We start from the raw sequence: 1,153,433 nt of genomic DNA, 5'->3' as shown, positions 1-1,153,433 counted from the left end.
GGCAAGGGGAGAAGGCTGCAAAACTGAATCCATTCATCTTGGGTCACACATTCTAAGCAGAATGGTTTATTCTTATATTCAGATTACAGAAAGAACGGTGAACAGCGAATGGTTTCTTCATAGTAGTGTCTTATAGTAGTCTTAGGCAAAACACTTGAGGCTGCAGTATTAAATCATATGCAAGGGAGGTGAAGCAAGTCAAGACTACAAAAGTGTGAAAACTAAACCACTGTCCCATGCCTGCAGCTTGTCGGGTTGAATTGCTTTTATGCTTTTGATAAGAACAAGGCAAGGCTGAGCTGGAGCAAGAAGGTATTTTGCAAGCTGTGTCTTGAAGGCTAACCTGAGCTGCATCACTTAATGGCATAGGGCTTCTGTAAGCCACTTCCATGGGAATGTATTGCACATAAATACATGTGTATGTAAAACATTGGATACATGGAAAGCACAATGAAAGGTACTATTGACAAGTATGGCAAAGCCTGTGCAAGGGGTGTTTTGAGCAGACAAAATCTTTTGCCCGGACCCAAGTGGCCCATGATCACAGTTCTTCAAATTGGAGCAAGCTCTACAGGTCAGTGTGTATGTATAGACCCATCTGAACAAATTTCTCAGCTTGCACTTGCTATGTTACATTTCTTTCTCCGGGTTTCGAATGGCGGTGACTTGAACAGAGTTGACAGTACACAATATTACCCATTTACTCTGTAGATTATACTGCTCTGGAGAATTGGTGTCAGCTAATCTGCCACTTCTACGTTTTCAGAGACCTGCGAACTGCATCTCCAGTAATATCACAGGAGAGTGTCAAATCTAGGTTTCTGTAATTTTCTTATTTATTTCCCACAGAACTCTAGGCATGTATGTCCAGGTCTCCAGCCTTTGTCACTTTTTCCTGTGAATAGTTCCCTTTCTGTGCAGAAATTCTCTCTGTCAATACCCAATTTTGGCCACTCTTAGGACGGTAAGAAGTTTGGAGCAGATGGTTGTCAACAGATGATGACAAAATTCTGAAATACTGCTGCAGTACAAACTGTGAGGCTCAGTATTTAAAGCACACTCAAGCATGTAAAACCTGCTTATATTTCTAATGTCATTACTTTGCTGTGGGATATTCTTGGTACAATTCATACGTTTCCGTGATAACAAATGGTTTTTTTTACTGAAAACAGCAGAACTCCTCTAACCAATTAGCAGTCTTCAGTGATGAGTAAAACACCATGAACCATGTTATGATTTTGTCAGCTAGAATAGTTAAATGCTCCTCCACGAAACTGCACCGATTTACATTAATTGGTGGCTTGCCTTCTCACAATAGGTTAACTCTGTCAAAAAAAACCCAACCCAACACAACTCTGTAAAAAGTTGCAATACAACTAAACTCTCAGTGATTGTGATTACTGTTATGTTGTTGGCTGGTGCTGTGAAGGTGACCAGTAAAAGACTTCAAAATTCTGGAGAACTGAATATGTGGCTGTGAGTCTTAGGAGTATAACTAAAAGCATTAGCATAAAATGAGTGCTAAAGAGCTAGTAGGTATGACACAACTCGGGTTCTGCTTCTGCATAGCATTTGCTAATCCAGCAGCTCAAAGTAATTTAAGTGCATTATAAAAAGCTGTTTATGTGTCTGCGAAAAGCATGATGCAAATATGCAAATCTAAGAGAGTGTCTTCTACAAGTTTATATATCTTAATGAAAAATGTTAGACCATAATAGATCAACAGTCTGTTTAGCCCCCGGTAGCCTGTTCTTTTCTAAAGATGGCACAGCATGTCCTTGGTGGTCCTAGGAGTAAATAAAAACTGCAGAGTGCTTGCTTTTGAAGCCAGCTGATGACTTTGTTTTTTAGGGAGGAAATACCTGTATGTTGGGGATGGTCATCTTGAAGTGGTCACCACTGCCTGATCATGCATACGTATAAGTAACTTCCCCTGACTAGTTTTGTTTTATTCCATTTGCTGCCCTCTCCTTCACTGAGTGGAAAACTTGCCCCACCTAAGTGGAAATCTTTGAATGTTTGTATTTCACGTGACACCTGAGAAGTATATGCTGGTTGTGGGCTTTGTGTTCATACTGTGGGCAAGAAGAGTGGTAATTCTACTTGTTTGCATCTGATTTCCCAGAGGCACCTCAAGTAGGACTTTTTTTTTTAATAACAAATTTACAAAATTTCATGCCTGGGAAAATCTCTTAAAACTTCAGGTGACCAGGTGCTGCAGAGCTTATCAGAGAGTAACAGCTTTTAACAATACAGGTGCCTGTTGAATGCCGCTTTCATTTGGGATTGCAGCCTCAGGGAAACATAAAAAGTAGAAGTCGATAATGGAAACAGAGACATGGAGGGTTACTGGTTAAATTACAGGATTATTGTGGTGGTAGGAAGCAAGAAAGGCCGTGTCCAGTACAAAGAAACCGTAACAGCTTCCACAGTGCTTCTGAACCAAAAAGAGATTGTGTTTCTGAATAGGTGAAGAGATAAGCAGCAACATTTGGCATGTGCAAGTATTGTCTCTTATAAGCCATGGGGAAATCAACCTCCTTTCTTTCTTCCCTGAAAATACAAGAGTCGTCTTGAAGCACTTGCTTTTGGGAATGAATGTATTACTGAGGAATTCATGGGTGATCTGGATCTAATTTTTATAGAAATGAGTGCTAACACGCTGTGGGACTTCAGGTCTGCATGGATGTGTTTTACCTTCACCTGCCTTATTCTAGACTTAAAGATTATTTTTTTTCCCCACTGATAAATAGCTGAGGGTTTAAAGCAGTTCATAGCAATAGAAGTTGCTACCACTGTAAAGACAGGAGGGAAAGAAGTATCAGCCTTAGCGCAGTGATGCTTTAATAACGCAAAGCAATCCCCCTGTACTTCAGTAATAAAGTTGCATGGACTACAGTTAGCTTTCTTGTTGGCATCTTTCTATTGACACCTTTCTGTCAAAAAGATGAAGTGGAGAGTAAAACCTAACTCTGTTTTCTCTTATGTTAAATGTATTCTGCAAAGCTTTTGTGAAATACAAAGCATATGGACTTTGCAGATAGTGTTTGCATTTGGGACTTGTGGGGAAATTTATGTGAACTGTGCTGTGGAAGGTGTTGCCCTTTAAAGCTATTGGTTGTATTTAGCATAAGCATATCCCTCAAAACTGTATTTTGTGGAGTACTCTAATCTTTAGAGCCCCTTTGTTTTTAGGGGCAGAAGCATATACTGGTATAAATGCAATCAAACGGGCCAATTTTTAAAACTCCATAGATAGACCTACCATTTTTTCTGTGAAATGTTACTGTTTAAAACCAACAGACAGAAACAGAACCCTGGCAAACTAAGCCAAAATTCTTTGCAGTTGTGGGCTGAAACTGTCTAATAACATAGTCCAAAAGCTCATTAATATTGATCTTAATTCTTTCAATAACCTGAACATTGGTTCTAATTACAAGACTAATAAAAAGCAGACTAGTAATACATTCTTAGATGTCAAAATCTGTTGGACCACAAAACATACAAAAGGATATCCTTCAAAAGAAGTAAGTAGGAGGTATGTGTATGAATTTCATTAACGAGTAACAATATGCATACCCATACTTTGGGGAAAAACACCACTATCAATGTGTACTTTCTGCTAGACCAGCAGGGCTCATATACTTACCAAGGTTAGACCTTCTGCCTTCCCTTTGCAGGCATTTCTGTGGAAGTGGCTGGGGCAAGCCTTTCCAGAACCAGAGAATTAAATATAATTTTTAAAGGAAGATACCTGAACAGCTGGGACTAGGTGAAAGACTGCGGGAAAGACTGGAGTTGGGCTCCTGCTTCGCCTGTGCTGGTGTTGGAGCAGGGTGGCTTATGGGTGCGTTCAAGTTGATTGCATGAGTGAGGCAGGGATCAGTAATAGGGTTAGCTCTTTGAGCACAGTTAAATACATGTTTGAATGTGTTCTGCTTAAGAAAAATGGAAGCATTTATATTTTTCAGGGCAGTGATAAGGGTTACAGAGTAGGGAAGAAAGTCTGTCTCCTTTTTCCTTCCCTCTTGGCCCTTAGGAACCCTTTAATTGCCAGATAAATTGACGGGAGAGACAGAAATGCTTCCAGTGCTGGAGATGCTGTATCTGGAGTGCAGGGTCAGGGGTGCACCTCGCTGACCTGCCTGCCTGGGCTGTATCCCGGCTCTCACCCAGGGGAGGGTGTTCACTCCTCAGACCTCTTTTCCCTGTCAAGGCCAGGTGACAATGTTCAATTTGTGTTGGCTTTGACCCAAATAATGAGTGAAACAGGGAGGGGAGACCTGAGCGGACCCTGGGCATGGCAACATAGCTCTTGGGGCTGAGGTTGCTCTTCTCTGCATGCTCTCTTCAAGTGGGTTATGCTAAAGCTTGAGATTGCTCTTTATGTTCCAGTGGCACAGATTTGGAGAAGACTGAGTAATAATGGTCCAGGGAGGAGAAATGGTGTCCCAGGAAAGGCCAAGGTGCTGCTGAAGATGGAATAACCCAGTGATTTCTTTCTCTGAGCACTCACAGCTGGGCTGTGCCTGGTATGGAGGAGAAAACGAAAGCGCTCCATCAATCTCCCTCTTATTAAATTGTCACAGCTAATATATTGTGCTAAAATGTGTTCATCGTGCTATTTAAAACAACCAGGTTAGAAATCTGCGTACAGTAATTGAAGATTTATTGTTTTCAGTGTCATTGGGACACCTAATACAGGTTTGGAATACTAACTGGAATTTGTGAAAGGAGAAAAAAATGTCCCAGTGCCATTTAATTAACTATCTAGCCAATATTTCTCCCTTTTTATTGAAAAATCTGTAAGTTGCAACTGGCTTCAAGCACACTTGCACAATTATGCCAACAGTTAGCAAATAAACACGTTAAAATATAGAAAGCCTTGTACCAGGTAAAATCTTACCTTGAACTGTGCATTTGGTTTGTTGTAACAAACCAGAATATAATAATTGGATTTTTAATTAAAAACAAATGATTAGAGTAAAACTAGTATTTATTTTTGTAAGTATAGCAGGAATATCTCTTGGTAAGAGTGTGTCTGTGGTATAACTAGGAGATCAGTGCAAATATGGAGTGTTTTCGTTTTAACTTAAGACACAGTGGTAGCTGGATGTAAGTAATTCCCTGTGTTAAGCAAGTCATGCTGCACAGTCACTGTTACTACTTATTCTATTATATTGTTATTCTAAATTATACCATAAGCTGTGATCAAAATACAGGAGCTGCAAGTCTTAACATTTCTACAAGAGTCTGAATAAAGTTTGTGGATTAATGCCTTACACTCTACTATTTTTCCCAATTAAATTTTGTATTGTCTTTTTAGAGAGTTGATTATTTAAATTTTCGTATAATCTGTTCAAGCAATCTTGAGTGAAAAAGAACAGTATGAATTGTGAGCCCAAACTATTCCTGGGATACCCTAGAAGTTTTAACTGGAAGTTTCTGTCCTTTGCTGGTTGTAGGCCCTCTTCTGCCTTCTTTGGGAGCGCTACCCCATGGGCTCCTGGGCTGCTGCAGCTCCCTAACCCTTGCAGAGATTGCACCTGCTGTTTGGGGAATTGCTAGCATAAAAAAAAATCTAGATTTGTCACTCAAGGTCAAACCACTGGCATCAAACGAATAGTTTGTGTTTTAGCTTAAAGTGCTGCAGGCAGCGTTTTATGGGCACAGAATATGTAAAGCTCACCTTTTCCTGTAAGCTCTACCAAAGGGGGGGGGGGGAAAATCTAAACCTGCCTGGTGACACATTAATGCTGGGTCAAGTGACTATGTTTTGGAGAGATGGAGACCAGGTTTGGAAGAGTTTAAAAGACAACTCAAAGAAATCTAAAACTACTGAATTAACTTTATTGTATCTCTTATGGCTGCTGGACCTATTGCAGTCCCTCTGGTTGGGCTTCCAGCAGTAGCTCTCATGCAGAAAGGCTGATGACTCATTTACTAAGCAATGCAGTTTTTCTTTAATTTTTTCATTTACAGTTATCTCTACTGCTTTAAAAACTGAAAGGCCCTTCCAAAAAAATATTGTACTTATGCATTATTTTTGTCAAAGTTATTAAATTGTAGATCTTTAAGGGTGAAACGCAAATACGTGTGGATAGTCAGTTGCTGTACAGCCACTCCATTATAGAAGTGATGAGTATTGTGTTGAAGCAGCTCTGGACATCAGCAGATTTTTTTTGTAAGCATTAAAATGTGCATTTACGGGAAAGATGGGTGCCGAAGGAAGAGCCTTGAGGTTGGTGGAGTGGGGGAGCAGAACAGATCCAGCTGCATTATTGGCTGTGGGTTGTGACTAGCTTAGTGTAAGACCTGCAGAAAATTAGGGTGAATAGATGAGATGGTGATGCCTTCAGCCACGTCCTGAGCCCTGGTTAGAGGGGTGCAGAGGAGGAAAGAGGAATTGCCATAACTTGCAATTGCAAATTATAGACCTAAAAGACTGAAATACTGGTGGCAATCTCAGGGTATGGAAGGTGATGAGGGCAAAAGCCAATTTTTTTACAGCTGTTTGATATGGTGTTCGTGCTCCTTCGTGAATTCCTTAAATGAGCAATTTCACTTTTCTGCAGGTCTACTGTACTTTGACTCTTGACTGAATTAAGTCCCATTATAAATAACATCTTTCCAACAGTCAGAATACAGGTTAGCACTCCCAAGAGGGATGCTTTAATGAGGTTGTTGCTATGACAGCTCAGCTTCAGGCAGCACACGTGCCACTTCGAAATACCCTCTCTCCCCTCAAATGTTACAGCAACTTCTGTGAGCGCGTTTTAAAGCTTCCCTTTTAGTAGAATTTATGACCAGCACTTTGTATTTCTATTCTCGCAATAATGCAGCTGAGGTTTTGACAGTCCACACTACTTGTTTCTGCTTTTATTTCTGAAATGTTAAAAGCAATGCATGATTTGACAGGTTAAGGAAACAAGGTGTTAACTCTATGGTGATTTCAAAGGATGCTCTAAGGACGAAGTCAAAAGATTTACAGAAAGAACAGGTAAATACACCACAGTGTTTACAGTGGAAACGTATGGGCCTGTGATTCTTAAATTCACATCAGAACTTATTTATTATGTACTACAGCAGCTGGTAGGAATACAAGCATTCCCATTACGATGCAGCCATGTAGGTGGGCGCAATGATTAGCCTCTTCAGAAGAACTGGCTGTAGTCTAGAGCTGTGCTGTGTATAGTAGCTCTCAATATCTCAAAAATGTTAAATCATGCAGATAGATTGAAAGACTGTCTGAAAAAATATGAGTCTTAAGAGGTTACTAATACAGAGGCAAAAGCTGGTGTAGAAGCCAGCAGGCAGGGGCTCTTTCTGTTGCCTGCAATGCCTGGACAGGCAGTGAGGTTGTATTTGCTTTGCTGCTGCTGCCTGCCAGAGTGATGGAGGCTCCCTCAGTAGGAGAAAAGGAACCCTGTACCCACAAAGCCAATTTTTCCCATCCCTACTTTTTTCCACTGGCTCTGCTGTGGTTTAATACCAACTTTTGCACAGTTAAATGTGGGTGAGGTGGTGCCAAGGCTTTGAACCTCCGTAGGGTCCAGAATAATGTTGATGACAGTATCTTTAAAAACCCTCAAAGTAAGTAGCAAAAGACTGAACCACTAATCAACAGTGTTATTCCATGACAATGTTGGGCCAGCCTTTAGGAAGGATGGTGACAGAGTAAGTAGTCTGTATTGTGGATACTTCTCAGTTGTTGCTCACCTATGAAATGGCAAAATGTCATGTTTAAACTCAAACGAGCAGCTCTAAAATGTATTTCTGCTGCCTCAGTGTTTTCCAGTTGTTTTGTAGACATGGGTAGCTTCATTGTTCAGTCTCCTCTTCCTTCCAAGCTTTGAAAGTGATATTTTTTTTTTAAATGTGTGACTTTGACACATAGAGAAGAGTCATACTCGAATCTGACATGACCTATATAAATACTGCCTTTAACATTGGCCTGGATGAAAAAAGGCTTACTCTTTCCATAAGTGTTCTGTTTTCTTGTCTGCTTAGCTGTGATTTGTTGTAGTTGCTTATCTGACATATGCCTCTACCCACCAGTGGGTGCTCTGCCACTTTACTACCTGTTGGAAACAAACATCTTTATCATTACTCATCTCAGTGAAATTAAAACCAGGGAGATGCTCAGGAACTATGTATACAACTCCAGAAAGCTTTGCCTTTTTGAAGTTAATTGGGTTAAAGGTTTTTTTTGTTTGCTGCAGCTTTAGAATTGGTGTACTATAAAGATCTGAATTTATTTATTTATTTACAGTATTTTATTGTAAACTAAAATACCTTGGTACTAAAAGAGTAAAAAGGCTGGGTATATAAATCAGTGCTTCATTGTATTTATTATGCTATTTACTAGGCCTCCAAGTATACTACATTTTTATAAATGCAAAATCATTCAGCTGTGTCCAAATTGGCTCAAAAGATGCTGATGAGAACATTGAAGGTTTTTGCAGGTTCTGATAATGCTTTTTGCCGTAAGTGTGCTTGTCCCAGTTTCTATGACTGAACTGAAAGTGCAATTGCTGTATAATTTTAATGTACGGTAAATAGGTTCACATATTCCACACACTACATTCTTTTTGCTGTTCTGTGTTTGGCTTGTTTAGTCATTACGGCCACTTATTCCCTGATCATAATTTTGTCCTCTTTGGAAGGAAGGTGAGATGGAGGTTTGCAGGTGTTATCCCCCCAGTCCTGTCCCTGTCCCCCTGTCTGCCCCCCCCCGCCCCCCCCCCCCCAACCAAACCAAACCAAACAACCCACAACCCAAACCCAAACCAAAACAAGCCAGCAATACCCACCCCTCCCCCCAAACCCCCAAATAAACCAACCCAAACACAACAGGAAAAGCAAGCCCAGCACCCAGGATGCCTTGACAAAAGGAGACCAGATGCTGAGTGAAAGGCACGTGGTACGGATTCTAGCTTTTCCCTACAAAGATTGCTACAAGAACAGAAAACACGCTGTGATTTATTCTCGTTGCAAAAAAACTGCAAATGGAACAAGAAGTACAGAAATCTCAATATGTTGTTGCTAATACAATTTACATTTAGAACAGTGTGTCCTCCTTCGCCATTATGCTCTGTTTAAACATAACTACATTAAACTAGTCTATAGGCAGAGCTTATTGAACTGCAGTTAGAACTTTCACTAAATGAACATCTAACAATTTAATGGTAATTATAGAGCTTCTAAAATAATATTTCCCCCATGTATTATATTTGTTCACTAGTTATCTCCATGTATAATAATATCAAATGATTATGTTGTCTCTCAAAGTCGTAAATCATATCATTTTTACACAGACCAGAAAATTATTTGCATTTAAAGATATGTTTATCTATATATATGGTGGATTTAAAATTGAGCAGTTCCAGACATAATTTTCCTAATAATATTGGTTAATCCATCTTTAATTAAAATGTTAATTGCTAATCCCAATACTACACATAGAAAAAACAGCCCACAGTAAACTGTGCCTTATTTGCACAAGGACAAAAAATGTGCAATTACATGGCAATCTGCTCTTTGGAACTGCAGTCTAGTAATCTTTCATCTGCGATAACCAACTAAAAACATACTGCTGAGTTACTGTACTAATTGTTTACCCCCCAAAATGGAAGAGAAGGTGTTGAGAAGTTAATTTAGCACTAGTTAAAATTCCCACTTGGGTCAGAGTAGAGCCTGAAATGCTCTTTTAGGGGAATGGTTGCACAGAGTGGGTTATGCCAGTGCTGCTGCAGCTGAAGTTGCCCCTGACAGTTCCTCGGCTAAAAACCACTGCTGAAATCATGTCTCCTGCATAGTCCAAAACAAAACTCCCTCTGTGCCTGAGCAGTGTATTTCAGAAGTCAGACCCAGTCAATCTTGTTTTCCAGCCAAGGGTTGTGGAAGGTAAAGTTAGCTAGACGAAGGTTGTGCTGGTCATGTGAAAAGTGCATTAAGACTGCTAACTTGCTTCGGAGAGCTGCAGTGAGGAAGACTCGCTTTTGCTTTTTGTTGCTGAGAAAGGCTGCTGATTGTTGTTGTTGTGTGGTTTTTTTTTTTTGTTTAATACTCCATACAGAGCATTAAGCAAGTGGAGTTGCAGCATTTCACACTTAAGTAGTAATTCTGTGATTCCCTGTGCAAGCTTGCACATGTAACTGTGACCAGGAAGTCTTGGGAGGGGGGCTTGAATTAAACTATCTTTTTAACAGAAGATAATTACAGTCCTAGTGGCTGAAACCTTGTTGTTATTATTGTGAAATATTATGAAATACTTAATTACTGGATGGAATGGCATACAGTGCTGTCTACCTCTGAAATCAGTTCATTCGGATCTTTTGGCTTGTGCATTTCTTTCACCTGTCATTAGTGGCGTTGTAAGGGACAATACAATTTTAAGGTTTCACACAACTTTGAGTAGTCATTTTCAAATCAAACTCTTCAAATCACACAAGATTTTTCAGTTAAAGCCATATATTAAATGAAGAAAATAGAGACTTGCCCATAGAGTGCCATCTGTGGATTTCTATTTAATTAGAAAATAATTTTCATAAATCTCACTTATACAAAGTATATACTAATACAAGCTTTTTTAAAAAGAAATCCTTGGGTTTTTTTCCTAAAATCTGAAAGGAAAAACATTCCCCCAAAATGCATATTAACTATCACTAAACAAATCTTAACAAAAATAATGTCTCTTGATTCCAGAAATGTTAACAATCTGTTCCTGTTTGGGGTTTGTCTGAATACCGTTGGAAAGGCTTGAGCTTTTGGGTTCTGGATGTGCTTTTTCTTCGTATTTTTTTAACCTGTTCAGTTTTTTCATCAAAGAAGGTCACCTCTTCACCTTTCTTTTAATCTTTCCTCCCTTTCATTCCCCTTGTTCTAGTGTTCTTTCCAACTTGTGAAAGTCACTTAATCTCTGTTTGAAACTGTACCTGATTTGCTCCAGCAGCACGGCTTCTTTTAGCAAGTTCATACAAATGGATAAAGAGGAAGACGCCTTTGACATTTTTGCTGTACCAGGAGGATGCAGCCTCTCCTTGGCTAAGAGCTACAAAAAAGAGGTTATTTTAGGAATAGTATGGATATGTATGTATCACTGTGGCTTGGTTTACAGTCACTCTGTCTTTAAGACATGTTTGAATATCTGCTATTCATGCATGAATAATGCTATTTATAACTTGTTTTCAGGCAAGAAAACTGGCCAGTGCCACCAGGAGAGGCAGTCTGCCTGCATGGAAATTGTGTTTGTTTCGGTTCCTTACAAGGCCAGAATAAATCTAAAAAAAGTTCAAGTTCCACTGCTTTTGCAGGCTGAGGTGGTGTTTTTGAGCTCTGTTGCTTAACCGGGCAGAGCCCTTTCCAGAACATCCTGAACCAGCTGACCTGTCCAGGCAAGCCCAAAGCCAGGCTCCTGGGGGAGCTCTTGTCTTTCCCTTTGAGTCCTTCAACCATCTCTAGTAATAAATGTGAAGTTGTGTTATCTGGTGAAAACATGCCATCCTACCACCTGGTATCCTTATTTCTGCATGCAACCTGCTTGAAAACTGATCTTTCCTCTGGTCAGCTAATGTCTGCTCTGCTTAACACAGGTGGGTAGCTGGGGTTCTAGAACAAGTTCATTTGTGCCTCAGTTGTATTATTTCCTTTTGTGCTTAGCTAGGCAGAGCAGATTAAGAATTACCTCCTTTTCCTCTTGCGTTGCAGCCTAGGACTAACAAAAACTGAAGACGAGAGCTGTGATAGTAAATTTCTCTATGAGAGAATGTGGTGAGTGATAAGGTTCAGGATTGGCGACTAATGCACATGTAAAATTTATCTTCACAAGATATTCCCAAAGTCGTTATTCAGTGAATTTTATAAATGAGGGGGTTGTATAACAATTGCATTCTCAATAATAATACATTTTTCACTTAATTTGCCTTGGCAAGCTGACTTTTCTTCAACCTGCAAATCGATTTCCTTCTTCAGTAAAGGATCAGTTACCAAAAAGCTGTGAAACACATATTGGATGGGTGCTGAGTCAGGCGTTATCTGGTGTAGGAAAAAGGGTGTGTTTAGGAAGAGAGCATACATGTAAACCAAAGTTTCTCTTCAAAACAGATCAGGACACCCACTCCATGAATGTGAGGGTCCATCAGGCTTCAAATGCCACCTGTTAACTGATGATTAAGTGGAAAGTGGGATGCAAAGGTTAACCTGCTGGAAAACAGTTTGAATAGGTTGTTTTTCTCTTAAAAAAAGAGCTGTTGGCATGATAGAAGGGAAGGATGGGAGTTTTGACTCCGCTTTTAATAGGTAAAGTGGTCAGAAGAATCCTTAAGTTTTCAAACGGGCAAAACAAAAAGATAGGATGAGATACGTAGTTTCTGGGGAAGAACAGGGCAAATGAAAAGTGAGAGATGCTCTTAATTTCATGAGAATGTTTTTTCATTCCTTGTTCCACATAAGCAGACTCACTCTGGGTCTGTAAAGCTCTCAGATTTATCTTGGAATAACCATCCCCAGAGCTTCAGCCATTTTAGTAAGCTACTTTTAAAAATGCTAAGTGAAAGTTTAACAACCCCTCTCCTCCAATAAAGATTGTTCAATAAAATCATAACCGTGCATTTCTTGGCTGAAATCCGTGTATCTGATTCTGCATGGATGCAGGGCAAAACCTGCTGAAAGACAAGGAGGACATCCACCAGATCTATGCTATTTGTTTTTTCTTATCTCTGCCTGCTCCCTACCTGCCTCACACTTTTCCTTTGTATGCTTCTGATGCAGCAGTAGTTTGAGACAGTATTGGTGTCTGGTGTGAGAGTCCTATCTTCGTATCTTCTTGTTGTATGTATTTTAAACCAGTTTTAAAAAGGAACCCTTTTTTATATAACACCTGTAGTTATATGATTGGAAAGCTCTGTGTGAACAAATGCCTTTTACCTATTTACTGTGGCGCAGTGGCTCCTGGGCTGGTGTGGCATTGGTCTGGGCTGATGCACCCCCCCCGTCCCCTCTGGCTCTCTGTGGGTAGCCGTTTATTTCCCATTACAGTCTTTAAAATCCTACTAGCTTTGTATTTAATATGCTGTGCTTGTCATCAGCCTAGAATTTCCTTGCAGAGTAAGCACAACCCTTGTTTTGCTCAGGCAATACCTAAGACCGAAAACTGTGAGTTCAGTTGTAGAAAATAATACAGGAAAAAAATCTCCCTTTAAAAATTACATCTAATAACTGTGTTTGTATTTCTTCAGTGGTACGGCAATAACTTCTGAGTGCCTTCCCACTGTGGGGATTTCTAGTTCACTTTCAAAAATCCAGCTTATTGAAAATGTTGCTATTAATAGTCTTCTGGTGGTACAAGAAGAGATAATTCAACAGGATATCCCAGTTAAACAGGGTGCCTTGTTTATGTTGGGTTTCTGCCCAGCAGCTGCTTATGCTAAAGTTCGACAAATAACACAGGAATTAATCAAGGTGTAACCATGGGGACAATGCAAGTGTAGTCACCATAGTGTGACCTGTAAAGACAAATTATAGAATTCATCTACAGTTTGGTATGATCATAGGTAATAAGCTACTAATTCCTTGAATGTGTTGGTGATATGGTAAAGCTGTTGCTGATGCTTCCCAGAAGAGCTGAAGAAAATGTAAAACTAGTATGTATTGAACTTAAGCTCTTGTTTTTCTCAAAAGGTATGAAATTAGGTTCAGAAGATGTATATATATACAGCAGTATGAGCTTGTTTCTGGGTGCAAATTACAAGATAGCTTGTGCATGTTTTCTGACGAGAAGGTGCAAGGAAAAACAACTGGTCAGTATTGGTGAAAATAGTAATTTAATTGGAATTTTAATATTTATTTTTAGTTTGCAAGAATAGTTGTCTCATTATGGGTGGTAGACTCTGATTTTCATTATAGCGATGTTTATTGCAACTACATGCAGTTCCTGGAAAGGTGTAACTAGTCACAAAAGCTCTTTGGATGCTCAGAACTGGCTATTAAGAAAGGAATAGTTAAAATATATAAAGGTGGGATATCTAGTGAAACAGCCATTTGTTTTTTGGGGGTGGGGCGGGTGGGTGGGTGATGGCCAAGGATCATTATGTTGTTATGTTAAATTAATAGTACTATTTCAGTTAACTTGCTCCTATGTTTAGAGCTCATCAAGACACCCATGGGAATATATGAATTAGTTTAATTGCATTATTTAATTTGGTTGTTTAAATTGCCTTTCTCTTTTTATATGCAACCATTTTTTGGGCAAAAACACTTTCTGATTTGGATTTGCGTGTGTGCTTGTTGTGTATGTTCAATACTATTGTTCCACCCAAGATCTTTTCTTTTTCTTCAGAAAAATAGTGAGAATTAATGTGTTGGCAAAATCCAGCCATGACTTCAGAGAGAGCTGTGAATAATGAATGCAGAATCTTTCTCTTTCGCTGCAATGGCAGTAAAACATTAGCCAGCTTTTTATTAAAAATGCTGCATTTGTAATTATGCCCCAGAAAAGAACAATTCTAGTGTAGAAAAACCTCTTTACCTTGATCTGCCAACATATCCTGTGCAAGCATGCAGATGGGCCTGACTTGATGTGAACAGAGTTTTGCACTGCTTCAAGCAGCTCTGTGTACGTGCTGGATCCAGGTTTTAATGCTTCTGGAGAAGAAACAGCTTTCAATCAGGATTAGCTAAAAGGTAAATGTGGGGGACCACATGGAGAAAGCTTTCTGACTGGATGTTTCCTAGTCTCACAGCATGATGTTATGTAATTCTTGGTGCTCTTCTATGTCAGTCTATAAAACAAAACTTACCAGATGTGGCTAATTGTTCAAACATGATTCTGGCAAAACCAGGCAAGAGTTTGGTTTGTGCAGCCTAAGGGAGTTGTCCTAAACCATCCTCTTGAAGTTAATGGCAGCTTTGTCATTGACTTAAAGATTAAAGGGTTCAGTAAGGTGAATTGACTTAAATCAAAGTGGTTTAGCTCTGATTTAAACAAACAAGCAGAAAACTTTGATTTAAATAATTGATTTTAATCTTATTGTGAATTTATAGTGTTAGCCGTTTTCTTAGAGACAAACGACTTGAATGGTTTAAATGTGCTGATTTGTGACCAAAAAGAAGTTTAGCAGAAAGATTTTTGGCCAAACAGTGAAACACTCCTCTCTTCCCAATTACGTGGGTCTTTTCCTGACCAGGTCTGTATCCAGCCTTAACTCTTCATAAATTTTTAGCTTCTGTTTGAAATGTGAATGGCTGAGATTTAAGTCAGTGTCTATTAATTCTCAAGCCATGTATTAGGTTTTTATGTGCCTTTATTTTACAACTGTATATGACTTGGCTCTCATTCCATGCATTTTATTCACCATTTGGAGTGTATTTTTGCGGACACTAGAGGGAGTACATATTGTTTCAGGAACTTTAGAAATTTTAGTCCTGTCAAACCAGGATGATCTAATCGGGCAACAATATATAGCTCTCCCTCTATAGATATTAGTAGTCAAGTTTGTATATCTCAGATCACTTGTCAAGGGGAAAACATGCAAAAGATAATGGACTTTTTTTTTAGACACTCTCTTAAAGCCCCCTATTTCTCAGATTTTCTGGGATGTAGAAGTGGCACCTTGTATTTTAAAATATGCTGGAGAATGCAAATTGGGCACAAAGTGGCAAGGCAGTGTTGGCCGATTTCAGGTATATACTGCTTTGCAGTCTGAACTACATGGTTGGATGTGAGAGGCAGGTACCAGCAACATTTGCCTGCTCTTCTGCTGAGCTGTGTTTTCCCCACAGGGCTCAGTATTTTCCTTGCCTAGTCACAGAAACCTCACCAAAAAAAATAGCAGCCAGGTAATGCAGTTATGAATTGGAAACTTTTTATTAATGAAATTCCTAAAATACACAGGTTAATAAAAAGAAATAGAAAAAAAAGGAGGGGGGGGGGAAGAGAAGGTAGTAGTACAATACTTTCTATTCTTTATCCTTCTTTTTCTCTTAAGGAGAACTTGCTTGACTAAAATGAGATTGCTATGATCTAATATATTTTTGGGCAGGGATGTGGCATTTTTGATGCTGCATTAAATCGTACAAGATGAATGAGGTTAGACTGGTGATGAAGAAAAATAACATGTTTTCTGATACATAGTAAGGATTGGAGCACTGGCGGTGATTTTGTTGTGTGTCTTTTCCTTTCTTTAGCTTTTTCACCAGTTCTAAATTGGAGTTCCAGTGACTCCCAGGTTGGTTTCAGTTATGTTACATACTTTCCGGGGGAAATGTATTGGTTATAATAAAAATATTTTGTCTCGGATATAATTTTATTGGCTTGTGTTAAAATGCATTGATTTTTTTTTTTTGGCTGAAAATTTTGGGCTTCAGGGTAGATGCATTTGTTCTGGTTAGGAGTGCATTGGAATCAGTAGAGCTCTTGGGTTTCAGCAAATGGATTTCTATTTAAAAGAAAATTTAAAATTTGAAAAGATTAAATGGACGTTAATCAGCCAGGCATCATATTTCCAAACATGCCATTCTTTTAAACATTTAAAACATGATGCTTAAAAGAATGCTTTCTAATCTTACTCTATTAATCATTTTTAATGTATGTAATTGTAAGTCTATTGAGCAGTATGGTGTTTGCATTACTAAAATATGTGTTTATATTAGTGATTTCTGTGTTTCTTTCTTAACTCTGAGATAATAAGGTTGGCTGTGTAATGCCTATTTAATTTTTCTTACCTCTGCAATGTAATTGAAGTGAGATGTGAACGCAATGTCTTTAACCTATCATCAAACAAAGTCTTCAAGTTCCTGGTCTGAAGCAGTGCTGTCAACATCATCTGTGATAGCAGGTAATCAGTTGCACCTATTGATTTGACACTGATTTCCATCACTTCTGCCAAGTATGCTGTAACCCCTGCAAAGTCTCTGCTAGCCTACAGTTAGTTTTCTTTTCTCCTTTTGTGCATTTAAAATGGGAATAGTTTCCTGTCTTGCATGGTAAAGAATAAATAGTAATGTTTTAAAAGCATTATAAAGTTCTGGAGCCTTCTGGTACTGTTGGCATCCAAAGCTTTGTCATTAGCACAGACTGAAGTTCATTGGTGCCAGTAATGGAAATCAGTACCCCTTGCATAAGGAATGGCCACCTTTGAACCAGAATTGAGACCCAGCATTGAAGCTCACACCAATGACTGTGTGGCTTTCTTCCAACAAATTACTGTTCCGTGTGTACAGTTATTATGCAAACTCTTTGTGGTCCTTAGTTAATACATGTTAAATGCATACATAGACCCCTATTTTCCCTTCCTACATTGAAATCCATGGAAAAGGCCTTGATAGAGGAAATCCGCAATTGTTTTGCGGGGAGTACCACTCCACTCCATATTTTTTTTTTTTTGGGGGTGTGTGTATGTGTGTGTAATTCTCCACCAGTCATCTCCCATAAGGAAAAGTTGGTCTTACTCCCTTCTCTGTGACTAGTCACTAGCTCAGACTTTTGACAGGTCTCTGCCAAAGATGAAAGATCTATGGAAATTATGGATGTGATAATTCTGGATGGGCTTTGGCAGCATTTGTTGACCATGTCAGCAGATGGAGCTCCGATGGACTTCAGTTCCATTGCCAACACTGAAATTGCCTCACTGGCTGGGCAGCGCAGTTGTTGCTCGACGCCTGGCAGTCTGCTCCTGGGTTCATAAATAAAATGCTTTATTTGTGTTTTTTGTGGTGTTCTTGTCCACAGTGGACATGACCAGCTATAACACAGATGGAGCAAGCGGGGTATGGTGGAAGTGGCTTATAAAGCGATTACTTCTGTAACAGAAATATACCTGTGATGTGGCCGTAAACTGCTGTGGTCTCTGCTGTTTGGCCATATTAGGGAGGGTGGAGAAGTTGTCCTCTTGCTCTGTTCCTCCTGCCAAGTATGCTTCCCCTTGCTAAATCTGTGTCCAGGGTATGAGGAGAAGGGCATGAGTTTCAACAACTGCTTAATAACTGCCTCATTAAGCCAGGCATAACATTTTTAGGAAAGTATTTGTCTAATATTAAGGTTGAAGACTTGTGAATAAGATACGCAATACATACCTGATATGGAAATGTTGGTTTACATATGTATGTATGGCCTTTTGGGGAATGTAACTGTTCTTCCCACATTTGCCTGCTCAGTTGTCCCTAGATCTCATGCAAGTGGTAGGTTAATACTCAAATTCTGTTACAGCTGCCTTTAATTCATGTAAGTGTAGGAATATTTTTTTTTTTCGGTACTGAAAGAGTCTAGCTACATACGACCACTAGCATTAATAGGACTTCTGTTACTCCAGGTTAAACAAAGGCGAATAGACTTCTGTGTATTTAAATCCAACTAGTATGGTTATCAACAAATTAATGTCTTAGAAGACCAAAAGCAATTCTGCTGTATTTAATACTCGGCAACTGCAAGCCAGTGTATTATATGCATTAATCAATTTGTCATAAATGAACCCCTATTTTGTATACAAGCAAATAAAATAGACATGCCATGCCATATTTTATTCATAAAGCAATAGTAACAAACAAATGGACCTAGATTTAATGTCTCACTTTTCAAATAAGATATGCTTACATCAATCTGCTTGTTATACAAATTTATATAGCTGATACGAATCAGTTGTGATATATATAACCTACATCTAACTCTGACATGTTTGGTACTTAATAATTACCTCAATTTAATAAAAAGTTCCTAGTTTTAAGACAGTCCTAGAAGCAACTCAGATTTTAATTAAAAGTTTTACCTTGGTTTTAAAAAGGTCATTTTAGCCAAGGGGAGATAATGTCCTTTTATAGTAGCACATCTTGCTTCTCTTCCTAATTGATGTTATTTGCTGGCTGCTGAAATAAAATTCATGCTGCTGTTAAGAAGGAAGAAAAAAATATTGTAGTGGTGCTACAATTTTTTTTTTCAGAATGTTCGTGGGGTTTTTTTTTGCCCTAGTAAGTAAATAGTGTTTAAAAAAAGAAATGCATAACAATGTTCTTAATTGCTAGAAAAAATGTGATATTTTACTAACAAAGTCAGTGACTACTAGGATGTGTTTACTGATGAGACAGTGTGTGCTGTGGCCCGCTAGAAGACTGTATGTTGAAGTAGGTACCTGCCCTTTAGCTTCCAACCCAGTCCTGGCATTTATGTAGTTTCTTTTAATTTGGTTGGGAAGTGTACTGTCTGTGATGCTCACTGCAGAGTTTGCTGCAGCACTGTGAGTGTATGATGACAGAAAGAGTCCTAGGTATCTTTAAAAAAACCTTCCAGATTAAAACTAAAAAAAGAACAAAAGGAAAGAAGGAAACAATATATACAGTTCAAAGAGAATACATAAAGCAAGAGCTGAACATTACTCAAAAATCAAAATAGCCAGTCTTGAAATCCAACCAAATTTTTATGAAAAAATGTCCCCTCTGATGCAAGATACTTCCTTTAGAAGACTTAAAAACTAAAGGAGTATGTGATGGGAGGCGAATCAAACAAAGGGGAAGACAAATAATACGTTGACAAAAGCAATTGAGGGAACAGAGCGAAAAAATGAGAAAAATAAGGGTAGTACTTGAATATCTTGATCTTAAGAAAAGCTCTTCCCAGTCATCCTGGTGTCTGTACGAGTGGTCCTGCACCCCTTGGAATAACAAGAACTGGAAGAAAAAAGGTGATCCTGCTGATACACATCTCGACGAGCCGTATCAGAGCCAACAAGGACAAAGAGGAGCCCTTTTTGAGAGGTGGTTTTTCCTTTGCATGTGCGTGGCAATGTGATGCTCAGCCCAAAGGCACAGAAGAATATTTCAGTATCAGTCAAACTCATGTAGACAGCTGAATTTATTTATTTACTCAGTTGCTGCTTCATTACAAATAACCCTTGTGTTTAAGCTACTTCCTGGTCCTAAAATGATAAAAATAAAATTCTTTTCCTATTTATTGAAGAAATAGGGTGACTGTGTAGCTGTTATTTTCATAAAACTGCAGTCACAAGGATTGAGCACTACTGTGACAGATATACATGTAACTGTTAAATTTTGGAAAGATAAATTTACTAAGGAAGAGCTTAAACACCTTTTGTTAAGGCACTTACCATTTAAAAGACAGATTTACAAATACTTGCTGTTGGCTTGCTCCGAGATTCAAGGATTCTGCTGAACACTAAGAATTATTGAAAATCAATGAATTCTTAGTATGCAGAAGGTCAGATGTGTTTCTGAAATACAGAGATGTACAATTAAAGTATTACAGTGCATATGTGCCTCATTTAAAAGATCTCTTTATGACAGATTGTTATTCCCCTCAATCTATCAAGTTGTTAATTTTGGAATCTACGGAAACATATCTCTATATGTATGTTACTCTGGAAAGTTGTTATGTTGCTTTGAGCATAATAACATATCTTTAATGTCGTTTGTGCTTCTGTTTTCATGTCAAATAGCTTTCAGAGCCATTGTTGTCTTTTATGCTAGTTACAAAGTTATCCCCTTTGCTGTTTTATAGTATGTCTCAGGCAGTTTTACATTTCAGCCTTTTTTTCTTTCTTTTTCCCCCCCCTAGACAGCGCAGTACTGTCTCTACACCCCAAGCCAGCCTGACTGTTCCTGCATTAACCTAGATTACTCTATTTACTTCCTGATTCAGTTGACCTGGAGCCTGGATTTTCAGAAATCAATTCTAAAGCTTGGCATATGAATTCATGCTTAGGTACCAGAATATGTAATTTGAGCATCCAAATTGCAGAGTTCCCTGTACTTGCCACAAAGTGAGGCAAGAGCTGCTTGCTGTTCAGAGGGGCTGAAATCAGTGGGCTGGGGGCAGTTCTGGTTTTAAAATCTTGGTCCAGGCTCTCACTCTTTCTTGGCCAGTAGACTTAGGTTGTCTGCCTGTCTTGGAAAGGTACCTGCAATGTATTGGGTGATGTTGTAGTGTTTGATCATGGATTTTCAGTGTATTGAGGGACTGATGGCTGGCACTAGAAATCCTGCAGAGTCTGTTGTTTTATGCTGGCAGTATTAACAGTCATTCTACCACTGTGTGTCAACACTCCTCAGATTAAGATAAGTTCTGAATAATCAGTGTAATACTTAAAAGCTTTTTTTTTTTTTAAAAAAAATTGAGTTAGGGGCTTTCCCAGGCTCCCTCAAAGATAGCAACAGAGCAGAGATGGCTCATCCCAAAGTTGGTATCACCAGAGTGTGGTTGGTAACCTGTGCCTGATCTTATTGTAAAAAAAACCAAACCAAAACAAAAAAAAAACCAAAACAAAAACCCAACAATGAAAAAAACAAAAAACAAACAACCCAGCCCCAAAACCCCCTCAAGAAGGCAACAAGCATGTGGATCCCCTTATATGTAATGTGCATGTTCATCTGAATAATGAAGTTCAGTGGTTTGAATGAATGCAGGCTCTGAGCTGCTAGGGTCTGCATAGAGAGCAGTAGTGTTTCTACCCAGTGGGTGGGAGAAGGCTGTCTCTGCTTTTGGTGGCGCACAGTGAAATGACAGTTGGAAATGGTCGTGTATTGCAGCAAGGGGAGCTCCAGCTAGACTGAACAAAATAGTACTGTTGAGAGGTCATTTGGAGATGGTACTGATGCTTAGAGGGGCTGTGATATCGCCATCCTTAGAAAATAATTCACCAGTATGTTTGAGAAACTCCAGCGCAAGCTGATCTAACTCTGAATTTAATTCCCCTTTGAGCAGTGGAATTGGACAAGGACCTTTAGAGGTCAACTCCAAGTTACTGTAGTGTATGATTTCCAAAACAAGAGGGTCCAAACAGTGTTAGAATCTTCGAAGATTTTGAACTGCTTTCCCAGTTAAGTATTTAAAAAGTAAAAGGTACATTTGTCAGCCATTGAGAAACTCAGGGGCTGCAAAAGAAGCCTTCAAATCTTACCTGAAAATTGTACCGAAATAGTAGGCTCCTTGAAGAGGCAGTCCCATGGTTGAGGCCAGATTTACATGTATTTCCAGTTGGCTTAAATCATGGTTTACTTCAAAAAGATTTGTGAAAGCTATGGTATTTGAGCAAACCATTATTGTTAGATAATGTGAAATATCAAAAGTTCAGGAAGGAGCCACTATGTAAATTTGCAAAGGCAAATTCGGAATATAAAAAGCTTTTCTTTAGGGAAGCTGTTTTGTCTGTGAAAGTGCTTCTAACCAGTGCAATAACTACTACAGCAAATACACAGGGTAGCTGATAATGTAGTGATGGCATTGTAATATAATGTCAACCTCAGGGGTGGAACAGTAACAGTCCCAGAGACCTCTCCTGCACTAGCAGTCATTCTTTTATGTGTTTTTCTTGCTCTGTGAAGTGCAAACTTTTTTGGGAGAAACCTTTTGAAGTGGTAGTATGTGTTCATGAAGCTAGCTGGGACAACAGAACACATCACTGGTGATACTGCAGACCATATGTATCAACACAGTGGTAAAATATTGTTTCTAGAAGTTAGGCGTAAGCACAGCTGAGAGGTGTCACAACTCTACACTGATTCAGGACTGAAATTCATGCAGGATGTCGTGGTGAGAAGTAGAAATCGCTGTGCAGATGCACCAAAGGTGCTAGGATTGGCCAAGTTACTCATGGGTTACTTCCGACTTTAATTTTCAAAACTAGAAACACTGTGGGACAGAGGTAGTAGCCTGCGAGGAGGCAAGAGTCCTAGTGAAACCAAGACTGAAGTCACCACCGCAAAAGCTCAGTGTGAGAGACTTGACGAGTGAAGACTGAGAGGTGTGAATTACAGTGTTTCAACACAGCGATGAAGCCAGCGGCCATGGAGGGGTCTAATAGGTGCCCTGCCCAGTTCCAAATGACTCGTTGCAAAGGTTACTGACAAATCATGCCTGTTCAGGAGGAAATCTATTTTATGCGTGAAGGACAAAGCTGTTTTATTTACTCTAGGAATAATCAAGAAATTGGTCAAAAAATGCGTTGGAGCTGTACAACTACACCTAGGCTATATTGCTGGCAGAGCAAATTACAGGAGTAACATGGAAAAATACAGAAAAAATTAACTGTATATTGAGAAGGTAGGAGTGGAAGGAAAAATTAAAGGGTCTCCAACTTTCTAGTTGGACTAGTGGTATTAATTGAGGTTTAATGAGGGGAAAATAAAAACAGAAATTTGAGATTAAAACCAATCTATTCTGAAACAGTGCTTGGCAGGGTCAACGAATTGCTGTAAGCTACTGAAAAGCTGATAGATGACAATTCTGCTTAGTTGCAGGGGCTGCTTTAGGGACCATGAGGTTTGAGAGGAGGAAATGCTTGTCTGGGAATGGACAGCAATGTGGAAAAATGTATGTAAATGGTGACACTCCTCCCAGATAACACTCCCAGTGAGAGGGGCGAGTCTTAAAAAATGTTTCTCTGCAAGTCTGTAGAGGTTAAGAAATAATCAGCTTTATGTTCTTCTGGAGTAGTCTGGCTTTAGCAGCGACCTTGTTTTGACTTCTTGCTTCCTTTATGTTAAAAAGAAGTTGGAAATAATCTCATAATATGTCTAATGACAGAATTTATTTGTTTGAAAGTTGTGTTCTGTTGTTTAGACATCTCTATCATAGTTTATTATTATAATAGTCATGGAAAAATATTAAAATATAACTGGTAAAAATAAATCTTTGTAGTGTCTCTGATAATCCAAAATAATTGCAAAAAAATGTGCTGTTTAATGAGTGATGGCCTTACCCCACCCGTGCGGAAACTGCTGTTCCTCTGGCTCCCTCGTTTTGGACCTGTAATCTCCTATGAACATGTTTTATTTTCTTTTTGGTTGTGAATGCGATAGGGAAGTTCAGAGGAATGCCACTTTTCATTAGATTGGTATGTTCATCTGAAAGATCAAAGAAGTTCAGGTTTTAAGTTTGACAGCACTTTGGGTCAATTCCTGTTTTTAGCTAAATTGGTTCAGTCTTCCCAAACTACACTGATATGAATTCCTGCACATATAAAAAAACCTTGTGAAGCATAACATGTCTACGGACTTTGCTATAAATGTAGCAAGGAAAATCAGGCAAGATGGGTACATCAAGGGGAAAAATCCTGGCTGAGCAGTCATCTTGCAATAAAACGAAGAAATGGCTGTGTAAATTAATTGCTGAAGTAGCACAGTATCCTGTTGGAAGGTGTAGAGGAGAAGTGTGAAGGGCAAGAGTGACTCAGCTGAGATTTTAAAAATCATAAATTTTAGGCATTTGGTTTCTTTTTAGATTCTGATGTCTATAGTAATCCCAACCAAACCACTGTTCGTTCAATATTCATGAATGAAAAGACATTTTGTTCTTTAAGTGTGCTTCAAAGAAAGTGTTGCCAGTACCGAGATCAGCCTTTGGAACTTGAAAATTTTAGATAAACAGGTGACTTTTGAGAGTTGGTAAAATAATGGAAAAATGAATAAATGTCAACCTCAAATAGAACTGAAGTGGTTTCCATAGGAACACAGATGTGTGGCTCCTGTGTATGTCGTATTTAGCAATTTGATTGTATGTTTGTTCTGACCTTACAATTGAAAAAGACCATTTGAGAGTTCTGGCATTTGAGGATCCTAACAAGGGATCGTTAAGCTAATAGTTTCTGAAATACCCCTAAATTCCTATGTTAAAGTTCATAGCTGTAAATGGCGCACAAGGAATCTGAAGCATAAATCATTAAATGACTGAGTTCCACTTTACCATCAGCAAAGTACTCTACTGACTGTTAACACAAAGGAAATGTGCATGGAAATGTTCTTTAATGTATGTCATGGTGATCTTGAAAGCCTAGGCAGAAGTAACATTGAGCAGTAACCTTTATTCAGTAAGTACCCTAACGGCAACCTACGAACATATGGTAAATGTAGCCTAACGCTCGTTTTGTGGTAGCCCACCTGCAGTTGCACAGAGCCCTTCTTGGGGTCTGCAGCCCCTCCTGCCTCTGACACTCCTCTCCTTACCAAACTGTATATTAAAGAAAGAAAAAGTATCTCCAGGCAAAAGCTACATCTGCAGAGGTGTAACTCCGCAGAGCTCTTTGGAAAAATAATTGATTACATCTAACTTCTTGATTAATGTAAAACATTTCAGTATCTAATAACTTAGCTGTTTAGGCTAAGCTTTGTAGAGCTTGCAAAATAAGTTGAGTCTACGTAAAGCTTTCTAATCAGCATAAAGGTAGACCAGTCAGTAATTTTAGCTTCTACGGATTTGAACAAATTGGAATGTTCCTCTTGATGAAAAAGCTTTCATATGGCTTTACGCTTTTGTTATTTGATGTGCAGGTTCAAAGTCACAACCTGAGCAGTGGCCCCTCTGTTGCAACACTGTGCCTCAGCGGGTGCTGGTGGCTCTCAGTTGCCTTGAAGGCACCGCACCATCACTTCCTCGCTGTGAAACTGTCTTATTTCTGCTGTTGTTATAAGGGGTATCTAAATTGGAACATAAATTGTCTCTAGTTAATTATTCCATTAAATGAGCAATGGGGACTGCTCAGCATTATTATTCCCATTTTATAATTGAAGAAATGAAGTTAGTGATGTTTTAGTGATATGGATGTATTTAGTTACATATCTGGACTCTCATGAGTATCATAAATAAGACTAAAATCTGGCGTGTTTCGACTGTTCTAGTCACTGAAAACAGAGCGATAATGAAGATAAATTGGTGCATATGTTATACTTGTTCTGAATGCACAAGTTTCTGCAAGAATCAAAGGCGGGGTCTGAACTCTGGCTACTGAATGCTCCAGGATAATCAGCAAGCCCAAAAAATGATTCTCAAAATGGGATATGGTAATACCGCTGATCTCGTTGTTGTAGCAAACTCAGGTGCTCAAACAGAGGTCTCTACATACAGATCCTCTCTTTGATCTGGCATAGGAGTTTTCTGGAGATAAAGATACACATGACAACATTGTGGTATTTTTCAAGGATTTCTCTATATTTTTTTCTTTTTTTTTACTGAAACAATAGCTGCTTCTGTGGCAGATCACTTCTTTTAGCAAGATGCATGTTACGTTTCAAAACAGTGGGAGTACGTGGCCAGACTGAGTGCTTGTGAGGGTCTCCTTACATTCACAGACATTTTCTTATGAAGCCATGACAATATAAGGGTTTTAGCACTTCAGTTAATCACAGGTGTCTGAATGGAGCATCAAGGACACTTAGCTCTCAGGTGGGTCTGTGACTGCTCTTGGAATACTTGACTTGTGAAAGAAAGAAATGGATTTCACCGACATGAGAAAACTTTTAAAAATACTTTATTTTGGCTCATAAAACCACCTTGCAGTGCAAAACCAGAATGTAAATTACTGGTGCAAAATGAGACTGCTGTCAGCTTTTTTTTTTCCTTTCTGGTATGCAGTGTTTTTCTAAATCCAAATTTTCTTTTAGGCGTGCCAGGCTCAGGTGGAGTGGTATTGTCGAAATACCTACGTGGGTTGTGCTTGTCATTTCCTCCTCTGGTACGGATGTAGCAAACACAGGGTCTCATATAGATTCAGACGAAGATTTTCTATTAAGCGTCATTGTCCATATAATGTGATATTATTATTCATTGCACTAGATGATTATGTTGTTAAAATACTCAAGGAGTAGAGTATTCATGCAGAGCTTTTAGACACACATACGTTTTAGTGTTATAATTAGGTAGTTGAGGGTTTCTTCATGTGACCTACCACCAGTGCTGGGGCACTTGGAGGACCTTGTAGGCAAATGTAAATGGTGTCGATTTGTGGAGAGCAGAGTTCCTTGGCGAGATGTATTTGTGAGATGCTGCGGGGAGCCGAGGAAATCTCAGTTTCAAATACACTGTGCCCTGCAGAGAGAGCTTTCACGTTGGCACTTGCTGCAGATCTCGGAGAAAATGCTGAACTTCTAAGTGCTCACCAGTGTGTGTCTCATCCAGCCCAAGGGAAATAATTGGAAAGTGTTTATAAAATACAGCCTTGCCATCAGCATTCAGGAGGGGGTAGGAGAAAATGGGTTCCTGTGTTCCTGGCAACCGTACTCAATACTGTAATGAAACAACTAAAGAAAAAGTATTTCTGTGATACGTTGTAACTAGCAAGAAAAACAGGAGCTGCCACATCTGCAGGTTTATTGTGGCATGAACAAGGAAAATTTTTATTTCTTATTTTATCATTTTGCCAATCCTTAAAAAACATTCCTGAAGAAGAGTGGCTCAGCATTAGGAAGCCTTACAACTTTTCTGCAGTTAGTTTAGTGTGAATATGGATGTTTTTCATGTTACTGAAACATTTGTTGTTTTACCTTCAAATCAGACATACCATGTATATATTTCTGCCTGTTAACATACGACTTACAAAATGGCATATAAAATGTGGTGGTTATTTTTAATAGTGAGGGTCACATTTGGTTACAAAATTCTGTTAGTACTTTGTGACCAGCTTAAGATGTTTTTCCTTTACGGCTGTTGTGTTGCGTGGAGCTGATAGGAATGAAAGGTCTCATTTAACTTATTTCCAGGCACTGAATAAAGATTCAAGCTCAAACTTTCAGCCTGGAGAGTGGGAGCAGGTAGCTGGAGGGTACAGGCTTTGACCTGTGCCATGTTGTAGGGTGGGGTGTTAGTGCCAGGGGTAGTATGGATTTATGTTCTTCTATTTCACATGTGAGAGCCAGGACAGTTTCTACAGTGAATCCTGCTTCTTCGGTTTCCCATGTGTAAATCGGGGGTAGCTCAAGGAAATGGCAGGGTTTCACTGATGCAAAATGAATGCTTCTTTCCCTGAAATCTTCAGAGTTCACAACTTTGGTAAATTTTTTCATGTAGTATCACATTCCTGAAATAGAAATTGTCACAGTGTGGTGCCCTTAGACCAAGCCTGCTGACCATGCTGGGTGGTTATGTTAATCACCATGGGAAAGATGCATTTCATGGGAGAACAGGAGAAAAAAAGATCTTGCCATTTTTAGAAAGCCTTTCAAGAAAGGCTTCTTCCTTTCAAATGTCTGTACTATGTAATCTTGGATATTGTTCAATGTCAGATGGATCCAAGAAGGGGTGCGAGTGCTACCAAGAGTAGCTGCACCCTCTGAATATCTGGGAGGCTTCTGTATCTGAAATGTGCAGATCTCCACCCTGCCAGCCAGTCTGTGCTGTAGAAGCACAATTTCTGCTGCAAAGTAAAACAAACTCAGAGGAGAAAAGTTATACAGCTTTCTACTTTCATCCTTGCATCATGTTTTTAGCCTGAATAAGACAGCTATGATTAAGTATATGCAGATGAATGGTGGGGTTTTATTCTTCGGGTATTTGCTTCATCTACAGCATTTATGGCCCAAACAAAAAAATATTTGACAATAAAAACACCCAAATGTATTCATGCAGGCTCCCATGTATTGAGTTTAGAGGCCAGTTTGGTTAAATAGCATGACCGAAACAGCAGTGGCTTAAAGCAAAGGAAATTAGATGGGAAAAAGCAATTTCTAAATTATTTTCCACACCCTCATACATTTGGAGTTTGGTATAATGATCAAAATGGTCTTTCCAAGGAAGCTGAACTTGCCCCTGGGACAGTCGACAGAGAAAGGGGTTGTGGCTGGTGCAAATGACGTGAAGCATCTTTGGATTTGCCAGGGCCACAGAGACCCTCTTGCTTCTTCCTCAGTACTATGCTTGCTTCACTGTCAAGCTTTGTGTGAATAATGTTTGAAAGTATTGACATCTAATAGAGAGAGGACTATGATGTATGACAGGCAGCATTTTGCAAACTTGGGAAGATAAATTTTACTACTTAATCATTGCTTCAAAATCACAGATGGAAATGCGTCTATATTTTTCCCATCTTTGTATACAATTTTGATAAACCAGAATTTCTTCACAAGGTATTGTATGAGATTCTGGAAAAGGAGGCAAAAGGGATTGTTTTGCAGCTCCATCAAAGTGTTTAAAGAGTGTAGATTTGGCTTTTATTGATCCAGTCCTTATTTTGGAATTGTTACTATCACCCAGGTCTGGGTTTGAAGATGAAATCGGAAGGTCAGGGTTTCACAGACATTTCTCTCCATGGACCTCTTCTGTGCATGTGAGTTTTTTGATTCAAAGGTAGGTGGCTGGATTTTGAAAACTGTTTAGTGCATAGTAACTATGAATGATCTCAAGAAGAATATTTTTAAACTTCCAGACAGGCACAGAGCGGCAGTACCCTTTAGCAACTTTAGGAAAGTTCATAAAGCGAATGGGAATGAGTCCGCTCAGGTAACTGCTGCCCTGGGTAGATGCCTGGCGGTTGGCTAATGTGTTTTTAAATGTTGTGGCCAGAGTAATACTTTTGAAGTTAGTGAGACTCTGCTTTGAGTATATTTGGAATTGCAAGCATGTGATCATTGAGAACATTTGTTTGTGTCATAGAAAGAAAAACCCACCTTCTTCAGAGAGGACAGGGCACAGATTAAAAAAAAAACCCACTACCACTCTTTTCTGAGATCACTTATAGGTGCATCATCATGGTGCTGCTATTCTTTATCCAACTCTACATCCAATTAAAATAAAGCTATTTTAACTGTTTCATTGTATTTCATTATCAATTTTTGTAGAATAGGTTTTTTAGACTATTTACACTTCTGTTTTTTCTTCAATCTCTTGGTGAATGCAGTAGCAATAATTTTTATATTAATAGTGTGGCGTTAATTTGGCATAGCATAAACCAATGCTGATTTATTTATTACCCTCTTATGCAAAGTACTGCATGTTCTCGGAGGCTTGGTTTGTACATCTAAAAAAAGTACATGTTATGCTACAATATCAACTGATATTTGGCTTTAAAGGGTGCTCCTTTTGTCTCAAATAAAATACCGCTCCTTTTGCAGTACAAAATGATGATGATCTTTTCCTACAGTCCCTTCCCATAGCACGGGAATGTAAAACTCACTATCAGCTAATGTACAAAGCAGCTGGCACTGAACAGAAAAGACACAAAAGATTGACCAGAATTCAAGCTACCACAAAATGAAATGAAAATAATCTCCTATCTGAAGCATCTCAGAAGTATAGTTTCTTTTGAACAATCAAAACTAGCATTTCAATTACATAACAGAACTGAACAGAACCACGGAGCATAAGAGGGAAATATATAACACTTAGGTCAGCTGAGCTCCTCTGAGCTTTTCTTGTGTAAAAGGAAAGGCAATGGTGGATGAATGCACTCAAATGCTGTAAAAATAATAATGCTTTCTGGTATTAAATGCCTTTCACTGGAAGATCTCCAGATGTTTTTCTTTGAAGAAAATTACACATTGCAACTAATTTTAATATCCTATTAAGGGAGGTTTGATTATATCCCTTTATAAGTGCTAGGAACAGGGTTCTATCCTCATTTATCCCAGGTTAGAAGTGTAGTGAATGGTAAATCTAGGAAGAAAATCAAGTTACTGTAAGTAGAACAATTGAATGTTCTCACTCTGGTATGTGAACACAGGAGAAATTAATTTTCTTTCCCTTCAGTTTGAAACAGTACAAATATCGCAGGCTGTCTGATCTTGGACTACCTCGTCATTTCCCGGGAGGGCTGTTTCCCTGGCTGGTGGGTGAGTGCCTGCAGTGGGCTGTGCTTCTGCCCAATCCTGCCTGGGCTGGGGTCTTCATTTTGCCGAAGCCTGCATCTCCCAAAGGAAAGTTGTACGTAAATTCACCTGAATATATAAATGAGTTTAAAAAATGGCCACTCTCTGGGTACCTGGTACCCTTTTAAATCATTAAACCATCTAATAGGCAAAAGGAAATAAGAGCAGAATGAATTGGAAGTGAGGAAACTAGGTGGTTTTTTCACCTCCTGATTTTTAACAGGTGAATTTAATGGAAGATCAATAATGCTGGCTGGGGTCAGCTTTCCTTTAGAAAGGGAATATGCGCCGTTCTCAACATGGTCTTCTACAGCATCTCAACCATGACCATCAGTACCCTTTGATTCCAGTAGTGCATTCGTTTGAAGCAAAAATGCCAATCATGCCGTCTTGTGCATTGATGTATGAAAAAATCAATAATAATGGAATTTAGTCATCAAAGCATGTTACAAGGTAGTGTAGAAACATTAATTAACCTTTAAAAATATGTCTGAAAGAAGTAATATTGTTCCAGTTTCAGAGCTTGCGATAACTGGAATATAGGAAGATAAGCATGGCTGGTCTTTTTTAAAAATGCAAGGGTCTATTTGCAGATGAAGGGAGGGGAAGCCCTCCAATCCTGGGATGCAGTTTTGTGTGTGAGACGTTGCTAGAAAACCTCAAGTCACCTGTAAAGACATCTAGCTTTCCTTACGCGACGCAGCAGCTCCAGTGCAGCAGCGCAGGTCGCAGTGGGTGTAGGGACGGTGCTCTGGCTTCCCCGTGTCTGGTGCAAGAGCAGGTCGGAGCTAGCGGGCTGTACTCGTGGCGGTGCCTTGTCAAGGAGGTTTTGCTGGTCCTCGGACGGAGCTTTAGGTCATTTTTGCATATGTGTTAACAGTACGGATTTGTGCTGGTGCCCAGTGTGAAAACGTGGAGATACAAATCCTGGAAGAGAAGCCTTGCGTGCCCCATTACAGTGTATTTCTTTAAATTGTGGTTGCGGGTGCAACTCTGCATGCCTGTGGCAGCATCTCCTCTGGAACTGTGTGAACTCTTCTTTTTTCCTAGTGTATAATATAGTATGTCCTTGTGACTTATTACAGTTTATTTCATTAGATTTAATTTCTTTTCATGTTTATTTTATTGCACTGACTTAAGAAAAATAAGATACCATGCTTGTTATTGCCTTAGGGTTTTTTTCTATATAAATATTATCTTTTTGATGATTCTGAGAATTCTGAGAAAAAAAAATTGATTTCTCCATGTCAAAAGGCTCTTCTATAGCTCATAAATATTCCTTTTGTCAAAATTTAATAATTCGTTGTCCAAGCCGGTGCTTAAGTGGAATAGATTTATGTTAATACAAACTTTCTTTGGTATTAAGATGATCAATTTTTCAAGTGAGGAAAAAAGGGAAGGTGTCAGGAGCAACAAATGATCATATGTACTATGGTTTACTTGTAACCTCGGGTTCAAACCAGATGATTTTGAGGAAGAGTTCATTGGGTAGATGTTAAAATGCATGCAGGGAAAGAGGTACTTTTTGCGTAGTTACCTGTAGGGGAAATACTAATGCTCCTCCAAGTCAACAGCTGTTGAATCAAAAGGTTTGTAAGATGGTTTTCTACACTTGTCCTGGATAGTGTCCGGGAACGTGAGAATTGTTCAATATTCAGATTTCAATTAAGCCTGAAAAACCCAGTCCAGTGTGCTTAAAAAGCAGTGGGATGGTTTTTCACGTTTGCTGGGCTCTTAGCCAGGCTGCAGCCAGGCACCTGCAAGGCAGGGAGAGGCTTTCCGTGGGCTTCAAGTCCCCATAACAAGGCAAAAGCAGCCCATCTCCTTTCTAGAGGTAAGAGTAATTAGGTTTTAAAGTACTTCATGTATTAATGAAACCACCATGATTCCAGTTAGACTAGATGAAAATGAGACAAGATACTAAATTTTACTAAGTGTGATAAAAGCTGGTTTGGGACTGAGGGGATAAAGATGACTGGTATAGTATTAATCTTTCTAGGCTATTTGTATCTATTAAAGAAAAGTACTTGATAAACTGTGACAAAATGCATATGGTAGTTAAGATGAACCCTCCATCTTGTGTAAGGAAGTTGGAGAAAAAAAAAAAAGTGCAGTGCTGGGTCTATTACCTGCCTTAACTGGCCTGGTTTTCCTTACGTTTTTTTAGGCAGTCTCTCTACATGTAGGCTGAGTATTGTTACTGACAGTCTAACCATGAGGAATACAATTTAGAAATAAATCAGTTTCTAATTTAATTACCTGGGCTTTGTTTTTAATTATATGCTTCTACTCATCGAACAGCAAATTATGTAAAATTGGGAATGGAAGAATACATTTGCAGGATATTCTTCTTTGGGGTTCTGGTGAGTCATTATGTTATGAAATCCTACTTTATCTGCAAACTGAGTTCGGAAGGCAAACTGGAACACGTAGATATTTTGTTCCATGTGTATTGAAGTTTTGTATTTTAATATGGCTCAAAGTTTGACTTGCTACCTGCAGCAAAGTTTCAGACCAGTGAGCCTTCTGGCAGGGTGATCAAAGTTGAATTTCAGCAATGGCTGTACAGATTGCCATATTATATTGTATATAATTAGCATATGTTGCTCAGAATTCTTCTTGGTTATACCACTGAGAAGCCAGAAGTACTCTCCTGAGATCAATGCATTTCTTCTGTTATTTACACTGCTGAAATCACAGTTTAGCTCATTGTGTGTTTTTATAATAAGTTGTACACAACTGTGAATACATATTTGATTGTAATAGAAATGTGATTAAATTTCAGCTTTGTTCACTTCACCTGCTTTTGCTCACTATATCTCTACTGAGATTTATTCCATCGTTCAAAACTCTTCAACTGCTTCAGATAGCTGCCAGAAAAATGAAAACGGCAAACAACAAACAAACAAAATCCCTTCTGCCAAGACCTTGATTCCTTTTTTCTACTACAAACACAGGTTTCATCTCTGCCACTGTGGCAAATTTATACATTGGACATTTCCATTCTCTGTAACAACAGAAATGCAGGCTTGCAGCCAAACTGTAAGAAACAAACAGGTCTTCAAATACTAACTTTGAAATAGTGGTCTTTTTATGATATGTATATATCATATATATATATATAGGATGAATTGTGGTAAGTATAATTTCCTGTACTTTATGCACAGTGGCTTGTTTTCCAAGAGGTAAATTTGAAATCATTCTGATAATTTTAGTAACATCACAGTTTCTCGACATTCTGTAGCATGTGTGGTAGTATTGAGTGCCTTATCGACTGCACATGGGCTACCTGGCATGAATCTCAGCTTTGTCATCTTTGAGTACCTCCGCAATACCAAACAACAGGTATCTCTAAAATGATAAATAAAATCTTGCCAGCATTGTTGTCCTGTCTTTACACATGAGAGGCAACCTCTTAGGGTAAATCAGCACTGTTGCTTTAATGTCTGTCAATGTAAGCCAAGTTCTCTTGCCGCATTTTTTCCTTTACTATCACATCCAGTTTTATGAAGTAAGCCTGCATTTATTATCTTCTCACCTTGTATTTTTCTGCTTCAAACAGGGAATCTTTTCTGAAGAAGGGCAGATATGGTCATGGAACTTGCTCCTTTGTAGTGCCCTGTATTTGCATGACAGTTTTCCTTTTTGTTGGAAACAATGTGCCAGCCACTGACTGGATCAATAAAAATTGATTTCTGAATAGCGAGTAGAAGTAAACAATTGCATAAGAGGGGAAATAATCTTATGCTGAAAGCAATTGGATAATATACATTTTACCAGTAACTGATGGGTGTGCAGAGATAAAAAATAAAGAAGGGCATTTATGACCTGGGGGGGTGGAAAAAGTTAAATGAGGCTTTAAATCTGATTTGTGATATTTTTATGACTGATACAGAACAAAGTATCTAATTTTATTCTGAGCAGGGTGGTTCTGTGGTTTCATTTTGGTTTTTTGTTTGGTGGTTTTTGGGTTTTGCTTTTTTTTTTTTTTTTTACCTTTGCTGGCATATTTCTGTTTAATTGTGAGAAATGTGCTAAATAGACCCAGAAGGGCTTTCAAAGGATAGATTGCTCTTGCTTTTGGTTGTACAAAAGGGTTAATTATGGAGGTTGGTAAAATGTTGTTGCTTTAATGATAAGGGACTACTATACAGAAATGACTAACTGAGCTAGTTTTCAGGGTCATCTTAATTTTAAAATAAATGACAAAACATCAGGCTCCTTGATCATTCTGAGCATTAAAAATGAAAGGTCCGACATGCATGAGAAATACCTAATGACCACAAAATCTGGGATAGGTAACAGAAGAGGAGATCAACCAAAAAATAATTCATTAGAATTTCTATGTAACACAATCTTTCTAAAAGCTAATTAAAAAAATGTACAAAACTAATGTTGTGGAATTTTTGCCAGAGTTTATACACTGTTAAATAAAATAAAATTATAATAAACTAAACTAATTTAAACCCATATTTTTACACTTCTCTTCATGGGTCTTATCCTGCTGTTCAAGTCAATTAGGTGCTGCAGGTATTTGAGAGAGAGGAATTTGGATTTTATTGTTTGACATACTAAAGTTGATGTATTATCACCATTTTTGCTTTAGTGCTGGTCTTGTAATACAAGTTTTCAAACAAGATATGTATTTCCCCCTGTTTTTGCACTAAGCGACTGGAAAATGAAAAGGTCTGTTCAAGGTTTGTGCAACATTCCTTTGCCAGGAATATGAAGATCTGTAAATTACAGCATTTAATAGAAAATAAAAGAAAGGCCATACCTGTCAAACTAAAGCATGATTTCATGCTTGAAAAGTGTTGACCCATGGTGGCTAAACGGCTATAGGTACCAGAAAGTCACATTCTGCTTAAATAAGTGTTCTTACATGAATTCATCGAGTCCGATGAAAATTGCTCTAGGCTAGCGAACCTCTAAGAAATCTTGCAATAACCAGCTGTCTTCTGAGATTCTCAGCCAGGTGCCCTTGAGGATCACCTCTGTGAGCAACACTAAATACGGGTTGTTGGGATCCAGGGCTGTTCTGCATGTGGAATGGTTGGTGCTCTGCTGCCGAGCCAGTCCTGGCAGAATTTCACAGCAGACGGAAATCCTCCAGGGCTTAGATGCAATTTATTTTTTAATACCTTCTGTATCTATTACCTTACGGCTTTTGACTACTGTCATTATTTTAAGTCGTCTGTTAGACTGAGTTATGTTTGAGGACCAAGCTAGTGCAGGCCAAGCTACAAGGAGTTTGAGCTTTCATGTTCCAGTCTGCCTTTGGAGTTGCAAGAATTTGCATTGAATTTTGAAAATAAATGTGTTTTAGTCCTATTCCACCCTACACTTTACTGACTTGAATGAATTCAAAAGCATTCTCCATCTGCTTTCTATGCAAACAGAGTATCTGTAGGAAGTGACCAAGCAACAGTCTCATCAGTATGCCCAAGATACTTAATTTGGTTTTAATTCCTCAAAATCCAACTGTTGCTGTTGCAGTCAATGAAAAAATACATTTAAGTAATGCAGAACTGCTAATACAGTAGAAATTAGCAAAGGTGGATGTTTGGAAGTTATTGCATTAATTTATAATTCATAAAATTAATGTGTTTTTTATAAAAGTTAATATCATGAAATACTTAGAATGAAAACAGTTATTAAAAATGTTATTAACATTGAAATTAAGAAACACTTTGCTTTTCATATTAATTTTTTGAGCATGTCCTTTGCAATTTTGAAATAACTTACAAACTGCGATGATGCAGGAACAATATTTGTGGAAGTTTAGTGGTATCGGGGCAGTGGTGAAATATGGGATCTCAGCGAAGCATTACCTATGTGAATTAGTGATATTTGCATATTTGACTTCTCTTTGTGCCTTTATTGGTTCTTTAATATAAGTGAAAAAAGTAGTATTTTTCCAGTGTTTGAGAACAGGACTGGCCCTCACTTGGGGTGTGTTTGTGGTAGGTTTTAGTTCAGGTCAGCAGTGGCACTTGCGCCATGGCATCACACTGCAGTGCAAGCACAGACTGAGCTTTAAACTAGAGCAGATACCAGGAGGTTATAGCTATTCCTTAAAATTGCATCTGTATTAAATAAATATGTATGTGTGTGAGCTTTTCTGCTTCTGTGGTTTCATATCCTGTCTTCTTGGTAAGAGTTACAAGATGTCCTCCCAAAATTAGATAGAACATTGGCTACACGATCTACAATGGAAGAGCAAAACTGGTGGCAGAGAGAAAATTTTGGGTTGATGTGGAGTTACAGAAAATACTGGTGAAATGATGTAGGAAGGCTGGTCATAGAAGCTGATGCTCATATTAATGAGAGTAGGAGCTGTAGCTGCAGGAAGGGACTGGTTGACAGATAGAAGAGCCCATTGTGAAATAAAATAGGTGGCCTTGCAGACTAAGGTAGGTGACTGCAAGCAAGCCAGAGACCTGGAGAAGAAAGAAAAGCATTTCGTAGGAGAACGCTGTGCTAAGCAATGGGTTTGGTAACTTGTGAGTTTGTGGTTTGTCCAAGAGAATCTTGGATGCTGAGAGCATGGAAACTTAGAATTGTGCATACAGAGAGTCTAGAACATTATGGGGATGAAAAAGACTGAAAGGACGGTTTGAGAGGAATAGCAGTTTGGTGTGACTGTGTTTGCAGTGACTAGGTCAAGCTAACGCATTGACGAAGACTCACCAGTGCTTGAGGTTTACTTGGAGGAGTAAATGTAGAACACCTCTGTGCTCCAGAGGTCTCTTGGGTATTAAGGACCCCTGGTTTAGGCTGGCAATTAGCTCATTACTGGTAGACTACATGTCATGTAATTTGTAAATCTGACACATATAAAAAAAGGTAGTGTATAGTAGCATATATACAAATAGCGTGTCTTTTATTGAAATACCTCCCCCAGTGAGTCTGTAAGTGGTTGACTTTGTTTATTCTGAAACATGTAGTTTTGTGACAACAAATGGCTCCACTTGCTTTTGTTTCACATAAACACAGGGGAAAATTTTAATTTACTGTAGTTATTCCCGACTAGTCTATGTTAGTTTGCAGCATAAGCAGCATGTATAGATTTAAGAGTTAACCAGGACTTATGTGTAATTCCTTTTGAGCATTTAGCTGTTAACTTCATGCAAGTAAAACCATTGAGTTGCTTATTTAATGACTTACTTGTTTATGTGGAAAATCAATTAGCATGGCTTCTGGTGTTTTCTTACCTTTTCTCTTCAAGGATTCTCACCAGGAGATGTACTGGCACAGCATGCTTTTGGCACCCATGAAGTCCCGCTGCTCGTGGGGGCTCCTGCGGTGCAGGGACATGCCAAGTCAGTGCATCAGGGCAGGGTGGTAGCTGGGGAGTGAGGCTTCCGGGCCTTTAAACTTGCTCTTAAGGCTAGGATTAATAAATACCAGCCTTGGGTATTGATGGGGAAGATAATGCTAATGGGAATGTTAATTGTTTTATTCAAATAACTGGTGGCTCCAAAAGGCTCTGTTCCAGCCTGTGCTGTGTGAGCACTTGTAACTGCTTTTTATGTGGGTTGGGTTTTTTTTTTTGTTGTTGTTGTTCTGTTCCCCACCCCCCCTTAAGAGATGGATGTCCTTTAGGACACTTAAGTCGTGTATGTGCTGGAATAGCACTGTACATGTGCAGGGATGGAGGCGAGAGGCACTGGGCACATCTCTCTCATTTGCTGCCAATGCAGCTGGTTCTGGGCCATGGTGGTTCCAGGTCTGGGTCTCCTTGGAGCAGGAGCAGCCAAGTACCAGTGCTTCCAAACTGTTTCCTGGGCCTTTTTGTCCTTGCTTTGAAGCAGGCATATATCCTCTCAGGAGTCTATCTTGAAACCTCCGGCATTTTTTGTGGTGGTGACTATGCATAAATTGGCCCTCTTTTACAAAGCAGTCTGTATATGCTTGTTACACTGAGATAAATCAAGCCTTTTTTCAGTGGAAAGTCATTTGTATCCCATTTACCTGCCTGCATATGGTTATTGATAGCAACCCTTCCAGTCCAGGAAAGCACAAAGCAAAACGCAAGCGATGGGCAGTGAATCTCTCACCTTACTTCTGGCATTAAAATACTGACTTGGCACCAGCATGCACCAAGATAGCATCAGAGATTGGGGCTGGTGACAGCAACACGTGCTCGTAGCTACTGAATTCCAAACTGAAAACAAATGGCAGCGACAGCACGAGAGAAGTGTGCTATTAATAACATTATCTTGATACAGCATGCAAAGCAGTGACACAGGAGCTGGGTGAGTAACACACAGCCAAAGCACCCGCAGGGGCAGCCTTTGTCTGCTACAGCAAGCCCTCTTGGCCACCTCACTCTGTTTTCAGCAGACATTCACAAATAACTGATTTTTTAATTCCAGATTGCCCTAAACAGGCACTGCAAATAATAAAGGAAACTTTGTAAATAAAACAGCAATACCTGATCCTTTTTTTTAATTATTTATTTTTAATCATTGGTATCATGGAACTTCCTAAAGACCAGGAGATATTTTGATGGTTCTATTTAGCTTATCTGGAGTCTAAATCTTTTTTTTTCCCAATTGTAGAAATGGAGACAGAATATTTATTTTTTGAGGTGGCAGCTATTGAAACAGTGTGCTTTAGATAGTTTCTGATGAGTTTGATGTCTTAGAAGGGAACTGAAAATAAGAAATATTTAAACCTAGTTGGAAATACTGTGTCTCCAAATGAATATTGATTTATTTAAATAATTGTGCTCAAATTTGAAACTAAAAATTTTACAAGGCAAAGAGATTATTATTCACAGAAAGCATATCATGAATCATTTCACAGTTTATTAACCCATGGAGCTCAGCAGAGGAAAGGTGGAGGAAATGCTGGGTCCCCACTGAGTAGAGTTTGATCATTGTATTGGGTGTTGATGAACTGAAACAATGACATTCAGCAAACAGGTTTTAAGGCTTTTGTGGCAGGTATGAAATGGAAAGTAAATATTCTTAGTGGACTGTATGAGCTTTTACCATCAGCATCTCTGGCCTCAGTCAATCAATGCGCCCCACCCCCCAAGGTAGCACTAGAATTGGCCTTGTGTTACGCAGGCTCATTGACTTCTATTGTGTAATTTATTTAATCCACTGCAGGAAGAAGACAGTGGGGCAAACATAGTCTTTGCAGTCAACTTGTTCTTAATTGCAAGGAAGGGAGTTTGTTGGAAAGGAAATCAGGACAGCTGCTTGCTCTTGGTAGAGGAGATGCTCTGACTATTTTAGGAGGCATCACCAGTCTGATACCCAATGAATTATTTATATTTTTGCAATGCTGCACACATACTTTCAGGTGTTCTATCTGTGCCCAGGGTGTCAACAATGTCTTTTTTTCTACTTCTCTCAATTTTCACCTCTGCAGCTCCATGAGAACCTGACATACAAAGGGCAACCAGACCGAGGCTTTATTCTGTAGTCTGCCTCTGCTGGGAATATGTGCACAGTACCCATTAAAGCGAAGGGATTTCAGCATAGGAGCAGTGGTCTGCTTGAACACAGCTGTAAAAACTGGAGCTTAAATATATTATTTCAGGATAGCAACTGTGAAGCTGGTGACTCACTGCAAAGAGTGCTGACAATATTTTACTATGCATGTATTTGCAACATACACAGTAATGCATGTATAAAATATAGTTAAAAATACAGAGTATTGGATTACCATTAAAAGAAAGTTCCATAATTCTGGAGCACGAAATTTCTCTAGGAAAAATTCAGGTTCTTAGATGTCCCAGGAGACAAAGTAAGTAGGTTACATCACTAATTCTTGTTTAAGCTGTGGAGATTTTGGGGTTGGAAATGGCTGCAGAAAGGTGGAAAAAAATGAGAAATTTTGGATGTACTTGAAAGGGAGAGATTGGAATAAATGCTGCGATTCAGAATGAGTCATTTTGAGTACAAGACCAAGGGAAGCTGGTGAGCAGGGTTAGAGGAGAATCATTTGGGAGGAAGCTCTTTTCAAAGTGCTCTGTAAGAAGATACTTTCTTTGTGGTGTTTATAACAGAAAAGGGATGATATGTCCATAAATGATTATTTTTCACAATGAAAATACCTAATTCTGTGTTTTCAGCCTCTATACCAAACAGGAGATAGACCTGAGAGGCCTGCTGGCACAAGGGTAACACATTTCCATTTAATGGAAATCAAATGATGTCACATGTAAGCACTTGGGTGCGGTTGGCCAAAAAAAGTAGAAGTAAAAGATTATTTATCATTTAAGGCCATAAATCACTGTAGTCAGATCTCTTTAGAGGAGAACAGTGCCTCAGCTGGTTGGATGGCATCCCTGGTGAGCAGTAACTGTGGAGTGGCATTCCTGTTAGGGCAGATTGAACCCCAGGATAATGCTTTAAGTGTTCCCAGTTAATTAAGATATTACCAGTTCAGCAATAATAATAATAACAAAAAAAATTTAAAAATGGGATTAAGGTAGATACAATTAGCATGTTTTAATGGATTCATTCTTAGATCATTTATCTCCTGGTCAGCATTAGTTTAAAATACAATAAAAATGGAAGGGATGTAACTGGAAGCAGCATGGTTGTGAACTTCTCTAGGAGAGGTGTAGTGCTAACACTTTTGATGGCCACTCACACCTACACACTGACACTGCAGCTGGTAGGGCTTGCAATTAAACAATGCACCCAGGTGCCTGTTGGTGTCAAGGAAAAGAGAAAGAGATGTATTTTCAAAACATCTGTAAACAATATGACACCTCTGGCAGCAGGTGGAAAGACTTGCTACTTGACTTACAGGAAGACAATCTTATTTATATTAGCTCTCTTACCTTTCAGGTGCTTTTAGAAAGGCTGAAATGTATAGCTCAATGAAAAAATATTCTGCCTGAAGCTAGGAAGAAGTCATCAGGCCTGTTCCTCTTTTATCTTGCTACAATTAGAATACAACTGTAAACCATGTATTTCAAAAAATGTTTATGGAGTCACAGGTCTGAACTGAATAACCATAAAATTTTAAAAATTAAAATCCCTTTAGGAAATAGTGACCTTGCAGAGCTTATATTACTTACAAAATTCAGAAAGCTGAATTAGTTAGGAATAGTGATGAGCTAGATAAAAACTAAGTAAAAAAAAATAATAAATACAAGCTGTTCCTCCCCGTCTGTCTAAAGGGCTTGAAGAAAAACCTGACTTCTCACTGAACTGTGTATGCTGTTTCTTCCAGTTTGCTGCTTATCATATTTATGATCAGACCCCAGCAGTTACTCGCACAGTAGCTCAGCTTGGAGTGATGGACTAAGTGTCTCGTGCGACTGCAATCAATGCTGTCGGCGGGATGGACCTGCACGTGCAGGTGGGGAAGGATGAATGTAAAGCGCTGCTTACAGAACAGCAGCATTGCTTGCAGATCGTGGGTCAAAACCGGGCTACAGAAGTGGATCCATCCTGTTGAGCCCTGGAGAGGTGCTGGTGTTAGGGTTCATTGATATTTACTTGTTTTCTGTATAGAACTCAAGTCTAGATAAGAGGAGATGCTGGATGTTAAGTCTTGCAAACTTGCCTCTCCCCAGCAGAACTTGGGTAGTATTAAACCTACTCGTCTGCATGCTGTAGATCCTACACTGTTAGTAGTAATAGAGCTGTTGTCTTACCTCTGCTGCGGTGAGAAAGGTCTTGCCCTGTGTCTTCTCCTCTACCTGTGCATCAAAGGTGATGCCCCTGAGGAGCGTTTTGGTGGCAGTGGGAAAGTTCCCAGTGGCCTCTGATGGCTGAATATTGTAGACATTTTATTAAATGGTAAATAAGAGATGCTATGGAAAGAAAGCCATAAAGTGAGAGATCTTGGCCAAAATACCACGTTGCAAAATGGTCTATAAATTAACATGCTAGTTTAACTCGACCACCAGAAGAAGCAAAGAAGCTTATATCGGCCGTTATGGGGCACTTAGGGGTTTTCACAGCAGGCTGAACTTTCTGCCAGTTAATTTTTATGTTGTTTTTAAACTTGATCATTTTCACTACTGTTGTCCAAATGCCATTAATATAAAGAACTGTCAATCAAAGCAGATTATTAGTATGCAAGGGTTGTGGTAAGCTGCGTGTATAGCAGAATTCATTGAAAGCTGAAATGCTTTAGTCCATTTTGCTTGTGTACGGGAGGGAGATCAAGTATGACAGTGGCTATTAACAAAATGATGAAGAATCTTACAAAGTGCACAATGTATTTTAAACAGGACTTTGATGTTGGAGTTTTAAAATTCCATTATTTAAAGTTTAAACATAAAAAGAACCAACCCAAACCAACTACCTTTCTAAAGACTAGGTAGCAGTGTCATGATGTAGTCAAGCTTTTAAGAGTTTTTCTTTCAGATACAAACCAGAAGTTGCTGAATTAAGACCTTAAATCTGAAATGGACAGAATTGTTGTTCCAGTGCTGCAAAAACAAGATACCTGTAAGAATGAGCATTGCTGTAAATAAGGAGTAAAATGCTCTGTAGAAAACCCCAAGTATAAGAGTATTCTGCTAGTTGAAAACTTTTACTTGCTTTATCAGAGCTTGATCTGATAAATGGCTGAGGCATGCTGGTTACAAGTTAGGTCTGTTGACTTTCTGCTCTTCATTGTAGGTAGCGTCAGATTTGTACCTAAAACAGAGCAAGAAACAGTAATAAAACTCGGGTATAACCAGCACAAAATCTCAATAGTGTACAAAATGTCACTTAGGAAACTCTTTGATGTTTGTGGAAACACAGGGTATTAGCTTTATTTGTCAGTTATTTGCATTTGCATTTCTGTGCTCTTTGCTTTCTGAGGAGATCTTTTTCCGTTTAATTAGAAAGAAAAGCTAAGATACATACTTGTTAACAGGCTTAATTTGTAGTGCTATGGCAAAGGTTCTTAGCAAGTCTTTGTAGGAGTGTGGGAAGAAAAGAGAGTTTCATATTGTTCCTACTAAGCCCTTAACAGTGATGGTTATTGCTGCTTTCGTATTGCTCTCTCCATTTTATCTGCTGCTGACTTTTACACTTTCTGCTCTTAATCAAATTGTAAAAAGACCCTATCTCACTTGCCTCACCACCTCATGAACCCACAGATACGCATGTAACACGTCTAGGTGGTGTTAAACCCGTGGCTTTCAAAATCTGAAAAATTCAGCCTGGTACATACCAGACTTTTATGTTATATGATATTATCAGAATTCAGGACATAATCTCATAAAAGCCAAGTTTTTCAAAATTTTCTAAAATTTTAAGCACACTGAAGATTATGGTCATCTGTTGTGTTTGTTAATTTTTAGAGCCATGTAAAAAAAAAAGGGGGGGTGAAATATGATAAGGTATTAACTTTTTGTACACAAAAATACATATAATAGAAATGTTCTAATGTGCAATTTTACAAACTTTCCTTTGTGTGTGGATTTCGTATATCAAAACATACCATGTTTGCAGCATGATTTTCCATGCAGAGTAACTTTTTGACAGTTCACATGTCCAGTTACATACTTTCCTTTTTTATACAGATAGGTTGTTTACTGATATTTTGCAAATAATGGTAAAATCATTTGATACATCAAGGAGGATTAGGGAAGCTAGAGATTAACAGTGACACAGGCAAAATTACATTCTCCTTTGAAAAAGAATTTGTGAACCAAATTCAGTCTTGGACTTAAGTCAGCTTGTTGATTAGTTCTCCAGAAAATACCAAATCTTTGGCTGATGTAGTATGTTGATATCTATGGACAAATTCCATATTGCAATATAAGTGCAGAATGTCTCAGCCTGAGAATGCTGCCCCGTGTAATTCACAGTATTCCACCTAAGGAAGGACTAGCTCTGAAATTAAAACAAAAATCTCTGCTATGACAACCTTGATGGCCAGCACTCGTTATTCTTAATGCCAAACACATTTGTTACTTTAATTACTATTCTAAACCAACAGCAGTGTAATCCCAAAAGGTAAATTCCAAATCGTACAGATTTCTAAGTGCTAGCAAAACGCAGCTGGGAATTTACTCACTTCACGTGTTTTGTAATAGCTGAAAGTGACAGAATTGTCAGAATGGAAATGTTTAGCAGCAATAATTTGATTTCAACAAAATGGAGATGGAATTGAGGCAGAATTGATTGTTTTCTGCCGGTTTGCTCACAGATTTCGTTGCAGGTCAGCAGAAAAGCTGCTGGCTACTGGGGGCCTGGGCATCACCCTTGCTTCTCTGTCTGCCGTGTCCTCTGCAGAGGTGCTTAGGGGAGGGAATCATTCTTCCAATATGGACAACAGGCTAATTAAATACCATAGTGTGTCTTCCAGCAGAAATTAATGGCTTGGCAACCTGTCTGTGAGTTTTCCTAAGACTTCTTTGTAATTGCCACACTAAAGGTTTGCAGAATAGCCCCTTACAGGTGTGAGGACTGAGGCAGGCAGCCTGCGGGTGGCTTGCTGTAGCAGCATCTAGCCTGGCTCCTCCGGACAGCACTTCCAGGTAGAACTAGTGTGCAGATGTAAATAAAGATTAACGCCTTTATATTTTGTGTATTCCCTGGCATTTTCAACACAGTGGATACTTGGTGCTATTTAGATTATATGTAGACACTTGGAATCAATTTAACTCTTTAATTACACATTTTATGTAGCAGCAAGTTACTACAGTATACATAAGTAATTTAAACATTGAGCGGTATATTGTCCTCATCTTTTGTTCTTTTTAATTCCCTTCTTAAAAACATCTGCAAAAAACTTCTTTATAGGCAAAATCCTTCTGTTTTCCAGTATTTGTTGCAAAATAAAATTTAGCTATTTTACTGTATCCATTTAGTGTGTTGCCACCTTTTCATACTCTTAAAACAGTGATTTACATTGCAGTGCCTGAGAGATATTTCACAGTGATCCACTGTACCCCCATTACCACTGAAATTCCTTGCTTTTGGTGCGGGTAAGGGGGTCTCTGCCTCTGGAAACAGCTGCAAGACAGGAGGCTTGGATTTTCTAATCTTCAAAACATCAGGTAATGGTTTGTATTTTGAAGCACAATGTACTTTTATAGTACTGTTTGCATGGTAAAGAACTTAACATCCACACTGAATGCCCTGGAATATGTTAAAGGAGAAAAGTTAGTAAGGATAAGAACTGTAAAAAAAATAAACTAATTGTATCTCAAATAATTGGTATAATTAATTCCATTTAATTTCACTCCGCTGTTGAGAGCTACTCCAAAAGCAGGTTTTAGGGATACTAGGAGTGGAATAGTTGAACTTAACTTCTGTGAGGCCCCTTGCACCACGCACTGAAGCAGCTGAGGCTCATGTTTTGGAGATCTACGATTTGTGCTCGATCCTTGGTCCTCTGCCTGCACAGCAGCTCAGGTTCAGTATCTCTCTGTCTAAAACTGAACACCTGCAAACTTTTGCAATTTCTTCAGCAAAGACTTGGGAGTTCGGTTCCACCATTGGAGTATTTTTCCTCAGTCGATTTTGAATAAAAACCTGTTGGTAGGCACGATTGGCAGATGGCCATGCAAGGTGTTATTAGTTAGATTTGCAGAGACTTGTGGCACTCGATTCAGTCCTCTTGGGTAGCCTCAGGAAGACTTTAGGAAAGATGCTTGCACGTCGTTAACATGCTGGTTGCTACAGAAAGAGGTTTAGGAGGCTATTTCACAGCCTGAAGGGGTTGTCGTGTGTTCCACAGAAAAAGCTAATGTAGCCGCCTTTTAGAAATAAACAGCTGGAAATCACGCTGCAGCACATAGGGCAAGCTGTACTTGAACTGGTTTCACAGTGCCCAAAGAGAAATAAGCAGAGCAGCTATGCTGAGACCTGGGGCTCCAGCTCCAGGAGAGAGGAGCGCAGGGCTCGAGTCTGTGGGATGCCAGACTGTGCAGGGAGAAGCAGAAATGCGAAGGGGCCACCCATGTCCCAGCCCACCAGGGACTGTGCAGAGAAGCCACCAAATAACCTTTACCACATCCAGTTGCTGACATCCGTGCTGGCTCGGTTGACCTGTGTGAATTTATCCTGTGTTGGGATGCTGTTTCAGAGGGAGGTCCTGGAAAGTTTATCCTACAAGGCAGTGCTGAAATATCCCATTTGTTAATTTTTTCTGCTTTTTTCTGGATTTCAATTTGAATTTATACTTGTTAAGTCATTTATTTTGTATTTACAAGATTATATAAAACAAGGACAGCCCTTATTTAAGATAAATTATTTCGATCCAGTTAACATTTTTTCTTTTAGAATGTTCATTTATGCACATTTTGAAGATTTAGGGCTTGTCCAGAATTGGAACAAAAATAAGACTTCAAGGATCTATGTTATATAGGGAATTAGTTCTGCACTCCATATCTGATTCGACTAAAATTATACTATGCTGAATCTAAATGATACCATGCCTCCCCCAGCCAAGCAAGCTAATAGAACTATTTCAGCATTATATATTTGTAACATATTACTGAATACACTATGTAAATTGCGTTTTTTGGATTAAGAAGAGAAATTATTGGTCATGTCTGACTTGCATCTATGCTCATTGTAGTATTTAGAGTGAATTGCTACTTAATTGAAAAAGCAAAAGTATAATCAGAACCTTCCTATATTTGCAGAGAGAGTCAATTGTCTGCTTTATCAGGCAGTATAGGGTTGTAATTCCTACCATTCTTCCAACTCCTGTTGTCACAATTTAATCACGATTTATGTGTGGAACTACATGATGAGTCTTTACCAGTGGCATTCTATCCTGTTTTGTATAATATTTATACACTATAAAAAACCGTAACACAAAATGCATACATATATGTACAAATGCACAGTTTATAGCCCTATATACATAAGGGCATACCAACTCCACTCCATCTGGAAAAAGATGACCTTCTGCAGCGTCAGATGAATTACAGGATCTTTTCTAGCTACTACAAGTGCATAGATCATATTCTTAGAGCACCCATAAAAGTCATAGTTACTGTCAATTTGAGAAATTTTAGCTCAGTACTCCTGTTTCTCTTTTGCTGTCACGGGAGAGAAGAAATCCTTCTTATTAGAAGGACAAGATGTACTACTGGATTGTACCTAGACAAATGACCTTTTCTTGGCTTTAATAGCTCCAGGAAGGGTATCCTTGAAAACAAGCGGGTGTTTACATTTGCCATTTGAATGGTGGAGCATTGTGTGTGTTGGGTAACGTGGGTGAAAACTGCTTTTTGATGTATTTATTCTATGTATTTCTCTTGTGCTAAGGAGCAGCCTGAAATCTGCTGCTTTTGTTTTACTAAAATCTTGAGTTTCATAAAAATAGATACTGAGTATCTTGAGAAAAGATTCATGCAGTATTGCTTGCTGTAATATTGCATTGCTGCATTAAGTGGAAAAAAGGCATTATTGCAACTTTTCACTAAGGAAGGACAAAATACATCCTCCCTTATTCATTAGACCCTTTCAGGCTGTGAGCGTTCTGTCACAGCTGAGATGATAGGAGGCCATTCTTCACAGCGATGAACATGTCAGCCCATCCTCTTCTCAGCTGTCACCGTATCATTATGCATATGGCAGGGGGGGGGGGAAAAAAAGGGTGCAGTTTGATTTGTGCAGACATAAGAATCGTGGCTCAACAGATGTGATCCTTACATTTGAAATAAGAATGAAAATACAAATCAGCCTTTATTAAAGTTTGCACAGCTGCCTCATTACTGATGTTGGGTGAGAGGGCTTCTGTTTCTTCAGCTTTCCTGTGAAAAACGCTTGGTTTCTGATGCCATTCGCTATTTGGTCACCCATAAAACAGGCTTTTTCATTTTTGATAAGACTACAACTGTCTCTTAGAGTTTTTTTATAATAACATACAGCTCCTAGTCCTAACCTTCACAAATTCAAGAAGGAACACCTAGTAAAGACTTCACTGGGTAGCTTGTTGCCTGTCGGAACCTTTAGAAAGCAAAGCTTTAAGTCAGTGATGGTGGGAGGAAGAGTCGTGCTCCACGGGGAAGGCTGTGCTGGAGCAGAATGTATAGCTTGCAGCAGGACCTTGAGTAAACGGCTGAATCTTAAGAATCTTTTAATAAGCATAGCTCAGAAAATGCAAAATTATTTTTTTTGTGTAAATAGCACAAAGCAGCTATACAAATACCTTAAATTAGAATCACTATTGCAGTTTGAAATTCGTATTATTCTTACAATGCACTACATACTACTTTGACCCAGACTATTTATGTGGGTTTTAGCTTATTAGAGTATACAGCTGTCTAGAGAGAAGAAAATCCTATGCAGATTTCACAACTGCCTGGTGTCAGAAGTGACATTGAAAGCCATTATGTTTGAAGTCTCTTTTAGAAGGGTTTTTTTGTTGCAGCAACATCATACATTGAATATACTGTCATTAAGTTATTTGAAAACATGATGATAATGTGACTGAAAAAAATGAATGTAAAAATCTTGACCTGTGTAGAAAATAAACTGTTGAAGGAAAGTAAATCAGATGTGATGCCTGTGATGACCACATCAAAACATCTGACTGTGATATATGAAGAGGAAACAATATGTAGAGGAAAGACAGAGGAAAGGAGGATCAGGAATGATTTTAGAAAATATTTGTAACTCTGGATTTATGCCTCTAGATGAGGCTGGTTAAGGAAAAACAAAAGTAAACCCAGACTCATCGCTCCTGAAATTCACATAATGCATCTAGTCTGTTTTGAGATTCAAAGCTTGCTAGAAAATTCAAAGGCTACCTGAGAAGAAGAAAAACACGTGATTGAGTGTCCTGGCCTAAACTTGATCTCATTTACTGTAGTTACTCTAAATTAGCAGAAGCTAATTTAAGCCTGCCTTACTGCAGAGGTCTGCTCTGTCCTACAGAGTCAGGAGGCAAATGTGATCTCCAGTATCAGCCATCTGTACAGTGTGTTTTGTTGAGGCCCTGAAAAAAAACCCATACTCAGTACTTTTTTAACTTACATAACTTGTTTTGGTCCCAATTGCTCTATCTATCTATTAACCTATATACGTCTATACTGGGAAAAAGAGTACAAATCTAAGTTGCCATTTGCTATTTCAGTCTGTCCTTGAAACTTCACATAAATCAGACAGGATAAGACCACGCTGATTTCCACCAGCAGCACACGTAGTAGGGTTTCGCAGGGTGTGAGTAGTAGCAGGGCTCTCACTGCAGTAACCAGTGTGGCTGCAGTGTATTTACAGAGGGTTTTTTATTATTTTCAGGTTAAAACGTAGCATCAGTGGTAACACACGTCCTTCTAACCACACTCTAGAGAATAGCACATTTTTTTGGAAGTATGATCAGTATGGTATGCAAAGCTTCCTTTTTTTAGAAATAGAAATCCTGAATATTTTTAACTATGACATGCTTTTAAAATACCACCCTCCGCTGTCACTAGGCTTTAATAAGGGCAAACATCACACAATAAAATAAAAGGTCATTTATGACAAGAATGTAAATATATGGTAAATCCTTAGTAAAGATATGCCTTGAAGTTTGTTGGGGGAGTTTGTTCCAGTCTAGCTTTCATAAGGGTAGAGTACCTTCAATATTTGTTTGTCAACAAATATTGCTCTTCATAAATGTCACACTACACATAAGTCTTTCATACCTGTTTGATTTGCCTGCAAAAACACATTGAGTCTGTGGCTTCTCTAAGCTGATCCTGTGCAACCCCTAGCATAACGGGAGCTGGTCCAGATAGGTATCGTTTTTTTAGGGGGAGGTTGGGGGTTTTAAATTTTTAATTTTTTTTTTCCAGGAGCACTACTTAACTCGGTAAGCCAATATGAGGTGTATTGGGGAAAAAAAAGACAAAATTAAGAGAAAAAACAGTAGAACTTAACCTGATGCATAGAGGTTTTGCTAGCAGAGCTGCATGAGTGTAATTGCTGCTGACAGGACTCCGTGGTGTAGAGCTGGCCCAGTTCAGGAGCAAGGTGGGGAGCAGGAGCTGGCAGCGTCGCTGGGAAGCCCAGAAAACTTGCCTGTAGGTCCCTTCCACCCGCTAGTCTCAGGTACTTCGTGGTACCCTAGGGATTAATTACATGGATTGACAATTAATATGACAAAACTAGAGTCAGCTGCACTATTTCAGATTTAAGATTGCCTCTCATTACCTTGAAATGATGTATTTTCTCAAAGGCTTGGAAATTCATCTGAGTCTGAGCTAGAGGGGTCTGTAGTCTAAGAGATGGGACTAAGAAAAGCATAAAGCAGAAGAAAGAAAACCCTTGGCCTAAATCTCACCATTCAAAGGTTTACTTTGTGTTTGGTTTCATTGACTTCCTATGTCCCCTGACAGAGGACTTCGTTTTCTCTGTGCATATTAATAACATCATGCAGGGAGACCAGTAAGATGCAGTGAATGTTTGGGGGAGCAGGTAGAGTTAGTCTTGTAATTCATTTCCACAGCAAGTTCTGGTTCTATTTGCAGACATTTCTTTTAAAGGCACTTACATCCAGGTCTTATTTTTCAGTTTTCTGCCATTTTTTTTGAATAATAGAGGTGTTTATTTAAGGATGAGTAAGAGGTGCTGGGAGGGACAGGCATCATGATTGAACTGCAGGCTCCAAATTTAAGAGACTTTTAAAGTTGGGTATTATTAAGAACTCATTTAATCAGGGAAAGTGACAAACAATTTGTTGTAAGACGCATAAATACTAGTGGGAAACTAATTTCAGTGGCATAAAAAACAATCAACTCTTGCATATAAAGTAAATGGAAAAAGTGTACCCCTGCACATTATTGCTCCTGCTGCGTAGCACATCCATTTACAGCAATTACTTTTTTCTCTTTGACCAAAACAGCTTTTTTTTTTTTTTTTTATCCACAGAGTAAAGCAAGGGTAAAAAAAATAATATTCAGAAAGCACAGTAATACACAAAACCAGCTGTGGGATTTTCCTTTTTTGTTCTTATTTGGTCGTATTTAATAATCATCAACTGCCTTGTTGCTTAAGTTCCTGACCTTCTCTGTTAGCAAAGCTCGCACCTAAAAATCCTGCAAAGTTTCAATTTCTAAATGTCACAAAATATCAAATGGGTGCAGAAGATAAGAAGTGAGTCAATAAATGTTTGTATTCTTCTCTTGATGCTCTTTTGTATTTCATTTTATATGGAAAAAAAAATTAACCCAAAGTTTAATCTCTCCTTCAAATAAAAGAAGGAAAGAGACGAGAGCCTGGGGTAACAGTCAGTTAAAATATTGATTACAGTGCATAGCAATTTACTGAAAAATAAGTAAATAAACCCCAAATGCCTTCAAACTATTTAGGAGAAAGCATACTGTTTCCTATGGTGGGAAGAAGTATAATTAAAAAGCTATCAACAGTCTGGGATTGTCAAAAGTACTTTGTCACCTGAAGCACATTCCTTGTAATTATCTTTTGGGCTTTAAGCTAGATCACCATTAACCTCCAAAGAAGAAGGGTTACTATGCTTTCTGGTGTGAGAAATTGTATCATCATGTAAATTAAACCCTGTTAGGTAGTCAAATTGGATTTGGGAAACGATTGAGTATTAAACCTAGTCATGTATATTATCAAATGACACAAAGCATGAAAAGCTAAGAGGGAAAGAAACAGAAATATTTTTTTTCCCCCTTCCTTATAAATGTCAATATTCTTGTACAAAAAATACTTCATTTTGGGAAAGGTAAAAAGAAGACAAGGAAGTAATATGTATATACTTTTTAATTATTACTTTTTTCTTTAAAATTTCCAGAGAATAGAAAATGAGACAACCCAGTGCTAGCTGATAATAATGTAGCAGTATGTGAAGTGACACTTGGGTGTTACTCCTGATCTCTTGCCATGACGCATAATTACTAGGGTTGATCGGCAATGGCTCCTTCTACCCGTATGAGTCCAGTTTCCCAAATTTCCTGCAGTAATAGTGGCTGGATAGAGGTTGACTCTCTTCATCTCTGCAACTTAGTCTTCCTGGTGTTACGGAACACGTGGAAAAGTTCTAACCAAATACGAAAAAAATTAATACTATTATTTAGAACAGAGAAGATATTATTTAGGAAAAGAGAGTAAAAAAATGAATGAGTTTTCTTTTTACTGTAGTCAGTATATGCTTGAAGGATTTGTGTCTTGGATCCAAGGAGAATAAGTGCCTTTTAAGTATTTTTTTAATCTTGTTAGCTTTTCTGTCCATGTTTACAAAGGTGCAGTGTTTCAATGACCAGCATAAATTAGAGTGGTTTCACTCTGATAACAAGTTGGTACTTGGCAGTGCTAGAGGTGAGCCTGTAAAAACTCCAAGTCTGCGGATAGTTGTAACAATGGCATGTTCCTGCAGGTGTTTTATATGACTCGGGTTGAGGTGTATTACCAAAATTTCAGGATTTCTTGTATTGGCAGACTTGTTTGCTGTCCTGTTTCATGCCACCCCCGTGTTTGGTGGCTGCTCACTGAAGTACCATAAGCTCTTCCTGACATCTCAAGCTCGCAACAGCTGTCTCCGTATACCCAGCCCAAACGTGGCCATACGAGCTTGACGTGTCCATCGCATCTGCCGGGATTATCCGCACCCAACACAGCGTGCTCAGCAAAGCGCCGCTCAGCCATGCTTAACAAGGCTTGACATAGGCTGTGCGATGTGTAAAAGAAAATACTTTCCCCTTTGCAAAACGTGGTGCGCAGGAAGGAGAACACTGAACTTCTTAGTGACGAGGGAAGAGTGGTTAATACATTTTTTTCTCAGAACGGGTGAAAACCAGAGCTTTTCAATTTGTTAACATGCAGTTCCATCATCAAGGAGTACACGCTTCTTTGCAGTTTGTAAATATAAAAAATAATTTGTCAACAATCTTGAAAGCTTTCTGGGAGTTTCAATTTTTTTTTTTTTAATTTTGAAGACAACTTTTTTTTTAATTTTGCTGCCAAATTACCGCATGTTGACAATGGGCTGTATCCAGCATTTATAGTCTTTCTGCTTTCAACTTGTGGAAAGTGGGTAATTGAAGTGGTGTGCACAATAAATGAGAACATCCATTGGTTCCATATAAACCTTTTAAAAGCCTCGGAACGGAAAGTAAGGCAGGCTAATATGAATTGCAAAAGGACACAATTAATTTGTACATGAAAGAAGATTTTTAGTATGCCATTAGCCTCTGTAACAGCCAAAAATAAAAAGGCAATCGTGTATAACCTTGCCAAAAGTAAGACAAACTGCTTGTCATGGAAAAGTTTTGTATTTTAAGCAAATGCATAATGTTTTTATAAAAATTATTCCCTTAACTCTTACTTGCTGCCAATGAATTTAGGTTTTAAAAAAGATAATAAAAAGTACAATCATTTTGGAGTAGTGAAAAAAAAAAATCAAGAGCATCTGCTAAAGCAAGTGGAAGTGCTGTTGCTGTTTAAAAGACTTTTGAATTTTCAGCAAAGCAACTTTGTATCATTTCCTTTGTGTCCCTACTTCCATTAAGAAGGCATATGAAAAGGAGCATCAGTTAAAAAACAGGTCATGAAGAAGCTGTGAGTCTCTGTTCTATGTCCCATATCTTTAAGAAGCTAATTTTTCACCTTTTTTTTTTTTAAAAAAAAAAAAATTAAAGTATTTTTTATTCCCCTCTCTTCTCCCTAAGTTATCTCATCTTTTCCAGCACAGGTTATCTGCATATTATATAGCATATATCCTATTTTTAGAAAAAGTATGTAAATTCTAACAAATTATTAAGTGGTTTTATTTCTAGATATAGCTACTGAAGGTCATAGACTGCTCTTGAAGATTCCTGCTAACAATGAAAGTTAAATTACGCTACAGATATTAAAAAGACAAGATTATGCGACTGATATTTTCTGCATACCATGAAAAAAATGAATTATGGGGTTTCAGTAGCCTGATTTAATCAATAACTCTGTAATTCCCAGTCTGTCATAGCTTATTTTATCCATCGTTACAATGGTGCAATAATTATCAGTCCTCAATGAAAGTATCTGACATCATTAAATAATATGGGTAGAATAGGAGCACTCATGAAACAACAAGGAGCTGGTGTCTTGTCATTGATTGTGGACAACTGTCATTTGTGTTAATAACATTTAAAATATTACAGTTGCTGGAAGATAGACCCCTGAATCTTACAGAAATTATAGGGATTACAAATTGTATCTACTGGAAGTAAGGTGGGGGTTATTTGTTGGGAAAATGTATTTCTGAAATATTGCATGGTTTGCAATGTTTAGTATGTATTTATTTGAAAAAAAATCATTATGATAATTTATGGTACAATAAACTGCTGTATGAGTGAATTTTATAAGCCTTTCTCATGTGCCCGCTAAGGAAGAGTCTTATCGATTATCAGTCTCATTTTTTCATCAGTGCAGCTCATTTGTAAATCCATTCAGAATCATTTGGTAGAAGGAGAAGGGACAGCTTCTCAATGCCTATGGCAGTCAAGACAATTTATCTCTAGACAGAAATCTCTGAGTTGTAGTGCTGTGGTGGCAGCTCCGTAGCTTCTGTGCAAAGTCCTGGCCGATCTGAGTCTGGTTCCCTCCTTGCTAGTTACTGACCTTCATCATTTTCCTATGTAAAGGTTTTTATATTTCTTTTGATACCTGTTTGGTTGTGCACAAATGCTTTCTTAAAAAGGTCCAGTTGGGTCTCTTTGTGGCGGGTAGATTTATGATTGCCTGTGATATCACTTGTAGTCTGGCATATGTCGCCATATACAGATATATATTTAGAGTAATCATATTAATTATGTTCTGAGTTTCCTTTGTCTCTTTTCTTCTTTGATGTTGTAAATCTGTAGAAAACAGGACTGATGAGAAACTTGCACACTGTGTAGCAAAGAATCTGTTTCTCTGCATTACACACATGTTTTTCTTCTTCCTCTGTGATCCTTCTTTGCCATTTCTGACAAATTTCTCCACTCTGCTGTGTTTTATTTCTCTCATTTTTCCTTCCTTCACTGGATAAATGCTGCCTTCTTCAGCCTCTCATATTTTCTGCACTTGTGTACCACTCAAGGCTGTGCTCAGCCTCGGGCAGTATTTCTTTTATCCTGCTTTCCACTACGGTCCGTTCTCATTGCAGCCATAGCACAGATTTTGCGTTTCAGCGGTGCAATAACTCACATTTTCTGCAACATTTCCAGCTGTGGAAAATACCCTATTTGATCAGCTGGCTGTTGCAATTAATGAGAATTACAACCCCGTGAAGTATTCCTCCTATACGTTGGTTACCTGTAGTGCTAACCCCAGATTGGGATTGAATGGTGGGGACAAAGATCTACAACCTGATCTAACACTGAAGTCAGAGCTTGTATGGGCAGGGGGTTGGATCTTCTGATGTCCATACAGCCTGAATTATTGTATGGTTCCAAATACAGCCTTTTTTTTCAAAACAATTCTTTAAATACACACGTAAGACTTCCTATGGATGCTTGAAGCATCTCCTCTTCCCCATCTGGATTTCTGCACTTCATTTGTCTCCCAAAGAATCCACACTTGAAAGCACAGCCAGAGTATTAGGCTTCTTTCCAAAGGAGTTAAAGAAATCTCAAATTCCAATTAGTCTTAAACTTCTTCATTTCTTTTCTGCTTTACATTCTGAGATAGGGAAAATTATTAATGATTCTCCCATATAGAAAACTGGGAATGACTTACAAAAGGATAATTCCGGATTTTACTTGAATGATTCTTTCCAGGCCACTTAAATTTTCTTGGTTAATTTATGGTGAAAAAAACAATTAGGTGAAGGATTGCACCATTTGCACTATAACTTTTGGGAAGAAATGTGGAAAGGCAAAGAGTCAGGCTCACCCTGGCATAATTTGATCAGTTTCATTAAAGTTACATCAGGGACTAATTTGGCCCGAGAAGTTGGTAATCATGTACCACAGATGTTACAGTGTTTGAAGGCAATGGTCCATAATAGTAGAAGGAACAATATTATGCCCCAAAGGACCTATCAAGTGAATGAGATGTTAGAGAGGTTTTTTACACAAACACTGAATCAATACTGGTTGCAAGATTCAAGTGTGCCTAAGAAAATGAAAGACACTACTGGATCTTAACATTTTAGATTAAACCTACTGATGTCTCTTTTAGAGCAACCAGAGGGTGTTTTAATACCATCCCCTAACTGCCTATATAGAAATGGAAGTTCAGTATGTGAATGACTTCTGTTTCTTTGAAGGAATGTCTTCAGGTATAGCTCAAAATCTTGCAAAATTTCAGAAAATTCAGAAATGCTGAATGTAAATTCTGAAAATATATTCTACATCTAATGACATCTGTGTATTTTGAAAATCAGTTACATAGCTTATAATCTGGAGGATAGAGGTCAGAGACATATGAGAAATAGAACAATTATGGTTTGTACTCTGTGATTAAATATCAGAAGCATTAACAAGCCACAGCATTACAGTCATAATATTAGAATAAAAATGACAGTTGCTCTTGTAAAGGGCTAATGAGGTTGTATGTGTATAAAAGCTCTTCTGTAATTTAAGATGAGATATAGACCTGCAGAAACTGATTCATTCCTCTTGCTCAAAAAAAGAGGACATTTCCCAAATCTTTCATGTGCCCCCAGGTAAACATGGAGTGCTTTGCTATAATCTAGCCAAACTGGATCACTGTAGTTCATTCCCAGCAAACCAGCTAGTTAAGATAGTCAACTCAACAGCTCTGTCCCTTTTGGGTTTACTTCGCTGGGCAAGTTGCAAGGGATGAAGATGCTGGCCCTTAAAAGAAGCTTTGGTTTCCTTGCTACTTCTTTAAATGATAGTGGGAACAACTTTCTGGGCAGCTAGAGGTATCTGGTAGAGTCCATTTATTTCTGGTGCTCTATATTCTGAGAAAACGTCTTACTCGTGTTCTCATTTCTTGACAAGTTGTCGTTTGTTTTTTCTGGTGTTTTTGTTTTTTCAGCATTGTTCTTAAAAGGTCATGTGAGTCTCAAATTCTGCTCATCTTGGCATCAACTGCAGACTTCTCTGTTGTTGTTGGTTTGCTATGCAAGTGTTTTATTTAGATTAAAAGGCAAACTACATTCATTCAAGGCTTAGGCAATTTAGCATAATTAATTGTACAATACAAATAATATTAATTAAGTTTTAAAATCGCTAAATTAAAGTCCTCAGGAAGCACATGTACTGTTTTTATACTGCCAGACATGTACTCTCTGTCTTCACTGGAGAATATTTTTTTCAGCATACTCGGCACAAGAAAGTGCCAGGGAATAGGAATAGTCCAGAAAGAACCATAAGCCCCAGTGAGGGTCCTTTGCACTTGTAAGAAGGGAGTTGAGTGCTCTTACTGTAAGATGAGTGATTCCCCTTAGCTGTTGGATAGCCATCACATTGAAAAGGCTGAAATGATTCATGTCTGCCTGCCCCTTCAATCCCCCTCCTTGAAAGGCTGCCCTTGCCCCGTATAACAACGTATGTTGTAATATTGTGGTGCATTTCACACGTATGTCCTATAGAAAATGGATTTAATGTGTCTGCCAGCCCCATGCGGTCTCTCGACAACTATGATTTCTTCATTACTCTTTCCATGATTTGATGTCAATTAGTGACTTAAAAATGAAGTCTTCATCAAGTTAGCAATCCCTTGGGCTCATGAGTCTCCCAACACCTCAACCATTTTATCTAATTTATTATACAGATAGAAATGAAGTACTGCTGGCAGGTTGCACAGGGGAGAGGGAGCAGATGAGCTCCTGTGTGCTTTGAGGTCTTGGAGACCCGACTTCCATCCAGAGGGACCGCAGCGCATCCTCGAGAGGCTCGTCGTAAGGCCATCTCGCTCCTTTTGGCTCAGTGACTGTTCTCACCTCCATAATAAAAGCACTTCTAGGTAGGTCTAGCACTGTGTTATTTCTGCCTTTATCCTACTTGAGGAAAAGGTAGGTATGAAAATACCTGCCAGGAAAGGTCTTTTCAAGTGATTTCTCATGATAGGGTCCAGCTGAAAGATTCTGTATTGACAGCTGGTGAAACATTCATAGCAATGACATCTGCCCATTGAAAACATCCCTCTTACTTTTCCTTGTCCTTGGGGATATCCAGACTGCAAATCATTTTCATGAGAGATATAACCTTAGATCAAGTTATGTAAAAATATATCACTTCCATCAAGTGAAATAATCACGGTATGATACAGGAATCTTAAACAACTGCCTTCCCGCATGGTATGCACAGGAATTTTTTGAGTTTTCCTCTTAGTGTCTTCAATTGTTACTTCGTATTGTGACACCTGTAATTGTATATAGCAATCTAGATTTTAAAATCCTGACAAGGCTGCTGTGGGTTCCGCAGCATACATAAATCCATCACGGCATACGAGATAGATTTTAAATTGATGGTACCACACCAAGCACTGAAATAAAAGCACCAGCAGCACTTATCCTTGTAGACTAATAGCTGCAAATGATTTTATGAATCATTAGTTCAGATCCTATAGTCCTACCCATTTTAAACCATTTCTAGATTAATGCGTTTTAGTCTGTGATACGATATTAATAGCCTACTGAAAAGCAGGCAGTTTCTAGCGGTGTGTCAGAGCGATGCTTTAGTGATGGAAGGGAGTTTGTAGTATTGCAATAACTGATTAATTGCTCTGATTCAGGTAGCAGGCGCAATATACTGTCTTCCCAGAGCTTGTGTGCCATGAACAGATCTGACTCTGGAGCATGGATTACCTGCTACTGAGTAGTTACACTTGGATAACATGGGACAAAGCCCCCTCACATTTTATACCCCAGAAGTGCTTCCCTAAAGAGCAATCTGGCAGGAACCAGCAAAGGGTGTTTCAGTGTTCAGTTCAGTTATTGCATAGTCTGTTGTTGCTCCTCTCCCTCCTTATCTTCAAGGCAATCAAGACAGGTTACAGCAAACGCAGTGCCACTAGAGCTGTGCTTTGCTTGTCTGATAGGTGGGAGCTGGTGGAGCTGGCATGCGGGCAGGTGTTGCTGCAGCAGGTCCCTGCGTTTTGCTCCTCTCCAGAATGGAGTCATTCCCTTCTGACCACATTCAGGACTTTGTGTATGTGCCACAACAGAGAAGTGCTGAGAGATGTTTTCTTCTTCAGTAAGACCATGAATTCTTAGTGTGGTGGGCGAAGCATCATCTCAGGGCACTGCAATTAAGTCTGCAGAAAAGATGAAAGTGGATATTTTTTTCCTGTATGGTGGCTGTGCATTTAACCAGACATTTTCTTGTTCGATTCAATTAATTTTTTTTCAGTATTTGTCTAAACATCATGTGGTAAGTGGCATCTGTAGTTTGCAGGAGTTAGCTGTGTAGCTCTCGCTAACGTGAGTTGCATTGATAAATCCTGATACTGCTTTAAGTATTGAGCTGCTATTTTCTACTTACTTATCAATCAAAATGTGGTGGAATGTGCTTGCTCTGAGTAGGTTTTTTCATAACTGGTGCTTACTGTTGGTGACAAGGACATGCTCCCTATGTGATGCATAAGGATAAAGTCAGCACAAGGGGCTTTGCATTCAGATGCTGGAGGTTCATTGCCCAGCTTTGGAAACTGAGGGTGCGTTTGCTTCCGGGGGTTTAGTTGCAAAATAAAGGGTGACAATGTAGAAAATCAACGTTTATCACACTTGTACTGTACTTTTTCCTGCAGCTGAAGAGGATAGCTGGGCGTCTTCCAGTACTCCTTCTGCCCTCCATATGACGTCCTTTCCTTGCTGAGTGGCTGTGCCCTGGCAATGACTGTCCTGGCCAGAGCTGTACGGGCTTATCTGCCTCCCGTTATCAGGGACAACGACCACAGGCCTTTAACTTACAGACTGTGGAAAGGCCTTGCGTCCTACTGCGTGCCCAGGGCTTTGTGTAGGCTTCAGAATCACAACAGTTTCTAATACAGCTCCATAAGAGTAATTTATAATTGCATAGACTGTGGAAAACTATTTAAATGGTTATTTTAAGGTAAATGAGTCCCAACTCTTCCTTTTTGGCTTAATAGGTATTTAATATTAATGGTACTAAAAAGGTGAAATAGAATCGGGTGGAAAAATAAAACCCAGTGTGTCTGCTCCTACTCGGGCAGGCTGACCAACACTCGTATTTTCCATCTCCCTGGGGCAAGTGCCCTTTGGAGGAACCTGTCGGCTCTCTGTTAAGTATACAGAGCCAAGGAGATCTAGGCTTTTCATCTTACATATTTAGACAAGATAATATGATGTCACGTCTTTAACACGATGGCAGAAAAATATGGATCCATTGTTACTTAATTGGCTTGCTTTATTGTGCTGTTGAATCCAGAAGGATCAGAGGTTAGTAATAACAACGTGATATAAGGACCTGGAGTGCTGGAGGCCTGACGCTTGAAAGGGATGCACTTTCTGTAATGGTAAGTTCTTAGAAACTGTTGCAGTTTTAATGTTGTTACTGCTGCATTTAATTTGCTTCTGCTTCTACAGTGGGTAGTAAACGATGTTGAGTGTCTTTTCTTCTGTATCCCAGATGAGAGACTGACATCCATCTGTACCTCATTTGAAGTGAAAGTTGGAACCATAACTTTCTTTTTCCTTCTCTTCTACTCTATTCTAAATTCATAGGTTATAGTATCTGGTTTACAGTACTTAAAATAATAGAAGTCTGTGCATATTCCAGATGTCTGTAAATAAAATATGTACATGTGCCTACATTTTGAAATCACAGCATATAATGTTATCATATATTAATATGATAGTCAAAGCAAAAGTCAGATTCTGCTATCGACATGTTAACACTTAACTTTTTAGGTAGATAGATCACATTATTCAATCACTGCACCACAGACCTTGAACAGACACAGGCTGACATTGATAGCTGCTGAATGTGCTGTGGAGGTTACAGAGAGTTATCTCTATCATTATGCACCTCCGCGTTTTTTAAATAAGATGAAGGAATAAAAGAGGGAAGAAATGCAGAACAAGATTTCTAGAAGATGACTGTGTAAACCAGGGAAGATGGATGGGTGTTATGTCCAGCACTCATGCTCACGTAGGAGGCTCCTTCAGACCAATGTGACCCACGTTGTTGCTGGAGGAGAGGGAAACAGTACAAAGTCAATGCTGTTCCTCCTTTTACTAAGATTTTTTTTGTTCCCCATTCAGTGTTAGTCATGGAGGGATCTCATGTCACATATATTAGAATAACCCGTCAACTTCAGTTGTACTACCAGGATTTCCACCAGATGAGGACCAGTCCTCAAGCCCTTCCAGATGTTAGCAGGGTATTGCATACCTGAGTCAGCCTTCTCTGTCTAGTTGCCTTAATCAATTCCTGAATGCTGTGCTCAAACGTACCTTGATATTCATCAATTCCCCTCTCCAAATAAGCAAGAAAAATTCCAGGAAGGTTTTTCTGTCATTACTGATGTTTATAATGTAGCGAGATTGATGGATTGCACTAAAATCCTCACTGTGGCAACAGCCCATTTTGAAATGCGTTGGGAAAGAAAACAGCTTTAGTGCAGATGCATGCAAGAATATTTAAAGGTGTTTTGGTGAAATGTGCTGGATTTAGAAGGGATATGGGAATATTAGGAAGAAGCATTAAGTTTAAACAAATGTGTAAATCATGAGATGAAGACTTGTTACTGAGCTTCACAAAATGCATTTTTGCAAACACATCCCTTCTGTACTTTAATTGTTGTAATTTCTAATAAAAAATGTAGTGTGTTGTGGGCAGTCTTTGGGAAAACATTAGTGGTTCCCTAACACACAAAAGCCTTTACAGGAGGTAGTTAAAGAGCTTGTCAGTAAATCTAAAAAATGAGGTTGTTTAGAAGTACTTGTAGTGAACATCATACATGCAGACATTTTTTGTAGAAGGAAAATTAGTTTTCGTATATAATTTGTATGTAAAAGTGAGATGGGAGCAAAGCACAAGATCAAAGTAAATGAGCTTTTAGATCATGCAGGGTGTTGGTGGCAAATGTAACATTTGCCAGTATTATTCAGCTCCATATAGTAATTAACATGTTTGTGGAAAATGTGCATGTAACTGTAAAAAAAAAATCTCTACATTTGATCTGGAAATGACCACTACACGACTGTCTAGTTTGCCTTTATTTATCACTAAAAGCAGAATCCTTGTAGGGTAGTCTTGTCTTTACAAAGATAGAAGGCACAGATACTAAATCCCAGCAAACATCACGCCCAGAACTAACCTGTCACTTTCATCTGAGAAACAGCATTTCACCTTGAAAATTATTTCTTGATCTTGAGCATTTGACACTTAGTCCAGCTGTATGGTCAACAAGATCAGAGTATCGGGGACTTCTACGTAAAAGGTCACACATGGCTATCAAGTCTGTTTTAGCCAAATCTGAACAATCATAGCAAATCAAACTCCTGAAACCTGCATTGAAAACTTTAATTTCTGCCTCCAAGATCATATCTACTCTATCTTATTTTTTCCAGGAAAGTATCAAGCTTCCTTTCAAATCAATTTGCCTATACTGGCTTCTTTGGGAGGTCTGCAAATTGTCAGAAATCTCCTAAATTCCAGTCTAAATTTATTCATGAAGAATTTATAGCCCCTTGGACTTGTATGAGTATCAGCCTTTAAAGTTAAATAATTCTCCTTCCTCCCTGATGTTTGCTTCCAAATGTACCTATAAAGAATAATTGTATCCCCTCTCAGACTTCATTTTGCTAGGCTAAACAGACCAAGCTCTTTTTAATTTCCTCCTCCTTAATCATCCTACCAGGACTTAGCTGTACTTTTTCAAATCAAGGTCTGTAGAATGATTCACAGTATTCTGCACTGCATCCTGCTAATGCTTCATGTGGCATCTGGTCTGTGTTTAAAACTTACCTTTGTGAGTTACCTGTTGCTAAATTCTGCAAACAAGAGAATGTACTTGCAAGTTAATTTAAAAAAAAACTTACTTTTTATCAGCATCAGGAATTATCCATTTGATGGCAGTGCTTGCTACTGCCTTGTTGCTTGGATTTGACTCAGGCCTTTGCATTGAAACATGCAAAAGCTTCAGAGAACCCCAATTTCTCTAACTGGTTTTATTCATTGTTCAAGAAAGAGGCATCTTCATGGTAGAGGTTCAGTCTTTAGGTAGAAATGTAACTGCTCTAAAGGCATCCTAAGCAAGCTTCCACTTGCTGTAAACAGAAGAAAAACTCATGTGCTGTCCTCCCTAATTTCATCAACTGTGGCATAGCACAGGTTCTTCAGCATGTGCTAACATCCATAAACGCCCAGTTTCACCTCCGTGTTGCTCACTTTGCAGTTTAACCTTCTTTTGACACCTTGAATGCTTCATCAAATTAAACAAATTTTTTTGCTAATTGGGTGATTAGCCAACATTTGCTGTATTCCTTCGTTTGTCCTCTGGGATTTTCAACCAATGCAAGGAGACTCATCGTTTATGTTGTTCCAGAATATATAAGTATTTGTGAATGAGTGTTAAAATCTCGGCTGTCAAGTATGGTTATAATATCAGAAATTTTAAAAAAAAAACCCTCATAAATCTCCTTCTGTGATCTCATTTTGTGATCATTAGGTGACTCTCCAGCCAGCTATATGGCCATTCAGTGATCTTACAATTTTCTGTCTGCTTCTGAAAGACCAAACGCCTAAGAGGCAAGTCTGTCTTGCGGCAGCGTGGGCTCTATTCCCCCGGTCTGCCTGCCATGACTTCCCAGACTCTGGCACCGTAGCTACACATATGGTAAATTACAGTTATCTGTCCCCTGGCAGGGACTGAGGACCATGGGTATTCAGAATTACAAAGAGTAGAGAAATATTACAGGCGGTCAGTAGAGGAGTTGAGATGATAAGTCATGGTCTGTTTGCCTGGACCTCGGTGCTCTTTGTGCCAAAATCAGGGTGTTGTGGAGAGTGGCTCTTGGACCAAACACGTGGCATTTTATTAGTTTCTGCAGAAGCGTGTTGCAGAGCTACAGAATTCATGGCGCTCCCCCAAGCCATGTGGCAGGTCTATATATAAGTGTCTTCAGGCTTCCAGCCCTGTGCTTTCACCTCTGGCCGTGCATCTCCTTGGGGCTCCGTTCTGGCTAAGATGAGGGCTCAAACGAGTGACCTCTGGGATGAAAGGAGTGGGTCAGTGCCTCTGCTGCAGCAGGTCGGGCTCAGCGTTGGGGGGGAGGGGTATGCCTGCCTGCCCCTACGTGCCAGGCTGGGGAGATGTTGGAACACAGGGTGGGAGGGAACCTGGCTGTGGGCAGCCACAAGGTCACCTGAGAGCTGGTGATAGGAGGTGGCTGAGTAAAGAGGTGGTGCAGAAACACGCTGTTATCCTGCTGAGTGAGTAAGGTTCTTCTTTTTCTGTGTTAGAGGTGGGCACTATGTGAAGTGCTCCTTTGCATTTTCTAGATACAAAAGACTCATGAAATTGTATCTGTGTTCTCAAAAGCTAAATGCTGATTCATCAGAAATAAAGTCTAAACCCTTAGCATTTCATAATGGACCAATACATCCCAATTAATATCGATACAGTATTGTACCAGTGAGAGGCCACAGGAGATTTTTCTCCCAAAGTGTCTGCTTTTGGGAGCAGAGACATTCTAACATCAAACCAGGGTTCCCTCTGCCTGGCTCGGGCATCATCATTATGGTGAGTGGCCACTTCTGTGTCTTCTTCCCCCTTCTTTCTGCTGTGCCCAGCTTTGGTGGAAGGATGCTCACTGATTTCAGTAGGTTTCAACTCTTGTCATAAATGATCTGAAAGCAGCCACTTGACTGTAACTCTTTTGTAGATGTTGTAAAATAAATTAAACCACTCTCGATTACGAAATTTCCCCCTTAGTCACAATTCACTAGCTGAACAGAAGGTGGAAGTGAGGGTGCTTTCTAAACAGTGGGTTTCTATTTTGATGGAGTTAATTGTGCAGTACATGCCTCATAAATCCCCAGACCAGACATGTAGAAGTGTGAACTTTCTACAGGGTAATCAAACTGGTTTTGGGAGTGCACACCTCAGTGGAATCCCACCTGAAGAGAGCTGGTAGATTTTTAAGATTGGAAATAGTATTTCCTCTGCCATCATGCAGATATTGACAGAGCGGTTCTGCTGTTGGGACATTCCTTGTGCTTTTAATGATGTGGTGCTGGAGAGGCTGTGGGTGTCCGTGGAGATCAGTATGGTTTGTCCACCTCTCATCAAACTGCATGTTGAACTTCTTCCCCAAGGTCTGTGAGAAGTTACGTGTGCAGAGGTATCTGCTTTTCCATAACATGCAGAAAACGTGACATTTGAAGACATTAGGTGCCATCACATTTGCTATAAATGCATGTTAGAAGGGTGTAAGAGAAACGTGCAGAGGATTAGGTGTCTGTTGAACAAAGGCAATTAGAAAGCTCGCTCCCTGTAAGAGCACATATGTGGAGTGAGATATGTAAGAGATGGAAAGCGCCTTCTTCCAGACTAGCCCCAGGGGCTACCCAACTTGATTCACTTGGTGGGTGGTTCTGTTTTCTGCAGTGTATATGACAATTTTGTGTGTGCAGGGTAAAAGAATGGCTGTTCAGTAAAGATTATGTCATTTATTTAAAAACAGTAGAATGTGAATTTCCCCCCATCCAGATCATATTTGCAGTCCCTTCCAAAAGGCAAGCTGGAATCAACTCCCTACAGATGCATGTAGATGATTGTGTGATTTATACATCTGAAGGCTGCATTGTGGAACGACAATTGGAAAAAATCTACAGAAAAGTATATATGCGTTAAAAGCCTGAAGGCTGAAAGCAGCCTTTGGAAACACTTTTCTGAAAGATTGTATTGACAGCCTGAGTTCGGAGTACAGTTACACTGATTATACGGAAGTATAGTCTCCTTTGGACTGAAATGCTCTGCTGTTACATGGATTTTTAGTCAGGTGTTATGAGTCTCAAAGAATAACAACCAATATACTAGAGCAGTTAGTTTTTCTTTTCTATTATTAGTGGGAACGTCCTCCTAAATTATTGAAAAAAATGTGCATTTTCCATTGAAAACCTCATGGATAAAAGACATCAGATAGCAGGGGCTGGTGTGTCTGCCAGAAGACATCCTGGCAGCAGAGGAAAATGGGGTCACCAAATACCAACTATTCATCTTCAGGGGGTTTTCCTACCACCCCTGTGCGCTCATTGTCTCTCTGTTGCCACCACCTATGTCTTTGGTTATATATCATTGCCTGCAAGGCTTACTCAATTTTTCTTAAAGCAATTTTCTTAAAATTTTCTTTTTTCTTGGGTGCTCTGTATTGTTCCTGCCACATTAGACATTCACAGTCAGGTCCTTTCCTCACAGATGCTTCAGGTGTGGCATTTACAGCATCCTGAATAACAGCCGTGCATTTGCATTTGCGTGCAGTAGACGCTGAGTGTGGCAGTGATCATCAGCGTTTCACTGTTATGGTGTGCAGCTTTAACCGTTTGTTGTACCCATCATTTGTCTTTGCCTCACTTTATGCTTTGGTTATGACATTGTTGTGGGGATTGTCTGTCTGGGATTGCTGTTTGTACAACACGTAGCATACTCGTCTTAATCCCAAACCAGAGCTTTTAATTGTTGCTGCAATACAAATACATTGACAAGGTCAGGCCAGCTGTTAGAAAAATCAAAGCTGCCTTTTGACTGTTTTCCCTTGTGCCAGTGCCTTTCACTTACAGAAAGAAACACTATTTATGTGCCCTCAGTTGCCCTCCATGTATCTCCAGTGCTTCAGCTCTGTGAGCTTTTACTCACTTCTCTCTCCCATTTAGGTTTTCCCTGTAGTTTATTGCTGGTAGCATACATTGTGCAATGATGTGATGTCTCCAAGCCAGCGAGCGTGGCTGAGATGCGGGGTGGTTCCTGCACACCTCAAGAGACTCCTTGGGTACCGCTTCGGGGTCCTTGTCCTGACTCTTGCCCACCTTGGGCAAGCCCCATGGAGATGTTGTGGATAGGCATGGCTGTGATGATGGATAGACCTCATACCAGCAGTCAGAGTAAAGGATTCCTTTCTCTTTGTGCATCTGTGAGTGCCTAGCAACTGTTTTCCCCTGGGTTTTGAAGCATATTTCACAGGCTACCATAATTTAAAAGGTTAGGTGAAATGGCTGGTGAATTTAAAACTGATAGCGTTGTCTGATGTAATTTCTTTGTGCTTGTTAATGAGCCTTCATCTCCTTCTGTTCTGTACTGTAAAGTAGTAGTGGAAGTTGAGATACATAGAAAGGCTTTGACAAAAGCCGGTCTTCCATGAAATAGAATCTCAACTTTAAGGGAAAAATGACCCACTAATAAATTGCATTCCAAAATGTGTCTTCAAATAATGCATGAAGTCTGATTTACATAAAAACATGTCTGGGAGCCCTTAAGCTCTCGTTGTTCTGCAGCAAGCCAGGATCCCTTTCAGAAAGATAAATGAGAAGTGTCCCCACTTGCAATCTTAGCGTAGAAAAGTGATCGTTTTCCTGTGTCCCCTGTTCCGATGAAATTGTTTTTCTAACCTTAGTCTGTTCACAGACCAGTGCAGAGGATGCTGGGGAATACTGGAGACCAGATATACTCTATATACATCCCCCCAGTACTGTAGAAAATCCCATGCACCTTTTGACGTGTGTGGTCGCTGGCAGGGACCACACATGCATGTTTGAACCCTCAGAGAAAAGGACAGGAGCCTTTTTTCCCTGGAGGAATATCATAGACAGCAGAAGTAAGTAATGATGCCAGCTAATGCCAATTGTGATTAGGGTTTGTAGAAGAGCCCCTGTTAAAGGATTAATCACGCTTTTCCTCTGTGCTGTGAAGAGCTCTGCCTGCCTGAAACTCGATGGGTTTTCTCTCAGCATATGCCTGGGGTGTGAGAACTGCACCAGGGCTGTGCACGCAGGTTAGCTCTGGGGAGCTCCTAAGGCCTCCAACGGGCAGAATAGTCCATTTTTAGAAAGGTGTTGACTTCGAGGATCTACAAGCAATCCTGCTGAAGAGCAGCCGACTACACGCCATTGCAGGTGTGATGCAAGGTCGTTGTGTCCCACTTCCAGAGGGGCTGTTGTTGGGCTTGGTGCTCAGCAGGGTCTCTCCCCATGGGCTCTGTAATGTGCAAACGGCACCAGTTCCCTCACATCTTCCCTCCTAGCCAGGTTCCCATCAAGTCTGTATTTGTTGATTAGGCTCTTTCTCTAGAAAACAGCCATTACGGGAATACTGTAAACCTATAATGTATGTTAGTTATAGAGAGATCAAGAAATCAACCAAAAGAAATTATTGCCTTTATTTTTCTTCGTGATTGTGCTTTCTCTGGGTAAGATGCTTTCAGAAAGAGGAGGGATCACAGCTTAAGCAGAGAAATTCAGATGAAGCCTTAAATGAATTAGTATTCAGTCTTGGTATCAGGGATCTTTTAATCCTTCCTTAGCCTAACATCTCCCCAAAACAATCTTATGAGAAAAGCAGACCAGGAAAAAAGGAGCTTATAATAGCAACTTACAGGTTTTCTCGAAGGTTAATTAATTGCAATTAATCGTGAAGTACTGTAGCAGTGAACAGTAGCTTAGAATTTGATAATGAAAACCAAAAATAATAATAATAAAAAGAAAGAAACAAGGAAAAACCCATATGGAACAATCCTGAGCTTGCCAGATGTGGTTTTTTCCTCCCCTCTCAGTAGGTTCGGTTTGCAAACTTCAGTCAGACAATTTACAAATGTAATTACAATGGTGAATTAATTTAGGGCCTGTGCAGCGTGGTGGAAAGAACAAAATGTTTTCATTAGGAAAGTTGAGACCAGCAATTCTGTAAAGGACTCGGTGAGCAAGACCATACCCATATGCTTCACAAAAAAAAAGGGTAACTTTAAATGAGTGCGTCCCCTCATTTTGGGTCATTTCTATTTAGATGAAAATAGATATTGCATCGTTAGTAAAAAGAATGAAAAGCTATTTTGTTTGCCTTTGGTTGCTCTAGAAAAAGAGCGTCCTCAGCAGATGAGCTGCGGGTTTGGGTGGTTCCCCAAGTTTTGTGTTGTGGGGTACAGAATCAGGATGGGGGTGCTCACTGGGAGGGAATGGGGTCGCTTTTTCCATCTCCTCTTTCTCTTTCCAGTTCAATGCTCTGAAGGGACTGTTGTTTAATAGCATTAATGTGGCTCTGAAGGGACTGTTGTTTAATAGCATTAAAGTGAAGCTCCAGCCAGAACTGTTGTGGGCCGGTTTCTAACCCAGACAGCTCAGCCGTGTGCAAGGTAGGGGAGAGAGTCAGTAGAAGATGGATTTCTCCAAGGCCAAAGTCAGTGGCAGAATTAATACCAAACGCAGAACCCACTCCCTTCGTACTGGAGTGCCGTTCCCTCTCTCATCTCTCTCTCTGCCTCTTGCCTACCGTGATCACAGCGTTTAAACCAGCGGTTCCGCTGAAAGCTGCTGCCTTGTAGCCTGGAAGTATGTGGCCAGGAGTGCTGCGTTGCTGTCACACTCGGGGATGCCGCAGAGCCCGCGGTGCGCGCGCTCCGGCATTGATGAGCCAGAGGAATTCACGACATGGCCTCCCTGCTTACCTTGGCCTGAAACAAGAGTCTCACCGTGCAGGGGAATTAATTTTACTCGCTTTCTCGTCTTCTGAAGTAATAGGGTCAGATCAGTGGGGAAAGCAAAAATTACTTTCAAGTTTCCCGACTCCCTAAGAAGGCTGCTCTCTGTATATGATGTGGTTACAGCTCCCAAACTGAATGTATTTATTTTACAGCCCTAGCTCTGAGTGTGCAGAGCAGGGTTACACAACAAGAAAAGTTTAAAAAATGTGATATTTACCTAGAAAACCTAAAGCTAAAATAACGGGGTGCACGTACACTCGGACATACGTGACATATAGCTGGTAATGTTTGTTCATAACAGATTCATCCTGTCATAATAAAGGATCCCTTGAGCCATCTCAAAGTCTTATTTCAAAATTTATTATACTATTTAGCATATACAAGGTTAAGAAAATCAGCACCATAGACAGATGGCTGGGGAATTGTATCATCCTGTTGCTCTCTTCCCTACTGCCAATAAATTTGGTGGCCAAGGCAGGGCACCAGATGTGGGATGCTGCCAACTGGGCCAGCTGTGGGAGTGAGTGTCTGGAGCTCCTCTGGTCTGCTGCTGGTCCCTGGGGACTGCCTCAGGGGTCTGCCTGGGTGGGCTCAATCACCTACACAGTTACTGCTGCAGGAGGAGAGCGCGGCATGGATGGGGTGGGAGAAATCGCACTTTATCCACCCATTAAGGAGCAGAAATATTACCAGTGCCACAAGGTTGTTAGGAAATTAATTAGGTAACGAAGAAAAATCATATTCAATTAAATCATGCCCTTTTTCTCTTCTAGACAATGTGACACTGAGGCTATGCTTCATAGTTTATAGATTTGTGTAGGAATTGGTGCTAATAGTTCAATTTTGTGTAATTATTGTGCTAGTAACATTGAAAATGAAGAATCTGGGTAGAGAGAGGAGGAGACAATACTTCTATAAATAGTTAATATCCAGAGGAGGTAGATGGGGTAAAATTATATTTAGAGATTAAACTGGCAGCAGAGAACCTCTGCGAGCTAATTCTAGCTCTGACCTGGAGTTTCTGTCCATCATGACATGTCACTAATGCTCACCAGGTTTAGGTTATCTATATATATGTGTATATATACATTTTTTTTTATACTTTTACATGAAGATAATACCTTGCTATCTCACTGGGGCTTTGTGACAATTCATGTCTGTATAGTGCTTTGAAGCAGAGCTTGTAAAGTGCTAAGTATTATTAAGATGAGATGAGGAGAATCTCTTATCTCAAACATCAAGTTCTTCAGGGATGGGGAAGGCGGCAGTGATCTATTATCTATAATACTTCTCTTTAGGCTAAGTTTGATCAGCCTTAGTGTGATTCAACAAAACCCTGTTCAACTGTGGACAAATGGACATCTCTATTATAAGTGATGAAATGGAAAGCTGTGTAAAGGGAGAAATTGCCCGATGCTGTCTTTGATCATAATCTATCTGTGCCTCAAAGGAGAACATAATAATACAAACATATTTGCAGGACCAAGCCAAAAATAACTCCTACTGCTGTTCAGCCTGCATGAAGCCATCGGGAATGTGCACAGACAGTTGTTGTTGTTGTTGTCATTGTGTCAGCATTTTGTGGTGTTGCCGTGCGAGTTAAGAGGCTGCCACGTAGCTCACGATGGGGGCTGTATTCCAGCGATGCGATCCCTATTCACGAAATTTGTAAAGCACTTAAGCGTCTTTCAAAAAGGAGTGAAGAATTGTGATAAACTGTCACTCGGTAATGGTAAACACCCGCCAGACTACCTCTGGGTTAATTTAAAAAAAATAAAGCAAGCCATCTTTTCAGGCAAAAGCATATTGCAGAGGAAAAGGTGGGACAGAAGCGGCTGTGGGGGCAGATGATAGCAGGATGGATGTCGGTGAATTTTAAGCAGTAGCACAGATTCTCATCAAGTCTTTGAGGAAGAGCAGGAAGGAGTAATTTGGTATGTAAAAATGCTCTTATCTGTCAACAACCATGTTATGAAGCAGCCCAGAGACACACTCTAACATTCAGGGGCTATACTTTGATCTTTCAGCAGTTTGAGCTTTCTGGACATTATTTCAAGGTCATACATCAATGTCGCCTCTGTTGTCAATCAAGTAAGCAGCATCTTGCTCACTTCTCCTCACTTTTTCTGCCTGACGCTCTATTCATCATCCCCATGCGCAGGGTCAGCCTTTGCAGCCTTAGTGTCTTTTACTTAAAGGATACAGTGGTTCAAAAAATAAATAAGACTTTGAATTCTACCAATTTGCAAACCTCTGAGTATTATGCTTTCCTTTTAGAAAGAGTTTTCTTTAAGTGAAAGAGTGGGGAATAAATACAGATTGCTAAACTGGCTGTTACTCATTTGTTTTCTGTGTGGATCTACAGCACCTTTCCGTGAGATGTGACATTTGATGAATATTGACACAGAAATAATGACTGCCCAGTGCTACAGTGTCACTGCGTTATCTGTGGAACCCATGCCTTCATTACTTAACAAAAATAAACTAATAAAATGTATTATAGGCATTTGCAAGGTGACCTATAAATTATACCATAAATTCTTATCTTAAATAATCATGTACTTCAAAGAATGAGTGTGGTGATTGGAATAGAGTTTTTAGAGTATTTGTACTCCCTGAAGGACATATTTCAAGCAATTTTCATTAATGATTAATCATGACATACTGGTTTCACAAGGTTAACAAGAGCATAACAAGTGTAATACTCCCAGAATTACAAGCTTTGGGTGATGCTGGCATGATATGTTGACATCTTTTGATGTTTTTATCTGCTGTGGCCACTATTTGGGATGGGGATGAACACCGGGTAAGTGTTTGTTCTCTGTCCTTTTCTGCTGTGTCTCTTTCTTTCCAAAGATATTTTTTCATGTCACTAATGATGGACTCAGGGACATGTTCACTTGTGAATCTCTACTTTATATGTAGGGATATACATATAGGAAATACATATGTGAAAAACTACTAGAAGCATCTCTGTTTGAGGTTTTACCTTTAAAGGGTACATCTGCTCTCTTCAGAATCATCCATCTCTGGGAGACATGGCATTTCTGCTGTATTTCCTACCAGCATAGTAATCCAGGATTGTCCTAATTGCATGCATCAGGTTTTGCCATGCAGCCTGTGAGCTCCTCCATGCTCACTAAATAATCCTTTCAGGATAGCTAAGATGTTCCTTGTTATTGATGTATTGTTTTTTCAATATGCACTTTGGAAATTTCAACATACTAGAAGGTAAAATTGCATACCATGGAAGCTCTTAAAAGTCAGATTTTGCCAACCACAAACTTGTCAACGGCAAGTATATAAGGCTAATGAAGGAAGAGTAATGGTATCTCGAATCTCACAGTGCTTTATTTTAATTGCTCACAAATGCTGACTGCTGGCAGCTGTTCCACAGCGAAAGCATAATGGACTTGAGAGGCCAAACTTGCATTCCTGCCATGTAGCTATTTTTTATAATGCAGTCAAAATAATTGCAGAGGACATCTAAGTGTCTCTGCCTGCCCGGTGTGGTTTGGGAGGTCTGCAGGAAGAGCACTCTGCATCTGAGGGCAAGAGAGGAGCAGGAGAGGCATAGCAGTTCTTCTGCAGGTCTCCTTTGGTGGTCTTCAAAACCAGCACTGGGTTACTTTGTAGCTGGAGAAATGATGGGTTCCGCACTGGGGTCAAAGGCTTCGTTTTCTCCTAGTCCTCACCTTGTAGCGGGTATTTTATATGTGTAAGGGTGTAACCTGGCCACACCAGACATCTCTCATGTTTGGTGCTGGGCAGTCGTTAACACTTACACGTGCAGGTTTTAAAGATGTGAATTCCCATGATGGCACATGGTAGGGAGAAAAAGCATTAAATTCTTGTGACGGTTTTAGTGTTTGAAATGCCGAGCTGCCACAGTTCAGGTGAAGGAGAAGGTACACTGATGCTTTTTGCCTGACAGATAGACTAAGGAAAAACAGATCCAGCTGTTACAGTATTATCCTGCAATTTTGAGACTTAAAACTAAGCATTCATGCATATTGTCATACAACAACTGAAAGCAGTTCCAATAGGTAAAACAAATACAGTCCATGTTTTACATTTTTTGGAGGGTAAGAGGGTTCATATTAAGAACATTTTTATTCCATTAAAATTAAAGCCTGTGTAACTTTTATACAAACAAAAGATCATACAAGTGCTACTTTGTCAAATGTTAAAAAAAAAAACCAAACACAAGTGCTTTTGATTTAGTAGTAATAATAAAATAATTGTATAAAATATATATAAAACTTACCTAGCATGTTATGTACACTTAAATTAGCTTTTGCCACATTTTCAGATGAACTCTGCAGAGATGCAGGATATGGGAAAAGGTCCAATATCCCAGCCCTTCTGTTGGCTGTTACAGTAATTTGTCTCAATTTATCAGCATGTTCATAGATAATACAGAAAATATATTAGTTCAAAAACTAGAGCACATGAATGGAGTTAAAAATCTAGACTTTACCGACTCAAAATATATTGTCTGTCTTTTTCAGAAGAAAAAGTAAAAGATATATTAAAGACAGGGAAACATTGCTTATCTGGTCTGACACATTAAAAAAATGCTGGGAGGTGAGGCAGAGAAAGGCATGCCTAGCGCAGGGAGTCTGTGAGAACAACTGTTTGGCTTCATTTGCCTCCTTTTTATAAGATAGTTTCCAAGTTTTTGACAGTCTTCATTAAACTAAGGTGTCTTATCTTGCTTTGTACATCTCAGCCTATTTTTATTCTTTCTTGCGCTTTCCTTTTACCCTGAAATGTATGTTCTACCTATATGAATGAAGTGAATAAGCAGAAATTGAAAGGATAGGCTGGCACATGTGTCTCTTTTGCCTTCCTGAATTCTTCCCAGCTCAAAATGTTCTAACATTTTGTCTGGAGAGGCGTGTTTGCAGGGTTTTTGCATATAAAGCTTCAGGGTTTTTTAAGAGCTGCTAATGGACAGGTTAAAGCTAAACCAGCAACCGTTAAGACTTTGGGGAATATTCTGTTAATGAAATGTGTTTCCATCATTTCCCTTCATTCACGGCCAAGTGTTAGGACACTGCATGTATGCGTTCCAAAAAGCTGATACTTACTTGTAGCCCTCTGTTGTGGAAATAAGAATCAAAATTCCATTTTCCAGCATGTGTCATTAGCAATGGAAAATAAAGGAGGTATTCATAATCCCAATACATAGCATTAAAACCTTGCTTCTCCCTTAGTTATCAGCTTGCTGTAACTGGGTGAATTAGTTACTTGACTTAGTTACTAAAATGACTCGCCGTGTTTTTGGGGTGCCAGCAACGGGAGACTGAGCTGGTCACCGGAGAGCCACTGTGAATTGTTGGGGGTTTAGCTGTGGTGTCCCCAGCACAGCTCAGTGACAGTTTTTCCAGTTTGACCAGCGACGCATTTGTCTGAAGCTGATCCCTGTTTGACAGATGTCCTCTGCTGCCAGATTGCTCTTGTGCAATGTGAGCATTTAATAACGCTGCACCAAGACTTTGGGAAGACGTAAAGGCTTGGAGGTTGCTTGTGCAACATTGCTTGTGGCAGACCTTCAACCATAAAAATCACTCCATTGACATTGGAAGGGATGTCTGTGTTAATAAGCTCATGTTCATCGTTATGAACAAGCTTGACATAGTTGCAGGCTGAAGATTTGAGGCAAGACTTCAATCAGAGTATAGACCACAGTCATTTTTGTGGGTAGATCTGCACTCTGTGCTGTGACAGAGGAGCTGTCTCTACCTGTGGCATGGAGCATTCATTCATAAAAGACCCGAAAAGCATCTTGCAGGCCAAAGCAGACTGAGTTGTGGCACCTGCAGAACTAGCCAAAAGGCATATTGGGGTAGTCTTGTGCTTGTCACCATGCCCTGTGTACCCAGACCATTGCACTTAAGCAAGCTTGGTGAGCCCCAGGCTTACCTGAAATTTAGGTATCCCTGTAAATAACAGAAGCCTATTACAATAATTCTTTTTCTAAACGTTGGAGATTTGTTTTGTCTCCAAAAGCACTTAAAGGTTTTCTTATAAGTTACTAGGTGCATGTAGTTATTTTTGCTTATACTAACAGTAGGTAAGCTCATACGCAATTTAACTTCAACAGGATCTTGGCTTTCCTAGAATGGTTTATGTTATTTTACCTAAAATGCATATGTGAAAACAAGAGTAAATGTTCATTCCTTTTGTATGTAGACAGAAATCAGGTAGGTTTCCACATTAGGCAGCAAAAATTATAACCCTAGCAGAGCGACGGAGATAAGCTCATTCAACCCAACTAAAATCTTGTCATTTCCAATAACTTTTCATATTCTGCATGAAGAAAATTATGTTGAAGTCTCAAAAAATTAAGCAAAATTACAGTTGCATAATGAAGCTAAGCTCTTTATGGCTGGTAATAGAGTAGCAAGAATTTGGAGTTTAGTAAATTCATAGTGGTTTGGAAACGTTGTGACAGAAAGAGGGCAATGCAGATACAATAACAGAACTTTCCATCCTATGAATTCATGCTTCCTATGAGCAGATTTTAAGTTCTAGCACAATCTGTAGCAAAAAATCCATGTATTTTTCATTTTGTAATTATCAGAAAGATCAGTGGTTCCTATTTTTGTACATTTTGCTGGAGGAATTTGGCTGAGTTGTTAAGAATCTAATCCCTAAATGTTTTTATAAATTGTATGCACATACACACATGCTCATTGTGTCAGCCCTTTGCTCAGTGAGCAGCCTCATCCCGATTCCCAGTGACAGAAGGACCTTCTCCACCAAGCAGGGCCAGCAAAGCATAGCTCAAAGCATGTTCATGGCTCACCCCAAGTTTCTTTACAAGTCTTTGATTTCTCTCTGTCTCTGCCATCTAACTCACCTGCCTCCTACACGTGCTGCAGCCTCATCCAGCTGCAGCCTGCAATACTGTGCAGTGAGACTCATGCAGTCATTTCATCCCTTCAGGTTCAAAATTGGGCTGGAAGGCATAAATAAAGAGACTAACGTTAATGGAGCTTTTCTGAACAGCGGTATATATCTAAGTTTGATTCTGGCAGAGATTGTGGTCCGTGAGGTACAGTTTGCCACACTCATTTATTTGTTTTGATTTGCGTATGCATAGTCTTCTCAAAGTGGTTTCCTGCTCTCTATAAGGCTGCTGTATGAATGGGATCTTCAAAGTCAAGGGTACACAAAGTCAAACGTGACTTGGTGGATACCATCTATAAGCAATAGCTCTTTCACACACAAAGGAGAATATGACACACAAAGAATGAAAACATCCTTCAAAGATGGTTTCTTCTGCATAAAGATCACTGGCTGTGTGATGCAAGGGGGGATTTCTGAGGTACATTCACAGAGAACAGTGAGAGCTTTGATACAGAACGTGTGCAGGCTACGGAGACTTTAACACTGCAAGTGCGGAGGAAGCCATATACTTGGGTTGTTCTGTGGCTTTTTAAAAGTAAGACTTCGTTATACTAATAAGCAAAGCAAATGCACGGGAAAAGGTACCCTATAATGAATGTAGAAGGCTCTGTTACACATAACTTAACAGAGCATTTGAAATGCTCTTTGGCTTTCCCTTTGTGGATGCTCAGCTGCTTAATGTCAGGCTTTTTTGGGCTCGCAAAACGAAGCGAGCTCTTCTGTAGTGCCTATTGCCTTGGTGTTTAAGAGACATGCAACATGACAGCAGGTTTCAGATTTCTTAATTTGTCTTAGCCTGTTCCTAGATGAACCGTGGTCATCACGACTTGGGGACCGCTCTGATTTGCGTTGAGTATGATCAGTGCCCCCTGCATCTGCTGAGTGGGTACCAGCCACTCCATCTCTCTCCATCCTTTTTTCTACAAGCTCTACAGAGATCAGACAGCAGCTCCCGTATCCTCCCTCTGAGCAGACAGAACAATGGGTTGCCGTAAGCATAAAGAGCACAGATGGTTTAGTTCTTAACATCTTGTGAGCTTTTATTTTTCATTTCATTTGGGCTAATGACAGAAAAGACAATCAACCTTTCATCATGAAAAGAGTTTCCCTAAACAGCTGCGCTACCGATGAAGTTCAGGACAAGTAGGAAGAGGAAATCTGCTTCACCTCTTTTGGGCCAAAAAGCATATTTTGCTCAATTGCGGTATTTTTTGATGTGCCCAGGCCTCTAGGTGGACGTAAGTTGTGGGAAGGTGATGGAGTTTATATTGTTCAAAGGCACAGAGCATCTGCATGCAGCCTGTATTAAGGAGGCGATATCATCTTTAGTTACTTATCACCCCAGATTGATATCTGATATATCCCCAGACTGAAGTTCTGAAATAGAGTGTTGTTGATAGTCATTTCTCTTTTACTTTCTTAGTGCAGGTTCAAACAGTATTTCCTGCTTTTCTAAAACAAGGTGCTTGTAGGAAATAGAAACCTCTGCTATGTTTTCTGCAGAGCATGAAACAATATCTGCAACAAACTTCTTCAACGTTACCGGCCTGAAAGCCTGGAAACAAGTCAGCCCTGAGGTTAACAATACAATCTCTTGCTGTTCCTCCCGCCTGAACATTTCTGTGTCTCTCTTCCTTCGGACTGGGCTGTGGTAGAGCTGCTCCCAAGGATAGCTTTTCAGGTTAATTTTCAGCTCATGTTGGCTGGCGGCTTCCTAAGGAAGAGCACAGGTGTTCAGGGAGCAAAGACTTAACCCCAAACATGCAGGTAACCAGACAGAGCAAAATGGGAGACGATGGCACGAGGTGATCTTCCTCGTCCAAAGTATTCACCGTGCTATGTCTGACAGTCCTTTTCCTAAAGCAAAGCCAATGCTGCCTTGTGTCCTGGCTCGCAGGACCTGCGGGAGCCCTCTGCTGCTGCCCCTGCTGGAGGTTGGCTGTGGTACCAACCTCTCTTGTTGCCCATCAAAAGTGAATGATATTTAAGAGAGAAAAGTGGGAATGCTGTTATAAATATGAATGCTAAACACAACGAGATATTTAAGAAATACATTACTTGTGAGTGTGCAGCCCTGCATGATGCAGATTAGAGTTGGTACTAGCGCCAAGCTCAGCTCAGAGCTTGTGACTTGTGAAAAAGTTTTGTCTAATGGGGAAAAAAGCTGAAGCAATCAGTGCTGTAAAGTGCTGACTGGAAGAATAAACATTAAAGAGATAAAGCAGACCAGAAGGCAAAAGCAATCAGATTTGTAAAAGAGAGCAGATTCTGATTTTATCTTATGGAAATAAATGCAATAAAAGCTTTCTAACTGGAGTTGTATAGAGTTGCAAATTTTTTATGCAATAGGAAAAAAAATTGATGCCCGGTGGTTGTTTTAATATTTTATGGAAATGCTTCAGCAAATAAGTTGAAGTGTTTTTTATTTGCAAACAGAAGGTAAATGAGAGAACTGAAGCTTTTTGCTAAATATATTTTTTTCTATTAGATGACTTCACCCTATGGTTGGGTAGCTTTTGCAAATAGTTTTTAGGTACCATTGAAACATGATGAACTGAACGTCCAGGACTGAAAGTGTTAGGGGCTAGAAATGCATCCCTCCCGTTTACCATCAGCGCTGGACTAACCACGAAAACCCGTAGCAGGGGTTCAGAGGAAGAGCAGTGCCAGAGGGGTCAGGTGTTTTGCATGTTGGCATGAGCTGTCGCGCAGTCACATTGGCACCCCGCTGACTTCAGAGCCTGCCTGAGCACGCTGTGTGTGGACCATCAATCTGACCTAATGGCCAGCGTTCAGATCCTGTCTTCATGTTGCTAATGTAAAGCCTGTAGTGTCATAAAAGTGATGGCAAAACTGCAGCACATACTGACATATATGGCTTTTCCTTTGAAAAGTAAGAGAGCCAGCACGAGGCATTAAAGCAGTCATTTCCTTTTCTTTTAATCTGATGTGGGGTGTGTGTGTGTGTGTGAAATTAACCCAACTAAAAATAGTCAGGGCATTTTGCCCTATGGTCTCTCTTCATCCTGTGGATCAATATGTCCTGAGCTTGCATCCCACACATAAATAGCTTTCATGGGTGAGATGACCTTGCTATGGAATAGATGGATCTTTAATCAACAGACCCGTGGTACAGTAGTGTGATTGGGGTGGAGGCTAACAGAGTTTATAAATAACTGAATTCAATTAAATTCAAACCAAGATAAATCAGAAAATCCTTCCCCAAACCCACAAGACCTAATGGTCGTGGAGACATCTTAATGCCATGGGGAAGCCTTTTTGGTAGTAGCAGCACATTACCAAAGCCAGGCAGTTCTTCAGTTCAGTGACTATTGGGTTTCTAGAGGGGGGGCATAAAAATAGACCCTCCTTCCCTATTTTGCCTCTGACAGGTGAAAGTGTAGGGGCAGGAGGAGTGCACAGCATGCCAGGATCGTGATGAAATAAGATACTTGGGGTTGGTTGTGAAACGAGTCATCACACTAAATACCTTTGTTATTTTAATGAGGAAGGAAGGTTTGAATGGTTTTTATGCCTAAAATCAGCAGTAATTGAGAATATCTCTTTCTTTTTGGAAAGTTGTGGTTCTTTCATCAGTAGAGTGCTGGGCATAGTGTCCCAGACGAGTCATCAGAAGAACAATGAGACTGACCTGCATGATTTTGTACTTTGGTGATTTGGTCTTATGCTAGGAGATTTGGATTTATTTTTAAAGTTAAGAAAATCATATAGTCCGTGATTCTGTTACTAAGATGCAGACTAAGCCCTAAATTAACAGAAAGAATAACCGTTAATTTATTTAATTTCTGTTATTTCCTTGTGAGTTTTCTTCTATCATCATTCAGAAATAATTTTCTTCAGTAACATAATTCAAGAAGTTCATGGGAGCTGTAGAGTTCTCTGTTTAAGAAACACAGAGGGCAGGCAGGATCAGCATGCTTGTACATGTGTGCAACCTGTGAGGGTCTGTACGGGGTGCCTGCAGGAAAAAAACCCTTCCTGCATTTTTCCTTCCTCTCTGCAAGTTCGCACCAAGTTAACACAGCCAGCAGCGAGGCAAGCAAAAAGCATTTGAAGTGGGGAAAACCTGAGCGTAATAAATACAAAAACTCTGCAGCAAGTAATGTCAGACGTGTTCAGTTCTAAATTGCATCTAGAGTATGCCAGGGCTGCTTTGTGAAAAAATATAACTGGTTGAAAGATGATCATATACTTCACACACTGAGGCTGCACCAAAGTGTGCTCCGGAAATGGTCCAAGGGTCTGCAGTTGCGCTGATGCTACAGCATTCAGCGCCGTGTTGAATTTTTGTGATTTCTGTGCTGTTGGCGAGTCACAACTCTTTGAGATTCTCAGTGCATGCGCCAGCCTGCCTGGGGAAAGGGAGACCGATAATTAACCCCGGCCATTAGGGCAGCCAGATTCTCAGTCCAGTCTGAAGGGTGTTCTGTCACACTTGATTTATTTAATTTCTGCCTTGATTATGATCAACTTTTATTAAAACTTCAATTTACAATTTTCATACCAATTTTAAGCAATGTTCAAGTAAAAGATGTAAAGAATTAGAATTGGGTGAAGTGCTTTGTGTTTTGATTTGATTTCTGCCAACAGGAGAGTTGCAAAGGAGAAGAAACATCCATGGAAGTACAGAATGCAGGTTGCTCAGCACGCAGTGAGTCCTGAAACAAGCTGGGTGTTAATTTATTTAAAGCTCATGATATTGTAATGAAGTTAGAGTTTACTTGGCTTTGAGGGAGAAATTGTGCCTATGGCGGGTAGCAGTAGGATATAATGTTCTTCTGGTTAGTCTGGCCTCTGTTCTTGTTGATGAAGCCTGTGCTGCTTCCTCCTTCACCCTTTGAAAGCAGCAGCACAGCTCCTCAGGAGCAGGATCAAATCCTTGTAAAACTGATCCCTGCAAGGATGGGAAGTGGTCCGTTACGTAGGTGAAACAACATCGTTTCAGTGTCGAGCATACCATGTCTTTTTGTTCAGGTGAATCGCAAACTCGGAGGAGGAAAGGCTGAGCCGTTTAAATTTTATAGCCATATAAATTATAGATAGAAATCATTTCTGGAATACGGTGAATTACAATTGCCATGTTCAAACCAACCATTCAAATGGCAGCTGATTGTTAAGTTTTGCGAGATGGTGATAACTGGTAATAGTCACTAGTAATAATTTTATTTAAAATTCAGCAGTGTCCAGAGACTTCAATTGAACTCAGAGGCACCGTGGAAGTCTTTGCACAAACACCTGACAAGAGGCCTTCACAGCATTTTAGAGTAGGAGATAAGAATTGTTATTATTCTCATTTTAGAGATTTAGAGAGATCGAGCAATTTGGGAAATGGCTCCTGGGAAGTCTAAGCCAGAGCATTGCGCTGCTGTTAGTAAGCAAAGAAGAAATCCAGTTGATACTTTGTTGGCTGCAATTTAACTATTATGCTTTTTTAAGCCATGCCATTTCTGCCTTTGCTTTTCAGAAACATTTGGTGTTACAGTTCAAGAAAAACTTCAGTTTCAGTCCATTGACAATTTTTTTTCTCAGTGTTGCAAAATTCCATATATATTAGCCCATAACCAGTGTTCAAAGACAACCATCTCTTAACTTAATATGCCTGTATTATGGCTTTTGTTCTAGTGCTGTCTTTGAGTTCAGTACATAAATTTTGAAGTTTTCTACCCCAAGACCATATAAAGCAGAACAGGAGAATAATAAATATAACGTTAAATTATGCATGGCACAATAACGTGTTAACCGCTTTCATGTTCACCAAGTAAAATGGAGAAAACCAATTTGTGTATAAACAAGGGCAGCATTTTTACATTGTGGAGGTCACTGGAACACATTGTACTCATTAGATGCACAGCAACCTCGGTAAGAAGTTGAATCCTAGATAAGCACAAGCAAGCCTCTAATGGATAGTCTGCAAATATATCAGCTGATTTGTAAAATGTAAATGTTTTATGAGTAATAGGGTTTTAAAGCTGATTTTGATTAATGAAATGCAATCTACTTATTCCTTCAGCAGTCAGCCTACAAGCATCTAACCAACTAATTAGTCTGTTTAGGTAAAGTATTAAAGCTGCCTTTTGTTTAAAAATAGGAAAAACAAAACCAGACCTGTTCTGGAAGGTACATGCAGTAAGGAAAAAAGTTCACTGATGTGAGCGACCTAATTAGAAAAGTACAATGATTGTATAAAACCTTGCAAGGCTTTGTAATTTTAAACATAATGACTATTTCAATCTCAGAACTGAAATTACTAAGTGGAAAAAATGGGGGGAAACAAAAATTACATCTTCATGTTTTGCAGACTTTTGCAGACTAAGGCAATTTTGTGAAATTGAGTGAGGTCACGAACCTTACGGTGAGATTAGTGGTCATTAAGGTGGGCAAGTTCAGGAAGCCCAAGGAGTCTTTGCTCGTTTATTCTTTCAATTTGCCTCTGTTCCTCGGATACCTCAGTGTGGTCAGTTATGAGCACTGCACACCACGGCATTTGTGGATCGGATTCCTTCGATGCTGTGCTGGAGAAAACACTTCCAACTAGAACTTGCTGAAAGCCGTTGACACAGCTGTTATGCATGTGGTACCACTGGTTTTGATGTTCATGACATTCTACATGGGAGGCATTAAAACGGATTTGGCAGATTTTGTTTGTTGTAGTTTTACCATTCTGCCTATTTTTGTTTTATCCTGGCTGTCCCATTAAAGCAACATTAGGTCTGAACATGCTCAGTTCCAGCGTATTCCTCTCACAGGGATACGGTCAGAAAGACAGAAAACTGCAGGTGATTAGCACCGATGCCTGAATCAACCACCTACCCTGGGGTTATATTGTTTATATGCATTAAAAAACCTCAAACAACCAACAGAAACAGCCTGAGAAAGAAAGGTAACACCAGACCTTCATGCTATACCAGTGTCCATCAAATATGGCAACTGGAGAGCAAAGACATAGTAAAAGGCAGCAAGGTGATACCTGTGCAGGGTTAAGAGAAGGGAGAGTGGCAGTCGGGAGGAGGCAAATGGAGGCTCACCTCATTCCCAAGAACTCTTTAGTTTTCTGAAGTTGGGCTGTTCCTTGGCAATTCATAACGATGTCCTCTCAACCAGAGCTTGTAATGGGGCCTGAAGTCAGGTGAGGCCTGACACGTGTGTATTGGTGTTAATAGGATTGCTTCCCAACATCGTTGGAGCTATTAAAACACTTCAGAAAGATCGTATTTCATCTCATTCTTGTTTGGCCACTGATGATAAGTAATTGTTCTCCTACTTCACGGCACTCTTGGTCTTTGCATAATTACTCTGTTACATTTATGTTTCCTTACTGTACTGGCTACTGCTAGGGAGAGATGGTAATTTTCACAAGACACTGTCTGGCCTGATAGCAATATTTTACTAAACCTCAGTGAAATTGTGCCTTTGCAGTTAACTAAAGTCTTGTTTGGGCACAGCTTGAACAAATATAAAAGCTCTTGTTTGTCTTTAGTCTGTTAAGTTTTTCTGTCTGAGTGACAGCTCTGCTGCTGCAGAAGGAAGGTTCAGTCCTTCATCAGGCGTAGACTTTTCCTGTTGAGAAATTTCTCTGATTCCCTTTCACATCATGTCAAAAATAATGATATTTTTGTAATAGAATATCTATTTCTTTGTTAGTATTTCCTTTCTTTCATATATAATTCGGATACATCTCTTTTCCTCTGCCCTCCCATTTCCCATTAATTCTCACAATAATTTGCCTGGATTGTTCTTTACTGGCAGTGCAAAGATCACCCTGGCAGTGCCTCAGCCATTTCCCTTAGCACATGCATGCCTTCTTCCAGGAAGAGAGAAAAGTAGGAAAAAAAAATTATTTCCATTCTATTTCTAAAACAATATAAATTATCTGCTTCAGTACATGTGTAGACATTACAGCAGAACAGTTTCAGAATTTTTCCATTATTGCACGTCTCAATCATTTCTTTAAGTGAGGAATCTTCTGCGAAAAACACCACACAGAATCCCTGTATTTCTCCATTTTGTGTGATTGGAAAGATTTGATACCTAAACACCATTTCATCCTGAAACTGTACTAATCCACATATTATGAATTTAAGTGTTTCCTCAATCCTACTTAGGATGACTTTGGTAAAGATCCTCTGGCTGTTATTCAACACGCTTATTCTGCTAATATTTTCATGATTATCCCATTCTCTCTCTTTTGGATGAGAATTAGGATTTATTCTTCCACTACTCTGGAACCTTCTCACCCTTTCAAATATCCCAGGGGGATCTTTCATAATTCAGTTACTGTTCCTCTGCAGCTCTAGCTGTGAAAGCTCAAGCAAAGCTGCTTAGCAAGTAAGTGAGCTCACTTAAAAAAAAAAATAATTGCTGGATTCACCAGGCTTTTATGTTTGACATATCAGTGCCACATGTCTTTTTATTGGGGTTACCAATTCCATTGCTTCCTTGTAGTGACTGCGTCAGCAAAAATGGGTTGTCAACCAAAAAGTGACATAAGCTACGTATCTTGCCCTTTGCTTTCTATCGATATATTTGTAAAATCTTTTATCGCATTTCTGTTTTATTTCCTGCAAGATGGTTTTAGCACTTACCCTGTTTAATACCCTCTGAGCATTCAGAAGACAACAACTCTACATCAGAAAAGGTTTATAAGTAAGTCCAAGAAGTGAAATGTTGCCATCTTTCCACAGCAGAGCGGCAAATCCTCAGACCAGGACAATGCCTGGAAGTCGTTACTTGGGATGGAATTGGGAGAACTGCTGCTTTTATTCCAAGCTTTCTGCTACAATGATACTATAAAGCCTCTGACCATTGCCCCAACAACCTACAGCGTTTTGGCACACACTTTTTATCTTCAAACAGTGCAATTGATGCTGCCCATAGAAGCAGTCTTTTTCTCTGCAAATGCAGAAGTAAAGGAATCCCAGGAATATCCATGGAAACACAGAACAGTTAAGGTCCATATGAAAACTGAATTCTGTCCAGCTCACCTCGGTTGGTGAGAAGTCCATCTGGGATGTAGGGATGAAAAAGCACTAAAAAGCTTTAGTTACTTCATGTGGCTGGTTCATCACTAGAATTACTAAACACATTCGTCACTGGGATACACTTACTTTAAAAAATGGACAAATGCTTTTTGGTGTGATGCTGTTGGACCATTTACAAAAGTCAAAATGGTTGTACATTCTGTTAATGTGTTACTGGAATAAAATCATGCTGCGCATTTAGTGCTGGATTATGTGGAGAGCAGCCAATACTTGTAGCATTGATTACAAGGTCTATGCCTAAGTAGTTTTCTTTCTGATTTATGAGCAATGCATTATCATTCATTGAATGACAGAGCAAGCTACTAGATTTGTTAATTGGGCAGTAAACCACACTTTCATTCTCATGTTCCAGTGTTTTTCATTAAAAAGAGACATATCTAACATTTAATGAAATGCTTAAATAAATAAATGGATTCAGCGGTGTTGAATATAGACTCTGCTTGGTTCAGCAGAAAGGGGTAGTGTACAATGTATTTTATTAATTAGTCTGGCAAAACATAATTAGAGGGCTGTAAGCTGTGAGGAAGTTAACCAGCCTTGTAATAAATACCAATTTATAGGTACAGTAGGTCAGCTGGTATTAAGTAAAGAGGTAACCTGCATAGAAACTAATTTTTAGCACAGAGACAATATGAATGTTACCATCATGAAAAATACAGCTGACCTTGCAGATTCAGAGGCAGCAGATTGCAATGTTTTCACAAGTTCGTGTAGTTTTTTTATCTCCTAGCAACTGTATGCCATTTACATTTTTTACTACATTGAACATGTTAGAGATTTTCTGATGACCGTTGTCAGAAAAGAATTATTGTGGTGTAGTTCCTGGAAGGCTGTTGTTTTTTATAACTGTGCTTAGCGTCTTTATGGGAAGCTCTGAAGCTACGTATAAGGTTTTGGTGTAGGAATTTGACATTACAAGAACTTTTCAGTTATTTTGTGGCGTTGACGAAAACACTGGGGTCTGAGTTCAGGAGCTGGCACGGCTCCTGCTGACGTTAGTCTGACATGCACCAATACAAAGTATACGTACACATAGTATATATTAAAGTCTGTATATATATAAAATCATATATGCACTTTGTGTGTATATATATATATATATATATATTAAAATATATTTTCTTCATTTTCATCAGCAGCATTCTGCTCATTCATGGCGTTATGGCTTCTGCAGTTGTGGAGCTTGCCTTACCACGGCGGGCTCCCGGCAGGGGCAGGGGCTGTGGTCTGACGCGCGTAGCAGTATTTCTGTCTGAAAGGGTGGGCATGAATTAGACTGTACACTTTTATTTGTGTAGGAAAGCTTTTGTTCTTGTGGAACTAATGGTAATAGATGGTGAAAATTCAGAAGACCATGTAAAAAGCTTGTTCTTTTCCACACTGATGCCAGGAAAATACTGGATCTAGATGCAGCCTTCGTTCAAAATACATGAGAACTGAAAGTTTGTTGCTGCATCGTCCATCCAGTCTGCTCTCTCCTGTAGCTGAGAATCAGAAGGACTCCTTTTGGGACTTGACCTGCTGTGTTGAAACAAAGGCAGGATAGATCTTCTCTCACCGTGGTGTATGGAAAATCATTTGAGCTCATTTGAGCCTCATCACCTGAGTCCGTGAAATCACAAGCACCTGGCTCAGTCAGAGATAAATCTGATGAGAGCAGAACTCAGTGGCTAAAAATGTCATTCGCTTACAGAGAGAAATGTTAGGGAACTTCAAAGCAGACCTTGTGTTTGCAGAGGTTTGCCTGGTGACTGAGGGCTGTATCTCCTGGGTGAAGTGAACAGGGGAGTGAAGATTCCCATAGTGAAGTTGGTTTTGGGCTGGCATCACATGCAGAGAGCCAGGGAAACAACTCGGGATGCAGCTTCACGGAACGAAACACAGGTGCTTAAACACCCACTCTGGCTTTTCCTTGCGATATGCACTGGAAAGCTGTGCCATCCCACTGGAAGTTACCTCAGGCTGATCCGCTGCCAGAGTCTATCCAGAATACTACTTACGTGGTCTGTAACTTGACAATGAGCCTAAGATGTGAGTATTGTACCTGTCCCTGCCATTAGGAGTTTAGTTGTTGTTGCTATAAATCGCTTTTTGGTCCCAGCAATTTTCTATCTATGTAATTGATACTGTGCTCGTTTCTCTATCCTGGCAATTTTGAATAATCAATTATAGCACCCCAGTCAGAGCAGTTGCTTTGTGAAATTCCTGAGATGACACAGACTTCATGCAAGCTGTACAAAATTACCAATTATGGAACTACACAATCTTTTCTAGGATGCCATAAAGTGTCGTTATTTACCCTAGAAAGAGAATGTCTAAACAGATCGGTTTCTCATCAGATGCCATTGCTCAGGGATCGGAAAAATATGGAAATGCTTGAGTTTAAATCATCCGTATGCCCGAAACAGCAGAAGAAATTAGTTTCTTGAGCTATTTTTATGTTTTTGTAGCTTACAGCTAAATCATGTATTATGGTGAATCATTAACTGCTGACTTTTATAGCTAATCCTTGTATAGCCCATTTTTAGCTTCGATGGTATTTTTGAAATACAAGGTTTTATAGACTACAAATATGCATCAGACAATGCAATTAAAGTTTTCGACATGTCTTCAAGTTTAGTCTTTCTCAGGAGAAAATATATAGAGAGGCTGACCTTTATTTATATAGTGTGCTTTATACTGTACTTTGATTCCTTCTACAGCCTCACCTTCATGGGGAGTGATTTTCCCATCATTTGGGAGAGATGCACAATTCAATTCCTGCTGCACATAAAATCCCTGCCGATTTGCCGCACGGACTGAAATAGCCTGCGTCTGCAATACCAAGCGCTCTGCATTCTGTCCCTGTCACCAGGGAGGGGACAAATCAGTTCAAACTGATTCCTGTCAGGATAAGATTGGAAGGACCTATCTGTTTGCTTGTTACATTTCAATTGAGAACAAGTCAGGCCTTTAAACTGGAATGCAAGTTCTCCTGTAATTTCTTTGTACGGAAATGCGAATAATCAAATCTTTTTCTTGCCAGAGACAATGCAATTTTATGCTTTGATTTATTCTGAAGCATTCGATTTGTAGTTCTCCCTAGTCCCAAAGAGTCCGGTTGGAATTGAATAAAGCAGTGGATAACATCCCAATGAGAGTTTTCTGCAGGGAAATAAAATAAATAAAGGGAACGCTGCCAGAAAGAGATCCTCGATGAAACCTGGGGCTCGTAGGTGTTTTGGCACATGTAACTGTTGGTGACACTGACAAAATACAGATAAAACCGAGGATGTAAATAGACAAGTATGTGGGTTTAGCTCCATATGTGATTAAGCTCAAACTATGGAGAGATGCAGGAGCCTTGTTTGGGTCTGTATGAGGTCCGCGCGGTGTGGGGTCTCATGCTGCCAGCAGCAAAAGCCTGGCATGGCCACAGGTTGAAGACTGGGTCTCACTCCTGAGAGCTGTTCATTGCATAGCATACCGAAACAATTAGTGAAATAAAATAGGTCAGGAGTGTGGGAGAGCAGGAGTGAGAACGATGGTGCAGGTAGCGCCGTCACGCCTGGATGTGGGGAGGAAGGAGAGCAGGGGTGCAGACTGGTCTGGTACTCTCAGACCTCAGATTGCACTGGGAACTGCCAGAGCTGCAGGAGACTCTTCGTGTAACAAGAAAAATAGTAATAAGATGCTTTGGGGAAAAAGGTTCATACTAAAAAAGGACAACGTAGTGGCCCTGCAGCAGGGCACGGCAGCAGCGTGGCAGGGAGCGAAAGCTGGCAGGGCCATTGGTACTTTGCAAGATACAGACATCAGGGGGTCCAAGGGGACTTTAAAGAATTAATTCTGGTCTGGCACATGTCGGACAGGTATCCAGATCCTGCTGACATGTCTTTTTTGAATCTACCTGCCAGACAGAAAAGTAAAAGGACCAGTAAAAGTGTGCTGAAAAATACAGCTGTGTTCTTGATTGCTCCCTTCTCAAGAACCTCTCAGCATTACTCACAAATCAGTTCATTCTTTTTGTTACATTTAGAAATGCTTCACAATATTTTATTTGTTAATGGAAATGAGAAAAATCTGTGTCGGTTCAGACAGGTATACAGTAATATTGAATGATTTGATTTAGACTGCCAAATTGAGATGCTTTAGGTAAACTTCAGCTATCTAAACCTAAATTTTTTGTTTCCATTTTTTAAGGAAAAAATGGCAGAAATGAAACTCTTTGTAAACTTTGTTTACCTGGTAACTTTGCAAGTAGCTCTGCTTTCAGCTGAGTTTCTGGGGTTCATGTCTCGGGTTTGGTCAGGATTAACCTAAGTCTGTTCATAGGTGATGCCCTCGTACCTCCTTCTCTGTGCGAATACCACTGTAGGCTGCTGCATGGTAGCCAGGGAACTGAGGAATTCGTCTGTTTGAATCCATTTAAAAAAAAAATAATATAGAGAATGAATATTAAAAAAAAAAAAAAAAAATTCAGCTGGGACAGCTGCTGGATGTGGCTGGTTGCAGGGGATGGGATTCTGGAGCTGGAGGCGGGGGCAGGGCAGGGTCGCTGCAGCCGCTGCAGGGATCCAGGTTGGCCTGGGATGAAGGTTAAACTCTGTCCTCAGGCTGGGAATGGGATGGAGGACACAGGAGCTGGGCGAGAGGTGGTGGGTTCCTATCACTTGTGGTATGTGATGGTAAAGAGATGCCAACTCACCTGTGTGTCGGTGCCCGGGTCTTGTTCGGTCAGTTCTCAATAATGGAATAACGACCCAGGACAGTGAAAAAATGACTCATGCTGAAACAGAAGTTTTAATCTTTTGGAGATGGTGGATGTAGAACTAATAAAAAAGGAGAGTTCTGAGCTTAATTTAAAGATAAGCCTCATCATAAGCACTTGTCCTGCCTCATAAAGGTAAGGCAGGCAATTCATTCTCCTATGCGGATGCACCAGCAAGGCTGGGAGTATTATGCAGTAGATGGTGGGTAATGATGCTTTAAGGGAGAGAATATAACATTTCTGAATTTTTCACAGCTCTCCTTTTGTTCTTTGTGGCTAAGAAAACAATTAGACCTGTAAAGCTCTGTGATGAGGGACTAGGATGGGCAGCTACATACCGAATGCCTTTTCTCATGGGAAGGTTAAAGCATTGTGGGTAAACTTTTAAATACACAGAAGATTTATTCACAGAAGTGGTGTGCCTTCCTTCCAAACTGAAGGCATCCTTTTAATAAAAATTATCCAGTTCCCCCTTCCCTTGCGGCTTCTGAGGGTGTGCGTCCACGGGGCGAGCGTGGGGAGCGCATTCCTGCTGCCTTTGGATGCCTCACAAGTCTTTCTGTGTGTGCCTTAATAGCCTTCCGAGGGAACTGAAGTCTCATTTTGTGCGACTCTGAATTTAAATCCAGGTCACAGAGATGTTAAATAGCAAATGACACATTTACTGTGCCACCCAGCTGCCTTCTGTAATGCAGCAGGAATGCTTTCTGAGCAGGGACAGTATGCCAATATTAACTTACATACAGGTTGTTTTGTTGTGGATGCTAATGTTAAAAAATAAGGACAAAAAAACCCAGAAAGGGAAGCTGCTCTCATTTAAATAGCTACTTATTCCCCTTGCACCTTCTCTCCTGAAGTGCTAATGCTCTTTCCTGGCTGAAAAATTCCTAAAACATTAGTTGTTTTCGATTCAGACCTTTACTTTTATGTTTATGATACAACAAAACGATTCCGGTTTCCAGGTCACCAGAAATCTAGATGATACTGTCAATATGCTATTGTAACTCCTGTGCTTAGTTAAAAACCCAAATTCCCTCTTCAGTTTATGATACAGTCTGTAATAGTCTCCTTTTGTAAAGGCACACACTTTATTTCTCGGGGAGGAAAGCAGTTTGTCAGAGGCTGCTGCATTATTGCAGCCTTGCAAGCAAATAATGAAGTCGGACACCTGCATTCTGTACAAAAAGGCTTTTATCAGGCAGATGGAGAATGTGTTTCAGGGCATCAAAAAGGCTCATCACAAGATAGAAAAGATGGGGATATTGGGGTATTTGCTACACAGATGTCCTTTCTGGAATAGTGTTACAAAATACATACCCAAACAGCAGCAAAATTAACTTTTGACCAATAGATGGAGACAAAAAATGTTTTTCTTCATTAACCTGCCTGGTTCCTTCCTACTGAGCAGGTCAGTTCACCTGCAGTTCCTTCCCTGGTAGCAAGATTGTTCAAAGCATGTGGGTTTCTCCCTGCACCCACCCCCCCACCCACCCAATAAATCAGATGAGAAAATTTAGTGCCATTGAGGGCTTTCTCAAGGGCTGCAGTTTATTTTCTGTGGTTTCATGATGCTGTTGTGATGCTTTAGAAATTGGGTTTTTAACTTCATACAGATACTTACTGAACTTCATGTATGGCAGTTGCCATCTCGCTAAACATTAGGAATTTTATTTTGCAGGAGCCAGAGCATGTGTCTCCTCAACACAGGGGACCTTTCAGCCCCTGGGTCCTGCAGCTGGCTGGCAGCATGCTCTGGAGCCCACCAGGGTCACCATCACCCACCCCAGTGGCATGTCTAAAGCTCTTCACTGAGGGCTTAGGAGATGAATGGAAGGCCATAATGACCTGGTACAGGCTGCTGGAGCAAACAGCACCCAGCTTCAGCCTTCAGTTTCTTAAGCGCGTCTGGTTTATGGCACCATGTATTTGCTATGAATTTCACAGGTGCTTATTCCTAAATATGTAACAACTCGGCCACTGAATGCGAGAACATGCTTTACTTTATGGCTTAAAGTATTTCACAGATCCACAGAATCACAGAAGGTGGGGTTGGCAGGGCCTCTGGAGGTCAGCCAGCCCTTCCCCCGGCCGGAGCAGGTTCCCTGGAGCAGGCTGCACAGGGTCACGTCCAGGCGGGTCTGCAATGTCTCCGGAGAAGGAGACCCCGCAGGCTCCCTGGGCAGCCTGTGCCAGGGCTCCGGCACACTCCAGGTAAGGACGTTTTTCCTCCTGTTCAGGGGGAAGTTGCTGTGTTGCAGTTTGTGCCTGTCGCCCCTTGTCCTGTCGCTGGGCACCGTCCCCTGGACAGCTGCCCTTAAGGGGTTTGCAGCCATCGATGAGATCCCCTCTCCGTCGTCTTCTTCCCGTTGACTGCAGCGGTGTATTGTGTACGAGTAGCTGAACGCAGGGATGTGTATGTGTATAGGGGTGTGTGCATGTGTATGTGTGTGTAAGTGTGAGACTCCAGCTAACTGTGAAACAGGGATGAAGGTAGAAAATCTACTGGGTGCTAATCCAGCAGGATCACAGGCTAGACTGGAGATGTGCTCCCACGTACACCTGGAGCAGGACTAGTGTAGCCTTGGTGTAGAGAGTTTTCTCCTAGAGATCATTTCATTGTACGCTTCTGCTTTATTTCCCTGAGTTAGGGAACTGTGGCCAATAATTAGGCTTGGCTTCAGGTTTTTTCTCTGCTCATGTGCCAGTGTTTTTTAATTTGGAAGTCAATCTGATACTGCAATTTACCCTTTTCTGAATCTCTCTGCCTTCTAGGACTGAGTTACCCCAACACCTAAGATAGCAGTTTCTTCCAGTCACCAGGTGCATGGGTTAACCTCTTTCTTCTTTCTTACGTGTTCTGATTGCCACATTTTAAAAATGCACATTTATTCCTCCATCCTTGTTTAGCTTTGACATTGTTGTCTTATGAAGCTAATGTAGATAAATGTGTGCTAAGAAAAAAAAACAACACAGAAAACCCTCAAACCCCAGTAGTGTTCTGCCATCTGTCGATTATGTTTTGATATGCTGTAGTGAATCAGTACGTATTCCTGATCTGTGATTCTAAACATAATTTCAGTTTAGGTCTGATTTCCTCAAACCACAAACCACTGTGTTAATTTATAAATTGCTTCTTATATATTCTTCTCATGGCTGGTGAATATAATTAACATTTTCTTGCAAAAAACCTTGAACCTATAAATATCAAGGCTGTGACACACATTATTAATTAAAAAAAAAAGAAAGATGGGGGTTGTTGGTTTTACAAATATATAAATAGCTTTCAAAAAATGTGTAATAAATGATCACATCCCCTTTCTAATAAGTATAAATTTATTTTTTTTATGCTTATTCGGAAGGGGATGGGAAAATACTGTAGTCGCATTTAAGTACTGTAGCAGGATCACATTAATGAGACCTCATACATATATATATGAGCTTATATGTATCAGCATACAGCTGATTTCAGTCCTGAAGGAGGTGTGTAAGAAGTTTGCATTAAATTATGGTTTCTAACTTGGTATGAAGTCAATCTGACATCTCTGTCCTTTCACTATTGTTTACTTTCCCTTTCAAAAAGTAAAAATACAACAAAAAAAACCACCCACCACAAAAACCTCCATTGTCCTTGAAATAATGTTTATGTTTGGTGCCATTAGAAATATTATTTAACAGTTAATTGGTTTAAAATTTTGTTGGGAGTTTTGAATCTTTTGAATGACGGTCAAGTGAAAATCCTCAGCATTGGTCTGTCTTAGACCAACCATCAGAAGATGAACTTTGATTAAAACCATACAAACCAGAGTTTGAATTTCAGTGCAATATTCTGTCTGTTCACAGATTGGAAAGTAAACCAACTTACTTCAATAAATTTGAGAAAGGAAAGCCAGAAATAATCTCTGCGAAATGGGTTATAAGCTGGACCCTTTGAGTGAATTTGTGAAAAATTCTCCACAGCTGTGGTGCAGGTCAGCTGTTAGCGCTGCTCCTCTCTTCTGGCTGCTCCTGGTTCCTTGGATATTTTTTTTGTAGGATTGTCTTCTAGCCCTTTTTTCCAGGCTTTGGTCCCTGTATCTGTAGGAATTCCTTGAGCAGCTGATATGGGAAGTTCACCTCTTGCTGCTCGTATTTCCATAATTAAACACACGAGATTTGAACGCAAGAGCCCCAATTTTGAAAATTTATATGCAAACAAGTGGCAAAAGTCCCTTGAACACAACTGTGTTTTTAATTACCCACTTACTGTTGATCTTCTCAGGGTCTGGTGGTGCAGCAGCAGCAGCAGCATGCTCTTCTGCCCGGTGAGGATGTAAGTTTGGGAAGATGAAGCAGTTTCAAGTGTCTGACTCTTGCCGTTGGAGCTGCATTTTCCTCTCTTCTCCCTGGCACGGAGTTCAAATAGATTTTCTTCTTTTCTTAGCTGTGTGGCAGTTGCTTGAGAGCTTTATTTTCTGGCATGCACAAACAAGGCTTTTCTTCAGCATGAAATATTTATAGAATAAAACACTTACGAAGATGTTAAAGGACGTACAGCATTTAGTCCTGGTCCTAACCCTTCCACCAATTCATTTAACCCCATAAAGGTGAAATTCTGTTGGGAGTTCGCATAGAGCTATGCCTCAGAAATAAGGTAAAGAAAACATGCTAAGTAGGAAGTTGCTTATAATTTAGCCCTAAATACATAAGAGGGTTATTTAAAAATGACATTTTACTGCATGTAAACATGGTACTGGGCTGGAGCAATGCAAAGTTTTAGCTCGTTTTCTAATGTATCGTGCACCCAATTTTTTATGTGTTATTGTGCCAAACTAAATTTGTCCATCAACAAGCCCAGATCAACTGGGGGTTCAGTTAGGACAAGAAAATTAATCTTTATTGGGAATTAGGGTTTATTTGAACCCACTAAAGAGAGGGTAGCCCTATATTTCACTTTGATTAAAGAAAAAAAAAGAAAAAAGAAAAAAGAAGTCGGTATTCTACAATTACACCAAAAGTGACATTATGATTTATTGTGTCAAACCTTTCCTTCTTCTTACAGCACCACAAAGGTCAGTTAAAAAGCAAGTCTGCTGCGTAAAATCAAGAAAGAAACTGGTAGTGTGAATAAAAGCCAGGAATGATTTTTTTTTTTATTTTCAGTGTCCCTGCTTATGGTGGTGAGTCAGACCATAACATTTCACTTGCTTTTACAAAAAATTATATCCAGCAGTATTTTCAAAGGAATCCAGTTGAACTACCTGGAGAACTGGGGTCAGGGCTAGAGGTATGGTTAGGGGGATGTTAGAAAAAAATGCTGGCAAGCTGTTTTTTTTGTGACATAACCTGCTCTGATGGGATTCCAAGTGATTTATTTATTTATTATGCAGTTTTATGGCAATAAAGGGAAAGAGATTGCTTAGAAAACTTTGTAGTGGTACATGTTGGCATTGCCTTGTTAGGTCACGGAAATTGTTTCTAATTCTTCCAACTCGTCATGCAGTTATCGAGCAGAAAGAACACCAACCACCGGAGTCAATAAACTTTATAAATTAATATTATTTATAAATTAAGAGTATAAATAGTGGAGGAAATAAGTGGCAGTCATCCAGAAGTGTAAGATATTTGTGTGTGCAGTGTATGATGCTGAGTTTCTTCTGAACTGAATTGCTCAGTTCTTAAGACTATTAACATTATTTTAATACCATCGTAGTGACACTTTACAAAGTTCCTGAAGACTTTTGATCATTAAATAAGTGACTGACTGTGATTACTTTTGTCCACCTCTAATGGTAAATATGATTATCTCTAATGTGAGCATGCTGTCTTTGTGATGGAGAGCAGCTCAATTCTCATACCTCTCTTTTTAATCTTCCAAAGTGTTTTATAAAGTGTCATCTTTATGTGTCGGACACTGGAGTTCAGTAAGCACATATGCAAAAGATCACTGAGATTAATAGTGATTTTTCAGCTGACTGCAGTGATCTGTTATGTGGTTGGCAATATTTAACTAGGTTGTCAAATGCTGTTGTTCCTGCAGGTTAAGTTCAGAAGCCGCAATGCAGAAAGTCTGAGACTAGTCAAATAAACTGATTGTTCTATAAAAACAAGCAATCAGCAAAGTGCTAGAAAATCCCATTTTGGCAAGAAAACACTCCAGCTTTGTTCTTATGGTGTTATGATGTTATGAAGAGCCCTCAGTGGAACTATAAATTTGTGTTACATGATGTTTGTCTCCGGACCTCTGTGCGTGCAGCGTATTATTTGAAACGCTATCTGTGCTCTTTGCTTACGCATTGGTTGCTTTGCCTCTCCTGGTCTTGTTTTTTACAGGCGGTCTCCATTTCATACAGGCTTAGGTGATACAGATAAATTAAAACAAACGTCTCTACAGACAGCGTTATTTCACTTTATATGACATATTCCACTTCACTGCAGATCGCCTGTGGTGCAGAAATCTGTTACTCGTGGTAATGAGTTCCCGTGTCCAAGACTTTAATCTGTTTTTTTTTTTTTTTTTAAATTGATTTAAACCACGGTAAAAATGGTTTATGAGGTTTAGAAAGTCTTTTCACTAGTTTAGCTAGATTAATTTAAAATCATGCTAAGTCAAATAACAACTTGGGGTAGATAAGCCCTTACTCTTTTCCTATCTTTCTCTTTCACATGTCCCTTGTTCTTGTATATTACATGACACGCTTTGATATAATTTAACAACAAGAACTTTTGAGCTCTTTCCCTGGCAGCTGCGGGAGATGGCCAGGTTTTTGAAAGAAGATAGTTGCAGCTCGCTGTTGCAAAAACAGTACTTACGTAGTACCTAAAGTTCATGGAAACCACACGCCCCATCAGCTACATGGCTAGGAAATGTCTCAGTCTTTGAAATCCAAACCACAGTGCTCTAAACATTGTTCTGGTTTTGGTAGCTGGGTGAACTTGATTGGTTTCAGTAATACCACTTTTGGGAATGAAAATAGGTTGGCTCCATAATAGTATTGCTGCATGACTCCATGATCTGTGGACAGAAACTTGATATGCAAAATTCACATTTCTGGGGATATTTGCACATTATTTTATCAAGTAAATGCATGTGTGATGGGAGAAATGTGGCCGTTGTGCAGATAATTATTAAATTGCTTATATAGTAAAAATAAATGGAGGGATACAAAAACATTGGGAATTGATCCTAGCCGATTTCTAGTTAGACATATTAAAAAGAAGTAATTTTGGAAGAAATCTTAACTTCAGGCATTGCATATAGTGGTATCAGTGCTGAAGAGAGCTGATCACACCGTGCCGTCCTCAGAAAAGAGGCTTTCATTTCGCTCAGCCAGAGGTGCCAAGGACAGGGTCTGCCTCCCAGCAGCACGCAAGTCCAGCCGTGATACCCACCAGCGGGGGTTCACATTGCAGGGGGTACCTGAGAGGGGCTTCGTGGGTTTGAGATATGTGCTGTGTTGTATGTGGGAACGGTGGAGTGGAAGTAGGCAGTAGTATGGATTGTGAAGGGAAAGAGCGGGAAAATTGTCATAGAAGGCTGAATAGGTAAGTCTGGTGATCCTGCATTATATTAATTGTGTGGTACAGGTGAGTGGGATGGATTAGCATCGCTGTCTTTTTTTCAAGCTTCTAAATCCAGACACTGATGCCCCTAGCTAAAATGAGTACAGTGGTGGTACCCAAACACTCCTCCTGGATTCCAACTCTGTTCAAGTAAATACTGAGGAAAAAGAAGTGCAGAAAGTCTTAGTGAAAAGTGTAGACTCCTTTCCAGAAAAAAAACCAAACCAAACACCAACTTTTCAAAACTTCTTAAGTAGTGACTCAACTCCAGGCTCTATTGGTGGGATTCAATACGAGACTAACTTAAATGTCAGTATCTACATGCAGCCAACGTGTCTCATCTGCTGTGCCAGTGGAGACTGAATCGATAAAGCCGATGAACCCTGGGGAGTGGCTGGGCTCTGGCTTCCCATCACGTTGCTCTGCAAATTCCTCTGCTTGCACCCGCTGGATCTCCAGTGGTGACGGGGTTTTAGGTGTCTGGCTCATCTATAGGCATATGCAGACTGGGATGGCAATTTATTCTTGTGCTGTGGCTTTCTTGCCATGACCTCAGCCAGTCGTGCTATTTTTGAGCTTATAAACTTATAAATCCATCTTAATGAAGTTGAGCTAGTAGATGGTCCCATATAAATAATTTAATAATATGTCTGAGTGAAATGACTGCTATCTAACTAGTAGAAATAACAGAAGTGATTAAATTAAATTCAATATACACATTAGCCACTGAACTACATAGCCATAAAAGAAAGAAGAGTGTGGTCTGAAGAGTTGTCTCTTTTCCTCCCACAGCTTTATAATTATATCTTCAGGGAAATGCCACAGCTCAGCATTTAACGATCTGCCATCAGAGACATTTATGAGGAGATTTTCAGGGAAGGAGAGAGTTGACGGTCTCTTTTGTTCAAAAAAAGCAGTCATTGAGTAGTCTGGCAATTGTCTGCTGAGAGGAGCATTGATCTATATATTTACATATCATGTGAAGTTAATAATTCTGTTTTTCCCCCAAGAAAATCCACAACAAGGTTGTGATCTCTCAGGAAGTGTTTGGAAAATAGAGCATAAATCTTGGACAATGTCAATCTGTCACTGCCCTACAGCAGATTTTTATGGTTTGAAAGAGCACAGCTGGTCAATTCAGTGACTTTGAATGTTTTCCATGAGGGATGGCTCTGGCAAAACCCAGCCCCTTTGTAACACTAAACCACAGGGTATACTGCAAAAAGGGGAGACATTTACAATGTAGGGAACAGTGGAATGAAGTATTCACGCAGAATTAACAGATGGTACAGAGTAAACAAAATGGAAAAATTAGCAAAATACTTTTCCAAGTGCCAGACTGTAAATCAAATTGAAATACCCTTCGTAGCTGTAGCTGGTACGTATCTGCAGATATTACCCTTACTTTGGAGGTGAAGACTATTAAGGGCTCAGCATGCGTAACTTCCAACTTAAATGCATATGTCATTTCCAAAATGGACAAGAAAAGGAAGTCAGGCAACAAAATCTTACCTGTGCAGGCAAAAACGCCAGGAGACCTGCATGGATAATCGAGGAGCTCCTGGACAAACTCTAAAGACAAAAGGAAGCCTACAGAGGGTGGAAGCAAGGGCAGGCAGCCTGGGAGGAATGCAGAGAAATTGTCCGAGCAGCCAGGGATCAGGAAAGCTAAAGCCCTGATAGAATTAAATTTGGCCAAGGATGTCAAGGGCAACAAGAAAAGCTTCTGTAAATATGTTGGTGATAAAAGGAAAACTAGGGAAAATGTGGACCCGTTCCGGAAGGAAACAGGAGATGTGATTACCTGAGATATGGAGAAAGCTGAGGTACTGGGCAGCTTTTTTGCCTCGGTCTTCACCAGCAAGTGCTCCGGCTACACCGCCCATGTTGCGGAAGACAAAGGCAGGGACGGGGAGAATGAAGAATTAAGAGAAGATCAGGTTCGAGACCATCTAAGGAACATGAAGGTGCACAAGTCCATGAGATCTGATTAGATGCATCCACGGGTCATGAGGGAACTGGTAGATAAAGTGGCTAAGCCATTATCCATTGTATCTGAGAAGTTGTGGCACTCCAGTGAAGTTCCCACTGACTGGAGAAGGGGAACCATGACGCCCATTTTTAAAAAGGGGAAAAAGGAAGAGCTGGGGAACTACCAGCCAGTCAGCCTCACCCCTGTGCCCAGCGAGACCATGGAGCCAGTCCTCCTGGGGACTGTGCTTAGCCACATGGAGATCAAGAGAGGTGGCTGGTGACAGCCAGCACGGCTTCACTGAGGGCAAATCGTGCCTGACAAATTGGTGGCCTTCTACAGTGGGCTTACACTGGAGGTGGAACAGGGGAGAGCAACTGATATCATCTACCTGGACTTGTGCAAAGCATTTGACACTGAACCTCGTGACACCCTTTAAACTAGAGAGACATGGATTTGATGCAAGGATCACCTGGTGGATAAGGAATTGGCTGGACGGTCACACTCGAAGAGTTGTGGCCAACAGCTCAATGTCCAAGTGGAGACTAGTGACAACTGGCATTCCTCAGGGGTCAGTATTGGGACGGGCGTTGTTCAGGATCTTTTTTGGTGACGTGGACACTGGGATGGAGTGCACCCTCAACAAGTTTGCTGATGACAGCAAGCTGTGTGGTGCGGTCAACATGCTGGAGGAAGGGATGCCATCCACAGGGACCTTGACAGGCTTGAGAGGTGGGCCTGTGGGAACCTCATGAAGTTCAACAAGGCCAAGTGAAAGGCCCTGCACATGGGTCAGGGCAATCGCAAGAGAAATGCCGGCTGGGTGGAGGGCGGACTGAGAGCAGCCCTGAGGAGAAGGACCTGGGGGGTGTCAGTGAATAAGAAGCTCAGCATGACCCAGCAATGCGCACTTGCAGCCCAGAAAGCCAATTGTACCCTGGGCTGGATCAAAAGAAGTGAGGCCAGCAGGGTGAGGGAAGTGATCCTCCCTCTGTTCTGCTCTCATGAGAAACCAGCTGGAGTGCTGCGTTCACTTTGGAGCCCCCAACATAATAAGGACATGGACCTACTGGAGTGAGTCCAGAGGAGGCCACGAAGATGATCAGGGGGCTGGAGCAGCTCTCCTGGGAAGACAGGCTGAGAGAGCTTGGGTTTATTCCACCTGGAGAAGCAAAGGCTCCGGAGAGACTTGATAGTGGCCTTCCAGTACCTGAAGGGGACCTAGAAGAAAGCTGGAGAGGCACCTTTTGCAAGGGGTTTAGTGACAGGATAAAGGGAAGTGGTTTTAACTTAAAGAGGGCAGATTTAGATTAGATCCAAGGAAGAAATTCTTCACTATAAGGGCGGCGAGGCGGTGGGCCAGGCTGCCCAGAGCAGCTGTGGGTGCCCCATCCCTGGCAGTGCTCCAGGCCAGGCTGGATGGGGCTGGGAGCAGCCTGGGCTGGGGGGGGTCCCTGCCCGGGGCAGGGGGTGGAACTAGATGGTTTTTAAGGTCCCTGCCGACCCAAAGTGTTGCATGATTCTGTGGTTCTATGAAAAAAATCTGGGTTGTGGCTGTTAGTTGTTTCTTAGACATTTCAAAACGTGGTTTGCGTAACTGCACATCTCTCTGAGCAGATTAGATTGTGCACGTGGTTTCTGAGATGCATGAGAAGATCAAGTACTACTCCTCAAGAAGAAAAAGACAAACTTAAACAGATCTATGAGTGCATTTATTTGTCTGACTGAAACACTCAATAAAGTTGAAGAAGCCTCTTTAATTAAGTTACTTATGCTCCTAATCTAGTGAGAAGTGGATTTCCAAGATGATATTGTCAGATTCCAAGTGAGGTGGTAACATTTACTGCTTTTGTCATTCATAGTGACCATTTATCACTTGCATTTGTCCCACCATAGATGGTCAGATAAATCACAGCCACTTCTACTTACAGCAAAAATCAAAATATTGTATACTTTTATATTTTATCCATTTTTAAAATAATAGCTCCTGCCGACCTTATTCATGGGCTTGAACCTTGCAGAGTAGTTCAGCCATGTATGTGAGAGCGACGATAGTTTGCTTTTTTCTTTTGGACATCCTCTGCTGCAGCCAGTGAACAGGATTGCTCGTCATCACTGTTGGGATTTTGCAAAGCAGGAAGTAACCAAAAAAGCTGGTTTAATTTCAAGCTCCATTAGACACAGTGTTTGCCAAGTGGAAGATGACCAAATTGGTTCAAAATCTTGTCCTGAGACCTCTATGTTGGTATTAAAAATCATAAAGAGTAGGCAATAATAAACAGAAATCACATAATATATCATCTGAATCACTTACTTTGAAATCACTTTGAGTCATTTAATATTGCTTTTTTTTTTCCTAGTAGAAATGTAAAGTAATTACTCTGGGACTGTTGATTACAGAACTGTAGTATCAGCCTGGGTTTTCCAGTACTAGGTTGTTGAGATCAGTATTTGAATGACTTAAAGGTAATTAGAGTCTCTCTCTGTGTGTGTGTGTATATATATATACATCTACACACACACACAGAGAAACTTTCTTTTCTTTATCTTTTAAAAATGTTGCAAATGCATGCACAGCACTATAGGATATGAACACTGTAATTAGAGGAAGAAAGTAGTGTAATTAATAAAGAGTAAAGTGGATTTTAATCCAATCTATTATTTTTACCATGATGATTAGTTTGAGTGGCAAGATTTATTCCTTGCTCTGCATACTGAAGTGCTTGTTTTTACGTAGAACTTCTCCCCCAGGAAGCTATATGTTGAAGTCTCATCAGATGTAGCGCTGCGACACTGATGTTTCATTTTGGCTGCAAACGTTGTGTTATCAGAGGTGCTGGAGGTGGTGGGCTCCTGCCCGTGAATGGAGAGGCAGGTCCTGTTGAGTAGGTTGAATGATACGTTTTGGATTTTCACGCCTACGCTTAAATGGTGAAGTCATGCTCAAGTTTTTAAGGTCAGAAGTCACCGGAGTACCCCGAAATGACACGCAGGAAAACGTAAGCCACGGAAAGTCATTTGCTTGTTTGTACCCAGCTCAACCATTTGTAGGGGAAGTTCCATAATTAATGCAAGAAATAGCTCGCTGACCCTAGTAAGAAGTGGGTCAGGCCTCTGCTCTGATGTATCAGTTCAATCGATTCGGCAGCCAGAATGATCGATACGAAGGTGTTCCAGCCCAGTCCTGCCGTTCGGGCTGATGGTCCTGAGCTGCGCGCGGGGGCCCTGGCATGTCATTTGTAGGACTGCCAAGCCCCGGCGTAGCTGTCGGGCATGTTAGCTGTATGGCTCTATTCTCCATTTTTAAAATTCTCCCCTCGAGAGCTATTACCAGAGTTGCCAGCAAAAGGTATTGTGAAATATTACAACTATCCAAACTTTGGGAAATGAGGACCCCCGGAAGGCCGTGGCGATGCAGGGAGAGGGGGCTCAGGCTGGAGGTGTTGCCACAGGTGAGGCAGAAGGGACAAGCGGGACTGTTAAATTGATTCGAAGGAACTGATTTATGTGGAATCAAATGTAAAAGGGATATATATTTTTGTGCTTGTTTGTTAGGAGAGATGGAATCGGTTCTCAAAGCCTCCCTCGGGGGCTGCGCCTGCCGCCTGCGCGCGGTGTTGATATGCAGTGCCAGCAGCAGGCTTCTGCGTCCCAGAGTGCTGGAGAGTGAATGTCAGCTCATTTAATCTTTGTCAGCGTGGTCCTCCCTCACTTCATCCCTTGAAAAGAAAGTTTAAAAGGATGCATTTAAAGAAATGTTTTCAAGATTCGCTCTAGGAAGTGCACTCCTTGGTATTGCCTGGCGTTAGTTTAACCTGTTACTCTGCAGGCAAGTGATTTCCGAGTCGCCTCCAACGCCAGAGCTGGCGTATTTAGTTCTTGTTGAAGCTCGTAATGCAGTGATTGCTCTGTAATTCAGGAGGGAAATAGCTCGGTGTGTGATGGGCACTGTTTACAAAGCCAGTGTTTACCAGGAGGTGGGAAATCCTAGGGCTTGCTGTAGTTGGAGCCAGACCCATCCTTGTCTCTTACCCAAATTTTGTATATATGTTTGTGTGCATCTCTGTGTGTGTATATATATATATATACACACCAGTATATCTGTCTACTTATCTATCTGTGTATGTATCATAGAAAGATGTGTATCTATGTATGTATCACAGGTAGGCACGCATAGATATATGTACACTCTACATGTGTATCAGGGTTGGTAAGGCAAGAAATGGGTATGGTCCCATATAAAGAACTTTAAATGTTTACACATCCAAGTTTAGCATGAAGCAAGCAACTCTCAACACTTCAGTGCTTAAATGTTTTCAGATCTGATGGGTCGTTTTGAGAACGTGCTGAATGTATTGGCGCGTTTGCGTTTGTCAAAGCCTTTGGATGCTCTTTGTCGCTGTGGGAGGACAGGAGACTTTTACACCCGGGAAGAGCAGCTCGTATAGTCTTTCCTACAGAAGCCTCCTCTCCCATAGCAGAGATTTCTAGTTCCCAGGGAGCGGAAGACGGCACACACTGCTCGGCTTTATTGCAAGGCATTGCACCAGCTGAAGAAATGGATCCACTCATTCAGGACAAGTAAGCAAATTCAGCTGGCCGATGAAAGGAAGCCTAGACAACGGTGTTCAAACACTCGCTCCCATTTCCTCCCCCCTCCCCCCCCCCCCCCCCGCCCCCCCCTTGCCCCTCCCCCCAGATGTCTGGTTTCAGTTTTAAAAGATAATAACATTTCATTCAGGAGCCATAGCAACCCTTCACTAATTTGTGAAGAGTACATCGTGAGCTACATTCTGTACTTATCAACATTTGAGCACTTTAGATCTTGTTTCATCTCATTAGTGGATGTTTATGGGACCTGAGGGTTTCAGCAGTCTCTGACTCATTAGTCAGCTGGTGGTGGTGCAGGTTATAGACTACAGGAAATGAATTCCCCAGCCTTTAAATGCTCGGACAACCTTCAACAGAAGTTCAGTGGGAAATGTTTTCTCACATTAAACAGTCGGTCAGAAAGGAATGTGCAATAGAGTGTTGTTTGTCTTTAAAAAACACCACTTAGTGTAACACCGTGTATATCAAAGTCATATTGTGCTCTGTCGCAGACAGCTGCACCATCGAAGAGATGTAATTTCAAAGGGCTGGATATTTAAATCGCTGGCTCTGGAAATTTAGCCACAGGATGGCATTTATAGGAAACAGCAAATCAGAAAAATGTGTCGTGTTGGAAGTTGCTTGGTGTTAACATCAGAAAGAGTCAGGATCCTGTTTTCCCACTCATTTACTGGACCAAAGCCTTTTCCCCCCCTAGACGCTGCATTTAACATGGGTTCATGCATGATCTAATTTATATGAAAATAAATGTTCTTTTTCCTCTACTAAATGTATTAAGCAGTGCAACATTTAGTAAACTGTCAGTAGCATCTGTTGAAGAAAAGCAAACAAAATACTGATGCAGGAGGAGATAGTTTGTCCAGATTACCAGCATGTAGTTTCACATACTGTGAAAAAATTCCCCGGGTGCATAATTTAATAGGAAATAATCCACCAATCTGCTATTTGTGCCTTTGTTTCAAATATTGCTTTTCTTCCCCATCAGGATGTAGAGTTTTCTCGGAAATGCACTAACAAATAGGAAAAACAAACACAAGTCTGAATTAACAGTGTGATGTGAATGACGGAGCAGGAAATGGCATCTTAAATTTGTTTACAATATGCTGCAAGTCAAAGCATAGGAAACTGCTTTATTAATGAGCAGTTGATAGTCATGTTAATTAGGAAATCACAGAAAAAAATGTGCTGCTTGTGTGATAATTGCCTTATTAACACTGCATAGGCTGTATCCATTTTTTCAAGGATTAATGTGGAAGTCAGATTCACATGTTGTGCAAAGATAGTAGGGATTTGCTTCATTGTAGGTGGAGCTCTGGTACTGTAATTGGGAGAAGATAACTGGTAGGGTCCGTAAAAATCTCTGCCAAAATGGAAATGCGATGAAGATCAGTATCAGATCTTACCTGAAAAAAATATTTTTGAATTTTACAGTTGCTACATGGCAAACTGTGCCTATGGAATAATAACTTTACAAATTGGAAATCTCTAGCCTCATTCATCAAGTATACCTACACAAGTGTCGCATGAGTTTGCTACCGATCTTTTATGCATGAGTCACTGCACATCGTGGTTTTGATGGGAAATGAAAAACTGAGGGCCCATTGAGGGGACTTGAATTTGAAAGAAAAAGGCAATATTTTATTTCAAAAGGCTGAAATACAGATAGAAGCCACACCAATACTTTTCTTTTATGCCAATAACGTGGCTGAGCAGTTTGTAGAACAAGTTATTAAGTTCCAGCACGTTGTCCTCCAAGAGCCTGGTGCTGTTGAAGTTGTCAGAGGACACAGCAGCGGGGCCACAGGAGCCGTTTGTGTGAGGCAGAGACTCGGGGATGCTGCAGGAGGACGTGCTGCAGCTCCAGCATCAGGGCAGGGTGCTGGGGCAGCACTGGCGCTTGTGACCCTGCAGCTTTCCTGTCCCTTGTGGGAATCCAAACTCATCTGCAGGCGCCGGGTGGTTGGCAAGAGGGTGAGGACGCTGAATGTGTTATACCGTTATACGTGTTATGCTGTGTTATGCTGTTTTCAGCAATTAGTTCGAGATGATGCTGGTAGTTGTGACATGAGGACCTTGCGAACAGAAAAAAGCCCACCTCAGTACCTGTGCGCCGGCGGGAGTGGCTGTGCTTAGAACCAAGTGGCACTTGAGAACATCTTCAAGCTCTAGGGCTTATTCCATTTTATCCGTGTTCCTTGATGCATTTCTGCTGCTGCAGAGGTTCCTGCACTTACAGAAAAGGTAAAAGTTGTGTTCATAGAGCTGTCCGGCAGCACAGCTTTTTTTTTTTTTTTTTTTTTTTTAATGTTACTTGGAAGCAAAGTGCTTTTTTTTGGGATGTCTGTAGCAGGGTGGCAGCATCGGCAAACACCTGTGCATGTGCCTTTGCTCTGTCACCCTTGTAGCAGTAGCCAGGCAGTGGGCTTCAGAACAGTTTGAGATACCCATGAGGAGCTTTCTCAAATGGAAGCTGAAGGATGAAGTCCTCTGGCAGGATTTGGGATTCGTATGATTTTTTTCATGGTCAAGATGTAAGCTTGATGGGAACAATTGTAGCTCTGCCTGGAAGCAAAGTGTCCCCTCTTGGTGGGCTTGCAGCTCAGTGGAGGGTCATGCAGCAAATGAGGAAATAATGGGGGAAAGGGCTGACAGGTTAGGGAAGGTTTGGGCACTGCTTTATCTTTAAACCTTTGCCCTGGGTTGCCTCAGATTGTCATGCAGTGTTTTCTTCCAGAAGAGGACGATTCTGTTGCTCTGACTTCATGGCCTGATGTACATCTAGTTTAGGTGGTCAGCCCTGAAGCGCCAAGGGAGGGTGCGCTTCTCTGGAGTGCTTAGGGGCAAGAGCATTTGCTGCAAGAGCATGGAGGACTTCAGGGAACCAACATTAAATGCTGCCTTAAGCTTGGGCATCTCTTGTTAAGCTTCTTTCTTTGGGTCCTGGTGATATAGTCCTGGGTGGCTGTTGGGTATATCCAGTAATCGAGGACAAGTCACTAGTGTTACTTCAGCTCTTTGCTCTCTGTAACTTCTGGAGGAGAAGAGAGCATCAGGGCCCTGGAACTGCTGCTTTTAGCGGCTGTTCTAAGGAGTTATCTTTGCCCAGTTCACTGTGAGTGGAGTGTTTAGTCCTGAGCACCAGCCACTGATTTTTGCTCTTCATGTTTCTGTGACACCTGATGACTCAACAGGGATATTCTCTGTTTGTGCTGGTTTCCTTCTCTCCTCAAAATCATAATGTCCTCCCCACCATTCCTTTTCTGCATTATTTTCCTTCTCTGTCCTTGGTTTGTACGCTCTGGAGTCCAGGATGGGTCTGCAGTGCTCTCCAGCAAGGGCCGAGGAGATGATGCTGACAGATGCCTGGAGGACCATAGCAGGAATGTGCAAGACATGCTCCAGGTCTGGCATGCTGGTGGCTGTTGGGAGGACAAGGGTTAGTTAGGCCAAGGTGACATTGAGGTGAATCGGAGTGAAGGTGAAATTGAGAAGCCAATGGAATGTGCTGGGCCATGCTGGCAGTCAGCAATATATCCCCTCCACAGAGAATCCTGCTGCTGTGGCCTTCTGCTAGGAAGGATTCACAACTGCTTCAAAAACAAAACCCCCAAACCACCAAAACCTTATAAAAAATAACTTTGTAGGTAAATTTACCATGGATTTCCAGAATTAAAGCATAACTTCTTATCTAAAATCAAATTTCATTGTGCTTTTGCAAAGTCTACCTTCTTACGAAGCATTTGTCCTTGGCCTATGGTCCATCCAATGTAGCATCCTGGCTGTGGCCTCAGATTTGATTAAGTAGATTACGTGCATTTCCTTAACTATATAGTGATACATCTGGACCACAGCTTGGCAGACGCTGAATGGTTTTATTAAAGTCAGAGACATGTAAAAATGTATTGCTGAGCTGCTGTAGACAAAGTTCTTTGGTGAACTGGAAAATGAAGGAGTTGCCGCAGGGGTCTGATTCACCGCGCCACTATGATTCAGTTTAATTACTGGAGTCACAGAGATGTCAGACTGGGGTGGCACGGTGCTGAAACTGGTCCCTTGCTTTGCACTTAGAAACAGGCTCTGCATTTTCCAGTAGCTTTATGACTTTACCACGTCAGTGCTGAGCAAGGGGAGCGGGCGCAGATCTCATTTCCTGTTGTTATCAATAACGGTGGCAGTTCATAACTCCCCGGTGATCTAGATAATATTTTTGTTCATTTTTTACTTTTATATAAATGAACAAAGAGAACTAGCAATAAGCACACGGTAGTCAAGAGCATCCTGATGCTCACCATGTGCAAAATTTAGACAGTGATCACGGTAGTAAAAACAAGTGAATACTTCCAATTTAAATCCACTCTTTACTTTGATCTGGCTCACCTACATGGCAAAAAATACTTCTGCTAGCTGGGAGAGAAATGACACTTTTTGTAAAGACACAAGGAAAGCTAGTAATTGTTCCAGTCAGCGATGACATTTGTCATACCTTGTTTAGTGAACTCAGTGTCTTTGCTGGTCCACAGTGTTGTTTGTGAAATCCTTGATGTCTGACACATTGATTTGTCCGTGTAAAAAGCAGAAATACCTATCATTTACCAAAGAACAAAGTTTCCCTGCAGGTGTCCAAGCTGGAGGTCCTTCTGGGCTACACGATGAGAGTTTCTTTAGCTGCAGCCTTGAGGATGCGTAGCGGGGGATAGGGGGGGCTGCAGTTTAGCCTCATCCTGCCACGTTCATCCCAGGACCTCTGAGCTGCTACCAGGTTCCCACGTCTAAGCAAAGCTTCAGAGATTACATCTGCTGTTTGCAACATCAGCTCCCATGGTCCCTTACTTATGGAGCACATTGTTTATATAAAGCGCTGTCTCTCAGGTTAAAGAAAAAAAAAGCTAATATATAAATGTTGTGATTTTGATTTAATAACATAACTGGCACATTTGCTGTTTAATATCCTATTCAATGTTCAACAAAGTGCCCAGGCTTATCGTGTGCTGTTTATCTAAATTAATAGCAAAATACATTCTTTTCTGTTTTAAAGGTCTATAAAGCAGATATTAGCTGATTTTAAAAATACATGTACTTGATGCTCTTGTGTAAAGAAATCATAGTCTTCCCAGTTCTGTTCGATCGCAGTTCTATGGAACAATGTTTCTTTTGCTCAGATAATTTTTGTTCCTGTGAATGTTTCATCTGGGGATGTGATTTGACTTCTTTCACCGTTTAGGGCACTGGTACAAGTCATGCTGTGCAATGTACATTTTACATGGTATTCTGCTTTTACAAAAAGCTAATGAACTCGAGCATTTGGGATTCATTGGAAATGGTCTACTTAATGTGATGCTTCTGTAGCAGATACAGTACTTTCAGAAAGTTACTGCTTCTCCAGTCCTTGCAGCTATTCCGATCAGATACACAGGGGAGCACTGGGAAGGACATGTAGCGCACTAGCTTTTTTAGTGCCATAATGACTCTAATCGATCCTAATTCTTATTTATTCTTTGCACTAACATTCAGCAAGGAGATGAGCTCCAAACTCTTGACTTGTGGCATTGTCTTCATTAAGGTATGGATGAGGAATACAGAGAACTTCAGTGCTTGGGACACTTCTTAACAGACGTTCCTGAGTATTTCCACGTCAGCAGGAGTCTAACTCTGATCTTATTCTTTCTGGACCCCATGATGATTCTCCTATTAAATGCACTGACTCAGCATTGGATGGTAATAAAGACAGAGGGCAATTGTCCTTAGCACTAAACCTTTCAACCCAGATCACTGTAAAAGTGGTGTTAGTGTGATTAAGAAGGTCTGGGCCAAGACTATTTAACCGCTTCATCTTAGAAATGAGATAGCACAGATTGCAGTGCAAATGCCTGGGCTGCAAGATCAGCACAAGACATGCTTTTTAAAAAATATATATGTGAAATTGTCTTGTATGTCCATGAAAACACTGGATGAACATATTTGTCCCCCCTTTGCTGTGAAGGCAGCAAGAATGAGGGAGGCCCTGCCATCATGCTGTGCAGAGAGACCCAACCGTCCCCTGCCGGGAGGTTTTGTGGGCCCCTCTCAAAAGGGATGTGGGAGACCGAGGTGTAACTCAGCAGTTATGTAGCTGCTGTGCCATATGACGGGAGCAGACCACAGCCATTCCTCTGCCCTCTTGAACTAACCATTTGTGGAACCAGTTCAGTTTTAGTTTAGAGGCTCTGTTTACCCAGTCCCAGTTCAATCCACTTCAGATACCAGGGCTGCGTGCTGCCAGCTCCCTAGTGGATCCCTCACTCTTTAATGTATCAATCTTGATAATTCCTCTGTGAAGTTAGGAAAAGCACGGAAATTTTAATTGTGGCGTTAAAAGCCACCTAGATTCTTGTAATGAAATCCAAAGGAGCCTGTGAGATTTCTAAAAAATCTCGTCTCGGGAAATCTGACAGGGAACCGAGTCTGCATCCTTTCCATTACAGACTATGGCTGTAATGATTCAAGCATCTCTTCTTCATCAGGGACAGCATATTTACCGTGCTATCCATTAGGGAGATAATTGCTCCTGGAAGATATGCCAAAATACCACTTTTTTGATGTGTGAATGTTCACAGTCACCTGTATAAATAGCAGTGGGCTGCCAGAGAAAACTGTATTGATGCTTTTGCCTTTGCTTCTGGGATTTGTTTTGTTTGCCTTTCATGATCAGCGAGAATTCTGTAGAACTGCTTCCCCAGAACGATGCCTGTAAGGAACAGGGGTGCAGTGGGTGAGCGCTGTGGTCCTGGGGGGCTGAGCTGTCAGTCAGAGCTGGTATCTTTCCGCAACTGTGAGCTTAAGAAATATTTGGCATCTGCGAGAGGGTTTATTTCTAGACCCATGCTTTGGAGATGGAGGAGGGTGAGGGCTCTGGGAGGCGTTCTCTGTTGTTGCCCCATAGGCTGCTGCACTGAAGCAGCAATAGATGCCAATAGGTATACGGTAGATAATGCAACGGTAACTCTCTTCTAAGCACTGAAGCTTGGGAGCCTTTGAAAGAAAGAGGTTAAGAGACAAGTAAGTAGGACTGGAGTGCTATTATTACAGCTATTTTTCTTTACTTCTAATACATGTCATCCTCTTTTATTAGGAGCTGACTGTTGAACCACAAAAACCGACACCACAGTATAAAAATGATACATAGGCAAGGAAGTATCATTGATAAGTGATCTGAATGGTACTGACCTTTCAGAAAAATTGAATAAAAATATATATATGCCTTGAGACTTTCAAAAGTGAAAGATCACCTGCATCCTCTCGTTGTGCACAGATAGCATGAGTACTAGCGATGAGAAGGAAAACAAAAGCCACCGCGATCTCCACCTTAACCTCGCAGCTGCAGGAACTAGTGTATCAGGCATTGTATATCGCTAAAATCACAGCTCTCACCGCACCGGGGAGCTGGAAAGACAACTGAGAATACCAGAGATGTCAAATTTGAGTGAATGCTCCCCGAATCCCACTTGTACAACTGTTACACTCTCAGTATGCTATTCAAACATCAATTAATTAATGTTTGCTATTGTGTGTGATTTAACCATATATTCAGGGCTTCTTTGTTCACTTAGCAGCAGTAAGATGTCACTGCAAGATCTACAGAGAGACTGGGGAGGAAAGTCAATTTTTAAGTGTAGCCTTGTGAGCTTTCAGTGATTTCCTATAAAGTTGTACTGGCGCTCTCCCAAATTCACACCCTTGTCTTTCGAGGTTCCCCATACCCATCAGCACCCAGCCTTCATGTATGAGGCCACAGCGTTTGTCTTGCACATTAATTTTTCGGAGGTTAGATTTGGTAAATACGTCGTGTTATCTACCAGTCTGTTGATACGCGTTTGATGTGAAACTCGCCTGCTTTCCTCTTCATCTCTGTAAACGAGGTTTGTGCATCCTGCTCTGCAGAGGCTGTTACTCTCAGCCTTCCAGGGCTCTGAACGGGGAGTTTTTGGCCAACGTGGTTTTTGTGAGCTTCTGCTTGGCTGCAACAAGGAGGTCTGGGGAAAAGACATTAGGCAGCTAACAGCGGCTTCTTACATCTCAGCTTTCTGGTACCTTATGAAAGAATTCTGTTTAAAATTTACAGCCATGGAGGCATCCTACACCAGCTGAATATAGCTGGAACAGGGGAGGTTTCAGTCATGTCCTGTTCTCTTAAGATACCCTAAACGTGTATCTAGAGAAAGAAAATATAGACAATGAGGCTGGGGATGAGTAAAAGAAAGCTGCTTAAACTTCTTTGTGTGGCCATTATGTGAGTAGACACTGATATGTGTATCTATAGGCACTTAGTTAAGCTTTCCATTAAGGCATATATCTAGGGAGATTGGTCAAATATGGTCCTTCAAACCCCACCCCCCCCACTCCCCCCCCCCCTCCCATCTGAAGACAGCTGGTTGCTCTCTGCCTGTCTGTTGGCACAGGATTCCTGCCCGTACGTTGGCAGGAGGCTCGGGGGAGCCTGTGGGTAGCTGGATGCTGCTGGGGGGCTCCCTGCGGCGCGGGAGGTGGAGAAGAATGTTTTACACAGGAAATGGCATCCCTCAAGAGACATACAGAAAGAACAAAATCAAAATTAAAGAGCTATAAATCATCCCAACATGGATTTTCTTCCTCTCATGCTCAGTACCACCACAGGACTTCAGAAGTTCCAGAGGGCGTGCAGTGTAGTGTGCTGGCAGGTGACTTGGAGTTGCCTTAGTTCCCCTTGCCATTTTCTTAATTTTTACACACATCATCCAAACAAAGGCTGAGAAACTGGGAACGAGGAGAGAAAGAAATAGCCCCAATGTCACTTCTGAATTTGGCTATGCTATGGGCTTTGTGTTTCGCTGATAAAAAAAAAAAAAAAGAATCGACCAACAGAAGCATGAAAAGATGGATTTCCTTTTAAATTAATTAGGTTGGATTTAGCTTGATGTTCCACATCAAAGAACTGTCAGTCTTTCTTCTGGAACCTGGAAGCTGTTGGTCATACGGAAGTGAAGGTGATGTGCCTGCAAGGGCAGTGGAGTTTTTTTCCTTTTGACCTTCAGCAGTTGTCCTCCGGCTATCACAGACCAGAACTGCTGAGGGCTTGGCGGTGGCCGAGGGCTTTGTCTCTGCTGGGATCTCTCAAATGGGGACAGGAACCCTGGTTTAGGGGTGTGCCTTTCTCTGGGCAGGGGAAGAAAGCTAGCAAGGAGACTGGGAGGTTAAAGGGGGAGCAGGGAATGAAAGGAGAGCCAAGAGGGCTGCCATCACCTCAGGCTTGACTGTCGCGTTGACTTAGCTTGTTGGAGGCGGTGTGTGAGTGTTGGCCGAGGAACAGATGGAGATCGCATTGGAAATCGCTTGACGCTTTGGCCTGCTGTGTATAGGGCATGCTGTCATTTTCTTGGAAAAAGAATTCCTTCACTTCCAGACTGCTAGTGTGAGAAAAAATAAAATAAAATAACATAACATATATCTATATATCTATATATCTTTTCCTACCCAAACCTTTCTTATTGGGATACCGGGTTGGTGAAAATTACCTGGAAGCAAAGGTCTGGTGTAATGACATTTCGTAAGGCATTGGCTTTTTAATAAAGTGGGATTAAAAGCTGATTTTTAGGGATTGAATACCTACAGAGCAGCAGCAGAAGGTATTGACACCTACATGTGTGATCCCTTCCCAAGCTCCTCGTACAGAGGTCAGGGAGCACCCTCGCCGCTGCCTTACTCCAGGTGTGAATGCAGGTGTTTTAACGGCATGCTAAAACGTACGGAGAGGGAGAAATGGCCAAAAACCCAATTGTGTTTCTGGACACAGGTGGTATTCTCAGGAATGCAGAAGAAGTTAGTCAATATATATCAGTTCTGCTGCTCTAGAGGAGACCGTACGACAGGTGCTGCAAGGCAGCACAGGGTCTGGCCATTGAGGTTCTCACCTCTCCTCCTGAGGAGCACAAAAACTGGTAATTTACTTCAGAGATTGTAGCATAAAAGTAAGGGAGAAATCCAAGCCTTTAGGCCAAGTATTTTAATCTTCGGGTTCAGTTTAAATGGTTGCTTAAAGTATATGCTGAAATAATGTTGCAGGAGTAATTAGGAAATTAATAGCTCACCATGTTGTGCAGAAATGTCAGCCCCTAGAAATGTCGTTGCTATTTCTTTACTAGCTTAACTTCTCATTTTTAGACCAGTATTTCTGTTGGCATTGAGAATGTGCTGTCTTGCTGCTTGATAATGGAACAGTGTTTATAAGAAGGCTAGAATTTCAGCATTTTGAAGACGGCTTAATCGACATTGATTGACACTTAAATTGCCTGTAGACATACAGTTTTTTGGGAAGGTGATGTTCTTCAGCCTGCTGGAAGCAGGAGAGAGCTTTCGGTCCTGTCTCCTACTGCCACAGCTCCCAGATGAAACAGAAGATCCTGGAGGCTTTGATGCTTCAGTTGTCCTGCGGATCTGAAGCACCCAGAGACGTGACAGGCACGTTGTGGGGGGACCCGCTATCGGCCATCAGCCACGTCTGGGGCTGCAGCAAGAGCAGGCTGCTCGCAGCCGTGGCCTTTATTCAGAGAGCTCAAACGCGGCATGTTCCCTGAGGTGACAAGGGTCCACCCATTTATTACACACTGGCATTTTTTTCCCCCCTTTTTTTTTTTCCTTTAGCTATTCTCAGACAGCCCCTTTAAAACTAATGAGCGGGGTGCAGAAGCACAGATCTGGTGGCATCTGTGAGGGATGCAGCGCTTTGTGCTTTACGTGGCCCTGTGCTGCCAGCTAAGTGGCACTCATACAGCCCCGTGGATTGTGGCTTCTGTTTCGGCAGAAATCTACTTTAGTTCCCTTGCAAAAGGCATACCAGAATCTGGTAATTCAGCAAGGAATTCCACACTACTACAAAGTGCACAGCATTAAAAAAAAAAGCAAATGGATCAATGAAAATAGTATATTGCGTTGCATTATGCCTACCAGAAAAAAAAAAAAATGCAAAATGAGGCATGATTTTCTATCCTGGTACCTGCCATTTAAAAGTAGTTACCCGCCAGTTAGCATTCGTTTTTGTTTGGCTGGATATTTAGATAGCTATTTTGTCTTGTTAGAGCAAGTGCAACAAATGAATCACATTATTTTCAAAATGCTTTGTTTTCTTAAAAGCAGTTGAAAAGCTGGGACCAGAAAACCGCCATCAATACCCATATTTATCTAATTTAAAGTTTTATAGAAACTTTCAGGGGAGGAAATCTATATTAAGATGACTTTTTGATGGTGATGAAAGTAAAACTGGAGTTTTCTTTTCCGTGTTTTTTGAAAGCTAAACCTCTTTGTTACATGCTCTCCTGTAAGAAGTATTTACGCATTACTATGAGATAAACACAAATGGCTGGTTTTCAGTTGTTTTATCCTAATTAAAATCCAGAATGTTGTTTACTGCATAATATTTATTTAATTGAGGTTTGGAAACCCCAAGTAACAATTTACTTTTATTGTTTCAGCAGTTCAGCTTAGTTTCATTTTGATCGCAGAAGAGCTACCAAATAAACAGTTCATCAGCATACCATAGATTCTGTTTTTCCTCCTGGTGGGAATTTTTCCTAGCAGTTTAACTCTTTCAACAGTGACTTTGACATTACTGTAATTACACCTCATATATAACCTATCACATCAGTAGGAGGAAAAAATTAAGAAAAACAGCCGTTAATTTTGTTCATTCAAATTGTGTTTGCTCGCAAGAAGACAGGCTATTATTTCTTCTTACAAAAACCATAATGAGAAATTTTCTGAGCTGATTGTTCGGATCAAGCAAAGGGCAATGTGTATTTGATTAAAGTCCACCTGAAGCCTTGAGCCCAGGCGTATTGAATGGGGAAGCAAACTTGGATACTGAATCTTAGAATGGTTAGATAGACCCCAGGCCCATGTCAGCTGGGATTTTTTATGAGGAAAAAAAGTATGTGTAGAGCTAGATTGGGTGGAAAGGTTAAAGCTAAGTGAGGAAAAAACCAACAGAAAAAGAAACTCCAGAATATCTGTTGTGGGGACTTCATACTTTGAAATGCACTGTCGATAAGACCTAGATAAAATCTTTCCTTGCCTAGGGTAAATGCCACAATTTTTGCAAGCTGATTTTATATTCACTACTTAGAGATTATTTCCCTCCTGCGTTGTTGGTACCTCTGTTTCCCCACATGCAGCACCAGGAAAATAACAAGCAATATGAAATTTGTAAAAGCACCAGTCAGTCTGATGCCCCTCACTTGATTATATCCATAATCTCCCTGGGTAGACATGCCATTTCACAGGATCCGATCAATAAGGCGGCAGCAGCAGTCTCCGAGCTCCGGCAGTGTGTTAATAAATCCCACTTTTCCGGTGAGCTATATGTGAACTCGTGTTGAAGTCACTTGGAGTTTGGTGAGCTGATCAATGGCAGGATTGGCCTCAAAAGGCTGCTGAAAAGAGAGAAAAAATACTCTGCCCTTCCAGGTATCATTGCCACGAGGAATACGAGTCCTGTGTATCCCATGACTTGCTGCACAGAGGAAAGCTTTCAGGTGTCAACATCCACATTTTACCAGTGCTGAAGACTGTGATGTTTACAGAGAATAAATTAAGGTGTCATACATCAATCCCAAATATTTACTGCCGTTTCCATTTTCAGAGAAAAGGGGGAACGTATTTCATGTGGCAGCGCACTCAGAGGCACTGCTCACCCCTGCTGGGTGCCTGGCCTTTGCCCATCGGCACTACCCGCGTCCCCGTAAGAAATTTCTCCTGCATGATCAGTTAAAAGGAGCAGGTGGCAACCTTAGGTGTTCTCAAGTGTATTTTTCCATCATGTTGCATGGAAGGGTGAATTGAGACAGGATGGCTCTTCAAGCCTAGCTTAGCAAGCACTCGTGTGGGCTTGCCGTGGAGTACCCTCCCTGCCCATCAAGTAGGGCTGTTGGGTAACACGTGGGACCAAACCCTAACCCTAACCAAGAGGTAAACTGGTAACAGTGGGATCATAAGCACAATTAGTTTAGCAATGGACTTGGCAGTCCTGGGTTAATGGGTGGACTTGATGATCTCAAAGGTCTTTTTGAACTTACATGATTCTATGACTCTGATTCTGTGATTTGTCATCCCAGTACCCATCTATTTATTTTGCTATCTTTACTTTTTCTTATATACCTCAATTAAATCTACAAAGATTAACCGATGTCTTGGTGAAAAGCAGTGTTGAAACTTACAGTAAGTGTGCTGTATGTGCTTTCTAAAGGGAAAATAAAAAAAGAGAAAGAAAAACATTGCAAGCAAGCTACATTACGAGAGAGAGGAATGAAGAGATTGCTGCCTCTTGAGTGAGAAACTTTCCAGTCTATGAAAGGGCTCAGAGGGCAGCACACGGTTCAGGCTTTCTGGTTAAAAAGGACTTGTCATTGTACTTTCAGTATAGGAAAAGTGGATCAGCAGAAAAAGCAGCTGCTGTAGCATTCTACTTCACCAGAGAGTTCTTTGGGTGTATTTTGCACTGGTTACAGTACGTGCAGCCTGCACCGTGGATCTGCATCGGCACGCTGGTGGCAGGACAGAGTTTTGCAAGGATGCATGTGAGCCCTGTTGGAGGTAAACCAGGACCCCCACTGTATTTCCTACACTCCAGAGCACCGTCTCGGGTAGTTCACAACTCCACAGTCTCTGTTTAAAAGCTGATGCCTCATATTAGATGATGCAGTGGTGCCGAGGCTCAGGATGGAGATACTGTGTTTAAAAAGGAGCGATGGAAAGGCTTCCTCGGAGGGACTGTCCTTGCGAAAGGAGATGGGAGTGGAGAAGGGCTCATCCGAGAGGGCTTGCTTGGTGGCGGTAGTTACACAACGTGATCAACCTTGTTTTGGGGCTGTTCTGTATCCTGGTGCAAAAGTATATTCTTTTCAACTTGACCTGCCTGCCACCATGATATTTTGCTTTGCTGGTGTCTGGTTGTGGTTTCAGTGTACAGCTTTGTCTCAAAGCTGTTACAGCATTTGTCGCTGACCTGGGGATTACCTTGTACACTAACAGAAAAGATGAGAATATATATGTGTAAGTGCAACATCTTTAATTACTTCCCTATGAGTTTTCTCATTAGTATTCATTCCTCTATAGTCTTTTCCCAGGGGTTTCTTTCCCAAAGACAAAATAGTAAGTTGGTTTTGTAGGTTGATATTTGGAACACGAGCAGCTTTACTTGGATGCACCGGATCACGCAGTATCTTTTATTCTCCGGTTAGGTTTTCTGCTCTCGTGCCCAGTGAAGTCAAAGAAAGAACTTCTATTGATCTGTCAGGGTTTATTAATAGGATGAGATTATTATCAGGAGGTAGATGACTGAAAAGAATTAATAACAATTTTTGCATAAACATGCTTGTAATTTAAAATGCATGTCCTAATTATATTCTATTCATATTTGGTGATATTAATTTTAAATTCACCGCTTCAGTGATTAATCTTGCCTTAAACAAATTTGCTAGAATATTTAACCCAGGGAACACAAAAGGACAGGAACGGAGTCCCAAGAAATTCTTTTAATAGTCTGGATATGTGTAAAATGGTTACTGTTCTGGTATGTACCTAGCACTAGGTTTTTTTTCTTTCTAAGTTTTTGTTTTGCTTTGTTTTTAAACTTGCTGGTTGACTCGTAAGTGAAGGCAATGGGAGTTTTTCCATGAACTTCATTGAACTGTGAAACAGGCGCCTCCTGTCATTGCATACATCAACCCATCAGTTTAGTCTTAGTGTCTTACTTTGTTGAATGAAAAAAAAAAAAACCAACTCTGTGGGGCAGCTGATCACCTTATTATTTTCCATAAATCTACAATACTGTCACACACAAGAACTGCCTCTCTGCCAGAGAAGAGATTCGATTAAAAGGCTGCCAGAACAAATGTACCTGCCCTGCATCCCAAAGTCAGACGCATTTGGTTCCAGCAAAATACAAGAGCAGCTTTCTCAGATTAAGTCCCTCCCCTTGAAATGTCTTGCCACCATTTTTACCGAGTTTGCTTGAGGAATCAACAGCTGAAGTGTCTTTTTACTGCCCTGATGGATCATAGGTCACTTTTTCTCTATCTAGACAGGGAGTATATCATCATAGGATAGAGCTTTTCACTGCAGATGATAATGGAGTTTTTGCTTTGCGAACTTTTTACAAAAAAAGTATTTAAATGTCTCACCTCTTCTAGTGTAGGAGCTTTTTAGTCCTTCATTATAAAATACCTCATTGCTAGGTGGGATCATGGTAGAAGACTGTAGTAATCCAAAAAAATACAAAAAGTAAGTTTTTTTTTCCGGAGCCACCACTAGATAGAGAGGATTTCTTCAGGTGCCCTGTGCTTCCAGCAAGGATCCATTTCTAACCTTTTTCTGGTCTTGGAAATAAAAGCAAACAAACAGAACACCTGAATCCAAAATTTTGCTTAAGCGTTCCCCATATTCATGATCGGGGATTATACTTACAGAACATTGTGCATTGTAATTAGCTGCTGGCAGTAAAATAAAACTGTATTGAAGCCACATCTTTCAGAGCTTGTATAAAAATAATTTCAACTTTCTAATCATGTATATGAGAGTTAAGATATTGCACCTTAAATCAAAACTTAGAAGACTGATCCAGGATCTGATTTTTTTTTTTTTTTTTTTTTTGGTAGTGTTACTTATTACCTCTGCTTGTTACCCAGTTGGCTTTTCCAGGGTTACAGACATTGGTCTTTTAGTAGCCTTTTGTTTCCTGTGTGCAGTATCTAAAGGTCGCATAAATGTTCATTGGAATCTCACCTTTAGCTTATCACTTTGCTGGTTTTAGTAGGCTTTTCACACTTTGCTCTATTTTGTTGCCGTACAGCAACACAAAAGTCATCTGTCACCTACTTTTTCCACACTAAGAGCTCTCATATTTCTTGATTCTGTAGCTTCTTAGCTATGTGCATACACATTTTCGGCTGACATTTCTGTGATGCTGTTAGTGACCAGCTTCACCCAGGTGGAGCATTAGTATTCCCTCATGCTTTCTTCTGGTGTTAGTTTATTACTGATGTAGATTTGCTTGTTTTTAAAGTTGATGGTGGCATTGTAGAAGTAGTCTGCTTTCCTTCTGTTACAATTCCTTGTACTTCTCATACTTCCCTGACTTTTAGTGAATTTTTTGGGAGAAGGGCCCTCACCTTTCGCCAGTGTGCTAGAAGATGTGGTCAGTAAGGAAATCGCATGCTGCTGTACCCTCCAGGTCATCAAATAAAGCTGCTGTTTGGTAAGAAAATCTGTCTTTGCAGATTCATAACCAGTTCGTATCAGTGCAGAGCTCATTCTGCACCCATAATTGGTGCTGGTGTCTGAGTTAAAAAAATGCTGGGGGTTGGGGGCAGTTGTACAGCTGAAGTGGAAAGAGAAACTGCAGGGTTTTTTCGGGTTGTTTGCTTTTTTTTGTTTTTGTTTGTTTTTTTGGTTTTTTTTTTTAATAATAAGAATACTTGCATGAGATGCATCTAGAATCAGGGTATTTAATGGGAAAGTGTAGTGTTTTGCCATAAGGAAAACTTAAGAAAATCCTTCTGCTGCAATGAACGTCAGCATACAGCCGAGTTTAATGTCAAGAGATGCCGGTAATTGTAACATTACCTGCGAGGTGTGACACACGGGCCTGATCCCTGAAAGACTCTTCCTCCTAGGAGTAATTAAGCGCAGGGAGGGGTAGGGAGGTGTACAGACCTTTGTGTCCCCTTGGCCACCCCGATGCGCCTCCTGCACGAGCACCTCCCGTGCAGAGCGTGTGTGCGCAGCATGGGAACGATTCTGCGCTGATCAACATACGGTGCCGAAGGGAGCCTGGGGGCGGGGGGCTCTAGCGCTGAGGTTGGCATCAAGCCTTCCAGAAAGCCTGTGGACACAGCAGGTCTTTTATAACGTTTGCCAGCTATCTCATTTCCAAAGCTGCAGCAGAATTGGAGACACAGTTTAGGTAAAATCAGTTTGGTCCCAACAAGCCAATTTAAAATAATTTGAAGGGTAAAAAGCAGCAAAGAGCCTGTGTTGATTCTGTTGTAAAAGGCATATATGTCATACCTGCCACAAGCTCTGCTAAGTTTTCATTTCAACTTTTGGAAGGAAGTGTTATTACAGATACAATAAAAGAACAGAAAGGCTCTCATAAAGCAATGTGTACATATTTTTTATCCCAGCAACTTGCTAACAATACGAGGATTTATTTGATGACGTGAAAGATGTATTTAAAACTGCTCCATCCTTTGGTAGCCCATCTAATGAACACAATACTGGTAGAGTTAAAGTACATTTGAAGTATTTTATTTTTTTTTTTCCTCCTAAAGTGCCATTGCAGAGTGTGTGCATGAATTTGTAGTGCTGCAACAAGATGTATGTGCTGGACCTCAGCTACTTGTAAAGCAGAGGAGATGGTAGCAACTGGGATGTAGTCCGCGAGTAAGTACTCCAAGTTCTCGACTATTTTTTACGCCTTCCTAAAATAATACAAAAACCAGGACAGTATTATTTCAGAGCAACAGCACTTAGCAAACCTTCAAGAATGAATACGCTAGGGCCTCTTTAGAGGATGATCCCTTTTACCCCTCTCTCTGCAAGAAGACTGTGGCAAACAAGAGTTCTGCATGAGCTTTGCCTCCATCTGAAATCCCATCTTCTGCTCTGGGGTTTCTCTGCCAGCGAGCTGCGACTCTGCCAACTGTTACAGAAACAAAAGCTCTTTGCAGTTCACTTCACCCAGAAATAGCCTGCTGTCTGTCTTCTTTCCTAGCCCAGCTCTCTGCTCTCTATTTTAACATCCCGCCCCGCAATTCTCTGGGGAGGGTCCTAAACCTGCACGGTATTTTTTCCTGCAGGTCTGGCCTGGGGCACCCTGCGGGATGCTGGGCTGGGCTGCGGGATGCTGTGCCACGGCCGCCTTTCAAGGCAGAGGGCACAGAGGCTGCTGCAGAGAGAGGTCAGAGGACTTTGTGGCAAGAGATCCAAGGGAAATGCAGCTTCATACGCTCTCAAATACAAAAATCTTGCAGAAGCTATCAAGGCATCGGATATGTAATATCTCAATTCTATTTTAAAGCTGCCAGACAATAAAATAACACCGAATCCCTGGCCTGATAATCACATTCCAACCAGAAGGAGAGAAACGAAAAATACTTGTATTTCTGAGGAAAAAAGTCTGATTATGCTGGTGGTACGCTGACATCCAGAAATCCTCAAAGAGCAGGCAATAGACACTAGAGAACAAGATGTGAGAGCACCTCTTTAGTTTACAGATAGCTGGATTTAAAACAAATGGTTATATGAAATTTTACACAGTGGTGTATGCACCACACAGTGTACTGACAGGCTTCCTAAAGTCTGTTCTGCAACAAATCTTCGTGTGTATCATCTTGGTGCTGTAGACAGAACGGGGTGTCCAGATCGTCTGTCGCTCCTGGGTCTGGCTCAGTGAAGTAGATGCAAGAATTTTATGGGATCAGACCCAACCACATTGCTGGTGTAGTCACTATTAACTGCTTAAATAAGAATCCCCATAGCAGGTAACGTAACATAATGAGTTGATAGGAAAAATAGGTGAATCAGTGAAAACTACTTGAAAGTTTGAAACATTGGTTTTTTTCAGCCTCCTCTGACCAGAAACAGGGCTTTTAGGGGATTTTCCAATGCATTTTCAAATACACCTTTAGATCTTTCCCATTTAGTTTTAGCAGCTAAATACATCGGTTCCACCAGAACAGAATATATCTATCAGAACCCCTGAAGTCCCCTCCCTCCTACATCACTGGGAGACTTTGTGTTGGAAACTTGGAGATCACATATGACACTATTCCAGCTACCTACATAAAAATTCCTTGATTGCTTTACAGACTTGGCTTACTTTGCAAATCCTGCAAGTACATTTCAATCAAGCTTGAATTTGACTTAAAAATAAAAATATTTCATCCAAGAAATTGGATTTTGCAATTTATTATAACTTTAAAAAAGATTCAGGCTAGTGTGGATGACCCAATATAGAATGGCTATGATGTTTTAAAAATCATCAAAGCAATTCTTTCTTATCATGTGAATTTGCTTGCGAGTTTGACCTTACTTGCTACATTTTCTACATGTACCGCAGTGCTTTAACCATGTGATTCCCAGTAATCTTTTGTGGCTACGGCTCTGCTTAGAAAATCAGATGCCTAATAGCATTTCAGTGATGCCACTTTTCTTCAAATCCACTGAATCTGATAATTAAATATATTGAAATTACAGGGAAATTGAGGGTAAAGCAGAAGAACTTTTTTCTTATGGAAATTATTTAAGTTTATTATATACGTCTCACAAACCTTCTAAATGGTGCAGTAGACAGAATGGTGTTCCTTCTCTTCATCTGTGAAATTCAAGAAACTGTAAATGAGTTATTTGTGTAACCTCCGTATTTGAGCAAGACTCAGAAGAGAACTGAACTTTTTAAGACTGTGAATCAAGTTAGAAGGGCTTGTGATTCCACCAACATACGAAGTGGTTTCGGAGGTCTCTAGGAAATATTTATCTCTAGTTACTGATCAAAGCTCCAAAAAAAAAGTAGAAAAAATAATGTCCTCTTTTTTGCAAGTATTGTGATTCTTTATTTGTAAAATTATTCTTCGTATGCTCCAGGCATTGTGTAGGACCCCAGCACCGGTGGTGAAAGTCCTGCACTAATCAAGGATCTTGCTTTTCAAAGTGAGTGTGGCATCAGAAATTCACATGAACACAGCCTCGATCACCTCCTCAGATACTCTTCTGTCTTTTCCTGTGTGTTACTGGCATGATGGACTGAAAAATAACAGTCTTTTTATAAAAGTCATATGCAAAGTACTGTGATAAGTGCCGAATGTTAGGAATTGGGAAGCTTAAAACCATGAGCTCTAGCAAATAATCTGCTTTCCGTCCAGTATTTAATACTTGCTGGTTTTATTTAATGCATGGTTTTGGTCTTCTGAATAGTTTTAAGTGTTATAATTACACCTCTGCTGAGGGCATTGTGCTTAAGGCCACAGCCCTTGAGCCATGCTACCTATGAACCTGACGTTTGCAGAGGTTTTGACCCCATTAGTTGGGCAAACCTGAGTGCATTTGAGTCACAGTCATGCTTTGGGGAAATCGTCATCTTATTCCAGTATAATTACAGAAGTTCAGGCCACAGTGGTTCAGAATAGAGTGTTTTATGCTCACTCAAGTAGCATTACAGGGGACTGCTGAAGAGGTGTATTAAAATCTCCAGGATTGTAACCTGTGACTTCGGTTGCCAAGCACAACACTGAGAGTTGTTTATGTCGTGATTGTTGCATTTTTCCACTTGTAAAGACTATATTGTCAAACACAATGATTTACACTTATGTAAGAACAAGTTCTGTAAATACAGTTTGTGTATAATACACCACACCTGCCTCTACTGCATTGTCTTGTCAGTATGGCTGGTGCTGCAGGGACAGACCAGTGTGACCTGGGATGCGAACGGGCAGCCTGTGCATCGTGGCTGGGAGCACACACTGGGCGCTGGTCTCGCAGGATGGGGAGGCAATCCACACCACGAGCTGGAGTCTCTAGACTTTGGATCTTTGTGCAGCAAGAGAAAAGAGAAATTTTGCATCATTTGCCTGTCTCAAAGGACAGAATTGAAATTCCCACTAGAACGAGGTCAGAATGATAAAAGTGACATGAAAGGGCGTCTTTTTAGAAGGGTGTCATTGAAAAACTTGGGCTTTAGAAGGAAAAAAAAAAATATGTCCCAGGGACTTGGTAATGGGATACGGATTATATTCCCTATAGGTCACTGTCTCTGTTGCTTTACAGATCAGTAGTGGTGGCTGAACATCATAACTAAGCTAACAGCCGAGTTTGGCAGGCGATGTGAATGTACTGACTGTTTCAGTCTATTTTCTGGTGTGATTATTCACATCTCAAAAATGCCATCCTGACTCTGAGTAACTGCTGTCCCCATTAGCACTGTAAACAAGGAGGTCAAGGACCAAACTGGAACAAAGGCTGAGCTATTGCCTCCTTTCAGGCTAGATTGAGCCTGGAGGCTCACAGGGAGGATGCAGTCACTCTGTAGCGAGATTTCCATCTGCAAGAGACTCTTCTTAGAGGGCAAAAATGTCCAGCTATATTTATACCCTGACATAAGGACTGATTAGAAATTAAAATAATGTGATTAATAGCTTAAAAGAAAAAAGAGTAGTTCAAACTCACACTTCATACCTAAGACAGAAGAATTGCAGCATTGAGGTTGCTTTTCTGTCTTAGTCTTGTAAGTAGCCTTTAAAAATCACAATCATATGTACATTTCTAATTTTACACATATCTAAACCCATAGATTTCTACTCCCATGCATTTCAATGGACATTACGCACTGAAATATATTTAATCACATTCCCTGCTTCCCAAACAGCATCTAAGCTTCAGGGCCCCGTGATTCCCCGATGGAGAATTGACCAACACTTTAAAGTGAGAACCATCAGGAATTTTCCAGTCTCTAAAGCAGCGTTTCATTACCACAGAAATGTAACAATCAAGAGGTAAACTCTGATTTGCTGGGTGAGACAAATTAATGACATGTTAAAATTTTGAAAAAATAAAAATAAAAATTGGTGGGAACACCATCCCTTTCATTTCCACCCTAGTGATGTTATTAGCCCTCCAACAGCACATAGTGAGTAACAAGTAACGAGTAAGAAATAACAAGCGCCTCCTTTTTTCTACTTGCACCCTTTTACTGGAACAAGAACAAATGTTGCTTATCCACACAGCTCAGAGGAAGCAATTTAAATGCTTCTACCTCCTGTTCTCAACGGTAATATTATTTATCTCGCAGGGATGCCGATGAAGACATTGAACGCTGCTATGGACTAGCTCTTAGGTCTTTGGAAAGGACCTGAGTGCTGTACAGCTCAGCGCCGCGGTAGAAAAGCACCCCACCATCTTTTAGTGTCCACAGTCGCAGGGAAACTCTTGCTGTCCTTATTGATTGCCCAAGGAGAGTTAAGTGCTGGAAATGCAGTCGGCAGTGCTCCTGCCTGCAGCGAGGGGCTGCGTGGCTCCCCTGGCCACGCAATAAAGTGGTGTGTGAAGGCAAAGTTGTCAGCAGGACCCTGCCACTTTGCAGATGTTATACAGTTACACAGGGCTTGGGGATTGAGTGCGGGGATCCCCACCTTGCTCGGTAATGAACTCTGTGATCACAATTAGCTTCTTGTCTTCTTTATTGCAGATAGCGCTACTTTTCTCAGCTCTCTTCTCTGTAGGTTCCAGATGTGCGCTCAAAAGGCATGACAGGTCTACCTCTGGAGACAAGAATATAAATTCTTTTAATGCATGGAGCTATTTCTGATCGTTTCTCTACCTACATGGTTGTAGATATTTTGGGCCGTTTTATATGGGACATAAAACGTGGTTTTAGGATTTGTTTGGACCCGTTTGTGGCTCTCGTTCACAGCTTGTGTGGTGATGGATGAAGCCAAGGCGGGCTGTAGGGCAGGGGAGATCGTCCTGGATTGTGGCATGAGCACATAATCTCTTTTATTAATTAATCAAACTCCATTTTAAGCTGATTGAATTGATGATGTATTTTTGTCTCTTCTGTCCTTCCTGGGAGGCTGTCCAAGAAGATGGTGTGTTATAAGGAGCTGTCAACTTCTTAAGCTTTGCTGTTGCTATAAAAATATATATATATTAACTTATTCCTTGGTAATGTCATCCTTAAACTGGAATACTTCTTTCCTCCTGATGTCCACTTCTGTTTGTCCCCGTCCCATCCAGTCTTACCTTGGTGTTTCAAGACATATGACAGAAACCTGATTTCTTGGTTTCAGAATAATTAGTAATATATTTGGCCTAATTGTTTTTAAAGGAAACCTTAGGCAAGAAGTATAATATCAACATAAAGTCTAATTTTTATGTCACTGTTACTTTGGAGTGATTCAGTATATGAGTCTGCAATGTGACTAGAAGGTTGATAAAGTAATTACCGTTTATGAATCTTGGAGTTATTATTCCCTTAGTACAAGCCCTTGTAACTTGTCAGCTTCAGGGGGAACATTCATCACAATTTTTTTTATGGTGACATGATATGAAAATAGCTTATGCAAGAAAATTCAGCTTACATGTTCTAATAACTGCTTTCAATTTGTTCTTCCCATCAGCACCATTAATATGCAAATACGATACAAAATTATGATGTCACATTATAGATCTATTCACTGGATTCTACTTTGTATATGATACTTGCTGTTCTTCGGGAAAAATACAAAGTACATACAAAAAAATAATGATGGCCCTAATCATTGTTCACCATAACCGTGAGAAAAGAAAGGTAGAAAAGGGAAAATGAATGTTGGAAAAAAGAATTAGACCAGTGCATCGGCCACTGGAAGGAGTTCTTTTCAGACAACTGAAATGTATCAATGATGTCCCTGGAAAGCATTAATTTATTATATATTAGTTTTCTGTTACATGAGTCAGAAGATCATATTGACACTCAGATTTGTGATTTTGTCTGATTTGCTCCGTTGTACTATTTTACAATATATTTAAATGAAATTAATTTAAAAAATAATACTCCTATCTGGCTGCAGGAGTAATACATAAATAGGCTGTTATGATATTTGTCTTTATTTCTAAACTTGAACTTCTCAATAAGTATGGAGGTTTTGAAGTGTACAGAGCAATGTTATTTAGTATCCATCTTTAATCAATTAAAAGCAATTTCAAGAAAACTGTAGAGGGTGTGCACAGAATGAATGCAAGCACCACAGAACTAGCGTGAGTAAAAAACCAGAAAAATACAAAAAGATGAAAACAGTGTTTCCGACTGCTAATACGAGATGTCTGTCCCTCGCATCTGTCAATTCACAGGCTGTGGTGTGAAAAAAATAATTTGTTGGGAATATCAATAGCCAGTAAGAAAAAATGATGTCAGAACTAGTAGTGGAAAACCAACCTTTAACCATGGATTCTAGCAACCTGCTGCTTTTTAAATTTTCAGAACTACGATACCCCATCCTGATGATGTGTAACATTGACCTGTTACTTAAAAACATTTTTCTGGGGGTATGAAAAACGATGTAAGAAAGGCAGTGCATTAGCTAATACTACAGGAAAGTTGTGTGAACTTAGAATCAGTTTCATTTCAAACCCGTATATTAATATAATTTCCGGTTCTGTTTGTTTTGTTCTTTAATAGCCCCACTGGCAGGTGGGCCTGAACATATCTATCATTTTTGTCCAAGCTTCATCGGATGACAGTGATTATATCTTTATAAACTCCATCTCTGGATCCTCCCTGCAAGACCGAGACACTTACGTGAGATTTATGAAGTACTTAAGTACTCGGTCTAGAACTGAGATCCAGCAACCACTCCTCATCTGCTGAGTTTTTGGCTGAAGGTTACCCAGACATCTAATGATCTGCAGCAACCCCACCATTCTTGGAAGAGGTACCTGGCTCACAGGGGATGTAAGCCTCCCCCAGCGTTAATAAAAAAAGTGGGTTCTGGGATCACACCATTAAGAAACGGATATGTACTGGGATCATGCCAGTAACAGGTTTCTTTGCCCCTTCTCCTGCCAGAAAGCCCTAAGCACCTGGCTGGGGTGCTGGGGGGAAGGGAGCAGGGTGAGGAGACCCTGTGTATTCTGAGCAAAACTCTGAAAAGTAGGGGCTTCCTCTAACAGTCCCATCATCTAGAAACACATACCACTGCAATGGGGTGAGCTGGTTTGATTTTTTTTTTTTTTTATTTCAGTTGTATTTACATTCTATCATACAGTTTTTAGAAGACAGTGGATAAAGTTACATCCTGCAAGATTTCAACATTTTTAAAGAGGGTAATAGTTCATGTCAGGTGTGATTAAAGAGAAGATGAGTTCAGGTTAGCTGTTATTAATCAGTTGCCTCCTCGTTGGATTTGGTGGAAAACACCTGAACCTTGTAAGGGTTCAGGAGGCAAGGCTGGAGAGATAAAAGCAGCAGCTTTGGTGGTGTTGTAAGAGAGAGCAGTTCCTGGGATTTAATGTGGGAAGAATGAATAATTGGAGATCCTGAGCTGTGCAGAATGAACAGGGAGAGTGGTAGAAGCTTAATGATGTTTAGATAAATTTACAGGTTTGGGGGTGAAGGGACAGAGAGCTATCTTAACTGAAGAGTGGCTTAGGGTCTGGAAAATGTGTTGGTTTCTTATGTTTAGTGGGGGTGAGACTGGTAAGGCTCTGGAAAGTGAAATGGGAAAGGATGTTTCCTTACAGAACCTTTAGGGAGTCATTACACTGAATAGCAAATTTTGTGAAGATAAGAAAGACAACGTGTAGGGGATGCTGTTTCTAGGGTAGGTCTCCAACGTTCATGCCCCAGGACCAAAAACTGAGGGGGTTCCAGTGATCTCTGGTGTGAGAGCTGCTCTGCTGAGAGTGTAATGAGCTGATACTGCCTGTGTTACAAACTATTCTTGATAATAGGTCTCAGGTTGAGCTTGGGGGATGAGCAAAGGTTATTTTCAGTGTTCAGAAAAAGTAATTTGTTTAGTCTACTGGTAGGAGAAATTTGCTGCTTGCTTACTTTGGGTTGGAAGAGAGAAATTCTGGGGGATGAGATGGGGTGAGTATACAAGGGGATGGTTTATTTTTAGGGAATACTTACATGTGCAAACAAATTTAAATTCTAAACAGAAGAAGCATTCAAATTGTGTGTTATTGGCTGTAGTTGAACTGTGATTTTTTTTTTTAAGTGCTGTATGGAAGCAGCAGCACAACAGGGCTGTAACAACTGGAGACACCTGTGTTCAAAATGGCAAACACCCAAACCTGTCCAGGTGTCACTGGGGAAACTTGTGCTGGAGCTGGTGTTAACCCTGGCTTATGTCAGTGGCTTACAAAGCCTTGCAGAGCTGATTAGGTTTGCAACCTTAGAAATGCTTCTTGGTAGTTTCTTTGAAGTCGACTGTTAAAGCATGGTGTATTTTGCATGACATGGAACAGGCTCTGAAGTTTACTTGTGTATGGAAAAGGCTGCTTATTGGGGGAAAAAAACCCAACCACATAAATGATAGAAAGAAAGTATTTAGCATAAACAGGATCAAGCTGACATAACTTAGAGCAATTTGGTTTGAAAAAGACCTGTGTATGTTGCTCTGCTCTGTCAGAGTGCTTTTGCCAGGCCAGACTGTATCCCTGGTCAAAGTGGTGGTGAATCGTTTAGGTTCCTGGTTATAAATGGATACCGAAATGGGATTGACTTGTCTCCTTGAAAGCGATTTGTGTGCCTGGGTTGTATCAATTCTCCATTTCCTGAGGCTCCATGCAGCCGCTTTGAAAAGCAAAGATAGCTTGTTTCTTAGCCCCAGGCACAGTATGCGGTATCCATGCACCTAGATAATAACTATACATATTTCTAGCAAGGATCTTGCGTGTATTTCCTTTTATTTGGGGGGGGAAGAGGGGAAAGCGGAAGGCAAAGAGGATGCCGAAACTGCAAAATATAGTCCATCTGGAACATACTTGGGGCCTGGCCCGAAATGTGGTTAGATAAGGGCAAATCATGGTGACTCCCATAGCTGAATACTTTGGGTGGACAGGTGACCTGCTTTCGTTTCCCTGTACTTCAGTATATATCCCTGCATACCCAGCCTATCTGTTGCATAATTACTTCTTTTTTCAAGGTCAAACTTAAGTTTGCCTCACTGCTTAATCCATTATACTATAACAAATGTTACTGGCAATGTCAGCAAAATGTACCAATGTAATCAGCATCTCACAGTGGATCCCTTCTTAATGTGAATTGAGAAGTACTATCTGGTGTTTGAGGCTGACTGGCAGCCACAGTGCTACTGTGCAATTTAAAATCCCAGGGTTATGTCTCGGGATGTTGTAGTGTTCCCTTGAGTCCCAGAACAATGTAAATTGCTCCCCGCCCCCCCCCCCCCCCCCGCTATTCAGCACTGAGCTTTGTAGACTGGGGCTAATCAAAAATGTTTGTATCAAGTAGTTCTTTCTTTTAAAGTAGTTGAACTGATCTATGACACACACTTAAAAGTAGCGGGGGAATTCCTTCACCAAAATATCTGAGAATGTCGAAGAAGTTCCTGTTTAGCGCACTATTGTCAAAAGAGAATCCTTCAGATGCAGCCATATCTATAGTTACTTGAAAAATGGAAGTTTATCAAACTTTCAAAACCCAGTTTTCAGTAAACGGAAGGGTAAATATTATTTAAATGTGAAGAAAACCTTAACCTCTTCAATATACTTCAAATTGAAGTAACTTGCTCTTTTAGGCAGTTTCTGACCTTTGCGGTTTCAATTAATGCAAATAGTGTACTCGCAAAACCCAAGGTGGAGCATTGAAAGTGAAGAAGGATCACTCCAATTTGTGCAATCCAGTTCTTTTTTAAAAGATGTGATAACCACCTTAGACATCTAGAGATTATTGGGAGTCTCTGAGAGGAGGCCTTTGTCTCTAATTAGATGTTAATTAAAAACCTGATTATCTGGCCTGTATCCAGTGGTGTTTCCAAACAAGATGATAACATGATGCCTGTGTAGTTCTGTTCTGTCAGAAAACTTATAAGTAGATTTCCTACCAGCTGCTGTCAGATAGCTAAACTGCTAAAACTTGTTTTCATTTTCTAAAACATAAGTATGAAAATGCATGTACATTTTTTTTTTTTTTAAAAAAAACCAAACTGCATGGGTGAAATAGCCTCAGATCATCGTAGCAGTTTTTCATTGGTCTCATCTTGGAGTTTCGTCCTTGCATGTTGCTGTCATTTGAGTTTGTTAAGAGCCTGTTAGCAAGTGAGAAATGCCGAAGTTTCAAATGCTGAGGCTGCAGTGGCGGAGTTGATGTAACAAGAGGCTGGCAGTAGGGCATGGTCCAGACTCCCTGTGTATTGACTCGGTGATACCATTGTATCTTAAGATTCTGTTTACCACTTGAAAAACCTGGTTGCAGAGTTAATGTGAAAGCTGCTTTAATGCAGCTTGTGTAATTCACTGAGCTTTTCCCCTTTCAGCAGCTGCCAGCATCTTTCATCATCTGGTCCCTGGGGAACATAACATAGTGTGGGGGATGTTTCAGTTTGCTTGTTACAGCAGTCCTGATGTTACTGCGTAATCTGGACGTTGTTTGAAGTGTTAACATGTTGCATGTGGTTCTCAGTGATCCTGAACTGTAGGAGACAGCCGTGTGCTGCTGTAACATGTGGGAGATCATTTGCTTACACAATTTGTTTCCTTACTTAATTGGAAAGTGACTTTTAGTAATGAGCAGAATAACTTCATGGAACTGTGAACTTGGTGGTGACTTACCACCAGCTATTTTTAAGCCTCATAACTTGTTGGTGTTTTCATTGTAAGAACTACCATGAGTGAAATTTTTTTTAAAAAAACAAGCAAGCATGTGTGTACTGTACTTGTTGAGTTTTATTTCATTACCATTAGACACTGCTGTTGTTTTTAGTGATTTTTTTAATGTCTGAACGGACTACTCATGATTGTTTGTGGGTTTTTTTTTTTTTTTTGCAAAAAGTCCATAAATTCCATGCCCAAGTGGTTTGTTCCCTTCCATCTTTATACAGAAGATGACTTTCTTTGGCAATTAATACTTACTGATTTCTCAAGATAGATTTCACAGGTTTATTTAACTTTTCTCAGGGAGTTTTCAGCATCTTTCTGGAAAGATGAAAGAGGTTTAATTGGAAAACATGTTAGATTTTTCAGGATAATAGTTGAGTTGTCCTTATTGTTGTTCAGTAACTGTTCAATGCAAAATTGGCTGAGCCCTGCTAGAAATGGAGACTAGAGCCCAGTCCTGACACACTGATGGGCTTCTTGGTGCAAATGTTCTTCCATCTGGGGAAGCTTGCGTTACCAGCTGTGTGGTGACGTAGTTTCTGAGGACGAGTGTGGCAACGCTAGCCCAAAGACCCTAGTGTTCCATCTCCCAGGGGAGCAGCCAGCTGTGGGTGAGCTGTCCTCCTTAGCTGAGGAGTCTGAAGTTTCTGTCAACTGACTTGACTTGCACACACTAACTGTTTGACTACAACGGAAATGGCCCTCCAGTGCTGTTTGGAAGGAAATCAGTAAGACATTTGTTGTTATTTATCTAATGGGTGCTGATACCAGCCTTGAGGAGAAGGCTCCAGTCTGTGACTCTCCAGTGGATGGAGGTACGCTCCAATGTATTAAATGAGAAGTACCTGTTCCAGAAGGAGCCATACTTCAAGCCCATACATGTGCGTGGCGTTTTTCATAACTTTAATCCTAGCCTAGCCTTTCTACAGCGTGCATCCTGTGGAGCCCCCAGCATTGGGGTTGTTCGGGTGTCCCTGAACAGGGACCTGCTCCCTTAGCTGGGGTTTTCTGTCTTCACTGCTGTGGAGCCTTTTTGTGGCATCCCTGGTATCACTAGCAGAGACTGAGACTGTGTAATGAAGCATCTTCTGGCTCTGGGCACAGCATTGTTACTGCTTCAGCATGTTGTTGTTACTGTACGAGAGCGTGAGCAGCATTGGCAGCATGAATCAGACGCTACTACACTTGATTGAACAGGAGTGCATGTGCCCTGCTCACATCACTGGTTTCAAAAAGCTTGTAACAAATAGTCTGAATGGCCAGATCTCCTCCCCCACCCCCTTTTGGTGGCTGATTTCTTTAGCATACCGATACTGTTAATCCTGGATCTTAATTTAGAAAGCTTAAGATATTTACATTTCATCTCCCTCTTTTTAACGTATTTTGGTAAAGCTACTACAATGAAAGAGGAAAGTTGGTTTGCTTTTTCACGTATTGGTAATGATAAAGTGCCATTCTGTTAACGAGGTCGGTGGTGATGTGAGGGGCTCCGTAAGCATGCGCGGTGAGGGACAGATCGATCTGCTCTGTTCGCTGGTTTTCTCAGGCACATTCTAGTACACATTTATAAATAAACTGACCAGAAACAGGACTGCTGCTCCTGCACTGAAAGCTGGAAAGTGTTAATGTCAACTTGAGCAAAGCCCTTTGCTTATTTACAGTAATCTTAAGAAAGTTTTAGAGAAGTAACAACTCAGCAATTCTGAGAATTTTGTTATTAATTTTGCTTAGGGGAAGATCCCAACTCTCTTGAAGTTGGTGGCCAGATGCCGTTGACTCATTCAGCCTTTCAATCTTATATATATCAACAAGACTGTACAAGTAAATAAACTTTTTCTGTGACTTTGACTAAACCTCATTATGCACACACAAAGTTTTTCAGAATGTTAAAACCAGGGAAAATGCAGCACATGTACAATTTATACACTGAAGAATTCCAATTTTCTTCAAAGCCAGATCTTCTGCAGTATCATACAATTACTTTCACCTGCATATATGCTTTTACTTCCAGGACTTGCCTTAAATGTGTTTAAAAGATAGGAAGGAATTTCTACCAGCAGATAGCATGAAAGATCAAATGTTTTCTCTGCCTTCATTTTCTTTATCTCTTTAGAAGGCTTAGAGACAGCAGCAGGTAATTTGGGGTCTACATTTTTTAAGAACTTCAGCCCCTAGCTGTTCCCATTACCGAACTAAGCCTTCAGAAAAATGTGGTCACTTCATAAGGATGTTTAACAAGACCTGTCTACTCTGGAAAGGAAAAAAAAAAAAAAGCTGTTCATCCTTGGCTTCTATTGAAATTATAATTGAAATAACCTATAAATGAGGAAAAGCCAAAAAGGGAATAATATTCAGCAAACATGACATATATAAGGGATGTAGCCCCTCCGGTAGGATTATAAAAGAGAGGAAAACACGTTTTTGCCTGACTTTGTGTGTCCTTGAGTAATTAAAGAGAGGCAGCAGGCTCAGGTTTGGTAAATGGGATAAGCCTATTTTTAGAGTTCATAAAAGTCCTTTCCTGTGTCTAGTTTGAGAAAACATTACACGATCCCTTTAGTGGCTTGTGATGAATAGCTGCAATCGCAAGCAGGTCATCAAGTTTTTTAAAAACAAGGCATGAAGTTTGTGTGGGGCAAAAATAGCGAGTGTCTGCTGGGTTGTGAAAGTTGGGATTGGAGGGAAGTGAGGTTTTTCACTCTGAATGTGTTCTCACGCTGAATTTATCACATACCACATTTCTCCTCTTCATCCTCCCCTTCATCTCTTCTCTCAATGATGCTAAACAAAACACCATCAACAGTTCTTCGTACTAAAAATGTTTGCTACCACTCTGGCATTTTACTTAAGCAAGAAATGGGGTTTAGTTTTCCTTAGATGTTTCCTTGCGTGTGGCTCCTTCAATTTTCCTGTATTATCAAAAGGCTATTAAACCATAAGCAGGCCCTTCGCGAAGGCAAGTGAGATTTTTGTAGTTCTGTTCCCCAAATCCACCCTCTTTGCTCCACAGCTCCCAGCTTTGTGCTGATGGCATCCATCGCCGCTCAGCGCTGCTGACCCTGGCTGTCTTAGCAGCCGAGGGGCTGCTCGGATGGTTCTGCAGGTCCCAGCCTGGGTAACTGTCTAAATTCAGAGAGGCAGGGTGATAAACTGGCTTAATTCTATTTGTTTGAGCTTCATTTGTGTCTCTTTTTCCCACATTTCTTGGCATAATGTCTGCCCTGTAAAGTGCAGTCCAACAAAGCCGTTAAATTTGCTTGTATTCACTGTGGATACTAAATGTGTAAGTTTGAAGCTGGTGGGAGGAAGAGCGAGTGAGGTCCAATTTTTCTCCCATTTCCCTTCAGAGGTGGCACTGCTTAAAACTTCCAGAAGGCCTAAGGAAGAAGCTAATATTTTAATTCCCTTGTATTTTTCCTGCTGAGATTAATAGCATAGTCAGTACGTGAGATGACACGAAGCCGAAATACATGCAGGAAAATGCATGGCAAGAAATACAAAGCCTCAGTGATTCGCTCTGCAGGGCCAAATCCTGCTCCTTGAGCCCCTCGCTGGCTGTGCGTTACGGAGATTGGAGGCACCTGGTCATGGCTATGTCATGCTGCAGCTGGATTAGATGATGGCTGTAGGTCTCTTCCAAATGAACTATTCTGTTAACTGCCCTCAGCTGTAGTTCGTATGTGTGTACATACATCTATGTAAGAACCTACTCAGGAATTCCTATGGGGAAAATCCAGCCCTTCTGTCGAAGGGGAACAGATTTATAACTGGGTCCATGTGCCTAAGCCCTGGGGAAGGGCTGTTGGAGCTGAGTAGCTGGGGCTTTATGGTGGGTGGGGTGGGTCAGGAATGTCAGCTGGCGTTATTTGCAACACTACTTCTAATTCTGTTCCTTATACTGAATGGTCCCCCCTTCCAATTACTGTGTTGCCAGTGTGGATGTGCATTATTGCTTATGTTACAGACCTGAAGGACATCACAATTAAGTGGGAAGACATGCTGCTCTTGGCTTCTGGGGTTTTTACCACTCTAAAATGGGTAAAAATTCTTCATTTTGACCCTTTAGCATATATTGGGAATAAAATAAAATCCCAAACCCTCTCCCCTCTTATTGTAGGGAATATATAATATATAATAACAGAAAGAAACATCAGAATTTGCTATTTGGTGTTTGCTCCTGTGAGTGTTTTTAAGGTTGTCAGCTGGCAGGGGGTATTCAGCCCAAACAGATGTCCCCTTTTCTCAACTGGAGACCTAAAGCAGAGGGACAAACTGGATTTTTTTCATTGCTTATATTTCTCATGAGAGAGGGACTGATGTGAAACTTAGTTTCTACATTACCAGGGAGAAAACAGCTGTTTCTGTGAGCTTCAACTACAGCTTTCCAGTAATCTTCCTGCTTAGCACTGCTCTGAAATGCCTTGCTGCCAGCAAATGCTGGTGCTTCGTACAGCGCGTGGTACGTGCAGAAGGACACGGCAGAAGATGGGGAGAGCTGGCATTTGTGGATGCCTTGCATCCTCAGTACAGGGTATTCCATTTATCTGAGTAGCTAATGGATTCCGTAAATCGAACCTACACCTAGGTATGCACATCTTGAAGCCTTTAGCAAATATGTGTAAGAGGGTTGGGGGTTTTAATGATACATGCAACTGATTTGTCTCTCATTCAGAGGACTAAGCTGGTGTAAGGTATGGTACAAACATTTCCTATACTTGCTCTTGGAAATAATAAAACATAGCTCTTTTCCTTCTTTGTTCCAACAGATCTTTTGACAATTTCAAAGTAGCCTATGTTTGTATTTTCTTTGTCATTTTAAGAGATGAAAGGGTGAATCTGTAGAATAATGTACGCTATTGTGAAGTCCTAGTGAGTCTCCTGTTCTGCTGCAGAAGAATAGATGGATGTGAGCTTAGTCTCCTGGTTTTATTTACCCTGGTTGAATCATGACTGGAATCCTTCTCACTAATGAGATCAAAGCACAGGGTTCCCCTTGCACTAACATGCTACCTCGAAGACGTTAATTGCTTCTCCAAAATATATATGTTGGCAAACGCACAGAACTTCATTTTGTTTTTGCAGGTGCTTAACCAACCTTTGAGCTTGGAAAAAAAAATAATGTATTTTATTGCACTTTATGCCAAATGAATCGATGAGAAATTACTCTCCAGCTTAGCTGATGTGAAAGCAAACCCTGGCAGGTAGCAGGGCTCTGCAAGTGTAGCCAAAGGTCATTCCCAGGCTGGATGTGGGAGCTGATGTAGGACGTCTTGATAGAGGTAAGGGTGATGAACTTTTATTTTCTAGCTTGAGGAATTAATAGGGTAGTAGTGTAATGCATTTCTAAATGGGCTTAAAGAAGATTGGCACTGAAGAGGTGTTGGCAAATCATCCCATGTTCATTTCTACCTTTGAATTGTATTCCAGTTCACTTAAACAGGTTTTTTACTACTACCATGAATCCAAAATGTTGACCTGTCGGCAATTCTTTAACGTGAACAGTCCACATTGTGGACAATGTTGTGCTTAAAATACTAAAAAAAACCCAAACCAAAACAAACAAACCACCCACCCAAACAAAACTGGTCCAGTTGTTTCATAATACAAGTTAAATTCCAGCAGATGCGCACTGCAGGTGTAGATGATCGATGCTTTATGACAATCCTGTTTGTAATTTTCCTCTAATTTCCTTGATTGCTTATGAGTTAATTGTGTGTGTAGTGATAGAAAGACTTCAGAATGCTGCTTCATCAGTTAATTAAGAATAAATCAACACATTTTGAAAAGTAATAACATAGTTTGAGACTTTCATTTATATTTTGTGGAGTGGTAACTGCTTTTTTTGAATTTCTCTTTCTTCTGAACTCAGTGCTCTGCAAACCTGACATGTAATTGGTGATTGGCTACTGATTTGGAAGTTAACTGATATTTAAACAATGGTTAGCATGCTGATTAAGAGATGCCTTTATGTTTCTAAATCTCAGGAACACCTTTGTACTGCTTGTATAAAGAATACTGGGACTGAGTGGTGCTTTGGTTTTAGTTCACTAAGGAGTTTACATGAGTATAAATATAATTGCACCTCTTTTTGCCAATTGATTTTATTACAGTGCTTAATGGTTTGTTGAATAGTTTATAGGATAATGAATGTCATTTCCTTGTATTATACTATAAATAACTTGGCAAATTTTTAATTAGGATAATCATGGTAGCTTTCTCTACTGCTGTAATCAAGCTTTGCTTCTTGCATCCAAGGACTAATGTACAACTATATCAAGTTAGACCAATTATGTTTTTCTAGAATGTACAAGACTTTGCTGATTGTATGTTTGGGTTTTTTAATAGCACTTTCTTCTTGAATCTTGGCTCTGCTTCTGTTGAAAATGATAATCTGATCCATTGGATGAGTTTTAATTACTTTAATATTCCGATTAGGAGAATGCGCAGGACAGTTTTGTTCTACGTAAGATTTTGAAGTTTGGCTTTCTGTAGCATTTGAAGAGAATCAGATGTTTCCTAGCTTGGTGCATAAAGAAATTTTTTTTTTTTAAAACCTAACCACTAGTGAAGTAAAACACTTGCTTTGGTTTCAGTTCTAATCTTAAAGCCCATTAACAGTTTTTAAAATAAAAAAATACTGGAAAAGAGAAGCAATTCAAGCAAATTTTGCAAGTGCTCCAATACTGCATGAAATGATCTCCTGTATAGGAGAACCTGATGAGCAAGCCTGCATATCCAGCAAAACTCGGAGATGACAAAGGGTCCCCAGCTCCTAAGGACTGGCAGGATGCATGCTATGCCCACAGACCCACCCCATGCCATTGTCCTGACTTTGGAAAGCTTTTCCATGCCCACAGCACTGCCTGTTGTAAGGGAGTAGTTTCAATCTGCTTCTCTGGCCACCTCCACGTTGTTTATTGCCTGTATAGTGCTTACTCCTGATGTGGTTTAGAAGTGTAGGACTAGCCTTTACAAAAAGGTTTGGTACCACAGTAGTGCTGTGGATCTTACACTGATGAAAAGAGTCACCCCGATGGGAGTTGTGGCCAAGTAAATGCTACAGATTTATACAGGTGCTTCATTTTAATGTGAGATTGTGCACTGTTCAGTTCAGTGAGCTGATGCTGCTTTCAGGCCAGGGTACCACTGGTGCAGCACAGGGCAGATCTGAACCATGCTGCTATACAGGTGAGTGGGTGAAGCCTTGAAGAGGGTGAGAGGCAATGTGCAGCTGCAGTAGCGGGTGTCAGTCAGTCTCTATTTTGGTTACTTTCTTCTGCTTTCATAGTTGGGAGATAAACCTGAAAAGGGTGAAGTACTCGGGGCTTCTTCCATGCCCTGAATATATTGCAGTTACATGCTCGGCTAAGATTGCCAAGAGTAGAATGCCTTAAAAAGCTGTGTTGTGATTCAAGAGTGGAATATTTTCCTACATCTGATGACTTGTTATCTTCTGGAGCAATGATCTGAGTCACACATGAGACAGTAGGACAGATACTTGCAGTTATTATTAAGCCCCCCATGCCCGTCTCATGCTGCTGTGTCTTGAGTGTGTTCTCATTTGAGTGTTTTAGAAGTTGCTGGCTGGAAACTTTTTCAATTAAGTAGGCAATCAGAAAAAAGGCTGTTTTTCAAAATATGAAACAACTTGCGTGCCTGTGGAAAGCATACTGCTTCTAGTGGAACTTTTAATGAAGAAGGGGGTCCTTGGGTTTGTGAAGGGATTCTTGATGTGAAAAGGAATCTAACTATAATTTTACTCTTTTAAACAAGAAACTGTTTTCTACCACCTACAACTTCATAAAACATTCATGAAGTTTCTGTCATACCATATTGCTGTATTGTAAATGATGATAGATTTACAGAAAGGCCAACTCTTCTTCTCCACAGAAACCAGAAACTTGTACAGATTAAAATTTACAGTTTCCTCTATTACTCTAGTAAAATTAACAAGGGGACCTAGTTTATATTAAGGGCTGCTTGATTTCATACTGCTACTATAGCTGACAATATAAACACCCATTTCATTGCTAAGATTTGGAAGTTGTTAATGTGGCTTTCACTGCATTGCAGAAGGTTTCTTCAGCTCTGTGGCCACATCACAGCTAACGTGCAGAGCCCTAGCTGCTTGCTCGCTGCAGTTTTGCAATTATGTCATCAAATAAAAATCTAAACATATGGTCAGTTCTATAAAATACAGAGCTTGAGAAAACTGGGGAGAGCAATGATGAGTCGGAAAAAAATCCAGTGGAAATACAGAGTTAAATGTCAATGTCTGCATTGTGCCTAGTTAATATTTCACAGGAATGCCGTTGACTTGTTATAGAGCCCAAAGGATTTATACATTTTTCTGACAGATGATCATGATTCCCATCAGTACACTTAATGCCAACATCTGTAGGGTTCCACCCAATTTGGGAAACAAATATATTCTGTCCTCGTCAAAAAAAGAATACTTCATATGTTCCAGGAAATGCTTATTACTTTAGAGTTGTTGCAATTAAGTGGAGGACAGATTTTTTTAAAAGGGTACAGCATAGTAATATTATATTTTCCTTTTGGCAGCTGTTTTTAAAGGCAAGTTGGCTGATGCCAGCTTCTGATCTTTGTAACACAGTGGAAAAAATGCTATTGATAATAATGCTGAGTAAACACATTAAAGTATAAACGTGCCCATTAGGATGGACTATGAAAATGTTTGGTCATACTGTCTGTACTTTATGGAACAAGAATGCTGGGAATGCATTATATGAAACAGCTTTATATCCCACTTAAAACTTTCTTTAAGCTCTGCTGTAATTAATTTTTTTATTATTTTATGCCTTTATTGGTCATTAGGGAAAGTCTCTCAAAGTCTAGCTTAGCTAACCTTCTTTAGTATCTAGACCAGCCATGATTTAATGTAATATGCAAGGACACCTGTATAAATATTCCTTTCCTGTGTCTCTTCTAATATCTATATAGATGATGAAGATATTCCCTTCAGCCTTCATTTTGTTCTGCTAAATAAATAAATTTTACTTGATCTCTTCTCTTGGTGATCTGTATTCCCCAGATCATATTTCAGCAAGCTGGAGTTCTTAATAATTTATGTGAGTGTGCTAATACCCAAGGAAGAAGTCATACCTCGTGTTGTGCATGAATTAGTTTTGTATATACAAATATAGGTGGATGATAGCAAAGTAGCGTTACTGCAGGGAGGTTAGTGGTCTTACGTCCTTCTGTGGAAAATACACCAGAAAATTCAGGGAAGGTGTGTTTGTCTGGGTTAATGCTGCTAGTGTGTTCCTAGAGGAGGAAAAGCCTGGCCCAAAATTATAAGAAGTGGTAACAGAATTTTACTAGAACTATTTGAAAAATAATAAAAATGTAGAAAGTGGGAAATGTTGGCTTGTATCCAGTAAGGCGAGAAAGGGGAGTGCAACTTGAGTTTATCCAAAGAGGTCATTAGTTTGAGAACTCATAAAATGACTTTCCCATAGTCTGTGTAGTTCTGCATATTTTTGTTATTCATGGCTTACAAGTTATGTAAGGCACCTATCTAGGTTAGATTTTAATTTATGCACAGCTTAAAGCAGTTACCTTACGGGTTAAGGGGAAAAATAAGAATTTTTCATGAATTGGTGTCTTTTATATTGGTGGTGTTTGGTCAAACCATGATCAGAAAAACTTAGGAGGGCTTTTTACCTGCCACAGGATGCTATTCGGGTTATTTTTGAAATAAAATATTTGCTTTTGAATGATAAATGTACTATTATGAACTGAAATGTCAGCTTTGAGATTGTCTTGGTCCTGTGTTCTTTCAACAAGACGAGGAAGCACAAGGGTGTCTATCAGTGAATCTGATCAGAATAAAAATGAACTGGTAAGCCAATAAAGTGAGTCCAAACCCTTTATTAGAAGCAGCATTGAGTTAAACAGGAATCATACTGCATTTGGTTTTGAATGATGAATAGGACTTCAGTTTCAAAGGTTATTTTCTCTGTCTACTTGATGCAGACTTAGAGTAGCACTGAAAAGGTTCCTTCTGGCTCACCTGGTTCCTCTGTGGATTTCACATGCGCAGAGGTCCAGTGTCTAAGTGTCTAAAGTTGTCTTACATAAGCTAGTAATTCCTTAGGCTACTCTGTTCTGCCTTCATCCTGGTAATTTTTAATATTTTTTAGTTATCCCTATTTTCATCTTTTTTTGTCTGTCTTATCTCCAGCATGATTTTTTGTTGCTTTTGTTTCCTTAACAACAATCCCATGGTACTGCTGGCCTTTTCCCTCTTCAGATGAGAGAGACTACTTCCTTCCCGGCAACTCTTCTGGGGCATCATTAAGTAATGTTAGTGATGTTGGAAATAGGGAGATGGTGGCCAGTGACGTGTTTGGGCCAGGTCTGAAAACCATAAGGACCAAACAATGTCTTTGTTGTCCTTGCTGAGGTCAGGCACAGCAGGAGAGTGAAACCATAAAAAGCAGTTCTTGTGCAAGTGTTGGAACAAAAACCTTAAAGGCCTGATCTTTCTGGTTTAAAATCAGTGGAGTTCGGAACAGTTTGGAAACATGGATCTGTAATTTGTGCATCTTTGTAAAGCGTGAGACATACTTTTCCTCCCTTGTGCACAGAAATACACGACCTTCTGCTGCAGAAGGTAAAATTCATTTGGAACAGCCGATAAATCTCTGTGGGAGGTTAAACCAGTCACATGTCTGACAAAACAAGGAAACCGTGGACCCAGCTCCACATCCTTGCTCTTCAGACTGCATTGTGTCATGCCCCTTTTAGCTAAAATGGATTCACAGTGTGATATTTCTGATTGAACAAAGGCAAGTGTAAGTGCTGCCTGAGGTCTGGGCTGGGGTAAAATGCTGTTCTGACGTGGATCTTCATCAACGCAGCAGGAGGTGGAAAGAGGAAAAGTGATCCAACTGGCAAATGTAAGCCAGTGGCCAGGACTGTTTATGGATTGTTTCTTTTGTGAAGCGTAACATGGATAGTTTGCGTGTTTATGCCTCAGCCCGTGGGGATGACGGGAATGGTGTGCAGAGATCTCAACAGAGCCTTGAACCTCCAGCTACTCGGGACATGAGATACAGCTGACCCGGCATGTCCTCAGGAGGCCTCGCTCTGCCCCTTCCAGCGACTGCCTAAACAACATTGGTGTTCCTGGCTGGAGATCTTGGGAAAATCCTGACCGCCTGTTGTGGCTTGCCACCTTCTCAGTCTAATTCTAGTAAGAAGACAAAGTCCTTGGTCCATTCAGCAGAGCAATGAACAAAATATTGTTGGACTAGACCATCTTATCCTATTTTTATCCTGCACTTCAAAACTCTGAAAGTTTTGATCAACTGTTGGCAGTATTACAATGTCATGTTCTATTTCCTCAAAAGGCAGATTTCCAAAATACTCTCAAATATCCAGTCATTTTAATGCATGTCTCAAGGGGTCATCAAACTATCTTTATACAGGTGATGTGAGTTTAAAAAAAGTCTTCCCCTGTGTATTCAGCTGCATTCATCACCATAGGTCTTCCTCTATATTCATGTCTTCCACCTAGAATATTATTTTTGTCCTCAGTGGTAACATGTGTTTTTCTTCAAAATCAAACATAAGGATTATTTTTCTTGTGAAATTGCCCTTAAAATCTCTTGGAAGATACAAATACCCGTAAAAGTCTGGGATTTGAACAGTTGTTGATGCCTAAACTTTCTTTATATTTAAGAAATATAGGTATGAGTAGTACAGGGTAGCAAATAATGGAAAAATATTTTCTTTGTTTAGGTGCACAAAGTAAATTTCAAAACATCCTGTGCATGTTTCCGGAGCTTTGCCTAGTGTTTCTTCCTAACCCATTGTAAGTTACTGTAGTCCCACAATGCAGTCATTGGAAATATTTTGGGAACCATTGAGGTATTTTTTTTTTTTTTTTTAGTGCCACTGCAGAAAAGGAATCTAAGAAAAAGCTATTTCAAAATGTCTTTGAAACAGAGCAGGATTGGATGTGGGGGAAAAAAGTCCTGTATGTTATCATTTATGTGTAAGGTTAATGATGAAAAATTAGCTGAGGCTTAGGGATTACTAAATGAATAATCTGGTTCAATAGGTATCAGTCTTACGATGTCAACTTGCTTGTTTAGAGTTTAGAGAAACTTGTTGCAAGGTGAGAAGTGTTCTTTATACTAATCAGCTCACAATGTCTTAATGAGAAATATCTTTCATGTAACTTAAAACAGTCAACGGAACAAAAGTCAAAAGCTGTGTGAGGGGAAGCATGGACTTCTCTTAAGGTGAGAAGATTAATTTTGCTGCTGCTCTCATACCTTAGGTAACTGAGAGGCAAGGCAGGGATGGCGACGGAGGGGTTTCTCCCAGCCGTGATGTGCACTCAGCAGTGAAGTCGCACAATGTGCTTAATGCCAGTTTGACAGGACTTCACAGGCTGATTTAATTGCAGTCCATAGGTGACAGTGTAATAGTATCTCAATTCAATTAAGGAACAATGTTTTTACCATGCTGCTTAAGTGGAAGTAAATACACAGGTCTTTGGAGCTATCTTGGGAATTAGTGTGCCTTGGTTACCTGTGCTTGAACACATTTGAGCCATATCTGTATTTTTTTTAATTATACTTTTTTAGATAAAAAAAGAATAGGTGCTACCATTCTGCTACAGGTGTGCTTTCTGTGAGATGGCACTTTAAATCTACTTGAGCATCATTATTGAAGAGACTTGAACAGTTTAGATCTTAATTTATATTAATAGATATAACCCTCGATGACATGAACTTGGCAAGCCAGGAATTGCAGCTGTTCTCAGCAGTAGTGGCAATAACAAAGATAATTAATTGTTTTTCCCTGGGAGATATATTTAGATTGTACAATCTAAATATTCCATTCCCTGAGCCCTAATTCAGGCTTGTATTTGTTCTGCAAATATGTAAAGTGAAACTGAAATTAATATTTTTTTGACTGTCACACCATAATATAAGCTATTGCAAATATTTTTAAGAAATAAAATATTTTAAGTAGTTATACAAGTCTTCAAATGATGACTTCAGCACTTAATACTGTACATAATTTTGCTAGCATAAAATAAGTACTAATCAGATTATTTTCCTTTTAAAAAAAAGGCTTTGTAAGAGTTGGTTCATAAGAGCTGGTACTTGAACTGGCCCCAGTAACGTACAACAAAGGGTATCTTACTGAATATAGCAGAGCATATGTTCCTGGCCGAGTTTTAGACAAAAAGTATTCTTGAGTGAGCATAGCTTCATTTCCTAAGAATTTAGTCAGCAGTATAATCCTCCTAGATTATTAAAGAATGTATCAAAGTTCTGTGTTGAAGTGCACAAAGATGTGGTAATGGCACTGCATAATGTTAAGACACATCATGCAGGAGACCTCCGCCTGGGTTAGTAATTGCCACGTGCTAAATTCTTTACATTTTGCTTAAAACATTGTTCTGAGTGGTAAGGAATCTTCAGGGGTACTTCCCCTGAAGATAAGCCCAAATTGCAATGACCACTGAAGTGCTCAGGACTGCACGCCATGGCACCTGGGAGGGAGCGAGACACCTCCTGCATCCCCTCATTCCTGGGTGTTATATCATACATGGGCTGCACACGTGGAGAGTACTTACTTCTGGTCCTGATTCTTGAAGCTGTAATAGATACCCCCACAAGAGTCTATATTTGTATTCTTTAAGTGTGTGAGTTTTATTAACACTTATTTTAATGGGGGTTGTAAAACTCATGCATTTAAATGCTGTTCTATAAAGCGATGTCATTCTGAGCAAGGGTTTCTTTCACCGGCCATTTATTTCTACAATACCTAGTCTCTAGTGTAGATATAACTTTGTCTGTGCTGATAACATCCAGCCTGAAAACACAACACGCATGGGATGCTCTGTTGCTTGCTACAATAGTAATTTCCTATCACAGGCTTAAAATCTGTGGCACCTTAAAAACCAGAGGGCAGCCTTGGTTTTTATCTTAAAAAACAGGGGCTGCCTCTGCCTGTACTGGGCTGGTGATGGAGGCAGTGGTGGGGGCTCTTCCTGAGCAGAGCAGGTGCCCTACAGCATCTCCACAAATGCTCAGCGTAAGAGGCTTTACTTCCCCCTAAACTAATAAGGCACTAAACCACCAAACTAAACATTTACCTTTGTGATGTAAATATTTCCTAAGCTGAGCTTGTATCAAATCATGCAGTTATTAGCACTGCTTGGTGAGAGGTGTGGGCTTTGCAGGAGGAAAATCTGTCATTTATGGATGGGATGAAGCTCTTTTTTTTTTTTTTTTTTTTTTTTCTTTCTCCCCGCCCCCCCCCCCTTGCATCTTAAATCTAAATTATACATCATGCCTTGCATATAGCAGAAGTAACAGTTGTAATGAAAAAATGATGGCATGTAATCAGTAGTAGTAATTTGAATGTTTTGCCTTGTATTTTTCCTTCAGCCTACTGTACAGAAAAACTACTTTATTAATGTATTGAAATAAATTGAGTTCATAATCTGATTCATTTCAAAACCCGATTTCTCTGGATCTCCCCTTGTTATTTTGACCATTATGCAGCTAGAGTATCAGTTGCTTAGGATGCATATTAAAAAATAATCCACAATAGGCTGGCATTCAGGTCTGTATTTTTTCAACAACACTGGATTTAAGAGGTAAAACTACTTTTGCCTGTGTCCTAATGTGCAGCAGACTGCTCCTAATGAATCTCCAGCTGTGGGGAGGTTTAGAAATACAGTGCCATTAAAAAAAACAACAGAAAACCAACCAAAAAATCCCACAAAGTAAAAGGTATTATTGTTACTGTGATCACAGATCAGACCAAACGATCTTCATCTGACGTGTGCATACACATACGTATGGTTCCAAGGAATCATAAGGATTGCGTCTGCTTCAGTGATTTACCCACGTTGCTGAGATTCTGTAGAGCAGCTGCAAAGAATAACTAGCACAGCACTGAAGAAACAGTCTTCTCAGTAATTCCCTGACTTGAAATCACTCGCAAGTGAAATTGTTCTGCTGCAGAGCTCCAAAGCCATGTCTGTTTGCTGGGGAGAATTGCCTGGTTGTATGGCTCTGCATCTCTTTATTCCTGCTGCTAGAATATAATTAAAATTGCTAAATACATGCTTCCTAATATTGTTTTTTCTGTGTAGGAATCTAATATCAAGGGAGGAGATGGTATAAAGATGAATGCCACTTAACTCTATTAAGTGATCCATACTACATAGAGATACAAGCTCCTTAGTTATTGCCTCATCCAAAGTACCGTGAAGTCTTTATATTAAATGTTTTTCAGAAGAACCAATTGCCTCTGTTAATTTTACAAAAATATTTTTACCCGTCAGAGAGGAGAGTTCTATAACTGTGAACTACCAGTTACATGCTGTCCTGTGAGAATTTAAGTTTTAAGTGCGAAAGAAATTAGTAGAACAAATGGGGGCATAATTACTGTGTTTTTGCAATACTGACATCATACCTAATTGTGGCTTAATGTACAGAACATACTGTTTGTTTAATAAGTCCCAGCAGACACAGTTCAAGCGTATGTTTTCACATCACCTGGGGGTAGCTGGGAATGACTGTGGCAACGCTGTCTGGAAGGTGACAGTTTACAAAACTTTGTTTTTTACAGTATACAGTGTGGTTCACCTTCAATATGCATGAAATCACTTAAAAGTAAGCAGTAATAAGCATTTAGAGCCAAAGCAGCTCAATGGAAAGAGAATCTTTGTTCCCCTTTATGTGTGGTAAGCCAAGGCACAATTTTCTTAGCACAAGCTCAGCAGCTAGCAAAGCTGGCAATAAAATCCTCAGCACACTCCCTGCTGAAGTGAGGTCTGGTTATTGCTAACAAAGATTAAATATCAATCATCCTTTTGACCTGCTAAATTGATGATATCTGCAGGTTTTATCCTGAGCTTGCTACCGATGTCTTCAGCTTTTATTTAGAGCTGGCCAATTTTTCTGAATATGGAGCTCCTGATTTCCTCTCCTGCCTCCTCAGCCATCATTTGAATTTTAATTATGGTTCCTCACATGTGGAAAGTCTCAAATGTAACTTTAAGAGTTTTGGACTGAAGATAGTGAGGACAAAGAGGAGCCTGAGTTTGCGTTTGTGATTGTTTTGCTCCAGCCTGTTTTGTTGTGAGACTGTCCTCTGCAAAAGCAATGGTGTGTTGTAATTATTAAGATGTCCACCAGCTCCTTACTCAGCACATCAGGTTTATAAGGCTTATTTCTGTGTCTGCAGTGGAATTTCTTAAGATTGCCTTGGCTACCCTTCAATCCTCAGATACCAGGAAAGTTTGAAGAAAGCAGTTATGTTAGAAATTGAAATTAGTTCACCCTTGATTTTCATACAGCTAAAACCTTTAACATGTGTGGAGCTGTGCATACCATCACATCGATTCTTTTCTTGACTTTCTTTAGTTTTCCAATCAATTGTTTCCATCCTCTTGGCCATCCTGTGTGACACAAATAGCCCTAGGGACTGCAGGGATCTGGGAAAGCAACAGCAGATGCAAACCTTCCCCCAGGAATGCTGCCTTTGAATTAAATCTCCCCTCCTTAAGGATGTGGGGCTCTTCTTGTCTGTCAGGTGTCCATAGGTGTCAGAATAAACTTTTTAATTGTTTCTACAAAGCTGTCTGATACAATGTTACCAGAATTTTTCTTTTCCCTTATATCTGTTTTGATATGTCTCTCTACTGTATTTTTTAAAAAATACAAGTTAACATTTTTTGAGGGATAATACAGATTCACCTTAATAAGCCAAAGAAATAATAATTTAAACTGATAGTTCTTTGCATTTGAATATTTCAATACTTTAACATCTTTTTTTAAAAAACCCAAACATCATTGAATGTTTTGAAGCATTATATATAGACTTTCATTATTTTTCTTTTGGTGTAACATCAGATAATTGATAGTGATGGTACTTGGTTTTTGTTGCACGATGAACCGGCAATGATGCTAGAGTGCAACCTAAGATGATCTCCTTTCTGCAAGAAAGCTCTCATCAGAAATGGTTGATCCTTAGCTTTCTTTAAGAATTAATCCTGGGTGTCGTTACTCAAGGCTCACATAATTCACCCAGTGCTATTCCCACTGTCCTGTGTGGGATTATAAATCCAAGCAGGGGAAGTTTCAGAATTTGTTTGTAGGTAGCTGGGTGACACTGTGCTGTTCTAGGTAATGCAATATGCATATATGTGGCTATATTTTTACATAGCAGAAAGGTACTTCAGTTACGAAGTCCATCAATTATTTTGATATCTTTCTCCTTTGTAACATTTGCTGTTTTAGACAGAATAGAAGCTGCCTTTGTAAATACAGTTCAAGATATTCCAGTAGTAACTTTTTACTGAATATTACATCTTCCTACCTCTAAATAATATGTTTGGCTACTCAGATATTCACATTCAAGGCATACTGAGAGCAGCAGCTAAAATCACAATACAGCTTTCTCCTGTGGTGTGAAAGTTATTACTCAATGAATACATTTCTAAATTACACCTTAAATTATCAGTATTGGATCATGCTATCAAAAAAAAAAAGTCAGACTTGAGCTGCAGAAGATCACAATTTCAACTACTTTCCTGACTGTTAAATTTCAATCAAGCCTATATTAGGCAGCCCTTTGGTGTGCCATTGACTTAATTCTTACAGTTTAACTTAGAACTGTTGATTTGAATTACTTGAAGTAATGGGTATGACTTCAGTAAGGCCCAGTGTAAACATGGAGCCATTTGTAGGATTGGAGTCCATTTTAAAATGAACTATATGAAAACATTTTTTTTTCAAGATTCTAATGTTACTACACATTTTTAGTATTTGTTCTGAGCTTTTTTGATGTTAGTTATGCGGGACCTAATGTGAATTGAATACTTAACCCTGGTAGTAAGACTCTCCTAGCTGTTTATGTAGACTGTATTTAGAAAGGAGTTTTGGGTTGGTTTTTCCTAGTTTTTTCATGCTTCTGGTGGCTGAGTTTAGTATAAGGAAATCATACAGTCTTTAACCCCATTTCCCTGTAGATTAATTATTCCAATATAAAATGAACATGTATTCAACATATGTAGTTGCTTACGGTGGCAGATTTGGCTGTTTCATTTCATATAAATCTCTTGTTGCGCAGAACAGAACCTCTGTATTTAAGACTTCTCTGGTCATTAAAACTGAATTATGTAGTAGGCTTCCATCTGCTATCGAAACCTGTTCATCGCTATTTCATGTCATTGTAAGTGGGATCATTCTGAGATATGCTTAGTGACAGCCGGCTTGCCACCGCTGACTGTAAGACTGTGGTGGGACAGGGCATCCTTCCTAGCTGCAAAAATACCTATTTTCTATCGTCTGTTGTTAAGGTGTTCTCCAAAACTTTGGTTTTCTCTTCTTCTGCCTTGCCGTCTTGTGTGTCATTATGTATTATATTAACGTACTTAAACTGCGTGCAAGTCACAAGTTCTTCCATACATCTCCCCTAGCCTGTAACATTAATCGCTGTGGGATAAAACCCAGCTTTGCTATCCATCAAGCTCGGCCGCTATCTCTGTGACACTGATCATGGTTAGCAGAGCAGTTAGTATTAAATGATTGGCAATGGAATGACAAAAGAGCAGGTAGAAAAGATGGATAGCCCCGTGTTACTGCGCTGAAGTGTGGGCTGTAAGCGGCAGTTCGGAGCTGGGTAAATAGTGTCTGATGGCTGTAATGACAGCCAGGCTGCCCGTGATGGCAGATGCTCTCCGGGAGAGTAGCCGAGTACTGCAATAGATAATCTAAGGAGGGCAGAAATTTCACTCCAGGATTTAAGAACTGTACTCACAACTGTATGCTAGATAAGGCCTTAGAAAACTAGAGGTTTACCTTGAAGGAGCTGGACTGGGTAACCTCATGAGGTCACTGGTGGTCCCGTGTGTTTTGAGGTTTTCCTGAAGTCACTGATGACACCCTGTTGTTCCTGAAGCACATGGGGTGGGAGGGAAGGGAGAAGGGTCCACTGAATCAAAAAAAATAAAGCATATGAGCTCTTTGTTTTTTTTCTTGAACAAATCATTTAGTTGCTGGAAGTCTGTAAAACTTCAGGATTAAGCTATCAAGTACAATAGTGAAAAATGTAATTTTTTGCAAAAGGAACAAAATTTGTCCTTGAGCCCTAAAACAAAGCAAACAAGCAAATCAACCACCAATGATAACATATCCTCAACATCCACCTCCAGGGAAATAAAAGAGAAAGCAAAGAAGACAGTTCAATTCAGTCCGCATACTTTATAGTTTCTTCCACAATGCTTTGCATTTTTTTCTTGTCCTTTAACAGAACTTGCTAGTTTTAGAGTTGTTTTCTGTTTAAGTATAACTTTGTTTTCCTATTTCAGTCATCTGAATTGCCTGCATTTTACCTATCCTTCCTTCATGAAGTCATTTACACTTTAAATGTAAACTTGAAAATTTACTTTTGTTCAAAGTGATGATAAATGGAGCAGAATTATTTTATTCCCACAGTGTTCTTAGTACTGTCAAATATTGCAACAGTTTAGCATGTGCTTTTCTTTCCTTGCTTGGCCAGATGTCATTTTATTTGAAAAATTCAAAGGAAATAGTTTTGTTATGTTTTACATGGTAATAAAACTACTGAATTAAAACAATGACATCATTGATTACCCTTTGATAGGCAAAACTTATCTAAATGAATTATCTTTCAGTATTTGCTAAAAATGTTGGCATGTGAAAATTCACAATGATAGAACATCTGCTCAACAGAGGACTTATCAAAGGTATTGTAATAAGCTATGTAATGAATGTTTTCAGCTTTCAAAAGAGAAAATATTGTGTATGGCATTTATTTAAATAACTTGTCTCAAGTTCAGATTTCCATCCTCCTTAAGAAAAACAAATTTTGCCATGAAAACTTTACAATTAAATTTGGAAGCTTTACAACTAGTGAAGTTAGAAGTGTAACTTGGACATATCTGAGTTAAAACAGCTAACAGATAGTAGATGAAAAAGATTCATTTGAAGTCCTGCTTAGAGGCACAGTGAGTGGTAAACTGCATCAAATTGGGTTTGAAATTGGCTCAGGGTGACTTGTTCTCAGTCCCAGTCCTTCTGCTCGTTTCTCCTGCTTTTCAGGAGTTTCTTTGTCAGACCCTTTTGAGATTTGATACTGGGAATAACTAAAAGCCTTAGTCTTCCCCACGCCCCCTTAAGCTTCTTGAAGAAGCAGCAAGTATGTATGTATACAGAAATTGTATTACACATGTCATCTGTCCTAGAATTTTTTGCATGTGAAAATTTGTGTTGCTTATCAAGGTATGCATTTGGACAAGGAAGCACATAGCGTCCTCATGTGTGTCCTGTGAAGGATCCTGCCAAGATCCTCATAATTCCTTATAAAGACTAATTTTTAATGTGTGGGGGTTTTTTTTGTCTTCTGTGGCAACAGTTACCTCCTGATGAGGAAGCTTACACCACAGCAAATGTAATGATAATATCATGAACACACTATGGTAATACAGACTAAGGGGGAGAGGCTCTGAGGCTTTCACATTCTATATAAATAGTTTCTTCAAAGACATTTTGTTCTGTGACGTGGAAAATAGAGAGACTTGTTTCAGTTGAAACCTTTGAGGGCTTTCCACAAACCAGAACATTTTTGCTCATGTTCACCCTGGTACTGTCTAGCTGTCAGCAGCTGAAAGGGCACGTTGTCGACTCTGTTACGGGGCTTGTCATTCTCCTTACATAGAAGAATAAGTGATGGTCACTTTGACCCTCCATCCTACGCATTACCAGTCAGTCTAAGTCTGGCTGTTTGGAAAGAAGGACAGCTTCGCTCAGGGGAATGTGTTTGCATGTTTCCTCTGGTTTTCAAGAAGGTAAAAAATAATCATGAATAACTGGTTTGTAGTGAGCTTGTCGGGACTTCAACCGCCTTTCTATATAGAGATACTTACAGTAGGGATTGGCAAATGAACAAGATTATAGGTAATGTTTTTTTATTAGTATACCATTATTGTATTAAAGAAGGCGTCTGGCTGTTCTGTAGTATTTTTGTGTCATTAGAGAACATCACTCATGTCATTTCGTAGTTTGCTGAGATACGTGTTAGTGTGTGACCTTATCCTGATAAGGTAAAAATAGTCTTATGAATACTTGGGCCTTTCTAATCATCCGAATATGTCTTAGGTTTCTCTGTCCATATAGTATGCCAAATTAAGGCTGAATAACAACCTTCTCTGGTTCAAATCCACAAGAGGGGACTCATGGTCAGCCACCTTAATGGAGATAAGTTTTTGTCAAAGGAAGAGCAAAAATAAGAGGAGCAAGGCTGCCCCTAGACTTATCTGCCCACCTCCAAATATACTTTAGGATTTGCATGAAAAAGGGGATGTTTTTAGTCTTCTGGTTAATACTGATCTCTAACAGTGTTTGCTTAGCCTGATCCATAGTTTTAGTTACACTGAGCGGGTCTGAAAAATATGAGTAATTACTGTAGCTGTGGTTGTGTGATGTAAATAAGGAATTTGAGCTTCAGTATTCATGGACTAATGTATGGGTTGAGAATTAGGATGTCTGATGTCAATGAAAAGACTGACCAGACTCTAAAACAAGATGCCTGTGACCTTGTTGGGGGGAAGATGCGCAGGCTGAGAAAAGTTTATATGTGGCATAAACTGAAGATGTGGCGCTTTTAGTGGCTGGTACCTGTGCATGCATTTTGCCTATGGATAAAGCAATTGGTTGATTAGTGTATGAAAAGTAAGTGATAACTATTATGCCAGGAACTGCATAAATACATGTAAAACATGTATATATTCCTTTTTAGGAATGCTATATATATACACACACATATGTGATCATATTCAAAGGTGGTTAAGCCCTTTTGCATCACAGAAACACAAATTGTGTTCTAGTAGGTCTTGAGAGAGAGTTTTGGATCCTGGGCATAAAACTGTGCTCTCTGACTTGGAACGCAGCATTGTACCAAACTCTGTAGGACAGAAATAAATTGTAACATTTTTTTATACTTTGAATGTAAAACTGTTTATTGTTTTGCGAGAGTATTCCAAGGATTTTGTCTGAAGTTTAGTGTGGCTGAAACATAAACATTTTACTGTGTGTTTGGCTCTAAAAAAGTAGATTTAACTCGAAGTATAAAAGGTTCGAAAATTATTATATGAAAGTCTGAAAAGTCATAAGTAGGAAGTGCTGTGCATGCTCTTTCTTCCCATCTCCCTTTCAGTTACAGTAATTTAGGTTTTAGCATATGATGAATTCTATCATAAATTACTACTGGAATATACTTTTCAACTTTTGAGTAAATTTTGCAGAAATTAATCTGCAAACCCTTCCATGTTTTAGTGAGAGATCAAAGAAAATCCCAAATGGAAAACATGCTTTTAGGAAGGGGGGTAAAAAAAAAAAAAAAAAGAGGTTGGAGTTCTTAAGCTCTTGTAATGAAGATAACTTAATTAAAATCAAAGCAAAACTAATTAAGAACTTTAAAGTGCAAGTTTTTAGTTGCATAATATCCTTGAAATGTGGCAGAATGGGTTTATTATCATCAGTAGAAGTTCCTGGTCATGTGGACAGGTGATGCAGTCACCAGGGGATCTGAATGGAAATGCACAGCTGGATTACATTTTTCTGAACCACCCTTATTAGCCTTTCCATTCTTTCTTAGTCTTTCTGCTCTTTTGCCTCTGAAAAAAATTGCTATTTTGGCAGGCAATTTAATTAACTTCCTTATGAGTGTTTTCTGGGTGTGCAGTTGGGCACAAACTAGCTAAGCACTTGTGTTTATCTTTTTTATTCGTGATTTTCATGTTTCTTTCCTTGATCTTGCCATTCCAAAGCTGAAGAGGAAATAATGTTTACATGCTTCTACATGTTTATGTCCCCCTATTCTATGTGCACCTTTCTTGAAAAAGGAGAGGATATTGAAAGTGCCGAAGTTTTTCTCAATTCAGCCATGGAAAAAAATATGTATTTTTTGACTGTGAAATTTAATGAAATTTAATTAATATTCTTATTCAAGTTAATCTTAAGCTATTTCAATAAAAGCTTTTAAAAATTGCTATGGTGATCTTTTATCCCTAAACATTCATTCATATTGTGTTACAATCATATCATTCAAAATATTCTATTTGAGTGTATTTTTTGGATTAGATTGCATGTGTGCTTTTAGTGAATGTTTGGTGAAAGCCTAATGAGCAGAGTCTCTGGTATAACAGAACAAGACTTTATTAGGCTGAGTTTTCTTCACTTTGGAAAGTGTTAACATATGGGAGACTTGTTTTTTAGGGCTCTCAGGTGCTTTTAGCAGATGGAGATTGAAGTGTTCTGAAGACAACACACCGAGCAACTGCCATCTAAGCGGGGCGGTGGGGTCACCTAGGCCATAGCAGAAGCCTGGCAGATCTGTAGAGTGCCCAAGCAATGGACTTCCGGAAGTGAGGACAGTGCTGACACCTGCAGAGAAAAACAGTTCTAGAAATCAAAAGCTCCTCTGCACGTCTGGTTCCTTGATGAAGGCAGGTATTAATTAGATTCACAGCAAATCATTTGCATTCTCATGATAGAACCGAAGAAGCGTTCAACTGTACAAATGTTTTGTCCTGTATAGTTCTGCTCAAGAATGCTGTTGACCAGCTGTTCATAATTGCATTCCCTCAAATAAAAGGATCCAGATACCTTTGACCTCTAGCAGTGAGCATGATCCTGCAGTGATCTGTAGCCCTCAGCATTTAGGAGCTGCATGCCTATTCACAGAGGCAACCGCCCTAGTAAACTAGGGATAATCTTGGTGTATGCAGACATTGGTCACTGTCTTGTGCGCTGCGTTTTTTGTTTGTGTTTGACTTTTTTTTTTCCATCTCCTTTGTGTATTAACAGCATAATGGAATTTTGGTTTTCAAACTTTAGTGTAATTCCATAAATTATAATTGTAATTACTTTTCTAATGGAAGATTTTAGCTTTCTCCTCTTAGAAATATGCCTGTCTTTAAAAAACAAACAAAACCGAAACCAAAAACAACTGCAAACACATACACATATTTTTGGCTCTAGAAACATTGACTTTAAAACAAAGGCACCAGCTTTCTCTCTCTCTCTCTCTCTTTTTTTTTTTTTTTTTTTTTTTTTTTTTTTTTTTTTTTTGGAACTTTCATTCTATGAGGCATTGCCAGGTGTTTACAATATAGGATAGGAGTACTATCCTTAGGGAGGCAAAGCTTTCATTTACCCATAGAGAGACAATTTCTAACCATCTGCTCTGTATCTCAAAGATTTGGTATGATAAAAACGTGAATTTTCTCATCTGCTGGGAGCCTGCCTGTGCAGCTCACAGAATATAGAAGGAGACAGCGTGCGGAGAGGTGTCACTGGAAAGAACTTTCTTCTTAACTTACAAGGCCATCTTAAATGACCATTTTTCAGAAAGTGTTTCTTTTTTTTTTTTTTAAAAAAAAGCCCACTAATTAGTGCATGTTCATGATTAACTGGCCCAATTAATTTTGTAAAGATAACAGCTGAAAATAAAGATAATTCTATAGATATGCAAAAGAAAACAGTTTGAAACCGCACTTGCAGAGCCAATAAAACCTTAAGCTAATAATAAGCTGCTTCTAAACAAGAACTATTTTTCAAAGTGTTCTAAAGTTAGTGGTTTTTTTCACTCTGGTCTGTTTTTCTTGAGATGGAGAACATAAAAAGCTTAGATCTCCGTAATTACTGTACTGTTGCATAAAATACAAACCAAGAATTTAATTGATTGAAAAAGCTAAATTATTTCATTTTTTAAAAAAATTTGGAAACAAAGCATTTTTTCCAAGCACACATACTTGAAATCGAGCTATATAGGAAATGGCTTTTTAGAACTTATTTATGTCCAGGTAGTTAGGCTATTTTCTTTTGCCAAAATAAGAAGAAATGCAAGATTTATTTCTGCAGACATATGTGACCATCTGCAATATTTAAACAACTTGGTGCACTAACGGGTAAGAAATAATCACCTGCAACAGTTCTTACTGACTGCTGTATCCATGGTCCTCCAAACAAACAAAAATCTTAGTATCTTCTTTCCCTCCAGGTTTTCTGTCAGAGTTTCATTCCTCTTGAAGTGTGGTGATGGGATACTTCCCTGTACCATATCACTCCTAGTTTGGGTGCCTTTTACTCAAGTGTTTGTGGTGTCATTCAGAGGTTTCTGTTGGATTCCTGCTTGTTACAGCTGGGGGAAGCACTGTTTGGATGTGTTTTGACTGGCATTTGACACAAAGTAGCAAAAAGACATCTTATTATGCATTAAAGTATAAAACATGGGGGAGTGTTGCAGAGGAGAAAGCCTTTAAATTAACGGTAGTGTAGTTCTATTTGTTTTCTTTTGCTCTGCTTTAAATTTTGCATTTCCAAGGGAGCGATGGTAAGGACTATGCAGGACAGGGAACAGCTCCTTTCGTACCATTGTTGTTCCTTACTGCTGGCATTTCTTCAGTGACAGCCACAGGACTTATGCACAGGGTTTACAGTAGACATTGCACTGAAAAACTAGAAAAGTGCAGTTCTGCACACTTCACAGTGATTTCATTGGCATTGCTTGTACAGTTTGTTTACAAACTTGAATGACTAGACTGAAATTCCTCATCAGCTTTGATGTGGCTTTCTTAACACTGGGCTCTGCTTGCTGTGATCTATAATTAGACCTGGAATATTACTTTTTGGCATAAATGACAGCATTGGTTTCTCCAATTACCCAATTATTGTCAGGACTTCTTGGGATTTTTTTCCCCTACTGGTATTGTGCATGTTGGTAATTGAGTAGGTTCATGTAGAGCCAGTCACTTGTGTAAACTTTACTGTGCAAAACCTCTACATTTTATACACTTTTTTCATTTAGCTGTCAGTTCAGAAATCTATAACAAATAACATTTAGAAAAATATAATCCAAAACAATTTGATCTTGGGAATCTTATTTCATGAAGTTAGTACTCTCCACTATTTTTTGCTCTTAAAGAATTGTTCTTGAGTGGTATAAATAAGCCGACATGGTAGGTAACTGGTTTTGTGTTTTAATATTCCCAGGTCTGTTACAAACATGTAATACACAGAAAACGATTGTTCAGCGTAATACGAGGTTTCCATAAAGAAACAGAAATCTATTGTGGATTTCAAGGATGTTATAAACCCAAATAATAAACAGTTCTTCATGCAGGTTTTGCTCATACTACTGAATGTCTTTAAAATGCTGAAACTTGCCAAACTCCCTCCCCTCTTGCTGACTTCCAAGATGTTTTTTCAAGCAGGAACTTCAATCATCTCCCTCAAAGATTTAAGCAAAACCTCTTCCGTGTGTGAAGTTATGCATTTAATTATACAGTCACTCAATTTTTTCAGAGAAGATAAACAATTTAAATGACTGAGCAATGTTTGCTGTTGAGGTAAAGGCAAGGATAAAAATACAAGAAAAATGCTTTGATTTCTATGGAGTTATAGAAGCCACGATGTAGCTAGTTTAAGCAATATGAACCGCATCTAGGTAACAGTTGAAACTTTGACTTGTTTGAAACTGTAGCCATCAATAGTTTTAGAGATTGACCTTGCAAATGAGGTCTGCGCATACAAAACGCTAGGTTAATTTTAATGAAGTGTTCCCATTGTTATTCCCTAGCGTAATAATACATAAATGTCCCAAACACTGTGCTGTAAGAGTTTTCCTTTGAAGCTCAGTTAGCTTTACAAGCGTGTTTAGAAATACATCTTACAGTGTTTAGGTAAAAAGGATATATATAGTGTCTGCAAAATAGATATTTTGTTTAGAAGGCCAGTTGAGTTGTTCTGAGGAACAGTGGCTCGTTGTTATCATGCTAATTGCTAGTTGACATAGTAGAGTAGGGAATTAATATCATAAAGCTTCTTAAAAGTCGAAGCACTTTATCACAAGTTGCAGCAACAGAAGTCTGTCAAGAGAGCAGCTGGGTCCAGCAGGCATGAGCTGGCGGTGTACAGCACTGACTCACAGCGTGCTAAGGGTGTTAAGAAAAAAGGTAACTGTATATGTTGGCTTTTGGTATGAACTAAACCGATGAAAAGATGTATAGGTGAAGTTGAGGTTAATTGTCTCCTTATTTATACCTGGGTTTATATCCTTGTAATAATATCAACTCCAGTGAAGTTATTTCTAACTTATGTTGACGTAAGAATGATCAAGAAGCCTTTCCCCAGCAATCTGCAATGTAACCTTGTGAGAGACACTGCTGTAATTTGTATATTGGTAAAGTGAATATATGGCACAGAGGCTTTGTGAGCTTTAATGTTAAAATAGTTTTACATTAATGATGGAATAGTATTGAGTTAGCTAACTCTAGGTCTCGAGGACATCACACTTTGGTGGTTGAATCCACCAGATAGTTTGGGTGTGCCATGCTTCCAAAATCGCCCTCTTTCAAAGGCTGTTGTTTTCAAGTTGCCTCAGTGTTGACCTTAAATAACTAAATCCTTTGTTTGCAAATTATGTCACATGAAATTAGAATAGTTTTTATGCAAAACTGCAATAGGTTTCTGCAATTAAAATATGTACCTAAAGAAGCAGTAATATATATGTTTATTTTAAAAGATTTTTGATTGCTTTCAAAAATATATCCATGAAAATCTGATTACTTGAAACAATTTGAAAATATTTTCTGGGGCAGGAGAGGAGTATGGGGTACATCCCTGCTGATAATATGAAATATATTATCTAGTGAACGAATTTACTTCATTGTGAAATAGGTAGAGAAAACCAGGACTTCATAAAATTCTACATCATAGAGGCAGTTTATGCTAATGTTGGTTGGAACAGTTTATAGGATGCTCCTGCTGAAACATTACATCTGAATGTTAAGGTGAGTTATGGCATTAGATATCATTAAATTATGACTTCACATTGCTCCTGTTGTTTGTTTTGATGTCTGTTTTCAGAATCACTTTGGTTTTGGTTCTCATTTTCATTGTCACTTAATTTTCCTTTATTTTAATTGCTGCATTCTAAAACATTCTAATTTTCAGAAGAACATAGATAATGTGACATAAGAGAGTTTCTGTGTCGTGATTGTGTGACTTGTCTCTCAACACTGGCTGTGTGATGGAGAGCCTGATTGTCCTATTGATTCAGATGAGTCTTTAGACACATTTAAGTAACGAAGATGCTCTTATCTTCCTTTTAATGGTAACATTTATAGTTACTATAACTATACAATTGAATGGATAGATTCAGTTTTTTTTAATAAATCCTGAACAAATCTTCATATCAAAGGGAACAGGTTACACTTGCTATGTAGGTGAGACACAAAAGAAATGGAAGAGACGGAAGGTGTTTTTTCATGTACCACTTTGTAATGAGTGCTGTCACCAGAGCATATGTTCCCTGTGCTCTCACTGAGCTGTAGATGAGCTGTAGAGGGCAGAGTCAAAGTCAGACACGGGAAAAGTGTTTTCCTTTAAATACATTTAGGGGGAGCTGGGGTAGAAATGCATAGTGCAAATGATAGTGTTTTCAATAAAAGTATGAAACACATGCAGACATCAAAGGGAGGCATGAAAGAAGACGTAAAAACTAGGAAAGGAAAGTGAGGGAAAGTTTTAATAAACCGTGTTTAATTATAGTAAGAGACCTGTTTGGTTTTTGGGTTTTTTTTCAATGTGGCTAAGAGCTTCTGAAGACCAGAGTAGCAACCTTACAGACTTTTTTTCTTATCAGCCTTGTAGACTACTGATGAGGTAATATTAAATCTTTAAGTTCCCTTGTTTCCTTAATTCTGAGGAAAATGATGGAATTTCCTGATTTTATCCCAAGGATAATCAATGCAAGAGAAGAAACATGTATTTTGTATCAAAGCCTTCCTGATTGCAAGTATTGCTAGAAATGTGGTTTGCTGCTAAAAGAAAATATCAAACATCAGACAGTATTTAGGAGTCTGATCTTTAAAATGAGGGACATGAATTCAAGATGTCTGGAAACCATTTCTGTCTGGACAAATGTTGCACCAATGATTACAACCCTTCCTGCTCTGCCATTTGTTCTCTGGAACAGATAGGAAAATTGCCTACAGGGCTGTGGTGAGGGTGCTCTGATTAACCACCTTTTGAAACACTTTGGAATACTCAAAATCAAAATACTGTAGTCAGAAGCATTAGGTACAGTTAGATTTTTGACTGCACTGATGACTGATTACTGCCTTCTGTAATATAATATTTCCAAGCATAGGGTTAGTATCTGCAGTTAAAAGTGTTTCTGCTGACTAATGAGTATTGTGATAAGAGCACAAAAAGATGGTCACAGAGTTTTTAATTTGCCTCCTGATATTTTGCATGTATTCCCAAATCCCCAGCAGCATGCTGGATGCCTAGATATTTTTCTCTCAAGAACTCTGCATGTTTGTTGTACTGGACCATGTGATTTGTGTTTAGTAATGCTGTTCAAAGTCCAGGCATATTGAAAACATAAGCTTTGAAGTATATTGATGGCTTGAAGAAAGGGAGAAAGCAAGCCTATGCTCTTCCTGACATCAGTCATCCTGGTCCTTTTGGAAACACCTTCCCCTTTGCAAATGCTAATAGTTCCTGTAGGATGCATCACTTAGGCTGTCCTAGACACAGGCGGGAGTTAGCATCATTGCTTTTCTGATTGTAGAGCAGGAAAATGTTTGAATCCTTATGCATGCACAGCTTATGTAGCCCTTTGCTGACAAGCTGCTGGTTGTCGAGGTGCCTGGGCAACACTTGGCAGTGTGGGCAGCGGTGGTAATCCTGTCAGGTCTGGTGCCCTGTCTCACCCTTCCAGTTTAGCTCAGCCAACGACTCCGTGTGAGAACCGAGGGACGGCACTGGGATGCTGAGTGAAACTGTCCTACATATTTGCTCATAATTATGTTTTGGTCTGGATGGTTTGATATTTGTGTAGTCAGCGTAATTTGCTGTCAAATGTAGTATTTCTTGAAATATATGTATGTACTTTAGTTTCATAAGGTACGTTGTTTCTCATTAGAGATTAATATGATGTTCCTGAACTTTCCTGCTGATACTTCACAGTATCTGTAAGGATTTATAAATTAAATTTAAAATATTAGTATGAAATATTTGAGGACTCTGGTGTTAATGCCAGGGATGCAGCACCTTCCAGTTTTTGTGCACTGAGTCATGTGTCTGTTTATAGTTGAACGCAGCCTCTATTTGTCAGCTGTGACGTACGTGCGATGAATTATGTGGTGCAGCCTGACAGATTTGGCTAGTTGTTCCTCTAGCCATAAACAAATGGAGTTTGATTGATTTTCTGTGGATTTGTGCCTAGTAATAGGGGTTTCTGCTTTCTAATAATGTGCAAGCATTGATCAAAGCTTTTCCTGCAAGTGGAAGTTCTTAACTTCTCTCTTGAGGGGATTTCAAGGTGTATAGAAGGAGAGAAATTCTCATGAGGCAGCTTTTCCCATGGTGAGAATATGAAAAGTCTTATTAGTCTCATCATTAAACCATCTATTTACAGAAAAGTTCTAGGAACTAAATATCTTTGTGGCCTCTCTCCTAGTGGCATTTTAACCAGGTTTTGCAATAGAACCTGGAAGTTACCAGGCTGTACAAGCACCTATGCTATGGCTGTATAGATTTCGTCAGGGATTCACCTGAAATCATACTGTCTAGTCCCTTTATTAGCATTAGTAAAGAGACCTAGGATTGGACAAAAAAGAGAAGCAGGTGGCAATCTTACAACTTACTGGATTCAGCCACTGTGTTGGCAAAGGTTGGAGCAGGGCTTTATGCAGACACCGCTTCCATGGGCTTTCGGTGAGTGTGGAGGTGGTGTCCTGTCACTGCCTGTGTTCTTTTGAGTCAGTAGACAGCTGCTGCTGTTACCTACTCTGTTCCCCTTCTACTTCCCATCTTCCACTGAATGGTCTCAAAAATAGCTTTGTAAAACCAGAAGTGAATTCCTGTGGCACCTATACTTGTGGCCTCCGTTTCTTAGCAGCTGTAATTCTTTCTTAGTGAAACTGCTGCTTTTTATAGTGCCAAAGAACCTGGTTCAGTAATTCATAATGAGTAATTTAGTGAACTGGTTTTGTTGCTTTTCTGTTTGTGAGTTATTCATGATAAAACATTGTTTATTTGTTTTTTAAATTGTATTAATATAACTCTTGACCCGAGTAATTTATACCCTTTCTTGAGTGGTAAGGCTCTAAGTTGTTCATAAGGTTTTTGCAAATAGTCAGGACTGAATAATCAATTTACTTCACCTAATGGGATGATGCTAGGTTCTTCAGTAAGCTAAATCAGCAAGCTCACTTGAAATCAATGAGAGTCTATCAGATGCCCCAGAATCTGGCCAGACATGTTTGACTTTTACAGATAGCTGTTTGTCTGGAGGTTGATGCAAATGTTTAGAGGACTTCCTTACAGTAAAAAGTGAGGAAAAAAATTTAAAAATGCTATCTGTAGAGTCATATGCTGGAGTGTTTTGGTGGGAAAATTACAAAAGTCAGATATACTGTTGAAACACATAAAAAATGAAAAACAAATAGCGATAACCTTCTGTATCAGAGTGTCTTGTTCACTGTTGCCTGCTTTAGGCATTCAGTAGTTGGAAACTCCCATTTAATACTCTTATTCTTGGGGGGTATGGGGTGTGTGTGTGTTCTGCTTTGGGTTTTTTTGCTTATTTTACCATTCTTGCCGGTACTATTGGTCTTAGGCTGTGATCACTTGCATCTCAGCAACTTTTATAGGGGCTTAAGTAGCGAATTTCACTAACTGTATCTCAGAGATCCAATTTACAATATTGTCATTTTGGGGTACTGGTGTGTGTTGCTTTCTGCAGTTGTACCTCTGAATAACATAATCATCTTTAAGCAAGCTGTGCAGTTGCCCAAGGAATATCAGTGGCTTCTGAAATCCAGACTTGTGCTTTGATGGTTTTCTCCACAACCTCCTGCTAATAGCTTTGAGATCTGAAAGGTATGTTGGCAAATGACTCCATCCATTTAGTACTTCAGGATTTGTTTTTTGTTTGCAGCTTTAGAATTTTTCTGGCTTGCATATTGTTTTCTAATCTCTTCACAAACTCCTCTCTGTTGGAATGCTTTGTGCTATGGGAAGGTGAGACAAAGGCACAGGAAACTAAATTGCTTATTTTTTGTAGCTTCTCCCTGGAACTGTACACATGGCGTTTGGTTTTTGTAATGCTTTGTGCAGAAGCAGTTACAGCAAGTGCTGGTTTATTGTCTCTTAGCTACCAAGTAGAGGAAGTAGCTGTAACACAGCCTGATACCTGCCCTGTGAAGCGAGACTTGAGGTCTGGCACCAGTATACTCTGAGATCTTTTCATATTGTTCTGTGGCACGCTGCCGGCAGCTTTACTTTGGTACGGTGCAGTTGCCCATTAGAACCATCCATGACCTCAAGTACTGCATGAAGGTCATGAATATCTTGTGGGAGGGGAAAAAAACACAATACGAGGAGATCTAGTACTACCAAGACGTGGAAGTACTTGACACTCAGTTACTTTAGCAGTGTCAAAATTTGTGAAAACAATTTGCTTTGCACTGCCAGACTGCAGCTCAGTTTCTTGTATTGTCTGCAACTGCACTTTGTTATCCTGGCACTGTGCTGATATTTGAGCTTTTCTAAATGGCATTCAAATGACTGTTTGCATACAGACCACCCACACATTTTATTTGTAGCTGACTGGTCATGAATTGAAAGAACCCCAGTTTACATTATCAAATCCTCAAATCTGAATGGTCTCTGTCTCTAGATGTTTGACTAGATGTAGTCTTATCATAATATGTTGAAATTATTTTTGATAATAATATTTCTCTGTGACATTGAGAGAGTATAATCTTCTATAATCATGATTAAACTGAAGTTGGCGAAGCAAAAGAAAGGCAGCAACCAGAAACACCTTGTTTAAAACCTTGAGTCTCACTTTGTTTGCTAAAATAGCTTCTTTCATTCTCTGGATGCTAATTATGTGAGACTAGTTTCACAAGCTTAAAAATTGTTAATTGGGTACTTCAGTTGTAGTTCTTTTACCAGAAAAGGGTAAGATAATTGGATGCTATGTTGCTCCTGTAGCATGAAACAATAAAGATAAAATTTCCTAAAGCCACTAATTCTTTTTTGAGTAGAATCATTGAAATTCAATGAAAAGCTGAAAGCCAGGGTCCCAAACCACTCTTAAGTAGCTTTGGAAGATCCCAGATCAATAAATAACTTGCATACATTAAAGATGAGCTGCCATGAGGCTGTTGAATGTAAATGAAGAAAAAGCTGGACATGAGGGAAAAATGTGTTCTTGTGTTTCTACTTTTGACAGTTTTGCTGTATGTAGTTACTGTTGAACAAGGAATCTGCTACATAAATTAGCTGCTTACGACTGTTCTTTAGTAAGATACTCAATTGTGGAACTAGTCATATTTAAACTGCTTTGTGGTGATGAATGTGTACTCTCTTTTTCTCTCTGAATCAGTATCTTTCATATCAGTAGTGTGAAACATAACTTCTAAAGCCCTTGTAGGAAATGAACCTACATTTCCTTGTAGGAAATGGCAAATGTCAACAAATTTGATAAAACTGGTGCTAGTTTAGGTAAAATTCAGTTAAATGCTTAATGCAGCAATACAATGTTGCCATGCTTTTATGTTGGCTAGTGAAAAGAAGTGCTTCTGACAGAACAAGGTGAATGTTATGAAGTAAGATTAACTTCTCTGATACCATTTGAACAGACCTGAAAGAAAGCACGCTTCCCACTGAAGGTCTCCTTGCAGTTTACCTTGGCAAAGCTACCGTGGTTGGTAACCACTGTTAAAGAAAAGATGCATAAAGATTTTGGCATCCTACTTTCTGGCATATTGGCTCTCAGGTCTGCTGTGCTTGATCCTATTCAGACAGTTTGCTGTTGTCTGCCTACTTTCATTTTGATAGACACTTGTGTGATTGTTGCCTGGGCTTCAGCTGCTGACCTCTTCTTTCCCCTTACTCCATCATTTGGGAAAACTACTGTGCTTGGCCCCTCCAGGAAAGGTGATTTTGCTGGTGTGATAGGATGGCTGATATTCTGGTAGTTAACAGAATATGAGAGCAAACGGTCTGGAAAGGATGAATGTTGATGGTGCTCCTATCCTCCCAAGCCTTTTGGAAATGTTATAGAGAAGCACCCCAGTGAGATAAATCCTGCATGATACTTGGTCTGGAGGAGTTCAGGCTGTTCCACTGTGGTGGTTGGGACCGGCATTGATGAGACCCAGTTGTCTTCCTGAGGAGTTTTGTGCTTTGGCAGTGTTCCTGCGTTTCTCACCACTAATTCTGGTGCTTTTTCCCTCTGGGCCACTCTGCCTTTGGGTGCAGGGGAGCACCCATCTGAGGTTGGGAATAACCTTTATGGTTTTGCACTTATTTTGTCAGTCATAAGCAACGGTATTGAGGCCCTAGAGAACGTTTAGAGGCAGTTCCTTTTGATAATTTCCCAACAGGCTGTGATACTACTTCTGAGACAAGCACATTGTTGAATGACTTGAATATGTGTTACCCTTCTCTGAATAAAGCTAGTTTATTCATTTTGTGCGAGCAACTTAGTGTGATTAAATGAACGATTGTGGCCCTACTATGGAAGTTATTGTTTTTTTGGGGGCTTCTACTGGGTGTGTGTGGGTGTTGGCAGCCGGGGCTGGGGGAGCTGCTGAGGAGAGGCCGGTGCTGCCTGGTGCCGGGCACAGCTGGCTGCAGCCCCCATGGCGGGGCCTGTCAGCAGTGCTGGTGCCACTGTTGGGGAAAATGTATTTAAGAAAAGGCAAAATGCTGCCGGGTGCTGAGGAGTGAGGAAGGAGAGAGCCCTGTGAACACCCAGGTCAGAAGGGATGGAGGCTCTGCGGGTGCCAGAGCAGAGATGCCCCCACAGCCCCTGGGGAGACCATGGAGGAGCAGGCGGACATTTCCTGAGGAAAATGTGGCCTGTGGAGAGGGGCCCACGCTGTAGCAAGTTCTCCTGACAGGGACCGTAGTCGGGCTCTGAAGTAATTGTCCCAAACTAGAGTTTCGCCTGTGACAGTAACTGGTGAGTGATCTCCTTGTTATATCAACCGATGAGCTTTGCCATCTATATATTCTCCCGCATGCTATTAAGGAGGGGGAGTGACTGGGGGTCTGGGAGCTGGCAATAGTCAACCCACCACAGGGCTATCTCTATCTGATCCCAGTATTATATGGGCTGTATCTATACAGCCAATGTACAGATCTAAATGTGCAGCAAGTGTAAAGCTGAGGAAATGTGCTGGTGTGGTGCTGAACACAAGCTGATGAGCCCCGCAGAGGGGGGTTGTGTGACCTTTGCCTGCAGCTGTGTTGCATTCTGCCCTCTGAAGTATGGAATGACTAAGCTTGTGCCTGCCTCTAAATTTATTTTTCTTATACATATATATTTTTTAATAAAGGCTGGCTCTGTGTGTCTGTGATAACTATGGGTACTGGAATAAGGTAGGAAGATCAGATCCACAGGACTGAATGTCTGAAAAGATAGGTGATGGAATGCTCAAGGAATGTCATGGTAGGCTGAACACCTATTGTGTGTATAACACTGTGGAAACTGAAACTTAGGCCATAAGGAACACAAGGACCTTGCAAGAGCAAGGTATAAGTCTGTCCATCTGGTATCAGAGATATAGTGAGTCTTGCTCCTGGTGACTTGTCAGACGCTGCTGCTGTGAAGGTAAAGGGTTAGCACCAGGGGCTTTGTTTCCAGCAGTGTTCATTTTGTAGGAATGTTTTTGTGAGTAAAAAAAAAAATATTTTCTTAAATAGTAGTTTTAAAAGTGACATGCTATATTCGGGTAAAAGAACTTCATAGAAAGTAGAATTACTTGCTTCTGCTATTTCTTTCAAATTTTAAAGAATAAAAGCATTAAATAACTTTTTCTATATATATTATTTTCTATTCTGTGTATTCATTTCTACTCTGCTTTCCATTCTGAATGTTCTTCAGCATTGTCCTTTATACAGTCCATACACCTAATCCTGTTTCAGCCAAAGGTTGCCTTAAAAGGTAGTTAAGACACTGTAATAGATTTTGATTATCATTCTGACATTACTGTGTTATATATGCAGATATGTAAACAATTACAGCTTACCAATATAAATAATTACATTACCTTTTATTATAGACCAATAGTTTTTTGTAAGGCTGGGTTGTTTCTGGGTTGCTACTAATGATTTGTGCCTTGCAAATGTGTAGCATAAGATCTGTGTAGTGTACAAAAAGTTTAAGAAAGAATAATTCCTTTCTTAAATGCTTTGAACTCATAATATGAAATGACTTTTACACAAGGTTTTTCCTTATGCTCAGGAAAGTGCTAGAGTTTGTGACCATCTCAGTACATAAAATGCGGCAGTAGATGTAATTTTGCCTTTCCACATGGGGCAAGTTTTTCAAAATGTTTGTTTATGAATTTGGAGGTCTGGTCTGCGTGAAAGATAAGAACTACACAAGGGATCATTGTGTCAGTATTGCACGGAAACTCACCATCCCAATGAAGAGGTCCAGGTTAAAACAGGTGTAACTTCTGTGGCTGCATATTTTCTTTTGAATGAAGTATGCAACAAGAAGTTCAGTACTGAAGGACTTAAAGGTCATTGTATCTGTCAGTGACATAGTCATTAGAAACACTACCTTTTTTTTTCTTTACCCCCTCTATGGCTGATTACCTTGTGCATGATTTTCCAAAAGTGCTTCATGGGGAATTCAATTAAATGATTGCTGACAAGATGAGCCTTTTTTAAGGTCTGTGGAAACATGTAGGCATAATACAGTATCAGGATAGAGCCTTTGAAGGATGGTGCCCAATACCTAGAACTCTGAAACACCTCATTTATGGATTAATTGCTTGCTAAAATTGCACTTCCTACACAGAAGCAGATCTAATAGGATATATACTCATAAGACAAGAAAATGAAAAGATCAATCTTCTGAAAAACCTATAAAAGTAATTCATACTTTGACCAATACTTTGTTTTCAAGTTTTTAAAGCAAAGCAATTTTATTTTCATAGCTAAGCTGTAAACTGCACCCTAACAAAGTGCATATATGGCAAGAAGAGATGGTAAGACTTGGCACAGCTTCTATTTCATGAATTTGTGCTAGCTGTTAAACCTAGTTTAATGACTTTCCCTAGCCTCACACCCCTTCAGCATTGACCTTCTTGACAGTATTTGGCCACAAATAAGACACGTTGCAGTGTTAATCAGAGTGTGGGCTTGGGCTGTTCTTCAGGTACAGATGCAGTCCTCTGGTTTCACAGGAGGGATGAGTCTACTGCACTGTCAACAGGAGATCCCAGAGAGGAGCTAAGCAGTAGCACTGTGGTTGAAAGAAACTATGCCAGCAAGGCCCTAAAACATACTGGGGGAAAAAATGTTGTCGTTCTGAAAAAGTGAGGCAGTAACTGATTGTTAGGCATGTGGTGGAGAGAAGAGATGTAAGGTTGCGGCTTGGGGTTTTTGTTTGGATTTTTTAGGAATTCTGTATTTAGTTTGATATGTACTTTTGTACTTTTAGTTTGATGTGTACTGATTTGAGCTTTTTTCCATGATACTTTTGTCCTTATTTCCATGCACATTTATTTGTAATCCATTTAATTTTTGTTCTGTTTTACAAATTAACAATTTTATTGCTCATTTTCTTTTCTTCTCTTTCCTTTCATGCTTATGTCCTTGTAACTCTTCCAGGGTCCCCTGTGCTTCAGTTACCCTTCTCACTCCAGCTCTGCATTTTTGCACATTTTTTTTTTTTGTTTATCCCTAATCCTTGCTGTTGCTTCATTATTTTCCCACTTTTCTAGTTTATTTCTCAGTTCTGCTGAGAAAACTACTAAAAGTACTATGAAAACCATTTTTATCCTCCTCGTTCCTGTATTTTTCCTCTGTCATCTTCCTAAACAGTTTCCCTTACTGCTTTCATAGGTCTCATCCTTTTTTCTTCACTGATTTTGTAATTCATATTCCTTCATTTTCTCTTAGTTTTTATCTTCCCATTAACAGCCCTTTGTCTCTTGCTGTCTTGCTACACTACTGCTGTTCAATAGTCAGCATCAGGAAAATAGGATACTTTGGGAAATGGGGAATGCACCTTATGTACGATAATTCAGCCAAATATCTAGATGATTGTGAGTGTTGATTGTTAGGCTGTCATTGCACTCTGCCAGGAATAGCTTTGGTAAAAGTGAGGTAGAGAAATTGCTGTATCACAGCATTGTCTATTGATTAGGCATTGATAAAACTTTAAAACATTTAGAAAAAAAAAGTACATGGCATCATCAAAAGCCTTTTGGGTTTTGCTGGTATAAAAAGGTAATTTTTGATAATGCAGGGATTTATAAATTGCAGCAATCTTATGTATGAAACTTCTTGTTGAAAGATTTTTATCTGAGGTGATGCTACTTCACTGTGGGCCCCAATTGCACTGAGACTCATTACAAATGTTTATAATGATATATGTGGCCTGTAGATCCTGTACTGGGAGAAATGCGTATTTTAGTAGTGGGCTGCATGGTATTCTTTATTTGTCACAGAAAAAGTGTTAAAGTGTAATAACCATTTTTCTTCTCAAAATTACTGATGGAAACAACTCTCATTAGCAAGCAGATGACTTCCTAGAAGAAAAGTAAAATTGCTCTTTTTGAAAATGGGGCCGTGATTTAAAATAAGAAATTAGATGTGTTATTAACGATAAAATGCACAGTAGTTTTAGCCAGCAAAGAGGGCACTTTGCTATGGACAAAGAAATAATGCAGGACAAAAGCCTCTGCTCACAAAGAATAATGTATGACTATGACTGTGCTACCTGTTAGCCTTTTAATAAAGCAGAAACGATGGAAAAGATATTCTTCAGGATTTAGTTCTTTATATTAACAGATGTATAGATCTAATCCAGAAAATCCACATCTTAGCAGCTCTTACTCATGCCCTGGCAACTTAACAGTGCCAAATGAAACATTTTAATGTCTGCATTGCTTAACACCATCTTACGTTCTTCAAAGATGCATCAACATCCACGTGTGTGTACTTTGTAAGACTGTGAGCTTTCCCTCAGAAATAAGTCTTACATTGTATGTAAAATTTAGATATGCCCAATATGAAATAATTCAGGGTTCTACTCTGGAGAACAGACATTGATAGCATTGGATCCAAGTTTGTAAATGTATTTCTTCACGGAGAATGCTAAATTAATTTTTACCATCTGACATTTATAACCTCATTAAAGGCCCAGCTTCTTAGAAGGTATAGCTGTTAATGGTGTATTTGAAATAGCAGGAGTTACTTCAAAGTAAATATGTGGCTAAATTAATAATTAAGTAATTAATAAATTATTAATAAAAGTACCTCCAAAGTGTCTTCTCTTTACTTCACTTCTTAAGCATTCATAAGTATGCCAAGACTGCGAAGTGTCTCTTACTGCCTTTACGCTCATGCTGTTGAGAATATTGAGATAGCATTTTCCTAACTCATTCTGACTTTCTGCTCTACTTCTGTAATGGGCTATTTGATATTTTAGGCAATTTTTTTAAACTAATTAATCAAAAGCTGTTTAAGATAGATCTGTAATGTGCTGTCATCTTTGGTTGTCTAGCTTCTTGTTGCAAGAGATTATTTTAGGTTACAAGTGTGCTCTATAACCTGAAGACGGTGGTAAGTTCAAGTACAAAATCCAGGTACAAATAACAGATAGTATAAATAATAGATACCTGCTCTACTATTAAGGGAGAAGTTAATCAGTACAATAATAATAATCAGTACAAGAATAATAAAACCACATTATTCTTACTGAAATCTATCTTCTCTGACTGTATTTTCAGTAAAATAAATAGCACCTGTTGTTGTCTTGCCTTTCAATGGATTTGTCTCCGGTCTCTCCACCCTCTTCAATCCAGAGGGTTGCTGGTGACCATTACTCTGCTTTCAGTTCCTGGGAAGTCACATACAGGAGAACAGGCAGTGAGCTGGGATCGCAGGGGCAGCATGCACTTTGTCCGGCGTATAAAATTAGTAAGAGAACCTACTCAGATGTTTGCATTTCCATAATAAATGCTTTGTTTCATTGATTTGTAATTCGCTGTTCAAAATGAGAATTCAGTTTAATAGCGAACTTATTTTCACAGTTGTTTTTTTTATTTATTAATGTAGTATTTATCTCTCTGAGACGGAGAATATTCTTTTTTTCTCTTCATGTTACCCAAAACTGGATTTTTCATTTTTATTTATTTCTGTGCATGCATATGTAAGTCTACTGAAGGCTGACGGTTTTACTCATTAGGCTTTATAATGCCAAATCTCATTTCACTTCGGCTGTGCTGGAGATGTCTCTGAGGTCAGCCAGGTCAAAGCTACAGTCGCTGCAAGTAACTATATAATTTCTTTCCTGCTAACAATCCTGGGGATTTGAATGCATCTGATGAATAAGGTCAGTTGAACTGAACTATTTTTGTATTTACAAAATTATTTAATTTGCCTTGTTCTTATCTTGATCGCAGTGACTTTGGCCTGGCCTTCCACCCTAGTCACTTCTTGATATGTAATGGATTTAATGCATATCCTGACTATGTGACTTTGTAACAGGAGGAGGAAATTACAAGAAGATCATTACAGTGTGAAATTAAATTTTTAAAGATGAAACATCTAAAATAGCTAAAACATTACCCCCAAAACAAACAGTGCAATTGATCCTACTTAATTACATGCTTAATAATTTTATACCAATGTAAAGCACACTGACGATGTACTAATCCATTTCATATTCACTGCCACCACAGATTTTCTTCTTCTTATTTGCTTTGAATCTCATCATTATCATGCACATAAAAGTAGTATTCTTAGAATTTTTATAGTATTACTTCCATATAAAATGAGGAAAAGTCTAATATATGAATACTAAACAGCTCATTAACATCGTTTGTAATATATATTCATGATAAAAGCAGCTGAGAAATGCTGATACAAAATAGTACTTCAGTCCAGAGTATGTCTAAGATTAGAAGAATCATGCCTTGGATAATAAATACTTCTGGGAAAACAGGAAATCTTAAATACAAATAACATCAAATAAAGAACTTTGTATGCTTAATTAAACACATTAACAGATGCATTTATTTCAGTTAAATAATTAATATATTACTAGTACTGGCAGCAAGATTTTTTTGTGATTAAAAAAAAACAAACCTGGAAAGGTTTTAATTTCAGGAGAAAAAGTGCTGCCTTTAAAAGACACTAAGGATGTTTTTATCTGGAACTGGCACAAAGATGGTTAATGATGGAATTACACAGCAAGCAAAATGTGTGTAAGAGGAGCCTAATTCTACTATGTCAAGAACCCTGATCTTTAAATTTGCTCTATATAGGCAAGTCACAGTCTCCAGCCTAAGAAACAGGATTGCCTTTGAAACAGTTAAGGTGATGAACAGTTTCTTCTCTGTCCACGTGCATTAAGGTTTGGTCCTTGAAGTTAGTCTCAGGCATTTTAGTTGTGCTTTCTGTGTCCAGGCCACAGGAACAGGCTGTTGTGAATTGCCTGTCAAAAATTTCCATAGGTTGTGTGACAGAAAAATTCTGCATTCGTGGTAAGTGTTATTGGTTGGAGCAGAAATGTAGGGAGATTTAATGTAGGATTAAATGATGTACTTGGGATTTAAGTTATCATCAAATTATATTTTGGTATAAGTTTAGCTATGTGCTTTTGCCCTTTCTGTGGGAAAAAAAAAAAGGTTTCTTTTTGTACCAACCTAAACCATAGTCTTCCGTTCCTGTTTAGTTGCAGTAGTGCCATAACAATTCAGCTTAACTTTCATATTCAGCCACAAAATTCTAACCTATGAGGGAGCATTGCTAGTAGCTTTATAAAGCGTTCAGGTCTGGTCCTGAACCTGTTCTTAGCTACCAAACTATATAAAATGTAATTAAATCAAGGTAGAACAGTTGTTTGGTCATCTGAAATGTCAATAATACATCTCACAAAGTATTTCTACTAGAAATGCATCTGCTATTGTTGACAGAAAAGGTAATGTAATATGCTTTCTGCACTTCTGAGTATTGACCCCAAACTGGAAACCCTACACTGTTGGGGTTGTTTTGGGGGTTGGTTTTTTGGGTGGTGATGGTGGGTTTTTTTCAGATGAATGCGAATTTATCCCTCAGTTTTCAGGTTGATGTATCAGGGACAATTCCCAAAGCAGGAAAAATGCAGGAATTCTTAGAGGGAGAATGAATTCATGTGTAAGCAAGGTAGAATGCATACTTGTGCAGGAGTAAAAGTATGAGGACCTTTCATAATATCCCTTTTTTTCCCTCTTGTGAATTAGAACACAATCCTGGTGCTGAGTTTAGGTGTAGGGCTGCCCTCCAAGTGTCACTTTCGTTGTTTGTGAGCAGTGTTCACAACAATGGTACAGATGGCATGGATATAAAAAGAAACCATTTCATAGCACTGATCTTTGTTCTGCCACAGGAGAGGATGCTGGAAGGAGGAGGGACTTGGCTAATTTTCAGTTTTTATGAAGTATGGCAGTATTTAGTTAAAATATGTACATAGTTTTAAAACATTTCATTTATTATTTAACATTCTGTTGTATTTCCCTAGAAGTACTGGAAAAATCTGAAATAAATAAATGTTTCCTAACAAGGTAGAGCAAGGTTAACTTTGACTAAGGTAAAGCAAAGAAAAAGAGGTTTGGTGGTTGACTTTTTTTTGAGCTGATGATAGGTTGAAATGATGCATATAATATTCCTTGCCCTTTAAGACCTGGTCTCTTTGTTTTATGGCTTGATGCTGCCAGAAATAGTACTCAGAAAGATGAGAGTACACAGTAGCCATACAGCCAGCATCTATAATGCAGCCACAGCTCAGTTAATGCTGGTGTGATGATCTGCTGCAGCTGCCCATTTGAAAAGCCTTGGAAGGCTGTGTGGGACAAATGGCTGAGGAAGAGCCCTTGGCCTTGTGAGGGGAAAGCTGTAGATGGAGGAGCAACAGGATCTAATCAGTTCACAAGTCTTCTAACAGCCTACACAGGTCAATGCAAACCGTGTAACCCTTACACCTCAACTCAGATTACGAATGGCTGCTGTCAAAGAGAGACACCTGCAGTCTCAGAATAGTGAGTCACCTGCCCCTACCTGATCTGCCAGACACTTAGTCACAGAGTATTGTTGAGCGCTTTTCAGCTCCTTTTCTTATAGTTAAACAGCTTTATCTTGTGATCCTGTCTGCAGTGTATAATCTTTTTAAAAAAGGAATTGGTTTTCAAAGTAATTGAAATACTTTGCTCTAATTGGGAATGATCCAAGCCTAGCAAGACAGACAGAATTGCAGTGATCCAGGCAGCTCAATTGCTTTTCTGTGGTAAATCATAAAACCATAAATCATGGTATGCTTATTCTGTTTTTGCATGACTTGGCTGTATTTGTGGCCACATTTTAGCTGCCAGCAAGCTTACAGTTTTGAATGCATAAAAAAATACTGGGAGAATCCTTAAGAGAATTTTACTTTTTTCAATCGGATTTTTCTATGACATTAAATAGCTGAGAAACCTCATGCACAGTCAAGGGGAATGTTCCTTTACCGTTATGGTGAAGAATGCCAAGATGTATAAAATTGCAACTGAGGATTCAATTGTGTAGAAAAAGCAATGAAGCAGCACTCACTCAACATTACCCCAAACTTTTGGGTTTTGAATGTAGATTTGGACTCCTTGCATGTGTGACTCTCCTTGGAGATGGTGGTGGCTGGAAAAAAGGATTCCTAATGCTTGGAAAATGGATGTGAAAAAATACTGGAAGTAGAAGCAGGTGTTGGACTGAAGGTGCTTTTATATGGCTGTCTCTGCTGAGGAGCTCTGTTTTGCCACTGAGCTGTCTTTTCCATCTTTCTGACCGTGCAGGGGAGCACTACATCAGAAGCACTTTTATTTATGTTTGAATTTAAAGATTTTTTTCTATTCTGAGTGCTGCAGAAGAACCTTCTCATAAATATGTCTCTGTGTGGGTGTATGTTTCTATAACAATCCTTTTTTTAATTGTATAAAGCATGTAAGGAGCTCCATACTTGTAAATGCACGGGGAAGTGCACACATTCAGTTTAATCCTGAAAGCAGGTCTTGTGCTGCTCTGTTGCAATGCTGGACTGAGACAGAATCCCCTCTCTCAGGAAGTGCATTGTACTACCTTGATTAAAGCTATATATGTACGTGAACCATCTGTAGCACTGCAGGTCAGTAGAGTAGCACTAAGTTGGTATTACTCTGGTATGGTACTGTACTTGTAAAGGCTGAGATCAGAGAGTTTGCCTGGGGTAATGCTGTTTCAGTGCACAGGGGTAGGCAGGACTACTCAGGCATGGGCTTATTAGTGGTACAATTTAATGATACTGGGATGCTGAAGGGATTTTGTCTTACACCAAATATATATGCATAAAGTTGACAGTAAGATCTCTTTTAGTAACTGAAATTGGTGGAATAAAAAGTATATGCAAAACCCCCAACCGTTATCAGCACAGAAACATGGCAAGTACCAAAGCTAATTCCTACCACCATGTGATGGCCTTGGTAAATGTATTACACCGCGTGCCCACTTTACTGTCACTTATTTATAATGACAGATTCATTTTAGCAAGATGTTTTTAGCTTGTTAAAACTGCATTAGTTAGTCGGCAGCTAGCAGTAATATTTAGACAGTGATCCATGCCTGCCCTGTAAAACTGCTCACGAGGCAGTGATCTTTGGTGTAGACCTCTGCGCATGGTTGTGCTGAGCTCATTAAGATGTCTTATCCTCATAGAAGGTATCAGCTATATTAAGTACAGACTTCTGGCAATAAAAACAAATGCAGCATGGCATGGAAATACATTAACATCCCCTGGTTCACTGTAGCATCGTGTTTTCAGGGAAACAAAGGCGATACAATAAACTGAGCTGGCATCAGCCCAGTTACTCACGGCAAGTGGTAATGGCTTTCACAGGGTTCAGGATTGGGTCTTGTGTATCATTAATATTTCTCTAAAGGCATGCAGGATCTCTTGTTGAAATAAGGAGTGAATAAGATAAAAATCAGAAATCCTTGAGGGCTGTACTGGACTTTGCACTGGTGTATTACTACAATATATTGAACAAAATAAAAAGCTCAGAAGTAATGTAGGTTGTTTTTCCGGTAGCCGTGAGGGCCTCCTCCAGCCACCCATAGCACAGCCAGTCACTGATGCCACTGCCGTGCTGCCACTTCTTACTTTTAACTACTCCCACATTAGCTAAAAGCAGTCTCTTGCACATCGGCTTTGTTCAGTGCCTAAGCTCTGAGTGCTCGGTGTGACTTGCTAATAATCTGTATAACACCAGTTGTACATGGCCAAAACATCTCAAAATAAGTCCTGACTCATATTTGGCCAGAAAAATGTAATGGTGTATGGGCAAATCAGGGGGAGTGTGGCTTGTGCAAACTGATGATTTCTCACTAATGTATGTGGCACCCTCCATTGCTACCCTTGGTAGCAGCTTTCATCCTCTGCAGCAGCTCTGGCCATCGCTGGCTGCATTTTAGCTCGTGTTGTTTTGTGTTATGAAAAGGTTTTACATATATGCAGAGTCTGTTTCTAGTTTGGGCTTCATGAATCCTTTGTCTGCAGAGCTCAAGTACTCAATTCAGTGGTTTTGAAGTTCAGTTTGTAAATCCTCTACTGGTAACTGGAGTGTTTTTCTTGGGGTTTTTCCCCCCCCTTCTCTCCTCCTCCAGAGTGGGTTTTGCAAGGCTGTTTCAGCCAGAATGGATATGAGGCTGATTGTGAAGTGTAGCTAATTCTGGCATCTTGTAACTATCAAAACAACACATTTTGTTTTTACACTAATATGCTAAGGTCAAAATTGCCTTTCTATTTGAATAGATAAGCCTTTCATCTTTGTTAGTATCTACAACTCAAAAGCTGCAGGAAGAAAACATGAGTTTTTAATACTGACATGTTGACGTTTCAGCTTACTCTCTGAGGAAAACTTCTAAAGACAAAAATATAAAGTGATGGTATATCATTCTGGTGTATGTCAGCTCATTTTGAGCGCTGTGTATGGAGGTATGTATGCTGCTTTCTGGCCACGATACTGTATAAGGCCTCATCGGTGCTTTTCCTGGAAGTGTTCTTAGCTCTGTGCTTACTGTTGTTCCAGGATTGTTCCCTTTTAATCAAATCCCTTAACTGTCCAAACTGTCTTTTGAGATTGGAGTCTGATAACTGTTGGATGTTGCAAAACAGTAGCTTTTCCATATAGCTGACTTGGTTGGTGTACTTTCCCCAGTATCATTGTATCTTTCTTACTTTGTGTGCATCTATTTATATCTCATGCTCCCTCAGGGCATACAAGATCACTAATCTAAGTCCTCAGTTCTAGCTCACTATTTTCTTATTCTTGCAGTGTAAGTATCATTGTTGCTTGAGCACTAATGTACAATTTCAAAACAATAAATAGCCCATTTGCTGAAGGCTAACGGTCTTATTTTTGTGCTGTAATACCACCTGTTGCTTCTATGAAGAATTTGTCTTCTGAGGAAGTGATTCTGTGATCTTGGATGTACTATGCAAACTCTTGCAGAGTGATGGGATTTCATTTTTTCCTGGGTTTTTTTTTTTTTGGCAAATGCCAGACACAGCCTCAACTGTCTGCTGGATTTGGCCTGACTGCCATGGTGCCTCTGCATGCCAGGGCAACTGCTCACCCCAGGGTGATGCTTTGCATGGTAGAAACATGGTAAAACCTGACTGTGGCTCTAGAGGAATTGGCACTAGTGGTGCCTGCACCCCTGCTCAAGCAGAGGATGTTTTCTTGGGAATAAGGGTAACTGTATCCCTTGGTTATATCCTCAGTTACGAAGCTGGGGACGCACAGGCTTTGCCTTATACTCAGAATGGCTTGACTTACGTTACCTCCTCCAATACGTTAATCGATGCTGTCCATCCATGGGAAGGGTCTGAAGAAAGGATGATTAGGTGTGGCTATAAAAATGTGACCACTGTATTGTAATACTAGCTTTGGCATAAAGTAACAACCACTTCCAGCATATTCCCAGAGACTTTCAAATACACAGGTTCTTGCTGACAGAGGCCAGTCTGAGAAGTTCTAGAAGTTGAGAGAGAGTAAAAAAATGTTTTAGCCCTATCTTTTATAAGGATTTTCAGTTTCAGTCTTTGAAGGATGTTGTAATGTGAGTAGATAATAAAAAATGTAAATAGGTGCAATACAACGACCTTTGCTTGATCTGGAAATGTGAAGTGGAACGTAAAGAATATAGGTCTATCTAGAAGAGGAATTTTAAAGGGAAAAAACATTTTATCTCCAGTATTGTCTTTGTGCGATAGTAAGGAAAAAGTGGTTTTTTTTTTTACTTTTTGTTTTTTAAACAATAAGGTAAAATAATATCACCAGCTGTTGTGGTGAATAGTGGTATAATCACTTTATCAGCACTTGATAAATACCTACTGGAGAAGATCTACATATATCAAAAATCTCACATTAAATAAAAACATATCTGTGTAACCTCTGTACAGTTCTGTCAGTAGATGTCACAGATATCACATGGTAGATGTAGCTTAAAGGAAACTTAAATTAGGGCTGATAATTCAGGTAAAGATCAGTATATATCATATGTGTACAGCATCATACATGCATATAAAGTATCTTGTGGTGGTAGTTTTTTCTGAAGAAGGTTTATAATAGTACCAAAAGTGAAGTGCATAGTGAATATTGTGGGTACAGAAGCAAATGCTTTGAGTGGTGTGTTAGCATGGTTCTAATAGAACACAAACAAGAAGAACATGGTGTGAGACCAGTGATGTTGCTGTATAGGCGAGTTAGAGAGGCAGAGCTATCACTAAAGTTAAAACAGTTTCTGAGCTTGAATCAGGAGACTAATAGGTTTGAGAATGGCTGTATCTTTTGGTGACTAGTTATTTTTTAAGTCAGTCACAACACTTAATCTTTTTAAACAAAATATTAGGGGATTTAAAAAATGGTAATATTGGATTGTCCATACACATAGCCTGAGTCAGCAGTGTAAGTATCAAGAGTACTGAAGTCTATGAACCAAGACAAGGAAAAGCAGCAGTGAAAATGTGCGCTTAGCTGGATGAGTGGGAGCCGTTTCCATTCTTTGCTCAAGGTACTCATACAAATGTACCTTGCTCCTATATTGTTGCTGTAAGCTGTAGCACTCTTTAAGGCAGAGGGGTTTTTACCTGAGAATTTAATAAAACAGAATCAGTAAAACAGTTGACTAGTGTTTTTCCAGTAAGTATTTTTTTCACACTTAAAATTTAAGGGTTACAGTTACACTTACCTTATAAAATGGTCTATAAAACAGTATTCAGAATGTTCAGACACGTATAGGACAAGAACAAAGTATACTGAATGTCAGAAATAGTGGGCAGAAGTACAGCCTATGGTGACTTCATATTTGGCAGGTATCTATCCCATCTATATTTATTTATAGGTTTACATAAACATGTTTGGTTTCTGTCTTTGGATTTTAAATCTTTTTTGATTCTGGAACGGCAGTTTGTTGGATGATGGCTTTGTAACAACTGCCAGGCTTCTGTCATGTTGATGATAGAATGATATGATAATTAATCTGTTGATCATCCTTTCCTCTCTTGTAATCATTATATACTTCAAGATTCATGTGACCTTTTTTGGGATACAGGGTTGTTAAAACTGTCAGCTAAGAACCACTACTTTAATGAGACAGTTGGAAAACAGTTGCAGTTTGTAACTGGTAAGAAGTAAATTAATCGGCTAGCGAATTTGGTCAGCTCTTTGCTGTATGTATCAGGCAAAAGGTGCCTCACAACATGAGCTGCCCTATGTGGTATATTGTGCACAATATACAGACAGAGTTTAAAAAAAATATCATCATGATCATTGATTAACATGGTATAGAGGATGAGGATAAGGACCATTTAATGATAATAATTACTGATAATGATTTAATGATCATGGTTATTACAAGTGAACATAAATTGCTAATGAACCAGAAGGCACACTCTTAAGCTCTCCTAAGCTTTTTTAGAAAGTCTTCTATGTATAAGGTAGCAGATACAGGTACATGCATTTCTTTCACTGATCAGAGCAGCATAAAATTATTAAAAGAAGCTGTTGCCATGTGTGGTGGCTTGCAGGGAAACTGATTCAGAAAGATGCAAGACTCATGCCGTAGTGATTTGCCAAAAGAGGAAAATGTGAAGATGAGGTCCCAGTTTGATGCCTGTGTAAGGAAAGTATGTGATGAATTCGAGCTTAGGAAGGGAAAGGGAAGAGGAGAACAAAGCTTTAATCTGACTGCGGGAGTATTTGTGTTTGTCTGAGCGTTAGGAGTGCTGGAGCAGTGTTGTGCACAGCATATTGAATTGGCTTATTGGTACAGTTGTATATTTATCTTAATGTTTTCTTACATATGACAGTGGAGGACTTTTTTCCACGGTGTACCAAATTGAGAGAGTAGTGTATTTACACATGTGATTCTCAGGTAGACAGAATCTATACAAACATGTTTCAGGAAGAAAGCAAGGAGATTGCAGTTATTCATGGCATTGCTCAGTGATCATAACAACATTGAGCTTTCTTTAAAGACTTATCTAAAGCCTTAGATATTTTCAATGTAGAATGTAGTTTTGCTGTTTGTTTACCTTTTTAATTGTATTTTCCACACTTAAGTGCCCGTTTCAGCTTTCTACTGTAAAGTAGCACAAATAAAGTTGAAGACTTAATCAACATATCCCTTTGTCATTTCTGTAATAAGAAGGTGAGCAAAAGGTAGTCAAAGCTATTTATCACAGCATACTTGGCAAGTCTGGGATTTGTTAAGTTAGATAAATTGACAACTACTTGTTCTCTGTTCTTTATCCTATACAACAGAACTAAAACCAAATGAAGCATAGAGCCTTTAGGAAGATACTGGAGGTTGCTACTGTATTTTTTTATTTATTAAAATCAGAAACTGTTAAAGGGAACTTAGGACACTGTGGACACTGTGTCTTTGCTTCTGTGAAAAATTATCTGCTGTATAGTACCTCCTATGTAAGAAGCATAATTTGTCTTTCAGAGTGGTATTTTTTTTTTCATACGTCTGTCAGGAAATTATTACATGTACCTGGTTATTTCAACCACTTACAGTGCATGCTAAGTACATTCAATAAGCGTTTCATTTAGCATTAATGGGATAATTATTGTATGTGAAATACTGATTTATGATAAAAGACACATTTACTAGGAACTGACATTTGTTCAATTCATTACTCATGTTAGATAGCAATTAAACTTTACAAGGTTATTTTTAATTGATCGGTACAGAATTTTTGTAACAATAGTTACTACAGTACAGTGCACTGATACATCAGCTACAGCTACAGTGCTATGTTAACCAAACATTAATTTTAACTAGTGTCTGGACATTCAGCTGCTAATTATACCTACTCATTGTTTACAATATGTTGTAGCATAGAAGGCAGAACATTGTTAGTAGGTATAATGAATATTTTGTGCAAGAATGGTTTTGTACTAAATTGTATTGAAACCAGCGACATGGTGCTTTTGCATCTCTTAATTATGTAGCAAATTGCACGCAAAAGCTATGTAGTAGAATGGAAAATAAATCAGAATTTTTTTCTTTCCTCTGAACAACTGTTCAGAAAGACATAAAGCCTGCTTGTTTTCTTGAAAGGCACTTTTAGCTCTTACAGCTTTAGTCTCCTGTTTCCTTAATCTGTACGTTTTGGAAGGGCCTGGGGGAGTTACTGGTTCATTCTAAAATTCCTATTAAATAATGTATAAAATCCCTGCCCATCCCATGTAAAGTCAAAGTGAACACTAAGTTTCATTTCAAGAATAAAGGTGTGTTAGACAAGGAGCTGACCTTTGTGTTGATCACTGCCTTTGAACAGCGAAAGTTCTCAGCATTCCTGTAGAGAAGGGTAATACTGCACTAGGAGAGGGATATTGAGCTCAGACAAGGGAGGCAAATGAGTGATTGTGCAGCTTGTATGGGACTCTGAGCTGCCTTTATAGCTTCTGCCAAGATTTCTTGTTGGCGAGCTCCCTGTGGTTGGTGAACATCTCCAAGGGAATGGGCAGCTTCAGGCTCCCTGTAGCCACTGTCTGCCCCAGGAAATTCTTGCTTTTCCAGCCAACGTTGACAACAGTTGGTCCTGAGTAGCTGGGGAGCCAAATATGAAAACTCTTTCACTTCTGACTTGTTGCTTGCTATTTCTTTTCTTTCATGTGCTTAGTATCTGTAGAAATTCCACTGCTCTGTAGATACTTTTTCTTTTTTTTTCCTCTTCCAAAAAAATAAAAGTAAGGTATAAAAACAGGTTGCTGAAATGGGAGAATACTCCAGAGACTAGAAAAGAGAAAAAAGTAACCTGGCTTTGGAGGAAGTTGAAAAAAAAAAAAAAATAAAAAAAAATCAGTCCAGCATTGTTAGGGCTGTGAATTCAGGAAACTGGTATTTCCAACCCTTTTAAGTTTATTTCCTACCAAAGATCCCTTCGCTCTTCTCTAAGAACATTGCTCTATATTAGAGAGAAAAAGCACAAGAAGGATTCACAATATTTGGTTGAGGATCCAAAAATATATTTTTGTGGGAAATGGTGTGGATAATGTTGAGTTAGCTGACAGTGCTGGTATCTAAAGGAAATCACTTTTACATACAGATTTTTAAGTTGTTATTATGACTGATAAATAGCAATGGCATGAGGCTACAAATTGTTGAAGACTTATGGTAAATATTTAGGAAAATAATACCAGCTAGCTAACTGTAGTTGGCAGGTTTTTCTAATTTTTTTTTAAAATAAATGGTTTTTCTTAATTAAATAAAAAACCCACAAAAAACAAAAAAAAACCCCAAAACTTAAAGAGGGTGGAAAACCCCAAACTTTTTGGGGACAGTGAATTGGAGGAAGATGCTCACCCATTAGCCCTATGTATATAGAGAACAGCAGAGTGCAGCAAGTTTGCAGGAAGTGAGTCTGGTAGAGCCTTTTTATGTAAAGCACCAAAATTAATTCTGTATGTGAAAAGGGAGCACTGGGAGGGAGAGTGATTGCCATCAGAAAACTTGGATTTTGAGGTCAATTCCTTTGATTGTAATGCATTTTCAGTTTTCCTGTTAAAATAATTTACAAAATACATGGAACCAGATTGTTCAATATAGTACAAACTCTTGACAGTTACTGTGGCTGACCCTTCATATTGCTGTGGCTTTTTAGTAACATTTGCCATAACACTTGCTTGTAATGTTGTTGTAATCGTGATGGTATCTAATAGCTGATAGGAAAGCAAGCCACAAAAAAGATAAAGTGCGTTTAACTATGTACTATACTTGCAGTGAAACTTACAGTGCAAATATGTACAAATTCTAGGTGTTTGAAGCGTTTGGGTTTTTTAAGTGATTATTTTCTTGATGCTGTGGAAGACTGTATGCCCATGGTTTAGTGTGCGGTTGTATGCTGACTTTCTGATATTGTTAGAAGTTACTTTTCTTCTAAAACTTGCCAGGATAAAAAAAAAAAAAAAATAATTGTCAAAGTGAGATGGATTCTCAAAACTTTATGTATTAGAAAGTCTACCTTTTTAAGCCCTTGGAAACTGGAAAAGACTTTTGTAGAAAACTCTAATCTCTTGCTCTGATTTATGTAACACATGAAATGTATCCATTCTTTTTAAACTTCCAATTAAATACATTCTCACTCATTGTTACTCCTTTTCAAGGAGGGAGAAAAAATGAAATCATATGGAAAAAGAATAAAACCTCTTTTAAAAGAGAGATTTCTTACTGCTCTTAGAATTGGCAAATTGGATTCTATGTAACAGCCGGTGACTGAAACATCAGATCAGAAATTAAAACTCCTCTGTGGTTTTGAAATGTGTTAACTTCCCCATCACTGTTGACTTAATGTTCTTGTAATTCCAGAAATAAATTAATTTTTTTTTTCCACAATAAGATTATTGTAAATAATTTTATTCTTGTTTTTTTCTCTGATGAAAACAGAAAACCTAAATCACTTGTGTTGATTAAAAAAACCCTGATGTCAGCTCTTTTGGTCCTTTCTTTTTTTAATGGTTAATGCAGAAAAATGCTTAATGTGACTTAAAAGTATAAAGTCAACACTTTGCCTACAGCAAGATAAAACATCTCAGGTTTTTGGGGCCTGCCCACCTTCAACTTGTGCATCGGATTCTACCTGGTGTTAACTGCAGGCTGTGATTTTCCTGTGTTCTTTTCCAAATATTTTCCCTGAAACTACTTTCACTTATCGAAATATAACTTGTTCTTATCATTATTTTTATCCCAGCAGTATAGTCCTCATAAGAGCAAGTAAGTATTTGCAGGTTTGTCTGCTGTAAGATTGGAAATAATTCCCGGCCCTATGGCACAAAACCTAAAAATGAGTTATGTGGTCAGTATCCTGAGCCAACATGGTATTACAGGAGTAGATATCCTTAATATAAAACCAAAACTAATTATGAGTAGGTTTGATAAACTAAAATGAAAACACAGAACTGAAAAACCAAAGTAAAAAAGGACAGGTATGTGCTTTTGGGGTTTTTTTTGTCAGGTTTTCAGTACTTTGAGTAACTCTACGTATATAGCATGTTGCAGTAGAATTGTAAGCCACATTTCCTCCCTTATTTTCATATTTTTACCTTATAAATTGTAATTCATGTCTATAGAACTTTCTAATGTGGTATACTAGGATGAATTTCTGTTAGCAATAGCATATTTGATTGCATAGGTACTTCTTGAATAATTAGACTCTTCAAGCAATTGAAAAAATGAAGTATTAGTTAAATTAAAGAGACATAATTCTGATTTTCTATTAGTCAAATCATTTGTTTAACTAAGCAGAAGTAAAATGCCCTAAAGTATTATCTGTTACAGTGGATTACTCCCACAGTGTTATTTAATTTTGTCTGTTTGTATGTATCCTGCTGAAATTGCCTGTAATCTTTGTGTTTCTCTTTATTCCTGTTTCCACATAAATAATCTTATTAGCTCATCAGTAATTTGCAATCTAAATTCCCTTGAGGGACTGTGTTTATTCCAGCACTTTTTATGCAGATCTCCCAGGTGTCAGTGTTCAAAGTACAATGAAGAAACCTCAGGCTTGCAAAAGAAAGTCTCCTATATCATCAAGGAACTCATTCTTTCTGTACTGAAGAAATGCAAAGGCTAATGTAATTTAAAATAAAGTTATTGCAGAAATTGCTTTCTCTAACAAACTGGTGTCCTGGTTCCAGAAGTAATAGTAGGTTGAAATGGGGAAAGCTCAGTTTTGCTTGCATTACTAGAACATAGTGGGTCTAAGTGTCTTTACAGGTTTGCATCTGTAACTTTTCCTTCACATATTTAGCACCTCTCTCTTTCTTATGCTGTGTTAGTACGTTCCTTATGTCATTAGTTACAAATTGGGAGCAGTGCGGAGAGCATTACCTCCAGTGAATAGTTTGCTTTTTCTCCTACCGGAATTACTTGAGCTGTTCGTCTGCTTCTAGTAGAGACTGTCGTACATCCCAAGGCAAGGCACTTACCCAGGTGTCCAAGAGTCACTTTTTATGTTGTGTACAGGTTAACAACTCAAACCAGCAGTGCAATTCTTGCTCTCTCATGTTTGATGTGCTGTGCTTCGCAATATCATCTATAGCACAGACTCCTCCATGTATGGCTTGGTGTTCGGTGGGAATATGCTGTGGTTGAGCAGGACACTTACATAGCAGTTTTCTTGCTATACACCAGAACAGTTAAAGGCTACATCCACAGAGTTAAGACAGATGCCTGTCACTTAACAAGTGTAAGTCCAGGCTTTAGAACTTCAACAAGCAGCTCAGCTGCCACTCAAACTGGCAGTTTCCACCAGCCGGTGAAGCTTTCCAAGGAATTGTGCTCTGCGATGCAGAGTGTGTGGCTGGTTGGGTTATGTAGGAAATGCTTAATCTACAGCTTCCACCACTATTTGGCGTTCATTGGAGTGGGACTGCAAGTGAGGCAGTTGTCATTAGCTGAATGTCCTGATTGGTTCTTAAATTTGATTTTTGACTCGAAATGCTCTTTTGACACTGACCCAATGAATATTATATCTATGTAAAATGGAGCAGTGCCAGCAAGCAAAATGAGATTGCCTGCTGCACTTAGCTCAAAGATGCTGTGCAGGGCAGTGTGCGTAGTAGAAGTGGGGGATGCATGCTTAGACCCTTCTGATGCGGCCTCGGACAGTTTTGAAAGACAGGCTCTTGTGGAGATGTGGTGTTTGAGCACTGAATTGTGAATGAATGCAGTAACTTGCTTTCATCTTAATCCCACAAAGTGGAGGACTGTATCTCATATCTGGGTTTTTTGTGTTTTAATTGAAGTTATGGAAAGATTAAAAATACAAGATCTTATTAATCATAAATAGCCTTTCACCTGCTTTAGCATTTCAGTTCATTTACTGCTATTCATCTTTTAGGCTATGACAGACTTGGCATCTTTTAACTTAAACCAAGGTACCTCTTATCCTGCTTTCCCCTTCATCCTGCTCTGCCAGGGTAAGGGGATGGGAATGGACCGAAGGGAGGCTTGAAATTGTTTCCCAAGAACAGTTTGGGCAGCCAAGCCACTGCTTGGGCTGGTGAGGCAGCCCATGGAGGCTGCTGTGCCGCGCAGACCCAGATGGCATCTCTGCTAGGAGGAATTACTGATGGTCACCATTTCCCAGCAGCTGCCATGCCTGCAGCCTCTGAGACTGAAACCCCAAGTCCCAATCTTCTAATGACTGTGGGTGATACAGCTTGTGTGTGTGTGGGGGGGAAAAAGGACAATCCTTAGCTGTTTGAAAAAAACCTCACAGCTTTTCGTGCAACGAGGGAACAAAAAAGTTAGGTTGTAAAATGCAAGCTTAGCTGTAGTAATTTCAGCTTGTGGCTTTTCCCTTCCTGTATCTTTTCTGTGTATTTGTTTTCTGTATTACAGTAACTGTGTCAGAGATTAAATTTTTGAAAAGGAATTGGACCTACTAAAGTGAACGATATTAAGAATCATAGTACGCTTCTTAATACCATAGGGTCTCTGCAGTAAAATGTTTTTTAAAATTAAGAAGTTACGTATTTTTTGTAACTATATGAGGTTTAATGGAGTGGGAATGTGGCTGATGGATGAATTCCTTTTATGGAATAGCTTTAAAAATCCTTTAAAGCAGAATAGTACTCAAGTATGTATTTTGCAGTTTAGGAAATCTGTCTCAGTGGATATTGTGCTAGATTCAGAGAAAACTTAGTATTCCATCGCAACTTGTGTATTTCATTTTTAAAGTCATAGCTTGAATGCTTTATCTGTGGAATAACAATACCTTGAGTGGCTTTGTTATACTCCTATCACTTACAGCTATCGTGTAGTAAAAGGAAAAGGACATTGCTTTAAATAAAAGAAAAAACCTGTGTGGGAGTAGATCCGATGGTTTGTTCCAAAACAATGTCTGGTAGCTCTCCAAAACAAATTGGTCCAATTTATGTATTGCTGTTGCTTGAAGGTTGTGGAGAAGAAAACAAAAGTAGTTTCAGTTATCCGCAAGAACAGAAAGGGCACACAATTTCCGTTAACATATGGGACCTGAACATAGGCCTGAACACTGTTGTGCGTAAAAAAAAAAACCAACAAAAAAACACCCAACCCCCCCCCCCCCCCCCCCCCCAAATGAACTCCTGCAAAAATAAGTTTCAGCAGTCGATCTGGTGCATAAAACTGAAAAAGTATACCCTCAAATGAAGAACAGGATGGAGATAAAGTATAGCAGGTTCTGCTCCCTGTTCTTTCTTAGCTGCTGTCTGCAGAGCCTGGTAAAGCTTTAATGCTACTTGAAAATAGTGGCTGTTAAAAGGCAAAGTAAACCAAGGAAAACTGTGGAATAGCAGTAGGAAGGCTGAGGCAGCTTTCAAATACAGAGACTTGGTACACTGGGCATTAGGAACAGCCATGCTCATGTTGTAACGTACTCCGAATTTGTGGTTCAGTGGGTAGGAAGACCTTGGAGATGGTGGTGGAAATATGAAGAAGGGAGTGAAATCTTCAGTGTTTTTTTTCTGTTGTTGTTTCCAGAGAAACGTTTGCCCCTTTGCAGCAGGGGTGAGGAAGGCAGAATGGAGAGTGCTGCGTTGGTGAGGGTTAGCAATGTGCCAGTTTGGTCAAGAGCCTTCCCAGCCTCGTGCCAGTTGGCAAACTAAACTGGTGTTCAAGCATCAGTCAAGAGATTATGGGATGAAATTGTTTTGCAAACAGTGCCGCTCCATGTGATTTTAATGATAAATCTACGACATCTGGCTGTGGTTTTGGAACTGGATCTCATACGTTTGAATGCACTAGTCCTTTCGGAAATTATTTCCCTGTTGGAGGGTGAACAGTGGACTCTGTATAAACACTATATTCATGGTTTGTAATACCTCCTCTTTTGATTGTTTCTTAGTGGCCCAAAGTAGGTATTTTGAAATTGCTTAGGAACATGTTTATTTTAAAAGAATTTACTGAAAATTTCTCTATTTAATTATTCCTGAGGCTGGGTATTTTCTTCTTGTTTTCCAGTTCTCTTGTATGTTTTGTACTGCTGTTTCAGCCAATTCTGTTCCACCAGAACATGGGGCACTGCAGCCTTTTCTGTGCGAACCTGAGATGTCAAGGACCGTGCTATATAGAGCTTATAGAAACATGGACACAAAGTTTGCATCTTCTATATGCTAGCTCCAGAACTACTAATTCTGATGGAATTGAGATGTTTCTGTCTAAAAGACTTAGAATGTACATTCTCATTGTCAGGTTGAATTAGTAGTAAAATCTGAATATGCTTATTAATATATATTTTTTGTTGTAACTTTTTGGAGCTGATTTCAGTATCTCAGTGGCACCATTAAGGGTAGTAACTGGAAAGTGAGAGTAGAAGTAGTTGTAATTGCCCAAGAAACAACAGAGGCAGGAAAAAAAAGAAGCAAATAAAGAAATAGATTTTAAAACATTAAGGTATTTTAAGTAAAGAGCAGTAAAGCTAACTGATTCAGTGGAAGATCTGGCAAGTGCCAGTGTCTTGGAGGATGGGAGGGGGTAGAACCCTGAGGCCAGAGCAGCAGAGGGAGATGATGGGCAGCAAGGGGCTGGCATCCTCCTGGTAGCACTGAGCCGTGTCCACTGAAAAAGCAGGCTGTGACCTTACCCTCTTGAACTCAGTGTCCGTGCTATGGGAACAGAGCCCACAAACTGGCTTTGTTTCCTTTATCGTGAGAGCGAAAGAGATGGGAGTGTGAATGGAGAAGGATTTGTGATTTCTGTAGGGAGCCAGCTCCCACCAGTGTGCACAGACTGTCGTGGTGGGCATAGCACTGTGAATGCAGCTCTTCTGCTCCGTGCAGGATCTGAGGTGACAGGTCTCTGCGTGGTGATCTGCTTGGTGCGGCTATACCGGCAGAGTCTCTGGTAGCTTAGATCTCCTTGCGGAGGATTGCACTTTTGGAAAGAGGCAGGAGACTCCATACAGGTGGGAATAGGTCAGCTTGGGATGGCTCTTGTGCAGTGCTGGAGTTCTATTGTCTGTTTCTTTTTTATTGAAATTACACTTTTCCCTCTTCTGAGTTTGGATCTGAAATAGCCTTTATTGTAACTTCTTTTTGCAGTGACAGAAAATCAGAAACAGATAAACCACAATGAGACATTAAAAATAATCACCGTTGATAGATGAGGCACTAATAGATACAGAACACTTCTTTAACAACCAACCATTTCCAGTGTCACTGAATGCAATGTAAAATATGTTTATTGTCCAATACAGTGTTAACTTTATTGTCAGGGGGCAGTTCCTAAAAGTCTGTGCTCAGTTTTGTTTCCCTTGGGACATTGAAAGCTGGAGGTGTTCTTCTTTTGAAGTGTAGTGGCTGACAGTCCTGCTGTGACGGCTCAGTACACCTCCTGCTGCACCATAAATTGTCACCAGGAATGAAGTAAGAGAATAAAGTGGACTCACTGAGATGGACAACAAAAGTAACAAACTCATCCGTACAACGTCACTTCATTTCAGTGGCAACCATGTGCACAGGAAAGAACTGCCTTGGAGTCACAGTCAAATCAACACTTGTAAAAGGAGGAGCAAGAACTGAATTGTATTGTAATTATACAGGGGAAAAAAGTGATACGGTTCTGATAGTAGGGCTAGAAGTGACTAATGGTTTCTTTGGGCAATTCTAAACTAAGTCTTTGAAGAGCATGCTGATGTATGGGAGAATAAAAGTATATAATTGAAAAGGCATTTCTTGTAATGGCCCATCTTGCATCAAAGATAACTGATTTTTTTATTTTGTGTATCAGACCAATGATTTTTTCCTCATTTACTGTATCACCTCATTTTCTTTTTATTTATGTTAGCATATACAGATGTTATTTTTCTATTCTATAGGTTTTTAACTTAAAACTCCAACATAAATGTCATATCATAGGTTTGACAGGAAGTTTGCAGCTCGTAGTTCTGTGATTTTACAAAGTCAAAACTACCCAGTATAAAGGACTATTTAGTGTGATACACGATGAGCATGTTATTTATGGTTGTCTGTCTACCACTGCCATCAGTCATTGCTTCAGCTGCTTAAGACGCAGCTGTTGCAGGCCTGTGAGGTTTGGTGTGTGCCCTGAGAGCAGAAGCTACAGTGGATGCTTTTTGCAGTTTGCTGTCACTGAAGTCAATGGTAAATGGTTCGTTGATTCCAGTGGACCAGGATCAATTAGTCTTCAATTAGAACATGACCTTCATACGCTTTCTCTAATCAGCATTTCCCTATTACATGAGTACTGCTTGGCACTGTCCTAGCTCCAGTCTGTGTAATCTTTGCTTCTATGGATCTACATTACTGCTTTTAGTTTGAATTAAAGTAAATTGAAGTAAATTTCTTCTTTGCTTTATGCCTTGTACGAATACCAATCTTTTACTTAATGAAAACTGTTACTTGTCTCTGTCTCATCTATTATCTTCTTTTTTTTTTAATTTAGAAGCTCTACATTTTCTTCAGTAGTCTGTCTTCTGCTATAGATCTTTTATTAATTATTAAAAAAAGAAAAAAGTAACATAAAATGTACACAGGCAAATATACCAGTTGTTAATCACATTAAATTTATTTATTACTGCTGAAGAAACAGAACTGCACCTTTCCATAAACTCTTTAAATATGCTAGTTAATTGGGATGTGATCTTTCCTAAATGTGCCAGATTGCTTCAGCCTCAGTGCCATTCAGTGTTGTAAATTTTGTTTTCTGACTTCTAATCGTTAATGGTTATTCCCCTGATGATCTTATTAGCCTTGAGTACAAATACTTCATATATCCCACTGAATAACTAAGTCTGTGAAACTCCTTAAATATGCATGGATATCCAAAGATCTATTTAGTCTTTATTTTTTCTTCACAGCAAATAAAATCAAGTAGTGCTGTCACTATATAACATAACTTTCACTAATTTTACTATTGTAAGGCTGAAGATGGTCATATTTTGTAGGGGTAGGCAATGTCTATAGTTTGATGTAGATGGAAAATACAAGCAAGCACTGCACATACAAGCTGTCTGAAAAAGCTCTAGATCTTGATTGTTTGTTGGGGGTTTTCTTCCAAAAATTAACTAGTTCAATAAAAGATAGTGCATTTCTGTACAGATTTTATCTCTTGCAAATATTTAGACTGTAACATACTGTACTACTTTCAGTACTATTCTCGCAAGGGCTGACTGTGTGTGGTCCAAGAACACTTTTTCTTTATAAATCTGTGATGCCTGGTAATAATACATAGCTATGTATTATATAAAAATTATAAATTAGAATCTACAAGTATTACTTTGATGATGGTACTTCTATATAGAGACTGTCATTTGAAAACTGAGGTGAATAGCCAGAGTTTTGATAGCACATTTTATATTTTCCTGCTTACTCTCAAATCTTCATCACTTCTTTTTGTGTAGTCTGTGTGCGAGAATGGTTTCATCCTCTTAATGATGTTTCTTTGCAGATTTTTAATCCTGGTATCCTAGACTCTGCATTTACAGGGACACTGTGAGTTACTAGGATTGTGATGGTAATTACAGATGTTACCTCTCCGTAAAGTTTGAGAGAAAAGTTGACATTTATTTGGCATTTATTTCTTTGCTCTTTTTTTTTTTTTTTCCCCTTCTTCTTTTTTTTTTTTTTTTTTCCCCTCCTTTCTTTTCTGGATTAGAATTATATCACAAGGTGATTATAAACTCTGGAACAGCTGCTGGTTCTGATGGCTTGTGTCATCCTATACAGATTGAATGCTTTTCTGGCTTTGGTCTTGTGTTGTTGATGGTGGTGTGTTGCTTTGGGGTTTTTTTTTGGTTCTCTTTTTGTTTTTGTGGTGTGTGTTTTTTCATAGTTTTTTTGATCAGTTGGTTTGGTTTAGTGTTTTTTTCTGGGTTCCCCAGCAGTTAAAGACCCTGGTGGTGTAGTTCACAAGTAAGGGTAAGGTTGGCTTCAACATAACTAAGTATAGCTGCAAGTATTCTGGTCACAGGGAGGATAATTCTGAGTTTTCATTGTCAGGGTAAACATAGTTTTGTGTTTTATTGCTTTATAACAGAGCAGAAAAATTACTGAATCTATGACCAGTTTGAACCAGTCTGCTTCTAATGGGACATGGGACAGAATGGAAGAGCTGGGAGCTGAACCAAAAAAATAGCGTTAGGGTTTTTATTGAAAGATTTAAGTGTAAGGTCACATCAGGGAGGGTGCAGGTTCTTGAGCTGTTTGTTTTATCTGATCACCAGTTGCTTTTTCTCTAGGTTTCTGAGGATTTCTGGACACTGAAGTTTCCTAGCATACTTCAAAATTTATTAAACACTACCCATGCCTTTTCAGATGATACACTGAGGCACAAACAGGTTATGTGGTATCTCCAGTGAAAATGAGAATAATGGAGCATCAGAATCCTGTTTGTTAGTGCTAAATATATGTACAATGTGTGTGTGTCTGTAGTGCATGTATATATGCAGTGCTAGAAGGATATATGTTATATATATTGCTTTTCTTAAACTGTCTTTTTCTGTTGTTCATAGGTTTAAGTTGATTTTTTTTTAACTTAAAATGTAGTCTTTCTTGAAATATTGCCAAATACTGTGAAGCATGTGTAGCTGTCCCTAATTCTGGCTCATAAACCATGCTAGAAATTCCTCCTTCAATTGACAGCTTTCTTTGCCAGATTATAATATTCCCAGCTGATTATTTATCTTAACCACAGGGTTTTTTTTCTGAAAAGTACAATTAGCGGAATTTGTTTCAAGCTCTTACTAGCAGTTTGCTGTAGAATGTAATTTCTTTAATGTTTTCTGAGCAAAGAATGCTATTTATGTATTTTTGAAAAATTTCTTGCTAAGAGTACATTTTCATCCCTTTTCTTTTTTCCTTGCCCAATGCCAAGAAATAAAAATTAAAAGTTGTGATTAAATCTGGAACTAAGAACAGCAGTGGCATTTAAGTATGTGGGATTCTGAATATGCAGCAGTGTTTAGTTAAAATACGACTATATTTGAAAATAACACTGTGTGGAGAGGTAGCTGGGAGGAGAAGGGGGAAAGCAGGAGGATTAGGAGCTTTCAGGAGAGCAGAGTTGGGCATTTTCATACCTCTGAGCAGGATGTGCTCCACTGGACTGATTTGGAACGGATTTCACCTCAGCTGAAATTAGGGCGAGTCAAAATTAAGGTTGTGCCCTTTGCCAGCAGAGTAGTTTCATTTTCCCTCATTAGAAAGCACAGAAACTCTAAACTATAAAGTGGAAGGCAGTTGCTTTATATCTCTTTATTTATCAGCACTGTTTGAAAATGTAGACAGCAATCTTGTATGTAGCTTTTATAGAACTTTATAAAGACAAAACCCCCATAATATATCCTTCACTTCTAATACAGCGGCTGATGCTCGCTGAATGTCTGCTGAAGTGTGATTTAATTTTTTTGGGGGGGAAAAAAGTTACTGCAGGGAGCTGTTAAAAAGCATTAGAAATAAATGCTGAAGACTGGATGTGTCTTTGTTGTGGGCACAACACTGTGGTGAAAGGTAACACAGCAGATCTAAGTGGAAGAGGGAGGATGCAAGAAGAGAATAGAGCTAGTCCCAAATTTCACATTGTCATGGTCTGCCTGTTTTGCAAAGGTTTTTTTGGAAGTTGAACAAAAATTTGAAGTGCTATAAATAAAACGGTTTCTCAATGTGCATTAAATACATCCCATGTGCTTATAATGTAGAGCCATGGACTACTGTGTTAAAAGAGATGTGGATAGGCTTTCTGTTGCTTGAATTTAGGAAGTCATAAACTGTTTATACATAATTGTTCCAATTTCATATGTCATTCAAACAGTGAGGAGGCTGAAATGCTACACAGGCAATTTGGAAAATGGCGTAGATGCTCTTTTAGCTGCATCAAAAATCTAGATTGTTTCTAATTTTTTAAAAAATATCTGTTAATAAATTTAAAAGGTCTAAATGTACTCATTGCAAATTTTCCATTTTAAAAAAATCTTCCACAGATTAATTGACTTTAAAGGTATTGCAGTAGACATCAAATGAGAAGCTGGGTTGAGTATTTATAAGGCATAGGTAGAATTTTGATGGAATAGGGAAATGCCAGTTGTACACATTGAACCATTAATAATAGTTTTCACATTTACTAGTTAGTGGAAAACAGTATAGCTGTTTAAACTCGGGATAATATTTATTTTAAGTTGACTGTTTATTTTCAAACTGAAGTCATGGGAGATTGCAGCAAGCTTCTGTCTTTTTTTCTTTCTTGCCTTCCTTTTCGTTTGCTTTTAAAAAGAAATAAGACTGAAGAGATTTACATTGGCCAGAGTTTAATTTGTATTGACATTTATATCTTACCTCTGAGGTTTAGTAAAAAATGGAATCGAATTAGGTCAGACACATACAAATGAGAAGATATTGCTTAGAGCTGCGTGAGCAATGAAACACCTAAATCCAACTTAAACAAAAGTGAGCTGGAAACTCAACCCAGCATGTGAGACATGGACTGGAGAGCTGCAGAAATCTGTTTGTTTTACTGAGTATTTCTTGAAGACACAAAACTTTGGGTTGAAGGGAAGAAATCCAGAATACCAAATTTATTTAAATAATGATCTTAGCAAGAGTATTTGTATGGGAGGAAAATACCAGTTTATCTGACATCCTATAGATGATAACGTACGAACTGAACTAGCTTGCAATAGTAATACTGCAGGTCTTGGCAATCCCACAGAATTCAGCGCAGCATGTAATCACAGCGTTTTACATTACAAAATAAACTTGGCTTTAGGGGGGGTTATAACTTGTATATAGGAAAAACTTATCATATAAGGAAGTCATAAGGTCATACACTGAGTTGTTTTCCTGTTCTAAACTTTTCCTAAAATAGATACATAAATACTCCAAGGTTTCCTTCACTATCACCCTACTGTCTACCAAGCTGTGGTGCACATTCAGTGTTCTGAAAAGGGCTTTTTATGAACTTGCTTTATGATTTGTGTGTTGAGTACAGAAATGTCTTTTTCAGCAGTGTATGTGTAACGTGGACCAAAGGGAGTATCAGTTGAATTTAAAGCTCTAGAGAGACATTTAATAACTCTGCTTTCTGTTAACTATAAATTTCTACCTGGTCTTTTATTCCCAAAAACTTTGTGTTCATCTAAAGTGAGATCTGTGCTTTGCTCTTTACATGTTAATAGTTACGTGATACGTGGTGCTAAATAAAAAAAAAACACAAGAAACTTGTATTTTACATATTCTATTATAATGTTTCTGATCATGTAATTATTACTGTAACTTTTGACCAGCCAGCTATTGCATTGATGCTACATGGAGCAGGGAGGTCATTTCTAGCCAGGGAAGGGTAAGGCCTTAGTCAAAGGAGATACTGTTGAAATCATCAATGTCAATGAAATGGGTGCTCTGGACGTTATCTGGTGACTGATGGCTGATGATATTTTAAAATCACTAATAAAAAGCTCGTTGTGTTTATAGGAGTTCTAGGCCAACGGAGAGTTACCTGACCCTTTTAGGTAAGCTGTGTTGCCTCTGTATATGGGCATCTGTAAAATGCACTGCTGGAAAACTGTGAAGTTAGGCATGTTGTGGAGATTTTTGTGACATGAAAGTGATGCCTAAAGGAATCTATTTAAATGACTGAGGTTTCTTTAATAGGATGTAGCTTGAATAAAATTCCTTACGTTTCAGTATTAATGACCCTAAAAGTAAAATTACTTTTTTTATGAGCATTTATATCAATATAATTGAGAGTTTATCCAAAACCGTACAGCTTTGCAGTTTCCTGCACAACCAGGGAAACAACCTCAATGTAAAGTATTATAATGCGTGAGCATTTGTCCTTTCCTCTCACTGATGTTTGAGCATAATAAAATGTGGCAGTATGACAGATACCATTTGGGAGCACTTGGTGCTTAAAATGGACTCTCTGTATTGCAATACTAAATTGTAGAGTTACTAGCATAAACCACCCCAAATAGATTTACATGTAAATTGTAACAGAACAAGAGAGGAAATGTCACAAAGAGGCAACAAAATGGGAAAGCAAATCCCAATATAGATCAGCTTCTTATTTCAGTCTCCAGTTAGGAACTTAATTTTCAGTCACACCTTGCCAAGAAATAAATACATTAAACTGTTCCTTTGCTGTTCAGCCTCTTGGGTAAGTTCCCCCCAATGACAGCATGGACTAGGGTAGGAGGTTAGGGCAGATCATAGCTGGCTCAATGGAGTAACAGTCCCTGTGTCACAAAGCTCTTCCTTCCCTTGTCTGTTTTTATCTCCACATGGTATAGAGTCTTCAGGTTTTGTATTATTTGTTTAAGGATTTTTTTTTTATGCTATGGTGTTATTTTCCCCCCCTCTCTTTTACTTTTTAATCTGTGGCCTTTACACTTTCTCTCTTGGAATGTAATTTTTTTCAGATTTTATGAATAATCGAAGTGCAGCGTGGCTTCCTTGAGACTGTGAGGATATTAGTGTAAAAGTGGTGTGTAAACAACTGGCTCTTGAGAATATGAGGTAGAATATATCTAATTTGTCCTCTGATCCATAGAACCACAGAGGATTAATTAAACTTCTAATAGTGAATGGAATGATAGTGTTTTTTCTGCATCCTATTGTTGCAACATGGAATAAATATTTAGAAATATCAGTGGAGCCTGTTTTTTTGTTCTAGTTCTGCTTAGATAATTAACTTGATGGGGTTTGATGGGGGTTTGACTCAGAAGTTTGCTTTATGAGGGTGCGTCTTCTCTTGATTCTTGAACAACTTGTACATTAGTCAAACTTGTGCAGTTAAATTCTGATTTAGAAAAAGTGTGGCCTTTCTGCACTTGGAAAGTTGAGTTTTCCATTGCCTGAATCTCTGGGTTTTCCCAAAATCTAGTTAATTCCCTCAGAAAAAAATCCAGGTATCTTGTGATTTATGAATGGACTGAATTGTGCTTTTAATAGAAGGGCATTTTTAATAAGAAGAAACTAAAACACATTTAGGAGGGGACTAGCCGTAATAGTATTTTCTGACTTACATAAAACGTATTTGTCTTAATAATAACATTGATTTTTATAGCTCTTATAACTACAAAAATTATACAAGCATGTCACTGAGCTGAAGAGGGATGTTTCCTATTCACTCAAGAGTCAAGTTAAATTATAAATGCAATAAGGAAAAAAAATGCCCTAAAACCTGATGTGTACATATTTGTACCACAGTGAACAGATAGCAATTAGTGATAAGTGATTTGCCTCAAAGTTGCTTTGAATAGCACGTCACAAAGCTCAATACATATCAAATAAGCTTAGACTCGCTGGAGAGAAGACAGAGAAGTTAATCTTTCCTCCAGGGCAATAATGTTCCAGGTGATATATTTACAATGGATTTTGTCACATTGTGTTTTAATGCTCCTAAACAATGCATTTCCACTTTTTTTCCTTAGGAGATTTTCACAAATTATCTATTTAGCAAGGCTTAGACTTCTCTTGGAAGCTTTTGTCTTTCCAAAGGAGTCAATAGCATCAATTAGGTTTGATTAGTTAAGGTCAAACATGGTACTGCACCAGAAAGAAACATAACCAGAGGTGGTCATGGCATGAGCATACAGCATTTACTCATTACACTGTAGTAGTCCATGGAGCGTGTGTTGTATCAACAACAGCATGGCCAGCAGGACTAGGGAAGTGATCATCCCCCTTGGGCTTGGTGCTGGTGAGGTCACACCTCGACTCCTGTGTCAGGTGTGGGCCCCTCGCTTCAGGAGGGATGTGGAGGTGCTGGAGCATGTCCGGAGATTGGCAATGAAGCTAGCAAAGGGTCTGGAGCACAAGTCCTGTGAGGAGCAGCTGAGGGAACTGCGGGTATTTATCCTGGAGAAAATAAGACTTTGGGGGGACCTTTATCACTCCCTACAACTACCTGCAATGAAGTTGTAGCGAGGTGGAGGTTGGCCTCTACTACCAAGCAACAAGCAGTAGGATAAGATGGAATGACCTCACGTTGCACCAGGTGAGGTTTAGATTGGGTATTGGGAAATTTTTTTTCACCAAAACTATTTTAACAGGCCATTCAGGGAAGTGGTTGAGTCCCCGTCCCTGGAGGTATTTAAAAGATGTGTAGATGTGGCACTTCAGGACGTGGTTTAGTGGTGGACTTGGCAGTGGTAGGTTAACAGTTGGACGTGATGATCTTAAAGGTCTCTTCCATCCTAAATGATTCTATTATTCTGTGAGAAATAAAAGCAATTGCTGCATCTGGAGACAATGGAAATACACATTACACAGAAAATGTGTGAAAAAGCCAGTAACTGACCCAGAATTCAGCCAATCTGAATTGGAGACTCATAAGAAAGAGTGGTCTCTTGATAACTTTTGATGAAAAATACAGTTTTCTAATTAACAGTTGAAGAACATTACAACGGATGTAATGAAGTCTCAGGTATTTTGCTTCTACCAATGTGTACAAATAACTGAAGTTGTTTAATGATCATAGGTGGGTTTTTACATTGTTCTGTCAAATTTGCCACCATTAGTGATCACAGTTTTGAAATCTTTTAGGGATTCATATAGATGTTTAAAATATACTGTATTTTATTGAGCAACCTATCTCTGTTTTGTGGCAAGGAATTATTTCATGTTTATGGTTTTTTTCATTGATCATGTTTGAATCTATTGTGTTCTATTCTTCAGCTATGTGATTCTTGGTTTTGGTTTTGATTTTGACGACTTGGTTTGCTTCCTGAAAAATATGTACTAAATGAGCCAGCAGAAATACGTTTGAAGGCAGATAATTTTTTTCCCCTGCATTCTAGTTTGGCAGGACTACTGTATGTCTGTGTTGCCCTGAATGTGTTTATTTTCCTGATGAATATCTTTTCTGGCTGAGCTGGAACACTTCAGACCAGACATCCTGTAGTGTTGTCACAGCCAGTGCTTTGGTTAGACTGGAAAAATTCAAGTCTGCTCTTGAACCACAGCAGGTTAACAAATCAGAACTTGTGCTCCACAGTAAGCCCAAACAACTAGGATACACTGAATAGAAGGTATGCAGGTCTGTATGTCTTTCTGTCTAGGTAATCCAGGACAGGAATATCCAAGTCTTAATGCCATGGTAAAAATAATTATCTGGACAACCTAAAGGATAATTTCTGCCATGTCTCTCCTCAGAAGCAACTTTTATTCACCACATTATTTATATGATTGGTGGAGATTTTTGGCAAGGCACATAAAATGTGGGAAATATGGGTAATTCTGGTGTGTAACATTAAATTGCTGGGTGCCTCCCAGGGGGGCAGACGCTTCCCTCTTCCCACTGGCAGGTACTGGCTCTGCAGACAGTCCTGTCTTTTCTGATCAGCAGCCTGCTTTATCGATCCACCTGAAATCAATGGTGCAGTGTTGTGCATGAATAAAATTAATGGCAAGCTTAGGTCTTAACACTGAATGGTGAATGTCAAAGAAACTTTAAAAAAGGCAAAAAATCAAAGTATGGCTTTATTCCAGTATACATCTTATTACAGAAAGTCTTATAGGAAGCTGAAGTAGTCACTTATGCAGCCAGTGCCAGCTCATTTGCAAAATGCCATGGCAAGTTTGAGCAAATTGTAACCCCCCCACCCAACCCCTTTGGAGTCTACCAAGGGTATTTGCTGAATGCTAGATACAGACTGTTTCATTCAAACAGGAATTACTTGCATTGATTCTGATGATGTTGGGCTTCATTTCAAAAGCTTGAGATCTTGCTCCAGTGTGCAAGTTGAATATAAGGACTTCAAAATTAAAAAGTAAAATCCCAGTAAAATTCAGGAGTAAGCTGGCAATCAGAAAAGTACTGGCACCTTTCCATGATCTGTAGTCTTATTGAAATAAATGCAAATCATCTTTGGGCTGAAAGTTGCACATGTGAAAGCTTTTAATTTTGTTGAAATGAATTACCTATAATTATCTTGTTGTTAATACATAGCAGTAGACTACTAAAAGACATTGAATATTCGCAGTAATTTACCATTAATCAAGGAAAAAAAACCCTCGAAAGACAGGTTAAAATTGCATTACTGCAAAAACAGCTTACATCTTACGTTAGTAATTTGCTGTGTAAAATTCAAAACAGAAATAACAGCAGGGTGAGACTATTGATGAGGTTTGCATGCAGGTGTTTCCTACAGAAGTAAGAGGTCAGATAGATACTTTGCAAGCGAACAAAAGGCAAAAGAATTAGCTGTCCCCAAATGCCCATCATTCAAAAGGCATGTGTGAAAAATGGTTTTGCTGAGAGTTGTACCCACTCCTGGGGCTGCTTGTGTTTCCCAAGTCTGCTTTTCCAGCAAGTTGATATCAAGTATTTAGAGGTGCTGTGGCAACATGCATGGGGGGCATGCATCCATCTTCCCTCACTTTCTTGTGTCCCTTCCAAAGAAAGGGAGAGGAAAGAGCAATTACTGCTGTGCACATTAAGGGTGAACACAGATTGTACCTCTCTGCATGGTCATACAAAAGCAAAGGAGTGGTATATCTTTAGCATGCATTGCAGTATTGTGGCCATCCCAATCTTTCATTATAGGTTTAGTTCACACATTGCTTTTATTTACATTTCCTCCTTCCTTTACCAATGGATAGTCTAGGCTTGCTCCGTGCTTGTTCCGGAGCTGTCCACTAGGAGCAATGTGGTGATGATGCTTAAAATCTTATGTTTGCATATCATCATGCTAACCTTGTTTTTTGAGGTATAATTATTACACAAAAAGGTGAAATTTTGCAAGGAAAGGTGACTTCATTATAACGGGCACACTTCTGTAAATATTCTCATTCTGTTTAGTCTCATGTTTGTGATTTATTAACAAACAAGACAAAGAGCAACCTTGGTAACTCCTACACTTAAAATAAACAGCAAACAAGTTTCTTTGAAGAGCCAAAACTTCAGCTTTTCTATGTTTTCTAACTGTGGAAATCTTTCCAATGGATGTTTTGAAAAAACCTGTCATTGCCTGCCTCTTTACATCTGTTACTGCAAATGATGGTTGATACTTACCATAACAGTAATCCCTTGGAAGTTACTCAGCGAACACACGTACTTAAAGTTTGTCATATGGCAAAGTAGGTTTTTTCAATCCGGTTTTAAGTAGGTAAAAGGTGCAAATTCCTTAAAGTCTTGTAAGCAAAACAACATGATGATTGCTGCTGCAAGAACATGACTACATACCACTAAAGGGATAGTGTTCTGAAAGCACCTGAGTGCTGAAAACCTGAAGACTTGTGTTATTAAAAAGCAAAGGTGTAAGCTTCTATGTCATTCTGGTGCTCCTATAGGTATTGCTGTATAAGCTACTGGAGCTTCAGATAGCCCCCTATAATTTTCCTCAACTTTGTGTTGCTGTGAAGCTTTAATCTTTGTACAAAGCTGACAAGTGGTAAGGCTTCTGGAGTCATGGTCTTATTAATTTATAGTTTGTCTTGTCAAGTTAGCAGCAAAAGAACAAATACTCTGCTTGGTCAGATGTATTTTGCAGGTATGAATCAGTTACTGTAGCAAATAGTGTTCTGTGCTTTCAGCTATGCAGTTTCTCAAGTTATTCAATGTTTCTCATTGAAGTGTTTTAAAAAACATGTTTCTGCTTTTGTGTTTTTATCTGGTAATGTGCAGGAATGTTTCATAAATTATATATGAATGTCAGTGATATATGAATGTGCATGCTAAACTGATACAAGATCTTGAAATATGCTACATGTTAGCATATAACATTTTTCAGTTCTCGTTAGATTTTCAGATTTAGGTAATCACTTACAGTAGTACTTCACAACTTATTTTAAAGTATTGTCATTAAGATAACTTATTATTTCATATGCTGTCAGTATATGGGAGCTGCCAAGTACCTATACCCTAATATATATGGGATTTCAGAGGCTGGCCTACAGTTCTTTTATCTGAATTCTTTAATAAATTTTCGTGTCAAACTCCATTAGGTCAGTGCTGAGAGTTTATAAAAAATCTTTAGAATTTTCTGTGTAACTAAAGGTAGACCATTGAAATAATAGCTGATGGCATCTCTTTGGAACGTGTTTTATCACTGTTAACACGCCATTGAATCAGGGAGGGGCAGTATATATTAATTGACATACAGGCAAACATAGAGGTTATATCCTGAACACATTTATCGGAGTGGTAATGGAAAGCATCTTGTCAGCTCAATAACATGTTCAAGTTTCTTCTCTTGCACAGCTTTGTATTAGCTTTTCTGTCCATCAAAATGAAATATTTTGAGATTTGAGGATTTTATTAAGTAAGCTCATTCAAATAAGTTTAATTACTTGAAAATCTCTCTCAAGACATATGTATCCATATCATCTCACTGTTTTTAACCAGAAAGGAAGAACCTAGATGAAAACAAAAAGTGTAACTCCTAAGTCTTGCTAATCCTTCTCGTCAATGATAAGAATAGAAACCTAAGTTTCTGTCTCTGGTCACTGAAGGTTGTGCAGCCTAACAGGTAACATGCTTCACAGTCAAAGGAACAGAAGGGTTTTTTTAGTTATTTATGCTTATTTTCCTACTGCTTTCACCCTTCCAGTGGTTATTTTTCCCCTCAGCTTAACATATTTCTCCTTATAAAAATACACTAAAAACATACAGGTTACTTGTACCACAGCATGGCCTGGGAAGGTTCAAAAAGACATAATTAATTGGAATTCATGCAAACAGCATGTGGCCCAGCCACAGTAAAATTCAAAATAATAATTTTCTCCTATTTTCTTTGAACTGTTTTAAGAGATAAAGTTCATTTTTAGGGCAGCTGGACCTTGAACTTTTGCCCTTGAAGCATTTTTTAGGATTTATTGTGGAAAATGAAGGAATGAAAATACAAATCAGTTATGTAGTTTAGTCTCAGGGGAATACATCAAGACTAGAAAGCAGTCACTGGTATTGCACTTACATATTCTGACTATTTACTGGCAAGCATTGGCTTGTGTTGCTTATGCAGCTGACAGTTTTATACAAACCCACAGATCAAAAGTACTATAAACAACTTTATAAATATTTTATTATTTTTTGTGCCACATCGATGTTTCATTTAAAATTTGTTTCAATTAGGCTTTGTATTTAAACAGAGAAGAGTCCACACTCACATACTGAAATTTTGTTGTAGCTTTTAAAATGGATTAGTGTGGTGGTGTCCATTTTATGCTAGCATTAAATGTTTAGGAGTATCAGTACTGTGTATCAGTTGGAGTGGTTGTGAAGCATTTTCACTTTCTGTTCACAAATGCAATTAATATTAAACTACTTCCTCCTTTCTGTTGGACTCTTAAGATGTTTGTGTGAATTAATGAATCAGCTCTTCCATTTTTTGTAATGTTTACTAGACAGTCATTATTAGAATAATTCCTGAAATTTCGGTCCAAATTAGGTATATTGTAGTAACGTAGATTTCCCCTGCTTGCAAATACTGTTTCTTCTCTCTTTTACTGATCCATCTTTAGTGCTGCAATTATCTGATATAAGACATGGCTGTACGGGTGTTTTTCATTCTTTTCACCATTCTTTTTGGGTTTGTTCTTTACTGTTGATGTTGATAAAAATGTATCATTTTGTCCAAACTGGAAGAGTTACTCTCTTCAAAGCACTGCACCTGCAGGTTCGCTTCACTGAAAGGCATTTTTAGATGTAGACTGTAAAACTTAACGATTCTTTTGTTAGATTTTTATATGGAATACCGTTACAAAGAAAAGACAAACAACAACAGAGAGTAAGAAGAGGAACCCGGGAAGAGTATTTTTTCATAGGCTTTGTCCTGCTTTTAAAGACTGACCTGTATTGAAAGTAGAAAGACATTACTTTTTAGATCTTTTAGGCTGCTTATCACAACTATTTTGTTCACAGCACTTGATAGCTTGCAGGAAATAGAAAGGAAATCTTTTAACGTTTAAAAGGATGAGTATTCTAAGTATCTGGAGAGCATTCCCTGATCACCCAGAAATGTTTTCAGTATGGGAATGTTTTTGTGTGGTATAAATCCAATTCCTACACCATTCTCACCAAACCTAATGGGAATACGGTTGAATTTCACGTGGAGATATGGTGTTTTACGCCAATTCTTTACTTCATTGGGTCTGCAGCCTTCCCTAACATCTACACTGACTAAATAAAAGGGTGCAAGTAAGCTTGTACCAATCTTTTTTTTTTTTTTTTTTTAGTTGTAAGCAATGTCAGGAATTTTAAGTGATGCCATGATCCGTTTCTGCCATGCTAATGGTGACTCAGTGAGTACTTAAAATTAAGCTTGTAAAACTGGCCTTTAAATCAGGAGCCAGCCAGCTAGTATGAGAAAACGTGGCCCTAGGGTGACCTGCTACCAAGACTATGGAACTTCAGCTGTCATAACTGTATTTATAGTTATCAGTAACTTAATATAGGAAGTGATTCACCTATTAAATCTATTAAGTCATTTTTTGTGAGCTACTGGCTAGCAAAGTTGTTGGCAGTAAAAGGTGTCTGTTCCCTTTCCTTAGTAATGTAAGTAAAAAGGAGTCTGCCAAAACCCAATTTCTTTATCCTTTGTCAGCGTATTTCCCTGGAGTCTTTATTCCTTCTCAGAGTAGATGTTCCTGTACAACCCTGAGCCCTTCAAGGGGGAGGTCTCTCCCTGTCTCTGATCCTTAGAGGCTTGGGTATTTTAGGACTTGTACGTGCTGTAGCAAAGTGCACCAAAGAGTCTTTAGGACTTCGTAAGTTTTGTAGACCCTTTTTTCGTATGACTGGTTTCTTGACTTTGGCTGTAACTCTGCCAAATGGCTTTAGAAACAGTGTTTATTGTGTCAGCAACTTTCCTACCTCAGTTCACCACAAATGCTGCCTTTATTGCCTGGGAGAAAACCATGCTATTAATGAACACCCACCTGCTTACCTTTCAAAGCCAAAACAGGACACAGTCTTTACTCTTCAGTTCCGTGAGCTTCCACGTAAATCCACCAGACAGAAGCTTTTAGTTGCTCAGACCCCACTGTGATTCCTTTGGACTAAAATCTCCTTCTCAAAGCAAAGATTGGCCTACCCAGGACCATTCCAACCTTATCTGTTGTTCCTAAAGCTGAGTTTGTCCCTGCCTTCTCAGAAAAGCTCTGGGATGTAGTGACTCAAAGTAGCTGTGGAGGAGGCTGACTGCATCCTTTTACGGAACAGTAACTCTCATCCCTGTTCATTAAAGAAAAGGGTTTGCTGAAAAGAAGGATCATCAAATAGAATGCCTTATGCCTGGTGCTCTTTGCCAGTGTTCTTCCTGAGACAGCTAAGCATCAGCAAAGGAGACCTTGCAGGGAAAAAAAAAGAATTGATGGGTATCTCAATTATTTTAATCTGCACTTTGTCTTCTGGCTGTAGGTAGAAGGATGCCAGGTTGTTGGGTGTTTTGTGGCCTCTTGTGACGGACCCTCTTCCCCTACTGTTACCCCCATGAGGTGCTACACTTGTCCATGCAACCAGCCCTACTGCTGTGCGATTCTGGCTTCGTATGTTGGGTAGGGTTATCCTGCTGTCCTCAATTATAGTTGCTGAGGACCTGCCTCCAGCTGCTCGTTTGTGGGTGCTGCTTGTAATCAGCTACGATAGAAATTAGTATTTGGACAGTCACTCAAAAGGCAGCCGTGGCTGCTTGATAGTACTCCAGGTGGAAGGTACAGGACACATTACTGCTTTCCTTAATCTCCGTGGCTCCCCTAGAGGAAAATTTAATTAGAGGACTAAATGGACATTGTGCCTTCATCACCTGATCTGTGACAAGTTTGGGAGAGTTTTGGCATATGCTGTCAAATAAAAGTACCGCATAGTACCTGCATAACACTTTTCAAAGCAGCACAATTATAAGTAAATAGCAAAGCTTTCTGTACAGCTAAGTTATTTTTGGAAAGGTAAATGTTACGACCTGTTAAGTAGCAACTATTGTTAGTAGCTGAGAATTTAATTTATCAGCTAAGGCACAATAATGGGCTGTGGCAGAAATGATTGAACCTCCCACTTGAATTTCATTATACCCAGTTGAAATGACGAAAGGGTTTATAATTAGCATCCCAAATCCATGGTTAGGAAAATGTCTACCTTTCTGTTTATGCCTATGAAACAGGTTCTTGGAAACGCGAACTCCAGGTATGACTGGCAATTAATGAAAAGTCTCGGTTGGAGTGCACCCGTATGAGCTGTCTTGCTGACAAGTAGTAGGGGAGGGCTATGGGGTGAAGGAGGGATCTGTCCATTTAACTTTGTGCCAGGATGCTTAATCACTGGGTCAAAAGCTTACAGCTCAGGCCAGGCCCCTTGCAAGGCTAACTGATGTCACTTAGCTGTGCCTTTTCCTGCCAGCCGTCTCACAGAGCGCAGGATGCATAGAAGGTCTTCTGGTTTGCTACGTTATCCGTGGAGGCCTGTGGGTTAAGGGGGGCAGGGGAGCTCAGGTGTTGAGAGTTGGTGCTTGCTTGCTGCTCCTCTCTGCATTTTACTCTTGATGAGTGGGTATACAAGACTCCGTTAAATAGTTTGTATATGCATGTGAACCAACAAGTGAATTATCAAGAACAATCAGTAGGGGAGGAAAGAAGTCAAGTGTCTTATCTTTCTTGGAGCCATATGCTATGACCAGATAAGCTGTTCATCTTCCCCTTCCCAGGTATGTTCCATTAAGTATATTATCCAATCAGCTAGAATATATAAGACATATTGCAACTCTAATCTCCTCAGGCAAGTAGTATTCAATTATACTTACCATTTTGAAAAGAGAAATATCCTGCACATTTAGAGTGCTTGCGTTTTTGGCACTTAGTCTTGTTATGTGAAGGCTAATACAGAATATTCCAACTAAGAAGGCATAGGGCAGGCAGATGAAATATTGAAAAAATAATATTGTATAAGTCCTGAAGTGGATATGTTCACCATTCCTCAAAATGGTTTCCTGACATCTTATCTAATGTTTTGAAATTAAGGCAAGGATGGAGAACGAGGGAGAATTGCCATCCATTTCTATGCCTATAGTGCATGTTTGTATATATAGTTAAAATTAAAATAGACATGCTGCTGAATAATTTGTTTGTAAGTGCCCTTTCTGTTTTAAAAGTGCATTCAAGGATGTATTTTGTTTTTGTTATGTAAATAGCCTTTTGGATTGAATACTTTTCAGAGAGACCAATTTTCCTGTTACTCTTCTAAGCAAATATTAGAGATGTCAGTAGTCTGTCACAGCTCCTGCAAGCTCTCTTGAGATGTCTGCTCTACCACATAAGATGTAGCAAATCAGTAGATAAATTCAGTCACAGACAGGTTCATAGTTTGGTAGGAGACTACTACTTCTGTTTGCTTGACTTGAAAAGAATCTAACATAATATCTTTGGAGGGTTATAGGAAAAATTCTGCTTAGTATCTGTTACTGGAAGAACTTGCAGAAGAGGTTACTGTTGTGATTGTTTACCATTTTCCTGTATCTAGCCTCACTTTCAGTTGTTCCTCTTCTGCTAAGCTTTAAATATATTGTCAGAAATTTTAGTGTCAGTTATACGAACTAAGCTAAATGCTAGGGCATTTCAGTCTACGAAACTTGTCCAGTATTTAAGAGTAAAAGAGATCAAGGGAAAAGTGATTGTTTGGTTGAGTATTAAATCTAAAAGGTACAGCCTTTCATGGTGATGCCCTAAAGATTTAAAGAAGCAAGGAAGCATTTCCCAAATTCCTTTATCCCTCCATCCCTTTGCAAAGTAACCTATGACTTTCTTCATTCAAACCGCGATGAAAAAATGTTTTAGAAAGTATACATATTCTATTACTTCTTATGCCTGTGAAATTCACCAGTATCTTTATTCTTTATACCCATATTTGGCCATGTTGTATACATAAAAATACATGCAACTTTCCTAGGTGTATTCTTACATTTTAGCATCTACTTTATATTGAAGTTCCTATGCTTTTGGTACAGAGCATGTTCCATGCGCCCATGCAAATGATTAGACAAGCAATGTTATTTCCCCTCCTCGTTCCCTTTGGTTCTCCATTGTTCTACCAGCACGGAACAGATGTCATCTCTTGACTGAAAAGAATGAGTGAACCCTGTGCTTTTTCTTTCTCTGCTTGCATTGTAGATGCAGCCCAAAAGGTGAGGCTGCTTGCAGCCAAACAGATTGCCCCATACGTCCCCTCCTTTAAAGCCCTCCTTTTGCTCCTTTCTGGTGATCTGAGTCAAGGAAAGTAGTTTGTTTTCTGGTTCAGTAGCAGAGAGATGAGACCCAGTGCAGGAAAGGAATGTATAAGAGCATAGTCTTGCTTGTCATCCCAGGGAAGATTACCTGGTAGAACGGGATCCTGCATCAAAATTGATATGCATTAATCTGCTTATTAGATAGGTGGATTCTGCTGATGGATGTGTAGTCTTCACGTAGCTTTTCAATGTCACTACTCAGAGCTGAAACCTTGCAAAAGTAACAGACCTTTAATTAGCCCTGTGTGATCTTGAAGTGAGCAGTGCAGAGTATGCAAAACGTTAATCGCACAAGAATTTCAATGTTTGCAAGCCCAGAGAGAAACTGGGATCTGAGGATATGTTCCAGAGAAAGTTTGGCCGAATTTAGTCTTACATGCTCTTGAGAAACGTGGTATAACATTCATGACTAAACTAAACTTGTTAAGGGAAGTAAAAAAGTTAGTAAAAAGTTATGTAAGTATCTATAGGAAGAAATATGTGTACTTGAGCTGAAATTGGAAGCTGACAACAGAGGCATTATATTCCCATCCCTTTACCTTTCCATACCCCATATAATTGTTTTCTCTCCATTTATATTTCTCTCAGAGCAGTTCTAACAATCAAATAGGATTTTTTTGTTGTGTCACCCACCCTACCCCACAAACCCCACAGCTAAAGCACAAACTTACTTATAAACTAAGGTTTTTGGAGACTGGGTTTTTTCCCCCCTGGCTTCCAGTTTTTCAACACCAATCCAAAACGAAATAAAAACACTAATGTGGTAAATAGGGCTTATTACTTAGTGATGCCACCTTTGGTTTCTAAACTTGTGTTCCTGGTGGGTCCATACACTTACCTCGCCAATAACTTTCCGAATGAACAGTTCATCTTTCAAAGAAACGTTTTTTCAAAAGATAAGCAATGTAAGGCAGCATCAATAAAACCCTTTTTTGCAACACTTACCTTCTGGTGGCCACTTGGGAAATGCTGCCACCTTTTCACATGACTTTCCTGTATTACACGGGAAAGAAACTTATTTGTCTGGTTGTCCCTATAGCTCATCTAGTTGAAACTGGGCCAGTCACAGATACTTAGATCATGCTACAGGTTTCCTCCTGATTTCCAGTCTTTAGAAAAGTTCAAGACTCAAGTGGGTCAAAGTAATCGAGGAGTGAACTCTGATCAGTTTCTTGATCTTCCTAATTCCTTAGTCTTTATTTCTTTTGTTCTCTGTGAATAGTTTAAAGCAATTCAAATGTTTGGAATTTCAAATAGGCTATATTACTTATATTGGTATATATATAGGTGTATGTATATAGATAAATGCCCTATACTACCAAAACAATGCTATGCAAGAATTATTTCACTTTTTGTGAAATGTGTTAGACCCATAAAAATGGCATTCATGTTTAAATCTCTAATTCCTCTTTGAATTTTAGTGGAAGAGTCTGTTAAATTACTTGCAACGTGGCTGCTGTTATTCAAGCACAAGAACTAGTGAAGGAGCAGTGAGATTATTTGAAGTAAATGCATCTGAAGGGGTTCTGTCACAAAGCCAAAAACTTTCGTTAAGCTTTAAAAAGTAGATTTCATTCTTTACTCACAGAGTAATAGCTATAGATGGATCTGTAGGGGGGAAACATTATAGAAAAATGAAGGAAACTTTATCTTAGTTTTTTCTCCCTAGATGACTATTATATTTTCACCATAAGCATAGAATATATACTGTATTGCATTGTTTACCCTATGGCTTTACTGACCAGAAAACAGTTTCATATGACCTATGTATAGTGTCTCCTGTTTTAAGTAGCAGGTTTTACATTTGGTAAACAATTCCTGGTACAGAACTTAAAGTCCAGCTATTAATAAGATATTAGAATTTGACTGAATTCTCACTTTCTACTGAAATCCATGTATTCAACAGTTCTGTACGTTCTAGTGTGTGAGGAATACTACTGTCAGGAAGAATAAGCTAGAAATAGCTAATAATAGCCAACACAAGCTTGCAGCTGAAGGAAACCATACCCTCTGCTATGAGACTTGGTTTCTTTATGAGGAAGTACGTGCCTGTCACTATCTCAGCTAATTACCACGGTTGCAACTCAAGAAATTGGTATATTGCAAATAATAATATTCCTTGATCATCTGCAGCACAGGTCTGGGGTTGTCTTTTACTGCCTGTGTAAAACCTCAGTATAATTGGTTGTGACTAAATCTCCCATGACAAAATTTTGAGATTATTTTTCATCTTTCCGTTTCAGATGCATACAGTGCGTGCCAAATTTTCAAGCATTAGTCCAAAAATTGTCTGAGGATAACGTATAGGGTTACCAATGTACCTGAATGACATTATTAGAAATTTCATGAAAGATAAAAAATATCTGGGCCTAATGAATATTTAACTAGAACTATGTTAATACTTTTTATTGTTCATCAGAGTTCATTGTTCATCATTAAAGTAGTTTATAAAATTAAATTTTATGTGGAATGTACTATGCTGAACTACAGAGACTTTTTTATTCCATCATAGAATTTAGGAAATATTCACAGGTACCTCTGTAGGGGACTTACTGGGCTTTTTTATTATTTATTGCCACTTTTGACCTAAATCTCTAGACTTTGAGTCAAAGGTAAAGTGTGTATGATCTCGCATATTACTTTTGTTTGTTTCCATGTTGCCTTAGCTAAGTAGCATCAATGTATGCCCTCAGCCTACCATTCAGTATTTTAAGGTCATGGAAGAAAATCAGTGCTAAGTAGCAGTTCCTTCAAGTCTTGTCACTATTCATAATACAAGTATTTACTCATTAAAGGTAACGATAATGAGGATGTGCTATTGCTCAATATTTTAAGAATAAAGTGATAGTAGGGATAGTTTCAAGATGATCATCGCTACCAGCATTTCCCTCATCTTAATGAAATCACTTTTTAAGGACTGTTGTTCATTTTCAGTCATATCTTACAGACTCCTGAAAGGAAGGGAACAATATAGTACTTTCTTTCTCTAAAGAACTTCATACCAACAGCTTTCTCTTTCAGTTTCTATTGCATAAAACTCAGATGAATCTAATCCAGGATAAATATATTTAATAGAAAAGAAAGAAAAACCCCAGAGGAGTCAAAAGTAACATATGCAAAGGCATTTACTCGATATGGATTTTGCATAGGTGCTCAGCAAGTGGAGGCTCTTTAACTTTCTGATTATGTTTCTCAGGTTAATGAAATATATGCTGTTTTAAATAGTAACGAAGAATACTGAGAAACAAAATTTGTTCTTTTCTCCTTTCCTCTTTCAACAGCAGTTTTAATGATATATAAAATCAGTAAGCCTTTAGAAAACCTTTTTTTTTTTTTCCTTCTCTTCTGTTTTGAGAAATAGGAATTATTAACCTAAAGATTTCTGTGGAAATATTGCCTGGGGATATAAAATTTATTCTGAATTCTAATGAAATCACAAATGAGTCAATTTAAAACTACTATACCATAAACCATGTTTCCTTCCTGTGTCTGTTCATAAACATAGAAGGATGCATACCTAAGGGAAACTTCATTTCTCTTACATGCAAGGAGAAGAAATTCTAACTAGGAATACATTTTTTTTCCTCATTCCCTGTGGGTAAACATCACAGAAGAAAACCTAGTTAAGTTTCATCTCTTAAGAGACAAAGCTTCTTGTCAATCATCAGTGTTAATAAGGTTTGGTGGAGACAGAAGCGTGTCACTATGTATCTCTGTGTAGTCTTGCAGTTTGCATTGAGTCAGTCGAGCGTAACACTTGGCTAACAAACCAATCAACCTATAATATGAAAACGTAAGACTAAGAAAAGTCTTACTAACAGCTTGTTTTGCAGAAAGTTTCCTGGATTCTATAGCAAACAGCAACTCAGTCTTTAGAGAAACCTTGAAAAGACCAAAAGGAAACGTGCTTTGAAGGTGTATAGTAATCACATGTAATTGAAATAAATATGTATAATCTCTAGGTCTTCTAAATGGACATTTTTAGAAGTTAGAACTGACATGTGAAGGGAGATTATAAATGAACCCTTGTGTAGTTGTTTCTGGTTTTTTTTTTTCAAAACTGGATCCCCAAAGTCTGCTGAATTGCATTATGTATATAAGTATTTCTGAAATAGTATTAATGAAATTGACATAATCGGGCATCCATGGTTACAACTGAAATCTTGGCTGTCATCAAGTCACACAATGGCATGACATACTGTTTAGGTTGACTGTCTATTTTGTTTAAAGTGAGTGGGGACATTAACAGGGTAATTCTCATTTGCCAATACTTGGGTCCTAAATCCTTGTCTCTATTGACAGCAATGACTGATTATAGCCAAATTTAGTGAATGGAAAGTATATTTTGGCCGTTGTTAATATACTTCTTTTGTGACTCTGAGTATTATTATTCTTATTTTTCTCCTTAACCAAACATCCATATGGCTTCAGAGAATTAGAATTCACGGCAAGAAATGCAAGTTTTTCAGTCAGGTTAAGCAGTCACACTGGTGACTGTCAAGGTAAATGGAACTGTAGTTGTGCTTTATAGATATGTGTAGGATTACCTACACTCAAAATAGAAATGTTATTTGAAAATGTTACATTTATTCTCATTGATTCAAAACTGTTGGTTCATTGTAAAATTAGGGGATTTCCTGGCTTTTTGTACTGTGCAGGTCAGCATAGCGTGTCGTGTGTGGGCTTCATATACTCAAATTGTGTAAAGACTGTGCTTCATGAACCTAGCAGCAAAGAAAATACACAATGAAGTTTACATTGCAATAGAAATTACTCAGTTGGGTAATCAATCCTTGAATTATTTTTTCTTCCTGAAATGCTCAGCGGAGTATAATTGTCTGAAACTTGGAAGGAAGGTCCAGAGTTAAGTGTATGAAAGTGAACTTTAGTGATTACTGCATTAATTATGGAAGTATCTTGTCCCCAAAAGTATATATGGACTTAATTGCCCCATGAAGATACTAGTACATTTCTTGTTGCTGTAAGTAGCAGTAGGGAAACTAAGAGATCTGCCATCTGAAGTGCTGATCCACCATCATCACTGTGTGATCTCAAGAAGGTGTTTTATAAACATTACCATATAGTGGGAATGCTACAGTACTCTAATTCCTGTAAATTAATATTTTCTTAGCATCTCATAATTTCTTTACTGAGTCAGTTAGAAATGGTCACAATATTTTAACAGCTTTTCTTCTTCTGATATGACACTTCTGTTTAAGGTGAAAGTTGTGCTCTCCTCCATCTCTAATTAATTGTGCCAGCAGCCATAACATTTTATTATGTGATTCATACAGCTTTTATTTGGCATGAAATAGAAGAGAGCTAGCTTTGGGGTATGAGCTGTTCCAAGAGCAGAGCCTTATATTTAATTCTCCTTACCATCACCTTAGAAGATATTTAAAGATTCCTTTTAGTCTTACTTAGGTATTTTTAGGGACCTTGGTTGCTGTTCTTTTCAGAAGTTGTTAGCTGACAGTTAAAAAATCATCCATCCTGGTGATAGCCTTTTTCTTCTGCATATACTGTGCATCTCCAGCCTTGCAGTATGGTTTTGCCAGTTGGTATCTGATCTCTGCTCGCTGCTGTGTGATGACAATGCCTGTCAAAAGAGAGGATAAAACTAAGCTTAAGCCATAAACCAGCTAGTTGTCATTCACTGTTTGTCTTTTCTCAGCTCTAGGTATATTAATGTGTTGCAGTGACATCAGTTGTTTTCAAAATGCTTATCAAGGAAAATAAACAGTAGAAAAAGAATAGCAGAGCAGGATTTATAAATCAGGTCCTTTCTCTTTAGCTTTCATACAGGGTGTTGGCTCAGACCACAGTGTCATAGTGTGTATGCCTCTGTGGAGGCATCAAAGGGAAAGGTATGTTCCAATTACAGGGAGGTAAAGAACTTAGGGTTACAGTCTGTCTTCTCTCTACTGGTAGCAGCACTATCATTAGTCAGACATAGTTGCACAACGCCTTAAATACTGGTTTTAATTCCTATTGAGATCACTGTGGTTTGTAATAATCTCATTATCTAAGATATTTCTATCCAAGATCAGAATAAATCTAGTGTAATGTTTTCCATGGTAGCAGCCTTTAAATTATCGAGGCAGCTATATTAGATGAACATGGTGAAGACTTCTTGGTTCTAGTTGTTGATGGCTAAAGGCTGGAGCTATTTGGTTTAAACATACTATGAAGCCGAATGAAGGGGAGGAATAAATATAACGGAATCATTTCACATAAGCTTTCTTAACTCTGCACCTTTTAACTAACATAATGTTAGCTCAATATTAAAGAAACTAAAAGGTTTACAAAGGAGATGGTGTTTAGTTTATTGTAGTTGCTGAAACAAATGGACAAAAGTGGAATAGCGATGCAGCATTTTAACATCCAGTAAAGCTGAGATCTTATTTCTGGTTTGTGGCAGGACAACACAAACTCAAATCAGGGAGAACCTGGGAGTCTGGGTTGGCAGTTTTAAGAACTCATCTATCCTATCCATGTGCTTCTGTAGCAACCAAAGGGAAAGATTAATCTTTGGCTCCTGTGATATTGTCACATATATTAAAAAAAATAAAAAAAATATCATTGGAGAATACTTACTATTCACCCCTGTGGCCATTACATGAATATTTAGCATAAGATCAAAGTGCTATAACCATGTTCTTGCTTCTGACTCAAAACACACTATCAGGAGTGATTTGCTGTTAGTATCAGAGAGCCTTTAGGTGACAACTGTCTTTCAGAAACTGCATTCATAAAATGGCATTCTAATGCTGTCTGATTTGCAAATGGGCAATCCTCCAGTGCTTTCTATACAATAACCTCAGATACTAAAGTACAGTATTGTCTTCCCAGAAGTGGCTTTGGGAGGTTCTGTGCTTGAAGTTAGTTTTATTCATGTTTGGTGACTTACTGATATAATTCTTCAGAGCAAATTCCTTAGAACTCTTCCATTTTTAAGATATATCGATTTACCAAGAAATAACTTAAGAAAAAAAAGCCCGAACAAATGGTCTGAAGTATTAAAAACTGGGTGGAGATGGAAGAACAAGTCTGGTACATGTGCTTTGATTTACAGTATCGCTTACAAACTGAAGAGCTTTGAGCCAAGCATAATCTACCTTGTGTGTTTAGTTTCTGATTCTTGTCTCTCTAGAAAATTAAGTTTTAAAAAAACACAAAAAACAACCCAACAAAAAAACCCAAAAAACGAAGAAGCAACAAACAAAAATACAAACTTCTCAGAAATCTTTGTCCTTCAGCATATTCCAAAAAGTCAAAACTGTCATTCCGATATTTAGGGGCTAGCATTAATAACTGTAAGGTGGATCTTATGCTTGTTTTTCTCTCTTTTGTGTATTTTCTCTTAATGGTTGCTACTTATGGGAAGAATTTAGACTAATAGGATAACATCACTTCAACGTTCGTGTCTTTGGTGGAGGGCAGTAAATCTTTTTTTCTAGTCCAAACTATTTATATCTGTACCACTCACACAAACGAATGAAGCAGAGTGTGTCTTACAAGTTGCCTATATATTTTGCTTCAGGTTTTACAGAGCCAAGAGGGTGAGTGACAAATGCATTTAACCGTTAAATGTTTAACCATATTCCAGTGAGGATTGCGTAGTGGAATAGATTGTAAAAGAGGAAAACTGCAACATTCTCAGTCAGTAGAGAATACCTGATTCTTTCTTCTGCGCGCTTTCCTGTCGTGTAACTTTGAATATAGCAAAATTATTAATTCCTGAGAGAAGAGTTTATAACATTGAACAGGAAGAACATTATTTTACAGGCATGGCAATGATTTAAGGATTTTGTAAGCAATTTCCTTGCTTTTAAGCAAAACTGATGATAATACACATTGCGGTTTCTAAAACGTCTGTGTGCTTTCAGGTTTATGCTGAAATTTGTAAGTGCTTTGCTGGATGGGGGTCAATGGCCTATGCTGAGTAGAGGAGAACTTGAGCACATCCTTAAATGTAAGCGTACACAGTTATGTGCTTTGCTGATTTGCCCTAAATGCACGACATTGTTAAATATTACTTACAACTAAGGAAGAATTGCTAGGATAATGAACCATAAATGGTGCCTTTCCCAAGGACATAATGCCCTGTATAAGGTCTTTGAGTGCATCCGTGTTAAGACACACAGCTTTTTGCTTGTTAGAGTACACTTACCTTTGCCTCTGACTTGAATGGAACACGTACCTAAAGATGCAGTGTATTTACAGGGAAGTAAACTAAGGGAGAATATGTCAAGAATTCCTGTAGATCGTTAAACAAACATATAATGACTTCTAAAGTTTGTGGGCTGTATAGAGGAATGTGTAAACGCAAAAAAGAAAATCAGTTATTCACACAACAAAGTATGATTTGTTATTCCAAATGAGAAGTCCCACACTAACTATCAGTTTACAAGCTTTAACAGGAAAAGTAAGTTTGTTTGCTATATCTCCCAAATCAGAAAATTCATACGGTTGGATATTACTTTTAGAAGGAGGGTGATCTTTCTTTGTAAGCATCACTGACATATTTGCTGAGGGTTTGCCCTGTGCCTGTCACTGTTTAAGGGGCATTTGGACTATGCCCTTAATATGCTTTAACTTCCTATCCCTGAAGTGGTCATGCATTTGGACTTGATGATCGTTGTAGTCCCCTTCCAACTGAATTATACTAAACTTTATTATTTCTATTCTAAAAAATAAAAATCACCCCAGAAAGAAACAAGAAGATTCGAGATACATGATATAGCTATAGTGAAGTGTTGGAGAACATTTACAAAACCTTCAGTTCAAGCTGGAAATTGGATTTGGTCAAAGACTCACAATGAATTTTCTTGTCATACAAATATTTTCTTATTAATAAAAAGAAAGTTTCTAACCAGCATAGGAGTTAGGTTCTTGAAATGCCTTTGATAGGAACAAAGGTTAAAAATATTAACTGTAAGGTAGATCCATCTTCATAAACTTATTAATCTGATTATAAAACTTGGTCTCAATAGCAGAAACTGGCCATATGACAGAGCTTTCCCTTGAAGTGTTGAGTACCTATACTAGAGCTATTTGGGTATAAGTAACCATTTCAAGTATACTAAAACTTCTACATGTCCACCTGTGATGTACAGTCAGCATTATCAGGCTGACGTTGTAGCAGTAATATGAACAAAGCTTCTCCACTGTTACCCTGTGCCTCCTGGCACCATGAGCAGCAGAGATGCTCTCTATTCTCTTCCTGCAGCTGCTTTATGATCTATCTGAAATGCAGAAGTACCTTGGTATTAAAGGTTTCTGGTTTATGTCCACTTCTCTGTCCTGTCTGTGCCTTCAAAGTGAAGATACTTGATTAGTTCTTTTCTATCCCTTGTAGAAAGTCTCCTAACTATGGGGTTTCTCAGGAACAATATTCCAAAGGATTTATATCGGGTGAGGCCAGACTGTCTATTAAACCACTGTGCCACATCAGGTCTTGAGGTTTTCAATCCTCAGATGCAACTTTACCCTTTTAAGAACGAGTGGAGGAGAGGATGCTCTCTGGTGCATCCTCCCCTAACACCCTCCAGCTAGGAGGAACTGTAGAGACTGGGAGCGCCAGTATCAGTCTTGCATCTGGGTCCCGTGACAGTGAGCTGTGACCCTAAGGTCACATCTCACTTTACGTTCTTTTTTCTTAGTAAAAGTAGTTCACAGTTGAATTTAGTACTTCTCTCCAGAGTGCAATCTCCCGTAACTTTGGAATGCCATTATTTTTGTTATGAAATGGTTTTACAGCTAAATGTATTAAAATTTTAACTAGACCCTGACCTCCTTTTGTAAATAAAGGAAAAACAGATGACTGGAGTTAAAAATAATCCTTTTACTTAAAAAACAAACAACCAAACAACCTCCATTATCTTCACCCCTGTTTAGTTCTCTTGCTATCACAAATTATGCATACATGCATATAAATATAGATAAAATATATATGAATAAATTGTACTAACCTATGCATACAGAAGAAAAATAAAACCATATAGCTGTACTGTTTGCTGTTTCAATCTGGCCATTTGTCTTGGCATTTCCAGCCACAGGTGTGCAAAGGCAGGATCTAGTGTCTCATACCTTATGAGAAACAGGCAGGGTAGGCTGTTGCTACTACTAGCTTGCTTAATTTGTTTAAAAATAGTTTTATTCACTAATATTTGCACGCACATGTTTAGGGTCAGTCTGTTCACATAAAACCAAACATTTTAAAATACTTCCATAGTAAGAAAAAACAAGATGTGGGCTCCCATTTTTCTCTCTTCTATTCCTTGGTATGAAATATCTCTGTCTTTGCTTTTGCTGAGTATCAAGGCCTTTTTTGATTATATACATGGGCAGATGACCTGCAGTCCTTTGTCGTAAAAAAGCCCCGAAACGTATTAGTTTATTTAGCGGATTTTTTTTATTCTAAGTAATAATTTATTTGCAATTAATGTTTTAGTAAGAACACATTACATTTCTCACTGACAATTGGAAATAAGATTATTTTCTAGTTGTACCTAGTAAAATCATTTTGCTTTAATATCCTTTAGCTTCCAAAACAGAACTGGATTACTTCCTCTGGAGAAAACAAAAAAGAGGAAAAAGCATAATCTTTCCTGATTTATTGTGATTAGAAAAGGCAACCCATTTGCATTTACATTCATATACAACTCGGTCCCCCTCAAGTAGAAGAGCTTAAAATAGTCCTTCATGTTGCCTTCACAGGCACGCGGTGACCTGGTTCAGGAACGGCACGGCGGCCGACCCCTGGCCGCACGGTCTATTAGCTCACAGACACCAATGTGGTGGATGGCAAATGGCGTTTATTGCTGAACGACGTGACACTATATAGCCTAGGTTTACAATGTCACTTCCGTCTGCTTACATCATAAACTAAAAGCTGTTGCCTACCTGGAGGGGGGCCCTATGTTTCCGTACAGCGCGAGATCTTCCGGCCGCCAGGCCCTACCTAGCAACACCTTCATATGTATTAGGTTATTTTTAAATTACTATATTTGTTTCCAAATGTGCTTCAAATCTAGTGTGTTACTTGTTGAAGTACATACATGAAAATCTCAAAGTATATCATTAAAACAATTTGTGAAGGATGACTAAAAGATTCTGTCATGTGAAGTATGATCAGTATTCTTGACAGTCCCTGGATTATAAGTGAAGCCAGCAGAGCAGGAGCACTAGCACAGAGGGACATTTAGGGGTATGCAAGTCAAAATTATTTGTTGATACATTTTGCTAGTGAAAAAATACGGAACTAGAATTTCAGTGAAATATGAGCTTAAGAGATAAGGAATTCAGACATTAAGGAATTAATTTACTTATATACTGGATCCGTAAATAATTCGTAATAGAAAATTAAACTTTTTTTCTAGCTGGATTTGAAAGGACAAATGAGAGGACAATGGCTTGCAGTAGAGCACATCCAGAGGTGACCCTTGTCACTTCTGTTATGCCTACAATTACACTTACCTATTGCAGCTGCTTCTCCTACTTTTCAGTTATTCTTGACTGAACAGCGATTACCTTCAGGCAGGACAGCAAGGGGCGTACAATGAAAGAAAAAGCAGTTTATGCTTCTTGTGTAGTTTGCATATTTTTCCTTTTATTTCACTGGACAGGAAGAAGCACAGAAGATAAAACTGGCAGGTTTCTTTTTAACGTCCTGAGACACTAACATCGTTCAGGCTGCAATATTCAGATTTTGAACACTTCCATTTCAAGTGTCATTTCTTATCATTATGATAAAAAGACATTGCAACTGAGAGACAGAAGATAGGTATCTGTGTATATTTTCAGACCCTCTTTCCAGTGGATATTTTCAAACACAAGATCCTGTTGTATTTGAAGTGCACAGAGGTTGATTCATGCTGTAATTGATTTAAAGCTGATTTCTCTTAGAACTGTCCCTGGAAGCCCAGAGGTAATAGAGCTTTCATGATGAACAATGCATATGGTTTACTGGTAAGGAAGTTGGAGAGGAAATAATGGGTTTTTAAAAAATCAGGATGGATATAAGAGAAGACGTAAGGAAGGGAAAAGCTGTGACATTGTTAACGTTTCTCCTAGCTCCAAACCTTCACAAAGTCCTGCATCGGGGCCGAAAGGATGCATGCAAATCGAAGAACTGGAACACAGATCAAAGCATAATAAAAGAAGTTTTCAAACTAGCAGTGCTTATTTAAGAAAAAATGCATACAGAAACCCCCAAGGTGGTGATAAATTATTACAAGACTGGGTTAGTCTTTAAAATACTGTGACAAATTTCTCTAATATTACTGTCTAATTTATCTTCTGCAGTCATTTTAGCCTGGTTTACTTGAAACTCTGACATACAGATTTATAAATACTTGTATGTGATTATGCAATTTAAAAGGTATATTATTTTCAACTTTGCTTTCTATTTTTGATGGGTCTTCAGGTGCCTGAAAATGTCAGTTTTCTATGATTTTCTAATTCTCTTGGTTTAGGAAATTGTTCAAGTTCATTCACACCTTGAGAACAGCTTGAAAAATTCTTACCAGTCTGTTCCAGAAATGTTTCTGATACCCAAAATGGGAAAATGCAGTAAAACTTAAAGCTACGTTCAGAAATATCAAGCTGATACATCCTACTATGAGCTAAGTGCAAAAATCATAATATTAAACACTGTGTTCATACATTGTGTAAATTTAATTTTATGATCTTTATGTTGAAGGTGAATAGCCCTCCCGAGATTTATGCCTTGATTCACATACGTGTCCTAAAAACTGGGATTTTTAGTATGGAATCTCCTTCCGAAGTGCAGTTGCACATATGTAGTACCAGCAGGGGCTATTCTGCCTCCAAGGTTTTGATTCTTTTTAGGTTTGCCAACACTTTGGAACTCATATATACAAATACCTAAAGTAAGCAAATGTTATTTATAGCGTTTAATATGTGTGCTGGTTTTTTCTTACATTTTTCTGGTGGTGATATCTCCTTGTTCTTCTTTGGCTATAAAATGAAAGAACAGTGAGGATTAAGTGTATTTTATGCAAATTTAGGTGATGATATATTAACCCAGGGTATCAAAGCAATTTTCACATTCATCATTCAGTGACCTTCTAATATGGGGAATATAAATACAATTCCATTCTATTCTGTTGAACAACTTCATTTTCTAACAGGATAATAAGCTTTTAGTAAACCAATCAAATTTTGAAATCTAGATGAGGAATGAGGATTTAATGTTGGACATACACCACCTCCTTCCCCCCAAAAAACTCCCCAAACGAAAAGCCTATGACTTTAAAAGTGAAGTGTTTTACTTTTGGTTTTCTGTAACAGTAATAGAAAAGCTTTTGTTAGTGCATAGTATTAACAGATAATGAAATCAGACTCTTTTTTTTAACATTTTTGTACCCATATGCATATCTTTAGAGTACTTGTGACTGGAAAAGGTACCTGTATCTTCTGTTTTATCCATATGGCCCTATAGTAACAGATGCCTGAAATGGCTTAGGAAAGGTGTGACTCATACTATCTGCTGGATTTTTCCTGGCATTTTTTCCCTTGATTTGTCAAAATATTGCACAAAAGAATGTTCATTTATAGGATTACAGACTAAAGCCTGCATTTAGAAATGCTGTCATAAATGCCTGCATGCAGTCTGGCTGTCTTTCCTGCCAAGGACTGTTAATGCTTAAATTAGCCACCTGATGGTCTGGTGCCTTGTTGTTCACAAATGTCAACTGCTCATGAAAGAAATAACAGGTTTTTTTCCATCAATCCAAAGAATAAAATTCTGAGTAAGCTCATAAACCCCACTAATTGCAGGCTAAAATTTGCATGTACTCTGTTTTGCATTGTGTTCATCCTCCACTGTAGGTTAAATGGCAGCATGTACACTGCCATCGAGACTGCAAGTAGGACTCTTCAAACTTTGCCTCTTTGAAAGAAAAGTGGCTGAGACAAGAAGGCAGAAAACTTGATCGCAATCTTGTTTCTGGTTGTAATTATATATAATTATTAGGTAAAGAAATCAAATTACAGGTTTTTCCTCTATACAGGGCTTTTTCAGATAAAAGGCCTACTAATTTTAATTTTTTTTTTTCACTGAAATATACTTAGTGTTTAAAATGGTTCATTTCTTTTTTGTCTTCTCCATCTCCTCTTTGCCCTCTTCCTTCCAGCTCTGAATTGGCCAAATTACAGAACCTGTATCAAAGTCCAAATGATTATTTGAAACAATAATAAATAAATACAATCACTGATTCTGATTTGGGAAGCAGTAGGTAAGAAATTTCATCTTCTAAAAACTTTTTTCTTGAGTTGTCAAAAAAAGCCCAGAATCACACTGTGACATGTTTCCTATAATGCTATTTAATGTCTATAATCCCATTACCAAAATAACTACTTAATTTGTACTTTTCAGTAACTTTAAACTAGTCCTTTACTGTAAACATAGGAACTGTTCCTTAGAACGCATATTACTTCGGTTGTACAACTGCCCCTTGCAGCTCAGATGTCAGTCTGATTGAAAATGTGATTTTTGCAGCTCTCTACCAAACTATTCTGAGAACCAGTTAAATCAGTTTGGGGTAGCTACAAATACCTGGAATCCCCATAGCTTACCAGCAGTTTATTTGACAGTAAGCAGATGGAAATATTTTCAATGAAATAGAGGTTTTAGTGGATGGACTGAGAAAACAAGAGTGCCCAGACAGAATATTTAATGTGTTTGTAGCAAGCATGAAGGTTGCAGAGGTTTGTCTCTGTAGATGTCCAACAGCAGAGCCTTCAGAGATGTTCTTTAAAGCTCTGCCTCCTCTCTACCTGTTCCAAAAAGGCTAGTCAGCGTATTGAAATCAGAATATTCTGAACAGTAGTTTAACAGTTTCATGGATGCAAACTTACAAATAATCACAACATGGTGAGAATATATGCCTAAATATAGAGGCAGCTGGCTGAGATGGAAGTGCTGACAGGAGAGAGTCACCTTGGAGGTAGGAAATGACAGCAATCCTTTGAGCCCTGCCTTGTTTGCAGTGGGATTATGTTTCCCAGAGCACCCTCTCACATGGGAAGTAAAAGGGAAATTTTCCTTACATATCTACCTTCTTGAACATTTTTATATTTCCAAAATTCACAGCAAATTACACAAATCCCCTTTCTGGTTTTTCCTCTCAGAGCGCCATCCCTAGCTTTGGTTTTGTTCTGTTCTATTTCTTACAAGGACAGGTCACCTGAAAAGGGAAAACGACCAAGTGTGGCTATTCCCAAGGTGCGTAATGTACCTGGGACAATCTGTGAGGATTATTGCAATGCAGTGTGTTATTTGAGAAAGAAGGTTTTAGTTTGGTTTTTGTTTTCCTGACATTGAAGGAGCATTTAAAGCAGTTGTTACAGTGACACAAACTGAAGTTGACAATATTGGGACACACTTTTTTAAAACCAGTAGGGTTAGCCAAAGACAGCAATTAACTAGTCTGTTTTACTTTTTGCATGTTATCTCTGTGTGTGGGATGGTAAAGTATCTGGCTTTCAGAATCTGAGTGAATGTGAGCCAGCAGCATTTGAAAATGAAGATGGGGGCACAAAGATATCTGGTATTCACAGCAGGACCTTCAAACCTCATGTGTGGCATGCACTACTTACTTTCAATAGCTCGTTTTGAAAATCTGTTAAAAACTCATTATGCTAGTTAAAACCAGGCAATGATGAGTCCACAAGTAACTGTTTGCTTTGGACCATAATGGAATACGGCAGTTTTCTGACTAGGCTCAACCTGATGAAAATGTTCAAATATAAACGCTACGAACACAGTAGGGAACAGCTAAGGGTTGGCAATATAAACTATTCACCTGATATGAACAGTGTATAAAATGGTTGGATCGAAACATAACAGACTTGAGAGTTTTGCAGCGTATTGAATCAGCGTTCAAGCTTTTCTTCTTAAGCCATACAGATTCCCTAAGCTTGTTAAAAGTTGTAACTGATCAGAATTAGCAAGCTTTTAGGCTACTGTTGTAATAACAGAGTACTTTTTTTTTTTTTTTTTTTTTAAAGGCTACAGGACTTTGTATAGAAATTATACATAGGATTGGGTAGAGTAGGCCTGGGTAGCTTTGAGCTGCGCCAATGGAAAAAAGAAATGGTTTAGACCTTTTTTGGTCTTACATTGGTTGGCTAAGAGATTCCCAAGGCTTTCTGGAATAAATAGTTCTCTACTTTTTTCTCCCTCTTTCCTTGCCTGTACTTATTTCTTGCTAAAAATCAGTTTAAGAGAAGACTCCTTTTGGTTGTGTGTATGGGTTTTATTTGTGTGGTGTGTGTGTTTTGTGGGTTTTTTTTTGTTGTTGGGTTTTTTTTTGGGTTTTTTTGTGGTTTAGTTCCCCTTTCCACTCTTATTTTATAATATTTTTAAATTATGTACTCTTTTTTTTTATTGTTGGTTAGTTGTTGGGTTTTTTTTTGTCATTTGAGAAAGTAGTGTGACCTAGACATGACTTCAACTGCTATTTTGGTTTGGAGGAAAGATGGAGTTGCTCAAATTCAGTAACCATTTCTAGTTGTTTGGTATCACTCAAAAATAGCTAGTTAGCTCCATCATGACTTGTGAAAATCAGCCTGCTTCTGCTACAGGACATCACTTTCACTCTATATAGGTCAGCTGCTATGCCCCAGCAAAGTACTCAGTGAGAAACTAGCCATTTCACTGTGCATTAAGAATTAATAGAAAAAACTAGTTAACATAAGGTTTCCCTGGAGAATCTTGATATTGTGATCTTTTGGTATGCATTATTTATGTATATAAAATGGATAACCATTTGGTGTTTTAACACTGTATAGAGCACACTAGAAAAGAATTCACAGGTATTGAAATTTCCTCTATGACAGATACTCACTGAAATGCAAACAGTTCATTGTCATTGTTATATAGGGTGAATAAAAGGGTTGGAGACAATGCAAAAAATTCCTTTTTGGTAGGCTACAGAGCGTTTCTTAGAAAACAGAGTTCTGTTACTTTGAGAGACATGTCGGGGAGACTTTCACCTCACCTGGTTTCTCTGAGATTTTCTGTGGCAGAGCTGGAAAAAGAAGTACAAGTTTCAAAGATGCTGTGTACTTTGTGTCAATGCAGATCATTATTTGATGTAGTTGAGCATTATTATACACTTTTTATGCTGTTTTCAGTGAACTGTCAATAAAAGAAATAATAAAAAGTTTAGACATGGATTAGCAGTAACTAAGAATATGGTTTCACTTAGTGGAGGGGTTAGAAAGGCGGTGAACAGAAATTGCTCCTCTGGGTATTGTGTACTTTGGTTTACCAGTATTGCTGTTTCAAAAGCTTTGTAAAGAGAAAAAGGAAATCTGGTGGGCGCTATACTGTTGAATGTCATAAGGAAGTGATATGTTTTGAAAAAAACAGCTGATAAAAGAATGTTTGTAATAATGTAACTGATATTAACATTTTAGGGAAAACAGGTAAGTAATTTGCAGGGATTCAAAATACTATTTTTTTGTAGAAGACAGTTTACCTCCCAGAAGTACTTTTTTGGAAGAAAAAAAAGCAAAGAAAAAGGAAAAAAAACCACCCATGAGTAGTAAAGAATGGTTTTTACCAGAGTACAAACTTTTCTCAAGGTCTAAAAGTGGTACTAGCTCCCATCTGTATCACTGCTGTCTTCAGTTACAGTAGGTTTACATAAGCTCCTCATGTTGTTTTGACAGTGTCAAAACTTCTCATCTTAACATCTGCAACATTTAACTTTTGCTTCATAATTCTGATTAATTTATCTAAATATATAAACTGTGCTAAATCTATATTTAATTGCATCCTTATTGTTAATATGATACATGGGTGCTTAATCTGTTACGTAATGCAGTATAATATTCAAGAGTTGAAAAAAATGAAAGGACGTTTGATTTGTTTTAGAACCTCCAATACAGTTCATGTTTTATAGGGATATCTATTTTTATTTCTGAAGTCTTTATTTTAAAATAGAAATACATGTATATGGTTGTGTATGAATACATAGGGGGGTGGGGGTGTGTGTGTGTGTGAGAGAGAGAGACAGAGAGACAGAGAGACAGAATATAGCTATGCAAACACAGTTTAAGAAATTTCCTTCCTGATGTTTCTGTTAATAGCTTTCTCTTACGACCTACTCGGCAATAATTTTTGCTAATATCCAACACTGTGTTTTTCAATCAGTTGGCTACATTGCTCTTTAAAATCCTTTTCTCGACCACTAACCCTCTGGCCAGAGCATACCAGCAAAATACTGACTGGTGGTAGAAGCAGAGCCCGGAGATGTAGCTCTTCACCCGCAGATTCAGATTTACTTTTCCCTCTTTTTTAGCTCTGTGCCTACCTACATAATCCATATAAAATGTGATAGCAGAAACAGATGGAGTTGAATAATATCCGACAGCATAACAGTTGGGAACCCTCCAAGGAGGTGTGAAATAGGGATTAAAGTCTCCTCAGCTGGAGGAGGATATGGACCGGGATCTCCCCTGGTGAATGTTTTGTCAGCAGGATAGGCAGAAGGGCACTATTTTTCTCGTTTTTCTGAAATAATCAGAGCTCGTCTACGTGATGTGCCCGACAAATGAAAAAGCTGAATATAGTCTCGTCCTGATGGGTTCTGACCATAAACTTGAACATTTTCAGACCTCATTTTTGTGCTTGCTCTGTAAGGGGAGCTCTGTGTGCCTATAAGCACTAGAAAGTCAGGTGTAAGGTTTTAATGCATATGGATTTAGATGTCTACGTCTTCTTGAAAATATATTCTAGAGTTTTATATCAAAAATGTCAAATTAAAGTTACTTCAGCAATGGCATTTTTGTTGGTTCTATAGAACTATTCTTTGTAATAACTAAAATATTTCATCTTGGGGAGGTACAGATGCCAGACAGAAGGATAATGTTATGCCAATATTTAAAAAGAGTAAATGCAATGGTGCTGGTGATTGCTGGCCTGTTAGCCTGGTATTGATCCGGAGCAAAATAATGTAGTGGTTAATACAAGGCTTGCTTAATAAAAATGTAAGGAAGGTAATGTAATTAATGCCTAACATCATTGGCTGAGAGAAAATAGATCCTACCAAGCTACCTTGATATTGGTTTTGATGAGATTACAAGCTTGATTGATAAAACAAAGATGTTGACATTTGTCATATGCCTTGGAAAAATCATCTGTAGTACATGATACTTTAAAAAGAACAGCAAAACAACACAGTGCAGTAGATTAAAAATAAATGTCTGGTATATTTTAAAACAATTTTGTTTAAAACAGTTTTGGCATCAGAGTAGATAGACTTTGAGTTTTTTTTCTGTACTATTTAATCTGTTTTTTCACATGAAATATTAAACGAGTTTTCATTAAATTTTCAGATTATGTAGGGGTTGGGGATGCAGTTATTGGTGATAGTGATTGATCAGATTTAAGAGTGGCTGGAATTTCTTGTGTTTAAGCAAGCAGCATGCAAAAATGCCTGTTCCTTTAATCACGCTTTCAGAAGGGAAGATGATACCTTTGTTGGTTTTTTTTTTGTTGACCAAGAGCAAGTCATTACTCTTGCAGGCTGTTATTTTGATGGAAATGAATTAAATATGTATTTTTAGTGCTAGCCCCTCATACTTGTACAGAAGGTGTATTGGGTAGGAATGGAAAAATGGTCCCTCTGATTTGATCATTTATAAACAGTCAGAAAGTCACCTAGCTCTGTCCACAATTCAAGGCATGTGTTGACAATATTCCTAAAAGACTGCTTTCCATATATCTGATCCCTGTAATGGAAAACTGGAAGAAACTAAAACATCTTAATTTGTCCAAATGATACAAGTGAAAATTAAAGTCTGACTTTATTTTTGCATGGGGAAGAGTAATTTGGTGGAAAGTAGGATTGGGAAAGGGATACTTTCCTCACAAACACAAATAGTAGCTAAAGGCTGAAACCATAGGTATATGGTTTTGGCTGAATTTCTAAATAATGGAAAATTATTCTTTTTAGTCTTAGTTACAGGGCTGGATGAACTATCTCACTCCAGGGATCCTTTCCATTTTACAGTGAAGGATTATCATTGTTTTGGTGAAAGTGGTGTATTTGTGTGGCCAGCTGACCCATTCTCCAGCAAAACATGCTGAAGTCATGGAGCCTGGAGCTTTGCTCAGTGAGGGCATCAAAACATGTTCCAATAAAAAATTCAAAACATGGTAGTGTGAAGTAAATATGCAACTTTCTATTATAACATTTCTGTCCTAATAGTAACAAAATAGAAATTTCTGATAGCTAGTGACATATTACAAAATCTCATGCACAAACTGAAAAGTGGGTAAATTTTGCCTGTGCTAGTGCTGCTCTCTATAAGATCAGGAAAAATCCCCATCAAGCTAAGGAGTCGGCAATTATCTAGAAAAAGCAATACATACCTTTACTGGTGTATATTATTTTGAGAAGCTTCAAGACAGAAGTGACAGCAAATGGATTTTTAGAAGGTGAGAAAGAATAGAAGATAGACAGAACAAGCCCCATACCCAAGCTATGCAAGACAAATTCCCAATTGTATTTTTAGCAAGATAGAACAGTCGTAGAGAATAGAGCAATATTCTATAAATGAAGAGTGCTGACAAAGCGTATTTTGTTAAAAACTGAGGAAGGATAATGAAATAGGACAGAGAAGGCTGAAATTTTGTCAGCATTCCATAATGCAAATGGAAAGAAGCCATTACAGTTGATCTTCCTTAAGGCTGCGGTCTATGTATATTCATGTTTTAAATCAAAAAAGAGATTAAATGCTTCAATAAAATTCTGAATTTTCAACTTCAGTTTATTGTAATAATAAACTAGAACTAGTTTAAGAATTCTAAAACTAGAACAGATGAAATGAAGAATGTTTCTTTTTTTTTTTTGTTTAATTATTATTGTTATCTGGTATTAAATTTGGTGTAGAATTATAAGAGGTCCTTTTTGGGAAAGGGAAGAAGTAGCAGCTGGTCATGTAGGGAAAAGAGGAGAAACTGGCATTAGGAAAGTAAGTACTGATTTTGAATATAGAATTGACTTAGAATTTCTATGCCAAATTCATTTTTAAGGGTTTAATTTACTAATGTATGTCTTTGAAAGGATCCTAGACTGTTATTTGTCTAGTTTTTCAGCACACTTAGAATTTTTTTTCCCCTGCCATTACCTTTGTGAGCACATAAAAATGAACAGAGCTCACGTACTGTTCATATTCTTGAATACCTTTTATAATTCTGTGTTCATGAAAATGCCTTGTGTATAGTGTACATCCTGAAGATACTCATGCTTTTGATACCGATTTATTTAATTATCTTAATGTTCAGTGTGAATTACTGTATCAAGCTAGATAAATTCTGGTTGTCTTGAGAGTTGAAAGGATAATAGAATATTAGTAAACTCCAGACTACAATTTCAGGTAAGCAAATGTGATTAACTGTTCCTAAATACCCATATGCTTAAAATAGCAATAATGTATTTTGATGTTACAGACCTATGTACTTCTGGTGCATGACCTGGTTTTGAGATGAGGGGGAAATTACTGCAAATAACGTAAGGCAAGCTTTTCCTTCAACTGTGCTTAGAAGTATGAGGAATGCTATAAATCCTTCATTGTAGGCAGCCTTCTGAGTTTCCAAATCTTCTGTCTTAATAGGAGATTCTGTGGAACATCTGAAAAACGAAGGACCTCCTCATAACTGAGCCTCAGGCTTAATTAACTTGGTCTCTTACTGGTATTGAAGAAATATTTTGTTGAAAGTGCATGTATTTTTCAATTTATTGCCATTGTTACTAAAATAGATTAAAGAGTACAGAAAGTTCCTGATGATGTCATATGGCCCCTATATTAATCTGTGTTTTCCATCCTTGTGGTGTAATTTTTCATCCCTATGGTTTGAACATGAACACATACTCATCCAGCCTGGGCCTGGAATCCCTGTAAGCCCCAGATCCAGGCTGGCCAGCTGAACAAAAGGAAGCATTAATTAAATTGTTACATCAATTCCCTTTGGTGAAGATGAATAAAATTCACTAGAGGTAGAATATCCAGTTTTGAGTAGATGTGAAAAGAAATCTGGAAGCCTAGTTAACTGGCAAAGAAATCCCTAATCTAAGCTATTGAAATGTGATGCTTCGGGAAATGATTATTTTTGAAAGAATTGCACCCCCTTTTGAAGCATCTCAGCCTAGCTGAGCTAGTATCTGTGAGGTTTGTTTGGACTTGATTAAATACCCTATACTATAAACTGATGGTGCCAGAGAGGGGACCATCTAGGTTTGCTGCCACATTGCTGTGCAGTATACACACTTGTCAGAAGAGAAACTGAGGAGGACTTCCCAAATATGTGTTGGTAAGAACTGTGCTGAAAAACACCTAAAGTAAGTGTTTGAGTGCCCTGAGTGAGGTGTGGGAGAGATGGAGAGCAGAACCTGGAGCACGGGCTGTGGTGGGCTGCATGTTCCTCCCAAATACCATCTTACACCCATGTACAGTTTGTGAAACCAAAGGCTGCAAGTTTAAGAAAATATTTCAGCCTGTCAGTCCTGGGTAACAATTCAGGACTCTCTTTTTATTTTTCTCTATTTAGAACAACTATAGGTTTTGAAATATGAAAACAGCTGCAATAGAGTATTGCCACAGCCTTGCAAGGGTTTGAATGCCTTCCTGCGTTTGTGGCTTTCTGTCTAACAGTAACTGTTAAGTGAACAGATTTAGGACATTATTGTTAACTGTGGTATCTTATGGCTTGTCGTGAGTTTTGATGGAAGAGTCATCTCTTCCATTTCAGGATGGAGCTGTGTAACTCAAATTGCTGTTGGAGTCTGAATCATACCCCACAAAACCTTACCGAAGACAACATGCATGAGGACCAACAGTGTTACATCATATTTAGCTGTTGCTTTATATTCAGCTGCCTGACAGCTGGGATGTTCTTTAACAAGATGTAGCCTGGTAATAATAGTAACAGTACAAAATCTGACATGATACTTTAACAAGTGTATGTTCTTTTGGATCTTCTGTGCCCTCTTAATGCCACTGTTGCAAGGAGCAGAGGTAATTGCTCATTGACTAATCCCATTCTATGTATGTAGTTGGACATGTTGCTAATGCCGATCAGTTAGGATCTCCTTGTACTGTTGGGGTGTCTTTATCTATGGGACTGAAAGCATTTTAAATGCTTAGAAAAAAATATCTCTCAAGAGAGAAGTAAATAGTCATCTGAAAAGATGAGGAAAACTCCCTCTTTTTCCTCATTACTAAGGACTTTTTTTCATGCAACTAAGATGTTAGGGAAGTACAGGCGTGTGTTTGTACACTAATCAATAATGATGATAAAAGAAAGAGTGAATCAAGCTATTTGCATGTGGTTCCTATAGCAGCAGTGTTACTATTGTTTCCTCCTTCACTGTCACTTAAAATCTGTTCATCTGCAGAGTGAGCCGTGTTGGGAGCCACTCTGCCTGCAGACTGTTTTTGTATCATTAGGGTTAGGTTTTGCACATTCAAGCTTTTTAAGCATGCTTGGATTGTGCAAATGCTGGTGTTGGCATACAGGACAAGGACAGCCATGACTGGGTTACAGAGGAAAACAGATATTTTAAACTGCCATGGGACTGCAGTCCTGGTGTGTTGTCTGACTGATGTGTCTTGCATGGGAGGAGCATAGCAATTTGCTGGGTAAGTTGTGGGTTTAGAGAAAATTACTGGATAATGCTGTCCAATGGCTCAGGCAGAATCTTTTTCTGTTGATTTCAGTCCTTGACCTTTACCATTAAATTGTCTTTCAGTTTTTGCAGTGCAGCATATTTTCAACAGATTTTCAGCTTGCAGTTAGCTAATAGTTCTGCATGAGTACATTCACACTGGTTTAACTGTCTCTCACTGTTGACCTTGCACAGGGTGCACCCTCCCCCATCCCACCCCGGCCCTTTGCACAGATAAAATCTTTGAGGGTGGGGTGAATTGCACATTCCTTCTGTCACATCATGTAAAATTGAGTTTAAATAACATTTTCAGAAAGCTATGAGAATGCAAAATCAAAAAAAGGAAAAAGAAAGGGAACGAGAGACAATGTTTGATTTGAGAAATCACTCTTACCTTCTAATTGTTTCAACTAGATAAGATAACTCTTATCCAATAATTGATAAAATAGTTGCTAAACCAGTGTTCAGTCAGATTAGGTATACAGTCATAGTAAATAAGCTTAAGGATACAGAGGCATAAAAACAATAAGCTGGTGATAGCAATAGTCTAAAAAATTCAAAAAAGTGTTTTGGCAAGTGGCCACTAGGGAAATACAAAAGATCCAGGACAAATGGAGACCCACCCAGCCTTGGGATACCTCACAGGTATTATCTGATGACTTAAAGGAGAAAAGAGGACACTTCTTAGCTGGCATTTGTAACTGTGCCATCATAACTGATTGGCAATGACAGACTCTGCCCCTGACCTGTTTTGGAACCCATTGACGTCTTTCAAACCCTACAACCGTGGGTCACAAAACTGTTGTTTTAAATGATGGTTTTTATTAATATTTCTTTTTTAGTTTTTTTCTCCTGCTTTTGTATGAAACACATGAAATAATAATCTTGGGTTTTTTTCAGCTTCACCGTATGATTCATTATTTTATATACTCTGGTCTTGTTCCTGTTTCTTTATCAGACTGAAAAAATTTGCTCTAGTTGTGGGTTGTGTGGTTTTGTGGCTTTTTTCTTTATTATCTTTTTTCTATTTAGAAACTTCTATACAATGTATTTTATTTTTTTTATACTTTTCCATAATTGTGCTCTAAGTCATTCTGAGGTGAGATGTCTAGAATTGCATGGAAAATCCCAGATGTGGTACATCATGAACTTCCACAATGGCATAATGATGTTTTTGAGATATTCTGGATAGTTTTCGGTTTGCCTTTTTGAGGGCTACTGAGCATTAAGCTGACACTGTTAGAGAACTGTCTGACATGACACCAGATATCTTGTATGCATAGCAATGTATTATCTAGGGGCTATTATTGTGCTAGGAAGGGTGATTTTTAACTGTGCAGCTCGTTGCATTGAGCTGTATCTACCATTTTTTCACCAGACATTCAGTATTGTCTGTGCCTTTTCAGTCAAACGTATATACAAATGTCCAAACTTGCCACATGATTTACTTAAATTTTGAATATCACTGATCTAAGCACTGATCCTTGAAATAACCTACATCACCTGTTATGAAAAAAAAAAGTGATTCTATCCTATCCTTTTTATTTTTTATGGAATCTTTAATTCACAAGATGGCCCTCTCTTTTATTTCTTGATGATACAGCTATTTGAAGATATTTATGTAAGGGACATTAGTAAAAAAGGTTTTCATATAGGCTTAGCTTATATTAATTATTCTTTCCAGAAGTTTCTTGACTTTTCAATGAGCTTTTGTAGATATGAGAGTAATTTAAGCACTATTTTAACTATTTCTCTATGTATTCTATTAATACTCTTACCTTACATATGTTAGTTCTTGTTCTAATGCAATTTTCACCTGTTTTCTAAGATTGGAATTCTCATTTTGTATCTATACCAACTTCTGTATTATGTAGATATGAATAACATACTAATTGCTCTAATACTGTACCTACTAGTAATGCTTCAAGGGATGAGAGTATGATCTGTCACATGTAAGTTGTTCATTAGTCCTGGAACTGAGTGAAATACTGTCTTGTAGCACGTTGGTTTTGCTTTGCGGGATGTAATTTGCTAAGAGATGGAGGGCTATATATTTGTGTTTACCTAAGCACAGAGCTATGCATTTCCACTGGAGAGAGCCAGGGTCAACCAAAACCTTATACCTCGATGGTTAACAATGCTTCACTCTGCTGAAAGGGACACTGGAGACTACTCTTCCCTTGAATGCTCACCCAACAATTTCTGATCCGGGTTAGACTCAGTTCTGTTGTTGACACAAAATTCTCAAAATGGAAGCCACCCGAGATTTTGGAATACAGGCACACAAGCATATTAAATGATTGTTAAGGACAGATTAATAGTAGTATGGAATGGGAATAACTGAACAGTTTTACTTGCTTTTTTTAAATGATAATGACCAAGGTGATAATTCCTTTTAAGCAGAAAAATCAGACATTGATCTTGTCTGAGCAGATACTGCAGGAATCTATGTATAAACCTGAAATTTTTTTATGATTATGGTTATTTACATGAAGCAGGCGGGGAGAGAAAGGTTCCCTTAGCAATTTTTTTTAATCTGGGTTTTTGCTAAATTCACAATATGAAAATTACTTGCCTCTGAATAATTGTTCTATATAAATATAGCGTGCAAGATTAAATTTAGCAATATAGAGACACAGAATTTTAACTCATTTAGAAAACCTCAATCCATCTCTTAATGAAGTTTCCATAATCAACTTATATGAGGGGAAAGATAATTAAGAAAAATCGATATTTAACAGTTAAAATGTGACTCTGTGCAGACCCCAAGACACTAGGAAGAAGAAAATTCCGTAAAGCTTTCCTTTAAAGAAAACTTTCCACTGTTATCTAGAAGCTAGTATTCAAAGTTCATTGTCACCAGTGGAGTAGTATTGGTTTTAATAGCAAAATTTGATTTTTTTTAATTATTGCTAGAAAAAATTACTTGGTTTAAGCTAAAGAAAAGTGTTTTGATACATTTTTTTTTTCCTGAAATAAGTTCCCAGTGGTAAGAAATTACAGATCAGTGTGAAATGTTGATTCTCTGTCACTGAAATATGTTCCGATACAGCAGCTCTCTCGACACAGAGCTGTCTGGAATGGTACTATGAAGTGCCCCCAAGGCAGTGCATATTCTTGAGTTGTTCATGGGCAGATGTGAGGAGGGGTAATTAATAACCTGCATTGCACTTGAAAAGATGTGATTTCCCATCCCACCCCCCCCACCCCCCCCATACCCCCCGTCCCATTTTCCCCTGTATAAGTTCTGCAGTAAAGCCAAAAAAAAAATTAAAAAAGAGATTTGGTATTAATAATGTTTCTAACCTTCTGAATGATTAATATTTAGATGATCACTTAGTACGAATGAGATTATGCAGTTCTGCTGATTATAAGACTTAATGGTGATAATGAACTCAAGGTTAAATAATGCCTATATGGCACCCTTCAGTGAGGGAGTTCAGATGTTATATACACATAATTAATTATGTTTGACAAGGCTAGTATTATAAGCATGAAAGTAATATGAAGGAAAAGCAAAATTTAGCAAAACCAGCATTTTGTCCCGAATTCAAATTGTGAGGAAGGCAGAAATGGGAGCAGAACCAAGCAGTCCTGAACCTCAGGTGCTCTCTTAATCACTGGACAGAAATACTTTATTAAACCAAGACAAACCACATTAAAAATAGAGAAATAGCTAACTCTGTACTCAAATTGCTATTCTCTTAACTTCAATTAGCTAAATGTGGGGGCGGAGTGAGTAAACATGAGTAAAACTTTGGGGGAGGCAGATTTCTTTTTTTTACCTGAATGTCACTTCAGTGACAGTGTTGAGGTATGTGTGGTGGACATGAAGAGACTCAGCAGCAGAGCACGTTCATGCGCCTTACAGAACTGCCCCTCGGATGGCAAAGGGTGCCTGCTGGGGAGACACAGACCTTGCTCCAACGTTGCTGTTCCGCTGCGTGAACAGGTTTCTGGCTCATGTTTCTTTGCTGACTTTGTGGTCAGCCAGCCTTTAAATGTGAACAGAGAGAGGCAGGGATTGTGGTCTTCTCATTTTGTTTTGGTTTATTTTGTTTTTTATTTGATTTCCTCAGAGCTTTATTAATGAATAGGATTTTAATTAGTCAAACTAGAAATACATATAGAGGTACAGTTCACTGCATGGATGCTGATTCCCAAAAGCAAAAATAAATGTGAATCATAAAATATTTTTAATTCCTTCTCTTCTTGTAGTATATGTAAAACCTTTTGATTTGAATGTATACTTTTTTGCTATTGTTACAAGAAGTGGAGAAGTCAAGGGGCAGGCAAGGAAGATATTTGTAACATGGAAGTAGAGATATGGCACTGCCCAGAATAATGGAGAATGAGGTCCCACTAAAGGGTGTTTTTACAAGACTCAATGCTAAAAAATGTTGCCTTGCACCATTTCCCCCCAGAACAAGCTGTGAGGTGAGAAGTCAGCCATTGCCCACTCAGTCCTGTGATGGGGATCTGGAAATCCTTCAGGCTGAGGGTTTTACACCTCTGAGGTATGGGAATCCCTTGCTCATATTTTCATGAACGCTTGATCTGAAGTGTATTCCTGCCAGTGGAAAACTGGGGAGTACAGTTAATCTGGATTAACACAGTCATGTCACCGTGTATTTACTGCTGGAGTCCAGCAGCTTGTCTCCTCTGGCCCTCGTCCCCCATGGGTCCCCAGGGGAGGGAGGAGGGCTCTCTGCACTCCTTAGCTGAGAAGCAGAATACATTCAGCTCTGGCAGTTCAGAAAGAGTGCAAATTAAGGTAAATTAGAAAATCATGAACTATTTAATACTCCTATTTCCACATTATTTATTCAGAAGAAATTTCAATTAACAGTGCTTTGGACTCACAAAGCAATTAACACCATCCCTTTCACGGCTCCCTCTACAGATACAGTGACATGCTCTGCAGAACAAAGGATTTGATCTTATGGGACTGAGATGCTGGTTGTGGTTTTGGTTCCCCCACCGCATTTACTTATCATTGTGTTAACATGTGGGGGGAAAATAGTTATAGTGCTGCATTCTGGGAAGATGTAGAAGGTCACAAAAATATATATAGATCTACATCCACTTCTGAAATATTTTCCATTGCTAACATTCAAACCATCCAAAATGATTGTCTCTTCTTTCCTCAAGGCTGTTTTGCCCTTGTCTCCCAGAGAAATAACAGCTGAGTACGCAGCTTCTGATTTCTACGTTTAGTTTGGTGCCAAATGGATCTACAAAACACAGATAATGGTTCCTCTGAAAGAGGACAAGTGTTCTTAGATCAACTATCAAGTATTTCATTGACGGAAAGATGCATTCTTTCTCAGTTCCATGGGGTTCAGGAGTCAGTTCTGGGATGGTGGATGCCTTTGTGCAAGACGGTTTGTTTTCTACATAGCTCTAATAAATACTGTAATGCTGAAGTAAATGCACACTTTAATTCTTCTAAAATATAATTTATACATTAGTTTCCATAGTAACTTGTCACTGCTGTGGCATGGTTGGACCTAGTGACATTTGTGAATATAGACAGTCAATTTGCACAATGATTTACAATGTGGCATTTGATTTCTCACTTAAATACTGTTTTTGTTGGTTATGGCCAGCTACCTTTATATTGAAATTGTTATATATTCCATAGGTATAAACTAGATGGGAAAATTAGTCAATGAGGTCGCTATATTTTAAAGCAGTAAGAACTGTAATCAAAATCTGTTTCTGCAGAAGGCTATATTGTCAAAATATACTACTTCGTCACATGGGAATGTTGTTTCTTCAGGGCTTGCTCCACTATTAAATAAAGATTTAAGTGTTTAGTTCTGAAGGAATCATCGCTTTAAACCAGGGACAATTCTCTGTGCCAATAAAAAGGTTGTGTACAATTTAGAAAGAACAAGAAAACAATGTTCTTGGCTCTAATTAGTTTTCTTGATATATAAGGTAATGTATGTCTCAAAAGGATATAAATGATACTAAAACTTCTATTTTGACATAATAAACCTTCTAAAGAATTACTGAGTTTAAATGAGAAATACATACAGTACTTGCAACCCTGTTTTCCACTGTTACGCTTGCAACTATTGTTGCATGTATCAGTACATGGAAGAAACTCTCATGGATTAAACCATGGGGTATTGGTGCTGCAAAGGTAACTTTTTTAATAGGCATCTTTATTAGGTCATGGAAATCTGCAGCAGTAGAACACTTTGGAGAAGAGCTAGTTAATCCCAGCATGTGTTTGCTGTTGTGGAAGGGAACTAACATAAAACTTGTCTAGTTCATCGAATCTGATAGCTGCAAAGTCATGATTTACCCAAGAATGATTTGACAAAGACATCCCAGTCCATGCTAATAAGGTTAGAATGGCGATTACCCATGATTTGATGCAGATTTGTCTGTGATTAGTTGACATTATTGTGAATATAAATTAAGCTTCTGTATACTGATCTCAAAGTCAGGGTACCGAATGGTAGTAAGTTTCATTTTTCAAAGCTTCAAAACTTTCTTTTGCTCATAGGTTTACTAGATTATCTGCTGGTACATGGGATAAAACCTGGATATATTGGAACAGTAGCTTCATATATGATTTTTTATTATAATATCAGTTTTTAGAATGTAAGTGACTAGTTATTCAGTTTGAGGAAGAAGTACAGAACAAGGAATAAACACCAGTGTGACTTAAAAGGATTTAAATTAAGGCAATACAAACTAAGGAGGGTAGGGAATATTTGTGCTGTGCATGTGTCCTGGTGAAAAAGGCCTCTATGGAGTTACCAGGATTCTGACAGTAATACAGACGGCAATACCAGCGTGCTCAGGTAAAGGCTTTTGTGTGCCTTCACTGTCGTGTAGCTACAGGCCTTGCATTTGCAGTTTTCCAGCCTGCCTTTTGTTTTCGGCTGTGTAACCTCATGTGTAGCTGCTGCAGCTGTGTTTGCCACGGGGGCCCTGGAACTGATGCACCTTGCTGTTGTCACGCCATCATTTCACGCCATCATTCCTGTAGTGCAAACCCGTGTGGGTTCTCATGGGAAACAACTGCTGCTAGGGTGAGAATTGCTGCACTCCTCCCCCCTCCTTTCCTAACTGTTTCCTATGCCTTAGTTTCTGCTTTCTGTTTTTCATTAGTGGAAAACAAAACTTTGCATGTAATGAAGCAGACAGGACTCCTTTGAATAGCTGATAAGTAATACATGTCCACAAAGGTGTAGGCACTAATCCCAACACCACAGTTGCACCTGATCAAGCACTTTGCAGTCAGCAGTAACAGCATCAGAAGTGATAACTACTGCTAGGGAGTTTGAGCCAAATCTAGTGAAAAGTGTATCAAACTGGGAGGAAGCATAGAAAAAAGTTCCTGCTGGCATCGCTACCTGCTGCATTGCAGAAGCCTGTTTCAGCATCCTCTCTGCAATAGCTTAATACCAGCTTATCGTTAAATTGCTATCTGAATTACAGAGCTAAGTATTGCAATTGTAACTGTGCCCAAATCACAGATAGCTGTTGCATTGCAAAGGGATGGAGGGATGGATCAGAGCAGGTTAGCTGAAAATATATGTTCTCCCCTCCTGCCTGCCTGAAAACTGTTCATTGTCCGTTGCATCTATTGTTTTTGTTCTCCATTTCATTCTCATTTGATGATGGAAGAATAAGAAATAATTTGTTCTTATGAGGTCAGTTGGAACGCCGATGGAGAAATAGACTGGGATTTTGTTTTGGAGGAAATTTTCTAAGGCGTTCAAATGTGATCTTCCTCTTTCATTCTTCCCTCACCTCCACCTCCACCCCCCAGTTGTCAGAAATAACTGGCCAGTGGAAATTACAGTGAGATTGCTGGACTTCCAGCAGCTGTACATTCATTTGTATTTTTACTTTACCCATTCTGAATGTTTACAGCTCCTGATGTCTGAAGGTTTAGCATGCTGTTACAAAAATCTGCCCTGAAAAAGAATTTGGGTTGAGGGGGGTTAAAATGTTGAATAAAAATTGAAAACAATAAAAAGTCACATCAATGAAGCTTCCCCTAGTACCTGACATGCTCGATTTTACTAGAGTTTCTTCATAATTTTATTTCTTACAAAAGATCTGCATGTACCTATATTGCAACTGTTGTGGTACTAAAAAGATCTTAAAAATTAACTTGAAAAAGGCGAAGTATGGAAGACTACTGAAGACTGGCTGTATCTTTAAGGAAGTGTGGAAAAAACAAGGGCAGATTAGAAATGAAGAGTCAAATTTTTATCTGTCATCCTTTTGCTATTTTACTATAACATCTCAGTTATTTGTAAAAAGAGGATAATGGGATGTCTGTTGGGTGGACTGGTTAGAATACGGTCATGTACACAAATTGCAGTGGTTCAGGAAGCTACTGTTTGTCAAATGAGTAGCAAAAAATGTTATGACTATTCCATCTTGTTTCAAAGCAAAATTAGATTGCTTAACCCCCCACGTGTGTTATACTTGGAAAATGGAGTGTATTTTACATGGACACGCATATTCCCAAACACAGAGTTAATGACTGTGACTTGAGAGATAAACTATAATGTCATCATATGAACATGGCCAATGATTTGTATGCAGAACTGTAACGCTCCTGAGCAGCTCTGTAATTCCTGTTTTCTAAATATACAGGCATACACCATGTGAGGATGCTTCTATGTCATAGGAGAACGTTGAGGCTAGAGTACACATATGCCGTTGCTAGCTACTAGCTTTTATGCACATTTTTTATGCAATATTAGTAATGCTGCTGTTGGAATTGCAAGTATGTATCAAAGTGACTGTTTTCAGTGTGGCCAGTTGATCGAGAAATTTTACTCCTTTAGTTTGCTTTTGTTAACAGTGAACCTAAAGGAATCTAAAAATTTTTCTACTATTCTGTCAATAGTGCTAAAATATTCTGGTAAATTTGTGCAATGTATTTTTCCATATTTGACAGTAAATTCATGTTTAGGAGTCAGAAGTTTTGGTTGCAGGTATTTGAAGCACTAGGAGAAAAGTTGTCTTGTTTCTGAAGTAAAGCAAATGCCCTGAGTAGCTTGCTTCTGTGCGGGATTCCGTCCACCCTCGTTCAGGGCTAACTGATGCTTGGAGGTTCTGGAAACTTTCTGGACAGTTCTCTTTAACAGGAAGGTATACCAGGCTTTGTTCTAATGTGCATCCAAAACTCACTTTAGCTAGAGAAATTAGGAACAAACTCTCATTTAAGCTTGCCAGATGTAATCCACAAGAAAGAGATAATGATAACTAAGTAATCCATAAGAAAGAGATAATGATAACTAAAACTTCATGGACACTTATTAACTAGGTGCTTGAGGCACGAGAACTCATGGTGTTCCTGCTATCCCACTCAGCTATAATGGTTTAGCGGTCAGAGCACTCTGTTCCCATTTTTTTCTGAAGGATGCATACCCACGTCTACCTTCCAGTCAGTGGACTAGGGAATTCAGTTTTTTATCAGTCTTAGTTTTGAAGTGAAAATACCTAATAGGTAGCCAATGCTTCCCCGAGCCTCTTTGCTCTATGTACATGTGTTCAGAAGATACTTTGGGAGTATCACATTTTGTATGATGGAGAGGCTGCAGTGCCTAATTCTTGGTTGTGGATACTACACTGCTGTTAGATAGACCTAGGATTTGTTAGAAGTAAAAGGAAACTAAGGGAGGAAAAAATGCAGCAGTGGTTAAGCACAGCTTTAATGAGAGAGAAACAGCCAGCACGACCTGGCTCTTCGGGTATTGTCTCCTCTTCGTCTCACAATCAGCAGGGGAAACAGTCAATTTTATTAGTTTTTCATCATTTCTCATCCATGGTTGCAATATTCTTACTTGGGTCAGGGTTGGATTCTGAATTGTTTAGATTTGGACTACTTAAAGTCTGGGTTAGATTTTCATTTCTGTGAACTGCATTGATATGCGTTTCCGTTACTGTACATTTCTGCCGTGTACCTTGTCCCCACGTCTATATAAACAAGATGTTCTTCAGTGAATATCTGAAGCTGTTATCTAAAGGATCTATTTGGTGATTGAAAGACTTCTGTATTTTAGACCTATTTCAAGAGATTAATGAAATACAGCATGTGAAATGCTGCACTATATAATATTCATCGATCACTGGACACCATACAGAAATGTGTAAAATATCACAATTTCAGGTAATTAGTGTTGTGAGTTATCTGAAAAAAAAATAAAATAATGAAAGAGATTTAGTTTAGCAAAGTATTTATTGCACTGTGATCAATAAGATGAAAATAAGTTTAGTGTTCAGATTTCCATTGAAAAACTGATGCAGCTTTGAAATCCATGCACCACGAAAATTAGTAGGTCTTCATTCTTTTAAATGGTATGTATACACATTAAAAACATATGCATTAGTGAAAATATATCAGTTTTCACTACGTATGTTTTTATACTGCCATGCCTTGGTGGTTGCTGCATCATTTTTTTTTTTTTTTTACTACAGAATGTGGCATATGTAATTATAAGGGAAGGCACAATTACAAATTGCATGCAATTACATCCAAACAAGTAAACAAAATAAAACTACATTCAGCAAGCTAAGGAATAGCTGAAAGCCTTTTAATGGAGGTGCCAAAGATAAGCTTTTGCAGCTCTACAATTTGCCAGTCAAATTGTTGTCATTTAGAACTTCTCCACAGAAGCTCAGACTGGAGCAAATGATTGGCAAATGGTCTTTCTGAATTATTGTACGCTGTTCTGATTTGTTTTCCTGTTTTATTCTTTACAAGATCTTAATATTTTCAAAGTTGAGAACTTGTGTATTTTTCTTTAAACATCCTTATTCTGCACATTTCGTGAAGACAGACACATTCAGTGTGAGGGGGCACATCTTGGGAAATCAGTAATATTTTGAAGGTGTGATTGTAATAAAACAGCTTTATGAGTTTTTAAATAGATTGCATGAAAGAGGGTAAATACAGCATTTATATTGTTCAGAAGTTTATAACTGAAATAGTTCTATCTTTTGGATCTAAATCAATGGGAGAAGTAAACAAAGCTGCAGAGATAGTCATGTTCTCAGGTATGGACAGATCCTATTCTAAAGAAATGAAATTTTGGTTTTAACACTGTGGAGGATTTCTTTGCTGTCTCGTATGCAGTTAGTGTAGCTGCAGTGTAATGATCGCTGGCTAGCACTCCGGGACACGCAGATCAAACAGATGTGTTCTCTTACCTGTTCTACCGTGATATGCAGCTGTCTTTCCCATAGAGCTACAACTGCCCTAATCGAATTTCTGATGGTTTCTTGTGAAGAGGAACAGATTCCCACACAGGATGCTTTTTGGTTTATCGTTTTATAAAGGATTAAAAGTTACTGGGGGGTGGGGTGGTAAAAAGGGAGGGCTGGTGTAGGGATTCTTCCACATCCCTTTACCAAAAAAGAATAGTAAAGTTTTTCTAGCCTATCCAGACACAGTCAGAATATTTTATGATACCATGGAATGCATTCCACAGCTGCATCCTCTCGACAAATAATCCTCCCTCTCCACCAGCAGCATACTTCAAGATAATTGGCTGAAATTTTCTTAGCAAATAAGTATTTGACCAATTAAAGCTGTTAGACTGCATAGTAATGAACTGTGAATAGATTTTTAATTCCTGTGCCCTCCTGCATGTTTACACATGGAGGGAAGATAAAGAACATCTTAAACTTGTTGAACAAATAATTTCTTTAGAAAGCACTGAAAAGATGCAGAAGTTTTTCGTTCTGCAAACACTTATGGAAAGAAAATGCTATTTAGATTGATGCTTAAGGGAGAAAAGGAGTAAAATGAGGCGAATACTGACATAACAGATTTATAGATTTTCTTTTAGACAAGGAGGTTTTTGAATTTTTTTATTTTTTTATTATTTTTTTTTTTTTAGTTTATTTACTCAGTCATGTAGTAAAAGATTTTCTGTAGAAGTCAAGACCTACAAGTAAGCGCCTACCCTGTTCTGGGAAGAACTTCTATGTAGCTCTCACTATGTTCAAGCTACTGTAACATACTATTCAATTAAATTATACATAAAATAGTAAGTACATATGGCATATTTCTCCTGCACCTGTGTAGAAAATAATCACATAGTTTATATCAATATTAGATTAACAGTATTTTGTTCAAGCTGTGGAGCGTGTCACCAAGTCTCTGCTTTGTTAACTCTGAAGAAACCAGCAATGGAGTTCCTTCAAGTTAGAGCATCTTTAAAAGGACATACTAATTAGGCAGTAATAATCTCATACTTGAAATATTTTCGTTGATGACATTTAAGATGAGTGGGCAAGCTGCTGCAATGATTTATGAGTGCTGTTGGAATCTGGGGGGGGGGAAGAACCAACCAGGAACTATAGGGAGAAAACCTGCTTGCTTATACATTAAAGAAGTAAGTAGATAACTAATAATGGAGGTAGAAAAACACATCAAATCTAAGAATAGATGACCAATACAGGAATATCTGCAAAATAAACAAGATAGTGGGCAAAGAAGTATTAGCAAAAGCAGCAGAAGCTAAAGACAAATGCCAAAATATTTCTAGTGCAAGAGTGGAAAAAGTAGCTGAAAGCATAGGATTTATCAGACTGAAACAATTGCACTTTGCTGCATCATGCTCTGCAGTAATTTGCCTGTAGGACAGAAAAATATCTAGTTTTGAAATCAGATGGAAATTAAAATGTCGCACTGTCTCCTATGTTCTTGTTTTGGGTAAGTTTTTTGACAGCTGCCAATGTTAGGAAAAGCTTCCTATCATAGTGCCTGTAATTTGAGTTAAGAAAAATAAATGAGAAGTAAGACTTCAAATCTTGTTTCAGGTTATACATGGTTGTAGATTTATCTATTTTTTTCTGAATAGTTTGCAGAGAAGTTGCTTGGACTTCAGTAGTATGAACTTAAACTAAAGGTCATTAAAAATTTAAATACATGAGAGAGTACAGATTTAAGATCAATGCACTTTAAAATACTGTTAAGAATCTCATCGCTTTTCCTTAGTATCACATTAAAAAATTGTGCTTAAAATTAAAAAAAAAAAAAAAATAGGTCTACATTTGATTTCTGCATAACTCACTGATACCTCAAATTAGGTGTTCAGTAAAACGTCCCCAAAGGCCATCTAGCTGATTCCTAGTGTTGGTTCTCCCAGGCTTTGAATTTGCACACTTCTGAAGTATTCTGCAGTGTTTGCTCTGAATGCAAACTCTTCGGCCACTGATATGATGAACCACCATGTGACATGTCATATGGACAAGTTCAGTTAAGATTTTAGCTTATCCAATGTGGTACTGATTTCCCTTAAATACCCCATCGTCTCCATCCTTGCGCTGACATTAGCTCTCACTTGACCTCCCTGGGAGCTGACAGGTCTTGCTCTTGTTAGCAAGTGTTGATCTTTACTGATGTTATTTTCCCTGTATTAATTTTCTTCCCACTTTGCTCAGATTCTGCCTGCTACAAGGCTGTATCGATGTTCAGCCCATGGATGTGCCCTTAAGTGAATAAAGGGAGCTCTAGATCTCTGAACAAACTTCATAGAATAAATATTAGCAATTTTTCAAAACTAGCTTTTACTATTCTGTCAAATTGTTATCCGCCCCACATGCGTCTGTTTAAATACAGAGAGACTGTGTTGAAATGGTGCAAATTTTTTTAGTTCTGTAAGTTAATGATATTTTGTGATTATCATATATATTAGGTTTTACAAAATTTGGGAGGATGGAATGGAAGCAGGGGTGCGAGGAGGATGGGGGGCTGTTTTTTTTTTTTTTTGGGAATTTATTTCACCCCTTTTTCTTTCATCTCTTGTTACTCTGAATAGTAGAATCTTTCATCAGTCTCACACTCAATGTTTTGATCAAGTTTAATGCTGAAACTGATTAATCCTGTTGTGGAACTACAAAATTAAGAATAAACAAACAGCACAGAAGTTTTGAAAGCTGATTCACTCAGCAGTGCAATCTTTCTTTCACCTACTCAGTACTCGTGGGTTTTTTCCTGCTATAGAGGTAACTACTGTTCTTCATCCTTTCTGCTATTGCTGTTTCTCATCTTCTTAAAATGATTTCACATACGTAATTTTGTATGTTTTCACTGACATTTGCCTTTTTCTTTTTGAAGTCTCTCTCCGTTACTGTACAGTAGTGGCTTTGCATGCTTTCTCCATGCCTCATCTAATGCAGAAAGAGAAAATTCAATGATGGGCGGACTTCTCTATTCACTCTGTACTCTCCCTTTCATAATGTTGATTCTTCTGCCATAAAATCAGATAATGTAACCAATAAGCAAAATAACCCATCTGTATACCTACCTGCCTACCAATCTGCCCATCTATTTATTTTCCTACATACCAGAATGGACAAGATTCTTTCCATGTCCTGAAGACCAATGTGACATCTTGCCCTTCACTTATAACTTGTAGTTTGCAAGGATTAACATTTGCCTTGCTCATTTTCTAGGGGAGAGAGAGAGGTTTTGATAAAATTAGGATAATTAACCCAATAAGAATCAAATTATGTAGTGTAGTTCTAGAATTTGGGATGATTTTGACTTACTGGAATGTTTGATAAAATGCAGCTTATTTATAGAGGTTAATTTCGGGGTTGTTTTTCGGACAGGCTCGTGTCTACTGAGGGAGTAGATTTTATATTGGAGAGGGGTAGGTAATTTTTTTCCCCCTTTTTTTTTTTTAAGGTTTTTGTGTTAAGCACCAAAACAGGGTCAGTGCTCGACCGCTACACTGGCCTAAATAATAAATGTCAGGGAGCTCATGTGCACTGAGGGACTTGTTCTCCTGAGATTAGATCTCTGTTCAGCAGCTCACTGAAGCTATACAAAAGACCGATTACAGTCAGATCTGACAATCATTTGAATCTCTGTGCATGTCAACAACTGTCCTCAGATCAAGAGTGACAGATCTCTAGCTGTATGAAAGCAGATGTCAAGTCACTCAAGCAGTCTTGCCAGTTGTTGAACATAGATAAGTTGTAAACCACTTTAGGTCAAGGGGAAAAAAACCCCACTCTTGCGAGAAGGCACAGGGAGAGCTAGGTGAAAAAGTGAGATAACAGCTGGAAAAGCAGCTTGTAAAAAAATCTATTCTTTCAAAGCATCAATAAGTATAAAGGTGTTTTGATTTTCTACTTTAATTAATGCAGCTGCTTGTGATAATGCAGCCGTCAAACGAGCAGTCTGGCATAAAAATTGTCATCTAAGAGACTGAATTAGTGGCTACAGCATTGCTACCGGAAAAAAAGATACAGGTTTGAAGGATGGCATGCTTGGCTGAATAGAAGATGCTTGCAAGAATCAAACGTGATAATCCGTTTCTATGACATGCAGTGCACCGTTGCATTCCAGGATGAACATGCTCAAGGGATGTCTGAGATTACGCTGACTTCCCAGCATCACCACACTATTGGATTTTGCTCCTGTCTGGTTTGTGTAAAATGAAACAGAGCAGTAGTCATAGTGCCTGCAAAATTGCATAGAGGAGGCAGAAGAGGTTTAATTACCTACAGCTTTGTACTAGGAAGCTGTTAGAAGACATACCAAGAATTAAGGGTTTGCCAGCTCTGTGAGTGTATACATGTGACTGTGCCTCTGACTTTCAAACAGTCTTTGATAGGGAGATCTATACTTCCATAAAACCCGGAGGGAGGGAAAAAAAAAAAAAATTGTTTTATGTCATTTTCAAAACTTGGAAGAAAAAATGGGGGGGGGGGGGGGGGGGGGGGGGGAAGTACTCCTTTGTTTATGAGGCAGTTTTGCCAAGTTCAGTGAAGGCATAAAATCGATTTCTCTCCGTTGAAAACTGCTTTTCATTTCACTGAGTTGTAACATGTGCATGATGGGCTGGGGGGTGGAGTTGTCTGTCAAGGATGAAATAACTCTTGCTGCCTCACTTGTTCTTGCTTTAAAAGTTGCCTACCTGATGACACTATCACAGCTCATATGGGAAGCAATGGGAGGTAGCAGAAGGTTCCAAGCCCTTATGAAAATTGTTTTCTTCAGTTCACATGCATGCTGTATATAAAAAAAATGTATGTAGTCTGTTGAAATGGGATGATATCCTGCAAATTAAGGTAAATAGGGTTATAAACCAGGAAAGACTTGCAGTGTAAAAAAAAACAAACAACCACCCGAAAAACAACCAAACAAAAAACAGAGCCAAAGAATGAATGTGGCAACAACCAAGTCTCTTTCTGTAAGTATTTATCCTATGGCATGTGTCCAGCACAAAGCAGATGGTATCTGAAATGCTGAACAATTTAAGCTACAGGCTGAAGAAGTCTCGGTTTGCCCATTAAAACAAAGCAAAACAAAATTATTTTACTTATTAATCTTACTGATGTTGTCTAAGAGCCACACTAAGGGACAATGCAGATACTTAGGATGTAATCTCAAAAAGATGAGCTGGTGCAAGACAGAGTTACATTGCTATGTTAAGAATTGTGTGATTGTCTTGGAATATGTGGAGGTTGTTGGTGAATGGGAGATGCTGAATGTTGAAACAGACACATGGCATGGACAGTATCAGTTTTAATTAAATATTAGTGAGAAAAGTGCAACATCAAAGAGCACAGAATGATCCAGTGGCTAGAGTTTTCATCAAAGATGTGGAAAATTCAATTTCATGTGTTTCTTCTGCTCTAGCTGACAAATCTCACCTAGATTACAACATTCTGGTGACCATTTTCACAATTGATAAACTTTTTTATTCTTCCTACTTCATTTCTATTTGGAAATGAGAAAGTAAGCTTGTAGTATTACTAATGAAGATTAGCAACAGAAAATGGAAACATCTCAAAAAAAAAAAAAAGGCATAAACCTGTATAAATGAGAAAAAATAATTCAAAAGTCTGCCTGTATCTTGTTACAAAAATCTTATTTGTTTTTACTGACATCTGTTGGGAAATCTACTTCTCCAGAAGATGAAAGATGCTAAAATGCACAGTCTGCTGGAATTGCTGTGGCACAGGGACTAACTGAAGCTGATGCAAAGAAAGATGCAGGAGTGTTCAGAAAAATGAAATCTTGGTGGTAAATAGTTCTAGAAATGAGATAAAATAGGCAGTCTAAAGGAGAAAAAATTATAGCACGTGGTTGGTGCACTGATACACCATTGTGAATACACATCAAGAGGGAAAACCGGTATCTAATTAATATTTAGATTTCTTCCTTCAGCTATAAAAGGACAGTATTTGTATAATTTGCTGTTCATGTTCAGAAAGGAAGTGTTCTTCTGTGAACTGAAAGTCATCCTATGAAATACCTGTGCAGCAGCAAACCTGGCAGTTCTGCACAACAGACCAAGCATGAATTCCATTACCCCTACAACATGGCTGTGCTGAAAGCAAAGCTTGCTTATGCTGCCCAAAAACTGTGTAAAAGTCAAACTGTATAACATGAAAGAGGATGTTCAGTACAGCAATTAGTCATCAAATAATGTAACACCTCAATAAGAAGCTGAATGAATAACAAAATGCTGTGCTTGTCTTGAAATCCACTTGTTAAACCACTTAAGGTCCTGGTAGTGGAAGCAGGGTATTTCAGTAGTGTGATAAACAGACGTTGTGGTAACATGTGAGTCATGGAGAATATAGGGGTTTTGGAAACTCAAAATGTCTCAGATTGAAGTATCTAAAACATAGGTTTGTGCTTTTAGGCGCCTAAGTCTGTGGACTTGATTGTTTCAAAATCATGGCATGTTCTCCAAGAGCTTAATTGGGAGCTAAGGAAGGTAACTTAGATCTCTGATTGAAAATCTTTCAGGTGATCGTTGCACACGTCTGCACACCATTAAATATATCAGGGAAATAACGTGAGTACCAGTGAGGTTTTGGAACTTTTATGGAGCTCTACAAGTCTTCCTCTTGTTTGTCTTTCTGCATATAAAGGTGCCTCATGGCATCAAATAATGTACTGTATGTAAGACCTTTTCAACAGATTTAAGGAAGAAGCTGTTTCTTATTCATCAATCAAATCCTTTCAGCAAATGTAAGTCTTTAAGAAAAGTAGTGCACAAAAATGTTATGGCAAATGTAGATCTTGAGGTTTGGGTCGTGTCGTTTTTTTTCTTCCCCCATTAGCTGCTTGCGTCTGTTACCTACTCTACAGTCTGTCATGCTGGCTTATACTTCCAGTGTTACTTTGACTATGCAGATAAGTTTGTGCTAGTACCACTTTTTTTTAATTTTATTTTATCTTTGATATCTATACTTACTGATGGATCCTGTAGCTACTCTGTAGGCACTGTGATGGGGGGAAACTTTTTAAACTAATATTCATGTGACATGCTGCCTGGAGGAAAGAGCCTCACAACTGTTGTTTTATGAATGTAAATGGGAGAAGCACTTCTTTTTAACTGTAGAATAAAGTCCTTGTAATTTATTTGGATACTGGTTCATAGGCTGGGAGGTTTACTTGTTACTGTTCTGATAAAAGAGGATTACCTTTGAGTAAACCTGATACAAGCAAAGTTGAGGAATAATGAAATCTGAAAATGAGGGAATATATTTGCAAGTTAAAATGGGGCCAATATTTTTGTGCTGTGATTTCAGCTTTAATAACTTTCTTCTAATGTGTAAAGTAAATGCACCAGGGTAAAACCAGTGGAAGGCAAAGAGAGGAATGTGAACAGCAGAAAATGAGTCAGGACTAAAAAAGGACTTAAAAGTAACGGAGTTTTTGAAATAAAAACTCAAAAAACAAAGACCACCAGGAGGCAGAGATAACAAAAGATGGGAGGAAGGTCCCCCAAACAGCATACTGAACTTTTTTTTTTTTTTTTTTTTTCCATAAAAGCATCCACAGTACAATAGCAGAGAGAAACGGAAACATCACTCTTCAAGTATTTGTTGTAGTTAAGAGGTCCAGAGGCTGAGACCATTCTTCATGGTGTGGGCTTCTCTTTTTTAATAATCTCTAGCATAGGGAAAAAGCTAAAAGCTTCTGTGGGAAAGAACAAGAATAAAAGTTACATTTAAACCACTTCCTCCAACTCCATTGTTTACTTATACTCTTTATAATTGAGACATGTATGTCAAAGATCAGGAAAAAAGAAATTTCCAACATTCTTTTTAAACGGAAACAAATTTCAGTAGCACAAGAATGAAACATCATTTTTGAAACAGCCAAATGGGGATAAAAAGTCATCCCAGCTACTGATCTCCTTAACTGATCTTTCTGAATTTAGAAGGGCATAAAAACATTCACAGGCCAAATGGGGCAATCAACTGCCACAAATTGATAGTGAAACAAATACTGTCAGGTTTGAGGTCTGTTTTTAGTCAGAGAACAAATGCAGGTTTCACTAGGGAGAAGTTTGATGATTATTTTTTTTTTCTTTATGCAAGACTAACAAGGCAAAAATGGGTACTTTGCCACAACATTAAGATCCCTACAGGCTTTGTACTAAAATAATACGCACGTTCAAACAGCATACTGCTGTGGAGTATTTGCGCAGTGAATAGCTCTCAAAAAGGAGACTGTAGTCATGTACCTACCCCTGTCTTTTTCCAGTAAAAGTAAAAAAAAAAAAAAAAAAGACAATACAAATTCTTCACACTATTAGCAATTTCCATTCTTCTTCACGTGCAACTCAGTTAATTGTCTAGGAAATAAGAAAATATATTCAGTTTTCTCCTTGCCTTAGGGCTGTAAGAATCAGCATTTGTATAGCTGCAGCACTGAAAGCCCAGGTTGATCCCAGCTGGAGTTAATGATCAAAACCTAATTTTAATTAATATAAAGTTTGTTTGTGGCAGCTGAGCTATCATGTCTACCATGCTGCTTGTAGTGTCGTAAGCACACACCTCTGTTTTGAGCTCTCTCAGGTATTTCTACACAGTTCTGCTTGAAAGTGAAAATGAATGTCACGCTTATAGGACTTTTCCGGACTCAATATTGAATTTAGTTGTCTAAATTTCACCTACTTTCACTCCACATGCCTTATGTGCTCTGCATCAATACCCAGAACTTTTTAAGGTGTGGGAAGCTGTGAACAGACACAAAAATAAATGTTTGCAAAATGTCTGTAAAGCTAAATATCTGTTGATGCTATTGATTGGTTTACATAGGAAGGAAATAAGAGACATTGATGTGTCAGAAACTGACCATTAAAAAAATATGAGTATGCGATAACTAAAGTCACATCCTGCTCTTGTGGAAGTTGGTTAAGGTTAATAGGAGTTGAGCATGGATTAAAGCTAAGCAATGCTAAGAGAAGGAACACAATTATGTTACTTTTTAGGTCCTAACCCAGGAATATTTGGTACAAAGGCAAACTGTTGAGATTAATAGGATAATATTGTCAAAGCAGCAGCCTTTAAATGGAATCCTTTAAATATATATGTCCTAAAAGTCCTTAGGAATATATTCAGGTAAAATATAAATATTACAATCTTTTCATTCTGTGGTGTTTTCATCAGAATAAATTGACTTTTGTGCTTCACCAAATGCCAAGAGCAAAGCAGATAGGTTCAATAACCACAAAAAATGTCTTGAAATTATATTCAAATAAATGAACTACTTCTATAATCTGACTGTAAAAGAGTGTAAATAATTCTGACAGCTTTCAGCCTCATCTATTTATCTTCTGTAGTTATCAGATACATAATTTCTGTCATTATTTACTCAACCATTGTAGACGTTAAAAGAACCCATACAACCAACCAAACAAAAAAACAACCAACAACAAAAGCAACAGTGGTACCCTAACAGTGTCTGTTATGTACTGTCACTTTCCTGGAGAAGTTCTTTTTATTTAAAGTGAACAATAAATGTCCCTACTCAAAAGGTACTAAAATTGCAGCACTTATTCTGAGCTGCAGCAAACCTATCCATTTTATAGGTATTGCTCATTATCAGCAAGAATTAATGAACGTGGAATGACTAGTACTATTTAGGAACCACATCTTAAAGTTTTTGTTGGGTTTGGATTTTTTTAATAGAAAAATGGTCAGTTTGATGTTGCTAGTGTCAGCACTGTTATTGAAGGCCAGGTTTCTGTAACCATAAAGGCAAAACTCTGTATAGGAGTGGAAAGTACCAAGCTCATAACACAGAATTCATGCATACCAAAATGGCCTAGGTCTGTATTGCTACAGGTAAATTAATGGAAAGAATAATGTTTCTTTACTTAATGCTTGGTAAAGGTGTTGGTTTTGGTTTTTTTTCATATCATCATGAAATTAGAGGGACATTTGTATGATTTTCCTGTCTAAATCTTAAGAGATTTGGTTTTAGATCTCTACAAGAACTTGACATGTCCAGTGATAAATAATGGGGTTTTATGCTGAATTTTCCTGTAACTGTTGAGTCACAATATATTAGGACAAGACAGTAAGAAAGCTCTAGACAGAAATTCCATTTATATATTAAAGACAGAGTAGCATCTTATATAAGTAGTAGTCTATACAAATATATTATTTTAAAGAAATATTATATATAGAACCAGCATACTACAGATCTTGTTTATGAACGATTTTGACATTTTCTTGTCTCTGATGTTTGAAAGCATTACAGTTATTCACCTGAATGTATTTCTAAATTTTGATTCTCAACATTTAAAGCCTAATATTGGGGTAAATGGTCTTAACATCTATCATCAGTCTGGCTCAGCATGCTCTGTTTTAGTTAACTGGAAATCTCTTCACTACTAGTCCTACTGTGAAAGAGCTGCTGAAATGCTTTTAATAAACTGGTTTTACGACTGTTAAAAATACAAGCATATCTTCATTTCTGTCTTCAACACACTAATTTACCTAATTACCATAAACTTCTATTACACATACATAAAATCTTTCTAAAAATAGTATGACCAGATCTTAAGACAAACTGTGTTCTGTGTCCATTTTACTATGGTTTTTTTTTTTGCCATTTCATATAGATTTACATGGAACAGGTTTGAATCAGTTTCATAATTTCATAACAAGAAGCTAGTTTGAGGGCTGTTATGTTTTATTTTTTGGGGGGGTTGGGGGGTGTTTAATTCTGGGTAAGTTGTAAAGCTAGAATTTTAATAATGGTTTGGATCCATTGAAATATGATGTTATATAAAGCTTTTTTCCATCATTTTGGAGTATAATTTTTAAAGACATGAAACACACCTCTGCTAGAAGTTGACGACTACCAGTAAAGGTTGTATTATTTAGTAAGTACTGTTTCAAGCCCCCCCTTGATGGAAGTGATTTCCCTAGTCACAAATTATGAATTTTGTGGCTTAACAACACTACTTTATTGAAGAAAGAGAAGGATTGAAAAGATCATAGAATAGTTTGAGTTGAAAGGGAGTGATCTCTGCAGTGATACATCTTCAGCTAGGCCAGGTTGCTCAGAGCCCCGTCCAACGTTACCTTTAATGTTTCCAGGAACGGGGCATCAACCATTATGGTGTAGAAGGTGAAGTACAAAACCCAACTACTTACCTTTTTTCAGTTAAGCTCCTTCTTGAGAGTAGGTTGCTTTCTTCTCTCTCTACAATACCTCCTGACAGCATTCCTTGGCAGGTAGAAAAGCCTCGAGTAAGTCACACCTCAGACTTGCACAAGTTGCTTTTACTCACGTTGTAGTGATCCGTTGCATTCAGGCATAACGGGCTTTGGTCAGGCAGCTCAGGTTGCAACTGAATAATTTCCTTAGGTTTATGGTATTCTTGCTTTTAAAAGCAATGCTGCCAGCTACGGTGAAAGATGGAAAGCTGAACAAGTTTGGGGTGATTGTGTTCCTGTGCTCGGTAGGGATTAGCATTCGGGTGTTACCCTTGACTTCGCTGTGCCTCTTCCCAAGTCCCTCTGCTTCTGAACTCCCTTTCATCTTGAGCCCTCTGAAGTGTTTAGCTCTTCTAAGATGTGGTTCAAAGTTTAAAATACATTAGACACAATGAAAATTCAAGGTGTTCTGTTCTGGAAAACAGTGTTATTGGCTGATGAGGGAGAAAAAGTCTCTGTAGTCTCCTTGGAGGCAGAACTCAGCAGGCAACTGAACCCCAATCCCCCCACCCTGCCACTGTTTTTCCTCTATGTTTCTTATTGAATTGTTCTTGCGCTCCTTCGAACTGACCAGACTGTAATGCTGTCCCCTTCACTTTGTGAGTATTCTGTTACAAGCCAGGCATGCACTGTGTTTGGACTGGTTATTATAGTGGCAAACTACCAGTTTTGTTTCAAACAACATTATTATATGGAATTACTTCGAAACCCATGTTTTGAAGCATTACTTCTGATAAACCAGGGGCACCACCCCTTTGCAATTTTGTCTGTGTGCGAGCAGAAGCCTCCAGGAGTTGCTGAGCAGGTGGATAAGGATCTTGGCTCTAGGTGTTTTATTATTCAATCATATCTGAGGTGGCTTGGCCTTGAATACAGCAAGATCTTGCTTTACAAGGCATGGAGCTGAATGAGCTGCAACTTTCCCATGAATTTCATTAATACATAGCCAATAATGGGGGAAGATATGGCTTGAAAGGGCTAGAGACTGTTGACTTGTTCACTGAGATTTACTGTGTTTGCTTCTAACATGAGTTCTTTGTCTGCTTCCACTGTGCTGTTATCTAAAGGCACTTTGGGTTTTGTGTTCTAAAAAAGATTACATCCAAGGCTGAATCATGTTAAATAATGCCTCTATAGAATTATTCTAGGAGTACAAAATCGGGGAGGGAAGCTTATTTTATTTTGCAGCTGGTAAACATATGAAACTAATTTTCTCTCTTAATTGTAGTACCTATCACACTGCAAAGCCTTTTAGAAGTCTCTGAGAACTACTAATTTAACATTTCCTACAAGTAATACAGGATTTTTTTACCAGCTCTTCAAATTTTTTTGTCCATATGAGTTTTGGTTCACATATATTTGTGTCTAAGGAAGCAAGGATGTGGATATGTTGTGAGAGATGGAAACTTTACTCTGATATGCACTACAACATATATTACTTTTTGTTTGAAATTAAAATCATTCCAGGTTCCAGGTCAGTTTATAGTTATTAGCAAATACTGAATCAAAATAGGACCCTCAATATCTATACAGTATGAAGCCCTGTAATTTTTATCTTTTTGACACAGTGTATACTCCAACAAGCCTGATTAAATCTTTTATAGTGTTAAATTTTATACTTAGAACAATTAAAAGTGGTTCTCATCATTTCAGTGCATGACTGCAGAAGAAGAAACGAGTCACACAATTTATTTTAATTAGATGTAATTTACATTTATGTGTCTGTGTACAAAATAAAAATGAATAAATTTATGATTGCGAGCTACCTAGATAATTTTAAAAATGCATGAGATATATTTCTAAGTTACTGCAGTAAAGCTGAATTAAACATATAAAATAATCTTTAAAATGAATAAGTAATGGAAATTTAATAACTTTTTTTTGGGGAAAAAAAAGGCACCAAAAAACTCAAATACTTAGAAAATGTTGGCCCTCTAAGCTAAATTTCCATGTTGTTATAGAACAGTTATGCATTTTAATGGTAAATTTCTACCCCAAAATCATAAATAAAACATGCATGTCTATACTAACACCATCTATTAAAAAGTCTTAACATATTGCAAACTAGGTGGAAATTTTTTCATCTTTGAAAATAGAAGTTTAGGTATCGGTGTATGTTCTAGTCCTTGTTTTTAAAACACTTGTGTTTTATGGTCTACATCTCATCAAACCTATGAAATGTCATGTTATTTGGGAATTGAGAATTTCTGGGTTTGATTTCAAGTTCTAGTGATGCAAACACAAACTTAGTAAATTCTGTTTGAATCCATGTTAATTTCTGAGGTGTTGCGTGGGTGCATAAATGGTCATAGGATGTGAGACAAGGAAGGATTTCCATAAAAATTTTTAGAGATACGATCCAGTAAACAACTCCTCCTATTACCTTATTTTAATAGAATTTCTGCAGTCTAATGAAGAGCTGAGCTGGAACACGATAGAATGTAATGTATAGAGATGGAAGATATGTGTAAATATAGTCAAAGACAGTTTTTCTAATGTCTAATAGAGCTCGTATACTGCAGAGATTCAGATACTCTATTCGATGTTGTATCCATGTGTTCTATTACACCACTGTATTGTTCTATAAAGAACATCTACATGTGTATTTCCACGGACATTTATACACTTTGGATATGTAAATACAACGTAAGTGTTGTTGTGTTACAGTATTGCTGGTATTAGGTACTTTAGTTGTGTAATTAACACTTGTTTTGTTCAGCTCATTACCATTTTTATCAAACTGAGACTCTATTAGCAGCCCATTCTGTATTGCACATAGACATCGAGTCATTACAACAGTTGACACAAGACAGCCTTGAGATGTGTGACACTAATTAACTAAAAATCTCCTAAGTAAAAATAGGTTCCTTATAACTAATGAGGAATGACGGTGTACAGGAAACAATATTCAGTTTTTACTTCATTGATCATAAAGTATTACTGTAGTGTATTGTAGTAAATCACACACACACACACACAAAAATCTGTTAACAAAGCTTTTTAGAAGTACAAAGAATATGTTTTTTGCTTCCTGAAAACAGAACTTTTTTTCCCTCCTTTTCCTGAAATCTTCATAGACTAATGTTTGTGAATCCATTCTTCAAAAATAACCAGGGCATATAAAATTTCAGTGGTTTTGCTTATGTATAGGATGTACAAGGACCTTCCATTTAATCTGATACACCCTAGGCACAAGAGCTTAGTAAAAGTGTCTTTTAGCTTTTTAATTTTTAGTGACTGTAGCGAAGGCCATAAATTCTTTCTCATTTGTTGTCTGTATGGTAAGTTTTACTGCACAAGTTGAAGCTGCGGTCATTGAGCAAGTATATAAAAGTACTAAAATTCATTGATGCATAACTATATAATGCTGGGCAGTTGTGATGGAAGATTATAATAGTTAGAATTGTTTTATTGTTGTTTTTAATAAAATACCACTAAAACACTGAGGTTTGCAAGACAAGATAGAGACCTGATTCTTTTAATAATAGTTTATGCTACATGTGTCATCTTGTGGGTTCTTCATTTTCCTTGCTTCCAAACAGCAACCTGTTTTCTCTACAGCTAGATACTTTTATTAGTATTTTCTGACTGCAGAGAGGGCTTTTTATTGATAGTTCATGTGATATAATGCATTTTCTTCCATACTATGTAATTTTGCAAGGTTACTTTTTTCCATTTGTGACATTCAAATGATAATTTTAAGGGTGAAATTTAGGAATATTTATGAAAAATCAGAGGTTTAAAAACAGTGTGATACCAACTTATACTAATTATATTCACAACTCAAGGATATTAAACGTTGAGGAATGGGAAAGTGTGATATACCATATTAACATGGTAGTGGGTCATACATACTTTTTAAAGGAAGTATGTTTATCTATGTATGCATGTATTTATATAGTCAGTAAAATGTTGATAGCTCTTAAGTCTGGGACAATGAAAGGCTGATAAAATTTACAGAAAAAATGTGTTTACCAGCATCTTATGAAGCAGTAGGGAGAATAAAAGGTTTTGATCTAAGCGATAGGCAAAACTTAAGATATTTAGATTAATTTTAATAAAGGCCGGAATTTTATAATCTGTTGTATAGGGGTGGAAATGTTTTAGAAATGTGTGATATGCAAAGTACACTCAGTTGACTTATTGTGAAAAGATGCAGTCCTGCTGGCAATATCAATAAAGATACCTTTCCTGACACCTGAAAAAATGCAAGCACGGAGAAAAAAATCACATTAGAACATATTTCTCTTTTGGACTTTAAGTCCTTTTCAGTTTCTCTGTGAAGTATAGTTATGTGTCTGCCTGACTCTCTCCCCTTAACTAATTTTCATTCTGATACAGAGTGGCAGTCTTTAAGCGCTATATATTTAACTGATTTATTACATTAATCTTCTGGCACAGTGGGAAGGAATATTGGAACACTCCAGGCAACTATAGTCTTGTTTCCTCTCCCCTTCTCTTTGCCTCTGCCATTGTTTGTTCTTTGTTGGTTTTTTTTTCTTTTTTTCTGTAACTAGAGGGGCTGCAGAAAAGTTGGTGTGTAGGTAAGGTTTGGTCTTCCCTCTGTGGCAATTGATTTCTCTGACCACCCTTAACCTTGAGATATATATATATATATATATATATATATATGTATATATATATATATCTATCTATGTATATATATTTATATAGTTTTAAAAAAGTAATCACATTATCATGCTCTTAAATCCTGATTTTTTTTAATATAGAGCTGTTAATTGAAAAATCACTTGTCTTGTAGAACCTTTATATTGTATGGGTTTTGGCAGAGGAGGAGGTGGTCTTTTCTCCCTTTGGCCAGATGATTTTTTTATTTGAGGTAATATTTGGATCCAAAATATCCAACTGCATTTAGGAAACTAAGTGGATTTTGCTTGTTAGGAGCAGATTTTACTATTACCAGTCTAATTACCTTCGTGGCTTTAACACCCTTATGTTAGGTAAAAAACCATCTTTAAACATCTTGGGTCCCACTTCTGGTGGCTGCTGTGGGCTCAATCACCCAAAGAGCTGTATTCTGACTCCAGCCCTGTCCCAGCCCATGCATGCCCGGATGGATTTTTGAATAACGATCCAACGCTGAGCTGTTTTGGAAAGATTTCCTCTACCACTTTTTCCCTATTTGTCAGCCTTTGTGCAACCTTCAACAGTTTTTCTACTCTCCAGTGGCTATCAGCTACATTACGTTAGAGAAGATGAGTCCTGTGGCTCCATTAATTATTTACATCTGTGTAGCAAAGATGAGCTCAAGTGTCTGACTCACAGAAAGCAGCCATCAGGAAAAAGATAGCCAAAGGGAAAGTGTTTGCTGTAGAGCCATCTCTAACAGAGCTCCTGGCAGAGTTGTTACAATGGCAGTATGCAGACAGTGTTCGTGGTTTTAAACAAAAATAAGTATTTAAACAGTTAAAGCTATTACATAATATTAGATTTAGGCTGCTGTTTGCTTTTATCTAGTACTTTACAAAAGCACACAAAGAGGAGAAGGCAAGCAACTGTGGAGCATCATAAACACAGTATCCATTTGCTCTGTTTTGCACCTGCAAATTCATTTCTATATAATAGTAGTGCCAATGCTAAATGCCTCTCACAGGAGTGTAGAAATTGGAGTTTTGTGTGCTGCTGTGAGGCTTGTTAAGCGTTAGAACCTTTTGAACTATTTTATTTACAGTAAGACACAAATTTGTAAACCATCCTTTGGAAGTGAATTGCAGTGTTTTTAGGGATTATTTTTCTTTTTAATTATGAGTTTTTGACAGACTAAATTATATATCATAGAATCATTTAGGTTTGGAAAGACCTTTAAGACCATCAAATCCAAACATTAATCTAGCACTGCCAAATCCACCACTAAACCAGGTCTCCAAGCACCACATCTACAGGTCTTGTGAATACCTCCAGGGATGGTGACTCACCACTTCCCTGGGCAGCCTATTCCAATCCTTGACAGCCCTCTGGGGGAAGAACTTATTTCCTACCATCCAGTCTAAACCTCCCATAGCACACCTTGAAACCATTTCCTCTTGCCCTGTGGCTCATTCCCTGGGAGAAGAGCCCGACCCCCCCTGCCCACAGCCCCTGCCGGGCAGTCGAGGGGGCGATAAGGTCTCCCCTCAGCCTCCCCCTCTCCGGGCCAAACCCCCCCGGCTCCCCCAGCCGCTCCTCACCAGCCTCGTGCCCCAGCCCCTTCCCCAGCCCCCTGCCCGGCTCTGGGCACGCTCCAGCCCCCCACGTTCCCCCTGCGCTGAGGGGCCCGCACCTGGCACAGGGGCCGAGGGGCGGCCGCGCCGGGGGATGGTACCTGCCCCTGGCCCTGCTGGCCACACTGCTTCGGGTACCAGCCAGGGTGCTGCTGGCCTCCTTGGGCACACAGGCACACTGCCAGCTCATTTTCAGTGGCCATCAACCCCAGGTCCTTTTCTGCCAGACAGATTTTCAGCTGCTCTGCCCCATGCTTGTGGCATTGTGTAGGGCTGTTGTGACCCAGGTGCAGGACCTGGGACCGAGCCCTGTTGAACCTGAAACAACTGGCCTCAGCCCATTGATGCACCCTGCCCAGATAGCTCTGGACAGTCCCAAAGCCTTCCTACCCTCAAGCAGATCAATGCTCCCACCCAACTTGAAGTCGTTAGTAAGCACAGGCTAAGGTCAGTGAAAGTTCTTGATTGGATTTGGGAAGCTGTGGTTTTGATGGCTGTGGTGGTTCTTCCTGTAGAAAGCACAACGAGCATAAGCCTGTTCTTGAAATGGGAGGTAGATAGATACCAGAGGGCTGATTGCGTCAACACTTCTCCATTTATAAAGAGATAGGAGAGGTTAGATGCTTGGCACTAGATGCCTAAGTGCTGTGAATCAGAGCAGATGACTGATTGATTGCAAGACTGATGACCCAAAAGACATGATTTCTAAGGTCTTAATTTTCTCTTTTGATTCTGTTAATTTCACTATTGCTTTCTACAGTCTTTAGCTCATCTATTAAGTTTGGGTAGAAGTTGTCAGGGCATACTGCAACTGTATGCATTCATTTGTACACTCACAAACTTACTGGCTGCCGTTGGTTTTAGTTCTTCCGTTGGTTTTAGTCCTTCTTGTGAAGTTTTATATTGGAGACAAAATGCTGTGTCTGTGAGGTAGAGATTGTACCTATTTTTCTGCTGCAAACAGCACAATACTTTGCCTGCTTTCTTCTTGTTTCCAGTTGTCCACATACTACCATAAGTGTTTATTATTCTCCTTCTTTCGTGGACAGCTGAATACTTGATTTAATTGAAGGTGACTTCAAATTTATATTCATTATCAGTATATGTGGTTAAAAAAAAGCGTATGGATAAAAGTAGTACAGTTAGTTATGATATGTAAATCCTTATTAAATATGATATCATTTCTTTGCATATGTAAGATACCAAATAGTAAATATTTTAAGCAATTTCCATATATTTATCCCAGTGTTATGAAGTAATGATATTAAAAAATATGCATCTAATCTGAGTGGAAAATTACTACTTAGAGTAATTATGATACCATGGAATATCCTTTGTTTACACTTTATATATTGACATGTAACCACAGAAATTAGCATGTAGTATTCAACCTCTTGGAAGTTTTCGAACATTTAACATGAATAATCATGGAACTATAGTCTCTTTTTCCTCATTAATCTCTAATTTTCCAACAAAACAAACCTCTTCAAATGGTCATAATAAAGCCCTAAACCTTCACTATCTTCAAGTTACAGAGTGTGTTGCTGTGGCAGGGTCAGAAACGTTACTTTAACAAGTTGTGTTTTAAAACTTTTTGAAAGATAGACATTTTTAAAATCCCTGGTTATTGATGATGAACTGGATAAAAAATAAAAAGTGCCTCTGAGGATGACTTCACACAGTTTTAAAACTATATCAGATATTTTATGTTACTTAGGCTGCATGTGGCAAGTTGTTTCTTTTTTTCAATGAGCTATGCTAAAATAGCTTGTATTAATAACCAAGTATAAATATTAGGGTTTTTAATTATTTGTGCAATCTTAAATATCCTGAGTCCACAGTAGAAACGGGTTACCAGCAATGCTATGGAGGTGAGTTAACAGGGAAAAAGAGGTCTTTCAATCTCATATATGTGTTTGACAAGCCACATACTGTATTGTACCATAGTGGAGTATTTTAATTTATCCAGAACAATCCTAAAAGTTGTTAGATTACTCTTTCTTAAACTTTGGGCTATTTTGACTTAATCACAGTCATTAATCAATTTCATTTGATAATGCCACAGAGAAGACCTAGGTAGTTACTATACCAAAACTTCTCTGGAATAGTGTGTGCTGCAGTCGGAACAGTAAAAGATACTTTTTGACAGCTCAGTTATTTGCATCAAAAGTGTAAGTTTTGTGTTTGGGTCAGATTCCATCCACTGTGTGTTATTACTTTTGTACCTGAAGAGGTATAAAGTACCTTTTCCAGGGTTTCCATCTACTCATGGAATCAGAGCTGAATTCAAAGGCCGTTGAACCAGTGGAGTAAGGTTTTGTTCAGGATAACTACTCACTGTGGAGAAAGTTCACTCCATAAAGACGCTTAGGAGAGCAGGATGGATCTCTGAGTCACTGATGTACAGCACAAATGGGAATTTTGGACGCACCCCACAGTTTGGTATAATTGGTTCTTGTGGCTGAGGACAGTTTAAGATTAGAGCTGCTAGGAAGTTGCTGGCCCTCAAGTAATTTTGATGCAGTGATGTAAAAGAGATGCATCACATTTGGCTGCTTGGTCTCTTCTTTAAGAGTCTAACTACCTACAAGAGATGCTGAAAGAAAAAAAATAAAACACTTTGTCAAATCTTAGCTGAGAAAGAGAAAGGTGAAAAAATACACTCAGAAATAGAGTTTTGATGCTTTCTTAGTAATGGTTGTGAAATAAGAGCATCTTTAAATCAATATGCAAGAGGTGTGTGTGTGTTTTACTGTAGTTTGATAACTTTTTGTGGACCTTGAATTTAGCTGTGTACCCTAGCAAGTCTCCCTTTGTCTGAATCTACAATCTTTGTGATTATTTTTTATTCATACTTAGTGTAACTCCATAGAAAACTTGGCACACAAAGTTGTACTTTAAATTAGGGGGAATGTTTCTAGAAGAAGGAAACATATGGAATGAAATAATGTTCATCCATAATTTTTGCTAGTAAACATTTGTATATTGCTTATAATAACAAAAACTAGTGGAAATAATCAGCTTATATATTCTCAGTTGCCTCCTCTAGTTTGAAGTTTATTGTAGCCTGAGCCTGAAGTGAGGCAGGTTGCACCTCTGGTTAAGAACAAATTCAAGACAAGTACCATGTAAAAAGCACCTGTGAAATGTCTTTACTGAATCTAACAGCAGCCTTTAATACTTTCTCATGATGCTTCATTAGCAGAAAACGAGAGATTATGTTTGATCAATTCCATCATCTCCAGCTGGAGGACATCCCAAGGACTCTCTTATCTCTTTCTCTGCCCCCAGGGAAGTAAGAGCATTTTTGTTGGAAGGGACCTCAGGTAGATTCCGTCTATGCTGCCCAGGTATTGCCAAAATACAGTGCAGTTTTCTCCCATGCTTTCTCACGTGCTGGGAAAGTGCAGTGAGCCTTGGCACACTGTCACCAGATTATAAATGGCCAGTCACTTTAAGCCAAAGAAATCTGGATCTGAAATGAATCGCTGTCCTGTTTTCAGCCTGTCTGCTCCTGGGCACAGTCTGCCTTCTGGAGGATTCAGGGACAGCAGCAGTGATCTGTCCACCTGGCCATGCCTGGTCCTCCCATGACTGCGTCTAATCTTGGTACCCCCACCAGGCCTGATCCTGACCCCCCCCCATGGGCAGGCATCGGGGCTCATCCTTACAGAGGTGCCTGGTGCCCCTTCTGGTGGGGGCTGCCCCAGCCGCCTGCCAGTTGGGGTGTACAGCCCTGCCCGGGGGATCCCACATGGCCCTGGCTCAGTTTCTGCAGCTCAGCTTTTTTACCTTTTGTCCTTTAGCCATCTGTTAGGGGACACTTACATATTCTGCTTCCTGAGCCAGAGACTCTGGAGCTGCGCAGCACTGCACGAATGGCACTGCTTCCCTCCTCTGTGCCTCTAAGCACTGTCCGGGTGTGAATGTCTGAGCCATTGAGATGGTGTATTACCATAATTGCAGCCAGTAGTTTTGACTATTTTCCCACCAACTGGCAAGGGTAGGAATTATTGCATCTTTTAAAGAGAAGAAAAGACACCATCTGTCTTTTATATTCTTAGCATTCTTGCACTGATGTAAAATACACTTAGATTATTTTGAAGAAGAACACTTTTAAATTCCTTTTCCCAGAGTTCACTTGATAATGCTGCCAGAAGTGGCTGTCTGTTAAAGGAAGAAGGAAGAGGAATAAACAAGATAAAAAGCTACTCATCTTTATTTGCATTAGATATCTCAGAAAGTGCAGTAGCTGGGTAGGAGCAGTGGGGAAAGCCTGTGCTGCTTGAAAGGTATTGCAATAAGCAGCTTTGTTTAGCCTAATTTTTTGGGTTTTTTTTTTTGGATGAAGGTGGTAGGAGTTATGGGCAGGGAGGCTTTGGGAGATGCTGGCTTGTTCCGCCAGTGCTGTTGGATGATTGAGACCTGTTAACATTTCAGAGTCATTTTGTAGACAAAATAGGTCACAAGTCTTCTGTAAAACAGGGCTTTCTTGGACTGAAGTTCCTATTCATTTGTAAGTCAAGCTGACTTCCAAAGCATCAAGCTAGTAAGGAAACAGAAAGTACATGAATTAATCACATGAAGTTGTTAATCTCTTCTAATCTTAACCTTTCTGTTTTCACAAGTGGTGCACAAAATTTCTTTTGAAAACAAAACAATGTGAGTAATAATTCTTGGAGCATTTTTCAGTTTCCTCTCAAAGTAAACTAATTTAGGAAACTCCCCTAGTAGTATTTAAAAGTAGATAATATATTTAAATCTGTGGGAAGTTTCTGTCCTGAAAGAATCTTGGTATTTTTAAAGCAAAAGGCATCACATCAAAATTAAATCCCAAAATTTTTAGACAGGAACATATTGGACTAGTCCTATTGAGATTTTAAATGTTAATTAAGAGATTCATTCTTTTCACTCATTAAATATATAAGATAAATAGATAAGCTTATATATTTTTGGTCACAGATCTCAGTTTTTTGTTTGATAAGGTATGAATGTTGAAAGTCCTCTAGCTTTGCTGGGTTTATATGTAGATAATGTAAGTACCATGGCTTACATGCTTCACAGATCTAATTTCTTTTAATTAACATTCTCTATTTTAGAAGAAAAGATCTTTTCACTCCTCACACTCTATTCACAGTCAGTCTAATGCAATGAATAAACAAGCTATAAATGGCAAATCACAGAGTTAGTTTGGTTATGTTAGATGAGAGATGCCTTCAATTCCTGATGCAATGGAAATGAGAATCAAATTAAAACTTTGTTTTATATGACCGACCTGACACAGAGCACTTGGCTATCCTAAGCTTCTTTATTTACATTCTTTCAAAGTTCTTTGGTTACCATCCTGGAGGAACACTGAGTACTACCACAGGATGTAGGTACTGCAGTGAGCTTTATGCACAGCTATGATGGGATGAAGTATTCCACTTGCAAGTAAAAAAAACATATATATATATAAAGAGTAACCTGCCTGATGCCCAAGCAATAAACCCCCTCAACCCTCTAGCCAGTGGCTTTGCTGCCTGTGAAGGGTGTGGAGCCTCATTGCCCCCACCCCTTGTTTTCTTGCGTGGTGGCAAGGTCTCTGCCAGCACCAGGAGGTCACACTTCTCTGGCTCTTATTTGCAAGCTTGTGAAATCCTGACATCTTTGGTAAATTGTAATCACCTCTTAACTTCTTGTTGTTAATTACCTCCTATATTTTGCTGGAAAATGTAGGAAAAATATATTCTTTGTGAAGTGTTTTAATACCTCTACGTTTGTTTAGCACTTATTAACCTAGAGCATAATGAGAACAGTTCTTTTATTTGAGTTGAGAAGGTATTAAGACCCCTTATCATTAGCTTAGGAATGCAGTTTTCTTAAAATGAAATTAATGTTGCATATGACCATAATAAAAAATAAGGTGTTTTTTCATCCTGGAAGCACACAAATTGAGATGGAGTACATCCCCATATACGTTCCCTTTTTATCCCTTGTACCAGTTATTTCTGTTAATTGATGGTGCATCAAGGATGTAACTGACGTCACTCCATCGGTGCAAGGTGTGGAGCTGGTCTGAGGAGGGAAGCAGGATCCTCTGCATCATGCCTTCCTGCACCGTGGATATGTATTTTAGGGACACATGCTCAGCTTGGGGAAGGGGGGCACCTGACCCATGCTGGTGGGAGCTGTGTCAAAGAATAACAGCAAAAACATTGTAAACCACAGATAACTGGTATTTGTTGTGGCCACTCTAAATTGCAGACAGCTTCCTGAAGTGTAGCATTGCAGTGAGAATTTTTAGTTAAAGTTTTCTAATTGGGACAAGTTTTGTAAGTTAGGATTCTTATTAAAGGGGCCATGCTAAGAGCTACCTGGACTTGTTATAGAAATCGTAAATTGCCCCCAGAGCTCTCCTTTGCTTTGCCATGCTGACTTCAAGAGACACGATCTGCCAAGGCTGAGATTTTCCCACTTGTAAGGGAGCTTTCAGCCACTCGGTGTGATTTCTGCCCTTTGTCTCAGAGGTAGCGTCTGGGAGAAGGTGGAAGCCTGTTGCACTTGAGCATGGTGCATCCTGGGATGTACTTTCCTTGAGGGCTGTTACAAGCTCTCAGAGTTCAGCACAGACCCAAGGCTCTAACACAATCGATCCAGGAGCTTGAAGATGTTCCCTGAAAAATTTCCACACCTTCAGTCTCTCTGTAGCTAATCATGTACTGTGTATAAATGGTGATTCATTCTCTAAGTGAGCTAAACCCTTCAGACTTCTAAATGTCTCAGCAGAGTGTTAAAAATCTTGAAGTCTTTATCATGCGAAATTATGTTTGTGAGGTTTTTTATCAGTCAGAACCTTTTGTAAGAGATAAAAGCCATCCTCAAATCTCCCTGAACTTCCTCAAAAATCCCTTTACTTAACACTTCATAGATAAGGGGACATAGAGTGATTGCAGCTGGGGTGGGATCCCAAAGGGAGCAATCACAGCATCCTTATCCTCTCCCTACCATCGTGTACCCTGCAGTTTCCAGAGTCAGACTCTGGGGCTGAAGGAACAGTTTCTCTGATCTAATGCAGCAATAAATACGTAACATTTATGTAAAATTTCATAAATGTCTACAATTATCTATATAACACAATGATGAACATAAATACTGATACCTATTACTCTTGATATGGGTCTTGATATGATAATCTCATGGCAATTGAAATCTTATGATACTTTTTAATCTTTGCAAAGCCTAATTTTAGTATCTGTAAAACGTGTGTTTTGGGAAGTAATCCTCAGACCCATTGATTTCTTTTTGATTGCAGTAGTCATTTCCTGATTTTAATTATCCTAAATAGAGTGATAATAATGCACTATAATCTGCAAAATGGACTAATACATGGAGTGTTGCCCATAGCTTTGAAATGAAAATGCAATATTGAACTTTCTTTGCCTTGTTGTAGATATAAAAATATATATAAGAGATTTTCTCTTTGTTTTTTAGGTCCTGAGGAAGCAGATTTCAGGTGCACCCCAAATTATGTTAGATGCATCGGTACAAACAAATGCATTCACTTGTCTCAGCTCTGCAACGGTGTTTATGACTGTTCTGATGGGTATGACGAAGGAGTACATTGCCGGGGTAAGTAAATTTGCTGAGGAAAAACATGCTTTAACCCAAAATCTTCTACTGTATTTTCTTTTTGAGTTCAAGGAGAACCAGAACTTTCTTCTTCTTGGGAATATGTACGCATATATATACACACAGAAGTGAATGGATAGAGGCATATTTTGTTATATGTTTCAAGTTAATTTTGTGTGAAGAAAATGCAACTAAAACACACATACAGGTTTTCAGACTTTAATAATTACTAAGCCTGTATGATCAAAATGGTTATAGCAAAAGAAAGATGACAAAGCTCTTTTCTAGGGAGCAAAGGCTGGGCAGTGCAGTTAGCCAGATAGTTGGGTTTTTTTTTTTTCCTTATAACTTTTGTTTAAACAAAAAGAGCTAGGGAAAAACACTGGCAAATACATCAGATTTGGTATGAGCATTTTTCTGCATGGAAGGCTTGCTTTTGTAGAGATTTTATTCTAATAATCTATTGTTTAAAAGTGTAGTAACCAAATTTCTGACAATGAGAAATCTTAAATAGAAATTGGTGGAGGTCCACTTTTTTAATCTCAGCTCTACTCTGTGTGTGTGTGTCTCAGCTCTACTTAAGCTGTGCCTTGTGGATGGTTATAGGGCTGTCATACTGGGCTCAAATTGTGGATACCACGAGTCATTAACATGTCAGTTATTTTCACTCAGTAGTATTTTCACTTTACTGCTAGGCAAGTAATTGTTCGTGATCCTCAACAGATCTCATGTTCAAAACCAGAAGCTCAGGGACAGGTCCTTGGACTTCTGCTACAATCCGATGTGACAATATACAATAAAAGATACAGTTAATGGTATAGTTCAGAGAGTTCAGTTAGAATTTAGAAGTTCATCTGGACAGATTTTGAGAACTGTCATTGTAAAATCTAACCTTGCACCAAAAATAAGCCAGCTGGATAAAGAAAAAAGAAAAAAAGAAAAAAAAAAAATGCCAGCAGAAATTAATCAGTGTAATACTGCTGACTTCCCAAAACTACAAATAGTTATTTTTATATAATCAGGTGAGGATACAGCCTGTCATAAAGTATATGATAGATAGTTCTTATTCACAGTGATGGGAATAATTTCTTTTCTTGAAGGCTCTAATTTTGTGTAGTCCTTTTCAATGAGCATTACACAAAATCAAAATTTGTGTCAGCTTATTGATTTTAGCACTGGTCCCTGTATCCGAAAAACCCTAGAAGTTCAATTGGTCAAAGCAGTATTTGACCCATACTGAAGCTTTCTGATGTGTTGCAGGTGTTTATCAGAGAGCAGTATTGATCAGTTATGCACAACTTAAATATATATTCCTCGATAAGTCATATATTTTTATAAATTATTCTGGACTAAATGGCAGAGGATTAAAAACTTCCAGTGCTGAATAATAGCTGTTTTATAAGTCTCTTCCATTTTTATTGTATTTTAACTCTTCAAAGTAGGAGATAATTGGAATCAGAAAATACATAGGCTAAAAATAAAATCCTATTTTAGTGTAAATTAAATATGGGATATTTTTCATATGTAGCATTTTGTATATGTAGCCTGTACTTTGAAATGTCATAGCACTTAAAATACCTAATCTTTTATTCGTGCCCTTTCAATTTATGCTCAAATATACCTTGTAAGGTTCATGTTGATTCCCACAGCTTTCATTATTATCATATGTGTATATGAATACTTTCCAATGGTAAAATTAATGTCTGCTTTCATAAACTACCTTACAATTTAGTAAAATCTACTAAACAAATTTTTGGTCTGAACACCCCAAAACATGAAGTTGTATTATGTTGTATTTTATTAAGAATTTAAAGTTGCCTCCCAGTTTCTGACCTAGTAAATGGTTAACAGCTCGTTAATACTGCTTTTTTGTAGCCATTACATATTTTGACTTGCTTATTAGAGGGAGTTCTTCTTAATTATTTGTGGTCACATATCTATTAACAAAGCCAAAGCATATAGAAACTAAAAATTTTACATGATGATCATGGAGTTTGATACTAACAGGTACCACTAATGTGTCGTTAAGATACATTCCTATATATTTGATATCTGGTATGAATGCAGTATGGTTGTAATTAGTCTCTGTCTCTCTCTGTTTATGTATCAGAGCAATGCATGGGTAACCATTGAGTCATGCTGTTGTACTTTCTAAGTCCTGAATATTCAAGTCATAAGTTTAGATCATCTGCGTGGCCAAAAGCTTAAAGGTGCTTAAGAAACCTAGCCAAATAGTTAGCTTTTTCTTTATATTATTAACAAAAAAGGGCATTCTAAGTATGTTCCTCTTTAATTGATGTTACTCATATGTAATTGTTGATTGAGGAAAATAAAAGCAGTTTTAAATACTTCAGTGCAGGCAACTCAGCTGGTCACAGAGCTGAGTGTTAAAATAAATAATGTATTGCTAGTGACACTGGTAGTGTTGTGAAAAGAAGTCACGCTCTGCACCAGGAAGATAAGTTATGATATGGAATGGGGGGGTGGGGTGTGTGTGGGGGTTGGGGGTGGTGCGGTGACCATGTCAAAAACCATTTCAGTGTACAGGTCACAAGTCCACCACAGTGAAAACTTCTGTTAAGGCTGAAGTAGTAATGGAGTATAAGAATTCAGTAACTGGAACTATTCTAATTTCTTTCTCTAAATTTAACATTCTTATGTTAATTCATTATATTATGATCTATTGGAGATATAGTCAGGCCTGCACCTTTCCCTGGCAAGTAAAAATATGATCGTATCTGCAGTGTGAAATGGTAATGTGTGTGAAATTTCAAGGAAATAGGAGTAAACACAATGACATTCCTGCCTCATCATCTTTTATTTCAGGCACATATGCATTTTTGCTGGTGAATGTAATGCATAAATTCAGGAGGGGTTGTGGCAATATGAAATAAAACATGTTTTATTATGTATGGTTGTTTCACATTATGTGTTTCAATGTCCTTCAGAGGAGAAGGGGCACATAGTTAACTGGAACTCACATCCTATTATAGTGATGAGACTTTTGTATTTGGTCCTTTTGGATTCTTTGCTATTTTTTGACTAATTAAAGAATGTTTTAATGAGGCTGAATAAGCAAGGGATCGAAGTATATACCAACCCCTCCTATTCAGCAGATAGTTTCACCATGATCCAGTCCTGCTGAATGGGGGAATTTGAGCCCATCAGCTATTTGGAGTCTTGATAAGGCTCAGATAAAATTAACTGATGCCAAAACTAGACCCAAGCTTGAGTAGGCCTTGTAGAAGACTGATCCAGAGCTGGCTTTGACAATTAAGCTTCTTTAACACAGTTATTCAGGTTTCTTCTGGGAGCCAGGCCTTTGTTTCACTTGCATTTTTAACCACTTTTAAAGCTCAGCCACGCGATGAACTGAGAAGTCTTTTGCCACGAGGGAGGAACTGAACTATGCCAAGCTGAGCTGTGTAGCTCCAAGTCTTGCCTTCCCACAGCTCACCCCAGTACCATACCGGCGAGCCCTTGGTGGGCTGGTCGGTGGCATAGACAGTATTGAACTGGGACCGCCTGTGGTCAGTTTAAGCAGATGCCATGTAGCTACAGCTTGCACCAGCCTCTGATTTTGTGGTCTGTTGAAGGTTAAAATTCCTCCCCCCCCCTCCACCACCGTTTTTGTTTTTTTAATTAAGGCTTTAGGAACAGCTTTGATAAATATCTGTCACAGATTAGGTGGAGTAGCCTGGCCTTAAGTAGGTAGAGAATTAGATATATCCTGAAGATAATTTTGAAGGAATTACAATCAGATTCCCGTGAATCTTAGAAAAGTTTTTTTGTAGGGCTGCAGATAAGATCTGTACAGTTTTATAAATCAGTACTTTATATACAGCAAAAAATTTAAGGTGATAGGCCAAAATTAGTTTGTGGTCGGTCTTTTGAGTTAGAGCTATAGAAAAATAAAGCTTTTACGGAATACAGAGATGTCCTTTTTCACTTAACAAACTTAAGGAATATATTGTTATTAATAGATTCAGGAGTAGTTAGGCTAAAATTTGGATATTCCAGATATACTAGAGGAATACTGAAAAAAACCTAGAGCAAATATTCTGCATGTCTTGGCTTAAAATTGAAATTGTGACTGAACATAAAAGATCTCACAGAATCCTTCTAAAAGTTCAGATTGTTTGGGTCTTTGTTAGCTGTGATCTGAAAGATAACTTCTAGTCAATAAAATATACAAAGGCAAACTCTGGATCATTTAGTATTAAGCAACTGCAGAACACACATACAGAAGATTTGGCCAAATAATTGTTATGCTTGTAGAAGCCTATAATCAGAGTATTATTTTTCTGTTTAGGCTTTTTGAATGAGTTGTTATCATAAGACAAAGATAAATGCTGATATTATGGAATCATGCTTTTGGTTTGTACCTTTTACAGCTGGAACACTGGGAAATTTTAAGTAGTGTTTTCCATAGTGAATAAAGCAAACCTCAGAGTTTTTGGAATGCCCAGGCCTTTCAAGAGTGATGCAAAATTATAAAACTGAAAGATACGAAGCTACATTTAGATCCTAGTGTTAATTTTTTTTTCTTATTAAGTTGTTTAACAAGGTTATTAAGAAAACCATAGATAGTCTAGAATTACAAATTTTCCCACCATTTCCTCATGAGACCTTTTGTAGAAGTAGTGCACACCTGCAAAAGAAATCCTTGTAAACTCACTTGGTTTATTCTGAGAAGCTTTAAATCAGTCATCCATTAAGACTGTGATGTACAAAATGTCACATCAGGTTACTGAATCTTTGAAGCCCCAGGAAATCTCACAGTGCTCCTGACATACCAGTGGGGCTGCTGAAACCATCAGGTAACATTCAAAATTATTCCCTCTGCAACTGCTCTGCGTTTGCATCAAGCTTTTTACTTGTGGTTATAAGACAGAAAAGAGAAAAAGGTGTAGGCAGTAAAATAGGACAATCATAGGTATTTTTGCTTTGGAACAGAGCTGCTAGAAAGTAACTAAATTTGTACGGGCAAAAGCCTATTTTGGCTTGTTTGGTTTTATTGTATCTCCTCATTTCACCATCCAAATATCCCTTTTCTTGTATGTTATTCTCATTCTCATCTTTTTGGCTTAGTAGTGGGTGATGTGGCTTGCTGAAATTAGCCAAGGTCATTTAGTCCGTTCTGCTGTCAAGACAAAGAAGTCATGGCCTTGGTGATTTAATAAGTTTCTATCATCAAATCCTATTGCAGCAAAGAAGATTAAAGGTGGCTGGCAGGGGGATAGAGCAGGGAAAGACATTTGAGTGATGTGATTTCAACCCGTATTTTATGGGCTGTTGCTAAAGATATTTTTCAAGTCCAGAATACACAAATGAAGACCATTGCTACAGTATCAACATTGTCTATGTGGCAAATTAAGTGTAGAATTGAAATATTTGATCATATATTATAATAATATATGACAACAGGTCATTGCGTAGTACATGGTTTGTATAGAGTGTTGTAGTCCTGTCTATTGAAGGAGCTTATTTTCCTGAAAAAAAGGTGTTGGATCGTGTTCCTTACTTGCAAAATCAAGTGTTGGTCAGTTATGGTCTCCCTGAATACAAATACTGATTAGTTTTCCATTTTAGTACACATGGTAAATACATACGCTTTTTTAAAGATCATGGAAACCATCTTTCCAATAGGAAGTGCAGTGCTGAATGGTTGTACCATGGAGTTCTTTTAAATCTTCCTCATGAAAGTGTGTAGCTTATAACTGCAATATTTCAGTTTATCTATGATCGTGTTGGCTTTGAAATTCCACAAAGTGTAGTAGGCATGTTAATACGTCTTATTTTAAACAAGAACCTGGTAGGTAATTAGACATTATGGTAGTTAACTGGCTTCTGTTCAGGGCTGCACAAAGCTGATGAAAACAGCTACAGAGTCAGAGAGGGTGAGATGGAATGAGACGAGAAAACTTTGGTTTATTTTCCATGGATTTAAGTTAAATGGTATTTATTGCTGCTTGCTGTTGTTGTTGCCTGCTGTTGCTGTTTTGAGGCTGCGCTCTATCGAGAAAAGATAACAAACATTTGAACTCTTGCTACGAACATCCTCTTTTCAGTTTTATTAATCAGTTTTTATTATCTTTCTGTTGATTGGTGTGTATAGTTACCTGGTTATTCTTCCCTGTTACAGCTAATAAAACTCTTTAAGGAATCATCTTATGTAAGGAATGTTAGATGCTGTTTGTACAAAGAGTTTTCAAAACACTTAAATGAAGATAAATACTCCGGGCATAATCTCTGTGTCAGTAGTTGCAGATATATTCACATGGCAAAAAATGTGACACTCATAGATTCACCCTGCAAACAGGAGCTGAGCTGCTGCCTGGCTCCCATTAGTTCATCACAGAGGATATTTAAATGCATTTTCAATGTATAGGCATTGGAGACAGCTTTTCGGTGAGGAGAAACTCAGGCCTGACACCAAATGCTTATGATGTTTACTAGTAAACTTGACGTGTAATCGATAGTGCAATGTTTATCTTCAGTTATTGTCACCAATATTCAGGGTGCGAGGGATAGCTTAGACAGACTGAAATCCTATTTAGAAGTAAGGGTTTGTTTCAGTTCCTTCCAATATTTTTTTCTTTTGCAGAATATACAGGAACCTTTAAATTTATACCTATAACATAAGCATTAAATTATTATTTCTTACATTAACTAGTAGTACAACTATATCTGATCAGAAAAAAAAAAAAATACCTGAGGCACCTGTCCATCAATAAAAGACATGATTATTAAATTTCCTCTTATTCCAATGATATTATTTGCCTATTCATTGCTCATATCAAAAGTTTTAAAATGATCGGCCAACATGGTATTTGAAGTGAGGGAGAAAATTAAGTGAAAGGCACATGTTCTGAAAAATGTGTTTTTGGTCTTACTAAGGCTATTCATAAAGTCACCCTAAATTTACAGAATGGTATGAAATTGAAGTCAGAAAAGAAGAAGGAAAAGATCTAATTCTGGGCCTGGCATCACATAATTTGTCAGAAGTGTAGTTGTCAGTTTTCTGCCTCAGGAGTCCTCAACCAAGTCAAATTATGAGACTCTGTTTCAAGTTCTTTGACTCCCTGCTTGAGGGGATTTGACTTCCCAGCTCCTTATCTCTCCAAAGTGAATAAACAAATGAGCAAACTACAAGATGTTCTGTTCTGCGTGAGGGGTGCTTTTGCTCCTCATGGTGCTCTTCTCTGTGGAATAAACAGTTGAACATTTATTACAAAAATGACTTGAAGCTCCAGAAATGTTTAATTGAATTCTGATGGCAAAGAGTCAGTTCTGGTCTGCCACTTGTTCCCATGTCAGCCATCAGGTGTGTGCTGTTAACCAAAGTGGGTGAATTATGGGAGCTGGGGTAGGTGTACTCCCACTTGGAATACGTATGCCTCTGCACAACATCCACCTGTCTGGGGATGTATATGTGGTATACACCGTATTCTGCCTTTTCACACAGTACGATTTATAGCTGAAAAGAAGAGAACTCATAAATTTTTCTTTCATAGGACTTTAATTTCTCACCGAGTTCCACGTCTTGCATTTTGCTGTTGTAAGCTCGTGAAACTGTATAACAAAAAAGTCCAAATCATTTTCAAATTGTGTAATATAGTCTAAAAATTAAAAGTTACCATCATTTCTTAGACTATGATAAACAAGTCAAGGTGTCACCAGCAATTTTAAGTGAGATTGATAATATTCAGTGGTGTGAAGAAATTTGCTTTGACACTGAGAAATAACTCTTGGTCTTCCACTGAGAAGCAAGAACATGCACAGAGCATACAAAAACTGATGTTCAGAATTCATTATGTCCTCTCTGGAAGATTTCAGTCATCTTTTTTCCACCAAAATCTGTGTCAAGAAAGTGTAAGTTAATCTTTAACTCACAGGAGTAATGTCTATAATTTGAGTTATCTGTGAAATGTGCAGATGAAAATACTGTGGGATGAGATGGAAAGAGGTAAAAATTGTGGAAGAAAGAAAAGAAAAAGAAGTGGTACCACGAGAAAATAAAGACAGTAAATGGCAAGTAAAAGGAATCACTGGAAACAATCAAGTAAAGACTAAACATGGGAAAATACAGAGACCAGTCAATAACATGGTTCAGTATAATCCTTTATATGAGGGTTGGTAAAGCAGACCTTTTTCAGGCCAGTGCCCTCTGTTTGGTAATATGTGTGTCGAATAGTAGTAAGTGTTCCCACTGCACTGGTTAGTATAAGAAAACAAGAGTTTTCTGGGAGAGTCTGTAATCTAAAAATATTTAGTCTCTTGTGAAAACAGGTGTATTGAAAGCATCAATGGCGTGCATATGCAATAGTATCAGTCTGTACGGCTCATCAGCATTTTTTGTGGTAGTTACCTTTGTGTCTCTGGTTATCGGTACCGGTCCTTTAGAACATTGTAGGTCTTACCACAGTTGCTCCACTCATCACTTGTCTTACCAGTATGCAAGATAGTATGCAGCATGTATTTTAAATGGTCAGAAGTTATGATTTGTCATCACATTCTTACAGATTTTCAATTGAAAATACTGCCTACTTGCATACTATATACTACAAACTTCCATTCCCTGAAATTTGGAGAAAGCACCAAAATTCACCTGAAACTGTGAATTTCATAAAATTTTCTGGTCCTATAAAATGATACTGATATGTGCTTCTCACTGAATAAATGCAATAGATTTGTAATGCTTGTGAGTCTCTACTGTTAGCATATAGCAAAATAGATTACATCTATTAATATTGTTTTTTAAACCAAGCACATTATGCCAAGAAAGTATAGACCTAATTTACTGTTTTCCATGTAGGTAATGTTCTCTCAAGTTTTCATTAATGTGCTTAAGTGTGAAGACAAGTGTTAAAAAAAATTAAAATGTGCAGTGTGCAAGAAGGAAAAAAATAGCTAGCATGAGCAGGAATTAATGGCAGTATTTCCATGATTCTAGGCTTCTGGTCTGCGTATATCCAAATAAAAAAAATGTGCTGCTTAGTTTTTAATTACTTGTATTCGGATGCTATGTAAGCATTTACACATGCAAAAGGATTTGGTTTTGGTTTTGGTTTTGTTTTTTTGGGCGGGATGGTGTTTTGTTTTTAAGAAACTCTAGGAAATAGATAGATAAAGTCTATTTAAAGTTCAGGATGTGACCATGATCTACTCTGTACAAAACAATAACCTTTTCTGGTGTGTGGCTGTTGAAATAAGGCTGCTATAGTTTTATTGGCTGCTCTCTGAGTGTCTCCTTTTAACTGTGGGGTATCGTGGTGGAACATTTCCTGTGAGATCAAATTTTTCCATCAATATTTACCATCTTTCTAAAATAATTCTTGTCTATCCAATCATTTTTAAAATCCATTTACATATAGCAAAGTATTAAAAAAGCTGTTTGGAAGACTAGGTATCTTATACATGGCTTGGATTAATGGAACAGTGGAGCATTGTCAGCCTTCCCATTTTCTCAAAGGATGTGATGGCCATTAAGATTAAAAAAGAGGAGGAATTAGTAGCAGACCAGATTATGATCCCAAAAATAGCTTTATACAATGCACAGTGACATTTTTCTGACCCCTTCATGATGCAGCTTGGTTTCTACAGGCATGTGTGGTTCCAGAAAAGCTGATGTCATATTCCCAGAGCCAGATCAGCCAGAGAAAACATGTCTGTGTTTTACAATAAAAGACTCATTTATCGTAATTTAAGCCCCAAACACATCTCTTCACCCTGCTATAGAAGGTCAAAATCCTCACTCATTAAAAACTGTATCTGGTCTTTTAAACAAACGTATAAACATACTTTTTTAATTACCAGAAGGCAATTCAGCACAATTTGTTGCTATCTTTTTATTTTCTAATGCTCTAGCCTATTTGATTTCCTCTTTCAAAATTATGCATCAGATGTAGGACCTGCCAATTGTTTAACTGACTTCTTCCCTCTTTTAATTACATGCATCTCCTATAATTTCAGCACAAGTGAATCCAGCTACATATGGTAAAGGGACGTGTTTGTATCAGTTACGTACACTTGTCACACTACTGTAAAGTGTGGGGGGTGCCCCAGCCAAAGCCTGCTGACCCCCAGAGAATCTTTTTGGAGTAGAGACACTGGGGCTATGGCCTATGTCTTTCTCCAAGTGGCTATGTAAGAGAGGAAATGTCCTCTGCTGAAGGACACGAGCCGTTAGTTGCTGGGACTGTGGAACACATTCTGCCTATTCAGAAACTGTTCCTTGTGGGGCACTTTTTCATGTTTTTATGGTAAAGCTCTGGTAATTGAATGAACAATCTCATTCTGTTTATTAATTTCAAATGGGATAATAAGGTACCACCATGGCATGCTGCCTGAGTGATATTCTAAGATGATTTCAGCAATTAACCCAAAATAATAGCTTGTGGCCTGGAATGGTCGTGTCATCATCTTTGTAATCATTTTTCAGTTGCATTCTTTGTTGTTGACTGTTATAAATTTATTAAAAACCGGCAACTTCATTTAATGAGCGTTCAGATCTTGATTTACTTGCTAAACTAAATTCTTAAAGAAAAATTAAACCAAAGTGAAGTCATGTATTCTGCTCTATTTTAAAATGGTTATGGTAGAACAGTTCCATCTGGGATCAAGGCATTATTACAGAAAGTAACACAGAGTTATAGGTTGGAGAAAGGATAGTTCACAATTTTGAAGTAGCAAAACAATTGTCTTTTAGTGAATTTCATCCTTTTTACTTAATTGAAAAACAATGAAGTGATAGAAGAGTTGCATGGCACATTTATATACAGGGAATTTTTAGGTTTCTGCAGGAAAACCATGAATATAGTTTTAAAATCTCAAACTAATGGCTCTCTGTGGCATCAAGAGGATAAAACAGGACAGGAATAAGGTCTGTTGTGCAAATGGTTACATAAAATGTGCACAATTACAGAAAAACCAAACCTGTTCAGACATCCAGAGTGCTTGCATTTAAGGTACGTTGTAAATACTACTATTGTGAAGTGCAACTTGTTCTACTTTCTGCCATGAACTGACATTTATAATTTATGTTAAAAAACAGTGTGAGAATTGCTTACAAATGTAAGTGGTCACAGTGTGGGGCCCATGCTCCTGCTTTCTGGTAAACCTGAATGTCTTATGATGCATAAAAATGTAAAGGGCTGACCTAGGCCTTCAGGAGAACCTGGGCTTGCCTTCTGCCCTTAAAATGGGAGCTGTACGCTTTAATTTTTAGGGGAGAAAATCCAAACCCAAACCAAATCTCGTGTTGATCATAATGTCTGGTATTAGAGGAAAGGATAAAAACCAGTCATCTTCAAACTGTAATTTCCCTACTTGAGCTTCACAGAAAAATGCTTTAAATAGTAACACAGCCTTTAGTGACATGTTGTAGGTTACTGTTCAGGTGAATTAAAATGGGGATCATGGATGCTTCCTCTCCTGCTGAAAAGGTTACTCGTTTCTGCTTGTGTCCTATTTGGATTTACAAAGGAGAGCTAAATGAAAGATAAAAAATGCCCTTACATGATGCCCACAGAAAATCCAGGCTTTCTGCTATTCAGAAACTTTTTATTTTACAGTCCACCGGTATGTGCCAGGTTTCTTGGTGTTGTCTAGAAACTGTTGTAAAGACAGGGACAATTACTGTGCTAAACCCACTAAATTTAGTTTGTGGGATGTAAGAACTAACAAACATTTCCTGTTAAATGCCAAGATTTGCAATCTTATCATTTACATCCATGAAAAAGTCCATACGTTACATCTAATAAAAAATAATTCTGCCAGTCCAGGAAATTTTTCCCTCCTGAATAACAAAGGGTTCTACAGCGGAAGGACTCCAATTGCACAACGCCTCAGATTTTCTAACACTAGTCAGAAAGAACCCTTGCTGCATACTTAAGGATTTACATATGATATGTACCTAAGGATGTACATCCAACGTGCAAGTGCCTAGCATGCAGCAGGAGAGAGAAGCTGGGTCTAAAGTAAATTAAAATCGAGCTGCCCAGAAACTGGGCTGTTTTTTACCCCAGCTCTGTAGACCAACCTCTGTGTCCCCCCTAACATACTTTACAAGAGGAACCATAGTACTTTCCAAGTATGTAGCCCTCCAGTACTTGCATGAGGAAAGTCTGTACGCTGGTCTTAATAAAGCTGCTATCAGTGTTCACCGAAGGATCCAGGAAGCTCTTTTCAATATATGGTCTGTAAATAAGAGTAGAAATTGCTGTTGGCTGATGTTAGCATGACTTACAGTCATCTTCCAAGTAAAAAGTAATGTGAATGACAGACAGTTCTTGTTAACCGATACATCTGCAGGCCTTCACTGCTGACTTCAGCTGTGAAAGTGATTCTCGCATCGTTCTTTTTCCCTTAATGAAGGCTGTGCATTTAGGGACTTGACACAGTGTGAATAGGAATTCTAGACTTCCAAATTTATTTATCTGCCTTCAAAAAGAGTTGGTGTTAGCAACTAATTCTTGATGAAATTGGTTGTTGTCTCCTGTTGTGGACATTTTTGGTGTTAGAAGCATGGAAAAGCTGTAGCAGTTTAGTAAATCTTTGCATCTTCCAGAATTTCTGTGGTGTTTCAGTTGTGATTTTGAGGTCTGGATGAACAAGTCTCAGACTCTATAAAATCTGAAAACGCTTAGATCAAATAGAAATTACTGGGGATGTATCTGGTTTTGGTTAGTTGTTCTTTTGGGGGTTTTCTTTGTGGTTTTTTTTTTTCTCTCTTTCTTTTGTTTGTCATTTATTGTTCACTGCCACAAGTTTTACTGGTTTTGGATCGCCATTACTGCTTCCTGTGGGACACATTTTTGGGGCTAGCTGGATGACTGCTGGGAGTGAGAGATCTAAATAAGAAAACAAGAACAGCTTTTAACCATGCTTGTACACATACCCGCTGGAGTTTCCTCACAGTCGTACATTACTTTTGAATAGTAGAAAAGGTGAGTAGGCAGCCACAGACCTACTCACTCCCTTATCAGTTCTCATCCTTGGTAGGAGTGCTTGTCTAACGGAGAGGGGAACTCTGCTCAGACATCCCATGCCAATTACGTGCAGAGAAGTTACTGTGCTGTGATCTTTAGCTGTAATACACGTACTTTCCTGAATTTCTGTTGAAGAGCTTGCCTCCCTGTGTGAAAGGATTATTAATATAGATGAGAAGTCTGTTTGGGCTATGTCAGTTTTCCAAGCAGCTGGTAATGCTGATGCGCAGTACTGTGAGCTCTGCTGGCAAGTAGCTTGGAAATGTTGATTGTAGTGCTAAACATACATCAAGAATGTATTTCATGCTGTAGGTGTAACTAAAATAACCTGTGTTATAGAAAATGTAGTTTTAATTTTAAAAAAGCTACTAATCATTGCCTGTCCCTCTGGGAAGTCCTGCCATACCTGAAAGCGTGACCATAATTAAAGCTTGCATATTTGTAATTCCAGTATTTAGGAAACTATACTCAGAACAAACTTTAGAATTACTAGTATGCAAATAATTAGAATGTTATAGATTGTACTGCAGTTGTACTATATGTATTTATAAAGACCTGATAGTTTATGGACATTGTGCAAGCAGATGCTGGGATGCAGCTGTTGGCCCAAGGCACAGCCTCAGAACTTACTCCTTTTTTCCATAGATTTTTCTCAGGTGATGTGCCAGGGAGCGAGACTCTTACATAGGTAGTTGTGGCACAGTAAGTGGCTTTCTTGAGCATAGCCAATTTGGATTTTTTTTTATTTGTGGCATTTAATTGCTAACTTTGCAAGGGAAAGCACTTGCATCTGAATGGTAAAAATTACATTTTTGAGGAAGAAAAAGTGTGTGTTTCTGTGTGTGAAAGAATAAAATGATAATTGATTTTGTTTTTTCTTAATAGACATTAGTTGATGAACTTGGGAAAAGGTAACAGTTGATCAACTACATGCTGGCCATGGAGGGTATGAAAGTGGGGCTGAGATGCAGGAGACCTGTGGGTCCAGGCAGGCAGAAGATGCCCAAGGGAGGAGGAGAGAACTGTGCTTCCCGAAATCACGGTGTTCAAATCGGCAATTTTCTTCCTGATGCATCATTATTCTTCCTGGGGTGTCCTCCCCTCGTTGGGTCTGGACAGACAGTTCCACGGGCAGGAAATAACCACTGATGCTTATATATGATTGTGACTGGTAGCAGCCTTTGAAAGCACAGCTTAATGTTACCTGCAATAAATAGCTATGCCATTGTAACAAATATTACTATTTCTTTTTACACCAATCCATACGTGCTGTTTTCAAGGAGATGTGTCACGAGCTGCATTGTAATTTACTTTTAGAATATAGTGCTAAAACTTCTCTGTTCTCCTCAGAGAGTCATCTAAAGGTGGAAGTTTTCAGGGAAAAGAGATACATAATGCAAAACACTGCACAATAAAGCTTTTAATACTGTTTTGAAGTTAATTAGAATTCAGAATATTAATTCATCTTTCTTGTCAAAAAAATATTAAAAAAATCCTGTGTTAGAAATTGTGGGTACTTGATATCTTTAAGAAAATCGAGAGGTGTATTGATGTTCTGGAAAGACACGAAAGGGTCTAATTGGTCTGTATGAAATGGAGTCCGTGGCACTGTAGGCAACTGCCTGTCATACTGGGTATCATATTTGCTATCATTCCTTATTTGCCTTCCTATTTCTTTGCATAGCTGGTTTGTCAATGAAAGTTTTCTGTCACAGAAAACTCAGATTTGATACAGGGAGTCTGGTCTGTGGCTTGAACTTCTTGTACTAAGGTAATAATTATTACCTTATAATTATTGCACCTAGTCACTCTAGAGACAATTACCACATGCATAAGCATTCATATAAGGGAAAAACAGTAGGTTATTACATGGAGTCAGGATCAATGAGCCTGTAGGTGGTGTAATATAAAATACAAACAGTGTGACTGCTATGTTCAGAACACTCAACAGGCCCTCCTAATGAAAAAAATATACTAACAAGACTAGAGAAAATGTTTCCTGCTGTGCCTCAGTGAAAAAAACAAACAAGTGTCTATCAAATCAGATTGATTTGCAAACTGAAAGAAAGTTCAAGGGGGAAAACATAGTAGAGACTCTCCATAAAATTGCTAACGGTGCTCAGAGTTTAAGTAAGAAGAATCGCAAGTTTAGGAAGAGATTTTAAACAAATAGTGTAAATGTTTGCTTTTTCTCCTTCCCTTAACAGTTCATGTAGTAAAAATCAATGGCTATTTGCCTTTTAAGTTCCTGTAATCTCTCGATGGAATGGAAATTTCAGACTATGTTCCCTGGCACAGTCAAATGCTTTGTGGGTTTATATTGATGAAGATCTGTAGCCTATTTGTAGCAGCGATACGTGCTCCTTTTAATCCATCCATCTTTCAACAATGACAAAAGGTGGCTGTTCTCTTTATAGTCATAAAGTTAACTTCAAGAAAGAGATGTCAGTAAGTAAAAGAAAGTGATCTTCATCTTTTAATATCACCACAAACCCATTATTTATTGATAGATGCCAAGAAAGGTTGCAGTCATTTTGCATGGCTTTAAAGCAGTGATAGCTTTACTTTGAACATATTAAATCTGCACTGGTGACTTAAAGAAGGCAGCAATTACCACATGGCTGTTGTTACTCAGAGAGAGAAAATGAAGAAGTTCATAAGTACAAGAGTTAGATATTTTAATCATTGACAGGAATACTTAAATCTATTAATCATTTTGTTTGTGTTTGAGTGATGTTCTATTGTGGGGCTTGATTTGCCAATGCATTCATTTGTTGCTTGTTATTTTGTCACTGAATTATAATTTCATTATTCTCTGACCTTGTTTGTCCTTTGCTGATGCAGTTGCAATGGAAGGGTGGTTGAAACCATTTGGATAAAAGAAAAAAAAACAACAATCCAAACTTTTGTTTTGCAATGAAACTGCATTGAAGCATATATCCTAGCTGGGTTTGGCAGATTTTCTTCTGTGGTTGCAGCTGTGACTGCTGCAAAGGACCAAACCATGAGACTGTCCAACCTGGAGAGCTACCCATGTAGGTGATGAGTATGGTGAAATAGACATCTCCAAAATGTCGAATGGTCCGCCATAAACTCACATAAACTGCAGTTTAGGGACTGTTGAAATTGTGTTTTGATTTATTTTAAAACTGATAAGCCAGATATTTTTTATATATGTATATTTTTTAAATTTCTATTGTTGCTTCAGAAGTTATTTGCAGAAAAATGAATTGCTTTTGTTTAACTGCCAAATCTATGCAATACTCTTCCTCTTCTAATTTGGCACTGTAGACCAGAAGTACAAGATTACTTTTATTTTATAGTACTCCATGCACTAAAAACCTAATATAAAGTACTTACTTGTGGCAGAAGGGGAACATTTCTATGCCCTAGATTCCACTACGTAGGGAAAAGCTGGTGTAACATCTTGAAAACAAACATTTGGTGCACTCCAAAATATTTGAATTCTAACTGTCCCCAGAGTTCAAGGTTGCCCTTGTACATTGCTATAATTTTCAGCCACTATCCGTATTTTCAAGTAGCATGGAACCAGAAGTGCTGGAAAGCCTGTCTCAGAGGACATCATCTTAGGTCGCAATTTAGTTTTCCTAATCATTAATATATTAGCATGCCTATCTAAACCCAGACCAAACTAATCAGTCTTCCTACCTGTAACTAACATTACGGTAACAGTAATTATTAAGATAATGGATCTAACATTTTTGTGATAAACTTTTCTTTGGGATAATGAGACTGTGTAGAAAACAGAAATAACAAAGCTTTTAACTTCGAAGGGATTTTTGTAGAATTTAAATTGGAATCGCATGAGAGATTAGGAGATGAGAGAGTCTGTCCTTCCCTGCTCTGATAGCCTCTGAGATAACACATTTTTATGATTGCAGAATTCACCTGTTCATCAAGGTTAATAGCTGTGTGAAACAGTAGCTTCTCTTTGCTTTGTATCCTGTACTGTGGCAGGCGTGTTAATAAATGGTTCTGTCTGATAGCTGTATCTGGTCTTAAAGGATTAAAGAGAAGAGTCCATCCAGAGCCGAAACAGTGAGTTTGTGCCTTTCTCACGTTGTGTGCTGGTGTCTCACTATGGATCAGGGCACTGCCTCCATGCCTCAAAATCTCCCGCAGCTCCTCACCTTAGATTTGGATTCAGCTCTAAGCCTGTCATGGAGGGTGATTATTATTGTTGCTAGTTAACTGCCTTCTCCATCTGTGCATCAATTGAGGGGATATCCTCCCAAATGAAAACAAATCTGGCGGCTGCCTGGAAATTTCAAGCAGCTGTGTCCTATATAGGTACAGTTTTATGTGTGCTACTGCTGAGAGATCTGCAAAATACACCACCGCTGAGACTATTGCCTTGTTTAGGGTGGATTGGGAATGTGATCTGTTAAAGAGGAAATTAACAGCACAATGAAAGAAGAATGTTTGCTTTTAACAGCTCTTCTTTTATCTTCTTTTCAGAGCTTGTTTGTGCTTTATCTATTTCATGTTATGGCAGAAGTTATGAATGCTGATGAGCCAATGCAGATTGTTCAGTACTTAGTCTAGGAACCCCTCACCTATTCATACAATGAGAGCTTGAGTAGATTCAGTCCATTTTTACAAAATTTATTTCCTAAAAGCTGTATACAGTGTTTTGTGTAGCACAGAAGGCAATTTGTCTTGAACAGGGCACGCGTGTTCCAGTTGTAGTCTATGTGTAACTTGCATCGACATCCTTGGTTGTAGAAAGGGCACCATAACTCACGTGTTCCTGAATGCCAACGGGGTAAAGGTGAAAATGCAGGGCACTGGGTAGGTGGGTGAAAACAGAGAAGGATGGTTATGCTAATGGCCTCAGGAATGACCAAGTGTGATGGGGATGGGTCTGGCACTGGTCCCCCTGCCTCCCAAGTTCTCTGCTTGTGTCAAAACCAGAACTAGACCTCCATGTCACAGGTTAAGGAAGCACTTGGTATCTGTGGTATTTTATTCCAAAGTCCAGATGTGCGGCATTAATTGTCTCAAGTATATGTGTTCTGTGACATCCATATAGACTTAAGTTTCACTAGATGCTGTATTTTATTTTATCCTGAGTTACCAATATGAGAAGGACTAGGGCTGCAGTATCAAATTCCCTACTTTCCATCCCAGACATGGATACAATTCAGTTTGACGCTGACTGTTAGATGGCTTGCAATTACTTTCTGAGCCTTTTGCAGGGAAGATTATTACTGTTCATCGCTAACCTGAATATTTTTCTTATGTGTTAATTCAAGTGCTTGGCCCTTTGAAGAAAAATTGAGGAATAACTGCATAACCTCCCACAACAAAGAGCTGTGGTATGAAGTGGTTATAAGGACCAGTTATGAAATTCTAATGTCCTGCTCATACTTTCGATTTTTTGGGAGTCTGATGTACTGCTCTTGTGGCCAGCCATAGGGTTTGTGTGACATGGAAGCTGCTGTTCTCCTCCTGGCAGCCCTTGGCATGCTTAGGAGCAGGGAAGACTCAGCATGCAGCTCTGTGAGGTTGCTGCGCCTTTACTTCAATGGCTTCTTAACAACAGTGTTTGTTTGGTCCTTGTGCTTTTTTCCTAAACACCTTTAAATCTTCTGAATGGAAATCAAATAGAAAATAAATTACTTTCAATCTGTTGGTTTTATTTGTTTTCGGACTTAGTCTAATGCACAGTATTATTCTTGCTAAAATAAATTATGCATTAGAAGCAGTACAAAAAAAAGGTATGTACTGCTGCAATGGAAATAAGCTGGTATCGGCAGAAGTGCATAAATATGAGAGAAGTCCAACTGTGCATGTTAAGAAGACAATAAATGAATGTAGGCTATTTTTACACAATTTTTAAGCAAAACGTTGCTCATTACTGCATTGTCTATACTTTAGTCCCTTCTGTGTTTTCCACCTCCTCCATGGAATTGACTTCTGGGAGAAGAATAATATTATATGGGAGAGGAATTTGTAATTTGTGATTACAATTCACATGCTTCTCTTAAGAACACTGCACCCTGCTAGAGTTATGCCACCCTGGTCTAGAGCTGGAAGCAGACTTTCTTGATCTTGCACCCCATTGAGCTGAGTAATGAAAGTAGTGGAGAGCGGCCAAGGCATGAAAAGCAGTCACCATCCACTCTGCTGTCAGATTTCCTGATTTTTTTTTTTCTATTCCTTTTTAACACAATACTCAGAAATAATCAAATGTATTGTTGTAAATATCAGCATGTTATTGCTGTGGATAAGTTGTGCTGTGAAAGTCTATATTTCATGGAGTCTAAATTGTTCTGAATATCCAGAGGTATTCACTAGCTACTTCTACTGCTCCTGCTGGCTTATTATGTACTTCAGGGAAGTCATTTATGATGCTTGAGGCACCAAATTTGAAGGTGACGTGACAACCAATAAAAGCATTTCAGTCTCCCAGAGACATATGCCATAAGAGAAGCAGACAACTGAGAATCTGGATGTTAATTTTGCCAGTCTTCCTTACTGTATCCTTTCAAACGTGGAGTCCCGTTTCAGTATTTCACACTGCCCAACCCCTCCTTGGCCCTGAACGACCACCAGAATTGTGCCCTTTGCTCCGGCGCAGTGACACCAGCAGGCAGGCACCGTCTGTCCTGCGCAGGAGTGTTAACCTTGTGAGTGACCCCTCTGGAACGAAGGCAAGAACAAATGCAGAATGTGCTGGTCTAATATTCTATACTGCACAAAAATAGAATCTATTTTAATGATGTTCCGTTTTTCTCATGTCCACCCCAACACTTACTCATATCAGATGTACTTTCTTTAAGGACAAGCTGCATGGTCTTTTCTGTTACAAATTCTAACAGGTTTTTCTACAAAGCTGGAACTTTAGAAGGAAAATAAAAACTGTTCTGCTAGTGATTTTCCTCCTACATGGGAAGAATTGCAATCTGCTACTCACACAAAGGGAAACTCATGGGAGCAAGGGCACAGGATAAAAGTACACTATTGAGAGCACTCGTTGGAGTATGCCTGTCATCTTGAAGAGAGAACTATTATGTTACTAGGGTATATATGCTGGGTTTGTTTTCCAAAAAGAAGAGTTTTTTCCAGCCCAGGATCTCTAGTCTCAAACTGGATGTGATTCCAGGTGTTACTTCCAGGCAGTGCCTAGTGGGTGCTAACCAGCCAGCAGTTGTGATTGGAAGTTTCTTGCCATCCTTCCAAACCACGGTGAATAATACATTTCTTCATGGTCAAAAAACTTTGTAATACATAGTATTGTGAGTTTTCCATTTGGTTACAAAGCAAATTTGTGTACTTAAATCACAAGCAAATGCCCATCTCTCTTCTAGCTGTGAGTTTGATCTGTGCTTTCTTGCCATGCTCAGAAGTGACTTGCTTTAACCAGGTAGTGCATGTGCATGTGTGGAATTACATACAACAACCTGTAAGTGGAGCTGCTTTGAAGTGGGTGTTGTAGCAATTTCCACAGCACTACCTAGCACCACTTATGCATGTATACTACCCTGAAATATATGACTGCTTTCCTGCTAGCTTTAACACATAATTTGTATTTTCAGTTAAATTCGAGTCCACGTAACAGACTCTTGATATTCCCCTCAATCTCTGCAACCATTGAACTCCAAAGTGGATTTGACTAAACAGAGCCCGTCTACATAGATACTCTCATTTAATCCTGACTGCATTGTATATAAAGTCTGCCCAGTTCTCTTTATCTCTAACATCATCTTCATAGCACTTCAAGACATGTGAAGTATACTTCAGTGCTATAGTCACTGTGTTGTAGTCACCAGGACTGTATATGGTCACAGTTACCTCTTTTACTATTAATCCCTAGCCTATTACTACATTTCCTTTAATATCTGCTTTACCTCCTAGGAAAGTTCAAGTTTCTGATTTTTCTTTTTATTTTCTAACCCCTTACTGCAGTATCCTAACACCCTGAGTATTCTTTTTGACCTCTCCCAAATGCATACATAGTTCGGTTAGTTCCTTTATGCATTGTATCACCTATACAATTCCTGCTTCTGTAATCAGTCCTACCACAAGTACTTCACCTCTCCTTGTTGTTTCTAGTGGTACTCTTTGCTATTGATCTTACATAAACTATGTCCCTCACAATGTGTCCAGTCTAGGACTGAAAATGAATTATTTGTCATGTTTTCTAGAGAATGTCCCAATTTAAATATCTGCAAACCTGATTTGTTTACTTTCTTATCTTTGAAGTGGATCATCCTCTTACCACATTTCAAGTTGCCCTGTCTCTTTCCTGATGAGCTTCAGTGTTTCATAGTTCATTAGCTTTCATACTGTAATCTGCTAAAGGTTAATTTATATACATCTCTCTCCATGTCATCACCTTCAGAGTCTTCCTTCTTCTTAGATCATTCCTATTAGTGTGTCATTAACTATCAATGAAATGGCAAAATTCCTCCGATAAACAACCCTTTCACTTTAAGGTAATTTCTAAGTCTTTTGCCTTTGTCCGCTCTGCTCCATTCTCTAAAATTATCAGCGATTATAAGCAAACTTCCAGTCATACATGGGACTTGCTGAGTGATGGTGTAAAGGCAGGGTTGAGAATCTTCTTATATTTTTCTGTCGTATCTCCTGGCCCCATCCAACGGTCTGTATGCAAGTGGCTTTTATGGGTTGAGTGACTTAGGGGGATGGAGATAGATAAGCATGAGACAAGGTCTTTGCAGCAGTGCGTTTCTTCTGGTCTTGTCACACATGTGACAACAGGTCACTTCACATTAGTTTGTTGTGATAAACATAGAAGGATTCAAACACGTAGCGGCACACAGGTAAGTTTCTCCTTAGATCTTAAGCCTTGAGATGATCACAGTCAGTGGGATATCTGCTGGCTTACATGAGCACCAATTTTCTGTAGTTTCTCGTATCCTAGATCTGCTCCAATAACTTTTAGTCTTTCTGCTTGGTAGATCTGATGGACCTGGGAAAAAAAAAAAAAAAAAAAAAAAAAAAGGCTGTGGTTGTCTGCTGCGGAGGTGTTGTGTCACACCAAAATACTTGGTCTAAAAAAGCTGCTGAGTTACTGCTACACGATGCTCTCTTTAGTTGGGGGTAGGGGGGTGGATGTGCTGCTCACTTTCCTAGTTAGATTAAGTTACATTTTCAAATTCAGCACAAAATTTGAAAAGTAGAACTAATTTTTGCTGGTGATCTTGTGTGTGTGTGTGTATAAAGGTATGCGTAATGGTGGCTTGGTTAATAACCACCACTTCGGAGATTTTTTCCTACTGTTTTTCTAAATCAAGTCCATTAAGTGAGAAGGCAATTTATACGTTTTTTCTTGAAGATTTGCCGTTTCACTTTCATTCCAGTGCCATTTTGTTCTTCTGTCTTTCCTCCTGATATATTTAAAATTTTGTTTTGCTCAGCTTTGCTTCATGTTCCAGAATTTTTCTTGCCCATGCTAATTGATTTCAGACCCTGCAAGCTGATAAGAGCCAGCGATAGTGGTAAAGTCATTAAGGGGAGGACAGCAAATAGGTGTTTCATGCAAATGTTGATGTTAAAAATCAGGTTGAGTTTTGAAAGTTCAGTTGTGGACTAAGGACTGAGACATCTACAAAAATCTCCATTGAATTTATCTTTTCATTTCCGCTAGTGTGTAATGTATACTTACCACACAAGATAGTAAAGAGACTGATCAAACAAGGGGAGGGGGTGGAATCCTGCATAGAAATTTTTTATTTTAGCTTCTCAGTTTTGGGGCTTGGGGAGAGGGAGTTTTGGGGTGGGTGGTTACTTCCCCCTCCCCCAAATGCCATTTACAGGTATATAAACTAAATTTAGTTCGTTTCCATAGCTTTGAGAGATGTTGCCCTTTTGACAAGTATACTCCAGCCAAAAGTGTTTGCATTTATTTTAATGTCACTTAACTGTTTAAAGATGCAAAGGAAAACAATACAACATCTCCTTGGAATCAATAGATTAAAATAACATTTGGTCTTTTTTTTTTTTAGGTTTTATAGTTTAGCCACACACAGAGGGAGATTCTATGGGATAAAAATAAAATCTGTAGTGGTCTCAAAGATTCTTATATTTTGTCAGAATTTAAATTCAAATTCCTGGCAACTTTGTATCGCTGTGAATCTATTGATTTCAGTGAGATTATTTGAATTATAGTTGTCAGAACTGGTTTCTGTGCCTATCCGGGCAAGTCTGTCTTTCCTAGATGAGTTATCCAGTACAATGCAACCAAATTATACAAAGTTGGGTCCTAGTTCATGCCAAGCGAGATTAGACAGACGGCTTCTACCATGTGTTCAACAGTAAGAAATAGAGTAGTTCTAAGTACTTGGAAAATAAATGTAAATGAAAATAAATGTAAATATTTCAGACTGACAGCAGAGCCTCTGAACACCTGCAATTTTACTTAAAGGAAGTGGACTTACGTGCTGTTTTTTCTGAACTGATTTCTGGAGTTTTATTACATGATAAAATACACTGTAATATTCGGTTGATTCTATTTGCCATTTTTCTTTAAATTCTTGATTGAATTCCAGATGAAGGTAGACTAATTGTTGTAGCAAATTTAAGGTTACATTAAAGAAAATACTTTCTCCCCCCCCCCCCCCCCCCCCCCCCCCCCCGAGCATATCTCTATTTAATATAAAAGGAGACAATAAGTTATATAATATGGAAGCTATTAAGATAATATTATTTATTTACTGATTACATATTCAAGAGACATCTACAGTGCAAAAGGTCATGTTCACGTTCTGGTACTACTTTTTGAGATTTCTAAAAGGTTTCTGCTTTACATTAGGATAGTTTCAAGACTCAGTTTTTCCTTCACACAAAACACAGGAAAATAGTGAAAGCCTAAAATACCCAAATGCCTGAATTAATCATTGTCACTTGTATTGTCATTTGCTGGAATAAGATTATAGTCAGATAGCTTCCAAGACAGCTAAAAATGTGTCAGACAATATTGTTATTCCTGTTTAATAGATAAAGGGGAAAACCAAGAGTTTAAGTGACTTATCAGGAAGTCTGTTGCCTCACCAGGAAATAAAACAAAATTTCAGAGCACCTAAAACATGTGGTTATAGGTGCTCCCTGTATGTTTATGGTGCTGTAAAAGTAGTGTATTTGCTGACGTTCTTTCCAGTTGGTGCCAATGAAATTAATCACTTGGTTAATTCTAAATACAGTTTTGCTGACTGTCCCAAACTACGCTGTCATACATTAATATAAAAATTTATACATGCTGACAGTTTTATACTTTTGTGGATGACGTGTTAAAAATACAGTATTATTTATACTAACTTGTTAAGTGACAAGAAAATTCACTAAGTATAAAAGCATGGTCTGAAATTCTTCAGAGCTTTCCCTGCCTGAGTGACCAGCTAGTGAGATTTTATGTATAGTTTCAGGTCCAGTTAGACAACTTGTCTTCATAAATCTCTTCAGCATCTAGCCAGGTGATAAAATTCATGTCAAACATGACTATGCTGTTTATCATTTTAATGTGCAAGTTTGTACACATTCCCACTCCTTCCACTACTGTTAGATTTAAGTAGACAAATATAATATAGATATATATAACTCCCAGGGAAGGGTCCTGATCAATATATCTTCCAGTGCTGGAAAATAAAGAGTTCAGATTAACAAACTGATGGAACTCCACTGATCTTTGGGAAGAAGAAATCTTTGTTGTTATGTAGGTGGTGAATTTCCCATGACAATAGAGTAAAACTGAGAGAATATCAGTACGTTTTTTTCCTAGACCATAAACTATCAATTAGTAGAAAGCATTTCCAAGAAGTTTCTGTCAAAGTATGTTCTTCTGTTATTAGAAAAGCTTCCCTGAACACTCCAGAAGAAATATGGGTACTTGTAAATATGGAGAAAACTAGAAGGAAATATTTATTAAGGAATAGGGGCACCTTCCCCATCTCCCTTTTCCAATGTGAATAATAATTTCCCTCTTCTTGAGAAATGGTACTGTATATCCAAATTTTGTGGCTTGCTTCCATATGAAAAAAATGAGTACTACATAACCAGAGCTTTATGCTCTCTGTGTAATGAGTATATTTTGCACTACATATGTTGGTCTTTGAAACAAAGAAGCCAGAAGCAGCCCGCATGGGTAATTGCCTCTCATTGGAGAGCTTAAACCAGAGATCTCAGGAGATCACTCATCTGTTATTGATTCTAGTTAGAGAAATCAAGATAGCCAGAAAGCTTCGTAATTGTGAGAGACCTTCCTCAAAGATTCTCTGTCCAAAAAAGCAACTCAATAGTATTTTCTTTCAAGACTAAAATCTTGCTCATCTAAAAAAATAAATCTTTATCAGTTAAATCTTTAAATGTTTAACAGTGCCATCTGGTGACCTTTGCCATAACAACAGCAGTGTATTTCACAGCATCTTTCTTTTGAGGATCTGAAAGGACTGCACAAACTGTGCATTATCAATTGATAACCCTACGGAGCGAAAACCTGAGGCATTCTTTGTTTCCATTTGTCTTCCTTTACAGCTTCCAAAACTGAGATAAGCTGACTCATTCACGTTTTCTTCTTAGTAATAACACAAATAAAATACTGTCCATGTAATATTTTATGGTTATAAAGCTACCCGTATAAAGGCACACACAAATATGGCTGGGTAACCAGACATCAGCACAATTAATAGTCACTTATTGAAAGATTCCTATGGACTTTGGTAGGGCTGCAGCCAGTGTCTGACAACAAATCATGTCAGTCATTGATGAGGACCCCATATCCAGTGATGAACCTTGACTGTGACAGTTTCCCTTCTTTTCTCATCCAAATTGAAATTTGTAATATTATGTTGTATTGTAAATCTATTAAACTTCCAATGCCATTTTTTCTCTCAGTGGCATCTGTTCGGAATCCTTGCCTGTTTTGTGCATTGAGATTTGAAACGTTGCAGAACAGGGACTGTCTAATTGTGGGTTGTGGGAATCTCACTATAGAAGTCTGGAAACTACTAACAGTAAAACAAACTGTTAGAAATATATTTGTTTTATTTTAAAAATTGAATTTGCATTTGAATTTGAATTTTGAAAATAGTTTAGGAAAAGCAGTAATTAAAAATGCCATTGAATATTGTCCTTCCTTCATAATTATAAAATTAGTGCAAGAATATTTCTCCCTTCAGGAAAGGAAAGAAGATAATGAACTAGTTTAAGTGGTTTAGAGTTGTCCTTAAGCATCTTGCCTTGGTTTTGGCTGGCATAGGGTTCATTTTCTTCTTATTAGGTGGCACCATGCTGTGTTTTGGTATTAGCATGAGGATTATGTTGATAACATGCTGATGCATTAGTTGTGGCTAAGCAGTGCTTACCCTAAGGTAAGGGTAAGCACAAGTTTCCTGTGCTCTGCCAAAGGGGAGGGACACAAGAAGCCAGGAGGGAGCAGAGGCAGGACAGCTTAGCTGAACTAGCCAGGGGGGATGTTCCATATCACAGAATGTCATGCTCAGCATATAAACTGGGGGGGTTGGCCGGGGGCTGCCTGTCACTGCTTGGGGACTGGCTGGGCATCGGTCAGTGGGCGGTGAGCAATTCTGTTGTGCATCGCTTGGTTTTTTCCTTTGGCCTTTATTCCGTTCAATCCTTCTCCTCTTCATTATAGTAGTAGATGGTTTTGTTACAATTATTATGATGACGATGTTACTTTATTTAGAATATTACACTGTTCTTACCTTGATCCGCAAGTTTTACCTTTTTCCGACTCTCCTCTCCATCCTGCTGCGGGAGGAGGTGAGCAAGCAGCTGCATGGTACTTAGTTGCTGGCTGAAGTTAAACGATGACACCTCCACTAAACATGACATAAGGAAGCTGTGCATTGACTGATGAGATGGTGGGAATACCTTTCCCAGGCAAACATGGAACACCTGCTGAGCTCGGAGACTTCCAGCATTCATTTGCATGCAGCCTGCTTTGACATGTAGAATAGGCACAGGTGAATGAACAGAAATAGAAAACCTATACACAACTTAAAAGTTACATATATATATGTATATATGCCTTCTACCTCACAAAATTGCAGTTGTCAGTTTGCTATTAGCCTAATTAGAGGAAAAGGGGAAAAATGCAAACGAGACCTATGCAATGGGAGGTAGCGCAATGTGTGCTTGCCTCCATGCAAACCCATTCTTTCACATCTCTTCTAGTGATAATATTTCTTCATTTTCTTATTTCGATTGACTTGTCATTAAATAATTATTGCATATCCTGCTCACTTCATCCATCAGTTCTTTGTCATACATTAGTCAAAACTCGACTTTGACATTTTATTCCCTTTCTGAAATTCAGATTTAATGTGTTGTTCAGGTCTAGAGATTGTGGGAGTGTGTTTGTTTGCATACTACACTTGGCTGCTGCCTTGCAAAATACGTTGTGTGAAAACATTATGTTCCTGCGTGTGAAGAGAAATGCTGCATGTTACTGAGTTTTATAAAGTTCTAAAGCATTGAAGGGATTTCATCAACTGGGGTGATAAGAATTTTAAAAAATCATGCTTTTCCCTGAAAAACAAAGGTTGGTAATAGACTAGTGTTGGTGATGCTTTAATTGAAATTTCAGGTTTTGCTGAACAACATTAAAATGATGGTGAATTTTAATCTTATTTTCAGAACACATTATCCTGAGATATAGAGAATTTTTGGAGAAGAAGAGCCCTTGCTTTAGTTTAAATCTGTGCTTAAATAATTTTATCAGGAAGCAAGAGACAATTTCTGACTCTGTCTGCTTGGGTCGACGTGAACTTCTCCCTGCCTTGCTTAACATGGTTTGCCAGGTCATCATGCTGCAAGGTATTTTGAGTGGGCAGCACTTAACCTCTGTTGACACTGATTTCTCATTAAATTACGGAGGTATCTTCTAGTGAAAAAATGGAGCCTATATAGGCTTATATTTCTGGAGTCTGAGGACTGAGTTCTAGAGTAATTATCTTACAACTTTTTATTAAAATATATATTTAGCTTCTCAAATTGGAACATCCTAACCAAGATTTTTCATGGGAAGACATAATTTCAAGTCAGGTAAGTGGGATCTCTGTTTCAGTCTCCCACAAAGTGGGTATCAATGAGATCAGTTAAGGAATGAAAGACAGCTTCTTCCTGTATGTTTTGATAATAAATGTCTAAATTTGTCCTCAAATTTAGTGTTATTGGCTAACTTTATTAAAAATGGCTATGATGGAAATAAAATACTTTGTAGAACTGGGGAGAAATCAGTGACTGGCAACACGTTTTTTGAAGAAGGATGATGGAGTGAAGGGGTTTTTTAGGAATAATGGGGCAAGCTAAAACTCTTAGCTTAATCCTCAGAAATGGTTTTCCATGTTGGAATATTTTAGGGGTCTATAAAGGCATGAGCGATCTGGATAGGGATTGTAGTTCAGTATCTCTCCTATAAGAAAAATTACAGGGCATCAGACAAAAAGGATGGGTGGCAGGTTTCAGAATGATCAGTAGAATGTGTTTCTTCAAAATGTTGGGTAAGCAGCCTGTGAAATTCCTCACCAAACAATGTTGTAAATGTGTGAGTTTACATGGGTGCAAGGGCAAACCTGATGAGTGTATGGGAGAAAAAATTGCTGAAGGGTATTGAATACGTAGCAGATCCAGCTCCCTTAGAAAAATCATGGATGTGAATATTTAGAGTCTGAGAGACTACCAAGGGGGAGGTGTCACATACGTGCCCTGTTTTTACTTTTTTGGGGACAATAAATATGGTCCTTGTTAGAAACAGGGATGAATCCACCATTGTCCAAATGCCTTATTAATTCTGGTTTAGAAAACAGCTGGGGGAAAGGTGGTTCTGGCAAAATAATAATAATAATAATCAATCAAGTCTTTGAGCATATACATTTTTGACTGACCCAGACATGTTTTCCATTACTGGTTTTCAGTTTGCTCAAGGGATTTGGTGGACGAAGTAGAATTTACACGATATAGTCACAGTTGCCTCATTTATACTTATATACAATCTTACTGGTTCTACATGCAGATGTGTATTCATGAATAAATAAGACATTATTCACAAGAAAGATACATAATTTGATATGTATTTCCTTTTAAGAGTGGTCAGATCTAGACCTCATTCCATCTACTATGTTTCTGTTTTGTTTTGGTTTTTTTTTCTTTTTGCTATCATCCTGATTTTATCCTTGGATTAGTAATAAATCTCATTTCTACAAAGAAAATAGTTTATACTCTACCATATATCATTCCTAAACCTCAAAGTGAAAAGATCTCTCATCTTTGAAACTCATAAACTCATGCAGTGGAGAAAGAGTTTGATACATACCAGTAGGAGCAATTATCTGTGTCCCAGAGGATCCTTCAGTCTGTGCTAACACTGATACCTTATTTTGTACACAGGTCATGAATGCTCTAATGACCACAATTCATGTTGCCATTTAGAGACCAGGAGAGCACACTGTGGCCCCCCCTTGCTTTTACAAGGCTAACTGACACAAACAATTGGGCCAAAATCACAGGATGTATGAGGTTGCTTTTATCCTATCAGCACAACTAGCAATGCAACAATTAAATGTGTGTAAGCATTTTCTTTGTAAATGCAATGCTTGGCATTTAAGATCTCATCTGTTAAAAATCCCAGTAGATAAATCACAGCGGTTTTCAGCTTATTTAAAAAAAAAAAATGTATCAGCATATGTTAAAATAAAATAGTTTGTTTGTCAAACTGTATTTTAAAAGGCATAATGACAATTTTAAAATGTGCTAGGCCACCTGGTCAATGATTTTAAATGGTGACACCCCTTTATATTGTGTAGTAAGTTACCTTCAAACATAAAAGCAAACTTGAGGAATCAGTTCAGCTTATGCCAGGAAGGTTGTAGCAGTGTGCATTGCACGTTGTTTTGCCTGCAGAGTTGCTCAGCAAGTGTGTGCAGGACAGGAGCGTGCATAAGGGCAGGAGCCTCCCGCTGTACGTTTCAGGGGTCACTCTGCTGCCGTGTTGGGGACAGACTCACTTGTGCATAGCCATGTAATCTCCTTCCCAGGACTCCTCGGGAAATGTCGGTGGGTTCATGTCTGCGTGGGTATGTCCAGGCTCACCTGGGCAGCTGCGCGGGGCTTGCTGGTTGTCTCATCGTTCTGATTCCCATTAGAGAAGCTCTTAGACATATCAAACATCATACGTGGCAGTAGTTGTATGCGTCAATTTATGCCTTGCTCTCTTTTATCTTCTATATTTCCAGGAATTACAGTGGTGTTTACAAAATCAGTGCTGAACTTGATAGCTGTTTTAAATTTTCTCATTATAATATTGTGCTGTATTTTACCCCAAACTAGAGCTCTGGGAGCATAATTTTAGCAATATACATTCTTCCGTCTTGTCCAGTCAAGCAGGAGCCCATCTTTGCTGAGTGTGTCGTTGTGTTAATTACTGAGTGGATTAGATGCAACTTTTTCTAACAAGTTAGAAAGCAGCACATATGAAAGAGGTATGTGAGGCGGTCAGCATAAAATGTGTTTCCAGGCAGTACTATATATGTAAATGTACTTGCCTTATCTGAGCTTTGGAAAACTTTAATAATGTATAATGCCAAACACTAATTGGTAAATGTATCAAGAGTAGAACTGGGATGGACATCAGGGAATAAGGTTATTGATGATAGATGGGTCTTTTGAGGCAAGATAGTAACTGAAGGGGTGTCTTCAGGCAATGCAGTTTTCTTTCTTCTCTGCAGTTCATTTCTAAAGAGAACAATGGAAAGAGATGCTAAAGTTTGCTAATGGCATGAAGCAGTTGGGAGAAGTCAGTTCAAAGGAAATGGTGATGTTCCAACTTGCACAGCAAGATTAGGGCAATAAACAAGGAGGTAATCAAGATACTGAAGAAAATTAAATCTGAAAATAAAGCAATAGTCAAGCAATAGCAAGGGTGTAAAAGTCATCCCGTAAATATCTACATTCTATATCATCAGATTTGTGGGCCTGAACAATTACTTGGCTTCTTTCTTCTTTCCCACACTCCTTTTGAAATTTAATAATCTTAGGTATTTAAAATACCGAGACAGAGAGGTCCAGGACTGGGACCTTGCAACTGCTTCTGCAGATCTAAAAGTTTTGCTCTAAAAATGTTCCTTTGAGCCAGGAGTGTTGGTTCCTTTGCTCTTTTGAGCTACATCTGAAGTATATAATCAGCATCAGTTTGAGTATCAACCCAAACCCATCTTGGGTATCAGCTCCAGTGATGGAAATGACAGTGTAGGAACAGAGTCATCAGTGCTAGGGAACTGAATAAAAATAAAAGCTCTGTGTCAAGCCATGAGCTATGAAGGAATGTAAATCACAGGCAATTTTTTTCTGTTTAGCTATTTGTTTATCCCTGTGCAAGATTAGCATATTCTAGCTAGCATATTCTAGCATAGGATTTTTAAAGCATTAGAAAAAATGGTAAGAAATGCACAGTTTATAGTACACAGAGAGTTGATAAGACATCTACAAAATTAGTTTGTTTCCTTTTATTTACTTTGCTTTTGATCATGAAAGATCTTTACTATATCTTACATACTTATTAAATTTAATCAGATATATTTTTTTTATTTTATGAAAATTCAGATATCAGATTAAAACTAATTCCACTAAAATACTTTGCCTGTTGCTTTGTCTGAATTGCAATGAAAAAATAATTTCTATTTTTGCAGTGTAGATTTTCATCTATGACGTTGCCTTTTTATTAAAGTTATGCAAAATTGGAGTGCAAGACCACTTTATGAAATGCAAAACTCTGTATCATTTTACATGTACACACTGTATACATTCTGTAGGCTGTGAGAAAATCTGTACACCGATAAGAAAAAGGTTCAAGGACTAAACATAAGTGTCTGATACCTTTTGCATGCTGTAGGATACCCACTCTTGAGCTGTTACTCCACATAGGCAGAAGTCTTTCACAGATTCTTTGTCAGGTATGCTCACCCTATGCAAGGGGCTGTAAGTTGTTTTGGAGATATGTTTTTATTACACAAATCATTTACGGTAAGGACTTGAGAAGCTTTATCTCTGTTATCTGTAGCTAGTCTCCATGAGATACTGATGTCCCTTCATCCACAGATTAGTCTGTGTAGCTCATGTCTTTGACAGAATATTTTTATATTTGTAATATTACATGATTTATGAAAGATTAAACATCTCCAATTAAATATATACATGCTATTCCTGTTCTTAAAAAGGAATGAACCTAAAAAAATTAATACCTGGTGCTGGTGCAGGCTGTTTGAATGGCTTGAACATATATGCCTTGGCTGGCTTCTGATTTTGGCAGGTAAAGAATGAAAATTTCTTGTATTGGTAGTCCTCCTTGCTCCACCCTAAAAAATGCAAAACATTTAAAATAAAGGAAGCCACTCCTATATATGTCACATCAAGAAAGTTAAGTGGGAACAAGTTGTCCTGTATCTTTTCCCCCACATGTTCATTGTTTTTGTAAATACTAAAATAGGAGAAATGTTTTGCTCTGTGGTATTCTTTAAAACATTTAACAAAAGTTTTGGTCTGTTGTGACTGTACCTATTACACATTATTGTTGCATCAATTTTTTGTGACAGTGCATGACACACGTGCATCATAGATTACACAATTGATATATGCTCCCATTCATCTGTTGCACCACATAAATCACTTCAGATAGTGATATAATATTGTAAAGACTTTGACAGAAGCAGTTCAGCCGGATTTCTTTTTCTTTTCTCTTGCTGAGGTGATTCAGTGGAAATAAGAGTTTTAAGACTGTTGGTAGATCAAAAATTATGGCTCTAAAGAGAGGAGAAAGGTGCAAGTAAGCAGTGACCCTGCACGTAATTGACCTTGACGTTAAAATCATTGTACATAAATAATCTATCAATAAGAGCAATACAGATAGACATGTTCATCGTGCTGGAACAGAGAAACTATGCTTAACCTAAGACTTCTCTTGGCAAACAAAATTAAGAATCAAATATACTGCATTCTAGAGAGCATAGTATGACTAAGCTGAACAGTACATACTACCAGTCTGAGGATATCTGAGATATCCTATGAAATACCCCAAAAAACCTTTGAACAGACATTGAATAAGAATTCTTCAGAAAGCTTTTCTCTCTAACTCTGAATGCAGAAATTTTCCAGGCTAATGATTTGACCTTTATTTTGTAAGAGAAGCACATAATTTTTCAGGAGTGCACAATACAAATGAAATGTGATATCCTTTACAAAGTAATGTTTAGTCACCAGAACTTTCTGGAGAGCATTGCTGTATTAAATACATATTATAGACCAGATACAGCTATATTTTGGGAGTGGATGTGTATGTGGTTAAACATTTTGTTTCCTTTATGCCAAAGGAACATAGAACATCTGAGGTTAATGCTTTCAACAGTTAGGACTTGACTTGTTGAGTTAAATACACATTGCAAGTACTCACTGGCTTCCAGTCCTTACAGGCTCCATTGTGTTCTTGAAGGCACAAAAGTATTGTTTTTACCAGTAAGACATTTCCATCAGTACTGTTTTTTATTAAGTTTTCTTTTCTCCTTTTATTTGCCTTTCAAGTATACTACACCTTCACCTATTTTGTTTTAGTATCCCAGACTTTCTTAGTTGATCTTTCAAAAAACTCTCCCTGTGAGGGCGGCGAGGCGGTGGGCCAGGCTGCCCAGAGCAGCTGTGGGTGCCCCATCCCTGGCAGTGCTCCAGGCCAGGCTGGATGGGGCTGGGAGCAGCCTGGGCTGGGGGGGGTCCCTGCCCCCGGGGCAGGGGGGTGGAACTAGATGGTCCTGAAGGTGCCTTCCAACCCAAACTGTTCTATGATTCTATGACCTTTTCGTCATGTTTGGATTTGGAGGTGAGATGCTGCTCATCCTCCTAGTAGTGCCGACAATTTCTGTGCATTCAGTCGTTGCTATATGTTTCATACAATTATGGCCTTTTAGGAAGAAAAAGTTGGGAGTTTATAACCTTGATGAATAACTCATGAAAACAGTTGTAATAAACACTGTGTATTACTAAGCAGATGTGAAACACGTGAAGATGAGCTTTCCTGGCATTAGGGATCTGTACAAGTCTTACAGATCCTCTACCGATGGTCTCAGCTGGCCCATACAGAGCATTTTGATGGGGCCCAGGATCCCAGAAGAGTTTCCCAAGGTGCACAGGAGCTGTACTGCCCTGCCTGCAAGCCACACCTGAGAACAGCATTGATTCCCAATGCAGTTTTATAATAGATATTCAAAAGTTGAGATTATGAGGTGATAATCAGATTTTAGCTAAAAGCTGTAATTCAGATGACTTTATCTTTCACTTATGGAGGTCTTAACTGTGGGGTTTTAAAAATTCACAAATCACTTTGCAAACTTTAAAATGCAATTACTTCCAGCATACATAATATATATGTTATCTTAAGAAGTCAATAAATTAACATCTTCCTTTTTTAAAAAAAGGCAGAGTCAACACTCCACAGCTGAATGTCTGGCCATAGACAGTTCTACAGTGTCTATGTTTTCATTTAACGAGCAGAAATTCTTGCTCGTGGCTTATGTTCACACTGTAGTTTGTTTTTTTTTCAAAATTATTCACACATCTTTCATAAATTTCAAAGGTTTTAGCGTGAAACAGATAATAATCTCTGCGTAATATAACAAACAAACTCATGAAGCAGGTCAGGCACTGTCATCACCATTAGCCTCTTCAATACAGCTGGGATCAAAAGCCACGACTTTAAATTACAGCAGGCCTTGGCTTGCTCTGCAAGCAATCTCTCCCTGTCCTTTGGAGCCAATTCCAGTTGCCAATACCTTCCTGTTCTGTGGTGTGGAAAAACGATTGAACTTTCTGTGGCATCTTGGATGTTTATGGATAAGAACCTTTTAAAATGGTGGTGACCCTATAGAGATTTTTAACTGCAGAAGTTCAAGTACAGCACTTTAGATGCTCACGAGGCTTAGTTAATTAGACATTTCCCTGCCTGACCTAAGTGGATCGAACTGTGGGAATGCTGATATAAACAAGTTACTGTGTGATCCAGGAAAGTTACTTAAATTGGTTGGGAAATAAAACAAATGTATGAAAATATTTTGGTTAGTAAAACAGGAAGGATTGATACTGATTTGCATATATAACAATGAGTCACTCATATACCAAATAAAAATAAGACATCAGTAATTGCAGGTAAGAAGTATTTGGATACACGTAATACCTGCTTCCTTGGAGTGTACTCTGATTGTAGTTTGGAAGGTGTTTTTTTTTTAATTAGGTGAAAACTTACAAAATGGCCCAAGGCTCAGTTATACCTTTGATAAATGACCAAACAGCCTGGAAAGATTCTCCCTTCCTTACCCAACAGTCAAGTAGAGCCTCATAGAAATATTTCTTTACAACATTTTCCAAATTGTGTGTTTTTGCTGGACCAGTCAAGTCTGTCTTTATTGCATAGTGGAAGTGCTGTCCCGAACTGGAAAGTGTCTTAAAAACGGGTTTGCCCATTTGAAGGGAAGTGCCACCTTCTAGTGATTTTTTCTATCTCACTACTTACTAAGGCTCCTACTTCAGGTTTGTACCAGTGTTTCCTTCTTTACCATTTTCTGACAGTCGAAACGTTCAGCAGACAAGGATAGGTATGCCATTTCTCCTCCAGATCCACAAGAACTTTAGCAGCTAATATTCCTCCAGGCTGTCTCAGCATGTCTGATCTGATAACTATCAAGTTTCAGCAAATATCTACTATTTCTGTACATAATTGCATTAGTAACGTTATTATTACTTCACAGTAAGCAAAGAAAAACAGAGGTCCAGTGGTATACACCACCTACAGACTGGTGTCTCCAAATTGTGTGGCCTCTCTTTCTTGCAATAGGAACGTGACATTAAACTAATGTTTGTTTTATGTTTGATGCTTGGTCTACAGTATACTAGGACTTCTTAATAGCTTTGGTGCAGTGGGGTTTGTGGCCATTCTCATCACAACTTTTTTACTCTGCACATAGTTACATTATCCCTAAGATTAAACCCCCGCAAAAATCTAGAAAACAGATTAGTCACATTCCTGGTAGTAACATTGATCAGTAGTTGGTATATCTGATACAGCCATCAGTCTGAGATGTTCAGTGGCCACTGGCTGTCAGTACCTGGGAAGATAAACCAGAGGAAAGATGAGTCTGCACATATCTTTTTGGTAGTATATTTCCCTACGCATTTGCTTCTGGCAATTTTCAGAAACAGAACACTGAGCTGATGGATTTTGTGCCTGAGCCAATATGGTATTACATCTATCTCCCTGAGATACTTGCCTCAGTTTTTTCACTACTTTTTTTATTTCTTATTTTACAGTCTGTTCATATTTATTCAGGAATGTCATGGAGCAGATGAGAACCCTCTGTCCCATGGACATCTTAGACATCTGGATGTATTGGGGACTGTTGCAAACAGCTTGCTTTCCCTGCCCTGGTAGATGCTTCCTCTCCTGGAAGTGCCATGACAAATTTCATAGGAGCTATAAAATGGGTCATTTCTGGTTTATCCTAGAAACAATTAATCTATTATCCCAAAAAAGCAAGTCTCCCAAAGTCCTTTATCAGCTTAGATAGAGTTTCATCTTTGTATATCCTTATAGCTTTTAACTGTGCCTTACTCATCTCTGACAAATGGCTGGAACAAAGCCATGTGTAAAGACAGACACTAACCTGGGATAACCAAGTCACATTAAGGATAGAAGTTCTAAGTTCTTTAGAACCAGTGGTTGGTTCCTGGAAATAGTGTTGGGGTTTTTTCTGTCAATATTCCAGTTATTGCCAAATACCTCTCTTCAATCTTTCCAGTCCTCTCGCAGGTGCCTAAGTCCTTTATGTGGTTCTTTTCTGTAAGAAATTGCAAGTTTCCTTTAGCTTCTCTACCCTTTTACCATGAAAAATATTTTTGTCAGTAGTAATTGCATTACTAGTCACTTCATCCTGATTTGTCTTACCATTGCAAGACAAATGGACTTCATAATCTGTCTAGGCGGTCTGGTTGTTACTTTAACAGATGTTTGATCTCCAGAAGCAAGGCATCCCTCAGCTGTTTTCTAGAAACCTTTCAGACACTGTTTTAATTCATCTTTATGTGTTCAGCCCTTGTTTTAAATCATATTTTTCATTTTCTGAGACATCTATGAGCTATGAAAGTACCTACACTGTTTGTTCCAATGTGGATTATCAGGAGGACCAGTTCCTAGATACTTCCCTTGGGTACTGAAACCCGTATAGAACATGAACATTGCACCTTTTTCTGTTAAGCAGTAAACAAAAATCAGGCTCTTGGAGTTTGTTTCAGGTAGGAAAAAGATAATGATGCTGTCAGTAACGAGGTTTTCTGGTTTTTTTTACATGATCCTATTTAGTCACAAAAAACATCCAAAGCATTTTTCCCTGGGCCAGGAATTTGACACAGGTGATGTCTTCTGCTGTCCATCATTCAGGCCAGGAGCTTCCCTTCCTGTTTTTTTTTTCCTTTATTATTTATTTATTTTTTTATTTATTTTATTTTATTTAAGGACAGATTTTCCAGAACCTCTTTGGCTGTGCCCCAAGCTTATTTTCAGCTTTTTTCTCTGCTTCACTGGTCTTCCTACTTCTCTGGCATTAATAGAAAGCCAGTCCCAAAATAATATGCAGTGAAACTGCTGTTCCCAAATGTCCTGTGCATATCCTATCAAGCTGAATAGTGAGGATTGCCAAAGTTTTATAGAAGTCTCAAATTGATTTTAGCTACCTGGTTCCACAAAGGAGCTTACCAGCTTTTTACCAGTATCTTTAATGAATGCAAACAGGCAGCTAGATCTAAGACCTTTCATGCACTCAAGAAGCAGAACATATCAAGTTTATAATCAAAGCAGGTCACTTCTGGATTATTGAGTATTTAACTCCAGTACAAACAGGCTTCAGACAAAGAATTGTTCAAAGAAATTAGAGAATGATTTAAAACAAGAGATAGTTATTTTGGAATGTTGAGAAACCAGAAGAAATTTTGAGCTTCATGTATGTTTACCACAGATATATTTTTTTTTTTTTTCTGTCTCTAATTTTAGCTATGCAAATGGGGGTTGGGGGGAACTTGTCTTTAAGAAAGGAGTTTTTGCTGAGGCTTCTTTTCTTAACACTGTTTATTCTTCAGAAATATTCCACTGTTTTTTCTTTGATGTGTTAGTATGTCTTTATATTTCTTGGTATTTTTTCTCTATGAAAAAAATATATGCCTCTACATTTCATTAACACAAACTGTGTACGTGAATATTTTCCTAATTCTTTTACTAAGCGATTACTTTTACACAATTTCAGTTATCTAGCAATATTCATAACATGTTCTGTTAGTAGATAAATATTTTTTTAGTAGTATTTGTATAAGTTTGATATTTTGGAATTTGTAATTAGACAGTTTGGAAAGGATAGTCTCCAGACAGCTATTATTTATAATGCTATAGTTGTGGTGTTTTAATAATTAAATATAGAATTCATTAAGCATGGGTTAAATTCATTCATTGATAGTTCTTGCTTTCCAGGTTGAAAGTTCTCTGAGTGTATATATATGCATATTTTCTAAGATATACATGCCTGCATATCCAGATCTTTATTTCCTTTTTATTTTCCTTGGGTTTCAGGACAGGTAAAACTTACAAAATATATTAAACCCAGGAAGAATAATATCTGAAACAGAGAGGTGCATGTTTTATTCATGTAGAGAACTGTTTAGGTCCTGGAACTAAACTATTAAATATTCTATATGTTGTTATCAGAGGATACTTGCTTTCATTCCTTGTCAGTTCCATCTCTTTCTGTTCTTAACGTAGTTCCTTGTCACTCCCTACCGATCCCAGCTCTGGTTACTTGCCTATTGAGATTTTTCCCTTTTTACTTTCATTCAGACTCCAGATCTGAGACTGGTGTTTGACTCTCTTGCCCCTGAGGCTGGAAGAGTACCAGAACAGAAGCAACCCTCAGTGAATGCAATGATATATCTATTTCAGATCTTACTCTCCAATAATGTTGCAAAAAGATGGCAAACCACTGTTACATACGTAATTGTAGTAGTTCAAATGAACGTGCTTTTTGGTATATTCAAACCATCTAGTGGTTTTAGTGACAAGAATGCTTATCGAAATGTAGGTTTTAAACTAGTATTTCAGAAAATTTTGCTTTAGATACAGAAATTTAATATTCACATCAGAAAGTAATTATAGTTATTGCAGCCATCCAACTACATGACAGAAACATAATATGTGATCTGTGGTTTCAGACAATAATCTCAGGCTGTAAAGTGCTGAGTAACAAATGGCCCAGAGAAACCTTAACACAACTAGAAACTACAGACCAATAATTAATTACACAAAAAGTTCTCAGGGATTTTCCAAAGGCAATAATAAAAATATTTGCAAAAAAAATGGTAATCTTCTTAGAAGTAAAAATTGGATTTTAAGTTATCCAGTACATCACTAATTATTTTTCCATCTCTGCTTGGGAGTTCAAGTAAGTATAATTGGTTGGTCCCTAATGAGAAGTGGTGAAGATTCAAATTTTCCCTGTTGAGTTGATAAAAATCAAATTAGAAGAACCTCTGAATATGTCTGTCAATGTATATTGTGTATGCAGATAGGCTAATTTTAGCTGTGCTGGGGAAAGGTCTGTAAGAGCAGCAGGAGAGGAAAAGAAGGTTGGGAGGAGGAGGTGCTAAACTGCTGGTGGTGGTCTTGTCTTTTTCTATTCTGATAGAAATGCAAATTGGATTCTTACTATCTTAATTAATAGCTACTCTCCAAACACACAAACTGCCATTGATGTGTGCTATTCAGTTTTCCAAAGTATCTAGTAAGAAAACAAACATACATGAAACCCCAACAAAACAAGATTTAATAATCTCTGGAATTGGGAATACAAAAAAGCATTACTACAGAAAAATAAAATGCAGCATAAGATGGGAGCCGTAGTCTGAAGTAATGTGGAAGTATTCAGTATTATATTGGGACATAATTTTGCTGAGTTTGCTGTGCTTTAAGCCAGTGTAAATTATCTGCATGTCGTACTATGGGGGGAGGGGGGGGGGGGGAGACGACGGGGGACGGGACGGCGATAGACACCAAACCAAACAAATAACCAAGCAAACAACTACTAAGGTCTGAAGTGCCTCAAAAAAAAATTGGGGTTTTATTGCATTTGTGTGATTTTTGTTTTAACAAAATAGTGCTTTTTAATGAGTATTAAACCCAAAAACATTAAGGGTCTCATGTCCTTACTCTTTTGCACTGTATACCTCACAAGTGAAATTTGACAGGGGATTGTTACCTCTGTGCCACCTTTACATCCTTTCATTGCTTTCCTTGTCTTTAGCTGTTACAGCTCATATTCCAATGGCCATTGCAGCCACAGTGACTGTAGTATTTACTAATACTTTCCTATTTTAATTCTGTGCAATAAACATGTTTATTTCGAATGGGGATTATGATAAGATGTTCCTGCAACCCAACAAATGTCAGATACATCTTTCTAAAAAGGCGTTGCTGAAATGCACAGTATTCAGGTTGTGCTGTGTCAGTTTAATCCCCCAAACTGGACTGGGGAGGAATGGCTGGCCATGCCCTTCAAACATCTTGGAAAAAGACAGTTACAAAACCCAGCAGATGTGCTTAATGACTTCTGGTGAACCAAGAGGTGAAGTCTTTCTGTTGTTTGATCTACTTGCTGATTACACAGGGCTGTCCTCCACGTTCTGGCCATCTACTGATCACCTGGGCTTACCTTCCTACCAGCCTGCCCATCTGCTGCCGGTGTGCTGCTGCCCGCCTGCTGTTAGGTGTCCTCTGCACCTGATGGTGTATGGGGTTCAGTCACCTCATTGAAAGTCCTGGGTTTGGAACAGGGAGTAGTGCCTTCCTGCACCTTGAGCTGCATTGAAAGTAGAGTCCATAGGAGCAGTGTGTCTTTTCTTCTTTGCCCCAGCAATAGCAGTCTTCAGCAATTTTTCAAAAAACCTAATATAATAATAATAAAAACCGTTTCAACGTTTTTTAATATGATGACTTTAATTGTATGACGTTGTGTGAATTGTCTGGTCTAAACACCTAGACGTAGTATTTCAAGGGTGCATGCAAATCTTACCCCAGAGATTTCATTTGCGATGGGAACCGCCAGATGTAAGAAATTAAAAGACCTCTTATGACACAGTCAAGAGCCAGACTGTTGGCTATGGAAGACATGTGCACAAAGTGCTTCCTGCTTGGGTAGCTGACACACCTGGGAGCAGCTCCGGCGGAGGGCTGAGCAATACTGGGTTGTTACGAGCACATTCAGCTAAAAATCCGAGTGCTGCATACGGTTGCCTAAGCTATTTTTGTTACAGATCTATAAGCTGTACTTAACAATTCCGTTTTCAAAAGACATTTTGAAGCATTGAGCAACAAACAATGAGGACCTTGATTTCCTTATTGTTTCATGGAAATGTTTTGCTTTGGAGATGTATGTGGAAATGCTTAGTTTGGTGTTAAAAAATACAAATGACATGTAGAATATTTTGACATGTACAATGGAGTCCAAATTAACTCAATTCAAGAAACACAGTATCAAAATATAAAGCATAAAACCAATTAATTTTTTTTCTGTATTATGGTATAAATCCAAAGAATTAATCCTGATTTATATCAATGTAAATTAATACAATTTGACCCAAAGTCACTGTCTTAATACAGTATTTTTTATTTTCTCCTTGATAAAAGAATTAGAAGATATTTTTCATTATGAAAGCTCTACTATCATTAGTCTCAAATCCAAGTGAGTAAAAGATTATAGTTAACTGACAATAATGAGATTTGTTTAGTTTTCTGTGGCCTGAAATTAAAGCTTTATCAGCTACATGGCCTTGTAGAAACATAGCCATCAGGTCTGCTGCCTCTAAGGAACATCGCCGTCTACCTCACACATTTCTTTTGACAAATACATAAAAAACAGTTTTCAGAAAAAAAAAATATTGGATATACATATATGGAGCACTTACCACAAAATTTTATTCTTAACACAAATAGTTGTCTACTGAAGGTAAGAACAGAGAGAGCAAATGGTTATGTTCCCTACTACAGCTTCTCCTAAAACAAGCTCTTTTTCTGACATTATTGTTAAATGTCAAAATTACTGTCATTTGTTTCTGCTTTGTGCAGTTTAGTTAAGTACGTTTTAGGCTAGGAAAACAGGTTATATTTAGAAAGTTGTTAACATGTGCAATTAAATTCTGGATACCTATTCAATGGATCGAAGTCCCAATGCAAGTAAGGTTGGTGGGTTGGATTTTCTTTGCACTTCATGTTTCATAGCATCTTTTTGTGAAGTTGTCTGCTATTGTATTATTTATTGTAGCATCAAAACTGATGGAAAACTGAGGCTTCAAAAGCTTTTAGGGACAAATTTGTGGTAATTGCCTCAAGTATTGCAGATCAGAGTGGGTAAAATCCTGCACAATAGTGGTTGTAACTTCCACTGAAAGCAAATGGAAGGGGAAAGGGGAACTCTGGTGATTTTTAAGGGTGTGCTGCCAAGGCCTCTCAAATGAGCTCTGATAGAGTAAAGCCATCTGGATGAGGTGATCTTGAATAAGAAATAGTTAGAACATCACTTTCTCTTCTAAAGTCAGCGAAGTTCCACTTTTTCCCACCTGCATTCCAGAGAAATCCCCTCATTCTACCAACCAGTGTAAAGAAACATATCACTTTGGTCTTTCCCTCTTTTTAAGTGCTAGCAGTCTAATAAAAATCAGATGGAGGATCCCTCTTTTTCAGAATTTCCTTTAATTTTAGGAAAAAATCATTCTCAGTTTTACTTTTTTTTTTTCTGCAAGATGACTGTGCAGTTTTAGTGGTGTGTAAGATGCCAGTTTTTAAATTAGTAGTGAAAGCTATTGTCTGAATTTACCCTGTGACTGCAAGTGCCGCTGGCTATAACCTTTTCCTTCTTTGTTAAAGCCAATTGTATATTGGTATCTTTATTCCTTACTTTACTTTGGCAGTAAGGCATTTTCATCAGCTGCTTGAAAGGGTACTAATAGTAGAGTCAAACTCATTTTAATGAAATTATGGAATTTTGGAAATACTGCTCAATAGTTCATCCAATAATAGTTCATCCAAATGAAAAATGAATCTTGACCTTGCTCTGTATCAGAGATAGTAGATACTTAATGCTGCACTGTGTAACTGAGAGCTACAGATGGGAACATTATTTCCTCACTCCTGTAACCCCCAATTAGATGCTTGGCTACAATCCTTTCAGCTGCAAGAGACACCAGGCTACTGTCCGTCTGTCAAGGCAGAGACGTATTTAACTCAAAATGTGTAAGATCTGAGCAACCAAATCATAATTACTCAAATGACTTCTCTGTCTATTAGCCCTTTCTTTGATCAGCTGGCCACTGCAGACCCGGCTGAGCAGCGCTTCTCTCCCTGCAGCAGCCTTTCCACTGCAATGCAGAGAACCCAAAGACCCTGTGTTCCTCTTCCTCGTGTACAAACCTTCGTGCCTCATTGGATGCATGGGATGATCTCTTTCAGCTACTTGATTGCTAACTTTGTTTGCTAATTTTGCTAAATATATGCTCGTACATAAGCTGTAGCAGCTTGATTGCTAAACTCAAACAAAACAAAAAGCTTATTATCCCATTCCTTGATTAACATAGTAGAGGACGTAACACCTTAACAAGCCTATTTCTTCTCTATAAGCTTTTTCAGTTTCCATGGCTAAGATGTAAGCCTGTACATCAGGTAGACAAAGATCAGGCCTCTGTTTAATGTCTACAAAACATCTCTCTTGGACATAAAATTCACCCTTTTCTTGATTCAATTCAGCATGTTTCTGCCGATCTGCATTCTGATATCAACTAAGGAACAAGGCTGAAATCTGTAATTGTCCTGTGTGCATCAGATGGGCAAGTACACTGTTTTTTAGATGTTTATGGAATATCAGAGATGCATGTATATGGAGATGGGAGATTTGATTGGGTGGTGCCATTAGTATGTATCTAATGTCTTGTTACAGAGAGTTTGCTACTCTGCTGTTACATCTTTTTACTGTGGGTGTTTGAACCATCATGAAAAGACAATTAAATTGGCCAGAATGCTATATTGTGTAGGTTTACCTGACATGAGAGGAATACCTTAAGTTTAAGGCTCCGTGAAATAATTAAATATTAATTATCAAATGGGAAACCGCTGCAGAGACACAACACTACAACTATATATTCTTCATTGCTTAAGCCCCTGGAATGCCACCAACCTTAAAACCAGAACTGTTTAAATGAGAATTGGACTAACAATACACACGCCGTTTGAATGGATGGGGCAAGGGGATGATTCTGCTTAGTGATGAAAATACGAGATGTCTTTGCTTAATGTGGTTGTGGACACTCAGAACAGATCAGAAATTGTCAGCTCTGAGGGAAGGTGCTGTGTTATGAAAAGCTCCTCAGAGATGAGAGATACTGTTTCTTATGGATGGCGATGCTGAAGCTAGATGGCCACCAAGACAGGTTTTATATATTATCACATCTAAGTTTACGAGGTGATGGTACTTTGTCTTAATACATCAGCATTCTAACAAGACCTCACCATATGAAACAACAATGTTCATAGCACACTATAAATCATTCTTAGCAGTACAATAAATTTTTGTAAGGTGTCCTGATGGGTTTCAGATCTTAGCAGAATACTTCATACATCTGAAAGAGAAAGACTTGACTGCCAGATTTCTTGTTTTCTGTTTATGTGAAATGATAAACAAAATGTAATATCGTTTGTGACCAGCTTATGTCACACAGAATTCACAAACTAAGTTTCAGCTTAAAGGCCTAGAATTTGCATTTTAATTGTAAACAGTATTTTTACTTTGTAGTAGTTTCTAAGTATTTTTTTTTCTCCATGAAAGATATTGATATGATTCTGTCTACACATTTACTGGTTGTTTTTTTTCTTTTAATTAGGGTTTGGGTTTCTGCAATGCAACATAAGAGAGAGATAAGAATTAACAGTTGTAAATAGGGAAAACCAGAACCATATACTAACAAGATTCTGCTAAAAGGGAGCTGGTAAATGAGTAATAGGCTATCACAAACAAGAAGTGGTTGTAACTCTTTTATAAAAAGAGAAAAATATATTAAAAAATTGGAGAAGTATGAATAGCTAAAACCCAGGATTTTAGCAGAATTCCCACTGATTTCATTATAGCAACATTGATTCTTAGAGTTTAATTTTCAAACATTTTAAAAATATGAATTGAGCTTCACAACATCCTGTGTTTCTGCAAGTTAATAGCTTGCTTGAACAGATACTGCAGGACCACAGTTTAAACTCTGAGATTCCCGAGCTCATTTTGGACTAGGAGAACAGACTTTCCCCTTCAACGCTTGTATCTTCCCCTGAAGCACAGAGGCATTACCCTTCTACAAACTTTTCCTCACCTGTGTGGTTTGTTCAGTTTGATTTGTAGTTAATCTTTCCACTCTGCTTCTCATGCTCATCGTAGGCATGGCATGCTACTCGAGGCAACTGTGTAAGGTCTGTGCAGCTCTGCATCTTGACATTTGTAATGCAAACACAACAGTCACACTGTAATAGCACCCAGTCTGTGACTACAATTGCAGATGATCCTTTTCATAAACCAAGCTGATTTTCTTTATATACTCATAGTTAATACTGAGATGTATGTGCTGTCAGTTGAAATGTGACTAATAATTTTAATGCTTCTTAGGTCTTTATCATGCCACAACAGTCTATGACCAGGGACATATAGATCCCTAAACAAAGACAGCTATCGGAGACATCAAATACACATTTAACTTTTGGTATAGAAGAGAAATAAATTATTCCAAGCCATTTATACTGAAGGAATTTATATTTACTTTAACTCCTCAAGAAGTCTGTAAAAGCAGTTGAACAACTGCTGCCGGGTATTCAAGATGTTTGATGACTGGTAAAGTCCTAGAGGTGGCTGTAAACTGTTATTAGACGAAAAGACCAGGGGCACCGTGTTGGTCCTGTCTTTCCTTTCATGCTATCGAAAAGAAGGATAGAAAATTAGATGGAGGGGGGAAGGCAGGAAAACTGTTGCATGCACTTAGCAGTAGATAGCAAAACATCTGGGATGGGTATTGTAGGAGGATGTTGGACTAGGACTTTGAAAAAGAGAAAGAGGAATATAAGATGTGAAGCAAAGCACTGCAGGCAGATCGGAGGGATTACAGACAGGAGTAGGCAAGAAGAGCTGCTGCTGTTGAATTCTTAAAGTAAGGCAAGAATGCAGCAGTCTACTGGAAATAGTGCAAAGACCAAGAAAGCAGTGAGTCTGAAAGTGAAGAGATCCTTATTCACCAAGGACCAAGAGAAAGAGAAGTGTTGTACAAGCATAAATTATATAAAAAAATTGAATACTATTTTGCATCTTCATCCTTCCCCCCCAAGAAATGCCAGGTTGCTGTAATCTTTCCTGAAACCCCTTAGTGTACCTTTCCTCTTCTGTGCTAACCCAAGCCTTCCTTCCAGACCTGCATCTGTTGCCATCCCTCCCACCACAACCTGCGTTTCCCATACCTGCTCCTCTGCAGCGTCCTGCCTCCCTGCAGCGCTCCCCGAAGCCCTGCTTGTCCCCGGGCTGTCTGGGCGTGTGGGAGCCCTGCGGCCACTTCCTCCGGGCTGCCCCTCTGGCCATCACCAAGGCAGAGTACCTGATGATGGCCGAGCTCACAGGGACCAACCAGGAAAGTTTTTTTTCTCCCAGCTACCTTATTAGTGGAGGTAGGGAAATAAATTTCTCACCTGCTAAGCGATTGATCGTCATAAATCTTGTCAGAATTTAATACCTTTAAAATTCCCAACCTTCAGTTTGGTTGAAATAGGCCAACAGCTTAAAAAATTGTGAACTGACTGGTCAAGTGGAGAAACACTTAAAAGCTGTAGCTCTGTTTTGAAAAGGAATGCTATTCTTTTTTTAAACATTATTCCTAAATTCTTAATTATTGTGAGTGCGTAACTGCACATACAATGTGTTCCTTTCGGGTTGAATTCCCACTCTGATTTATGCGTGCAAAAAAATGTCTGATGGTTTTTCCATGAAAGATGTCATGTCAAGTCCCAGTATTTCTCTTGCATATATTTATATATGCCTTCTGATTTTGGAGATCATGAGACACACCATATTTGCTCTGGTATCTTTATTATTAGAGAAAACAAGACCATCTTTGCCAAACTCAGAGACAGGAGGTTGACCAGAACACGTGGATGCAGACAAAGCTGACTTTATATCCAATAGAGATCAGTGCAAAATATGTAACATACTCTTCTATATACACCTACGTATATTTATATGTGTATATGAATATATATTGGTTCAGTACCACATAAAAGCCTGCCCAGCTGAACAGCACAACTGGAGTTGATAAGCAAGTTGAAGTCTGCACAGACTTTCTGTCTATTGACAGATTATTTTTAAACCAACCCCCGTATTCCCACAGTGCAGTTCAGTTTCATGGATACTTACTGCACCTGCTAACAGACACAGAGGAGATGGATGCCAGTTGTTTTCCTGCTCCTCCTCTTAAGCACCACACATAATTATCTGTGTGGCTCCTGCATCCTTTATCAGTGCTGCTGCTGCTTTCTCCTACGTGTCAGTGCCACCTGGTCCCATGGTGAGGTGATAGACAGTAACAGCCTGCCTAAGAGGAAAGGCAGAAAAGGGAAGGTGAATGTGAAAAAATAATAATAATAATAAAAAAAGCATAGAGAAAGATAGTCATGCATATATTTACAGTGTTACTGAGCTTTTTTGCATTAAGCCCAAAGTAACTACCTCCTCTCTTCTGTTGCTACTTACTTCTCATGCAGTTTCCTCCATGTCTTTCAAACCTGCTAAGAAGGACAGGGAACAAGGTCGCTTTTTCCTTGGCCAAGGGAAAAGCTGATGCACAGAGCTTCTGTCTCTCTCTTGCCTGCAGACAGAATACTCTAAATCTGCAATGCATGCTGTTTCCCTAGGGAAGGGAAACTTAACAACTGTTTTGCATTTGCAATCTATAATACAAGGCTTTAGCGAGATACACTGAATGTGAGAATTCCAGAGCCCTGAATCAGACAAAGGAGTCTCATGTCTATGCTCAGATCTATGTGTAGATGGATTTATATACTGAGTTATTGCTGGCTACCTGTTTCCTAACAGAATCACGGGAGGGTGGGGGTGGGGAATTAAATAAGTGCTGGAGTACTGCTGCTTTATCTCAGAAAACATTTTAAAACCTATTACTTTAAGTAGTCATTCCCATTCAGCTGTTACAGAAAATGGATGGGCCTGGGGTTCCCTACTGAAGGCATTATTCCCTTGGGGGCAGATGTGGATAATATACTCTATTTTCTTTGTACTGGAAGAAAATAACCTCCAGCACCCAGATTGATTCTAAATTTTCAATATGCAGAATAAAAATATTAAAATCTGAGTAATTGTTGTACACAAAAATGTAAACCTTGTGCTGATAATGTCCTTGTGGCCCTTCTGATCACAAAGGCTCAGTGGTAATGGCTTCAGTCAAGGTTTTGGTCGATTCTTTGCTATTGAAGAGCATAATCTTTAGCATTCATACAGGACCAAAGCTAAGTGGGAAAATGGAGACTTAATAGTGACATTACTGCTCTGTGAAGTTTTAGGATGTTTGTGTATCAAGTGTCCCAGATAATCTTCTGTTGTTACCAAAATAAATAATGGAATTAAAAAAACGTACTGAAAGGCATGTTGTATTTCAATATAGGGAAATGGAGTTTAGCTTTCGTTGAGGACAGCATAGGTAGCGTTTGCTGCACTTGAGCATCCACGATTAATGAATGGAAGAGGCTTATTTCTCAACTCAGTGGTCCTGCAGTTCATATTGCTATAGTCTATTGCTACACAATAGGGTTTTGTTTATTAAGAATCAAGTGACATTACTGTTATGTTCCTTCTAATTGCAATCCACAGCTATTTATGTCTTTATGTTCTTTTTTGCTTGTATTCAGTCTAAGAACAAGCTTAATTATTCCTATAAGGACATACACATAAAAAAAGCAGTTTGCAAATATTAAACACGTACCTATGGTAATTGCTGTCATTCCATTTCAATCCTTTGGCACTGTGGATTTCCACCAGCACAATCTGTAGTGATATTGCTGTGAATTAGGTTTGTATTACTCACCAGATTATTAGCAAAAATAGTGTTAGATTAGGCCCTTTGAGCTCTATGTAGTATGATTCTATGGTAGAATTTGAGGATCCAAAGTCAGGATAATTTTGGCTGGCTGATAAGCTATTTTAAGGGATGGTGGCAACACAGGGATAGCATGTTTGTTAGAATACAAATTGCAGCTTGCTGAATGACTTTTCCAAATTATCAATAAAATATTGCACTTTCTCTCTGTTTCTCTGTCACACAAATATAAGTTATCTTGGTCTTTATAAGCCACCTGGGAGAATTGCTTTTAGATGATAGAATTAAAATATACCTAATTTGTTAAGGTTTATAAGCCACAGTGCTCTTGTTAGAAAATGTACTACTGTGCAACAGTAGTTGTGTAGCCCTGTGCAGAAAGAACTGTATTTTCAAATCAGGCTGTAGACTTGCACAGGGAGCAGGCGTAGTAACCATTTGTCAGTCATCTGTCAATCGGTTGTCTTCCCCATCATTTAAATTCTGCCCACATTCTTCTTCTACCTACACTGTAAGGACACATTAGGGAAGTGCATGCACCAACTTGGCCTACTAGTGCAAAGTATTTGGTGCGGGATGGCTGTCTTCAAATATCAACTGTGACAACTGAGGCACGTCAAATGAATATAAGAATCAGATTAGAAGACTAAGAGAAAGACATATTTATTGATAAAAAACAAAAAGCTTTCTATGTTCTTGATTCTCTGAAAAATCCTGCACAAAAGTTTCAGTGATTTTAGGTTGTTGGTTTGGGGGTTTTTTTCTAATAAATCAATTTGATTATGAATAAATTAATCTCTTAGGTTGAGAACTTCAGAAGCATTTTAGTACCATAATCACATATTGCAAGTATCCATTTTTGCTGAGTGAAGTATTACTTTTTTTTTTTTAAGCTGATATGGTTGGCTTTCTTTAATCTAGCTACATCTGTTACTTTTTATAAATAAGCCTTTTCTCCCCCTAAGAATCAAGCAGAACTTCTTCCAAGCCTTCTATTCTCTAGTGTACCTTCAGAAGTGCAGAAATAATAGCTGTAATACTTGGCCTTTATTGGCTCATTCAGTAGCTTTATGTACTGTAACGGAGAAAGGTAAATGTAAAGGGGATTATAAGGCAAAGGGAGAAACTTTTTCTTGTAATTCTGACCCCAGAAGAACTTCTCTGCAAAGGTCCATCTGGCCACAGATCTGGCCTCTGCCAGGAGCCAGCAGTTGGTGCTTGAGAAAAATATTAGAAATAGGGCTGGTGGAGAGACTAGGGGTGTGCGGCCTCTGTATTTGAAAGATTAGCATCTTGCAGAGTCACATTTGTGTGTCCGGATCACCATTTTCTGCCTAATGTTATGAATTTATTTCACCCATTTTGCATAATTTTATACTTTTTAGTCCATAACAGTATGGCCATGATCTTGACTATTAGCTAAGAGCTTTTAGAAAATACAATTAATGCCTATAACAAGAACAGGTATAGAGAGCTGTATTAAATGGCTTAAACTTCCTCACAGCTGAAGAATCTACAACCTCCATCAGGCCTCATGTGGTTAAGGTATGAAACCACTCAACCTGATAGATGGAGTTTGATGAGCAAGGGAGATGAAGCCTCGTGCTCTGCGCTGGTGTCATTCCCGAGGTCGGGAAGGATTTGTCGAAGGCCCCAGAGGAGCTGGCAGCAGCTCGCTCGGAGTCGGAGTGAAAATCCTCCTCCTCCTCCATTTGCCTTCTCTTGGTATCACTCGTGAAGGAGTGGATTTTAGCAACCCTCAGAAGGATTGTGATCATAACTTGTTACTGCTGTCTAATTCAGGGACTGATACAGCGTAGATCAGACTTTTTCCAATGAAGTAAGCAATAGCTGACAGCTGTTTTGACAAACAGTCATATATTTTGCTATATTCTTTGAGATTCTTAGCAATAAGCAAAGCCTTCCTATGATTAGCAATAGTTTCTTATATGGAAAAATACATAGCTTATGAGTTTTAATTTTCTACTTACTAATTACTTCAGAAGGCTGTGAATTTGGCTTATTTAGTGGCACACATCTGGAGTGTTTCTCCAGATACATCTGGAGTATCTAAGTGGATAGCAGCTTAAGTTCACTAAGGTAACGTTGTAATAAATCCTTCAGGAATTAATGGTGGTTATTAGCAGTGACCTGAATTCTATTATGATTTCAAAATAAAAGTGCAATCTCACAAAACAGTAATGTCCTAATAAATGCCAATGTATCCACATACGCTTCTTTCTTCAACAAGCACATTTACTCTTACTTAGTGCTGTTTATGACATCTCTGCAATGTAAAAGGTTTACAGTGAGGTCAGCAAAATCCATCCATCACATTCATGTCTTATTAACACAACATTCTGAAACATGCAAGTTTTATTAGTGGTTGTCAAAACCATTTTTCTCTGACTTCAGATAAAGTAGTTTATTGAATTAAATGGTATAAGTCAGTTTTGAAAAAATCTCTTAGGTTTATGGTGCTGTAATATATTTACAAGCTATTTTTGATTTCAAATTGCAAATATCTTTCTTTTGAAAAATAAGAATAAATCAATGAGAAAAACATTCTAAGGAGACGTAGTATCCCACTCACTTTCAACTGTTTTTTTTCCTCAGCTTCTGTCAAATGTGTCAGCTACTCATGTGAATAATGTAATCCCAGATTTCCTTCAAGGTGGTGTGAGGTGATGCTGATGTCGAATGAGCATGAGCTTTTGCAAGAGTGACTGTTTTCTTTTTACCCAATAGAAACTTATGTAATCAGAGCAATGAAGGTGGCTGCTAAACGAGAGTGATTGTGAAAAATATAGTTATACAGATAGATCTCTCTTCACTGAATGCTTGTGTGTGTAAGAAGTCTCATATCAATATGGAAAATGATAATTCTAACACCTGTGCATGCATTCTAAAGATAAATCCACAGAATGGGAGGCTTTTCCAAATCTCGTGATACACAAAGCTAGAGTAAAAATCACATAGGAATAGACTTTGGAGGGTAAATTCACAAAATGATTTGATTTTTATTACATCAGTCCAAAGAGCATCCATCATTAACTGCTAGTGAAAACTGTGTGTTATATTTTCTGGTGAATTATACAGGAGAAGGAAAATGTAAGTTGTTATTGTACATGAAAACAGATCTGTAAGGCTTTTAATTTATGATGATATGTATATTGAGCTAAGGAATTTCAAATAGCTATCTTCCCTAAGTAAACAACAACTTTGATCTTCATAGGTTCAGAAAAGTTGGGCTTTATTGAGCTTGTCTTTCATATTCAAAGTGAGTTCAAAAGGTTTCTTTTTATTAGAAGTAGTAGGTCCTGTGCTTTGAAACTACAAATGTATACTAAGCAAGAGAAATTGCTATACATTAATGTTTGCATGCTGTATTTGCTGTAGCTTGATGGAATTTCAGAGTGCCAAAATAAAAATGGAGAATTAATATGCATAGAAGTTGTAAATTTAATTACCCGGTACTATCAATTAGGCACATTCAGTGGAACTCCAGTGAGTTTCTATTTAGTGTATCTGCTGAAGAGTTGGACAAAATGCACTTTAAATTAAAAAATGAAATTGATCAAATATTGAGTTTTTTCATCCAGTAATCTACTAGAACCAGTAAAGAGGTAAATATTTATTCACTGGAACACTCAAAAGTTCTAAGGATAATTTTTGAACAAGTAGGGTGTGATCCTCGTTCTTCCTACTAAGTGCTAGTAAGTGTAAAACAGTTTATAAGTCTGATCTAAGGGTGCAGAATTTTGGACTACTATTATGAGCACAGTGCTACTGAGCATTCTATTTCTCATTTATAAAGCACTCTTTTAACAATTACTGTGGTCGACTCACAGAGTTATTTATCGATGAATCTGAGAAATTAAAGATGAAATATTTATATCTTCTGGACATTCCTGGTTTAGTTCAGGTTTGCTCCCTGTAGTATAATTATGATGAGCCTTCCACCATTTCCCTTTGAAAATGAAGTAACCAGTAATGGAAAATATATTAAGAAAACCAACCAAAGGGAAACAAAATAAACCCACTGCTTTTAATTTAGATTGTAAAATATGGGCAGGAATTTTAGTAGTTGGAAAATCAAACTTGCTGAAGTGGTTTCAATTTTGACTGCTTATTATGGGCCAAAGGAGAAAACAATATGATATAGACATTTCTTTAATCTTTAGCAAAGTGTTTTGTGGGGTTATTTTGGTTGTTGTTTTTTAAAATATAAGACCTTCCTAAAGAGTGCCATTAGACAGTCCTCTTCCAGTACAAGGAAATGAAATTGAAATGCAGTGCATTTGCTCATTTGTCCCAGCTTTAGATAGTCTCATTACTCAGAAATAGTAAGTACCCTTTTCTTTGTTGTTGTGGTTGCATTTTATGTTGCAATGGTTTTTTTGCCTGAATGGTGTGAAGGAAGAAAAGAGGCAAAATATGCACCTTGTCTCCTTTCTTGATAGGTTTTCTTCTGGTTGTTTTTCTACCTGTTGTACTCGTTAATCTTTAGCCCTAAGAATTTGGGGCTTTGGCCAAAGTTCTCAGTTTCCAGGGTCCAAATATCAAACTAGAAAGGAGCTTTTAATGTAAGAAAAGATGTTTTCTCACTGGATGTAAGCTACTAATTAAAGTCATATCAGATGTCTTGGCAAGAAGGGCAGTACTGAAGTGTAGCTCTATTCTATGTAACACTCTCAAGCATGATTCAAAGCCATTTGGGAAGTCATTTTCTTTATCACTAAGCCTCTAGAGTATTTATATTTCATTAACATCACCTTTGTTAATTAACACTTTATACTTCAATTAGTGGTAGATCCAATATGTATCATCAGATAGTGCCAATTTAAAAAGAGACTTGGTTCTGAATTGAAAGTCTGTAAATGTGCAATATGATTACATGTTAAATCTGCCCCCTACCTGCATTCAGTACAGTCAAGAAAAAATACCTGCTGGTTTGTTTTTTTTAAGAGGCATATCTACTATTTTTTTGTGTGTGTGAGACGGAAAATCTGAGCTATTCATGCATAACCAAGAATATGGATAAAATACAGCTGTAGCGAATTCTCTCCTGTGTTACTGGCACAAAATAATAATTTCTATAATAAGGTTATATTTATGTTGAGTAGCTGCAGGGTAGCACCCATTACATATTTAAAAATATTTACTCAACAGATTTAATTTTTGAAAGTGTCCATTGGTGTTCAAGCACAAACTTAAAATTTAGAGAAAGGTAGATAACAAAATAAAATATTATTTTGTAGGAAAGTATTTTTTGTACTGCTGAGGTTCCTACACTAAACACCTCAATACCTGAGAACTCAATGCAAGGATCTTAAACTATGTGACCAGCATATCTCACATTTTAATAAATACTGAATCTCAAACAAAAATACCATCTGATAACAAAATATAGTTTTTGTCTTAAAATTTAATTATTCTAGTGACACTAGCAGAGAAGATATTTTACCAAAAGAAAAAATATAAGCAAAGTATTTTATAGTAAAGAGTTCTAACTTGATATGGTAGTGTTTTAAAAGAACGTTTCTGAAGCTCAAATGCCAGTTTAACACATGGCATTTATAAAGCATGTATAAAGCATCTATCAAAATCAATTATCATTAAAAAAATATATTGGTAATAGCATTTAGTGATTTATCCGTCTTTGGAATCCATTAAGAAAAAGCAACCAGTATATGTAGCAGCTTTTTACAGTAAACCTTGGGTCTGAGCACGCATCTGTTTGCCTGTGCTTGAGTTGGTTCTACCTCATTTTAGCAATTGCACAAGCAAATATTACCTGACTTGGCTTCACATTAAATTACCCCATTATTGGTGAGGGTTTTCGGTGTTAATTACATGATTTGAACTAGTAGCCTTTTATTCTATAGACAAGATTTATACTAACAAAAAATTCTTGGCTCCATGTATATGGTGCGATCCCTTCTGCTCAGAACAAGACTTTGAGCGTGACCTTGCAAACCGTGATGTCTCATTCCTGTGGGCAAGTCCACAGCCCATCCTGATCCGCTGGCTCAAGGACAGCTGGTAGAAGTAATGTGCAAGCCTAATGTCAGCGATGTGCAGTAGACAACATTGTGATTTACTGCTCTTAAATCTTACAAACTCATTTCAAAATCCTTCAAATTGTAGAAACAGAAATAAATAATCTGGGAAGATATTTCCTAGTTTTGCTCTCCTCTAATTTACTATAGCGTTTCATAATGTGACTTGAAAGGAACTCACTGGATCAAAGCATAAATTCTGAGCAACTTGGAAATAGTTGATGTGGTCAACATGGGGCTACCTGCTGCTTCTTGCATAGAGTAAATACTTTCATTTGTTTCAGGATTTCATGTATGAAGTGTGAAACTTGAATCTTCATATTTAAAGAAATCTTATTTGCATAAAGGGCATCTAAGCAACACCAAGCAAGTTGTTAGAAAAACAAAGCATGAGGCTAGGCCAGAGCCAATTGGATAAATGAAGAAACAATGAAATGTGCAGAAAAAGACAGTTAGGATAAGATCCGTAGAAGAGAAGCTAGGCAGTAAAAGACTTGGCATTCAGCATGCCTGAAATACACAGGGAAAAAACAGTAACAGCTTGCAACGAGGAGCATAACAGTTCTCATCAAGATGAGTGACAATCATCAGCAAGTTACAGAGAAGAGCCACTGAAGAAATGGTGGGGTTTGGTTTAATTTGCACTATGCAACTTCTGTGGCTTTGCAGGTGGGCTCAGCACCAGCTCCTGTCCGTGCCAGTTGCTGCTCTCTCAAGGTTTTCCTTTTGCACAGCTCCCAGAGGATCAAAGCTGTCATACAGAGCACTTCTACTGCCCCACACCTGAAAAACCATAAGAATGGAGAGTCCTATTAGGATTCTTGATATTCTTTATGATATTCTTACATCATCAAGAGACACTCTGGCAAGTATCAGTATACCATAAGGTATACACACGTTCCATGTATATATAAAATGTGTCCTTTGCCGGTTGAATTTGTTTCTGACTATTTAAGTTGTACTTTCTATCCTCTAAATCTTTTTCCCTCCACGTCCTCATCCACCTCAGCCTCTTTATGTCCACGCATTTTCCATAGGCTTGTCCCCTTCTCATTTTTGGGGGATTTAACACTATTCCAGCGGCCACGTGCTGCTGGATGCCGTTTTTCCACTCTGGCCATGAAGGGTGGGGTATTCCAATAGAGAAAAAAAAGCATATTGCAATCTTATTCCTAATCTCATGGCATGATATTGACATCGCAGCTGTATTGAAAAATACACGAGCTGTCTGCCTTGGCTCATGAGACAGCTTACAATGCAGAACCTTCAACATCTCTGGTGGTACAGTAAAAGCTCAGGTGGCGGCAAACTTCCTAAAAGAGGGAGGGTGTTGGATATGAAATCATACTTATTATACTTCTGATTTAAAAACTCATTTGTAGAGGGAGTTGTAGAGTTTATATGTATAAATATATGTATTTATTTATAATATTTACATATATAGAGAGAAGTAGGTTTATATGAATAATAAGCACTGATTCAACAGAAAAGTTGGCTGAGGAGATGCTGAAACAGTAGCGTTCACACTAGAACTGAAATTGTGTACTAGCTATGCCCAGAGACCAATCCCTTTCTTTCTTCATTTCTCATCCAGTGCCAGGACCACTATTGTATCTTAAGCAGTAATTATTATTCTGTTGTGTTTGATAGCTCTCATAATGTGATCTTAGATTTCAATAAGTGACAATTAACCAAGCGAAGGGCAGTCGAAAGAAAAATGTGGAAGATCAAAACATGAAGGATGGTGAGCACACAATCCAGCATACGTGCACAGATTACTATATATGTGGGGCGTGATTTTAATTTTGACAGGACAGATTTTGAATACGTGGCTACGGGGAGAAACACAGAGGTGAAACAACTCTGATGGGGTAAGATGCTATCGCTGTCTACCAGCTGGCTTTGCTCTGGAGCAGATGAGCAGTGCTTACACATTTGATTGACTCCACAGAGAGCAATAACAAATAAGTGAAATAATGATGGCCATACATTATTTCTCTGGTAGCTATTTGCTGTGTGAATGTGCTTCCACACTCCAAAGAATCTGGAGGTCTCCTCCTGCAGAGTCTTACATGATTAAGTTGAGGGCAGTTGGTCATTATTGGACATATTTTGACTTTAATAAGTGAGCTGAACAAATATATTCAAATTACTTAGACATTTTCTCTGATTTAGAAGCTTTTTTTACCGGATGCAGACATAGTCTCCATCTTTAAAAAGTACAATGAAACCTAGATATCAGAACATACATTATTTCTGCAATTACTTTTGTCCTTAACATTGGTTTTCTGTATAATTTTTTTTCTGATTTTCTTTGCTACTCTCATGAAATTGTATTGTGTGGTTTGCAGCATGAATCAGATATAAGAAAGCAAACATTCTTATAAAGTTGAAATCTATGGTTATGTGAAGAGTTTCTTAGAGTTATCCACTAGTCTAAAATTTTTTACCTATTTATATCTTTTTTAGAAATGAGTTTTAAAAGTTGCAGCCTGCTAGTATATGATTTGAGGGGTTTTTTCCACCCCTCTAGTTAACTCTAAATAGTTTAGAGTTAGCAATTAAATATTAAAGCATAGTGTGGATGAGGTGAGGGGCTTTGGTTTTTTTTTCTTCAGGAATGAAATAAGATTTGTGGCAGTTCTGATATGCAAGTGTTGGATTGAGAAAAAGGTGGCTGCATCTTATCCATGCCTGGATGCTATAACCCCATTTTAAACTTTTAGCACCAGCCACTCAGGGATTCAATCTAATCATATAATTTTAATATAAAACATCACTTTTATCAAAAAGAATTATTTTACACTTACAGCTTGCATAATCATGTAGAAATATCCATAAAATAATATCCAACATTCCGTAGATGAAACAGTGACTATCACAGAACTGCGGGACTGTATCAGGTAGCCTGGTAAGTTGATGGTCTGAAGGCTCTGTTCAGTCAGATGCCCTGAAGACTTCACAGTACATTTTAGAAGTATCACCATTTACATAGAAGGCAAGACATTAAAATCGATGATAACTGGGTTGGAGCAGGAAAAAAGAATGCATAGATTATTACCCACAAAAAATTATCGTGAAAAAGCAGAGGATGTTAAAGGAAAGGGTGTGCACAGCAAACAGCAGAAAATAATTCATGATACTGAAAAGAATAGTAGAGCATAAAACCGGTTTTTACCACTTTTTTTCTGTCCTGAGTCCGTCATTCAGGAAGCCTCTAAACCTTTCAAGCTCTTTGTGTGCTTTCTGTCTCAGATCTTACTAAGTCTGATATCATTCACTCATGTTTGTTCTCTCCAATAGCTTTTCTTTTTATCCATGTTCAGTGGTGTTTTCCACTCAGTCTCATAGTTGTAATATCTAGTTTTAATATTGGGGTCTTACCTAAGTGGATTTTCTTCATATAACACTGTTGTGGAATTCTCTACATTAATTCTTCTTTCATTTATTTCCAATCAAAACTAAAAGCAGATTAAATCTGTAATTGTTACAGTTCCTATTTGCTTGATGTTGTTTTTTGGTAGCGTTTGGTCTGGGATGCACAGAACACTGAGTTGTAGATTTGACCAGTGCAGCATATTCAGTTAAAGGAATGATTTATCAAAAAGCCAATTAGAAATTCTTTAAAAACTCAGAAGATATGGTAGTCAAAATGACTCTACAATAAAATACTCATAGAAAGTCAAAATAACAAGAGGACCTAGAAGTTATATTAGTAAGTACAAATCACTGAAGGGTAAAAGGAAAATAAGGTCATTTACTGTAAGACAAAATTACAAAAGAAAGAAATACTGAATTACAAAAATGGAGAGAGAGGCTATATAAACTGTCCATATATATATATATATTTTTTTTTTTATTAAATTAGAGGTGAGGAAAAAAAAAAAGAAAAGAAATGTTGGTTTAATAATTAGAAAGTCAGAATTCTGGACATAATTTTTTCTTTTGTTTGGGTGTGTTTTCTCTTTCTTTTCTGATGGAGCAGCCTGAGTAGTAAATAACTCCTGGTGCCTCTCATGTTCAATGTGTGTAGGAATGGCGAGGAAACAACAGGGCAGATGAAACCTGAAGACGTTGTTCAGTTCAAGAAGAGCAGGATGTCAAAAGACATGGCAGAAGATGTTCAGAGATTGAAGAACGTGTCACAGAGGGAAGTGAGTGGGAGATGTATTGGCAAGAGATAAAGGCTCAGAGATTTGAGACAGAACTTTCCTTGGTGACATTGAAAACACTCTGTTAGGCATTTGGAATAAATTTGCTGTATTGATTCTGTGTTCAGTGTGGAAATGATTATTGTGTTTGTGGAGCAGCTAGTAAACATGCTAAGCTATTTTATCAGCATCTTCTGGTTTTAATATTCTGAACGATAGCCTTCAGCCACTGTGGTCCCATGCAGAGAAAGGAATTCTAATCCCTCCTTGTACCTGATTTGATTTTATTAACACATTTGCTCTCTCACTGACAGGCTCCATTCATTACAATATGAAATCCAAATTAACCCCAGTCTCTGTGTTGTGTTATTCCTTGTCAGGGTCAAGGAAAACTAGCCCAATTAATGTCATTGGCTCCCCGCCCTCCCCCCCCCCCCCTTTTTTTTTTTTTTTTGTTCCTTTGGAGATCATAGTATTTAAAATAATGATTGAACTGGATTGGATTAAATCTCTCATCTGTTCTGAAATACTTCAGTGGTTCATTACAAACAGCTTTAAGCAGATCAAAATTCAGAATTATTAATACTGTCTGTAGAATTAGGAATACTGGCCAGTTTGAGGTGAGCCCGTGGATATCCACATGTTTGTTTCCTGCAGAAGAGGTACTGAGTTCTCCTTTTATACAATAAAACCAATATGGCTACGAAGAACTTCTGCAGCATTAGTCAGACAGTTTTGCAGCCTTTTCATTTCATGAGGGGGGAAAAAAAAGCATCCCCCTTCTAAATTCTCTAAATGAGGTCTACCTCCCTTTCTTTAAAAGAAAATAGAAAGCTTGTTGCCTGGTAGAGCTCAGCTGGGACCTGTTACCTGAGAGTGATTAGGAGAACATGCTTTCTGCCCACTCTTTTCTCAGTCAGGGAGCACTTCTCTCTTTTGGAAAAAAAAGATGGGACAAAGCTATTGTTGCTGACCAGTATTTTTCAATCAGGTCATCTTCTCTCTTTTTTAAAAAATCTAAAGAAGAATATTGCAGCTGCTGCCAGTTGTTCTTCTTGAAGGGCTTTTTGAATGTCATTTCATTAAGGAAAAAAAAAAAGATTTTATCTAGGGATATAGTCACTCTTATAAGAGATTTGAGATCATGAAAATACATTAGCTTTTTATTTCTCAGCTGCAATTGTCATCTTACTGTGTCTCTTAACTTGGGATTTTTTTGTGTTCTACTAATAATTTTTTCCCCATTTCTCAACTGCTTTTCCACAGATTGTTATTGATAGCCGCCGTTTATATTTGCTGTCTCCATCTTTGAAGAATGAAATTATATAATTTAATCTGAATTTAAATTTATTTAAATCAGTTAAATATGGAAATAAATAGTCAATGTAGCTAATGAATACTTGCTTATCAGTGTACACAGCATGTGTGCAGGTAATTGTGGCAAACACAACCAAAGGTGAAGTGCTTGCCAGAACTCTGGGGGACATCAGTATGTTAAGAATGGACTTAATGCATTTCTAGATTAATTATTTTTTCTGATTTTATTCACATTTTGAGTATAAATAGCCACATTTTTATAGTCCATGTGGTCCACTAGGCCATTCTATGAGTGCGTTGACTTGCCTGACACAGCAATACTTGGGCTGTTGTGCCTCCTGTTTTACCCTTTCTGTGCAAATAGGAATATTGCGTTCAGCATAGCATTTCCCATATGATTATGCCTCCTTTGGTTAATTTACTTTGTTCATGCTGATTCTCAGTTCAGTCAGTTGTTTTTGCTTTCTGGGAGTCCTGCATTCCAACACTGAGCACTAATGTATTAGTGTCACTTGGAAGAAAGTCTTTATGTGATCTGTTTTATACAGAAAGTTGATAGTGAGTTCCTTGAAATTTTCAGAAATGTTTTCAAGAGTGACTATAATTTTTTCATATGTAGAAGATAAAATACACAGCAGACAACCTTTCTGTAACAAATGGTACCATCTGAAAGTGTGAAGTTATGCTTGTTGTATTTTAAACTGCATGAGTTGATGCTGAGATGGAAGCTGCACAAATCGTGTGGATACGAGTGCATGCCATAGCTCAGGTTACTCACGGAAAGCAGTGACACTTCGCTCTGAAAGTTCCTTTAAGTCATCTTCCTGTTACATTGCAGTGGCTGTGGGAAGTTGTAATATACTGCTGCTGCAGCTACCTGGGTGGAGCACATGAGCGTTCATTTTTTTGTTTTGTTTTTGTTTTGGTTTTTTTTTGTTTTAATAGCAGCAGTTCCTTATGCTGGAGCTCTGTTCTGCTAATGCGAAAGACAGGTCATTTGCATAGTCACGATTTTCAAAACAAACTTGCTACTGACTTTGCCAGTGTGCCTAGTGCTACATGGACTCTGTGACCTTTCTGCGCTGCGTTCTTGATGTTTGACAATGCAGATCTGAGTTCGTCAGTCTGCCTGAATTGTGGAGCAGCAGTAGCAAAAGAGCAACTTGACGCAGCGGTATCAGCCTCATTAGCAGCAATAATGGGCTCTTAGTGCAGTCTTGATTCTTGTATGATTTTAATGGCACAGCTTTCTCTGTAATTTTTTTGTATGGAGAAAGCATGAAGTCAGAGAACTTTTGTAGCCAATAAAATATGGAGGGTTGCAGATACACATTTATTATTCTCAAGGTGTAGCTCTTTGTTCTGAAGAGCAGACCATTGTCAATAAAAAAGTGTTTGATGGGAGATTTTCATTAGGAAACCCTGAATTTGAAATATTCAGGTCAGGAAGAGCACACTGTGATAGTCAGCATTTGGTTTGAACTTCTGAACATTGGAAGGGTTTTTGGAGGTACTGCTTAAAAGATAGTAAATCTCTGATCTGGGTTGGTCTCTCAATTTGTTAAAAGCCTAAACGCACTAATAAAGGCACTTCAGAGAGCATTATACATTGTAAAAAGTTACTAAAAATAATACTGGTGCCATGAAAGTTCTCCATACAACTTTCAGGAAATAGTTTTGGATCTAGTTGTATTTTTTCTGATAGTTAAGCCTGGTAGGCAGCTGGAGTCTGCAGAACAATGGGATTTCTTACTGGTTGACATGTTGCTAGATTTTGCTGGTATAATTTTAATTGGGAGTCTTGTTACTAGTCCTTACATCCATGTATAATCCCAGTTTTGTTCTCATTTGTATTGAAATAAAGATCTGGTTTTGCCTTTAAAACGTGAAGTCTGAATTTTGGCACAGCTCTGCTTGATAATTTGCCTCATTCTCACAAAGGAAATTAACTTTCCTTTCCAATGTATTCTTACTCCTGGAGACAATATTATTATAATGATTAGCAATTTGTTTAAATATATTAGACAGAACCCTAGAGGCCAACCAAGATCTCCTCCCTTATCAACCGAGCCAGAATAGCACAGTAACAAATGGTGGTAGGGACGTAATTCCTCACTATCCCAGTTTTTGTGCCTATGTAGTTATCATGCAACTTGCTGTGCTGATTAGAGACAGGAAGAGCTCTACCAAAAGAAAAGAACTGTAGGAATATGTGCCTTTTCCTAAGGATGGTGGAAGTCCAAACCTTACATGCCCCTTACCTGTCCTTCAGTAGAAGTGGTAGTCTGCTCCTGTATATATTTTGAGACAGACAGGAACTAACAACATCGCGTCCCCAGGTATATATAGCACATAAATTGTTGCAGTCTAACCTCAGAGTGAACAATTTAATACTTTAGCATATCAGCAGAGTATAATGATATATTAATTTAACAAGATGACCTTAATTTAGCATCACTTCTAGGTCCCACAACAACTTTTATGTCACCTGAATAATGAATATTATTATCTATGTAAATATTCGGTAAGATTTTACTTTATTACCAAGAGCCAGATATGATACCTCATAATGTGGAACAGGTCTGGAGCCTTGTTGTACTAAGAAATTTGCAAGTCAGTGCAGCGACATATGGTCTCTGTTCTGAAAAACCTGTTTTCAGGAGATACTGCAATAAAGCCTTGTGATGGGGTTGAGGCTTTTAAAGTGTGTCTAAGACACCTTCAGATTATCTCACTAATATTTTGATATCTATGTGCCTGGGCCATAAGAAGGTCTTTAGAAGCCGGGACCTGTCACTCCCATGTTTTTCTGGATAGGTTTTGGTGCTGTCATGAGCTGCCATGCTCTGCGCAGCCGTACAAGCCACATTAGAGATAGGTATTGCCTGCGATAACCAGCCCAGGCAGCCTCCAGGCAACCTTCTAAAGGATTTAATCTAGTCTGTGTTCACCATCTCCTCTGTTTCAGTCAGTGCATGGAAGGTTTGGGGGAAGGCAGGCAGCTGGTGAGAAATCATTTCTACAATGTCCACAGACATATGTGCATAAGGATATGTGTAAATATTTGTACATATTGGTGTCCTGTAAAAACATACACAGAGATGAAAGGCTGTGCGTGAGTGGATGTGCTAACATCTGTTTATTACCTGCTTCATATGAAGCTATATGGGAAATGGTTCTAGTTTTGCTTCTTTTATTAAATGATATTTTTTGTTGGAATACTTACTTTCTTTGACTTGTAATATTTTATCTTGTGTGGTAACAGTATGGTGTACAACACCAGTCTCTGGATTTTTGATTTCCAGATTCCTTTCTTTGAACAAAACCACTGTTTTGTAGATATATTTCACATTCCCATAATAATGAGATTTTTCAAACAAGCCTCATGCATAACTGCATGTACTTTAAAATATTCTCCAAAACAAAAAAATATTCATGTAAAATAGGAAAAGGAATATATGACGTAAATGTGCAATTTGTAGTAGCACTGTTAATATGGCTTATATAGTCACACGGCTCTTGCTGCAACTTGTGACATCTTTCATAGAAGTGTCACTTTTAGGAGGCTATTTTTGGCAATGATGTTTCAGCATGGGATTTTAAGGGTAACAGTGGTTATATTGGATATATTCTCAAGAGATCACCTTCACAGTCCCTCAAATATTTCTAGGCGTATTACAAAACTGAGTAGTATATATTGCTGAATAGCTCTTCACACTTGTTTTATTGTTTCTCACAAGACCAGAATAAGTAAAAACTATGCTAATGTTATGTTAACGCTATACTTTTTGACAGGATTCAAAGCCATTACTTTCTTTGGATAAACAGCAGTCATTACAAAACTTAAATGTACATGCAGGAAAATACTCAGGCTCTGTAACATTTGTTGCTTGCACAACAGCTAAAGCAGCAGAGATACACAGCCTGTGGTAGAAAACGTGTTAACCTTTATACCCAGAGTTTGGAATTAGCAACCCTTTCACTTTCTTTAGCCACAAATAGGCAGAAGAGGAAACATGTATGAAACTTAACTGGCTCTTAGTTTTTCTTCTTTCTTCAAAAAGTATGAAACTGTTATGTTTTAGGCACCTGCAGGTTCCTAAGGGCTTCCTGCGTATGAGCTGTGTAAGGGAGCTCTGCAAACTCCGCTAGCAGAGGCTTTGACATTTTCATGGCTTCTAAAGAAGTCAGTCATTCCAGAGGGCATGCGAAATTATGGAAGCAATTTTTTTCTTTCAGTTCTTTGCTACTGTGGCTTTCTATAAACTTCGAGGACATTTGAGGAAAAGCCATTTATGTACTTGGTTGGCCGAGTGGCTCCCTCAGTTACTTTCAGCCATTCATTCCTTGGCTGTTCATAGATTTCTTGTGTTGGCCTGCACCCTTTTTGGCCACACCAGTGGGTAGGCTGATCTCCAGCTGCTTTTACAGCCAGTTTTAGGAGGCTGCAGAGAATAGAAGCCTTCTTTTGCCTTTCCTCACACCAAATCCATTCTGAGAATTCCTTACAGAGTTCTGCTTCTGTCTTTGCAGTGCTTTCTGTATACAGCCTCCAGTCACAGATCAGATGAAAAAAGGCAGAGAGAGAGAAAGAATTTTTTTTAAAAAGGGAGGCAAATAGTGTGGCTTTCTGCTTGGCTGCTTCATTGGTATGTTCACTGTCAGAATTTGACTTAGTAAATAACTCTTTAAGTCTATATTTAGGATAGGAAGTATTTTAGTGAGAAATCAGACTCAGCAGAACTGAATCTATTTAAATGCTGCATAATTGAAATGTCAACATAGTCATGAAATGCCTCAAGGTGTTTCTTTAGCTGGATATGATATAAAATAGATGTCTGAATATTGTGGTACAGAAGAAGCCTTTGTGTACTCCTCAAATCTAATCTTGCACTCACCTTACTGAATGTTTGAAAAGGCTTGGGTGAAGCCTGACTGCCACTATGGTCCCTGCTCTTCCCTTCATACAGGGGATCTGACAGTTCAGAGAAGGTTTTGATCTTGGAGGAGAGAGAAGTTCAACAGCTCTCTGTGCTTGCAAGCAGGGACCCTTTACTGCAGGGATGCCTGGCCTTAGCTTGGGTCTCCTGCCCCACGTGGCAGTACAGGTCTTACACCTTCCCAATGAGTGCCAGCAGGCATGCTTTGCTTGGGAAGTGTGTAGGAAATCTTGTTTTTCTCAAAGTGATGGTTGAGTTTCCATTCATCTGCTGTTGGAGTGGCTTGAAAGAAGCCACTTGTGTGTACCATTTCACACAAGCTGCTATCCTCCCCTTTTGGGAATGTCCAGTAGTCCACTAAGAATGGAAGGCAGGAAGTGCGTGTGTAAAGGGTCTTTTCATCTTTCATACTTTTGAAAATTGAACAGTTACCATGTAGTACTCTTTTCTCAGGAAAGTCCTCTGCTTGGCAACCCGTAACATACCCCTTGAGGTATGCTCCCCTGGTAGATTTATCAAAATAAATCTCTTTGGAGATGGAAATAAACCCTCCCAGATTAATGGTAGTCAGAAGAAGAAGTGGTGCCCTCACCACGCTCCATCAGCCTCCTGGCTGTTGCTGCTGGAGAAGGATGGGACGTGGTCACGGGACCTGTTGTGGTTATAATTATACCAAGTTTCATTTACTTGTCCCTCCTTGGCAGCACTCTGGCTGTAGATTTCAGTCTGCCTGTGGCACACATCTTTTTTTAACGGTTGATATGCAGAGAAGACTAATCCATCCGAATCTTGCTTGATGAGGCAATACGGATTTTTTTAAAGAGGTTAAGTTCAGCTAGTTCTTTATCAGCAAACTGTGATTCTGGAAGGAAAATGAACTTGACAACTGTTTTAACAACCTGAATGTTTATGTATGTCTTTGGTTAATGCCTAAAGTCAATATTTGTTAAGTCTGATTGATAAAAATATGTGCCTTTCATCAAGGTCAAATGAATTTGTGGAAATCTGCTTTTACTTTTCATGTTGCTTTTGCACAGAATCCATTTCAGACTTTGCTAAAACTATGCAAGCATTTTCTCATGTAAATTATTATTATCTTCACTGGTAACTTCTCTGTGGACACTACCTCATTTGAATGTGTTGTTTGTGTTTTGTTGTTTCGTTTTTTTTTTCAAAGGTTGTCTCAGGTTGGATTCCAATTCAGGCAGGTGATGAATTACATGACTTGACCTATTTAATTAATTGTAATGGTATTTGAGGTCTTTATTTTAGTCAGGGATCCTCTGATAGACCCATCTTACAGACATCTTTATAATAATGTCCATTCATCAGCTACTTAAAGGACATAACTTTAAACTAGTTGTGACTGCTAGGTTGCACACTGTCTACTTGCTTGAGTTGTGTTTTTGCTTAGGTTTTCAATGGGCGTTGTAGGTTACATCAGGCGAGTGTAAGGCTGACTTTACATTAGATAGTAAGGCTTGGAAAGGAGTACTGAAATTGTGTGTTCAGTATATATGGGTGAATTTATGTATATTCAGATGTTCATATAATTAAACACTGTTAAAACTGCTGTTTTCACACAGTAAAACCACACCATATGTTGTACCATGGTTTTTAAGTTACACTATGTAGTATGGTATCGGGCTAAGTAAATCGTACAGTTTTGTAACTGAGGTCATTGCAGTATAGCTTTGTGGTGTAAAGAGATGGAGTTTTTTTTCCTGATATTTTAAAGTATTATTATATGGATATAAAAGCCAAAAGAAAAAAACCTATGAAACAAGCCTCTATTGCCTACTTCTTAATGCAGTAGATCTTGTGGTGTACTGTATGCTCTTAAAGTTTGTGTATGTTAATGGTTGATTGCCATCTTATTTTTCTGTAAATGGTGCATGCCTGGAATATAGGATACAATTTATGCGTGTTTCTACATAATTAACATGGGGCAGGGGGAACAACACCAGGAAGGAAGGATGGGTTTCGAGAAGGGAGATATGACAAAGCCGAAAAAACAGGTAGCACCAGAACTGAAGTAGGAAAGTAGCCATTTTTGGTTGTATTCCACAGAACAAATGTTCTCACATTAAAAAAAAAGATAAATACAACAAATAATAATGCTACACCTAAGAAACCATCAACGCTGGTTGTCAACTGGAGATTAACCACTGAAGGCTGCTGGATTTGCCTTCTCCTTCTGATTTTGGTGAGTGACGGAGAGATGTGTGGAAGTATACTGAAAGAGCTGCTGCAGGAGATGGTAGTGACTGTCTCCTCATCGCTCGGAACTGGTGCTGTCACTGGCGTGTAGGGAAAAAAATATTAAATTAATAAAAACTCTGTGCATTTGCAATGCTGCAGACGATAGCAGGATGGAACCCCTTGGTGGTAACCTGCCTTGAGGGGAGGTGGTCTCCTTAGCTGCTAGAGGGAGGCCAGCGGCAGGTATGGTTGGCGATAAGGAAGTTCACTCACAGTAGTCACTAAATCATGAACCAAAAAAATGCATTATCGAATTAATGCGTATTAAATAGCTTCAACTAATAGTACAGTTGTAGTCATGTAACAGAGAGGAGATTTCAATAATAAATTTTCTATTCTGATTTGACCTACAACCTCAGTAACAGAAAAGAAAAAGAAACAGTGCTGCATAATAATAATTTTTGCCTTCCTATACCTCCCTTCTTTTAAATAGGATAGTAAAATTATTTTTCACAATTGTGAATGTATTGCATATTTGTTTGTTTAGTTGGAGAGACTGTGTCTTTTAGAGGCGATTGGAAAGAGAAGCCTTTTGTTTCAAGTGTCCTTTGTTCTGTATGCTGAGCTGAGGACAGGTAAACAGTTTGGAAGATGTAGAAAATGGTGCTTTTTGGAGAATAAATGTGTTCAGAATGGAGAACACTTGGTACTGTGCTGGAGGGAGAGAAAATGAGGAGCATGCAGCAAAACTAAAAACTTGGGAGACATCAAAAAGAGCCAGGCTTGCTTAGTGCAAGGACAAGACCCAGAAACTTGGAAGGAAAGGAAGAAAACCTCCCCTAGACTGAAATTTTGGGTTTTCTTCAAACTAAATGCCATTGCAAGTTTATGGGGCTGCAAAAGAACACTGAATAAACAGGCACTTTTCTTGTTTCAGCAAGCCTTATTTTTTGTTTGTAGAGATGGTAGCTAAATTAATCATTTAAATTCAGGTTTAGATGCAGAAATTAGATGTTTTCCTGAGATAAGGTGAGGGTGAGCAGCTATAGTTCGCATTGAGTCAGCTTCTACCAGCTGGACTTAAAAGATGCTCAGTGCTTCTGAAATTCAACTTCTTATTTTAGGAACTAGATCGAATGAAGGCTCCAGTTAGAAAATAAGAATTACTGGTTTCAAAAATTCAACCCCCTCAGTCCTGTTGCTGATTTGTCTCTTGTCTGACAACTAACAGGTTGTTGCTGAAAACAAGTAATAGCTGACTGTAGTAGAAGTTGCATTCATAATTTTTTAGACTCCCATCTCCAATCCTGGACTGAAAACAAGGATTGTCTGTTGAAACGTAATCAGAAAAAGAGAGGTCCAGGTAATGTTCTCTAAGATCAATATAGAAATACATTATATGTTACATGTAACATCTTACATATAATATTATAATTTTCATAAAATATTGTGTTATCATGTGTATATAATGAAAATATATCAATGTATTCAAGCCATAATAAATCAGTTACCAGTATTTCTTCAGCAGCTGCCGTGGCTAAATGTAGATAAACCTGACATTCAGCCAAAAGAAAGTGTGAGCAAATGAATCCAGGAGATACAAAGGTGCAGCAGGAATAATGAGTTCAAGGAGTAGAGTTGCAACGCAAACTGCTTAATCATAGTGTCATAGAATCTTTCAGATTGGAAAAAACCTTTAAGGTCATCAAGTCCATCAGTTAACCCACTGAATACAATGAAGACTCAGTCTTCTACTGAGAAGCAGTATTACAGATTAAGTTGCCTAGAAATAATAAACATCACTTTATCCAAAGAATTTTGTGTGTGTTTTGGGCTGCTTTGCTACGAAAGAAGGAAAGTGCAGCCGTGGTGCCTCGCTGTTGGCATAGACCATTTCCTTCACTTACATGGCAGCAATGATGGACCATCAACTGTAATACTTCCTATATAGTCTCAAGGTAGCCCAGCACTTTGGAACATGATTAAAAAAATAAATAAATAATTTTTAAAAATCATTTTGTGCTGATAGGCTTTACAAAATTAAGCAAGGCTTTTTTTCTAAAATTAAAGTTTTATTTTCTTCTGGTTATTAGAAAATGTGAAGGTGAACTGTACACACTTACATTTAACCTCTGCTGAAAATGCTTTCCAGATTTAATTTTCAATTCCTGTTTTCTTCATGAAAAATTTAATTATACTGCAACTATTTAAATCACTCCTTCTTTAATTGCCTTTTTATTTTCACAGTGATCATCAATTCAGATTTTCTACTATGCAGATTGTAGTGAAATTGATGTATTAATGGCTTTTATTAAAAGCCACTCAATAAAAAAGGATGGGTGGTGGTGGTGGTTGTTTTTTTTTTCCTCAACTACTCCAATCTCGTCTTCAACTTTGTGTATTTCTAAGCATTTCAACTATGCTTGGAAAGAGGTAATAGCAAGAAGATAATTAAGAGCCATGTATCAAGATTGTTTCAGTGATGTTTTATAAGTGCCTTTGTGCATGTCTCTTCATATGAGTGCACACGGACATAGCTATTGCCAGTATGTAAACAATATAATTTTTCAGGCACAAGTCCAGTAGTAATAATACAGATTTACTGTAGGCAAGATGCTTCTATCCTGTTTTTACTTTAATCTTACTTTGGGAGGGAAAAGAAGAGGTTATTTTATAACTGTGAATTTCTTCTAATTGCTGTTCACACTCCTAGCATCATCAAATTTTGTAGAAATGGTGGGAGTACTTATCTCAAAAAGTCTCTTTGAAGTCTGAGCATCCTCTAAGAAGTTCCACTACTTAGTCAAGCAAAAAGGACATCTAATCCCAGCTAAAGCTGTTCTGTATTTGTAAAAGGCTTTCTTCATTCCAAAAGCTCTTCCACAAAGAATTTTGTTACTCTTGATGGTGATAAAAGCTACTGTAGATTTCTTTGACTGTATATCTAGTAACCTATCAACAAACAAACACGGCTCAGGAGAAAGGTTTGATTCTTGTTCTTCAATCTGGTGAAGCCTACAGAAACTAAATGAATAATGAGATATTTAGTCCAATTTCAAAACCATGTTTGATGAGGGCAAAACACAGCTTTTATGAAAGTGTTCAAATGACATGCAGAATTTACAACATGCTTAAAACAGTCTCCTGTAAGAAGCATTTGTAGAGAAATAAGTTATTCTAATCTTCATTTTTCCAATTGATAATCTCTCTACTTTCTGATGAAATTACTGAATAGGAGAAACCTGTAACTGAGGTCTTAAAAAAATAGTTAACTATATATGATGCAGTATTCATTCTGTATTTCATATATAGAATATAATTAGGATGTATGCATAATGAACAGTATTTCAACAATATTTTTATATGAACAATTTGTTATAAATAATTAGAACTATTAACTATAAATGCAATTTTTACCTATATACGATACAGAGATAAGTCTTGCAATAATGCTGATGATATTTTGAATAGTTTTATTTCTGAGTAATATTTTCTTGCAAAAAACCTTTCTTGTGATGCTGAGATGCAAAAAAATAGCTATAAATACAAACTAAGTTGATGTATTTGTTTATTAAATTCCTATTTTGGATGTAGGTGGCTCTGCTTACTGAGTCCTACGTAGCTGGAGTATAAGAGTTCTTTAAGGAGAAAATCATCAGGTTCTCTGCCAATGGAATGAGTTAAGAGCAGCTTAGAGTTACATCCATCTCCTGTGTTTCTACTGAAGAAGTTTTGAAAATCTACACTGAGAGAATCTAAAATTCTGCAAAAGTTTGTGGAGACAAGACACTAAAATTGATTTTGAGAGAAGCAGCAATCCCTACCAAACCTGTGCGATATTCATTGTCTTAAGCCAAGTACTTGGCACAGTTGAACTGTTCTCTAAAAAAATCAGAAGCTTTAGAGAAGGAAGCTTGAGGGGGGAAACAAAAAAACAAAAAAAACCCCAGATGCTTTTCTCTTTTCCTTTTGCTTTTTTTCTCCCTCCAGAAGCCAGGGAAGAGCCAGATTAACTTGTAATGTGCCAGAATGTAGTAGCCAAATGATAAGCAATACATAAAACCGTCATGTAAGTATCATGGCAATTCCTTAATTATTCTCATCAGGTAGAAATGGGGCTGATTTTTGTAGTGCAGTGTAAAGTACATCTAAAGCACAAATAAGTTGCTCATTTTTGGTGTTACCCTTTGCAACTGTGCCTCAAACAATCTCAGGCTCTAGCATGCTGAAATTGGCATCGAGAATTTTTATATCACATTTTATTAACTGATTTATCAGCCTTTTCCGCTTATGCCCTGGAGAATGAAGCTAAAGGGGCAGGATACGGGGATGACATTGATTTACACTATCCCCACTAATAAAATGAGTCAGTGAAAAGTCCAGTGAGAAACTGAATTTTTTCTTCTCCTGTACATGCAAACATACGTAAATCTACAAAAAAAAAAACCAAAAATGAAAAAACCCAAACCAACACACACCTCCCCCCAAAAAACCAAAAACAAAACCAAAACACAATCAAAGAAACCAACAATAAAACCCCCAAACGTTACCTAGCCATAAAAACTACACATGGCTGAAAAGATTCATCAGAAACTACTTAGCAGTTGTTTGATTTATAGCTTGGACTAAGGGAGGGGTTTGGTTTTGGGCTTTAGGGGCTTTAAGTGGTTTGAAAAAAATGTTCTGAAACAACAGCTGGGGAAGTCACAATGAAAAATAACAGGTGTAATTGCCCTATGGAAAATATTCAGTAAAAATTGAGCTTTCCTTTGTTTTATTTGTGCTGGTGACAATAGCAGGTATGGGCAGTGTTTTGGGCAGTTGGAGCTTTGGCACTGGGTAGCTCACAGACTTAGAACTAAATGAAACAATGAATGAAAAGCAGGTTTTGTGCTTCCGTTGCTTTCAAACTCAGCAACACAGAATCAATTACACATTGCCAAAGGCTAAAGTCTCGTTAGTTGGGTAAAATATAAGAAAAGCATTGAGGAAAGATGAGTCATTGTTAAAAGGCAGCAAATGTTACCATACTTTACAGTGTTATTGCTGATCATGTTTTCAGCTGGTGCTCTAAGTATATTTAGTTCTTGCAGAATAGGTAGTGCTAAACCATCCTAGCTGGATGCAAGGTGAGGTGACAACAAATTCTCAAATGTACGATTGTGCGTCACCTCCCAGACATCAGGAGGGTACGTTTGAATCACAGTAATTTTCTAGGCTTTGCAAGTTGAAGGTTCATATTTTCTGGCTTCTCTGAACGTCTGCATTTATGCACACCAACATACACGTATGAGACAGCACTGATATTCTTAACAGGCCAATAACTCAGCTGTTAAGAAAACCACATTCATCAATATTTTGAGTTTTGGCAATTGTGAGTCCTTCCAGACCCAACAGCAATATACAACTCTAAGTGGAATTTGCTACGAATTGTGCACCTCCAATGGGGCACATGCACTCCAGAAGCCAACCTGCCATCCAGTCCTTATTGCTGCAGGGGAAAATTGAAATGTTTAGCTTCTTTAGCTGGCAGACACTGTAAATGCTGCTTGTGAAAAAAAAAAAAAAAAAGTATCACTTATCTTAGCCCTTGCCACGGTTCAGAAGTATATATCTCTGTCTCTCAGGGAAAAAAACCCAACAACAATTTCATAAGAATATTATTTCTCCAGAATAATTGTTCCTTGCTGCCAGTTTTTAATTGTCTTCTAGCTTAAAGTCCTTTCTCATATCTGTCACTGGTTTTTAGTTGTGTGCATTAAAAAAATTCAGTTACTGAATCACACATTCAGTTCTCTGGGATCCATTGTTATTCAATCCCTTTATGTAATTGATTCCAAGTCCTTGGCTGAGTTTCGAGGGAAGCACTGCCTTATGAGCCAGAGGTTTCTGCTTGGCAATTTTTTGAGGATTTTATCTGTCAAGTGAAGTTGTATTCATGAGAGAAGCAATTTCTGAGGTACTACTTCCATGAAGAGGCATGAAATTGGACGTTGGAAAAAGCTATTATAGGTGTATTTTATGATTTCAAAATGATTTAAATATGCCTTTCCACATAACTGAGAACTGAGCAAAGTAAATATAGATGCAAGGTTTTTTTGTTGTTGTTGTTGTTGTTTTGTTGGTTTTTTTTTTTTTACCCCCCTGTATCAGGAAAAGAAAAATAATAATCATGTGGCCTTTCTTTAATGTTTTAAAACTTCCACAACCTTCCCAGTTCTATTGCACCATTATATCTGCAGCACTTGTTGAGGCAACCGAACAAAGACAGAAGCTAAACTTGTCACTTATCTCTGCAATCTGTCATTTCAGAGGAGGACCAAGGCATCTTGCTGTACCTCTTGACATGAACATGGCATTGAAGCTGCCAGGCTGCATCTGCTGGAGGCACAACAGAGATTATCAACTGAACTTACTGTGCCATTGGCCTGGACATTTGGCATTTATCAATATATGAAAACACACAAATTCCTTACTTTGCGTGGTCACATTGGGTAGGGGCTTCTACACATAACAGCTCCTACACTGCACAGAGCACTTGTGGCCATGCACAATGCTCCCCAACATTATTTAAGTTTGTGTGAAATGCCCTTTGGATCCTGCTGTGCTTATGTAAAAGTCAGTCTGGCAGCACTGCCACCCCATTTGCTTGCAGTAATGAATTAGAGTGCCAGATAATAGCTCTATAACTCTTGCATGCACCTTCTTCCAAATCTAGGACTCTTAGTAAGAGGGAGCGCTTGTAAATACCACCATTTCGTAGCAGTCTGTTCTGTAACAGTTCTATTTATTTTTGATAGAGGCTTGATATTTTAAAGTACTTCGATTCCAATTCATAATATAATGACAGATTAAGCATTAATTTACTGTGGAGACAGAACGGAGATGTAGGAGTTGAGAGCAGAGTATTTCCTCCTGTCCAAACTGATGTAATGCATGATAAAACGTGAACTGAACATCCGTTTCTGATACCTGATCCCAGAGCTCTTGGGCTCCACAGTTCAAAGGTACATGCATGCAGAATAACCTGGGATATTATCAGTCCTGAGCAGTGGTATTTATTGCATTTCTGATTTATCTTTGAAAAAACAACTATGTTGAGATTTTTGCTAACCTATGCTGCTGACTTGCAGGACGTTGCATTTCCAACAAAGTCTATTTGCTAATGAAACTTGCTTTACTTAGAAGCCAGTACACTGTAGTTAGATAATAGGAAAAGTAATTCTTCTTAACACTGATTGCTTAATGGATAGTTAATATTTTTTCTTAAGCTAAGTACCCTGTGGAACAAGCAAACTAATTGCCCCACAGCATAAACATGTAACACAATCTTCAAGACACATCATTGTTACCCATACAGCTTACACTTTTGTTAATTGTGTCCCAGTAAAATAATGGCTGTATTAATTTACTACTGCCTGGTGATCAAAAATTGGTCAGTGATGGTCAAAAGGCTAAAAGGGTGTCGAGGAGTGTCAGGCCACCGAGTCTGACTGATTTGGGGGAGAATTGATAGCCAACCATGACCATAATAATGCCTCTATAATGTGGGCAAAGGTGAGCCAGTCGAAACCTAAGATTTACGTCACTTACAAAGTCCTCATATGGGGCTCCAAAGTTGTAGAAAACGTAAAAACATGTAACTTTAATTGAACTGGCTGGGTAGTTAAGTGTAAATTCCTGTAGAGATGGTGTAAGGTCCCAGCCTAGCAGCCACTAGGCCTACAGGGGTTTTGGTGTAACAGAACCTGGCGCTCAGTCAGCCATGATGGGCAGTAGGGTACACCAACGTGGTGCACAGCCATGTTCCCGAAGCTCTGGGGCAGGCCTAAGAGCCGCCGGGAGCCCGCGGCTCACCCAGCATCAGCTAATGGGACTCAGGTGGAGCCAGAAACAATGGCAGCCAAGCCCCGCACCAAAAAAACCAACCAGAGAAAGCCTTATGGAGCAGTAGCAACCAGGAGTGTCGCCAGTGGGTGGGCAAACAGGGCCCGGTGTGTCAGCAAGGGCATGGCACGGCAGGTGACATGAAGGAGCATGTAGGAAGGGTGTTGAAGCCCCGCCAGCTTAACCAGGGAGCAACGGTAGACCCCTGGCAGAAAGCCACTGACTCACGAAGCTCTGCACCTGCCATGATTGACACGTGTTGCCAGACGGCGCTGGTGGGAAGACGCAGCCGCGCGGGTGCCAGGCTGCAGGCCGTGCCCTGCTGTTACACCAGCAGGGGTGGGCAGCGGTGGACACCCCTGCGGGAGTGTGTGTTTGGTCATGGGTCACTTCATGTGGCACCAGGCCTGCTGGCAACAGCGCGCGTGCGCCTGCCTCGGAGGGGGGAAGGATCTTTGCACAGGAGTTAGCAGGGCTTGTTGAAAGAGCTTTAAACTAGGTTGGAAGGAGGCGAGGGATAAAACCAGGCTTGCTAGAGATAAACCTGCAGGTGGGCAGCACGCCAGTGACTGAGGGATGGTGTGGTAGCGAGGACCTTCATTCTGCTGTCTCAGTGGAGGTAGGAGATGGAGATCCATGCGGCAACAAAGACAAAAGTACTATAGATGTGTTAGAAACCACAGATGAACCTGAGAATTAATTCGTGTGTGAATTAGGGCTTCTCCCTCTTGGTAAGTCGTGGGATCGCTGGCACAACTGAAGTGCATCTACACCCATGCGCGCAGCATGAGCAGAAACCCTGGAGCTGGAAGCCACTGTGCAGCAGGAAACCTATGGCATAGGGGCTGTCACAGAAACATGGTGGGATGACTCGCACAACTGGAGTGCTGCAATGGGTGGAATGACATTTTCAGAAGGAATAGGCAAGGAAGAAGAGGCAGTGGGGCAGCCCCGTATGTTAGTTAGGGAGTGTTTTGATTTTCTAGAGCTTAGTGATGGTGACAATAGGGTTGAGTGTTTATGGGTAAGAATCAGAGGGAAGGCCAACAAGGCAGACATCATGGTGGGAGTCTGTTATAGACCACCCAGTTAGGATGAAGGGGCAAATAAAATATTTTATAAGCAGCTAGGAGAAATGTGATAATCACTAGCCCTTGTTCTTGGGGGGGGAAACTTCGACTTAGCAGATGTCTGCTGGAAATACAACACAGCAGAGAGAAAACAGTCTCGGAGGTTCCTGGAGTATGTGGAAGAACGTCTTGACACAGCTGGTGGGCAAGCCAGCTAGGGAGGGTCCCCCACTGGACCTGCTCTTTGTGAACAAGGATGGACTTGTGGGTGATGTGATGGTTGGAGTCTCTTTTGGGCACAGGGATCACAAAATAATAAAGACTTTTCAAATCTCAGAGAAGTAAGGAGTGGGGTCAGCAGAACTGCTGCCTTGGACTTCCAGAGGGCAGGCTGTGGCCTGTCTAGGATCCTGGTTGACAGAGTCCCTTGGGAGGCAGCCCTGAAGGGCAAAGGAGTCCAGGAGGGCTGGATGTTCTTCGTGAAGAAAATCATAAAGGCACAGGAGCAGACTGTCCCTGTTCATTTGAAGCTGAGCTTTCCATAAAAAAAGGAGAGTTTATGACCTTTGGAAGAAGGGCAGGCAACTCAGTAGGTCTAAAAAAAGATGTTTTGTAGGTATACATGGAGAAAATTAGAAGGGCCAAAACCCATATAGAACTTAATCTGTATGCTTCCATAAAAGAAAAAAAAAAAAATAACAAAAAGAAGGCTAAGCAGAATCTCCATCCAACATAGTGACAAAGTATGAGGAAAAAGCTGAGGTTCTCAATTCCTCCTTTGCCTCAGTCTTTTAACAGTAAGACCAGTTGTTCTCCAGGTACCCAGCCCCCTGAGCTGGAAGACAGGGATGGGCAGTAGAATGAAGACCCCATAATTCAAGGGGAAATAGTCAGTGACCTGCTACACCACTTAAACACACACACAAGTCTATGGGGCTGGATGAGATCCACCCAAAGGCGCTGATGGAGCTGGTGGAATTGCTCACTGAGCCACTTTCAACCATTGATCAGCAGCCCTGGCTCACCAGGGAGGTCCCAGCAGCTGGCTGGAGGTCAGCCGGTGTGACGTCCATCTACAAGAAAGGCAGGAAGGAGGATCCGGGGAGCTCCAGGCCTGTCAGCCTGACCTGGGTACCAGGGAATATTATGGAGCAGATCACCCTTAGTGCCATCACGTGGCTTATACAGGAGACCCAGGTGATCAGGCCCAGTCAGCATGGGTTTATGAAAGGCATTTTGGGTTGACTAACCTGATGTCCTTCTATAATTAGGTGGCCTGCCTTGTGGATAAGGGAAGAGCTGTGGATGTTGTCTACCTAGACTTTGGTAAAGCCTTTGACACCGTTTCCCACTGCTTGTCCTGGGGAAACTGGCTTCTCGTGGCTTCAATGGGTGTACTGTTTGCTGGGTAAAAAACTGGCTGGGTGGGCAAACCCAAAGAGTGGTAGTGAATGGAGTTACATCCCAGTGGTGACCAGTCACAAGTGGTGTTCCCCAGGGCACAGTATTGGGGCCAGTCCTGTTTATCAATGAACTGGACACAGGGCTTGAGTGCTGCATCCTAATTAAGTTTGCTAACAACAAAAAGTTGAGGGTAAGTATTGACCTGCTGGTTGGTAGGAAGGCTCTGCAGAGGGATCTGGACAGGCTGGACCGATGTCCCAAGGGCAACTGTATGGTGTTCAACAAGGAGTAGTGCTGGGTCCTGCACTTGGGTCACAAACACCCCACACAATATGACAGGCTTGGGGCAGAGCGGCTGGAAATCTGCCCAGCAGAAAAGGACCTGGGTGTGCTGGCTGGCAGCTGGCTGAACATGAGCCAGCAGTTTGCCCAGATGGCCAGGAGGCCAACAGCATCCAGGCTTGTATCAGAAACAGTGTGGCCAGCAGATCTAGGGAAGTGACCTTCCCCCTGTACTCAGCACTGGTGAGGCTGCAGCATAAATCCTGTGTTCAGGTTTGGGCCCCTCACTGCAAGACGGACATTGAGGTGCTTGAGTATGTCCAGAGAAGGGCAGTGGAGCTGGTAAAGGCTCTAGAGCAGCTGAGGGAACTGGGGGTGTTTAGCTGGGAGAAAAGGAAGATCAGGGTACAGCTTACTGCTCTGTACAACTCCCTGGAAGGAGTCTGTAGCGAGGTGGGGGTTGGTCTCTTCCCCCAAGCAACAAGTGATAGAACTGGGTGAAATGGCCTCCAGTTGCACCAGGGGAGGCTGAGATTGAATATTGGGAGAAAATTCTTCCCTGACAGGGTTGTTCAGCATTGGAACAAGCTGCCCAGGGATGTGATTGAGTCAGCATTCCTGCAGGTGTTTAAAAGATGTGTGGATGCACTGCTTATAGACTTGGTTTAGTGGTGAACTTGGTAGTCCTGGGTTAATGGTTGGATCTGGTGATCTTAAACAAGTCTGATTCTGTGATTCTACTGTCTGTTGATTTCACTGGATATAGATAGCAGTAATGAAAACTGCAGTATTAACAACTTCAAGTGAATCATTTCATACAAGAAAATTGACTTGAGGTGGGTTAACTGAGAACTGTTCCATTGTCTTCCCCTGGACACTGGATCTCCATCAGTTTTGGCCCAGTGCAAGTGCTACACTTCACACCAAGTTACTCAGAGCTGCTGCAGAGGTCACTGCTTTCTGAAACAGGTGGGGGTGTTGCTCTGTAGCTGCTGCTTTGGATTCCTGTGGCAGGGAGAAAGGTTACTGTCATGGAGGACCTCCCATAATATCATTGTAATTAAAAAATCAGTTATAACTCTTCAGAGTCATATTCAGGTCTATTTAATTATAAAATTCTGATTACTGTAACATGGCAACAGATACTATTTTGGAACAATGGTGTCAGTCAGGAGTCTTCATTGATGAGCTGTTATAAAGTTTTAGTTTAGAGCCTTAATATAAAGATTTTCATTCTGTGAGGTGGCCTCTCAATCAATAATAATTCAAAACATAAAAAATTTCCTCAATTTTATAGAAAACTCAGAATTGCTTTCTGCACTATGTAGTATTACTTTGTTACTGAGGTACATTTTAACAAAGGAGATACTCCTTTGCTCATGTGTTACATGATGCCATACAACAAATTCATATGAACTTTGTATTGCTTGTTATAGATGGACTTCAATACAGTTGTTTTTGAATGAGAATATCCGCATGTGGAAGTTCGATGTTTCAGTCATCTACGAGAGACTGTTTGAAGAGAGATGTTGAACAGTGATGATGACATACTGGGAGCTGGCTTCCCATTAAATAGAGCTTGAAAATATGTATAAAACTGTAGTAACAGTCACACTTCCACTTAGAAGTCCTTGTTAGCCAGTGGCTAGATGATCTAAGTGGAATTGTATATATAGGACTGTGCATCACTGGTGAACTTACACTTATTAGGTAGTGGGTAGCTATTACAACAGAATGCTATGGGGCTTCAGTTATTAAATAGTGTTTCCAGAATACTCTGAGACTCACTCAGCAGTTTTTAGTTGGAGGTTGTATAAAAAAATGCACTTCTAGGATGATTTCTTAAAACGCATTCAGTAAATATTTGTACTGACACGTAGGTATGTGTGCATATATGTGTATATTTTTATAAACAAAAAAGCAAAAGTATAAAGCATAATTAAAGAATGAATGTTACAAAGATTAAATAGTGGTATGTTTGAGCACATTAAAAATTATCATCACCAGATGGTGAAATAAGGCTGAGTATATAAACATGAGACTGACCAAGATCATCAAAATACTTGATGGTCAAAATAAGTGATGTTTAAGAAGATGAAGTGGAAAATGTTTCATCAGCGAGAAAGATTATGTACCTCTTCTATAGTTTATAGCTTTAAATTTTCTGATGGAAGTATCTGTGACTTAATTTGGTCGATCTCACACTAAAGCACATGAGGAACACTTGTACATCCCATTATGATGTCCAGACCTTCCAATTGCTTTCACTTTTAAAAAATATCCAATGCAAGGGCTGTTAGAGTGTGCCATATCAGTCCTCAGTATTTCTTCTTCACAAATACTTGCTACTTTTCACATCAAAAGGTTACAGAGTCTTACAAGAACATGTGTACAATAGAACTGCATCATATGGGAGTCTACATTTGTGTCTGTCAATTAGGAAATTTCAATCCCTTTTTTCCTTCATTTGCTGAATATATCACGCATTTTCTATTCCCTAAGAACTGACTTTGCTTTTTGTTGAATTAAGATACAAAAGCTTGTTCTATTTATCGCCTAAGTAGATAGCTGACAAGAGCAATAGTCTCGAAGGTAATGTGCTGTGTGCTGTGTCTGAAGAAATGGAGATTTACTGTGCAAGGATGAACAGCCTCCTGTGTCCTGCCAGCTCTGTGCAGCTGTCACTGCTGGAGGGACATTAGGGGCTAGAAGAGCCGTGTGAGAGGGAGGTGATAGCAGCTTCTACAGGGAGCAATCACTGCCCAGTCTGCCTTCCCACCACCATCTTGGCTGCAGGAGAAGGGAGAGGAAGAGAAAGCTCTTCCACAGCTCTGCATCTTGACCTTATTCTCTTCCCATTGCCACATGCCCTCTGCAGATGGTTTTTAATTGTGCCCTTTCCCTGTTGTACGTTTCAGGCTGCTGCAGGATGAAGTGATGGTAGCAGGTTTTTGCAAGGAAGAGACAACCTGTACCGTCCCACAGATTCCCCGAGGTTAGCAAAGACCTCTGGAGAACATCTAGCTGATGAATGCTTTGCTGAAAGCAGGGTCACCTTAATCAAGTTGCTCAGCACAATGTCCCATCGGATTTTGAAAATCTCCAAGCATGGAGGTTCCATAACCTCTCTGGGAAACTTGTTCCCGTTTTCAACCGCCCTCACAGTGAAAAAAAATGCTCAGATGGAAATCCCAGAAAGACGTTTTGGTGGGTGGAGAATAGGCTTGCTGCCTCTGGAATGTGAATAACAAAGGACATATTTAAGACAACAAAATAAGGGTTGTCTTAGTGAAGGGACAACCCAGGAGGGGGGACCTGTCTAATCAGCGACAGACTCCTCAACCTTATTTAGATCTCCAGAGCTCCCCTTGAGAGGCATCCTAACATCGTTATCGTCCCCAAAACATTACTGGATTGTTTTTAACACAAGGCCCTGCTCTGCTTCTGCCACTAAGTTACATTTTTTCTCTCGAAGCATTCCTTCAGTCACTGAAATGCAATTTACTTATAAGGCTGAGAAATTGTGGGCTAACTCTGTAAATGCATTGTATATGACTAGGCCCAGACTCCTAAGAAGCCTGGGTGGTCTGATCGTGGTGACTGCCAGCCCTCGCTGTGGTTCGTCTATTCTGTTAGTCTTTATCACAATTCACAAACGCTATTAGTCACTACATTAATTTCTGGATTTTTAATGGACATGTTGAGTATTGTCAGGCTTCATATCTCATTAGGCACTATCTAATGATGATTCTGCATAACTCAGTGGACCTGCTTCAGTATGTATTCAATACTGTGAAAACCGCTAAAACTATGAACTGGTTTATCTAAACTTAAATACACCTGTATTCTTCTCATGTGAAGGATATGTATTCTTTTAAATCTGTATCTTGTATCCGAGTTAATAACCAGATAAATGACTTTCTTCACTTTAGTCATGAGATCACTCAGTTTAAATTTTCCCATGTGAACTTATCTTTAGCTTCTGCTTATGCTTGTGTATGGCAGCCAAGGTAGAACTAAAACATCAAAAGGTCAAAATAATGAGCCATTTCCACTGGTGAAGCTAATATTTTACTACATGCCTACTACCCACTGATCTTACCTTTGAAAGTGTTTTGTGATGCTATGGTTGAAGAACACCACATAAAACAAATTGTTTTGAAGCTCAGCCAAATATTGTAGGTCAAGATCTAGTCAGGAATAAATTTCAATAGTACATCCTTGAAAAATAAATTTATCCATGAACGTAGTCGGGAGAGACTATCAGGTAGTATTTTGAAGATGAATATATTCACATCTGAGTGATGACTGGGGTATGAATTTGGTAGATTTGATTTGCTTATTTAAGCTTTGTTCTTCCTGCAACAGTCCTTCTTTCTGACTTCATTAAGTTGGAAATGCCAAAAAAAAAAAAAAAAAAAAAAAAAAAAGGAATTCTGTCTTTTTAATATCTTGTTGCTTACAACCACCCTGAATTACTCAGCAAGAGATGCTAACTTTCACTGAACAGTGATCACTAGTAAGACACTTCTGATTTTTAGAAAAATGACAGGTGCATTAAACGAGATGTGTAATTTTCTTTTAATCACACAATAGATGAATACATTGTTATGTCTATTTAAAATAATATATTAAGTTGTTCAACAACTGATTGCCAACACATAGACAGTGATGTGTACAGAGATGCAATAGAGGGTTTAGGTACATCAGATACAATTTATGAAGTAGAGCCCATGTGCCACCATGTGCAGAAGTTCTTACCCTGAACGAACACTTTCCCTATTTCAAGTAAAATTTTCTGCCACAGTTGGTGTTAGGGACCAAAGTTTCCCAATGTGGAGACATCTACTGATGAGGGTGAGCTCTGATAAAGTATAGTTCACATAACTTTTTCTTATAAATGGTAATTACTATGACAAAAGCCGGTCTTCGGCTTTTAGATGATGTCATTGTCCTTAACAGCACTTGCTTAGGAGATGGGACCCACACTTGCCCAGGTGTGCCATCAGCCTCAGAGGTATTCACACCTCAGCAGGCCATCAACCATTCTCCCATAGGATGCACCAGTCACTGAGTCGTACGCAATGTAAGGTGTTATGCTAAATCAATATTGTTAGGAAAAAGGGAGTTTGGTGAGCTCAGAGATTACACATTAGGCTATGACTGTTGCCTGATGATTATAGTGATGGCAAAAGGTGGAAATAGAGCAATCTGTTAATATGTGTTATTCAGTAAGTATTTTATGGAAAATTCAGGAGCAGACCGGTACCCAGGACAAAGCACCATTTTCAAGCATCATTTCTCTGGTTATGTCCTAGAAATACTACTGCAACACTCCAGCCTTAGGAAAAAATTCTGCACTCTGGAGTTTAAGCAAGTGGAGTTATCTAACAGAAGTCCAGGCTTAGACATCTAAGCTCTGTGAAGGAATAGGAGTGCAGTTATACCCAGGAAGTACTATTTACTTTAACTTGCTATGGGCAGTCCAGGATGCAGGGGTTTTCAGCTGTCATTCTGGGTTACTGTTACCTGGCCTGTGCATGATACAGAAATCCTGTACTGCCTAATGGATCTCTGGGGCGAGGCAGCTAGAGGCTGGCTCGCACACCCTAACTGTTCTTTATTGAATCTGAATTTTAGCTAATTTTTCTGAATGGATGGTTTATTTTAAGAGCTGATCAAAAACATTGTTAGTCATTTTTTTTTTCCCAAGGCTCCTGGTTGTGAGTCAGGAAGCAGCAGTGACTTGGATAGTGCCCAGATGCCAAGGATGCAGCTCGAGCTTGTCCAGCCATGGGAAGCACAAAATAGGTGGAGGACATGTTCATCTAAGCACTTGTCTAAGGGCAAACAGGAATCTTTTTCCTAGCCTGAGGTGTTGTTCCCCTTGTCTCTCCCTAACTGGAGTATAACGGGGCATATCTGCCATATCTTGGATGTTTTTTGAAAAGTGACGACTCCTGCTTCTCATTCTAAACCTTGACTATGGTTACCTATAGCAGGTCTATAAAGTTATGGATCTTATCTCTGATTTCCGCAGCTCTTTTTTAATGGTATATGTACCATAACAGAGTTACGGGCTGAAGTATGTGACGAAGGTTATTATATTTTTGTCTTTTTTTTTTTTTTTTTTGTATGATAGTCAAAACTAATAAAATGATCAACAAATGTAAGATAAAAACATGCAGCATTATTTTGATCCAGCTATTTAATTCTATCAATCAAGCTACTCTTTCTGCTGGAGAAGCAAACTGTAGAGCTTTATATTGCATATATAACATCAACAATAACAAACAAAAAACTTGGGTAGATTACATTAAAGAGTCTAATCTGTAAAAGAATTGTACTTCAAAAACTTGGTAAATGAAATAGAAAAGTAAGGCTCCCAGCGTATGTGTGATAAGAATAGTCTAGACATCAATGTATGAATATTGAATCACAAAACCTGAATGAATAACACAGTGATACGATCAAATAAATTCATGAAATATAAAGCTGCCAGAAAGAATACAAATATTTAATAGGAAAAAGAATATGTATGGAGTACAATTAGAGACTAGTTCAGTAAAAAGCTCCCCTAAGTTTTCCTTTAGGTGTGTTCCAGAGACAGCAAGAAAAGGGTTAGTCTTATTCCCATAGTGAAAAATGATGTTTTAGCGTAAGAGAGAGTGTTGCTTGAGGAATATAGTACTAGAAGCAACTTTCTGGGTCATGAGAACAGTTTCTGGCATTTCAGGGGCCTTTCCATATGCTGTCTTTCATGAATCTATCATGATCCATGTCAAAAACATTTATTTATTTTCTGTCCCTGCTGTTCACATTCAAAGAGGAGTTCCAGAACCTGATTACGGTAATACCTTCTCATTTTCAGTCAGAATTTATTAATGGGCAATTTATACTCATTTGTACTTTTGCCAATAGCCCTTTAGCTTAAATTGTCTCTTTCCCTGCTGTTGATCCTCTGATACAGTCACAGACAGCAGTCATAATTCCCCTTTGTTTTCATCTCCTGGCACTAATCACTACAAAAACTTGCAGTCTCCCCTCAGACTGCAGCTCTCCGTTCCCCTGCTAATCCCTGAGACCATTCTCTGATCCTGCCGAAATGTCAGTTTATTGCCCAGCTATCCATCGGGGTGGCCACAGCCACAGATAGCTGCCTCCTGGAAGTAAGGGACTCACGAGCATCCCGGGCCTGGATACCAACGCTTTCTTGATGGGAGATACTTATCCCAATGCTCTCAGCAATGCATTTCCTTTTTTCCCAGGCAACAATTCACTGGTAGCTCATAGTCATTCTCTGATGAACTATTTGACAAGGATCCTTTGTTGTTTCCAACTGTGAAGTCCCAAACTGACAGCAGAAGCTCCACCATTATTCCCTGGGCATATTATCTGCCACTTCGAACTAGTAAACTTCAGCCAATTTCTTTTATTTACTCCAGCTCTGGATCATTGACGATTATGAACATTGTATAATGAATAAATTTTATTTTACGGAGTACTGTAGAATTGTCTATACTCTCTGGTATATATTGTCATTACAAAAGGCACAGTACAGGATTCTTATATCATTAATGTACTTATGAAACATATTTTTTTTTGGTACGATAGTCAAAAATAATTAAACGACCATCAGATGTAAGATAAAAACATGCTGCATTATTTCAATCCAGCTATTGGATTGGCCCTATTATCATCCAGGGGGCTCAGAGATAATGGCATTTAAATGCATTTTTCTGGGTGTGAATCTAGTTCTCTTTCACCCTCTCAGGAAAGACAAAGCTAAATGAGATATCTTCGTAAATCCACTGTATTTCTCAACAAGAGCCAAAATTAAGGAAACTGCAAGCTGAACTGCTTTTCTTGTTAATAGAAACAGCCGAGACATCTAAGCTTGAGAACCTGGTGTGAACCTATTGTGAATCTCATGTCAGCTCAGGAGGAACTGACAGAAAGGATAGTCAGATCAATTGGTTAATCCTTTCATTAAAAAGCCATTCAAGAGAAGATAGTTCCCTCTATCACTCATCTTGGATGAACTATGATAAGCAGTGTGTTTCCTTGAACACGGAATAAATGAAGCCAGGATTTTATTACTATGAAGTCCTGTGGGAGCAGTTTGTCCAAGTAGCTTAGAGCTCCTCTGAGTCATTGTCAAAGGTATATCACTTTAGGGGAGATGAGATCAGCAGCATCCTTGCCTGATTGACTGCCCTGTTATGGGACTAGATACCTGGGAATTAGAGGCATATGAAAGTCAGGAAGCACAAGATTGACATGAGTGGCTTTGAGAGAACAGGGTGGCTTTTCTGGTAGACCTGGGGCACAGCTTTAGAGAGGCACCTTCACCGGTATGTAAGAAGAAAAAAAAAACGCTGCCCTTCATGTCTCCTGTGGAAGAAACAAAACATTGAACAAAATGACCTAAATCAGAGCTAGATAAATTTTCAGTACTCCCTGGGCTTGGAGAAAATAGATCATCCCAAAGGCGCTCACAACTGCTTCTGCTGCCCTGTATTTCTGCAAACCTCACGGCTTGCTTGGCAGCTCATTGTCTTGAACTGTGGGTCTTCTTGCAAGCTAAAAAGCTCTGTCCTCTTGCGTTCTCCCTGTGCAGCTTCTTTCTTTAATTCTTGCCACAGACATACCAAGCTTTTACAAATTCAAAGGTTTCTGTAGCTGTGATAAAAGTGAAAAGCCCAGTGATGTTCATTCTTCGCTGCCTGTGTAGTTGGTAAACCAATTCACGTTGAGAAAAGATACCCAAGTGGGTGCATAATTTTACCCTGATCCAAAAGCAAAGTAGGAAGGGCAAGAAATGAAGTTCCCTGGGTTTTATCTCTTTACATTTCCTGTCTGGAGTAATAAAAATATCAGTGTTCTGCTTCTTGAATTTTCTTTGCCTCCTCACCTCTTTCCAAGAAGGCTGTTGCAAAACTAAGCAAACCAGAAATGTATTTGCTGTCTTCCATAGCATGCCCTTCAGTACTTCTAACCTTTCCAGAGGCAAGCAAACTTCATTGCCTTCCAAAGGTTTTCAAGACCAGTTACTTAAAATAAAGAAAACAAAGTAGCTAGTAAAATAAATAAATAAATAGAATCTATTTTTATAGTTATTGTTTTGTTTTTTCTATTTAAGAGCATCTGACGATGCCCTTCCCAACATGTTTTAACTGCTGCTCAGCCCTGCAGTAGTCCGGCACTTGGACGAGGTGATCATTGTTGATCCCTTCAGACTGAAATGTCCTCCCTTTCCCTTTCCCTTTCCCTTTCCCTTTCCCTTTCCCTTTCCCTTTCCCTTTCCCTTTCCCTTTCCCTTTCCCTTTCCCTTTCCCTTTCCCTTTCCCCTTTCCCCTTTCCCCTTTCCCCTTTCCCATTTCATTCTATTCCATTCCATGTTAGCTTTCCCTCAGCATTGTTGTTGCATTTTGTGCTTTTCCACTTACGGACTCCCCTGGCAGGTTGAGCAGACCAGCAGCAGAGCAAAAATGTTGTCAGGCAGGAAGGTGTCTGTCACACAGGCAGTGAGAAAGCTCTTCACTGGAGCTGTGAATGGAGGCAAATTACAGTTGTAATAATCGGATGGATCATTTAATGGTGGGAAATGTTAGTTTGAAGTCTGAAACATATGGCAGTGAACTGTGCTTCTTAAATGGATTTGTGGGAATGTCTGGTTTCTATGAAGAATTCCCAGCTGGCTGCCATCACCCTCCAGGTAAAAGTAGTTTTAGTGTAAAACTTGAGGCAAGTGATAGCATGCTGCTTTTCCTAGCTGGCTAAAATGAGAGAAGGTACTTTGTTTTTCTCACTGGTCCAGTTTTACCTGAAACAGTTATTGACAGTGGACCATGAAAAATGGCTTTTGAGAAAACAGATTTGAAATTAATTGATTAATTGATCCCTGTCATTAGATATTATTCACAATAAATTGATTTTAAGGGCTTGCATAAGAGAAGGAAGGATAAGCAGACTACCTTCACAGAGCAGCCCTTTCTAAAAGCATAGCAGATGGGATGAGGACACCAACAAAGTTGTGAGAGACAGTGTGAAAAATGAGAAAGTGCGGAAAGAATGAAGGTTGAGAAGTGTGACAAGAAATGCTTTTGGCAGGAATGGTCTATTCACAGCACTATACTTATACCTGCTGTAGGGAAAATGCAACTTTTTTGTATTAAAAGCCACGCACTGCAATGATCTAAAATCAATGAAATGCAACAGTTTTTGTCGAAAATATGAACAGATAAACTGTTCGTATTAATTTTCCCTTAATGGACCTCACGTTCCAATGTATTGCTGCCGTTCTGGTTTGTGCTGCGGGCTGGCTGCATCCAGGATGGAAACGTGCAAACAAACCATGTCCCGTTTGTGACTCAAATAGTTATCATCCAGGAAAAGCTCCTGGCCGTATAGCATCAGACAAATATTTGAAGAAGGAAATTATAGGTTGTAAAGGATGGTTGATCCCTATTTGCTTAGTAAATGAAATCTATATGTTGGTTTTGTTCAGATAGAAAAATAAACAGACACCAACTCATCAGGCTCGGTTCCAGCTCCACACCTTGGCGTGCAGCCAGGTTACCTTTGGGGAAGTTTCCCGCTTTACATTCTAGGTGGGACTTGTTATTGGAAAGGTGTAATAGATCTAAGGACTGGGCTAGGGACAAGAAACCGACAAAGCAAGCAACACATCAAAAACGTATTATCTTCCTATTCAAAAAGGCACAAAAGGCAGAGAAATAACACCTGGAGAACGGGCATTTTTAGACAGCAAATGGTTTATCAGCCTCTAAATTGTGAGGATTACAGAATTCTAGGGAATGCCCTGAGATAATTGTGTGGAAATTCTTTGGTGTTGAATAGTTGCATTATAGTAAGTAGTAACTTTGGGTGCCAGCCACATCCACTTTTCTCCAAAAATTTCAGCTTTATTTTGACACTGACAGACGTTCCAGAATTGAAGCCCCAGGGCTCAGATGCTTATGCAGACTCTTCTTATTATTCATTTTCATTCTGCTCCCAAGTTGAACCTGATGAATAATGATCAGACAGATTAAAACTGCCCACATATTAAAATACAGATTTCTCTTTCTCATTAGGACAGACCCAGTTACTTAAAGCCTGCCCTGTAACATAACCTTTCTTTCTCCATTTGCCAGTTATTTTCTGTTCAGTCTGCATATAGTATTGAAAAATATCTTCAGATCAACTCCCTAAGCTGTTTTTCTCAATCCTTTTCTTATTTCCCTGGAGGAAATAATGTTGTTGTTGATTAAAATACTAATTTTTGATCAGCAAAATTATCGATACAAGGCATACTGCTTGGGGCTCTGTGGTGTTTGAGGTTCTTTTGTTGGTTTTCATGCTGTTTCATGCCTGAAAACATTACAGTGTATATTTCTACAATATTTATTCTGGTTGTTAGCATCATGCCTTGTGCTGATAGTATGTATTTAAGCAATAGATTCTATGAAGGACTTCCGTAGTAATGACATCTATAATGTCTACTGCTCATCCAGCATTATGTGTCCAGCATTAAATTATTGAGCCAGAATGTATTCCCATTGATTGCTGTGAAGGTTATATGTGTATCAGTAAATCAAAACAAGCTTTAAAATGATAGAAAATCAATTGATATGAGAAATAGGAAAGACATTGATGTTGAAACCTTTCTTATAAACTTGGCTGGTTTTTTATAACTATAATATAACTGTTTGAGCTTTGGTGTTTGGGTTGGTTGTTTTTTTTTCAAATCACTGCTTTGACTGAAAATAACTGATGTGCAAAAAATCAGTGTCTAAGCAGGGAAACAGTACACCTCAATAATAAACATGAGCCACTTTTGATAGAAATAAAATGCTGATTTCTATTTATCAGCTTGCTGAAATGCAATTTTTAAAGCAGTCATTTTGCAATGTGTGTGTCATATTTCCAAAGCCAGCTAACATAAATGGTGGTGGTATTTGTTCCTGAGACTTACACTTTTATATATATATATATATATATGTAATTGTCTTAACATTGCAGTTTAGGAACGTCAAAAATATTTAGTAACATTTGCTCTAATTTTATTTTTTTTTATTTTCAGAATTGCTACCCAAATGCCAACAGATGAATTGCCAGTACAAATGTGCCATTACCAGGAATGGCACCAGGTGTTACTGTGGTGAAGGATATGAAGCAAGCAGTGATGGAAGGAGCTGCACAGGTAAAGAAGAACCATGCTATAACGTTAACCCCCGGGTATCCAGAAGGTTTCATGAGGGCTCTCAGGTGCAGCAGACTGGGGGTGGGCTGCCAGCTGTGGCCAGCAGCAGGCTGGCCAGCACAGCTGCTTCCCCACCCATCTTCTGAGGTGTTCCTCAGGAATCAGGGTTAGTTTGATGGGCAGACGGGGAAATGTGTCTCTCCAAAATGAGAGTCAGGGCCCCCCAGCTGAATCCGGGTCTTCCTGTGCCTGTGCCCCAGCAGTAATTCTTCTTAAATTATTGGAAGGAAAACAGCCTCAGACAGACTGGAGGAGGTGGGGAGTGTTTCCCCGTCCTCAGACTTGCTTACAGCTCATTTGTGCAAGCCACTTTCCAGACCTCGCAGGAGACACTGTAAAACTTGTAGTAATTCACCTCATGCCCATAAAGTCACACCTAGATTAGAATTTGATAAATGCACGCTCTGAGATCATACAGCTTCGCTGGGAATGTTATTTAGGTGTAATGAATTGTAGACTGAAATTGGTGTTCTTTTCCATTTTTGAAATATATGACTTCTTAATTCTCTATCCAGGTATTTGTTTCTTGTTTTATTTTTTCTCTTTTCATAATACTATCAGAGTTCTGTTGCCTTATGTATCTGCTTACTACCAATCACTCCTCCCTCCAAGTAGTAGTGCTAAGCCTGATTCTTCATAAATGTAATTTATTATAAGTTCTTTTGCTCTATGGTTGTCATGTTTTGTGATTAAAATATCTATCCAAGGAAATAACATCAACAGCAGTTTTTTAAAATGTCAATTTATTACTTAAACCCTCAACCACTCTTAAACAACATATCTTGCTTTTACAGTATTATACCTATATACCCTAGTTGAGAAAATTGTTCTTTATTAGAGAAATATATAGGTTTTGATGTAGTGGATGATGGTTTAATGTGGAAGTTGTGACAGTTCATTTAAGGAACTATAAGACATTGACAGCATAAATAGGTTTGGGAAGGATAATCAATTATTTCCTCTCTTGAAATGTTCCTTCATTCATCAGCCCTGATAACTAGTGGTCTCTAGTACTAACAAGAAGCCAGATGTCTCTCTAACATGGTGTAGACATTAGATAGTACTTGGAAAAAATGAAGGTTTTATCTTTTAAAAATAATCTCTATTACACTTGAGAACTCCTAGCTTTCTGTTTGGTTACTGGAGTAATTTCAACAGCCAAAATCAGTGATAAAGTTACGGCTTGAGAAGGGGAAAACACAAAACATCAGACCATAATGACTTAATGGATTATACTTTTCTCTTCAGTTTATGACATTTTGTTGAATTTGGTTTTTTTTTCCTAATTCTTAAACAAGATCTTGTTAATGTCCCTTTAGATTTGAATGAATGTAATATATATGGGAGCTGTAGCCAGATGTGTGTAAATACAGATGGATCGTACACTTGCAGCTGTGTGGAAGGTTATGTACTTCAGCCTGATAACAAATCCTGCAAGGCCAAAAATAGTAAGTTTTAATATCTTTTTACCTATAATGAAAATATATTGTGTTTTGGTCCTATTTAGAGGATACATATACAAAGGTAGACAGAGATGAACACAGAACAGATGGATCTCCCTTCACTCTACTACAAAGAACCACACAATAAACCTAGAAAAGCTATTCACATATTACAACAATGCTCCAAGGGAAGTATTAGAAGTTAGTATATGGTTATTACTAATTAAAGTGAAATACTCAAATCACCCAAGATTACAACAGTTCCCAGTTTCCCTATTCATAAATAAATCAAAGATTTTCCTCACGCAAACAAAATAAGCTGTTTACTCTGGGAAGACAACAGAGATATTGAGAAGACAAAGAAAATGATCATGAGGTAATTGTGCCCTTAGGATAAAAAAAGAGATGAGATTTCTTTGTCCTTGCAATATCCCAAGAGATTAATTTCATGATACATGTATTCAGACTAGGCTTTTTGTTGCTTAGTTCATGTTTTCATTAGTAATTGTGCTTTGGGTATTTGAGGAAATTAGTGAATTGTGTTTAATGAAGTGATATTATACATAGTATTTTTCTTATTCAGCATATTGATTTAACAATGCTTTTAAAACCCCCAAAAGTTCTTTAAGAAATTATTCAACATCCACATTGATTCAACACTCAAGTACAAAGCCAGGTTTGTTATATATTTTTTGAGTTTCCTTTTTGTGTTTGTTTTGCCATCAGAAAATAGGAAGGTGTACTGGGTCTTTTTGAGGCTTCCTCACGTAAAGAGCATTGCTAAATATGTTCTGACTGAGCACTAGTAAGAGTTACAGAGTTTTTTTACTGCTTGTACCAAGTTTTGTATTGATCCACACAAACAGTAGAGCAGTATTTTAAAAAAATCCACAGCAAAGTATTGTGAGATAACAAAGTCCATACAAAGTAAAAATATTTTAATATTCTTCTCCCTCCACTACATGAAAATCAATAATGCAATTCTAGATCACGAAGTGCTCAAAGGTGCCAGTACTGAGCTAGAGATGAGCCTTTTTTCTTCTTAGATCCAGCAGACTGTGTGACAACGGAACGTTAGAGTGAGCTGCCAGTGTCTTGAGGGTCTTGATTAAATTGTTGAGGTTAACAGAGAAGAATTACTCCCCTGTATTTCTTACTACTTCATCATGTTTATTTTACAGTAGTTTTCACATTTTCTGTTATTTTTTGAAAGGAAGCGCTACTCATTATGCTGAGAAGTCATTGCAGGACAGTGTAAATCAAGCTCATGGTGCGGCAAAGGAATGAGTGTTGGAGTTTTTTGCATAAACACATATTTTCCTTGACTTAACACTGGATTCATTTATAAATATGCTGACTACTTCAGTCAAAATCTTAGGGCGCAGAGGTCAAAAAGATGCCTGGCACAGTAACGAAGTTGCTTCTATTGCAAAGCTCTGTAGGAGCTGCAATGACTTGTAACGCTGCTTCACTGGGCTTGGCTTACAGTGTGGAAAATAGTGATGCTGCCGTGTACCAGCAGGACACTTTCCTGCACCCATACCATTACATTCTTAGCTTCACCGAGCATACAAGCTGCTTTTCTCAAGTGTCTGCCTTGTAGGATAAGGATCGATCAGGGGCTAAAGGACAGTGTGGCCTTGCACAAATACACTGGTGAAAAGTATCTCAAATGTGTGATAGATTACAAGTCCGGAAAGAGTCCGTGTCATCTTGCAGCACAGGGGGAGAGGTACGTCACTGGTATGTATAAGTAGAATTATTACTTTCAAGACATCCGGAGTAATGCTGCTAATTCATCAATGCAGGGACATCTTCAGCTGGGATATGACATACAGTGAGGGGCATCACACAAGGCAGCAGTGGATCAGCAGAACAGAATCCAGGAAAAATAGGTGTCTGAGGCGAAAAAAAAAAAAGGCACTTACTTATACATTTTATCAACTGGTTTTTTCTCCTTAAAAAGCCTATGGAAAGTATGGACAGAATGAGCAAGCGCTCTGTTTTGTCTACATTTGCCAGTTGTGGTTGTCAAATAGATGAAGAGCTAAGGAATATCCTGCTCTGTGTGTGAAAGCTATGAATGCTAAGAAGCAGCAGTACAAGTTTAGATGGGGTTAGGCATTATGTAAAACTTCCAATGTTAATAACAGCAGATCTCCTAAGAATACGAATTGCCGTCCACCTCGAGATCCTAGATACGGCACAACACACGACACCAAACTGACAGCCCTTGGCCACATCTTAGTTGTCTCTATAAACTGAGTAGGCGGTTTCTGGGTGTTTAATGGAGCGGAGGAGGTGCTGGAGGCCCCAGTTACAGAAGGTGTGAGATGTCCCCATGTGTGTGTGACCACGGGTCTGGAGGAACCCTTCCCTGGTGCAGGGGGTGAGTAGTGGCTGCTGGAGGTGCCCAGTGCTCCTGCCCAGTCCGGCAGCCCATCGCCACAGCCATCCTTCCACAAGAGGGATGGGACCAGTAGCTACGAAGTTCACAGAAGCTCCTTTTTTTCCTGCCCTTCAGGTAGCCAAACGGTGGGCTGTGAAGGTGGTAAGGTTTATCCCTCATTAAATTCTGCATATTTTTTTCCTCAGCTCATTTAAAGAACTTTGGAGCCGGAAACTTTTAGCTGCACAGTGCCTTTTGGAAGGATGTTAAAATAGGTATCAAAACAGCTGAGGGCACACCCTGTTTTTTCCCAGATTTTTTAAACACATTTTTTTTCCACGAATAAATAAGCAGTTAATGACTTTTTCTGAAGTGAAAATGAAACAAAATTTAGCTTTGCTGAACAGTGTTTTAGAACTTTATTTGTCAAGTTTTTATGCCTTTATTTCAAGGCCTGTCTTTGATGAAAACAATATTTAAGGAAACAAAATGACAGAATTGGAAATATTTGGCCCATCGGAAAAAAATAAAAAATACCTGTCTTCCAAAAGTTGCTATTATGTTTTATATCTATATAACTTTTCTAGAGAGAAATGCCATAGGATAAGAAACATTTGTCATATAAATAAGGTGGGATGAATTGATAATGATCAAAGTAAAAAGCTTTTTCTGATATTTATAAAAGATTCATCACTCTTTCACAACACAGTTTTCTTGTAAAATGTCACAGAACTAAATTATGAGGCTTTAGAAATAAAGCAGCCCATTTTTGGGGTGTATTGTGGATAAACATTTAATTTCCAAATACAATTGGACTGCATTTTATTCAACACTACTAAATTTTTCTGCAGGTTTTATACAAGACATGTATTGGTAAGACCAAAGTACTTATGATTTACAATGCATACTTCAGGAGAAGGTTTTTAGGCTGCTTGCAAACACTGAAATCTGGGGTTTATCCTTTTCATATCACTGTAGTGGGGAAAAAAAAATGTGCTGGTATTTATGAAGCTTTTTTCCAGAGTAAAAGTAGGACTGTTGGCAGAGCAAAACACCTTAGTTTCTGATTTGTTGTGACATTACTTATTGATCTGTATTTTAGACAAGATCAGGAATGGGGGAAATGCAAGTCTTTCATCTTTTCCACTACTCTATCTTAAACATAATTCAAAGGAAGATGCTTTCATTTTAGTGAAGAGGGATGAATCATAAAACTTTCCTGGATTAGAGAGCTATTCACTTATCTTTCCTATAAAATGGGAAAAAAAAAAAACACTAAAAAACAAACAAAAAAAATCTACACACCACACAAAAAAACAAAAAACCAAAAAACAAAAAAAAAGCCAACTTTAAAATAACACACATGAAGTCCAGTTATTTGAAAAGCTGCTGTCAGGTCACTGTAACTCGTCCTAGATCTGACCACTAAACTTTTCAGCTTTGTAGATTTTGTTCATGAGATACTGACAACCAGGTTTTGTGAGGGAGAAACCATGATTTTTTAATTAATCTTCTTTTTAGTTTTTCATCTGCATTATACAATATCTCTAATATATTTTTTTGGGGGGGCGACATATTATTTTTTGTATAGTTCTATCGTTACATTAATTTTACTCTTTTTTAAAAAATAATTAATTATGACATTAGTCTTTAGCTGAGCAGCACTGAAATAACCTACCCTACTGTAAAAAAAACATGATTAACTGATTCAATCCCTTGAATTATTGTATGTATGGGCTGCTTGAAAAATATAATTTCAGGCTCAATAATTTAGTTTGTAGCTGAGTTCTGCCGGAATGCAGATTTCTGTTTAATGTGTAATAGTGCCTGCTGAGCAGAACCTCTCAGCAGTGCCACGCGTCCTTTCGATCCCTTTGTCTGCAGCCAGGTTTCATCACAACTGTTGCTCAGGAGGTTTGACACTAAATCTTTTCCAGAAATCCCTTATATCTTTGACATAACTACTAAAATAGAATCTTTCTCCAGAGTTTAGTCAGGTATTTAATCCTCTTTACAAATTTCGATAGGTCAGTTTAAAAACAGTGCAAGAAAGGATAGAGTTCTCCTTTGCAATCTTGGACAATGGAACAACTATGTGCTGTTGTAACTGCAAACAGCTCCTCAGTAGCTGCCTTCTCTTGGAGGCTTTATAGATTGCAGGGAGTGGAAATATCTTACTTAACACAAAGTATTAAGAGCAGTAATAATAATAATAATAATAGTCATATAAAAGGATTTTTCACACTGCTGCTGGTTGGGAAAGCCGTGACTGAATTCAGATAGAGGCAGTGGTATTATTTTGTGGGAAGGGAGAAGTTAGATGTAAAAAATAAACGAAAACGTAGCAGGATGTAGATGGAACACACCTTTTGGTACCAGTCTGGAAGATCTCTGGAGTGAGTGGGTGATAGAGACAGTAGCTCTTAAGTCTGGTTCTCTTCTTGTGATGGGTAGCAGAAGTCGGTAAGGAAGAGGGATATACATACACCAGCCACCTGTTAACAGCAAAGGGACTTACCTGGCAAATTTCCAATAAAACTGGTTAATAAAAACCCTACTACCTTCTCTTTTGGAAAAAAGCAAGACTATGGAGCTTCACCTGTGGCTGTCACCGTAAGTGGTTGCATCACAAATAAGTTCAATCCCTTCAGTTGTTAGAGATCTTCTGAAAAAAAAAATAAAATGATGCATTCATATGACTGATGTATAGATGGAAGTGAATGTAAGGCAAATGAGGACAGTAAGTTTGTAAAGTAATGCTACATAAGTGTGGGTTTGAAGATGTCAGTGTGGGATTTACTGGGGAGGGAAAAAGTATGTTACAAGGAAGAAAATATATTATGGAATGAGAAACAATAGGAAGAGAATAAATGAAATCCACTTTAGAAGTAATACATGCTGATCCCTTATAGAAAAGTTTTTTACATGACACAAAGAAACCCCACAAACAAACAAACAAAAACCCACCAGGAAAATAGATGCTGAAATAAGAGTAGATAGAACCAAACAACAGATTTTCAAACCTACTTTTGTGGATTTGAGTGAGAAGACCACTGAGCACTGTATTACCAGAAGCATTTTTCTATCTTTAGTCAGACCTGATGATAAAGTATTGTTTGTCAAATCCTTTTATTTATGCAATTTTTTTCTCCATTTAAACAGCTGGAATTTCATAGTAGATTCTGGAAAACTTCATTAGGTTGAACATTGCTTGAAAGCACAGAATGTTAATACAGCATTTAAACATTGTTCAGTTCCTCTGAATACGAGCAGTTTTCTTTGGGGTGAGAGCTCTTGACTTGGCAACACAATTGTTTTTCATGTATGCTTGCAACTGCAGTATGACTTTCTATTTTTTACAGGGTTGTTTTTTTTTTAATCCAACATCCCAATTTGTGCCGGCTTAACAGTAGTTTTACAAATGAATGGGACAAATACATGTTGTAGTGGTGTTAACCATGTTGCAAAAGACAACTTTCCATTAAGTCATTCACATGAACAGACCTTACTGTTCTTACAGTTAAACCTGAAGTAATTTTTAGGGTCACCGTGTCTTCTGCTCTGTGGGAATCTTCTCATAAAGTCCTGTGTCAGTGCAGTCTCAGCTGGAGCAGGACTCTGAATGCTGAACACCTAATATGAGGGGGATTTTTCAGGAAGCAGTTTCTCTAGCTTATACATCTATACATCTGTCTGATGGGTTTTTGCAGGCAAAAAAAAAAAAAGACATAATATTTTATGTCAACAGCAGTTATGCTTTATAAATTGAAGCAAAGCAATGTTACCCTACTGCTTCTAATGAAGTTCTTCCTATTGGGGGGGGGGGGGGGGGGGGGGGGCGGAAACAACAAACCAACAACAACAACAAGAAAAAAAAAACAACCACCACAAAACCTCACAAACCCAAACTGCTAGGATACGGTTTTGGTATAGAAGTCTCCCTGACAATTCTGGGTTAACTGAGACCTTATTTCAGTTTAAAGTACTAGCCTAGATCTAGAGCAAGAAGTGACTCATATTCTGCAGTGGCACCATGTGTAACAGTGTCCGTATCTTACAGAGACTAATTCTCATTTGCAGTCGAATAAATCAGATGCATAATTTAAAATCAGCCCTGGATGTTTGAGACAGTAATGCAATTAAAGATACACCTAAAGGAAGAATAGCTGCTTTTGTGCCCCATAGCACTCAGCATAATGCAACAAATACCTTGTCTCCATGAGAATTGTTTGTTCCTCTGTGTGGGTAATGCAACTTTTCGAAGTTTTAACTGCAACTGGAACATTTTCTATTTTAAGATACATATTTTTCACTATTGGGCTATTATTGTTTCCTTCATTATTCACACATTGCTCAAGTATTTTTTTAACTTACTGGCAGGGTTTCTAGTCAGGGTGATTCAGGCAAAGGTGACACTTTAGGTTGCATGTCACGTTATTAGATTTACAATTGCTTCTTCATATTTCTTGTTTGTTTGTTTCTTGTGATATTAATGGTGCTGCAATGGAAATGAGGCTTCCTCTGTTCCCTTTCTGCTGTCAGGAAACTGCATTGCATGATGCTTTGTCCCTTGTAAAGCATGGTGGTTGACCCACCTGCATGACGTACCAGGTTTCAATGCATTGGCTTTTTTGTTAGGTTGGTTCTATATTTTTTTAACAGCATCCGCTCCTCTTTTTTTTTTTCCAGACTCCAATATGAAAAGTACTTTACCAATTCATGTGCACTCATAAGTTCTGTGGGTTTTCCTGGCATTCATTCTTTTGGAAATGCCAGTAATCTGGATAGAAATAATTTGCATAAGTTGTATTTCATTTTATGACTTAGGCATGAAAAATGTTGCAATAATGATACTTGGAATGAAACAGAAGCTGTGGGGCTAGGGTAATTAATTTTCTTTAATGATGTGAACCATTAGAACAGCAGGATAAAATAGACTTGTAATTTGAAATATATGATAGTTACGAAAATAAAAACAAAACCAATTTATTATATCTTTTAAAACACGCAGGTAAGAACATTGAAAACTACATTAAAAATAAAAAGATCAATATGGTATACACAGTCTGTTAACCCTTTAAATTCTTATCACTTTGTTTTTAGAGCCTAATGATAGACCTCCTCTTCTTCTGATTGCGAGCTCTGAAACAGTTGAGGTATTGCATCTTAATGGAAGCAAAGTGTCTGCTGGAGCTCCTGTTAAAGGATCTGCAATTTTGACACTAGACTATAGCTACAAAGAGGACACAATCTGTTGGATTGAATCAAGAGATCTCTCAAGTCAGCTGAAGTGTACTAAGATAACGAAAGCTGGGAAGTTAACAGATGAGTGGATAATAAGCATTGCTCAGTATCTTCACAGTAAGTATTTGACAGTGTTGTAGCAATACAATAGTGTCTGGTAGTGTCTGTCTTGCCAAATTGTTGCAGGAGCCTTCAGATTTATTTTGGGGGCTCGCTTTTGAAAATAGTCTTAAGACATTAAATATTGCAACTCACACTTGAAGCACTTTAAATGTTTCTCACTCCTATACATATATATATATATATACACACATTCAGGATGAGTTGCAATACTATATCTATGCAAAGTTTTTGAAGATGTGCATTTTTATAGGCCACATATAAGGTGTGGAAGTTATGAAAATGGCAGTGCAATAGAAGAAGAAATGTAAAATATTTCCTTTTTTTTGACAAAGTACTGCTACATGGAGTTTGAAAATGATTTTTTCCTACTGGGAAACTATTAACAGTGAGTAAAAGAGACACATGCTTATCAAGTTTGCTTTCAACTGTCACAGGTATGTTGGTTCTTGAAAAAACCAAAATATTTACTGCCTTGCTGGAAATAAATGTATGTCCTCTTTTGCATTTAAAAGAACTAAACTCACCATACAGATTTAGTCTTGGCATTATAGCATTATTTCTCAATCAATTTTTAAAATTGTGGAACATTGATACCTTCTGAAGGAGGTGTTCGTCCACTTACACATTGCAGAACAGACTGCAAAATCATATCCCATCACAAAAATTAAAAAAAAAAAAAAAAAGTAAGTTTTCTTCAGCTTAAACAGAAGAGATCTCCACAGATCAGCTTACAAACCACAGCACTGAGGAATGCAATGGTGGTGTCAATAACAGGGTTCTAAAAACTCCAGATTGGAACAAAAGATTGCACATAAGACATTGAAAAATCCTTTTAAGGAGAGATGGGTGACAAGGAATAGCTCTGAATGGACTGCAAATTCTCTGACCATCCAGTTAAGGAACATTCAAATAACAAATTTAATGATAACTCTTAAGGGTGCTTGTCAAAGTGATCAATTCCTCATAGAGATTGTGCATTAGACTATTGAGATAGCTGTTGTTAAATTTGGACATTTCTGCAGAGTAAGGGGCCAAGGGGGCATGTTTAACGTATTTTCATAATTATACATTTACTAGAATAGAAAAAGAAATTTAAAAAATAAATTAAAGAAATAAATAGGCTTTGGGTTTCTCTTTTTCTTTTCCCACCCCCACCATTTATTGTGACTATTCTACTTGTAACGACCTCTCTTATCATAGATGAAAAGTGTAGAGTATAGCTGAGTTTAGTTATCTTTCTGCGTTCTTATTTTCTTCAGTTTATTTGTTTGGGGTTTTTTTTTTTAATGTTATATTTTAGTGACTTTTTGATACTTTAGTCATTTAAGAGCCCCAGATTTCTTGGAGGTAGTATTTGATCATGCTTTTTTAATTCACTCTGTTATTGATATTTTATTTTCTTTTCCTTTTAGTAAGAACAATCAGATTAACTGCAGTCCTTAGCAAAACTGGTTTTGTATTGAACAGTATGTGTGTCGGTTCTGGCACTTACCTTCATCATCACGGTGGACCTTAGCGCTATATTTCGTAGTTCACCAGTTCTCTCCCACGTTCCTCTCCCTCTGTTCTTGGCATGTGAAGGGAATTGGTAATCCCTGTGGTGTTCAGATCTGCATTACCACATCTGTTTGCAAAATTAAGGCTGTATGATGGGTTTGAAATGAATACAGTGCCTGGAATTAATGAGCTAATAATTTTTCATAGCGCTAGTACACATCAACCTGTGGTCTCTAATATTTTTCTGAAACCTCAAGTCTTCTTTAAATTAAGATTCGAAATTCCCAAGGACATGAATTGACTATAGATGCTTGTTCCAACTTCTTGTTTAGTTTTGATTTGGAAAATAGTATTTGGAGACTTAAAGAACTGTTGCTTGGGGTCAGGTTTAGAGCTCTGCCTGACAATATCTAGCAGATTCAGCTGCAATGGTGTTTTTCTCAGGCACACACATCCACAGATGCTTTTCTTGGGTTGCAGCAGCAGAGCAGTGGTAATCCCCATGGTCTGGGCGTACCTTCTCAGAGGGACAAGTAGTGCAAAATCGGCTTTTGTCCCACGCCTGCTCACAGCTCTGCAATGAATGATCTCAACAGACCAGTTCACTGGGGCTTTTGAGGCATGAGACAGCACAGACAACATCCTGCTCCTTATGGGAATAATAACTTCCCAATGTTCAACCAGAACTCATATGTTGCAGATTTGTTGGTTGGCTTTTTCCACCAGTACTTACTGCAGAAATTATCCACCTGATTAATGTTGTCTCTCTCAGACATGTATTTGGGGTTATGCCTGCAAGGGCATGACAGGAGTCTTGTGTTACTGTATCTATTACATGTTTCTGCACATGTGTGTAGGTCACTTTGTGGCTACTGCAAAATTTTTATTTTTACATTTGTCCTTTTCTTCCCTCCACTTCATGTTACCCATCAGGTGACTTCTGTTATTTCTCTTCATCATGCAGCATTACTTCTGATAGGGCAAATTAACTCATTTTAATTCTTTGTCAAGAATTTCAGCCTAAGCATTTTCAAGTCTTAACTGCGTTCTCTGGCAGCTCAAGCCAAATCAATGGTCATGCCCATGCAGTTATTCACATATAAAATGGAAGGTCTGTTCTTTATAGGAAACATTTTTGGGGGGTGTTGTAAGAGGAAAGAGGATATTCCTAAAAGGGGGGGAAAGAAAAAAACAGTGTTCTTATCTATCTTTCTGGAAATTGGATTTATTTCTTTTTTTTTAATCCCAGTCTCCTAATCTGTTATTTTTGTTACTGGAAGAAAACATTTTACCTGCATATGACACAAAAAGTGGTGGAGAAGTCAGTTATACAAAGTGATTGTAACTGCTGTAAGTGGACTTATTCAAAGTGTTTGTTTTAGTGAAGACAAATAAGTCTCTTAGTATGAAACAAAAAATATAGCTCATATTGTAAGATTAAAGACTACATTTAGGAAAGCAGGGAATATGACAGTTACATAAGTACCAGCTCCAGGTAGCAAGCATAAGCTTTGGATTCATAGAAGAAAAGAAGTTACTGTCCTTTCGTATCTAGCATTCTCCCTCAAAAGACAGTCCAATGTGACTTCTTTTTGGTGTGTATGTGTCCCACACGGATACAATCAGATTCCTCTGAAGAGCAGTGTTACCTTGCTTTGCAACTGTACCTTACTCTGCGTAAGGGTAAAGACAGTGGAGAGGCCGAGAATGGGCTGCAACTCCAGTGATGGCATTCCTTGTGCTTAGCTTTTGAGCTAGTTTCAGGCTTGTAAGATTTATTACATCATGGATAGGTTTTGTTTGATAAGTTTATCTTTTTAAATAATGATAGGTTTCTGCAGACATGGTAATATCAGCACAGGCATTCTTGTCTTAGCCAAGGGCAGGCATTGGCATGTTGTTTCATCTTTCTTTTTAAGACATAGAAGTTTTTGGAAGAGAAGCTGGAGAATTTCCTCTTGGAAAGATTTACGCACAGTGTCGTAGCCAAACAGGCTTTCAGAGAAGATTTTCCTATAAGGGAAGCTTTTGCAACCACCATCCATAATAACGGGCCTGTTCCTTGACGCTTTACATCAGCTCACAGACCAGTTCCAGTTAGTACAGCAAGACTTTCAGGAGCAATTATTTATGTTAAGTGCTACCTGTAGGACCAAAGTAGCAAAAATTCTTCTTAATGTCATAAATGTATCAAATCTCTCACAATTTTTGGCCCTTCCAAAGCCATGTTGTGCAATGTTTTACCAATGCTTTTGTGTGTTTGGGGTGGGGGGGATTGGGCAGCAAGAGCAGCATCTTCTTGAAGACAAGAGTATCCTTCCTCATTTTAGTAGGCATTTTGCATTTTCATCATTACAAGTGCTAAGCACCCTACATGCTCTCCAAACAAGCACCAGGCAGCACCGTCTGGGGTTTACCCACTATTTTTCCTGCAGAATATAACAAAATCTCATCTGGGATAATGCTTCAGAGCATGGTATTTTCTGCTTGACTGATACTTGATTCAGGTTTTCTTGGCATTCAGTTATCACAGCACACAGTACAAATCCTGCAGTGCCTGTGTTTAGCTTTGCCACCTTGTGGTGTTTTATACTTCCAGGCAGTCAATCATACCTCGCCTTGGAAGGCACACAGGCTTTTCTGTTGGCAGATGTGCTTGTACGGGACTGATCTGGATGGAAAGAAACATCTTGCTTCTTCCATACTAATTCAGTTTTCCTCTCGTTGTCTTCCCTAGCCTGCCCTACCACAGCACAGGGGAAGAGTCACTCCAAGGTTGGAAACAGGTGATGGGCATGAAGGGTTGGTAGTCTGCGGTGTAAAGAAGTATTCACCTCTCTTGCTTGTGGAACGCAGAACCTTCTACTTGCACTTGTGGTCACAAGCCAAAGCTGGCTTTTTGACTCTCTCTCTGTTTGGATGGGGTTGCTGTAAAGAGCATCAGAGGGGGAGCCCAGATGATCTGAGTAGGATCCAACAGTGTCTCTTTGGTTATATTCCTGTTTTCTTCCTTGGTTTTGGTCCCCCAAATTCAGTCTTCCCTAATTCCCCCCAGCTCACCCCCCCCAACAAGAAACACTTCCTAGCAGTGATTATCCACAGCTACTAGTGCTGTGTTCAGAATAGCTGCAGTCATTTGCCTTGGCACTGGTGAGGCTCAATCACTGAAGGAAACACCAAGTGCTAGAGATGGTGCTTCTGTCAGCAACCTGCCTGTGAAGTTCTGTGAATATTCATGAGAAATCAAAGCAAAGTCTGGCTTCTCAGGAGGAGGACAACTGTGAAGATCTGGGGGGAGATGTTTATTCCCAAGCTTGTCTCCAGACGGGCATTATAAGCTGCCGTATCATTGTAGAATGTGATGTTTCTTTTTCTCCTATGATAGCCCATGCTCACAGACCTCCTAGAAGATGAACAGAACTGAGAAGGCTTCATGTCAAAGGCCATTTACACCTCACAGGGTGCTTTAGTAGTGTTCAGAGCATCTGATACAGTAATGGGAGCCAGAATGCAATGTGAGTACCCTGAAGAAATACCACAGCATACCTGTCCTGTATATAGCACCACTTGGCACTCCCTAGGGTCCTGGCTGCTCTTACATTGCTGTTATTGCATTTCTGGGAAGACTGGACAAATTCAGTTTCGGGGATAGAGACCTTTCACTACTTGTCCAAAGTTTTAGGGGGGGGGGTTGGTTTGTTTTTTTTGTTTGGGGTTTGGTTTTTTTTTTTGTTTGGTTTGGGGGTTTTTTTTGTTTTTTTTTGTTTTTTTTTTTTTTTTTTGAAAAAATCTCAATAAGAGCTCTAAACTGGGCCATCAGTTATTATACAAAACTAGGATACTTTTCTCATGTTTTTAATGTTTATTCTGCGTGAATTTCCCATCTCCTTTTACTGTCCACTCAGTCTCCTGAGGTCCTGCACCTCTTCAAAACCAACCCTTCTCTTTACTGTTCTGGAAACTTATTTTTATTGCTGGACTTTTTCACCTTGTTATTCATGATGTCTTCCAGGTGAGTTGTGAATGTTATCTCACACAGGTTCTAGCACAGACCACTGCTGTGGAACTTGGTGATGCTTATCAGGGAAACAGGTTTGGCCCCCTTCTTATGTAGTTACATGGTGGGTCCAGCAGTGGCACATGTGTGTCATGGTTTAACCCCAGCCGGCGACTAAATACCACACAGCAGCTTGCTACACTGCTCCCCTGTTGGCATGGGGGCGGGAATCACAAAAATGGGGTAAAACCTGTGGTTTAGGAACAACTTCAACTTAATAATTGAAATAAAATGTAATGGTAATAATTATGACGATGATGATAATAATAGTAATAATGATGGTGATGGTGATGTAACGCAAAGGTAGACCACAAAAAGAGAGAAATAAAAGTCTAGACATACAAGTGATGCACAACACAATTGCTCACCACCCACTGACCAATGCCCAGCCAGTCCCTGAGCAGCTATCGGTGGCCCCCATCCAACTCCCCCCCATTTATATATACTGAGCTTGATTTTCTGTGATATGGAATATCCTTCTGGCTAGTTTGGCTCCACTGCCCTGGCTCTGCTCCCTCCTGGCTTCTTGTGCACCTCCTCATTGGCAGAGCATGGGAAACTTGACCTAGGGTAAGGACCACTTAGCGACAACTAACACATCAGTGTGTTATCAGCTTTATTCTCATACTAAACACAGCACCGTGCCAGCTACTAGGAAGAAAATGAACTCTATGCCATCCAAAACCAGAACAAGATGCTTGAGGACAACTCTAAACCACTTAAACTACTTAATTTTCTTGTTTGCTGTGTAAGATGTGTAAAACTACACACCTTTCCTGTGATGTGTAAGGCTACATCTTTCATGAGTCTCCCCTCATTTCTTCCTCAGTGTCCTGAAATTTTCATACATTTCCATGTTTACATTTTGTTTTAGTTTCCATGTGCTTTTAGCTATTTCTCTTCAGAGCAGCCACAAGTCCAAATCTTTAGCTTGTTGTCCGTAGTCCGTGGCCTGATAAGGGAAATGCTTTCTTTGCATCATGTTACCATTTGTCCATACTTCCATTCTTCATTTTTGTGTGCCTGGACTTATAGAACTTTTGATCCAGTATTTGATACAGTCTTAGTGAGGTGCTTTCCTGGTACGGTATGAACTTTTATTTAGTGTAGGAAACAATGCTGTCTTACAGTTGTCCTTTATATACAGTTTGTCTGTCCCCTGTAATGACAGGAGTCCTTCGGATACTTAGGCCTTTACAGAAATGTCCTTTTATCAGTGTGCTCCTGCCTTTAGCTTCTGGCTAGTCTTTTCTGGTTGTTGGTTATACATAGCCTTTTGTATGATCAAGAGGTTTACTAGAAGAATAAGGGTACTTCATATCTTTCCATTCAAGCTTTCTGTGCCAACAAGCACAATCAGTTGGATCTTGTCCTTTGACTGTGGTGGGTCAAATCCAGTATCTTTTTTAATGAATAGTATTCATATATTCAGCTGTATATATCTCGATGCTTGTTGGTGTTTGCACAAAAAATTAAGATATGATCTGTATGTCAGAGATCCTAAGACAGAATAGCATCTATTAGGAGCTTCTACGTGTTAGTTTGGAAGGCTCTGTCTGCTTTTGGTGATTATTTTGGATACAGTCCTTCCAATTTGACTTGGGGATTGTGCTTACCGGCTTGATTAGTGTCCCTGTAACATTGCACTACGTTATTTTGAGGCACAAGCTTCCACAGCAGATGCCCCAAATTGGTGGCATTTCCCTCAAAAGTTATATTACTTGCGTTTCATCCTTTCTGACACAGGATCTACTTATTAACTGTATGTTAATTGCCATGAGTGGATTTTTTCAGTAATTCAGATACAATACTGTTTTCAAGCTTTGTTACTTAGCCAGTTTCCACAACTAATCTCTCATTGACATCTCTCAAAACTCTTCTGCTCTTAGTGAAGCTGACGTGCTGTTTTCTTTTTATATACTTTTTGGTAGTCGTGACCTGGGCAGTTAGTTCTCACACTGAGTATAGAATAGAAAATGTCTTCTCTCAATGGTATTTCTCGGTGCATATTTTGGATTGCTTCCCCCCTGCCCCTTCTCTAAACTCCTATGCTCTGCCTGGGGCAGTGTCCTGAATTCTGTCTCTGCAAAGCCTGCGCCTCTCCATGTCATATATTCTCAGTGCTGAATTGTCAGATTCCCTTCTCCCTGATTTGTCAGCTTCCTAGCTGACCATTTTTGGCCTTCCATCTTAATTAGTTTCATTACTGTCCTAACAGTGGGACATGACTGTTACTTTTGTGTCTGCCTTACATCCCACCCTCTCCTTGGCAGAAAAGCTAATGCACCAGGGAGGAAATTCAAGAGCCAGCAAGCGTCTCCCACAGCGGCAGAAGTATTCTGTAAATAAAACCTGGACATTGTGTCGTTGTATCAGTAACCATGTAGATTTATCTTTATCAAGCATAATGCTGAGGGACTTGTTCCTCTCCTTCAAAATGAATTATTATACTGCTGGCAAAACAGAAATATTTGTATTTTGTTAACAAGGTTTTGAAGATTGAATACAGTAATTGTGGGGAATATAAAGATCTAATGTATAGATAGCTAGGTTGCTGCAAATATAATATGCACAGTTTTGTGGTGAATATTTTATAAACACATTTATATCCTCAGATACAAGAATAATGAAATATCAGTAAAAAAAAACCAAAACCCACAAGTATTTTTTTTTTCTTTTTGCCTGAAATGTGGAATTACATTATGTATGTTTTAAGGGATTAGACACACATTTTCCTCTAAGTCTTTGACATCTATATGCAGCATGTTGCCATCACTTTGTTTTTTACTTGGTAGACACTGAACCTTTTTTTGTAATATAATTTTCACAAAAATTAACCTTGTTGTCCTTCTGTAAATCCACTGTGGACTTCACTAATGGGCAAATATCCAGGAAGACACAGAAATTTGCCTAGCCCAGCCTTCTCAGAGATCAGGAAAGATGCTTATTCGTTCTTCTGATTCCAACACTGGTCCGTTAGGGTTTTTTGTCTGTCTGCTGAAACCAGAAGGTCTTTTTTTTTTTTTTTTTTTTCAACTTAAACTTCTTCCCTTTTCTAGTCCCACGCAGGATCTAAGCAACTGTCTAGCTACAGCTATTGTTAAAAGTCCTCTATTGTTTGTGCTACAGCTTTCAGGCTCTTGACACGTCCTTAGCATGCACAGTGTGTCTTCTGCCGATCTTCTAATGAGGATGTATATAGGAGATATATAGGAGACATATAATTGTAACCTGCCTGTTTCAGTAAAGTTGGTTATGAACTTGATGCTTCAGGTTACACACACTCTTAGAAACTCTCTTCAATAGCAGTAAAATATCTGATTAATATTTTAGTATTAGATACCATCAACTAATTATATATGTAGGAACTTTTTTTCATTTTCTACTGGCACTTTATTATTTTATTTATAAATTTCACATTTTTAATGATATAATTAGTGGGTTTGTTCTTCAGTTTAAATATTTCGTTATAAATTAATGTCACATAGTTTGCTCTAATTAGACTAATTGACAGGAAATATGCCGTATTTTCAGATATTACTTTGTTAATGCAAATAGTTCATTCAGTCTTCATTAAAAAAAACCACTAAAGTCAACTGAAGTCTAGAAAACTTTCTTTTTACTTAATGCACTTCGGATCAGGTCATTAAAATTAGTTCTTCTGCCTCCTAAAGACTTCTCTCAAGACACAGGTCATAGAATGCAAGTTGTACCAGCCTTGCAATGACATTAAAAAAGAAAAGTCTGTGGCTTCTTCAAAAGTACTTTTATCTTTATAGGAAAGAAAGGGACATAAGGAAAACTGGAAACCCAATATATTGTTTGTCTAACATCATAACTGGTACCATATTTTGATAGCAAAAATTAATCAGTTGAGCAATTACAGACCAAAATCCATCCCAGATAGATTTATCCAGTAGCTAAAAACATAGGGAAACAGTATGTTTTCAGCTAAAATCTGGAGAAGTGCTATGAATGCTCTGTGCCGTTCCTGCTGCATACTGAGCTCCGTCTCCAGATGATAAGGGAGGTGACCGACAGGGAGCTGGCACAACCCCTGGTAGTATTTGCAGGGGCTTCATCACATGTACTATGACTTTGCCCTTCTATATCAGATGCATAGTAATACCAAAAATACCTTCCTGCTGTACGTTTTGGGAAGGAGTAGGAAGAAAAAAAAATCTGCCTACATATCTTATGCAATGAAATGAGTATTAGTATAAAAACAATGATTGTGAGTTGTGATCTAGCTGGTGGCCTCTACTGACTGTGCTTTGCAACTCGTACTTTGATGTGATGCTTTCATACAGGAAAAAGAGTTAATAAAGATCTTACTTTTCATAATTGAATAAGAAATTGCATTAATCCCAGTAAATCTGAAATCAGAAGTTACATATCAGATAATATAAAAACCCAGTTGCAGCATCTTTGACACTGCTTTGTCACTGAAGCTGTATCGCTTCAGGCTCTTGGCTGGTCTGTTTTCTGTGCTCTCTGTAGCCTGGGTATTTCTGTGCTATACTATAGTTTATGATGGAGACAAACCAAAGAGTTTGTATGTGGTAGAGTAAAATAAAGAGTTTGCTCTTTACTTAGCACTTTATCAGGAGCTCTTACATAAAGAAGAATTGCATGTTTGCAAAAGTTGTTAAAACTGTGATGATTATTTACACTGTGGTGGACATGACAAATTAAAACCACCATCTAATTTGGGGGTTTAATGTATGGTTGGTTTTTTTGTGTTTTTAACTTCTTTGCACAACAGAAGCAATGACTAGCTTAAAACCTGTTATCTCCAGTTCATAGAAATATTTTTATCTTCTCAATCCACAAAATGTACATTGTGGATTGCTACTTAGAATGAAGCATATTTGATTTAAAACTTTCCTTTGACTTTTAGCTTTGGAGTAGAATTTGAAATGCTGAAAACCATGTCAGCATTATGAAATAAAATGGAAGAACAGATCCTGTCCCTCCCACTGTTTGTCAGTTAGGTTGGAGAAAATAAAATCTTGGTTTTGCTTTATATTTTTTAATGGGAGTTTTAGTGAAGCAAATTTTCTGAAAATTAAAAATTACATGTAACAAATCTTTTAAGTGGAGTAAACACTTTTGCTAAAGTCAGGATTAAGCTGTATCAATTTCTTAGTCCTGGAAAGAAGCGGTTTAATCATTGTAAAGTAATGAAATGGGAAGAGAACAGAATCTGTGGAGGGGTTGGTATGTTTGCGCAAAGCTGAAGCCCTGTGTTTTATCAACATGTCACAAAACAGCTGCAGTTTGATATGTTCACTTAGGCATTCACAATGACAGTTCTGAGGCTGCTGATAAAGTTTGGGTAGTCTTTGCATGTGTAATTGTGTAAAATCTCTGTCACACTATATAAGCAAAAATAATGAGCTAATTGAGGAGTGTGTGAGGATACCTGCCACAAATGGCAGTTCCAGCGACTCTCCCTCATTTGGCATGGTTAGACTAGCTTACATGTCATTTGTTGCTATTTTACTAAAGTATATAATGCCATTTTTTAATATGAGGGAGTATTTTTATATTTCTACATAAGGAGATAAATATAATGTATTTTAAAATTTCGGTGGTCTTTCTCTTGTAGTTACGCATATAGTGAAAACATCTATTTTCATTTTATAACTCTTTGGAGGATATATTGGTTAGTCATTGAGTCTGTTCAAGTAAATACTCATAGCCACTGTATCAGCATCAGAAATGAACCCATTGGGAAAAGGCAGCTCAAGTTAGATGAATTAGTGGGAAAACATGTATTTTACAACAGTGAATGAGCTGTAATCCATTTTCTGTGTCTTCCAACATAATTGGTTACGATATGAGTTTTTGGAGTTTTTCCTTTGGCAAACATATATTGGGACAGACAATTATTCTTTTATGAAGTAGATGAAGCAAAAAACTATTTCAAGATAGCTGTTGTGAAAATAATTTAAAATACACTGCTGTCAAATTATCTGGAGAGCCTGGTGCAAGGCAGAGCCAGCTGCTGGCTGGAAGGATGCCGGGCAAGGTGAAGGCAGAGCCTGGCCAGCGCCCAGTGCTGTGCTCCTGCTCGCCCTTAAACACAGAGAGCATTAGCAACATGTGTCTTGCTGCCTTCATTGCAGAAGGGATTTAACATTAGGGTAGGCCAAAAATACTACTAAAAGAAGACAAGAGCATGCCTTGCAGAGGGGATCCGGAGGAGGTACACAACGCATACTCATGTTTCTCCTCTGTATTTCATTGCAAGTGTTGGGACAAATTGTTTTCACCATTTACATGAAAGGAGGAGTGCTTTAGGAAGAAGGGCAATGTGCTGGTAGTCAGGAGACCACTGTTTTCCCCAAGACTTACAGCATGACATTTAGCAAGTAATCTTGTCTTTTCCCCTCTAAATGTAAAATGAGGATAACAGTATTTCCATGTGGCATAGGGATGCTGTGAGGTTTAAAAATTGAAATGCTAAAATGATAGGGGATGCACAAGGTAAGAGTAGTTAGCACAAAGTACACAAGGCTTCTGTGGTTGAGAAGAAGTGGGATTATGGCCTCATATCTCTCTAAAGTGGCTAGTTTTGGAAAGGGCTCAAAGCTTTCTGAAAGCAAAGTTCAAGTTCTGTAAATATAAGAACCTTGAGTTTGAGTCATATTACTGGAAACAACAGCTACTTCAGCTGTTTATGAGACTTTTAAATGGAATTTATGTAGTATTCCATTTTAAGGTAACACTCAGGTAAACCAATAGCGGGATCCCAGCACTACAGTTGTCGCAGCACTCTCCAAACTACCAAGCTGCAACAGGGTGTTTTACCATCTCATACCAACACACTCTTCGTGCCAGTCCCTCTGCTGCCTTCTCCTCATCTCCCCTCATCCAGGGTCCACTCTCTTCTCTTGCTGCTTCTTCCTCGGCTGCTCTCTCTTCCTTGGCTGCCCAATCCCTTACCAGAACCAGCCCCAGCTGCACCTGATCTACATCAGCCAACCCGCCGCCCCTGCAGCCAGCCCACAGCAGTGCATTATCAATGCGAATTAACCCAGCTTCATCCCTCTACATATAGTGATGATGATACAAATAAACCAAAAAAAGAAAAAAAACCAGTGGCCTGATGTCTGGTAAGAACAGATAGGAAAATAGTTAATTCATAATGCTAAACGCACATTTTGTTTTGGTTTGGTTTTTTCCTTGCATTACTGGAGATAAATTAGCAAGGAAAAAGAAAAAAACTTTTCTTTTTTTTTTTAATTACGTCAACAATCCCATTATTTTAGGTCTTTATTTATTTATAAATATTTATAAATAATAGCAATTCTTTAGGGAAGTTGTCTGATTTGTTGGTCAAATCACAGTTAATCATTGTCCTCAAAGGTTACTATTTTGATATTGAAAAGATGTAGTAAATGGATGAAGACAAGGACAAATACGAATAAAGGGAGGATGAGGTGATGACTGCATGAGAATGCATTTGTTATAGTTGGTGGGCAGTCAGTGTTCACAGGCATCTTGTTTGTTTTGCTCAAACTATAATATGAAGCAGGTGAAATCAGTGGGTGCTGCATGGAGGTTTTGAGTATTTTGCACAAGTACAAGCATGCTGATGGCATCAGATGGTGACTGATTCTTCTGTTAGAGGGAGAGAAAAGGAGGAGGAAAACATCTTAACACCGTTTGATATAAGAATTTATTTTTTTCTTTCCTTATTCACTCAAAAAAGAGGCTATCTCATCTATTAAGGTATATGATGTGGGTTTGTTTCAGTATTTGCTAACGATGCAGGTTATATTTTTGTATAATTGTAGATATTTTAAAAATTCTTAACTTTAAGTCATAATTCTCAAGCAGGATTTAAATTTGATTCTGTATGCAGATTTTAATTATAATATAAACAAGGTCTGTAATAAAATTTATTTTAGCAAAAATTTTTTTGAACGCATAATGTCTTCTTCTAATATGTTTGAGGTGAAGATAAAGACTTTTGTGCACAATGTGAATATGTCTATATATCAGCATTAAATAATCTATGGTCAGTTTTACCTTCTGATTAAAATTAAATGTAATAGTGCCCTTTGGGGAAAACAAACAGATTAATCTATAGCAGTAGGTAACATCATGTACTGCATATTCATATTGTCTAGACCTTATATTGCTAATAGCAACTGCAGTTGCCTCAAAATGAAATTATCCTACAAAGCTAGAACGTCTGTTTTACCTGCAGGAAATGTACAGCGTACTCCAGATCCTGTGAACTGGATCTGTTGTCTGATGAATGTTACCTTCTACTAAAAATTTACAGTGCAAGTTTCCTTTGTTCTGAACCCTTTAAGAGCTGATGAAATTTATTTACATCTACATTATCCCTCCAAAAGTGATCCTTAAAGCACCATCGTCTACCACTGCTATTAAACTGTTCAAACTTTCTCCGGCAGTCTTTTCCCTTAAATATTTTGTATTGCTAAAGTAACTCCACATTTTATTGACATATCTTTAAAATTGTAATACTCTACTGCTTAGCGTCTTTATGTGAAAATGTTTAAGTGACCTTTATGTTTTGTGTGACAATGGTTTATGAAGTTCATAATCCGTGCAGCAGGCAGTCTGAGGAAGGTGGAAGGTTGTACACTTTTGCCTTTGATGGAAGTTGGTTCAACAAGGCAAGTGTTGGAGCCTAATGCAGCCACGTCGTTTTCCCTGCAGCAGTTCTTAGTCCACATGCTTGATGGGATGCCTATTGCGGCTGAATTATGCTTTAATTTTAACAGTGGATGACTTAACTGCTTTGAAGTAAATAACTGGGTTTGATTTACAGTCTCAGCAGATTTATAAGAAGCTTTTGAATGTGCAGTTGTTTGTTGTTTTTTTTTTTTTTTTTAAAAAAAAAGACACTTATAGCTATGTACCTCTATAAATCTGTCTTTATTGTTCAGCGTGTATGCAGGCTACTGGGACCCCATTACAAGTTTACAATCACTGGGCAATGTGTTTGAAACTCAGTAATGCAGAAATTAGAAACGTTATGGTCTTCAACTATTCTGACGTGAGATTGATGTCAGAAAAATTGTTCCTTATAAAAATCTTAACACTCAGGATTAAAAGATAGGACCATTCATAAAGCCCTTATTTCGTTTTTTTCACTTTTTCCTTACTCGTTTAATCTGTTGGCATCACAGCCAGCTCAGTGACTCAAGACTCAAGACAGTAATAGAAAATTTCACTCATTTTACGCATTCCAGAAACTTGATGCATTCCGTGGTAGAACCGTTCTGTAACATGAGTAAAAGAAGAAATACGCTAAAGAATTTAGGACCAGGCTTTGCTACCCTGCTTTAAAATTCCTAGCAAAGGCACCCCAGCATACCCAGGGTTCACCATCATCACATTTCCTCTGAAAGCTCTGCAAACAGAGGGATTTGCTAGAAGAGCAAGATGTGATATATTTTTTTTTAATTGCTATTTTTCTGTAGATCCCAGGGTTCCCAGTGGGAGGAAGAAGCTTATCATTAAACCTGAATTTCTCTTCCAGTACCTGCTCGACGTTCAAGCTCAGCCAACATACTATATAGCATGTTTGTCATTAACAGTCTGTTACCCAACTTCCATCTGTAGTAACGTGTCTCGTAGCAGCCTAAGGAATTAACCCATCAAAAACCTTAAAACATCTAGGTGGTGTAAAAACTGAAGTGTAGAAGAGGACTGTAGCGGGGCAAGGTGTGGGTAGGACAGGGCCACCAGCCAGGCTGTTTCTGTTTTGAGCTGAGTGGCAAACAGACACAGCTGTACTGCTTCAGGTGCCCCCAAGCTGGCTGGTTTCTCTGGCCATATCTTGTCACCACTGCCCTGACACTAACTCATAGGTGTGAGGACTAGAAGGGATTTTGTAGGCCAGGCTGTCTCACAGTCTTCATGGAGGCCTTTGAAAGCTATGGAACTGCTAATTTTAAAAACTCCTAAATTATGCAAAGTTGCAGGCGTTGGATCTTTTCTTGGTAAGTCAGCTACGTCAGTCAAAGAAAAGAGAAATGCCCATATGGAATAAGTGCCTAAATGTGTTCTCTGCGTAGTTGGAAGCTGGATGCCTGAGTGACTGGATATGACTACGTCTCTGAGAGAGACTAGGTGTCTTCGTGAGTGATCACGATGCTTTCATTAAGTATTCATAATATTTATATTAGGTTCATATTTTTGAAAATTGTTCAGCTTGGGGAAACTGTTGTTGTCTAAATGTTCACATTTATAGGGGTTTTTTTTAAGCAATATCTTCTAATATCCTGTAGGGTTGGAATAATACCAACTGTATTTTCTACATTAACCCAATTTATTAAACTTTAAATTACATTAGTCAGCAAACAAGGAAAGGCTTTCTTTTCTTTTGAGAAACTTGAAGTCTGGGTGCTTTAAACTGCTTATTTAAATTCAGTATCTTTAAGGTTTTGCATTGTACTCTTTACAAATAGTATATGAGAAGGCTGATTTTATTTCAAAGGAATTAGATATTTGAGGATGAGTCATTTGAAAAAAAATAGATGGATATTTTTCATTTGATTTTTCATTTTTTAACATGTTATAATCACTAAGGACATGGATGTTAAAAGTTTAGACACCAGTGTGCCTAAGTTATTAAATGGTGACATTTTTAATAAAAGTCATATTTTGTAAATGACATTGCAGACATAATTATGGCAAAGTGCTGTGAGTATAAGGGGCACAGAAAAATCTATGCCAGTCTAACTTTCCCAAGCCACAGTGTCAGTAGGAGGTAGTCTGGGCTGCTAATTAGGAACGTGACTCTCAGAAGGGAGGCACAGCAAAGCCAGTGCTGCTGCAAGATTTCACCGCCTGTCATTTATGTATATTTTAACTACTGTTTACCTGGTCGCACCATTACTGGCTATTTTAGAAAAAGAAAGTCTTGCTACTGTTTTTCTTGTTATTCAAAACTTGTCTTTTTACTCAGGTGGAAAAAAAAAAAAAAAAGCCAATCTGCAACTTGCTTGCTACTGTTCTTTAGAATAAAATTTGTTTGTTCCTTTATAAATCCATCCTTTTTTTTTTTTTTTTTTTTTTTTTTTTCCCTAATAGATAGTAAATGAAGCTAAGCAAGTCAAGCCATGCCTGGCACTTCTATTATTTTGCTACTCTGCACAGTTCATAAAGCCTCACCTGCTAAAATATCAAGTTTCAGTTAAAAAAATTGAAGCACCTTTCTAGTTGTGGATGTATAGCGGTTAGTATAATGCATATATGTGGGAAAAAATAGACCCTGAGGACTAAAAAAGGAAATGGCAAAATGTCTCAGAACATGTTGTCCCATTTACTTTTTTTTTAATGTTATCTTGTTTTTCATGATTTTGGCTTCCAGATTAATCTTTTTTCTTCTTCCTTTTTTTTTTTTTTTTTTTTTTTTTTTTTTTTTTAACCTTCGTTTCTGTCTCACCTCTTTTGGCTCAGCGGGAAGCAGGAGAATCTTCATTAGTCAAAATACAGGGAAACAAACTCTTTGTTTCTCCGGGCTGGTTTATGAAAGCGAGCCCTGGAGGCAAACAGTTACTGACATAACAGGTTGTAGAGTAAGCGGGTGTGAACATGCCTGGGAGATCTGCAGATCTGTTGTCCTGGCCTTTGGGGGAAGGGGGACCAGAAGGTGACTCTTTCTGGCACGAGGCACTTGAGCAGCACCACCCTTGCACTCCAATATTGCACTACCGTTGGGGACTGTGCTGACATCTTCCGTGTGTTAGGATGCTCATTACAGAAATGCTAAGCTCCTGAAAGTTTTATTACAACCATCCTTTCTTGCTTCTCCGACACATTTATTCCCCTAGCATATGGCCAGACATCCCAACAAGTGTTGCACAATCCTCAAAACCACCGTGCTTGTATAAAAGAATAAATTAAACCAGTGACTCTTAGCAAACCTGGCTACCTGTGACAACATCGAGCTGTTCTATGCAAAGTGGAAAGATTTCCGAAAAATAAGCACTTGATGCGTTGGTGCAGTAAAGGTATCAGACACTTCCCTCTCCCAGCTGTGGCTTGAGCTCGCACTAACAGGGAGTCAGGGAACTGCTCACCCATGCTCTTTTGCTGAAGATAGAACCACCGCTTTTTAAACCACTTCCCCTTCTCTCATCTCCCTCAAGCAAACCCAGAACACAGCATGAAATACCCGTATGGAAGTTTGGATGTTACATTCATCCAGAAGAGATGTATGTGGATTATGGAAGAAAATTTAGTTCCTTTCAATTTTTATTTATTTTTTTTAAGCTTTTTGGGTAAATCAAAAGATTTCTTCCTTTAAGATCAACTTTTGGGAAAAAAAAAAGTGACAAATATAAAGGTTATTTTTAAGCACTTTCCTATATATACGTTATTTTTTTTTAAAGGCCAGCAAGAAATCCATAATGAATTTATACATACATACATACATGAATGTATAAATGTACAAAACCATGCCCAAAGAGAAAGAACAAATCATGGTGGTAACTTCCCATAGTAACTGTCATTAAAAATGTTAAACCTGGAGTCTTGAGTAGATTTCCAAGTTCCTTTAGGCACTCCTTATTGCAGTCATTTGCAGAGCAATAAAGATTTTAAGTGTATAAGGCACAGAAGCTAACTTCTTTCCCTTAAAATACAGTTTGTCTCTCTCTTCTGTTATTGACCAGAAACATACTGAAGGTGCAATGAGCATTTTTTATTCTTATTATATTTCATCCACCCAGTTCAGTGAGTACTTTCTAAAAAAGACTCCCAACTCCAACTCCTATGAGTTCCTCAAAGCAGTGTGATTAGATCGTTTCTCACATTAAAAACACAGGATGCTTTTACTGAAGTGCATCAATGGAGAAAACTTACTAATTTTTCCTTTTCCAGTCTTTCTTCAAAATCTGGAAAAAAAATTGCTGAATCTTTGGTTGTAACAGTAGCTCAAGTACAAGAATATGGCACTGCTTTTCCCTCTGTTCTGTTAACTGAACTGTTGGGCAAGTCTTGATTTGGAATTGAAATACATGTAGTAAAGCATACAGTACAAGGTATATGTTTGAAATATAAGTGAAAGAAGAGAATCATTCAATGTGGCTAAGATTTTCACAAACTATATTTTGGCCATAAAACATACATTTCCAGTACCCTTTGAGGATTTATCCACCCTCATATAAAATTACTGTTTTCTCTAAAGATATAATAATATTTGTATGTTAAGAAAAATAGAAAAAGTATACTTCTAGACACGCTTTTGCTAGTACCCATGGTCTAGATAATGTCGTTAAATAGAGTAAAATTTAGACTATATGATGTCTTAACCATTCTTTATGAAGTTCTTAAGAGGAAATCATAGTTTTTAGAAAGTAATAAAGGAAGGATGATCACATTTGGCAGAAATGCTCCAAGGAGACTGTTATTAATATAGGGAAAACCCTCAAAGGTATATACAAGATTGCTTAGAATAAATATGTATGTTTTCAGGAGGAGATGTTTCTTTTCAGAGACTGCTGAAACTGTGTGAATGAAAGAATAAGAGATTAATTAATTTAAAGATGTGAGTGAACTAGACATCTGTACATACTGGGTTTTAATATATGAGTGCAGAAATAGGCATTAAATGAATTAGTAACTTCTTGAGTACAAGAGGTTATAAATATTTTAAAAGTCCCCAGTGCAACCAAAACCTTATCTCTGTGGTATACAGTGAATTTTACTTGAGTGATAACAGGAGAGCGATTCAAAGCAGCTTATTGCGTAGCTGCTAGCAAACCCTTAAAGATTAAAAGTTTGATTCATAAAAACTGTTATCTGCTCACTACATGGATTTTTCATGTAGAGTATAATTTTATGGGGGACTGTACGTGGACAGTTCTTTACAAACTCCTTCTCTTGTGAGAAATTGGATGTGTGCAATTCGCCGCAGAGCGCACGGTACAATGAAGACAAAACCCAAACCAGATCGATCAGTGGTATCTACAATATACAGCATATTTGTAACTTTAAAATGCAGATGCCACTGTGCATTGACCTCCAAGGTTAATAAGTAGATTACAGTTACGTACTGCCCCGGCAGGTCTGGTTTTTAGAGAAGTGTTCTTTGCTTAGTGGGAGATCTGTCCTCCATTTTGTGGAGCAGACTTCGGAATAAAAATGTAAATTAATGAGCCACTCTTTCAGGAAACTTATGATGAATTCTTTAAGCATAGCATGCTTTGTAATGCAGAGCTTTTCAAGAACTGCAGCTGTAATGAGCGTAAGTCTCCCAAATGGTCTGTGCTGCTGGTACCTCCATGCCCCTCTCAAAGACAACCTGCTGGGGAAGGGAAATCAAGTAAATAGGTGTTAAGAGCTACCAATGCTTTTTGAAGTCTTTGACACAAAGGTTGTGGTGTGAAGTTGCTTCTGGATGTCTCACTTTCCTGGATTGCTGAGCAACCTCAGCTTTAACCATTTGATGAAAATGGTTATCCCTAATATGACCTTCAATTAATTATCCTTGTTTTCCGTATTGGAAACCTGTTTAGTGCCATTTCCTGTGATATGTTAATGAATAACAAAGGAAAGAATAGAGCCAACATTGTATAAATGTGAGTATTGTTACCGTAACAGATCTAATAATCTGTGTGCGACATGCCTTTCAGGTATATGTCAGATTTATTTAAACAGTTATTTTTCCTACTTGTTAAGAAGAAAAGTGTACCCTCCTCCAGCGGGCTGATACTTAATCTGTTCCTATCCATGCATTTCCCAATGCATGGCGATCTTCCAGAGCTCTCATGGCAGGAATTTAATTACTAATTTTATTTCTACAAATACTTACAATTGATTCCCTTTTTGTAACTTTTCATCCTTTATAAATAGTACTTTCAGAAATGCTTCTGTTACATGGAAGCCTATCTTCAATTTTCAAAACTCTCATTGAATCAGTGAGCCATAAGCCTTTAATTCCATTAATCCAACTTCTGGAAACAGAAAGCAAACATATTGAAAATACTTTTACCTGTTACTGATTTCCAGAGGGACAGAGTTTTTTGCTGACCTTTTGAAACACATGTCCGGTATTAAATTTGGACAGGGAAAAACTTTTCCTTCCTATTGTCTAAAATATATTAGTGCTCATGTACATCTCATGGTTCATTTGAACATTGGCCTCCTCTGGGGGCTGGATACTGGACTAAATGGAGCATCTTTTCTGGCTCAGCATATCTTTGTAGTAAAAGCTTTCAGAGGGGAAGAGGCATAATACTTGCTTTGAATTAAAAGGAAAATGAATAGCGGAAGGGGAGAAATCTGAGATAGGAGAGACAGCACTGAACTGCATAATGGGATGGCTGAGATGGAATACAGCTGGTAGCTCTTCTTGATATTTTCTTGAGAAAATCGTGTTTATGTTATTGGACTTTGAAGGGCAATGCATGAGTCTCCATGTCTCTTTAAGTACTTAGCAAATGCATGATTCCTAAGCTCTCAGTTATTGACAATTTTTTTTTTTTTTTCCCCTGAAACAAGTTCACTTTGTATTCTCCAGTGCATCGTGTATGTGATGGTAGCAACAGTTTCTTGGAGTGTTGAAAAAAATTTCTAAATATTCAACTTCAGAAGGATGATAGAAATATAGAAAACTGACAGTTACAAAAAAAAAAAACCACAACCCCAAAACCCAACTATGGTGTTAATTGGTATTTTATCACATCTGGCTTCTCTAATCATGAAAGAATTGAGACTTATGTTAGAAGTATTTTGAAATCACTGCATTATAATGAATATATATGTGAAAATATAAACTCACTATTATTTAAAATTTAAAACACTGGACAGGAAACATTGTTATAGTAATTGATTTATTCTTAATTTAAGAATAACTAGTTCTGTCTTACAGGGTTTTATCAGTATAGTGCTGTAAACAAGAATAAAAAGTAAAGAAATCCTAGTTAATTGAATTTGATAAATTTATATTCTTTGAGCTTCTTATACTTTTGCTTACACTAACAGTAAGATTATGTATGGACAGGTAGGTTGACTTAGAAGAAAAATGCAGGATACAGAAGACATTAACAAAAAGTAGTTCCAGGATCCCACAAGAAAAAAGAACTCCTTGTTTTAAAACAGTTATGTTAGATATTTGTGGAGCAATCCTTGCCTCCCAAGAAAGAAAATTCTCAGCATTGCTGTCAAGGAATGTCTCTCCATAAGTATTACACAGACATTTAAGTTAATGCTCCTTATTGTGGCAGTTGAATCAGAAATCTGGCTTCATCAAGGTTTCCCAGAACGACAAAAAAAAGTTATTTAAATGAAAACAGATCCTTGTACACACATCTGCTGTTCCACTCAGTGGTTTTGGACATGCATATCTACCCACAGTTTCTTTGAATTTCCGTGAAGTATTCATTACCTGGGTTTAGTCCCCTTTAAACATAATTAATAAACTCCTATAAGCTTTATCAGTGTAGCATCCCTGTGCTGTAACAGACATCCTAGGACATGACCTTCAGAACTTGAGTGGTTTCAGATGCTGCCTTTCCTCTGCAACCTGCTGCCACCAGCATTTTGGACCCTTTTCATAATGCAACATCATTCAGCGATGTTCATTCTGAATATACCATAAAAAACTTTGCAATGACAAGCTTTAAAATATTTCAGTTAACAAAAAGTGTATCTTTCATGCCCTTGAAGTTGCAATCAGATTTTTGAAGTTAAAACGAAAATTATCTCTGCAACCAATATTTGTGTGTTGAGAATTGGGTTCCTTATTATATACTAAGTAATGCTTGTAAAAGCAGATGAAGCTGTTTAACTGAGTAGAGCACCTGTCTGGTGAAGCAGCTAGCAGTTTTGTTACTTGCATTACAACTGCACTTCTGAGATTTTTTTTTTGTTTGTTTGTGGTTTTTTTGTTGTTGTTGTTGTTGGTTTGTTTGTTTTTTTTTTTGTCAGATGTACACCAAATAGCAATTGACTGGATCACTGGAAATTTTTACTTTGTGGATCACGTCAGTGACAGGATCTTTGCTTGCAACCAGAACGGATCAGTGTGCGTTACCCTCATTGAGCTGGATCTTAACAACCCTAAGGCCATAGCTGTTGATCCAACATCAGGGTAAGATTACTTATCTGCATTAGAATTTATTTTAGAAGATGCATGTTTGTATGTGACTGCATACAGTATATTATTTCATTCAGGTGTTTTAAAAACTTCTTTTGGTGCTGTATTGAGCTACTTGAATAGTTGCTATAACGAAACAGTAACATGTAATGAACTTGTAGCAAGTAGTTAACACTATTAATTGCAATATGTGCCTTCTAACTTCTCAAAATGGAACAGAAAATGAAAAACAATGTTATACCTACTGGACATGAGATTTTCTTTTGCTCCTGTTTTACTGTAAATTGTGTTTCTAAATTGAGTATGTGGAAAAGGAACTTTTGAGACTTTTTATACTCTATCCTGTCAGCTGCAGAAATATTACAAATAGCTTTAACAAATGTAAATACATGAAAAAGCGGAATATTAACATGAAAAGAGAATTTACTCTGCTTTAGAGGATCAGCTACTATGGTAAATTTACATTGTATTTGCATTTTCTCTTCGATGGAAACATTCAGCATCACTTGGTAGTAAAGACTTTCTTAAAAAATACAGGTTACTAAAAGCCTTGCATTCTGGAATGGCCACCAGCTGGGAAAAGTTTTTAATTGTATGATGAAGTAAGAGCATAACTAAATAGGAATAGGATTAGGATAAAGCTATTTTCAAAACTAAGTTTTGGTGAGGATTTCAGAACAGGGTTTTCGTCTTGTTTTTATTAGTCTGTAAGTAGTTTAGACTGAAATGCCTGGTGGAATATGTCCTAAACTGCCATAACCCCCTTCTCAATAAATACAAAAATATTTACTGTAGAACAGCTTGTCATCCATATGTGGACTTTTGTCACTCTTTATTTAAAGCCTGATTGATTATTAAGATGTGTTAGCACAATTACTTTAATTCTGACAAGAACAGCTTGCTTATAAACTTTACAAAGAAGTTTTATAATGTAATTCTTGAATGTAGCTGTAGTTCTATCTGTAGCAGATGGTGAGCTTGACTTCATCTGACTGTGGAGTTGTTATAAAAGAAAAATAAAAATTCATATATAAATTGATTTTCTGCACGTTCTGATCTGAAAGAACTTGAAGCTTTCAAGTTTGCCAGCAGCAGCCTTTTTTCTATAAGTTTACTTCTATATTCTTTGCTGGATTTACTAGGTGAATCCAAAGCTTGTCATTAGCTAATTTTATCTGTCAGGGATGTAAGAACTGTGTCCAGCCCTTTGGTTCTGTGAGGAGGGGTGGAGTGGCAAAAGACAGACTGTTGTTCCTTCGTTTGTTATCTGCTAGCTGCAAACCCTTTTCATTCAGCTCTTTGCCTTAGCAAAGACCAGAAATGATTATAGTATTTCACCGTGCATTTCTTTATACAGCAACACCCATTTATTTCATGATGGAAACATTGGGTGGGTATTTTTCTCTGAAGATGTTTTGCATTTCAGGTGTTATTTCTTTACTGTTGTTATTGGCAGTGTTATTAATTATCTGACATACACTGTTTTGTTAATTAGGTATCTAATATGCGTTTATACTGATAAGCCCCAGCTTAATATATTCTTTTTGTTTGTGGCTTGGTTTTGGTACATGCAAACAGGTAATCGTTCTGGCTACTTAACAATGTTTTATTCCCTTTTTTTGCTTTCTTTTTACTTCTCGTGCTGATAATAGTTGAGACATATTTCTGTGTTGAATTATTACCATGTTATTGCTGTCTAGGTAACTTGCTGGGTTTATTTTATTTAAAGAATCATAGAAACATCCATCCTAAAACAAATGTTGCTGGTTGAGCACTTTATGAGTGAGCTGCATCCAAGTGTGAGTGCAATAGCTTCTTAAGGCAGTTATGTTTATACACTCTAAACATATGTTTATAAATTACATTTAGTTGTTCTTTTTTTTTTTTTTTTTTTTTTTTTTTTTTTTTTTTTTTTTTTTTTTAATTTAAATATGAAGCCCAGGCTGTTCTGGGAGGTTTTCTCTCTGTAAGATTTACATATTAAGGTATTAAATGTAAATACATTGTAAGGTATGCTCTGTAACATGGATTGCTGCCGTGGCATGTTAATTGGCCCTACCATTCTTCTGCAAGCAGAAGGCACACTTGCACAGGGAAGATAATTTCCTATACTAAGGAACTTGGAGCTTGATCACAAGCCTTTATGTCTGTGATAAACTCCTGTAGATAAACTGTGTAGTAGGACAGGGTCAAGCGCTGCTCTTCTTGCACGTTCTCACCTATGCTGTAATGCATTTAGTTGTTTCATGAACCAGAAGTTCTGCATTTATCATTAAAAGAACTAAAGCACCCGTGGAAGATTTCTTAATCCTGAACAGATCCCCTCACTGCACTCAGGAATATATTTAGAGTGTGACCAATTTTACACTCCTGTGCCTGCAAACTTTTTTAGATATTTAGTAGTGATGTTTTTATGTATTCTTCTGTGAGCTTACAATGCAGCTTGAGCTACTAAGCTTATTTCATATCATAAAATGAAGGAAGGAACTTTTGTTATTCTTCTGAACCTGACTTTAAGTTGAGAGAAGAAAGATTCTATTACTCAAAAAGCCGGTGAATGAACAAGTTGGTTACGTTACTAGTGTAGGCATGTTTCTTTTAGGATTTCAGCACTTACATCAATCTTAACTGTTTCAGGTTTTGGTTATTCCAAGTTATGTCTAATGGATGCCTACCTGAAAACTTCCACCCCCACTCCCCCAAAAAACCCACAACCCCCCAAAAAAAAACAAAAAGAAAAAAACAAACCACACCACCACAACCTGGTATTTTACCAGCTAGAGGTTTTGCAGCACTAATACTCATTTCTCCTGTAAACTACTTTCCACTTCTGAGCAGCACAGCCATCGCCCATGTAATGGCTGCGTCTCCACTGATCAGTGCGAGTGCTGCCGAGTCCAGACTTGTCAGGGGAACATGGACTGAAAAAAAAGTTAGAAGGCAGCTAGTAGGAATTGAAGTGGAAGTCAGAAACAGAGAGGGAGAGTAAATTGGTTTGCAATAATATATTATCTATAAAATGCCTTTGAAGGAACTTGTCTGACTCCCTATGTTTGCAGTCCATAGTTTTGATACATTTTAATATGGGATTTCTTTTCTTTAGCGATCGAGAAACCGAGGCTATTACTTTTACTAGTCCTTGACATTACTGTAAAATTGATGATGGCGCTGATGATTGTCATGTGAAATAAATATAAGCTGACTTAGAATGATTTTATTCCTAGCTAAGGTCTTCGGTGTAGGTCTGCTATACTCGTGAGGAATTACTTTTTAAAGGATTCCAGATAGTTTGGCAATCAGCGTGCATATTCATGAGACTTTGATCACCATACCTATATGATAGGGAAGGTAATACATTTACAACTCCCAAGAGGCTAGATCAGATTGAGGTTCTCTCCCAGCTCTGCCACAAACCAGTTAGATGTCTATAGGCAAAGCATTTATTTTTTTTTTATGTCTCTGCATCCCATTGTTTTTAATAGGGAGCATAAAATGCATGTTGTTTAACTTATCTGATGTTTGGATGCATTCAGGAACATTAGGAATTAATATTGTAGAATGCACTGCTAACTTTCTAGATCTACATAGTTATACTGTAAATATGTGCACTTAATTACCTTCAGTGTTCAAAATAGGTTGTTGCCTTCCACTGCTCCACTGGAGCAGGGACATCCTGCAGTGCCCTCCCAACAGGAGCACTTGGAATGTTCAGTCCTGATCACACTGCTTAGACGTCTACCATACGTGAAGTTATTTGAATATCAGAGTGTCTTAATTTCTCTTCAGACACATTTTCTGGTTTCTTTGGGAATGCCAGGAAACGGGGAATGGCAGGAAGAGCAGATAGAGCTGTTGCCTCAGGACTACTCCTGGTTCCAGGAGTGTGCAACTTGTAATGATGACTGATGCTGTTCGGGATGGCGATCTTAATTTTCTATTATATTTCACAGGCTTTTGGATAAAGATATTTTTTTTGAAAAGCATTTGAAATGCAGAGGGTATTGATGTGGCACCCACTTTCAAAACAGTTCCAAACGTAAGGAGATGTGTAGGGAAAGGGTACATAGGGTGAGAGTGCAAAGGGGATGTGCAGAGCACAGCTGGCACGTAGGAGGATGTTGGGAGCAGTGTTGAGAGGTCCTGGGGGTGATGAGGTGGGCTGGATGGCTCCAACACGGGTCACTACAAAGGCAAGGTGTGCTGGGGCTGAGGGGGGGAACAGGAGGAGAGAGGGAATTGGAGAGGATGCCTAATTAACGGTTGAACTCATTGAAACTTGTAACTACCATTTAAAAGTTATATTATTAACACGGTGGAGAAAAGACTTACTGCTAAAGAGATTTGTAAAAGGAGCAAGCTCACGCTTTAAATACTGCAACAATGCGTCTTGTGTAAATATTTGAATAAATCTTTTAATCGGCTTTTCTTTCTGCTGTATTGTAGAAATAAGAAAGCCACAAGCTCTGCTTATTTATTTCACATATTTCTAAATGCATAGAGGAAGAGATTGTGATATGATGACGTTAGAAGAACAACATCTATTAATGTGTTATGGTGTTATGTACCATTTCTTGGTAATGTTAGTAAGCTGGAAAAAAGCAACAACTGTACAACAGCAAAAAAACCTTATTCTGTTGCATTTAAAGTCTGCAATATAATCATTTGATACCTTTCTGATCCAGAAAGGTGAACAAGGGAAACGAGGGATGAATCCTCTCAGAATTTTGTTCTGAGGAAAAAATATTAAAATACTATTTCATCACCTTCCTCTTTGATTCTAAGGATTCTAAGCACAGGGGTTTTTTTCTGTGGCTGAAATCAAAGCCACAGTATGAAAATAATACTAATCATTAAAAATACATGATGATATTTTTGTAACAGTAGGGAAATTTGCCTTAGTCTAAAAATTCAGAAAGTAGGAGAAAGCAAAGGGTAAGACGACATTTTGCAATGCAGCCTCTTGTATAAGGACATCGAGCAGCATCTGTAAAATACTGTGTTTGAGAGAAGATCTAGAAATATCACAAGAAACAATAGGTTTTGCCTTTTAAAGTTTTTATTTTTGCTTGCAAATTTATTCTATGTCCGAAGTAATTCTAGTACGCTTAAGAGGAAGAAGTTGGAGGTTGGTGATGTAAACCCCATTATCATCCAGAGTGATTAGCTGCTGTTGCGTATATTCTTACTCAAGCTGTGTATGTTTATTCTCCTGCGATGTTTGTGTTTATTGGACAAATCAAAATATAATGTAAGGTCCACTGAGCAGTTCACAATAAAAAGCCAAGGGAATGGGAAAGGTTTTACACGTCACTGAATCTAAACTTCTCCTTGCTAGAGAGCTGAGCACAGGAGATAGTGCCTGGAGTATGGAAATTCCATCACAGAAAGTGGAAAAAAACCCTTAAGAAGTCAAAGAGATTTTTTTTTTCCTTTTCGGGGGTTTTGTGTTTGGGTTGTTTTTTTTCCTTTTCCCCTGTGGAGACACAAATAGAATGAGTTTTGGGCTGAGAATTCAACCTTTTTGGCAGCATGGGAAGTTTTGTAAGCCAGTAAGAGCTATCCTGCTTGGTGGGATCTTTGAAAAAAGTTGAGAGAAACTTTTGCATGGTTAAAGTCTTTGATGGAGCATCTGACTGGACAGAGCCTGAGGCCAGCCCAGAAATCATGCGTTGTGACACTGGCAATAGCCAGAAAAGAACCAGGTGGCTGCTGAGGAGCTGGAGAGAGACCTTTCCCGATCAACTTTACTGACAGTAATTATATTTTTCTTCTTTCTTCACCAATATCTTTAAAATAAAACATAATCCTAAATGCGCTATCCTTTAGACATGATGAACAGAGTTTACATTTACCTTAAGCATGACATCAGGTCAGTGGCTGGGGAACAGAACTCTTGCAGAGCACAGCAGGGTGCTGGGCTGCACCAGGAGGCATTTCGGATTTCTGGCAGCTGCCCCTGCCTTCAGGGGTAAGGAGAGCAGCGAGGAAGGGAGCTGGCACCTGAGTGCTGGGGTGCTGGGTGCCACTGCTGCCACTGTGGCGTGTGGCCACAGGCTGGGCTGTGCACTTGAGCTTTTGAACCTTAGTGAGAGCATTACAAGTGCCTTTATATTAAATTCCTACTTTTTGAAAATTTTTATTACCCCCCCCCCTTTTTTTTTTTTTTTTAAATACTTGAGAAATTATTTTATTTGCTTCATTTCTCCTGTGTAGCCTGGCTGGTGAAGGGGGTCCCATGTCCAGGCTGCGGAGGGGCAGGGCCTTTTTCTTTGCTGCTGTTCTTAGTGGCTGGAGGCAGCATGATGCCCCAGGGGTTGCTCTGGTAGGCAGAGAGAAAGAAAAAATCATCAGCCTGACCTAGCAGAATGCCCTGACAGTGCAATAAATGGCAATTGGATTTTGAGTGATTTCTCGAACAAGGAAAAGGGAGAGAAAGTCAAGGGATTTGTTATCAATGAGAAGATCAAGTTTCTTACAGGGGAGGAAGAGAGTAGAACTCCAAAAAGCAGGGGAGGTCAAACCAGTATATATTTTTCTTTATTTGTTTCATCGCTATTTAGACAGGGGAGTCTTTCAGGATAAAAATAAAACTTCTACACTTACTGTCTGCTGCCTTTTTTATTCTCTTTTTACTCCCTTGTCTCTGAGTTTTATAGCTGCCACAAGTCATGGGAGAGATCTCTGAGTCTTAAAACTTTTTTTTTTCCCCCTCTCAGATTAGCCACCATTTTCTGCTGATCAAAGAGCAGTGTTACAATCATTAAAGCTCACTTTTAAACAGCAAAGTCATTAGTATTTTAATAACATGCCATTATTAAAAGAGCTGGGTTCCTTTTCTTGTCACAAAGCAGTTTCAAAGAGCTGTAAGATACATATAAGACACACTAACTTTTACAGAGTGTAAAAGGTGACCTGAAAAATAATCTCCTTCAAAATAGAAAAGAAGAATGAAAAAAAAAAAAAAAAGGCAACACCAGAAATTTGTAATTACTAATCCTAATATAATTTTTTTCATTAAGAATTCAGATTTTGTTATTCAGCCTCCACCTCCACGATCTCTTTCAGGCTGTGGACAGTTGGAAATGGTATAATAATGGAGCCAAACCAATGGAGAGGAGAAAAGATAATTAATCTGGCCAAAATCAGTCTTTTTAAAATTGTGTTTATTTTTGTTGTCTCCTGTTGAACTCAAATACTTGATAAACATCTAGGAAGAGGAATTTTATTGGTCGGTTTTTAGAAAACTGCTTCCAGTTCTGTGCTGTTCTATCTTTAAATTTTAATTGTTGCTAACTAAACTGAGCCATAAAACTCTGCCACCTTAACATTTCCCCCTGGGATTAATCTCTTTTGAAACTGTTTCTTGTGCAGCAGTACAGACCTTGCTGCTGCTCTTAACAACAAAAAGGAACTAAAGGGATCGCTTCATCTGCTCTCTTTCCCAAAATAACATGATAGAGTTTGCATGCATGTGCAAACAAAAATTGATGGGGTTTTTTTCAATGAAAAAAACCAAATACATTAAATTTATGAACATAGAAAAATACAAGTTTGTCTTAGTCAGCTAATACTCTTGAAAAGTATTAACAGTCACAGACAAAACTGAAGGAATCAAAACATCAAGCCCCTTACATAACTGCAGTACAAAGGAACTCATTAACAACATCAGATTTAACTAATAAAGTCGCTACTATAATCAAGACAATAAAAATCAAACAAACTTGAACAGGTTTGGTACATGCATGTTTTCAAATACTTGTGTGAGTGCATTTGCTATTGTGCATACCTTTTTATTAATCAAATATTACTGAAATGAATAACTGATGTCTACAATTAATAGCCAATCTTTTGCATGTACTTGAAGATGTACTGTCCTCAGTACCCAAACCACACTGTAATCACAGTACAAACAGGTCCTAATATGTGAGTGATAACGGATATATTTTTCCAGTGATCATAAAACTCTGAATGACTGAGTTGGCAAAGTGAACACTGATGGTGTTACTGGAATAGCTTACTGGTGTTCTGGGCGACGGTATGGTCTATATAATCAGTATGGCTTTCTGGAGAATAAGAAGGTAACTGCTGTAATACTGATGAAACATCCGTTGCAACATGAACTGACGTAAGCTTATTACTTATACAGCATCTGCCCGGTAACGGATTTCATAGTTCTATTGCTACCAGTAGTAACAATATTTGAGTAGTGTCAATATTTATGGAAAAAAATCAGGCGGAATACAAGACCACTGATGTAATCACAAAATAGGCGTAGTTGGTAAAAATATTGCAAAAACTGAAATAGTTTATAAGTCAGTAAAACTTTTTTTTTTTTTTTTTTTTTTTTTTTGGCTTATCAAAGGTTGCCTTTCAGGTAGTTGGTCCAGAGAACCTTAAATGCAGCATCAAAACTCTCTCTGTCTCAGCTCAGGTTCTCCTGAACCACCTGAAAAAGTCAACTGACATCTGACTACAGCATCTCCATGACCCAAACCTGCCTTTTGAGGGGGTGTCCCTGGTGCTTGGGGTTCCTAACCATTAAGCCGTTTCAACAAACCAGCCTGAACACATGAACAGCAACACTAATTAAACTCCATGAGTTTGATTGCTTGGGGCAATTCACAGCTGATGCAACACATGTCCTTTCGCTTTTGTTTAAAACTGTCTCTGTGTAATTAATGTAGTTACTCTTATGCTTCTTCTCAGATCCCTGTCCTTCAGTCCTTAGCTAATTAAGCCTCTGATCGAAACACTCGTTTTTTACTGAAATTACCATGAATCTGCGAATTAGAACTTGTTATTTCTGAAGGAGATAGAAAATGGGCATTTATTCTGCCTAGCATAGAAGTCTTGAAGTACTTTTTTTATTATTATTTTTTAATGACTGAAATGTCGAGGCAAAAGCTACATGATCTAAATCACCCTATCCATGATCTTCTGCAAGTTGAAAGCAATTAAGCTAGAGAGAACTGAGGCCACTTTGTTTCTGAATGAGCATATAAATGGGAGTTTAAGGCTTTATAATGCATGTACTTTATGTTCATGTCCATTTGAATTCTCCTTTTATTTTTTTATTTATTACTTGATTGTCTTATTATCTAACCAGCTTCTGTAAGGTCATTTATATCGGGAAGAGGTTCTAATATGAATTAGAGCAGTGCATGAGTGGAAGCACAGAAAAATATCTTGCAAAATAACTGTTAAGGACCCGTCTTTTTTGAAGATGTACTTGCATTACCATGGACAAAAGGGTATGTGTGTGTATTGACAGAGACATTTTTTTCTTATATAAAATGAACAAAATGTAAATAGTAACAAGTTCTTAACACTCATTGTATTATGATGCTATAAAATTTCCCAAATCTTTTTTGCTAGTAATGACCACACATTTCTTGGGGTCTTACATCACTCTTCCTATTGTAGCAATACAAAATTGTGTAACCACAGGTTTAATAAGCTATTGTCATGCCATGCATTTCCTGCTTTGCCATGATAAATGCCCACCTGTGTAAATGCAGGGTTTTAAGTATAAAACCACGGCCATTACTCTTGTTCTGAATTAACCAGAACCACCCACATTTGCAAAAATGATGAAACCCTTTTAGTTAATTCATCAGCTGTACGATGATATCATCCTAATTGAAACTTCTGTTCTCACAGGCCTGGTTATATGTGAAGTTAGTTTTTCATATTTTTATTCCAAATTTTGTTTACCTGGGGTTTCTAGCCTGTCCGTGCCCTTGTTGCTGTGCTAAGCAGCGTGAACATGCCTTGCTAAAGTTCAGCTACAATTTGACCCTTTTGGTGGAAGATACAGAAAAGCTGAAGGAAATCTGGAGATAATAGTAAGAAATAAAAGATGGGGGGGAAAAAAAAAACAAAAAACAAAACAAAAACGTATTTTCCAAGAGCCATGGTAATCTAATCTAGAAAAAAAAACGTTGAAAACATCCATTACTTTTCTATAAATAACTGGTTAAATAGAAAGGGTGGTTTATTATTCTCCTAGTTAAAGAAAGGACATTAAAAAAAATAAAAATAAAAAATTAATTAGCAGAGACTTTGATAGATACAGGAAAAATTTCCAAGGATGAGGAGACATTAGCATATGACTCATGTAAAAGTTGTAATCTCATTAGGGACACTTAGGACTATGTCTGTGTGGCAGGGATATTCTAGCCTTGTGTTACACTTCCTCAGTAGGGTAGGCTGGGTATGTCTATAAGCTTTTAATGTCAAAGAATGGAATACTAGACAAATACATGTGAATAAATGCATGTACGAACATTTCACTGTGGCTATTTAAAAAGTACAGCTGAAACATTACCAAAATAATTATTTGTTTTGGTTTTTCTCTTGAGGGATTTTAAGGGAAAATTGTGAAAAAATAATATTTTTTTTATTTTATTTTAGAGGTTGAAGGATTTACTTCAAATGGAACTGAAAACTTTTAAAATTTGTTAAAATTGTTAAAATTATTCTGATACCAAAATAAAAGATGTACATGAAATATCTGCAAAAATTCCTGTCCACTTTCCTTTCCTTTTAAGAATTGTCTTGATTTTACAGAGAGTGCAATTGAATTATAAATTTAAAATTCACATTTAATTTTGCATCCCTAAAGCAGTGTGAGCAGCTCCCTCCTGGCGTGGTTGAGAAGGCCAATTGCTGCGTTGGGTAGAGGTTGTGGACATTGTGGGTGATTAGGAGCTTTTCATTAAAGACAATTGGAGTTACTTACAAAATTTCTTTTTCTCCTGTTTTGACAGTTAGGTAGCTGTTAAAAAACTTGCCTAAAATTATTTATAGAAATACACAACTATGTCAATGCACGGTGAAAGGAGAATCAACTGTTGCTTTACCATACTGAAATTTATAGCAAAATAGCTGAAAGTGGGGGAGCACTTGTTTTCTTTGGTTATCAAAATGAATATGCTCTACTGCTAGAAATGGTTTTGTTTTGGTTTTTTTTAATTTTTGTTTCCTCACGACCAGTTAGCTTGAGCTAGTTAATTCATTTTCAGAGATAACACAACACACACACACAATTTTGTCCAAGTCTGCAGTTCACCGCAGGCTTAGCATTTCTAAGCTGTAGAACTTAGGAGTTTGGACAGTGTCCAGACTGACCCTTGAAAACTTGTTTACCTGGAGTCAATGGGTAATTAGCTCACTGAGGTTGCAAACTCTTAAAATAGAGAAGTCTAGATGGTGGCCATCAAGAAAAACAGTGGTTTCATTCACTCTGCTTCAGCTTGATGTAGATCATATTTATTCACTAGGATTGGACAGCAAATCTACAAACCCCAAACCAAAATACCAAAGGGGTTATATTTAACAGTTTTTAAATGAGAACATCATATTAATAGTAGGATATTTCAAACTCACTGCCTATTTTACCTGCTGAAAAATAACCACTTACAAATTTAGGATTGTGTTTTACAAACATATGATTTTGCTTGTAGACTTCTTTAGACACAGGAATAGTACAGCAGCACGCCTTGGCTGATCTTATGCAGCAGAATGAAAATAGATGGTACTTTCTGCTAGCACGGCTCATTTGTTTAAGCATACGGAAAGGAGAATAGGCAAACTGCTTTTCCAACTGGGATTACAGTGCCTTCAACAGAAAATTATACCTCTAACCATAATATTTAGATTGGAACAGAAACGGGTTGACTACAGCAAGCCAAGCTCTTGTTTGTATTCCTGAGAGTTCGATGTTGTTTACTGATGTGAGTGTGTTACATCTTCTGAAAGTTCAAGGATTTGTTTGATTGTTTTTTATGTATCACTCTCCATTAAAGTACTGTTTTGTTATTTGTCACAAACAGTTTTCTGAACATTGTAATATTTTAGTATATTATGATACTTAAGTGCAGGCAGCTCACATTTTAAAAATGGATACATATTCTAACATTTTCAAAAGCAAAATCTTAATACTGGCACTTAAACACATTTTTAAACATCCAATACACGGTTTATTTTATATAAATATATATTATACTATATATATTTTATATTATTAGAAATATAGCTTTATTTTTAAAGATTGGAATGCCTGCAGGTCATACCCAATTCAGTTAACAGCTTAGACCAAGAGTTGTTTAAGTTAGGCTGCTTATATATAGTGTGTGTGTGTGTGTGTCTGTTTATGATGTACACGTAAAACACACATGCGCAGACATCCATTTCTCTTACCACAGCTGGCATGTACGTTGTAGACCACAGTGACTCTGAGGCTCAGTGAACCTTTCGTCCGGTACAAAGGACATGCATGAGATAGGATGGTGTAAATAGTACATATTTTTTTTAGTTGGGAAGGAAAACTGATATTTATTTAGGGTTTTGCCCACGATTTTAGGAGAGGATTCCTGACTGTTGCTGGTAATTTGATTTTATTCATATGTTCTACAAGACACTACTGTTTTTGTATTTTTATTTTATTTGAACAGCCAGCAAGAGCCGCCTGTATTTTTCCTATGCAGAAGGTTTGACTGTGTTCAGCTGCCTATGATTTGGAATAATGTTTTAAAAATACAGTGTCTCAATGTCAAAGGCAAAATCAGGCTGTGCAATATCAGGTTTAACGTATTTTAAGTTGAGCAGTCATAATTAGTCAGTAGGCTTGAAATTCTGGTTTTAGGTTCTATGGGAGATTACTTCATTAAAGCTTGGGAGGATTTGTGAAGAATAATTCATTAATACATGGGAAATGGTGCAAACACCACTAGAGTTCCCATTCAGGAATGAACAGCTCTGTATTCAGAGCAGGATTTGAACAAAATGCACTTCTGTTGAAGGGCACGAGGCATCAGGTAATGTAAGAAAGCAACAGTCACTCTTCAAGGCATGAGGCAGGGTGTTTTGAAATAATAATAAGCATGGATGTAATCAGATATTTTTGATTGATGTATCATAGGATAATTTAAGACAACAGGAATGTGAATACTTGCAAGCATTTGAATGCTTGAATTTGCACTTGTAACATTTTTGATGCAAGTTTTTATTTTGTGCTTATCTCATGGTGTGGAGGTAAGTTACATAAACCCACACCTGCTCTACCTTTTCTTGTTTATGTGGAAAAAGAGTCAAGGTTAGAGTTAGAGGTTGAGAGATCACCCATTTTATCACCTTGCTTGAAGGCAGAACAAACAACATTCCTCAAGGAGGTTTTGTCTAACAGATCCATAATATTCAGAAATATTCCAGGAACCTATACATTTCTTGCCCCTTACAACTTATGATTATTGTCTTTAATTATACTGCAACCTGACATGAGGAACAGTTTATTTCTCATTTCTTGTAGTGACTTTTTAGATACTTTAGGACAACTAACAGACCTTCTTTTAATTTAGACAAAAAAACCTCACTTCTTGCAACATTTTCCTGTATATTCTTCCCCAGCAGCAGCTCTTTCATCCAAACGTCTGTTTATTTAGTTGCTGCACTCTGTATAGTCTCCGTTTGGTCTCCACTTTCCTGGGAAGCTAAGCAAAGTAGGAAAGTTTGTTTCCTGTTGTAAACACTTCAGTATTATACTTGCTATTTTTCTGGATTTTTTCATTAGCACTGTGATATAACTGACTTGGGGCTAGACTCTGGGGTAGGTGTTACCTGGGCAAAAGTGACTTAGTTATTCTGATTTCCCTCTTCCGTTCAGCTCTTACTTCTTTTTTCCATCCCCTTCCTGCTGTCACTCCCGCAACTGAGGGAAGTCAACTGAAAGCAGTTTTTATTGCCCCACCGTAAACCAGACCTGTAAAAGAATCCAAGATAAACAAAGAAAAAGTGTTAAAATCATGCTTGAAGCTGGTCACAGCAGGAAGGGACTTAGCAAAACCAGAGCAGGTAAGCGTCTGCCAGAGAAGATGCGATGCACTCAGTGTGAGCAAGACCAACTCAAGCTCTATCTGCCGCTGGCAAGGGAAGACTAACGGGACTGGAGTCTTGATGTTTGCTTTGAGATCCTCCCACACTTTGGGTCCTTTCCTGAAGACCTCTTGCTGAGCCAGGTGCTCTTTATCTTGTAGCTGTTTAGATGATACACTAATTGGAAGGAGAGTCAGGGGGATTTTGCACAGAGGTGAGCCGATGGGTTGGTTCAGCTTCTGTTGAAACTAAAGTGGACATCCAGCTTTTCCTGTGCATCCTCACTCAACTGTACCCTGTTTCAGTTGAAACAGTACGATGCATCGATTCTCTTCTTTGTATTCTTTGTCATCCCTTATGTTTTGGTGCTGTTTTTCAAAGCAAGATGTGTTCTACATTCTGTTATCCATTGTTCATTATTCTGAAAGATAGTTTTCCTCTGCCCAGCAGAGCTTCCAAAGATTATTTCTACAGTCTTTCCACTTCCATTTTTTTAAGTGACATTGGAAGGTACAGAGAGGCACAGCTGCCGGTGTGGGGAGTGCAAACTCCTGCTTGTTATCACCGTCATGTTACACTACTTACAGGAGAGTGAAGTTGGCAGCGGTTGCCTGTCAGCACGGTAGTGTTTAAGCTGGCTTTTGACCCTTCTATAAAAAGGAGAAAAAATAAACACATACAGGATAATACTGGGTTTAGTAGGTGTACAGATGCTGAGAGCTACAATGCAAAAGCTTTCTGACAAGGGATCATACGGACGGGAAATATTACTGGGCTAAATTCTGTTCATAGTTTTCAGAAACATTAGTTTCAGAAACATTTCCATTTAGTCTGTAGCTAGTTAATCAAGTCTATGTTCATCTGTCCATACAAGCTATAAAGTTCTGCCATGAACATCTAATTGTTATTAACATCATTGACCAGTTACAAGGCGTAAGCAGTAACGTTTCCATGAGTGAGTGCTCTGTGTTTGCTGACAATACAAGTTGCACCAGATGGGGCCCTTGGTGCCTTGTATGCCCCACGGCGCTTTCTACGCTAAGTCAGATGGTGCTTTTGCTTTCTGTGAAATCATTATTACAAAATGTTTTGGGTTTATTATTGTCCAAAGACCAACTACCTCTATCACCTTGAAGTCAGCAGCTTTAACAGATGCAGGCAGCAGGTGATACTGCGTATGAAATGTTAATAGTATAATGTGATGTTTTGCTTGCATTCTAGGAGAGGAAGAATACAATTAAAAATGGCAACAGCTAAGTGACTATGTCCTCATGCAGGCACTCACAGGCAAGCTCCAGTCAACTGCTCATAAATACATTGTTTTCTTCATTTCCTTGTAAAACTATATTACTAACACTCGCTTTAAATATGGAGAGAATACATGGTGTATTATTCTGTTTAAGATGTATTGTTTAGCCCTAACAAATTAATTAGTTAATAGGATTGCAGGAGAGTATTAAGACCTGAAGTCAGAGGCTGAAGTACCACAGCTGCATTCAAGTCACTGATGCCAAGGCAGTGAGCGGTCTTGTGGGGCAAGCATTGTCATGGAGACCACGAATATGTCTTCTGGACAAAATAGTGTTCTGTTTTGGCTGCCTGAATTTATACATACATCACACCCCAATAAGCAGTGTGCATTCTGCTCCAGTTTTGCAGCAGTGTGCATTTTGCATTCTGCTCCAGTTTTGCAGCAATTGGTCTGACCTTTTTGGGCTCCTGCAAAGCAGAGCTCTGAATTTCCCAAAGTCTCGGCAGCCTCAGCACAAGCAAGCGGTATGATCCCAGAAACTGGGACCTCAGGAAGCTGACAGTTTTCTTTCACACTTGTTAGAGAAATGCAATACGGACGTGTATATTGATGCTTCTTTTCCTTTTGCCTCAGCTGACTCCATCAGCTAGCTACAGTATTGCACGCAAACAAGTTTGGGCATTTGCATTCAAGTAAATGTATGGATAAAGGGGCTGTAGTACTGACTGTAATGCATAATAAGCTACATAAAGCGAAACAGAGAAACAGCTGCACTCAAAATCTCCAGAAAATTCTGCTATCAGCTTTTGCAACCGATTAAGAAAATTGCAGAATAAATGTTCCTGGATTTTAATGTTCCAAGTAGCACAACTAAACAAATACAGCATGGACTATCCTCTAATATATTAAATGGCAAACATTATCTTGCAGAAAGATAAATAAGTTTGGGTATCCTACAGAGAAAGGTTGGAATCCCAGGCAGAAATACTGACTGACTTTCTTACACATACAAAAGATAGTATACCTTTGCAGCTGTTCAGCATCTGTCCCCTGAAAATAATGACATAAACACATGACAATCCACACATAAATATCTCGCAGTCAGTATACCTAGAATCATAAGTGGGAAGGGAAAAAATCTGCAATCAAGTTTACTGGAGCTGGACAACAAATATATGATAATATAAAGGTCCAAAAATTACTCCAAAATTATAAAAGTATTACAAACACATGTGTTTATTCTGAGTCAGTTCCTAAACTGTGGGGTTTCTGTTTCTTGCACTGGCTTTTAACCAGAGATCTGCAAAAAAAGTAATGCATCTGAGGATTTTTAAAAGTTGAATGAGAAAAGCAAGGTCATACATAGACTATTGTACTGTACAGAGATGAGATTTCACAAAATAGCTGCCTTAGAGGTCCAGTTTTCTACTGGGAGAAAAAAAAAAAAAGTAATGCACATACAAATAAAACCCTAGGGGTGCTATATTTAGTACCTTTCATAATAATACAAACACCCCCCCTAACTCTCTTTCTTTCTTTGTATTAGACCTCATTTTAATAATTCTGAGGCCTGGAATAGCACATTTTGATTGCATTTTCTATAACTCCTTTCTATTTATCATTTGCATATTTAAATGCACCTTAAATGCTCATCTGAATAAATACAGTGCAGATTACCACTTAATATATTGAATGCCAAATACTATCTGGTGGATAAAGTGGCTTAAGCATTTATCCATCAGATTTGAGAAGTTGTGGCACTCCAGTGAAGTTCCCGCTGACTGGAGAAGGGGAACCATGACGCCCATTTTTAAAAAGGGGAAAAAGGAAGAGCTGGGGAACTACCAGCCAGTCAGCCTCACCCCTGTGCCCAGCGAGACCATGGAGCCAGTCCTCCTGGGGACTGTGCTTAGCCACATGGAGATCAAGAGAGGTGGCTGGTGACAGCCAGCACGGCTTCACTGAGGGCAAATCGTGCCTGACAAATTGGTGGCCTTCTACAGTGGGCTTACACTGGAGGTGGAACAGGGGAGAGCAACTGATGTCATCTACCTGGACTTGTGCAAAGCATTTGACACTGAACCTCGTGACACCCTTTAAACTAGAGAGACATGGATTTGATGCAAGGATCACCTGGTGGATAAGGAATTGGCTGGACGGTCACACTCGAAGAGTTGTGGCCAACAGCTCAATGTCCAAGTGGAGACTAGTGACAACTGGCATTCCTCAGGGGTCAGTATTGGGACGGGCGTTGTTCAGGATCTTTTTTGGTGATGTGGACACTGGGATGGAGTGCACCCTCAACAAGTTTGCTGATGACAGCAAGCTGTGTGGTGCGGTCAACATGCTGGAGGAAGGGATGCCATCCACAGGGATCTTGACAGGCTTGAGAGGTGGGCCTGTGGGAACCTCATGAAGTTCAACAAGGCCAAGTGAAAGGTCCTGCACATCGGTCAGGGCAATCGCAAGAGAAATGCCGGCTGGGTGGAGGGTGGACTGAGAGCAGCCCTGAGGAGAAGGACCTGGGGGGTGTCAGTGAATAAGAAGCTCAGCATGACCCAGCAATGTGCACTTGCAGCCCAGATCCAAGGCTGGATCTAAAGCAGTGAGGTCAGCAGGGCAAGGGAGGTGATTCCACCCTCTGTTCTGCTCTCGTGAGACACCAGCTGGAGTGCTGCGTTCAGCTTGCGGCCTGCAATATAAAGACATGGACCTACTGGGGTGAGTCCAGAGGAGGCCACGAAGATGATCAGGGGGCTGGAGCAGCTCTCCTGGGAAGACAGGCTGAGAGAGTTGGGGCTGTTCAGCCTGGAGAAGAGCAGGCTCCGGGAGGGAGCTTAGAGCAGCCTTCCAACACCTAAAGAGGCTGTCAGGAAAGGTGGAGAGGCACGTTTTACAGGACATGTAGTGACAAGACAAGGGGTAATGGTTTTAAGCTGAAAGAGGGCAGATTTAGATTAGATGTAAAGAAGAACCTTTCCCCATGAGGGCGGCGAGGCGGTGGGCCAGGCTGCCCAGAGCAGCTGTGGGTGCCCCATCCCTGGCAGTGCTCCAGGCCAGGCTGGATGGGGCTGGGAGCAGCCTGGGCTGGGGGGGGTCCCTGCCCGGGGCAGGGGCTGGAACTAGATGACCTTTAAGGTCCCTTCCAACCCAAACATTCTATGATTCTATATTTCTGTCTTGCAAAAAGCTAAATGAGCGGTCTGTTTCTGCTTTGGCTTACCTCCATATTCACACATACTGGGGCTTAATGTCAGAGACTTCATTCTATCATGTTATTTCTTTGCAGCGATGTTTCAAGGGAAAAAAGACTGATAAAGATGTGTACTTCACAATCATGGAGTCGTCTTCTGTGGTCAAGCTTAAATGTATGGGTTGTAGTGTCTCTAAGCTATCACTTCTTCAGTTTTGAAACGTTACTTTGGTAAGGGCCATTTCTGTTCTGTTATCATGTATTGTAGAAAAAAAAAAGTAAATTTTAGTGCTTAAAATGAGTACGGACAGATGTGGAAAAGACAGTATGAAATGTCATGTTATAGATAGTGCTGTAAAAATAGTCTGAGACCAGACAAGCAGATAGAAGTGTAAAGGCAAAAGGGAAAAATTAGATGAGATGGAACAAAAGTATGTGATGAGTGGAGAACTTTATTTGGAGAAGAAAATAAGGACAACAGTCAAGGGAAAGAAAGTGTGATAAGCCTCAGGATGAAGACTGATACTAGGGTGTCACATATGGAGATGACATGGATGGGTATTAAAAAGAAGAAGAAAAGACATGATCCCACACACTCGTAAAAAATCATGCAATTTGTGGATTGTTTCCAAGGCACAGGTTTTGTTTTGATTTACGGTTTTTAAGATGAGCTGGACACAGTTTGAACCCAGAATGTCCGCTGTGGAGAATCGTGTTCTCATGATGGCCAGCCAGACACCTCCCAGGGTGTGCAATTTCATTTCTCTGTGCTTTCTTTACTTGGATTTTACTCCTTACCAGCAAAGTACCACTGTAAAATCAGATAATGAAGTCTTACAGGCCTCTTAGAATAAAAAAAAAATATGACAGCTAGTAATAACCAGGGACACCTGGGCTGCATTTTCTCCTCAGCGTGGGGTGGATTTGACAGCTCCTATTAACTGTTTGCTATGGGTGAACAAGGTAATTTAGCCATTTTCTATCTGCAGAAAGAATATATGGTCGATAGAAAAGCTATGACTAGCTTTCATATGTTTATGAAGTTGTAGGTTCTGTCGTACTGTCACGTAAATAATTATATGCAGTTATAAAATGTGCATGCATTTAATAATACTTGGAAACATTTTCAGTCTTCCAAGCAGCTAGAAAGCAGCTATGATCCTATGTAAATGGCATGCTTATTCAGTGTCTCCCTAGATACAGTCATGTAGACTGTTTATGTTCCTAAACGTGTGTCTTTCTGAACACCCAATGGAAAATAAAGAGGATATATTCCTGTGGTCGAAAAATATCTTCTCCAGTGCTGCGACATAAATCGCCATTTGTTAATCGTCTTTGGTTGAACTACGTATCAATTTAAGTAACCTGCTTTTGTTTAGGTAAAGAGAAAAGAAGAGCAATGAATGGGCCACTTCATTTAAAACAGAATTAAAAAAAAAAAAAAAATTGTAGTAGCTTCAATTTTCCCTTACCCTTGGATGGGACCCAAATCTTTCTTGACAAGCCAAATCCTAGCTTTTTCGCATCTGGTGTCCTGCTGGTATTTTGTTTTGCTGTTGGGATACTGCAGAGAAACAGAGCTGCTAATTTGCAATTTGCAATCCCCAGGTGTTGCTAGGAAGCTTTTGCCACTGCAGTATAGTGTAGATTTCTATGACTGGTAAGGAAACCTCAAGATGAAGATTGCATAGACTTCCTTTTCTAAGTGGAGATCTTAGGGGTTTTGGAGATGACATGGTATTTTGGCATTAAGAATAATGACTGTCACTGTCAGTGCCAAATGTCTGGGGAAAGATGTTTCTGTTCGGGCCGGGAAAGACTGGGGAGAAAAGAAAGTATACATAACACTTCTCAGTCACTACTTGTTTACAACCAAAATGAATAAAATGAGAGCTGCTGAAGCACTTTTTTGCAACAATAAAATGCTTTACCTGATTCCTTTCAGGAACCGGTGCCATCATGGAATAGATATTTTTCTGAGAAGCCGTAAGCGGGGTAATGCCAGCTGCGTGAATTATGGAAGAGCAGGAAAAGTAAATGAGCTCTTCACGGAGTTCACCAGCCCCTTCAGCCTGGGTAGCACTGGCACTCGGTGTAGCTCTTCACGGCATTATGTATACATCACTGAGCTCCAACCGGTAGTTTCCATACTTTGTTTACCTCTCTGTGAAAGTAAATAGTATCATTTTAAACCCAGTACCGTCAAGTCCAATCTATTGAAGTGCTAAACAGACCAGCACTGTGGATGTTTAGAGCTAACCCTCAAGCTTCAAGGGATATTGATGGGCGGTATTTTCTGCTTCCTCCATTTCCCTAATCTAATTGTCAGGCAGACTGTACTTCAAATTTCAGATTCTCGGCAGGATTATGTGTTCTTGGAAGCTACTTTGACAAGAATTATGGAATAAAACCAGGGAAAAAAGGCAAGATGCTAGAATTTTATCTGGGAGGTGGTTCTTACTAACCATTCTGGTTTCGTGCAGATACATATTTTATCTTGTCTGTGGCAACAAATTATTTTCCTAACTAGGAAATCTGCTGAAACTTGAAACATCTATTGCATAGCCCTGTTACTTCGTTCATTTATAGCCAAAAAGTAGACTTAAAAAAACCCTAGAAAGTTCCCTGTGGAGAACCCTTCCTGTGTTGCTGCTGGGTCTAGACATGGCAAAGAGGTTGTTCTAGTTCTGATTTATGTGAATTTTTACTCCTATATTCTGTTTCTAACATCATTTTTACAAATAATATATATAAAGCCAAGGTCAGACTGCAGCTCTGCTAGCACCAGGAATGTTTTACAGTGTGCTTCTCAAAGGTCATTGGCTGACCGCATCCTGGCCTCTATACGTGAAATCATCAATGTAGCATGTGTATTTCCATACAGTACAATTTTGTTAAAAAAATTCATACACGCAATTTGTTATTGAATTCTTCTCTAATTGTATTTTAAATTGTAAGATTGGTGACATTTACCTTATATCATGTCATTTTATTTTTCATTTTGTGCTTTACGCCAGTGTTTCCCAAACTCTGTGCTGTTTAAAAATGCTTAATCAAATTAAAATGCTTATTTGCCATCAGTGCATTTATAGCTACAGTCATGATATATTAAGGAAAAAAAAATATCTTTGTGACAGAAATGAAGAAATATTCCTCATCATTATATGTGTTTTAAAATTCACTGTGTGTTTTGAATACAGTGACTATCTATGTGCAACATGAGTTCTTTTCAAGAATATGCAATTACTCTATATGCAATGCCACACTCAAAATCTCAAAAACAAGCAGAAAGACTTGAGTGTTTTATCTCCCAAATGGAGCCAGCTGAGACTGCTTAACCTTTGTGGCTTTCAGTCACGGGGCAGTGCTTTAAAATAGTGAGGTGAGTGACTTGGGTAAGGATAAACATCCAGTTAAGGAACTAAGTAACTCAGTGTGAAAAAGTAGATGGATAGAGACACCTGTAAAGAGGCAGGAATTTCAGCCAAATGAAAAATAGAGCAGGTCTTATTTTACACTGGTAGTAGCTATAAAGAAAGAATATAAAGAAGCTCTAGGGTTTCAAAAATAAACCTCAGGTAGGTGGTACGATCTCCATCTTAACTTAATCCTACAAGTGTTCAGCACTCCTGGGGGATGCTGCAGTACACCTGGATATTTAGATCAGCATATTTATTGTAGCCAGCGACGTGACAGTGGATCCGTGGAAGCACCCGTAGAAGGTATGTGCATCTTTCTGGTTTGTCAAGAGCATGTCCTTGAAAATTGAACTAAGAACCAGCATGCAAAAAGCAACTGGATCTCAGTAAAAACCAGACTAAGGGCTGTAATTGCAGAATCCAAATCCCTTGATGTGAATCCTCTGCACAGAAATATGCCTGGGATGTTTATCAGAGAAAGATGGGAAAACAAAGAACATACATGCACAGTGTTGCTATAATAAAGCATCTTGTCTTAATTAGAGCGGCTGCCACTGCGGCTGTGCAGTATTGCCTGTGGCAGAGGCTTAAAACCTTTACCAAAAAGGCAGAGAAGGTCCTAATGAATCCTTACCAAAACCCGTTTGTTACCAAGTTTTGTAGCTGTGTGTTCAGGAGAAGGCAGAACTGAGCACTTAGTTGATGTATATAACATTTTGGTGTGTGTCACGGCCATGTAGGTCCTTATTCTGTAGCACTTCAAATTAATTTTGCATAAGCTAAATTATACAATTGAGAGGGTTTATACTCATTAGATTTATAAATTATTTTAAATCAGTGCAGGGCTTGGGAAATGAAAGCAAACATTTGCTATACCTAGCAAACAAGGTAATGTGACTACATCTCTATCACTTGATGGTGTATTGAAGCTCTAGGCATGCTGCCTGATTGCTATTTACTAAAGACCAACTACAAACAGATGGATAAAGCACAGGTGTAAGAGCTAAAAGGCCCTGAGTTTTTTTTTCCTGTTTTATTACTTACCAATTGTGTGAGCTCACTGCTCTGCGTTGTAACCTTGCCACCTCTAAAAATACCTTACTTTGCCTGGTTGCTTTGAGAAGGATGAAAATTAATGAGTGTTTGTCATGAATGACTGATTAGTGACAGTATTTTTATTAGGAAAACTTGAAAAGAGGCTTAATAAATATCAGTCTTTTCAGTCCTTTTACCCTGTGATTTTCTTAGCTTTCTTGGATCACTGACTTCATTATGTGACATTAGAAAATGCATTCTAAAAACAATGGCTAATAAAACACATGTGTATTCTGCTCCTATTGCTTCCATTTCTGTACTTCAAACAGAATGCATTCCCATTCAATTTGAAACAAAGATTAATGAGTAGATCAGTAATGTCCAGTGATCTGTTATGAGCACCGAACAGCTTTATGTCCAATTATTTTTTTCTATAAATAGCTAGTGTTTTCATAAATATGTGATGATGATGTGCAGTTTAAAAAATATTGAGCATTGATTTGAAGCAGTTTATCTGTTCCTGAATATGAGAATAGCTGGATATCCAGCAATAGATACCCAGACATTGAGGTGCTGGAGGGTGACCAGAGAAGGGTGATGGAGCTGGGGAAGGGGCTGGAGCACAAATCTCTACGAGGAGCGGCTGAGGGAACTGGGGGTGTTCAGCCTGCAGAAAAGGAGGCTAAGGGGGACGTTATCGCACTCAAACACCCTGAAAGGAGGCTGTAGTGAGGTGAGGTTGGTCTCTTCCCCCAAACAACAAGCAATGGGACATGGGCAAATGGCCTCCAGTTGTACCAGGGGTGGCTGAGATTGGATATTAGGAGAAATTTCTTCCCTGAAACGGTTGTCAAGCGCTGGAACAGGCTGCTTAGGGAGGTGGTGGGATTGCCATCCCTGGAAGTGTTTACAAACCACGCAGATGCAAAGTTTAGGGACATGATTTGGTGGTGGACTTGGCAGTCCTGGGTTAACAGTTGGATCTGATGATTGTAAAAGTCTTTTCCAACCTAAATGATTCTATTGTTCTATGATTATTAACAGGTTAGGGAAACACAAAATGTGTCAAAGAGCACACCTACTGCCCTTCTGAGCTGCTTCCTTCTTGTAAGTACGATCCATGGAGAGCATTTCAGAATAAGGAATAACTTGATATCTAGGATTTCCAGCATCAAAATGGGTTGAACTTCTTTTGTTTGTGAAGAAGGTCTAATAATTTTAATGTTTTAGTGTTTCAAAAGTAGAGCTGCTGTGGAAAACATTTTCTGTCCTGCAAAAGCTTTTGTCCTCTGTATTGAGGTGAACCTGGGAACCTTCAAAGTTACGATGAAAATCTTGTGAAAGCCATGGCCACAGGAAATCCTCATATAATGTCTGGGACTTCTAGGTTTGGTTACCTCCACTCCTCTATACACCAGACAACTGTTTAGCCACCAGATTTAGCCACCTCTCATTGAGGCTTTTTATCAATGTATAAATAAATATTTTTCATCAGAGCAGCGATGATTTTTTTTGGTTTTTGTTTTTTTTTTTTGTTTCTCGTGCATGGTCTTATTGCCTTTGTTCCGTATTTTTAATTAGTAATAGAAAGCAAAAAAGTTTCAAAAGGAAATATTGGGACAAGTTCTTTGATACTGACATAGGTGCTTAGAGATTTAAAAAAATCATCTAGTCAGCGACTGATTTAACTCAGTCAGTGGGGTATCTGTTCCACTATGCTGCCCTTTTAACAGAAGATTTTGTGTAATGCCAAAATCACTGCTTGTGATTGATAAAACATTCTACTAGAATTCCTGAAGAGGAATAATGTAACCAATAAACAGAAGAAAAGCTGTGCCTTCCCCGATATACACTTCCTTTTGATTGAATTTTTCCTCACCTTTTGAGTTGACCTTAGGTTTTCAGTTACTTAGAAACTGAGATGAGTGCTGCCTTTTCCAAGACATATTTAATAGCATGATGCTCAGATGGTAATTTATTTCCTGTTTATAGCTGTCTGATACTGGCAGATTAGATATTCCAGCCTGGACTTTGAATGGCAGTGTTTCAAGAGCATGTTTTGAACATACCCTGACATATCTAATTGAGGACAGCCTCAATTACTAGTTTAATTAAACAAAAAAAAAAAAAAACAACCCAAAAAACCCCAACAATAACAGAAAGGATGTAGTTGTGCATTATAATTGAATGCTGCTACTGTGCAGTGTAGTTCAAAGTGCTTTGCTGCCAGTACTCGGTGAGCAGGGACTTGGTGGTTTGTAACTTGTGATTTCTTGTTTGCATCTGACTTCCCAGGGATGAAGACTAGATTTCAGTGATGTTTAGAGATGGGGAAAAAAGTAATGCAGATTCTCAAAAGCATCTGCACAACTAATTCCCAGGGGTTTATCCTTTATATTGCTGTGGGTTTCACTGGGATTTGGGCACCAGATGATCTGCTGTGTTGATTGTCACCACTGCTGTCTCTCCATTACGCTTTGACAAGCACATCCCTTGCCAGGGACCATCAAGAAACAGGCTACATCAGGCAGTTACTGGTGGCTGAACACAGGAGCACCTTTAAAGAATATAAAGTAGGATCTATACCGATCTTGTCATTTCCCTCTTTTTGAATAAATAGTGAAAAGACCAGGAACACATCTTTTAATGAGGTAAGGAAGGAAATTACTCTTCTGCATCAGGTGATGTCTTGTGCATCCCAACCCAGGCTATCTTCCACCTTGTCATGGAGAGCAGTGAGGAATTTGAGTGATTAAAATAGCGCTGGAGACTGTAAGATTATTCACTGGGGTTATGTCAGAGGAGGACAATTATGTTGAAACAAAGTAGGGGTGAAAATGCCTAGAGGTAATCTGTGCTCCCTTCACCTCAGGCTGATTAGAGTAAATTAACTGCTATTCCAAGTAATATGCAAAGTTGATATTCATTATTTTTCTGACAGCAAATATAATAATGTATAAATATAACAAAAATAGACTTGAAATATATTTTGTTAATTATGCCTGTAGACTATTGCTTTCTTTTTGAAAGGCAAGCAAGGAAACAAGCAATCAGCCCCCTGCCCCCATCTCCAAAACCCACAAGGCTGTTTTTCTGATCCACTTCTCCACTCATGTATTAATTTTGTTTTAAAATACAGAAGTTAAACCTTCCTGACACGTAGGCACACCATGATACGCTTTCAGAATTGAAGGTTTGCCTACTGGAAAGGAAATCTTCACTTCAAACTGTGTTAGTTGCTTTAAAAAAAGATATGTCTATTGATGAATCTTGGTCTGGTAGGTGTAGCTTCCTGCTCTGCACGGTGTTAGATCTTCATCTCCTTTTCTGCTAACACCACAGCACATGTGATATCATGTACTTAGCATTATTATTGGGCTGTATATTCTTTTTTACCTAAAATTAAAGTTACTTAGTTAATAAAAGTAATTAATTAATCAGCTGTAAATTGCAACTGTATGAATTGCTGCATGCCTGGTGGCCTGGACAAGGGGAGCAGTATTAATTGGAGCAGGGGAAGACTGACTTAATGACCATTTACACAGATTTGTCTTATGAATGTGTAACTGGGTGGTGTGCATCATAAATACATTGGAATTGTATTTTTCATATAATTTCAATTATGTGATCCATAACTGTAACTTCTTTCAGTGTGAAAATTGTCTTAGAATCAGTATTACAATTTGTGAGATGGCTTAGAGAGCTCAGCTATCAATGCATCGTGAGGCTCATGCTGGCATAATCTAATTACTTTGTACATTAGGGTAGTCCTGTACTTTAACAGAAAAACATTTTCATTGTATTTTTCTGCAAATCTTTATTCATTTTTTCAAGTTTAGTCATTTTCAGAAATTGTCCTTCTGTCTATTTCTATGTAGGGTAGGTTAGTATGTGAGTGTCGCCGGCATTTCCCCCTCCCCTGGAAACCAGCTACCTTTCTCTCCTCGTTGTGCTCCGCAGTCAGTGCTGCTAATGCATCTCTACGTTTTCGGTGTTTCAGAAGAGAAACTGGGAAGTAGATTTGTGTGCTTGTTTCGGCACTGCCCGTAATTTCTTACTTGAGCTGGTAATCCAGGTATGGGCTCACTGTAGATTACAAGCTGAAATGTGACCTGAGGTGGTCCCGTGTGCTCCCATGCCGCAGGCAGGGGCACAGCCTGGTGCAGACCCACTCAGGTGGAGGATTTTACCCAGTGGCTGTGTGTTAGAGCTGCTCCCCAGATGGAGGTGCCTTCCCTGGGGCAGGTCCTCCCTTCTCCATGAGGCTGCCTGGGTGTGGGTGGGCGCCAGCCCCATGAGTGGAGTATGGCAGGAAAGGAAGGGAACTTGTAAAGCGACCTTTAGTTTTGTTTTAGTAATTCAGTAACGGTTTGAGACTTTGTGGAGTTCTTTCCATGCTGAACTGGCTATCGTATCGCACCATGCCTTTCCTCTGGAGAATAAGCAGGTGTGCAGCAGGAGTCAAAATCTCATAGTTGAAGGTGTCTGCCAGATACAAATATTTATAAAAAATTATCCAGTATTCCCCTGAAATAGTCTGATGTTGTTGTTGTTGTTACATAAGTTGATGAAATTTTCCCATGGCTGCTTGTTTTGTGCGTTCTTTGCAGGAGAGAGAGAGGGCTGGGTTTTGCTTTTGGGTTGGGTTTTTTTGTGTGGCTTTTTTTGTTTGTTTGGTTTTTGTTTGGTTGTTTTTTTTCCCAGCTGATCCCTTCAATAATTTCTTTAAACAAAGATAATACATAATTTTGTGCTAATATATTTTACGGCCATCTTAAAAAAAATTAAATTGAATTACATGTTTGGAGTAAAAGTGGATGCTATGCCTATGGATCACCTGACAGCCTCTTTAATCCTGTGATTCCCAGTATGCTTCCTGCAGTCTTTTTTTTAATTCATTACTTATGTTCAAAATTCTCTAACAAGTATGGGAAGTGTATTACAACTGCAGCTTTTCTATAAAATACTTTGTCATGCCAGCACAGGTTTTCAAAATTCTTGAAATGAGACAAACTTCATGTGGAAAATAGTGGCAGATGATTCAGTAAATGAAGATTAGAAAGATCCACTCCAATGATATGCAAAATTTCATGCCAATAACTCAAATAAATAAATGCAAAAGTTCAGACATCTTTCAGATCTTTTAAATTCTAGATGTGACCTGCACTTGTGGTAATTAACGGCTTCCGAAAAAATCTTGACACAAATTCACCAGTTCTGAGCACTAACCATTTCTCAAGCCAAATTTAGAAGAACAAAGGTAGCGTTTATAGTTCTTAGCAAAGGTGAGAGATCACAGGATTGGAAGTTGTCTGTCAGTACAACATGAACAGAAGCCTCCAATCTGCTTGCTGACATTTTAGAACCACAATACGTAATTGTTAGCAATATCTTAGGTCACATGGTTTTGGTTGAGAATACATTTCAAAAAATATTTTAGAGTAACCACTAGGACTGAATATTTCAAGACTATTTAAGCTGGAAGTACAGTTATAGACCTTTGTAAAACATTAATCTTTGGAACAGTTGCAGATTTTTTTGAATAAATAGGAGATAGGAAGGGCCACTAAAAGATTTAAACTAGGTTAATCCCTATTGTCATGAACAGTGACAATTCTTTATCAGTTTTCAAACTGTTCAAAGAATATGATTTGATTGTCCACATGCCATTCATTGAACAGCTGAGAACACCAAGAAAAATATTTTAGAAAAAATTTAAGTTGACTGTCAGGTTCTGTGCTTTTGGTTTGTAGATATTGGACCTTAATCAGCATTGTAATAAGAAAAATCTGATTTTGTTTTCATCCAGAGAGGAAATTTCCTTATTAAGCTTTTCATCTTTTCAGTTGATCATCTGGGTGAATGAAATTTAACTCTGAGTAGTTGACATGAATTCCAGTCCTGTGATAAGGTATAATTTTGGATAAGGATTTAATACCTCTGAGCATTTTTTACTTCTAAATAAATAAAGTCTTATAAATGGAGGATAATAAATGTTTGCCATTCTTCCTGCGGAATAATAAGAATTCTGCAGTACTGGAACTCTCCGACACTGATGTAAACACCATAGCTTAGTATTTACAAATATATGAATGAAACATTAATATTGTGATCTTTGTCTGTCAGATCATAGGATGAAAATCAGTTCCTTAATATGGCCCATCCATGTAAGAGGTCACTAGGGAATAAGTCGCCCTAGAGTCATTCAATAGCTCATATTGGAATACAGTTTATCTGGTCGGTACCAATATTCTTGTTTTCAGAATATTAGACTTAAGAAATACTAATCAAATATCAGTTAATCTCCACTGAAAATTATCAGGCAAGACAAGACAGTAAGCTGTTCAAAGCAAACTATCTGTGACTGTAGACACTCAGGGAAAAAATATTTTTTAACAGCTACTGTCACACGCAATAACGTTGTTTTTAGTGAGAAGATAATGCAGCTTTCGGAAGTTATGTGTATTTAGCCATTGCCATGAATTTCAAAGTATCAAAAAGCCTCAGGACCTAAAAATAAAATCTTAAAAATAACCTCTTATCATAGCTTGGTTGAGCAAAATAAAACTGACTACTGCAAATTCCAAGCAGCTGCATGAACCGAGTTATACCTTAAATTTATCATTATGTGATGGTAAACAGAAAGATGTGGAAATATGCCTAAGTCCCACTTAGAAGTACTGTAACTGTTTCCTTTATGATGCCCTGAGCAGGGGAATCCACCTTTGTGCCAGTGCTCAGCTGGGGGTTGCTATTCTCAGCTTGGTAGGAGGCATGAATTTGTTTTGGCCGTACTCACAACACATGAGGGACTGTTTGGTTGGACCACAGTGTGTGGCTGTGAAAAGCATTTGCTGCCTCTTGTTTTCCTTATCTGCTGATTTCACTTGCAACAGCTCTGACCCTTTCCTGCCTCGGTATTTGAGCTTCTGATTGTCATATCTATCTCTCAGCACAACAAAGTGGATAACAGAATGACTCCATACGCAGGATTCCTTAACACAAAATGGTTTATTAAACATCTTGTCACTTGCCATAAAATATCAGAGTACTGTAACTGTTCATCCTTTCACCAGTGTAGGTACAAGAGTGCACCATGTGCAATACCACGTTTCCATGCCCCAGCTCAATTAAAATCACTTTGAACAGCAAAATACACAACCTGCATTAACTTACTGTTGCAGTCCCAGCAGTATCTGTGTATTAGCTACCGCCATGTATAGAAAATTTTTCTTTGTATTCATTGTAGCATTCAGAGAAACTTTGAGTAAAGTTGATGAAAATATTTACTAACCAGAGAAGCATGCATGAACATCTCTGGACAATTATTATTTGTAGAACTTGTCTGCCACAGTGTAAATATAACAAGTAGTGTCACAGGTCATCGATGGGCTGTCAGTTGTGGCAGCCTTTGGAAGTCAAAATTGACATCCTTGTGTTCTTTATGTATTTGTGTTTCAAATCAGCATTCATTGGCTTTAAATCCTGCATATATACACAGTTTTCTAGCAGTTTCATATTAGTTCTAGTGATTAGGCACTAATTATCAGTAGTATTATGAATAATTCTCCTTTCCCATTAGGACTAGCTGCTGCAAATTAAAGGTTAAGGGATCAAGAATAGAGTAACAGCAAAAACACTAGAGCCTTCTCCATGGTAGAATACCACCAATTTCTTTGTCGCTTAACTAAAATTGATTTTTGGTTTGTAATGCCTTGAGAAAAATTATCAGGAAGATTTTTAAAGAGTCTTTGATCTCAGAAGACATAAAATAATGGACATACAATACTTCCAATCTAATTTCAAATGTTATGATTCTTTATAAGTCACGCTTTGCTTTTTCTTTCTATTAACTTGATAACGTCTTGTCTATGATCTAAATTTCAGACAAACTTTGGTTTAGAGTTTTTGTTTGATGTTTGTTTTTTTCATTTTAACTTGCTAGAACAATTTTGGAGAGAAAATTACTTGTTTAGTTGGCAGTTAACGGGGAGGCAGAACTGCCTATTTTTATTTACTTTCTGTTAAATACCAAGTTGAGGCATGGCACCAAGCAATCCAGTTGTTGCTGGCATTATATAATGCTCCAGCCAGGAATCTGCAGTGGGGAGATTATGGGTACTGCAGACCTGCATAAAGATGTGCTGTTAAGAAGCCTTGTGTCAAACAGCAGTGTCCAAACCAATCTCTCCAGCAGAAGATATTTGATCAGAAACTCAAGATATAGGGCAAGTTCTAATATTCACTTCAGCACTTATTACCTTCCAAAAAACGTTAAAGAAGGAAGATTTCTAAATGTCTTGGTGAGCCCTGAGTACCTCCTCATTACTGTTCACAACCAGAATCATCATTAGATTGGAGTAATTCCATAACCTGCCAAGATTACTGTTTCATCTGAAAGGAAAGCAGCATGTTGAGATAAAGATCAGCTCTGTCCATTGCTGTCAAATACAGGCTATTTTCTATTCTACACTGTGCTAAGTAGCCATATGCACAATTTAAACTAGCTTAAGAATTCTAGTGTTAGCAGCATTTCCTTGTGTAGATCAAATACGAGATGTATGTACTCCCCTTTGGCATAAGGTGAAATTATTAGCATGTCTAAAGATCACTTTAAAGTATATTTTTATATAAATTAATATTGCAGATATATATTAAAATATAAATTAAAAGTGTGATTTCTGTCAAATTAGCTATTCTACAGCACAGCCTATGCTGAAGATGATCCAAGATCATCTTCAGCTTTGATGTCATTGATTGTATTTAATGACTTAAATCTAAACCAAGAGCTTTGAGAACAGTGGTACTGAAGAACATACTAGCACAGTCACTTGAAAACCATCCTAGGTGTGACTTTTCTTAGCTGTAGCAAAATGAAATGCTTAGATGAGAAAGTAAAAATAAAACAAGCATACAATAGTAGTTCCCAGAGCAAATCTGTCAGCTTCCAGTGGTGTACAATATTGTGATTTTCAAAGTTGGAAACTTCATTGCATTTAATTGTCACTGATATATTCTTCTTCCATGAGTTTGTTCGAAAGAGGAAATCTCCATCCTTGCTGTTAACTGCTATATTCATCATGACTTTAAATCATTACTTTTCAAAACTGGGGTCTGATTCATTTGGGATATAAAGAGAGTACCTCTAAATATAATGCTAGCCTTTCTTCAGGTCTGCCTGTGAAGGAGGAGCCCTGAGAATCCTAAAGCATGCAAACTGTGGATTTTTGATTAATTTAATATAATCCTATATAATGATGCTTATTGTAGCATTTTCTGTACAAGATGGATGAGACAGGTTCTCAAATGCCAGCTATTACTGACATTTAATCTGGCATAGGTCATAAAATACCAAGGTGGAAGCAGTGTTTTAATTCATTTTTTCACATTAATAATAAATTTTAAATAAATTAATATTGCAAAAAAGTCTGTCTTTTTCCATTCTCTGCAACTGAATAAAAAAGTTCGTTGACAGAAATTGCGTAGTTCAAGACAAAGCATTCTTATTTTAAAATAGACATCTGTACTGTGATAAGATGTAAGGGATGTGGAAAACATGATTTTAAATCTCTGACAAACTGAATGGGTAGGTACATTTTTTGCATTTCATAGTGCCGAACAGTTCATATAACTATCATTTCTCAAACTGGGTTGAAAGGGCCATGTCTCAAATTCTGGGAAAGAAAAGCTGCTGGAGAATTAAGATTGTGTTTGGGAAATAGTAGCCTCCTGTGTCTAGACAGTTGTTTTTAAAATGCGTGTTACTGCTAATGCTGTCCTGATTTGCTCCGCAGCAGTACCTAGCTCTAGGACAAATGCTGAACCTACCAAACTCCAGACTGCTTTCCCCTTAGCCTGAGTTTCATCAGGCTGCAGTCCAGACACACTTACAGGGGTCTTCCTTTTTCTATTTTTTTTTTCCTTACAAATACTGAACAAGGAATGAAAACTTCCCCCCACCCAAAAAATGAATCTTATTTTTAAAAAGTAAATTTTAAAATTTACTATTTTCAGCTAAATTAAAAGGTCATTTATTAAGTAGAAGAAACAAAACAGCCTGACTGCATGTTATAATATATGGCAAAAATTAAGTAGCTCTAGGACAAGTACTGCCTTTATTTTTTCAGTGAAAGAGCTTCAGTATAATGTTAATTCTTTGAAAATTATTCTTTCAATACGTGTATCCTGCTATGTACTTGGGTTCATGCAAATAGTATAAAAGGTCAAGTGGCACCATTTTGTTGCTCCAGAAATAATTCAACGCAGAATAACAAATACTACATTAAAAATAAGTATCTCTACTAGAGTTTGAAGGATGGCGTATATGTCAGAGCCCGAGTTTCTAGTGAAGCAACAGATTTTTAATTTCCTAGAGCAAGATTATTTCACTGAATCTCGTATATCTGATAAAATAGACACCATTTGAAACTAACCACCTATTCCTCAGAAATGATTACTGGGGATAATCCAAGAACTATATTCATCATCATGTTCTCTCCGATCTTTGAATTAAAGATTTAAGTATATCTAACAGCAGGTGTGCACATTTTGGACGTAAAGACACATTTTATAACTATACAAAAGTCTATGAAACAGTTTTGGGTTTATATATAACATTTCTAAAGACTACTTGGTACTATTTGGCTGTCAAGGTGAAAGTCTGCTTAAGTGATGGTATGAAACCGTGTTACATGACAGTAAAATGAATTTTCTCAGTGGATCAACACAGCAATTTGGCACAGCTGGTTTGTGATAAACTGGGAATAATCAATGTTTCTTCATTCTTGTTCTAATTGATGAGCTTTTAGTAACTCATGGGGAAGAACATGTACAGTCTGAAAGGACTCTATTCCCAGATTTCTGCATCTATTATAAATCTTAACCCATACATTTTCAGGTGAATGGCAGTAACTTGACAAATTAAATACTAATGCTCAGGGTCTTTAATAAATCCATGAATACATCTGCAATGTGTCTTTCAATGAAAAATAAGAGTTATTAATACTTTGCATACATTTATGGAAAAATGACATAAAAGGTAAAATCTGATTGAGTTCCTAAAATTTTATATCGATAATAAACTTTTAAAATTCAGACAACCCTTTTGTTCAGAAGAATGCCAAATACAATGAAAATGCACCACTGCTGCACAAAATTACTTAAGGCAATTACATGCCTTTAATGAAAGGATATTGGATGGTATTTAGACAGAAAGCAGATTAAGCAAGTATAAATTTGAGAGATGCTAAGAGATGCGGTTTTTCAAGAATACATCTCCTAGCTGTAATCTCATTGTTGATGTGGGGGGAAAAACACACTTAAGTATTATGATGAGAATGTGTGTAAGGCAAACTTTCTTTCTGTTTTTATCCTCTAGCAAAATCTGTCGATTTAATTTTCATTTCTGTGAATGTTTGCCTTTGATTTACTAGGGTTATATTCCAGTCGTGCATTTTTTTAGCACGTACAGAAACTCACACCTATTTATAAGTGGAGCAAGAAAGAGAATACAGTAGGATTGGCATGAGTTTGCTCCGTATTTACTCTGAGTGTGAAGAAGTATAGCTTGTGAGAGAAAACTGAAACTTTGGATACCAGAAGAGAGAAAGTTAGCTGTACATCTTACTGTCGTATACTATTCCTGCTGCACCCAGAGATGGTAGATGGGTGCACTGGAGAGCTGTTTGCAGTTCCCCCCCTGCAGAGAAACTTATTTGGGTTGAATAGAAAGACAAAACTTTTAAAGTGTTATTATGAAGTTTGAACAACTTTGGTTTATGTTTATTTGATTGTCATTCCTAAGACAAAAGAAATAGAAGGCTTTTATCCCCTCAAAGGTGGAAAGAATCAAACTTGAAAAATTCTATGCAGGATTTTGTTTTGATAAGCTAAAACAATAGCAGAACATAGTCATAACTCTGTAAGAAATCACAGTCCTGAATTATCATATTACATTCACTTCGTAACATCTCTGAAAATGTGTAAGGAAAATATTGGGTGGGAGGGGGATTTCCTGTTGATGGCCACCCAGTTTGCCTTTATACGAAGCATATTTCTATAGATGGACAGTTTCAGTGGGAAAAATAAAAAAGAAGAAAGAAAAAATAGTTGCAAGAATTTTTTCTCCCCCCCCCCCCCCCCCCTTGATGTGCTGCTCTGTTTAATAAGAACTCCACAGATAATGACAATTTGTAGCTACTGTGCAGGTGAAGCAGTTTGTTTGTTCTTTTCTTTAATCCATCCCCAAATTCACAGCTACTTACTGTGTTTGCTGCTCAGACTGCCATCCTTCTTACTGCAAATAAGAAAACCTTTGTTTGAACTGGTGGTTTCCATGTAAAGAGAAAGGTATTTCATTATAAATGTCCCCCCTAAGGCATTTGGGTTGAGCTTTTGCTGATTGTGCCTATGTTCTGTTGTGCAACAAACAGTGTTGGCGCTTGGCTCTGTGGGGCGAGGATGCATCGTCTCACTGGGGTTTACTTTTATCTGCAGCTCAGCTCTGTGCTGCTTCCTGCCTGGCACTAAACCTGCAGCTCTCTATGAAAGGTAACCATTATTATTTTACTCTTAGGCACTCATTGCTACGATTCCAAAATACTAGGAACATTGGGAACACGTGTGCTCCCTTAGATTGCAGAAAGCACAGAGAAGCTTTAATAGATTTTCACTTCAGAAAATATCCAGCCATTATTTCTTTCCAAAATCAATTACAAAAATTAAGACATGTTGCTGGAGAGCCTGCTAGTTTCTAAACCACCATAGAACAGTACGGATTTGCAAGAGGAAATTATCCTCAAGGCGATGGATGCTGCCTTGTGCTAGAAAGAGAGGGAAGGAAGAGGATCCCAAATGCCGACATCCAATGGCTTTTACATTCCTTCCCTGCGAGAAAATTTGCCTTTGCCCCAAACCTGGCAATTGCTTTAAATATGAGTGTGATAGCAAGTAGTACTCTTCAGTCACCTAGGATATGTCTGGTACACTAAGGGCAGTGGCACATTTAATACCATCAATGGGCTAAATATGAGCGTGGCTGATTTCTTTTGCTTCAGATGCAGATGGAAAAGAAAACTACTGAACCCAGAAATCAACTTCAACGTCAACAGAGGGGAAAATGTTCCTGGACCGTGATGGAAAGCATAATATTAATTAAATGCAATGCAAATGAAATCAAATCACATTCCTTTTGCTGAAATGCAGTAGAAACCAGATACGGGACTGCATGGCAGTCCTCTTATGAGAAGCCAGTAAATAGATCACCTGATACTGTAAGCTTTAATTTATAAGCAGAGAATCCGACGGATGTTTTCACACAGTCCTTTTAATTCGGTATGTTGATCACCTCCTCTGAAGAAGGTTCCCTGTTCACCAGAGTCCCCATAATTTTAGTTGTCCTACAGCATTTCTTTCATGTTTACAGTTTGTCCTGCACTTGTATCTGGCTGGTACCACTCAATGCCAGTGGTCTTCTCAGTAGTTTTTAAACTGATTAACTTGCACCCCATTTCTGTTACTCCAATTTTTTTTTCCCATACTGTAATCCATCTTCTAAATTAGAAAAAAAAAAACAACAAACCACCCTCTAAGTTGTCACTCATTCATTTTCCCAAGATCAATAGAATATCTTTAGAAGCTTTCTTCTTGATAATGATCCTTTCAATGTAATTTCTTAAAATTAAATACCGCTCTTTCTGCTCTTAGCTCCTGTTGAGGTATGCTATCAACTATTTTACTTTAATCTAGACAGCTCTGGTCCACCACAGTAACTTTGTCTAAAGAAGGAAGCCGTCTTTCTATACATACCATAATAATTTACCTCGGATAACATTGCATTGCAGTTGGCTCTCTGCTGTGGCCTGCCAAGCTCTCTGTCATTCTTCCCTTCAAAATCTGCCCCAGCAATTCTCACCTTCTTGAGACTGTAATTACTTCAGAACAGCCCTTCTTGTCTTCACCTTAAATAGAAGGCGCTACCCTTTATCCTTTTCCTACCAAGTAGTGCTTACACAAACACATCTCAGGTAAGAGGAGGCCAGAGGAAGAGAGAAACAGATGGAGAAGCACAATCTGTATTTTCCCTGGCATTGCCGTTTGCCTGCCCTGTGGCAGCTGGCAATGGTGGGTCATGTTGACAGTAAGTGTTAATGTATGAGCTACAGGTAACACTGCAGGACACATGTCTTCCCTCCTGCATAACAGGGAGGGTGTGTAATTGGGATACATCTGTGACTGAAGCGTTTTGGTACTTGAGTCCATTTAGCTTCCACTCTTGCATCTGCTTGCGAACCACACCATACTATCAGATATATGATGGTTTCTTTGCTGTACCGCTGCCCTTTTTGAGCGTGCCTGAAACTCTGTTTTGCTCCTCCTCACGAGGGATTGAAGTTACTGTGCAATAACACATTCTTTTTCCATAGGTTCACTGAAGGAGCACTTGAGGTTTAAAAGCTGTCCTGGGAATTAAAGGGGCAATAACGATTGGGAATAGGCTGGCTTGTGAGTTACACAGGGAACAGGTAAAGTCTGAGGCCTGCCAGCTGAATAGATGAGCTTCTGGACAGGGTGACAAGTATACCTCTTCTCTGTTACAAGAGTAATGAGAGGCTGAGGAGTATAATAAAGAATAAATAAAAATAATGACAACTGAACGCACTCAACTGTGAAGAACAGTTGTTTGTATCTGGAAAAAAAAAATTAAAAGTATTTCATGACACCTTATAATATTGTTCCATACGTGGGTGATGGGTTATTTTTGGTAAAATGTTGCAGGACTGTGAAACTTTGCCCCCCAAAGTCTGATGGAGCTGTACACCATTTGGCTTCTTAGGTGCATCAGAAATTAAGAGTTTTCAGTCATCCAAATGCCCAAATGTAGCTTTACAGGGAAAAGAGACCTCTTTCTTACCTAATTAAATAGGTGGATTATGAATGCAGTGACTGAAGGCTTGGAAAACAAAAAGAAGTCAGAGAAGTTGGAGATAAACCCACTGGTGACAAGGGAGGCACATAACATTTGGCAGCTGAGCTCAGTAACTACCTGGGTCTGAAAGGAAATTTCTATTGAGGACAGATATCTTTGTCAGGAAAGAACAGCAGGCCTTTTGAGGCCCTCCTTACATTTTTTGGGGGGACTGGTAATGAAGGGAAGATGAATCTGTGACCACGAGTATGAGAACAGGGACTGGGATGTTCACTGTCGGTTCTTGTCTTCTCCTCTGGACTTGGTTTTATTTGGTAAAATGACTTTATTGCTGTTTGTGATCAGTGGGTTTGTCAGTGAGGATATTTTAAAATGTTACAGAGATTTCATTGCTCAGATATGGGGGGAATATTCCCTGTATTTTCCTCATTGAAACCAAACTCTTGTTGGAAAAAGTCCAACCATAACTTTTAAAGACTAAGTTGTTAAGTTATGAAACGGGTTGTATTTCATAGACTGGAGAAAGTCAGCTAAACCCTGGGAAATCAGCAGGAGGAGCGTGTATGTAGTAACCGGTGAGAAGATGACTGTAAGTCAGCAGTGTAATAGAGCTGTGAAAATAGCAAATATCATCCAGTGATGGCGATGTAGGGGAGTTACAGTGCTATTGTACAGATACCGGCGAACTCCTCTCTGGAACAGTGCACCTAGTGCTGACCGTGCTTGTTCAATAACATGACCTGAAATTGGAGTAACTGCACAGAAGGGCAACATAAAGAGCCTGTCTTATAAGATGAGAAAGACTGACACTCTTTATCTCTAGCGGCCAGGTAGAGTGAAAGAATTTTATAGCCATCTAGAAATACTTTTGGAGGAGAAGACAGGTGACAAGTCTGTTTAAGCCAAATTAAGTATGCTGCAAAAATCAGTAGGTATCATTTAGCATTGAAGATATTGTCATTAGTTATTATATGTAGATTTCTAAGTGCTGAAACAACACTGAAACCATTCTGGAAGTGCTTCCTGATGGAACACTGGGTCAAAACAACCAAGTCCTTTAGTGAGTTTAAGAAGTTTGAAAAAAAAGTATTATAGGATGCTTGCAAAGCACCTGGACTTGGTGAAGAACGTGGCCCTTCTTGTTCTTGATTAACAATGGGCAGAACATGGGTTTTGTACAGTTTAAAAGAACTAGGAGAATATTCAGAATTTCTGTGCATGAAGAAGACTATAGCTTTCAAAAGATTACATGCCTTAATAAAATTCTATTTAGTGCCAAAATTTTCTCTATTTTGTACTAGCCTCAATTAGCACCCTTGTTAGTAGTCTCGGGAAACAAAGGCTGCAGTGAACCCAGCCCTCTCCCTGTCCCTATCAGAGCTGCTCCCTCAAGGTCGGTTCTGATGCGTAGTGCTGGGGCTGTACAGGGAAATGCACACAGACAGTATCCCTGCTGAACTTGCTCTGTGAATAGATAAAAGATTTCACCACTCTCTGCTGAAAATGGATAGGCAAATCCAGCATCATTTGTGAGCAGAAAGATTAGTCTTGAGCTGAAAGAAATGCTACTACAGTGTATCCTTGAGAACTCCCAAGGCAAAGGAAATACAGTGTAATTTTGAGTCAGCTTCATGTGTTACAAATGCAGTCTGATTTAAACCTCATTCTAAAAATTATGCATTGGTCTTTAAATATAGAATTGCATTTCATGATTACATGCTAAAGCATTTAATTTTTTTAATTTAATTTTCAGACCGCTTTGATCATAAGGCAGCAGCTATGCAACCACTTTCTTGTCCTGTCTTTTACCTTTGTGTTAAAAGATAAAGTTTTGCTATTGTCAGGCTCCTGAATAAGAGTAATAATTTCTAAAATTAAAAGACTGTCAGTTACACATGAAGTCATGCTAGCTTCCTTAGCACAAATTATGTTAATATAAAACAGATATTTAGAAAACAAAGAAATTACCCCCCCATCCCAGAAAGCCGGAGGAGCATCTTAAACTACATACCCTTTTCTGTATCTGTTTGTATTGATGAACAAAAACATTTTATTTCTTGACTGATCTAAAAAAAAATATTGTTGTAAAAGGCAAATAATTATTATTTCTATCCTGTATCTTAGCCTATGGTATCATATAGGAATATTAAGTCTTGTATAAGAATACTCTGCAGTAAGCAATCAAGTAAAGAGTTAGTCTGAAGTCAAGCTTCAGGTTTTTGGAGTTCCTGTGTATATGTATTTATACAGAAACGTGTGTGTGTGTGTGTGCACGCACGTCTGATCACAGCAAAGCCATCTGGTTCTATGATTACAAAATGAGCTTTGAATTATTGAATCCTATGATACACCTTTCCATTACATAACCTAAATCAAATCCCCAGATGTACAGATTGTAGACTAGAGTACATGTGATATTTTAACAACTTCTCTTAATTGTAATAGGTGTTGGCCTTGTTATTGCTGATGAAAAACATATACACATACATATGTTTGTGTGCATATACTTCCACATTCTATACACACAGTTATTTGGCTATTTTTGTTCCAAATTAAACATTTGCTTTGCAGACATAATTTTTACTTTGCACGTATTCTTTAGCATGCACGTTTTGATTTATATGGACCTGAATGTTAAGTACATGTTTGTTAAAGTGTTTTTAAAGTACAGCTGGGATACAGAATTACAATGAAGGATAAGACAGGAATTCATATTTATTTTGATAAATAGAAAACCCTCTCAGGAATGGAGTTGTCCCTCAGGAATGTTATAGGTAAAGTTTATTCTGCCTTATGGCCTGGTGATGGACTACATGACCTTTCAAATTCTCCTCAAGCCCTATTTTATGATTCTGTGATCAATCAATTTTGGCATTTGACAGTTGCTATACATATCTACAGCTAAATCTACTGCCTTTAATATTTAGAATAATTTTTAATTTACATATTTCACACATTAAACACTTTTAACTGCATTTCAAATGTATTCTCAATTATTTGGTAATAAGAAAGGATATAGGTCTCATTTGGTTATTTAGCAAACGTATTTTTTCCAGCCTAAAACATACTACAATGCCAAATTTCTATGAGACATTGCAAGGCTATACATTAATACTCTTTAATATACAGATCTCTAAGGGTCTATATGCTGTTGATCCAATGTTATTCCCATTAGTGGTAATAACTAGGAGATAATTCACTTCATTTGGAAAATGAAATCCTGATTCTCAAAGTAGTTTCAGTAACATTCAATCTGGAATCAGATTATTCTTTATAGCATGTTAAAGTCATGGCAAGGTGGTCTTCATCTTGCCAGTGTAATTTAGTCTCACAAATAAGTAATCTTGTTAAAATATCGTGAGGTTAATAAAAATTGATTTGTGTGTACTAAACCCAGTGAATGCTAATGAAGGATTGGGTTAGGAAACCTTAGTACCAATTTTAAGTCTTTGATGGCTCCCCATTATTCTAGGATGGAATGACTCACTGGATTTCTGGAAACGTTTTAAAGCCTGAACATCCTTCTAAGACTGGATAAAAATGCACTGGAGACTAATGTATCTTCTTTAGAAATCTAATTTTAAACACCTGACAGTGTGGATCACTGTACTTGTTTTACCTCACATGCAGTGAATTGTTCTCCAAACCATGTAAATGCTTTGTGGTTCTGCCACTCTCTGTTATTTGTAACTATCTTGCCATATTGTATAAACCGTGGTTAAAGAGGTATTGTAAAGATTGTAATGTAGTCTCTGTACATGTTAATACCACCCGTTTAAATGACAGATATTACATGGTGTATCTGTGGTGTAAGGAAATGCATTTAGAACTTCTGTATGTTCTATCTGAAATAAAAGTCTGTGTAATTTTTAATTTTTTAGAAGATAGGTGATTTTTTGAGGGTAATTATATGATTATCAATAAGAGTTATATGGGTTATTGACAGCTAAACCCCCTGAAATGATGAAGAACAAAAACTTACTTTGCAGAGCCACCAGAAGCTTTGCACTCTGCTCACACCCTTTGAAACTTACAACATGTTATTTTCTTTCAACAGAAAGCTTTTCTTTACAGACTACGGGAATGCTGCCAAGGTTGAGAGATGTGACATGGATGGAATGAACAGGACATGGATAGTAGACTCTAAAATTGAACAGCCAACTGCTCTTGCACTAGACCTCATCAATAAATATGTGTACTGGGTTGACGTATATCTGGATAGTGTGGAAGTTGTTGACTACCAAGGGAGAAAGAGGCATACAATAATTAAAGGCAGACAAGTAGGTATTTATTTGCAAATTAGTAAAAAGTAGTGATATCAGTAAATGATCATATATAATGCTAGCAGTTACAGTAATTTCAGGGTTTTTTTTCACTTTTTTATTTCAAATGTGTTTGACAAAAGATCCAGCTGCATATTTTCTTTTTTATTTGCAATTTAGTCCATTTTGCAACCTACGGACAAGCTTCCATGCAGTGTCTCATTAACAATGCACCATGTAAGTCACACTCCCCATTGAAAAAGACTTCAGGAGGGAAAATATGTAGTGATGGAAAAATACTGGGGAATAAATTATTAAAAATATGTAAACATTCCGTTTCAATTCAGGAAGGAGAGACAGGTACAAGAATGTGAAAGAAACAGAATAGCAAAAGCTATTCACCCGTTCAGACCAATCTAGATGCACTTAAATCATATTTTGTTGATGGCAGTGACGCTTTTCATGGTTGGTCCAGATGCTGAGTCATAAATACAAGAGCTGAGACTGTATGAGTCTGAGCAGTGGTATATCAATCTGTTATTATGGGAGTGAGGTAGCAGGTAGCAGGGAGAGGAAGGGTTCCATGGCAGTTTGAAGGCTTATGTAAAACAAGGGAAAATTAGCAGAGACCAAACTGTTCCTGGATGCTACTTGAACTCCCAGAGCTGGTGTGGGTACCATGTTTACATCTGCTTATGCCTGAGGTTAAACCGAATATGTAAAGATGTGCAGATAGAATAAACATTTTGCCTATTCTCCTGTCATTCTTTCCTTGCTTCCAAGTAATCACTGTTTACAAGGAGACAATTGGTTAGCATAACCACCATGTGAAAATGGCCAGGAAATGTGACAAAAAGCAGTCTAGGTCACCTGGCTAAATAGCAAACACTTTCCTATTTTTTACCAAATTATTCCCAGTCTTTAGCCAGTTGTCCTGGAATAACAGGTCTTGTCAACATTTTTTTTAAGAGAACATTTTGAAATAGATACTTAAAGAAAGCCTTTTTCTTAAGCAACTAAGAAATACTTTTACAGCCTTATAACTGACTTGTACTAGTGTCATAGGAGAGGTGCTTGTTCTTTCTCTTCTCTCTGAAATTTAGATGCAAAAAAGGATTTTTTTATCAAGTTCAGAGAGATTCTTTCTTCTATCAATTAGCTAGGAAAGACTGATATCTGTTTCTTTCAATATGGGTGAATGATGTTAAAAAATTTTGTCACCCAATTAATCACTGCTGTCACAGAAGGAGAAGCATATTTGTTGTCTTTCCACTCAAATGAAAAACTTCACGAGTTTTTTTGCCAGTATTTGCCAGGATTTAGAATGACTGTTATTCCAAGTTACTCCTCATTAGTCCAAGGAAACAGCAGACCAGAAAACTATTCTCAAGAAATTTTAGGGATTAAAGTTTATTTTGCAAGTACAAGCGTATCAAAAGGCAAGCTTTGTGAATGATATGGGCTTTTATGATTGATAGCCTGGGTGGCTTTCAAAGGGCTATTTTCCGTAGCAAGCAACATTCCCATTCATGCATAAGATAGCTGGAAAACTGCATGAGATGTAAAACACAAGAAATGCATTAATTAAATACAAATAATTAAGTTATTATAAAATGCATTGTCAAAACAGTCAAATAATGTTAATAGTGTAAATATAGAAAAGTTCTCGTGTATTAAATAATAAAGCTTTACACTGAGTGCAAATGAACATAGGGAAGAAAGGATTGTAATGCAGAGATTTCAACAATTTGGTACAGGTGCGTCATTGTTCTCAAGGCTGTTTTCCATCTTACTATAATTTGATTGAATTTCTATTGGATCTTAATCAAACACTTCCATTGATCTCAATTATTTATTTTATTTTATTTTTATTTTGGGTAATAACAGAATACGATGGCAAGATTTGGCCAACTGGGGGTAATTTCCAGAAAGGACTGAATCATTTGATGCTTGATAGCAGGTTTATCTTTGGTTTGGGTTTTTGATTGGGGTGGGGTTTTTTTCGGTTTTTGGTTTGGTTTGGTTTGAAGATTTTTGGTGAAATACATCTTAATTTGTGAAGTAAATGATCTAAGTAAATACTTTGTCGTGAACAATTTATTAAACTAATAAGTTATTCAGCCTGTAAATATCTGAACATCCACCAACAAATTCTCTTTAATTTGTTCAGCTTCCAAAATTGCCAATTAGATCTTTTACATGTTCTACATCTATAAATGAAGCACAACGGTTAGATTATTGAACACTTCATGTTCGAACTGTCATTGGCTAGCTAACTAACATCAGGTAATTTTTAATCAATGTACCCAGATACATCACAGATTAATACAATTTTCAAATTCACTTTTTGATAAGCAAGCAGTACCACATGGCCACAAGCATAATCAAAGACACCAACAAAAAAGGAACACAATCATAGTTGATATAATTTATTTACTTAAGAAAATATTCAGTGGGTATATCTAGCCATACTTGCTTTGTTTTTATTATAACATAATTAAAAAATACATCAATTCAACCTATAAATGGTGTTTTACATATCTATATTTACTATGTTTATTAGTTAATGCTAGTTAATTTATCTTAGTTTGCATTAGTTAATACTAAATAAACTCGTGCACTTTAACAATGAAGGAGTTTTTAATTTAAAAGAGAAAAACTGGGAAATTCAGAGGGTAAATAAATTTGGATTGCTAAATATTTTGAAATTTCTGCCTTTTTTCTACAAAGCTCTTCTAATTATAAACATCAGACTACAAGAATGTGAACTATACTTGTGGATTAGTTTGTGATTATTATTTTGAAATGTTTATCGACATATTCAGAAATCCTCTCATACAGTTTCACATGTACAATTGATAGTAATGTTTATGCTTACAAGTCATATTTATACCTAAAATATTCAGCTAAAATAATGATATAATTTTTTTTCTTTTGCAGATTAGGCATCTTTGTGGTTTGGCAGTTTTTGAAAACTATTTATATACAGTCAATTCAGATAACCTCAACATTTTACGAATAAACAGATATAATGGCTCCGATGTTCAGTCCCTTGCTAGACTTGACAATGCTAAAGAGATCCGTGTATACCAGAAAAGAACTCAAACAGCAGGTAAGATCAAAATTCCTGCTTCTAGGAAACATAAAATGAAATGTTAGGTGTATGTGTGTTTAAAAAGGTTCTTCCAGAAGAATGTATCGGAAGATACAGTGAGAACCTGTCACTGTGCAAGACTTTGTTCCTTCTTCATCTGCACAGCTTTCTGTATCTCTGAGCTCCTAACGCAACTGCTTCCTCAGCATTCAGCTTGGAGAACTACTCAAAGAACCCGAGTCTGCAAGTTTTCTGGCTCCACACGCTCAGTGCTTTAAGAATTTAACAGCTCCACAATTTTTAGAGGTCTAATACCATCCACATGCTTCAGTCTTGGGCTTTAGAGATTCCTGGTTTCTCTGGGCCTGCTTTTCAGACAGACTTATATAACCTCAAGAGTGGTCCCATCTTCAGGTTTGCCAAAAAAGCCCAGAGATGTGAGCAGCTAGCTTGCCAAACTGCCAGCAAAATTGGTGAGAGAGGAAACTGCTGTTAAGTTCTCCTTGGTTTGTATAAATATCATCTTTGCCATCTCTGAAAGGAATCTTCATTTTCATTTAGAATGAAAAGCTTTTTATAGTCTTAGAATTTTTTATAAAATAGCAAGGGTCAGGCACTGGCACAGGCTGCCCAGGGAGGCAGTGGAATCATCATCCCCAGAGGTATTTACAAACCGCATAGAAGTGGTGGGTAGTGTCGTGGTTTAGTGGTGGCCTTGCCAGTCCTGGGTTAAGGGTTGGACTTGGATGATCTCAAAGGTCTTTTCCAACCTTCATGATTCTATGAATCTGAGGTCCACAATCATCTTGTGACTAATCATGTCTCTGATTGCATACTTTCTGCGTTCAGAACAGCAGTGTTATTTGTGGGAACTTTGTGCAAAGATAGCAATATCTGAAATGTTTACAGCAATACTTTGTGGGGACTTTTTTGATACTTCTGAGCAATAAATTGTTACCATGACTGCTTAGACAGAAAAGCTAATGCATCTATTCTGGTGATCGACGTCAATGTTATTAAACAGACTGACTGCTTTTAGAGAAGTTTCTGAAGTGGGAGCGAACTCTACATTGATGAAGCCTGGGTGAACTAATTTTCACCTTATAGCTGAGGGCATTGATTTGCAGATGTCAGTTCCTGAAGGACGCTGCAAAGACTCTTTTCCCCCTCTTGTAACCCTGAGGGAGTCAGAGAGGTTGAGTAGAGGAGAGACATGAGCACAGTGTAATCTTTTATTACATCCTGTGATTACTCTGCTCCTCTTGCCCTTTTCCACTCTGCTACTTCTTTTGTTTTGAATGGACACGTTTGTTGCTTGTCAAGGTTCACTGTAAAAGCTGTCTTGAGTTTGGTAGAGTTTCTGTATTCCTTTAACAGTATCAACCTTAAACCACTTCATTACTTTTTTTTTTTAAAAAAAAACAAACCAAACTAAAAAAAAACTAAAAAAAAAAGCTTGAGGCAAGGGAGAAAGAAGAGGAAACCATTTTTTCTGAGCTAAAATACTGTTGGCCTGTTGTAAGCAAGCTTAGTAAATTTAGGATAGCCAGGTAGATTTTGTTTTCTCATCAGGTTTACATTGAAGAGTTTAAAAAATGATTTTGATATATTAATCTGCTAATTTAGAAGCACACATTTCAAAATATGAAAAAAAAAAATGAAAAAAATTCCAAAACGAAAGGAATTATTTGGTTTCTTCAGCTGGATTTATCTCCCAGCTGTACAAATACAGAAAAATGCGGCAAGGCTCATTCTGTTCTTCAGTTTCTGCACAGGTATCTGCCCCAGAAACGTGCTGTCTAATGGAGCTGAATGAATAGCAAACTGTGTTGGCATGGGATTCTCTCTGTTCTCAAAAAACCCAACCAATCAACCAAATGAATCAAAGCAACAAATAAAAAAAGGGCAAAAGTGTCAGCTACCCCAGGGAAGTGGTGCCTGGCTAATGCTGTGCAGAACTTTATTCAAAAAGGGGTGATCGCACACAATGATGGGTATGGCTTGATAGCCACAAGATGGCCCTTTAGATTCCTTGTCTGTTTTGGCTACAATTTTAATAAAACACCTTCCTTTGTAATTATATTCTGCCGAAAGATTTATTGTGACACATGTTCCCTTTCTTTCCTATCTAAACTTTCTACATGCTGATGCATATAATTATCTTGCTTTAAATGGATTTGAATTGTACTGGTTTTCATCCACCCTAGTCAGAAGCCATGCATGTGAAGTGGACCCATATGGAATGCCGGGGGGATGTTCCCACATCTGTCTGCTCAGCAGCAACTACAAAGCACGGACTTGTCGCTGCAGGACTGGCTTCATCTTGGGGAGTGATGGCAGGTCATGCAAAAGTATGTTATTTAAATCAAAGGGTTTGTTAGCTACTAATATTCCAGGGCATAGTTCTGGGTTTTATTTAACATGTTTATTGATATCAATAAAAATCACATGGGCTGCTTTTGGGTAAAATTGGTTTGCAACACGTACCTGACACTTTGTTCATGTACTCCTTTCATTCTCTTAAAATGATTTGATTTGGCTTAGTTCATAGAAGTGACAAATTACAGCTGGGATGCTCTTTAAAGAATTCTTAAAATTATCACAAGTTTTATGTTAATTACTCTTACGTCTTTCTTTATATACTGTGCATTCTTACAGCACATAGGTACTGAAATGCTGTTAAATACTTTGTTACATCCCATTTCTACCCATACAATCAACTTGTAACTCAGAAGCAGAACATTCACGTAAATAACTCAAGCAAGGTTTTTTCTCATAGTACTTTGTGTAAGCAATTTTCATTTGTATTACTACAGTTATTCCGAGCATTAGATATACACAATCTGTTGGTCACCTACAGCGAACCAGACAGTTCTGAAGGTTTTAGGGAACACCTATCTATGTCTGGTGTCTTGATCAAATAGCATTGGTTTAGTTCAGACAAAAAGCATGCAATTAGATACTTTGATGGATGCTGGTAGATGGATAGATTTGACTTCAGTCAAACCTCATATGGTCTTCACTAACAATGCCAACAAAAAATCCAGAGAGGCAATAGCAGAAGTATATATTTTAGAGAATTTTAAGAGGTATATTGATACTATTAAGTATCTAAGGTTATTTATAAGTATCTTAAATGAAAGAAAATCACTTTACTAAGTTTCAGTTATTTTTCAGTAATTCAGTTATTATTCAGTAATTAACCTACCTAATTAAAATGTAAAAATATCCTGAGAAATAGGAAATATCGGTATGTATGTTTTGTATCTCAGTCTGAAAGAATAGTGTGCGTTGTTGTATTCCTTCCCATTTGAATGAAATGTACAGTAATCTTTTGTCTTGGTTGTTTCTGAGAATCTTCAGGTGAAAAATATGGTGGTTCATATTTGCTGGAGTTTATGGTCTTGTTAAATTTAATGATTACTAAAGTCATGGTCTCCATTACCCTGATAGATCCTAATGAATTGTAAAACTGCGTGTCTACAAAGATATATATGTCCACATCACAGTAGATGCAAAGTTATTCTGTGTTCTACCATTGCTTTTCAGTGTGAACTTTTACACAGAAAAATAATTAGATATAAGCAGTTCACTAAAGTAATTTGTATTTTAATTAAGGTAATGCAATTAGCTAGATTTCTTGAGTTTAGATACCTTCAGAATATATGAAAGTTTAATTTTTGGTATTGAATAATATTCCTGCTCCCCCACTGATTGTGCCAGTTAATTAAACAGTGACATTATGTACTGTAAAGAAGATTAGGCAGCATCAGTTGTTTATGTTTGTAATCTTTCTTTTGCAGGACCAAAGAATGAATTGTTTCTTTTTTATGGGAAGGGACGCCCAGGAATAATACGGGGAATGGACCTGAATACCAAAGTATCTGATGAATACATGATCCCTATAGAAAACTTGGTCAATCCTCGTGCTCTGGACTTCCATGCCGAAACCAATTACATTTACTTTGCTGATACTACTAGTTTCCTCATTGGGCGACAGAAGATTGATGGCACAGAGCGAGAAACAATCCTCAAAGATGGTAGGCAATGCTAACTGGTAGCGACATTCAGAGTATTTTACTAAGGAGAAGCTGAATTGACATTTACAGATAATTTAAAGCCTTATTTGTAATCTCTCATGGAAAACAGACCCAAACTAGACCTTGAACAAAGTTGGAGATGTTTCTTTTTTTACAACTTACTGTTTATTCTTCCTGAGTACAGAAATGTAGTTTGGTCAAGTTGCTCTGTGGAGAATTATTATCTTGTCCATTTAAGCTTATATCCCCCCAGTGAGTTCCTATGTCTCCACTATTCTTTCAGTAGTTAGATACAATAGATCAATAATGTAGCTCTTTGTAGTCATTTGCTGAGCCATCCTGTGTGGTTGTGGACTTCTTAAAACTTCTTTCACTCCAACCTGCATCACAATGTGGGTTCTGGAGCTTATGCAACTATTTTGGCAGAGTGAGACTTTCTTTAGTAGTTGCAAACTCATTAGAAAAAAAGTATTGTCTTTCCTGATGCATTTTCCATGGTATATGTGGAAGAAACAGGAAGACCTAAACATATTTTAGAACCTTAATTTAGATGTTTGTACTATTTATTATACCAATGAGAGAAAATACCAGCAGTTCTCTAGTTTCCACCTCTCCCACCACAATTCAGAGAGTCTCTCAGTTCTAGAATCTTATGTTGCCATACTAAATGCTATTTCAGTGATAAAACTTCCAATCTGTCAACCCGTATTTCTTTCTCTTTTATGGACTCTTTTCATGACAGGCTGCTTCAGCAGGAGGTAACTACTTCAGCTGAAATCCATTCTGCAGTAATTGTTTTCTAGTCCTCAAGAAAATAAGTAGTATGAATATTCATCTTGTCCTTCGGAGAGCTTAATAACTGTACTTGTGAACCCAAGCTCGAGACAGTGAAAGTAACTAAAATACCTTTGATTTAGCACAGGGATTTTCATTCCCTGACATTCATAACCTATGTTTTAATTCAGTTGCCGCAGAGAAGTTATCTCTAGTTTGCAGCGATATGGTGGTGTTCTCATATAAGGTCTCTCTGCAGACTTCAGCGTCTGCACAAATCCCTTCAGCAGTAGTTGCAAGCAATAGATGGCTCTTTACCCTGTTTTGGTGATTACTTAATAAAAGGCAGCTGTCTGGGTAAATAATGAATACCCAGCTGTCAATCTGGTAATTCTTCATTTCACTGCAAATATGGAAATGGATAATATACATCACAGAACTTCCAATGCTAACTTTCTTTTACTGAACAACACACATTTCATTTTTCAACAAAGTAATCCAAATGTGAAGTAGAGAAAGGAGCAGACAGTATGTTGATTTAAACATTATAAATAAACCAAGGAGCATCCTTGCTGAAAGGTGTTGATCAGGTTAGGGTTAGACTAAGCAAACATGTCAACACAAACAAACTTTGTATACCAAACCAGCAAATGGAAGGCACTCTTTTAAAAAATGTTTAACTGGAATTTATACTCTTTATAAGTACAACATAGCAAATTATCAGTGCAATACCAAAAGAGTTACGGATTATCCGATGATGTATTATTGGTGGTCCTAATACTTACAAAGACCAAAAAAATTTCACTTTCATTCTCTACCCACTCCTTTCCCAGGAGCTTACATTGTTAGTTAGAACTTGGTGTAGTTTCATAACTTTAAAGTGTGTTTAAAGAACACTTGTTAATCTATTTTTCATGGTTTCAAAAATTAATATGTCCTCCAGCCATACCACCTCAGCTTTCATTCTTGTCAACTCTCAAGAACTCAGCAGGGACAGATTAAATGGTTCCTTGGTGGATGGCTACTAGAGAAAATCAGGTGTGTCAGGAGGAGGTTTAATATTCGCTCTGAACAGCATGCTGCTAAGGAACTCTATCTGTGGTAGGTGTCAGGTCTCAGACTAGAAGTTGTCATTTTTTTGACTATCCAGTTTTACAAGAAGATATGCTAGCTCAAAACAACAGCGTAACTCAGATAATTACGGTTTGCCTACATGAGAGCCTGATCCTACAAGCTGTTGACTGGGAATTGAGAACGCTGAGCACCTAACACTGCTGGAGTTTGATTTCCCATATAGTTTCAGCTGTGATTTCTTATTCTTCACTTCAGGAAACAAACTGCTGTGTAGTATTGATAACTATTTGACAGCCCACAGCATGGCCCAGCCTACAGTTGGTGGCACAACTGCAATAGTGTATTTTCACCAGCAACAGAAATTGCTATAATTAAGGTTTCAAACTTGCAGCTGAATTCAGTTTTTTAAATAAAAAAATGGAACAATCCAGACATTTTTAAAGAGATTTAGATATCATTCAGTTGGAGTAGAATGAATTCTGTGGGGTTTTTTTGCTTGTCTTTAGCCCCCTTACGTGGTTTGGGGTTGCTAAGAGCCTTAAAATGTTCTATTATTCACTTGTAAATATTAGCAGACATGGTCACGGGCTAACGTTTTGCTTAAATACGGTCAAAGTAAGTCTGTAAATATCTTTGGAAGCTGTTTAGCAGGTTGGTATATTGAATAATTATTTTTTTCCCCTGTTCTCATGTTAATCCAGTATTTTAGGCTCTGTTAGTGCACTTGATCTAACTGACATTAATGAGCTAGGCCCCTCTTTACCAAATTATACGTTGTGCTTATAATCTCTTGCATACTTATAACCAATGTGGCAAATTGTTGACTCAAGAAATATGAGTTTTTAAAAACCTTGTATCTATATTCAGTATATTTGGAGCCCACATAACACTACTGTTGATTTTAAAATTCTGGTAGTATTTCCAGTTTACAGTTCCTGTTTACTACTTGATGTGAGGCCCACCTAAAGAGTAAGGAAGGCATTTAAAGCTTTTAGATAGTTAAATAAAAGTGAACTTTAAACCATAACTTCACAAAAAGATTGTAAAATGTCTTTGTATGGTTTTGCTGTACAATCCTCCTTTATTTTAAAACGTTCTGATATATTTAATATATAATTACCATGAGTCCTTTTTTTTTTTTTTTTTTTAATTAGACTGTATTTGGTTTAGAAACAGGTGCTCTGAAATTGCTGCAGAAGGCATGGTAGCTCAGCTACAGTAGCTATTAGGCTAAACTAAACAGATTTGGAGCAATATGCTTGTATATTTTAGGCAGTATCTAGCATTCTAGTGTAATAGTTTTGCAAATGATATGAAGATAGTCCATATTTTGACTGTTTCATCTCCCAAGGCAAAGATAAAAAACAACAAACATTTTCATTAAAAAGCTGGTCTTACTGCTATAAAAACTGTGTTTAACTCTAAATGTCTTGGTCAGACAGGTTAAAAATAAAATTGTTTTTTTGGACAAATCACTCGTTGTCCTCAAGCTTGATTTTAGTCATGTCATTGTTTTCCTGAGTTGAGCAAAATCTGCTGAGATTCCTCTGAGCCCTAAAGGGCCCTTTCACTCCTGAAACTTGTCTTTATTGCCTGTTCTGTTGAACAGTCTTCCTTTGTGAAGCCTGGGCTCCCAGATCCTTGGTGAGATGCTCTCTTCTTTTCCCTACCATATTTTGCGCTTCTCTTCTCCACATAACCTGATCATTCCAGGACCAAAAGCCACTCTCCCACTTTCAGAGAGTTCCAGCTGACTCTGACATTGCCTTTGTAAAGGAATGAGCAAAGACACTGAGAGACAACAAATAAAACTGACAGTATCCATCAGCCTGGGGAACCTGGCTGAGCTGCTGGCACTGATCTCACCCACTCTGACTAATACACAGCTGTTTTGTACTTTGGATGATTCGTGTCAGACTAAGTAGCTGCTGGGTTAGGTACTTCATCATACTGTTGTTTCATATCCTCCCATCTGGAGAGTGATTTTTTGACACCATTGCTTCCTTCAGGCTTTTTAGATCACAGGGAAAAATATTTCCCCAAAAATATAGTGATGTTTAGGTGTATCTGAAATAGCATAAAAATTTTAAAACCATTTTGGAAACCTCTCAGCATATGCCACTTGTTTTTTTCCATAACCTTCTCACGCTGTTTCTTACAGGATGTTGTGTCATGTCTACACCTATGACTATTTACTAAATTTAGACCTAGTTTCTTACGTGAACAAGGTTTAGTTGATACTTTGGTGGGTTTCTTTGTCTCTCTCTGTAGTATCATTGGGACCTTCAGAATGATTTCAAGGTAATTTGATATACAGGGCAGAGGTCCAAGTATAATCAAATGCCTAAAGTTTTGTAAAAATAGGGACATGAGATATCAAGGACTGTTGACTTGCAAGTTCACTCTTATTTTATTGATTTCTGCAGCTGGACATAGCAACATGAACACAGAAATTGTGAAATGGAGTTGTAATGGGAAAAAAAAAATCACTATTCCTCAGCTAAGTAGTTAAAACCCAAGAACACACAGATACAGAGATAGTCAGGCTTTAATTGCTCCCATGTTCAAAGAACTACATGTTTAAAAATGGCAGCTGGAGATGTTATGTACCTTTAATTTTTGTTACTGTTCATGTCACTGCAGGTGGTTGATTGCACTTTGCAGTTCAAGGGTTAAGGAAAAAAAAAGCCAAACAAATCCTAGGAAGTGTAAAATACATCACAGTTTTATATATATACATATATACTATATACATACATCTCCATTAGTGTTTAATTTAACACAAGCAATATGGATAGGGTAGAACGATTAAAAACTTGGCATGATACACAGCATTAAAGCTAGAAAGAATCCTGAACTAATCTATACCTTGTCAATTTCTTCAAGTCAAGTAAACTCATTTCTCAATTACCCTCTATGTTATTGTCAAGCATGTCTTTCCTTTTATGTTGAAAAAAATCTCATTTGCATGTTTATCTTTATTCATCTGTGTTGTTTGTCTGTTGCTGTCCTGCAGACAGAGGATACTGATAACGGAAAAAACAGTTTAAAAATTACTACATGGCTGTCATGCTATGAATTTCAGAAGCCACCAACTTCTCATAATTTGCTGTTTTTAAACATTGAAAGCATTATACCTGAAGTATCACTCTTAATAAGGGGATACTTTTAATTTTTAAATTTTAATATACAGTGTGAGTTCATATCATAATCAATATACTTCACTATTGTATTTTAAAGCATTTTGCTTTTTTAAAAAGGATATCTATACAAAATTAACAAAAAACCACATTTTGCAAGTACAAGGTATTTGAAAACATTTTAGCTCTGTTAACTTGATAGGGAATATGGTGGTATTACAATCACTAAAAAACATTGTTCAACAATAACACTATGAAGTAATTTATCATGTTACAATGCTATTGAGATTGTAATGGCACCTTTTATAGATGCTGTTATTGCATCCAAGTGTATAAAAAGCGCAGTATTTCATTTATTGGGTAAAACTATCATATTTTATCTTAGTGTACTGTTGATGACATACCATATGTTATCTGCAGGTTATAGTAAGCAGCAAGTTTTCTGTACAGCATTGTTATGTAGGCTGTGACTCAGTAAATGAGCTTTGCATTCCTGTCTCACAAAAAAAAAAAATTCATTTATTGTAGGGAATGAGATAGTTTATTAGAGTGATAGTCAGTAAATGTGTTTGGGATGTAAAAAATATTACTGGTGAAGAGTTTGTCCCAAGGAAAATATGTGTAACATGTTGCAAAAGAAAAATAAATGTGCCGAAGTTAACAAATGTTCCTAAGACCTTTCTGATAGTACTTACTGACTGCATCACGGGGAGGCACCTTGGTGGCCAAATCTGAGGGAAGGTTTAGATTATGGCAACACAGCACCACTACACAATGCTGTTACAGTAAAAATGACTCTGATAACAACCTGAAATGTCCCAAACCAGCACTTCAGGACTTCATGGGAAATTGTCTGGAAAGGTGAGGGTTACATCTGAGATGTCTGGCAGCACAGTTCAAATAGTAAACAGCTGTGTTGGGTTTAGCAGATTTTCACAAGTGTAGCTGGTGTAAGCAGGATTGAAGTAGGATCAGTGATTTTGTCACATCAGCACTTCTTTAAAAATGGTAATATGTGAATTTTTGATGTGCATTGCAATGAAAATGTCTCTGCATATTTGTTTTGATAAAATCTCTCAAAAAACTTCCAGTGTTGATCAGAAAGTGATGTAAAGCACTGGTGGAAGAATGAATCTGCAGAAAGCTTGTGTCTAGATGGCATTATTGGCATTAATGTGAACAGGAAGTGTTTAACAAAAACAAGAAAAAAAATTACACAAAATTTCCTTTTTTCAAGCCTCAACGATTCCTGCCATTGAAACTGTGCTGTAGGATTGTGTATCCAAGTATAACAAACAAGTAATACACCACATATTGTCAAGAAGCATTGCAGTAAAAAGGGTTAGGTTTTTAGTGTGCTTTTATTTTTTGAGTTTGGGGGGGTGTTAAATCTTTTCAGCTATACCAGCCTTCATTTTTACCACAACAAAGCGAGGCACCACTTCGGTGCCACGAGTTCTCAAGCCGAGTGGCAGCGCTGGAGTCACAGCTGTTAGGCTGTCACTAAATATCTGTAAAACTGATATTTTTAGTCTAGATGACCAGCTCGCAAACCAGTTAACAGTAAAGCGAGCCATGCCAAGTTTGACCTCGGCAAGGACACTAAAGCAAGCAGCCGCGGCTCCCTCAGCCCTGGGCGAGAGGCAGCTGCACTGCCTGTGAGTGGCCCCATCCACCCTGAGGCGGCAGACTGGGAAAGGGCAGGCACTTGTGAGGCACTGGGGAGCAGAGCCCTGCTTGAGGGGCTGGGCCTGCCCAGCTCAGCCGGGGGTTTAGCCGCAGTGATAGGCTGCTAACAGGGCTGTTAGTGAGTGCTCTGAGCCAGACACAAGCCCTTGCCTGGACTTAGAAAACGGCCCCTTCACAGGGTGTGAGCAGAGCTGGGGAGTTCGGGCCAGTGCTGTGCTCTCTGTGTTGGCTGCTGGAGGGGTGCATAGAGCAGGGGCTCCGTCCTGCTTAATGAAGTACATCATGCAGAGAATGGGGAAATGCAGGTAACAAGTGCTTGTGCTGCCAGGGCCTGTTTAAAGGTGGGGAGGGGGGGCAGCAAAGTGGCGGTCACAGCTGTTAAGTCCCCTCGGCATCACCCCGGCCCACTCTCACCTGATGAGGGGTGGGAGCGCCCTGCAGCTGAGGCGCTGCCGCCTGGATCACCTGGGTGCCTGGGGCTGCCTCAATCTTTGCACCGCCACAAGGGCCGGCAGAAACTGACTGGAAATTCACCATTATTGCACCCTATGCACTTGGACTTTGAGGTCTTTCTGAAAGAAAAGGTATGATGAAAAAGTACGGAAAACCTTTTAGAGACCATATGCTGTCACTTAAGGAGTTGGGACCGTGTGGGAGAGGGCAGCACTCAGGTAATGTCACTGGGCATTGGGTAATCTTGAGGGAAAACGTGTTGCTCTGGGACTTGTTTTACAACTTCTCAAAGTGGGAAATCTCCGCACTCTGTGTAATGAACAGCGTTGACTCATTTTGGTTCTGGATGGAGCCCTACCGCTTTCAGCCTCATGAGCCCTTGGTACGTTCAGGGGTAGCGTTGCCCTTTGCCTGTCTATTGCTCGCTGTGTCTATACTCTGCACATGTACTTAGCTGTGGAGAATAACTCTTGTAGCATTCTTGCTTACGTTTTGCAAGGTCAAGGGGACAATGGAACAAATGGAAATTAAATGCCTTTTTTTGGGTATTTTTAATAAGAGTGAAACTTTGGTTTTTTGGTGAAAAACAAGATAATTTAGAGCACTAGAGCTGATACCAGAAGCTCTTCTTGGTTTGAGTGATGCTGCTATTTAGGGTTTAAATTAAGTAGGGTTTTGTTAAATAGTGATTTTTTCCTGGGCCAGCTGTGGTTAACATATGAAAGCTTGTGGCTTAATACACAACGAAGTTTTAGGACCAGTCTTTGTCTTTTCTAGGGTGTCTTCAGCAAAGACTAATTCTGACAGACGCAGCAAATACAATTCAGCTTCAAGGAAGTAATCTAGTTTAGCTATATGGGCTATATATTATCCATTGTTTATGTTCTAACATTATCCATTAGTATAAATGTATAATACTAATGTCTTATCTTCTCTCTCTCAACAGATCTTGATAATGTAGAAGGCATAGCAGTGGACTGGATTGGAAATAATCTTTATTGGACAAACGATGGCCACAGGAAAACAATTGCTGTAGCCAGACTGGAAAAAGCTGCTCAAAGTAGAAAAACTTTGTTGGAGGGTGATATGTCACACCCTAGAGGAATTGTTGTTGATCCTGTCAATGGGTATGGAGTAGATTAATTTATGTGGTTTAATGATTGTCTTCATAGTATAAATATGGGATTGAGTTTTGCTTAGGATGGGGTTTTTAGACTCCTGTAGTAGTCTGTAATTCTACAGTAGTCTGTAATATCTGTAATTTCTGTCCAGCGTTCTTGCCTGAAGCCCTTGTGTATGCCCAGACATACTGTCCAGTTAATCTGAATGTGATTCATCTTTTTCTCAAACGAATTGTCAGACCTGTATGTGTTTTTAATACTAAGTGAACTTTATGATGCTGTCCTTTATTCTTTTTAAGTCTCAATTTCTGAAGGTAGTTATAACCATATTCTTGTACACATTGGTTTAGAAAACTAAATGAGACAGGTACTTTTCATTACTTACTAGCATAATTAATTATGATAGCCTGCATAATAAAAAGAACATTGTATTAGTGTGGTGTAGTGATGGTTTACCTAAAAATTCACCGTTACATTTATTCAGGGAATTGTCACTGGAGAGTGATGTAGGCAGGTAATTCTAGTGTGGCTGGATTGATTGCCATTTTCCTAGTATTGGAATGTATGTACGCTATCAGGTTTTCACTTTTGGTTTGTCCTTTGAGGAATGGAAGTGACTATGGAAAGGCTACAATTAATAAAGGTCAGGTAGTAAGGTTGTAAAATCAGACCACAAACCATAGCCATACCTACAATTACTTTGTTAAATTTTCCAGCTCAGTAAATGCATGGCACAGGAAATAGTGTATAAAGATGTATTGTCTGAGAAGGGCTATTATATAAAACACTTTTCTAATAAAATAATGTGCCTTTCATGATTATACTTCTCATGGAAGCTTTTCCTGAGGGATAGCATTTATTATGGGATTTCAATTACATTTAAAAAATATTAGTCTTGATTTAGCCAATGTAGAAGCATTACCTGCGTATTCAGATGCAATTAAAGCGCATCAATGTAAATGTTTGGTACTGTAAGCATGTTTCGGCTTTTGATATGATAACTAGAATAAGTACAGACAAAAAGTTAATGGAGAAAAGCTCAGTAATTGCTGTTGAGCAGTCATGTAAATATTTGTAAAACATATTTTGTCTTCCAATAGAATAAATACCACACTGACCTGCATCTCTGCCCAAGCTTTAGGGCGCACGCAGGTTTTTTAGTTCTGTGATTAAACCTGGTGTTGTTTGAGTCAAACATACAATGAAGTTCGTAAGCCTCATGGATCAAAAATTGGTTGATGTTCTTAGCACATATTTACAAAGATATTAAAAGAAAATGAAACAACCTTCTGGTGGGTGACTTGGAAGAAACAGGAAAAAAAACCAAAAAAGGTGAATTTGCATAATCTGTAAACCTGTGTAACGATGGTGCAATTTTTTCTTTGTCTTTTCAGATTTCTTAGATGAGAAGCAAATTGATCAGATTATGCTTGTGCATAAAAGTGTATTTGAATAAGATTTTGGACAGCTAAAGTTGGCATCATTTACACAGATTTCACAAAAAAAACTGTTTTTCACTTCATATTTTCATTCCTTTGTAAATTCAGATTTTAAATGCCAGGACTTTATTCTTCAAGGTATAGACAGATTAAGTGGGTTAGGATCAATGTATTTCAGAAGCACAAATCTGGTGAAATTAAAGATGAGGCAGGTAAACAATAATTATGTCGTGACAATTTTAACAAGTATGATACATTTAAGAAGTGTGATGTTTTTCCTTTAGTTAATGCTTAACAATTGAAATTCTAGATCTGACTTCAAAAGTAAATGTCTACTATTGAGTGAATGTTTTCAGCATATTGATGTTACTGTGGGTCATGTGATGTGAAATGCTGTTTAGACACCATAGGTTACATACAGGTTTCTATGTGTTTCTTCCCATGAACCTGTTTTTCCTTTGGGGGTGGGGAGGTGGGGGAGGGCTGCGGGAAAGAGTACGGTGTTTCTTAGAATATTTGCTACCCTCTGTTCTGTATATGTTCAAGTTGTGTATTTTGATTTGTTTAAATCAGTCTTCACCAGCAAATTCTGTAACAAAACGTGATAATCAGATTAATTCAATAAGGGGGGGGGGGGTGTGTGTGGAGAAATATAGGGGTGTTTTCTGTAATGTCCAGTAGAGATTGGCCCAAAGAACTCATCTGAACTAAAACTTTTAGATTACTTACTACAATGCTTGTTTAAATTTTTTGAAGTAGCAAAGGTAACTACTTTTTATAGTTGTTTTGCTTATCTGCATTGCTGCACTATAAGCCATGAAACTATGCTTAAATTGCCTACTGGCTATTTTTCAAATAATGTTTATAGCTGATCTTTCTAAATGTTTTTGTGAGGGACAGAGTGCTCATAATAGTTCTTTTGAGTAATTTAGTTGCTTTCATGTGGGATCTGAAGTTCAGAGAATGCCAAGGTTATCCTGTAGCTAATAAAACAGAATGCAATTAATTCATGAATTGCAGCCGTTTTTGATTGTATAAAGCATAATAAAAAGCAGATTTGCATCATAAAGGCAAATTAGACTTGGCAAAACAAACAAAAAAACCCCAAACAAACCACCAAACAAAGATGAAAAAAAACCAAAAAAACCAACCCAACACCACAGTTAAAAGTTTGAATTTAGACAAAGTCAATAAAATTGCTGGTTTAAAAAAAAAAATAATCATAATTCCGGTATGATTAAATAAGTTTTTAATTCTTTCCCTTCCCATTAGTTAACCCATTTGGTATTTATGTAATTTATTACAATATGAGCAAAACAACAGAAGTGTCATTTCAGCAGCATCCAGTACACAGGAAAAGTAAATATAGTTGTATTAATGAAATAGCAGTGGTAAGAAATATGCAAAAGTAAAAATCACTCTGTCTTGTGGTTATACTGTTGTGAACTGCTGCTACAAGTCTACAATGTAATTCACATGATTAAAATGGTATCTGAATGTTCATTTTTATAATTTCATAGCTGGATGTATTGGACAGACTGGGAAGAAGATGAAATAGATGACAGTGTGGGAAGAATTGAGAAGGCATGGATGGATGGCTACAGTCGGCAGATTTTTGTAACATCAAAGATGCTATGGCCAAATGGGTTAACTCTGGACTATCATGCCAATGTACTATACTGGTGTGATGCCTATTATGATCACATTGAAAGAATATTTTTGAATGGAACCGACAGAAAGGTAAAAGAAAAATACTGCTGTTTTGCCAGAGGCATGCTCATTCTCTGGATTTTATTGTGTTATGTTAAAAATACTTTTCAAGCTTTTTCAAGTCTGCGTAACCCTTCAGCATGTCCAGTGTCATCTGTACTGAAACAAGCGATGTTGGCAGTCTCCTGTAGGAGCCTATAATACAGCTTAAAATTTTCATCTTTAGAAACTGACACAAAAGTTTATTATTTTTTTAAACTGTTTTTTAATCTTTTTTTTCTCATGTCACAATGAGTTATATTTTGATTGGGCCATGAAGCTGCAAAGCGCTTTTCAGTAGGAAAAAAACTTCTTTTGGTTCTGCCAGAGAAAGGCTTTTGTTTAACCTCACTGGATAAGCTGCTTTTGATGAATCTCAGTGCCCGGTTTGAGAATTTGTTGTGGTATACAGAGGGGATGTGCTCAGTAAGTGCAGTCAAAGATGGAGAGAGATTGTTCTAATTGTTACTAATTGCTATACTAGCTAGATGCAAGTCTTTCTAGAAATTCTGTTTGTGGATGCAACAAGCACAGAACTGACATCTGGAAAATGGTTAAACTTTAGACTCGAGCCTGATAGTTTGGGGAAGGTTTCCCATGTGCTTTGTAAAATTAGTACCCTGACAACTGAAACCAGTGTTAATTGAGAATGGCAGGCATTAATTCTGTGGGAGGACTTTTTCACAAAATGTACATGTCTTGTGACTTCTCATTTATGCTTCACTCATGATTCCTCTGTATAATGGCATTGACAGGACAAGACACAGATCTCTAGTGCTGAAAGTAGTAATTGTAGACACAGTCCTGTGTGGAACTAATCCTGTGCAAGCTCATATAGCTTTAATACTGCTTTTAAAATCCTTTATATTGAGTGATCTGTTGTTAAGCCTGTGCTAATGCCATAGTGTTGCTGTTTGGCATAAAGGCAAGGTTAGGATTTACATCTAGTGCTTCTACTTTTGCTCAAAATCCATTATGGTCCTGTGATGGAGCAGGGAGAGGACTAAGAGCATTGTCAGACTTTTTTTTTTTTTTTTAACTGGAGATCCTTGTCTACTACCAATGCTAGACTTCTAGAAGAGTTCTGGACAGGACAGGTCTGGGAAGGTTAAATGAAGCTGCTGTGGATTGCACATGGGTTACTGGTGAGAACTTATTTTGCTGCTCTTGCCTCCTGCTATAATAATAAGCAGCACCTGTCTTTATAGGTTATATTTTGAAGTGTGACACAGAATATTTTGGGGGGTTTATTTTAAAGTGTTTTTTTTCTAATCCTGTGATTTAAATAAAATGCATAACTACTTGAAAAAAAATATATGTAGCCAAAAATAACCAGATTCATAGAATGGTTTGGGTTGGAAGGAATCTTAAAAATCATCTAGTTCCAACTCCCTGCTGTGGTCAGGGACACCTTCCACTAGACCAGGTTGCTCCCAGCCCCATCCAGCCTGGCCTTGAACACTCCTGAGGATGGGGCATCCACAGCTTCTCTGGGCAGCCTATGCCACTGCCTCATCACCCTCACAGAAAATGCATGAAGATACTTGGTTTTGATGCTTAATCATTTGTTCTTCATTATAGGATATTTTGGTCAAAATGTAACTGAGTCAATAGCATCATTAAATTCTATCAGTATAGTGAAGATTTTAGGGTGTCCTGAAGTCCTACAAGAATTCCACCAGTAGCTGGTGGATAGCTGACTGATGGATTAATTTTGATCAAAAGCAGTTAACTGAGATGAGGTGTTTTGGACCGAAAGAATTCTAAAACCAAAGAGAGAATTTGAAGAGCAAAGGGGGACAATTGTTGTCACTCCAAAGTAGTTGTGTTTTAGTTGGCTTTATCTCCTTGTTCTCTTGGGTTTGTGTCTCTGAATAGAGGGTAGGACACCTGATGAACTGTGTCCTTTCTGGAGGTGAGCTAGAAATAAGCTGTTGGACATTAGTTCAAGCCAGGACCCCAGCCAGCAGAGGAAGACTGGAACTCAGTCATGCCAAATGGCAGGTGCAATGATGAGGTAAAAAGGCAGGGCTCCCAAAAGTAGATCATTTACTGTTCTGCAGTTCTGTGTCTTTTTAAAGTAAATCATTCTGATTACAGTAATTTACTTGGTGGTAAGTTTAGAGTCTGAAGTTTTGTTTTTGTTCTATAGGAATTAAAAATATTTTTAAACTGCTCGTAATCAGACAGCTCTTGTGTTGTGGTAGTTGCAGTTCTTGTGAAGGATTCCTGAGACTTGAGTTACAGTTAATGACATTGTTTTAGAACATTTCTATGGCCAATAAAATAAAGACAAGATTTGGGGTGTAATTTGTATTTTTATATATGAGTTAATAAACCAGAAGCAGAAGGTACATGGAAGAAAGTTTGTCTTATTTTGGGTATGAGCTCTGGCAATTTTTTTCATTGTTTACGTTCCCCCCTCCCCCTCCCCAAGTTATCATGACCCAAACTAGAGATGGAGTTCACAGAAATAAATAAGCAGTTTCTGTACTTCACCTTTCAACAACAAAAAAAACCAAAACAACTTGTACAAACTTCTTTGCTTTAAAAGAAGCAGATATCTGATATATTTCACAGATACTGAGTTGTATGAAGAACCATGCTTCCTTGCTAGGGAAGATGGTAGATATTAACTGAATATAATGATTGCATGGTTACCTATATTCCTCTGTTATCTGACAGGGGACAGTTAATGTATATGAAGTTTTGAAGTTAGATATTGATACTGGTGCATAGAACAGCTTTACAGTTTTTATGTGATTTTATTCCATTAAGTTGTTATGTTTGGGCACAGTACTTCAGTTTTCTTATTTCCTATTTATGTTCTCAGCAGAGTATGCTATGAAAAAATAATAATTATTTTAACCTTGCTAATGCTCACCTACCACTAATTAATTGCAGGTAGTCTACAATGGAAGAGATTTGAATCATCCTTTTGGATTATCACATCATGGAAATTATATTTACTGGACAGATTATATGAATGGGTCAATTTTCCAGTTGGACCTGGTTACAAGGAATGTGACACTTTTAAGAAGTGAGAGACCACCTTTGTTTGGGCTCCAAATTTATGATCCACGTAAACAGCAAGGTATTTATAACATACAGTTTCTCCCAAGGTCTGCTATAAAAGGATTTTTTTTCTCTTACAGTCTTCTAGTATTGTGACATGACTAGATGGACAATAACAGAAAAAAGAATCTGACTTGTGGCATGTTTCCAATGTTTCAGTCTATTGATGTTGAAATTGATCATCTCATACTTACTAAAAAGTGAAACATAATATTATACTTGTCTGAATTTCTTCTGTGTATTTACACTGCCATTATTGCCATTTTTCTTGTGTACCAAAGACATTGTGAAAGTATAGAATGGAACAGATAACATATACGTGTTTTTTCATAGACATAAAATAAAATATTGTATTTACTTTTTGTTAAATAAGATCCTAGATCCTGTCTGTCTTGTCCTTTTTGTAATTTTCTCCCCATCTTGGTCTACATCAATTACATATTATTTAATCCCCTGAAAGTACGTGGTACTGTTATACAGAAGAAATCTTTGAAATCAATTTACTGTAGACAGTGATCAGATGAGTTGTTGAATATTTGCTGTCTGTAATAAAAACAAATTTCAGATTAATGTCTGGTTAATGCCTGCTGCCAAACATAAAACAGAGCATCAGGAATTAGTATAAATAAAGTACTGTTTAAAAGATGACTGTATTAACTATTGATGTCTATATCTCTATATATCATCATTTTTGACATGTAGAATGGTTCCAGTTCAACAGTTCCTATAGACAATCAGAGACACTAAGGTGTTGGCAGTCCTGCTACATTTGATCATGTACATGAACGAGAAAAGTAATAAAATGTAAATACCACCATTTATCTGAATGCTACTTAGTATACAATGTTAAAATAGTGATATTATTTTTTTTTTAAATTACTTATTTTTATTTTAACGTTTACAGGACCTATTTAGAATGCTTTGTCCCCGTGCATAAAGCCCAAATTTATTTTCACATATCATCACCTTCAGATCTTGATGTGGGTACAGTGCCTTGTTCATGTCTATTCTTAGCACTTGGACGATCTGTCTCTGTTGTTTTTAGTTAATGAATGGTTTAGACACAACTGATAAAACTAGTACAGAGTGGATAGAATCAAAACATTAGGAAAAATATTTAGCGCTTATAGATGCAGAGACAACATTTAACCTTTGTATTTCCTATTGTCATATATCTACATGCTGAGTGTGTGTATATATTTCAGGTGTGTATACAAAAATGACACAAATATATGTGAAATTACAATGTAGTGATTATTTTCCTTATATATATTGGCTAAATATTTTGCATAGGCTTATTTCAGAGGTTTGAGTAATAAATATTAATTTATTTTTATTTTTTTTTGTTCTGTCTACTCTTATCTTTTTTTGTTTCCATTCAGCACAAAAAAAAATGGTGATTTACAAAGGGAAGAAACAGTTAATTCTCAAAATTATGCAAAAGTATAAAACTCAAAGTGCATATGTGCACCAGCAAAATACTTGGCATGTAGTATCTACATGTATGGGGTTTAATTTTATATTTCATTTTAATATTTACTGTATATGAAGACTTATATATGTAGTTAATACTGTTTGGAGAAGACAAAGACTTTTTCTCTATCTAAAAGTATATCTTCTAGTTTGTAAAAATACTACTTTTTTTACAATGTCTCACTTAACTGTCTGAGGCCCTACTGAAAAGCTTAGTGATTTTCTTTACAACAGGTTATTATTCAGCAGGAAAGGAAGACTTCATATTATTTTTATAAGTCCAGCTAGGCTTTCTTAGGGAAAGTCACTGAGATTAGTACTTCATTATGGAGTGCTGAGGTTCAGACAGCCAACTTGTTATTGGTTTTATGAGCATGGAGGCAATGCTAAAGGTTTCTCCTTTCTGATGTTGTAACATCTAGATTTTCTGTACCTAAAGCAAACTGTAGTATGTGTAGTACTGTGCTATGTCAAGGTCATTGTAGCAGTGCATCTCGTATCACAGATGCTTTTCAGGGACTCTCTCTTGCTTCCAAAATCATGTAAAAAAATGGTGTGTTTGGGATGGTTGTCTGTTGTTGTTGGGTTTGGGTGTTTTGGGGGTTTTTCTAAGGTAAAATCTCCCACCAAATCTACCCTCAAGTTGGCCATATTTCAGGATACTTTGAACTGTGCCTGCTAAGGGAGGATGTGGTGATTGCTTTAAATAGTTGGTACTTCTGCTGCTTTATCAGGTACTCAGAAAGTTTCTTTGGTTTTAGACATAAGGGAAATTTTAAAAAGAATGCAGTTGCTATTAGCTTCCAAATAAGCTGACAACAGAGGTAAAAGACTGAAGCATTACCTTCTTTCGAGATTTTTAGCTGAATGAGCTTAAATGTTGAGATGGAGTATTTGGCTCATTAATGTATTCTTTTTTTGAAATTGTAATTGGAATTTTGTAAGCTAGCTGCCTCCTTTAGGATCTTCCCCTTTAGGATCTTCCCTTTTTGTCATGCTTAGTGAGGCTGATCTTGCATTGTTCCCAAAGGAGCATAAGCATTTATTTTACATAAAGTGAAGTGTGGTTTTTGTTTTTGTTATTTTTATGTTTCTTCTAAAAGATCAAAATCAAGACTGAATCATATGTTACAGAGAAGACCATAGTAGTTAATTTTATGGTATATTCTATAGCTTATGTGGATGTATTTGGAAACATGTGGCTCTGGATATTTTGAGGTTACTGTTTTGATGATGCTGTTACTGTAACTGTCTACACAAACAGAAACCACGTCAATTAATTTTGGCATAGTTGAACTGAGACTGGCATTTCTATTAGGAGTTCTTTACAGGATAGTTGGCTGTGCCTATCCTGCGTTGCTTTGTGCTATGGGTAGCGACATCAGGCTTTGTTTCGGTATGTCCTTAAGAGATGTGTTTCACTGTCTTTGTATCTCATGAGGCATGATCTTCTTGTAGAGGATCTTGGTTTTTTCTTGCTTTCAGAGACTAGAATTCATCTTATTTTCTGAGGCTTAGTCTTTGGGTCTCTACGTGTCAGGAATACTTTAAAAAATGGGAAGATGGCAGGAAGCATAGTAATCATAGGAGCTGGAATTACAGGCAGTGTATGAACCTGCCAAGGCCTGCTGGTATTTCCACTGCTATGAGAGAGGGCGTTGCTATTCATATGTAAGTAATTCTTGTGCAAGTCCATTTACAGCAGTTAAAATAACCTCTTTTGAAATCAGCTGGTATTTTAACTTTTCAGGTTGCAAAGAAGAGCTGTTTGAGCCCCAGACTGCTGCTCTTTCTGTCAGTAGTAGTACTTTAGGTTAGATTTATGGGAAGGTACAAACATATATTAATATTCATGAAAACCTAGAAGTACAGTGATTGCTAAGCAGCAATTAATGCTTCGTTGTATCCTTTAAATTAGAAGATTAAACAAATGGATACGGTTGTCAATTTTTTTCTGAGAATGGTGACTGAGATGCAAGTTATGTTTTAGCTCTGGCCTAATTTTTTAGCAACTTAAAATGGATCCAGCCTAATTGAATCATATGCAAGTGGCAGGGCAGCAGCTGTTTTAAAAGCTGGCAAAATATAAAAGATATGATGATAGCTTTGCAAGTAACTTTACAATTTTGGGAATATTTTAAGAGCACCCATATAAATATATATTTCAAAGAGCAGTCAAGGAAATTTAATTTCATCAGTACTTGGTAGCTAAATAGGTTCTGTAGCTTACTCAATAAAGAGACTTAACCTGTCTGTTGTACAGCATTTCAGGAGACATTTTAGCCTGGGAGTCTCTACAGGAAGACTGATGGGACTGAAGGTCTCATTGCACCTTCAAGGTGAAGTCTTCCTTAAAGCTCATTTTGTAGACTTTTTTGTCTAGTATCTTGTTGCTTTAACTTTTGGTACTTGTATTTTGCTTGTCATCATCCTGTCTTTTATCACTTACTTAGCAAGTAACCTAGTGTGCTGTAGTTTGTCATCCTAATTATGAGGTTAAGTAGGAACTTTTAATCTTCAAGGTGGAGCAGCTGACTTTGATCTGGTGTTTTAATTTTGATGTTATTTATTTTAAGCTTGCATTGGACTTCAGAATCATTGTGGGTTTTCAAAGTATTTTCTATAATAGCTTTAAATACTCTTTTACTCTATAGCATTCTTTCTTAGTGATCTGACAAACTCATGTATATTCTTTAATTAAATCACTGCAGTTTTCATTGACTTGTGCTGTATAATTCTGGATTTACTTTTGAGGATTATATTTTTGTTTGTTTCGGTAGCTTGTGGTATCTTCTTAAATCATTGTGTTAGACATTCTTTGATTTGTGTAATGGATGGACTTGTAAAGATGTAGAGTTTCAAGGCTACTTTTTCTGAGGTGTTGCACCTGAGGTTTTCCAAGATTGAGATGCAAATATATCCCTTAATTTTTTTGATGTTTTGTTAATAATATATTTGCATTTTGGTGAGCGTAGCCATAATAAAGTAGTCCATTTTTTTACAATCATAGTCTAAAACATGAAATCAAGATCCAATTAAGTCTTTAAAGTGCCTAATCTTAAATTGGAGCTACTATATCTATAAATTGTGGTCCGTCTCTCACTTCATAATACTTAAGAGTTTTCCTTATTTAAATGACTGTGTTCTTGCCGTCTCTCTCACACCTTCCCCAATACAAGTATCACTAGCGGCTTGGCATAGCATTATGTATTAATTATTTTACACAAATTTATCTGAAATTTCATTGGGGTTTTAATGGACTGTAGACACATTTACTTCTAAGAAATTATTTATGGTGGGTCAGAAGAAAGCCTAGGAATAGATTATTGTGAAATGCTCGAGGTCTGTATTGTAAGACATGTGGTGAGGGGCATCTTAATGTTTGACAAATTTCAAAATCTTAGATAATTTGAAAATGTTTCCCTGCATGTGCAGATATGGCACTGACAGGACAGTTTAATATGTGTGTTTGCAGCTACCTCTATGAGGAATGAATATTATATTTTCTGTCAAGTAGTAGTGTTTTGAGAAGAGGGAATTTTGTGGAGTCTGTTTTAATCAGGAAGTTGATGAATGTTTTGTACACCTAAAAAGAAGGACCAGAGGAGGGAAGACCTGCTTTTTACTAGGATGGGAAGATGGAAAAAGGGAGTTCTAATTCAAAAAGGGAGTTCTAATTCAAAGTTTTGGCAGACATGAAATTTTACAGCTTGCCTTATCATAGTTATCACCAACACCTGGAATTAACAAAACTTTGATCATGAAAAGTTGAATGTCTTCAGCAGTGCATATCTAAGCAATTAGGTCATGACCAAGCATGCAATTTTCTGTTACAGAAATCATTACGCTTATTTCAGCGGGCTTTGGTTTTAAGTCTGCTTGCCTGAAGAACGAGGTATAGTAAGGGTGCAGCAGTCCTTGATCAATGATTAAAACACCTGGCAGCTGTCAGTATCTTCATATGAATAGCATACAGCTTTTGGGAAGAAATGATAACACAGAAAAAGAAGACAGAGAAATAGCAGGTGTATTCAGAAAAGAGCAGTGGAACATCCACCTTGTATTCTGTCAGCCATAGATTTCATTGTACTTCTATTTCCTTTTTTTTTCTTCTTTCTCTCAGTCTGCATTTGCAGTCACATTGTTTTAACATGTGCAGATGCCAATATACTTCATAAAATCCATTTACTGAAAATAATTGTAAATAATCTTTATGTGCTTACATTCTAAAAAAACCACAACCTTCTAGTTCCAGCAAGGCTGTTAGTTTTAAAGTTGTTTTTCTTTTGTTTTGTTTTTATTTTATTTTCACAGGTGATAATGCATGTCGTGTTAATAATGGAGGCTGCAGCACTCTTTGTTTAGCAATTCCTGGAGGCAGAGTTTGTGCCTGTGCTGATAATCAGCTTTTGGAGGAAAACAGTACAACCTGCATGAGTAAGATCTTTTTGAAGACTATCTAAGTTGGTAATACTGTTAAGGAATAAAGTCAAATCTGAAAATAAAACAAGAAAGTATGTCTAATTGAAAACAGTTTATTAAATATTTTTTTTCAAAGACAAAATTTTAAAGACACAATATTTGAGAGTAAAATGCATTGGAAAATATTTCAGAATATCTGATATGATAAAACACAAATATTTCAGAATGTTAAAGTATATTAGAAATTAATCTATAGAATTATTCTATTAGATCTATATAAACTGGTTTCAAATTATTATATGGACTAAGTATTTTAAATTAGATGTGACATAGAAAATATTCATGCTGAAACTGTTCATAAAACATATCAAGCAGATATATTTGTATAAAATAGATCCTGAAACAGACTACTTAAACTTCACTTTCTTTTTTTGTATCTTCCTTGGATGTCTTCATTGAAATTCAGATTTTTAAAAATTATGTTGTTAATGAAGAGTGGGGTTTTCAATAAAAATAATTTATCAAATATTGCAGGTAATTTTAGTAAAGTTTAGACCTGATATTTGGAACTTACTCAAAATTCTTTTTTTTTTAAAAAAAAAAATCTTATTGATTTATTTCTTGAAATGTAGTGTGTAAAACTTTACACAGGTCTCCAGCAATAAGCCTAGTAGGGATGAGTAAATCATAAGGATTATTTCATAACATGATGAACATTACTGAGCTTGCAATTACCTTGCAATTGACCCAAATGCATGGCTAGCAGAGCCATCACTGTTGCTAAAGAAAACTGTTTTTCTTTTTAGCAGAAAATACTGGAAGGTGGACTTCTCACTGGTAAGATGGAATATAAGCATTAGGAGGAGAGATTAGCCACTTTCAGATCTCAATGAAGCAGGTTTCCTGCTTTTTCCTGAACACACTTCATTGCCAAGCTCTTTCCAAGGAATTTGGTGTTCCTTATAGGGTCATGGAGTGATGCGTGGAATTTACATATTAAGCATTCTAAACCCGATGTTGAGAAATGTATCTGTCTGGATTTATCAATAAGCCTGTAGCTTGCTACTTAATTCTACTGGAGCAGAATTTTATCCTTTCTTCTTTTCTAAGTCTGTACCAGTGCATAATGCAGGTGTTTGACTTGTTGCTTGGATACAAGAATCAGTTTTTCACTAATCATTTTCTAGCCTTTTAATGTGCACCAGAATTTGGCCTGTGTCTGTAAGAATATTTTCTTTTCACTGCTGATGAGGCATTGCAATATTCTTAACTGATATTTTTACACTATCATCTAAGCACCAATTTAAAAACCGGTTTGAATGCCATTCTGTTCTGAGTTCTTCCATTTATTAAAAATATATTACCTCAACCATACACTCAGATATGCATGCTGCTACAGGCTTCAGGTGGAATTACCTCAAATACGCAAAGTTTATTAAAATTTTTTGAAAAGTGATAAGAAGAATGTATATCTATTTATGTAGAGATATTTGTATTTGATTCTGTATGTATATCAAGCTGATTAAATAGGTGAGCTTCTTGGATATTTTTTCCTAGTTAAACATGGAGAAGTGCTACCACAGTTGTGCAAAGCTGAACAGTTTCAGTGTAACAATAAACGCTGTATCCAGGATCGCTGGCGCTGTGATGGGGATGATGACTGTCTGGATGGCAGTGATGAGCATTCTGAAATTTGCTGTATGTATGCTTTTACATTTTAACTCACAATTCATACTTCATTTTAAAAATTGGAAAAAGAGTAATGTCAGCCTGAAAACTTTGAAACAAAAGTGCTAATCCATAAATCATTCATGTAAACCTTTCATTTTCTGTGTTTCCTGCATGTAGTAATAGTAGTTCTTTCAAATGACATTCATACAGTAGAAACGTAGCCATCTTTTGGTTTTGACATTGTCATTTCTGATTCCGTAAGTATTAGAGTTTTTTGCTTTGTTTCCAGCTATTGCACTTCTTTACATGGGTCACAGGATAACTGGGGGGGGGGGGGGGGGGGGGGGGGCGGCGGCGGCAGGGTCCTCAAAATATCTGTAGTCCAACCTTCACAAACCAGGGCTTGCCTCACCTCAACCTCTAGGAAAGTGATAGAGCAATTAGTCCTGGAAACCATTTTCAAAGACATGAAAGAAAGACAGTGATTGGAAGGAGTCAGCATTGGTTTATGAAGGGGAAGTCATGCTCAGCCAACCTCATAGCCTTCCGCAATAATGTGATTAGCTTGATGGATGAAGGAAAAACAGCGGATATTGTTTACCTCAACTTTAGTAAGGCCATAACATCATCATAAACAGGCTGAAAAAGGATGGGTTAGGTATGTGAACAGTGAGATGGATTGGAAACTGAATGACCAGGCCTTGGGGCTTATGATCAGTGGCAAAATATCCAGCTGGAGTTAAGTTACTAGTAGTTGATGCTGGAATCAATAACCTCTTCATTAATGACAGGTGCATGGGTACTCTGCAAGTTTGCAGGTGATTCAAAGCTGAGAAGAGTGGCTCATTCAACAGATGACTGTGCTGTCATTCAGAGGAACCTTGACAGGCTGGAGAATTGGACAGAGAGGTATATGGTGAAAATCAGGGTAATAAGGAGAAATGCATCCAGGGAGGAATAATTACAGTATATGGCTGGGGACGATTTGGCTAGCAAGCAGCTTTGCAGACAAGGACCTTGGGGTCCTGGTGGGCAACAAGCTGACCATTAGCCAGCAATACATCTCACGACAAAGAGAAGACCAGGAGCATCCTGGCCTGCTTTAGGAAGAGCATCACCATCAGGTTGAGAGAAGTGATCCTTCCCCTCTACTCAGCCCCTATGTGGTCACATCTGGAGGGCTGTGTCTAGTTCTGACCTCCCCAGTATGAGATAAGGCCTTACTGGAGCAAGACCTGGAAAAGACCGCTGAGATGATTAAAGGAGCTGGCACATCTGTTCCAGAGAACTGGAATTGTTCAGTCTGGCAGGAAGGGAAGGGTCAGGGAGGATCTTAACTGATGTTTATAAATACTTATTGTGAGGGAATAAAGAGCAGGGAGCCAGGCTCTCCTTAGTAGTGCCCACTAGCAGGACAGGAGGTAATGGACACGAACTGAAAAGCACAAGATTTTATTTGAACTCAAGAAAACACTTTTTCTTGAGCATAGTCAAACACTGGAATAGGTCACTGAGAGATGTAGTGGAGTTTCTGTCTATAGAGATACTCACAACTTGTATGGACGTAGGCCTGGGAAACCTACTCTACGTGGCCCAGCTGGTATCAACAGCTCTCTTCCAACCATAAACATTTCTGTGATTCTGAATGTATTTCTTAAAAAAATACAACAAGCAAACAAACAAACAAAAAAACCCCCACACCATAAAAACACCATGAAAAACCCCAAACCAAAATCAACAACAATAAAAACATGCTTCCCTTCGAGTTTAAAATTATATGTACTTTAAAAATACAGTTTTACTAGAGCTGTATTTTTTTTGCTGTAGAACAACTCCTGCTGTTTAAATGAAAAATAGTAGAAAACATATCAATTATGTATCTGTGTCATTCCTGGAAGATACTTAGGTAGCCTGCTATAAAATTAGAGTTGCAGCAGTGAAAATTTCTTTCCTTACTCAGTTTGTTGCAATGCTTCCTATTCTGATCACTTCTGTAAACCAGATCTCCTTTACTGAAAGTACATTTTTATTTTTCCCTATCAATCATAGGAATGAAGAACTGATGCACTCTTCTACTATGCAGCATTGTTCTGTGTGTCTGAAAACTTGTATCATAGTCTCCCTTATCTCTTAGAGACAACTCTAATCTGTTCTCTTTTTTTGTCTTTTTTTTTTTTTTTTTCAGTAGATTATTGGGTTTTTTTCTAGACTTCATTGCTCCTCTCTGAACTTTGCCAAGTACTCCTAGGGGTTGGATGTATGTTCTTCTGCTGAGTCTTTTGTGAATTTCATTAGGTTGAGAGACCGAGCACTGGAACAGGCTGCCCAGAGAGGCTTGTGGGGTCTCCTTCTCTGGAGATACTCAGAACCCACCTGGACACAATCCTGTGCAGCCTGCTCCAGGAGAACCTGCTCTAGCAGGGTGTTGGACTAGATGATCGCCAGAGGTCCCTTCCAACCCCAACCATTCTGTGATTCTGTGAGAAAAATGTGTTTGTGAGGGCTGATAGTCCTGTTCATACATCTTTGGGAAAATTTGGCCTGCTTCACATTGGCCTCATGTTGCTGATAACATACTGAGCATGTGATCCTTTGTAATAGCTAGGTCTTTTTCAAAGTGGCTGTTGTGGAGCCATTTTGGCTTTTTTTCATGCAGTTATGTATTTTGATAGCTCCATGTAGTAGGCATTACTAATATCAGTCCTAATTCTTTTCAAAACATTTGTCCAGTTCGGAATTGTAGTGCTGACTAACATTTTGTTGTATTACCAGGGGTTTTTACGCTTAAATACAGAGTTCAACTAGTAAAGACAGAGAGAAGAGAAATCTTTGGGCAGAGTTGACTTGATTCTCATTTGAATAAGTGTAATAGAGACCAATTAATTGATCGAAGCTTGTGATTTTCAGAGGATTTAAACAGATATAAACGAAATCATCATCTGGTCCCAATTCTGTACGCGATATATAGTTTAGGCAGCCAGTATGATAACATTAATCTCTTTTCAGCAATTGCTATAGTAACTTCAGTAGTTCTTTTTTAGTCTGAAGTATTTGCAATTATGAGTAGAATACATACATGTTAATAAATATACGTGATTACAAGCCTAACAATAAGGTTAATAATATTTAAAACAATATTTTTCTACTATTAAAGTCAGATTAAAAAAAAAGATTCTTCAGGTTTTAATTTTATTTCACGAATGATTTTTGTTCTCTAGTCACATTGCAAACCAGGTTGCAGGTGTTATGAGTCTTGGAATACCTTTCTACTCAGATTATTAATGAATCTTTGCTTCTAGTGTTCTTTCACCCTCCAAAGAAAACACTCATGAAGAGTTCATGTGCTATTGATATCACAATCCCTCTGTGTCATTTTGAATAGGAAGAATAGGTAGAAAGGTCAAAGATGAAAGCTACTGAAATGTCAAGGATAAGCCTGCAAGACATGGTTTCATTTTAAAGATTGTTTATTTCCTGATATATGTTAAACTTTAAAAAAGAGACTGTGGATGGCTGGAGTAGGTGGTAAATAGCTTGAGATTATTTTTAACCCAGCATTTGCAACTGTGTATGATTTACTGCTCTTGTGTAGATCAAGATAAGCAAGATCTTCTAATAATAGATCTTGTTATCATAAAAGAAGTGGAACATACATACTTACTACAGCTGCAAAAGCAGACCAGTAGTATTTACATATTTTTGTGCATTCAGTCTTCATCATCTCCATGATATTTGGTAGCTAGCAAAAACATGTTTGTGAGATAACCTGTTTGCTCTTGAATACCAGATTTTTTGTCAGTTTTACACTGTCTTGCATATTTCACTGTTTGACACCTACAATTTCATGGTAACTAAACAGCAGATCAGTATGTGGCCATTGACAGTAATGTGGATCATTTTAGAAGCATTTTATAACCTGCTCAAATCTCTGCTTGCTGTGGTATAATATTTTGGATATGCACTTTACAACTTGCATCGTTTCCCTTTGGTGTTTTCCTCTGTTTATGTGCACTTCAGTTTGCAAACTTCATCATATTGATAAAATGGGATGGAGGACATTTTTCTTTAAGGAAACATTGTAAAATGCTGCTACCTTTTATTATTTAGTAGCTAATAGAGGAGGATCTCCATATTGACACTAGTCTAGTAGGAGAATTTTTACTATGTATTGTTTAATTTCTCATCGCAGTACTGCAATGTTTTTTAATTGACTGGTTCCCTGAACAATCTTTATATCAGGGAAATTATATGTACAAGAAAACCATACTGACTGCATCACCAGGGAAAATGTTTAATGTATTATTTTTAGCTGGGTTTCTCTGATTATTTTCTTAAGAAAACAACTTTTTTTTTTTTTTTTTTCTCTCCCCAGTCAACCATAGTTGTCCTGATGATCAGTTTAAGTGCCAAAATAATCGCTGTATTCCCAAAAGGTGGCTTTGTGATGGAGCTAATGATTGTGGTAATAATGAAGATGAATCAAATAAAACCTGTGCAGGTAAAAATTTTACTTGGTTTTGCTTACAAGTTCTTTCACTCCCATTCCATCAACAGTTCAAGACTGCTCTGAACTGGTTTGCTACCAGTAATTTGATTATTGACATTTAAAATTATTTCAGATTTTTATTCCGCTAAGGCTAGAATACAAATTATATTTTACTTAATCCTTATGCTTGACTGTGCATTGCAGAGTAATTCAGCACTTAATCTATCCATATGGGTTGACTGTCAAAGCACTGCTTAGGTACAAACTTGTCCCTGCTAAATCTTTTGGCAGCTAGAATTTTGTTTGTTAACATGCTGTGATGAGTGCCATGTCACTAGTAAATTATATTTTATGCTGGCAAAAGCATAATTAGTTATTCAGTTTTCCCCTTGGTACCTTGAAATTGTTTTCATTTGTAAGTTATTAACTGTGTAGTGGACTTTTAAAGAAAAACCAAGATGAAGATTGTTTACAGATTCTAGTGACATAAATCATGGAGTTCCAAATGTGTCCGTTGCTTATATGGAAGTGGTTTAGTGAGTGTTGGTAGAGTACACAAAACAGTCATTAAGTATCTGAAATACAAAATATCAGGCATCAATCAGCTGATGACTATTTAAAACTGAAATGCAGTGGTAGACAGCTTATAGTGTTTATTAAAATATTCCCCAAACTCTTTTTTCCTTTACTTAATTTTGTTACATATATAGTAAGTGGTTCTGATTTTTACTTGTGTGATTTGGCTAAAAGCATTTTAGCACAGATGCAGACCTGTGGTGTCCATATCACCTGTGCCATATTGTTGTGGATTGTAATACATCTTGATATGCTTTGATATGTGACTGTTTGCTTGTAGGGTAAAAGTCTGATTTGAAGACCTTGTTTTTCATCCTTATGTTAGTTAGCTGTGGGTTGAGTTTTGTATTCTTGTTTTTCCTCTTCTGCCTTCAGTGGCAAACACTGTTTCTGTTTTAGAAAATACTTATTTGAAATATTTAAAACTTATATTCTTTTATTGCATTTTGGTATTTTCTATGAAGAAAGAGGAAGATGGTAATTGAGAATACCAAATGCAGAAATACTTTTGATTTTGGGGGTTTCTGATGTATCAGCAATTTTGTTTAAAAGTGTGGAATCACATATAGATGAATTCTAAAAGCTTAAATTTGGAATCCAAATCTGTGTCACTATCACTGGCATTGAAGTTCTGGCTTCACATTTTGAATAAGCAAAACTGTAAGTAATGGCAGTTTTATGTGGTAGATTTTTATTGAAGTTTTAGTGCTCATCAGCTTTCAAAGTAATGTATATAGTTACACAGCATGATTTTTTTTTTATAGTGATCTTTATTTCTTCAGAAGACAGACATACATAATTTCCTTTAATGGATCAATATAGTTGTGTATTTGCAAAGACAAAGATTCTAAGATCACTGAGGCCAGGCACATCACCCCCATGCTTATTACCATTTTTCTGTGTAGACAGGAGTTTCACTAGATCATTGTTTATGTTATGAAATACAATTTGTTAATATTCTAGTTTTAAGTTAGACATTTCTATGCCTTGTGTTTTGTTTACTTCAAGTACAGTTATTTTTTCAAACATTAATGCTCTTCTACCACTAAAATCAGTTTTGTATAATTACATATAAAATTTCATATTCTCATATGTTGATGAAACCACTTAGAATTCTACATAACTGAGGTAGAACACAGTCCTGCATCTCAGTTTTGTCTGAAATCAAGGGAGGTGAATGATGTTTAATCAGCTCAGGTAAAATGTGCAGCCAGCTAGGAGATGCCCTCCAGACTTGCAACTTCTACGTATAGACATGTACCGAGTGACCTTACAGATTTAGTCCATTTCCCTTGCATTTTTGGAGTGTTTTGTCTTGACAGCAAGAACGTGTCAGGTTGACCAGTTTTCTTGTGGGAATGGACGCTGTATTCCAACGTCATGGCTTTGTGACAGGGAGGATGACTGTGGAGATGAAACTGATGAAATGACATCCTGTGGTAAGTTTTCTTTTGGGGAAAAAAGTTAAATTATTCTATAAAAACTTAAACATGTAAGGATTTCTTTTCACATGAACTGACAGAAAATGTATGAGTATCTTTTTTGTTGTTGTATGAGCTGATAGTACTTGTTGTGAAATGGCTAATACAAACTCTTTGATGTAAATAAACCCAAAGCAAAGGCTTCCTTTTCTGTTAACGAGTTTTAAAATACAATACCAAATATGCAGATCAATCAACACTGTTATAATTTACAGCCTGTTATCAAATACTGTCACCTTCAAAAATTGATTTTTATCTCAACCTCGTACCTGTTTACGTGGGCCCCCTCAGCATATCGTAGATGTCAGTAAAATCAGACTGTTTCAAGTCTGAATAGAAAGTTATTTTGACACTATTTTGCAGAAGAGAATTAGCATGTCTTGGTTATATTGTGAGAGACTATCAGCAGCTCTGCTGATTGCTGTTTTGCTGAGATACTGCAAAGAGAGGTGGATTCTAATCAGCTGCTTCCAAACAATTAAGGTTTTTATAAGTCAGCATGACTGCCTTCATCTGTTTGGCAGGTCACAGGTAACTGCTGTGAGTCTGAGAGCAAAAGGGTCAGTGAGCTGTCTGCAAAACATTTTATCAGGGAGTTCCCTGTTTAGAATATTTGTGATAATATTTGACTTGCTAATATGAATTAATGTGTCATAATATAATAGGGTATGTATCTGAAATGACTTTTCAAGAGTTTTGAAGAAAGAATTCTGACTGTTTTACTAGCATCAGCCATGTAAACATGAAGTGACAGGTTGTGCATAAAACAATTAAAATCTAAAGTGTACTTGTTAGGATACTTAGTAGTTAGACCTGTATTTTTCTCAGATGTAGCTGATATTCTAGTTTGATTCACTGTTGTAAAAATACAGTGTTTCTCAATCACAATCAAACTATGACAGCAATGTAGTTGATAAAACATTACTTTTTTTTTGGTCTTCTTTTTAGAAACTTCTTACTGCTGTAAACCTTTTCAATAGACTTATTAACAGTGCTCTTACTGACAAGTTTTTCTGCAAAAATCTTGATACCTTTGAAGCATTACAGTGGAGTGTGAGGGAAAAAAATAGAAAGTAAATGCATAAATAAAAGTCATAGGCTGTTGCAATGGTGCCCTGTGTTCCGTAAACGTAGATCTCCAGGACCCAGATTACCAGAGAATCTATGGAAGGCAACATGTAGGATCCAATCAGTTAATTCTGTTCATCCATAATCCTTTAAGTTTGTTTATTTATTTGTGACTGGCAACTAGCTAATATTCGTAGTCAAATTTACGTTGTTAATGTTTAAGTCCGTATATAATTCTCAGCATCTTTTTCTTCAATAACTGTATTCAAGATTTTTCAGGATTTTTACACATAAATAGTTGTTATGTTCACCTGCTTTGTCTTGCCTTATTACTTCCTTCATTTTTCTTCCTTTAATAGTGATATAAAATAGTGATAGAAAACAAAAAAACCCCTGATTTTATATTGACATTAAGTGATATCTGATGAGTTACTTCAAAATATGTGACATATTTTCATTAATTTTTTATCAAATAATTATGTGAGTAAAAGTGAGAATGTTGTTAAGGTAGATTTCTAAATGCCATGCTTCAAATCAAATTCTGTTGTGTAGATAGGTAAAATAGGTGCAGCCCGTGGAGTCATATTTTGCAATCTCTTAAAATTATAGCATTCTTTGCAACAGTACAGCGTGGCACTTGGCACTTTAAAAGTTTTTCTTGACTAGCTGTACCTTTGTTCGCAGACACCTTATCAATACACAGATGTTAATGTAATCTTTGTAATTTCTAACCATGTGTTTTGTTTGGTATCCTGTCAGCTGATCTGGAATATTTCTTCAGATCATCTAATCAGCATTTATTTCACCTGCTGTTTTTCAATTTGGCCAGACTTTACATATGTTTCATGGTTTTGAATCCTGCTTCTTTATCTTCACGCACTGTGGTTGTGCAAATGTGTCAAATACTTCATTTTTCAGTCTGCCTCATATTATGATAGCTAATGGGCATGCTAATGGCATATTTTTAACTATGAGTAGTATATATTTTCTTATATGAAACAGTTTAAAATTCTTGTATGCACAAGTTTTATCTTAACAGTATAATCATGGTTTGCTTTGTTACCATTACAAATCATTGATTTTTAACTGCACCATTCTTCAGCTATGATTAACTTTTGGCTCTTATTGATTCAATTATTTAGGCATACTTATATTGGCATATAGCTGCAGTGAACAGAACTGCAATGATGATACTGGTATCATAATGCATACGCTTTTTCTAAAGTTACGGCAAGGTTTATTAAGAAGCATGACATCCCTGAAGAAAATTTGGAAAGAGACCCTCCTCAGTTTTTCCACTGCTTTCCTAAGGGAAACAAAGCTTGTGGTCATTTTTTTTCTGTCCATCTGTTTATCAGTTTGTTGTCATACCATTTGCACTCAATAACAGAAGGGTGAAAGAAGTGGCAAGGTAGCAGAGAGAAAGGAGATTGGTGTCTGTGTTGTGGAGAGACTTTGCTGTGAATTAAACGGGTGCTGCAGGTCAGTCAGCTCAGGGATGGCTGTGGATGAGCTACTACTGCATGTGCATCTCTCTGCTATGAAATAGGAAAGGAGTACTGGGGATGCCATAGGGACAATGAGGGCAAGTATAGGAAAAGTGAGATTATTATTATTATTTTTCCTTTAAACCTTTTCTAAAGATTGGACCAGGTGATATTTTGAGGTCCTTTCCAACCTGGGCTGTTCTGTGATTCTATTGTGCCTCTCCTCTAGGATCTGAAAGGGAACTGTGGGTGATGGTGGAGCCTGGGGCTATGAGAAGCAAACACTGGAGATACTGCAAAACATCATTGGAAAGGCTGTGGTGGGCTCAGAATCATAGGATGGATGTTGGTTGTGATGAGGATAATCACAATTCATTTTAATTAGTTTCTGTTTCTTTAGACAGGTCTTGGATAGACAGATAAATATAAAACAAAGTCATGGAGGCATTCATGTGTGGAAAAGGGGAAAATTATGTTTAATATGTGAGTTAAAATTGTGGGGAAATTATTGAACAGCTAATAAGCAAAATTAAAAACTGTTCTCAGCTTTGCTGGAAGCACATAAGACATATATTGTAGCTAAGTACCATCATAGTGGCACATGCCGGTTTTCTTGAAACAGACTTTTTGTTCTCACTGTAATGTGTCCCCCTAGAAAAACAGCCTTTTAAAAATTTAACAAAAAAACCCAAAACAAAACAAAACCCCAAATTCCTAGGAGTAATTGGCAAAGTGTTGTCATCAGTCTCAACATTTCTTCCCACCCTTTTCTGTGTTGAAGCAGAATAATCACTTCAGTCTTATGGTATACCTGATAATCTCCTTATTTGCCTATTGAATGCAACTGGTTTGGTTTGGTGCTCCATGTGTTACTTTTTTTAAGCCCAAACTTGCCCTGAGCTTCACTAAAAAACAAAAAAACAACCAAAAAAAAAAAAAAAGACAAAAAATAAAGAAAAAAAAAGACAAAAAAAGAAGTTTTAGAATTCACTAAAACATTTTCTGCACTGAAGACAGCAAGAGACAACAAACCCAAGTCAGAAATTTATTTACTTCAAGGACTATTTCAGTTCTTGTCCTAAGGAAATTTTACATTCATGTAGCACATTTTAAGTGTCTAGAACTCCAGTACTAATTACGTGGCCTAGTTCTCAAAAACTCTGTGATGTTTAGGTTTGCTGTCTCAGTTTTAACAGCACTAAAACAATGCAACGTAGCTAGAGCAACCTAACAACAAACTCACTCGCAGATTTGTTCTGATCTATGGCAGTTTGAGTACGGCTGGTGGACTAGACACCATTTTAGATATTTCTGTTGCATTTCAGATGTACTTTGTAGTGTCTTTAACCTGAAATTCTTCAGTGAAGGACAAACTTGCCTTTAAGTAGCAGTTCAGGCAGGTTGTGTTGCCATCTTTGGTTTGCACTCAGTATCCGTTGCTTGTCTTCTCTTGATGGTCTGCCATAGAGAATTTAGGCTCCTTCTTACTCTTTTTGACTCGAGTTAGACTTTCAGATTGTTTCCTACAAATTGCCAGGTTTTGTCAAGTATATCTGGAATTTTACAAATGTAATGGGTACAAGCGTTGTTTAACTTCTTAGTGGTATGAATGCATGTACCTAGTTATGTCATTGTTTTTAGAAGACAGTCTCAAAAAAGTCAAGTTATTCTGTGCAGAAGCATATTGAACAATTACAAAAACAAATCTCTGTGTAATACACATCAGTATCCGTGAATTACATTGTCTGCATTTTCTACTGATTTTACTGGAATGCTCAGAGAAAATGATTGTAAATACTGATACTGTAATTTTAGGATTTTATTGTGTTGGTGTACAGTAATATTTTTTCTTGGCTGTTCTTTTGCTTGGAACTTAACCTTCTCATTTTGTAGTCTACCTGTCTTTTACTGGCAATGCTACTTCAATTGGAGAACTTTTTTTATATAAACACATTGAAAATATGTTTTGTATCAGGCATCAAGCCTGATAGCTGTATATATTAGCATGCTTAGTAGCAAAACCAGCCCTGATCTGATGGAAGTATAGGACCATGTTGTATGACACAGAACAATGCATTTCAGTGGTCCATGTTGAGGAAGGTATAGGGTTTGGACTATTATTTACAGTTTAAAGCCTTTTTTTTATCCCCTCTCTTTTTAGTGTCTCACCTATTTCTTCTCTCCTGATTAAGTATCTGGCAGCTGCAAATGCTTGATCCAATACACTTGTGTAACTTATGCCTATAGGAAGGTGGAAGATTATTACTAAAGAGGATATATATTAAAAAGTTTTTATTTCTTTTTGAACACTTTCACAGAATTCCCAACATGTGAACCACTAACTCAATTTATATGCAAAAATGGAAGATGCATTAGTAGCAAATGGCTCTGTGATTCAGGCAAGTATCAAATGTTCTATATTTGACACAAGTATGGTAGATATTACATAAATACTGCTTTGATAGTCGTGCTTTTCCTCTGAGACTGATATTGCTGGTTTGGCTTGTAAGTGGTCAGAAAATAAATACGCTATTTTAAAATTACTGACCTGACCTAGAAAGCAGTAATATTTTAGCTTCATATAATGAATGATGCAGTGGATGTGGTAGTAGTTACAAATGGTATATTCTGTAGAATGAAGTGTGATGTACACTTTCATTATTAAAAAAAAAAAAACTAAGCTATTGCTTGTGGAAGTATTTTCTACTTTTAGAAAAAAAAATAGTTCCAGTGACCGAAATATCCGATTTATTGTTGTTTGTGGTCAAGTTCAATTTAATAAATAGCATCTCTCAAGAGGTAAGGCTAGCAAGACTTTACAATTTAGTTATTTCTTTTGTCTGAAAGATTATATCTTTGAATGACAGCTGTTCAAATGAATATTCTCTCAGATCTTTTGATGTGGGAGTGATGTCATGCCAGTCCTAATAACATTGGGTTGGTCCTTCATTCACCATAGCATTTGCTGTTACTATAATTTTGTGAGACTGACAGGAATTCATGTCTGTAAATGGACAGACTCGCCACTTTATCGCAGCGCACTGAAATTCTGTCCAAGTAGATCCTTTAGCGTTTACCTAACACATGTATCTTTTCCATCCCTTGATGATCACCATCAAATTACGGGAATTGCGCTAAGATTGTTGTAATGACTACAACATTAGAGTAATGAGAAACTACATTCCACCCTTATTTATGTGCTGCTGTCTTTCTCCACCTTGCGCTGTTTCAAGTACATGGAAGCAACATTTGTAGTACTATTGAAAAGAAATTCTGACATCAGGTTTTCATGTTTTATATGAAGCTCTTTGTGGCTGTGCTTAACTATGTAAGCTAACTTAATGATTCGCGGAGAAGTAAACCCACTGTGTTTGGAAGCCTGTGTAGTTACACACAACTAAAGAAATAAAGAAAATCTACAGCCTTCTGATGCTTGCTGGTGTCTGTGATGGGGTTAAACTGTCCAAAATGACAGAGTCCAGTATTGTTGATAAAATAGACCTAAGGAATTACTTGCATTAGAAATAATTTTACTATATGCCTTATGACAGTAAGCATACTATTTTATTTACTGCATGTGATTTTTCTCTTCCCTTTTTGGCAATATAGTTTTCACCTCACATCTTTTATCGATATGTTTTATCTTTTAAAATATTTTTTTAAAATTGGTATTTGCAGATGATGACTGTGGTGATGGAAGTGATGAACTAGGGTGTATTCACTCGTGTTCTGCTGATCAGTTTAGATGTTATAATGGTAGATGTATCCCAAGTCATTGGGCATGTGATGGTGATAATGACTGTGGAGATTTCAGTGATGAAACCAAAACAAACTGCAGCAAGGCAGGTTAGTTGTTTTCCTTTTTCCTTCTTCCCACATTTTAAAACTCAAAGACTATTGTAAATACACAGGGCCCATATTCAGTCAATAGAAAAAGAGAAAATGCTTTTAACCTTGCTAAAGGTTGGAATGGAAAATATGTCAAGTGTAATATGATAATACAGAAGTGTATTACAGAAGAAGAATACAGTTGAAAACCAAATGGGTATTATACTGAGATAAGTTTTGTAGTTTTAGTTTACTGAATTATGCTAAATGGGATGTTTGTCCTTTAACAGATATACATGCTGCCTAGATAAAGAGACAGTAAGTAGCATTCTTGAAGTTAGTGTTTATATTTTCTGGACTTTTTTAATGCAATAATACATTCATTTTTGTATGATCCAAGATTTTGGCTTGTTTCTGCCCCACCCCCCCCCCCCCGTACTGTTACCAAAGTACAACAGTGTTTTAACAAACTACTTTCTGTATTAAATGCCATACATTGTGTTTATTTGGCTGGGGAGAGATGGGGAAGATGCTTGTAGCAAAGGATACAGAAGAATCAGATAAGAATAAGGGCGCTTTTTTCCTCATATTTTTCTCATAGTGATTTTTCCACAACAAAGTAGTTGTACATGATTTTATACCTTTTTTAAATGAGTTTTTATTCTAAATCTAGTTGCAGACCTCATACAAATATATGAATTAGTAGAATGCTGTGCCTGAGTAGTATAAAGTCCTTGGGTTTTTTGTCTTTACAAAAATTATTATTTGTCTGTATAAGAATAATTGGTCTGGAATTATCACTTTCCCACTCTTCACATCCATTATGGACTTTAAGTCCTGTTTTACCTTTTTGTTTACAATACCATGTTACACTGGGATTTGCGTTGCTGTCTCTGAAATAGCCCTGTTTTACATAGCTATTGTCAGTTCATACATCTTCTGTCTCCTGCTCTGCTATGTGATGCACACTTTCCAGCAACTTCTTTTTGTTTTATGATGGAATGCATCAATGCAGGTTATTTGGGGGGGGGGAATAAAAACAAAACCAACAACAAAAAAAGCAAACAAAACCAAGGCTGTTTTAAATAAAATAAACTCTGTATTTATGGACCGTGCTATAAGAATTTATTCAAATAACACTGTTTGGTACGGACAGTAATGCGTAAGTTTATCATTACTTAAAAGTATATGTTATTGCCATTAGTATGTTATTAAATATTCACGGTGGTCATAGTTTGAGAAAGGAAAGGCAAGGATAAAATTGAAAAGATCGTCATCTAGAAAACACTTGGAGAATTAAGTATGTGATGAATAATTAAAATCATATCATTACTGTGCTTTGAAACATTCAAGACTGATTCCCATAGCTGCGCTGAACTGAAGTTCATTGCTGTGGAATATGGAAAAGCTACAACTAACCTTCTGGTGCTGTAATAGCACAAGCCAGGCAGGTGTCAGAGCAGCAGTGTGACCTTTCATGTTTTGTGAAGTAGGAAATGGACCTTGTTGGAAAAAAGAGGAGACTAAAGGAGGAGGGAATGTAGTTTGTGGGTGAGAGGTGGGGTTAACAAAGCACCATGAAAACTTTGTCAGCCTTGGTCTTCCTTACATCACCAAATTCATTCCTACCTGACAGCTGTGGGGAAAAAAAAGTAATAATAAAAATTGGTACTTACCTTGAGCCTGTGATGGAAGGGGGAGTGAAGGGAATGAGTACGATAAGAAAGAGCTTGTTTGATGCCTGCATTGAAGTCATGAGTAAGGAAGGAATAGTGAGTTTTGACTGTTATACTTGGGAACTCTGGTTTTGGCTTCGGTTGGGAAGGGGGATTGTCATTGTAGGCTTGGCATGGAAAAAACTCACGTGAGCAAATTATTCAGTGTAATTTTTTTGTTGTTGTTTTTTCCTAAGAAACTTCCTCTCTGGGAAGATGCAATGGGAAGGAATTTCAGTGCAGTCCTGATGGGAACTGTGTTCCCGAGTTGTGGCGCTGTGATGGAGAAAAGGACTGTGAAGATGGTAGTGACGAAAAAGGTTGTAATGGAACTATACGTCTATGTGATGAAAAAACAAAGTTCTCTTGCAAGAGTACAGGTATATACTTGCCGGATAGGTTTTGTTCTCGTTTACTTGTGTTGTGTGCCTATGTGATTTGATCACATGTATACTACTTGAATACTGCTTTTAATGTTTAATACTACTGAAATGATCTTACTTATTGTACTTGTACCAGGAAAAAAATATTAATATACTTCCCCTAACCTCTTTTCTGATTTACAATATAAAATGGATGGGTTTTGAGATTGCTTAAAGCTGAAACTGTTCTATATGACAGTATATCAAACCAAATACTTAGATGTAGCACTTAATAGTACTTCAGAGTCTCAGTACTGTCTTCTGTTTTCCATCATTGGCCCTAGAAGTAAGTTGATTGAAATAGTGTAAGGTAATTAGCTAGAAGACTTCAAAGAATTAGAACTACATCAGTGGAAACTGAGCCGCAATATTGGAAGAAAAATGCATTCTTTGAAAATGTTTAAAATCAAATTTTGCTATGTATACTTCATTTAAAGATGTAAAAAGAATGTGGCAATCTTTACATGAGGACGTTTTGCAAAATGATGCTTATATGGAACTTTTTCTTAAGGCACAGTCCACTTAAGGAAGAAATAATATATGTCAGCACTGTTTTAATCTTTATACAATTTCTTTTAAAGCTTATTGAAATAGTAGGGGTAAAATAATATTCAAAGCAAAATTTAATTCGGGAAATAGTAAGTAGTAATATTGTTGCTATTAGTCAACTTTAATTATTACAGGAAAGGAGAACCCATTCTAGTGCCTGTGTTATAGCTAAGCACGGTAAGTGTTGCAGTGTAGTTATGTGAGCTCTGTCCAAAAGTATTTGTGAATATGTATGGATACAGTAAGACACTTTATTCAAATCTACAGTGTAAACGGTGTGATTTTTATTACATGATCTACTTTAGAATGTCTTAGTAATGCTTGGAGGTCTGTTGTTACTGGGGTTTTAAAGTTATAGAAATCATATCAACCCTAGCTGAAATTCAGTATTCCATATTTATTTATAAACAAAATATTACCTTTTTTGTTCTTACAGTTTCCAGAAAGATTTGTAGAACAAGTAGCTGTTAAATGAAATAGCTTCAATACGTAGAAAGGGATTATTCACTTTTAGTATAATGGTCTGTTTCCTGACATAGACTGACAGAAACCCTGACACAGGAAATACACTTCAGCTTCATACTGCCTTTTTCCTAGTGCTGAAATGTGGAAAAGGTCTCATACTGCTCATACTATGCTGCCTCATTATGCACTTACCTGTGTTTACAGTCATGCGCAAGGAGGGCAATGTCTCAGTCTACAGGACCAAGGATGAAACGCAACTTCTCTTCCTGTCACATATAAATACAGCAAAAAAAATATGTTCCTTAAACATTTGCTGAATTCAAGGGTATATGACTTTGATTTAGAGGAAAACGCAGTCATGCTTGTTGGTTGTGTGAAGACGTCGCTTCAGGATGTGGCAGTTTAATCCATTTTTTTTTTTCTTTTCCTATTTTACTTCCATCAGTCCTAGAAGGAGCAAGACTGCTGTTCTGGAGAAGGTGTGTTAGTAATGCATTGGAACAGAAAACAGCAAAAGCACATTTTTTTTCAGCTACTTTTCAGTTTAATTCCATATGGTGGGACAAATGAGTAATAATTTATGCCAAATGAAATTGTTTCTGTCATGATCCTTTGAGATTTCAGAATAAATAACATTTTCTCTGTGTATTATTCTAAAGAATTAATACTCTCTGGCTTACACATTCATGAGAGTGTTTCAGATAAGGACAAAATGGGTAATTCTCCCCTTATAGATTGCTAGGTGGTGGCATATAGGTGCATTTCTAACACCGAATATGTAGGAGCGTGTGTATTGGGGGAAGTGAAACCTTCAGTAAGTTTTGAGGGAAATGACAGTTGGTGAGAACAGTAATAGTGAAATGTTACTGCCCACTTTTTTTTGCTTGCTTTTTTGTTCTGTGGCTATAAATAGTAGCTGGAGAGTCTTTCCTTCCTGTAGTTTTTGTTGGCTCTGGTTTATCTGTCATAATGCCAAAGGGCTGAGTGTCATATTACAATTACAGCATTTGTCAGCCTTCAGCCAAACGTGATTTTTCTGGTTAGATTAATGGTGATCTCAAGAACCAGTCTTATCCAGTGCCTTTTCTGATACGCACTTAAGAAGATCCAGCAGAGAGGGTGTTCTGTAATTTACATAGATAGCTTTTAGTAATTTGCCTCCAATAGTTGAACACTTCTTCCTAGTAAGTCATCTGAATCTTTGCTGGAAGCTTAGTTGATTGTCTTCATCTTTTCACCAGTATAAAAATCCTTCAAATATGGAAAGACTTCTGTCATACGTCTCCTTAGCCACATAATTTTTTGAATAAACAAGTACATTTTTTTTCCCCTTGCATGTATTCTTTTTTTTTTATTTTATTTTTTTAAACCTTTAGTATTTTTGTTGGTCTTGCTGGAACTGTCGGACCTGTGCAGTTCTTGAGTTATGGTATCCAAAGTCAGCCAAAATGCTGGAGGGCAGTCGACTTAACATATTTAAGAATGAAGTTTCTAATTTTTTCAAGAACATCACATGGTTGTTTGTGCTCACGTGTCATGAAAAATATATTAGTTTGCTCAGCAGTAAGATACGAGATGCAGTAACTGCCTGATTGAGATGGACTACTGTTGAGCTTCTTCTAGCCAGTTATTTTCTGCTTTTGAATTAAATTACACTTCTTTTAAATTAGACTAGGCTAAATTAGATTAGTGATAGATCCAGCTTCCTATTTTAAATTATGATTCTGTCTTCCAAAAATTATTACAGGCACGTACTTCAACTCACTTTTATGTACTATATAAATCTATCCTTTTTTTTCCATCTCCCTACTTTGCAATTAGTAGTACTGGACCAGGAGCAGAATCTGTGCGATCTCACTTAAAAAGTCATACAGTTACTGCAATGATCATAATCAAGTACTTCTGTGAAGACAAATGCAAAAGAGCCATGAATACTTTAGTTTAGTAAGCAGTAGATCTGAATTGTAATGTGTATTTCTCATACTGCTTATATTGCTTTCAAGAAGCAGTTAATGTTGTATTTTGCTATTTTTAATGCTACCCTGTGGACTGTTATTTTATACTTCTTTTTTCTCACATGTATATATATTGGAAGGGGAAAAAATGAGGGAAGAAGTAGGTTTTCTTTGGATTGGAGAATATGGAAAGTACATGGGAAATGAAGTCACGCGGTCATCACAGTGATACAGGAGGAGAGCGAGGGCGTATAAGAGTCAAGATGTAGGTATGTGACACGTAGAGAACAATGGAGAGAAGTGAATGCTGAGGAAGGCTGAGAAGGAAGCATTTCTGAGAAAGATGATGAGGAGGAAATTGGTAGGGCTGCCCTAGAGATAGATTCTGTAAGGGCTCATCAGGAAGAAAGGGTTACTGTGGAGATACGACTTCAGAGGAGTTTTGAAAGAGGCTAAGATTTAGTAAAAACATAAGAATGAGACACATGGAGAATTTCAAAGGTTGGGTGGAAAAGGTATTGGTCATAAGGTGGGTTCACCAGTGTTACTTCCACTTTCCCTGCCTGCTCTGTCTCATCTCTCACTTTTAGATCTTTAGAGCTGCACATCTTGTACAACTACTTTAATAACCTTTTTGAACATAATGATGGTTCAGAATGATGAAATTTCTGATTGGAGCGGGTGGATTCAGTTAACATTAAAAATTCAAATAAAAAACTGCCACAGCAAGTAAATGAGAAAATTATATATGTTGTTTTAATACTAGTTTTATCCTCAGTTCATGGTATGAGCACATTCATTGTGTTCTGTGGTAACAGCTGTCTTCTTTAGGCCCTGAAATATTTTTCTTCTGTGTCATCCAGGAGACATTTATAAATATCTGCTTTCTCATAAAAGGTTTTCAGTGCCAGAAATTACTGTGCTCTTGAAACAGTGTAGTTTGGTTTAAGTCTCAGGTATATTCTGCAGGACAAGCAAGATCATTGACCATCACAACATTTTGTTAAATGTGTCAGATTTGAACATTCTTTTGTTTTGATGGTAATTAGTTTGAGTCCATTCTATAGAAGGCATGACCGCTTTAGGCAGTAAGAATTAACTGTAAGAGGAAACAATGCAATTATTGCTCCACCAGTACAGTTTTCCTACAGTTGAATATATAATCAGTTAAGAGACTTCCTGGACTCAGCATCCCAACAAAGACTGAACCGTATGTAAAAAGTTGATTCTGTTGTACTTCCTAATATTTTTAGGAAATGTTAGAGCAGCATTTACATCAGGCTTTCACATGTACTTACTGCTTTAGAACTTCTGATTCACTACTTTACATGTCTTTTCTGTTAAAAAAAAAAAAAAAAAGGCTATGGAAAAGAACAGATATATCCATTGAGGCAATTGATTTATGATGGAATTTCATTTAAAAAGTTCCTGGAAACAAAAAATTTGGGTTTCAATAAGGGGCAATAAAGCAAAAATACTTCAGTGAATTTTACGTAATGATTTCAAGACAGTTAATAATACTTCATTAAGTCAATTTCTTTAGAACTTTGGCAAAGATTAATTCTTTGCAAGTATATTCAGTTCAAGATCGTGTCATAGCTATTGTAGTGGAAGATGAATCTTTTATTATAAAACTTATCTTCATTAATGTAAGAGAAAGACAGGAAAACTGGTTTTCTCTGTAAACATTTGTATGTATAAAAGATTAAGAACCAGATTAGTAGCTCTGCTGGAAGCAACATCAATTTACTTTAGGATCTTGTTAGTTTGCTTGACACTGGTGTTTTCCATTAGCTTTCCTTCTACTGCTGTGTTATAATATGTAAAATCAATGATCATTTCAAGATAATAAAGAATATGGACACTTTTTAAAAAACACTTATGATCGCATGTAATGAAAAAAACTGCATACGTGTCATGCATACAACTTTGTTTCCTCGTGTCTGTGCAATTCTGTTTTTTCAGTGTAGGATACTTGGGACTTTTCCCAGTATATAAAATAGTGAATGCTTTTAATTCTAATTTACCCCACTCCCTGTTTTAAGTTTTCCGGGTGATTTTGCACTGGTAAAATTATATTCTGTTCTTTGAAATGACAGTCACTGTACTGTAATCCTGAAGTTTCACTTCTTGCTTTTTCCCTTGTGAGTGCTGCAGAAACATTTTTTTTTTCATTGTTCTTCTGTGAAGATGTCGGCACCAGGCACTGTTACCATTAAAAGAGGACTTTAATATTAAATAAAAATCATTATGCTAATCTTAATGAAATACTTCTTTTAAAGGAAATTGAAATCTGCTATTGTATTATGACAAACAGTGGAGTTACAGTTAGGAACAGTTGTTACTCTGTGTGAACAACAGTACAGAATCTCTTTTGAGGTGATTTTATATTGAAACATGTCATAGTTGGTGCAGAATAAAAGACAGGTTGTTGCAGGTTTGACACTGAGGTGTATTAAAGAACCAGCAATATTAGAGTTTTACCCTGGTTGATTATTTCACACACTCACTCGCTTGCCTCCCCCACAAAGTTGTAATCGATCTCAGTTTCCTGCTGGGAAGATCACTGCTAAACTAGGAAGGGTGGGCAGTAAGTCGTGTCAGTTTGTGCTGTACAACAGTTTGCAGTTAGTAGTCTCAGGCATCACCAGTCAGTCCCTGGGAGTCCACCAGCATTGCTGTCAATGGATTCAGACTTTCTAGTATCTTCTTTTTTCCCATCCCAGCCTGATTTTCTTTACCAAAGTAGTTTATAGGCAGAAGCACAGTCCTAGCCAATGATTCTTCCTGTTATTTCTTTGTTAATTGGAGAACAAAGTACATGCCGCTTCTGTTCAGTCTAGGTGTTGCCAAAATTTTCAACTAACCCCTACTGGTTGTAGCTAGCAACTAATAACTTTGTGCTTGAGAATTGGAAAAAAGTTTGGGACAGGAACACAAACACACATACTTGTAAGTGGTAGCATTCACAATCCTGGTTATTTTTCACCTATTAAAACACCTGGCTTGGGTGATTCTAACTTAATGCCAGTATGCTTCCTAAAGACCAAAGCCCCTTTCTCAATCAGGAGACTGTCTTGTGTCTCTAAACAGTAATGGTCAGCACAAAAGTGGAAAATTTTTTGCCTCCTTTTGAGGAGTGAAGGAAATTATCTGAGTGCTGGTTTGATAAAACTGAAGTTAAGTAAGGAATTTGATCTGTTGTAGTTACTTGTCTAAAAGATGATCATTCATCTGACAATCTGGGAAGGTATTGTGTATAATTCCTAGAAAGATTATTTTTTTTTTTCTCAAATGCATGCTAATAGAAAGTCATACATTGAAACATTGCTCCTGTGGAAGGCTGTTGGAGTAGAAGGTAAAGGTTAAGAGAGATGAAGAAAAGCAGAATTAAAAAAAAAAAATAAATTTAAACATCTTAGTGTAATTTGGTATATTGAACATATTATGAGGCTGTATGCTGCATGTATGCACTTCTGTTTAGCATCAAAATGATTAGGATTGATGTTGTTTGGAAAATTAGACTGTCAGCATTGATGTGGATGATACTTCAGAGTACAAGTTGGTATCTTTCTGCTCACGTAAGCGGAAGGTACTATTAATAGAGAAACATAATAAGAAAAATGTATCTGTGTAATGTTACTGAAGGTTTTTTCTAAAGTTTGCTTCCAGTCTGATTTCCTGTTTATTGTCTCTTTTCTCCAAGGGAGATGCATTAGCAAAGCGTGGCTATGTGATGGCGATATTGATTGTGAGGATCAGTCTGATGAGGATAATTGCGAGGGCTATATGTGTGGACCACCAAAATACCCTTGTGCTAATGATACCTCCATCTGCCTACAGCCTGAGAAGCTCTGCAATGGGAGAAGAGATTGTCCTGATGGATCTGATGAAGGCGATCTTTGTGGTACTTTTTAGACACATTTTCCTGATCATTTTGTATATTGTCTGCAGCAATACTTTTTTGTTAAAAGACAGTTGTCAGGTTAATCTTACTGAAATTTTATCACAATAGCCTATGTGAGGATTTTTATTTAATGTAAAATATACTGGGTTTGTGCTTAAAATATTAGTTTACTTCAGATAGGGGAAAACATAGTTCCTTAGATAAGTATTTCATTTACTAACCTTCTTACATACCCCTCGAGATAAACAATTTAATATGTCTTTGGTATACATGAAAGGATTTAAGCTAACTTGCAGTTCTGTCCAACTACAAAAACATGAGTTCATGTCATAGAACGGTCGGGTTTTAAGGGACCTTAAAGACCATCTAGTTCCAACCCCCTGCCATGGGCAGGGACCCCCCCCAGCCCAGGTTGCTCAAAGCCTCTTCCCAGCCTGGCCTTGAGAACTTGCAGGGATGGGGCATCCACGGATTATCTGGGCAACCTGTTCCGTTGCTTCACCACCTTCCCAATAAAGAATTTCTTCCCTTATGTCTAATATAAATCTAACTTTTTCCTCTTTAGAACCATTCTTCCTTGTCCTATCGCAACATGCCCTTGTATAAAGTCCCTCTCCAGCTTTCTTGTAGGCCCCTTTAGGTATTTTATGGCCTCCTCTGGACTCACTCCGGAAGGTCCATGTCTTTCTTATGTTGGGGGCGCCAGAGCTGAATGCAGTATTCCACGTAGGGTCTCACAGGAGAAGAGAGGGAGGATCACCTCCCTCACCCTGCTGGCCTCACTTCTATCCAGCCCAGGGTACAGTTGGCTTTCTGGGCTGAAAATGCATGTTGCTGGGTCATACTGAGCTTCTTATTCACTGACAGCCCCCCGGGTCCTTCTCCTCAGGGCTGCTCTCAGTCCATCTTCCCACCCAGCCGGCATTTCTGCTTGGGATTGCCCTGACCCATATGCAGGACCTTTCACTTGGCCTTGTTGAACTTCATGAGGTTCCCACAGGCCCACCTCTCAAGCCTGTCAAGATCCCTGTGGATGGCATCCCTTCCTCCAGCATGTTGACCGCACCACACAGCTTGCTGTCATCAGCAAACTTGTTGAGGGTGCACTCCATCCCAGTGTCCACATCACCAAAAAAGATCCTGAACAACGCCCGTCCCAATACTGACCCCTGAGGAATGCCAGTTGTCACTAGTCTCCACTTGGACATCAAGCCATTTGTTGGCATGCATTGCTCTGGAGTTTGGAGGAGGTGATCCTTGACTATTAACCAGTTTCTTGGGCCCCCTCCAGGGCTCTATGCCATGGTGCTCTACCAAGCAGATCCTTGGAAGCCAAAGCCTGCTCTCCTGAAGTCCAGGATAGTGACCTTCTGTGCACCCTCCTCGCTGCCCTATGGCTCTTGAATTCCATCATTTCATGGTCACTGTGGCCAAGGCTGCCCTTGAGCTTTTCATTCCCCACCAGGCTCTCTTTTGGTGAGAACAAGGTCCAGCATAGCCCCTCTCCCTGTTGGCTTCTCTGTTACTTGGAGGAGCTACCATCAATGCATTCTGAGAACCTCCTGGATTGCTTCTGCGCTGCAGTGTTATCCCGTCCAACAGATATCTGTGTGGTTGAAATCCACCATGAGGACCAGGGCTTGTGATGTGAGGCTTCTCCTATCTGCCTATAGAGGACCTAATCTTCTTGGCTGGGTAGCCTGTAGTAGACCCTCATTATAATCTCACCTCTTCCTGCTCTCCTGAATCCTGACCCATAAGTTCTCGGTTGGCTCCTCGTCCATCCCCAGGTGGAGCTCTGTGCACTCCAGCTGGTCACTGACATAGAGGGTGACACCCTTCCTCATCTCCATGGCCTGTCCTTCCTAAAGACCCTGGATCCTTCCATTCCAACACTTCAGTCACAGGAGCTGTCCCACCACCTCTCCGTGATGCCAGTGAGTTGATAGAATGCTGTGTCAAGAGTTCATGAAAAAGTGCATTGGGATGACTGGGGGAGTGATGTGTCAGTGTTTGGTAGTGTTGAAAAGATTTCATGGCCTATCAGACAACGTGGGTTATCTCAGCAAAACTGTGTTCAGTAAAAATATGAAAATGATTTTCTAAATCTGACAGAAGTATAAGAGATAACCTAATTGAATTATTATAAAATATCTGTAAAGCTAAAATGACTACATTTCAAAAGAACTTACAATACTATAGCAATAGTATTGTACTATATTGATAGTTTAAGGAATAAGAAGTTGTCGTGGTTTAACCCCAGCTGGTAATTAAGTACCACGCAGCCACTCGCTCACTGCCCTCTCACCCAGAGTGATGGGGAGGAGAGTTGTAAAGGAACTTAAAACTTGAGGATTGAGATAAGAAAAATGTAATAGTTGAAATAGAATAAAAATGAAAGAACAATAACAACAATGTTGACAGTAACAGTTATAATGAAAAGGGGAGGGCAAAGAATAACATCCAGAGGGAAAGGAAGAAAGGAACACGTGGTGCACAATGCAATTGCTCACCGCCCTCCACCGATACCCAGCCAGTCCCCAAGCAATGATCTGCCTGCCCCAGCCAGCTCCCCCAGGTATATATACGAGGCGTGATCTCCCATGGTATGGAATACCCCTTTGGCTGTTTAGGGGCAGCTGCCCTGGCTTTGTCCCCCCTAATTCCTTGTGCGTCTCCAGCCTTTTTGCTAGCAAGGCCTGAGGAACTGAAAAGGCTTACATCAAAGCCAAAACACAGCACTGTACTAGCTCCTAAGAAGATAATTAATTCCATCTCAGCTGAAACCAGGACAGAAGTGAAACATGATTTGTAGGAAAAATTTAGACAATAATATAATTCTTTTGTAGTGTATCAACAACTTGCCTTCCCCTCACTGACCTTGCATAAAATGTTTTACAATCTCCAGCATCCTGTTACAAAGCATTTGGAGATGTTTACAAGCATTTTCATCCTCTAGGATCTATCTTTATTAGGAGATCCTGCACTGGGCTAGTGCAGTTGCTTAGCATAGAAGGTAGATTTCACTGGCTGGGCAACAGCTGCTGCAGAATATTGCAGAGAGATTTTTAATCTCTGCTGGTCTGCACACTGTACTGTAAGAGGATCTTAAATTCAGTGTTCTTCTGGAATATGGTAAGATTATGTTGTAGACCTAAATCTTCTGAGAGCTGCTTATGAATCCTGTGCTCTCTAGACTCCAGGTGAAAGAAATTATAACATAAGTTAGCTTATATTATTTCTGTACTGTGTCTGTTTGGACAATTATCTTCCTACAAGTAGTAGCCCATTATGACACCTGTATCCTGTTGGCTACTATTATATAGAGTGAAGCTTGGTTTTTAACGGTTATTGCAACTTTTAGACAGTGTGTTATCAGTCAGCAGGTATTTCAGCAGTTGTTATTTTTTTTAGTTTTCAAACGTACCTGTGCATTAACTGAAGGACAAATATGGGTTGTTGGGCAACACGTTTGCATGATGGATTGTAGAGCTTGATTCTTTTTTTGCCATGATTAAAGAAAAGCCACAAAATAACAGACTTGAAATCTGGATAAAGGACTGTTACAAGAAGGACTCTAATTTTGTTTTAATTGGGAAGGAAGTAATTATTCTTCAGTTCATCCTTCTGCAATAGTAGAAAACTTGTGTTTTATACATCTTATCAGAAGTGAGCAAAACTTTCAGAGAGTTGATAGAACCAAACAAAATAACTAAAAGACACGAACAGACACAAAAAAAAAAAAAAAAGTTAAGCCGGCGTTCCAGGGCAACAATGGACCAGTCTGGCTTTGTCATTGATTCCCTGGATATCGGTAGTACTACGAGGTAAGGAGCAGTTCTGTGCTTTTTTGCTCCAGAGGTCACAGAATTTCTCACAGACACAATTTATCATGCTTTTAATTCAGATGCTTTAGAGGTTCACAAATCACCTTGAATTCATTTAGCAAGCTTTGCAAATCACATTACCTGCAGAATATAATGTAAGACCACTGACACAAAGAACGCAGCAGTAGTATTGTCTAGTAGCTCTTATTGGACAAAACCTGATTTGTACTTCTTATTTGTACATGTTTCTTAAAGAAGTTGCTTTGATACAGATACATAGGACTAACACTTGAAGCCTTCTCCCTGAAAGCTTAAGCATCTGTAGGCAAGGGAAGTATTTGGGAAAGTATGCTTATTTTTCACTACATCAGCTTTTGGTCACTATCAAAGATGATGGAGCTATAAAGGTCTTTGGACCATGTATGGACGCTCTAATTATTAATGAATGAAATAATATGCATCAAAGACTGAAAATGTACATAGGTTGTACATTTGCCATGCTAAGATCTTGAAAAGTTGCAGTACGCTGCCATGGTGAATACTTAAAATTAGAGAATTTTAAAAATAAATCTAGAGCACTGTTTAACAAATGTGAAAAACAGTTTGCCTTTTATGTTTTAGTTGACCTGGTGGCTTTAAGAATATACAATATAACTGATAGCTCTCACAGCCTTTGATGTTGGGGTTTTTTTCATGTTATTTCAGATGAATGTTCCCTTAACAATGGTGGATGTAGCCATCAATGTTCTGTGGTTCCTGGAGAAAGAATTGTGTGCTCCTGCCCTTCAGGATTCAGTCTTAGTATAGACAACAAAACTTGTGAGATTATGGATTACTGTACCAAGCACCTTAAGTGTAGTCAAGTGTGTGAACAGCATAAAAATACTGTCAAATGCTCATGTTACGAAGGCTGGAAGCTCAGTAAGGATGGAGAAAATTGTGTTAGTACTGGTAAGTTGAAGTTCAATGCATTTTCAATATGCCAGATGTTAATAGTTGTTATTTTCATTTACCGATAAGTTATTTCCCTTTTTTTTAATAAGAAATATAGGCTTGGATTATCCATATGTGGGGCTGATAGCAATATGAGGAATGCATTAACGATGTCCCTATTCTTGATAAAGGATGAAGAGCTGTTGCAATATTCACTGCTTATTAGACTTTCTGAGAATGTTGAGACAAAATAATTTATAAGTTGTTTGAAGTTCTATACAGATTTCCACGCATATTTAATATGCAGGGGATATATGTGTGTGTGTGTGTGTGTGTGAAATATGGGAGGTTTACCATGTATTTTGAAGAAATGGATCAATCTGTGACATCATGATTGATCAGTATTACTTGAGGATTCAGAAGTTTAATTTTGAACGTGCATGCACACACATATAGTCAATTACCTGCTCCCTGTTTGCATTCACAATTTAAGCTATTTTTTCACCTACGACATTCTGGTACTTGTTTTTTGACATCAATAAGCCTGTTCAGCTCACTAATCAAGAAGAAAATCAACATAAGCCAAAATGGGAGAGGGGAATGCATTCCCCTAATTGTCCACTATTGATATTTACTGAAGCATGATTTGGAAACTATTATGAGGGGTGTCTTTCTCAAGTACAGTCTTGTGCATAAAATACAAACACATCTGCACAACACAAACTGTCATTGTATCTTCTCCCCCCTGTAGGGAGCTGAAAATAGAATTGGTTTTGCTGTCTAGATTTTAAAAATTTCAGTTTAGGATTCTTTGAATTTTTTATTCTTTATTATCTTTATTGTTTGATAGTATCTTATAAATTCTGAGCAGAGATATCTCTCAAATTGTCTATCACTTATTTGGATATTTCATAATTCAATAGCTATCATGATTAAGGTAATCTTAATTTTTTTCCAGATACTCAGCATTTCATCAGATGATTCACCTGAAAAAAATCTTGATCAGTAAGGTAGAAATAAAAGCCCAAGTTTCCTATTGGTAGTCACCTGAGATAATAATTTTGTAGTTAGCAGCCAACTTAATGGTCCATATTTCAGAAAAGGCAAATTCTTTTCTTTCTGTTTTGACAACGTTTGGCTAATTTACACAACACTTTAGAACTTTGTTACACCAGTAATGAAGTCTATAATTTACTTCTGGACAAAATATCTGTTGGATGTAAGAAAAATAATGTTTCTCTTTGTAAAACAATGAATAATTAAAATTGAGCTATATTTCTTGAATGTTCTCTTAAAGAGCTTTTAGAAAAGCTCATGAATTAAAAGTCTTGCTTTTGAGCTATTTTTTTAGTTAATTAATAATTGGTTTACATGCATCAGGCTGGTATCACTGTTATGATTTCAGGAATGATCTCCAAATTGATTCTTTGTGTCTCCATAATTGCCGCTATCATATGTAAATAGTCACTACCACAATATGAGATCAGCAATGTATGTTGTTCAGATGTTCCTGAGCTATGCTGATAGTAAACTCAAATCATGCTTAACTGGCATACTACTGCGGGGTCTGTATATCTGAGCTTTATTTCATTGCTGTTAAAAGTTCTTATTTTATGACACTGCTCTAGTTTTATTCTCACTGACTTTTGATCAGTCTGATATTTTTTTTTTTTTAATTACTGGAAACATTCATAATAAGTGCATTTGTACTGGTTTACAGAAATGAAAGGATTAAAAGCATTTAAGATTGTGTTAATAATTTGGTGGAGGAAAGCTTGATGCACACTTCAAATTAAAACAAATAGAAATGGCCAGTATTTGGAAACTATGGGGAAGAAAACCCCTAGGTGAAATATGCTTACTTGTGCTGAAATGTAAGAAAGTGAGAATGCAGTTTCTCAGTTTTTAGGCCTATGAGATATTTCGGCTTAATGTCTACTGCTGTTGGTGAGAATCTGAAGTTACAAATTGATTTTTACATATTTTCTCAAAAAATGTAATATTAAATATATGATCTGAGACTAGCGATGTCAGCTGGTATAAAGATGAATGTTACCTTTCTTTGAAAACCATAAAGATACTATCCTAATGCCATCAAAGCTGCAACAAAATTATTCCATACTAAATATGACATAGGCTTTTGCAGTCACTAATAAACCTGGCCCCTTTCAGTTTATTTCATTTGAAAGGTGTGGTAAATACCTGAAGGACAGTGTTTTCTGATACTTCAGTTGTTGACTGTGTGTATAGCATTTTAGTGAAGTGAGCACAATTTTGGTCTCATTTGTGAATCTCTTAGCCTCAAAACGTCCTTAACATTTATGTCTCTGTGCATGAGATATTAAATGAACATAAAATAAAAAAGCTTTTATATAATCCTGTTAAAAGTGGAGTTCAAAGTGATCTTGTGATAGTAAACCTCACAATGTCAAACTACCTCAATAATACTAGTTGGCATAAACTAATTTTTAGAATAGCCATAGTGATTTAAAATGCCTTGAACCATGAGTAGCTGTATATTATATTAGAACAGTAACTAATAGTCTGTTTTCCAGGAGAAAAAAAATCACTCAGAGGAAAATTATTACCTTGCCCTTAGATTTTTTTTTTTTTTTTCCCCGTCTAAAAGAGCACTTTCCTATATACAGTCAAACACATCACAGAGCAATGACATGTAAAGTTAGTATGGAGGAGTATTTTGAAAAAGTGAGAATATTTACTTGAGTGGCATTCAGATATCTAATGGGAATGTGAATGCTGAAACTACAGTAACGTATGTGACTTTTTTTGGATGACATATAATCAAATAGTGTGTCACAGGAATGCAATGAATTTCCTTCTAAATATACTTCTAATAACATATACTTTAATGAGAGGTATAATGAGTTATGGAATAATAAGTATATAGAAAGAAATTGCTTGATAAGAGTACTTCTTTATAGTTTCACTTCAAATGTCATTCTCTCAGTTTCCTGTTTTCCCTTATTTCAGCTTATGTTCTGTTCATTTCTTGAGGGTTTTAAGTGTTCATGTGTTTTTATCCTTCAGAGTTATTTCACTTTCCATACGTCTTGTTTTTCATCTAGTTTACTTTTTGCTGTTCTGGCATGTGTATTGTTACATTACTGACTTCCCAAAGACTAAATGTTTCATCCATGTTTAAATTTGTATTGATTGAACTAAGAGTATGCTACACAGCTCCATTATTCAGATAAAAAAATCAATATAAATTATATATTTTCCTACTCCTCTTCTAGTTTCTCTTGGAACACATTTCAAAATAAGTTGTGCTGATGTACTGCATTTGAATTCTTTTAGATGATAATAAGCATACAAAAAACCACACCCTAACTCTTGAAAGGTATTTAAATTAAAAAAAAAAAAAAAACTTTTCTTGAAAGCTATTTAAATTTCATGTTTACATTCAGCCTTTCAGAATTTGGTCTAATAAAAGTTAGATGAACTCGGAAACACTTAGCTTAGTATAGATTTAGTTTAAAAATGGCTGTCAACCTTTTCTAAGCTGTGGAAACCCCATCACTATATATATATATATATATTTATGTCTGGAAAAGAGCAAAAAGAGCATGATCTGTGTTTGATCTGGTTTAGCTGCTTTTAGGTTCAATTTTGTTAAAATTTCCAGATAGCTTTTGGTATTAAAAGGGAGGGGGGGGCTGGGGCAGGCGCGGAGGGAGGGAAGAAGGAAGGATAGTCCAGTCCTCTCTGAAGTAATGTCAAACTTTTAATGAAGCTTATTTTCAGAACTCTTTACAAAGTTATGATTTTCCTTTGAGGCAAATTTCATAAAAGCACAATGTAGGTTGCTTGCTGTGCTGCTGTTCTTACAGTAAGCTTCAATGAAACAATAAGCTTTAGTTAGCATTTTTCCCAAAAAAGAATTTTAAATTAAAACCACTGGAAAAGGTGAAGCATTCTTTCTATACAATTTTCTTTATTATGTTGTTTAGACAGTTTTTTTCTGTCAGAATTGTTTCTGACAGCTTGTTCTTACAACTGTTAATGTAGTTTCATGTATTGTATCTATTCTTACTAATATATGACACAATTTTCATATAATTGTCATGTTTTATACATGTACCTACATGGTAAAAGAACCTTGGTGCAGTCATGAAATCAGAAGGTTCAGAAATGTATGATTTTTCTCTAATAAATTGTTTCAATTACTTTTCTTATAAAACAAACAAAAAAGCTTTAAAGAATGGAATAAATAACCATTACACTGAATTGAGGTAAGGTGAGATTTTATGAAAAGAATCTTAATCAACTGGTAAAATCAAGAGGATATGCTTGCAATTTCCAGAAGAAGAATCAAGTGGGATTATAACATCAATTTTTTGTTGTCTAGGGTGATAGAAGCAGAACCTTAAATAAAATTGATTTGATTCAGTCTGAAAATTCTAATTCACTATAATATAGCTTATTTTATAGAGTCATTGAATGATAAGGTTGGAAGGAAGATCAAAGCCTATCTGCTGTTTATCTGCTTTCAAAGTCATTCAAGACACCTTCAGTTGTGAACTCCAGGTTTCCCAAGAGTGAGATGTTTCAGTGTCTCACTTGCCTTAAGATTGCATTTTTTTCAAGTCTGAGTCTTCCTGCTCCAGTTTAAGCCTTTAATCCTTTGCATACTTATTTATATTTCGAAAACAAGATTTGTGCCCCCCCCCCCCCCCCCCCCCCATTTTCAATTCATCAGCTTTTTAAGTCTTTGGAGAATTTTATGTGCTTCCACTCATCATCTTAGTCCATTGGTTTTTAGACTGAGTGATTCCAGACTGTTCCTTGTTTTCCTTGCAGGACATGCTCATTAGACCTTTTACAAAACTAGCAGATTTCCTCTTGCATTCCTGTAGTTGATCCACATTCGTTATGAGCCATGCTCAGAACAGGGTACAGTATTGTAGACTGTTTTCACCAAAGCTTAGGGGGGAGGGAGTGGAAGGGTTGTGTCATATTTATTTCAAGTACAAACCTTGAATTGACCTTATTTAGTGTCATGCCATTGTTGATGAAATTTTCTAGATTCTTTCTTAGAGATCTGGTATCCTATGACTTATATACTCAATTTTATGCAGCTTATTATACTTGAAATGTGATACTTACTACATATACAATAATAGGGGAGGTCAGAAAGTATCAAGTAAAATTCTAGGCTCCAGTCATCCAGGCTATAATGATTGATTGCTACATTATGTAAAGCAGAGTGGCAGCTGGACTCTGGCTTGCAGCTCACCAGCCAGGCACTAATTACTGCTATCCATTTGGCTATATATGAGTAGCTTTATCATAGACGAACCTATGTCAAACTGGTTTCTGTCTGCTTTCAGGATTCTTTCCAGAGATTTTGCACTGCAATGCAGTGTCACAATGTCAGATGTTCTTTTATGTGGTATCACATCTGTGACTTGACTGTATACCAGCCACAGTAACATAGGATCTTAATTTACATCTTTGCATTGTTATGGGAAGGTTAAGAAAGATGAGGAGAAGAAAAAGCAGCATATGATGTGCTCATTTAAACCAAAATGTCCAAATAAACAAAATGGTCATTTTTTTGTACCATTTCTTGTTGTTGATTTATATTCTTGAGTATTGTACCCTAAATTTGTCAAGATCCCATTGAACTTAAATCGTTTTCATCAGTGTACTTGATAATTTGCACCGCAGGTTACGTGTAGCTTAAGCTAGACTTCCTCTACTTTGAATGAAAAAATATCCCATCCAACATAGCACAGATTGATTAGGTTTCCTTTTTTCCATTATGTTGTTAATTACTGAGAAACATAAAAGAAGCTACTGCTGATGTCCATCATGTGCATTCTTATGCATTGGAGTTGCCTAAAAAAGCTATGCCAGTAGCCTGTGGTCTCCTTCCTGCATAATAGCTGACAATTTATCAGAAATTGGGAAGTGCTATTAAAGTGTTTCTCCGGTTCAGATAACTGGTACTTGTGAAGTAGCTACTAATGTCAGTGATCCTGTTCTTCATTAAATAATTTAACTACTGCAGAGCTTTGAAAAATTGGCTTTACAGAAAGTCATTCATTGCTTTAACAAATAGGAGGATCATTTGGAAAGTCCAAGCCAGATTATGAACAAGTACTTCAAGAGGAGAAACATAGCTCTACTGAGGTACCTGATTAATTTCAAACATAATAGATAATTTAATCTGTATGTGCAGTGGTTATCAAGGGAAGAATGCAAAATTAATCTTTTTGAAAAGAGGTATATAAACATCTATTTGGTGAAAAGTTGTGCAACTTTTTTTTTTTTAATACTTTAGAAGAACAATGCAATATTGCTTATTGCCATAAAGCGCCAATAATCTGTTTTTAATACAAAATGGAGGTTTAATCATATGGAAAATCAAAACCTAAGTATCATTTGTGTTTCCCTCCAGGAGAAAGAACAGGGGGGGAGGGGGGGGGAAGCAAGCTACTTTCTGACAGGGAAGGATTGATTTGAAAAACTTTCTTATTAAAGTGGATATACCAAGCTGATTCAACAGTTTACAGAAACCAGTTTTTGTCTTTCGTGTTCGTTTTATTAACACAGCTGCTTTTTTGAAAAAGCTTTCCGTAATCTAACTTATGTAAGAACTATAATAAAAAATCAATTTTATAGTATGGTTGACCTATGCAGAGAGCATTTACAGACACTTATATATAATCTTTATATAAGCTCATGGGCTCAAATAATTTAGAATTAATTGAATAACAGAGGAAGAAGAACTTTAATGGTAATTTGAATTACATATATATATATATATAAAATTATATATAATTCAAAACCAAAAAATGTTCATTTCCATGCTTGATAGTTTGAGGTGAGGATTTTTTGTTTTGAAGCAGTTCAATTGAAAACACAAGGTACATTATATATGTTGGAAAGGAAGATTGTATCTATTCTAGTAAATTGTTTCAGCTGTTCTTTCAGCTAACTGGCATTTGAAAATTTGTATAATTTAATGGATTAATTTTTCTGGAACTTTTGAGAAAACAGATTTTTTGTTTTGATAACATGACTTTTAAAACCTCTAATTATGGACTCCTTGTAGTAGGGCTACAAAATATTGTTCAGTAGTTGAGTTTGATATTCCCAAATTTAGCATTTAATATCTGTAGTTGTGATCAAAGATAATGCTGGAAGGGAGTGAGAAGTCTGTGGAACTGAAAATGTATTTGAAAGACTCCTTCTCAGAAGACGAATTGTTTTAATCATCTGTTTCTCCTGATAAAGTATTCTGTTGTTCTTATTCCACTTGTCATTTATATCGATATGTATCAGTGTCTTCTTTATTACTCTTTTGACATGTATAATCTTCTGCTTCCAGATCCATTTGAGGCTTTCATAATTTTTTCTATTCGACATGAGATCAGAAAAATTGATCTTCACAAACGTGACTACAGCCTCTTAGTTCCTGGTTTGAGAAATACAATAGCACTTGATTTTCATTTCAGTCAGAGTTTACTGTACTGGACAGATGTGGTAGAGGACAAAATATACAGAGGCAAGCTCTCTGATACTGGAGGTATGAATTTAATCTTTTAATTTCTTAATAGTAAGAACAACTGCAGTTACAGGATGGTAGACCTGATAAATCGTAACTTAGCTACCATTCACAGAAACAGAATTTATGATGTCATTCTGCCTTTAAAAATGTGTATATCTAGATTGTACTTGACGTAAAGCTAGAAAAAGACTTTATTAAAAGTTTCATTTCTCAATTGGCTATAGTGGGATGAAAATGACAAATGCAAAGGGCTGATATTTCTTCCTGGTTTGCTGAGTGTGCTATTGATTTTTTCTTTTTTTTTTTTGTAATTTACCTTCACCTTATTAAAAAAAGTATAAGAGATTTTTAGATGTCTGATAAATTATCTGCTCTCACTACATGAAAGATTTTGCTTCATAATTTTATGGCATTCAGAAAGACTTTTCTTTGCCTTGATAACATATTTATGGCCTACAACTCAATGTAATCTTATATTTACGAAAGTGTTTCTACAGCAAGGTCTTTGTTGAAGTGTATTTTCAGGCACTTTCATTCCAGCATGAGCCTCTGTTTAACTTGCTTCTGTAGAAGCTCACATTCTCTGACACACTTGGGGTTTGTTTTCTGTAGTTTTTTTCTTCTCCTTAGTAGGTGGTATTTTGGGATATTTTTGTATCTGCAGATCTAGACCAGGAAAGAAATATCCTACACTGCTAAGTATGTAAAGACAGCCAAAGACTTGCTACTTTTCATTAGCGGTTTTGGGGTTTGTATGAAAGCTGTAAGATAGTCTGTTGTCATCATGCTGTGTTATAACCGCACTATACCGGAATCCAAATTATTTCTCTACTATTTTTTTTTTTAATACAGCAATTTACCTCCTCAGTCTTGCAGTTGTCAAGAACTGACTTGCACCTGCAAAAAAGCACTGTGCCTTCGTGGAAGTCCTGAGGGCTAACAGAGTGCTTCTGTAGTTGCCCTTGGTGTGAAAAATTTTGAGACCCTCCAGAGGAAATATTTAGTAGGGACGAGCTGTTGGTAGACAGCATGATGTTGTGCTGAATTGTGCCAAGTGAATTCAAAGGGACAAAGGCTATTTACTGTAGAGTTGTTCAAAATGTGTAGTTCAAACAGAGTTCTCCCTGCCATTTCTGTCTCCATTACAATCTTTCAGTTTTCTCTTTTTCTGATTGAGAAAAAACGGAAATAGAGATGCATGAGTTTGTCTAATATATCTAGTCAGTGGGCAACGAAGCATGAGCATCTCCTTCACAGGTGCTGCAAAAGAATATGCTGGTAATAATGCACATGTGTGTCTCCTATATTACTCTGCATGTGATCTCTGACCTTTATTGAGAGTTTACTTACTAAGGCATCAGAATACTAAAAATCTCTATTACTGTCGAATGAAGTTTATTTGTGTACTGCCAAAAGTGTACTTATTTACGTATTTGTAAAGGAAATTGTCAGGTGGAACAAAGTATTATCATTCATCAGATTAATCAAGAATTCACTCCAAGAGCATATGATAGACTTATATGTCCATGTTCATTATATCAGACTATATTAATTCTTTAAGTCTTTTCCTTTTTTTCCTTCCCCCCACCCCTTTCTTTTTTTAAGGTGTTAGTGCCATTGAGGTGGTAGTACAACATGGCCTGGCCACACCTGAAGGTCTTACTGTAGATTGGATTGCAGGAAACATATACTGGATAGACAGCAATTTGGATCAAATTGAAGTAGCAAAACTAGATGGCAGTTTGAGAACAACATTAATAGCAGGAGCTATGGAACATCCAAGGGCTATTGCTTTGGATCCCAGATACGGGTAATTATAAAAAGATTACTTTTTCATGTTGTGAGGTATTGTAAAGATAGATGTGTAAATGTGAGACTGTTTGATTTCCTTTTTTGCTATGAGTTATATAGTTCCTAACTTATCTTTAATAGTTCTTGGAAGGTATATTCTCAGTGAGATACAATCCTTTATTAATGTGTTGTTCCCTGATAAAAAGGGTTAAGAAAAGGTAAGTCAGGAGATGCAGAGATCTATTTGTTGGAAAATTACTTCCCTTGCTATGTGATTGTTTCATCTAATTTTTTAATGTGGATGGCAGCAACTGGAGTCTTTGGTCTAACCTTCCTTTGTCGTTAACAGACAGATTTAGGTGTTGCCAAGGTGATTTCCCTTATGTAGAGATTGATTTTTTGGTGGGACTTTAAAAGTATAGCTTAAATGTTACTGGAAAACTAAAAGTTGAGTGAGGTAAATACCACCTTTTGTCTTTGGTTATCCATCTCTAAAGTGGAAATAATGCTTGCCAACATTGTCAGTATTTTTATTACCTATTCATAAGGGTTGTTCTATAAACTGGAATCTTAGTAATAACAAGCAACTGAGTGTAGTAGATTTAGCCTGCTACTATAAACATCTGTTTTATCTAATGCCTGTTAGAATTTTTTCATAATATCAAACAGAATATTAAGTAAAACAAGCTGAAGTTGGGTGTTTAAAACCAGTATGTTTAAATTAAAATATAGCTGATTTGGGTAATATTCTAACACAATAAAAACTGTTTTGACATAATATGTAGTTTTAGCAGTCCCCAAACATATAAATGTATTTCACAGTTCCATTTCAAATTCTTTATATTAAAAAAGAAAAACAATACACCAACACTAAAACTTTACTTAGGATATTTTTGCTTTCTTTTAATATTAACCTCTCATTTCTTAGCAGAGCAAAAATTACCTAAACATGCCATTTATATTAAAAATTAAGTCAATAGACTTAAGTAGTGGAAGGGAAGTAAAACTGTTTGTGGAACCCTTAACTTGTTGAGCCAGGTGTCATTTTTGATTCTGTATTGAAATTAAGTCTACTGCTACAAAAAATTTCATGATTCTTGGAGTTAGAGCAGTGTTTTGAGACTTTTTGAAATTGCAAACTCATTACAGAAACCTCATTACCAACATTACATTGTGTCTAGCTGGATTCTCTTAGAGAGGCCAAGAAGTAATGGTCAATAGCTACATTCTCCTCTCATAATTACTATTCTTTCAGAGCAGGGAAAAAAACCACCAACACAAACCCACAAATTAAATGTGGCCAAAAATAATACAAATTAAAATGACTTTGCAGAGTCATGATATTTAGGTTTTTTTAGGAGTCTGCTATGTTTTGTCATGTGTCTTCACTGAATATTTATTTCAGAAACACAGCTGGGACATAAAAATAGAAGTAGATAAAGGTCCCATATTCTGGGACCTGAGGTCCCTCTGGGATCTAAATTCTGAATTAGGAAGTACGTGCTTTAATGAGTATGGATGCTGCCCTCTCAACTGACATGCTAGAAAGCTTATTTACAGAGTGCATCGCTTATCAATAAAGATCTTTAAAAAGAGGCATCCTGTTGGCAGAGGAATTGGCAGATAAGTTTTTCAAATGAAATGGGGGGGGGGGGGGGGGGCGGAATCAAATCACCACTCTTCCTGAAACTGAAGGCTTAATCTGCCTTTTGAACAGCTAGAAGCAATTGTATGCTACATTTTGTCAGAAGTGAGGAAAAATATAATTTTTGAACACAGATGGATACAGCTTCTTAATCTTTTCACAAATATGAATAAACAAACACTGATGATTCAAAGTAGATGGTTGTGTCAGGATTGCGCAAATCCTGTATCCCAGTGGTGGGGGCATGGCTGCCATAACTGCATTCCAACATGCAGTGAGGCTGAGTTTGAATTCTTAATCCACATACCCACAGGTGCACTATATAAATAGATGTATATACATAAACACACGTGGCCCCATAGGTCTACACAGGCAGAATCTCTCAGCACTGAGACAATCAAACAGCGCCAATGGTCTCATCTGTTAACTTCCCTGACTGCTAAGGATGAAGGTCTTTTGGTGGATGTATGTGTAATGTGGATTCCTCAGTAGCTGATTTTAGAGGTCAGGCCTACCCAGTGGCTGGCCCTGGCATTGCTGGGCTGCACAGCTGGCTGCAGGATGTGAGCCCCTGAGGCTGCAGCCCCACAGCAGCTGCTGGTAAGGATTCCATAGCAGGCACTGCTGTAGCCTGGCATAGGCACCCAGTCCCACCCAGTCCATCCCTTAACTAGCCCTGGATGCTGGCTGTCCCCAGCTGCCTCTCACAAATAGGCACACACAAACGTGGGTGGCTCAGTCAGGCTCCAGACCTCACAGTCCCTCTGCTCATTGCCTGGCTGCCCTGGTCCCTCTGGTAGCCAACTCCCCCAGCTGCCTTGTTCCCAGAGGTGCACGCACACATTAGTCTGGCTTCACCTTTGCCAGCAATCACACAGAGAAATGCACACCCTCACTCTCTGTAGTTGCTGGCACCCCAGATGTACAGCCCCTGTGACCTGTAGTCTGGCTCTAGCTGCTGGCATGCAGCTGTCTATGTGCACAGCACGCACGTGGAACAGAGACCCTCACCACCCACGGAGAGAGAAATGGAATTTGGTAGGAAGACAGGCCTTTTTATATCCTTATCCCTTATTATTTGAATATGACATGTACTACTGTTCACAGGTGCTAAATGGAGAGGCCTTATTAGAATATATGTTCAGGACTGAAGCTGGCTGATGTTACTTGTTGGAAGTTTTGCCATAGTCTGACTTTCTGCAATTGGCTTTTTACAAATAATTAAAAGTTTTCATATCAAAGCTATTCTTTAACAATGGAAAGTTTGTGTGTTATTGAAAACTTAATAAGCTAACAACAGTTAAGAGTTTGGTTTTGGCCTTTTGGTGACACTGCTTCTGTTAAATATAACAAGAAACTTTGGTCATGCAGATGAAAGCTCTCCGTATTTGAAAAAAAATTGGAGATAGTACATGACTGAAAGAGTCTACCATACAACACATCTTTTCAGTTTTCTTAGCAAGACTAACGTGTAGAAAAGTTGTTAGTGACATACTGAAATCTAGCGGTCTTCACTGGAACACTCTTAATATTAGATGAAAAACTCTAGTTTAGCTTGTTCCTTAATCCCTGTTACCTCAAATCACCTTTCTTCCCTTTCTCCCCTCCCCATGCTCCCCATCTGTGGATTGCTTTCAAAGGCTGTCATTATAATTTTTATTTTTAATGAGCTGCATTTCTAACTATAGAAGGAAGACAGGACAAGCTGTTACTTGTATTAATGAACATGAAAATGGGAACACTATTAAACTTCTAGTTTTTAAAAAAACTTTTTAAGTTTTATGATTGCTCTAATACTAATAAATATTGCCTCCATGTTACCCTGTTATTTCAAGGATTTTTTTATTGTTGCCCAGATTAGTGTATGCTTATTCCTTTCATTTAACATATGAACGCTTGAACTTTTCCCCAATTGTTTTCTTATTGAATCATTTCAGATTATTCTTGATGCTTCAATATTTTCTTGTATCTCTCTTCGTTTTCCTCTCACCAGAATTCTGTTTTGGACAGACTGGGATGCAAACTTTCCTCGCATTGAGTCTGCTTCCATGAGTGGAGCGGAAAGAAAGATCATATATAAAGATATGGATACTGGAGCTTGGCCTAATGGCCTTACTGTAGATCACTTTGAAAAAAGAATAGTGTGGACAGATGCCAGGTAAAGTGATAACACTATTCTTATTGTCTGTCTATGAATCCTTATTCTTATATACAGAAATGTGAACTACATTGTAAGTGGAATGTAGTTGCGCATGCAAATGTGTAGTATGTACATTTCTTTAATTGCATTACTATTATATGTAATTTCTTCATGGTCTGCACCAGGCTCTGACCAGGCTTCTTGGGCACCTTCCTCCACACACCCTGCCCATAGTCCCAGGAGCCCATTTCAGCTCAGCCCTGGGGCTCATCCCCTTGCCCGAATGACACCACTGGAGCACCAGTCTCCAGCCCAACCACAGCACTGCCAGGTAGTGGGCCTTGGTGGCCTGGATCCCAGCCCACTGGGTGGCTTCCTGGCCTGACTCCTGTCACCCCAAACTGTTCTGGTGATTTGGACTCTTGGTTGAATTTGGCTGCCACCCCTGCGATCTGCTCTGCTTGCCTCACTGCGACAGTGGGATGTGGCCCTGGACAGTGAAGTCTCTGGCCTGCCAGCTGTGGTATTGTCCATGGCTCCTGGCTCCCTGTGCCTTTGAGAGCAGTTTCCCATTTCTCCTCGCTGAGATTTATTATATGGAAGACCCAAGCTATTTTACTATTTCTCCTGTAAGTTCACCTGAATGGAAACTGGTTTTCCTGCTGTGTTTTCACAGCATGGAGATAAATATAAAAACAATATGCAAGAAGTATTTCATATTTCTTGTTAAAATAATAATATGAACTAATTCATCTCTAAAGTTAATGATTGCACCGTAAACATTCTTTGGTCTTACCAGTATGTAAGAGTAAGTTTTTTATACATTTTGCACCAATGTAATAATGATTGTCTAATTTTTATTTTATTTTTTTATAATACTAAATTTGGGGTTATTTTGTAGATCGGATGCCATTTATTCTGCATTATATGATGGAACCAGCATGATAGAGATTATACGGGGTCATGAATATCTTTCTCACCCTTTTGCTGTTTCTTTGTATGGGAGTGAAGTATATTGGACAGATTGGCGGACCAATACACTTGCAAAAGCCAACAAATGGACTGGCCAAAATGTCAGTGTTATTCAAAAAACAAGTGCTCAACCATTTGATCTTCAGATATATCATCCAAGTCGTCAACCACAAGGTGACTATTTATAGAATAATTATTATTCCGGGGGGGGGGGGGGGGGTATTCTTTTTATATAAATATCTGTCTTTTTATATAAATATCTGGATATGAATTTGCCTTGAACTGACAGTTCTTAATTAAATGTTGTATTCAGCACTGGTGTTTCTTGGGTAGTAATAGATTATATATTCAAACCAAAAGCTTCATGGGATCAGTGTCTGTGAGTATTGCCCATTTGGACTCTTGTTCTAGATCTGTGTTCTGGTTTTGGCTGGGATGAAGTTAATTTTCTTCCTGGTAGCTGGCACAGCGCTGTGTTTTGGATTTAGGATAAGAGTAATGTTGATAACACACTGATGTTTTAGTTGTTGCTAAGTAGTGCTTACCCAAGTGAAGGACTTGTCAGCTTCTCATGCCCTGCCAGTGAGAAGGCTGTAGGGGCACAAGAAGTTGGGAGGGGACACAGCCAAGTTGGCTGTCCTGAACTAGCCAATGGGATATTCCATACCATATGATGTCATGCAAAGTATATAAATTGGGGGAGGAGTTAGCTGCAGGGGGTGGGGAGGGGATTGCTGCTTGGGGACTGGCTGGGCATTGGGTGGTGAGCAAATGTATTGCTCATCACTTGTTTTGGCTTTTTTCCCCTTGAGTTTTTTCTCTTGCTTTTTTTTTTAATCTCCCTTGCTGTTACAATTATTGTTAGTAGTCTTAGTATTACATGTTACTTTATTTCAGTTATTAAACTGTTCTTATCTCAACCCAAGGGCTTTAGCTTTTTTTCTGTTTCTCCTCACCAACCCACCAATGAGGGGAAGGAGCAAGCAAGTGGCTGTGTGTTTCTTAGTTGCTGGCTGGGGTTAGACAAAAACAATCTGTTACAAATATAGTGCAGAACTACACTTACTTAAAAGTCTTCCAACTTTTTTTAACTGGAGTAACTAGTTCGACAAAAGTAAATGTAAGTGTTGGCTGTCTTTCCCTTGCTTCTCTCCAAAGGAGGATAAACTTTTCTGTGAAATAAACTGTGTATAAAATTCTTAGTTGTAAATACTCACTTTGTGCTATAATTTGCCTTAATTTACTCATTCACTTGTCTGTCTCTATTTGCTTCTCAATCTTGTTCACTCTTAAGACTATATAACTTAGGTTCCACCACTGCAGACTGCTACTTTTGTACCTAAATAGCCCCATTTGGGTGTTGTCCATAAACTGATGCTTTTCCAAAGCATATCCTATTCATGTAACAGTTTTTATCTTAAAATAACATTTACAATTTTCTATTTCAAATTAACACAGTATGTCTTTCATGGTAGAATGAACTCAAACTGCTGGAGGTATGAGTTTGGAGTTTAAAACTTCAAGAAGCATCAAAACTTATTTTTTCTGATTAACAATCAAAACTGAAAGGAAGTTCACAGTGTATGCATTCATTAAATAATAGGAAATACTTAAATTATTTCTTGATACATTGTTTTGTAAGTTTTAACTTCCCATTTTCCTCTGTATGCAGCTTACCTCTTCATGTGTATGTTTCTATTACAATTTTTTACCAGCTTTTATAGTGATACCATCTATTTATACCAGAACACTGCTGTACAATTGAAGTAAGTGCATAGGCTTTGTCATTAGGTAGAGTCCAACAGTAGTGTTGTGTATTTAGTAATCTTCAGGTACTATAATTTAAAATAAAACTATTAGTCTTGAAAATGAAAAATGACCAGATTCTATCTATCTGGTTTAATGAAATATTCCATTTAACTCCTAATGAATAATGCAGGAACCTGCTAAAACTTAGCTCCTTGGGACTGATTTACAGTGTCTGTCGCATAGGTAAAAAGACTAATGATTTTCCTGTAATTTCAGCTGAAGCTTTAAATGATTTTATCACTGAATGGTGAATTTCTCACTCAGACGGTAAATATTTAGTTGTTTAGTCGAGAAATTTAAGTTATTGATTTCAGTGGTCATACGTTTGAAGGTTCAGGACCAATACAGAAATCAGAGTAGCCCATTAGTTGCACATGTAGTATTTTTCTAGAGTATAAGTGTATTTGTTGCTTCTCTGAGGATTATGAAGATTACAGATACAGAGATTTTATTTAACTGGTGTAAAATTATTTTCCAGTCTAAATTTTCTGACTTCAGTCGTGGTAATACATAGGCAGTACCTAAGCATGTTGCTAATAACGTAAGCAATAATTAAATTCAAATTAGTTATAGAGGGACTTGGCACTGGACATTTTGCTGTGATTTTGTCCTGATACCTACCTGTTGTTTGCACTATCTGCTATGGGTCTGAATGTGCTTACCTGCCTTCCCTCCTACTTCTTTTTTCTCCCAACTGCTCTCCAGCTAAGAATAGGTAAATTCAAGGTGCTTAGTACAATGCTGACAACTGGCAATATTCTTCTTCTTCCTAACAGTTATCTTTTCTACAACTGTAAAAAATATTATCTTGCTTGGGCTTTATGGTTCCTCCATCTCTGACTTTTCAAACATTGAGTCCCTATATCCCTGGCCTGGGAATCATAAATGAGAATGGGAATAATTAGTAAGTGTTGTTGCATATCCACTTAGTAGGAGTCCATGGACTTCTCAATCAGATGCTTGACTTCAGTCAGTGTGAAATAATAAGGATGAGGTGGTTAGATGAAGTAGTAATGAAAGGATATGATTGCATGCTGAGCAGAAGGTAATGGTCCTGATTAAACTTCTTCACATACTTTGTTGGAGGAGATCCTTGGAGATCAGTTCTCTCAGTGGATCCCCATGTAAAATGAAGAACTAAATGAAGTGACATTTTTCTATACAACTGTCGCTACATGGTTGTTTAAAATAAATTTAAAGTTACAAACCAATTCTAGGACAGGAAGATGTGATTATTGTATTGCTGACAATTTCAAAATTCATTCTTTGAAAGAGATGCATTACCGTATTGATCAAAAAGAGACCAGAGCTCAGAACCTCTCAACCACAGCTGGAATACCAGCTTTCTTGATAGTTCAATTTCTCAGTATAGCTTTGCTATACACATGTATCATTTTTTAAATTGGTTGTATCAGCCATTGGAGGGAAGAATTAAGTCTTTTTAGACACTTTTATATTTTTATATCAGTAACTCATGGGTTATTTGCGGGCAACAAACCAGATCATCCAGAACAGAACAAGTCGTGATCAGTGAATGAAGTGAGTTGCCCTCCTGTTGTTTATACATAAATTTAAGTTTACTCCAGTAACTCTTCTGCAGAGGTCTTACTGTCTCCTATCTCCTATAAGCTATTCATTCTTCCTTAGTAATTTTTCCATCTCTAATTCTCCATCACCTGTCTTTGATTTATTGTAGGTTATTTAGTGTAAATAGGCTGAAGTATACAGATTATTTAGGATGTGAATAATACATAATTTATAGATGTCACATCTATATTAACACATAGTTAATATGTGAATATGTAGTCAAACATATACATGTATATGTATATGTACTTCACTTATGAAAACGTATGTGAACATTTTCCCCTTTATAGTTTTGAGTTCAATGTTACAATCAGATGTGATTGAGGTAATACCAGGTGCATTTGCTAACAGTAAATGAAGTTCAGTTGTTTCAGGACTGTCCTGGTTTTGGCTGGGATAGAATTAATTTTCTTCCTAGTAGCTGGTACAGTGCTGTGTTTTGGATGTAGGATGAGAATAATGTTGATAACACACTGATGTCTTAGGTGTTGCCGAGCAATATTACACCAAGTCAAGGACTTTTCAGCTTCTCACCCCACCCCACCTGTGAGAAGGCTGCAGGGCTATGGGAAACTGGGAGGAGACATGGCCAGGACCGCTGACCCCAACTGGCCAAAGGAATATTCCTTACCATGTGATGGTCATGCTCAGTATATAAACTAGGGGGAAAGCTGGCGAGGGGCTGCTGCTCAGGAACTGGCTGGGCATCAGTATCAGTCAGTGAGTGGTAAGCAATTGCATTTTGCATCACTCGTTTCATATATACTAATTTGTTTCTCAATATTGTCATGGTTATTATTATTCTCCCTTCTTTTTCTGTCCTATTAAAATGTCTTTTATCTCAACCCGTGAATTTTACTTTCTTTCCCAGTTGTCTCCCCCATCTCAGTGGGAGAGGGGGAGCGAACAAGTGACTGTGTGGTGTTTAGCACCAGGTTAAAACCATGGCAGTCCTTTTTGGTAGAACCCAGGTCAGCTCCTTGGGGATCTGCCAATCGGCCCTGCCCGATCAAAACTTTAACGTACTTTAGAAGGTGATAAAGTCCCTGTAGTGCACATGAAAAATATGCTGCAGAAAAAGAATCTGGGTCATTCCTTCCTCAGGCAAAGGCAGACCCATTTGCAGGATTGCTTTTGCTCAAGGACCTGGATGCAGTTGGTGGGTAATGTGGGAGGATGGGGAAGTCTGATGTATGCCTCAAAAGGGCTTTGATTCTGAGTGAGAACAGCCAATAATTTGTGCAGCGATGATAGAACTGGACAAGCACAGTGGTGATAGAACCAGAACTGGCTTCAGCATGTAACAATTCAACACCACATACCATCTCTCCTACCCTGAAGGACTGCTACAACAGGTGGAACCCAAAGTCATGGACTAAATGAACTCAACAGATAATGGCCATTGACTAAGGGAATGATATCTATACTTATATATCAAATGACAGGAAAGGTTGTAATTGGGATGTATCGAGAGGTGTGGAACCTGGGTATGATGTAAATGGTATAGAATAAAGGGTGATTATCTAATTCCATCTTCCCCTTTCCTCCAGTTTATTTAAAATAATTCTTGAGAATTTAGAATATCCTCAGGATGTTCAAACCATCATGTTCCTATTGCTGTATCTCCTGAGTGCGTTTCAGGTCTTGTTTAACCCTAAACAACTATTGAAGAACACTACCCAGAAATTTGCCCCAGGGCTGGACAGTTACAACTGGCAGGATGTGTGGGATAGTAAGGACAAGTGCCTAGGACAGTGGTCACCTCCAGCATTTTGGAACAGAATCCTGAAAAACTAGTGAAATATTTGGAAAAAGCATGCTGTCACCCCGGCAATTTGAGAGAGACACAAGTCACCACAATGTGCTGTGGCCAGGCCCACACCTACCAAGCCACGTTCAGCACGATTCACTACTCTCAAGGGGAAAAGGAGGTCTCTGGGTCTGGAGACAAAACAACAGGCACTGCAACTGACCCAGAGAACCAGCCCGTGCTGGTATCAGTCACCCCTATACTCAAGAACAAATATGGGAAGCAGAATTCAGCTTGTTTAGTAAGGGGTGAAAGAGCTTCAAAGATGGAGCAGGAGGAAGAACTGGACAAGGCAGACTACTCTGAAACAGGGCCATCACGAGGAGGAGGAAAAGAGGCAGCCACTGCTTGAGGAGGAGGAAGAGGAAGAACTCATAAACGATGCAGTAACCACACGATCCCTATCCCTGAGTGAGCTATGAGATATGCGAAAACATTTCAGCCATAGTCCAGGTGAGCACGTTGTTACCTGGCTGATCCAGTGTTGAAATAACGGGGCTAGTAGCCAAACAGCAGGGATCGCTTTCTATGGAAGGGGACATTGACTAAGCAATTGGAAAAGGGCCACAAGTCCACAGCCTCTGGAGGCAGCTCCTGTCAGGCATGAGGGAAAGGTATCCCTTCACGGAAGATGTTATATGTCACCCAGCCAAGTCGGTCACCATGGAGAAAGGTATTCAGTACCTGAGGGAATTAGCCATGCTGGAGGTGGTTTATGATGGCCTGGAAGACAAGCAGTTATCCAAAGACCCAGATGAAGTCAGGTGCACGCTACCCATGTGGTGAGAGTTTGTATGGAGTGCGCTATGCCAGCTGCTAGGAAGACAATTTATTTATCCCAGACGAAACCAGGACAAGGACACACCTGGGCCGTATACAGCTATAGCTTCTAGCTCTAGAAGCTCTTGGGATATGCCCTGCAAAACACCAATTCTGAAAGAAGAACTGAATATGTGTTTTTATTGTGAGATATAACAAAAGATAGTGACTTAATTTGTATGTAAATGTAGGAGAGTAAAAAGTACCACTGGAGGATAACCACCAATTAGTTATAGAATGTTCCATGATCTCCAGATAAATTTCACCTCTTCTGCCAAAAAGCTGATGGTAATAGAAACTACTTAAAAATTCCTATCATGTATACTTGAGGTTTTTAAATATTGAGAAATGATACTTTGTTTGTCTTCTCACACAGGGTTTGTATTGCTCAGTAACCTATTCAGACTTTTATGTTAGTAGGTTCTGAGCAATCTTTCTTTGAAAACATTAAATCCTCACAGTTTTGTATGGCTTTGTAAATGTCTTAGAACCCAGTTCTGCATTAGTTACACATAGAAGACTATGGATATAGCTCTAATGTAAATGACTACTAGCAAGTAAAATTCTCCCTGCACACTGGTAGTCAAAAGATTTGAAGAATGCTAATAGTGTGCACTGAAACAGGGCGAGCAGTGAATACAACTTACTGTTTGTGAGTTGTATTCATGCATGATGACAACTGTGATAAGGACTCACAGTGAACAACTTGTAATCCACCTTGCGATATGTGACATATGCTGTCAGGATACATTTTTCTGATTATTTAATTTTAAAATAATAATGAACTTACTTTAAAGAAGAATGTTACTGGTTTTCAGTGGATGTCAAGTTCCTTGGGATTTATTGCTTTTTAAAATAAACCTCTTAGAAGAATTTAATTTTTAGACTGGGGTATAGTTCTAACAAAGCTGCCTGACTTCTGGGCAAAAGAGTATGTATGCTTAGGATCTTAAAATATTGGTGGAGTAAATATGCATCTCTGCACATCCCTTTCAAGCAATGGGTTTTGTTGGTTTTTTGTGTTTTTTTAATAATTAGTCACTTCTTGAACTTTGGTATTTGAGGAAGTGTTCTGTATGTGGTGTTTTCACAGCAGCATTAACCATTTCTTGCTGTCAGAATAAAACAACTGTTTTCTGTTTGGACTGGGGCCAGGCAATGTCTTTAGAGAGAGACCATAGCCTAGGGAAACATCAGTCAGTATTCTAGAGTCACAGATACCTTGGCCTCAAGGCAAGGTATAAGCTGTAGAAGAGTTTTCAGTTGCTATTTGCCAGAATCAAGAAGTTCAAATATGAAGTTGTGTAATTGCAGCTTTTATTTTATGATGTAGTAAACACCAGATTCTGATTTATGATTGACCTTCTGGGTTTGCGCTAAATTGTTCTCTTTCAATGGAACCAATTTCTTTCTACAAATCTCCAGTACATAGCTTTATTGGAACTAGAGAAAAATGGTGACACTATGTGATTATGTCTTAATTTTTCTCTTGAATTTGTAGCAATTTTGCAGTAAATTAAACAAGATAGCATGCAATTTAGAATCCCAAAATAAAATAAACAGTAGATTTACATTGCAAAATGGCAGTGTATATATATGGTACTGAAGGACAAACATTTTGTAGTCACAGTTCCATAGGTATACATCTGGGTCACCTATGTAGGTGAAAGCTTATTAGCTTTTAAAATATATCATGCAACTTAATTTGATTTAAATAAGGTAGAGCAGTGCTAAATAAATTCCTGTAGCCTAAAGCAACACTATTTCAGTTTAATCTAGGACAGATGATAATTTAAGGTAGTGATGCTGTAGTGAGGTACTTTGTACAGACGATAGGTTCATCTGTCAGTAAACCACAGGGGATTGTGGAAGGTTCCATGATCTAATGCAGAATGATGTCACATCTTGGGAACGTGAGCTTGAGACCTATTCATCTTCAAGGAATCAAAGCTGTGTGTCAGGAATGCTATCAGCATAGCAAACAGGTTTTCTAGGAAGAATATTTTCTCAACTACCATTATATTTAAAAAATCCACTTTCTGCAAAGAACAAGGGCTTCTATTAGGCACAAGCAGTTGCACTTGTACCATGAGTTGTAATACTGAGGATAGCGATGAGATGAGTAAATATAGTGCATTGGAGTGATCACAGCTTGAAAACAGCTAGAAAGCCATGAATTTCTCACACATTCCCCAGGTTTTTGCATTTCTCAAGAGTATTTGAATAAAAAACCAAAACAAAACAAAAAACCCACCATGGCCATGGCATTATTTTTCTTTTTGCAGATTGAGTTTTTCTAGACTAAATATCAGGACCAGCAGTAGAATAACTGTTGAATATAAAGTATGTTGGTACCACTGAACTCTTTTGTAATTAAAACATGCTAAACATTTAACTTCATAGCACTGCTTTGTTGCAGTGTGCTGTTGAGGCCTGGATTGCCAGCTGTTTTACAGAAATGTATCTTAAGATGCACGAGAATGAAGCTCTGGCTATTTTATTGGGGGGTGGGCAGGGGTTAAACATTCTATTAGTGTGAGATTTTATTACAGCCTTCTTGTGTATGTTCTTTTTACTTCAAAACCAGCAGCAAGATTGGCATAAGGATTACAAATCAAGCAAAATATGTAAATTCTTCTGAACTTTAAAATTGATTCCTCTGTGCTTTATGAAAGTTCTGTTGTTCAGCGTGGTTTGGTTTGTTTGTTGTTGGTTTTTTTTTTAATATACAAGCAGTGTCTTCTGCCTTTGTCTTAACTCAGCAGCCTGTCTTTGACAATGACTGATCAGTGGCTACAGGAGACTATGGACCTGGGGGGAGATAACAGCCATGCTCCTCCCCTACAGCCTGTCAACTTCCAGTAACCTTTAACTCGGTGATTTTTGAACCTAAAATGGTGTCTTTGTGAGTCAAAGGCTTTAAAGCCTTTGATTCTTCTTGCATGACCTTTTCTAGTTGACTTTTGAACTTGATGTCTACAGCTTTTTGGACAGATGGCTGTGGTGCATAACTATGCACTGTGTGAGGGAGGACCTTGTCTTGTCTGTTTTGGTCCTAATACCTGATAATTCTGTTCACTGTGTCCTAGCTCTTGTAGTAAGAGGGGTATTGGACAGCCATTTCATAAGGATAAATCTGTTGCTTCAGAAAAGGATCTTGCAGATATAGATGCTATTTCACTGCCCGTTCTCATGTATGTAACTTGAGATTGTTTTTTTCTTGGTATATTATTATACATATATTGAATTCTATCAAGCATTTTATTTCTTAGTCACTCTGTCATGTAACTCTTGTGTTTCTTTTCACACTTGGATCTAATTTAATCCTTTGCCACTGCTTTTTTATTATGTACTTTAACAGGAAATTTCTGATTTTTTAGAAAGTTTCTGATAAGGCATAGTACCTGCTCTTAAAAGTACTATTGCCTTTGGTCTTTCCACTTGGCAATACTCTAGCGTTACCACATTTGTTACTCTTTTACACCTGCGTTTCTTACCTGCCTAGTATGTCAGTATGCTTTTTTAAAGTCTATCATTCCAGGCACTCATTTATTAGTTATGGACTTATATAATTAATTACATATTTCACTGTTTATTTTGCAGCACCCTTTTATCTCAAACTGTACAGTGGGGGTGCAATGGGAATCAGAGATTCATTAAATAAATTAATTCAGATTACCATAAAGATATCATACCATACGCAAAAGAGTATCATGAAGAACTGTGCCAACTTTGAGATAATATTCTTGGTTATTTTGTTTTAACGGTGAATATAATTTTTTTGTTAGATGGTATGCTGACTAATTCTTCAAGTGAATGATTAAAAACTGAAATAGTCAATATAGGAAATAAATACTAACTTTAGAACTAATGCATTGTCTGTTCATTCCTAACTTGCAAGTGCAAATTATTAATGCTAAAATAGTCGGATATAATAAGGCAGTGTAAAGATTTTAACTTGACTGTCGAGTACAGCAGAAGGATCTTTGGCCCTATGAAAAGCAATACTACAGAAAGCATTGATGGTGAGCAAAGAATTAGATCTATAACTGGTTTTAAATATGAGTGGGAATAGATTGTCAGCAATTTAAAAGTATCCTTTTGATGTAACTGTAGTGCATATATTTGAAAGTGTAAGCAGAATTTGAATGATACCATGCACCATTAAAGTATGAGATTAAAATTTTGCGTAGCTAAAATCGGATGTGAAGAAGATACAGGTTCAATACGAATTTAATATGGAGGATAAGTTGGTCCCTAGTGAATGGATATTCAGAGGTTGTCAGAGTAACTGCTCATTTGTCAACTGGTGATTGAATGTCTGAGGTTTTTTTTTTCCAGGTTACTGGTCAAGAAAAATAAACATTTGGTTTACATAATGTTTTAGGGAGCAGTCAAGAAGAAATATGATGACAAAGAGTGACATATGTGTGTCTGTGTACAGGACTGTAAAAGAAATAGATTGACAAGCAATCAGCAGTGGCAATCAGTCAAATAATGCAAAAGGCTGGCCAGCTGGTGAAAATACCAGTTCTGTGGGTTGCCATGATAAAAAGGAAAATAGATGGGTGGAAATGATTAGGAAGAGAATAAAGTACCACAGATAGTGAACTGTAATGCTGTATATATATCCACATCACTCCCCTATCTTGAATACTGTGTACAGATTATATAAAAGATAGTGAGAAAGCTTAACAGGCTCGTTGAGAGTATGGGAAAAGTTTTTGTATGAGGACAGGTAAGCTTGTGCTTCTTGAAATGCAGCTTATAGATAGGCTTCTGTATGATGGCAGTTGTTGAAATCGTAACTGGCATGGGGAAGGTGAATAAGGAATGGTTATGTGGTTATTCACAATAGAAACAGAAGCAAGTGTTAGAGCTAGCACAAGGAAATAATAGCCAAACTTTTGAGTCAAAGCAATAGCATACCTATTCGGTGAAAGCAGTATGAATATGAAAGGAATATATACCTATGTGCTGGTTTAAGTAATTTTTAGATTATGGTAGTTTACTCTTCCAGTTGCACAAGCACATGGAAACAAATACATCTGCTTTGTAACACTTATTCTTCCACTAATTTTGTATTCTATGATAAGTGAATTGTGATGTGGACAGACAGCACATAAATTGTACTGTCCCCTCTTTGTTGGTGCTTGTAGCGTACTTTAATCATGACCCTTTCTTTAACATGATCATTAACCAGCATGCCTTTTATTTTCTCTTCTGTATGTTCTTTTGTTTGAATTCCATGCTCAAATAGCAACTTTTGTACAGAAGAATGCAATGCACTACTTGCACAGAAAAACAATATGGGGATGATTATTCTTAGGCCCTAAGTAGATCCTCACCACAGGCAGTTGTATGCATATAAAGAGGTTCAGGTTCCACTGAAATTACTGCTTTGTATTGGCAAATAAATTAAAGGAGATGCTGTTTTACAAAACATATGACTAAATTTTAAATCTCGCAGCAGCAGTGTTAAGAATGCCAAAAAATTCAGGAGGTTGAATCATTAGATTATCTCCACAGATCCCTTACAACCTAAATTATCTCCTTCACAGTATTGTCAAAATATGACATTATGTTTCATTTTTTATGTGTAGTTCATAGGGATAGATGACTTTTATTTGTTCATTTTAACAGTCCATTAATGATTGATTCTTATCCTGAAGGGCTCCTGGAACCTTCTTAACTTAGTCTGTTTTCCTCAGCTTCATATTTTTTGTCAGCCACACAAAGCTGTGAACTTACTAAAAGAAAGCACCCCAGATTTTTGCACATTGTTACTTACCCCAGATACAAGAAAAGTGAAGATGTTTAATAAATATTTATCTATTGTAATTTTGGGGAAAAGCAGAATCAAATATAGTCGTTGAGTAAAAATAATAAGGTATTTACAGTCCATTAGCAGTCAAAGAAGATACTAAGTCATTAACCAAGAATAAATATTTTTAACCTTATTGGCCCAGCTGACTTTCTGTCAGAGGTTTAGAAGAGCTGACAGAATGGAAATGGGATGCTTCTTTTTAGTAAACCTTGGGATAACAGGAGACACTGCAAAGGCAGGTAGGGTGCTGAGTGGCCTCCAGTGCTGCCTGCCAGTGTTTGAAAGGGGCAAATTAGATCATTTTACAGAAAACTGTAAAACTCTGTAATTTTTAAATAGAATGATGGAAGATGCTGGATTTCATTAATCTATTTATCCAGGGTTTTGAAAGTTTCGTTCTTCCTGTAGCACTGGTCAGACAAGTAAGTAGTTAAAGGTTTTAAGAGTTGGTAGAAAAAATTAAGGAAGCATGAGCTGATGAAATAGAAATGGTGCAATGAAGTGTGTCTTCAAATTATAGTGCTTGAGTCTGAGCTAAATTTATTTTGCAAAGAAATTCATACATCAGATTTGTCTACTTATCTAATTACTTATATTGCAGGCTAGTACAGCGTTGGAGGAATATATTCTAAACTAATTGATTTTGTTAATTATAAGTTTGTCTTTATGACTCAGTCATTCCCGCTTCCCTTTTCATCATAGTTAATTTTCTAAGGTTCCTTCAGTAAACGGAAAAATCAACATTACTTTCTTTTTATGCTTGGAATGTCTCTTCAGGAGTGCTCTGGAACTGTGTGTGTATAATAACTGATGAAAATAATAAGAATAAATTCTAGATTTTGTAAGACTAAGAAGTCTTCTCCGGTCAGCTTTTTTCTGCTCTTTAAAGCAATTTTAGCACATCTTGTGCAATCAGTGAACTATAGGAAGATACTTGAAAAAGTCTGCACTTAAGAGAGGTTTTTCTCTGAGGAAAGTAGAAATACTTTGGTGTGTTTTTTGTTGGTTTTTTTTCAAATTATTATTGCATGTTATATTTCTAAGTAAGATTCCAGTAGGTAGATCAAATTGAGAGGAGACATTGGCATTGCCAAAATTCATTGCATAATCTAAGGTTTGGCTCTTCACAAAATGAAATTTGCTGTTCAGGTCCTCATCATGTTAATTTTTTTATTTATTTTTTTTTTTTATCCCATGTGTCCTGATTAGGAGTGTAAAATACTTTCCATGTTTAAAAAAACCCAAACAAACAAACAAATACACCATTATATGCTTGGACGAGATTTGAATATTAACCTAGAAGAGTTGATTCGAGTAAAAGCTTAATCAATGAGGCCAGCTTTGTATTCAAACAGAATTTTCACCCCTTTCTCACCAGTGTAGCTTATGCTAGTTTGACAAACATTAGTCCCAAAAAGTGTTCTTATATTTTGTGTATTTCATTATTCAATTTTAGCTTCCAATCCATGTGCTGCTAATGAGGGCAGAGGTCCATGTTCTCACATGTGTCTGATAAATCACAACAGAAGTGCGGCATGTGCCTGTCCACATCTGATGAAACTGTCTTTAGACAAGAAAACATGTTACGGTAAGTTTTCCTCCGAAATTCTGACAATTGTATTTATTTTAGAATTTTGAACTGGACAAATTAAAACACAATCTTAAAAAAAATCTTTACAGTACATTTTGATGGTATATTTTAAAGCGATATCTACTTTTTGAGAATTGATAACTCTAATATATGAGGTGTGTGTAGCTTTGATGTTTAATACCATAGCCATTTTTTCCTGTTCCTTGTGTATATGTTAGTAAAAGTTATCTCTACAAAACAGAAAGATGTATACTGTAAAATGTGTCACCGAAAAATGGAGTCAGGTAAGCTGAATGACAGAAATGTGCTTCATGTTTAAATCTCTACCTGTTCTTCTAAAGTAGTCTTCATTTTCTTAATCCTTGAAAATGAAACTAAGAGTAAATATTAGACATGCAGCCTTGCAGGGGAGTTTTATAAAGAATTGCAGTAAAGACTTTTAAGTTATAAAAGCTGTTTAAATGTCAAATAATTGTGTCTTTTATCAGTTAAACCTTGTACTATAGTATTCTTTTCAGTGTGCATTAATAATGTTTAGGAAATACAGAAAAATACTTCATTGTATCAAGGGTATTGCGGTGAAGAAAGTTACCTTAACTGTTTGGAGCAGACATTTGCTCCAATAATTTAGATTGTTGAGATTAGAAAAACAGAAGTCTGTTTTGCCTTTAAGGTATTACCCTTTTTCATTAGGGAATGTCTAAATTAAAACAATCAATGTTTGTTGGTGGTTTTTTTTTTCCATCTGTTTTCACTGCTTACACGTACATTGTGGAATTCCTACTGAGTTTCATTTTTTGGGAAACTTCCCTGTTACGGTGATACTCTGTTGCCCTGATATACCAAATTTTATTATCTGTTAGGATATGTTGGCAAATGAAATCATATTTTTGTGATTGGGATAAGTGGAGTAAAAATTTTAAAATAACATTTTTAACATTCTCTCTTACACATTCATGAGACCATACAGCTTTAGGTTGCAGTAACATCATGTCCAGCATCCAGAATTAATATATTTTTCCTGTGACGTTTTTGTGCTTTTCTGTCATAGTTTATTTCTCAATTGTCACTAAGCTGCAGGATTTCTGGATGTTAAATCACTCATGTAAACTTTATTTACACATTTGTAAAGTGATCTTAAATGAATGACTTGAACTTCTGTTAGCGATGTTGTGCAGAGGATGAGGAGTGATGTTTTCTTTTTTCTAACAGAAAGGAAGAAGTTTCTTCTTTATGCAAGGCATTCAGAAATAAGAGGGGTGGACATAGAAAACCCATACTTCAACTTCATCACAGCCTTCACTGTTCCTGACATTGATGATGTGACAGTCATCGATTTTGATGCTGCGGAGGAGCGCTTATACTGGACTGATGTGAAAACACAGACCATCAAGCGTGCCTTCATTAATGGCACTGGCTTAGAAACCATTATTTCAAGAGGTAAATACCATAACATTGAAGTAATAATAATTCATTGTACTTATAAGCATGCTAAAATATGTACCAAAGTTCTTGTTGAGTGTACCTTCCACTGGTATTGGATAATTGATCTAAACAATAAGAAAGCATAATTTTGTTTTGGATTCCGCTTCATTTTATTGATTCACAATTCATTTTTATTTAACTAAATTGTGGTGTTATTTTAACATTGCTTTTATATGAGATTGGAAATATTGTAAACAATGGAAATAATGTCTTCTGGGGAAGGTAGAAGTAATAAAATGAAAAGCAGAAAAACAACAGTATTCTGACATAGCGCTGACCTACCGAAGAAATTAGCAGCATCAGAGTTATTTTTTTCTTTCCAGTTTATGTAGATCTTTCAGCTTTGGCACCATTCATGAAACACATGGTGTGGTAGCTCTGTAATTTTGGTAATACTGGTGTTATGGATTTACCTGTTGTCTTCTTCCAGCATGTGTCTTGTTCAAACTGATTGCCATCAGGCTGTTTGCAGTACTTGAATGCTGTGAGGAAGTGGTCTTGAGTCTGTGTCTTTCAATCCTGTAAACTTTTGTTCCATCAGTGCTGCTTCAGTTACTTATAACAGTAGATTTCGGATTTTCCTTTTTACTGAGCTTTCTCCTTACAGGTAGATTGCTTACAGCGATACAAGGAAACCTAAAATATTGCAAATGGAAAATCATAGCTGGCTTGTTTTTTTCTGTAGTTAACACTTCCATTGTTCCGGCACTTTTGCTTTGTACTTTGAGTACAGAAACCTAATGGATTGTAAAGTCTGTTCATGATTGCTTCAACCCTATGGCAGTAGCTTCAGTATTAAAGTGATACCGGTTTTTTTCCTTGCCTAGTGCTGGGGTTTGTTTGTTTGTTCATGTCCAACCACTATCAGTTCCTCTCCTAGCACCACACAATGTTCTTCTATTTCGTAATATAACTATCTGCTTGAACATAGAAAACTGTTCTGACAGTAATTATCTCAAGGCAAATTCTGTAAACTCTGGTTCCTCAACTGTTAAATATGTGTTTGAAGGGGAAGAGATGAAAAGAAAAAAATCACTTCTGCAAGATCAGACCTTTTCTGATTTTGAAAACAAATAAAAAAAACCAGACCTCTTTAGTTTTTTGATTAATTTTTTGATGATTTCCCCAAATAAAGTTCTGCCCCTGGTGTCACTCCAGAAGAATTTTGTTCTGAATTAGCATATTTGGGGAAATCATTGGACAAATGTGGCAATATTAATTCTTGGCTGTGTAGGTTGATGAACCTGTTTATTTTGTGTAAGTATCTTGGTTTTTTCACCTGCTATCTCAGAGACGACTTTATTGATAATTGGAGATTTTTTTTCAGTACCAGTAATGAAAGCAAAGTTCAGAATGCCTCTTAGAGCTAGTCTTTACATCATTGAGGTGCCCAGAAGAGGAAGAGTTCTTGTGTTTTTAAATGGTAGTATTCCAAAAAAACATTGTTTACTATATAAAATATATAGTGAAAAATCACAAAACTTGTCAACTTAATGAAACTTAAAGAAACGTACTGTGTGTAAGTGTTTCTGTTTATCAGCATTCTTTTTATTGTGGTAGCTTCTGTGCTGGAGGTTTTCTGGGCTGTTCTTTTTTTCTGTGCCAGATGTAACTCATTATATATAAAATATGCAAATTTACCATGTTCTGGCACATCAAAACATTATAAAGACTACTTACTATGTGGAAATGATCTCATTTACTTACAGTTGTATTTTTGTACTTCTTATGAGAGCATAAGAAGCTTTGTAAGCACATACTAGTGGGATTCTTGCAGGATGAAGTCTTATGTTAATGTCACAAAGATGCCAAAGTCATAGTTTAATCTTTTTAAAAGTATGAAATGCTTGTTTTCTAGTTCCTCCAACAAACAAACAAACAAACAAAAACCCACCCACAACCAAAAAGGCAGGGGATCAGTTTAAAATGGGTCAAGGCTCTGAATTCAGTGGCCCTTGTTGCATTCTCTAAAATTGGCAGACTTCCTAATGCCCAATCACTGTTTGACCTTAGGTATAGGCAAGTCAGTCCACAGCCACATCCATGTTAGTTTGTCAATGATAATAATTCTGTCAGTGGAAGTAATCATGTGAAGTTGACAAAGAGAGAGTGTATAAACTATGAACTATAATGAAATCATGAAATCGCCCTTAGCCTGCTTCCTCATCTTCAAAGGTGCTGTACAGTATGAACCATTGCTATGCCAAAGCAGAGCAGCTTGTTGATATCTAAATGATGAGCAGTGATTTTGTATGCAGCATTTAAGGCAGATATCAATATATTTAAAAAAAAAAATCAGTGTCTTGCTAAGGAAGACTATCTCATACAAAGACACTTGTGAAGGTACTAAATTGATCGTATTATATTCGTTTGTCACTACTGCAGGTAATGCTGCTGTGGTTTAACCCCAGAAATCAGCTAAGCCCCACACAGCTGCTTGCTCACTCCATGTGAGTGGGCTGGGGAAGAGCGTTAGAAGGATGAAAGTGAGAAAACTCATGGGTTGAAATCAAGACAGTTTAATAAGAAAACCAAAAGCTGTGTGCACAAGCAAAGCAAAAAAAAATTCCTTCACTACTTTCCATTGGCTGACAGATGTTTAGCTACTTCCAGGAAAGCAGGGGAGTAAGATGGAGTCTTCAAAAGCCTTCAGAAATAAAACCAAAACTTCTTTAGTCATGTAGCTACTTACCTACTAACATGCTGTAGAAGTGTGCTATAAACCAGTGGTTTTAATTCAGATACTCCATACTGAGTCTTCCTGGTGCTAAAGAGGGAAGTAGGCTTTTAAACTTCAGCATAGTTGTGCCTTAGAAAGCCACTTAATGTTCTCTATGTAAAGTGGAACTCGCAACTAAAGAAGTATGAGCCTTCCTCTTACATCATGAATAATATTTATGTTTAGTAATTGTGAGTGTTGAACTTTCCAGTGGAGGGTAATTCATTCTACATCATCATCCATTAAAAAAAACCACCACAAACCACACTTCTTAATACTGCATTGAGTAGTAAATGCATTTGTAAGTAGAAAAATACACTCAGAAAATTCACCGTCTGTCTGATTATTATTTTTGGACAATATGTTTTTTGCTAACTTTAAAAGAAGTATTTATGGAGGATTTCCTAAATCTTCAGTGCAGTTTTGATGTTCTTATTGCAAGTATATCAGGCCCAAGAAGAAAAATAATGATTATTAATTCTTGGCAACCAGTTTGTACAGACATCTGAGTAGCATATTGCACAATATTGTTAACAAGCTGTAGAAGATATTGTTGGGATTTTTTCTCTAAGTCTGAGAATAATCCAGACAGAAAATAAAGAGAATAACTACTTTCACTTTTTGCAGATATCCAGAGTATCAGAGGTCTTGCAGTGGATTGGATATCACGTAATTTATATTGGATTAGCTCAGAATTTGATGAAACACAAATTAATGTGGCACATTTAGATGGTTCCTTGAAAACCTCAATCATCCATGGAATCGATAAACCCCAGTGTCTTGCAGTTCACCCAGTAAAAGGGTAAGATATCTGTGGTTTTAACAAATGAACTGTGGTAAAGCTTGTCAGAAGCTGAGTTTTCAGATTTTGAGTTGCCCTTTCTGTTTTGTTTCAAACTTAAGGTAAATGCATATGTTTCAAAGATTTTGCTGAGATTTCTGAGTACTGCTTCCCTACCAAAGCTTACTGTTGATTAAATCATGTAATCATTAGTTGTATATTTTGCCTGCTTCTAGGAATGTTTTCCCTATTGATGCATTAAAAATACTGTGTAAACAAAGCAACATTTGAAATATGTTCATCTTCTTCTTCAGTAAGCTCTACTGGACGGATGGTAACACAATTAACATGGCAAACATGGATGGCAGCAACAGCAAAATACTCTTTCAGAATCAAAAAGATCCTGTTGGTAAATACCTTTTTTCCTGTTGTGTTTTTATTCGATAGTGCTTTATTACAGACATTATCTTGAAATGCTGTTTAAGTATACAATGATGTTTTTCATGTACTGTATAACAGAGATAAGAACAGACATAAAGACATGAAAAGCACTGATGTACCCCTGTGTTTTGCAATTTAAGATATTTTTGGCCCATTCTAATTGAAATCTATTCTAGTGGGCTACATACATTGTTATTAACCTCTAGGATTACCGTAGACCGAAGGTGAATGAGAAGCCATCTGTATTTCTCAGTCTTTTGGTCATGGGGAAAAAAAGCGTAGAGAGAATGCTTTTAATTTATGAATGTATGTGAGAGGATACTCTGACTGCAAATGTAGAACCTTCCTCACCAGAATCCCAGCTGCATTTATTTTTGGTTCAGGTATCTTTTCTTCTTGTAACTTCATTTTTTTTTTTTTAGAGTTAAAGTGGTTACAACAATTGTTGTTGCCTTATTAATGACCTATAAATAAAGTGATTACATATTAAGGCATCTATGGGTTTTCATAACTGAATGCTTTAAGCAGGCTGAAGTAAATATGACAAATAATTGAATAAATTTGACAACAAAGCAACACAGAATGCATTTTAGACCCTAATTTCAAATAATTTTGTAGAAATTATTTGGTGTCTTTTATTGTCGATTTGATTTTCTGTCTATCCACTTGAAGAGACAGTTATTTATTGGGAGGAAAAGGAGTGGTAAACCCACTAATTTTAAGGTGAAGTATAAACCATAAACACATTTAATAATATTATGACAATATTAGGAAATAAGCCTGTGTGCAACATTTTGCACTGAATATCCTGTGATCATAGGTCCTAAATTGCAGTCCTTATGGTTTCTGTCATTGAGTTTGTTCTGAGTAGCAGTAAAGCCACTGAACCAAATACATGGTAGAATGGTAAGTACTCCTTTTTTTTTTCTTTTCCTTTTTGTTTTTTTCCCCCCTCCCCTCCCTTGTAAGTATATCAGTTCTGTCAAAGGCTGCATGTGCAAATCCACGTGGGTTTTCTGATGTTTTTCTTCATGGACATGTAAAGTCTCACTGGTATCGGATGGACTGTTCGTGCAGTTAAACGTACCTGTAAGCTTGGAGGAATGATGATTGCAACATTACTTTTTTACTTCACCACGGAGCTGCAAGTGAAACAATGTTTTTTCTTTCTATAGTGTTGGATTAATTTTTAACACCTTTGAGATCTGATAAGAATTACTTCAAATAGGTTATATTCCAGATGAAAGGATCTTACTGCATAGTAATGATACCTATCGCATAATAAGGAAACCGTAGAGATTTAACCGTTTTTCCCTTCTTGGCTCTCTGAAAGCATGCTAAATTGTAAAGTATGTAAAGCATAGAATATGTAGTATGCAAAGTGTGTAGAGTAAAGTATGTATGTAAAGGGAAAGTAAAGCTTGCACTTGTCTATTTCTGAAAAACTTTCTAATCGGTAGATGTCTTGGCTCAGTTTTGTCTGTTGATGGATATGAAAACAAATTCTGTTGCATGTCTGAGAAAAATTATCAGATACACTATAGATAAAATAAGTACTAAATTTCCAATATCGAACTCTAAATAGAAATATATGCAAAATGCCTTTTTTAATGGTTTAAATTACCCTTACCATTAGCATAAAGCTAATTAACATCTTGGCACTCTCATGCTAAGAACAAGAAAACATTGCTGAAGAGCCAGAGAGTAGCAGTCTTAAAACTATGATTTAGCATCTAATTTCTAACTGAGAAGCTGTCTTTTTCTACAAGTGAAAATCTAGTTCATGCAGTGCTGATATTGAATATTTGGGGAGCGAGGTGAATGATCTAATAAGTGAGTTCACAGGTGGATTACTGGAAAGCAAATATATGGCTTATAAGAGTTGGATGTCCTGATAAGTCATAGGGTTTTTTGTTTTCTTAAGGCATAATTTCAAAATTTTAAGAATGAGGGAAAATTTTCCAATCTGTGACCTGAAGTATGCTGATGATTTTTTTTCTCAATTTGAGTTCTATTAAAAGGAGGAGACTATTTCAATTAAAATATTTCTTATCAACATCAGGAGTATGTAGTTTGGAGATTTTGGAAACTGATAATCTTGGAACAACTACACATTGTGTCTCATTTTTATCTGCAGTTCTATAAAGGCTGAAATACTGACACATACAGATTTGTTAAAAAAGGGAACTAATCACTGAGGTTCCATTAAACTGCAGTCATGGGGGTTCAGAATTAGTGCTTAATTTTGTACTTTGTGATGCAGATCATTTGATCATTGGTGTCTTGAACTTTAAGCAGTTAACTTGAACTGTTAAGCAGTTGTTTGTTATAAAACCCTAAAAGTACAAACTGTGCATTCATTGGACTGTTGTTAAGGAAATGGCTATTACTAAACTGTCAAGTTTGTATTGTTAGTAAGTTTTGAAATAACTGGGTTAAATAACCTTTAAAAACATACTGGATTCTCTCTCAGCTAACTTCAAAGGACTCCATAATTACAGGTTGAGGGAGAGGTGTTTGTTTTTTGAAATAGAGTTCAATCCTTTCTTCTGAACAAATTTGGAGTTTCCGTTTTGCTCATGATGATATCACAGCTCTGATTGCTGTTCTAGCTGTTCTTGTTTCATTTTCTTGGCTGACTCTCCAGTTGAATATTCCTTGCTTTCTTTTTTTATATAACATGGTTTACAAAAACTACATTGTTGCAGGTGTTAACCAAAAATGTTCTTGAGATTAGCTTTTGAAATTTTCATCCTAAATTTATTTTGTTTGTTTAAAAAAAGTTATTTCTTAAGTATGCGTTTATGTTTAGCAGAGAAACAAGCCTAAGGACGTCCTAATTTTAAGCACTCATTTTTCACCTGAAATGTAATTAGCCATAAACAGTTAAAAAAAACCTTTCTTAAGTCTCTAAAGTGGGAAATGTGAACAAAAATTGTAAATTCTGTTCCTATACTTCATCTAATTTGTAATTAGCAGTGTCCAACATTCAATTGATTTAGATAGTAAGAATGAACCCCAACTTGAAAGTTCTTGGAACACAGTTTCCATAAGCTTCCACTGCTTGTTACAGAACATTTCCACAGGTAAACATAAAGTTAGAGGAAAATACATAATTTTAAAAGTAAGTGTGTGAAAAGTGCTATCAAGAGTCATTTCTTTGTACTTCAGGGTGCTCCAAATTAAAATTTCAAACTTGATTTTCTGGTAGTGAAAGCTAAATATCTCATTATATATGTGGTTTTAAGACTGGAACCTCTGTGTATGAATTGCTGGAATAGCCATTATGATATGCTTTTTAAATAGTAGCATATTTCTGGAAATTTCAGTAAGGAAACTAAAAAATGCTTGTGAAAACAGTGATGGCCTAAGTCATGGAAATATTAAAAAACAAAAAACAAACAAACAAAAAAAAAACAAACACGACAGAATTCTCTGACACCAGTATTTTGCAATCCACATATTTAGGTTGACTTTGGCAGCTGGGACATAAGGTGTAAGCCAGTCACCCACACAGAATGCATCATGAGTGTCTGTGATCCTTATGGCTAGTGAGTCACCTATTTTCACTGGAAAAAACGGGACAGTTCCTTAAAAAATCTAAACAAACAGAAATAATATGTTTTCACAAAGGTTGGTAATAGGTGAATAACACAACAGCAAAATACTTTGGGAAGAAAAATGTGGTAGGCTTGGGTAGAAGGAGATAGGAATGTTATTTCTTGTCAATTGGTGCTGGGTGATTGAAATACTCGTATATGGAAGCACCAGTTTAATATCTGAAGAAGTAGGAAACCTGACAAGATAACATTTTAATAGCTGTGTAGATTGCATTCACAACAATCCCATAAATAGATTTTTCTAGGTGAAATCAGTGAGTAGCTCGCTGGTAGCAGTAAAGAGTTACAGAGGATGGCAAATGCTATCCATCTCAGAGTAAGGAAACTTTTGTACTTGCATATTACCATTGTAATCCATAGCAAGGTTCATTCCTATTCCCAGGAAAGTTTCCTGTGCTAGGTCTAAATACTGCACATGCCGCTTGCCTCCAAGGTGTGTGGCACTGTCTTTTCACTGTGAGCAATGCTGGTTGTACAGGCAGGACAACATGTATGTGCAGAGAGATGCTGCAAGATCAATCTCTCCTGAAGGCGCTACTTGGTATCCTTATCTTCTCTTGAGGGTGGATTGTTTTGTTCTGGCTGATACACTTACAGAGAGGGGAGAAAATAGCAGTAACTGTAAAGGACTGGAAAGCTGTTTTTCAAAAGCTTAGAAAGTGGACACTTTTTGGCCTACTATGTCAAATACATGTAAAGAAATAGTGGCATGATGGTAGCTGAAAGTACCGCAGCATGCAGCACTCCTTCCTTCCATCAGGATTTTGAAAATAGATCTGGCTTTCCATAGAGAAGCAGTTTCCATGATGGAAGAAGTGTACTGTACAGTATCTAGAGGTTGACCTATGGAGTGAAATATAGTATTTTTTGGCAACTGTCTGCTGGGTGCCTAACATGAGTTCTGGGAAAAGTGTAGCACCAAAACAAATTATTATGGCATGTATTGTCACCATGCCAAGCACATTTCACCATGGAAGATCTCCTGCTACAGTTACTTGAATGTTTTTCAAGGATTATAGAAGTCTGAAACACTTTATCTCTGCATTCTTTGCTTTTACTTGCAGTAAATTGTATGCTTTGTTCATTTAGTAGGTTATTTTGCAACTGTTTTATTTCTGTGGTTCCCTTTCTTCTAACTCCAAAGAACTGATCATGAGGTCAGTTCACTATGAAGCAAAAGTAAAATGAATACTGTAAACTTAGTGAGAATTAGTATTAGGTTTTGGTATTTTAGCATTCTAAGCGAAGGGCTGCACATGTAGGCAGAGAGCAGACTTTTCATGGTTCTGAATCACAAAAAATAGCTTTTTTCCTAATTTTTTAAGTATTCATTATTATAGAATACAAATGACGGTTTCTAGTTTGCATTAACTAGTAGTTAATGACCTCACTTAAGACCTCAGTTTGTTCAAGTAATTTTTCTTTGCCAGATAATGCTATTTCATCAGTCAGTCACTGATTGATTTGTGTAGACTTTGGGAGAAATAAAAGGCAGAAATCTTTTTTTTTAAAAAGGCGTGCTTTTTTTCAGTATAAATGGGCAGTTTGGTTTGTTTCTCTCTCTGTCTTTTTTTTAGGTTTGACTAGATGAATGGATAAATAACAGGGTTTTGTGTGTGTATATATATATTTCATAACTACACTTTTATTATGAAAACAGTTTAACACTAAATGTTTATTATCAACTCAAGCCACAGTTAAACCTGTATATATTAATTACAGGTTTATCAATAGATTATGGGGAAAACAAACTTTACTGGATCAGTTCAGGAAATGGAACCATAAATAGATGCAACTTGGATGGTGGTAATCTTGAAATAATAGAATCAATGAAAGAAGACTTAACAAAAGCCACAGCTTTAACCATTATGGGTAAGTCCAGTGATAATAACTTAGCTTTTAAATGATTGGAAGCTAATTAATAATGAAAAATAAACATCTTGAAGAAGCTATTGTTGTTTATATGTAAATTACACAGTACAGACTGGTTTGTTTGTGATTTTTTTTAATATATATGTTTCATTGAACAGACAGTTTACAATCTGTATGACAAGTTTATGTTTATAAATATAATCTTGCATTTGTATACAGGATGCAGGTAACAGGTTGATGATGGCTTACATTTACTATAGTAAAGCATTTCAGAAGGGGATATGTTATGCTCTTTCTTACAGATAATTATGACTTGTTTCTTCTGCTGCTCTCTTGTTTCCACTCTTAGTTCAGAGTGGCCCTGGTTTGTTTGATTGGCTTGTGCTTTGAAAACTTCTTTGGGTTATGAACTGATGACTGATTATTTTGATAAATGCATTGTTTGGATTTTCAGATGTCTGCTAATATTCTGTGTATTAAATTCATTGGGGGAAAAAGTTCGGTTTGTTATACTTTGTGCATTAGAGAAGTTTAGAATGTTCAAACACATCTAAGTTACTAAAAAAATAATCAGAAGAATGGTCACATAAGAAAAAAATAAAAAAAAAAATCAAGAAGTCTTTAAGTTGCAGATTGCTGAACAAGAGTATTGCTTCAAATTCGTTGTTTCTCATATGCATCTTCAGTCCTTGAACCTCGCTGGAGTTAGGATACAGTGTGTTAAGAAAATTCAGTCTGACTCAGAACTGGTATTTATTATTCTAGAGATAACTTTAGAGCTGTCCAGAGCTGTCCATATTTCCTCCAAATGCTTTGCTGACCTCTGTTCTGGTTCAATTAAAAATTATTTACATTTATCTTTCATGTTAAAAAAAAGGTGCAGTTGATAAGTAGACGTTTGTTGGGGTAGTTGACTCATCAGCTGTCAGTCTTTTAATAAAGTATTTTGATTCATCAATTATATAACGTATGCGTAGGTGGTGTGCTTGTGAAAGTTATGCTAAATGAACTCCAAAGACTAAATGCATAAGTTGGAAATTAAGTCATATTTTAAAGTAGTAACGACTAAAGTAGCTTTATTATACACATATTTGACCAGTATTGAACTCTAAATACTGCTAAAATCTGTTGGAGAGGGGATGCTTTTATATATGCATTCATAAACAAAAGCAAGTTCTGTGTCACGAGGAGTCATGAATATTAATATAGACAACTTGTCTTTTGTTCATTTGATTATGACTAGAAATAGATGACCTCTTCCTTAGGGAGCTATGGGAAGTCTTTAATATGAGGTGGTGTAAAGAGTATTCCTTCATACTGAGATGTCAAGTCTCATCTTGAATCTGTGCTTCACAGAATCTGCAACAGTGATGATCTACCTGGAATACCGAATAAAGAGTTAATAGCTGTCATTTAAAGAAGAGTGTTTCATGCTTCTTTGCCTCAAAGTAGTTGAATTTTTCTGGTGTGGAGATGAGAGAATGTGTGCTGTGTAGTTTTTAAACATATATCTATCTAATATTACTAGTTTGGGATACTCTGGATTTATGATTAATGACAATTCTTCCTACTCTAAATGGGTAAACAAATCCTACAACGTGTTTGGGGTTTTCTGTTTGTTCTGCTTTTGGGTTTTGCCTTTCTTTTTAAGCCATAGTTATGATAAACTGCAATATGACATTGCAGTATGATTCAGTATAAATATCTGGTGGATAAAAGTGCAGACAAAGACAATTTTGTAAACAGTACTGTAGGTGCTGATTGAAAAACATGAGAAATTTCTGTTTTCATTTCTCCTGTATGTTTTTGTGTTATGGAACATAGCAGCATAAATGCCAGCTGTTTTCCTGAAGTGCTGGTGACTTTACATAGCTTCTTACGGTCAGGCTTTCATGCATGTAAAATGGATCAGAACTGAAAATTCAATGTGATATGAAGAAATACAAGAGATCTGTCATTCATAAATGATCGTAACTAATAATATGTAAATAAATAAGAATGAATAATTTTTCTGATGTAAGATTTAACATGATAGTGTGGGAAAATATAGTACCTCTGTCGATCTGTTTGCCTACAAGTTCAATAGGAAGTTATAGCAGCTGAATCACAGTCATTATGATGTTTATTGCATCATTTTTTGTCCAGTTCATAAAGTTTCTTGACTGCTTGTATCTAAAATCATGGTAAACACATAAAATAGAACATGAGTTGGAATGTTTCTTCTATATATATTGTAAGCAAACTTTTTTTACCATTTGAATTCATCAGTGACTTAAAAGAAAACAGGTCCATGATGAAGTCATACATCCTTTTCTACTCTTTCCATTTTTTTTATTTTTTTTTCAAATACACATTCGCTGTGAAATGTCAGTGCATGCAACATCAGCCATTTTTAGTTAACTTACCATTCAAAAATGCATGTGAATGCTTTAGTAGTGTCTCCCACTGTTTATTATCTTGCATTTGGTCAATAGTAATCTGCTTCTGCTACTTAGTTCAAAAACCTCTATAGTTTCTCCTGGTCTTTTAGAAGTTTATCTAATTCACAGCACCCTATCCTCCCATAATTTTCAACACCTACTACAGACAACACAAGTTGATAACAAGTACTGTTCTGGAAACTCAGGATTTGCCATGTGAGAGAATCTCAGATTTTCTTACACAGTACAGTGATATTCTGTTCAACATTCAGAAAATGGTTCCTATACTTGTTTTAATGTTTGAATTGGATATATTCAGTGTCTGATTTTAACAGTTTTCCTGGTAGCCAGTGTCTGAGTGTGATCTAATTATATAGATCTATTTGGCATTCTGCTTGAAGTCTCATTTCCTGCCTTCCAAGTTACTTAATGAAAAGGGTTCCTTAACTGAAACTGGTTGGAAATTTACCTTTGTGGTGAGAACTATATGTATTTCCCGGATTGGTGAGCAGAGTTGTCATATCACAGGATTTGAATTAGAAAGGAACTTGGAGCAATATCTGATGAATTTCCAAACTACTGTATTCTTTCTTGAATGATACAGTGCTCTGAACCATAAGCAGCATTGCTAGAAAAGTATTGATTAGTTACTGTAATTTTTTAGCTGGGAAGAAAAAGTTACTGAAGGCTTTTGTCAGCAGTTTTGTTGGATTTTGTAGCAGAGCCTCACAGAAATACAGTTTACCCAAAACCACAAAGTTCAGCTCATTTAGTTACAGAATAGGAATATGATTTAAGGTGTGTAGATTTTATAATGAGAATGTAATTTGTTGTTTAAAATTACTTTTAAAAACATAAAAGAAAATATTTCATGATACTAAGTAGTAGCCTTTTTCTAGTTGTTGTTTACTAGTATAAAATAAAGTAACGTCATGTAGTGAATGAGTCTACCTATAAGTGCTAGTTCTGTTGAAAATCATGTAAAATAATTTTCAACCAGCAATACAATGAAATCAGACATGTGTCATAGCTCTTCAGTGGAAGCATACATATTAGAACAATGTATTTGAACACAAACTTTATATAATACAGCCATGAAATTCTGCTATTAAACAATCAAACCAGACAGAAACAATTACAATATTTCATTTCAGACAGAAAATGTGTGTTCATATTACCAAAATATCTTCATGCCACCATTTTACTTCAATCATGTAGTTAAATGATATATTGGTTATTTGATTTTGGGTTTATCCTAAATAAAGTTTCAAATATGACACCAAAATGCATTTCTAGTAACTCAAATGGTGGGAGATGTGACTTTGCTGGACATAATTGCAAAGTGAGAGGGGCTGCTTAGATCAGGAAACTTCAGATACATACACCTTAATTTTCCAAGTCATCAGTCTTCTAATTGCCATAACACCATTCATTACATTAGCATTAATATATGAAATATATCTAGGCAATTTGCCCAGTTTTAAGTACAGTACATAGTTGTCTTCCATAAATACTCAAACCACCATTAATGAAAACTAATGGCCCATCAAAATTTGCATTCAGAGTGCCGCTTCAAATCTCCAAAGGACTGTCCACAATGCTAGTGTAGCAATTTTTGGCATTTCAAATTGCTGTTCGCCAATATGTTGCTGCACTTAATGCTAATTACCCAACAGAATGGATAAATACAACAATTTTAATCTATATTATAACCCAGGTTCAGCAACAAGATTGTAATTAGTGACTGAATAACACTCTTGTTAGCATCATCAAGCAACTAAATCATTTAACTTCCATTTGATATTTAAAGGTTTCAAATTCTTCCGTGGTTTGTGAAAGCAAGTTGTCTTTATGCTAAAGTAAACTGGTTTTGTGAAATCATATGCTGTATTTTAAAATTAATATGGAAATAAGTCATCCTGATACTAGAAATCATATGAGTTACCTGCTGCAAGAATATATTAGTAGCACAGAGAGAAATAGTCCAAAATTCTACTTAGAATTTTGCTCAAAAATAGGTGTATAACATATAGCTGTTTTTTTATTTTTGGGGGGTTTTTTGGTTTTGTGTTTTGTTTTTTTTTATGAGACACTGTTGTGGCATATATTGGCCATCTAGCAGTTTATGAAGAATTAAAACCTGTATTGTTTAGGTCTTGGGGCATAACTGGTCAGCTGTGACCAGTTTGTTGTTTTTTGGGCAGGTAGTCGGAAGTGTTTAACCTCAAGATTGCACTTCAGGATTTGTGGGTTGGTTTTTTTGGTTTCCTTTTGTGTTTGGTTTTGTTTGTTTTTTGTTAATATATCAGAAATGTCAGGATTTTCTTGAACTTCCTCATTTAACTCCCTATACTCTATCCATATGTCTTTCTAAAACTTGAAGTGCACCATATAAAGCCTCCATGTAAAAGAATAAATACTAGTTCAGTAAGATTTTATAAGTTATATTTTTAATGATGTGTTAATATAGTTGTCATGCTAGCAAGGATGGAAGAGGAAGATAAAAGAATAATTTTGAAGTGTATTTTGAGTATTCACTTGTGATTTGTTGTGATTTACCCTTTTTAACAGTACAGGCGATGTAGGAGACTACTCAGCCTCTGTGTTCACACTCAAATACTTCAAGGATTAGTAATGAGTTTATGCTGTAATGATTTTTGTTTTTTCTGTCATGAAGGGAGAAGAACTCTGTGATTTGACATCTCCAACACCACTGAAGGAAATTGGCTAGATACTGTTAACTGTATATGAAAGCTTCAAGTCTCATTTAATAGCTTAGTAAGCAAAAGAGGTACATGATGGAACGTAGTGAAGTAGAAATGGTTTGGCTCCATACTAATACAAAAAGGGAGAAATTAATAAAATGGTGTAGAAAATTATTAGTAATTTAACTTTTTGATAAAGTAAATGGCATGCCTTCATCTCATTGTAAAAGAATATGCAAAGTTGGTTGCTTGGTTATTTGGGGGTTTTGTAACCAACCAACCAACAGAAAAACCCAAACCCCAAAAAAACAAAAACAAAACCAAAGCCATTTTGTGGATGGGTATGGATGTGTAAATCAGTAAGTTCTTGTATTCCATGTGTAAGACAGCAGTCATTACAAAAATTATTTAATGGGCCATTCAGATCTGAGGATAAATGTCCTTAATTTGATTTTATATCCTTCAAATAGAGAATTTGAAGGCTGTAATCACTTCTTCACATACAGTCATTTAATTGAAAATGTTAGCCTAAACTTCTAGGATAGGTAATTCATTATTGTGGGTCATAATCTCACAGAAAAAAAAAAAAAAAAGTCACATTCCCATGATTTCCCTTATGGTTTATATCGCATAGTCACTCACATGTGAGATAAGAATATCTGTTTTACTGTAATCACAACACCAAAGCTGAGCACAGGAACTCCTTGTTCTAAGGGTTGTCTGATGAAAGAACCATCAGATGTAAGCTACTACTCATTTAACAGATTGATATCACAGGGTGACCTTCTCTTTCAGTCAATTCTAGTATTTTTGCATGCATAAGATGGTAGATTTCCTTTATGTTTTTACCTAGGTTTCCCTTGAGAGTTCCATTTATGTCTCTAAGTCTTCATATTCAGAATATTTGTCTTCTGTAGGTGGTTGTCCTATCATATACCTGTGAAGACTGCTCAGTAAATGCTTTTTTTCCTTGATACTTTCAGAGTTTGTTTTCTTTCGTGCAGTAACTTTTTACAGTTAATGCAATGGAAATGATTTTTCAGATCTACAGTTTTCATCATGGAAAACTCAACTGTCTGGCTCTATAAAGTATCAAACCTGCAGTATAGGCAATACCTCATTTAACTGAAAAGGAAATGAAGTTAAAATGAAGTTAATACACAATATTTGCTGGAAATGCAGTGTTCCTGAAATTTAGAAGTTTTCTCAGTCTATGGTTTTACTGTTGGTTCATCCACAGTAATAATTATTTCTGTCTAAAATGAAAATGCTGATGATGTAAAACTCGCAATTATACAGACTTGCTCCACTTAATTATTTCATTTAGGATGTGTAAAAGATACAGAAGTATTTGGAGGAAAAAAAAGAGAGGTGTTAGTACTTTTTCTTCATGTAGAACATTGCTGCAAGATTGTATTTCACAGTAATTAATACTTTAAATGTAGTCATGAGTGAATGAGTAACTCACTGGAAAGCAGTAGTTTGTTAGTAACCTAAGCATGTCGTACTGTCCATATACTGCCATTTACATTTTTCTGGTTTAAAAATGTATGTGACAAACAGAAGATAGAGTTGAATTCAGATGACTGCTATTTTCCTTTTTCTGTTGTTTTCCCTTTCATGGTTGCACTTAACACTCACGCAAAAACTATGTTGTGTTGCCTTTGAGACTGTTGGTCAAATCTAGGTCTGAGGTAATATGGTATTAAAATGTTAGCTAGTTCAGTTTGTTTAAAATAGTTACTTTTCCAAAAGGCTGAGAGCAGATGGGGGAGTTGCTTGCACTTGAGTTCATACCATTTTGTTAACTCAGAGAATATAACAGAAATGGGCCACTGAAAGCTTCTTTCTTTACAGAGGCTTCCTAGAAGGCTAGTACCAGAACTGCATTTTATTTCATTAATTAAATTTTCCTGACAAAATAGCTTAAGCTTCTTGAGGTAGGAATATAGGAAAAATAGTAGTTGTGGATCCTCAGAATTATAATTTTAAATCCAGAACATAAGACTCCGTAACTTCCTTTCTGAAATGGTTAGCTACAGAGTGTTAAGACAGTCACTAAGCTGAATGACTTGACTAATTCAAGAGAAACGATAGCCCCCAGTGAGCTGGAAGGAGGTCATCATACTGCTTAAGGCTTGTGACCGGAGTAAAGACTCAGGCAGGGGTTTCTGGCATTCAAAGAAAATGTGAAACAGACACCGTGAAACGTATTATGGACTCTGTTAACTTGGCAACCAAGAACATTCATGCCACCTCATACGTCTGTGCATACTCGAGATTGTGAGGGCTAATGTGTTAAGGACTTGAAATCAGAAGACTGACTATGGTTCCTGTGTCAGCTTTTGGCCATTAGTTTACTAAAGTTTGTTTGCTGTCAAAGCTGTTTAATAATTATATTCTGATGAATTGGGAGGTAAAGTCTGCTTTTGGTTTTGGTTTTTTTTTTTCAAGATTTCATAGTTATTGATTGTAATTTGCTTTTAATGAAAAATGTGGTTTATCATTACAAGCAATTATGTTGACATGTGAAAATTAATTTCTTCCCTAGAGTAAAGTCAGTAGAATTTCCATATAAAGCTAGACATTCTAATTTACATCTTTCTGTGGAAGTAGCCTCAAATCAGCAGTTGTTGCAGCAAAAGTGTTAAGTGGTAAAGACTGCTTTCATGTCTCCTGAATCTTAATAACACGGTACCATCAGCTTTCCTCTATAACCTTCTTTCCGTAATACCTCCAGTGCAGTACCTCATGTCTTTCGCCCCAAGACCTCACCCCAGTTTCTCTCTTGCTCTTCTGCACAACAGATGTCTGTACATGCAACCACTTGTGGAGCCTGCACCCATTCCCAGTTCCACAATCTGCTGTCACGCTACCCCATTTTCTTCATGTAGTCCTTAAATTTCTCCTCTCTTTTCTCTCCATTCCATTCCCCATATTTTTTGTGTCAAAACAAAATGCAGGCTGTTGCCACTGTGGAGCTACACATGAAGTGACGTGCTGGCCAGCACATGTGCTGCATAGCCATCTGGCTGCCAGCAAACTGAAGGGATTCAACTAGTCAATCATTCCGCTCTTTTGCAGGATGCAGGGCTCGGTCAGACAAGATTTTGTATAGGGTGGCTTTTGGGTTCATCAGGGAAGGATGGCATATGTGTGTTCTTAGTTTCACTTCGAAAGTAAATCTGTATTTTGACAAAGGTTGCATTAGCTCTGTGCATTGATTTTTCTTACGGTTCAAAAAAAAATATCAAAAGCTAGCAGCAGTATCTCGTGCTTTTACTGTGAAAAATAGAATATGGGTGGTTGTTGTTCCCGTTACGCTCGATAGAAATAGCTGGCAGTGCTTTGCATTGCGTTTGTTTATCTACAGCTAGAAACATTAGGAAGTTCTCCACTGAAGTAATGCTTTTATGCAATGTCTGAAGGATGACATTAAGAGTTAGCGTTGCCTAAGTGTTTTCTGTATGTTCGGTATGCTCTGTGTTTCAGTCTCACCCAGACAGGAAAGGACTGATTTGCTTTGCTTCCAGCAACCATTGACATTGATGAATAATGGGAACAAGCTGGCTGAAATTAATTATGATAAAAATGAACAGATTATGTTATAAGGGAAACAGCTGAAGGACTTGGCATTGGTTAGGTAAGGAGCTCTTCACTGTGAACGTTCAGTTGCTATGAGTTAGCTGAGTCCCTGTTTTGGAAGTGAGTTTAAGTTCTCAAGTGTTTAGTCTGTTAAAATTAGACAGTAAGCATCCTTACTATGTTTATTATACTTTTGGATCTGACAAAAGTTTGCTTGCCTTTCAGAAATACACTTCCACTATTTCAGTGCATTCTTTAGTTTTCTCTGAACTGAACCATTGCCATGGACGTCATGGAATACATATATGTAGAATATATTAGTTTGTGTTAAACAAATTATTCCACCTTGACTAGGCAATGCTGGTGACTGCATATGTGAAATTTAAAGTTTGGGGGGGGGGGTTTCTCTCTTGGCACATGGCAAGTCATAAAAGTACATCTTGGCTGTCAGTACCCTAATACTCAAGTTGTGATAGTCTCAGGTGTGAGATAAGGGTGAACAGTCTGGGGGCACCCCTGATGTAGGACATTTGACTGTAGTCCGTGACAGTATGGCTGTTAAAAGTAGCAGTGCCATACTAAAGAGCTTTTCCATCATCAGCTCAGCATCTTCAGTGAAACACTGACAGGACATAGCTGTGGTAGAAAGCAGTTCTATGATCTTGATGTCATCCTTCAGAGCTACACTAAAGCTATTAACTGTGGCCTTTTATATGTGTAGTATTATAACGAAATACCAAGAAGGTAAAGAATATCTCTAGTGTTCTTTTCATATCCCCTCATTTTAACCTACTCTGTCTCCCAAACTTTCGCAATATGGAATTTAAATTTTTTATGACAGCTGCTAGGAAGGTTTTCAAACTGTGTATTTCATATTCTTTTCTTCTATTTGCAACATTTCTTCCTGCTGTGTTTCCTGATAGGTGGTCTTTGCTTTTTTCTTTCTGCTTTGTGAATGCTATGACTTATTTTATACCCCATTTATACAATATGGAGTGATGGCATGAAACATGAGATATTCAAAACTTGGTGGGAATACTACCCTAATACTGAATTGAGGAAAACTAGTAAAGATTATTACCTTAAATTTATAAGTCATTAACACTGAGGCATCTTACTAGCTTTCGCTAGATGAATGAAAGACTTGCAAACTCTTTAATTGGAGAGGCTTTCACTAGTTCTAGCGGGTTATGAGTCAAAGTCTCAAAATGACAGACTGATAAGACTGGTAAGTGTTGTATATTTCTGAACAAAACTGAAGTAATCCCTAGTGTTGACATTTAAATTATGTTAATGTGGCTTAAAAAAGAACATTTTCCTGAAGTGATGTAAGTGAAATGAAGGAGACAGTATACATCTCATGTATACCTTTCAGTTTCTTGAGATTTCTTTTAAACTTCTTGCCTTCGTACACTCTTATTTAAATTCTTGTGAAGATTATCTTAACATGAATACTGATGTTTGTGTCTTTATTTCTTTTTTAATTAAATTTTACATTCCACATTAACCAATATGTCCACAGCAATATGATCAAACTCAGTTATTCTATCCTGTCACTTAGTATCCTCTCTGCATTTAAGTGAAATCTTCATGACTGAAGTCACCTGAAATCCTACACTTGAAAAATGCATTGCATGTACTGTAGATGTGCATCAAGTGAGAATTCTGTCATAAATTTTTGACAAGTCATTCCTACTATAATTCAAGTATTCTGCATGTGTGGATCGATGAAGGATGTTTTGATGTTTTATGCTAGTATGTACATAGCATGTCTCATTTTTTCTATTATTTTAAAATGTTGTGTAAATTATGATGAAAAAGTTGCTATCAATGTAAGTTGGTAATTTCAATAATTTATTTAAGACCATAACTTCTTAATTATTTTTATGGTAATTGTCATGCTTCTTCATTTGAATACTCCAGACAAGTAATGTAAACCTGGAACGAGAGTTCCTGTCATCTCTGTGTACATAATGAATGAATATAACAAAGTTTGAGAATAAACCCTTTGTTGTAGTAGTACATGATCTGTGAATAAAGTTCTCTAACTTTCAGTTAATTTGAGCATAATACAGTTTTTACACCTAAGAAGAAAATCTACAAATCCAAAATTTCTGGTTTTAAAATAAAGGAACTGACTTTATTCTTTGAGCAGTTTTCCTTAAAATTGATCTGAGAATTAACCTCAAAAGCTTTTTCCCCACCTTGGGTTTCAATTCTATATAATTTTTTAATGATCCTCTTAATTTTTGAAAATTGAAAATTTTACAGATAAAAAGCTTTGGTGGGCGGACCAGAATTTAGCTCAGATTGGTACCTGTAGCAAAAAAGATGGAAGAAACCCAACTGTCCTGCGAAACAAGACTTCAGGTGTTGTACATATGAAAGTGTATGATAAAGCAGCCCAGCAAGGTATGTTAAAGTTTAAGCATGTTTAACCAGCTCTTAGACTGCATCTATTTAATTGTAATTCAGTGTAAAATACTATAAAATATTTTATTATTGAATATATTACGGTATAGAGTAGGATAATTGATCTGGCATATCTGCTGGATGTATTTTAATTTATCAGGTGTTCTCTGAAGTTTACAGTATTGTGAAGTTTGAAGTTCTTTCAGAGAATCTAAGTTTAAAATTTTCAATTAAAAAATATCAGTTAGTGTGCACTTGCTCTCTAATTAGTGAAATTTTTAGTATTATGAGAGAATTCATTAGTAGTTTTCATTATCAATTTGTTTTAAGACAGTTTAATTCATCAAAATTGACAGAGTGACAGCAGTATGAATCAAAAGTGAGACAACAGGAAGAGGCAGGAATATTGCTAATACTGCTACAACTTAGTTAACAAAGTGGGAGCTAAGATAATATGAAAAAGTGTAATATGGGGTCATGCACACAGTTTTACAAATTTGGAGATCAGAGATGGAAACATTTGAGAGATTACTTCTGATTCCATCTGCTGAAAGTGTTAAGGATTTTATCTACATGAAACAAATTATTTCATTTTGTGGAGAAGTTACCAAAAGAGCACGGGATTGTTTAATACAATAAGTAGTCTTTGCATAGAATACATTAATTCAGTTCCATATTGAGCACTTCTGGGAACACTTGCCATGTTACCTAATCTAGGAAACACCAAAGGTGCTTCTCCAGCCTGGTGCTTAGTTTTAAATGTGGTGGAACAGTAAGTAATAAAAATTAAGGCCTTCAGTACTGTTTCTATCATCTTAAACTGCTTGAACTCCCTACTACGGAGACATACAGTTAGCTTCATGAGTACCCAAATGGTAGCAGTGTCTGGTGTCTGTGGCACTAATATGCATCTTACATTGCACAAAAGTAAAAAAATAAAAAAAATAAAGAAAATGTTCTTTTTCTACTACTGAACTTTAACTGTAATTTCAGTGTGTCGTGAAACGTCACCTTAGTGATCTGTATTTTTACAGAGAACAATGTTGAGGTTTGGGATATAAGACTGAAACACTGTAGATGGAATTCAGCTTTACGCTTGCAGGGGTTTTTTAATGAATCTTTGCATATTTTGTGTGCTTCTTGCATTTCATTAAATGAAGGTGACGTGAGAGCAGACATGATGTGAGGACAATTACAAATTTTACTGTATCCAAACCTGGTGTCCTAGATTTTTTATTTTTTTAACTATACAGTTTGTCTGCTTGTCTGAGGATACCTAAGAATTTGAAACCTCATCTGTCTTTTCCATTTGTGTGGTTGGATCGTTAGAAAACATATATGAGTTCAGATGGAAAAAATACTTTCTACTTCAAAATTAGGAATGCAGAGATAAATGTGACTAGTGCTCTGATTCATATGGGCTTGGTAACTTGTAATCAGCTCATTCCTCTCATGCCTTAGTAGACTTAGGTGTTTCTTCATGAAGCTTCAAATTTCTGAGCTGCGTTTATTGTACTGTGTATAATTTGTGGTTTAAATGTCATTAAAAATGTTCATCTATTATTTAAAAGTAAATATTATTGTAATTAAGAAGGAGGATCATAGATCTGTGAGATCACGTTGGAGTGTATCTTAAATATACTAAAACAAACGGTCCATGAAGATAATGAGGTTAATACAACATTTGATGAATGGATACAATATAATCAGTGATTTGCTCATGGTCTAGATTGAGGTACACCTTCTAGGCTAATGTCAGTAAGATTTCATCATCATTACTCCAGATTTAATATACTATTTTCAGTTTTATCATATGATTTTACTTTAAAATAAGCAAATTCTTCTTCAAAAAATAGAGTTATTTTAAAAAATAGAGTAAAAAACACCACTATTCTGAGCGTGCAGATAAAATACTGTAAGAGTGAAGCATGGAAGAATATATGCATAGTAGCATAGCCTGAAATATTTGATGCATATCTCAATTTTTCAGAGAAGTTATCTGAAAAAAATTTGGGTTTGGTAATACTAAAAAAAAATGATGCAAACACTCAGTTTTAGTCAGGATTTCACTGTTCAATTTTTTTTTTCCTCTGCCTCTTTTCTTATCATGTAATAGGTAGCAATTCCTGTCAGTTAAACAATGGTGGATGCTCCCAGCTTTGTTTACCAACATCAGAAACCACCAGGACTTGTATGTGTACAGTAGGCTACAACCTTCAAAAAAACCGCATGGCATGCAAAGGTAAAATGGCTTTCAGGATTTATTCTAACTTCAATTTTATGGGAAGACCATAATGAGTAAATAAACTTTATTAATTTCAAATTGAGTAACTATACTTAATATGCTTGATCAAAGCAGTAACAGTGAAATGTCTGTTGTGGTTAGGACAGCATTTAAATTTAGCTTTTAATTTCTTTCTTTTGTTCTGCGTAGATCTTTCTGGAAACTGATAAATACTTTTTAATTTCTTCTAAAAATGTAGGCAGAAAATCAGACCATCTGAGCCATCATCAAGAGCAGTACATATTTGTTCAAGGTCATGGAGCTTATTTTTAAACTAAATTATAGGCTACAGTATCTGTAAGGTTGGGTATCTCATCCTATTGCATTGCTCTTAATATAAAGTAAGACCTGAGTATTTATTTATTTATTTATATATATATAAATCTTTTGCCTATTTGAGGAGGAGAAAGTCAAAACATAGCTTACACCCAGTGTCTTACATTTTGCTCGAATAATACAAAACAGCCTTATGGTCAACATGCCTTACTGTTCTATATATTTAGTGTTATTTATTCCTATGAAGGATTGCTACCTCATCTAGTTAATAGTAGTGTATACATGGAGGCAGCATTAAGCAACGTAAAAGTGGCTTTTCTACTTCTTTACTGCTTTTCCTATGTGACAATAACATGATCGTAACGTTTTTTTATTCATTTTTAAAGTAGTATTTTTACTTTTACAATTTTTCGTAACATTCACTTGTGGGTAATGTTAAAACTGGTGCGTGCTTTTTATTTGAAGTGTATTCCTCCTTTACGTCTAGATATGCTGCTTTCTAGATCGTAACATCTTTTTATGATTAAATTTCACTTCAATTAAGAAGAGGTCGTGAGTCAAAAACATTTTTATTCTGTCTTGAAAATTCATGGATTAAAAACTGACAAGCACTGTCCTGTACATATGTACTTGTTCAGTATTCTTCTTTTTTATTTGCTAGCTAATTTCTTCTTCCTGTGAAAAAAAAATTGTGATTCTCTACCTGAAACTTTTTAGTCCACATTCTTATTGTCTTCTACTGGCTGGCTTTTTACACAGAAATAAATTTTCAAAGAATTGGCGTGAAGAGAAAGGAACTAATTTATGTATGGTAGTTAAAATTCTTTAATAATATGAGTTATGTATCATAATGCTGCATAATTTCCTTTTAACTTAAGAATGTTCTGATACATGAACAGATAAGGGCAACGAAGTATTTATTCCAATTTTGGTTGTCAACAACTAGGTGTGATTCATCTGAACTTGGAATGACTACGTAACAAGACCTCTGCGCAGCAGAATTTCTTCCTACTTAACAGAAATAGGTGCACGTGGAGTGTGATTAATCCAACATGAAAACAGACACTTAAAATGCAGCAACTGCATTGCTCACTAAAACTATGTATTTCTGTCTGTTTTCTGTAATGGAAGTGTTCATGACTAAATGATGTGAGATGAATCCCATGCCTCAAAAGACAGTTTACAGTCTTGAGTCCTCTTTCTACACAAGTTCTTTCAAATTGCCTCTTGCTGAACATGTACAGGAGTTGCAGATGTAAATAGAGAATATTCTTAAATTTCTCATAATTCAAAAACATTTTCTACTCGTTTTATTTTCATTATTCCTAATTACACTAAGTATAAGGTGATGCTTGAAATGGACAGTGTTTCCCTTCTCTTTATAAGCCTGCATTTATTATTTAATTAGAAATACACCATAATAATATATGGATGTTTTTTCAAAGAGATGGAGTTTTCATTGCTGAAAACTATGGCGCAGTTTTGGAGAGCTATGTCTAGTGCTTGTTACTTCCTCAAGTCTTGTTAATCAGGAAGGTGCTCTAATTGGTTATTTTATTTTTCCTATAGGTATTGAATCATTTCTTATGTATTCTGTTCATGAAGGAGTCAGAGGGATTCCTCTTGATCCAAATGATAAAATGGATGCTTTAATGCCTGTATCTGGAACTTCATTTGCTGTGGGCATAGATTTCCATGCAGGTAAGTATTATGTATAGTTTATTGTATGTATCGTAAATATTGTATACTATTCTTGCAAATGAAATCAACCCCCAGTTTTCAAACCTTCTGCGTAATTAAAACTATATTTAAAGAAATTAAAGTTGATTGGTTGTTACAGTGTTAACCACTAGCTATTATTATTTACAGAAAATAGAAAGCCATCTATTATGTACATGTAGTTTTTCAGAGGAGGCATCATGGAGAACTTGAACAGGAAACTGGTGGTTTTACAGAAACTGATCATAAATCTGTAGGAGAGCAGGTTTCATTAGTTCCTCTTTCATAGAAAAAAAAGTTTGTTCCTGTCATGACACTTTTTCTACTGAATTTTTTGTCCTATGTATAGTACCTAGCAGGTGGTTTTGACAGCTGAGTGGGATAGTTTTCTTTCTGTCCAGTAAACCTCAGCCACTTCACTGCAGGATACAAGTCAACTGTGTCTGTTTCTTCTTTTTAGAAGTGGATGCTCTAACAGCCTGCAAGAACAGGCATTTCTATCTTGAGTACACTCCATTCCTTTCCACTGCAGTGTATAAATAGGAATCAGATTTTTGTTTGGCCTCACAAATTTCATATGAAATTAGGAGGTTTCTGTTTTGCATGCATGTGAAAAACAGGACAAACCCTAATGATTAGATCCTGTGTGGTGGGTTGACCTAGGCTGGATGCCAGGTTCCCACCAAGCCTCTCTATCATTTACCTTCTCAGCAGAACAGGGAGGGGAGAAGATGGAAAACCCCCATAACTTGTGGGTCTAGGTAAAGGCAGTTTAATGAAGCAACAGAAAAAGCCATGTGCATGGAAGTGAAGGAAAACAAAAGATGTTATTCTCTACTTTGCATCAGCAGACAATATTCGGCCACTTCCCAGGAAGCAGGGCTCTGGAAGACAAATGTAAATAACAAATGCTCCCACGTTCCTCCTTTCTCTTAGCTTTCAGAACTGAGAAGACATCATGTGGTATGGAATATCCCGGTGGTCACTTTGGGTCAGCTGTCCTGGCTATGTCCCCTCCCAAGATCTTGCCCACCCCCAGCCTGCTGGTGGGGGCAGGGGGGCATATTTGAGAGAGCCTTGGTGCTGTGCGAGCACTGCTCAGCAGCACTCAAACCCTGCTGGGTATCGCCACCTTTCTAGCTGCCAGTATAAGTAGAGCACTGTGAGGGCTGCTATGGGGCTCAGCCAGAGCCAATACATCCAGAAAAGTAACTGGATACATCTGCCACTGGTACTAAAAGGTGTCTGAGTATCTTCGGGGTCATTTGGAATTTTTTGGTTAGTTTAAAGAAAGAAATCTGTGACCAATAGTGACCTGAAAACATGTTGTTATCTCTATATTTTTAACCCATTGTCTCTTTGACCAGCCTTCCTTCTAAACTGATATTCTTATAAGCTTTTCTGTTACCCATTTGGTTTACAAATGAGCAGTTTAGAAATAAAATTTTAAGTTACCTATGTTATATACATACAGACATTGGCTTTCTGAAGCATACAATTATTTTGTCATACTCCATTGTCTGTCATTTTGAAACAAATTCTGCCTGTAATTCAGCATTGGAGATCTTAAGTTTTTGCTTAAGTGTATGTTTATATATGCCTTCATATTAAAAACAGACCTTTTTCTGCTAGTTCTGTTTGACTTCATCACACAGACATCACTAATCTTTTGTTAAGAGGTTAGGAGTTACATTAGTTAACATCTTCTCTCCTTTTGGCCTGCCTTCTCCACTGATGCTCTTGTACCTTGTCGTGGTTTAACCCCAGCTAGCAGCTAGGTACCACACAGCTGCTCGCTCAGTCACTGTGTCCCCCACACCGAGTGATGGGGAAGAGAATTGGGAAGGAATGTAAAACTCAAGAGTGGAGATAAGAACAATTTAATAATTAAAATAAAATAAAATTGGAAAAAAAGATAATAGTAATAATAATGGTAAGAACAACTATAATGAAAAGGAGGGGGAAGGGGAGATGAATGCAATCCAAAGGGAAGTGAGAAAAGAAAACAAGTGATGCATAATATAATTGCTGGCCACCCACTGACTGACGGGACACCTGAGCAGTGACCAGCAGGCCCCGACCAACTACCCCCAGCTTACATACTCAGCATGATGTTCAATGGTAATGAATATCCCTCTGGCTAGTTCATGTCACCTGTCCTGGCTGTGTCCTCTCCCAATTTCTTGTGCCCCTCCAGCCTTCTCCCTGGCAGGGCCCGAGAAGGGAAACGTCCTCGACTGAGTATAAACATTGCCTAGGAACAACTAAAAAGATCCGTTACCGACATTGTTTTCACACCAAATCCAAAACACAGCACTGCACCAACTAAGAAGAAAATTAACTCTATCCCAGCTGAAACCAGGACATGTGTCTGCTCTGCCTTGCAAAATTCTGAGTTCACGCAACATTTTACAGTGCCCTCATACTTGCATGTTTTCGCAGTGACAGCTTATATATATTTGTAGTGACAGCTAATGTTCAGAGCTTTCGTTATATCATAGGTATAGTTCAGTCACAGTCTACTGAGATAAAAAATCACTTAAAAGCGAGTGCCTTTGTACACATATCTTAGGTGAGAAAGACAATGATACAGCTGATTTCGCCTATTCCTGGAAACACATAGGATGACAGAGAAGTGGTGGCTGCACGTGTTTGTGACAGAGTACTAAGACAACGCAGTTGGTTTTCCAGGGATTGTATTTTTTATTATGGTATACTTAACCTTAAAAAAATATAATTTATGATATGTAATACAGAAATCTGAAATTTGACCTTTGCATTCTAAAATACTGATACTAGGATTTTGTTAGGGATTTTTCATCTAGTGTTTTCTTTGGGTTTGGGATTTTTGTTTTTTGTTGTTTTTTTTTTTAGCAGAGCCTACTTATAGGATATGCTAGCTCCTTCTTTAAAGACGTTTGGTTTTAGTGTGACTTCACTAGTCAATATCAAATTAATATTTTGGAAGAATAAGATGCATGTACTAATTTTTACCTTTTTGGAAAAATGAGATTTGAGGAAGGATGAAATTGAGGTTTGCCAGCTTGCGTGATAATCAGTTACAGCACAAGAAACATGAGTAGGATTGACAATGACAAATGCATTGCTAAACATGAATGTAAATCATCTCTAGCAGTGAAATCACAAGGGGATACTGTGTTATAAAAAGTTACGATACAGCTTTCAACTACATTTCAGCTTAAGCAATTGTTTTTTCTCAATTTTATACCCTACCTTGAATTTTCTGAATTCATTCCTAAAACCTTTGCTCATCAAATAAGATTCAGAGGGGAAAATGGAGGTACTTTTCAGTTTTTATTTTGAGTTTTTTTAATTATTGACTATTGCTTGCATTTCATTCTTAATTGTGAAACTTTCCCAAATTTTGATCTACTGTCAGTAATGTTTAGGTATGCAAAGTGGCTAAATTACAGTATAGTGCATTATAGTTAAAAGACTTAGGCAATATTTTTTGCAGACATGAAAGACCTAAGATAAATACACCTTTTATCTCCCTGAGTCTTGGTACTTCAAACTTTTCATTAAAGAACAAGTGTAATTTTGTCCTTTAGAATTTTTCAGAAGTCATTGGGAAGTGGGGTTGCCAGTGTTGTTTAAGATACAGGTTTATAACATTGAGTGTGATCCTAGTAGCCTTTCATTTTGGTATTGTTAAAGGTAATCACATTGATTCTGAAGCTGCAGAAGACTTTTTGATAGTATGTCAGTCAAATACTCACTGTTTTTTTCCTCTTAAAATTGTTCCAGGAAGCTCACCATTCTTTTTACCTTAATATCTGGTTTGCATTTGTTGAAGTCATTATTTCAAATGGTGGGAGGTACTGTGTGCTTAAGTGTGGTCTGGTTGGAGGAGAATCTGCGTGGCAGAGAAACACTACTGTATTTGAGGCGTTAAGGGCATTTTAAGTATTGAAGAAACGAGAACATTGTGTTTAGTGTCAGAATGATGGTCTTCAAACTGATGGGTAGAACTATGTCTGTAAGAAAGAGATTATGTTCATCAGGAGACACTACCTTAACTCCTGCTGACTTGGAGGGCACAAACTACTTAATGAGGAGTAACATTTCTGTCTAAAGTACAATACAGAGCAGTAACATTAATGTTTTCATTAATAACAAAAAGCCTCCATAAAGGTGGGCTGATAGTTAAAATTGTTGATATTTTTGAAATAATAAAGTGTTATTGCTGAGCTCCTTTCAGTTCTGCAGCAGTTAATCTCAGAAACAGTTTAAGATTTGCAAGATTTTGTCTCAGTGAAAAGCAGAGTCTTCCCAGTCCCTCACTGAGTTTTGCTGAACTTAATGGGAGCTGGGAACCCAGAGGTGTTCTGTCACATTTTTCCACGCTTCCGTCTCAATTGTCTGTCCCACTCATGCTATCATTATTCCTCCAGGTGTTTGTATCTGTGGTGTACGTAAAGGTATGTATAGGTGGGAGGAGAATAGATTTTACTCTCTTTGTCAAAATAAGCATTTTGAACATTTACAGACTAAGAGTTAATATTCAGCAAATACTTCATATGTTGAATTTTGAGTTACAGGATTTTACTGGCAAAATACTAATGCATTAAATTGCATTAATTTTCAGGGATAAGCTGCCTGCAGACTGTAGGCATCAATGTGAGGCCATGTTTACTAATACTTGCCACTTATTAAAATGTTTGCAGAAGCTGCATGAAGCTGCAGACAGTTGTTTCTCATTTTGTGGTGACTGTTGTGTCCAGGTAGTAGTTCTCTTCGGATTCCAGCAATAGAATAGCTACTGAAAGCACCAAATTGAGTATAGGCCTTCTTTCCATCTATTTGAAGCCAGAACTGACTTCAGGAACCAGATGCTGAAGGGAGTTTCCATCTCCGTGTCATTTTCAGAAGTAATTAGGAAAGCAAAACAGGTTTGTGCGATTACAGTATTAATAGTGCTACCTGACAGAGACAGCACTGACACACAGATCTGTGAAAATGTCACCCACTTTTTTAAGTGAACAGACTACAACAAAATAAAGGCCAGTTGCTTAATCTGAATTCGTGTTGGCTTCTTCTGCATGGCATGCATCTTCAGTGGTTGAGTCTTACTGAGAATGTTACTCCATGTTTTATTGAGATACAGAGAACTTTGTTTATTAATAGAAAGGAACCCATAAAAATTGCCGTATCCATAAAATCAAGGGTGTTTGTCGTTTGGATCATAGCATCTGTATCCAAGTGCGAACCAAAATTCAGCAAATTTGTATTTGAAACCCAGAGGGATCTTTATTAGTTTGTTGACAACAAATTCCTTGGCTACTTTCACACAGTACAGGAAAAGAGTATAGTATGCTCTCTCTGTATATAGCTGTGTTTAATGAAGATTTAATTCAGGATACAAAATTTTGGCAAGTAAGACAGAAGACTGTAAAAGAATATCATTTTAAGGAAGTGATGTGTTAGCTGAGGTTTAGTATCAGCGTATGGTTGGGTAATTATTATCTTTGCATACTCAAGCTGTTATCATTTACTATTAAGGATACTTTCTAGAAGCGGTGAACTGCATGTACTTTGTGGACCTCCTCCAATACAGAAAATATTACTTGAGTTTCCCTGGTTAGTTCCAGTCTCAAAACTACTTACATAATTTTTGTTTGTAGAACCAATATATTCTGCTTTAAAATGCTGATCATTTTACAGGAACACTACCAATTAAATAAAAATCCAATCTGGCAGATGTTAAAACCACACTTCCTGTAATATTTATCTTGGAAATGTGTTTTCCTTGATTATTGGGAAGTATTTCTGTATCTCTTGAAGTTATATCTGCGCATCTCCATGATTTTCTATGTCCTCACCATTCATGTTTGTACATGTATGTAACTATTAGTTACTTTCTACCTATTTACATTCAGGTCAGATATATTGTGTATTAAGGAAATGTTGATCATTAGCAAAACAAAGCCGTTTCATAAAATACTGCATTTTACAGGAAGTAAATAAGTAATTTAGATAGACTTTTAATGGCTGTTTTGTGTAATTATATATTTTAAAGAGAGAGACAGGGGTTTTTTTTTTAAAAAAATGGTTTTATCTCTTTAATATGTGACTATCTGGAAGCAAATCCAGGTAATTCAGTTGTTTGAATTTTTTGATTACTGAAAACTACTACTTTCAGATGACAAGACTACCAAATCATTTCTGCTATATACATTAAGATTCAGTCATGGAAGTTAAACCACAGAGATCTCTTGTTTCTTACAACAGTTTCTAAGCTGTTATGTGGATTCTTGCTCACATGGCTGACTTAAATAGTCATAGCATGAATACAAAATGGTTTATTTTTATGGAGATGAATTAGAGTGGAATATGAAATACATAAAATTCACTTATAGAATGTCTTATCCAGTTGGTAAACATAATAGATATTTTCAGATGAGACTTTTTAGTAATTTTGTATATCTTGTATTCCACTGAAGGGTGTTCAGCATACACTTGCACACAATTGTAGATCAGTATCTTATTGTTGAATGTATATGCAGCTAGTATTAATATCCATCTAGTTCTTGTACTTATTTGAAATAAGTAGCACAATACATGGCTCCCATATGTGATAATCAATCTATATATTAGAGGTACTTGAAGTAAGAATTTGTCATTTGGCTAGGGTTCTTGAGCATACAAAACTGGTTTGGTCTATAAATTGAGTTGTCTGCGTAAGTTTTGTTTTTTCTTTTATACATACATACATATATATATATTTACACACACACACACTTCTATGTGTATATATATGTATATATATATATTTATATATCTATGAATATGTATAGTATATAAATAAGCAACACACACTCTTTCAGAATTTGAAGCAGATATATAAAGTGTGGGAAAAAAAAGAAGGAACAAATATAGTTTATCTCCAAGCAATGTCTTTCCCAGGCAAAACAGCCCACTGGGGAGGTCCCCAGCAGATGACTTTGAAACCAGAATGTGGGTTGCAGAATATCTGCATTGTTAACTCAGAGCTCTGTCAATGGAAATACTTATAATTCTGCTTGAGGGTCAACAGTTTGTTTGCCCCATCTCCTTATTAAGGGTACTTTGTAGCAACAGAAAGAAATGCATGTCTGAGCTTTGGCCACTCCACATTGTCAGCCTGGCTGACAAGTTTAAGTGGTCAGTGAAAACAGGTTTGTACTCTTAAGACTACATAATGGTCCCTCTCTTACACCTTATATGCAGAATGGCAGGGAAGACAGCTGAAATGCCTTAAAGCACCAAAAAAGACTCACTGAAAGCTGTCAGGACATTTAAAATAAAAGATTAATTGTGGTTACAGTAAATTCTTTATTTTCAGTGTATCATTCTCAAATGCAACATTTTTTTTTCTAGTTAATATTGTATACTGCCAAAAATCAATCTGTATGATTACTGAAGGAAAAGACTGTAAAGGCAGTTTTACACTGCGTTTTTTCAGACTCCTGAGTATTTTGGAATGGGGGGTTAATAAACAAAATGATATGTTTTTCAAACATTATCCTATTAGAAAAAAAAAGAAAAAAGACAGCATATTTATTGTGAGTTTTAACAATGGTAGTAGCTTCCACCTGTTGTTATATCCCTGTTCTGTTCTATGTGCAGTACTAAACAACCAGCAGAAAACCTGGAATTCTGATATAATCATTTTAAATAAAATTTAAAAAGGAAAAAGAATGAGTAATTAAAGATGATAGTTTTGATACCATTCTTTTGTTTAATCTAAGGTTATTAATAAAATTATAATTGACAGTTTTTACAGTTACTGATGTGGATACTTGGACTGAAGTAACTGAATTAGTCTCAGAATCCTTGCTATGTATTTTATAGGAAATGATACAATCTATTGGACAGACATGGGTTTCAACAAAATTAGCAGATCTAAACGAGACCAAACATGGAAAGAAGACATTGTTACAAATGGTTTGGGAAGAGTTGAAGGCATTGCAGTGGACTGGATAGCAGGTAGGTCTTCACCTACTTCAGGACTTGTCATGATTTCTCCCAGTACACTCTTGTATCTTCAGCTCAAGATTAACTTGATTTGCTTTCATCGCTAATTTCTAATATTCTAAATGTCTGGATATTTTTCTTTGAAGATACAACCACTTGTTTTTGTAGTGTTACTACAGACAGAAAAAATACTTAAATATCTTGGATGCTATTTATTAGATGAGCAGTCTCAACTGGGACAACCACAAATACAAGTGTATACTTTAAAATGAAAGGCTGAGTAAGCCTTAAAATTGCAAATAAAAGACACATATAATTAAAATAAAGCAGTTAGTTTCTGGTCCTAACTTAAGCACTTAAGATTTAAACACTTTTCAAGTAGTCTTTTCTTTTTCCAGTAACTTAAATGTATTTTTTCCTAGGTAACATATATTGGACGGATCATGGCTTCAACTTAATAGAAGTTGCCAGGCTCAATGGCTCATTCCGATATGTTATTATATCCCAGGGTTTGGACCAGCCAAGATCTATTGCGGTACACCCAGAAAAAGGGTAACATGTCCATGGCTACTTGCATTTCTTTTAAAGTTTGCATGCTAGCATTGAAGCTCTTAGATAGGTCAATCAAGGCCATTGTTCTAATGGATAAGCAGTTAAAACCAAAATGTATCGTATTGGAAACTATTGTACTGTCACTAAGCACGGGTGGAAAGAAGTGTTGTTCTTGTCATATGTTGAGTTTTTTCATTGGTCTCTGTATGCATGACATACCGTACTTTCTTTGCAAAACAGTTTTCATTTTCTAAGGCATCGTTTCAACCAAAATTTAGACATTGCTTGGAAGCATGCTTAAATCTGTTCTTAAATTTCCAGCAGATCCGAGGAAGTGACATTAGCTAATGAAGACCTCAATGTCACGATGAAATTGTAGAAAACTGTGATCCTTGGTAGTTATAAAACCTAGTATCGTGTAATATCCCACTACAACAACCAAGGAGATTGCCCAAGGTAGCTGAAAGTAATGTGAGATGAAGCGTGTGGGGAAGAGGAAGGGTTGTCAAAAATAACATCTGTATTTGTTCAACTGTTTGTTGAGAGTAGGGACTACACTGCAGCATTAACAGAAAGAGAGAATGTTGTCACTTTCCAGCTCCAAAATGATTATTAGCAGTGCTACATGTAAAACTGAAGCAGTAAATTGTGCGAGGAATTCCCATCTTTTTTTATCCATGGGAACAGGAAATACACTTTCTCAGGAAAAAGCATATATTCAAGACTTAGTTGATTTAACTGCTACACTTGCCCTGCTAAAACTGAAGCAGTAAACAGTGTGTATCAAAATCTTGATGAAGAATGCAAGCAACTAACTGCCCCCAAACCCAGAGATGGCACTGTAGCTCATTTTGCCCAGATTCAATCAAATCAGCAGCTCAGTATTTTCAGGAAAGCAGTCTCTACCCAGAGGAGTTTGCAGCCATAGTGATGAAGATTTCTGACTTCTCACTGAGGCCAGATTGATACAGTGGTGCAAAGTGTCGTTTTGGATCTTTGCCATGATTTGTTCTAGGAGGATTTAGACTTGGATATCTGTGTATTTTGCAGACCAGAGCATTGCAACAATGTATCGAAGAATGAAGGTGAATGCAGTAACTGGTTTTATTTTCCACATAATGTGATAGCTTTTGCCACAAATCATTACAGCTGTGTTCATATAGCACCACTGGTTGCTTGGCAGTATCTGCTCATAGTTTAGGATTAATACTGTTCTTCAGAGTAGGATCTTCTTCAGATCCTAGTCAGGTTCTGGCTGAACTAGTAATTATATTTTTGTCTTTAATGTACCAGAATAGCATTTTGTTAGAAAAAAATTAAAAATAACAAAAAACTTTTAAAGGTAAGTACACAAAAGCCTAATAAAGTTCTTCTGGCCAGAAGGGTAGACCAAGTTTCTTCCAAATGATGGTTATTTGCAGTGTAATTTTCCTCAACATGCATGCAGTGTGTTTGGTGTACACATACACAAATAGGTTTTCACCCCTTACGTGAAAGGAAGGGAAAAGCTCCCATGCAGTCCATGAGGACTAGGTGCAGCGGATGGAGTTTCTCTGGACAATACTTAAATATTAAAATGATATGGATTATATAAATAAAATCCATTGTTTTCAACTAGAAATGGTAAAAAGTATAGTGAACACTTCTGCAGTATTTGGAGAGGAAGATGGGTTGTAGCTGAGATCCAGCATTTAACAGTTGCTATAGGGAAAAGTAAATGCAGAACCCTTGACAGAATATTTCCTATTGATAGGAAAGTTGTTTTTTTACTAAAGTGTGCGTTGTTTTATTTTAATGACAATATTATCACACCATGCTTTCTCACTCAACGGTTCGTAGTTTTACTTTACCAAAATGTTAAGTATGCACATATTCAGATGAAGTAATAGCCAGTAATATTAACAAAATTATTTAAAAAGAAACAGTTCCTGTTTTTAAGTTAATGGATATTTAGAGATGTGATGGAACCATCATCTTAGACCTTAGAATAGGATAGGTTAATGCCACCAAAAAGCAGTAATTAATACCATGTAGGTAAAATGTAATTTGGAGGTTAAATTATTGCAGTTGAAACAATAAAACAGTAAAGAAAAGAAATAATAACTGTAGAAATGAACTCGCTTGTGAAACATTCCTTAGATGTCTTAATCTTGTTGAGTTTTATAGTTAGTTTTGGATGCATTTAGAATGCTTAAGAAAACATAGGAGCTTGAGAGGACCACAAATTAGTAATTGAATAGAGTGGTGTATCTTCTGTGAAGGTAGGTTAGCATCACATATCTCTCTAATATTGTGCCGCAAAATGATATCTTGAGGTGTCTCCAGTCCAAGTTACTTCAGAAGGATAGCGATGTTTTGCTAGTGAAGTACATGGTATACCTTTCTACGGGAAGATTAAGACTTTTTCACCCTCTGTGTTATTGCCGTATCTCTTTCCCTTTATGAGGCAAAACTTTCAAAGTTATTCCTCCCCCCCCCTTCCCCTGACTTCACATTCATTTCTCTTGGAGCTTGAGTTGACAGCTATAAGAATAGAGACAAAAATAGCAGTTATTAGATCTCGTTGAATCTGCCAGTTATACCAAGATGAGAAGCAGCCAGCATTCAGCTGGCTGGTAACATAATTTATTGTTACTAAGGCAAAAGTTAAGAATGTGTAGTCATACAGAGAAGTGCCTTTGTCCCTCATCAGGTATACTTACTCATAAAACATACACTTGGCTGACTTTGTTCCCCACCTCCCCAATGAAATAATAGTTTTCTGATCATGCTCAGAATTGTGATTGAAATATGGAGTTAAGCTCATACTGAAATAATTCTTAGACTTTGAAGATACCTTATTAAAAAAACTTTGCGAATTTAATTTTTGTTTGGGGGGGTTGGGGGTATGGAGTTTAAACTCTGATTTAATTTTTTCCAAAGACATTTTTGTGAGGATTTTAGGCCGGCATCAAATTTCCATTACTTGCATCTCTATGTCAGCTATGTAAATTATATGTTGGATAGTTCTGAAAGAAGTTGATGTAGTTATTCTAGCATTGCAGTATACACACCAAATCTTGTCAGTAGCATATTGCTACCTAAAAAGGTCCAGGAATCAAGTATTTTAGGTGGTAGTTCCCAGACCTTTTAAGAAGATATAGGAAGATCAAGTTTTTCTATACTAGTTAATGGCTCTTTTAATTTATAGATCAATATATTTATAATCATTAATCCTTTAAGGGAGCTTTAATTTGCTTTACATTTTTGGCAGCTATTCAGGGTTTTCTTTGGAGGATTCTGGATTCATTTAACCTGCTAATTATATTTTTTAAGTGTTGGTTTTGGTTTGGTTTTGTTCTTTTTTTTCTTAGAGTAACTGGTCTAAGGAAAGAGCATGAAATGTTTAATTCAAGTATATTGAATGCCTGCCTTTCTGTAGTAATTATTTAGTTGATGTCCTGTGTTAAGAAAGTACCTCTGACTAGACACCTGAAAGCAAGTTCAGTTCTGTTTAGAGGTGCTGTTAGTAATCTGGTCAAAGCTGTATTAAACTTAAGCAGTGATTTTGGATATCCAGCTAGCTAATACCATCTAGTTTTACATTTTCAAAACATATTTTATATTTAGCTAATGTAGCAGTTCAATTTCCTAATGTATATATAGTTAGTATTCATATTAATGTTTATGTCAAGAAGTACAAAAACAAATTCATTTTCATTATAGCCTGAACGCCCTACAGTTAGAGCCAAAGTAAGGCAGACATTGTTTCAGAAGCTAAATTTTATGAGCTCATTATAAGATCCATGTTTGTTCTCCTGTGTCCCATTTTTATCCCTCTTTATTTCATGTATCTGCAGTCATGCAATCACATACAGCTATTTAACAACTTTTTGGTATAATAATACTACCCGACTCCGGGGTGGAACTGGTTAGTAAGGCACAGCAGATTTCTGTAACCTTTCAAACCAGACTCAAACATACATTCCACACAGATAAAACAACAGAGAATGGTTTTATATGTTCTGTTCCCTTTGTGTACAGCATATTACTAAACAATGTTTTAGTGTGCTCTTATGAATATTAGCTATGAAAATTATTCAGGCGATGAGTAATATGCTGGGTCTCTACATTATCTTAGAAAGAAATTTCTTTCTCAGAATACATATATATATATTTTGTGTGTATGTTATAATGCATTTTAACACAAATATATATACATGCATATATATGTTTGTAGACACATAGACCTTTACTTAAAGCTATTCTGTAGGTTTCTGTTCAGTAAAGGAAGTGCTCTGTATAGATTAACCGGCCTCATTTTGCTATACCTAAAGCAGTAGATTGAGAAGTAGGTCAAGGCAGAAGATCGACCTAGCATCTTATCCCAAAATAATGATGTTACTGTGCCAGTAAGTACACAGTAACATAAAGCTAGAGAAGTAAGATGTAGATTCTTCCCACGAGCATTAGGGAGAGTAGGAAAAATATTTTCTTCCCAATTAAAATCCTTTTGCTCTACCATTTCCCATAATGCTCCTTACTGCTACATATTTAAAACATTTTTAAGTTAGATATCTTGTATTATCACATTTGTTAGTAATTAGATGCCATTTTTTTCTTAATGTGCTTTTATTTTTCGAAGCACAAAGCTGAATTCTTTAAGGAATAGAATTGCATATTGACTGCTCAAATACAGTTTTCAGAATTACTTTATATATATCATTAGCAAAAAATCTCTCAACAAAGTGTTCCATGAAACAGTTATAATACATTTATTTGCTTAAAGTTGTTTAGAGACATGACCTTTACCATGTTTTTTTAAATACGTATTTATTGGTAGTGGTGCATTTTATTTGCAATTGAATTATAGTATTGCATACTTTCAATACTTACTTTGAGGCTAAATTTTAATTGGTAATTTCTACAACATTGCAGATATTTATTTTGGACAGAGTGGGGACAAACTCCTTGCATAGGCAAGGCACACTTAGATGGGTCTGAGAAGGTGGTTCTTGTGAGCCTGGGGATTGCGTGGCCTAACGGGATTTCCATCGATTTTGAGGTTAGTTCCTCTGTCTTCCCATATATGTTAAAGTGTACAGTACTTGTTATGTTTCATTAAAGCCAGTTGGTCTTCCACTTTTAATGTAATCTTAATAACTCTCAATTAAATACTTGGACAAGACTGTTGATATTTCCTTTAAAATTAATCTTTAGGAAAATAGATTATATTGGTGTGATGCTCGTACCGACAAGATAGAAAGAATTGACCTTGAGAGTGGAGGGAATCGGGAGATTGTGCTGTCAGGGAGCAATGTGGATATGTTTTCAGTCGCGGTGTTTGGAGCTTACATCTACTGGTCTGACAGGTAATTTATTTTTCATAAGTATTTGAGTCTCAAAATGTTATTTCAGTGCCAGGTGCTTCACCTTTGTAGGATTAGCCATTCCTTAGCAAGGTCACAGAATGGATCACAGAAACCTATGCAGTTCCCAAAGAAAGGGTATTTCTGATGCTGGAAGCTAAAGCATATCAGTGTCATAGATGAGAACAGGTTTCTTCACCTTCTCTGAGGTGAACTCTCCACTGCCCTGCAGTCATTTGTTTGGTGTGAATTAGTTGAGGATTGTTGATGAGACATCTTCAACTTTTTTGGCAGAGCACATGCAAATGGCTCTATTAGAAGAGGCCACAAGAATGAGGCCACGGATGCTGTGACCATGAGGACTGGCCTTGGAATAAACCTGAAGGAAGTGAAAGTCTTTAATAGAGCACGAGAGAAAGGTTGGCTGTTCTTAAGGATGCTATTAATTGTTTTAATATCACCTGCTACTTTTTATGTATATTAAAGCATACCAAAAGTTCAGTAATCACTGATTTTATCTCCACTTTTTACTCTTGAAGTATTTTTTTATTCTAAAATTAATGTACTAAAGAAAACATATAGTAAAAAAATTCTACTGAAATTCTTCTGTGAGTTTTAAGGAGAAAATCTAAACCCAAACCACTTCCTATCATTCCAGATGTGGTGGGCTTTATTTTGTTAAAAAAAAAAAAACAAAAGAAGGTAAAAGTCTTAGGAATGATAGGGACCTTGAACTGTGCTTTAAAGAGCAGTAAACTCTGGCAGTCTCATATTTCTGTTGGAAAGCAAACCAGAATTTTTATTCACAGCTAGAAATTCCAATCTTCTGTGTTTCAAATATATATTTCCTGTAATTACTTGGTTTTCAGTCCTGGTATTTTTGCATGGGAAGAAACTTTGTAAATAATCAGATTTCCTTTATATTCAAATTGTTTAGCAAATTCAAGAGAGAAAAATTATCATTTAATTCCTTTGATTTGTAGTATTGATGGTTAAATTTTATTCTCCACTACCTTTGACCAAGAATACTGTTGCTTTTAGCTGTCTTTTTCCTCCTAAAATTCTGGTTTTGAAGATACTCTGAAAAACTTATTTTAGTGAGCAAAGGTGGTTAAACGTCTACAACAATTAATGATGACTTCCTCAGAACAAACTGCTACCAGGTTATCCAGACAAAATTTTCCATAAATAAATTCAAAAAGAGAGGAAAAAAAAAAGTTGCTGTAACACAAGATAAACTTTTTCATACAAATATTTCTCTGGTGTTGGTAGCGCTCAAAAGTTGATTTAATCACAGCATTACATACTCAAAGATCATGTAAAATAAATCTGCATTTTGAAAGAAAACATATTTAATAAAAAGAAAAACTGTCTTTTTGGGGGTTTTTAATGGGGAATTTTAAATAGTTCTGAAAATTACTTTGCAAAAATATGCATATTAATTTTACTAAGGATTTCTGCATGTAATTTTGGAGGACTGGGGGCATCATATTTTGTGGATAAAAATAAAATCCACACAAAAATCTGTTGTTTCTTTTAACTAGGCTAGAAATAGTTAATGTCTGGTTGCTTGGAAGGGTATTGTATTGTAGAATTAGGAAAACAGAACAGTGGGATAAAACAATGCTTCTTTACATGTAATGATTTCTATTGATAGCTTTAAAGACTTGGTCACATTAGGAGTAGAAGAAACGGTTACTGAGGCTAAAAATCTTTTGATGTTAGTTTGAAAAACATAACTGAATGATTTTTTAATACATTTTTCAAATTTTACTAGGGTACAAATGGTTAATGTCTTTAGGAGGGGATGTCAGTGAGCCAGAAGGACAAAAGGGAAAAAAACAGGTGAAAAATGTTTTTGGAATGTTTTTCTATATCACACTATTATATATTTTTTTTTAAGTTCATTGAACTAGAAGTAGTTAACACTGTTTTAAAAAAAATATGCAATTAGCTAGCTTCCTGACCTTCCATTATTAAAACAAACCAATCAACAAATGACCCAAACAAAAAACCAACAACCTGTTCTCATTCTGTTTAATGCTTTTTTTTCAAGCACCTGTTTTACCCTTTGTGATGAGTCAGTCCTGCAGTGCTATTTGCAAGTGGATTCCTATCCTTCAGTGCTATTTTACATCTGTGCAAGGATATGTCCTAACTACACTGGTTTCAGAATTGGCCTTTTTTAAAGATATTTCCAGCTGGTGTACTGTGGAAGCATTGAAATTTTTGAAGAGAGATTTTAGAATCTTCAGAATATTTTTTTGTATTTTCCTTTCTCTTCTCAACCTCTCATCCTTCCAAACAGATATTAACTTTTCTAGCCTAATAAAACTATAAACAATCTTTAAAACAAACCAAATGTAAAAATATATACAGCTAAATCTCCAAATGTTTTTTACATAAGTGTAGAGGAACATGTCTCATGTAGTTTTGCCTAGGAACACAAAATTCAGTGTTTCTAATTTCAAGAGCAGGTTAGCTCTCATCCCCCATTGTTCTTTCCTGAAAATATCTTCAGCTTGAAATGCAGCAGTTAGAAAACGCAAACAGCACCTTCAGACCCTACGTATTTCCCAAAAATTGTTATGGTTTTCTACCTGAAAAAAATCCATTTAAAATGTTTTCTTCTCCTTTTTATGTGGAAAACCTTCAGAAATGGGAAAATTACTCTATTGAAAGAGCTGAGTTGTTATATGGAAAGTGCTGTCAGACACGGAAATTAAATTATCTAAACTAACTGTAATAGTAATTCATACATAGTCCAAAAAAGACTAAGTAAAATAACTCTGAATTATTGACAATTACTGCAATTTTAAATATTGCTTGTAACAAGTGTAGTTAAAGTAATTGAAGTTACTAATTAGACAATGATTTCTTAATGGTATGCATTTGTCAGGGAGTAAGTTTTTAAACCCAGGACTTAACGTAAATTAGAACAAAACATTAGGAAATGTCTTTATTAAAAACAGGGAACATGATTGACACAGCTTTGTACCTGTCAATATGTACGTTTTCATTTTGATAGAAATTGTCTTAAAACAGTACTGTATGCTGATGGTATCTACATTTGACTGTTTGCCAGTAACAGGTGTTTTAAAAAAAATAAATTTTCAAAGCACTTGAAACAGTCTCTAAGTCTTCAGCTGATTATCGAGGAATAACCCATTTTATAATTTGCTATTAGTAAAATGTGTACTCTTGTGAATTGGAATGGAGGCCTATTTTCTCAGTAATTGTATTCTTTACAATTGTCTTTAGGTTGTGGTTCAAGTTAAATTCTTTACTATTTTAGCCTTTGTTTTACTTGTGAGTATTGTAGAAGGAGTTTAAGGAGAAAGATTCGTAGAACAAATAAAATTACGTTTTTATTTAAGCTAGCTAAGTGTAGTATTATAAAAGATAGATATTTTTAATTTATTTTTTTTTTTATTACAGGTACTAATGTTTGTGCCAAGAATAATGGTGGATGTCATCAGCTTTGCCTTTATCGGGGAAATGCACGGAGAACATGTGCTTGTGCACATGGGTATCTTGCCGAAGATGGAATTACTTGCCTGAGACATGAAGGTTACCTGTTGTACTCCGGAAGGACAATTTTAAAAAGTATACATCTTTCAGATGAAACCAACTTGAATTCACCAGTAAGGCCATATGAAAATCCAGAGTACTTTAAAAATGTGATAGCTCTTGCTTTTGACTACAGTCTGAAAGGAAGAGGTACAAATCGCATATTCTTCAGTGATGCGCACTTCGGAAATATACAAGTTATTAAAGACAACTGGGCTGGCAGAAAAGTACTAATTGAAAGTAAGTAAAAAAATATTTTAAAAATACATATTTTATTTAAATAAACTTTAAATGAAAAGTTGATAATCACTTGATTTTATAGAGTAAAAAATGTCAATAAAGTTTTACCATACTTAAGCATATAGCATAATTGTTGTATTTTATCCCTATAAGATACATTTAAACATTTTCTTTGAAATTACCAAGTCAAAAGTATTTTATAACAATCCTACGATGGTGTGAAGCATGTTACTAGAAAACAGAAGTGATAATGACACTGCTTAATTTGTATTACCAAGTTTTAAGGAACTTCACTGTTGAAACACCTTGTTGTGTGCAGTGCTTCAAACTGAAAGAAGTCCCCTTACCCCACAAACCTATTGGTTGTTTGTTTTTCTATTTAGTGGGACCAAAGTACTGGAAGATGCCTCTGCTGACATAACAATAGTATAAAATATTAGGACCCTGGTCAGTGTGTGCAGTTGAGTCACCCTTTGTGTAGTGAGCCCAAGAAAAGTGACTTGTGCTCAGTGATAATCAGAGGCAAATTCCAGCTTACAAAATTGTGCAGTTTTACTAGAGACTTATTCAGTAGCTTTGCATGTTTACTATGCCTTCATTCACCACACTAGTGTGTGGTGTTGCATATGAAACTTGACGTGTTTTTAGCCTCTGCATACTTGAAACTCGGCACTGTTACCATGGAATTGCCACCTTTATCATCACCAAAATCTGCAGGACAAAACACAGAACCTATTTTGCAGCTGAGGTCTCAGTGTAATCTTCCAAGGATCTCACACTGATCTTTACCAATGAAGTCTAACACAGCATGTAAAAGGTTATCATGGTTTATCATGGTGAAATTAGAATTCAAGGAAAATCTGATTGTGAACTTGTGAGAAATGCATCCTTAATGCTAAGCATGCAAAAATCTGTGCTACAAAAATCTAAATTCTAAAAACTTCTGTGGTCTTTCATTTCTGTTCCAATTAAGTTGTTCTAAAACATAGAGTAAACCTCATTCATCTGTAGTCAATTTTCAGAAGCATATATGTACTGTGTTTCTTCTCTTTTCTTTTTTGAGTACTGATGGGTTTTTTTGGAGGCTGTAACTCATTTCAGTAACTGTTTTCCAAAATATCTCAAGTGCTGTATATTTTGCTCCTTATGTTGTGGATAATTCTCACTGAATTTCTGATGGTTTATGTTGTGTTGCCCATGGCATTGCTACATTTAGCTATTTGTTTGGGTCGGTTTAATAAACAGACCAAGGACAGTGATTAGGAAAAATAGAAACACGTTTGATGTGGAAAGTATCACCCTTTGCTGTTGCATGTTAATGGAAATATTTTTAGAAAAGAAGTTAAACAGCTGAAAACTGACAAAGTATTATATTACAACTGACATTGGATAATTGTATCATTATGTGCCTGTGCACTGTGGTTCTGGGAAAGTATTTGTGGTCATGAAAACTGTTGACACTAATGAATGGAAGAGCATTTCTCAAATGTGTTACAAAACCTCTTTTTTTACTTTGAGTTTTTATGTATGCATATTTTAGAGGAATTAATGATATCTGTAGTAAGATACGGTAAATAGAAACTAAGCAATGTTGTCAGAATGTTCTCATTACTCACAGGAAAGCATTAAAACCTAGGGATTCAGACTTGAGTGTAGCTGTTGGAAAGGGACAAACAGCCTACAGAAACGTGCAGTGGTGACATACAAGCACTAGGGTAACTCTGGTGTTCTCTCTCTGAAAGAGATTAACTAAGTACAACATGGAAAACCACTAGAAATTTTTACATTTTAAACAGACAAAGAGAAAGGAATACTGGTGAAGCACCAGTGCAGATACAAATTGGTTTTTTAAAAGAACAATAAAGTATTCCTCATTACTTTATAATAGGTTGTTGTACAAGAGCTAAAGACATTCCATAAAGCGTACTTGAGAATTATAGTTTTAAGAAATTGTTAGGAAGTGTTTCTACTTGTAATCTTAATATGCCAAATTTCTTTTTTCATTAGCAGAGTCAGCACTCTGAATAATTGAATGTCAGATGAAATTTTGTATCCTTGCAAAAAGCGTACTGTATATGCTTGAGATGTATTTGTGAACTGTGGTGTTTGTTTTCTAGAAATGCTTAAGTTGTTTTTTTCATTGTAAATGAGAAGGGATTTCACATCCCCATATATGTTAGTGTATTGTTCTCCTTCATGTGTTTTAAACCCCTTTTCTTCATGTTGAGGCATTCATTTTAAGCTGGTATTTTTGTACTACATATCCTTCCTTTTCCCCAGTCTGCATGTGGTTTTCTCTCACTGGAAACAGGAGTCAGTTCATGAGGCTGCTTGATATAGTGGAAGTATTTGACTGACAGTGATACCTATAACAGAGAAAGCAGCGGTAAGACAGGTTGACACCAATGATTCCATTCACAGGAAGATATGAAATTCTAAAATTCTTTGATTCTCATTTTAATATAACTATATGCAATTATATAGAAATTATTAAATGGAATCCAGCTGAGAGATTTTAGTAATAATATTTCATTGCAGGATTAAAAAAAATCTTTGACAATAATTTTGCTATCTTTTTCCTCCAAAATTATTGGTATGCATCTGTACCAAGTTTTACTTTATTAGGGAGAGACTCAAAACCACACTGGAAATTTCTAGTGTGGTTTTAACAATTCTACAAGCCCTTTATACCTCATTAATTTGAAGTCTACAAATCGTGCAAACCTTTACTCAATATTTGACTCAAATAAAGAAAATAGAGTATGTTATATACAAGGTAACTATTGTTCCAGATTTTTAGTTCATTGAATGTAGATCTGCTCATAAACAATCCATTAGCTGATGGATTCCTACCTCACTGAAATCAGATATGCCGCTCAAATCTAACACATTCGTGAACTTTTCTGCACACTAAAACCAGAGTTAAGATATATAGAGCCTTTTGTTAAACAGGTTTCCACTTCACTAAAAAAAGATTTACAACTCGCGAGCAACCCATTATCTAACATGTTTTTAGCTCACTGAGAACAGATTTACTACCCAGAAACAACCCATTATCTAACATGTTTCCAGTTCACTGGAAACAGATTTACAACTCATACGCAAGCTATTATCTAACATAGTTCCGATTCACTGAATATTGATTTAGAATTCATAAACAACCCATTATCTGACAAATTTGCACCTCACTGAACAGATTTGCAACTCATAAACAACCCATTAGCTTACACATTTTCGGCTCAGGGAAAGTAGATTTACAGCATATAAACAACTTTATCTAACTTGTTCCAGTTCACTAAGAGCCGATTCAAAACTCAGCAAGAATCCGGTACCTGATAGGGTTCTGTCTTCAGCAGGAAGAAATGATAACAACGACAGAAAAGCAGTGTAGCATGTGCACAGTATGCCATACCCTAACACCAGGGTGGGGTTTTCTTTGGGGTTTTTTTGGTTTGGTTTTTGGTGGGGGTTTTTTTGTGCAGCATAGGTTTTTGGAGTGAATTCTTTCTTTATCTCTGAACTCCACTGATGAAATGAGCATTACTTCCTTTGCCCGCTCGGTAGTGACTTTTTCTTTTTTACTTTTGTAAGTAACTTTATGGGATTAATGTTTCTTGAATGCCAGTTTAAGAAACAATGGCCATGTTCTTGGCTGTGATTTCTCACAAATATTCTTTTGGGTGATGAATTATCTAGCCACTCAGTATCACTTATGATCTTACGGCAGTAGTATCATGTTTAACCCCACCTGCAGACATTTTTAAAATCAACTTATTGACGTAGCAATACCTATTGTTGTGACATGGCTACCATCTATATGATGTGTTTTGAGATCAGTCTTTCAAAAAAGTGTCTTAAGACGTTGTATTTGAATTTCTTTCTCGCTTTAAGTACACACTTTGAGAAGTATTAGACTATGAAGGATTAAGTAGGTACTTACTGTGGGGTCCCACCCACCTGCTAATTACTTTATAACCTTCTGCTTTTTAGGTGTAAAGGTCAGCCTTGAAGTTCACTTTGCAAAGGCTGGACTGCTTCTGCTTCTAACCTGTGACCTAAGCTGGCTATACATTTGTGTCCTCTTATGTTGTAAAAGCTTTCTGAACCTGTTAAGGCAAAATGTTTGAGGGTCTTCATGATGTTCCTAGTTTTCATTGTCAATGGTAGTCCTTTGTAAAACAAAACACATTCACAGGGATTCTATTTGGAAAATTCATGCTGTATATATATTTCTTTGTTCTTTCAGTTTGAGGAGTATTTTAGGATTCACTGGGCAAAAAGGAGTATTTTTTTCATTTCATGTAAGCTTTCCAGAGCTTTTGATTGTGAGAAGCAGTGCCTTGACAAATTAAATCCTAATTCATTTGGTAGTCTAGAGGAGATCCAGGGAGATTGCATACACTTTGAAAGATATTTTTCATTTAATTTTAGCCACCAATGGACTGTAGGCTTTGCAGAAATTTAAAAGAAGGCATTACATACAAAAAGAGGAACAAAAGGTAAGCAATTCACATGGAAGTGGAACAGTTTAAATCAATATATTGGGGTGGCCCTCTTTCTATTATCTTTACAATTTCTGTTCATCCCTGCTAGAACTAGGCCTTCTAACTGTTGCCAGTCTCGCTGGGAGAATTTGTTACTGAAAACAGGATAAAATTTGAGCAGTATACAGAAAAAAAGCACAGAAATTAGTAGCAGTTAAAGGTACAGAGTTACGTTAGGACGTATATTGAAATCTGACTTGTTCAAAACTGGTACAGGTTATCAGTATGCATTTGGAACAGTACGATCTATTCTTCTCTCAAAGGGAGGCTGGGGGAGAATTGTAAAAAACTCTTTATTTTCTTTAATCACTTCTAGACAGATCAACACTATTTCAAACTTCAGAACCAGTTTCTGTAGCATTTAAACAGGAAGCCATTTCAAAGGCACTGTAATAAACATATGAAGTACTTTAAGTCTTGATAGATTTAAATGGACCTATCTTCCATCTGCAAGTAATTTTAAAGTAGATTGAAAATGAAAATGTTCAAGAGAAGCAAGCATGTATTTGATATATGAGATTTTTAATAGTGTATGCTTATCTGCTCTCATACCACATCTCCCATTGACTGTTGTTTTGTCAGCTGATAAATGGCAAGTTAACTTTACTTTTAATGATATGATGATCTGAATAAAGACTTCTACACAGAATTAGAAGTTGTCATTTGACTCTTAAAGTCCGTAAAAGGTAGTATATTATCCACAAAGTAGATTCTTTGTAGGTTTGATAAAGCAAAAAACTAATGGGAAACTTAATTGAATTAGTATCTTGAAGACCAGTATGCTAAACTTTTGATTACACATGATTACCACTGTGTATTGACTCATTAAGCCAAAAATACATTATATTGGATGGGATAAACATATGGGTTTTTTTCTTCTGTAATATCCAAGATTAAGCACTAATTCGCAAACCATCTGCTGTTGTTCTTCTCTTTACTTCGACATCCTTTCTTCTCTGCCTGCCTAGAAGCAGAGTGCCAGGGGAATGTCTGTTTTCATTCATCCTCCCCTGGTGAACATGACATTGTGTATCAGCAGCGCAGAAGAAGTCTAACATTTCTATTGACTGAGAATGTAGAGAAGACCATCTTGAACCATCTCTCTGATAAACCATCTGTGTAAGCTATCTTCCATCCCAGAAAAAATGCAAATTAAGGTTAGCTTAGTGGGTGACATGCTAGTTGATGACTAATTTGCAATAGGAAACAAGAAGCTGCCTCATAGCATTTCTGTAGATTGCTTTTGGTTGTCCTAAGCTATTTCAAAGCTTATATTTATACCAGGAAGGCTTTTTTTTTTTTTTTTTTTTTTAACTGTCTCAGTTTCTAAGCTAGTAGTGCAATCTCCTTTTATTTTTATAGGTAGATATTCGAGACAATATATTAGCCAAAGCCTACCACAGTACATCTGTAGAAAAACAGTGTAGTTTCCAAGTAGGTTTAAAGTACAGCACGAGACAGAGGATCAATGAGGAAGTTAGAAACTAGAGGAGAGAAAAAAAGGAGGAGGAAAGGCAAAGGAAAGCAAATGAGAAAGAGGAAAAAGGATTAAGATGAGATAATCTCAATGAGCTGATTTTTTTCCCCAAGCTCTATGTAAGCAATGGCACTGAGACATTCTGCCAGTGTAACGTCTTTCACAGCACAAAAGGAAGTGTTATGTGAAAAAGTGCTCCTTCTGTTTTGAACTTTAGGCACTACTGTCTGTAGAAGGCAAAAATCTTTTCACTGCTAACATAAAGTGTCAGATCCTATGATGTATTGTAAGGCTTTTTTCAGTCTGAATCTTTTAAAGGTGTTCCAGTGTGTGCTACTATTCTTTCTAACTAAATGGGTCCAATTTAACTGTCAAAATGGCGTTTATGTTCCCATTTCTCTTACAGAGCATTAAATTTGGTACGTTGTGTGAGATCCCTTTAGTTTTGGAGCTTTCTTCTTCAGGAAATAAATTTTTAATCTGTTAAAAATAAATATTGTTGCTTTTAATTTCATAAATTAAATGATTCATTATAATTGTATGTATTGAAATATGGGTCCAGTGATTTTTCAGTTTTTAAAGGAGGGAAAGTAAGAGGCTTTTGTTAAGTCTAGAACATTGAAGTGATAAAAACTAAAATTTATTATTACAACTGCAGTCTTGTTCTTGTTAGCGAAAAGCGAAGTCTCTGGTTTATCACTACACTTTGTTTCTGGTTGTGGCTGCATATTGTGAGCAGTGGGTAAAATTCATGAGCTGTTGCTATAGATGGGTGAAGTTTACTAGCTTTATATTAAGCAGTTGTTATTCCAGAAATATGTGATTCTGCACATTTCATGCTTTGTTTAGCTGTTCCTAGTTTGGGGCTCTGAAATATATTCATGACAGGACCTGACACACACTGATCTTTTAGTTCAGTATGTCCTGACTATTCCCAACCTCAGTATTCAGGAAAGGTGCTTCTGCCTATTAAATTTGAGATTATTCATGAAGAATTAATACTGTTTGTGACTGCTTCAGCTTTCCACACTGCCCCTAAATTTTTAGTGATGTAAATATTTGCTGATGTAAATTTTTACATCAGCAGCTGTTCCTTAGTTGCATGGAATGCAAAACTATCTTTTGTAAATTGTCCATAAAAAGGTATACAGAGGAATCACTTAAGATTTTTCCTTTGTTTTATTGCATAGAGTAATGTGATCCAGCAAATGTTGCTAGGTTATGAGCCTATTGTGTCATTAATTTTCTAATATCTCATTATTGTTTGATTTTTACTTCAACAGTAACAATAAGAATGCATGACTATATGTATTTATTAGAAGGCTTGTTAGTCTTAGGTTGGTCACTGTTAATAGTATTGATTTAAAGGTAGTAAGGCTCAATAGTAATTATTTTTTTTTTTTGAGTCTAGATGTAATGCATAAACGGATAGTGGGCTCTTGTAATTAGGAAAAAAGTTCTTCCATGACAGTTTTGAGGTTTGTTTTTTTAAAAAAAAACCTAATAAAACACTTCCATCTCTACATGTTAGCTTTCCATTCTAAAAGTCTGCCTGATTTTAAAGCTTATTTTACATGGATACTTTAACTGTATTGAAATTATGATATTATAACACTTTTTAAATAGTAATGATATATTGAACTATACGGGGAGGGTAACGATTTACAGTTATACAAAATACTACTGTATTTCTAAATTGTTGAGTTCCCTAGATTTCCTTAACTATGTGATATATCATTATTACTTTGCTACATTATTCCCTGCTGACCCTATAACAGTCCCTAAACCTAATCAAGGAGTAAGTTATATCTAGGATAATAGAGGACAGAATATTGCAGGTTTACATCTGTGTTGATGTTATTTTCTTCAGTGAGGTGTCAGGGAAGAACTATGGAAGGGCTATATCCATTGCTGGGAAAAAAAGTAATTAAAGGTAGATACAGATTTCATCATAAAACACTGTAGGTTATTTTTCCCCCGTGATAAAAGGCCTAAATCATTCTTTGAAGAAGTGTATTATGGTCCACAAGAATATAGACATAGAATTAAATACATAATTGTTGTATTTCGTAACATAAACCAAACTTGATTTTTTAAAAGCTGATTATCATCGCAAATTATGATGATAGTGTCTGCTGTGGCTTGAATAATGTGGTTTCTAAATGCTGTTAACTGGGAGCCAAAAAGAAACCCAGTGTTTTGGCATATATAAGCATCATTCTAGATCAAGCTTACCATTTTCAAAGTCGTTTTTTTCCTTATTTTAAAGAGTTGATTACTTGTTCCATTTTGAGTTTCTGAGCTCATCTGTTTGATGCAGAAGCAAGCTAAACTGTATAGTGAAATGTAGAAAAACCGCTAGTGCCGGGGTGGGGGGTTAAAAAACAATTCAAATTGGCTAAAATTGATATGCTGCTATGAATTATCTATTTCTTGGCATACAACCTTTACAGAGCTCTTCCTGAATAACTGAAAATGTTTGTATGAGTGAATAGCATACTTCTGTCAGTCTCCATAATGAAATTAAAACCAAACAAATTGTTCCAGAAACACCATACAACTTGCTGGTTGATCCTTCAGGATCAGCTTTTCCTTCTGGTATCTGTCCTGTTTACATACATCATCACCACTCCTTAAGTTATAATGCCATATTAGTGAGCATGCAGGTATTCACAGGGTGTTCGTAGGTCTCCTGCTCTCAAATGTACAGCTTTGCCCCAAAGTGCAGACCTGCCTTGTCTAGCTCCCAACGGGGCTTTACCAATGATGTGCCACAGGAACATTGAATCAATATCTAATGCACTTCGTTAGTGCTTCTAATTTCATTGCACAGAAATATCATCCATCTGTTCTATACTATTCAGTTGGTTGGCTGGTTCATAAAAGTCTAATGATGTCATCAACTTCAGGTTAGGTTCATGGTATATTTCATGCTAAATTTTGATATTTCCTACTTGGGATACTTTTAACAGGTATTTTGTATAGACCCCTGTAAGTTCGCTGACGGATTATGAATATCCTACTACTTAGGCATCTGCCTGTCTTTCACACTGTACTTATTTCACAGATACACTCACTAATTACATAAGTACATGTCTTCACTCGATAAACTAAAGCAATGTTATAAATCCACAAAGATATTTACCTGCTAGTTTGTTTGGGGTTTTTTTCGGGATGTGTGTGAAGTGTTTCTTGAGCAGTTACCCAGTATTTGTATGTTCATTTTTATTTGCATGTAGACTCAAATTTTAATTGTCATTAGGAAGACACCAAACATTTTGTTAGATGTGAGATTTTAGTATACACGTTCTACAAAAACAAAGGGTCTTTTTTTCTGGATTCAAAAATAATATATATTTTTTTCTTTAGATAGTTCTCAACAAATGCTAATTCTTTCCAACTCTGGCTGCTGCAATAAGGTTGAAGGAGTAATAAGGTTAATATCCGTGGAGATGTTTATAGTGGCTTGAACTTCAGCTAGTTGTTGCTTTGAGCAACCCAAAACTTTTGTTTATAGTATCTTACAGCATTTAATAATTTTTAATATGTAATAGTGTGTAGCATGGTTATATATTTTGGTGATACAGAAAAATGGTACCAATGTTTGCTGATTTATGGTATAATTCTAGCAAACTTTATGTATGTTCTGAAACAAAATAATATTCTTAGGCTAAATAGGATAATGAAATAGTTGGTTATTACAGTTCAGAGTTGTTTGTGTCATATATGATATTTAAAATCTCTGTTATGATAGAAGATACAATGGCCTTGTTTTACATGTGGCTGACAGAAGCAATTAAGAAACTAAATCACCTTCTACTTTTGGGACAAATGGAACTGATCTTGCTTTCTCTTTTTATTACTACTTAATATTTTCTTAGAATTTTTGGTTAGCAAAAGGCCTCCTGCTTTATGGTACTCGAAGAGCAAACTAGAAGGGTGAAGAAAGTTCTAATTGTGCAGTCAAATATGTGAACATAAACCTCTTACTTCAGGTGCTTTTTTTCTTGTGAGGCATTCTTTTCACCTCAGATGAAATGTGGCCACCTGTTACCTGTCACCCTAGCCGTACACAGACAGGTTGACAGAAAGCAGTGTCATCTCCCGTGGCCAGTCTGGTGTAACAGTTGACAGGCTGTGTTCTGAAAGGTAAATTGTGAAAGCCAATTCAGAGAATGAATAAAGATCAAGCAGGTGTTTAATGTTAAGTACTGAACATTAAAGCCTTCTCCAAAGTTCTGATATCAAAGTGCTGTTTATGCTCAATTTTATTACTTTGATGGCTTTTTAGTATTAAAAAAATTATGATGTTGACAGTTGTTCTTGCTTTACAGCTTTGCTAAAGAAAAGTAGTTGATAAAAATAGGAGATTAAAGGAAAAAGGTAATTGAACTGGTGCATCTGGAAAAGTTTAGTCTGTAAACTTCTTAGAGAATTTTAGAACTAGAAGGTAGGAACCTGAGAAATAGTACATACATTACCAAAAGTCAGAGGCAACAACTATTGGATAATTTATGTCATTTAGTATTTTTATTTTCTGTTTGCAATAATGCGGGAGCTTATTCTGAGTTCTTCAGTTACTGATTTGTTGCTTGTCTGTTCCCTGGGAAAGTCAGATGAAGATCAGCATGACAATATTTATAGGCTGCATCTCATCTGTGGGATGCAATCCATCTTCGTTAAGTTCAGTAAAAGTGATAGATAGCATTTGGCAACGTAATGGTGTGATCACTCTACCATTGCCTTTGTAAATCATAAGCTGTTGCATTCTCTTGTGTAGATATTTAATCAGTTATACACCCCATTACTGATTTAATTCAGAATGTCAGTGGCAGGTGAATAATGTGAGTATTTGTATATTAATATCATATTGTATTAATGTTCCTTTCATTTAAGTATGCTATTCATGTGAAAATCATAAACTGTTGCTTCATGGCTAGAATAAATTTAATCAGTGCCATAGGCATCTAATGCCATCAGTGTTTTAATTCAATATGTCAGTGAAACAAATGTGTTTCTTTTCATTTCCAGTTTCTTTATGCTTTACTAATTCAGAATATTATATGATGCTGTGAAAATATGAAGCTGAGAGTAAACAAATTGCTAATTTTTATCCCATCAATGGATTTGGGGACTGAATTCCCAAAACATAGCACCAGATAGGATGAGTACATAGTACATATTTCTGATGTGTTTTAAAGTAACTGAGTATCTAATGATAAATTAACTTTTTTACAAAAAGCAGGACAAAACAAAACCCCAAAACAAAATGAAAACCACCCAGGGCTCTAGATTACTTTTAAAGGAAGTGTAAAATAAGTAAATATAAAACAATATAAATGCAAACTAATAATGATATAATACTAGAATGCATTTGTTTTGGAATCTTCTCCAGTGGCCTGTCTTTGGCAATATGAAGTTGCTAGAAGGTTTTTGTTTTAAAGAACTGCCTTGAAAGTGGTTAGGGGACCATTTCTAGGACCATTTCTGCCCTCAGTTGGCATGTATTGTCATCCATAAAAAATTTATAGGAGTTTTGGGATTCTTCACTAACCTCTTAAAATGTTTATTTTAACCTAGAAACAATGTAAACCAAAAAAAATATTATCTTAGCACTGATAACTTATTCAACTGAAGGTTTGCCTGATTAGTGAGTGTACTGCTGGTACTTCATCCATCTCGTACTGCACTCTAATAAGAACCAAGTTTCTTGTATTTTGTATTGTAAGAATTTATCTAAATCTTGGGTCACTTTAGCACCTACTCTCCAAGTCTTATGCTGTTGACTTTAAAACCACATTACATACAGATTTCTAAAAGCATTAAATTCTTTTCTTCTGTGTTGGTGGGATTCTGAATTTGATAAGTAAGGAACATGATAAAACTGTAGTTTTATTGGCAAATAAAAGAGAGTGCTTAGTATAAATCTTCAGAATTTATACTTTTGGTGGAGCTATGCAAATGCATTTAGTATGTTTGCAGCAGATAGTTTTATATTTAATTAGTTTGTGTTCTTCCTTGTCTTACATAAAGGCAAATGAATTCCTATGATTTTAATTTTTAAAGAAGAGCATATTTTTTTGCTCTGAATTTTTGTGTTTGTGGTGTTTATGAAACCATTATCATACGCAGGCTTGTCACCTGAATGTTTTGATAGTTTCAGGTTTAATTTGCTGAAAGATGTGATCATCTAATTCTATCTTCTTCCTTAAAAAGCATATATAAATCAAGCAGTTCCTGAAGTTTTATTTGTGATAAAACATTTTCTTAATTGGATATCAGCTATTTCATTTCAGGCAGCTTTTACAGCCTGATTCTGTTGCTCGGTTATTGTCTGATTTTTATTTTTTTCCTTTCAGTCACAGTCTTAATCATTGAAATCCCTATTAATACAGAGATTTCTTGTTGGTTTTTTATTAAAATCTTAGCTTCCTAATTTTCTTTTAAAGTTATTGCTGCTGTTCTCTTTCAAATAATATGGTTTATTTATTGCTCCTGTTTTAGTTCTGCTCCACTCGGAACAAATGTATATATATAAAGTTTTTTTCAGAACTGCACATTTTAGGTATTTTTTTAAAACAAGAGGAAGATGCATTTTTTGTCTGTATACTAAATGTTTGCTTGTCTCCATATACAGCATAACCTTCCATGACACTGTTTTCTAAAAATTTAGAAATTACCATTTTATAAACAGTAATCTTGAATTAACCTCCTATGACCATTTACAGACCTTACTATGAAGTTGCAGTGTAATGTGTTGGTCCAGTTTAAGAATGTGAAACTATAGTTTCTTATACCTGTAGAATGGAATTCTTGTCTAAAGTATAGAAATTGCAAATAAACCTGCACATGTTGTATTTGAAGACTACTTTCACCATTCTAGTTGCATTCATCACAGCAGGAACAATATCATTATTTTTCTCTTCTGCAGAGGAGTTTTATGCTATGTTGTATAAACAATTCATTTTCAAATTCCTTGACAGATGCAGACAAGAAACAAAGCTAAATTTCATAGAAATTCAAAAGGTTGCACAAGGGGAATAATGATTCCCCCCACCCCCGATAGTCGTCTTTCAAATGAAGAGCATGATTTGCAACAAATCTTAGTTAAATCCTTTCTTCCTAAGGGCTGTGTCTTTAACCACAAGGTGAAGACTTGATTTTATTTTTCTAAAAACTTCCATAACAAAGATGAAGAAATGCTCAACATTTACAGATATGAAAGGTAAAATAATGCAGTAAAATGCTCTGATTTGTTCATAACAAAGTTCAGAATTTGTCAGAAAACTTCAATACATCTTCTGTCATTTGTTAATAGAATCACAGAATGTCCTGAGTTGGAAGGAACCTGAGTTGTTGGATCATCAAGACCAACTCCTGACTCCACACAGGGAAACCTAAGAGTTAAACCATATATCTAAAAGCATTGTCCAGATTATATCTAAAAGTATTGGTTTTAGTTTAGAGAATTGTAAGCAGTGGTTAATTGGGATTCAGTTTATAATTTCAATGCAAATTAGTAGATCAAGTTAAAATTGTATTCCTGACTCTTCATTTTCACATTCATCAGACTTACTAAGTTTTCTTTAAAATTCATGGCTAGTGGAGGATTTGCAAGAAGTGACCAAGAATTGTATCAGAGGCCGTATCTAAACAGTACGGAGTTCTGGGCCAAGCCAGGGAGCACAGCGCTCAGTGTGCCTGATGTGTGCAGTGCTTGGCCTGCTGCGCGCAGTGCTTGGCCTGCTGCTTCTGGGACGATGTGGGCAGGCCAGGTTCCCTTTGGATCCTGTGTTGTGCTTCTCTGGCGCTGAGAAATTACTATTATATTTAGTTTTTCTTCTGGCTTACGCTGCTGACAGTTATGTGCTGGCCCTATGTCAGTCCTAAGAGCAGGATTTTGATTTTATGATATCAAGGATATTTTTTGCATGTCCTGAAGCATGGTTTGAGAAAGTTAAATTGTGTGTGAGATGCGGAGATTTCAGTGGTGTGGAGCTCTCTGTGGGAACAAAACCTGATGTGGTCTTGTTTATACTCCCAAAAGAGATTTGGATTTGGTTGGTTGGTGGGTTTTTTTGGTTTGGTTTTGTTTTGTTTTGTTTTTTCAGAAAGAGCAGGTTTTTTGCCAGAATAATACACGGGTTACAACTCAGAAGAAATTAGTTATTTTGTTCCAGAAGGTTGCCCTGGTATGAAGTAACACGCACGTGTTGTGTGTGCTCAGGGTTGCAAGACCCAAGAATGAAGCAACTGACTTTTTTAGTTCATAGGATAGACAGACATACCCAGAAACTACATTAAACTGTAGCTGATAATAAGACTGCATTCAGGCCTATTCTAAATAGTTTTAAAATACTTCAGAAGTAGTTTGCACATCTCTGTCACTATGTTTGAAAGAACTGATTGTCTTTGACTTCAGTTGGTGATTTCAGAAACAAGAAATAAAGCCTTCACTATATCTTTGCTATAGATGTTTTTGATGCTTAAAATTCAAAATAAATTAATAAAGCAACTAAATATTACATTCAAAGAAAGAACACATGTAACCCATTCCTCTTTTTGAAAACCAGAATTCCTATCAAAAGGGTCATCTTTGCAGTGCTCAGAAGATTGTTTTGTAATTTTCAAGTTGCCCTCAATGCCATTTTTAACGTTAACCTCAGTCACTTTTTTGAGTTACTTGTGAGTTAGGTATCTTTTATCATTAAATCTCCTTCATAACTAGGAAATCCCTTTTTACATATATTCACCTCCCTTTAAGGAGTGTCATCTAATTTATTTTTTCTATTCTTTCTTCTTTAAGACAAGTCACTGAGACTTTTCTACAAATATAGATAGATGTCCAAACGCTTCAGAAAGAGAACTAGAAAAAATTTATAATTACTCGCCTCATAGGTTTGATTTATTTATGTCTTAGTTTTGATTAAATGTTAGCACTTTCAGTGTGACCAAACTTTTTGGGGACTTTCCGTTCTGTGTATATGAATTGCATGGTAAAGATTACATCTTCCAGCAAGCCAAATGTAAATTGTAACAACCAGTGTAATGTAATCCTTATTAAATTTCTAGATTTTCAGCTTCTGTAGCTCATTAATAAGCTGTGTGAAACTTCTGGCTATTTTTTTTTTTTTTTGAACAAAATAATAAGTGAAGTAATCAACTTACATTTCTGTAGTAATTTAAAAATAATGGTAGGAAATAATTACTCCTATTTCTCACAGTCTGTCACTTTTATATATTGGAATCAGATACAATTTATCTTTTCTGGATGTTAAATATATGTTTTAGCTGCTTATTAATATTTGCTTTGGTTTCCAGCTCACAGTTTTTTATGTAGAATGAATGAGTGTGGTGTTGTGGCTCATTAAAATTATGTGTTAGTGCTGAGACCTTCAGAGTTGGTCTTTTCAGTATTTTTCAGAGGTTTAAAAAAGGCCTATACAGTTAATAACAAGACACTTTGATCCCTATTAATGTCTATCTGTGTTAGAAAATACATGGAAAGATAATGCTAAATGATACAAGTAATTGGTGAAAACATGCCCAAGACTTGGCTTAAGTGATATTTGAAGTTGTGACTGAATTATTGCTGTCTTGAATAGATGCTTATGATTTGTAATGTTATTATGTGAGTACACTGTAGTGCAAATATAGTACAGGGATATTAATAGTGATTTTGTTCTCTTTTTTGTTTTTTTTTTTTTTTAATTTAAATTTATGAAGAAGTAATAAGAGTTTGAGTCCAATTAAAAAACAAACAGGTGAAATGGTAAAAAATTTGACAGAGTCAATAGGCTGAAATGGCTAAACTTAGTGATTCTGCAGGATCAACTTCAAGGAAAAAGAAAACCAAAATGTCTTGTTAGCAGGAGTTTTATTAGCTCTGTCTGTAACAATGTCTTCCAGATGTTGGATCAGTGGAGGGCCTTGCTTATCATAGAGCTTGGGACACTCTCTATTGGACCAGTTCAACCACATCTTCAATCACAAGGCACACTGTTGACCAGAGGCGTCGAGGAGCTTTCAACCGAGAAGCAGTAATAACAATGTCTGAAGATGATCATCCACATGTGTTAGCTCTAGACGAATGTCAGAAGTATGTATTACATCTTTCTTTACCAGATTTGAGTTTTTGCCTAACATCAAGGACACGGCAACATTTCTTTATTTCACCATCAACTAATACTCTTGAACCCTATGGAAGTTAAGTAGATTTCTTCATTTAGGAGACAAATGTTGGTATCCATTTTTTAAAGCAATTGCAAAATTAAGATACAACATTTTATATAAGCTATGTTGCAGATCAAATAATCATTACATTTTTATGGAATGTTAAAAGTTTGACCTGATTTTTAGAAAAGTGAGCTAAATGCAAATTATCAAGAGTGATTATTTTATTGATTTCTTTTGCCACTCATTCTCACTGCTTAAATAAATACAAAATTAATATAAGGATTTACAAAGAGCAATCTGACTTTCATGTGTGGCAAATTGATAGGCCCGTGTGTTTATCACAAAAATAAGTGTTGTATAATATTATATAACAAGAGATGTACATCTATGGTGCTTCTAGACAACATCCTGGGGAAAAAGGTTTTCGTTTAGTTCCCTTCCTGCCCCTCTCAGAAGACTGTGTTTCTGAGTAAGATAATAGGAGGTTTATATTTCTACTTCAGCCTCTTGCTTATAAATGTCTTACAAATTCGATTTACTTTCATCTTCTTTCTTAATTCTGGAAGAAAGGCAACCTGCTTTTTCTGCTTCTCTTAACTCTCCTTTGGGTAGGCTAGGCTGCCTTTCTGTCTTAAGTTCTGTTTTTAACTGGTGGTAGCTGAACATAAAACATTGCATGGGCAGTCAAGGAGGTTATTTCCACGTGTGGTTTCACATACATTTTATGCAAGTTAACAGTTTATGCTATATTGTAAAATATGATTTATCCTGGTATCATAAACAAACCAACTAAATAGTTGTGGAGATTGCAATGAGAGGATGGGCGGGTTATGATCAATGTATAAATTGCATCCACAGCTCATTCCATAACATTTTTTCCACCATTATTTAGCAGCAGCAAGGAGCTGATTGAGCCTCCTGTAGAGCATGTTAAGATCACTTGATTCCCCATTATCAACCTTCTGCATACCAGTCCTTTGCTCTGTATCACAGTTCTGATATGGGAAAAGCTGCAGATTAATTTCACTGTTAGAAATTACTAATATAAACTTAATTCTGCTAATGTGTATTTGGTTACACAGCTTATATCTTTCTGTAATGGTATATTAGTATAGAGACATGATCGGACTTGATCACAGCTGTGAAAAGAAAAAAATATTTACTTGTATACAAGTTAATGAACTAGGAAACTGCTATAATTTATAGGATATTTGCTATTACATTCTCTTATTTACCACTGATTATCACACTTACATATAGACGCCATTCATAATTGTCTGTGAAGGCATATGTTTTCTCTGTTGTTCATTTCATAGAGAATTAAATTATAAAATGTATCTTATGGGTTTTTCTGCTATTTTGATTTTAATACAGCTTGATGTTTTGGACTAACTGGAATGAGCAGCTCCCAAGCATCATGAGATCTACCCTCTCAGGCAAAAATGCACAGGTTATCATTAGTACAGATATTCTGACACCAAATGGACTTACCATTGATCATAGGGCAGAGAAACTTTACTTTTCAGATGGCAGCTTGGGAAAAATTGAGAGGTGTGAATATGATGGATCACAAAGATACGTAAGTAAAACAAAAATCCCAAACATATTGATTGTAAATTTCTTTGTTTGCATTTGTTAGCATCGTTAAAATGAAAATATCACAGAAAGATCATTTGTTGCCTAAGTTTCTCCTAATATTTAGCTGTATATTAGATTTAAAACTGAAAAAAAAAACCCTCTGAACTACAAGTAATGCTGTTTACTCAACATGTTCTAGTTTTTTGAATGACCTGCTGGAGATGCAGACCCTTACCATGCAAGCTGTTTGCATTAGTATTGAGCCTGAAGCATCACTGTCCTAAATGATTTATATCCACTTGAAAAAAATGCAGCGCTAAGTTTGGTGGAAGAGATAGAGAAATGTTCTGCTTCATATAGGAGGATTGTAATTTTCCTTTCAGTGCCAAACTTTTCTGAATACACTAGGTTTTCTTTTCTGTAGTGCTTGAGTGTTACTCTATAAAACTTGTATTTTTCTAACTATACGTTTTCAGATGTATTCAACCGTACTCCATTACCTTTTTTATCATAACACACTTTGAACCTTGAGTGCTCTATGAGTTTTAGCTGAAGTACACCTTTTGCTTTAAATATGCTGAAGGCAGTTGATCTGTGCTCACAATTTTGTTGCATGTTTAGCTCTACATTCTTGTATAATGAAGTCTTCCTTTGGGGATTTTTGTACCTCCAAAAGTGCATGACAAAATGAATGAGGGGCATGTTCTGGCTTGTATTTTCAATTCGCACCTCTAGAAGATAATATTTGGTACATGAGCTCACTTTCATATACGTTTATGTAAAAAAAATAAATAATATCCTTCACGTACTGTATAAAAACTTTGAAATCTTTTACCATCTTAAATTGAAATTACATATTTTCCTGGAATCTTATCCATGAGAAGTTTCACATACTTTTTTTAGACAAAATTTCCTTATCAGTGCAAAAGAAGAGAGCCAATCTTTAACAGCAGATGTAAAATCAGCGTGACTAGGTATATAGTTTTGCATCATTTCCTTTCTCCTTTTGTTTTCATTTGTATAAATTAACCACAGCTTGCTAATGTTTTCACATGCAGCAGATATATCAGAAACTGGACAAACCAAATGTATTCCAAAGTATACAATCTCTGATTACATATTTACTGTGGAAATTGATTAACATTCTGGGTTTTTTGCTCAGTGAATCCACCTGCATATCTGAGAATAACATACAGAAGGCAGTTTGGTGGCTTTCTTTGGGATTTTGCTTTGTTTTTTCATTTGGAAGAGAAAAATTGAATTACTGTCTTTCCATTTTTCATATTAATCCTTGGGTTTTGTTATATCTTCATTCTAAATGTTATTCAGAATTCTTCCTTACTTTTTATTTACATTCAGGTCATACTTTCAAAGATGATTCATATCATATAAATCTATATGTCCTGCTGTTACTGCTGCATCTTTTGTCAGATAATGAAACAGAACAGCACATGGTGTTCCAGATGTACATGTAACAGATATATATTGAACCATACAACAGCACAGTAGTATTTGCAGAATTCTTTATTATTCTCTGTCTTATGTTGCTAAATATTAGTGAAACGTATTGACTGGGTTGTGTGCAATCATCTCAAGAGTTCCTACTCAAATTACAAAATGATGTAACAAGTTCAAATGATCTATGCTTAATTTCTGCCATTTGATGTTTTTTCTTAAGTCCTGCTTCATCAGTTCTTCTAAAATATATCCAGTCTTATCTGCCTTTATTCCTGACTAATTTCAATGATTATGTATCTGGACAGTACCTCAGTTTGCTATCTACCACATTACAGTATTTTTCAACTGGAATCTTGAGGAACTTGTTGCCATCTTAAAATCTAAGTATAGGAAATACAGGTAGAGGAAATTACCCATTTCTCTCATACTTGTCAGCTTTCTCAAGTGTTTTCTTTGTAAGACTTTGATCACAGTTTGAAAGTTCTAATATGTTACATCCTCGTCCTCTTGACTTCCTGTCCTTTATCTTCTATTTTGTGTTATTTTTGAAGACTGAGTATCTTAGAGGATTTTTTTTATATTATTCCATCACATGATGTATTATTGTGCATTATTATAATTGTAAATTACAAAGTTCTGTTCTTGAAGTAAGGTTCATTGGTCAACTAAACATGCCTGTTTAAAAGACTGTCATGGTTTAACCCCGACTGGCAACCCAGCCCCACACAGCCGCTTGCTCACTCCGTCCACAGTGGGATGGGGAGAGAATCAGAAGAGTAAATGTGACAAAACTCATGGGCTGAGATAAAAACAGTTTAATAGGTAGAGCAAAAGCCACACACACAAGCAAAACAAAACAAGGGATTAATTCACTGCTGCCCATGGGCAGGCAGGTGTTCGGCCATCCCCAGGGAAGCAGGGCTCCATCACGCAGAACGGTAACTCCATAACCCTGGGTGTGCCCCCTTCCTTCCTCTTCCCCCAGTTGATATACTCAGCATGGTGTCATATGGTAATGAATATCCCTCTGACTAGTTCAGGGAAGCTGTCCTGGCCGTGTCCCCTCCCAGTTTCCCGTGCCCCCCCCAGCCCTCTCGCTGGCAGGGCCTGAGAAACTGAAAAGTCCTTGACTGAGTATAAACATCACCCAGCAACAACCGAAACCATCAGCATGCCATCAGCATTGCTCTTTCTTCAAATCCAAACCACAGCACTGCACCAGCTACTAAAATTAACACTATCCCAGCTGAAACCAGGACAAAGACACATGCAACTTTTTATCCCATTCACAACCAGGAACTTGTGCTAATACTTCATTGTGTTTGTCTGCAAATTTATTGTCAATTCAGAGACATTCTTAAGTTTCTGGAGCTTGAGGAGGTATGGGAGCAGTTATATACATGCTATTTTATTCCAGTGATTTGCTTTGCTCAAGTACATCACCATCTCTGTCTATGAAGTTATTTGTTTATGTCACTACTATTTTGGTCACATTTATTAGGGAAAAGAGACAAATATCTCATTTAGATCGTAAATGTAAATACATTTATAAATAATTGTCTTTATCCTCTATGCTTTCTTCAATGTGTTTTTTCTGAAAATGCCGCTTCTAAATTGGATATTTTCTGTTCCTCTTCTAGTTTAAGAGGGATTCTTAAACTATTTTTTTACAGTTATTTTTCAGTTAGAATTAACATTTTATTTATTTATTTATATTTCATTTTGGCTGCATCTCTACTTTGATGTATACATTTGTCTTGTACTGCTGTTCCTTTTCCATTTTGCTTTCATGTGCAGTTTCACTTTCCTGATCGTGTTTTACTTAAGGTTTTTGAATATGCTGTCAGTCAAGTATAAGGTAATTAATAGGCTGTGCGGAAATGGTTTTAAATTGTCTATGCACAGTGTATAACAAAATATGCATCATGAACTGGGATGTACATGCACATGAAATGGGATATAATGCAACTTAGTTGCAGAAACTATTACTAAAATCCCACCCTTTTATCAGATCTCTGGCTTTCAGTCTGTATCAGCAAGACAAACTGGTCATTCAGTTTTCTCAGTCATTGAACATTGAAACTTCTAATTTTCCTAGTGTTACCCCTTGATTTGACTTTCTGGCATTTTAACTCTTCCTCCCCGTTACAGCAAACCAAAGAGCCCTGAAAGCAGTAAGCTGGGTGCAGCACGCTCTTCTGAAGGCCTTTTGTGAGCTCTAGTGTTACCTATACAAAGCTATACTGCTGTTGTTGTCCTACACCAATACCTGTTTTGGGAGAATGAACAAACTCTTGTTGTTGTGAAAAATACTGATCCAAGTTCTCATGTGCTATGAGTTTTGAAACAGAGTTTTGTGTGTGTCCTCAGTTCTGAAGGCACTTTTCCTGCATTAGTTAGGTGAGGATTGTCAAGAAAAAAAAAAACAAACACTGGTGCCCTTTATTCAAATCTGCGTAGGAGCTCTACTGGCCTCACCAGCAGTGCTTCAGCAGAGTTGCTCATCACCATGTAGATGCATTCATACTGATACAAGAGTGCCAGAATCCAGACAGGAAACTATGTTATTGATCTAGTGAAATAATATTTCCAGGGGAGTTGTGGGGTTTTTTTATTTATACAGTGTCCAACTTGGCAACATCTATGATTTCTGTAGCATTACAATAATGTAAGTGATAATCATTCCACCGTTCTGGTGACCTGAGGTATTCTTTAGGGTGTTTCAGCAAGGTTCTGCCACCATCCACCCCTCAGAAATAGTTTAAACAGATTACCCTTTTCCTCACTATCTCTGCTTCATTGCTTTCTAGTTTCAGCTAGGTTAACAAAGGTATAAATTGTATATAGTAGAACATGAAGTGCTAATGGTAAAGTAATGAATTTTCTTCCAGATAGCAGCTTCTTTCTTCATTCTATTCACCACAATAATCTAGTGCAATGAATGGGTAGAAAATAATTTAGCGGTATTGAATTGACTCTTAAGTGGATTGTAAGAGTTTATTGATTTTCTGTTAAGCTGATATTTTAATACTAGTATTTGGTTGCTGGAGTACTCTTTCAAGTTTGGAAGAATTCTTTTTATTACTTTTGTTCATTTTTATTACTTGGAAGATATGTGGTTGTTTTCATTTTGTTTTAACCTTACTTGTTCTGCTCTGTTAGATCTTCCCGTTTAAAAAACAAAAGTGGCAAATATTTTATTTTTTTTTCACAATCCTTTCCCCTTTTTCATCCATTTCTGCTCCTGCCCTTGGTTGGATTTAGTATTTTGGCCACAGCTGGTTTTAGCTGCTTGGTGCTTTATTTATAGCATTTTATTCATGAACACAGAGACTGAGCCAACAGCAAATAAAGCTGATTCTATGTTTTGAGCTTCTTTTTCCAATAGATCATGAGCTATTTTGATTTTTTTCTTTCTTCAGTTTTGATTATTCTATAATATTTAATGTATCAAGAACCTTGAAATATAGTTAATTTCCTATAAACAGATGTCTGGTTATTTTCTAACATCCGAGCTGGAATGTTTTGGTCTCAGTTACGGTTATATAGGCCTTAAAGCTGTGATTATTAAAATCAAGATAATTTTAATCTGGATATCATTATCTAGAATATATGTGTTTATTGTATTGGAATACTGTATTTAAGGAATTAAACAAGTTCCAAAGTTGGTATTCAACTTATTTTATCTTGCATAACATTTTACCAGATCTGCTCTTCAAACTACTAAATGCCGAAATGGATGTTAATGGTTTGGCTGTGCATTTGTGAAAAACTTGACTTTATGATTGACATCTGAAATTATTCTTCAGACATGTAATTATATTTATTTGTAGTACAAGTATGATTGAGGACAGCAGAGTAATTGTGGCGAGTTCTTGGAAGGTATTCATGATGACATCAACATGACCTTGAGAAGCAGCCCAATAATTCACTAAGAAAGGATAAAAGTGAGATCAGCCAAGGTAGCCAGAACAGAAAGAAACCATGCAAAATATGAACCATTAGAAATGTAGAATGTCTAACCCCATTAAAATCAGAATGTGCTTAAAAGTCTTGCAAAAGACTCCCACCAAGATCTGAACATGACAGTTACAAAAAGATGCAGCTCCTGAATGTGATTCTGAGTTCAAGAATTGCATTGCTGTGTTCTCTATATACTAATAAATAATCAGATATAAAAACTAACCCAAAGGAAAATAATATCAACTGGAAGACAGATATTTTAGTAAGTTTGGATGGTTGTCTAGAAAAATAAAAAAATTGAGCCTACTTTCAGTAGAGAAATTATTTAATCAGTTATATTGCTTCCTTGTGATTTTGTTAAACAGCACAAGAAGCAATAATAGTAGAGAAACAAGAAATAAGAGTAAAAACTGATATTGTATAGCACAAGATGCACAATTTACCACCTAGACATTTAAGTTCACCATGTTTTGCCTCTCCTATTCCCCCTGTTATGGTAGTTTATTGTTAGGTTCTGGGCTTTTTCATCAATTCATTATTTCTGTGTTTGAAAGGCAGCTAGAATGGCGTGGATAATCTTGGAAAGTAATGGTAGAAGTAGTGGATTTTTTAATTTTCTCTGTCTAGCAATATAAAAGTATTAGTTGTAGTGGGAATGTTCAATTGTTGATTATTTTTTTTTTTCTCTTGCAAAACTGATCAAAATGTGTCTTTTTTTCTCAGCTTTCCAAATGTCCGTATTTCCCTTTAACATTTGTCCTAAGAACTCCAGAACCAATAAAAGAATGAAATACCACCCTGTGAGTTAGTTGTTTTTCTGGGGAGTTCACTTCATTTACATTTATGAGTTGTTTTCTTTGAGTATTTCTGAAAAGTGGTGCTGAGATAGAACCTAATGGAAGTGATTCCCTAACCAATGGCAATAAAGTTTGTCTAATCCTTGTGAGCTATGTTGCTGGCTAACAGAGATCCAACACTGTTAGTTTGGGACTGCCGAAATATCTTGATGTCCACTGTTGGTAGCCTGGTAGAAATTAACTGAAAGAAGGAATTAAATGAAAAGATAAAAATAAACTCTTAAGTCTAAGGAGAATAAGATTATTTATAATACCTCAGGTTCCCACAAAATTCTAGAAGATTGGGATAAATGTAACATTAGATAAAGTTTGTCATTGTCATTTATGATGTTGAAAATAAGTGGTATGTAATTAATACGCATGTACTTGCAAAGAATCTGGTTAATATAGTCATCATTTAAAGAGATGTATACTTTCCATTTGAATTACACTGAAAATTACAGGCCTGCTATGAACAGTTGCTTAATAGATCATTCAGCTGAACTGCAAACTAAGTAACAGCTGGAACACTTCAAATTTATCATTGCAGTTTGGGTTTTTATGTCTTAAGTGTTCGTTTCTTGCATGGAGAAACAAAAATTAATTATTGGAGAGGAAGCACTTCTGATTTTGATATAACACACTTGGACAATTCTATGGAAACAGGATCTTTCTGTTCTTGGTAAACATGGTATCCTACTATGTTCATTGTATCCTTTGCTATGTAATTGCAATTCCAGTTATTATGAAGGTATTTTTGAAAGATACAGTAAGTGAAAAGAAAACCCATGTGTTAAAGATGTGACAATAATGAAAAGACAGTCTTTATTCAAACCAATCAACAAAAAGCATTGATTATTTTTAGTACAGTATAGCAGTGATTGGCAGTGTTCTTCCACAGAACCCCACATAAATCTAGACTAGAAATTCTTCGGATTTCTTTTGTGACAACAGGAATGAGGAATTGCTAAACTCACAATTGTTCTCATCAGTACTAGATTTCTTTCTTCTTCTGTCTTTAACCTCCCCTTCCACCTCACCACTCCACACTTTTGTTTTGTTTTTTTTCTGGTTAACATCAGATTTTTGTCCTAATAACATCACGGTGTTTGTAGGGCAGAATTTGGATACTCCAGATCGAGGCTGATAGATCTGTTTACCTAGCAAGAGGTGGAATTTTTGCTGCTTATTAAAGCAACCACAGCAGTAACAAGCAAAACAAAGAGCCTAATCTAAATGTATCTTTTTAGTTGACTAAATCATAATGTTGAAGTTATGACTTAAATTATTTTATTTTATTCCCTGGCTGTCCAGCTGGTTTCCCTGTCTCATATATTTATTTTCATAGATTCCTTGCCTAGAATATTTTAAAGACAGTACTCATAACTGAATAATACATATGGCATACTATTTTGTGTCTTACATTTGAAAGAATGAAATACATTAGCTAATTTTGATTAATGTGGTGTTCTGTGTAAGTTGGTTCTGTCAGACTGAGTTTTCTGATATTCATCTAAAATGTTATTTATTTTTAGATTACTGATATATATTTATTTGTGGTATTGTGTAATGATTATTATTAAGCAATTTGATTTAACTTGTCATTGATTTTAACTGTTTGAAGTGTGGTTTTCCGTACTAGATTTGTCATTCTGTTACAGACCTCTAAGTAAATTTGGGTATCTTTAGAAGAGTAAAGAGCCCTTAAAAAACATTTAAAAGCTTTATTAACTGGCACTGCCCTTTTCTTAAGCAGTTTGAAAGAGATCTATTATCAATAAGCCATTCATTACAGATATAATACTTAAATGAAACTCATACTTTAAACTGATGCATTAACTTTATGCACTCATCTTTAAAAAACCCTTTGTCTTTATATAAAGTTATGCATTGTCTTGGTAAGAATTATTGTAAATCTAATTCTTACTGACAATCTTAAGAAGATTTTTATATAAAACATTCAAATTATAGTATTCTACGTGACTGGATCCTCCCCTTTTTCAATCATGTTTTTCTGGAGAAACTTCCTCGCATTAAATTTAGAGCAGGTACACGTTAAAAAAAAGCTGTCTGGAGAACTTAAAAGAGAAAGGATCATAGTTAAAATTAAATTGCCCAGCTACTTGTGACGTTCCTTCCCCAGTCTCCTTATCTCTTTACAGCAAGCAGAAAAACATTTTCATGCGTTATTCAGAGCTCGAAGTACATGCTGTAGGTGAATGTCGCTATCATTCAGTATTAAAACACACGATATGCTATTGGATCTGACTTCCACTGGTTCAGGTGGAAGGGATGGTAGAGTTGCCTTAATGTTTTAAAATTGTACATGTATTTTACAATTTTGGTATCAATTTAGAACTTGCAATAAAATGTCAAGACAGGGTCTTTATTTAATTGATTTTGGTTTATATTGTTAAAAAAACTGTTTAAAAACATGTTACCAAAAAAAAAAAAAAATCAGTTCAAATCTTTGTAATGCAGAATGGCAATGCATTACTTTTTTTCAGAGTGTGCATGTTGATTCAGTAGCACATTTCTCTCTTGTGTGACCAAAAACATTGCTGATGACCGCAATTATTTTTGCTTTCTGCCTGTGTCATAGTGTGCTTTTTGGCAGTTTTTGTCCTTTCTGGAAAATGTGTGAAGTATTTGTACGGTACTGCTGTACTTTGTGGGACTGCATGAATGTAGCCTTTCTGAATTAAATTTCTCTTATGTTGTGGTCTATATCACACAACTAAATTTGATGGTTGAGATTGTACCCTTCTAGTTGTCTTTACCTGAAAATTGTCTGCAGAGGTTCAAAAGTTACTTCATGTAACTCTTGTTCTGTGCAATATAGATGCTCCACTTCTTATGGAATTTTATCCTTCTTCCTTCTGGCTCCGTGTATACAATGGCTTTCTGATTCCAGCACAGTTTATCACCTTTAATTGAACAACAGGCAGCATATACTGCAGTTGTACAATTGTGGGTTAACTGGGCATTATGCTTGTGTTGATAATGTGCTTCCAAAAGGGATATGTAAAAAGGTTTTTCCCCGTATTCTTATAAATGGGAGCACTGCTTTGGGTCATTTCTTTCTACCTAGCCACCAGTTTATATAAAACTTTCTATAAGTTAATTGTCTGGGAGTTTCTACAATTCTAAAACATGTTTTTTCTTGTGATGGAATGGTGCTCACTGATTCTGCATTGGCTTTCTTCTCAGTGTCATGTATTTGGGTACATGCATTGCCTGAATGTCTGCAGTAGTTGCCTTGTGTCTAGGTCCAAAACTTACCCCAGGTTACTATTGAGAACTCGGAGGCGTAAATTTCCAAAGTCCTTGTATTGGCTTCCATCATTATTTTTGTTAAAGACAAGCAATCAGCAAGAAAAAAGGAAGCAGGGAGCACTGGGCAGACCCTTCTGTGCTTCCTGCCCCTCCTGGACCAGCCAGATGGTGCCACCCAAGAAAGATTTCGATATGGTCACAGTGTAAGAACCTGAATTTTCATTACACAGTCCTGCTGGTGAATCTACAAGTGACTTTGTCCAGAGCTGCAGGCAGTGCTGGGAAAACAGACACACAAGCTGTACAGAATACAAGGTGTAGAAACATGAATTACAACAGGTTTGATACACAGCAAATTTGGTTGACACTGAATCCTCAGGACTTAAACATGATTTGGTAGGTAACCAAAGGATGAACAGATTTCTGAAGAAACTGACATCCACTTTCATTGAATCCAGGAGTGCTACGAAGATTTTTTAAAAAAAAACAGTAATTTTCAGCATATTTGATAAACTGGAATGTTAAAAGTGCTGTGAAGTTGGCCAAGAGCTATTAGAAATAGGAACTTTCTTTTGGATGCTTGAATAAAACCAGTATCTTCTGGTAGTGTTGTGACATAGTAGAGGAGACTTCAGTAAATGACCTGCCATGGGCATCAGTGAACAAATGTTCCTGGATTTTGTGATCCTTTATTTGTATCTCAAAACTCCCAGTGCCGAACAAAGATGATCAGTTCTGTAATGAACTTACAATCTTTTGCTACAGTTTGAGAAAAATTACAACAGGTGCTACAAAACACAGAAAACTGAACAGTGGTACCTTTAGCATTGGTTTTGACAATAAAATCCTTCAAACTGCAACAGTTTCACATTATCGTGGAGAACTAATACTGGGTTGCAAAATCTGCATGGCCAGATTTTGTACAGCTTTTTCAGAAATATGCAGAGTTTTTTTCTTTCTGAAATATGTCTGAATATGAATAGTATAGTCTTTTAAGAATGTGTTACAAAAAGTGTCTTACAGTAAATGTGGGCTGTTACAGAAGAGGTCTTTTTCCCATCATTACATTCCCATTTATCTTTTAATACTTTTAATTTTTTTTTTAAATGGTTAGAGAAAAGTTGACTCCTTGGAGCACTTATTTCCAAATTCTTTGTTGGAAGAAAAGATTTCCTGGTCAAACCTTCTTTTAAATATGCAGAAATATGTAACTTGCCCAGTGATGCAGATTCTTTTATAATTGTCTGATTAATATAAGTAATTTTGAGAGTCCGTCTATATGAGTGAAATGTAACACGGGCAAGAATGTTCCTGTGCACTGGACTACAACTATTTATGTTAGCAAATCATTGAAATACCCTGGGCGTTGAACTGGCATAGGTGTGAACAAACTGCCACTGAAGCATAACTTGGTATTGAATACTAGAGAGTTAGGGCACCTTCTTAATCTCCAAGGCATAACTGTAGAAGGAGAAATTGAGGGCTTTCATTGCACAAAATGGAATTTGGTTGTCCTATATATTAGGTGAAGTCTTTATATGAAGAGAAAGACATTGGTTTCCCCCTCCTTTGTTGTTTGTTTTTCTATTTATTTAATTTGCTATGGGATTGACCATTACTATTTCTTTCTCATTCCATTATTTTTAAGAAGTGGTACATAGCATCCACTTCCAAGAAGGCTAAACAGCGTATCAGTTGGCTCCGCACACAGTGCAGCTTATGTGTATACATGCAGTCTGCATGAATAGCTCAAATTTGTTAGAGGTGCTGTGTTTATGCAGATAATTAACCCTTATATTTCAAGTTGATTTCCATGAACTCATCATTATTATACAGGTACTCTGGGAAAGAGGACATACAGCAGATGGAAAACCATAGTGACCTAAGTAGAGATGTAGATTGAACATCTATGTTTATAGAAAAAGAGTGATTTCTGTTGGGTTGCAGTAAGAAAGATATTCTTTTACTGGATTTATCCCAAACTCCCTGTCATAAGTAGCAGCTAGATACACAGATACAGGGAGTTTTGCCAGCCTCTGTCAAAAGAACTGTTCCCACCTTATACATATACGTAAGTTACTAATTTTCCCAGAGAAACATGGAAGAGAACAATGCAGTAAACATGTTCATAGTATTATTTATTTTCAGTATCTAATGGGGAAATAATAACCCCCTCCCAATAATTCTGTACAGCCAAGGATAAATTTTCAACTAGAGAAGTGATTACAGATTTGTTCTATGCTTTCAGAACAGAAAGATGTTAATTTTTTTATTCTGATATATTGAAAGAAAGAACATAAATTAAAATACTTTACAGGACCTATGATTTAGACTGGGATTAAATTAGTTGTATTTCTACAGTTTTCTTTCAAACCCTACTATATACTGAAATGCAACTCATTTTTTTTTTCTAGGTGTTAAACTGACTGAGGAGCTTTGGTGGTTTTTTGGTGTTTTGTTGTTTGTTTTTTTAATTGGAATACATTTATTATTTTGGGTTCAAGTTTCTCATGTGATCATATGGTAAACTCTCTTCAGTTCTGAAACATGTTTCTGACTTCAATTTTTAAAGACTCAGTCTTTTTGGACTTCCAGCCGTGCTACAGTACCTCTTGTTCTCTTTTTGTTCGGACTATTAAGCAAGTAGTGTGTTGTGTAGGTATTTTTAGAGGCACATTTAGATAAACTGTGACTTTTTAATTAAGGAACAGATGCCTGGATTTCTGAAATATGGACCCTTGTAGCAACATTTTAACACATTTTAAGTGCTGTTACCTCATTTTTCCAGGTAATCTAAGTATAGAAGAATTGTTTTGTCTGAAACTATAAAGTGGTATGAGTCACAGTTGGCACTTTTAAAACTTCTAAATTGGCAACAACTGTTCTTCTCATATTTCTCTTCTGGACTTATGTGTTTTAGGTAATTGTCAAATCTGGACCGGGTACCTTTCTCAGTCTGGCTGTATATGATCATTATATCTTCTGGTCGGATGGAGTGAGGAGAGCTATTCTGCGTTCCAGTAAATACACAGGGGGAGATACAAAAGTTCTTCGTTCTGATATCCCACATCAGCCAATGGGCATTATTGCTGTTGCCAATGATACTAACAGTTGTAAGTTACAAAGCAAGATACACTATTTTGTTACTTCCAGTATCATTCATTTCAAGATTTTTTTCTTAGTTTTGCAACGTTTTAACTTGGTTAAAAGGTTGGCTTTTTTCATTCTTTGTTGTAGCAATTGTTAGCAAAAGATGGGATATAACCCCTTTCCCAGTAAATAAATACTCTGGAATGACCATTTTCTGCTATGGACATTGTGCTTGTTTGGCAAAAATTAAATCCTTTCTGTCAAATATCAGCAGTTTTAAATGTGGGTTTTAAAAATTATCATATTCAAGCTAACCGCATTTTGTTTATCTTTAGTATGCTAGCATCTGAGGCATGCTGACATTTTCATCTGACTGATAAAACTTGAATCAATTGCCCATGAATCTGAGATGTGGTGATCTTTGCTCTCTCAAAGACATTGGCTGTTGAAGCAAATTTAATAAAACACAGTTCATCTTTTGTCCTTTGTTTTTCAGGTGAGTTATCTCCTTGTGCACAAATGAATGGAGGTTGTCATGATTTATGCCTTCTAACTCCTGATGGAAGAGTGAACTGCTCATGTAGAGGGGATAGAATACTGGTAGATGATAACAGATGTGTGAGTAAGTAATACTAGCTGACACAATGCTTTTCTATGGTGTGATGCTAGTTGGCTATCATAAGCAAAGACAGTTGGCCCAAGCTAATTTCAGTGCTTCTAAATACTGTAAAAATTGATCAGGCAATTCGGCATGGACTGGGCTTTTAACTACTTTATGTCTTCTAAGGCTTTGTGGGGGTTTAAAAAACATTAATACTTACACTCTCCTTAAATTCCAGTTTTAGTAGTTGTGTTTTACTCAACATTTTCCATTTGCAATTTGTTTCTGTTGAGTACAAATATTTTCATTTCATGTCCTTTGACGTATAAAATAATTGTAACTTATTAACCATCTGTTGTATTTAATCATGCAGGATTGGTGTTTTAGTAATTGGGAAATGTTATCACCCTAAGTTGGCAGACTCCTTGGAGACTGGTTTTATTGGAGAATATTCTGCATTACACTGTTCTCAATTCTCACACCTTCCCATGCTTCCTCTGAACCAATATGTCTTAGTACATGGTAAAGAAATATGGGATAACTGTTTTTTTCATAGTTCACAGGTGGTTCAGAATATGTGGTCATTCATTGCAGCTTCTTTAGATCCCACTGTTGCTGTGCAGAATTGATGTTCTTTAACATGAAGTATATGCAGGTCATTCGTAAGGATGCGATAAACATACACACTGTGAACTCTTCCAGCGTTTCTAAATCTGCCACTTTGCTAATGCTGTGCCTTAGCAGGAGTGAATTAACTGGAAAGCTGTGGTCTGTTTCCCCAGGGATGACCCACACCCATAATATGGAACATGACTTTGCTTCTCCCTTCAACAGCTCTGGCTGGCTGGATTTTAAATTGGGGGAAAGGTGGGGGGGAAGTGTGCAGTTCCTTGTGTCTTTGTTACTGTCACTGTATTACAGCTCTTCTGCCACAGTTAGAGACACCTTCCAAATTCCAGTGGTTTATTGGACCTTTACCTTTGTAGGACAGAAATTCTAACTCTTAGATCAAGTTCTCAACTTCCATATGTATCTGCCAAATATGCCTTTTCTGCTGCTTTAGTTTTATAGCTTTGACCCACCTGATTTCTCTAAACATTTTTTTTATCATAACAGTAGAGACACTATAACATTCAAGAAAAAATATATTAATGTTTTGTATATGATTTAGCAAGATTTACCATCCTGCTAGAAGCTTAGACAGTTAACCTGCTTCAGACTCTTCTGTGGTAGTCTGTTGCTCCTGAACAGCGTAACAAGTAGCTTTTCCTCTACCGCTACAGAGTCTCTCAATAAATGCTGGTTTGTATGTACAGGGCTTTGTTGGTGGTAGATGGGAAGTGATGTAGTCCTTCACTGACATACCTGTACCGGTTGTTTTGCAAACCTACTTGTTTGCTAATAGAGTTTAATTTGATCATGGCGCTGATACTTTTCATGCTGGAATGATGTTAGGCTCTCCTGGTACATCTGAATCAATAGTATTTTAATATCAGTAACCTCATAACAGGAAAGAATACTTTGGTATATGTTGGTTAATGATCAATTGAAGAAGAGCAAGAAGTGTGCTTCTGTAAGGACAGTCTTAGTCTCCCTCCCACCATCAGCAGTCACAGTTGTGTAACTGAATGATGACTTATCTGACTTGCTTGACAGTGAATTAGGTTTTTCTAGTTTTAGACCTAGTTTTGGCTGGATCAGTGAGCAGAGCTCATTCAACTTCACACTGCAAGATCACTAGAGCCAGTTAAAGAGAGCTAGTGAGAACAGAAGGCTTTCTACATGTAAAGGGTAGAATGACCCTTTTAAGTGTTGATGTATTTTAAATTGGCTCAAGGCATCCTTAGGGCTAGACCCCAGTCCTTTAGAATCAGATTCTTAGGCTTGGCAGCTCAGCTGCACAGCTTTGTGAGGAGCCTGTAATTAGTTTTATACTATATACCAAGCTAATTGCTTTGTCATTGTATCTAAGATTCTCATCCTAAGATTTCTTTTGCTATGTTAATTTTGGATCAATAGCTTTGTCTTTTGCTTCATTTCTTAATGTATTGCTTTTAAATGAAACCAGATGTGTTCATTAATTATGCATATAATCGGTATCATCATACAGTAGCTACCAACATGTCCCAAACAAATATCTGAGTTGCTACAGCTTTATTCTGGGCTTTCACATGCTTCATAGTTCACCTTCCACCTTTACCTTTGGCTCACATACATGTCATTGTTAGTTGTTAACTAAGTATTTACATATTGCATTATAAGGTCACTAAGATTTCACAGAAATACTTGGTTCTATAATTAAATATATGGAAGTATGAGGGTTAAAACTCATCCTTCATGACAATAAATATACAGCTGATCTAGAGTCAAGATTCGCTAAAAAAGTAGTGTACAAATAACAGTGTTTCACTCTCCCACGCTGTCAGGTTTTATTGATTGATCAAGAGACCTCTTGGAGCTGGAAAATTCCATTGCCTACCAGTCTGCACTTGGTCTTTTAGGTCAGATCCTTAACTTGCTCAGCTAGCATTTCCATCCCTTTACTCATGGAATAAAGTACAGGAATTGCCGAAGGCTTGGCAAGAGCTGCCACTGTCTTCTCTGAATCTGGCAAGGAGCTTTTCCTTCATTGCTAGGCTGGCAAGAGCCTAGTAGGTTGTTTTGCTTTCTCACAGCAGGGCAGAAACCTCATTGCCTGGTAAAGTCGACAAGACAAATTGTAGCAGGTTTCATGGTTTTCACTGCTTGGTTAAGGTATTTATATCATAAATGTTTCCGTTTCCTAGATTAATTAGAATCAGAAAAAATACAAAGAAGAATTGGAATTCCTAACGTCTGGAGCAGTAAAGAGACAAATCTCTCAGTGATCCTCATTTTACCTTCATTAAATGTAATGGATGTCATATATTTCATGTAATAATTTAAACTTGTTCATGAGTGCAATAAAAGTCTTGGTTTGTTTGGAGCTGGGAGAAAAAGTTGGCAGCTGGCATCCCATAGAAGTTGAAAAAAACACAACCAAGATGAAAAATGTCACTGCTATTATGGTAGTAGGATACTATCTTAGTAATAGTTATGATTTTTACATAGCTATCGTAATTACTACAGGGATAGGCAAAAATATCTGCATGCATCCATCAGGTCTGTCTAGGGCTATATCAGATTAGTTACTGAAGTTGAACCTTAATAAAAGTACTTTTTCTCAACTGTTTCTTTACCTTGTTGAGGCAGTGATCAGCAGTGGAAGTGAAAGAGGTTATGCAGATAAAATCATAGGTCTGATAAGTTACAATATTATATGATATTTATATTTTCCATAAGTATTACAACTCTTAAAATTGCTATTAGGTAAAACCCTGTTTAAATACTCATGTAGCCCATGGTGTTCTCCTTCATCGTTCCATATTCTAAATTATTTTGTAGAATGTTTGCAGGAAATGTTGATCTGAGTTATTAGTTTAAGGAAAAAAAAAAAAAAAAAAAAGACTTAGACATTAACCATTGAGCTGACTAGCACATTCACAGGATGAATACAATAGACTATAGCTGTGAGATCAAAAGTTTCTTTCTTCATAACACAGTTGAAAGAGATACTCAATAAAATTGAAAGTTAGCAGTTCCAGCTGAGAAGAGGAATTAACTGTCTTTTCAAAGTGTAATTGGACTATATAACTTACTGTCAGTCAAGATTCTTGAGACAAAGCCTCAGTAAAATTCAAAGAGGGATCGGATGATTATACATAGGTAATAAGACTACCCAGGCTACTTAATTCTCATCAAACAAACAGTTTTGAAAGTCTAAAATGCTTTGTTTCTGCAAGTTGGGGTTCGAAGCAATCTCTACTATGATTTCCAGTTAGAATTTAAGTGGGTGCAGATTACACTATACATGTATTTTGATTTTTTTAAATTCCCATCTTTCTCTAAAGATTGCAGTCTAAGATACTGAACTAGATGAACTACAGCTGTAGTGGAGAATGACTTTTCCTAAGACCTGAATTCTTATAACGCTAAAAAATGGAGGGAAAAGAGAACAATAATTGCTGAGATAAACTTGATTAAAATTCAAAAGACTGTATAAATCATATTCAAGATCAGATCTCACCTTGTCCAGAATCTGTTTTTTCAGCACATCTTTTATATTTTTCTTCGTGTTTGAATCAAATCAAGAAGTATTTTCAATTTATATTGGCTTGACTTTTGCATGTAGCGGACATTGGTTCTTCCTGAATTTGTGCTGATATAATTATAATGGAAACAAGAAAAAAGCATAATAATAAGATATCATGTCCCTGTTCTTCCTCTTGAGTTGTCCTGTATACTTCTCTTTTCTCTCAAGTTTTGTATTTTTTCAGAACCATACACATTAAGCAAATGTACATATTATCATGAAATTAAGGACCAAATTGTTCTGTGTCAATTTGTGATATTTTTTGGTTTCTAACTGAACTAATAAAAAAAAATCTATATGCAAGAGAAAGCAGGAGGAAAAATTTTAAATGTGTATCTGGGTCTCTTCTAAAATAATAGATAAAACCTCCACTCTGGGAAGGCGAGAACACAAATGTTACATGTCTACTGATGATTTTTTTTGTGGATAAAAAGAAATAAGTAAAGTAGAAATAGCATGTTTTCTTCATTGGGTGTTAGGCTGTATCTTCAACATTGGATGTAGTACATTAATGCTGGTACCTGCGTACACACTGAGCAGCTACACAGTGCCACAAAACCGAGTTGAGAGTTCAAATTAACTGCTAGGCAGTGGTAAGTGTTGGTAACTTCTTGCTTTTGGATGTGCTATGTTGAAGAGATTTTTAGAAAAAACAAAAACAAAAAACCCAGCTATTAAGAGACAGTTGCATACAAGCCGAGGGCTGTGGAGTGGCATGTGTGGGTAGCGTATAGCCAAGCACAGTAGTTACAAAGGCATCATCTTACTAGAATCACTGCCTTTAAATTGCTTCACTGTGTGTTCCTTCGTGGGTATTTGGCTATGTGTATTTCTTTTACAGACTCTCTTACCTTGGTTTAGAATTCACCCAAACTTAAAATTTATGAAAATTGTTTGCTATTTAGATATCTGTCCTCAGTCCTGCATAATATCAACAGATTTACAGAGAATTATAGCAGCCTTGCAGCTGCTTTCTACTCTGTAGAAGCTTCAGTTCTGATGCCATGGTGGGATACTTTTTTGTACTTAGGTCTTCATCAACTGTGTAGGAGGTATTTTGAATGCAGCTAACATTTTACTCGTGTTCACTAAGTGTAAAAGCTATTAAAAATTATGTGGTAATATCTTCTCCTTTTAGCTAAAAATTCTACTTGCAACATTTATTCAGAGTTTGAATGTGGAAATGGTGAATGCATTGATTATCAGCTGACTTGTGATGGCATTGCTCACTGTAAGGACAAGTCTGATGAGAAACTTTTCTACTGTGGTAAGTATTTCCAGATGTTTCACTTTCACATTCTTATTTTGGTGATACATGCTTTTATTGGTTCTTCTGTGACTTTTCTACTTAATCATACCAACTGCTTACAAAGATGGACAAGAAGAGGATGCCAACTCGCACATTAAAAAAACCCGCCTGATATTATATGGATAGAATTACTTATACCTGAACATATTTTGCTTCCAAACTTCATATATTACCTGAATTACTTTTAATAAAAAGCATCTCAAATGTTTTCATATTTCTGTCTCTAAAACAAAAATAAGGAAAACTACAGCTACCTGCTTTTTTCAAAGATGAGAAATTGAGTATTTTCAGCTTTAATTTAGCAATTTTGATTTCATTTTCCACATGTAATAAGATTTTCTCTCATTGTGAATAGAAAACACTAAAATAGAAGTATTATACAAAAATGGCTGTGTAATAGATACCTTTCCACTCAATTTTCTTTTTAAGTTTATAATATCATTATTCTTCACACCGATCAGTCTGCATCTTGCAAAAAGATGCAAGGGTGTCTACTTATTAGTTTCATAATTTTCCCAAGTGGTTCTATCCTTATTTGGTTTTATTTGCCCTAATAATTAGTAACTGGATCACTTCCAGGTGTTTTGTCTCCAACTGATTTTGCCTGCTGCAGTGTCTAAAACAGTACTGCTCAAATGATTTTCATAAATCACTGAGGCGCCTTACTGAATTCATATATCCTGCATGTTAAGTGCAATCTCTTTGTTACCTGCGTGCCTGTAACTCTTGGTATATCTTCTGGTTCCCATATGAACAATTTCATATCATTTCAAACCCACCCATTATGTTTATACCAGACACTGATACAGTTTTATCAAAATGTCTTCTGTAGTTCCTGGAGTTGACTTCTGCCATTTTAATAGCCAAGGTTAATATCGGGAAAAAGAAATGGAATAAATTTCTGGTGTTGTTCCCCCCCCTGCCCCCCCCCCCAAAAAAAAAAAAAAAAAAAAAAAAAATTAACACCAACAATGTGGGTATGGCAGCTGATACCAGGTCATCTTTTTCTTCTTCTTCAATTGGTGTCCCATAGCTTTCAGACATCTATGTGATAATTGCTTTGTTTGTGTCACGTACAACTAACAGTATAGTCCATCAGATCATCTACATGTAGGTGACTAAGGAGGTGGGTTTGTTTAAATCTGAAAAAAGATAACACATCAGACCAAGAAATAAGAATCTGGATTATACAAAGCACTGCTAGTTACCAGGGGAGAAAGGCCCTTGAATTACGAGTGACAGCCTCAAAGCACTGAAAAGTAAATAACTTCTGTCTGTGAATTCCTTCTTAGGTTTCCTTACTAAGTGTGCATTCATATATTTGTAATTAATGTATGCATATTGCTTAGACATAGGAAGTAATTAAAAAAAAAAACAAACACAGAAACAAAACACAAAACCCTACACCACCACCACCACCAAAAAACCCAGTCAGCTATATCTTAATATGGATTAAACCTTTTTGTCTCTACTATTTATTTCAGTCATTTGTTTCATTCACAGTTCATGGAAGAAAGATTAAGGTTCCATACAGTTTCTTTTACTTTGTTAGGAGAGTAGGTTGAAGGAATAAAGTCATCTGGGAACAAATAAGAAAGTTGTAGCTGGTGAGGAATCTCAGTATACTCTTTCTTGACATTCCAGATAAGTTGTCCTGTGTCTATTTCAGTAAGTTTTTTTTAGGTTTACTGAGCTGCTAAAACTATTTTGCCCTTTATTCTACAATACTGAAAAAAATATAAATGCAAGATCCAACAATTTGTGTTTCCATGGTTTGTCCACAATTTTTTGAAAGACATTATATTAGTTTGTAGTGTGACAGTGCACATTTTGCCTGATTAAAATGAACTTTGCTGATTTTTTTGCTACACATCGGAAAAAGCAGGGAGAACTGTGGTTCTGTCATGCACTAGGTCATATACAGCATATTGTTTTCTAAATCTGATAAAGTACAGGATGCTGAACTCTATTATTGATTAACTAATCCAATGTACATGATTTATTTATTTTTGTGGCATGACTTCTACAATGGTTAGGGCTTTAGTAAATCATTCCTGAATTTTCAAACATAGCAACATATGTAAAATTCATACACTCTTCGGTAGTGTACCTACTTGAGCAGAACACTTGCAGTATTGGTATTAGAAATCCAGAAACTTTTCTGCTAATGTTTTCTGTATTTTCCTCTCCGTTTATTCCTAATTTGTTTTAGAGTAAGTTTGTATGTTTGATTCTATATGATAGAATTCCTGATGCTATATGCAAACATTGTCATGTGCCTGACAAAAGTGTGTCAAAACAAATGCATTTAAAGCACATGGACTTTTTATACCACACAAAAATTAAAACTGGGAATTAGGCTTTCCTTTTTCATTTTTTTGGTCATTCTTTCATTCTTTCTCATTGTACTTCCATTTATCATTCTTTATCTGTTCGTCAAGTTCTTCTGCTGGACATCAAATGACAAACTTCTGAAGTTTTTCTTGTAGCTTCAAAAGCATTTTCATTTAAATTGTTTTTTTCTGAGATGTTTGTCTGCTTTAAATGTAAGGAGGCTATTTTTATCATGTATCATATCTAAATGAAATAATATGCTTGTACTTAACTCTTCAGAAAACAGAGGCTGTCGGAAGGGTTTCAAGCCATGTTATAATCGCCGCTGTGTTTCAAGTAACAAAGTGTGTGATGGTGCAAATGACTGTGGTGACAACTCTGATGAACTTGACTGTAAAGGTAAATGACAATTACTTCCAGGGTGAATTCAGAATATTGCTCTGTAAATACTTAGTATGTAAATGGAAGAAGCTAGAAAACGCATATAACTATTGAAATTATAGGTGCTGGGATTTGGGGTTTTAGAATTGAAAAATAAGTAGGTACGTGCTGGTATGTTTGAGAAAGCATATGTGGGCATCGATATGAAGACAGATTTTGGTTTACACCTACAACTCTATAGAAGTAGAATGGTTTTGGCTGTGGAAAAATCAGAAAATACAATTGCCACTTCTTCTGTGAAGTAATAAATGAGAGAGTAGCTTTACTTCAAATGGAAGGGTTGAAAGATGGGTGATTTCTTCTCTGCATCTGCTGCACTGTTTCTTTGAAGTGGCTCGTGTTCTGTTTCTTTGCTTCTCAAATGCATAGCAATGTCTGTGTCCTTTGCAATACTTACTAGAATTTTTCTTCCTTTTTATATCGGAATTGCTTTCCTTTTGTCTTAAAACACGAATATTTAGACCTGGGTATCACCAATGAATAAAGACCAGCTAGTAGACAGCACACATCCTTAGTTACAATTCAGAAAGACTGGAATGGAAATTATTCCACAACATATATAGCTAAACCTGTGTAGCTGTGGTAACTAGCATTTTGTTGAAAGCACTGCATGGTTTTTAATTCTTTAGCTGAATATGAGTAGTATGAGTAAAGCACACAGGCAAAACCACCAGCCTGGTGTTACATGAGAAAAATCTGAGAGATTCATAGACACTACATGAATGTGCTTCCTTCCTCACATGGTGATTATCTCAAATTGAGTTGACATCTGGAGAGAGGCTCAGAAAATAAATTAAAAAATTAGAAACTTTTGCTTTAAAGTGTATTAGACCTTTTTATTTCTTCTTAATTTTTAGCTATGGAAAGTACAGTGTGCTATGAATACCTCATTCTAAAAGGCAGAAGGTTTAAACATAATACAATATGCATCTGAAGACTCTTTAGTACACAAATTTCCATCTTTTATAACCCTATATTATAGATTCAACGTGTGCTTCAACAGAATTCCATTGTGCAGATGGGGTCTGCATTGGAAAATCAGCACAGTGCAACCAGATCATTGATTGTGCAGATGCTTCAGATGAAAAGAACTGTAGTAAGTTTGTGTTTGTGCTTCATCGTAGCATCTGTTCCGTGATTATTCTTTGTTATATATTATTTAATACATAGTCATTACTAGTTGGATGACAGCAGCTGCATGGTCTGTGCAAACTCAAGCTAAACCTGAAAACCATACTATTCTGCATTAGGTATGATACAGTAATTTGCCGTCTCTTTTACAGATAATACAAACTGTGCTTACTTCTACAAACTTGGAATAAAATCTTCTGGGTTTATTAGCTGTAATTCAACTTCACTTTGTATACTGCCAGAATGGATATGTGATGGATCTAATGACTGTGGAGATTATACGGATGAATTAAAATGCTCAGGTAACGTGAAAAAGAAAAAAAAAAAAAAGGAAAAAAATAATTTACTTTTTTTGAAAAATATATTTCTATATTTCTCATTCTTTTTTCTAATTGTGTTGCAAAATGTTTATTCAGCCAGTAGTGTTTTGTTTATTACAGATATTAATATAATGCTGAATGCTGGTGTTTTTTCACCAATTTGTGTTTCATTAGATTTTACAAATTACCGCTGCATTTTTCTGAAGGAAACTGTAATGTCTAGCTTCCTATTTCCTCCAGGTTAGGTCTGTCATTAATCATTTTTATTTAAGTAAAACATTAGTCATTAAAATGTCAAGCTCATCAAGCATCAGCACAATCACTCAGGAACTTTTATTAGCTGCTGCTTTAGTGGATGGTATTTCTTGCTTACTTTTGTTACTTTCTCTTTTATTTTCTTGGGGTACTTGGGATAGGCTGTCAGGGTAGAATCCAGGGTTATTGCTTTTGTGATTGTTCTGGTCTTCAGCCAGTAAAAAGCAATCATGGTATGCTTAAGTCCTAGTCCCAGGGCTGAGATTGTTTATATTATATTGAATATTAACCAATGAATTATTAACAATATTGAATTCTTACCTAATGAAGGATGGCATTTATGTGTTTGCTCCTTTATTATCTAAACCCCCTCATTTAAGTTTGAGAATATTAAGTTCAACATGTAAGCTTATCTATGAATAAAGAAGTGATAAACTGTATTTAGAATGAGAACGCTTTAATGAACGCAAGTATATTGACACGTATTTGTAGAATTAGGCCCATCCTATGAAATTCTTATCAAACTGTAGACAGCGCACTAGTAAAGAAAGTCTGGGGACAGCAAGCCTTTATCTCCTCTCCTGCACCTTGAGCTTTTATACAAAAATCTATAAAACAAAAAATTAGTAGTATTTCTTACTTATAGTATTCCTGTTACTACCATGTTCCAGAACTTCATTCATTCTTTTAATTTCTAGTCCACATGTATTCCAGTTTATACCTGTTCTTAGGCTGAGAAGGACCTTGTGGTCCTTCAGTGATCATTTACAATGGCAAATAAGCCAAGGCATTTCAGAATCCCTGCTTTCAAGGTAGGGATATCTGTGTCATCTTAGATATCTCAACCTACATCTCTCTTGAATATACCAGTACCAGTAGCCAGTGCAGCAGATGAAATCTTACTTTTGCCTTGTATCAGTGCAAGTATGTTTTAATTTTTTATATTTGTTTTCATAACTGACGCTTGCTAGATTATAATTGTCCTGTGACAAATACCTTTCTTTCTTCTAAGAATTAGTATTTAGTGAGAATAAATATTTACTAATTGATAAGTGTTATTCATAGGTAAAAATAAATCTTTTAATTTTATGTTGTTAAATACTGTCCATTTTTTGCCTAGTAATTTACGTAATCTGATTATTTCCATTTAGTATTCTGTTCTTCTGTGTCATAAATCCCATTGTCTCACCAGAAGCTTCCATTAGAATTCTCATATGTTTTGTGCCAACTTTACTGATGAAAATGTTACCAGGATCCAGAAGGAACCTAGAACTTCAGCACTCATGTCAATCAACCTGACGTTCAGAACTTTGAACCTTCCTATAAGCAGATGCATATTAAGTTATAGTTCCCATTCTAATCTCCATATTCTCCAGATTATCTATTAAATCTTTAGAATTTCCAGTATATAACACTTCATGGATCTTAAAATAGCTGAGATTTATTTTATTTTCTTGGACTATAGTGGGGTTTTTTCCATACCAAAGAAGATTTTCAGGGCAGTGTGCTATAGCTTCAGTAAACTAATGTTGCATAAGTAGACTAATGTTGCATTTTATTCCATTGTCCATTTATTTGTATTACTTTATTCTGTCTTTCAAGTGTGTTCAAAAATGTTCCATCATCTTAATGTCTGACTAATTGCCTGGATCATTCCTTCCTTTACTTCGAAGCAATGCCATTCCGATTCAACCTACATGTGATTTCATTTGCCATTTCATTCAAAACCGATCAACTTTGGCACATTAAGTTTTTGAGTGTTGTTTCTGTTATGAATATGAAAATTCCCATTAACAGACTTTGTTCAGTGTCATTGTTCTTACAGAAAATTAAGGCAAAATACTCATTTAGTGGTGGCTATACTTAGACAGTGTTTAATATCTACGCAGTCATCATAGACATCCCACTTCTTTCTTCCTTTTTTTTCTTTTTTTTTTTTTTATTCATACAGCTGTAGAAGCCATAAAAATTATAACTTTAACTTTCTTTTTCGGGGGTGGGGAACAAAATCAGTGTCAATAGCCCCCAGTATGTTAAGGGAATAATAGAAACCTTGGCAGAGAGCTTCAGTGACCTCCAGTGCTTGGAACTAGTGTGTATTGTGGGGCTTTTCCCAGGCAAAGACCTTGCTTGAGATTTTAAAAATAACCTGTGCCACTCACTAGACTAATACTTGTGCTTACGTCATGAAACTAAATATATGGTATGTTTTCTTTCCTCACATCAGTTTTCTAAGCATTCATAAAAGTAAAATCTTAAATTACTCTCAAGAAAAAAGGCAAGGAAGAAGAACTTTAATTTGTGAGTCTGAATCTCTGGCTCCAACATCAGTGACATAGCTCCCCTTAGTCAGTGCATGCAGCAGATTCGTAGCTTATCCCAGTGAATGTGATAAAAATACTGCCACACTTAGTTTATCTTGTATATGATGGCAGATAAATCAGAAGGGCAATTTCTTCAGCTGGTGTAAGACAGCAAGCAATGTTCACCTGCCTGAGCTCAAAAACCTGTAAACTGAACTACTTTCCTCTGTAGGTCCTGTTAATTTAGTTTGTAGCTGTGCTATGATTCTTCTCCAAAGAAATAAAGTCTTTCAGCTCCCTACACTACTTAGCTGTCAGTATTTGCCAATTTGTATGAACACAATTAAATAAGTAGTATTTTTTTCCCAGTTTTTAGACATAAACACTTTGTTGTCCATTAGTATTCAGAAAATCAGCAGAAATGTATTAGGCTCCTAATCATACTAGTAGAGACCATTTTACATTACATTCTTTATTTTGTCACAGTTCAAAACAAACCCACATGTGAAGAAAATTATTTTGGTTGTCCTAGTGGAAGATGTATTCTGACCACCTGGCTTTGTGATGGGCAGAAAGACTGTGAGGATGGAGTAGATGAATTGCACTGTGGTGAGCATTTTATCTTACTTGTATTTCTGTAATTACTAATGAACTTCAAAAACAGAAAGAAGCGTGAAGTTTTATCTCTGAGATTGAATTTTAGAGCTATATAAAAAGGTCTTTAATACTGTATTTTCAGATTCAAGTCTCTAATGCGTCATGCTACCAACATTTTAAACACTGTCTCATGCCAGAATGAAAGCCCCTATCATTGTGTTAGTATTTAACAATTTCACTAATTCTTCATAATTCCTCATTAGGAAAGTTTTATAGATATGATCAGTTTATGTCAGTATCTTGATGCCAACAGGAAGTAACCAAAATATAACTGACATAAAAATAGACATTTCTTTGCATCAGAGGCCATATAGGTATAATTATTTAAAGTAACAGCAAAAGTGATGTGAATAAAACAGCATAAAATGTGAAGAGGTTAAATGTCCATTTTGCCTCAGATCTTTTAAGATTCTTCAATTCTGCTTAACTGAGGAGTGATGCAAGTTTATTTTATTCAGAGCAAGCTGGTCTTTTAACTTGATCTGTTCAGTTAATCCATACAAATTTATTTCTATAATTAAATTGTAGCAGAACAGCAAACAGCAATATCAAGTTTTCCTATTCCCTATTTAAATAAAACCTGAAATTTGTATATTACTTTTTTTTTTCTTTACCACTTAACATGACTGAAATGTTACTCTTTTCATGACCCAGTTTCCATTAGCATGCTTCCATGTTTGGTTTGCAGTTTACATTGTATATATACATCTTAGAACTTCAAAGTTAGGAACTGTGGTGCAACTATGAAAATCAGTTTTTCTGTAGACCACATACATCAAGTGTCACTTGATGTTTACATCTGCAGGTTTTATTACACATGCATACTTCTAGGCAATGTTGTAAAACCTATCAGCCATTTTTTGTGGGAGACAGAGAAGGGGGTTTATTAAATTCTTTTTTCCCTACTTACAGCTCTTACCTATTTTGAGGTACTCGTTACAATACTGTACTTTTAAATTCAGATTGCATTACCTAAAATTCTTTTTATTGTTAATATTATTATTTTTTTTCATAAGTTAAAATAAAATTTATTCTTAAAGAAGTCTGTGAAAACTGGACAATGTGAAGGTTTCAGCAAAGGTCATAACAACAGCAGGTTTTAGAACAGTTGTGCAGACCGACTTTGAAATGCATAAGCATGCTGTTATTTTCAATGTATACAAAAGTGTAAATGGGATAACAGAATGAAAACACAGCATTTTTTTCTTGTGAGAGAAAAGAATATGAAATCTTTTAAATCTGGAGCTAAATACAGCAATACCAAAAGGAAGGCTTTGTTGGAAAATTTGGATAGTGCCATCTCTGCCCTGCTACCAAAATAAAGCAGTTCACTACAGTTAAAATATCCATGTGAAATACAAAAACGAGACTTAAGTTTTTAAAGTGTTTCTTCTCATCCCACTAGCAAAATGTTTAAAAATATCAGAATGTAAAGTTTTTTTTAATGTTTTACTGTTTATTTATATGACTGTATGGGTAAATGTAAACTCTTGACCAACTGGTAACACCCTGAATACCAAGATTAGCAATATACTATGTTTGAGTGTTTTAGTACATTAAAACTGGGAGGACAGAAAGGAGCTGTGTGGAGATTTCTAAACTACACCAGAAAAACACATGGATGCAGTAGTGTTGCAAACCTAACAAATGCAGTGGCTGATGTCATTCCTAGATTCGTCTTGCTCGTGGAATCAGTTTGCTTGCTCTGCTAACAAATGCATCTCTAAGCAATGGACTTGTGATGGTGAGGACGACTGTGGAGATGGCTTAGACGAGAGTGATGCTATTTGTGGTAAGTACAATAATTTCAGTTCTGTATTGTATCAGACCATACATACTGAAAGAGCCCAAGTGATCCAAGAAGGTGGTGGAAAGAGAGTAAGTACAGCATCTCCAAAGACCATGTGCTTTAAGGAGAGGGTGTTAGAGGGTATCATCCCCCAGCCCTCTTCAAGCAGCACTAGATACGCTTTCGTGGGCACTGTATGCCAGTGTATGTGTGTGCTCTGTCAGTGAAGACATAAATGGCACACCGGCACAGGCAAAAGGAGATCCAAACTATTCTCCAGTTCCCATCCTTGAAGGTAACATCCCTGTATTGCTGTTTGAGTTTTACATTTCAGTGATAGGTGCTTGAAACTCTAAATTTGTTGGGTTTTTTACCTAGCTCTTTCTCCCATTTCCTTTAATTTTTCGTATATACAGTCATAAGCATTATTGCATAATATTCCTTTCAAATTCCCGAACCCTTCAAATTGCATAAGGAATTGAAAATTTTACTTTCATTCTGGGGCTCAGTTGACTAGAAATGCGTTTGTAATTTCTTTTCCAAAGATCACATTGTGTCAAGTCAGACTGTCACAATTTCGTTACATTTTATGTATTGGTTCCATCCTTCTCTGTGCTGTATTTCAAGAATTTCTTTTTAAAATATCACGTTCTATATATTTTTTTCCTTTTCAAAAATCCTGTTACCTAAAATCCATTCAACAAAGAGTATTTTATTCCGTATTTCATTTGTGATACCACAGTAAAAATATTGTTGATAACTACTGTAAGTGTTAAGCAGACAAAGAAGAAATCTCTTCAGCTTATGTTCAGAGTTGTGGTTTGTTGAAGTAGTTCCCTAATCAAACACAGATATAGAAATGCCAACAAATGAAAGCGCTGAAGGTGGAAATTTTACTGTTCTAATATGGCAAAATATGAATTAATTACGTAACTTCAAGCTGACATCTATCTACAATACATTTTTTTCATGGTATTCAGGTTATGCCCAGGACTGGGGAGTTTAAGGCGATGTCTGTTTGAAATGGAAGTTTTGTCTCTGCCTCTCTCCCCTAGGAAGAGGAGAAGGTGTGAAATGGGAAGACAAACACTTCACCTGGAACTACTGTTGAGCAATGTGAAACTCTTAAGAAACATCCAGGCCTGAAGCTTAATAGCAAATTTAGAGTAGCAAATAGAAAAAAGGAGAGGAAAACAAAGGCCACCAAATCACAAAGTGCCACTACAACATAACAATTTTTTTTTCTCCATTTAAGGTTGTTCAGAATTACTTCTTTTGCTATCTTGACTTGCAATACATTGTAGATCTGTTATTAGAAGACAGTCCACCAATAATATTGTAGGCAATCTCTTGAAGAGGGAAAACCGCGCTCGTTATGAAAAGGGGAGAGTTAAGGCTGTATTTCTCCTTGGAAACGGGGAAGATCAGAGTTGCAAGAGGAAAAGAGAATCAAAATTGCTTCAGATTTTTCGGTCTTAAAAATTCAATATTTATTTAACATGAAGTTTAACTTCAGAAGTATAAAAAAAGTGGCAAATGAGTATAAGGAAACAGAAGTTGTCTGTCTTGCAGAAATAATACAACCCCCCCAGATTTTGAATTTGTTTTACTATTATATTGATTTCTAATTAGAATTAGTAGAAAATACACTGACTTCTTTTTAGTGAAGTATATTTCACTTATCCAAGAGAAAACATTAAATCATAGATTGCATGAAGGTTTACTTCCAAACAGAGCACATTGAATCCTAGGATATAATATTCTTATCTGGAGAAAAGGCTTTTTTTAAAAAATATGAGTCAATTAGACAATATGTTGAGTTATTTGCATTAGAACTGTCAGATATTTTCTTACTACCACAACTGTTATACTTGGTACACACTGTTCTCATCTACATGGGGTGGCTCACACAAGTTCTCCATACCTTTAGCCTCCCAGCACGGAGCCTGGCGATGTGGGGGTTACGCAATTTACATTATTAGTTCCTTTGTTCAGTCAGTCCAGCCATGCAGTCAAACATAAAGAACAAAATTGGTTTGAAAAGTTATTCTGCTGGATAGTTTTTGCAAAGTATGGTAAATTAGATTTCCTTGCAGATAAGATCCTAAATAAACAAATGGAAGAAATAGTAGATTGTCGAAATCTTACTGTAAAATACAGTCTTAGCCAGAATGTTTATCATACTGTGTAGAACAAAATCTTTTTTCAGTTTTATTTTAAAATGAGAAACTCTTACTCAGTCCCTTAAAAAAATCAGTTAGGACATGTGCAGGACTCACATTCCGTGTTTTTTCAGGCTCAGTGACCTGTGCAGCAGATACGTTCAGTTGCTTAGGCTCCCATGCCTGCGTTCCCCAGCACTGGCTTTGCGACGGTGAAAGAGACTGCCCTGACGGGAGCGATGAGCTGTCGCCAGCAGGCTGCGGTATGTTTGCTTGCATGTTCAAAACATACAGTATTTCTTTTCTTGACACTTTTGTCTTTACAGTATCCAGATGCTTTTTGTGTCTGTTGCGTCATGCCCTTATACTGTCAATGTTATTAGTAAAGATTGATGGACCACACGTGAGCCGTACATACCAGGATCCTTCAACGTTATTATCAGCCTAACATCTTCAGGTTCTGGTAATATATACAAGGCACACCAGCTGAAGATCTGTGTGACTGTCACGTCATAGACATTATACAGCATGTTTACTAATGAAAATTAGCACATTATTGACTATGCAGTTTTATTACTCTTCCTGAAGAAAATAATGCTGCGTGTCAGGGAGCTTGTGCATTGAAAAGGGAGATACAGTTCTGTCTCCAATTTTTTTCTGGCTAATTGTTCAGATCTCGATGTCCCTTGCCCTATAAATTATTACTTCTAGTCTTCTGAGAAATATTTTCATTAAAAGCATCAGGAGTTCAGTAATAGTTTCATCAGGAGGTTTGTTTTATTAATGTATATAAAGATGGTGTAGGTTAAAAACATTGAAATACATTCTGTTCACTAAATGCATGTTCCATCACTTATCATTTCTCGGCTGAGTTATATTTTGAGTGTTTATTGATTTTTTTAAAAAAACTCGTGTTCAGAAGCAGAGAAACATAGGAAGGACGTCTGTACTTCCCAAATGTTCTCAGAGGCAGACCTTAGGTTAGTTGTAGATAGCAGCAACTTCTTAAGGTTTTCTGTCTTGCAGTACATGAGATTTTAGCTATCCTTACTACTTTAGCTGTCGATGAGTAGCTCTTTCTGCTATGGAATTGTGTGGTGCTCTTTGTGTGTGACTCAAAAGTTAGGGTATTTCCATTGAATCCACTCAGACTGACTATGTCTTATTTCATCTTTCTGTAAGAAAATGGCTGTATATCTTACTGTTCTCAATTTCATTTATTTACTGTATTTTCCTTAGCTCCTAATAACACTTGTGACGAGAATGCTTTCATGTGCCATAACAAAGTCTGCATTCCCAAACAGTTTGTGTGTGACCATGATGATGACTGTGGAGATGGATCGGATGAATCTCTGGAATGTGGCAAGTATAACAACATTAGAGTACATAGAAAAAATTCAGACTGGTAACTGTAAGGCCTTCTGCAAGATGTGTTACTTTAGATCACTATTGAAAAATAAAGCTCTTAGCTTTTTAAAGTTGTTTTGATGTTAACATTTAAATTATGCAGTAATGAATTCAATTGGGTATTAACTTGGAGCTGGAGCTAGAGTGACAAATAATTTGCTGTAGTTGTGACTTACAGTTGATGGCTAATAACATTTAACAGAATTAAAAATGTATAGTGTATAATTTGTTTATGATGTATGTATTTTTTGTCTTTGTCTCTATACACATTTTTTTCTAATAAATTATGAAACATCTCTGTCATGATTATCACTGCAGTTAAATTATGCCATCTAAAGCCATAATTGAGTGTTTTAATTGTCACCAATTATATGAATTCAGGGTTTCTTATATTTTGTGAATATTTGCACAGCATATCTAGGCCATACTCTATATAAATAATATTTATGGAAAATACAGAGCAACTATTGTGTCCAAAAAGACATATTATCGATTATCATGCCAGATTTTGTGCAGTTAAAACCTATATTGCATGTTTACTCTATTAAAATTGTCCAAGAGATAAGAACCACAGCAGAAGGTAGCTAGCTAGTGATGTATTTTAGGCATTTCTGCTGTGCACACCACCTGAAGAGTGTGTGTGCATAACTGGAGTAAGTAGACATCTGAAGATTGTAAGGAAAAGCATGTTTGGTGTTTGCATTTAGTAAACTTTTTCATGTAAAGTTTGAGTCAAATGTGCAGTGGAATATTTTATGAAAATAATATAAGGTAGCAAATAAGCATTTATTTGTTTGCTGATCATACAAAACCAGATTTAATCAACATCACTTAGAACTGCATATGTCGTGGAAAAAATCTGCTCCTGTGATGAACTGGGCAGTCACCAAATTGTCCTTTCTCTGTGCTTACCAGAAGTAGGCTGGTACTTACAAGGCAACGGCCATTTCTGCCTCATCAACATTAGGCAGGTCAGATCAGGAGATCACCTTTGAAACAGACCTCCCACTCACCCCCACGTACTGTGTTTTGGCTCACATGGAGCAGTGTCGAAGCACATGAACTGATGGGAAAAACCCACAAAACCCCTCTGAAGCCAAGCCGGTTGCTACACCTCAGCCACTAGCAGGCATGAAGTCCACAGGAGCAGAAGAGAGCTAGCATGAAGTAAAATCCTGAAACGCATCTAGTGTGGATATTGGGCTCTCATTACCAGCTGTTTCATTTTGCTGTTCTTTCCCTTACTGAGCCACACCACTTGCCAGCGTAGACTTCTGGATCTTTGAAGAAAAAAGGGAACTAATGCGCTGTTCCTAGAAAACACCTTTTGCTTTTCACTTACGTCACCTACATAGGGTTTTGAAAGGAGCAGTTTGTGATGATAAGCTGTTGCAGGGAAAAATGGATCGGTTCATGTAGTTTAAACCAAATCAGGATCAAAGCAGGTTATTGGTTTATTAATGGCAGATAAATAATTGGAAAATGGTGAAGTCTACAGTCATTATCAATAGCAGTGATGCAGTAGATAAATCACACCTGCAAAATGTTGATAGAATTTACATGTTTTGAAATATTTTTTTATAATTGGTCCCCCGAAATTCTGAGCACACAGATACGCACAGAGCAGTTACACATGTCTTCTGCCCCGGCCCAGGGCACAAGGTTACTAGCACCATGCCTGCTGCTACAGAGCTCTCCTTGGAGCGCTCCTGGAGGGCAGCCAGGCAGCCACTTGGTGCACCCACCCGACCAGGTTCCAAGCACACGCTGTTGTAGTGGCATCGCTATGTGCTTACACAGAGGCGGTTAGCTAGGGTCTGTGGCCAAAAGGTGAGAATCAATCCACACAGTACTGAAACTAAATTATTTCCTCTGTTAGTAATAGTGTATGGGTGCCAGAACCCTTTACAGAAAGTGACTTCTTGTGGGTTTGTTCCTCCGATTAGCACTGTATGATCAATGGTGGCTGGAGTAGGAGAACATTTCTGATCAGATTTTACGTGGAAGCAGTCTTCGATTCTTAAATAAGTATTTAGAACGAAACAGCCACAAACTTGGGAAATAAGTGCTTTTTTTGTTTGTTTTTTTTTTTTCTTCTGCGTGCTTATAATTTCTTGCTGGTGTATTTTGTTTGTTCTATAGCATCATATACATCCACAGCCCCTTAAAATACTGACAAATAAATAGTGATAGTTTGACAGACTTTTGGAGAGAGACAGAAGGATGAAACAGCAACAGAAGCAGAGGATGTACAAACTTCTAATCTAATTGCAGTGTGGACCTGCCTTCGGGCACTGGCTTTATTTAATTTCTACCGAGTAAGCTGAAATCTACAGCAACATTTGTTATGTCTTGCACTGATGCAATGCAATTTTCTGTTTGCTGGTAATCAAATACGCACCTTAGTGTGTGACTAGTATGGTAAACTTGTTATACTGTAATTTTAGGAAAGGTTTACATTCCTTTATGAGAAAGGGAACTTACTCTTACAGAGTAAGAATCAAATTCCAAACCGCACTTTTAAAGGTGTTGTGAGGATGTAAAAAAACCCTGCCTAATTCACCAAGATTTTAAATTTATCATTTCTGATTTGACTGCAAACTAGGGAGACTGATTATAGCTCTGTTAGATTTTAGAGCTAGACCTTTTGCACCTTGAGAAAGAGAAAAAAAAAAAAAAAAGACACTCTTCAGCAACCAGTCTACTGAATGGAATGGAATTTGGATTGGTATATATTCCTAAAAACTGAATTGAGGGGATCCCTTTAAAAATCTAGGGTTTGGTGTTTTCTACATCTGTATCATTGATTAGTATATTTTCTTGTTTTTTCCAGAGTATTAGTCATATATAATATAAAAATGGGACTGGTGACTGGGGTAACCAGTTTTTCCTTGTATCAGAACTGACATCTAAACAGATTTTAGAAGTTCACAATCATTCTAATCCTTCACGATTTCTTTGATGCAAGTTTTTATTCCATTATATAATCCTGAAAATAAACAATTAGCAATTCTAATCAAGAATATGAAAATTCATCAAGATCAAAAACTTTGTTCATGTGGCTAAACAAAAGTCAAATAAAGGAATAAGAAGGATTTTCTTGTTTCAGTTTCCAGGTTTTGTCCTGTCATCCAGAGCAGAGGCAATACTAAGTAGAAGCCCTTGTTCTCCACATTTGTAATAACCTTTCTGATGATGCCGTAAAATGCCGTAGACATGTGGTAAAGCTGTTGGTCTGTAAAATTTTGCACTTTGAGTTGTCTCAGACAACCAAAAAGCTTCACCTTTTTTTCCATATCAAACCAGCCTATCTTCTCTCAAGCATGATCTATGTAAAAAAAGAGAGAAAAAAAATATCTTCAGGACACCACAGAATTATTTGAATTCCAAGTAATGTTTGTAATCGATGTAACAACATACTGCATTTTCAAAATAGTATGTTAACATATTTCTGAAGGACAGCTAAAGATATAAAAGAGGTTTAAAGCTCTTGATGTAGACTTGTACCTCATGGTCAAATGTTATGTCTCCATCTGCTATGAGAAAAAAAGCTCTACTAGATAGCAAGAAAGACAGTAATTACAAAAAAGACCAATATTAGCATTCTGCTTTTAGAGTGTTGAAATTTAGCAGTGCTCGTTTCATGTGTTCAGAGCTTCACAGTGGAATCAAAGCTAGGTACTATGATTTGGAAATACTTCTTGGAAGCATCAAATCTTTTGATCTTAAAATCTGCGGGTTTTTTTCTAAGAGGAAAGAATGCTAAACTTCATCCAGCATAATTTGGATTTTTTCAAAAAAGTTGCAAAATCATTCTTCATAATCAGAACAAGTGTTGCTACATAATTTTTACTTTTTAACCATATTCATATTTTTAATTGATTTTTAAACTAAATCAAGGCTTGCTTTCAAGGCTTTTCTAAATGACTACAGATTGAGGCAGAATTTATACACGTAGAGTACAGGAGAAGTTAGACTTTTCTTTCCCAGACAGGAACGTAATTTTTTTAATAGTTGGTTTAATGTTTTAGGTTTCTATAAATAGAAAGTGATTTCCCCTGTAGGAGTTTTTCATCTTTCATGTTCCAAAATTTAATAGAGAAAGCTAATTTTGTGCTGGCTTTTCTACATTTTTCTACTGCTTCTTGTTTTTGAACTCTAGGTTAAACAGCTGTCCTCTAAGAAGCAACTGTATGTGGTTTCCTTTTTTCATGATATTTTATAATTTTCTGTTAGAAATCCACTTTAACTTTGAAAATTTAAAAATTTTAAATATATATATTTTGTAGCTATCTTAGAAAGTGCATGTTTAGTGTGGTTAAAATAATTAATGTTCTGCATGTTTTAAAGGGAAAGCATATAGTCATAAGCATATCGCAAAAGTATTTGCTGGATATGGTAATTTCTAAAATATCTGTTAGAAGGCTATTTACTAATAATAGCAAAAAGTGAAATTAAACCTAGAAATATTTATTTATGATTGAATGCGGCATAAGTGTTTTAGTTATGTGGGAATTGTTTCATGACTATACTGTACTGTGTAAGAGACATTTGATTTCTGTCTTTGTTGGTAGATGCTCATCTATAAGCGTGTAATGCTTTGTATCTCTTTATGGAACAAAAGATGCTTTTACTTATATTGCCTTGTATATGCAAAATTTTACGTTGAAAATATGAAGCAAAGTATGAAATGATTGATTGCTCTATTTCTAGGGTATCGTCGCTGTCGTCCTGGGGAGTTCACTTGTGCTGATGGAAGATGCCTGTTAAATTCCCAGTGGCAGTGTGACGGTGATTTTGACTGCCCAGACCATTCTGATGAAGCACCTATAAACATAAAATGCAAAAGTTCAGGTTTGTATTGAATTTTTTGAATAACATGTGTGACCTTTCTTTTTGGAAAGCGATGGCTTAGAATCATGGTAAGGCAAACATAAAAGATTGTAGCTTAAATCTCCAGTGCTTTCATGGTGATATTCCTTATGTATTGCAAGGAGAACATATCAGCAGTCTTGTGCACCCAAAACCTCAGTTCACACAGTTGGAGTCACCAGTTCCTATGGCATAAGATGGCTACTAGTTCCTTAATGCATGAATTTGTTTGGACTGCAATAAGGTTATATTAATGTAATAATTCTCTAGCTTGCCCTGAAAATGTTTAATACACTCATTACACAGAAGTAGATCGTACAAAAGGGGGCATAAAGTTGTTCTTCCTACACATAATAAACACAGGTTTATTTTTATTAGTAAATTACTGAACAAATGAGATTGTTTTTATTGATATATTGTGCTACATGGACAAGTTTGCCAAGGTCTGACTGGGTTTTGAGAGGTAGGTGAATCCTGATGTGCATGTGATACTCTATTCTCTGCCTTTCTGGAACACCAAATGGGATCTAGATTCTGACTAGATCTTAGAACTTTATTGCACAGTAGCCCAGTCCTTTATACAAGTTTTGATGAAAATCACACATCTGCTTTGAGGTAAGGCAACGTACCTGCCTTACATTTAAGTGTTCTGATTCTGATTTGAAGAACCTGGAATGAACATTTATGTGTGTCCTCAGACAAAGGCTGCATCAGAATTCAGTCAGTCATGTTACTGAACACCTCAGCATCCACAGGGGAGAGAAGCCATGCTTTTTAAGGTTTGTAAACTGTAGAACTAACAATATTTTGTGCAGAGGTAGAGGATTCTCAATTATATCAAAACAAATGTGTAGAAAGGAGTAATAACTTGAAGTATCCACATGTTTTCCAGAACAGGAATACATTTTGAAGATGCTGAGAAGTAAAAAGGATTACAATCCTTTCAGTAAGAAATGAATGTTCAATTTTTACACAATTGTTTCATCTCACGTGCACACATTGCAGCTGATTGATGAGTAGGTGCATCCCAAATACTAATAGACCACACCAAGCAGTGTTCTCTTTTTTGTTTTCCAGAGCAGTCATGTAACAGCTCTTTTTTTATGTGCAAAAATGGTGAGTGTATTCCTCAAAGTGATGTTTGTGATAAGAAAGAAGACTGTAGTGATGGATCTGATGAGAAAAGCTGCCACGTTAATGAATGTCTCAGTAAGAAAGTTAGCGGCTGTTCTCAAGACTGTCAGGATCTTCCTGTTGGATACAAGGTGAATAATTACAAAATGTGGTGTACTATAATGCAAATTCTTAATTGTTTCTTAACTACTGCATGATTATAATAAAACTCCACTGTGTTGTACTTCCTTGTAATGTAGTAGCTTACCTGCCATAGAATATTCAAATTTTTATTTCCAGTAAGCAAATAATTGCCAATTATGTAAAAAAAAAAAAACCTGGTATAATGGAGACTTCAAGTCTATGGAAAGGCACATACAATGATTTAAACACAAGAAATCATACTGCTGTATGCAGACTGCTGAAAATCAGTTGTGAAAAAGGAAAACTTGTAGGAGTGAATAACAGGAGTAGCTGTTTTCTCCGATTTTTCTTCCAAGTCAGAGAGACTTACAGAAATATTTAAATGAAGTATAATTGTCTTTGTTGCAAAATGAAACTGCTGTCTGAATGTGGTAGTGTTTCCTGAATGACCTGAATCTTCTCTTTGGCCTTGAGTCATCGAGAGGAATACTTTTTGGGTATTATGGAAACCCTAGCCTCTGACCTGTAAATAGAAGCTGAGAATAGAAGAGATTATTTTTTTTTTGGGGGGGGGGGGGGTGTTTTAGCCCTAAAGTAACCCTGACTGCACCCCCATACACTTAATTTTTTTTAATATGATATTGACCTGCTGAGAACTGTGTAATATCTGTCCAACATAGCTTAGCTCTAAAGGTGTCCTAGTCAGGAGGCCACTGACTAGAGAGCTGGAGACAAGGTTGGGTGCAGCAAAAACCTTGCTGAAGCAGCATCACTGTAGAAAAAGCACGTCATAGGCTTCTGCAGAGAGTAATACAGAGACTAAAGGAGGGAACATGGCACACAGTTTTCCACTGGTGAAACTATGCTCCTGTTTCAAAATTCTACCCAGCTGTATTTTGCATCATTCACGTTGCATATGATAGGCTTGCCACAGTGATCATCAGACCTCAATAAAAATCAGCTTCAAGAATTCTCATTCACATTACTGTGTTACACAGAACACTATATGTTACGCTTCAAGAAAAAAACCCTAACAACTGTATATCTTTACCAAAAAAGCAGCTGAAAATAAAGGACTCCGAAGAGTCCATCCATCATTATTTTCATGCAAGAATCCTTTCCATATATTTGAAAAGGTGTGGTTTTCTTCAGTTAAAGAAGAAAGAACAATTACTCATCCTACAGGGTTATTTGGGAGGGATTGGTGCTTAGGATCACACCAGCAATAGCCGAAAAGAAATGTACATATGTCTGCCTGTAAACAGTATAAAGAACAATGTAATTATAACGTTGCTTGAAAAAACTGAGACTGCATCGAGAAGTTTGTCACTGACGTATTCAGAAGAAAGTATGTAAGATAAGAAATAGAATCAATAAGTAATTCAAAATGAATGTGTTTGTTTTTCTTTCCCAGTGCAAATGCTGGCCTGGATTCCTGCTGAAGGATGATGGCAAAACATGTATAGATATTGATGAATGTACGTCTGGGTTTCCCTGTAGCCAGCAATGCATCAATACATACGGAACCTACAAGTGCTTGTGTGCAGATGGGTATGAGATACAGCCTGATAACCTAAATGGCTGCAAATCCCTTTCAGGTGTGACTTTCTTTGTTGTTTTAATCCACAGTTTTATCCAAAATAACTATATCCAAAATAATACTGTGAAATACCTTAGCCCCATGGTCTGTGTTACCCTTTTGTGCAAGATAAACAAGAATGACTTTGAAGCACACTACCTCAATAAGCAATAGGAATGTGATTCAATGACTGAATGTAATAAGTTTTATTTTTAGTATGTATTGTGCTCAAATAATTTTTAATGAATGGTTACTGGATTATGAAAGTTTGAATTAGTAACTATTAGAAAATATATTAGGAAAGTTAAAATACATCATTTAATTCTGCTTCTGAGTCACATTGTAATATAATGCTTATGATAAGTGTTTCATCAACTTTAGAATATGAGAATGTACTTATAAACTTCCTGGTATGAAAAAGAGGAACAGGAAAAAATAATAGAAATTGCAAAATCTATTATTCCTATAGCATATGGAATCCTCCAGTCTTATATGTAATACACAGATACATATATATATATATATATATATATATATATATCAAGATATATAAGAAATGTGGTTATTTCCTCACCCTTCTGCCTGTGCCACTGATGTTTTTATGTGCTTCAGTGAGTGGGATTCACTGGATCAGTGAAAGGAAGAGCAAAATGTCAACAGGCAAGAAACAAAACCCCATTACTGTGTTCTGCTGGATCTCCTTCATAGTGCAGGCAATCTTTGGCTTGAGCAGACTCCTCCCTTTTTCCAGTCTTACACAACGTTTGATTGTGTTTTGTTTTGAAATATCAAGAAACTTCTGTTTTCTTTCTAAATGATAAAAAGACTGGATCCTCTGGCTGCCTCATATTCCTGTTTCAGGCCCTTCCCTGAGGAATCAGCGGAAACACAGGAGGGGGCAGAAAAAACAGAATCTGTTTTTTTGCTTTACTACTAAAGCCCCTCATACATTTAGAAGCCATAGATCACTCAGAGGAGAAGGGGAGCTGGAACACATCGTAGTACAGTTTTTCAGAGTTGTAATACATCAAACTTCAAAAGTGATCTTGACAAAGCTGTTTGTGCTGTGGCAAGGATGGTTGTGCTGCAAGGAGGTGCCAGCATGTGAATGTTTGGCCAGATGCTGATTTCTTGCATAAATTGCCTTGAACTCTGTACAACTGAGCAGAGAGCTACAGCCCGTCTCCACAGACCACTAACAGTGCTGAGGGGGATGCCTCGGAGCATTAAAAACTGGAGAATGTCTTGAGAGTTGAAGATAAAATGCAAGCAAGGTGGTGCAGTGTATTCAGTACAAGAGCAGAGTAGGCTGGACACCACATTACATGCCAGAATGTGTGAGCAGTACATACAAGCCTTTAATACATTTTTAATTATTACTAGTGGGTTGCTTTTTTTATTATTTTAGCTGAGGTCTCTATTAATAGAGCTAAAATTATTTATTTGGGTTTTTTTTTACTATTATGTATGTCAGTGTCAGAGATGTTTTAAAGTGATTCTATAATTGAGCATCATCTGAAGGATTTTTTTTTTTTATAAACTGAAAGAACAGGTGTAAAAAAAGCTGAATCTAGCTTCACTTCAGAACTAGCAATCAAGGTTTGTCCAGATAGCTGTTTCTTTATGTCTTTACTGTTCTGAGTACTGAAATCTCAAAAAGCAATGGTCAAAACATGCTTCATTTGCCACCGTAACAAATTACAGTCTTGGTGATAACGTGAAAGTGAATGTTGAAATTAAAACAAGTGGTATGAAATATATTTCAAATTTAATCTCTGACATTAAATTAGGAAAAAAGTACAGAATGGTTCCCATATTACAAAGGCAAAAAAATTAAATTACATTGAAAGATATACTAATTGATTGCTTTGTTCATTTTTATACTGCATCATTGATCTTTCTTGGAACATTTGAATGTTTTAAATATTTCTTTCATCCATAACATTGATCAGAGCATGTAACATTTATTTTTCAAACCATCTGTATTTCAGCATTGTATTCCTGATTTTCCATAAATTAACGTAAAAGCTAGTCTAATATATTCTTTCTCCCGGGGTTTAGATGAGGAACCTTTCTTAATTCTGGCTGATCATCATGAAATAAGAAAAATTAGCACTGATGGATCCAACTACACTTTGTTGAAACAGGTATAACCATAGTACCATGCTCTAAGTTTATCTCAATACTTTTATTCTTTTCAAAGTGTGCAGCTGACAGAAACATCATCCTACAATTGGCATTGTATGCACCATAGAACAACTGCAGTATCTTCAGAGTTTTTATAATATTTTAAATTTACTATTTTACCTGAATTTGACATGATTAAAGCTCAGGCAGTTGTTTCGTCAGTCATTCTGATGTACTAAAAAAATTATGTTATTTGTGATCTTCTTCCATTGCAACATGTTTTGCACAATTTCAGCTTTCAAAAGAAAACTCAAAAAATCTGTTTGGCCGTGTATTATTTGGGCTACTTACTGTCATAATCCAAATCTATTTTTTATATTTAGACAGACGATTCCAAGATTTATGGTATTACAGTACATGAAGTTCTATCATTGGCTAAATCTATTTTTTTAAAGAATTACTCTAAATTACCATAAAAGGAGAAAAATAACTTATGTGAAAAAAACTACAGAAAGAGAAAGTCACCCAGTAAATACAGAGCTGTCATTTTTAGTGGTTTCTGCTCTGCTTCTATGCTTCACCTAAGTGTAGTTACTTACCACAGATTAGAGTTCCAAAATATGTTTTCATAAAAACATTATTTCCTTGGGTACTAATTAATCAATTGTAGAAAGACTAGAAAATCAGTTACTGGCTGTCAATACTGTCAGGCTTTTTGTGACTTCTTGTGTCAGTAAGCTGTGCATCTTAATGTCACAAGAGAGGTGCTCAGGTCTTCACAGCAGTAATTACAAAATTAACCATCTTGCATTAAACATTGGCTTTATTTAAGCATAGCAAGCATTATGTTAAAGTCTGTTCTTTGAAATTCTTCTGACTACCTCTCATTTACATTTCACTGCCTCTCTCCTCTTTTGCTGGTATATCTATTAATAGCAGCCTGTGAAAAGGGGGGAGCAACAGTAAATTTTCTTTATGGTTGGTGCTGACAGATTGTCTCAGAGCTTCATCAATCTTGGATTTAATGGACTTCTCTTCAGTAAGTTACAGACCGTGTAGCTCCAGCCACTGAAGAGAATCTGTGTTTTCCCTATCACATTAATTCACTAGTCTAATAAATACCTCTGCTATTGAACCTATTGGCCTTTGACCCTACTAATATGACGTTTTTAAAAGCATCCAGATTTGAAAGCAGGAGAGGGAGCCATACCAGCAGAACAGGTGGGCTGTCTTCCTCATAAGGACATCTTTTTGTCCTTGTAATGTTACAATGGATCAGCTCGCTCTTAGACATCTACCAGGTGAAGGCAGATACCAGAGCTGTTCTGGCAAAGAAGCTAACCCACCCTTCTTTGTTTATTTGATCTGTGCTTTGCCATTTTAACAGCTGTTCATATAAACTCGGAGTAAAGGAGCTGAAAGTAGGAGCTCGTTCAATCTCTTGAGTTGTTACACGCCAGCTTCTTCCCCTGGTGGTGCTTTTTTTTTTTTTTTTTTCTTCGCATATACATAACCAGTACAACTGTTTGAATTCTCATGTACATTCTTTGCCTTCCATTTCCTTCAGTCCGAGTCATCAAAATCCTTTGGGTTTCCACAGGCAGAGTAGGTAGAGGGAATCCTCCTCATTATCTGTGATATCTACCTACTTTAGTTTTTTAATTGGAGTACCTAGGCTACAGTGTGCCATGTCTAACAGGAAGAAACAAAACTGCAGGTTTGAGATGACGGACTAATGCAGTTGATGCTGTTTCAAGGTTTCCCTAATTCCTTCTGAAAGCAGATTACATGAGAAAAGACAAAGAATTATGCTAGGAGGACTCAAAAGTGACTTGTAAATTGTGAAGAGGAGATCTAGTGCCTGGACCTAGACCTTGTTGCAGGGGTACAGAGATAATTTTCCCTGCACTTCATGTTCTGATAAATACTGGAACTGACCCAAAATAAGACACTTAAAACCAGACAGTCAGTCCTCTTTATTAGTCTGAATACTTAAGAAACTTTTACAGCATTGCAGAATATGGATATAAGGCTGATTTTTCACAAATTACTGACTTTGATTTCTGGAATGATATAAATTTGTGATAGCCTTTTCTATTCGATAACCTGTTATCTCCTTTGTTAAGAATTTGGGTTGGGGTTTTATCTGTAGATGCGTTATACTAGTAGTAGAAAGAGGCAGGAGAAGCGTTTTGCAGCACAGTTACAACTGGCAGAGCTGCAGTAGGTTTTGTTAAAACACTGTGTGCGTGGGTATGTGATATTTGAAAATCAGAGTGGTCCTCTAACACTGTATTGGTTTGGGCTTTCCTTAATGATGGTTTGTGCAGCCTAATCACTCTTTTCCTCTACATTTTTGTCAAAAGATAATTTGCAGTATTACAGTGTAGTAGTTGGCAGATAAGCCGAGCATCACTTTCTGTACAATTAAATATTGTTGTTGTTAGTTTGTTTTAGAGTTGACTAGTCCAGTACATCCCCTCTACAACTGTGAATTACATTAATGAGGGAGGTTGCTGATCTACCTGAGAGTAGAATGTCATTGGGCTGATAAGGGACTTAACTGCTCTTGCGGTTTGAAAAGGAGTACAGACTGCGGCTGTTCTTTTTACCATTTCTGCTCCATCTTTGATTGATAACAACATTCTTGTATATTAAGAATAATTGTGATTTCGCTACATATCAGAATGCTAAGCAGATTATGGGGCAAGGCTTTCTTAGTCTCAGATAAGGAAAATAAGAGTCATCATCTGAATGCAATACCCTTTCTTTCTTATCTGCCATTTGGAATTAAAAGCTGTTATTATATGACTGCTCTTTCCAGCCTGTAGGAATACCACAGATATCATCACCACTCTTGCTTATAATGTATTGGCCTAGTAATTAGAGCCGTAGGAATCTTCCAGATGCCTGCTGGATCTCTAACTTTCACACTTGATGTATATACTACCTCTGTGTGTGTATGCACATATCTATCTGTACACAGTGCCTATGACATAGCATCTAAGAATTTAAAACCTCCTTATTCGGGAATTAAAATTAATGCTTTTTAGAACATCTAGGTTTTGAATTCCTGAGTAAATAATAATGAAATGTTTTCATTAAATAAAGATAAGAAATGTTATGCGATTTCTGAGTTTATTGTTATAAAGTCAATGTCATCTCATTTGCCAAAGTAATTTCAAAGATAGTGATTAACAGAGAAACTGAGTAAAATTTAAAGTATTTAGTGCTAAAGTTCTTTTTAATAATCGGAAGGAAAAATGCAGAAGCTTCATTTAGTTTCATATGCCATCTGCATTTTTGAAGTGAGACAGTTCTTTGTCACCATATTTTTCTGTTACAATTTTTATCTTCTGATTGTTTACAAGTAACGTATGGGAAAATGAGAGTATTTCAAAAATATTCACTCAGTAAATAAAGCATTTTGAATATTATATGCCATGTAGTTTGCATTCTGAATGCTATCCAACAGTTTGTATTATAACATTTGAATAAACAGACTTTTTTTTTCCTTCTGTTTTTAGGGGTTGAACAATGTGATTGCAATAGACTTTGACTATAGAGAAGAGTTCATCTATTGGATTGATTCCAGCAGACCAAATGGCAGTCGCATAAACAGAATGTGTTTAAACGGAAGCGACATCAAGGTATTTGGGGATTAATAATGTCACTACTAGAACTACATTTTTTGAGTGTTGGGAAATGCTTCTTCATGCTTTTAACCCAGATTGTGAATTTTTAGTATATGCATGCAAACACATCATGAGCTAGCAAACCCTAGTAATATTTCATTGCATTTTTATCATATTTGAAGTAGAGATAGGGGCTAGAAGGACTGTATTTATGATCTAAATTCCTTATGACTTAATGGACAATTGAGTGAATTTGTAGTTCAGTGTGGTTTACAGGACACCAAATTAAAAAGAGGTATAATTAAGTGTAAGCTGTGTAAATACACTGACATATTATTTCTTCCTATAAAATTTTTGTGAATAAGTTAAAAAATCCACTATTAAGCACATTTGTTGACTTCTGTGAACATTTTTCCAGAATGCATGCTAAGCCGTAAGGAATTCTTCTTTGCTTATTCTCTTCCATCTGACCTTTTTAAACATGGAGAAAATAGGTGGTAACAGCCTGTGAATTTTGTTCCCTCATGTTACACCAGTAAATTATGCAGAGAGAAAATTTTTCTATATTTCATTTGCGGTTTACTACATGGACTGACATATCCTTAGTGCACACCGACTTTAGTCTTTTAGAAGGTTAAGGTTTGAAACTGACTGGCATCAGTGAACTTTATTCATATCCTTCGCATGAAAATAATAGTTCTTAGAACATAAAAAAAAAAGTCGGCGAGCATAAGTTGTAGTATTCTGTTTCCACTGGGGTAAAACTAAAATCCAGCATGTACTCAAAAATTCTAGTGAGTCCCTGTGAAGACTTTTCCTGCAAAAAATAGGAAACAGGCAAGTGTGGGGTTCAAAAATTCATTAAACCCTTGAATCATAATTATTGCCTTTAAATATTTTATAAAGCATCCTGTTCAGCATCTTGTTCATTCTAGATTAATCTGTATTTTGTTATTTTAAGAGATGTTTCCAGGACTGGGGATGACCCCAGACTTTTTCTTTCTAATCCTAACTATTTCAAGAAAAAAAAAAAAAAAGAATTTTTAACAGTCAAAAAGCTGTAATTGCCAAGAGGACGGAGGGTACCAAAAACTCCTATTACTTTCTAATGATGTAACAATAATTTTATTTTTTAAGGAAAGGTTTCAGAAGCTTGAACTAGGATGAGAAGAAAATTAGGTTGGAAGATATTTCTTTTTTCCTTCATTAATATTTTGCAATTTACAGAATGACTGCCATCTTGATGATGATTTTATTCAAATGCGATGCCAAATTCAAATACAAATTGTGAAAATAAGTGCATTGAATTTTTATAAGACGATCTGGTTTTTTTTTCACTGAAAAACTTGGCCAAGATTTGGCCTCTGCAAGCTAAAAATATGTGCAAAAATTTATCAGGAATTACATATTGTAGCTGTCTGATATTCTATCAGTAATCTTTTATCCAGTGCCAAATGAAAACTTTCTCTCTTTAACGTAGATTTTAATAGATTACCACAGCACATATATAATAATTGAGGTTAAAAATAATTAATTTCCCAGCAAACCTCTTTAAATATTTTAAATTTTTTTGTCATGAAGGAGAGGTTTTTTGGTAGTGAGCCTTTTCCCTTGAATTATGAATTTCTTATTTTATTTCCATCATACTTCTTGTTTTACTATTTACTACAAATAAATATACTATTAGCGTAAATAATATTGTTTGATGTATTACTCTAGGATTTCCCTTTTAGAAGATACCATCTTTTCAGCACAACAGTTTTAGCTTTCTTGCTCTGGGAAACCTGATGGCATCTCATTTTTCTTCTGCATCTGATCATGGAGGAGATATTTATACAATTGAAGCAACTTTTTCACATAAATATGTTCAAACATTAACACAGTGTTTTATGTGTAGTATTGTAGATTAGAATGAGATATGTTACTGGAAAATGCTGTAGTAAGCTAGAACGGGTACATTAAATGTCACACTGGTGATCTCACTGACTGGAATAAGCTTGAAGTGACTCTCCACAGTAAAAGTCGTCAGAAAAGAGACTAATTATTTTGGTTGATGCTTCTAGGTAGTGTAGCTAAACCACTAAGTTTGCAGAGCTGTCCATTTCTACAGAAATGTCCCATTAAAGTGCAGTGGTTGCTGCAATTACCCATTTATAAAATAGTAAAGCTGGTTGTGCTAAGGTATTAGAAAATGAAGTATTTTATTCATATTAAAAAAATCTGTGCATGCCTGGATTTAATTTTAAAAAGATTTTATAAGATGATAAATAATGTAATAACCTGAAAGGGTGCTTTTACATATTCATAACTATAAAATTGGTTTAAAGTATCTCACAGTATCCCTTCTTATCTTGAAGGCTTTTTGGTGTCTTCAAATGGTAAATAAAATTAAAACTAACACATTCAGTTATACATAATCAGGTTTACGTGTAAAGTTTATACTCTATTGCACGCGTTTTTAGTGGTGAAGATGACAATGAATTAGAATGTACACTTCAATAATAAACCCGTTATTAGTACTTAGGAAATCTCAAATATTTTCAAGTATTCCAAGCTCTGATTTTTTTTTCTTAAGTTCTAGTTGCACAGACCTAATCAGGAATAGAATTTTTAAGCCTAAAAGAAGCTGGACTCTAATGATTGGGAACATTCAAATGTCACTCAACACTTAATGCGAAGTACTCCCAGCCAAGCAAGACTGAGATACAATCATGATGAGATTTGTAAGCATGTATATCTGAAGGCATTTGTTCAAGTCTCAGAATTACTCAAGTCATCAAGAACCTTGAGAATAACACAATCCAGTCAGTAGAGCGTAGGCTTTCCCATAGGTTACTAAATTGCTTCTGTCTCTTGATTCCTTATTAATGTAGTCCTTTTGAAATTGAACTAATTCTTAGAAAGTTCCTCTTTCTTCTGCCACACAAGTGTTGGAAAAAAAAGTACAGTATTTACTTTCCAACTAGGTAATCTTTTTCTCTTTGCCTGAGTCGAGTGCCCTTATGGTCTTATCTGTCATGATGACATACAGTACTAGTGTGATATTAAAAGGAAATATATGCTGATGTAGGCTGGGAAGAGAAATGGTGAGCTAATAAGCAGATGTGTGTTCGAAGGCACGCTATGAGAAGAGAAGCCTCATCTCCATTTGGCTCTGTGAGAAATAAATAAAACAGTAAAGAGAAGAAAGTTTTTCTTTTTTCGTGGTTTTTTATTATTATTATTATTATTATTAAGACAATAGGAAAATTAGAAACTTCAGATGAAAAATGAAAGAGAAAATCCTTAAAGTTAGTGCATAGTGCAGGACAGTTGGAAATTTGATATTTACTACATCGTGTTATTCTCCATTCTCCCGTACTATAAGGAAAGTGTCTCATTGCCTCAGTTACTTAAGAATTGTCATGACTTTCAGAAGTGTCAGTGCTTAACAGGGAATAATATCTATATTTCACTTGCTATATGTCACTGTATCACATATTCAACCTCTCAATATTCTGGTAGTAGTAAATCTTGAATTGTTGTTCCTTTTCCCAGTATTTAGATGAGTAATTTATATTATTTCTGCTTTTGTAGGTAGTCCACAATACAGCTGTTCCCAATGCACTGGCTGTGGATTGGATTGGGAAGAATCTCTATTGGTCTGATACTGAAAAGAGAATTATTGAGGTGTCAAAACTCAATGGTTTATACCCTACCGTCCTTGTGAGCCAAAGAGTGAAGTTTCCTAGAGATCTGTCCTTAGATCCTCAAGCTGGGTATGAAGCAGCCATTTTGCATTAATTCATGTTTAGTGCTAATTTTATAGTCAAATATTTTTTTTATAAAAATAGAAGATAGGACGTACGAATTAGCTTTTTATTATTTGACTTTCAGCAACGCTGGTTATCAGTAGTCTAAAATGCATTACCAATGCTTACTATATCATCATTTCATACAAAATTGGTATAATAGAAAGATGAATGCAGGTACTAAACCATGTTTTGTTATATTTGCTACTCTGTAGATATTTTCTGTTGGTAGGAGGAAAGCAGATATTTCAAGAAACATCCCTATCTTTTTTTTTAAGAAATGTGTTACTACATAACAAATTTCATGTTGTGTAGAAGACAATTCTTATGTTTTGTTTCAGTTATTCAAGGAAGCAATCTGTCTCGTTAGAGCTCTATTCTGTGTTTCATAGTATCCAGAATCATTTAGGCTATTCATCTACCACGTTTTTGAAGACTTTTTACTGATACTTTGTGTATGTGAATCAAAGAGTGAAAATGTTTAGTCCCCCATAATTGGAAGAAAGCAATTACCTGATTTACTCTTTAAAATTAAAGTTTTAATTTTCACACAAGTCTAATAACTGGAGTGATTAATTATTAGGATAGAAGAGATCTATTTTAGGAGACTTAGTTTCTAGCTTTAGTTTTCAGATATTTGAAATTATCAATATTCTTAAAAAAAATAATTGCAACAATGATAAGAAGTGAGAACTGCCTAGTTAAAGTATCTTGTTAACTGGTACCTTTAATTGATAATTTTATTAATCGTTGCATGGCATATTAATTAATATAAATCTGTGCTGGTGTTCTGAGTGCAGTTTTGAGCACCACTGCCATTTTTGATTTCTTGATTGGTGTGAGAGCTGTAGGAACCATGAACAATTTTTGTCACAGTTTTATAATACTTACAAAATATTATAATTTTTCCCATAAAATTGATGTCCTTGAGAAATTCAACCTAATACTATGAATTTTAAAAAGAAAGACAGAAAAGAAATAATATTTCCATTAACAAATTTATTTGATGATTTTTTTCACTGAATCACATAATGGTTGAGGTTGGAGTGGACCACTGAAGGTCATTTCGTCCAACCCCAACCGATATAAGCCTTTTCAACTTTTTTCTGTTTCTCTCTTTGTTTGTTTTTAAACAGAAGGTTTCTAGCCATTTCTATTTGATCAAAACCCAATTGGCATGAGAAACTCAAATTATTTCATGCCAGCATCTGAATCTGGTGATAGAAAAAAGAAAGAAAATTTTATATTCCTAAAACAGAAAATGTATAAAAACATTGAGTTATTTCCTGTTTATGTGACAGTACGTGTAATGCCACAACCGTTGGTCGCTGGGTCTGTACGTCTCAATATGCAGTTAATGCCTCTCAATTCGCCAGTAAACCATCATCTACATTAACACTATCCACTAAAACATCGGTGTACGTTTAATTGAAAGTCATTAAAACCTGGTGATTTTCTAACTAAATGTATTCTCTTAAATAATTATTTATGTAGCATATAATCTTTAAGAAAAATGATACTTCTGAATACTAATACTTAAGTTATTATCTAGTCCCTGAATAAATAAAATATAACTACAGGAATTTTGCCATATGTCTTTTCAGATCTAAATTCCATATATTATGCTTTCTGTTTTGTGGAACATTAGGGTACAACTGCGTAAATTTGATGAATAAAACTAACGTAGTGTCTTACAACATCCCTGTAATATCATGGCCAATTAATCATTCTTCTCCATCTCTAAATCCTAAGGCTCAAGTAATCATTTGAAGGTTCAGTGACGAGAGAAAATGGTTGAGTTGCTCTGGATTCTACCAAAACAAAGAAAAGCAGGATATTTCCTAGCTAAGAAATGGCACTTGTCTGTCTAACTATTTTTAAGAGAAAAAACATTTTCTACCAGTTCTTAGAACTAACATTGAATTTGCCTGTAACTGTGCCCTTATTGGACAGAGAGGATGTAGACGTTTGTTAAAGGTGTTGAAGATACCACCACATGGTATCTCTGTCTGGTTGCCTGGACATCCAGGACATGTTCCCTGCATATGCAGAAATCAACTCTATAAAGTTTGTACGAAGAGCCTCAGTCTTCCAGGAAGGTTTAGATATACACAGGCGTAATAAACTACTTGTGCCCCTGCTCAGTGCACAGTATGTGTACAGATGAAGCTTTTTGAGGCCAAGGCATGTGTTTGTTTGCTTTAAAATAATTTTTTTATTTGTTTGTTTATTTTAATACGGAAAGCTGCTGGAAATAAAAACTGTGTTTGCATTTGAAATTGCTTGAAATATTATTAACTATATATCTGTTTTTTTTCTCATAAATGAGAAATGCTAAATGAGCTATATTGCTGATGCCATACAATAGTAACGATATATTTCCAAAGAAGTTTTCTGTTAGTTGATGGAGAAATTTTGCTTTCTCTGCTGCTTATGTGGAGCAGGTTCAGTGTCAAGAACAGTGTGTTTTGTGGGATACCGGTAGCTGTCCTTGGGGCCACCATTTTCTCCCGCACACAAATAGTCTTCCAGGTGGCTTTTTAAGAATATGAGCTGCATCTGGTTTTTTGAGAGCCTGTCCAAAAAAAGCAGCATATCAGCCTCCCAGCTGGAAAGATCTGTGCTCAGGTTCGAAGTAATGACATACAATAGTAGCAATACGCATCCATGTACCAAATAATAGGACTATAAAAAAAAAACAAAAAAAAAACAACAAACAAAAAAAAACCCAGAAACAAACCACATGCTCTGTATTGTGGCTAAGTAACATTTGAAGGAGAAAATTTCTGCTCAGCTTTCCGACAGTTTTTCTCAGTCTTTGCCTGTTTTTAAGGCTTCAATGTGAGAAAACTTTGGTTTTGAAACTGGTACTTATTGAAGTCATATAATTAGTGTTATATTACTGTTAACAGCAAAATAGGGTTTTGTAATATGTGTAAAAAACAGGGTGACTAATACAATAGTTGTGATAATTTTAGTAGTAATGCCACTTTTGAAGGATGTGAGATTCGCTAAGTCGAGTCTTGTGGTACTTAAAACTCTAAGGTGTCAAGACTAAGCAATTTAAATGCATTTTTTACTAGTTCATAATAAATATGATGAAGTCACATCTAACATAAGGACTCTCCTCTTCAAACCCTTTATATTTACCACACTTTAAAGACAGGTCTAGAAAAAAACCCCAAAATTGAAACTTTATAGAATAATTACTGGTTTATTCTTATGATCAGCTAAATAAAGTAATTATTTATTGTGATTATTTTTGCATCTCTAAACAAGCAGCTTTTGTTTGTTTTTATTTTTATAGATACTTATACTGGATTGATTGCTGTGAGTATCCGCACATTGGCCGTGTTGGTATGGATGGCTCCAGTCAAACAGTTGTCATAGAAACACAGATATCTAGACCTATGGCTCTTACAATAGATTATGTCAACCACAGACTGTATTGGGCTGATGAAAATCATATTGAGTTTTCTGACATGGATGGATCTCATAGACATAAAGGTTGGTCAACAGCTTTTTTTTTTTTTTACTTTGTTTTCTCTTTTTGCTAGTTTTAAATTAAAGGCACTTTGCATGTTATGTGTAATGATGTAAAAACTGTACGTTAAAACATTTTTGCAACCTTTACTGTTTCCTTTTATCAATATTTTAAAAGTTGCTTTTTATATTCCTTCCCTGTTAGGACTGTGAGTAATTTTTAAACATGCAGTAAAATACATGTCCATGGGAAAAACGTCAAATGAAAACAAACGCTGGGAACAGGCTCAGCAGTCAAAGGCTGCCTTATTGATTCTTAATATATTTTTGCATTACACGTTCCCAACCAAAGCCAGTGAAACGTGGCTGTTAAAAGTGGAAGGGATATGTCCTGTGTGCCACGTGCCAGAATGTGGCTCAAAGCAGCTCTTCCTCTGGCCGGAGAAAGCCTGGAAATGCCTATTAATCTGCTCAGCATGAGTCAATAAAGAGACAAGTACTGCAAATGTAATTTGGGGCTTTCCTGGTAGATGGGTAAAATAATAACTTTTGAAATACTTAAGCAATGAAATAATCTTTATCCTTGTTTCTGCTCCTCACAAGACAGGTAATTAAAAAGCTAGGATCTATAAAATGTTTAAAAAGTAAATAAAGTTTTACACTATGATGAATAGTTCTCATATTCCAAATGGTATAATTAAAGATCTTTCCCTTTAATTGAAATATACAAAATACTTAGTATTGCTATGCTGGGTTGTTTTGTGTTTGTTTATTTTTTTTTTTTAATAAAACCATTAGCTGAGGTCGCTTCCACAAACTTTACCCAAACCTCAGAACTGCTGCTATCCTGGTAAAACTTCATGCCTTTGGGATTTTGTAGGCTTTTATCTCATACTGGGTGCCTCCAGGTTTTCTCCAAACTAGAGTTCATGAACTACTTTATTTTCAGATTGAAGCTTCTTCATTGTGAAATAAAACACCACCTCCCAAAAAAGTTTTCTAGCTTTTGTTTTCACAAATAGTAAGTTATAAATAAATAGGTCACAATTCAATTACAGTTGAGGTGGTAGATCGAAGAGCTGTAAACATTCCCATTAATCTCAGTATTAACTTTGGTATTTTTTATAACGAACATGGGACAGTCATAACCGGCTCACCTAAGCAGTACTTGCCCAGACGTACCCCCGAGTGCCAGCTGGATTCCTGCTGACAGTCTATTTTTCTGACACATGAAGAAAAGCTCCATACTCCTCTTGATGTTATTCCCTGTGCTGCTGTCCAGCTATTTTGTTCTCATACAATTATTCTCTTACTCGTCTTTCTGGATCTTTCAAAGGAAAGGAGTAAACAATAGCCAGTGTGTCTTTCTTAACCATAACCTGACTGCCATGGTCAAACCTTTCTCAATTTTCTCTTACAAGCTGAAAATTTCATGATTTTTCTTTCTCAGAAAATGGCCTTTTATCCCTATATTTCAGAAGGCATCTGCAAAATTCCAGTGATGCTGTCTTTGGTGTCCATTGCCGTGGTCTCCAGCTTGGGGATTTCTCTTGCCCAAGTGGGTAAAATCAGCTTCAAATGCTTTTATACTCATGGAGTTAATGTCTCCCCCTGAGGACATGTGAACCGAGATAAGAAGGAAATTTGTCACAAAGCTACAGCTGGTACCAGTGAAGAGCAATGTTTCATACAACAAATTCTCTTTCTCATTCAACAAAGCACTACCACTGCTAGTTTTAGACAGCTGAACGTGTGCATGACTGTTTAAGGAGCTTGTCTTACTCCCCTGCTATTACAGTGAAAGCATTTGAAGTCAAGTATTACTGGAAGTTCTGCAAGATTTCATGCCTGATCATTTTACCATTTCCATTTGTGAATGAAAATTTATAAAAATTTGCTACCAGTTAAATATCTGAGGCGAGCTCTAAAAGTCACATTGACTTTGTGTAAACCTGGTATCATCCTGCTTTTGACGATATGTCTGTTTTAAGTACAGATGATAAGTAAATATTCATGCAATAAGAAACATGCTTTGGGAGAAAGATCCTGAGGTGTTTAAATTATGTGGGAGGAAGATGTTTTTCCTTAGCTAATGCTGTCTGTCACTTTCTGTTGTTAGGATCTCCACTCAAGGTGGTTATCAAATCAAAATCAAGTTCTGGAAAAGTTTCTATGCATTTAACAAAGCAGCAATAGATTTATTGGTATCTGAAACCGATGAAAGATGCCTGCAGGTGCTCCAAAGGGTGCTGAGAATTATGAAAAGCTCCTACGTAATGATCAATTTGTCTTTAATCGGAATCTTTTCCGTGCCTCCCCTCTTCTCCTGGAACAAACTTCCAAATAGATTTTACATGCCTTCATGTTTCAGCACAAGACTAGGAATATTTCTGGAAGATAAAATTTAACCATTTCAAATCAGTTGTCTTAATAAGGGAAACTCGAAGTTCAGTGGTGGGATTTTAGAAGAGGTGAAACCGTGATCTATTCTAGATTTCTGGTATGAGAAACTGTAATCCATGTTGATAAGCACTTGAGGAAGATCAGGTTTATATCTTGTGATAACTGTTTCTTGAAGACATATTATTCACATGGATTTCATGGTCCATTTTCCTTTGTCATTTTGAGACCACTGTGTTGTCTAAGTTAAAAGGACGGTTGAGTTTATTCTATCCTTTGTGTTTCCAAATGGAGAAGGATGAAGGCACACATATGATGACCATAAAATACATACTTAAGGAGCAGAGAGAGAAGTATAAATGGGAATCATGTGAGTGATGCAGTCTGACTTGCTAGTTTTTGTAAGCAAAGTATTTTTTTGCCTGTTTATCTGACCTTTAAGGATAAGGGTAGCTTGCTGTGCATTTTTCTGAAAATATATCTTTGGGATCTTAAATTATGTGTTAGAAAATGTATCAAAAAATGCCATGGAGATTTCACAAGACCCAGTAAATAAGTATCTTGTCAGAATTGGTGAATCTTTTATTATAAGTGGATATTATATGAGATGGACTGCAGTGTTCTGTGCTCTGCACTAGATGCTTCTTGAAGACAAACAGAACAACCTTTGGCTGATCACTGACATGCTGTATGTTAAATCAAGGAGTGTTTATTCCATGCAATGGGAGTTTACATGTATTTAGAATTTAGTTTTAACAATTTTTGCAACAAGGGTTTAGTGTTTTGTTTTGTGGGGTTTTTTTCTTTCTTACGAATTATGAAGATTTCTCAGGAAAAGAGACCATCTGCTGCTTTTTTCTTGTAAAGTTCCTCTGCATTTCAATAGAGTAACAGGCTTTTATAATTATCAAGAGAGTCCTAGTAAGAACTTTGAAAACATGCTAACTAGGCAAGAAATCTTACAGTACTTGGGAGCTCTTCTTGGCACTAGGGGCAGCAATGACCTTGCTTATCTATTTGAAGTTTAATGCTTGATTATGTAAACTGTCTTTAGAGCTTAGCCAATTTAGCACTGCGGCATTCACAAATGTTATGCACGCTAAATGATTAAGCAAGTATTGAAGCACTAATCTGGCTAAGCACTAAGCTGGTTTACTTCTGTGAGCCTTAAAAAAACAACAACAAAAAAACCCAACCACATTTAAGAATTTGTCAGACTTAACAGCTGCTTTTGGCTCCCACTGCCCAGAGGAGATGCAGGCTTCACAGTTCCCTAGGTATCTGATTGCCTTCATGCAGGTTTTCCTATCCTTCAGAGCTCTTAAACCTGAAGGTGCCTACCATTTTCCCATTTCACTCTTTGAAGATGAGAATTTCAGTATAATGAAACTATAAAAGTGGAATCTGATAGTCCAGTTTAGGAGCTGTACAGAAGCTTTCCTGAGCTGAGATTAGTCCTTAACTGTGTCAAGTTCTTTGATGTCTTATACTGTAAAAACACAAGTTGAGCACTTTATTTCTTCATCTTACAGAGGCATGAAAATTAAGCAATGAAAAAATGTTGAACCTTAAATGAATTAAGCATTTGTGAATTACTACTTTAGCTGTAATATAATTAACAGAAACTTTCCTATAGTATCTCAACTTGAAAAAAAAACCACTTCTCTTCAGAATTGGCTTCTGCCTGAGTGTTTACAAACCTCAGAACTGGTGTACATATATACAAGTTTTAAAGTATCAAGTATAAGGTTTTGGTGGATTATAACCTGTTTTCGTTTTTATCACCTGTCATTTCAGCAACTGCTAGTTGGAAGGGCTTTGTAGGTAGAAAGTATTTGTATTTAATTCTGATCTCTGCCTCCACAGTTTTATCAAAGAGTAAATCTAGTTATTTATGAAATTGTCCTAATGTAAAAGTAATCTAGGAGATTACAGAAACCAATTGCTTCCAGATTTATGCTGCAGTTTTTATAGCTCAGAAATTAGAAAAGTCTAAAAAGAGCCTTTCTCACAGCAGATGAGAAATAAACAGTAGTTCCGATACTGCAACAGTTTTTCCCCATCTTTTGAGGAGTCTATAGATTCACTCATTATAGCCCCATCTGATAGCACAAACTGATAATTGCTTCACCTCCACTATTGCATTCTAGATTCAGTTTTCATGATTGTTCAGATAAAATTCTCCAATTCATATGTCTTCCTAAATCTGATTATTTTATTTTATTGTATTCTATCTCTTTTAGAGGATAATATTCAGGAAAATACACAGATTGACCTATATTAAAGGCAGTTCACACAGTTACATTACTCTAAAGTTCCACAGTCTCCAGTTTATGGAGCCCAGTTTATGAAGATTGCCAACAGGTTGGTTTCTGTATCTTCCACTGTTCTTGTGATAATATACCCAAATTTGATTAGATTGTGAACTTTTTTCTACATACTCATTAAAAACATAGTGGACATTCACTGTATATTTCTGTATGAGCTGGACATGCGCCATCACAAGTTATAAAGGATGGGCATTACTTCCCATGCAGTTATTCTGTCGGAAAGCAACCGGAACAGAGAACATAAAAGACATTTTTTTTCTTGTGTCACAAGGTCTCCTCCCCATGGTCATATCAACACAATCAGAAACGGGAGGGTTTTGATGCAGAAAGTTGCAAAGTTTTGAACGGCATCTGTAGTTGTAGAAGGTAAATCAGATAAACCAAAGGGGCTTAGCAGTCCGTATGCTCACAGGTAGGTGATGGCAAGAGACAGTCCGGGCAGGAGATGGAGAGGCGAAGATGAAGGAAGGAACAACTTGGGGGGCAGAGTGGGGATGAACATTGATGTATTGCTACTGGTTTCAATCTAAGGTGTAGGGGCTGGTAGGCATGTAAATGGTCTCTGTAAATCTGAAAAATAATTCAAGAATCTTTGACACCCGTTACCATGCTATCAGTCGTTTTACTCAAATAGTGACTTGTATATATTTGAGAATAATTTAACCACTGCTGTGACAGCATGCTAGTCTGTATTGCCATGGGGCAACTGGCATATAAACAACTGCTCACAGTGAAATTAAAAAGGCAATAAAACTTCTTAAAGTAGGACAATAAAATATTTCAGTCCTAGATTTGATCAATGAATTTTTGTAAGCAGATTTTTGAAAATTTGTTCATCTCTTCTCGTGGTATCATTATAAGTCTATGCATAACAGTCTGCTTTAACACCACAGATGCATTTGTGCCTTTTTGTGTTTAGATTTAAATCTAAATTTCCTGCTGCCTTTGTGATAGTAGTTGTGGGATGTGTAACAGTTTTTATGCAAGATATTACATGGAAATGTTCTCAGTTTTCACTATTTCAATTACATTTTTTGACAGGCAAAATGTCCTGCCACTTTAATACTAGGGCTTTTATCTTCCATACTTCCCCAATGTGGATGTGTGATGTGTATATCACATGTGCAGAAAGAAATACCTATGCATGCACATGTTGTTATTAAAAATATCAGTGATACCATCCTAAAGGTGTATTTTTTTCTCCTGTGAAACATAGCTTCAATTACTGGAATTAATGTATATATTCTATGAATAATGTTTTTTTCCTGTTCATTCAGTTTGACAGGTTTGTTTTTTTAAAGTGTCAGTTTAATAAAAGTAATAGTGATTATAAAGCATCTCATCCTTAAAAAAAAATAGTGGTTTAATGGAACATACTTCATTACATCTGTCAAAAATACATACTTTTTCACAAGCTTAATAGACATAATCTTATTGCCATTATTCATTATTAATTTCATTGTCTAAGCACTTAAGATTCTTTATCAAAAGGAGCAAGAATCAGCAATAAGTACTATACAGAAATAAAAATTATTCACTGTGTCTCAAAGAGGTTACAAGTTGAATGTGAAATGAGACAAAAATGTCTCCAAGGGACTGCAGGTGGAAAGAGGACAGTATGGGCCACTGTTGCAGCACCAGAGATCAGTGATTGCAGAGTTTATTTGTTTTTGTAGGTATAATGGCTGTTTCCTTATTAACTGTTGCGCTTCCTTGATGCAGTTTGTCTTTGGAGGAGTCTTAATTTTTCCTAAGGGTTTACCACTGGTTCCATTTGGATCAAGATGTCAGTAGGCTTTTTATTTTTATTCTACTGCCATTCAGAAGCTGAAGAGTTACAGAGAGCGGAATGCACTAACTTCTAAGGTTTGATCAGCATTGTAAATTTTCTGTCTTTGGGTGCCAAAATTCTTAAACAGAAACTGCTCTAATGCCATGGTGGGAGAAGAAGGTCGTTTATAATGTTTTTTAACAACCGTTACTGCCTTTAGCTGTTACTTACCAGCACTGGAACTCTGTCTGGGTGAAAGCATTTTTGGGAGGAGCGTGACAGCAATCTTTGACCCCTTCGCTTCTTGTAGACTTTGCATGAGGGCATGGCAAGGTTGCAGTCCCTTCTTTTTGCAAAGGGGAGGGACAGATCACTTTCTAGGCCAGAAGTGAGGGGATCAACAAGCTTCAGCTTGAACAGGAGCCGAGCACCAAAGAAAATGTAACCTTGGTGGACATGACGAAGCACAGATATTTTTTGTCGTGTTTACTGATTAGAGGAAGGCAGCATTTGTCCTTTTGAGGGAACGTTTTCTTGGCACATGGATTTTAACAGATGACAATGAGATTATTTTTTTGTTGTTGTTCGTATTAGTTACAGTATTTGGTTTTACTTTTGAAATATTTGTGTTTCAATAAGAGCTGAGTGAGTTTGGGTTTCACTTCTTCTGTAGGGCTTCTTCAGGAAGCATATTTTGTAGTTAGGAAATCCTACATGGCATGATTTTCACCCCTGGAATCAAATGAACATATTTTTTTTTGCTTAGGTAGAGGTACTCAGAAAATATAAGGGAAACAGAGTTCACACAAGAGAAGAGTAGACGTTTTAATCACAGATATGACTTACAGCATATGAATTTATATTCTTGGATCAAAATCAGTACAAAATGTACGGGAGAGATGTACATTTTAAGTCTGTGCGTGCTTCTCATATGCCTACATGATCGTTTCCAGTTTATGGAGATATGTGGCTCTTCTTCCCCTAAGTTCATGCAGCACTTTATCTCCCTTTACTGTGTTTATGTATTGTCATTTTCGTTTGTGTTCAAGTACCTAATAATTTGTATTTGCTACTGCTTCTGGTCTGTTGCAAGCCTCCCCTTTTTTTCCTTTTACTACCCACCTGTATTTCTTCCTCCTATTTTCTGCAGCTTTCGGATAGGCTTGGGCATTCTTTCCCTTTTCTACCTTCTCTTTCTTACCACATTTCTTGTCTTCTTGTTGCTTTATCAAGCACTGTTTGGGATAGCATTCAGTGTAACAGAACCCGTGATTTATGTATACAATGAAACCTATTATGGCAGTAGAAGACCTGTTAAAGAGGAGGGTTGCAAGCGGCTCGCCCATCCCTTGTAAGAGGAGGCTGTGGTAGGAAAAGGAATCACAGAAGCAATTGTCAGGTGCAAATATTCCTCAGAAATTCCTTAGAGTGGTGATTTTGTATTCCATGGCTTTTGTCCTTCATAATTGTGGAGTAAGTTGTGGAATATGCCCCTGTAACGCATTTTATTAAATAATATGAGGGTCATGAAAAATCAAAGTATCGGTTTGAATTAATAAGATCCCATTGCTGGCACAAAGTATAGCATTTTTTACTCATATGTGATACATAGTGTGCGTTGCAGCATATGAAAGCTGGCATATATTTTCTGAGATGTGCTATATGGTAGGCTGTAAGAAACTTGAATCACTGAAATATTATTTGGGACTCGGTGGAAGTAGACAGCTGAGTAATACTACTCAGGCAAGGAGGTATGAAAAGGCTAAAGGCACTTCTCTCTCTTCCCTCATGCTGTAGCAGCTGTCTGATGTGCCCCGTCCGTGATGGTGGGGTCTGGCAGCTGGGCAGTTACCCTTTTTCTGATTGAACAGCGCTGCAGTTACACTTGCTGAGATTTCTTCATCCAAGAGAAAAGTATTATGCACATGTTACAAGGGATTATTTAAGTTTGATACTCTAACAATGAGGGGGACATCTAGTAAGTACTGGTATAGTAAAATACTTACTGCTAGAGCTGTATCCAGTGATTATTGGTCTGCAGGTAGGTGTTTTATTAGGGTTTTTGCTGAGTGTTTTGAAGTATGGATTGGGCTTCAGCTTACTTAACCCAATTTTGGAAGCATTCATAGAGGCCATGGGGTGATGTTGTTATGAGAAACCTTAAAAGGAAAAAAATGAGATCTATTGAATACATCAGTCATTCTAGAAAGTAAGTAACACTAAGTGAGTGTAGTTCTCATGACTCTGTGTTAAAATACGACTGTTTAAATTCTCCATGACTTTCCTGGTCGATTTGACCGTTGGTGTTGGTGTAATGTAAGTTTTGTGTTTAACAGAATATATTACTTTCTTACTAATGGATTGTCAACGAGACATCTTGATGGAATGTTTTCAGACAGGTGATGGAGGGGAAGCAGAGGTACTTACCAGTCATAACTAACGTGGCTTTACTTCACATTTACTTGCAGAAAGTAGGCGAAAGAAAGGAGAAAGTTAGTCTTGCTTTCCTGTGTAAAACTGATTCACACTGCAATGGGTGCCGTGAGGTTGGCAACTAGTGTTGCAACATAGAACTAATGTGTGTCATTTATAAAGAGGTAGATTAATGCAGCTTAGGTTATCTTGAAGTTAAAGGAATGACAAGAGAGAAAGTGAGTGCCTCTTCTACTATGTATATTTATGATAAATCAGTAGCTGTCCACCACCTGAAATTTTGGAAATCTTGAAACACTGGTGTCCTCAAAGGCAAAGAATAGAGAGCATGAGAGACATAACTTAATGAGAAGTTGGCTTTAATGCAGAAACCCATTGAACTTATAAAGTTACTCAAAATAAGAACTAGTGGCAGGACAAACTAATCTGCGAGTGTTTAAATCATTGACAGTTTTAACTTTGACCAATGTATGTGGTAATACTGGAAAACCTAGGTTTTAGAAACAGATATACTCTGATGTACTTCTTTTAAAGAACATAAAAAAGAGCGTATAATATTTGTAACATTGTGTTTGATATTGTGGATTTGTTTTTAAGATAGCTGGAAGATTCAAGCTTTTAAACCTGGTGCTTACATAGTCGGCTTTAAAAAACATAAAAACATACTTGGGTCAATGAACACTTCTCTGAACTGCAGTGCTCTAAGTGTAGTATTTAATGTTTTATGCCACACATTCAACTTAGCTTCCCTATTAATAAGGTGTAATGAGACAATTAAAACAGTATGTGTTACTGTCCTGAGTTGTCTTTAGTTCAGGAATACAAAGGATCATCTGGATTCTGATGTATGTATAATCCATATTGAAGCTAGGATAAATTGTATGGCAACCCACAAACATACACAGCATTTACTTATACATCTATATTCAGGATATGGTGTTTACTTGTAATTCCTGGATGGCCAAGAGGATGACTGCCAGATACATTTTTCCTTGGTGAGGAACAATAAAGATGACAAAATCAAAATAGTTTTCCAATGTAAATTCTCTTCATGTGCATTAAGGCTTTTATATGGCCATTTATTCTGATTTTAATCTTAGCTGTGATCAGAATAAGATAAAACAGACAAAAACCCCCACATTCGTTTTATTTAGAAAGACTGGAGTGGTACCATTGAAATCTTTAATTTGATGTCAAAAGTAGCAACAAGTGTTTTTCCTGAACTCAAGCAAAAATAAAATAGCTTTGTGGATATCTTTGGGGTTTCACTCAGAGTTAACAGTTCCTGCTGTTCCTTCCTGCTTCTTCTGTCAGCCTGGTTTGTATTTCTCATTAGAAACTGCCCTTTAAGATCAGTAGGGAATTTCCTGCATTTTTGCAGATATACCTAAAATTCCTGCTTGTCTTTTAATTTTTGTACTGCGGCATAATCGTATGACTTAGAAGTTACAAGAAAACTAACAAATGTTTCTAATCTACCTAAAATAAAAAGTGCTGAGTTTAATATACTTAAGTGTCTGTGTATCAAGACATCACGATGGATTATGTTGTGCCCAGATGTACTTAAAATCCTATGGTAAATATGGCACAATAAAGCAACTGAGTCACTTAGATTCAATGAAGTAACTTACTATAACGAGTGGCAACAGAGGAAGCCTGAGAGACTCCAGTTTCTCAATGATTTACTGTGATACTGGATAGTGATTCAAACCAAAAGGGGTTTCTTTTACAGAGCGTGCATGTACACAGATTTCGATGAACTGATAATTCTGTAAGAGTTCAGAATTATAATTTCCTTTTTCTGAATGACATGAATGTGCAAATTCTCTGCTGGTTTAATTAATTGCAGGAATTCTTCACTATGAGAATGACGAGGCGGTGGGCCAGGCTGCCCAGAGCAGCTGTGGGTGCCCCATCCCTGGCAGTGCTCCAGGCCAGGCTGGATGGGACTGGGAGCAGCCTGGGCTGGGGAGGGTTGTCCCTGCCCGGGCAGGGATGGAACTGGGTGGGCTTTGAGGTCCCTTCCAACCCAAACCATTCTCTGGTTCTATGAACCTGCTAGTAAGCATATGATATGATAATTAGCATTTTCAATTAATAATTATACTAAAACATTTTAAAGGTCATTCAATTTTTAAGATTACAATTACAGATGCATGTCTTTTCTGAACAGTATTAAGTAGAATTCAACATTATCAAAGATGTATGCAGAGGCATCTCAAGGCATCTCAAGATGATTCAAGGAAAATCACTCATGTTAAGCAAAAGAACATTAAAAACACTGGGAAATGACTGGGATTGGGGTGCTTAGGCTCCGTCGTGTCTAGACATGGGGTTCATTTTGCTGCCTGCAGTTACTAGAGATGCCCACACACTCCCTGCTACCTCTAGGGTGAAGCTGGTACTATTGTCTAGTCTACAGCTTCTTTTCCCCACCAAGGGAATTATTTAATTCACTCCAGAGCAGAGTGGGGATAAAATTAACATGCGAGTAATTGAACTAATTAGTTGATAATACATATAGGTCTTCCAGTGGTCAGACAAACCCTGCTCTAGCCTTTTGGTGTTTTCCTGAATCTAGCAGATTTTTCTTGCAATTTATTCTGATAAATCCAGTGGTGAGAAAATAAGAGGGGGGAAAAAAAGGAAAGAGGTAGAAGAATCAATATAACAGAAGTATCTGTACTTATAGTTTCTGTCTTGTTTTGTTGTACTTGATGTGTTACTTTGGCAACAAAACTTAAAGTAATGGTACTTCAAGAATTCTTCCTCAGTTATGAACAAGACAGCAGCAATCACCATAGGAGTGATTTACTTCTAGATTACAGACCCCTTTTTTACAGTGATTCTGCAAAGAAGGGAAATTATAAGAGCTTTTCTTGGGGTTACTATACTCTCTAAGGAACTATTCCAAATTTGCCTATAAGTGCCATAATTAAGATTTCTTTGCACTGTGATTTCTTATCATTATGAAGCTCTTTAAAACAATATCATGCTGTTATTGCAGTATGATGGCTATGGTATGTGTAAACATACATGAAGGAAAAATTATTTTAGGTCTAGGAAGCAATGTTTCCTTGACCAGAAGGCAACACACCCTTCACTGGAATTCGCCATCAGCAAGACTATTGTATGGAAGATCGAATTTGCTACGTTGTCATTCCATATACTCAGTATCAGTCATAAGTTATCAGTGAACTATGAAATGTTCCAACTGGAATTTGAGATTTTCCAACTCTAAGCACATTCCAGGTTAAAAGATGAAGCTATTTTCAGCTACGAAAACAGGGTAGAGGTGTTAAGGATATGCTGGTTAAAAATGGCAGACTCAGGTGCTCCGGTTTTAATTTACAAATTGACCATTGTGCTCAGATATTCTCCTGTGACATTTATGATTACAACTAAATACATTAAAAGAAAAAAAAAAAAAAGTGGTGTTCAGTTTACATTTACTAAGTACAAGTAGTTCAAGATTAAAGAGTATGCAGTAGGATAAAGAACGCTCCAAAGCTTTTTCTGCCTTTTGTTCTTCCATCCCGTTTGAAATTATGTTGGCTTATAATTGTTTGATATTGTAACAATGGGGTACTATCATCACTTTCTTATTTTAAATTATAAGGTTGGTTATGCTAGGAATAAGCAATAAGCCTTCTTACTGCTATGTTTATTTTAATGCAAAACTTACCCTCCCCCGCCCCCCCTTTCTCTTATCATTATATTTTGCCAAAATAAAATACTACTGATTGTCTTAGAGCATGTTAAACACAGTGCCTATGTTTTCTAATAACTTTTATTCCCCTAAAACAGCAAATGAATATTGGCCTTCTGTAAAGAGTAGGCTGTCATATTTATGTTATGTACTACTTTAAATCTTAACGTCATTGCTTTAAATCTGGAGGTAATTTATGTTAACTGAAATTATTTCTTTACCACTGATTGGGCCAACTAATTCTAAGCAAGCAGAGCTCGTACCCCATCCATCTTTATCGTAATGGGTAATAAAAACCCTCTAGACCTGACATATTGTCATGACAATTATTCTCAAGACATTATATAGCGGTTGTATCTGTCAGCCCATGCAGTATGGAATATTTTAAATGGCAGTCTTCCAAGAGTGAACATTAATCTTAGTATCTCTTCTTACAGTTCCTAATCAAGATATTCCAGGGGTGATTGCACTAACATTGTTTGAAGACTACATCTACTGGACAGATGGGAAAACCAAGTCACTCAGCCGTGCCCACAAAACTTCTGGATCAGACAGATTATCGCTGATTAACTCATGGCATGCCATTACAGACATCCAGGTGTATCATTCTTATAGGCAACCTGATGGTAATTATTCTATCTATGCTTTCCATACAGCACATTGACATATTTCACTTAATAGCCAGTTGCTGAATTAATGAAAGCTCATTCATCTGCCGTGATTTATTCTTATTTCTGTTTTGTTTCAACTTGTGGAAGTTTTCAAATTAGCATTTTTAATCAGAAATCTGTGGTTAATGGTGTAAGGATAACTGGTATTAAGTAAATGTAATATATCATGTTCAGTGGTGAGATATCAATGTGGGTGCTGGAAAATTAACCCAGATACTGACTGGAAGTACAGAACTGTAAAGTTGCATTACAGTGTGAGCTACCAGTTATCAAGATGGAAACAAAGTGTTATGAAAACATTTAACCTTATTATTTGAAAAGTGAGAGAGTGTTAATAATACAGAAGAATACTGATATTTAGAAACTTGTTGGCCTGAGGGAACATCAGAGAACGTAGGCGTTACAATTGTGTCTGATCTCTGGTGTGCCTATATTTGAGCTGTAACTGAATACTATTTGGCACCTGACCTAGATAAGCTAATTTTTTGTCTCATTATATAAAAAGACACCAAACCCACCTAGTGTCATTTTCTTCCTCACTTTCTTTCGCTATTGAACGTACATTCACAGTAATAATTAATTTTTGTGTACAACAGAGAATAGCTTAAAGGGAAAAGGAAAAGGTTGCCTCCTATGGGTTTTGATTTGAGACATTCCATTGTAAAAATATTATGTGTAATACATTTTTCTTCCTCTACAAAGCAGATACCCTGAAGTATACTGAAATAATAGAGTCTGATTCACTTTTCCTATTCTGCCCACAGTGTCTAAACATCTGTGTACACTAAACAATGGTGGTTGCAGTCATTTATGCCTTCTAGCCCCTGACAAGATGTATACTTGTGCCTGTCCCACTAACTTTTACCTTGCTGCGGATAACAAGACGTGCTTATCCAACTGCACGGCCAGTCAAGTAAGAGCAGAGCTGGGGGGGAAGGGGGAACAGGGATTATATTTCACTGTGTTTCCACCTGCTTTTAAATAATGAATGCTGGTGCCCATGAAATGTGGGAGCATCAGTCAAAGGAGCTGAAGACTGGGTAACTCTGGTGCCTGGGTAACTGGGTGCATTTACAGTGTTTCATCTTCAAGGCTATTAGTCAAAAATCGACTTGCAAATGCCTTTTTTTTCCAGAGAATGCAGAACTTGTTCCCTTTCAAATGTGGATGTTTCTGCCAGTCACTAGAACAAATACAGCTACTAAACCCTTAAAAATGGCTTTGAAAAAACATTTGTATAAAATATGAAAATACAAAACATATATAACAGTGATACAGGGTGTATGTAACATGTAACAGTGATTTGGGTGTATTCATGCATGAATGAACTTTACATTAATACAAGAACACAAGTTCAGCCCAGTTTGCTAGGTAGGTAAGTGACAGGGTTACATTAAAAACAACCCAGTAGCTGAAACGGAGATGGTAGAATATGCGATTAATTTACAATTACATCAATTAAAACATTTAATTCTTTATGGGAGGTGGATTCCCTGCTACTTGAAGTAAGTATTTGGTGATTCTTTTAATTTATTTTTTTTCTTAAAATATAAGGCAGATTAAGTAGAATATACTGATTTCTTATAAGGGAGCCACTTTGCTAAAAGTCTTTGGACTGTTCTACCCAGTTGATTGTAATAGTACATATGGCCTTTAAACTATTTCCAGTAGTCCAGCTTTTCTAGTAGCCCACTTTTATTATATGTATGCTGATGACCTCTTAAAATGTTCTAAATCATGATACATTTTGTTCATACTCATTAAGGAAAGGGCTTTTCCGTGAAATTTTTAGGGAACCATAGTCATCTTAATAATGATGTACAGTTTCATTCAAGTAATATTGTTATATAAGAGACCTTCCCACTGTCTTCCTTTGTTCCCTAAGGTAGTGTTTTGTGTGATTTTATTATGTTCATTTAGATCTTTTCTGTTTTGACTGTCTGCCTGTTACTTGCCGTTAAGTGATGAAGAAAAATAAAGTGTAAAACACTTGTAAAATGAGGAATTTCTTACCTATTTCCCCCCCATATCTAGCTTCAAAAAATTTGTTCGGTTAAAAACAAAAAAACAAAAAACAAAAAACAATCTTTTTCTTTTTTTTACATTTTTATTAAATGGCACCAGAAGCTTATTCCACAGTGAATTTATATGCTAACAGTTGATTGAATTGCTTTTCTCCTTTCTAAATGATTTATTGTTAGGTTGATTTAAAGGATAGCATCACATCTTGGATCCTCCAGGAAAAATATTTTATCACTTGTGGATTCCATAAGAAGAAGAGCAGGTTTAAATAGAAGCAGCTGCTTCAGACAGTTACAAGCTGATGTTGATTATTAGTCATTTTCTTCCAATTTTGGAATGAGTTTACTGTTTGATAATTCGTCAGTCTGATGGGGTCAGATACAGAGATCAGTAGGAAAAATATTCTTTGCTACTGATGATTTTCAGATGACGCTGTAAAATCATAGCTGTTCCTATGATATAGTTGCTTTTGACAGCACACCCACTGCTAGCTATGTCTGATGAAAAGGAGTCGGATGGCTGATACGCTCGTCTTGCACGTCTGCAGACTTTTAGCTATCTTTCGATGGCTAATCTGACATGAGAAATCGTTTAGTGTAAAACACACCAGGCTGTAGAATACCAAAACTCAGGCCGTTCCAGGCACACTCCTATGAGTGACCCCTGATTTTTCAAGGTGCCTGGCTCCCCAGTTTAGGAGGGAATGCAAATGTTTTCTTACAGAACACAATAGCAGCTAAGAGTTAGTGCTTGTTTCCTGGAATTATATTCATAACGTCATTTTAACAGCCTAAATTCCCTGTGGTGAGCCATGTGAGGCTGGCACCTTCAAACAATTAAGCAGCAGGAAGTCTATGCTGCCAAGTGGGAAATAGTAAGAATGAGGATCGTCTGAGTTTCTGTTTGTCTCCTCCATTTGGAGGCCGCCTGCTCAGCTCCTCCAAGGTGCATACCTTTCTGGAACAGTTCTAACAGTTTCCTCCAAGGTGCATATCTTTCAGGAATGGTTCCAGCAGTTTAGAGTAGCTGCCGTTCAAACCCAGCCTGTTACACAGCATGTGCCTCCATGTGCTACAAGAATGAGGTAGCGCCAGTGTAAGCCCTACTACATAAATGGCCATGAAACCCTACCTTTTCTCGGTGGAAAAGATAAAACTGACCTAATGCACCGAATTCAATGCATCTTTTAAATACTTTAGTAAGCTTTATTGAATAATCAATGATTTCATAAATATAAGCAAAGGAAATAATCATGCCTAGTCACAGAAAATAAAATATCTTGCGCTTCTAAAGCTGTTAGATTCCTTCCTTTCTGTGCTTATACAGCCACCGGGTAGGAAATGCAACATTCCTTAAAAGTTGCTGATAATCTATCCAGATTTTTTCTCCCTTGCATTAGCCACATAATGAACTCTGAATTTAGGTTTTGCCCTGGAAGATTGCACGAAGTAATTTCTACTCTTCATTTTGTTTGTATTCATCTTTCAGTCAGAACAAAGGTATAGTGTTGCCTGAGCTCAGAGTGAAGGCGCCGCCAAGGTCTTACAAAGGATTTTTCTTTTTTGTACAAATATTTTATTCCTTTGGAAGATTGAAAGGCCCAGCTTCATTTTTTCTCATTTAATTCAGACAATATAAGCAAAACTGTATACAGTACAGCACTGTACATTCAGGCCCTTTCCTGTAACTATGAGTGTTTTGGTTTATCTGGAAAAATGATACTGTCTGCTTCAGCAGCCTACAGAGACTGTTAAAAAATGGAAGTGGCTGTTTTGTATAATATATTAGTCAAATCATACAATGCAGCAAAGTGGTTTATGTCAGGGGCACTGTAAGTCAGTGTAGCAATGTCATTGAAACTGCAGTGATTTGTGTCAGTGGAATTCTCAGTGCAAAACATCTCCAAAAAAAGAATATTTAAAAAATAACTTTTATAAAATTAACAGCCAGAGTTGATTAAGGGAACAATGACTTTAGCAGTGAATCTAATTTTTATAAATTGTACTGTTTCTCTTTAAAAATAAATAAATACTCATATCAAAGTTTTTCTTTCTTTCCTTCCTTTTACAGTTCCGTTGCAAAACAGACAAATGCATTCCGTTTTGGTGGAAATGTGACACTGTGGATGACTGTGGAGATGGCTCTGATGAGCCTGAGGAATGCCGTAAGTGCATTCTGAATTTGGAACCCGGTTTTGTCAATGGGGTCTAAATCAAATGCAATGCTTTATAGGTGTTAGGAAGAGGATTCTTTCTTAATGCTTTTCCTCACAGCGCTGTTTCTGTTCCTTGATCTCTGTCAAATTTACAAAGGGTGCAGGCTCTTGTTTCTCAGCCTCTAAAAGATTTTCATTGACTTGTGTCTACTGAGGGTCATGTAAGGTCTTTGGAAAATCATAAGAGCATGTTTTTGATGTTTCAAACCTCTATGTCATCCCAGTTATGGTTTTGCTGAAAATTTTTAATTTGAAGCTATGTTCTAGAGGTTGCTGACTTTTTTAATATAAAAACAATATTCTGCCAGTTTTATTTGGTTTATTTTTGTGTATAATAGAAATGTGGAATTCTGATCTTTGCTGTGTTTCATTGCAGTTATACATGTTTAGCTAGACATTAAGTGCAGTTTTGTGAACGACAGTGTTCTCTATGTGATTCCTTCTAAGGTTCTGTGTATTTTTCACTATATGTTTTCTATAAATATTTTCATGTTAGCATTTTATAAATACAGTCAAAGACAAGTGTGGAGAGATATTTCTCACCCCTCCAGTATGATCAGTTTTATGCAGTGAACATTTTTTATGCATCCTGTGTAACTTTGACACACTGTCCTGAATGTAGTGCAGGTGCAGCACATTTCTTGATAGCCTTCCATATTCCAAATAGTAGGTTACTGTAGTATTCTCCTTGGATTGTAGACAACTGGAAGTCAATTATGATAATATTTCAGCATCCCAAAGGATGGTTGCTGTGATGGTAGCTGACTGCAAGTTCACTTGTTAGGAAAGTACTCTTTCAGTGTACTGGATTTATAAACATCTGTCGATGATGCTATTTTTCAGTCCCAGTCACTGACTACTTTAATACTGTTATGTTCATCCACATAAGTCAAAAGATTCTTGCCTTCTTCCCTTAAGCTTAATATACACAAAATGCTGTACTGTGTTCTACAATCATCCAGTTAATTAACAGTTAATTTAATTTTTTTTTGTATTGAAATCTCTCACCCATATTTTTACAATTTTGTAATTACTTTATCTGCTGCAGAGGGCCTTGAAGCAAGCTTTAACATTTGTAATTATTCTACATATGATTATATTTTAAGCTACACTATGTTTACATAAAATATTATTATAGAGGTGCCTAATTGCTCATCCACTGCAGTGGCAGTGGCTGAGAAGAAATGTTAGACCTTTCATGGGAAATAGAATTAAGAGTGGGACAGTGAGTTTCTTAAACGTAGACTAACTCAAATGTTTAAGTCCTAAATTGCTAAGTCTTTGTTGAGCTAATAGTAGGCATCGACCTGTAGAGGGTTGCTCTCTGTATCATTAGTAATGTGTAGCTATAGTTATGCAAATTTTAAATTTCAGACTTTGAAGTTAATTTTGCAATAGTACGTGTACATTTTAGTTACTAATATCTGTTCAGATTGAGATTATATAGGCAAATACAAAGGTTTATAAATTCTTTTGATTAGTCCATAGAGGAGGGACAAGACTATTGATACTTTAACCATTCCTCTGATAGTATTCATAAGCAGTTTTCTTTTTTTCTCAGCTGAGTTCAGATGTCAGCCAGGACGTTTTCAGTGCGGAACCGGACTTTGCGCTCTTCCAGCCTTTATCTGTGATGGAGAGAATGATTGTGGGGACAATTCTGATGAACTGAACTGTGGTAGGTGATTATATCCATTGTAGACTTCAGAAACATGCTAAAGTGATTTAAATGCCATTCTCCAAACTTTCTCAAGAAACTGTATTTTTATTCTTTTCCCTTTTAATTTTTAAATCTTTTGTTCTTTAGCTTCTGATTTTTTTAACTTGATATTTTTATTCTTTTAACTTAGACACACACGTATGTCTGTCAGGTCAGTTCAAGTGCACAAAGAATCAGAAGTGTATTCCAATAAATCTGAGATGCAATGGACAGGATGACTGTGGTGATGAAGAAGATGAGAGAGATTGTCGTAAGTTATGTTTAGAGAATTTTGCTCTGGCAGCTGTGGCTGATTTTAAAGAAGGAACCAAAGTAAAATATGTAAAATACTGTAAATATCCTCTATGTAAATAATTCGAGGAACATGAAAACCAGATAGTGCACAGGACTGACTAAAACACAATGTTTCATGTACAAGAGAACAAACTAAAATGCCATTTAGTCACTTCATTTTTTAAAGCCACTGCAAAGAAGAGGGGTGTGTAAACAATTAATTTGAAGCATTTAATTGGGTTTCTGACTTAGGCTGAAACCTGTATTTTACTCTTAACCACCTCAGAAATGAGTCATCTTTTGGAAGCTTTCATCTGCCATGCCTTGCAGCAATCCATTTCAATGGAAAAAGATATTTTTCTGTGCCTTTTATTGGAAAAGATGTAGATCTGTAGCTCCTTATACATCTTTTTTCTTTGATGGAGTTTTCTACCTTTTGTATTCCCTTTCTTCTGGAGACTTTTTCATTAATTTACCTATGTAACTTCATTTCCATTTACTCAGCTTTGAATGCATCTTATTTTTTATGAGATCATTTTCACTCTCTTTCTTAGATATAAGTAGAGAAAATATTTTCAGATTTAGAATGGAAATGTATTGAATAGCTTGTGTCTTTGATCATTTTGTAATTACAATGATGTTGCTGTCTTGAAATGCATCGCTGTCCTTCACTCCATCTGTTACTCAGATCTACTGCTGAACTAAGGCACTTATTCCTATTTTCTGAATTAGCTTTCTCAAGGTTTGCATATGCTGCGTTTGTACAAAGAACGTGGCCTTCTCCAAGGAAAAGATTGCTTAGGATACAAAGGATTTGTTGATGATCGTGATTATCTGCCATCTTCCCAATGGCTCAGCAGAGCTGTACTGTCTGACAGACAGTATTACATGTTGGTTTGCATGTTACATCTCATTAAAAACTGATCAAGGGAGGTCAGGGGAACTCCTGTGGAAGATAGGGAGGCTGCTTTTTTCATTATAAAGAACTGCACATGGTATATGGAAGGTTCCCAAAACATTGAGGTGTAGCTGACAGAAATTAAGTCAGAGCAGCAGAGTCTGCAGCACAGCAGTGCTCAGGGGGTGGGAGGGGTACAGTCAGGATCAGCGGTGATGGAGTTCAAGAATTCATAGGGATCAGCAGGGGTGGGACAGTCTGCTGTGACATAAAGCAAGCTTTAGAATTGTCTGAAACACAGCCATCAACCCACCTGAAAAGACACAGTGGGGAGGGGGGGAGGTTAATTATATACATTTTTTATTTCTGTTCTGTCTTATCTAGACTTTATTAGCATCTTAAGAAAGTTAAGTGTGCTAGTTTACATTTTCAGAAGCCATGAGTGAGGTTTTATAAAAACTTAAATTGCCTTTGGGGAGATGACAGAAAGGGTTTTAAGTAGGTCTGCCACAAAGTTCATATTGACTTGGACTCTTGTCACAAGACAGATAACAGAAGAGATTATCTATTTTGTTTTAATTCCACTGGACTGGGATTCATAAGATACAGACCCTTTTTTCACCCCTATGACTCTTCCGTTTTATATATCAAGCGACCTTGAAAAAGTCATATTTCATACTTCAGGCTTTTCATATGTAAAGTGGAGGTAATTATGCTGATCTTCCTTGTAAAGTGCTTTGAAATCCCCTGGTGAGGTGTCCTAGCTGAGAATCAGTATTCTCTTTATAAGTATAGTTAGCAGTATAGCCAAGTCTAAATGTTTTTTAATTCCAGCGTTGTACATTTTTTGTTGTCAACTGGCTGTTCTAAAGGTAGCGCAGTTAAGCTTTAACTGAAAGCATCCTGAAAGAATAGGATAATTAGCTGCATCTTTACTTTGCTGTAGGATTCAAAAAATTTTTTCTGCTAAACTGGTTAAAGTGTGATAAACCCATTATTTACCCGTGGCTTCTTTTAACAGAGCACAGAATTTCACAAATTTGTATATAATTTTAATTACCTATTCGATCCAAACATTGAGAACTGCCTTGTTGCTTCAAAGTGACTTTCAGGATTGGTAACCAGTGTTTTATGAAGTTTGAAAAATAAAAATAAAAATCTGACTGCTTTTTTTAAAGTGGTTTGATTATATCAATGCTAAGTCTTTGTTGTTAAGAGTATCACAACAGACACTTCATTACATTTGTTTAACCTTACTGTTATACATAAAATAATAAATAAACAGAAGACAAAACTATAAACAATGTAAAACTGAATGCTCTTTTCTTACAGATGTTGTGTAAGTGATGCTAGAGATACCCAATTTCTGAATTTTGAACCTTGAGATTTTTTCTTTAAAACAAATATTTTTAATATTAGCAGAAATTTCTAGTTTTAATTTGGAGTCTTTTTTTATTTAAAGCTGAAAACAGTTGTTCTCCAGACCATTTCCAGTGTAAAACAACAAAACACTGCATTTCCAAACTGTGGGTATGTGATGAAGACCCAGATTGTGCTGATGGATCAGATGAAGCTAACTGTGGTAAGTATGCCAGCGGTTTTGGATATACAACTGTAGCTTGAAATTTTTCAAAAGAAGTAGAAGGAAGAAATCATCCCACTTAATATGTCCTCTTTCCATGTATGACACCTTTCTGATATGGTAGCTGTATCTGGCTCGTGCTTGTTGCATGGTAATCTTTATATGAGTAGTCTATCAACTTCATATTATACTACTATTTTATTGGCAGAAGCTGTGAATTAATATCTGATTTGGAACATCGGGACATTCTTGATTTTTTTCTCACAGTATTATCTAATTTCTGTCAATTTATTCTGCATGCTTTTCTGCTGCTGGAGTTCATAAATAGTGAAAAATCTAATAATTTGCAAATTGTGTGAAGACTGCCTGTGCAGAGGTCCAGAGCAGTTTCTAACTTGCCAGGACCAACTTTGCTTCGATCTGTGAGCTCCAGGGAGTTATGTGCCTGGACACACCACTCCACAAACTTTGCATCCCCACAGGACTTCTCCAGGAATCCCTGATGCTTGTGAAACTTCTGTAATTAAATTTGATAGCTTGAGGAGGCAGATCTTGTGCAGACACCAAGGACAGAATTGCACCGTTACCAAACCAAGCCCTAATTCCTATCAGATTTTACACAATGCCCAGAACTATTGCTACTGAGGCAGGTTGGGTTTTTTTCAGAACAGAAGTACTAGCTTTGAATCCAATAACTTCTTTCATTGCTTTTTTGAAGATTCATTGTTGGATCACAGATGTAGCTCTACGGTTTTTAGCATGTTTCTCGTTGATAGAATGGGTGAATTGATTATATTCCTGCAGAAACAGTTAAAATTATTTTATTAAGACAATACTCACAGAAAGTTGAAAATCTAAGCAGTTGTCACATTGTGATATGTATGTGATATTTTACTGTATATACCTAGTATGCTATTCATCATCACCTGGAGAAAAAAACAGATCACACTGTATAGTAGTAGTAGTAGTAGTAGTAGCTGTCCTCAGTCTTTGCTAGCATTGTTGGAAAGTATTTAGTCAGCTCTTTTTTGGTAAATGAAAGAAAATAATAAATATAAATAATCTGCCTGGGAAGTGGATTACAGGTAATCAGAGTCAGAATAAGTGGATCAGTATTGTTGGAAAATCACTCCCATGGATGTCAATGCAAGACGCATCCTCACCAAGTGCAGAAAACCTTGTAGAAATTTCAACACAGGTCTATAAAGAAAAAGATGGAAAAATGTTTTGAGATGGAAAAGAACAAGTACGGTTGTACAGAACATTCAAAAATTTAACTCTTATTCATCCACGCATCAAAAAATAGTTTGATGAAACACATGAGTCTGGACAAGTTTATGCTTCCTCTGGGACAAGAGTAACGAAATTACAGACCGTAATCAAGAACAAAGCACTGAGAGACAGCCAAATTTCCATGGATATGTTTTAGGCAAGTGACACAAGCACATCTATGAAAATGTCAGTTGGTAAATAGTCCTAGGAAACTGAACTCTTCCTCAACACTGAAAATCCATGACCATTTTTTGAATTTTCAGGAAGGGGAAACAAATTTATCATAGCAACTGGAGAGAAGTTACAGTTCAAGAAATCATTTGACTTGAAAAAACAGTGAATACAAAGGAGATGAATCTTTGCCATAGTCTTTATATCCTCTTCTGGGATACTATAGAACTACCCCCATACTGCTCACCACCTGATCCACTTCACAGGTGCTTTCTCTTACACTGCCCCCCATCACCTGGCTTTCTAATATGCCATTTCTGTCCAATTCGGACAGCATTCCAAGCTTCCAAACAGTGGATTCATATTTTGAGCAAATCACCCAAGCCCAACTGATGTAGCACAAAGGGTCTTAAAATAATTAATCTAATAATATCCACAAGACACAAAGTTTAAAAGAAGAGAGGAAGAAGCCCCAAAACTAATGCTGAACAGGAAAAACTGTATTTCTATAAGGTACTACACAGTGTTTCATCACTTTAGCCAATATAGAAGAATAATGTTCAAGTTAACTCGAACGATTAAGCAGTATAGAGGTGCAATGCATGCAATCCCCACTTTTTGAAACTTTATGAACTTTTATTTTTTTAACTTTATAAAAAAATAGGTTTTTTCAATCACAGTAAATACAACTGGTTATGATGGTTTGTAGCTAAGCTTCATCTTGCCTTTTACTCTGTCTCTGGCAGTGACTGAAAGCTAGTACCTAGGCAAGAATTTGCAAGCAAAGCAGGACTGTAATGAAACTTCCCCGGGACACTCTTCCAGCCTCTAACAATCTGAGAATCAAGAGATATTGTGAGTCAATTGTAGCTCTGTATATGGTAACACTTGATGGATTTCAGGTCTTAACCTTTGTAAAGTTTTTCACAACCTGCTGCAACAAGGAGTTCCACAGCTTAATTACACACCTCCCTGAAAAACCACCTACTTTTTTCATTTATATCTGTTAGTTGCATATAATGCTTTTAGTTTTTGTATTGGAGGAGACAGAACAAATTATCTGTGTTTACAATCTCTATGCTACGTATGGTTATGTACATATACAACAACTAAGCCTTGACAAGAGCAGGGTGGGTTCAGTCACATTTTACAGCTTTCCATAATTTTAGCATATAAACTATGTTTAAATGACCTTATTATAGTTTTAACACAGTTTGGTCTTCCATGTTTTGGAGTTTTTTTTAAGTTTAAAGATGGTTATTTTTATGAACAAAGTTTGATAGAATTAAATTCTAGAGCTGGAACTGATTATAATAAAGATCTGCATATGTTGATGTTAATACTAACTTGTTTTCATTTCCAAAGTGTTTACAAAGCAAAACTTATATAAAGGGTGTTCTCTTTTCTGCTGAAGTGCTGCATAGTCCTATGTGTTTTGCTTAGTCAACATCTGCTGCTGTGTGTTATTGGAGATACGATATCAAGTAAATTTGTTGAAAGTAGTCTGAATGTATTTAGTCTTCTGCGGTTACTTTCCAACTCAGACAGTTGGAGTAGAATTAGGAAACGTATGTTTATTAAAGAGTGCACAGTGTTTTCCAAAGAGGAATAGGTAGGGTTAATTCATGCTTTCTGTCCAGGTAAAAAAAAGAAGCCATTAGATTGTCATAATCCTTGCTCACAACTTGAATACTTTACCTGAAGTAAGGCCCTGTTTCAGTCAGAATCTGAATAAAGCTCTGTGGTCTTGGAAAGTGATTCTAGTCAGCTTTAAAGGTGACAGGTATTTCAGGTCTTTATTAGCGTAATGTGTCAACATTACTATGACTGCTTTCTGCTTCCTCACTTTTTTAATATTAATTTTATTTTTGGCCTAAAGACTCAAAGTATTTTTTTTTCCTGATGATGAAAACTATGTTATTTGAGACATTTGAAAGATGTATTATATAAACTTTAAACTTCCTTCAACGGGCTTATATCCTGTTCCCAGCATCAGTGGCAGCCTGCCAAGTTCTAGAGCAGCTAGATGATCCTCGATCAAAAGCGAGTTTCTTTTAATTTCTCACTTTATCCCTCTCAGAGAGGCACATGCATGCACACACACACTCACCACGTGCATGATATTAAAATCACCAAATGGCAATGTGGTGCAATTAGGGACAAATTAGTGTTTTAGTGCATAGGGATTGATGTTTGAATCAAAATGCTTTTAGGGTGCATATGTAATACTTTGGGGTTTGTTCTGTTTTGTTTTCCATTGAAGCTTTCATCCTATTTTCTTTATGCACATTTAGAATTATTTCTAAAATAAAATCCTAGTTTGGTATGTACAAAAGATGAACCCGAACCAAGCAGCAGCTCCCTCGAGCAGTCACACAGATTTCAGAGAAGGAGCCTTTGCCTGTTACAGTAGATCAATGAATCTCTTAATAACAATATGAAGAGAAAAAAATTAAAATTTAATTATGAGTACTTCTTTGCCTTTCTACCATTCCTATCTGAACTTTCATGTTTTAAGGTGGTCTCATTTTAAGAAGAACAGAAAGCAATTTAGTATTGAAGACAGCAATGACAAAGTATCTGTCGGCCCATGTGTTCTCTTCAGGGTTCCACAATTTTAAAAAATAGTCTTGCACTATTTCCTTTGAGTAAATCAGTCTTTCTCAAAGATCAGATATTTGTTATGCAACTTGCCCAAATTTTTCCCTTTGTTACGTCTTAGTACTACTATCCTAGTGTTTGCCTCAGTTCTCAGTAATGTGAAGACAGAAATACAAGACAAGCAAATCTGGTTTGTAAGACATCATCAAGTGTAAGCTGCTACGGGCGATTAGTTGTCCCATAGGAAGAACGAAGCTTTCAGATTTGTGAAGCGAGGAAGGAGAGCCTTACAAACATATGAACTATTTTGTATTTTTAAAAAATAATTAAATTTTCCTTTGTGGGTGATAAAAATAGAGTAAGAAGAGAAACATTAGTATTCAAGTAGTAATCATAAGGTTAGACTACACTCATAAATTTAAAAAAGAATAAAAATACAGCCTTCACAAGTGTAAAGACACCATGCTAGAAAATGGATTTAGCACCCTTGAGAACTAGGTAATTCTTAATGAAGAGCAGGAAAAGATATATTGCATGTTCTCTTCATCCTAGCAGGTAGCTGAAATGAAAGGATGTCATCTGTGGTTCCTGTGTCACTGATTAAATCTTTATATTTCTGTTGAATGTGGAAGGGTAAATAGAACATAATATGTCATTAGTCTGTGGGCTCATTTTGTGGGTAGATCTGTTAACTGGAGATTGTATACCTTACTAGAAATACTTCAATAAATACAGGATGGATTTCTACTTTGAAATTTGATCTTTTGCAAAGCTACAGAAACCAGAAACAAATTACAAGAGTATCTTGGGTTTGGGTGGTGGTGGTATTTTTGTGTTTTGTAAAGTTAAATATTTTTTAAGTGCCTGCCAATGCAAATATTTGAAGTGTCGTGATTGAAATGTCATGGACTGTCACCTTGAGAAACATAATAGGAAAAAGTATTTTGTGAGAAAATTACTTAGTCATGATTATTGGCAGAAAATAAGGAACAAATGCAAAAGGTAGTATTGTAATTATCAAATTCTTGAGCGTACATAACTGAGCTACAACACCATGTACTTCCACCTTCTCGATAGCCATATGCAGGTTTGATTTATCACTCTAGTTGCAGAACTACACCTAAAACAAAGCACACAAGGCAGCCGTTTGGGCTGTCACATCAAATGCAATACCCCTAGTTTGTGGTAGTTTCCATTTAACAGATGCAGAAAGCAGGTTGATTTAAGCTACTGTTTCAGTCCTCCTTCATTCTGTCAGTTGTTAGAACTCATTGAGTTGTCATGATAGCACTATGAAGTTTGAACTGACGTGCTATGAAATAGCCTAATGGAAATTTAAAAAAATTTCTATTGAAATATCCCCACAGTGACATGTAATTTTAAATATGTCATTGAGGTTTTTACAGAGCACATGATTTTTTTCAAAGAAAATGTCACTGATAACTTTTTAATTTATTTCATTTCCTCTCTATCCTTAGAACCTGAAAAAATTACTCCAGAAATAAAAAGTATAAATAAAATACAGAGGCAGCTCCCTCCTGCTTCAGGAGTTCAGGATGTTTATGCATCTCCCAGAGGCTTTGCCTACAATGCTACTCTGTAAACAGAAAAACTCATTAAAAATTTACTGCATGAAGAAAATTAATCTCAGTTTAGTGTTATATGTTCTAGTGTTTTACTTTGTATAAATGGGCTTCCAATCTAAGACATCAGAATGTGAAAATGTAAATCAAAATGCAGAGTTTTCTGTCGGGTAAGATTAGTCTTAAATCATTATATATGCAAACAGAAGTTTTGAGACATGTATATTTTATACATTTTCAAATAAATATTATTGTGGTTTACCGTGATCTGATCTTTTGTAAAGCAGTCTTACAGATAAATCCAAGTAGAAGTCAATGCAGGCTTTTTAAGACTCAGTGCAATTACACCCTCTCTTCAAACTATTTTCTGATCACTTCTGAATTTCATAATTTTTACTTTAAATGGCAGTGTAAATGGTCTATATTTTAATTTTATTATCAAATTTATGCACATATCTCTCTTGGTGTGAATGAATAAATAGGATCTTAAAGTATGTAGTATAATAAATTATTTCTGAAAGTAACATACCAAGTGTTATGGTTGCTTCTTCTTAAACCTGTCTAGCAGTATTGTCCTTTCACTGTTTAGTAACAGTCTTCCCCATTTTGACTCTTTGCCTGCAATGATGTAAATGATATTCATCTTAATTACAGATAAAAAAACTTGTGGGCCTCACGAATTCCAGTGCAAAAACAACAACTGTATTCCAGATCACTGGAGATGTGACAGCCAAAACGATTGTGGTGATAATTCTGATGAAGACAATTGCAGTAAGTAACTTTCACCTAAGTGCAAGTTGTAAGGAGTGGAGTCAGTTTTGCAACATGTAAGAGGAACCTTTTTGGTTTTGATAAACTGCACATTTATGTTTTTATATAATGCCATCTGAGCTGCTAAAAATCAGTTGACCAGAATTGAAAATGGCCTTTGCTGAAATTTTTCAATTTTTTTCATTCTTATAAAGAGCTGTAATTCTGTATCAGCAATGCAAAAATGCCTGACCTATGACTTTTCAACCTGATGAATTCAAAATAAATATTGCATTTAATTTACCTTTGTCAATAAGTTACATATCACCTTTCTTGTCTCTATATAAGAATCATAAAATCTGCTCAGTGGTAAAGTGATAAACATTTGTTAACAATAGGATTTGATCAAATGATACTTGCCCATTACATTAGTTATCTTCCAGAGATGATTTGCCTTGCTTGTACCGTGAGAAGTCCATTTCTATAATACTTGATCAGATTAAGAAGTAAATGTTGTTATTCAAAGTAACTCAGGTAGCCTAGTTCTCTCTTACCTCTGAGGAACCTGAATGCCTAATAAATCTCTGTAATACCACTTTCAGTGAGTTAATTTAGATCTGGTTCTCAAGAAGAAATGACAAATTCTTAAGGGTTTTATCTCATAATCATTGTCTTTAAGAAATATTTTAAGAGGTAAGTTCCACAAATAGTTCTTGTGTCTTCTCTTCAGCTGACAATTTCTGTTCTTTTATTTTGTGCTTGGAAATCCAAGAAATTAATATCTTGGTGTATAGATAATCTTGAGTGCATACTCGTGATTGTATATCATGAATGTATATTTAGTATCTCAAAGGTAATGACCTAGAAAGCTTAATAAATCAGGCATTCTAATGCTGATATGTGCTGTCAGCCCATTTCTCCAATTCGAGACGTGGTGGCCATAGGTACAGGATGTCTGAAGACTGGCTCATTCTGCTTAAAAGGTTGAAGTGGTTTTGTCAGCCTTTTAATTACTATCTACATTTGAAAATGTTGTGTTACTGCAAACAATAGTGCTGTAGTTTTCATATGCAAGTGTTCTATCTAAAGGGGGCAATATCATGTAGTTCAGTAATCGCTCAGAGACGTTTATTTTTATACCCTGGGGCAGCGTTAACACACAAAATTTTTCTTAACTTTGCAGAAGATTTTACATAGGAATTGGCTATTGGTGCCAGTGGAATTTTTCCATTTTCATTTATATTATAAATACCAAGAAATTATTTGATATTCTTTTATGCTGATAGAAAACTCAAATAAAGAGACATAGTTTTGGTATAGCAGCATTAAATCCTACGTGACTAGATAATCTCTGGAAAAGTTAGAAAAAATAATTGCTATAAGACATTATTGCTGTTTGCAAAGTAAATGTCAAGCACCTTATTTGAAATTTGCTATACGTGAAGTGTGATTTATTTATCACCCAGTATTAATTGTTTTCTTCCTTAAATCTTAGACTATCATACTAGAAAGTGATTAAAATAACATTTCATATTATGAGGGAGCAATCAATTAAGTTATATATTCAGTTCTTGGCTGTTCTCTAGAGCTGCAGATAAAGAAATCTGTAGTTTTAAGGATGGAATTAATGAGTTGAGTGTGCCCAGACCAGCTGATGGACCAAACTAAAGACTGGAGTGGTAAACTGTAGTTTGTGTTAGGGTTTTGTTTTTTTTTTTTCATTTTCTTTTGCTTGTCGAGTGCATTCTTCAGTTCTAACTGTTGAATCCCATATTCTTCTGTTTAGATTAAATACAGTAGGCTGACATAGTTGTAAGCTTCAAGATCTTGGAAGCGCTGGGGAAATACATAATGCTGTTCAGTTGTTTGAAATTGATGTATAAAATCCTTTGTAGGCTGTCAAGCCACTTATAGAATACAGTGTAATGAAACAAATATATACAAAATTAGAACTTCAAAAGCATTTGACAGTATATTACATTGTGCATTATAAGTTGTTCATAGCATACATGAATATACAAAGGGCTTGTCAGGCAACTATATCAGAAAATGAGTCGTTTCTCAAGAATGCATTCATTGAATTATAGATGTTCAGCTCAGATATTTACATTTCTCTGTATAGTTTCTTCACGTGCACACACAGCATCCTGGTGAAGTTATCAGAAGTGAAACAAAATATATGTCAAAAAAATATCACATACGGGTGTGAAAAATTAATAGTGTTACAATGCAAATAGCTGTGCCCATTATGACTTCATTTAACTGTATTTGCCTTACAGTCTATTGGTCTTTATATGTGGACCTTCCCGAATAAGTAAGAGTTATTAGGAAGGTTCTAGGTCCATACTGAGTTAGCACTAAGCAAACTTTGACTCTTTTGACTTAATATCTTTTTGGAGGGGGGTATTTCTTTTCAGAGTTTATTTGGATTTCTAAAAACAAATTAGAGCAAAAGTAGTATTTTCTCTTTCCGGGAACGTCAAAAAATGAAAATTTCATAATAATGACCGTCTTATTTCTGCTGAAAAGGAGGAACTAGTAATCTTTTAATGAATGTAATTAAAGAAAATATAATACACTGTAAACAATGAAGCAAATCAAATGTAATAATGCTGTAGAAAGATATTAATTCAATCAGTTTAAAAATACTGCTGTTGCTAGAGAATCTTCTCAGTGCTGTTTTGTTGCTCCTACAAGTTGTCAAGAAAATAAATTAGTTAATTTTGGTCTGGGATGAGTTTGTATCCCAGTCAGAATGAGAATTAGCAATTATTTAACGTTTAAGTGAAAACATAAACCAGCATATTGGAAGACACTGAGCTACAGTGTCTTATAATGTGATAACCTCATTAGTAAATTTTGAGTGGGCAGTGTGGTAAATTCACATTGTTTACATTGCTGAAGGCTCAGCTGGCTTGGTGCAAGTCAGACAGTGGCTAGTGTCAGTTTGCTATAGAGCATCTAGGTGTCAATGCTGGCCAAAGGCAACTGTGCTACTTTAGGATGGTAAAATGATGTATACCAAAGGTTTCTCCTTTAACGTATACCTATCAGTTTTGTGCCTGGGTTAAAAAAGAACAAGTGTCTTTGTTTTGGTGAAATACAGTGCTAAGTTCTTGAAAATAAGTAAAGGAAATCTACATTTAATGCCACATTAAATATATGAAAATACCGCACCTGTGACCACTCTTAATTATCTTGTGTTTACAAATGTTCATTCTGCAGGATGGTCTGCGTTACTGTTTTTAGCAGTATTGTAATGGAGAATTATAAGGAAGGGTGGTTTTGTTTCTGCCTCCTCTACCATATTGTCATGTGTACTGGTTTGGGCTGGGATAGATTTAATTTTCTTCATAGTAGCTCCTATGGTGCAGTGTTTTGGGTTTGTGACCAAAACACAGTTGGGGTATCTACTTTTACTACATGCAAGTTCTATCTTTCCCATTATACAATTAGTTTCTCTAACAGATGATACAAGACCTAGAATTCTCACAAGGGGCAAACAAACATGTCCTGTACAAATACAGGTAAAACATACACTGTACTTTAAACTTCATGTCGTATTTTAAGAAAGAAAGGGTCCCCGTTCCATCCCATCATTCCCCCCCCCCCCCCCCGACTTAGATATTAGTACATTAGCCTCCTTAAAAATCCTTTCCATTCATTACTTATTGCAATATCTATGCTATTAAATGCAAAATGGAACCCCAAATGTGGAATAATTATAACTGTTTCTCAGGGGATCCTTTTCTTGTTACCCTCTGTTGGCTCTACAGATTATTTTCAGACTTCAAAATGTGAAAGAGGTAGATCATCTTATGTGCTGTGTTTCAAATGAAACTATTTCTAATAATTCAAAAATGCCTTTCTCGGGAAGGAGTTTCAGTGTTCTTGTAAAGCAAAAGCTGAAAGATGCTGTCTTTCACTGGTTGCACAGAAGTCTATTAATACTTACTCCTTTCACCAACAGTCTGAGCACTGATGGGAAAGTACTCTGCGATGTTCATATGTAAATCACAGAGATGTATTCCAGCAGCCGAAGAAATATTTCTTGCAAACAGAGAATTGAGAAGTTAGCTCATTGTGTACATTTTCCAGAATCAAATCTCTGTTTATAAATAATTCATGACCAGTATAGAAAATGTATTTGCTTATATTTTGCAAATCAATATAGAAACATGACAAATGCTTATTTGCATGTGAATTGCTTTTTCCACAAATTATTTCCTTTACATAATTTATCATACCCTGAACTTCCTTCTCCTGGCCCACTGACAACAAAAAGAATCAAATGTCAGTGATTTGCTAAGGTTTATACCATAAGCTTTTGCTTTGAAAAAAAAATTTGAAGTAATACGTGTATAATCTAAGCAGCCATATAAATGCTAACCTTTGATTTGCCTAAATAAAACATTGTTGGAGAACTGATGCAATTGCTGTAGATCTGCTTTTACAATGACTTTCCTACCACTTCAAAATGAAAAGTTATGCCTACCTGAAAACTGAAATTTCCCTTAAAATATTTCAAACAGGGTCATTTGGCTTTTTTTATGAAATGCAGGGGAAAAAAAAGTAACTGAAAGGTTCATTAAAACTATTTCTTTCTTGAAACAGTTCTTGATTTTTAGAAATAAAAAAAAAAAAAAAAAACCAACAAAACCAACCCTAAGTTTAACTTTACCTTTAGATCTACACAACTCATGTCTAGCATATTCTCATGCTGGTATTACCAAATTCTTCTCAGTTGGAAGCTTCTCACTTTGTGTTTTCTTTCCTTGATCATTATGGTGTTTTTCAAAAGCGTTCATGCTTCCACCTGCCATAACTAGCTAAAGGACGCTTTAGCCTTACCCAGTCCGTTACTGCCCATTGCTGCTGTTCGCTCTCAGATTCTCCTTTCTTTTTTACCCTTCCTCCATTGATTTAGTTACTGTCATTTACCATTTGCCTGAAGTTTTTTCACATCTCTCTGTTGGAAAGGTCTTACTAATTAATCCTTATTCTTGATTTTTGCATTATTTAGATAATGCAGTGTTTACTGTGATGGAAATAATCCCACAAATAATCCTTATTTGCTTTTTCAGCCCTGCTTTCCCAAAGCTCTCAGAGTGGCAAAGTCCAAATTGCATGTAAAGACTTGCTTAAATTCTCCTCCATCCCCACCGCTTTTCTACCTTTATTTAATCTAATGGCCTGGAGTCCAGAGATTAACTTAATTTTTTTCCAATGTCTTTTGTAATGGTCCTCCTTTTCAGGAGGAAAGCACACAATATTCTGCGAGGGGAACCTTCCACGCTGCTCCCCTTGCCAGTGTTTCCGTGTCAGCAGCAGCGAAAATGCAAAGCTGTGCAGCCAGCCAGCCTCACCTGCTCGGGGTTACTCCATCACTCCATGCAGCCTGCTTCTGTGTTTGCTTTGCCTGTACCTTGAATACTGTGCCTTCTCTTCCCCTTTATTGTGTCCACCTTTTATAATGACGTCAGACTTCCCTGTGTTTTGTTTCTTCCCAGGGAGTAGAACAACCCGTTTATCATAAAATATCCTACTTCTCTTTCAACCTTTCCTGTCTTCAATCCATCTCTAAGCTCCTTAGATTCTTTATCTAACATCTTCCTTTGGTTTCCCTAAAATTACTTGAAAATTCCATCGTTATCCTTACTTTTTTTTTTCTTTTTCTGTTTTTTCTTTCTTTTTTTTTTTTTTTTTTTAACAAATTGGCAGTAGTGTTTGGGTTTTTTTGAAAGACTACTGTCCAGTGACTTTTGCAACTTACTGTATTCTTATTCTGTTAAAACTCTGTAATGATTTCATCAGTATTTAAGTCAGTGGATTATTCATTCCATAATTCATTCCATTCAATCCAAGAAAGTAGATTTTACTTGAAGCCTCAAACTGTACCTTTTTAGGCATTCCATATACCATTTCCATTGAATGCTTACCCCAGAGGAAGCTGACTCTTGGCACACACACGTATGTTAAACGATATTTGATAAATGGTGTGTTACTGTGTGGTGGAAAGACAAAGGTCTGGGTAATTCTAATTATACTGGATTTTAACAGGTGTAATCTGTGATGCATCTCTCACAAAACCTGTAGTAACATACATGCATTGAAATAAGTAATACTCACATGGTCAGCATCGCATATTTTTTCAAATAGATTTGATAGAACTCAAAAGTATTTTCATTACTATGTTACTATATGTAAATGAAATTTAGTTGTTATAAGTTATGAAACAAAACCCTGCAGGGAGGAAATCCTTATAGTTTGCACATTAGTGGTTTTGACTGTTGTAGTCATTGATTGCTTGGTGGGGCTTATGTATAAAATATTTTGTTGAAATTCTAATAAACCTAGGGTTGCTATTTTTCTTTATTCAGAGCCTCAAACGTGCACTTTGAAAGACTTTCTTTGCGCAAATGGAGACTGTGTTTCAGCAAGATTCTGGTGCGATGGAGACTATGACTGTGCAGATGGCTCAGATGAGGTAGGCTTCTTCCAGGACAAAAATATTCTTTAGAAAATCAGTAGTTTTCTTCGTTGGATAATGGATTCCCATATATGAATATTTCAAAAAACATCAATGAGAATTCTACATATGAGTCCATATATACAAATGTCTTTACTAAATTAAAACTAAATGTATTGAAATAGTTGTCCTAATAATAAAACATGCAAATAAATTCAAGTCATGTTTAACAACACTCTACAGTATTGCTTTTGTTCCAGCAATGTCCTGGACCTCTTTCCATCCTGGAAATATTTTGTGTCCTGGTTGGGAAACCACTCTTTCTACACACAGCAGTGGTTTGATTTGGCTTGTGGGGGGTTTTTTTGAGAAAACAATGCACACTTTGTTGTGTAGCAGAAGTTCATGGTATAATGCTTTGCTGGGTTTCTGATCTTTCATGTCCCTTTTGTCCCTTGTCCTTTCCCATCACTGTGGGACCTCAGCTGCTTCCCACCTACTCAGAGGTTGAAGCCACCTTTCATAAATCATATCTACAAATATATTTTATCTCAAAAGACTTTACTGTATATCATGGTATGAAGTATAGGCTGTAATTTCTGTGATTAGCTGTATATTTCCCAGTGTTTATATTAAACTCTGAATCTTGTATATACTTTTTTTTTTTAATTGTATCAGAGGTATTGTGAAACAGGCTGTTCAAGAGATCAGTTCCAGTGTTCCAATGGTCAGTGCATATCGGCAAAATGGAAATGTGATGGTCATGAAGACTGCAAACTTGGGGATGACGAGAAAAATTGTGAACCAGGTATTGTTTTAAATAATGCTGAGAAATAAAGTGAAGCAAGTAATAAATCAGAATGAAACGAGAAGAAAATAAATCAAAAAATCAAGATTGCTTGGTCACTAGGAGTAGCAAGGAGTGTGAAGAAATCTGAAATACTTTTATCTTTAGAATGTCTATCATTTTGTGTTCCTACTCGTGCTTTGAAAACCTTACTTATGTACAGCTATGCAATATGAAACTTGTTGGGGGAATGGCATTTAATTATATTGAAATTTAATTTGATAATGTATACTCAATGTATAAACTTCTGCTCTGAAAACAGCAGTAATTCTTGGCATGTTACTAAAGTTTCTCTGGGGATTTTTTGCTTCATGGTTCTCATTCAAAATGTACTACTCTTTATGCAAAGGTTTTCTCTAGCAAGTTATTATTTTTGTTGTTATTGTTTTATTTCCTTTTTATATCCTTGGAAAATGCAGTTGTTTATTTCTGCAGGAATTTTCCTATATTTTTGTAAGCTTCATCTTGGTGGGTGCAACTCATAGAAGCCTGTGACAAAACTCCCCTGATTTACAGTGCAACAAAAATATCTGCCTATATTTTACATAAAACTGATTAGTTTGTATTTATTTTAATTGTAATGATCTATACTTTCTAAAACCATATAAACCATATTTCTTATAAATTTATCCTATATAATTTTAAGCATTTACATTACTTAAGGTGAACTCTAAGCCCATTTTAAAGAATACAGGTTTTTTAGTATACTTCTTCTATGAATGTGTGTGTGTGTGCAGTTACCATTGTTACCAAGCATCAGGAAAACACAAAAAGAAATTTCTCAGTGCTAAAACACAAATATCCTTTCACTATCATTATACAACTTACTTAGGATGCAACAATTCAGTTTTGTCAATTATTTCATTGTAGCTTACAAACGTTTGGAAAAGCTTTGATGAGCTAAAAATACATCTGCTTACTGTGTCGACCAGATGAAAATTTTAAAGCAGCTTATTTAGAAATTGTCTTTTTCTTATTGCTAAAACATGTGTTTGTAACCAGCATCTCCAACCTGCTCTTCAAGTGAGTACGTGTGTGCAAACGGAGGCTGTATTTCGGCATCTTTGAAATGTAATGGAGACTATGACTGTGCTGATGGATCTGATGAGGTAGATGACAAATTTCTGTTGATCACACCCCTCCACCCACCACCCCCACCCTCCCCCCACTGTCTGACATGAAATTTGTTAACAGTTCTAGATCTGAAGATAAATACAAGGGCCAATGGGGTTTTTTTTGCATTCATTGAACTCTGTCAGATAACTTAGCCCCATGATTTTGGTTCCCTGGTAGTTACACTGCATTGTGTTTGTTTGCTCTGAGGACACCTTTTGGAGTAGACAAATTTGTTTCCCCCAAGTCAAAACGTGAGCATGGTTCTGGGTGAGTTTGCTTCAGGGACTGCTCCGTACTCACAGTGTGGGCTAGTTTGTGTCACGTTTGGCTCCCTCTGTCCTCTAGATTAATTGAACACAATCCTAACAGGCACCTCAGCCTCCATGGGCCTTCTTGCCATGCTCTTTCTACGTGTTGCACTGTTGATATTTTCTAACAAAAATTACTACCTGCATGAACAATTTGAAGAAAAAAAGACCAAAAAGAGTTGTTACTTCTCAGAGCCATAAAGGTGCTAGTTAGGAGTATGAAGGGTGCCTGAACCGAATGCTACACATCCTCATCAATGTGGTTATGAGCCAGTTCACTCTAACTGGTCTCATGTCTAGGGTCATTCCTTGTAGGGTGGTTGGCTTCAGAAATGTAAATGTAGCCATTGTTTCCATTGCTAATACTGAGCAACATAAAGTAATAATATCAGAACTATCAGAACTTATATAATGTGTGGTTACAATTTCACTTGGACTTCAATAACTATTGAAATTGCACAGTGTGTCATCAGGGACAACTTTATTGTATTAAATCCATAGGACAATGAAAAACAGTGTTGGCAAATTTTATTAGGTTTGTCTTTAGTATGTTGTTGCTCTCATTCATTAATACTTAGTTCATTTCTGTATTCATACAGATAGATTGTGTAACAGAATGTAAAGACCACCAGTTTCGATGCAAAAATAAAGCCTACTGTATCCCTGTCAGATGGCTTTGTGATGGGATCCATGACTGTGTGGATGGCAGTGATGAAGAAAACTGTGACCAAGGTGAGAAACACTTTTTTTAAAAGTCTTACTTTTTTAAATTATTATTTTATTTATTTTATTTAGTAATACAGGTTGTAAGTTAGTGGTACCCTGGCCATTCTCAGTGATAAAATAAAAGCTCTGTGACCTTCTTCAACAAAGACAGTATAGCAGCTTCACAAGCAATTTACAAGAGGAAACAAAACTTATGTTTTTTATGACTCCCGGCTTGTTGTTCCTTTGCATTTCCTTCCTCAAGGACCAAAAGGTTGTGTTATTACTGGAAGCATTCTGTCTCATCAGGGAAATCTGTAATAAATCCAGTTAATTTACAGTTTTATAGGCAACAATAAATTAAAAACCCATGCAATATAATGAAAAATTGCTAAATAAGTAATCCTAAGACCCCAGTTTTTTTATTTTCTTCTGTGGAGATGAAATGTTGCAACTAACCAGAACCCATAAAACCACATTTTGAATTCTCAGTCTCCTTAGAGAAAAGAAATACGCACATAACTTGATTCACATGAAGCTAAACACTATGCTCAGACTGTCATGCTCATGATTAACCTTCCAAATAGGTTTCTGTGAACTACATCTGTTAAACTAATTCTCATGGTTGCTGATGATATTTTTTTTAACTGAACCTTCCTTCAGCTACCAGGCAGTAGCAGTGTAACTCTGCCCAAAATTCTTGGTAAGTGTAGTAAATCATTAATTGTTGCAAATGCAGAAATTCTTACTCAAATTATAGAATTCTTCTCAAAAGCAAAACTTTACTCAGCATTTTGTCAGCTTCTTAATTTTTCCAGATTTTCCTTCTTTTCTTTTCTTCAAAGTGAGTAGTTCTGTGTTAGTCATCTACAGTCACATAATGTGTGTAACTTCAAAAGCATAATGCAGCACAATAATAAGTAATAATAATCAGAGATGAAGCAAGCAATTATTATAGAGTAAAATAGCCTTCCCTTATTTTGTTGAAAGTCTATTAAGCAGCACCACTAAAAAAAAGAAGTTATATGGGATGATTAAACTTGAATGAGAGACCAGAAAATGAAGAAAAGGGGAAGAACGTTCCAAAGATGTGTAGATGCAAAGAGAAAAACATCCCATTTGGAAGTGTTGAAGTGAATTGTTCTAAGAAGACTAAGATAACAAAGTTTTAAAAAACTTCTAGTCCATTTTAAAACTGCTTTTAAAATATCTGGACTTTATCTCTTTAAAAAGCAATGAAGTGTAAGTAAATAGCAACACACTTATTTTCTCTGAAGCCCACATTATTCTTTGGCTAGCATAATGGACCTTCTGTGAACTGCAAATTGCTTATAATGCAATAAGAAGCCTTTTGCCTAGTTGGTTATTGCTGCAATACTTTGTATTTATGTCACAATTATGATTTCTGTTATAGAAATCTATCCTATAAAGGAATTATGACAGGCAGAGCAATCATATGAAACAAATGCCAGTTTATCTCACTGATAACTAATTTTTTCCTCTTTGGAAAGGCGGCAGACGTGAATGGAGTTTTATTCTACAGCATTCTAAAACAATCTCCGTAATATTTATTTGTAGCCCACTGTGCATATTTATAAATATAGTACCTTTCAATCTTACTATACAACTAGAATTATGGTTATACTGTGATTACGCACACAATTATTTATATTCATGTCTTTCATCATGAATCATACTTGAATTTTATATATTTTTTCCTTGGATAATATTAAAAAATATTTCTGTTAATGTTTGTAAAGTATATTTGCAAAAGGCAGTGAATTGTATTTGGTAACATGGTGTGAGAGTTCCCAACATCCTCTTACATGGGTATTTCATGCAAATTAATTTCCTAAAAAAAAATTTAAACCATTCTGAACCCTTCAGAGCAAAAGAAAGATTTCTGTTGATTTTAATGGGCTGTGAACAGGGCACTGGATGAATAAGTAAAAAGCCGCTGGAGCTTGATCTAACTATATAGGGTAGCTATAATGCATTGAGGTAAGCCACAGTGAGAGTTTTGGTGTTACCGTAAAGTGTTTCATTGGTTCCTCCTCTGCAGGTATACAGCTTTATTTCTTTTATACTCTGCTCCTCTCAGGAAACTGACAATTCGGTTACCATAAAAAAATGTGACATAGAAAATTGATTTCAAGAAGTTTCCGTAACTTCATTGATTGCTAGGGGTAAAATTTAGTCATAATTTTGAAACAAAAATTTACTGCTACACATATTAAAACTAAATCCAACTTGAACTAGTTTCTAAAGCTTGAGCATTCCAGCTTAAAAATAAATTATCTCACCCTCTGTTCCATTTTGTTAGATGATTCAGAGTTCAATCAATACTGAAGTTACATGGAAGAATTTCTTCTTGCTCCATTCTGTGTTCAGTAAATATCCTAATGAGAAATTTCAGAAGTTACAAAGAGGAAGAGACTGTTGGAGGTCACCTAGTCTTATCCACTTTGTGCCTGCATGACTAGATCTTCCCCGATTACAGAGTTTATACTTGATGGGGCTGTTACAAGCCTGGCCAAGCCTGTTACTTCTCAGGAGAAGACAAAGGTGCTGCTTTGTGGCTAAGGACTGCAATCACTTTGTCTCTTCTGAACATGACGCGTGGCTCAGAGGGTGGGAGTAGGAATAGGCAGGGAATCAGACATTCATGTGAAACAAACGGGCACTGAAGTGGCCTTTCACAAATTTGCCCGTATTTCTGTGTTCTGGTTTGTACCATTCTCTGACGCACAGATGTACTGATGCACTTGGCCAGGTCTGCTCTGAAAGGGGCATCACCGAAGGCAGTTACGGACAGGAATAGCGCAGGCATCCCCTGGCTAAATGCAAGGGCAGCGTGCCTAGCTGGTGGGCTGGCAGCGTCGGTCTAATAACTGCCCTTTCTAGACAGGGCAAAGAGGTAATTCCTAGCTAACAGTCATGAGAAGGAAGTGAAAAAAGTGTGTGGTCGAGGAATAGATTGTTAAATGAGTATTACTCTCTGCCTCTCCAACCCTTTTATTTGGGATCTGTTCATTTAGTTATAGTACATGTGTCGTTCTCTGCAGGTAGTGAGTGATAAGCTGTTGTCCTGGTTTTATCAAGTATTTATGTTCTTTCTTTTGTCTTTCTGTTTTTCTGTTGTTGGGTTTTTTTTTCCCTGTCATCTTTTCAACGTCCCAGGGGGAAATATATGTAGAGCTGATGAATTCTTGTGCAACAATTCCCTCTGCAAACTACATTTTTGGGTTTGTGATGGTGAGGATGACTGTGGAGATAACTCCGATGAAGTTACTGAAATGTGTGGTATGGCATTACATTTTTCAGTGCTTTTCATGTAGTAAAGCAAGAAATTGCATGTAACATACATAAATATATAAGGACATATGCATCTAAGTTTTCTTTATTGTACTTTTAGAACAGTAGCTTCACATGTGGGATACAGCTTTCTGTTCATGGTATTCATGTAATTTCAGATAAGATTTTAATCTTTTTGTAGGAAATGCACAGATGGGAAAAAAATTACTTCTACATTGAAATATTGGTCACCCTACTTCCTTTGTTATTTTTCTGTCATGTTTACTGATTCTCAAAAAGAAGCATAATTACCCTTATCACATAAAATAATTTCATTCCCTAAATGAAGAACGTATATCCTAAACACTGTTGAAGTGTTATTCCATTAGGTACCAGAAGTTAAAATCAAGTACCATTCATATGCCAAGTACAGCTGTGTTCCTATGCCTGCTTATTGATTTAATAATGAGACATTAAAGAAGGTTCAAGAATACTAGCTGGGTAATAGCTGGTTCCTTTTTTTTTAATATACAGTAAAATTTCCATGCCCTCCAACCAGACCGTACAGATGTAGAAACAACAGGGTTTGTCTACGACTTGAGCAGATTTGCAATGATGTTGATGACTGTGGTGATAACTCGGATGAAGATCACTGTGGTAGGTGGTATTACCTTTCAAGGTATTCAGATCAAAGAAAACAACTTGAAGGCAAGCTTTGTTACAGAGATCTGCTTGTCCTTCAGTAAAGCTTAACTGGAGGTTAGTAGATCAGAATTCGAAAGAAATTAAGCCTGAAATCATTTTCAGTTGCTTAAATGTTTCATGGTGATTCCCATTTGTGTGTGTCTAAAATAATCTAAGATTCATAAATACTGATTTATTTTTCTCTTATTAATTTACAATATATAGATAAAATGACATATAAAGCAAGACCGTGTAAAAAAGATGAGTTTGCTTGTAATGATAAGAAATGTATTCCAATGGAGCTGCAGTGCGATTGGTTTGATGACTGTGGAGATGGTTCAGATGAGCAAGACTGCAAAATAAGTGAGTTTGGTTGACAAGATATGTTTTTGTGACTGTAGTAGAAAAGAAATAATTAACAGAAATTTTCATCCATGCAAAACCTACTCAACAACACAGAAATTAACTAAATTTAAAGCTTTTTTTTTAGTTAAAAAAAGGTAATTCTATACAAATTTTATAGCAATTCAGGTTGTAGTGGTTTTTAGAGTAGTTCTTGAGGTTTTGAAGTATTTTGTTTGATGTTTACAACAAGATAAATTTTAGTATTAAATTCTTGATGTGAAATAAATTATCTCAATTAAATGCTGTCAATTTATATGCATATGTAGGTAAATACTGTAATGTCATGCATTTGTTTAAAATTTACCTAATACTTTTTTAACAGAAAGATAAATTTTTTATTTGTTTTTGTTATTTAAGATCTCATTTTTAACAGTTTTAACACATATATCAGCGGGTTTTTAGACATTTTGTTTATGTTTAGGTGTCGCTGAATATACATGTGAAGGCAATGTGAATCCTTGCGGAGATGATGCATACTGTAGTCAAACAAAAACATCCCTATTGTGTCAGTGTAAACCTGGGTTTCAGAGAAACAGGAAGAATAGGCAATGTGAAGGTACAGATCTTTTCCATCATCCCTCACTGTAGAGTATTAAAAGTCAACTGCACAGTCAACTTTCTATGCTAGAGAAGGAGATACGTATCACATACTTTTTTTCAGCAAGTAAAAACTTTTTCATAGCTATGGATTAAGAAATCAGGAAAAGAAACTTAAAGGATTTACTAGATGTAGGCTTATGCATTTTATGTGGAAACAGTATCAAAGATTAAGATTGGTTGTGAATGTCAAAAGTTTCAGGTCAGACCACTAAATGATTTAATAATTTAAGGGATAAGTTGGTGATTTAAGGTCTATTATATTATTTAAGTGAGCAGTTGGGACTGGTGTTAAAGTTGGTATACGAGAATATTTTGAGATGATTGAAATAATGAAGATGTGTGAAACAGAACTGAAATGAAAACAAACAGATTTAAAGTGAAATTTCTTAGAAAATGTAGTCTTAATATATATGATGCCACGCTGGTCAGGAAAAAAGGCATAGTTGTTATAATGAAAAAGTTGATCAGAAAGATAAGATGAATGTACCTTCCCAAAGAAAAGGTTGTGAATTAATTTTCTTACTGATGAGCAGTAACTTAAAGAAAAAGTGGGAGATCACTTCAGTGGGATTATCAAAGTGAAATACATACTTGCATACAAAAACTTCATTGTTTGTCTTTTAAGAAAAATTATACACAGGGGCTTTTCCATCAAGGGAGAATCACATAATTTTGACTGTACCAGAAGCAGATATGTTGAAGATAATTGTAACAGACATTTTCATTCTCAAAGTTGATTTCAAGCTCTAATGAAAATAGATTGATATAGGAAGGGTGGAGAAATAATACAAGAAAATCTTTCTGAGATATGTTGGTTGCAGCAGAAATAACATTAGTGATGATTGCAGAAGACTTCTTTTACTCTTGCAAGATAACACCAATGTTTATGAGTTCCTTTTGTTCATCTGCTTTGTTCCATGATTTTCCAAACATCTTAAATAATAGTGTATTAAGCTATAAGTGTATAAATTACAATTGTTTTCCTTGTAGATATCAACGAGTGTATGGTATTTGGTACCTGCTCCCAACACTGCAACAATATTAAGGGGTCATATAAATGTGCATGTGAGAAAAACTATAAGGAGAGGAATAACAGCTGCATAGCAAAAGGTAAGGCTAGACAAATCAAAATCGAGAGTAGTAAATAATTTGTTATGTACGTGGCTGGTAACACTAATGTGTTGCATATACAGTTTGGTTTTACATTAGTATTTCTTGCATAGTGCACAGAAATAATTCTCAAAACCACTCAGATTTTTACCTGTCATTGTGGTAAGCAGTATATTCTTATCGCTCCCATGTAAATGTACATACTTAATATGAAAGTCTATTTCCAACTTCGGCTTTCTCTATTTACAAAAATATATACACAAATAAGAAAAAAAGAGGTTATATAATAGCAAGCTTGTAAGTATTCTGTTGAAGATTTAGAAGCTGGAGAGAAGAATCATTTTTTTCATAGAAACATGTTTTAGGACTTTAGGAATAAAATAGTATTTGGAGTTACCATGTTTTGCTTTGTCTTCTTGAGAAATCTTATAGAAGTCATTTAAGTCGACTTTTTCTAAGTACAGTCACCTAAGAATGTAATCCTATAAATCAGCTGCCTAGTTCATGGTCCAGTGAATGTAAAGAAATGTACACACATCGATGCTATTTCTGTCTTTCATAAGGCATCGCACAAAATGGAGGTAAAACTGGGTATGTAGCTTTTAAATCATTTTAGAAATGGAACAAGCAATAACCCACCTGCCTGAGTAAAGTTAACATAACATTTATGGATCTCTACCTGAATAACTGAAAGTATGGTCATACCATTTCACCTGCAATTTAGTGAAATTTTGGTGTGAATTTGACTTGCAACTCCACTTGGAGTCTTCACTGCCGAATGAGTGTCGTAGTTTCAAGGTGCGGCCCCATACACATCTCTGTGGTGCACAGCTATCAGCTGTACCTGATTTGGACCTCATGGCCAGTAACCACATGTTGTGGCCATACGTCTAGAACCTTAACAGCTGGTATAATGTTAATTCCAGTCCTTCCTTCTTTGTAGCACACCCGTTAGTAATGTAGGTTCACCATGCTGGGTAGTTAGATAGTGATGGTCAGATTTTTTACATGCTCTGCTCATGTTTTCGTGAAGCAAACTTACCATGGGAAGATTCTACTAATGAATCATTAGTAGTTTCCTCTATACGTAACGTGGACTCTGTCAGGATTTAGCATCATTGCCTATCACTGAAGAAGCAGTCAAATTATGACATGGGAACAAGCAAGGTTACTAGTTGGGGGTGGTGGCTTGTTATTGTAGAAGCACAGACATTATTCTGAGGGCTTATAATTTAAAACTCTGGGAATCATTATCCTACCTCTGAATTCTTCGCAAGCTTCGTTTCTATTGTAATACAGTTAATGTGTATGTCTTTCCCACATTGATACTTACTTTAATGGAAATCCTGTTTCTTCTCGTACTTAGCAGGAGCAAGGGAACTTTTTTTTTTGTTGTTGTATTTCATACTGACAAGGAGGAAATGTGTTGGACAGACATTATTATAAGTTGAGTCTCAGTGGATAAATGTGATACAAATTGGAAAACTAAAAAATTGCAAATACATTCTAATATATCCAGCAGATTTCAAACTTTCTCAAAATTTAATGAATAGATACCAGAGAGCATTTTCTTGTGAATAATGTACTTTGCAACATATGAATCAAAATTATAACTAGCTATTCGTAAATACCTCTCATCCACAGGTACCTATAAATGTTCACTATCTGAAATGAGGAGATAGAAGACACAGCTGCACATATTCTGTAGCAGCTTTGGTCCAGTTTGCTTGTGTTGCAATCCATTTCAAAACTTTGCTTCCTTCACTAAAGATAGGATGTTTCCATTTCTAATTTCCGATTGAGCAGTTTAAAATAATTCTTATTGTCAACTTTGTGTTCCTTTAATATATACATTTATGATCATCTAGATACAACATCCATATAAAAAAAGATGTAGCGATTCATATGGGCTTAATACATAATATCCCCTATTTTTTTTTTATGTTTAAAGTGTTCAAATTCTTATATTACATACTCCTTAAAATATAGTTTTAGGTGTCACAGTGTGAGCTTCAACTCATTGAAACAATATACTGGTGTCAGAGTATGAAGAGTTGCATTTACTACCCAGTATGTGTGAGTGTTTTTGCAGTCAGAAAGTAATTTTAACATAGGAATTTACCAGACAAACACCAAGAAGCTACTTGAGTGAAAAGCACTGATTTTGCATTAGTTGACATTTACCTTATTTTTGTTTCATTATAATAATCCCTAGGCTCTGAAGATCAAGTTCTCTATGTTGCTAATGACACTGACATCCTGGGTTTTGCATATCCATTCAACTACAGTGATGTTCATCAGCAAATATCACATATTGAACATAATTCAAGGATAACTGGAATGGATGCATATTTTCAAGGGGACATGATTGTTTGGAGTACTCAATTTAATCCAGGAGGGATTTTCTACAGAAAACTTCACGATAGAGAGAGAAGGCAAAGTAACAGTGGCTTAATAGTAAGTGATCAAAATCAAAGATTACATGATGCAAATTTATTTTGATATACCTTTCTGTTCTGATTATCTATAATAACATGTGCTGATTTAATAAATTAAGATGTCCATGTGTGAATGATTTTATTCAAGTTGTATATATGTCTACTAATGCCTTTCCATTCAAGACTGACAGACGTGGTCACACAACTGTAGTATTTTAAAGTTTTCCACAGGGAAATAACCAGTGTGTTACAATCTTTCCAAGCTTCTATAGCATCAAGATTTTGTATTTTAAGGGAGACAAGACAGAATATAATAGACCTATATATGCAACATGTGGTTTAAAGAAAAGCATGAATTTCAAATCCTTGGAAGGCAGAACATGTATATAGGTCAAAGACAAGCTTCATTTCTATAGTGACCATATAAACCATAATATCGGTAAAGCTATGACAAATATTTAAAAGTCAGAACAATAAACATTTCTATGTTGAACTGAATATAATTTGCATATCCAAAATCTTCTTTTGAATAAGCATAAATGTAATTTTGCACTTCACAGCAGAAAAGTGGATTTTTATAACCTACGGTAATTTAAAGTGGGCTTTACCTGAAAATAAAATAAATGCTGATTGATACTCATTTTGCCTAATATATTTCTACAAAATTCTCAAGGAAGTGTTAGTGCTGAATTGAAGATAAATATGTGATCCTTACATTGGTGTTTCTATAATGCCGTAAATTTAGAAGTTAGTTATTTATTTTACTTTTTATTAAATGTGATGGCAAAGGAGAATTTTTAATTTTTTCTTGGGCAATAATAAATCAGCTTAGAAAAAACACCTGTGTGGCTGTTTCCTTAAATGTAGGAGAGGTGACAGTGATGACTGTATGTTCACATGAATGTAGGAATCGCCAGCAGTGGTGACAGTAGGCTAATCTCTCAGGTATCATTCAGTTCTTACACCGAATCTGAAATCACTTCTCAGTACCTTTTATTCAAGGGTATCTCCTTTGCAAATGAACAACATTCCTGACTTTTGATGCCAGCAGGGCAAAAATCCTGGGGATGCAGACAGCAATGGGCACTGACGATACCTGGTGTCTGTGATGGCATATATATGGACAGAGTGGTTAAAAACCCACGCTTCCACCTGCCCAGAAAAACAGGGGTCTAGATTTTGGTGACAGAAAGTGTATATAAAGTAGATCTAAAACAGAAGATTATTCCTAGCATTTCTAGTAGGTCAGGTGTGCCATTTGTGTTTTGGGAAAAGATGTTTGGATAACCTCTGTACTGAAGATACGGAGTAATTCTACTGTGATCTGTTTTTCTCATTTAAATGTTGCAGATACCTGTACCTAAGAAATCCTGACAGACATATCTCTGTATGGAGTTCATTATTAGAAAAGAACTTGTAAAATCTTGTGAAATTAAAGTTTTTGAGGGGTTGTTGTTGCTTATTTTATTTCTTCTTGGTTAATATGCAGGTGTCTTTTGCAAGGATAAGGGTAGTCTGCTGACCAACAGCCTCTCTAATGGATCTACACCTGCTTACAGGTCCATAAAATTGAACATAACCTTCCTGGAGACTTCTTCAGGGATTGAATTTTTCATGGCTGATTTGACATTGTCTCCCTATTTAAATTAAAAAAGATAAAGTGTTCTTAGAATTACGATTATTTTTCTGAAGTACGGAAATACTTTTTGCTTTTTGTGTCTGTTTACCATTACATTACTATACAAAGTACACTTTCTAGTCAGTTCCTCTTAATTCAAAACTATTGGGAAAATTACGTTTTGCTTTATGCATCATTTTCCCCTGCCTCTTCAGTAGAGGCAGATGCTCATGAAGATTCTTGGTCCAAGCCATCCAAAGCTTCTTACCAAAAAATAGGTGGAAAATGCACAGACTGTATCTGAATATATCTTGAACACATTTCATTTATATTTGTAAAACATTTACTTCGCATTGTGCTAAACTATTCAGAATATTTTCTCAGCGTTATCTTATGAATACTCAAATATTATTGCCTTATATATAACTGATCAGTAGGTTAATTGGTTTTATAGCATTGCTGTAATGTTGTCACTTAAATTCGGTGTTGAAAAGCTTGAGAATTCCTTAATTTAGCCCAAGTTTTTTGATGGAGAAGTTTTCAAAGGTTACATTATAACTTTTATATCTAGACTTTGATATGTAAATCAGGACAGTAAACTTGAACAAAGTCACCTGCATTTTCAGGTAATTGCATTAATGCAAAAATCCATCTCAACTGAAATTGCTCCGTGGAATTAGCATATCAAGAGTCTTCCTCAGAGAATACCTTTAAGTACCTCTTGTATTTTTCTGCGAAAAAGGGTTTAAGCTTGGTACAAACTGAAGCGTTAAAGGAAATAGTATGTATCAACTTTCAGAGTTTATTGGCGGGTGCAGAGAAGAGTTGCATTCCAATTGAATTAAGACTGTATAAATGAATTGGTGATAACATGTGCAGCTGTTTACTGACATAATCCTTGGGGAGAGATGTATTAGTTATGTGAATGACTATTCGACACACAGTAACTTGACACTTGAACTCAGGTGATGTTTTTCATGGAAGAGGACACAAAGCTGAACACTGAAATAATTGTATGGCATAACAGGAAGAAAAGCGTAGGATTTGTAGTGTATCCAGTCAGTATATTAGCAGCTCGCTCCAGCCTCAGTGTTCTGAGAGCTTAACGAGACCCTTAACCGCTCTTGCAAGATATCCAATATATCCCAGTGTTTGCCCCAGGCCGCTGTGAAATTCAGCGTATCACTGTGAACGGAAACAATTTCTAGACTGTTTTCTCTAAATAGCGTTAATTTATTGTTTTACCTTAAAGCTATAGCTCTATATGGGTGAAGTTTATGTACTTAGGAGAGACCCTCTCTTTCTGGAATCAACTGGTTGGGATTTTTAAATGATCCTACTTATGTAACAGAAATAGTGCTTAGGTGAACCGGGCTGCTGGTCTGTCGAGGAAAATTCTCTGTGTCTGCACGTGAAAGTCTAAAAGTTTTCTAGTCTTATTGTTTCTCAGTTATTTTTACTGTTCCAAATATATTAGATAATGTTTTATTTTTAATGAAGATATTTTAAGCAACAAGAAATCATTGGTTTACTTTATTCCACACCAATGTCGTACCAAGTTTCTCTGAAGTAGAGAAAATATCACTTCACATGTGCTAATGGTATAAATTAGATTTGTAATTTAGTCTTTCTGTGGTAAAATGCTAAGCATTGCAAGGTCACGGACGGGTTCCTGCTGCACGTGTACATGTTTTCTGCTGTCAAACTCAACTTCAGGGGTTGAAAATTTTTCTGTAACCTAACATTATATCAAAATGGTTTCCAGGTCCAAGCTTTTATGACTGCAGCTCTTTTTTTTTTTCTTTTTTTTTTTTTTTCAGTTCCTTACCTTTAAAACAGGTTTTATGGTAGGCAGCAGTTCTGATCAGAAGTCACCAAGCTGACAGGGTCTGTAGTTGTGCAGAGATTACCATGCTATAAAAGGTGTTTAAGCTTCAAACCCCAATTTTTCTAATAAGTTGTAGTATGTTATATTTAGCACCAAAGTGGGCTAAAATAACTGTAGAAAATACTAATGTGATTTTGTATTTCCATCCTTATTCTCTATGCAAAATCGTTCTTCAAAATTAACATAATCCAAATAAGCTATTAGATAAAAGCTCATTTACAGTAAGTAATTTTCCTAGACAGTATGAGAAGATGCATAAGACATCCGAAATATGATGTAGCTGGGCTGAAACTTAATGAACACAACTGAGAATTACACAGCCATGGCATTAGCTAGTAGGTTTTATTCTCTTTTTTTTTTTTTTTTTTTTTAAATCTCTTAACAGCAGATGGCTCCTTTCCATTTCTTCTGATTGTCTCCTTGTTCATTTGATCTTTAATATGCACCCCAGTGTTACTGAAATTTCACTTCTCTTGTGCTGTTGACAAGAATGAGAAAAAGTCAGTGTTAGTAAGCAACCCAACCTTGCTCCAGGATCTTTTTAGGATGTCCCTTTGCCTCATCTGCTTCTACTACCAGTTTTTTGGGAGCTGTCTCTCACTCTACGTGCTAACTCCCATCACGTGCTTACCAGGCTCCAAAAAAAACCAGTCTTACTGTCCACAGTGGTTCTTGAACAGTCCAAAGGCAGGCAAGGGGCTGTGCTGCCCATGACAGCTGCCCTCCCTTTAAAAGAATATTTGTTTCAGCATTGTAAACCAGTACCATTAACCCTTGCAGTCTCCCAAGTAGTAACTGGAGATCTGCAGGTATGAGGGGCTTCTTGACACAGTTGCCTGAATATTGCCCAGAATTAAAAGGAGTTGTGATTAAAAATACAATAATGCTTAACTAAAAATACCTACATTTTGGGGTATCTTGTCCTTTACAGGAATGTTGCTTGGATAATGTAACAAAGAAAAAAGTTATTGCATGCAAATGCTACATTTATTAAAAAATAAAATAAAATAAAAATTTTGGTATTTCTGGCAGCATATGCCACCAGTATCATAATTTCATAACAAGGAATTACGATACATTATTTTGTTTAACTTTAATAAATATCACTGTGGCCCTGTTTTTAAAGAAATATTGTTTGTAAATGCAGTGATTGATTTTGCTGCTTTAATACTCATCTAAATAGAAAGTCAGGGTTCTGAATATCTCTAGAACATGCATTCTGTGACATTTTTGCAGAACTAAATGTTTATGAGCAATGATCTAAATTCACCCTTGCAGTCCTATTATTTTACCTAGAGAATGAAATGACCTTTATTTTATGATGAAACTAGTGTACAAATGTCTTTGTGGTATTAGGGAACTCTGACACCTGAAGAAAACAAGGATTTTCTTTCCTGATTTTTCAGTTATGTAGCTTAGTAGCATTCCATTACTGCATTTGTCAAGGATTAGACATTTTTTTTTCATAATTTAAGTTGGTGTCATTATAGGTAAACAGGCAAACAATTGCATATGTATTTAGCTCATGCAGGTCTTTGATTTTTTTTCTTTTCTCTTTTATGGTATGCTGCATTCATGTTAGAAATGATTGGCTAGACCTGTTTTACAGATTTTTACTATTTGAGGGAATGCTAGTAAACTTTAGAGAAACTTGTTCATTGGTAACTCCTATTTGCTTTACGAACTTCTGTCCTTACAACCGTTTTTGGGGATCTAGGCCTTAACGATAACTGAAATCATGACAGGGATACTACATTTTAGAATTGTGAAGTTATAATCAGTCACATTATAATACGTGAAGCTGAATATTGCAGTAACTCTGCTTCTAATTGGTGGTGGAACACGGAAGCAGTTACCAGGAAGGGAAGAGAAACACTTAAAGAATTCCTTGCAATTGCGTGCTAGTATGGGTCAGAATGCAGAATTAACTTTATGCAGCGGTTTTATTTATCCTTGGCAGACGGCTGAGCAGCCACACCTCAGGATGGTCTCGAGCACTGTTTTCACTGAGGGATGGGGTGGGACATCACACCATAGTTCTGCACGGACTATAGTAGCTGTATATATAATCTTAATTCTTCCTTTTCCTTTGCTTTTGAATTACAGTAAGTAACAGCTAGTTGCTTCAGTATCAGTAGTTCAAGAAGTTCATGCCCAAGAGTCTTTTTGTTATTGTAGGTAGCATTAGGCTTGAGAAAACAGGTTTGAACTGTTCTGCATTGAACAGAACTGTCAGCAGATCACTTAGAGCTTATCTCCTACAGGTGGAATTGGTGTCTTTCCAATACAGTGTTTTAAAATATTTTGCCATGTTAATGGTAAAATTTACTTAACTGCCAAACATTGCATAAATCCTTGACAATACAGCTGCTGTATTCATTTCCATAAATCTGACTTTGACATCTGTTCCTTTTAGTGTCCAGAATTCAAAAGACCTAGGGGCATTGCTGTTGACTGGGTTGCTGGAAACGTTTACTGGACTGATCATTCCAGAATGCATTGGTTCAGCTACTACACAACGCACTGGACTAGTCTGAGATACTCCATCAATGTAGGTCAATTGAACGGACCTAACTGTACCAGGCTCCTTACAAGCATGGCGGGAGAACCATATGCAATTGCTGTAAATCCCAAAAAGGGGTATGTATGTTGCAACATTACTCTGTTTTAGTAATTCAAACAAAAATGCAAAATAGAGAAATAAAATTATGTTTACAAATGTCTAAACTTTTTCAAGTCATTTACTTAACTGTCCTTCCCAATTTACCTGTGTGTAAATCAGGATCTTTCATCTTTCAGTTAGGTTGAAAGGCTCATAATCATTTAATGTCAGTGAAGTGTTTTGAGGTTCTGTATAGGCATCCAGCTTATTTTTTATGTTTAATACTTCTAGGATGATGTATTGGACAGTTATTGGGGATCGCTCTCACATAGAGGAATCATCTATGGATGGTACTCTGAGAAGGATATTGGTTCAAAAGAATTTACAAAGACCTACAGGTATATAGCTTATCCATTTTTCCTAATTATATGACACTTGCTAACTCAAAGAAATATCTTGGCTGAATTCCAGTTTCTCAGTTTGCAGATAAAAGCTTCTTAAAATATTCATTCTGATTATTCATATGCCGTTGCTAATAAAATTCTTAGTTTTGTTTTCAAATGATACATCTTAATATGACTTAAACTTTTGTAACAAAGCTTAACATGATGATTTCACAAAGCAGTATCAAAGGACTATATATAATCGGTTAAAATATGATTTGTTCAATAACACTGAACAAGCCAAATCAATTAAGCGAACACCAGTTAGTTTTGAGACACATTTTTTAAGAACACGTTTGAAATCTCACTGAGTATTCTAGTTACATTCCTGAATACGCTGCGGAATAGTATAAAACAAGATTTAGGTATTCAAAGAAGCAACTCAATTATCTCAGTATTTTACAGGTCTATTTTGAAGTTTGACAGTACATGCTGAGATCTTGTGAATTACCATTAAGACTCCATTGGCAGGTTAAAAGTAATTTTTATGACAAAGGAAATAATAAATCCAGAATAAAATTTGTCTCTCTTAAATAGCAGCATTCTGTCTTGAAACCACAAATGATTTGTTCGTGATCCATTTTCTCATGAGATCTTTGATGTTTCTCCAGGTTTACAATGATAATTTGTTATTATTGCATTGTAAATTAGAGTTTGTCCAACTTTAGTACGCATATCTATTGAAATGTAGGCTTCTTTCAGGAGGATGCTGTCTGAATATTTAATCATCTCAGGAGCTGCCACTATCACAGCAACAAGTAATAATATTTTCACAGACTGTTAAGTCCCGTGCTAAGGTGGGCTTATGGTGATGTGTATGCAAATCATACTCATCCCTTAAAGGAAACACTCTTTATTGACATTGATTAGATTGAAATGTAGCAACTTCAGAAATTACATGTATGATAAGGAAAGCTTTGAGGAGAGGAAGCTCATGCTCCTTAGGCAAGTAAAAAGCAAGATGGTGATAACAATAACAATTACCATCAGTAGTAAATTCAGGAAGAATCTTCTGATTATTCAGACAGAAAGACAACAGAATTCTATGTTGATCAGAGTTGTTATGTATTCTTTACTGAACTTATATAAAACGTTGTGAACATATCAGATATACAAATCATTAGATTTAGTTCTAGATGCTGGAATCGTGCTTAGGCTCTTATTATCAGTCTGGTTGATTTACAAAGTTATGTCCTACAGAGCCAGTCACCACTTCCTTGATCATTAAAGGGTATTTACACACACTTTTTTTGGTCATAAGGTTTAGATTAGTGAATTTATTGAATTTTGTAGGTAGCAATGGTATAAAGATTATCTGAAAATGCAAGTATTTACTTCTTTCCTGACCAGAAGCAGAACTGCAAGAGCTTTTCTTCATAAAATTTCCCTTGTTATATTTTATATAGAAAAGTTTCATATAAACATTTAACCAGACTTCTGTCTCCTTATAAGGATAAATAAAAAGAAAATTAAAAAATTAGCAGAGTTACCAAAAATAAGCAGACTTTGCAAAGAGGGAATTTCACAAATGCCTTGCCATGCTACAGATTTTCTGTACTTACTGCCTTGAAAACACTTTTGTGGCATCCTTCTATGCTTTGCTTTCTTCACTTCATGGTAGAAAGCAGATGTTTATGGAATCTTAATTTTTGTCAGGTATTTCACACAGATCCGTGTCTTCATAGAGGGAATGCAAAGTAAGAGTCCAAGCCTTTAATTTTTTCTCCAAAATGAGACTTTTACTGCTATTGTTTAGATTAAGTTTAACATTTTACTAAAGATTTGTACTCCACTGCTCTTTAAATCTATTACTAAATACAATACCTTTACTATTTAAAGTAGAAGAGGTGAGCGCTTGACAATTTTGGTTAGACTTCACGTGATTTACATAAAAATGACTATCATAGAAATGCTGTATGTATAAACCAAAGATAAATACTGTTTTACATTGTTATCTCTGGTACTGTGAAATATAAACAAAGGATTTTATTTACTATTTGCTATTTAAGTATTCTTATTAAAATGAAAAGAATAATTTAAAGCTGAAGATGGGGACTGCTTCTAAAATATTCCCCCTTACAGGTACCATGTATCACACAGAGCTGACACATTGTGATTATCTTTTACCAGAAATTATTCTCTTTACCTGTATGCCTGAATACCAATGTTTCTTTTAAAAAGGTTTTTTTAAATGGGGTTGCAAATGTAAACATACTTCACTGCAGACTTCCTCCATTTCTTCTCATCTATCTGTAGCTGATTAATTTATGACCTTAAGATAAGTATTTTTGCTGTTATGTATAATTTCTTTTGATGTATTTTTTCTGACTTACCTACTTACATAAATAGGAAGAAAAATACTTTTCCCCATTATTATTAAAAATACACTACAACTTCAAAAGCTCAGAATTAAATTACTTTATGGTTCCAAGATTTTTTTTCAGTCTGAAGCTTTTGACATGACCTAAAATGCCATATTAATCATTTAATCATCCTCTATGAAACATGGACTGCTTGATTTAACTATGTAGTTATTGCCTGGAGGCTGGGTAGTCACAATGTTATCTATCTTTTATTCTTATTTGTGCCCTCAGTTAGTCACTTTTGTGCTTTCTTTTCATATATACGTGAATGTATATGTCTGTCTATATTGCTGTTGTAAGTCTTGCAGCACTAATGTAATTAAAATAATCTGAATTTTAATTCTGTAGTAATTACTGCATGTGAAGCATTGGTGATAAAACCCCTGCGGTGATATACTTGTAGAAACAGGAGAGGTTCGGAAGACCCTGTGAGATCTGAATGCCTCGTTTTTAACGTGTGGTCACACTGATGCTTCTGCTTAGAAATATATTGACATAATAGATTTTTAGTTGTTAGAGCAAATTACAGGATTAGATTCTATATTTAATTCCCACCTGTTATATATCCCTACCTGCTGAGGATAATGGGTTTGAAAAGGTACTGACCTCGGAAGAGTAAGTTAAAGAAAGCAAAAAACCATGGTTGCCTCAAGGGGAAGGTTTAAGCAGAAGGTGTTATATTTTATTCTCCTTGGTTTCCAGTCATGTTTTTTCGTTGTCGCCATATTTTGTGTTCACAAGGATGTGAATGATATAATAATGTACAGTTACACAAAAATATTATTTTTTTTCCAAAATCTATATATCTACTTGACCTTTATTTTCTTTGTAGGTCTTGCGGTTGATCAGTTCAGTCAGCGTTTGTTCTGGGCTGATTTTGAATTGTCTGTTATTGGCAGCGTTCTTTTTGATGGGTCAGATTCAGTTGTGTCTGTGAGCACTAAACAAGGTACGGAGAGCTTTCATGTGGCATTTCTGTTTCATTTGGCTGAAGTTTCACTATTCAGAGAAACTATGTAGGCAGTGATTATTAAGTAATATTTGTTGCTTTTGTTAGGTAATACTTCAGATATTATTGGAACAGATATTTAAGATAAGATAATTCTAGCTTTAGGATGATCTGACAAAGTTACTTTAAGGGAAAAAAGATATGTGCAAATGTCCATGTTTGTTATAAAATTTTTAACTTGAGTATTAATAAATAACATTGTGATTAATATTTACACTTGGCCTCCCTTGGACTTACATAGCAACAGGATCACCAGTTAGAAATTAGAGCTGTCTGCACTGCACAGGAATTGTATAGGTGGTAGAACAGTTGACCTGAATCCATTCTGGGAAAAATAATGTGTTTGGCTTTCAGGTCAGTAAGTAATCACACATTTCTACTAACAGAATGTGAATGAGGGAAGTTCCTTTCAAAAGAAAACAGATTCTGGTTAAGCAAACTTTGTCTTTATAGAATTGCGTGTTGGCTTTTTAACAATTATATTTGATAATATGTGTAACCATTGTTTTTATAGAATTGTGTGTTGGCTTTTTAACAATTTGATAATATGTGTAACCATTTATGAAATTTGAGTAGACAAGAGAGAAACACATTAAAAAAATTAAAAATTTGGAAGTTGCTTTTTGGGAGGATTTACTAGTGGCCAGTTGGCACTGGAGTTTCATCGGGATCATGTTATATCCAGTGCTACTGGGTGCTTGAACTAATGATCTGGAATGCACCAGAGGGTTCTGAAAGATACTAAAAAAACCTCTCCCATAATCCAAATTGAGGAGGACCAGATTTAAATGAACTTATTCTGGTTTAATAACATTTAATTTCACAATTGGGTCAGTATGCATCGAAATAGTCGTTTGAAGAAGGATCACTTTGAGTGCAGGGATCTGACTACAACCTTCTGTAACCCTGAACCGTTCTGTGCAGATACCCGATGAGATTTTGGAAGGCAGTGACGACTCCTCATAAATTTTCTCGCACCTCCTTTGGTTATACTATTTCATGGTGGCCAGGCTGTAATCTATCGCAAAATACGTATTTTGCTTATGCCGTGCTCAGTGTTGTGGCTGGTACGAAGACTGACAGAGAGCCTAGATTGTGTTTTAACGTGTCTGAATAGTCATTCATATTTTAAGAATAAACATGAGGTTATACTTCAAGGGGAGAAAAAAAAAAAAAAGACACAACAGTGCTACAGGATAGAACATGTGTAAACTGTTGACTTTCAAAATAATTTATAGCCTGAAAGGAATATACTACACTGTGCCAAATGTAGCAGATTTGGGGTTTATAAAGGAGAAAATGGAGCACAGGAACTTTTTTGCTTCCATACGTAGCAATTAATACTGAAATACAAGATCACTAAAGCAATGTCACCTTTTATCTCCCATTGACATTTGTAGTAACTATGGAAAAATTAAGAGAGATAGAAAAAGGAAAATTGGGGAAATTTAGAAATTGCTTGGCAATGAGATTAAAGACTTCAACTCATGTAATTAAGCAAGCATAAAATAATGAATTAAAAGTATTTTTATTGAAATAAAATGGTGGAATAACATAGTCAGTTCTAAGTATTGATAGAGTGGAAAACCATAGGAACAAACAAAGGCTGATAATTGAAACTAAATACACATGAAATATAAAACCATTTTTACAGTAAATGGGGATAATAGTAGGAACAAGGTATCATAAGGAATGATAAATTCTATTTCTTCATGGCTTCGAGAGGAGATGCATCTCTGGGAAAGAAGGTTTAGTCAGAAGCTATTGCCTTCTTACGTGGGTAAATGAGTGAAATTCTACAGCCAGGTGTGCACAGGAAATCCAGCTGTGCATACGAAATCCAACTGTGTGGTCTGATTGGCCCTTGTAGCTCTTAAAAATGATGAATTTATACAGTTTTAACATTTTATTTTGCATTCATTTGCTATAATTATGAATTAAAATGAGTGTAGTATGAAAGCTACATTCCAAGTATGTTGAGGAGATGAAGAAATGCTTTATCAGAATTTATTTTTTTATGTACAGCAAAATAATCTGTTTCTTCCTTGTCCCATACTTCTAGTTAGTATGTTCCAATTAGCGAGTTGTTACTGTAGGGTTTCCCTACTGTTTAATAATCAATCAGTTTCTGAGGCTGCGTTGTGTGGAAAGCTGACATGAAACTTCAGGTTTTACTTGCTTGTAGTATGGGAAAAGATCATTTTAAGAAGATTGCTTTTATAAAGGCAATCTTTGTGGGTGCAAACCAACCTTTCTGAATAAGAATGTCTTTAGGTAGTAATTGCAGTAACGCAGCTGAATTTGTTATTAAAACAGTTGGTTATAATTTGAATATGAATATGTATTTATTCTTCATTTTTATTTAAGGTTTACTGCATCCACACAGAATTGACATTTTTGAGGATTACATATATGGAGCAGGTCCTAAAAATGGTGCATTTAGAGTACACAAATTTGGCAGGAGCCTTGTGGAATATCTAAGCGTGGATGTTGATAAAGCAAAAAGTGCCTTGATTTTTCACCGCTACAAACAAATGGACTGTGAGTAAGCATAATTACTTCAAACTGAATATTGAGCAAGGGGGGAATTTTTCCACCTCAGGGGGGGAAAATAAGGGAATCAAGTTTTATAAATATAAAACGGAGCCTGATTTTACAAACTGAAAATATATCCAGTCATATTTCTTTATGTAAGTTTGATTTAGATTTGGTGATGCATTTTCTCTCATTTGAAAGGACATTGGGCAAACGCTTGCCTTGTGTACCTGCACTGTAAATGAGGTTTAAAAGAGAACTGAATACAAATACCTCTAGCCACAACCAGATGAGGTGTTACCAAGACGATTTTTGTTAGTGGAATAAATTCTATCCTGGTGTGAGTCTTATACTGCCATTTGAGTTGATGTGTTCACTGACTTCAGGCTGTTGATATCCTGGAAACTGGAAGTGTATCAGAATTTTTGTATCTGATTATTTATTTTTTCCTAGTTCTAGAACATGGTGTAATTCTTAAAAAAAAAAAAAAAAAATCACCACCACCACGAAAACCAAAAACCAACAACAACAAAACAACAAAACACCCCACATATTTTTAATATTTTCTCTTTTTAAACAGTGCCTAATCCATGCTTGGACCTGACATGTGAATTCATCTGCTTACTCAACCCTTCTGGTGCAACATGTGCTTGTCCAGAAGGAAAATCATTGGTGAATGGAACGTGCATTGATCAGAGCCTCTTAGGTAGGTATTGAAAACCTCACGAGAACCAGAAAATAAACAGCTGTCCAGTTTCTGTCATTGCAAAGGCTAGGTTGTCTGCAAGTGAAGAATTTTGTGATGTTATTCAATATACGTATTGCTTATCTGAAATGGAAATGAAATATGAAGCAGCAGAATCCCTGATTCAAAACAACTGTTTTAGTCATCAGAATGAAAAATGAGCTTTCAGCTGAACTGATAAAAGATGATATTTAAAAGTGAATGTGTATATATCTCAACCAAAAGAAGTTTGAAAAAGCTCAGAAGCATTTTGGATTCCAAATTAAACATTAGCCATTCAGGAGAAAAAACTAACCTTAAAGACCATCAAGAAACACTTCTGCTTAGACTGCAGCAATAGTCAAAAGGCAGTAAGAGCAACATAGTGAATAATAATGACTTTGAACAGGCGAAAAAAGACAAAAAACCACCCTGAAATATTTTTATCTCTAACTATCTTTAGTAACATCTATAATGACTAATATCAAGACACAGGGAACCAGACTGCATGATAAAAGAGCTACTAAGTGCTTGCTATATTTAAGGGGGGAGGAAATCTTCTTTTCCATAGAAGATGATTATTAAGTACTCTAAAACTATTCCCACTCTAACTGAGGCCAAACCTAAGGTGGTCAGAATGCTGGAATGAATTCCGAGCCAGCTTCAATGTTAAAAAGTTCTAGAAATCATAGGAGTTCTTATGTGTATCAGAAGCCAGAATGTATTGGGATGTTTTTGTAATGGTTTATTCTAGGCTCAGAAGTGTGAGACCCTCAGTACTTAAAATGCTGAATACAGCGATTAATTTACTTGAAATGTCATCACTCTTTGGAGAAAATCTCACCTATTTATACTGCCTAGTCTTTAAACGTGGATTTAACACAACTGTGTTTTAGTGGGTTATGATTTGTTGTTAATAAAGCTACCCTGTCTAGCAGCATTTCTCTTTCTGTATCAAGAAATTTAAGAATAATTTAGAGAGCTAAACAATATTAGGAAACTTGTAGTAGATAACAAACCCGTTCATGTTTTTTTTCTTACGTAGCAGTACATTGTATGCAACGCATTTACAGCATCAACTTTTATGTACTACATGGTGCCTTTGCAAAAATACAGTAAATGAATGTTTTATTACTGTACAGCCTTGGCTGAATACTTCTTCACGTGTCTTTATGTAATAGTTTCAGAACTCTCAAGTAGTTTACGGCTGTTTTACAACAATTTCCACTGTTAGGGGAGAAGTGATGTCACTGAAGTAGATGTAATACAAAGCATTATTATACTGTACAAGTTTTTTAAATCTTGAGACAAATCAGTCTAAACACCCTTTGTTTGCAGAGAGCTTCCACCCTCCCTGCCCTTCCAGGTGCCAGCTCTTCGTTCATCTGGGATGGACACTTGTCAAGACTTTCTGCTGATACAGTACCACTTAAAAATTATTTCCAATGGCCCATAGTTACTGCTTAGGTGTTGAAGAAAGGAAAAATAAAAGAATATTGTTTTTCACTGGTGATTGGTAGTAATTTGAATCCATAATTTCAGGAATGCTACAGTTTTACTAGTGGGGCAAAGGATTACACTGTGGTAGGTTTTTCAGGAAGGTATGTTTTTATTAGAGAAAGATCTGAAGAAGCTTTAAAATTATTTCACTGCCAGCTGTAAATTTATATGGATAGATAGAAAATACCTAGAGAAGCATTTTTAATATATTGATAATTTTCAGTATCTTCCCACAACTGCAGTATCTGTTATACCTTTTTAAAGGGCTGTTGAATAAGTGTTTCTTAGTTTTCTGATTGCAATTACATTTCAAGTAATGTCTGGCTAGGCTTTTTTGCACATTTTTTTTCTTTTATGTTATTTTTGTAATAGTAGATTGCCGGGTTTGTAGCTTCACAGTTTATAAATTATGAATTTAAACGAACCTTAGTGTCATAGCACACTAACAAGTGTATGGCTTTGCACCATTTTGACTTTTTTTAAAAACTATGATGTGGATGTAAATGTTTGTCTCATGCTGACAGTACACTTAGGCTTCCAAGGATCAGGAGAGACTCCTGGAAGGATCAGAGCTGCCCTCAAGATCAGCACTGTGAATTAATACAGGTTTGAAATTAATGGCTGGCTTAAAACCCACTTGCCGTTAATAGGTCATGAACAGCCTGCAAACAAAAGACAATTTCTAAACCAGCTTCTTATATAACTTTATAAAGTTATAACTATAACTTTACAACTTTACTTTATAACTATAACTTTACAAAGTTATACAGCATGGAATAAAGAAATAAGAGCTGTAGTCTTCCTTTCCTTTTCTGATGAAGAGCTAGAAAATGTGTATGAAATATTCCAAACCGCATACATTCAGCTTGTTTAAATCTGGTGTTATATTGTCTTTGTTGTCTCAGAGCATTTTTTGCACAGTTGTGGATGTCAGTAACCCAAACCAGCAATTCCTGCCTTACATGGCTGTCAAAACCTGTTGTTGAAGAGTGATATGACGTTAATCTAAAGCAAGGTTATATAGTCATAATTTTTTTCTTGGTCTGCAGTAAAACCTTGATTCAAAGTCCATTGAAATATTCCTGTTGATTTTGGTGGTCTTCTGGTTTGTCCCTAAAAGAATGAAATCCAGAAGATTTTATTTTGAGTAATGAATGCCTGTGAAACATTTATTAACTGATGTATTCATTTGAGTTTGTTACTGGCTTGATCACAATGCAGGAGCTGTACAGTGGGTAGGTTACAATAATTTACATACATTATACTTCATGTGTTCAAAAATACATTGCCACTGATTTACAGATCTGAAAACTGAACTTTTAAAGTCTCTTTTAGTGGATGTCATTCATGTAGCAATAGAAGAGTGAGGTGTGCTGGTTGTTTTGTACTTGCATGGTAGCTATTTCAAGTCATCTAAGAAGTCTTTTAGTTTTGCATGTTAGTAGTAATTGTGGACAGCAGGAGCTGGTGTGTTGAACTGTACTTTTTGAATAACACATAATTCAAGTTGCAGTAGTAAACAGGAGTATATCAAACATTCATAGTACTTTTTAGTGTCTTTAAGTGTTTTGGGTCTCTTAAAATGTAGTTAGGAAGCTAGTAGTAGTTTTCTGTGACTTGGCAGAGTCAAAATGAGACAGCCATCTCCAGTTCCCATCTGTCTTGAATAGTGTCCCCAGGAGAGTCCGTGTTTGAAGGTTCTGTTTTGACAGTGCATCTGTCTCTGTCCTTGTGAAAAATGCCTTCCAACAGAAAATGGTTATCTGAAATATTATTATGCCATTCCTCATTTTGGTAGGCTTTGGTATGACTGTTGTAAGGATGCCTTGCATGCTTTGTACAATTTTTGGTTAGCCTGTGTACCTTATGGCTGGCGACTGGGAGGTAATCTCAGTCTTGCTCTGCTTCTTGTGACTATATCCAGAAAACTGACTCAGGTTCTCATTCACTGGATTGTTGGGGAATTCTGCATGATATTACTACTGGCTTGATCCATTGAGTTGATTTTTTTCGTAAGTCCTACGTGAGGAATTCTAAATACTGAATCCTCTGTGACTTTCTGTAAGACTGAACCCAGGTTGCTTCAGACAGCTGTTTCACCAGCATCTCGCACAACTGATGAGAAACAACTTTTAGGTTCGATTTGGCTTTCTCAAGCCAGAGTTATTACAACATATATGTATTGTATCAATCAGAATGGTTTTATAACAAAATGAAAGTGAGTTCCTGTGTGTTCTTAGATAAGCTTCCATTTCATTTCTCCCTAGGTAGTTATGATTGACAGGGCACAGTTCTTTTGTGGTTTGGTTATTGACTATAGCAGACCTGACTTTTTCAGCTTAGAAGCTGCTCTTTTAGTTTTCTAACGGGTAGAGTACCACTTCATTTTACTAAAAGAGACCGTCAGATTTGCATCCATTAGGTTTATTGTATCTAATTGCCTGTAGCACTATGAAGCTAACAACATACCGAGAGGATGAAAATACAGAGACTTACACTGGAGGAAAAGAGTGTGTAGCACAGCTGAATAAGCAAGAGCAATGAACACTTCCAAGAGTTCCGTGTGCTGGGGCTGCATGTTTATCACTTTCATTTTAGGAAGGGAATATTTGTGCTTTCTTGGCTGAATGAAAAGCCTGAGAAAAGTTAACAAAGACTCAGATCTGACATTGCTTCTGAATTGAGATGAAACATTTGATTTGTAGTCACAGTGTTTCCTTCAGCACATTCCTGTGAGGACTTGCCCGCTGCACGCGTAGGTAGCAGGCAGAACAAGTGCTTTGGCTGGTGATGTAGGGGTTAATCCCTCTATACCTCCCTTCTCACCCACAAAGTCTGCCTCTGGGAGCTGTACTGTCACAGAAATCTGTTTCTGGTTAGAAAAAAAATACTCTTTTGTTTACAGCCCTATCTTCTGTATTTACAAAGGGGTTACTGCAGGGACTGTATTTCCCAGGCCAGAAGAAAATGGGTTACATTACAGCAAGTGTCGGTTAGGTTTTTCTCATTGTACATCCCTTTCTTAGCCCTTCTCTAACATTTAAAATTGTAAAGCAAACAGAATTTTAAAAGAAGAAATTAAAAAAAAAAAAAAAAAGGAGGATCTAGCTTACAGCATTCAGTGGGGATTTAAACTTGTTCTGATAAATTTCAGCATAGGGGAAACTGGCAGAGGGTAAGAGCCTCATATGGAGGGACAGGAAGATTTATGCAACCCTACCATAACATTAAAACTTTGCACTCTGTCTTCAATAGGTGCATTCAGCTCATTGAGGCATGAGCTACACCCTTGTCTGGAGGGTAGGCAAGGACAAATAACTTTATGGCCCATGAGAGGAGTATTTTCTACCTGGGCGGGGAAACAGTTCTTCTCCTGAAGAGTGTAGTTCATGAACCTTGTGCTCTGTAGCATCATCTCTCCATTTCACTGCCTGGTCCAGAAATCAGTGGATATTTTAAAGGGAAAAAAAATAGAAAAAAGGAAGAAGTGCTTTTCTGAGGAATGAAAAGGTCATTACAGAAGTGGCAATAAAAGAGGAAGGGGGGTGTATGTGATTGAGGGAGAGGGGTGGAATATCAAAAAATTGATTCAGTGAAGGAAAAAATACCAGTAGAGTTCCCAAAACTTTGTTGTGCTGCTTTATCAGCATGACTTTTGTGTAAGATTTTCCTTTTACTTTTAGTTAAAGGGAAGAGTCAAAGATTAAGCAAATAAGCCATAAGTCCATTAATGTTTGCGTCAAACAGTCACAGCAGGAAGAAAAACATAAGAGAAAAGCAAATCAAAGTTATTTGATTCTTTATTAAAGATATATTAAGATTGAAATAGGCAGATTAAGGCAGCAGAATATTAAATAACCAGACTAGGAGAGCATATATAAAATTACTTTACCTGTAACCCTTTCCATTAGAGAGATCCAGTAACTACACTGGGAGTAGGATATCAAGTGAAATTATTTACTTCTGTCATTTCCGAAGTGAAAAGAGCAGTTGAGATGTTTTTGAGTCCAAGTTCCAGCAAGCTTAGAGCAGTACTGAATTGACTCCAGACAGAAACTTTTCCAATTTTTTTTTCCTTTTTTTTTTTCTTGGTAAACTTTGTTCCAAGAGTGGGTACTTACTAGAGCTGTTGCTAGCTTTTCTTTCAGATGTCTTTATTCAGTATTTCAAATTAAGACTATTCAGCTTCTTATAACAATTCTTCTGTGTTTCTCTCTGGTATTCTTTTTCTTCCTGTCTCCTACAGGACCATTCTGCTCCTGTCTCCCACACAAAGGCACCTGATCCCCTTTTCTATTCAGTTGATGTGAATCAGCAAGAGTAATTTGATTCTTGTATTTACCTTCAGACAACAAAGTAGCAGAATTAAATCCCCCATATTGTTAAAGTCTAACATAGTATTATAAAACTGGCTTATCCATTACATCTTTCAATTCTGTTTCTTAGCTTATTTAAATTCCAGAATTGTTGTAGTAACGTTTCTGTTTCATATTAGACTTGTGTTGAAACTCTTGAATTTACAGTGTTTTATAGAGGATAAAATCAGTAGTGTATTTTAATAATCCTATGTTGATACAAAGCATTACAAACTTTTGTTTTTTCCGGAAAACTTCTAGTTGACCATTGCATAAAGTTATAATATATATTGCATTTTAATACTCTAAGACGTGAGTGTCCCAATCTTTGAAAGTCAGTTGGATTAGAAAATTACTACTGTTGGCAATTTTTGGCTCTGTATGTTTTCCTGACAATATTGAAGGCATGTGTTTCTTGGTGTGGTTAGGGTACGTTTCAAGTCTGTAGTTCATGTTTTACAGTTTGAAGTATGCCGTTTGATACTCTGTTTTTCTTTTAATTCAGTCTCTTAATTTCCCTATTTTTTGCCAAATGTTATGTCTTAATTCTGCAGAATTGCTCTAGAAAAGAATGTTTTTAATGTGCTATCAGAAAGGTTTGTAGAAATGAGCACTTCCCTGTACTTCAGTATTATTTATTCTGTTTTTACCAAGTTCTGCTCTATAAACTTATGACTAATGATAAGTAAAACAGATAAGGTAAGCGAAACAAAAATAGACCTTCTCTCCAATAAGATATGCTACATTATACATTTAAACAACTTCTCTAATGAGTAACTGAAGAATGGTTCATGGAACATCAAAGGATTTAATGAACCGCCCAAATAAAGAAAACACCGACGCATCCACAAACTCCCAAATACAAAGTAGCTTTGTTACAGCAGATGTATATATGCAGGGTGGATACAAAAAAAATGAAGTGCATATGGTATTCCATATTTTCTGTTGTAAAACACCTGAAGTAGCGATGTGCCAGCCGGTCCCCCACGATAACTTTTAGATTTGTTTTCTTGTTTCAGCTTAATTTGAGAGGTGCAGTTGTCTGAAAGATGATCAGTTCCCAGATGTTTTGTTGAATTAGGTTTGATCCCAGGTTACATATCTGTGCCATCTCAGCACTGGCCATGAACTCGGTCAGAGCCTGCTGAGGAGGGCTGTACACAGGCAGGACAACGTTATAACTATAAATTAGTGCAACTATAAGTACAGGATCTGCTGAGTCTGTGCTGGAGTGAACTGTTCCACTACAGGATATGTGACATTCTTAAATTCTGCACTTACAATATTGTTGCTTTCAACATCAAAAAAATGAGTTGGTGTGCCTGTATCAGTCAACGTCAGACCTCAGCAAATATGGGACAAATGTGAGCCTTGCCTCTTTTTCATTAGTCTTTAACTACAACAAATTAATTCAGCAAAACATCTGGAGCTGGTGGATGTATTACTGAAAAGTTCTGTGGTATCCCTCTTGTTAAGAGCCATGTGTGCTTAAATGCTGGATTAGTTAGGAAGCACTCTGGCTTCACAGGTGTTGTTCTGTTGTGCAAGAAATGAAAAGTCTTATTGCTGAAAGCATGGTTTGGGCTGGAAAGGCGCTTGTCTGTTTCTCTAGGATTACAGTTATTGGGATGTTTGAGCATTGTATGCATGCTAGTCTATAATTAATTTCTTGGTGTCGTTGAATGATTTTATATCTTGTTCGCTGAAAGAAATAAAGATTTATTTTTCAAAGTGTTTCCAAGACAGGCACAACTCTAATTGCAAAACAGCTTTATAGACAGGTTGAATCTGGCCTAATCAGAATTTGTGTCACCTTGTACCTCACAGCCAAGACAGTGGCACTGCTGCCATAAGCACTTGGTGAAAGCAGAGCAGCAGGCAGTATCTCTTCCCAGTAATTTTACAGATGGAGCAGATAAGAAAAAGAATAAATCAAAAAATATGGTTTAGGAGCAACAAGTTAGTATGCAAATACCAATTTTTGAGAAGGATTTAAAAGCTGAATTTTTTTTTTCAAATATTTTGGGTAGGGTTTAGGTAAGAAGGGTGTTACTTAATAAAAAGAGTGGCACAGAGATCCCAAAAAGCAAATAGGAAAAGGCCGAGGTCACCGGAAAATGACTGGGAAGTTTTCCGAGATGCCCCAGGTAAAACCAGGATTCAGTTTTTCATTTCTTGAACTAGGAAGGATACTTTCGAAACTGGATTCGTAGCCATTACTAATTTAGATCCTAAGGAGTCTTAACTTCCTGGTGGTGCCCTTGGGATGAAGCCCAAATTCCGCAGGCGGTCTCCTGCTCGGCAGGGCGCGGGTTCCCAGGGGTGATGCTCTCCCAGGTGGATCTTTTTTTCTAGCACTGGAAACAGAAGTGAAGAAGTGATAGCTTACTTTCTCCATTTTGAGAAGTGATCCCACCCTCAACCGACAGAGATCTGGAGCTCAATCTAAGGCACAAGGTTCTGTTTTGCCAGTTGCACGAAGTAGGATTGTTGAAAACAACTCTGTGTGTGTGCTCTTGCTGCAGATGATACCTGTAAATTAAGCTGTGAAAATGGAGGGAAGTGCATTATAAATGAGAAGGGGGAGCCCCGATGTCACTGCTGGCCAAGTTACTCCGGTGAAAGGTGTGAAACTAACCATTGCTACAATTACTGCCAGAACGGAGGAACCTGTGGAGCCTCTCTCCTTGGTAAGTATTTCTGAGCTACTGTGTCTACTGTTACACCTGCCTTAATTCAAAGGTTTGAATTTGCTCCTCATTTGTGATGTTTTTTCTCTTTATTTGCTTTGTCTGTACTTAAACAATGTGAGAAATAGCAGTATATACCATACATAATGTTTATAATCAATAGTGCTTTTGATTCACGTACCTTGGTGTTTTAGCAGATTTAAGCTGCATCCCAGAAAAGGGGATAAATAAGTATTGAATATAAAGACACACACGTTGGAAATGGAATTGTAAAATGTAAGGTCCAGTCAAACTACATCTGGAGCAACTCCACATATCTTGCTCTCTCTTTAGCTCAATTCTCCCTCAACTTTTGTGTGCATACACAGAGATACTGCCTTAAACTGCAGAGTTTTGTGATCTCTATCTTTTCTCTTTGTCTTACCGGAATTCACAAAATAGGCATTTTATTCATCTAATTCTCAGGAAGATTTGGGTGATCAGAACTCAGATCCTTGGTTTTCCTGAAGGAATTTGAAATTACATCTCTTATCTTCAGGGAGATTATCGTAACTGTCAAAAAGCAGGTATATGACAGTTGAGCTTTGTCCCTAACACATAAGATGTTGTAGCTTGAACAGTGCTGTTAGTGTTTGGGCTGGAGAGGGAAAGCATGATGAGTACTCTAAGATTTAGTAATTCTGTGAGGAAGGAGAAGTTGAGTTCTATTTTCTGCTCCAACAAATATTTGAATATTTGATTCAAAGTAGACCAGCCAGAGAAGAGTTTGCTCTCTAGTTTCTTTTTTCTCAAAAGGCTATCAGCTGCTGAAGATGGTGTGAATAATTTTCCCCTGTAAGATGAAGTGACCAACATCCTAATATCTGAAGGAAAATTACAGGCACCTGATGCTTAGGAGAGGAGTTTGTGACCGTTTAGCCCCGAGGGAGCTCACTGTAACAGAGTTATGTATCTTAGACCCTGTGACAGAGGCAGCTTAGATCATAATGTTTTCCTCAGCATTTCTTACTAAGTAAGTGTAGTTTGTGTTGTTTAGTAATTTAGATTCACTTGCTGGCTCCTCTGGAGCCTCATCTTATTTACTGATCCGTGGTGGCAAAAATCCAAGTGAATGCAAATCTAGTAATCTGTTGTATGCCAGACAGAGGATTTTTCAGTTCTGAGTATTTGAGGGTTAATAATGTCATTCATAGTTAACATCACTAACAATGACTAAACATTAGAAAATGAGAATTACTTGAAGTTGATTAATTATACTTGAAACTGCTTCTAACAGCTGATGGAACTACTGACATCAATAAGCGGAGGTTTTTATCAATGTGGTGAGATCAATACATGCTTAGTGAGGACCTGCAAGTGAAGGAAAGTCAGTCATGGGTGATTGAAATGACGTGCAGAACTTCCCTGTCATCACCAGAGAGGATGTTTACTCCCACATCTTTACATGTCTGGCATTTAATTGATTCTTTGGCATTAACGGGCTTCATAAAATTAATAACTTAGCACCTAGAATTCTGCTCAGTTCCGAATCCTGCAGAGACCCCAGGGTCTTATTTAATCCTTTTCTTTTGGCAGTAGCCATAGGGCTTACTCGCCTCCAGCAGCTCATTTTGCCTTTAGCAGGCAGCTAACACTTGCTGTGCTTACACAGCTATGCTATCGCCTGGGCATTTTTATTTTATTTTCCTGCTAAATCCAGCCTTAGAAATCTCTCAGCCTTGCTGAAGTAGGTTTTATTGTACCAGGTTTTGTCACCAGTGAGTAAAGGAGAGATATGAACAGGTTCTACAATATACTTCTGCTAAATTGTTAATCATGGGCCAGCTGCTGCAGGGAGCCTGGAGATGCAGGCGTTGCCCTTACTGCTGCTTGATCTGACACAGGGTGATGTGCCTGCACTGAAAATGCATCAGGAGAGCCAGTGTGGATGTCACCACAGTCCAAGTTTCAGTGTTCAATTGCCTGACTTTGGGGAATCAGAACTGTGCCGCTTTTTTTTTTTTTTTTTACTGTTTACTGTACCACACATGGCCAAAGCGTGCCATGCCTTTACGAGCCCAGGCCAACACAGCGCTGGTTCTGATGACTCTTACTGGGCACACCTGCTGTTGGGAATATTCTTCTGCTGTGCTGTGTCCACTTTCCCAGTTTCATCAAATTTTTAATAATCATATTTCAAGTTAACTGGATTTCCTATCAGCTATTTCCAATTCGTGAGGGCAGCCATGCCTCAAAGCTCGTGCCATAACTTTCATGTGCTGGACATGTGGAAAAAAGACCATATGGACAATAGACTGTATATCTTTCTAAATCAAAGTGACTCCATCCAGCATTCCAGATAAAATTTTCAAATTGATCCACATCTCATCTTCCTTGCATGCCCTTGCATGGACCCCATATAAATTCTATTAAGGAGAAATCTCTATTTCTTATCAGACTGTATTTTCTTATCTATATCAGACCATAAATTGTGTGTTACTGAAACAAACTAGCACGTCAGCGAGATGTCCCCTTATCCCAGTTTAATCTAATCCATAATATACTAAGGCTGTTTTGTATTTTACAGAGGCAAGCTAAACTGGACTCCCTAAAAGCACTGAAAACTAATTAAGTCAGCAAAGCCAAAGTCCTCAAGTGTTTTTTGCAACAACCATTTCCTCTTTCCATGCCCAGATAGCACTGTGCAAAGCACGTCCATCTGGCGTTGCATGCAAGGAGTGTGTTCAGCTGCAGGAACCGTCGACAGGTGGGACAGAGATGGGATCCCACCCAGGGCAGCATTTGTTCGCTCCCTTTGCACTGCCTCGTCCCTCAAGGCAGCGTTGATCTGCTTTGTCAGGGTCATAGGAGTCATTAATATATATGTTACTTCATTCCTGGACGTTGCTACATGTAGGAATAAAAAGGTTCTTTATTACCAGTAATTGCTCAGTTTTTCCTTAATGATTGTAGAACTTAAGTATTATATTGTGTCAAGGCTTATAAATATGCCCTACCAGGCCGACCTGTCTGCTGCAAATAGGTACATTGCATGCTGGGTTTTTGTTGGGGTTTTTTTTTTTCTTTTAGAGAATTGCCTTACAATTCTGTAAAGTATAGGATCACTATTTTAAAATCAAGTCAGCTCAAGATAATTTTATTTTGACAGGCTGAGAGAGTTGGGGCTGTTCAGCCTGGAGAAGAGCAGGCTCCGGGGAGACTTTACAGCAGCTTCTAGTGCCTACAGGGGCCAACAAGAAAGCTGGAGAGGGGCTTCTTACAACACTTAGAGTGATGGGACGAGGGTGAATGGAAGAAATTCTTTACTGTGAGGGCGGCGAGGCGGTGGGCCAGGCTGCCCAGAGCAGCTGTGGGTGCCCCATCCCTGGCACTGCTCAAGGCTAGTTTGGATGGAGCTTGAGGAACCTGATCTGGTGGGGGGTGTCCCTGCCCAGGGCAGGGGGTGGGAACAAGGTGGTCTTTAAGGTCCCTTCCAACCCAAACCATATCGTGATTCTACAGTGCTATGGCTATCTGTGTATCACCTGCTGTAATACAATGCTCACAGCCAGTTCCTCAAAAAGCAGCAGTTATGCTTTTGATCCATTATACAATTGTCTCATCGAACCGTCCTGCTGAACGGATGCAATCAAGTTGCGCATATTTTCCAAATCTTGTCTCTTTAAAAAAAAAAAAAAAAATTGTTCAAAACAAGGAAGCTTTTTCCTATGGAAATTGCAGAAGCCATATGTGAGTGAGTGCCAATCCAAACCCTATCTGCATCATAGAAATGACCTGTCATTATTTCAGCTTGCTTGATTGATTCTTTCTTAGAAGCTCTGGTTGCCCTGATCAAACCCCCTATATTGTCCAGCTCCAGCAGCTTTGATGCAGTGATCTAACAAGTGTCATTCTACGTGCACACCCTTTGGAAAGCTTAGGGACTGCCAGAAAATTTAGCCACACAGGGACATGAGCATCTGCAGGGTCCCTGCTGCTGGGAGTCTTCCCTAAAAGTCAGGGAATTTCCTTACTCTTGGCTTCTGGCTCAGAAACCAAGGAAGAGAGATCCTGAAAACAAACCTTGCATCATATTCTGATCTAAATAAAGTGATGCTGCATATGAAATACTCTTCTAGTGAATGTGTGTGTTCTAGTGAATGTGTAAATCTTGTTCTTTTTCACCACCTAATATATAATAGTAATGTGTTAACTAATTAAGTAAATTGCAGAGTATTAATCATTTTTTAAAACATGATTGTGCTAAACCTTTGCTGGATGTGTTAAGTTGTAGAACCTCATTATCTGCACACAAATGTTAATTTGTTAAACAAATCCCACTGGCAATTCAGGGATTATTCACTGTTGGTTTACTTACTGCTAAGCCTTTTGGAAAATTCCTATGTGAACATTGTATAGCTAGAGATTGGGGCAGCTTTAATTAAAATTTATAAGTTTATGACAGTTGTATTGAACTACAATAATGGAACAAAGAAAATGTCATCAGTTAATTAAAAGTACACATCTGAGATGTGTAATTAAAAGTTTGGGTATGATAATGAACACTTTCCAGTAAGTGAAATTAACAAGAATTGGAAAAAAATTTAAGTGTTGCCATAAAAATGCACTTCCTTTCCTCTTACAGTTTAAAGTAAAAATATTGGAGCAATAATTTACTAAACATCTTGAAACATTAACTAGATCTAACTAGTTCACAAAATTAGATAAATACGTATTTGTACTATACTAGCAGTACAGAGTGTGTCTAACCATACCGAATTGTGATGTTTGTATCAAAATGAGTAAAAACTGTTAGGTCTTTTTTGCTAAAGGAAAATTGATGAAATATTCTCTAAAAATAATTCTATTTAGAGATTATTTTGTATTCTATTTTATAAGCAAAGCAAGTTGATTCGGGGCTGTGATGGTGCGTACTGAAAACACTGGCAGTGAAGAACCTGTTCACTTTGCTAACACTGTATCAGTGCCAGGAGTCTCAGAGGGGGATGGATGCAGCATTGTCACCAGGACAGGACTGTGGGAAGGGGGGAGGGGTGCTATTTGAACTGGATGTTGAGGCTGTCTGGTCTGGTGCCTGGCTGACCTGAGGCACCCAACAGAACCACCACAACCAGCCTTGGTAAGAGCAGTCTGTGAGACTACTCTAATATATTTAGAGATTTTTCTTTTGTCCTTTTCTTTGACAACATGGAGAGAATGAATATTTGTTGGGATTGGTCCCAGTCAGCTCACCTACTAATTACACATAGTAGTACAGCTTCTGTCCACTACTATTGAACCATATTTAGCTTTATTGAACCATCAGCCACATAGAAATGAATTTTTGTGATGCCCACAGACTGCTGATAGCTACTCCAGAAGACATGACAGTAGTTAAAGTAAGCTGATACAGTGCCACATTGCTTTTCTTAACAGTGACAGCAAGTGAAATACACAAATTAAATGTGCATATAACATTTATGTTATATGCTTATTTTGCATATTTTCTTACATGTTATAGACCACCAAATAAAAAAAAAAAATCACACATAACTTAAATTCACTATGCATTGCTGGTAGCGAATTTACCATTGACTGGAAGAAATAATCTATGTCTTGGTGCAGGCATTCATCTAGGTGATCTCATTTTTCAAAACTCAGAAAGTTTCCAAAAATAGTGCTATTTCTCTAATTTTCTGTAATTACTTTTTGTTTGTTTGTTTGTTTTTAATTATGAAATACCTTATGTGGTCAAACAAAATACAATACATACTCTGTTGTTTAGGCAATAGTATGAATCAAAGTTGATCTCCTTACAGTTCTTTTCATTACAAAATAAATGTAAATAGAAGCTTAAGATATATGATTAGATTCCCAAAAGAAATCACCTAGATAGTACAGAGGCAGTGCACTACAATATGTATTAGCTGGTTTTGAGGGTAATTTGAAAAATTATTTGCTATTATATGGCAAATTAAATTAGCGAACTGGGAGTAACTGCAGCCTCTGTAATCAAAACCTAATTGAAAATTGTAGCATTTTGATCCTATCATCCTCTTATGGATGATTTTTCTTTGTAAGAAAGGGTGAAACTTTATTTCATCTTCATGCCAAAAACTTCATGTATTTTGTTCATGTCCTACTGCCAAAATAGCTTCCTGTGTCCAAGGGTCACCATAAAGTATTCTTTAGTTTACTAAATTCTGTGAAAATACTTGGGGGGAGTGGGGGGGGAAATTAATACTTCTATAAGTTTGTTTCGAGTTTTATGAGCTCTAGAATGAAGATTAAAAATTCTGTAAAAACTTATTTTTATTTTTTTAAGAGAGAGATACTACATAGAGAATATTCAGATAACGGTGACTTTCAAGTACATTGTTTCCCCTGAGAATTTTCCTTACAATTTTTGTTACTTGCTTTATACATCTTACCAGGCACTATTTAATGTATTCTCTGAAATTCATTTCTTTAGAATCGTTAATGCAAAATACTCTCATCAGTATAGAGACTACATGAATTATATTTCCACATGCCTATACATATAGTGAGAAACGCAATGTATCCAAGAATTGGCTTAGAGAGAGTAAATAGCAAAGTGCGTGCACATTCATTGTAAATCATGGAGTGGAGATACCCTGAATAAAAAAAAGGTATGCTTCTTGCTCTCTAGATATTATTACTGTGGTTTTGAAATTGGAACATTTACGTATCAGATGATGAGAATATGGTGCCACCTTGTCCTCCCTGACACTTTGACAAACAACATTTTTCAACATAGGTATTTGAAACAAGAAATTTTTCTTGGAATTATTATCTCGGGGAAGAGACTAAAGAAAAGTATAGGTGAAAGCAAGGGTGCTAATCTGTCATAGGCAGAGGAAAACAGGGCAGTATTCTCATACAGCAAATCTAGTTGAGGGTTGCACCGAAGAAGGAAGAGCTCAAAATGAAAGGGGTTTTGTGTTTTCTTTCAGAAAATGATTTTTTGCTCATTTTTGCATAATATACACCAAAAGACGTTCAGCTGAATTTGAAGCAGTTTAGCATTCCCAAAACCACTTTCCTATTAATATTTCCCTCTCCTGTAATGTGTTGTGGACATTTTTGTAGTGGTGAAGGTCAGGAATTAAGAGGCAATTTTGCTCCTGTGTTTGTACAGCTCTAATCCTGAACCTTTGTGACCAGTGTAAATGCTGAAGTTCTATGTGCATGAGATCGCCATGCAATGGTTGGTAGTTAGGATATGTGTCAACTCGGATTATACAACTGTTTCCATTGCAAACATAAATCTCTGTTCTGATTCTGTGATACAAAACCTTATGGCATTGTTTGTCACTGTTTTATTAAACTGTCCTTGGAACCATTTTGTAACAGAAATTATTTATGAGAATAAGGCAGATTAAAATGTCATTATTAGTATTATTTTAGATGCCAACAGGCTGTATAAATAGGCAGCGAACTATTAACATTACTAAAAGTCATGTTAAATTGAGTGACAAAAATGGGGTTTAGGCTATACTGTATTAAATTTTCATGTAACTGTCAGCAGTTTGGCATATTTATAAGCCTACATTAGCAAAGAATAAAATAATCTTTTCTACAAACCAGGAAAATATCATTGCCTCATCACTTTAAAAAATAGAGGAGTATTAATAATAAAAACTGATTTCAGACCTCCAGATCTATGTTCTATCACTATTTTATTTTATCTTTTTCATTGAAGCAGTGATTCAGATGAGGGATTATGTGAAACCCCCTGGCTTGGGGGCAGAAATTTAAATACAAGTGTATACATGGGGAGAAACAAAAAGAGTCTGTGCTAACATCTGAGTTCAACATCTTTGATTTAATGTTTAGATCACAGGGGACAGATATGAATAACCAGGCTGATGCATATTAAAATAGTTGGAGCTATTTTTAGTCAATGGTTTTGTTTCTACTGTACTCATTAGAGGAAGAGACTAACTGATCTCATGGCCTTTAGGATGATTTGCAAAACATTTTAAATTAGCATAGCTTAAAAATAGGAAATACAGAAAATAATTATCTGAAGGGTTTAATGTAAGAAAAGTAAGAGGTAAGTGAAAGAAAAAATAAATAAACTCTTCTGTATGAATCAGAGGGAGTAGAAAAAATGAAGATGCTTCATTTGCGTTGAAGAATTCTCCAACAAATATGATATTAAATGATTACTTAGTATTAAAGCAAAGGCAGACCAGAAGAAAATTAGAATTGTGGGGTTTATGGCATGTTTAGTTTAATCTACGCTACTTTAATGAGGCAGCCAACTAAATAGAGAAGAAACAAAAATAATGGCAAGGATTGCAACATTTCAGAGTTTTAGATGCAGCTGTGATAAAAGACATCAGGAGGCAAATGTGACAGTAGTTGTGGATACCCACATCAGACGTTGTATTAAAATGAGGAAACGATGGATGAGACAAAAGACAACAAAGAAGGGACTTAGTCATAATGCATCAGTAAATCCAGCCATGGTAAGGATTTCCTGGTAGATCAGTATGAAGATGAGAGAGAATTATTGTGGAAAAGTAACTCTTAAATGTTATTTCATTCAATGATTAAGGATTTTGGCTCTTCTGTACATTTTAAACCAAGTCAGGCCCAAGTCAAGCATAGCTTCTCTTGCGTGCTCGCTAGCTCCGTGAAGTAGCATTGTTTATATGCAAGAGGTTTGTTCCTGCCATGTGGCATGTGTGAAGTTTGCCAGCTGTAAGTACAGGGATAACTGGAGCCTGTCATCCTGGACATATTCCTGACTCTCTGATGTCTTTCAGATTCTACAGTTTTACAGTGGCTATTTTTTCTGTTTATGCCTGCAAATCCGGTCCAAAGGGCCTCTGTGTTACACATACACTACGTTATATAGGTACCTTGCTAATCTGATTGACTTTAACACTTCTTACGGGGGAGCTCTACTCTGTCACCAGCAAAGACTAGATATCAAAGGAATTTGTATTAGTTTTACAACAGCCCATTAGTTGCCTTCCTTTCCAAAATTCGCTATGGCCAATGATATTGATGCTGCCATTCCAGACTAGACATTTTGGTTTCCCATCTTGATTCCTAAACTTTACTGTTTACGTAAAGTACATGTGTTACTGTTTTGGTTTCCTGTAGTCTACCTGCAAGGCATTCCTTTTGTTCTGCTGATACGCGTTTACCACTTGACTGTTGCTAGCATGCCCGTGGCCCTTGACACTCGGACACATGGTATGGCTGTGACTTCACTCAAAGGGACATGTCTTTGCCTGCCAGCTGTCCCTTGCTCTGCAGTGACCCGGTTAAGCTCTTGGTTGTACTTGCCAGCAGGTTGAGTTCCTTACGATCCAAATGAAGATTGTCTTGTCTGCCACTATTTCAAAAGTCTCCTCAGGTCCTGATTAATCTTCATCTCTTTCCTTACCAGGAAGCCAGGAAGAAGAAAAGTGTTTAACTCAAGCCTGTTTTCTTTAACTTTAAGAAAACCCTAAAGGCTAAATGAAAGCAAAGGGCAGGAGGATGGGGGAAGAATAATGCTTTGTAAGAGATGAACAAGAATGAGCATAGATCAGGAAGGGAGAAGGGAGCTGGCTAGTTCGACACATCAGGTCATTGACTTGAAGAGAAGATTACAAATGAGATACAAAGCAAAGTCAGGAGATGGAAAAACATTTATGGGATCTAGAACTTTGTTTTAAAGAAGGTAAACCTTAAGAAAGATGTCAGGGAAAATAGAGAGTTTGAAAAAAAACAGTGAAATTCTAACAAAGATATAATTCCTTTAGACATGAGTTTTAGATAAGGGGGGGGAAATGGGAAAATTATGATGGGGATGAATCATAGAAGGAAAATGCATCGGGTTTTAAACACCATTTTAAAACTCTGTAAAAATAAACTATAGACTAGGAGTTCACTTTGTGCAAATGTTCATCCCTGGGTGTTCACTCCTTCTCAGGCATTGAATATTGGTGTTATAGGCATCTTTGGTCTGATGCAGCAGCAATTTTTATGTTACAGTATTCTGTGAGAGGGGTAGGATAACAAACCAGGCACAGGTATTTGTGGTTTAGTCGAAACTGTGATGTAAAGTTAGCTATTAGCACATTAGTAAATACTTGTATATTCATGTGATTATATATAAAAATTTGTAGGTTTGAGGAGAATGGAGTACTTTCTGAAGAGGCATTGATGTTGGTTATAAAAACATTTATCCTCTGCAAGTGGAGGAGCACAGCCTGGCAGGATGATTTGAAGATATCTTAAATTCCTGCTGAAGACCATCTTTTAAAATAATTCCGAAATAGAGTCAATAACTATACATGCACAAGTGTAAAATGCATAGATGCAGGTTTTGACACATCCACATCTTGCAGTGCTGACTTTATTTTTTGTAACAGTTCTGAATTCAAACGATGTTTGCAAGGGCACGCTTTAATAGAATCTGGAGAAATGTGGTTGGGCTCATACATTAAAACTTGCTATTGTTATGATACATTTATTTATCTGTGAAGTGCTGCTTATTGTTACGGTGTTTTATTTATTTTTATCATAAAATAGTTTTCTTTGATTTGAATAGGGAGGCCTACGTGCAACTGTGCGCTGGGTTTTACAGGACCAAACTGCAACCAGACGGTCTGTGATCGTTTCTGCCAGAACGAAGGAACCTGCAGCGTCACTGCTGGGAATCAACCCTTTTGCAACTGCTTGCCTGAGTATACAGGAGACAGATGTCAGTATTGTAAGTAATCTCCACAAAGTATGAAATCTTGATTTATAAGAAAAGTTCTACAAAATGGAATTTTGATACGAGTTGAGTGATTATTTTTTTACAGCATGTGTCGGTAAACGTAGCTCCAAAATTATTGATCCTGCTAAGGGGATGTAATCTGATGCATTCAAGTGATCTTTGAACATATTTCTGCAATATCCATCTATATGTGTACGTGAAGAAAGGTTTTTTTTAGCATTTATGTACCTTTTATTTTCATGAATTAATGTGTACAATGGAGCTGTACAAGACAGCTGACTTTGTCAGTAGAAATTAGATAAATGTGTTAAAAGTTTCCACTCCAACTTCTCATATTTGCTATCCTATGCTGGTGGAATACCTAAACAGTGAATTGATGTAGCTGGTTAAAGAATTTCTCTGATATCCCTTATCTTTGCAGATCAGCACATGTCTTGAACTGCAACCTTGCCTTTCGTTCTTATTTCTAACCCAAATAAGCAGTATATTGACAAGTGCTTGGAGTTTTACACCTCTGTGTTCCTTCATCTTGCTCAGGCTGTGGTCACCTTGAGTACGGTTTCTGTCCCCTCCTGGTACTGAAAATCAGGATTTCTAAGTATTACTCTTGTTTAATTGCCAAGACATAGAATCTATCCTGTGCATCTGAAGTTCCCCCTGGTTTTTCAGCCCACTGACCCATCAGTCTCCTGTCATCCAAAGGTTTCCATGCCTTTAGAAAGGCTCTTCTCAGTTTTTAGAACTTTCTAATTTTTTACTTCTTGTATAGAGGATGGGGGAAGGAAGATTATCAATCAATAAGCCTTCTGTTCTTACTCTATTTATCTATCTTTTCTCTCCATGCTTTCTCTTAGCGTAGATCACTATTATCTGTTTTCTCTAACTCAAGACCTTCAAATATAAAGTTGAATTTCTTCTTTTGGTCACTCATTTCAAAATTACAGTTTGTCTTCCTCATGTCTCTTCAACATGATGACTCGCTAGCAACCCTAACCCAAGATTGATTATTTTTCTGAAATCAGAATATTTTTTTTTAATCTTATTTTTCTACTTCTGCTTTGCTTTGACTATAATACTCTAAAATAAAGGACTGTCATAGTGCTTGTTACAGAATAGAACATTAAATGCAAAAGCCATCATCTCTTTTGTACATAATTCAGTGAATTTGCTGAGGAAGGCTAGATTTAAACAAAATGAGAGGGCAGTTATCTGTTACAAAGGTCTGGTTTAGAATTGTCTACGGGATACAAGAAGTATTTATTTTTAGTGAAAGGTCTGTCAAACAAGGAAAGGGTTAGTGTGTATTTTATATAGGATTTGTACTGGAGTGAACTGAATGTATTTCCAGTTGGGAGACTATGAAATGAATTTAAACCTTTGAATGGAAAACCAGCAGTAATTGTGATTCTCTCCCACTTGGTATTAAACAAACTGCATGGATCCACAAATAACTATCTGCAAACACAACTGGGTATTTGAAAATGGTATAGTACATAAATCATGCACAGACAGACACACCGATTAAGAAAAAATATTTACTTGAGGCTTACCCAAAACCAAACAAATTGTTTCTAGTTGAATGCTTCTGCAAATATTTTTTTTTCTTTTCTTTTTCTTTAAGAATTAATGTAAATGTAAATGTAGGGGTACTTTTTAAACATCAGTTATTATCAGATTTGGGTTGTCTGCTAACACTTTGAAAAAATGCCACAGTATAGAGACTCGAGCACTATATAAAACACAAAATAAAATTAAGCTTTTGTTTATGTAAAATTTAAAGCTTTAAAGGGAAAAAAAGGTGTCTTACAATCTTTTGGTGTTTTGGGGTTTTTTGTTGTTTTGGTTTTTGGTGGTTTTTTCTGTGGCCAATAACATTTCTGTGAAATTGTACAGGTTTACAGTTAAGAGAGTGTATATAAATTCACATCTTAGGTGTCTTGCTGTATTCACACACATGTATGTTTTACTTTATTAATCACTTAAAGTGAAATGTGCATGTTGGAATGTATTAATACAGCACTATTGCAAAGATTGGTTGCCTCTAAGATAATCTTTTTCAGTCTTTCTGTGATGTGCCTGAAACTAGTTCATATGCAAAGGATGATACATGAATGTGCATAGGTATCGTACTCATGCTCCCAAGCTGAAAATATTATTAGTGTTTTTTACAGCAGGGAGAAGACATTTACTTGTGGTATTGCCAGATTGCAAAGACCTTATTTTCCTCTTATCGTCTCCAATTACCCAATGCAGAGTTTCTCCTGTGATTAGTTCACATAAGGGCTAATAACCAAAATGTGTGCTCCGTGTCAAGGCACTGACGCTGCTGAAATAAATTTAAGTGAATGAATTTACATAGAATTCTACTAACATTGTGCATGTTATTATATACACATGAATTTGATGTATTTGAGTATAACTCCCTATTTTAAATTCCTGAAATAAGACAGACGGAGTAGTTCAAGTTCATTTCTTGTATCATTTAAGGCCCAGACAACCTAAAAAATAGAAAGTGTTTCCACGCAGTTGCAATCACTCAGAGTGGGTATAGTGATCTGACAAGCTGTTACTTTCCCTGAAACTGTAATCTCTTTCTTTGGGGGGGTTAGGGGAGGATGAAAAAATTTGTGTCATTTCAGTTCAAATGTCACAGACGCTTTTTAGATAGAGCAGAAGATTAAAGGTGCTTGTGGCTACAATCAATACTAAAAATAGTAATTGTTTAGGCTATGAACTTCATATTCCTAGGTTTTGGGTTGGTTTTCTTTTTTTTTCTTTTTTTGGTCCTAATGTACATGGAAATATTTCTCCCTTGCAATGCTTTTTTTTTGGTGCTTTTTTTTTTTTTTTTTTTTTTTTTTTTGTAAAACATCTCTCAGTATTGGCCTTCAAACTGCGGTAGGTTTTGTTCAAAAAGTAGACCCCTGGTGCGAGTTAGCATTCTGTACCTTGAACTGGGGGATGGCAAACAATGAGCTACTCCATTTAGTGTCTGTTAAGTATCTCTTGTTGCTCAGTAGTGATTCCATAAGCAGATGAGCCTACAACCTGCATAGACAGGTGGAGACCTACAAGGAATAAGCACACAGAAGTGATGCCCCCAGGAGTCATCTTCGTGCAGCAGAACAACTCCAGCGTGGTCGGCCCCAGTGCCATGGCAGTCAGTACATCTGGGAGAGGGGGACACGGAGCACAGAGTCACTTAAGCAAAATGGGTTCCTTACTTTAGGAGATACCCTCAGACATCCCTTCCTGAAGGTATTTGGTGCAAGATGCCAACTTTGGTAGCCTCCAGTTTGCCGCTTACAAAGTGCCCCCGCTCAAACGGCAGCTGGAGTTGACACCTCCACACAAGGCTGAGGTTGCCACTTGGCCAAGGTTTTGTTCCCTGGTGAACAGCTTGGTTGTGCCTTACTGCTGGCTGCTGCTGCCTCACCCGTAGCCATGACCTGAGCTTCAAAGGGCTTTTTGAAAATTATTTTAGTTTTGTCAGAAAGGTTATATTTTGTTAATATGGAGCAGGTTAACTCTAAGCTAATCCAGATGCATAGTTCAGAACTGATACTTCTTATGTATCAATCACTTCGTCTGTCCATCAGGAACAGCACCAAAAGCTCGACACAATGTTAACCATACAGAATGGGAGAAGGTATTAGAAACAGAGAGAAAGAAGGACTTTGAATTATTTGGCCCTATTAAAGAGCTTAAGTGACAACTTAAAAAAAAAAAAAGAAGTTACAACTACCACATAAATAAAAATGAACCAAAAATGTTAAGATAACAGTATTTTGTAGCTCTGGAAGCTCCTTTGGTCAGGCCACTTGTGTCTTTAAAGGGATATGATAAAAGTGAGACAGTTACTAGTGCTTCTAAAGAGTTAAAGAGTTCACGAGTTGAAATTACAGTCTTTCTTGCATTTAAGCAGTTAAATAAGATAATGGGGTCCTGCACAGTCCATAAAGATAAGCATGTATGTAGTTCTTTGTAGAACTTATGGATTATGGCTTTGTATATTATTATTAGAACTTCATGAAATTTTAATATGTGGATAAATGAAAATAAAACTTAATTATTTCAAAATACTGTTTCCATTTCAGTTTAGCATAATGCTGTTAATGGTAATGGGAATGTAGCAGAAGATTTTTATTCAGCCAATGTCCCATTAAATACATTAACATTGCTCTTCTTTTCTCATCAGTAGTCTTTATATTATGTGGGATGATGCCATAAACGGTTAGACATCTAGAAGGGAAAAAAAAACCCTCTTACGAGTTTATCCTTCTATTTCACTTCTTGATGCTCTATCATTAATATATTATGTATCTGTTTATGTGTTATTCTTTGTTCTTGTAGTTGCCAGTGAGCCACCAGCTTCATTTATTGTTTTGTTTTTATTATAGTATCTTTTAAAACATAGAAAAATAAGATACTATTTTTTTCTACGAGGGTCCTGTATTTCTTTTAATAATTAGCTTTTATGTTGCTTGCAGACATTTGCCACCATTATTGTGTGAATTCTGAATCATGTACTATTTCTGATGATGGAAGTGTAGAATGTGTCTGTCCGGTACGATTTGAAGGTCCAAAATGTGAAGTGGACAAGTGTATCAGGTGCCATGGGGGACACTGCATGGTAAACAAGGACAGTAATGACATAGTGTGCAAGTAAGTGGGTGTAGCGCGGGGGGTGGTTGTGTGCAAAAACGTACCGTTAACAGCGATTATACTGCATTATCCTTCAAATCCCATATGCTGTGGCTAGCCCCTGAACCGGTCTCATCAGAACAGTCCCGCTGCCTGGCTGCTGCCTTTTTAAAGCAGCTTTTGGAGCACTCCTCACTGCTGGAAGCAGCTATGGAGCAGGAGACTGAATGGGTCTTCACTTGGAAAAATAGGAATATTTAATAAAGTGAACAGTTGAGTTTTAGTACACTGTTGAAATGTGTTCTTTCTGCAGTATTGTTGCTGAGTTACCGTTTTGTATAATAGTTTATTTTCATAAACAAAAATATTAAAATTATTTTGTGTAATAAGCTCACTACCTGTGCTAGAATTTCTAGGTGGAAACCTAGAATTCTTGCAATCAGTAGATCTGCTACGTATCATAAAATCAATCTTTTAATATAGAGATATTTATAAGAGAATTCACCAGATTTAATACAATACTGATTGCTATTTGTTTGTTTTTTTTTTTAACCATGACAGTTGCTCTAATGGAAAGATTGCCTCTACCTGTCAGTTGTGTGATGGCTACTGTTACAACGGTGGTACGTGTCAGCTGGACCCAGAGACAAATATACCTGTCTGTCTGTGAGTATCTTGCGATGTGTAGATCATTGAAATACCCGTGTGCCAACAAATAATACAATTATTAAGCTTGTGTCTGTATTTCTTTAATCTCTCTAGGATGTATAATGTGCTGGTTGCAGGTGTAGCTTCCAGTACATTTTCTAGCTATTTCTGTAACCCAATACTTTGTCTACCCTTTTGCAATATATGTATTGAAATATTTAAATAAGGTATATATTGTGAACGCATGTAGATACAGTGATATATCTTTTGAGACTTCTAATAATTTCAGGCCAGATCTAAAGCCTGTTTAGGCGTTTGTTCTGGAATGGAATCCAGAGGTACAGGATGGTTGCCCACCCTGCTTCTCAAAGGTGGATAAAGTCTTTTCTCCTACAAAGATGGTCAGAGGTGGGGGTGATACACTCCTGATGGCTAGAGAACAGGATCAATGGTGTCAGTGTTTATTTCCTTTATGGCTCTGAGGATATGCTCATGTGTCTCTTGCTTCTACCCCAACCTTCACCTTCACGCTACCCACAGTAGCGTGGCTGTTCTGTGGTGAGATTGCTCTCTTCCTCCTGCACCATGGCTGAGAGAATAATACCGGGTGCTTTCCTTAAGCCCAGACATCAAATACCAAAGGAAATGTGATTCTGCAGTCTAGATGGTGAAGTACTGTCTTAAGAGGTATAAAAGCCAACATTCTAGTCTGTCCTTCGGAGCTACGGTGTATCTTCTTCTCCAGCTGCTAAATATAAAATGCAGAAGTAGTCACTGCAGCAAGAAACTAATTTTCCTGCTCTCAGTTACACCGAGCCACTTAGTCATACTCCTTGGGTTTTTACTTTTGCCTAATAAACAATCTGGTCTTTTCTGCACTGCTGGAAAGCTTCACTGTGGAATAGTCTTCCACTTCTCAGAACCATGTGGAGGTGAGAGCACCCTCCAGGAACACACAAGGTGTCGAAAGAGAGAATTAGGCTCAAGTGTGTCATTTCCAGGGTGAAATAAGTAAGCTGTTGTCCAAAGGGATCTGGCATTTCAACTTTGTAAATACAGATACGGCCATCCCTTCGTTTGGTTGATGTGTATGAATGAGGCAGGTGCAGAGAGAGCTCCTGTTGTAGCAGGCTCGCAAGGAGGTTTAGACATAAGAGAAATGCCCGGATCTCATAGTCTGATCAGTGTAAGAGATGGACCGGCCATTCCTCCCTGTGAGGGCTGGAGCGCTTCTGAATGGGCAAAGGGGCAGAACTGTAGCTGGACCATTGAGAAGGAGTTGTCAATAGGAGTTTGCAGCTTTGGGGTTAGAAGCAGTGGAATGCAGTGCTGCATGGTAGTCCTTACTCAGCTGAAAATGCTTTAAGTGTCCGTGTATCTTTTTCATTATTATTTGGATCTGGCCCTTTTGACCTGCTATTTGTATCTCCTCAAATGTCTTTAGTTGAAAAGTAGAGATACTCATAAATCCCAGAAAAAGGAGAGTATCACAGCTATAACATGTAAGGCCCAAATATGATGACCAAGTCGAGATTCATTTGCTTGAATACCTAGAATGGCTATTTTGGAAGTTTTTTATTTTTCCCTTCTTTTTCCCTGTAAAACTGGCTTATCTTTTTTTTATTATTATTTTCAAATTTATATGGAACACCATTACATCTCAAGGAAAAAAAGGTTCCATACCTTAGTTTCTGTATGGATTTACAATGCATAAATGCTGCATCATACGCCAATGCTGTTTACAATGGTAAGAAAATGGTCCTGAACACTTTTCAGGCCATTGCAGTCTGCATCAATCAATACAGCTGTATAGTACATGTGACAGTAATGCTTTGTTAAGAATGTTAGATTCCTGAACTCATCAGTTAGTATAGGCTCATTGTTTTAAAAGTCTTTGATCGATGCTGATGAGCAAACTTTTCAGTATTGTCAGACTGGACCTTCCATGAAAAAAAGAGTATGAACTTTGTTATCTGTGGGTGTGTGCCTGTGTATGTGTGCGTGTCTTGCCATCGTAATATATAATGCGTTTAAAATCTGTTCAGCAAAAGGCAGAATATTTATATAGGTCTATTTTACTGAAATTCTGCAGATGCTCTGTGGGGTTTAAAAGTCAGCGCTGTGACCAGAAAGTGAACCCTTGTGATTACTACTGTCAGAATGAGGGAATTTGCACTTTAACTGCGTTTAATGAACCGAGATGCAAGTAGGTTTAACCTTCCACTTAATGCTGCACATTCTGTGACATCATTTCAGGCCACAGTTCATTGGTTCAAGTCATGCACATTCACATACATTTCACAATATATAGTTAATCTGGGGGCTCCTTTCTATAATACACACTTTCCCTTCGATAGTTGCACTGATGAGTGTATTTAAACATACTTTTGGAGTATCTGTATCATTGGAAGAAGAAATAAAAAGCTTGATTTTTAGTAAGTGAATTGAAAATACTGAAAATGCCACTTGGCTTTTGTTGTTCACATTTTGAGATATCTCACCAAGTTAATCCTACACAGCTGTCCTGGTTTCAGCCAGGATAGAGTTAATTTTCTTCCCAGTGGCTGGCACAGGCTGTGTTTGGGTTTGGGATGGGGATAACACCACGCTGGGTTGTAGCTGTTGCTGAGCGGTGCTCACCCTGAGTCAAGGACTTTCAGTGTCCCACCTCTGCCAGCCAGGAGGGGCACGAGAAGCTGGGAGGGAGCGTGGCCAGGACAGCTGCCCCGACCCAGCCAGAGGGATGTTCCATCCCACAGACCGTCATGGCCAGGGTATGAACTGGGGGGGTTGGCTGGGGGCTGCCAGCTCGGGGACTGGCTGGGCATCGGTCAGCGGGCGGTGAGCAACTGCACTGTGCATCACTTGTGGTTTTTTCCTTGGGGTTTTATTCCTCTCTCTCTCTCCTCTCTTCATGACAATTATTACTGTTGTTGTTATTATTGTTTGGTTGTTTGTGTTGGGTTTTTTTAACTTCATTTCAATTACTAAGCTGTTCTTATCTCAACCCACGGGTTTTGTCTTTTTCCCGACACTCCTCCCAATCCCACCAGGGGAGAGGCAGGCAAGGCAGTGAGCGGCTGCGTGGTACTTAGTTGCAGGCTGGGGCTGAAGCACAACAACAGCATCAAGCGCAGCAAACAGTGACATTGTACGTGTTCTGTAGTGCAGACCTGGCTTCCTATTTCTTATCTGTATAGGGAAAGAAACAGAACAGCTGTTTAGGTACCACTTCAGGAGTTAAGCTTGTATTCCTAAGTCTGTTAACTACAGAAATGATGCTGCAAAATAGAAACTTTTTTACAAAATGGTGAGCTACATCAGAACTTCGACTTCTCACCTGATAAAAATAAATGTATAAAATAGATGCATTCATATGCTGTGTTCCTCTAAAGGATTGTAGTCTATTTCTTAAAGAGAAAATTCTAATCCTCAACAGGGAAGGAAACAACCTTATTCTTTGAAACTGCATTACGGCAGACATACAGAGAGATAAGAAAGACCAGGCAGATGAACATACCTTTACTCAACAGTTGTGATGCAAAAGTCAGAAGTGAAATCATGAGCCAAAGACCTAGTCTTGGGATAAAATATGAAACTCAAACAGCTTTAATCTTATCTCCTCTAATTGTGTGTTTTATGAAAACATAAAATGCTGTGGGGATGTGATGTGGTTGTCTGGTGGGTAGCAATGACAGTGATTATGTATGGTGAATAATCTCGTTAGGGGTGTTTTTGAAAATATGATCACAATTTGTCAGCGTTCTCAAGCAATGAAACTTAGGACTTGAGCCATCATAAATCCATTGGAAACTATAGATGTGAGTGTTCTGGCTAGCACTTTTTAAACTTTGAAGAGTATGAAGTGGGTCATTGATCAGCATTTGTATGGGGCATGTTGCTTGGAACAGTTTGTTTCCCCATGTTTCACACTTAGGTTTTCAGAATAATGCTTGTTGCTGCCTGTGAGGTTATGTATTGCAAGTACCTTTCCTCCTTTTTCTGTAAAAGGCTCTCAAGAAGGTACAAAATTTCTTGTAAAACATTCTAATAGGTAAAATAGTCTAAAATACAGCATTATGAATCACTTCTGAAGTTTACATACTCTTTTTCCCAATTCTTAAGAATGTGTTGACCATTTAAACTGTAAAAGTTTGTTGGATTTTTTTACTTCATGATGAATTCTTACAAGAAAATATGTATAATAATTGTGTGGAGTGATTTTTATATGAAATATTATTGCCTGTTTTCATGATCTTTTGATTTGGTTTAACTGTGTTTACTGTCAAAATGAAGAAAAAAAAAAAGTATTACACCCAAGGATTTAAAATCATGTTTGAATCTCTTACTTACTCTTTGCATTGATGACATGAATTTTAACGTCTCGGGACTTTGAGGCCAGATGCCAACAGTGGCAGGAATTCATACCAGCCAAAAAAAAAAAAAGGTGTCGCAGGACCTACAGACCCAGCAATCTTTTGTTTTGACTTTTATCTGCATAATGGAAAGAAGCGGGGAGATGGATTGCTAGCGTAGGAACTATGCTGAAAAGCTGTGCTGCCAAACACTGCTTCCAGATAGATGAAGATGTCTTTTTTCTGAGACTGGCAAGTAGGAGATGTCAGGAAGGAGTGCAGTAATCCCGTGCTTCGCTGGAGTCACTGCATCAGGGAACAGGAGGCCCAAAAGATTTTCTACGTTCTGCTCTGTTGTGAGGGAGGATGGGTCACCCCTCCAGCCTCAGGCGTGCCCACGCGATGTATGACATCTGTCTGGGCTCTGAGAGACACTCACCGACGGGCTAACGCTTTTCTTAACCAAATTCTAAGTCACGGATGGGTGATTTTTAGAAGAAACAAGAAATGGCCGGGATTATTGTCGTTCAGCAGGAACTCTTCTCTCTCTTTCTCTCTCGCAACCAGATCAGTTGAGAATGCAAACTTTATACATAATCAAGCCCTTATCATCATTCAGTAGAGACAACAGAGGATAAGATTCATTTCTTTTAAAGAGCAATCCTAAAGCTGTCATTATACAGAGGATCTATAAGCCTCTAAGAACATACTCTCCTGTTACCAACATGTGCTGTTCAGTTACATTTTATCTTCCTATCTTAATCCTTTTTTTAAAACCTGAATGCACTAAATATTAGGTCATCATTGGAAACAGACGTTCTGCTCTTTACCTAACCAGTTTAGGAATGAATTAAGGCCTGTCTGTGGCTGTAAGCCACCAAAAAAGGAAGGTTTTCTGAAGTTGGTCTCCAGTTTCAGTGAATGCTCTATCAGGTTTAAAAGGACACAGAACAGACTGTGATTTCGTTTTCGATATGAGGTCCTGTGCAATCTAGATTATTAATTCTTAGCATTATTTTTAAGGGGATAAAGAACATTTGTCCCCCCTACCCTATTATTGTCTGTCTTGCTAAATAACAAAGGTTGCAAGAGAATTTAATATCAGAATGTTAAAATTTGAGGTACTGACCTTTTCTGGAAAATGTACTGCTCGGGGTGCCTTTCACCTTACATACAGTTACTGGCTCTTTTAGTGTTCACATAATAAATTTTTTAAGGATGTCTTTAGTACTGCTCGCTGCAGGGTTGGGGAGTGTGTGATGTTTGTTACACTGGCAGCCTATGAGATGTCTGAATTGCTCCAGTAACTTCACACGCCCATTGAAAGCAGAATGAACAGGAGATCAGACTCAGATGGGAAATAAATGCTTTTTCTGTTTATTTCACAAACTGTCAGTTCCATCTGTTCTGTCAGTCTGTCTTGTGTTTTAGTAATTACCTTTATTTGCCCCTCTGTTTCCTTCTCACTAATTATCTCCCTGCACATACATTCATGCGAGAGAAGCAGGGTTTAGGGGGAGATTATACCTTGTGTGATACCAGTGAAGGGAGTTTAAAAACACTGAAACTGTCAAGTACAGCCAGTGATGATCTTGTGTTACATAGGCAGTGTTGTGTCAGTGTATTTAGTACAGAGGATTACCCACTCTCACCCTTGCTTCTTTTACACCTTCACCATAACATTAGGAAGCTATAATTCCAAGCTTTTTATTTGTATTACTAATATGATTTGCATCTGCACATAGATGTGGTCTATTCTTATCATTATTAGTATAATTATTGCTATTATTAGTATCTGCAAATAAAAGTGATCAAATCATAATGCCCTCACACTGGGCATAATATAAATATAATGGAGGATAGTTTCTGTTACAAGTTTATAACCAAAACCAGTAGAAGATATAAATCCTATTGATCCTAATCTAAAGCTAACTAAATTTAAAGAGAGCTTTAAAATGCTGTAATGAGCTTTTGAGCAATGCTGCATGACAGTGGCTGAGGACTTTAAGGTGAAACAAGTAAGACCATATTATGCTGGCTAATTAAGAGGATAGTACTTTATTCCTTCTTAGGTTACTTTCTGCACGAGGTGTGGGCAGGTCTGTGTGTCTACAGTGTAGAGCCTCTGTTTCTTAGGTGTCATCAGAAACGGAGAAATTCAGAGGGCAATGCACAGCATTAAATTAGTTGCCTGTGACTAGATATGTTGATTGTTCAGAGGGCTTCACATTCTGGCTGTTGTGTTTCTACATCAGAACGAACATCACCTTTTCTATAATGAAGAATAAGTCATCCTGGGTAGTTTAATTGCTTGCAGTAAGCAGACGCATGACTTCGAGAGCAAATTAGCTAGAGAAATCAGTGGTCTTTCAGATTAATTAAAAGGCATACACTGTACAGGAACTTGAAAGAAGGTATGAGTTGGTAACAGAGGAAACTGAAAAGTGTATGGTGGAGAAATAATAAACTAATTCATTTTTAAACTGAGAATTTTTGTGAAGTAATAGGTTAAATGCAATAGTGAACAAAGGGGGAGAGAACAAGTTGTGGAATGGTTTAAAAATCCTAACAAGAAGCTTGAACTCGAAAGTGGAGATGTAGATAAATTAGAAAAAATAATTCCTGCAAGAGTGAAATAAACAAGAGGGATGCTCTTGCTGGCTTTATTTCCAGTAGGTTGGAGAGAGACACTGTGTGTGTGCCTGTGTGTGGGTACAGGCACACGTGTGCATGTGTTTGTGCCGTGGAAATCGGAGAGGAAAGAGTGAAATCCTCTTGATGGAGCAGCTTCCTTCCAGCTTATACTCCTGTGATGGCTGCGCCTTCTTCCTGACGTTCCTTTTGTAAAAATCTTCAGATAGATAGGAACAGTTATTATATAAGTACATGTACAAACGTTGTAAGTACATGCAAGTTCGTAAGTAGATGTACAGCTCCTAACTGTGGCAAACCTCTCTTCAAACAAAAGGTTAAGGTGTGTCCATAGTGTGGTTGTGGACAAGAAAGGGGCTGTACCGTGCAGTCCGCTGACTGTCAATGTCTAAGGTTTGAGTCGAAAAAGCTACTGCAGCGTAGAACAATTGCAGCGCCAAGGAGACTGCTGAAGAGCAGAGGCAATTGTCACTCTGACAGGTGGTGTAAGTCAGAGAACAGAACATTTTATCAAGTATCTTACAATAAATGTTTGCCATATGATTTCCTGGGGTGTATTTAATGAGCTCCCCAATTACAATTACAACAGGATTTTCACAGTATCATGCTAGTTCTTTGAGAGCTTTCTTTTTCAACTAAAGATAACTTTTATTATAAATGTGTTGAATTTGAACATCAGCAGCAGGTTATAACTTTGTTATGGAAGATCTTCCGTTCGGTTTGTATTGCAAACTAGTATTAGTTCAAGAATTAAATGCAAACAGGTGTTTGAAGAATGGTTGTCAAAGGAAGAAATGAGAAGACCTTGGAAAAGAGGAGTATGCATATTTTTCATTGAACATCTACTAGCTAGGCTGTAATGCAGAATTTCCTTTTTCCATGAGTTTATGATTTTTTGAATAAAGCTTGCATAGTAGCTGCTGCTGTACATCACTGCTTGCTTTGCCTCTGTGAGAAGGAGAGAACAACATGGTTTGTCATATGCCTATTGATCCAGTCATTTCTCATTTTTCTTTTACCATTTTGATCTCTTCCTTTTGCTTTGTTGCTCAGTGTAATTCCAGCTACAGTAGTAGTCATCTAGACATGCTTAAGTTTTATATATTTACTGTGTTAATATTTATATTTGTATAGCATATATAGTGTACACATTCCTAATAGCATGGTGTTTAATGACCCTCAATTATTCTTTTTCTTAATTTGGGATGATAGAGGCTGAGTTGCACCTGAAGGCTTGTTCCTTTGCAGTGAACACCATGCAGCAGGTGTGAATGAGGACATGTATAGTGTCATGCTCATATTAAAATTCATGTTTAAAGTAATATTTTGTTTTTATGTGTTGTTATTAAATTTGAGTTTCTTTGGGTTCCTTAAAAGTAATTTTCTGTTGTTTTGCCTGCTTTTGGATTATGCAGTTTTCTCATTCTTAATTTCTTGTGTTGCAAGGTAATCCGTATTTCATTTTCAAGTAGAGCCATAATGTTTCTATCCTTTGGCTTCTACAGTGAATTCCTTCACTTTGTTTTCCTTATGAAGATACCAAGTGGTGCTCGTTAGTCAAAAATGCTAAAATGTGGTCTGTTCATGTATAAAATAATTAGGGAAAAGTTCTTATTTGAAAATAATTAAACTCTACAATATAGGAGAAGGTACAAGATATGCTATTGATCAAAGTTGGGGTTGGATTTTTGCTCTTTCACTGTTATGAAAGTTCTTTTTATCTTTGAGATACATATCTGTCTGTGGGTATAATGCTATAATATCAGCTTCCTGTATGAAAAAAGCACGCTGCCAGAAGTGTTGCTGAATTTCTTACAAAGAATAGTTTAATTATTTGGTTTAATACAAGGATTTTGTCATCCTACAGATGCCAGGGGAGAGAGGGGATTATTTTGGTTTCCATCTTTCAATGCCACTTAATACGGATAGTAAATAACTCTAATCCCAATATTCTTTTCTCACATCTTAGAAATAGTCTTAACATTGTTATAAGATGTGTTCCAGTGAAATTTTAATGTAAGTGTTCTTAAAATAGTGAGGCTGGATACTTTCATTAGGACATTTTACTACACTTTATCATCTATGTTGTGACTTAAAAGAAAAGCAAAGTTAGAAAACTACTTTGTATAATGAAGAAATATCATTTATAGGTAAGGAACATTTTCAATTCCCCTTCCACCTTTATTTTGTAGTGACTCACAGATTCTGTAGTACACACAGAACAATCTTTCAATGCTGCTTTCTGTCATTTTTTTGACACAGACTGGTATATGGAATTTGTAAGCAGTTGTCTACAAAAGAGCTTTTAAGTGTGTATTATGCCTGCTATATTATATTTCTATAACAATGCCTGTGGCTAAAAAAAAAAATAAAAATAAAAAAAGAAAGAGAAACAAAACCAAAAAAAAATGCACATTGCCACCAAATTAGCCTTTTTATTAGTTTTTTTTCTTTTTGTTCAGACATTTCATAGTCAAATGGTTCCTTTTGGTCAAGTGCCCATATAATTAGATTTAGGGTGTTTCAGTGCACTGACCTGTAAGGGTTAGACAAAAATAGAGGAGAGAGACATTTTCTTTCATGAATAGGCCCTGTAACAACAGCACTGATCAGTCTCAACCTTAATTCTAAATATTCCTCATTACAAGTGGCACACCTTTGTAATTTCAGTTTAAAGATTTTAAAACATCTCTGTTTGTACTACTATTTCCTCAAAATAATAATTCCTACATCTTAGGCATTCTGTGTATCAGAACTTTTTTCTCAAGCACTCATCTCTTTCTAAATGTAGAAGTCAATTGTAACAGAGAGCACTGTAGCATGGTTTTATTAATGACCTTGGCAGCAGACCATGTACAACCTTTATTTATTACATTCACTCTCAGTTTTTATATTGGCATTGTCTGTGATATTGTTGCTCTTCGATCTGCTCACCAGTCCTGTTGGGAACGGAGGTTTGCACCTGGAGATGTTCACTGCAGCACCTTGCACCACTCGGCTGACTCTAGCCTGTGCTTCACTGTCGGGCTCCCCATCTGTTTCCATCTCTGTGTGTTTGTGTAGCTCAGATGAGGCGTTATCACTGTTGTTTCTTCACCATTCTTGGTAATATGAATGTCTTCCATGAAACCCCTGACTTTACATAGTTCTGTTTCGTTAATGCTTTGTAGTTTGCCCTTACTGCAAATGCCCTGTCTCTGACCATACAAGTATTGGCAGTGCTACAGAACAAAGGCTCCTGGTACCAAACGATTTGGCAAGGTACAAACACTGTGCATGAAATTGAGCTAGGAGTTGGTTCTTATTCTAGCTGCTGAGCAGTCTGAGTTTAAATGTCTGAAAATGTTATTGAAAACAATGTCTGTCTACAGTGTCTAAAAATAATTGAAAATGGTTAAGACCTGCTCATTTCCCATGTTTTGGCATGAACAGTTGTCCATGTCTGAACCCCATCGTTCTTCATGTGCCTGCTCATGGCTAATTTTCTGTCAAATCCCCTTGCAGACAGCATACCTTCCCCCTGGGCTTTATTTCTTTTTCTGTTGTATCTGCCCAAGTCTTCCTAGCTTGCTGGACCATCAAGGGGCAATCGTTTTGTCTCTGAGTATAGAGGGAAATGATGGCGATCCCGTCAGCTTCAGTCCCTTTGAAGCTGGAGACAGCAAGCGTTTGGAAAAAAATAAAATGAAGTGGTAACTCTTAATCATGTCTTTTATGAGACTTTTATCAAATGCCTCAGAAATGTTTCAGTATTGCTGCCACTTACAATTAAAATGCCTAAATAGGTAAAGAACTGCTAATACTCTTTAATTTGTTCTTGTTTACTACATAGATAGCTGTAGGTTTTCTTTCTTCACCATCTATTGTAGTGTCATATCTGCTGTAAGATTTTGAAGAGCATAATTGTACATCAGACACTATTTTCTAATAAGCTTATACTTGCATGCTTCATTGTGATTCTTATGCTAGTCTCAGTATCTATATTATAGTTTTAAAACTGTTTTAAGACAGATTTATGGTTATGATTCTCTTGTACAGCAGGAGTATTTGAAACCTTCAATATAAAGATTTAGGTACAAAGTTAAGATATGTCTTAACTCAAAGAAATCTTTCCATTTTGATAGTGTAGTATTAAATGAAAATTGCCTCTCATAACAAGCTTTAACCACATAAGCTGAATCCCCAACAGCAACGATGCAAAACTTCCAGTAAAGAAATCTAAGGACTTTATTTCATGGTTGTCACATGCCAGCAGTTTGAATCCCAGTGGAATATTCTAAGTAGAAAGATTTATGGTGTTTCTCTACAAGAATGGAGATACTTATTTTGCAGCTGTATGTTGAGTAGTGATCTTCTGAAAAAACAAGTTCCTTGAATAGTATCTTAGTAAGATAGGCTGTCAGTGTAATCTTTTCCATTTGATAGAATTGTTAAAAAGAGATCTGTAAAAAAAAAAAAAATGGAACAGATGCATCTTTTGAAAAATTAAATGTGCTAAAGAATGTGCTGAAGCGGTGGTAAGCAGGAGTGGAAATGTCAGCTGGGTTCAGTTATAAAATATGTCATTGTGAACCGTAATGTGTGAAATTAATTAGTAACTGGGGTGTTCCTTTTGCAGTGAGGAAATATAAGTATTTTCCATGTTTATTTAAGTAAACAAACATTTCAATAAACTTGAAGAACTTCTAAATTATAGTTCAATCAGCTATCAATTAACAAACATGTTTTTAAAGGCTATCTGTGCCTTACCTCTGTAGAGCTAAGCACCTTCATAACATATCCTACCAAAAATTAAATTACTTCCCTGAAAAAAGTTCAAACTTGGTATGAAACCCAGTAAAGAGAGTTATCTGAATGTTGGATTGTGCTGGAATAGGCTTAGGAGCAAAGAGAGAAACAAGCCATTCTTCTGCAGAGATCTGCAATGACAAAAGCCAGACAAAAGCATCATCAACAAAGCTGGCTAGAGCTCTCCTGTAAGAATTCCACAGTTTTTGTCTGGAATATTTTCTATCTTTCCAAACCTTTTTGCATTACAGAATGATGTCAGTCGTTAAGCATGTCCACCTCTAAACTCTGCGATTTGCTAAATCTTTAGAAAGGCATCAGATAACAGGATGTCTTAGAACTGCGTGCTTGGTAATGCTTATGCATTTTCCTAAAGGTAACCCACATTGAAATTCATAAATAATTCAAAAATATTTAGAAAAATATGTATTTCAGTGCACAACACACAACAGAGGCAGATGAAAAGTGACTGCTTCCTGCCGTCACAGATTTCCACAAGGAGAGCTTGAGCTTCTATAGTAAACTTAATCATGTTTACAGCAGGATGAATAAGCAATTGAATTTCATTCAGGTATTTGTTTCCATTTTTGATGCATTTGCTGAGCCTGCATAGCTGGACTCCTTGTGTTTGCTTGTATGGCTGGAGAGCATTCTGAATCCCAACTGAAGAAATATTTGCATAGTGATATTCATACAAGGAAATTATAGCAGAATAACTGTACGCATCCAGGCACCTGGCTCGTGAAGAGTGTATTTTGAACACAAACAGTATTCAGGGCCCTCTGAAGCCAGTAAATACTCTTGTCCCTTTAGGACAGCTCTTCATGCTTTAACTCTCACACCTCCTTGCACACACACATGTATCTATTTCTGCAAATACGTATCTAGTTTTATAGTTAAAAAAAATTAAAAGATAAAACCCTTAAATTCTACAATTTTCAGGGCAATGATTAAATCTGAAAGCAAAGAAAAAAGGGGACTTCAGTTAATTTGTGAATATTATTCAGGTCCTAATTGTTCAAGTAAATTAACAACCAGGTCTGTAAGAACGGTTCTGCAGTAAACTGCATTACCCAGAGCACTGGGAAATGGCAGAACGGTGGAAGCAGCCAGCCGGGATGGATACTGCAGGATACTGGATGCATGTTGTAGTTTATGTTCAGTCAGATACACTTTGTGCAGTACTGACGGGGCTGTTCGAGCGTCTAGATCAAAGCTGACCCTAAAATAATATGGTGCAAATAAAGTGCCTTAGCAAATAAGTCCTGCTGGACTAAGCTGGCTATGCGTGCGTGGATCCAGCTCCTATGCGTGGATCCAGCTCAAGCATTCCTTCATTAGTGCATTGTAGGCGGTAGTTGGTTTAATAGGATGTTAATATACTGCTGATTATGCCTGTTGTTTTATTATTCAAGAATTTTAGAAAAGGACTCTGGAATGAAGATTGCAGTGATAGTAACAGGAATTGAAGAAGCAAATCTGTAGTTTTAAACTAAAAACATACTTTAAATGTTTTAAGTGCCATGGTAGAATACTGCTGACTCCTTCCATGAAGCTTATTGTTTCTTTTGTAGAATCACTGTTTGTCATTTGTGTAGCTCTTGAGAAGATGCTGGTGGTCTCTTTAATAGGTTACTGTGTTAATAGCTGACATCTATTAACTTTACCGTCTTAATTGGATACTTTTAGATGTTCAGCCAACTGGTCAGGCACACAGTGTGAGAGGCCAGCTCCCAAAAGCAGCAAGTCTGACAATATCAGTACAAGTAAGTATTTCAAATAACTTCTCTCACTTGTCAAATTTGGCTCAGTTTTGAGAAATTTTTACCTGGGGATATTTTAGAATGTGAGTTTGTGTCATGAAGCGTGCTGGTTGCCTGTATTTAAAAGAAAACCCAAACCACAAATATAGATATCTCAGCATTTTGATTGACATTCGATGTCTCGTGAGGCGGTTTGGATGGGAGCCATATGTGCTCACTGCTTGAAGGGCTAGCCTGCCCTTTTCTTAAACAAAGCCTATCAAGTGGCTAGTGCTTGGTGATACTGCTGTGCAGAGAACTAGTATGAGACCTTCTGACCATTTAAGTCCTACTGAAAGCATAAAAAATGGAGTTGTAAGTAGTCCATCACTCTTGCATTGGCTGTCTGTAGAGGTTTGAATTTTACCTGCTGTGAAAACCATCCTGAAAGTAAGAATAGTTTCTCTCATACTTTTTTAAAAAACATCTGTAAGCATAAAAGGATGGTGTTGCTAAACTATTAGCAGTTAAACCGGACAAGGTTCCCTGCAGTGCATGGAGTATGCTGATGGTACCCTGCTGTACGTCTCTTGGTCACATTTAACCCAACTGAAGCAGGCAAATGAATTGCCCACCGTTCGGATCAGCTTGATGCTTAGATGAATTTTTTCTAGTGATCCAGACAAGTGAAATAACATTTACAAGCTGGAAATGGGTGAAAAATCAGCCAGAACCTAGATCAGTATTTCATGTTTTCATAGGACAAGGGGATTGGTTTTAAGCTGAAAGGAAGTAGATTGAGATTAGATATCAGGAAGAACCTCTCCCCGTGAGGGCGGCGAGGCGGTGGGCCAGGCTGCCCAGAGCAGCTGTGGGTGCCCCATCCCTGGCAGTGCTCCAGGCCAGGCTGGATGGGGCTGGGAGCAGCCTGGGCTGGGGGGGTCCCTGCCCGGGGCAGGGGTGGGAACTGGGTGGGCTTTAAGGTCCCTTCCAAACCAGACCCTTCTCTGGTTCTATGATTTAAACAACAGGTGCATCTGAAAACCACCAACCCAGATGAAGACTCAGTTGTACTAGGCGCTATAAAAAACAAGCAGTAATCCTCCTGAAAGCTCTTGAAGTAAGGGACTGATAGTTTAGTTCTCCTAGGAAGACTAGTCACAGTGAATCTGTAAACTATATTTCTGTGCAGAGCAGAGAAAGCTGTTGGGCTTTCATTCTTGTGGTTTTTTTTTCTTTTTTTTCCCCCCATTCATTTCAATTTTAATGTCAAGCCTATGGCAGGGGCTAGGAGCTAGATGACCTTTAGGATTCCTTCCAACCCAGACCATTCTCTGCATCTGTGTTGAGGGGATACCTGCTAAAATTTGGGAAATGGATATTCATCTTGTGCATGCTTCTAGACCCCAGGCTGCACCAGGGTCACCAGACGGGAATTAATGCCTGTTGGGCTGTTTTTCAGGTTTGGATTAGGTTTGGGGTTTTTTTGTTTGTTTGTTTTTAATATTTACCTGCCAAGGCAAAATGAACTTTTTTTTTTTTTTTTCCTAAATTGAACTTCATCCAGTTAATTGTCAAACGTTATCTTCAAATAGTGTACTTGTTTACATCCTGAATCTTCATAAACCGTAATGAACTCAGGATGACTCAAGTCTTTATTCAGTTGTACTTCATTTCAGGCCTCTGACAACCTGACTTGGCTTTCAGTAAGACTTCAGGCAGAATTCATGGCATCTTTTTCAGTTCTGCATTTTGACTGTGTTTAATGTAGAGCAGAGATTGCCAACAGCTTATTCTTTTAATAGAACAAGAATTGTAACCAATGAAACAACCAGCAATATTTTTGTTTTCCACCAGTTAAGGGCTGTGATAATAAAGTAAATGCATGTCATTCCACATTTGCATTATATTGGAGTCCTGCGCTTTATAAGGGCCAGCGTTTTATAACATAAAATTATTTGTTGCATGTATTTCTTTATTGTCAGATACTTACATTAAAGCTGAGAAATTCTTAGAAGGGTACAATTGCTGACCTTCTTTTTACAGGTAGTCTCATTTCAGTGAACCTATCTGCCAAAATAATGTTAAGCTTGTTTTCTTTTTCCCTGTTCCCTCCTCTCCTTTAACATCACTGTCTGATCTGTGCACTGCTTTTCTGCTACATTAAGCATTATTGTAGTTTCCTTGATTGCCTATATCAACATAAGAAAATTACTGGTTCTTGAGTACAATGCAGTAAAATACAGGAATGCACCAACCAGCTAGAAATTAATATTGCTTTCCACTTTTAATTTTCCCTCAAATAAAAGTAATACATACACGGAAGTGCTAATAATGGAATTCTTCAATCAGGGCCATGCCTACTGAATATTTTAAAGTAATAGTTGCATGACTCAGACTACTGAAGATGATGGTGGCAGTTAAACGCAGTGGCCATGCCACTGCAGTCCAGATTGTTCAGCAATTCCACACACCTACGTACAGTATTGCTGCAAGTGCGGGCAGGGTGTCAGTCCAAAGCATAGCTGTATCCAGAAAGCGGAAACTCCTGGCTTGTTGATAAAAGCACTTGTGTATACACCATTATGTGTAAAGATATTTTATTGTATTGATCAACATTAAAATGTCAGATCAGTGAAGGTTATCACATGAAATTGCATTTGTTGCTGAGGGAATTTCTGTTTTACAGCTGTGAAGTAATTACTAGACGTAGCTGTGAGTATTCAGTGATTTTTCCTTTCCCTGTTTTAGGAAGCATTGCAATCATTGTTCCGCTTGTGTTACTGGTGACTTTGATCACTACTCTGGTAATTGGACTGTTTCTTTGCAAAAGGAAACGAAGGTAAGTAATTTTATATTGATGTATGAAGCAAAAAGATGAATCTTTAAATTATGTGTATCTTTTTGATATAAAATAATCCACTTTATATATGTTGAGCAGATATTAAAAAAAAAAGCCCCGAACACAACAAACAACCCAAAATTTGTTTCTGGATGTGCTGAGTTATGTTTTGGTTCTTGCTGGAGCAATCGTGTCTGTTGTTTATACTCACATTTCACATCCACTAGATCAGAAAATTTAGTTCTTTACTTACCCCATTTGCTCAATACTGCCAAGTGTGTCAATAATTCTGTCCAGAGACTTGGTGAACTTAATAAAGAGAATTAATGTGTTTCACTGGAACCATGTAATTAATATTGCTCATGTCTAGAAGTACTTTCAGATGGAGCCTGTGCAGAATTTCTAGTTTCTACTTACAATTCACTTCAATTTACTTACTTTGATTAGTTCATTTTGATTTTATAGAAGTTATAGTGACAGTGGAAACAATGTTCAGCATACCTACTGTAGAGTCCCAAGACTTGTCATCGTTGTATTTTAGTACCTTGCATAGGAAGCCAAAGTCCAGCACTGAACAGTGAGTCTTTTGTTCTCTGGAGTGGAGGTACCTTAAGGCTGATAATGAACTTGGGGAGTGAGGTGGACATTTTGACTGTGACTGTTTCTTCGAAGTCCATGCTGGGTGGCAGGGGAAGCGTTTCTACTGTGTGCAGGCACCTGAGAGAGCTGCAAACTGTCTTCTGTTCAGAGAAACGAGAAACTGATGTTAGTGGTGGTACAGATTTAAGAAGGAAAGATTCCTAATAATAAGAAGGTGGCCAACTAAGGAAGACCTGGGGTGGGGGTCAGACAGTGAACCATTCGCTTCAGGCCTGTAGCTGGCCTGCTGCCTGGCCTTGAGCAGCTGTCGACCTTTCTGCTGGGGCTTTGTTACCCCACCTCTGAAAGCAAGACAAATGTCATCTTTTGTAAAGTTCTTCTGAAATCTGTGATGAATCTTCTCTTTCTGCAAATGTGACCATTTATGAGACTGTTTCAGTCCTCCAGACTAAAAGAATCTTTGAAGTTACTATCATCTAACATCATACATAGCATCTCCCCTGCAAACTCTGGTGCTAACTAGTAAGCATTAATGTTTAAATCCTTTTCGAAAAGCCAGTGAAATACATTCCCTGACCATATTGTTAGCAATGCTGGCCCTGCCAGGCTGCATGGATGTCATTACATACTGCTGTACCTAAACCACAAATTTTGTGATGGACAGATCCTGAAAACCAGTTGCTGGTCTGTAAATTTTTTTAAGTTACTGAGAATAACATGTTAAATAATAAATCTTCAGTAGAAAAATAAAACTAACCTCAATGAAGAACTTTTTTTCCCCTTAAAATTATATTTGAAATTGTATTTTGGGGGGGGGGTACCTCTTCAAAGATGACTGTCAAGTGCTAAACTTGATGTAGATGTTGAACACTTGTACGCTACAGATAAGTGCTTATTTTAGGAAATATTTTGTCTATGTCATTTCTGAAAAATGCAGATCCTTTAATGCATTGGATTTCAGACACTGACTGCATCATTCTCAACCAAACAAGAGAACTCGACTGTTACCATCCCAACTGTGAGCTCCCTATTATTCCCTTGTAATTCTAGAGAAAGTATTGCATTGGGAAAAATTACCCTCTTGAGCTTATTTCAATTGCTCAGACTAAAACCACCTCCTTAGCTAGAAGAAATGAATTCAGCAACTAAAACAATTCAACTCAATCACTTATCTTTACTGATATCTAATTCAAGGTTAAAAATAAGACTCTGTCTTTTATTAAAGTTTGTAAAAATTGAAGTTGAACTTCAACTTTCCAATAACCACTGGCAGGGAATACAAACTGGAACTACGAGAAGTTCATACATTTTTAATGCGTCATAATGAAACCATTTGCTTGTCCTCAGATTGCAACTGACTTTGGGCAACTGATTTCAGATGGAAGTGAAATGAATGAGCAAGGGAACATGACTCATATTCGCTCCATTACTGCAGGGAATCTGCAATGAATTTGCAAGGCTTTCCTTCGGAAGTGAGGGAAATCTGGAAATAAAAGGAGGAAGTCAAGGTTATAGACAACGAGTTAGCACTTTGTATGAATTCATACCACTCCAGCTAAACTGAGAAAAACAATAAAAAGCTACTTCCAGCTTATGTAAGATCTACACATACACTCAAATTGCTACTTTGTTTGAAAAATTGAAAGATTTTCTGATTGTCTCTGCAGGAAACACTTTTTCATCCTTTTGGTCTTAATGATTAAAGAGAAATAAAACAAAATTTTTACTGTTTTAGGATGAAGCATCCAAGAAATTACCTGAAAAGTCTCTAGCTGCTGCTTTTTTTTTTTTTTTTTTGTCTGTGCTTATGCATTGTAGGACAAAAACTATCAGAAGACAACCCATTATAAATGGAGGAATCAACGTAGAAATTGGCAATCCATCATACAACATGTATGAGGTGGGCCATGATCACAGTGAAGGTGGTCTTTTAGCCTCAGATTTTACTGTAAATGCAGAAAAGGTAATTTTTATCTTCTTCTACTTATTTTATGTCTTACAAATGTTTTGGCTTTAAATGTAATTAATAGAAACATAAACCAATGACATTTAGCTTTAGTTAATGAATATAAGGTCAAGTTAGATTTAATTAGAATGTCATGTATATATTAACAGCTGTCTTGCAGTCTGATGCTTGCTGATTGACATTTTTTCCTAGTGCCTGCATTTTACCAAAATATAATTGCAACCAAACTATGAAAAGAGGGGGTGTTTGTTACAGACACATCTGCCCCATATTGCCAAGTTGCAACCTATCTTTTTTAGTCTAGTCTCAAATCCTGAATGGAAATATATTATGGTACAGCCTACCCTCTGAAGCGTGAAAGTGTAGACACATACCTATGAGACTAACTTATTTCATATATGAAAACTTCCAAAGGCATAAAGTCCTGGCTGGATAGATTAAATGTTTACACAAAGCTAGTAAGTATTATCATTTTCTTGTAAAAGATGCTGTCACTTCTGCAGCACCACTCTTCGGTGATTGAACTCCCCGAGCGATGTGACATGGGATGAACGGGGTAATGCTGCGATATCTTTCCTAGAGCTCCGTAATCAGACATACACCAAAGGGCAGCCATCATTCTGTGGCATTTCTGACAAAGCAATAACCGGATTACTGATAGCTCTAGGAATGTCATCGCTGAATCACATAGACAGTGTGCTGAATGCAAGAGGTAAGCTGAAAATGGAGTTACTCGCTGGAGGAAGAGTAACTGAGCCAGTGCTTACGGTGGAGGCTGGCTCTAATCCCGAATGAAAAAAGATTTTAAAATGCTGGATTTTATTCTCTTGTCGAATGCAAGAATTTTTCATGATGAAGAATACCTGTAAGTAGACTTTTTTTTTTAATTGTAATCACTCTAAAATAATGTTTTTAATCAGTGCACTGTTTATTTAACAGTGTTGATAAGTACACATGCAAAATGCTCTATTAGCACAGAAACTAAAATTTTCTGTTTATACAGGCCAGATACATAGGGGGAGGGCCCACTGCATTCAAGCTTCCCCACACAGCTCCATCAATCTACCTAAACTCTGACTTGAAAGGACCACTATCAACAGGGGTGAGAAATGATAATTCAAATCCATTTCATTCCACCACAGCCCCTTTCTAAAGAAATGTTGTCTTTTTTTTTTTAATAGAGGCATTTTCTGTTTGTTTTTTAATTTTGGTTTTCTTCTTGTAATGGAAAGAAGGTTGACAGTAAATAATACATTTTCTACTTGAGATAAAGGGTCCCTCTCTGCATACAAAATTTCATCTGTACCCATCATTGTAATGTGATCTAAAAACACAAATGTGTCTTTGCAAGGAATAAAAAAGCAGTAAGCAATGTGATCATAGGATAACATAACGTAACATAAGTTTAGCACAGCATTCACAGCCATGTATCTTGATATATTTGCAATTTATAGGTAAATACAGGCATTTATCAAAGTGTATCAAACCGAAAGAAGTTCCAAAATAAAAGAAAACAAGTCCTTTTATTTTAGAGGAATGTAATACATACTAAAATAAACAATTTCCTTTAATATTTGAAATACATTTCTTAATTTTTCAGCTTTCAATTTTTATTATAAATTAGCCACTTCTAAAACATTGGTTTTTGACTACAATTTAGCATGATATTTACAACCATTGAAATTTAAAATATTAGAAAGGGACATCAATATGATATTCATTTTCATGTGCCTCAGTATATATATTCATCTTTTGTGCCATTTGCATTCTTGCATGATTGTAATATGTTGTATTTGGAAGTTTAACAATTTGTACAGGGTATGATATTTCTGATGGAGCACAAAACCATGGATGATGAAAGCTAGAATATATGCCCATCTCTAACATTAACTCTTTCTGTTATTCAAGTCACTCCAGTTACTTTCTATACCTCACTGTACTGCATTATGGTATCAGTATCCACTCCAAAGAGGTATCATGACACAGAGCTGTATACTTCTAATATATATATAAAAGTTCTGTATACTTTTAATAATCTATAAGGTACTATATAAATTCCAAGTGTCTCAGTTCTGTTGTGGGTATCATCTGTAATAATGATTGCCAATGAAATAAAAAGGCCTGTCAATTGAAATAAAACTAAATCTCTGTTTTCCTAAATTACTGATTATAACCATCATGACAAATGTTAAGATCTCTAACGCAATGGGGACAGACAGGTATAACTGAGTTTGCTCTCATAAATTACTACAGCAGTTGATTACATATTTATGTTCCATCACTATGGAAGAGTATCTTCTTTGTTATGATTCTTTTTTAAAATAAATGTGGCTCACCTTTTTCTGCCTCGATTCCAGGAAGACTGAGACACCAGGCAATCACTTTGTCATCTGTAATAGGTGGATCAGGCAGCTCCTGACTAGCTGCACGAGTGGCAGCCGTGTCTGAATAAGGAGTGTCTGAATCCTGGGCTCAGAAATGGTCTTGGTCAACAGGGAAAGGAGGAACTAAGGTTCTAGGCATCTTTTCTTCCTTGTTACCCAGGGTGTACTCAGGATATTTGCAAGTCAAGAAAACCTACCCACTGCTGTTTGGGTAATTTAACTTTTTGCCACTTCATATGTACACCAACCAAATTTATTTACCTACTCTATAGTTTAGTGGTGTTCCAGTCAGTATTTGGGTAAGCAAAGCTGGGCTGTTTCATTAGGTATAAGGAAGAGGAAGATTTGCACCACAAAGTACCCTGTCCAGTTATTGTAGGTAAAAAGCTGAACATCTAGTGGCGCAGCAAAGGTCTTTTAAGAGGCAAAAAAGGCACCAAGTATGAAGGAATTAGTGGAGACATTTACACGGTAAACCTTGGATAGTGCTTTCCCCTTAGCACAATTGATAGGAGAGTAAGTTTTCATCCATGTTATGTATCCTTCTGTGCTGTCAGACTCGGGAGATTTCTTATATACTGCAGTGCTTTGCAAAATTAAAAATGGACTTGTCCTATACTGAACCACCACTCATTTCAATAGATTTTTTTGTTACAGTCCAAACTACCAAAACTGTTGAGAAAATACTTCTCAATCTGTATCTACTATGATATATGAACAGTTATGCTGGTTTATTATTAAAGTTTAATTTACATTACGAAAGTATTGAATTTTTGGTCAAATCATGTTGTATATTTGGGCCACAGAATTCGAAAACTTGGTCAGCTATTGATGGGATGCTGATGTCTTAGAACAGGTAATACATCTGGAAACTGTTGGTTGCAGTTTTCTACTGTTAAACTTGTCACATGGTCTCACAGTGCACCTTCTCTATAAACTCCTTCATATCTCTTCTGAAATCTTCCAGTGTAATAAGGTGGACAAGTCAACCTCAGAGACATTTTTCAAGGTTTTTGTTTTAATTTGTGTCATTGTTTTTATTGTTTTACTATCATCAGATGCTGCATGTCATGTCATTGGTTATTTTAATAGCATGTCTCATCATGAATTTAGTTGTTAACTAAATAATTAACTCATTATCAGGTTTGCAGAAGTCCAGGTATCTATTAAATATGTCCAGTTATATTTTATGTGTACTTGTTCTTGCTTTAACAAAACCATTTCCATTTCCATAAACATTTATTTTGGTTTAATCCGACTGATCTAATGTGTGATTAATTTCTCCACAGCCAACAAATTACGCCAATCCAGTATACGCAAAGTTATACATAGATGGACAAAACTGTCGAAACTCCTTAGCAAGTGTTGATGAAAGAAGAGAACTCCTTCCAAAGAAAATAGATATTGGGATAAGGGAGACTGTGGCATAATCTGCTGTTACCTTTTATACTCTGTATAAATGTATAAAATATAAGGATTACTTTTCTATGTACCAACAGTATTATAATTGTTTTGGCATCAGCATTACCTCTGTTTTTTGTTTGATTGATTGTTTTCTGGGTTTTTCTTTTGCTGATGACTTTTGACTGACCATTTGTAAGGTATTTTTATGAAAAAGAAACTGCACTACGGTACAATTTACAACAATGCTGCTGAAATAACACACCTTTAAATTTGTTAAAATTGCAAACAACATATTAGTTTGTAGTGTGAAAATGAGCAATCTATTTTCTATGAACTTTTTTTGGTTCTACTTAATCGATGAAGATGGTATCTGCACTTTTTCATTATGTAGTCTGGAAGCTGTAGTACAGTGTGTAATTTTGTTTATTTTAAATGGTGAAAGAATGATTGAATGGTCTACTCTCTTCTTTGTGCCCATTAGAATTTCTCTTCAGATCCTGATAAAGCTAGATAACTTCTCACAAACAAACAAACTTGCTTTTAAATTAGCTTTAGGTTGCCAAGAAGTAAATGGGACTATAGAAATGAAACATCTAATGGTCTGCATGAACACAATGATTATGTTTCAGAAATTCAGTGACTGTACATGATATACTAAACATATATACCATGTAAACAAGCTTTGTATTTATTAAAACCTTATAGAACATAGTAACGATATATCTTGGAAGCTGAAACCTTACTTGCTGTGGGATGAAGCATATGAACTCCAACAGTCCTGTAGGACAGTAGCCACCCTAGAGCACAAGAGGGCATTGCCTACACATGCATTATATGTTTATTCATTTAATCACATGCATTACTTATGGATTAGTAAGTCCCCAACACATACCAAGCAGTAGGAAAAAAACCCAAACCCCAAACCTTAAGCACACACGGATGATCACAGCATTCAATTCTGACAATCACAAAGAAGTCGTACCTCTTTAGAGATATTAAAGAATACAAAACACAGCAGTTTCTTTAAATGAAGATAAACTACGATATTGCGGAGGTAAAACGTAACTAGGTTGCCTAGTAGTGAAACCTTACCTAAGCCCAAGTTTCAATAGTCTGGATTAAATACAAAAACACAGTTATCGAAAGTGAAAAGCATCAGTATCAGTTTCCAGCACTTGCTCTGACCTGGTCTGCTTTCTGTTGTTGCTAAGAGGGAAGATCTAACTTATCTTTTTTTAATTTTGATGGAAATAAAGAATACAATTTCTTTCAGGTTTGAACTGAATCGAAATATTTTATACATAACTTTAAAGGCACAAAAGACTTATTCACACATATACTGTGGAGGACTCTTCCTTCCTCTGCTAGACATGACTGACTTTTAGCTATCATAATATATTAACCTAACAGATTAAATATGTTTGTGGTTGCTCTTTATTCCCTTTGTACAAGCATTACAAAAATAACTGCTGTTTTATAAAAGATTTTTGTTGTACTATTGTGCATGCATACTACCTATTTCTAAACTTTGCCATATTGGGGCCTTTATAAAACTCTTGATTTATGTAATACTAGTGCAATTTTGCTTGAACAATGTTACGCATATCATAGACTTTTTCAGGTTCTTGTTTAAGTACATTTTTTTAAATTGAACAGTATTTTTCATTTTGGTTATAATAGTCATTTTGCCTATGTTTCTACAATGAAGTGTTAAATACTTTATAAAAGAATTGTTGACTGATTTATTTAAATGAAAAACTACATACTTAATTCAGTGTGTTGACTAATTTTTAAATTTAACTGATAAAATGAAAACTAAAGGAGAGCAAATTGAAGGGAAAGAATGTTTCTTTGTACAAGTGGCTAAATTCCTTTTCTTAATGACAATTTTTGCTTTTTATACAACTTCTATTTAAATGTTTTCGCAGCTCTGCACATGTTTGGGTAACTTAGGTGTATAGCTGTTTATTGTGTCAATAGAACTTTAAAACTATTTCATTTTCTTTAAAAATACTGTATTAAATAGTTTCATACCATACAGCTATGATTCCACAGGTTCTGCTTTTATTCCACTGACATCATCAGAGATGGATTTGGCCCTCAGTTTTTGCATAATTACAGTTGTTATGAGGCGTGAGTAGTTGGTCTTTTTGAGAGACGTTACTGTTTATTTTCTGGCAGAGAATGTTGTATCTTTAATAATTAGGTAGAACTAAATTCTAACTAGTGGGTGTACAAGTAACATGAGTTTGAAATCATTAACTCTTACACAGACCTGATGAAATTTATTTCTTGTGATGCCTGATGTTTCTTTTCAGTGAGACATTTTTATTTACTTTACACTGGCTTAAGTGTAAATGGCTTCTTTAAAAAAATTAAATGTATTTATTTTCATATTTTTTCCTATGAAATATTATTTTTATATTTTCTATGAAAAGTATATTTTCATAGAAGTACATAGAAAAGTCGATGTCAGTGGAGCTATTTCGGTATTGGATAGAATTTTGTCTTGAGTTTATTGGCAGAATTTTGATGGAGATATTGAGCTCCACCACCACCGTGCCTTCAGGATCTTTAAATTACACATAGGTGTAATAATCTCCAATAGATTTTTTGTTTGTTTGTTTTTTACTTTACCAAGGTTTTCCATAGGAACTGTTCCTCACAATCCTTTAACAGCCCCAGAATCCCCAGGCTCTGTAGCTGTGCCAAACACATAAGGAGCTGGAGAGTGAAAGATTGAGAACCTCATCAATAACCTATATGTGCATCCTCATAAGTTCAGTAAAATAATTTGGGGCAGGAAATAATATAAACTTTTACAAGGAACAGCAAAAATTTTTATTTTTTTCATTTCCACAGCCTTCTTGCTGTTATTAATGCCACAGATTCATGTATGTTTTAAGCTGACATAAGCTTAGAAGAAAAAAATTTGGATAAATGTGCTTGTATCACTGATGAAAACATCTGTCTCTTCAGGTTGTAGTTGCAAGGATTTTTGTGGTTGCTTTCCTGAAAATGCTAATGACATTTCATGTGAAATGATATTTCACTGAATTCATCAGGGTAAAATTTTTCTTCCACAGTACTAATAATTTTTCTTGGCAATGTGAAACAGTTTTTGGATTCCATAAATATCAGGTATTAAAATTATTCAGGGAAATGAAACTGCTGATAAATCTAACCCTGAAATACACTGTTCGTTTACTTTTTACTGTTAGACTAAGCAACGGTTCCAGGTTCCTGGGTGACCATGATACAGCTCTATGTCTCTTGTTGCTTTCATTACCCACATTTTCATTCAACAGAAAAAACCCATACATGTGAACTTGAAGGGTGGCATGGTGTGCTCCTTCACAAATTAGGTTTTTAAATTCTTTGGTGAATGGAGAAGGGTGATGAAGGGCTACACAAAACATATTTATTTATATATATATATATAATATGTAAAATGCCAAACTTCATCTAATTGTGTCTAATGGATCTTTTTCTTTCCACAGAGGTTTTGCTAGTATATTTATAAGTAACAACAGCGCAGTGGAGTCTCTGCCTTGTGGTAGATCTCTTGTCCAATGTGACAGTTTGCAAAAACAGTAGATCATGACAACAAAAGCTCAAAGCAACAAATTGAGATAGGTGATGCTCTTGAGCCTTTGATAAGTCATCCCATACAACTAAGATTGTCAACATGAATACAGTCCTGTTCATAAACACGCTAGGAAGCACATTTGAGAATATTTTTTTTCTGCGTTTGTTTTAATTGGTCTAACATTTCCAAGAAAACCATGGGATTTGATGTTTGCAAAAGGGAAAGCTATATAGTGGAATACCCTTAAAACTTCTACCTAAGTTTATTATCTGTCAGTGAGATTGTGAAGAAGGTCCTAATGTAACAGCAATTATTTTATTTTTATCAAGCTCTTAGTGACCAGAATCAGTGTGATCACGTATGTAATAAAATTTTGTGCAAACACATTTCAGAAAATTTGTTGCACATAGAAGTGCATAATGTATCAGAATGAAACAGTGTTTCTTCTCTTGTATCCCACTTTTTGGAGGGTGATGAGAAGATAAAGGAAAGAAATGTCAGTGATAATAAAAGGTCCTCAAGGTATTCAGTCTTAAAAATAAAGACATTTTTCATGTGAAACAAGCAGACCAACAGTGAATCTTGTCTGTCTAGCCCTGAGCATCTCTGCAAATATATTGAGGCATTTGGATTTTTTCAAGTCTTAGATGGGCAGAAGTATGGCTGATGGTGGGAATGATAATTTATCATCCTACTTCTCTAATTTATTGAGCTTACCATCTCCACATGAGTGAAATACAGATCTGATGAAAATAAAGGTTTCTAATTTAGTGCCTGTATTGTAAGATGACAAAAAGGAGGAAAGAAGCATAAAGCATCTTTTTGCTTCTCTATGCCAGCTGCACATCACTTAGCACGTGTTGTGACTCCCATGACCTCTGACAGTGGTCTTCAAAGTAGTGCTTGAATAGAGGGAACTGTCTGCTGGCCTCAAGAGGGTGCTGAATGAGTTTTTCCTGGAAAGAAGATAATGATACTACTGCCTCCACTACTGCTACTAAACCTAATAGTGATCCTTTTTTGTCAAAAAAAAAAAAAAAAAAACAAAAACACAAGATATGTGCATGTACAAAATATGTATAGTATCAGAACTGATATGTAGTTACTCCAGTAAAACCTCATTTTCACAGGTGAGTAGAAAGGAAGGCCTGAAACTGCCATGGAAACTCAACGGATATATTAATTTAGGATTACCATTAAGCTCTTTTAAAGTGAGTGTTCAATCGGGGGGGGGGGGGGGGGGGGGGAGAGATTATATAAGTTGGTCAGTGATTTTTTTTTTTTTTTTCTGAATCTTAAATAAACAATTTTGAATGTTACAAGAGCTGGCATCTGGCATCTCAAAAGTTCCAGAAAAGCTGTGCAGCGAAACAGATTCTCACTTGGGTTTAATGTCGGTAACGCACAAACAGCAATTTTGTGTCACATAAGTAGGTGTTTGATGATTCATTAGTGATAAATAGAGTAAGATAAGCACATGTAGATTCACAACAGCACTTGCTGAAGAGATGATGTGCTCAACAGGTCGGTGTTCAGCCACATGAATAGCTGAAGAGGTGGGGAGGGGGTTGCACCTGAGCATTGGGGGAAGGGGATTCCACCTGCATCGACATGGCAGGGTGTGCTGATGCATGAATCTGGTGACCTCATGTGTGAGCTGCTCCCTGGGCTGTGTAACAGCCCAGAACCTCAGTTGGACCCTGAGCATCAACCATTTTGCTCTGTCCAAAGAGCAGTAGGTGATGTTAAGGTACACCGTTTCAATTCCATCGATGACTGTAAAGTCTGGGCATTACCCACGTGGCTAATAGGGTATCCCAGCCTAAGGGTGGTGGCATCCTCGTGTATTGGGCAGGAATGAACCTTTGAAGGGCACACCATTGCTGGGTGGGAGAGCAGCCACATCTGATGGGAAAGTGGTAGCAGGAAGCATGTCAGGTGCCAGCCCTCATGTCCTACTGGTGGACATTGTCATGCACTGCCTTTTGCGGTGTTTAGAAAGCGTAACCAAGTGTCTGTACCTCTGGCTGAGAGGCTCTGGGTGCGCTGTCAGCCCAGAGATGCTTCCCCTGTGTAACTGACTGTGTCTGGGCTTGTGTGTCAGGCCCGAGTGAAACGTGTCTCCTCCCATGACAGAGCAGCCACTTGGAGCTCCGTTGGCGCTTGTAACATGTCTTACTCCAACCAGGAGGCTGCTCTTCCCATTTGTTTAGGTCAGAGGCCAGCACCTTCCCCTGAGAAACTGATGCCGGTATGGATAAACTTTCGGGGGGTTCTCTGGGGTGCGTTGGCAATGTGTAACCCACAGCCCATCCTGCTGTGTTTCACTGCCAAGAAATGGGGTACGGAGAAAATTGTGACTTTATTTGGGAGTAAAAGAGAAGGAGGTTTACACCCCTTTCCCTTTCATGAAATCTAAAAAAAATACAGTGAAAGCTTAGACGTGGCCTTATGGATACTGTGCCGCAGTGCTGGCGTAGAGACGTGCTTCCAGCGTGCGGGTACCTATAGGCAAAAGCCCTTAAAGAGGAGCTATGCCAGGTGGGGGGGGTGGGGGGATGGGTGGGGGTCTGTGTGTGTGTCTGTCTGTAATTCCTGATGATTCGCATCAGTTCTGGATTTCAGACAGTAGTTCCCAATATTAGTAAGGGTGAAGCACAGCAAATGGACCTTTGCTGGAGTTATACACTGCCACTGTGAACTTAAAATAGAAAGAAAAAAACCCAGGATTTTTATCTGTTGATTCTGAAGCTCAGATCTTGTTAAGAGCTTTGGTGTTATTCGCACAGCTGGCATCCTTGTCTGGAGCTTGCTGCCATATCGTTGGCAGACCTCATCTCCTGTGAGAGCTAGCTCCCATAGCCTACGGGAATTTGATGAATGCCTTATTCTGGATGCCTTGAAAAAGGTTGGAAGGAGGAACTTTGTGTCATGTCAGTTTGGGAGTTGCCCAATAGAAATTCTGCACACTTGGTAAAATATGATGTTAAAACAAGTATTTTGTAGATCAGGAACTTCAAACTTACAGGAGTGCAAGTACTGCAGCGAGAGTCATGTTCTTATTATGAGCTGATAGAGGTCCATAACTGATTTTCTTTTTGAAAGGAAAAGGAAGCAATGCTCAAGAAACGTTCCCGCATACTGGGAGGGGGTCTGCCACACCTTATAACAACATGTCAGAAGAGATGCCCTTGAGGAAGAATAGGCTGGTGAGAGTGAGGTGGGAAGGGGTGTCTGCCTTGTGTATCAGGTAAAGGTTGCCCTTCTCAAAGCACGTCTGTAGATCCTAAAATCTCTTTTCTCCCACCCCACCCAAAAATATAACGTGAGCACTTATCGGTGCTCATAAATGCTCTACTTTAAAAGTCTGATCTATTTGCGGCTTTTCATAGTAGGAGGTGTGTAGCATCCAGGTAGTTTTAAGACAGCCAGTGCATCCTCCACTGATCAGAGCCCATTTATTGACACAGCATAAGGTATGAAAGTATGCAGTGCTGCACTGCTGTCCTTAGTGCAGGAGCCACAATCTTCAAATTATAGTTCGTTGACAGTCATTTGAACTTCTTGTATGTGGTGGGACGATACCAGGACGCTTTGTCCAGCACAATCAGAGTGGCTGTGCAGTAAAAGCACAAAGTACTTTTTACAAAAGTAAAATTGCATGTGAGTGCCCAGGGCTGGTGTGCAGCCTGTGCTTCCCCAGGCTGAAGATCCCATGGTCTTTTAGTGGCCTTCCAACTCACTGTGGTGAGCCACCCTGGTTCAAAACCACACATCAACCCTGTAAGGTTCTGTAGTTCAATAGGCAGTCTGAAAATACAGTAACCTTCTCCAGGTTTTGCCTGTGTGTGTGTGATTGGGTTCATACATCGTACTGCCCTGATGTGTCTTATCTGACACTTCTCAGAAGATGTTAAGCCTTTGTGAAAGATGTGTGATGATTTTCTGCATATATTTAGCTATTCTAATCACCTCAAAATTCCTGAAGTCTTAATAGTTCATTGTCCCGAACAGTATTTTAATGTAGATTATTCTACAATTGTAGCTTTAATTCATTTTTTCCGTTTATTTCCTATATTGCAGGATCAGATATCTTTTCTCCCTATTCTTAATGAACATGAGTAAAATAAAACGTAATAAAATGGCTAATTTGAGATTGCTATTATATATAGTAGCAAAGTTGCGCCTGAAAGTCTTAGGTTGTCCTTTTTTCTGCTTAAAATTAAAACATTAATGTAGCTTTCAGTGATAGGTACTAAAACATCTTTATAAATATTTGAAAAGACGCTGCTCAATGAACTGTGCAAGACAGGAGCCTGACCTCGCACAACTAATTAATTATCGCAATCAGAGGAACTCCAGACAAAGTACCCTCTCCAGCAATTTGAAAGCTAATTAACATTCATGTCTTGTAAAAGTCACTTGACTTCCAATTATGATTAAATATGCAAGGTCACTGGGACACAGCAAGTGGAAGAGCTGAAAGTAATCCCCTAATACTGTGGCAACAGTTTAAAAGTAATGTCATGCACTGAAGGACTGTGCAAGAAATGGTGGTTGCATATCGTTGTGTCCCACTGTGCTACATGAAGGACCAATGGGCACACCGCCACCACCACCAGTGGTTTTTGTCCTGCTTCTGTAGACCAACAAAATGCTTAACTTGTGATTTCCAAAACTGAATCACGCGGGGCAGTTAGAGTTGTCCACAGGCCTAATCAAAGCATTGGCTACCCAATTTTAAGAATATCTGTCAAGCTCTATGACTGCTGTCATCATGCATGTTAATACAGAAGCATTAAAGGATTGAGCAGCATCTCTTGTCACTGGAAAGTTCTGATTAATCACATCTGACTGCACAGCAGTGTTCTTTGTTGAGGAGCATCAAAACTGAAACAATATTACATTACTTTTAAGGGACTATGATTAGGAGGGCAAACCCTTTTTTTATACTAAGAATTTCAACTATATTAGCATTTGTGCCTATTGCTACAAGTATTTTAAAATGTAAATAGCGTATTTCAATATTTGAAAATAACTGAAAATATTTTTTGCATATCTTCTCTCATATCTTATCAAATAGACCTTTAAATAATTTTTGAAAATTAGTATTTTGATGGAGGAATAAAATAATTTAGGTTAACAGGCACATTAATGGTAAATGAAATAGCAAAATGTTGACCACAATGACAACATAATCAAAAGGCAGCAATTATATTGTCTGTTTAAATAGCCACGTCCAATAAATACAGTATGACAGCCTGAATCTTGTCACATATTACTGTATCACATCCTATTTTTGTGGACATCGTTATTACCAGAACAATGCTGCAGTCCACCAAGGAGAAAAATGTTGAGGTCAGTCACCCCACGCTCGTTGTCACCCCGCTGTGGTTCACTGCTGTCACATCAGCCGGGATCAAGCCATAACCTGTGAACACTGAAGCTCCATGTGGATGCTGCGTCAAGTGTGTTTATTTGTACAGCATGATGTAAAATATGAAAGTTCACTGAAGATGACACTTCACGCTGAGATGTGCCCGGTGACTCCCCAAAGGGGTGGGGGGAGGAAGCATTACCCTTCACTGGGACAAGGAGCAGTTAATTAGTCCATCAGGAAAGAAGATGGCTCTTGTCCTAATAAAAGCAACAGTTACGTCTCAGAGGAAGAGAAACGATGCACTTCTTAATTAAGAACACTACCTACACAATGTTATAACAGCAAGTTTTGGAGAGCAAGATTAAATCTGGGACAAGCCTTTGGGGGACCTGCAAAATATGCTTGGCTATAGGAGCAAGTGTTGGGTACTGAGAAGGGACTGTCCCCAAAGGTGCCACTTCAGAGGTTTGCAAAAGGATGGAGACTCCAGGAGGTGTGTGGAAAGCTATGGGCGAGTTACCTAAAATTAAAAAAAAAGAGGAGAAAGAATGAGACTATGATTTTGGGGTTTTGTTAGTTTGCAACTACATGGTCTATTTGGAATGTTGGCATTATGAAGAAACACTTCTGTTTAGATTTTCCCTTAGCTGACTGGAGCTTTGAGGAAGCTCAAGGTACAAGATAACAATCAGGCATTCCATGCAGGAAGGTATGACAAACCATAAATCAGATGATTAATACCTCCTAACAGTTGCCTTGGCTTCACAGAGCACCCTAGAGAGGCTCCACAGAGCACCCCAATAAACATCCACTATGATGTGTAAGCCCTGTAAGAGACTCAACGCACGCATCGAGAGAGGACTCAGTCTCCTCCCCTCCTCTGGCAATCTTGAAGGTTCCACCAGCAGGCTGAACTATCCCAGAGACCACACTTGAACCCTGAATACCTCCAGGCACTCTTGTTACAATGATTTTGTGATGTGTCACTTTCTGTGCAAGGGTGACAATCGGAAAGAATAGTGGCAGGATGTGCAAGGGCAACTCAGTTCATAATTAGGTGTCCCAGATTCTGCTGCTTGCAGATGAAAAGTACCAACGGCTTTCCAGTGTGGCAAGGTGAAACAGAGCCATACCCCAGTACCTGCCTATTTACAAGTCAGTTTTGGCTAACAGGGTATTCTGTTTCAAGGTACTCGGACTATTTAAACAAGAAAAGTAGGTTAGCCAGGAAATCACATGATGGAGTTTATATAGTAAAAGAATTAGACAGGTTTCTTTTAGTTCTTGTTTTCACCCATTTTAGAGAGTATCTGTGTTTATCCAAAGTCTGTAGGACTCAGTTGCCAGCAGCATCTTATTTGTTGAACTGTTTTCATCCCTTTCCTTATTCCTATTCCAAAGTACTCAAATGCATTTCTATTTCTTTAATGTTTTTGTAGTGTTTTTTTACTTCCTACTCTCTATGAAGCAGTTCACTGGCAGGTTGAAAAAAATCAGGGAAATTAACTGGTTTTCCATGGATACAGGTAATTTGTAATAGAGTTCTTTGTACACAAATGTTCTTTTTATTTTTACTTATTATATTTTTAGAGTTTGAGTTACAATTTAAAAATGTGTGATGTTTTTGCAAGGTTTGAATGACAGAAAAACAGATTCATGCTCATTACAGATGACAGAAACCCTGTAGACAGTGCTGAGGGAAGGAACTATTTAATTAAGAATAACAAATACAGAATCACAGGGCTTGACAGGACCTCAGGGGGCCTTCTTGCCCTCCATGCTTCCCAAACAGCATCAGCTATAGCTAAGGCAGCCTCTATAAGCATTTCTTCAGCATTTTTGAAGAGTGACAAAGATGTCCTTAAACAATCAATTTCAGCACTTGCTGTCCTGCGGTTTGGGTTTTTTTTGTTTCTTTTCCAGTCATGCATATGTGTCTGTTTCCATTACTGAAGTTTTAAGCTGCTTGTCCTGTCCATCGTGGACAAACCATATGTCTTCCTACAGCCTTTAAGAAAACGAAGAGTTAAAATGAAGCAAGGAAGTTGAACCCATTGTGGTGTGCACATCTTGGTCGTGCTCCACATCTCAAGAGCGTGGAGAAGCATCTCTATCCAAAGTATGGGTGGCAGCACAATGACCAAAGGTGTTGTGTTGTCCTCTTTCACTGCAGCTCTGGACCTTGCCTGGTATCTGAAGATGTCAGTGGGTGACATGGGACTCATGGAGCTGCTTTCTTTTCTGTCTCCTCCTTACAGCAGTCCAAACGAACACAGAACTCTAAATGGTCACTTCTTTGCTTGTACATCTTACTCTGTAAATGAGGACATGCATTAATCCCTTGCTGATGCTAGGCACAATCTGTAAGAAACTAATTCTCAAGCTGAAATGACACTGGAGCAAATATCTTCATGTTTCAGCAGAAAAACCCCAAGGGTATATCCATACCAAAAAAAGGCAAAAGGTAATTTTTCTGCAAATCTCAGGACATCAGAGAATCACGTAGACAGTATCTAATACAGCCAATGTACCTAATATAATTGCATCTATACCTGTAAGAACAAGACTTGGTCCTACAAAGAATTAGTAATAATTTCTGCCAGAGAAAGCTCTGAGCTTTGTTGGTTTGAAGGAAGGTCTCTGCTGCCTTGCCTGTCCTGCCTCATTCATCTGTTGAAGCACCAGGTAAGTAATGCAGGTAATGAATCAGGAACAGCAATAGTGCAGCAAGACGAAGTGTCAGAAACTGAAATACTAACTATGACATTTAGAGTGTCTTGAACAGGGTTGCTGAAGGAAGGGCATAGCTAAGCTGTGGGGCTGGAACGGGTCAGTGATTAAAAAAACAACAGCTACGGCTTTGCAAACTTCTCACCACAAAGAACAGCTTGAAGGGTCTGCAGAGCCCTTCATCAGAAAGGACAGAGGCGTGCAGGTGAGTCTGGAGTCCATGGGATTCATTTAGAATCAGGTAAGTGACATTTGGTGACGTTCAGGGTAGAAGTATGTTTTTGTTTAGTTCTGAGGCTTTGTTTTTGATCAGTTGGGATAGATATTTACCACACAAATTACCAAGGGTCGTTGTTGCAGTCTCCATCACTGGAAATCTTTACATCAAACCTAAATGTTTTTCTAAGCAGATAACAGTGTAATTCAGCCAAGGATTAATCCAAGTGTTTCTTACATTATACAAGGGCTCACTTTAGAAGTTCAGGATGTTCAGGCCATGGTGACTATGATTCTGTGGGCTCGTTACAAAAACAATTCATAAGTGGTTGAAAACCTTCCGAGAGGTACAGCATTCACCATGCGACCTGCCAACCCAACACCAGAAACATTTGGGTTTGTGTTTCATTTCAAACCAGTACCATTTCATTTTCTCGCATAAAAGTCAAGGTGATAAGCTGCAAGTCACATACTTTACCCATGGAACAGGCTGCATTTAATGGGCACGACATTATTCAACTGTATTTTGAATGCAGAGCCACAGGAACGCATGTGATTAAGTTGTCTGATGATACTCGTAACATCAGCCAGAAAGCAATGATGTGCTCCATTTGTAGTTCCCGAGATGAGTGAGCCCATTAACACTTTAGCACCAACGACTGATGGTAAGTACAAGTGCAGATCCTCTGGCTGCAGAAAAGAAGCCTGAGGAAGAGCAATCTGTAGTATTTACTGAGTGCGCTGGGGCTGCTGGTGGTAGAAAGCCAACAAATACCCCAGGACTTTGGTGCACCACTGAACTCTGCTTAGTGTGTTATATTTAAGAATTGGCTGTTAACCTTCAGGAAAACAAATAGCATTGTGTTTGTCCAATTAGGGGAAAAAAAAAAACCCCAAAACATTTGTATTACTTTTCCTATGTAACTGATACTAACTGAATTTTTCATTGGGTTCAGAGACTCAGGCCGTAAGGCAGCTGGAATAAAGCTGAGGCTTTCTCTGGGATGGTGGCTCAAAATAGCTGCTGGCCTGTCATGTTCCCAGGTCATCTAGTGAGGTGGGTGGGGTTTTTGTTTGGAGTTCCCCTCACCCCCATCCCCTCCCCCAGCAGTCAAGCCCGCTCGCTCCGTGCTAAAAAGCAGATTTCAGAGCTCAGAAAAGAAGGCAAGATGGGTGAATCTGGGTACACAGAGCAACCCCAGGAAGGCCCCACCCACACTTTTCCTTCAGGAACGGGGGAAAACATCCTTCTGTGTCTATGCTGTAGGTGTATAACGCATTAGATCTGTTCTGTGTAACCACAAGGATCACACCCTTTGTCTCTTCAGCTGGTTTCGACAGCCCTTAACTTACACTCCAGTCCCCCCCCTCTCAGCCTTCACTCTGGCCACCACTCTCCCTGTCTCCTGGCCCCGAGGAACTGAAATTCTGCTGTTTCTCCTAGTTAAGGCTTTTGCGTCCGTACTGGCTCCCACCGCACGCTGACCTCTGCTGGGATCAGTCGCGGGAGCTACTGGGGACGGCTGGCTCGCTCCCCTCGTAAGGAACAGGCTGCTTATGGTTTGCGTGCAGAGATACGTATTTTCTCCAAGGCAATCAGGGGATCATGGTAACCTTACAAATTAATTGAGTTCCTGAAGTGGTATTTTGAAAGAATACACAGGGAAATGGAAGTTTATGTTAACAACCACATGTTGCATTTTGGTTTTCATTGCTATGACTTCATAGGAATTGTTCCCATTGAAAACGCTCTCTGACCTAACCTACAGCTGCCTTACAAAGTGCCCCATGATCCTACCTTTTCTCCTGTCATTTCAGTTTTGAATGCTTTTAAGTGTTTTCCACACCCATTCTGCATGCCAAGCTGGGGGGAACTTGGCAGCAATCACCACAGAGTTGGACCTGCTTTACTTGACATTGCTCATGGTGCTACTTGGTTTCGTGTTTGAGTATCAAAACACACTTATGTAGGTATTTCTTGTGTCGGTACAAGGTAAGGTGACACTCATCTTTTTAAGAATTTTTAGGAATTTCAGAATATTTGGGGTTATCATGCCACAGAAACACATGGGTGACTTCTGAAATCCAGGCATGTAGGCAGGAAACAAAATTTCTGGGTTTTCATAGCCTGGTCCCACATAATTAAATTTTTAATAGGAAATGGACATGTACATAACCTGCTCTTTAAGAATGCCCTGAATTTCGAGTTTGCCAGGAACTAAGCAGTTGTCATGGTATAAGTAACATGGATTCAGAGTACACAACACCGTTGTTTGTGGTGCTTTCCTTAGGCTATGCCAAAGAAAAATGCCACCCATACGACTAAACAGTCTTGCTCATAAAACATAACAAGTGTCCAATTTTAATCTAATCTGCTTAACTATTTTATCAACATGCTTTGAGCTGATTAAATCAGTTTCTTTATGCTCTAGGATTTAAAATCCCATCTCTGAACGTTTTGTGTGTGAGCTTGGAGTTCACCACCCAGCATGTGTGAGAATGTACAGTGGAAATTATATACTGATCAAAATTCTGTGTAGCAAACCTACTTCTTAATGATAGATATTTTTTTTAGGTTCACTGTGCAGTCAGGGCACATGAGATGTTTTTTTTTCCTGAACCAAGTTTCCTGCTGAAGGTAGCAGTGTAGTTTGCACTAAAGCATAAATCTGCAGTCTGAAACCCTTGTAAGAACACACAATATGGCTATTGAGAGTACTGAAGTGAAAAAACTGAAAAATTATGTTTTAAAGTGCTTGTAAAACCCCGTTGCCCTATGGTTTGCTGATGTGTACATGTATCATCTTGTTTACTTTCAATTTTTCAACAACAATAATAATAATGTCAATGTAATGAACATTATTTGGACACTGCTGATGGGCATCTGGATGTGAAATAATACCCACAGGCCAAAGGCCAAAAAGTAAGGAAGTCTATCACCCTCTCAGAGCGGCACCATCTTCTCCACAAAGCCTTGAGAAAAAATTATTTTTCCCACATACACCCCGGGACTCCCTGTGATTTAATGCTGCAAGTAAACAGGCTCTTTTGTGCACTGATGGAGCTTTTTGCTATCCCATAATTAGTACTGCCCGAAAGGGAGAGATTGGCAATACCCAGACTCCTGGAGCATAGGCTGGTCTTGGCGAGGAGCACTCCTATACAGACACTAAAATTTCACAGAAAAGAATTTCAAACTAATTCCACATGCTTTCCACTTTCCCATCTTCCTCATTCTTGATAGCTTTTGCTGATGAGAATATTTTATACAATTGAAGTGTATTCAGAATAGTTTCACGAGGAAAACACGTTGATTTAAAGTGGATGTTTAGATTTAACCGGGATGACAAGATATAATCTGCTGAAAAAAGGAAAAACCTAGTTCTTGGGAGACAGAGAGAATTTAATTAACTTGAGTTACATCACTTACCACTGTATTCATGGATCCTGATTCAATTCTCTTTGACATACCTTTTAAAAAATCCATTGTTATGGAAAGTGCAGCTTCATTACTAAAAGTCGTTCTGAGTTGCTGCTTTTCTCTGCTACTTTTAAGTTCAGTACAGATGTGACAGGGAGCCCTGCTCTGTTCCTGAGCCCAGGGAACCTGGGTTGTCAGCTGAAAGCAGCACGAGGTCGTTAAATCTGTGTCCCTTCTTTTACACCCATTCCGCCTCCTGGCATAACCAAATGGCTTTTATCCTCCTTCAGCAATCCAGATCCTATACAAATGATAATGTTTTATATATATTATCCATTCATGAAGGATAATTAGTTTTGCCAATGAGCTCCTGTGTTCAGCAACTCTTCTTGTCCTTGCTGTCAATCCTTTGACACCAGTGTGCAGCTTGCATTGCATTACATTATATTATATGATGTTATATGATGTTACATTATATCATATAGTGTTATATTACATTATATTATATTGCATTATATTATATTGCATTAGATTATATTGCATTATATTGTATTACATTATATTATATTACATTATAATATCTTGCAGTTCTTAGCTGATATTTTGAGTAGGTTTCCTCTGATTTAATTTCCTACGCTGTTTACCATGTAGATACAGCTGGGAAACATGGTGTCATCACTTAATAGGGAAAGACAATGCATAACAAAAATTTTGCCTTACCACCTTACCCTTTTTTCCATTGGACTGTATATGTCCTACCCATGGAACTACTTTCCATGAATAATATGAACTATGGTCACAAATCCTGGCCTACCGGTACCACTGCTGGTTGTGGCATAGCAGACGATAGAGCAATGTAAAGACACAGCTGGTGGCACTCTCACATAGAGAGTTAATTATACCTAATGAACCCAGTGAGGTGGAAAGCAAAAATCCACCCACTCCCCAGTTTAGTTCTCCGTGGCCCCGGTAAATTGTTCAGTAAAACTATTAACTGAGGAATAAAGGCTGCAGGAGGCCGCTGTTAATGGCAGGGCATTGTGAAATGCATATAACGCTCCTCTTGCTTTGCTATTGTTCTTTCTTTGTCTACAAAAGTAAGTTGGGGTGAGGCAATTCTTGCTTTTGTGTCTGTGAACCCTGACTGTCCTACGGCACGTCTGGCTGCTGCTGAGCGATGGCTGAAAGCTATGAGCGATGGAACCCAGGCGCTCTAAGAATGAGCCTCCCCGCCCCCAGAGCCATCTCCAACCCTGGCACATTTTTTCTCTGTCTAAAACCCAACAGGAGCGTTCGTGAAATGGAAGAGGAAAAGCCAAACCACGGCAATGAAGCAAGTGCCGGTTTTCAAATGCTTTTAGCAACTTTTGGAGGCCTGGCTCGTCTGTGCCCCATGCACCAGTACCTCCCAGCCTCACCTGTGACCGTGGCCACCATCGCCGAGGTGACAATTCATGTGCCTGTGCCCGCTGCTGGTGCGGGAAGGTAAGCTGAACAAACCTTCCTGTTTGGAGCAATAATGCTTGTGACTCTGAGGCATACTTACAGCAAACATCTCCTGTGCCAATTCAAAAGTGCCAGTCTTCGCTGTTTAATGAACTGAAAAAGCTGTTTATTGCTTTCTATACATGAGTGTCTCAACGCCGTGCTTTAATTAACTGTGTCGGGCTTGGCTGTCATTCGACACAGGTTTTATTGGAATAGATGTTAAATCCCGTCTTTCATAACTGTGTCTTAAACGCATCTGTACTGAACTCTTTTAAGTAATAATTAGTTTCCATTAGCTGTCTTTTATTCATTTCCCATTTGCTCATGGGCAGCCCCACTGAAGTCCAACAAAGCTTTCTTACACAATGACTTCTCCCATCTCCTTGGCTGGGGCGAGGGATGCTCTGGCCCAAACTTGTTTGCTCCTCTCCTGGGAAGCACGCCCAGGGCTGATCTGCACAAATCCAGTTGTCTTCTGGGGTTACTGCAGCTCCCTCAAAGTCATCTTATGCCGGGGAGACCTCCCCAGTGACTCCCATGGCAGCAGTGCGATGTCAACCCTGGGTGCACCTGAGGGCTTGCAAGCTCTTGCAAGGGTGTCTCAGTCTTGCAAAGCCACTTTTTCCTCCTTGCCATGTCTGGAGGTCTATAGCTGTCTCCTCTGCATCTTCCTCTGTTCCCTCCATGCATGACCAAGCGCGGGTGCATTGCCCAAGCATGCAGCTGCTGCAGCATCCCAGGTGAGCAGTGGGTTTTGCCTCCCAGCCACTTCAGGGCCCCATGCTTTTCCCCGCCACTGGTGTGTCCTCCTGGCTGTACTTCATCACATGGGATGTCATTTTTCTGGATTGCCAGCCTGATTTAGTCAAATGTTTACCCACCACCGTAATATTTTATATTCCTCTTTATAAATGTCAGGTTAGAGCTTTCTAATTTTACTGTTGTAGATCCTTGGAGAGTTTTTGGAAGGGGAAAGGATATGTTTCTCCATGGCTTTAGCTGCTGGAGGTGGCACGTCTGAGCTGCTGCCCTCTCCCCGAGCCTCGTCCTGAGGACAGGCAGTGCTCTCTGAGGAGCTCCCAAAATACCATGCTCTTCACAACCCACGGTACAGTCCCCTGCAGGGCTCCGGTCCCACCTTCCACACAGAGCAAGGATGCTTGTTTATCCACTAATAGAGACGCTGAGATGCCTTCTTACTTCCGTGTTTGTTTGTCTTTATTTTTCCCTTCCTGTTAGCATTTTAGACACTTACTGTTATTTGTCAGCTAATACAGCTCGGCTTTTTATAGTTTAAGCAAGGTGGCCAATTTCCTCTTCATGTCTCTTTGTTAAATATTTAAGAGCACTTAGAATCCAGCCCGATGCTCTCCTGTACGTGCACTAGATCACTCCCAAATATGTATTGTCTTCTGTAGGACACAGGCTGGAACACCTGCCCTCCTGAGACCCCAGCATCCCAGCCCACCACTGCCTGCTCTTGGGTAGGAAGGTGCTCAGATAACAAGGTAGGAGGATACTGAAGGGGAAATCTTCTCCCTACCCCACCAAAAAAAAAAAAAAAAAAAAAAAAAAAGCAAAAAGCACATTATGTCTGACCAAATGACCAAAACCTGCTGCAGATTCTGGTTTTTTTCATTTAATGGTGACATGAGTCAATGCACACACCTAAAAATGTCCTCAAGGGCTTTCGTCTCAGTGTGAATTCATGGTTTAGGGGGTCTACCTACATTAACATTACAGCTCTCTAAATAGAGGATTAGAAATTATCAGAATAAATTTGCCCTCGCAGGGGAGACCCAGATGGTAGGTTGTAAGGAGAATATTTAATGTGCAGCAATGTACATTCCAATGCACCATGATACTGTCACTATTGTAATTGTACTTGAAGTTTTCCCATCATTTTTAAGTTCTTTTGGGAGATGCTATGAGACTCATCTTTCTGTATAATGATATTTATTGATGGAGATAGTTTGAACTACTTTGAAAGTGCCGTGCATTTATATTTACCATTTAATTATTGCTACTTTCTCATGCCTTTGGGGAATGATCTATTTCAGTATTCTTATGATGTCTACTGTGAACTTAGTTATTATTACTCATAATAGAAAAAACAACAAAAGAAATTTAGTTGTTCCTTTTTGTCTTTATTATTCTAGAAGTGACCAAATGCGCACAGCTGGTGGCTGTTTATGCTGAGGAGCCATAACACAGACTGCCTCCAAGATCTCACCTAGAAAGATGGTTGAGAAGCTGTCAAAATGGTTCATTTAGTGAGGAGATGAACTACTTGTGGGAAAACCTTGCCGCTGAATGGTTTCCTGTAAAATCCTAACGGCAGATGTGTGGATGTTTGGCCCTAGTCCAAAGGGCACACATCCTAGAGTCGGGACCAGGCGTATTTTGACACAACACATTAATGCTAATGGGAGGGTAGGGATGGTACATTTTATACACTTTCTGAAAAAAAAAGTAATAATTCTCTGGCCTAGGTGCAGGTGACTTAAGAAAAGAGAAATTATTCTTCTTTAAATTTATGTAGGAAGTCTGTCCCCTGTTCCAGTGAAAGTGGAGCACAATTTGCAGGTACCGGCTGTAACATCCTCGTGAAGGGGCAGCCAGCACCGCTGCCTGCCATCAGATTGCACGGTCTTTGCTAGGACAGGTGTGGACCAAGGAAAAGTAATAGCTCCGAACACCACCCTCTCTCTCACAGCTGAAATACATGGGGTTTGTGAGCTCTTCCTCCCTTGCCAGCATACATCATGTTTTCTTCCCCCACGCTTACACTTCAGTAATGCTTTCAATATCGTCCTCCTCTTCCATATATTACTTGTTTTCATTTCTCTTGCTGCGTTCCTGGTATAAAATGACCAACACTTGCTCAGTATTCACCTACCTCCACCCCCACCTTCCTTCTTTGGCCCCCAAGCACACTGTAAAACCTGTATAACCAGTACCTCCCCACTGTATTCCCAAATGCGCCTGGGACCTAAGGGTGCTCCATAGTGCTGCCCTGGGGGGTGGCTGTTCCCTGAATGCTGCCTGCACCCTGCTTCTCCCCAGCCCTCCCCTGCACCCTCTGCGGGGACTGCGCAGCGGCGGAAGCTCAGTGAGGATGGGGGGCTTTCTCTTCCCCCAGCCATGGCATCCCTTTGCTTGCCCATGCTGGTCTGCATCCAACAGTAGGAAGCTCTTAAAGCACAATATGTCTCCATTGAAAAAAGGGCAGTTTGGTTGTTAACAAAGAAGCTAATCTCTCCACCAGTGGGAAAGTGCATGGATGGGTAGTGGCTCTTCTTGAAGATAAAGGTGGAGGAAAAGCAGTGCTGCTTCTCCATACAACTGTGCCTGCATCCCGGCTGCAGGAGAAGGGATTTGTCACGCACGTCCCCCAGCAGTGGCCACTGGAGTACAGGCTGTGCTGCCATCACAGCTGCATGGGTGCCCATCGTGTGATTCCTCAAAGCCACCCTTGCCCTCCTGCCCGGACTCTTACCCTCATTCCTGCCTCCCTTGCAGCTCCTAGCCCAGGTGGAAAGCCAGCTGCCAGGCCAGCGCTGGCTGGTTTGATCTATTTTCAGCAACTCCCGTGTAAGGTGTAAATGCCCTTTTGTCACACAATGCAGTATATTAAGCAGCACCAAGCACTGCAAAAGCTCAAGATGCATTTTGATCTAATCCCTCAACAGGAGTACAAAAGTCGGTGCCTACCTGCGTGCATAACGCTCTCTTTGATCCTGCATGAGGCCAGAGCCTGGCTCTATCCTGCCTCTCGCAGCAGAGCCAGAGATGAGGTGCTCCACTCCAAGCCTCCTTGCCCGCCTTGGGCAAACCAAACCATGGAGCAGGTTATTCATTTCTCAGCTGGATGGAGCACAGAGCTCTCAGGAAACCATTTGCTGCTGTTTGGGGTGAGCCCATTTCTCCTCTTCCAGGGGCCGCTGCAGGGCTGGCCCACGCCTTGGCTCAGCCTCTCCCTGCTGCTGCCACAACGCTGTTTCGGGGGGTGTGTGTGTGTGTGTGTTTATTTGATTTCTTTTTCTGCAGCAGCCCAGCTGGAGACATAAGATAATATCCAATATAATTAAGTACTGCTCACAATACAGCCCCTGCTCTGAGACATCTTCAAGGGGAGGTGCGCGAATGGGAGACCTGAATGTCAGAAAGCTGACAGCTGAGGCGGACATGGGAAGAATTATAGGCATTCAACAAACATTAAAAGGACAATAACATACTGGCTTATGGCTATTTATTTTTTATGAGCGACTTTGGCAGTATTTTGTTTGAAGTTTTGATGGCCATATGTTTTCCAGGGAGGCACAGCGCTTTCCTCTGTTTGTAAACTGTGCTATAATTGAAATTGAATTTTTATGAAATCTATGTGAAATATGATAACACATTAAAATACTCTCCTTTGGAGAGTTTCCTCATTGATTTTTGTTGCATTAAATTTGTTTACACATCAAAGGAAAATATTGCATTCTGCCTGTCTTCATTTCAGTCACACCCTTCCTTTTGTTTCCCAGAGACTACACATGGCAAAGCAAAATCCCCTCTGTTCAGAGCTCTTCCAGAACTTGCACTTCTTGTAGCGAAATGATGCTTTACGCTATAATTGGCCTTCTTTCTCCCATCTGCTTAGCAAACCAGGAACTTTACGTTATCTTTTTCTTCCTTCATCTTTTCAGCAATTCAACTATATTTATAAACCGGGACCAATCCCACCCTACTAAAAATATACGGGATTTGACGGCTGACTTTGCTAGGATGGGGATCAGCCTGCAGAAGTATCTGCTATGGACAAACTGTGTAGCTGGAGTAGACACAGTCATGGCTCGGTTCACTTTAGAGGAGCTGTGCTGATTTATCTCAGCATCTGTCCCTGGAAAAGTTTTTTGTTATGGCAGAAATCATTCTAAATTTAACCAGCATATTTTATCTTGGGCTTCTCAGATGTTGCTGTAAAGAACTGAGATTTCTTTATTTTTTGGGTGTGAAAATGCCATGTTGTATATATGTGTGTGGAACCACTTTTTATGCTATTGAAAAGTGTATGCAAAGAACAGGAACGGTGTGGGTGACAGGAAAGCATTAGCTTATTTTTAGCTCGTTACTAAGGAAAGTCTTGCAGAGTGAATCCATCTTAATGACCAAACTAAATGGAAAGTATTCTTAGGACTGATAACTAGATTTATGATGATAAACCATTCCTTGCTTTGCTCACAAAGCTCCTTGTCAGAGCATCAGCGCTGTGATAAGGCTGGTTGTATTCTCCAGCCCAGGCTGTGTGTGCGGCGCTAGGACAAAGGCCCATTTCAGACACAAAGGAAATGATCTATTTTGATGTTTTTCTCTGTCAGGGTAGGGATAATAGCTAAGTGCTATCACTAGCGCCTGTTGGATTTGCCTCTGAGTTAAAGCTGATCTCTAGCCAAATCTTAGTTTGGCTTCTCCCCTGCTAGTTGCAAAATTGTCCTCTTTTTAATTCTTCTCCTTGTGTTTGACTTTCTTTTTCCTCTGTTTTCAGAACACAAGATGTGCTGTACTTGGCTAGACCCTGGGATCCACCCAAGCTGACCCAGCGCCCTACCCGCAAAGCCTCCCACCACTTTCAGACGTCCTCCCTGGCAGAGGTCCACAGGGTGGTGGGAGGCACCCACAGCTGTCTGTGATGCCTGGAGCATGGGGCTGCATTGCCTTCGCTAGCTTTGCTTCCATGGTGGGGCTACAAATGCTTTTACCGATGACAAAAATTATCTGACTGCTGTTAAAATGCAGCAGTAGCGTAGGCCATGATGTCAGCAGGCTACTTCACACATTTTCTCTTCGCTTTTCTTTGCTGTGGTTTTCCTGTGGTTAATTTTTTCCATAAAAAAAAAAAAAAAAATAATAGAATAGATTAAGACAAAGGGCATCCAGAGAAGAAGTGGCTGAGGTATATCTATGGGACCACCTTCTCTGACTGAGATGAACATCAGCTTGTGATGCAGTGATGATGGCTTGTAAGGATAGAATGTGAATTACATAAAACCATGTGGTTTCATCACTTGGATGCTGAGGTCACCACTGAAATGGCTGTCAGACACTGAGAGGAAACAGTTCCCATTTTAAGGTAAGTTATATTTGCAATAAGAATGAGCTTCCAAAATGTCCCTAACATTTACTGCTGTGAAAGTCCCTTTAAGGAATGGCAAAGGTAACACAGACACATGTTTAATTGATTTATTAATTGCTACTTATCTATTATTTTAATTAATGTGCTACAAAAAGGTTGTAAGGAGGCAAGGTAAATTGATACTAATTTTCTAATCACTGTGTCTTCAAAGCCTAAATTTGAACCCAGTGCCCTCCATGAATGCCATGGTTCACTGGTCCCAGTAGTGTCTTCTTCGTCTCTCCTCCTGCTTGTGTGTGGCAATGTGCCTAAGGAGAGAAAATTCAAGATCTGGGGGTGCCAGATATGAAATTTATTGCAAAGCCTGATACAGACTGTGGTAACAGTAGCCAACCTCTTTTTCCATCCACAGGCTGCTGGTCTAAAGGAGGAAACTTTGCTGCACATCTGTGGGGAAAGATGCATGGATGATTGTCCCACATGTTATGAAGAAAAGGTGAGGTCTGCTGCTCCAGACTGACTGCTTGGAAGGGTGGAAATAGAAGTGGGAACTGTATTTTAAAGCTAAGCCGTGGCTTTCACTGAATACAAGGTGTGACACAGTGCCCCAGCAGGTGTCCGAATATGTGAAAGTTCGAGGAATTTATATTCCTAACCCTTAGAGTCATTATTAAAAAAAAGGAGAGCGAGAGAGAGACAGAGAGAAATTTGAAATTATTTTCTGATCTGACAAAACTGGATTCTTTCACTGCCATGCATGCTAACCAGAGCACCAGCTCTGCTCATACCTATCTCTGTCTCCCAGGGCAGATGTGGTGGGACCCCAAACCAGCTCAGGCTGGGATGAGTCTGCACTTGTCTCTTCCTAAGCTTGCAAGAAAGAGCAGAGTGCTTTAAATTTTTTTAAAAAAGCACAAAAATTCTTTCCCCCCCCCCCTAAAGTTCAAATTTGTCTAGTTACCTTCTAAACCAAGAACAGAACCTCAAAGAAATGAGCTGAGACAGAACAATAAAAAAGTGTTTCTGAGCATCTCCTGCCTCCCCTGGCGTGCGCTTGCAGGTCCATGCTGGCTTGTGGGATTTGCTTTGGTTAAATCTGAGTTTCTGAGCTGCAGCAAAATGAGCGGTCCTCTCTCTCATCCCCAGGCAGGTTTATTTGCTCATCTCCTCTGAGGCCAGGCTGCTGGCTGCTTTACTGCAGCTTCTTATTGCACCAGGCTCCCTGCCTGAAATTTCCCCCTTCCATGCCCCTCCATGCAGGTGACTCCAACATGCCACCCCTTGCGCTGCCTCCCCACCTCTGTACACGTGGGCCTGCTGGCTCTGCTCTCTCCTCTACTGGCTTCCAAATAATATGGAATAGAAACAAATTGAAACCACAACCTGACAAAGTAAAAGGAAATACCGTGAGTTAAAGCTAACACAGTGTTGTAAGCAAAAGGAAAAGAGAAAAAAAAAAAAAAAAATAAAGAAAAATTGGCAAGAGAAAGTGGAGAAAAAGAGCCAAGAAAAATCCATAAAACAATGGCTAGGCATGTTTGGAAGATGTCGTGGTGCCCTGGCTGTTGTGAGACCAGGTAGACGGGCAGGTTGCAATAAGGAGGAAACCACCATTTGTGTGTGTGCAAGCAGAACTCTGAAACAGCTCATCGTAGCACCTCCTCCTGTGACTAATTATTAAATAAACCAAAAAGAATTGCTGAGTATAACAGAGCACTGCTTCACCCTTCCGTGTGTTAAAGCCCACAGGTGCCAGGCTGTTAAACCACACAGAGCCCTTGGCGTGGTGACGCCTGCGGAAAGCTGGGATCCCCCTCACACAGACACCCCCGTGCCAGGTGGCACTGCAAACGCCTCTCCTCTTTCTTCCACAAATTGTGACCATGCCATGAAGATAAAAGAATAATCTGTATTTTGGATGTGGGAGGGGGTGGGGGAGCAGAGGTTGGAAGTTTTCCTTCCATACAGATTGTGCGTGTGTGTGCACGCGCACATGTACATAGCTGCGTGTGCACATGCAAGTATGTGTGTTATGCATATCAATATTAAAAATGTATAGATATGAGTCAGTACATGGATTAGCTGTATTAAATGTAAAGATAGACCTTCCATTTACCAAAAATGATGCCTATTTTTTCAGGGTCACCTCCATAGCACTCGTTCCCATTCAGGAGGAAGTGGCAGCCGCAGGAAGGACTTGTCCTGAGCGTTTTTATGGGGTCCCCAGTGGTTTCCAGCACACCACCCTGGATGCTCTGCCTGCCCCATGCCTTTCTGGAAGCCAGGTGAACCCTCAAGAGTCCCTTTTGGGTTATCGAACATCCGCTGTATTAGATGCATAAAGTATTTTCTTCATGCTTAAGTGAAAAACCTCATTTGGTGGAGTTTGGGCACCTAATTCTTACGAACCTCAGTGAAATGAGTGGCTCTGAGCCACAGACGTGTCGTACTGTGCTTCAGATACCACAGGAGAGTCTGCCACGGCATTGTAAATATTCATTTTGAAAAGTAATAATTTGCTTATCCAATGACAGCTGTTCTAGGGGTATTCCACTACTTCTGGTGATATGCTTAGATTGCAGTTTGAGCTCCCAGCACCCATGGGTGGGCATGTGGGCAACTGGGGCAGGCGTTTGGATGGGAACAGGAGCCCAACCTGTGGGTCAGTATGGATGTTAAAGCAGGATCAGTGCCGAGCACCAGGATGATCAGAAACCAGCATGTTCCCTGCAGGAAACTTGGCATCCATTAATTACAAAGTAATGTTAGACTGAAGAGCCATATAACAAAAATAGCAATAGCATACAATTTAGGAAACAGTATTTCACAAGTGGATTAATTAGCTAGTTACATTGTGGATGATAGGAAATATATGGCTGGTTAGTTTTAGCATAATACAAAGTAAATGTAGACGCTAATAAATAGTTATGCATTTCTGCCAAAACATTGATGTTAATTGTAGATTATGTGATATACTTGTTAAAATGAAATCTATAATGCATGAGCTGTTTTTCTGTTAATTAAACATATTGCACAAAGTATTTATTATGTTAGGTCTCTATTTATAAAGAGAATAAAATGCAATAGCTGACCAAAATTTTCCCATGATTTAAGTGAAGACAGAAACACTGCACTATACTATGAATACATTGTTGAAATTATTTTTTTTTATTTGTTCCTGTTTTGTTTCTAGGTGTCTCTTAAGCTTTAAAACCTCTCTAGAACTATGTTTAAAATAATATTTAGCATAGAAAAAAACACTAAATATTTCATGGTATAATTAAATCTTATTAATGTAATTGTCTGTATAGTTCATATTAAAAATTTACAAGGATCCTTTCCCTTTTCATTAGAAGTTATATTTTCTTACTTCCACAAAGGTTTTGAGCTTAATCCTCAGCTGTGGGAAGCATCAGAAAGTTTCTCATGAGTTGATGTTGTATCTAAGTTGCTTTACTAATATTTTTCTTTTAGCCCAGCCAGAGACACACTGTCATGGAACTAGTACTCATGTAATTCAGGTACAAAAGATTAAGCATTTGCTTTAGCAGTTGTGGATCTAGACTTTGGCATTTAATGTTTTCTAACTTCTAGCATTCTATTTATTGTTTTTCTTGAGCAGACATTTTAAGGACTGGATGCTTAATTTCTTATATTTCTGCACTGTGCTATGTGCAAGGTATGTACAGAACTATGTACAATTTTAACTTTAAAACAAATTTCTCTACAAAACCAACAATATTTTATAACCTGAGCAATTCCATGGAATTCCGTGTTACTTCTGACTTGTTACATCAAAGAAAATGCCTGGCAGTCTATGGACACAGAGGAGTAGCATGTAGTTACCATCCACCACAATGCATTGCTTTCCCTACTAATAGTTTGGAAAATTTCCTCCCCTACCTCAAGCCCCCTGCCCTAGATGTCCCTTCTGCTGCAGTCAGAATCAATATTTCGGCCCTTTCCTGAAGACTGACATTTCTATTGATACAGAAACTGGATACTCACTATTCCTCATCTTAAAACATTTCATATCGCGGGATTGAAAATGCCCACCACAATTCCCTTTAAGCAGCATGGAGAGAATGTGTTTCCGTCTTTCTCTAATTTCCAAGACCTTTTTAATGAAATTGAAATCCTTATGAAGTTGTCCTGAATCCATCAAACATTCGTCCAAATGGTTCTGTTTATTGGCATCTCCACGTTAGCATATTGGTCTGTTAAAATTCATGTAACCATCCATCTGCCTGGTGGCTCCACATCTAAGTAGACTTCTACTCAGCCGCTAGTACCATTAAAATCAGCTTTTTCACTTGAACTTGCTTTCATTTAGGCTACTGCTAACATAGAAAGGAGCTCATTTAGTGATGCTTTTTCACCTTTATGTTAACTCTGAATGCATCATTAACAGAAAGATGTTGACTAATTTGGAGGGAGTTTAGAGAAAAGCTATAAAAATGGTTAGTGGGTCAGCAAAGCATGCACTGTACAGAAAGATAAAATGAGCTATCAATGTCTAGACTGGCTGGAAAACCATGATTAGAAATTTTTAAAGGCTTTAAACATGGATAGTGGAAGAATTCTGTGTGTTAGAACTATAATGAAGAGCTGGCACAGGTGGTATGGAGACAAAGCAGAAAATCTTTCTTTCGATGTTGACAGTGGCCAGTTGGGGGTGGTCAGGACACCACAGTGCCAAGGGACAGACCAAAGGATCTCAGGAGCTCTTGCCTAGTGCATAAGTGTGTGTTTTCATAGTTAAAGAGGGGAAAATGCCACCAAAAAGTGAGAGAAAATGCATGAATATATATGAATATACAAGAAGGAGAGAGTCATCATTTTTTCATGGCAGTGTTTTTTCTGGCAGGACATATTGAGCTGTGGAAGTGTCACTTCTGAACTATTGTGGAGTTTATCCTGCAGGGCTTTTGAAATCACAAAACAGTATTATGAAAGAGGGAACAATCCAGCATTTCCAGAGGTTTTTGACCCAGATCCCCACAGTGGGCCAGCTCTAACAGTAACTGCCACCACCTGACAGTATTACCCCAGCATCACTCCATCTGAGGGGCTCCGGGTGGTCTGAGACGGTATCCACTGGCAATTTGTTGCCTCTTTGTATTTGACTCCCAGATGTGCAAGCTGGAGACTGAATCTGCAATTTCAGTATCACTGCCAAGTGATGTACAACTTCACCTTGCACATCAGGCAGGGTTTGGAATGCGTCCACCTTGCTTCACCTGGCCTTCATTCTCATAGGGAGCCAGTTATATAGCAGGGCCAAAGTGGTGTGGTGGAATCCCATACAGGAATGACTTTACACAGTTGCAAAATACTATTTAATTTGTGGGTAGACTGCACGAACACTGGATGATGGAGTTTAAAAAGGAAATTAGGTTGGGAAGAATTCAAATGAAATATCTTCGTCAGAGAGTAAACTCATTTGTAGTCCAAAATGCAATTACAAAGTGGCCTCGGGAAACTCTGTACTCCTTCTGGTCAGCAGCACTGGCAGATCTCTGCCCAAGATCATGGATAGGTTTAATTTCCAAAGAAGAAACTCACCAAGAGGAACACGGAAACCATTGCAAAGTAAACATTTTATAAGCCAACTGACAACCACACTAGAAATATTAAACAAGCTTAGAAAATGTTACTGAGTTTGCCTACGAATTGTAATGTGCTTGGAGAGAAAAATGTTAGCTGACTGCTTCACAGGATCCAGTGATTAGGAACCGAATGAGACCTAAAGACCATATATTTCAGTAATCTGTCTCTGTCAGCAGTGAGATGCCTGAAAAAAACTAATGAAGCTCTTTCCCTAAACTTCAGATACAAAGATACAAAATAAAATCCAGCCCACTAATACCTGAAACATAAATGTTTGAATTTCCTTCCAGCTTCTTTGGAGCTACTAGGTATGTATCTAAATACCTTGGGTGTCCATAGGATTATCTAGCCCCTTGGGAAATTCTTGTCCTGTGGCAAATTCAATCTACAAGTAAAGCTATAATGTAGAGAGCACCCCTACAAATGCATTCAGTTCTTCATTGACTTCAGGTACGGGTGTATTTTAAACATGTCTGCTCATTTGCTTATAATTAGTTTCTGTGTAAGCTTACACAACCTAGACCGATGGGCAAAGCTTCAAACAATCTTTACTAAAAAAAAACCAACAAAACAACAACAACAAAAAAAAAATAAACCCAAACCCAACCAAAACCAGAGATGAGAAGAAACTTTGCTGTGCTGTACTTACAGCCTTGGAAGCTGGACACCCGTACCTCGTCGCTTTGTGGGAAGGAGTGGAGGAGAGGGGTGGCTTGCTGCCCTGCCTACAGGATGGATCAGGAGACTAAATTATAGCCATTACTTACAGCAGGTGTTCATGCAACGTGTGCTGCCAGGATTAGTGTTTGGCTGTAGCTTTCCATTGCCAATACGTTACATGACAGAGGAAAGAATCTGTTGAGTCTGGCTTGATCTCAGTGTCCAGCCAGCCCAAAGCAAAACCAGGCACTTCCATTCAGGGGATATTTAAAAAGTAAGTGGAGCAGCTTTGTCCACTCCAGTGGTTGTCTATGTGTCAGTCTGTGCTTTATTGCCTTTTATTTCTGTAACCACTGACCACTGTATTCCTAAGGAAAACTTCCATGACACAGTGGAATTTGCAGTAAAACCATAATGCGCACTACTGTTCCAACGGATATTGCAAGCGACATTTGATCCAAAGGCCAAAGTTTCCCTTATTAAACAGCAGAAAGGAGCATATACTTTCAAGGGAGGGATGTTTGCAGGGTAAAAAGCATAATGTAATATCCTCTCCTGCAAGTTGGATTGACTCTGCTGTGAGATGGCAACCCTGAGATTGCTTGTTGTGCTTAAAAAACTGGTGAAGCATGAGTTTAGCTTGAGGGAAATGCTGATGCAAAGGATACTCCAGGAGAAAAATGATGGGTAGAAACTGTAATTTATCTTGATCTTCTATCCTAATAGTTGCAATGCAAAAAAAACCCAACAAGACCCCCCTTCAACCCTCTGGAAAACCTCCAAGAAAACAGCCACTGAAGCAAAACAAAAGTAAAAATATGTAAGGAAAAGGAAATACCTACTAAATGGCAATAAGTAGCTCATTGTTTTTTAAATACTAAGGACAGCAGAAATAGCAAAATTTCAGGGGCAAAATTTTTATTGCATTAAAAAGTTGTTGATATTTTATAGCAATATTCTCACAAAAAAATCTCATGCTATATATGGTCTTGATGAAACCCAGGGGTTTCTTACTACTAACCTTCCCATCACCAGCCCCCCCCCCCCCCCTTACTTTGGAAATAATGCACTTTGAAGTCAAAACAGTCCACAACATGGTCTGTCTATAAAAGACTTCAATGTTTTCTCGAAGATGGGTGGTAAAGTGAGATTTACCGAAAAGTACTGAAAATTAGTCTGTCTCTCTTCATTACACCAAAGTGCAGCAAAATCCAATGGATGAACAAGCTATGCCAAAGGTAAGAAATGTTATTTCACCATTAAAAGCCTGAAGTACTATCACTCACAAAGGTGAAAAGATAAGAAGTGTTTATTCTTTCCAGTGCTTATAGCTCTCTGCATTCAGCAACACGTATTACCATAATTAGCTTTTATATAAAGTGCAATGTAAGCGTGTCCTTGCAAGCAAATTTAAGCACATGTGTTAAAATCTGCTTGATATTTCTTGGCTGGAAATCAACCGAAATTCATTGCAAACATTTGCTCTACACCTGTATAAGATCTACCTTGAACCGAGTGGATCACAAAGCAGCATCCCCCCTTTCAGCGCCGGGTCCACTCCTGTGCTTATCCCTATCTCTTGTTTGCGTTTCAGATAACACCAGCAATGAGCAATTTCACAGCCCCAATTAGTGAATTTCCTGACAGCTCATGGTAAGAGGAGGAACACAAGCATTCTTCTCTTTCTCTAAGCAGGCTGTTTAAACTTGCCAGTGCTGGTACCTAAACACATCCTGTAGCTTCCCTGAGCGCTTCAGAAATGAGACATTCAGTGTGTAGCTTTGTTTCATCTTTACATCCAAAGTGCTTTATAGGAGCTCATGTCACCTCCTGTTGATGTGTATCCAGGGATCTAACAGTAATAACGCAGGTCATGGACAAGAAAAGAGGAAAAGAAAGCAACCTTAGTTTTCTGAAAGCAGTGAGGGATGTACATTATGTCTACTTGCTGGGAATTGCCTGTGCCAGCTACAAGTGGAAAAGCTTTATTTCAGAGCTTGGCTTGGATTAGCCAACATGCCTGAGAAGTGGGGAAAGTTGGGAGGAGCCGAGTGCTGCCATGCCATGACCGCGGAGCTCCTGCTATCTGCCGTAGCTCATGTTGTCATGCTGTTATAATATTAAAGCTGATGGTACTGTAAGCAGGCCTCTTTTCCTTCCAGGGAAGATGGCTTTATTTAGGCACTCCAGCATCACAGTATTGCTAATGTAAACATGTAAATAAGATGGGATCAGCATCTGTTTTTCAAAGATTAGCAGCATATGATTTAGGAACCGAACGATTAAGAACTGGGATGAAAAACTCATTTGAACAACAGACATGCAAAATCCCTTCTTCAAGAATCATGCATTGCACTGAAGCGGTGGTGACTCGGAGGAAGAGCATCTGGCCTCCAGGACCGTGTGTCACAGACATCTTCCATCCCGTGTGCTGCTGCTCCCAAAGTAAAATCTCTGCTGAGTTAAGAACTCAACACATTATCATGTAACACTTATGAGCTGCTAATATTATTAATAAGGATATTGTGACTTTTGGCAAACCTAAAACAAAATATCAATGAACCCAACCGATGTTTGAAACCAAATATAGTTCACGTTAAACTTTAAAGCTTTGAATTACATCAAGAGCTTCACAAGTTCTAGTTCAATAGACAGTAATTGCAATTTGCCTTCAGCTACTGTGTCTCTGCGTTATTTTTCTTTGTTGGTGTGGGAGATAACAAATGTGTGAATGACATTTCAGCCTGGTAATTGGGCCATTTATAGTTCCTTGTTAGTTCTTGCAGGATAAGGGTTGTGGTGCTGATTTTACATAAAGGATCAAGCACCTCATTAAAACCCCAGTGCTGAAAGTGTGCCTGTGATACCTGACTGCAAGACAAATGTTGCCATGTAATACATGAAAAATAAGTGACTTTGTACTTGCCGTTTTCATTAAAAGCTGGCATTTTTGACAACTAAGGCAACACCTTAGTCTTTTTCTGTATTGACCTCTCCCTTTGGGAAGGCTTTGCTGGCTCAGGTGGTGTTACTCCCTCCTTGTCCTGGCTTTGATTTGGCAGGAGCTGGGCCAGGGTGAGCAGCTCCCCAGCTCACAGCCCCTCACCAGCCCTGCTCCTTGCTAGTTTGGCGGTCAAGGCTGGTGCAAGGTGCCGGCAGATGTCAATGGCTCCTCAGTGCAAAGCCCTGACTGCATCCAGTTCAGCCTGGGTCTGCACCTTGGCGCAGAGATTGCACAGTGCAACATCTTCCTTGGGTTTTTTTTTCAGCATCTCCTGTGTTATGATTTATTCCAATTTGTGTGTCACTTATCTTCGTAGGTAGGTAAGCCAGGACACAGAACTGCAATCCTGTTTTCCTCCCCATCTTTTTGGGACAATTTTCATCCCAAAGACTGTGGAGAGGCTTTGCTTGTTGCTTCAGAGTGAGATTGTTATTGTCCATCTGTGGCAGCACCAGAGATAGTGAGGGTTAGAGGATTCCCCAGCATAGCTGGTGTGAATTAATTATGAGCAGTTATAGGAAGACAACCAATTGCTTCAGTAGGAAAAAAAAAAAAAACCCCACAAAAAACCCCCCACAAAAACCCAACAACCCAACTAACAGATATTTTCAGGCACAAAATTTTTACCATGGGCACAGATTTCTTCCAGCTATGCCAACTGGTTTAATAAAAGGTATTACCTCTCCCCCTGAAACCCTTGTCTTTCTTATATTGTAAGACCATCACAGCTATTATAATGCTGCTATCATAATATTAGCAGGAAAATGTTATCAGGATATATTCAGCTACAAGCCATTCCATGACACCATTAGGTAACACTGTTTTTTGTTTTGCTTGGATATATAAAAGCAGGATGTGCAAGTTATAAATACAGCTTTTGTAGAAAAAGTCATTTCCCCACAACTCTCCGCTGATGATTTGTAGCACTTTTTATGTTTGGTTTTGGCTGCATTGTTTCATTGTGGTAGCTGCTGGAAGTGTTCAGTAGCATAGCAGAGTGGGAGGAATTCAGTGAACATGTGGGAGAAAGTCTGTCTAGACTTGTCGAGATTGTCACTTAGGAAAAAAAATTAGAAGAAATACAGGTTGCATTTAGCACTTTGCTACCAGTGACTCAAAACCCTTTTTATCATTAAATTCAGGGCGTTCACAGTCTCAAAAGCGAGTGCAAAACGTGCCCGACTCCTCTAATGGATTTTGGAATCAGAAAAATATGTAAATGCCTGAAGATGTTTCTAGTGATGTTGTCATCATCTATCTGCATTACATTTTTGCCTTGAACTAGACGATTCCTTCATGGTGAATAGGATGCTGAAAGGGGAGGCTTCTAGTGCTTCTTTTTATTGATTATTAATGAAATCACAGTGCTCTCAGTCTGTTAAGGCTGCAGCCCTAAAATAAGGCTTGGCGGTGATAATTACTCCTCTTAAATCATGAATATATTAAGAAAGGGAGATTTTCTGGAATAATTTATGATTTATGAAAATTGTATAATAATCATGCCTGATTTCCTGGGAATTTGGAGAAGTATTTGAAGCTTCTTAGGAGAATCAAGCAGATCTCATGTTTCTTGAATTTCCAGGCATTGGGTCAGGAGCAGTAGCTGAAAAAACCCCAAAAGATAATGATGAAAAATGTGACTACACTGAAGACTCTTAGTAAAAAGACACTGTAGAAAGGCATTGTCTGGCTTAGCATCTAAGAAAGCAGAGTGGAAGTGATTATAATGAAATCATACTTGTGTTTTTACTGTTTTTCAAAGACTGGTGATGTGCCAAGTAGCAAATAAATTTGCTACATGAAACTTGAAGACATCGAGAAGAAATACATGCCCAGGCTGTGAAAGCAGAGGGGGGCACAGCCCCTACAGCTGTCCTTTCACGTGTCCTCAGAGTTGAAGAGCACCATCTGCGCAGCTGTGCCAAAGTACGTCGTGTGCAATGGGTGCCTTGATCTCTGCACATTTTAGTAACCAACGTTCGTGTGCAGGTTGCCTGCATTGGGTATCTCCACTGTCACACTCTGAGCAACTTCTTTTATCCTGGACCGAGAGAAGCCCCTGGCTTGCACTGAACTCGGTGTGCAGCCATATCTGTGAGCTCGTCCCATGGGCACACAAAGCTGATGTGCTCTGCAGGGCATGTTCCAGCAAAGCCAAATCTCCCTGGGCAGGTTAACACTGCAAAGCCTGAAGTGTTTACAGTGAGTTCCATATGAATTATGAAATGCTATCCATGGCCTTTTCATTACTTTGGTCAACTCATGAAAGCGGTCATGCCACTGTATTGGAGCAACGTACAAGTGGTGTGGTCGATCTCATTTTAGTGCTCACTTCATCGTAAGTTCAGGAATGTGCCTTAGTCACTCACGCTTCTTTGCTCTTTCTTAGCATAAGCCATCTATTTACATCAATATTTTCTTTCAATTGGAAAGAAAAAAGAAGCAAAGCAGACATTACACCAGTTACTACCTCTTTCGTAAGAATCTTAATGCACAGCTTTTGACAAAGATAGCAGATTCCTTAGTGGATCTGTGCTTGGCCAGGCCTGTGTCCTCAGACACAATGCCAAAATGCCTCATGGCCCAGAGTGTCTTGTCCTGATGTTACAGAGAAAACTGAAGTTGCTTATAAAGGTATAGAATAATTTCATGTAAAGGTACAGGAGCTATGCTTGTTATAGTAAACCATTTTAAGTGAACAATTTTAGAATTTGTCAAAGCTGAATACTCAACGAAGTCTTGTGGGATCAAAGGAAATAATGAAAATAATTATTCAGGAGTTACTAGAGGAAGTGTTTTAGAACAACCAAATGCATTAAAATTTAAAATTTAAATTTGCAAATGGCATAATATTGTTTCTTAACATTTATCAAGGTTAACTGTCACCTCCTTCCTATTTGTGTAATCCCACTTCAAGTAGACAAGAGAAGTGTACGGTAGAGAAGCTGATGATATTTTGTCTTAGATCATCCCCAATTATTTCATAAAATCATTACAAACCACATTCAAATGTCATTCTTTGGCAGAGCTTTGGTCCACCCAGCCCAAACCAGTGAAAATGCAGCTGAAACAGCAGGGAGGTTTGGGCAAGGCTGTGTCCCAGCATCTCTTCTGCTGGGAAGCCAGGGCTGGGACAGGACCGACTGCGCTCCTCACTTATCTGCGGAGGCTTGTGCCTGGCATCACCACATATCACACAGCATGAGACACCACCTCTGCCAGGCACTGGCTGATAAAAATCTTCATTCCTTTCATTTTTGTCATTTCCCCAGTGTTTCCATAGCATTACCATGCCAGCAGGATCAGGTCATGACTAGTTAATATGCTGCAACACGTGCGGCTGGGTTATAATTTTTACTGAGCTTGGTGGCTGCGTGTTCTCTGCCTGGGCAGAAATTACTTTATATTATAAAAGTTTCTATTTTATTTTTTCTTGCAGGACATTTCTCGAGCTACACCTTTAAGTTTCTGAGGGTTTGAAAAGGAGCTGAAATGCTCTTTCAGGTCAGTTCATTCTTATTTGAACAAAGAAAGACTTCCAGCTTTAAGCATGTCTTCTTAAATTCAGTTCTCACAAAGGCTTTGCATGGAGTGATCACCAAAGCAGGTATTGTCTCTTTTTAAGTATCTTTGTAGGGATATTTCTTTCTAGTTTTGGCAAGGAAATTGCTTAAGAATTGCCAGATAATGACTGCATAAAGTATATTAATATTTTTTAGCTTTTTGATTCTAAAGTCAGTTGAAGGAAGATTGGAATTACAGAAAAATATGATTTTCAGAGCTCTCTTCTTAAAAAGTTTTGTAATTTTGACTGCAGCAAAACACAAAACATCTGAAAACAGACACGCGAGAAGAACATATCATTTCGGGGCTGTGAAGAAACGTATGTAATTTTTCACCTTTAAGCAGGCAGATGGATTTGCAGAAAGAAACTTTTTCTACTAACATTTCTCAGCAGTAAATGTTCTTAACATTTGAGGAATTAGGAGTTTAGAATGCTTATGAAAAGGATTAATTTTATTTAGAATCATTCAAGCCCACACAAAGGCTTCTAGAAGTGAGATTTTTTTCCTGCAAATGGAGGTGAGGAAAGAGCTGTGGACCTGCCACGCTGGGGGTTTGCTGTCCTCCTGCTGTCGGAGCAGGAAGGGCATCGCGGTCTCCCTGCCACAGGCTGCCCATGGCTGTACTGTGAGGGCATGAGAAGATGCAGAAATAAGGCCTCGGTAACTGAGGAGCTGCAAAAGGACATCTGCTTTGAACAACACAGTTAAGGCTCCCAGAGTCTGATTTTTCATGATGCGCAGTGGAATAATAAGGTATGCGAATGGGAGCTCACCTCGCTATGCAAGCTCACATCTGCTCTTCCCCGAGATAGCAGCACCATCATTAGCATACTCAGCCAGGGGGAGAAGCTCAGCGTATCTCATGCAGTGCTACTTAGATTTTACTCTCAAGTTCTTAAGCAGGTTTTATTTGCAATATCTTGTTTTTGTTATTTTCTTGTGGTTTTTTTTTTTTTAAAAACCATTTCTCACAAAGCTTTCCCCTTTCTCACGCAGGAGACCAAGTCTGTCAAGTGAAGAATTATTTTACAGATCCATTTTACACCCAAACCCAATGGAAAGGCCATGTGCCCACTCATCTAGATGGTAGAAATAAAAGCAAAAGGAAAACCAGTCCCCAAAGCCATACCTAGTTATTTTTCCTGCTTTGACTTTCAGATGAAGAGCACCCGTTTGTCTCCTGCCAGCTCTCACAGACAACATCTTGATCTTCTCCCATCTCCTCACCCCCAAAACCACCTCTCAGAATTTCTCACTATGCCCTTGCTGTATTAGAAGTCCCGGACTGACAGGGGGTAACTGCCCAGGCCAGGCTTTGGTCTTTCCCCTTCTTTCTTGTCCTTTTCTCTCCCTCTTCTCATCAGTAATGCTGGATGGGTCTAACCACCCTCTCCTCTCCTCTGGTCTTTCTCTGTCCCAGGCCAGGGCACTTCTGGGTGGCCCCCCAGGGTAAAGAGGAGAGAAAGCAGGAGGAAATGTGGGTGCTTAAGTCCCTCTCACACTATGAGGACACAGGTGAAGAGCCTACTCTCTCAGTTCATTTTTACAGTTCTTATCTTTAAAGGTCACCTTGAGCTTTTTCTGGATAAGTGAGCCTTTCCAGAAAGTGGGGTAGAATTTTACATATAAGCTGTGAAAGATTTATGGCTTTGCTGTGTTCGCAGTTTTTTATAACTTGGAGTTTATTAAGTTGCTATCAAATGTAGTATTCCAAGGGTATTATGTTGCAATATTTGTTTTGCATATGTAATGCATGTAATACTTCTTTTAATTGATTTTTTTCCAAAGATATGTAAAGTTAGATATCCTTATAGAAAATTATAATCTCCTTGTGTGTTTTTTCAGGATTGCTATCATTTAAGTACATAAGGTTCTTTTTCTAAAGAAAAAACAGATTGTCTAATTGATAAAAGGGATGTATACATCCATGCATTCTCTCTAATTTACAGTAACTTTCAGCAATGGTCTTCAAACTCAAGTAGTTATTATAATGAAATATTTAAAAAGTACTATAGATGTCTGAGTCATACAGACTGTGACTTCATAAGTTATTCAGGTTCCCAGCTCCTCTAAGCTATAGTTCTCGGAGAACCAAATCCTTCAGGTTCCCTTGAAAATTTCTGGCCTTAAAACTTCGAATGAGTTTTTGTCAGAGCGAAGTTAATGCTTCATCTTTTCTAGGTTATTAAGTTTTAGTCTTACACTACCCGTAAGAACAGCGATAGGTACATAGAGAGGGCAATTGACTGTCTCAAAAGGTTAACAGTCTTCTGGCTGAAAATGAGTACGATTACTCACCGAAAAGCAAATGACTAAACCCCTCATCTGAGGGGTTTTCAAATGCAACTGCAATGGACACTGTTCAGTCAAGGAAGGATGGAATTTATAGAAAGAAATAAAAAATTTCTCAAGAAAGGAAAGCTTAAAGTGATTCATGGTAGTGTTCCAAAACAAATGTAGATTATTTTGGCTTTTGGAAGTGAATACACCATTTACTTTCTGAACTTGGTTGCTTTGAAGTGGTATTAAATTGTTTGGCTGCATGGTGGAAGTGAAGGGAACGAGAGAAGGACACAGGTCAGCGCCTGGATCAGTTCATCCCTGTTTGCGGTACCGTGAGAACAGATTATTTACCAAATTGAACAGACGATTAGATATTGCTCTTTTTGGGCCAAGCCTGGCTCTGTTATAATGATTGAAAGGTTTGCTATATACTTCCATGAAAGCGGTATCAGGACATAACCATGGGTCTGGTGGCAGTAGGAGATGCAAAAACTGTCAGCTAACCCCGGTGAGCTGCAGGGGGGAGCCACAGCTGGAGCACTGAGTGGTTTTAAACCAATAAAAGAAAACCCATAAATGAATGAGAAAAATTAGTAGTGCACTCTTAAGAGAGTTTGTTTTGTTGTTGTTTCCCCTCTCCTTCTCTCTTTCATTTCTTTCCTCCAGCTAAAGAGGAGTTCAGCATTTCATCCTGCTCTAACAGTCCAGGCCAACCCCACCGGAGCACAAGTGATGATGATTTCAGAAGTGGATGAGTTTTCTGGCTTTCTGGGATGATCTAACAATGGGGAGATGACAAGTAAAGTCTGAATAGAATAAAATAGTAACAAAATGGAAACACAACATAATTTGGACAATCAAGAGTGTTTAACTCGGCCTAATGTGGTAAGTCTTGTAGCATTTTCAAGTTATGATTTTTTTACCCTTTTGGTCATTTTCTTGATTGGAAAGAAATATATGCTTTTGTCCAAAACTTTTCTTTCTAAAATATTGAAATGAAATATTTTCAAAATAATCCATTAGATTAAAAAAAAAGGGCAAAAAAAAAAAAAGCCAAACCCCAGCTAATTAAATGAGTAAAAATTACACAGGAATTTTCTGCCCCACCTTCTGTGACTCTGTGCCCCAAAATCTCCAAACCCATCATGTATGAAAACCTACTTTTCTTCACTTTCTTTTCATTACACCCAAGTCTTATTTAGACATATCTCATGTTCTTAATTGTGGGGAAATTTTGCAACACTAGTGCTTGTCCTACAGCCCTTCAATTTTAGTGCTTAAAAGCAAAGAAAACAGAGAAAAAAAATCAGGTAGCTTTGCTGTCTTTTTGCTAGACAAAGACAGAAGTTTACCCCAAAATATTTGTCAGTATGGCAGTTGTGGCCCTACTCATTAGCAACATTTTCTGGGTATGTAATGCAACACCCTCATGTACAATCTGTAGAAATGCTGAGCGCCTGCAGAAGCAGCTGACAGCGATAGGAGGGGCGCGTTGCGTGTACCTAATGTCACATAGTGCTGAACACTCTGAACAAATTCAGATCCCTGAAGTCCCAGACTGGACATCCAAAATTAGGAAACTGTTTTGACCTTCATCTGTTAGTGCTTCATTTTTCTACAATCAAATTAGCAGGTTACCCTTCTGTCGTCGAGATGTTGATGGCAAGATCAAACGATCGCTCCACGCAAAACAGGGGGAATAATGAATGTGGTTTGAAAGTCAGCGAGGAGTTTAGCAGGTCGGTCCTCAGCACAATGTTTAAACAATGCTGGTATATGTGATACAAACACACAATTAACAGCGGGGCTGAAATAAAATATTGACTAGCTGTACTCATTAAAGGAGCCCCGGTTGATCCACGCACCAAATGAGTCATGGGTCCTACGGAAATAATAGCATGTCACGGTGTAATTACAGATCGCATCAATATAGTCCGTGAGAGAGCAAAAAAGAAGGTTGCCCAGACAACCTCGCTTACGAATGCTTGACTTTGCAATATTAATGATAAATGTTAATAAATTATTAACATTTATATTTTGTGTGTGGTGGGTATGAAATGTAACAGAAAGCTTATCTGAATTTTTTGTCAGGGTTGGTTTTGGCAAGACACAGACCTGGTTCAACAGCCGAGACACATGCAAGCAGCATTCACCCAGGCTTTGCTGGGACTCCAAACTACCTCACCTGAGCTCCTGCTGGGAACAGGTGTTTTTTCTCCAACCACAGTAAACAAGCTGAGGAGTTTAAATCATAGGAAGCTTTGTAACTGGGGAAAAGGAAATCTGGAGAAATTGTAAGTTTTGGAAAAAAAACCCCTAACTAAGAAGTTGACAGTAGATAAACCTACCCTTCCCTCCGGGGCCTGGGTACCAATCCTGAATGCTGTGCTCCTCCTCATCAGGGGCTGTGAAAGAAGTCCCCTGTCTAAGTTGCTGCCCCTGGTTCCCTCAGACTTGTAGTTAATAAAATTGCCAGTAATGGCTTATAGAAAGTCAAGAAAATTAAATGCTAACATAATTAAAAATTGGAAGATTATGTCAGGCTATTGAAGGACAATAGGATACATGGCTTCATCTTATGAATGCATGCTACCGCTCTGGGTCGTTCTCCAGAAATGCATTTTTGCAGGACTACACCACTTCCTCAGCCTGAAAACTAAGCAGAGAAGTTTTTTTCAAATTCCCTATAAATGCAAGTGCAACAGAAAACCATGATTTTTGCAGTGACACAGCTCTCAGGAATTGGAAGCCAGATAACCGCGTTGCTTGCAAAGCCCCCTGCACTGTCAAGAGAGGATGCATCATGACAGCAGTGGGTAGCACTGACAATTTGGACAATCCACGCCGTAGCAAGGTACCGTGCTCCGAGAGGTAGGGAACTGCTCATCCAGCTGGCTAGCATGAAATTAAAAGGGCCTAAGATCAGTTTTCATACTGTAAGAGTGTTTTCCAGTGAGCAGTAAATAACTGAAATTTCGCCATGGAAAATATGCTTCCAAGGTTGCACTGAGAAGAGGCATAGGCTGTTCGTTTCCAAACAAAAATCTGACTTTTAGTGCTGTTTTCTTAAGCAACAATTGACTGTCGGTACGATATCCATCGATTTTTGCTGCCTTTATTTAATTTCATTTGTTTAGGCACAAACCATGGCAGTTAGCTCTGGTATGGACCTGCCAGCTTCAGTTCCCTTCCTCTGGGATGCAGGCAGCCTATGCTGTCCACCATAGCCAGTGGTGGGTAGCATCTGGATAAACAAAGATTGCAGCTGATTTGGAGCTATGCCTTTATATACTCTGCCTTTTAGTAACAACAACAACAACAAAAAGTTACAGCTTTTTCCTTTCTTTTTCCTTTCTACTTTTGATTGATCTTAACTGACCTACAGCATTTCATACGAAATGCAAGCTTTTTCCTATAGCCCTTCTGAGCATATGCCTTGTTGTCTCCTAAACTCGTTAAGAGCTCCATCTGTTTCGCAGTCTTCATTTCAAACATCATAAGATATTCAGGAATAGTAAAAGGTCATTTAGGCCTTACAGCTTTGTTCTCTCTGTCTCTGGGAATTTTGTACCCAGCCATTTTACATTCTGTCTGGTCTCTTGGGCAATATATTTTAATAAGCCTCTAATGCAGAACTTAATTATGTGAATCTGAAAATCGAAGCTCCTAAGCATCCTTTTCCTCCTCTTCTTCAGAGAGCTTCAGAAATACAGAGAAGTACAGAATTTTCTTAATTACAGTTTGTTTTCTTTTGGCTATTAGCTGAACTTCAGTAATGTGTTTAAAAGCAACTCATTTTATAGTTTACGTGACCAGGATTAATTATTGCTAGGCAGTTGCTGCCTGCTCAGCACCGCACCCTGGGACTTTCCCTGCTGGGAGGTAAGTGCCCTCTCCTGCCAGGGGCTCTGGAGCTGCCAGGGTTGGACCTACCTGCCGGGAGACCTCTGCATACAGGGAAACCTCAGAAAATAAAATATAAAACCGACTGTGCTGGACTAGGCTGTAAAGCTATCCAGTTCAGTGTTTCATTTCTGGCCGTGGCTATTAGCAAATACTAAGGAATGAGGGTACACCTGCTTGCACTTCTGCTCTCACCCGGTTGTAGCTGTGTCTTATGTAGATTAGCCCCAGAAGTGCATTTCTTGCCTATATTAGTTTAATTGCTTTTGAACCTTTTTATGATTTTAGCATCTGTAGTACCCTGTAATAATCAGTTCCACAGTTTAATCGTGAAGTTGAGAAAAAACATGCTGCCCTTTGCCTGTTCTTAAATTACATAAATTAATATAGTGCACCATCTCAAACTCTTCTGTGATAAAAAATAGCAAATAATTGCTCCCTATTAACTTTTTCTATGTTGTTCATAACTTTCTCCAGTGACATCCCACCTCAACCATCTCTTTCCCAAACAGATTACATACCAACCTATTTAATCTCTCCCCACATGGAGGCTGCTCCCTATGTCTAATAGTCCTTACCTTTCTTCTACATGTCTTTCCTACCACTACGATGTATCCCACATTAAATAACTACCTACCTGGTTTCTAGTCTGAGTCCTATCACGTGAATTGTATAAAGTCAACCCTGCGTAACACATGTAAGAAAAACCATTCTAAAATCACACTTTGATGTTACTTCAGATATAACTTTAGACTAGAGATCAAACTAAAGCACTAAATAGGGTCCAAGTGTGAATACATACATTCCCATGAAGCAGTACTTAGGTTTCTTTTACAGAAGACAGTTCCCCAATTCCCGTTTCAAATAAATACAAGACGTGCAAGGTGTGAGAGAAATGAGAGCAGGACCCTTGAATCCTGTATTTATTCCCTTTATATGAGAAGATACAGTCCTTTCCCGTACCCACTGCTCCTTACTATAGGTTGGGCAACAGGTTTTGCTGTTGCAAGAGCAGGATCCACATAACCGGGAGCAAGCCAAAGGATCGTCCGTGAATCAGGGAGCGGGAGTGACTTGTAAGTTGCTTTTACAGAAGCTAATTTTTGAGGAAGGCTTTTGAGGATTTGTGCTAATTATATTTGAAACGTTTACTTATGCTTGAAGATAGTTCAGAATCTGGTCTTATAAACCAGTCATCCCTTGGCGCCCAGATTTTGATGTAAAGTGGGTTGTACCTCCTAGGCAGCCCGCAGAGAAGATGCTCTCAGGCTGTTTCCCTGGCACTCTGTGAGAAATGCTGCTCGCAGGCACGAGTGGCGTGCTTGCAGACCACACTTAGGAAGCTGGTGGTTTTGTTAGGGTGTCTGGTTAAAGGCTCAGCCACAAACACACTTGAAGGGGCCCACGGCACAACAGCACAAGGGGTATGGTGGAACACTGAGGCTCTGGAGGGTGGGTCTGTGCAAGGGCTGCTGAAAGGACAGGGGTCCACAGTGGCTGCAGGAATGATCGTAAGGTCTGGAGGTTGGGTGGGAGACCTGTTTGTATGCATGTGTGCATGTCTGCTTGCGAGGCAGGGTGAGATAGGACACCAGGGGCTAGGTACTGAGTGGACTCGGTGTCCTAAGTCAGCTGGCGGGGGGATCCACTCCACATCTGTATCTTTACTTCCCACAAATCGACCTTCATCCAGATCAGGGTTGAGGCCATTGGTACCACTGGTGTTAATACAAGCGTTACTGTCTGTGTCAGCCTGTATGTATGCTGTACATGTGTGTTTGTGGTGTGTCTGTTGGGAATACGACTCACATTGGGAATACAGCCTCGCTGCTGGGTGGGTCTCAGCGCATGTTGCTGCAGCAGCTTCACCTCGACTGGGCTGCTTGGCTTGGGAAACTTGTAAGATTTTTAAAGGTGAATTAGGAAAAATAGCTTGTAAACAGAAAATTGCTAATTGGCCCAATGAGTATTCCTTTCTTCTGTGTGTGTATTCTGCTTTTAGCTATTGGAATTTGCCCCCTTAAATCAAAGCATCTAGCTAATGCAGGTTCTTCAAGAGAGTGCTGATGTCTCCAGCTTCAGGTTTCTGGTGCATTTATTCAAGATTAAAGAAAATTCAGTCATTTACTGAAGATGCCTTAGAAGTTAGGTCAGGCCTACTGAATTTATATGGCTTTGATGGAATTGCCTGTGATGTATCAGTTGGCCCAGATACTAAAAATATTTTTTTTAAAATGCAAGCATGGAATTTTTCTTTGGTTGTTCTTGTAGCCCACAGCTGTATATTTAAATGTACAAACCAGTATCTCCCCTAACCTCTCTCTGCATGTTCCCAGCTAACATGCTTTAAGGGAACAATCAAGCTTGCTGTGATTATGTCAGAGATATGATAAGTAAATTACAGGCTGTATGTTACTTCTTATTTTTACCAAATAAGAAACCCACAATGAAGTGGTAATTACCACACTATTTCTACATTTTTGCTGCCTTGAAAGTGGTAAAATAATATGTTGTATTTTCTTGTGAATAATAATAACAACATACTGTACAATATTGGTCCTTCACCTGAAGATCTGTCTCCGGGGAATCACTAGCCAAAGCCATACTTTACGGTGAAGGTCTGGCTGTGTGGGACATCAGCCACCCGTGCTAATAGTTCTCTGCCGAGAAAATTACTCTGAAAATGTAAATGCAAAAGATGCAGTTTGGATAATCTTAGGAAATGAAGGAGGAGTAAACAAGCCAGCTGGGACTGAGTAGCATTTTCTGATTTGTGTAGGTCCTGTTCCCCTCTTGTTACCAGCATGTGTGCAAACAGTGGCCATGCATTTTGTACTGATTAGCCTGACGGTTTGAAAGATTAGCTTGGTTTGACGTGTAACAGTGAATGCAATTAGGAAAATAGGACCATATGTTATAAGGACCTTAGCTGGATAATGAGAATGGAGAGAGATGAAAAGTGTGTTCCAAAGTCTCAGTGAAGTGATACGTTTAGCAAACAGAGGCTGTCAAATCTCAACTGACTAGACAGAAGGGCTGTTGCATGTAGTTATTACTGCAGAGGATTTACGGAACATGATGAGTAAATGGCAGATAATTTCACAAAGCAAAGACAAATAAGTTAACAAAGACAAAGTCATCAAGAGTCTACTTGAACCGAAAACAACATTGTCACAGGCACTAACTCTCTTTAGCTACAACATTTAAAGTTACAAATAACAGATTTAAAGAGAGAGACAACCTGCAAGATGATGGTAATATATAAATTGTTTTGAAAATGAGGATCAGACCCATCTGAACTTTGCACACAAATTTTTCTATGGTGGGTTAAGTTTTTCTCATTCATGATATGTGATCTCTGCTTCTCAGAGAAGGATTCTTCCCTTTTCCTTTGCTTGACACTGAGAAGGATTCTTCCCTTTCCTTTGCTTGACAACTTTTTTTGAGAAGTGTAAAAGCTGCAAAGAAACCCAACACCAACCTGGCCAGGTACAGTTAGGAAGCTTGTCCTCAGAATTAGGCTGATCTCAGACATTTTTGCCTTTGTCTTTATGAAATCACTGTCTGTACCACCTTGTCATTTAGTGCCATGCCTCTGCTTGCCCCAAACTCAAGGCTGGTAGCTGTACTGTGAGTTGCACATTTTGTAAACCTCTGGTCGTGCTTTCTGCCCTTCTAAGCCACTGCTGGTTGAGCTCCACATCTTTTTCTGATTTACAACACCTCTAACTAGGCACTCTTCATCATCCTGTATCTGTGCAGCTGGTTGTTCCTGTTTAAACTTGAAACTTGTTCCTATTGAATAGTGCCTTTATTTTTCTTTCCAGATCAACTCTACAATTCATCAAGACCATTTTGAATTTTCTTTTTTTTTTTTTTTTTTTAATTTATTTTCATGTTTCAGTGTGCTTGCAATTCCCTTCTGGTTACTGCTGAAACATGGATTTGCAGGGTGCTGAGGATCCAGGTCCTCACCCTCTGACACTCAGGTCCCTGCTGCCTTCCTCCTCAATGTGGATTTGCTGACATTTTTTCACTGTCCACCCTAGTGAGCTCATCTAAGCCATGTTAGCAGAACAAAACATCATGTAAGTAGCACAAGTCTCTTGCTTTCTTTTAGAAGAAAATTGTCAACACAATTCTTGATGAGGAATCTTGTCATAATAACGCCACAGTTCTTGATGAACTTGTGTTGGCTGTTACCCCTTTCCCTCCTATCTTCTGGGTATTTGCAGTTAGTTAATTTAAGCATTTGATCCATTATTTTTCTGGTAAGAGAGGTTAAATAGACTGGTTTGTAAGTCTCTGGCTCTTTTGTTGTTTTGTTTTCTTTCCCAAGGGTTTGGAGCTTTTTGTGTTTTAAAGATCTTTGACATTTCCCAGTCTTCCTTTTCCTCACCTATTTTCAATGCATTCTAGCTGACACATTCGAAGTCAGACAGAGCCACCCATCATAAAAGATTACGTTGTAAAACATTTTCTGAAAGTGCACCATATATTCACAAATGTTATTCAAAAATCCACATGCTTCATTTTTCAAAACATCAACAAAAAACCCCTCTGGGAGCAGAGACATGCAAACACTGAGGGAACAGATGAAACCCACAGAAAATACTGCTGTGTTACAGTATTAACCTGGTGATCTTACGAAACATTATCAAACATTTTAAAGAGACCTTTTTCCTACTCTGAGTGATTGTACTTTTTCTCCTGTGATGCTCTCATTCCTCTGACGTACAGAGAAGACAGCATTTTTTCTAATCTTTGCCTAATTAAAAACAAAAAAATGTATCTCTAATAAAATAATGACTATTACTTGGAGCCATCAGCTCTCCCAGCTAGTCATTAATCCCAAGGAAATGAGCCAGGCTTGATTGTTATTACTAAAATATATTGCTAATGTAATTTAGAGTTTCCTAGAAACAGATTTCTTAAATATATTCTAGTCCTTCTGGTCCACCAAAGATAGTGTGCATGAATTTATTTATATACAAATTAAAATATGATTGCAATAAAGGTTTTGCAAACAAAAAAATTAGGGTGTTACTCTGAAAAGTAAGGTAGTTAGAATTTAAAACAGCGATGTAAATGACAAATTTAATTTTAACATCTTTATATCAAGGTTGAATGCCTTTCTGGAAGACAGGTGTTCGATAGACGTTATGGAAAGTCAGATACATTGATCCAGAGTCCCTTCTGATCTCAAAGTAAGAAAAAAAAAAAAAGCAAGCAGTCATTAGGGAGTAGCGGTGTATGCAAAAGGAGGCTGCAGCACGATCAGTGTGAAGGGTGCAATTATTTTGGTAACACTTGGAAGGAGAAGAAGGAAACCAGAGAAAACAAGCGCGAGGTGATTTAGAGGTGACTAAGAGACGAATAACATGGAATTATTATCCCAGGGATTGAAAAGGCACATTTTTATAAACACCTGCACATATGAGGCATTTTGCTTCATTTTGGGGGACAAGCCATGTGCTCAGGGATGATCAGGGTGTTATCTCAGGTGATGACCTTGCTGGGATGAACACGTGTCAGGGTGACACGACCCCTCGCAGCGGCACGGCACTCAGAGGTGCATGCGGGATACAAACCTCCCCGCAAACGTGAGCGGAGCTGCCGCCTGCTCCTGCACTTTTGGTGTCGCAGGGTAACCAGCACCTCTGGCTCCACTCGAGGGGCAGCCGGGGCCGTAACAAGGGTCATTCCAACCAGCACGGGTCTCCGGAGGAGGGGGACCACTCATATTTGACACTTGAAAGAACCACACTGAAGACTTCTGCCTGTGCTACTTCCAGCTTCCATGTTTTCTCCATGTCTCTGAAAGTTTGTGAGCAGTTTTTCCCCCATTTTTTTTCATTATGTGGATCTTAATTGGTAAATCATATTAATGTAGCTGGCTAAACAAAATCTAGTTATATAATGATATTGAAGATAGCTAATTACATAATCAATTTGAAACATTTATCCATTATTACCAAGAGATGCAGACAGAAGTCCATCACAATTGATGAGTCTTCTCATATGTGAATTGAACTTGGAGAGTTCAGTCTAAGATGAAATAAGAATTAAAAAATGTATATACCCCAACAAATTCAGAAATTTTGTCCATGCTTTAGGGGTCATGCAGGCTTCTAAATATTCTCCCATTTGCAGAGGATAATATGAATAGTGTTCTGGAAAGACAGGAACACCAAAACTGCCTCTTTGTAGTAACACGAACACAGATTCAACATTGAAGTATCGGAGGCTTAAGTTCTTTAGTTCGAAACTGTAAAAAGAAAGGCAGCCAACACTGTCTCTGGTCTCAGTTTAAATAGTGGAAGTGCAGAACTCAATGAGTGAGACTTCAATATGTTGTACAAATGGCAAAAAAGATACAGCAGACCATGATGGGGAAATATTTTATTTCAGTCTTCCCAGTGAGTAGAAGTTGCCTCTGTCTTAGAGCTTTATTTTGTCAAGCTGGAAATAGGTCTAAAGAGGTCCAGATTTAACAGATGAGTTGTGAAATTGATAATGTATGTACTGTACCTCCGGCAGACTCTTATACCCGTTCTTTCATGATTGTCACCTCCTAAATACATATGACAGCAGTAACCCTGAGTCTGGCCTGTGTTTCACAGCTGGAAGTGCTGTGCTAAGAACAAGCTTCACAGCTGAGTGGAACCCCCGACCTCACTGTCATCCATGGTTGTGTGCTCAGTGGCTTCACCAGCTCTCACCCTTAGACAGATGAAAAAAAACAGCAAATGACTGAGAACCCCTCAGAACTCTTCTTGGTCTCTGGACAGTAATTTCCAATGCGTGGTTTATGTACTCAAGAGATAACTCTAGTTCCCTGGTGTTCTTGTACTGGCACCCCAGTATGGGGATGTTCTGCCCACCTCAGCCCCGGCCCTCCAGGTAGGATGCTGAGGTTTCAGTGGGACACACAGGTGCCTGTGCTGGGCCAGCAACATGACACGACTGTCCTGCAGGGCTCCCCAGACCCCTGTGCTTTCCAGGTTAGCCAGGGTAAAGGTATGTCCTCCATCTGGTTACCTTGTAAGGTTGCACTTTTATATCAGCAGTATGTTTATACCGGTGTAATTGCCTCCATAAACAACAGTGCTGTGTTGACAAGGTCCAGGGATTCCCACAAAAATTGGTTTTCCTGTATCCTTGATGCATTTCATATGCTGTAGTTCTTTTGTTATTTTTCTTCTCTTCAGAATGATAGCTTTCAGGTTGTTATGATACATATTTGATGATGTTAGCTGATTAGTTTGAACTTCTGTTGCCAGTGTTCCCATGGATGTGCAATGGAGCTGATGATGCCTCCCCTGTGCTCTGCCTCTGGCAAACAGCAAGGATATTGACTAGCAAGTCACCAAATGATGAATGTAAAGTGTCAGCCAGGAAAAGCCTAATATTATAACAGGAAGACCGTGACTCTAAGATCGCAGTTACCTTAGGTTGGATGGAACAGTCTGGCTGGGGATTAGCAATCAGGAAATAAGGAAAATACCTATTTCTGGGCTAAAACCCAACTGCCTCTGAGTTGTCATCTATGAGAAATGCACAAATTATCCTTGCTGTGCTGTCTTAAATCAGTATTTCTTGTCTATTTTACAGAAGTAACTTTTGAAAGTGTTGCTGTAGCTATGTTTTGGATGCAGAGGAAGGCAGGGTGGAGGGCATGCTCCCCTGGTGTGAACCCCCCTGCTGTGGGACTCCCAATTCTGTTTGCTGGGAGCTCCGCTGCAAACCTCTGACCCAAACCACTGAAGTTAAAGGAAACTCTTCTATGGGCTTCACTTAACTTTGTCCCTGACCCTAGCAGAAAAAGGAGAGAGTTTGCTGTTGAGGAAGGATGCCTTTTAGTTGGTGCATTAAAGCATGCTTCATTACTTTTCATTTATTTATTTTTGTGGCTTGGAATATAAAGTTAGAAACTGTTAAGTCATGTTGTCTGCAGGGCCCCAATGAAAAGATAACACCTTAGAGAAATTTTGATTTGATGGATGGAGTAATTGCTGGATGCTTCAGGCTACTGATGTACCCAGCACCTAGATCATATGCAAGATGAGGGATCCTCATACAGCGCAGTTCCGTTTGTAATTAGTGATGGGGTATTGTTTTCCGCCTTTCTGGTATGTACAGAGTGATTCCTGCCTCGTTGATGACTGTAAACATCATTCTAAGTATTATTTTATGATCCCTGTGGGAATAACAATGTAAACAGCATAATTATGTTCACCTTTGAGGCATATCTGGAAACTTTGTTCTTCCAGAAGAGTGATAACAGAGATGAATGCTGCTGACAAGGTAACCAGGGAGAACCACAACCTGCCCGTGAGAGACAGCGGATGCTGGAGGGAGCAGCGCCTTCAACACCGTAAAAAACTGCATTACATATTTGTCTTGTGCACATGTGGAGATCGATTACTACATGGGAAAATTATTAAAAGCAGCACATTTTGAGATCTTCTGAAGAAAGCGTGAGGACTTACTCTTAGTAAACCTTATTTCTGTTGTTATTATGGGTACCGTAGATCGCATACCTATTTGTGTCTATTTTTGCCCACACTTTTACAATACTAACAGGGTTCTTCCAGGGCAGATCTGTGTCTGGGAGGCACACACTGGCTTCAAACTTCAGCTTTTCTTTGTCTAAACAGAGTATAGCAAAGCATCCTACTTTAGACTCTCAGGGTTTTAGCTCTTCACAGCAAGGAAACCTCAGGAATATTTCCTATCCCTTGGACTTCTTGGTGTAACACAAATAGACCCTTTTTCACAACTGCAGGTATTTTCAAGGGGTTTTGATACTTAAGATAAATACATGGATACGGTTAGGGGTTATAGGTCATAATTTAACCAATTGCTTTAGATTTACCTACCATAAAACTGAGATAGGGGTTTGGGGGTGGGGGGGAGTGGGGGCAAGGGGGGGACATGTCTATATACAATTCTGAGAAAATTCTCTACCATTTTCTCAGTTTCTGTATCAAGACTGAAAGTCTTTTGGCTTCTGGCTGGAGACACTGAAAGGCTCTTGGGTCCTGGCATATAATTTCTGTGCCATTGCTTGGAATTTCCCTCCGCTGCAGCTCAGAGCTCAGCTGAACAGTGAAGACCGTACGGCAAAAGTAAGCTCCTTCCTCCAGCCCAAGCCTCCTGCAAGTTTAGGTGGGTCAGGGTTTTTTTTGTTGGTTTTTTGTTGGAGTATTTTTAAGCTGTCCTTTTCTCTGGCTTTTGGGAGAAGGGCTAACATCTGTCTTCTCTTTCACATATGAGTCTGTTCCACTCTGTAAACATGAGTGCTTTGAAAAATAAATTGGGTTGGATTGGTTTCTCAATATTTTACACCAAGGTGCAAGGTCCTGATTTGAATTGGAATCCTAATATCTTCCTGACCCTCCATTATTATAATAATTTGAGTTAATTGCAGAGGTGACATGTTCCTGTTGACAGACCTGAGAACAAATGTTGGATGCTAAATACACAGAGGCATTCATGATATGGTAGTTTCCTACCACTGCAGACAGTTTCATAGTATAAGACAAATTCTACAAATAGATGCACCTGCTTATCTGCAGATGGAGAATATGAAGTGCGTTATTACTGTGGAACTTCTGAATACAATTTATGTATTTGGCTTAGTCATAAATTATAGACACAGTTTTAGAATAAACATCTTCAGCTTCCCACTGCAGAGAGAATTATTTCCAGCTTTTAAATACTGCTTTTCAGCAGATTAGTCCTGGTTGTAAGATATCGTAAGGTAATAAAGGTACATTTTTCCACCTAACTGCATTTGGGAATGGAAAGTACCTAACGATAACAATAACAACAATTCTTGACATTACTATAGCAACTTTCACCCAAAGATCTCCAAATGCTTTACAATAAGTTATTCATTAGGCCTCACAGCGCCCTGGAGAGTTAATTACAAATTATCAAGCATAATCTCAAACTGTTTCCACTATTCTTGTATGCTTTCCAGAGGAAAGGAAAATATGCTGGCTATAATACTATGACCTTTCTCTCCCCTGCTTCATTTTGAAAACATAATTAGATGAAAATTTGAATGTATCCAGTTTTAGGGAAAGCTAATATAATTACTGCCTGACCACAAAACTCATTGCAATTTTCAGTTTCATCAGTGAGAGGCTATTTTTTAATCTCGCTCTGTTTAATAAAACAACAACAGTGACAACAAAAGAAAAACCGCCATGTATTTCAGTGGAATTCCAGAGAGTTTAAATTGTGGATGTCCATCTGTTCTTCTGTCACAACGGTGTGTGGTTTTGAAGATGTTTGGTACAAACTTTCGTTCTGACACAGCGAGAAGAGGAGGACATGTCTGTGCTGCCTCCACACTGAGTGCTCCTCCTGGGCCGTAGCCATCTCTCCCAATCCAAGCGGCATCATTTGGGCTGGAGAAGGTAGGTGTCAGGGAGTGTCGTGTCCCAGGGAATATCAGAAGAGAACAACAGTGTTTCATCTCACATTTTCAAAGTGGCCCAGACTATAAGAACTCAAACACATGTGTAGAGTGAGCTGCTCTAAGATGGCCTTCTAAAGAAATTAGATTCTGACTCGGTGAAATAGAAATAAAAAATGGGAGGAGGCAGAGAAAAGGAAGGAAAAGAATGACATCTAAACCAATACCCAAAATAGCATGATTAGAAACATCCTGGCTTTCCACAGACAAGAAGTAGAAGATGCGGTATAACTCCTGCCCATCAGAGACCTGAAGCTGTAATTTTACCTTCATCTCATATAATCATAGGAATAATTAAAACCCCTTTTATTTATGCTAGGTTATGTCTTTTGCTGCAACATAGTTACTGGCTTGCTTTTGATACAAGATGAAACTAGTTTACCAGGGTAATTATCTGAGGGCAGAGATTTCTCTCTTTTCATATACTAATTTTGTAAAAAGAAAAAAAAAAAGGAAAATAATGATGCTTTTGTTTGCAAGGATAAAGCTTGTGGACAATTTGCCATCTGAAAGAGTTCCAATATTTTAGCATTGAAAATATAGTAGACATCCATGTTCATAGCAAATATGTACAAAAATCATACAGATATTTAAACAACTTTTATGCTTACTATGTGAAATTAACAGTGAAGACTGCTTTTTTTGCCTCTAACATAGACATCTAAAAGCAGAGATGAGAAAAAATCTGGTGCTGTGGGAGCTAATTGTACGTTTTGCTTTGCTATTTGCTCTAAGCGGTGAGATACATATGTGTAAGCAGTAAATATTTAAACGCACATATGACATACTATAGTACAAAGTTCATGAGGTACCTTCCCCTTTTTTAAATTGTAGAGGGAAGTTGTTAACAAGAAAATTAAAGGTTTATGAAATTTCATAAGAACTACCAGAGGGAATTACCATCCCAGTAAATTTACAGACAAATAAAAATAACCTTTGGGAAAATAATTGAGAGTTATGAGTTGTAAATACATGTTTACAGTTGCTTTTGTGCCACTGCTGTACCCCATCAGAAAGGAGAGCTAATTTTCTGAAAACTTTATTTTATTATGCATCTGTTGGTCTCATTGTATCTTATTTCCATATCTGCACATGCAATCCCAGCGAAGCCGACAGTTTCATCCAGGTGTGAAAGATAATTTGATCCCAGAAGTGATTCCGAAGTATAATAGAAATGAATGTTATTTGTCTCTGCAGTTTTTTAAAGTGTAACCCAACTAATGAGAAAAGGTGCGGAGTCTGAAGTCAGTTTGATTAAAGCTCTGAACATTGATTAGGCCAAGAAGATAATTTAGAGGCACACACAGAGAAGTTTAGTGCTGGTAAAGGCATGATGAGAAGGAGAAGAAAGCCCTAGGAAAAAGCTGAAATGATATAATTACAGAAGGGAGCAGGGTTGTTAGTGTGTGCTGTAAAATGTCCATATGCAAATGAGCATATTAACTGCTCAGGCATTCTGTTTTTCAAACAAAAAGAGAGGTATGGTAAAGAAACAAGAATTTGTAATTGCACTGTGGGACAGAAGTGAACTGAAGGATTTTCTTATAAACACTTTCAAGAAACCATGGCCTCAAGCCATCCTTACTAGCACAGACCCATCCATCTCCTGAAAGTGAACACTTGATTGGCAGTCCGTCCTATTGAAATATCGAGCGAATAAAATCTATCCGCTCAGCCGTATGTACAAGTCAGCAAAAGCCACACGGGGAGAACAGGGTGACTTCATCCATGGTTCCGGGAGACAGCAGTTCTGTGTTTATTTTCGATGGATCAAGCCAATTAGAGCATCTTGAGCAAAGTTTTCTCTGGTTTATGTTTATTATTACTTTTAATAAGAGTAGCAGTATTTTTCTATATCAGAGACAGGCTAATGCTTGATATTTAAGACAAACTTAGATACTAATCCCCCTTTAATGCTAGTCTTGAAAAGAACACTAAAGTGGGTCAATACAGTGTTAATCTTTTGCCAGCAAAGCTCTTAATTTCTTTATACAATTTAAGCCCCTCTTCTTCCTTTTCCTGGAAGTTATCAGATAAAAATGGGTAATTATTAATAATACAATGCAGATTCAATACGAAACAAAATATCCTCTATGGGAGTTCGGAAAGGAAGCTGAAATCTTATATGTGCACTTTCATGCAATCTAATAAGACTAAACAATTACACATCCTGTCAAGATAAAATTAAAATAATAGTCCCCAAGGACCACCTAGTTTATTTATATACATATCTATATCTATATATATCTATCTATATCTCAGCAGCATAAATTTATGCGATGCTATTTAGGCTCTACCCATCATCAAAAGGCTGAACTGTGGCTGTGTCTCAAGCACGTTAAGTCCAAGTGGGGGCCACCCCTCTTTTAGGTGCCCCAGAAAGAAACGTGCACAGCTCATTCAGAGCACACAGGCGGCTGGCGAGGGTGGCACGGGGCACTCTGGGCAGGTCCCCAAGGGGGGAACACCCAAAGGACAGAGGGAGCTGCGGGCTGGCTGGGGCAAGGGCCCCCATTCCCAAAGGAGAGTTCCGAGCCATCTTTCTTGGGGTGATGGACACAAAGGATGTGTCTGTAGTGACCCAGAGCAATTAGGAGTACAAGCTGGTGACTTGTTGCAACTAGGTTCACAGTAATTTTAATTTCGGATATTTTAATAATTTAACAATGAAAATACAGGTCCACAGAAAACACGTTTCTGTTGCCAAGTCAATCTAGGTTTCCTCTGCGCTCTTGTTTTTTTCCTTTTCTTTTTTTTTTTTTTTTTTTGGGGGGGGGGGAGAGGTGAGGCAGACAGGGGAAGGAATCAAGGGGTGACCAAGGAAGCTTTTGCAGGTACACTGTGAATGTTAGCGTGGCAAGGTGCCTTGTGCATGTTAAGGCTTTATTTGCTTCAGGAATGATGCTATCAAGGAAGGAGATTGGCCTAGTGACATTTTCCAAAACATGACTCTTCCTGGGAAAGGTGGTGGTGACATTCAGTCAAGTTTTACTCTGTGTAAACCCCTTGACATCAGTGAAAAGGCTAAATAGATCAGTCTAGGTGTACTTCTGTGTTCATGTCAGTGCTATATTTTCTCCCTGTGGACCTGTCCTCATGGGAACCCCAAACCACATTAAAGCAGCTTTCAAAATTCTGTTCCATTTAAAAATAATAGAATGAACTTATTAAAATGTTAACCCAGAGAATGTAGACTATGAATTATTTTTAAATGGAAGAAAGTTGAATGATAGTAGCTATAACAGAAAAAGATGCTTCAGGTATGTAAGAGACATGGCAGAGTCTTTCCTTGAGGATGGCCATGAGCAGGCAGAGGCAGAAGTGTGTAACCAAGAGCAGAATTTAGCTCCACTGGGCCTGAGTGACAGCAGACGCGATGTCTTTCTTTTACTTCTCCTTTCTGTGGGGATGGAAATATGGGGCATTTCTGAACATAGTGTTTAACGGTGGTAATTGAAACCTGAATAATGTGAAATATTGCTCTTTTTCCCCCCCATGAGTCTTTCCTGAAATATTTCACATGGTCAAAGACACAGAGAAAGGAAGTTGGCTTTGCTGTTAATGTAATTATATGAGAAGAAAGGTAATCAGATGTTTTCATGCAATCTGATAACGAACTACAAGCTGTGCGAATCTGCTTGCATAGTAATAAGAAAGATGCACAATAAGTACTGAGTGTGATTAATTATCTGAGTACATTTGTATCCAATTTAGCATCAAAGAGTGACACGATCAGAATATTTGGTCCAGAGACCGGAACAGAAGTATGAATGAAAGAAACTCAAGTGCATTCAGGAAAATGCTGCACTTGATGTATTTGGTTTAGAATTTAAAGCCTCGGAGGTAATTAGTAAACGTAGTCCTGATAGCAGTTTGTGCATGACTCCCATTATTATTAGTGGCGAACATGTGCTTAACACCCTGAGCTCTCTACCAAAACTTTATTGAAACAGTTTCAAAAGATGTCCAAAATACCGCAGAGCCTGAAGTAAAACAGACAGCTAATGCCAACTAATGTGTGCACTAAAATCCATGGCGAGAGAGCACACTGATTAGGTGAGGTGTTTCAGGTTCTTATCAAACGCTTACTAATCTTGAAAACTCAGTCACCAGACACTAGGCTATATAGAGCACATGCTGCTTTGTGATGTAACTAAATAAATCTAAAGTGCCTTCATACAACTCAGATGTCTACAACCATAAAACTGGTGAGAGAACAGTCATTTCTCTGACCAGCAGCATATTGACATGTTCTTGTCTCTCTAATCTGCATGTGGTCAAAGTTTAAAATTCATCATCCTGTGATTTCTGCTTAGTGCGATGGACAAATATTTTTAAAATCCAATGCATATTGATAAAGAAGAGCAAAGTTAAGAAATGGCAGAGCTCAGAGTGAAAATTTTGAACTCGAGGGGGAAGAAGGTCAAAGGTTTTGCGGTAATAACTACCACCAACTGCAAGGTGAGACATAGCGCATACCGACCTGTTAATTTGCCTGGCTTTCCAAGGGCAGGTTTTCTTTAAGGCTTCTGATGTCATATCGGTTTGAAAAATACATTATGATTTCCATGGCTTACAAAGTGGCAATTACCCTCTAATTTATTCTGCTCCCTTAGAAGACCCCAGGCTGCTTCCCTGTCCTGGTAGGGGCTCGCTCCTTCAGCCCACGTCTTTGCAGTCCGAAGCTTGGTCAGCGGGCAGCTCTCAGAAACATGATGTGGTAACCATGGTGAACAGGCACCCAGGGGAGGGTACAACCATTATTCTGTATCTTTGAAAACAAAGCCCCACAGAAACTATTTTTCAGGTTTTACTGAAAATGGCAAGCAGCAGAAGGAAGTTAGGATAAGAGAGGAATTATAACCAGAGTGGCTTTCATAATGGAGCATTTGATACTTGGAAGCATGGGTAAAAAAACCCCTCTCTGCTGTTCCTATTTATTTGCTCAGAACCTCCTCTTTCAGAGTTATTCCTTGAGATCAATACTAACTTAAAGACCCACAGAGTAAATCCAGATGACTGGTGCTCAAAGTCTTGTTAAATGGTTGCTAATTTTTCCCTGAAACTGGCTCTTCCTCAGCTTGCAAGCCAGGCTTTGCAGAAGCTGCAGCATGAAGAGGAGTGATGCGCGCAGGGAACAACGGGGGCTCTGCACGCTCTTGAGCAGGCGGAGAACAAACGGAAAGAGCAAAGAGAGGAAATTGCTTGTGCACGGGGGTAATGAATATGTGGCACAAAAAGGTAATTAAATGAGGAATGGTTAAGCGAAGGAATAAAGGTATGGTATATATCTTCATGGAATAAACAGGCAGGGGGGTTGTGTAAAGTTCACATCCCTGTGCGCATCTACTTGCTACTTCTATGTAAAGAGGAGCACTCGAGTGAAATAGCAAATACTAGAAGCATGGTTTGTGAGTGCTCTCAGCTGTGGCCTCTATGTTTTTGAAAACATACTGTCGTGGAATAGCCTGCATGTTCACGCCACATGAGACTACCTAAAAGCTGCCTGAAGTAGATAATATGGCAGAATAAAACTATTTCCAGGTTATAAAGCTGAAGTTTGTTGTAAACGCTGAGTCACAGTTGGTTAAGGAAACGGCAGTCACTCTGTGTGCAAGAGGAAAGAAATAGTCTGGAGCGAAGACAAAGCTCTGCAAGATGCTTAACAAACGTTCGTTATCATTACAGGTGATGTGCAGATAGGAATGTGAATGCTACCGGTAAACATTGATCTGAAGTATTCACACACACACAAAATACACACAGATCAGGCTCATAAAGCAAAATATTTACCGAAAGTGCAAAGAGTCTTTACAACTCAGATGAGTTTCAGCATATTAACATTCAAAGAAAAGGTGTTTATTTTAGTTGCAAGGATGAGTATTTTAACAGTGATGATTTACCCAATACTTATGCAACACCTCTGTGTCTGTGTCTTATTATGAATGGTTTATTAAACTGGTTAAAATGGTCAACAGGCACTGCAAATGCGTTTCACTTTAATATTGCATTTTGCATTAGAAATGGCTGGATAAACATATCTAAGACATTTAGCAGTGTGAAGTGCAAACCTAAAATTCAAGTAAATGTGTTTTTAATAGTGGTTGATGTGTTAGGACTATGCTGTGCCATAGATGTTATGCATACTATTCTAGAGGTATTCACACATTGCTAGATTCCATCTATGGTACTCCTGTGTTTATTAAATTATATCAACAAACATTAAAATAAGTGTAACAGTCAAGCGTAAAGTCCCCTCTCAGAGCCGCACAGCAGATACCAGTTTGGATATTCCAGTGTTGTTAAGCGTTCAGGATGTTCACTGAAAGCAGGAAGAGCAAAACTACGGTTCAGAGGAGAATAGTTGGCATGCTGATCTGAGATCTGTTGGTACGGAGATCAGGAATGGCAGGTTTCCTTGTTTCCGTGCATTCTCAGTGAAATCAGCCAGCACAGCACTTACGATGCTAAGGCCTGTTCATGAGGACGGCAGAACAGCTCATGCCTGAGCATTTCATTAGGTCTAGACTTCTTTCTAAGCAGTATGGGAAGCATACCTCCAGTGAGAAATATGGTATGTTTAAGGTTGCCTAACAGTTCCCATAATCAACCTTTAATAATCATTTGCTTATAACTGCCTCCTCACTTATGTTTGCTTTTGGCTATGTAATTTAAGCCCCATTTTTTTTTATTTCAACTCCAGCTATATCGACAAGAACATTTTATCTGACAGCAGTCCTCTTCTATCAGAGATGCTTTGGGCTGACTGTTGATCAAAACTTCCCCAGAGGGTGCATCTTTGCAAACCTCAGCCCCCCAGCCTGGCAGAGAGCTGCTGCAGAGCTGTACGTTTGGCGTGCACGGTCCGTGCTCTCCCCGCTCCCACCGGGGGGTGACTCAGCCTGCTCATGCTGGGTCTCCAGCTGCTGGAGCAGTCGTATCCTTTTGCACGTTGGGGGTTTCTGTCACAACAAGGCTTAAACTGACAACAAAATTCTCTCTTGCCTTTGCTTTTAGCCGTGCTGGTGCCAGAGGCAGGTAGGGGATAAGAAAAATTATCTCACTCAAACGATGACAGGTAAGGACTGAGATGAATAAAAAGGAAGGAAACAAAGGAGGGGGAGCAAAGGAGGTCATAGGAAATGGATGGGATATGAGGCGAAAGTAAAAATAAGAAAGTAGATGAGAGTATTAGGAGCCATAGAGAAGGAGTGATGACGATAATAAAGGAGGGCTTGAATCAATGCAAGGACACTAGTTTGAGCAGAAGTGGGGCAGGAGGTAGGAAAAATAGCAGCGAGCAGAAGGAGCTAGGGGAAAGGGAATTGGAAACGAGAAGCGAGCAGACCCACATAAGAACATAAGCCAGCTGACAATTGATGTACCTGACTCAGCTGTGTTTGTTGAATGGGTCATTTACTACCCGATGCACTGCTAGTAAGGGCCCTCCTGGTAAAATGTGGTCCTGTACCTATATATTGTGTACAGCCATGCACTGTGTTGTAAAGCAAGTGCACAAAGAGGACATCACAGTTCATAACTCCTTTAGTGTTAGACAGTCAATCTAAACATGCTCTTGAGACGCAGAAACACACTTCTGAAGAAGGTCGGTCACGAGATGTCCCTCTTAGATGTGTCCCAGTGGCTGTATGCCTATGCTTTTATGTGTCTGCAGTGAAGAAGATGAATCTGGGTAATTCAGTTCTGGAATGGATGTGTCAGGGAAAGGTCTCTCTCTGTGCTATGCAGAGAAGCCTGCAGCGAGCCTTGAAAGGATGCCACCGATGGGGATGAAGGAAAGGACCCACCAGGTATCATCCAGGGGGCAACAAGACCTCTGTTATCCTTCTGCTTGTCTGTGTGTGGGGGAGGGGTGTTGGTGGAGGGGCAGTGTTTAGAAGCTCCCCCCTTTCTCATTCCCATCTTTTCAGGGATAGAGAAATGCTGAAGTCACCCAACCTGCAGACTGCGCACAAGGCAGCAGCGTGCCGCGCATCGGGTGGCTGAGGCAGGGTGAGCCTGTGGCTGGGAGCACCCACAACTCTCTGTTGCATAAATAAGAAAACAGATCTTGTCTGTACAAAGTGTGATCATCTTCATGGTTTTACGTACCACAAGAGCTCTCACTGCGTTGCCTACAGTCTGACTTGCCTTAAATGAGACTTTTATCTCAGCAGCTTGTGATACTTCCAAGCTGGGAGGAGACCCACTGAAGAAATGGATATTAGGGCATTTCAGCACTGTCCACAGCTCTATTTAGCTCTAAATTATACAATTCTTGAATTAGCTACTGTCTGTTTTCAGTATTTTCCATTACAAGGGGTCAGGCACCAGAGGAAATAGTTTTCTAAACCAGAAAGGAATATTAAATGACACAGCTGATAAGTATGAACAGTGGTGCAGAAGATTTATTGAGTAATGTGTTAGGTTGATAAATGATAACATTTATTTGCAATTTGAGGATGTGACCCAAATGACACTCATTAGCTCAGCTTGTGTAGAACCGATTAGTTTTGTAAATTTATTATTTGTCTGGTGCTATTGGAAGGAGAGTCTGTTTTAATTGATTGGAAATCTGTTTTATTTCAGTGAATATTATGTATTCTGTTTTTAATTGTATTCTGTTGTTTCCTCCTGAATGTCAGGGTTATTATAGTCTATTACTTGAGCAGGGGAGTGCTTGGCATCCTGCTAAAAGGCTGTAGCGAATGCATTAATCCATACATGGAGGGGTGGTAATAAAACAAGATTTTTATTTCCCACTGGGCTTCTTAGGAGTATACTAGGAAGCAAGCAAGGAAGCAACTGGCCCACGGACAAGCTGCCCTCCTTCTGTTGGTGGAGCTTGAACAACACCCTGTCAGTTTCCGAAAAAGGTCCATGGATTGAAGAGCAGGTTTCCAACTACACTGAGCTTTTTGCCCATGCCCATCACCAGTGCCACATGAGGAACTGAGGCAATATCTCTGGCTCTCTTCTGGAGCCCCTGCAGTCAAGTGCAGGGGTTTGGGGAACCTGAGAAAAATCTTGTGTTTGGGGCTTTGCTGCAAAACTCCAGTGAATGTTAAACAACTACAATTTTCCATAGGTCTTTTTCTATTCCAGAAATTAATAATAATAAATAAATAACAAATATATAAAGAATATATATTCCTTTTTCTATAAAATGTATTACGATAATATGTTATTAAATATCAATATATGAAAAATATTAATAATAAATAAATAATGATGATGACGAGAAATAAAAATAAAAAGGATATTCCAGAATATGGAATAGAAAATTGTACCTTTGTTTTAGGAGGGTTCAAAAAGCCTAAAGCAAGCAAGAGGGGTTCTGGGAGCTGACATCTGTGCAACAGTGTGAATTAGGCAAGAACCTTGAAAGGTGTTTTAAGGAGAAACACTGGCCTGTTGAAATACTTCTTTCTGCAAAGATATTGATGTAAAACTCTTCAGAAAGGAAGGCTTGCATGTTATTGAAGTGCTCCATTGCAAACTTTCCTAAAATACATTTAGCTATTTTCTGAAGGCTGGAAATGAGTTTTGTTTTGATGCATTGTTATCTTCTTACTGAAGTGTAAACATCAGAAGATCAAAACTGAAATGAAACTTGAAGAAAAATAAGAAAATTTTACTAGACCCATGAGAACTCCCTCAGTCTCAAAGCCTTCTTATAACGGGGGGCGAGACCTTGCCCCCCACCCACACCTGGCAGCAACAAATGTCCAAGACAGAAAAAATTCTGGTGAGACCAGAAAACTATTTCTTGCCTGGTTGTTACAAAGGTTGAGGTGATCATGGATAGTGGTTTCATTTAGTTTCACCTAATTCCTGCTTTCTGCAAGTACGCTGTAACATGTTGGAGAGAAGAGACAAAAAAAAACCCAAAAAAAAACCCAACCCAAACCAAAAAAACAAAAAACCAAGCTGTGCTTTGCTTTTGTTTCTATAGTTGCTTTATTTATTATATCATTAGGACATAGGGCAATGTTTCCTGAACCTCAAAAAACCCAAACCAAAAACCAAAACAAAACCCTAAACCCTAACCACCTGGTGGATTTTTTGTTGTTTTTGTTTTTTCTTGGTGCCCAGGTTTTCTAGGACAACACAGACTAACTTCAGAGTGAGGAGACCCTGTGAATGGCATGGCACAAGGAATTAAGTCATCAGATTCAAGGGCTCCCAAGAAGAAGTTCTGCTGAAAGGCCACGATGCGAGGCTGGATGCCTGTTGTTCTAAGAACACACAAGGGAACAAGCATTTCCTTCCTAAAAAGAAGCATTTTCCTCATGAGAATCACAGATGGTGGGGTCGGCAGGGCCTCTGGAGGTCAGCCAGCCCTTCCCCCGGCCGGAGCAGGTTCCCTGGAGCAGGCTGCACAGGGTCACGTCCAGGCGGGTCTGCAATGTCTCCGGAGAAGGAGACCCCGCAGGCTCCCTGGGCAGCCTGTGCCAGGGCTCCGGCACACTCCAGGTAAGGACGTTTTTCCTCCTGTTCAGGGGGAAGTTGCTGTGTTGCAGTTTGTGCCCGTCGCCCCTTGTCCTGTTGCTGGGCACCCCTGGAAAGAGCCTGGCCCCGTCCCCTGGACAGAATTTGTCCTTCCTGGGAAATATTGAGATTTAAATAATGTTCCTGGGGAAAGCTGCCACCCAGTGTTTGGCAGCACGGGACATGACCCACTTGCACTGCAATTCCTCCATCTCCCACGAGCAAGCCCTCACCATGGCGTTATTTACTGTTGGGCAGAAACGGGCTTTCAGTCTCCTGTGTTTGAGCCGTACAAGTGTACTCATTGGGAAAGGGACCTTTTCTGCACGTCCCCATTGTCTGTCCTGGGTACCAGTTTGCTGGCTACTTCAGGGGATGTTTTTCATCCCGAAAAGTACTTGCAGCTAAAAAGTATTTCCTGACAAAAGGGTTTGCTCAGCCAGGGTTTTTCTACCAAAAAAACAGTTCAGCTATGATAAATTATTCTTCACTGATGGCAATTCATTTTGTCAAAAAAATTCCCAAATGTGGTGGGCACTGACACAGCCTCCTTGCGTGTTTGTGCAGTCGGTGCTCAGGGCTGGGTGGTGGCAACCTGCTCCGTCTCGAGGCGGGACAGTACCGTTCCCACCGCGTTACAGGGGAGCCTCTGCGTGCACAGGGCACATACATTACTCTAACATGTAACAAATATACCAGCACTCTGCTTTTTCACGCAAACAGCTACACAAAACTGCATTGTCACTTTCTTCGCTTACCTGGGTTTCAGAGCCCTCTTAGGGTGAGATGCTAACGTTTTCCTGGCTCTTCATTTTCTCACATTATTCTCAGAGCTATTTCTCATCTCCCACTCCTGGGTGAGGCTTTTATTTCCTTCAAAAATCACGTCTGTCTTCATGTGGTTATGAGCCCCTAAACCATGGAGCTCACCGACAGACCGATGCTATTGCACGTGCTGCAAAAGGCAGCTGCGTGGAGCCCTGAGAGCTTTCCATACTTAGTGATATAAATCCCGGCATCGGGGTTTGTGCCAAAGTTTTGTTCGTGTAAAGCACACAAAGTGAAAATACACATAATCTCAGGAAATCTGGCCAGCGCTGCCATCTCCAGGGTGGGCTGTTTGAATTACATCTCTTGCCATGTTGACTCCTGGAGCAGAGACAGATAAGGCTTAAAGTCCACCTCTGCCCTAGCTATTTTCTTGGGTGTGGGAGATCTGCATTAAAAGCACAGCACAAGATGATACTTAAATGATGTTTTATTAATTAGCATAGAACTGTGTTTAATCCAGATTTAAACTTCCTGAAACACTTTTTTTTTTTTTTTTTGTCTGCCATTTTAAGCAAACACATCATGCAGGCAAATCTTTGGAGCAGAAAATGCTGTATGGCTTTGAATGAAAACATAAACCTGCTCATAACTACAGAGCTGCTACTTGCACCTCCATAATGACATTATCCCTTTTGTTGTTCACACATTATCATTTGCGATGCAAAATAAATATACATGATAAAACTGTTAATGAAGAGCACTTGGATGCAATTTCAGGAATAGATCTTAGGCATGCTTTGGAGGATGTGAGAAAGTGTAGCTGTAGGCTTATATGCTCAGCCAGACTTCAGCAAATCAAGCCAATGACAGCATTTTTTTCGTGATAACTATCATCTTTGGCTAGTTCCAGCCTGCCAATATTAAAAACCCCAATTGCTTATGGTGCTTTATCTATTACGTGATCCTTTTCTGCTGAGAAAATTTTCCTGTTTATAAATACATCAAAGAAGAACATACAGCAGCCAAGCAAAGCAGCTGCAGCTCATACATGAAATTACAGCTAGGAACAAATATTTTGAAGTGCTACATGGTGCACATCTATTGTGCTAGCCTTACAGCAAATGATAGTGATATGGACAATAGCCCACTACCTTTTTGCACTTGCATGACCTTGTCCTTGTCATGGCTGATGCCTGTCCTAGCTACTGAGCATCAGCTCCAACACTTTTATGTAGCTGGTAATTCCTATCACATCTACCTCCAAAATCAACATCACAAAATGTTCTTATTTATACAAGTACAGTAAATAGCACCGCCACCTCCAATTGTATTTTTTCCTTCTTTGCAAGTAGAACAATTATCTTTCCTTGGTACCAACCATGCCAGCCCCATGAGACTGTAGATAGTACTGAAAAATAAATGCAGCATTTCCTCTGGGTTCTCTGCTTATGCTTTCCACATAACTCAGGGACACAGGAATTAATATTGCTAAACACTGGGAAGAAGGACATAGTCATTGCATTATTAGCCCACAGATAACACTAGAAGAACTGGTTATTTTATTTAATGCTGCAGCACAATCCATGGGTTCAGTGTTTTGCAGTTTCTTCTCACTAATAATTCTATAACAAAAAAATACCTTTATAAGAGAGCATTATGTGTGTTCCACACCAGACTTTGGGTTGTTTTGCTGGGGATTTACTCCATTTCCTACCAAAGCTCTGTGGTCTGCATGATTTATAACAAAGGAGCAGGAATGCCTTGACCCTTTATCCTTCTTTCTATCTAGTGGGCTGGATGCTGATGACGATAACCAGCAGGTCCCAGTATAACCAGCCAGAATAGCCAACATGTAGGCATTAGCAGTCAGCCTCTATTTTTTGGTTGTGGATGGTTTGTTTTGTTTTGTTTTGGGTTTGGTTTTTTTTTGGCTGCTCCCAAATGGCAGCTTCTGCAACACTCAGCAGTGTCATGGAAGCAGATCTTTCTGCTTAAGAAAAGTGTAAGGACTGTACCTAAGCTGGACCCACCATATGTTTAAAATTATCTATTAACTCAAAAGTACAAAGATTGAAATGCCACCCACAGCTTTGACAGTTTTTAGAGTTAGCACAGGAAAGGTAAGGAGTTAAATTTATGCCATAGATGAGAAAAAGACTCAAAAAGTGTAGCATATTTAGCCTGAAAGAAAAAGCAGACTGGATGATGATCTCATTACAGTGTCTAAATATATAAAAAGATTATAGAAGAATCTGGTCATGACCTACCTGGCTGGACTCTGTGAAAATTAAGGGAAGATATATTGACCATGACGGACAATGAAATCTGCACAGAAATGAAATTGGGAAAGTCTTAATAATGCCTTTTGAGCTGGACTGGAGCACAAAGTCTTGAAATAGAAAATGCATATAAGAGTTTTGTGGATAACCCAAGCTGAAGTGGGGAAAGCAGAGGTATATGTGTGACCATAGTATTCTCATTACTGTTTCTTGAAGTTTATTAAGCTTCTAAGCATTGCAAAAAATTATCAAGACAGCCTGGAGGAAAGTTTTTGTGGAGGTTGTGTTCTCAGCTTTTGATGGTTGACACAGTAGAGGAGGATGGTTTAAAATATACAATCCATAGAAAATGGGAAAAGACTAGTATGTTGGGAAGAAACTTGCCAAAGCTAGCAACTTAGCGCTGGGCTGGGTTTATCTGGCCCAAGCTCAACCCTGGTAATGAGTCCCTGCTATATGTATAGTATACATATGTACTGTGAAAAAGTAAGGTTTCTTAAAACTTTTTTGAAATTTACAGCTGGCATAAAAATGTGAAAAAGGCTGCCCACAGGTCTTTCAGTAAATGAACTGCTATTTAAAAAGATTAAAAAAAAAGAAACAACTTCTTTTTTTTTTTTTTAGCTACTGAGAAAAAATAAACATCCATATACATAATGTTCATATTGGTGAGGAAGATGGGCAGAGAAGACAGCCACACAACCTCAAAATTAGGAAATTAAGACCAATGAGGGAATGCACTCCGGCAGGGCTTTTTACTCAGGGTGGAAAACACAAAGAGTAAGTTATCAAGTAAGGTCATAAAAGGCAATGGCATAAATGAATTTAAGAGACAGCTAGACATTTTTATGGAGAGAAGGGATTGAAGAATTCAGAGCCAGTGACAAATCAGGGAGATGGGGTTGAGATAAAATTAACGAGGATAGGCTTACTTGTGGCCAGAGGCATTTTACTGTCCAGCAATACCTTATGTCCCCTGTCATCACATCCTAACCTGATGCTGACATCTGAAGGTGGCATGAAATCTTTCACACCTCTTAGTATATTAAAAAGGAAAAAGTGCTTTCAGACTTTTTCCCCAAAGGGGAAAATGTAATGTTGCTTATTCACTTTTCAACACATGCACGTGTTTGCAGCGGATGCTGAAAGGACTCAGCACAAGGTGGCCTGCTTATAAACTCAGAGTATGGTCCCTTGGGTGCTTTAAAACTCTCCATAGAGGGGTTTCAATCATATCTCCTTCCATTTTTAAGCAAAATTTTATTTTTCTGTAGTTATTTCTTTAGGTCATGAAGAGCAGCCAGAGTTTCCCACAGCAGTGTCCTGCTGCTCTGGTGCTGGGGTGGCTCATCCTTCTGTCCCACCAGCTCTGCTTGTTGATGCATTGCCAAGTGCTGACAAGGCTGTGGCAGACTTTGACAAGGTCCCTGGTCCACCAGCAGCCAGGCACTGCATCCAGAGGTCTGATGACTTTTTTAGTCCCCAGACTACAAGGGCTTGTTGCAAAAATCTGACCTTGAATAAAGGGAAGAGCTCATACTGTTAATTTTATCTGGAATTGGAAGAGGGAGTTGTGTGCCAGTCAGGAAACCGTATGTATCTCACACAATGTTTAGAAGATAATGCTCATGATAGGAAGATTGAAGGAAATGGGCCTTGACATTTTGGAGGACATAGATTTACATTAGTTCAGGCTTAAAATTACAGAGTGCAAGTTGAAGGCATGGACAAGGACGCCCAGGATAATAGGGTGTCTTCACAGACTGACACAAGCAGCAAAGCTGTTGCCAGCAGGACATGGGGTAGAAGGACTTTTCCAGGCAGTAGATAAACTTCAGGTAACTCAGAAACCTTTCTGAGAGCCTGCTGGCCACCTCTAGGCCACCAGATCTGCCTGGCAGCCCAAACCTGTCCCTCGATCCAGCAGAGCTTTTCAAGACCAAAGAGATCAAGCACCAAATAATGTGTATGCCATCCTCAAAAATTCATGCAGGTCTCCTGTAGATGTACTTTGAGGGAAATATGTGTGTCTGTATTTCCACTGTCTCCTTTCAGCTGCTTCTTTGAAGGAAGGGCAGGAAAATGAGCCCAGCTCTCCCAGGGTGACCAAGCTGAGAGGAGCACGCAGGGGTAAGGGGCGTTGCTTCTGGATATGACAGGCACTGAGCCCAGAAAGGGCTAGGGAAACTGCAGGGGTGGTGAGCTTTGCAATACGCATATTCTGAAGCAAAAAGCTACAAAACATTTCTATCATGCTGACAAAATGCAGTGATTCTCCCTTATTGGCAGAATCTTTTTCCTTCCTGCTAATAGCTTCATCTTATTAATTTAAATTAAATTCACACAAAAGCACGTGTGTAGGGTTTTTTCCTAACCCTTTTCATGGATCTCTAGAAATATTATGACCCTTAGGCCCCTTTGTAGAGAAGCTTAAGAGGTTTTTACAGTGTGGCATTTAAAACAAAGTGCATCCTGATTTGCATAGGGTTTACTGTAACCGCCTGCTTAATCTAAACCGCACTAATGAAGGCTAAACACAAATAATGCTCATTTGAAAAAAATGCCTGATGCGATTAGTCATTCGTTGAACACAATGGCAAGACTAGAACATATTTTCCTTCCGTTTTAGCTACTTCTGCTATAATCTGAATATCAAGGTCTTAAATCCATCAGGAGCCCAGCAGGCAGCCCACCTTTATGAAGAACTTTACCCTTAAAGACAGAATGAAAACGGCTGTTATGAGCCATCAGGGGATGGGCAGCCCTGCGGGCTCCGTGTGTTTAGCTAATGTGGAACAGGAGGAGGTGGAAGTTCTTGGATCTGTTTTTGTTTTAAACGGCCCTTCTGCTTCCCAAGGAGCTGTATTGATGGACTCTGAAAGAAAGCTGAGGTCAACTCTTTGTCTTGATGAGTTAGTGAAGAAATATTTAACTGGGGCCTTATGAAAACTACTTAGCTGTAATAATATCAAATCGCTGTTAAATGTGTTTCAGGAACTGTCATTAGCAACATAGCTATACTACCTAATTCTATTTGTTTAAATAAAGATCTCCTGAGGTCACATTATTCTCGTATAAATTTGAAAAGCTCAGCTGCTGAAAACAGAGAACTGGAAACAGAAAGCAGGGATTTGGATGATATCCAAGCTTTGCGATATCCATTCTTTAGCATGGGCACATGGGGACAGAGATCTTGCTGGGGCTTTATGAGCTCTATAAGCAGGAACACCGTACAATTCCTTTTTGTGATTCAGTGATACAGCTGCAAAATGAAATCACCAGCTCCATCTTATCATGGGCGTCCTGGCAGGAAATATTTATGACGGCTCAGGGGAAACTGTCAGTTTCTCTCTTCTTCCCTGGTGATCAGAGAATCATTCTGCAGTGAAGATGGGAAACTTCAAAAAGCTGTTGGCCAAAGATAGGATGGGGAGCTACTCGTGCAAATGATGCTTAAGACCGAAACCATTAAAAAGGATAGAAAAGGGAATAATGTGCAAGGGACCTGCAATGATCAAGTCCAACTGAAAGAAAAAAACATATTTTTTTTAAAAAAGCAAATTTTGGTTATTTGCTTCCTAGTCTTTCTCTAAAGTGGATGTAAAACTGTACAAGGAGACATCCTCAACAACACAATTAAGGAGAGACCCGCTTAAAAGAAATAAGTGCAAGACATAAAAAGAGGAAAGTCCTTTACATGCTGTCCCCACTGCAGCACAGGTTTCTTACTTGGGACTTTGAAGATGTGCTACCATCCACATGTGTCTCACTTGAAAGTCTTGAATGAAGCGAGGTGTCTGTGTGCTTTCTTTTGAAATGTAGAAGAGAGGTACTTTTGCACTTTATTAGTAGACTGAGGTTAGACTAGTAGCTTTGGGATGGGGCTGAAAGATCTCCTCAGCCAGAGGTGGGATCAAATTAATGTCTCTTTCTCAGCAGCTTTTGGTGAGGATGCAGGCACCCCCCCAACCACCCCCAACTGTATTCCACATTTCAGCAGTAATACAAGATCCATTATTCCAGGAAAATTGAAAATGCAGCCCAAAAAACCAAGGCCAGCTGCAAAAGAATCATTGTAAAGAGGGTGCAGGAGAGACACTTCATAAAGAAATGTAATTAAGGCTAATGTAGATGGACTGATTTAAAATGAGTATACAAAAATGTAGTTGTTAACAAGGGAAAAAAACCAGGTCCAAAGTGTCTTAAGCACCCACTTCCAGCTAACACTGGCTGGAGTGCCCCTCAGTGCTCTCAGAAGCCCTGCAAAGAAACATTTTAGACCAATATATGCAAAAAACACTTTCATAGAACCACTGAGAGAGGGAGATAAAAATGGTAAATACTGTAGCTATTATCTGGAATAATATACTTGAAGTGGAGAGATGAAAACCCAAAGGATCTTGAATGAACTGTCAGGATCCAAATGAAATGCTTAGCTAGGAAAATATTTCTTTTCAGTCTGGAAATTATATTAGCCAGCTATGCCTCTCTTTCTGTGGGTGAAACTGAAAAAGGGCATTCTTAGGATAGGTTAAAAACATTTTAATTTGTGGATTATTGCTTCGAGTAAATTTCTTTAGCTAGCCAATATTACATTACTTTACCTAGTTTCCAAATTCTCTCACTCTGCACTCAGAATGAGAGCGTGCTGCAGGTGACTGATGGTCCCTGAGTCTCCATTCAAAGCAAGATTGACCCATGTGAACAGTTCCCTGAGCAGAGAAGGAGACGTTGTCCAAAAAACTGCCAGAGCGGGATGTGGGCAAGATCTGTTTCCAGTCAAACCGGTCCTAAAGTAAAAGATATTACCGTGGCTTTATCTGAAAGCAGAATTTGGTCTAAAATCTTCATTACATGTGAATTCCACCAGGATATTGCATAGTTAAGGTCTCTGAACACATTTTAAATAATCCTCTTTTGCTCTATGTAATGAATAGAATAGATGGAATTGCTTTCCCAGACTTTCTGAGGAAATTGAAGTGATGTGTAAAAGATTTAACAGCTTTTATTTCTCTTTTCAGATCTTAACCCAATATCAAATATTAAAGTACTAATATATTTAAGGAAACCAGAAGCTGCTGTTATAATTAATTTCCTTTCTGAGAAAAAAACATTGTCGACTTCTTTTGGAAAGAATGTGAGTAATCCTTCAAAAGAAAACCAGAGCAAATGTGTGTGCATGCCTGTATGAAAGCCTTTTTCTTCTTTTCCCTAAATATCAACTATAAAGGTACATTGTTTATGTTGTACATCAAGGCAAAGACACATAACCTGAAATGAGCACATCATTTCACGTCAGTAACATAAAAGTGAAAAATGCATTTAAAATATAAAAAATTCAGATCCTGCAAGACAGATGGCCTCTAGCTCTGCTGGAAAACAGGCAGAGGAGTAAAAACTGAGCAACCCTGAGCCCGCTGAAATTTCTACCAGTTCTCCACCTTCCTAAATAAGAGAATAATTTCAGTACAGGTAACTAAGGGTTATAAAATGAACTTAAAATGAGCAATGGGGTGGGAAGTATAAAGAATAGGAGCAAAAGCTGGCACCGAAAGGTCCAACCATTTCATTTTTCTTTCAAGTGCAGTGTTAAAGTTACAGGCTTGCAGTAATCCCCTCGAAGAGCGTGGAAAGGCTTCATGAGGCAGTGCTAGTGGTAGTCCATGTGTACGCCTTCATTACCCTTACAAACATGCCAAACGGTTTCTGTTTTCTTTCTGGCTGGCGATAAAGCGAAACGAGTCTTGCCAAGTGTCTAAAATAGCTTTTGTTTGTTTAAACTTAAATTTTCTAAACAGCCACTGGTTCATTTTATAAGTTTACTTATGGACTACTCAATAAAAGACTAATCATACATATTAAAAAATTTCTGGTAGCTGCTGCTGATGGGAAGATCTGTACAACTACACTGGTTACCTCAGAAACGCTCATGTAAAACCTGGAAACAAGGAAGGAAGAGGAAAAGGAAAATTTCCGAGGTGGGCAACAGAAACATTTTAAAACAACTGGTTTTCCACACTGTTCTTCTTGTCACCAGGAGGGCTGCCATGTGAAAACAGGGTTCATCTCCTTACAGATACCCCTGGAAAAATGGACACCATATTTGGCACATGGCTCAGCATCCCACTGGAGAAAGAGGTGAAGCAGGGTGAGCTCTGCATGCCTGTTCAGGCTCCTTGGGGCAATAAGTCCCTCTCTGAAGTATGGGCTGGAGAAATCCCTTGTGTGGTGTCAACAGCACAAATTCAGTGTGTGAGGTCCTGGCTGAAGATTGTGGCTTGGGGCAGGCTGATAGACCCACTTCGGCACCCACCAGCCTTGCTTTCCTTGGCACACATAGAAACCCGGCAGGCTGGAGAGGGAATGCATTGGCTTCTCCCCTGAGTAAGTAACCTTTGGTTCAGTGGATCCACACTTGTCAGCCAGAGGAAGGTATTGCTTTGGGCACGGGTTGTTTTGTTTTGATGGGTTGGGGTGGTGTTTGTTTTTTTATTTTTCACAGTATAATATTTTGGAGTAAAAACTAAATACCAAAGAACAGGAACATTCTTTATGTGTGCAATATATGAAGGGGTTTAAAATTATTATTATTTTCTAGTTTGTTTGTTCATTCAAAAAGTCAATGGAGACATCTGGTGCTTTTGCAACCAGATGAGCATGCCAAAAATACAGTAATAAGAAAAAAACCCTGAACAAAAACTTCCTCAGGGCCACAGCTGGAAGGAAAATGATGTCTCCCATAAAAGTGACTAACTGTGTCACCTGTTTTCATTTACCCTTTGGTATGCTGCAAAATAAGTATGTGACAAGCTAAACCCATCCAGTAAAAAGCAATGTATCTGGAATATATTGGTTAACTTTTCCCGCTCCCCCCCCCCCCCGCCCTTCTCTCTTGTTCAACTTCATCAAAGATTCATTTAAAATACTAATGTTCTTCAGTCTATTATTTGAAGCTAAAAGAGGCATATGGTGCTTTGCGACAAAAGATAATTAGATTTCTTGTCTGCCTTCAGTATTATAGTTCATTAATGCACTTTAATGGAGTTTACAAACAGAATAAGCAGAATAAATGATTGAATTGATTAAGAGGTTTAAAATTGTAAGGTTTTAATTTCTGGGTTAGTTTCTTGGAATATCACAACTGTCCTGTGGTCCATCCACTGCAGCATCCTTTGCTCCTTTAGGCATTGCTTGATGTTTCAGAAGAAAGTACAGTAATCCTGTTGGTGATGGAGAGACCAGGTCATAACAATATCTGCCTCCTAAGCACTGCAGTTAACTGTTATGGTCTGAAGCACAAGGGCTCGTAGCCCTTTCGTTATGTCCTTGATGTTCAGTCAACATTCACTCCATCCATACCAATGGCTAATCATTCATTTGAAGCCTTCTAAACTCCTTCCCTGGATGATATCTGATGGCATTGAGTTCAACAAATTGCATATGCATGGTCTAAAGTCCAGTCCTTTCATTAGCCTGATTTTAGCTTGCATTTTTCATGCTCAAAGTGATGCCAACCATGTAAGTAAATAATAAATTAAAGTCTTAAGAATCTTAAACAGTCTTATCTATTGACATGCAACTTCACACAAACGTTGTCTAGACATTCAGAGGTAGCCTTTTCAACTCGCAGAAGTTGGCCTTGAGAAAAAACAGTTTGAGACAAGATGTGAAACCACTGCTGTACCTCTTCTAGGCTCACCTCCATCTGTATTTGGAATGAAAAAAAATGCATATGAGGAAATAGAGTAAAATGCTCCATAAATTCACTAGATATATAAATCATCATAATTTTTTTAGACATTGCATAGTTGGGGGGGGAGAGGAAAAGGTAAAGACAATGGATATCTTGGGGTTTTGCTTTCAGCAAAACATCTTGTTTGGTACAATATGGAAAATTGTTCGTTCAGGTAGAGAACATGGTGAAGTCATCTTTTTGACACATATAAAAATACAACATAGTATTCAGCTGCATGCTGCATATGAGTTGCTCTGTAAGCCTGCAACTGCAACCTCTTTCCAGTGAAGTGTCGTCAAGGACAAGGGCTTCCTCAAGTACATCAGTAGGAAAGGGGTGACTAGGGACAATGTGGGCCCACTGCTGAATGAGGTGGGTGCCCTGGTGATGAAGGGTACAGAGAAGGCGGAGTTACTGAATGCCTTCTTTGTTTCAGTCTTTACTGCCAAGGCTGGCTCTCAGGAATCCCAAACCCTGGAGGCAAGAGACTTTCCCTTGGTCAAGGAAGATCGGGTTAGAGATCATTTAGGCAAAATTGCCACCCACAAATCCATGGGCCCCAATGGAATGCACCCCCAAGTGCTGAGGGATCTGGCTTCATCATCTTTGAAAGGTCATGGAGGACAGAAAAGATGCCTGAGGACAGAAGGAAAGCCAATGATACTCCAATCTTCAACAAGCAGAAGAAGGAGGGCCCAGGTAACTACAGGCCAGTCAGCCTTCACCTGCATCACTGGAAAGGTGATGGAACGGCTCATCCTGGATGACATCGCGAAGCATGTGGAGGAAGAGAAGGTCATCAGTAGTAACATAGATTCACCAAGGGGAAATCATACCTGACCAACCTAATAGCCTTCTATGATGGAATGACTGGCTGAGTAGAGGAGAGGACAGCATTGGATGTTGTCTACCTTGAGTTCAGCAAGGCTTTTCACACTGTCTTCTATAACATCCTCATAGAGAAGCTCAGAAAGTGTGGGTAGGGTGAGTGGACAGTGAGGTGGGCTGGGAACTGGCTGAATGGTGGAGCTCAGAGGGTTGTGATCAGCGGTGCAGAGTCAAGCTGGAGGCCTGTAGCTAACGATGTGCCCCAGGGGTCAGTGCTGGCTCCAGCCCTGTTCAGCTTGCTCATCAGTGACCTGGATGAAGGGACAGAGTGTGCCCTCAGCAAGTTTGCTGATGATACCAAATTGGGAGGAGCGGCTGATGCCCCAGCAGGCTGCCCTGCTGTTCAGTGAGACCTGGGCAGGCTGGAGACCTGGGCATAGAAGGACCTAACAAAGTTCAACAAAGGCCAGTGTAGTGTCCTGCACGTGGGGAGGAACAGCCCCACACACCAGCACAGGCTGGGGCTGGCCTGCCAGAAGGCAGATCTGCGCAGGAGGACCTGGGAGTTCTGGTAGACAGAAAGTTGCCCATGGGCCAGCAGTGTGCCGTGGTGGCCAAGCGGCCAGTGGGGTCCTGGGGGGCATTAGGAGGAACGTGGCCAGCAGGTCAAGGGAGCTGATCCCCCTCCTTCTGCTCTGCCCTGGTGAGGTCACATCTGGAGTGCTGTGTCCAGTGCTGGGCTCCCAGTCCAAGAGAGACAGGGAACTGCTGGAGAGGGGCCAGCGCCGGCTACGAAGGTGAAGAGGGGACTGGAGCATCCCCCGGCTGGGGAAAGGCTGAGGGAGCTGGGTCCTTCGGCCCGGAGCAGAGGAGGCTGAGAGGGGATCTCATCGATGGCTGCAAACCCCTTAAGGGCGGCCGTCCAGGGGACGGGGCCAAGCTCTTTCCAGGGGTGCCCAGCGACAGGACAAGGGGCGACGGGCACAAACTGCAACACAGCAACTTCCCCCTGAACAGGAGGAAAAACGTCCTTACCTGGAGTGTGCCGGAGCCCTGGCACAGGCTGCCCAGGGAGCCTGCGGGGTCTCCTTCTCCGGAGACATTGCAGACCCGCCTGGACGTGACCCTGTGCAGCCTGCTCCAGGGAACCTGCTCCGGCCGGGGGAAGGGCTGGCTGACCTCCAGAGGCCCTGCCAACCCCACCTTCTCTGACTCTGTGATAACAAAATATTTAGGTTACTGAATAAGACTCTGAAGTGAGTTGCTGCATACTTTACCTGTGGAGAAGTTGAATCCAGACTGGAGTAGGTACAGAGAAGGGTAAGGGATCAGCAGATGAGGAGAGCTTGTTTACAAACTCAGACTTGTTTCTGCTAAAACATTGAATGGGGGAGATATGATTGACCTTGATTTGCTGAGGTGACTAGCGGTATGGCCTTTTGAAATAATCCAAACTCAAGAATACATGGGTCATAGTGGCAAGATTTGCATTCAAGAGGTACAGTTTTCATTTCCTACTAACATGACAGTTAAAAAAAATTCCTGTGTCACACACATTGCTAAGGTGTTGGAGTCAAACAAACTCCAGTCTTCTCTATAGGAAAGGAAAATATTGCCCTGCCTGTATAATGTCTTCCCTCAATACAGCATGACCCCAGACTAAATGGATTTAATCATTGAAATAGTATTGTATCATTTCCCTTATTTCTTGTCTAATTTCATTTTACGCTAAGGTTTTTGCATGTAATCATTATTTTTGCATCAGCATACTTTTCAAAGACAGTTTGGTTTATTTCTTTAAATAAATTTAGAAGATAAAACATTAGACCTCTGGCCTCCTTGGCTAACCAGACATAGGCAAAGTAATTTTTTATGCTTATGTGGTAATTTAGAATATTAAAAAGACATTGGCTGTAAAGTTTTATGTATCTTCTTATTTTTATGCAGACCCACAGCTGATACATTTACATTGCAGCACACTCTGGGTTATTTCATGTTATTATTCTTCTGTACTATAATATGAAAGATACATACGACTTCTTTTACTCACTAAGCTTTACAGAAATGCTTGCTACTGGGTCTCTGACTTTTAGTCATTAATGAATCCCAAGGTCTAGTTATGAGGCAGTATAAGTAAACAGCTACTCATAAATGATAAAACTGCAGGATTTCATCCTTTCCTTGGAGAATATAGCATAATTTCAAGGCTATCTGTGACCCATCTTGTCCATCTGGTTTTCCTCATTTAGGATGGAAAATAACAGGATTGCTCTAAAAAAACTTCAGAAATGAGTAAAGTGAGAAGCAAACTGAGAAGCAACTAATAATAACACAGCAGTTAAGCTTTAAACTAGTACAAGCATCAACAGAAGTAGCTGCTGCATTCGGTGAGTCCTGAACTATGTTTCTGAAGATGAGCTTTCCAGAACAGATGCAAGGATACATCTATATAATATTGTTCTCCTATGCAATGGTAGTAAAAATAAATAGGATTTTCATTTCCTGGTGTTTATAAGTATACTTGCATTGAGTACTTTAACTGGTTCCCTAAGTTTTAAGTCCTTTGTAGACATTGACCTTCCAGCAGAAGGGGAGACATGAGCACAGGGAAAGCAACTGTCCAGTCTCCTGCAGAGTGAAGCCCTCAAATTCCCCCTCAGAAAACAAAGAAGAAAATAGTAGATGGTAGGGGAAAAAAAAACAAAACAAAACAAAAAAAACCCACCAACCAAAAAACCCCAAACCCATGGCTTAAAATGGCTGCTGTTGAAACCTGGCAACAAGGATCTTGATTTAAAAAAGGAGAAAAATGTAACCGTCTCTAGCCAGCTCAGCAGCATGGAGGCCAGATTTGTTTAAGCTGAGGAATGGGCATGTTTGCCTTCAACTCTTTTGAAACAGGTGACAGATACTGTGCCAGAAATAATTTACTGACACAATTATTGTTTCTCAGAGTCAATGTTTGACCTAGACCTAGGGCTAAGTGTGTTTACTCTCCTAACATAATTTCAAGCTATTTTTTTTCCCAAAGGTGAGGAAGTTTACAATGAGAAAAAGAATGAATGTGCACAGGCACACTGAAAGTTTACAAGTTGGTGACAATCCAAAGCTAAAAATATTTTAAACACTTAGCAAGCACATGCACATACCTACTTGAGAGTCAGAGCATATTTGCACAGCCAAAAACTTGTGTCCTAGCAATCTAGTCTAGAAAAATCCTTCCTTCTGCTTCAGCTCCTTTCCAGCTGAGAAGCTGCATATAAATGTACCACAACTGTCAAAACAGATCAGGGTCTTTGACAACAATTAACATTAAGAAAATAGGTAATGAGGATTTTTTTTTAATATCTTTTGAAATTGTGGAAGGAGGACATGTAAATCTATATGAAAGCACAGACTCATTTCAGGATTTGACCAAATTGCAAATATACCTTTCCTCTGAAAAAAAGCCTTTTATGTAGGTCTTTAACTTCTTTTCAAACAATTTTTGTATTTGCAGGAGAAGCTAATAATAACCCAGTCTGACTCTTTTTACTAGTTGATCATCTTTCTCGCTGTCTGCTCCTTTTTTTGCTAATTGTCCCTTCCTTTCCTATGTTCTTATTAAACCTCTGACCTTCTTTCATCCACCCATCTAGAAAAACGTGAAGTTAGAAAAGCATACGGAATCCTTTAAATTTGGTAACAGATATGAATGGTACATGTTCTCCAGGGGAAGGGACAGTACAGTTCTTGACAATTTCCTAATTCAGTGTGTAATGCTAAATCTTCTCGCCATATGTCTTGCATGATTTCACTTTGTATTAATAATTTCAGGTCTAATTTACAGCTCTGTTTGTGTTGGTTTACTTCTTATTAAACTCTTTCATCCAAATGCCCTGGTTCTCCTTTGTACTAATACCATTGCTCTCCTCTCCATTTGCCCCCTCTCCTGGCTCTTTTCCCTCTCCTGTATATCAAAAAGGATAGACGTAAGTATCCTCTTAGAAGACAGTCTTTATGCTGCAAATAACTATTCATTATACACGTTTCTGATGTCAAAGAAGAACTATAGTATATTTTACTGTAATTGTTTTTGGCCTCTGCAAAGAATCTTTCTTCCTGTAATAGAAGCAGGAGCTTCAGTTCAGTTAGATCAAAATTTACTCCAACAATTTCCCCATGTCTGCTTCTTTCTTTCCAACAGAGCTCTTGGGAGAATTACAGGAGTCCGCTGGATAACTGGAGTGGCTGCAATTATATGTACTTCTCTGGATACTCTGAAGTGTGCTGGAATATTTAGACCTTTGGTCAGAAACACATTTACATTATGGCTCAACCTTCCGGCAATTGCTCCATTAGTAGATATTTTAAAAGAGAGAATAAAGAGTCCCATCTGACCCACTCATTTACATTCCTCTGAAGAAGTGAGGTGAAAATGTGCAGTGCTCTTGCATCAGAAAATATTTAATTATTTGGTGCACATGGTTAAATTCTCAGCCATGCACAGATTCCTCTACCATTAAGGTGTGTCGACCCTCGCTCAAATTGTTGCAGTAAAATGCAAACGAAAACAAATTTAAAATTTTAGAGTTTTCTTTCAAGGAAGTCAGGAAAACCTGAGTCCAAAATAATGAAAAAAATGATTAAAACTTAGTGAGGAGCCCTATGACCAACAGATTTTTCTGTCAAGATGCAATGAAAGATGAGGTGAAACTTTCTACTGTAGCTGGTTCTCTCATGTAGGTAGGAAGCACCTTTCTTGGGAGAAAGCACTGTACCAAGCTGAACACAGGAGTAAACTCCAGGAGAGAAAAGCAATAACTAAATAAACCACGACTTTGCAAGGGGAAAATGAACTGTTTCAACCTGGTTGTCTCAAATACAAATGCAGGCATACATGAAAAATATGTGGCTTAATGCAATGGTATGAAGCCTATACAGAACAGGTGGACAACTCCATGCAGCAGCTGAGGTCATTGACAATGAATGGAGGAGAAAAAGAGAAGAAATAGGAAGGTGTTTAGAAGTCTATACAATCCTTTAGAAGACCTTCCAACAAGAGGTATATGGCACCAAGGATTCATAATGACTTACAAAGCGTTTCTTGTACTATCTGAAGTGGTCAGTCATAGTGATGGGCCTGTCTAGTGGGGGATTTGCTTTACAAACCCACCTCTCACTGGGCACCAGGACCTTGCTTTTTGTGCAGTACTGGGCTCTGCTGTCACAGATGCATCAGGAGCCTGGGTAACATTTAACAGCTACATGAAGCAAACCTATGAAACTTTTCAAAAATGTGACTGTCAAGGGCAGCCAGCTGATTTTGCAGTGGGCAGGTCCGAATAGCAAACCCCAGCTTGTCTCAGAAGAGCAATTATGATTCATTGATACAAGCATGTATGAGGAGCTCAGTCATAAATCCTAGCTGTAGTCAATGGTAGCGAGCCTAGATTTACTGTTTGACTTCTGGGTTATCAGGGTGAATAATCTGAGGGCCTGAGTTCATGGCAGTCACCTCAACTGGACCATCTTGATGTGATGGAGAACTGAATGTAGATTTAAGACGTGCATACATTCAGTGTTTTCCACAAGGTAAGGATGGGGAGTATTTTATGGGTTCAAACTGCAGATCTGTGAATACAAGAGCTGTGGGACAGGGAAACTTTCAGAAAACAAAAATTGGAGGTGCAATCTTACACATGTGAGATCTGCCAGCTACAGAAGTAATGCAAAAAGATGCAGAGATGTTTTTGAGACCTGGATGGAATGGGAACATTTTTTTCTTCTGTTAAAATGTGTCCAATGTTAAACAGGAAACAAAAGAGAGGATTCGCATTACAATAAGGCATATTGAGCCTGTGCCAAGGTAGGATCAAACGAAGCAGTATATTATCTTGGAAAGCTTTAGGTCTGGCAGTTGAATAAAATGGATATTCTTCAAATCATTTCTTGGGAAAAAAATTAAAAATGCAGAATTTGAGCTTTATGTCATATGTGACCCAAGAATCTAGGTCTTTTACTTCTTATTTTAGTTTAAGTACTGTTACATGACTGCTTTCTGAAGGATTTAATTGCTCTGAGGATTGATGCTTATACAGCATTCTTCATCTCTTAAAATCACCACAAGTCCTAGTTTAGCAGCGTTACCCTTTGATGGGAATATTTCCTGTGTAGAGTGGGTTAGGACTTTGCTCGTTCCCTTGTCAACGCATATGAATCCTGGCCAAAATAAATGTCCTGTCATGTTGACAGGGACTGCTAAAAAAAATCTTAGCCTTATTAAGGGGATTGCAAATGAAGGGCTTTTCCAGCTCCAGCAATGTTGGTTTGTTGGTTTTTGGTTGTTTTGGTTTTTTTTTTTTTCCAGACTGGAATATTTTGGAGCAAAATGTGGAGATGATGACAACAGTTACTGGCTGCTGCTGCCTGTATTATGTCTATTTTGTGGGTAAGTAACAGCTCCAAAGCTCTGCTTTGCAACTGAGAAGGTAAATGCTGTCTTCTGTGTTGGTGGACGGTTCAGAGAATAGAGCCAGAAATGTGTTTGTAATTTCCATGAAAAATAAGCTGAAGGTTTCTGAGGGCTCACAGAGTTAATAATAAGAACACAGGACAAAAGAAAAAGTGTTTTCACTTTTCAAGGCCTTCATTTTCAGTGCCACATTTTTCACAAAGTGCTTGATTTTACTCCAGCGAGGGATTTTTGGTGTTGACTATAGACTTCAGTGGAGCTCAGAGCACATTACAAAAGCTGACAATGTAGTGGCAAACAGAAAAGCAGGAATTGACATGGATTTCTTGCACTATTACTAAGTATTTTTAAAGTGAAAAAAAATATTTTGCTTAGGTTTACTCTAAATATTTATTGCTTCTCTGTTCTGCTTTGGTTAACAAATGGTTCCACTTGCAGATCGGCCTGAAATGGATGAAATAAATGTGAGCATAAAATTTTATAAATTAACATTTTGAAAAGATTCCACACTACTTCTCAGTAAAGTTTGAATACATTATTTATTTTATTTTGTAAGACAGAGGTTATTTGTTATTTTCTGTGAATTTATTTTCTGTTGAGTGGATTCAGATAGTTCTAGCTCAAACTGCCATTGAAATAAAGATTCTGTCATTACAATATCCATATTCTCAATATAATAATCCATGAAGCAAATGAAGAACAAACAAAATTGGAAAAACACAAAGAATTCTTTCTCTGGATATCAAGCTTTACAGAAAAGGTCCCTTTTTTTCCCCATGAAAAAAAGATGCATTTGCACTTACATAGAAGTAACTGTTTGATTCATGGAAATATATCTTGACGTCATTTTGATATTGTCAGGGTGCAATGACAGAGCTTTTGTAATATTTCTGAATCAGTGACTGTACAGACCAGCACTTTGTGCTGATTAATTGTATTAGACAATGATGTGAATAGGGGCAAGAAGATGGGTGCCAGGGAAAACACAAGATAGCAATGAGAAATACAGAAATAGTAAATACCTAAGGATGCACTGATGAACCTAAAATCATGTAGATGCCAATATAGTTAATAACACTGAAGCCAATTTGAATGAGAAAGCATCAAAGAAGATAGCGTGACTTTATGTATAATAATTTGTGTAGGTGAGAAAATCAAGATATTTTCTTGGTTTACAGAAGCTGAATGCAAAACCTCTCCCTGTAAAAGTGATACGAAGATCATAAAGGAAGGACAAAATTTGTCTAGATTCAAACTTTCAAAGGATATAAAATATAAAATAACTCAAATATAAAATAAAATATACAGTAGAGATTTCTTCCAGTACAATTGTTTTTTGTCTAGGAACTGACTCCAAAACCCTCTCAAAGTCAAGTTAATTGCAGAGCAGGGCCTGAAATTTTCTGTGTGGACAGTGGGCTGCTGCAAATAGGGAAATTAAGTGTTTTACTGCTGCTCATTGTCAATATGCTTAAAGGTTTTGAACATCTTAGGCCAAATTCTGTCTTCAGACAATGATGTACTAAATCCAATTTTTACTTTGAAGATTTATTTCAGTGTTACTAAAGATATAATGTCATCTGCTACTTTATTTGTTTATTTTACTTACATAAGCACTTATACTTACCCACATATATTCACAGGTGACTTAGCAGGGATGGCTCAGGGATGGCTCAGGGAATCTGTTTATGCAGAATTTATGAATTCTGGGTAGAGGTCTAAAACTGTACCTTAATCGAATGCTTTGACATACACTGAGTCCCTTGTAATCTGCCACCGGCATAATTTTGTCTAGAAAAAATAGAAAGCAGTTAAAGCCTGATGACCGCTGAGGCACGAGGACCACCATCAGACCTGAGCCAAAGCCAGCGTTTTGGGACAAAATCACAGTCGAACAGGTAAGTCCCCTGCTGAGACTGATCTGGGAGTTGTTTTTAAATGGGCCTTGAAGTTATAAAAGGGAAGATCCCTGTGTGAGGCATTTAAAAAAAAAAAGCTTTAGATGGGAGAAGAAAAAAAGGAGGGATTTTTAATAAAAGATAGCTCCTGTTCAGCTGTGAGACCAGAAAAAGAAGAGGAAAACTCACAGGTCAGATGAGATAGCAGATCCTTGCTTAGTGGAAGGGAAACGGGGAACAGGAAGGACTGTTAGGGTCAAGGTCTATGTGTAAAAGTAATGGGGAAAATTAAAAAAAAGAAATATCTACAGGGTTTTATTATTAAATCCAGATGGATGTCTTCGTTACCCCAGCCAAAGCAAAGAATGACTAACGAGCATTTAAAGCCAGATGTCTGCCTCTTTTGAAGTGCTGTGGGTCCATCTGCAGCCAGTCATTTTAGAGGACTTACTTTACTTTGAAAAAATGTGCTTTAAACGTCCATCTTAAAGAAAGATATGAATGTAAAAAGGGTTCCTGGGTCTGGGTCCTAGGAAAGATGCTTTTACAGGAAGCCCTGCAAGAGCCCATGTTGCATACTGGTTTCCAAGGACAAGGGACCGACAACAAGTGCCCAGCAAGGAAACCTGGTTCAGAGCAAAAGGGAGTTGCTCACCCACCTCATTTTGATATAGAGAAGCTTGGAAACGTTCATATTTGGTGGGGGGAGACCCAAACGCTGCAGCTTGGTGACTGTCGATCTGGTTGATTCCTAGCAGTGCAGTTTGATGTCCAAAATTGGCAGGAAGATTTCTTCTGGGAAGGACAAGAGGGGAAATGGTCTCACAAGCTTCCTGCTAATATTTTGTCCATTATTGTTATTATCACCATTGTTGGCATTATTAAACAGAGCTTTAAACTACATAGACTCTCATAACAATAAATGACACTTTTGGTATATTACCTGTTTAATGCTACAGTAATTGCTTGTGATTAGATATAACTAATAAAAAGACTTCTTGCCAACATGATCTTTTTAATTAAGCATTTCGTAGCTTCCAGTAAAAGTAAAATATGTTCTGAGTTAGTGTTATATTAGCTTGGGACACCAGCCCTAATGATGTGTTTTTTCCTACTTTTCTCAAAAGTTATCTATTCCTTTTGTTCCTCACAAGAACTAAAGGCTACTGATGTCACTTTCCCAGAAGAATTGTACTGACTCCCTTTTATTATAAATATGATCATTCAGATTTTGATGCTTTGCTTGTTCCCCTTCCCGTTCCTTCTAAGGGTGTTCCCAAAGGAGCTTAGGATTCAACCAAGTGACTCCCCCCAGTTTCATGAGCAGTAGTGTCAGACTTGCTGTTCTTCCAAACTGTTCAGGAGATGAGTTGGAAGAGTTTTGAGAAGTCCAGTGTTTTTCCACTTCTGAATTACATTCTACAACTACTAACATACACGTTCGATATTAAATGGATTAAGACACACCACACCAGGGCTCCGACTGGATTATTGACTTGTTTAGAGGTTAAGGACATAGACGGAAAGCCCAGCGTTCCTGCCCAGCCTCCACCGTTCTCTGATACACGTCAGCTTTTACAGGAACTGTCATAGTTTCCTTATCAAAAAACCCCAAGTTTCTTGTGTCTATCCCGTTCACCCCAAATCAGATCTTTATCAAATATGAATACCTACTTTGATAAGGTTGTATTTACTAACTTTCCTGACATCTAGGGGGAGAATTTTCAAGAGATGTGGTTTCCACTTCTGCTTCATTTCAGCACGGATGGTTTTTATTCCCTCAGTCTGTCTTTGCTCTCCCTGCTGACGGCTTTTAGGGCCTAAACAACCAACAACTTTGTGTACTGCCCATTTGGAGCCTCCTTTCTCCAGCACAACCCACCTTAATCCAGAGATGTGATCCTGCTTCCAGCAACAAAACCAGCTCTAAACAACATAGCCCAGCCTGTGTCTCTGAGAATCTATTAATTCCTTGTATGTATTAGTATGTCCCAGAGCTGGCATGGGGAATTACGATCTTTTGTTTTTTAAGGAAAAGGGTTAAGGACAGCAGCCTACCAAGAACCAGCCATAGACTGAAAATGCTCAAGAAGATGTCAGCAGCAGGAGATGCTCCCTAGCTACCTCATTACAGTACCTGGTCTAATCAGCCACCAGAATTAATCTTTCACTTGGGTGCTTGATTAAAAGCACGGGTGTCCAGTACTTGCAAAGGAACCGCAGTTTGAGTTTAAGCCCTTTCTTATATTTGATTTTGCTGACTTTTCCCAGCTAAGACAAAAGAAACAAGCGTATCTTTCCCCATCTGTAGTGGCAGAAAGAAAACACTTCAAGTACACACGTATCTTCTAAAAACTGCTTTTTTTTATTTTTTATTTTTTTTCACAGCTCCGAGGCCACAGCTTTCAGTTCCTCAATTGACTTATTTCAAAGTTATGTTGACACAGAAAGCTGAGAAGATATTGTTTGCAGAAGGGAAAGAACAACCTTAATAGAAATGCTTGATTTTTCCAGGGTCACTTTATACACTTTTACAGTAGGGTTTCAGCTTCCTGCTGGCCAGCAGAGACTCCTTCAGGGAGCTATTTGGGATATTTGCAGATTATATGAGAGAAAAGAGGCAAAATATGTAATAGAAGAACTCTTGCAATTAGGCTATTTATTTTTTTTAGCTGTAGATTGGTAGTAAATATGAGTTTTCTGGGACTGCTCCTGGCAAACAAACTAAGTATAGAAATGCAAAGTTGTGGAATTTCCATTTCATTTCTTGCCTCATTAATTTCATTAACTTATAAATAGATGAATACATAAAATTAAAAAGTAATTTCCTTTTAATATTTTTAAATTACTCTCACCAAGTAGTCAAACCTTTTAATCTGTTCTTTTAAAGTCTCCATCTAATTGCCTTTACAGAGGCATAATTGAGCTTTTGTGAATCAGATATCAGTGTGATTGATTGTAAGAAAGCTAATCAGAGGGTGCCATTCGCAAGATAGATGCAATTGTTTCTAAAATTTTTGCTTGCTGTCTGTGGCATTTCACTAACTTGGCAGCATGTATGAAATGATGTGTGGGTGGGGTGTGTGAAAGGTGTGGATTTATGTGGGGAAATCAAATCTAGCCATGGAGGAAAGGCTATTTCTTCTTTTTTTTTCTTATACAAGGACAAATTGCATGGGAATTATAGTGTTTCCCATTTAATAGAAGTAGCCTTCATTTTGATGTTTTTCACAACAGTGACAAATGGCAGCTAAAAAGAAAGGGGGAGAATGTAATCAATCTTTATACCTTTAAAAATAGTTGAAAACTAAGATGAAAACTAAACCATTCCAGGAAAAAAAATAAATAGTTTGAAACAAACAATTATCTGGAAGATAAGGAAGGTGCAGAAGATGATTTGGGGCTAAATACTAGGTCTTGGAGGAGGCAAAAACTGATGTTGTGTTTTTCTTGCCTGTTTGGGACTCCAGTTTCCATGGACACAGCACTGCAACATGTATGTCCAGAAAGGAGAGTATTTCCCCAACAGGCCACAGAGTGAGCCTGGGAGCAGCAAATGTGTAAGGGAGAAATTAGTAAGAAAAATTGAACTCTTCCAAGTATTCCCAGGCGTCGATGGCTGTTACGTAGCAACAGTGCCAAAGGCTGCAAGTGTAGTTCAGCCTAGAAAGCATCTAGCTATTTAACATTTATTTAACGTTAATATTTTAATTATGCATTAAGATAATGTTAATATTTATTAATATTACTGGAAAAGGCATAAAAATAAAATTTCATCTGGTGATATTGGAGTGAGATTTCATAGATATTGGAATAGGCTAAAAAACACATAATGCAAATCTTTCTGCCATATCCTCAGGAATCCATCCTAAAAGCTCATACCATAAAGAAAAGATTAAAATAGGGAGCATCGAACATTTTGCTAAACTCAGTGGAAATCCACTTGTGGGAGGATTAGGTCAGACACTGCTAGGTACACTTTTGATGATGGGAGATTTGGAAGAGAAAACTTGGCACTTCTCAAATTATGTGAGTTAAGAAACAAACTGGTCAGAGTCAGAAGATGGTCACTTATTTATTATGCTTTTCAAATGACCCTCATACAGTTGTGGGCCTCAGCTGGATTTGCAGGCTTTATGTTAAGGCATTCTTCATCGGGCTTGGTTTTGTGCCTGCAGAAAATGCCAACCAAATGTTTTCCCAGTGACAGCTGAGGGTAGAAATTCTGTTATTGCAATGCATGGTTATTGGAAAACAGACGTGTACAGATGCTGACACCTCTAGAGTTTTACAAAACTCACCGTTCTCCCTTTTTAAATCAAATATTGATTTGGCCTGGGTTCAATGTGTGCTTTAAACCAATGCACTGTAATGGAGAGTCATGGCAAAATTACTTAGGGGTAAGTTTTTTAGATTTAGCTGAACTGCACTGTTTTCATAATTTTAATGAAGACACTTAGGACCATATTTTTCATGTAATGTCTGGCAGGAATCCAATGTGATTCCCATTAATACCACCTGGTCAGAAATTTAAGGCCCTGGTGCTTGAAAACTGTGATTTCCTAGTAAAAAAATATTTTTTTCTTAAATGAAATTTTAAAACTCCAGATATATTATTTATGGATTTTTATTTATTATATAAAAATCAAATGTCATTCTTTAAACAGGTGGTAGAAGAGGATAACACAAGTTTATTTTTAATTTTTACTGTAGGTGCAAAGGACACGTTGGAACTGAAATTTTTCAATAGTTGCATGAAGAAGATAGAACAGATAAGTATACATTGATTTTAAGAAACCCGTTTTTGTAATATGGTGAACAGTTGTTTCCTTCGTATTTTTCACAGCCAAGCTTTCCTGCACATCCAGACAATTATTGATTATGTATACCTCACTTTTCATAAAAATCTCAAGATACACTTTTTAGCCATTTCCTAAGATCCTTTTATGATGGCAACCTGATCTACCTGTCTAACCAAGGCTGCAGCTTCCCCACCTGGAGTTTATAAGGTTTTGTCTTATATTTTTTTCTTGGATAGGGGATGAAGATCTAGTTGTACCACACCTGAGTTGCCTCCTTTGTTTCTGACTTTGCCTCTGAACTTGCCTACCAGACTTGAAAAAATCAGCAGTAGCATTTTCAGGAGAGCTAAGCCACTAACAGATACTTGTATTTATTGCCTTTATCATTGTTCCTTTGCAGATGGTGGGAACGTGACATGGTCTGGCACAGATTTGTCTTTCTGCTGTCCCAGTGCCCTGTGGAAGGCAAGTTCTCTTTATTTTCCCTTTGGGGAGTATGTGTGAGCTGCTCTTGTTTCGGCTCCTGGTATCTAGTTTTCTCTCTTTGAGGCATTGGTAACCTATCAATGTCTTTCCACCCTCACTAACTTCTAAATATAGAAGTTCTAAATATAGAAGGCCCAGCTTGGACCACTCTTTTTGTGATGTCCTCCAGCAGCTTTCTTTCCTGCATTTCAAGCATTACACTTGTCTAACACAGCCTTCATAAACTCATCATGCTCCATTGCTCTGACATGTCAACATACTGCTCCACCTCTTTTCTCTACTTTTCACTCTACTTTTCCCATGTTCTTGTACAGACTATTCAAAAGGAGACAAAATCTAGAGTTGCTGATGTTGGTGTTTCTTCTACTGGTCCTTTTCCCAGCACATCCTTCATAGGTTGATTGCCTCAAAGCACTGTTTTGTACCTGCCAGTCCCCGAACAGAGGGTAAGGTGGTCAGTAATGGTGGTCCAGATTTCAAGGGACCATTCCTTTGAAACAGAGTGGAAATGCCTTCAAAAATCTGGCTTGCTCCTGGAGAACTCAGGACCTCAGGTGGTGCCTGAGAAAATACAAGCGGAGAGACAATGCCCAAAGCAAAATTTAAAGGCTGGATGTTTCCCTTTCTGCTCCCTGATCTGCCACTTTGAGATAAGAAAAGCAGTGAGCAACATGCACCTGGAGAGCACAAGGTGACACTGGCAGCCAGAAAACATCTGCAAGTGAGACAAAAACTCAGTTTACTGGGAGCATCTTTGTCAACACAACATCAAGACTCCCAAAATAAAGCTAGAGGTCAGTGAAGGTCAGGCAGAAAAAATAGTAAAATGCCAGCAAAACTGGGAAATGCTGTCAAGGCATCTGACAAGATCAGCAAATACCAGAATTGCCTCCCCAGTGAAGTTTTAATTAAGAAGTCTATTGTTTCCATTATTACTTAATGATTCCTCCAAAAGTAGAGCAAAAGTTTATTTTAGAGGTTAATTATTCCCAGATGTTTTAAAGGGTTATGAGAGTATTTTCCTTTATCTCATCTGGCAACTCGACCATTAAGGAGAGTGAAGCAAATTGTTGTGTAAGAGTTGGTGAAAACAGTTTAATTCACAGAAGAAAGCATACCATGTCAGATGTCATGGTGCTGTTGCATGAAAACCAGTCTACTAGCAAATTAAATTAACTTTCTGTGCTGGGAGAAACTTGTCAATGACTTTTCCGCATTTGCTCCTGAATTCTAACAGAAACTCAGCGTGAGAAAATGGTGCAGTAGGTTTTGCATGCAGACAAGAAAATGCATTCATCAGGGCACAACACTCACCGCACTGCCTAGAAAGCTTGGTTCTGCTTCCTCATACTTGTGAATGCTCGTTATCCTGCTGGGTTTTGCCAGCCATCCAATAAGCCATGCATCAAAACTCAAGATTCAACATTAAAATCTCATTCTAATGGAAAAAAGAGGTATAAATTAATATTTTTCAACATGGTGAATAGTGGAATAGATTACTGCATGCGGGGAACACGTATTATTTAACATTAGGAAAAGAAAAAAGCTGGGTAGGTATTGTTACGCACAGGTCCCTATGTCAGCTTAATTTTCTACCAACTTCATGTCTTCCAGAAGGACATTAACCAGTTAACTAACATCTGACGTGAAGTTTATTCTTTCTCATTCCTCTTCCAAACAATTAAGTGGCAACATTTATAAATGCCATAAAAGGCAGAATTTCCAAAAGCACCAAAACAAAAGTCAGTAGGGTTCCTGCTTCCCAGTCATGTAGACTCAGCTATTTAAGTATAATTAGTCACTTTATTTCTTTCTTAAGATATGTGCCATGACCTGTGCCACTCACACTGGCGCAGTTTATAGACGTCACCCAGGTTATGCGAGCCTAGAACACACTGAATATTTCTCTGAGATAATAAAGATGCTTCCATAATACTTTTACTAAAAGGCAGTCACAGCGGTACAGAAAATGTAGCAGCCCCAGTCTTTTGAAAAGACAATATTATAACCTACTGCACAAGTAAAGATATTTTGAATGCTGCAGATAGTGTTAACACTGAATGGGTAGCAGAGAAAGAGCCTGAAAAGCACGATATTTTAATTCCTGGGATTTCCTGTAAAGAAAGCATTCTGAGGGGGTACCTGTGCAGGTTTTTTTTTCATGCATATTCTCAGTGGTGTATCCGAAAGGCTTTAATATTTCTCAGACTAATACTTTTCCTAGACAGTCTCTAGTAGTCTACTCCAGCCTCAGTGCCAAGGGGGTTTGGATGTTTCAGCGAGGGTGCTCAAGTGTGAGGAGCAATTGATGTGCTGGCCGGGTGACCTTGCAGTATATATTATTTTCATATCTTTGATTTACATCTACCGCTCCCCTCTCTATTCAATTCTCAGGTCATCTTCTGAAGTATGCATCGGTATCACATCTTATTTTTATTTATTATTAGCCGCACTTTCTACATATTATTGTTACTCTGAGCAGTATTCATTTTCCCACTCAGCTTCTGTCTCCCTTATTTTCTGTGATAATGTGGCCATATTTATCAGTAGAAGTGGTTACCTGAGAATATGAGAAATGTATTAACTCTCTTTTACTGTAGTTTTAAAAGGATATTCTTGATGTTTCATTGACATTTTAACCAGGTACTCTTAGGTATTGCGGCTTATTTATCTTTTCTTTTTTAAGTACACAGAGAGGACAGGGAAACTCTTTTAAAGCCTTGGTCTCTCAGTAACTTCAATCCTTTAACCTTTCTTGTTCTTGCAGTTTTTGAATGGGTTTGAACCAACGACCTGGTGGTGAGAGATCATTTTCCATCAGGAACATTTGTCTTTCTGATATTGCCTTTACGGCTTTGCTCTACATGGCATTTTCTTTTGCTCAGGCCCATCTGTGTATGTGTGAAGGTTAACTGTAGGAATCACTCACTGGCTTCTTTCCTCTTGTTAGTGTGAACTACTGGTATCCAACAATGATTTTTGACACAGCAGTGTCTTCATTCGTTCATTTACTGGCATCGAGGAAATTGATCTCCTTGGGAGAAGACAATGGCATCTGACCTGCTAGAAAAGCGGAGATTTAATGTTCTGGGACAGGAATGAGAGCGGAGAGCCTGGGAGCTGCGCACAATTTGGTGCACCCCTTGCAATGACCTGTCAAAACCAATCATATCTTTCCTAAACCAGTAAAATTGTCAGTATTGATAACGGAGTGAAAATGGTTCCTGGGTGAAAAATAGAGGCAACTCATACTTAAAGCATAGTCCACAGAAGCTGAAAGAAAATGGCTTCTAATTTTTTTGTGTTGTAACTGATTCTCTTTTGGGGGCTTTATATATCATAAAAGAACTGGAAAAGAGGAGGCCTCCTGAGGAAATACTGAAGCAATATAATAATTATTTTTTAAAGTCTTTCCCCAGATACAGACCAATGCTTTTGTAGTAAAAATGTATTATACCAAGTATCTTGCTGAAAAAAAAAAAAACCAAAACATTTAAGCTCTGTTTTAAATTAATTCTACAGGATTTTTTTTCCCAATGAATGGATTAATTTTCTTTCTGGTTAAATCCTGAATTACTAGAAGCAATAGAACTAGTAATAAAAGAAACACTTTTGTAGGTGAGCCTGAAAATCCCAATAATTTAGTTTACTCAGGCACTCACATTTGGTTTATTATTTGCAATCTAACAATCTTCATGCTCAATCTAAAACATTTAATTTTCTCTCTAATGCATATCTCCATGAAAATGAACAGCTCGGAAGACTTAGCTACAGACAGGACAGAGTACAATTAGTCCTCAGAAGTGTTTTTTTTAAAAGCTCAGTGTATCAGCCTTTTAAAATATTACTAAAGTTTCACTTGAAAAGAAAATTATGTCAATGGGCATTAATAAATTTGGAGGCTTCAGATTGTTAACGAGATTAGTGGTGTTCTTAGGAACTACTGTGTCTATCAAAAAGCTCATCTGCCCTGGCAATAGCAGAAAACAGGAACTGTTTTCAGGTAAGGACGTTGCAGTGTCCCAGGTTGTCTTCTATAGAAAATCTGGTTGGTATCATGACATTGAGATGGGTCTCGCAAGATGTTTTATTTCGCAAATGATGGTATTGGATGGAAAAGAGAGAAAAGTGAAATATGTCTGTGTTTCATTATCCTGTAAATTGCACAACAGCAGGTTTTCTGCTTCCATCCACTTTTCTTGTGTTTGTGCTTTGCTTAACCAAATCGGGCAGTGATAAACATTTTTATAAAAGTTCCTTGTGTTTTTATGATTTTAGTGTTCTAACTAAGTTTGGGGGACCAAAGAAATCAATGATTTCTGCCTTATTTGCCCTTTTTTTTCTTTTTTTTTTTTTTTTCCCTTTTCTTCTGATGTAGGCATTTCATTCCCAACTGTTTATAATGATAAATTATGTAAACCTTTTTTTTTAAAAAAAAAAAGAGAGATAATGACAGTGACCAAGCAACAAACTAAAACACTCTAAGGAATAACGATTTAAAGCTACCCAGACTTTTTCTGTAGGGCTATACACTCTGTGTGTGATGTTGAAACAATTGGTTGTGATCGTTGTTGCCAAGTGGTTGGATATGGGCTTATTTATATTATTAGACATCTCCTATATAATGGCATTGCTGTCGAGGGTGATGCAAACGTAGACCCTGTTTGAGAGTGTGCAGTCCCAGCACATGGCGCCCAGCTACAAATAGCTGATTTTTCACCTACATAATTTCCTATTTTGTCTTGTCACCAGAACTCTGATGTCAAAGCCCTTTGGTACCAAAGCCCTCTGCAAGACATCCTTGTGTCTACAAAATACAGTTTAGGTAAGAAAGCACACTGTTTCATTGCGGTGATGTTACCTAATCAGTCCCTAAATAGAATTATTCACAGTCAAAACTCAAAACACACTTTTAGAAAGTTGTTGTGTTACAGACTTTAAGGAATCAACAAGAAGAGTGCTTTTTTGCATGTTTTCAGTATGTCATCTTCCACTTCAAACATTTGTTAAAGTTTTCTAGAAATAACTTACTAAAAAAAAAAAGAACAAGCACTGGAAAAGTTATTAAAAAAAGATAATGTGTATATGCAAGAGAGAAGAAACCAAGTAAGACAGAAGAAAGAAAGAAAGGAAGAAAGAAAGAAAGAAAGAAAGATAAAAAACAAAAGAAAGGAAAGGAAAGAAAGAAAAAAGCAAACTCACATACGGTATTTGATAGTTGTAATTGCTGTGCTTTGCATAAAGGCTTTGTTTTTTGATTAGAGACTTGAAGATAGTTACTACTGAAAACTGTATTTAAAAATCATTCTTTTCCTCCTTTTTCTTTCTTCGTTATGTAAAACATGTACTCCAGGGCTCTTGAAATGTTTTGTTCTCTTCATTAAATTGCTCCATTTCTACTTTAATGCCCTTGTACTCTGGATATTCTCTCAAAATGCCTGCCTATCTGCTAAGAACAAATGTTCTTTCAGAACCTGTTTCCCATTTCCTTTTTAAAATTCCTTTTCTAAATGAAAATGCAGTTTTGTTTGTCTGCTTGTTTCTTTTCAACACCTGCCTAGTTTTGTTTCTTAAGCAGATTTCTTACACTGGTGCAGTGCGCATTAGTCACATGCATGCTCACTTTACTCACACCAATACTGGCCCAAGGCGAGGGCAGTATGCAATTACTAGCCAATTGTAGTTGCAAAGTTGAATAATCATGGGGTTTGTTTAATAAATATTTTGTATGTCCTTGCCTAAAGATTTCCTTTAATCTTTAGCATTTTAGGAACTGAAAACCTGAGCATTTACAAGAATGATTCTAAGGTGAACTTCAGTCCTGTTGGTATTTTGGAATGCCAGATTGCTTCGTCAGGCTGCCACGAGGGTACAAGTGCCCGTGTCAATTTAGCAAATGTCTCCCACGATTGGGGTGAGAAAAGCAAGCCAGAGAAGCAGCTCAGACCACTGAAACTTGTGCCTTTCTGCTCCTTTCTGCTCCCCAAAGTGTGCTGAGCAAATGGCTATTTAGTTAGACAAGTTCTTTTGATATAGGCTTATAGGTCTTCACTTAAGGAAACATTTTTATTGAGGAAGAAAAGCCTCATGATGGTACTTGTTGTTACTGTGGGTTTCAGCATTGCAAGAGTTATGGACATCATCTAACCAGCACTAATGTGCAGAGGCAGTATCAGGCTGATATACTGAGCATCATTACTTACTGTGGACTTTTTAAGAAGTTAGAAATTGAAGGCTGAAATCTCAAGACAGTCCTCTCAGCAGCCCAAGGACTTGGGTTTAGAGTTATCTATAAATTTTGTTTATGTTTACCCTATAAGAACTTAGTGAATGCTGCAAAGAATCATTTACTTAAACATAAATGGGAATTAATTAGTCTATCATATAAAAGCAAAGGAAATTCTGAGCCAGAGATGCACTCATAGTCTCAGTAACACATCATCTCTTTGCTTGATGAGCCTAAAATCTTTTTTAAGGGTGGCTGCCAAATAATCTTGTTTCTTTTGTTTATTAGCTAATTTATGCAAACATCTCACTTGAAATGGGAAAACTTCCAGCTTTTTCTATGTTACCTATGACGGCCATTTTAGTGGCTGATTTCTTGTTGGAAAATATTCCTCTGAAAAGTACATTTTGCTGTTTATTGATTAATGATGGTTTTCACTGGAGCTGTTTTGAAAAGATTCAGTATCAGGTGCATTTCTAACCTCCCAGCCCCCTATTCAGCACATCAATCGGTGCACTCATCGGTTTGCCAGTCCTGCACTAAAAGAAATTAATGGGCTATCCTACTCCATTTCATGGCATCCGGCTGATGGAGTGCAGAAGTGGCTATAAATGCTGGGGTTCAGCGGGACTGCTGGCGTGAACAAGGTGTACAGCATTTGGCCCACATTTTGCATCATCGTTGACCGGGCAGAGTTAAAATTATCACAGCAGCCTGCCTTGAGTGAAGCAGAAAGGGTGGTGCAGGCTGGTGCAACCTCCTGGCTATTAAACTGGCCCATTCTCTCTTTTATTTTTTTCTTAACTTAATTCCATGCTATACTGAAATAAATGAGACTACTTACATTGTAGGAGGAAGGACTGGTTAATCTGGCTAATGTAGCATATTTAAATTATATGTACTCCGCAGTTTATGATCAAATATGATGTTCTTCTTGAAAGAAGCACTATCTGGCTGTAGTGATAATCACTAATGGGTCAACTGGGTATCAGAGCACTGTAAATGCAGATGATGACTATGTGGGGATGCTGTAGATATTTTTTTTGTTTTATGTTATTTAGATAGAGAAAAGAGTCAGGCAAATAAGGGAAAATTTTCTCTAACATACAGCAATAAAAATGCATTTAATTATATTGTATAAATCTCATGCTACTTAATGTTTCCTTAAAGCTTCAGCACTTAGAATCGTGATCTTTATAGAGAGATTCCCCTGAATGGGAAAAATGGCATTCTTCATAGATGGGAAGAAAATCTTGAAAACGACACTTGAAGCTGAAAAAGCAGATGGAAAACACAAATGAAAGGAAATCTTTTGCTGTTGAAGCCTGGCTCATGGATTCAGAACACAAAGGTTAGTACTGCTGTTATATATTTCCCATACCCCACCGAGGCTCCTCAGCATCCTCATAGCCACGAGGAACAGGAGGACAGGCTGGAAACAAGCATTCTCTGAATGACAGCGATATTTTCAGGGATATTGGGTGCTCGCAGGGTACTTAGTTACAAGCCTAAGGATAGACATAAATACTTTTTTTCTGCCCTTTCAGATGAAGCAAATGCAGCAGATCGAAGAATTTTGCACTGCAGAGAGTGATGCAGCATTATGACTTATTTATAGTCCGCACCTTGTAAAAAAGAAAAACAGAGGGACAGGGATGAAATCACAGGCTGAGCGAGGTCGATGGAATAATGTCTTAGAGCGGGGCTTCCTGCCAAAATTCGGCAGCAGACAGATTTCCAAGATTTCCTGAGTTCTTGATTATCGATAGCTTTTGTTAATTCAGTAGGAATTACAGGTGGGCATTCAGTATTTTGAAATTCTCATGGCACAATCAGTACTTTGAAACTCCCTTGGTGTGTTTTCCTTCCTGTTCTATTTCTGTCTGTTTTTTATTCCTCTATTGATTTTAATGGACTTCAATTAAGGTCTCTTGTCTCTGAATCTTTAGAGCTTTATTTAGAACACAGACTACTACATCACTAGTCTCGTTTTTTTCCCCTCCAGACTGCTTAAAGCACTGTTTTTTACACTGGTCTATTATTTTAATTGGGCTAAATTTAGAAACGTTTAGATACCTTTCAAACCATCTGCAGTTTCACTGCTGTTTAATGACTCTGTCTTTATGGATATATTGCGATAATTGACAATTACATCTTATTGCGTGCCATCCAACTCTGATGTTCTAAAAGCTCAGAATTGGTTAAATCTGTATTTTAGTCACAAAGTAAATTCACAAACCATTCTGTCATTAGCTACAGCAACTGGTAAGAGAGTTTTAGAGCGGGAGAACATTATTCTCTATTCATAAATTTAAATCACTTCTTCATCCTCATATTTCATGTTTACGGGTACGTAGCTTGCATTTTAAGTTTAGCAGCTCTGCCTACTGAAGTATGAACTGTGAGCTCCTCCTCTCATCTTTCCAACCACTGTAAATCTTCTGTACCTGCTGCCAATGAGACACAATAATAATTATGTACAAATAAATCCATGCAAACCCACTGCACGATTTCCTTCTCAGGGTATGATAAAGCAAGAGCGAACACAATCAGTGCCAGTAACCAAAAATCTTCAGAAGTGGAGATTTAAATTCAGATTTATGCTTTCACTAATTGGCCAGATTTTCAATGTCATTCTAATAAGTTATGTACATCTGAGGGCTGGAATTGCCCTTAGAGGCTCCAAGAGTAGCTCTCGGGGAGGAGAAATCAGTGAAGCAGAGTCTGACTATAGTCTGAGTTTAACTTACTTTGTACATATACACATAAATCTGGTAATAGGAAAAAGTCATATGCAGGCAATCCATAATCCATTCTTCTGAAAACTTTAACCCATGTACCACGGTTCAGTTCCCAGAAAGCTATGCCATCCTGGGAACTGCTTTGAAAGATGGAGAATAAAATGAAAGGACAAATTCTCCACTATCTGACAATTCCTCTCAAAGGACAGCTCTTTAGGAGAACAAAGAACAATTTTTGTCTGTTTTTTGCAGGCAAAAATTCTGCTCTGCCTTCTCTCAGAAAAAAAAAAACCAAACCAAACCAAACCAAACACAACCTTTAAGACTGTCATTAACAAAATTGCCTGGTGACTCCTGCCACAACATCGTTCATCAGTGGTGCTTTTCACAAAAATGACGGTGAGAACCCCAGTGTCTATAACCAAATTTCTGCATAGTAATTAAAATCTACTCTCTGACATGCATATCCAGTTAAAACTGGATGTCCTGTTCTTCAGTATATCCCAAATGACTGAAGTGGTTCGACATACACAGACAATTTCTCTTCTATCAGGGAAGTGAATTTCCTCTTGGCAAACTTCCTACCCCAAATAAATTTTCATCGTGTGCTCCTCAGTTTGGAAACTTACCCAGCAAAACCCATGCCGCAGTGCAATGTCAACCTGTGATTAAACATCAGCTTCCTTAATCTGTCCTCATCTAAAGGCTGGGGAAAATTTTAACCTGAGACTCAGGTATGCTATAAAGGACCTGAAAGCAAAATTTTCTAGTCCGAGGCAATGTCCCCCATTTCTTAGCCAGTGCCACTCAGTGCTGGCACTTCCAGAGAGAGGGTGAGGAGTGAGATTGCCTTTGGCCCTGATCTTACATCCTTAATTGCGTTCACTCATCCCCTGCTCCTTGTTAAGTGAAGCATGCCTGGCTGAAGCCAGCTCCACACCAGCAACCCAAGGGACACAGCAGACCTGCTCAGACACCAGTGCCAGCTCGTGCACCTTTTAGAGAGGCTGTTTGCTTTTTGGAAGTTCACTGTAGTGGCTCCCTTTGACAACAGCAGAAGCTGTTTGAGTCAGCCTGCCTCAGCACCACCTCTTCCCTTCCAGCAAGGCAAAGGTAGCTTTAAACAACGCAGCCTTTTAGCAGCATAATGTATTTTCAGGACCAATACCACACATCTTTATTCATGATGTGAATGATGATCCAAGTAGTAATAATGAAACAGGGTCATAAATGTTTTCCATTGTGAACTAGTATTAATCTAATTTCCTACAGGATGTTTATCTAAGTCAGAAAAAAGCAAGCAGTTCAAAATGCTTTGGCAAGTCTCTGATGAAAAGAAGCCTGGGAAGTGCTAAGGATGGCTGGGGAATGCTAAATTGCATTCACTCCACTCCGCTGAGAAGGCTGAGCTGATCCTGGCAGGGATTTGCTAGGATCTATCCAGTGCAAATTGGCTTCTTATTTTTAAATCATCAACATTTTAAAAAAATAATAAAAATCCAGCAACAAGCATTCAGGACTCTGATCCATGAATAACGACAATTTTGCCATACTGCAAATTTTGCATAAATATTGCAAGTTCTGTGGGGCTTTTTAAAATTAAATGATAAAATGTAGCATTAATGGAGGTACTTTGCAGCTTTGTATGTCCAGCAAAGCTCTGTGTTTATTTTTAACCCCAAACCATTCCCAAGGTACCAAAAGGCAGGGGTTACCCACTCTCCCATTAACTTACTTCTAAGCTGCCAGCAAAGCAGGTTTTTATGCAGCCCTGTTTCTGTTTGCATGCAGTTTCCCTGCCTTACCAGTATAAAACACAAACGCTGCTGGCACAGGCTGGCAGTAAAGGTTTGGACACTTTTGGAGATGGGGTTGTCCAGCATCTCACTAGTGCCACTTCCCTACAGGTAGACTTGAGTCTTCCCAAGAGAAAGACAAATCCGTACCCCTCTCATTTCTACTCCTAGCAAATTTTTTGGCTATCTTCCCTGCTGAGATTGCTTACCTTCTTGGATGTGATCCAATGCTAATGAAGTTATTTCAGGTTTTTAATAGCAATGGTAGAGCAGACCCCTGCCAGAGCTTGCCTCCCTGATGCTACACACATGTCGATGGGATCTAGGCTCAGTTGGCTGTCCCGGCTCCTGGCTGTAGCCCTGGCAGATGTGCTTTAGATGCCTTTGTTGCACCTCTCTTGCCATGAGCCATTCCCCAAGGACAGGCTCACAGGAAGGATGCTTTGCTGTCCTGAGAGCAGGACTTTGTGTTTGGTGCAGCCTGAGGTGGTCCTGGTGCTGGCACGCCTGTAGGGACAGCCCGTCTGCACCTGCCTGGGCACAGGGCCCCCCAGCAAAGCCCTTGGCTCCGTTCTTTGCAGGTAAAAGCAGAGGTGACCCCTGCCCAGTAAGCAGAGCCAGACTTTGCTGTTCCAGCATAGGTGTGGCTGGAGAGCGTCTAGGAATTGGAGCTTCTGTCTGAGAAGCAGTTCCCTAAATCATGGCATGGGAATGTCTTACATGATGTGTAAAATGGCTTGGGTGAATTAGCATATCTGACAGGCAAGGAATTTAACTAGCATTCAACCTCATACTTAATGAATAGTCCATACGTCCAGAGAAGCAGGTAATTTATAGTCTAACATTTTCTTTTGATCTGTCATTTGCTCTTTCTCTTTAGAATTAAATCACTTCAAAATGCACAAGGGAAGAAGGCAAAGGGAAGAAGTCTTTTTATTTTTAATTAGAATGTGCTAAATGGTAATAAAGTAATGTGAATACAGTGGAGACCTCTTAAATCCATAACAGTAAATCTGTTGCTGCAACAGGTCTATCCTTTTATCTGGTGTTCATTTAAGAAAGTTTCACCTGAAGTGTTACAGTGACACAAACCGATGCTAATAGAGTAATATAGTTAAAGAATTCAATAAAGCATTCGCTGTAGTTTGCGATATGTCTTGTAATTTTATTGACAGAGGTTTGGTTTTGTCCTAAGACATATAAAATGCTTGTTTAAATGGTTTGATTGTGTAGTACTTTTTAAAAGTATGCACTCAACCAATTTCTTGTACTGTGCAGCTTGTCAGTGATTAGCCAAGGTGGTTTTTAAAATACAGATGATGGGATAGGCTCTTAAAAATTAGAATTTCACTCACTCGGGAAGGAATTCTAATGTGTGTGGCAGAAGCAGTAATTTGAAAATTATACCCTTTGTATGCAAGTGTTAAGGTATTAGGTAAAACAATCTAATTTAGGTATTAGGTAAAACAACAAAGGATGGTTTAAAGCCATGTATGTAGAAGCGGAAAGAGATAATTTCTGAAATACAAATGCAACCAAAAAGTTATTGTTTTCTTCTTTATTAGTTAAGGAAAATACCCAAGACTGTAGATACATTTCCATGAAGATTTTTGTTTGTTTTTTTTTTCCCCCTCTATGTATAGATGGCTTGCTTCTACTTGATTACAAGTGAGTTTTGGATATGACCATAAGCTTCTTTCACCTGAAAGCAATTATGCCCACTTTGTGTGTGCAACAGCCTGTTCACCAACCCTCTCTGGTTTCGAGAAGCTGAAGGCGGCCCCGGTGATGTACCATTTACTCCTTTGATATGTGCGGTGTTTGGACATGGTGCAGATTCATATGGGAAGAATGCTTTATTTCCAGGTGAGCAGAAGGCTTAGTTTTGGAAGCATGACTAATTTTTGTTAGGTAGGATGGCTGCTTGAATGGGTTTGAAACGGGGCTATTTTCCTAAAACAACTATCTTCTCTGCTTCTTTTCCAAGCACTTGATCCCAGGCCAGGGACTCCAGCAGCTCTCCTTCTGCCCAGGCTCGACACCACATAATGCCACGGGGTGTGTTAACCATTCCTGTTCCCCATTTCTCTCACTTTTAGAGCAGGTATGTGTTCCTCTTGACAGAAGGAGAATTTAGGACTTCATGTTTCAGCATGCTTTGTGAAAAGGAAAGTAAATGATTTCTTGGAGGGATTATTGGTCCTTGAGGACAGGGCTTTGAGGTGCTTATAGGATGCGTGTGTGGACACATTGTGGAGCTCTTCTACTCAGTGTCTCGATTTATTTCCTGTTAGTGCACTTTGTTCTTTTATTTTTAACTGCAATATTTTAAGAGACGTTGCTACTTTTGCTTTGGTAGAAACAAGCGTGATTGCACACATCGTAAGGTTTTGTACCACCAGCTCTTTGCTTTAATCTTAAATGACAGCTACATCTGTTGGAAGTTTGTTCCTATGTCCTGTTTTTTTGTAAACTTGACAGGTTGAAGGAGCCCTTTTAATGACAGCCTTGGTAGCTGCAGATAGTTTTTGAGATGCTCTTCTCAGGCTGTGAGCTGCTCAGGACTGGTTTTGCTCTCCAGTAGAAGTTCCAAATGACTCCAGTGCTTTTTTACCAACAGCTCCTGGGGGGAAAGGCAGAAGTAGCCTCTTATTTAACTTACCCTATTTGTTCTTTTGGATTCTGCAGGCTGGGGTTTGTATTTTATCTTACCAGCATTAAACTCTGTGGACACACATATGGGTTTAGGTGGTGGATTATGGCCAAGGCCTGTCACAAGTCATAGCAGCTGTTTCAGTCAACATCGCTCCATTTTCCTTTTTCTGGAGCCAGGTTTTATTTCACTGTTGTAATTTGATGTCAGATTTTCATTAATTCTCCACTGATGCTCACAGCACCATGGGCCATGGTACCAGGGATGTTACAGACACTGTAGTTAAAGGTCACCGATATGATTAATTCTGTACCTTCCTTTGTAAGGAAGTGGCATTGTTGTTAAGGTTAGAAAGCATAAAAAGGTGCCTGAAGTTTTTGTGCTTTGAAGTCCTTGAGCATTACAGTGATGGGTAAAACACGCCAGAAATAGAAAACCAGAAAATAGAAATAAACTGTTGGAAAGTGTGTTCTCCTTGCAAAACCAGACCGAAGGTGCTGGGTGCTAGTTGAGCCTTCTCTGATCAGGCAGTGCCAAAGGTACCCGGGATACAACCCCACCTCGGGAATGCACCTCCCCCACAGCCCCGTGGAAAGACAGAACAACAGACATTACTGGTCAGCCACCAAGGCCCACAAGCCTATGTGAGAAGCAACGCTTGCTGCACCTCCTTCGGTTCCCATAATTAAATAAACTAGTCATCATTTAGCTTCTTATGTGTTTTCTGCACCATGCGTCTCAATATTTATATCATGGCATTCTCACTTACTATTAGTTTAGTCAACTGGAGGCTGCAATAGAAGCTACTTGTCCAATTATTTTGAATTTTTCCAGGTTTATTCATGTTGACATGTTCATTTTCAGTATGACACTCTTGATAAAATAACCGAGACGTTGCCCAGTGTTTACATTAAGCAGCAGAGAAATCCAACATTACAAAATATGTGAGTGCAAACAGCGTAAATAAACTAAATGAAGAGTGCTGTAGCTAAAAAAAAAAATTAAAAAAATATTATTTTCAATGAAATTATGTTTTAGCTTCAAAAATCACTTATACCTTCTTTTCTCTGGACTCTGGTGTGGCTCTTTTTTTTGCTGCAAAGACTGCCCAGAATCATTACAGACTTGCCTCCAAATATCTCAGTCCAAAGCGTTTCCCTCCCAGCTAGTGGTATTGATCTAACAAGTTCTAGTGAAGAAACTTCTGCCATCTTCAAGATGTTCTCCATGTCCTGAGCACCCTCCCTGCTGTAGGTTGGCTTGGGAACTCCCGGTTCTGACCCTGCATACCAGGAGATGGCCACAAGACAGGATCTCAGGGTTCACCCGAAGTGCATACCCATAGCTCAGGTCAGAAACATCTCCTGAAACTGTGTGAGCTAAAGAATTATATTTCTGCCTCTTTTACCTCTTGTATAGATTTTTTTTTTTAATTTCAAAATATTTTCAGATGGTAAAGAGCAAAATGTTATTACAATAATTGCACTATAATAAATTACTGGGCTTTCAGCTGGAATTTTAATCTTTTTAAGCTGTTGTGCAAACTCAATCATCAGCTCTAGATGGGGAACATTTAATTTCTCTTAAGCTTCTGCTCTTAAGTTTCAGCTAAGTGTCATTAAACCCAGGACATCAAAGAATCCAGAACAGCTCCACAGATGCAATTCACGTCCTTATTTAAGCATTAGCTATGATCACTCTAATTGTATACCTTCATTAGTCTTTGTTTTTCCCATTTAAAAGTAATATGGAATCTTTAGGCAATTACAGTGACTGACTAGCATGGTCCAGAAGTAACGCTAACCCACTAAAATACTTTAAATGCAATCTGATTGTAGTTTGATGTGAAATTAGCTGCAAATACTGTTAACAAAACACCATTTTTAGTGAGAATTGTTATCAAAGATGCTGCAATATTAACCTGTACTCAGCTAAGATGTAGTTATGTGTTGGTAAATGGTAACCTTATTGCACTGAGTATAATTTCTTTGTGCTCCACTTGCAGTGTGTGCCTTCACTAAATCACTGCATTTTACATATAAGAAACTCTTTCTCTTACTTCTGTATCAAGTTACCTAAGCAACCTTGTTAACATCTGCAGTTTTCTTCAAAGATACTGCTAGTTATATTTTACTTAGAGTACTCATTCCTTAAACATGAAATCTTTTTACAAATATCCATCTTGAGATATATATAGATATCAGTGTTGATATCTATTTATGACTACTAACACAGATATTGCTATAGATATATTATATATATATAGATGTATGTGTATGACGTGCGGAATTAGACTCTATAACTCGGAAGTTATAAAGTAGGTATGTTTATTGCGCGCAGATGCACGGGGGATCGCTCCTCCACAAGCGTGCATACCCGAAGTGACGAACCATCTCACATTTATACAATAAACCAAATGAATATTCAATTAACGCCTATACATATTCGTTACCTAAACCCCGCTTCGTATGTTAATTAGCTTATCAGTCCTTTGCCTGGAATGCGGTGGTCTTGCAGGTTTGTAGGTGATTCATGTTCTTGTGACCATCCGATCTTCTCCAGCAAGGAGACTTGGCACTCCCTCCCTCTAGATAGCATTTGAATGTCTCTCATCCTTTTCTCATTCTCTTTTAAATAGCCCCTTTGTTAGAGGAAGAAGGGCAGGCGTCTCCCCGTCTCCCCTTTGTTAGAGGAAGAAGGGCAGGCGTCTCCTCAAAACTGTAGTTGTCTCCTCAGAGCTGTGTGACCAGACACCGCACCCATGACTAGTCACCATACCCACATTCCTGGGCAGACATATACGATCACAATCGATGTCCATTGTCCCCATTTCACACTATTTCTCCATATCATGTACATGTGTAATATATAAAAGTAGTATAATAATGTTGTATTTTGTAATAAGAATGAATACTGTCTTGTTTGTAGTCTTTCTTTGCAAAATATCTTATGAAGTAGAACAAGTGAAGAAATGCATCACAATATTAGAAATAAACCATAGTTGTAGACTACTGCCAGATAACATTATTAGATCAGCATGCTAATCTCCAAGTCAATATAGGTTTTATCTTCAAGGGAAAGTGCAACTTAAACATAGGTGCATCCACCTACCCTTCTCCCATAGCCCATGGCTACATACACCAGGGGAAGAATTGTAACTTTTCCTAATCCAGATTGTTGGAAAGAGGTTGGATTTGTGGTTGAAAACACATGAAAGGCAGCTGATTTTGCTTGTGTTCCTTGACCTCTCCCGTGACTCCAGTTTTTATGTCACTTCAGCTCCTGATACCTAATCTGTACAGTGCAAAATGTATCATTTCTAATCCGAGGGTAGCCAAAAAAGCATTGGCAGTGGTGCTTCTCCCAGCTCCTCCTCCGGCTTCTCTCCCTCCTGTATTTATTTTGTTTCCTTTTCAGGCCATTTCAAGCATCTCTGCTCTTTCAAGGAGTTCGACATATTAGAGATGCAACCTGCTTTCCCAAGTGTATTCTGTTGGTGTCCTAACTCCTTTATAAAGCAGAAAAAGACTCTTTCTAGTTGTGCGTGGCCATTAAATTATGCAACATCCAAGCCACAAAGGCTTCACCAACATTTCCTGCTGAGTGTGATTTTGGCAAGGTTTTCCAGCTGCAGTGCAGAAGCGATGTCTCTGTATGTGGCACACTCGAGTGCAGGTGGAATCAGGAAGCGTAACACCAAGAGATGTACCGTAAACAAGGTACAAGGCTGTAAGTAACAGATTTGATCACAGCAGTTTTGGGGTATTTTTCAGTTTATCTCTATTTATAGAGCTTAACTCAGGCTTTTCTTTCAGCATAGGCAGGTGCTGAACACAGGAGGCAGTCCGGGTCAGCAAAGCATTCTCTGTTGGGATGCTGTACAAGTGGATGCACCCAAGTGTTGCCTGCACCTCGGTATCTGTTCTCTACACTGGGGGGGAGGCGAGAGCAAAGCAAAGCTGACCTTGCATTACCACCACGCCGCGCTGGAGCCTGCCCTTGAAAGCTGAGCTGGGGAAGCAGGGAAGAAGTGTCATCTTCTGATTTTCCAAGCCATTGCTATGCATCCCGACTGACCAGAACATCCAGGGAAGGTGCAATGTAAAGGAGAAGACATGGAGGGATTTTACTTGTTCCTGGTGAAAGGAGCTCTGCTGGACATGGTCAGAGAGAAGACATGGGGGAAATGTCCGGATTACTTTTTTAAATGAGTAAAAAAATTGAATTTCAATTAATTTATCAAGGAAAATTTACACAGAGGTGCATACGTTTAGTTAGGTGCATTTAAAAAAAACCCCAACCCTGTTTTACTTGGCTATCTACTTAACAGCTCCGTGCCATTTAATCAAATCACAATGACTGTGAACATGGTGCTACCCTTTAATGAAAGTGCCAGCATGGAATCCTTGAACATAAGAGAGCAACAATAGCCTGACTGTTTTCACAAGAAGATAGTTTGGACAGGCAGATGACCAGATGGAGGAGAGAAAGGCAAATACTCCACTGCTGGCAGGCACCCAAAGCTTCTTGAACCTCTTGTTCTCTTCCCTAATAAATATGTCATTTCAATACCAGCTATGGTAATGTAGTGATAACAGCAGAATAACTCTCCTTATAATTGTGTGAGACATCGAGATATATTCCCCTGTCTCCCTGACTAATGTTTCCAACATGACTTGTTAGCTTCTGCAATGATCAAGCAGCTATTAAAGATAAAACTGTGTTAACCTTTTCAAAAATTAGAAGAGCATGACTGGAACTGGAACTACAATGGCTTCCCGGAGACTAGAGTGAAAAGGTGAAAGATCATCCTGCTGAGACATTAGTAATGGATGTTTTATTTATTTAGTACAACTGAAATGCGTATGAAGGATGTGGCCCCATGCAAATACCTCCTCCTCACTGTACAACTGCTCTAACCAACGTAGACATGTAAGTAGAAAGAACTTGGATCTATTTTTATAAAAGAGTTAAATTATGTCTCTGTTTAGTTTCCCTCCCTAACACATAGTTTAGCAGACTGAAGAATTCTTGAAACTCTGAAAACAACTAGTTTTCTTAATTTTGAGTTTAAGTTGGACCCCAAGCCATCTCTTAAGCCTTAGGAACTTGTAAGAACCAACCCACTCATTACAATTTGTTCACATTTGTATCTTCAGTCACAGATCCATGAACTGGACGCTAACATAATACTTAATATAGCTAGACCCTCAACAATGACAATAGGGGCGTCATGTCATCAGGTGAACTGACAAACCAGAGGTGCAGGATATTCAGAAATTGGCTTGTCTGATGTTGAAGGTAAGTAAAAAATCATCCTTGACATACATAAGCTATAATAAAAGACAGGTCTTTGTTTACTGATAAGTATAATCTGTAGAGTACAAGTGACAAACAGGCAATAAATCTTGACTGGAAATAAGAATGACTGACAGTCCAAAAATGCACTTAGTCTACAATGAAAACCTTTTTGAATTTGTTTTCTTAAATAAACTTTTTTACTGAAGTTATCAGAGCTGCTGATAGAATGAAGCTCATAATAAAAATAGATAATAGCAGTATGAAAATTGTAGAAATGCAATATACGTTCCCAGGCACATGGAATATTTATAAGTTCTGGCTTCTATTAAAGTAGCATCTCAGTCGCATTTTTGAGACTTTAATATCTGCAAGTAATTCATTGTCTTCCCACAAGGTCTGGTAAAAAGATCATCTAAATTAGCATGTCCAAATTAACTGTTTCCCTCTCTCAAGTCAGGTTAGCAAACATTGCGAACCATACCTTTTGGAAGCTGCATCTGCTGCCTGCTTTTGTAGAACAAAATGGGAAAAGCAAAATCCACAAGGAAATCACACAAGGCTAAGCTGCCCTGTGTGAAAATGTTTCATAATGTAGGAACTGCTGTTCTCTCAACAGAGCCAACATACAGCCCATAAAAATTCAGACAACAAAAGAGTGGGGTAGGCAATGATGAAAAGCGCCTGATTTAGAAATAAAAGAGAGATTTCTCTGTGAATTTGGATGTTGGTGGTAATTTCCAGTATCAGAAATTCACCCCAAATGGGCAGTTCAGCAATTGTTGACCTCCCCACCCAGATACCTACCAGCAAAGAACAACCAGCCCTAGAAGTCCCCGAAAACAGAGGCAGTCTCCAAGGTGTGACACTCATGGGGCTCCCCCAGTGACTGCACACCAAACAACAAGCAGTTCAATTAATTTCTCACCATTTCTCAGTTTATTCTTTTTATTTTATTAAAAATAAAACTTAACAACAGAACAAACCTAAACTGTCAAACAAAGGCATTTTGAGATCTAGGCAAGAGTATGTTTTTCTTGTACCATCTTTTTACTTCAGCTGCTCTTCCCAGATGTAGTCATGAGACAAAAAAAACGCGCATCTGCCATGTTCCACACCTTTCTCATCTTGCACGTCATGCAAGGCTTCAAAACTGTGGGGAAAAATAGGCTTATATCAGCATGAACAAGGAAGCCAGGGATATTAGATTTTACATATCTTCTCTGATACTGGAGTATCAGAGATCCATCTGCTCGATAAAATATTTGCCTATGAAAAGAAACAAAGGAAAAATAATCTCCTATTTTTCCTCACGGTGGATAAGTATTAATGCAGTATTAACAAGTAAATGTCTGTCCTGAACTACACTAGTACAGAATGATGCTGTTTGCCCAAAGGTGGATGTGCACTAGGTTGTTCTCTTCCTTTGCTTGATTCGTGTCTCTGAAAGGGATGATCACATAAGGCTGCACGAAACCTGAGCAACACCCAGGCATGCTCTAGGAGGTTTCATACCAGAAAGAGATGGAAAGGTAAAGTTTGCTAGAAAAAGAACCTGAATCTAATAATAAAAAACACTTGACAGCTAAAAGAAATGTCAGAGCATCTTTTCTCAGCAGGACATCTGGTTCCACCTCTAATCTGAGCAGAGCTGTGAGAAGTTGGTGCAGAACTTGGCAACTCCGACCTAGTTCCCAACACTGTGTTTCAGCCGAGGGCTGAAATACTGCAGGCTTAACGTTTCTATTGAACTGGGACAAAAACGGAGTACTGTAATACTTGTATGTAAATTATTAGAGAATAAGAGGGCAATATTAAACCTATCAACTAGAAAATTACTTTGGTACTGTAGCTTATCATTTTTTTCAAACATAAACTTCATGAAGTCAGAGATATTAAGAAAAAAAAAATTCTATAAATCCCTCTGGTAATAAGTGATGGAATTAAAATCCAGGCAAAATTAAATTTGAGAAGATTAATGTTCCTTTTTATGTTTCGATGACAACTATAAACATAATGTAATTTTGTGAATTTACAGCTTTTAAATGCAAGCTGATACCCCACAATGGTGCAATTTAAGTCACAAAGCAAATAAGTACTTTTTATTCTAATGTCCCCACAGATAAATTTTGCAGTGGTAATGAAATGGATTTGAACTTCTTAACTATGATTTAAAATAATACAGAAACAAGTAAGTAATTTATAATTGAAGCCTTGTCGTATTTAAACTATATGTAGCAGCATGTTGATAATAGTTGCATATCATCAAAGTATATGTCCCAGATGCCTAAATACAGTCTGGAGGATTCTTCTCAAAAAAAACTTTGTGAAGTTCTGTGGCTTAAACTGCATATTTCTTTTTCTCAGTCCTCTGAGACACAAGCACTTTAAGGGCAAGAACCTTGTTAAGTCTTTTGAAAAATCATTAAATAACCTACGAGGACTCTGAGCTCAGTGGAGGGTGGAAGAAAATGGAAATCCTGGTGGACCAGTTGGTATATGATGTCGTGGAGCAACCAGGGAAACTGGAGCGCTCCTTCACAGAAATAGAGTATCTCTTGTCCACCACCAAAACCACATGCATATGCACAATTTGAAAAGAAGGACAATTACAAAAAGAGCGAGGGGAAAGATCAGGTAGCATAACCAGAACACAACTGTAAGAGTAGGTACAACATGGAAGATGTGTTCAGACACTTCATGGAACTTCTGCTGGAAGTCAAGTGGCAGAAGGGCAGCTCAGGCTGCTTGCCTCCGTGCTGTGCCTGTAGCCACACCACCAGGGCTTTTTGTGGTGCGGTTGAGCTGTACCTTTGTTGGGCGAAAGCAGAAGCTCTGTACAAATAACGAAAAGGATGTCCCCACCTGTTTTCGCACTTAGAAATTGTGCTGAATTTGCCCTAGATTAAATTTTCTCTTTGGATTTCCTCTACTGAGCATTTAGCAAAAATGGACACTTTCTCTCCACTGTGTCTCTTTTTAAAATTCTAATTTTTGCTTTAAAAGGGACCTTAATGATCAAATCTCCACATTTCTGAGGCCAGAATTCTTCTGCTATTGTTAGATAAAATACAAAAAAGCAGATAATCTACTTTATATATATATATATATGTGTGTGTGTTCAGCCTATCTGCAGCATGTAATGCTAAAAGAACATTTAAAATCTATTTTCCTCAACAGCATTTTTTTCAGAAATGGGTTCTCACAACGCACAAATGTGCATAACAATCCACTGGTATGAATAAGCAGTCACAACAATTAGGAGTGAACAACACCATGTCGTTGCCATAGAAGTGACGCCGTCACACTGCAGACTAACAGGTTTCTGAAAACTCTTCAGGGGATTTCACAACGGAAGGTCCTGTTTCCAGTGAAATCACAGCCAAACCTCCATTAACTTGGCAGAAACAGGTCTGGTGCCATGCCAGTGGTGGAGTGGGTAGGATGAGGAGGAGGGAGGAGACCAGGAGAGCATGAGCTACTCAAGGGCAGAGAGGAAAGCGAGCCTTGGCGCCTGCCACTTGCTTTCAATTAAACCCATAAAACTTTTTCAAGCAAAAGAGGGATTTTGCCGCATGTTGCAAAGAGAGAAGGCAGATTGGAAAAGGAGAGTTTGAGTGGTGGCTCCAACACCCCCAGCTCCCCAGGGCTTGCCTCGGGGGCAGCGATCAGCCGTGGGACAATGTAGAAGACTTTGGCGTGACCCAGGAGTGCCAGGTCTCAACACTGCCTCGGCTTGCTCGTGCCCGCGCTGGTTTCCCCTTGCTTTGGCAACTACCTGGCGGGCAGCCTGGGCTAGTTTTTTTCCAGGGCTCACCCTGGTTTCCAGACTCATGAACACATTGCTAGTTCTATCAAGAAGAAACATATGCAGTACCTACCACTGACATTCCTACAAAAATATTTTTAAATGCAGAATTATAACAGCTATTAAATATTTAATATTAAGTAACCTGTGGGAATATTAATGTATTCTACTTGAAGAGAATGTGTAAGGTAATAATAAAAAGGTGAAAAGAAATGCAATAGCTGGTTCATCTGAAAGCATGTAGCAATTTTAACTTGTATTTTATATATGAACCCATAAAATTTATATGGAAGAAATTAAATGTATGAAATGATTTATAGCTGGATTAAAAAGACTTGCAGTTTTTTTAGTTTCATACATCTTCATGAAAACAGTTATAAATCTCTCTAACTTAAGTTGCTTATCCAAGTTTTACAGAAACAGCATAAACAGAGCAAGCAATTATCTGTAATAAACTTTTTCTTTAATATTGTGGCGTTCACCTTTTTGTAAAACCACATATTACAATTTATCTTACGTTGTATTAGAAAATCAGATTGTATTTGCTAGGGTCACATATTTTTTGCAACGGTGCAAAAACTGTCATCTTCCTAGTAGGGTGATCTACTCATTAAGTGTTAGTGATATAATAATGCAATATAATCTGTAGTCCTGGAAAATATTTATATATATATATATATATATATATATATATATATGTATGTATGTATGTATTAAAAAAAAATGATGTTTTTCTCACTCATACACATTCATCCATACTCGAAGCTCTAGAAAAACCCCTCTGTAAGTATGCTACTTGGAATATTTGAAAATTCAGTTTTCATTATAGCCAGTGCTGACATTTTAAATTATTTTTTTATTTATTTATTTTAAACAGACAGTTTCCTGGGGTTCAGGCATTGACTTTTACACTCAACAGAAGAGTTTGATGTTTACTGTGGCAGCCATCTAAAAATGTTCAATTTGAATTGGTGTCAGCTACGTTGTGGGATGTTTCGGAAAAGCAATCTGAGTCCTCAATCTACATCCTAAAATACAGGTAAAGTGTTATCATTTGCTTGGAGTAATGCTGAGGTGGGGGAATCGAGGCTCTGTGAAGCACAGAACAAATCTCAGAGGTGATCCAGAAGCAGAATGAGATCAATGCTTACCCAGTTTGGAGAGCAATCCCATTCAGAATAATTGCAATAGATGCAGATTATATTGCTTGTGTATTGTGGTATAAAAAAGCCCCCAAAGTCTGCTTTGAATAGAGAATAAGACAAGCTACAGAGATTTATCTCATCAGAGAGAGACTTGTACTTTGGCTGTATGAGGGTTTCAGAAAGAGAGGACTCTTCTAAATGGGATGGAGATGTGTCAGCGCTGTGGGTCAAGCTATGAGGTGTGCAACCCTGATTTTCACCTGCAGAGATCACAGCCAGAACTACAATTTCAATTCAGCATAACTCTTTCCTGGCATACTAATATATGCAGTGGCATTTCTATGCAGTGCTTGCTCATCGTCATACTCCATGGCCTGAGCTGCATGTGTTACAACTCCTGCAAATTGCTCCGATGTTGAAGTCAAGGTAGATGGTATTGCCTTGGGTAACCTGAGCTGTGAGTCACTGCCTCATGGACACACACCAAGTCGCTGTGGCGTGGATGGAATCAGAGGAGACCCTGGAGCCTGCAGACTCCAAAAGGCAGCTTGTAAATGAGGATGTCTGATACTGTTATCGGTAGCTGTAGACAGCTTTTAATCTCTGTGGGCCTTCAGCAGCTCAGACGTGTACATCCTGACTGCAGCCCACACAATGCTTCACCTTAGCATGAAATCAGTGTTGGCTCTTGACATGAAGATATTGGCATAACCAATGGCATAAATCCCTATGTCTAATATGCATGCTGGATAAATCAGAACAAACAACACTTCTATTCCATGTAGTGTTCTTCTTTTGGATTACAGTTACAATATAATTATACAATTATACGAATTATAAAAATATATTACAGTTACAGCTATAAAACCACGCTGGTTCAATTTGTGCATTTAGGCAAACGGTGCAGCCTGAGCTGCACAGGGTGGGTGAGCCTGTGTTTTGCAGCTGAAGGTCAGGCAGCAGTTGGTTAGACCCGGTGCCGTCAGCCTTGTGCCTCACCGCACGACCAGGGCTCTGCAACCTGCACTGCCAGAGCCCGGGCTCACTCCCTTGCCGTGAAACGGGAACGTCTGTCACCATCCCAGTTTATGCCAGCAATGAAGGCAACGAGACAAAATGTCTATCGTTGATACTAAAAGATCAGTTTCTTATATTAAAGAGATCCTACTTGTTCACTGTGCTAATTCCTGCTTTCTACCCATGGCAAGAAAACTCAGAGCAGTGGCAAATGTCCCATGCTTCCTGAAAGCAGGACAACTGGATGCTCAGCCCAACTCACTTTTATCCTTCTAATTAAAAAAGTGCACATAATTCTTGTTGCAAACATCTTTCACGTTTACATGCCTTTAGATTGAATCTTTCAAACCCTATTGCTACCAGCGAGGGCCAAATTCAAATAACAAGCTGATCTCTTTTTTTAAAAAGAGATCTTTTAAAAAAATATACATATATATATAAAGTAGAAAACTACTCTGGCTTGAGCAGCCTCTGTGAATTCCTGGGATTAACTGTATTTTGCTAAGCCTTATAAACAGTAAAATAATTGCACTAAACTTGGGATGGCTACAGAGGTAAGGCAGCTGGTTAAAGCATATTACCCTTGGTGCCCTCTCTTTCCCCACCCGGAAAGGCTGATCCAACCCATCTGAAACTATATCTGAGTAGCTCAGGCTGGATAACTTTGGTGGTTTGTGCCCAGCCAGGGCTTCTCTGAATCATCGCCCCTTTGTAGGATGCTCTAGGCAACGTGACAGCTATTGAATTACCAATGTTTTCTGTCAAATGCATTAAGTTAATCCAATATCAGCCTCCCCTGGGGGTAAGTGATGTGATTTTTTCTCTGGAGGAGTGGCTTTGCCTTAACTGATTGGGTGATGGTTATCTCATACAAGGCAGCTAAATTTCAGTGATATAAATCCCACCCTGAGTCTGTGTTCAAAACAAGGGAAACTTTTAGAGGCAAAAGAGAGTGAACAGTCCTGTTAGGCAGACAGCAATGCCATATGAATCACAGCTCCTGTTTTTCCAGTGGACAGGCATTTCCTCCAAACAGGTGGAGGTCCATCTTTAATCTCAGAGCTGATCCTCACAGAAAGCCAGGAAAATGCCTAAAAAGACAAGTCAGGAGCTAAAAGTTTAGAAGTTAACGGGTTAATAGGAACCTGTAAAAGCTCTGGTTTTACAGCACATTACAATCTTCCTCTCGCCCACTCTACATCACTGAGCACCTTCATATTTCACCCAAACTAAGGTGATGGTCCCCGTCCCCTGTTAACAGCCCTTGCTGCACCGAGGTGCTGGCTCCCTTCTCTGCCACAAAGTGATTAACACAATTAGATTGAATTATGAGCTGTTAGGTCTGACCTACATTAGGTTGAATTTTGTTCTTCTTGTCAGACTGACAAAGGAACTCTGGCTTGAAAGTCTATCTGTTTTCTAACTGTATTAGTTGGTTTAATAAGGGATATTACTTTTCCTTAGAGCAGTTATTTCTCTTAATGTTAAGTAACACATTGACTCACAGAATCATTGTCGATATTTCAATAACTCCCAGAGACCAAGTGAAGAGCATGTGGAAAAATGTCACTGTGGATACCACTTTCCCCATCCTCTTCTTCCTTGGGTTAGCTACATCCCTGCTTTGGTGCCAGGGAATATTTTAATATCAGAGTTTGGGCGCAGCCAGCCTGACCTGTGTGCCAGTCTGTTTGCAGAGCCTGGGCCTCTCTTGAGGCAGGCCCTCTCTTAACCCAGCTCTGATGACGTGAGTGACATTCAGCAGTTGGGTTGGTGACATCTCACCTGGCACTGGTCCATCTCCACTACCCCCTCCTGCAGAAGTCTTTACAACGTGGCTCAGTGAGATGCAGGCTTTCACTGCATCCCATCACATCGCCCTCCCACCAACACAGAGGAGCCGGGAGAAGAGAAAAAGCTCCTTGATATAAAGTAGCAGAAGCTCTTTTTGCTCCACTCCTCAGTCTATTCTGCACTTCTTTTAGGCAGGGTGAGTCCTGCCGTTTCACGGCAAATGCTCGGTATAGAAAGTATATGTACATTAAACCATCTCTGTGACCATGTTTAACTTCCACTGGGCAAATAACTGGGAGTAGATAGCTCCTTTCCCTCAGGACATTCTGTCTGTTGGAAACTGAGCATCGCTGGGATATGCAGATGAAACAGCTCTTTCTCTCCGCTGAGATCTGAAAGCAGAGAGCTCCTTACCCTTTCCAGTTTCAGGCCAAGGGGCTTCGACACACACAGAGCAAATGGGAAGATGTGTGATTAGGTAACTTCCAAACCTCAGAAATATTTTCATTTCAAATTCTGACTACCTGCCATGCACACATTCTTCTGTAACCAGACTCCGAGGCAATTTATTAACAACTCCAGAGCAGTGGTATCTGCAGGATCTGCTTCTCCACTTTTGACAGTTGCACAGGGCTGATGTTACTGTTTCGGAGCGCCGTCGCTTAAGTAATGTATATTCTGTTTATTCAATGAAGAAATGTCCTTTGAAAGTGCAAATAAAATAGCTTATCTGAGGCAAAAAGCTAAAAGGCTTATTTTAATGTTTTAGATCATTTATCAGCACACAGGGAAAAAATGGAGGAAACAAAAGCTAGACCATATTTTTCAAAGCTTTTTGACCACAAACTATTGGAATTTTTAAGCTGTGTCTCTTTCTCACTCTACTTAAGTAAATATTTCAATAAAATGTACTGCATTTCAAGAAAAATCCCAAACCCAAAAACCTAAGTCAAACACTTCCAGTATTTCAATTTTCTAAACCAATAAAGACCAGTGAAGACACTTCTATAGCCTTGAAATCTAAAAAAAAAAACAAAAAACAACCCAACAAAACCCACATCTGAGCTTTGAAATGAGGAGTTTTTAAAAAATACTGTAAGTATTATATAAAGAAAAGTGACAGAGGTGTTCAGGGAAGGAATAAAAGGAATTTTGATCACATTAGGGATTTAAAATGAATGAGAAATCATGGAAGTCTTAATATTGTTCTTGAACTTTCCCAGAACAGAGGTCTTCCTTGGATGAATGTTACAAGGAGGGTGGAAGAAGGAGTTAGACTAAAGCAGGATTGACATGCATGATGAATTACAGTTCATTAATCCAATTAATGGGTAATTCCAGAAGCTTTAATCCCAGATAAAGCTCTTTATCATAGCTCTCTTGGCTAGTGCTGCACTAAGAGCCCGTCAGCAAATCCATTGTAAACCTCTCTTATAGAAAGCCTGCCATGCACCACCATAGCTGTTTTGGTAATATTTTGTCCCCAAAATAATGAGAAAAACAGAGAGTAGCATCTATCCTTATTTGACCAGATTCACATTACAAATGAATTCAAGGTACATTTAAAAAGACATAAGCCAGCTGAAAGTAACTTCAAATATTTATAAGCGCTCTTGGTTTAGAAGGCAGATGTGTCCCCGTTTCTGATGCTGTCTGTATGCATCACTTCTTAGCGCACGTCCTACTGACTGATGGGACCCAATAGCGTGTACCAAGCTGGGGTTGGAAATAATCTCTGTTCCATTTTTACTCTATTCAATTTTTGGTAGCACTACCTACTAGTGTGATGTTTTCTAAACACTTCAGAAATACAATCCCTCCTCTGCAAATCTCCCAGGCAAAGAGGGATAACGAGAGGGAATAATATGAGTTTACATACCGATTGGTTTCATTCACTGCAGACAGCACAGCAGGATAGAGCACCATAAGAGGGAGTTAAGCGTGAGACAAACATCTGAACTTCTAGTGTGTGCCTAAGGTCAAACCATGAATTAAAATCTTTATAGCTGAAAGGACAGCATTTCATGACTTCTCAGAAAACCAGGAAGACTCTCCTCTCAAGAAATCAGTTCAAATTCCCACCTAATATCCCTGTCGCAGCAGCCCAAATATCTGCTTGTCCACTGTGATGGGACTATCAGCTGGCCCTTCATTGAGACCCTTCAGAAAACCGTCAGGTTGACAGCTGTGGGTAAACGCTGTGCAGTGATTTTGATTTGGTGAGTACTTGGATACTTTACACTATGATCATAAATTCACTTATTTTAATAATGGAGAACACTCACAGTATCATGAGAGCCTGAGCAATACACTCAAAGGTGGTTCCTCACTTCTTTGAGCAGCTGTGTCAAATTATCTTCTGCATTTTCTGTCAGTAAGAGCTGTATTACCAAGAGATCAGATCCTGCTAGGATGACTATTTAAGTAACAGTGCATCCCTTCGGATGTTGCCAAAGTGCCTGTTGTGGGATGATGACAGTTCACACCCAATTACACACTGTGATGGATTCATATTTCTTGATCAATGACTTTGAAGCCTTCTGGAACAACATTGCACAATGACCCTTCATTTTAAAGACCAAATAAGATCATTAGTGACATGCAGAAAAAACAGTCAGAATTTCATGCACGTCAGAACTAGTTTTAACCAGCCTCTGTCTGTAGCAATGCTCCTGAACTGAAACTTCAATCACTCCAGCAGAGAAAGTTGTTCAATGGGAACAAGCAGCGGCAGAGATTATTGGAGCAGGAACGCAATTGTCTCCAAAGGACTTCCATTTAGCAAAAGCAACATCACAATTTGAAATCAAAGGCTAAATACTTGCACACCTACTGACAGATCTTCAGATTTCTGGAGCCTGAAAACACGACGGAAAACATGAACTTTGATGAAGAGTCAGTGTACTTCAGCGTGGCAAGGCTTATTATTACAGCTGACAGGTTTTTACTTACATGTTTGAATCAGGGTCACGAAAAAGTGTGGTATTTAAAACGGTCTTTTATACTAGCAGAGTTACAAAGGCCTCTTGGGTAAACCCCTAAAAGTTTGCCCTGTATCAGCTGAAGGGAATGTTATATCCTTCAGAAAACACAACAGCCTGTAAAATGGAAATGGAACATGATCCACGTGCCTTGGACCTGTTGTGTCAATGTAATCATGGCTGTGTGGTGTGTCTCCAGGAGAAACAGCCTGTGAATCAATATTTGACTAATGACAACAATAATTTCTGTATTTGTTTTTAATAACAACTGTGACTGCGAGCACTCAAAAGCACCAGCCAGGTCATGTTGAAAATTGTCCAGCAGATTAGAAAACAAATTAAAATGAAAGTCGTCATGAACTTCAGGGCCACTCAGTCCCAACCTGGCTGCACGCTGCCGCTAATGGGGTTCACACCAGATCCTCGGCCCGTTTACACGCGGTTGGTTCAACTCTCCAAAGGCCAGACCTGCCAGGTCATTTGGTTTGGCAAACTCCATAGTCTGAGCTGTGAATTAGGGCACCAGCGATGGCTCAGTCTCCTGGAAAAGGGAGGAGGAAGAGGAGGCTCCCACCTCTGCAAATCCATGAGGAAAAACAGATGGATGTTCCCTAAGAGCATTTCTGTGGGGTAGGAGCCACCGCTGGTGCTGGTGGATTTGCTGGGCCCTCCTACTGGGAGTGCCTGGAACACTTCTGCTGCCAGCAGAAGCTTTCACACCCAGCGCTCACAGCCTCCTGGTGCATCAGCAGCCTTGGCTTTTCCAGGAACACAAGAGGAATTGCAAAACATATAGCAAGTCACAGGAACTGCAAGACTTTGACCTTGAGCAATGTAGGAGCCATCGCACTGGACAGCCGCGGTGCTTTCATTCCTCGCGAGGGAGCAGGGAAGCAATAGACAGTAAGTGTGCACTTGGACGGGAAGAAATCCAAAAGAAGGTGAAAAAACTGAAACTGATACAAGCACAAGATCAAGAAAGAAATGGAAAGAAAGAAAGTCACCAAAAATGACCAGGCTCTTTAATGTGGAGAGAAGATGAGGATGCTATAGTGTTCCAAATGCTTTTCAAACCAAATAGGCATTTATATATATTTTCTTCCTCTTTTGAAACTCCAGTGGTAAAAGCTGTAAACAGTTAATCTGAAAGAAGCAGAACAAATCCACCCTGTTCGGATCTTCTGATATGCTGCTGCTTGTAAACTTCCCTAAAAATGTCTTGGTACTAAGAAACTCACCACGTGCACTGGTTTGTAAATGGGAAATTAAAGATAAGAAAGCCTGAATAAAGTAACACTACTTGATATTTGCATTCAGAGCACTTTGCAAGTATCAATTACTTCAACGCACTTTCTCACAGTCCCCGATCTGGCTGAAAAATGCAAGCTCACACCTTCCCTGAGAGATGGGTGTTATTAACCCATTTTTCATAGCTGGAAGCAGAGATGCAGGAGGGGTGGGTGGCTCAGCCTGGGTGCTGGTGGGGCTCGTGGTGGAGCTGGAAGCAGACCTCTGCTCTCGATTATAAGGCAAGACACCGGGCAGGACCTCCAGAAGTTTCCGTGTCAGGATTTTATAGCCCTCCATCATAAGCATGAGTTGAAATTTCACTATGTCCAGTCACAAAAAGCCTCCTGTTACTCACATAACTCATTTTTCTTCTTACGCTAATTGTAATAAAAATATTTCTCCTTTATGAAATCCTACTTTTAACTCAGTGTTTCCCTCCATCACTGACTGTACTGTCTCAGGACTGCAAACTGTGTTCTTACAACTAAAAACCTGGTATTTTTAGGCAAGATTAAGATGAGCAGTGGGAGGACAGAGGTATGGTCTGATGGTATTTCTCAGTATCAGTTGTCAGCTTACAAAGCATTATGTGATGTACATGTCCAGCTTTCGCTGTTTGCACTGCTGGCAGATTGTATGACTCCTCTTTATTGCCTTTTAGCTTTTTCCCTTAAAAACAAACAAACAAACAAACGACTGTTCCCCAGGGGAGGACAGGTAGTGTTTTTTACATCCAATAATGAAGGGAAAAGGAATCCATTCCGGGACACTTGTTTTTACTCTGATGCTGATCATAATAGCAGTACTTCTCTTCTATGAGCAGTCATTCCAGTCTGCTGTTGCTACTAAAGCATTATATATGTTATTTGCTGTGTATAGTTAAATCATATTTTATTTACTATATTTTTACCAATGTCAGCTCACTTTGTGCCCAGGCAGAAGTATTTTAGAGTCAGGGGAAGATCAGCTGTTTTGCATTCGCTATCAGAGTGAACTATATACTTTTTTCTCCCCACCTATGCAGGGAACAGCATCCAAGGAATATTCGGACCCCATCTGTCCAAATGCCAGGCAATTTTCTTCTAATAAGAGGTTTTAAATAGTTAAATAAAATAGATTTCGATTTTTTGGTCATTACAGTAGTTTCTAATATACAGCAAACCATTTTTCTTGAATGCCATGGTGATGCGAGTTTCCTGTTAAAGACTAAGGAAGAAATAATTAAAAATGGCTAAGTGACCTTGAAAGCTATGTCTTTCTGAGAGTCAATACAGGCTGTGCACATTAATTAGTGTTTTTCAAATTCTACTCTTAATATTTACCAAAGCAGAAAATCTTTCCTTCAGTCTAGTCAAGGGCAGGACTGGCTAGCCTGTGACGGTTGACATAATTGCCTTTATCATGATTTTCTTTATATATGATTTAATTTGCAAAAATGCAGTTAATATTTTGTTAAAGAAAGTGTTGAAAATATTTGTTATGAAAACATGCCTGTAACAGATTTGATTGCTAGCATGATAGGGTGGCTGCTACTTATCAGTGTTAGAAACACGAGATAAAGAACATAAAAATGTGATTTATTAGAAAGGACATTAGCTCAAAGGTTGCAAATGCAACTAGGTAATTTTTTCAATTATTAACATAAACAAATCCTAATTTTAGTATGACTTAAAAAAAAAAAAGTCTTTCTTTTAATTGTATTTCATTAAAAAAACCCTGCAAAGATGACCTTGGTTAAGCTTTGCATTTATTCACTTCTTGTTAATGAGAAATGTCTTGCAAATACCAATCCATGGCAAAGAGAAAATTTTAAAAGGAGTATATATATTTTGTTGCTAAAGTATTTCAGAAGTCTCACGATCAGGAACAGCAAAGACAAGAGTAGACAAGACACTGAGGAAACAAAGGCAAAAGGGTCTTGTGCTAATAGAAAAGTGATCAGAATGAATGTTTTCAATTATTCTCTTTAGTGTTTTTATGCTAGGCCAGTGTGTTATTGTAATCCAAGCAGAGAGAAAATCTCTTGTTAAGCTTTCTTGTTACATTTTACCTACCTGCCATGGGTCTTTCAATACTGTTTTGTTAGATTAAAGGATGGCATGATTAGACTGTTATGAACAATAAAGTAAATAATTTCTAATAAGGAACTTTAATATATTTGTTCTTTACCTACGCAAAGGTTAATCATACTGTATTTGTTGACTCTGAAGACAAATACCCTTGTCAGGGGATGCCTGATTGCCAACCAATGCCATATGTGCTTACAGGGTTTGAAATACACACTGGTATTCATAAGGGAACTCAAGCCCAGAGTCAACTCTCCATGCACAGCCAGATTTTGATTCTCTGGTAGAATTTGCCAGCCTGGCTCTTCTGGGGGCTTGAATTACTGCTTGGATGGAATGAGCTGATTCAGCTCCACCAGATGAAGTAGGAATTCCAGCTGTGAAGGACTTCTGCAACACAATCATTTCCCAGCACAGCTGACTCCAAGTGCTACTGCAGACCCCCACGCAGAGCACTAAGCTTTCATGAGCCATCGACTGTGCTCCAACAGAGGCCAAGTGGCGAATGACATTTTTTTTGCTCCCATGAGACAAAAGATGTTGGGTAGAGTATGCTAAATGGCAGATGGCCTGCAACCAGACTAGCGTGCTGCAATGCCCAGCAAGGGCTAGTAATGCATACAGGACAGAGATATTTTTTTTTTTTTATTAATTTACTTTAGCTTAGGACACTACTTTCTGCTGCTTGCCTTGATCATCACTAAATTTCAACATGTAATCACTAGCAATCCAAGTTGAAGAGTAGCAGGTAACGTGTCAGCAAAAGTACTTTCAGTAAATATTTTAAAAGCATTAGTACAGTTATTTTTAATTCTACAATCCTTTATATTGCAAGAGTTCCAGCACAAAGCTGGCCCAAAAGCCAGCTACATGCAAGTGTCATTTCCTCATCTCATTATCTGAGGTAGCTAACAGTTTCTGAAGATTTTAAATGGGCAACAGTTAAGTCATGATCTTGCTTAACTTAACGGACATAAGAAGCAGTTGCACTGGAACTGCTTGAAAACAAGCATGTAAATTCAAGCACATGCATTTTCTTACCATTTCATGTGCATAAATTTAATTTAATCTTGACAGTTCTTAACAGTATTAAGGATCACCAGCTTGTATGGGGGCTGGTTTGCAAAATGCCATCAGGAAATAAAGACACTCATCTTTGCTTTAGATTGCAGTATCATGTAAGGGCGCTGATTTCCCAGTACAGTAGTAGTATTTAAACCATGCCTTGTAATTACTTATTTCTTTGGTGTCACACACATACACATGGTATTATTGGTATCTTCATACATTATTTTAGTTATTGCCATTCACTCTGACATATTTCTTTGCTGTACTTGATTTTTTAAAAATAAATATTGATGTACTTAGGAATGGAGTAGCTACATATAGGCTTTAAATTAAATCATATTGATCTGATAAAGGTAGATCTTGGTGATAATATTATCCTACTGATGTGTTTATGACAACTGAAATAGTTTTACTGAAAAGAAAGAACAAAACTGCTCTCAAGCTGCTAGTTTTGCATTGGCAGCAGCTCAGGAACAGTTATCTGAGACAGAAAAGTTTATTAAAAATAAACTATCATCTTAGATTGAAAATACATTTCATGATATCCAGAATTATTTTTATAAACACATTCCACCATCCTCCACTTAAATCGGTTGTAGATTTTGGATTAAAGGCTACTGAGAGGAGCTATGAGTAAGACTTAGATACAGACTTGTGCACCCAGAAGAGTTCACAGGTGAATGCAAATTGACTCTTCAGGTTTCCCAAGCCCCCAAGATAGCTCCTTTAATAGGTTAATCAGGCCCAGCTTTTGCTCGTGCTCAGAGATGATGCCATCATGCTTAAGCTGATGTTATACCACTGAGCAGCCAGGACCAAGGCAGCCTCAAAATGCTAGTTGAAGGAACATCTGAAGTTCATCTACCGCAGCCTGCCTGAAGCAGGATGATCACCGAGACCAGCCCAGCCAGGGCTAAGTCTTTGAAGATCCTCTGGAAGAGGAACCACAGCCCGCTTGTGCAGAGGTAGGTGAGCTACTGCCTCAGCTTTATCAGAGGACAGACCCAGCTCTGTGCTCAGCCTGGCAGGGACATGCAGGTGAGCAGCAGTGTATTTCAGAGCGCTCCTTAGAGGAGGGAAATAGAGGTGATCACTGGTTAATGCGAGAACATGCGTGAAGTGCCTCAAGAGCTCCAGGTTTGCCAAGGAAACGTGATGAAATGGGTTTAATACCTACTTCAGGCTGAAAACATTCACACCTCCCAGCTGGGATCTTCCAGCAGAGCCCCAGTTACCTGTGGCCTAACAGGAATGACTCTAGTCCCTCCTGGCCAGACTGTGCTGTCAGCACCAGACTAACGACAGCAAGCATACAGGCGGGACAAACACCTAGGTTTCCAAACCCCCTTCCCTGTTGTGTTACAGCTGACAGCTTAAGCCTCTTGCAATGTAACTGTGGCCTTTATATAAATCATGTCTTTTGCCCATTAACCAGCTACATTAAAATGAATAAAAACCTAAAGAAATCATCTTAGATTAATTAGCAGTTGAGTATGGACTACACTTTTTATTAGCTGTAGATTTTAGGCAGATGCAAGAAGATCTCTTTAGTGTAGAACATACAGCCCCAAACCAAAGGCATGTGTCTATAAATGCCATGAGTTTATATTGCACTCTGTGTATATATAGGATTGGGTTTGCATGTACATTGCTGCACTGAACAAGACTGGCATTACAAAACTATGGGTTTGCAGTTTACTTTTCTAGAAAACACTGCTATATGCAGCGCCCAGTTTTCTCTCTGGCTCTGTGTTACCCCTAATTTTCCAGCTAGCTTGAGTGAAGCAGAAGAAGGTCAAGTGACTGGTCCCAAATTAGCCAGCTGGCTACTAGGGCATGCTTCCTGTGTTACACCACACAACCTCCTTACACCCCGCAACCTCACACAAGGCAATGAGGGAAGATAGTGAGATTGCCAGGTATTTTTTTTCTGTTAGAGCCTTCAGACATCGCATTTCCTATATTCTAGTTTTAATTTAGAAGCCACCTAGGCTGAGGCTGCTACACAGAGTTAAGAGAGGAGATGCCATAGAAGTACTTGAAGTAATATAAAGTATTTAACCTTTTACCGTGACCTGCTTGTTACAGCTATATTTGTTTTGTAGTCTTCCTAGTCAGAATTTGTTAAATTGAGTTCTTGACTTGGATGAAGCACCGCAGAAGGGACTTTGAAAGCACAATGACAGAGAGATGGAGGGCTGGACTCTGTTCCCACAAAATCAGCAATAAAATTGGCTCCATCAAGTGCAGGTGAGGTGGGGAATGACTCGCGGCAGTGGCACAGCACTGGTTGCAGTGACCCTTCCTCGGTGGGTTTGAAATCCATTTTTTGAGGCTGAGTCTGTCCTGGTTTGCCATCAAACTGAGGTCAGCCAGAGCCAGTGGAGGATAGAAGATCTGACACTGAGAACATCAACATTTTATGTAGGCTGATCACACTGTTCAAAGGGAAATGCAGAAGCACTTTGAAAGCGAATTGCATATAAGCAATTTAAATAAATTAAGATCTGTAGCTTACTGGTATCCACATATTCTTAATGTAATTAATAGCATATCAAATGGCTTGCTTTTCTAATACAGGTAAATTATCAGAGAGATGGCTGTTATCTACTACAAATACCTTCTTTGTAACATGAGAGGTTTTCTGAAGGTCAGCCATGCTGTGATGTGAGTGACTGTTGCAAATATCAGAGATTTCTATTTTGTGATGTTACTGTTGTTATTACTATAAGAGTTGTATAAATATCCAACCTTTGACCCCTAGTTTTGTCAAAAAGTATTGTGCATCCCCCTACACATCAACTGTTGCATGTGGGAAACGGGAGAATTTTTATTGGGGTTTTTTTCCATTCATTGAAACTATAGGGTGAGATGACTGTTTGAGAGGTTAAATCCTGCTTTGAGCTGCTAGTCAAGTGAAACAAGGAAATTTTGCTTTGATGAGTCAAATTTAAGGATGTTGCTGTCATGAAGGATAATTATGATGATGGAAATTAAGGACAGAATTATGATAATTGAAAACTGTTGTGGCAGATAGTAAAAGACCCTGGAATTCTGGGGCTGTTAAACGTTATCAGTAAAATCATGGTAATTAGAAATACTTGACAAAGGATGGGTGAACATTTAGTAGAACAAAACCTTAACTATTACTTTCTGGTAATCCTGCTATGTTGTGGACTGTATTACATGTTTAAGTCTTCTGTGACTGAGACTGCTTGATGGTGTAGTTGGTTTCCAGCATCTAAAACTTCCATCTTATTGCTGTAGAAATAGATTTACCTTAAAAAAAAAAAAAAAAAAAAAAGAGAGAGAGAAAGAGAGGAGAAAACACTGGAAAACCCCTTGCACTTCAGCCCACTGCCCTGACCAAGTGCAGACTGGCTATTTAAAGGTCTAATTCCCATGAAAATTAGCTTGTGACCCTGTTCTTTGCATTGTACAAGTGAAATTTCCTAATTCCTATTTTGCTGTCTATAGTTCAGTTCAGGCTGAGCTTGTGGCTGTATGGTATGCACTAATCCCACTCTGCAGTGAATTTTTGGGGTGCCTTTTCTCTGAGCAATGGAACTGATTATGTTTTCTACTTTGAGAGCTGTCCTTAGTTTCCTTTTTCCTTGGGTTCATGAAGAGCTGCTTTGTGATCATCCATGGAGAAATCAAGTGCAGTAGAAGGTCATTGAAAAGACCAGGGACTATTTTCATACTGGGGTGCTTCAAGGTAATTAGGTGTTGCTTGGTTTATGAGTTATTTTAGACAATTTGAAAACAAAGTGATTTGGGTCTTGGAATACAAAGAAGGAAAAAATAGTTAGAATAGTCCTATTAAAGCCAACTTAGTACAATTTACCACTTGCCCAGCAAGTAGCTCCTCCCATTGTAGGGGCAGTAGGGGGTCCAACCCTGGAAGCACACAGTCCTGGCAGCCCTGGTGAAGAAGTCACTGTGTCCATAGCAACACGCTGCAGCGTGGAGCATTCCTGCATCTCCTCAACTCGCATCCTGGCACTGCCGGGGACACAGACCAGCTGCACGTGACTGATCCTGGTTGTGTCACCGCTATTTGAACTCCACGTTACAAACCTTGTTTCCCTTGCAAAGAGCATCTGCTCTCTGATTGACATGTTTTTAATGTGCAATTTATCATTGTCAGATACACGATTTTTATTGAAGAAATTTGAATATTGTATTTAAGGCACTTTTGTGATTACAGATGTTTTACATATAAATTGCCTTATATTGCAAAAAAATATATTCTGTACCTCTCGAGCAGTCTCATTGTCATGTGCTTTACATTTTTATACGTTACTCTGCACAGCTAAGTGGACGTGAACGCTGTCTGCTTGGGCTAGCTGCAGCCGAGGCTGCAGTGCTGCATCAGCAGCTGCCCCCGGATAATGCACAGGCCGTGGTGGTTGAGGAAACATGCTGGAAAAGGAAGTTTGGGTCCTGCCCACGGACTTCAGCTGTATCTGCACTGCAGGTGCCCCAAAACTCTGAGATTGCCAGAAGCTCCCACGTGGTCCAGAAATGGCAGAGGCTGCAAGCGCACTGCCATCTCCATGCCAGCTGCCTGGAGGTAACCAGCGCAGGCTCAGGCCAAGCAGTGAGGTGCTGCCTTGGAGCCATCTCTGTGCTCCCTGGGAAGGGGCAAGGAGTGGGATTAAAGGCTAGTGGGACCTCTGTGAGGCAATGCAACTGGGGGAGCACTCCTCCCTGGAAGCTGTCAGCCCCCAAAGGGTGATGAGAGGTGGCTGAACCCTGCCTTTGGCACCGCTGGGAGGACAGGTTTGCAGCCATGAAGCAACCACCACGCTGCCTGGGAGAGATCCGTGCAGTCTGTGACACCGAGGAGCTGCCGGTGTGCTGTGCCAGCAGCCTGGCGTGCTGTTGTGCCCAGCAGAAGCCGGGTCTGCGCAGAGGCAGCACAAGCCACAGGCTGGAGGGTGGCCAGCCTGGCCCTACCTCCCACCTGCACCCGGCCACCAGTCTGCCCAGGCTGGTGGCCACTATGGGTGGGAAAAGTGTAGCAGCTCAATTCATCATCAAAGAGTGGGGAACAATAGCATTCTCAATAGAATGTTGACATAGATATACACCTGTGTTGAACTGTATTTGAATGAAGGTCATTAAGGGTACTCATGGCAAAAGCTGCTTGGACTCGTAGGTCTTGCTAAAGGTGTTGCCATATCTGAGAAACAGGTTTGGTCTTAAACTTTTCTAGATAGTATATAATATTCATAATCAGTTATTGCTCTCTCAGCATTCTAATACGGAAACACAGAAACTGAAGTATTACAATTTTTTCTGGTCTTTCTGGCATCAGAAAAATGACTTGCATCACATAGCAGCCTTTGCGTTCAGATGAAGTATTCATGAAGCTACATGCCAGGTAACTACATACATGGAGCAACTCAAAAAGTATGCACTGAAATGTGGCATACCTCAAACATAAGCTGGTCTCCAGGTATTGTCTCAGACTGTAATCAATTGAATATCACCAGCTGAGCAACCAAGTTTCTCAGACTGCCCTTGAGTGATCATTTCCAGCTAGTGACTGACCGTGTCATGCTGTAATGGCTATAACAATTTTTAAAGTAAGTAAAAAGATTAAGTACAGCTTGATCTAGTGCTTGTAGAGAGACACTTCACCCTAAAAATACTATTACCCCTCTATAGCTCCTATCCAAAGGGAGAAACACCATCACATCTGTGATGGGGCTTACTGCTCCTCTGGGGGATCTTACTCCACGATGGCCAAATAGCCAGGAGCTGAGCTGCTGCACTTCTACATGTGGCTGCAGCTTGGGAAGGAAAAGGACACAATACAGACCGCAAAAAAGAGATGCAAGAGTCAGCAAATCCAATGAAGTATCTGCTCAAGAGGGGACAGGAATAAAGAAGAATAAAAATGCTACAAGCACTGAAGAAGAAAGGAAGGGGGTATTTCTGGTAAAAAGCATGAGTAATTAGGTTATCCCACATAAACTGTGGAGAAGACTGGAAATCCCAGAAGGAGGTAATTATGCTACCAGACCAAGGCTGGAGCACAGCTTGTAGCAGGCTGAAATTTCTGCAGAAGAGATCCTTCAACCAAGTATTTCTCCCTGCAGTGTGAAGGAGCCCTTCCTCCTGTCACCAGCATTTTCATCAAGACCATTGTAAGAATGTTTGATTTAATATATAGATCAGCAACACTTGTGTCTACAAGAAGGAATATCCAGATGCTGCGGGAAATAACCTGTTAGTGCAATCCTAGGAGCTGCAAAATCCTGAAGCGACTTTTCTCACAGTTGTTCTGCGCAGCCTGGCTGCTTCCCAGGGAGCGCGGAGCAAAGTAGTTGAAATAACACCACCATCTGCTGGGCAGCAGCTTAACACAGCCAAGGGATGCGAGAGCATGAGCGACTCCCAGCCACGGCTGCTTTGGTACACGCTAGATCATGCCTGGTGAGCCCTCATCACGTAATCCTACATTATTTTTATTAATGTTGACTCATGCTTTTCCAGGCTGCTTTCTATGTAAGACATAGTTAAATGGATACATAATAAAAAATCACTGCCTTGCGTGGCACGAGTAGGGAAATAGCAAACATTTTTCATACCGTTTCTGTGCAGGGAGCCGCACCAGTACAGCAGCTGTGCCCTGTAAAAGATACACTAATTCGGTTCTCATCAGGATTGATATTATTTGCTCTTACAGATCTGTTGCTGGGTCACACGCAGTCACACACATCAAGCCTGCAAAGCAGAAACCTAGAAATAGCAACGTCCACTGGCAAGTTGAGATGCGTGCCACCACCAGATGTGGGGAACAGCATGTGACAAAGACCCAGAAATTATTCTTGCGGGAAGTAGAAATGTTGCAGAATTTTTTGCTGTTGGGTGTGTAATACTTACTGCAGCCTCCTTCCACGCTTAGTTCTGATACGAATCATTTCCAGTAACAACATTGGGTACCTCTAATACGCAGGTGGTATTCTGCAAAAATGAGCTGGAAAGCCACAGGCCTATCAACTCAGCTAACGTGGTTAAGGCACATCATTTTCTATAGCCTGAGGCACAAAGAAGGATGCTGTGGCTGGTACGGCATGAGGCATTTTTGTCGCATGTCCCGTCCTCATCCTCCCCGAATGACAGGAGACTTGCTAACAATCAGATCAGGAGAGAATAGCTTTTGCAGGAGTCAGAAACAAGGCTAAAACACACGTCCATTAATGGAAGGAGACATTATGTTACTGTCCCTTAAATGAAGATGAGTAGCAGCCCTCACGTGAAAGACACTGAGATTTCCTCCTTCTGCAGAGGAAGAATTGCTGGAGCTATGCAAGACTGCCCCACTCCATCAGCTCTTGAGTTTTTTACAATGTTATAAAAGCTGTTAATGCCTCTAGCTATCTCAGCCCCCCACGGGGTAAAAGAAAAAAAGGATGAAGTCGTTAAAGATCCTCATACTCCTGCTAGGTGCCACAGAAATTTAAAATGCTTTCCCTTTCAGGAAGAAATGTCCAGAGGAGATGCAATCTGTTACCTGAGCTGCAAAGATGTGCCCAGAGGCAGGACAGTGCCATATGCAAGGAGATGCTGCTGGGTGGGGATTGGGAGGCTGGTGGAGAACTTGGTCACTTTGTTGGGACATGTGGAGATGGGGCGGGGGGGATACTGGTTAATGCAGGGCTGAGGATGGGAAGGAGCTTAGGCCAGGTCCTATAGCGGTATGGGCATAGGCACGGCTGCAACACCCTGCTGAGGGCTTTCTCTGGTAAAGATCAGTGCAACTGCAGCTGAAAAGACTCACTTGGGGATGTTTAAGTTTTGTTGTGGTTTTTTGGTTGTTGTTTTTTTCTGGGTGGCTTTCAGATTAAACTCTGTTTAATATTAACGTATATCTTTACAGCTGAATGGTGGTAAATCCCTAGTCTCAGAAACCTGCTTCCCCTCCAGGAAAAAAAACCTAGCAACCATAAATCCTTCCTTCTAATATATTTATTCACTTATATTTACATATAAATTAAAATTAATAGCATCAGATAGCCAAGGTGCATTTTCTTCATCAGTAGCAGAAGCAACAGTAGGTCCTGTGCATTTATTATGGTTAAATATTATCGGTGTCTGTCACACATGAATGAAGCCATATCAGGAGTTGATTTTCTATCTTATACAGAAAGAACTTGGAAGACAATTTGTTACGCATTTTTTTAAACCGGTTACCTATGCCCAGGCTGTCTGCTGGTTTATGCCCTGGTATCTCTATTGTCCCTGGGATGTATCTGCCTCAGCACAGTTTCTTATACTATGCAGACAACGTACTCAGCGAGCTTGCATGAAATTTATAAGTTCAGCACACCTATGCAGGAATTATTTTCAATAGGACAACTGAGAGCAATCACGTTACTTAATATCATAATGTCAAACGAGAGATTATTGTAATATTGCCAAAGTATTTATCAAATAATGTAGAGAGAATGTATTTTCAGTTCAGTTGTGAAATGACTGTGTCTGAACACCTGGGATCCTGTAAGTATTTTTAACCTGGCCACCTCCAAGCTGTGACGACTCTGCATGATCTATAGGTGTAAGTAAAGTAAGGATATTGCTGCTTCTGATCATAATGCTTCAAATAACATCATGTGGAGGAAGGAGTCATCTTTTAATGCAGTATTACAATTGGTTCATCTTAAATTGTTCTGAGTGCTTTGCAATTGCTTTCTTGCAAATACCAAATGCCAGGCTTTTTTCTTGCATATTTTCCTTCAAGAGTTGTTTGGGTTTTGGTTTGGGTTTTTTTTGGGTTTTTTTTTTTTTTTATTTGAAGTATGCTGACTATTTTGAAGTGTCGGTTTAGCTCTGCCTTCCTGTGTATATCATCAAGGCAAGCTGCTTTAGTTAACCGAGGAAAACATTCTTTACTGGGAATACAAACACTAATAAAGTTATTGGTGCAATAAATTATTTTCTTTTGTATGGAGATCAAGTAATTCGGTGCTTGCTTCAGAAAAGACAATACAACCTGTATTGTGTGTCCATTAGCAGCAACAACAAATCTCTTCTTGCTCTAGAGGAAGAATTAATTATTTACATGTTTCTCATTAACTTTTTACCTACTGTTAACAGTAGGTTTTAAAATAATTCCTTTCTATCTGTGATCAAAGTTTTCAACAAGCCCATTTACAAGCAGCATATTTAGCCATTTTTAATTATTTGCAGTCCATCACAAAATGACATTTGCAATTTATAAGCATTGCTGAAATGCTGCAGGTACTCCAGAAATTCCTGACAAGTGTTTTTGAGCGGACAACGCTTTTACTTCCCGCTCTTGATGTGCTGTTGGATCTTGTGCTGCTGGATCAGATACCAGGTATATCTTCACCTTACAAAATAATAGCAAATCTCATGAAAGACTTGAAGCTGCCTGTACACTCATCCATGGAGCTGATGGTCAGGCATTTCTCTGGAGTTGCGTCTCTGCTTGAGCCCATCCTGGTAGCACTGTTAGTGGGATTTAGGGCAACAGAACATGGATCTTTACTGTTAATTTAGAACAAAATCCCAAGTTCTTTTCCAACTAGACCTGGACTCAGTTTCGGCAAGACAGTCTCAGAGCAACCTGTGATAAAATGGTCTTCATATTTCATCCGAAAATCTTACAGAATCAGGAAAAATCTCAATAATTTCAACAAAAAATAGGAAAACTTTGACTATATCTTGGTACCATTGTGACTGACTTAGATCTTAACACGTAGCAAAAGCCAGAACACAGCCAAAGACATTTCCATTTATTGTTCAATTTGTTGAAACACGTGGACTCTTATGTGACTGTGAGATTGTGAAACTGAATCCTTCCTTAATCAATTCATCTTCCAAACAATTGAAATATTATTTTTTATTTAAGTAGAGAAAGGTAGCATAAAAGGAACTAGATTCTTAGATTTATTGAGTTATGCTACAAAATGGACTGTGCCTTCCCAAAAGACTGTTGAATTTTCTTTGCATCCCTGATGTGCCTTATTCCCCGCCTAATCCTCCCCAGCACCCCGCACAACGCTTTCTAGGTCCAGGGTCCTCGCTCAGGGCCAGCAGTGTGCATTTCATCCAAAGGCTGAAAATACAGCTAACACAACAGTCCCTGCATCTTGAAACAGCCGATTTCTGTTCTGTGACCCACTCCGAACTTGAGACTTATTTGCGATGCAACAAGCCACACTTGTTCATCTTGTCGAGCGCTGCCCAGCACCAGCTGCCTCTGAGGAAAGTTCAGCAAACTTGATAATGAGCACTGGGGGAATAACAGAAGTTTCTTCTTCAGCTGAACAGTAGTTGGCTTAACGTCTTAAATATTTTATGACCATTATACACTCGAAAATGCCGTACAAGTTCTGTGCGAGCTCTTGGTTTTCACGTAGGTATTTAGCCTCCATTTAAACACATATAGTAAATCCAGTGTGTTGTACTGCTATTAAATATTACAGATTTAAAATTTATTACCAAAGGAAATTGCACTGAAACAATTTATTGGAAACAAAACAAAACCTGTGACTTGATGATGGATGACTTTGTTCTCTCGTCTTAGACCAATTATTTAACAAAACATTTGTTACATTTGACTTCAGGCCAAGCGGCGACATAAGTTGACATATTCTAGAATAATTTTAAAAATGGACAATTTGTAATGCATTAGAGAGCCTACAAAAGAGCAAAGCACATTTAGATAGTTATAAAACCAACTACCTTGATAACTTAGCCAGTGGTATTTAGTCATAATTTAGCCATTGATATTTAGTCACCCTACTAAGCGCATAACAAAACACTGTAACAAAATGAATCGTAAGCTCCGTGTCCCTTACTGCTACTTATGGAGTTAACTCTTCGGCGAGATGCCGTTACCTGCAGTGATTACAGGTTCACAGCATGGAAGTCAAAAGCAGATTTGGCAGGTGCAAATGCCTGCTTCTGTTTTGATAGCTGAAGAGGAAAAGTGTCCTGTAACCTAGTCTGCTTCGACTTGGACCAGAGCTTTACGGAGCTCTGCGCATGCTGGGGAAAAAAGGCATTCCTTCCTCCTGTGCAGTTTTCCAAGAACTTATTTAGCTTCATCCAGTCTGCCCAGCTGGGTAGGCAAAGGGTTTGGCCCAAATTTTCTGCAAGTATTTCGATAGCTGAAAAGAGATCTGCAGACCATTACTATATACTCAAAAATGATGCTAAATTAACGATATATGCTAACAGGAAACAGTTTGAGGAGTGTTCCATTGTGGATAATGTCTACAAGTCTGTTTTATTTTCATTGTGAGCATTGTGAGCACTTCTGAAAAAGTGTTTTGCTCTGGCACCAACCTTGAGCTGAAAGGGCCTGGGCAGCACTCAGAGGATGGGGAGAAGGATCAGTCAGGATGAAACAAAAACAGATGTCACCTTTTCTACACAGCTATTAGAGAAATAGCTGCTTAAAGGGCTTTCAACCATTAAAAAATAGAATTAGAGGCTGAATTAGAGTATTCAATTAATAGGCAGTCAGCTGTGTAAAACCTACCATGTGACAGTGATGCTTTAAAATCCAAATAGGTAAATGTTACCGAAGTCCCTAATAAGGCAAAACTGGTTTTCTTGGGTTTATATAAATAGATACCATAATGCTTCTATGAGATTTGCTGTGATAGACAAGTCATTTCATTCACATTGCACTGGTTTGAACCAAGACAAAAAATAAAACTGGAAAATGAAACAATTTGTCTGCTGAATTTGTGTTGTTTTCATGAACCTTCAGAAGCAGTGATTGCGGAATTGTTGGGTGGTCAATAGCAAATCTCATGTTGCCAGTAAAACTGAAAAGATAAAAAAAGCAACAGTAGAAGGGAACAACAGAAATATCTGACTGGAGGCAAGATCTGAATTTTATGAATATTAGAAGCCAAGGGCTGTGTACTCAAGGTGAAATGCCCTTTAAAAAGGCAGCTAAGAAAATGTCCATGCTTCTTGAATGGATGTCAACAGAACAGTAGGGCCAAAAGAAAGGGGGCATTCGAAAAATACCCTGAGAGACATCTAAGTACAATTATTTAAGAGCATCCCGTTATCTACTGCCCAGAAAGCCAAACAGGTTTGTAAAGTTATGATTCCAATTTATGTGATATTCAGAATGAATGCTTACCTTAGTGGAAAAGCCTGTACAAAATACTATTCTAGAACCTCCATTCCCTCTAAAATGTTACTGGTCTATAACAATAAATATTACTCTATTAATTTTATGTTACTAGGCTTCCAAAGCTAGGTGAGTTACATGATATCTCTTCACAAGAGATTAATTTATGAGACAACTGTTATTTATAAGAGCTAAAACCATGTGTTCAGGGTGCTTCTGGTTTTATTTAACACCTGCTTTTCCTTCCACACAATTTTGGTCAGAAAATTTCAGAAATGGATTGGTTTTTACCCGTCTCACAAGATGACAACCCAAAATCTACAAAGTATCTGGTTGCGAATACTGAATGGGGGAAGCTTTCTGGAAGCTAAATTATCGTACTGGCTATAAATCGGCCCTGAGCTCCCGTGTGGTCTTTCTGAGCTCTGTTGGAAACTTGCTTTTCCCATGGGGTGATGTGTATAAATCAGATTAACTCCACTGAGAGCAATGGAATAAATATAGATGAGAGAATCCAGCCCTGTATTTCCAACGTTTTTCTAGTTTCAGTTATCTTCAAGGTAGGCTAAAGTCGGTGACCACTCAGAGGTTTATGAACATATTAGCAGTAAAAAACCCTGAGATTTTGAAAAAACAGTTTCCATGAGAGGTGAAGGAGAGGCTCCCATCCATTGCTGGAGGCACACTGTTTATGACCTGCATTTCGGCAGCTCCTGTTTCACCTTCCAAGGCACCACTAACCACATCATGTGATAATGCCCACATAACTTTTCTTATATGAAATGTGATAATTATTGTTTAATACAGGAAAGTGATGCTCATGAGATATACCACTGCCCTTTTGTTCTTGAAATTGATGTATTCTGTAAAATCCCCAGAAAAAGAAGGTTTGGGGTTTTTTGGGGGGTGGTTTTTTTTCTGGGGGGGGGGGGAGAGGGGGGGGAAGAGAAAAGCAGGGAGCAGCAGGTCTCTGTGGATGATAGTTGAGGTGCCATGGCTGATTTATAGGTCTGGAAAATATTTGCAATGCCCATATTATTCTGGGGATAAAGAGAGGATTTAATTCACTAGTACTATCAATCTGTTACCTTTCAAGGCAGTAAATTCACTAAATTCACTAAAAAAAGCAATTCAGCTTCATGGAGTTGTTGTTGTAATATATCATTTATCATTTACTGTATGTAAGTACCAATAGCACAAACATTTAAAATCATCAACAGAACTATAAAGAGATGAAAGAAAAATGTTTCAGAATAAATCTCTGTCTTTTCCAAAGCAACCTCCTCTGTGATAAGGTTATAGAGAGAAACATATGTTACTGGGAGCTTGAAATAAAAATCTTATTTGTTCCACTGCAAATGTTTTAACAAAATTGTTAAAACTCATTTCCTATTTGTGTGTGATATTGATGGCAGGAAGAAGAGGGGGAAATTCTAAAAGTAGACTGATGTGCCTTCGTTTCTTCTGTAAGTGAGGTTTCTCAAAGGGATTTCTGGGAGACCCTAAAACTAGATACTATGGGGAGCATCCTATGAAGGAATCTAACTGTCCTTATTAGACCTGCTGGGATGCCTGTCTCTTCAGGATCATTTTTAGAGTTAATCTAGTAGTGATGAATATCCCCATTAATACTTTGATTAATCTATCATCTCTGAAAAGAAGTAATATTTGCAATATTTTTCTTTCTTGAATGAATGTAGAAAGGTGATTGAATCAAATCAGGGGAGTGGTCAGGAGTGGTCTGCACTGTAACAATAGCATTTATCTGCCACTTATTTTCGTTCACCCACAATCAGGCATTTTTTACATTTTGATACCATTGATACCGTATTCTTGGTACAGCTATGATTTTTATTTTTTTATTTATTTTTTCCTAGCATCCCTTGCTTGTTCAGCAGTCTAAGAGCCTTGAAGAGGCAACATCTGTGTTGAAGAAGTAGAAGCAACCATCAGGTCTGCTCAGGAGGAGCCCTGCCAAGGCCACTGGCGGTAATTGAGCTTTCTTTGAACACAACATCTGCTCACATAGATTCACTTATGAGATCAAATTATCATGGCCAAGATGGAAAAGGAGGATGAAAGAAGAGATGACAGATATATGGATAGCCAGTTTTAATGCCCATTGAATGCTGTTTTTAACCCAAGCCAAATTCCCACCTTTTGTTATTAAACCCAGTGGTTCTGCTTTGATTCTCATTATCACTTCTGGCTGGAAGATCTGGGCACTTCAGTGGTTGCCCTTTACGATTTACATTTCTTCAAAAAGAAAAAAAAAAAAAAAGTTCCAGAAAAAGGCTGAATGAAAGGGTTCAAGGTAGGAGCAACACCTTTCCACTTCATGCTTTTCCGTTGCTAATACTGATGAAAAACTCCTGTGAAATGCCTTTCTGCTGCCATTTCAAAGGGAACTGCTTCCTAAATGGAGCGTTCACTCCATGAGAAATTCCAGTTTGCAATTTTTCTGAGCAATGGTGATTGTTTTATTGGTGTTATCTGTCCAAAATCAAGGCTATAAGTAGCCATTTTTCTTACTCTTTCTTTTTACTATCCAGTCAAGATAAGCCAAGACTTAGGGAGTTCAGGCAAAGAAAAAATCCAGTTCCTTTTCCCTGCTATATCCAGTGTTTTTGGACTAACCCACCAATGTAAAAGGGTTTTGAGAATTTCCACTCCATGACAGTGTTGTGATACTTCCATACTTACTAATTTTGCAGAAGAACAATCAAAATGCAGGTGTTTTTTAAATCAAGGAATCCATTTCACCAAAGTTGCATAATAAATGATGATCACGGAGGCTGAAGCAGTTCCTTGTGGAAGACAGGACCATGACCAATGCAGACACCAGAGCAGCTCACAAAAAATGAAATACTGAGCTCCTCTAAAAACAAAAGAGATTTCCAAAAGCTGCATCTCCTTCCTATTGATTTTGTGGAATTTTTGTGCAAATCATATACTTTTGTAAAAACGGATTCTGATGAGGTGTCCTCTTTTTATTAGTATCTGCCAGTTGCCAATCTCTTCACATAGAAAAGTCATTTTCAGTTTTGAGCTGCTGAGCAATGATGACCATTCTCTTAGCTATGTCTTAGGGCACTCTGGAGCAGAGGTGAATTGCAGATGTGATTTATATTGACATCTCTGCAGCAGTTCGGTGTTTTCCAGTAAAGTAAGGAACTCATGAAGAATGCATGCCTCAGTCATGCCCGTGCCCTAGCACACAGGAGTTCATAGGGTGCTTGGCTCACATATAGCTCCCCTGCCCTGGCAGGGGTGTCCAACCGAGAAGGGCACTGATGGTGCGCACTGCAAATTTAATAAGGATATGCTGCGCCCAGCCGAGAAGGGCACTGATGGTGCACGCTGCAAATTTAATAAGGGCACGCTGCACCTAGCTAAAATTCAGATGGCCAGGGCCACACTTGTGGCAAAACAGTGACAAGAGCAAAACAGAAGTTCACCCCCCTGCACACCCAGAGCTGTGGGTGCACCATGTCAGGTCAGGGATCGCATCCAACTTTGATCCATGCCAAGGGCCAGCAGAGTTACAAGGGACTGATTTAATTCCTCTAATAGGTACACTTACGCTGCCTCAATGTCCTAGTGCTCATGCACTGTATACCCTTAAAAATCCTGGAGATAATGAATAGGTTTCTTCACTTTATCTCTGCTCTAGAATTTGAACTCCCCTAGTATGGCCCACTGTCTAATGAGGAGTGATGCACTGAAAGCTGTCAGAGCTGTCCCACAAGGGAATTAGAAGCTGAAAGATAAACACACCAAATAATCGCATGTAGAAATCACTCTCTGTGTTTTCAGTTCAGAGCTGTACAAAGGTGGATATGCTTTTGTGTAATGAATTATTACTCTAAAAAATCACAAATAGACCTCACTTGAGTGAAGACCTTGGTCCTGTACACTAGATGTACTACTTATATTATTTTCTAAAGAAGCAGGAATGCTGTCTTCCATACACTAGAGCACAGACCAGAGGAAAACACAAGTGCTGATCACTGTGTGACCACTGCTTATTTCCCTAAACTAGGCGTGAGCTGAGATGAAGGGCTTCCCATTTAATGTCACTCACCTGTGCAGGCTTGAAATAAGAGTGGTGTGATACAGAGTAGTTGTTTGGGCTAATGAGGTGCATGCATACTGGACTTTGGTTATAATAAGCATGCTTGGCATCTGTCTGAAATATATGGGCAGAAATGATTAAAAGAAACAGGAGCCAACAGCAGAGAGACAGAATCCCAGGCTTGAACCCCTTCTTAGCCCTTCTAAGAAAATCGTTGCAGGGGGATGCTTGATGGAGGCTGCTGGGACTCAGCTAAAATCCATCATGCCGACCCTTGCACCTGCTCGGAAGCTGCAGAAAGGGTTGCAAGAGTCAGTGGACTGAGCGAGCCAATATCAAGGCAGAAGGGATTGCCCGGGAAGCACAGTGAGCCTCTTCCTTCTCAGGTATTTTGATTAGAGAAAACAAGCAAACCAAAATGCACAGAGGAGGGTTTTGGCACGCATAAATGTGTAAATTCAGACTTGCAAAGAAATGTATACTGTTTAGTACAGCATCTTTTCCCTCTGAAGGACTCTGTTGTGCTAGGAAGGTGTGGGTACAGGCAGGGTTGTGCTCTCTGTGTCACCCCCGAATAACAAATCTCTTCTATGCCTAGAAAGCCACCCCAGGGGACAGGCTCATGGTAAGGGGATTCCCCATAGGAAGCAGAAGGAAATAAACCTGGACTGTCTTTTTCACATCAGGTTCTAATCAGTGTGTCAGAGCTTAGAAGGACTGTACAACCGCTGCTGGCTCAGGTACAAAAGGTAAGTGCTAGCCACACTCCATTTTTGAGAGGAGGAACATAACAATCTCTCTCTTCTCCTTCCCAGGGTGACCCAATGCAGACAGACACTTCCACATGACCATCAGAAGCTATCTGAGTGATGGGATTCATCCTTCAAAAACTTCACCGTAGCCCAGGACTTCTGTATGCAACTCTTAAACCTCCTACACTGACTCCGGAGCATTTCATATTGGGAATAAAGCATCAAAAAGTCACATCTCTGAAGGCCTTCAAGGTATTTGCATCTTTATCGTCATGTTGTCGTTCAGTCCCATCCTGAGGTTTGGTTCTGCGTCTGAAAAAAACAAGGAAAGATTGTTGTTGCTAATACTCTTCCCACAGCCTTCCTCTGCCCCCCACCTGCCTCCCCCAGGGCTGCCCACCCTCCAGCCCACCCCCGGCACTGCAGCACCCGCTTGCCCACTGGCATGTTTCAGGCAAACACTGCCTCTTTCTTATAAACTGAAGCAATCTGGGTACCTAACATGCATAGCCATCGAACAATTTTTGGCCAAGTCTGGAATACTGCTGCCAGCTTCCAGCTGCGGCTTTTGGCTTGTTTTAACTGCCTGTATCCATCCCAACCATTGAAAATTAATTTAAGACAAGATGGACGGGTATCAGGCCTTCAGTGTTGTGGTGGCGTTTTGTATAGACAGTGAAGCTAATTGTTTCAAGTGTTCACTACCCACACGACTGCATCAACTTTGTGGGTATTTGCAGTTTCTCCTCTTACTGAGGTTGGTGTGGAAGCTGGGAGAGCATTTTCCAGTGCTTTTATGCAGGCTCTCCATGGTTTTAGTTACCCATGATTTTTTAGATTAATGTTTGAGGGGAGAAGGTGGTGGTGGTAGCTCTTTTTCTGAGTTCTGTAAGGTATTGTCTAGGGCTGGGAGAATGTGAAACGGGAAATATTTGCACCTCGTCTGAACTGGAGCTCTTTGTCCTCCCAAAATGAAGGGAGCCATATCCAACCCAGAGAAACTCCTTGGCTGAGACAATGGGAAGTATCATTTCATCCTTACCAGGAGTAACCACCTTCAAAGGCTCCCCTTGATTAACCTGCTTAGGGAGACGACAGGTAAGGGGTTAAAGAAGTCTAGAAAACTGTCCCTTTTCTCCTGTCACCCTGAATGCCTTCTGCTGACATTTTTTTTTTGCATAGTTACTTTTGCTTTCAGTATGCAAAAGACCAGCAAAGGCTAGGTTGTATGTGGAAAGCTCTCTTGCTTTGTTGTAAAGTGGCTTTGGTCACCAATATTTTGGCAAGGATAAAATCTCAACCCACAACAGATTTCAATCTCTTTCTCATTGAAGTTAGTTACACCTTAGAGCTATGGCATTTAGGCCAAAACTTAGAGGCAAAGGACATCGGGCCCCTATCAGAGGCGTGAAACTGCCACAAAAAATATTCAAGCATTAACTGAAAAAGCCATGTAAATGTAGAAATTGTGTCCTGTTGAAGATAAACTGGAATGTTGTCATTTGTCATACATTTGTACTGAAGAAATGGATGGGGATCTCTTAGGAAAAAAAAGATGTCTGAAATACTGGCCTTGGAGTCTTAATGATCTTGAAGGAATATAATCTGAACATCAGTAAAATCAATAGACAAACTCACAAAAACTCCCAAGGACTACCAGTCAGACCTATGAGATAGCTAACCCAGTGAGACTGGTAAAAGCAGTGATTTTGCAACATCGAAATCCAAAATGAAAATTAAAAAAAAAAGTTTTAGAAGCTTCTTCTTAAATAACCTATATTTCCTTCAAGGAACCCAGTGGTAAAACTCCTCAAGGGATGTAGTTAAGCCAAAAGAACAACATTTGAAACTCCTTGGCTGTACTGCAAGATATTTTTAATGGCTTTGTTTATGCTTTTAGATTAAATGCTCCTCACAGTGATTTGCATGGAATGTTTACAGACTTGTGTATTACTCTGTTACCAGATAATTTGCAACATCCTCACTTAAACAAGCAGGCACAAAACAGTCAAATTTCACCCGTCAAAGAAAGAAGTGCTGGCAGGTATGGAAAACACTGAACAGTGGCTGGGGATACAGTGCTTTTTAAATAAAATGCCATGAGTATCAGAGTATAGCGTGTGATTCGTTAGCAAATTCTTCATATTGCGCATTAAGCCAGCAACAGGCATCGTCCTACAACAAGCATTGTTCACACCAGCTAGAAGGAGCACAAAAGACCCACGTGGTAGCAACAGGGCACTTTCCAATGAGACTGAACTTCAGGAAAATATGATTGAGCAATGTGAGTGATTGAATTCTTTCACTGCCATTTGCTTCTGTTTTCTATTTCTGTTATCATTGCCGGCAAGCCGACCTTCTGAAACTTACATCTCATTTTTCAGGGCGAGCTGGCAGAGCAAACGCTGCTGCACTTTATTTCAGTAGCAAAGGACTATTCTCTAATCTACCAGACAATGATACAGCGACCCAAGATACAAACCTTCAGGACTGTTGGTTGTGCTTGCGCAGACCACCTCTGTAACAGCTTTGCATAAATGTAACCTCCAAGAATCTGAAGCCAAAACCCAAACTATTTGCAAGCTTGTATTTTAGCATTTTTTAAACCCCTCTCGTATAAACACGATGACAGCTATGGCTGCAATAATCTGAAGTTAGCGTTGTCTGCTTTAAAATCCTCACCAGCAGGCACGCTTGGTTTATAACCCTCATTTCTCCAGGATCACCTCCTACCAGCCAGGCGGAGGGTACACACTGTTCTCACCCTCCGCGTGTGCGCGGGTGTGTTACCGGGTGTGTAAATCAGAGCAGCTGCAGGCAGAGCAGCTGCAGGGACACATGCTCTCCGCTGATCTGCTTGTGTGTGTGTGGGGAGGGGGGCGGTGAGTGTGGCTTGTGGATAGCTGGAGGGCTTCCCTCTTGGAAATTCTGGGATTAATGACACATTAAGCCCTCTCCAAGAGAGTGGATTGAACAGAACGAAAAAAAAAAAGGGAAGAAAAAAAAATTGAAACAGGCAGGCAGGCTGATGGCTTTTACTGCAAAGTTTAGTACTTAAAAGTTAACTTCTAAGCAACTGCAGATGCATGGATAAAACTAGCTTGGACAATATGCAGCAGCCCTTTCCTTTCCACCAGCATCTCCAACTTGTTGCCTACCTCTGTTGGATTCCCTTGTTGGCCATTAGCACTGAGTCAGCTCCATTAGGTAAGGATTTTGCACTTTTTAATTATTTGATAGTCATTTGGGGGATAGAGTTCATGTGTATTTTAAACTGAGATGATCTTGTTTGCATTTACTTTTGAAAGTGGGTTTGAGTGAGAGAGGGCTATTATTAGAAAGAGACTTGAAAATAGAATGGAAGTAAGGTTAAAATAAACAAGTAAGGTAATGAAGAAGGTCACAGTGATAACCAAGCATGCTTACAGCACACAATTTTATTGTCCATCAGAGGACTCTCACTTTTTTTTTTCTTTTTCCTTTAAATAAAGAAATTACAAACCTGTGAAGATTCTTACATCCCACTAGAAAAAAAAATGAAGTGATTTAAAGAATATTTATAACATTTTCCCATAAATGGAACACATGAATGATAAAAGAAGGAAAAGCTTTAAAATAAGTATCTATTCTTCTAAGGAAAGAAGCATATACACCATCTATCAGAGCAACATTATAGATTAGTTAATTACACATATAATAATACACAGCCATACAGTCTTTGGCAGTAAAAAGTTGGTGAGTAATTTTGCTGCTACTGTACACATTAAATGTGAGGCTTGTTTCACTATAGCATAGAGTTCGAAGAGGACATAGATTTTACATATGTAGCTTGTTTATACAGCTTTATTAATCTGCTGCGGGAATACACTGAAAATCATGCTAGACATTATTCAACTAGTAAAAACAGAGTTAATAAAAAACTTGAGAAAAGCAGTAGGACCAGAGCTATGAGTGCCTATGGATACAGCTTTGGTAGACTGTGGAGGCACTCCCCCCTTAATGGAAATATGGTGCAATATTTTACAAAATTTAATTCCAGTAGAGTTTCCACTAGCCTTAAAAGTCATTGTCAGCCAGTACTCATTAGCTCTATGAAGAAAAAACAATTTAAAGCACTCTTCATTTGAATATCAAAGGGTCACCCAGAAAATTTTGCGGGACTAAACACAAAGCAAATGACCTTATTGCCTTTATCTTCAAACAATGCCTTTAATTTCTGAAACCTTTTGAAGGGTTGCCAGTTTCATGGAGTGTGGCAGCTACTTATCTGATAGAACAAGCTTTTCATCAAGGGGAAGTGACCTTTTAACTCCTAGTAACTAAGTAACTATTTACCACTGTATTTTTGTTAGTGGGGGTAATATGTATAGACATACTTCTTAAACTGGGAGCACAAAACAAGAAGCAAGAAATAGCTTGCCATCTTTTAGGTGATGCAGAAGGATTCATCAGGCTTGGCGTTTTCTTTTTTTCATAGTGTGAACCTGAAGTAGATGAAACTGCTCAAAAAAAGTTTATGTTCTGACAGATTGCATTGTGACATTATAACGATATTAACAGAGCCATATGCTGTTTACTTTTGTACTCTATCAAACCTACTAATCCCATAAGAATTTCACTGTGAATAAGGAACGTCTGACCAAACAGCTTTTTGCAGATGCCTTGTTAGGAAGGAGAGGATGAAAAAGTCCTTTAAAGACCAAGGAAGAACTTTTATCACATTCTGCAGTCTTATTTTAGGGACCGAAGCTCCCAGTGACTGAGGATATTCTCATTACTTGTGGTTTTTACACCATTTCCTATGACTGAGAAACATGAAAGGGTTACCAATAACATCCGTAGCTGCTGTCTGATAGAAGATGAAGCAAAGCATCTGGGACAAAAGCAGCTCAGTGAATCATAGATGTGGGAGGGCTGACACAACACAGAGCTTGTCAGACTTTTCTTCTTTCCTCTGATGAAATTCTGTAAATAAGTCAATCAAAAGAAAAAGACAATAGATCTGTTTACAAAGGTATTTTAGTCAAAAGTATTTATCTTAAAATAGAGAGTTGCCTGTAACATCACCACCGAGACGGAGTTCCTCCCCATCCCCTTTGGAGCCTTTTCATAAGGTACAATTGGAAAAGTGTTTAATTTGGATATGGGCTTCCTGCAAAGGCACCGGCCTCCCTCGGAGCTCCTGAAGCCCACCGGAGCTTCGCGGCAAGGTGTTACACGTCTAGGAAAATCAGACACAATTAATTGTTTGCCAGGTCAGTCCCGTGGATTTTTCTCAACTCTGAAATGCATATGAAAAAAATGGAGTGTGTTCCAAGGTGAAGAAAGAGAAGCGAGGGGATGGTGTGGGGGAAGGCTGGGTGTCCCCAGCCAGCAGGCAAAGGCGATGCCTTCTCAAATAATCCCAACTGTCATTTGATGTAAGAAAGTCAATGAGAATAGTCTAGTACAGCAAAACTTGTTCAGTATGTCTTGCAATTTTATAAACTCTGGTCTTGTGTTTCCTAGAAGAATGAAATGAAAATCAGAGTATATAATCTGCTTTGTGTGCTCCCCACAGGCAGGGCATGATCTCGCTGGGGGCTTCTGCTGTAAAATCTGTGCCATGGGCTTCCCATACTTTAACCAAAAATCTGCTGGAGCTGAGAAAACTTTCCCCTATGAGTATTTCCAAAGGAATAACGTTAACTATTCAGGACCTTTCCCACCTGCTTCATGTATCTACTACAGATGATCCCCCCAACACCACTGCCCCCTTCCAATGGCCAGACCTCAGATGTGCCACCCAGGTCCCCAGAAACCCCCTGGAGCCCCAGGGCTCCTGCCACCCTCCAGGTCCCCGAGTACAGGAGGGGTGCAGGCACCCCCAGGGAAGCCCCAGGGTGTCTGGCCTGGAAACCATTTGCAGGCATCAGCCTCCTGGGCCATGGGTGGGTTTGGTCAGGGACATTTCTGTGACTTCAGAAATTAGCCTGGGATGATTCTGGCTCCATGTCTTCCCCCTGTGGGAAGTACAGCAGACATTCCTAGCACTGTGCAAACAAAAAATACCCTGCTGAATGCCCTCCTACAGGAGTAAGGCCAAGACTCCCTGGCCACGGCAAATAAGCAGCAATGACTCCCAAAGGGAGGGGAACCACCTTTACATCATGTTCCTCTCTGGACATTATTTTTAACTATCAAAAGTTGTTTACAGGTTAATATTCTATTTCCCTTTTATTTAAGCTTTTGTCAGCATCAAGTAACCCCATTGGCTTCATTGTCTGGAATTAAGCCAGTTCCTATGGGCTGAACAAAGAGTGAAATCTGATTTTATCTGATTTTTCTGTCGTCAAAATGAAGCTAGTAGCAGGGGTTGTACAGTGATTTCTGTTTGCTGGTAACTTTTTTGTTCCTCTCCTTTTTCTCTGGAAGATGACAGGGTTACACTTCCTGCAGGAATATTTCTTTCACAAGGCAGGCAGAGTCAGGCGGCCGCTGCAGACTGGGGGCGAGGGAACCTCTCTCGCATTGTGACGAATGTGGTTGGGACCCTCCTGAGCAGCAGCAGCATGGCACTATTGGATTTTAGGACTTTGAAATTTGGCAGGGTAATAATTTTTATCTCACACATTTGCCTTTTAATCTTCTGATAAAAATTAATGATTTTTTGCAAAGTTATACAGGCTTATAAAATATGCTTAGTGGGCGAAGGCTGCCTTTCTACTGCGTCTCCCATGGATTTGCCTGTTTCCCATTGACCTGACAAATGCATGTACTATTTAAACTCCTTAACAGCTATTTATTACTCTGTGCCGTACTAAAATTGAGGATCATTTTATCAGACGCTGTTCGTAACAGCGTAGGACATTCATGGCCAAAATGTTTGCTTTAATGGTCCAGTTCCTCAAAGTTATTTTGTCTCCAAATGCCAAATCTGAAGAAGTATTGTATACATCTAACTTCCTTTGCAATCGATAGGAGCTGCAAGTAGTCGAGACAAATCAGTGTTTGTTCCAAAATTGACAAGACAAATTGCTGCAGAGAGGAAGCATCATCATTCTGTTTTACTGATGGGATGGAGACGTGAAGTGGCTCAAGGTCATGCAGGAAAGCCTTTGGTGGAGCCGAGATCTGTATTGAGGCCTCATGAGTCACAACCCAGCCCCATTAACTGCAGCACAACTCATAACTGAAACGAAAGCCAACACAGTAAATAGGAGTATAATAAAAATGCGGAACCTTTCTCCGTCTTCCTTGTAAACCCTGAAGTCAAATGGCTGCACACACAAACGCAAGGGGACACAAAGAATTGTTGGTTGGTTATAGATACTTAACATCTTGTAGAAGGTACTTGAAATAGATACTTGAAATTTCCCCCACATCCCTTGATCTCAATCAGGAAAGGATCCATCCACTTCTAAAATGCTAAATCTACTTTATCATGCAAATCCAGTGGACAAAAAGAAGGAAAAGTCATTCCTGCACTAACTTCATTAGAGACAGAACTCCTTTTCTGTTTGTTCCTACTTCTTCCTAGACCACTTCTGTAGCCTAATAAAACATTTCTGGCTCTGGAAATGGCTTTTTCATTCCAATATATTTCCTCCAATTTTTTTTGTGACCTAGGTTTGCTACTTCAAAAGGCTGAGAATATTGTGAGAAGTACCATTTTCTTTATTTTTCACTGAGTTCATACTGTACCACTTTTGAAGAGTTTGTTGGGAAAAGTTCTCAAGGCAGCCAGATTACTGGTTTGATGTTGTCTACAGATTTGTTTCCTCGGACATTTGTAGGTTTGTTCTGACGCTTCGGTTGCTTTCTTCCTGGATGAAACGTCTTTCTTGTCACCTCACAGATGGAGGTGGATGTTGCCACTACAAAAATGGGTATTGTCTTTAACACTTGGTTGGCAGCATATATTGCTTGTTTAATGATTCTGAAGTTTTCTTCAAGGTAGTGTATTTTACCTTCAGTTATGACCTTCACTTATTTCATTGTGGCAGCTATGCTATGTGTTTTGCCCCAAGTACAGGTTATTTATGGTGAAATCTGAAGAAAAAAAAAGAAAAAAAAGTGGATTAGTTTGAAGGATATTTTTCAGCTGACTTTGAAACACTAGTAAGGCCATGTGTTAGTGCATGCAATTGTTTGTACAGCTTTTCTGGAAAGAGTTTTGTGTGTTAAGCTCTTAGGAGATTTACTTAATGAATGTATGTACTCATTTACTTCTTTCTGACACATGTTATTTTGATTATTCTGACGTTTGTTACTTTGATTGCTGTGTTCACACTGCATGGCATCCACGGGGAGCCGCAAGGGAATATTCTACATATTGAAAGGGAAAAAATTGATTGCCTAATATAGTTGAGGGATTGTAGTAGTCTGCTCTGCTCCTTTTGCTGGTTTTATATTAATTCATCGATTGAGAGCGAGTTTATCTTATTCCCCTATTTTGTTCACAAAGCAGCTTCCACGAGCTGGAGAGCAATTTATCTGCATACCACAATAACGTAATGCATCTCCTGTGGTAGCTGGAGCATTTTACAGCTCAACTGTCCCCTGACAGCTTTGTGTGTTGACAGTTTCAGTAAATGGTCCCTCATCTGGTATCTTTCTAATGCCTCATCAGCTCAGTAGCTCCTGCACTTTCCATGAACCAGTGGACACCCCAACTTTTCCTCCTTCTTATGCTAGTAAGAAACATCCTAACATTTCCCATCCCAGACTCAGAGTTTTTCTTTCCCTTCATTTTTTAGATGGCTGACCAAGTTATGTTTAATTTGTGTCAGAAGGCAAAAGTCTACAGGAAAAATCTAGATGGTACCTAAACAAAAGGGGTTTCAGAAGTTCCTGCATTAATAACCCTGTAATAAATTTAATGGGGAGAATGACTTGGGATCTGAACTAGAGCATTCCTTTACAGAAAGGAGCCTGCCTTATGTCAGCTCCTGCTTGCTTCTCAGCCCTGTTTAAAATTGTATTTTGCTGATGTTTGACTGTCATGCAAACTTTTCATGGAATTTTATCTTGTTGATTTTCTACAGACCTATACGAAGAGCAAAGGGAGGTAAACCTCAACCACTAGTTTAGTTAATAGCTAAGCTAATGTCTTGATATTAATAAGTTAACAATTAACAATTTCTTTAGAATAAACATTATTAGCTCTCACTGCATTAGTCAGATACGTTATTTGCTGATCTGGTCCAGCTACCAGAGGAGGCAGATTTGCAAACATCTTTCAGAGATTATTTTTAATAGTCATTTTTGTCCCTTTCCTCCAATTATTTACTTTATAATCAACTATGAGTATGCTATAAAATTAGTTGACTGTGACTCGGCCTCCCTCAATAACCCAGCATAGATACTTTGATTCACTCAGGCTACCTTATCATCAGCTCTGTTCTTTTCTTAATGGGCTAGAGAGAAAGATATATACAAATTCACAGAGCTTTTTGCTCTGTTCTTTTATTAGAGCTAGCAACAAAGACATAAACAGAGTGAAATCTAATTAATTCCTTGTTTCTCTTTTGCAAGAAATACAAGGAAAATGAAGAGGAGGCTGTTTCCTACCCCAATGTACTTGCAACTCCTTTTTTAGGTGGTAAAATACTTGGACGTTTCATTTTCTGAATGTGTATAAAGCAGAATAAAAATAAAAGAAAGCTATCCTTCTCTCTTAACTAGCCCATAACCACCACAGAAAATGTTTTTTGCTCCCACAAAGTCTTGTAAGTGCCAGTAGAACTCAGTGACCCGTACCCCATAACATTCCTGAAGTATCTGGGGTTCTTTTTTCTCCTATAAGATCCTTTACAAGTCTCACTCATAATCGTTAAATATAGGAATCCTCCACTTTCAAGTAATTTTCAGTCCTTTGTCTGGACTAGTTATTTCAACTGATTCTGTAAAAGAAATCCCTAGTAAACCACTGTGAGCAGGTACGTTGGGAAAGCTGGAGTAGCTTGTAACATTCCCAGCCTGGAGCAAAGATGCACTTTGTTCATCTTCCACTCCCTGCACGTGGAGTACCTCTGCAGGGACACAACCTGCCCTGCTGATGGGTCAGCATCTGCCCAAATGGTGGCAGGCAGGACCTGCTTGTGCCTGCCCAGAACAGCACCGGTGTGATCCTGCCCCCTGCAGCACACCTCCTAGGAGCAAAGGTTTGACAGATCCTTAAGATATCAGAGTGAAAGACTATGGCCATGTGGAAGGACCCGAGCTCAGATGTGGAGGGCTGAAGTCTGACTTAAACCCTGTCCCTAGCGTGTGCTTGTGTGAGGACATTAGGCTTAAAGATACTGATGTGCTTCAGGATAGATGAATTTGAGTCGCAGCCTATGATCCCAGCACAAGCTATACATCTCCCAGAGGAATTTTACAACTGTTTTCTCCTCTTGACATGATCACTGCCTTGCAATACAAATAGCTTTGACATAAATCATAAATCTACTACGCACCCCCATTCCTTCACTACTTCTTCCTTTTTCATATTTTTCCAATAACTGATATCTTAGTCATGAAAATTACAGTTATTCCTTCTGCCTCATAACGTCTGTTATCCACTAACATTTCTGTTCTGTTTGCTATTACCTGTACTCTTTGCATGGGTGTGGAGACACTTTCTCTCATTAATACACTCCTGACAATATTATTCATCTGCTGTTTCAAACCAACTTCATCTTCTGTCTTAGGTCAGAGCTTGCAGACTGCCTCCCAAGAATACCAAGCATCATCATTAAGTGCCAGCGGGATGCGAGGGGACCTGGTGAGCCGTTCCTGGTCAGTCCCGTGCAGCTCCCAAGGACCCTGGCACAGAAATACTCACAAGGTCAAAAAACTGGGCTGGAAGGAGCTTCTTTACCACTCAGAAAGGTTGTCATCGGGGACACTGAATGGTGCTTGTATATACAGTGATTAGCTGGAAAACAAGCTCTCTCCCTATGTCTGCTTTTGTGGTGGTATTGGATTTTATTTTTCTAAGAAGCAGACAACTTTATTCTGGCTTCTTTTAATCAGGTCTGCTGAGAAATCCTTACCCGGTAGTGAAACACAGGCTTTCTGAAAGACCCTTTGGTGAGGTTCTCAGATTTAAAACCTTGCAGCTGGTCAGCACAGGGCGATAAGACACGCCTTTGACAACCCTAACATATATTAATAGTGCTGTTGCTTTCAGTGGGGCTAAACTGAATACAAAACTAAACCATTGCAATCCTGTAAGAGGTAGCACAGATGGCCATGTGTGTGCATAAGCATAGAAAATGTCATTTTGGCCACCACTGTTATAGCACTGCTTCATGTAACTATGGCTAAAATTAGTGCTGCAGAAATGCTGGGAGGAAAATTATGATGGTCACAAAAAATATGCTGCACAAATCCACCCATTAAGTGAGATTTTTGCCTCTGAATTCCATCAGGGGCTTGCTGCTGTTACGGCCCAGCTCTGTGCTGTGATTATCTGCATAACAGTTCATAGGCTAGATGACTTCCCTAGGGTAACCTACCCCAGGGTGAGTAACTGCTGTTGATCCACACAGGAAGGGTGGTTTTTTCTGTCTGATTGCTTTAACAATTGAAAACAATTAAAAATTTACTTTGCCACTGAGACAGAACCTGGAAAAACCCAAAGTGCTAACTGGTTAGCCTGATATTTTGTTAATCACTTCTGACAAGAAAGATGTTGTGGTTTAGGGTAGAGGAGCTGGATCAATCTCTTCTGTCACAGACAAGTGCCCTTAGAACTGGTCTATCGATTACGCCGGAGAGGATATCTTTAGATCTCTTATTTGAACTGTTTCACTATCTATTAGTAATTAAATACATCTTGCAATAAGGGCTTCAGTGTCAGTCTCCCATGTGTTGTCTACTGTAAAGGTGATCATAACTGCGATGGACAGCAGGTTTGTTCATTCTATGGTGTAATATATATTTGTCATTCATAAAAAAAAAAAAAAAAAAAAGAATATAGCAATTCCAGCTCAGAGTTAGACAGGTAGGTAAGCTGTTCATTCAAGTCATCAATAGACAATATTTTGGTCAAATCCGTATGTCCAAGTGCATGAGCCCCCAAATGCCTCCCTTCCTGAGATGAAACGTGTACCAAAAAAAAAAGTACAGGTCTTCTCAAAACTTGTACATTTCCATGAAAAGTGTCATTAACAGCACATAAGATAATCAACACTTAAAATTCCTGACCAGCTCTAAGCAAAGCATACATTTTTTAGAAGCTAAATAAAAAGGACAGTAAATTTCAATATTGGGAATGATTCTTGTTTGCGAGTCCCCAGCAATGCAGAAAGGAGCGATCTGTGCTCATTTGCGCTTACGAAGCAGTGTTCTAACACACTGATTTTCAACCATCTTTTTAACCAAAGGTCCTTTTCTGCCATGGAGTGTCCTGGACCTTGCAGTGTTTTGTGCTTAAGGGAGGGCATAAGGGAAAGGGTTATTCCTCACAAACAAAATGAGACAAAGTGAACTTGATTTCTGCTTTACAAAAATCATGATTTTACTGAAGGCAAGGGAGCCCTTAATTTGGAAGGCTCTGATGAGGGCCCCGGAGTGGGAGGCAGCAGGCACCCGCTGGCACGCTGCAGGCAGCTAAACGGGGACCCAGTTGGGTAAGTTCTGTACAAAGGGCTGGGCGCTATTTGTTGCGGGAACTGAAACCTGATGTCTTAAGAGCTCTCATAGCTTAAATAATATTTCAGCCTGTAAGGTACACTTGGGAACACCCCTTTTCTAATATCAGGGGCTTTCATCAAGGGGCTGGTGAGGTGTCCCCCCACTACATCTAGTGCGGGCAGCTGGGGGTGGACAAAGCGGCTCTGGGTCTTGCTCCACACCCATATCCAATAACTTCCTCAAGGCCATGAGCTCATTCCTGCTCCTTAAAGCCACCTTCATTTCCTAAAGTGTTGTCTAGCACTCAAGCGCGTTCTTAAGTTGCTGCCATGTTTTTCCATTCTGCTAGAAATTATTGTTCTGTATAGTTTGATTTTAAGAGTGCATTCTGGCATCCATTTGGGGAAAAGGCTCTATATAAAAGCAAAATCAATACGAGGGACAGTTATATTTCCTGAGCTTTTTCATTAACTATAAAATATATACATTCAGGAAGGGAGGGGGGAGCAATATCAGTTTTACCTAGTTTGAAGGAGGGAGGACAAGACAAAGCACCACAGAATATGCATGACCGTACACTGGCAGGAGTATGAACTGTGCAGCTTTGCTGGCTGCTCTCACTGCCTCCAAACACTCCTGCTAGGCACCGGCCTCTCCTCTGATAGGTATCAAGCCACTGGAAAAATACAGAATTATACATATTTTAGTAAATGAGGTTTTCCTTCATCTATGAATTTTTATTAAAGCCAGACTAGGCATTGGCTGGTTATTTACAGGGAAACCTTGCCTTTGTCCAGTGCTAAGAATGAATAGAAGAGAAATAAAATAGTGTTGAGCCAAATTTTTCCTCAAATGCCCATGGAACTCCAGCCATACTATCTTTATTCTTTTTTTCCAAAGTATAGCAAACCATTCTTTCCACCTGAGCAGGCTGTCCTTTCAAGCATCCTTGGATAAACCTCTCATCACTACATGCAATATATTTTTCTAAGATTTGCAAGCATAGAGCTGGAACAAATTCTGAAAAACTGCAACCTGTATTCCTACAATAATAAACTTAAAGATAGCTCAGTGAATTTTTACCAAAAAACAACTCACTGCTGCTTTATTTGAGCCCAACTGAAAAATTAAAATGCCTACCGCGATATTAGCTACTATTCTAACACAGGTTACTAAACCAGAAGAGCAAGCATCTTTAGCTTGGAGTAAAATTTCAAGTCACACTGCCTTTTCAGTATCAGCATGAAATTATGTGAGCAAGAAATGGCACACAAGCCTTCTTTTTTTTTAAGTTTCTCTTTTAACATGAGCCTTCTATAATGGCATTTGCATTAGTAGGAAATACCTGTCGTCTCTAGAAAAATAATTTGTCTTCTTTTTTGAAAACTAAATTATCCCCTCTAAAAGATTAGCTGAAAAACACTGTATAAATTTATAAGCATTCCAGATTAAATACAAAGTTTTGCTTCTTTCTGGTGACCCCTAGTGATCTATTTTGTGAGAGACTTCAACAGCGAACCCAACAAGTTATTTATTTCTGACACTCGGATAAGGCATCTGGGAGATTTTATCAGTGTGATTTTGCCACTAGCCCATAATTCAGGGAACTGTGAAATAAAGGCCCAGAAAACTTAATGTGTGATTGCTCGTTTGAAACTCCAGTGAAGCTGTGAAGGAACATGCGAGCTGATAACAGACGGCACTGAACAGCAGAAGAGCCTTTGTAGGACAGCCACCGCATAAAACTGGTCTCTTGGGTGAACGGACCACTTGTGCTACACTATTACCATCGAGAAGCTTTGCATGCATCTTCTTGTGTTTGCCTTCTTGCCTCATACTCTCCTTTTTGTTATTCACAAAAATTCCCATCCTCTTTTTGGTTTCTCTTAGGGCTCTCAATGAGTTAAGCAAACCCGAGTTGGGCTGCAAAACTAGAGAAAAAGCAGCCATTAAGTGGAATTTCATTTTTATTATCACAGATATCTGGCATACAGATCAGAACTTCTTTCAAACGTATTGCATAAAGCTGCACCAAAAAGAAGTCTCTCTCCCTATTTGCACGACCATTATGCTACACAACTGCGAGCTGTAGCTTGTTGGACATGTAATTTTATCATGAGAGAGTGCTCCTTGCTGTGCATACGCTGCTGCATTAGAGGAGAGGTTTGGATTAAAAAGAACAAGCCTCCAGCTAGCACTGCCCTGCTTCTGCAGTTCTCACACTAATAAGAGACATTCGTCCACCCCATTCATTCCTTTTGAGTTATTAATTGTAAGAGCTTTAGCAAGATGCTTTGGTGCCATCGTGCCATCCCTCTCTGTCCCAGGACTCTGCTCCCCTCCCGCCCTGCCCAGAGCCCACCTCGCCCCAATATCTGCTGTTCCCAGGCCCCAGCTCCTGCTCAGCCTTTTCTGGGCCTTGGACATTTTGTCTCCCCCAGCACCCTTCTTCCAGGGGGAAGGGGTAGGGAAGCATTTCTTGCTTCATCCCCAATTGTAGCACCAAGGTAGAACTTTGCATATCTCAGTGACTTGCTCAGACAACTAATTTCAGTTTGATAGCAGATAGAATGGAAGAGTATGTCTAATTTCTTATGCAGGGATCTCATGCTAGGAGCCCTGTAACACCATGATAAATTCAAGACCATTGGTCCTGTCCAGCTCCATTGTTTTTAACTGGGAACAGAGCAATCATACAAAGGGCAGAGTCTGGATCATTTTTGGATCCTCAGGCCCATTTTCATTAATAAACCATTGAAACCAACCTCGCATGTCACAAATCCCCATTACTTTTTTTTTTTTCATTGCTTCTCCCAAATCAAACAATTGAAAAAATAACATTCACCATCTGAATATTTTGCTGGCTAGTGTGAGGAAAGGCAACAAAATTTCTCTTATGTTTTTATAGCAGAAAGATTTATCACAGCTTGCTAAATTCTGGAGTGATTAAGTCATATAAAAGACATAACTAAAACAAGTGTTTGATTTCTGGCTTCTAAAGTTTTGTACTTGGTTCAAGAACATGTTTTGATTTTGGATGTGATAATATTTCCCCACTATAATACAAATATTGCTCTCCTTCCACAAGTGGTCACAACGAAGTCAATAAAATATGCAGAGAAGAAATGCAAGCGGCATTTGGCTCAATATAAAGATTGATAATGTAACCACCTAAAAAGAATGCTTTTTATCATCATAAGTCTCTTCTAGTTTTTTATAGTTTTCATTGAACAAAATGATCCATCATACTTGAACTTCATACACGTTCCTGAAGCCAACAGTTAGTACAAGTCAATTTTTAATTATGATATTTTCATAAACCCTACAATTTATTTCCTGATTTTGTAGAACACTTTAAACAGCAAGTCATCGATATAAATTATGTAAATCTCAAGTGACCCCAAAGTCATTAATCTGACTGGATTTCACAGGGAAACATAATATAGCAATAACCCACTTGCTCTCCCTCTGACACTGCGGAGTGGTGAAGATGGCTACAGCAGCCACGAACCATGGGCCACCGCAGCCTTGTTCTAGGCTAGCGTGATTTTTAACCTTTTAAATAAAACACCAATTGTGCTTAGAATACCTGTTGCGGTCTCATGCATAGGGACAAAGGAAAATGCATCTGTTCATTCTGAAAAAAGAGAATAAGAGGTGATCAGCTATGGCACTGTGCAAATAGCAACCAGCCCCTACTCTGATATATCAAGCTCTACAGCCAGCCCGCCTGCGAACTGGTCCCCATCCCTACAGAAATCCACAGCAAATCCTGCTGCCAGCAGCAGAGTGGAATCTGCCCAGGAGGGCAGAGTGCAGCAGCAGCCCCCTGCCTGCTTCCAGCAGGCCTTCCCTCTGTGAAGGGAATCCAAAAATCCTCTTGTGCCAAACCCCATCCCCACAGCTTTTCACTGCCGTAGCTCAGAGGCTGCAGAGCTGCCAGAAAGGTATTTCTCCCAACCTGTACAAAGCACAAATTCCCTCTTCTCCCTTCCATCTCCCATCACTGCTCCCTCCCAGGGTCATACCTTGGTGAGAGCTTCTGCAGCCTGTGAGGCAACCTCACCACTCCAGACCCAACACCTGTTTCTCTCGGTTAAGCCTGCTGGTGTGTGCCTCCTTCAAAACCCCATTTCTGGTTTCCAGCTGTTCTCACTTTTGGTGATCACCCCAGTCCTTCCCAGCTGCTATCTCTTTAGGCACAGCTGTGCTGGCTCCATCCTCATCTGCTGGCAGCAGCCTTCTGCCCTCCCTTCCTCTGTGTGCATGGGCATCACCTGTATCCTTGGGGACTTAATGCTATTAAAATAGCAGTGAAGTATATAAAGGGTGAAAAGACAGCACGGGGATGAATGAGGATTGGTTTGCTCATGCACAGGAGAGAGAGCAAGCCACAAGGTTTGGCTTGTATTCTTCACTAAAAAGAGTACTTCATGTGCCTTGATTTCTTTCTTTTATTTTTTAATTTAAAAGTAGGATGTGGTTATTGTCTGGGTCTCATTTGGTGTGAACTAACATCAGCCAAGTTCATGTGGACCAAAAGAAGAGTAGCTATTAGAAAGCAAAATATCCTGGTTGGCCTTTTTCAGCTTCCCTTGCTTCCTTTGCCCTTTCTTTCACTGTATGAAAGTTTATGCAGGAGACCAGCAGGTGAAAGGAAGCAACTGCAGCGTTTTGAGATGCTTTGTAAAATGTAATTGCAGAGTACAGCGAGATGGCTTAAAAAAATGTGATTACTCCTTTACCTTTCCTAGGGGGCATTCCCACACACTGCATTCTTTCTGCAGCGCTTGAAGTGGTTTCTCTTCCTATTTACAGAGAAAGATATATAGTCTGTACTTCAGTTCATATTTTTTGAACTTCAGATGCTCATCTCCATATTAAAACATCTCACAGGCAAATGCATATCCTTATTTATACTACTTACATTAACCCACTTACACGGTGGCAATAAAATTCCATAATAAGAAATAAGAGCTCTCATTGCACATTCACAAAGCCTCCAAAGAACAGAGGAAGAGCAGACCGTAAGACTCATAAATCCCACTTAATTTATTCATAGCAAGAGTCTACAATTCAGACATTTTTATATTTCAGGATATTTATGATAAGGTAGTGAATGTATAAACCCCCCCAACAATAATTCAATAATTGATGATAAAATAACAGAATAGATAATAGTTTTCAAAAAAATTTTATCAAAAAGTTAAATATTATAACCAATGATGTGGCCAGGAGGCAGTAAATCAAATCTGCAGTGGGTGAGGGCAAAAATAACTTCCAAAGCTTCCATAGTTCTCTGATCCCTGAACCAGAACCTTCCAGCTTCACTGCTTCAGTAGCTGCAATAACATGCAGATACTTTCCCTTCATCAAATACACCCAAGTGATGTGTGGGGAAGATTCTGTGGATCATGCTCAGTCTCCAGAAGGTTTTTCAGGTGTTACAACCACAGGAGGAAGGGGGTGGTGTGGTCCAGCCGGTACAGTTGGACGTATCTCTGGTTTTTTGCAGGCCACACAGAAGAGGACTTGTTTTGGTTCCACCCATGTTCTGAGAAAATATACTGGAAGGAGGACCTGGCAAATGCCGCCATGCAGAGCTCCTTTGGTTACCTGATAAAAGCCCCGCCTGTGCGAACCGTGTTGTTGCTCTCGCTCGGTCCAAGTGCCTTGCTAGGGAGGCAGCCATGAAATCCATCTTAGAAATAGAAATTTTGCTCAAGTCACCTAGATCTTTACCTTTCAGTAGGTAGGAATTCCACACTTTCCACCCCAAATATGCTCATAGAAGTTGCTCCTAAAGCAGATGGTCTCACGACAACATTCTCCCTTAGCCCAGAGTTCCCTTCCCTGCTACGTGTGGATCAGCAACATGACACGCATCCTCAGTCTCCCTTTTGCTAGGCTAAGCAAATTAATTTTAATCTCTACTTACAAAGCAAGCTCTTCATTCTCCTGATTATCCTAATAGCCATTCCCTCTGCTTGCACAAATCTGACCATGTATGCAGGGATCAGAATGAGGGCTATACGGTGACATTAACTGTTGCTCTGCTGTATTTTCAGCACTGGAAGTAGCTTTTCACATGACAGTGGAAACAGTCACCTTGTGATCAGAGAGTATATCCTGCTTTTATTGACCCAATTCTATTGTTAATCCTCAGGCTTGCTAATGTACTGCTCTGCCCTGGAAGTATTCAAGTCTCATTTGTACGTGAACAGGACTTAAAAGGGGTTTTTTGAGATAATTCTAGATAACAGTGCATAAGAGTCGTGCATACTGAATTCAATGGTATTTGTGAGAGAAAGGAGGAAAATGAATGTGCGGCAACAAAGGGAATTCTGTGACTCAGGTAGAAAGGCAAAAAAAAGCAGGAATCCAGTAAATATCAGTCTTTTGAGAACAGCTTTCAAGTCTCAGCTATTCTTCACCTGTTCCTTATCTAAAGCCTCTGTGGCACACGCTGATGAGAGAGAGTTCGACCTGCAGAGTCTCACCGGAGAAAGCAATGCACACTCCAGGCCCGCTTTTCAGCTGCTTAACAATTATGAATGCTTTTTGTTGATCATCTAGATTAGAAGTCAAGCAAACAGGACTTTCCTACCTGGAAGGCAGATTCTGCTTTCCAGTATTTCTGCTTATGGAACCCATTTCTCCTGTTTAAAATTGTTCAGGTGTGTGACAGGGTCATTTTTCTGTGAGGACAGAGTGGTCAACAATGCAAAATGTGTGCTTGCGTGATTTTGTGTGATTATGGAATTTTCTTGCTGCTCTCAGGAATTCCCACACAAGCAATCATTTCTGCCTCGCTCTTTCCCATTTAAGTTGTAGTGAAACACTCTAAAAAATGTAGATGCAAATGCAGATCAGCTTCCCGCCTGACAGCAGCTTCCAAAACTGATGGTGAAACTCTTCACAGCTCTGCTTTTTTTTTTTTTTTTTTTTTTCCGGGCATCCTGGTGAGTCTGTCTTTCTCTGGGAAAGATAAGACGTCCAGCCTGGTGCATTAAAAGTCAGTGAACAACACGCAGCACCCCAGAGCCCATGTGTTTTTCCTGCCTCCAACCTCCCAGAAGAACACGCCAGCTACACGTCCAGGAGGGACTGGTCCTGCCTCATTCTTTGCAGTCACAGAGGGCTGTCATCAAAACAGGAGGTGTCCTGTGGGGCTTGGGGAAGCAGGACAGCAATCCCACAGCCCAGGTGGCACCAGCAGACACCCTTGCTGTCCCCTGCCCCTTGCTGCGTGTGAAATAAAAGAAAGTCAGGCAAAGTATAGACGTGTTGGAATCAAATGGCCTTTTTCTAGAGTGAAAGGAACAAGTACTTAGATACCAATTTTATCCAAGACCTGTAGGAGAAGATTACTTATTGCTGGCTGCAGACCAGCCACAGTCACACTCTCACTCAGCCTAATGATGCACTGGCATTCACGCTTTATTTCAGTCTTCAGCAAGCATTCACCACTAACATGAGAACGGTGATAATTATGTATTAGCTTCTGTATTTGACTTGAAGAGGCAGATGAATAAAACTAAATAAATGTCAACTGTTAAGGCCATGGGACTTAATGTGATTTTGGAAACAGGCGACAGTAGTTTTAATTGCATACAGAAAGATTTCAAGATCATTGAGATCACTTCCATCTGATGTTAATGGTTGTGATTTCCCAAATCAAACCCCAGAATTTACAGCCAGGCTTAGCACCCATTTTGCTTAGATCACTCCTTATGAGCAGTAATGACCAGTAATGAAACAGCCAAAACCCCAGGTGGCTCTCCTGCAAATGTACATCTTAGGGCCTTGAGACCTGATCCTGCAGCTGCCAGCTTCACCCTGTGAAAACCATTAGCAGCTGGCTTCACGTCTAGAAAAAGCAAATGAAATATGCTGCATTTTCACAGCCATCAATCAGCAGATGCAGTGCCAGGAAAGCTTCATAATGATGTAGATATTGCCAATTGACTTTGCAAAAAAATGTTCTTTTCAGGAGAGGAACATGGAGGCAGAAAACAACAGATGATCCTAGCGTACACTCGTGTGTGGGGGGTAGCGATCCCTTTCTTATTTGGCCGGGAGGGGGTTGAGACCCCAAAGCAGCCCCCTGCCAGGGTGCCAGTGCTCACCCCTGTGCCGGGGGGCGGCAGCAGGAGCAGGAGGGCGTGTTCCTCAGCATCCTTCTGTGCTGTCTCCCACGGAGCCACGGCAGCAGGCTCGTCCCCAGCCTGTCCGTGATTAGATGAGTGGCTTGGCTTGCCTAGCTGAGCTTTCGGTTATTCTTCCTGAGAAGAAACTTCTGAGAGCAGAAGACCTTCACATGAAAAATAAAATTGGGGACCTTCCAAGTGATGTAACAGGTGCAAGTAAACACAGTGGGGAGCAATACAAAAGTATTAATGAACAAAATGCTACTTTTTGGGTTTGGTTGCTTCTTTTCTTAATGTTCTGTGAAATGACTGAAAGCCATCAGCAGCATTGCTGCTTTTAAATGTTGTATTTCCAAAGGTTTGTCTGCATGTACCCCTTTTTATTATTTTTACTGACTTCCTGACAGAGATACTGAAATGTCTGGCATGACTCATGCTGTGAGCAATCCTTTTGTGAGAACTGAATGAAAACAGGCCAATAACAAGGGCAATTTCATTTAAAAAGCCCAGCCAGGTGACTGGTTACATGGGACGTTATTGAAATTATGCATGCAGAACTCTAACACTATCATATTGTTTTAGATCATGTTTTCCGTGGCACAGGAGAAAGTATCTTTGTCAGCTCAGTGGAGAAAGGTTGGAGATGATTGAAGTAAAACAGCAGGAGGAGGTTGATATGATTAAGTCACATAGCCAACTGCCCATGTATAACACAGTAATGGAGGTGAAAGTAGAGGGCAAACTAAAATTAAGTCGAAAGGACACAGGAGACAAAAGGCTACACATATAGGACAAGGAGAGGATGTACAATGAGCTGATTTGTACAGCAGGCAGAGTGCAAAATTTTTGTGTCCTGTATTTAGATATTTCCTGTTAATATTGATGCAAATGCTATACTAACTAGTGCTGGAATGGACAGTCTGTTTAGCGAGCTTACATGGAGAGAGGCGTGTTTAATTACTTTTACAGTCGTGGGCAGAGAGGTTAGATGATAGCCTGTAAGTAAAATCCCCAGCAGCTAGATTGGACAACATAAAAAAAAAAAAAAAAAAAAAAAGATAATTTGGGAGAAAAGCAGGGTCAGCTTTGGACCCACTCTGGTGACTGTTCACACCTCTTCAGCAGAAAATAAGATCTTAATTTTGTTACAAACCACCAGGTAAGAATATCATTATTGCAGGAAATCTTGTTTGCTACAGAGCCAGCGCAGTCTACTTTAAATTGTTCCCTCTGGGTAGAGCAATGCTGGGTACAAGTCACAAAACAGCTGATCATATAGGCCATAGGGCAACCAGGGTATCGGCACCGTAGTGCTCTCCAAGGAAGAAACAATCCATAAAACGTCATTAGAAACTTCTGCAGTTTGGTGCAGAGGCTTCTGTGGGTCACATCGTGTCAGGCTGTCATTTGGCCCCCAGTAACCTCAAGCAAAGCTGTTGGGGGAACAGCAAGCTTGCAAAGATCATTTTTGCTAGTCACCTTCATGCTGCTATTTCAGTTTTTCATGGTGCTGTTTCAGCTTGAGGCCTGAGTTCACTTCAGAATAATTTCCATTGGCAATTCCCATCATTGTGCACACTCACCAAGAGCTGTGCAAGCCACAGTTATCACCTCCACATGTGTCCAGAAGACAGCAAGCCTGCCCCGTACAACCAGTGTCATCAGGTGCTACGGAAGGGGGAGCTAGAAATTCCATTAAATGTATGCAATCACTAAAAGCATATTATTCTTTCTGTCTGTGGATAAGGAACCACAAAACCAGAAAACAGCAACAGGGTGCTAGTTGCCATCCCAAGCAGGAGTGGAAGATCTGACCTCTTTCAGAGGTGAGGAAGCACTCGGTGCCTTGGAGAAGCCAACAGGACAATATCCAGCACTTGGGTCACAGCAAAGATTTCATCTTCTATCTACCAACACACAAAGTTGTGATGGGAAGCACTCACAAATCAGGAAAACCCAGAGCTAAGGTACTTAGCACTGCCTTACTGCATTTGCTCCTTGTCCTTGCAAACTGTAACCCAGTCTCTGTGGCATGCCCACACGCTGAATTGCTCAGTGACTGGTGCTTCCTCCAGTGCCCAGGACAGATGGCACTCCACCAGTGAGCCGTGAGCCAGTATTTCACATCGTTTCTACTTGCGAGATCATGGCTTTAATGCGTGTATACCACAAGGTAGCAAAAATCATCTTGGAAGTGCCATTCATTTCCTGATAGGCTTTTTCCTTCTTTATTGTAGTAACTGGGTGCTTAATGTGCAGTCATTAATTTACTTTCACAGCCTTTGTGGGGTGAAGGGCAAATACTATTAATGTTATCAAGGCAAAGGAAAGAAGTGCAGGTCCATTAACAGGGAAGAAGAGCAGGTAAAATGACATAGGGAATACAGACACATTCGAAGCCTTTCTTGCTTCAGTCTTCTCAGAGAAATTTAATTACAATCAGATATTTAGCACAGTTAATTTAAAAACGGTAATAGGAACACAAGGCACAAAAAGAAGAGAGACAGCTAAAAATGGATATATCCAGGTTGTCAGTAACTGCTGAATCCTTCTTGAGTAACAGCCAAATCATTATTTGAATCATTAAAACTTATCTTCAAAAACTTATGGAGAACCTCTGAGATCCAAAGAAGGACAAAGACAGAAGCACAAATTCAATACTTAACATCAAAAAGCGATGAAACGATGATTTGAGAACCTACAGCCCAGCGAGACTACTTTCAATGCAGGTTCCTAATGACCCACAACTTGCAGAGTTATTAGGAAAAATTAACAAGAATAAAATTTGTTACTGAGGGTAGTGCACATAAAGCACAGCAACTCATTAGACCCGTGCACTCGGACTTGAGAAGCCACAGCTGGAGCACTATGTCTAATTTTGATCATCATACTTAAATAAAGCAGGACACATTAGAGGCAGTTCAAAAAGGGAACAGCAAAGCTAACGAGGGGCCTGGAAATGTAACCTGCAAGGAAAGTTGAAAGAAATAGGCTTATGTTAGAGAAGGGAGGACTGAAAGAGGTTGTGTTTAGTCTTCTAACATGGGGAGCAGGGAAGGCAGCAGTTGTCCGCAGGCGACCTCAGCACGGACACTGTCTAACTATGAGAGTGGTGGGACACCTTGTCTGGGAGATCGTTGTCCATGAAATTCCCTTCATCCAGAGCTGAGAAGGGCGTAGGCAAACCCCACAGGTGCATGGCTCAGCAATATTAAATCCTGACTCAGAAAAGGGAAAAATAAGGTGATGGGGAAAAGCTGACGTGGGTTATTAAGAACAAATTGCACAGTATGAGCCAATTTCTTTCTCTGACAGTGTTGCTGGTGTAGTGAATAAAAGGCAAGTGTGAGGTGTGATGTATCCTGACTTCACCAGCATCTCCAGGCCAACAAGTTAATGGTTTCAGAGACAAGGAAATGGGGCTAAAAGTGCCCACCTGCTGAGGTGTCTGATCTCTGAACCCAGAGCTGCCCAAAGGGGAGCCAGGCACGGAGCTGCTCTCCGCTTCCATGAAAAGTACAGAGACTTTCTTCTTCACTCTTCCACACTATAATGAAACAAACTCCCTTTGAAATGTTTAGTAAAAGCACTCAGAGAGAGAGAGAAAGGAAGAAAGATCCTATTCTCCTTCCCATCTCCCCCCCCATATATATATATATATATATATATATATATATGATCCCCTATATAGCTGTTAGCCCAGGAGATAACAGCATTAATTTTTGGAAGTTTTGCTCGGGGAGACCCAGAGCAGAGCCTGAGCCTCTCATTTTGCAGTTTCTCATGTACTTTGATTATTCCAAAATGCAGTGCTCCCCCTCTTTTTTTCCCCTCCCTTTTTAACTCCATCAATTCTGTACTAAAAACCACACAATGACCATTTCAATGGAAAAAAACCCCACACTTCCATGCAAATCTCAGCTGTTGCAAGTCAACACTTTCCATCAGAAAAAATTTTTCATTGGAAAGCTCGCAGCCAGCTCCAACGTTGAGATTTCGGTAGCAGCTAAGCTTTAAGTGCCTCATATTTCTGCATACCAGGGTCATCAGTCAGACACCCAGAAAACGAGGAGCATAAAAGTAATGATCACCTCTGACGCGGCTGGAGTGACTTATCCGGCACGACACAGGCCCCCGTGGCAGCCGTATCAATCACCTCCTCGGGGCAGTGTTCTCGGAGTATTTTTTTTCTCTCAAAACATCAATACGAGCTAACATTTTTTAAACACTGTCATCCATTTCAGTCAATCTTATTCTTCATAATTTCAGTCTCTTTCAGTCTCTTGGGAAATTTGGAGTGTATTTCATAGTATGAAGTGTCAAGAGAACAACTGCATCAAGGAACAACATCCTTTCCCTTGCCACTTACATTTGTTTGCCTGAGAAATATGTGCAGTAGCAAAATACACACATCCACCCAAGCAAGGGAGTAACTAACACCTCCGATGCACCACCACACACTAAACATCCCTTAGACGTACTAAAAAGTTTAATATTCAAAATCTCTGCATGACCAGAGATCAGATTTTTAAGTAGTTTGATCTCGTTACCCAGCCTTCTAGTTATTTTTTCCCTCCTTCTTAACATTCGGATCATTTAGATAAAATCCTAATGGGTAAAGCTACTGCTTTTCTAGCTTATCCATGCAATTGCCTTAACTCACTTATAAGCTATAATCTCACAAAGAGCTTATACTTTTCACTTTTATCAGCCAAAGAGCATACTGGAATTAACATATGGTATCTCATCCTATTCACTTTATACTGATTCCAAATACTGAGGGGCCAGTTGTTAGCAAAGAGAGAGTGAAAAAAGGCATGTCAGACCCATGCCAAGCCCTAAATAGACGCGGGTGTGAACAAGCCCCTCGTTGTTGAGCAACGGGGACAGCTCAGAGCCATCTCCTCAGAGGGACCCTGCAGATATTCCCCTGCGGCAGCACCTGAGGCCCTGAGCAAAAGGATTCGCAAAGTTTTTAGGGAATTTGTGGGAGCTGCTCAGCAAGATAAATTCTGCATCAAAGCATCGCACTCTGCTAAGAGCACAGACCAAGCAATGGTAACATCTCTAAAGTTCACAAATGTTATCCCACGTGTGGAAAATTGGATTGGGCGTAATCCGTGGTGTATGTTGCTGAACGCAGGTGGATTACATGACCTCCCCCAGTCCCTTCCTGCCCTATTTGCTTTGACCTTCTAATTGCATTGCCCAAGCGTCCTGTAGTTCCTTGCTCCTGGCTCAGACTAGATCTCAGGGCCATGGGGACAGGCACTCTGTTTTCCCTGGTGTATTTCTCTCTTTCTCCTCCTAGCAAGGTTTTGTCTTGCAGAGGGGGATTTATTTTTTTTCCCATCAGTGTAAGAGGGGCTAACTCAGCTGTAGTGTTAATTTTACTTGGGCCAGAAGAAATGATTAACTGGTCTGTTTATTCTCTTTAATCTTAATGTTGTTTGCTAACAGCTCCAGCTCCTACTTGCTCTGGCAGAAAAAAAAAAATTAACATTTATTTTAGCTGTTATACATATATATACCTACCTTATAAAAAAGCTAAAAAGCACACCCTTGCACATATATCTTATGCACACACGTATATGATCACATCTCAGTTCTTTACATCCTGATCTCATGGGAAATGAGACTTAGCTTAATGACTATTTGCAGAGCCTTTTGCAAAGAGGCAGCCTGCCCTTTCTCCTGAAACCACAGCCAGAATAACCCACCATTGTAAGAAATCTTTGAAAGGATTTTGGTGATGCAAAAGTGCTGCGAATTATTGCCAATAAGATTCAATCTGTATAAAAGTCTATGTCATTCTTGGCGTATACACATGAAGTCCATGGACTATCCTAAGAAAGGGTTTGCCCTAAAAGAAAAGGTCATTTTTTTCTACCTTGGAAGAAGATTTTAAATGATGGGACACATTCCAAGAATAGGTCTGAGAAGAAAATATGAAAGCTGCAGTCCTATGATCAGAGTGATAATATTTTTGGTCCCTGATTAAAGAGAAATATTCAGCTTTGATCTACTCTTTGTAGTCAAGGAGTCATAATGAATAAGTAACAAAGAAGAAATGAGTTTGAGAGAAATACAGAATTTAACTGGTTCAAATGGCCACTTCGAGTCAGACCTACACGGTGTCATCTATAGCAGCGATCGAGACCCTGACGGCAGATCAGACTTGCTGTCAACACGAACAAATTTGCATTGTGGCTGAGCAGAATTGCAAGCTAAAAAGGTGTAAAAATCTAGGAAGGGCAGGTATCTCTTTAGGGCAGATGAGGACTGTGTCTGGCTGTTGAAAAGTGTAAAAGTATCGTAGATGATAAGGATCCAGAGTGGTTTGGGTGCATAGCTAGGGGAATCACTCATTTATGTGGCTGATCACTACAGTATGGGAGATACATCAGAATCAGACATCCTTGCTTGTGGTAGAGTACAGGGAGATACCTGTGTTCTAGAAGGACCCTCCAGAGACCGAAGTGGTCTCCCCACAGCATGTTCCCATGCAGATGCTGTAGCCATAGTTTAGACATGAGAAGGATTATCAGAAAAGCAATAGGCTGACCCTCTTTGCGGCACTGCTCATGCCAGAATGCCTCTGTGCTCTTTCCACTGGGTAATCGGGGCTCGTTAGCCCAACCCTGCCATGCCAAGACACACTTCATTCTTCTATATGTTTGTGCTGTGTGCATGCATTGCGTTCCTGATGCCAGAGCAATAGGAGCTGTGTAGCTTCCAGCTTGTAATGTGATGGGGGTCGTGCAGGAGACCTGTGTCTTGGATCTGGTTGTCCCCCAATCAGAATAAAAAGAATGAAAGATAAAGGCTCATGATACAGAGAAATTAATGTGGATGAAGGCAGTGGAGATAGGGAAAATAAAAGCAGGGAGACTGCGCTCCTTGGAGAAAATCCAATGATACAAGCGCCCTCAGGAGCGTGTTTTGAGTGATCAAAGCTTGGGTTAAAATGGCATTGGCGACACTTTTTCTTACATCAGCAAGATCTACTGTAGGTTCATTTTGAATGTGACAAGCTACTTGGCCCAGAGAAAAAAAAGGCATATTTTTCTAAAAGGTGAAATATGTCCTTTCAACATCTTTGCAAATGAAATTACTTGATGTCTCTTGTTTCCAAGTTATCTAATTTTGGGTTGAAGAACAGGTTAGTCTGACTTTCAATTATTATCAGTCTTTCTTTGTGATTTTAGAGACACTATTTCTCTGGAAAAAAAATTGAAAGGTTTCGTTTCAGTTTGAAATAAGTCACTTTTCCTCACTGGACCGGTGAATTGCAAATCATCTGCTTGCTGCATTTTCCATGTGCTGTTAACATCTGTTCAACAGTTGCCTTTTTCAAAATTTACTACAGCACAATATTATAGCTGTGTCTTTCTGTCCCTCCTACATGCAGTCTTTTCCTTTCTGCTTTGCTCTGGGTGTTGTCTGTACTTATATTATTGCAGCAGAAAAATGTAGAACATTAGCATCTGTTAATCCTTTTATACCTCAAGTCTTCACATGTTTGGCCAGCTCTGCTTTTCATTGTGCATGTCTGTTTCTGGAATAGCCTCAAAATTCCAGATACAGCAAAAATAACCCAAAGTGTAGCCTGGCCCTGTGGTACTGCTAAAAGGCTATTTTAGAATTAAGATAATTCAATGGTTTAAGTGTGTTTGCTGGATCCCTGGGAGCAAACTTTTATCCCAGTTTGCAGGGATTTAGCCATTCAGTTGTTATTAATATTGAGCCATACTGCTGAATCTACATGTTCTGTAAGGAAATAACCTAGATTTTACTTCTTGCCTTTACACTAGACACTTATTTCAGCAAATAATAGATAGGATGAAACGAAACTTGTCCTTAGCCTACAATTTTACAGTGGCATGGCAGAGAAGGAATGAGAGGCTGAAAAACAGCTAGCAAAGATCTTCACAGTACATTTGGACCCTGGCTTTCCTTTCACATCACGTTTGAAAGTAATATGTGGGGTCAAATAGAGAGTTGCAGTTCCTGCCAGAAGGGTTTGTTGGAGGTAGGTGGGTAAATGGTGGGGGATGAAGTGAAAAAGGGGAAAATAACTGCACCTCGGTCCTGCCATCCCAGCATGATTCACCTTGGCAGGCTCAAAGGCTGGGTCTTCTGGTGTTTGTTGAACAGAAACACAGACCTGTCTGCAATGTGCTTCAAATGAGAGACAATGATCTTGTGCTGCAGCAGTTTCTGTTGATGAAAAGATGATTTTTGGACCGCTGAGATCAAAACATGCCAAACACGATCAGCTGCAGAATTAGTCCAGCCAATGCAAAAATGGCTCCATAAAACCAACCCAGACTCTAATGTAAAAACCACAAAAGCTATTCAACATAAATTTTTCAAAGGGAACAGAATTAATCGAGAATCAGGCAGGTTAGGGAAATTCTTTGAGAGGCATGATGATGCTATTTCTGACCACCTTTTCCATCTGAACGTTACTCACAACCAATGTGATTTTCAGTGTAAAGGTTGCATAAATAGCATGGGCTGAGAGCAGGAGTCCTATAAGGATGGTTACTTGCACCACAGTCCAGGAGAAAGGACCTGGCCCAACTCTGAAACGAGTGAATGCGCTTACCCAAAGCAGTTCAGCTTTGATAGTCCGTGAGGAGCGATTTTCTTTGCTGCACAGCACATGGACTGGCAAGGCAGGAGGGCAGGAACAGCCAGGACGCTAAGCAGCGAGATGCCTAGATTCCCACAGGGAGACTGGAGCAAGTGACAGCAAGTAAACCTGGTCCTGTAGGGACTTTGCCTCTATCTCACCCACTTCAGAAGTTTCATCTGTGAAGCTCTCTCCCACAGCTATGTGCTTCTGTCAGAAATCCTCTTGCCTGGATAAAAAAAGCAAGACTTTCCCACCTCTTTACAGCCAATAAGCAGAGGCTGGGGTGAAGAAACTGGGTTTAATATCACGCTCCCTGGTTTCTGCCCTGCAGGGGTATCATGAAGCAGCAGAACATTTTGGTATCAGACTTGCAGAAATTTCCTGATGAAATTATGTATATTATAAACATAATGGAATATGCATAGGTGCAAAGAAAAGTAAAGGGAAGGGAAGCAGCTTTGGAAGCTGGCAAAGTCAGCACGTTCTTATTTATAGGTAACAATATATAGTTAACAAAACTATAGAAAAGAGAGCAGTTTCAGTGGGAGGCTGGGCTGCCATGGAATACCCAAGCACTTGTGCCACAGTCTCAGTGGGACCTGGTTTCAAGTTGGGGAAAAGCAGCCAGGTCCAAATCTGCCAGGGGAGCCCCAAGCCAGCAGCAGATGTCCCCAAGTCACTCCCTGTCCTGTCTGTTTGACTTCCCTTGCTCTTCCACCACATCTATTCTGCAGACTGCTCTGAGCAGTCAGTGCCTCTCTGAGCATACCCACCGCTTGCAAACAATCTCTACACAATTCAATTCGACATCAAGGCTAAAAAAGGTTAATGGGATCCCCATTTCTGAATGCAGAAAGAGGAATGTTGTGGGGGATAAAAAACAGAAAGCCTGCTTGAGGTCACCTATGAATAAATGTGAGCAGCTGTAAGGTCTGCGCGGCAGCATGTGGCATCACCACTTCTCAGTCTATCACAGGCAAACCCCTTTTTATTAATGGGCTGACAGGCATGTTATTCAAAGCGTGGGGTTAAAAACTTCATTTCATTTCTGTAATATTCCACCCACATGGTGGATACTGTAGGAGATGAAGCAGTCAGTCTTGCATGTGGGACCACAGCTGACTCACACGCTGGTTTGGAGATGTAGGTGCACAGTGTGTCTTACGAAGCAGCATATAGCTGCTTTAGTGGAAACTAAACCTTCTCTGAACTGGGTTAAGAGCAGAAAACAACAGAATTAGAGCTGCCAGGGCTTCTGTGATAAGTTTTAGCTACATGCGATTGTGCAGGGTATTAGCAGATGCCAGACCACTCTACCTGTACACACTCTTTGTTTTCTAAAGAACTGATACAGCACAACACAGAAATGACCAAAACCTGACATTCACCAGGTTTCACATAATCTAATTTTACAAGTTTCAAAAGCAGCTCAGCAATGACTGCAAATTGCTAAAGAATAAAGTAGCAAATGATAAATTGATTGCCTGCTGTTTCTTTGTGTACTAATTTGTGTTATGGCTTTCCAATCTGAAATTGCTTGAGTAGATTTTTGCTTTTTGTTTCTTTAGCTCAAATTGCAGATGAAATGACTGTGGCAAACTGAATGCATCAAGTGTAATGAAGAATTGATCAACTATTATGTTGTAGGGCTTTTCTGAACAGTGGTTTCTAGACTGTCTTCTTAAGATGAAAATTACAGTTATTAGCCAATTACCAAGTAAGAATGCAAAATTGAGTCTGGTTTTAATAACAGAAAGATGGAATAAAACCTGAAATAGTGCATGTGTGCCTATAATCACCTTGTTTTACCTGTGGATGGTGATATACAGATAGCATTTTCTGTTGAATTATTCCCTAGCAAAACAATTAAGCTCTGGTTACTTCCTCCTTTGGCGGTGCTGGTTTTTAAACCATCTTTTTCAGTAAGAGGTATAACTCTGTTTTATAAGCTGAAAGTCTGCTCTCACTGTTATCAGGCAAAAAGGAGGTGGAGGAATAGAATTGAAAGCTCAGCATGGAAATGGCTCCATGGAAATAAAAAAATTACTAGGACTCATTGTGCCTGGTGAGAAGAAACTATACTGTGTTATCAGTGTCTGAGAAAGAAAGATCCTGGTTCCCATCGAGAATACTACATCTGGCAATCTGATTTTCTTTTATTTACTTTCTAAAGAACTAGAAAGTGTCAGTACTATACCTCCTGTAAAAAGCACTAGCACCACATCGACTGTGGTGAAGGAAATCCCCATCCCATCCCATCCCTGCACGGAAAACCCCACACAGCCTGACTAGCCAGCTGGGGATGGAGCTCATTTCCTGGCTCGGAAAACCTTCTGAGGACACAAATCTCCCCAGTACATTTGGAGTAATTTTTAAGCGAGCATAAATTTTAAAACACACGAACCTACGCTGTGATCAAAGTTAGTTCAGTGTAAATGAGAAAAAAACCAGTCGGTTTACCTTCTGCACGGCTGATCCTGATCAAAACACATCTGCCTGTAATATGCACCATATGGGGCAACAATTGTCTCATGTTTAATCCTATGCTTCCCTAATCCCCTGTGTCCTCTGTAGGCATGCATATCTGTATCTGCAGCTCTAGCTGGATGGCCAGAGAAAGGTATTTTGCTTTACGCACACATAATTATGGAGATGTTTTTTCTTATTATGGTAATTACATCCTAAAAGATTGCACAGGTAGCAGCTGTAAAGGTAATGAAGACTGAGGTGATACCAGCTGCATTGGACTTTCTTTTACATCAAAAAGGAGCTTATAGCTAAAGTCCTTACAGATTACTGAAACTTTGCTGTTTTTATGAATGCTTCTACTCCTCCTGGTAAATAGAGATCCATGGAGCAACCAAAGCAGAGATGACCCTAAAAAAAAAAACACAAAGGAAAATTAGTACCTGTCAGAACAGTGAATGGGAACTAAATCCCTTTAAATAAAAATAGTAAATGCACTTATCTGGAAGTTTTCCTGTACAGGCACTGAAAGCCTTGCTCTTTCATGGCGTGAATAGGCATCAATAGATGTCGTTCAAGTGCTGGACATGCAATGTGGGGCGCTTCCCGCAACCAGACGTAGGAGATTCCTCTGAAATACCACCATGGCTGACGGAAGCTGCTGGTTGAGACTGTGACCATCCTGTTCCTATAGGAGGAAGGCACCAAACATTTTAATTTTGAAGATAATCATGACTGTATGTACAGAAACTGTATCCTTCAAATGCTGAGGAAACAAACAGTGAGGATTGCTGATAAACTTGGCTTCTAGAAGTCTATTAGACTTAATGTCGCACTTCCACGGTTGGGAGTACACGGCTTTATCTTATCATGCTGGCCAGGCAGGCTGCCGGCTATTTCGAGCTCATGACCTTTTATTTCAATATTTTTAAATCCACCCAAAGTGCTATAATGCATGAGAAGGGGCTTTTGCCTGAGCAGCAGGAGCTGCAATGTGCTTGAGCCCGTTTTGCATCAGCTCTCTCCAAGTTTCCAAGAGCCGGCAGCCTACAAGAGGATTAAGGACAGGGTCAAAGAAGACATGAATTTTGGTAGGAAGGTGATGAAATCCTTCCATGTTTGTGCATTAGCTGGGAAGCGGAGTGTGTCCACATACATTGCTGCAGAAGGGTAACGAATAAAGCCTTACTCCAAAGGCAAGAGAAAACCAAACCATTCTTCCCAAATGTCAAAACCCTGACAGAAAAGCCCATTATAAACATGTGAGGAGTGTGAGGCTGCCAAAACCACTATTGTGCTAGTGAATGGAGTGAATAATAGCGATGAATAATAGCAAAACAATAGCAGGAAAAATTGTCTCGTCACCCTGCATACATTAGGAACTAAATCACACCCAGGACACACGCACGACGCTGGCACTTGGCAGCACTGAGCTGCCTGCAGTCGGAGTCCCCTTATCTTTCCGCCAGTCTCTGCTGCATCTTGGATGCGCTAACAATAAGTTAGTGGTGACTCTTTCCCCAACGCTATATCATCCATATACAGAATTGAATTGAAGAAGTGGGGGGAAATGAGGCCAAAATTCAGCATTTACCATGGGAGTGATCTGGAAAAATGTGTGGCTCACAAATTGTAATTAGCCTGCATAGCAGTTGAGGCATGGCAACAGCTCCAGCTCTCAAAGGGGTAAACCATGGAAATCAAATTTCCATCTGAATAGAGCCCAGTGGGTTCTAAAATCAAAACATGTGAGTTCGTTTTTGCTACTGCTATTTAGGAAAGCTACATTTGCAAATGTATGTTCAACTGAGATTAGGAGGTAAGAAGGAACCTTTTAATTTTGTTTCACTTTTTCATTCTGAGGGACGAGAGCAAAATAGACCAATCAATAACAATAATTATAATTTTCTTTTTATTGATTGCTCAGAAGTCCTTAAAGGCATCATCATTAACTGAGAGATAACTTGAGGAAATTTATGAGGTTTTTAATTCTCTTCTGACACAGCAATAGTAAGTGATTTCTGTATTCAGATGCTCAGCCCTCCTGGCTCTGAAGCTAAGCCAGAATTAGTGAGGATGAGATCTGGTAAAATTTAATAGAGTAATTGACACAATTTGGCTTTGTTGATTTTTCGAACTGGCACAGTCAATAGATGAGGCTATATTTCGCAAAGCAGGGGAACTACAGACTTCACCTGTCCTGTCCAGCTACCCATTGCTTTCCATCCATGTGATCATGCGTCATCCCTCTCGTGCCCACCACGCTATTTACGAGCAATTCTCACGTTGATGAGAGATGCCAGATAGCGAGTCCTGGAGACCAAAACAGTTTAGAGGACAACACTTCTGCTGGAAGCTTCTTGGCTCATCCAGGTCAGTTGGCCACTCACGCATTGTCCCTGAAAATAAACACTCAGTTCCTTCAGCCTCTCTAAGGAGCACTGAAGTGTTTTTCAGCAGATCTCCTGTGACAGCGCTCCAAACTCCACACTAAACTACCCAGAAGTTTCTCAGACTTTGCTCGCATTTCTTGCAGAGACCCCTCATCCCCTACTTTGCCGGCCCCTTTTGCCAGCTCTTCTGGCCCCATGCAGAATGCACGTCTGCCTCTACCTGCCTCCTCCTGTGCAAGCTGTACATAGTGCATCGCTCTGCAAAGCATCCAGGGGAAACACAGACTAGAAGAAAAGTTTCATATAATCAATCCCTCTTTTCTAAACCACAAGTTAAAAATAGAAATGCAAGCCAAGATAAAAGAGATACTAGCACGAATAAATAATTATTTTCTCTGGAACTGCATGTTGGCACTTGGTTTGTCAATAGTATATTGCTTTGCTTCATAGACCAGAATGATAAGTGGCCTTGTTCCCAGGCAAATGAAACTTGGATGCATCATACAGACAACATCTTGAGACTGTAGCAGGATTTTTTTGCAGCTACACTTGCCCTCAGGGCCTTGTGCTATCACTTTTGTGCAGAAAAAAAAAGAAAAAATCCCTGAGAATTAAGCAATAAACTCACTAATCCTGCCTGGTGGGAGCAATCTCTAGTAACAGTTTCAGTTACATACACCATAAGTACAAAATACCAAGGGTGTCGTATAGAGCATCTGTGGGACTGAAGGAAGAAGGAAAGGGATCTCTTCCCACACGGCTGCCTCTGTCGTCGGTGCTTGAACTGTGCTCAGGCACGGCAGGAGTATGCATCGTAGCTACATTTTGTTTCCAAACATAGCAGATCCTCAGAACCGAGCACACGAAAGCCTGCCTTGAATGAAGAGTGCTCATTCTGTAAAACATAGATGTGAGAGTGTCTTTAATTGCGTGCAGAGTTCCCTGGGTTAAAAGAAGACACCTTATTTTCAAAACAGTGTAATATCCAAGGGGGAATGCTGAACAGCAGACTCCTAGAAAACCACGTTACTGCTTGCCTTGATTTTCCTTCTTTTTAACTCTGTCAGTTATTCAGCACAAATAATATGCATGAAAAATTGTCTTATTCTTTTCAGCAGGTGCTCAGCCTCTTCCTGGGTCAACTTTTCTATAATTACATTCATTTTACACAATGGTTCATTTATCTCTATCAATTTTGTCTTATGAACACATTATGACTTGTTCAGGACCCAGCCATTATAAGTATGTGGTGTTTATACAGTGTGCTTCCTTATCATTTCAGTTCAGTAGGAGGTTCTTCTGCTTCTGAGTTATCTGAAAATAGCCTTATTTATTAGCTATCACAGGTTTTTATAAAATTATTGTGTTTTACCTACCCGAGGAGCACGTATGGTTCAAGCATTGTAATGTAGCGATCGCATTCACATTTACAACAAATTTCTGCCTCGGAATATTTTTAGGAATAAAATTTTTGTCATCGGCACACAGAAAGATTGCATTAAAATCTTAGCAAATATTGGTGAAATACGGCAGTAACTTTCATCTGTAATACTGTCAGATGTTCCTGAGCTACAAATGCCTTATTTATTAATAGATTATTGATCACCTGCATTCACGAAAAGAAATTTTTAAATGTTGTCAGATCAGAGCCTTCTACTCTTATTTTGAATGCATCCATTAAGAGCCTGAAAAGAATTTCCCTTTCCCAGTATCTGCCTTCCTTTTCTGCCCAAGCTGTCTTTCAACATATGGTAAATCGTAATATGGGGAAGTGGATGCACTGACACACTGAGAGCTCCAGAAGCTTCCACTTGAGCTTTGCTACATCAGTGAAATGCAGCCACAGGGCATGGAAGCGGCTGGCGATTAAAAGGTTTCCTTCTGTTTCCGAACCAGAAAGAGAAGAAAGTGAACACATCCTTTCTCTGCAACTAATTTGGAGTTATGGCTTAATAGCTTAGGCATTTTGGACTGATTTTTTCCCCAATGAAAATCTTTCATCGTTTTCCTGTGAAGAGAAATTCAAACGCTCTGGAAAATGTTTTGTTCCACTATGGACTGTAAGAAACAAAAAGTGGAAATCTGAAATTCTGCCAGGGAGGGGCTTCAAAAATTTACTGGATGTCACACAAATTCAGAAATATGAGTATTTGCATACATAATTTGAGATATATACATACATACACATTCATATATATATATACATATGCATACTTACATATACCTATGTGTATTTTCAAAGGTCGTACTTCAGAAGCCCCCCGGCACATCCCCTCCTTGCCTTTGAGCAAAGCCGGTGGGCAGCCCCGCTTCCCTGGGCCTGGGGCTTGCTGGGGTTTGGGGGGAAGGCTCAGCCGGGCTCCCACGATGTGGGGGACAACGGTGAGAAAGAAACGTGCATCCGGGAATAAATCCTTCCTGGTCACACCACAGTTCCTGCACATAGCCAAACGGTGCTGTTGGTTAGTGTTAGCTGGATCAGTCGCTGGGTTTTCATTCACCCTCCACACAAAAATTGTTTTGCAGTCTGGCAGCTATTTCCCAGGGCTTTGGAATGCCCTTTCAATATATTGTGTGGCTGGCACTGCTTTGCCCAAAACAAACATGCACCTCAGGCTTGTGGACTATATTTCTTCCAGGGTCTTCTAGCTGCCATCACCTATTGATATTATATGATTTGCAGCTGCTATTCAAAGCAAACAAAAAGTCTCACAGCTTCTTAAACTTTCCTCCATGTAAGCCACTGATATTTACTGGGAGCAAGAGTGACAGGTAGAGCTCTACCACACCTGCGCTCACCTGCCTTTAGAAATAAAAGTAAAGGTTTAGCAAATTATTTCCTTTCAAGTTTTCAGCCTGACACTCCAATTTTCCTGACGTCCCTCCCTGACATGTTTGATACTTTGTCCCACAGCCATGAGCATCAGCCAGGATGGATGAACCCTTAGCAAGTGCTTGGTGGTCCCCACTGCAGCCAAGAAGTGCATGGGTGGCTCAGCTGCTTGCAAACCACCCAGCTACCAACCTGCTTGAAATAAACTCCAGGTCTTCAATGTCTGGGTCTGTGCTGGGTGCATCCCAGAGTAATGCCCTAAAGATACCCTTCCATACTCTTTTTTGGCTTGTCCCTGGTGGAGCCTCAGTCCCAGCCGTTACAATATTGAGCACCCAGATAAGAATGGGCTTCTGGGCTGCTGCCACCAGGACCCACTGACAGGCACATCTTCCTCCACCCACGGTCACACTGATGTTTCCTTTAGCTGGGAGAGCCAAACCACAGTCCACAGCAGTATTTCAGCATGAAACACCAGTTCAGATATCCACCTTCTGCTCATTTCCCATTGGATATTTCTGGATGCTTCTGCCTTCTGCAGGAGGGTGCCCTCTGCCCATCAAGCCCACAGGCTGTCTTCGTTTCATTTACACACAACAACTTTCCACACATGAAAGTTGGGTGAGTCTCAACCTCCAGGCATTAATGGTAATGATCCTTGTCACTTAAACGGAGACAGTGGGGTTTTTTTCCCCCCACAGGACTCCCTTTATCATACCGCCCATGTTATTCAAATGCCATTTTCACTTGCAGCTGCAACAGGTATTATTATTTATTTGCCTGTTGTGTCAGAAAGGAGCTACTCAGCGTCTCTTAGCAGCAGGTTGCTGCCACAGAATCGTTGGGCTTGGAAAAAAATGCTTTAAGTCTAGTAAAGCAAACAAATCCTTATGTCTTTGCAACAGCTCCTCGCCTATATCAGGGGTGATGGTGGTTCAAGAAGTTGTTTGCAGGAGACTAAAGCACCAGCAACAGCGCAACATTTAATTCCAACAACGTTCTGGACCAAGAACAACAAAATCTCACTGTACAGTTTAATTTCTTCCTGAAGGAAATCAGAACGGTCATAATGGCGATGAGCTCTCTGCTCCCTGAAAAGCCAGCATTTTTTTTCATAAGCTCTTTTAATACAATTATAGAAATAGAGCTGGGTGATTAAAGGCATAGGTATTTCCTGTGTAAAGAAATAAATATTTCCTTTTAAAGGCAATCTAACCTGCCTACTGCCGAGCAACAGCGACTCTGTACAAGACACGGATGTGGACTTTTACTGTTCCCCACAACGGCGCGGCAATTGTGATATTGAGCACTGCATCACTGAACACAAGCTTGACATCTGCATCTGACACTGTCATGAACTTAAAATTAAGAGGAAGGCTTCATCTGGTTAGAATATAGCTGCAGTCACCATAAGGTACAGGCAGGCATCCCTCAGGTGAACAACCAACAGGGCTCAGCTATGTCTTCTTGGGTGTTTTTTTTTAAAATAACATTTTAGTCATAGAGGCTGATTACAGTGATACCTTTATTTATTTTTTTCTGCTAGAAAGGCAGTAGTAATTAACTTGTACCACGGCCTGCAATTTGTGTGTTAAAGTTTACAATGATTCTGTCATAAGGCTGTAATAAGAACCATTTTACAAGGGAAACTCGATAATTGAGGAGTTGTTTTGCTCACGGGTTTCTGCAAAACCTGGGCCAGCCTTTTACTCACACCCCCTCCTGCTCCGTGCCTGTGCCCCACCGCCAGCTCCACGCGGTTCGGTGTGATCTGTGCCAGGGTAAGAACAGAACCGGCCAGCCTGGCTCCGGGGGAGCTGCCGCGGAGCAGTTTGCCTTGCTGCCACCTCCATGACAGCCTGCAAGCATCACTAAACCCATAGTAACATGCTCTGACATTTAATGCAGAATTAAATACTCCTTTAGAGGCGGTGGCTGCTGGAGCAGGGGCTTTGTATGTATGCTCTTTAGGGAGCGAACACATGGCTTTTGTCCCAAATGCTGTTAATTTTAATGGGTGAACACCACTCTCCTTACTGACCTTGCGTGCCTCCCCTCTGCTCTCCTCCATGTCTTTCCCTGCCCTTTGCAACTCCCATCTGCAGCGTTCAACTCCTCTAACGTTAATACATGAAGCAGCATTTTCTATACTACTGCAAAAAAACCTATGTGAAGGACAAAAAATAATTAGCCATGTCTCTGTCTAATATATTTGCAGTGTTTAGACAGAGCAGTTAATCATTGGTAAGACCACAACATGTTGTGTGAATTTGGATTATAACGAATACATATTGAGCAGAAGGTTATTAATTACATTTAAAGGGAGAATTTGATATTATTATTATTGAGAAAGAGAATGCAATTAATTTGCAGCGTTCTTGCAGGATTCCTGTGGCAACAGTGTGCAAACAGCTGTTTACTTTTAGATTTTTTTGTCTTTTGTTCAGAAAGTAAGTACTTAGGGCAAGCAAAAGGCACCACAAGCCAAAGTCCCATTTCCATTAACAGTCCTGAAGCACTGAGTGGTATTGAAGGGGTCAGCAAATGCCTGCATTCTTTAATGGTTTATAAACGCAGGGTAAACTTTTCATTTCTGTAAAATAATTGGTCTGCTGAAATGTCACTTATTCCTTTGGGCTGGGAATTCATAAAGGACAGTCTCCATGTGGTCCCCACTGCTGGACCCAAATCCCCAGAAAGAACACCTGAGGGAGGGAGTGGGATCGCAGATTTAATTAGAGGTGCAGTAATTCCAAGTGTTTCCTCTCTAAAATGGCTCTTACCTGTCGAAAAGAAAAGCTTAGGGTGCTCTTTTTTTATTTAAAAAGGCAACTGGATTAATTCAGCTGAATTTTGCATTGGAATTGCACTATCACTTTGACAGTTTAGCTCTCTGAAAATTGCAATAAAGGCTATGTTATGCTACATTTTGTCCCCATTTGTCTTGTATATCATTGCCTTGCCTTTGGCGCAACAAAAATAATCCTTAAAAATACTACCATAAATGGATTGACTTTAACCTTCTGAGTATCTTGTCAATAAAATAAAAATGATAAATCTGTTTCAGAGTGCCACCGTCATAATATTAAAGCGGAGTTATAATCTGAAAAGTGACATTTGAAACACGATATTATGGGGAAGGGTCTTATTCTCTGTCAGCGGTGTCACCTAAATGAGCCCTATTCACGGTGCAAAGAGGTGATTTTGCTGACTGCCAGGCTGGCTCCTGAAACCAGGTTGTGCAATCCCTGTGATGTGCTCTCTGCCTCTTACATCATCATTAGCAATTAAAGATTACTGCAGCAAGAAATTAGCTGAGCCTTCTGCTGCTGATGCATGAAGCTGAGCAACTCCACCTTGGTCTCCTCTGTGACCCCCTCTGCAGCGCCAACACAGCAAAAATAGACCTTGCCTTGCAGAGAAATGGCAAAGATAACCAAGAAAAGGTTCTTTTTTTCTACATGAGCAGCTTTTTGAAGATAAACAACTTCTAAAAGAATCACTGCAAGGCTTCCTTTTATTAGGTGATAAGAAACTACTGAATACGCGCTCTAAAAAAAGTCAAGGCATGTATGAAAGTAAGCAGGGCAAGCATGTAAACAAACATACATCAAGGAGCAGCAGTTTTGGTTCAGTCTTTGGATGCATGCACAGCAGCTCTGATGCATTTGGCTTTATGGGTACATGCCTCAGGCAAGTCTGACCTGTGGCTCGAATATCTGCAAGCCTAACTTGAGCTTATTTCTAAAAACCCTGTACTGTTGGGGTTTCACCATTTCTTTTTCTCTCTTTAGCTTTTCTTATTTTCATTATTCTAAATCTGTATTTAAAAGTATGTGAAGTGCACGTTATGCTTGAGCGCCAATTTATAACATGATTTAAATGCTCATGCGTATAGTAAACGAAATTAAAAACGCACATTTTTTCAAAGATCATGAGACTTTGGTACCTCAAAACATTACTTGATTTCTGAGAAGTGATTCAGATGTTAAACCCTAAAACTAGGCTGCAATCACATTAAAAGGTTAAGATTTCTGGTTCTCATTCAGATGTGATGAAAATCTAGATAACTAGAATCTTTATGTTACTGAGCTTCCAATTTTATGTATTTAATTTTAAACTGGAACTTTTCCCAGTGTTTTCCTTGAAAATCAGCCCAATCCTAAACTGAACCTGAACATAAGAGGATGTACCCCACTTTAAGCAGTTATTAACAGTATCCAATTGAATTAACTGGAATTAACTTATTAACATTGTCCTTTTTCACCTTTCCCAGCTCCCGAGTGCTCACCGGAGGGACACCGCATCCTCCGCAACCCCTACCGCAGCACCAGGTTCGACTCCTTGGAGCTGCAGCGAACGGCAGTTCAGGACCTGGTCTGTGACCACTCCTTGCCACCGGCATGGTACCGTTTCGTGATTGACAACAGGCCCGCAGAAATGCCAACGAGATGCGTCGAAGTCAGTAAAACTTAAGCACGAACCCTGGTGAACCTGAGTAAATCCTTTGCCATAGTTTTCCTTTCCAGCCACCTCTCTACTCCCACGGCCCGTAGGCTGCCATGGGGATAGGTGAGTGGTTTTTAAAACCACTTTTCCCATAGTAATACTCATAATGTTATATCCAAGCGCAGCAGTCAGAGACCAGCATCCCAGGATCCCTATGGACTGGGCATTATTCAAACATAAACCAAGGTGTTTCCCAACTCTAAAGAGAAATACTTAGTAATCCACATGCGTCACTGAGTTATACTTTTGCCAAGCAATCCTGACGCTGTAAGAATGGATTTTGCAACCTGACCCTTTCCCCATATAATTTATTGTGTATTAGAACATGTCCTTATTAAGAAATCAGAAAGGAATAATCAGAAAAATGGCTATTAAAAGAGATTCTGGAGTGATACAAAAGAAAAAGATAAATTTCATTCTTTTTCCACTTACCATTTCTTGTATTGCTTAGATTCATATGCATGCTAATGGCTTCCTAGAGCAAAAAATCTCCACCACATAAGACTACCCTCTAAAAAAGACAAACCAATAATTATCTGTTTTTATGTGTGTTTAATATGCATGACAATAACATTTAACTTGCAATCATCGCTGCCAGAGCAACTTGATACCCTAAGTCAAGTCATTGCCATCTCAAATAGCCCAGCTGCAGGAGGTTAGAATAATTTCAAACACACTGTTAAACAAAACTGTTCAGGAAATAATAATATAGTTACCATAAATGACTTTAAAGATTAAATGTGCCAGGAAGTTTAATATTAGGCAACATTACCCTAGCTGGAGAACTTTCTCAAAATTACCAAATGTTTCATATCCATTCAAAATGGACCTGTGTACTTCTCACAATAGAAGTATATCTTAATAATCTAACATCTAATGAAATGTTAAGAGGTAATTGTTACTTCTGTGCGATTTCTAACTCTGCATACACAAACCATAAATCTAATTAACGTGAACATCAAGTATTAATGAAATATTCATTTCATGGCAGGTCATCCTTGACTATCCCAATGCATTATGAAGTTTATTTTTACAAGTTGCTCTGTAAGTGTATATATATTCTATACAAGTATTTAATTTATCATTTTATTACCATTAAATTGTCATTGTGAAGTCCTGCACGTGGGGAGGAACAGCCCCACACACCAGCACAGGCTGGGGCTGGCCTGCCAGAAGGCAGATCTGCGCAGGAGGACCTGGGAGTTCTGGTAGACAGAAAGTTGCCCATGGGCCAGCAGTGTGCCGTGGTGGCCAAGCGGCCAGTTGGGGTTCTGGGGGGCATTAGGAGGAACGTGGCCAGCAGGTCAAGGGAGCTGATCCCCCTCCTTCTGCTCTGCCCTGGTGAGGTCACATCTGGAGTGCTGTGTCCAGTGCTGGGCTCCCAGTCCAAGAGAGACAGGGAACTGCTGGAGAGGGGCCAGCGCGGGCTACGAAGGTGAAGAGGGGACTGGAGCATCCCCCGGCTGGGGAAAGGCTGAGGGAGCTGGGTCCTTCGGCCCGGAGCAGAGGAGGCTGAGAGGGGATCTCATCGATGGCTGCAAACCCCTTAAGGGCGGCCGTCCAGGGGACGGGGCCAGGCTCTTTCCAGGGGTGCCCAGCGACAGGACAAGGGGCGACGGGCACAAACTGCAACACAGCAACTTCCCCCTGAACAGGAGGAAAAACGTCCTTACCTGGAGTGTGCCGGAGCCCTGGCACAGGCTGCCCAGGGAGCCTGCGGGGTCTCCTTCTCCGGAGACGTTGCAGACCCGCCTGGACGTGACCCTGTGCAGCCTGCTCCAGGGAACCTGCTCCGGCCGGGGGAAGGGCTGGCTGTCCTCCAGAGGCCCTGCCAACCCCCACCCTCTCTGACTCTGTATTTCAGCAATTTGAAGTATGAAGTAATGCTCGACTCTATGAGATTTCTTTCCAACAATACATTTTGTTTCTTTTAATCTCTTCTCTGAAGTTTTTTATTCGGGTTTGTAGAGCTATATTCATTAGTTCAGTTTCGTATTGCGCTGGTTTAGGCTGGGATAGAGTTAATTTTCATCCTAGTAGCTGGTACAGTAGGTAGTAATGCTCGACTGTATGAAATTTCTCTCCAACAATACACGCTTTGTTTCTTTTAATCTCTTCTCTGGAGTTTTTTATTCAGGTTTGTAGAGCTATATTCATTAGTTTAGTTTCTTATCTTGTAACATAATTCTTGCCATCGGCTTCTTCATTATCCTCTGAATGACAGTAAATCTCTGCTTCACCATACTGATGAAGGATTACATCTGTTAGATGTCACAACTGGAAGAATACGCTTCTTTTAGATCTTCACCTTCTAAATCTGCCTCTACGTTCTATCTCTTCCACTTAATTAAATCATTGTTTAATCTGGTTTTCTATTTAATTTGAGCAAAACCTCTGGAACAAAATAATTTAAATTAATAACTGCACAGCTTCCATTCCTTAATAAGCAGTTATTATTGGACATTCCAGCCTGGCTAGAGTGAGCTGATTTTAATTAAACAAGTCAAAGACAAAATCCTGAACAGATAGAAGAGAAAAGAGACCAAATAAAGCCTGACAATACAGCTGGAGAGTTAAAAAGTACATCACTCCAGCAGCTTGTAAAATACATGCCTGGTGATATCCTGTTGATACTGGCCAGATACAATTAGCTGCTTATCGCTGGATAAGATTAACTTCTTAATTCAAAGTAATAGTAGGTAAGGATTCTTGTCACCCAATTGAGCTCAAAAGGGATTTAAACCATAATGGACTTTAGAGGTCCTGCCCAGCCTGGGAGAACTGCGGCAGGACAACCGCACATGCTGGGTCGGCACGGGGGAGGTGGGCTCCCAGAACCAGCTATGGCCTGGGCCCCTCACACACACTGCCCAAACCTGTGTTCTGAATCTTGTCACAAAGAAAAGCTCCACAATAAAAATGTGGCCCATCTCCATATCGTTCCATAACCACAGACGGTCTTACATTCACCAGAGAGCAGAACCAAGTCACATACAGAAGTTACAAGAGCCTCGGTCTACAACCACGTCACAGCTAAGAGGCACAGCCACCTTTGGAATTCAAAATGAGCAACAGCTCTTCAGAAGCTGCTTCTCATCTGCTAATTTAGCAAACAATTAAAAAAAAAAAAAAAAGGAAAAAAAAGGCAGAAGAAAAACCCAAAAGCTTCTCCAAAAGCTTTTATGTCCAACAGAGGGAAAATACAAATTGCATTCCTGAATTCTCCAACCCTTGAATCCAAATGCTGTCCATAAACTTATTCCTCCAGCGGCAAAATATTTTTGATTGAAACAGCTTTCCAATTTAAGCCTTGTCTGCTGAACTTCTCCTGGGGGGGGTGGGGGTGGCGGGTAACGAATGCTTCTGACCTTCCTCCCTCTATTTCTTCCTTGCCTCTCCCTCCATGCTCCCTAAGGACGCACAGCAATTACCGGATCCTGGGCACGCACTCTTGGCCACAGCCACTTCCCCATCCAAAACCAAATCCTAGTAGAAAAGCAACACAAACTTGCAAATTTTGTATCCCCAGGTATTGAGGCTGCTGCCTACAGATCACAAACAACGGTTTGTTCTTCAAGAACTGCCAAATTCACTGTGAAAGGCAAAAACATTAAAGGAAGGAAGCGTAGGGAAGCTTGTACTAAGATTAAGCAGCAAGAAACAATGCACAGACATGGCCAGACCTAGTAGTAAAATGACCTTCAGAGGAAGAACAAGCGACATAAAAATTAAAGCTTAACAGAAAATCTGTTAAAAATACAAAGTAGTATCTAGCAGTCAACATAGGAAAAACGCATCAGTTACAGAAATTCAGGCTTCTGAATTAAAATAATATAGGGTATACACATACATCGGTGTACAGGTACATATGGCAAGCCCCGTGAAAGGCAGGAATACTAAAAAGAAATGTGAGACCTGCTAATTTTATTGAAGATCCTCTCTACAGTCAGATAAAAGATCAATCTGTGGATTACAGAAGAGAAGCGCACACTGCTAATCACAATGCAAAGCCCAATGCCACACCATGCTAAGGACAGACAGGTCTTGCGATGCTGGCTCATGCCTCATGATGAAATCAGAAATATTGTTGGACATGCACTTCTTCCCCTCCTTTACACGGGGGTAAAAAAGCATAGATTATACTCAGCAACCATAAGGAAAAACATCAATTAAGAATTTGATTATGCAAAGAGTATTTGGTTCTGGAGCCAGCAATAACACTCTTGATACCACATGCACAAGTCTGCTTCATTACTTCTCAAAGCAGTGTTAGTATTCACAGCTTTAAGCACTCATTTGCAAACAGCAAAAGGTAAGCTAAAAAGGAAGGGATTATAACTAGGATCACTACTAGAACCACTGTCACTAACAAACACTTGTCTTCTGAAACAGAGGGTTTGTGGTACCATCTTCTTTGAGGGGAAAGATTAATGTAGATATTACTGCACTGGCCACAGAAATCACTGCACACCCACTGCCAAGGCAAGACACTGGTCTCACTGGTCTCCAGATCTTCTGAAATGTCAGCATACCTCCCCAGCCAGCAGTCCTCCCACAACAGCCATCAGTACAGATGGCCCAGATGTAGGGTTCAGCATTTATCCATATACATATACACAAACGTGCATGCTACCTGCCCTGATAGGTGTGTGCCATGTGTATACACATACATTTACACACACGCACACATAGGTATATACACGCACAACACCACATCCCCTCAGCCCAAGTTCAGCCTCTCAGAGCAGCCGCTGCTTCACCCTTGGTTTCCTCCTAATCTTAATGCAGCCCTTCACTCCGGTTCACTTGATTTTCTGCAGTTCTGCTGGCAGGTGGGGCTGGAGCCTCCAGGCGACCTCGCACACCACAGCGGGCACCAGGTGCTCATCCTTGCCCACAGCCGAACCTGTTTGTCCGGACAGAAGGGCAGGAGCAGGGGAATAGTTTCACCTTTGCACTTTACCAGTCTCCAGGAACCCCTGCTTCAGGGACTTCTGGATTCAGATATGGACTGTATGAGACTTTAAAGTTATTTCTCTCTCATGAGCCAGTCCAAACACTGTGATTTTTTAGCATCCACAATCCTACAGCAAGGATTTCTACAGGTTAGTTATGGATACAACAATCTGTTTTGGAAATGCGCAGTAATACCTGCCTGTGACACACTATCAAGATTACCTCCAATATCCTTCTTCGGAAATTTCATTCTGTAACGGAGCAAAACCATCTCCAAATTTGTATATGTTCTAAATTCATGTACCACTGTAAATGTGACATAAGAAGGACATGTTATGCAGTCAAGGCTGGTGTTTTCTCAACAGTTGCATTTTTAACAATATAAATTTACTTTTTTACATATATACTAGGCTCAAACATCGGCTTAAATGCTAATCCTTTGTGTATAAAACAAGGTCATGTTAAAGCATGTCAAATCTAACCTGCCTATGATGCCTAATATAGCCCCTGGAGAAGATTTACTTTTTCCCATATTCAGTTTAATTTCCTCCTCTACTTAACCTGTTGTAGAACTTCATATATTTGCAATCAAAATGCAATAGCTCGACTGCATACTATTTGTTTTTTATTTTGTTTCAATTTTTATTTTGCTCTGAATCTAATCCTACTTTGATTTGCAACTGTTCTATGAACTTAAAAGCAAGTCACACTTTCAAGGTGTTCTTTCACCTGTAATTCTCTCTCATGTGCATATGTGAATATTCTAAATCATAATAGCAGGTATAAGGAGATTTTGTTTTTCTTGTTTGTTTTTCAGACATACAAAAAGCCTTCTGTAGAAATTACAATTACAGCCTCTATTGTTCAGAAGTGTGTACTTAAAAGAAACACAAGACAGGCACTGGCTTAATTGCTACTACAGATATTCCTGACGTACACTGATTTCTGTGGAGTTCAGCCTCAGCCTGAAATAAAAAAATCTTATTTACTTTAACTTACTACAAAGAAATTCAAAACCTAAGACAAAGTTCTGAGTGGCTGACAGATGCAAAATCACAATGCTTTAACTGCCAACCAATAGTATACCAAAAAGCCTTCCATCTCCATCTAATTAAACAATGCATTTCTCACATATGGTGCTACTTATTTTTAACAGCATAATTTCAGTGCAATACCCAAGTGACAAGAACAATCAAGCTTGATTTCTTTGCGCAATTATAAAGAACCTTAGTGTTCAATCAATCAAACTAGTTGATTCTCCAAACCCCACTAAATGGAAGGACACTTCATTGGATCAAACAATAATGGTTTGTCCTATTGTTTTGACAAAGGGAGAACAAATCTTTTTTTTTTTTTTTTCATTTAGGTTTTCTGAACTGAACTATTTAAATGATTACCTGGTGCCTAATTATGAATCGAAAACACTTAACAAATGCTTACCCGCCACGTAGAGGTGTTGTGAAGATTAATTAGGTAAAGGTTTATAAAACGCTTTGAAGATTAAAAACACCACTTAATTATAACTGGATAAAGTATGAAAGGATACTGAGCACTACAGAAGCTTGGCAACCACCTAAAACCTGCCTTTTGTGTTAGATAAGTTCTCCTTTGTGCAAGCTTCGTGCTGGATAGCTAATGCAGATGCACCGAGCGACCTAAATGTAAGCTTTACGATGACACTACTTCACTGACTTGCCATTGCATTGACCAGTTGCAATTCCAGGTAAACATGTCAACTGGTGCAATCAAATGCTTGTGATCTCTCAAATGGAGTGTTAATCAGACATCCCTGCAGCTCACCAGCAAGGACACTGCTTAAAGACATCTAGAGGACACAGGATCTTTAGGGAGAGAAGCTATTTCTCGCTAGATCCACCAGCATACTCTGAAATAAATGGATGGGCTATGGGCATGCACACGTTTTCCAGTGTTGCTGGTACTGTAGCTTATTTCTCTTCCTGCCATGTAGCTTCTCTTTTGAGTGAGAAACAGGGATATTTTGCACACCACAGCACCAGCACTGCCGTGCGGCCTGTGTGATGCATGTAGATCACCTGGAGAACCCTAGCAAAGCCACGGCCCAGTCCACACCGCTGGCTTCCCAGCAAACCAGCTCCTGCCTGCGAGAGGCTTGCGGAATTCACTCTTCTGTGGAGACAGCCGCATAATTCCTCTTCTTCATTTTGGAAATGCTGCTGAAATACGGGGTATGAGATTCCCACTGTTTTATACTATTCTTAGAGCAGCAGTGACTGTAGTTATTGCAGGTAAATGCCATATCTTAAATGCCAATCATTTACTGCCTCTGTATTCAATTTTCTGGTTGCTCTCCCAAATGACTACTGCAAAATTTAATGCTGATTACGCCACAGCTGAGACTTGAAAATTTTAGTTCTTTGAAGTCTCTTCTCCTAGATATGTTTTTCTAAATATTTTTAGTTTGTTGGTTTTCTGTTCTTATCTCTACCATTAGTTGAATACATGAATATACTTTTGCCCTTGCCTTTCCAGGTCTGTTTTCCAATTCACAGTGGCTTCATGCAGCAAATCCTTTCGGTTAGCTGGGGCGACTTGCCTAACTCAGATGGACAGCATGTAGCTCAAAGCAGAAAATAAATGCATGTATGTCATAAAGCTGCCAGGAAAACAGAAATAATTCATTTATACCAAAACTCTTCCTTAGCCAGCCTGTAATACTGTATCACACACAGCTTTTTACAAAAACTTGCTTTCTCACAGTCTGACTTCCTAGATGCAAAATCAGTCAAAAGGGTTCATTATTGTTTGTAATTTGTGCACATTACAAAACAAACTATATTGCTCAAATGGTTTCAGGTTTGCCAGAACAAATCCGGGGTGCTATCAGAAAGCCGGCACACAAGGCCTGCAGCTGACATCAGGGATGCTAATCCATACATTCTCCAGCACTGAAATGGTTCACAGACTTGTGGGGAGGGTAAATACAAAGAGGGAGAAAATCACTGTCCCCTGGGGTTTTTTTCCCCTCTATTTGTAAACAGGGGACACAGACCCACCTTTTACATGGGGATCGCATTTTGTCTCTTCTCACAGCCAGACTGCACTTTGCATCTGCCTGTTTATCTGCATGGCCCACAGCACAGCAGATAGACAGGTGTCTCATTAATGAACTTATCTTTTCAGTACTGCTGCAAGGCAGGGAAGTACTATTACCATCTCAGCCACTTCTGCCTCTGGGTTAGAGATAAGGAAGAGAGGTACACAAAGGGTAAGTGATTTGCCCAAGGTCAGGGAGCAGCCAGGGAAACTGAGGCACCCTAGGTGCCTGGCCAGAGGCAGCCCTGTGGTCGCACTGGCAGTGGAGCAGCACTGACATCTTGGGGCCAGTTACACTGGTAAAGGCAGAAGCGAATGGATACAACAGCCTATTTTGGGCAGCAAAAGGTCTTCTACAGAAAATCGTTAAAGTATTTTCTCAGTTTCTTCAGCCGTGGGTGCAAACGCTCCTTGAAACACAAGTATTTGCAGGAGATCGTCACCTCAAAGCAGTCACTTGTCAGCAAGTGGTGGCAACAGCCCCCTGCAGCGGGTGTTAGCAGCACTGGGAATGCTTCGCACGGTGGGCAGCACCAGCACCTTCCTCCTCCTCGGCCAGTGAGTGCCAGTGCCAGCCGCAGGGTCAGCAGGAGCAGGGAGTGCTGCGGAAGGGATGGGGAGGCTGCACTGTATCTCCTTACCAAACCATCTTCCTTCAAGGCTTTCTGTGAGCTTGCACGCATCCACTGAGTTCCAGTGCTCACTCATCTCTCCTGCTCTGTGTCCCCCTACCATAATTCTTTCTGGCTTGTGGGGTTCAAAACACTTGCAAGGTACAATCACAAGTATCCTTGTTTTAATATAATTTGAAAAATAATAGTTTGATCCAGCGATCTCTACTCACACATGCAGAGGCACTGAAGTCAGCAGTTACCTGGAATAAGAGGAAATTCAAGGTGCAAGTAACTCATCAGGAAGATGACATGAGTATGAAGGAGAGATAGCTGCGCTCCACTTGCTGTCCTTTTCTCCGTGCCCATCCTTCTTCCTCTGAGCACTCCTCCTTTGCATGATGCTTGCTCCGCTCTCCTGTATCATTACAAGCATATGTCAAAAATGTACGTTTGACAGCATGACATCAGATCTCACTCTCTAGGTCAGGAGTTCACCAAGATACCACAAATCTTTTTTTTCCCAGCACAGAAAACACCAGTGCCCCTTAAAGCTGTAAGTAAATAAGCAGAACAAATCTGTCAAAAAGTTAAACACAACATGGTTTTTAAGTAAAGGGAGGGAAGGCATTAATCTAAAATTCCACATAAAAGCATTTTTGTGCTGATTCCCTCTTCTAGCTGGCTGTTCCTCCCCAGATGAGCTCCAGAGCCTTCCACAGGACACCGTGGACAGGGGCACCCAAACAGGAGGGCAGCGTCAGCCCCTCTGCTCAGCTGCTGCCACATTTCCAAGGGCAAAACCCCCAACTTTATACAATTTTACTGGTTCCTCTCTAGAAACTTTGTTTTTAGAAGCCTGGTAATAAGTAGCTCCAAATGGAAATCAGACTGTGACATGCCATATGCCTTCTTTTCTTCAAATACCTTTCTTTTTCTGGGCATGCAGCCCCCACTCCCCCATCCCTACTTTCTGGCTTGCGTAGCTCCCAGATAACGTCCAAACTACAGGAGGGCACTGGCACGTGACTTCATAAATTTGTCCTTCGACTTTCACCGCTTCCCCTGCCATCACAAACTCCTGATCTGAAAAAAAGTGAAACAGCAAACCTGGCCCAATGGGAAAAAAATGGTGGGTGGGGTTTTTTTCCCCCAATGTGATGTATAGCCCAGTGCTCACACTGGGGGGAAGCGTGTCCAAGTCTGACTATTATAGTTCCCTGCCCCTGGCTGAAGAAACACAAAGCAATGGCATCAGTCACACTCTGCAGAGCATGACTGACATCTGAGGGTAAATTATTGTCAGCATTTGGTAATAATTTTCAAACTTTAGCTCAAATATCTGTGTGCTTTGCATACTGGCAAATGATATGTAATGGTGCAGAATAACAAGTTACCATTGTTACTGGCTGTGTATATTTTATTAGGCTCTGATTATACCTAACGTCCTCACTGAGGTATTTAAAGACAATTTGGATAATTAAGTTCCTTTAGTCAGTGGAAAGAGCCTGGCAGGTACAGAGGGCAATTCAGATCTGCAATGCCTGAACATCCACCTGTAAGTCAGGAAAGGTGCAGCCTCTCCCAGACGTGACTCAAAATCATAGAATCAAAGAATGGTTTGGATGGAAGGACCTTAAAGATCATCTACTTCCAACATCTGTAGCTTAAACCACTTAGGACCAACTCTTTCTGCTTTGGGATTTCTTATGTCCAGGGTATTCAGGGAATCTGTTAATAATTAGAAGCCTGAAGGTCAAAAACCCCAGAAAATTTGGTCAAATCATATATATCCTGCACATCTGTTTCATATATCCTGCAGATATATTTCTTTACAAGAATGAGGGAGAAGCTCAGCCCCCAAAGACCTGTCCAGTACATGCTGGAGGGGTAGAGCAGAAGCTGCCAGGACAGTAGCAGCTGAAGCTGTAGCTGTTTTGGAGGAAGGTGCTGGTGTATGATGCTCTCAGCATAGCGGTCTTCTGCTTCAGCGTGGTCTCAATACCTTCTTGCCCCTCATGCTCTGTCAGCCTTTGCTTTATCCCGCCACAGACAAAGCATGGATGAGAATGTCCAGCCAACGTGGCCCAAAGCGTGCTTCCCAGAGATCCAGCCTATTTACATACTTTTGTCTTTTTCATACAAACCATCCAAAACCAGAGGAAAATATTTTCAAATCTGGTGATTGTGTTCTTTGAGAATTTTATCTGTGTAAAGTCACCCCTCTAAACTGACAAAGACATTTTCATCCCCACCTACACAGCTTTTTCCACTGACTCTCCAAGTTCACCACACTCCAATTCTTGGGATTTAGTGATTCTCCACAGAGTCTTACCGCATTTGCTGTAAACTGTTTCTTTTGTGTGCATCCTCAGATGAACAAATGCGGGACACAAGCTCCAGTGTGGCTGTCGCTGAAGTCTGAATCCCTGCCGGTTCCTGGCGAGAGCAAGCGGCTCACAGCCTGTGCTACCTGGCAGGTCTTCGGGGGCACCAAGGACTGCTGCTTGTTTCGGATACTCGTCGCCGTCAGGAACTGCGGCAGCTTCTTTGTGTACCTCCTGCAGCCCACTCAAGGATGCATGGGCTACTGCGCCGAAGGTGAGGATCACTCAAGTGTTTATCAATAAGATTGCACATGCCTCTCTGGCTGTGTGCTCGAGGGTCCTGGGATTGTAATGCACATCTCTGTGACCTTGCAAGTCAAGCAGCACTCCCAGTGAAATGCAGACCGTGTAGAAAACAAATCAATGGCAGTCCAAGGTGTTCCTGAAGAACAGCTATTATTACTGGTGCAAAATGTAATCTGGTGTGTATTACCGAAGTGTTCTTTGCTTGGTTACAGTTCACATGTAACCTTTCCTACTGTCTTTGGCTCCACTTTGGCTCGAAGTTGCAGAGCTAGTGAGCAGAGGCGCCTGGGTTTATTGAGGCACTGTATGTAAGGTATCTTCAGTAATCTGGTATCCCCCACGCCCCCCCCCAAAAAAAGTAAAAAATTCTGAAATTCTGGAAGGAAAGAAAACCAAACTGATAACATCTTTTTCATGACATTTATATAATTACTCTAGTCAGAAATAATTTTCAGCCTACTACAAGAGATCTAGGCGCTGTTTGGTAGCTAGGAAACAAATGAATAGCAGAAAGCAATTGCTCACTCAGTTAAACCTTCTGAACTTTGGAGCATGTTCACGTGATTTAGTTAGAAAAGACAGTTCTTTCTCAAAAGGAAATAACATTACCTCTATACTTTCCTTTCAGCATTTTTGGATAGAGACATGGCACACTGAGAAACCAGGGTTATCACCTTTCAATCAGGCAAAATTCACGCTTAAATTTTAAAGAGAGAGAGATCTACTTTCTTGTCTTTGTCAATATTTTAACATGCCCACATGAAGAAAAGGGAGGAAAAAAGCTCAAAGAAATTGAGATATTTCACTATTTGAAATAAAATATCTATTAAAATAAACGAAACTGTTCTTTAATTTCCATGATTCTTTCTTGGAAATTACTTTTTAACTGAATATAGTCATTTTCCAGTTTAAGCTTGGCTTTTTTAAAGACTAGAAGATTTCCACTACCCCTGTTTGAAGAATTTTTGACCAATACCTTTTAGATGATTAGGTTTGTGTTTTCTGTTGACCCATACTTGTTTAGTAATGTAAATCTGCTGCATTTCTCATAAAAGAAAGTTTATCACTTCCCATCTATCCCAAACCAACAACTTTCTGCTTTTTTCTTACCACTGCAGTTGAAGCTCTCACCTTTTTTTCCCCACGTATTTCAGTGAGGTCCAACTCTCCCAAGTCTTTAACTTCTTGCCTTTAGGGTGTTTTTGCGGTACCACATATTGAATGGAAAACATCCAAACCCGAAGTTTTTTTCCTGGGAGTTGTTAACTCATGGTCTTAAATTCAGCTGTGAACATTGCACCACAGGAGCCTCTGCAGAGCCCCCGAGCCAGGTCCAGCTGGCATTGGCACAGCTTCTGGCCCAGGTCAATCCCCCAGCCCCATCCTCTGGAGGCGGGGGGACAGGACCCCGCTCAGCACTTCTGAGCTGCAAAACAAAATGAATTTAAAGCTTCCTAGCTTGGCAGAAAGGCCACGGCTGGGAAAAGCCATGTACACGTTTGCAATTCTGCTCACATCCTCCCATGAGCTGATCACCTAACTTTGTCCTTCTGAATAATTTTCTGCAGAAAGGCATGATGTAAGCCACGGTTTAAGGCAGCTTCCCTTAGGAACCAAAGAGAAAAGGATATAAACAACTGGACCTTATTCATGTTTTAAGAAACTTGTTTCTTTTCCTTTCCTCTTTTTATTTGCCCTGGACAGATGTTAACATATTGGTTCTTCGTTCCGCTATAACAGCGTCATACCTTAATCTCTTGGGCTTCTATAATGTTTTCTATAATCCTCCAAAAAACTTAATTTATCCTTTCAAAGCATCTGAACCAGCTTCCTGTTCTGTTTGAGCCCAGGTCTCTAGAGATGAAAGAGCATCACCTACTGTATTATACAGCTTTTTGTTTCTACTTTTTAGGTGAGTTTAAACAGAAGAAAAGTTTCAGACTTCATTACTCGTTGGAGCCTATAGGAAGCAGGCTGTATTTTTAGAGCAATGGCATTATTCTGGGCAGAGGCAGACTATACTGAGCAGGCTCAGCGTAGGTACATCCCAGAACAGCCTGGGAAGGATCTTTGCAGCATGTCAATGTGGGCTGAGTGCTCTCTGAGAGTCGGTTTACCTCTGCAACATAATGATTTCTCATATCTTTTCTGCACTTATTGCAAAACTTGGATCAAAAGACTGCGCTTCAGGGGAATGCAAAGCTGATGGCCTTTGCCAGAGTAATTAATTTGTATTAATCCGAGTGCTTCATTTCAATAACATTTCTCTTACTGAAAAAAAAGTATTAAAAAACTCGAGGTCAAATATTACAACAACAATAGTTAGTCAGTACACAATTAGCAATTTTTTGCATTTCATATGAAATACATTTTCTTGCTTGCATAGTTAATAATCAAATCACATGAATACAAAATGTACCATTTCTCTCGTGTTTAGTTATACTGAAATCTTCTTGTTGAGTGAACAATTGTAATATTAAAAGAACATGCTGTGCTACATCCTCCTTTTGTTTCCTGCTTCCAGAAAAACTCACCAGCTTGGCTTTGCAACCAGTGATAACTCCTGAGCTTGTGCAAGGTTGCGTCCACCTGAAGTGCAGTTTCAGCCGCCCCCCCTCACCACTGCCTCTGCAGTACACGGTGGGCTGGTCGCGCCTCTCCACCCCTGGCAAGAAAGAGCAGATTCAGCATGAAACCACCCTGGAGTCATTTTCCTACATAGAGATGAACGGCATAAATCTCAGATTGGGAGACACGGTAATGCGACCCTGCCTTCATCAAAAAAGGTTTAAACACTCAGACGAATCACATCCTTTTATTAAATCTTTGTTGTGTTTTTACTAATGCCACTCCTCATTCATCCTTACAACTACTGAAAAAAACCAAAAAAACAAAACCAAAAAAAAAACCCCACCCACCAAAAACCAAACTGAAACTGTTTTGCAACAGGGTCATTACCTAGTATTTACCAAACTCAGGATCCATATTGCTTTGAATTGCAGTGAGTTCATGGAAGCTATCCATTTTACTGTTTTCTAAAGGCAACTCCAACATTTGCACGTACAGCTTGAATGTCATGAAGTTGGTATGAGTAGTAGGTACACGAGCCTGAGCCAATTTTTGCTTAGCATTTTTTGTGTCTTGCAGCAGCAAAAAATTGCCATAGAGGCAGGCTCAGCTATATGCACTCAGTAATTTTTATACTCACGGACCAGAGACACAATAACATCTTTTTACAGAAAAGAAAGGCAGTACATTTTAAAATAGAAGGAGGTTTATTTTATGGTCTTTTTCATGGTGTTCTGCCTCTCTGATTCCAAATTCTTGGTTCAATAGCATACTGAAAGATAGAGTTCATTACAAAACAATCTTTAAGAAGTATATTTGATGGCTTACATAGCAACACAGAGCTAGTTTCAACAACAACAAAACAGAAGCCAATACAAGATGTGAAAAAAAATGACTCGTGTATGAATTCATGGCCTTTCATGGTAGAGAAACAAGACTTCTAAAGTTAAATTAGGTTCATAACTTTTATAGGCAGAGAGCCATTATTGCTGCTACAATGAACTGAAAGAATAAACATGGATAATGGCCTTGTGTTAAAAGTAGGTTGAAAATAGTCCTGGCATTTTGCAGCTCTTCTTTGAGATATTTAAGATATTTAAGAAATGTGAATAAGCTTTTTCCAGTTCTTGAAAGTATGAGTCATTTCTAACAGCAGCACAATCTAGGTAGTTTTTCTCATTTCTCCACATAACTATGCCTCCTGAGCTCAGAATCTGACTGATACTGCCCTCACTTACCATATAACGAGGCAGACAATTCTGCCAGTTTAAGACAAGTTTGTGTTATGAAGAGATATTTTCATCAAAATAATTTCACTTGCAATCACTTCAAATCTAGTTCTAACAATCCTGAGGGATTCAGAGTAAAAATATAGTTCTGTTAACTACTAGCATCACCAAATTTTTATAAGACCATTTTTATTATATTAAATTTCCAGTAAGCCCTTCTTTGTCCTCTGCTGAAACTACATGTTTAATTTAGTGGGTTTAGTGAGACTAAAATGTTCTCTTCCTTGCTAGATTTTTTTTAAAGGTCTTCATGGCCTATTTGACTAATTATAATTATCCATAAATCATCACTGGTGAAAACTAAGCAATGAAGCCTCAGCTGTAACTGAGAATTCGGTTTTAAATAATAAAGATTTTAAAAAAGCATTTTACTGAGTTTGCTGTCCCACTGTAGGTGTCTAACAAGAGTCACAGAGGGGTAGACTCTCCTTTCACCTCCAGTGTAAATCTGAAGCAACTTAGTAAGTATTGGTAGGGCCACCGCAACAGAAAGGTAATGCCACTCAATGGAGAGCCAGATCGTGGGGACCAAACTCCACCACACAGAGGTAGTTTGGAACTTCCACCTGCCCATGAAAAATGCAGATGGAAGGCTTTTTTTCTCAGGCAGATTTAAAGGAAGGCCAGATCCTCACTGACAAAAGCAGCATCAGAGAGGAGAAAATGAATCGGAGGCCACTTCGCAATTCTCTTTCCCTTTCTCCATGCAGAACCCAGTGGGAGGGCCCCCACAGCTGTACACTGCCAGGGTGCATTCAGAGCAGAATTTGTCCCCTAGGTTGCAGAATCTGCAGCATTTAGAAAACTGTTTGCTTTTTTTAACCTGTACATTGTCTAACTGCACGTAGCCTGAATTTGGTTTCAATGCTTTCATAGCCTGAAATCAGCATCTTTGTTCATTTCTTGATAAAAAACCCTTCAACCAAGTGAAAAGATTTTTTTTAAAAAAAAAAAATCATCTTTTGGGTGACTGATACCTACGCTATTTTTTATCTGCCAAAAAAGTCTCCAGGTAATAGGTTAGTCACATAATAGAATATCTATTGACATATTTTAATACACAGTCAAACCTTAGAGGAGAGTTGATTTACTGGCCAACATTTCTGAACTTGTATTGACTAGAGAGCCAGTTATTTTTTAATAGCCATCATGTGTGCTTTTCTCCCCCATCTTTGGCCTCCAATTTTGTTATTTCAGACAGTAAAGTTGGCAGCATAATGTTCACCAAACTATTGCAGCCTTAAATAAATCTATAACACGCCACTATTTCTATATAAACACTGAAAGAAGCCTACTCCATCTGATATGAAAATCCCGGCATTCCTAAGCCTTATTTATGCGATAGTGACAGAGGTCATTTCATTCCTCGAGGCACAGCCATCTATAAATTATAGCAGCACACTGTGAGTAATGAGTTATGCTAAGAAATAAAGGTGTTTAGAAGAAAACCTTGCAGATTTTGCCCAGCACAGCAATCCAAAAGTTCATATGGCGAGGAGCAATTGTGACCATACTTAAACTATGATGCACATTGTAAAAGAAAAATGTTTAAGTAAAGGTGGCTTTTCTCAGCTGCATGGCTGCTTTGCATGGCACTCTGCAACAGCAGAAGAATGTGCCCCAGCCAGAAAGACTGTAAATTAGTGCCTCGAAATATAAAATAACTAATTTTCCCTCTACAAAGGAAGAGGGGTTAAACTTCACCCTGCTTAAATACCAATTTCATCCCAACCACTGGACTTGACAAAATCAGCCACAGAAACAGGAATACCTGCCTGTTTGTAGGTCACACTTGAGTTTACAACTCCCTTCTCAACCTTCAGGAAGCAAATGAAGAGCATCCTTGTAGAAACAGAGCTCCGGGTGGCCTTGAACAAAGATTTTAAAGCAGAAATGGTCAGAGAGATGATGAGCAAAACTCTGCAGCTGATAAGACACCCTACTACTACCCTGGCAAAATGACTTTCCTTCGGAGATGAATGGCCTACAGTCAGCCTCCACGTACTGTTCGGCCACGTGGCAACTGGGAAGAGATGCTTTTTTTTAACATAGCAAGTAGCAAAGTGACTAGAGCCAGACTTTTGGCACTGTCAGGTCACACTGCTGCACCAGCTCCCTTCTGCATCCAACAGCCCATCACAGGGAACAACAGGTGTTCAAAAATCTTTAATGTCTAGTTTATTATCTAACTCAAAATCACTTTCTCCCTACTTTCCCTTTCCTGCTAACTATTCTGCAAAACCTCTCCAGAGGCTTTGTTCCTACCACTTTCTGCAAATCCCTACAGCCAGATCACATCTTCAGGCTAACAAGAAGTAATTTTCCCCCCTCCGGCTTGCATAGAAATGCCACCCTTCAGCTCTGCTCATCTTCTGCTCTTTTCATCAAGACTGTACTCCACAACTCCCTCCCACACACATACACTCCCCAGCTCCTGGTAGAGCAGCTCCTCTAGGTTTTATAACCCCAGGCCATTAGTGCTTAATAGAGCAGACAATGGCAGCTCTGAGGTCCTGATAGCCATCATGTGACACCCTTTCACCTGGCATGATCCATTCCCTGCCCAACCCTTCGCCTGCCAGCCAGGTGACTCACCCTTGCAGTCCCAGCCTGCCTTTTGACATGGGCGAGGTAGCTGGGAGGGTAGATCCCATCCTGGAGGTGGCAGGGTTAACCACCCACAGGTGAGGCACCTGCACCCTACCAGCAGCATGCAGGCTTCCCTGCCTAGTCAGTGGGAAGCAGCAGGTATCCCTAAAAAGTTGAGAAGGGAGCTTCCCATGGGTGGGCAACATAAATTACTGACTGGAGGCACCCCTGAATTCCCACACCTCTCAGGAGATTGAATGTCTGGGTCAGGAAAGTGCCTCCATCTACATTTTAATCCAGGCTTTCAGCTCCTACCGAGAGGTACCTGGCTGTACTTAATCTTTGAAAGATCAATACCAGTAAAGGCAGATATTTCAACTTTAACCCATTGCTGTTGTCACTGCGGGGCCTCTGGCACTGCAATACAGCTCCAGTGCTTGCTGGAGAGATGGGAATTGGGTCCTCCCACTGTGGGCTGCACGAATGTCCTGCCCTTCCCAAGGGAGCATCCCAGCCCCAGGGCACAGGCTGCACTAGGGGAGCAAGCGGGGACTGCAGCCGGTGACCAGCACATGAATTTCCTCATTTTCTCTGGTGAGAAATCATGCAAGAAGTCCTAATGGGCAGATCCAAACCCAGTACTCCCGTCTGCCAGCTCTTCCCATTTTGGGGACAAGTGCTGTTGCCCCTGGGACACGATCTAGCTGGGTGGTGGCACCGCCTCTGCCAGTGCTTTGAGAAACACCTTGTTGAGGTTGGCCATCCTGAGAGCTCCCTAAATTATCTGGCAAGCCTAGGAGCCTTCCCAGCTCCCTGACTGGTCGGCAGGGATGGGGTTTGATCACAGAACTTGGGGTACCCAACCCCTTACCTGAGCGTGGCTGGGAGAGCCTGATGGAACTGGAGGCATGGCCATGCTGGATGCACCAGCCAGCATCCCTTCCACAGCCCAGCCCACATTTCCTGTGCTATGTTCAGGAGTAATTAGGGGTATAGAAAAAGGGTGAAACTGGAGGTGGTTTTATGATCAAAATGAGTATAAACAACCAATTCAGGGGAGCTTTGGATTCTGAGAGCCCTGGGGAAAAGAAACCTGACGTTTTGATGTGCAAGTTGTTAGAGGGAAATTTGCCGAAGATGGTGACAGGTCCTAGGATTAAAATCCTTTCCCAAACTGTTTCCCAAGCTACCTGACCCTCACCAGATTAATGACTGAATTCTGTTTTTAGCTAAATATGCTGCTTAGGGGGGCCGTGGCAAACCGGGAAGGAATCTGAGTCCCTGTAAAGGTGGAACTCTGCTCCAATACACAAGAGAGGAAAAAGTTAGTTAGTTATCTCAGTTACTAGGGCCTTTTTCGATCAGGATTTTGTGCCTAGAAGTAGTTTTTTGCCCTATGGGAAGATTGCCAGCAGATGGGGGAAAGGGAGCTGCCCACACCCAGAACCAATCTGGTCATCCTGTCCGAGGGCACCCTTATGTTTCTGTCTCTTTAAAAGGGATGATGAAAAAAATATAATTTGATTTTTTTTAGCAGATCCGATGAATTTGTGGAAAAATACTGCCTAACCTGTCACGGCCATCAGCATACTGCTGTCAGTGATGCTTTTATCTCTTTGCTTCAAAAAGTCTGCATCCTGAGATGGGGGAATGGGGGAGAGAAAGAAAAAGTTGATTACTGAACTAGAGAAAAAAGCTAGTATTTAGCTGAAGGCAAAAAAAACCCCTCCTCGGAGTGACTATCATCGTAATTGTGTGACAAACTGTCAGCCCGTAGCTCAGCAGCCAATGAACATATCTGCCGATCGTGGAGTGTGCACCTAACAAGGTAAAGGCGCTACAAGAAGAGGGATGATAGAAAAGACAGAAATGAAAAGTAACTCATGAAGGCTGTCCGTACATTTCGAATTTGCAAAGTTTGTGCTAATCTCCAAAAGCGCTGAAGATAGAACAGGAAGGGACTGATAGTCTAAGAATATCTCAGTGTATCATTACAGAGTCTTTTTTTTTTTTTTTTTTATGTTCAGTGCTTTATCAATAAAATATACCTCTAAAATATATATGTGAGAACATACAATGCTCGCAGGGAATGAACCTGGGTTCTGACATTTCCTGGGATGTCACTTGGGGGAAGATCACCAGGATATGCCTCTGTCGGTGCCAGGCATCCTGGCGTGTGCGCTGCTTCCCCTCATTACAGCTCCCCCCTTGGCAGGAGCGCGCTGCCAAGTCTCTGTACCAACATTTTGGGTAAAAAAAACATTGAAGGCAAAAGTGCCAACAGCCCGGCAAGTGTTAATATAGTATCTGCAATGCAGGTGCATTTGATTTACTCAATGAGCTCTGCAAGGGGATTGGTATTATTTATTATTTTTTAATAGAGGGAATATATGTTACCCGAACTCTTCCTCTGTTGTCACCGCCTTGTCAGATCCCTGTTTTGCAGACTCTCCCCGTGGCAGCTGTAGGAGAAGCAGCAGGAGGAAGATCAATGCTCTCCTCCTGCCTCCCCAGCAGAACTGTTTTGAAAAGTCTGTAAGCTGCACACAGGCCTTTAGGGAATGCTTGCAGAAAATAAATATCTAATATTAACAGGGGTTTATTACCTTGAGGAGACAATGACTTGTTCTCCTTTGGATGCAAACTGGTTAACTATGAAGTATCTGAGGAATTTTAACTGTAAATTATCTCTGTGAGGTCTGTGTCTTTTTTCCCCCAGTACACCCAGTATGACCTCAAAGCTTCCATCTAGTTAATGTAGTGAATGACACAATTTTCACTGGGCTAAACTGGCTGGAGCTGTTGGCAAAAGAGTGAGAAACTTCATGAACGTAAAAATAGCCCCCAGGTCACATAAGTCTGGGGGTGAGCTAGGACTGGAAACAATCCACCTAAAGAGCACAGAAAACTGGATTTTTCCCATAGCCATACAAATGATGCTGTGCTGCTGTTGGGGCACTTCCATTGGGCATAAATAAGTTAGGAAAGAGGATTCTTCATTTTGGAGGAAACTTATGACTTGATGGTAAGAAAGAGGGATTTTTAGGGTGGTAAAAAAAATATTCCAGAGTGCTGTGTGGCTCATCCCTGTAGGATCACATGAATCTGGGAACATCCTGGTTTTGAGCCTGTTTTGCTGATACTGGTCATGAGGATTGTGCCTGAGCCAGCAGGTGAGAGCTAGCAAGAGCAGCATGGCCAGGGAGGGGTGCTGCAAAACCCGTCCAAAGGAGTTTATCACAATGGAAAATAAATTAGATTGGTCCAACTCCTTCTCACGGGTTACTCAAGGTTTAAAAAAGGCAATAGCTATGAAGATGCCATCTGACTATTTGGAATTGATTTAGTATGTCACAATCTGTTACTTCATTTCTAAGAGGAGGCCCCCTAAAAAATTCAGAAGTACAATTGCAGAGCCTGTTGTCATTTGCTTGAAGGAAAATTTCTGTAGTTTAAACTTATGATCCTAGAAATTATGTTAGCAGTTTGGGTTTTCTGGAACCAACGAAACATTAAGATGGCAGATGGTGTGCGGGCTCAGCGGAGATACAGGTTGCGTGACTGTGCTAGGAATAAACCATAAATGGCCTGGTACATTGTGTTTGGTGGAGGTTTTGTTCTGGAAGAATTTTTTTTTTTTTTTTTTTTTTTTTATATAATATGTACCCAGTGGACACATCTGCATCATCTTCCATAATGCAAAAAGAAAAAAAAAAAAAAAAAGGAGCTTCTTATATTGCTGACACAGTTTCTGAGTCCAGATGACTGTCAAACTAATTTAAATTTAAAAAAAAAATGCTCACAAACATGGTACACAGAGAGGATATTTGATGCAGTGGTCAGACCGAAGTCTGGGATCCCAAGGGCTAATATCCTAATCCTGACAGTAACATCTCTGAACAATGTAATTCTCTCTAATTAAAATGAGTTAATATCACTAACCAAGGTGCTTGAAAACATGCAGAGGAAAACACATTGTAAGCATTCAGTGTTACTAATTGTTGAGACAGAAGCCATGTTTCTTAGCATATTAAATGCATCACAAATTCTTCCAAATCTCAAGATTTATGCATAAACATTTTTAAAACCTAAACCCCCCAAATATGTTTCAACAGTAGGAAATTTAACAACTCTGATCAACAGGAAAATTAATAATTATACAAATTTTGTTCAAGAAAAGCCATAGCATATGCTGTTTATTTCTTACAGATCTTTTGCACTGTCACTGCTTTTACGAGGGACGCTCCTGAGCAGCAGTCACTGCCTGAAGAGAGCAAAGGTTTCTATGCCGGGATTAAGGTAATGCAGATGGCCCTGATTTACTGACTTGGCATGTCCCTAGGGTATATTTATACATTATCTGACGTGCATTGAAAAACAAGACACGGAAACATAAGCCCTGATCATCATAACCAGTGCTACTTTTATGTTTGCTTTGAGAAAATGGCTTTCAGCCTGTTTGTAAAACGCCCTGAAGCACCCATCAGCACCATGTGCAGGTGTTGACACTAATGCACCAGAAAGAATGTGCAAAACTACATCTTCTAGTAAATACACCCCAAAGTGTTCTCATGTCTATGTATAATGGGAGCGCACACCTAGAAGGATGAAGAATTTTGTTGTAACTAAACCAGAATAAAGTAGAGACAAAAATGACTTTTTATCCATCATCTTCTTAAAACACAAATTGCTGGAGATGATGCGCACTGAGTGCAAAAAACAGGTCTAATCCCACTCGAGGATTAGACTGTCAGTCTGGCAGTCCAGGAGATTTTGAGATCTGAGTATATAAGCTCCCTGCCTCCATGAATGGTGTTTGAAAACTCTGCCAGCCCATTCTGTGCAAAGTTTGAAGAACAGTTTGGGTATTTTTTTGGAAATGCCAGAATTTCCCAGGGAATAGAAATTCCCATTTCTGACTAGCCCTGAGTGCTCCTTCTGCTCTTGCCCCGGGAAAACAGCCAGACAGAAATGGCACAACCCAAGCTCTTTCCCTGGCCACTGAAGATGCAGTATGTCATGTACAGAGAAATCCTTCCTCCACCCATAGCAGGAAAGGGGAACTGGGCAAAGATTGCGTTCACTTTGCACTGGGGGCAGAGTACAAACACAGAGTCCATGATCATGAGGTGATGCCATACTCCAGGCCATGTTTATTCTCCTAGTGCATTGGAACTGGAGCTCATTTTAACAAGGAACATTAAAAATTAATAAATTCTATGGTATCATGCTATTTCAGGCTGAACAAAAACCTGTTTTGAGATTAGGAGAAGCAATTAGGCACTATGTATGACAATTGCAAACATTTTCTTAACTGCCAAGTGTTACAGTATTTCAGCAAGTTCATCTTATGAAGTTGAAGATCATGATTACAAAGATTATTACAAAGATTATTATTACTTTACAAGCAATTATGTATTTTTGTAATTGATTAAAACACTCAACATTTCATAAATATCAGTATTGCCTAATTAATCTGTCAGTGTTCTAAAAATTATTTTCTTATTTCCAGTTTTTACCTGAATCACTACAAATTGCAGAGGATGGCAAAGAGCATGTTTTGACCATTCTAAGCACTGTACCCATTGCCTGTCCTGGGCAGGATGATTCCTGTAAAATTACTTTGCAGCTAAGTACTCAGGATTTGGGTAAGAGTTTTATATATCAGTATCAAATCAATGTGATTATTTTTTCCTGTATTTATGTTACAATGAAATCTTATGGAAATTATAAGATGTGAATAGCAACAAAGGGCAGAAGCTATAAAATCAACAAACCAGGCCATACATTTGTTTGCAAAATAAAATAAATTATAATATCACACATGTTTTTGAGGACAAAAAAATAATCTGACTAGCAACAAACTGAACAAGAGTCCATTGAGATTTATGGATGAAATAACTAGGAGTAGAAGAAGTTATTTTAAATTCCAGGAGTATAAAATTCCATTTTAAGTTTTTGTAGCAAGAATGGTCTTAGGTAGAATAATTTCATTAATTATCAATAAGAAGCTCACCTGCAGATTTATTATTCAGTAAATGTGTACTGAAGCCTTTTTTTTCTTTCTTTTGCTGGCTTACAATTTTTGTCTAACTCTATAGAGAAGAAAAAAATCTTTCTTATATATCACTGTCTTTCTAAAAGTATTATTTTTTACTTGAAAACACTGACAATGTCACTAAGAAAATTCTTGCCCTTTTAATCAGTAAATGCTTACCTTCAGTTAATCTGATGGAATATCATGCCTAACCAAGGGAGGCATACATACATACATACATACATATTTACTTTCCATTTGCACTAAATAAAACACCCAACCCTCTTTCTAACAAGGCATTTATTTCTCTTCTACAAGTGACCTAATCAGAAAATGTTTAGAGGATTGCAGCCACAGTTTCTCTACCCCCAAAAAGCCAGCCCCAAAAAAATGTTGGCAAAGCCCAAATAATTTGTGAATATTCTTCCCTTTCTAAATCCCTCTCCTTTCTCTCCCTATCATCAGCCAAGCGCTTAGACAAAAGAAAAAAATAATTCAAATGGCACCATAACACAATGATCTTAAACTGAACGGCACCTTATGGTTTCAGCAGCTGTGTTGGCTCTGGCACGTGGAGTACTTTGCATTTCTCCATGGCTCAGTGCTGCTCTGTTTTCTCCATGGCTCAGTGCTGCTCTGTTCTACGTATCACTTTTGGCTCAGCCTCTACCAGTCCATTAGGCAAACATCCGCTGAGCTCGTGGGAACAGAGTTCCTTAGGTGCTGAGGGAGCCAAGAGTGCAGGCTGGTGTGTGGTGGGACATCCCCACAGGCTCCGGGCAACTCACATACCTATCGTTCAAGAGGAGCGAATGAGAATGCCTCACATAAACTGTCAAAGGCATATTTTTAATACACATTTTCTTAGGCATTGATAAAGCCTTTCAAAATCTCATGGACAACGAATGCGTGGTCCAGGAGCTCTCAGGTGGAGGAGGTTTTGTTCGATAGATCGGATCTGTCTCAGATATATATATATAGAGAGAGAGATGGATAGATAGATCTCGGAGACTGAGGCTGACCCCTTGCCAAGGTCTTCTACAGTCCCACAAGGCGCATTTGAGTGGAAGAAAGAAGTGAGGCAAGACTTGCAGAAGGAGTTTTATTTTCAAGCCATCAGTGTGCTTGATGTGTCGGTGCCAGGAGGTGCCAGGATGGAGTCACAGCTCGACCAATTAACTAATCTTCGAAGGAAGTTGTCACTGAAATGAAGAATTTCCCTTGGTTTTAATCAACTCATTTCTGCAGCTTAAACTAACAACCAGCCCTAGCCCCTGATTGCTCCATCCTGAGGCTATTTCCTTGGATGACACTTGGGCCCTTTATGATCAATTTATGATATATTTATGAGACACCTATATATATTTAAGGCTGAGTACCTGCTGCTGGGTGTTTGCATAACAGCATGTTTGTTTTGTGCCTTTATAGTCTTTAGGGTCTATTATTTTATCTGAGGGAAAACTGTGGGCTTCTGAAAAGCGTAGTTGTGGCCACAGTGCTATGGATTGAAAAGAAAAACTATTTTAGCTGAGATTCATTTAAACCGAATAAATTAACTGACGAGCTCCTTGTCTGACTGAATGCATATAACAACACTGTTGTGCTAATTATGTAGGGAATAAGTGATAAGAAAGCTAATTACAAGCACAGAAATATCTCTCCAAGTTCAGACAATATCATAATGAATGCCAAGGCACAGCAGAGGCACTGGAGTTTGGCTTCTGTTAAGTTTATCATTACTATTTTGACAAGAAGATTTTCTTTGATTTTAAACTTTTGTTCTAGATTGTGAGCACAGCTCATGGGGCTGTAATGGCAATAGCTATTCCTCATGGAATCCTCCAATTTAATTGAATCAAGAACCTTGAAAGTGAGCCAGGACTTTTCTCTAAGATGTGAGGCAGCCTTTAAGGATTTGATATGAGAAATAATGTCCTATAAATTTTTCTAGGCTTTTAGTTCAGTTCCTACAGAACTCTACAGGGTTAATTTAAACTATATTTTATGAGTCTTTTCCATAAGTAATAAAACATTGATTATTTGATCATGTTAGAAATACTATTTTAAAATACTTGAATGTCATCTCCTATAAACTATTAAGCAGTTCTACAAATGGGAAGAACGATATGAAAATCACTTATTTACATATCAGATTAATTACATTGCCACCGTTTCTAGAACTTTGTTCTTATCAGCTAATAATTAATGGTCTGGGACAGAAAACCAAATACTCGGCACAAACCCTGGTGCTCCTGAAATCAGCAGTGAGATTCTGACTGGCTTCAGTAGGGCCATGATTTCATTTTTAACCTACCAAAGGATTAATGAAGGATTGGGCGACTTCTTGAGGAGCAGACACACACTGTGTAAAATGCATACCAGGTGGCTCAGAACCAAATGCTACTACAATTCAGTGTTTGTAAATAAAAACCACATCTATGGAAATGTAAATCCAGGTTTGTCCTTTACCTGAGACCTCAGCATGAAGAATCAGGACCCAAGAGAAGCGGACACCATGGGTCCTGCTACTAGAAGTGGTCCCTTTAGGAAAAATACAATGTGCAGAGGCAGAGCTGCATGAACAACTTGGGTTGCCATTGCCATATTGATTTTGTCACCACCCATCACTTCCTTCTCCATCCCAGATACTTACATAGCCAGTACCACCGCCACTTACTACTTTTCCACATTCCTTTAGTGAATTTATCCTCACAATGCCTCTGTAAAAGATAGAAATAAAACTACCATAATTTTACAGATTAGAAAGTAAAGCACCATGACCTAGCTAAGCCAAAAATACAAATACAAATCTGCTGCATTTGCCTTCCTGTCGTGGAGCCAAAGTTCACTAAAAGCTGACTCCAGAACTCTCTCTTTCCAGATAAAAAATTCTGTTTATCTTAAACTAAATAACTCCCAGCAGATACCTCCTTATAATAAAGCTGGTGAAAGATAAATGTTTTCCAGAAACATAGACTCATCTCTTTCTTTGTCATAAGAACTACTCATCTTCATTCCCTGAGCATGAACCCATAAAGATAAAACTGTCATGCCAGAAATATTAGCACCTGTGGAAAGCAAAGCACCACTGAGTTTCAGTAAACTGTCTGCTGAAGGGGGTGGGTGGGGAAAGCAGGGTGAAATGTGCAGAGGGATGTTGGATCCAGTCAGTCACAGCCTCCTTCATGCAAACCCCATCTGGTTTCAAGGCATGCGGGTCCCAGAATGTGAAACTTTCTATGGGACAGTAAACTGGGTACGGGCAACTGTTTGGGTAACTCTTGTCAGACCTGGTGTTGGTGTTCATTCCAGATAGCCAGCTCCCGGGGCCCCCAGACATCGCCCTTTCGGCATGCCAGGTGGATCTGTTGCGGGTGCCCTGCTCGGGAAGCAGCTGTGCAGCAGCCACGCTGACGGTGACAGCTGTGACAGACTTCGCTCGGGATGGGAACCGCACCAGCCACATCAGAGCTGAGCCAGTTGGACGGAGGGATTTTCTTTGGAGGGCTTATACACCCCAGGATGTGAAGGTCAGGTCCTAAAATAATTTTGGCAAATGCGTCAGATTTAAATGCGAGTTTTAGTATTGAAGAAAATGAGATGCTGATAAACCTTAACCATATAAACGTGTGGGGACCGCTGTCAGCAGTGTAAGCCAAAACAGCCTCTTTATACACCAAGCAAATTAACATGTAAAGCCTTGTGCTTTAGCAGATTTAGGTTTAATTATTAGTCAACACATCTGTAAGGCCGACAACTGGATTATAGATGTAACCAGGTGTACTTGTGTATGCTGGAAGAGGAGAGAGGGAGAACATGGGTTAGGGGATTAGCATCTTTTCAAGAAGGAGAGCTAAGACGGAAGGTTTGGAGAAGTTTCTGGAAAGGCAGAGGAAAGGTAGTGCAGTAATGCAAAAGGAGGACTGGGACTCAGCAGTGCTGTGTTCTATTTGTGACTGCCAGGAATCACCAGGACACCTCCAACAACACATGTCGCTGATCCATCTCTTCCTTTATCCCTGCACGAAGGGTCCAAAAGGAAAATAACAAGAAACAACCTGGGAGGCCAGCCATGCTTCCCCTGCAGAAAGCCTGGCCAAAGGAGGGTGGCAAGCAAGGACCAGTCCATTGTCTGTGAAGTTGTTTCAGGGCCTCATCTGGGAAGTCTGAGAGCCATAATCCCACTGCCCAAGAGAATAAACCAGAGCACAGATTGACTCAGCTAAATTTCTCAGAGCAGTGGCACATCCAAGCTGGTATATTTTAAGTAACCGAAAACAACCCCCCAGTGAAATCTATAATTTCACTGCCCTAATTTTTGTGGATTTGCTCATGAAAGAATGAGATTAAACTGGACCAAAAAAATTTTGGTCTTCAAAGGTAAAATGCCTAGCATGGGACTATATCCTCTCTTCTCCAGCATTAGCTTCGTTTAAAATTTTTAAGATTGTTAAATCAGAAGTTGCAGGTAATTCAGTGTAGTGCACTCACAGAACCATATTTTTGCTTGAAGTTAGAAATGCTTTCATTAAAATATGAAAAAGCAGAAAGTGTAAAATGGAATTAATCAATGCTAATAATAAATTCCATCTATCTCAGTTAAAACATGATCTATGGAAACATAATGGACATTACCTTCGCTCCCCGCATTTCCCTGTTGCAGCTTTGCAGTTAGTTAGACGCCTTAATATAACGCAGTTCCTGCAACATATCAGGGAAAAATCTATATGTTAAAGTCCACATAATCTTTAGTCCTTCAGACTTGTTCCAATATTTTTGATTTATCCGAAAATTGAACGGAAATGGTGGGCAGAACATCCTCACACATTCAGACACCTGATAATGTGGATTTCTTCAGCAGACTGACTGCCTACAACAAGGACCCGCATCCTCTGCTGGGGTCAGGCAAGAAATGAGCAGAGCAGAAAGGGCCGCGTGGATTTGCTTGTGCAAAGGTTTTTCTTAGCAAGGTTGTGGCCATGGAGAAAATGGGAAAATTCTGAGACACTTCTTTATATCGCACTGCAGATACAAATACTACAATTGACCTCAGATCAAAATGCTGTTCTCAGTCCTCAAGACCATCACTCTTCATAGCCTGGTATGCCAGACACCGGTGGGTGTCTGTCTAAGCAGTGTCTGTGCAATGGTTAAGGGCATTCTGAAATACCAATGATGTATTGCTGCAGGTGAGGAATTTTGTCAGGAAGTGTGGTTCTATCTTCACCCTCTTATTCGGTTATTTAATTTCACCACTGTTCCTAACAGCTAAGTTCTTTGTCACTGAAAGAATGCACAAGGATATAGCGGCCATCCTTCTTCCCCGCTCTGTGGGTTGTAGTAGAACTAACTGAATTGCACCTCTGGACTTCTCATGGGCAAAGAGCGAGCAAAAAATTAACAGCCCTGGCGAAGAAATCAGCTTGGCAGGCTGGATATGGGAAAACCATAACACTTCATCACTCCCACCAGTATGACCGGGAGCTCTTCATATTGCAAATCACTGCACATCCCAGTACCGCATTTCTGAGAACTGAAAAGCAGAGTATTGAGCCATGAAAAAAACACCGTCTGGAGCAGACATGGCAATGCAGGCCCAGCACTGCCTGGCGTTCAGGCATTGCAACTTCAAAGGCAGTTGCCCTACCTCTGGCTTTCGCCAGCACATCTGCTCCTTGCAGGGGACCAGGACTCTCACACCTCGTCTTGTGCCCAAGTAACGAAAAGCTGATGCAGCTGAAGATCTCTGCTGCTGTGGTAGATCCTTGCCTCTTTTATTCACAGGCCAGACAGCTCCAGCAGTCTGATCTGGGGCCTCGTTGCCAGTATCCGATCGATAACCTGCACATCATATATACCAATCAGCCATTCAGATTCTATGTCAGGAAATCTAAGGTCAAATTAGGGGACAGGCAGTGACTACTACTAAAATATGCTAATGCTACTTAATTACAACATACCTTATACCATAATTCAGGAATTAAAATTAGTACAATTTAATGAGCACTGTACTCTCTTGATAATTCCAGTGAATGATCTACTTCTTAGCAAAAAAAAAGTTTAATAAAAAAGCTTCACTTTTTACCAGATAAAGACAGACAGGGCATTACATCAGGTGGAATCAGAGCACTTTGAACTCCCTTACTGCATGTGATTAAACTCCGTTGTTTGAAAGTGAAGCCTATTCTGTACCCATTCGCAATCATGTTTTAGAAGTCAGATTTTAGTTTGCACTTGACACATGAATCCTGCCCCTAATGTTTTGTGAGGAACAGTAATGAAGAAAAACTGCTGTGTAGACTGTATTCATTACACATTTCATTTTAACTAGGTCACAGTTCGAGACCTCCCAACAGGGAACTGCTACTCTTTCACTGATCCACACATTATCACATTTGACGGATGGTGAGTATTCTACTTTGAAATAATTTGGCTCAATTACTGCAGTTTTCAGTTTCTGGATGTAGCGTGCATTTGGTTTTACATTAGAATATCAAAAGAGCATTGTAGTAGTTTGCTTATAGTGATTAATGTAGTGCTTCAATAACATACATGGTTTCCTTCCAACTGTTTACACTCCTTTTAACAAAAGGACTAGAAGTGGATTAATCTTGAAGCAGCAGTGGTTTTGAGCCTGAATAATTTTTACAAGACAAAGGCCAGATTCCAAAATGGTCTTCAGAGCCATCATTAATGACCCTGTGAGGATGTCTGCACCGTGTCACATCACATTAGTGGCACCCCAGTTCCACACAAGTGAGCCATTACATCCCAGTAGTGGCACAGTATGCAGGGACAGCCTGGTCCTTCCTAGCAGTTTAGTAACACCTGGTGCAAAGTCACTCAGCCCAAGGATTCTCTTGCATCCTTCTGCTTCCAGAGCTGGTTTATACACGGCTGCATCTCGGCATGGAGTTGACAGTCATAATCACAAACAAGAAACCATAAACATGGTCATACTGTCTCAAATACAAGAAGTTCAGAAAATATAAGTGACAAATATCAGGGAAAGAGTGCAAAAATGAAGTTGTACACCCTCCCGTCCTGTCCAGATATCCTTCTATATTATCCAGATGTTGCTTGAAGACTTACTGAGACAAAGATGGTATCTTTGTGTTTGACAGCCTGTACAGGACAGAACATTTCTTCAGTTAACTTCCCTAATCATTCATTCATCTATGTACACCAGCTATTTAACATAACAGAGAGATTTTACTGTTTGCATCTGGCACGTTTGATCCAAAGTTGCTAATATTTCAGATCACATTCCAGGTTTGTCATTCCGCCGTTAACCTCCTAATAGCACAGATAATGACTTTAGGCGCACAGTGTCCACAGGGGCTCAGCAGGCATGATATTCTAATTTTGATATCCTAATGTCCCAATTTCAGTCCAGCATGCTCTGGAGGTAGCATCCGAAATGACATCAAAGCTGGAGAAATCTGTTGGTGAAAGGTAGGAAAGGCAGTGACTTCATTCAAGGTTACATGCCTCCTCAAATAAAGATTTCACCTAAACTGTGTAGTCTCAGCTACAAAATTAGCTCTGCACATCTGGGGCTTTCCAGTTACCCTCCTGCTTTTCTAAATACCATTTATAACGTGGCCAGGCACTTGTTTCATCCAAGTTTGGTTGCTCAATATGTAGAAGAGCTAGTGGAAGAGCTAGGAGAGGTGCAAAGACATTCCCATGCCTCATGTATCCACAGTTATTTCAGCTCTGGGATATTAACATAGACTAAAATATTATTTCACAACTCTCTACACACATTTATATTCTAAAATATTCCTTTCTAGTTTAGGGCTAAGAATGGACAGTAATCTGCCAGGTTGTTGTGTTTGAGAAGTCATAAATTACTGGAAAGTGCCTCTTGGAAGGGGGGAGCGCTCTCAGCCACAGAACACATTTTTATATTGCTTCCATGGGAAAAAAAAAAAGGTCTAAAATAAAATCAAGCAAATTTGAGTAACTCATTTTGCAAGTTTGTGTTACTGATAGCACAAAGAAATGCTTCTAAGCATTTTACGATTCTGTTTGAGCACAGGGAGCTTGGAAAAGCTCTTTCTTCTGTGGCATCCTGCCTCAGAGTCACACGGACTTGAAACAGAAAAATCCCAGGATTAGCCTGGCCCCTCGATAACTGCACATTTCTTCTTTGTGGATGGACATTCATTACAGCTCTGTCCAGCGTAGCTTTAAATGAGCCAAGCTGATGGGGCTCCTGCCATCTCAATAACTAGGTTATTTCACTAAGATATATCACTCCTTGATATTCAGCCAAGTTTCTCACCCATCATTTCACAGTCTTATTACCCCTACTTAAATTCCCATCTATTATTGTAAATAATTTCTCTTTCAGTTATTGTAATGATTATGCTACCCTATTACACATCAGTTAAGCAACTTCTTTGTCTGCCTATCCAAAAAAATGTTAGCACATTAGCAAATGATTTTAAAGCTCTGTATTTAAGGAATGCAATTCCTGCTTCTGTCCTCATGCAAACCTGTAACCTAAAGACAAAGGCTGACACAGAGGTGTGGAACAGAGGCATTGCCCTTTGACCGTCAAAGGGTACTGGTGGGAAATGGTGTTTGAAATGAGGCGTGCATTAGGTCTTGCGAATGGAAGAATTGTACAAAAAGCTTGCGGGCTCCAGTATGAAAACATCTGAGTGCACCTCAATAATAAAAAAATTATCAGAAAGAAAGTGATCTGCAGATTGTAAACAGTGAAGCAAGAGGAAGTAAAAGGCTAAGGGAAACTTCTCCTGGGGACTATGAAGTGATAGGCTGAGAGGATGAGTTCATCAGCTCTTGGGCATCAATCAGACAATATTATCCATGGAAATCCCTTTGTCCCACCACAAAGCTTGTAGGTCAGCTCACAAGGAGACAGCAGCCTCTAAGATCAAACTGTTGTAGGCAGAGCTGTTGTGGGTGGGTGGTGATCAGCTGTGCCTTCGGCACCCTTTCTGCCGCTGGATCCTGGGGGTGGCTCACTGAAGGACCATCAAGTGAAAAGCAAGGGAAAGTCTAAAGACAGGGAATATTGCCAACAGCAAAACGGGAGGACTGTTTTCTATGCCAACAGGCATGCACATAAATATATTCCTGCCTTCCCCAAAGTTGCTTGCCTTCTTTGACTTCCCCATTAGCGAAAAGAAGTAAAAAAACCCAATGGGGAAAAGCAAGGATGAAAACAAACAGGACAATAGAGAACGGCAACAATTTTTGGTTTCCAAAATTTGAACTGAAAGCATTAAACATTTAAAATTTATCTTAAAAATATTGATTCCAAAAATTTCTTAACAAACTTGTTGGATAAATGGAAAATGGCATGAAAAACAAAAGACTGGGAGTTTTGGGGTTGTTTGGGGTTTTTTTGGTAGTGGGTAGTTTCATGAGATTTCACAATAATACTTCATTTTGTCACTTTTGTAGTGATGTTTTCAATGGTTTTTAATCTGACATACTGAGAACATTACATGTGAGGTAGTTCGCTATTCATTAGAAAACTGAAATATCTAACTCTGTCTTCTAATGCTAACACTCCCCTTGGTACGCTCCCTGAAATATATTTTGGTAGGAAAAATTATCTTGTAATCTTTTCATTCTTTTGACCAAAGGAAGTGACTGAAAATCAAAGAATGTGTCATATTTTACAGTGTAAGCACAATCAGTTTGTGTATATTGGAGCATAGATGTGAAATAGCGTTAATTATACTAGCTAAAATCCAGAGAGAGCACTTTCTTTTATAGCAAAGTACCTTCTAAATTAAACAAATGTGAAAGCCTGGTAAAGGAAAAGTATAGCCCTCATTACTAGTTATGGCACATTATAAATATAAAAGCTTTTCACGCCATAAATTGTAGATTCTTAAATATGAAGTACTAGCTTAAAACTAAATAAGCAGAAAATCCTTTTAAGGTAAAATATAAAAGGGAAATGTTTCTTGACTGGTGAAGTATATATATCATTCATGTTATTTTACATTTTTCCTTAAATAAGAGGAAAAAAGATTTTTCAGATTTCTCGACCATTTATGCTAATCCATCCATCAACATTATCACAGGGACAAGGGCTCCATTTCGTGCACGATGACAAAATCCCTGAGCTTGCACAGCCTCACCCTTCTGGCTGGTTTCATGGCAGTCATCGCAGCATCCCACAATTAAGTCCCGGGCACGAGTAGCCCTGCTAGAGGTGCTGTTCTTTTTGATAGCCTGTAGAAGTTTATACCATTGAGTGACTGCTGAACGTAACCCAGCTGCTTTGCTCCCCCAGAACAACATGACCAGTCCTAAATGTTGAGCGCTCTGAAACCAGAGAACATCCTCCAGCATCACCCAGCACTTCCCAGGGTCACAAGTAGCATAAAGTAGTTCTTACCGGCAAGGAAAGGGGGAACCTGGAGGGACGTGTCAGCAAATCAAATAGTTTGGTGGCAAAACTGTGGTGAGAAATCTTTAGATAAGCCATAATAACTGAATGAATAAAAAGGTGAAGTGTAGCTTGGTGAAGAGTAAGTGCATTGTGTTAGTCTAACACTACTAGTAGTAATTGTTTACATATATGTATATTTCCTTCTGTCTCTCTCTTAGGATAAACCAACAGAAACAATTCCTACAGCATCTCGCTGTCATAACCAAAGATTTAGGAGCATTTTATAATTCTTGGATTAAGAGCACAATTTGAGCTGTCATTTCATGCTGGGACAAAAACTTGCTGCACCCCTTGAAAAACAGCCCGACCACATAGAAGGGGAGGGAGGGAACCCCTTTCCGCCCAGTACATCCACAGCCACAGATTATCAGGGAAGCGGGACGGGGAAATACGCTGTGGAGGGCAGCTCAGACACAAGCGGTGGTGCCTGGTTCACAAAGAACACACAGAGCTCCCTCAGGCAAGAGCCCCAGTATCTCTACTTCATGCTTTTAGTGCCACCAGTAATTTCTCAAATGTTGTCCAAAGAATCATTATCACAATTACAGTTGTATAAACATCACCTGACTACATTCAATTACCCATTCAAGTAATTCAAAGGCAGCTGAAAGCTTCAATTTAGACACTTACAGATTTGTTATGGGCTATGCAATCTATGCCATGACTTAATTGAAGGACTCTAAGTGACTTCCAGGAGAGTTGGATTGGGTCCACTGTCAATGCTTGTTAAGCAGTAAATAGCTCCCATGACTGCAATGATATTTATATGCATATGCTAATACAGTCTTATTTATCAGATACAGCTGATTAGTCTGGGTACAGCCATTCCGATGCATTATGTTCCATCAACCTCTCTAAACACCTTTCCTTCTAAACTCCCCCCGCTGAAGCAAACTGTGAAAGTAGATTCTCATAAAATACGCTGTCTGCTCTGTCTCTCCCGTGAAGATGTCCAAATTGAACTAATACTTGATGTTAAAGGAGATTATCTATTCTTTTGTTGTCCTTAGTTCTAATCAATCTTAGGAACAGCATCTGCACAGCGTACTTAGGATTTATGTACCTGATTAGATAATAAGATGAGACAGAGCCATTCAAAATCTTATCATTTTATGGCCAGCTTCACTAAGTTTTTCAAGATGCAAGATAAAGTCAGATGTGTTTCCTAGCAGGGAAAAGCAATTGGAGTTTAAAATCTTGCTGTGCTTTAAGCTGCATAGTTTTGTATGGCTTCTACTCTGAAGACAAATAAAATGCAGATATAGACATGCTAAAAAATCTTCGTTCTTGAGCCATTTGTTCCTCTGTATACGAAACATTAACAGACTGAAAAACAAGATTGGTGTTTGCATGAGGCAGTGCTTAAAAGTAATCTTGTTATTTAGTTGAGGTGTTTTACACATTCCTTTTTACATTTTCTTTTATTTTTTATTGTAAAAAAGAATAACGCTTATTATTGTAAGCTCATAGCTTAGCTTCCATATTACTTATTTTCATAAAAATCATATTTAAGACTAAATGCAGTGCCTTCAAAGAAAGTAGAATAATCCATCACTTTTAAAGATGGCAGCTGTTGGCTTGTGAGTAGCAAACTCCAGCAACATATATAAAGTATACACCTACTGTTTACTTTTATACATCATCAGAATAAAATAGAGTAAGGATAAGATAAGCTTATGGAGTGAGACAATAGAGAAGGAGCAGAGGAGGATCCTCTCACAGGTCCCTGCTATGGAAATCCAGGGTCTACAGGTGGGAAGAGGTTTGCCTGGCTGGTGCAGAGGGGAAATACTTGCAAAGTTATTTGAGTTCTGCTGCTCGTAGCCTCACTACCATGGTGCACGGACCTTCTGTACAGGGGAGAAAGTCCCAAAGTGTTCAACACACTGCCCTGTGCTGATTGCCAACCCGTTCGGAGTGAAAGTTGGGCTTACAGGGTGGTTGTTGCTGGGGGAGGAACCAACTTGGTTGTAACCGGTTTTCAGCAGAATCCCAGTTTTTCACAGGCAGCGTTCACCTCACCACTGCCAGCCTTGTCAAGGTTGGCGGTTAGTCACAGAAGAGGTTATTTGAGCACTGATTTTGCTTTGAAGACTATCGTGCTGTAAAGTATCCGGTTAGAACCAAAACATATTTATTAAGGCCTGAAGTCAGGGACTTCTTCCCATTCTCTTTTTATCAAATGTTTATCCTTTTTATCCATGCCCATTGCCATAGCACCAGCTGGGAGAAGAGAGCTACCCTCTCTTCACGTGAATTCTTGTGCACTTCCAGCTAAGAGCTGCAGCAGCATTCCCTTGCTTATGGTGCCAGAGAAACAATCCCCTGCACGTTGATTTTTCCCTCCTTCTAATTAAGGAGCGCCGCCGCACCAGCACTGACAAACAGGCATCACAGGTGGCTGCTCTGGGTCTCTAAATCCTCTTTTTGGTTTGTTGCTTTTTAGGCGCTACGATAACTATAAAATCGGCACCTTCCTTTTGTGCCGGAGCGTGTCGCGGGTGTTTGAAGTGCACGTTCGGCAATGGGATTGCGGAGGCCGCCGGTCCGCCACCGCCTGCAATTGTGGCGTAGCTGCAAGAGAGGGGGGTGACACTGTGGTGCTGGACACCTGCAATGGCCATTTTCAGGAGAGCAGACCCCAGCTGGCCATCAAAAGCACTGAAGCATCACCACCGGTCAAAATCCTACAGTCCTACGGAGGGAGAAAAATAACAGTACGTGGGTATTTCAGTACTCTTCTTGTTGTTGTTCTTTAAAAATGTGAGTTTAATATTTCTGAATTATTAATGGATTTGCTATGAAACATCTATCTGAAGCCATAAGAGCGCCTACAGCAAAATGTACCGAAAAACAAGATGCAGGGAAGAAGCTGGTTAAAGTGTTAGTTTAACAAACTGTAAAACAAAGCAAAATAAATAACTATGGAAATTTCTCAGAGACATAGCGGAGTGCCAGTAGCGTTACTCACTCTCCGCAGTATGGCAATCCGCTCTCAGCTTGTTTATGCTAGGCACTACTCAACTGCATCCCATAAAGCAAATTTCTTTGCAGAGCTTAGGATATAAATATTCAAGGAAAGATCACAGGTAGCAGAATAATGTTGGTTTAGAGCTGGACAGTAAGGCAAAATTAGTCAGATCCAGATAGCCCTCAAAAGCCATGAAAATGGGCTGCAAATGTGCAACATTTGGTATAACTTAAAGTATTTGCCTAAAAAACGTATGGCTGCAGCATACTTAAGTATCACTTATCCACAGTAACCCAGTGAAATCACTGGAAGAATAAGAGCAGGCAGCACCAGGGGCTCTGGTGACGAGAAGAGCCACAAATCATGGCTGAGATGATTTTATCCTAGAGTTGTATCATCAAGATTTATTGGCAGGAAATGTTTTGGATGAAGATGATTCCATGGAAGAGCCAGAACGATGCAGGGAGTGCCTGTGCTTGGCTCTCCTTGTGATCTCTTTTGCAATAGATCTTTGCAAGGTAGTAATTGTAAGTCTGTTAATTATAGAAAAGAGAAAAAGCAGGAAGCAAGCTGTCATTTCATTTTGCAACTGAATGCGATATAATTACTGTTTTATTACCAGAATAATCTAGCAAGGAATCCCTATTCTGGTTTACACTTCATCTAAGTCTCAGTGAAACAAATCAGGATGCACCCAGGACACAGATATGTATCTTGCACTGATCTGAACGGGAATCTGTAGGAATTGTGCAGCAAGGAACAGGACACCTGATCGCACCACAGTGCATGGTGGATCCCGATCTGCTCAGCGGCTGCCCGTGACCAGCCATGTGCCGTGTGGGAGCCAGCTCCCGTGCCATTCAAGCCTGATGCTTTGAACAGGGTTAAGTCACTTGCTTTTCTGTGCAACTTAGCAGCTTCCAGCAGCTAGTCACTATCTGGAGAGGTCTCAAAAAAGCTTCTCCAAAGCCTCAGTCAGCAGCGTTAAATCCAGGTGGGATACAGAAAAGCTGGGCAGTTGTTCAGTCCTCAGTGGCGGATGGGATGTTTTGCCTGGGGCAGCAGGAGAAGAAAGGCTTATAGCCCTCTGAATTCCTGAAATAAATCCACACCTGGCAATATTACAGACAACACAGAAGACTGAAGCAGCTCATGCAGTCCTGACTGCAAGGATGTTATACGCAGCCTTGTAGGAAATGCTCCTCCCTGTAGTAAAGCATGTAATTAAGAGGCACATGTTTACCTGAAGAAGGAAATCAAATCCTACTGAGCACTGTGTCAGCTGAAGGTCCTCTGCTCTACCTATTAAAATACTAAGAAAAAAATAATTCATCAGACCATCTGAGATTTATGGCGGGGAATTTTTTTTTTGTTTTTTAAACTTACCTTGGGAAGTGAAGCATACAGCTGAGGTGGAGGTACAGCCAAGGTGGAGGTACAACAAAGAACAGATGTATGCAAAGAACTGGGTTTATATGATGATGTTCATTACTCACCAAGGCCAATAATTATTGAAAAAAGGAGGTTATAAGTGCCCTTATCAAAACATAGAGTTCAAAACTGTGTCCCGGGCTGTTGTGGCCATCAGGGGCACTTTGTGGCTCCACTCGGCTGGACGAGGAGAACGCTTGCAGAGAACTCCTCAGAAACTATTCTCACGCCTAAAATGATGACTGGGAAGCTAAAATTGGCAAGATTATTATTTAGCGAAGCCAAGATGTAACCTCTGGATGCCAGCACAGAAATACAAATACAAGCTAGTTGCTTCTTTACAGATATTAATAGATTCACTCGGGAGGAATGTATAAAGGACCAAAAAATCCCCACTAAAAGAAAAAAAAAAATGGACATTATTTGGCTGAATAAATTATACTGAGGCAGGGGTCACTTGAAAAAAGAAAAATTATTATTTTCAAATCATTGTAATGTGGTGTTTCCAACTATTTAATTTACTTTTTAAGATTAACTGAAAATATTTAATTTTGGGTTAAAAAATACCAAGCTAAGGTTACTTATGTGGACAGAGTGCTCCTGCTCCCACTCCTGGCACAGATCAGTTTCAAAATAATTTTCATTTTAACTGTAAAAATAAAGCAAATAAACAAAGATACATTTCATTTGAACAGATTATTTTTTCCCTATTATTTGGTTGGGACACCAATCTGAAATATCCATTATCCACACAGTTATTCCATTGTCTTTACCTCAAGATTTTTTTTTTTCTTTTAAAGGTCAGTGTAAGCCTACCGCAAGTTCTTTAATGAGAAAATTACTTTATCCACTTTAAAACACAATCTCTTCTGGGTAAGCCAGCCCTGGAAAATGAAACAATTTTTCAGAGGGAAGAAAGCTGTTTTTCAAACTTGGCAGTTTATCTAAAAGAAATTATTTCCTAGGCAAAGACTCAAGGGTGGCCTTATTGTCATGGAAGTCACTTCAAAAATTAGCTGGTAACTTACCAGTGGGAAAACTTCAATAGATGTAATTACTAATTTAAAAAGAAAGTACTTGTGCAGTTTTATGTTTATGTAATGCTATCAGATATTGGTACCATAGAATCTGAAAGCAAGCTAAATAATAGCACAAATAAATATTTATAGTGTATCTAAGTGAGCTTAAATTACTCCTGCCATTGCTTGCATCCAACTTTGATATTTTCATTTATAGAAAGGGATGGTTTTTTTGCATAAAAAGCTTAATAACAGCTTCAGTTTGCTGGGATTTTTTCTGCCTCTTCAGATCCTGTTCCCTTCGGGGGCATTCGTGCGAGCCGATTTAAGCGAGTGGGGAATGGGCCTGACAGTGAGGGTGCCGGGCAGCGACTTCAACAGCACCAGCGGTTTATGTGGCCTCTTTGACGGGATCAGTCACAACGACCTGAGCAACGTGCCAGAGGAAGACTTCATAGAGGAGTGGAGGTACAAAGCAAGAGCGGATCCCTGCCTGGGAGATGCTCCATAGTGCTGTTTCAAGGGGTGTCGACAGGTTTATTTCATTGCATACTCCCCTAGTGACCTGACAGAGAGATCTGCTTCATCTAGCAAGGGAATCCTGGAGACCCATTCCCATCCTAACAGCCCAGGGGCTTAATTTTCAGCCAGCACAACACACACAGGCAGTTACTGAGAAAGAAGTTGTATATCCGCCAGTGATGTCATGCTAACAGCTGTGTTAAGATCCCATTCAGCTGTTAAAAAAAAATGCAGTTCTCACTCACATTGGAAAATGTAGATAACTGACAATAGGGATTAATTAAGGGTTTGGTATTTCCCTTGTTCTTTTATTCCTGAACGCTAATTACAATATGTGAGTATAGATTAAATGTTACATTTTGACAAAGTGGGGTAATGTATGTACCATGCTAAAACTTAATATCTCCTCTACTGATAATGACAGTGAGCTCTAAAAACTTGCACTTTCTGAGACAGATGGTCTGGAACCAAAGCCAAGAGTCTGGTGCTCTGACATATCTCTGTCCCTCTCCCTATCTCTATCCCACCTTTTAATTCTTGTTGCTGAATTCTACACCTGCCTATTAGGTGTTTCCAAAACAAAGATGGGTTTGGTTGACTATGTAGATTTGTTCGTGAAGTATGTTTCGCAAATAAGGAAAAATAAGGCAAACCACCTTAGCATAGCACTTACTGGGAACTTAGCACAAGCTTACAGGAACAATAAATGTTTAGACCTATTACTTTCTAGAAAATAAACAAACTCCTCTACCATATTCTAGTTATATTCAATGGCCTAAGTAATGGCTATTTAATTGCAATTTTGACTTGTCATTACAAATTGTACTATTTAGAATTCAGCAGACTTCTTCAACATCTTCATAAGGCGATAATCAGTCAGAGCTTGCCTCTGGGAAGGCAGATACAGAAATAGTTTGAGCAAGAGACGATCAGTTGTCGACTACACAAAAAGGGGTTAACAAGATCCTTAGGAGGACCTCTTCAAAGAAAGTTTGTTGAAAGATCAAAAGGCAAAGCACAGTATATAGGTATTTACTTATAAAACAGTGAGGAGCTTTCTAGGGTTCGGCATATACGATGGAGATACTTCAGGAAAGGCAGGAGAAGCTCCTGCTAAGGAAGAAGGGCAAGAGGGGTGATGAGTTTCACCTTGCAGTACTCCCAAGGAGGGATTCTCAAGGACTCTTCAGAACCTGGTTAAAAACTCAGGCCAACGGAAAGGCGAAGGCCACCTCTAGAGGAGATTGGATCAGTCTCTGATCCACCCATGGAGAAATGGCGCAGTAACAAACAAAACACAGAGGGCGGTTTCTCTGCTGCTGTTTTAAACTCTATTTTAAATAACACTGAAGGCATGTTAGGTTTTCTCCAGCACCTGAAGCCAGTCTGAGTGCTCACCATCTGGCAGTTCGACTCTTCCCCTGGCTCCCACCTCTTTCAAGCAGCTGCAGGGCTCTGAATGGCACAGATCTGTTCAGAACTTCAGCTTTCCAATGCAACTCTTTGAAACAATAAAACAACATCAGAGCCTCATAGCCCTTAAACAGCATCCAGACAAAGAAGAGCTGAACTTTAAAACTTGTATTTTAAGCAGGTAAAATATATTTTTCTAACCATTTTTCAAAGCTTTCAAGAAACCACCAGCAGTGCTATTAATTTTGGACTCCCTCTCTGTAATAGCATCTAACTTATTTTGAAAAACGTGTCTTTGGTTCTTTCTTGATTATAATGGGCAGCTATGAGGAATGATAGTCTAGTCATCTTATACAGGGGACAGAAGGCACACCCTAGCTCACCAAGGTGCTCGGTTATGTGCATGCCTGTGAGAAAGGATGGGGTTTCCCACAGCTCCACCTGTTCCACACCATACACCCCCGTCCTGTTCACCAGGGCTGACCGAACAAAGGTATTTGGTTTCATACAGGAATAACAAATGAATTTGTTTCAATAAAAGAGTAAGGCAAGAGAGTTTCATTTTACTGAAATTTTCATTTGTTTCTCTCCTGATTGTGGACCAGTTTATGTGATTTTTATTTAGTTAGTTATTAAATACAGGGTACTGACCCTAGCCTCTAGTTTACATAGTGTTCCCTCAAAGAAAGAGCTAATCCTGCTGCCTTAGTTTAGGTTTACAGTTCGTTCATGACGAGACTGGGCAGCTTCAGCTGCAGATAACAGCACCATGCAGAGCCAGTGGTCCAGGGCACTCACTGACACTGAGCCGCGCTGACCAAAGGACTAGCGCTCCCCCAGCCACCAGATACCTTTTATTGCCCCAGGTTGCACGGAAGTGCACCAAAAGAGAAATTGGTTCACTTTGCCTGTGTCACTGTGATGTTTTATTAAAAGTTAGTATTGTATCAATGATCAAAATAGTACTATCATAGATGTCATTTTCAATATATTTTGAAAAAAATCAGATAAAGGCAATTACTTTTTCTGCAACAATACCTAGCATCTGGCTTCAAAGCATTGGTAAATGCTTTCACTTTCCTGAGATCTCTACATTTTGGCTGCAAGACAAAATTAATGCCAAAATAATTTAAAGTTTTTGGTGCTATTTCAATTTTTTTCTGGAAATGTAGTGCTGCCAACTATTGGGACAAGAAGCATAGATTTTTCTGTGAAGCTCTAGGATTCCTCTTGTACTGCACAAATAAGATCAATAAGAGATCTTGTGCTCATGAGATTTCCAAAGAAATTTCAATCATGGCTTTTTATTGAAACTGAACTCTCTAGAAGTTCATCCATCATTAAAGCTGGGCTAAATCAAAAGTGGGAGGTGGGTGGTGGTGGTGGTGGTGGGTGAAATCACCTCACCTTATTTGATAGCCTGACCCTATGATTAATAGAAAAAACCTGCTTTGCGTCAAAAGAAAAATTCAAAGAAAGCTCCATTAGAAGACAAGAACGAAATTAAGTTTGCATTAAAAAATCTTAAAGGAAAAAAAAATTAAAAGAAAAAAAGTAGTGGCCCAAGTCTTAGAGAAAACACTTGGTAAGGAGAGCACAGGCAAATAGATAAAGAGGATTTTCATAATAAAGCATTTGAAACAAATAAGTCTTTTTTTTGTCATTCTCCAAGCTGTACCTAAGTCACACTAGGGACAAATCCAAGCCCCTATTTCATGTGTAATACGCAACGGGTTACCTGCACCTCGGAGAAAGTTCTGCAAAGAGAAGTCAAGCACTTAGGCAGCACTCCAGCAAAGCACTTAAGCATCTGTTACTAAGAAGTTCCCATGTAGCTCTAAAAAATGTACAGGACAACTCAAGAAGGGCAGTGCAAAAGTGACTGAAGAAAACAGAGATTAAATTTAAGCATTTTCTGAAGTACTTTGGTAGACTGAGGATTTATACATTCTCCAGCTTCAGGAAAAGGAGGTTTACTTGGTATTGTAGCCTAATTTGTTGCAAGTTTCTTCCCTCTAATCTCTTTCTATTTTTAAATCAGAATACCTCCAGGGAAGAGTTTATTTGACAAGATTCCAGCACCTTCTGAGGGGAAGCCAAGGAAAAATTACTGCAGATGTCAGAAGGAGAGCACCAGGTCCATGCCCATGGTAAACATGCTGCATGCCTTTCAGGGTCCGTTCCCTCAGCCCTCCGGCTGCCACCATGACCATGTGGACTACACCTCTGCAATCCCGTATCTAGATGTTACGTCAGAGTTTGTCACTCCCTCAGAAAGACAGCCTACTTCAACAGAAGATGAGAAACTGCCCAGCAAGTTTTTTGAGCAAAGATATCTGCCTAAATCAGTCCAAAAGCGAGGTAGCCCCAAGGACCAACTAAAACCCCTTGCACAGAATGTTTCTGTGAAAAGCAACAGTTCCATGAACTCTACGAAACCAGTGGAAGACCTAAGAAGGGCAAAAAGGCAGGAAGACTATTACGAATACTCATCCTTTCACCCATTGCATGGCCCAAGCCAGAGAGAATCAGAAAGCTTTGCATACTTTTTCCCAGAGGATTTCTTTGAAGGGGTTCGGATGAAGCTTCCACTGGCATGGCCCACACCCAATGGCCTAACCGCCACCAAAGCTCAGGAGATTTGCCACCAGATTCTTGTAAATTCCACCATTGGCTCAGTGTGTAAAGATCTCCTTGGAAAACAGATGGATGAGGCAATTGATATATGCCTTTTAGATCTGCAGCTCAAAGATGACATGGCTTGGGTGAGGGCACTGATTGCTCTTTTGGAAAATGAATGTGAAAGAAGAGTGCTAGGAAACAGAAACCAAGCGTTTCATGTAGGAAAGCAGCCATCTGCTACCCAGGAGGACATCCTCACTGTTCTCCGGTGTCCTGGTCTCTGTAACGGCAATGGACAATGTACTGAACTGGGATGCCAGTGCTTTGAAGACCACATCTCCTACGATTGTAGCATTGCCAAAAGTAAGTAAAAAATCCTGTTTGTTTGTTCCTACCCTACCCATCTTTCCATGGTATTAGAATTATCAGGTAGAACATCTGCACAGAGTTGTTTGCTCTTCAAACAGTGCTACCAGTAAGTTATTTGATGAATTAGTAATCAGTTTTTGACCTTGAAGAGCCGATCAAAGTATCTGGTTGGCTGGTCCTTCACTTTTTCGCCTCAGTAACTTTTAAAAATGGATTTTACAAGCCCCTTAGCAAATTGGTTTTGCAGAAGTGATTTTCTTTACATCTGATCTATCACCAGCATGCTGACAAGCAAGCTTCTGACTAAAAAGAGGGTCCTGCTCACCTTGTGGTCAATATTCATGTTAACACTGTATAGATATTATTTTTTCCTGATCAACAGAGAATAAAATTTGAAAATTATTTTCAAACACTGTACTAGTAACAAACCAAAAGAAATTAAAGGTGACAAAATGAACAGGTAACATCATATACAGCCATACAATAGCTGCAGGACATATTCAAACCTGCAGAACTGATTCTGCAAAGGTTTCCAAATTACACTTACACAGGAGACCATCCCATTAGGTTTGTTTCTTCTTTACAGTTCAGCCTCTCAATGGATAAAGTCCAACGTGAGTACTGACAGTGCTTGAAACTAAACCCATGCATAAATGTTAGCATTAATTTCAAAATGCATGCCCTGCCTCAGCAGACCTCATAAGCTTATGCAGGAAGGAACAAAAAAGGTTCTTAAGGCTCAGCCATACAGTTGGGTTCCTGCATCTTAAGAAGGAACAGTATATCAGCTAAACTGAAATGATAAGGTATGCCCTCTTAACTCATCCCAAACAGGGAGGGGGAAGCCTTTTCCTACCATGCTTAGGACATTATTCTGTATTTAGGACAGGTAAAGCTCATATCCAGGGTCAGTTGTCATGGCTTAGCTGAGACATCCGAACATCCATCCAGCCCTGGGAGCTCAGTGGAACATCTGATGCCCCAATGCATTTACTAGCTGGGATGGGATTACCCACGTGCTTTGCAATAAGCATGTCTGCAGTGGGCTGATTTGAAGTGCTTAAAATGTATCCTGACATTTGGGTTTTATTAATAGGAGGCTAAAATTTGCAGCATCATTTTCTAATTATGGAGGAATCCATTCTCTTTCACACAGAGAACAACTGACACCAGTAACTGAAAAGCGAGTGGAGCAATTTTCCAGTCATTGTCCGATATACAATTCAATGTTTAACTTCATTTTTCTGTGATACTGTCAGGTTAGGGGGGGGGTTGCTTCGGCCAGGCTTTTACATTCTATTTTATTTTTCTATGGCTGAAATCCCTCGGGTTAGAGGAAAATAACTTCAATATGACCTTTCAAGTAAAATCTAACGGCATCTTGTCTTCTTGTTGTGACATCAAATATAAAGGAGGACAGAGCACAGAGCACAGCCTGAGATTGCACACGGAGGTGAGAAGTGGAAAACAAAAGCACATCAGTTGTGGCAAACACACCATCAGCCACCACCACCACCTGATCTGACTACTTCACCCGTCTCACCGCTTTTGCTTCACTTTTCTCCAGCTGAGGCAAATGTGGAAGTTGGTCTTTGCTTCAAGCCACTTCTTTTGGGAGTCTGGTCCCTGGGGTAGGACCTGCAAAAGCCACACTGTTGCATTTAGAAAAGTATAATTTCCCCTTAATGTTTATGCTGCTCCATTGGCTGCAGTTGAGTTTGTTAGTGTCGTGACAAAATTAACATTGACAGCTTCAGCAGCTTTCCTAACACAAGGCAGAAGGCCCTTTTCCAAAATTCCCATGGAGTCTTCCCAACATTTCAAGGGCAATATTCGATTTAAAAAGTGAATGGCCCTTGTTCTCTCTATCACGCTGTATACAACCCAGATTACTTTAGCTGCATCTAAGGACTTGTATAATTTTTTTTATTTTTTTTAACTAATACGTGTAAAATATTTTCTGTGTATTTAAAATTTAAGTACAGATATTATTTATTTTTTATTTAAGAAAACCTACAAAACACAATAATGATAACTACTTGAGGAGTGGAATGCTTTCTAGCTAATTAAAGCGAGCTCAGAAGAGAAAGCACTAAATGAAAATGTAGTAGAAATTGCCATTTTGAGCCACCAGTACTTATTTTTCTCTCGAAGAAAAGGTAATGGCATAATTCTCTGGTGCGCAGGGTGTCTTCCCAAGGGTGCACCTGACCTGGGGAACATTTACCACTCATTTTTCCTTTTTCCACCATACTAATGAGATTATATACTGCCCTTTCATCAACAGCTGTCCATCTGCAGAGGTATAAGACAACAGTGACTCATGGTATATTCCACACTATGAACGTACACTGGGAATTGACTTGTTTTTACAGAAGAAAAATGAAAAAATAAAACTCAAAATGTCACAACATATGTTATTAAAGCTAGAGGAATTAACTTTAAGCACTAAAATCTTCTCTGCAAAATACAGATGATTTTTTTCTTCTATTTGTAATCTATCTAGCAGCTTGTACAGCGTAAAATGCTGAATGTGCAACACGGTTCACAAGGATAGACCTTGCAGACCATGGAAACCTCTGAGCTGTGTTATGCCTGAAAATTAGGATCTTAAGAGGAAGTGCTGTTTCCCAAATATCCTTGTAGCAAATAAAACTACTTAGCAATTCACTGTGTTCCATATCCTAAAGAAAATGTTTATTCAAAATATTTTACAATCTCTCTTTCATTGAAATGGGAAAAAAGGGAGCTGCTTAATCAAATATAACTTAAAAAAAAAATTGCCCACAGACTAATGAAAAAAAATCCAATAACAATTTTGAGACTTTTTTTGTTAAAGAAGAGATCATCCTTCATATAAAAACCTAGGGTTTGTTTGGCTGGATTTGTTTTAAATTGCCATTTTGCCCAAAACCCGAAGACATTAGAAATAAAGAGGATCCGTTTCCCAACCAAATTTACCCAACATATCATGGCATTTACAAATGGGTACAACAGTAATCAGGAGAGTTGCAAACACCTTCTGTAACACGGGTTCCACAAATGCAAACCACTTTGGAATATAGACCTTTGAATCCATAAGTTGCTATCGCTTGGCTCTTCCCAGTGCATGTTGCCAGAAGAGTCCTCAGCTTCTCCATGTGATGGGTGAGTGGGAGCCCGTGTGAATTTCCCCCAACGTCAGTGGTAATAGTTTGAAGATTGTCATCATATCAGGGCTTCCTTTAGTTTGGGGAACAGCATTGAGCATTAGCTTCTCAGCATGTTCAGTGGATACTCGCCAAGATTTTAGTGAAGACCGGTGGTTAAAGCTATCTTTTCTCTTATACTAATTTCTGAGTATTTGACCTTACGTCTGTGCAACAATCTGTGAATGCTACTTCTGGATAAGTAGTGCATACCTGCGACCTGGGTGTCAGAAAACACCTCTTGACCTAAGTACTGGCAGAGGCCCATCATTATTAAAAACAACAGACTCCAAAGTTGGCCACAGCTTCTCATTTGCTTTGGAAAGTTTATGCTTCTCCTACAATAGCCCAAAGTCAGAGCTCTGGACCCTGGAAACTGAGTTGACTGCAGTGCTTTCAGAAAGCAGCGGTCTTCAGGGTGGTCAAAAACACAAGGCTCTGAATTCAGCCCCCTGGAGTCACCTTCTCCCTTGGGAGATCCCTCAGGATCCCTTGGAGAAGCATTTGAAATGGTCCTTATAGGAGGGTCAGTAATTAAATATTAATATTTAAATTGGTTTGAATTCTTGATACAAGACATAAAAGCATTCTTGCTGAAGAAGAAAAACAGAATGTGTCTTCTGGTACTCATTCCTGCCCCGCTCCCAGATATCCTGTATGAGCTAACACTGTACTGGTGAAACACCAGTACATGCTGGGAGGGCAATAGCTCCGTGGCTCCACACCAGAGCCCAGCAGCGAGCAGGACCTGGCTGCTGGGTTAGTCCATCCTTTGTACTACTGGTGCAGAGATAACAGGAGGGAGAAGCATTTGAAGTTCAAGCTGACTTTGAGCAACATTGAGGGGGAAAAAAAGAATATCCAGAAAAAATAAATGCAAACCCAAGGTAACAAGTGGCATGCTTAATTTGCAGAACCTTCTCCATCTTCAGTATAGCTGTAGAAAAGCTGAGAAGACAGCACAAGAAGTTGGTTTCAGCATTAACTATGGACAGGGGAAAGTACTGCCACAGCCTGGAGTGAATCAATGTGATGAACTGCAATGAGCTCCATATATTACAGACTATTTATGAATTCATTTATGAGTTTACGATCATTCATGATGATGAGAATAGAGACTATTATTTCTCTATATACAAAAATACAGAAACTGCGTAACAATAAAAGTACCTGCTCTTGTAAATGCAATGTAAAGCAGACCTATACATCCAAACAGAGGTCAGATCCCCTACAAGAAAGAATAAAATCTTAGTTCTGGCACACCAGTCACTCTGATATTACAATACTTAGAAAGGTCAGCTAGTTAATTTGGTACAGACCAGCAAGATAAGTATTAGTGTGAGCTTCACCTTCAGCTGTTCTTGATTTTTGAGTTTCATTCATAACATTTTTAAAAGATATTTGCTTGTTTTTACATTTCCTAGGCAGAAATATTCTACATAGCACAGAATCATAGAATCGCTTAGGTTGGAAAAGAACATTAAGATCATTAAATCCAACCATTAACCTAGGACTTCCAAGCCCATCACTAAACCATGTCACTAAATGTCACATCTACATGCCTTTTAAGTATCTCCAGAGATGGTGACTCCACCACGTCCCAGGGCAACCTGTTCCAATGCTTGACAACCCTTTCAATGAAGAATTTTCCTAATAGCCAATCTAAACTTCCCCTGGTGCAACTTGAGGCTGTTTCCTCTTGTCCTATTGCTTGTTACTTGGGAGGAGAGACTGCCCCGACCTCACCACAACCTCCTTGCAGGTAGTTGTGGAGAGTGATATGATCAAGTCTCCCCTGAGCCTCCTTTTCTCCAGGCTGAACACCCCCAGGGTTGTTTACATGCACACCCCCAAGGTATACATACCCCTGAGGTATGCATTACACGAACACTTATTTGCAGGGAAAAGCACTGCCATATCACACAGTAATTATGTGTTTCTTAAATGGCAGTTCTAAAGACTGGAAGTCCTCAGAACATCACTAAAGCCAGGATTTCACACCAGAAAAGGCTATTAGAGATAAAGAATTAAGGTCAACCTCAGAAATAAAGCTGCATGTTCCAAGGGGAACAGCTGAGCCCCCTGGCTGGCAGCCCAGGCACCCTGACACGGCTGGCAGCACTCAGCCTGCACCGGCGGAATAAGCTCTGGGCTTCTGTACTAACAGCGAGAGGTTCTGTAGGAAGGGAAGAAAAGGAGGAGAAATTAAGAACTGCATTAGGTTTCTGCAGGACATATAAAACCACTGCCTCTTTCTTTTAAAAAGACAGGACCAAAGAAACAGAAGAATGTGTGTTGATTTTTGAAATGCAAACTCTTACAAGGCATTGTTAGGAAAAAGTTATTTTCCAGGAGAAGTTACATGAGTAATGAAGGAGAAGGCAACTCCTTTTGCTGGCCATATATTTTCCCATTAGCTCCAAAACAAATCTCCGTCTAATTTTCTCGGGCTGGAATTATAGACATGAATTAAAACTCCCCCAAGATCAAGGAGGCCATCAACATAATTCAAATATCTTTTACAAGGTCACCCAATCTCAGCTACACTGCCAATACATAATGATGCATTTTGCCACTGGTTTTGACCAGCACACACACACACACAAGAAGATGGCCATGCAGTATTTTTAGGGATCAGCTTACAACCCATGACATATTTGGAATAATTTTAAATGAAAACATGTAGCAAGAGACAAGATGTGAAGTGTGGCTTGCAGACAGGCTTACTCCTCTGCTCTGCCTGACTCCAACAGGAGCAGTCCAGGTGGCCAGAGCTATAATTATCCTCACATGAAAACTGCAATTTGGAGTTGAAAGGCACCTCTGAAATTTGGCAATGCTCCAGAAGCTTAGACTTTCTTAATGTTGCTTAACATTTCATAACCCCCCCCAACACCTGTATAAGGTGCTTAAAATGTCATTACCACCTGTAATTAAATGCAGAATCCAATTACTGCAGATAGCAAATCAGGTTGGTGCTTACCATTTTGTATATATTGACCGTGTTGCTTACAAAAAAAAAAAAATCGGGACCAGTAAAGCACACATAGAGGGATGTAATATGCAGATTGTATGAAGCTCTAAAGAGCAATTACACGATAAAAGGTAATGAAGAATAATAAGGACAAATCAGTTTCAGTGAAGTAATGACACTTGAAGTTTAAATTTCTGTGTGGAAAGTTCTGGAAAAAATAGGCAGCTAAGAAATCAAAGCAAGCAAAAATGATGGTGAGAAGGTGAGAAGTTACCACTTACCTAACACACTTACGGATATCCCATTTCCATATCAATAAATTTCAGCAGCGTCATTAAGAAGTGCTGTGAACCCAACTACATTTTCTGAGCGGTGACCCACCACCATGCAGGTCCCTCAGTCCCATCTGCAACAGCAGCTACAGGAGTTACACCGTGTCATTTTTAGAACGATTATATAGGCCTTTCTGAATATATTATACTGCTTTGGGCTGAACCTTGTTCATGTGCTCTAATTAAATAATACTAATTAAAGCACCAATTATTAAAAAAGAAAAAATTACAGTGAGCAGAAGTATGGGGTCAGCTATTAAAGTTCCGCAGGTAGGGTCTTCCAAATGAAGATGTCTGTCCCCTATGGAAGAATAAGCTCAGAGCTTTAATCAGGCCAGCCATGCAAGTTGAGGATGAAATATGTATTATAGAAATCTCACTGTTTATATAATTGTGCTTTATTTTTAAGCTTAATTCCTATTTTCAAGGACAAATAATGAGGGAGACATCTAAAGAAAAGATTTAAATTGTTTTGAGATCCTCAGGTGAAAGGGGACAGAATATTTCAGTTCTCTACATCAAACATCTGCTTTGGAGACTTTATATGGGGACGTTCTGACTTTGAAATAAATATGTTTCTCCCACTTCTATCAGTTCAGTGGTCTTTAAATTCCCGATCATGGTGCCATAATGATTATTTAAGGGCTGTTAGTCCGTCAAGTAAATGGATACTTTTTGGCACATGCAGTATGTGTTTTGCTGATGTGATACATCACCACAGCGCAGACAAAGCCATCAGGGTCTATTGGGTCAATAGAAGCTCTTCATGCATAAATTAGACTACGCAAAGTAAAAACAGCATACTGGACTTTTCAAAGAAAAAGCAGCTAATTTCTTAAATCACCAGGTTATCTACAAGGAAACACACTGATCACTGCATGTAAAGGTGGTAGCGTCTGCCTCTGCAACCACGCTGTGGTGCAGGGTGACCAACCTTTAGGGGAGAATTACATTTTATATTACTTTAAGGGCCTTAGAAAAAGTTAATTACATGAAATTGTGGGATTTCTGTCTGATCCTCTCCATAGGAATTGATCAAGTTTTCAAATTTGTTCAGATTAGTAAACAAAGAAAAAACACAACCAAACTTTTCGCTAATATGGCAAAACATTTCATATAGTAGTGAGGCTGCAATACACTGAAACAATTGTATCAATTTTTTAAAATCGGATTTCAAAAGAAGAGTCAAACGTGCTTGTGAGAACAGCAGGCACCATACAACTGTTAAACTCTTCTGGCCAAAACAGAGTGCCATTGATATAAAAGAAAGAAATTATTAAATGGCATTATTCTTTAACAAGCTTGCTTTTTTAAATTTTTTTCCTTTTCCAAACAGAAAGTAATTGGGCTTAATTCTCCTCTTCATTATAATAATTCCATTGACTTTGGTAGACATGGTATTAACAAAGTCACAGTTACTGTTACTTTGATGAAGTTTACATTGTTAAGAAAAATTAGGTCATTTTTCACAAATGGTCTTTTCTTTTTCCTTTCTTCTGGTATTAATTATTGCCTTTTCTATTCCACAATGTTGAACCTTCCTATCTAGCCAGCTGAGGGAGGTTTGAAAATTTCCTATGGCTATGCCCCCCACGTTTCCTCAAGTATGTAATTTTTCACTTGAAAAATGATGGACACTAAGTGAGACCATGTTATTGTAGTAAAGTTTAGAAGGGAATTGAACTCTTTCTATCAAATACATTTTTCTTCAGTAATAATTTCTGTAAAGCAGGGAACACTTCAAGCAGATCTCTATATGCTGTTGCAACATAAACCACATTTTAATATGCTGCTTCCAGTCCACTGGAATTGTGTTCTTCATACAGAGCTTAAAGATATTTAGAATATATTCTTATTTCCTTCAAGTTGACATTAAAGAAATTTCACTAAGATATCAATACTTTGTAAAAGAGGCTCTGTATAACTTGAGGATGAAAACTTCCCTTTTGAGACCTGTTCTCTCCACTTAATATCAAATTTTTCCTTGACTTACTGAATAATATTAAAAAATAGATAAAGAATAAATATGAAAATACATATTATGCAATTAAAATATTATTGGTTTCAGGTATTCAGATTTTTCTAGTTAAAACATTTTATGATTTGATAGTGAATGCAAACTGGGGGGGGGGGGAGGGATTATTTTAAATGTTTATTTACAAAACACATTATTTCTTTCTCCCAGACATCTACAGAGGAATGGTCTTCAGCTGAGCGAGCTATGAATCTTAACAATAATGGCATTTTATATTATTAAAATTATTCTACAGCATCTGCAGATGTGAGCCATAAAAATTTACACCAATATATTCTTTTCAAGCTAAAATCAATGGTGGCATTAGTAGTCCTAATTACTAAAGGCATAATGAGTAGTCACAATGAGTAACAATGCTTTGAGATTACTCATCAAAAGATAGATTTTTGAACCATAGGACTTACCTGCTTTTGAAAATATCACTGTTGTGCTTCTAGAATGCATTAACACCTCCAACCACAAAAACTCTAGTAAGAAATACAAAATTTACAAAAAAAATCCTTAAGAATCAGAAGAAAAAAAAATTGTGAACCTAACTTACAATTGATACCTCCCACCCGACACCTACGTGCTCTGTTTTATATTGATGGAGACAGATTTTTCCTAATCACATAAAACATATTTGTGGGTAACTCTCAGGCATCGACAAGATTCATGGTACTTTTGAAGACTTTCTTCTTTTCATAGCAATTTTAGTTTACTTTTTGATGGTGTAGATGCAACAAACATGCATCTGAAAAAGTAAACATCAATACCAGCCTTAATCTACTGTTTTAACTCCCAGACCTCTCCATTCAAAGCACAGACCTGGCTGAGTGGGAAGAGGGCTATTAGCTTCATGGTTACAAAGTCAATAGAAACCGAATTTCAAAAGGATATCAAATCCTCATGATAAGGGACATGGAAGGTTGCATGCTCAGTGATCCATACCCTGCAAATCAGATCAGGGAGATTAGTTTTTTCTGGTGATTAGTTTATTTGCTTTAATGCAAAGCAGTGAAAGCGGGTCAGTGAAACATGTAGCTAAACAAAACCATTTTCTGAAGTATATAGAATTAAATGCTAGAAAAGGTTAAAAAACTGTATGTCTGATTTAAACTGACCAAAGCCAGACACTCCAGATGCATGCCTATAACTTCTTTACATCAGCCTGTTCGAAGGCACCACAGGAAATTTCAGCCTTAAATCTTGTTAAATCCAAAACAAAACAAAAAGCCCTGCACAAACAGCCTCCTTCCCCAAATACTCACACACACACACACACACACACATATATGATAAATAACAAATTCATGACAGTTTATGAGCTATAGAATTAAAACTTGTAAACCATTAAAAGGTCTGATTTAAACTGACCAAAGCAAAAAATTCAGACCAAAAGACTTTATTTCATGCTTTATGTTGTGTAAAGAACACACAACCTACCAGTACAGAATGTTAAACCAATTGTGAATAAAAACCTAAGTAATAATGAGGTCTTACTCTAATTCAGTAATTGTAAAGATGGGAAAACTACTAAAAACAACCAATTGGATACTAGCATGGACATAAGGACCACGATGACACCCATGAGCATCCTTGTGCCCAAATCCTTTTAAGTGGCATCATTGCTGTCATTCATGGGGAGCCACAGGATGCTGCTAGGGATTCTGCCCTGAAGTGCCTTCAAGGGACTGAAACTCAGACCTGCTTTGGTATGCCAGTAAGTGACATGAATGCACAGCCAGAATATAAGGCCATCTAGAAAATAACAAATATTCTGTAGCTTAATAGCGCACTCCTCTTCCTTTCTATTGCTAAAGTAAATTGCTAGCAAGCCTTTTAAAAATAGAAGGATCAAATAAACATAAAATGTCATAGTGATATCTCTATAGCAAAAATAATCTACCATACCATTGCAGCACATGGATGCTGCCAGGGTGAAATCGAGCCAGTCCATTTCTTGCATGCAGTGAGTACTTGCAAAATGCTTTCCCATGCTCTCCTAGGGCTCACTTCTGCAATCCGGTACCAGAGACACCCAAAGCAGAAAACCAGATTCACTCCATGGCAGCTAAATATCACAGGTCTGCAGTTTGGTACTATAAAATCACAGAATCATAGAATTGTTTAGGTCGGAAAAGACCCTTAAGATCACGAAGTCCAGTTGTTAACCTAGCATTACCAAGTCCACCACAAAGCCATGTCCCAAGTGCCACATCTACACATCTTTTAAATACCTCCAGGGATGGTGACTCAACCACTTCCCTGGGCAGTGTATTCCAATGCCTGAAACCCCTTCAGTGAAGAAATTTCTCCTTCTATCCAACCTAAATATCCCCTGGTACAACTTGAGGCCATTTCACCTTCTCCTATCGTTTGTTACCTGGGAAAAAGAAACCAACTCCAACCTTGCTACAACCTCCTTACAGGTAGTTGTGGAGAGTGATAAGGTCCCTCCTGAGCCTCCTTTTCTCCAGGCTGAACAAACCCGGTTCCCTCAGCCTCTCTGGTTCTTTGAGAACTGGTTTTGGAAGCAGGGACAGAAACAGTCTTCATTTAGAAGCCAGGGACGTCACTGATGCACAAAACTCTTGGCAAACAGCATATAGCTGCTAATACTTTTTCTTAGGGAGGATTTTCCAGTGAGCTTTGGTTTATGGATAACACAAGTTCCAGAATAATGCATTCAGTAATCGTGTACATGGTTGCTGTAATAACCCTACTTACAAAAGAAAAAAATACAAAATTTGTGCATGTATTTGAATGGGGGCAGATTCAGACTTGCTCTGTCCAAGCTGTGAGATAATAAAGCGTCAGCCTGCTCTGATCCAGAACCCTCATAGCTGCAATAGCTGGATGTCCACAACCACACCAGCAAGCTCCAGAGCAGCAGCTTGCTCAACTAGCTGTAAGATTTCAAGGATAGGGCAACTGGACAATATGGGCAATTTTCTTATGCACTTCAGCAAAGCTACAACCATCCCCAGAACTTATGATCTGGTTCTTGACTTACTTTTCATGACTTAGATTGCGTTTTTATCGTCCTGATCAAGAAAAGCAGGGCAGTCCATTTCCTTCTCTTTATCTGAAGAAAATTCTTGCCAGTTTCAATTTGAGGTCTGCTGCTCCAGCCCAGACTTGCATGTGTAGCTTTCAAATACTGCAGAAGAATGTTTATTTGTGCTAGAACACTTTTCTAACCAAAAGTAGAAACCCAACATGAGCCACATGTATCCATTAGTAACACTTCAATAAGCGTAGTTTTGCAAATCTGGATTTTGTGTCAACTGTCTCCATTTTACTTCTACATCTGTGCATACTTATTATTTACATAATACACTACAACAAATATCTGTAAAACCAATCGGGTATTTATACAGGGGTTTTTTTAACACTGTTGTGTAGCCTGTGATCCTTGTCAGGTTTGACTCATGTAAATGCTTACGGGAAGAAACAGCACTGTCAGCACGGCCAGCAGTGAACTTACTATTCACTACTGCACATACCCACTGGGAGTAAGGCAGAGGGACCAGGAGGGTCCCTGTTTCTCAAGGGAGGCACGATGCAAGTATTGCAAACCAAACTGGACAGATCCCTTACTTCTGTCTAATTGCCTGAGGTCTGGAGGCCTCTCAGTTTTCCACCTTTACCTCCAGAGCCCTCTCCTTTTTTTCCAAGACAATTTCATTAGAAGTTGAGATTTTTTAACTTCCTTCCCAAGGCTCTCCTGCTGTTGCTCAGTGCCCCAGTGAGATGCTGTACCAGATGACAGATGCATTTCTGGTGTGTTTGCTCGGTGTGTGTGCAGACCAGGCATTAGAAATACATCTGGATGCCCATGTCTAAGCCAGTGGATGTGAACACAGCCCCTTAAATCCTCCTCCATAATGTGACTGCACCCTGCCACCCATCAGAGCACCATGTGCTGCCCTGAGCTTCAGTATTTAATCCTCCAGTAAGAGTCAAAGCACATTTTTGCTTATAGGCCATACAGAGAAAGGAGGAAGATCTGTCCCAGATTTTGTTCTATTTAGGTATTCACACTCCTAAACATAAATTATTAATATATAAACAGATCATACTTTTCACAAGCTTGTTCCATGCACTGCCTGATTTCCCACAGATTCCTCTCCTGCCTCTACCTTGCCCCTCCGCAGACATTATTCATTCCTCCCAGGTCTCCACAGCCTCCGCTTTCTCTGGGTATCTGCACCTTTGCCCTGACTCTCACCTTTCTGATATTTCCCAGCTCTTCCCTTTGCTCCTCTCTTTCTCCCCTCCAGTCTTCCACTGCAGCATTTCCAGCTCTTTTGCTGAAGTTTTTCAGGCTGCCCAATATTTCCTTCTCATGTCTGCACCTCTCTGCCCCGTGAGTGTATGCCATGCACAGGCTTATTAGCTACCCATCGGCTGACACGGGGAGCGATGAACAGCTGAGCCTGGATTGTGTTTCCCCCAGCAAGGGCAGGATCGGTGTAAGCATCCAGCTACCAACTGTCCGGAGACTTTTCCAAAGCTAACGTCACTGAGATTTCACCTTCTGTGTTTGGCTGAAACTGGCTAATACATGACAAAACTAGACAGCAGAGGGAAAGACAGACAGAAAACCACATTAAAAACAAATGCCTAAAATTCCTATGTCCATTAAATGTGATAGCTCATTTTCAAAACCAGTTAGATAAAAATAAGTGCCATTTTCAGAAGTTATGTACTGCCTCTACTGAGCTCTAGTATCCATTTGCTTAAAAAGGAGTCATAATAACTTTCATTTTCCACCAGACTTCCTCACTCTTCTTCCTCTCCTCCCAACACCCACTGCACTTTTGCCTTTGTCTTGGTGAAAATCTGCACAGGGACTCCACAGCCTCCTCAGTATCACATTGCAGCTGGCCAGAAGTAAAGGAATAGACCGTTAAATTAAATATGGTCTCTCCCACAGCTGGGCTGTGTATTCCCTCCTTTAGAGTGCTCCCAGCTGACGATGGCTGGACACATCTGCCAAGGTAACAGCAGAAAGCCCACTCAAACAGCAGCTCAGTCCTTCTTCCCCACCTTCACCAAACTTAAGGTAACACAAGGTGCGGTTTTCTTCCACAACCTTTCACCCCTTTCAACAGAAAAAGAAACTTCGTGTTCATCCTGATCAACCCGCAAAATGGCAAATCTTGAAAGATGTCCAAAGCACATACAGCAACGTATTTCTTCCAGATTAGATCAAATTAAAGATGTTGTGCAAAAGTGTGTACAGAATAGTTTGAGAGAAATAAATACATAATGCTGTGCTGATACTGGAAGTCATTTCAAAAAGCATCGAGGCTGAATAATCTTGCCCTGGCCTTGACACAACGGTGTTGCGGTGGCATCAGGATGCTCATAAGGATGCGAGGAAACCCTCAGGGAAGCACACAGGGATCATCAACAAGCAACCAACCTAGGAGTGCCTTTCTGGGAGAGGAAGGGCTGCAGGAGCACACTCCTGTGCCTCGCTCCTTCCCAGGCGAGGAGGTTTTACTTCACCCACAGAAGCCTGAAAATCTGCAATGATAATGAAAATGTTAAAGCAATCTGAGCTACCTCAGTACTAGTGGGGCTAACTATTAAAATCTCATGAAAAACATAATGAAGCTTTCTCTTTTTTTTTTTTTTTATTTTTATGCACTAACCACAGAAGAAGGCAATTTATCAAAACCATTCACTACATCTGACTAATAGTTCTGTACATTACAGGAATCCACAACTAACCGATGAATGCTGATAAGCCGTAAACCATTTTCTTCTTGTAAATATTGCGAAGTGTCCAACAGTGCTGCTAATACTGCTGCAATAAAATCAATTTAAAAGAAAATAAAAGAAAGAAAAACTGAAAAACTTCCAGAAGTGCAGAAAAAATTCTTTTCAGTATTTTTCACATTTATGTTGCTTTCCTTCCTTTGCCTGGGAAAACAAGTCATGCAGCTATGTTGTTATGGGCTGCAGTCTGGTGGGATCGCAGTGTTTAAACTGCGTTCATCCTGGTTGCAGCTTAAACGGCAGAGCCCTAAAGGAACAGCGAGGTACGGGGGAAGGTTATCAACTCAGCTGAGGGCATTTTACCCCTTGAATCTGAGCTGAACCAATGTACCATTAAAATATTAGGCAACACAGAGCCTCTGTTTTAGATAAGCTACAGCTCAGAGAAAATTGATGGGCAATGTTGCTTTGCCAGGGAAGTGGCGATGGGGCAGGGAAGAGCAAAAGCTAAGCAGTCTCTCCTCACTGTGTAACAGGGAAAACAGGTTGCACTACGCTGTGCTGGTGCACGACTTGCCTCTGAGAGCTCCCAGTCATGCCCCTGCTATTGAGTGTCATTCAGGAAACATGAAGCAAATTTTCTGCTTTGTGTTATTTGTCATCATAGTGACTTCTCCTGACCATTAGAACTACAAATATTATCAGGAAAAATACAAAACCATGATCCTGACTGCTGCTACCAACGTAGGATATTAGAGAGCTTCTGAGTGTTGTGCTATCCAAGTGCCGATGCAAATGTCTGCCCAGTTATATTCTTTAAAGATATGAATTCTGCCACCCAAAGAACTTGCACTTCGTAAAAATAACCCAATATGAAAGCAACAAGCAATTTTAAATGGTGAATACCCAAAGTACAAGAGAACACAAGTGAAACTTTACCTGAGAATCATAAAACATTTTAAAAAGAGTAATGGGTGAAATTCCACCTTGTAAGGGGGGCAGCACAGGCAGTACATCACTTAAGCTATACTTAAGGCCTCAAAATAGGATTTAAGTGAAACTTAGCTGGTACATGACATTTGTGCTGACACAGTGCAGAGCTGAGTGCCACCCATTAATGACTTAACCCTTGCAAGCAAGTATTCCTTTGAGGATCATTACTTTTATTGCATCCATAACTTTTGGAGAAAAAAAAAAAAAAAGAAAAAAAAAAAAAAGGACTGTCTTTTGCACTGCTGTTTCATATTATGCGGAGCCTAGCAGCATTGTCATCTTCAGCTATTTCCACTTCTCATTTTCGTGCTTCTCTGTGCTATGGCATAGCATAGGCTGTTCTCTCAGCTGTGCTTCCATCCTGTTACCTGGGTCAGCAGCAGTATGACCATCGCAGACCTTTTAACGTGAAGCCACAGCCTTGGTTAATTGACTCCATGGGTCGTATAATGTTCACTGATACATCTTGCAGTACTGAGTGCACAGGGCAATTATTCACTGGATATTTGCTGCTTCCCATTTTGACAACTGCTGCTCCTCTTTGCAAGGGAAACTTACATGGAGGCAAGGACGAGCCCAAGGAAAACAATTAAACCTAAACAACAAAATCTCTGGTAAACTAGAATAGAACAGCATGTAAGTGCTACTCTCTAAAGCTTTATCTCTCACCCTTTCAGAGCAAGCTTTGGAAATCACAGGCTTAGAGAACAGGGGCCTCTGCAACATCCGTGCCTCTGACTGCACCAGGATCCGGGTGTTTGGCCTCGGCTTCAGAGAGTCACCCAACCTGCACTGTGAGGTCACCAGGCTGATGGTAAGCAACTTCCCATGGGCTCGTAAAGTACCAATGTCAAACTTGGACATGTTTATATTACAGCTTATTACCCCAAACGGTGCTGAACGCCATCATCTCTCACTGCCACAGCAGGGTGCAAATACCTTCCAAACCCATTGCTAATATGTTTGCTATGAGCGAGGGGAGCTGGAGAGGCTCAGCCCTTTCCAGGAGTGGTTTCTTGGAAATGCACAGCTATGCGTTCTTGCTAATTTTCTCTGTGGGGTTTTGTTGAACTCTTGCTTCGTTCAGCTCAACTGTGGTCCGGTGAAGCCTGAAATCACAATATTATTTCTCATTCTGTACATCTGGAATCGGTACGCTTGGTTGTTTTCCTAAACACATATGAATACTAAGTTTTGTGGTTAAATATAAGGTTTCCTCAACATAGTTACGGAGGCTTTTATTTGAATTTTCTTAGTCATAGCTGAGTACCAAATCAGAAGTTTTAATGAGTATTAAACCCACCTCTTCAGCTAACACTATAATTTTACTATAAACAGCTATACACAGGGTGAATTGCTTGGTGTATCAGCATACTCAGACATGAAGTGTTTGATTAATCTCATAAATCCACCTCATAAAAGACATTCAGCCTGATTCCCATTCAGTGCTACCATGCTAAAGAGGCACAGCTGAGATTTGCCTACCATGCCCGCTTAGGGCTCCCTAGGCTTTTAACAAGCAGTGATGTCTTGTGCAGCCGATCTAGGTAATAGCTGACACCACCTTCAAGGAGCAATGAGCTGGCTCCAGAAGCAAACCCAAAGTTGCTCCATCACATTATACTGCCTCATCCCAGTGGCTCAGCCCAAGCGCAGATCACGGCACTTCCTAAATCAATAGACCACTTGCCTGCATAGATGAGCATGGTTTGCTCTTTACTGTGGCTATAGTATCAGCATCATTTCTTTTAAATAATCCATCTGGAAATGCTTTATATTATTAATTAGAAATACAAACATATGTTGACAACTGGAATTTCTTTATACGAGCCTTCAGTTTCTGCACTCTCCTTCTGTTTTACTGTAGCATCTCAATGGTGAATGGATATCAAGAGAACAACAAACCACAAAAGCGGATTTTCTCAGCTCTGAGGCTGTTGACTGCCAGATTCCTCTCCCGAACATTACAGAGACAGAGGCTGTGCACTTTGTGGCCGGTGATGAGCCGTTTGCAAGATGGCAAGTGAAAGTAGGAACTTCTTATGTTTCTAAGAAATTATTTAGGAGGAGAAATTCAGTAGACATAGTAAATTAAAATGCAAAGCACAGTTTTCTTCCCTTCAGAAATGAAAATGCCTGTAGAAATACTCACGTTAATGTCATGTAGGGGAAAAAAACCAACGACCAACCAAACCAATATAAGTTAAAAAACCCTTATCTTTACAGGCAATCTGAAAGTGCAAATTACAATCACTTCTCCAGGTAATCACCTGAGATTGATGCAGTTGTACTAATCAATTGTTAATCATTAGTATTTCATTTCTGGAAATCCCAGCTCAAACTCCTGATTAGGCAGGGAGTGTAAGACAGCTTTGATGCCCTGGTTGCAAGCAAGGGCTGGCACGTGAGCAGGGTTATCATGGGCACGAACTTGGCCTTGAATAACTGCAGGAAGAAGCTTGTGCAGTACCTGCTCATGCCAGGTTCTCTGCTGCAGTTTTAGCCCCTTTTATTCACAAAATGATACCTACTTTCTGAATATTCCCAGGAAATCAGTGTCTTACTGACCCTGCGCTTGCTACCCTTGGTCTTGCTCTCAGCCTGGATGGTTATTTTCTGTAGATTGGTTGGGTTTTATAAGACTGAGATCGTTTAAAGGCTCTATAGCTGAGACAAATATATTGCCATTGTAGGAAAACTGCAGATGTATTTTGAAAATTGCAGCATGTAAAAATGAAAAGCATAAAACACTTCCTGCCTCTCCTGTACCCCGCAGCTGTCTGTACCCCAGACCAGAGACGCGCGCTGCCATGTGCCTTAGGGGAAGCGGAAAGATATTTGCTGGTGTGCATTTTCTAGCCACTCATTTATTTTAAATAGATAGGCAGTTGTGTTTTAAAAGATTAGCGTAAGATCTCTGTGGGAGCAGAGCCTGGCTGCTGGCTGCTGGGGTGGACCTTGGACCATCTTTCTGGAGATGGTGCTGTCAGACAGCAGGCACCAAGGGTGAGTACCTTGGGCAAACACCAAGGCTGAACCAGGAGGGCAGTTCCTCCGCTCAGGGCTCCAAAATTTCTCAAAAGAGATATTGAACTCTGCCAACCATGAGATGAAATGCTGCCTCATGATGGAAGGATCTGAGCAGGAGATGCCCTGGAGTTTCCTGGCCCAGGAGGACAGCTAACATTTTTGCATGTGCACAGGGCTGTTTCTCCAGTGTAACTAGGACAGCTTCCTCACAGCTCAGCTGCATTAAGATGCAGTTTGCTTTCAAGTGCAGCCTTTCAGCCCTGAGGAGGTCTGTACAATTTTTCTCATTTCCCCCCCTCAAAACAGATACAGAATGTCTCTTTCCTTGCACTTAAGTTCAAGAAAACGTCTGCACCTGTAAGCCTTCTGCCCTTTCGCTCCCCTTCAAATCCTGCAGAAAAAACAGGTTGATGGCTATGCAGTGAATGCACAATTAAATCATCTCAGTCCCCATGTGAATCCTAGTTCTCCTGTGGATCCTTTTGCTGATCGAATTGGGAAGGCAGAGCTCAGTGCTGTTTCAAAGGCAGCTGGCCTTACACGGCAGCACAGAGAACAAAACGACAGAGCTTTTCAAGATAAAAAATGATTTGAAACTAATTCCACAGATGTTCAAAAATTCGTGCTTTGGAAAATTCCTGATAAGACTTACTGCAACATTGATCTTCTGTGTTATGTTAATAGATACTTCTTAAAATGTAGGTAAAGGATCTTTCAGAACCAAAAATCAAAACAATTCTTTCTGGAAATATCACTGTTCAATATTTTCATAATCTCTCCCCCTTCCCAAATCAAATTTCAGAGGAATCAGCAAAGTTTCACATAAGCTTTTTTCGCTACCGACGTTAGGGAAACAGGGGCTTGACAAGCTCTTCTCAGGGCTCTTTCATTTTATCTGCTCTTGTATTCATGTTTCAGATTTTGCTCATTCTTTCCATGACATGCTGCCGAACATAGATAAGAAAGTACACGGGGCTACCCTAGAGCGTTTGGTATAATTAGTTTAGATATCAAAATACAAACTTCTGCTTGGGCAGAGGATGACTTGGGCTGTCCACACAGATGCCTGGGTGAAGAGGTGAAAGAGCTTGGCAGGCACTTATCTAATTTGGGAAGCAGGTCTCTCGCTTATCCTCAAGTCATTACCGTTGCCTGTATTTGTCAAGAGCAGAAAAAATATTTGTTAAAAAGCCAGTAAGGCAGAAACTGAATTTGAATTCAGCAAGTTTGTACAGCTTTCATTTTTCATTTACAAACATCTGAACAAGTCAAACTCTATGTGGATTATGAGTGATACAAGTAGCTAAGATTGTTTCATGATGAATGAAATACTTCAAGCAGAAGTGACAAAATTCCTGATTGTCCTGTCTGTCCAGAAGTGGCTCCTTCTTTCCAGATGATATATGTATGTTCAAGCAATCAAGGCACAACTCTAAGGGCATCTTTGGCTTTTAATGGCCAACCAAATTTGAAGAGAGGTTTGCTCAGCTTAGGTCTCATTGAAGTATTTGTTCCACATCACTAAGGTGACTAATGGAAAAACAATTAAAATGGCTATAAACCAACCCAATTCTAAAAAGACACCAAAATGGATGTTTATAATAGAATGTAGAAAAAAAATACAGATTAAAAAAAAAATCAAATTGGCAAGAGTTACATTTCAATCACAATGCTGACTTCAGACAGAACAATTAGTGCAATTTTATAGCTTTTTGTATTTTTCCCTGTCTACCCATTTCTTCACCCATTATTAGCATTGAGACAATATTGGACGCTGTGGTAAAAGAATGAAATTAAATGCAAAGTAAATTGCATTAGGAATAATATATTCTTAATGGAAATCTAGCTGCCAATAAGCATTGCCTTTCAGTGAAGAGCAGGTCTGGAAGGGGGTTACCTGTTTTATTTTTTTCTTTTCTCAAACTGCAGGATAAGTTCTTTACATCTTTTAAAAGAGTTTTTACCTGTAGTATAACGCATAATAGTCTAATAACTCAGCTGAATATGGTGCCCAGGAAAGAACTATGTTTTTCCTTAAAGCTACACCGATGAATTTTACTGAATTTTTGGAACAATAAAAATTAGTCAAAGAAAGTGGTTTCCCTTCCACAATTTCAGATCATGAATATCCATGAATACTGCCTGTTTATCTCCTTGTGTTGGTTTCTGCAGATATAAACACTCAGCTTGCAGTGCATTTTGAGCTGAGAACCATCAAATGTGATACTGTGGGCATATCTACTGTATCAAGTTCTATGAGCTTTCCGATCATTCTTTGTGAACTTATGATAATCAGTGCTTTTTATGAAACATTATTTTTTTCTTTCTGTACTTCTAGTTATCTTTGTTCAATGTAACATACATTCTTTCTGTGAGCTGAAACAGTTTATTAATTTAGCTTCATACACTTGATCTTGTAAAAGTCCCTTGTAAAAGGACCGAGGATGTTTCAGCTTCAAGGTCACAGGAGAGATGGAGGAGGGCTTGGGGGTTGTTTTTATAGCAAGAGGACAGAGGGGTACCTGACCCATCCAAAGCAAAGGACTTGTGAGATCTACTAAACAGCAGCTTTAGTTTGACTGTAAGAAGCCAAAACCTAAAAAAACCCTGACCTGCTGGTGTTCATCAGTGTTTACAGCATGGCTTTCGGCAGGGTTTTGGGGTGTTCTTTAACATCTACACGTTTCAAGAGTCAATGTTTTCTCAAAAGCTAATCCTTTCTATACTTGTCTGGTATCTTTTCATTTCTATTGTAAAAAAATTAAAATATAAACTTACTTAACCCTTCCTTATTGTGTAAGCATTCACATACAAAAAACACCACACTAAATTAAGGCTTTCTAAATTACCTAAAGGTACAGGGAATTGTAAGCTGGGACAGAAAGTGGCTGTTCTAATATAACTGCCTATGGAAATGGGACTGTTGTTCTCTGGTATTATCCACCCTAGCAGGTTTTGTTAATATTAATTTAAAATCACCTGTAAAATATGCATCTTCTTCTTTTTCTTTTTTTTTCTTTTTTTTTTTTTTTTTATCCCAAGGATTTTACTTACTGATTTGCCATTAGTACAAAAGTGGTCCTGAATTTCAGCTAAAAAAAAATCTTAATTTCACTTCACAATTCCTTGAAAGACCCCCTTGTCATACTTGCATATAGTTTGCACGATTGTATGGTAAAAAAAAACTGGGAAAAAAAAACACCTAACAGCAATCAGAAAAGTTGAATGCCAGCTAAGCCGAAAGATCTTTTGGTTATTAATGAAGAGTTTCCAGTTTGGAGCATTAAGCAATTTGTTAGCTTGCAGCACAGCCACTCACAAGTGGTTTAATTTATCTCTCTGGCAAGCATCCAGTTCAAGGGGGCAACGGTATATGCTCAAAAATGAGCAGACAGTCTCCATATGGAACATTATTACTTATAAGGATGATTTTTGTATCATTTAGATCACTAACGATGGCTTCCAGTACAGTAATTCCAGAGTGCTGACCCTGTACGACGCGGTCTGCCAGGCCTGCCAATTCCATCCAACCGGACTTTGTAAATTAAAGGTAATTTAAAGATCATAAAGGTTTAATACGGATCGTTCATCTCTTCCTTAGCCCTCTCCCTCCCTTTGATGTACTGCGCATAATAACGGCTTTAGAAGAAGAAAATCTGTTTCATAGGTCAGCTGCACAGCCCAACACTTTTCTCTCTTTCACAATCTCTCTGTGATATTTTATTTTTTTTCGTATTTACGTGGGCTATGAATACCTGATAGAGCATGCTTTATGACGGACCTTTCTCAGACAGACGCTTCCAGAAAGGCCATGGCTGACCATATTTATGCTTTGCAGCTGTAAATGGAGTAAATAAAGCTGAGGACCCTCCCCGAAAGGCAGCTTAGCTTCACTCGCGAGGTGCCTGCTGGCAAGGGCACCGCAGCTGTGAGGTATATCATTTCTATACCCATTTTCCGCCTTAGCAAGAGGTATACGAAGATGCCTGTTATACAGCTTTTGTCATGTGAAAACACCCTTGAGAGAACGTAAAACATTCTTGCTTACATTAAACACTGCTAAGTATGAACATATAGCACTCTGACAGCTTCAGAACTGTAATCCAAAGTCTGGTTTTGGCCACATTTTAAACTGCCAACATGCCCATGCCAGGAACTGCCTGGAGAGCACCATAAGCCTCTGCTTTCCCATGGACTTATTAGTGTAACATCCCTCATCCCTTAAAAAAACCCCAACTTTCCTGGGCCTTATTTTCCACGGAGCCGTGTTAGTCAGCCTTGCTGGTTTTCACCGGGGCTTCAAAGAAAACTTTTGTTGGAGGGTGTCGGGTGGGATATTAGGATGTGCTGACCCTGCCTTCCCGCCCTGAGGCCAGTGTGAGTGCCCAGAGACCACCGGGCTGCGTTTTTATACAATGAAGATTAATCAGGTGTATCTCATCTCACCTGCCCCCCTGCTCTCTTTAATGCTAATGGAAAAACACAGCGCTCACACCGGGTACCAACACAAAAAAAACCTTCACATTTTTTTCAAATAAATCGGTAAATAGAAATGATTTTACGGGCCCATGCGGTGGGCTGCGCCGCTTCGCGCCCCCCCCCCCCCCCCGCGCTGGGCAGAGCGGGGGCACGGGCGGCTCCCGGGCCGCGGGCAGCGCTCGCCGGGTCCCGACACGGGGCCACCGCCCGCCACCCGCCCCGGGCCCGGCCCGGCGGGGCGGCCAGGAACACCCCCGGCCCCCCGGGGGGCTCGTCCCCCCCGGCCCCCGCCCCGGGAGGGCTCCTCACGGCCGCTCCCGGCGGGGCTCCGCGGGCCCCGGGGCACGGCCCGCCCGGCCGGGGGCTGCCCGCGGGCCCGGGGGCGGCTCCGCTCCGGCGCCGGGAGCCCCCCCCGCCGCCGCCCGCCCCGGCCCGGGTGCCGCGGGGCCGCTCCGCTGCCGGGGCCTCGCTCCTCTCTCCCGTCCCGCCGGGGCGGTGCCGGCTTCTCCCGCTGTCCCCTGCCGTGCCGGGGGCTTCGGCCGCGGCCAGCGGCGGGCCCGGCTGGGAGCCGGCGGGCCCGGGCTCCCTCCCGCCCGGGGGCAGCGCCCGCAGCAGCGCCCGCAGCACCGGCCCGGTACAGCCAAACCACTTAAATTTCAGATTAAAATAATTGTGTCTGAGCCATTTCAATTAAAGCTAGTGTGGGGTTTTTTTGTCGAAGGCTTTCCTTGCTCCTACATTTTCAAAACTCACAAATACGTGCGTTCCCTCCATGCGCTGGTGGTCTCCAGGGACTGTAACAATCTCTATCCTAAGATGCTTCAAGGGACTATTTGAACTCGGCTTCCAACTGCATCAGATCACGTTCTAATTACCCCTCTTATAACATTACTTCAGAATATCTAAATTGCATTCAGAAAAGGGGACAAAAAAAATGTTTCAATTAGGGGACATTTTATACCAGGCCATTTCACAATCTGTGTCCTTTTATGGATCCCATTCTGTACCATGCTATCACATCAGAAAAAACCCTCATCTTTTTCATCAGAACATCAAGCCTTTGAAAACAATGTAATAAAATCTAATTAACATCCAGATTTTAATGTTGAAGGTCTGCCACATGCTATCATGTCAGGGCAATTATGAGAGTCCTTTTTGTTTCTCTACCTTACCCATTAATCTTAAAGCAGTATTATTTAAAGTACTCACTAATATACTTTGGAAAAGAACTTTGAGAAACTAATGAAGCAGTGGGCAGAAACCGCAGGGCCAGTACCAGGGCACACATCAGCCTCTGAAAAGCGATGTGCGTTCGAGGGAAGGGAGATGGAAAAACGCCTGCTGAAAAAAAATCATATTCTGTTGCAGTCACTTATGACAAGCAATATCACATGTTTTCTAAGCTAAAACATTCAAAGCCACAAGGATCTCAAACTGAAACTGGAAAACCTACATGTCTTGTTTTCTCCCTGTCAGGAGAAAGTACTAGCGGTTTTTTGCTACCATTTTACTGTTTCAAGAGACAAGCGAGCTTCTGCTTATTCCAGAACATTAACTGCTAATTTCTTATCTATCTCATTTCTTTTTTCCTTGCCTCGAACTTCCACCCATTTTTATCTCCCTTTTTTTGGCAGGAGAATACTTGCAATATAGATGGACTTTGCTACGGCGAAGGAGAGTCAAGCCCTACCAGTCCTTGTCTTCTCTGTGAACCTGGCATTTCTAAGTTCACCTGGTCTATTAATGAAAGTAAGACATTTTTTTCTAAGATTTAAAAACACTTCTCTGGAAATTTGTGACTCGGTCTATGAAATACTTTGCTCCTTCATTTGACTAACATGAATCCATCTTGCTTAGTGAGCATGGACTGGACAGTTTGCACTGGGAACAACTGGGTGCACCAGAAATGCAGACTGACCAGAAATAGACAGTATTCCACTGCATGCTCTGTGCATCTGGGCATGTGTCTTGTTCCGGCTGAAACCTGACAAATCTCAAATTAGAAAAACCTGAAAATGAACATTTGATATGCCAGTGCCCCACACAGTGCCCAAGTCTGTCAGCTAAAGGTGATGGACCCTAAATACCTCTCTCATCATCTTGCAGGTACCAATCTTTAAGGGACTAATTTTGGGGAAAACACTGTTTTTAAACCGCTAGTGTATATTTTTGATACCTGGAAGAACTGTTTGCTTTCCCTGAGCCAAATCCTATGAAATGCCACACAAAACACCTTGGCTTGGCAGGGAGTCTAAGTGACAGGGATCAGCCACTCATTACCTCCACTGCTGCGGAACCTAAAGGCTCCTTCTGCAGCTGTGGTGGCAGGGGTCATGGAGGGGGCTGCCTTTTGAAGCACCTCCTGAATGCTGAGGACTTAATCATAGCTTTTTCATGGCTACATCCCCAGTGTAAATTCCAGATTTCAAACAGAGCTTTTGAAATGTAATGTAAGTAAATGACAGCCATTACTTACTGCATGCTTTAGGGATAACACATGTTTCTCACAGCATTATCCTCACAGCACATCTCCCCACCTACATGAGCATATTTGAATCTGGTCAATATGACGATTATATTACTGCTTTTATGTAGATTCATGTGTTGGCTCTAGAAATAGTTTCTCTGCACTTTTAGGTTCTGTAAACACAAGCAAATTACAGAAAGGTATGTGAGTGACAGGACCAGTTTGCTTTGTTTGTTTGCAGTTTTATATTCCTTTAGGGTGACTAGGTCAGCAGGACCCTTCTGGAAGGAGAGGAAGATTGCTCTTGTCCTTGGGGAACAGCTGGGGATGCTCAGGGACAGAGGCTCCTAGAGAGTGCAAGGTATGGCAGCAGAAACGGCGAGAGCTGTATCACAGTGGCTGGAGCACATAGCTCCAGTGGAGACACTGCTGAGGAGAGCGGTGAGCAGACACGCTCTCCTCCAAGGTGACAGAAAGGCCCTTGAGAAGGACCAGAAAGGACCCAACAGTTTCCAGCAACACAAGAAGCCACAAGTAGTCTGAAAACAATTTTGGAAGCAAGAACACAATAAGAAGGGAGAGAGTTGTTCATGAGTCCTTTTAATCCCTATTCCACGATAGCCACCTTGAATTTTCTCTATTTAAAAACTTCCACCTCTAGTTATGTCCTAAAAGATCCGGCTTTTGGAATTTAAACCCCTCCATCAGGAAGAGTTGTAGGAAGATCCATCCCAAGTGTTGACCAACTAAAAATCCCATTGAATGTTACTTGGATGAGTAATTAAAATGCCTATGGGAAAGCCAGACCTGAAAAAGAGCTTGTACACCTGAAAGGAAAAAACCATACCTTTTTAGGTTTGGTTATATAGGTTATATAACCTATGTATTTGGTTATATATATATATAGGGATATAGTTTAATCTAATGAGAGAAATCATCTGTGACTCCCCAACTTTGCTCCCTTTCCATCATTCCATCGTGTCAGCCACAGCAGCAACATTTCTAGGGATGAGCTGACCCCGATTGCTATATAGACAGACTCATACCATATCAATACTCATACCAAGACAGTTTGATTTTAAAATTCAGAAAATGGCTTAAAAGGGGAAAAGTGCGTTTGTTTTGGAACTTATAAAGCTAGAAGTGGTTTGGGAAATCTGAAACAGATCACTGTTCACATTTTTTTAATTATGAAATTTTAAAATACTGAAATGAAATGTTTTTTCAGACTTGTTTTCAAAATTGCAAAAAACTTTTTAAAAGTTTGCATTATTTGGGAGAGTGTAGAGAGATATATATACACACTGGATGGCAAGGAGATCTCTGGGGAATGAAACACCCTTCATCACAAACTACTTTCAGAATATCTGATTTTATGTTATTTTGTGTCTACAACTTCTCGTTACCCTCCATCCAGTTAACACCTTTGTGTTTATCTGTAAATGCATACCCAGCATCAATATTTCATTGGTTACTTTGGGCACAACTTTTATGGGCTCCATGGTTTGAGTGTCTGGGAAATAAAAGGTAAATTAATAGATGGAAGCTTTCAACAGTTATGCCAGGACAATCTGCTGGACAAGCATTTTAGAAAGCTCTTGATAGCACAGCAGCAATGAGTGGGGAGACACATTTAAATAATTGCATAATATGAGACATGTTATGGAAAGCAAAGTTTGATAAAAGGATATGCACCACAAAAAAACCCATAATGATGGCTTCCCACAAGCATAATGCAAGGACACATGCAGTCCTTATGAGAACTCATATATGGTTTATAATTTTAGAGCGTGGGTTGAAATTAATCCTCAGTATTAGAAATGTACTTTAAGTTAAACATAACTACAGCCAAATGACATTGTGAGAAGATTCCTTTAAATATCAATACATGTCAATTTGTACTGCTGGTTTAAGAGGAAGGATGGCTTGAGACTGAGGAGGCTTAGGACATGGAGACAAAATTCCTGGCCCTGCAACAGAGCTGCTGTCACCTCAGGGTACTCATCCGATCTTACTTTTCCTTGGTTACTAATTAAAGAATGCAATATTTTTCTCTACCTTGTCCTCCTTACCTATTTATATTGTAAGTATCTTCAAGTAGCGTTTGTCTTCTATTGTAAAATAGCCTTGTATATTTAGGCTTTTTTCTTCATTAAGGAAATACTGAATGTAAACAGCACCACTAGAAAAAGCAATGCCAATGGTGACATGATATGCACTACTTCACGGGGGACAGACAGTCTCAGCATCACTGACGTACTTCTGCTGGCACTGAAAAGACCTTTATTCCTCATGAAATGTGCAACTGAATTCAGACAAACTGCTCAGGCTTAATTACTACTCACGTGTAAAGACAGGAGAGTCTATTCAATGGAAGAATTACACAAAAGTCGTCGTCGTCCCCTTCCCCCTGGAGCTGCCCACCCAATTCATTTGTCATTCATAATTATAAAATTGAGTTTACTTATATTTAAATGGATAGATGACAGAGTGGTAGATAGAATGAAAATCTATCTGTAAGTATTAGAAATACAATTAAGAATTGGGGGACCAGTGGGAGGTTACAGAAGTCATGTCTGATCTCCTCCCATGTCTCAGCTAACACCAAAAGTAATCAAAGTTCAGTATAGGAGAAATGTTCAGTATATGGCATGAAAAATAGAGGATGAAAAAGGTGTACTTTTGGGTGAAGCCATGTGCTGCCTCTAACATCTAAATCGCTTCCTCTGTCACTCTCGGGGTACATTCTGTACCTTTCCCTGAGAGCAGTCCTAGAGAGACCCACGCTGTGAAACTTTACATGGGAGAAACTGGAACTTTTGTAATCTTGGTTTCATTTTTGCTGTTTAGACAACCTGCCTCCTGTGTTCCAGGCCCCCTCCAGCCAGCTGCTGACATTTATTGGTGAGAATTTTGTTTACCAGTTAATAGCAGTGGATCCCGAAGGGTCAGCTGTGCTCTTCGTCTTAGAGTCTGGGCCACAGGATGCCAGGCTCTCTCCTGCTGGCCTTCTTATCTGGAAAGTTGATTCAGAAGAAATGCAGACCTTTGAATTCACTGTGTCAGATGAATGCAATGCACAGAGCAGATACTCTATTGAGGTAAGGAAATGAACACTTTAAAAGAAAAAAACAAAACAAACCTGTTTATCATGCCATTGCTTTGGTGCAATTGTCATTATAGCTAATAATTTGTTTCTGTCTCGAAAACGAAGACTTCAGCTATTTCCTCATAAGTGTATATTATCCAGCACAGCAATAATGATCATTAATGGATTAAATATCTCTGAGACCATAGAAACTATATATACAAGGAACAAGAGAGAGTGTTATTGATTTCAAAGAACACTCTTGCAGAGCCTTTTAATGGTTCATTAATCTGCTTTAAAATTCACATTCTGCATTTGGATTGCAGAAAAAAAGCATATAACATAAAAGACCAAGTTTTAGCTATAAAAGGGAGATTATAACTCATTCTCAATGATATTTTTAGCGGATGTCTTGCTCTTATGTCATTACTCCACACTTTAAGTTTCTTGGCAGAGCTGGTGCATTGCTTTGTCTTTATTGTATAGCCTAACATTAATCCTGGGATAGGACGAGCTAATAAAGTGGGATGCAGACTCCTGACATAAGAACAGTTTTGTAAGGAAAGACTGTCATTCCTAAAGATCCCTATTTTAACTCATTCAAACCACTATCATAAAAAATATCAATTTGCTGAACCCACAAGCAAAGGGGAAACTAGAGTCTAAATACAGTTTTAATGGAAACATTTCAAACCAGACCTATGTTTAACTAGGTGAGATAATACAGAGGTTTGAATCTGTCGGAATGCTGTTCTTGTATGCAGGTGAAATACAAGTAGGGACCTCTCTTCCCTGAAGAGAGAGACCAGCAAAGGAATGCCACAGTCATGTTCCTGCCTGGGAGCTGTTTGTTGTGTGAAACTGTAAGGAAAGCAGGCAGGCAAAGAGAAAAGATTTTTCATTTCTTCTTTGAAGAATAAGGAACAAATTTTGCCCTTAGATACTATGTAAAAACTGCTGTTATAGAAAACAGGATTTATTTTTTTCTGGTAAGAAGTTAGAATGCGCCCCTAAATGATGAAGAGAAATATCCCTTTAAAGTCAAGCTTTCAGTCAAATAAATAAGTATGCTGAATGTGAGACCATCTATCTAGACAAAGGAGAATGGTTAGAAAAAATAACCATAAATAAGATAACATGTTTGCACTGCAAATCTGTCCCTTCCTAAAGGGTAACAATATACCTCTCAGATGTGATTATTTGGAGGAATCTTATCATGACTCCCTTTTGCTTTCCTCAGGTTGGAGTGAAGCCCTGCAGCTGCCTCAATGGTGGAACATGTGTTACTAATATTAAATTCCCTCCAGGCCTTGGTGAATACCTGTGCTTATGTCCAAATGGATTTGATGGGGAATTTTGCCAGGAAGATATTAATGACTGCAAATCCAACCCCTGTGGCAGTGGAACATGCGTGGACAGTGTGGATAGCTACTTTTGTAAATGTCCCCCTGGCTTGGGAGGTAACACCTCACTGTTTCCATCTCTGATTTAACTGAAGACATGTTGTGCAACAGGATTTTTTGAGTCCAGCATGACCACAAGCATCTGTCAAGACATAAGCCTCCTCTTCTGCTCCCATGGCTCAGCTTTAGACAGATAGAAAATGTGCAAACCCAGCTATCTAATTATCCATGATCAAGGAAGGAAAAATGACCTAAGGCTCTGTGGTCCTGAAACATCACTCAGGGAGGGCTGATCTCCTCCCTGATCTCAGTTTCCACCTCCTTATTTCTCATGGATCTGTCCATCCATGAGATGAGTGAGGAGAAGACTGAGTGAAAGAGAGAATAGGCAAAGATCCACCACCCTTTTGCACTCCACAGAATTTGACTAAATCAAGCCAACATAAGAACTGGGAATGAATGATTCTTCTATGTCTAGGAAGGAGAAGTAGATATGAAAAACATGCAAAAACAAATTGTCCTTTAGTCCCACTTGAAACTTCACTAAATTTAAACATTAGAAGACCACAAGTGTATCTGGTTGTCAGGCATGGTGGTAGAACAAAATCTAACCTTTCAAACTGTTCAGGGCTGGCCAAAATATGATTTTAAAAGATGAAAGGAAGATGAATGATCACATCACCAAAAAAAGATTCTGTTAGTAAAGCAGAATGAAAAGCACAAATAGGAGGAGTTGGAGAACAAAATGCAATGATGCCAGAGGTGGATGCAAGACACATGATGCAAACAGGAATGGAGTAAAGACCTGAAGTGTGAGGAGAACGAGAAGCACCTAATACGTAACACGGATCAGGAGAGAACATGTGTGTACCTATCAAGCAATTTACAGTCAGCTTCACTGCACTCAGGATGTCTGTGAATGATTCACACACATGAAAAAGCACTTGTGACAGCACGGGACGATGACGGCCCCATGCTCTGCAGACTGGAAACAGCAGAGGCAGCTGTTAGACTCTGCCCCATTTAGTTGCTGGAGTTTGGCTGAGCCAAGTCACTGTTGAGTCTCATAGAGCGCCCACCACCTCCTCCAAGCTGGGACCCACACCCCAGCTGCTCATAACACCACTCGCTTCCAACATAACAGATTTTCACATTGGCCTAAACTCACCTTCTCCTGGAGTTGCACAGACGTTGTCTTTTCATTTCCAGTTTAGATCGTCAGGAGGTACGAGGCAGAGCTGAACATGCAGGACCTGAACAGGATTTCTAAACCTGTCACTTGCTTTGCTTTGCAAAGGTGCAGTTAAAACAACCCCCTCTCAGCCAGGCTGCTGTGTAGTCAATAGGAAAGTAAAGACATTGCATTACTGTCTGTTCTTGTCAGAGTCAAGTTAGCCTCCCGCAAGTGAAACGTGCTAACTGAATCTGTGTTAGAGCACCTCTTGGACCAGAACCGTTTCAAAAGCAGACTAAGAAAAAAACACCTTAGGCTGAGCTCAGATTTCAGTCACTGAACCCATCCCAAACACTACTCTGTTCACATACAGAAGCATGAATGAATTCATGAGACCCATAATGTTGGCTGCTGTGCTGTGCTATAGGTTTGAAAAATGTAGAAGTAACATCAAATGCACATAATTATTACTGTTTAGTGTATATATGTAGAAGAAACTAAATTTTATACAAGAGCAATGAACAGTTTTTGCACAAAGGGCTCATGCAGGCAGCAAGGTACCCTTTCTGCCTCTCATCAGTTCATGAAACCTTCTTTGCTTTGGTCATGTGGGACTGCAAGTCCAGATTTCTTTAACTATAAAATTCCAGCAGAAATGCTAAAAATTATTCAGATGTGGAAGTTCAGAAAAATGGCCTAAAAGATCTGTGACAGTATCGACGCCAGGTAATGCAACCAAATAGATAAAACCTGCTGCTGTCCAAAGTGTCTGTGCCACTGGGACTCTACCGATGCAAGAACGCACAAGCCTAAGTATGGAGAATAAAGTTAGAAAAGGAAAGTTTGATCAAAATACCAACCAAACCCAAACCAAACAATCATACACAGAATGTCTTGAATCCCCCTGGAAATAACATTCCTATGAGCACAGGGAAATTTGCGAACCTTTTAGGCTGTGTTGGGGTAAACACTGGAGATCTACAATGAGAATAAGTAGTTATTGCCTGTAAGGGGATGGAGTCGATGAATAAAAAACAATATAATTCTATGAGTTAATAACTTCAGTAGATCTGCTCCTGTTGTTTGATCTTCACCAGTTTCACACTGCTGTCCTCACTTTACGGGCTATTGCACATGGAGTGAAATCAAGCTCTATTATTCCATATAAAATAGACTACCATAATTACAACACATTGTTTATAAATTCACGTGGAGCATATTCTGAAATGTGTCCCTCATTCTTACACAAACACTAAAGAATTCAATATCTACCACTGAAAACAACGCACTTAAAGGCAACATACAGCTGACTATAGAGACAAGGGCACAGGACACCTTGATGGCCGGGAAACACCAGGTAGACCGAACCCTTAATTCTTGCCAACTTAAATAAAAGTGCACGGGTTCTGCTGTTTTTCCCTAGCCCAAAATGCTAAACACAAACAACAGAAAAAAAAAGATATGGTTGAGTGAAAGAGGAATACATCTCAAAGTTTTAATAGCAGGTGAAAAATTATAAGCAAGTGGAGCTGAAAGCCAGCTGGGAAGTAGATGATTTTACTTCAGGGCAGGTTCTGTGACAACAATAAAAGCTCATCCTTGATGGTGTGTTTATGCCTCAATTCCCCAGAAAACCATCAATAATCTAATGAGAAGGCAACACTATACTGCTCAACGACAGCACCACTTCACCATCAAATCTTTACAAATTATAGTGAACAGGTAGTGGAAACGAAAAAATTAACTCTTTTGAGAGCTTCCCAACACCACGGCAAAAGAAGCAGCAGCACAGGGAACACTGTGCTGCCAAGCAGTACCCAGTCAGCTGCACCGGTGTATCTCAGGCAATGTAAGGGTACGATGCAGGAACAGGAGCAAGGCAGGGAGAGAACCCACTGGAAAACCAGGGAGAAGGATGACTCCAGAATTATTACTACTTTGCATTTCTGCAGAGACTTATAAGCATTTATCTCATCGAGTGTTCAAAGCTCATTCAGTTTTCCTTGACATTGTTAACAAGATAACAAGAATTCCTGTTGTTTCTTCGTTTGGCCACTGAAAGCAAGAACATCACCCATCTGAGAACCCAGCTCCTTGAAAACTTGATCTCAATCACAAGACCATTCTTTCTTTCCCCTAATGCCAGCGATTAATATAAAACTGGGGGGTGGATAGGAATATGAAATTAATTTCATCTTACTTTTCAGGAAACTGAAGAAACCCCCAAGATTTGTTCATGGTTTGTAACAACTCTAGAGTCCCTGGAGGAGACTGCCTGTGCCTTGCAGTCAGCTTAACATGAGCACAGGCAAAAAGTCTTTCTCTGCATCTGCAGGTGGTCAGCTGCTCTCAAGGCATAAAAGGACTTTATCATCTCAGGCAATTTCCCATGCAGGGATGGAGAAATAGAGCTGGCACAGAAACAGGTGTTTCAACATTGCAACCTGAAGATTTTTTATTCCTATTACGTTTATTTGTACCGTAGCAGCACCAAGAGAATGAGACTCCCTTGTGCTGCAGTGCACCGGAGGTCGTGCAAAAACACCACTGACACTTCTCGGTGCAGACAGTTTTCTGTCCGTTGCTGCTGCTGCTTCAGCAACCTTCAGCCAAGTTTCAGACTTCGTAAACATTTGTCCTTGGACTCAGCTAGGTTAGCATTATGCCCAAATTGATCAGATACTATTTAAAATCAAATTTCTCTGAGGGAAAAAAAGTGCTTGCATAGTTCCACCTTTATGCTAAAAACCAATTAAATGACTGAATTTTAAAATTTAGCTTGTTACTTATGTTGTTTTTTCTGATTCTCTTGTCTTTGAGATGTTAAAGCCAGCCCCTTGCAGCAAAAATAGAGCATGTAGAAGGGAGGAGAGGGGACTGAGATAAGAGGGTCTGTTGTTACTGAAACTGGGAACCTCGTTCCTGCTTTAACTGTCTATGGTATCATGTTTAGTCTTTATATGATACTTAGAGAAAGAAAGTAATTACTAATCTAATCAGAGGGTAACTCATTCAATATTTTCCGTGATGTGATGTCTAATAATTTCCCAATGCATCATCAGAAAACAATATGAGAGAAAAGCAGCCTGATGCTAAGAATGTGCTAATTGAATTATATAAAAGAAATAGTAATCCAAAATGTAACAAGGGAGGAAGAAAAGTATGTTAAGCCCCGCAATGCTATGTGATGTCCAGCTTAAATGAAAGAAGGAAGAAGCATGCGAAACCAGAACAATTTAGCTTAAGATGGCACCAGAAAAGGCATATGGCTTTCGTGCTGCTGTTCTTTTTTTCCCACAAGACAAAGCACACATGAGAAGGTGATGTCACTAGCTTTTTTAGGCAGCTCAATCAATACAGACTTCAATTTCAGATTTTAACATGGAGATGCTATTTTAACTTGAAAGGAGTAGTAGAAGCTATCTGAAATGCTGAAGTGATGAGAGATTATGTTGTAGGAGATGAATAATAATGCTCTGTTTTCATGATCCTGTAATTCATTCCACTATGACAAATTTCTTTTTTTGAAGAAAAAAAATATTATTTTACTTTTAGATCTTCTTTCATAATAAAGCTGGATATCTGATATAGAGCAAACCTTTCCGTACCTTGTCATTTGTCCTGAAGCAGGTACCTGGACTCTCCAGGAGATGTCCCAGTCTCCTTGGGTATTCCTACAAGGAGCAAAGGGCATCCCTTAATAGAAGTGATACGGGCTAGTTTCCAGCCTGCTGTCAGGGCTGTGGATTCTGGTAACCAGCAACAGCCAAGCAAGTTTTCCAAAGTGCACAGAGACAGCAGCATGCATACCTGAAACCTGAGGGAGTTTTTAACAACATAATATGTGATTACTCTGCATCATTTGCTGTTCAGGCAGTAATTTTAACTTTTGGGTCACCTTCCCCTATAGGTGAAGTCCTATTATTATTAATTATTATTAAATCATCCAGAGTTGTGAATCTGCGTATCAATTGCTTCAAAGGTCTTTTGAAAACCCTATTTCCAAAATCAGCAAGAGTCAGGACACATTGTTTGGGGTTCAGAGCCTCGAGCAGCTTACCTTCTGTATACCCGCGCTGTGGCTCAGAGATGTTTTCAGAATGTTTCTTCAAATTTCAATTTTAAATAGAAAAAAAATGGGTTTTAAAAAAATCTGATAATTTGATAAGGTTTCCTTTCAGCCAGACTCTGTCAGGCTGGTTCACAATAAGCCATTAGTGATGTGAGGTTCACACAGAAATGAAAACCACAATAGGTCAGTACATGGCTTTCCATGTCCTAAAGCCAAAATGGTGACTTTCAGTGGCTTCTTCAGTATATGGTAAAGATCTCCCATAAACAAGACAACAAAACCAGCAGCAGAAGTGTGAAATGCAGGGGAAATAATTTATTTAACATGCACAGTTTTCTATGAGCAGTAGTCTCAAGTTCAGCACTTCTGGTGCCAATAACAACAGTAATAAACAGTGCGATAAAAGCAGGTTTAAGTGAGACAGTGGGGAATTTGGCTCTAACATGAGTGACATACCCTGTAATGAGTTTACAGCTGAGAAGTAAGCCTTAGCCTGCTTCAGCATTTGAGCTGAGGAATAAACAGGGAATCTTTCCTGATTATTAACCTCCCCTTTGTTTTGCCACAGGGCTTACTTGTCAGGAAGACAGGAATGAATGTGAAGACAGTCTTTGTTTTCCTGGAGTGTCTTGTATGAATACCTTTGGATCATATGCATGTGGAATTTGCCCCAGTGGGATGGAGGGAAATGGTAAAACTTGCAAATGTAAGTGTTTTGCATGATTTATTTTAATGATGGGGAGAAAAATGGGTTCCATTCTACTAATATTATCCTTAATTGAGTGCTTTGCCACTTGCTCAGTACAGACCTTGAAATACACAAAGCAGACTATTGTCGTGTTATATTAATATGGATAATTGCAAATTGGTCTCTGCTATTTTTCACTGCAGTTTAGTTTCATTTTGGTTTAGAATGAACACTGTTGCACACAAAAAAGTGTTTTTCAGATGCCAGCTAGATAATTTGCCAAGGATGTTCTCCATAATCTCCGCTGTTGCACTCCTAAATATACCGCTCACTAACACATACTTGGGGAGCACCCCCAGGATGACTGTCGTTTTGGATGAATGCTGTGCAAGGAGGATGTTGAGTAAAAGGAAGAAAGTCCATGTGCAAATCCTTCACATCCTTTCACCTCCGTTTCAAAGGTGTGCTTTCATTAGAGAACACAGTCCACAGCTGCTGAGCTTGTACTTGGTGTAAAGTCAGCCACACATCACAGCTACTGAAGGAAATGACCAAGAATGATTTTACACCTGCTCAGTGTTTGGTTTTGGGGCAACAGACTCTTTAGTAGGGAGGCTACAGTGACTGTACTCTGTTGAGACCTTCCCAGCGCATGGAATGCGATCTGCTCACAATCTGTTTCAGTCATATATACATAATTTTCTTCCAAAACCAACATTCCATTGGCCAGAAGGAGAGAAATCAACACTTGAAGTGTTTTGCATTTGTTTGCTTGTTTGCCTGTTGGTGTTTCCAAGGAAATTTGAAAAGCAAAAATACAGATATTAACTGTGCCGTATATTAACTTTTCCTCATATGGACTACCAAAAGGAAAAAAAAAATTACCTGATGCAAAAAGACTCAGCTGTAACTGCAGGATCCTGGCACCGGCAGGACTGCCTTTGCCAGATTTACCAAATATCCCTTCAATCATATTGCCAAATGTCTGAACAGAATGTTTTCTTTTCTGTATTATTTGGCCACATTGGTCATTTCAAAGCGATTTTGCGTCTGTTTCACTAATGCATATTTTCATAGCTGATTTAACCAATGAAAGAAGGCTATATAAAATAATAACCTTTTTAAAAATATATCAGAAAAGTATTTTCTTCCTTTGCATTTTTTTAATTACAGAAAGATTTCTCTATTTCAAAAATGGACATTTACTAGAAGGAATAAACCTGGGGGCTTCCTTGTCCACCCAAAATAGGACAGAAACCATTCTTTGTGGTTCTGATATACAAACTTAATGTACCTACTCATACTTCCCCTGCTTAAGCAAGTATAAAAGCTTCTGGGAGGAAGGAGGAGAAAACTAACTTTATAGCTTGTAGAGCGGGCTATAGCTCATTGCATTGTTTAATATATAAAAAGAGTCATAGTCTCAGGCTTTATTAAGAGTAGAGAATATCCTAGGCAACAGTTGTTTAACTTGAACATTATCCACGTAGACTTTACAACCCCTAATTCATTCAAGAAATTATCTTAAAATTATGAAGAAATCACTATTTTTAGAGTCTCCACCAATCAGTTTTCCTTTTTACATCTATGTATACTTTGTACAGATATTTTGACACGTACAAAGTTTGCAGCTGAACTAACCAAAGCCAACAAATACGCAAACATAGTTTCAGACAGAAGCTTTCAAGAAGAGGCAGGAATCAGACAGAGCACAGGTCCCAGTGTGTAGCATAGCATCCTCATCCAAGTAACGATGCTGTCTCATACATGGGAACCTGAGGCCTTCTTAGTGCCCTTAGCTCAATAAAAGATCACTGTGCATATTAAATAAGTCTCCCAGATTAGCAAAGTTCAGTGAGTTTGGGCATAACAATTTTTTCTATATTTGTGTTGAAGCTTTACTGTGTGTCATCAACTGACTCACCTGATCTGCCTCTATTTGCTTGATGGTTGTCTTCCAGAATAAACTTCAGTCAGGTTATGTGATTTGCTGTTACTGTTGCTTTTTATCATCAACCACAGCTAAGCTCTAACACCTTGTTTCCTTGTCTCCACGCTTTCTTTTCACAGCCGTGCTTGCTGCTGACATTACAAAAGCATTTAAACAAGATTTGAACATGACCAAGGTTAAGCAGCCACTGCAAACCTTAGAGGCAAAGGATTCTGCCGTAATTAAGAATTCTACCATAAGTGATAGACATGGTAGGTATACAAGGATATGAAATCTTTTTTCATTTGCTGCAGTTTATATATTCAGAAATTGAACATTATACTGTCTTAACAGTAAACATGAACTAGCCATTTGTAATAATACATGTTAGAAAGATAAACCTAACCCCCCTTAATTACATCAGACAGTGGATTGCTGCTAAACAATTTTACATGGAAGGGAGACATTACAGCAATAACAGTCAGAGTGGTCAGGCTTAACTAGAAATTGCATCGCTTATGAGGTAGAACAAAATCACTCCAGATCTTAGTGATCAATGGAAAGCAAAGTAGGAATGACAGCTTATGCCAGTTTACCATAGCCAGGTGATGCTGACATTTTATTTCAGTATTTGATGGACAGTCACTGAATTAAGACTGAGTTTTGAGCATAAGTGAAAACCAACTCCTGAAGTGTGAACTTGACCGTGGCAGTTGCTTTTCCTGGAGGGGAACACTACAGCACTCTAACATGGGTGTGCACATGCCTGATGGATGTGTTGGTCCTGTTCTAATGAGTGTTGCACATTTAAGTGATTTTCTAGTGAAAGCCGGGAGCAGAGAAATTGCGACTGAACACATCTGTTGTGTAAAGACATACGTAAAAGAAAATATGTAAAAGAAAATATTATTTTTTCTCACCCTTTTTTATATCTGTACCAGGCCAGCCAACACCTAACCAGAACTTGCCTCTTACAGGTATCCATCATAATGCTGTAGGTAAGGTGCAAGAATAATGCTGAAAACACTTGAGAATCATGATGGAGACCTCACTGGAGGCGATTAAAAAAGATCTACAACCATCATTATGATTTTATTCATCATCAGTTCTGTCTTGACACTGTTAAACACTTCACAGGCAGTTCATATACACATGCTATTCAGTGACATCATAAGTTATAAAACGTTATATACTACCGGCGTGTTAAATTTTGCACATAGTTCTAAGATAATTGAAGTAGTCTCCTGTCATACAAGGTATGACACATTAAGGGTGATTTCTAGATCAGAAACATATGTATTTGACAGTGTATTTTTAAAGGTAAGGTATGTATGTGCTGTGAGGTTTGATGATTACCTTCGAATTATAAAATACCAAAAGGATATCAAATAATACAGTTTCTCACTCAGTTAATCTTTCACTTATGCTGAAAATTACAGTTTCTATATTATCCATGATAAATGCCAAACAACTTTGAGTAATAAACTTGAAAACATGTAATTAGAGGACTAATAAATCTTGCTTTAATGAGAAACAGCTGTTCTGTTACACTGTGCCTACAGGACATTCTCATGTTTGGCTCAAGGTTTGGGAACATTCTGCATTAATTAGACTTCAGAAGAATAAAAGCAGTTACAAAGCTTTAGCTGGGCTCAGGCAGCCACTACTTAATCTTATATATGCATTTGAAATGAGAAATTAAAAATAAACATGCTTGAACTCCCCTCTTTTTCAGGCCACACAGCACCACTGTCACATGTCCCCACCTGTGCCAACCGGCCGTGTTTTCCCGGGGTGTTGTGTTTTGATCGGAAACCCCCGTACATCGGCTATGTCTGCGGCCGATGTCCAGCTGGGTTTTTTGGAAACGGTCGAACCTGTACCAAAGTCCCCAGACCAGGTAATTTGTAATTTTTAGAATTTTAAAAAGATTTGGCATACAAAGACTGTAAGAAAATATGAACTAGTATACCATTACAATACAATGTACTTTATAATTGAACACTGAGGGCTTTTTTTCTGTTATTCTTTAACTGGTAAGCAGCTAGCAGGTCTTGTTTCAGGAATACCTGGCTCTGTGAGTCGAAATTCAATAGATTAACCTCATTTGCCACTAGGGAGAACTCTTCACGACAGGACTTACTAGATGGTATGAATCACCACATCTGTATTTCTGTGGCAGCACTGGCATAGGATTTCAAAACATGTTTCCTCTTCAGTAAGATCAGAACATGACACATGCCAGTATCACTCTGCTTTCCTTCCTTCCTGATTCTTTTGCTGCAAGGCATCTGTTCTGCAAGGTGACCTGTGAAGATGATGATAAACAAAGTGTCATGCAAGAACAACTATGCCAACTACTAAAGGCAGCAGATAATTAAAGCATTTCAATAGTATCATTCATAGCCTGAGCAATAAACTTCCTTAGGGAGCTCTGAAACTCATCTGGCCCAATTAATCTCGGAGGACTGATCATTAGAAGAGGTCTTCTGCTGTGATAAGAGCAAAGCTGGGTCCTGACCTCAGGCAGAAAGTGGCAATAGCATAGCAACCACTCATCACTCATCCAGTCCTGCTCACCCTCTCAATGAAATTCTCATAACTCAATGCATGGTTCTCCAGGGACAGTCAAGGTGGTTGTCCATTTTTTATTGCACAGAGTGATTAGCCAAGAGAACTCATGTTTATTCCTTAATAACAGTAGTTACTAGGTCCGATTCCTTGGGCTTTTTTCTAAACCTTTGTCTTAAGTATTCCAGACAGACTGGCTTGAAACCTGTCAAATTGTTCCCCAGCCTCCTACAGTTGACAAACCCACCCTCACCCCCCCCATTCTGTATCCAAATCAAGGACTGTTACCTTGGTGTTATATTTTAATGCACACTATCAAAGTGGAAGCAATTTTACTGCTTAGTGTAGGTATCATCCAACCTCTTTGAACTATAAATTGATTTTAGCCAGTTCTCTGAATCTAAAGGTCACAAAAATAAACCCAACATTTTTCTTTCTCTAGCAATGAGTATGTACAAAGTATTATTTAGTCTGTCAGAGTCACTAAGTCTCCTATTGACTCTTCTATAACTTGGTGAAGCTGTAAAAGTGGTTGAGAAAAACAATAATCATTGTACATATAAATAAACTAACATTTCAGCCCAGAGCTGCACTTTGTCGTTAATGGGATAATGGGATATGCATTGTGCACCCCAAAGGTCATTCAAATGCTGTTGAGTAGAACAGATAGTCTGCAGCTGTAGGTATTGGTACAGCAGATAACAAATATATTTGTGCAAGTTCTAAAAAGGGAAGCATAGACATAGACATATCTGTCATACACCATTCCAGGCAAGACTTAAGAAATATTCCAAGTATCAGGATCTGAAACAAATACACGTTGCTGTTAAAGCAAGCTGTTTATCAGAAGCTGGGGGGTTGTTTTTCTTTTTCCTCCTCAATATGCAGACTGAGTCCAGGACTTCACGCTGCAAAGGTGGCTATCCTGCCAGCTTGAGCACTTTGGGGAGGGAATGAAGAGGGATTATTTTTTGTTCCATCAGAACCTTATATTCACTCATGTGAATTATGTCACAATATAAACGATGAGGATGCTGTGCCTCAAGGTTAAATGAGAACAGTCATTTGTTTTAATATTTAGAAATGAAAGCAATTGCTGTAGCTCTAGGAGTGTCCTAATTTATGACCAAAAATGATCGGTTTAAATTTCTTTCCCCTGTGCTTTGCTAGTGGAAGCAAAAGTATTGTATGTGTTCATGATTAAAAGATATCAGACAAAAAAGAATGAACTTTCAATTAAATTTATGTAGTTATGGATTATGATTATTGTGAAATCCTCCCTGTTAGAATAATAGCTTCTCTCCCATGTAACTTATGCTATCGGTCTTCAAATGAAACAGAGCAAATCCTCTTCAGCTTGCTACAGTGCTTGTGAAGGTACTGAGATTATGTGCCACTTCTTTCCAACTCCAGTAATTTTAATCTAAAAATACTCTTGCTAATCCCTATTTTGTACTTTTATGGGCTGCTTTTGACATGAAGTTATACTCAATTGTTGTGATTTAAGGATTAAAGGATAAGCATTTTTTTCATACCAAAACTGCAAAAACTACCCAACTGCCTTTGTAGACTACTGAGGAGAAAAAATATGCCGGAAGAAAATTGTTTCCTAAGTCACTGTTTGATGAGCTGCACCCAAAAGTCCTTCAATTTTGATTTATAATCAACAAAGTACCATTTCCTCAGCATTGATATGTGATAGGTATTAATCTTTTGATGTACTTGACTTACTGCAAACTATGTAACTCCACAAATAAGTTTCTGAGCTATATTTACCTGCTCTGCCAACAACGCAGGGCCTCATTCTGTTTTCACTTATTTGTTTTGCCTGGCTTGTACCAATAGTTTGTACCGGTTTAAATCAACCAGACTTGGTTGCAATTGTTCTTGAAGTATATTAGATTAGTCTTAAGGAAAAACATCACCAGTATCAAAGCCGATACGGAGTCTCATATCTAAAGGAAAATTATTATTTTTTAAAATACCTTCTTATATCAGAAACAAAAACTTATGTCTCTCCCTTCAAAATCCAAAAAGCAGGTATCCTGCATTTTTTACAAAAATTACCATTAGGATCACAAGTCCCTTAATTTTGCTGGTATTGCAATAAAGAGGAAAGTCTAAGGAAGTTAAATCTGTCCAGGCTTCCCTGGGTACATTTCACATTAGTATGAAATATCTGTTACGTTGTTGTTAGAAGAGGCAGGTCTGTTAAATCAAACCATGCAGTATCAGTGGTCATATTCTTGGCACAGGGAAAATTAATATATCCTAATGGGGGATGCTGGTGGTTACTGCAGGTTGCAATATTAGTTCTCGTCAGACTCTACTGATATTTCTCTAGTCTGGTTTCATCACTCACAGTCACAGAGATACCCATCTGTTTGCACTTCCTTTAGCAGGTTAGAGAGGTCGGTGTCATCGCAAAAGATTTATTTTTTTCCTATTAGTAAATCAGCAATTTTACTGGACAAAGCAGTACCACATCCATCACTGATAAAAGATTGTTTGTTCAGAGCCAGCTCTTTCTGCTTCTCCTGGTTTAGGGAGCCAAAGATCAAGGGAAAGGATTATTTTATGATCTCTGTAATCGAGTTCTGCTTTTCCATTCTGAACACCACTGCTAGCTCTCCTGCCATAGCAGTTAATTTGCAGTATTGTAGACATTTGGCACTTGATATACTTCTGTATGCGCCAGCTATTTCTTGTGTTTACATACTCCGTGTTTTACACTATTCCACTATCTGCATCATGCTTCTGAATTCACTTTGATTTTACATCAGAGAGACCTCTGTGACCTTCTTATTTGCACCACTGTCAGATCAACATCAAGATAAGGATTTAAAAGGAGGGTAAAATGTTTTGAATTAAAAGAATGCCTGCGTTTAAACACATAGTGCTCAGTCTAACACCAGAGGCATATTAGCCTTTAAGTTTTACATTCTTAACTTTTAACTTTGAAATGACTGCTGCCATTATTAGCACTCATCATTGATTACTGTCCATGAAAAATAAATAACTCTGGTAAGAGCTTTGGTCACCAACGCAAGGTTTCATCTCTGGAGCTAACTGCAGGAGTAGGGACCTCTTACTGCCTGGAACCAATCAAATGATTTTGCTTCAAGAGATGACTGAAGAACATAATGGACTCCTTTCATCTCTTATCTAACAGAATTGATTAATTTGCATTAAAGAGATCAAGGCCGAGCTTCCAGTCTCACTTATACCAGTGTAAATCACAAGCGATTCCATTAAATGAATAGCACTACCCTAATGGAGAGAGCCAAGCATTGTTCCTGGAAGACACATCTTAAAGCCTGTTAAGGCAGGCACATCACACACAGAACTTTTAAATCTGTATGTATCAACAGGTGTAGATGAAATGCACACACTTTTCAGCATTCAGAGGGTGCTTAGCAAAAAGTAACTAACCAGTCTTGACATGGTTTGTGCAATGAGTTACAAAGCTTACTTGAAGGCAGGAATATTTTAATGCTGCGGTCATTGGCTGTGAAGTTGTCTGAGATCCTTGCAAAGAAGGCATAACAGAAATACCACGTAAATAGTAAATAATAGTCCATTCTGCCTCTGTGTGGTAATAGCTCTCTGCCAGTCCTGTGGGCTCCAAAACCAGGAAGCAGTGTCTCCATGCTGTGGCTTCCAGCATCTAGCTCTGACTCAGGCCATTGAAACCCTGTCCACAATTCTTTTTTGGAATTTATGGTGGAAGTTGCTGATCCCTTTTGTAAACTATGTTTCAGTGTTTCTAGTTTGTGTATTTCAGGACAAAATGTACATTTTTCTTCAGACTGACCAGTTATGATGTAGCGATGTCTCCTTCAAGGGGCAAGTGATGGAACAGTAACTGAAGTGGGGTTAGAAATGCCACACAAAGACATTCCACATAAATTTGGACTCATGAAAGACACAGTTTTGCAAAGGTATACCAGTAATGTTTGCAGAGGCCAGGATCAGCCTAGCATTTTGGACATAAGCTGTGACCCTTTCCTGCCCTCTGGGTATGTAATTGCCACTGAAAATCCACCCCCGTACTTGTCAAGACAGAAAGGGAACCCGACAGTCTTTCTGATGGCTTTCTCCTCCTTAGGGATACCTAATAAAATATTAAGTATTTTCAGAAAAATATCAACAGAGGCCTGTACGGTATATGCTATGACCCAAACATAACAACTAAAGCAGGCATGGTGGGAAGAATATGTTTAGATAATTTAAAAGATAAACGGTTTCCAGCTTCACTGATCCATATAGTCTGTCAAACCAGAATTTGTTAAGTGCTTCCAATACAGATGATATATTTAGGAAATGATGTAGCTCAGCAATAGAAGACCAATGAAGCCCAAGCCATAAAACCACTAGGGAAGAGGACTCAGCTATATGCCATGAATAATATTTACATTCAATCAGGACATCAAGTACAGATTACATTTCTCTCCTACCAAGAATGTGCCACCTTTTGCTTAAGCAATCACTGTGCCATCGTGACTTTTAAGTGATAATAACAACTCAGTCTCCAACAAATAATCTATGGAAGATACAGGCTCTGTAGTTTTCTACACTGACAGAACAAAAAGCAAGATTATCTCCTTTTAAAATTTCCAAGCTCATTTAATCATCTAGCTATAATAGCACACAGCTTTTAAAGAGAGCCAACCCTGTTTCCACAAATTTGGTAAGATTGCTGTTTTGTTACAGGCACTTAGAAGCCCCTTAAAAGTGTAAGCAACTCATACTGGACCAATATCCTGGCCCCATTAAAGCAACACAAGAGTTTTGCAACTTACTGCGAAAGCAAAGCAGCAGCTGAGGAAAAAGGATTCATAAGCAGCGCAAAGCACACTACAGTAGAGGGGGGTAAAATAGCTGGGAAATTCTCTGGAATTGCTCGTGGCAAATTTAGGACTAGTTCCTGAACATCTTCCTGTTGTTGATGAACAGGTACCTGCAGATGCAGTGGCGCTCTGTTCCCCAGATTTGCTTGCAGAATCTGGTGATATTCACTGCCAAACCATGTGACTTTCGCCCCCAAAATTACACGTCACATGTATAGCACTAGTTCAGTTCTGAAGGGACACAGCAACAGCCTATAGCTAACACAGGACAACTGATCCTCTGGGATGCAGGAGAAAATGATCTCTCATGCTGATAACTTGTTACATTAAGGATTTCATAGAGTTGTAGAATAGTCCAGGTTGGAAGGGACCTTGAAAGATCATCTGGTCTAGCCTATGATTCCTTAGAGAGAATTTATCTCGTCTATTACAATAAAAATACAAAAGACTTTTCTTTTCTTTTCTTTTCATTTCTATAGGACATGGGGTTAGAACTGCACACTGGAGAGCATCACCAGAGCTCTCTGGTCTGTAAGTGGTGGAAAAATTAAAAATCTTTTGTATTACTAAAAAATTAACAGTTCTCACTAGGAGTTTGTCCATGCTAACACGCTTACAGTACTTATAGAATATTGTCTTTAAAACCTCAGATTTGAATCAAGCTATTGGTTTATGAAATTTTAAATTCCTCTTAAGCTAATGTGATACCTTACAGGAAAAGTAATCCTTAAGCCTTCTTTCCTCCTTCTCCCACAAATGCCTCTGGTCAGTCCATAACTTCCCCTTTATATTTATTTCGATGCAAATAAAAAAGGGCACCCATTATCTTCTTCATAGCTATTTATGTCACAATGTTGAATCTCTAAGTGACCTCGTCTAGCTTCGAAATTCTTGCTCCATTAAAAACAATGATCTCCATAATACATCCTGAGAGCCTAGAGAGGGAGAGATTAAACAGATGGTTGCTAGCTGAAGTACCAAATGTCTCTGCTTGCTCATCCTAATACTCTTTCAAAGAGAAAACTACAAATGTTATAAAGGCAAGGCTCATGATATGACTGTCCCCAACATGCCACCACAGAATTCAAAGGGCAGAAGTAAGTTTTGTCAAGAGCTGATGACACCTATGTTAGCAGTGAGCTATAGCTAAATAACCATACTTCAGGAACTGTTGCTTTTATGGCATATGCCATTCAGATGGAAGGCAAGCTTCGAATTCTGCATTAATGCTGCTTAGCTTGGATTTAGGGATGCCGACCCCCCTTCTAAACTGGAACCTGAATTCAATGTACGTTGTTCATAGTCTTTATGCACAGCTAAATGGACATACTGTTTATCATTGCTAACCTGCTGGCCATAGCAAAAACCCCATTTGGTTCAACTAGATACATATTGACCGAACTGACTAAGAACTTTTGTGACATACCATCTTAAAACTTATTACTGAAATTCCTTGCTTTTTGTTTTCTGTATTAAAAATAAACTATAGAAAGTGGTCAACCTAATCAGTTGAAATTGTGAGGAGTTCCATAAAAGCATGATTTCACTGAGGGTATTTATATGTACTTATGTGGTACTAAAATAGATTCATTACTGGTCTCCAGCAAGGCATAGTTCAGATTGTTTCTTGGCTTTCATATGTAAAGTAACTCATTTTTGTGTGTTTACAGCTCAAAACAACATAATTATAGTTTTAGACCATTTACTTCTTGAATCGAATAAAAGGAGAATTTCAGTAAAATATTCAAATTTAAGCTATTTTTTCTTTGAAGAAATATTGTGGATTTTCTTTTGAAGAACTGTTATGAACTTTCTTTATAATCTGTTATTACAGTCTAAAGGATTTTACATAGATATTTCAGAGAATTAGACAGGGATGCTTCAGAGACAATCTGTCTTGATTTAGCCTATTTTGTATATATCTATCAACCTGTTCAAGCCACGAGAGAGTCTGAAGGCCCATGAGGCATCATCAGATAAGAACAGTTCCTATTATTTTTTCCATCTCTCGCAGTGCTGAGAAGTAAAATACACTGCCAATTCTTGAATAGAAAATATAATTTATTTGCATGAAGTCTATCTTTATACTGTCTTTGTAGCTGCTGAAATAATACAATTGCAGACTCAAATAATTGGAGAAGGTAGAACACAAAGAAGAGAGGTAAAAGTTCAGACCTTAAAGATGGGCAAGGGACAATGATAGAGGGGACAATAAAACAGTTATGAGGGGATGAAGTGGGTGATCCGTGGCTTTTTGAAATACAACCATCCTTCTTTGCTTCCTGTTTTGCCGGCTGGCTATTCAGAGGCAAGAACAGAAAGAGCACTTCTAAAAACTACAGAACGGGTTAGACCCGAGGAATGTACAGAGCACAGAAAGAGATCTAGTAAGAAAGGAGAAAGAGGAGCAAGGCTCCTGTGCAAGGGTGAGAGCGCATCAAGCGTGCTGAGTGTTTGCAATCCCTAGGAGAGAACTTTTCAATTAAATCTTGAAATAAACTGGAAGGTAGAAGAGGTGTTTGAGAAAACATTGTCTGTTTGTAAAAATATAGCTGCTTTCTAAATCTCCATATACAATCCAAAAAAGATACTGATAAAGAAAAATATTGATAGAGGGGGGAAAAACTGTTTGGGGAGCATGCTCATATCTTTGCAATCAATAATTCTTACACCATTTTTAAAAACACTGTCTCTGGTGACCCTGACGCTGAATTTTTTTTGAAAACTTACAGAACACATAAGTGGAAAGAAAAAAAACCACCCACCACCAAAACCCAAAACACCCTGCAAAGAGAGTCTGCAAACAAAGTGCACAAACTGTTATTTTCCTCAAAGGCTCATTTTTTTGTAAAGCTTTCGCTTTGTTCATCACCTTCTTGCACTGTTCTTGCACTTTGCCTGCAGATGATGTCTTGTCCCAAGAATCATACTAATCAAAAGCTGATGGATAGCTCCTTGGAATGCAGATACACATGTATTACATGTGTGTGTATTAGGATAAGTTTCATATTTAAAACTGGTTTGTTACTTTCAGGCTTGAGTAGCATTCTAGAAATCTAGCTTATAGCCTGATGTTGCTATTATCTATTCAGGACACCTAAAAAGGAGCCAGTCATTTAAAGTCTATGGAGAAATCTGGCTTAAACGAATATAAACTAGGTGTGTGTTAGTGCCCCAACTCTAAGTTTTTTGTTTCTCTTAATCCCTAAATGATAATGCTTTCTATCAGAAAAGTTCTATGAATAGAAAAATATTTCGTGTAAGGAAAGGGCTATATCTAAGCAAAATCTTTCTAAGACATTGTTTTGGTATTTGTTGAGTATGAAAAGGATTATCTTTATGTATTCCTTGACCTATCTATAGGTAAGACGGAAAATGTTCTTTGACATGTACTCAGCAATATAATTTCTATGTTCCTGAACTGTTTGTTTCCTGACCGAGCATCTCAGAACCCCAGTTTTCGTTGAACACATCAGTAAATGAATTGAGATGTCAGTTATATTATTCTGAAAACCTAGAGGCAAACGAACAGTTTTATACTGTGATGCAAACAAATACAAAAGCCCTTTAATGTGACATTACCAAACACACTATCTCTTCTTGAGGTAGTACCTTCTCGTGTACTCACATACAATTTCAACACCCTAGCACTGGAAAAGGACCTCCTTGATGGCAAAGCTTAGACCCCATTCCATTTGTGGGAATCATTTAATCTGAATACAGGGAGGATACAGGGAGAAAACTCATAAACAAAGTTTAGTGGGTGAGCTGGCTGGAGATGCCAGGTTTTCTCCTCCACAAAAAACCATTGTGTTAGAGCAGAATGATTTTGTATTTCATACACAGAAAGCAAATTTGAGTTGCAAATTATGAATGGTGTTACAGAATTGTGTATGTGCAGCTGCAGCCACATTTGACAAACAAAAGAGTCTGAGCAGAGGAACAGTTATAATCAGGAGTGGCTGAATGATGCAAACTCCATAGAATAGCCCCTGTGGCTCAGGATTTTGGTAGGTGAAGGGGAAGAAAACTGCTCACCAGGTAGCAACATCAGCAACACAATCTCATTTTCTATCAGGCTGAAACATAGCTCAGGGACAGTGAACTAGATGTTCACCTTTTAATTCCATCATTAAAGCAATGAGTAAATTTACCCATGACAGAAGTGGTGGTTTGGGATGACAGATTTTACTAAGACTGAATGCACCTTACAGATGGATACAGTCATGGGACTGCTTTGCTCATGTGCTGACCTGCCTGGGTGTAAGACATGCTGGGTCCACAAGCTGCTTCACTGTGAGCCTAGTACAAGCTACGCAGCTGGCTGGTTAGTTCTGCCTGTCTGTGCACAGCTAGTGGCTCACATGCAGCTCCACATCATTTTTTGATTTGCAAATTCCAGATCTGGGCACGTCTCCTATAGAAGTTATTACTCGTATCCTCTATTTCCACATTTTTTTTAAGTGGGGATTAATTTTTTCCTGTGCCTACATTCAGTGTGTTGTGTGTTCCTGAACTCTTTTACAACAGGTTTGATTTTTCAATTTTTAACATTAAAAATCGATAAAGGATCATGCGCTCTAAACTTAAGCTCCTATGTAAATTTATAGTAATATCCGCATCTCAATGGGACTTTCGAATGTTTTTGTTTCTACAAAAATAATCCTGGAAGTATACCCTTTATAAAACTTGGGAAATTGAAGCCATACTTCAGTTAAAGGACCCGAGGAATTTATTCTGGGAGTTACTGCTTGTGATTGTAAGAGAAGGGACATCAGTGGCTGGGAAGTCCAACCAGCAGCTGAATGTGGGGAACTTCTGGATGCTTAAGCGGAAAGGAGAATCAAAGCCGTATTTCTGAATATTTGGGAGAGGGAAGACATTACGGTATGCTTGAATGGCTAAACAGAAGATTTAGGAATTAAACACGCTCTGACTAGAAAAGAAAGTTATGCCAGAACTTAATCAAATAAAAGAGCAGATTAAGAATTGATGGAAAAACAGAATTTCCCTAGAGCTTTCTATTGAAAGCTGCTCTGTTTCCCTTCTCTCACCAAGTAAATAGTGAAAAATATATTAATGTGAAAAAGTAGCACAAGAAATGGGATGATCCTTAATACCCTGGTAACAAGACTCCTTAGACCAGTGTAATTTTTCTTTTCTCTCTTGACATTTTAAATAAGATTTATGTGCTGGTAGATGTTTCAAACTTTAAATGATGACCCACGTAGTGTAATATGTCAGAAGAGCATTTCTCTGTCGACATTTTTCTGAATCAGAAATGTGTGAGACAGCATGTACTACTAAATGTTAATAGCTCTAAAACTACACAAATTGTACATTTATTGAATTGTGTTAATAATGAATCCTTAAGCTATTACAGAATTCTGAAATAGTTGTAACCTGATCAGAATGAAACGTGCCCACAATCCTCTCAGCTGACAGGCAAAAGAGACCACAGCCAGATGATCTTGCCAAGGAGAAGGAGCCAGCCTCCACCTAGAGAGTAAACTGGTTTGGGGTATTAGATTAGATTAAAGGAAAGAGCAGCACTTGAGATTACATGGCAATGCTTTTAGTGTCTCTGTCATGTCATTAAAAACTTGCATTTATTTAGAAAACAAAATTTAAGTTTTTGACCTAATAGTTGAAAAGAGAAGCATAGCAATGAAAAGGTAATAAATACTCGTGTCTATAGGTTCAAGCAAGTCTTTGAAATGTCAGTTGCTAGCTGTAGGGTAGGATCTGGCTGTCTGCAAGGCACACGGCTTTGGAAGAAAGTTGTGGAGGTGCGTAAGTGTAAGACCAGGAAAGACTTGGGTGAACAGCACAGAGGAACATGATAACCAACCTGGTCGTCCTCCCTGTCCCAGGCACAGCACTGAATGTGTGCTGCTTCTCTGGGAACAGAGATGGTTGGGCCAGAAGGGAATGTGATTTCTCTTAGTTCAAGTCTGGATGTGGCTTTTTTTCTGAAAGCTTGTAAATGCAAAAAAATAACGAGAAACTCAGAAGAGAGAAAATACATTAGATTTCTGTGTTTCAGAGTGTTGCTATCTCATCCTGGGTTTAAAAGACTGTTGAGTGTCTTCTCTGTTTGTGAACTGCTGTTATCGCTAGCTTATATAGTCATTTTATTACCTTCAGAATGAAAGTGAACCTCTTCAACTACAGATATGTAGTCATTCACTATAAAATACAATTCAAGTGAGAGAAGAAATCAGAATTTACTGTGCCTTAACAACATTGTAATGGCATGGCAAGCATGAACCAGAGACTGGTTATGACAATTCTTATTTATGAGCTTAGTGCAAGTGGCACAAAATATCTGAAACACCAGGCAAACTGCAGTCTGAGGGGTTCTCATGTCGGGGAATCCTGCACCACGTAGATGGAAAGTGCCCAGGTGTTGATTTGGATGAGGGATGTTAAACTTCTGTCCAGGAAGTTTTCCCTCCATCACCATTGTTCTAATCTTCTCCAAACAAGGAGGCAACAGAGGAATCTATCTTCTGAAGGCCTGATCCATCCTGGCATTATGACCTGCTTACAGTCATGTAACTCCATTGATAGGAATGGAGCTTGTGCCACACATAGCTGGAGCAAAGCAGGAGATGCTCAGTCTCTTACCTACCTCTGTGGAAAACAAACTACATAGTTTCACTGCTGCACATTTCCCTATTAGTATAGGCAGAAATACTGACAGGTAGTGAAAATGTGGTTTTGTACCGTCATATAACCTTGAGCACTTTGCCTTGTCATTTTTTTTTTTGTTATTTTCATCCAGTCCAATATGTAATCATACAGTGGCATCACAGAGAAAACCAGATTCATGCAATCACAGTTCTGCATTGATAATGGGTTATACATTTGAAGATATTGATCAAACTGCAAGCAAAATAAATTGAAGTAATACAAGATATGAGAAAGCTGCTGACTATAGACAACTGAGTCTGCAATTTTTTGGTATACTTCTTTGTTTTAGCTTATTTAGATATCTGGAAGACTGTAGAAAGAATTTTTCAGGTATTTCAGAAAAAAAAATCAATCATATTCTAATCCTAACTAAATAGCACAGTATCACTGTAAGTAAAACTCTGAGATAATGAAAGCTGAGAGGATACTCTAGTCAGTCTGATCCCCTTACTAGTTACTAAAATTTAGTTAGGAGGAAAGCCCATTTAATTATGACACAGTAGAAGGAGCTCAAAGCTATAATCAGGGTTCATTTTGGAAATTCGTTAGAGAGGTCATTCAGCCCTTCACTGTCATTCCTGTTGATTTCTGGTCCCTGAATCAAATTTTCTAAAGGCAGTAATGATCATCTATTACTGATAATTTTCTATGGGGATATTTCTCTCATCTTTCTCTCATTCATATTTAAACCTTTTTTGACTTCTGCTATCCTCTCATGCTCTTTTTGTGGATGACCTCCCTGCTTCGCTATCTCTTACCTCCCATTCTGTGTACCTCATCATTCATCAGCCTTACTCTGGACAGCAAAATCCATGTATTTACCTGCTGCTCTACTAAATACCAGATATTTACCTACTCATGTCCATAGCTTGATCCAGTACCGTTGTAAAAGTTCAAAACACTGTGCTTCAGGACAATAAAAACTCATCAGCCACCAGTCGAATGACACTGTTTATCAGCCAAATAAACACAGCTTTGGGTGCCAGGATTTGCTTTGATCTAGTCAGTGCTCTAACTTTCATTTTGACCTTTTTCAAGCATTTCAAGCTCTTTCCTTGCTAACTCTGGCATAATATCTACATCAATGGGAGTTTTAAGAAAGTGATTAATATTTATGTTTAAAAGAAAGAGGTACATCCCGCATGGGGTTAACCCTAGAACCAAGTGAGGTTTTTTTGTTCAGGATCCAATATATTTCGTTTCCTATGGAGTGAGTATGCCAGAACCGGTTAAAAATAGCTTCTTCCATTCATTAGAGTCAGCAGATGGCCATTAATCTTCCTGAAAGTATTGATTCAAACTACTCGTCTCCACTTTCAAGGGCCTTCACAGACTACCCTCTCCCCATCTATCATCCCTCCTTACACAAGTGAAAAGGTGGCTGGCTCTGTAACAAGTGGGTGACAGTTACAAACCAGCAGACTCTCTTACATGCTGCCCCTCACGTCTGGAGGGAGCTGTATCCAGCATTAACAAAGCTTTTCCATTTGTCTCATTTAAATGCTATCCTAGAACTTTCCTTTGCCATAAGGTCTACAAAAGCATTACAGAGTTATGCACAGGTGCGGTGGCACTAGAGCCTTTCTAGGACACAATCTTGCCAAGGACCATCTTAACATTCTTTATTTCTCCAACTCCAGTATCTATCTGCCCCAAAAAGCAATGTCTCATCTTGCTCCTAGACTGCAAAGGCTTGAATGCAAAGTCGCTGCATTATGGACTGTCTAGCAGAACGTTTCCCAGCACACTATTGTGATATAGACACAAATATTAGCTCAGGTGGTCAAGAACTGTAGGGTGCACCAAGGAAAGGTGCGCGGTGCCAAAACCTCCCGGACTCGGGTAATCCAAAATTAATAAACCAGTATGGCAACTGTTTTTGCCAGGCTGCAGTTTAACCCCTGTAAACCCAGTGCTGCACCTCAAAGAATAATGTCTGAACTTCAGTGAGCCTTACCACCTTAGGCTCAATGTTAAGCCAGCATAAACACATTTTCTCTGGTTCATGAACTGCCACCCTGTAAGTTTCGGTATTGCAGTTCCCTGTGCATCCAGTGCTGGTGTTACCTCTAGTAGGTAACACCATGAGCAGGTAACACCATGTCATTTCTATGCTAGTTTGCATAAATGTGTCCTTAGCATATATGACAGATTAACTGTTTTACTGCTAGAATTGATGTTCTGTTGCTTGCTTGTAAGGTAAGTGTTCACTGTGGTTCCTATAAACTCTAGACCAGCAAAACTATGGCTAATATATATCTTTCTTCTGTCCTAGTTTCAAGATCTTCCCAAAGCCATGTGGATTTTGCTGGAAGAAATACTGAAGATGCCAAAGGCTCTCACCAGGAAGATATTTTAAAGACAGCAGAAAACATGTATTCCCTTCTTTCACAAACCCAAATTCCAAGACAAAGTGCTACATACTTTTTGGAAAGAAACCCCACAGTCTTTAACACTCCATCCCTTACAATGAAAAGGAAGACTTCCCAAGCTCAGGCATCATCAGCAAAAACACCTGATATGGAGTCCACAGTACCTCAGAAACAATCTTTTCTTGAAAAAAGAAGCGATACACACACTTTCCTTCTGCATGAGGAGTCAGACCCCAGAGCCACAACTGTCAGCATGACAACCCGTACCCCTCTGCATTTTAAACAAGACAAACCAGGTACAGCACGGACAGTTCCTTCTCATCACAACACAAGCACAAGTTCATTCTTAGCAAGGCCACATGCTGTCCAGCAAACTCGTTCCAAGTACAGCTATTCTCCCAGGAAATGGCCTGGTCGAGTTGCAATCTTGAAGACTAAATCATCTCAAGATTTTCCAACAGAGCTGGAGAGAGTATCTACTTTGGCAACACGCCTCCCCTCCCCTTTCCATGTAGTAGGTTCTTCTCTTGATACCAGCGGTAGTGTCCCAGCAGGGTCAGCATCCCGAGCAAGGCTTCCAGCACCGACCGCAGCAGCCAGGAAGGAGTACAACACAGTGATGGATCGTGTGGAACTGCCAAAAAACAGTGGCAGGACACATCAGAAAGTCGTTTGCGCTAATATGCCGTGCTTTACTGGTGTGCAGTGCGAGCCAGCCCAAGATGGACAATTTAAATGTGGGCCTTGTCCTACTGGATACAGCGGTGATGGAATTACATGTGAAGGTAAGGGAGGAAATCCTCTCTCAAATTCTTTTACAACTTCAAACCTAATAACCCTCCAAAGTAAAAATTAATTTTAGTTATAAATTTGCGGGTTTTTCTATCTGAGGTCATTCTGATTTTTTAAGCCAATTATATTTCAAAATAACAGACAAACATTCTATAACTTTGAAAAAGCTCTTTCTGCTTACAAAAATGACATATTTATTTGATAATATCTAATCTATTGAAACCAGGGACAGATTGCAATCTTACTTACTCTTGCTTAAGGCCAGATTCATTCTACTGAAGTCATTACATTTGAAAACATATAAAACTTCTGTGGGAAAGAGTAAAATTGACACAATTTCTCTATACAACAGATATCCTAGGAAAAACGAATTGTTCTACTACCTGAAAAATTACTTTTAAATATCTATCTAATAATTTAAATACAAAACTGAACTTGTCATCTGAAATGTATAGCGCCAGAAGGGTTTTCACAATATGTTGAGTTATTTATTAGACAGCTTAGAATATCTCCATAAAGCAATAGCATTATGCACATTGTTGAAACAATGAATTCCCTGACTTAGATATCATTAATTACACCTTTTTTTTGAAATCCTTCTGATAAGTTGATATCTTAATTGGCCTTTCACTACACAAAGCAAAAGTATCATCTATTTCATTCTCTTTTACATACGGTTTCTCATGCCCTGCGCACAGAGCACAGCCGTAGTGAGGTCTCAGCCACGATGCACTGCAGAGGACCTCGCAGGGATTCCTTGCAGCAAGCAAGGCTTTGTGGGGGTGTAAAGCCCCCAGCAATACTGCAGCCCCCTGAGCTCAGAGCAGTGCTGGGGATATATTACAAAACGTGTAAGAAAAGGTTATTATAACATTGGGTGCTATAATTTTTGCCAGTTTGCACATTTCTGAAATGTCCCTTCTATAGGACTTAGGTTACTTGGCACAAAAGACCCTGTCTTTGACCTCTATTCTATACTTGGAGCTGGAAGAGTACCCAGCGGCTCCCAGCACTGGAAAGCCCACGGCAAGCCTGCCTGCAGAGCGGCCTCCCCTCACAGACCAGGCCCGTGCACGTATGCATATTTATGAATATGGGCATACGGCTGCTTTGTGTATATTTAGTATGCCCATCAGGATGGTCCTTAAAACATAAATCTACCCCTGCCTTTTACTGTCTCACAAGACAAGATGTTTTCTTCAATTACTGGTATTACTGAAAATCTCTCTGGACGGTCCTTAGCATGAAATATTTTATTACCAACATCATTCTCTGTCTCAAGGCTTGACGACATGACACACAAACATCCTTTATTTGTCTCTTGTCACTCACCTGGCTCCATAATAAGCCTGTCAACACGCTCCCCGCTCCTGCTTCCCCCCGCGTTCCCCTGCACACCTGCACTGCAGCCAGTAGCGTGAAGAGCGCCCATTGTGCCTCCAGCGTCGGTGTCCCTTCCCATGTCAGATGCAGCTGATCCATCATGACAGACAAAGCTGAAAGAGGAGGATAATTCTTGGATTAAGGCCTGTCATAACCTCAGCAATCGGCACCTTACAATGCCGCCACAAGTGTACTGACTTCCCTCAGAACAGTGGTACCCTTTAAGAACGGGAGACAGCAACACTGAGCAAGTGATCAAAGCTTAGGTGAGACCAACATTTGTGAAATCTTCGGGCTCCAATGCAGCATCCATGGCAAGTAAGCAAAAATGTTGACAGACTCACACACTGATGGTAATTGCCACCATCCTATTTGATATAAAAATCCACCGAGATGAAAGAAACAGCCCATCGGTACCAAGTTTTAATACCTCTGGAGCTTGAGGAGATGTGACCTTTGTTTAGTAAGAGTGGCTGAAGATACTCTAAGATAATAAATATTTTACTAAGCAATATTTATCTTGTGACAGAATGTAATATTTTTTTCTAGTTGTGCATATTCAAAATCAGGCTTGGAGGACTGGTAGAGAAAAAATAAGCAGCACCCTGAAAATAAATTTTTAAAGTAAATCATACCACCTTTTATATCTGTAATATTGTTATCCCTTTGGACAATCACCTCAGTCTCACTGTTACAATTTAGTTGAAAGTCCTCTCCCCCTACTCTGTCTTCCTGGTTTGGGAATCAGAGACTCACAGAAGAGTCCTGGCTGGAAGAGGCCTCTGGGCATCATCAGGTCTAACCTCCCACCTTCTTTTGGGAGAACATAGCTAGAGGACAGTGCGTTTGGCTCATATTCGGACACCTAAACTGAGATACGTTCAGATGCTCTTGGCAATTTCTATTTACTTCCTTCACTACCGACAACATTGTCATCTGTAAAAAGTACGACCTTGCTTTTGCCCATCTTGCCTTGGCGTAATAAGCGTTACAGATTCTTAATTCTTTTACTTCTGGCAGCAGCTACTCACTTCGCAGATGAAGGGAGATGAAGTAGCTCCTCAAGGCTCTACTCAGCACTCCCATGCCCTTTCCTACAGCTGGCCAGGTTCTCAGCTTGCAGAGCTTTTTCACCTTCCTGCACAAAGGCAGTATCTCCATTTATTAGTGGCCTGATGTAAAGACAAGTCTGCTAAACAGGCAGGGCCTTGAAAAACTTCATTTCAGAGTAGCATTTTGAAAATAGCTGGCATCACTTACAGAACAATAAAAAATATGTAGGGGAGCTGAGCTGTAGTGCACTGGATTCTCCTGCATATTCTCTTGCAGAAGGTGCTTGCTGGCATTTATGGAGTAAACTTAGCCAAGAATTCCTCTGGTGATGAGGGATGCTACTAAATACGTAATTTCCACTCTGAGTGCCCTTTTCAAGGATATATACCATAAAAGCAATGCATTACTATAGTACACTCCTAGCAGTTTTACAGGACAGCACCTATCACCCACCAAAGTACACTGCAGAGGTGTCATAACACTCACGGAGCTTTACACATTTCAGCTCAGTATGCCAAACAAATAAAAAACTAGTACTTTAATAATGGACAGCTAGTCCAAACAGGATTGTTTTCAGAATGTTTCTGATATTTTTTTCTAGTGTATTACAAGTGGCACATGTAATGCAGCACTTTGTAACCTTTGAGGGTAATGCTCTGAAATACTCAGTGTGGTGTTAGTCACCTTAGCGCAATTACTCGTTGTCCTGCCTCTGTTCCCCACTCTACAACAGGGACACAGACCTGCACTTTCAAAGATGCTGTATGCACTGGATAAGGAAACAAATGCTGTCTTTTCCCTGAGCTCAGTGTATTTACCACGGTCTGCACATATGGCACTGTCCAAGAGCAGCTGTTGGACTTAACTGAGCTCCTCCAGGTGCCCCAAGGTGGAACACATTCCATAACAGCGTTGAAGTTAACAAATGCTGTTCTGGGCCTCATCGTTGTGCTTCTTTCTGAAAGACCTAGACCTGAAGACTGACAAAAGATAAGAATTTAAGCCAAATTTCTGGTCATCCTTGGTTTTATTTCTCTAACCCCAAGTTCATTCAATAGGGAGTGTCTGATTACTAAAACTGTATGATTAAAAAGTCAGAGACTCAGTTCCACAGAATACAGGCAATTATTTAAAACTATTTTGGATTAGGTGACAGTTAAGGACTAGTACCTTTCCAGTTTCTAGTAGTCACAAAAGTTCCTCAGAATTCCTGTGGAGGGTAAAGTCATGCTGCTTTAGAAACATTTTCTTAAAAATGTTAAGTCAGTAAAACTGGGATATTTCATAGGCTTTGTGCAGTATTTTCTAAAAGAAGGGGAAGTCTAGAACAGTAGTAGTCATACCTTCTGCTCAAGAGTTAAAAACACAGCACTGACATTATGAGACCACTGTTCAAACCAAATAATTTTCAAAATAACAGGAAAGATGGGAAAGTATTACAGGATGAACAGCTGGATGAAACAAGGCAAAAATAAATCAGGTAGCTGACATTCGTCTGTTCTGATATTTTTACACCCCAAAACCTCTATGCTATCAGACCGAAAGGCCTATCTCCGATAGCTACCAACAGCAGATGTCTGGCAGTATGTGGGAAAGATATAGGGACACTGTCCAGAATAGTCTCTCATCAAGTTATGGATCATGTGCTTCAAAAAGCCGAGGTGATGCCTTTGAGCAGTGTTCTGTTCAACCTTTCCACATCTGATTTTGCAGTTTTCTATACTACCCCTCAAGTCATGTCTTTCCCAAAGACCTTATCTATTCACTTATTCTTTGTACTAGAGCTCCTCTATAACTTTGACTATCCCTGTCACCTTTTTCTGCATCTTTGCCACTTCTACTATATCTTTTCTGAGCTGGGCGATCAGACCCAGGCAAGGTGTTTAAGATGCAGCTCACCATGCATACAGACCATGATAAAGTCTGGCATTTTGTGCTCTGCTCATTTCTTAACAATTCTTAACACTTTATTTGCTTTTTTGACTGCAGATGAGCACTCAGCTGACATTTCACAAAACAAAGTTCATTAGTACAACCTAACCAGAACCATTGTCTGCATTTGTATTCCAAATTTATTCAGTCAAGTTAATCTTGTTAATTTTCTATTTGCTATGATGGATATTTATTTCATAACTGGGTTCCAGACTGCTGGACTGTATAAATATGCCTACGATTTATTTTAATTGCACCAATACATGTTTAAACCCTATGCTTTATTTCCTTTATCTGTGTATCTTACATGCAAAAGAAAGGCTCCAGTCCACAACATTTCAAAAGGAAAGCCAATAACCTGACAACTTTCTTTTCTGTTTTTTCCCTCTCATATGCTGCACATATTCAAACATCATCTGTACATTTAGGAAATCAGATTAATGCATCTTTGAAAGAAAATAAATAACGCACAGTGATTGCATGAGACAAGGTAGACTATGTTCCTTCCAGTGAAGTTTGTCCTGACCTGACTGGTTTTCCAGTTTTTAAATGGAACTGCAGGTGATGCTTTCACACCTCTGAGCCTTGCTTCAGTGGCACATGCCCAGGACCTCACGTGGCAGACAACACAGGGAGTTTACTCACTGTTGAGATGTTAAGCAATAACTCTGTCCTGGAAGGCATTTGCTGATTAGGCTATGGAAAATGGAGGGAGCAACACAGCATCTGGTATTCCTGAGCACCCCCGAAGTTATCGTAAAGAAACTTATAAAAAGTGCATGATCTCATTTTGATGGAAAAAAGAAGTTTGGAGATATTTCCCAAAAAGGTCTTTCAAAGAAAACAATAATGGACTTCTCCATTTTCACCTCCAGATTTTAAATTATAAACATAAACATACATACATTTGACAGCAAGATTGACCATTTGCAGCAATGTTTTCCTCTTTACTGTTATTTTATACCACCCAAAACTGCTTAGTATAAAAACACTGCAATATCTTTGTACAATTTAGCAAATGCTTATGGAAAAAAATACTCATTCCAGGAGATGAAAGATAGAGCTTTTGGAAAAGACGTTGACACAAACAGTATATTTCTATTATAGAGGGAAATGTCTTTTAGGTGAATATTACTCTTGCTCTCACGTTGCAGCCACCATTCAGTTTTTATCTTTTGCTGTTCACCAGTAATAGAATAGTTTTAAACATTTTACTACTAAATGTCACCATAAGAGCTGAATGTTTTAATATCCAAAATACCATGTTCTCTTCTGGCAGTTCAGATGCATCTTGGAATGTGTAAAGGCCAGATGGAAAGTACGTTATTCAAACGGACACGTTCATTTTAAGTGCTACATACAAAACATGCTGAAATAAAGCATAATAGGTATGAATGTCACTTTGCTTGGCATAGCACTTCCTTTGGCACCTGAAGGCTTATGCAACCATTGTCCCATAGGAAAGGCAATCACATTTCACATACTTCAAAAAGAGTGGTACATTTTTCCCAGGTTTCATGTTTCCCTGTCTCCATGCAAAGAATACGAACCACTTCTACCTACTGTTAATTTGTATTTGGAAAGGAATCCCTTTATAACCAGGTCCTGTGCTTACCCAAACCCAGAGGAGGGGAGATGTTCCAGATGGACATGTGTACAGCAGACGGGTCAGCACCCTCCTTTCAAAGCCCTACACCCACTATGGACTTCAGTGAGATCTAGCGTGGGCTCCCAAACACGAGTTGTGGCTTACAAATATAGTACTGCAATTTTAAAGGAATAAAATAATTGTTGGAAAACAGCTTCAGTTTCTTTCCCTCTCTTCAACTTTCTATTTCATCACGGAGTGCTACCTGCTGTTCACCCTAATAGCACGAGATCCTGAACTGCTGCTACCAGTGGCTGAGTTAGAAAAACTTTGGTAAAGTTTGACATTAACTGCTTAAATGGGTCTAAATAAAATCTGTTTAGCTGTCCAGACAATGCTGATGTGGTTAGTTGGGGTTTTTTTTTCTCACACACGTACACCTCAAATTTCAGCTAAACACATGCTGAACTGCAAATGTCTAAACCTTATAGCCCATCACATCAAAACTAAATTTAACTTAATGAAATTCTTAACATGTATAGTGTGAATCTAAACTACATCTAGTGAGTTTTCTCTTCTCGGCATGCCCAATCCTAAAGTAATCTTCATGCAGCATTGAAAATTTCACAGTTAAAACTGTATGGTAATAGCAAACATAAACACTGAAGTACCTGAAAAGCACATCTAATACCAAGTATATTTCTTGAAGTTATTGGTGTCAAAAAAGTTTATTTCAAGGTAGCTTCTTGGGGCTTGTCTTTTTCAATGCAATTGGAAAATGTGTGGTGGCTTTCATTACTTTTTTTGGATGGCAAAGTTCATATGCAATGGCTTTACCTGAAGGCTTGGTGACAGTCACAAGAGGTGAGGGGGAATTCACCACGTGAACTTCGTTTAAATTATGTGGTGCCACAAGTATTTTTCCTTCATTTAGCTTTCCAATTACACAGTCCATTTTCCAGTTTTAAGAACAGAATGTGGTACATTATGGGCTTTTCCCCTTGTAACAACACTTAAAATGAGAGATGCTTTGTTTCAGATCTCTGAATTAGCTTCATTTTGCATTTTCCTTGGAATAACCTTGCTTAGCTTCATTATAAAGACAAAACTCTGCCAGCAAAGTGTGCCAAAGTACATCTTTCTCTATATTCTCTTCCCAAGCACAAGGGAAGATATTTTTCATTCTGTTATATGAGGTGGCTTTTTTTTCTGAAGGCGTAAGAGCCAGCTGACACACATGCCTTGCACTGCTCCTGCATGCAGCACTTCTTCTTCTTCTTCGAGTGTCAGTGGTCGTCTTCTACCTTCACTGGCCTTCTCCTCTCCCGTGTTTGGTATACGGAGCTCCCTTTTATCAGAGAACAGCAAACAGAAGTGTTCATGACATCAGATATCAGGTACCTACCTTAGATGTTAGGTTTAAGAGGCTAAACCTTCCAGGTGCTCTGCACAATAAAGCCATTAGGCTCATAACAATCAAAGCTTAAAACCAAACAGATGCCTTCAGCAGATAGCCTGTTCCAGGAGCTGCGGCACTTTCCAGCTGTACACAATACACCTGCTCATCCTCTTTCTTCCACAGAATGACATTGCATATTGCAGCATGTCAAGAAATCCTTATTTAACTTGCTGCTTTGTCTGCAGACCCCACACTACTTAGTAAACATTCAAATTGTTGCTTAAACGTTTGTCATTTTGCTGACAAATTCCCATCTAACTATTTTCTATAAAGAAAAAGCACTTCATCTTTGCTTTAGTGTACCTTCTGGCACCTGTTAAGGCTGACTGAACATCCACAAGGTAAATTGGTAAAGGGATGGGCAAGGTTTCAGTATCAACTATTGAACTTAAACTTCAAAACTACATACTTAAAAACGTGCATGCTGAGAAATTAAATATTATAGTGTTAAAATCATTCCCTTGCAGACATTATATAGCTACTTGTTAGTGCTGTATTACTAATGTGATACCTACTTTTATCCTGCAGTGTTTTCCTTGGCCAAATTAGTTGTTGGATTAATAAAATGGTATGGGAAAAGTAGTAACAAGCGTTGTGCTCATAACCACACAGAAAGTAATATTTGAATTGTATTTTATTTCTCATGTTTTATTCTGGCAGTGCAATGCGATCCACCATGTGAGCATGGAGGAACTTGTCTATCTCAAAATACTTGTTCTTGCGCTTATGGATTTGTTGGACCTCGATGTGAAACAAGTATGTATGAACTCATTCAGGCTTTTTTCCTCATTACATATTTGGATTTGCAGAAAACTAGAAGACAAAAAATTTTTTTTTTATTTTTCTGTATTTCCCCTTAAAATGATTGACCTCAGCAAGGAAATCAAAGCATAATATATTGAAGTACTACAGTACCTAAACTATTTCAGAGCATACATTTACCAGCGGTGCAGTTGTATTATGTAAAAACATGCACATCTATATCAATTTTTCTGCATAACAATGCCTCTGGAAAAACAAACAAACAAGCAAAAATGTCCATGTCATCCAGAGTAACTTTTATGAAATTCAAGGTTATGTGAGTGAATGCAGTAATACTAATTTTGAGAACACAAAAAGGCAATCATACCTATTAGGAGTCACGTTACTGTGCAATACAAGTTATGAAAGAGGTTCAATAAAGAGAGCATCTGGGGAAAAAAATCAGCCTTCATACCCTTCTACGTTAGCTGAATGGCAAAACATATGCAGTTCCATTATTACAGTCCTCACTGCTCATTTAAATATCAGGTCGCCTTTGACAGGGCTATAATTCTATCTCTGAACCAGAGTAGCTAGAATGCTTAAAAAGCAAGGAATTTTAGATGCAAGACGTCTGGTAGAGAAAGAAATCCAAGGAAAGGGACAGATCATCCATCAGTTTACTTCTTTAACTCATACCATTAGTTATTTGCTGTGATAGACCAGCTTTAGGATCTGCATCATTATTACTGAAATGAGATTTTGATCCTCTGCGTATTTTCCAGTGGTGTGTAACAGACACTGCCACAATGGCGGGGTCTGTGTGTCGCCAGACGAGTGCAAATGCAGAAAGGGATGGAGCAGCCCTTCTTGCGAAACGGGTAAGAGGTTAGAAATGACTGGTCTCTCATGTCTTTTGCTGCCTGACATCCATGTGGTTCTCACAACTCAGCAGTCAGACTTGAAATTGCTTGAAGAATTAAATCACAAGAGCAGGAAACCTAGTAAAGGGCAAAACCTTGGAAGTCTTTGAGTTTATGTAAGTACTCATAAGTGTATATGTTTATCTAAATCTCAGGATCACTCAGAGGAAACCCACAAACAAAACCTTTTTGCAGCTTTTTAAGCTTGTGTGATTCTGGAGTTTATTTTTAGCATGTGGCAAAAATAAATACATTTAAAAAGCTCTTCACCATTTCAGAAGTTACAGCCTTACTAGGTGGCTTCTGCAAATGAGAACAATTCTCACTGGGACTTTGGAGATAGCGTTGATTTTCAGTCTCAGCTGCCGTGGACATAACCTCAGTCTTTGCTGGTCTTGTTCACGGATTGCCCCGCAAGGGCAGGGACGAGGGATGTGCAGCAATCCGCATTGCTCGCCACCTGTGCACCTTCCCGTTTTCATTGCTTTGAACCCTATGCATTTCCCTCAAGGTACTTTGGTGGAGTAGAAAAAAAAAGTTTGGCTTTTGTTGAGTTTTAATGGCATGCCGTCAAATCTGAACTTAAAACACAGCTTATGGAGACAGCAATAGAAGGAGGCCAGTTTAAGTTAGGATAAGAACATAAGCAAGCAAACATGACTTCTGCTGCGAAGTTAGCGACTATCCATACGCACTTCTAGTACTGCATAGTCTAAGGAACAAAAGCAAACTTAGAAAGCTAAGCTGTTGGAAACTGAGACTGACTACTCCGATTTTTGTGGTCCAGTTCCTGGGTTCAGCTTTGCCATCCCAGAAGATGGCTTGTGACTGTGCAAGACAGAACAAAAGCAAGTTTGCAAGGAGAGCGTAACTGTTCACCCCCTAACGTTAAACATCCTGCTACTGCCAGAATTCACTCTGCTCCTCCTGCCTGCATCTCGTACTCACAGAGTACCTACAAAAGGCATCCACAGAAGTGTGCATGCGCAGGGAAAAGCCACCTCCACCCATCAGTACAAAATGACGAGGTGAGGATTGGAAGTAGATACCTATTTCTAGTCAGGATTCCTAGTTTTGAACCCTCTTTTGAATTGATACAGCTCAGACCTTCCCCCCAGGGTCTAAGCACTAAAAGCTGGAGTACGTATTTTTCTTCCAAAGGCAGAGCAACTACAGCACTCACCTGGGACAAGGCATGCAAAATAGTGACATGTTAAAAGCAGCAAGAATGAGGAACACCTTAATCAGTGCCAAACCTCAAGGCTATGGAGGCAGTGTGCCTCTGCCATGGTGAATGTTAAATGACTAGGACACCTCCAGCCTACATTACCTTCGCTGGCAGGTGAGAGATGTCATTTTAACCTCCATCTCCTGGAGACTGCTCTTCCTGTAAGTGTTGAAATGACAAACCTATTGAAGACACATAAATTAACCAGGCTAAGATCCATGGTAAATGACTGGGATTGCCTCGAGCTATTCTGGTTCCCACTATCTCCTCTTTTTCCTGCTGGAGATTGCTCTTCTTGAGTTCTGCAAATTTATATTGGGGTGGCTTTAAACAGGATTATTCCAAGAGGAGGACAAGCAACAGCAGCAGAAGCAGTAATTTCCAACCCAGAGCAACAGCAGCAGGATTTGTTTGTCTGCCAGTACCTCGGGTGGAAGGCTCACCTCTCCAGCACCATTTCATGTGCACTACACAGAGTATTTTGTGGATACTGTTGTGGTTCCTCCTCAGGTGATATGACAGGCATCTCTGGATGAACTCAGATAGAGGAGAGAAAAAAAAAAAAAAAAAAGGACTCAAGGCACGTTAAGGCACTTTACCAATGGAAATACAAACACTGACAGAGTGTGGACATCTGTTAACTAGCTAGAATAATAGGGCAACAAATCCAAATTCTCCATTAGCAAGGAACGAAGTCCATTTTGACTTCAGAAGTTATTGCTGTTTATTCAGAAAAGCTCTCATCTAGACTACAATTTCACTTTTTTTTCTTTTCCCAAATTGACATTTTATTTCTCCTTTAGTTCATCGGAAACATTTTAGTGACTCTTAATTTATTTAAGATTAAATGTATTTAATTTATTTAACGGGCTACTCTGTGAAATACTGGAAGACAAAGGGAATAGAAGGAGAAAGACTGCTTTAAAGTGTCGCTCTGCTTTACAATGAAAACTTTATCAGATTCCTTATTCTTCACACACTAACTTCCCAACTAAACTAATCTGCAATTCTAATATTTTTCCTTTTTTTTCAACAGTCAGGTACTTGCTGCATAGAAATATGCAAGCCTGTTTAATTCCTAATGCCTATTACATCATTTACAGTAATAACAGATAAATAAAGAAGCAAAGGGAGCTCAGCCAGTGGCTTTGTTGGTGGTGCACGAGCCAATATGTTGCTGGAAGCGGCATTTAAATGAGACAGAACAAAGGGAGGTTTTGTGGTGCATAACTCTTCAACTTCGCAGAAATGCCATGATGGTCTGCTGCACTCAGACAAAGCAGCAAATGGTTAATATCTCATCTCCAGGTTATCCAGGCTCTGAGCAATGTGACTGCATTTTACTACCTTGGGATCGTGTTTGGTGAGGATGCTGCAATGGAAGCAAATGAACTGTACAAATCAAAGGAGGACATCAGAAATAAACTATTAAATTATATTTTATTTCATCCCCCAAGCTATGCTAAAACACCACTGAAACGCTCCCACTGTGTCGACAATGAATAAATACTGCAGCACAACTGACCAGCAAGGACTGTGTGAAATTTATCACAGTATTATTAGAATTGTTTAGTCCAATGACATGTGCAGCAACAAAAGAGAGCCTACTATAAAAAAAAAAAAAAAAAAGAAAATTATTAGAGGTTCACAGAGTTGTCTTATATCCACATACAGCCATGTGCAATCCTGTGTGCTTGAACGGAGGAATCTGCGTACGGCCAAATACGTGTACATGTCCTTACGGTTTCTATGGGCCACAGTGCCAGAGAGGTAAGAATGTTCTATTTATCATCTTGATAAAGGATTCAGGCTTAAAATATAAACAGCAGCCTATATCATTACCTGCCCCTGCATGAAGTATATCCAGAGACTTTCCTTGCCATAACTCCCTCTGTGCTATTTTGATGTTATAGTCTGTCGTCAGTCTGCATTATATTGTTCTTAATGGTATATGTGAAGGAGTAAGCATTTATGATGACATTAATGATAACTAAACAATTAATCTAAAACTGTCTGAAGCCAGTGATATTACTAATTAGCAACTATTCAATTAATCGTTAAAGCATGGCTCTTCATTCATTTTGTGAACTCTATATTGTGCACTTAATGCATTTCAGAGCCAGATGATAATTTGTCTTCAAATGGGGCTCACAATATCACCTACTTGACCATCCCAGAGTGTAATGGATGGAAGACTTCTACAGAACTTCTTCAGATCCCCGCTCAGAGATCTGATCAAATATTGCTCTGCCAAACATAGAGTGGGACCTGGTTTTGGGTCCCTGTCCTAAAGGGGAGAGCTCTAAGCTAAGGCTAACAGTATCTTGGGCTTCTTGCTCACTTTGTGCTGCAGAAGTCAAATTAATGAATGCTTTAACTACCCACTAGCTCAGGCAGAATAGACAGGAACTTATGTTTAGGACTCAAATACCTGGGAGACCCCTGGTCATTTTTTGAGCATGGCTCTAATAACCCCTCCTGAATCTGGGAATGTAAATACACTCTTTCTACCAAACCTAAACTATCTCAATAAGAAATTTTCTTTTTTCTTTCCCTCATTCTTTTGTTTCCTTGGAGTTCCTAGATGAATGCTATTCCAATGCATATTTTTACAAGTGAATGATTCACACACAAAAATCTAATTGCAAATGGAGCTTGCTGGAAGCTCTTTGGGTTTGTGATGCTGGGGGTAAAGGAGAGAATGAAAATGATACAGACTCTGTAATTTGATGCTCATTCTTTTCAGGTTCAACATGGAAGGTGATTTTCAACATCTAGGTGATTTGAAATGTTTATCCTTGTTATGGTTTAGACAGAACTAAAGTTGAAAATGAATATCCACATTTGTAGGATATGGAAGTGATGGGGGAGGTAGTGGATGAATGCAGAAGAAAAGCAAAGCCCTTCCTTCAGCTTCATTGAGAAAGGGGGAGAGATAGCACCAAAGCCAAAGCAAAGCCCTTCCTTCTGCTTCATTGAGAAAGGGGGAGAGAGAGCACCAAAGCCAAGCTTGCAAATATCAAACACCAATCTACAGTGGAAGTGCAGAAGCCCTTGAAGAAGCATTTTAGTTAGAGTGTTAAAAACCCAAGAGATTCTCCAGAATACAGACCACTTAATTGCAGGTATCTAAAAGAGACCCTTAGGTGCTAGGAGTTCTTTCCACAAACAAGGGAGAATCAGGATCTCCAGCTTGGCATCTGCTCAAATCACCCTTTGGAGAGACACCTTCTCTACCCCGATTAAAGAAAAAAGCCCCTGCAGACAGGCCTCCCATCACAGACACCTGAATAAGGAGCCTGAATTTAGGCAACATTGATCCCCTGTGTGATTTCAGTGCACAAAATGTTTGCTTTCCTTTCACTAGCTGTTTGCATCCCCCCTTGTAAGAATGGTGGTCACTGTGTTCGGACCAATGTGTGCTCCTGTACCGAGGGCTACACTGGAAGAAGGTGTCAGAAAAGTAAGTTACAAACTTCTCTTTGTTTTCCAATGTCCTCTGACTCACGAACAGCTTCTCTCCTTATTGTGCATGTTCAACAGAATATTTAGTCTGCATTTATGCCATGATCTCTTATATTTCTATCAGGACACATTTAGCACTACATTATGTCTAAAATCAACTTGTTATTTAGAATAGCATTAAGTCAAGTCAGTGTTGGGAGTAGAACATTTTACTAGAATCCTCTTTAAGCATTTCAGGCATTTAGAATGAGTAATCCTTCTACCTGGAGATGGATTCATTTTTTTGCATTAAAGATTTTTGGTTGAAAAAGCCAAAGGTATAGTAGCTGACTGGGATCCTTAAAATATTAGAACATCATACCTCTAGCTTAATTAAGACAGTTGGTTAATAACACTTCAGCCTTGTCTTTGTTCTTGTCACTGAAAAATCCCTCTTCACCTTGGCATCAGTTTCAATACTCAACTCTTCTATTCTTCTGGGGAAATAGGTTATTTTGGCACTTTGTCAGACTCTATTGCTCAACAAAATCTGTCACCCAGGGAGTTTAGGATATGTATGTGTCCTGGCTTCAGCTAGGACAGAGTTAATTTTCTTCCTAGTAGGTGATCCAGTGTTTTGGATTTAGGATGAGAACAGTGTTGATAACACACTGCTGGTTTATTTGTTGCCAGGTAATGTTTATATTAAGTCAAGGACTTTTCAGCATCTCATGCCCTGCCGAGCAAGAAGGCTGGAGGGGCAGAAGAAGCTGGGAGGGGACACAGCCAGGACAGATGACCCAAACTGGCCAAAGGGATATTCCATACCATAGAACATTGTGCTTAGTATAGAAACTAGGGGGAAAGCTGGCTGGGCACTGGTCAGCAAGTAGTGAGCAACTGCATTGTGCATCTCTTGCTTTGTATATTCTAATTCTTTTATTCTTATCAGTATCATTATCATTATTACTTCTATTATTGTTTTCTTCCTTTTCTGTCCCATTAAATTGTCTTTATGGCAACCCACAAGTCTGCTCGCTTTTACTCTTCTGATTCTCTCCCCCATCCCACTGGCAGGGGAGTGAGCGAGTGGCTGTGTGGGGTTTCATTGCCAGCTGAGCTTAAACCCCGACAGTATGTGAAAACTTTTTTTTATTATTATTATTTCTTAACCAGTTTGAAATTGGCAAAAGGGGAGCTGTGAAAACAACCATTCTTGGCAGGAAGAATCTGTATGTTTCCAGAGCACTTTATGTCTCTCGCACACAGAGAAAAAAAAGCTAGTAAAAAAATTCCTTCCAGCAACAAAAGCCTTCTCAATCCCCGCACTCCTCTTCTTCAGCAGGCAGAATCACAATGCACAGTTCTGCCTGGCTGCAAAGTACACAATTGAATAGTCTGTTCTGGCAGGAACAAGCTGGAGGGAAGAAAGGAGGAAAAAACCTTATGCTTGGCATCTTGTTTTTGAGGTTAGGGAACATTAGAAAAGCGCTGTTTCCAGCTTTACACATACTACCACGTCTCCAGACAGATCAAGGAAAAAAGAGGCGATCACGACTGCAGCCTCGCAAAGCACTCCCCTAAATTTTCCAACTGCTACCAACACGCAGCACCACTTTCGAAAAGTTTATGAGGTTTTGTTGCCCAGCTTGGTATAATCTTTTTCCAAGAAGTTTTCTGGTATAATGAAAACGGGGTTTTTCTGCCCAATCTCAGCCTCCATTCTACCTCAACTACCATTATATAGTCTGATTTATTTAGCCTAGCATTATAAAAACTTAGATAAAGGACCTATGTCTGTAATGAATGAAGAGAAACATGATTAAGTAGAAGGCAAATACTACTATTCACTTACTCTTACTGGCCACTGACTGTTAATAGGTAAAAAATGTTGAGTAACGTGTTTCTTTTTCCTTGCTTAAAATCAACTGCACATGGAATGACTGTCATGAGCCACAGAAAGAAATAGGTTATTCACAAGGTTTTCACACCAAGCGGTGGCTATAACAGCTGTATGTCTTATCACCATTGTCATATGAAATAGCTTCTCTCTTCTTTGCTGGAGGATCCAGGTTTCTCCGCTTCTCTGGAGCAAAGGACTGCAGGACACATGGCAGAAGAAAGTCTCAGCTGACCTCTGCAAACCTTCCCCCACAAACTAAATGGAGAAAACCAGTACTCCCATCAGCTGGAGGCTTCTCCCAGTCCCATACATCTCAGAGTTCCAATGCAAAAGGCATTTCATACCTTTTTCTAGGCATGATTTTATATCGTTTTCAACCAGACATTGACCTGATTGATGGATTGATGAACATATGTGGCATACACTTAAAGGCTACGAGTAATGTAGACACATGCTCCTAACTCTTTTACACATACACACATGAAAAAGTGGAAAAATAAATTCCTAGCATGAAGAAGTTTCACTACTCGACCCCTTTTTCTTAAATAAAACATATAAAAAATACCACAACATCCATTTGATGTTCCAAAAAGAACTAATATATCATGTAGCTCATTCTGTCTCAGTTGCAGTGTCACTAGCACTATATATATATATATGTATTTATACATTTATCAATTTACTTTTGATAGTCCTGAAGTGACTTGGGCCACTGACTCTAGATATGAGAGCAGTGCCATGGGTTGTGTGGCTGAGTGCTCAGAAACCCAGCTGGGAGGCGACCCACACAGTGCTTCTGCTAACCTTCCTAGGAAGGGCAGGGCAAGAAGGAATCAGAAAAAACCAGTAAATTTCTACCTTTACAGGGAGGGTTTTCTCTGGATTTGAGCATCTTTTCTGCTTGCTTTTAAGGACCTCACATAACCCAGCTGCACCCTGAGTAGCACAGGGTATTACAAATTGCACTGAAGTGTAATATCCTTACACAAAGAGTAAGGAAAAGACAGACGTATATGGCAATAGTAAAACTGTAATTAGATATAAAGTTTACTGGAAGTTTAGCACTTCAACAGCTTCCATTTGCATATCACCTGGGCAACATACCACATTTTCCAAGGAACCATGAGAGGTGAACCTATGGCTCAAATCATAGCTCAGTGGTGTCTAACCTGGAGCTGCCAGGTTACCCCACACTGAGAAACGTACAGGTGGCTTAGCCAAAATGAGGAGTGGGACAACGCCAAGAAAAACAATTCCTTGTGAATGGTTTTATCGTTATTTTCATTCTTCTTCGCTTTCTGAATATGAATGAGCTGTGTCTTGCATCCTTTTACACTTCTAGTACAGTTTCAAAAACAAGGCAGCTTTACCACGTACACTCACGTACTCACTCACACTGAATCTCTAATCTTAGAAATTCTGGGTGGGTGTTATTACCTGCCTAATAAAACTTATCAAGATAGAGCAAGTAAACTTAAGACTAAGAAAGGCAAGTCTGAAGAAGTTTCCTACCCATGTATTACATACAGAGCAGCCTCACATTTTTGATCTTTAGTTTGGGAAATTTCCTGTGAACCATAAAAACTGAGAAATAGTCTTTTCAGAAACTGATCTGAACAAAAATATTACCTTCCTGAACCTGCAGTGAATGCTTGAAATTGGCAGTCTTTTCATTTTTGTCATTGTTTATACATAGCAGTAGGCAGGTTTTGCACACTTACCTCTGAAACCTACTAATAATCATCTGAACCACGTGAGCAAACCTTCAGATTTCAGCTTTGGTATGCTCCGCAGCAGAGTTTAGAGCAAGGGGAAAATTCCCTGCCATGCACAGCCCTGATTACAGTAGTGATGCTCCAGTTTCCAGGCTCATGGTGCCATAACACACTTCTGGATGACCTCTTTGATGGAGCTACGTCAGGGAAGCCAGAAGCACTTGTATGCCCATCTTGGAGATAATTCACACATTAGGGTTGTTCCTAAGGTGTGAATCCAAGTGTCTTGCAATCCAGATGTAAGTAGCAGCTGGTCAAGTGGGACAGACATTTGTCCTTGTGATGAGGCAATAAAATAAGAATAATAATAGTTGTGGGTGTTTCTCCAGCAATTAAAGCTCAGAAGTACTTCTTTCATCTCAACAGATACCATAAAAAGGCACCTTAACATCCACAAGTGAAATAACTGAATAAAGAGCTCACTCTAATTGCATAATTGTGATAGCAGGTTTATGAAGTTTTTTCTAGGTAGAAACAGTGTTTAGAGGCAAAGATAAAAATCAGCCAAATCAGGTTTTTGGTCACTTACCTCTTGGATATTTTGGAATGTTTTCCACTGCTTTTAGACATTTCTCTTTCCTTCTTAATATCTCACCTGCACGGACAGAGAAACAAAAGCTTCTGTTTGCTTTTGGCAGCTGCAGATTCTCAATTGAAGGAGATAATTAAAACTAAGAGCCACAGCAGCCAATCAAAGACAGGTTATTTCTAAACCAAACCTAAACACACTCTTGGATGCCTTAGGATATTCACTTCTATCCCAGTACAGTTTGGCATTTCGGATACTCTCTGCCTGACACCCAAAAATGTGCAGGACAGAGCAGCACCACATCTTTGCCACTGGGGCTTCCTCTTCATTGCCTCCTCAGCGTACAGAGAAAGGCATTCAGCCTGAAAGTTTGTGTTTGTTTTGTACGTAAATAAACATCGTCTCAAAAAACCCCATGTAAATCAACAAGGTCTGATTGGCTGCCAGCTGAAATCGAAGGTTTGCCTGGTGTGCTGGCTGATAAATAAGCACCTGGTGATTATGCAAACCAGACACCCGCACCCAGGACGAGCGGGTGTCAGAGCTGACAGTGAAATGTGCGGTTATGCCTCAGCAATTGTATAACCTCGTATCCTCGCTCGCTACACATTGTTTTCGGTGTAATCAGTCTGGCTGAGTGGAAAGAGGCAAATGCTGGCAGTACCTCAAGATAAAATATATTTCTGAATCAACTTTGCATCAAACAAATGTACTCAGCATTAATACTAAAGAAAAGCTATTCACGTGTGGGTTTAAGTTCCCTTTTGAAAAATGTGCAGTTGTAACAATGCTGGCTATCACTCCTGTTCACGAGGCTTTAAAGCAGCGTTTACGCCAATTTCTACCACAGCCTTAAAAAAATTATAAACAAAACAAACTGATTAAGTTTCATTTATTTACGACATGCATTTTCATAGGACTGTTTTACAAACGGCTCTGAAAAAAAGGAAAATAAAAGCTGAGTTTTCTTATGAACGGTTGGAGCAAAGAGAAGGGGCGGGGGGGAAGAAGAGAGATTCACGGGACCACGCGTTTATCCCTTCTCCGCTGCTTCTAGCGAGTTCATCTCGGAGCGAAAAGGCAAGCCACAGCTCCCTCTGGAGCTCATCAGCAAGCAAAGGTCACAGGAGAACAGGGCTGAACATCCTTCTCCTCCTCCAGAACAGGAGGCACACCTGCAGCCTGCCCCGTGGCAGGGTACCTGCTCGCCCCCCCCTTGGCAGCCAGCTAGCTGCAGCGTGCCTACGGTTTAAAACAAAGAGCGTGTTTCGGCATGCATCTATTTCATTGCATCAGGCTGAATCCTGCCGACTTTCTATCACATAAATCATCATGCTGACATTGGGACTTTGCAGATTGGATCTCAAAGTTGGTAGATAACTGTTTCTCCATTTCAGTAATTCCTGCAGGCAGGATTTATAGCCAATACACAGTGCACAACATAACTCACGGTCATTCTTCCAGCTCTGCTTGCTCCTTTCCCTCTCCCCCTTCCTTTTTCCTTCCCGGTACCATGAGGACTTTACTTGCATGAGAGCTAGAGGCAAACTAATTGGAAATGTGAACACTGCGTTTCAAAGGCAGTTTTTGCTAAGCAATGTCACATTGTGAAAGTCACCAATTTCCCATATCCCAGCCTTCTCACGTAACGTTTCTGTAGATTACTGCCTTGCCAGCTGCAGAAGCAGGAAGTTTTACTGCTCAACAAAACAAACTTCTATGGAATTGTCATCTTGACAAGGGGTGATATAGTCTTTGGAATAACTTCAGGGTAGACAGATTGACTTAAGCTCTCTAAAATCAGCCAGTTTACAAAACAGAGGTCCAACGTCCCCTCCTACACAACTAAGCAGGGAACACTCCACGTATCTCATCTAAATGGATGGAGTAATAGTTTGCATTAGACTTGCTTTTCATATGTCAAGGAAGTGCTTAGAGGCAACAACTATTTGTCTAAGATTTCTGAATAGCCAATATCCTTGGACAGTGGGTGTTTGGAAATAAAGAGTTTCTCATAGCAGAGAGACTTGTAACTTACTGCTAAAAGCATTAGTTTTGCAACAGAAGCAGAAAGATAGGCAGGTTGGCTTGTTGACTGGTTGGTACACAGTCTGGAGACATAGGAAAAGGAAGCACTGGTCTCAGTTCTTACTTGATTTTCCAGCCCATGTAACAGAATAGGTTCATATTAGATGTCATCTTCCTTCCTTGGGCAGGAAATACAACGGAAGACAATGAAAAAAAAATAAAATCAGGGCTACTGTGGTCTTTCCCATTCAGCTGAACACAAGATGATCCATGCATCTTGCCTGGGGGGAACAGGGAGAGCTCGAACTACCCGGAGAAAAGCCAAACAGGAGACAATGACTCAAGAACAACCTGGTTTGTGGTCTGTTTTCACAGCAGTGCTCCTCTCTGCTCACTTGCAGTAAGGATTTGTGACAAAACCATTAGTTGGCCTTGCTTCAAAGCTAAATTTTGTTCATATAAGTAGCTGATGTATTATTTTAATAGGGGTCTTGAGTACATGCAGTTGTCTAAATTTATTTCACAGGAAGAGAGCAAGAACATTTCTGGGTAAGAACTGAATATATATCCTAAATAAACCCAAAAGTCTTATTAATTTTTTATTCATTCCATAAGCAAAACGTTCACAGACTAGAGCATGAATTTTACTATAGTAGAAAATCTACGTTTCGAATCAGTATTTCTTTACTTGTTTCTTAAAGGCACTAAAGAAGTGGTAGGTCTGCTGCTGTATGTAGAGACATACAGTACATAAAAAGGGCAGGGATTCCTGAATTACTGCATTTCTCTTGCAGTGGGCTTCCATGTGAAGATAACTGGTTTTTTCCACTAATTGATTTAAGAAACAAGGAAGAAAAAAAATGGGGGGGGTGTCTATTTTTAATGAAAATATTTTTTTAATGTCTCTGAAAAAAGGGGCATGGGATCTACCACTTGAAAAGCCCAGAGGACAGCAAATTCTGGAGAATAACATTGCCTATTTAGCCACAAAAACACCTTGGCAAGACAATCCTCTCGAGCATCAATTCCCAAGTAAGCCTTAGGTTACTTTCTAAAAGAGATAATAGCAGAATGACTAACAGATTAGTGCAGTGCCAATGCAGACAGTAACCCTCTTCTGTACCCCCTGACCAGGCTCCCACCTGAGGTCCTCGCTTTCCAGCTGGACCACAGTAGCCTGAGGCTCATCTTCTTGGCTTGAGACTGTGTCTCCCATGCCCCTGCTGTTCTCTTTGGTTACTTTGCCTGAATCTCCCTTTTCCTTTGTACAGATGAAAATAAAGCAAATTGCATCAAGCACAGGCTGAGCCCACTCAGCACAATGAAAACATGCCTAAATGGCAGGTCATACTGCAAGCACAGAAGCTGCAAAAATAATCAACAGAGGAGAACAACGTATATGAGAACCTTCTTTCACTTCTTAGTCAGGCATGACAAGAAAGCAGCTCAACAGAACAATTTATACACATGCTGCAACGCTTCACTGACCTAATAAAACACAGAGCATTCTTCAATGAAGAGAAAGTGTTACCAAACACAAGACCCTAACAAGATGGGAATATAAGCTGTGCTGAGAGTATACTTCACAATTCCCCACATTAATTATCTACTAACAGTTGCAAAGATGAGAAAAAAAGTTTAGCTATATTCTCTTCAAATTAATAGTGTTGGTATTGGTCTAAAACCAATCACTAAATGAGAAAAAGGTTTTGCTAATGATCTCAAAACACGTGCACCTGCACATGCTTATTTTGTTTATAGTGCCTTTCATTCTGAAAGATGCTGAAATGTTTTGTGGCTATCCAAACATCATACCACTGTATGTCTCAAAAGAGTTTCACTTGACAAGAGATAATGGGCAAAATGAAGATTGGGAGACCTAAAGGGAGAAATGTTTCTGTCCAAGGAGAGCACCGAGTCCCCTGTCTGTGTTGGGGTGACCATCCCTCATTGGTTTCCACAGCATCCTGAGGTTTAGGAGTCTTGCCTACCATACATTACCAGGGAATCTTTTGGAGGTACAGATGGAGAGATCAGGATCCTCTTTAAATGGTACCAAAAGTTATCATCTGATGAGAATGACATGACAGCAAACGAGCACAGTACATCACAAACCAACACTCAGAGTTTAGTCCAGCATCTCAGTAATTTTGCCATACATTATTATTTTTCCCGTTTTTCCTGAACTAATACCTAAACCAGATTTATTTCCTGTTTTAATGTCTCTAAAAGGCCCCATAGGTATATCAGAGTATGCATCAGAACAAAGAGCAGACATAATTAGGCAAAGCACTGGCATTGCACTATCTATATGGTCTACAATTTTTCAGAGCATTTTTTCTTCTCTAATGTGTGCTAGGTCATGCAAACTAACTCATATTGCTATACCCATGTAGTAAAGTGAATATATTATAAATGCAAACTGTCACCACACCCATCACAATTACATTTACAGCTCCCACTGTGTCTTGTAGTAATTTGTTCTCCCGCACTACATCCCTCAGAGGTTTCTACCAAATTATTTTTACTATTCAGAAAGGTAATTTATTGAAGAAATGCTTTGCATCTCTGTCAGAGATATGTGAAGCGAGAAATAGGGATGAGCAAACCTCAAAATGATTGGTAGCTTGATATGGATAAGGATCTAAATTTTAGAAGAACCTTGCACAAAAATTACAAACAATTTTATTACATGACAAGTATTCCTTCTTTTTAAAATTTAATCTGTGGCTATAATTACTGACATTCAGTGGATTGCACATCCGAGGGTACTCTGATAGACCTTAGAGAGAAAGTTATTTCTTTACTTACAAATCCAAATCAACATAGATGAGGAATTTCAGAGAAAAATCAAGCTCTGGAACAACATATGCGCCTAAAACTCAGCATGGGCAGAAGTAGTTTCTTACTGCCCTTGGAGGTAGAAAAAAGGGGACTAGAAATTGCTAGTGTCCCAAATCCATAACATGTTTTTCAGAGATATGTGCATCTGGGACCTTCACAGCAACAGATATATTGGTACATCCATCTCACTAATGATCTGTTGAGCATCAGTTATACCCTCTAAAGGGGAGAAGGACATTTTTTACCTCTACTAGTTCCTGCTAGTGTCAGGGCAGTAGAATCCACACAATGGTGCCCTTTGTTAGAAACACCCTTTTTGGCCAGAACACCCCCATTTTGTGATTCATTTTTTGAAAGGTTTAAAGATCATTCAGCAAGATCAAATCTTTATTTGGAACCTAGAAGCATCCAACCAATTGTTTCCTTACTGCAGTCAGGATAATGTTTCATTCGAGCAGCGCTGCTGGGATGCATAATGCATCCAGAGAGATGAGGAACCTTCTTTCCAGTCGAATAATTGAACCGTGCTATTTTTTGAAACTGCTGACCTGACCTCACAGTTCTCATCCTATGGAAAAGATCAGCAACATCCCTACGTTTTAAGGCTGCAGTCTCATGATTGTGCCGTTCCTGGCACAGACCTTCTGCTAGGTTTTTGTGCTTTATCAGTAGGTGATGTATATTACCTATAAACATTGGAAAAGGAGTAGAAGAGCCAGTTTTAACCCAAAACTCACTGCTTTCACATCTATGTGGTTTCATTTTTGTTCTCAGCTTAAGTTCTGTCATCTATATTTTCCTGACAAGACCAGTTGGTGTTATTTTTAAATCTGTCCCATGCTCTGCATCCTTACTGTGTCGTATCTCCCCAGCTACAGCTCTTTGTTTTTGAAAATGTCACACCAAATCAAGATAACCCCTAAGCAGAAGGGAGAAGAGGAACATTAAAACAACATGTACACATACAAAACCCAAAACTGCAACTGATCAAGCTTCCTGCTCCTCAAAAGAGGAGTAAACAAATCAAAATATGCGCTAGACCCACAGAGAAGCCAGTCCAAAACCAACACCAGCCAGAAATAAAAGCAGTGCCTGTGAATCCCAAATAAATGACAGCACAGGGGTGGTGATTTAAAGGACATGTTGAAGTCTGTATCTACCGGTAGGTGTTGTTTTGGCCGCATTTCTGTGTTCTTTGTTAGCAAGCTATAGCCTGATGCATTACCTTAGCTGGCCCACACAGATGTTACTGCTTGAGGCTATTTTCTCTCATCCCTCCGAATGCAGAATGCATCCGGAAGCAGGTCAATTTTCTTAGGTTCTACAGGGCACAAAAAAAAAAAAAACAAAAAAACACACAACCAAAAAATTTGTCTTGAAAACTACATCTTCTAATCAGCACTGCAGTGTGATGCACTGCCTCAGCAGCAGCATGGCTTAGGATACATGATGATAAGTAATTGTAATTTTTGCTTCAGAAAGAAATAGTCTGGGCAGTCTTTCTCAGGAAAAGACATGGATGTTCAGCTGTGGCGAGGCATGTTCCTGGAACATTGTACAGGATCCCTTTCTGCCTAGATTTTAGGAGCTTGATTTAATATTCCCTCTGTTTTAACTTTAAGAGGCTGGTGATGAAGACTGTCTTATTTCAACAAAACTACAGGCTTTTCGCTACTTATTATTACCTACTTCTAGAGAGAGAAGATGTAATGAGTTACTTGCATGAAAAGGTGGCTTAGGTTCAACCTGAAAAGTTTTTGTCTGCTAAACCACAGAAACAGCGGGAGCCTGAGGGAAATCTCTGACTTCTTTTAATCACTGTAAGATAATCAGCAGATACTGCTGGCTAATATCGTGACTGTTTGTTAGAATAAGAGATTACTCTCAGTTGCTTCTAGCACGTGCAGCCTGGCAAACCATGCCCAGTGCCCAGCTTTGCCCCCAGTCCCTTTGGTTTTCACAGCAGAGATATTTTGCTTGACACTGTATGTTTTAGGGGAACCGTTCCTGTAAATCAACAGCAAGAAGGGCAGGCAAAGGAAGACACTGGAATTGTAGGTGTCCATCAGTGGGGCTACGTACACCAGGAGGACCTACTTGACTTTACACACAAAATTCAAGGTGTTGGTTGCTTTTTTTCTTAGAATTTTAATGACCACTGGAAATATTTATTTTGCAGGAAGATTCTTCCCCTTGGCTGACAAAGCAAGAGGTCTGACTATCTTAAAGATGTTAGGGCTGAACAGTTGAACTATGGAGCTCCGTGGAGGTTGATAAAGAGTTGCAAGCAGCACTTCACTGGGTCAAGTCAGCCTAGAGGGGATAAGCTATGAAAAGGGTCACAGGAAATTTTAAGTGATTGTAAGGTCAAAACGCATTAAAGGCATCAAAGAGAAATAGCTGCTGCATAAAACAGAAAACTTAGTGACTTGAGAGTGCCTTTCAGTGCACAGAATTGCGTATATTTTGTATGATGTTCTGTTCAACACCTATGTTTTATCTTAGCACCTTCAGCTGCTTCTTACCTTATCAAAATCAGCCCTCGCCTGAAATACAACACATACTCATGCTTTTTCTCTAACCTGCATTATCACCTTCAACACAGGCTTACTTTATCTAACTTACCAGTTTTGGAAAACATAAGATGGAAGTCCTTTCTAGTTTTAAATAGTGGCCTTATAGAATTGTGGTGCATTATAGAACTGAGTAACTATATTGCATATGAAATTATGTGCTTCGGTTCTTACTGAAGAGCACGGAAATGTTGACACTGACAGCAAAGGGGGTGGGACTAAGGGTTTAGTAATACTGAGTGCTGGCAAGCTTGCACCCAGAATGTGTCGATAGTCCAGGACTCTCCCTACCCCCAGCGATGTACCCTACCAGACTGCTGCAATGGGAAATAATGTGTTTATATCTGTGTCATTAGGGCTAGTCCCCAAGGCAAGTGGAAAGCCTATCAATCTGCCGTTGTCTTTGGGTCAAGATGCCAAGCCTTTTTTAAAGGGAGGGGGAAAAAAAAGAAACGTGAGTCTTTTCAAAGTCATGCCAGTGCCTGGGAGGATTACAATAATTCGATTTGCTCTCCTAGTGTCTGATAATTTATTTAGTTTTCCTGTGAGAGGCTGTAATATTTTTGTTTGCTATTTTGAAATTGGAGCTCCTCCACAGAGGCCAAGGAGTGGGACTAGAAAGGATCCAAACTAGTTATCATCAACAAACGTTGAAGTCTGTCTGATGGGTATTGAGATGGAATTGTATTTAAGCAAGCTAAAGAAAGGGAGAACAAGGTGGAGAAGTCAGACAGGAAAAGGGGAGAGATAACACTGCATTCATTGACACAGAGGTGCTGGTGAATTCCCTAGTAAGAAGAGAAAGTACCTGCCCTGGAGGGCCAGCAGGCAGAATTGCCCTCCCAGTTCAGAACAGTTTTGGTACTTCCCGTAGTTTGCTTTGAATTGAACTCCTTTGGATTTATCACTGATGTGAGAGATGCCATGAGCAATAAACAACACAAAGGAAGTTCACACTGTATTTTCATAGTTGCTTGTTCATTTCTAAGGCAGCTGAAAAAAGAGCGAAATAGATCCCAAGTTGAAAGTTTTACTCAGACTCATGTGTTTTACTCAGACTAAGACTGGGCCTCAGTCATTGCTTAAAGTTTTGCTGAATTACAATGCAAATTGAGCAGGAACAAGTTCAGTTATTCACAAACCAAAAACAAAGTTAATGAAAAATCAGACTAGTTTCCCTGTAATTGAAGGGTCTGTTGCTCTACAGCCTACAAAACTCTGCTGTCAGTACAAAACAACCAGGAATGCCTTAAAACATAATTGTTTGGATAAGGTTAAAAAAACAGAGGATATGTAAGGAACAAAAATAAATAAGAAATACTCATTTGAACAAGTGCTACTGTGTCCCTAGTTACTTTTTCTTGGCTTTACTTTTTAAGGGGCAGGGGGGAAAGACATTGTCCAAGTTTCATGTGATCTCAAAAACAAACTTATAGATTTTCAACTGATTTTGGAACGGCAGGTTAGCATTGGGGACACTATGGTCTGCAAATATCAAAAAGCGTAAGGTCATTTAAAGTCTAGAAACATGTATTTTGGTTTGGGGTCATCTTTTCTAAATGCTGAGTATCTGAGCTGTTTTATAATCGGAACAGGCAGTCAAACACAACACAACTTAAGATTGTGGGTCAGAAGTCCAGTATTGGAGATGTGAGATCAAAAGGGAGAGAAAAAGAAAGAGGGAAAATCAAAAATTAGTTCAGAGTTATGGTTTCCATGACACTTTGAACTCATCTAGGTTTTAACTAGTGGTTGCAGCACTAGTTTTTGATAGTTCAGCAAGAACAATAGATCCCCGTCAGCCTTAGTAAGCAGAGACCAAGACTATAGCATGGATCAGGAGAGGTGGAGAAAGAAGGAAAAAGAGGACGCCGGTTTAAGGGCTTGGATCCAAGCAGCCCTTATGAATGTGGCTAAGTCTGACCTGCCTGAGGGCAGGTCACTATGCTAAGAGATCCAGGAGGCTTGGCACAGCACAAAATGCAAATGTAGCAGCCAACCAAGAGCAGCAATATAGCACTAAAAGTGCCAGTGCAGCAGCATTGGCACTGAATACACCAGGACACAAAAGCCACAAAAGCAATATGTCAATACATCAGAGGAATAATTAGCGAACCTAAATCTACCTATCTAAAAACACTTGATCATACCTAAAAGAGGAACAGAAGGTTATTCTTCCATCAAATAACAGTCGCTTTATTTTTGCATGCTGTTTTTTACTAATCATTCCTATTTTGAGGCTCTTTGCAGGATTCCACGTTCTACAGTAAAGGTCAGAGGGGGCTGTGGTAGGTTCAGAGTCCTGTACATGGCAATGACTTGAAAATCAGACTTGCGATAGCATTAGTATTCAAGTTCTGTTCTTACTGCTGATGTGTCAAAACACATCACAACCTTAAGGCTAATAAAGGCACTGTAATGCTACGTCTCAGCTGTCAGCCCCCTCAGTGCCTGCAGGAGCAAGTAGCCTGCGCCCTATTGAGGAAGGGCTAGGTGTGCAGCAGCCACCCGGTTCTGCAAGCATGGAGGACTGGTGCTGATTAGGCAGTTGATAACAAATCGCTGGAAAATTGCACTGTGCCTATGAAGCTTTAAACATGGCAGGAGCCATGTGACACTCGTGTTCTCAAGCCTTCATTGTCGGTCTCCTCCTGACTTGACTTTCATGCTCCAGTTTAACCACTTGCTATGTAATATGGCCTTATTGTCTTCTACCCAGTTATCAAATACCTTCTTCCATGTAAAAGGTAAATCATTCCCACTCCCATCGTAGCAGCACTGCCATGCTTCTAAAGTACACTGCCTCTGATGGGTCCTTCCTACACTTACTGCAATAGGCGAGGAGAAACAGGAGATGAGGCCCTTGGCTATCTGCCTGTGCAATCCACCTATATCAAAGCAGGTTGGGATTGCAGAGGTTTCACTTGCCAGAACAATGAGATTTTACTGTTGAATGTTGTAAAACAGGAGTATTGATAAATGCAGGCTTAATCCGAGACACAAAAATTAACACTTAGGTTTCTAATGAAATCTAAAAAAAAAATAAAAATAATGTTTTCCTGCAGTTCAAAGAACAACTTAGCTTTCACATCTTATTTGTATGAAAGAATAAAGTAAAAAGGTAAGTACCTTAAATAACGGTGCAAAAAGGCAATGGAGGAATGGATCTACTTAGTCTTTATGCTTGGTTGAATGCAAAAAATATTCCCAGAATTATGTGAAAACAATCTATCCTCTTCAAGCCTTTTCTTATCCAAATGAACATCTGAGAGCATGTTTTCCAATCAGTAAAGTGAAAGCTGTAACAAGTATTTGGTCTGTCCACAGCTGCCACAGAAAATTTCTTATTTGTTTTACTGAGAATCATTGTAATTAATGCCTCTCTTGTTTTTCTGGTGAGGCAGCTCTTACTGGAGCTTCCCTGAAAGAGCTTCCACACAAGGCGCAGCATTTTCCAGAAGGATTTATGGGAGCTATCAAGCCTCTGTGTTTCAGATTCTCAAATCCAAATTACTTTTCCGGGTTTTAATTACAAGCAATTGAACCTTCTGAAAGGAAGCAACTAAGTCCCTAGTAAAGTCTTCCCTCATTTCCCAGCTACCGCGTTCTCTCTTTGATGTGTACCTGCAGGTGTCTGTGAGCCCACGTGCATGAACGGAGGGAAATGCGTACGCCCAAACGTCTGCGACTGCCCATCTGGCTGGAGGGGAAAGCACTGTAATAAACGTAAGCACCTCTACTGCCCATCAAACAGATCATTATTACTTAGGCTAGTCAACGTCAATTGTTTTTTAACATTAAGAGAAGATTACAACATAGCAAATAGAACCTGTTTTGCTACTTCAACAGTTTGAAGAAAACCATTTTAAGCACAGGTAATACAAAATGCTATAAACATTGGATGCTTGCAGAGCAAAAAAGCTGTGTCGGGGAACCCTGGTTCTGCTTCATGCAGCTGTCTGTTATACATCTTGTTATGGAAATTCTTTTTCATAGTACTAAACTTCAAGCATTGATTTTATGTTTCAACAGCTTCACATATTTTGTTAGGTTTTACAGAGAAATGCCATATTTCAAAACACAGAACTATCTAAAGCCTGCTATAAAGCCTCCCAAACTGATATACTCTCAAGGTCACCAGATACATTTTGGTGAATAATTTGGAGAATGATGTGTTCTTACTCTGTAACTCTACCAGATCTGACTACAGTTACATAAAAATGTAATTAAAAAAAAAAACCTCTCACCCTAAAATATTTTCAAGGAATATTTTTCCTTACGTGGCTATTCATTACCATGATGTTGACAGATAAACTGAATAAATTCATAATCAAGATGACATACTGTATGTAAACCAGATTAAAATATTGGCTTTTTACCCTTTGGGTCCTGACAGTAAATGTGATTTCAGAACCAGTGTTTTGAAATTATAATATTCATATTTTTTTCAGAAATTCTGAAGGAAGCATGTGTATGTCACACATATACACCAAAACATGCATTCTCTCTTTCAGGGTCTCTGAAGAAATAACATAAGCAATAAACCTATCAAACTTTACTATGAGAATCTATTTATTTCTAACATGGAATGCATAGTATGCATATAACACATATGAATATATCATATGGAGAGCATTCTTAGCTGATGGTGAGCTGAGCATTAGAAATAGCAAAGCTCCCCATAGACAGACATCAAAGATCCAGTTCTTAAGGAGAAATAACAAAGAATCCTGAACACCGATTATCTGATGAATAGAATGCATTCTTTACAAATTAGCCATATGGAATAAAACCTAGCAGGTCACCTTTCAAACAGATCTGGAACATCCAGATACATCACGTACCTCTTCTCACTTGTTTCATGTCAATCTGTTCAGCTGTTTGCCTGCAGAAATGCCTGAACGGTGGAGAATGTATAGGTCCAAACATCTGCGAGTGCTCTGAAGGATGGGTAGGAATGCTGTGCCAGACTCGTAAGTGCTGCTTTAATTACTACAGTTTTGTAGTCACACACGTTGCACTGGAGACCTTTACTCCTTAAATTTTCTACTATGTGTATATTGAGTTAGGTTTATGGTTAGACTCTATGATCTTAAAGGTCTTTCCCAACCTAGATGATTTTATTACATGTAAAGGCAACCATAAGATGATTTGTTGTGATGGCTAACAACCATAACAAGTAAGATAACATCTTATTTGCCAGAACTGTCTTATGCTGCTGGTAGAACTATTACTTCCAGAAACATTTCTGGACTCAACATCAGTGTGAGAGAGACCTGACTCATCTTTTACATGTGTGGACGCTGAGCTCAACATGTCAGACAAAATTAATCGTCTTTAAATGAAATAAATTTAAGGTTAAAAAAAAAAAGGGAGGGGGGGTCAGGGAGAAAAGGAAACTGAGTAGCTCATTCTGCATACCCAGATGGCATTAAGCACAGAAAGAAATTCTAAGAGTCCAGCCCTGTAAACGCTGTGGGTTCAGAGCGACCACCGAGGTGGCTGGAAGTACTTGCACGTGGAAGGGCTGGAAGATCTGGAATAGGAAGAGACCTGTTATTGCCTGTTACATACAGGGTCACTGCAGTTTGTGTATGTTATTGGCTTTACAGTAAAAGTGCATGAGGAAAATATCAAGGCGTTATCTCCTTTAAAGGGCAATCTTTCTTTCCTCTCCCACTTGCAAAGCATAATTACTTATGGAAATCTTTTGTCAGTTAAATCCCAATGGCTGTGTAATTGTTTCTTTGTGCCAGCTGTCTTCTAGTTCAAACACAGTAATGTTTAAAGTTATTTATTAGTTGATGACATATTCTTGCTTCAGTTTTTTTAACTAAATAAACAAATCGTGCTTGTTCCTGTGAAAGGCAAGTAAGGCTTACACTGTCATTAACAATTTCTGCTGTCCTACGCAGGCACACAAGCCTAGGGAATATTTTACATATCTATCTAACTTTGAAACTTTGCTACAAATCCATTCAATTGTTAGTCACTCTGATTTTACTGTTTTTTCGCATGTTTTCACTGTAGTGGGAAGTTAAATCAGGTTTTTGTCCAAAAGGAACTGGCTGAAACTCTTAGGTCCCAGAGCAAACCCAAATAAACACCAAGCGGTTAGAATTTCTGTTTTTTTTAAATATAAAAAGAGAAGAGTATTGTCAGAGAGCAGATGCTGAGGTCTTATAATGTTGCTCCGGGGTATTCACAGTGAGGCAGGGAGGAAGCAGGGGAACAAGAAACTCTTCATCCTCACAGATGTTAGGTGTAAAGTTTCACATAGAGTGTAACCTCTGAAAAGAAGTCTGGTTTTGAGTTTTAATGGAAGGCTATTTGCCCAAATCCAGAACTCAGTGGAAAAAATGTATTTATCTATCTGAACGTAAAAAGCCTTCTGAACGCCTCCCTTGCTCAAAGCAGCGCTCACCTTCCCCTCAGCTCTGGCACTGACACAGGCTGTTAGCAGCAGCAGAGGGGACTGTAACCAGCCCCTGGTAACATCATCTTGTTGCTCTTGTGTTACTATGGCCTCTTTCCCACCTCCCAGAAGCACACAAACAGTGGGCCAAATCCACACGCTCTGCCAACGCCAGAGCGTTGCTGGCAAGGAGGCGCTTGGTTCATTACTCTGCTCCTCTGTGCTTCCCCTCTGCACCAAATTACACACCTCAATTTAAGCTCCCGAGGCTTCCTTGTGTTCATCACCCCCTACCTGCATGTGGATGCGTGTGCCCTAATTCTGCGCTTTGCCATGGTATCAACAAGAAGGCTGAGAGAGGCCTTGATTTACACCACTTTAACTACAGACTTTGGCTGTTAAACTCAACAACAGACCAAACCATCCACATTATAAGATAAGAAAGTAGCAACCTATTATTCATGCTATTCAAATATTATTTCATAACCTATATTATTCTTATATATTATATTAAAACATTACATATTCTTTTTACATTGCACATGAAATTATTATACTATAAAAATGCAATAATTAATAGATAGTATATTATTAATCTAATTTGTTTCCATTTCATCATGCAAAAATTCCATCTCGCTCTGCAAGTAACAATACAGGTGACAACATTTCTCAGCAATCGCTGTACCTCCTCCCATGTCCAGAGGCAAATCGAGCTGGATTGTTTCTCTGGGGCTTTTTCAAGGGTAGGAGGAGGTTCAATAACCCAGCTTCATTCTTTGTTTTCAACTTGTGCATTCACACAGCTGCCCGTATAGGGGTGGCAGCAATGGAAATGCAGATACAGGTTTCACCTACACACTGAACCTCTTTTCCTCATTAACTTTCTCACACACTTCTAGTAGGGTGACTAAACCAAAGGATCTGTGGAAACTTCCACCACTATTTTCTGGACATTTCTAAGACTCAAAAAATTGTTTCAGTCTTCTATACCGAGATAGCTAGCCAGAGTAGGCCAGTAAGCCAACAAAAAAGACAACAGACAAGTACTGATAAATTATCTTCGACACGTACTTTTGATCTGTCTTTATTAAGAAGTCACAGGCTACCTTCATCAGTGCAGTTTCTAACTTACAAAGGCCTAAACCTACCTGGACAGTTCAAGAAGACGTTTGGAGGCAGCAGTAGATATAGCTGCCACAATACAGTCTTTTTTAAATCTTCTCTCTTCAGTCTTCTGTAAAACCAGAAAAAGCAAAACATGACATTCTCTGCATTTGGGTTCCTAATAATTAATTTAAATACCTACAAGTGCAAATACAGAAGTCTCAGATTCTCCTGCCAACTTTCACCAGGAAAAAAGGTCGTAGATCTCTATCACAAGTGATAGTCCAAAATGCTTCAACCTCTCAGCAGACACCACCATTGACAATAACCTAGAACAGATTTTCAGTTCTGTTGCAATGAAGATTGGCAATGTCTAAGTCTGAATAATTTTATGTCTAGAGTATTGTGAAAATACCTCAGGGAGCAAGAGCAGACTATATTATCAGAAGTAGTTACCACAGGTTGAGGAACTTATTTGGAACAAGTCTGCTACATTTTGGAGATGCAATCATACAAGCAAAAACTTTGGCTCTTTTGCAACGATGTACAATGTCCATGCAATGCAGTGAATTATTAATTTCTTAATGCTAAATCCAACTCACAATGACATTCCAGAGGCATCTGTGCAGGCTGTATTTTTCTTACGGTTTCACCTTTCTCTGGCTACAACTAAATCACAGAATTTCACAAGAGTAAAAGTAGAGACTTTTAGAAGACATTGGTAAGGGATAAAACATAATGGTCATCTTTTATCAGACTGTAAATAAAGAGGTCAGTCAGGAGAGTAGTTTTCCTCCCCATTCATCTGTAACTGAACAGAACAGCTTCCAAAAGAGAATCAGTAAAATAAGTCATTTGTCCCAACAAATCAGGTGTATGGTGGAATACACACATTATCCTTGATAAATACCTGTGACTTTGATGGTCATAGTTTAAGGAGTAACAATCAAGTTTCAGACTGTATTGCAAATGTAGGGAAATTCCCTTTTGGAAAGACAGGTTAAAAAACGTCGTTCGAAATATTCAACTTATCTCAACTACAGAAACCAGCAGCTTTATGGATTAGGCTTCTTCCATTAGAAGCTTTCTCTGTCTGATTCTGTTTTTAACTTTCATGACGGCAGCACAAATATTCCAAAAATTCCCTATCTGAAAACAGAGAAACGGTATCCCAGGATCACCATCTTTTCCCATGAGTGATTTTCTTCCCAATTCGTATGGGATACCCAGTCTAAAGCACCACGCCTGTGGCTTCCCGTTGCCTCCTGTGGGATTAACTCACATCTCTCTTTCTCTTGAGCTAGGAAAGAAACATTAGACCAAAGGAGTGAAGACCTGACAGTACAACCTGATTACCCTGACAGATATAGCCAAAACACAACCCAGTAAAGTCAGAAGGCTTCTGGCCAGGGATATAAGTCTATTGTTTAAGGCTCTGAATTCAGGATCAAGGTATAATTCTAATAATTAATTATAAAGTATAAGAAGGTTATAGTTGTGAAGGATCTTCATCATTAAAATTCATGCTGCTATCTTCTGTTCTAATATTATTGAACCCATACTGGCTCCTCATTGCCCTTCAGAATATCTTCTCTTTATTTGCATGTTATAAGTGTCAAGCTTATAGCCGTATAATTTCCTCAACATTCCTCCTCGTTCTCTCTCTGTGCCTTGAACAACATCTCAGACAGGCTTTCTTCTACCTTTCCTGTGTAACCCTTTCAAACCTTAAAAAAAGAAAAATCTTAAAACAGAATGTAGTTTGCATGCAAATTGTAGCCCTGTTCTTTTAACACCCAGGGATAAATCTCTTTCTATAATGGGCATTTATTGATTATAATTTTAACGTAAGCTTAGCTTATTAAATTACTTTCTTTGCTGAATCTGTACAGGATAATGCATACATAGCCCGTGTCATTTTTAGTGTTTAGTGGCTTAGCATCCCTTGTAAATACATTTATGAAATATTCATTTGAACTTCAGCTATGTTATTATCCTCTGTGATTTCAATTCCAATTTTCTTCCAAATGTTTTTAACTTTTCTCCTAACTGAGCTCTTGTTTTTCTGAGCACTACAGCAGGAAGCAGTGGGTGGAGAGGGAGAGACAGGCAGGTAGCAAAGGATTAAAAAAAAAGGAAGAAATTTTTCCTTTTTCTTATTTGTTTGCATTAACTGAGAATCAAAGAAACCACAGACAGAAAAAAAGCCTGGTACATTATCTAATGCCTGTTCTGCCCATGCATACCAGAACACCCCCAGCTGCTACAGGGGTCCCCAGAAGAGTCCATCTCTCTTTATCTTACCTGTTCTTCTTTTATCCACTACCAAGCTGAAGGGAGAATCAGCTTCCATTTTCCCCTTGCCCAAGTTCCTATCAAATGGATAACAGCAATATCATACACATTTCTCTCTCTTCCAGCTTACTATACCGTAGAACAAAACTGATGTCAGCACAGGGAGCCCCTTCCCCTGACAATGCCCTCCCTGTGGGGAAGCATTTTTGTTCCTGCAAACAAAACTCTTAAGATTTTTTCCAGTTCTAAATCTGAGTTCTTTCAGTTTGTGGAGGAGCTGAAGCAGCAGTCGGCAGAGGATGAGCACACTGTTCTAGCCTGAGCGTGATTCCTTTCCTCCTCTGCCCCATCCACACCCAGGATCCAAACCTGGGCCACCCCCTCTCAGAAGCAGCACCAATTCAGAAGTTTGCAGTTGCCCATTCTAGGTCTTGAGTGTTTTGCAACAGACACCCAACAAAGCCAAGTTTGCTTCTTAAAAAAAAAAAAATATCTTTTTTCAACAAAACAGTACTTTCTACCTTTTCAAAATAGCACAAATGCATCAACTAGCTTACCTACTGGGAAGGCAAGTTGCTAACAGCAGGTCACTGGAGTCCTACAGTAGATCACCTGGCACAGCTGGCTTTTTAAAAAGGAGCACCTGAAGGTCACCACTATGTGCAGGTCTCTGCACGTCCCTGTTCTGGACATGGTACGGGTCAGTAGTTTTGACACAGCATGAATCCTCACCACCTGACTACTCATAAGAGTAGCAGTTTCCCAAGCTCTTTACAGCCCCTCCTTTTCAAGACATGTATAGAGGCAGTAAGTCTGGCTCTTCTCCTCTGTCCCATAGCCATCAGGCCTGAACTTCCATACACATATTTAGATTTTAATATTCCCTACTCCAGCAAAACCTCAGCCTCCTCACCGAGTGTTAGCTGCCATGATACTCTGATAGAACAAAACCAATACAAATTCCAGATGTTGTTCAACATCTTGTCACCAGCCTTCCACAGTCACTACAACAATTAGTATAACTCTGAGAATCACATTTGGGTGGCTTAGGCTCCTACCACATGTTTTCTAAAGAAATTTCACTGGCCTGGTCTATCTCTGAGATTCAGATCGTAATACAAAGAATCTGCATGAGCAAATTGTGTCAAAATCAGAAGTTAGGTCTAACAAACTGAAATTCTGAAATTTGTTCCTTCAGCCCCAGAATTAGTTGCTTTTCTGTGAAAAGACATCCTTATAGGGATACATTAAACTCTTTCAAATCTGATGAAACACTTTGCTTCATGATGAAGAAGATGGTATCAGAACATAGACATGTGTCTACTCTATTTTCAGGTCTGTCTGAATGGTGCATGGTTTGCAGCTTCCTATATGCCTCTGCCACACAAGAAAATATAAGAAGCCACTTACTGATTCTGTGTAGATTCTGACATCTGACTAGTTTCGAAGGCATTTAGTTTGACTGCCTGTAACCAGGATACAATATTCTGGCAATATTTATAGAAGGTTTAATTCATGAGATCTAATTAAAATACTATGACATGTGTGTTCTTCTTGAATTGGTGCCCTATGAGTTGGTTGTTCTCTTTCCTCTATGCCAAAACAACATCAAAACAATATAAACTGCTAATGAGGATGAAGAAGTGGCTGAAATTTTGCTAATTCAATTGATGATATTTCTTCTCAAAAAAATCCCAAAAACGAACACCGATTCTTTTATTAACAGAATGTCTTCAAACAGATGGGCCTGTATAAGTACTGTCTGGTACTCTAGATAAGATAAAAAAGATTTTCTGATTCCTTTTTACTTGGGATAAGCAGCTCATTACTGATTCTGTGGGACCATGAAATTACATGTTCTTGTGCCCGGGTTTCCAGAGCTGTAAAGTGTGCAGGTCACCAAATTCTCCCTTTTGTTTATTGTGATAACATCACCTTTAAGAGTACTTATTTAATGTATCTCCTCAAGTCAAGAATGGAACTTTTAACAGGTAGGGGGTTTCTTTCTATTAGAACAAAAGAAAATCAATTTGGCAAAATCTGACCCCACTATCAATGCCCAGAACTGTATCCTGGCTTTCAAAATTAGGCCTTGCACTGATCCATTTCCAACTGAGCCACGGCAATTCCTTTGGCACAGTCTTCTTTTTCCCCATCATTGGGGAAAAAAGGGAAAAAATAAAGGAAACTGTAAACCTAACAGACGCATATGCATGAAAAAGCCTATGGCAAACCATCTGTAATGCCTCAATACTTTTTTTATTTATTTTCCTTTTCTCCATCATATGAAACTGCAGAACCTTAATATATTTTCTCACAACATTTTCAAAAGCATCTAAATATAACCTTTCTAATTACAAGACTTAGAATAAGTATATTTTCTAAACAACTTTATCTTTCATTTGTAGCACTTTGTGAGCAAAAATGTCTATTTGGAAGCAGGTGCATAAGACCAAATGTCTGTGCTTGCAGAAGCGGCTATACTGGTTCGGCATGTGAAAAGAAGGTAAGGTCCAAAAGCACTGTTACGGTAAGGACAAAAATAATCAAATGTAACTAAAATGGTTTACAGAAAAATGGATTAAAGTCTTGTTAACCTTATGAAAGATTTAAATAAGGTTATAAAATATTTTAAAGGAAGTTTAATGACTGGTCATCTGCCAAAATAACCCCGTATGCAAGTTCTGTGCACAACTTTCCCTTAAGGAACGATTTAATACTTCAACATAAAACCCACAAAAGCTGTGTCTATTCTGGTAGTTAAGGTCATCCTCAATACAGTGCTCCTGCCCAAATCCACTAACCACCTGCACAAAAAACTCTGGATAAAAATAGCTGGTTGTAGTCCAGCCCAAGCCTAGAAGCTTGTCTGGGTTGCAAGGGCAACCTGCTCCTCTCCACGAAACACCCCTTCCCTTGCTTCTCACCCCCTTACCTTCTCAACTTTGCCACTTGTTCACAATGTGAAACCTTAGGCCTCGTACCCAGGAGGTATGCCAGTACTGACTGCTCTTGTTCATTCCTTCTCCAGTCCAGTTTCTGATGTCCACAGACACCTTCTTTATCTTGCTGAGCTTGACCTCAAGCTCTACATCAAACGCCACCACAAACATATCCAAAAGTGGCAAAACACCAAAATAATTCTCCTGGTCCGAGAGGGGTCACCATGCTCCTCCAAGTAACTTTATAAGAGGCTTTTTTCCAAGACGAACTCTTATTGCACCTGTTAGCACTTGCTACCCCATCACCAAACAGGTGCTCCTGCAGGTGCTTAGGTAGCACTGATGGAACTAAATCTCCATGCCTTCCCAAGGGGGGTGGCAGCCTAAACAGGTGACACCTGTTCTGCTCTGTACCTTCTTGCTATGGTAGTTGTTTCCATTGCCTTGTTAAGAAACAATTGTTTCTTTCTTCCTGGCATTGACAAAAGCAAAGTGAAGCCCAGCAAATCTTTTTTGGTATGAGTTTGAGAAGTATTAAGTTGGTCAAATACTACTCTCGCCACCATCCCAAAAAACCCAATAAGCCATGTCCAGCTATGAGAATGGTTTGCAAGGTCTGATAGAGGGTCTGGACCTGGCCATCACATCAGTGTATGTCTTTGAGTCCAGTTTGTCCCCTGCACCATCACAAAGAGAAAAATTTTTTTTCCATCTTGCCTGATGTACCTAAACACTGTATATATCAACTTGAATTTCCCCTTCTATTTTGACTCTTGCTTTACTTCATACCCTGCACCCTCTGTTTCTTTAGCAAATCTTCTCCCTTCCAGAGTCACAAACACCCAAAACATTTTAAATGTTTGCAATTGTAAGGGCCACATTTTAAAGCCATGGTCATTTCCGATAACTCAAATAGTATTCCACTCGGATGTCCTGACTGGGACAATCTCCAGCTTTCAAAAAGGCAGGTTGCCCTGTCATTTGCCTATGCTGTAAGGCTATGGGCAAAACCCAACATATTTTCATTTCAATTGCATAATGCATTAAAAGAAAGCATTAAAATCTACTCAGATAGTCACTTATTCTGTTAATGATAATTATATTTTAATATCAGAATTAAAGTTCTGTATGGATTTTCCTGACAAGTACATTCTCATACTAAATTACAGCTCCTACATCAATACTGAAATGCAGCTTATGCAGATAAGATAAGAAAGTGTTGTAATTTTCTATATATAAAAAAAAAAAATCTACTAAACAGGTTGGCTGTAGCCTAGGAAAGTACAGTGCACATTTTCTCAATTAACAAAAGTCCAATTGGAAGCAGGAATATGCCAAGATAAACTGGAGTTATTGTCTGCAGGTGTTTATATCCAGCAGACTTTCCCCTGGTAGGTCAAGAATTGCTCTTTTTGATACAGCAGACCAAGATTACCAGGATTGCTTTAGAGCATAGTTCTAGTTGTGAAAGTGTGAAGTATGGTATTTGTCATTTCACAAATGAAGTGGAATTTTGTTGCACTTATCAGAAAATATTAAATCAAAAAAACCAGGCTTCTTTTTTTCGCATGAATAAACTATTACACAGTAAATCAGCCCTGAAAGAAAAAGAAAGTAGAAACACGCTTTGCATATTATATATGTCCAAAATACCAAGCCATCAAGGATACATGCAAACACATGGCTCTCTCTAGCAGTGATTCATCACACATTTTTTAAGACCATTTGAAGCACTCTTCAGTTTCATGGCTTGTTCTGCAGAAATACTGACTGATATGAACGTGCATTGCTTTGATGTGAAGAAGGAAACGTTCTGAATAAAAGAGTATTAACGGGTTTCCCACAATCTGTGAGCCTTGCTGAAAGCTAGAATCAAAGTTAGTAATAAAAATGATGGATTTAATAGTGCCTAGTTTAAATTACATGGCTTATATTATATGAAAACAAATGAGCTACCCCTCTGAAAAATCAAAATTATGAGAGATATTACAACACACAGCTCATTTACTAGCATGAATTATAGTGAATTGTAAACATAGGAATTCATGCCCATATTACTGTAAAAAAGTTGGGATGATAGCCTCCCAACAGTTAATTTATCAGACTGGATCAGGTATAAGTGAACAATCTGAGCAGGCTTTAATCAGCAACTTCTCCAAACCTGTCAGTCGTGGAAATGTCACAATTTACCTAAGTGATTGTTCAAGTATTTAAGTACATTATTAGAGCACCATTTTGTTTTTCCTAACACTGAACATCAACCCAACGTGTTGAAAGTAAAACTGATACTTCTTGGGGTAACCTTGGTGGGGACAGAGAAAAGTTATCACAGTCCTTTCAGTAATGACATTTACATGTCTGCAGACAATTATAGAGTCTCTGCTGCCTGATTTTCTCCAATTTTCCTAAACTAAACCAATGAAGTTTCAAACCCCTTTCTCTGTCACTCTTGTCTAAACTCTCTCCAGTCTCTCCACCCCTTCCTGATGCACTGCAGCTAAGCCCCAGCACAGGCTAGAGCCCAGCAGCTGCCCCCTCTGTGGCTCCCTACTCCCCGATTAATATGTTTACAGCAAGAGATTTATATTTTTCTGCGGCAGCACTCTGACCTGCTCAGTCTTTTCCACAGTGCTAATACCTTATCCCTTCTTTCCCATTTGGCTTACATGCAGCTGACTTTTCCACTGTAAGCACCAACTTTATAGTCTTCACTTAATTTTGTCTTAAGGATTTCAAGCTGTTTCACACATTTATCAAGAAGATTTTTAATTCGAAGAGTGCTTGCACTGCCTCCAAGTGTGACATTGTTCAAAAATGTGATGTGCCGTTGTCTAAGACATTAATGAAAGTAGCGAATAGTAGAAAAATCAGGGTGTACAGACTATTGATAAAATTATTCCTTGAGAAGACTTTCTCAAACAGGCCTTGCTCCTTATTTATTTCATCTGAATCATACCTAATGGCACGACTGTCTGGGTCATATCAGAAGTCTCCTTAAAGTGAAAAACGTATTTGCTCTTGCTGGATAGAGTGGCTGCTTCCCTTACTAAGCTTGAAGGGCTTACAAATCGATTGTTTAGTAGTGTTAGTAACTTTCCTGATACCAATTTAATCTGAATCTTTGGCTGTGATTCCCTTGCTTTTCCTTTTTTTTTTTTTTTTTCCTTGTTTAAAGATATGTACTATGTTTATTGGGATTATTCATACCCTTTGGGAGTTCCCAAAGCAAATCACTGCTGGTTTAGAAACCACATCTTTAAATATGCTGGCGTAAACTATGAGGCTGGTTGACCTGGAAAAGCTGCTTCATGTAAAGACCCTCTTATATACTAAGACTTTCTGTATGGGGAGTTAATGCACAGTAGATAGCATACCATAAATTCAAATCCCAGTTTATTGCCTAGTCATTTAACCTTGTAAACAGGCCTTAAATCTGACTTTTCTGAATCTAAATACTCAGTTCCTTCCCTACCCTCCCTTGCATTCCTATTCCCTTGTTAATTCTGATCAGGTTAAACCTTTTGTCACATTTAACCTTTCCTTTCCATGAAGACTGAAGAAAAGGCATCGAGCACATTAGCCTTGCCTCTGTCAACTGCAACCTTCTCTCCCTCCTGTTAGATTTACCACTCTGTTTTGCTACAGGAGTTAAAACCCATGCTTCGCTCTGTTTGCATTATGAATCTTCAAATAACTGGAAACAACACGGTAGCAGTGGCATGTAAAATTTGTCAAAACCCCTGAATTAAGCTGGAGCGGAGCAGCCCCTTCCCTCAGCAGCAGCTGACAAGGGACACTCCGAGGGACTGCACATGCAGCTGAATCGCACCAGCCCCCCTTCCCTAGGGAAGGAGACGCAAGGTGATCGTCACTTATCCAGTTTAGGAGTCTGATTTCCTCCTTTAAACTTAATTTCTGGTCTTCAACTTAGTCTCACAAAATTAGAGTGAAAAATTCATTTTAGCAGCAATTTTTTTTCAGAGTATAACCTGAAAACACTAAGGAGACAGATAACAGGGAGCTGGGGAAGAAAGGCCTCACTGCAGAAGTCCTTTGTTTTTTTCCACAGTGTCTGGAGCCTGCTTTTGCCAGTGCATTTAGAAAAGCTGGATGGCCCATATTCACTTAATCAAGATACTCCCCTTCCTCTGCTGCAATCTTCAGTATAGTTCCCCTTCGTGCAGTTAAGATTCCTGAAGAAACAATATACATTTTCCCAAATTATTCATCATCTCCATCCTAGTTCTTACATTTATATTGCCAAGTGATTTGCAATTCATTTTCTGACATTTTTTGTTTACTTTGTTTTGGACTTCTGCTAAACAAAGCCTGCCAACAGCATTCCTCAGAAGGCTAATGAACTTGCTAGGATAGCAATCACTCTCTTAGAAACCTTTTGCTTATTTTTAATTTGTATTGACTCTTTGAGAGATTCAGATAATTTAGCAAGTTTCGTGGCAGACATGAAGACAAATGCTCCTGCTGACTTTTACATTCAAAACAGCCATTAGAGCACATTTGTTCAGGGCTGGAAGGGGCGACCCAAACAAAACAGACTGAACAGACCTCTTTTCCAGTGGAACCACAGCTTGGCGTGAGTCCTGAACAATGACAATCACTACATCATTTGTACAACATGGAGTTTTCCAGAAAGTTGAATTTCATGTTGTATCTGTTGTCCTATCAGATACCATCATGCTTTCCTTGGGGTTTGGTTTTTTTTTCCTTTCTAAATGGATTAAAATAATAGCATTAATTAAGCCAACAGAATTAATTTAAGCTAAAGAGTGTTATCTAGTTAGATACAAATGGTAAGTAATATTATACTACAAGCTATCATGATGGTGTGTTTTCCTAAAACCAGTTTAAATATTAATGCACTAAACTTGCCTTCCTGTTGAATATTTATTCTAAGGCATAAAGATACTGAGAAGAGTAGCCTGTTACAGAAAATAATGATTAAGGAAAGGCAAACCTTATGATAGATATTTTTAACAGTGGAATTTACCAGTAAATTGAACAGCAACAGGCCATTCATTCCCTGTGAATGAGCCCAGTGACTACCTTCCAAAGATTAAACATACTATTGATTTCAGTTCAGCCTGAAAATACAAGATGTTTTTAATAAACAATTTATCGTCTTAGGCAACCCTTTGCTGCAGTTAGATGACCTTAACATCACTATTACTTTGTTCGCTTATACATTAAGGGGCATTAAACCACAAATCATGGTGCTCAAGCTATACAAGCTGTATTCAGCATCTTTGAATATACAAGCTAGTCATCTGTGGAGTTTTAGGAAAATATGACATGCCTATTCATAATTATTTGACAAATAAAGGGAAGTAATATGAGATAAAAAAGGGAAAGTCAAATATTGAGATACACAGGTATGCCAGCCGCATTATTTGCTTGCTTGTTTTACATTTTAGGAACGTAAGAGTAATTCATGCTATTTAAGCAAGAAAAGTGTCTGTGACTTCATCATATCACTGAATGCCTTCAACACATGTACTTGTTCATGCATCAGCTGTAGTCAGAGGCATCCTGATGCACTGTAGTCAGTCTAGACCTGGAACCACCCAGAAGCTTGGGCTTCCAGGCATGCCCGGATAAATCCACACAGAGATGTGCCCTACCAGGTGAACTCACCAGCTCAGGTCCCTGCTAACCCGGAGGTCTCCATGCGTGTTCCATCTTACCGATGACCAAAGCCTACCACTGGTCTTTAAAGGATTCAAGACCTCTGGTAGTGCACACTATGAATACTTGACCACACTTTTAGCCTCAGAGGTGCTTATCAAGAAAGAACATGCATGGAAGCATTCATTCTGGACTTCTGCTGTTTCCCTGTCATAAAAAGATGCATCATATACCTTCTTTTCAAGTGTAAATGGGACAGAAGAGCATTACTGATTTGGAAATCACAACGTTTTTCTTTGGCTCTCATTAGTTTCATGAACACAGGACAAACCACTCTACCGAAATTCCTCCCTGCTAGGTTTTGATAGTTGACACAGGCCTTCAGAATGGAGTTTTGGGGTGACTGCAGACAGGTCTGCCTGACATGAATACTTAGAGGTTTCTGCTAAAGTTTGGCGCTAAGTATATGCTCCAATTTTCTTCCCACATTTCTACCCCCCAAAAAAAAAAAAAACAACCAGAAAAGGGTTTTTGCAGCATTTTAAGTTTTATAATCTATTCTAATGTTTATATAAGCATGCATATATATGTCCTCATCCAGAGAAGGGCAACAAAGCTGGGGAAGGGGCTGGAGGACAAGTCTTATGAGGAGCAGCTGAGCAAACTGGGGGTGTTCAGCCTGGAGAAAAGGAGGCTCAGGGGTACCTTATCACTCTCTACAACTCCCTGACAGGAGGTTGTAGTGAGGTGGGGGTCAGGCTCTTCTCCCAAGTAACAAGTGACAGGACAAGAGGAAACTGCCTCAAGTTGCCCCAGGGGAGGTTTAGATTGGGTATCAGGAGGAACTTCTTCACTGGAAGGGTTGTCCAGCATTGGAGAAGGCTGCCCAGGGATGTGGTTGAGACACCTGCAGGCATTCAAAAGACGTGTAGATGTGGTGTTTAGCTATACAGTTTGGTGGTGGACTTGGCAGACATAGTTTACGGCGGGACTCAATGATCTCAGTTTTTTTCCAGCCTAAACGATTCTATGATTCTATATATATATTTACACCTAAAAAAATATACACATCTAAAATCCAGATATAAATCTTAGTATAAATGTGTATTATAGGTATACAAAAATATGTAATATGACACAGACATGCACATAACTTGTTGACCTCAATAAATATACATCACTCTTCCAGATATTACACACAATTTTTCCATGTAAACTCAAATCCTTACTGTAACTAAACCTGTCTAAATCCCAGCAGACACCTGTAGAACTATGCTGTCTTTTCATATAAAATAAACGTGCCATGTACTATTCACAAATAAACAACTGCTGCCTGGATACATCACTATCAGAAACTAAGGTAAGGTATTTTAAAGTCAGAGGGAAGTGAAATTTGGGGACATGATGCTAATATCAAGGTTAACCTGTCATATCAAATACAGATACATCAAGATTAAGGAGCACCTTTCTTCTTGTCCTGAATAATAAATTAATATCAGCACCTTTATGTGCTTTGTAATATAGATTTCTATAAAACTGCCCTTCAAAACGGGTCCTTAAATCTATGTGCTAGCATAAAATAAAGCTTTTCATATCATCTATTATCTTGTTTTGGGATAAAGAAAATTCACTCATGTATTTAAACCAAGATGATATTCATGGACGACTTCTGCTGTATGAAAATGGGATAAGTACACTGAAATGCTTTCAGGCAAGAAGCCAACAATCTCCATGCGTTATACAGAAGTGGCAGAGTGATTTTTTTAAGGCACACCTGCTTTAGATGAAAGAAATTGAATTCCAACTCCATAACTGTCAAGCACCACCGCAAATAATAGAGCCTAAGCCGAATCATTTCAGCAATATAGCTATTTTCCTGTTGAAGCGATGGAGCAGAAATCAGCCATAGCCAGATGATATCACTTTATGTGCATGCTTTCGAAACAGTTCCATTCATCATTTCACTGCTTAATCCCTTTCAAAAACATGTTCTTCCTTCCCTGGTTAATAAAAACTTTGGTTGCCTAAGTCAAAATTGGGGGGGGAGAGGGGAGGGGGGGAAGAACGTATGGGAAGTGGATTGTGATTTTGCCATAATTATATAAAAATTCCAAAGAAAATACAGTAACGACAATAAATCATTTGAACATTTGCGCATAATATTTCTCACATGTACACGCATGAGGCTGTTCCTTCTATAGTCCCTTAAGCAGCTGAATCCTCATTTCTTTTTTGCAGCTCCCCATAGGATGAAGATAACAGCAGGACAATGAAGACAATCATTTGAGTATTGATAATCTGGCACTGAGCATGTTATTCATTCAGGAAGATAGAGTGTGAAGAAATTGCTAGTTCTCTCCCTTTTACCATCATATAATCACACAGAATAATAACAGTAAAAAAGAACCCTCTTACGTCAATAAACCTACATTTATTTTCAAACCTGTCTATGGCAAGGCTCAAATTCATGATCCGTGGCTGTAGTGACACTACCACAATGACTGCTCCTGACAACAACAAGATTTTAAAATGGTACAGACCATTTTATAAAAATTTTAGCACCATGTTATTCTGCTTTCATTAAAATTTGAAGGCACAGATAAACTTCCTCATTTCTCCCCATTTTTTTTTTTTAAACAGGCAGGTTTACTCACAGTGTAGAGAAAAATGAATAAATAAGATCCTGTTTCTACTGAGAAATTTCAGTGATTACCAAGAGAAAAACCTCAGTAAGGTTTAACCAACACTAGCTCCAGCCTGTAGTGTCTCTCCGCTGAGTAACTGCTAAAGCCAAATGCTTTAGTTTTTGAAGTTGCTAGCTTGTCAGCATTTATTTGTGGAGGTATCAATGCAATACCTGGTGAAATGCTGGTTTTTAGTTGCCTTTGCAGCTGGGTTCTCCTTTGCCCTCTGGAATGGCTATACATTGCTCCTGGGTGAGTTATTGGTTTGACTTGCTAAGGACACAGAAGGGCCCATATAGCCATACAACTTCCATCTGTGGAAGCATTTTAGAAAACTAGCTTTCTAATCATACAATAGTGAAATATTGGAAAATCTAGGTGCTTTCAGAAATCTGCATCTTAATTTGAAAATTCAGATTTACAGAAATCTCCCATTGGCTCACCTACCAGTGGCCAAAGACTGAGCTGTGTGTTTCATTACAGGATTGACCTGGGATGGAGCAGTAGCAGGAAACCAGGGGACAGGGCAAAGGAGTATGAGGAAGAGGAGGACGACACCAATGATAAGTTAATTTGGAAAAAGAGAGGTTTAAAATGTCACCTTGGGCAACTCATGTTCGGCAAGGTAAACCCCAAACCACGCTCTGAGCATTCGCACTCTCATTTGTCTCACTGGAAGATTCAGAGCAAATGTAGAGCAAAATCTCAGTACCTTGATGGAGAAATACAAAAGTTCTGACATTCCCTCACTCTTCCAGAAGCCACTTCAGGGAACAATGATACAAGTAGGGAATTTTTGATTGAACCTTCAGGTCTGCAACAGCAACTAGACGTAAGAGTTGATCTGACCTTTCCGTAAATTTATAAGAATAAAAATACAGACTGTGACACCTTCAAATACTGCAAATTAAGTGTTCAAGAAAGCTTGGAAAAACTGTCGGAACTATATCTCACAGAAAAATTCCTCCTCCCTTTCACCCAGCTGTTAATAGCGTGTTTTTCTCTACGTCTAAATAATACAGCAAGATGCTTTTAAACGTATCCACTGTTTTCCAATAAATGATTCTTTATTTCTGAAGTTTACCCTTTCATGTTATGGACTGATCCAATATAAATAGTATCCCAAATGCAAAAGATAATAAAAGCAAATTACACTTGCCGCTTCTTGCCAGTTTCCTACTAACACTTAGATGAAGGACCAGACTTCAAAAATACTTGCTATATTTTACCAATACATACTAATCTAGACCACAGTTAGCAATGTCAATATGAAGCTAAATTTTTAACATTCGCTTTAACGGTTCCAGGAAGACATTAATACTGAAAACAGAACATTGGCACCAGATGAGTATCTACAAGATTAAATTTAGGGTGGCAATTACGCCTTTCTTGAAGTACAGCCCCAATCAATAAAAAAGATTTCTATTACCTTGCCTCCATAATGTCTACAAGAGGCAGTGCTAATGACCAAAACCCCTTGCCAAGATTGGATTTGAAAACCTGTAACAGCTTTCAATGCCTTACAGCTTCTCCCTGTATTTCTAGAAGTGACTGTTTGAGACAATGTGCATCCCCATCTATTTTTAGACAATTAGAACATTATTTTGAATCACTGAGGATGGTTTATGTGTGGTTATAAAGCAGAAGCAATTACTAATAAATAGCAACACTCAGGTTCCAGTATCTGGATATCAAAGTACACGTAACCTACAGTTACTGTAGGTTCACAGATCATGTCGGTGTAACACTTATTTTCTGGAGGATGAATTCAACAGTTCTTTTTCTCCCAGCCACTTCAGCTCTTAACTGATTTTCTTCCCTTGATTGTTCAATATACTTTGCTAAAAAGTCATTAGATACGGTGATGACTATACTCCCAGCTTGCATTTTAAACAAGATATCAAAGAGAAGTAAGAAAAGAGAAAAATTATTCTCTAGAATCTCTCAAGTGTTTTACTACTTATTGACAAATAGCCCATTGAGACAATTTCTTGTAAATACAGGGACTTATTTTTGTAAACCTTGTCTTACAAGTCACTTCTTCTAACCGTTGTGCCCAAAGTTACTACAAGGAGCTTAAGGCAGGAGTCAGTCTTAATAATTGCACTCTACCAAAAAAACTGTACTAGCTCAGTAGTTACTTGAAGTTATAAGATACTTAGTTCTAACTTCTAATTGTCATTATGAGCTCCAATATTCTTTGTTTGCTGAAGACTTATGCCAAAATCCTATTAAATCCCCAAATAAATAAGGTACAACAAATCACAATCTCTTGTTATGGGAATAGCAAACAGAACCGTTAGGCAGAAGGGGGGGGGGTCTTTGGGTTTTTTTGCTTAATGCAAACCTTTTTAATAGCAGTCATTGGCAGATTTAATTCATCCATGGCTTATAATATTCATTCATATGGATGTCTAAACATTAAGTCCCTGGCTCTATTCTTTTTGAATTTTCATAGGGTTTGTGTTGTTTTCAAGAGAGAAGATTACAGTAACATATTTTTCTACCTAGAAAGCAGGAGACTGCAATAAGTAGGAAGGAGTTAATTTTTGTGCCTACTCTCTACCATTATTAACTTTTCCCAGAAAGGTGGGGCAGGTTATATGCTTCACTGAGCATACATTGTATGCATGTGTATGTGTATCCTCACACTGAAAACCCCCTAGAAAATGCTGTGAAGCAAATAACATGTTTTTTATTGGAAAATAGCCATGCCATTCAGTATTTCAGGAGGAAAAATACCGTTTTCCTTTCATTTAAAAAGGTTGGTTTTTTTCTCTCAAGCTAGGAAGCTCAATGTGAGCTGAAAGAAGTGCATGTACTCCCTGCAGAAAGGTAGGTAGAAACAACATCTGAACAACATCTATAAAACGTTCTTTTAGAATGAGCAGAGATTTGCTCCAGAAATGTACCACTTTCGTAGGCCTGCAGATGTCATTCCTTGGTTTATCCAGGTAAGGATAAGTACAGCAGCAGCTCAACAGCAGAAGTCACTAATTCTGTCTTAGGGAGACCACCCGTAGGGGAGGAGAAGCATGATCTGGTTTCGATGTGTATTTAATGCTCAGCCTTCCTGCCAGAAAACCCTGTTCCGCATGGGTCACTGGAAAAACAGCAGATGATGGATGGAAATGAGTATATTTGGGGGCTCATTTCAAGCTGATGACACATTGAAGGGGTCTGCCAACTCGTGTATCACGTGTCAAATGAAAGACTTTGCAATACTCCATATACATAAATAAACACATTGAATTATGCATAAAATTATTTTCACTTTAAATTGTTTAACTACAAAAGCTGTAGAGCATGACATGATCTGTGGGCCTAATACTACATCTTTATGCTCAATTAATTTTTTAACAATAATATCAGTTGAAGAAGGAGCAGGACGTACCAGAATATACATGGTATGCATAACAATATGCACCTCTAAGATTACCTTTTATACTTCAATAAACTAATTTATACTCAGGAGCTCTGGCTAGGAGCTGTCACATCCAAAATTAATGTTCATTATTCAGAACAGATTTCCACTGTGCTTGAGAACAGGAGCTCTGGATTGATCCCCGGGCACCTGCAAGGCACGTTTGGAAAGGCAGAAGGTCTCTGCCTTACAGGACGCAGGCAGACATCGCTCTCCCTTCTATATTGCTTCCTATTTCTGCCAGCTGAGATTAGGGAGACTTGACATTAGCCAGTTCCCCATAGGAAGAGGAGCACATGGATGCACAGTGCGCCTTATTTATATGAGGTCCAAGTCCTGCACTGTGGACAGAGCTTGTCCTGCAGAGGTGAAATCCAGCTCCTGCAGCACAGCCCATGCCTGCCTCCCTTAACCAGGAGGATGTGTCCTGCTTCTGTGCTTCTAAGCCAAGACACAAATCATCCAGAGGTGCCTTTCTTCTCTGCCTGAGTCACAGGCAACTCAGATCCAAATTAGACATGTTAGTTGACCTCTTCAGAGATGTCCCTCTCTCTTTTCTGTGCCAGACCAGTTATTACTGGAATGCTGTTATTACCTCCCCATCTGACAGATAACTCAACACCTCCCCAGACTGCTGCTAACCAGGCTTAGAGAAGCCTCTCTATTAAAACTGATCAAAAAGTGGAAAGTACTTCCAAGGAAAAACCCTAACTAGACAAATTCTCAGTCTGAACCTGTAAGAACTTTTATCCTAATAATCATAATTGTGTCAAAAAGTTTTGTACTAACTTTACTTTTGAAATTTTAGTCTTCTGTCACGATGGTGCTCCTGATGGGACCAGCCAATTTCCCAGCTAATCTATTTGACACCTGGTTAAGACTTTTTCCCCCCTGTTTAGAACTAATTTTGATCTAGATGTGTAAGTTGCTGACATTTGTACTGTAACAGGAAGATGGGAATAACTTGTGATAAGTTTACTGAGAGAATGCAGAGGCTTTTAATCAGTTTGCTTAGAGCCACAGGAAAAAAGAAACATACTCCTGGTTTGCTCTTAAGTCCTCCCCCCTTTTTCCTTTTGTTTTTTTCCCCCAAAGCAGCTTTTGGCATGCATTACCCATGACTGATTAGTGCTGTCAGAGTCCGTGTCAGGTATAAAACAGATTTATCATAAGGTTGTAGCAAAACTAGATTATCCTATTCAAAAGCTGCATGCCTTCCCTATATTCTGTGCCAAGCTTCTGATAGTCAAAGAGTTTGTTACTAACATGGATGTCTCAGAGCAAGAAGATCCAAGCCTCTGTGATCATCAAGCCTGTTTATTTCACATTTTAACTATGTCTGGGGCACTGAAAAAGAATTTCAATGGGTGCAAAATGAAGCAACCTATCTGTTTAATACCACAAGCCACTATCAACCTAATACATTCATTTGCCCTTTAATACAGAGTCCATTTCAAAATCTTTCTCCTGCCATTAGACCGCTTTTAAAAGCTTATGCCCTTATAAACCAAACAATCATTTTCCCCTCAACAGCTATGACCTACCATCACTTTACAAGACCAAATTACTGAAGAAGGCTGCAGGTTCACTAAGGCAAGTGGCAGAGATTTCCTGCAGGAGACAAACATGACCAAAGCACTATTCACACACAAAATGAAATTCAAACCTGGCTTTAATCTCAATTTCTTCATACATAACAAGAACTATTTTTGCAACTTCTACTTGGAAACATCTGAGAATAAAGATGCAAGTCAAAGCATAAAAAACGACCTAAACCAGACTGTTTTGAAGGCAACAGGAAGCTAGGAAGATCAAGATGGAAAACCATCAGTTATTGAAATTATGGTAAAATAAAACAATGTAACAAATAGGGCGGTATCTGAAGAAGGCAAAAGCACAGAGATTAATACTGACATAAGGATATATAGATACTACAAAGTAATCCCAGAACAATTGATTTCCCTTTCCTTAAATAAATAGGAGGAGAGAAATGAATCCAAAATAAACAAGAGAAAGCCAGGCTCAGACACAAGGCAACAAAAGGCAAGAGTAAATTTTTGAGTCGTAAGGTCTAAAAAAAGAAAACAATTCAGAAAAGAACCTGAGCAAGGTTACAGCAGCAGAAGAAAGGAGCTGGGGGAGGATGATGGATAGGATCTAAATTAGTAGCTCTTACACTAGAGACTGGATTAAAAAAAAGAAAGATAAAGAATACTTACATAAAATAGGAAATTATTATAGACCTATAAAGTAGATTACAGTCTAAACAGGAAAGCGTTTATACGTGAAGAGTATTTGAAGGGTGGCTACAAGAAAGATGAAAACTCCCTTTTACAAGAATTCACATGGAAAAGATGGGGGGTAATGGGTACACATTATTCCTGTGAGATTACAATTGGACACAAGAGGAAAATTTTTCACAATGAGAACAATCAGCCATTGGAATAATCTCCCCAGGGAAGTGGTGAATCCCCCAGCACCGGACATTGTTAAGATTCAGATGGACAGGGTGCTGGGCCGTGTTGTCTAGACTGTGCTTTTGCCAAGAAACATTGGACCAGATGATCCTTGCGGTCCCTTCCAACCTGGTATTCTATAAAATCACTTTAAGGTCAGAATATATGCAGCCCATTCATGATCAATGTTTTAACCTTTTAAACTGAGGGAACCTACCAGTGGAATTGCTGATAAAATCTGTGTGATCATGGTACCTGTTGTGGTTTTAAATAACTGAGATAATCAAACCCAAACCTAATGAGTTAACGATATAACTGATCTGTAGATGCTAAACACATGGTTTTGCAAGAAGTACACAAACTTACTGTTCAAGCCTGTACTTTTGGAAATGTTACTCGTTAGGGGGAAAAGAACTGCACTTCTATAAACCAAGGTTTCAACACAGAAATAAACTAGTACTGAAAAGGGCCTCAAGGGAATGTTAAATTGTTCTTCCACCTCAAACACACCTTCTGCTTTGTGAGTAGTTCCAGGAATGGGAATAAGGAAATGGGAATAAGGAAAATGGAGCTGTGACAGGCCAGTCATCACAACAGAAAGTGATGGGATTTGAACAGGAACTTGAACCCAAGTTTTCAAAGTCTGAGTTCTGAGCTGTGCATTATATGAACACACAGTTTCTTACAATCTCTGTACAAGAACTGGGCAAATGAGACACCTGTGAAATGAAGAAGTCAGATGCAACAAGGTAAGGGACTTTCCACAGGTCTAACAAGATGCTTCTGCCAGATCCAAACATCTCTCCACTGCCAATGACCGTGAGCCAACGAGACCAAGGAGGTGGCGATGAGGAGCCCTAAATGGGCGGGGAGGAGAGGCAGTTTCCAGTGAGGTCAAGAGGAAAGCAGAAGCAGCAGTGGCTGTGCTCACACAGCTTTCTGGAAGCTGTGGTTTTCCCAGCAACTAGTTCGACCAAGCCAGACCAAACTTGTTCCAACACAATCTTAGGGCCAACAGCTGAATACAACTCTCTGAGGTCCGGACCAGCACTCTTATCATCTTTCCTTTCTAAAGTCACTGACTTAAGTTTGGTCTTGCTGTATTAAAAAAAAAAAAACACAGACAAAAACCCCAAAAATACCCACACAAAAACAAAACAAAGAGCCAGTTATATCAAATAAGTAATACTACTCAAAGTCTTAACTCTTTCCAAGACTACATGACTCATTTAAGGTCACAGGGCACAAGGGCATGCTAAAACTCAGACAAACACAAACCAAGGCAAGTGTTTCCAAGGCCATGCTGCCACCATGTAGTCCACAGTTCCACTGAAACTTTAGAAAGCAAAGTTCAAGCTATTTTAAACCCATTTTAATACCTTAGCTATAGTACAAACCTAAATGCACTTATCCACTCCTCCCAGTTAATGAGCAATCTGAGAACTATTAAAGACTCCATAGACATGTGAGAAATTGTCCCTGTGCTTGAAGAGAAAAGTTTTGTGCCACAAACTGCTTCCAATCTTGGTGTGGTGTTCTCTGTCCATGAAAAGAAATCATAATCTTCAATTTTAATACCGTACTGACAAGTACAGTACTGCAATCTGTTACTGCCTGAGAGCACTGGAGAGTGTTTTGCCTAGATGCTGTAGGCTAAGTCCTGTCCTTGGGTGCAAGGGCACAGCAAGATGCATCTGTACACTTGAGGGCTAAATTTAGATGAAGGAGAAAAGGCCACATGAGTTACAGAGTTCCACTCCGGACCATTTCATGCTTGGATTTGTAGTCAGTAGCTTTACATTTCCCTGGTTAGGAGAGGGCACCTACAATACAGTCAATTTTATGCAAGTTAGGTGTGCTCACAGATTCATAGTACACTACTGAAATAGCTCTTCTCTGAGCAGAGTTTGAACAAAATTACTAACACAAATAGGGAAAAAACTTAAAACAAAAACGAAACAATTAGGCAGGAGTTCAGAAAGTTTTCTGGCTAATTTTGAGCTCAGATTTTCTCAAGATCAAATGGTCTCACAAGCCTCATATACACAGAAAAAGATGCCTGAAGAACAGAATCCCCTCTGACTCCACAGCTGTACGGAGAAGTGTGTGCTTTGCCTGCCCTCTTGAAGCCAGGCCAAAAGCATCTCCAGCTTTGATTTTCCTGCAGCTTTCTATAGTCCCTCCACGTGCTTTTCACCACCACCTTATCTACACTGGAGTTTCAGTTACAGATGCTCTTGCCCATATATCCTGTTGCCAAGGTGTATCACGTCAAGCAAACATTCCATGTGCATCAGTTGACCTACCTAAAAACCATCTGCAGTTCCCCCTTGGGCTCCCTAGGGAATGAGCACAGAGGTAACGGGAACTATTCGGTACAGCAACTCAAGAGCTTAAGTGAACTAACAAGCAAGTGAACCATCACAAAAGAGGGAATGTCTTTCATTTCAAAAGATTATATATTTTTTATAAAGTCACAGAATCAAAGTTTAGAGAAAAGAAGTGCTAGTAACTGAGTTCTAGGCTGTGGATTTATCAGTCCGTAATAGCAAAACAAGAAACCTGAAATTATTTGCAAATTAGAAAGATGTCCAGTAGGCACTGGGATTTGAAGCCAGCACTCAGTGTATTTTTACTGAAAAGCATAGTGTCATTATTGAATATGCCATGCAAACTAAGCAGAGGTTACTTTATGTTAACAAAATTACAGCAAGAGTTATCGAAGACAAAAGCTAAACCATTATTAAATAATAAGCTTCCATTAAAAATTATAAAATGGTTGTTTACTTGTCTTTGATAGAAGTAACTACTGGAGAACACAAATCCAACTGGACGTTTATTGGGCACAATGCACTTTTTAATTAGTAGTTTATAGGTAAAATAATGTATAACTCAAAGAGACAGAATCACATCAAGCTTGGCCTTTAGATTTTCAAAAAATAGTTTAATATTACTGTATGTTTTATTATTTTATAAAATTACTACCAAGACAATGGAAATATTTACATTTTATCTTTCTAATAGTGTAAACAATTTCTAATGAAAAAAATATGCCAGCTAGAGTACCAAAACTTGGAAAGGACTTGGATCCAAATATATAAGGAAAACAACAAGAAAAAAATTGATTATACAACTGTCTTCAAAATGAGAGTAAATAAATACATTTTCCAACCAATATGAGATTTCAAATTGTAAAGCCTTACATGGTACATACGTAAAATGACTTTTCCTATTTTTGTAATATTTTTATTATCATTAAATACACCTCGATTCCTACCTCCTCCCTTTTATACTGTTCATATCAGCAGACAATAGGTAAAAGTCTGGGTTTGAGCTGAAGAAGAGATTAACAGTTAAAACTGGAGATTACCAACCATTTCATAACCAAATGAGGCATTATACCAGAAAAGTCCTTCAGCTTTCACCAGCCTTTCTTTGTCATTTTAAGTCCTACAGTAACTTCTTTTCTTTAAAGTCTGTTCCTCCCACTCTTTACTCCCCTGCCTCGTGTTTTCACATTGCTGATCATTCTCACTGCTCTCCTCTGTACTTCTGTAACTGTCAAAACCTACCGTGAGGTCCATTTTCCCTGTCTGAGTACAGGGGAAGAGCTAGCAGAGGCTTTTTGGTGCCAGGCAACATCACTAGTAACGCAATACTTGATATATCCCTGAATGCTTTTTGACTTCTCTGTAGCAGGACACCACCAACTCTTATTTTGCCTGTGATCCAATAAAATGCTCTATACGCTTTTTTACAAAAATGTCATCTACCCATGTGGTATTCAGGCTGCTAATTATTCCTGCTGAGTGTGGTATGTTGTATTTTCCATGGTTGAACAGCATCCTGTTTTTCCAGACAACTGCTCCAATTTATTAAACTCATTTTGAATCCTAACCCTTCCTACCTTAGAGTTTACTTGCAGCTCACTGCAGCTGTGTCTTACCTGTGCATTTCTTAGGCAGGATCTCTGTTCTACCACCCTAATCACTAGCAAAAACAGTCTGTCACCAAACAGCCTCACTAGCAAAATGTGTCCAGGCAGATGCTGTGAACCATCAGTAACTCCTCGGGTCTGCTCTCTCCTCTCCCCACAGAAAATACACCTGGACCACGTTTCCTCAGCTTGCCCATGAAAAAAGTTCCGACACAGTTGCAAAAGACAATGAAATTAAGACATATAACACTTTCCACAGAAAAGGATCAGTTTGACATGATTTTTTTCTTAATAAATTCATGTTGACTATTATTCATCTCCTTGTTAGTAACCAGGCTACATACATATAGAGACAAAATTCTCTATCATCTACCTGCTCCTGATTTCTCCCTTCCTTCCTTTAAGCAGATCCCATTGCAAATCAAAGCTCTAGAGCCAGATGATATTCCTTGCTCCTTATCTTTGATTTCAAAATGGAAGAATGATGGATATTCCAATAGGAATGAGGACACATTAGTCCATAATAATCCTGTGTTCTCAAATAACTGAAGGCACCAGTTCAGCTCCACTCATTCAGCAACACAAAACATTATTTATTGGCTGTTAAAGAAAAATATGGCAGTTCTCCATGGCAAATTCATCCTTCTTTTGAAGCATATGTTATCAGGGCTCAGAAGGGAACTGTGAGTATAGATTTTTAAAATAGCCTTGCAAAAACATTATCTCTGAAAAACTGAAAGCGAAGCTGCACGAATGCAGTTTGATACCATATTGTTGATAGCGTCGGGAGATGTCACAGTAGCACATTTTCCATATTTCCAACATAATTTTTAAAACACAACAGAAAGCACAGAAGAGTGCTGTGCTCACCACATTGGTGGCAGATGCTGGAGAAGAGGCAGCTCTCACTCAGGCTGCCCTCCTTCCAGGCATCCCTGCCACCGGCTCAGGCTGCACACAGCACAGGCTGGCAGCACGTGGGACAGCACACCACTTGAAATTGGAGCGTTTTTAATCCTCCAGACACCATAATAGAGGTCAAATACCATTTACAGTGTTTAATATTTTATTTTTAGGAAGACTGGTGACATTATAGCTCATTGGATATTTATGAAGAGACTGAGTACTCTCATTTTCATGGGTAGTGGATGCTATGGACAGAAATGTTCACACAAAACCCAGCTGTTGACGAGCTGCATTGGGAATTTTTGGTTAGCCTACCCAACGCTGACATTTTTAAAACTGTCAAGCCTATTTTGAACAAAGCAGCCTGTTTTGTTGGTGTTTCCATACAGCAAAAGGCATACTGAGGGAACAGGCAGAGAGCATTCAGTAACACGAGTTCATTAAGTCATTGCAGCACAACTTAATTTGGCTGTAGGACATTATTTTCCATGGAAACTCTGGTTTGTGCTAATGCAGCTCTACAGGAGGTCTAATCTGAAACGTCTGATGTGCTTAGGGGGAGCAGACAGAGGAGCACCTCATTCTGGTGTGAGCACTCTGAGGGCCGTGGGCCCTCAGCTGCTGGGGTCAGAGCCTCTGGGAGCAGAGATGTCTTTAGGTTTGTCTCCAGCTTCCCAAAATGCTGGAACCCCTCAAGCTCCCAGCTGTAGGGACTGGAAGAGCAAACCGTGCCTGCCAAGGGTTGGGGCATGAAATGGCCCATAGTATCATGTGAGAGCACCGCTCAGACTATTCTTCATAGCAGGAATAACCTGACAAGAGTTACTAGTCCCACAGTCATCCAGACTGGCTAAAGCCATGTCTGCAAAACTGCTCTGAATGTCAGGGAAGGGCCCTGCAGGCACCAGGTCCCACAAGCCCTTCCTCCCCACCACAGGCACCAACACCACAGGGCTGCCAGCAATGTAACTGCTTCTGCAGTGTCAACAGGAGAATCAGGATTGCAAGTGCAACAGTCTGTAACACCACCTACTGAGACGACGCTTACGGTTTGTTTTTCTCCCGAAACCAGACCATTTATCTCTTAAAAGTTTCTATGTCAGGCTGTCAGTGTCAGACAATGCCAGACTGATGTTTGTCCTTTAAACCTTAACTATACCCTCAGCGTGTCCAGAGATGGGCAAGCTGGGGAAGGGGCTGGAGCACAAGTCCTGTGAGGAGCAGCTGGGGGTGTTTAGTCTGGAGAAAAGAGGCTCAGGAGATATCTTATCACTTTTACAACTACCTGACAGGAGGTTGTAGCAAGGAGGGGGTCCATCTCTGCTCCCAAGTAGCAAGCAATAAAAGAGGAATCTGCCTCAAGCTGTACCAGGGGAGGTTTAGATTGGATAGCAGAAGAAATTTCTTCACTGAAAGGGTTGTCAAGCATTGGAACAGGTTGTCCAGGGACATGGTTGAATGACCTGTCATTCCTGGAGGTATTTAAAAGATGTGTGGTTGAGGTGCTTAGGGACACGCTTTAGTGGTGGACAGGCAGTCCTGTGTTAAAAGTGAACTTTATGATCTCAAAGGTCTTTTCCAACCCAATTGATTCTCTGATTCTGTTTGGGCTGTAATTACAAACCCACACTTTTCCATAGGATTCCAGCTTCAGCTGATGCACTGTATGGACATCAGAAGAAGCCAGAGCCAGACTGCACACAGCCTGCCATAAATCTGGCATTTCTAACCTCTGAGCACAGAGCAGATTTCCTCTTTTTCACTCAGGCGCCTTCCCTGATTAAATTCTGATAGCTAAAAAAAAAAAAAAAAAAATGGTACTAACTCTGCCTGCAAGATGAGAAAAGATTGTGGAAATAACCTCTGCTGGAGATACTAGGGGATGAGAGTGAGATGTAGATAAAGAAGTAAATAAGAAAGAATCAAGGAACATTACAAACCACAGTGCTTGCAGGCTTCACTTAAAATATATAAATAAAATGTAGAGTTATGATAATCAAAACAGAATAATAAAGTATTATCTGCTAATCTTTTGAAGTTTGAGTGCAGCTGTTGGCTCTAAATAAGCAGGGCTTGTTACCTTTTAACATCCCTTAGAGACCTTCTTCTGCCTTGAGTACTTTCTATCGCATTATATTACAAGACAGTTTTCAAATTAGTTGAGATACTTGATAGAAGTTTTTCCCCTTCAAAAAGTCAATTTTACAAGCAAGAAAAGCCATACAAGTGAGATGGCATTTTACCAGATTAGTACGTCATTTTCATTAACTGAAATTCATCTATTATGCTATGTGAAAGAAAACAGTTAGATAGAAAATCTATTGAATTTAATTTCTAGACCTATGCTATTTAAAATCTGATTATTTTCTAGTAGTTGGACAACTTTATTATTTTAAAAGTAAAGATTATATTGAAGGTAAATACTATTGTCACTGTTAACATGGTAGAATAACATTCAGCATTCATCTCACATGACATGCATGTCACAATAATGAATAATTGTTCAATTTACTGATTATATTCACATTAAAATACTTCCTCTTCTTTCTTAATCATTTACTCTAGGCTGTACAGTCTACTTCACTTTTTTTATTAATAAAAGAAAAGTTGATCTGTAACAAGCCACTGCTTTAAAGTTTAAAAGCAAGAATTTTATGTTACAGAGAGTAGCTTAAATAGCTGATATTTCAGGTGGTAGACTACCAGAAAGTATTATTGTTTATTTCTTCACATCATTTTATTTTGTTTCAAATGAGTAAAGACAGTTATGCCATTTTTAATTCTACTTCAGGTGGCATTTTCAAAGATTATGAGGTAATACTTCTTTTAACTTAGTAAATTGGTTAGAAAGCATACTTGTTTTCTACCTGAGCTGAAGGAAAGAGTTAGCAATAAACCTTGAGTTCATGGTAGCTTAGTGTGGTTTGTTGTCCAATACAACCTACTAACAGAAAAAAAGATACCACTGAGGTATAAAATTCCTTACTCCTTCAAAGCTTCTTCACCTGGAAGTTGGCATCTAGCATAAATACCAAAAAAGCGCCCCAGTATAATGCAGTAATAGTCCGAAATACTGCAGAGTCCACATAATGAAGCCTGCTGTTAGCGCAAAGTATTATAGAGTTTTAACCTCTAAGACAGAAAGAGGTAGGAGGAAAAAAAGCTATAGGTTTATTTCTTCAAAATTTCCAATCTTCGTGAACATTGGTTTAGCTCCACTGGTTTGCAGCAAATTGAAGTCTGCAACTTCACAAAGCTCCAATAAAATGCATACTGTTCAATTTCTCCCTTTTTCTGAAACTCTGTCCATTATCATATGGAACGTAAATATATATCACTCAATTCTGAAACTATGCAGTTAAAATACAGAAGACACATTAAACACAGGTAGAGGCTTATGACAAACAATTCAGACAAAAATGCATTAAAAGCATTATGAAATCTGCTAGTATCTCCGTTATTAATATACACCACAGCTATAAGACACATGCCTATTTATCCCTGCCTCTCTGATTTTAATACAAATGTTCTGACCTCAAATAAAAAAAACCAAATGTAACTAAACTTTGCTAAGGTTCTTTTTATTTTATTATGAAATCTAGGGCTTTTTTAAAAGGTACACAGACTATGAAAACACACTGTAGTTACTGTGTTTTCAAAAAAATGTGGGTTATGACACATTCTCTAATTGTTCTGGGGAAAGCAGTAACAACTCTGAACAAGCCCCTTAAGGCTGTAAATGTATTTTCCATAAACTAGCATATCTATCGGGCTGTTATATTAATTTCCTTCTCACTGCCTCCACTACCTTTACCAACATCTTTTCAGCCTTTTTATGCAAAAAGTTACGTAATATTCCATGTAGCTGAATACTTATTTGTTTTTGAGCAAGCAGGCTCAAGGTTCAGCTGGAAGAAGCTACCTTTTGGGAAATACTTTTAAGCGTCATGCATTCTTCTACTTGGCCTTCTATAAAGAGATTTTTATGCAGTAGTAATCTTCCAACAGCATCTTGCTTGCACCAAGGGGCAGAAAGCATCAGTCTATTGACATATAAATTGTTCTCCTACCAGATTTTTCTGCCTTTTTTTTTTTTCCCTGATTAGCACCCATTTCTTCCATTTCCCAATATACATGGCTAGGTCTTGTTTACCGTAGGAGAGAGCAGAACACATTGTAGGAATGAGTTAGCAGTACCTACCACCTCGGAAAACCCTGCCAGTCTCCCATTTCCACAGGGCTCGCTTAGAAAGACTGTTAGGTCTGTGAGACTGGAGTTTAGGACTAGGGGAGAGAAAACATCAATTTTAATTCTAAATTCACCACAAGTTTACCACAGACCTTTGGCAAAGGCACTATAACGTTCTGTACTTCAAGAACCTTCATTATTAAGGTGTATAAAATGCTTTCCTTGTTTTGAAAATCTTTTCTTAAAAAGAATAACCTTATGAAAACGATTAAGGCAGAATAAATCCCTTATGGTCCACCAGTCCTCTGAGCATGTCTCTCCATTCCCTATGGCAACACTGCTTCCAGAACATCACACGCACGTAAGGATTAGCAGTGAACCAGCCAGCTACGAACACATCTGCCTCCCTGTATTTCTCTACTTCCTTACACATTCTTCACCATCACTGTGTTTAAATCATCCACGTCTCAGTGATGCATCATGCCTCATGAATGAAACTCCTGTGAATCCCTCTGCCTGTAGACCACTTGTGGAGCAGAATCTTGATTTGGATCTGAATTTGAGTTTTGCTATGAGTGAAGAGTCATTCTTGGCACACAGTAATCCAGTCTGGCCACAGTTCTCTTCCCTGCTGGTTTTGATAGTCTTCCAGCAAAACGACTAAAATCTGTAGCCTGGAAAAATTTTTTTGAGATTGTCCAAATTATTGTTTACCAATATGTGAGCTGCCATGAGGTAACCAGTGAACAAAAGTTCTGGCATCAATATAGCGTGTGCAAGAACCCAGGAAAGAAGAGGTCCTTCCCCATTGCCTTAGTCCATCTCCTATCATTTGCAGTAATAAGCATAAAGGAGGTGGACATACAAAAACGGGGATGAGGGAAGGAAAGGGAGATGGGTAAGGATAAACTGGTTCTGGTGGCATCAGGATGTAGATGAAAGAAGGGAAAAAGAAGGAAAAGCAGCAGTTCCTAAGGTCACCCAAGAGGCACAAAATTATTTCTATAGAATTACAGCTTCCCTCCCTGATAAACTGAGCCCTTGGGTGAGCTTCCTCAAAAGCTCACATCCACTTGATATACATCAAATTAGTACACCATTACCCATGCTTTTTTTTAGGGTCTGACTGAAACTAAATTTTCACTGAATTTTGACTCATTTCAAACAAGTGGCACCCATTGCAGGTGAGCCATGAGTTCCTGGAAGGTTGGCTGTGATTTGGGCTTTGCTGCAGTTTTCACTGAGCTGATGGGAATTTTGGTGAATATTTCCACAGCATGTGCCAAGCCTCAGAGAAGACTAAATAAGCTTCAAGGGAGTAAGAAGAAAGCTTAATTAAAAGCAGACCAAAATCATTGAACTGAATCCTTTGAGATATTTTCACCTAGTCCTCTGTTTTTAACTACTGCTGTAGCAGGACTCGCTGCAATCTGAGTAAAATTTTTTTGCAAAGTTTCTTTTGTACAGAATTATGACGGAATATTTCACAGCTGATAACAGACAAAACTCAAAAGAAAGTATCAGGCAGGAATCATGCCGCTTACCAAGATTAAGTTAAAAAACCAATAAATTCAATATGGTTAAATTGTCAGGGAAGATTCTGAGACTGAGGAATTTAACTGGACTTCATAAAAGTCCAAAGAAACAAGAAAGAAAGTAAAAAGAAAACAATTTTCTTTTTGCTTTTTTTATAGAGTCTGTAAAAACACTGGATAAGACAAACTGTCACTTTCCAAAAATAACTGGTCTGTATTGTGCAAGCATTCTCCAGTTGTTATTTCAGACATTTGCCCACGATGGCATGAGAAATCCCACCAGAAAGCAGGAGCCTGAAGCTAAAAACTGATTAATCAATCAAAGAGGCTTTTTTCTTCTCTGCCTAGATAGTGGAGCCAGTGCCCAGCCATATATTCCATTTTGCAATGGAGTCTTAAACTCGCACTCCTGGGAAGGCAAATGGTGAGGGAATGGGACTGACAATCGCCTGGGCCCAAGGCACTGCAGATGCCACGCTGCGTGGTTCTGCCTCAGCTCAGTATTGATTTCTCTGCTCAGTCAAAGAACGAGTTAAGTCATTATAAACATGTTTTTCATGCTATTTGGACACATGCTCCTCCACTACACTGCGCAGTTGTAAACTCTGTTTAATACATTAAACTTCCAAGCTAAATTGCATTGGTAATTTTACCTCCTTACTTTCCTGACCTTCATAGGTTTAAAAATCAGGTACTTAACCTTGCATTAATGGCAGAGGTTTTACTGCACAAGATTACACATTTAAAGCCATTATTATAACCTCTGCTCCTAGGTATAAAAGGCTGAGAGGCATTTAAATACATGGCAGGAAAATGACTGGTAAGGAAGAAGAGGAAACCTTTGTGGCACCATCTTTTTGTGTGTGGGGGGGGTGGGTTTTGTTGTTTGGGGTTTTTTTGCTTTGTTGGTTGTTGGTTTTGTGGGGGTTTTTTGACTCTGTTCTCTTTGACTCAACTTAGCTGTCCCAGTTACTATACCGAAAGCTCTCAACCCTGACAAAGTTATATGCATATTTCTAATGCTTTTAAGAGTGACCAGTGCAATGTTAATTGCAGGATTGCAATTCAGCAGTTAGGCCTTGTTTTCACAAGGAAAAGGTTTGGCATTTGCCAATTACATGTAAAATTCTAGTAAAGGCAAAATTAGTGTCATCCTAACATGAGTTTGTAAACTCAGTTTAAGAAGAATACAATCGTAAAACTTCATTTTCCAGGCATTATCTTCAACTGTCCACATGCTCACAAAAATTCCTCTGGCTCGAGCTTTGTGCTATTTAAAATCCAGTTTGCTGGAGGTATATGCCAACTCCTCCCGGGCTGCATTTGTTACAGGCACAGTGAAAACACCCTCATGCTCAGCCTGCTACGTCATGCCTGCTCTCGGTAGGATTTCACTTTGCGTGGAACCTACGGAGAAGCTCACAATAAGCCACCATCGCCATGCTGCTGTGGAAGTACAGCTTGCAGGCCAGGCCTGGCAGTCCATCATACATCTGAGGAACCGAATTTGTTTTTGCATAAATAGTCCCTTAATTTTTTGTTTTATCTCAAATAAGCACTTGGTTTCAGATTTTCAGTTTCCAGGTCTTTGGAGCAAAGTAGACTGATTTTAACAGGAAAGGCCGTGCGGCCGGTAATGTTATTCTTCTGTTGCATTAGCTACCTCTTGGGATTCAGCGCTACCCGCTATGCCTGCGATTTTGCATTCAGGTGGAGCAACTCAGTAGTTACCAGACCTTATCAATATGCAATAAAAGGTGGCAGCTCTTGTTCACACTATCACTGGGAACGCCAGATGGCCTTTTCTGGCTCATGACCCAAATACATTGTTGGTTATGTTGTTAGTTTACTTCAAATGTCTATTTGCTTTAATTGTCACAGTCCTAGGTTTTCTAATCATAAGTCTTGAAAAAACATGACTTTATTCTTTTCACTAGCCATTTCTCTTAAAATACAATATTAAGTATAAACTAAGATTATATTAGCAGCATGAAAGTTACATTTTTTAAAAAGAATAAAACCAACAAGAACTTGGAAAAACAAAAACTTTAAATTTCATTGTATCCATTGAACCTTTATGGTTCACCTTAGATTTACTAGTATCCTGTGGAGACCTTTTAAATGCAGTAAAACGTCTGCCCCAGGTAAAATTCCCGGCACTTCAGTACAAAGGTTTTGTAAGTGGTGGTTTATAATGCATGTGGGATTTGAAAAGTACATTTTTTCTTCTCTTGAAGATAAGTCTTATTAAGATGGCATACCACCTTGGAGGCAATAATGGTTTTTTTCCATACTTCAACTTTGCAATAATACTATTTCTTGTAAGAAAAGCAAAAAGGGGTTTTTTTTCATCCTAGAGGAGGCTGATACTTTCTGACTCAATATTGTTACAGTATGATATGGATTTAAAAACCCTTGATCTTCTAAGCACAGAAATCACCACTGCCAATATAAATCACCAATACTCAATCTATAGCTAGACTTAAAGCTTCTGGTTTTCATCCTGTGTTTGCTTTACATCTTCACAAGTAAAGCTACTTGAGGCATACAGCACAATTTTAAGATAAAATATATACTAGAGAGGACAAAAATCTATTATGTCAGTAAATCCAAATCAGGACTATAATTCTAATTATACTTTCTTAGAAGTATGTTTTCTAAATGCTTTCAGAAATCAAATTTTAGGGCTCACCTTGCCCCTCTGAACCTTGCCCATACCTCCAAGGCCACAGCCAGGCTATCACCCCACCAACAAACTGGGCTCCACAATGGTGTGTTAGAGGCATCAGGCTTTGACAGCACTGCACTGTCGTTCTGTTAGCCCGTACTTCATTTAGCTGACTTGCCAAACAGAATTACAGCATTTTAAATATGCAGATTGTTCTGAAACGTTCTATTGTATGACACTGGGTATTAAAGTAAATCTTGCTGAATGCATGCAAAGGCAGGTGAATCACTTTAAACAGCATAATAGGCACGCACACTTCAATTATTCTAGGTTTCACCTGTAAAGTATTGTTTCAAGCAAACTAGATTTAACAGAACATTGCCTTTATAGTAGCATCAATTTGTCAACTAAATTAGAACAATAAATATCACAAAACTCCTGCAATAGACTTGCATTTTAAATCTGGTTTAAACAATATAGAAAACAATTACCAACACAAAATCTCTCAGAAATGGCTTCTGATCACAAGACGGGATGGGATCATCAGGCTCTCCCATGCCTAGGCAGAGCCCCGGTCCCTCCTAGGAAGGCCCTTCCTAGACTCAAAGGAGTCCCCAGAACCCCTGGCTACACTGGAGTTTGACTGCAATATGTGCAATCTTTCGCAAGTTTCTTCTCAGCTCCTCTCAGAAATCCTCCTTATATAGGATTAATTCATCAGATTGTTCCCTCCTTCCCCATTCCCCCTGCCTCTCTGGACACCATCCTGCAGCAGAAGCCCAGCTGTAATCAGATACTCCAGCCACTGCATAAAATCACAGAAAAACACAGGCTGGAGGTCACCCAGTCCAGCCTCCTGCAAGAAGCAGGGCCAACATCCCAGTGAGGTCACGGTGCCCAGGGACATGTCCAGTCGAGTTTAGAAAATCAGAAAATCTCCACAGCCTCTCCGGGCTCCTGATGGGGTGTTTAACCACATCTGTTGGTTGTTGACCATGCCAGTTCTTTGCTGTATGTTCAATTTGAACGTCCCTTGTTGCAACATACAGATTTTGCCTCTTGTCCTTCCTCTAAGCCTCTCCGAGCAGAGCTAGGGAAGGTTGCTGTTAGGTTTGGTCCACCCTATCGCACCCTTCTCTTCTCCAGACTAGGCAAAGCCAGCACCCCTGTCTCTCCTCACATGAGGAAGTGCCTTATCCATCTACCAGCCCTCCACAGAAAACTCCTTCTGCATATGTCTCCTGAAACTACACATAGCACTGTGGATGTAGTGTCCCCACTGCCATCTCCTTGTCCTTCCTGCTGGCTGCAGCCCTGCTAACACCACCCAGCCTGCAGTTAGTCTGCATGGCTATAAAGCCACACTGGTGACCCATGCCAACGTGTTGTCCACCAGCACATCAGGTAGATCTCAGCTGTTGTCCCAGGAGTGAATCCCCAGCCTCAGCTGTGGCACAGGGTCACTCCATCCCAGGTGCCGGACTTCAGACTGCCCTTCGCTGGGATCTGTGAGGTTCCCAAAGGCCAGTATCTCCAGACTTTGATCCCTCTGAGGTCCACCCTCCTCCTAAGCCACCTACCCAACCCCAGCTGCCTCAGTGTTGGCAGTTTGGTGGGGTTTGCCTTGATGGCTGTGCTAACATGGAGCCAAATGACACTCATGACTGTCACCATCAGGGAGTTGTCCCATCGGGATTGCAGTCATATTACCCAAGTCCGACTTGTCCTTTGCAAACCAGTGCTGGATGCTCCTGTGACCTCCCTGTCCTATGTGTGACTGGACACAGCATCACATCCAGAGAGACCTGCTCCTTGGTATCCTCAGGCACTGCTGTGAGGCTGATGGCCCTGTAACTCCCCAAGTCCCCTTTCTTGCATTTTTTAGTGATTTCAGATGCAGAAAGTGTCAATAAAAGCTGATATTTTGGCTAGGGCCTGATTTCTTTAATTTTTTTTTCTAATTTTATCCAATTATCCTGGAATTTCCTTCTAGTTTTTTTCTTTCCAGTAATGCCTATTGCATTAGAGCTTAAGGGAAAGTTTAATAAGCAAAAAGACAACTTAACTGCATATTATTTCATTAGTTCCAGAACCAAACTCACTAATTTCTCTGCCCCTTCTATTTACATTCTGTATTTGCAGGCAACTACTGTGGCCTTTGCTTTAATAGTAGTTAAGCCATGCCATGCATATTTACCTCTTAATCATTTCTCATTAGCTCATCTTTCCAATTCTTGGCTCACTTTTGTGAATATTAATTAGTTTGTGAAGAGCTTTGTGTGTCAGTGGGACTTGGTCCTGCCTTCATGGCAACCGAGGGAAAATCCCAATTCAAGGTATCAGACAGCCCCCTGGTCCAACCGGGACATGTCCGATTAGGAAGGAGGATTATATCATCCTTCCTCATCTTTGCTCAAAGAATTTCTGTCACTTCTCTGAGCCCCAGATGCTACTGACATCCCAAAGATTTTATGTTGTGGGGACTGACTTATTCTCTCAAACTGGAGATGCAAAGGAGCAATTTATAGAAAAAAAAATAGAAAGAAAGAAATAGGTTTTCTTAGTTATTGGAACAGACAGGTTGTTATACAACTGCTTGGTTAATAGTATAAGTATCAGTCAGCAGCGCAGAATAATATTAAAATAGATGTTCTTTCTCACCGAAAGACACAACTAAGCAAGGAAATTTACACCAAAATTTTAAAGAAAAAAATGTTATACCTAACATCAAATTCAGAAATAGAAGAAAAAAAGGCAAGAAACAGGAGAAATAGGTAAGCTTCTTACCTGTTCAATAAAGTCTCTTGATTCTGTTCTCATTTAAAATTATTTCTTTAATAGTTCCTTTACTGTGCTTTTCTTTAATAGGATGGAAACAAACATCTTTTTTGACCTAACCTAAAAAAATATTTAAATGGTTTTTGATTGGGAAAAATACTTGCCTTCACTCTCAAATTTTAGAAGTCAAATGAGGAAACACATTTTTATCCAACTTAAATGTCGTTTTCTCACCAAGTAAATCAGTAAACAATACTGACAATAGATAACATCCATTAAGATGCTCAATTATCTATTATCATTTAAATGCTGTATGCTTTAAATAATATGCAGTACCTAAATCATAAGAAATGTGAGCTAGAACAAATAAAACCTAGGGAAGAACGCTTTCAGCTCAAAAAAGTTTGTATCAGTTATTACCATAGGTCACCTTCAAGTTCTATATTGCAGAAAGCACTTATTTTTATGCACAGTCCTATCTGATAGAAGGGTTTGTATTTTCCTTTAGGATAAAAAACAAATGGTACTGAAACTCCTGCAAGTCCCTAAGCTCATTCATTATGTTGAGAGAACTAGAATATTAGTGCAGGAAACAAAGCATCCGAAGAAGATGGTTACAGTGGAAAAATATCATTAGTGCATTCCTCTTCCTCCCAGTACTCCCCACACAGGAGGGGGACACGGATCCTTGAGCAGAATTCTAGGTCTGCTGCTCTCCCAAGGATTAAATCTTTTTTTAAAAAAAGTATATATATTAAAAAAAAAGGCAAATACAGCATGCTCACATCTTTCACAGTGTTGCTACATGTTTAAAACTGTGGCATTAGCCTGAGGTCTATTTAAAATAATTTGCATAGTTCTATATGAATGGCTTTAAAAAAAATGAAACAGAGGGAGGGAGGAAACAGGGATGACTTGCAGGAGTTATTTATCCAATTCAGCTGTAGGACATCTTCATTGCCATGCCTTAAAAGTGCATCTCCCATTTGCAATAAAGATGTGGGTTCAAAACTTTGAGGCTATCAGACTTCAAAAGAAGTGAACCCTTCAGAGGAGATTTACATCTGACCAGTTGGTTTCTGTGAAGATGATGATGGTTTTGAAGGACAAGGGCTGCCAAAGGAGCTGGATAACTTGCAGTCATGAAAAACATGTTCTTTTCAGCTATTGTTTTAATATGCCTTAGAATTTAAACATTTTTTATCTTGTGATATATCCAAATACACATCCTTCTGATTACTTAGTTTAAGAAAAATCACAAGAAAAAAATAACTGATCCAACTCAGAGAAAGTCCACTGAAATTGGTGTAACTTTTCCAGAGGTAACAGTTTGTCATCATTGTAAGGCCACAAAGAATTCAGTTTACCTTGTGTAATTGCTCAGAAACTCACACGATCAGTTGGTAGCACAATGGGAAATAGTGGTTCACAACACTTCACGCAGGCACCAAGACCTGGAGAAAGCTGTTGCCAGCTGGTAAAAACAAAATTCCCCTGATACTGCTGGATTTGTGCATACTTGAGTAATGGATTATCTAATTCATAGAATAGTTTGGGTTGGATGGGACCCCAAAGATCTAGTTCCAACCCCCCAAATCACTTAGGTTATTTGCCTTACAGGTTGTTATGAAACTACTAACCCCATTTGGCACACAGCTGAACTGAGCAGGGGTGTGGGGCAGCTCCCACATGAGACTAAACAGACAATGCATCAGATTGGCAAAGACAGCAAGTATAAAAACATGAATAAGGCAAAGAAGAATAATCATACATTATTTTTCAGAATTCAAGATCTTGGAAGAACTCAAAAACATAAGCCGGAAACAAGCTTTAAAAGCAAGGGGAAATAGCAGTGAAAATATGATGAGGATCAGAGGCAGGGAGAACAGCTACTGGGGGGGAGAAGCTGTGTGACAGCCTTCCTTCTACACACACATAATGTGATTATAGGGAAGACGACAATTTCATTAGAACAGACATGACCTACACGCTATACAGTAATGCATATGGTACTTTTACCTAATGCATTTTAATCATGGAGCTCATTGCCAAAGAATTTTGTGGAATCCAAAAAAATAAATTGATTTTAAAAGGTATAAGGCAGATTAATCAGGGCTGCCAGACAAGGTGCAAATGTAACTGTTCTTCAGTAAAGCCCTGAACTGCTTCTTGCCTGGGCTGAATGAATATGCCAAGAGGATGTTCACCTTACACCCCTCCTGTTCCTTCCACTGAGCATCTGTTACTAGCAGTTTTTATGTTTTTATCAAAGGAGGACAAGTGAAATCCTGCCCCCTGAAGTCAGCAGGTATTCTGCCATCACTGCATCCAACACATCCTCCCCAAAGTTCACCCCATGTATTACAGTAAGAGCTGTGCAAAAGCCACAAAACAGTCTCAGTCTCCCACAAGAGGCAGGATTTACCTAGACCTTCCACAACCCCTATTTCAACACTTCTCACCTCCCAAGGAAACAATAAAACACACCTTGGCATATTTCCGCCCATTTCCAGGATTTCAATGTTTCTGATAATTTGCATAATAAACCAAATCACATTATCCCCAATCCACTGTGAAAAGGTTATTTTTCATAGTAAACCAATATTCAAACCCCACTAATAACTGTCCCTGGCTGAGGTGGTCTAAGCAATCGTACTGTTAGCAAAACAGTCGTGAACAAAGAAGTCCACCTTAGGCTGTGTGAGCGAGCTGTAGACTGGCCATTAGCGGGGTAACAAGACATTGTGGTTCATAGAAAGATGACAAACTCACCAAAACAATTAACAGGATGTAATCTCCATTCACCCCCCCGTGCCAGACCTGAACTGCTTACTCCTTGCAACAACATTTTTTCAAAAGTAGACTCTTAATATATTCAGTTATGGTTACATCCCCACTAGCTGAGGGTTGTAATGCAGGTAATAATACAGGTGACAAAATGATTGCTCTGCAAATGAGAAGACCCTGCATTCTGCAACGAATGAAGTTTCCTTGTTGGATTTAATTATTTTGACTTTTAAATATTATCTCTCTTTGCAGAATAAAACTTCCGTTTGTGTAAATCACCGTGTCAGGGAACATGCATCATAATCATTCAACTTTCAGTAGAATAATTGGATGGGGGGGTCATCATGCTCATGTAAGAGATCCAGAAGATACTTCTCAACAGCAGTAAAATAACTCCAGGGAGTGTAGTTATCATGATTATCATCAGGCAATTACCATCTAGCTACTGAAGAGACCTTGAGTTGCATTACTTGCATCATAACACTGACATTTAGAGTTCAATTATCACATAATACCTGCTTGTTTATCCTGTTTTACTGTTTAACTTTCTAGTATGCATAAAGGGAGAAAAGCAACAATAAACACACACAAAGGGCAAAGAGCAATAACAAGAATGTACATGGAATGAATGCATAATCATGAGGATATTTTAAAAATAAAAAATCTTTAGAGAATGCTATCCAAAGCTCTTTCTGGAGAGCTTCTGCAACATTTTCCCTGAATTCTAACTCAAGAAACACTTAATAAACCACAAAGCTACTTGTAATCACACAACTACTCCCACCATGAATCCGTGAATCCATAAGGCCTTGATCCAGCAAAGTATGTTCATTCTGACTCACTCCAGCAAAGCACTTAACTCGTGCTTAGTTTAAAGCACTTGAGAATCCCTCTTTGACCTCAGTAAGATTTAAGTGTGATTAAAACTTGCTGTAGGATTTGGGGTTCAAGCAACAAGGAGTTTAATTTTATATTTTGTCTACAAAGGAAAAACAATATTTCTGTAAAATATAATGGTAGTAAAATAAAGATATTCTAAAATCTTCTAGGAAACATGTCACACTATGCATCTATGACCCTGTACTGTCAATTATATGTACATAAAGTGTATTTTCTATGCCTATTACCATATGCCTAAACTTCTGCTTTTCAGAATTTTTACCTGTAATTATTCCTTAACTTATTGTGAACAGGACAAATATTGACATGATTTGAAACACCAGCACTTACATGGCTGAATTGTCTGGATCCTGTTTTGAATGATGGGCCTATAGTGTTTTCCCAGGCAGATTTCCAACTAATTTTATGGCATCCTATTCAATTTCAATGGCAGGTTTTCCTCAGAAAAAAGGACTTCTGTGGTTGGCACCAAAATAGTTTGAGACAGTTCAGAGGAAGCATAGTTTCATATAAACATGAAAATATGGACAATTTATTACATTTACTGAATCTTTAAGAACTATTGTGAGGGTTTGGTAGTCTCTGTCACTTTCTTCCACAAAGATGTAAAGAAATAACCAAAAATAACAGGGAAGGCATATGTCTTTAGGCAAAGGTATACATGGCATAGGATACATGTACCTGTATTTAACCTCACAGACTTTTTTTTAGCTTTTAATCAAGTCTTTTATTATCTTGCAATACTGTATGTCACCCAGTGCTTCAGATGCCTATATAACTATAAATTCATAGCCATTGCTATTTATAACAATTGTAATTGAATGTAGTACAATGCCTAAGTCTAGAAGATTGTCATATCCAGGAAGATTTTTTTTTTGTGCTAGTTAACCTCATTGCAATAAAGGCAAGAGCAACTGGGCTTGAAAGGGAAAGAAAACATAGGTGAGGCAAATCTGGAAGCAAGAAACACAGGGAAGTAAACAGTCAGGACACTGAAAACCCTGCCATTCGTCTCCCCTTAGTCGTTGTGGCAGCCATGTGTATAGTTTACATTGCAGTTTCCTATTTCTAATCAAACTGACACATCAGGTTCAAAGGATTCACAGAGGGTTTTTTCAAAGCCAGCTAATTTGTTGTGGGCTGCACTTCATTCCTAGCAGATGTACAATGCTGGTCCCTGTGCTGATAGGTAGCAGCAGGCTTGGGAGGTGTTTACACAGCTTTTAAAACTAAAAGGCAGCCTTGCCATATTCAATGACCTCCAAAGTGAGTAGAATTGCAAATGGCAGAGAGTGAATTTAATTCAGTACCCAGGATGCCACTGATGTTTTACATGCATGATCAATGAGCAGAACTGGGATGTGAAGAGTGCTGAATATTCAGGGAAATGAAATTTTCTAACCCTAATTTTAAAGATAAAGTACCACTTTCACTTTGACAAGACTGTTCTGGGTGTTTTCCACGAATAGTGATGTACAAAAAGCTCATTAGGAACTTTAAACTGAATGAACAACCACTGTCCTTTGTCAGGCCTGGAATTACTTAGGGTGTAATTGGTTATGTTCTTATGACTTATTGGCTGTGGTGCATATAACAAAATGAGCTATCCGTGCCAAATCATCCTGAATAGCTTGCCACATTGTTATTGTAACCTTCATACTTCTTTTCCCACCCCTATAGTTTGTTGCTGCCGTTTGTTCTCAGCTGCACTGAGACTTACTGGTTTTGTGGGATTAAGTCCTATAGAAACAGACCTTGCAGTGTGAATGCTACAGGGACACAAAAGCATCAGGCACAGACACATCTTTAACAGAGCTGTAGAAACACTTCCAATACAGATTGTGTGCTCTTTCCAGAAGGGATCATTACAATCAGGCAATTAGATGAATCCTTATGATGCCACCCATCTGAGCTATGGCAGGGGAGATGAATTCCAGTCCTTCCTCTACCTACCCTTCATCAAGAATTCATCACATGCTCACTTCAGGCTGCTGGCCCTCAAGACAAAAGCTGTAGGGCAGGTGATTAAAAGGGGTGTCATAACCTGTGAAATTTATATCGTTATCTTAAAACCAGCATGAGACCTCAGTGGCCTGGACCCAGGTTCAGTGTAAGTATTGACCTATTAGATCTACTTAGAGCATATCCATCTGTTGCAATAAATCCAAACCATATTTAACCCAAGATCAAATTTCAAAGTTTCTGAAGACAAGGCCAAAAACCTACCAGACTCAAGAGCAGTTGTATCCAGACAGAAGACCCTTTCTTGATAATCAAGAACAATAATTCACCCAGGACAGCCTGATTCATTTGGGCAGAGTAGACCAGATAAGGAGCAAAAAGTTTCACTCCACCAGGGAGGAAATTACATCCCTGCTGGCACTGGATCATATCTTGCATCAGTTCTTCCACTAACTTTTACTTTGAGCCAAAATACTTTAAGAAATCTCATCTTAGTTTAATTTTCCATCTATTTTTATGCAAATTTATATTATTCTAAATTTACAGTAGATGTTTTTCTAGGGGATTATCTAGTTGCAGTCATGTTTTTTCCCAACAATTTCAATTTTCCTTTAAAAGCCCATCTTTAAACTCCATTTTTATTACTACAATTCCATTGAACGTTAACAAGCGCATTGACAGTTGTAGTCGTGTAGCTTTCGAATATTACCTTGCAAGCAAAATGCCCTTTTTCTACCCAGACAAAAACCTCTTCCCTTTTGACATTATCCTTTTTCTAAATCACAATATCCTGCAACATAGAAGACGATGCAACACATGCTGTTTTCTCAGATCTGTTACCACGACTACATATTAATAAAAACTTTCTGGGGCAGTATTGCCTCCTTAGAAATCTCATATTCTGCCAATGTAGAGGCTTAAGCTCTTAACTGGAAACATGGAAGCACATATATCTGGGAGCACTGATGATGCAGAATGGAGATTTGTGAAATTACAAAGCAGGAACGCTTCTGGTGACTCACATTTTACAGAAGCGAACGGTGCCGATTTTTATTGCATCATCCACAAAAGCAGAATCAGGGTGGGTGGGCACAGTTCTGGTTTCACTATGCACTTTCTCTGGCCTGCACATTTTCCCCTTGGCTCAAGTAAGGAAATTTAAAGTATTTGAACTCCAGACAGTGAAAATAAGAGATAAATTTATTGGAATTCATGGTAATTTTCACATGGCAAGCAGTGCAATAATTATCTCCTGAACTCAGGATATCATTATCATAAAATTGGAAACTACTTGTTTATTCCAAAATTTGCCTCCTACAAACAGAAACAGTAATTTAGACCCCAAAGACAGGTGGTAAATTAATCCAAAACATAACCAGAGAATTAGGTGAGGCTCCTCAGCAAGAATAAGTCAAACCAGACCTGAAGCCATTCAGATGTTTGCGAGCGGTGACAGAAGTTCAATTGCCAAATACTAGAACAGCAGAAGTGACTGCAAGTTTGCATCGTGCTGTGACACAAAGTTCAGTGAGCTTCTCGCCTGTTAACCAAAGCTCCCCATTGCTGACAAGCAGCATCCCCAAAACCTGCTCTGATGCGCTATAATGTTGTTGGAGGGGATCAGGAGTATTTGGGACATCCTGCAAGAAATACACTTGCATGTAAGCAAAGATGTCCTGCAAAGCTTAGATCCTGAAGGAGATCCAATAGCCACAAGTTTTACTTTATCCCTCGGTACTCACTAGCTTTTAAGCACAACTTACAGCATATGTGACAAGATCCGTATCTTGCTCATTTTAACATGCGTGGTAGAGTGCTGGCAATGGAGTTTGTAAACCCCATCCTCATGCAAACTGTCATATCTTATCTAAAGCATATCCATACTGATTCAAACACTCAGGCTTATTTTCTGTTGCTGTTCATAAGACTACAACTCAGTTGCTCAGATGTTTGCAGGATATAAAACTATAAAAAGGGGAAGTATTGTCAAAGTGAATTCATCTGCAAACTCAACATGACATTCATGGCAAAAAAAAAAGACACTTTAATTCACCCAGCTGTTTCTGTAATGATTTTCAATGCCTTCTGAATTCCTAATTAGGAGGGCATGTCTGATACTTGAATACTGCAGGGTTTATATATGATTATTGTTTCCTAGTATTTTGTCAGAAGTATAATTGAAGTACATTATGAGGGAGAAAAGCTAGTTTTTCAGTTCTTTATGCCTGTGGATATGTTTACCTTACGTCTCTGATGAAATTTGTAAATGCAAATGTGGTTTGATTATCAAGAACAGTTTACATAACTCACATTGACTTGCAGACAGGTAGAAATGTCATTTTTCTTCTTAGCTCTTACTTTATTTCTGTATCCCTTAAACAAGCATGCTCTGTATTTGTCCTGTCTTTGGCATGGCTGGAGGACAGGAGACAGCAACACATCCCAACTGTCCTTTTCCTCTCCACATACCAAGATCCTCAAGACTGTGAGTAATGGGGACATGCTTGTGGCTAAATTGCTCCAGAGATGACTATTCAGCAAAGAGGATTATCTAGAGGCAGGTAACCCAGGCAAGATAAAGTTCAGCACATCAATAAGCTAGCTTTCTGTCTAATTAAGATGTGCTGAACACATCCCTGGGCTGACTTACAATTCCATCCAGTGGGGTTTAGGCTGACCGGGGTTACGCAGAGCCCAGCAGCTCTCTGCTGTGAGCCCCAGCCTCCCCACGCAGGCAGAGCGATGCCTATTGCTGCTGTCTTTTTGAGTGGCTATTCATAGATCGCATGCAAGTCTATCATTTAAAGATTCCTCACAGATATGAATTGAACATACACTTGGATTTTATGGTTGCCTTTAAACAAGTTTATATTTTACATAAGTATATTAAGGCATGAGCTTTTTAAATCTTAAGGCTGTACAATGGCTGCAGGTCAGGTGTCTGTCCTGACCCCTGTACAACATTTCAGGTCATATTAGGTTTCAAAAATCATATTTTTTTGCTGAGGTCTTTTTGGCATTTTAGTGTTGGATAAGGAAATAAAATATGTAATGATATTTAAGCCACCTTCCCTGATACACATAAAGCTGAGGGCCCACAATAAGACAAGCTGGCTTTGCTCCAGCTGAGGAACAAGGAAAATGCAATAAAAAGTAGGCAAGATCCTTTTTTCTGCCACAGTTATACAACTAGTTGAATAAATTGAGTTCATGACACCTGATAGCAATAAAAATGGAGAAAAGTCATAAAGATCATCCATTATTACCACACACACCATTAGGATTAAGACAAGTAGTAGATGTGCCAAAAGTGTAGAAATTTCTGGAGGGGTAGATTATATACATGCCACCTCACACAACCACATCTTAATCCTCACTGGAGCTCACAGGTAGAGTTGTACATTGATACTTCATATAATTTGACATGATTTTTCATAAATGATAGAGAAAAAGGTACTGAACAAACTTTAAACTGTTTCTGATACACGAAGGATGCCCTGTTGCATCTACACAAGTGAAAACTGGAGAGCAAGAACCAGAGGGCAGATATTGCCACTGGCTGGTGCACATCAAGGGGATACAGCTTACTAAAAGATGCTGTGACATGGGAAATGTGAAGAATCTTGAGGAAGACTACTCATAATAACAGTCATAGAAATTAAGAAAATTATAATTTGAAGAAACATTTGGGTGCCTGAGAGGTTTGCCATTTTACCAGAGTTGTCCTCTTTAAAAAGGATGCATAAATTCTAGGGCATGTGCAAAAGGATAGAGTTCAGCACTTAACTGCCTGAGTGAATATTATGTCCACAGGAAAGATTCCAGGTAAAAAGCTTTCCCTAGCAATCTATAGTTAACCAAGTTATTATTTTCTGATGGACTAAGATGACCCGACACATTGCGTACCACAACCAGAAACAAAACATTAGATAGAAAACACCACGTTATATGGATTCAGAAAGAATAGAAAAGGAAGAAGGTTTAAAAAGGAGGGGTGGGGGTGGTGATACATAGGAGAAAAAAAAAGAAGCAAGGGGAAAAAAGAAAAGATGAAGGCTCTCCACTGTTTGTCCTCTCAGATTCCAGAGCATCAGTTTTAGGGACCCCAGCTGAACAAATCTTTTTGTGTCTGAAATAGCCAAAAATGCTTCTAGTTAAATACTTGCTTAAGGTTTTGAACGTAAGAAAAGTTCAAATACATACGTGGGGAGGAAGGCAAGAGAAACACTATTACCCATATCACCACTGCATGCAAATTAGTACCTCCTATACAGCAGGAGAGAAAGCGGCAAGCACAGAAATAGCCAGCGTGACTTTTTCTTAGTCATGCACATGCTAAACAAAAACCTCTCACTGGAGGCAAAGCCCCAACGGAGCTGTCCCCAGAAGCCTGGTATTGGACTCTTAGAACTCAAAAGCAGAGGGAAGAATGCAGAAGTGGGCAGTAAACTTTTTGCTGAACACTTGCCATTGACCGTGCAAGGAATGGGAGAGTAACCACAGCACAAGAGGGGCCATTGTCCTTCAGGGAGAGAACATAATGCTGTTTCTGACACTAAAGACACTTGGGATTCAGGGTGTGATGGTTTCTCACACACCAGACCAAACTTGTTCTTGCTGCAGTTTCACCAGTGACAGCAGACTTCCATCATGGATGAATCTGGACCACTGTCTTCTCAGAAATATAGTATAGCTGGAAAGCTGGGGGAAGGAAGCAATCTTCCTCTTGTTGCCACAGGCAGGCTGAAGCTTGCTGTTCAGTTCAGTTAACATTTGCACTGAACTTCAGAAGGTTCATTTAGTAGGACACTTAAAAAAACAATACATTAAAAAATTCAAAAAATATGAAAAGTTGTTACGTAATTTCCAACACTACAAAATACTTTTGGAGGACAGTATTCAAAATAGGTCTGACCACAAAAGTATTCCTGTGAAGAAGTAGCACTCCATTCCTGGTAGATTTCTCCAGCAACATCTTTTCCACCTGGAGCATTTCTTTTTTAATACAGAAACTATTCATGCTAAGGGATTTAAAACTAATCAGTTTGCAAGCTGTTCTTAAACATCTACACTCCTACGAGACTAAAATAAAATTCAGCTATACATTCTTTATCTACATTCTATCTTTCTCTAATTACATTGCACCACAAGGGCATAAGAAAGGATGACATCCTACCTTTAACACTGCAAAGGTGGACAAAACTCTGTCCTGCCAGTATTTGGAATCACTTAGTGTGAAACTTTCTTCTGTTCTGGTGTTTAACTTCCATGAGCCTCCATGCCAGCATGCACACAATTCTTCATCCCAGAACCTTCCCACCAATTACTTGATCTTCTCCCTCTCCCATGCAATAAGTTAATAGCAAAGTGTTTCAAATAAAGCTGAAACAGAACCCGTCTTTGTATTTTTCCAGTTTTAAAAAAAAACCAAACTATTTTGAAAAAAACATGCGCTTATTAATAAAAAGAACCAAACAAACGAGGAATTAAAATTTTCAACTAATTGTAACTATTATAACTGTGGCTGGAAAAAGTCAGTTTTTGTGGAAAAGATTTAAAAGTAAGAAAAATTTAAGATCTAGAAACCACCAAACCAAGAGAACTTATCTCTTCTTAGGATACAATCATCCCTCCCTTTCCCAGGAAAGCCAGGGTACAAACAGAGCAATAATAAAATCAAACGTCCACTGCTTTAACTGATTGCACTCCTTGTTTTGGGCTTCTGCCTCCAGTTTGCCAGGTTTGCACAGAACCAGATGTAGATCCAGGATGTAAGTCAGTGTGCGATCTTCTCCCATGCTATTCACCCAGAACAAAGAGGATCATGAGGTTGATCTCGTTCAGACTGTCTGTCCTTTCCAAGCCAAGGGACCTGAATTTCCTCTTTAACGATAAGTAAAACAGAGATTTTCTGTAACCCATCACTTTAATCAAATTACTCCCGTGCCTTCTGTGCACTTGAGCCAGTTTGCCTGGTGGCATGCCACAGCTCCCTGGGCACGACAAGGCACGTGGAGCAGCAGGCTCCTGCCAAACTGTGGTGGGAGATGTCTGCCTGAGCAAGGCTGTTGGATGCCTACAACAGCTCCAAACTCAAGTGGCTCTGAAGATAGTACAGCCCAGGAGCCACCCCTACCATGGGCACCCAGTATCTCTGTAAAGATTTCAGCTGACAAAAGCTGATGAAGGATGTTGTAAATTGAGCAGCTCAGAAGAGAGCTATCTGTCAGAAAACAGTGATCTATCAATAAACATACAATCACATTGTCAATTTAAAATACTCAAGTATGTAAATAGTTAGCATTTATTAATTATTTGCAAACAATACTGTTTGAGCTTACAAATTCACATGCAAATGTGCCTATATACACACACACATATATTATGCATATAGATATGCTCCTGTGTGTATATACATGCAAGTATACACAACAAACTCTGGTAAAGTTACATGGAACTTCTTTGTGTGTCTGAAAAAGCACTTGTCCAAACAAAAATCCCCATGTGTGCTAAGCAGAATAAAATCTAGTTTTGCAAATCAGTTTGGTACAAGTAAATATATTCCCCAGTGAATATATATGGGTATATATATGCCACATTTCTGAGATAAGAAGCCTGTTACATCTGAGATGGGTACTCAAATAGTCACGGCCACAGACTGTTCCCAAAGGACAGGCAAGTAGTAATCATTAAAAAGGATTTATTTTACGACTAGGTCACGCTATTTACAAGTTGCAAGTGAGTAACATAGGTACCATCTCAGTGCATGTGTCTGTACCAGAGTATTGTGGCTCACCTCCAAAACACCCTACCTGCCCAAATTATGGCTATCTCCGTTATAAGTCTCCTTCTTACTATGATCATTATTTTTTCTTCTTTGGTCAGATCGCACATGATTACATAGAAACAATTAATTTACACTAAACAGTTTATTCCAACAGAGCCCAGCCCATTACTTCCCCTCTGTATATACCAATTGAAAACACTGACTGATAAAGAAAATGGTTCTGCATACTTTAACAGAAAATAGCACAATAATGTGGGAAGAATGCAGCTTTCCTTTTCAGATACAAGACAAGTAAAATTTCCCAGAGACGGTTTCTGGCCTCTGAAGTAATCTAAACCTCATGACGGGGGGCGGGGGGGGGAGCCCACCTCTTGGCTCTGATTTTAAGAGCTGGCTCATATTCCCCAAGCTACTGCCTTCCAACATCCCTGTCCTTCTAGCCATTTGGAGAGGTTAGATTTGTGATCAGAGGTACTTCTTCGCAATCAGTATAAATGCTCACATTTACAGTGACTTTAAAACAGCACACGGCCTTAAGAATCAGAGTTTAAGCGCAAGGGAAAGTGTCCTAAAAGACTTCACAGCCCAGCACAAAAGGAATCACACTGACACTATGTAAACCTACATTGACCCTGTTTATAAGAAACTAAAGAATGATTTTCAACACTGGCTGTTACATTCATCAAGCCTTTACAAGTTCTTTTGCAATATTCCACTACCAGTTTGAATTCCCTACTTGAGCAGAGATTTCCAGAAATGAACAATATTAATTCTGTTTTGATTGAAATGCACAATAGTGCCCAAATAAATACAGTATTTTTTACATTTTTCCCTGAGTTTTAAATGTGTATTTTTGGATTCCTATATTCCAAAAAATTATTTCCTAGAAATGGTTAGTATTTTTTCCCCTGGCTAAACACAAAAAAAAATTAGCATTTCTAGCAGAAAGCCCCAGTAATTGGTTTGACAATTAAAAACACAAATATCAAGCCACTGAGGGAAGATTACCCAGGCCCAGTAATTGGCAGTTTTGTTTAGCAGGACAGGATGCTTAAGGGCATTAGACAAACAGCATAAGATGTACTATGTAATGGCAGTGACATTTTCAGTTATCATTATTGTAAAAGGCAGCAAAATACATATTGTCAGCTAACATACCTGCAATGCCCTGTGTCCTCAAAGCATTTGTTCAAAGACGACATTTTAGACTTGCCCCAGATATTTGGGGCATGAGTTCCTTTACTTGAGAAAATTCAGAACTGTACGTGAATCCTGACTTTCTGACAGACAACTCTGAACCATTTTGATCAGAACAGCACTCTAAAATAAGTAAATGGCAACTTCAGGTGCTAAAGACCCATCATCTGTGTTACCCCCTCCATCCTCTCCACCGGGATATAGCAGCATACTAAAATACACAGTTCCAAATGGTGCCTGCTGCTCCTTTGCCAGCACCCATACCGACACAGCCATAAAAAAAAAAACAACCACAGTTCAAAACTGGTGCTTCCTTTCTTGGGCTTCAAATTATTGAAGATTGCAGTACCTGCAATATCTTTGCAACTGTTCCATCTCCAGGAGAAAGGCATTCAAATTAATAAAAAGAATAAAGGTGAGGTGCAGTCTGTACAATCCAGAATCCTACCTGCAGATAGTTTAATCTGCAGAGACAGCCTAACCAACTGCTCCATCACATTTTCCTCGTGAAGAAATAATTTGTGAATAGCAGTAGCAAAAGAAGAAAGATTACAGTTCCACAGGGAAAAAAATCCAAGGAATTGAGCTAAGAACATTGCACATAAATGAAAAGCTATTTTCTTTGTTTCCTCCATTTAGACACAACTGGACAGTGCCTGACAGAAAAAAAGCGTTTAGTTCAGCCTCTAGCTTCCAAGTTTCCATTTCTACCCAATCAAAAAAAAGAAGAGAAGTGAACAGAAATAAAATATTTTGTTTCTTATATGTGCTGCAGGAATGTAGCAATTTGCTGTAACTAATGTTAGGGATCAAAAATGCTTTTACAATTACTGTTTGAGGTACAGATATTAATTTCTTGACTCAGTCCTTTTCACTGGTATATCATTGGCAATCTTTTTGTAGCACTTTTGCTCTGCTACTCATTTTTCTTCTACTGGCTTTATACACTTTATTTTCAGTATGGTGATATGGGTGGGTTTTTTGCATTCTTTGCTACTGTTCTCTCTTTAAGTAATAAAACCCTGGAATTGCTAGGTGCCTGGAAAGGTAGCAGCCAAAACTCAGCAGTCTACAATCCTCTGCTGCTGAATCAGTGCATCTCCCTTCTAGTCATCAGAGCATCATCTGGGTTTACCCCACCTAAGGATCTGGTCCTCAGTTCATATCTAGTGTAAAGTCTTCCTGCTAAGATCTTCCTGGGCTAATGAAAACAATCTCGTTTGTTTCACACTGAGTTTCAGTTTCTTAAATATCAACTCAGCCCAAGGACAGGGTGTGGGGGGAATACAGAGCATCCTCAGCATGGTCCACTGATCTGCACTGCAGACCCCCATGTCTCCACAGCACAAGGCAAGACACAGAACATGCCTAGCGCATCACAGCTGATTAAGGATCCTGACTGCCAGGCTCGTGAGAAACTGTTAAGAAAGGAACTGGGGAAAAGATGTCAGAAGCTCAAGGGGAAAAAGAAAAAAAAAAGAAAAAAAGGAATGAAAGAACATAAAATGAAGTCTGAAAATAGCAGACAAAGATATAAAGGGGCAAAGACAGTGATGAGTCAGGTGAGCTACAGAAGTGAAAATTACCTTAAAAAGAATTTAAAGGCATTAGAGATTGGAAAAGGAGCACATTTTAAAGATCGCACTTTCACTTTGGCCTGGGAGAATCTTGTTTTGAAGAGAAAGAAAGATTGAGATTAAGAGGAGATAAATAATAAGTCCACATCTAAATTATTAATGAACTAAAGCCAATCACCAACCCTAATAAAAAGCTTGTAGTTCAGTTGGGGTCTTCTGTAAGACCACTTTAAAATTAAGAAGGGGCTACTGGAACTTACATTTCAGTTCCCTAACTCTTCATTATCCTTGCCTTCCCCATTATCTGTGCAGCAGCACAATTTGGTACGAGCATGCATACCATACTGCCCTCCACCTTGGGGACTCTACAGCAGCTGATGCTGAGGCCAGCAGGACACCCCTCATTCTGCAGTGCACCGTAGTCCATATGCTCTCCATCCACCATTATTAGTAGCCTATTTAGACATCAGCAAGATGGTTAAAGATTTGAGGTCTGCTCATCAGATACAGATTCGAGGGCCCAGCTTGTAACAATCAGATTTTTTCTGAATGGGAGATACTACACACACAGAGGTTCTATCAATCAGATAATTGAAGGTTGACTAATGATGATTACAATAACCTAGTGAAAAAGTATGCAAGACACAGTTAAAATTGTGCTTTTCAAACTCACCCTTCATAACCATCTGATATTCTCAAAATAAGAGCAGCCTGCTCCCTGAGAGTACTAAAATTTTCATAGGATGAGAACCACAACATGCCAGCCATATGGACCAGGATGCCAAAGATGAGGAAAAAAGAAATGGTAATGGATTACAGACAAGAGATGACAAGAATTCTCCAAGGGACCTATTACTCCACTGCCGGCTGGCCTACAAGGAGACTCGCTTTGCTGCTACCTCCAAGGGCAGCCAAGTAATGTCAAGCCCAGGAGCTCCTGCAAGCTCACCTGCTTCCTCCACTGATGCACCAGGACACCTAGGAACCATCAAGCCATCACCTTCCTGCAGATATATGGCAACTCCAGTATTCTTCCCAAAACCCCCACACATTGGTGTTCAGGGTACTTGTACAACCAGTGTACTTCATAAATACGCATCTGCTCAACTCAATAATTGTCTGTTTTATAAGAAGAAAGCCTGAGGCATAAGTTTAATAGGAAGGCTGTAGAGGCAGGGCTTAAACAAGGATTCTGCCAGCCCAACAGGTTTTAAGCCATAATAACACTCTTGCTCAAAGGTAGTAAACTCTCCAAAGCAAGCACTCTGACTTCATGAATTAAGAACAATTCTCTGGACATCTCAGGGATTATCTAGTACTAAGACAACACTTATTAACAATCTATATTAAGTCATTCAAGCATCAGATTTTTTCCATTTTAAGAAAAATTCCATTTTTCATATGAAAACGAAAAGGGGTTTAGCCTACCAAGACCAAGGTTTCAGTTTGGTATCTCCATCATAAATAACTGTTAGAAATTAAAAGCCTTTGCTTTTCAGTTAGGCTAAATGAGGTATTGGCCTAAAAAGCAATCATTAAGGTCTCCAGCAAAATCCCCGACTCTGGTGCTGGAGACCCAAGGAAAGAGTAATTCTTTATCTTGTGCATGTTTGTATTCATAACTTCTGAAGAAACGAGGTTTCGGCACTTTATAAAATTTTTCCCTCTTCATTTGCAAGAGGTACAGCCTTCATTCAACTTTTTAAAATTCAGAGAGATTGTGAATATTCTCCTGAGCCATGTGTCCCTGCTGATGATGATCAAGAGAGATAGCAGGAGGTCTGGAATTCTCCAAGTCCTTCCAAAAGTGAAGATGTTCCCTACTTACTACAAAAAGAGTACAAGAAGCTGCCCCAGCACTGAAACTAGAGTTGCAGCACATCTGCAAAATGCTTCTTTGTTATTGCAGTTCATCCTCATAAGCAAGCCTTTTTGCTTGATGTGTCACATCAAAACACACATGCAAATTGAACTAGGAAAACTGGTACAACATCTGCTATGAAGCGTAACTAAAACAGGTAGCAGGCCCTGTTAAGCAGCATTCACCCACAGTGCTTCTGTCTTTCCTCTCCTACTGAAGGGAGAGAAAGGATTTTTGAGAAAGTTATCAGGACAGATCAGTGTTTCCCTCTGTTCCCCTCCCAAATCCTTATAGTCATGTTTGTTGAAGTGCAGTTTTCAATAGGCCAAATCCCTACTGAAAGGGTCTTCTGCTGCTTTGTTAGCTTGTTTGTCGTCCCTGTTGTTCCTTGCATGTAATTTATCTGCTTACTTCCTACAGCCTGCAGAACACTCATTCTCTTTTCTAAACCCTGGTGCAATTTGACATTTTCACCTATGAAGGCAGCTTTCAGATTCTTCTGCTTCTGAAACAGATACATCTTTAGTAGTCACAGTGCCTTTCCCCCGCTCCTGATTTATTTCTCTCCTTGATTTCATTCTTCCCCCCACTACCATAGGACCTGGTTGTATATGGATGACATCTGTGGATCCAAGAAATCCTCAGCCGCTTTGGTGTTTGGAAACACAGTCACCTGTTTGTCAGGATCACAAGCCACCTCCTCCATTAAAAGTACAAACTCACACTTCAGGCAAAGTCTTCTCTCCCTTCGAAGCAGGCAGCAGACATACCATATCACGTAGTGGCCACAATAACTGAGCATTCGTTCTCCTTTCTTACCATTGACACAAAAAAGTACTGGAACTTAAACTCCTAGAAGGAATATTCCTATTCACTACTCTATTTATTACTCAAATGTTTGCCATTGCAGCGTTTAAACCTGATTACTCTTCCTTCAGTAACCCAGCAAACTTAAAGTAAAACTCAAATATTAGATCAAGGTCTCATCTCTCAAACAAAACTTCCACAGATCAAAAGTGAACTCCTAAATTTGGTCATAGGAGATTCAGTATCTTACCGGCACAAAACAGAACCCATCTCCAAAACAAGAGGTCAACATTTTAATCTGCGAAAATCCTATTGTTACCACCAAGACCTGTGATTTTGGATTTCATGCCTGTTCCTTCAAACAATTAATAATTGATTTTATAATGAAAATGGCTTCTATCAAGGCTAGAATATTCTGTAAGAAGCACCTCCAATGACTCAGATCAGAATTTCAATGATTTTATATCAAAGTTGTACGTAAGAATAAAAAAAACCACCACCAACCAACAGTTACACTCCAAAGAGAATTCAGGCAGAATTTAACTGTACCAGATGGAACTGGAGTTGAATTCATTTAAACTGACACCTCCTCTCTTGCAAAAATAATTTTCAAAAGTATTCTGTTCTCTCAGTTCAACGCTTAACTTGCACAATGGTCATGTACCTTGCAAATCTCTATCAATTAAAGTCTACTTTAAATCACAGCAGGTTTGAGCCTCTCAATTATGATTTTACCTTCTCATTATTAAAATGCACTACCTGTATCTTAATTTATTATTGACATACATACTCTGAAATCTTGCTTATTCCCTTTGGAAATAGTCACCTTCACCAAGATAAACTCATCCATGATAGATAACAGCTCTGTTAGCACTTAGTAATCCAGATCAGATTATTAGATTAGGACTGAACATGCATTAGTATAATAAGACAGAAATCTATTCTAAATAGAGTGCAAACAAGCCCTACTTTAGAAAATAAATGAATGTAACTCATCTTTGAGTAAACCATTCAGTAGAAAACACAGATGTTCTTCTGAAAAAGCCTGGAGGAGAATGTGATTTGTGGAATGGGCAGAGGTCCAGAAAGCATTTAATCTTGCTTGTCCTTTCCCCTTTCTTTATAAGAAGATCATCCCTAAAAGCCAACATTCATATATACACTAATTACAAATAAAACCAAACCATTTGAATTTTTGCTATCATAATGTAGAAAGATCCTACTCTGCTTTAGACATAGCATATAAACAGTGATCGAACTTTCTCAGTTTCCTGAGTCTTTCTTTCATAAATTTATGCAACAAAAAAGCATGAATCTTACTCTAAGCCTTTCCCCCATAACTGTTTCTAGTATTTTTTGCTTCAGGATCTTTTTGTTCCATTCTATAATCTCTTCTGCCCCAAAAGGACTCTTCAACTCTTTATCCTTGCTTAAGTTAATAGGGCTCAGAGGATTTAGCAGAATAATTCTTCGTCTCCAGGAAAGGCTCAATAGTTTCAAAATGTGATGACTTAACAATACGCCTTTATCCACTGACAAATTTCTTGCTCTTCTCCCTCTCTTACACGAAAATGCAAAATTCAGCACAATCCATTTTTAACTCCTAGATTCATTTTTCAGTTTTACAAACCACCAAGACAGACTCCAGAGCTGCAGTGTCTTTGGCTGAGATGTAAGACAGGGAACGTTTCCAGCTCCTCAACCCAGCTTTTGAGTTCAGCACTGGAGTTAGAGCTCTCCTCATCCATGTGCCTTGATTTCTGTGTGCAGTACAGGCAGGCACACATGCTGGAGGAAACCCATGGCATGCTTTTGCAAGTCTTCAAGCACAAAAGCCCAACTATGAAGTGTCTGCCCTGTGGTCTAAGTATACCCTCTGATGACGTAAATCAGATATAACATCAAGGATTCCTGGAATTAATATCTTGATTTGATGATAGATGAAGACAGCAAGAGAAATGGAAGTTTTACTCTGAATTTCTACTATGTGCCTCTTCTCCCAGTTAAAAGTTAGGGAACTGATCTGCAAATACCCACTCACTGAGCAGCTTCCCTTTGAGTAACGGGTTTGGCTGAAGAGATCAGAGCTGCCTTCACAAGCCACAAAAAATAAACACTGCAGAAGTGGAAATCAGTGTTTGGACTCCAGTGTTTTCCCATTCTCCTGCACTTTCACTCTGTATGTGACCCATGCGGACCAGGGGTATAGATCAGAAGGAAAGTGGAAAAGCTCAAACACTTCAGACTTTGACCAAGCAAATGTATTCATTTAAACACCTAGCAAATGTTTATATCAACAGAATCTGATGGCACGTTTACCATGCAGCCAAGGCACACACACTAGCTTTCATCTAGCTGTCCCGTAAACGCTTGCTGGCTACTCCAGTAGCAAGAAACTCACTACAGACTGCAAAACGCACCAAAGAGCAAGATAAACTAGCCTGCATGGAGCTGCATTTTCTCTTGAACCCATCACCAAGGCCTTGCTAGGACCTCCAGGCTGCCTTTCCTGGTGAGCTTCTATAACTGAGACTATCCATATATCATCTTACCCTGTACTGAAAATAGGAGGCTTGCAGACCCAATACAACTTCAGTGCACACCTATTTTTAATTTTCTTAGAATCCCTGCTTGCCAGCCAGACCAATTTCCTAATTCTTTGTGCTTTGCAGCTTCGTTTGGATGGATCAGAGTCTTCTACTGTTCTGCTCTCAATTCTGCTGGAATCTTACAATGAAATTGAAACTAGACTGTAAAAAAAAACCCCAAGTCTTTCAACTGCCAATTAAACATTGTGAAAAGATAGGTTAATCTCAATGGACCTCAAAGTTGACAAAGTCATTGTTTAATGTGTTTAGATATAAAGCTAAAAGAAATTTGATAACAGCAGTAAGGCAGTTCCAAGAATATCGTTACCATGAAATAATTACATCCCAACAGGATTAGAGGTAATCAGCCACACTGTGTCTCAGTACACCTCAGGGGGTGATTATCTTACCACAACACCACCACCCATTGCGTTTCACTCCTTAAATGCATTCTGATAAAATAACATAGTTTTAAAGTTTGCGTAGCTGTTTGTGTCAGCAGAGGAGGAAGAAAATTATAGTCATAGTAGCTTTTCTTTTCCCACTACCTCTGTATTTTAAAAAAATTAAATCCCATTGGAAATTTACAAACACATTCATTACAAAAACGTGTTCAGCACTTAGATTGCAACATAAATAATCACAATTAGGACATTCAAATTTAGCTTGGCAGACTGTACTTTTTTCATACTGCTGTGACTTTAATTTGTGTCACCATTTTAATGTTATTTAAACACAGAATTTTACTTAATGTGTTTATGAATTGCTAGAATGAAAGAAAACAAAGAAGTTTTTCATAGAAGATTATGAGCCACACAGTATATAATTTATTTACTTAAATGACCAAAAAATAAAGTAATGAATCTTAGTCTCTCAAATAAATGAAACTATTACGCCCGATTGAATTTATTTATTTATACTAATAAAAAATAATATCTCCACAGGTATTACTTTCCTATTATTTGTTATGTGCTGTCAGTGCACTAGGTAAATACAAAAATCAAATAAAAATGTATGACATAAGAGCTCCACAGCACTGTTCTATACAGTATAGTAGTGTGGCACTCTATGGATTCTGCTATGTTTTCTTAATCTGTATGTGGCAACTGACAGTATAGGTTCAGCTTTACTGGTGGAACATTATAGGCACCATGCTGGGCTGCCAAGCCCAGCATCCCACATACAGTAACCATAGATAAGTGATACTGTCTATCACTTATTTATCATTACAGACAGATCTAGTGGTGAAAGTTTACTCGATCTGCAGATATTCACGATTCACATGATCAAACCAAGTTGTCCCTGTTCCTTTATTACTTAAATATAACATCAGCACTTGGGTTGTCAGCCTAAACTTAAGAACAAGCTTATTCCGAGCAGATGAGAAGCCTTGGAGCTGCAGAGGCACACCGAGTGCAAACAATAAATTACAAATGAAGAGATTTATCAAGAGCAGCTACTACGCCAAGAGAGATCATGTTTTGGTCTTCTTAACCTTTCTGAAGACTGGCTTTCTGGCTTACTGCTAAGAACTTTAAGGGCTATTATAAATGGTTGACTCAGCTATTCTAGAAATGAATTACACAGACTATAAAGGGAACTTAACTGACCTCATATACTACCATCTTTTGAATGACTATTTTGCTTTGAATTAAAAGGCAAAGGGAAATTAAAATGGTTATCTTTATGACTACTTTAAGGAATTTTAAACCCATAAGTGAAAAAAATACAAAAATTTGCATTTTTATAGCACATTAGCTGATTTTTGGGATTCTTGAGTAATGTACAGGATCCCAATTTTACAGACAAGAAAACTGAGGCACAGAGACTATAAAGAACAAGTCCACCTGGAAAAATCACTGCCTTTTACAAACAGAAATTTGTTGCATTAATGTATCCCCAAACTACATTCCAATAGTAATTACTATACCATGTCATTTTTACATTAATTTCCACTAGAACAACTTGTCTTTCAAAAACACTAACATTTCAGTGTTCAGGAAGCCAAACTGAGAATAAATAATGAAACCATCCTTCTCCCACATTGCACTATCTTTTTTTCATAGGACCACTCTGAAATCACAAAATTCATCTATTTTCTGTTCTTTCTGAGAACATCTAAATGAAGGTGCTAATTCCACATGTTTGAAGAGAATCAAAGCTGAAATCAAAGAACAAAATGTCTTACTGTGAAGGCATCTTTCAATTTGTTCTGTGCCATTTTGCAGACAAAGAAATAAAAAGCCTCTGCACTATCAATAGGGCTTTGTTTAACCCCACATCACAGAGACTTGCAAATTTACTGTCATAGCTACTCCAGAAATTCTTCTACAGTCAGCCAAAATCAATGATTCTATTGGAGGTTTCCAAAGGATTATTATTTTTTTAATTCTGAAAAGTTTTTATTTTGAGGGACAATCACTGCTATTTACATCTCACAGTTGAGCTAGCATATATGCATGAAACAGGAGAAAACATTTTACTTCACCCGTTTGGTTTTTTCTGATACCTGTAACTGCAACAGCATCCAAAATCAAGAGCTATTTTGGGCATTGTATGCTTTTCATCAAATTGCAGTCAGCAGAAATATTTTCCCTAGTGATCTTCAAAACTCTGATATACGCATCATAAAAATCTATTCAGAATTCACTATCCACATTAGTACTGATGCTGTTTGGGGATACATCATTCTGACAAGGACTCAAAACACTCACATAAAGGATGACCGGAGGAGAAAGATTTCCTTTCTAGTTAGGCGCAACAGGACAGATCTTACTGTGCTTCATATCTCCTCACATAAGACACAATGCCAAAAAAACCCAAAACAACCACAAACCAAATCAAACAAACAAAAAGGAAAGAAAAAAAGAAGAAAGCCAATGTAATTAACTACTCTGAAATCCCTCTCAAGGACTGGAAATCCTGGGTGCTCAAAGACAAAATGGGTGGCTGGAAGTGCTCTGAGCCCCAGCCACTTCTGGGTTCCACAACTTCAACAGCCACAACACCAGCTCAGAAATTGAGGATGAACTATCAGAAGGTCAGAGTCCTACTGTCTGCATAAGCTTCTTTATGAAGCAACCAACCTCTGTCCAATGCTGACTGAGGTTTGCTCCTTCACTGCTCCTGCTTGAGCATTCTGCTATTGTTATTACTCCACATTCAGTGTATTACACAGAGCCTTCTTTAAGAATACTTCTCACCTTTGGACTCTGCTATCAACTACAACAATTTTTAAATGTCCCTTAGCAGACAGAAGGAAATGGGAGAAGGAGGGATTCTTACAACTCTGCTGGCACCATATTTCACTTTGCAGAACCAGGCTCAAGCCTTACCTCTTTCTGTGCCAGAGGTACCTAGATTTCTCTGTTACTCTAACTCATCTGCTTGCCCATCCTAGCTTCTGATCTCCCTCACACTCTGCATTTCCTTCTTTTTTTGCCCCTCAAGTAATTATCACACAGTAGTGCCCCCCCTCTCAGTACAAACCTGTGAAAGCCTCATTTTTACTAGCCCCATTGCTTCTCAGTCTATCACTTTTCTTTCTAATCATTGACCTTCTTGTTCTACCACAGCTTACTAGAGTTGTTCTTTTCCAGACTCAAAGTAGACCCAGTGCAACCTAGCTTTTAGCTACCATTAACTTCATCTTAACGTAGTCTCTGAAACTTGAGTTATCTTCCATTCTTGCATTGCTTTGTTTGTGAATGACTCCCTCCTGCAACCAGCCTTTCACTTGAATATTTGCCTTCCTTTGATTCCCCAGTGACCCTGTCACCTCCCAATTTTCATTCCTTCACCACTTTTTAAATGAGACTTTCTACCCCTCTTCCAACTTCCTATGTGATTCCAAAGTTGCATCCATTGTCACTATTTTTGCTCCTAGTTCACTATCTACTTGGATAATGCCTTCAAAATTACAAACTTAGTAATCGCCTTCAGGCCAATGTTTCACAGAACTACTCTGCTTAGATAGGTCTACCTAGATGCTCTCTGCCATCCTTTATGTGCCAAGCTGTCAGCCAAAGTCCAAAATTTTTCAAATCAGTTCCAGAGGGCCTTTACTTCCAATAGAGATACAAGCAATATCCTCACATACTCATCACATGTATCAACTTTGACTCAAACCTTACTCTGGCTTCTCACATCCAGGCTGATTCCAGGAGGACCTTTCTCTTATCTGAAGGCTTTCTTGTGCAGCCACATGATCAGGCTTTCATCTTGGATCCCAGCTGCTAAATAAAATAAGATTGTGCTCTGGACCAGCATAACTCTTCACGTTACCATTGTCTGAAAACAAGAAGCAACAGTTTCAGACAGTACTCTTAGTGGAGGAGAGATACACAGTTCTTTAAGGTATATATTTTGTTTGTATAGAATACAACTTGTCAGATCAACAGATGCCCCAGACACCCCAATGCTTTCTCCACTGAGATATTTGAAAGCTGCATCTTGTTATCAGAACTTTATATTAGTGTTTTATCTCTTGCTAGATATTTCTTCATATGACGTGAAAAAATGCAGCTTTAAGAGTGAAAACACACAGACTCCCTAAATTCAAAAGCTTCCACAACTGTAAACATCAACAGTGGCTACAGTTTTTTCTCCTCATCTTGTCCAGCATGAGTCTCTTTCCAGTGCTCGCTGCCTGTATTTTTTCCTCTCAAAATAACAAAATTTGTTTTGGAGGAAAGAGGCACTTAGAACTGCTGCTAACATTTCTTCAGTATTCTAATGAACCTAATACGCTCCCATGATGCTTCTTACAATGTAGAAAAACCTTCAAAAATATTAAAGTGACTCTGTTTACTCCAGCAGCAAGGAGCATTCCAGACGACTGGTGCAATACATCAATATTACACGTGTTCTCTTAATGCTGGGAAGGAACTCACAAGAGAAACAATTATTCACTTTGAAGCTTTTTAATATTTTTGAACGTGACTCAATTACAATATTCTGCCTGTACATTTATTTTTTGTTACACCTGAAATATCAGCTGATTTATGATGAAGCCATATATTCTCACCCAGTTCTAATTTCATTTATACTGCACTTACAATTTCTCCATAATGGAGTGGAAATTATAGTTTGACACTGTTTCCGAGACTTACACTAGCTGCAGAACCTAACAAAGTCCACTGACTGCCAAAAGTTTTGAGATGGGGAACTCTTACAAGTATTTTTCCTACAAAGTATATGTCTAGACCTTCAAAAAAAACTTTAAAAATTTAAAAAATTAAAAAGTTATATAAAGTATAAATATCCTCATTTTCATAAATGAATAAATATTCTATTTTCAAAAAATATCCTTAATTATAACCCATGTGATATATACAGTTTCATAACATATGCATGAGTAATTCCATCTCCTAAGTACTCATCACATATAATATATATTGAATATAATTGTCTGGAGCACTGCAAGCATTACGTAAGTAATTATTTGAGGTAAGTTTTCAGCTGAAGTTAGCTTGTGGTTACTCTCAGAGCAATGGATGGGGCTTGGCAAGGCTCACTACCTGCCTACTTCCAGTTCTGCCAGTGTCTCGCAGGTTGATTTAATCAGTAAATCACCTCACTCCTGCAATCCTCTTTTCCATCTATAAAGAGGGAATATGTTACAGCCCTCTCCATAAGGCAATTTGAAACCTAACGATTATGCAAGTGAATTTTTCACATATCAATCTTGTAATTAATTGAATGTCTGAACTGTAAGGCCAACTGATTTGCATAAATAGATGTTTATTGAATTTAACTGAATCAGAATCAAGCACTTACCTCAGTTACACTTCTAAATACCTTTTAGAGAGGTGAATTATTTTAAAGTTGAATTTTTCAGGTGAATAATTAGATCACCTTGCTAATAGGAATTATTATAAACTGCCCAATTCCCCCCAAAATATGCAGAAGTGATAAAAGAAATTAAAAAGATTAAATGAGCACATTAGCGGTAACAAGAGACTTCCATTTACAAACTAATTGGGACAGAGGAAAAAAATAAAACATTAAAAGGACAGTTCGTAGACCAACAAGGAATCCCGAACGAAGCTATAGCATGGAAAGGCTAAATAAGGGCACCCATAACATGGCCACACACACCTCGATACCATGAGGTAACCCATGGACCACTGCCACGCTGGTTGGGAGCAAAGGGCCTGATCCTGTGCAGTAGTTCACAGGTTGCTGTAGTTTTGCTCGTGATCAGGAGCTCCAATGCAAGAGATTGTGTGCTTTACTGGCTCGAGACTCAACAGGTCTGGAAATTAGCACAGACGTCCTTATTCTCAGGGATCAGAGCTGGAACAGGAACAGCTGAACAGGAGGCCACCAGCAAGGCTACCATTACTGTTTGTTGGTCCCAACCACCGGCAAAACCCAAGGAATCACCATTATCCCCATCACACATACTATTTGCTGTTCTGTATTTTTTATGTTACAGCAAGGCTTTTCAGACACCCACACACATCTAAAATCATCAGATTTCATAAACCTTCATAAACAATTAAGAAGCTTAATTAGGAAGTGCCCCATGTCTCACACACTACAGCTACAGGAATAGCTAAAATCATCTGTAGTGTAATCACACCAGCTGGATCTTACTCTGGCTTTCCACAAGCAGGGACTGATGCTTCCCCACTATGACCTTGTGTACTGGAAATTAATAACAATACTCTGGAAAAATAAACATTAATTCATGAATAGCTTACTTGGTGATGAATTTACTGATAACTCAATTGTAAAGATAATTCCTTACATTTGTACTGAAAAAAGCATTGCTATTCATGTGCAACAATCATCGCATCCCTCAGCCAAATAACCTGTAGTAGTGGATTATAATCTGAAACCTTAGAATTCTACCAGACTGCTCTTTCATAATATGCAAAAAAATGAGGATAAAAGAAGAAAATAGGTCAGGGAAGACAGGCTAGAGGACAGAGGGCACTGGCTCAGTCAAATTCTTATTCGCATTGCCTGTCAATGTGGAAATGTTAGACCAGAAAAGGGTCTGCTTCACCCATCTCATGGGTACCATATAACTAGGTGAAAAAAATAATTAGGAAGTCCATTTTGAAAATACATACTCAGATACTTTCCTTTTGCTAATATGGGTCTACCCCTATAAAGTATTTTTTTGGAAATTAGCTAAAAATTCAGTTCTTTCTAACGGCTGATATTTTTTTTCTGTGCTTCAATTTAATAATCTTCTAAAACTCTTTAAGAAAGAGGTCATAAATCATCATGGAATCAAAGCCAGAATGTTTTTATATTTCCATCTGCTTCTACCACACTCATTTTATGGAAAATCATTTTCATTGCATCTTCTTTAATTTTACTGTATATTTAATTTTTCAAAACAAACTGGGGCTTGCGGGGGGGAGAGGAGCAGTAGGGGGAAGATTCAACAAATTTCTTATTCAGGAAAAGTGCCTGAAGCACCAAAGAACTATACTTGAGAACTTACATGAAGGAAGAGTGTACATTTAAGTTGCTGAAACTCCAGCTAGAAAGATGAGCTGGGCAGCTCCAGTTTCCTTTCTGACCTTGCGCAAGTCACTCACTTGTCTGAATGCTTCAGTTCTTGTCATTCATAAAAAAAGGATCAAAATATTCTATTAAATACAGCCTCTTCTACATATGACTTCTTACTCTCAGAGAATTTGCAACCTAAAATTACTAACTCTTTGTGTAAGCTTATAGAGCATCCAGCACAGTGCAGGCTCATCGTCAGCCTAGGTATTTATTATGTAGTTATTACTGCACAACAACAATGGTTCTCAAGAGCTGAAGGAACAAAAGGTTTGTTGTGCCTCAAAATAATGTAATGGAAAGATGTGCTCGGGCACACAAAGATCATCTTTCACAAAATTATGAAAACACCTATCATGCACATGTAGGCACACACAACACGCCAAGGTGTAACATGATCTGCCCAGGAATTCAAGCAAAGCGGACAGGAAATTTTAACCATCATTAACTAACAATCAGTATACCTTCAGGGAGCTGAAACAAGTCAGGTGTAAACCAACGAGCAACAACAGCTAATGTGGAACTGTGGAAAAATTACTACATTCTACATCCACATTAAAACCCCTTTGGCTCCAGGGAATATACACTAAAAGCATGATTTCATTAAGCATAGAAACACATTTTCAAGTTTGAAAGAGAATTGTCAAGGTATGTTGTACAATTTCTCTTTTTAAAGGTACTTTAGCAGAAGAATCCTCATCTTTTCATATTGACAAACCTGAACTGCCACATTTTTATCCAAAGAATGTATAGAAATAGAGATGACATAACATAAGGAAAACAAGTTATTTACTGAATTGAGTAGCCTAGTGATTTAGTAGACAAATAAGGCTGATATTCTTTAAGAAGAAATAAAGCAGCAAATTCTTTGAGGCATAAAGAAGTTCAAGGGAGTAGAGAACAAAAATGCTACAAAGGATATGTGATCTCCTATGACGTATATAACAAATGACCAAGCAACTTGGACTAAGACCAAGGCAGCAAGGGATGCAAGACAGGGTATAAGGGTTTTTTTTCCAGCAAGACTATAAAAAAAAATCAAATGGCCTGCAGTGTGAACAAGCAGTAAACATTATGAATTTTTAAAATATATTTGAAGGATGAAAATCCTGCATGAGAACAGAGGGAGGAGAATGGCTAATTAAAACTAGCAAGCAAGTGCAGTCTCTCTAGGTTGTTTCCTCAGCTTTGTTTCAGACACCCTGTGTGCCTATATCTAGTACAGCAGGCAAGTTAGCTGGCATCATCAAATCAAAGTGTTCTTTATACTGGTAACACAGAGTGCATTTATAGCAGACTTTGGTGTTTATACACTGCAGTCTTCCATTACAAATCAGCTGAAAAACACCATACAGTTATGCTATACACATAGCAGTACCCCCTCTAATCTCTGTAATGCATACAGTAGCTTTCCATGAGCTACTGAAGTTTAATTTTCTGTTTGTTGCCAAACAGCAATCACAGTTTAAAAAAAAAAACACACACTTAATTTTTCTATGAACTAATGATTTTTTTATCTAGTAAAGGTAGAAACAGCCAGTATGGACAAGCTTGCAGAAATATTTTCCAACATAGTAGGAAATTTTTCACTCACAATTTTTCAGAAATCCATTAAAATAGAAATTTTCCATTGTTTCCTCTAAGAGGAAAACCGTTGTAGGCAGAGTCCAACTCAGCCTCACACGGGGCACCAACTGTTGCAGCGCAATCAGACTAGTAGGCTGCCACAAGGCTTTACCCTTGGTCAGATTCTACTGTCTGTGCTATATCCCCTTCTCCCAGAGGTCAGACCACGTTGCTCCTCCCCCACCCAACCCCCTCTCCCACACTCCTCGGGGCTATTTAACCACTTAGCAGGAACGAGCTACAGCTGCACATCATCCATGTCAATCAACCCACTGCCGCTGAGGCAAGGCCACAGCTGCATGTTGTCAGTGCTGATCACCCCTCTGCCTGCATTCCCCTACTGAAAATGTTTACCATTTACCAATTCAAGGCTGAAGAAAGAAAGAACAAAACTAAAAATCCCAGCTCTACTGCTTCCTTACTATAAAGGAAGGAATTCTATAGCATGTCACACTATTCAGTTGACATGAACATTGTAAATATACTTGTAATGTGAGTTAATCATTTTAATGTTCCAAGTATCTGAATTTTGGAGACTAAGAACTTGGGCTTCTGAATTTGAACCTATTGTCAAAAAATTCAATTAGGAAAAAAAAGGACTGTAGTTGTTGCTTCTGGCATTCACTCTGGATTTAGTTCCCTGCATTCACTAGACCACAAATGACTATCTAAAGTTTCTAAAATTGATTAAGTGATCATAAAAAAACAGCTTTCTTTTCTGACTCCACTTAGTAATCTCAGTTTTGCAGGATGTAACAGTGAAGTTTGCACATTAAGTTCCTAGAAATTCAATTTTATTTTCGAAAGGGGTGGGGGAGGAAAGTGGTTTTCACTTGGAAAAGAAATAACCAAATGAGAGCATCGTGTACAAACGTATGCTACAAAATGTAATTTTTCTGTGGCTTGGCTACAGGAAGAAGGGAGGTCAAAGATGCTAGTAAAGAAAAAGAGGATCTATCTTAGGCCATTTAAATAATAACGCATGATTGCTTCATGTGGTATATTTCCTGCTGCCTCATTCAAAAGGGTTTGAGGTAATGAGATCTTTGTGGTTATCTTTTGAAGAATATTCAGTAATCTAATGGCTGAATCCCGACCTGAGTGGAGGTCCTGCAAAGTGTTATACACTCCCTGAAATAAAAGGGGACTGGGAAATGCAAGACTTTACAGAATTAGCCCTTTACACCACATTCCCAATTAAAAGGGAAGAAAACCTGGAGGAGTGACATAGGGGGGGTGGGGGGGAAGAATGTAAAGCCAATATTAATTCATGTTAATTTATATTTTTCTCTGGAGATGCAGGTACACCATGAAAGCAAATCACCTTAATATATACAAAGAAAACAGATTTTGGATAGCTAGGGAAAAGTTGTGCAAGCTCAGAGGAAAAAGGCAAAGAAAAGGTCACGCTTCAACACATCCATGTTTAGCAACTAAATGTTTGGAGAAGCAAAGGTTGGAAGTGGTGGCCTGACCAGCCCAAGGCCAGCAGAATGATGAACGCAATGCAGGAAGTCCAGCATGCCAGTAAGAACTCCAGGCTGTTTTCTGGCATGATTCATCGCTGTGCTGAGAAGCTTTAATCCAACCTGAGTTCACAAGGAAACAGAATCTCTCAGAAGCTTACAGGACAGGTAACTGGAAGTCTTATTTGCTAAAAAAAAAAAAAATGTAGGAGGAAAACTGGCACATCTGAAATTTTTGTGTGTTACTGGAGTATTCAAATATGACCTAAAAGATTTGTATCTGACCCAGAGGAAGGTCTTTACAGTGGCTTCATAACGACCGATGGCTGTAGTTAAGCATACTTAGCATTTTCTATTTGAGATCCAGTTTTTCCTTGCAAATAAATCTCTCTCATTAAAACAATTCAAATTTTCCAAATGGGACATTTAGTTTTGGATGTTTGTTGACTTTTTTTTTGATCTTGAGTAAAGCAGCAGAGTCATTTTTTTGGCATGAGGTCTGGTGAAAATACACTTGGTGCATGTTAACATTTGGGACAGCCTTATCTAGTACTTTCATGCTCTGAAGCAGAGACCTGGATTTTTAGCAAGGGCAGAAATGTCACAGAAGGAAATTCCTGTTACCATTAAACTAATTCAAGTCTGGCCACATTTTCAGTCTCTGAGAATATTTGCTCACTTAGAAACCCGCCAGAATTTCATAGCTTCTTTATCAGCTATATATATCCTCACAGCTCCTTTAGCCTAAGTGGACTTTGCATGATCCACACAGCACCCTGACCACCCTTGAGCAAACCCTGAGGCACCCCAGCACAGTAAGAGCTCTGAGCTTTCTTCTATGCCGCTGTTCATTTGAGAAGACAAATACTTGTGTCAACAAGCATCACACAGCTGGATGGAAAGCAGCCAGTTTACCTCTTCTCTACAATTAGTGTTTCTGCCTTGTTCAAGGGGAAAAAGGTCAAAGTCAGTCTGGGCTGGGATGCAGAGGAGTGGAATTGTGAATATATATTTTATATGCACGTATACATATAACTTAATATTTACATTTTAGATATATAATGTACACACAGATATGAAAAACTACCTCTGAGAATTCCATTACAAGACACTATGTCAAAAGAAATTGTTAGGGTTGTAGAAATCAAGTTCTCCAAAAATAAAGATGGCAGAGAGAAATGCACATAGGAGCTTAGTTTAGCTCCCTTAGACATACAGCTTCTGATAATACAATCATGCATGTAGAAGTTGTAATTTTTTAAGAGTTCCACCTCACTGAAGTGATAGGGTCATGAATTCGAGCATAGACACCTGGGGTTTGATTTGCAGACAAGCTGAACAATCACATCTGTAACCGAGACCAACAGAAAACTCAGTTTGAACATATAACATGCTACAGAAAACACAACGCTTTGCAAAACTAGACACTAGTCACTTCAAACTGGATTTACAATATTAGCACTCACTTTTAATCTATGCCTAGTTCATATTGACACAGGGGCCAACACTGCCTCAACTGCAGGGATGCCATGTTAATTAATTCACAAACAACTGCAAATCAGCAAGATACAACACTGAAAGGACCATGCAAAAGCACCAGGAGACTACGCTTTCTTTAATTTGTGGATGCAAGGTTTCAGTAGAACTCAGTAAATAACAGAAGAACAATGTCTAAAAGAAATACTGACCCACTACTTATTCAGTGGGAACTCTATATTGAGCAAAACAAAGGTCACCTGGAATGAGGAAAGGGGTGATTTAAAGTTTCATAAGTGTCCTTGATCCTGGGACTTTTAAGTGTTTGACTTGCTTGACTTTATACTCTAAGCTTGGGTTTGGGTTTGTGGTTGTTTTTTTTAACATTAGTATAGGTTCAGGCAAGGTCAGTTGTATGTAAATTAGTCCAATTTAATGTTACAGGGTGGAATTCAACTAGAATGTAAAAAAACCCTTACAACACAGATGAAATTTTAAAGGGTTCCTTGTTGTAATTAAAGGTATGCTAAATTGATATAGAGGCAAATCTGTCTGGAGGGAACATAATGACTGCCCTTGTAATGAGTCAATCCAGGCAGAGAAATGCTCAAACCCATAATGTTAAAGTCACCTGCTCACATAGGTGAAAAAAGTCTGAAAGGCAATAACATACGAGATATATATATTTACCATCTCCATTTTCTTGGTTATGTCAATTCTATCTGCAAATGGTAGTCCAAGTACCATTATTACTCAGATGATCAGAACTGTTACCACACTTTCTAGAAGCAAAGAGTGAAAAATACAGAATCTATATTTCAGAATGAAAAATCTGTAGAAAAGGTCTGATGTTCCCTTGGTGGATAACATTTTTCTGAATATCTCCTACCATGCACTGAGGAAGTCTGCAGAGTATGTCCAGCTGAAGAATACAGACCAGCTGCTATTCAAAGCACAGTATCAAAATGAATTTAGACATCTTGCAGGATTTGCAGACAGGTATCCAAGTTTCTTGAAGGCTCTCCCTACACCCCATTTTACATGCCAAAATCATCTGTCTGGGGCTGCCTGGGTTAGCAGTTTGTTCATGATAATACAGACTAATGATAGATAACCAATTAATCCTCCTTGTTCTACTAGGTATCAACAGGAGGGAGGAAATGCATAGAATTTTTTATGTTGGAAGGGACCTTAAAAACCACCCAGTTCCACCCCCCTGCCCCGGGCAGGGACACCACCCCCCCCCCCAGCCCAGGCTGCTCCCAGCCCCATCCAGCCTGGCCTGGAGCACTGCCAGGGATGGGGCACCCACAGCTGCTCTGGGCAGCCTGGCCCACCGCCTCGCCGCCCTCACATTGAAGAATTTCTTCCTTATATCTAATCTAAATCTACTCTCTTCCAGCTTAAAGCCATTCCCCCTCGTCCCGTCACTACACGTCCTTGTAAGAAGCCCCTCTCCAGCTTTCTCAGCGGCCCCTGTAGGCACTGGAAGCTGCTGTAAGGTCTCCCCAGAGCCTGCTCTTCTCCAGGCTGAAGAACTCCAGCTCTCTCAGCCTGTCTTCCCAGGTGCTCCAGCCCTCTGATCACCTTCATGGCCTCCTCTGGACTCGCTCCAAATTCAAGTATTTCTAGTAGGAGGCACCTGTCCCTTCTCAGATTGTCAGACAGACCCTCAACCACATCTCTTAGCTACCTGCCTGAAGCTGTTTCTGTTTGACACAGGCTCTGAGGACCACTCCGATACAAGTCTTTCAATCATATCCCCTTGGCTGACGATAGCCGCTACAGCCTGCCAGACCTGCCTCCAACAGAGTTTTTCTTGTGGAAGATGAGAGGCACTACTAAAAGGTTGCGATGCAGAAAATCTTCAAAACAAAGCATGATTTATTTTGTCAAAAGGTACTCAGCACTCAGACAAATGGACTTAAAATAGCAGAGACCAAGACATACACTGTTACTGCTTGGCATCACCTTCAGCCTCCAGGTAGATGTGATTCGACCTGGATGTCCACCACTCTCTCAGGTACCTCGTTACACCTGCCCCAGCCCTTGGCTCTCCACCAACCTGGGGCAGTTGCCTGTTCCTCTCCCCACCAAGTTACAACAGCCCAGTCTTCTAGAAGATTCTCCTCCTGCTCTTTCTCAGCAAGACAGCCCTGCTGCTGCTAGTAGGACTCTGCAGCTGCAATTTGCAGATATAAATACAACCACTCTGTTCTAGTATTTCTGGAGTGCCCTTTTTTCAGCCCCTTATTTTACATTTCTTGCCTAGTTTTTATCTCTTCTCTGGTCCCCCTATCTCCCTACTACCCATTTCACTTCACATGATGGAACTCACTCCAAGGAGCCAGACAGACACTGTAATAATGCAAAAGAATTCAGAGATAGAGGAATGGATGTACTGGGCAGAGAGAAACCTTGGATGAATGCCTGCAGGCCAGGGACACAAGCAAATCCTGGTAACAGTACAGCCTCTGCATTCAAACCAGTGCTACTTCCATCCCTCCTGCCCCCAGAGCTGGAAACTATGAGCTTTATTACCCACCCTGAGCTCTCTTCTTCTCTCTCTTCATCCAGAATACAGAATTCCTCTCAGAAACTAGATTAAAATGTATCTTTCAAGAGAAGACATCAATCTTATCCTTCCCCTGTGGTGTTCACCCTACTGTAACTTCCCACAGGAATCCTATGAAAGGGCCATTCTTTCTACCACAGAAACCTGCAACCGTATTGTAAATTCAACAGAGGTGAAAAAGGAAAGCAACAAAGCCTCAAAATGCACAGCAGTGTTCAGGAGATGCTGGTCATGAAACAACATGCCTGAAGATCAAAGGAATTACTTTACCAGTTTTGAATAGCACCTTGTCTACACTTCGATTTTCAGATTCAGCATTTAGTGATATCTTCTCTTATGTTAGCCAAGTCTTTTCTTACAAAGTAATTTTCACTTTCTCACAACCCAAGGGAGTAGAGTTAAAATAAACTAAATTAAATACCATGGCATTTTTCTGTCTTTCTCAAACGTTGGGGGTGTGAAAGTCCAGAGAACAAGCAGTAAACAGCAGATAGCATAGTAGGTGGGGAAAAGCGAGGAGGAGGGAGTGACTGAATGAACCCTCCATCACTGATTGAACAGGACAGTACATTTAGACGAAATTAATTTTCAGTGTTGAAATTATGCTGTGGTAGTGACGATGAGAAGAAAATATTGAGAGCAATAAAACGAATTCTAAAGAAACTGGCACTACATCAGAAGACAGCACGTTGACACTATTTATGTTAATTTCTCCAGGTTTCATCCCCATCTGCATTATTGTTGACAACTCATGTAACCAAGCAAATAACTCTCGAAGAGCCAGGGAGTGAAAGTAAATGATTGCAGCTGCCATTAGGCTCCTATATATTGTAGTAAGCAAACGTACCAACTCATTATGACCTTGATCTAACAACCCCAGTAGTCAGCTCAAAGGCTCATCGAGTACTACATTTTTAAACATTAGTGCACAGGGAACATTTACAGAAAGTTACCTTTCTCCTATCAGTTTTCAATTATAACAAGCAAAAGACTATGGCAGAGGAGAGGGAGGAAATACAAATGAGAACACAAAAGGAAATCAGAAGCAAGCAAACCAAAAGCAATAAGCAAGCCTCTTATCAACAGTCAGGAGTGTTTTCAAAACTATTTAACAGGTCACAGACAGTGGGGGACACTTACCTGGGTCACCTTAGCAGCATGTTGGCAAGCATCCTTTCCACTTTCATCCCCACAGAACCTGACTCTCCAAGCATACTCTCACACATATAAATAACTTTAAATAAATTAAAGCAGAGTCCCATCAGCTTGTAAATCAGTGAAGCTTCTCACAGGGGCTCTTTCCACTAGGAAAGAGGAGATGCTTAGTCAGAAACTCTCATTTATTCAAAGCAATGAAGGCCAGGTTTGGGCAATTGAAGTCAACAGAAAAATTCCCACCAGCTTCAATGGACTCTGAATCCTATGCTAAGTTCTCAGTAGGCGTTTGCCTTGGCTTAAATTCAGCTGTTGCTGCCTCTCCTTCAGGTGCAGTTGCCATTTGGTCAAATTAACTGTTGTCAGATCCAGGAGATAGATGGGACTTTGGATCTGGCTGTGTGGCTGCCCCTGTTGCAGTCTCATTTCATACACCTGCCGTTCCTTTTCTAATTTGAAAATTACTTTGTTATACTTAAATTGCTTTCAAAGGCAGTCTGTCCAGGCTAGCAGAAGCACTAATGAGGGTTCTTTATCTTTAAAATGTGCAAAGGGTAATTTTCTTTTTTCATTTAATTTTAGAAACATTTTAGTCCCTTATTTTTCAGTTCACACTCAATACCAGAATGAAGGGACAGAAACCTAAGATTCTTTGTTGTAATCTTTAACGGATTAGTGGTATTGATCAAAGAGCTTTGGGTGCTGATGTGAATTTGTCACTTAATCTTATAGGCATGTTTATCTATTTACCAAGAAATCAGAGAGTCAAGCTAGCAGAGGTATGAGGCCAAGGGCTAGTACGTCTGTTTCCAAGTTGGATACGCTTATTAAGAAAAGGAAATAAATGGTCAAATTATATTATTGTGTATTAGGGTGGGGATTGCTGTTTCTTTTTTTAACTAACTCAAAATTTCCCATAACTTCATCTAAACAGGGCAGTTTCATGAGGGATGGAGCAATGCAAGACAACATTCTCTATTAAATTAGGTAGTAACCTGTGCAGTGCATGTTAATGGGAAGAAAAGCTGCATCGCTGGGATTTCTTTCTTTTTTAATTAGATACAATCAGTTTGACAAAAGGACATTGAGTGGTCTTGATTTTCATTTCAGAGAGATGTGATCATACTTACAATATATTTGTCAGTCAATTTTACAAAATGCCATATTAGATTATTAAATTAGCTCTTTGCTTATATCATATTGGTCAATTAAATCTGAAGTGACCTTGAAGAAATAAAAGTTTCAAATTTAAAAAAGGGAAAGTTTTTGAAAGGAAAATAGGAATTGCTTGAAATTCACAATGTATTTAGTATGTGTACAAAATTTCAGCTCCCCTCACTTGCTACCAAACCCCTTATGAAGAGAGGACTCTAGGATCTTGACTTCATTCAGAGGAGGAAAAGATAACTGGGGAAAAAAAAGTATGTCTGTTGGAATGCCATGTGAAATCACTATGACTACAACCTGGCAGTGGTTAAAGAACAACAAGGTGGGAAGGAGACGAGACAGGGTTACTGTATCAGCATTATATAAATAAGAAATTATAGAACAGGGTTTCTCGATGCATTTGGTCCAGAGGTTCTGTTTGGATGAAAACTGGTCCATTAAACATTCAATCTAGCCTTTTCCCTGCTACCAGAATCTCTTCTCTTAGTGACTTTTCCTCTACACGAAATAACCTGTGAAGTAGCCAGCCCTGCTCAGGCATGGGGGAAGGATGGCTGGCTGGCAAAAGGGATCAGAAAAGAAAAGAGGATCATAAGATCCATTTGGACAATGCGTGAGGTGGAACAGGATTTGTCCCAACACTGGTGGGGCTGAGGAGAAGATGGTGAGAGCTTGCCCGGAAGGCTGGGGGAAGGGAAATGGGCCAGCGTGGCAAAAAGGCAAAGGGCAAAGAGGACTGACTTTGGTGCCAAGGAAAGGTCCATTCTCAATAGAGAAAAGAAAACAGAAATACTGTTTGTGCAATGAGTGTTGAGATGCTGCAATGTTTCTAGTCACGTGGCAGAGCTGGTGCAGTAAAAGCATTACAATAGTGCGAAAAACAGTGCTGCAAGGTAAACTGAATAGCCAAATGAACCAGAAAGGATACAAAGCACCAGTCTCCAAAGCGCAGACTTCTTATAATCCAACAAGACAGCCAGCTATCTTCTATGAGGTGTACTTTAGAAAGCTGCAAGCTGAATTCAGATGTAGCACTGGCTTTCCTTTATCAAGACTTTCATACAATGTTTGCTTCTGGACATGAAAGTTAATAGCATTTTGGATAAGTTATTTGCATATAACAACCCCTGACCTCTTTGCGCTTTCTTGCTGCCTGGTCCCTAGTTCCTACCACAAAACTCTGGTCTCAGCCTGTAGTTTCTGTCAGTCCTGTTCCTTTACCTGAATCTGATGCTGCTACTTATTCACAGCTTCTTCCAGCTGAAGTGACCTTTGCTCAAGAGATGGCACTTCTCCCGCAGACTCGGGAGGCTATAATGTTTTTTAGCACTGACACAGCTTAAATGTGTCAGCTGGGACCGATTCTGTTTCCATACACTTGAAACTTTTCTTCTGTGGGTACAATGGTTACTCAAGCATATCTGCTCTTTTTCTACTGAGAACAATAGCAGGGATTTTAAAAGCGGTGGATGATGACTACAAAAGCCTGGCAGCACCGGCTGGAGAGTTTTTCTGAAGTACTGATATGAACCACTCTCATCAGTAACTTTGTAAGAAGCACATTAACCCTAATCTTCAGGAGCCACATCTAGTTGTATCAAAAGTATTCCGCTAAAACAGATCTCCAATTCTTTCAGGATATCCTGAACTCAAATGCATCCTCTTCTCACTTCGGGTTAGGAAAAATGCCCTGAGACTGTAAACATCTTTTTACATCTTTGTTTGATAGTATGAAGCAATGAGACTGCTGCAACATAAGCTTCTGAGTATCAGTGTAGTCTTCTATATAGCAACACCTTTATTTTTTCTGTTTAAGATAAATTTTCTGTAAAAATCCTGCTGATTGCAATGAAACAGCTCAGCAAAGTTTAACGGCATGTAATTCACCATGTTTTCATCCACCTGCTCCAGGTTGGGCATAGTCTCAAGCACAGATAGAAGACAAAGCAAGAGGTTTATAAAGGACATTATCACTGGAAAGAGACACTAGGATTTATAGCTTATTCCCTCTGGGCAAATGCTTTAGTGCAAGTAAAAGCCTACAGCTATAAACATTCTGCCAACAGTACAGTAAGAGTGACATCCACTAGAAGTTAAGCATTTGTGTTTGATATAATCGTAATCACTGCTCATAATTTTTAACAGAATAACTCCAAAGATCATTGAGATAAAACGAACTCTTGTCACAAGTTACTTTTCCTCTGGTTTGGACAGTGGAAGCAACAGGACAGGGAGCAAGGGTGAGGTGAAGACCAGAAGAGTCAGCAAAACAAATCTTACCCAGTTTGTTCTGACCTGAAACATCGGAAAACACCACATGTTCCTGCAGAATGGAAACCCACACATTTAGCCAGATGCACATGCCATCAGATGCAAATGCCGCTTGACTGGTGCTGTCACATACACACTGCCCTTGATGCTTTACCATTTTTTCCCTATATGAAGGAGACTCTGGCAACTTACAGAGCCCTCCCACTTCTGCATAAGCAGCAGAGGTTGTTTATAAGAAAAGTAAACCATTAAAAAAAAAAAGGTGCTGAGGAAACTTTAGAAATGGAGCTGTTGTCAGCAGAGATTAAATTGTATACCAACAGCATGACATTTATGCACTGCTACTTAAACTGTGACAAATGGTTGCAAACATGATAGTTTCAGGATCTTTAATCTAAATAAATGGTGCTTTTAGCCTACCTCTGACTGGAATTCATTTTGGAAATAAAGAAGCATTTCCTACTCGGTTGTGTACAGAACTACACTACCAATGACTAAAAGGGCAGGAGTCGCAGCTTTCATGGCTCTTGACAGTACTATGGTGTACTGCAAGGACTGGAAGGGGCTGTCTTCATGTATTTATTCTCTCCTGAGTCCCAAGCAATGTCTGCAATGTAAATTAAGGTTTTACCTACCTGTCGACCTTATACAAATTGTTTTCAAGGAGTTTTATCTCCTCTTTCATTTTTCTTGTTATAACAACCCACATAATATAAGCTCATATAAGGCAGCAGAGATTACATTAAAAGGTAATTTTAAAAATTACAAATATCTCAACAAGTTATTAAAAAAAAATAATCCATCATTATCAGTTTAAATGTAGTATTAACTACTGGAGAAAACTGATGGCATAGGTAGTTCATCCTACTTACACTAAATTTATTCCTGTACTATCCTCAGAGACTCTCAGCTAAAGGAATTAAAAGCATGATTCTTACAAACAAGTATTTACAAAATGTCTTTTTAGTGTTTATAGTCTTGTAATATAATATTTATAAAAGAATCTAATTGCAAACATTCCAAGGTGTTCTTCAGTTGATAGCAAAAAAAGCAAAATTCACTTTTTCATCCTGTCCCCCCTCCCCTCCCTGTGCTCACTCAGTGGCTTGACTGTAGTCCTTGGAGATTTTGGAATAAAAAAAAAAAAAAAGAAAAAAAAAAAAAAAGGAAAAAAGAAGACATGGGAAAAGATGTTAACTGAAAAACATTTCTTCAAAAAAGAAAAAAACTCACCACAATTCTAAAAATGTGAATTTCGCATATAATCAGGTGACCAGCTTCTGATGCTTGCATGAAATTTCTGCAGCAGTCCCCTTGCACAACTGCAAGATTTGCAGTTGGGGGGGGGGGGGGGGGGGGGGGAACCTGAGGTGGTGAATGGGGTGACACAATAAGAAAAAGATCCCTTGAAGTTGCCACTTTAAACCCCAAAGTTTACTCCAGCTTTTTTACAGCTTCTATATTTTTAAAAAGACAATAAACCCAATATCTTTCCTGTTCAGTTTTTTTGAAGGAAAATACAATCTTTGTTCAGAAGAAATTCTCCTGATGAAATGCTTAACTTAGAACAAGGTTAAAATCAAGTTAAAGCTGTTTTTAAGAGCAGGAAGGCACTGCCATCTCGTGGAGCCTGTGCTGGAGGCTGTGCAGGCTGCCCCGGGAACGTCACCACCCAGAGCATCTTTCCGTGCACACAGCCAGGCGCTAAAAAAAGCAAGTCGCTGTATCTTTGGAAAAGATAATAATTCTCCTAAGGAAATAAATCTGACCAAGCAAGATAAAAGACCTTTAGAAACACATCTAACGCAGAGATCAGGAGGAAATTCGAAGTTACATTGTCTCCAAGGCTGCCCCTATACTGGGAGATTTGCACCTCAGCAGCCCCCTAAAGAAACCAGCCCCAGCACAGAGGCAGCTCGGACAGGGAAAGCTGATCTGTCTACTGATACAGTAGCAACACCTGCCAGCAAAAAATGCATTATAACAGTAAAGCACGGGGTTTATGGCAGATGCATAGACACTGGGCTTCTGTGGGCACAAGGGTGCCCATGAAGTCACCTCCCTGTGTGACCCTGATCACCACAGAAGTGCCACCAGAAGGCTGCAGCACGGCCCCCAGTTATTCTGCCAGCCCTGAGGGGAACTGCCTAGATATAACAGAGTATCACCCTCTCTTTTTCTTTTCTTTTCTTTTCTTTTCTTTTTTTTTTTTTTTTTTTTTTTTTTTTTAATCAGTGACTGTTACTTCAATATATTAGAGCTGAGATATTCAAAGCTGCCTGAGGGTTTGGACAATTAGATTCAAAATGTTCTAGGCAGTTCTGAAAATTCCTAAGAGAGTGATTTTACAATGCTATGAGTCTGATCCTTCAATCCCTCTTTGTGTAAGGAGTGCTTACTTAGAGAAATAGTTTAAATAGTATTGTCTTAGAGCCAAATTTTGACATTTAGCTGCTGGCCATGCCAGTAGCACATTTTTTTCTCGTGCTCTCCAATCTACAGGTAAACTCAGAGTAAGAAAAAGATACCATCTTGCCTTTGGGCAAGGTGCACTCCTGGACGTGCACCAAGAGAAAAGAGCCCATAACTCAGGGATGCAGTAATTGTGAGAGACACACTCAGTGCACATAGTTGGAAAATAGGTTCCTTACATGCTGTGTTAAAAGTGGGGAAGACTTTAATTATTTTACAGAAAAATGTGTCTTGGTTTGTTTGCCTGCTATTGTGTTGTGGGGTTTTTTTGTGAGCTGTGGGCTTAAAATCCAGCAAAGGCTGCCAGGCGCAGAGACAGGCAGAATGGCCTCACACGTTGTACCAGGGCACGTTTGCTCTTAATGAAAAGATGCAGCAGAGAGCTGCCTGCTGCAAGTCCAAAACCAACTACCTGTTGCAACAGCAGAAACCAGTTGGGAGCAGTTTCAAGGCCCCAGGACAGACAAAGGCTTTGTGGATAAAAGACAGACTGACGACTGATGTCAGTCAGATTGATGGAGAGAAGGTAAAGGAAGCTTACCTCTAGCTTTAAAGTGATGCCAGGGACAAAGAGGGACTACTAAAAGTGTACAGTCCACAGGGGATCACACGTCTTAGGCTTTTTACATGAATTTTCAGGGAAACAAATGTATGCAAGCATCCTCTTTGTACGCGTGTATCTAGCATTCTGCTCAGTAACTTCTTAATCTTTCAGCTAGTTTAACCAAGCCCGACAGAGTGGTAGCAGCCTTCAATGTCCTGTGTTCCTAACACAGTTTATCAATACAAACACTTGGACAGCAATGATGCACTTTGCACCTCCGTCAAGAAAGAAGCTGCAGCGTGAATCAGAGCTCAGTCATATCCCAGCTCCAAAACAGGCACAAAACCATAGGAAACCAGACTTCAGGAGTTCTGTATTTTGTTGGACTAATGCTTACTCTAACACGTTTCTCTCTACCACTAAATTTATTGGTTGGTTTACCTTCCAAAAACATTTAAATTATTACATCACAGGTGGTAAAAAGGAGATGGGATGGAATGCTGATTTCATTTAGAAACAGGAGGAGCGGTAGAATTTCATTTGTAAAGGAGCACAGAGATAGACCCATCTTTCAAAAGAAACAGCCAGGAGAAGATGGAAAACAGGTCATAGCTCACCCTGAAACCATAATGCTTGGGAAAAAGTCTGGCCTGAGTAAAAGATGGAAGTAAATATTCCCCATTCATGTCTAAAACAGCACTTCCAGGCAATTTACTCTATACCCAGTGCACCAGATTAGGTGTGCACACCCCACAAAGTAACCTCGAACAAGGTGTAAAAAATGCTGTTCATAAGAAGCTGGCAAGAGTTTCTAAAATTTCCTAAGTATCTGACTTGATCCAGTGAAGCGCTATGAAATGAGAAAAAAACTGAGGATTTTCCACCTCACTTCCACGTGGTAATTGCACTCATCATTCTTATTGTGTACAGGAGTCGATGGCATACTGTGTGAGGATGTGTTTTGTTATGCAGGGTAGAGATGAAGAACACGGACAGTATTGGCAAAAGCTTGGCAAGGACTTCACAAAACTCAGTCTAAAAACTATGGTGAGCTCAGATCTGTGTTACTTTTTCTCAATTTCACTAAAACTCAAAGGGTTCAGAAGCTTCATTAAAGCTTGGAGGGTTCAGAGGGGGTTTGCCCATGTCAACTGCAGATTCAATTCTCTAACACAGTCACTGGATTTCTGTAACTCTTCTTCTGTCCATATCGATTAAAGTCTTCTCTTTAGTGCCTACCATTTCTCAAAATACACATGGACAAGCATCACAGGATTTTTCTGCAACATGTTTGGTAAGGTCTGCAATGCTGAGACTAGAAAAGGACACCACACCAAAAAACCCAAAATCCTTACAAAGTCTTTGATGAAAACATGAGGTTAGTACATTTTCTTCAATATAGCTTGTGTTTTAAAATGCACTATTTGAATTACTTCTCAAAAATGATTTAAGCATATTTGGACGAATAACTTGCCACACATTATCAACTGATACATATGTAACAATACATCATTTTATTAGAAGCACTTCCAAGTCTTGCAGAAAATAAAACACAGATTCAAATAACCATGGTTTCAGTTTTGCAGATCAAAAGCTACTCCAGTTAGTGACACACAGTACCAAGCCATCTGGTGACTTGCAAGAATCTCAGTCTGATTTATGAACAATAAATTAACCCTGATTAATAACATGCTTGGGTAGTGGTTGGACGCAGCTATTTCCCACGAAGGCAGTATTTTAATACATTTCCTACACTCAAATGTTATATAAACAGTTTAATTACATTTCAGCACTTTTTATTTGTAACTGGGCATTTGCTCCCTGTCAGCACCCAACTCCCCTCTCCTGAGCAGGTCATGCTTTTTGCTTTCACACTACTAATACGTGCTGGAGAAATCCACGTTGTCATTTGTGCCCATTGGAAACTGTGAATCCTGTCAACGCTACATCTGACTGTTGCAGCAGTACCCAGAGGTCCAGTCCAGTCACCATCGCACTAAGTATAGTCCTTGCCTCCAAGGAGCTAATTCACAATGAATAATTTAGCTGACAAACTTAGTCTGCTTGAGAAATACCCATGAGCAGATTTCAATTTCTTCAACCATAGTCATTAGTCAAAATATGCCGGAATAAAGATGGGGTGAAAGAGGTTGAGGGGAAGAAAGATGAGGAAAAAAACAAAGGGGATCATAACTGTATTTCTGGATAGCACAGCATGACTTCAAGGCTCCTAATTTCTATTCCTCATACCCAATGGATGAAATTAATTTGAGCAGAAGAGAGAGAGAAAAAGCCTTTCCAGACTATGAAACTAGCTTAGATCAGAACTGAAAAACTAATAATAAATTTCACCGCTTTCCATTCCAAGTACAAGATTGTCTTCTTTAATCATGTTTTTTCTATCATACAGAGGCACTAGAGTGCCTATAAGGAGAAGTGGAAAATACCCCTTAGTCCCTACTCCACACAGGAAATCTGCAGCAGAAATCACACAGTCCATGCATCCCAGTGTGTGATGCAAGCGCAAATGTATAGTGGCCAGCCACAAGCTGGGAACAGCTCGCTTGGGACATACGCCTGTCCCTCGACAAAGTGCTCCTGCATTCCGGCTGAGGATGGCCACACCTTTGCTCAGAGAAGCGTACCACCCTGAAACAGTGTCCCAGCAAAGAGATTTACGGTGACTGAAAGAGGGAGAAACTACCCATGGCAGGAGATATTAGTCCACCACTGAGCTGGCTGAGACTACAGGAAGAAACAGAGTAGGAGCAACAGGTACTGCAATACCTACCGTTAACTGCTGCACTTCTTGAGTTAGCCTAATGTTTTCCAAATACATGGGATTTGTCATACTGTAATCGGGACTAACATATCTAAAGGAAGACTATGCTTCCTTTATAAAAGACAAGCAGAGCCAAAAAAAGAGCCTCTTTCTGTGCTCGTTCCATGACTGCCAGCGTGACTATACACTGACTGCAACCAAGCTACTGCAGAATTACACTGATATATGTACACAACAATATTGCCCCAAACTTAAAAACACTTAATATCTGATCTAGCCCTTATCAGGTGACTTTACTGCTGCAGGTTTATGGCCTTAAGGATGTACATGCCACTTTTTTCTGAAGTCTAATGCCTGACCTGCAATCTCAGTTTCTCTAGAAAACAAAAAGGAACTAATGTGAATTTGTAATGGTTTTTTTTTGTTTTGTTCAAGTAAAATAAAGCATTTCTTTTATTACAAATGAACATACGATATTGTATAAGTGACTGAGAACTGGTTCCCTGACTCATAATGATCATACGCAATTTTTAAGACTAAACATTGAAACATACGGTATCCACCTCCCCTTTAGTCCTTCAACACAGAACAGCAATTCTGAATTAAAAAAAGAAGTCTCCCCACTCCTTTCTTCCCTTCAGCAAGTTTGGCAGCTAGATGATTGCCACAGAAGCAAGCGTGAGCATGTGTGAGCTCTGTACTGTATTAGCAGAAATTTTTGACAGGCTGCTTTATTCTTCTAAACATGGGAGAAATATAATTTTTATTTTTCTTATACAGGTGAGGTTAACAGTGAATACCAGACACAGCAGTCGGTCAGAACTAAAAACATCATCTACAAATTCACATTCTAAATGTCCCTTTCTGAGAGCTGATGTTTTGGGTAAATAATTGCTCAGGATTTTCTAGAAAGAAGCTTATCAACCCAAGTACCTCCCAGGCAGGCAGCAGTTCAGTCTGCTGAGGACACAACTCTGTACGGAGCTGCTTCAAAGACAGAAAAGATAACTAGACAGATCTGCCTTAGAGGCAGGTCATCAACAAGGGGATGTCTCCTAGACAGGTACCTGTTCTTGCCTGCCTGGAAAGTGAGTTATGAGTCTTTGTACAGCACCTTTCAGGCAAGCAACTTATTCAGGTCTGCCTAGAAGGCAGGTCAGAATGCAGATATGCCTAACAGGCACAGAACTATGCAAGTCTGCCTCTCCATACCTTCAGAGATCCCATGACAAGTCAAGAATTTCATTTTAATGATTTCAGCAGAAAGCCATTATTTCCTGTAAGAAATAATTTTCAGTATAGTTGCTAGGTATGTCAAACTGCAGGGTTTTTAACGACACACTCATAATGCCAGATACAAGAACAGAATTCCTCTTTACAAGGTTCTGGTAGTATTCTTAATATAAAAGGAAATGTTGTTTTGTAAGACTTGGCAGTGGATTATTACAGAGAGCAAAATGTCCAAAAGAACAGGCAAGTACAACTGGAAAAAAGAAAACTTACAGTAGACACACTAAAAAATTATATGTACTCTACCCTTATAAACAAAGATGTTGGCCTACTGTTTTCTCTCCTGTCAATGTAAGTAACAGCAATGATTGCAGTGGGGGTTTAAACAGAATTGGCAAAAATGATAAAATGCATTTAAATATCATTCATTTCAAAAAGATTAATTTTTTTTTTAAATCTCCCATCAGCAAGGGCTTTAGCAAAGCCGTAACTTTAATCACTCAATTAGACAACTTTTTAATAAAGATGAAGAGTTCACTCAGAACACTTAACAGAGGCATGGTTGCAGTGTATTTGTGAATTCAGACAGCTCTCCACCAGGTAAGCTCAATTCAGGATCTTAAGTTTTGATCATTACAATATTATCTGCATTTTCACTTTTTTCATGAAAGCCAAGATTGCACACAAGCCGGTAGCTCTGGACCAGTGTTTAAAACACCATGACAGTGTGTGCTGGCCCTAAGTGAAGCAGAAGTCTTGGACAGAGAGTGGTTAGCGACAGTCTGAAGTGGGGAAAAAAACCCCTGTGATGCTAATCAGCAGTTGTTTATTATGGGAAGCTTGTATATCACCAAGAAAGATTGAGCAGCATCCACTGTGATGGATGTGCAGATCCACCGCAGCACAATCGGAGCTTGGGTTTAGACAGTGGGCCCCCAGCAGTGGGCTTCTCCAGCCTACTGGGACCTCATAAGGCAGCTTGGAAACTCTATTTATTTTGAAAGAGAAGCAAGAAGAAGAGATCTACAAGACTCAAAACGTGCTATTAAGATAGTAAATTGGGTACATTTCAGATGGAAAGCAGGGCATATTCAGAAAACACAAGGCAAACAGCACTTGTTTAAACTAAAACAAAACTGTTTGGTTTAATTCAGAGCACCAGTAAGCCACTTTTTATACCTGCACAATCTTTAAAGACTCAGAATATGAGACCCTGCACTTGTGTTATGCAGGACCACCTGGTCTGCCAACTGTCAGCAGGATTCTTAATGAGAGTGACTTATCTTTTCCAAGTGATATCCCCACAGGCACCCAAAGAAAGGTCAAATAATCTTTGTAGAGGGTTTTCTGTGTCTGAGCTTGATCTTTGGTGTGCAATCTGTAATATATGTAAAAGACTTACCATATAACAGAATCAAGAAAAAAATCTATAGGTATAAAACCACACAAAATATAATTCATTCTTAATGCTTGCAGATTGAGAGTCTGCACAGCCCCCTAGTCAAATAGCTTAGTCACACTGATTTTACGTGATCCTATCTACAATGATAAAGCTACAAATTCATACCAAAAGCATAATACGGGCATCATTCCATGTTTGCTTGGCATTACAGAATACCCTTCTAAGCTTTCAGACTGAAAACCCTTTGTCATAATTCACCTATTCACTATTATTAAACTGTATTATTCCAGCTCCAAAGAACTACTGAACAGACATATTCACCAACAGAAACAGATTTAGGCTTCCAAAACACTCTTCAATTAAAGGACACGTTTTTTAGAGAAAATTCTATTTTAAGTGGATCATTGTTACGGTTTTGTTTTATTTTTTCCAAATTGTGAAATTATCTGCCTTCTCTTTTAGGTTTAATTAGTAACTGACTAAAGGAACTTTTTAGAACACTTTCCACATTCGTGTCTAAAGAAAGGTAAAAGTATCTACGCCCACTGCCTCAAATGTGAGTAAAAGGTCAGGGATGAGATGATTTTATTCTAAACTGCCCTTCCCATACTCCGCTCCTGAGACCAAAGGAGATCCTAGAACATCTCAGAGATATCTAAGGGCTGATCTAATTTGTTCAAACTGAAATAGCCCAACATAGGTCCTCTCCAGCTGAAGATCAGATGATTGCAGTGCCTTGCCAGATGCTACAAACAGTCTGTGTATCCACCTCTTCACTGGTACAGCCCACCAATATCTGTTTCAGTCTCTTATAAATCTTTCAGGCTTTTTGCAAATGCTGAACTGTATTTAAACAGGGGCTATTTAAACAGGTCTGAAAAGTTTAGTTCTGAATCTTGTACAACATTTTTGCTTGAGTGCCTTTGCGTTACCCAGACAGTGCCCAGTAAACAGAAACCATTTCACAAAACAGTTCCAGCATACCCACTGCCTTTTCCTCATGCTGAGCAGAGGAGACAGGTACCAGGCAACGCTGGCACTGTGTGACACTGCTGGGCAGTGGTGGCTGTGCCTGGGCATGCAATTAGGCATTAGCAGCTCACGTATCTGCCAGGCTGCCCCGGGAAAAGTGGCTCCAGTACACCTATTTCTCTACATGGCACTGAAAAATTGGCTGTCTTCTTTACAACTTTGAAACTGAAATAGCTTTATGTTTTTATACGCCAACAACACACACACATGCGTATATTCCACTTCAACTTCTCTAAAAATTGAGAATACAAAGGAATTTACCTTCATGCACCCTCTAATATCACTGAAATATTTCCAACAGCAGCTTAAAATGGGCTTCCTCGTGATGTCAGTTTGGAACCAAAGGGATGGCTAAATGGCAAGGACCAACTCTTGTATTTTGTTTTATGACAGTCAGCAATTATGTAATAACCTTAAAATTTTGTCTACAGTTCAGCAACTGATTGTCGTTCTGACTATGCCAGCAGCTACACTGGTGCGCAGACAGATTAACTTGACCAGTGACAATGAAGTCAGTTCTGACTTGAACCCGAAAGACTGAAATTGAATCTGTCCTCTAACCTAATTTGAACTATGGAATCATGATCACAGATGTCTTTGTTAACAGATGTGTAAGTGTTCAATTGAAGTGCTAAGGAGAATAAAGTGAAGTATCTGAAGAACGTCAGATTTTGAGTATCTTCATAAAACACTCAAGAAGCTAAGAAGAGGGAAAGAAACCATACAAACAACTTCAGTTGTGGTTATATTGCAGAAGCTCCAGTAATTATACAGTCAATTATATTTCTTTCATGGGTTTTTGGATATCTTGTATTTGTCAGCTCTAAACACTTGAAAGAAATTGTTGGAAATACATTCTTTAAAGTATCTACAAAACCTTGTGCAGCATAGTGCTCTTCGTAAAAGGATATTGTAAAACTGCAAGTATGAAAAAAAGAAGCTTTCTCTGCAAGACCTAGCAATCATGGGGAGGGGAAGATGGAACAAATCAAATCACAATAAGCATTTTGAAGTGTTTGCAATAGTTGTTCTACACAAGCAGACAATTCTGCATCTCATGAGCATGTTCATTATTACAGCAGCCAAGTATTTTTAATAACGAAATTCAGTTGTGTTTGTACAGTAGCATTTCACCTTTATTAAAGAAAAAAAACAAACAAACACCAAAAAACAACCCAAACACTGGTCTGTATGATTATTCTACACTTATTTAATAATATTTGTTCTACTCTTATACTTCTCAGTGACCTACAAAACTCCAGGGAAGCTAGAAAAACTAGGTTCCCCATCAGTGATACAAGCTGATGCCTGTCATAAGACATTGCAAAACAGACCTAGCAAACCATTAGTCTCTGAAAAGGCAAAAAGATGGCATGTGGGGTAGTAAGACATTACACAGACTCATCATCACCCTGACAGATCTGAAAGTGGACAGAAAAAGAACAAGCTGTTGGTCCTTTGTCATAAGAAAAGTTTTAAGAGTCCATGACACATTGCTGGATGGTGTTTCAAGCCTCTTTAAAACCAAACGGAGCACATTTCAGCAGTGTATGATTGAAGCATGGATTTGCATGGCAGAGGACAGTAGAAGAGCCCCTCCAAGCCAGCCAGCCAGCTACAGAAAGAGCCATGAGCAACCACAGCTTTCATCAGAGGTCTGGATTCTTACCAACATGTGGATTTCCAAATGGATTGGCAAAGGATCTCGGCCTCCAAACCACACACCACAGCTGAACGTTACAGACAACATCTTCCCAAGCACCAATCAAGCTTGATTAGGCTAGATTTAACAGGCAATGAAATAAAGGAGCAGGGTGGGGGAGCTCTGGCTGCATTCAGCTTTCGTGAACAAAAAAGACTGCACAAATACTGCTTGCAAAACATTTTGTTTCTGAGGGCAGGTATACTGTCCTTATATTGTTTCAATCTGACAGAGAAAAGAATATGCCTTGTCATCATTCTGCTGAAAGCAACCACAATCAGAAATTACTTCTGAGGCAGTTAATAACAACTTTGAGAGTATCAGCAGAATCGTGTAAAACACCACTTAGATTTGGCAAGTTTAAACGATTTTGAAATAACAGGTGAATAATATATTCAGATTTGCCTCTGTGGGCAGCCAGAGCAGAGAAAATTACTGTAAGACAAATTTTTTGACAAAAACTTAAGATAAACAACTCAGCTTCTTTTTGTCAAGAGGAACAGAGTGGGCGTATAAATAAAATGCAGTAGGCAGAGTGCCTCTGGAGTTTAACAAGGCCTCTAGCACTCCACCACACAGAAAACTCATTAACACACCGGAGAATCATGGCACAGATCAATTCAGATGAAGAACAGAGATTGTAAGTGAAGAGATTGCAAGTGAAGAGATAAGTGTCATGCTAAATCTGGCTGGGTAGAATATCAAGAAGGGACTTGTTAGATCCCACATTAATCAACTACCAGCAGTCCAGAGCAGAGCTGGTCCTGCTCCTCCCCTACCCGGGAAATTGCGCTGCGGTAGCAGACTGCTAGTTCAAAATGTGTGGAGGATATTTATTAAAATCCAGAAGGTTCACCATCCCACCTGACATGACTTAAACACATGAAGCTTTAAATCCACCTCATGTTTAACCTTTTCTCATTTAATGTGCTCTGTGCAAGTCCTCCTTCTCCAAAAAAATCTCTTGTACTGTTCCATATTTTGACTACTCAATTTTCTCTCCTTAAAATCATTCTCTTACAGAACCTGTATAGGGTAAAAAGCCATTTAAAAGATTCTTCAATCAACGTGTATTTTATGGCAGTCACATTTATTAAGAACTGCAATAAAAACGACAACTCCATCATCCAGGTTTGTTGTGAAGGACAGAAGTAGTTGTCACAGTCAGCCAAAGTCACAGACAGATGCATAATGAATAACATTTTGTCAAATGTTTTCTCAACTGTGTGGACACTTCCAGCCATCAACATCCTTTATTTGCTTCTCTTTGTTAGAGTCCTCCAGGCTCTCCCTTGAATCTGTCAAATGTGACTGAAATATGCCATGGACTTGCTTTATCAGCTAAGCACTGCATAAGAAGTATCCTGGTTATTAACGTCTATACACATGAACAGGAGCATTGTGGATTGCTCCAGACAAGCTTGCACAGCTTGCATGCCTGGTGCCTCTTCGCAAGGCACAACAGCTCACACGTGCACTCACAGCAATACCAAAGTTCAGGGTTGGTCAATATTCCTCCCCTGTGAGGACAGCAGCCCAGTAGCCACTTGAGTTATCCCCGCACGCGGATGGCTGATCTGTGTTTTCAGTGCTTGCCAAAACACAAACCAGTAGGTCACAATGCGTAATCAGTGGCTTGGAAATTTGTACAACAGATCTGTGCTACTTTTGCCCACAACACATACATTCCTTCTCAAATGTGGGAGCAATATTATATAAGGAAATAAATAAATATATATATATATGTATGTATGTTTAATGACTTTGATGGAGAAGACAAACAATAAAGAGTATAGTCCTTCAAAAACATGGCACGCGTCAAGAAGAGCACCATGGTGTGAGGCAGAAACATATACCACCTGTTACTGAAAAAAAAAATTGTCTGTGGGATTATCATAGAATCATAGAAGGGTCTGGGTCTGAACGGACCTTAAAGACCACCCAGTTCCAGACCCTGCCCCGGGCAGGGACCCCCCCCCCCCCCCCCAGCCCAGGCTGCTCCCAGCCCCATCCAGCCTGGCCTGGAGCACTGCCAGGGATGGGGCACCCACAGCTGCTCTGGGCAGCCTGGCCCACCGCCTCGCCGCCCTCACAGTAAAGAGTTTCTTCCAAATATCTAATCTAAATCTACCCTTTTTAAATTTAAAACCACCAACCCATTGCTACAGGTCTTAATAAAAAGTCTGCCTCCATCTTTCTTACAAGCCCCTGTAGGCACTGGAAGCCGCTGTAAGGTCTCCCTGGAGCCTTCTCCAGGCTGAACAGCCCCAACTCTCTCAGCCTGTCTTCCCAGGAGAGCTGCTCCAGCCCCCTGATCATCTTCGTGGTCTCCTCTGGACTCACCCCAACAGGTCCACGTCCTTCTTGTGTTGCGGGCCCCAGAGCAGAACACAGTACTCCAGGTGGGGTCTCACGCGAGCAGAATAGAGGGGGAGAATCCCCCCCTTTGACCTGCTGGCCATGCTTTTTTTGATGCAGCCCAGGATACTGTCGGCTTTCTGGGCTGCAAGCACACATTGTTGGGTTATGTTGAGCTTCTTATCTGCCAGCACCCCCAAGTCCTTTTCCTCAGGGCTGCTCCCAATCCATTCTCTGCCCAGCCTGTATTGATACTGGGGCTTGCTGTGATCCATGTGCAGGACCTTGCACTTGGCCTTGTTGAATTTCATGAGATTCACACGGGCCCACCTCTCAAGCCTGTCAAGATCCCTCTGGACTGCACCCCTTCCTCCAGCATGTCAACTGCACCACTCAGCTTGGTGTCATCAGCAAACTTGCTGAGGGTGCACTCCATCCCAGTGTCCATTGTCACTGACAAAGGCATTGAACAGCACCAGCCCAATATGGACCCCTGAGGAATGTCACTCATCACTGGTCTCCACTTGGACATCGAGCTGTTGATCACGACTCTTCAAGTGCGACCATCCAGCCAATTCATTATGCAATATTATGCTGTATTTCTGCTCTTGAATAAACAAGAGAATCTAACTGAAGTCGATGTGACCTGCAGGTGCAGAATGATGCCGTAAACATTCGAGTTCTGTTTTTTAAAGGCATTTTTGTCTCTAAATATCTTTCTTTTTACAAGTGGAAACAATTTTGGGTTATAGTTTCTATTAAATGGTATACATTTGGAAGGCTTCTTGGCTGTGACCACAGACATTCTGAGCCACTAAATAAAAAAAATAAAGGCAAATGAAAGAAATACCTGCCACTAGACTGCAACTGTATCATTCAGATACTATGTATTTCCAGTCTTTTGAATATGGTTGAATGCTTTCTTACAATGGATATCAGATATCTTTCTCCGTGTAGCAAGAAGGCAAACTTCATGCAAAATCTTATCATCACACAGGAAATAGTGCCCACTGTTCTGCTTTACATTCATGCAGTCCCATTCTTGCTTGCTATTAGCAATTCAGCAAATTGTAAAATAACAGCAATCCTGCATTACTGCACCTTCCTTGAGGAATATGCTCCCCCTAGCACTCACATAAATGTTATCCCAATCAATAGCCTAGTAATTAAAGTCACCATCATTTTGGCCTTTTTCATAAGTCTCCTTATCTGAAAAAAACATTTCTTGCTCTACTTTTTCAAACTGCCTTGAAAACAGAACAAGAACCATTCGGCCACCCCTTTGTCCTTACCCTCTGAATTACCTATTGCTGCAATGTCAGTGAAAATTGTTTTGTTTTTCTCTGCAGACACAGCATCATTTTCTTTCTAAGCATCACTTTTCTCATGCTTCTAGTTTATCAATAAGCCATAAATTCTGATTTTGGTAACACTAGTAGTAGTTTTTTTCTCAGGGTTCTTTTGGTTGAGGGGGTTTTGTTCTGTTTTGTTTCACTTCCAGTACTAAAAAAAACCTAAAGAAACTGAAATACTAAGGACAGGAAAACACTGGTAAGCAAATGACTGAGTGTGACAAACAATCAATTATCTACACTGCTCAGCAACCAGAACATATCAATGGTGAAATCCTTCCTCCATTAAAGTCAACGGGAGTTTTGTCATTCACTTCAACCAAGCTAGAATTTCACTCTAGAAATACTGTATCTGACTAAATGGGAGGAACCCTCATGGAAGACAGTGCAAGCTTACCCGGGAACTTCATTTCTCAGGAAACTAAAAGCAGCACTTCTAAGTATTGAAATTCAACTTCAGAACTTTCTAGATCATTTATTTTTTGAAAGGTTAAGCAGGCAGAAGATGGAGCTTTTAGGACTACAAAAGTCGGCTACGGTTATATTCACGTACTCTAGGGAAAACTACCACTTGCATGATTTTGAACAAGGCTTTCCCCAGCATGTGATGATGAAGGGCCACATCCTGCTCTGCACCCCCAAGGCACTCCTTTGGATCAATGGCACAGTGCTTGCCTGCCCATCTGGCCTCGTATTTCTGCAGCCTTTGCTATCAAAGCATCTCAACCTGGAGCTAAGTACATTGCACTGATACTTCATTACATAAATCACAAAAACCTCATAAACATGGTCGGATGGGAAACCAAAAACATTTTCTTCTCTCTATCCCAATATAAATATAAACCACACTCAAGAATTTTTGCTCATTAGTACGCCAAGGTGGGGTGCAGCTGCAAGTGGCTGACAGACAGACCTGCTTGTTCATTTTTGCCTACACCTTCTGCCCAAAGGGCGACTGCAACAAACAAACCAGTGCTCTGCCATCCCAGCACATGAATGCAGTGCGTGGATGTGGCCCTGCCTGCCGGTTGTATTTCGGGCGGGCATGACTGCCAGCCGAATATGTCAAAGCAGCTGTCTATCCCCAGCGTGCGTGCCCATGATTAAAGAGACATGACTCTGCTAATCCAGCCCCGATTTGGGAAGAAGGATTAACATTTAGACAACATCATGACCGCAAATAAGCTTCTGGGACCATAAAAAAAAAGTCAGTCAAGGCTGCTCAGTCAGGTAGAGATGATTCATTGGAGAAAACCTGCACCATGACCTTTCGTGAGTTCCTGGGCGCAGACAGGCTGTCAGATTTTTATGGAGAGAAAAGGTGTAATCGACTAGTGCTCCTGATGACCTTTCCATAGGTAAATGGTTGAGGCAGGTGCAGGTTCTGAGCGGAGGATGAAGCGGCGTTTGCCGCTGGAACCCGCTCCGGCTCCGCCAGCCCGCTCCCGCTGCCCCGTGCGCACCCGCACCGCACCGCACCGCCGGGCCGGTGCCGCACGGCTGAGCGGTGGGAGCCCGTGCTCCCCGCGGGTACCGCCTGCAGGCGCCGGGCAGGCGGAGGAGCGCGGGGGTTCGACGGGCGCCGGTGCCGGGCCGAGCCCTGGGGCCGCGGCGACAGGTGCGGCGGCGGCCGGCCCCCGGCTAAAAGCAGCGGCCGCGCCAAGCACGGCCCGTCGCGGGGCACGGGGCCGCGGCGGCCGCGGCGATGCGGCACCTGCCGCTCATAAAAGTCCCGGGGCGGCGGGGCGGCGGCGGGCGCCATGAAGGCCGGCGGGGGGGCGGCGGGCGCGGCGCAGCGGCGGCCGGGCGGCGGGAGGCGGCGGCGGGGGGCGCGGGGCGGCGGCGGGGGGCGGCGGGCGGCGGCCAACGCCCGCGAGCGGGACCGCACGCACAGCGTCAACACGGCCTTCGGCGCCCTCCGCCGGCTCATCCCCACGCGGCCGGCCGACCGCCGGCTCTCCAAGGTGGAGACGCTGCGCCTGGCCGCCAGCTACATCTCGCACCTGGCCAACGTGCTGCGGCTGCACCGCCGGCAGGCGGAGGGCACGGCGGCCGCCCAGCCCTGCCCGCCCGGCCCGCTGCCCTGCCCGCCCGGCCCGCTGCCCGGCCCGCTGCCCTGCCCGCCGCCCTGCCCGCCGCCCGCCGCCGCCGCGCCGCGGCCCATCTGCACCTTCTGCCTGGGCGAGCGGCGGGAGCGGGTAAGCGCGGCCGCCCGGCGCTCTGCGCCGCGGGCGGGGGCTGGCCGGGGCTCCGGGCCGCCCCGGTGCCCCCTAACCTGTGGGTTTTATCCCTACTGCAGCCCCTGGACGGAGAGAGGCCGCCGGCGGCTCCTGCCCGAAGCGGACACTGAACCGGCCGAGCCCCCCTGCGCTACCTGCGCCACCGCCCCGGGTACCGGCGCCGCACCCCTGCTGTATGGTGACACCTCAGTACCGCAGCCCTACGGGAGAGACTTTTCAAGCCTGTGCGCATCGTTTCACGTTGTGACAGGTTTATTCGGGGCATTTTGCACATGGAATTGAGCGCCCTTTGGGGCAGTCGCACCTGGTGCGGCGGCTATTTTAGTGCCAGAAACGTTAAACCGAAGCAGCCAAGCCCTGAGCCTGAGGTCTCCTAAACCTGTGTCACACGATGAAACTTGAACTTCCAAACACACAGTGTGGCCTGTCAGGGGAAGCTGTCACAAACACGGCGTGCCATATGCCTTCAGCCCTGCTTGGGCTGCACACAGTGCTGCCGCCCACTCCCCCAGCTGCATGCTAATTCTTGGGGTGGGGGTCCGAGACCGACAGCTGACATGCTTGAGAGGTTTGGGTGATGCTGGAAGGTTATTTCAAGGCATTCACAGAAAGTCAGAAAACTTCCCATGAAAGGGCCACCGTTCACTGTGCACATAGGCACAGCAGCGCATCAACACGGGACGTAGCCAGGAGAGGAGAGGAAAGTGGAGAAGTTCTGCGTAAGCGATGCTCTTTTCTTATTAATGGTGCGAGTCTTGCCAGTGCTTTAAATAACATGGGATATTGCTAAATATGTGGGGTGAGCGCGGGGTAGGGAGGGTTTCCCAAGGGCTCTCTACACTTACCTGTCACCCAGGTCATTCCCAAATTGTGCCGGTACATCACTGATGTCATTTATCTCTCCTCAGTTTATTAACTTGCATTGGGGTTTTTTTTGGTAGAAGTAAGTCTAAAAAAAGCAAATATGCATGTTATGTTTTCAGTTTTGAACATTAGTGAAGCAGCAGGCTAAAATCTTAAACCCCAGTAATAGTGGATTTTTAAAAAATATATAGCTAGTTTACATTTGCAATGGTTTTTATAGTAATTTATAATATATTTAATTAGGCATTAATTAATCTTAACTTGTAACTTCAGGAGGCACTCTGTATTCGTTAAAACCTTGGTAGCTGTACCACTGAGAAGTGCTGCAAAGAATACTTGTCTCCTTTTTCCTCCCCTGATGCCATCTGTTCAGTTCTCCTGGCCAGCCTTGCTGCTGTAGCCAAATGTGAGGACTGAAGAAGCAGCACTGCGTTGCTCACTTTAATTTCTGTATAGAATTTTCTCCCCCTAAATAAGTGTAAAGCAAATTCTGGCATTTACTGCGAAGAACTTGGCAAGAACAAGATCTTGGTATACTGCTCATGCAACTTCACGTCTTTAGTTCTCCTTCTCTCCTCCCCACCGCACACTGACCACCTTTCCTTTATCACGTTGAGGAAAAATCTGTTGTACCTACAGAACCCACGATCAACTTGTTTAAATCCTCATCAAGAAAAACACTGAAGCAAAGCTCCAGCAAATCCACATCATCATGTCAAGTCTATTCACTTATTGAAAGCTGCAGGCTGTATTTTCCTGGACTGAGAAGAGTTTGTCTGGGTTTAGAAGGTTTCTTTCTTTTTTTTTCTTTTTTTTTTTTTTTTTTTTTTATAGGGAACTTTGCTGCCAGATTATGATTTTTGTTTTGCTTTGGCATTGATTCGTGAAGCTGGAACTCTTTACAGCTTTATACAAAGTGCTTTTTAATTTTTGTATTATGCCAGCATGTGCATGTGGGTATAGATTTCTACAGACATGTCTTCCTGGCTATTTTTTAAATTAATTTGAAAAAGTTTGTATTTAAAAAGGTCACTTGCTTTATAATTAAAGCTGATCCTACAGTTAAGCTCTACATTCTTATGAACACATTAAACCGAAGCATCTGTCCTGCTTTACAGACAGTAAATACTAATTATTCATTTATCTGTATTGTTCAGTATGATGCCCTAAAATGGCAAAAAATAATGCAGCTTGAAGCAATTTTAGGAAAATTTTGCATTAAGTATCCTCTGGATGCGATTCATAAGAAAGACAATAAAGTTAATAATAAAGTTAATTATTTCAAGTTCTCAGAATTTTGTGACTTGCAGTTTTAAAAGTTTTAAGTGTAGTTCTTGGCAAGTGCAGCATATTTGGATTTAATAGGATATCTCTATACTTAGTTATTAAAGGAAATTAGTATAAAAAGTGAGGTCCAGTTCTGCAGCATAGTATTAGCTGAAAGCTCATGACTTGAAACTCATGAATAATTTACACAATCCTACAGGAATTTGGTGTTCTCACTTTAAATGGGTTTTTATCTCCCTGGTTTTGTATAACGTTTACACAAAATGCTTTTCAATGACAAAAGCAGGAGCAGGCTGTTAAGACTTGGCCATCTCTCCTGTTTAATGTGGCTCAGTGTAGCATTAAATTCCTCTCTCCTTACTCAGGATAAACTGTCGAATTCAGCTGGGCTTGAAGATTCTGGTATGATGCTCAGGGTTTCAATTACTAAATAATGTTGGAATTTCAGTAACACTGATTGATTGTGGCAGAAATTGGGCCCCAGAGCACTGTGGCCCAAATATTCATGGTATTGACAGGTAATATCTATGCAAAACAATTACGACAGTGATTTCTCTGAGGAACAGACCCCAAGCCTGCATTTATGTATATGTTACACTATGTATTTAAATGGGGAGAATTGGGGACAGATCCTTTAGTTTGCTGAAGTTTATTTATAATGTTAAACTTCTCTGCCCTCAGGAGCAAACCAAGGTACAGGATTGAGCTGTTACTGTGTAATGGGTTTTCTATAAACCTGGGGAAAAAGAATTTAATTTCTAGAGACACAGATGAATTGAGTGCTCAGATTTCACATATAAAGAGCTCACTCGTCATTAGGTATTTTATTTGATTTTTACTGTATGAGTTTGTGTGTCTTATCAGTTAGATATTTTTTTTAATCATTTCATGGATAGGCATTGTTTGTGGCATGCGCAAATATATATTTATAAGCCAAAATTTTGAGAGTGTCTTAAAAGCAAGTACCTTACTTGATGGCCAGGCATCGGAATGATGTGAGTTTTTCCAGAGGTGCCAAGCATCCTCTTGTTCTGCTGAAGACATTGATTTTTTGACATATTTGTAAGTGCATTCTGTTCTGTATGAACAGAGGCATGCCTAATGCCAATCCCATCTTTGTTTTCCTGTAAACACTTGGCTGTTCAATTTACATGATGCATGATTAAATCAGAAACAGTAAGATACACACCATTTGCTCTTAGATCCTATTAAATGATTGTTAAAATATTCCAAGCATAGTACTTTGTATAAATCATTGTACTTAGCCTGCTACGTCACAGTATAAAACCAACACCAAGCAAAACTAATAAATCATGTTGTTTGATTTTAATAGTTAAGTTTAAGGAAGCATTTGAGCATAGTTCTTGGTTTTTTATGCATTAATCATAATGTAAGTCAGCGTACTTTCATATGTTAGCTACTGTTTTCACTTTTGTTCTACAAAATGGAAGTTTCCTTTCTAATACCTTCTTGGAAAATCTGCTTCTTTACAAAAAACCTGTATTTGTTTGCAAAATGTGGTTATATTTGCTAAAATACTCAGTATTTTTGTTAGTAATTTAAACAATAAACTATGAACGCTAAGGTGGTAGTTCTCTTCTCTAGCCATCTCAGTGAAAATACAGATATTTAATCTTTCTCTTTACCTTTTTCAAATTTATCTACACAAGATTTCAGCAGCATATGTATGTATGTACATACTACAGGGTTGCCAAAATGGTTGCATAAGACCAATGACTTTTAAACCATTAGCCATGGACCAGTTACATTTTCGAGGCAGCATTCTGATTCTGTAAGGCCTCCCTCTCTTCAGCTATGAGAAAGTCATACTAAGCATCTACCCTAGTATTTCAGGTTGGGCTATCCAGCCAACACAAGCCACTTATGCCCTTCATCTACTGCCACTACTAAAGTTCGATGCACTGAGGCTCAGATTTCTCATACAGCACTAAAGATGTGTCCTAGGTGCTTTGATGAAATTGCAGAGCTCAATCTGCGAGCTATGCATCTCACCTAGGCCACTTGGCGTACATTGGCGGTAGAAGAGGAAAGCAGGTAGAAAGCTTGGAAAAATGAACAAGAAGGTTCCTCTGCTCAGGGCCTCCACAACATTGTAAGTGCCAAATACAGGGGAGCTGGAGGGAGGGAAAGGATGGAGGATGGATAGAGGGAGAAGAAGGGAAGAGGTTGATTTACCAGTGGAAGTTCAGCAGTTTCCAACATCAGACTAAACAAGTCAGTACATGAGCGAAAGAGCCCATAGTGTGAGCACTCAGTGCCCTGTCTCCTCATAGGCACTTTTCTTTGGATGTTACGTGTTTATGACCGGAAGGATTCATGGTACCTAAGGCAGCAAATGGGATATCACTGCAAAAGGAAAAGCTGCTCAGTCAAGTGAGAAAACTTGTTAAAAACTTCATAAAACTCTGCCAGATTTACCCTTTGAAAAAACTTTCTCATCATCAAAATGTTTCTCACTAACACTGCCACAATCTGTGGCCCTTTCTGAAAGGCAAGTAGTAAATAATAAATCTTTGTGCATTGTACTTAATCTTACATGGTCACATACTCCCCCCTTACATATACGCCATATGAGACTGAATAAGCCATTTCACAGAAGCCATAAAAAGTTAACCATAAATTAAGAGTCTACTGAAAATCCAAGACACAAAAATGATCGATGCCATTGCTTACCAGATTCTGTCAAAACAGACTTTCAACTTCCTTCCACAAAAAAAAGCTGTTTCTGTGTTTTAGGTTTTTGCACACCAAGACACTGGACATTATGTTGAGACAATCTCACAAAAAAATATGGAACCTAAAACAGCTGTCGATACCACTTTTCAAAAGAAAGTAGTAACATCTTGATTGATAGTAAAAGCTAGTGGATAATACAAGACTAAGAGAAAGAGTTTATATAAAATTAGCTAAAACAGCATACTGCCAAGGCAAAAGATCTGGGGGATATATTATACCAGGAATCCTTTGAAGGTTGAAGAAATGTGTTTCTAAAGAGTCAACATGGGGATTGTGGGGGAGGTTGAGAAAATTACTACTGGGATAAAGAATGCTGTAGAGTTTCGTGAAAGCTAAGGAAAAAGGCCCATTACTTAGCGGTGAGAAGTTAGCCGGCTGCTCTGAGTGTATTTCTACAAAAACTTTTTCAACATTTGGATGTACATACATAGCCAGGCAGCCCAGTTTCAGTTGAAATCTTTTAGCTATTACAACACCATAGAGAGTTTCAGAAATTTCAGAAATTCATCCCACTTTTGAAGTTGCACAGTAACGAATACCAGCTTCTGCAGGAGAGGAAGGAGAAAGAGAGGGCATTGATACAGAAGAGTAAGCAGCAGCCCACCGAGGAGGATATTCTCTGCGATGCCAAGAGAAATCCCAGTTCAAGTCCTGGTCAACACTTACCTTTACAAATGCTCTGATCATTGTAACCCTCCCTCATTCTCCTGCCAGGAGTGCATACAACACGTATTTGGTGTCTTATTTTGAGACTCCCAAGCTGTCCAGGTCTGCAAGAACTATGGTGCCACTGCGCAAGAGCTGGGGAACTAAAAGGTTTTTCGTTGTTGTTTTAATGAATATTTAGATATTTATCATTATTTAGGCAACTAGGAAAAGTCCTCATACAATTGTATGGTATGGTACCTAAATTATGCCTAATTGAAAATCAGGATGGATGTCTGCACATTTTCCCCAGCAGAAGGCCAGTTAGGGGCAGTTCTTGCTCCAGCTTCTCTCTCCTGACCCCTCAGTCATATCACTGGGTCACTGGAATTTTTTGGACCATCTCTGAAGCCAGATGAGGTTAATAATTTATGTTAAAACAACAACAACAAAGCAAACAAATAACTCCCCAAAGTACCAAAGAAGTCTAGCTCTTGCATGGATTTGATACAAGTAGACTATGATGCACCAAAGAAAGTGTCCCCTATTTTGTGCTAGATAATATGTTAGTGTAACAAAACACTGAAGATACTAGTGGCTTTAGAAAGGCCTTATCTTCTCACATCCATTTACTACGTTCGCATCACAGTAGCATTGTGAGGTTTTAATTAAACATTTGGAAATTGCTATCGGTTCTTCCAAAGGAGATGCCAATATAAATAAGACAATTACACTGAAATGGGTGATGAAATAAGTAAGTGATAAAAGTAATTCTACTTGTTATAGCATCTCTTTCTAACATCTGATCGTCTTTCCTTCACATTATTAAAATAAACCCTACTTTCCAAGCATATGTATGCAGATCATTTTTAAATGCAAAGATTACAGAAGAAGGTAATTCTTTCAAGAAGAGAATTGAGCTTGGCAGAAAGGGTAGGCATCTGTCAGGCCCAGATAAGATCAGACAGCTGTGCTCTATCCTGAAAGGGTGTCACAAAGCTAAGTTTTCCTAGGGAAATAACATCTTTGGTATGAAAAGCAGCAAAACGTAATGAAGTCTCCGGACAAAGAAGTAGAGAAAACAAACCCTCAGAGCTCATTTTTATCTAAAATACCAACACTGTATCAGGAGAAAAAATGCAGGATGAGAAGAGGATAACATCTTTACCAAACAGTAAAAAATAAGGGGTGGGAGGATCATCTCACTTTATATTCTCAGTCAAATTAATCCTTTAGATTAGAATCAAAGGTAAGATGCAATTTTAGCAATGATAATCACTGCAGAGAGCCACTAGGATAGTAAGAGGGCTGGAACATGACACCTAGGACAGGCTACGGGAAGAGCGGTGGTTAAAGCGAGAGATGAGAAAACAAGCTAGGTAGAAATCTAACAGCAGTCCTGCAACAGCTAAAGGGGAAGGTGGAGCCAGGCTTTTCTAAAAGGCACACAATGAAAGGGCAAGCAGCAGTAATCACAAGTTGCAACAGAGTAATTTATTTACGTTTTCACTTAAGGAAAAATGTTACTCACCATGAACATGATTAAGCACTGGAACACGTTGTCTAGGGAGGCTGTGGAAGCCTTCTCCTTGGAGAGTTTCAGAACCTGAAGAGCAAAGGCCCTGAGCAGTCTGGTCTTAACTTTGAAGTCAGCCTTGCTTTGAAAATGGAAGATGTATTGAATAACCCAAGAGGTCCTTTTCAGTCTAATTTTTCCTATGATTCCATGAAACGATGAGCTTATGGTTCTCTGGAAAGGGAGACTGTAGAACAGAATAATAAGAAAAACTTGAAAAATGCAAGGACCCCACAGAAAAAATCTATATTTCAGGGCTGTGCCAGCATCTATTATTCCAGATGAGAATGAGGGGCATCCAGGTATACATATCAATGGGAGAGCGAAAAGGATTCCTGGAGAAAGGAGGGACTGAACATGCCTATAAAGGAGATTTCCAAGAATAGAAATTCAGAGGCAGGGGTCTATTTCTATCAGAAGGACCTCTCATGTCTATTCTGGGCCTGAATTAGTAAAAAGGCTTTAATGATTTGTTTGGGTGATGGGTTAAGATTTAAATCTACAGCTGATAGCTTTGGAGGGTAGAATTAGAACTAGAGATTAATTCAGAAAGAAGAATAAGTGTTCTTAAAAAGATGCATATCAATATAGAAGTGTATGTAGTACTCCACATGGATAGGAATAATCCACCGCACAAACACATGATGGAGAATGGCAAGCAGAAAATTATTTTTGAAGTGTCACATATCACAAACATGACAAGCCTTTGCAAGAAAAGTAAAAGTAAACCTCACACAGGATGCATATTTCATCAAGACCCCTTTCAGCACTATTTTCTACAACTGTTAGAACTTCCCCGAGTTCCATCTGAAACATCGGGGTGGGTGGAAAATCTGTTAAAAATTGTAACTTAAAAGAATACTTTGTGTAGAGAAATACATAGCCTTTACTGCGTCTGTGGAAATGAAATGATGGAGAGGGAGTTAAGATTGTGAATGCCAAA

At 38.5% G+C, this 1,153,433-nt stretch overlaps 2 protein-coding genes and 1 long non-coding RNA gene across 3 annotated transcripts; all 3 read left to right on the top strand.

Moving 5' to 3' along the window:
- The first annotated feature begins 271,021 nt into the window (after window positions 1-271,021).
- Window positions 271,022-741,826, top strand: LRP1B (LDL receptor related protein 1B). The gene is made up of 89 exons (XM_027815297.2): window positions 271,022-271,151; window positions 361,790-361,909; window positions 363,289-363,417; window positions 370,904-371,161; window positions 393,648-393,810; window positions 435,571-435,793; window positions 438,716-438,887; window positions 441,077-441,220; window positions 442,673-442,909; window positions 450,986-451,166; window positions 454,120-454,339; window positions 457,253-457,442; window positions 463,211-463,333; window positions 464,876-465,016; window positions 469,362-469,487; window positions 471,374-471,490; window positions 476,406-476,486; window positions 477,766-477,933; window positions 479,828-480,010; window positions 486,728-486,928; window positions 491,461-491,706; window positions 499,046-499,243; window positions 500,831-501,035; window positions 504,655-504,819; window positions 505,703-505,947; window positions 519,082-519,213; window positions 520,429-520,656; window positions 524,048-524,222; window positions 524,516-524,610; window positions 529,985-530,134; window positions 541,116-541,256; window positions 543,373-543,498; window positions 545,386-545,517; window positions 553,390-553,524; window positions 553,935-554,064; window positions 558,982-559,108; window positions 559,264-559,415; window positions 559,707-559,831; window positions 562,851-563,222; window positions 579,153-579,342; window positions 580,794-580,998; window positions 593,451-593,643; window positions 594,117-594,242; window positions 599,531-599,659; window positions 602,315-602,434; window positions 603,459-603,572; window positions 603,760-603,909; window positions 606,972-607,094; window positions 608,815-608,934; window positions 611,228-611,356; window positions 612,333-612,455; window positions 617,214-617,354; window positions 618,450-618,637; window positions 620,044-620,227; window positions 622,270-622,355; window positions 625,863-625,985; window positions 629,547-629,728; window positions 633,069-633,268; window positions 646,325-646,513; window positions 647,323-647,471; window positions 650,651-650,744; window positions 652,357-652,473; window positions 652,646-652,765; window positions 655,149-655,268; window positions 661,550-661,666; window positions 668,026-668,132; window positions 668,793-668,922; window positions 669,964-670,070; window positions 670,985-671,117; window positions 674,271-674,393; window positions 674,919-675,041; window positions 675,294-675,431; window positions 675,895-676,029; window positions 677,064-677,183; window positions 679,399-679,640; window positions 685,544-685,767; window positions 686,021-686,127; window positions 689,368-689,484; window positions 691,912-692,085; window positions 692,660-692,785; window positions 701,184-701,348; window positions 711,904-712,065; window positions 716,565-716,739; window positions 717,280-717,384; window positions 730,851-730,927; window positions 733,655-733,745; window positions 736,164-736,308; window positions 737,315-737,413; window positions 739,985-741,826. Exons 2-89 carry the CDS (start codon window positions 361,813-361,815, stop codon window positions 740,123-740,125), a joined length of 13,431 nt encoding a protein of 4,476 aa, XP_027671098.2. The 5' UTR covers window positions 271,022-271,151; window positions 361,790-361,812; the 3' UTR covers window positions 740,126-741,826.
- Window positions 741,827-882,159: 140,333 nt separating this feature from the next.
- On the top strand, window positions 882,160-1,067,989 carry LOC102057892 (von Willebrand factor D and EGF domain-containing protein-like). Its single transcript, XM_014285420.3, has 29 exons — window positions 882,160-882,353; window positions 920,512-920,696; window positions 931,762-931,987; window positions 934,544-934,776; window positions 942,675-942,764; window positions 943,978-944,113; window positions 947,815-948,032; window positions 950,834-950,907; window positions 957,393-957,663; window positions 960,657-960,835; window positions 964,344-965,287; window positions 981,205-981,341; window positions 982,395-982,556; window positions 987,003-987,107; window positions 989,671-989,785; window positions 993,354-993,604; window positions 994,832-995,051; window positions 1,000,809-1,000,946; window positions 1,002,999-1,003,130; window positions 1,004,594-1,004,758; window positions 1,019,251-1,020,132; window positions 1,028,215-1,028,310; window positions 1,029,081-1,029,176; window positions 1,032,121-1,032,216; window positions 1,033,814-1,033,909; window positions 1,049,173-1,049,268; window positions 1,050,420-1,050,515; window positions 1,057,765-1,057,862; window positions 1,067,933-1,067,989. The coding sequence occupies exons 1-29, from the start codon at window positions 882,233-882,235 to the stop codon at window positions 1,067,987-1,067,989; spliced, it is 5,715 nt and encodes a 1,904-aa protein (XP_014140895.2). The 5' UTR covers window positions 882,160-882,232.
- A 54,628-nt stretch (window positions 1,067,990-1,122,617) lies between these two features.
- LOC129736648 (uncharacterized) lies at window positions 1,122,618-1,124,077 on the top strand. The gene is made up of 2 exons (XR_008733565.1): window positions 1,122,618-1,122,701; window positions 1,122,802-1,124,077. It is a non-coding gene; the product is annotated as an uncharacterized LOC129736648 (long non-coding RNA).
- Window positions 1,124,078-1,153,433: the final 29,356 nt, after the last annotated feature.

The sequence above is a fragment of the Falco cherrug genome, chromosome 8 (genome assembly GCF_023634085.1).
Source record: "Falco cherrug isolate bFalChe1 chromosome 8, bFalChe1.pri, whole genome shotgun sequence".
NCBI classification, from domain to species: Eukaryota; Metazoa; Chordata; class Aves; order Falconiformes; family Falconidae; genus Falco; species Falco cherrug.
Note: the sequence above shows the minus strand (reverse complement) of the source record. Positions and strands in the feature narration are given on the sequence as shown.

Bases quoted from the DNA above. Each gene is read 5' to 3' on its own strand.
- LRP1B (XM_027815297.2), top strand. From the start codon at position 361,813: ATGAATTGCCAGTACAAATGTGCCATTACCAGGAATGGCACCAGGTGT. The intron at 361,910-363,288 runs GTAAAGAAGAAC...ATGTCCCTTTAG, and splicing joins TGATGGAAGGAGCTGCACAG to ATTTGAATGAATGTAATATA. The intron at 371,162-393,647 runs GTAAGTATTTGA...TTTTTTTGTCAG, and splicing joins CATTGCTCAGTATCTTCACA to ATGTACACCAAATAGCAATT.
- LOC102057892 (XM_014285420.3), top strand. From the start codon at position 882,233: ATGGATAAAACTAGCTTGGACAATATGCAGCAGCCCTTTCCTTTCCAC. The intron at 989,786-993,353 runs GTAAGACATTTT...TTTGCTGTTTAG, and splicing joins CACCTGGTCTATTAATGAAA to ACAACCTGCCTCCTGTGTTC. The intron at 1,004,759-1,019,250 runs GTAATTTGTAAT...CTTCTGTCCTAG, and splicing joins TACCAAAGTCCCCAGACCAG to TTTCAAGATCTTCCCAAAGC.